General features: G+C 38.5%; 12 protein-coding genes and 1 long non-coding RNA gene across 22 annotated transcripts; 9 read left to right on the top strand and 4 right to left on the bottom strand.

The window, feature by feature from the left end:
- The first annotated feature begins 11,440 nt into the window (after positions 1-11,440).
- On the top strand, positions 11,441-73,335 carry LOC134532254 (putative fatty acyl-CoA reductase CG5065). The gene is made up of 8 exons (XM_063368675.1): positions 11,441-11,481; positions 46,475-46,696; positions 52,139-52,387; positions 55,924-56,179; positions 64,779-64,971; positions 67,765-68,004; positions 70,692-70,961; positions 73,209-73,335. The coding sequence occupies exons 2-8, from the start codon at positions 46,502-46,504 to the stop codon at positions 73,333-73,335; spliced, it is 1,530 nt and encodes a 509-aa protein (XP_063224745.1). The 5' UTR covers positions 11,441-11,481; positions 46,475-46,501.
- Positions 73,336-105,509: 32,174 nt separating this feature from the next.
- Positions 105,510-111,151, bottom strand: LOC134531776 (uncharacterized). 2 transcript variants are annotated; one of them, XM_063367676.1, is made up of 4 exons: positions 110,591-111,143; positions 109,581-110,004; positions 108,534-108,707; positions 105,510-107,525 (listed from the first exon to the last, which is right to left on the bottom strand). In XM_063367676.1, exons 1-4 carry the CDS (start codon positions 110,755-110,757, stop codon positions 105,705-105,707), a joined length of 2,586 nt encoding a protein of 861 aa, XP_063223746.1. In that variant the 5' UTR covers positions 110,758-111,143; the 3' UTR covers positions 105,510-105,704. The 2 variants fall into 2 exon arrangements, with proteins under 2 accessions (XP_063223746.1, XP_063223747.1); XM_063367677.1 differs by having other exon boundaries at positions 105,510-108,707; positions 110,591-111,151.
- Positions 111,152-123,832: 12,681 nt separating this feature from the next.
- On the top strand, positions 123,833-124,420 carry LOC134532252 (ankyrin repeat and LEM domain-containing protein 1-like). Its single transcript, XM_063368674.1, has one exon. It carries the CDS (start codon positions 123,833-123,835, stop codon positions 124,418-124,420), a length of 588 nt encoding a protein of 195 aa, XP_063224744.1.
- A 10,337-nt stretch (positions 124,421-134,757) lies between these two features.
- On the bottom strand, positions 134,758-147,867 carry LOC134531775 (probable tRNA N6-adenosine threonylcarbamoyltransferase). 2 transcript variants are annotated; one of them, XM_063367674.1, is made up of 6 exons: positions 147,628-147,867; positions 144,705-144,926; positions 141,558-141,777; positions 140,607-140,785; positions 137,420-137,651; positions 134,758-135,231 (listed from the first exon to the last, which is right to left on the bottom strand). In XM_063367674.1, the coding sequence occupies exons 1-6, from the start codon at positions 147,740-147,742 to the stop codon at positions 135,195-135,197; spliced, it is 1,005 nt and encodes a 334-aa protein (XP_063223744.1). In that variant the 5' UTR covers positions 147,743-147,867; the 3' UTR covers positions 134,758-135,194. The 2 variants fall into 2 exon arrangements, with proteins under 2 accessions (XP_063223744.1, XP_063223745.1); XM_063367675.1 differs by having other exon boundaries at positions 144,705-144,981; positions 147,628-147,761.
- A 34,576-nt stretch (positions 147,868-182,443) lies between these two features.
- LOC134532359 (odorant receptor 4-like) lies at positions 182,444-191,943 on the top strand. Of its 2 annotated transcripts, XM_063368789.1 has the most exons (5): positions 183,100-184,211; positions 184,431-184,527; positions 187,704-187,811; positions 190,109-190,264; positions 191,646-191,943. In XM_063368789.1, exons 1-5 carry the CDS (start codon positions 183,343-183,345, stop codon positions 191,712-191,714), a joined length of 1,299 nt encoding a protein of 432 aa, XP_063224859.1. In that variant the 5' UTR covers positions 183,100-183,342; the 3' UTR covers positions 191,715-191,943. The 2 variants fall into 2 exon arrangements, 1 of the variants encoding a protein (XP_063224859.1); XR_010075137.1 differs by lacking the exon at positions 184,431-184,527 and having other exon boundaries at positions 182,444-184,211.
- A 2,505-nt stretch (positions 191,944-194,448) lies between these two features.
- LOC134531774 (transcription initiation protein SPT3 homolog) lies at positions 194,449-217,314 on the bottom strand. 4 transcript variants are annotated; one of them, XM_063367670.1, is made up of 7 exons: positions 217,099-217,267; positions 216,928-216,986; positions 214,587-214,805; positions 207,675-207,906; positions 203,901-204,037; positions 200,827-200,975; positions 194,449-195,553 (listed from the first exon to the last, which is right to left on the bottom strand). In XM_063367670.1, the coding sequence occupies exons 3-7, from the start codon at positions 214,792-214,794 to the stop codon at positions 195,404-195,406; spliced, it is 876 nt and encodes a 291-aa protein (XP_063223740.1). In that variant the 5' UTR covers positions 214,795-214,805; positions 216,928-216,986; positions 217,099-217,267; the 3' UTR covers positions 194,449-195,403. The 4 variants fall into 4 exon arrangements, with proteins under 4 accessions (XP_063223740.1, XP_063223739.1, XP_063223741.1 ...); XM_063367669.1 differs by lacking the exon at positions 216,928-216,986 and having other exon boundaries at positions 217,099-217,314; XM_063367671.1 differs by lacking the exons at positions 216,928-216,986; positions 217,099-217,267 and adding an exon at positions 217,274-217,303.
- A 40,739-nt stretch (positions 217,315-258,053) lies between these two features.
- LOC134531771 (metabotropic glutamate receptor 3-like) lies at positions 258,054-358,783 on the top strand. The gene is made up of 18 exons (XM_063367663.1): positions 258,054-258,083; positions 286,396-286,576; positions 290,076-290,235; positions 293,007-293,143; positions 298,041-298,189; positions 300,052-300,242; positions 300,990-301,142; positions 302,201-302,397; positions 310,979-311,222; positions 315,061-315,183; positions 324,139-324,263; positions 326,886-327,078; positions 331,313-331,598; positions 345,587-345,786; positions 350,327-350,507; positions 354,781-354,914; positions 356,231-356,329; positions 357,905-358,783. Exons 1-18 carry the CDS (start codon positions 258,067-258,069, stop codon positions 358,012-358,014), a joined length of 2,880 nt encoding a protein of 959 aa, XP_063223733.1. The 5' UTR covers positions 258,054-258,066; the 3' UTR covers positions 358,015-358,783.
- Positions 334,370-342,127, top strand: LOC134531773 (uncharacterized). Of its 3 annotated transcripts, none has more exons than XR_010075085.1 (6): positions 334,370-335,046; positions 335,578-335,720; positions 337,745-337,999; positions 338,078-338,349; positions 339,541-339,972; positions 341,118-342,127. XR_010075085.1 is itself a non-coding variant. In XM_063367667.1 (6 exons), exons 1-6 carry the CDS (start codon positions 334,823-334,825, stop codon positions 339,754-339,756), a joined length of 1,035 nt encoding a protein of 344 aa, XP_063223737.1. In that variant the 5' UTR covers positions 334,398-334,822; the 3' UTR covers positions 339,757-339,947. The 3 variants fall into 3 exon arrangements, 2 of the variants coding, with proteins under 2 accessions (XP_063223738.1, XP_063223737.1); XM_063367667.1 differs by lacking the exon at positions 341,118-342,127 and having other exon boundaries at positions 334,398-335,046; positions 338,078-338,143; positions 338,219-338,349; positions 339,541-339,947; XM_063367668.1 differs by lacking the exon at positions 339,541-339,972 and having other exon boundaries at positions 334,373-335,046.
- Positions 358,784-410,453: 51,670 nt separating the features above from the next.
- LOC134531772 (growth factor receptor-bound protein 14-like) lies at positions 410,454-1,058,652 on the top strand. Of its 2 annotated transcripts, XM_063367665.1 has the most exons (13): positions 410,454-410,722; positions 447,234-447,440; positions 600,554-600,717; positions 643,275-643,434; positions 665,003-665,133; positions 676,538-676,627; positions 718,210-718,338; positions 752,018-752,077; positions 1,008,237-1,008,470; positions 1,022,413-1,022,508; positions 1,047,912-1,048,183; positions 1,049,537-1,049,630; positions 1,051,459-1,058,652. In XM_063367665.1, the coding sequence occupies exons 2-13, from the start codon at positions 447,272-447,274 to the stop codon at positions 1,051,657-1,051,659; spliced, it is 1,800 nt and encodes a 599-aa protein (XP_063223735.1). In that variant the 5' UTR covers positions 410,454-410,722; positions 447,234-447,271; the 3' UTR covers positions 1,051,660-1,058,652. The 2 variants fall into 2 exon arrangements, with proteins under 2 accessions (XP_063223735.1, XP_063223736.1); XM_063367666.1 differs by lacking the exons at positions 410,454-410,722; positions 447,234-447,440 and adding an exon at positions 482,221-483,121.
- On the bottom strand, positions 738,682-740,413 carry LOC134532358 (uncharacterized). Its single transcript, XR_010075136.1, has 2 exons — positions 740,322-740,413; positions 738,682-739,828 (listed from the first exon to the last, which is right to left on the bottom strand). It is a non-coding gene; the product is annotated as an uncharacterized LOC134532358 (long non-coding RNA).
- LOC134532357 (mucin-5AC-like) lies at positions 820,797-830,200 on the top strand. Its single transcript, XM_063368788.1, has 2 exons — positions 820,797-824,958; positions 826,720-830,200. Exons 1-2 carry the CDS (start codon positions 822,832-822,834, stop codon positions 826,996-826,998), a joined length of 2,406 nt encoding a protein of 801 aa, XP_063224858.1. The 5' UTR covers positions 820,797-822,831; the 3' UTR covers positions 826,999-830,200.
- A 31,093-nt stretch (positions 1,058,653-1,089,745) lies between the features above and the next one.
- LOC134532356 (uncharacterized) lies at positions 1,089,746-1,107,768 on the top strand. Its single transcript, XM_063368786.1, has 5 exons — positions 1,089,746-1,089,867; positions 1,091,619-1,091,749; positions 1,096,926-1,097,023; positions 1,104,296-1,104,379; positions 1,106,662-1,107,768. Exons 1-5 carry the CDS (start codon positions 1,089,763-1,089,765, stop codon positions 1,106,778-1,106,780), a joined length of 537 nt encoding a protein of 178 aa, XP_063224856.1. The 5' UTR covers positions 1,089,746-1,089,762; the 3' UTR covers positions 1,106,781-1,107,768.
- A 28,219-nt stretch (positions 1,107,769-1,135,987) lies between these two features.
- On the top strand, positions 1,135,988-1,148,899 carry LOC134531769 (lazarillo protein-like). Its single transcript, XM_063367662.1, has 5 exons — positions 1,135,988-1,136,109; positions 1,137,495-1,137,625; positions 1,140,089-1,140,186; positions 1,146,164-1,146,247; positions 1,148,635-1,148,899. Exons 1-5 carry the CDS (start codon positions 1,135,996-1,135,998, stop codon positions 1,148,763-1,148,765), a joined length of 558 nt encoding a protein of 185 aa, XP_063223732.1. The 5' UTR covers positions 1,135,988-1,135,995; the 3' UTR covers positions 1,148,766-1,148,899.
- The last annotated feature ends 4,534 nt before the right edge of the window (positions 1,148,900-1,153,433 follow it).

The raw sequence follows: 1,153,433 nt of genomic DNA, 5'->3' as shown, positions 1-1,153,433 counted from the left end.
GGACAGTGAAGTGTGCACCTGTCCGTGGAACACAACAGCAAAGCAGACAGGGACACGGGAAAGTCACGGACAATGCCACGGTCTTTCACCAATAGTGATGCGAGTGACAGAGAGCGCAATCTTGTAGCCAGAATTTTCGGGAGAAGTGCACGAGTGTCCACGGTCATTCCTAGCTGTGTGTCGAGACAGATTGGCGAGGGTGCCACGGGACAGTGGGGTGTCCAGAGTGAGTGGACAAATGCAGGGTCGCGCATAGACTTGTTGGACGGACACCGGAGATTACCTCATGGACTGGGAGGAATTTGTGCGGACATTTGAGAGGCGTTTCGATGGGTCACAGGCGTGGGCCAGCTCTCATCACAGATAGACGGCGAAAGCATCGAAGCCTTTATTCACAGTTAACTGTGTCTCTGTCGCCGTTTGGGCACTTGGAGGCTGCCGAGCGAGAAACTGTCACTCATCTGCGAGCATCTGTCACTGGACTTGAGACCATTCCTGCGGGGCGCAACCGAATTGGAGCTTTCCGAGTTTGTCGAGCAGGCAAGGGAGAATGAAAGCGACTTGCATGCCATATGGGAAGGGAGGACACCGTCACTCCCGAGACACAAGGCGTGTGATCAGTGGCAGGTGGCACCAGAGGATGCCTTGGCAGTGGTGCCCTACGTGCCTCAGCCTACCCCATGTCACTCAAGGCCGCAACTCGAGGCCAGACTGGACCAAGTGGAATGACGGGACGAGCGCCGCGCGGACAGAAGCTCGAGTGACAGCAGGCCACTGCAGTGTCGCTATTGCCCCTCTTGAGCAATACCACTGGCATGCGGACTGTCCGACATGGGAGCAGGTATGGAGGAATTTGGAGGTCTAAGGATGCCTGCTGGGAAACTTCTGGTGGGAGGGTAGTGATCTAGCCGACCACTGTCCCCAACACACCCGCCCGACTGACCAGCACCAACCACCACTGGTGAACTGAGGGAAAGGTTGCCGACTAGCAACTCCATCCAGACTCATAGTGGATAGGAACGACCAGCCAGCGGACGTCAGAAGCGTGCCAGCGCCGGCGGCCACCTGCGTCACATCACCGGCAGGCGTGACCGAACCCACCCAGTCGCCCGACGCCCCAACAGCCCCTGCGACGAGTAGAGGTGCACCTGCCTACCTTGGATGGCTGGGTGACGATGAGACCACGCTACTCCGAGTCCCAGTACTCCTGAATGGGCACCCCGTACATGCCCTGGTGGACATGGCAGCGAGTCACTTGTACATCTCCGCCCATCTGGTGCCGGAGGGGGACCTGGAGCCATACGAGGGGACCGTCCTACTGGCCACAGAGGGGACCAGTGCACCCACCTCTGGTCACGCCCAGGTAACCATCGACTTACCATGGTTGGTCCAGGAGGATGCCACCATCGACATCCGGCAAGGTAGGCTGCACGTGGGTCGTCAGTGCCGTCGCACAGAGTATAACATGGATCTAGCAGTTCCCGCCCTTCCCTCCAATCCGGTTCGACTGGAAGACATCGCCAATGACGTGCCCCCATAGTACGTCACCCTGTTCGAGGACGTGCTGTCGCAGCATCCCCAAATCTTCGCCACCATAGACATGCTGAGACAAACGATGATGGCAGAGCACTCTATCCCGACCCGGCCCCATCAACTCGTCTTTATGAAGACCCATAGTTTTGGACCTGTCGAGCGGAAAGCCGTACAGTAGCAGATTGCGAAGATGCTCAGGGATGGGGTGATAGAGCCTAGTGAATCCCCCTGTAATAGCCGAGTGGTTATGGCCACCAAGAAAGACAGTTCTCTCTGCTTCTGTGTGAACTTTAAGACCATAAACTCGGTTACTATTCCTGCACCCCCACCCCTCATAAACATTTCAGATGCCCTTGCAGGGCTGGGGGACAACACCATTTTCACATCATTGGACCTAAAGAGCGGCTACTGGAAGGTCCCAGTCAAACCCGAGGACCACCCCAAAACAGCCTCCACCGCCCCGGATGTCCACAGATTCCAGTTCTGCTGCATGACAATTTGGGCTGATGGACACCCCCACGAGTTTCAGACCATGATGGTTGGCATCCTGGACGGGTTTGTCGGCGAATTCGTCACGGCCTACCTGGCCTAACTGATTGTCTGATCCAAGTTGTGGGAGGACCATGCGCGATACCTCGCCATGGTCCTCGAGCGGGTGGCCAGGCATGGCCTAACATGTGCACCCTGTAAATGCCACATCGGGGTGGCGGAGCTCTGATACCTGGGACATATTGTCAATGCGGAGGGCTGCCGGCCACTGCCAGAGTACTTGGACCTGATAGAGACTAAACTGCCCCACGCACAAGGAAGGAATTGCAGCGCCTCATGGGCCTCTTGATTTGGCTGCACTCCTTCATCCCAGACTTCGCGATGGTGACTGCTCCTATCACAGACCTACTCTTGCCCAAGACGAAGTACAGGTGGACCGCCGAGGCAGACTGCGCCCTGGCTGCCGTCAAACGCCTGTTCCGGGAGAGTCACGTCCTCTCACGTATAGCACCAGGGGAGCCCCTGTACCTGCAGATGGATGCCAGCAAGGTGGGCATGGGGGCGGTGCTATACCAGGTCGGCCCCGACAGGGCGCGGAGAGTGTTGGAGTACACCAGCTCCAAATTCGGGCCGGCTGCGAGGAATTATGATGTAAACGAGCAGGAATGCTTGGCAGTAGTGTGGGCGGTCAGCCGCTACATGCACTACCTCGAAGGCAATGAGTTCACCCCGAGGATGGACAACCAATGCCTCAGATGGCTGAATACCACGCAGGGGCGTAAGTCCAACTTTACAAGGTGGTCCATCACCCTCCAGAACTACGCCTTCCTATTTGAGCATGTGCCGGGGAAGGCGAACCAGCTCGCTCATGAGCTTTCCCGGTCTATTTCCTTTCTAACCTGCCTGGGCGTGGCAAGCCTGAGAGCACCAGGTGCAGGTGGTGGGGGAGGTTGGTAGTGGGTGGGTAGCTTAGAAAGGTAAGGACCTGGTTCCCCCTCAGGGCCATTCCTCCTCCATAGAGGAGTCGTCCGGGTGTGCGGCCCTGTATATGGTGACACACCAGCCCAAGAACCCCAGTCCCAAACAAGTATACACCCTAGCCGACATCATCAGTGCAGTTCAGCAGGTGCAGCAGGGAGACACTGCCACTAAGGACGCGGTGGAGGTGTTTGACACCCAGGTGTTGCCGTACCAGAGTGGGTGGTCGATGGGGTCCTGCAGAGTAGGGCACCTGCAGACATGGAGTCGTGGCGAATCTATGCCCCGGAGGGGGGCTCGAACTGCCATCCTCATGTACTTCCACGACCACCAGCTGGCGGGGCACCCCGGCGTGGAGCAGATGGCAGAGGCGCTGCGCACCAAATTCCACTGGCCGGGGGCGAACCGGGACGTCAGGGAGTACGTGGGGAGGTGTCTTCACTGTCATCACTGCAAGGCGAGGAGGTCGGATGGCGAGGAGCAGCAGCATCCCCAACGACCCCAGTACCCCTTCCACACCATAGCACTAGACATTATGGGCTCTTATCCCCATAAAACAAGGGGAAAAGGTTCCTCGTGGTTGTCAAAGATCTGTTCACCAGGTGGTTGGAGGCCTACCCCATCTCCAATGTCTATTCAGGCATGCTGATAGCCCTGTTGGAAGGGGAGGTCTACCCCTGGTTTGGTTACCCAGCAGTTGTCTTAAACGACAACGGATGCCAGTTCACAGGAGCCAGGTGGAAGCAGGCATGTCGAAAGTGAGGGGTAGACCACCACACTACCCCCACATACCACCCGAGGGCCAACCCAACCGAGATACGGAACCAGGAGATCAAGGCGCAGCTCCGTCTCCGGTTAGGTGAGTACCACAGCAAGTGGGACATGCATATTCCGGCCCTCCTGTACGGTCATGGGGCAGAACTACTCCAAGGGCAGAACTTGGCGCTGCCGGGCGAGTGCTGCGTGGTGGCGGTTGCTACAGCAGGCGGGTGGGGCGAGTCTCTGCGGGCAGAGCTGGCAGGGAAGCGGGAGCAGGCCAGGCTGTGGCAGGAGACCTACCTCCACCAGCACACACCACAGATGGGCAGGCCACCGGGTGTACGTGCGCTAACATTCCGTCATCAGGCACCAAGAAGTTCTGCGCGGGGTTGGCACCAAAATGGGCGGGGCACCGACTGGTTCTGCATCAGGCTGGACCTACGTCCTACCTTGTACAGACGCCAAGCGATAGTTTGGCAAAGATACACAGGGACGATCTGCGAAGCATAATGGACACAGTGGTGGAGACAGGGCTGTCCAGAGGGGAGGACAAGCCACCAACTGTACCAACGACATCTTGTTCTGCAGAAACCAGGCCTCTAAAATCGCTTAGGGGGAGACGTCCACAGGCCCCTAGGCTTCCAAAATGTGCTACCTTTTTGTTGATGGTGCTTCCAAAATGTGCTGCCTTTTTGATGGGATTCTTGGTCCTCTTGTAAGCGTAAAAACATGTTATGTTGGTTTAATTGAATATAATTAGCTGACGATAAAGAAGGTCGTGAGATTCTGAAATAACTGGTCTATATGTCTGACATTGTTTATGAGCCGATTGGTCTATATTGAGGGATGGCTTTGTACATGAACGCTTTAGAGGTTATTATAGGTATCAAAAACTAGACTTTTATGTTAGGCTTATCGGCAACGTATTTAATTCGTCGAACATTGTCGTATATTGTCTTGGGTTGTTTTTCGTAGAGTGAATGATTGATAAATTCCGCGAAAGGCAATGGAAACCAAAATATAAAATTTATTTAATATTTAGTTACACTTGTCACTGGTCAAGAAGCAAACCGACGACAGGAATCCATCGATTCAATATGTAAATTAATGAGTTAATTTTTCGATGAATTTTGGAATCTTTCCCGAATTTCTAGATCAATAAATACAAATATCCAATATGGCACTCGTAATGGCTTATAGGATGATGGTAGTAGTTGATTTTAAGCCTCTTTTAGGATTTTGAACATAATTTATTGAAATTATTATTTTTTTTATATAAAATTACAATATTCTGTATCATCCAGAGATCGAACCAAGGAGAAGATTCGTCGAATCAATAAGTATTTTAATTGCAAATTTATTTCATGAATTTTTGATTTTTTCCCGAATTTCTAGCTAAATAATTACACGATTCCAAGATGGCGTCCAAATTTCCAGATTGCAGGAACCTCAGTGTTAATAAATGATTACTGCACTCTAGCAGGTTAGAATAAAACTAGCATGATGGTAATGCACTCTATAAGATGAGTACACACACAAGATGGTGTCCTCCAGCTGACGAAAACAAGTTGGTGGCAATGTCCTCTAGCAGGTGGTAGCTCCTGGTAGCATGTACTGAACATAAAATGTCAGATGAATGATGTTGTCAAGGTCAAAGTTTAAGTCAAAGGTTAAATTTCAAATTCAAGGTCAAATTTCAAGTTTAAGGTTAAATTTCAAGGTCAAATTTCTAGGTCAAGGTCAAATTTCAAATTCAATGATAAATTTCAAGGTCAAAGTTAAAGGTCAATGTCAAATTTCAAGGTCAAGGTAAAATTTAAATGGCAAGGTCAACTTTCAAGGTCAAAGTTCAATGCCAACAGTCGAGGTCAAAGGTATGGTGAACAGAAGACTATACTAATATGTCGCCAGCACACTCTAGCAGACGAATACAAGGTGTCCGACATGATGTCATACCAGCTGACGATTTATACCTTGTTAATGGTGGTGGTAGGTCAGTCTGTAGGTAGCTTCTGTGGAGGAAGGATCTGTCGTTTTTTTTTTTTTTTTTTTTGCTCTTACCAGTTTCGAACCAAGAACGGGAATCGATATAATCAATCAGTATTCTAATAAGTTAATTTTTTGGTGAATTTTGTACTTTTTTCATTAAAATCGGATAATAAATAAATATTTTCAAGATGGCGCCTTTCACGATAATTTATACAAGTGGTGTCATAATTCAGAATGTTGTGTGTGGTGTAAAACAATTTTATTACTTTTTATTTAGAATTTTTTAAATACTATATTAATAAATTACTGGTTTACTCTCGCCGGGAATCGAACCGAGGACCGAAAAAAATTAAGTAACTATACATTTGTAGTACGCAATTTTTTAAAATATTTTTGGATTTTTTTCGAAATTACTAGCATTAAAATTACGGATTTTCAAGATGGCGGACATGACATCATACTAGGTGACGATATATATACTTTGACATAAGTGGTGGGGGAGTCAGTCTGCCAGTGGCTTCCTTGGAAGAAGGTTCGGTCGACATTTAAATTTTTTGCCCTCACTCGATTCGAACCGAAGGACTCCGTGCTCCACGTCGAAAATGTATGTTTTTAAAATAGTTTTATTAAAATTTTATTAATTGAATTTTTTTATAAATTTTAAAATGGTTTTCATTAAAGTCGGATAATAAAGACTTTCAAAATGGCGGCCGTAACAGAAGTTGCAACGGTGACATCATAATCCATGATGATGTCAGAGGCTTATCGGAGGCTGTATACATGGATGCTTAAGCCTCAATATGGACATTTCTAGCCGCTGGTATTTTAAATGACTAAAATGGGAAATTTTCCCTCGAAACGGGAATTTTTCCCTCGAAAACGGGAAAAATTTCCTCAAAACAGGAATGTTTGAGTGATTTAGAGTCATTTTTGAGGAATTTCGAGGATTTTTTGAGTCCAAGATGGCCGAAGTGACGTCAGAGCAATCGGTCACTGACCCCGGCTCAAGATCCACGCGCCAGTGCCAGGGCCCGGAGCCCCTTTTACACACTACTGTTTTGACATACAAAATATAGTGCCTGTCAGTTATTTGATGTGGAAATTGTATAACCCTGACTGTTGAATTGGTCGTAATGGTCGAGATGACAGAGCTCTTTTTCTCTGGCCTCCACATTCACCTGAAATAATGCCATACGATTATTTTCCTTTGGGGCTTTATAAAATATCGCATCTACATTCCGCCGCTACCTAATGATTTTCCAGAGTTGAGACACAGAATTGAAGACACTATTGTTTCCATTACTCCGAACTTGTTAACCAAAGTGTGGGAAGAATTAGGTTTTAAGTTGTATGTGTGCCATATAACTAAAGATGCACATGTTGAACATTTGTAAGATAAACTAGGTTATTTTACCTTCAATGTTATATATGAAACAATATATTAATGAATGATTTTAATGGTTTTTTTTTTTAGTTTTTTTCCGAATTTTTAGGTTAATAATTACAGATTTTTAAATATAGTGGCCTAGATAGCCAATGAGTTGGCACTTGCTACGATGGTCTGGTGATTTACACTACTGCACTCTATCTGGTAAATTAAACTAATATGGTAGCAGCGATCTCAAGCAGACGATGTGTGCATATTGCGACACTAGCCCTCCTAGTAGCAAGTACTGACAACGAAGATGGCGGCTTGGCTTTGAACAGGTGTTGCAATTATTGCTTCACATTAAAAAAATAGAAGTCTTAATATGTGTTATTTTTATAATCATCTTATTTATTCTCAGTCTGATAAATATCTCGATGGCCGGGTGGTCAAACGCATGTGTTTTTTATACCAGAGGTCCGAGCTATAATGGTTCGGATCACCTTACTTCCAGTGTATTATGTGGTTATAAAAAACTAAATTTGACATGTCCATAAGGGTCACAACAACACTGGTGGGTAATAGAACATCAACCTTATGACATGAGACAGAACAATGTTGGTGCACTATAGGAACTAACAGCAGAATTAAATATGACAAACATTATGTCATCCAAGATGGCGACTGTGACATCACAATCCAAAATTGCGAAATCCCATATGGCGGACTTGCCATCATAATTCAAAATGGCGAAAAGTTTAGAACCCAAAATGGTGGAATGTTTCAGAAAAAAATGGTGGAAAGTTTAAAATACAATGTGATGTCATAATTAAATATACTGGAATCCAAGATGCCGGAAAAACTAGAAAACAAAATGATAGAATTCAAAATGGTGGAATCCAAAATGGCTGAACGTTTGGTAAAACTAAATGGAGGTATCCAAGATGGCCACCGAGGTAAAAGTCAAGATTTTCTACGATGGCCGCCGTAATGTCACAATCCAAGATGGCGGACTGGCTCAACAGCTCCACAACTTGCACCTTGCCGCAGTAGCCCCATTTATATGCTTAATACTGAGTGAAATTAATATATTCTATTTCTGTAATGGACACATGGAGCAAACAGCCAAAGAGAGCATATTAGGGTGTCTTTTTAGCAGGAGTTGGGAAATTTTTTATATTTATTTATAATTATAGTGGTAGGAAAAGATCGAGATGTAAATTAGCTCAGGTAATTCTCTTTGGAAAAGGGTCTTCGTAATTATGTAGAAAAGTGAAAAATAATTAACAAAGGCAAATAATTACAATTTATTTAACGTACTTCAAATGCTATTTACTGACATTTAAGTTTACCCTAACAGAACCAACTAAATTTTATGAGTTGGAAAATAGTGTTTACAGGCTGCTGGTCAGCTGAGAAAAAAAAATTGTGAGCTAGTCTTTCAGTATTTGCCAGTGATAAAATGGTACGGTAACGAATAAATTCGTGTGATCTCATATTATACATTCACATATAACTTAATACGAAAATCAGGAACACATTTGAATGTAGAATTCTTTTTAAAAAATGCCGAGCTTAATGAATATATGAAAAGTATTGATTTTAGGGAAAAAACTAAAAAATATTTTCCTTTTTTGAACTTTACTATAATTCTGTTTAACAAGATGATGCGATTGATTTCTCAGGGCTAGTCTAACAAACAGCAGTACCGAACGCGTCGCATGTAAACGCTTCAACTCTGAACCGGTGACATGTCGTCCTAGGGCGCGGTTATACGGGACCCTGAACTACTTCAGGTGAACATGTTTAAGTAAACACGTTTACAAACGCGAAAGTGTACGGTTACACGGTAGTTTCTGAAAAGTGTGTTTAACTCTAAAACCGATTGTCTACTGTCAACGAATGACTGTGTTGTTGATCTCTATTTTGTAATTGTACACAGAAAACGCGGGATTTTCTCACTTGTTTATACAGCATTATCAGCAGAAATGGAATGTGTTTTCATATTGCTCAATATTTTTTTACAAATCGGGAATTCAAACAACATGCACAGTAAAATGTTTAAACTTATTTTTTATTATTTTTTGAGCGAGAGTACCTATCTCAGTTTTAAGAAAATTAAGGTCAGGATCAATTAAAAAATATATATAATTATCTGTTGATTTTTTTTGTTGCATACGGTAAAATATTACTCGAACTTGTGCCAGAAACATTTCCATCTTGAATTTCTGCAAAAGACTGTTTATATTATAAACAGCCAATCAGAGGCTAATGTAGAAGATATGTCGATCTGAACTACTTTGCCAACCTGTTTAAGTTAAATGGGAAATGGCCTCGAACGAAACATGTTCAGATTGTGTGTAACCTAGGGTGACCAAACGTCCCGTAAAAACGGGATTGTCCCGTTTTTTAACGATCGTACACGGGGTCCCGAAAAAGTCTCCCGGGACGCCTAAATGTCCCGTATTTACGTTGGGTTGATGATACACTTTAGTCGCGCCTCTCCTCGGACCGTCTTCCCCTCTTCTCGACAGTTGAACTCACCCATTTTAGTTACCTTGTTTAATTATGTTTTTAAGTATGTCAGACATACTTATAATAAATAAGTATTCACTGCAAATTTATTGTTTTTATTTATTATACGCCTCACAATTTAAATTAAATTACATATTCATAGGTAAATTGAAATGAATTATAGGTCTCAAATTAGCAAAAAAAGAGCATGTTTCAATGATTAAGTCTCGATGGAGGCCCCTTGGACCGCCCTTTAGCTTGAATGTATCGCCCCCAAACCCTCCTTGGATGTGTCCCTTTTTTTCAAGTTTATGATTTGGTCACCCTAGTGTAACCGCACTCAACAGCTGAACATGTTCACCTGAAGTAGTTCAGACTCCCGTGTAACCGCGCCCCTAGACCTGAATTTTATCATCGCCTGCATTTTTGAGGTTATACTTTTTATTAGGCGGGATGTGAGGGGGAAATCTTAGTATGCACCAGAAAATTTAACAGATTGAAAGTCCAATGCGCATGCATGCAGAAACTGCTATAGCCACGAGCCGAGGTCGTCAAGATGGCGGACCCACGTGTGGCATCATGCACCCGTGTAACTCACGTGAACATGAGGGGATGTACGAAGCGTGTTCGTGTACCAAAGAAAACTTGATGCTAGTAAAACTATCCTGGAATACATTTTGTAAACTTGAGTAGTCATAACAAGATAAAATCGCAACTTTAAAACTCCTTATAATTTACTAGCTAGTAAAATTGCGTTGGAACAAACATGGGGTAAAAAATACGTATTTCATATTTTATTGGTTCTAAGTATAAAGCATTACGAACGCCGCGCTATCTTCAAAGTATTTTTTTTCAAATTAAAAGGGGATGTCCAATTGATACATTAAAACAAAATTAGTGCTGAAACAAACCTATAAATAAGTCCGCAAATAGTTTCTATGAACAAATCTTAACCTTATAGTGCTGATTCAATATTTAATATTTAACATTAAAAATTTAATCAATAAATTATATAATACAACATTGGGTCTAATATACGTAGGCTAACAATTTATTGTGTCTGTACAATATGACGAGCGCTGCTCTATCTCAACCTTTCAATGTTGATTAAGGATTGTCAAAAATTTTAATGCGTATTTTTTTAAGTTGTCATTAATCTTTTTATGAATATAAATTATAACATAAAGTATTAAAGTATAGTTGTACTATTATAAAGTTCAGTTTGACACACTAATACGCTTAGTACATCCTACGATGTTCCCGAAAGTTAGTATATATACGGATGAATCACGCAAAGTCACCATCTTTTCGAGATTTCTGATACTTCCACAGATGGCAGCAATGTGTTTTTTTCACGTTTCCGTTCCAAGCGACTTCCATTCCATTCACGATATTACTCCTACAAATGGCGTGAACCGAGAGCTTAAGAAGTTTACAAATTAAAAGAAACTTAAAATATGTACCTACTTGCTAAAAACTACCATCGCGTAATTTCATTGGCTAAAAAAAAACACCACGAGAATACACTTATTGTTAAACCGTTTCCATAGAGTTCGCGTGCACAGGTGTGCGAATCCAGCCTGAAACCCTTTTTCCATTTGCCACCCCCGCAGCTTGTTAGTCATTTCACCCTCGCATCTGTTGCCGACTCCCCTTCGTTTCCCTCGACGAAACCATTGTTGCCCCCTCCTCCCGTTCGTCCAGCCCCGGTCTCCCCCCCCCCCCCCCCCCCAACCCAGGCACGCGTGGCCGGTTGCCTCTGGGGGGAGGGCGGACTCTGGCTCTCTGGCTTCCAGTCTCGCTGGACGTCCCGCGTCGTTCGGACCGCGCGCGCGCGTCACGCCAGGCCTCAGGTGAGTGCTAGGGGGCTCACGTGATGGCAGCACCGTCTGGAAAACAAAACCAATCAGCGGTGTGCACGTTCACACCCGCACAGTAGGTCTCGTGGAGTTTGCAATATCGGTATGTTGTGGCGTGGTTGAAGTCACTGGGTGCCTCGCTATCACCATACATTGCAAACACCAAAAACATTGTGGAATGGTTAATTAGTATGACTAATAATTCCGTAAAATAAATTCTTTTGAAACTTTCTCCACAATGCAAACACATCCAACTATGTTTTGACTGTCCCCGCCGCAAACATGCGCAACGCATGCTTGGCACAAAGCGCTGCCCCCTTCCTCCCCCCCCCCTTTTTCACTTCCGGGCCGTGTTCACTAACTCTACTACTTTTTGGTTTTTGGGGTGAGGCCGCATACGCGAAGATGATGTTTCGGCGTGTCATGTTGCAGCCAGTGGCGTACGCAATTGCGGCAGGTGGGTGGGGATGGAAGGGATATATCCCCCCCCCCTTTACCTACTGAAAAAAAATCTAAAAAAAAAAAAAATCTATCATACCCTCAGCCTACCCCCAACAAAAGGAAAGGATTAGAAGGCAGACAACGGGACGAGTGTTTCCATCCCTCCCTGAAATTAAATTCTGCATACGCTTCTGGTTTGCAGCTATCTTCAACAGCGATAAAAAAAAAAACATCTATCACCTTCAAAGATGACTGCGACAATACATGCCGAAACGTCGACCCAGAAGTCGAGCAGTACGTCACCACTGACTTGCGTCTGAAATGTTCAAGTCGCTCGGCTGAAGGGGCGGGACTGCCTAACAGCCCACCAGGGCGCAAAGCATTTATCCCACGGCTCGCCGTTCGCGAATGTACGGGAAAAATTTTTTCTCTACACTTACAAAAGATTCCTCTGGAAACCACTTGCCCAGAAATGGATTGTAATACTACAAAAAATATATAGTAACTTTGTGCAAAACAGGGCTATGGTTATTTTTGCATATAATAAATACGTTTTTCGAGATAATACTAGGTATTTCTTTCAAAAATTGGCGCATAATTTTATATTATAATTGATAGCGTGTTTGCAGTATGGAGGTGAGAAGTTAAAACTAGTTTACAATTGAGGCATAATTCTTACTGTTAATCCTCAGATCCTCAACCGGAAACCAGCCTTAACTTCTCACCCATTTGTCGCACACGAACTTTATTGGGATTGATGTTAACTTAAATCGTTGCTTCCTGTGTTTCCCCTTTAAATACAATCGTATACAATAGTGTAATTAAGGACATAAATAATCCTTACTTTTATTATTAAGGTTCGATGGAAAACTAGTCTTTGATAACGACACCTCTACCACTTTTCCATCCGGATAGAAAACTGCTGATGTGTTGTAACATCTTTGTTTAGCAATACTCATTTCATGAGGGCATTTTTATGATTCTTCCCAGTGAATTACTTTCAAGCTAGCAAACACACTTCTCGCAAATGAGTTTATATATCACCTGTTGGTTTTGCTGTGACCAATTTCTAAATAGAGTGATTTCCACTTTAGAACAGACACCTACTCCCATTAATAAATAGCTTTATGTTTTGCAATGTAAAATTTCTCATGGTTAAAAACTAGTACATAGATTGAGAGATTATTCTGTATTGTCACTAGCTTCGTGTTTTCATTTTGTTTGTATATTATATAAATTTTACAGTTTTTAGATTTGCAAAGAGCATGATGTCCTAGCAAAACGAATACTGCTTTATTTTTTGAAATGAAAAGTGCAAATGCATATTTTACAAAGAAACAAAAATTTTACCAGCCCTGAAACTAATGACGTAGAAATGATTCCCTGACCGTAAAGTCCATAGCCGGCTAAGTAGGGATGAGGGACCCCCCGTGCATTCGTTCCAAATTTTGTCCAAAATTTGCGTCTGATTAGTTACAGACTCCATCGAAATTTAAACCTTGTAGCTGCACTAGGAACAAGGATGAAAATACCACTTGTATTTTTGGTGAAGATTTTTTTTTTCTCAGGATCTACTGGACCGAGTTTTATAAAAAATTATATATATTTTTTGTAAATTAATTCAAGGCGATTCACAGAAAAAAATCGAGAACCTAATTCCACAAACGTAACTACCCGAAAAAAATTAGTTTTCGTGATTTTTTTTTCAATCACTCGCTTACGAGATATAATTAGCAGTTTTTTTTTCTATTAGACAATATGACATCTTTCTACAACATATATATTTTCCAAGTTGATCGAAGAGGTGGATCATAGTTAAATAAAAATTAAAATACATTTTCGTTCTGGACCGTGGCTTTTGTAATGTGAAATCACACTTAGAATCGAAAGGTTTTCGAGTACTGATGCCAGCACTTAAAGGAAGGCGTTCTCAGTTATCAGTTCAAGAATCGAGTGAGTCGTGCTTCGTGACAAAAATTCGCTGGCAAGTCGAATCTGTTCATGGTATAATCAACAAAAAAGTCAACTCCTTGATAAAAAAAAATAGATAATAAAATGCTTCCAAAAGTGGGTAGTTACTTTAGAATCGCATCATTTATAAACAATAAGTTTGGAAAGCATTTAACATTCGATGCAGAATGTGCAGATTAAGTCTTAGGGGAGAATGAAAATTCAGAACAGTGTCGAAAATACGTTAGCGATTGAGGTCGAAGAGAAAGGATGGCTTCGTAAGAAAAGACCTTTATAAATGTTTCATCGGCGGATCTACTAGATTTTCCGGAAATCACTGTGAAGCTAAAAATTCTGTTCACTGGGTCATACCAGTTTTCACAAGCCATATCTCAACTTGCAGAAATGATTGATGAAGCTGGGAATGTAAATATACAATTCGTCAAAGATAAATCAAACGTTTTGAAGCTGCAAGTTCAATCTCGCCACATATCCAGGAATGTTTATCGCTGCTTCGTTGAATATACCTGCAATAATATATTACCTGGCACATGGAAGATATTTGTCCAAGATGTTACGACCAGCTGCGATTCTTAGTAAATTTTTCGCAAAGAAGAATACAACTGCCATCATCAATGATGATAGCGACGGTGATTAAGGGAGGCAGTGAAAATCTTCATCGACCAGTACCGAAAATTACAGCACCAAAAATTGATAGAAAGTATAATTATATTGTAAGAAATCTTGATAAAATTGAGATAAAATGTGCAAAAAAATTGTATTTCAATTTTTTTTAATTATGCTCCACCTCTTCGATCGACTTGGAAAAATTATATATTGTAGAAAGATGTCCGATTGTCTAATAGAAAAAAACTGGTAATTGTTACTCGTAAGCGAGTGATTGAAAAAAAATCTTAAAAACTAAAATAAATTTTTTCAGGTAGTTACGTTTGTGGAATTAGATTCTTAATTTTTTCTGTGAATCGCCTTTAATATATTTACAACATATAATTGTTTTTCATAGAAATCGGTCCAGTAGATCCTGAGAAAAAAATCTTCACCAAAAATACTATTGGTATTTATATCTTTGTTCCTAGTGCAGCTACAAGGTTGAAATTTGGGGTGAGTTTGTAACCCATCAGATACAACCTTTGGCCAAAATTTGGAATGAATGCGCGTGGGGGCCGCTCACCCCTACTTAGCCAGCTATGGCCTTTGGTTTGAAAGCAAATACCTTCAAACCTCCAAATAGATTGTCTACCTGTCATGTCATCGGAATTACCTTTCAATAACTTGAAGGCAGAGATCTGACCATGTACTATTTATAAATCCAGTATCAACGACTTATTTCCATCAAATCTAAAATAAAGTATCAGCTGATTCAGTAAAATCTGTGTTAAATTCTGAGCTAAAATATAAACTGACATTTAATGTCAACATGAAGTTCAGCTATAAACTTATAGTTTATATAAACTTAAAGTTAGAACTAACTTATATTTTTAAAAAACTAAAAAAAATGTATTTTATCGTTGAATGAACTAAAATTTTAATTTTTTTCTAACAGCCAAATAATGCATCACATCGTGAAAATAATTTATATGAATTAAATAACGCATAATGGAGATCTTCTAACGTAATCATTATATATGAAACAGTACGTATTCCATCAGTTCTCGATTAAAGTGTATGCAGTTTTTCCTACGAGACCGAACTTTGGGACATTCTGTGAAGAAGTTTTTATGGAGAACGGTGTTCTGGAACATTCTGTCAAGGATTTTGACTGGTGTTCAATTGAGGGAGGAGGGGGTTGCTGTCACGCTGACGTCAGTGTCAGTCTGGAAGGGAAGGGGTTGGCAGCTATGTTACGCATGTTATAGTCGGGCATAACTAGCTAAACTTATTGAAGAATAGTCGAAGAAACATACTAGTGAAACTTCTCTAGCTTCGGCGGTATAAGTATGATCGAGTTTGTCAAAAACTTAACATTTAACTTGTAATACGAAGACGAAAGTAAAGTTGATAATTTTAGTTTACATGTTAATGTGAATATTGTACTCATGCTAAAATGTATGCGTTTCCCTCAGTATACTTAGATACTAAAGTCTCCGTTCACATTCAAAACATTACACACGAACTCGCAAAATTTTCAGCATTTAGTAAAGTATCTTTCACTAGGTATAAAATATCAAATCAAATAATTATTTCGCGAGAGGTTTCCCGTTAAATATATAACAGAATTTTTGTTTAAAATTAAATAAGTGACATGGAGTCTTACTCCTACGCGATAGTTATTGTATTGTTCTTTTTTTTTTCAATTTATAACATAATATAACAATTATCAGGGATATAAACACTTGCACTCATTTGTCGAACTATACTTGAAAGCATGTAGTATTTTGAAACCTTGGTAGTGTACTATTTGGCTGGACAAAAAACTGTCACCAAAATTAAAAACGGAAAGAGATAATGATGTCAAAAAATTGATTTACTATTTTATTCCTAGTGAAAGATCCTTTACTAGATTCTTAGTATTTTACTTAAACATGCCCGCAATAAAGGTACTCATTAACATGTTCATTATTTTTATATCATACGTATAGGGCAAACGGGCTTATATAAAGCTTCATTCAAGTTAATTTACAATTTATGATTAATAGCAAGTTTTGATGTCAAAATATGATTTTAAAGTCGTGAAAATAATGGAGTTATATAGATCTAATTATCATAATGAATGTTACGATCCATACAGTTTACGAAATTATTACCTTCATTAAAGCAGTTCGTCGGAAACATGAAAGACAAAAACAAAGTCATGTTTATACTTTAAATTCACTACAGAGAGAACACACAGTCTCTAAACGCACCGCGTCAAGGTTACATATTGTAATAAATTAGTTGATTTTGATGCTTTGGATTATATTCAGTAATATAATACTACCACCATATTAATAATTAACTGCGTATTATTAATTTTTAAAATATACTGGAATTCACCCCAATTAACCTCAGGAAAATATTATGGCCTAAACCGGAAACTATACTGGCACTGTGACACAATTTACAGTAATTCAAATTGGCTAGTAAAAATAATAATGAACAAATTGTGTATGCATGTGTAAGAATAATTCTTTAGTAATTACATTTTCTGCAAGTTATTTAAAGTACTTTGAAAGGTACTTATTTAATAAACTCCAGGCTGTATTTGTTGAGCAGGTACTTTCAGCTGCATTTAGCTACTAAATGTTAGCATACCAATTAGAACTCTGTGCATAATATATTACCTTTACTCTTTTTCTGAGAATATTTTGGCAATTTGATCTGTGTTTTTAGTATTTTAAGTATTTTAGATTTAGATTTTATCCAGTATTGGATTGGGGGGGAGGGGTATAAGAGGCTCTAGGCTCCCCCCTCCCCAAAAAAAACGCATCTGGGTCCACCTCTGACAAATCTCAAATTAAACTTGATATTATTCATCTTTCATAGTACTACAATACCGGCAGTACAATTTTCATCACTTATAGGTACTTACTTTATCCATTTTAAGTAGGAATAGTATGTTTTAAAATTTTAAATTTCTATAAGAAGGTCCTCAGCTGGGTCAAGCCGCTCCCAGACCAAAATCCTATATCCGCCACTGATTTTATCCACAAACAACTATTAAAATAACGTGAAATCATCAGATAAAGGCAATATGAAGCATGATATAGTCTGCTCCGTGTTACTTTTCTGAAATTTAACAATTCTCAATGGTAGTACCAATGGTCTACGTATTCTTCTGCCACAATTGTTCTGTCGACAGTGATGGTAAGTAAAGTCATGTGGTTGTCAATGTTCGTAAACAAGCATTATGTTTTGCTTGTAAGTTACACTTGGAAAATAGGTGTCACTGCTACAATGTACTGTTAGAAACTGTCATATTTGAGACAAGTTACATGATACCAACTCTAATTGGTAGTGAAAAACTTAACTTTTAAACGCCTTCAAACGAGACACTTTTAAGGGTCCCCGCCTACCTGGGCACACACACGGTGTGCAGAGCTTCAGGAAAAAAATTACGCGATTTTAAAACTGCCTGTCTGTTTACGAAAAGCATTTAAGAATTCGCTATATTCATATTTAGTTTTATAAACTGTATTTTTATAAGACTGAAATAACAACGCGTGTTTTCAGAATAATTTTTGGATATCAAACTCCCGATAGAGAAACTTGAAAGCACTCAATTACTTGAATTACACCTTTATCTTCATTTCTCCGCCATTATATCCGCTCAAATATCGTAGTTTCCCTACGCATGACGAGAAGACTGCGCACCAGTCCACAGCTATGCGCTTAAAGACGACACGGCGCTAGAAACACCAGCGAGCGCCGCACCTATCATCCCGCTTCACTAACACAAACACACATACGATAAGACGGGCCCTTTAAGGTGGCTCACGAGCTCTAAAAGTGCGGGGTCTCTAAGGTCGACGCTGGCTCGCGCATCACACGCATCACACACTCTACGCGCCAGGCACAGAACTGGTGTGTAGACTTAGCGTCGGTAACGCGCCTCTATGGAACTTGTAGCCTTGACCCTGGAATTTTATGATGGAATATTAAAGATGAAGGCTCCCTGCACGTCCCTACACCACTATCAATACTGTGAGTTTAATTTTTCATGCCTAAAAATGTCAGTGAAAACACCCGTTTTAGCCTTTTTCAATGTTCAAAAAATACATGTTAAAGACGAAACCATGGAACGAAACTGTATGGAAACATGCAATGGCTTTTAAATGATATTCGTAATTCGGACAATTTTAATAAATTTTGAGCGGTTAGTAAATGGCGCGTGAAGGGGCCCGCCTCGTCAGGGGTGTATCTGTGTTAGTAAGGCGGGATGATAGTGCGACGGCTCGGCGTTGCTTCTAGCGCGGTTTCTCTGAACTGGCGCGCAGTATTCTCGTCGTGCTTAGAACAAATAAGAAATTTGAGCTGTGACCATAACATTATATGGCGGAGAAACGAAGATAAAGGTGTAATGCAAGCCGTTAGTTGCTTTCAAGAATCTTTACTGGTCGTTTTACGCCTAAAAATTACTCCGAAAACACGCTTTTTAAATAATACTGTTTAAAAACTAAATCTGAAAACCAATCTACTTATCAGCCCTTAGCGAACTCTCAAATTCTTTTCGCAAGCAGACCCCACTTGGATATCTTGAGTAGTTTTCAAATCGGGTTTCTTTTTTCAGAAGCTCTGCACGCAGTAGGTGTACCCAGGTAGGCGGGGACTGTAAGAGTTGGACAGCAGTTCCTTAGCTTCGACAACGAAGCCTTGGAGTGGCGAGACATCTGCCGGATCTTAGCAGTGGGCGTCGCCCTTGATTGGCGCGCGGGGGACGATCTCTAAACGAAGCTGATTGTCGTCCCTGCCGCGTGGCGCTGCCGTCGCCGAACGCTTCTCTTCTTGAACGCAGACAGCTCTGGAGAAATGATTCGCGTTCGTTTGCACGTCTACGTCAGTCGTGAGCATTGAGAACGAGCGCAAATTCGCCCGAAAACAAAACGCAATTCTAGTTGAACATACTCGTTTGGTGTTCGACTACAGAAATGAAATGACGGTTTCAGATTATTAATATATTTTACAATAAAAAAATTGTATATTCTTGCGCATTAAAATATTAATTTTCTTACACTTCTCAAACAAATCAATTTTTTATAAATGCGAAAGGTTGTATTTGATGGGTTACAAACTCACCCCAAATGTCAACCTTGTAGCTGCACTAGGAACAAAGATATAAATACCAATAGTATTTTTGGTGAAGATTTTTTTTCTCAGGATCTACTGGACCGATTTCTATGAAAAACAATTATATGTTGTAAATATATTAAAGGCGATTCACAGAAAAAATTAAGAATCTAATCCCACAAACGTAACTACCTGAAAAAATGTGTCCTTTCACTCAGCAACGTAGCAACGGATCGATATGATTTTTTGCATATAGATAGATTATGGGCCGGAGAGTGACATAGGCTACAACTAATTACGAAATTCTATCCCTAAGGGAATTAAAATAGGTAAATCCAGTATTATAATAGGAAATCATAGGAGGTAGGTAATAGACGCTCAGTGAATTTGTGTCATTTCTCTATGTACGCCACACGGTCATATATTAAGGTCTTGTTACTTCCTATCCTTCTCCGTGGCGAAACCCGGCTCGCGACTGCTAGCGAACTAAAGGCGCTAATAACAGTTTGGATTATATCTTCGTCAATAGATGGCGTTACCTCTAATTCGTAACCCGTTATCATTTGGGTCCGAAACGTCTTGCCCATGGGTTGCCTGCTTTCCTATTAAACTGACGATCGGCGTCTCGGTTTTGCTGATGCGTAGCCCTGATGACCAAGATTGTGCAATGAAACTCGGTAGTGATGTTCCTTATATTATGATGTGTTTAGTCAGGGCAACGCCGGGTACTTCAGCTAGTGAACAAATAAATTTTCTATCTGCTAACTTGCTAGTGCACTCAGGTCTGTCGAGAAAATCTAATAGCCCCAAAAGAGGGGGGGGGGGGGGGTGTAATTTGCCCGGGCTCCCTCCCCATTACTTAATGCTTTACTTTTCAAAAAGTTTACACACTCACACACACACACACACACAAACATACATACATATATATATATAAGACTTCAAATGTTACTGTAACCATAGTTGTAAATGTGATCTGAAACCATCACATAATTTGTAAGTTATTTGCCAATGAATTATATTAGGAATCCAACTTAAATTTTGTTTTATTCTGTCAGTGTTAATTAATTCGTTGTCCGTGGCCCCATTCTGCCTGGTCCACAGGAATTTGAAACACTCTCTCTCTCCCCCCCCCCCCCCCCCCCCGGCTACAAATAATTGCCCACCTCCTCTCTCGATGGCTTCTATACGTAAATATATACGAACGTAATATAACATAGGCTGCTTTCATTTCGTTGCATTATTGTTTCGTGTAATCCGTCCTTCACAGTGAATAAATCTCGATACTCGTATTTGCTAAACTTATTGAGAGGTTTGGTTTTGCGCTAACTCTTGTTTTGCATGAAGAAATAATTCGAAAAAATTTTTACACGGAATAAGTTAAAATGTATGCGTTACTCGCTTATCGCGAAAACAAAAATCGTAATTATATATGAAAACCTAAAGTTTATTGACGCCGAGTAAAATGCCCGAATAATCCGCATTTTTGTATGGTCAAACTTTTTTTGTTGTCAAAATACAAATTGTAGTTTAGGTGGTTACATAAATAAGAGCAATATTTTGCTCTTTTTTTCCCCCCACAATGGCTGTTTATTACGTGTCTAGGTGAACGTAATTAAAATTAAAGGTTGGTAAATTTAGATCAGCTACATTAAAATACTATTAAAACTGGGAAACGTATAATGTCTAGTAAAATGGGGCCTTTTTAAAAAAAATTCCAACCACGAAGTTGCATGAACGAGCAGTGAACTTCGGATTTTTTCGGTACAGATCGGAGTTCAATGACTTTTCCCGAGGCCGATGAACCAACAAAATATAGAGCAAGGTATATTTATCAATAGCTTGCTAACACCGTTGACCTTTATGCAGGTGAGCGTATATAAAAAAAAAGCATTCAATACCAAACTTTCCCATTTGTCAAACCGGTTGGAGGAAGCTTTTGAGCGTGTCTTAGTTTCACGTCAATCCAAGGCCTTGTTGGTTTTTTTTTTTGCCTCACAGTCCGGCTACACTAATCTGACGTTATTGTAACACAGTCATTCTGGAATCACAATATTGCGATGGATACAATGCGAAGGAAGCGACTCGACAGCAAAATATTTCGTTATCTTGAACGTGGTTTTTAACCGCATAACAAACAGATGGATACAGTTTCTTTCCACTACATTCGCACTACGTATAAAACAGCCACTAATGTTTACAAAGTTGGTTTTAGTTGACCAATTAAAAAAATATCTGTTTAGTCGAATTTGTTTTAATGTGTGACATCTTAACTCTCGGTATACGGCATTTGGTAGGAGAGTAGTATTATATTGGGGGCTCCTGGCGCTGGGTGGTCGGTGTGGAGCTAGGAGCGGGTCAATGACCGACCGCTCTGATGTCACGGCGGCCATCTTGGATGACCTTGACCTTTGACCTTGACCATGGTGGCCAGTTTCTACCCGCCATTTTAAATTCCACCATTTTTGGTACCCCGATTTTGAATTCTAAAACTTTCCACCATCACGGAATCCAACTCCTTGCTCACTAACATTGCAATTTTACGGACGCCATCTTGAAATTCCGTAATTATTACCCGATTTTAAGGGGAAAATTTTAAAATTAATAGAAAATTTAGTAAATAAAATTTTAATTAATAGGTACCGTTTGAACCCGGTGAGGTCATACAATTAAAATTGGCGATGGAACCTTCCTCCACGGAAGCCAACTGAATCTGGCCTCCCACCATTAATGCCAAGGCAGATATTACATTTTTTCACTATGATTTTACGGTGGCCATCTTGTATTCGTCTGCTGGAGGCAACTATCTTGGATCCATCATATTGTTTTAGTCTGTTAGAGAGCGCTGTCGCCATATTAGTTTAATTTTTATCCGCTAGAGTGCAGGAATCATTTATTGCTGGGGCGCACATCATCTTGTTGGCTGTCTTGGCCACCATCTTAAAATTCTGCAATTTTTAACCTAAAAAACCAGAAAAATTAAAAAAATAACAATACTACAAAAAAAAACGCTTATTAAAATAATTTATGATTCGATCACCTCGGTCAGTCTGCTGAGGAAGGATAGTCGCCATTTTTTAACCGATTGATCTCACCGGGTTCAAACTTAGGAATCTTAGCTCCATGACGTAAGTGCGTTTTTAATTAAAATTTAATGTATTAATTTTTTTTATTAATTTTTAAAAATTGATCATTCAAATCGGATAATAATTATTGATTTTCAAGATAGCGGCCGTAAAGACATTTGCAACGTTATGGAGTGTAGAGTTCAATTCCAAGATGGCAGAAAGTGTTAAAATTTAAAATGGCGGTTAAATAAATGGCACGATCCAAAATGGCGGATACAAAATGTTCGCCGGGGTCAAGGTCAAGGTCAAAGGTCAAGATCATCCAAGATGGCCACCGTGACGTCAGAGCGGACGGTCATTGACCCGCTCCTAGCTCTACACCCACCATCCAGCGTCAGGAGCCCCCAATATATTCTACTTAGGAGTAATTTCGTGAATGGGACGGAAGTCGCATGGAACGGAAATGTGTAACCACAAAGCTGCCATCTGTGGAGAATTGCGTGAACCAAAGTTTACAAAGTCAAGGAGCAACTTTAGAATATTAACTGTTTAATGATTTTGAACAACGGCAATATTTTAATAAAATTCCATATCTAAAATCAGTTTCAAAGCCGGGGTTTAGAATTTTTTCAAGTCTTTTTCGCTTTTACCGGAGCCGTTTCTTTATATATTTTAATATTCCGCTCTGCAAATCGAATATTTTATATTCAACGTAACTGCTCCGGCAATGAATTCTAGTGGCGGGTGCGGAAACTACATATGATTTTCGTCAAGAAATGTAGTTGAAAACACAATTTGGGTATATATTTTTCACGCTAAAGATTATTTTCAAGAATTCTATGTTAAATTTCATGTCTTTGTTTCGTATTAAAAGTGTATTTTAAAAATGAGTAAACATGAATTTGTTCGTTACCGAGGTTAGATGTTACACATCTCTGACGAATGCTGAAAGACTCGCTCACGTGTTTTTTATTTGGAGAAATAATTGTACGTATTGTATCACCAATGCAACATTTTAACCGTTATGCGAAAACAAAATTCTTATCCTCGTGTCAGTAACATCGCACCCGCTACGCGATGGAAATAAGAAAATCTTTCTGATCGGGAAGTCGGTCGGGTCCGCGAATCGTGTCACGCTTACGTCATTGGTGCGTCGAATGTGATTGGTTAGAAAAAAAATATTTCTTTTGCGTCGCGCCCATCGTAATGCGCACTTCGCGTTGTTGTGAGTCCAGCATTTTGGTCAACTTACTTACGAACATGTTTATCTCAATGACCATGTTTAGCTGCCAAATGACCTTTCTTCAAATTACTATAAAGTTCGCTATTGCAGTCTTCTTTTTTTTCGGACATGATTCCGATTGGCTAATTTCGTAAAGAAAAATTAAAATATTTCATATCCCAAGCTACAAAAAAAAGCTTCTTTTTAAGAACTAATGCCGTTCAACTTTCCAAAACATGACTGTGCTAATGACGTCTTCAATGACGTCATCACTTTGTTCGAAAAACTTGTTAAAAAGAGTTTATAGGTAAAGTTTGATAGACCTGATTAAGCCCCGCCCTGTTAGATTTTAAATTTTTTTCTGTAGTTTAAACTTGAGTTAACTATTAAAAAAAATGTGGCACAGCAGGGATCTAGCGGTGAATACTTCGCCCGTGCTAGAATACGCTGCCTGGCTTTTCATAGACCAGGGGAAAATGTCGCTTCGCGCTGTTAATCGCTCACCAGTCGCAAAGCAAGGGGCCAGTCCTGTATTTTGAGGACAAGAAAAGGCCCCGAATGTCGAAAACCTGGCAACTTCTCCTTTACCTTACAGATCTCCGGATCCTGCATTGTTAAGCCGAGGCTGCACAGAAAGCTACGCTATATTCGTGATGTTCGCTATCTTCGCTGCACCAGGTGGCCAGACAGGATAGTATAGTTCCCGATGTCAGAGAGACGCATGCCGTTAGATTAAAGGGATGATTTCAACTTTGATAATATTCTGCTGGCTCTCACAATATGTAAACGTAAAATTTAATTGGTTCATGTAGTTAATCTAAAAAAAAAATTAATTTTTCATCATTTTGATGAAGCACTTGCTTTTGAGGACGAAACCAGCTTTATGGATCATTTCAGAATAAATACAACTCAGTTTCACAGCATTTCCTTGTAATCAAATCCCACGCAATATCATCAATTTATTCCTTAAACATGGATATTTTCGTAATCCTTCAATAAACTTTTCTATCAACGTGACTTTTTAAAGCACAATACTGGGAGAAAGAAAACTTCATAAAAAGCAAACGCGTAAGTACAGACCGAATTCGCGTGAAAATGTTTTTTTTTTTTTTTTTATCTGCGCATGCGCGAAGTCGGCGGCGCTTAGAAAAATAGCCGAGAACCAAACACACGGCTACATCACCAGGACCGCCAACGTAGCAAATACAGCTTTCTTACAATCCACACAACTCGCTGGGCCGCACCTCAGGCGCAACTCTCGCCGCAGCACCCCTCGTGGATCTCCACCGTGGGACTCCGTCGCCGCACTCCGCCGCCGCCGCCGTCACTTCCCTTCGCCGATATCCCACTCGACGCCTCGCTCGAAACTTCGCTCGGAACTGAACTCTTCGCCCTGGAACCTTCGTCCAAGGACTTCGCCACTCTATCGCCCGGAAACTCCGCCGCGGGAAAACTCCCGACTTCACTCTGAACTCCACTCTCTCTACTGACTCCTGACCGGCGTCCTCGGGCATATATATAGGCCCCGGCGCAATTCCAGAACTCACGAGAGCGGCCGGGGCCAGTCGCGTCACTCCGAGCCGTCCAGACGGCAGAAATCTCTCGAAAACACGTGTCGGCAGCTCGCGCAACTCCCAGCTGTCCGGTGTCAGTTACGTGTCAAAGGCAGGACGCCGCGCGGGGAGTGGTGGGAAAGAGGGGGGAAAGCGACAATCCTTGTTATCTTCCAGGCGCGCGCGGTGCATCTCATGTTGCGGCAGCTGCCAGCCAGCTCTGCACCTGCACGTGTCCCGGCCTTGGTCACATTCATAACAATATGATCACCTACCGGCAGGGAAGGTATTTTTCGCGATATAAATCTCGACGCTAGCTGCAATACGCTAGCGGTTTATTCCTTGTAATTTGTGTCCATCTGCAAGAGAAGCCATCGCCTTATTCGGCTGGGCCATTCAGGATGCGTATGCTTCTGCGAAACTGTTGTGATTCGTGTGCCGGCTCAGATCAGTTGCCAATGCGGACAGCACAGTCAGCGACCAGTGCGTCGCGGAACTGACGCTGTCGTCACTGCCCGTAGCGATCCGCCCGGGCCCGCAAGCCTGTCTGTGCCTGTCTGTGGCGTCGAACCAGGGGCCGCCGGAGGCTGTCCCAGCTTCGTGCCGAAACCCGGGCCGAGGAAACACACCTTCCATCCCCCTCCCCAGACCGTGGTCCGACTTGCGCTCCTGTGGTACATGTGTGGGACACCCCTAACATTCCCTCAGGGCTCATGTCGTTGTCGCCGTTATAGCAGCGCGGCCGGCCCGGTTTCGTAGCGGGGCGCCTTCGCCTAGGCTGCTTGTGCCTGGGATGCGTCCTCGGTCGATTTGTGCTTGTGAGGCACACCTCAGCCGACCTCGCGGGTATTCAGTGTGGTACAAGGATGTTCAAGGGGGTGTCCGGCCAAACGGGTCTCCCTTTGGTCGCTATGTTTGCCTGGTCACAAAGGGGGGTGGGGGTGGTCCCTCCCGGGACCTTTCTAGCCTCTCGGATGGCGCGATTTGGGGCCTCAGGTGGATTCCGTGCTGTTTGTTGTATCGGGTCTCGTGGTTGTCTGTCTTGCGCCCCCTGCGGTTCAGTCAGGGTCCGGCTGGCGTGTTCGGCCTCCTCCGGGTCGTACCTACCCAGCTCACGAACTAGGGCGTCACTATCGGCCCCAGCGGCCCCAGCGGCAGCGAGTGTTCTGTGTGATGATGGTGTGTGAAATGAGTTGGCACTCTGGCGAGGGCGTGTAGGGTCGTGATCCTCGGGAAACTGTTGAGTCCTGTGATGAGCCGGAGCACTCGGGTTTTGGGCGACCTGCAGTGGCTTGACTATGTGGTCTGCGGCGTAGCACCACGTCTCCACCCCGTATAGCATGGAGGGCCAACTAGAGACCCTCATCGCAGCACAGGAAACCCAGGTTATAAAGCCAATTAGCAGGGAACCTTTTCCCAAGTGTGAACAGGTCTGTGGAGTCTAGCCTTGGGGTGATTGAAACCGCGAAAATTTTTTTCCAGTTTCTAGTGATAAATAGTGAAGGGTGCTGCCTTCCTTCGTCTTCGGACCGAGCGATGCAGGGTAGGGTAGAAGGGGGGGCGGGGCTTTCGAGTCGCGGACGCGCATCGATCCGCATGCATCAAGCCGCCGTGGCACGTAAATATTCATGGTGTTCCCCGCGCGGCCGAGCGGAGACGAGGCGCTGTCATCGATTGGAGGCGGCCGACCGTGGTGGTTACGTGTCGGGCCCGTGTTTGCCATCCCTGGCCGAGGTGCGCGAAAAAAATATCTCATTGGCTCTTGGACGTGCGGGGCATGGGTCTCTCACTCCCGCGCGCCGCAACCAATCATCATCATCATCATCTCATTTTGCGAGCCCAGTGTTCAACGATTTCTAAAACCGAATATACACTAACTTATATGGCTGGTGCACGCTCTCTGCATGACTGATCTGCAAACTCTGGTAGTTAGAGCTACGGGCAGGCAGTACGACAATTCGAAAACACTTTCGAAATAACTTGGGATCATATTTTTCCACAGGCATCCGCACATAAACTCTATTGTACAACAAGAGGTAGTTGGCGGCATTCCGCGGTCTGGGACTCTTCTTGGTTCGATATTCAGTTCTGGCACACGGACCACGAGGCCCGCAATAGCCGTGATGAAAGTTCAGTTTGCAACACACTTTACCGCAGTGTTGTCTGACCAAGCAAATAGTTTGGGTGATATATTCACTCTCTGCCGGCCCGGCATTTGCGTGCCTTCAAGTGTCTTTTCAAGTTCTCATTCCTAGCAAACTTATTGTAGCATGTCTCACAACTGTACTTCTTGCAAGATGGATTCTTAGGACAGTCTCTCTCCTCGTGCCGACGAGCATTACTTCTGTTCGAAAACTTCTGTCAAAGTTGCCGAAAGACGTCGGCAGGCCTCCAGCCATTGTTGAAGCTAGTGGTACTGCAGACATCAAAGTTTCTAGCGTTTTCGGTGACGTTTTTTCAGCTTCCACTTGAATATTCACGATCGTCGTTGGCTTCACTAACATCGAGACCTCCGTTGACGAGGGTATATATCCCATCAGGATCTGAGCTGTTGTTGGTGTCTTTGCCATCAGCGTATCAATTGTCGATGTTACACCTTCCTTCAAAGTCGACATTGAAACGTATAAATTCAAACTAAATAGCGGGATACATGTCGAAGAGAGATTATCAGCACTCTACCAAAGCCACAAGCGAAGTCATCTGGTCCCTACATACACACTTGTAGCGACTGGTATAGTTCGTGAGTCAGAACAATTAATTATGCACTTTCTTTTGTGTTTGTCAGTTTACTTTGTTTGAAATATAGTTTGACCAAATTCATACGAAAGTTTCTCCAACCGCCTACAATTTTAGTCAAGCTACATTGTTCCAAGGGCTGGTTTTTTAACAGATGCATACGGAAGACTATACATGTAATTTCATTGTATGTAGCCCGCAGCTCTTAGTTAATGACTACAGAAACAAAACGTGCAACGGTGACGTCTTACTTCAAGATGGCCTGTGTGACGTCATAATCCAAGATGGCCGCGACAATTATCAATCCCGAGACTTGGACCTGTTCCCGGAGCCCCAATATATACTACTGTAATGTAAATTTACAAAAAAAAAAGTCCTTGTAACCTTACTAGTTGAAGTACCCGTGCTTCGTTACTGAAGGCTAAAGGCAGAACACTGACGTGCTGCTACAGTGAACCCATGTACCTATGTTAGCTATTTTTTATATATATATATATATATATATATATATATATATATATATATATAGATAAACAGTAATCAGTGAGTGAGTGACTGACTGCCACGCTACTAAGTCCACCTGGGTCCCCTCCTAGTGGGTACGCCACTGTCACGCCCCCTATGTCCACCACTTTAGCGCCTCGAATAAAAGAAAATTAAATCAAAGTTTTAAGAAGCAAAATAAATTGCATTAATATAATACTACTAAATAAATACATACAAAAATAATGTTTTATTTAGAATGGAAGCATGTTTAAGGACAGTTTGAGGAGCGATAAAACATTCTGACGGTAAAACTTTGATGATTTACTGTGAAGTAAAATAAAACATGACAAGCATTGAATACAGTTAGGATTTTGAATAAGTTTTACTGTTGTATGACTTTAAAATGCATTACTTCAGAACGTTAGTTAAATAGGACAAATTAAATTACTAAATTTATTAGATAAATCCATTTACTTTTAAAGTTAAAATAATATATTTTCATATGGCAGGGATAAAATAAATACGCCAACTTTTATTGTCTTCTAACAAAATTCGTACGTTTGTCAAATACATTATTTTCAGAGAAATAATAGTTTAAACCAAAGTCTTTTTTCTTTGTTAGTAACACTATAATTTGAATTTCACGGTTGTTCGTCACACCGCATCACCAGATGTTACCTCTGTACCTTGCCTCTCACTCTACAATGATTGATATAAAGCTATCCAGTGCTCTCTTTTAATGTTTTTAGTGTTACACTTTTCGGCCATTGTAATTTTGTTTTCTTTATTTATTTCTTCTGGTCTTTCAAAGAATGTTATTTGAATTAGTATTAGGTTAATGGGTAGTTTTTTATTATATTTATTTATTTACACCAGAGAGATATTAAATCATTATTATAGTAGGTATATATTTTGAAAAGCCCCGCACAAGTATGTAAGAAAATGCAGAGAATTTTACTTGAAGCACTACAGTAACATTTATTTTGACTCAGTTTCCATTAAATTTTCTTGTACACGTACAAAAAAAAAACATCTTTCTCGGTTGTATCGAAATATTATCTGAAACACGTACGTTTTCATTACACTTGGTTTTGTCAGTTTCTGGCGTTTTTTCCTTAACAGAAGAACGGGATACGATCAATTGGTTATAAATATCTTATCAGGTTGTAAGTCAATCGATTAGAGAAATGGTGAGGGGAAGATATTTATGGCACTTTTAAAACTTCTTTCCGTTACCTTAGATGCAAGTGTTCGCTTGAAACATACGTGCATTGTAAGGATTATTGAGAACTACAAACAATTCCGGGCCAGTATCTTGAAGTTTATTTCATTTTCATGAAGATACAACACACGCAGTTGAAGTGAGCGTCATTAAATTCATGATTTCCACCAAAAAATCTAAAATAAAAATTTAAAATAAAAACTTTTCTCTATTTTGAGGGAATAATTCCTCCGAGGTCGTGACCTTGTCAATTAGGATTCCATGGCCGCCATCTTGAATTATGACATAACTGTTGCAATTATCGTTATGACCGCCATCTTGAAAATCCGTATTTCTATGCTAAAAAATCGGGAAAATTTTTAAAATTTATCAAAAATACAAATAATTATATTTTAATAAAATATTATTTTTAAAACGTACTTACGTCTTTTGAACCCGGCGAGGTCATTATTAATATAATGGTTGAAACGTTAAGTTCCTGTCTTTGGTTCAATACTTGACCGATACAAAAAAAATCATTTTAGTAAAAAATATTAATTTGAATAAATTTGGTGGAAAGTCCTAAAAGCAGCTTATATTCCTAGTCAAGCAGCCTCCAGTAGTTCGTTGACGAGATATGATGACCGCGATCTTGGAAATTTGAAATTATTAAGACAGAAATTAGGAAAAAAATTAAAAATTCAACAAAACATGACTCATTATTGTACTAATTTATTCTATCAACATCCTTCCTTGGTTCCATCCCTGGTCAATGTAAAAAATACAAATTGAATTAAAGATTCCATAAAAGTGACAGGTTCAAGAAACAAAACAACACAAATAGTAGTATAGGAAAGTATTTCCGGGCGCACGGCGCTGGCGCGTGGAGCCGGAGCCGGTGTCCGCCATCTTGGATTGTGACGTCACGGCGGCCATCTTGGAGGAGTGTAACGGGACACAGCGTAACGGGACAAGTTTGACCTTGACCTTTGACCCTCAAAATTCGCCAAAATTGGGCAAATTTTGCCCAAAATTCCTCAAAATTCGCCAAAATTTCCATTTCTGTGAAAAAAAATTCCGCCAAAAAATCTCAAAAAATTCCACAATTCAAAAATTCCCGCTTTCGAGAGAAAAATTCCCGTTTCGAGGGAAAATTTCCCGTTTTTAGTCCTTAAAAATCCCAGCGGCTAGAAATGTCCATATGTAGGCTTAAGCATCCATGTCTACAGCCTACGATAAGCCTCTGACGTCATCATGGATTATGACGTCACTGTTGCATTTTCCGTTACGGCCGCCATCTTTAACTTTTTTATTTATTATCCGATTTTAATGAAAAAAATTTTAAAAAATATAAAAAAATTCAAATAATAAAATTTTAATAAAAAATATTTAAAAAATAAACTTTTACGACACGGAGTTCGGAGTCCTCGGTTCGAACCCGGTGAGGGCAAAAAAATTAAAAAATGGCGACCGATCCTTCTCTCACAGTGACTGCTGGCATACTGACTCCCACCACTTTTTTCATAGCATATATCATCCGGCAGTATGACGTCATGTACGCCATCTTTAAATTTGGACGCCATCTTGAAAATCTTTATTTATTATCCGATTTTAATGAAAAAAATTCCAAAATTCATCAAAAAATTAACGTATTTGAATTCTGTTTGATTATACCGATGTACGTCCTTGGTTCGATTCCCGGCGAGAGTAAACGGTCGATCCTTCCTCCATGAAAGCTACCTAGACTGATCTACCACCACCAGTACCAAGGTATATATCATCAACTGGTATGACATCATGTCCGCCATCTTGTCTTCATCCGCTGGAGACCACCATCTTGTTTTCGTCAGCTAGAGTGTGCCGATACCATGTAGTATAATTATCTGGTCACTATACTTGTGTCCTCAACTGTTGACATTGAACATTGACCTTGAACTTTAACCTTGACCTTGAAATTTGGCCTTGACCTTGAAATTTGACTTTGTCCTGTAAATTTGACTTTGTCCTTGTCGACCATCATGGATCCGACATTTTATGTTCAGTACATGCTACCAGAGGATACCACCTGCTGGAGTACGCCATCTTGTGTGTGTACTTGTATTATAGAGTACATTTCCATCTAGATAATTTTATTCTAACCCGCTACAGTGCAGTAATCATTTATTACCGAGGTGCCCCCGCCATCATGAAATTCAACCGCCATCTTGAAATCATGTAATAATGTAGCTAGAAAAGCGGGAAAAAATCCAAAATTCATTAAATAAATCACTCATTAACTTACATATCGATTCGATCCGCTCCAGTCCTTGGCTCGATCCTCGATCGATGCAAAACATTTAATTTTATGAAAAAAAATAATAATTCCAATAAACCATGTTCAACATTCATAAAGAGACTTTAAATCCTCTACTACTATCATCCTATCAGACGTCAAGACTACCATATTGGAAATTCGTAATTGTAATGCTAGAGATTCGGGAAAAAGTTCAAAACTCATTAAATAAATTTGTAATCTATATACTGATTGATTAGATCGACTAAGGTCCTTGGTTAGATCCCTTGTCGATACAAAACAACTTTAATTTTAAAAAAGTACCAGAAAAGTGTAAGGTTCGAGGAATAAAACACCTAAAAGTCTTTTACAAACATAATATTTATTACACAATTTCTATCCTACTACAGAATCACTTGCGAAAGCCAGCAATCTTATAAAAATTTAGCCCTGCATAGACGTACAACGACTACTTCTTAGCTCCAAATGGCTCCAAATGCTCCAAACGGCCTCCAAATGGCTCCAAAAGCTCCAACAGCCTCCAAATGCTTAACACAGTTCCAAATGGCTCCAAATGCTCCAAACAGCCTCCAAATGCTTGACAGCTCCAAATGCTCCAAATTCTTGACAGCTCCAAATGCTTCAAAAGGCTCCAAATGCTCCAAATGACTCCAAAAGGCTCCAAATGCTCCAACAGCTCCAAAAAAAAAAGGCTCCAAATGCTCAAACAGCCTCCAATGCATAACACAGCTCCAAATGGCTCCAAATGTTCCAAACGGCCTCCAAATGGCTCCAACAGCCTCCAAATGCTTAACACAGCTCTAAATGGCTCCAAATGCTCCAAACGGCCTCCAAATGCTTGACAGCTCCAAATGTCTCCAGCAGCTCCAAATGCTCCAACAGCTCCAAAAAAAGGCTCCAAATGCTCCAACAGCCTCCAAATGCTTAACACAGCTCCAAATGGCTCCAAATGCTCCAAACGGTCTCCAAATGCTTGACAGCTCCAAATGTCTCCAGCAGCTCCAAATGCTCCAACAGCTCCAAAAAAAGGCTCCAAATGCTCCAACAGCCTCCAAATGCTTAACACAGCTCCAAATGGCTCCAAATTCTTGACAGCTCCAAATGCATAACACAGCTCCAAATGGCTCCAAATGCTCCAAACGGCCTCCAAATGCTTGACAGCTCTAAATGTCTCCAGCAGCTCCAAATGCTCCAACAGCTCCAAAAAAAGGCTCCAAATGCTCCAACAGCCTCCAAATGCTTAACACAGCTCCAAATGGCTCCAAATGCTTGGCAGCTCCAAATGCTTCAAAAGGCTCCAAATGCTCCAAATGGCTCCAACAGCTCCAAAAGACTCCAAATGCTTCAAAAGGCTCCAATTGCTCCAAGAGCTCCATCTTCAATTGGTTCCAACTGATTCCTATTACTTTTATCGAACTTGGCATGATTACTAACATGTCTTTATCAGTATACATTTTGACTGGCAGTGGTAACGTTTTTTACACCTTTAAGTTATAAGTTTTATTTAGAAATCAGATTTCGATAAATGATAGCTTCCATCTGGAAAGAAAATATATTAATTTATCTTCAAGTTTATACACATACATTTAATCCATTATTGTATGTAGCCAGCTTCCCTCAGTTCTTTGAGTATGAAGGATATTTCTTTAATGTTCGAATAGTTTCCTGCACAAAGCGATCCATGTAGTAGTCGTAGCCTGTTAACCAATATGTTAGGATCTTCCCATGAGGTATAATCAATCTCTTCTGCTGCCTTCATCATCCTTGCATGTTTATAATAAATATTATCTCTGGTGTCTATCGTTTTAACACCAACCACAAGGTCACTTTCGTCATCTTGCCAGTGATTATCACAAGCTTGATCAGGATAATTTATTTTATTACGTCGTTTCCATCGTTTTGGTCTCAAACCACCATCACAGTCTTCGCTCTTGCATGCTTTTGGTGCTTCAGTACAGTACTCAATCATGTCAGCTTCTGATGTGTCACCACAGTCTTCAATCATGTCAGCACCACAAACTTGATCAGGATAATTTATTTTATTACGTCGTTTCCATCGTTTTGGTCTCAGACTGCCATCACAGTCTTCGATCTTGCCTGCTTTAGGTGTTTCAGTACAGTACTCAATCATGTCAGCCTCAGATGTGTCACCACAATCTTCAATCATGCCAGCCTCAGATGATTCATCAAAGTCTTCGACCTTGTAAGCTTCAGGTGGTTCTCCATCTTTCACATTTTCATGGAGACGACTAGATATTGGAGTAAATATATTTTCATTTCTAATGTGGTTACAACTTCCTTCGTTTGTTTTAAATTTTAAATTATTATCTTGATCTAGATCAGTAATTTTAGCATTAGCTTTTTCGCCTTCGTTCCTCTTCAGCGATGTTGTAGCCCAGTCTTCGTTATCTTTATTCATCTTAATTGTACAGGTCTTGTAATGTCTATCCAAGTAATATCTTCTACCAAAGGATTTCTGACACTGACTGCAATGAAATGGTTTTTGACAAGGACCCAAATTACACTCGCTTCTCTCATGTCGTTTAGCATTCTTTCTCAAGGTAAACACCTTACTACAGTATCTACAGTGATGACGTTTTGATACAGCAACAAATCCCGTTTCAGGATTCATATTAGTTATTGAGACTAATGCCAGATGCAAACTAAGAGTTTTAAATTAGATATATTACTTAAATAGAATTTTTTAATTATTTCATCAGCGAGAATTAATTTATCTCATTCAAAGGTACTTGTTGCAAGTAGTTCTGCTTTTCAACAACAGATGTCGCCACATGTTACTTGCAGGTAAATAATATTTAGTTCTTTTATGCGGGATGCGGGATGCTCACTAACGATCGCAAAAGAAGGATGGCTTCGCTAGACTCCAAGGAGAAGGAAGTTCGTCCATCCTGTTAGTGCTTCTTAGATTTCTCAGAGATTATTTGACTGAGTAATGATATTTTTTTTTTTTTAAATTTCCACCTGATAAAAATATTACAAGTGCTGATTTATTGACAGAATTTCAATAATTAAATGCAACCTTGAATAAAAAAATGACATGACTCATTAAGTAAAAAATTCTTCATGCAGAGATCAATTCCTCATCAATAACCAGAAGCACTCGGAGAAAACCATCAGATGTCTAGTCAGGAATAATCAGAAGCACCCAGAGAAAACCATCATAATATTGTCAAGAATAAACGGGAGCACACGGAGAAATCCACCATAATATTGACAAGAATAATCAGGAGCACACGGAGAAAACCACCGCAAGTTTTCTTTGATATCATAAAATTTCAGGAAAAAAAATAATAAAAAATAAAAATAAATTAATAAAAAATTTAAAAAAAAATAAAATAAAAAATACATAAATATATTCTGCTAGCTTGTGAACTTCTCATTGTTGAACAAAGATAGAGTTCTAGTACAAGCCAGAATTTTATGTATTTTTTATTTTATTTTTTTTAAATTTTTTATTAATTTATTTTTATTTTTTATTATTTTTTTTCCTGAAATTTTATGATATCAAAGAAAACTTGCGGTGGTTTTCTCCGTGTGCTCCTGATTATTCTTGTCAATATTATGGTGGATTTCTCCGTGTGCTCCCGTTTATTCTTGACAATATTATGATGGTTTTCTCTGGGTGCTTCTGATTATTCCTGACTAGACATCTGATGGTTTTCTCCGAGTGCTTCTGGTTATTGATGAGGAATTGATCTCTGCATGAAGAATTTTTTACTTAATGAGTCATGTCATTTTTTTATTCAAGGTTGCATTTAATTATTGAAATTCTGTCAATAAATCAGCACTTGTAATATTTTTATCAGGTGGAAATTTAAAAAAAAAAAATATCATTACTCAGTCAAATAATCTCTGAGAAATCTAAGAAGCACTAACAGGATGGACGAACTTCCTTCTCCTTGGAGTCTAGCGAAGCCATCCTTCTTTTGCGATCGTTAGTGAGCATCCCGCATCCCGCATAAAAGAACTAAATATTATTTACCTGCAAGTAACATGTGGCGACATCTGTTGTTGAAAAGCAGAACTACTTGCAACAAGTACCTTTGAATGAGATAAATTAATTCTCGCTGATGAAATAATTAAAAAATTCTATTTAAGTAATATATCTAATTTAAAACTCTTAGTTTGCATCTGGCATTAGTCTCAATAACTAATATGAATCCTGAAACGGGATTTGTTGCTGTATCAAAACGTCATCACTGTAGATACTGTAGCAAGGTGTTTACCTTGAGAAAGAATGCTAAACGACATGAGAGAAGCGAGTGTAATTTGGGTCCTTGTCAAAAACCATTTCATTGCAGTCAGTGTCAGAAATCCTTTGGTAGAAGATATTACTTGGATAGACATTACAAGACCTGTACAATTAAGATGAATAAAGATAACGAAGACTGGGCTACAACATCGCTGAAGAGGAACGAAGGCGAAAAAGCTAATGCTAAAATTACTGATCTAGATCAAGATAATAATTTAAAATTTAAAACAAACGAAGGAAGTTGTAACCACATTAGAAATGAAAATATATTTACTCCAATATCTAGTCGTCTCCATGAAAATGTGAAAGATGGAGAACCACCTGAAGCTTACAAGGTCGAAGACTTTGATGAATCATCTGAGGCTGGCATGATTGAAGATTGTGGTGACACATCTGAGGCTGACATGATTGAGTACTGTACTGAAACACCTAAAGCAGGCAAGATCGAAGACTGTGATGGCAGTCTGAGACCAAAACGATGGAAACGACGTAATAAAATAAATTATCCTGATCAAGTTTGTGGTGCTGACATGATTGAAGACTGTGGTGACACATCAGAAGCTGACATGATTGAGTACTGTACTGAAGCACCAAAAGCATGCAAGAGCGAAGACTGTGATGGTGGTTTGAGACCAAAACGATGGAAACGACGTAATAAAATAAATTATCCTGATCAAGCTTGTGATAATCACTGGCAAGATGACGAAAGTGACCTTGTGGTTGGTGTTAAAACGATAGACACCAGAGATAATATTTATTATAAACATGCAAGGATGATGAAGGCAGCAGAAGAGATTGATTATACCTCATGGGAAGATCCTAACATATTGGTTAACAGGCTACGACTACTACATGGATCGCTTTGTGCAGGAAACTATTCGAACATTAAAGAAATATCCTTCATACTCAAAGAACTGAGGGAAGCTGGCTACATACAATAATGGATTAAATGTATGTGTATAAACTTGAAGATAAATTAATATATTTTCTTTCCAGATGGAAGCTATCATTTATCGAAATCTGATTTCTAAATAAAACTTATAACTTAAAGGTGTAAAAAACGTTACCACTGCCAGTCAAAATGTATACTGATAATGACATGTTAGTAATCATGCCAAGTTCGATAAAAGTAATAGGAATCAGTTGGAACCAATTGAAGATGGAGCTCTTGGAGCAATTGGAGCCTTTTGAAGCATTTGGAGTCTTTTGGAGCTGTTGGAGCCATTTGGAGCATTTGGAGCCTTTTGAAGCATTTGGAGCTGCCAAGCATTTGGAGCCATTTGGAGCTGTGTTAAGCATTTGGAGGCTGTTGGAGCATTTGGAGCCTTTTTTTGGAGCTGTTGGAGCATTTGGAGCTGCTGGAGACATTTAGAGCTGTCAAGCATTTGGAGGCCGTTTGGAGCATTTGGAGCCATTTGGAGCTGTGTTATGCATTTGGAGCTGTCAAGAATTTGGAGCCATTTGGAGCTGTGTTAAGCATTTGGAGGCTGTTGGAGCATTTGGAGCCTTTTTTTGGAGCTGTTGGAGCATTTGGAGCTGCTGGAGACATTTGGAGCTGTCAAGCATTTGGAGACCGTTTGGAGCATTTGGAGCCATTTGGAGCTGTGTTAAGCATTTGGAGGCTGTTGGAGCATTTGGAGCCTTTTTTTGGAGCTGTTGGAGCATTTGGAGCTGCTGGAGACATTTGGAGCTGTCAAGCATTTGGAGGCCGTTTGGAGCATTTGGAGCCATTTAGAGCTGTGTTAAGCATTTGGAGGCTGTTGGAGCCATTTGGAGGCCGTTTGGAACATTTGGAGCCATTTGGAGCTGTGTTATGCATTGGAGGCTGTTTGAGCATTTGGAGCCTTTTTTTTTTGGAGCTGTTGGAGCATTTGGAGCCTTTTGGAGTCATTTGGAGCATTTGGAGCCTTTTGAAGCATTTGGAGCTGTCAAGAATTTGGAGCATTTGGAGCTGTCAAGCATTTGGAGGCTGTTTGGAGCATTTGGAGCCATTTGGAACTGTGTTAAGCATTTGGAGGCTGTTGGAGCTTTTGGAGCCATTTGGAGGCCGTTTGGAGCATTTGGAGCCATTTGGAGCTAAGAAGTAGTCGTTGTACGTCTATGCAGGGCTAAATTTTTATAAGATTGCTGGCTTTCGCAAGTGATTCTGTAGTAGGATAGAAATTGTGTAATAAATATTATGTTTGTAAAAGACTTTTAGGTGTTTTATTCCTCGAACCTTACACTTTTCTGGTACTTTTTTAAAATTAAAGTTGTTTTGTATCGACAAGGGATCTAACCAAGGACCTTAGTCGATCTAATCAATCAGTATATAGATTACAAATTTATTTAATGAGTTTTGAACTTTTTCCCGAATCTCTAGCATTACAATTACGAATTTCCAATATGGTAGTCTTGACGTCTGATAGGATGATAGTAGTAGAGGATTTAAAGTCTCTTTATGAATGTTGAACATGGTTTATTGGAATTATTATTTTTTTTCATAAAATTAAATGTTTTGCATCGATCGAGGATCGAGCCAAGGACTGGAGCGGATCGAATCGATATGTAAGTTAATGAGTGATTTATTTAATGAATTTTGGATTTTTTCCCGCTTTTCTAGCTACATTATTACATGATTTCAAGATGGCGGTCGAATTTCATGATGGCGGGGGCACCTCGGTAATAAATGATTACTGCACTGTAGCGGGTTAGAATAAAATTATCTAGATGGAAATGTACTCTATAATACAAGTACACACACAAGATGGCGTACTCCAGCAGGTGGTATCCTCTGGTAGCATGTACTGAACATAAAATGTCGGATCCATGATGGTCGACAAGGACAAAGTCAAATTTACAGGACAAAGTCAAATTTCAAGGTCAAGGCCAAATTTCAAGGTCAAGGTTAAAGTTCAAGGTCAATGTTCAATGTCAACAGTTGAGGACACAAGTATAGTGACCAGATAATTATACTACATGGTATCGGCACACTCTAGCTGACGAAAACAAGATGGTGGTCTCCAGCGGATGAAGACAAGATGGCGGACATGATGTCATACCAGTTGATGATATATACCTTGGTACTGGTGGTGGTAGATCAGTCTAGGTAGCTTTCATGGAGGAAGGATCGACCGTTTACTCTCGCCGGGAATCGAACCAAGGACGTACATCGGTATAATCAAACAGAATTCAAATACGTTAATTTTTTGATGAATTTTGGAATTTTTTTCATTAAAATCGGATAATAAATAAAGATTTTCAAGATGGCGTCCAAATTTAAAGATGGCGTACATGACGTCATACTGCCGGATGATATATGCTATGAAAAAAGTGGTGGGAGTCAGTATGCCAGCAGTCACTGTGAGGGAAGGATCGGTCGCCATTTTTTAATTTTTTTGCCCTCACCGGGTTCGAACCGAGGACTCCGAACTCCGTTTCGTAAAAGTTTATTTTTTAAATATTTTTTATTAAAATTTTATTATTTGAATTTTTTTATATTTTTTAAAATTTTTTTCATTAAAATCGGATAATAAATAAAAAAGTTAAAGATGGCGGCCGTAACGGAAAATGCAACAGTGACGTCATAATCCATGATGACGTCAGAGGCTTATCGTAGGCTGTAGACATGGATGCTTAAGCCTACATATGGACATTTCTAGCCGCTGGGATTTTTAAGGACTAAAAACGGGAAATTTTCCCTCGAAACGGGAATTTTTCTCTCGAAAGCGGGAATTTTTGAATTGTGGAATTTTTTGAGATTTTTTGGCGGAATTTTTTTTCACAGAAATGGAAATTTTGGCGAATTTTGAGGAATTTTGGGCAAAATTTGCCCAATTTTGGCGAATTTTGAGGGTCAAAGGTCAAGGTCAAACTTGTCCCGTTACGCTGTGTCCCGTTACACTCCTCCAAGATGGCCGCCGTGACGTCACAATCCAAGATGGCGGACACCGGCTCCGGCTCCACGCGCCAGCGCCGTGCGCCCGGAAATACTTTCCTATACTACTACAAATCAAAACGGGAAATTTTCCCTCAAAATAGAGACATTTAAAAAAATTTGGCGGAATTTTTTTTTCCAAAAAAAACTGGAAATTTTTGCGAATTTTGGACAAATATTGGCAAATTAAGCGTCAATTTGAAAAATTTTTAAGGTCCAGGTCAAAGGTAAAGGTCATCCAAGCTGGCCACCGTGACGTCACAATCCAAGATGGCGTCAACAATCCAAAACCCACAGCCTGAAGCCTGGTCCAACTCCGACTGTTATATAGGTACTACTGTTATAGTCGATCGAACTGCCAATAATTAAACAGTTCCCTTGACCTAAAGGAGAGACTTAAGCACACTTGGAAAAAGTTTCCTGCTCTTTTATTGCTCGCTCTAGAGCTTTTTAACCTGCGTCGCCTCTGCTTCAATACTTCTTTTGATGAGGTTTTATAATTGGCCCAGTCTTTGACATAAACTGTGGCCCAATCATAGAAGCAGGTTTGAATTCTAGCCTATCGCGAAATGAATCTGCGAAGTTTCCCGATCTACAGCAATAATATTAGGCCTACGAGTTATAAAGAACTTGGATGTCGACTAAGTGATTAGATATACAAACACAAATTTATGCCATTAAAAATCATTTCTTGGTTCAGACGCGAACTAATCCACACAACTGATAGATGTAAGTCGACAAATGCTACAAAATATGAGCTACCCACACTCATGTTGTAGCTGAAAATGTATTTGGTTCATCCATGAATTACACTGTAATTATTTTTTGTAAATGGAACAGAAATATTTATATAAAATTACATTTAATTGTAAAATTGTACATTTATATGAAAGAAACTGTGTCGCTACAAAATAGTGTTCGCTGTTATACTGGGTTCGGATTCGTACCCGAGCATTTATGCTTTGTTTTATCCCTATACCTCCAACAGTTAAAGTTATTTGTAAACCGTTCCCTGAATAGCTTTCCAGTATTAAATGTGCACATTAATAAGCACAATAAAACAAAAGTAAGTCAAATTATTGACTATTCTATAGTTTTTCCATGGTTAAAAAATTATGCTGTAATGAAACACCAATTAAAATATAAAATTATGCGCCAATTATCGTAATAAATACTCAGTATTATCTCAAAAAACGTATATCATATATGCAAAAAAAAATCATAGCCATGTTTTGTATAAAATTACATTATATTTATTGTAGTATTGCAAACTATTTCTTTGGCAACTTGTTTCCAAAGGGATCTTTTGTAAAAGTACAGATTTTGTTTTGTGCACAAATGAGGAGCGCTCTGAAATCGTGGCGGATATGTGAACTATTCATAGTGCAGGAACATCCACTTTTCCAGAAATAGCCGATTTCGACTTGATCGTAGGCTAAAAATATAATACCCCGAGAAATGGTTCCTCAGCGTGGGCAATAGCCTTCACTAAACGCTCGCCGTTCGAGCTGAAACGAGACCACGTACTACGACTTCCCGCAGCGAAGGCGGGCTATCACGCCCACAAACCTGACAAAAATATCGAAGGTTCTGGAAAGTATCGATGTTCCGAGCTACAATATTCCTAGCAGCCGAGATGTTACGTAACGGTGTTCGACGGAAAAGTTGAAAGGGGGATTGTGAAATGGCATGAGTCAAGGGAAAATCGTTCGAAGGGAAGGAGGGGGACAGACTAAAGTCGTATAGTGAATAAGTAATTAAGCCGTGTTGTTGACCAGGAATAGAACAGTGGGGAGTGGGGCTGTCTTCATACATAAAAGACAGGCGACACTTACAGGATGTATCATCACTCGTCGTGGCAAATTACAACGCAAAGTTCCTTTTCCGGGTAATGATACGCTACGCGACTTGCTGGCGAGTTTAAAGTTCCAAACAACTGCAGACAACCAGCGACACAACCAAGAGAGAAATATTACATACAGTCTGTGCCAGTAGATTTACCTTCAGGCGTGGGTGTAAATAAATACGCAATAAAATTATATATCCATGGTGAAGCAAATATTGTGTGAAATCGAAAAGTGCGAAAATAACACAATATCACGGGTCGTTTTGGAAAAGGAAGAGTTTGATTAAAATGTTTCTGTAACATGATTGCACACACGCATATAATATATGTATGTTTGCATATTTGTTAGCAGATCACATAATCCTAACATATATATAAAGATACCAAAGGTAAGGCACAAAACTTTGAAAGATTTGGACCTCGAAGTTTGGTCGAACTATAGTACTTTGAAAGACATGGTCGTAGTTCGAATCCAACCCACAACCCTCGCCACATCAAAAAGAATATTTAGTTTGCTATGGCCACAGAGACAATCGAGATATCGATTGTTGAAGAAATTACGGTTGTTTGGTCATTTTGTAAACTATCAGCAAAAACTGAAATTACAACTACTGTAGGCAGAAATAAAAATTAAATCTCTGCAAGTATACCCCAAGTATACAATCGTGTGGAATAATGGAACATTCTTTGAAGATTGGCATATTAGCGCCATCATTACTGAAGCTACCAATACGTACGTGTGCATTAAGTAACATACCACACGAATTCCTAACCTTCTAGTGGTATGCAACCTGCTACACGCATACGTTGTTAGAGCTGCCTATTCCAATTCCGAAACGATAGACAATGTACCGTAACATGTTAGCGAGGGCAGTTTGACTAAACTTAACTGAACTGAAATGAAAATTATGAAACTGGGTGTATACGCCTTGCAATAAAGTCAGAAGCACAAGAACGCAACATGTATAAAACGCAAGCAAACAAAGGTAGTTTATAAGAATGCAAGTCAGAACACATCACCAAACCTAAAAATTAAAATTGTAAAATAGAAAAATTAATTTTCTCGTCGGGCTTCTTTTCATATTTTTTTACGAAAAATATGTAAAATTCTTAATAATTTAATTCAAATGTGCCCTTTTAATTCACTGTGAGGAAGTTTAGTATGTGAAAACATGATGCGTGTAATGGAAAGAAATTCGTAGCCTTCTATACACTTACACTTAACGTGGGAACAATTCATCTAAAAGTATATAAGGTGGAAACGCAAGGTGAAACGAAAGAAATTACTTTATAAATGAGTATGTACATGGAAACAAAGTTTTTTTTCTTTTTGCGTTTATTTTTGCATTTTTTTCTTGCGTAGTTTATAAACACATTCTTAAGCGCCTCCTCCTTTCAGAAGATAAAATAAATTAGAGAAAACCTCTCACCACAAAAAAAAGCTCTTTATATAACATGAGACACTCTTAGAACAGGCAAAAAGATACCAAGCAATGATATTTGATCACACGAGGCTCAGGATTGTGTTTGTTAAAAATAATTTATGTTTAAAATTACTATTGTATGAAAAATTACTTAGATATAAATCAGGAAAATTTCATTTTAGTAATTTTGTACTAAGTTTTCATTTCTGTACACTGGGATCCATTGCAAATTATCTGATTTATATGATCAATTATATCATTCTTATAGGGTTTTTGCAGTAATGACCTTCGTAATGCCTCACACAGGTTTAAATATCTCCCCCCCCCCCTTAACGAACAAAATACTTGCATGTACCACTGACGGAGCTGGTATATAGACTTAGTTTTCACTAAACTATAATAAGCTCATTCCTAAAAAAAAAAAAAAAATTAATTTCTAATGGATGTTCTACCATGTAGTACGTTATTGCATCAAATACGTGTTATCTGATAAATGGTTATTGCAATGTAAATTTTAATTTAATATATATTTTTTGCAATGCATAATACTTATTTAATGTTGCAATTTGGAGACACAGAATGTACTAATCATATCAGTGCCTCACATCTGACAACTTAAATTATGCTCTAACCTCTTAAAAATTATCACTTCTGTTATCTTCTACAGTTAAATAAATACATATCAAATATTTTGAAGACAGTAGAAAAAAAATATCAGACTCTTAAATCTTCTTTAGTTTATCTAACTCATTTCCCTTAAAGTTATTCATTTACATATATTGTAGTAACTTTATATTCCACATGATACAGCGGCGGTCGCCAATACAAGGAAGAAACTGCTGTTGCGGGTATACCGTGTTGCAGTCTAATATGAGTTCAGATTTATTCGCGAAAAAAATGCCTGCCCCCTATCTATAGAGACTGGAAAAAATTCGTGGTTTCAAATGACCACTAGGATAGACTCCACGATTATCTATGCACTCGGGCAAATATCACCTGGTCATTGGCTACCGACTCTCGGGACACCTGTTTACTGCGATTCTCATGATTCGATACTTCTTTTGTTGAGTGTTTGCCATTGGCTCCATGAGTCCTTTCAGGTAGATTGCGGTCCAATCACTGACGCAGCATTAAGCTAAACGAGTTTGGATTCCAGCCTGTCTCGACAGGAATCCGCGAATTTTTCCGGTCTCTACCTATCTTAGAATCTTTTTTGCGATAAAGAAAGCTGTCAAGGTGGGTTTACGATTGAAAATTAAGAATTAAGACTTAAGACTTAGTCGGATACTTACCATATGACTCTATGTAAACTAGTGGAATGGTTTACGATTGTCGTGTGTGAATTTTGACGGGTCGTGTGCGAACCATATGATGACTTAAGACTTAACAGAAATGGTTATATTTTATATTTTTCGTTAAGACTTAAGGGAAGCGACCAATCACAACAAACCGGAACCTTTCAACCGGAAGTTTATGTCTTATTGTTGGACCGAGCGAGGCAGCATTTTGGGTTAGAATTCGTATATTTTGTCATTTGTAATCATCATCCATTTCGAAAATATATAGATATCCCATTTATCAATGACCTATTTCAAACCTGCTTCTCCGTTTCGAACAATGGCCGACCATGTGTTTTTGTGCTGTGATTGGCTAGAATTAACGACTTCCTGTGTCAATCATAAACTGGAAAATGTAGTTTTGACTTAATCGTGTGCTCGATGTTAAGTTATAATTAGGGCCATGCAGATTTCGCGAAAAGATTTCGAGACTAGATGAAAGTTAAAACACTATAGCATCGTCTGTGTTTCGTGAATTGGGCGAGTTTCTCCCAGGTACGTATCGAGTGTAACAACACCAATCACAGTGACTCAGCGTGGAAGTAAAAGCGCGTCCTGAGTGGCTCGGTCGAAACAAGGCAACGAATTCTCTCGCAGGCGGCCGCCAATCGCAAGGAAGAAACCGCTGTTGCGGGTATACCGTGTTGCAGTCTAATAGGAGTTCTGATTTATTCGCGAAAAAAAAATGCCTATAGAGACTGGAAAAATTCGCGGTTTCAATGACCACTATAGGATAGACTCCAAGATTATCTATGTACTCGGGCAACTATCACCTGGTCATTGGTTACCGACTCGGGACACCTGTTTACTGCGATTCTCATGATTCGATACTTCTTTTGTTGAGTGTTTTGCCATTGGCTCAGAGTCCTTTCAGGTAGATTGCGGTCCAATCACTGACGCAGCATTAAGCTGAACGAGTTTGGATTCCCGCCTGTCTCGAAAAGGAACCCGCGAATTTTTTCCGGTCTCTACGTCTAGGAGTCTGTTTTGCGATAAAGAAAGCTGTCAGAGGTTCAGGGTGTAAAATGACGCTATTGTTCTAAGGTTTTTAAAAAAAATTTCCTTAAATGAAACAATTGTATCTGTAAATAATCTGAGTGTATATGTAGAGACCCGGAAATTTCGCGGGTTCAATGACCTCCAGGATAGACTCCAATATCCTCTACACACTCGGGCAAATGCCAACTGTTCATTGGCTGCTGACTTGTGAGTCGTCTCGACTGGGTGGCCTGTGATTCAACACTTCAATGAGTGAGGATCTCTAATTGGCCCTCAGTCCTCCAGATTAACAGTAAACCAATGGCAGAAGACGCACTAAGGTATAATTATTTGAATTTTAGCATAACACGAAATGAACCCGCGAATTTTCCGGGTCTCTATGTATATGTAACTGAAATGAAAAATATGTAATTTTCTGGCAAAGAGCACTGAGTGCTGGTATGTCAATGCGACCTGTATTTGTAAAGAACTTGAAAAGACAAAATAAAGAGACTTTGATATTGAATTGAATTCCGCAGGCGGGCGAGGGTAAGGGGGAAGGCGCGATGGAGGAGCACCCGGTGAGCCAGTTCTTCAGCGGCGCCTGCGTGCTGGTGACGGGAGCCACCGGCTTCGTGGGCAAGGCGCTGGTGGAGAAGCTGCTGCGCTGCTGCCCGGGGCTGGCCGCCGTCTACCTGCTGGTCCGACCCAAGAGGGGCGTCGACGTGGCGGCGAGGCACGCCCGCCTGCTGCAGCACCACGTCAGTGGCATCCCCTTCAGCGGGTCGTTACCACAACGCCGAACATACCATACCACAACGCCGGACGTACAATAACGTCGGATACCATAACGCCGAATGTCAAAACTGACCACAACGCCGACAGCTAGAAAACTTGCTGTGTACCACAACGCCGAATGTCAAAATTGACCACAACGCTGACAGCTAGAAAACTGCTGTGTACCACAACGCCGAATTACCACAACGCCGAATTACCACAACGCCGAAAAAATGATTTTTGCGGGGAAGGGGGGGGGGGCACAGGAGCAAAATGAAAAATAAATTGAATGAATTTGTGTGCTAACCTTACCTAACGTAACCTTTGTGGCAGTCCCTGCAATGACATTTTTCGGTGTTAATGTATTTCGGCGTTGTGGTACACAACAGTTTTCTAGCTGTCGGCGTTGTGGTCTCAATTTTGACATTCGGCGTTGTGGTATTTCGGCGTTGTGGTGCGTCCCCGGGTTGGTTCAGCCACCTCAGTCCTTTGCACACACTCATTCACACATTGCACTCCGCTGGGTAGCCTGCGATACGTCAATCTACTGGTTCGAGAGTTTCCGATTGGCCCGGAGAGCTCCGTAATAACTTACTGTGAAGCCAAATTCAGAAGCAGCATAAAGCCATGCATATTTCGCGAAAAAGATTCAGAGACTAGATATAAGTAGAGACGGGAAAAATTCGCGGATTCATTTCACGACAGCCTGAAATTCAAATAGTTATACCTCAGTGCTGCCTCTGCCTCTGCTATTGGCTCACAACTCACCTGGACGACTCTGGGCCATTGAGAAACACTCAACCGAAGCTGTATCGAATCACAGGCCGCTACGTTGGGACATATCCACAAGACAGCAGCCAATGTGATGGTGACATTTGACCGAGTGTACGTAGAACTATAAAGTTCATCCTGGAGGTCATTGAACCCGCGAATTTTTCCAGTCCCTAGATATAAGTTACAACACTGTAGCATCATCTGTGTTTCGTGATTGGGTGAATTTAATTTAGTTCAGGTACATGTCGATTGTTACAACACAAATCACAGTAATTCGGCGCGGAAGCAAACGCGTCCTAAGTGGCTAGGTCAAACAAGGCAACGACTTCTCTCGCAGGCGGCCGCCAATCACAAGGAAGAAACCGCTGGTGCGGGTATACCGTGTTGCAGTCTAATAGGAGTTCTGATTTATTCGTGAAAATTGCCTGCCCCTAGCTATATATGTGCTTTGTCACGAAATGTATCTAAGTTTTTTTTTCGGTCAAAAATTACCAGTTGCTGAGGACACGAATATTCCATGTAGTAATTCCGTTCCATGCTCGACTCGTTAACTAGCCCACACTCAATCAAGCATTGTTTGTAGGAACTGGAAAATGTAAATAGAATCAACAGCCCCTTACGTTCTTGTGATAAACCCGCATGTCCATTGGCTGTTAAATGTGACTGGGGGGTAGGTGATTGGTAGGGACCGGAAAAATTCTCAGTTTCAATGACAATCCACAGACCTACGCACTCTTGGGAAAAAGTCCCCTGCTCACTGGTTGCTCGCTTGAGAGATTTACTTACCCGGGTTGCCTGTGATTTAATACTTTTTTTTAATGAGGGTTTATAATTGGCCCAGAGCCTTTCACATAAACCGTTGGCCCACCATAGGAGATAATCAAAGGTAAAATTAAAGTTTCAAGAGTAACAGTAAATGCAGGTAGACAACAAAACCTGAACGACGTAAAAAATATACGAACACAATGATGAACATAAACAGATATTATGGTCACAATTATGACGACAACACCAACAAACACAGTAGGTTTCCCTTGACAAAACTGTCTCGTCTTTGTGAGCCCATTGTTGTTGGTCTGTGCTGTTATTTTTTTTTCATTATTAAATTCCTTCCACAGAATTATTGTGCTGTCTAATATTTAAGTACGAATTTGTTTATCTGTGTCATCGTCATTGTGTTGTCCGTAATACCTGTTTAGGTTCATCGTTGGGTTTATCTGTTTGACATCTGCTGATTTAGGCTTGTTTTCTGTGGGCTTACTTTTTTTCGTTTTATTTGTTATTTTGCATTTATGAACTTACACAAACAGTGCAAAACTGCAATGGCGTATGTCTGAGAAATTTAATTAAATAAAAGTTTTCCTTTGCATGAATCGTTTAAAGCCCGTATTGGCCGAAGAACTCACAAGCTAGCGGTAAAATAACAATTGGAGTTTGAATAACATGTTCCTCTGTTCCAGTTCTAGAGGTAGTGATTTTCCACGTTATTTCTGCGCAAGTAACCTCAGGTTTTGTGATAGGTGGCCGTTTCCAAGAGAAGCCATTGCCTTACTTGGCCAGGCCATTGTGAACACATTTGCTTTCACACAGAACTGTTGTAGTTCGTGTACCTACAGTAAGAATGCATCTGAAAGAAACTCAACCATTCACGGAACACAGGCGGTGCTATAGTCTTTTAACACACAGCTTGCCTCGATATATTTACGCGAAAAAATCACAAGCCCTACTGAAACTATACAATCAACTTCTTAGAAACGGATACATTTCTTGTTTTTTTTTTTTTTTTTACCAGCAATATTCTTTAAAATTCACAGCCTTTTTCTTGTACTATTACAGAAAACTTTCTTGGCAGCTAGTTTTCAAAATATGTTTGATGTGTAGCATCTTAGCTCTCGGTATGAGAGATTTAGTGGGTGTAATTTCACGAAACCGATTGAAGTAGTGGAACGGAAATGTGTAATAACCACGCGAACCAAAGTTCACAAAGACAAATGGAAACTCTATATTATTAACTGTTGAATTAATTTTAACAAGATGGGCAGTAAATTAATAACATTCCTTGTCGAAAATAATGTTTGCAACCGGAGTTTAGTATTCGTTCAAATATGTTTCGCTTTTATTCATTATATATATATATATATATATATATATATATATATATATATATATACTTTTAAAAATTTCGGTCTGCTAATCAAATAATTCTATAGTCGACGTGGCTGGCCGGCAGAGAGATTTAGCGGCGTGTGCGTTAACTACGTGTGATTCATGCCCAGTAATATAGTTGAAAACACAATTTGCGTATATTTATCACGCTCATAATGTCCAAGTTTCGTTTTATAAGGGTATTTGCAACCCAGGTTGGATGTTACACATCAACTGGCGAGTACTGAAAACCTCGCTCGCATATTTTTTTTTGTATTGAAGCTTCTTTTGCTGAGAGGGCTACAATTTTCTAGCGTTACGAAAATTCCGGTCACATGAGGGAAATAGTTAGGTACGTGGTGGGGGGAACCGGTAGGAGGAGGAGACCGTAGGGGAGAGGTAGAAATGACGCATCATACTTGCACACTTGCATACTTGCACACCTGCATACTTGGGCAATAGAATAATTTAGCACTCGCATATATATATATATGTATATATATATATATATATATATATATATATATTCTATCTGTGACCTTGGCCAAAGATAATTATGTTTCCTATACCTAATATTATAATAAGCAAGAAGTTTCAATACTGTTGCACGTGGACTCCACGCAAACGTTTTTGAAGTGAAACTTTTTTTTTTCCTAGCCTAAGTTAATTCTAAGTGTGTAGGGGAGGGTCCAGGTTAGGGGAGGACCTAAGTGTGTCTCAGGCCGAAGCCTATACACTCTACCATGCGGGTTTTAAACCATGCGGGACAAGGGCACGTGCATCGTGTGCTATTGGGGTTTACTGGCCAGCCATGGCAGCAATTGGCGCCATGGCTGACGCCCCATTGGTCGCCTAGCTTAAAAGCTAGCTAATGTGACCCAGGTAAAACCTGCATAGACACAGGGAAAACCCTGGGCCGGTTCATGCGGGGATCAAATATCATGCATTAAGAGGCCACTCCAGTGTTTCAGGGGCACTACGCAACCTGCATTAACCTCATAAGATTCAATGCTATTTTCATTTTGCTTATAACTAATAAAATAATATAGATTTCGAAATGATGCTTGCTTGATATGTAAGACAACGATGCTCTTATCAAAGCCCCTTTCTTCAAAAACGTGCTTAAATTATGTTTTATCTTCATCTTCCTTCTTCCAGTCAACAGCCAACGACCTTTCAAGCCAGGGTGGGGGTAAGTCGTTCAGGCGAATGAAGTATCTTGCGAGTCGGACCCTCTTGCCCCCCAAATTCCCGGGTCGGTTGAAGGTCGCGCCGCCCAGGCTACCACTGGCTCCAACAGGGCCCCAACTTGAAGGCGCCGCCATCTCTTCCTTCAGAATTCCGATGCTGTTCAGTTCCGTTGCGCGCGCGGCAGTCCACAGCTCCGCAAGTTCCAGCCCGCAGTTCGTCTACACTTCGCTACTAAGGCACATCGAGCTCCCCTGCGGTGCCTTCGCCGACGAAGCTGCTTTCTGCCGCGCGCCGAGCTACATTCAGGCTACCTTTCTCCCCGACAGCCGTGATAACGACTCCACAGGCCGACCATTTGTCCGCGGACTGCTATTGGTTATTCAAAGTCACCCCAGCGAGATTGCAACTCTCGAGCTGGGATGACATATCCGCCACCCGCGGGACGCGGTCGGTAGCAGTTGGCACTGCTAGGCCGCCTCCCGTACGCACACAAATCCCGCACGCACTGCCAGCCTTCGGTTACCCAATAGGGCGCAGGGAACTCCCAGCCAACAGCCCGCGAGAGAGATGCGCACGACCCGAGAGACGACCAACTTCTTTGGGTGAAAATGACGGATAAATAGGTTGCGGACGGTGCAGAGAACTCGGCAGGCCGCGGGCTCCACGTGGCGGCGTGCGGCTCAGGTTGAACCCCGCCATGCTGCAGGGATAGGCGGGTCGCGGCGGTAGGGACCCACCTGCGCCTGACGCCACTCCGACTTGCTGGCATCTAGTAAGGCCAGAGGGCAACACAACGGGGTTTGAGCTGCTTATTATGAAGTGAGTTACGAATATGTTAACTCGTGTTTATTTTGAAGAAAAAAAAAGTCTGTCTCTGCCGTTTTATCCCAAACGATACATCGTGATTCGAGGTTCGAACTGCCGAAGAAGTTTCACTTGCATCCAGTGGCGTAACCAGGATTTGTGTATGGGGGGGGGGGTGTTAAGAAGCATGCCCCCCCCCCACCCACCCCCCCCTCCGTATTAAAGCGGTGGGGGGTCCGGGGGTCCTCCCCCGGGGAAAATGTGGATTTTAAGGTGTAAAATAGTGCTATTTTTAGCAGTTTTCGGTTCTTAATATTTAAATATTGTAATGGTAAATTTTTTTATTAATTTTAATATGAAATTTGTTTGAGTGATGAATAAGAAATTTAATTAAAGATTTGGTGCTAAAGGGGGGGGGGTTGAACCCCTAACCCTCCCCCCCCCCCACCAGGCTGCGCCACTGCTTGCATCGATGTGCACCGAGTTGAAGGTGGTGCCGCGCGGTTCGACAGGTGTTCGACCGCGTGCGGCGCGAGTGCCCGCAGGCGCTGGGCAAGGTGTGCAGCGTGCGCGGCGACGTGGCGCTGCCGGGGCTGTGGCTGGACGAGCCGGACCGCCGCGAGCTGTGCGCGCGCGTCACCGTCGTCTTCCACGCCGCCGCCACCGTCAAGTTCGACGAGTCGCTGCGGGTCGCCGCCAACCTCAACACGGCCGGCACGCAGCGCGTGCTCGAGCTCTGCCGCGGCATGGACAAGCTGCAGGTACGCCCCAGAAATTCACACGCACCGTCAATGTCGAGGGAAAGCGAAAGAGATATTTTTTTTTGTGTAATGAGAATGATGGAAAATTCAGTCCATCGTGCATGTTGTTATGATTCAACTTAAGATGATCTCAATTCTTGACTATTCCAAGACAGGGTGATAGGGGGCTCAAGACTAAGAATGAAAGACAATTCAATATAGAGACTTGATTTACTGTCAAGTACCGTTACAGTGTTAGCTGTCATCTAATTCCGACAATGATCGGGAGCCTCGCTACCACACCTCGGCAGGTTCCTTACCCACGCTGTGCTGGGTCGCGCTCGCGGCAGGAATTCGACGACGGACTGCGGCGGCCGAGGACACGGCGCTCCGTGGTTCCGGCGTCACGACTTCAGCCGTCCAGTCGCCGGTGACCAGAAGAAGCCCCTTCTCGACGGTGGCTGTCGTTTTTATCCTTCTGTCCGCGTCCGTGTTGATGTTCCGTGTTGTCCCCTTTTCTCTCGCAGCGGCGGTCGGCCTTCGGCGACCCGCGTCGCTGTTTCGCTGGCGGTGTTGAAATTGCTGACACCTCGTGTTTGACTCAGGGCGAGCCTGAAAACCGCTTGCCAGAGTGCTCAGAGCGAGTCATAACAATGTACAGTTTGTCCACGTGTGACACTAAAAATTGGGAGAATGCAATGATAGACAGTGGCGCTGAAGTCACATGTATCGGCGAGGAGTTGGTGAACTACCTCGAACAACAGGGCATACGATTACCCAAGATACCAGTGCCAGCACTCAGGATCACAGGAGTGACATCAAGGGCAAGCCCTGTAGTGAACAGACAGGTACTGATCACAGTACACGGCTTAGGCCAGCCCGAGGACCTGACTGTGCACTAGTTTGTGAAAGGCCTAGCCAAACCACTTATAATAGGTACTGATTTTCTATCACAATTTGGTGTGGTGACAGACTTTCGATTGTGTGCAATTCACTCGGGCGGGCCAAACGTCGCCCCCGAAACAACCGGTACCTCACAAGCCAATGCGGACAGCAACGTCCGAGCCCCTGACACTCCCGCCGCATGGTGGACTCTTTTCTACTCCGTCCAACTCTTCTTCCAGAACCATCCTTCTGTTTCCCGTAACCAATCTGCCTGATAATTAATGCATGAAATCTTGCACCCCCGCATGCATTTGCCCTGATGGGTTTCCCCTGCGTCTATGCAGGTTTTACCTGGGCTCAACTTATCTAGTTTTAGTCTAGTATAGTCAGTGATGGGAGTTAGTCATCGCGCCAATCGCTGCCATGGCTAGCCAATCCCCTTCCTAGCACACGATGCATGCTACCCCTCCTGCATGGCTAACACCCTGCATGATTAGAGCGTATGGGCTTCGGCCTGATACGCACTTAGTCTCCCTCCCTAACCCGGAACCCTCCCCAATACACTTAGTTTTTAGTTAGGTTAGGTAAAAAAAAAAATATAAAATAATCAGCAACGCCCGCGTGGGATATCTCGGCTCTCCCCACGCGGCATTTGGTGGGGGGTAACAGTAGTATGTAAATGGGGCATCCGAGGCCAGGCTTCAGGCTTGTGGTGCCGGAGCCGGGGTCAAAGTCAAAGTTCAAGGTCCATAAACATCCAAGATGGCCACCGTGACGTCACAATCCAAGATGGCGGACCCCGGCACCGGCACCACAAGCCTGAAGCCTGTCCTCGGATGCCCCATTTACATACTATTGGTAATGTCGCGGATGTGAGGCCGAACGACTCACCGCCGCTTCCGCATATTACTGGGAGAAGCCCCTGCCGCGCCAAACTTAAGCATCGAAAGATTTTTAAAATGTCAACGAAAAAATCACACGCGATGATGAGGGAACTACTCTCAGTTAAAATAATCAAAAACAGTTGCGGGAATAAAACAAAATATATATTTCCCATAAAGCATCACAACAACGATAAGCATTATTACAAAAGGCAATGATGGCAGCTTAACTAACATAGTAACAAAAATTCCGGATGTAAGTTTGTTTATAGTTTTATTTAAAATCTTTAAAGAAAATGTCACACATGTTACAAATATAAATTTATATGATTGACATTATAAGGTATTTGTAAACTGTACATTCACAAATGCAACATAAGTCAACGAATGGAAGTGTGTAGAAAATGGAGACCGGAAAAAATTTCGCGGATTTTATCCAGATAACTGCGAGCCAGTGAGAAACCCTAAACAAAAAATGGTCGAATTACGGTCAATCCAGTTGAGACGGCTGACATGTCAGCAGCCAATAAACAGGTGACATTTGCCCGAGTATGGAAACGATTATGGAGTCTATCCTAGAGGTCGATGAACCCACGGATTTTTCCAGTAACAAGCACGGTACTGTCATCTGTGGCGGATGGTGCGAAACAAAATTCACAAAGATAAATTGGAAATTGTAATTAAATTTTAACAAGATGGACAGTATTTTAATAAAATTCCTTGTTGATAATCTGGTTCAAAGCCCGCGTTAAGTATTTTATCAAGTCTTTTTCGTTTTTATCGGAGCTGTTTCATCATATAGTTTAAATTTTCGGTTTGCTAATGAAATGATTTTATAGTAACTTGTCGTAACTGCTCCGTCAGCGAATTCTAGCGGCGGGTGCTGAAACTACGTGTGATTCGCGTCAAGAAATTTTGTTTCAAACACGTGTTACTCGATGGTATTAACCAAGTAGTTTTTTTTAACACATATGGTACCAACATTATTTCAACGAAAAATAAAATTTCTTATCTATTAGAAAAAAATCATAATTTAAAAGTTGTGCAGATTCATGGAGGGAATTGAACCTCCGGTGCTTCATGTTTCTTAACAAAGAAGTTAATCGTGTGACACCAGAAACTATAATAGCCAAGGGCGTAGGAACTGGGGGGGGGGGGGGGAAGGGGGGACATGTCACCATGAACTTTTTGGGTGGAGGGGACTGTGCCCCCCCCCCCCTCCAACTTTCTAGACCGTGATATTTTTTATTTTATAATATTATTCTGCCCAACTTTATTTGTAATTTCTTCGCTCATCAAATTTTATCTTAAGGAAACAATAATAATAATAATTTCAGCATCTATGTATCCAATGGTTAGATACAAAAAAAAAAGCTTAAAAAAGCGCTATTATGCACTTTTAAAATCAAAATTTTCCGGCGGAGGACCCCCGGACCCCCCAGTCATAGTAAGAGGGGGAATGGGTTTACATGACATCAAAAATCATTATTTGTCCCCCCCCCCAAACTTTATGAACACAGCTACGCCAATGATGATAGCTGTGTACCTCTTGCCGCTAGGCCGCCTGCAAGGTGTCTGAGAGTGCTGAGAGAGAGAGAGTGAAGGGGGGGGGAGGGGGATGTGTTCAGTGGCGGATCCAGGATTTTGGTTTGGGAGGGGGCTTGACCCAGCTGAGGCTAGGCTTTATCAAGGCAAACACTAAAACAATAGTGGACCCAGATGCTTTTGGAGGGGGGGCTTGAGCCCCTTAGCCCCCCCTCCCTCTGGATCCGCTACTGGTTGTGTGTGCAGGCCTTCGTGCACGTGTCGACGGCCTTCTCGAACGCGGACCGCGCCGAGGTGGGCGAGCGCGTGTACCCGCCGCCGGCGGACCCGCGCGGCGTCGCCAGCTGCTGCGAGGCGCTGCCCGAAGCGGCGCTGGACCAGGCGGCGGCCGCGCTGCGCGGAGCGCACCCCAACACCTACACGGCCACCAAGGCCATGGCCGAGTGGCTGGTGGCGCGCCACTCGGGTGGCGTGCCGGCCGCCATCGTGCGGCCCTCCATCGGTGAGGCCTTTCAATCTCTATATATATATATATATATCTAATATATAAAATTCTCGTGTCACAGTTTTCGTTGCCATACTCCTCCGAAACGGCTTGACCGATTTTGATGAAATTTTTTGTGCTTATCCGGTATCTATGAGAATCGGCCAACATCTATTTTTCATCCCCCTAAATGTTAGGGGTAGTCCACCCCTAAATTTTTTTTTATTTCCAGTTTTTGGTAGGAAATCACCATGGCAACGGCTGTTGCTTTGTTGATGCTTCATTCGTCTCTATGGCAACGGCTATTTCATTGTTAGTGCAGTCCTCATCACCGTTGAAATTTTGCAAGTACTTTAAATATCAAAAATTGCCCTTTTTTTTTCAAGTATATATATTTTACAGACTTGAAACTTCACAGTAATGTTCCTTATGTTACGCAGGATGACATTTTCCGAAAATTAGATCCCATAGCATAGGTGGTTAAAATCAGGCAACAGTGGGTACTTTGTCTGCATGAGAACAGTATTTTGCATTGTTCATGCCTTCTGCGTCTCCATGGCAACAGGCATCGCGCGGCAGTGGCGTACCCACAACGAGGGGCATGTATTATGAGCGGCGCAAGAGTGATCTGCCTGTAGACTGCCGTAGCGAAGTACGGGTACATCAGTTTTATGTTGCGTGCACGAGTCGGGAAACCATCGGTACATTATACAGCATTGTAATAAATTTTCACGGAATTTTTTATTATTTACCATTACAGTAAATGGTAGATGTGGCATAATTCTTTTTCCATTAGTATAGCCGTGCGAAGCGGGGTCGGGCAGCTAGTATATATATATATATATATATATATATATATATATATATATATATATATGTAAATATATATATATGTATGTGTGTGTGTATATATATATATATACTGTACAGAAGTCTCGAGTGGACAGGATTTAACCAACGACCTAGAGATTATAGACTGCTGGTGGGAGGCCGTCTTTGATTCCAATTGAATCTGACAGAATGGTGGGCAAACAGTGCTTTGTTAGCAGACGACGTACGTTGACAGCAGAAAAGTGGCAGTGTACTAAGTTAATTATGTAATTGCATTGAATCTGAAATATTAACAGTAAAGACACAACTAAAACTCGTAATGAACATATATAATAGGTTCAATAACTGATCTACATATTGGTCACAAACGTTGGGTCGAAGTAGGGTTAGCTATTTTCTAGCGCATTTAATGTCGTACCTACACATCGCATTGCGATGAAACTGTATTTAAAATCATATTTCACTCGTTCCATCTTTAAGTATTACCCGCAAAAACTGTATAATTGCGAAAAACCTACATTTTTAGGGAATTTACTAGCAACTTGCATCTTTCTCCCATAATAACCAATTCTTTTACAGCTATGTTTTGCCCACCATTCTGTCAAATCAGCTCTCTGTCTCTCTCGCTCGGATTGTAGTTCCCCAGTATGCCGTCGACAGCAGCAATTGGCGCTGAAAGCAGGGTGATATGCAGTCTATATATCTCTAGGTCGTTGGATTTAACTCTACGTTTTTCAGAAGTGTATGATGAGCAGCTTGGGAACTTCACCGCTGCAGTGCGCTGCCGTAACGACCTGTATCGTCTCAGGTTGTTATTTACACGTTAGAGCGCAGCACTGTCGCCCGCTGTCATTCCCCCGCACCCCCCTACCGATCATTCACTGCAGCTCAAGGTCGTTCAAAAGAAGGGGGGAAGGGGGTGTTTGAAGAGTTCGACACTTGTCCGCCAGGGACCACCACAAGTCGATGCCCTAGAGATGGTGGAGATTTATGGCGGTGAATTAACCAACTACCTCAAAACCTGTATTAGAAATTTTAACCTGGGCTGGCGAATTCTATACAGTATATATATTCAAAGGTGAGGCTGTCCTCCGCCTTTCCATTCAGATACGATCAAGCTGTTGGGGCCCCCGCCACCTGGGCACTTCTAGGAAAACGACGCGATTTCAAAACTACTCGAGATATCCGAGTGAGGCCTGTTTACGAAAATGATTTCAGAGTTCGCTGAGGACCGTTACAACTAGCATACATATGGCATGCTATTATCTTTGAAAGATTTGTGCAATGGGAGTGCATGACTTGATGTAAGTTTTTGGACATACGCCATTGCTAAGCACTTTTTTCTGTAGAAGAAAACTAAAAACTAAAAAATTAATAAATAAATAAAAATACCCAAAAGACAAAAAACACAAATTAAGCAAAAAAATTCCTGTTGTCAACATTCGTGGTGTTTATATCCTGTTGACAACAGCAATTTTTTGCTTAATTTGTTTTTTTTTGTCTTTTGGGTATTTTTATTTATTTTTTAGTTTTCTTCTACAGAAAAGTGCTTAGCAATGGCGTATGTCCAAAAACCTTACATCAAGTCATATAACATGCTACGATACGTACCTATCCGCCATTCGACCGCTAGCGCATGCGTTGGAGTGGCGTCGCCGCTGACGCACTCTCCTCCTCTGCCGGTTCCCCCACCACGTACCTTTTGATTTAAAATGGTTAAAACGTGTATTTTCAGAGTAATTTTTAGGCGTAAAACAACCACGATACAGATTCTTGAAAGCACTCAAAGGCCTTGCATCACACCTTTACTGCTCAAATTTCGCAGTTGCCCTATGACGACGAGAAGACTGTTCTCCTTGTGCTTAGAGGCAATACCGCGCTAGAAGCACCGCCGAACCGTCGCACTTATCATCCCGTCTCACTAAAACAGATACACCCCTGAAGAGGTTGTCCCCATTGACGCGCCATTTACTAACCGCTCAAGATTTGTTTTAATATGGTTGCACCTGTCTATACAAGTTTCTTTTCATAGGTTCTTCCATAAAGTGTACTTAATTACAGTGTTGTCAATGGAGTAGGTAAGTGCAAAGTGTCTTTATCTTAAATATTCTATAATTAAATTATAGGGTAACCGCAGCAAGTCCCCCTAGAGGCGCGTTACCGACGCGAAGTCTGCACACCAGTTGTGTGCCTGGCGCGTAGAGGTGAGGAGGCGTGTGATGCACAAGCCAGTGTCGCCCTTAGCGCCCCCGCGCCCGCCTAGTAATGGGTGTGTTTGTATTGGTGAGGCGGGATGATAATTGCAGCGCTCTCTGACATTTATAACGGGGTGTTGTCTCTAATTGCATAACTGTGGACTGGCGCGTAGTGTTTTCGTCATTCATGGGATAACTGTGTGATTTCAGCGATAGCCATGCCATTATATAACGGAGAAACGATAATAAAAGTGTAATACAAGTTCCTTGGGTGCTTTTAAGAATCTGTACCCGATATTTAGTGCCAAAAATTACTTTTAAATCATGCGTTTAAGCAATTTTCATTACTTTGAAATACATTTTAAAAACGAAATACAGAGACAGAACTACTCATCCGCCCTCAGCGTATTCTTGAATGCTTGTCGTGAGCAGACACTGCTCAGGTATCTTGAGCAGTGTTCAAATCGCACACCGTCATGTGCCCTGATAGGCGGAGCCCTTAATACTCGTATTATCCAAGTAAGGATTGTTCGCATAAATTAATTTTGGAGGAGGGGATTAAATATAGAACCTCTTTGTCTGTTGCTTTCTTTTAAATCATTTCATTTTGGTGGTGGGAATTATATGTGTGTGTGTATATATATATATATATATATATATATATATACACACATATATATATACACATATATAATGATTTATTAGGATTTATAGGAAGGAGGAGGGGGTTTAAGATTACCAATAATCTTAGTGTAATAACCTCTCCTAAATTATGCAAATTATTGATGGTATTGGGAAAACAGGACATTTTCACGAAAAACACATGGTTATATTTTTCCGATAGCTGCTTATTCCTTTACTGCTCCCCCATGGACCAACAAACCCGCTACGCCCCTTCACAAACACATGCCAATAGGATACCAGTCATCCTGAAAGGTTGTTTGTGCGTGGGTTGAGGAAGACCGTCTCTGGAGGGATCTGTATATTATTGGCAACGATATATCGATAATTCGAAAATATCGATAGTTAAAATTAATTTATCAATAATTTGGCATCATATATTTTAAAGCATTTTTTTTAATATCGGTATTTTGTCCCGATAATATCGAAGTGGAATAAAACAATATTTTTCGTGTTTTCTTTTATTTTTCCATAATTTAAAAAATTAGATTATCACTCGTTGAATCATTATGAATACTCCAGACTAGGCAAATATAATAATATTAATTGTTTCTAGGGCATATGTAAGGAACTATTTTTTGTGAAAATAACTCAAATAGCCCATTGGTTCATTTTTTTTTCATTTTTATTGTTATTATTATTATTTTTTAGTTTTTGCACGGAAAAACCATTTTGGCGCATGCTAGTACGATCTAACCATGTTTTACGTAATTTCATTATAAAATCTTAAATATATGAACTAAATGTTACATATACTTGAATATTAATTTTATAATAAGCAAATCAATGGTAAAAGTTTTGATATTTCGATAACATAATATATGATATTATCAAACCATTTATCGCATCGATATCATTCAAACGATATTTCGAAAGACCGATAAATCGATATGTGTAAACATTCTGTCCTCCCTAGATCCGAGGAGAAGAAAAGGAAAACAGGTAGGTTGCGTACTCCTCCCCCTGTCCCTTGCTTTAAGCCGTTCACGACCACAAGTTTTTCACTTGAATACGTCGTATAAATTAAAAGTCTAAACAAAGATAGTAGTTTGAATCAACTGTTTGTAATATCAAAATATATATATATATTTTTTTTCAATTACAGTGTCAGATATATCAGGCCGCGGCTTAATACTATCGGTAATGCCTGCACTCGTACCAGGCGGTTCCGTCTAACTTTCTTCCAGTCCCTACAAAATCTAGTCCGTTCGGCGCCGGTGACTGGCGCTTTTTTTGTAATTTTTACGCGTTATTCTTTCTTCTAATCTTCGTTTCTTGCAATTCTGATTGAATAAATTCATCATATGCCTCGACATTATGATTATTTCTCCCTATTCTTAGTATTTTTTCATACGTGGTTTAAATTGTTAACTATTTTCTGTGCAAAATAAATTTTATTTTTCGAAATTGGTTTGAAGCGTTTGTACAATATGCTCTTGACAAGTTTATATTTTATAATGTTTCAAAATCTGGATATTTTCGTTACACTCCACTTTTCAAATTAGCATCCCGATTTATAAGACGTATTCACGTCAAAATATTTCACTTCCTGTCGCCAAATAAGGTCCTCAATAATGTTAGAAGGTAGATGTCCAAAACGTTTTACGTAAAGTTTATCCACAGTAAAAATTGTAGCAGTTGTTAGAACGGTTATAGCCACTTGCAATCAAGAGGCATAAAATAAGATGATAGTTGGCAACCGAATGTTTGCAAAATGGCTGGTATAATTAAGGCATGTTATTGTGTATAGGCATGGCTTGACCATAACTGGATCGTGGAAAGGGGGAAAGGTCAGAAATTAGAGAGGCGAACCTTCCAGACGTTTGGCAACAAAAGTACACAGTTCCAGGCAAGGAGTTTGGAAGCACACAGAGATTTCACTCCCAGATTAAACATAATTCGTTATAATCTTTTTTTCCTCTGAAATCGGTTACTTACGATTCTGACACTACCAACAACACAACATAAAACCAAAGAAATTATGTTTTTTTTCTTTTCCTGGCGATGTCAAGATCTAGGGTATTTAACGAATTATTCGGGTTCAGGAACTAGGACCATTTGAAACATTTAATTAAATATCGTCAAATTTGTATTTTCGTGTCTTGATATCCATGAAATAAAAATTACGGATATTCATGAGATTTGATAAGTGACGGAATTTGGTGTTCTTAATGATCGAAAAGAATTCTAGGTTAACCTAGTTGTTTCGTGATTCATAAATAACCATATTTGGTCCCTCACGATTCCGCTGTGAGGCGGATAGACTAATATTGCGGCGCATTCTTTCCCACTATTCACAAATCTTGCGATAATGCTTGACGCGGGAGCCAGTGCGCCGTGCGAATAGTCCACCCGCCTCACAGCGGCGTCGTGAAGAAGAGGGAGATCCAGGCGCTGGCCCTGTATCTCTTATTCACTGGCGGCTAGCGTCTTAGAGGAAGGCATCGAGAAGCTTGTGTTACGATATGATAAATAACTCTATCGTTTTGGCGATTATGTAGAAAAATAAGTAAGACCATGTTGTACTTTTGGTAGTAAAATTATAATGTTTTTAATTTTGTATTTTATTTATATAACACATCGGAGTTTAAAAAAAACGCCCTCGTTTTAACATAAATGCGCATCTAATGCAACACACACAAATTGGTTTTATTGAAAGTGGTAGCTATAAATACCGAATACAATGCAAAAAAGAGTTGTCCCTGCCATTAACTAGTGCGTTCAAGAATGAACTGGTACATTCAAACACAAATAGTCACACAAATAAACATATATTTTGGTATTTAAACATAAACGTTTACCGAGGTCTCCCGATTCCTTCACATTTAGGAGCTGAACATTATGTTGTAGTTATGCATTTTATTTATTATTTTTATACATCGGACGGGCATATGTAAAATAGGCCATTTTTTGACGAGCACGATTTAAAAATTCAAGGACCTTAATCTAACGATGTAACAATTTTTGATTATTCGCAGCTTTATTTAAAAATTATTGAATGGTTTCCTCAAAATTAACATGTTTTACGAGTCAAAATCATATTAATATAGTAAAATTACAGTTTGCTCACAAGAAACGTTATTAAAGATTACTTGTAATTTATCTCTGGATGTGAATTTTATTCTGATGTTGGTACAGACGAATAATAGAATCGTAGTCCCTATCTAGTGACACCTCCTTTGTGTTGGGAAACAAGTTTATGTATCCACAACGTATGCACGCCATCTTTCGGTGCGGAAGATTCCGGGCCCGAGTCCAGGGGGAAGACATTGTTATGAATTGGTATTGTCTCATAATATATCAATATAAAATTAAAACAATCTAAACAAAAACAATTTATTTCACTTAAAAGTCATCAAGGCAGTGATATTTTTCTCATTGAAGATGGATTACTAAAAATAATAAAGGTCCAAATCACTTGCTTTCCAGCCAAGGTGATTGTATTTCGGTGTGTTTTTGTCCATAGTAATGTAAGTTTTGTCAGTATATTTGCTAGAATTTTACTTGTTTTATATTTTCAAATTCTTATCCCCCCCCCCCTCTTTGCCATCAACTCACAAGCACTCACAAACCCCACCGTACAAAATTCCTGTACGTTCTATGAATGGTTCTTGCAATGAGGAAGATGAAGTTTGGATTTTTTTCTTTAATACGCCATTGCTAGTTCACTGTAGGTCATAAAAACCTCTATGACAAAAAAATGTATATGAGTATGCAAACACACAGAAAACAGCAAAAATAAGCCGATGTGTTAAATATATTTTTTTCTAATTCCTTCCACGCAGTTTTTTTTTTACGCTGACCCTTTTTAAATGTGAAACATCTTAGCGCTTGGTATACGGCATTTGGTGGGAGCAATTACATGAAAGTGGCGGAAGTCAAAGAACGGAAATGATTACAACCGCGGTGCTGCCATGTGTGGCGGATGGCGCGAACCAATTTTACAAAGACAAAACTATATAGTATTACATTTTAACGAATTTTAACAAGATGAGCAATATTTCATTAAGATTCCTTGTCAAAATATCAGATCCAAATCCAGGGATTAGTACGTATATATTTCAAGTCTTTGTCGCTTATTATCGGAGCCGTTAATTATATTGTTTAAATTTTCTGTCTTCTGATCAAATGATTCGAAAGTCAACGTAGCTGTTCCGGGCAGCGAAACCTTTCTGCGGTTGCTGAAACTACGTGTTATTCGCGTCCAGAAATTTAGTTGAACATACAATTTGCGTGTATGCATCACGCTTGGCGTTATTTTAAAGAATTCTGGGTTGATTTCCGTGTCCTGATTATGTATTTTAAGTGTTCTTGCAGCATGAGAACATATGAATTTGCTCATCAGAGAGGTTACATGTGACACACAACTGACGAGTACTGAAGAAAGACTCGCTCAATTATTATTATTATTATTCTACATCGGTTGATTTTTTGCTCGTGTCCCGAGTGTTTGCACATTGGCCGAGGTTCCTTGCCTCGGGTATGAAATGTTCAGAGCCCCTGACCCCTAGGTGAGGCCTCGATCATCGAAAACATTCCTAAAGTTGCCAGAGATAAAAAAAAAATTAAAACTCCCCTTCCCCCTTGGGACACCACTAGCCCATATTATACCCAAAAACGGCTACATCGAAGGGGAGACTAAATGTCTGAGCGCAAACATTTTCACCGATTTTGGTGGAGGGGTCGAAGTGTCAAGTCACAATTATCGAAGATGCTGTACAGTATTGAGAACCGCTCGTTGGAAAAGGCTGCGATTTCGGCCACAGCTTCTCGTTCGAGGTAGGCTTCGATGGCTGCATTAAAAAAAAAAAAATGTTTTCCTGCGACAACGACCACGAATGGAGGGAAAAAATTGCTGTACCTCGAGGAACACTCTGGCGGACGAGCCTGCTACTTGTGACACATTGCAGTGACGGCGGCGTGGCGCGAGCCGGCCCCGGGCTGGCTCGACAACCCGGGCGGCATCACTGGCGTCGTGGCCGAGATGGCGCGCGGCACGGTGCGCGTGCTGCTGGGAGACGTCCGCCTCGTCGTCGACCTGGTGCCCGTCGACGTGGTCGTGAACGCCTTGCTGGCCGTCGCCTGGCGCACCGCCACCTCCAGGTCAGACTCGTCCCCTCCCTCCGCCCCCTTCCGCACCATGCACTCTTCTCTGGGTGCCTTATGCGCGCGCAACATGCAACGATATATTCACAGCATGAAAAAATCGTTGCACATAAATTAAAAATTATACAAGTGCTTTGAAATCTTACACTTTATTGATTACCTTATTATATGACGGACGTCGGAACGTTTTCCGAACCAAAATATTAAATATAACATTCCAAGAATTTGATGACGTAATATGTAATATGTATGTATGGGTTAAAATATCGTTGGTAGTGGGTGACAAAAAAACCTAACCCATGTGATCTACCCCTTAGCTTCGGTCTTGGAATTTAATGTCAATTGATATGATTTTCTAATCAATGTGATCACCAATGCAACGTTTGTAACAACTGGTTGAGAAAAATACTACTAGGACCAAACATTTATTCTGGGAAAAGGAGGGGGGCGAAATGCTACTGTCCCCCCCCCATGCATAACAGCACGGGGGTGACTCGCCCCTGCTGCCCCCCCTGTTCCGACGTCCCTGTTATATGATGAATAATTAAAATTAATAAATTAGGATGAACTTTTAGCATATTAATAGATATTCATTATTTATTAGAATTAATCTATTTTTTTACTAATTTAAATAATTAATCACACAACAATTAAATACTTACTACTTATTTAAGTTTTTTTTTAAATGTTTGAATTTAGTCTTCACTAACCGTATTTATAATATCACTCCAGTCCAGGTAGATTAATTGACCCGCCAGGCTGAGCGCACGAGCTCTAATGGTGCGGGGGCGGTAAAGGCGACAGCGTCTCGTGCATAGCACGTCTCCTCGCCCCTACGCGCCGGGAGCCGAACTGGCGTGCAGACTTCGCGTCGGTAACGCGCCTCTCACAACAGCTACTAGATTTAGAATTTTTCATACAAAAAAAGAACCGTCCGTGAAAAATACCCGTTTCAGCCTCTCTTTTTCTTTTTAATATCCAAGAAATACTCATTAAAGACGTAACCATTAAACTAAACTTGTATAGCCAAGTGCAATGGATTTTAAATGCCATTCGTAATCAGACACTTTCACTAAATCTTGAGCGGTCTGCAGGCCGTTTGGCTGCCTTACCTACCTTAATGTTAGGTCTGTTAAGTAAATGAAACTCTGACAAAAATTTGTCTTTATTTACTTTTTTTCGGAAGTGTAGTTTTTCGCACGTCTAGGTAACCGCAACTAAAATAAGAGATATGGTTGGGTATGTATTCAGAAACAGCCCAATGGCAGCCTTCTTACCAGAATTGCTCTGCATAATCTCTCATCATAAAATCCAAGATGGCGGCCGACAATTGAACTCATCAACAATCCACACCTTAGTATCCTGCATCAGACTTCCTATATATTTATTACTTATCGCACATGTCCAATAAATTTTTTACTAAGTACTTATTGTGTACTTATTTATTCACCTCATAAAAACATTAGATTTCACTTATTACTTCACTCCTACTCATACCAAAGCAGCTTTTTTGCTCCAAAACTCTCACACACACACGATACCATTCCTATTTGTTTTCACGGCGAAATTTATTTTCACACTGTTACCAATATTTCATAATATATTTTCCCTCGTTCCACCAATTAAATTTGTTTTCTTTGGCCTACTTCCATGACTTCATACATACATTTTCTTTCCCAACAATATTGATGAACGTTATCATGTATTGACTGGAGCCTCACTTTACCTCATACTTTAATACAGGTTACGCTTGCTATTATTAGACTGAACAAAATAAATAGTAAACTAATATTAAGGTCTAAAATGGTGCACATTATTGAAAAGTATTATATGTTAGAATCGCACAAATATCAACTCATTTTTACATACCCATTCTTGCCAGTAATTTCGGCTCTTCACATTTTAACAGTTCCGGCTCAGTACTTACATAAATTGTGTAAGAATACTTAGAACATAACTTTCATAACTAAGCAACGACAACTTTCCTGCGTTAAGGTGGCTGCCTGGCCTGGTACATAATACCAACTGATTTAAGCTTGTTTTATGTGGGGTTTTTTTCATTTTTTTTGTTGTTATTTTGCATTTATAAATTTTTTTTCTTTCCCCACGAAGAACAGCGCTAAACCTCAGTGGAGTAAGTCAAAGAAGATGTATCAAACGAAAAGTAGAACGGGTGTTTTCGGATACGAAGCGGTATAGGGAAGTCTAAAGAGCCATGCGCCGCCAGGGTGACCGCTGCCAGTCCCACAGAGGCCACGGCACAGAACAAGGAGGGAAATATAGAAGTGCGACTCTTACAGTGTAAACTGAAACCATGTTTCACGCGACATGTGTCGCTATCTGTTGGGTGGGCCCATAACTACCAGCAAATAAAAAATTGGAGTAGAGGTTCTCATACAAAATGTTTTTTTGTTAATTTTTTGGTTACATTAAGTTTTCTCCTTGGCGGCGCAAAAAAAAATTTAATCGATGCCAAAATACTTAATGCAGTTATGTAATAAACCGTCATGTAATAAATAAAGGAGTAGGAGGTGCAAAAACTCATTGTACGTGAATTACACACCACAAAATTAGTGGCTACCTAAATAGAGTGAATTTTCACTGGTTTGTTTGCCTGATAGCTTATACATTACTTCTCCTAATAAATGAATGTAGTTATTTCAGCAATATATTATGAAAACTACCATCTAGCGGATGGGCCCATAACTACTTATAAAAACTATGTCTCAGTCTCGGTAATTAGAGTATCTCCCCCGTGGGCCGCGGAGCCGCCGGACCCCGACTGCGCAGGCCGAGCGAGGTGCGCGTGTACAACTGCACGTCCGGGTCGCTGCGGCCGGTGACCTGGGGCGCGCTCAGCGGCCTGATCGCCGAGCACGCGCGCGCCCTGCCGTCGGCGCGCTGCTGCTGGTACCCGGGCTTCCGCTACACCACCAGCCGCGCGCTGTTCGCGCTGCTCGAGCTGCTGCTGCACTTCCTGCCCGCCTTCGTGGTGGACCTGGTGCGGCGCGCGGCGGGGTCGCGCCCCGTGTGAGTGCCGCTTGCCTACCTGCTGCGCCATCGGCGCTTCTCGTCCAACAACCGGGAACACCAGGCATCCGGGCACGATTAGCCATCAGACAAACACAAGCAGCGTTACAAGAAAATCCGTGGCATCACACCTCTCCCCTGCCGTTTCCCCTTCTGGCCGTTACAACTAGCATATGACATGCTACGCTACGTACGTGTAACCCTCACTCCCTCCCCCTCCTTTTGCCGTCTTCCCATTCGACCGCTAGCGCATGCGTTGGAGTGGCGGAGCCGCTGACGCACTCTCCTGCTCTGCCGGTTCCCCCCACCACGTACCTGGCCATCCCCCCCCCCCCCTCGTGAGATCGGAATTAATTTCGTAACGCTCGAAAAATTGTAGCCTCCTCAGCAAAGAAGTTTCACTTCAAAAAATATATTAATATGTTTGTATCTATGTAGACAATAAGAAATGTAGGTTAGCAAGTTAGCCACATAAGGTTTCAGAGAAATTAATTGGGAGTGATTGTTGTAATACTAAGTGGGCTTTAATAATGTGTTCCCTCCCCCCACCCAGCCCAATATGTCCCATACACAGAAGCTCCAGGACTTGTGTTTCCGAGTGTGCTGTTTTGCACACGTCTTATTTGTAAGCGTGTATTTCATACAAACTTGAAATGTGTGCTTCGTGTATTAAAATAAAATTAATATATGCATTTATGACTTTTTTTTAACGAAAAGAAAGTATTATAAACAAATAAATAATAACCACACTGTCAAATGTTCATTTTTTTTTCTCAGGGCAAAATCATTACTTGAAATTTTATGTATAAACGTTGAACTTCTAAAAGTCTACTGTTCCCTGAGATTTAAGTGTGGAAGTTTTCTTTTAAAACACAATTATAACGAAAACTTACTCAAAGAAAATTATATAATGGATGTACTGGACCGCATCACTCTCAAAATCCTGGCCACGGCCCTGTATTCATCAGTTGGAACTGATGTACTGACGAACTGATGGCTTCCCATCAAGCCGAACTGTTGTGTATCGGAACAACGTCTCGTCAGTCCAAACCGTCGGTCCGAATAATCATGCCATCAGCTGAGTGTCAGTGAAGACATCTTTGTTTACATTATTTGGTTGATTTCATAATTTGTTTTCCGTTTTGTAACTAAAAGTGAATCAGGCAATTGCAACATCCAAAGTTTATTCCAAGTTCTACTATGATACCACACTTCAAACAGTAGCAGCAACCACAAAGACTGATCGTGTGTACGGGACCTTACCAGCCGGGGATAGCAACGATCACTACAGCCCGTCGTCTCTGTCCTCGTAAATAAGACGATTCACAAAGACTTTTCCTACGCGCCCGAGTATTTACCTTCGTGTAACTTGGAATTTTTTTTGTCAACTTTACATGTACTGACCAATTTAGCGTTTGCCTGTGCAGTTATCAAGCTGACGCCTCCATCAGTTCCTACAGGGCTTGCACTCAGCTCGCCTCAATAACGACAGAGCCCTTAAAAACAGAACCTGTCGCTTCGTGACAGCTCTTAAGTGACGTAACAAATTTACTTACTTCAATTTTTCAAATATTTTTTCTGTTTTTAATATTTTAAAAAATATGTTTTTTTTTACCTTTTTAATATTAAATTCCCCCGTGATTTTTCAACCTAAAAGACTTTGTGAACTGTAGGCTTCACCCTCTGTTCGTCAGACAGTCACGTGACTTGCGGCCAATCACGCGGCTGCAGGTACGATCCGCATGCATCGTCTGACGCTCGCGTCAGACCTAGTACGTCTGACGCAACACGGCTGCTGACGCATAGATTGCGATTCCTATAAAGCGTCCATCTGCGTCCGGTCCTGGTACTGAAAGGAGGACTGAGCGCGGTTGGTTGCTTTGTTTAATGTTGGAAGTTTAATATAATGGAGGGAATGTTGAAACAACGCTGATTTTCCAAATAAGGGATAGAGAAGGTTGTTTTAAACACCCTATCAATAGACTCTTGTTAAAAGTTAAACACTTTCAAAAAATTTTCAACCATTGAATAATTTATTTTTGCGTACCCAAAATTTAAACTGTGTAGTAAAAAAAAAGGCTCTGGTTAAAGCGAAAAATACTTGCAAAAATACTAAACCCTGGTTTTGGACTTGATTTTCGACAAGTAATTTCAATAAAATGCTGCCCCGTCTTGTTAAAAAAAATTCCATTGTGACAGTTAATAGTATAAAGTCTTCCTTCGGATTTGCGAACTTTTGGTTAGCGCCATCCGCCACATCAGACGGCAAGCGCACATTTGTTACGCATCACCGTCCCTCGCGACTTCCGTTCCAATCGCGAAACCACCCCCGCACCCAAGGGCGTGCCTAGGAGGGGGGGGGGGACGAGCGGGACAGGACCCTCCCCCCCCCAGGGCTAAAAATATTTTAATATATAATTCATAAAATTAAAAAAAAATATATTTACTTTTATGAAGTTACGGCCAGTATTTTTAGAAAGCCTAAATCAGCAATATTGAACACGTATTTTTCAAAAAAAATTCCCGGGGGAGGACCCCTGGACCACCCGCCTATCTGGGGGGTATTCCATACCTCCCAGGCCCCCGGAAAGGCCCTTGCCTTCTGCCTGACCCCCCTCCCCCCCAGAGCAAAATCCTGGGCACGCCACCGCCCCGCACACACCTAGTGACGCGCCGGTGCCCCGCAGGATGCTGGGGCTGGCGCGCCGCTTCCACAAGTCGACGCGGAACGGCAGCTACTTCACGCTGCGCGAGTGGAAGTTCCACGGAGACAACCTGCGGGCGCTGGCGGCCGCCTTGCCCTCGCCCGACGCCGCGGAGGGCGCCTTCTTCTTCGCCACCGACGTGTCGCGCATCGACTGGGACCAGTACGTGCGCTCCTACGTGCTCGGCATCCGCCGGCACATCCTGGGCGAGCCCGACGACTCCCTTCCCGAGGCCCGCGCGAGGCTGCGCAGGTGAGGCGCTCCTGCTCTTGTGTCCCGCGCCGCGTCGCCATACCACGATAAACAACAACATAGTGATAGAATACTCGGTATTGTTGCAATTGAAATTTTTTATCGTCCGTAACCCTTTGTTTTGTAGCGGTATTTCTACGATACCGCCTCGAAAAAATGTTACTATTCGCAATGTTTCAGTGGTATTGCCGAAATACCTCGCGTGAGTAAGCCTTGTGCTGCTATCTGGCGATCCTGACAAGAACAAGCAACATTGACTGCTTTAATTTTTCCTTCCGCCGCGTCTGCTAAAAGTTACACAGTAGATACTATTTTTTTTTTTTTTTAATATATTTCTGTGTGCCTCAAAGGGTTAAAATGTCAACTAACATGGTTACCACCGCAACCAAATATTCGGCTCCTATCAGTCGCACGGAGTAGCGTAACGTAAACACAAGAGTCGGGCATTTCCGAGCGAATTCGCACATGTCCGTGTACCCATGCGTGCCATTGTACAGCACGTCCATAAAATAATGTTCCAGTTACAAATTATGATTAGAGTCCCGGAAATTTTGCGGATTCCTCTGGCCTCAGGATAGAATTCAAAGTTATATAGGTGTGCTCGACCCATGTTTACTTTCCCATTTGGTTGGTTTCTCAGCGAGAACATTTTTTATCCTTGTTATTCGGCACTACCTGATTCGCTTACTTCTCTCCTAGCTGGACATCGTTGGCTCACGGTCGTAGAGGGGCGTGTTTAGATAACTGCGGTCCGATCATGAACATAGTGCGACAGTGTGGAGGTTTGCATTCTAGCTCGCAACTAAATGAGTGAGCGAAAATTCCGTGGCTCTAATTATGATAGTATCAACTGTAAGCGTTCTAGAGTTTTGGTTCAAGGTCACAATTGAAGAGTAACTCTAACAGTTTCAGATAACTGAATGCACGAGTACTGCTTTGTTGTTATTTCATTTTCGCTTGAAAGAATGGCTCTTTCCCCAATTAGTAGAGGGTGAAACTGTAAACTATGTTTGGCAAGTGTATGGAGTCCCTCCCCATTGGAATTCTCTTTATACGAGAATGGCTGAACGTCGACGTCCCTGACCGTTGGATTGGTCGAAATGGTAGAGACGACAGAGCTCTTTTTTTTTCGCTGGCCTCCACGTTCACCTGAGGTAACGCCACTCAATCATTTCCTTTTGGGTCTTTATAGAAGATCGTGTCTACGTTCCGCCGCTACCTGATGATTTGCCAGAGTTGAGACACAGAACTGAAAAAGCTATTGCTTCCATTTCTCCATACGTGTTAACCAAAGTGTACGAAGAATTGAACTTTAGGTTGGATGTGTGCCATAAAACTAAAGGTGCAAATATTTAACATTTACAAGAAAATATAGGTTAGTTTACATTCAATTTGAGGTGTGATTTGTTGTAAATATTTTTAATTAAACTGTTATGATATACCATTGAAAATGGGACTATATTTTATGGACAGCCTGTATTAGGTCCAATGTAGCCAGGCCGCTGTGCTAGTTTTATGTTTTGTATGTGCCTATCGCTATAACTATCCATGTGTGAATACTATGTTCATTTTGTCCGAGCCTTTAGTCCTATAGGAAATACTTCCATGCAGTAACACAGGTAATTATGTGTGTGGTGCAGAAGATGTTTCACTGTTACTTTACTTTTGTTGGTGTATTGCTTAGTAATGGTGGTTGGTTTTGGGGGGGGGGGTGGAGGAGTTTGCCCTGAGAGAGTGGATTTTATCGGAGCACTTCCCCCTCCCCCCAAGTCATTCCTCGCCGTCTATAATGTTATCGAGGTATTGAGCCATTGTTGAAAAGCTCTTGGCAAGAACAACCATAGTCCGAAAATGAAATTTTTATTAATAATATTTCTCCTTTACTCCTTGGTATTTAAATGATGTGAAACGTACCTATGCTGTGACCCAAATAACACTTCCTTGCAACCCTCTGATGTTTTTATCAGCATTAATATGCAAATATATTTAACAATTAGACTCGAAACTGTCTCGGTTATAAACTAATGTTGTTTTTGCCAAATCAAATTCGTTAGAGTGTGCAAAAATAAAAAAAGAATATTCTGTATTGATTGGTGATATAAGGGAAGCAGTTGAAAACCTTAAAGTTAACAACGTTACTGTAAAAAAAAAAAAAAGGGAGATGGCAACACGTAGCATATATACATCCATGTAGTGTGTTCGGAGGAAGTTCCCCGTGACCGCAGCTGTGCTCCCGTGCTGTGGCAGGCTGCGCTGGCTGGACCGCGCCGTCAGGGCGCTGGCGGCCGCGGCGGCGCTGCGCGTCGTGCACGTCACGTGCCTGCGGCGGGACGCGCCAATCAGGCGCCTGCTCGCCCGCCTCGGGCCGGCGTGAGGCCACGCCCTCCGCCCGCCCTGTGCCTTATCTCGCCTCCGCCGTCGTCGCGCTGTCCGCCGCGCCTTCGACGTCGTCCTAGCGCTGGCGTCGTTCGTTTCCAATCCGGCGGAAATTTCGCGCATTCGTTTGGTTCGCGAGTTAGAACACGCCTGTGTTCGTGATTGGACCCGCCAGTTGTTTGGTCACGCCCCTCTACGATCGTGAACCAACAATGCCCATAGCGTAGCGTCATGCAGATTTCGCGAAAAGATCTTAACACTTTTTAGACTGCAACCAGGTATACCCGCGCCTGTGGTTTCTTCCTTGTGATTGGCGGCCGTCTGTGAGAGAAGTAGTTGCCTTATTTGACCAAGCCACTCATAGCTAGCTACCCATAGGTAGCGTCATGCATTTTTCGCGAAAGATTTAGAGACTAGTTGAAATTCAAAACACTGAAGTATCGTCTGTGTTTCGTGATTGGTTTTTTTTCTTTCAGTTACGTATCTACTGTCAGAACACCAATCACAGTAGTTCAGTGCGTAAGCAAGCGCGTCCCGAGTGGCTCGGTGAAATATAAGGCAACGACTCTTCTCTCAGACGGTCGCCAATCACAAGGAAGAAACCGCTGTTGTGGGTATACCTTGTTGCAGTCTAATGGGTATTTAGATCTTTCCGTGAAAAATACCTGTCCCTGTCCATAGGAGAGAAGTATGCGAATCGGGTAGTGCCAATAAACAAGGATAAAAATGTTCTCGCAATGGGAAAGCTAACATGGGTTGAGCACACCTATGACTATGAATTCCACCCTATAGGTCAGACGAATCCGCGAAATTTCCCGACCTCTATCCATGGATATCCCACTATTCAGACTGTTTCGAAGTTCGTGGTTAAGGACCTGCAAAAATTCGCGGATTGAATAACCTCCAGGATAGACTCCAATATCTCTTGCATATCTGGGCAAACATCACTTGTTCATCGGTTACTGGATAACTAGTGCTTCGATACTTCTTTGTTTGAGGGTTTCTACTTGGTCCAGAGTTCCCCCCGATTAAAAGTGGACTAATATCGGAAACAGCACAAATGCATAATTATTTAAATTTTAGCTTATCGCGAAATGAATCCGCTAATTTTTCAAGTGTATATTAATAGTGCATCCATACTTTGTGATAAAACACAACTATAGTACATCTCACGCTTAGATTGCAATACAGAGCAAATTGCGCCAACCGTTGTCAGACTGTTACTTACCCAGATTGTTAACGTAAAAATTCTTATTTTTTATACTATCGTTAATTATAATATGTTTTGTAGTATATATTTTTATTTAACCTAATTGTTGGATTTTTATTATTACAGTTGTATAGGTACATTATGAAAGAAAAAAATATCAATTCTAGTCACCAATTATTATTTTACAGGAGAAACTATTTAGCAGTCGGTCATTATTAACCACAAGGCATTCCATTAATTATGGTCATTAACTATGGTCAGACAGAGCCAAACGTTTTAAAAATAAAAGTTGTAATAAAAATTGACGACAAAAAATGGATGAAACCAATATGGCGTCTTTCTGTCACATTTCCTCATAAGATAGAAGTAAAATTTATTAGATGATGCTCTTGATGAAATATGACAAGAAATGTGGTTTTTAAGTTATCTTTCCAATATTTTTTCTTTTGAAAAAATATTCAAGTTAATTTTAAAAATGTTCAATGTACAAGGTTGTGTCTAAACCGTATATATCGCAACAGAAAACACTGAAACAAGGACACCGCTAACAGCAGATATCCTGCATTGCAGAGAAAATGTGCCCATTTAAATGCGCACTGCAATCTAAGGATGGGACGATCTACAGACAAGCACATGTCACCACGCAATGCATGCTCGGGAGCGCTAGAAGGCGGTGCGTAGATATGCTGTGTCATGAAATGATGAGAAACGAAAGCTGGAAAGGAAAAGGAACTCCTTGAGCGTCCGACACTCTGCATCTGGCATCTGGAACGCGTCTAGTTGGAATACGTTCTCTGTGCAATCTTTTTACTTCCCTTCCATTTGCTTCCCTCGCATTGACTCGCGCACGCATCCGTCTCGTCGGAGATCCACAGCGCAAATGACGACGTTTGCTGTGAACTGCGCGTTTGTATCGCTTTGCTGGAAAGCGTTTTCTTGCGAACTTCGTGGGTTTGCCATTTGGGTGACTTGTGCTCGCTGAGTGGCGGTCTATCACTCTCTAACGAATGGGCCACGAATATTGATACATAGTACATATAACTTTTTGTGGCCAGTTTTTTTCGCCAGACACGCTAGGTTCCGAATAGTGTCTCATTTTTGACAGATGTATCAGATATTCAGATTTTGACATAATAAACTTAACAAACAATGATTCAAGTAATACCAGACTATCTTAACACGAATCACTGTCCGAGTTCCGAATTATAAGTGTATTTGCAACATGAGAACACATGAATTTTGCTTGCTAATATTTTGTCAACGTTAACTTTATAAGAATATTCTGCTGTCAATGTCAAATTGTTCCTTGAAGTACTTGTAAAAAATGCAACATTTTATCCTGAACAAAGTTTATATTATAATTTTTTTTCTGTTGTTTAGTGATATTTCAGATAAGCATTTGCAAATAAATATTTTGCCTTAAAAATTGAGGAGACCTGCAAAATTCGTGTTATTATTTAAACAGACGCTGCAGTGCATACAAATTTACACTTAAAATACGTTCTGATTGGACCATGGGTATTTTTGAACACTCCCCAGAGGACAATAAATATTGCCCACGTCACAAAAGCCAAATAACCAAATCACAGGAAATCCGGCCGAAAGATAAAATGTGTTGGCAGCCAATAGATAATAGATAAGTCTACCAACTTATTTGTGTACAATTGAGTTCAGGTCATCCTGATGACAGAAAATAATACAAATTTTGCTTATCTCTGCTTATTCGGGTCATTGTCACCTACTAGATGTTAATTTTATTTCAACAGCTTGAATGATGCATACAGTTTTACTTTTACGGTCCCATTTTTCGAATATGTCATCATAAAGAATTGTAGCAGTCCAAAAACTAAATCTCCAATTGGCTGTCGTGGCAGCCTTAACGAAACACACAGCTGGAAGGAAGACTTAGCACGTGATGACAGCTAGGATTACGTTGGGTGTAATTACATGAAATAGACATCAACCTTATATTCTCGTCAGGTATCAAATGTTTTAAAACTTAAATCTTCATTATTTATTGTTACCATACCTAGAAATCATTTTTTAAAGATCCATTACTTCCGCCAACATTTGTAAAGAATTTGAAGGGGAAAAAAGTGTGCAGAGAGGTTCTAGTCCAACCCCCCCCCCCCCCTCCTCCTGACCAAACGTGTAACGTGAAATGAAATCTGCGTAAACTCACGTTATTCACTTTGTTTCCAAACATCCAAAGACCTAATATAAATGTTGTAAACGAAAGAAAAAATTAACAAAAATATGATAAATAACAATCCTACGATAATAGACCATTTGGAGAAAATAAAATTAATAGAGCGAGATTTCAGTACTCGCCAGCGATGTGTAACTTCTAACCTCGGTAGCAAGCAAAATTCATGTGTTATCATGTTGCAAAAACAAATATAATTCGAAACTCGAACACGGAATTTAACGTAGAACTCTTTAAAATAATGCCGAGCTTGATAATTATACGTTAATTGTGTTTTCAACTACATTTTCTGGACGCGGATCACACGTGTTTCCACACCCGCCGCTAGAATTCGCTGCCGGAGCATCTACGTCGACTATCGAACCATTCGATTTTCAGAGCGAAATTTTAAACCTTTTAGTAAAACGGCTCGGATAAAAGCTAAAAAAAAATTCTTGAAAAATACTAAACCACGGGTTTGGGCCTGATTTTCGACAAGGAATTTTAATAAAACACTGCCCAATTTGTAAAAATTCATTAAAGAATTAATAATATACTGTTTTCCTTTGGCTTTGTTAACTTTGGCACCCGCAGCCACAGATGGCAGCACCGTCGTGGTTAATACATTTCCGTTCCGTGCGACTTTCGTTACATTCACGAAATTACTTCTACCAAGTGCGTATACCGAGAGTTAAGATGTTACAGGTTAATAATGATTACTCGCAACAGGCTCACTCGCTACAGTTAAATGGTAACGTGATTTCATTATTTATTTTTTTGGTTGTGGAAATCTGGAAGGCCTGCAGGGAGTAATATCGTGCGCAACAGCCGACCCATCAGGAAAGGCATTAAGGTTTGTGGGAAAAACTTATCATCTGTAAAAACTTTTCAGTGAGTCGTCGTTTTCAGTTCTGTTCTCTCCACGTTAGATAATTCCAATGTCGGTGTAAGCAATCCAGTTAGGTGCATGGTTTGAATACGGCCAAGGTAAAGGTTCCGTGAAAGAGATTTGAGAAAAATAAATATTACGCTGTGCATAGTATAGCAACTTAAGAGAACTTGATGGTTATTTAACTATTATAAATACTGTATTGATGCAATTAATTAACGCAGGCTATTGATAAATTATTATAAAACCAGGGAACATAAATCGTACACAATCGCATATTAATAATAAAAATTTAAGGAAGAATAGACATCACCATTTTGGAATTCTCCATTATCTACAATAAATTCAATATTAAATAAATAACTTAATTTAGGGATGTGAAGTTGAAATAATTATTTATTTTTATACATTTTTGCAAGCTGATATTTGTTTACAAAAAAATTATCTCTCGCTGGGCGAAATTAAGGGATTATCAAGCACGGAAAACTCAAACTGTCGTGATAATTACAACCACCTGCGAATATTGACGTCAAACATTGGCCAAAACTATGTCTTATCTATGTCATGTTGAGCCATGAAATGTAATGTGGAAGCTATATTGCAATCTGTAGCGAAATACAAAAACAAAATAGTGAGGCCTCGTATCGCTTAAGATATGTTAATTGGTTTTGCAATGGTGAATGATTAACATAATTGTGGTTCTATATCAATTATAACTTAAGTCAGCTAATACGTATATAATATATATATAAATATTTTTCTTTAAGTTTTTTCACTTATATGTATAAATATTGTATGGGTTATTTCACTTGTAAAAATGACCACTGTAAATAATAAAATACAATTATTTAAAATAAATTATGAAACTTAAAGCCATTAGGTTTCAGTTATACTGTTTATTGACATTGACAGAACTGCACTTACATTGACAGTCTGATAGAACGATTATAAAAGAAGAAAAGTTTAAGAAAAATTAAAGTGAACTTTTATGCTATCACACATATCTCATAATTTATACGGCTTAAAATCATGTAAAAATTTTCAGTGTTTGTATATTGCTATTTTTAATTACAATTAAATAAATAAAAATATTTTATTTTGATTTATTAATTGAAAGAAAACATGTATCCTCTTTCCTCGACGGTAAGTTAAGACTATTGCGCTGACCCTCGATGTAGGTAGGCTACCTATGCAGCAGTAACGTAGCAGTCCGTGTGGTTCGGACGCCTTCCTTCCAGGATTTAAAAGAAAAAAAGTAGAGAAGACCGAATAACAAAATTACGGATACTTATCTTCGTAAGATCACAGAGAGCTTTATTTGTAAGGATAATTAAAATCCTTATAGTGGGCTACAATAAATGCATTTCCTCTCACCACTAGCCCAACGTGCCTCATGCAAAGAAGTGGCAGGAATTTTTTTTTGCAGGAAGTCTATATTTGATGCCGGTTCGCACACGTGTTAGTTTAGTTGTAAGCATGTCTTTCATGCAGACTTGACATGTGTGTTTAATGTATTAAATAACGTTTATTTATGTATTTATAACATATTTTAACGAATACATCAAAAACGATTCACTAAAGAAAAATAAATTTTAAAAAAATTAAATAAAAAACAAAGTATACAATGTTCAGTTTTATTTTCTCAAGAACAATCATTACTTAAAATTATATGTGGAAACGTTGGACTTATATAAGTCTACTGTTCCCTGAGATTTTTAGTGTTACAATTTTTTTAATCTCAATTAAAAAGACAAATTACTCATAACAAAATTTTTTTAATGTTATACTCGACCCCCTTATACTTTTAAAAATAGTGGCTACGGCCCTGAAATGTAGGGTACACTTTCAATGACTATTAGGAAGCCTAAGAATCTCAGAAATGGAGTCAAGCGGCCAAACATTTATTTTTACAATTTTAGAGTACCTATTTTGTATGTCGCTGACACCACCTAACTAACCTCTATTTTAGCAGTGATCACATAGACGTTTGAAAACCTACTTTGTGAATTTTGATACTAGGTTTTTACATATTATTTATGTAACCAACCCAATTCGATCATTCGTTTTTTTTTTCCACGATTACCTAAACACATGGGAAAAAAATGAAGAACGAATTTGTGTGATGAATTTGTTTATGTAACGCTTATAACATTACCTACCGTTTACTTTTACAACAGCAAAAAGGAAAAAGAAAAAGAAAATGCATGAACATGGATTATTCGAATGTTTGACTCCGTGCTAGTGAATCTAATGTTCCTCATTAGGAGGCCAAGGCGGTTGTGTTGAAAACAAAAGCCACCAGAGCGGCTTGAAATCAAGATTTTTCGCAAGTGCAAAACGTGATGGACGTCACCGATGTAGTTTTCTAGAGCAGCGGTTCCCAATTTTTTTTCAGCCAAGTAACCCTGTGATCGACTTTTGGCAGAACTACAACTCCTTCAAAGGAAATCATTTGACAGCGATTGTGCCTTCTTTATATGACATTTGTCCTGACTCACAGAACCCCTGTAACCCTGCCACGAAACCCCAAAGTTCCACAGCACACCTTTTGAGGTCCGCTGCTCTAGAGGTGCTCTCACGTTTCATCCACCAGTGAATTGCTTTATGATCCATCTCACTGTTTCACGCCTCACCTGTTTCTAGTGACCTCGACGTTGCTAAAACGTTAAAAACCCAGTTAATATATTTGCACAATATTTACGCTGCTTTATCATCAAACTTATGAGTACTGAATCGGAACCCAAGGGTTTCAGAACACACGCCACGTGTGACGCAAAGATATAGTTTATCTTCAATTCAAGTCTAATTTTGTATGTATGTGTATACATATATTTGTGTATATATATATATATATATACATATATATATATATATATATATATATAAGTTCGCCAACAAAAAATGGTTTTAGTATTAATTTATTATCCACTACTTTGGGATTCATTTAATACGGTCCGTTTTCTTATCGTGTCGTATGTGGCAACAATGTGATGTTTGAGGGATTTTCTATTTTATTATTATTTTGGAAAATAAAGAACTTGGTAGATCTTAGTAGATCAAGTTATTCCTTCTTTTTTTTTAATTCGGCTGGTGTTATCAAGTTTCAAACTTATTCCCTTTTGTATTTTACTGATGGACGCAACACAATATCATTTGTGAAATTTCGTGAACATATTTGCTGTCTTCCTCAAGTTTATGAGTTCACATAAAAAAAAATTCCTCTACTATGTGTTATTTATATTCAGGAGAATAAATAAACCAACAACAAAACTGATTGTTCTGAAGGCTAAATTAGAACTCCTTTCAGCAAGGCAACAGCGTGACCTATCATTTTATTGAGGCTTCTTGATCGTTCATTGGCTGTTCGTTCTTGGATGATGATTGGCGAACTGCGATCCAACGTATTGCTGGCCAGCTCGGCTGTCTTGCTGGCGGGTGTGGCTGGAGTTGGCGTTGAACAGGACGGTTCCGCTTCTGGTGCTCAGGCATTCTGAGATTGCGTTCCACGAGCGGGCTCCTGGGAACCAGGATACTCTCGGCGTAGTCAAACACAAATTTGTGACGTTAATACGTCTTTAAAATTGCTTCCATAGTGGGAGGCAATTCAAAAAACGAATGATAACAAAATCGGGGGATACATTTTTGGTGTTGCAGCTACATATCTATCCTCTCCATACAAAATTGAATAACACCCTGGATAGCTAAAGTAACAAAGAATTCGTTACGCTAAGTGAGGACTGTAACGCATCGCGCGCAGTGGAGAGGAAAGCGCCGCCATTTTGAGGTCATTTTGCTGCGTTTCGAGATTTCCATTTAGTATAACTTTTGACTCGGAGAAACTACGACGTAGGGTTTCAATCGTCAGCTCTCGTCAAAATCTATCGATTGCATATATAAAACAGTTTGAAATAGTTACAGTGATTATATATGGTGTTAAAATAAAAAAATTAAAACATGGAAACCCGAAGGACTTCTTAGTGTTCAAACATGATTATAACATGCATAAAATAGCGTATATTATATTTTGTATGGAAAATAACACCTGTTACGTACACCTATTACGTAAAGCACACGGCCGTGTCCATGACACAGCTACACCCCATTTTTTCACAACTGTGAAAGGCGGCAAAGCCTGTTTTCGGTCGCTGGGTATTCTTAGTTTATGGGGTACTTCTGTTTCCAAGCCAATGCATCAGTCTCTAGAGACTTCGTATCAGCGAGACGTTATAAATTATAAACTTAGGTATAATTCAATCAATAAAATACAGCCCCTGCTCGGGCATCGGACCGCCCGTACAAAACTGCTTGTGGCTTCGCCGCCTCACGGTGGAAAAAGCTGGCAATTATGTGTCAGTCCTCTTAGCAGACAGGCAAATGACACAAAAGTCAGGGGTCTAAGAATCATCTTTCATTTTGTTGTTTGAGGTAAGATTTATTTCATAGTATTTTTTTTTATCCAAAGCTTTAACAGTGTCTGTTCTTTAAAATCCATATCATGACACTCAATGAGTTAATCATCACACTCTTTAATTGGTCCCTAATTTAACTGTGCATTGTTGTCATACCTGGATATAAGCAAAAAAAATTGCAGCTTCACAGCTTCAAAGTAAAACTACATATTCCAAAAAAAAAAATTTCAAGCTATTCCCAATCTCCCAATCTGTCTACAATATGTTCAGCAGGATTTGAAATAATTATTTGAGAATATAGCGAAAATAATTCATTACTTGAAAATTTGCTTTTATAACTTCTATGCAAATTATTTTTATGATTCATCACATGAGTCTGACAAAATATATAATATTCTATATTTTATAACTAACATATATTGCGATATATTTTTTTGAAATTGATAAAACACTTAAAGAGTTCATGACAACCCAAAAATAAACCGTTTAATAATGGGCGAATACTATGGTTATCTTCACGAAATGGGAAGGTCATTCCTAACAAATATATTTCCATACTTAATAACCCAGTAAAAAAAAACAGTATTGGGAAACTCCTAAAAGTATCACATTAGAGATCCTAACATATCTTAACAAATTGGTTGATCATCTGAGACTGCTGCTGGCTTCACTACGTGCAGGAAACTATTCGCACATCAACGAATTAGTCTCCATGCTCGAAGAACGGGGGGAACCTGGATACATAAAATAATTACTTGTTTTACCTGCATGCATAAAAAAAGTTAAAAATAAATTATGTTCTCGTAATACAACTTCTGGCTTAAAGATGTAAAAATTGTCACCAATGACTAACAAAATGGAGAGTAATTATAAATCCATTCCAGCAATCTGGGTTATTTCTTGCAAAATGTAACTTAAATCATTTGCAGACAAATGCAGATGGCACCATTGTAGCCAAATAGATCTGAATCCTATCGTATCCTGCAATCGTATCCAACCGATCGAATCCTACTGATGGGATCGTATCATACCATATCTTACGATCGCATCTTACCGATCGTTTCCCTACTGATGGGATAGTATCATATCGTATTCTGTCGATCTTATACTACTAATGGGATCTTAACCTATAGTATCCTGTTGTACGTATCCTACTGATGGGATCGTATCCTACCGTATCCTGCGACCGATTGTATCCTTCTGATAGGATCGTACCCTACCGTATCAGACTGATGGGATCATATACTATCGAGTTGAATGTTCGTGCAGATCTACTATTTTTTTTTTTAATGTGAGTAGTCAAATCGGCGCTAATTATTTAATGGTCTTGTAGTAAGCGTAAAGCATTTTTCATCGATTCTTGGCCCTATAGTAAGTGCAAAACATGCTTATTTAATTGGTCTAATGTTTTATAGTAGATTATATACATAAAATAGGTCTGACAGTTCGGAGACTCTAGTATTGTCTGCTTGGAATATGTCATAATTGCTTCAAAGATATGACAAGTATCGGAAAATGAAAGTCACATGGTTCATATTCGCTTGCCTATACGCCTGATATTGGACATGGTCTGGCCTCGTGATTCAGAGATGCTTGGTATAAACGTCTGGCATTGGACATTACTTAGTTAATAGGAATGCCAAGTTCCGAAAAAGAAGGTCTCGTGTTTCGGAAACACTCTTTCTGTATGCTTGTCATTGTTTTTCACTTGAACATATCGCAAAATTAGTGCGGACAAAGAATACCTCGTGGTTCGGAGACGCTTAGCCTAACTGCCTGTAGTTGGCACTATATTATTATAAAAGTGCACCGAAAATGGCCTCCGTTGTAGGTAACGTGATATCGAGTAACATATTTTTTCAGCCGGTCAGGAGTCCTTGCATAAATTATATACTTTTTGCATTGATCAAGGATCGAACCAAGGAATGGAATCGATCGAATCAATCAATATATTAATTAATAAATTGTTTAATAAATTATTTTCTTTTTTTTCCGAATTCTTAGGTTATTTATTACAGTATTTCAAAAATGTCAGCCAAGATGGCCGAAAAGATGGCGGATGCCACAGTAATATTGTCGCGGGTTGAAATTTTGCAGGGTTGTTGAAATCAAATTTAGGGACTTTACTGACGGGACTCTGGGCTGGCTGCTCTGTTCACTCGTCAGCGCAAGTGGCGTGACCATGTAATTGGGGCACGGGGCCGGCGCGGAGCGCTGCGGGCTTGCAGAATTTGGTTTGTTTGTTTGGCCGCGCGCTGGCGCAGCCACGGGCCGCAGTTACTGGGGCGCGCTGTCGTAACAAGCCGCGCGGTGTGGCCTGCACATTGGGGCAGAGGGGGGGTAGTCTTCCCAGATGTTCTAGTTAGTTGTTTAGTAAATTTGACTTCAATAACGAGCTTTTGTTATGGTAGGCGCGGCAGGGCGCGCGAATTTAAGCGCAAGTGAGTGGTGACTCGGGGCTCACTCAGGCGGAGGCTATGCGTCTCACCTGTGGTCACGAGTTGTTAGTTCGTTCGTGATGTAGGAATTCAGGCTCTCGGGCGGAAGCTATGGCCGACGCCAGAGGCCACGAGTCGTTTAATTTAAGTTAGGTCATAATGTAGTCATCTTCAAGCTTTCGGGCGGAGGCAATGGCCTTTGTCACTAGTCGTTTAGTTATAATTTTTAAAATGTAATGTTCGTTCGGATTTTAAGGGCAGGAGAGGCCCCTACGTTAGTTTTAAGTAATCGATCAAGAAAGGCTTTTCGGAAAATGTGAGTATGGACTTATCTTTGTTTTAATTTTAAGTATTAATTATGATTTGAGGTATTCGGAAGGACTAGGGATGTGTTTAGTGAAGTTCTCTCATTCTCTCTCTTGTAAGGTCGTTCAATCGTTAAGGAAGTAAAGAGATTATTGTTTTAAATTGTAATCCCGCTATTTAAATGTTCTTTAAAATGATGTTGATTATTTGACTTTAAGAATAAAATCATTTTAATTTAGTATTATGTTATTTTGCAAAATCTCCTTAGTTCAGCTCTCACCAGACATCCTGTACGGGATGACGAACCTATGATCCTAGGTACAGTAAAGTATTTTATGAAGTTAAGACTAGTTGATGCCAAGCGAGTTGTTTCTATGTAAAGAGCTACGATTCTCTCCCCCCTCTGAAAGTGGATCGTGACAGAAATGGCGGTGGCACCGGCTAGGTACACGTGACAGAAATGGTAGAGTTCGCCGGATAGGTTCTATTTCTGGAGAGAGAGAGAGGTAGATTTTTATGTTTATTATTAAGTTAGTTTCAGCTTCTGATAGCAGGTTACTAAGAGTTTACTTGAGGAGAGGATTACGGAATTTTAGTCTATAGTGGAGGAAGTCTTTGAGATTTTTTTTTTGACGTAACAGATGTTTATTTGAGGATACTTGTAAGGATAAAGTTTATAGTGATAAGTTGTTTTAAGTCGTTGAATTTATTGTAGATTTATATCGGGGATTATTACGTGAGGAGAATACGTTATAAGTTAAATGCTTATTAGAGATAATGCAAGTGGTTTAATTTAATTGAAGTTCATTTTAAGATTGTAGGTTAAGAGAATTATAATTTAAAATAAAGTTTTTTGTCGTAAATAGGAATTATTTTCAAGAGAAGTTTGTTTTGTTTTCGTGCGCGTAGGAGACGAGACGTACGAATTAAATCAGTCGAGGAAAGGATAAACGTTAGAAAGGAATTAAAGAGAAAACGAGAGTTTATGTAAAAGAGAGTTATAGAATTTATAGTGATGTTTTGTTTTAATTAGAAAAATGTTGAGAGTTGTTTCAGAACGACACGTCAGTGGACGTGGCAGAGTGAACACGTGACGGGGAGGTGCTGAGACCTAGCGGAGAACGGAGGAACCGCAAGCGAGGGTTGGCGCACCTGATGGAATTCGGTGACGTCACGGGCTCATACGGAGACGTGGACAGGCCGTGACCTTGTTTTGATCAGCTGTACGGTAACTTAGCGATAAGAAAATAGACTATTGGTTAAATAAATTTAAATTTAAGTGTGTTTTAGGAGAAGAGGAACTTTCAGTATGTAAGTAATTTAATTTAAGAAGTGTATGATGTATAGGCTAGAAGTGTTTCGTTGTAAGTTGTTTATGTTTTTGTTAGTTAAATTCTACCTCGGTTTTAAAAATATTTTTTTTGGGATTTGTAAACATTATTAAGGAGGTACACTATAAAATCGATAAGCATTGAGAAAACTGGGAAGGCTAGATTTTGTGTGTAGAGGGAATTTACTCCAAAAGAACAGAGAGACAAAATTAATGTTTTCATTAGGGCGAGGGACCCTAAGGTGAGGCGTTGTGTCCCTGGGAAGAAAGGGAATTGTAGCGCAGACCATAGGAGATGGGCTGACTACGGAATTAAGGGTCAGGAGAATCCTGAGAGTTGTGAGTAGTTTGGGGCAGGAGTTCCCCATGGTAGTACCGAAGTGGCTATCCTGTATGGGATAGGGTACCATTTCAATGAAGTTTGTTGGTGGGGTTAGAGCCCCCTGTGTAGTGGGCCTATAGCAGATAGGCACTACAGTGAAATTTTTGGTTATTTTGTGAGGTAAATTCCCTGGAGGTTAAGTAAGATTGGATTCAGTTAGGAAGGAGGGAAATGAGAAACATTGCTGTAGAGAGTTAGTGTACTTGCCTAATGTGAAATTGAATTTTACTAAATTAATTTATGAGAAAGTTTTTTCTGGTCAAATAATAATGGAAGGGAATTAATTAATTTTTTTGAGTAAGGTGTTTTAAGTAATGAAATAAAATAATGTGAAGAAGTTTGAATAATTGGGGAGGAATTTCTTTAAGAGTTTAGATAATTGTTTTTGAATTTATTGAGATATTCAGCCAGTGGAGTTTGAGTATGAGAGATACAGTGAGATTTCAAGGAAATTGGTTGTTTATTAATTAGGACGAATGAGATTTTATGATTTAGAGTCAGTAAGCATAGTTAAATTTACGACATAATATTTGTTGACAGTTTACAGTTATTAAGGAGAAAACAGAGTAATCTATTTATTTTTATTTTAAGGGTTTGAAGATAAGATTATGAATTTTTTTTTGAAAGTTTCTTGGGCATGTTTGAATAATTTTTATTTGGATTTTAAGAAATTACAGAGAAAATTTAATTGATTTACATTAGTTTGGAAGTATGGAGGTTTAGTGTTCGATTAGCCCTAACTTGATGGTCGGATCCCAAAAGAATGCCGTAAAACCGATAGCCAATTGAGAGGAATGCGGTAGGCGCTTGTGTAGAGAGGGGTTGTGGGAAAGCTCCTTGGGACTGATGGCAGATCAGGGGCCCTAAATAGTGTGTGATGCTGTAAAACCAGTGCAGAGAAAGCCTGGTATGCTTAAATTTTTGGGCACAGGTTATGTAACCCTGGGGTTCCATGGGATTTAGTCATGTTAGCTGCTGTGAGACATTAAGATTTCCAGGCTCCATAGTAAATTCAATGTAAATTTTTGTTTTCTTAAAATAATAAATTTGTTTTTAATTTATTTGAGATATTTGATTTGGAACAGTGAATACAGACCCCGAGGAATAAGAGTTGTCATGCTGTGAGAGGAGAAGGTGGTAGGCCTAAAAGGGTACAGGCACCACAGAGGTTATGTGCATTGCATAATTTAAATATAAGGAAACTTGAGAATTTGAAATTTTGTTGTTGGGTTGGACACCCATAAGAAGAGTATAGGCAGAATTTTTATTGTTATGAGATGTCTAATTTAATTGAAAAGAAGAAAGTTTAAAGATGCAAGGTAACATTATTATTGTAATAATTGAAAGAGATTAAGAGGTAGAGAGAAATAGGCAGTTTTTGTTTGTAAGTACTAAAGTTTACATATAGAAATTTAGTAACTAAGAATGAATAATAAGTTAAGTCTAGTGTAAAAGTTTTTTTTAAGTTTGTTAAGTTAAGAGTCACAAGTAAATTTTTTTTTAGAGAGAATGTCTTTGATAGGAAGTATTAGAAACTTATGGGAATTTTAGGGTAACATAAATAATGTAGGTAATGAATAATAAATAGATGGTAGGTCTTAAGTTAGGATTAACATTTGAAGCAGAATTTAATTAAGAAGAAGGAAAATAAATAGGCCTAATGAAAAGAACAAAAAAGGATTTTATGGTAAAGCATTTTTTTTAAGTAATAAACAATGAATAATAATGTTGTTTCAGGGTAATGTGTACTAATAATACAATTTTTTTTTAGGACCAAAGAACAGGAATTATGTAATTTAAATTAACATGTATTTTTGAAACTGTTACAGATTCCTTAAGATGAGCTGAGCAGCAGTCCAGTTTACAAGATGACAAGAGTTCGAGAGACAAGATACAAGATCACTGAAACAAGAGCCAAGACTGAAGATTCAAGAGAAGAGAAAGCTGGCAGCCATGGACTTACAAGTGGAGATTAATAAGGTCATGTAAAGTTTTATTTTTTTTTATGGAAGACAGTAACTGGAGTTTTTTTTTGTTATAAACATTATTTACAGAACTTTTTAGGTTATAGTAATGTAATGGAACTAGTGAGTTGTGGTAGCTGTCAAAAAGAACTAATACCTTAAGTTTAATTTTTAAAGTTAATTTTCTTAATTTACAGAGGGATTAGTAGTTTTTTTTAAACCTTATTTAGGTTGGAATTTAAATACAATAGCTTATTATAAATGTGTACGAACAGTTCAAGTTCACAGTACTGATAGGTAGGTCAGATGATCTTATTGATTTTGATGATTTGTTGTTTTGAGTTGATTTTTAAGTGTTGTGAATTAGACAATGAAATAGTTCTGAAAACTTAAATTATTTCAAGCTAAGAAATAGTAAAGTTAATTGTAACTCAAAGGACACCAGAATTTAATTTTTTTTTGAATTAGTAATGTTTGAAAATTTTATACTTTACAAGAAAGGTTATAAACAAACAGATCGGATGGAACAAGAATGCAGTAAATCACAATTTCATTTAGAATTATTGATTAGCTTTTGAGGTTATGAAGTAAAAGTAATTATAGTTTAAAAGTTTGAATAAAAAAAAAATGTTTTTTTTTATTTGTTTGAAATAGAAAGTTTAAAAGTTAATTAGTCATGATCTAGGTGGGTGATGGGGTGGGAATTGGCCACTCTTTTTCCCTATAACCTCCCTAACATGGCCTTCTATTACAACTAACAGAAATAAAGAAGAAGAAAAATGAAGAATTATTAGTTAGAATGTTTCTTTCATGAAGATACCTGATGAACTTTTACTGTTTGGAAGAATAGAAGCAAGGTTAGTCAGATATTTTTACTCAGAAGAAGAAGAAGATAAAGCAGTTTTATGACTCGACAAGCCAGAGATTGGTGTTTCCCCTCTGCGCTTCTATTGACTACGTTGTTTACTCTCATGGGATAGCTGGTTCGGCACCATGGAGAGAGATTGGTGGGCATTGTGGTTGCCCCCAGAAGAAAAGAAGAGTAGAAGAGGTTATGGGTGGGTCATGTGAACTGACCTTCAACCCAGGTACTTCGTGGGGACTATTTGCTGTATAGAGAAGATCAAGACTCAAGAGTTAGGGAAAATCATTTGAGGTCATGTTTCCCTTCCTTAAGTTTTTCCTATCAAATTATTTGCCTGATTAGATTATGCTAAGGGTGGGATACTTTATGTTAGCAGTTGAATTAATTAATTTTATTTTTTTTGTGTGTTTACATCCTTGCCCATCGATTGCAGTTTAGTAGTTAGTTTTGTATTTGTCAGGCGTGATGGTAATGCCTGTTGATGATGTTTCAGAATTGTAATCTGTTCGTGATGAGGATGGCACAACTCCGAAGCAGATGTGGGGAGAAGTTGTGAGCTGCCCTGGAAGCCAGTCCAGTAGCTGTTGGAGTTGAGTGGTGTTTGCTGATGGCCAGCCCAGGGAGCTACTCTTCTCGACAACACTGACTTCGAGGAGTTGCACCAACCTTCACGAGATAAGAGTTTAATTAATTGAAACACTGTAAGGACACTTAATTTTTTTTGAAGAACGAAAGAAGTATGGTAATAAACGGAAACCGAAAAAAAAAAAATAATAATAATTATCAAGAATTTGCACATTGTTTAACGAATACTGAGAAACTAAGAACAGTAATTTAATTTGTAAAGAGAGCTTCACTAACAGAACAATTTTTTTAGAATTGAGAACTCGAGCCTCTGAAGGTTCCTGTGAGAACAAACCAGATAAAAGTTTTACATTTAATTTTATGAATACTTGTTGTTTTAAAATAAATCTTATGCAGAATCTAGATGTATGTTCAGACAGCAAGGAACTAAGAAAATTATTATTTTTGTGAAATGAGGAATTTATAGTTATGGTTTAATGGAAAAAGACAATTTGTAATTTTGAGGTAGCTCGATGGGGCTCGAGCTCTGTGAGGGGAGGGTTATGTCGCGGGTTGAAATTTTGCAGGGTTGTTGAAATCAAATTTAGGGACTTTACTGACGGGACTCTGGGCTGGCTGCTCTGTTCACTCGTCAGCGCAAGTGGCGTGACCATGTAATTGGGGCACGGGGCCGGCGCGGCGCGCTGCGGGCTTGCAGAATTTTGTTTGTTTGTTTGGCCGCACGCTGGCGCAGCCACGGGCCGCAGTTACTGGGGCGCGCTGTCGTAACAAGCCGCGCGGTGTGGCCTGCACATTGGGGTAGAGGGGGGGTAGTCTTCCCAGATGTTCTAGTTAGTTGTTTAGTAAATTTGACTTCAATAACGAGCTTTTGTTATGGTAGGCGCGGCAGGGCGCGCGAATTTAAGCGCAAGTGAGTGGTGACTCGGGGCTCACTCAGGCGGAGGCTATGCGTCTCACCTGTGGTCACGAGTTGTTAGTTCGTTCGTGATGTAGGAATTCAAGCTTTCGGGCGGAAGCTATGGTCGACGCCAGAGGCCACGAGTCGTTTAATTTAAGTTAGGTCATAATGTAGTCGTCAAGCTTTCGGGCGGAGGCTATGGCCCTCGTCAGGGGTCACGCGTCATAGTTTTTAAAATGTAATGTTCGTTCGGGATTTCAAGGGCAGGAGAGGCCCCTACGTTATTTTTTTAAAAGTAATCGATCAAGAAAGGCTTTTCGGAAAATGTGAGTATGGACTTATCTTTGTTTTAATTTTAAGTATTAATTATGATTTGAGGTATTCGGAAGGACTAGGGAAGTGTTTAGTGAAGTTCTCTCATTCTCTCTCTTGTAAGGTCGTTCAATCGTTAAGGAAGTAAAGAGATTATTGTTTTAAATTGTAATCCCGCTATTTAAATGTTCTTTAAAATGATGTTGAGTATTTGACTTTAAGAATAAAATAATTTTAATTAAGTATTATGTTATTTTGCAAAATCTCCTTAGTTCAGCTCTCACCAGACATCCTGTACGGGATGACGAACCTATGATCCTAGGTACAGTAAAGTATTTTATGAAGTTAAGACTAGTTGATGCCAAGCGAGTTGTTTCTATGTAAAGAGCTACGATTCTCGCCCCCCCCCCCTCTGAAGGTGAATCGTGACAGAAATGGTGGTGGCACCGGCTAGGTGCCACGTGACAATATGACAAGTATCGGAAAATGAGTCACATGGTTCATATTCGCTTGCCTATACGTCTGATATTGGACATGGTCTGGCCTCGTGATTCAGAGATGCTTGGTATTGGACGTCTGGCATTGGACATTACTTAGTTGATAGGAATGCCAAGTTCCGAAAAAGAAGGTCTCGTGTTTCGGAAACACTCTTTCTGTATGCTTGTCATTGTTTTTCACTTGAACATATCGCAAAATTAGTACGGACAAAGAATACCTCGTGGTTCGGAGACGCTTAGCCTAACTGCCTGTAGTTGGCACTATATTATTATAAAAGTGCACCGAAAATGGCCTCCGTTGTAGGTAACGTGATATCGAGTAACATATTTTTTCAGCCGGTCAGGAGTCCTTGCATAAATTATATACTTTTTGCATTGATCAAGGATCGAACCAAGGAATGGAATCGATCGAATCAATCAATATATTAATTAATAAATTGTTTAATAAATTATTTTCTTTTTTTTCCGAATTCTTAGGTTATTTATTACAGTATTTCAAAAATGTCAGCCAAGATGGCCGAAAAGATGGCGGATGCCACAGTAATATATACCTACTATCACACTGAAGTGAGTAAACAATAAACTTATATGAGCAGGGGCGTAGCCAGGGGGGGGTTTTAGGGGTTCAAACCCCCCCCCTTAGCACCAAATCTTTAATTAATTTCTTATTCATCACTCAAACAAATTTCATATTAAATTAATAAAAACAAATTTACCGTTACAATATTTAAATTTAAGTACCGAAAACTGCTAAAATAGCACTATTTTACACCTTAAATTCCATTTTACACCTTAAATTCCAAATTTTCCCGGGGGAGGACCCCCGGACCTCCCGCTTTAATACGGGGGGGGGGGGGGGGTGAGGCCATGCTTCTTAACACCCCCCATACACAAATCCTGGCTACGCCACTGTATATGAGGACAGTAATTTTAGCTGATGTTGTGTGCACTACATGACACTAGTGCTCCTGGTAGCGAGTATTAAAAACAAGATTGTGATAGCGCCCCCTAGCAGACTATGTGTGTACTACATGACACTAGCTCTCCAGCAGCAGGTATTAAAAATAAAGATGGCGGATCGACTTATAACAAGTGATTCTAACATTAATTCATATTAAAAAAAATTAAGTCCGAAAATGTGTTATTTTATATACCTTATTTAATTCTCCGTCTATTAAATGTATTGATGGCCGTGTGGTCAAGGTCGTATGTTTGCCAACCTAGAGGTTCAAGCCGTTGTCCTTCGAATCACCTCACTTCCGATTAATTATTTATAAAAAAATTAATTTTTAAATCTACAAGGGTTATAATAACACTGGTAGGTAATGGCATGTGACTTCGACTAAGTGTCGCTGGTGTCCTCTAGGAACAAACGTAAGGAACAAAAATGGTTGACATACTTCATCCAAGATATCGACCTCCAACAGACGAAATCAATATGATGGTTGTGATGTCATAATACAAGATGACAACCTCAATCAGATAAAACCAAATGGCGGAAGGTTCTGCCATGACGAAAAAAGCCAAATTCGGGAGGGGGCACTCGATTACAATATGGCAAAATTCAATACTATGGCGGACGTGTTTTCATCCAAAATGACGCCGTAGTAAATTCCAAAGGTCAAGGTCATCCAATATGGCCGCCGTGACGTCACAATCCAATATGGCAGACCCCAGCACCTCGCATTTCAACCTGAACCCTGGCGCCGGAGCCCCTATTATATTCTAATAATATCCACTAATATCCAAGTTTAATTTTATCTGCATAACAGCTATGAAATTTTAAGCATTTTAGAAATAAATATTTGTTCATTGCAAGGTAGCACCTTTCCCTTATTCGAGGATGGCTTCATCGCTCGCCATTCATTCAGATACACTGCTCCTGCTCTATTTGTCTGCTCCACCGCATAAATAAATTAGGATCCCTTATAGCTCCAAGAATAAGCCATCGCCCCTCTCCCTCCTGCTCTCTCTCTCTTTTAATCTCTCACGCTCTCTCATTCTCGCTCTCTCTTCCCAAATAAATTTTAGAAAGTACTTTGACTCTTACGCCATGCTTTATTTCCTGAACTACAAAGAATCGAAAGTGTTAATGCTTTCTAAATCTTCGAGATAAACAAGTTGTTATTTGCAGATTAGATTTTTATATCCAACTCGTTAATCTTATCTTCCAGTCCATAGAAATTTAGTGTTTATCTGTACTTCTAGGTGTGCAGTAAAATGCATTAGTTGATTCACAGAAAATCACAAAAGGAATTTTTTTATTTAAAGGATTAATTTTTGTAAGTAAATTTCTCAAATTATTTAGTAAAATATATAAATTTGTAAAACTTTTGTGTATGTAATTAGTGAAATTGGTATTTTATGAGATAACCTTACTGCAATATAACTTTGCTAAGTGACCTAACTTATTTCATATTAGATACATTTTATTGTATACTGGGCATATTTTTGGTTAATGTATTTTACCACACATTGTGCACTTAGTCTGATACCTGCTGAGTGTCTAATTTTGATGCAAAAATCATTCATTCCTATTTGTGTGTGTGAGTGTATATATATTCATATTCACCGTATTTGCAGTCACCAATTTATATCCTTTTCCTGGGCTTGACTTGTCAACTTGACTCCACCGTACCAGTATTTCGTACAAACCTTTCACTAAATTAAACATGCCAATTTGTCTTCTTAAAATAGTCTTCAGTTGTTAATTGTTAAGTTTCACAATCTTACAGAAGTCTCAAATGTAAGGCCCCTTGTACTTAAAAACATTGATTTGACCTCATTTTCTTGAAATCCAATATTAAACTTTCTTTTATTAAACTTGTCTTTCATCTCCACGAACTCACAACTCTGAGACAATTTACTCGGTTCTGTCACGTAACTATTTACATTTTTGTCTTTCCTTGTATCACACTCACATTTGTTCATTGAATGCAATATGATTATATGGCTTTCCTTAATTTTTCTGGATTTTTCTTATCTTTAGTACTGATATTGAAGGTATTTGATATATGAAGCTCTTTTACATTTATTTTTTTCTAACAGAATTGCATTATATATAAAAATATATATCCGGTATTTGCTTGAACCCTCTGACGAACGCATCTACATAAAACATTCCTGTTTCAACTTGCGGTGATTTTTCGCCTTGGTTCCACACAGGAAATATTTATAAATGGAACCGACAGCTTCTAATCATTCATCGGTGCTTATCCTATATTCTGCTTAGCTTTCATAATTTTCATTTATTCCTACATGGACGATCCATTTCACTATTTTTCCTATCTTCTCGTTTGATGTCTCCAGTTCATCTTCCATCAATCTTCTTCCTCTATTGTTCTTATTTATACTGCACAAAAAAATCTTTATTTATTATAATAAACAACTTAATACTTCTTATAATCAGCTTATCAATATACATACAAAAGGTGGCGTATGTAGACCTACATTAAAAAAAACATATGAGCGAGACTTTCAGTACTCGCGAGAGATGTGTAGCATTTAACCTCGGTAACGAGAAAATTCATATGTTCTGATGTTCCAAAAACACATATAATTCGAAACTCAACCACCAAATTTAACGCAGAATTCTTTTAAATAATACCAAGCGTGATAAATATACGAAAATTACGTTTCAAACTATAATTATTCTCGGCGCGAATCCCAAGTAGTTTCCGCCCGCCGCTAGAACTCAATCCGGAGCAGTTACATCGACTATCGTATCATTCGATTTGCAGACCAAAATTTGAAACTATATAATAAACTTATAGTTTAAAAAACTAAAAAAAAAACGCTTCTATCGTTGAATGAAATAAAAATTAAAAATAAAACTTAAATTTAATTTTTGTCCAACAGCCAAATAATGCACCACATCTCTGTATAACTAAAAACGTGGGGTGCTTGATAACATTTGTCTTAAATTTTCTTTCACTAACTTTAGGTTATAATCATTACGAAAATGAAAGAAAAGAGCACCTCACGCTTTTAGTTATACAGAGTTGTGGTGTATTATTTGGCTGTTGAACAAAATCTTAATTTTGAATTTTATTCCTTTTTTAATTTTTAGTTTATTCAACAATAAAGGCGTTTTTTTTTAGTTTTTTAAACTCTAAATTTATTTTATTTTTTTAAGTCTCAAATAGAATGTCGCCATATTTGAAACAGTTGTCATTAGCCATTTTGTACTTCATTGTTTACCATAGCACATTAGCACTACAGCACTACCACAGAAATACAGACATTAATTATGTAATTAATAAAACTTAAGACAACAATAATTGTTTTAATTAGCTTGCCAGTTAAAAATTGCTATGAAATTAAATAATAAACGTTTATGGCTTTGAAAAACTAATTTGAAGGGATATATGTGAATTCTAATTAAAATGAAAGCTCTTGACCGTCTTTCAAGTATGTGTCTCCAGGCTTTAAACTCGGCAGGGATATTCTTTATATTACATACACATTAACTAAGTACGAGGTTTTCCTACAATCAGCCTCCAAGGCGGGTTACGGGAGTGTTAATGATTTTAGGGCTTTAACACCTCCTCCGACACATTTTCCACCACGTCCCGACCTTTTGGATCGGAAAAATTCCAAACCAAAGAAGAATACATTTCTAAAATTTTCTAAATCTAGGCTCTTTAACCCTTACCCCCTCCGAGGGGAAGAAAATAAAACCCCGGTCACATTTCCTACCATAACCTGACCTCAGAAACTCTCTAAATCTAAAAGAATATAGGTACTTTTAAAATTTTCGAAATCTAAGAGCGTTACCCATTCCCCCGGGCATATTTTCCACCATTCCCCGACCTCTTGGATACTCAAAAAGCATGGTTATCACCCATAGTTCGAAATTAGGTTTTTTTTTTTTAACCCTCAGGCAACCCCCCCCCCCCCCCCCCACTCACCCCTTAACTCTAAGGTCTTAAGTTATTAAAATATTTTAATGTCAGAGGTTCTTTATATGTATATGCAAAATATCAACACATTTGGACGTCTTAAAGTGGTTTAAAATTTAATGTAAAGATTTTAGTACAAAGTCCATTCATTCATGAATACATTTCAAGCTAATAAAAGCGTGGTAATGAAACGAATCCTATAAAAGCTAAAATAACTTGAAAAGTAGCATAGATTTGTCAGAAACAGAAGTAAGAGGGTGGTAGTGGTGAGGGTGTCTGCTGCCTTGGAACCTACATCTTCGATGACGTCACGGCGGCCATCTAATGTCAAATTGCCAGAAATTGCCGAAGATTGACACACATTTCCTCAAAATTCCTAAAAAAATTCCACATTTAGAGAAAAATATTCCGTTTTGAGGGGAAATTTCCCGTTTTATTACTCGAAAAATCTAAAATTTGAAATTATAAATGCCTCAAGACTTTTGCCTAATAAAAACCAAAATTCCTCATAGCGGCTTAAATTACCCATGGACAAGCCGCACTAAGCCGCTGAGGCCATGACATTGACCTAACTGTAAACTTGATATTCTTTAATTTTTGACAAAAAAAGTCCAAAAAAATTCCTAAAAATATAATATAAATTTTTTACTTCAAAAGTTTAGTTACTCAATCCATTCCGGTCCTTGATTCGATTCCCGGCGCGTGTAAAAATTTAATTTATAATAAAAGTCTTTTAAAAATTCTTACTTACAATTTAAATAAGTTATAATAAGAATCTTGCCTATGTCATATGCCCCATCATGGATTCTAAAACTTCCACCATTTTGAATTGTGACATCTCGTCCCTCATCTTGAAATTCCGTAGGTATATATTATGCTAGAGATTCGGGATATTATTTTAATTTAATAAATAAATTATGCTAATACAATTTTCAAAAATTAAAAAAAACGCACTTATGGAGCTTGGAGTACTTGGCTCAAACTCGACGAGAGCAAAAAAAAAATTGCGACGGAACATTCCTCCTCGGAAGCCACCGGCAGACTGACCTCCCATCACTAATGCCAAAGTAGGTATAGGCCTACATATCGCAAGCTAGTATGACGTACATCAGCCAAATTTTTTTTTCTGCTGGAGGCAGCCGTCTTGGATCGAACACAACGTTTTCGTCTGCTAGAGGGTGTCTCCGCCATATTGATTTAATTTTTATCATTCTAGAGTGCAGTTATATGTATTGTCAGGGTGCCCGCCATCTTGACAACCGTCTCGGCCGCTATCTTGGAAATCTGTATTTATTAAGCAAAATATTAGGAAAAAATTGCAAAAATTAAAAAATTACAAATATAGTTGTAATAAAATTAACTTCTGTCATTTTGAAATAGTCCACCATCTTGGAAATTCGTAATTATTATACGATTTTAATGTGAAAAAATGTGAAAATTCATAACAATATTTTAATATTAATAGGGAAAGTCTTAAGGAATTTGGAGGAGTTTTGTGTCAATCTTTGGCAATTTGACACCAAAATAATCGCCGTGACATCATCGGAGATGTATGTTCCAAGGCAACAGACACCGCCACCACCACAATCCTACTCCTGTTTCTGGGGACATACCTAACTATACTACTTTGAATAAAATACTAAACCCCGTCTTTGGACATGATTTTTGACAATGAATTTTATTAAAATACTACTCATCTTGTTAAAATTCATTAAACAGTTAATGCTATTACCTAAATGTTTCCATTTGGCTTTGTGAACATTTGTTCCCGCCATTCACCACAGATGGCAGCATCGTTATACATTTACATTTCATGCTACTTCCTTTCTATTCGCGTAATTACTCTTACCAAATGCCGTATATCGAGAGCTATGATGTTACACATCAATTAGCTCCCTTCAAAAAGACACCTGTTTCCTAGCCATATTGGCTGCACTTAATTCATTACAGCATACTTTTTTTTTAATTTTGTTCTCAATGTTAGCAATGCGTTATAACTGTTAATTATCTGCTATAAACCTATCGATTTTTATTATTGCAACTTCCAAAAATAAATCGTGGAGAAAAGGTCAATATTGTATTAATAATTATTTAATTGACTCTTTGATGATTGTACTCAGGGCCGTTTCATGAGAATGCGAGGCCTGGGGCAACAATATTCGGAGGCCCCCCCCCCCTTTTTTATTATAGTGATAATTTTCAAATATGAAAAACTCATATTTGTATTGACATGTATGTATGTAATAACTAACATAAAAAAGGATAAGAAGTACCATAATGAAATGCAGCCTGTATACACAGAAATATGAAACATATTTATGCATGGAAAACAAAATAATGTATAACAACAAACTTTATAGTTGAAATGGAGTAATATTTCATAGCCAACACCCACCCTCAATATTTCTATGCTTCATTTACGAAAATCTCAAATCGTTCTCAAATATTTACACAATTGTATGAGTTGCAGATCCCAACCAATCAAAATTACATATTTGATAACTTACTTTGCAATAAACTTCTTCCTTGCCTTTTTAGCAGCAAACAAGTTAATGAGTCCATCAAATGAAATGCTGTTCGCAAGATCATGTTCTGTAGAAATCACCGCTAACGAGTTTAATCTCTCTTGTGACATGGTAGATCGGAATTGATTCTTCAGAACTGACAGTTTTGAAAATGATCTTTCACTTTCACAGTTTGTGATTGGTAGTGTCAAATACAAGCGCAGTGCTATTGCTATATTTGGAAATACATCAATTATATCACTGTTATATAAGTGCTGCAAAACCTTTTGTGGAGTGAATGATGCAACACTGTCTTCAACTTGTTGCTCTCTGAGAAATGATGATAAGTGTAATAATTCATTTGTAATAACAGGCTGCAGATCCTTTCTGTATTTTCTGACCAACTCGGTAGCACTAGATTTGAGTTCATCTTCACTTGCTGTAGTTAAGTTACAAAGAAACCTAAATGTTGAGGCAATATCTTTGTAGGAAGCAGCTCTCTTCTCCAGTTCCATGCGGAGCTTATCAGCAATGCATAGAAATGTGGAAATTCTGAAATTCTCGCGGGATGTTACAACAGTTGAAAGTTCGTCTTTTCCATCCAAAAACTTTTTATTTTTGGAAGATCTAGTATCTACAAAAGTTTGTAACACATGGTTGCTTAGTTGTGTTGCTTTAACTTCAATTTCATCAAAATTATTTCGCAAATCGGAAACAAAATCTTTCAAAGAATTCATCAGTTGATGACCAGTTATGACATCGAGTTCAGGCTTCTGTAGATGCTTGGTTACTGCACCGAATCTTTCCATAATGTCGTACCAAAATACGGCCATAAAAGCAAATTCTAAATATTGCATTTTCTTCATGAGGGAGTTCGCTTCCATCCTTGTGACTTGCGTTTCATTTTTTTCGTTGAACATATCATTAAATGCACAGAAAATCTCATCATAATGAATGACGAGAGTTTTCAATGCATGTTCTCTGCATGACCACCTTGTTTCCGACAAGCTCTTGACAGTGATTTTTGGCTTTCCGCTATTTTTTGTGCTTTCCGAAATAACTCCTTCAAGAACTGACCACCTGTGAGTGGAAGCAGCGAAAAATGAGTACAGTTTTTCTAAAAACAGAAACAGTTTTGTTGAATGAATACATTCACCAACACTGTTTTTTCCTACTAAGTTTACTGAATGTGCTGCACATGGAACATACAGCACAGAGCTGTTTATTGATTTAATGTGCGCTTGTAGGCCCTCGTATTTTCCTGACATGTTGGCTGCATTATCATAGCTCTGACCTCGGCAATCCTGGATATCAATAGTGTTGTCTTTTAGAGTACAGGTTACAACTTCATTTAAATTTCTTCCTGTGTGGCTGTAAATTGGAATGAAACACAAAAACCTTTCCAAACTGTTACCGTTAAGGCAGTATCTAAATACAAATGATAACTGATCTGTATGGGAAACATCAGGTGTAGAATCAACTATCAGTGAATAATATTTGGCCTGTCTAATCTCATTTAGCATGTGTTTACAAACTTCGTTTCCCATTAGCTCAATGAATTCTTCCCATATATCAGAAGAAAGATACGATACATGACCTTTTCCTTTGTTCCCATGTATCCTTAAATGTTCCTGTGAAAAAGGATCAAACTGAGCAAGGAGTTCCAAAATTCCTAGGTAATTACCATTACGAGGTGATCCAAGCATCTGATTATCATCACGAAAAGGAAGACCATGACTGCACAAAAATTAAAATTTTACAACTGCCACTACTCTAACAAGAACATTCTTCCAGTAATTTGTCTCAGTAGTCACTTGTGCATCTAAATGTGAAGAAATTGACATTTCCTTATTTTTTCTTGAAACCCATTTTAAAGAACATGCTTTGTGTTCAATACTGTTTTCATGCTCTCTCAATTTTTCTTCTGTTTTCTTCCAATTAGAAAAACCATTTACAAATTATGATAGTTTACAATTACTGAAAAGTTTGCACGCAAAGCAAAACACATTTCCCGTACATTTAGAGTAAAATAACCATTTTCTCTCCTGTCGCTCTCCATTTTCAAGAACTCTCACAAATGCAGATGTTGTTAGTTTACGAGTACATTTTGGATATTGCCTAGCAGAAGCTGTGTAGTCTCCATCAATATTACTAAAAAAGTCCGGCCCCTTATCAACACAATAACTAATCATTTCGTCTGTGATATTGCCAGGCCATGCCGCAGGATCTTGCTGGATCTCTTCTATTAACACTGCACTATCAAACTCTACACTTCTTTCAGTCCTAGCACTGTTTCTAGAAGTTATGGGAATTTCTGGAGTTGTGTTAATGAGATTACAATTATCTATTTTAGTTACTTCTGTGTTTTCTTTAACTTTATCAGAGCTTGAAAGTGGTAAAGTCAAAGGCAACTTACCATCACAATCACATGGTTCTAGTGTTTGAGGAGGTTCATGGTTCTTTGTGAAGAAGGCTGTAAGTTTTGGAAGTTTGTTTATTTCTTCTTGTTCTCTTCTTTTTGCTTTACGTTTGGAAGTACCACTATCAAATTTACGTACACTCATTTTGTGACATTATTATAAAACACAACCAATTAGCAATTATTATCAAACTAAAACTCTCGTGTAGTATCAAGGTCTGTTTACATTATTCCCGCCTGATGGACTTCTCTATTGTTGAACACAACTGCCAACATGAACATCCTAAACAAGCTCGTATGATTCATAAACCAACAAAATCATTAAAAGAAATAAAATCATAACTGCAAAAACAAAATTAATAGCTTTAAAATCTCACTAAAAACATATTTAGTTGCACAAATAGATTAAAACAGGGATATTGATTGTTGTTCGTCAATCTTACATTAAGAAGTTTTACGCGTACATTAATTACATGACATCTGTTGGAACTAAAACGAATCACACATCACATTAATCGACCACTCGAATCGAACAATAGCACCCGTAGCTCCACAATCGCTGTTGTGGTATGTAATGAATCCGCTCGCTTTGTCCGCACCACAGTAGTTATCGGCGACCGGCGTCGATGTCGGTGACTTACTCAGTAGTTATAAATAAAACCATACAAGTTACAGCACGGTGTGGTTTTATTGTGGAATCATTCTTTACAAAACTAAATAAATAGGTATCTAAATTTAAAGACAAGTTATTATTATGCCAGATATAAAATGGGAATTCACTTTAAATAATGATATATTTTTTTAAATAAAATTTGAGGCCCCCTAGAATGTGAGGCCCGGGGCAAATGCCCCTATTGCCCCCCCCCCCCCCCTAGACGCGGCCCTGATTGTACTAGATCGTCAGTTTCCTAGGACTAAACGACATGCTGTTTTCGGTCCTATAAAATTTTTTTTTTTTTAAACAAGAAAAGATTTCCTTGTGTTATAACACCTTCATTCATGGGCGCAAATCTGTAGGATTTCCAGGGGGGGCCCGTGAATTCTGTGGTTTAAGAATTTTGCGCTAGAGGTCAACCGAAACAAGTCTTCTCTGGATGATAAGCTCGTATGTTATACACTTTATTTTTACGTTTGCTTGATATTGAAAACGGCAACAGGTAGACGCTTGAAATATTCACAGAATATTTAGTTATATATTCACTTTAAAAATAAATGATTAAATTAAAATAAAACAATTATTTAAGGGGGGCTCCCATACAACAAACGTGAAAAAAGAATAAAATTTCACAAATGATGTATTTCTGTTGCCGCTATAACAAGAAATACTAAAACAGAATAAAATAAATATTTAAGTGGGGCTCCCATACAACAGACATGATTTTATTTGCCGTTTTTATATATAATGAATGGTACGGAACCCTTCGTGCGCGAGTTCGCCTCGCACTTTGTCGGGTATTTTTTATGCCACATCACATAATTACTGCGATTCAAATGCTGTTCGTGAAATTCTTTGTTCACAGTTTTTGATGCGCCCTAAAAACCGAAAGCGCCAAAGCTAATAAACGGATCAACATCAAATGAATGATCGAAACATATTAAAACCCTTAAAGCCTATTTTATTTAGTAAAGGCATCAACCAGGTAAAAAAGAAAAAAAACTTAATGACACAAATGAAAAATCTCGGAGCTAGAACTATGAAATTTATCCTACAGCTAATTGAACCACATACATTTCTCGGCTTATATTTAGTATAATCAGTATTTTGGCATTGAATTATTTAGTTAAAATATGCCGCTTGATTAGTTATTAAGGGGAAGGTTCATAGACTAAAAATCGCTACACTTCCAAATCGTGTTAATTTTGGTAAAATGTGAATAAAACCTTCGAAATCAACTACCCGACCACTCCGCCCGGTCGGTATAAGTACCTGTGTAGCTGGGAGCAACGGTCATTCGAGTCAGGCTCTTCATACGGGGAGGGTGTGCTTCTCCTCTCTCCTGGCCGGCTTTAGACACGCGAAGACGGTTGGCCGCCCCCTCCCCCTGAATGTGCGGGTTCTACCCGCGCATGCGCAGGACACGGCTGAGGGCCGCAGTGTTGCCGGTTCTACTCCACCCGACCAGGGCCACGAGCCTCCGCAGCCGATGGAGGTTTACAATTCGCCGCGCCGGCCGGTGAGCGAAGTTTGACGGCCCGTCGGGAAATTGTACCTTCGCGCGCACTTTAGACATCAACACATTTACGTGCTGTACGTAATATTTTATGTTAACTAAGATTCACTATAAAACCATAATACACATTTAAAAAATATTTTTATTATTATTTTCACTAACATTTCAAACATATATCTTTAAATGAGACGTTAAAAATATGTTATATTATCACATAATAATTTAAAATTTGCTCACGGTTAACTCAGTTTTTGAAGACTCGAAGTTATGAGAAGTAATTTATATCTCATACTGAAAGAAATAAAATCTTCACTGAGTAACTTAAATCCAATTACTGCTACAGTAAATTGTCTAATTAGAGGCGTTACTATTAAATATCACCGCAGGCATTGTACACTATTTAAGGGGATGGTTTACACCCCAAAAATCGTCCCCCCCCCCCACATACACACACACACACACAAATTTTGCGTTGACACTTGTTTTGGGATCTATGGACAAATTCAAATTCGAAGTCTTTTTATTGTACACGATAACACTTTACAACTTAAGAGTGGTTACATTGACACTCCAGAATCTTTGCTCTTTTGCCAATTGCACAATCGGTTACATTATTAGAATTAAACATCATAATACGCATTACACTAACATAAAAGGAAAGTTTAAAAAACCTTTTATGACATGAGACGAAAAGGGTACAAACATTTTCCGAAATTAGTACTGCGGTGACGGCCACAATAGGTAGTCTCTTATAAATATACCTAACAATAACACACGTAAGTACATAAAATTTGTGTCATACTATGATTAACTTTAAATAAAAACAAAACCCCAAATGTTTTTTTCGGGTTACAATACTAGCAATTAGCAGTGTAAATACTTGAATATGCAGTTTAAACACTATACTGTCGAATATATTGGTCAAACAATTTTTGCTATGTTAAATATCAATTTTAATATTACCTTTTTTTTAAATTCTGTATTAAATTTACATTGCATTAGTAACTAGACGACTTTGCTCATAAAGATACTCAATAATATTTATTTGTAACATTAATATCCAAGTTATAAACTTAAAATTAAGTGGCAGCTTATTTTAGCGTGGATAGCTACGGAGCATAATTATACTTTTCTTGTCTAAACCTGACAAAATTTTGTTTTAAAATAAAAATGCTGGTTTCGATTACAAGACAGTATTTATTCTAGTTTTAAGAAATACTAGGTGAATTAGTGCGTAAATGCGTGATGCTCATGTAATTGTCAGGTTTTCAAGCAGCGTTCCACACAGGCTTAGTAATATATGCCTATCATCGTAATCTATGTGCATTGACAGTTTCATTAAAATCTTAACTTTAACTTGGTATATTTCCTGCTTTTATCACAATTAGCTGAAAATAAATAACCATACCTCCATATATATCATGAAAGCCCAGTTTACAATCTCATCGTTACGAAGAAAAACATGCTGTCTGGACCCTCTCTTTCAACTTTTATCATTGCTACTTTACAGTTTCTACAAAATAAATAAATACATATACATACATCAGCAAATTCAATGTAAAACAGTGAAACATAGTGAGTTATAAAAATAACATTTAACAAAATTACATATATGTACTTTTTTTCAGAAATGATATTTGCAAACACTTAAAAATACTTAGCAGCAATTACAGTTTTTAGAAATAGAAAATAAATTTTATTAAAATTAAAAAAGAAAACATACTACAGTTTCATCATTATATGTTATTCTGTTTAGCGAATATCATATGTGTTTCTATTATTTCCTATTTTATTTATTACGTACTAGATAATATTTGTGTTCTAAATTACAAACGGAAACTCGGCATTTACTAAGTATATTTTCTAAACATCATAATGTTACAAAACATAAAGTTAACCCTTTTTATTTAAGTACACGATGAACAGAATAAAAGTGTATATGTTCATATGTTTTGAAGGATTCGTATTGAAGTTTTTTGTAAATAATACCAGTAACAATGGCACTGATGCTGTTTAACATACGTGGATTACTTTAAATGTAAGTGCAGGTAAAATTTATGCTTATTTGAAGGCGAAAAAACATCACAACTTTACAAAAGAAACTAAGATTTTTTGGACTTTTTTGCATTTATTTCTTCTTTTGCCTTTGATATATACTCTGGCTCTCTCACTTGTTTTCCTCTAATAACTCGTGAATCAACAATTTCGGGTAGTAAACACTTTTTATAGAATCGCGTGAGTTTGGGCAGCATTTCATTTCTCCAGAAATCTTCATTTCGTTGAACTTTTTCAACAAACAAATCTTGTTTTGTGTCAGTCATGACAATTAAATAACAAAAATCTTTTTTTGTTATATTTAAAGTTCCCTGGATCTGATAGAAGTGATGATGTGTGGTTTTAAGCTGTAACTTCTTGCTGGCAATTTCTTGGAGAAAGAATCCTTTCTTACTTCTGGCCAGCTCTTGAAGCCCAGTAGATATGCCTGATGGAACACATTTTACTTCAATTGTAGCATTTTCTGTGACCACAATTCCATCTGGACTAGCTCCTAAAAACCCATTTTCTACATCTATGTACAGTCCCCTCTTCTCTACATTCAAGCCTGTTAGTGCTTCGAACCTTTTAATAGCAACATGTTCATTGCGGCGACCGTATTCTGTAGCTTTGGTATTCACAGAGGGTTTGTACAAAAGATTTTTCACCAAGTTCGCACATGGAGTTGATTCTTTTCTTCGGCACACTGTTCCAAAATTACTAGCTGTTAAGCGTACTCGCCTAAGTTCATGCCAGATTATACAATTCGCCTGATCTTTAGTTTGAATGGCAATTTCTTCTTGCTGCTCAGAGGTCACATTCAGAGATTCAACAAAGTTCTCACACTTTTCTGCTAGCTGTGCATCTGAAATCTCGTCACACGGATCATCTTCTACTTGTTCAGAGCTTGGTCCATAGACGATGTCTGCTGGATGAGTTGTATCAGTTTTGCTTCTTTTCTTTTTAGGGAAGTCGTCATGGAACTGCAATTTACGGCGTGTTAATGTCTGCTGTCTCTTTCGGATAACCTTATAATGACTCAGTCCAGGGCTTCTTCCTGCCAGTTTCCTGAAAGGGCTTATTTCCCAAGCGTGGCCTTTCTGAAATCTTAAAGCCGCGGCGTGGCATCGTCTTTGAAAAGATCCTCTTTGAGTAAAGTTGAGACGTTTTCCAGCATTGAACTTTGCAACAAGACTCATGTAAAATTCAGCTGCATTGCTTGTTTTATTTTCCACAAGTCTTGGCGCTTTTGCTACCAGGCTTCCTAAAAGACCTTGAATATGGTCAAACAATACAGATCCGAGTAAAATATTTACCCTTTTACCATCAGATTCATTGCCTTCGCAAAAGTAAGGTCGGCACTCAGAATGGTCTCCAAATACATGATTTGGACCATTTCGCAAGTCCTTAATTAGGTCTTCAGCTTTCTCACCCACTTTCCCACAGTGCCTTATGGCACCTCGTGCTGCAGAAGTTAGCCTTGGAATGACTGATTTGAGCATCCGTCGAGCCTCTGGGTCAAAACTCTTATCACTTGCCAAGGTATGCAGGTGACTGGTATAGTTGCGTATGCAATGGTTAGCACATTCAAGTTTGTGCACAAAACGTCCATAAGGGACATTTTGAATGATTCTTGCATAAACACTAGAATCTCCATCACCCACGAAGTATTTGTACTTTAAACCATGCATTTGTATACTGTTACAAAAACCTTCTACAATAACACTTTGCTCCATCGCTGTGGATGGCTTTTGTTGGCTCCAGTTTTTGTAGCAGAAATGTTTTTTCGGTTCTTTATCTGCTCCCGAATGAAGACGACAGATGGTACAATACTTATTTTTTACGCCCAAGAACAAAAGTTTTCCTGTTCTTTGGCCTATGATCACTGCCTGGAAAGAGAAGTTAAGAATTAGTTTATTTATGTTGAAGTCAAATCTATTTAAAGTAAATTTTTTTATGTAATACTAGTAGTATATATTTTAATGCCTATGTATTAAAGAACTCAATTTATTCAGGTTGAAAAGAACTTAATGTTTTTTTCTAATGTAAGAGTTACATCTATTACGAATTTTATTACAATAGTGAAGAAATTCGTGAGTAAAAAAAAACATTCAAACATCCTAACATTTACATTCTTGCATTAGAGGAATGGGATTATTTATATTCCAGTTTTGCACAATAATTTCCGTATGTAGTAAACATTTTTAGATGGTTTAATATCATGAACATTTCTTAGTACAGACATTAATAAAATAGCATTGGACTGAACCTAAGATCCGAGAATCACCAACCAAATGGCAGACACATTGTTAATGAATCGACTAAATCAAAATACATAGGTGGCATACATAGGAGTATATCCATATACGTATGGAAACGTCATCCAAATATCTCACTTGCAGAAAATGTGGATTAACCATACAGGAAAATTAGGAGATCGAATTCATATGAGACGTATATGGTCTGACAACCTCGCATCTTGCAATTTCAAATATTTTGATACTGCTTGTAACAAATCTTCCGTGATAAATGTTTCGAGTCAACATAACATAGGACTTAGCTTTGCCCACTTGTTGAAGTCAACACTTTTGAACTGATGTGATTATCATGTTCGTTGTAATAATGAGTGAAATAATAATTATTTCCTTTCAGTGCTTACATAATAAGACCTTTTTTTAAATATATGTTATTACAAGTTATAGGTCTGGGAGATATTATTTATGCCTTGAAATTCATATATATTTCATTAAATATAATTAAAATATAGGAAAAATCCAAACTAGCGGGGCCTAACTTAGCCAAAGAAATATGTATTTCGTAACAGTACCTCAGCCCTTTACTTCTTAACAACTGCGACATTATTGAAATTGATATTGTTAGACCCGTAAGTAACTTACCACTCCTGAAAGAGAGTTGTATTTATGCCCGTAAGAACGCTTGGCCCATCCACCGTCCACAATGACTGTAGTAAATGGAATGCCATCTTCGTCTACATCTCCTTCTTGAATAGCCAGAGCTCTTTCTTCTTTCCCTGCATCTGATATGGTTCGGTCCAAGTTCTCGCTCCAAACCTTAAATACACTCAATGAAATCATATACCATCGCCAAAATACTATAATACTACATTTTACAATTTCTTAGATTTTCGTAGCAGCAATTGTAGTCCTAAAAATATTTATTATGAATAAATGTGTTTCTCCCTGAAACAAATCTAAGATGTTTAGTGATGTATTATACTGTAGACATAAGATGATTTCAAAAAATACTACTTTAGAATGGCATAGGTAGTCTTTGTTTTGATTTATTGTTTTATTGGGGTTGTGAAATGCGTTACTTTTGTGCTATTTTAATGTGTTGCACCAGTTTGTAAGCGAGTAAAAAAAAATCATTTGAACTGTTCAGTTTTTCACATAATTTGTGCAAGTGTTTCAAATAAAAGCTGAATGGGGGCTTTTGCAAGTAATCAAAATAAGGTTAGCATAATCAGATTTTAAATTTTTTCATTAAACTGAAACTTTAGTTTTATTTTATTTTGAAATTTGTTTTGACGGGCATGGATAATAATACAGAACATTTTAAACATGTTTGAGTTGCACTAGTTTGTAAGCAACAATAAAAGGATTCACGCATTTATTATGTACTTATAAGTAGGAATTAATTTTCTTTATATGTGCAATCATTAACTTTCTAGATTTTGTACTAAAACACTAATTATAAAACGTAGTTTGATGATATTTTGTTCCTAAATGAATAATTTCCTTTGCTTTTTGTCACTTGACTTATATTGTTTATCTAATCGAACATTTGTATTTTAAGATCCTTAACCGTGCCCCGTAAAATAAGGCGACTATTAACCGGTGATGGATGAGTAGTGAAAAGTAATGTACTAAGATTAACATAATATTTTATTTTATTTGAAAAAGAAATTAAAATTGTTTAATTACCTTATCTAGTTCTACTTCTTTCTTTATGTAAGTGTTCTTTGACATTGAAGGAACATTTAAAATGCTCAGAATGTTTTCTAATTGTGTGAATCCGATGCCAGATGACACAGCAGCCCATGCCCCCGTACTATTCATTACACTGCTATCACATTCTTCATTCTGTATCTCATATTGTCGATTGCAGCCATCACATTCCATGAACCACTTACAATGTAAGCCATTTCTGATTTCTTTTTTGAATTGGATTGTACCCAAAGTGCACTGCTTCTTGTGGCTGCTCTGAAGGCTAAGAATTTTGGGAATTACGTATGCAGGATTGAAGAGCCGGTTTCCTTTCAGATTATCCCAAGAAGAACCTCCTTGATCAACTTCAATTAAAAGTGGTGGCATACTATCATCCAATTCTGTCTGTTCATTTTCATTCCTATATGTAACAAAAAATATAAAAACCACATATTTCAATTAACTTTAAAATAACACAAATATTTTAAAGCTAAAAGAGGTAGAAGGTGTATGATATACTTTAATTTTTTTTAAAAACAAGGTGATTACAGTTAAAAATCAAGTCTCAAGTTTTGCATTAAATTGTATACAAATGTATGCAAAAAAAACCTACTATTTAAATTTTTTGCTATTGAATTTTTTTTTTATTATATATTCTTAGGCAAAATAACTTAGGGACACGTTTTCTGCCACGGACTATATACGGGCTTGGAACCTCGGCCACGCAAGCCGTTGCCATGAAGCTGCAGGCCGGGGGACATGTCGGTAAGATTTTTTAACAACATGAGTACGTAAAACGCATTACCGCCGTTCACATTTTTTTTTCCAGGGAGAAAATGTACCCCCGTTTCTTATAATTATTTACTCGTTGTTGAATTATTTTCATGTTGTTGCCAATCAGAATATAGCTTTTCAATAGTTTCTACTATCAAGTTTCATTAGCGAAAATAAATACATGACTTTGCTGTTATAAATTAAGTCTAATTAAAAATAACAGAAGTACTTACTGTGATGAAATTTCATGCGGTTCAGTTTCTTGTGCACTTGGGTTGCTTTCTGCTGTTGATACTGTTGCAGAATTGTTAGAAGTATTCTGTCTTCTCCAGTAGGCAGAAACCGACAAAGCTCTTTTATTTCGCTTAAGATTGCGGTAAGACCTTTTCCTCTTGCCCATTGTAAATAATAGTAAAAATTGCGCGCACTGTGTCACCACTACAGAGATTTCAAACTACTAAATATCGACGACTTGGCATCGCTGTGCCAGCGCGTGCCCTACACAGCCGGCGAGCAACGCACCGAGCGAGCATTGCACTGCGCTCTGTTAGCGGAACTGACAACTATCCGTTAACCTTGCAGTATAGGAGAAAACGTTTGTTTTTGGTTATTTTGCTCGTCTATTGCTCTGATTTTAATTGTTGTACTACCAAAGTCAACATATGACGTTACTCCTTTAAGCAAGACACTTACTTATCAAAAATAATACACTACAACGTCTTAAAAACAAATATTTTTACTAGAAAATTTTCATATCAAACATCAAAAAATTAAATTTAAAAGAAAATATCAAATTATCAGTAAGTATGTTTAGACAAGTTGATGCCCAAATGACTGACGATTTATTGGACATAAAATTCAATACTCGTTTATTTTTATTGCACGTAGAGACGTACTATTTCTGATGGTGCCGAAGCTTTAAAAAGGTCTGATTTCAAAAATTGTTATTAAATTATGTAAATACATTAATGCATTTAACAATATTCCTAAAAATAGGCTGAACATTCCTCTTTAAGATATATCATACGATATCTCTATAACTTAAATCATGCTGGCTCAGTTTTTGATCAAATGACATGCCAATTCGCAAAAATGCGCCCTAAAAACCGAAAGCGCCAAAGCTAATAAACGGATCAACATCAAATGAATGATCGAAACATATTAAAACCCTTAAAGCCTATTTTATTTAGTAAAGGCATCAACCAGGTAAAAAAGAAAAAAAACTTAATGACACAAATGAAAAATCTCGGAGCTAGAACTATGAAATTTATCCTACAGCTAATTGAACCACATACATTTCTCGGCTTATATTTAGTATAATCAGTATTTTGGCAGTGAATTATTTAGTTAAAATATGCCGCTTGATTAGTTATTAAAGAGATGCGTTTGCTTCCTTATTAACTTAAATACGGATGTATAACGTTTAAATACTTCTTTCTCAGTCTTACTTCTGTTTACTCGTGCAGTGTTGCAGTTATCAAATAACAATTTTTATAAAGTGATTATCGGCCATGAATTGTGAAAATTATCGTTTGATAATAACAGGGGAGTGATTTTAAATTCCATATTGACGAGGAAAAAAATTATTCCCTGTATATTTAAATGTAACGTACAGAGCAGCTAGCCTTACAGAATGGAGATGAGCTAAAACATTCCAAAAAATGGTAGGTATATAAGTTTCAGTTCGTAAATAAACTAAATTCTGCTATAATTACTGTTAAAGTATTAAGTTGTTTATTTACTGGAAAAAATAACGTTATATAATCACTTAAATAAAATATATTACCTAAATAATAGTCACTACTTATAAAACAATCAAGCTTACCAGGTGAGAATCAGATTCTGTTTTCCGTTTCTTCCGCGTCACGAACTTATGATGTTTGCCAAGAAAGCAGAAGACTGGCGCACACTAGAGCAAAACCACTTTAAAAACAGACTACTTGAAACCTATAATACTGTCGTTTCAGAGGACAATGTAGTGTGGGTAACAATGGGGAGGAAAGCTAACGGAACCCTACCCTAGCTTCGCCCTTTGGAATGAACGGTTTCTATGAATTAAGTGTTTCAAAGTTCTCACTGGAAAACTCCATACCATGGCTTTCGCAGAAGGGGTAGGGAAAAATAACTACGGAACTCGAAGTTAGGAATGTAAAGCATGTCAAAGTGTCTGTCGTCGTTGTAAATAATAATCTGATATATATATATATATATATATATATATATATTGTGTACACCATTAACTTTAAAATCACGAAGTGGGCCCTCCCAAGGAGGGGCCCATTAATTCCGGAGGGGGGGTGGGCGGGCCCCCCTGCCCCCCCCCCCCCCCCGGGATCTACGCCCATGCCTTCATTAATAGTTTTACGAAAGAATGTTGATTTTCCAGGTGTTTCATTTACGAGTGCGGCGTCACTTCCCATCATTATGAATTTATCCAAAGAGTCTCTTCGTAATGAACTGAAGAAACGGGGCGTTAATGTTGGTCCCGTCACAGATACAACTAGAAAAGTATACGAAGCCAAATTATTATCATTGCTAAAGGAACCTACTTTACCACTCCACACAGAAAACAGTGTCAAAGGTAATATAAATATAAATATAAATATATATATTTAACTGATATTACATGTTTAAAAACAAATTTGATATAATTAGGCCTAAATTTTAAATTTACACTAATCTGAACAGTAGTATATAAATGGGGAGTTGAACATAGGCTTCAGGCTGAGGATTAAGGATGGGGTCAATGACTGACTGCCATCTTGGAATGTGATGTCACGGTGGCTATCATGTATGACCTTGACCCCGGCCGCCATTTTGAGGGACCTTGACCCCAACCGCCATATAGGATCCCATCATCTTGAATTATGAAATGTCTGCAATTTTGTTTTCTAGAACTTTCCGTCAGTTTGGATACTAATACTTTGAAACATTTTGGATTCCGCCATCTTAATTTATGATGACATATTTGCCATGTTGAAAATCTGTATTTATTATCCAAAAATATCGGTAAAGTTTTATAATTTATAAACAATTACATTTTTAATAAAATTTTATAATTTTTCCTTACAGCATGTGCCTTGGAGACCTGGGTTCGATCCTGCCAAGAACAATTTAAATAAAATGGCGACAGTCGCTCCCTCATCGACTGTCTTCAATCAGACTGACACCCACCCCTTTGACCCAGGAGTATATTATTTCCAAATTATAACGTCATAGCAGCTATCTTGGATCCGCCATCTTGTTTATTTCTGCTAGAATCAGCACTCGCCATCTTGGTTTATTTTTTACCCACAAGAATGCAAAAATATCAATCACCAGACAATAAACTTTGTCACGTCCGCAATCTCGTCGGCCATATTGGCCACCATATTGAAAATCTGTAATCATGAACGAAAAATTTTAAAATATCATTAAAAGTTACCTATTAATATAAAGATTGATTTAAACGAAAACTGTTCTTGGTTAGATCATTGGTCCGAAGCAAACCCTCTACGTGTCTGTGTTTTTTCAGGGCAGTTCCACATGACCGTTAATCACCATATATGTCACGCAACTGAGAGTTGTTTTTTTGTTGTTGTTTTTAAAGGGCAGTAATATATTTCATGATGCCTTGATTTGTTTATATGTGCAAATGGCTCGCCACAGAAGATAAGTTTGGTACTGATAAAAAGGCAACCATACCTTTGCAGCAAAACCTAACGTGCCTTTTCCTATTTTACGTAGCCTAGTGTTGAGAACCTCGATGGCGCCATTACTATCTTTTACACCGAGCTTGATAGCATATGTACCATCATTCAATGGTGGTTCTTTAGCCCGGACTCACCTATCACCTACAACAACAGCAAAGAAAACTTTTTCAACAATGTCGGGGACCCTGACTGCAGCAACGTCGGCGGCAACGTCGATTCCGATGACAAAAGAGCAGACCTTGGAGAATTCCGTGGCTGGCGTTTCATCAGTGTTGCAGTGTCAGTGATAAAGATAAAGTAAGTGGCAACTGACGGTGTTCCATCACCCGACAGTGAATACTGTGACCACATAAAAAAACTTGAAAATTTGTGATTACGTAATACATAATTGTAATAATTACTCTGGACGCATTAAATATCAGTGCAACAAGTGTTGTGGTCAGTTTATAAACTACGGAAGATTAAAAAGACACTTTAGGAATTGTGACTGGAATTAGGACTGTGAATTAGGACTGGTTGCGCATATATCGGAATCAAACTTTATATACTCTGCGGCAAGACACTTGTATGCATCAAACATGCCAGGAATCCTTTTACTGAAACCGAGAACTCAGCACTGTGTGAAAGATGTGGTAATCAACTGTCATGTTTAACTGCCTTGATAATACATGTCAAGTCATGCATGGGACTCGCTTCGTATTCTAAGAATACTGTAGAAATGGAGAAACGCTAGTAGTAGTATAGGAATGTATTTCCTGAAACAGGCGTCAGGCGGTGTTTGTGGTGTCGGTGTCCGCCATCTTGGATTTGTGAAGTCACGGCAGCAAAAATTCCTCAAAATTCCTCAAAAATGACTCAAAATGACTCAAAAATTCCCGTTTTAAGAAAAAATTTCCCATTTTCGAGGGAAAAATTCCCGTTTCGAGGGAAAATGTCCCGTTTTATTCCGTAAAAATCCCAACGGCTAGAAATGTCCTTATGTAGGCTTAAGCATCCTTAACTCAAGCCTCAGTTAAGCCTCTATCAGGACTTGACATTGACCCCGGCGGCCATTTTGGATCCGCCATATTGGATCCGACATTTTGGATGACGTCATTGTGTTTTCTCGAACATTCCGGCGATGTGTTTTCCGCCATATTGGATGATGACATCACCGTTGCAATTTTCGTTACGCCCGCCATATTTAAATTTATTATCCCATTTTAATGAATTTTTTTTTTAAATTTATAAAAAAATTCACTTAATAAAATTTTAATGAAAAACATTAAAAAAACATACATTTACGACACGGAGTTCGGAGTCCTCGGTTCGAACCCGGTGAGGGCAAACAAATAAAAATGGCGACCGATCCAACCCTCACAGTGGACGCAGGCAGACTGACTCCCACCACTTTTTTTTTCAAAGCATATATATCGTCACCTAGTATGATGTCATGTCCGCCATCTTGAAATTTGGACGCCATCTTGAAAATCTTTATTTATTATCCGATTTTAATGAAAAAAATTCCAAAATTCATCAACAAATTAACGTATTTGAATTCTGTTTGATTATATCGATGTACGTCCTTGGTTCGATTCCCGGCGAGAGTAAACGGTCGATCCTTCCTCCATGAAAGCTACCTAGACTGATCTACCACCAACAATACCAAGGTATATATCGTCAACTGGTATGACATAATGTCCGCCATCTTGTCTTCATCCGCTGGAGATCACCATCTTGTTTTCGTCTGCTAGAGTGTGCCGATACCATGTAGTATAATTATCTGGTCACCATACTTTTGTCCTCAACTGTTGACATTGAACATTGACCTTGACCCTTGACCTTGAACTTTGACCTTGACCTTGAAATTCAACCTTGACTTTGAACTTTGACCTTGAAATTTGACCATGACCTTGAACTTTGACCTTGACCTTGAAATTTTACCTTGACCTTGAATTTTACCTTGACCTTGATATTTGACCTTGAGCTTGAACTTTGATATTGACCTTAAAATTTGACTTTAACCTTGTACTTTGACCTTGACCTTGAAATTTGACCTTGACCTTGAAATTTGACTTTGTCCTTGTCGACCATCACGGACCCGACATTTTATGTTCAGTAGATGCTACCAGGAGCTACCACCTGCTGGAGTACGCCATCTTGTGTGTGTACTCATATTATAGAGTACATTTCCATCTGTATAATTTTATTTTAACCTGCTACAGTGCAGTAATCATTTATTTCGTTGTCGGTGCTTCCAAATGTGCTGCCTTTTCGTTGGCGGTGCTGCCTTTTCGTTGTCGGTGCTTCCAAATGTGCTTCCTTTTTGTTGATGGTGCTTCTATTTTTAATGTTGTTTTGACTTTAGTATTTTAGTAAAGTCTTCTTGATTTGACTAGCGTATTATTCCAACCGGTGCATGTATATAAACGAGTCCTAGACAAGGACGCTCAGTTTGTTACTGTCGTCGACGGTGTACTGATCACCTAGTTTGTTTCTTCTGGTGCATAAGTCGTGTAATTGCTTGTTCTTGAGACTTCGATGGCATCTTTACCGACTTTAACGTCGAACTCGATGGAGGATGTACCATCGTCTACGGGAACCTTTACGTCAGCGCCGACGGAGAAGGTGCAGATCCCGTTGGCAACGCCGATGACAACACTGGAGGAGACTTCGATATGTGCTGTTCCACCATCAGTTGAAGTTACAACAGCATTGAATACTTCAATTAATGAAGAGCGTACTTCGCATCAGTGCAAATACTGTGGTGCATCATTTACTATCACCTCAAATGCTCGCAGACACGAAAGAAGCGGATGTTCTAATAATGTTCAAAGAATACAATTTCAGTGCAATAAGTTAAATAAACTAATTTCGCGTCTCGATAGCTTACTTCGTCATTATAAAAAATGCTCCGAGAAGTATAATGAACATGGTTATTGATTTGACTCATGTGTTGTACCGGCTAATGAGACTATATAAGTGATATGAACTTCAGTCCGTCTCTGGCTGCGGTGATGAACGGATCGGATAGTCATTTAAAGTCATGTAAAATACTTACTTCGTCCATTAAGAAGACTGTTTGAATCGAGAAATCCACAAAACATTAGTACTTTGTCTGTGTTTTTTTTGTACTTGTAGTGGTGTAGTATGTAATAAAAGTTTTTTTAAAAAGAACTTGCGGTGTTTTTATTTTCTCAAACCTTACACTTTTCTGGTACTTTTTTAAAATTAATTTTTTTTTGTATCGGGCAGGGATCGAACCAAGGACCTTAGTCGATCTAATCAATATGTAAGTTAATGAGTGATTTTTTTGATGAATTTTGGATTTTTCCCGCTTTTCTAGCTACATTATTACATGATTTCAAGATGGCGGGGGCACCTCGGTAATAAATGATTACTGCACTGTAGCAGGTTAAAATAAAATTATCCAGATGGAAATGTACTCTATAATATGAGTACACACACAAGATGGCGTACTCCAGCAGGTGGTAGCTCCTGGTAGCATCTACTGAACATAAAATGTCGGGTCCGTGATGGTCGACAAGGACAAAGTCAAATTTCAAGGTCAGGGTAAATTTCAAGGTCAAGGTTCAAGGTCGAATTTCAAGGTCAAGGTCAAAGTTCAAGGTCAAGGTCAATGTTTAATGTCAACAGTTGAGGACAAATGTATGGTGACCAGATAATTATACTACATGGTATCGGCACACTCTAGCAGACGAAAACAAGATGGTGGTCTCCAGCGGATGAAGACAAGATGGCGGACATGATGTCATACCAGTTGACGATATATACCTTGGTATTGTTGGTGGTAGATCAGTCTAGGTAGCTTTCATGGAGGAAGGATCGACCGTTTACTCTCGCCGGGAATCTAACCAAGGACGTACATCGATATAATCAAACAGAATTCAAATACGTTAATTTTTTGATGAATTTTGGAATTTTTTCATTAAAATCGGATAATAAAGATTTTCAAGATGGCGTCCAAATTTCAAGATGGCTGACAAGATGTTATACTAGGTGACGATATATATGCTTTGAAAAAAAAAAGTGGAGGGAGTCAGTCTGCCTGCAGCCACTGTGAGGGTTGGATCGGTCGCCATTTTTATTTGTTTGCCCTCACCGGGTTCGAACCGAGGACTCCGAACTCCGTGTCGTAAATGTATGTTTTTTTAATGTTTTTTTCATTAAAATTTTACTAAGTGAATTTTTTTTATAAATTTAAAAAAATATATTCATTAAAATCAGATAATAAATTTAAAGATGGCGGGCATAACGAAAATTGCAACGATGATGTCATCATCCAATATGGCGGAAAACACATCGCCGGAATGTTCGAGAAAACACAATGACGTCATCCAAAATGTCGGATCCAAGATGGCGGATCCAAAATGGCCGCCGGGGTCGATGTCAAGTCCTGATAGAGGCTTAACTGAGGCTTGAGTTAAGGATGCTTAAGAATACATAAGGAAATTTCTAGCCATTGGGATTTTTACGGAATAAAACGGGAAATATTCCCTCGAAACGGGAATTTTTCCCTTGAAAACGGGAAATTTTTTCTTAAAACAGGAATTTTTGAGTCATTTTGAGTCATTTTGAGGAATTTTTGCCGCCGTGACGTCACAAATCCAAGATGGCGGACACCGACACTACAACCACCGCCTGACGCCTGTTTCAGGAAATACATTCCTATACTACTGCTAGTAATTTCCTTGTTTTTTGTACTTGTAGAAATTATGTAATAAATTTTTATTTGGAATTTGGATGTTTTTTTTCTCAACCTGCCACATGTTTTTTACTAAAATAGTTTTTGTTTGCATTTACCAAGACTCTAACTAAGGTCTAGAATCGATTCAATCAATTATTTCTTTAACAAGTGATTTTTTTGAGATTTTTGGAATTTTTCCCGAATTTATAGCTAGCAAATAGTGAATTCCAAAATGGTGGAAAAATTTCAAAACAGCAGAATCATTTTTTATTAGAATTTTATTTTTTTCATTAAATTTGGATAATAATTACGAATTTTAAAGATGGCGGCCATAACGAAATATGCAACGATCGGAAATTGGAGCACTTGACTCCAAGATGGCAACTGAGGTCATGGTAAAAGTTACATGTCTAAGGTCAATATCAAGGTAATGTTCAAGGTAAAGGTCAAGTTCAAGGTCATTCCCGATGGCCATCATGGTGTCATAATCCAATATGGCCACCGTAATATAAAGTTCAATGGTAACATATTTCAAAAGGGCAGAATATACTGGAAACCAAAATGGTGGAATTCAATATGGCCACCGAGATCAAAGTCTAGGTCATCATCTAATATGGCCACCGTGAAGTCATAATAAAATATTACAACCGTAACGTAAAGTGCAACGGTGACATCATTCAATATGGCCACCGTGACGTCTCAATCCAAGATGACGTACCGACATTCGGCTCTGAACATGGACCCTGCGCTCGAACATACATTTCTATACTACTCTCGGCTGTTGCTGGTCACACGGATTTACGTGAACTGCCGATTCGAAAGGGTCCATGTCCGTAAGCGTGCCATAGCAAATACTCCGTTCCGTGAAATTCACATTCGTTTACGTGATCCGTCACAGCTTGCACGTCATTGTAGAATGGACCTTAAAAAAAGGTCAACAATTTTTTTAATTCATTTACCACTATATTTATAACAGGTTTATGTCGTAAATTTTGTAGAATTAAATTTCCAATCATATTCAACATATAATTAACAAATAGACAGTTGTAGCGATAAGCTCTTACACTCAACCCCAATCCTCTACTTATTTTGGTTTTTTTATTGCCCTTCAAATAATTGACGCTATTTCAATTGGTAGCGTGTTATGTTATGGAAAAATTTAGTAATAACAGAATAAAATCTATAAGAGCACGTTAATTGTAACATTAAATGCACAAGTAAATTTTTTTATATTTAGGAAATTTGACCGTGATGTTATTAACTTCACAGCATGATAACTTAATAAATTTAAAAAAAAGAAAATCCGAAACAAATTAGGCAACACATATTTATTTATTTAATAAATATAGTTCTCAAATGATGACACACCCTAAAGCGAACCCTACATAATACTAATATCGGGCTTGTGCAAATGCTTATCTCAATACGAATGTAACTAGTCAGTTTGAATTACATGGCGTTCAGCTGTTATGTATAATACTTTGTTGTGCTTGTGAAAAGCTTATGTTCGTTATGACCGAGCTTTAAAAGACACACAGTTTTGAGTCTTAAACCATTAAATGTTTGTTGGAAAGCAAAATAAAGTGTTCCTTGTGCTCAGTGACGGCTCTAAACTTTGCAGGACTCTGTGCTGTTTACTTTTGTTGAGGCCCTCCTCTGGAAATTTTTAAAATTTAACTCTTTCAAACAAAATTTTAAGCCAACTGGAACTTAGGTTCCGACAATTATTTTGATAACTTAACTTAATAAATTTTTTAATTATTTCCTGATAAATTATCCTTGGGTCGGTTTTGTAAATGCTTACGATCAAATTCCAGTGGAATAGCTCAATCATACGCGGCAACAAAATATTTAAAATTTTCTAATGTGAAATAATGGATTGAAATTTGTATTGACCAGCACTTTAATTTGCATTGTTAACAAAATTTTCATTTTACATTTTCCTGTTAATGCCCATATTTTTTTTTACAATACACTAGACAAACAAGTAAAACTAAACTGAGAAACACAAGCTAACTGCGGAGCCCTGGGCTGTGGTCGCCTTGCCCTACTCGTGGTACACCACCTTCGTTCATAGTTTTACTAATGGAGGTTCGAGGTAGCAAGAATATAAATGCCACATTTATGTATGCTATCTTTTATAGCCGTTGTTATTAATTAAATGTTTGTTGGCTATTGAGCCATTTGATTTTTCCAGGTGTTTCATTAACCAGTGCAGCGTCACTTCCCATCGTTATGAATTTATCTCAAGAGACTCTTCGTAATGAACTAAAGAAACGGGGCGTGAATGTAGGTCCCGTCACAGACACAACTAGAAAAGTATACGAAGCCAAATTGTTAAAATTACTGAAGGAACCTACTTTCCCGCTCCAAGCAGAAAACAGCGTCAGAGGTAAAAAAAAATTATATATATATACACAATTTTTTTTTACTGATATTAGATGTTAGAAATCAAAATTTATATAATAGGGCTTACATTGTAAATTTACACTTATCAGAACACATTTGAAATGAATCTTTAGAAAGAACCTGCTGGTAACTGCACATAATTTAACTTAAACATGACATTTCTGGAGTGCATTGTTTCCCCAGTAAAATAGGCTATATATGTTGAAAAAATAATAACGTAAACAACCTAACAAGCTGGCTAATACAGTTTTAAGACGCCAAATATTTTATTCTTCCGGATCCAGTAGGTAGTATGCCACAAGGGTAAATGAAGTACGCTAGATCGCAAGTGCACAACTGCGTACTTGAATTCGGACGCGGCCTCAGTAACTGCTCAATATCTGTTCATCTTCCTCTACATTTGTGCGAGTAAAGATTGACTTAAAAGCAGAGGACTGTAATGGTGGTCGTGACACAAATGCAGATATTTTGGTGGGCACTAAAAAGAGGAGAGGATATCCTTGCGAGTACCTATTTTTGTACAATGAATGTTCACGATTGCACTTGCATTGTACAGACAAATTAAAATTAAAATCTAAATTAAAAAATTCCAGAGAAAGTGTTTATTATGTCACGCATTACAATTTCTCAAATAAGGGTATACAGTAGAATCCCGCCGATGCGACCCCCCTCTGATGCGTCCATTCCGTTTATACGACCGTTTTTTGAGAAACCGTGAAAAATTTGAGCAGAGAAAGTCGAAAATTTGAGTAAAATCGGCTGAAAAACATGTCAGTTACACTTTGTTGGGCGCTATGTGTTCACGTTTATCTTGGCGAGCGCTGTACTGTAAGCAGGCAGGCATACAAAAGACGGCTAATAAATATAGTTTAAAAAACTAAAGAAACATGCTTTTAAAGATTATCAAACTACAAAGTAAAAAATAATTTTAAAATTTAATTTATGACAATAGTATATAAGCAATACTAGTATAAATGAGAAAAAAGCTTGAGGAGCTTTGTGCCATATTTTTTGTATATTAAGCGCCCCATGCGTATCACCTGATAGCATCTACGCGCGCGTCTATTGCCGTCCCAGTCCCGTCCCTTTGTCTTGCGACTGGTTAGTGTGATCTTGCCAGCTGCATGTCAGGTGTCACTGGCCACACAAAGCTGTGTTCACTGTGTTAACGACGTCGCCAGGTGTTTGGTTCTCGGCTATTTTACTATAACATCGCTGACTTCGCACATGCGCAGATAAACAAACAAAAAATGTGTGGAATTATGCTATACACCTCGGACTCTCATACCCCGAACAATGGGTTCCGATAAATACTCGCGCCAAGTGAATTCGCGTCACGCGAGTTCGGCTATGCTAGCCGGCTGGTGGTTATTTTCGTTCAAAACGTGGCGAAGGAACTTGTGTGGATCAGGTAGAAAACATTCGGCTATAAACGAAAGATATAAGAACAATGCTATCCTGAAATGCTGTAACATGTTTTTGGGAGTAGATAATCACAGCGACAGACGGACAGGATGCGCTTCCGCCCTTGCTGTCAGCGATGTTTATTTTGACAGCTCAAGCAATTATCTTTTCCACGTCCCTTCACAGCAAAGAAGAAGAAGAAGAAAACACGTTATAATGCAGATGGAAAAGTAACTTTGCAGTAAAATAAATATATTTATGGCCCTGCTAAATTTTTCTATTCAATAAAATTCGAGGTATTAGTGATTTTTCAGCAGAAACTGCTGTGTGACTAATAAACAAATTGTATCATAATAACTTATAACGTATTTATTAACGGCGAAGAACAGTCTTATAAGCCCATAAAAATATTTATTTTACCGAGAATGGACTATACAACCCGGCTTTTGTCGCACGCGGTGTGGGAGGGGAGGAGGATGCTGACAGTTTCTCACGCAGAAGGTTGAAATAAGGGAGGGAATGTGTTGAAATGTTAGTTGGAAAAGGAGAGGAAGGTGCTTTTACATTGTTTGTGGCTCTGGGAGGGATTAACCTTGAAGAATTAGCAGGGGATCGAGAGGTAAGCGTCACGTCACGTATGACGTCAAGCCGCCGCTACCGCCAGCCTGGCCGGACGAGTTTCTTACGCTCTCTCAGCGGCTTTTCGTGCGGGCGGGTAAGATAACATGACAGCTGAGACTGCTTTTCGTGCGATAGTGGACGCGCCGAGCTCGGCTAGACACTGCCCGAGCGACATTCACGTGTATGTATCCGACGATGCGGCGACACCCCGAATTCTCTATTGCGACCATTCCGTTTATAAGTCCGTATTTCCGGAAACCGTGAGGGGTCGCATCAGCGGGATTCTACTGTATGTAAATTTTGGGTTCATAAGACTGCTTAAACGTTTTTATATTATAATTTTAGAAGTAAATAAATGTAGGTCCGGCGCCTGATGCCGGTGCGTGGTGGTGGTGTCGGCCATCTTGGATTGTGATGTACAGCTAATCCTTTGGGTTTTTTATAAGGTACTTTTCTTCTAAAACACACCAGTATTGAGGCAAACAAAGCAAAACAAAAAATTGTTCAAATTGGTTGAGCCATTTTCGAGACTTAACACATAGCATTACACGCACGCACATTCACACAAACACATACACAAAAAAACACTTACGCGTGTGTGTATATACACACACATTTAAATTTCAGAACACTGCAGCGTTCTGGAGAGAGCTCTGGAAAACATGGAAACTGTCTGCCCGTACGCCGCGCTCGAGCAAACAGTGTCCCAGCAGTTTTCAGCTCCAGGGCCCGGTCTGTGGTGGGAAGGCAGCTCCAACACTCGTTGCAACTACCTGCTGTTGGATCCTCGACGCCTGCCTCGCGACGACGAGCCACTGGATGCAAGGCGGCGGTGGGCCGCTTTCCTCGACGCCATATTCTACATTGGCCAGGGCAGGTCCTTCCGCCAGCACGCCCATATGCTCGAGGCGGCGAGCGCTCTGAGGGAGCGGGCGCGCTCCAGGAGCGGGAAAGTCAAGATGATCCTGGACATATGGGAGGAGGGACAGGGCGTGGTGAGCTACCTCGTCTTCTGCAACATCGTCCAGGAGGAAGCTCGCACCCGGGAGGCAGCCATGATCGACGCCCTCGGCATCGACTTCCTGACGAATGAAAGGAAAGGCAGTTACCATGGAGTGGCCAGGGAGTGGTCCCAGAAGCAGAAACAACAGTTGGGCACGTACTTACTGTACAAAGCGTTTCACCAGTTTCGCTCTGAGAGGGCACATCATATACGGCCGTGTGATTTAGGAATATGGTGTGGAAAGTAGAGAGGGGAAAATATATTAAGTGGGAATAAGTTTAAAAGCAAATAATAATTAACGGCTACTATGTGGATTTAGTATGATTTTCCACTGAGCCTTGCCCTGACCCCTGCATGGTGTGTCCAACATTGTGTGTGTTGTGCGAGCATATCCATGACTGTTCAGACAACATGCCAACATGCTGAGGGTGCACTGTAAAATCAATAATTATATACCAGAGGTTCCCAAAGTGGCGCTGTGGCGGCCTGGGGCACTGTGGAGAGTAAACAGAGGCGCAGTGAGGAGCTCCTTTCCTCTTCTCCGGAAACTTAACTTACTTACATTCACAATAAACAATTCAAATCGTGTGTACTGCAAGCACCACTCACTGCATTCACCGGTACTCACGCTTGGGTTATATTCAGAAATGAGATTGCACATCACAGTTTGTAGGTTTGCACCCCTACTTACCTAACAGCCCGTGTGTTCCGCAGATGTAAACATGTAAATCAGCTGATTTAGATACATGCCTGGAGCCTCCAAAATGTGTTATAAAAACGGTGCTCTCTGATCAACTGATATACAATGTTTATATTTGCTGAACCGAATATCTTAATACGACAATATGGGAAACTCGGGCCAGAACGCGAGACACGTTGCTTGCATTGCTTTCAAGCTATTTTCCCCTCCACTCCACTAGATGCCATTACTATACTAGTCTCGCGCACTTTAAAGTAACTTAGGGACACTCCATGCCACCAGGTTCGCTGACATTACTTGTCTCGTGTTTTCTTTACCAGTTCCCCATATTGTCCTGTTACAATATTTAGCTGAACACATGGGCTGTCAGGTAGGAGTGGCAACCTACGAGAACGCGAATGTCGGTTGCTTTGTTTTCATTCTGTAGCTTTGTTTTTTTCGTAAAACGTCAGGCAATAAATGAAAGATTTTTTTTTTAATAAGGAAGTTGATAGTTTAAGTGATAGTGATCCACCATCAACAAGTGGCGGGAGAGCAAAAAAGTGGAAATATCGCAAGTACGATGATAGCTATTTGGAATTTAGGCTAAACAATTAAGAATGACCGCAGTGTGTGCTCTATTTGAAAACTCTAGCGCCCGAGAGTATGCTCCCAAGTATGCTAAAATGACATCTCGAGACCATTCTCCCTACCATGGTTGAAAAATACTATGAATTTTTTAATAGGAAGTTGCAAGATTTACAAAAACAAACAAAAAAGTGTTCGCTCAACAAGTCTGGGTACCTAGCAACGCACTGCTAGGATCTTTCAAAGTGGCATACAGGGTGGCAGAGTGCAAATAATCGCACACCTATTCTACCTGGCTGCCCTCGACATGGTTATAATTATGGTGGGAAAATCGGCAGGACAACTAATTTCAAAGGTACCTCTATATAACAACACTATTAGACAAAGAATCCATGATATAGTTGAGGATCTCAATAATAGAGACAATAAAAGGCAAAGAATTTGGTCTGAAACGCGATGAGGCTACCGACAGTAACTAAGATGCACACCTTATTTGTTACGTACGCTTTCTGGATGATAAAATTATTGCTGACGACCTTCTGTTCTGCAAAAGTATCATTAAAAGCGCAAAGGGTCAAGAATTGTTTGAAATTCTTGACTAGTTTATAACAGAAAATGATTTGGATTGGAAAAAGTGTATCGGTGTGTGTCCTGATGGTGCTTGATCAATTTCTGGCTGCTATGGAGGATTTGAAATGCTTATTCTCAGTAAAGCACCTCTTACTATTGCATCATTCATAGGGAAGCACTTGCATCGAAGTCAATGAGCTCTAAATTTAATTTAATATTAGAATGTGTCATAGACGTACTAAACTACATAAAAACTAGGCCGCTGAAAGCCAAACTGTTCAAAAAATTATGCATGGACATGAGAGTGGAACACGTGGCCCTGCTATACTACTGTAATTCACAATGGCTTTCACGTGGAAATGTATTATCCCGTGCATTCGAGTTACACCAAGAAATTCACACTATTATGCTAGAGAAAAATCATGAAAACTCCTGATACTTTGCCGAACCCGACTTTCTGCTAAAACTAGCATATTTGTGCGATGTAGTCGACAAACTCAATGCCTTGAATTTGTCTCTGCACGGCAATAACATGCACATCTTGAAACTATTGGAGAAAATTGCAGCATTTAAGAGAAAACTGCAGTTGTGGATACGAAAAATTATTGAGGATAGCAGTCAAAATTGTTTCCCGAAATTGCATAAATACGTGGCCTCTAATGAGCTTGTTGTCTCACAAGACGTGCTGTCCCTTTTCACGGAACACCTTTCAAAGATCACTGAATGGTTTGAAATATTTTGCGGATGATAATGTCATAAACTTTACCCGACTCCAAGATCCTTTCCATGCTCAACCTCCACCAGAATTCACTTGGAAAGAAGAAGAGTGTCTCGTTGGACTATCTTGTGACAACAGCCTTAAAACAAAATTTGCTTGTTCAGATTTAGTGGAGTTTTGGTTAATGGTCAAAGAATATCCAACTGCAAGTTCAAAAGCTATAAGGATTCTCATTCCCTTTGCAACATCCTATCTATGCAAAGCCAAACTTTCAGGTATAGCTATAATAAAGAGCAAACATCGCTCAAAGATCAATGAGAAGTAAGAAATGAGAGTGGCAGTGTCAAGACTTATTCCGTGGTTTGAAAAAATGATTGGAGATCACTAAGCTCACAAGTCACATTAACTTGACACTGAATTTTTTAGTTTTTTCTGTAATTAATAATCTTGCGAGTCAATTCTAATATGTATATATACACATATGTGATCCTCAGATTGTAGTTGTATTCATTTCTGTGCATAGTGTCATAAAAAAAATCCTAATATTTTTGTGTTTGTACATATATTTCGACCAGATAGGGTGCCGGGACAAAATACTAAACCTGCAAGTGCATCGCGGACTGAAAAAGTTCAGGAACCCCTGTTATATACATTGATCCAGTGGTATATGATTCATGCTGTTTTAATTTACTACATCTTATTACTCCGTATCTAAATAAAAATTAAATTTCAAGAGATCATATTACTGTAACAAATAGGTAAACGTTTTGCTTTATTGAAACCAATTGCCATTTATATTCTTATATGAACTCTTAAATAACTTTTATTTATACATACTTTTAATATATAATGTTATCCTGTTTATAATGATGTACTTATATTATTGTTATTTTTAATTGATATTGTACATGGGTTATTGCTTTTATATGCTTTTTATATCTTTATTTGTTTACTTGTCGATTCATTCACTGTCCATTGTTTAATGTTTGTGTCCTGTTCTTGTGTTTTTATGTCATGCACATCCTATAAGTTTTGTTGTTGGGGTGCATAGTACAAATGTAAATAAATATATAAATAAATATCCTGCATCCTGGACGTAACTAAATCATGTGATGTAACAATGAAATAAAATTGTAAAATGTATAAGAAAGAAAAACATTTCTACATGACCTGACATAATTAGTTTGTATTGTGATATTCTAATTTTTATGTCCAGGATCTTTCAACCTTACTAAATTAAAATAGAAAGCATTATGTACTACAGGATCATATATACAGGATTATGCCATTAGATTCAAGGGGAAAACTTGGATAGGGATATTGAATAATAAGCTAATTATTTACCATTTGAGTGTCTGCCAACAGTCAAAGTCATTAAAAGACTGTCAACTAAACAAAATTAATAAAACCAAAATTTGCAGTATCTTTGTTTAAATTTTTTTATAAAGGCTGTTTTATTACATCTAATAGTAATGAGCTTAATCATAATGAATCTGGGACAGAGCTGTTTAGATTTACCAATGAGTTATTTTATTAATTTTATTAATCAAAGATTTTTTTATGTATTTTATTTACTACTTATTTACCCTTGTTAATATGTGCAAGTCTACTGTGTAAATATGACGCATTAACATCATGTGACCAGCTTGCTAAAGCAATGTCCGAATTCACCTAAGTACTTGTCCCTGGGAGTGACATTGAGAGGGCTGTCCAAACGGGAGTATGCAAATAAACGAATCTGTGTACTTCTTGTGAACCTTGATTTATGTAAAGTCACCACTTAATTACATTTTTCATCTTTTATGTTATTTTTTTTATATATTTTAATAATCTAATCACTAGTAAAATCACTTTCACTTTATATTTGACTTATATTAATAAACTGAATAAAAAATATTCCTTAAATATATTTATAAGAGCTACAAAAAATACTAGGGCTGTACGGGATAGGTAATTTTGGTTCGGGAAAAATTCGGGCGGGAAGCTATGATTTCCCTCGGAAAACGGGACGGGAACGGGAATTATTTAAAAGTGCAATATGTATCCAAGCAAATTTACCGTATTGGCCCGAATATAAGGCGACCCCGAATATAAGGCGACCTGCAGTTTTAGGAGGCCAAACAAATGTAAAAATAATGTTTGGTAGAAATTAATGTGAAAATTCATTAGACATACATTTTGTGTTGATAAATCGTTTTTGCATGTATGTATAACAATTAATTTATATTTATCACATTACTTATTTAAAATAAGTTTGAATGGCCTACCCTAAAAGTCAAAAGAAAACAATTAGAAAATATTTACATTTTTAAGTATTACACTAGACATTTTTTCGTATGTTTACTCTAATGAAGCTGCATAATTGTCATCTTCAGAGCTGTTTATTTGTCTAGAGCTCATTCCCCGCCGTTCCACCGATGTGTGATTGTTCATTTTTCACAGTTTACTGTATCTACGAATTTAAAATTTTTACAATGGCTATTAATCACTCTTAAAATACAGCATTTAACTATCCGTTTGACTTAAGCTACGTATTACCACAGAACAAGGCGTATTACTATTTAGTAGTGTGTTAAACGTAAAAAAAGCAAACAAAGAATGCATCTTGCCGGAACAAAACAAGTGGTTAGCTGACATGATGAAGCTTACGGCCATGAATAACTTCGGTTACGTGACCGCGTATATTTGTCCATATTACTCTCTGACAGAGAGAGTCTGTTCTATGAATTTGAAAGAATAATCTATTATAATTATGAAAGGTTTTTACATAAATAAAGAGTGGATTATTAAAATAGCTTTTGAAGCAACGTACCAAATTCCTGTTAATATGGCGTCTTCGTGCGTGTTCGGCAATGTTCGTTTTACAACAAAGAAATATTGTGGAAAGACAGTTGGCAGCCGTGAATTTCCAAACATTACATCCGAAATGTTTGTAAACGTAAACAATCGTTCTGAAAATAACTGTGATATTTTAGTACAAATATTTCCATTAAAAATCTGAAGATAAATTACCGTAAATGTTAACACGCGATTGTACACAAAGTACAAATATGAATTGTGAAATAAAAGGTTGCCATTTTGAGATGCTTCAACATTCACGTTTTTACTCAAGAACAAATATTTTAATTTTCAACTTCAAACAATTGTGAATTACTGCAATATTAGGTGGATTTATCGTTTTTCCCCGTGTGAGGTAACAAAGTTTTAGTTAATATAAAAAATCGTGAACGTTTTGTTAAACAATGTTTCTACTGTAGCTTTCAGCTTGGAACTAATGTTTGCGGTTCTGACGTCTTGGGTGCGAAAATAAGGCGACTTCCAATTTTTGCATCTCTCGTTTATGTAAAAATGGTCGCCTTATATTCGGACCAATACGGTATTTATTTCAAAAATGGGCTATCAAAACCATATCATTTTAACTTTTAAAAGCCATAGTATTAAAATAAAAATTTTGAAAAATAAACAATACTATGAAATGCCTCCATTTTCGTGTATGAACACCAGATCCTCTGTATGTTCTGAGGAAAGGGACATACGCTTGGGGGATACAATGTTCCCAGCAGAAGAAAACACACGTTCACTTGCTGTTTCTGTTGCAGGGATGCCTAAATACTGCATTGCAACTTTACACACGTTAGGGAACGCATCTTTTCTTTTTTCTCTCCACCACTTTAGGGGATCATCACTTCTTTGTACAACAGGCATACTGAAATAGCAATCAGTTTCTGATGACATGATCTGGTTACTTGATTCGCTCTCAGCAAGTTCGTCAAAAACACTCCAGAGAGAAGTAGAACTCTGTGCCAACTCACTGGTACCTGCAGTTGTTACTGAAAGAAAAAGAAACACCACATTCTTACACAATGCTATAGTGGCTTTTGTATAAATAAAATAACTAGGCCTACAAATAAATTAAACAATACCTGGTTGTGCCGTTGCCTGTGTGATTTTTTTTACTTTTTTATCCAGGTGGTTACGTGCCAAAAGTTTTTCTTCCGTTGGAATTACAACAGCCTTAAACCTCGGGTCTACTAACATTGCAGTATAGTATGGCTCTTTTCGATCGTAGCATGGAAATCGTGCTTGGAGAGCCAGAAGTACCTCATTTGAAAAATCCCATCCCTGTTTTGCATTGGTGTTGATGTAGGCCTTCAGACAATTTTTTAGAGAAAAAATGACCGGAATGACCATTGATGCTGATGGTGAACGTTCACCACAAAGTTGGGTTGTAGCATCATACAATGGTTGCAATATATTAATGTAAGAGTCATTAAGGTTCCATTCACTCAACTGCAGATTGTCCATGTTCAGTGTTGGTAAGTGACGAGAAAGAGGTATCTTGTTGTCAAACAATCTCTTCAGCATTAAAAACTCTGAATTCCATCTCGTCTGACAGTCTTGAATCAAGTTTAGTACCGGCAGATCTTGTTCTTCTTTAATTCGATGCAACTGTTCAGTTGCTCGCGCATTGTGTTTGTATCATCCAACAATCGAACGTGACTTTTTCAGTACCTCTTTGATCTCACATGTTACTTTAACAGCATCTTGCAATACAAGCTGCAGTGTATGTGCAAAGCACTGCAGCTGCGTAAACTTAGGTTTGCATAGTGAAAGTCCCAACTTAAGGTTTCGTCCATTATCACTCACAATGTACATGTCCACTTTGTCCCCTGCATTTTCTAAGTCCCATTCATTGAAGCACTCTACTAGTTTCTCACTAATTGCTTCACCAGTGTGTCCACCAGGAAAGCTGTAACACCCTAAACAGTACTTCTTCATGTCGAAATCTTCAATAAAATGACATGTCAGCGACATGAATGCTTCGTTGCTAGCAGATGTCCACAAATCACAAGTGAATGATAAAGAAGCAATTTTGGATAAACTTATTGCATTGGCAATATGTTCAGACATTATTGCCTTTGTTTTGTTGTACAGTTACGGTATTACTCTTCTTGAAAAATGTTACGAGATGGCACTGAATAAAGTGGTTGAGCTATTTTAAGGACTTTTTGAAATTTATGATTTTCCACTGTACTGTATGGCAACATAGCATCAGCTATCCATTCCCCAATACAGTTCGTCAGTGAAATGGCCCTTTCATGTGTTGAAGGCCATTTGTAAGCTTCGTCTAAGCGAAGTTGCTTCTTTGTTGGTTCTAAAGTTTTTTCCCCAATATTTCCGCCTTTCCGTGTTGCTTCTATCTGTTCAAGTTCTTTTTTCAAATTTGGATGTTGCATCAGATGTCGAAGCAACCCAGATGTGCTACCAAAATTGGTTTTTAAAACCTTTTTGCATTGTTTACACTGTGCAGACACATTATCTGGCATTTTTTTGGTAAAAATACCAGATTGGAGTTTTTAATTTGGTGTGGCGACTTTCCATGATGAAATTCACGTACGTAAACACACACACCTTATGTAAACAACTTCACACTAAAATACTCGCCAACACAGATAATATCACAATGCGTTTAAAACCGGAGTAAAATACATTGAATATCTTGTTCTCTAGAGAAAGGAACCTGAATCTCTGGCGCTCGGCTTTGTGTGTGGAAAAGCATCGGTGACAAACTTATGATATGTAAATATTTAGAAATAACATTTCACCACAGTTTCTCTCAACGCCTATCTTTGCTTTAACCGTCGTTTGTCCTAAACACCAAATTTATGATCGTTCAAATACATTTCGATGTAATATACATCAGTGTCGCCAACGTCTTTCCGCAATATTTCTTATTCGTTAAAACGAACATCACCGAACATGCACGAAGACGCCATATTTACAAGACTTTGAACGTTCACATCACCAAACGTTTTACTCATGGCCGTATGGTACACCTTGGCAAGTGGCACAAAAAAAATGTTTACAATGGCAAACGAAGCTGAGAAATTGCCATGGCCACAAAAAACGCACGTAGTAAAGTAAACTAAATACAGTTTACACAATTCGCTTTACTTTTATTGTTCCGTCTAAACTTGTGTCACGGTTAGCTATAAAATGGAGCGCTAATGCAACATTAATTGCGGGAAATGCTTTGAATTAAACGGGAAAATAATGCATTAAAACTATAGGGAAAATGACAGTGCCAGTAAAAAAATACGTTAATTATGCAAATTCGTATATCTCAGGTATGTAAAAATGAGGTTCTACTGTAATCACAGAAAACTTATGTTCCATTACCAAGACACCTAAAGATAGGTTACGCAGTGATTTTATCAGAAAAATTATCAATATACATTTTCGGGAAATATTACTTTCCCGAATAATTTCGGGAAAAATTCATTCCCGAAATTTCCCGAAAAATCTGGATCCCGCTCAGCTCTAAAAAATACTAGTACGTACATACATATTGACTTTACCTAAGAAACAAGATAGGATCATAAAATAAATTGGTGCAAATTCGTATGATACTATTAAAGTGTTAAAAATTTCTCATTTCAGTAAACACTGTTTCCCAATAGCAATTATTAATTAAAAATATTATGTAACAAACCTGTTTGGCCGGCCAATACAGCTTGAAGAGGACAAACAGTGAACCCGCCCGGACTTGTTACGAACGCCACAAGCGCAAGTGAATCAAGAAAGATAGCAAGTACATAATTGCGTACTAGAATTATAACACGGCCTAAGGCTGGATTTATAAATTACGCAAGTAAAGCAACAACGCCACTTCCGTTCAGATATGGCCATCGAAAACGCAAATAGTTTTAGGCATTTTTAATTAGAGTTTTCAACCACAGGCAGCAGCTGGAGCCATTTTTGTGCCTTTAACAGAGCACTTTCTCCATACACTGTTCTGATAAATTCCACGATTTCTGGTAAAGATTTATTGAGTTTCATGCAAAATTTAATTGCATCATGCTGTTCAAGAAAACACCGAATCTTGTCTTGTGATGACCACAAAATAGAACACACACAATTACCCTGTTTTATCGCATAATCGTTGCACGCGCATAATCATCGCACCCATATTTTAGGGCGTCAAAATTTGGAAAAAAAAACTCTCACGTAAATGTCGCATAATGTTCTTGGTCCCACTACTTGATTACCAGCGCTTTACGTAGGTATCTTTCCCGTATAAAACGATGTATTTTAAAGTAGAAATCTAATATATATTCTGACATTACCACTTATTTAATTAACAGAAATACAAAGTTTTCTTATGTGTAAATTTTCTTTTAAAGACGTTTTTAAAAGTTATAACCTTTATCTGTTCGTCTGCATCACCGCGGTGTACCGCTTATAAAAATTAACCAGCGCTAGTTGGCATCATTCATGTTTGGTTATCTTGCTTCCTGTATAGAGCGCGCACAAGTAGTTGAATATTGATATCTCTCCAATTGCATGCAACGCGCGTTCTCTGTCAAGTGCCAAGTTAACTACATTTAATAGTCCACACTCTTTCGTGGTGTGTACTATGACGATAGTTACGCATTAGTTCACGTCACAGATTTAAGTGGCCCGCTTTCAGGTCACAGTTTTTGTTTTTCTATTTAAAGTTGAAGAAAGTTTTTTGTTTCATTACTTATTAATATAAATTGTATGGCGTGCTCTTGTACACTCCACTTTTTTTTTTAAATAAACATACTTTCTATGAATGGGTTTTGTATTATGAATAACTTTACCTAACAAAAAAATTTTTTTTTTGCATAAACGTTGCACCCCTACTTTTCAAACTTGATTTTAGTATAAAATGTGCGACTATTATGCAATAAAACATGGTAATTGAAACTCACTCGGCTGAAGATCACCAAGCTACTGACAGGTAGCCGGAACCTCTACCTCCATGCCACCTCGATAGAACCGACCACAGAGTTTACAGGACAGTACTAAAATCACTCTCATTACTTTAGGAACTCACCTCATATTAATACAGTAGTTGTTTTTATATTAAAGTGAAAACACTTTAGCAAACGTTTTACGAGACCCACTCTGCTACATTTGCATATAGACAACAAATGTTTGTACAATATAAGACACAAGATGATTCAATAACCAAACCAACCCTAAAAAAAATACAAATTACATCTTCATCTGTTATGGTTTTTATTCTGCAAGAAAAACTTACTTTTCCTAAAAACATAACCTGACCTGAAACACATTAAAAATTATATTTTAATTTAAAAAAAATTTGAAATAAATATTATAACTTTAAACTTCAAAACATGCTCGTCAATTACTAACAGTTGTGTAGTCAAACGAGTTATATGCTTGTCACATACTTGACCTGCTGCACAACTGCATTTTTGAACTCATAAAAATGTTTCAGAAAACAAAATGCACACGGCATATATGCTCAACAACAATTCCACAGCCATACACGTAGCCTCCTCATAACATAAGCACAGCACACAGTCTTCACAATGACACACGACCACTTTCCTAAATGATCGCGATCACAGTCACCAGATCACTGCAGCACTTGGTAAGCATTTAGGTCTGTGTCAGTGATGGAAGTGCAAGTCCTCACCTCCACGTGACCTCGACCTCATCCGTGCGAAACCTGCAACCACAGTCCTACCACTCATTGATCAAGTAAATGCACTGCGACTACCTACAATGCTGGACCAATCAAGTGATGGGTCGAGACTCGAAAAATCGAGCGAGTCGAGTCGAGCCGGCGAAACTAAACTCGACTCGAAAACCGAGTTGAATAAGTTTAAGATTGTGTCCTCGAGTCTCGTCAAAGTTAATTTTTTGGCTCGACCATAATGTTGCACAATTTCCAATCATGAAGGCACTTATCCGAAACCATGCATTTTAAAATAAAATAAAACGTATTATTTAGGCCTACCTAGTGGGAAACCTCTGATCCAACACTGAAAACCTTGAAAACGAAGTCGGAAGATTATTTATTTTCGATCGTGTATAACCGCAAACAGTGCATCCCATCCTTCAATATGAACTTAATATTTCTAATTGCAGCAAAGTACCTTTATTTAACTATAACGGAATTAAAAAATGTTCTCTAGATTCAGTCATGAACAAGACCACGAACATCGTCAATATTTGGGCAGCTTTGGAAGTAAATAATATTTACTACTAAACACTAGATAGCCGCCATTTTAACTCCGGGCCAATGGCCTACGTAAGTTATCATACAGCCAGGGAATGTTGCCACTTTGACAAATCGATATCAACAATAATTGAAATCACCAACCAGTTTTCCATAGCCGAACGGAAAATTGAGGCTGCAAAGTTTAAATTTACACTTGAAAGTAATGTTTGTGTCGCCGGCGTCGTATTAATAATAAACGGTTTAGTATTAGTGGAATGGATATGTTTGTACGGCCTGGGAAGTCACAAAGTGACGACAGAAATCAAGAGCAGATATTTGGGAATTTTTTGAAAAAATTGATCATCAGACAGCTAGATGCAAGTACTGCAAAAAAATTTACAAGACTCCGTCATCATAAACTTCAACTCTGATTCGTCACTTGGATGTGCATTTTCACTTTAAGTGTCAGTATGAAGATAAAAAAAAACATACAAAAAATCTAAATGTGTAGGACAACCTTCAATTATTATATTATATTAAGAAATATTTAACTTATATTTATTTCGCTCATCATTCTGCCACTTGAACCTCGCTAAGTTTGACTCATCTCAACAAATTTCTATGAGTTCGACTCGAAGATAAATTTCTTTGTTTAACTCGAACTCGACTCGATGCTGAAATAGGGTGACTCGACCCATCACTAGCTACAAAGGCATGGTTATAGTAAAAACACACAGCAGGGCGGAGCAGCAAGGAGTTTCTGAAGGAAAGTTGAGTATACAGATACAGTAGTGTCTTTATTAACCAAGTTAATGAGGAACGTGGCAACCCCACACACGCAAAATCACAGATAACACAGATGGAATAATAAAATTGTCTTAGTTTCCAGTTGGCCCGATGGTATCATTTTTCAGGGGATGTTGTTCCAGCTTTTCTTCAATATGGATTATTTCATGTCACTCCATGATTCACCCAAATGTAAATGTAATATTTGAGCTTAATTTTCTTTATGATTTCGACAACGGTTAGATTACTTTCTGCATCCTCAAGAAAGTGTTTTATCAGTCTTTTCTGGTAATGGGACATCAGGTCAGTTGGGATAATACAGAAACTTGGTTAATCCGAGAGTTGATACTACCTATATATTAAACAGAAGAACTTCTCAACAGAGCTAAATACCTAACTGTAGGATGTTAAACAGGTAACATGCAAAAATTATTTAAAATTACTGAGAGGAAACTTCTTAAAAGAATTTTACTGCAGTGCCAAACAGCAATGCACAGTTATCTATTGCGGGTACCTATATTCTAAATTACATCGCTGTCAAAAGTGATCCAACATAAATTCAATCTAAAAAAAAATCAGTTTTGAGAACCTACACAATTTCAATGAGATAAAACATGGTTCTGGGAATCAAGGAAAGTTTTGGGAGAATGTGACAACATTTTTCTAGAATGTAGGATTGTTTACATGTTTGATCAAGTACGTATTCATGGATGCATTGTCCCGAATATAAGACAAAAATATTTCCCTAAATTTACAAAGAAAAATGCACACCCTACTGGCAACAGAGCGCACACAAACAAGGAACAAGGTCAGCGCTAATAGCAGATACCATACATCGGAAAGAGAGCACTGCCTCGTCTGCCGCGACACCTAGTCCCGGTGAGACCCCGGAAACTAACGAGCGCACCTCTGGGTGACGGTGGTCTCCTCCCACGGGGTGACCTGGCCGCTGGAGAACATCTCGCAGCCGGCCTGTGCGATCATGGCCCCGTTGTCGATGCAGTAGCGCTCGTCCGTGGCGTGCAGCACTGCGCCACGCTCCTCGCACATGCGCCCCATCATCTGCTGTAGGCGCTCGTTGCAGCCAACCCCGCCCACCACCAGCACCTCCCGCGAGCCGCAGTGCGCCATCGCGCGCTCTGCACACACAGCCCGTATCGTCCCGTCTAGGGTTACCAGACGTCCGGCCGGATTTTCCTTAATGCTCCAAAATGTCCGGCTTTGTTATATAGTGAGATAATTCCTGCAGTTACACTCTGAGTAAAGCGCGAGGTGCGCGCTAATGCACTGTCCGCAGTCTCACCCCTCTAGTAAGTAGTTCCATGACAGCTTGACAGGTAGCAGCACATGCAGAAGCACGTGTTTTTAATATGCTGTATATGCATAGTTAGTTTGATTCTTTATACTGAAACTGTATGTATTAAATGCCAAAACATTGAAAAATATCGTACTCCGTTGTAATTAATTCATGGCTTTTTTTTTAAAAAATATATTGTCCTCCTTTTTAGTGAAATGTCCTCCTTTTGCGAGGTGAATGTCCTCCTTTTTTTTGTTATCAGTGTCTGGTAACCCTAGTCTGGTCATCGTAACCAATTCAACAACCATTTGACATACTGTCCTGTAGGTGGCAGATGGAAAGTGGGTATATATCTCCACACTCATAGTTATAAAAAAAAAATTTGAAAGATTTTTGGTGAAGGCGGTATTATGTTATTATTACAGACAAGATTATATGGTTTCATTTTTAGTCTATTTTCATTTTTTAAAACTAAGTATTTTGGTGTTAGCTTTATAAAATCTGTTTTGTAATAGGTACTTACTCCACCAAAATATAGTAAAATAATTTTTAATAAATTGATTTAAAACAGATACATTCAGAATAAAAATAAATTAGCAAGATTTTAAGGTTTATAAGTTATAACTGATTCAATAAGAGATGTGAAATAAAACAAATTGAATTAATTTTTTGATCCATACACTTGGCACAATTTTTTGTCCAGAAATGAAGACATTTCTTGAATTTTAACATTAAAACTTTTTTATTTTATTTTGATTAAGTTTTGGTTAAATGCTACTTAATGCCATGATATAATCTGCATTTTGGTGCTATGCAGTGTTTTGACATGCTTTTCGGTGTCATATCGGTTTTATCACAATTCACCATAATAATCTTGTCCCTAGTTATTATGGGTGATGCAAGGTGAGCTATTACAACACCTTCAACTACAAACTACAAAGGAAGTGGTGCATGTTGCGAATGATGATGAAAAATTAAAACCCCTTGTTGTTGACTTAAGTTTTTTAAATACAAAAATTTTAACTTTATTCAAATATAAAAAAAATATTTCATATCAGCCACTGAAAAAACTTCCTGTATTCGCCACTGTGTTCAGTATTGTGTTGCACCTGGCAGAAAAAAAGTTCGCTTACCGGGAAGGCGATTTACCATGTGTTTGGCAATTATTTTGAAATTGCTGCATTGCATAAACAATGAACTGCTTCTACAAGTTTTAATAAAATTTTTCAGCAAGTATTGCTGTAAGTGATATTCCTTTAAAGAAACTGCCATTGCCAGAGATTGTTCATAACTTCTAGCGCAGATATTTACATATCTTAATGGCCTAATGCGTGAATGTCTACCCCAAGTTTGTGATGCCATTGCTGGGTCTTTGATAATGTCAGCAGCCGCACAAAACCCAGCGTTCCCTCGCTGCAGTTGGCCTGGGTAAAAGCAGGGTTGAAAAAAGTTGAATGTTGCATGGTCAGTCACAGAATGGGTTCTTGATAGCCGTGTTGGCTAACACGTCTTGCCAAAGAGGGAAGGGTTGCTCCTTATTTCCCAACCTCCCCTTCAATTAAGGAGCACCCAAGTACCCAATGATCTTTGAGGTTCTGCCCCTTCAGCCCTTTATTTAAAAGTGTGATGTGAAACCCTATCTTTAACTTTCCATTCCATATGCCTTGGCAGGTGAACCTTCAGGGTATAGGGCACAATTACTGCAGGAAACTTCTGAAGCAATCCATCTAAACACAGATGAGCCATTAGGATGTTATGAGGTCAATCAAGTGGACAACAAAATGTGCTAGCCACCAAGTCATTTGGCTTAGACAGTAGTATTTATGTATAAAACTGTTTACTAATAACCTTTCACAAAGAAAATAATATTTATGAACTGAAAAAAAAAAAAATACTATATTTTTAGTTTTACCTAATAAACTGTTAAAGTCACATGGTCTATAATTTGGGACATTGCACATAACAACTGCAGCTTTTATGGTTTAAAAGCTTATAAATAATGCTGTTGGCCACTTCACAACTATCAAAAATTCTTCTCAATTTTATTTTATATTATTTAAGAGTATAAATTCTCAAAATGTTTGAAAATACTGACAAAACAAATTTAAATAAATTTCTCTTGAACATACATATGTAGTGCATGTAATGAAATAATTGGTAGCATTGGTTATAAACTTGGAGAAGTTAAGTTTTTATGTACAAATCTCCATTAGGTATGTCACAAAAAAAAAAAAAAAAAAAGTATTTGGCAGCTAGTTAGACAAAAATAAATATATTTAATATATTTTTTTATCTCACAATAATTCTGTCCCATTGTCTACTAGTAGACCAGTATTTTACATAACCAACTCCTGGTGATGGTCCTCTTAAGATTCAAGAGAGGCTCCTAGCCATGTAATCACTAACTAACTATACACCCGTGAACCAATGCCAGTCACACCTTGGGTTGGTATGGAACTAGCTACGCTACCCTCCCCTTACCACATGACCATGGCACTTCGTACAAATGCTCAATGACCCTTACTGAAGTTGGAGGTTGCTTATTAAACACTTTTAAGTTACTGTCAGGGCATGAGGCTTGTCACGGTTATAAGGCAACCATGTTGGGCAGAGGTTGACAGAAGCATGTATTCCATTTCACTTTTGTTACATCAAGAAGAATTCAGGAAAAGTTTTAGAAATTTATTTTTTTTTACTTTTCCAGGTAATGCCGGACCATTTTCATTTCCCTGATCATTCCAGGTTTCCTACAACTGCAGCAACCCCGGGCAGGTCGCCAGGAAGAGCGGTGCCCTACCGGTTATCTCGACGAGCATGGCGAACACCGTCTCCTGCAGGCTGAAGCACAGGTCCTCCCGGGTGCACTCCCCGCCGGCCAGCAGCAGGGGCGCCTGCTTCTCCAGGTGGGAGAGCAGACCGGAGAACGAGACGTCCATGCCCTTCACCACGTACGGGATGGGCACAAACTTCTTGCCCCTGAGCATCCGCAACACCGGCGCATGCACATAAAAACAAGATGCCGACATCCCGACGAGTCTCTACGTTTCACACGAAACGAGGTCGTTAAAGACGGTGACCACCGGTTTTGAGTTTCTAGGTAACTGAACTACTGCGCTGTAGGACTGCAGACTCTTATGAAACTTCAATTGAACCTCATTAAACTTGATCTCAATAAAACCTGGACAGACTAAAATAACAAAAAAAAATTAATAGGCAAAATGCTCAAAAGGATACGTGATCGACTGATGGTATGAATCCCAAGCCGTACTCCAGGAAGTAAGCCATACACATAAGTATCGGCATGTGTTTGTTACCTGTGATAATGTGTTTGTAACTTGTAAATATATTTCAAACGTGTTTTATTCATTACAAAAGTTAATTTTCTGTAAGTTAGTTGTCTTATGTATGTTTTTCCCAATTCTTCAACTAACTTGGATTTTCGTTATTACAAACCTAGGTGATTCAAAATTTTGTTATTTTCTGGTACCAGAACTAACTCCACACACACTACACAAATCAGTCTGTGCCTTTTGTTCATGGCCGCTGATATATTTTACCATCCATTCGGATTGCATGTGATTGGGTCAGTTGAATTATGTAAATTTTTTTATTGGTTTACTGTTCTACAGGACGTGTCAAAACTACTCATGAACCATTGACAATGCAGTTAAAATGTATGATGATATGTAAATTCTGCAGGTCTCTACAAATCGGTACCGGAACCCAACTAAAACTCCACTGGACTCACTTTTTGGCCAGCTGCTCGACGTTGTAGCCGGGACTGGGGTCGTTGGACAGCATCAGCAGGCGGGCAAACCGGTCCAGGCAGTTGCCGATCGCCATGTCGATGGTCTCCCCGAAGATGCGGTACCGTCGCCGCGAGTACACTATCACCTGCGTGTTGCCCCCACTGACGTATAGCACGGTGGGGTTGTCGCACCTCGTCACCAGGCGACCCATTTCTATGTCTGACACGGGCTCCGTCAAGGGTCGTACCGTCAGCAAGTCATTCAAACAATTAGAAAGCTCAGAGGACTTAATCAAGTGAGGTTGAAGGCGAGGGAACAATCAACATATTCACCTGATATACAGCAATACAATACAAACAAGCATATACGGAAAACCACACAATCTCAATAGCAGAGCTATAACTCAATATTACAGTACCAACTGGTTGGGAGAATGTTTTCATTTGAGGATTAGGCCCCACCATATTGAATTTTTCCATATTTTTGCTATAATCCTAGTTTTTAACTCTTATCCGAATTTTGTGCATGTCAAGGCATAATTCATATCTCATATACCATCAGAACACAGTTGCACCCACATATGTATTTACAAACAGGCTCTATATTGAAAGCACTGTGAAGATATTAACTAATTATTTCACACTGGCGATTACGCTGATTACAACTATCATAATACAGTAAACTCCCAATTATCCGCGGTGCGGATTATCCGTGCATGCTACGAAAAAATACAGCACATATGTAAATCAGTATTTTATTACAAGTGAGCAAATTTGAACTTTACTGACGAGTGTATTGTGTGCAGTATACAGTAAAACGCCACAGGCCTTCTCGGAACTCACACAGCAGGCTGGCATGCATTGCTATTTTTGTCTCTGTCGCACTTTGTTTCTAGTCGTATGGTTGAGCACTTTTATGTTTACATTACTGAAATGTATTGTATGTTAATTATTCAGTAAAATACTAAAATTTTAGCATCATTTAAAAATGTTTACTGTTAATTGTAACTTTTACTGTACAAAAATGTTTAAATTAATGTTTCCTTTTTTGTTTCCCATTTTCGGCTCTTTTGCGGATTATCCACGATTTTCACTCTTCGCGGTGGCCCTGCCACTTAATTTCGCGGATAATCGGGAGTGTACTGTAATTACACCAGTTCACAAGTGTTGGCTTAAAAAAGTAGCCACAACTAAGTACTATGCGATGTTGATCAAAAATTTTTTAACTTGAAGCGTTATTACAAGCCGGATCAAAATATTTGAAATAGCAAGATGTCAAGGCATAATCCCCTTTACAGCAATTTCCTGTTTCCTTAACAAAATTATTATGAGCAATAAGTTATAAAATAAAATTATTGTGCAATTTCTGACTGTCTAAACACATAACACAGCATTATGAATACATGCTATGTTTATTCAACGCTTCTCATCTTGCACATTTGTTGCAAGTCATTATGAATTACACATAGTTTAAAACTTTTTGTAAATTTTTTTTTAAATCTATATGGTTTTACAGACTAATTAATTATCTTCCTTCACTTCGTCAACTGAATGGAGTTCCACACATAGCTGGTTACAATAATGTTATAACTGCGATAGTGTCACTAATATACTCTGGTGTCAAAACTAGAAACTAAAGATCACTGCAAGTCTAACATTTTATACATCCATCAATGAAACTCATAAATGCCCATCACCTCAAACTTTAAAAATTCTTTCTCAGTAGAAATTAAAAAAAAAAAAAAAAATTTGCAAAATGTTACTATGTTAATGATATTTTTTTATCAAAAGTATTTAATATGTGTAGAAACAACTATGTAATTATATTATTTTTTGTAATATTGCTGTGCTGAAGGTAATTTGAGCTGGATGAAGCTTAGTTAAGTTTTTTTTAATACTTTTTTTGTATGGCTCTATATGTGTACAGTTCCAGAAGTACCTATTTAAAAAAAATTGCAATAAACCCTAAAAATTATATCAACTAATAATTTTTGTCTTCTCCCTAAATAAGGAACTGGCATGAAAACAGGCTGAATGGAATGTAAATAAGTAGTACAAAGTAGTACCAATTTCATTTTCACAACTGCATATTATAGAAACAATGGACTGAACCTAACCAAAGCAATATCCTATCAGTGCAAAAACAAATTTTAACTATTTGCAGTTGAACTATAATTTATACATGTATATTAACTAGAAAAACTATTAGTTCTTTAACTTTTACACAACACCAAAGATGAGAAAAGGTCAACACAAGGTGACTTTAAAAATATTATCGTTTGTCATTTTCCTTGGGGGGCTTCCTCTCGTCGACTGAAAGGTGGTAAGAAATAGCCACAACCAAGGGTAGGTCCAGGAATACTTCTTCGAATGGGGCAATCGCACAAGAAAGTATGGAATTGCAAAACATAAAATTAAATTAGTATGTGTGCTTGGAATATTTACCAATTTAAGGTCTCAAATACTGGTCATATAACATTTGATAAAAAAAATAGTTTAACACATGTTCGCAAGTATTCAAGTTAACACACCTACACCCTAAAAAATTAAATAAAATTTGGGCTGGGAAGGGTTATCACTGCTCTTGGGCACAACATCTAGAAATGAGGTAAAAGGAATCACTTGTGGCATAGAGTAAGGAACCATCCCAGCAATCAACTAGAGCAGAACTCCACAAATCCTGGGCGCCAGGTCGCCATGAGGCCTAACACTTCTTTGCTGACGACCAACTTCTGCCAAAAGATACCAAGATATAACAATACAGTGGTTTGGGAAAACTTCAGCAAATTTTGACGTCACAAAACCTTGTCACAAAGAAATGATTGGGTCCAAGAAATTGGGACAGAATTTAAAGGAGTGTGCACAAAACATGATCTCGCTGATAAAAAAAAAAGTAATTCATAAATATCGGTCTTCAGTATTCCCCCACCTTGGACCGACACACCCACCACGAATGCAGCACCTGTGTGCCCCAAAACGCTTGGCCGCATCGCACATTTACAACCAGACAACAGTGCAACCTATATTTGGCTCCTATATTTTGTGTTTGGCTCCTAAACTTTCATAGATTTGCAGAGGCCCGGACTGGTCATTTTTGAGAAGCCACAGAACACCGAAGACAGGACGTCCGATGGCCGGCAAGGATACGGCCAACGCAGTGGTTGACGCCCACGATGGGCTTGCCCCACAGCAGCGCGATGGTGCGGGCGACGATGGCGACCGTGAGCAGGGGCGGGGCCATGCCAGGCCCCTTCGTGTAGCAGACCACGTCCACGTCGCGAGGCTGCACCCCGGCACGGTCCAGGGCCTCGCGCAGCAGGGCCAGCACGTGGGCGCGGTGGTGCTGCGCCGTCTCGCGCGGGAGGAACCCTGCGCACCGCATGCACACCCTGAACAGTAGGGAGAGGGTGCCGGTACTGTTACACTGTAAACAAAGGAAACAGGTGGTTGTCTGAGCGCGTGTCCTGGGTAGGCGTGGCAGGAGCTGGGAGTGGCACCACGTGGCCGGGTGGGCGTTGCCGGGAGCCACGTGGAGGGAATCCACAGGTGGTTGTTGACGTCACGTGGAGGGGTGTGTGGATGTTTCTAAATTAGGAAGCTAGGTAGCGCTGGTGTCGCGCGCGCCAGAATTATTTTTTACAAGTACAAAAATGGGATGGCGGGCGGCGGGGATTCGAACCTTCATCTCTGGATTGGTAGTCCCCGACGCTAACCACAGGACCACGAGACCATCTTAGAAAAATTAATTTCAGATGTTGTATATATGCTTATAAAAATTTTGTGTTGAAAAAAAAGGGATGTAGTCCACCATGTTTATATTTTTATAGTGGTAGGCGGTAAATTAAAAATATATTGCTCTTCTAAGAGCAACTAGCTCTGTGGTGGAGAGACCGGGTGTCAGCAGTCCTGAAAGCCAGGGAACACTGAGGAATGAATGGGTCAGAGAAGTTGGACTTGGGGAATTTTCTTGGAATCCTGGAAAAGTCATGGAAATATCCCAGTGATAGTAATTTGAAGGAATAAAAGGTCCCAATCCATTAAAATCTGTGTTATATGCATTCTTACTGGTTTTAATTGTACAGTTTTTTTTTAAAATTAGTTTTGATAAATTGAAAAATTCAAAAGAGAGAACTAGGCTATCTATCGGGATGACAGATGCTGGATTTTCTTTATTTCTCTTAGAAAATTAAAAGATAAGTAGATTGTTTTTTAAAAAAAGTTAGTGAGGAAAATTTGAAATATTGGTCAGAGAAAATTATGGAAATTTTACCATATATTTGTGTGTACCACTGAAAAACTTTATGCCATCTCACATTAACTAGAAGTGAACTGAGGCCAAATTCAAAAGTATTTTTACTCCCACTCTGCTCTCTGACTTTGGCAAACTCCTGTTCACTCACCAGTTACATTCGAAACGCCAAACCTTGACATATTGGATGCTATTACATTCTTGGGGAAGATATAGATAACTTCACTTCATGTCAGACAGATAGAAGATATGAAAAATATATGTGAAGTCGTGATTATGTTCTTAGCATATAAATTTTAGAAACATCTGGTGATAAATTTGTGAGTTGAATAATTTTTACTTACAACAGAAATTTGACAGATGTCTAATCTACAAATCTGACTGCTATCTCAACCAAGATGGCAGCCAAAAAGTGATTGGTAAGTTTGCAGTGAGTGAACATCATCATTAACTCTACCATTAGCATTCATGCTTTTCAAACGAGAAGAATAAAAATCCCAAAATGCTTCCTTTTTTTTTTTTTCACTACCAGGCATCTCTTGAATCATTCTTCAAGAGGATGGTGGTGTAGGTACTTCAAGTAGTTTCAACAGTAGTTTACCATTTTAAGTAATGGTTGTAAGGTTAGTTAGGTACATTAAAAATGGTGCAAATTGGCAGAACGGTCGATTAGGTTAAGTTAGCTAGATTAAAAATATGGAAATGGTTAGTTGGGAAAGGTTAGCTACATTATGAAATCATGTGTACGGTTCATTAGGTTAGATTTACAATAAACATAGGCTGCTGTAAAAAAGTAAGAATAGATTGTTGGCAAGTTAAGAAAGCTAGATTTTAAATTAGTAATTTCAAAACCTAACCAACTATCCATACTCTTTTTAAGTATTAAAAAATGTAGCTAACCCAACCAACCATTTTCACAATATCATTGTAGTTTTAAAATGTAAACATAACCTAACCAGTTAATAAGACGGTAATCTACTGGCAAACTACTTCAAGTATAACAAAATATTAGAGCCATAACCCACTGGCGGGACTAGCCACACATGGTTCTTCAACTCGTGACTTGTATAAGCAATTATGAGCGGCGACTCCAAAAACTCAAGTAAGTAGTGACATGGAGGTTTAAGAGATTTCAGTTGCAGCTGTACTGATGCAACACATACTTTGTGGAAAAATTAAATAACTATTATACCTATAGAGCTTTCTGATGATGATCGACGCTTACCAAGAATCTATTTTTCTTCCATCTACAGAGCCTTTCCTGCAATTGTCTACACTACTTCTTTCCAAATTCTTTTCCATACATTTTTGTCCATATCCTTACAACTACTGTCCCATATTACAAGTTGGTCTTCAACTTCAAGAATTAAAGAGTTCCGTATCAATCAAACTATCGGGCATTGCCATATCGAAAACAAAACTTCTTCGGCACCCAGTGAGGTTAGGCATTCCCGCGCGACTGCAGCAGCAGTGAGTTTTGTCAATTTGATAACCTTGCCGTTCTAACCGCGCGCGGCAGCTCTGTCGCGGTGCAGCCGCATGTGAAAACTTGGCTGCGCGAGACTTGGGAGCCGCGTCACGTCAGTGAGTTATTCGCCATACAAACCAACATATAAAATACGAGGCGAGGCCAGTCGCGCGCGGTTGATCACGTCAGTGGGTCACAGACCTCAAAAATATTATTTTTAAATGTCTGGGAAGTGGGAAAAAAAAAAAATTGGGAATATTTACTCTTTTCTTTCGCAAAAGCCTCTAAACGACAGTATTGCCACAACACTGTCATTATTTCTGTTCATTGTGATCATGCTTTCATACTCCTACCTTCTCCTGGTGGGGTTATGTAAGTCCTACGACAGTTCGCCAAAATCTTTCCATCCCTAATAATACCAATTCCCAATTTATTTGCACTTCCTTCCAATCCAATAGCAGTCACCATTTTCGCATAAGTACAAAGTGGTTTTGTAATATAAATAATATCTTCACAAATTAAAAAGTGAGTCTATATGTAACCATGGCCTAAGTAATCATAGAGTAAGTAAAGGGAGAGGCGCCACTCCCATAGTAATGATCGTTTGCTTAAATTTGTAAACAAAACCCTTGCGATCATACCATTTCTTTGCAACTTGACAACGAAACAATTACAGCCAGATACAACCTGAGAAAGGTTTAGCGCGTGATAGTTGGCACCTTTGTAGTCACCATATTTTATAGTTTTTCGATAAAGGATACAGATATTGTGAAATTGCTTTATGTTAGTCCTTATAATTGAACGTTAAACTATTTCCGTAAAAGAAAAAAGATCCCTCAGTTCAAGGTGGATTTGAACACACGAACACCAGGCCAGATAGTACTCTTTTTTTTACGCCTTTATCCGCACGACCACCATTTCAGTTTATATATTGAGTTACAACAGTGTGTACTTATAGAATATAATTCTGCACTAGTAAAGTCCAAATTATATAGCCAGATTGAAACTGATGATTGTTTAGTAATGAATTTTAATTCTGTTTATTATATTTATTTTCCACTATAATATATTTTTTTTTAATTTTCAACTTAATGGAGAACGACAGGCCAACGTCCTCTAATTTTCGTTTTCGGCAATATGCCACGCAGCATCTAGTTTTAAGTGACATTTTAAAAATATAATCTTTCACTTTCAATCCCATTATTACCACGAGACAATACAAAGATGGCCGCATGTAGTTATAACAACTGGATATGTAATAAACTACAGAGATCAAAATTTGTAATATATATTTTTTTCCGATGTTGGTGAAACATGGTATGATCCAATTTTTAAAGATTCAGTTTGTCCTATCTACTGTCACTCCCCTGTAAGTAAAGCCTAGTTGACACGATGATAGTCGCTGTCACGACAGCAGCTGTCACGTCAGTGTGCGATAGTTGCTGTCACGACAGTGTCTGTTTACACTGGCATTAAGATATTATGCGATAGTTGGGAAAATGTCAGACCTGGTGTGGGTTGTGGCCCAGGTTTTAGTAGTTGCGATAGCTATTTCCGTTAAAAAAAAAGACGAAAAAACAGTGGATAAGACATTGGTTGGCACGAAGAAACGAGTTGGGCATTTCAAACATGCTTATAAAAGAATTAGCATTTGAAGACCCCAAAAGTTATGTAAATTTCCTTCGAATTGATGAAAGAATGTTTGTTTTTTATCCCACAAACAAGGGTGTTGTTGGTATTTCTCGAGGAAACTAGCAATCTCAAATCGAGACATTGTCCAAATCAAAATAACCTATAATAAATTTGACTATTGCTTGAAGTACTAGGAACACATGCACTCACACTATCACGATAGTGATTTCAATCCGTTTACACTACGAAAGTGCTGCGACAGTTGCAAGTACTGTCATGAAAGTTACTACCAACTATCTAGCTCGACTTGATATCGCGATAGTGCTATCGTGACAGCGCGAGAGTAACTATCGTGCAGTTTACACGGTGAAAGTAGTGTGATAGTACGGCGATAGTAGCTGTCGCGGTAGTAACTATCGGGCTTTACTATCATCGTGTCAACTAGGCTTAATACACACCATAGAAAAGGGAGGATACACACTACACAGGCCGGCCAGATCCGAAGACATTTTTTTCTCGTTCTCGTCATGTTGGAGATACTGCAGACGATATTGGCGGGAAGCCTAAGATGTCCATCAAGTTCTGTCCCTGCCCGAACACGCCCGAATATTCACCTTCGGCCAACCTCGGGTTTATTTATATATATTTATATTTCTCTGTTTATTTTAATGTAGCTATACTAACCTAACTAACAGCCCATTGTTTTGTTTTATCCCTTATTCTGACCTCGGCCAGTAAACCCGACCCTTTTAGGAACAGACCCCCATCTGAAAGACATTATATGACGTCGCGAAAATAATAAAAAATCGAATATAATCAATTAATAATATTTGATAATTAACAGCTTTGGTAACCAAGAAACAATTAAATCTCATCTCATTAGAGCGGCTTTATTATAATATCTCTTTTAAGATAAGAACTAGACTTGCGCATAATAGTTCGTGACCGGGAGCGCTCCTTTTAGTTCGCAGCTCCTTGGCGAACTAGGTCGCTCTTTTAGTTCGTCCGCTCCCATCTCGAATTCAAAGAAGACAAGTCACAGATAGTTCGTTCGCTTTGCTACCGCTACTGCAGGCGATCTTCTTTGTATGTTATAATAGTTATTTTTTATAATGATCAGTGTTGTGAACGCCTAGATTATTATCCTTTTTTGGGTTATTATACATCAAATGAGTAAATAAAACAATAATTTACATAATTGGGTAAAATGGCGTATATAACAGTTCTGTTATTATTCTTCACTTAACATACACTATAATCGAAACATTTTAATTTATAAAAGGATTTATTTTATAGCTAGTTTAAGAAATATTATTTATGAAATGCGTTTATTTTAGTGAATAAAATACCGTTTTATAAATATACAAATTATATTTTTTTTTAAGAAATAATCAACAAAAATGTGTTATTATGTACAGGCTACAAAATTACGTAAATTATTAAGAATAGAGACCCATTACTCTTCTAATTTGCTACCTTACAATTAGATATAGAAAAACTAATAAAAACTCTTAAGTAAGATTGTATGCTAATATTGCTTAAGAATGTGTATGTTCATTAGGACCTATATATAATTCACTAAATTTAGCAAGTTCAACAAAACTTAACATACACTATCATCGAAAAATTTTAATTTCTAAAAGAATTTATTTATTAGCTAGTTTAAGAAATATTATTTATGAAATGTGTTTATTTTAGTAAATAAAGTACCGTTTTATGCCTATAAAAATACAAATTTTAATTTTTTTTTTAAGTTTTAGAAATGATCAACAAAAAATTGTTTGTCTGTAAAGTCGGTTTACGGACGAAAGTTTAACGTAACGTCAACATAACATTGATGAAATGATAGCATACTTTTATGAATAAAATTTAATCATTGTTATTGAATTATCACTATTTTGTATTTATACAAAGAAGGAGTGAAATGAAATCTACAATTTAATTGATAAATTTACTTTTATTTGCACTCATTAATTCAAATATGTTTATTACTTTAACGAAGATATTATTTTAACTATAACTTTTATACATGTTTGCTATTTTACTTCTTCCAATCTGTGTTATTCTGGTAAGGATAGGACGATGATAGGAAAAGTAGGAAACGAATGGGAGTGTTTCAAGTTTAATGTGCCTCGAAAAAGTCCAATCGATGGTTGTTCCAATCGAGTGGAAGAGAGATAGATGCGGCGCAAGCGTACAATGAGCGTGACGGGACACAGCGTAACGTGACAATGTGCGTAACGGGACACTTTCGTGCGTGCAGCCGGCGTTCATCGATTTATTAGACGTTTTCACGTCAAAAATAAGTTTATTTAACAATGGTTTTATATAAGTCAAAATTTTAATATTAAAGTTGTCATCAGCTGTCAAAATTATTTTATGAATATTGAAATCATTTTGTAAACACTGATATAACTACCTAATGTAATTATGTCTGACTTGTTCTCAGTATACACCACGGTTTCCCCACCGCGAAGTTACCGTGCTCGGACACGAGTATAAAGCTATCATCTGAAAATGTTTCATTGCAGTAAACATTTGCAGCGATCAAGAGTCGACATTTTTGTAAAGTCAGTATCCATTAGACGTCTGAAAATTCAGCTATCTGACCCGAGCAGATAACGATAGCCAGCCAAAAAGACCAGCGACAAAGCCATAATTAATACCCGAAAGGGAGAACGAGTGACGACTTTTGATAAGAGCCAGATCATGTGCACAGAACTAAAAGAAGGAGATCGGTAAAAGAACGAGCTAATGAACTGAGGAGCGAGGGATCTGGGAACTAGTTCGCGTAGTTCGTCTGTGGGAGCGCTCTTCCGAACTAGGTCGATAGCGAACTACACAAGTCTAATAAGAACAAAAAACGTGAAAATATGCAATAATAAAAAACAAAAAAAAAATTTCTAATTTGTGAAAAATACTTTCTGACGTTGTTTCTGTTCCAATCTCAAACTTTGTCTACATACACAATACCTTTAATAAACAGTAAAATACTTGGACAACGAATTTCCAAATTATACTTTTCTTAATAAACAAACATCGTTCTTTGTAACTAATAAGCGCGCGCATGCGTAAAACATACGAAAAATGCGAGTAACGAAATGCATTCGTGTGTAACGTTAGTAGGTAAATATAGTAGGTCCTGGGGCAGGGGAGGGGGGAGGGGGATCCGGGGATCCGGCGGCAATCTTTGATTACTTCATTTCCGGCGGCCATCTTGGATTACGTTACTTCCGGCGGCCATCTTGGATTACGTCACTTCCGGCGGCCATCTTGGATGACGTCACTTCCGGCAACCATTTTGTTTTTATCCGCCATTTTGTTTTCTAGAACATTCCGCCATTTTGAGTTTCGTCCACCATCTTGAAAATCTTTATTTATTATCCGATTTTAATGGAAAAAAAATTTAAAATTTATAAAAAAATTAAATAATCAAAATTTTAAAATAAAATTAAAAAAATGTTATTTAATAAAATTTTAATTAAAAACCTACGCATCGAACACCCCACTCCTCTAAATTACAAATACATCATCTAGCACCCCCACCCCTCTGTTACAATAACATCGTCATCGAACACCCCACTCATTCCTGTTACAATTTTTCGTTACATCCACCATCTTGGAAAATCATAATTATTAACTTAGAAAATCAGGAAAAAATATATACACCATCGTTGTCTGCTGGAGGCAGCCATCTTATTTAGTGGAGACTGCCATCTTGATTTCATATGATGGGTGTCATCATCGGTTGTAGGTTTATAATGTATGTTAGTGTATGTAAGGTCGAGTTACAATTCTCTACCAACATTGTTATGAACCTTATAGACCAAAATCCACAGAATCCACAAAATCCACAAAATCCACAAAATCCACAAAATCCACAGTCATTTTGCTGTTTTAACCGACATTTTTTCTTAAAGTCTTATCACTTATAGGTTTTAACTAAAATATATGTTATCAATACTATCGTTGTGGATGCGTTAGTTAAAGTAATGATAATTTAAAAAAAAACCTTTATTACTCCATCTTAGCGGACGAGAAATTTTTCAGAGTCCTAACTCACAAGTAATAATCTCTTCTCATGTTTGCGTACACATGTTTTAAAAGCTGCACGGAAGCAGATATCTTAATGTTTGTGTATAATTACATTTCACTTTTATAAACAGGTCCGTGTTTGCGTACTCGTGTTTAAAAGCTGCATGGAAGCAGATATTTTAATGTTTGTGTATAATTACATTTCACCATTCTGTAAGACATTTATAAGTATCAGTACCTCGTCGGATATAGATTCTATATTAAAAATAATAAACAATATGTAGGTAAAATTGTATTTATTAAATTAAGAACATATTTTACACATCAAAAATTGGGCAAAAACAGAAACAACACATAAAAAAACGGAAACTTTACAACAAAAATGAAAACTATACATCAAAAACATAATCTATATAACAAAAATGAAAACTATACAGCAAAAACATAAACTGTACAACAAAATGAAAACTATAAAACGAAAAAAAACAACAGAAAAACTATAAAATTAATGGAAACAACAACCAAACTATTTACAGAAAAAAAATTATTCATCGCATCCAACATATCCGTGGGGGACCGTGCGGATACCATCTTCGCAGATCAACCGTTTGTCGTCCTCCCACGTTATGGCCAGCTTATTGCTGTACTCAGTATAGAGTATGTGCTGACGGGAGCGAATTGCTCTAACGCCTGCCCTCATTGTGCGGTGGTCTTGCAGGGCATCCAGGTAGTCATCGAATGTTATGTGGTTTTTGACCACACATCGCTGGATGCCCTTGGCCTTTTTCTCGCTCTTACCACCACACCTGTAGGCGTAGAGTTTGGCCCGTAGGCTTACAAACTCCTCCATCACTTCCCCCCCACATTCATCTTTGAATTTACCGACAACTTTCTTGTTGATGGGGGAGAAGCATGGGTGGTCGGAAGGGTAGCAGCTGGTGTCGAATTTAGCCATCAGTGTAGGGTTGGCTTTGAGGTCTGAGTAAAAGTCTGCTGTCTGGATCTCATACACAAAACTGTCTGTATCCATATACATCATGTGAATATTGTCATGGTAACGGGGTTTCATGGTATTGTAGTGGAAGTCGTACATGAGAGTCTTTGAAAGATCTAGTACGGCCAGTCCGGCATAGATCGGCTTGTCGAAAATGATGGTCTCGTGATTAAGGTGGACTAGAGACAAATTCGGTTCGTACATTGTACGGTCCTTGAAGGATGGACGACACACCAACTTCTTGAACCTCTTCTCAGAGCACACCAACTCCATTTTGAGCCTCCGCCTTTTATTTTCCATCAGTTTACCAAATGTCGAGTTCACAGCGAGCTTAAAGAACTCCTTCTCGAACTCGTTGGCTGCTGCTTTCCGCTTGTTGGTATTCAGCCGAATATAGGGCTCCAACCATGCCGACTGCTCAAACTGTAGGACTCGGTGTATCTTAGTCACTCTCAACCCATGAGATACTGCTTGCTGTAGGTTTTTGTAGTGGACAATGTAGTGCTCTTTATTTTCAAGTGTTGTCATCAGCTTTGATTGATTTGAGCCGGGCGGACACTGATTTACGGGGAGAAATGGCAGGTCTTTATGACTTTCGTGGAGCTCGGGAGGGTACTCCACATCACACTCAATAATGTAGCCTGTAGGAGAATCATCTGGAACAGACACGACATCAATTGATGTGTCTGCCCATTGGAAATGTCGAATCGGAAGCGGCAGAGACATCGCCCACCCGTACAAGTTATTTGCATCAATGTACTCCAGGAATGTGGATGGCTTGGATGCATCATATGTCTCAGGTATGTAGGAGTTATTGGCTACGCAATGACGTTTAATGCTTTGCGCTACTCCCCCCCTAATACCAGCCTCCACAAACATGTACATATCATAATCGGTAAGAAGCTCTAGCTGTACACCTGTGGTTCGAAGCATTGCATCGAAAGCGAACCCTGGACAAGAAATATAGTGAGACGGATCTAGGCTGTATGTCTCCAAACAGATGGAACGGAAATTCTCGAATACATCCGCCAAAATCAGAACATCCGTCTTTAGGTACAAGTCAGCGTACTCCCCCAAAGTAGCACACTGAAACTTGTCCCAGACTTTCACTGCATGAGCGTACTCCATCTCTGAAATCATGGAATCAGTCAGACTATTGTAGAAATCGCCGATAGGCGGAAGACTAATATCATCTAGTCGAGCAAAAGAATCCACAAAATCATACGGGAAGACACCCTTGCGGGTAACCAACTCCAACTCATCAGGCGCGAAAAACTCAGCAGTACTGACAAACTTGTCTGCCGGCAAGAACTCAGCGAGCGAAGCAAGACCCCGACTCATGAAACGGAACGTATCGACAAACTGAATGCTGAACTTATCATACAACTTCTTGGAAAAAGTTATCAGCTTCTCCTCTGAATTCGGAATTATGAAGATGTCTTTACTGTCGTACCCCAACTTCCTGATAATGAAGTTCTGGTCGTACGTCAGGTTGTGGAAGAACACAATCAACTTTTTTGGTCTGCGCCTGAGAAGGTTGCAGTCATTACATGCAGGCCCCAGATATTCACCGGTAAAGTGATTGTGATCACGAACTTTCTTGGCAGTTCCTCCGAACTTTCCTGCACAGTAGCAACACACTCTTGCTTGCAGAAAAGCAGTGTTCTGTGCATGTGTGAGCGGAGTCATAGGAACAGATGTAGAAAATATTTTTTGTACATCATGACCAATCTCCACAATGCGTGAGATGAACTTATCCTCTGCGTCACAACCGCGATACAATTCAGGCTCTGATGGAAGTGCTGAAGTGAGGTGTACAGGAATGATGGTGTTATCAGCTTTCACATAAATGCAGTAGCTGTATGCTTTATGCTTTTGATACTGCAGTGTGTATGCTTCATCAGGATTCGGGTGGCATGTATGGATTTTCTCCAGAATAGCTTCAAAGTCGCAATATACCACGATGGGCATCTTATCAGCATGGTGGAAGTTTTTGAACTGCAGAACAGGTGGCTGCCCATTTTGATCGGGGAATGGCATTTCCATTCGAACAGCAGCATGCTGTTTGCAGAGCTCACTGTGTTTTTCCAAACACTGAAGACCAGTGAGCCCACTAACCCTATCCTGATCATCATAATGCTTGAAGCATCTTTTGCAGACATGAATTCGTTGCTCGTGTGTAGTGATTTGGGACCGAACCAGGGCAGAAAAATTTTTAATGTATGTGAAATGGGACGAATCGTCATTAACCAAGAGCAGAAGATCGAAATGAAGTTCTTTTTCTTCAGGAGCGACTCGTGCAGGTACAACATTCAGATTCTCGTCGATGCTGTAAATGTTGATGGAGACTCCAGGGTTCTGCTTTTCGAACAGCGGTATTTGCCTGATTGGAGTAGGAAACTCTATGTTCGTGAAGTTGAATTTCTCTTCCAAGTCATGGTATCGCTGGTTGACACGCTCAGGATTCCACCCTTCCACGTACTTCACAAGAATAGACCACTTAAAACACATGTGGTCTTCGAGGTTTTGTGGATTTATCACCGCATGTCTTGACTCGATGGTGGTAGGCAGTGAGATGTAGGAGCTGGCACGGAGTGGATCGAGCTTGTTTATGCGAAGTTGAAGTCGCTTAACGGCCGACAAAGTCCATCCGGACCCTTTTCCCATGTAGTCTTCCTCCTCCTTGCAGATCTTAGAGATGGACCCAGTAACTGCTTCCTCCACCTCATGAACTGTGTAGAGGGGCACATTAACGGTTTTGAACGCTCTCTTGTCTTCGCTAACATCCACAGGTTTTTCGTAATCACACTCAAGCACGATGTTGAATTTGAGTGGACCGTTCTCCTCTATCTCCTCTACAAGTTGGCTCATTATTTTTGCCTCGATGGAGTTCAGGTACGAGCAGATATCCTTGGCAGTACTTGATGTGTTTTCTGCCACGTACGTCTTCAAGTTGCCCTTGAAACCCACTTCGGCGGTGATGAAACCGTGGGCATTGGCCAAACCAGCCCCGGTCACCACCTTTGTTCGGCTGGTCGAAGGCTTGGGCGCAACTGCAGGCTTAACTGCTAATATCCTCTGCTTCTTTGTCGGAGGTGGAGCAGGCCCCTTGCATACCTTCATGTGGGCTTTTAACTTATCAGCCCTGGCGAACTCCTTAGCGCAGTTCTCGCAGGAATGCACTATGCGGTTTGCGTTAAGACCGCAAGCCGACTTCTCATGTCGTCTAGCAAAATCAGCACGGGCGAAGGCCTTGTAGCAGAAGCTACACCGCATTCCAGATGTAGCGACAGCTCCAGTGCATGATGCAAGGTGCTGCTGCATCTTATCGCTGCGTGCGACCATCTTTCCACATAGGTGGCACTGCTGGTGGTCACGATGCTGGTTCTCAGCACACTGACGCTCGTGCCGGTAGCGGTTGTTGCCTGCCGTGAATGTAGCAGAGCAGAAACGGCATTTCTGAATGGTAGATGCCATCATCACGACAATCGGTAGACTGGTCAAACGTACGGAACACGCAACGGTAGCTCGACGCACGGAGAACTATAACAAAAGAATTAAGAATACAATGTAGCTAGATGTTAACACGAAAAAGTTGCAAACATAACCTCAAAACTCTAGCCCTCAAGCTTACTAACCTAAACTGATAGCAATGTAACTAAATAAAAAAGTTACAAACATAACCTCAAAACTCTAGCCCTCAATCTTACTAACCTAAACTGATAGCAATGTTACTAAATAAAAAAAGTTGCAAACATAACCTCAAAACTCTAGCCCTCAAGCTTACTAACCTAAACTACTAGCAATGTTACTAAATAAAAAAGTTGCAAACATAACCTCAAAGCTACTCCTTCATGTACAATCCTAAAAATGGTAGGATATTTAAAGTACTGATAAAAGTTTAAACTGACAAATTTCTGGTTACCTGCATATAAGTGCACAGAGAAAAAACAAGCTAGCTGATAACCTACAAAAAGCTGAGAAACACGCAATGTTAACGAAACATGTAACATACCTCAGAAAACGATGAAGTGTAGCTGTAGAACACGAAGTAGCGTTGGCGGTAGAAATCGTGGTAGCAGAGAAACTCATACACGAACTAGCTCACTCAAACTCTAAGAACACACTGAAGCTCCGACCGCCGTTTCCTCATATGCTCGGCCGGGAGCGTGTGACAGCGATACCGGGAACTATTACGTTCCCATAACTCGCTATGTGGTCGCCAATATAAATAGTGCAACCCCGTCACTTTGATCGAATCATTGGAAACGTCGGCGGGGCGCGATGTGTGTGATTTTAAGATTAAAGGTGGCTCACGGTCCAGAAGAAGTAAAATAGCTGTCGCATGTTGCTTGGCTCTATTTTTAATAGTGTAGGTGTCAGGCGGGGGGAGGTCACCCTTTCCCCTCAGTTAGTTGGCTAACTGATGCATGAGAGTGTCGTGATGTCTGTATTTAGAGGCGTGTGGAGTGTGCGCAAAAATGGCCTAATTAATTTCGTTGTGTGAGTGTAGTGTATAGCTCCAAGGCCGCACATACCCGGCTGACCAAGCAGGCATATCATCGTGTAAGTTTACCGATGTGTAGGAGAAATTACATAGATTAGTAAACACCTGGCCGCCTTAAGGACCGAACTATTGCGTTCCAGTATAGTTCGGTCAAAGTTAGGCTAAACCAGTATTGCTGTAGTTAGCCCCCAGGCTGTTGTCGTCTAAACCTGAAAAATAGAGAGTGAAATTAGTAAATGAATGTCATCCTATTCTATTATTGTTCGAGCAGAGAGATGCCCTCGTCCAGTTTTTTTTTTTTTTTTTTTGTCGCAATTCAAAAACCCATGCCTTCCGAAACGCGGCCGGCACTGGAGGTGAAGCCTGCCAGGCGGGTCTCGCCCTTCAGGCATACGGAGTCAGCCCTAACACACAGGCAGTGGACCGCTGCATGGGTCAAAACCTACACCTGCATGCTTCGGACCATTTCGAATTAGCAAGAAAATGAAAGTTACATTAATGAATTAATTAATAATGGCTGGGGAAAACAACTAGCAAGGACTAGTGGAGGAGGTGGGGGAAGGAAAGATTTGGTAATTAAAGGAATTTGGGCCTGCGGTCGAGTTGTCGCTGGTTTATAGAAGCTCCGACAGCTAATCCTGTCCTTTTATAGCCTCGGACCTGATTGTTCTTGGAAAAACCATTAGGAACAGAGTATTTCTGTTGTATCCGCCAATAGGAATGTAGTACATGGAAGTACCATTGTCTTCGGAAAAACCCGGCATGACTCATGTGCATGTCGTAGCAGGTCTGTGAGGGGTGGGGGTAGAAATGTAACCTGACAGCCAAACATGGGAAATCACTCTCGGGTAAAACCACTAATGACCTAGGTGATTAGAGATTAGGGCGCGAGGCACTGCCTGCATCGTGACTCATCACTCAGGAATGTCGTCTCGCAGTGCCGAGGGGACCCAAACAATAGACTTGACCATGCATGTTATAAAAGGTACATTAGTCCGCGACTTTGTGGCACCATGAGGCGCTCAGGAATGTCTGAGCCTGCCACAAACAGCTCGTCAAAGTGTCATCACGAAGCAATCTAGCTGCAGTCATGACGCGCGTGCTACAACAGGCCCGTTAGTCACCGACTTCGTGGCGCCAAGCTGACACTCGGGTAGACAGGTAGCTAAATGATAATACTATTAATGCAATGAAATAAAAAAAAATTGGATATGTTTAATAAATTTATTTGAAAGTAAGAACACATTACAAAACTAAAACATAAAAAATTTATTCTACATTTATTATGACCAACATTCGTTTAAAATTTTTTAGCATTTCATTGCGAACACTCTGTTGAATATCCACAGTATGACACATTTTGCGGATGTTCCAGGAACCAACCCTTTTCACAACCATTTAAGGAGACATTCCTTAAGCTCTCTTTTCATTGGTAAAATAAAACATCTCCCTCTCTCAAGCTGACTTGTGCCAGAACTCTCAAGTTGCTTAAGCAAAGAGATCTAGCAGGATTTAATTTGAACTTTTTAAATAAAAATTGATAATTCATGATGTTTTTAAACATCTTCTCCCTGATGGTTTTTTCTGAGTGCTCGTATTTTTTCACATGAAATTTCGATAGATTTCTACATGTGTTTTTTTTTTCATGTGCTTCTGCTTTTTTTTATCTGACAAGAATTTGATGATTTTCTCCGTGCATTTCAGCCTTTTTCATGTCAGGTCTGTATTGGTATTCTACATGTGTTGATGGTTATTCTTGACAATATTTTGGTGATTTTCTCCGCATGCTGCATGTTATTACTGACAAATCTTTTTTTTTTCTATTGTTCGTGTGCTGTTGGTTATTATTGGCGAGAATTTCGTTGGTTTTTTTTAAGTGTGCTCCTGGTTTTTTTTAGTTTGCTCCTGGTTATTCATGATAAAACAATCAATCTGTGCATCTTTTTCTATAAAAGATAAGCAAATGTACTCAGAGATTCGTTTAATTTGTGAATTCATGTTAGCAAATAAACTTTAATCAGACGGAGATTATACCCCCAAATGTTATTACTTGCTTGATTACTATATATCAAAATATATGAGAAACGTCAACTTTGAAGATGGTTTCCCTCTCCCCTTGAGTTACAGCGAAGCCCCTCCTTTTTTCGATCGTGAGTGAGCATTCCACATCCCACCAAGAAACTGTTTTGCATTTTTTTACATTACAACTAATAATGACTGATACTATATATATATTTTTTTTTTTTTTTTTTTTCCTGATGTACACGAGAGTTTAAAATTGATAAATAGTGATTTAAGCAAATGTTTGTGTTCTCTCATTTATTACATTGAGCAAAATATGTAATCGAAGGTATATTATTTATTTTGTTTGTAACTGTTTTATAGTCGACCCGGCTCAAATCAATCAAAGCTGATGACAACACTTGAAAATAAAGAGCACTACATTGTCCACTACAAAAACCTACAGCAAGCAGTATCTCATGGGTTGAGAGTGACTAAGATACACCGAGTCCTACAGTTTGAGCAGTCGGCATGGTTGGAGCCCTATATTCGGCTGAATACCAACAAGCGGAAAGCAGCAGCCAACGAGTTCGAGAAGGAGTTCTTTAAGCTCGCTGTGAACTCGACATTTGGTAAACTGATGGAAAATAAAAGGCGGAGGCTCAAAATGGAGTTGGTGTGCTCTGAGAAGAGGTTCAAGAAGTTGGTGTGTCGTCCATCCTTCAAGGACCGTACAATGTACGAACCGAATTTGTCTCTAGTCCACCTTAATCACGAGACCATCATTTTCGACAAGCCGATCTATGCCGGACTGGCCGTACTAGATCTTTCAAAGACTCTCATGTACGACTTCCACTACAATACCATGAAACCCCGTTACCATGACAATATTCACATGATGTATATGGATACAGACAGTTTTGTGTATGAGATCCAGACAGCAGACTTTTACTCAGACCTCAAAGCCAACCCTACACTGATGGCTAAATTCGACACCAGCTGCTACCCTTCCGACCACCCATGCTTCTCCCCCATCAACAAGAAAGTTGTCGGTAAATTCAAAGATGAATGTGGGGGGGAAGTGATGGAGGAGTTTGTAAGCCTACGGGCCAAACTCTACGCCTACAGGTGTGGTGGTAAGAGCGAGAAAAAGGCCAAGGGCATCCAGCGATGTGTGGTCAAAAACCACATAACATTCGATGACTACCTGGATGCCCTGCAAGACCACCGCACAATGAGGGCAGGCGTTAGAGCAATTCGCTCCCGTCAGCACATACTCTATACTGAGTACAGCAATAAGCTGGCCATAACGTGGGAGGACGACAAACGGTTGATCTGCGAAGATGGTATCCGCACGGTCCCCCACGGATATGTTGGATGCGATGAATAATTTTTTTTCTGTAAATAGTTTGGTTGTTGTTTCCATTAATTTTATAGTTTTTCTGTTGTTTTTTTTCGTTTTATAGTTTTCATTTTGTTGTACAGTTTATGTTTTTGCTGTATAGTTTTCATTTTTGTTATATAGATTATGTTTTTGATGTATAGTTTTCATTTTTGTTGTAAAGTTTCCGTTTTTTTATGTGTTGTTTCTGTTTTTGCCCAATTTTTGATGTGTAAAATATGTTCTTAATTTAATAAATACAATTTTACCTACATATTGTTTATTATTTTTAATATAGAATCTATATCCGACGAGGTACTGATACTTATAAATGTCTTACAGAATGGTGAAATGTAATTATACACAAACATTAAAATATCTGCTTCCATGCAGCTTTTAAACACGAGTACGCAAACACGGACCTGTTTATAAAAGTGAAATGTAATTATACACAAACATTAAGATATCTGCTTCCGTGCAGCTTTTAAAACATGTGTACGCAAACATGAGAAGAGATTATTACTTGTGAGTTAGGACTCTGAAAAATTTCTCGTCCGCTAAGATGGAGTAATAAAGGTTTTTTTTTAAATTATCATTACTTTAACTAACGCATCCACAACGATAGTATTGATAACATATATTTTAGTTAAAACCTATAAGTGATAAGACTTTAAGAAAAAATGTCGGTTAAAACAGCAAAATGACTGTGGATTTTGTGGATTTTGTGGATTTTGTGGATTTTGTGGATTCTGTGGATTTTGGTCTATAAGGTTCATAACAATGTTGGTAGAGAATTGTAACTCGACCTTACATACACTAACATACATTATAAACCTACAACCGATGATGACACCCATCATATGAAATCAAGATGGCAGTCTCCACTAAATAAGATGGCTGCCTCCAGCAGACAACGATGGTGTATATATTTTTTCCTGATTTTCTAAGTTAATAATTATGATTTTCCAAGATGGTGGATGTAACGAAAAATTGTAACAGGAATGAGTGGGGTGTTCGATGACGATGTTATTGTAACAGAGGGGTGGGGGTGCTAGATGATGTATTTGTAATTTAGAGGAGTGGGGTGTTCGATGCGTAGGTTTTTAATTAAAATTTTATTAAATAACATTTTTTTAATTTTATTTTAAAATTTTGATTATTTAATTTTTTTATAAATTTTAAATTTTTTTTCCATTAAAATCGGATAATAAATAAAGATTTTCAAGATGGTGGACGAAACTCAAAATGGCGGAATGTTCTAGAAAACAAAATGGCGGATAAAAACAAAATGGTTGCCGGAAGTGACGTCATCCAAGATGGCCGCCGGAAGTGACGTAATCCAAGATGGCCGCCGGAAGTAACGTAATCCAAGATGGCCGCCGGAAATGAAGTAATCAAAGATTGCCGCCGGATCCCCGGATCCCCCTCCCCCCTCCCCTGCCCCAGGACCTACTATATTTACCTACTAACGTTTCGTTACTCGTTACTAGATGCCGCACCCGTTACTCAGTAACGAATACATACGGTTTGCTACAGCTCTACATCCATCTGTTCCTGTAACCAACCTGCTTGTAATTAATGCATGAAATTTTGCATCCCGCATGTCAGTGCCCAGGGTTTTCCCTGTGTCTATGCAGGTTTTACCTGGGCCCATCTTATCTAGTTATAGTCTAGAATAGTCAGTGAGGGGAGTTAGTCATGGCTAAAACGTTGCCATGGCTGGCCAATCCCCTCCTAGCACATGATGCATGCTTCCTCTCCTGCATGGTTCATAACCTGCATGCTTAGAGCATATAGGCTTCGGCCTGAGACGCACTTAGAGTCTTCCCTACCCAGACCCCTCCCAAATACACTTAGTAATTAGTTAGGTTAGGAAAAAAAAAAAGCAGTCAATGGCTGGCTGGCAGCCTGGCGGGAAACGACTAAAGTCGCCCCTGAAACAACCAGCACTGCCCAAACAATGCGCACAGCAATGTGCAAGCCCGCCCCCCCCCCCCCCCCCCCCCCCCGCATTACATACTCCCCTCTACTCTGTCCAACTCCTCATCCTGAACCATCCCTCTGTTTCCTGCATTCAACCTGCTTGCCAATAATGCATAAATTTTTGCATCCCGCATGTAAGTGCCCAGGGTTTTCCCCGTGTCTATGCAGGTTTTACCTGAGCCCTACTTATCTAGTTTTTAACTTAGAATAGTCAGTGAGGGGAGTTAGTCATGGCGCCAATTGGCCAATTGCTGCCATGGCTGGCCAATCCCCCTCCTAGAACACGATGCATGCTCCCTCTCCCACATGGCTAACCCCTGCATGATTAGAGCGTATAGGCCTCGGCCTGAGACGCACTTAGTGTCTCCTCCTTACCCAGACCCCTCCCAAATACACTTAGTTTTAATATAGGTTAGGAAAAAAAAAAAAGCAGTCAAGGTCGGTGGTCGTCTCTCGGGGCGTGCGCATCTCTCTCGCGGGATGTTGGCTGGGAGCAGTGTTGCCAGACGCACGAAAATTCTCGTATTTGTACGAGACTTTAGAACATGTGTACGAGGTAACGTTAGATCTCGTACCCTTTTGTACAAGAATTTTGAAGATTACTTTTTTTGTTACCCAGGTTCTAGTGAGATATATTAGTTATATTGTATTATTTTGTCAAAACAAGTGTATAACATTTCTTTTGTAACTTAATACCATTAAGTGAAGTTCCTGCCCGACAGCGTTGACTTTTGCCAACCTCTATTTGTCTAGCACAGGAAATGATGACCCAGAGTCAGAATAATGTTAAATACACAATCCCTAACTCACAATTTAGAGTATTTTTGTATGTTAAATTAACGAAAATAAAAAAACTGGATATTTTTTTTGAAAAAAATACTGCAAAAAGAGTGAATGGCAGGAATAATTGTATTGTTGTGAAAAAATTGTTGTTAATAATATTTTACTTATGTGATCATAGGATTGTGAAAATTGTTTAGTTTAGATTTGTTAGGCTTGTAACTCAAATGTCAAGTATATAAAAATATTGTAGAAATACATTTAAACTTTTGCTTTTTCAATACCATTGTGTACGAGATTTTTTGTGTCGTACGAGAATTTTCGCTCCTTGGTACGAGACAATGACATTTACAATCTGGCAACACTGGCTGGGAGTTCCCTGCGCCCTATTGGGTAACCGAAGGCTGGCAGTTCGCGGGGGGGTTGTGGCTGCATGGGGGCGGCCTAGCAGTGCCAACTGCTACCGACCGCGTCCTGCGGGTGGCGGATACGGGAGCCCAGCTCGAGAGTTGCAATCTCGCTGGGGTGGCTGTGAATAACCAATAGCAGTCCGCGGACCAATGGCCGGCCTGTGGAGTAGTTATTACGGCTATCGGGGTGAAAGGTAGCCTGAATGTAGCTCGGCGCGTGGCAGGCAGCAGCTTCGTCGGCGAAGGCACCGCAGGGGAGCTCGATGTGCCCTGGATGCGAAGTGTAGACGAACTGCGGGCTGGAACCTGCGGAGCTGTGAACTGCTGCGCGCGCAACGAAATTGAAATGCATCGGAACTCTGAAGGAAGACATCAGGAACCTTCAGCTGGGGCTACTGTAGGTCTGGCAGTAGTAGCCTCGAGCGGCGCGACCTTCAACCGTCTCGGGGATTTTGGGTGGCGAAGTTGGTTCCCTCCCCCCACCCTGGCTTGAAAAGTACTGCTGTTAACCTGAAGAAGAAAGATGAAGATGGCGCAACGTCAGGCTGCCTTTCGCTCCGTGCGCCCACAGTTCGAGCCGGTTTACTGGCTCGTCTGCTCACTTCTGTTTTAACTGTGGCTGCCTGGGCAGCTGTGGCTGGGCTGACGAATGAAGTCGCCCGCCCCTGGTTAATAATAACCCAGGAGTCCCCAAACTTTAAATGCGGGCCGCAAGGCCCAAGCACCCAACTCCAGCATGGTTGATTTTTCAGCCCCTCCAACTCTTCTTACCTGGACCCTTCTTCCCTCTTGTCCAGTAGTTACCTCCTTGCTTAATGCATGTTACTTAATCCCCGCATGAACCGGCCCAGGGTTTTCCCTGTGTCTATGCAGGTTTTACCTGGGTCACATTAGCTAACTTTTACGCTAGGCGACCAATGGGGCGTCAGTCATGGCGCCAATCGCAGCCATGGCTGGCCAGTAAACCCCAATAAGCACACGATGCACGCGCCCTTCTCCCGCATGGTTAAAAACCCGCATGGTAGAGTGTATAGGCTTCAGCCTGAGACACACCTAGGTCCTCCCCTAACCTGGACCCTCCCCTTACACACTTAGAATAATTTCGGCTAGGAAGAAAAAAATCGACCAGACAGAGAGTTCTTGCCCTTAAGCAATCTGGGTAATAAAGAGTACAAGTGGTATCTGAACTCTACATTTCATTTTTCCTTCACTGTTCTTCCTCTCTCCCTCCTTCCCTTGTTGCTGGAGCGGCCTTTCGAGAATTTCGCTCTAGCTTCCCTCCTCTCCCTGGAGAGGCCCCTTGGGGATTGCGCTCTAGACTCCCTCCTCTCCATGGAGCAGCCCCTTGGGGATTACGCTCTAGGCTCCCTCCTCTCCCTGGAGCGGCCACTCGGGGATTACGCTCTAGACTCCCTCCTCTCCCTGGAGCGGCCCCTCGGGGATTACGCTCTAGGCTCCCTCCTCTCCCTGGAGCGGCCCCTCGGGGATTACGCTCTAGACTCCCTCCTCTCCCTGGAGAGGCCCCTCGGGGATTGCGCTCTAGACTCCCTCCTCTCCATGGAGCGGCCCCTCGGGGATTACGCTCTAGACTCCCTCCTCTCACTGGAGCGGCCCCTCGGGGATTACGCTCTAGGCTCCCTCCTCTCCCTGGAGCGGCCACTCGGGGATTACGCTCTAGGCTCCCTCCTCTCCCTGGAGCGGCCCCTCGGGGATTACGCTCTAGGCTCCCTCCTCTCCCTGGAGCGGCCCCTCTGGGATTACGCTCAAGGCTCCCTCCTCTCCCTGGAGCGGCCCCTCTGGGATTACGCTCAAGGCTCCCTCCTCTCCCTGAAGCGGCCCCTCGGGGATTACGCTCTAGGCTCCCTCCTCTCCCTGGAGCGGCCCCTCGGGGATTATGTTCTAGGCTCCCTCCTCTCCCTGGAGCGGCCCCTAGGGGATTACGCTCTAGACTCCCTCCTATCCCTGGAGCGGCCCCTCTGGGATTACGCTCTAGACTCCCTCCTCTCCCTGGAGCGGCCCCTCTGGGATTACGCTCTAGGCTCCCTCCTCTCCCTGGAGCGGCCCCTCGGGGATTATGTTCTAGGCTCCCTCCTCTCCCTGGAGCGGCCCCTAGGGGATTACGCTCTAGACTCCCTCCTATCCCTGGAGCGGCCCCTCTGGGATTACGCTCTAGACTCCCTCCTCTCCCTGGAGCGGCCCCTCTGGGATTACGCTCTAGGCTCCCTCCTCTCCCTGGAGCGGCCCCTTGGGGATTACGCTCTAGGCTCCCTCCTCTCCCTGGAGCGGCCCCTTGGGGATTACGCTCTAGGCTCCCTCCTCTCCCTGGAGCGGCCCCTTGGGGATTACGCTCTAGGCTCCCTCCTCTCCCTGGAGCGGCCCCTTGGGGATTACGCTCTAGGCTCCCTCCTCTCCCTGGAGCGGCCCCTTGGGGATTACGCTCTAGGCTCCCTCCTCTCCCTGGAGCGGCCCCTTGGGGATTACGCTCTAGGCTCCCTCCTCTCCCTGGAGCGGCCCCTTGGGGATTACGCTCTAGGCTCCCTCCTCTCCCTGGAGCGGCCCCTTGGGGATTACGCTCTAGACTCCCTCCTCTCCCTGGAGCGGCCCCTCTGGGATTACGCTCTAGGCTCCCTCCTCTCCCTGGAGCGGCCCCTTGGGGATTACGCTCTAGACTCCCTCCTCTCCCTGGAGCGGCCCCTTGGGGATTACGCTCTAGGCTCCCTCCTCTCCCTGGAGCGGCCCCTCGGGGATTACGCTCTAGGCTCCCTCCTCTCCCTGGAGCGGCCCCTCGGGGATTACGCTCTAGGCTCCCTCCTCTCCCTGGAGCGGCCCCTCGGGGATTACGCTCTAGGCTCCCTCCTCTCCCTGGAGCGGCCCCTCGGGGATTACGCTCTAGGATCCCTCCTCTCCCTGGAGCGGCCCCTCGGGGATTACGCTCTAGGCTCCCTCCTCTCCCTGGAGCGGCCCCTCGGGGATTACGCTCTAGGCTCCCTCCTCTCCCTGGAGCGGCCCCTCGGGGATTACGCTCTAGGCTCCCTCCTCTCGCTGGAGCGGCCCCTCGGGGATTACGCTCTAGGCTCACTCCTCTCCCTGGAGCGGCCCCTCGGGGATTACGCTCTAGGCTCCCTCCTCTCCCTGGAGCGGCCCCTCGGGGATTACGCTCTAGGCTCCCTCCTCTCCCTGGAGCGGCCCCTCGGGGATTACGCTCTAGGCTCCCTCCTCTCCCTGGAGCGGCCCCTCGGGGATTACGCTCTAGGCTCCCTCCTCTCCCTGGAGCGGCCCCTCGGGGATTACGCTCTAGACTCCCTCCTCTCCCTGGAGCGGCCCCTCTGGGATTACGCTCTAGGCTCCCTCCTCTCCCTGGAGCGGCCCCTCGGGGATTACGCTCTAGGCTCCCTCCTCTCCCTGGAGCGGCCCCTTGGGGATTACGCTCTAGACTCCCTCCTCTCCCTGGAGCGGCCCCTCGGGGATTACGCTCTAGACTCCCTCCTCTCCCTGGAGCGGCCCCTCGGGGATTACGCTCTAGGCTCCCTCCTCTCCCTGGAGCGGCCCCTCGGGGATTACGCTCTAGGCTCCCTCCTCTCCCTGGAGCGGCCCCTCGGGGATTACGCTCTAGGCTCCCTCCTCTCCCTGGAGCGGCCCCTCGGGGATTACGCTCTAGGCTCCCTCCTCTCCCTGGAGCGGCCCCTCGGGGATTACGCTCTAGGCTCCCTCCTCTCCCTGGAGCGGCCCCTCGGGGATTACGCTCTAGGCTCCCTCCTCTCCCTGGAGCGGCCCCTCGGGGATTACGCTCTAGGCTCCCTCCTCTCCCTGGAGCGGCCCCTCGGGGATTACGCTCTAGGCTCCCTCCTCTCCCTGGAGCGGCCCCTCGGGGATTACGCTCTAGGCTCCCTCCTCTCCCTGGAGCGGCCCCTCGGGGATTACGCTCTAGGCTCCCTCCTCTCCCTGGAGCGGCCCCTCGGGGATTACGCTCTAGGCTCCCTCCTCTCCCTGGAGCGGCCCCTCGGGGATTACGCTCTAGGCTCCCTCCTCTCCCTGGAGCGGCCCCTCGGGGATTACGCTCTAGGCTCCCTCCTCTCCCTGGAGCGGCCCCTCGGGGATTACGCTCTAGGCTCCCTCCTCTCCCTGGAGCGGCCCCTCGGGGATTACGCTCTAGGCTCCCTCCTCTCCCTGGAGCGGCCCCTCGGGGATTACGCTCTAGGCTCCCTCCTCTCCCTGGAGCGGCCCCTCGGGGATTACGCTCTAGGCTCCCTCCTCTCCCTGGAGCGGCCCCTCGGGGATTACGCTCTAGGCTCCCTCCTCTCCCTGGAGCGGCCCCTCGGGGATTACGCTCTAGAATTCCTAGTCTCCCTGGAGCGGCCCCTCGGGGATTACGCTCTAGAATTCCTAGTCTCCCTGGAGCGGCCCCTCGGGGATTACGCTCTAGACTCCCTCCTCTCCCTGGAGCGGCCCCTCGGGGATTACGCTCTAGGCTCCCTCCTCTCCCTGGAGCGGCCCCTCTGGGATTACGCTCTAGGCTCCCTCCTCTCCCTGGAGCGGCCCCTCGGGGATTACGCTCTAGGCTCCCTCCTCTCCCTGGAGCGGCCCCTCGGGGATTACGCTCTAGGCTCCCTCCTCTCCCTGGAGCGGCCCCTCGGGGATTACGCTCTAGGCTCCCTCCTCTCCCTGGAGCGGCCCCTCGGGGATTACGCTCTAGGCTCCCTCCTCTCCCTGGAGCGGCCCCTCGGGGATTACGCTCTAGGCTCCCTCCTCTCCCTGGAGCGGCCCCTCGGGGATTACGCTCTAGGCTCCCTCCTCTCCCTGGAGCGGCCCCTCGGGGATTACGCTCTAGGCTCCCTCCTCTCCCTGGAGCGGCCCCTCGGGGATTACGCTCTAGGCTCACTCCTCTCCCTGGAGCGGCCCCTCGGGGATTACGCTCTAGGCTCCCTCCTCTCCCTGGAGCGGCCCCTCGGGGATTACGCTCTAGGCTCCCTCCTCTCCCTGGAGCGGCCCCTCGGGGATTACGCTCTAGGCTCACTCCTCTCCCTGGAGCGGCCCCTCGGGGATTACGCTCTAGGCTCCCTCCTCTCCCTGGAGCGGCCCCTCGGGGATTACGCTCTAGGCTCCCTCCTCTCCCTGGAGCGGCCCCTCGGGGATTACGCTCTAGGCTCCCTCCTCTCCCTGGAGCGGCCCCTCGGGGATTACGCTCTAGGCTCCCTCCTCTCCCTGGAGCGGCCCCTCTGGGATTACGCTCTAGGCTCCCTCCTCTCCCTGGAGCGGCCCCTCTGGGATTACGCTCTAGACTCCCTCCTCTCCCTGGAGCGGCCCCTTGGGGATTACGCTCTAGACTCCCTCCTCTCCCTGGAGCGGCCCCTCGGGGATTACGCTCTAGGCTCCCTCCTCTCCCTGGAGCGGCCCCTCGGGGATTACGCTCTAGGCTCCCTCCTCTCCCTGGAGCGGCCCCTCGGGGATTACGCTCTAGGCTCCCTCCTCTCCCTGGAGCGGCCCCTCGGGGATTACGCTCTAGACTCCCTCCTCTCCCTGGAGCGGCCCCTCGGGGATTACGCTCTAGACTCCCTCCTCTCCCTGGAGCGGCCCCTCGGGGATTACGCTCTAGCTTCCCTCCTCTCCCTGGAGCGGCCCCTCGGGGATTACGCTCTAGCTTCCCTCCTCTCCCTGGAGCGGCCCCTCGGGGATTACGCTCTAGGCTCCCTCCTCTCCCTGGAGCGGCCCCTCGGGGATTACGCTCTAGACTCCCTCCTCTCCCTGGAGCGGCCCCTCGGGGATTACGCTCTAGACTCCCTCCTCTCCCTGGAGCGGCCCCTCGGGGATTACGCTCTAGGCTCCCTCCTCTCCCTGGAGCGGCCCCTCGGGGATTACGCTCTAGGCTCCCTCCTCTCCCTGGAGCGGCCCCTCGGGGATTACGCTCTAGGCTCCCTCCTCTCCCTGGAGCGGCCCCTCGGGGATTACGCTCTAGGCTCCCTCCTCTCCCTGGAGCGGCCCCTCGGGGATTACGCTCTAGGCTCCCTCCTCTCCCTGGAGCGGCCCCTCGGGGATTACGCTCTAGGCTCCCTCCTCTCCCTGGAGCGGCCCCTCGGGGATTACGCTCTAGGCTCCCTCCTCTCCCTGGAGCGGCCCCTCGGGGATTACGCTCTAGGCTCCCTCCTCTCCCTGGAGCGGCCCCTCGGGGATTACGCTCTAGGCTCCCTCCTCTCCCTGGAGCGGCCCCTCGGGGATTACGCTCTAGACTCCCTCCTCTCCCTGGAGCGGCCCCTCGGGGATTACGCTCTAGGCACGAGAAGTCCATCAGCCATGACCAACCATCTTCGACTTTGACCACAATACTCTAGGTTATTTCACTACTTGTGAAGTACACTACTACAAATGCGATGTCTTCAGTATAGCATACTATCATCGTATATAAGTCACCTTATATTAGACCTTGTGTGTAGTTTATTAAAAGTTATAAAAAAATTTAAATATTTAGTGGACGTAGGTGGATTCAAATACACAAGCTTACATTACAGGGTGCGGTAAAAAATTAAATAAAAGTTTGTGAACAGGATGAAAATAACTGTTAAGTTAGTCAAATACTTTATATTTATACATCTTAAAGTGTTAATTTTCTAGCAATTAAATAATTTTGATTGATTGAACAGGAGTAGGTGGGTATTGAAATTGCGATACATAAACTGTAGCTTGAGACAAGAAAAATTTTTAAAGAGAATTAGCAAAAAAAATTAAAAATTATTTTAAAAAGCGGAGTACACTGAAAAAATTAACAAAATTTTGACAAATAAACTGGAACACATTGAGAAAATCTCTTTCATGTTTATGCAAATAAATTAGTTAACACACTGGGAAAACCAATTATCAAAATATAAAAATTAAAATATTAAATTTCAAATTTGTTTAGTAAAAAATTCAAGAAATCTCAATTTTAATTAAATAAATTCTGTAAGATTGGGACAGGTAGCATTTTTAAAGAGAAGTAAAAATTTTTTTAAATAATTTTAAAAAGCGGAGCACACTGAGAAAATCAACAAAAGATTGACAAATAACCTGGAACACATTGAGAAAATCTCTTACATGTTCATGCATTTAAATTTTTTATCACTCTGGGAAAACTAATCACCAAAAACCCAAAATTAAAATCCAAAAATAAAATATTAAATTTAAAAATTTCATTAGTAAAAAATTCAAGAATTCTAAATTTAAATTAAATAAATTCTGGTTTGTGATAGAACTCTATCCTTGCTTCGTGGTAAAGGTCTGTGACCTTTTCAGATTTAAATTGTAATTATATAAATATTAATTATTGATTACAACATATGTTATTTCGTGCCTGTCTGAACTGCAGTACAAAAATACCTACAAGGAGAACTACCGGTGATGGTTGACGTCACCCGTAGGGATAGCATGAAGGTGCTCTCCATTTCGTCAGACGCGACCGCCAATATTTATGTTGCAATAATAAATTACTACACGATAGCATATTTTGTAAATTTTAATTACGTATTTTTAAAAGAACAAATTTTGACGAATGCCAGGGTCATTGAGCAACTAATGACATAGATTTCAAACATCATACAGGGGGTCATCGAAAGCCACAAGCTGCAGGTCGGCTAAAAAAGCAAACAAAAAAATGCTTACATGCATAATACATTCAAACAAATACAATTAGTGCAATAAGCTGCAATATTTTGTGGACATATATAAAGTTATAAATATAAATTTATTGTATAAAAAGGTCATCTTTTATATCGTCGTACAGAAAACTATAAATTTTAATCATATATCAAAAAATACCGCTTTACAACAGAAAGTCACGTAATTAGATGTTCAGTCATATATCTGTGGCAAAATGTGTAATGTAAGAAAACCCGTAGAAGCCCAAAACCTTTATTGTACAGTATATAACAAAACATATTTTTTTTTACAGGAAGGAAAACTGCATTACTGGCCAACCTCACTGATTGTAGTGGTCAGCTGTGTACCAGAGTTCTTGTGTCATCTCAAGGATTAGCCTATTTAGTATAAGCATGTAAAACTAGTCGAATATGTTATAATAAATAACTAAAAACATGATATTGCATTGACGTCCCTCTGATTTAAGTCCCTGATTCCCCGTTTACGTAATTGTCCTGTTGTGCCCGTACTGCTCTCGTCGGTGAGGTGTGGGTCCAGGCCAACGTGGCCGGGACCGGGAAATACAGGACCTGGAGGGAGAGTGAGGTGAGGAGGAAGAATGGTAGGCAGTTCCAAGGATAACTCGGTGTTGACAGTTCCACGAGCCCCTTTTATTGTCGTTTTGAGAGCCTGCCGCAGCCTGGCGGATCCGTCGCGGAACGAGCGCCCTTCCCACGACGACCCAGACTCCCGGAAGACCGTCCCGCCCGTTAACACATCCCGACACAAACTGGGAATCTTCCCACGTAACAATGGCCCCGATTAAGGTTGCTCCGCAAAGATGCGCAACACGTGCGCGGTCCGTTATGTAAAAGTCCCGTACTGACGGCGAAGGTTCGGCGGTTCGTGACTGCGCGTACGAAACACTTGAGAAAATCACAGAATATTTACACAACTTAGCGAGACATTAATCAAAAGCAAATTTAAACAAGAATTAATAAATTACGATTACATTATATACACAATTATTGAGGCTCGCGACCACTTAAAAAATACATAAAGCAGAATTATTTGTAACACTAAAGAAGCTCACTGGCATGCTAGGGCGCACGCGGGTGCGTCCCTGGCCGTCGCACTTCACCGATGGTGCACTCGTATCGCAAGGGAGGACGTTGACGAGGCATAACGGCCTGAAGGAGCCGAGGAGACACTTGGGTCGACGTCAGCGTAACTTGCAGAAGAGTCAAAATCTGAGAGTTTCGCCACAAACCCACCGCAGTGAAACGTACAATATGTTCATTGTATATGTGAAACGTTCTTTATATTTGTTTTCATAGGTATGCACAAAATTAATATTTATTTTAATTCTGCTGGGTTGCATACGGTTACTTACGGGTTTAGAACTGAAATGTATCGAAAATAGTAATATTTATTCTCTTACCCGCTGAGGGTCGAGGAAGAAGTCTGAGGAGAATTGACAGAGAAGACCGAGCGGAAATCTTACTGCTCTTCGAGGCAGGCAGTTGGCTGGCTTCCCCCATCCCCCTTTTCAGGCTCGTTGAAAAACATGACACCCCGCTGGGCGATAAGGTTTTTCTGAGAAAAGCGGATTCTTTCCTCCTACTCCTCAACCCCCCCCCCCCCTCCCTCCTACCATAGCTCAACCGTATAGCTAGTGCTTTCTATCGAGGATTTTGGAACTACATACGTGTGTTGTGTTCTTTCTGTGCGCATTCGGGAGAAACTCAGGAGCTTAGCCTTAACCTACAAATACATATATAATTTTTTTTTTTAACTATGCATGAATTGAAAGGCCCTTGCAAAGGCTAAATGAATAAACTGTTATTAACCAAGTCTAATTTATGGCCTAGCTAAAAAATTTAACAGTATTGATAGTTTATCAAAGTGCTTTAGTATCCATTTAACATCATACAGGTGGCACTTAATAACATTGAAACAGGAGTAAAAAGTTACCACCATGCATGAACAAGAAAAATTTTCCTCTTTTTTTTTTTTATACTAAAAACAAAAGTTTTTCTTAGGTCATTGTTGGTAATCAGTCAGTTTTGATCACCTTTTTTAGGGATGACACTGTAGGTTTTTGTTTACAGGAACACTATTTATACAGATTTTCAGGAAAATTGGAAAGTAATGTTTTTTCTCATACATTGAAAAGTTTTAAAAATTCATATCATGTCTTCTGCTTTGACTTGTCTTCAGAACAAAGCATTTTTTCCCCATATCCATACATAATAATTAATTGTGACAGCACTAGTTTCAGTGACATTTTACGTCAACATTTCACAGTAATGTGTCGCAGCATTGATAACTACAGTTCCACGTTAGACCCTGCAGTGATGTACCAGATTTAATACGTGATTTAAATACTGACGTAGAAGCCATTCCGTAAATTGGATTGCGTAACTTGGACAGCACGCAACCGATATTCTCAACCAGCAGGCATCTGCTAGACTAACCCTCTCTTCTTTCCAAGGTGCATTATAACATAGGATTGTTTTAATAGGAGGGGGGAGACTGTGTCTTTTTAGTGTAACATTTTAGCCAATGGCTCAATGAATTAACACTTTCAACAAATAATCATACAGTTTAAGGTTGATTTTATTCTAACGAAAGTGTGTGTATGAGTACACATATAAGTTCTTCCAAAATGCATAATTTTTCTCTTTTATTTCAACTTTCTTTCAACTTAACGAATGGCCTGAAATGCATAGTTCATTAATGGACAGTTAGTTGAGTCACTAGTATGTCATACTTAAATGGAGAGGGACGTGTGTTCGATCCCAGCACCCCAGGATTAGTTACCCATGTGGTTTGGCAGCCACTATAATCCTGAAGGTCCCTTCGCCTCAAGTCTCTGTGCAAAACTGTGTGACTTAAAACCCTTTACATAAATAAAATGACATCGTTGGATGTAATTATTGTTCCCATAACTGTCCACCAATTAAGTCAAAAAATACCTTATCAGTGGGAAGTTTCATTTCTATCATGCGAGAAAGCAAAAATGAATCCTTTTGTTTTTGTTACAGTTATATTGTAATTTTGCACAACATTGTCATCAGATAATTCATACATCATGCAGCATGCTACAACCACATCAATAAACACTGTAATGTTTTAACAACACACAAATCAATGCTTTGTTCCTAAATAGCTTTTTTTAAGAGCCTTTGATTTTGTCACTCAAGGTGTCGTAGCCATGGATATCACCCCCCGTAATTTAGCTGGTTATGTCCTATTCTCGGGTCGGGGTTCAGGCCTTGTGGCAGGGGGAAATTATCACTATCCGTGCTACAATGAAAGTTCGTCAGTTTGTGATAGAACGTTTTACTTAGTCTTTCACACAGTTCCTTTACATGGGCTGCGTGCGGCTCAACACCCGTTCTCTCCGCGGAGTGAAGCTCGGCTACACGTGTTTCGGTGGGCAGACGCCGAGTGCGGGCTGCCCCCGTGGTCTTGCGACACGTACGTATGGCGAACTTATTAAGTCCCTCCTGAATGATAGCGAAAACAAACAAAGTCAGTCTGATTGCCAGCGCCGAAGACGTGAAGTCCGTCTCGTTGCGGTACGCCCGTGTCCGCTGATACGCGCAAAGTCTGATTTCGCGGAAACAAGAAAAACTCTTATATACAATTTAACTATTTACAAAAACGATAAGCCGCGTAACCCGCGTGGTTGTGAAGTCTCAATTCCCCTTGACACGATCTCACCCGTCGGTGCTCTTGGCTCTGCGTCTCACCATGCGACCGCCTCGTCCAGCCGCCAGATGCCTACTCCCCTTCTCCTGCCGCGTCTGCCTCTCCGCCCGTCCTCCCCCCACTCCGCGACACGTGCAGCGCTCGGAGAGATTCCGGGTGTTGGCCTCGGCCTCGTCGCCCGGTGACAGCACTTAACATAAATGTCACATAATATTTAGAAAGACATATAACAATAATGAAATTACAAAAATTGCGGAAACATAATACATGACCCATTATTAAATATAAAAGTACATTCTTAATATACAAATTAAAGTGTCACACTGCACGGGCAGGGGTGGTTCAGGAGTTGGCGCAGCATAATGGACTCTATGAGCAGGGGAGACACTTGGGTCGACGTCAAAGGATTTTATCCAGATGATGTCATCAGAATGTGTTCATTTTGAACTAACTTGAACAAAAATCAGGAGTGTCAAACAATTATGTATACATGAGAATTATTTTTTTGGTGATTAAAATTAAAGAAGCATTTTTTTTATCTGAGCAGCACTCATTCAACAATCAGTCAATACTCATTATGTTTATGGAAAGTTCTCTGCCATGCAAGGAATAATTAATGTCATCAAAACAGCAACTACCGTACCATGCAAAACACCTGGTAGTTGTTCAGCATAAACTTCCCAGACAAAGAGAATAATTACTTTAACTACTCTGAACAGTAATTTACTGATACTTGATACTAACTTGACATGCTATTAGCTTCCTCATTAAAGTTACTTTCTGAAAGTCCTCCCGAGACTCCATTAATGATTTCTTGTGGCAGGAGCGTAGCCAGGAAACACATTTTGGGGGAGGATATTTTTATTAGTGCTCAGTATTTGAAGTATGACTACAAAAGCAAAGATCACGTCCATTACACGGAGTTAGCAGGAGAAGAAGGGTGTGCGTCCCGACATCTTCCCTCCTGACTACGCCTCTGGCTCGTGGTATTTTTGTGAGCATTGCACCAAAATGTTTGGTTAACCTGCACTGCTTGTAAATGAGCATATTTAAAAACTAATAATAATTTATTAATACACTATAGGTGTTTTTTTACACTGACTGAATATTTAAATGATGTCATCTAATGACATCCTATATTAATGGACTCGAGAACATAACCTGAACATAATTCCTTATGCAAATGGAAGATGGATTCCTGTCGCAAACTGCTTGGTGAAATCATCTGAATTGGTTACACAGTAACCAAAACTGGACACTGCATTTATTGAAAAGGGAATTGTATAATTTTAATAAGAACCTGGTTAACAGAATAAGATTAATTTTTTTATTGCATCTATTTTCAATAATTTAAATTTATTCATTATTCATTTAATAAAGAGTATTCATAAAAATAAAATTTTGACATTGATAGTACTTGCATTAGTACTACGTATTTACCTATGAGTAGTTCATGACTTGAATTGATATTATTAAATTAAGGTCTTGGGTGTAAAATATGGTAAGTAACATTTTACTACTTTTAAGATACAGTATTGTTTTTTACAAAAATCTTGTGAGCATTTATAAATTGTAAAGTGAGAATTGATGTATTTTTTACCTTCTTGTAATAATAGAGATACAAAATCTATCAGCAAAAAAAGTTATATATTAAAATATTTTTTGACATTTGGTTCAATAAATTTCTGCAGTTACCATAGTTTACAAGCATATTTACACTGATTTACTTAACTCTGTTTTTATATAAAATAAATAAAATCCCTTATTGCTAATATAAATTCAGACAATAATAACAAATAACTTAGTTTTTATAACTTTTTAAAACTTATATTTTCCCTGGAAAACTTAAGCATTCATTAAAGAACTACATTTGTAAAATAAAGCTTTAAACTTTGTGCATAAATTTCAAGTTTTTCTAAAATTCATGATATGCTGGCGGTACCCAGGGAAGACATTACAGTACATCTTTCAGTTTAGTTTTTTCAAGCGGTCTGATAGAAATATACTTCGTTGAAAGACATCCTCTGAAACTCTCCAGGAAGCTTGTTGGACACCCTTTCTTTCTCATTGATATGGGTTACAAACTGCCATTACACATCACAGACATTTTAATGATACTTCCATCCTCTTTTTCAGACAACTCCAGGCGAACTGCTGTTCTGATACCCAACTTTGTACTAGTAACTGTAGTTGTATTTTAATTGAATTTGTCCCTTAACAATCCAATATTGAAAAAAATAAACTTCTTTCATTTATTGAACAATGAAAGGTGGTTTCTTTTGGCAGCTTTTGAGTATTGAAACCCAATGCTGAGGTGTGTAGACATAAACTACCAATTTTGTCTCCTCTGCCAGCTGTATGTTCATCTCACACATAAAAATATCCCTGTTCCTTCCCTAACGAATGTACACTTAAATTGTAACGAAACATATTATTTTTGTAAAAATTAGGGCCTGTTGAAAGCTTTGGAGTGGGAAGAGCTTGTTGCAAATCAAATGTAATTGCGTTTATTCCTTGTTATCGTGCTTCTTTAGCTGCTGGTTTGATGACATCTTCACCGGCTTTTGCTTTACGGTGATGAAGCTCTTGTTTCTGCAATAGCTGCTGATAAGCTTCTGTGCCATTTTCATGTTTAGCTTTCTTTATAGCACATTCGCTGCATGTATGTCTTTGGGTTTTTAAACAAAACATTAAATTCTTCTGTAAATATGCGGCGGGATTTGTCCTTAGACACTGGCTGCTTTTTCTTTTTTTGGCACTATTCCTAGTATTGTAAGTTGCAAGATTCCACCGTGTAGTCCATTGGCACGGAGAGATTTCCTGGGTTGACATTACGAGAATAATGGCTCGTGTACTTAGGTAGCTTCTCAATAAAGTTTTTTACGTCAGATATAGCTGATGCTGAATATTTTCTATGGTTATTGCCGTACTTATCTCTTTCATCGGTGGGCGGGGAATCTATGCCTTTATGCGTCCCCTGTTATTATGCAGGCCATGTATATTAAAAATACCACCTTACAAACATTTAGTCTGTCACCGGTTATTCCCAATACCGAGTAATTTATTGTGCATGAATGCCGGGAAAGACTTCCAGTCTTCTTTGTTTTACGTTTTAATTGTTCCTTTTTCATACAGACAAATACATAAGCACTTTGAAGATCATAAGACCCCAAAGCCCAAAACTCTGACAAGAGTTTATTCCTGATTTCAGTTGCCAGAATTTTAAAACAACCTTTTCTTACATTTACAGTCAGTTCCTGGTTTCTTCTTGTTTACAGTAATTCCTTTTCCTCTTCTGGAAACATAAACTTTCCCATAGTTTTTCTAACTTTGTAATACTCTGGTTGTTAAAATGTCTTTTTCTTTTCCTCCCAAGTGGTTCTTCAATTTTTTTTTCATTGCCATTAGAGTATGTCACAGTAGATCCAGATACCTGGAAAATAATACTCGTATTAATAATATTTTCACATATCATAAACTTTTTTTCTACTTTTCTTGAAAACTTATATAATTTTTGCAAAATATTTTTTGCTTCATTTGTGGGTTAGTGCAACAGAAAAAAATTACGTTATTGGAACAGTTATGAAAAATACTTTTAGTAAGAAACTAAATATATAATTTATTACAAGCATCTCCATAAACAGAAAAAGTTTACAATATTACTAGAAATACAAAACCTTTTTTGTAAATAATGTTCAAAATTCTCAATAAAAGAAGAAAATTAAAACTATCCTCTACGAAAATTTATAAAAAACACAAAATCATCTAAAACATGGTATCTGCTGCACATAAGATAGTTTACATGAAGTAATTTCTTTGAATGTTTTTAATTTTTACTTACCTATGAACAACTTCCAAGAGGTTATGATTTTTTAACTGGTCGGTCTTTATTTAAGTCATAAATATTCACTACTACTGCATTCTTTACTACAAACACCAGAATAAACATTTTCTTTTCTCACTGCATTAAAAGCAAGACCTCGCTTAGCCGCCATTATTCTCACATACCATAGTTTATGTGAAACAGACAGCACTTACCTACCATATTGTTACGATTATTAAAACAATAATCGTCGTGGGAAAACTACTGGGTTCGTGAATGGATAGCCCAATTAAAGATTTTACTACACAGTTTTATTGATTGCCAATATTTACATCACTAACAAATAATGTTCTAAAAATTTCTAATAATCAATTACACTTAAAAATGTTTATTCCCCAGTCACTCGGTTTTTACACACCACACACCTCGCTGGGCTGCACCTCTGGCGCAACTCTCGCCGCAGCACTCCTCAGTCGCACTTCCCTTTGTAGAGGATCCGCTCGACGCTTCGCTCGGAACTTCGCTCGGCACTCTTGCCGCACCCGCGGCACTATCGCCCAGACACTCACTCCTGAACTGAACTCAACTCCTTCGGAGGCTGGCGTCCTGAGCTTATATAGGCCCAGGCACCACTTCTAGAATTCGTGACGCCAGATATCTCTAGAAAGGCGTCGGCAGCTCGCATGGCGGCGCACGGAACTCCCCACCTGCCAGGTGTCAGGTGTAAGGTTAACGTGTCAAAGGCAGAGCGTCGCTAGGGGAGCGGAGGGAAGGAAGGGGGAAGTGACGACCCTTGTAATCTACCAGGCGCGCGCGGCATGTCTCACGTTGCGGCGGCCACGTGACGTCAGTGGCCGTGCGGGGCCGCCAGCCAGCTCCGAACCTGCATGCGCCGCGGCCCTGCTCACGTTCGTAACAATATATTGAAATGAGCATAGTGCTCCCATCTATTGGCATTTAAGAAAACTCTTTGCACCAAAATATTCAGGGCATTACATACCATTAGTTAAGTACAAAAACTGAATTATGGTAAAAATGTTAAGTTACCATGATTTACACCAAAGCCCTTCAAATGTAGATTATTTACTTGCTCATTCTCTAAATGTTTCTTGTGAGGTGATAAGTGCTTTGTAACTACAGCAGTGTAATGTAGTAGATCTTCAAATTCTGGCTGTTTCTTAAGTTTGTCTTCTAGTGATTTTAACTAAAACACCATGGCATAAAGTGTGCAAGTGAAATTAACATTGTATAAGACAATGGAAAACCTAGCTGCAATTAACTTGCGCAAAAGCTTGTTTTAGCAACTTTTTTTCTTCATAGGAAGCTGCAATGCCTAACACTGATAAAATAAATCAAAATGGATATTTAAATTATAGGCTTTATCATGTGTGCGTTTTTTATAATTGTGAGAATTTTATACAAGTTCTCTATGTATGATATTTCAACTTGTAGAGATAAAAAGAGATAGTGGAAAGAAATGCAGTAAAATGAAAATTGCAACATTTTTTTAACCAAATATGTGTTGAACCCCTATGGACCAACATTAAACTTTTCAGATAATTTTTTTGAATCCCTGAAAAATTAAAAAATAAGTTGTAATATGTCAGAAAAAACTACAGAGACCATAATATGCACGGGATGACCATGCAGAGCTAAAAAAAAAGTTTCTTTTTATCCTAATTAACAATTGAATGTATGCAAAAGTCTATGATATGTGATCAGATATTTCTCAATACAATTCTCTTCAGTTTATACAAACAAGCATTCTGAACATTAGCTTGCATAAAGTTGAATGAAATGTAGCAATTTTATGTAGAAATGTTATGGAGAAATTATCGGTACTAAATAGTGGGCGCCACCACGTGAGTGGGCACGTGGACCCGGCTGGAGACTCTAACCCAGGGCGTTACGTGGCCCGTGTGTGGCGAGATATTTGGCCCTCTAGATATGAAACGCGCTGCTCTCGACCCTACCTAAGCCCGCTCTCAGCGTCGGGCACGCTTCTACCACGCAGTGGGCTCTCAGGGCGTCCCACACGCCGCCGACCAGGTTTGGGTTCCACGTGGTCCCCCGAACACAATTACACGTAACACAGTTAATTGGTTTATTTTACTCACGATTTATTTCTGTACACGTTCCTTCACTGGTACAACTGAGAAAACGCCTGAGGCACGAATCGGCTTAGGTGAAGAGGCGAACCACGCACGTGGCCGCCCCAAGTCGTTACGTATTACAATGATGATACCAAAAACTCCGAGGAGTTAATATTAAATATTTATACAGTCTCTCCGACCGAGAGAGGCCCCGAGGATGAAAGAAAGAGATTCGAATAAATTAAACTATGGAATTATTACTCAGTGACTCAACGGTGATGTCCTCGGGGTGTCGACAGAGACGTCCGCTCTCGGCCGGCTGTAGAAGGAGACTGGGATGAGATCATGGTTTGCAGGTGGCAACATGGCGCCCTTCGCGCCGAACACAATTACCGTTACAACATTCTGCGATTCCGTGCCCCGGCGAAAGTTAAGTAAATAATAGATTACATTAATAAATATATAAAAATTACTGGCAATTTAAAATACATTAATGTTTACGTCGTTATTGAGAATTATTATAAAACATTCCTACCCTCGTCCAAGTCCGTGCCTATTCGGGTCCGCCCGGGTAACGTCTATAGTTTTATAATTAATGTAATATTTAAATTGAAGAAACACATGATTAAACTGCAACAAGACACTGGGGCAAAATAATGAAAGAAAAAGGGTTACAATATTAATTAGCATACTTAGGGGTGCGGCGCACTGCATCTAAGCGCCCTCTTGCTGTAGTTCGTGGCGCGCAGTTTGAATCGCACACGGCTACGTACGTTACGACACAAATGCCGGGTAGGGAAGGTGTTGGGAAAGGGAACGGAGGATGATCAGGCTCGTGGGGCGAAGCCCCGGCTGACGTCAATGTATTTCTATTTCCTTTTCAAAGTTTTAAAAAATAGGATGATAACCATAAAATTAAACAATATCTCCAACACTTAGGTTTATAAAATGTTATTAATACCACCCCCTTCCAACCTGATAGCCATCTACTGAGAAGCTGAAGCCTTACCATTTTATTTAATTTTTAGTTACCATGTAATGCTGTGATAAATTCCATCTATTAGATCGGAATCATTTTGCCTTTCAGAATTTTTTTCCTCGTACACGATGGAAAACTGGTCCACACTCCCTTCGTGCCAAAGAGCTCTTAGATTCTTTGGCTTGTGGCCCACAGAGACGCTCGCGCCTCTGTACCTTTGTCGCACGGTGGCCATCCTCGGGTTGCATGCGTACTACGTCATCTATTTCGCAGTCATGCCCTTCTGGCAAGGTACGGACAAGATGTTGTACTCGTACAGCTACATCATAATTGCTTCAACGGCCCTGCACCGAGTCGTGATGATTCCAGTCAAAAAGAAACAGATAATGAGGCTGTGCTCGGACATGGAGCGGAACTACACGTCCATGGAGCCCGACAACCTGGGCTCGTCTGTCTCCAGGAAGACCCGAGACAGCATCAAAACCTTCTGCACGTGGTACATGTGGAGACAGACCGTCGTGATGGCCTTCTGGTGCATGGGATACGTCATGTCCATTCTCTACGACCTCTGCGTGAAAGGCACGCCATACTCTGAGATCAAGAAGGAGTTGCCCTACGGAGTGCACTACTCGTTTGACTGGGAGGCAAGCCCAGCGTTCGAATTGCTGTTTGTGTTCGAGATGCTGCAGATCACGACAATCATCTACACGATTAGCATTTCCGACTGCACTCTCTTCACCATCGTAGCCCACATCAGTGGGCAACTGCAGGCTCTCATCGCTAAGATACAACTAGAAGAAATGGAGGAGAGAAAGACAGATTCGGCTAGCTGTGTACAAACCACTACGGGGAGCAGTCGTGAAAATATAAAAAAAATTAGGACCAAAATTGATGTTGAATGCACCACCAACAATTCGTCTCGGAAGCAAGAAAACTGTAGGCACAAAGATGAACAATTCTTGCACCATATAATAACACACCACAACGAAATTTACAGGTAAATAAAAATTATGTTATTCTCAAGCTTAAATTATGTATAGATTTATTTTCATTATTACTTATTTTCATTCTTTAATAGTTGACATTTAATAAAAACTGCTATGAATATGAATTATTATGAACGTAAAATATTGAATGAGATATTTTTTTCTGCATTTGTGTACTACTATGATTTAAACAGTGTTTTCTATATTTTTTTTCCTCCTTTTCAATATAGATTTGCAGATAGTTTTGAACAAATGTGCAGTACTATGCTGTACATTAAATTTTTCGCTACCACATTTTTCTTGTGCTTGACAGCATACATGGTTTCGGTAAGTGCTTCATTACAGTTTTCACAAGTAGGTATTCCAGAAAGTTGTAAATTAAAGCAGTGTTAATGCTCGATACAGTGCCTTATACTGAGCGGTTTGCAGGTCAACACTCTGTGACTACTTTCACAAGCTGCACTTTCCTGGATAATTATGGGTGCATTAGATGAATTAATTTACATTCAAATATTGCACTCCCTTTTTTTTTTGCTTCATTGAAACATAACGTGTTGTCACCAGTGAGGTCATTAGAGACGATACCACTCAATGATTCTATTCAGGGAATTCTGGGATGCATTGTGCCATGGCCTGTGATAAGGAACATCCCAGCATTTGCCTAGGAATGATTTCGAGAGATCAATTAAAAAACTAAATAGGGATGGGTAGACTGGGATTTGAACCTGGATCCTCTGGAATGAAAGTACAGTGTCTCACCACTGTGCCACCCCGTTACTTTAGGCCCTTTATTGAAGTTAAGTTGAAACAAATGAGAAACTCATGCTTCTTAGGCATTTTTAGGCTATACATGCACAGGAAAATTCATGATTGATAAAAAAGTGCAATTTTAAACAGTTGGTGTTCTAACTTTATTAATCGTAGTTAAATAAAATATGTACTTTAAATTCCACCCTTTCCTAAGGTCCACCAAAGCATGGAGGCTTTAATGGGTCCAATATGATGATGGGCTTCCTCACATTATCATTATTACTGATAAAAGTGGATAAAGAAACTCAAGGACCTTGATGAAGTTGCACTAGGAAAAATAATTTTGTATCTTCGTCTTCGATGTCGCTACAACCCAGAAGCTAAGCAACTCCATTTAAATGTTTGTTTCCCAAATCAATAAATATTGTAATTTCATTTATCAAATTACATATTAAAAATATAATATCTTCGGAAACAGTAATAGAATAGGTCAAAGCATATTTGCAGTGTTGAATAAAAATTTAACAATTTACTACAAAATTGTATTTACTCCAAAAAACTTTTTTCTAATCATAATCTTCAATTCTCAAATCTTTCAAACACTAGAGACCCAATGATATTAAAGGGTTTGAGGATTCTACCGGCCCATCCCAAATAATAAGGCTTTATGTCTCTTCGGGATTAAGGTAATCAAGAATATGGATACAGGAGTGGCCCTTGACTTAGCGGGGCCCTGAAGGCCATTTACTTATGCCGGGAGCTGATATTTTGGAGGGGCTTTACCGATGGCCCTGGAGAAAGGGGGCTGGTGCGGTAAGGTATAACCCTCAAAGAAAAAAGGGCCCTCTGAAAAATTAAAAAATACATTCTTTAAACAAAGTTTTTAAGTCAAATTAGAACTTAAATTTTTTCAATAGTTTTGGTAATTTATCTTATAAATGTTGCTAGAGTGATTTCGTGGATCATTTAAATGTTGGAATCAAGCTGGCTGGATGAGATACAAACTCTGGTCCTGGCCAAATTCCGAGCAGGATAAAATCACTTGTCAGCAGAGATAAACTGTAAATTATTGTTGAGATAGCAGCCTGTGAACCTTAGGCTTATCTTTATGACTGAATTTTTTTTTATTGACAACAGTAAGCAAGTGCTGACAAATTTTTTTAAGCATATATTTGCAGCAGCACATACCATAACTGTGACAGTGATTATGGCAGAAAACTGTGTACATGTTTAAAAATGAGATAATTGGACACAGTTTTACAATCAGGAAACTACTACAAAAATACTCCCTGCTCTACAGTCATTTTCACAAAATATTTCAAATAAAATGTTATACATACACCACAGCTTAAGTGTTTCCCATCATTATTTTCCATATTGATACCTTTCCAAGATAAATGACAAGTAATAATCATACTTTTCAAACAATATCCCAGATATAAGAAATGGCATAACGAATTATGGTCCATCCCACTGCATTCTGTAATTTAGGAGTGAGACAATGGCGATTATAATTGCATGGGAAATTTTACTATATGGCATGGGCGTCGCAAGGATATATTTTTTGGGGGGGACTTCAATTGATTTTGTTGCTGAGGAATATCCATCCCCTGGAAAAAAAGCTGGGGGTACGGGGGTCCTCCCCCGGGAAAATTTGGGGTTTGAAGGTGCAAAAAGGTGGTTTTTAGGCATTTTTCTTTCCTAAATATCTATTCTAATTATAGTTGGTTGCAATATATAATTTATTTTTTATAAAAAATATTTTCAGAGAACAAATTTGTAAAAACACAGTTAACATATCTTTATTCGGTATCGGACCTGATTTTGATTTTACACGAAGATTGAATTAAAAAGTGCTCACATTACCACGATTGGACTAAATACATCATGCGCAACATATGGGTTATATCACAGAAATCATATTTTTAATATAACTACGAAACTAAATATATTATTGGAGGGGACGAAATTGAAAATCTTTATTATTGGGGAGGACGTGCCCCCCCCCCCCCCCCCCCCCCCGTCCCCTCGGTTGCGACGCCCATGCTATATTGAATACAATAAAGTTATTTTTTAAATTAACAATGATTCAGATTATATAGATTTACATTTGATTAAATCAGACATTGAAGTCTGAAGCTTCATATGTTAATTTTTTTTTAATGCAAATTCTAAATTAAGCAGTGATGATAGCTTATGATCTAAAGTTTTAATTCATTAATTATTTTTCTGTGAAATAATATATATGCATTGATTTTTTAAATATTTTATATCAGCCACTGGACAACACTGACTCTTCTGATATCAAAGTGTGAACTTTGATCATAGTACTCAGAGGTCAGCCTACTAAACACACTGCCTTGATGCTCCTGTGTTATGTGTATGTACAGATAATATGTTAAAATGAAAATATTTCTTAGCTATCACAGTGTTCACAACAGCCATGTCAGAACAACAGGTTTATGAGTTACAGCCATGACAGTAGCAGTAATTAATAAAAAAACCTCTCTGTAAAAAAAAGCTTAAGTTTTGGCCCTGAAACCAAGAAAAAATTTTTTTACCTCATTTCCATTACAGCTGTTTTCTAATGTTTGTAAAGTATTAATTTTTAACCAGTTCACTTGCATGTGAAAAAAAAAACATAATTGAAACAGCACCTGCCATTTTTTTTATTAAAATGTTTGGGAAATTTAAGAACATGTCTAGTTCAATTCCACATGTAAACTTTAAAAGTTAAATCATCCTAATTTCAGATTTCCTTGGATTCTCCCGGCAGCATCTGCCGATTCATGAGCTGGGCACTTTATGAAAGTAACATACTATACAACTACTGTCGACTGGGTGAACAACTGACTGGCTGGGTGAGTTTTACAAGTTCAATGACATACACTGTGGATCAATCCAGTTATAATATCATATCACACACCCAGTAAAACATTGTTGTAACTCAAAAAATTACCATTTTTACCAACTACTTGAAAAAATTAAGAAAAAGCTCCTTTACCAGATTTAAATACAGTTTTATGTCTGTGTGGTGTAAAAAAAAGTTACAATATGAAGACTTCAATTTGTTATTAAATAAATTTGTATCTCAAACCCATAAATGTAGTTAGTGATTCTTATTATGATAATATTTGATATTTATACCTCAGAACCAAGTGAGCCTAAGTCATAACTGGGAAACTTTCACAGGAGAGTAAAAAAAGCTGCATTTTTAATGGTACTGTTTTTTCCATCAATACCGTATCCATGCGGCTGGCTAGAATTTGGGACATTTTCCAACCACAGGTACATGGCACTGTAATTGGACTTGTGCTTGTCCAGCTCAACCAAAGCTTTGGATTTTGGCTTCGGTTCCTTGGTGTTAATATTAGTGTTCCTTGGTGTTTATTAGATTATGCTTTTAGGTATATATCATTTACTGACTGGTTGGAATAATATTTGTGTATTCTAATAATTCTATGTGCGATTAACTTCCCTGCTTCCCGCTCGCCATGCGCCAGTACGCGGGAGGCAGTCTTGGCTCATCTCTCCCCCGCGACGGATGCCTCAGAGCATTGCTCCCCGCTTCACCGCTACAGAGTCGTTAGTGGTTCATCGATTAGCACGGTCGCGCTCAGCCAGTGCCTTAACGACATTTAACGCACATGCAAACTACCCAGTGAACTTAGGGTTCTTCCGACGTCACGCAGTCTTTTCGGTACGGACTGAGATACCATGTATTCGCGGGGGTATGATAGGAAGCCGCACCATAGTCCCTTGTAATCCAAGCTAGTCAGACAGTTATAGCTTCGGGACTACTGTATATAGTTGTGGTTATCCACCTCTAACCCGGATGTTTCGCTACGTCGTGTGTACTATACCCACTTCTGTTAATTAAAGGTGCGCAGAATGCGCTGGTGCCACCCGGTACAAGTCAGCTCACTGATAGCTCCATGTAAAGGGCTTTGCGGTCTATAAAACCGAACTACAAACAATTATTACGATTTTCCTTCCAAATGGCGTCTCGAGCGTCCGACAGCTCGAGGGGTCACTGTTGTCTTGGCCCCCTGTAGTAAGCCACGTGGTGAGGACCCTTTTCAATCACTGAGTTTTCATGCTAGCCGGCTCCCACGTCACGGTCGAGAAACATTCATTACAGGGGCCACAGAGCCATGTGTCGTAATTTCTTGAGTGAGTCACTATGTTGTGGTTCAATAGTAAGCAAACTTTTAAACCATAATCTGCAACTAAACAAAAATTGCCAAATTTGGACTTAAACCTGTACTTTCTGAGGTGCAGACATCACATACATATTTGCCATTTTCCCTTGATTACAAACAGTACAAGACATTCCTTCTATTTTTTAAAGTTTCTAAAAATAGTTATATTTTTACACTGCTATAGTTATGACTATCAAAACTATTTTGCAGCAATTTTTTAATTAACAAATTTAATAACCTACTATTTTATAGATAATTTTTAGATTTATACTTCTTTCGGCATGTTATGAAAAAATGGTTATTAAATTTTTACCATGTGGGCACAGCATGCAACAAAATTGAATGAAGAAAAAAGGCTACATACAAATAAAAATATATATGTGCTTTTAAATCATATACTTAAGTCATTGATATTGAATTCTGGTCAATATAATTAAAACAGTTATTTATTGTGAAAATTAAAGATAGAAATTGTGTTCATAAACGTTTTCAAGTGTATTTATATTAAGTGAGGTTATGGTTCCTGTATGTATAACAATGCTTGTAAGCTTCCATTGTCACTGGCAGGGAATGTCTGTGTAAAATTCAGTAGTCTCCTGACCATTTTCATTGGAGTGTTTGTGAGGTTATGTTCCCATATGTATAATTTATAAATTATTACATTATTATTTAATAAATAATAAATTTCAATTAATTTACAAGTTAAATAATTAATTTTATACACATATTTATATTAATACTGAATACTTAGTAGGTATTTATTTAAAAATATTAATTTTAATTGAATTTATACTTTACAAACAGTATATTTTACTTCAGTCCTTTTATTATTTTATATCTATTAATTATGTGCATGTATGCATGCATAATTAAAGTTCGTTTTTTATTATGTTGAGTAGTATAACTTCTAACGCACATACATAAGTGTATATACCCATTTTTTTTTCTTCCTACAGAGTCTGAGAGTAAATGATGCTCTCTTTTACCTCAGCTGGCAAGATAAGTCTGTGGCGTTCAAAGAAACGTGCTGGATAATGATGGTGCGCGCGCAGAGGCCCATCATCCTGAAGGCTGGCCCATTCTACACGCTATCTTTCCCGAGTTTCCGCAAGGTAATTACTTCTACAAGTGGGTCACTAGTAGGCCTGTGCAAAGTTTAGAACTAAGCGAATCAATCAAAGTACTTTTTAAAATTTGATTTGGCTTCGCCAGGAAACTTGCTACTTCGTTTTATTTGAAGCTTCAGTTGTGATAAAACATCAGATGTGAAGCTTCAAATTTGTTGTAAAGCTCTCAAATATTTAAAACATGAAGGTTTTTTTTTTTGTGTTTTATATGTTTTGCTTCAATAAAGTTGGTTACCTGTAAAAATCGAAAGGTGGCACTCTGCTTGCTTTTATGAATACTCAGTATTAATATTATGCATGGTTATTTTATAATTTTTATTGAATGATGTTATGTATAGTGCCCAATTGGTTAAGCACATTATCATTTCAAGCATTAAAATTTTACAAACAATTTTTTTTCTTTTGCTTCAATCCTGTGTTTCATTAAATAAGTGTAACACAGCTTCACCGAGAACAATATTCGCAGTTTGATTTGGCTTCACAAATATTTAAAAATTTTTATTTAATATTTACTTTGCTACAAAAAGCTAATATTTGCACAGGCCTCGTGACTAGCGCCTACTGTTTAATCAGGCAAACTTGATTTAGGTGTTAAACAACAAAAGCCACAGGAACAGCAGTGTTAACAAGGTCTTCTTTTAACACACTATCAGTAAATTACACCTGATATAGAGTAGGGGTTCCCAAACTTTCAGACCCACAGCTCCCTTATAACAAGAATATTTCCGATGGCGCCCCCAATTCAAACCAATTTAAGGTCTGTACCAAAAATTTGTATGCATAAACTCACAAACTATAATTTCTTAATTGAATTTTTAATTGCTTTATAAAATTTTAATTTGTTACTAAAATCTTTGGCAATCTTTATTAATAAGATATTTTATAAATACAAAATCAATACTGAGCATTATTGAAGTTTCTTGTCACATACAGTGTAACCAGTAATGGCATATATCCAAAATAACATCTTGCTACACTCGTAGTGGTCGACATACCAGGTAGGAGATAGGACTCGGCTTGAGGGTAGATGTTAGTGGCTGTACATTCTGAGACTGAGTGAACAATTTGCTTTAGTGTGTATTTATTAGTTTATCTACTAGCCACGTTTAAATGTGCCAAACATTAACTGAAATACCTAGCACAAAGTACCTCTATCCTGACAATAAACAAACCATTTTATTTTGTCAGAGAAAAAAGTGCATGTTTGCAATAATCTCAATATAGTAAAGAGTATGATCCAATGTTTATGAGTCTTCGAACCATTCAAAAAGTATTTTTTAGTGAGATCGAGATAATTTAAATAAATATTAAAATACCATGTATGTACTCAAAAAAAAACACTAAAGTTGTGTTTGAAATGTTTCAGATCCTGGAGTCTTCATATAGTTATCTGATGGTGTTATTGCAGATGAATAAAAAACTTTATAGAGTGTAGTTTCTAACACAGCTTAAACTGCACTGCAATAGATGTAATTTAAGTCACATTTCACCAAAATAAAGTACCTACACTTTTAATTAATCATTCATTCATTCATATTGTAACTTGTAAACACTGTTTATAAGAGATTAATTTATGATTTTATTTATGAAGATTTTTTATAAGATTAATGTATTAACACAACTCTGCACATAAATTGATGATTGAGTAAAACCTATCAGAGTTTTATACAGTGAATTAATTCTTCCTGTACATATATTTCCTTTCACGAAAGTCCTTTCTCAAATTATACCAAGTGTACCAAACAATGAATATAATTTTAATTAAATCACTTATATAACGGTGTAATGAACGAACACCACAAACTAGAGAAGAAAAATAACATGTATAAATAAGGCTATATTTTAATTTAAATAACTATTAAATAATAATGAAATTCGTTAAAAAAAATATAAAAAATTATTTCTTTAACAATTTCTTTGTAATCATATTAATGCACTTAGTGATAATGTATGTCAGTAAATATTTAGTAATACTGTTTTCTAAATAAAACACTGAATAAATAAAGTTGCATGTTGAATTAATATAAATTATTTTTCAACAGATTTTCATTAATTAATAAATTGAAAACCCTGTCAAGGAAAATTTTTTAATGGCAAAGTGGGAAATTTTATGTTTAGTACAATTGCAACATATCACAGAAACACACTTTGTCAACAGACCTGAAAATATCTTTAAGTTTAAGTATTCACTGCATCTTGAGTTGGCGTAGCAACAAGATGACTGATATATTGCTCTTGGGCAACTTCAATGCCAAGCAAACACACGGTTAAGGTGCAGCTCTGAGCCGTAACTAAGAAACAGGTAGGCTTAAATGTATTTTGTTAGTAAGGTTATGTTACACATATAGAAAATTAAGTGTTAATTTGCATGTTGAAGGTGAGTTAAATAAAAACCAACATATAAAGGAATGGTCAATTCTTCAATAACTGAACAGTCATCAAAATTATGTAAACAAGTTGGTTTATTCTTTAACTATTTATACAATCAGAAAGTGTAAATATGCCCCGCAAAATAATAAAAAAATAAAAATATATATATAAAACAAAGTATTTAGTTTTAAATTTTCATAAATCAATTATAAACAATTTTATATATCTGATATTATTTGCTATTACATTATAATGGGCCTGCAAAACAAATTCAAACTAAGACTTAAACTACAATAAAAATATTTAGTTACAATTTTTGAACCAGGTTCATGAGGGCAAAGAGTCTGTTTTTAAAAGAAATATATAAAATTTAATTTCTTATAATTTGTCAACTAATACATCATGACTATAATTACAGCTATTTATAATTTTATTACAATCCTCGGCTCAGAAGCTATACACTCACCATTTAGTCATCAGCACACAACAGTTCACAACTTTTCAATCTGTCACTCTTCCCACGATACACCTATTTTCTTTCAGACTGCAGCAAATAAACTGCACAATGATGTTATTTTTAAATTAAAATCTCTGTCAATTCTATTGGCATTTATAATTGTCAATAATAATTTCAACTTGCTCTTCATTTACAGTTGCAAACAAGTATTTAGTGATCATGTCTGTTAAAAAACCAAAAAACTCCAGGCGCATTAAATTGCTGTTAAATATTTCTGGCACATTTTAAAGTTTTTAAATTAATTAAAAAAAAAAAAAAAATACTGGTCATGATAGCAAGAAAATTTCTAGCATTGAGTCATTATTCAATTGGTTTAAGACTCTCTAGAATCAGAACCCCCAACTCTTTAAATCATTTTAGGGAATTGTGCAACATCAATACAAATGCAAATATTTGATACGCAGACACTTAGGTCCGACCGAAGACCATTAATGGCATGTTTCCTCCCTCACCCAGGTTTCAACTCTTGCTGCGTGTGCGATGAATATGAAGTGCACCCCAAGCAACTAAGTGTTTCACTCACCCCAAAAGTAATTTAGTGCAAAATTTTTCTTATTATTTTCATCAGCCTGCCATGCCATCTCATCACTTTATTAATAATGTATTGATTTTAAAGGGTTAATTCTTGTATGTAAACGATGTTGCAAGTACAATTGCATCACTTTGATATCTTTAATGTACCAGAGGAAGAAAACTTGCTCCTTCTGCAGCCATTCTGACCTACAGGAGGAAGGTGGCCGTCTTCCGACACTCCGAGGGGTCAGACACTTTTTTTCTGGGACCCACTAAACTTTATCCATGCTGATCCAAGCCAATCCTAAAGTTTTAAGAAATCCTTTATTTGGTCCTGCGACTTGCCTTGCCAGACCTGATGTTTAACACAATAATTGCACCTTTTGACAAATGCCAACATTGTGAGCTGTAGCCCAGTTGTGTTTGTAGGCTGATTTTGCAGAAGGTTGTTCTACAAGTCCACTCCACATTTACTCACACATTTTTTTAATGTTTACTGGTTAGTTGTACGTACTTTAGAAAACTGTCAAATCAGAGACAAGTTACACGGCCCAGACTAAAGTGATATCACGCTTTCATGCTCGCAAGCTTTTCGCAGTTTTGTGGGCTTCCTCGTGTTTTAGTTTGACCCTATCTTAACTGTAAGCTCAACCTACTGTACGGTAAAACTTAATTGCCTGCCATCAGCACTTCACTGTGCTCCACTTTTCTAGTGGGACTTGGGTTATATTGTACACCATAGTGCGGCTGTATTTGAAGTGAGTAAGTCTTTGTGCCACGAGAAATGTATTTGCAGATAAAACACTATACATCAGTATCCACGCCTTTCTTTTCACACACCTACGAACTTTTCCAACACTGAAGTACTGCCAAGAGCCAGGAGAAAGATCTCTACACCCTTGCTGACTTGTGTCAAGAAGTCTCACTCCCTGCTTCCCAAACTACTGAAATGGCCCAAACCCCCAACTATGCCAACCGCCTCCTGCTCTCCCGCAAGTCCATTCACTGCCAATTTGCTGTTCTTTCATGCAGAATGGTGCTAGATGGTTTTCTCTTCTATACAGCACAAGCCAGGTGACAGCATGAATCGAGCTCACCATTCAACAATAACTCATACATAGACCACATCTTATTATTTAAACAAAACCTTCTCTAGATGTTTTCACATAGTTTATTTTAAACAATTTTTAGTGACACACAAAACCCTAAATGTCTGTCTACATGTGAAATAAATTTCATTCAAATAACGTGAATTAATGCAATACTGAACCTTAAAATAATTTGCTTCATAGCAACAGCCACATTGCACACCTATGCTACCTGAAACCAGTTTAATCCAGCATCAGCGAGAAAGTTCAGTTACAGTTTGTTTGTCCGAAATAGATTCCTTTCTCCTTGAAAATTAGTTGTCTCCCAAGGATTTTTACGTGTAATGCTATCTACTGGGAAATCCTACACCATCAAAGCTGATGCAATTTTGCACTGTGGATTAAAATTAAGTTGTCCTCATTACTGTTCACATGTGCAGCATGTGGTATGTACACTTCATAAACCAACCCTCTGAGGATGGTAGGACTGATCGAATCACAGAGGTTGCCTTCCACTCTCTCTGATAACTCCAGAAACAGCACTGTGCACAAGACTTGTTGACCAATAAAGTGCCACGATTCAGCCACCTACCAATACTTCATGCCCAATCTCCATTCTCCCCAGCTTCTTCACGTTCAACACGTTAATAAAGTTTTGGAAAAAGGCACATCAGACGATAAACTACCCGAGAAAAAAGACAAAGGGTTCACTTTGGAAGATGAGAATTTTCGCATTGCTTCCCTAATTTCCTTAGGCTGTATAGGAGGTGGTTCTTCAGCTACAACCTGAAATAGGAGAGAAGATTTGCATACAAAATGTCACTACAGTATCTGCAAACTACATGACAACATGAGTGAATAGTTGTTTAACATTCCATCATTAGTACATACACCTTAACGTAGCAAGTAAGTGAAAAGTAACAACCAATAATATTATTTAAGTCCTCTCTTAAAATCGTCCTGAAAATAATTTTTATTTTAAAGAACCAAAAAGATAGGCAAGAAAAAAATAGTTTTATTTTCAAACAACCTGTAACTAGTAAGATACTTTTAAGAGCATTACAGGATATGTTTCATCAATAAAGAGGTGACACAACTGAAGTAAGGTTCACTCACATGATCGTGTTCCAAGTAGCAATTACACTACAGTTTTGTACCTTGTGAAGTTTTTGAACAGTTGAACTTTTTACAGCACTTTTAATAATGAATGGAAGGGTATTTGTGTAAGTCAGTTGTGTTCCCCCATCTAATGTCTGTTAATTATGGTTCACTTGTAAGAACAAGGTCTATGATACACTATACATAAGTGTCAGTAATAAAACTGCATCAAGTTTCACAAATTTGGTAGCAGTGTGGTGCCAATGTCAGGTTATTGATAGGAAAATCACAAGGTGACCACTTGGGCAATTTTATGCCCAAGTTGAAGTCTTCACAGCCACTCCACCAAATCACAGGAATTCTTATTTAATTAAAACTGCCAATATAATTTGCACCCAGTGCAAAAAAAAAAAAAATAACTCTAACATACAGAGCTTGTCTCTACAAATTAAAAATTTCATGAATTCATTAAGAGATACTGATCTTATCACATATTTTGGCTGGTGTGATTCACAATGTGCCCAAGTGTTTCTCAGTTAGAAAACCTGAGACTGCATGAAAAACTAAAATGTTTAAAAGAGAAATTTTGAAATTTGAAACTGATATGAGGTAATTAGAACTGTTTGAAAAGCAAGCAATTCACATTCCCACAGAAAAGTTGAGATACACTGAGCTCCACGTGCACTTATATAAGTAAATTTATACCTAAAATACACTTAAATACAATTAATAGCGGACATACTTTCAGAAAAAATGTTTATGATATATACTGTAAACAAACACTTTGAATTTAAAATTATCACACGAGGAACTAAAATAAAAACCTTAAGTGTAGCATTAATTTGTAACGAGCTTTCCCAATTCCATACCAGATGGCAGCACCTTCATGCACCATGAAGTTTGCCTAGCTGTAACGAACTAGCGCGAAAAATAAAATACATAAAATGCAAATTAATAATTACAAACTTATTACAATTCTTAACTTGGTTAATAGATACAACATATTTATAAAGAATAATTTAGTCTGATGAAGATATGCAGCACCTGTTTAATTCCAGACAATATTTCACAGGCACTTAATTGCCTGCTTTGGCACCTTACATGTCTAGTAGAAAAAATTGTAAATTTATAAAAAAACAATTTTTACTCTGGAAACATTAGTTTATTTTTAACAAACTGCATGCCTGAATTTTTTAATTACTTCAAATATACCATGAAACAGAGTGAAAAAAGAAACAGCAGGGTGAATATAAACAGTCCATTCAGAGAATCATAAAAACCCAATTCGTCAATAAAAAAAAATCACTCTTAATAATATTGGCATATAAATATTACAAAATAAAAAAATTTTAAATAAAATATTTTATTCATAAAGATTATTTGAGCAGACTGTTTCTATTTATCCTGTTCAATAATTCTGCCATGATAATGTTTTTTTTTTTTTTTACTGACCACCTCGTAAATCCAAAGAAGTGTAGATATGTTTGAACAAGCTGATAACGAAAACCAGTCAAAAGTTGTTTTCAGCCAAGCCACATCAGCTGCTATTTTGACCTATCCATTTTGCTTTGCAAAACCTAACAAATCTGTTTTTAAAAAAACATTCTTTGTAAACTGCCATATGTTCTCCTTGCTTATCGACTGTTATAATTTTGAAAGGACTTAAAATTTCACCCATGACCTCATTGCTATAGCACAATGACAAGAGTAGTTGTAGGTCACTTATTTCCCAATGTTTATATTTTCTCTGCTATTTGGCATAGTTTCATTGATGAATCACAGACAGGTCCACTGTTTTAAGTACTTGCAAACATTTTTTGGGTTGAAAAATATTTTTCCAGGGTTCAAGACTGAGTTCCACACTGTCTTTGCTCATGACTGAAAGAAAATAAATGAAAAAAAAAAAAAATAAAATAAAAATCCCGCTCAGACATAACATAGACATTGTAGTTTGAACCACAGTGGTGGAAGCACAAATTTGACCATTTTTTGGGTGATACTATAGATTTTGAGATTATAGAGATAGAAAATTCAGAAAATAATGTTTAAAAATTATTGGACTGTACATTGCTGGGTGGCAAACTTTTCTGCAGAACATAACAGAACACTACCACCACCACCTTAATTGTCATTATTAATGTATCTTTTTTTGTACAGTGCCAGTCAGTCTAGGTTCCATAACTGTTTGGCTAGCTCTCAAATTGAATAAATAAACTCCAATTCTTTTTCCCCTCTCATTGTAGTGTACAATTAATATCCCAATGATAAATTGAGTTTATACAGACTTTGGATGCATGGCTCATGGTGTATGTTCTAGTTGTAATCAGCCTTTTCTGTCTATGATAGTAAATTTTATTATTTTTCATATTATAATAATGTTGTTATACATATTATTATAAATATATATATATTTTTTTAATTCCACAAACCAATAATTTAGTTCAAATTCAAAATTTTAAGATTTTAGGTTACAAAATAAAGTTTCAGTGAAAGGATTTAACAAAACATTTTACAACTCTGCATTATTTTGAAAAAGGTGACTTGCTGAAAATTAGGACATAACACACTGAAGTAAGAAGCAAGTCTTCCATGCATGAATAATAACTTCTAGTGTTGCATGCAAGTTTAAGATGTGTTCACATTATGCTGATACGCATCCCACATGAAGTTAAATATAATAAATATAAAATTTGAAAATATAAACATTATGATCTTTCGCCTCCCGTGCTCGTATCTGCCATGAACTATGCTCCGTTGTTTCATTGCTTACATTTTGAGAGTATCCTACAGACACTCCATGGACCAAGTTTCAAATAACTGGAAGTGGGGTCACACACCTGAAATCAGGAAGCCGCGGGAAGTATGTTCATATTAATTGTTAAAAGCATTTTTATTAAACTTTTTTTAATACATCAGTAATTACTACGTGTGTTGTGGCGTATGCACCACTACGTTAACTTTTATTTTGGATTGTTGTTTATTGCGATTGTTACGTTTGGTGCTGCTTAGGTGCCAAATCTGGACTAATCCCAGCAAGGCGCCGGTATATACCGGCGGCCGGTATATAAACGCCAGATCCTGTTTATTTGGGGAGTTCCTTGTGCCTCCACAGACTGAACCTGCGACACTCATCTGTATATTTAAGCGCCAATTTCGACTTCGTGAACTTAAAAATTTTGAAATAGTATCTGCCTTTGTTGTCGGCCTACAGACGTGCAGAATCTTATAGCCAAACATTCAATTCAGGATAGGCTGGGCTGCGTTATAGGACTGTGAGTGTGTGTGTGTGTGTGTGTGAGAGAGTGATGCAACAACAGCCGTAAGTAAGTCTCTCCGGCGGCTGTCCTATTTGTGTTTCCTATGCTGGCAGCTGTTTCCACCACGGTGCACCGAAGTTAACAATTACTCATTATGCCACTGGAGGTCATAAACAATAGAAATGCAACCATCTAATTTTCCCTCATGAAGATCTGTGTCCAACTGACATTTTGTAAACAAGCTACTGTTTGCCAACACTGCAAATATCAGTCTAGTTTGGCCCAGTGGTCCTTTGAATGGATTTTGTGCCTACCACTGGGTTACTGCTAGCCGGCAAAATTTATATCAAAAACTAGAACCCTGGGAAACTATTGTTACATAAAGACTATGGTTTTGTGATGATACTTTTTTTGTGAGTGTGTCAGACTAAACTTACAGTTTTTAATTTGCATTCGTCTGACACAGACTACTTATCCTTATATTAGTGAAGGACTAAACTATATTTTTTGTTTACAGTCTGAGCAAGCCTTGTTTACATTGATGTCAATTATTCATTGTCATTGTTTCATCAGTCATAGGTTTTGCAAGCTACCCTGACAGATTTGGTATTTGTTTACGTTGGAAAATGTATAATTCTGGAGCCATATAAAAAAATCTATTTTAAAAACATAAGTATTTTGTTCATTGTAGATAAGCATCCCTGTATCACTCTTAAGGTTTTGTCACAAGCTAAAGGCAAGTGTGTGTTGCTTTTGTAGATTATTACTGCTATTGCAGTACTTTTGTTTTACGTAGCTGAATTGGGTTGACTCCTGGATCAGAATCCAGTACACTGCCAATACCACAACACAAACAGCAGTATACACAATACTACCACAATTGTATTATGCAACACAGCACCCACACTACATATATAACATAATAACACACTGCTTCTACTACCTAAAACTCTCTCAACATCCACACAGTGCAAGACACACTGGCTGAAGTGAAGTATGCATGGGTACCTACCTCTATTTCTACTGTGAATATATAATGGGCTCATACAACAAAACCCTATTAGCCAATAGCTGCTATTGCAAAATTATACCTAAGTTACCAAATACTTCTTTTTTACTGCTTTCATGATTACAACATTTTTTAAGTTATCAAAATTGGCATTAAAATCAATTATATTGCAATGTTCACCTAAATAATAAATGACACAGGGCTGAAATATCACTTATAAGGTTCATGATTTGACTTTACCTTACTACGTTACTTCAAATTTTGGAAAGGGCGGATGATCAGAGGGTTTTTGGCAGTGTGGAATACCTTCCAGTTATGTTAGAAAGCTGAAGTTTAAAAGGCTAAACCAAATTAATATTTCCTGACCCCTTTAAAGTCACTATCAAAACTATGGTTTTCTTGTTTGTTTGTTTTTTTTAAAACTGTAGTTTAAAAAATTACATACCGTACAACAGCACTAAAAACATAAAATAATTAGATTTTTAGATTAAAAAAAAAAGATTTAATCAACTTTGAAGGTCAGGTGTGAATTGGAGTAAATTAATTTTTTTCCTCTTTGTTTTTATTTTTATTTTTGAGGCATTCTGGAGGGGTTAGGAGGTTATCGCCCCATCATAACTCCCATAGGACAGCCACTGAAGCCACGTTTCTGATCATGATATCCAAATACATACAAGGCATTGCATTGCACTCACCCGGGGGTTCCCGAAACCAGAGTGCAGAGCCCTAACAGCTGCATCGTTGGTGCATGACAACGGTATCTGCCAGTTGAACGGGTAGTTTGGTTTCCTGTTGAGTAGAACCATATCTATAACTTCGGCTACCGTCTCACGGGCCAGGTACGCTGCACAGAATAAAAAAAAATATTTTTATTTACTCAAATATCTTTTGCTTTTAAGTTACTGAAAAATACTTCAAATTACAGAACTTCACAGTTACACAAAAATCTTTACTTGTAACAAAATTCCAAGATATGGTACAATCTTATTTCCACCCACACTCTCAAATCTTTAAGAGCTGAAATTTGAATAAAAATGTTACCATTGAAGACAATGAACTAAATTAACCAGTCCATACTACCATTTTTGCTTCCCTTGCAAACAAGATATCTGCAGTAATCAAATTATAATTTTCTAAAATATAATTTATGTCATCGATTTTTCAATTTTGATAGAAATAATTACTGTATTAGTTGGCTAAAGAACTGAACTAATAGTCAGTTGCACAATGAAGACCCTCAGAAGAAGTTTCGCTGATCTAAATTTGAAAATGATCCTTAGATTAGCCGTCCGAACGTAGTGTCATAAAAAGGTGAGATTCCTTGACTAAAGATGGTATGACACATTCCTACAAAGTGGCAACAGCGTTGATGAAAATTTATGCTTATTTCTAGTGGCTGGAATAATTAAAAGATAATTTCCAGATAAAGGAAGAGAGTTTTAGAGCATACACCTACAAATTAATGTTCTTTACCCTGCGACACACCTTTGTTCTATCTGCATTTGCTACATACATGTAGCGCCTTCTAAAACCTATTTTGTTTTCACTCTGACAGCCAATATTTCTTCCTCCTTTCCCATTTCTGGCCCTTAACATTTATGCTCCTACAATTATAGTGGTTTATGCCTTCTAATGGCCAGTCCCTAAAATTATTATTTTTCCACCTATCAGTCATCTGGCCAAGTATAACTATGTGTATGCCATTATGAAACATTGTCAATGGGGAACAAACCAGACCTCCGGCTAGCTCACATTGGTCTAGACTAACATACATAAACACTTGAAGAAAATTTGATTGAAAGTTGAAATATATTTAAGTTCCATTGCTGAATTTACTGCAATTTCTCCTAAATGAAAATCCACAACTCGCAATACCTGCCATCTTCCAACTACAACACTGTTCCAGATTATCCCAATAAATCACAAAAAATGTTCACTGCTACAAGAAAACTATTTTACTTTGAAATAGTACAGTGCTGTCTGACAAAATAAAAATTTATAATTTATATTAAAATCCCATGATTACACAAGATCTCATGGTACAAGCCAAGGACTCCGTCCTTGGAATGACAACTAAAAATTAATTTCAAAACAAATTTCACATTCTCATTACAGGCTTAACATTGACAACTGCAGTCAACAAATTCCAAAATAATGTGTCTAGAAATGTTTATAAATTGGCGCTGCCCGAACAGCAGTCGTGAAATTTACACTCTACTAACATTTTAATTTATTTTCCGACCCATTGCCTGACTGCTACCTTTTGGTACCACGACCACACAATGACTACTGGAAGGGCAAGAGCCTGGGTTGCTATAAGTGCAGCAATACAGTTTCCAATTTTCTTCCGGCCAACAAAATACCGTGTAAAATTGTGAATTTAATTATTTTACTGGATTTTCCTTTATTAATATTTCATGATCTCCGCCCTTATCATAGTTACTTGCCTGAATCATCCACTTTATTCAAAATATTGTAAATTCATCTTCTAAAAGAAAAGTTTTCTCTCACTATTTCTTTATTATCATATTTGTTTTAACCCAAAATTTAATAATGTGTAGTGGGCTCTATGATAATACCTTCTACAGTACCAGTTCTACTGTTTGGGCTGTTGACCGTTCCTGGTGATCTTTCCTCATGCCTGGAATTTTCGTTGAGCTTCTAGTTACCTTCAATATGAAATTCTCATCTGAATTCTGCAGTGCACAAGCAGCAGACTTTATAGCTGGCAAGCTGTACTTGTTCAGCTAAGAAAATTATTTAAATTCTACTTTTTTTTTCTTCAGCAAATGGACTTGTCAACTTATGTTGGGGAACATAAGGCAAAATAGCAATGTATTTAGTATTTCATATAAAGAAATTAAACAAGCCAACCTGTTTCCTAAAAGCCTATTTCATTAAGTCTTAGTCAAATTCTCTTATATCAATATAACATCATACATTTATAAATATTTCTTTACATGTTTCGAAAAGCTATGATTTTCTCAAGTCATTAGTTTCACTTTAAAGTAAAATAATATCTCCAGGTATATCATAATAGCTCTTCAAAAAAATCTCGCTGTGAAAAAAGGATTGGCTGATTCAAACCACTATGGCTTAAACCATGGTTTAAAATGTGGTTTAAACCAAGTTATTTGTATAAAAAATAATTTTTAATGATGTATTTTAAATATATATTTTTTTTAATGAAAGGTCTAATTCGACTCAAATAACAACAAAAGTTTGCTCTTTAATGTTTCTTGCGATTTACAGGAATATAAAATTATAAACTAATTAAGATCTTATCATTTAAATTATCTGAAAAAGTTGTAAATTATACCCAGCTAATTACTCCTCTAAAATTAAAAATATTAAATAGTTAATTCTTATTCTGTGAGAAATCATCAGACTGTACTGTTCAACATGAGTGGCAGAAAGCAGGATGTTGTATGTCTCTCATTTGAATATGCAGAGAACCAAAATAAAGTAACAAAAAAAGCTTTAAAAATCCTGGTTCAAACAACAACAAAAAACAATCCACTGTGTAATGGAGTTAAGTTTAAATTAATTTATTTTGAGTAATTTATTATTATTTTAGTAATCCATACCTCTAATCTCCGTGGAAACCACGCAGTATATTACATTGTGCAAAATATTGAAGCCCAGCATGCTCAACCATTAAAAACATAACAAATAATAAATGAATAATTAATTAAATAACACACCAACAAACAGGAGGTTTGACATTTCAACATGGATAGTTGCTCATTACAACAGACATTCTACTTACCAAGAAACTCATTAGATTTAGCATGGATTTTCGGTGCGTCTGTGGTGTCCCAAATTTTTTTCAGCCAGTCATTAAATTTGTCACTGTTTCGTGAATAAATGAACGATGTTGCTCGTGCTGCAGAAAATTCCACATATCTGTTGAGCAGCAGAACAGCACAAAAATAGTAATCAAATGTTAACACACAATTTTTTTTTTTACTTAGTAAAAGGCATTTTGCATAAAACTCTTAATGTATGTACTTAGATACATTATTTATACCATATTCTAGAAATAAACATGTACAGTTTAGATTAGGCTAGAGCGAAGCATCAACTGCACTAATCAGTCAAAACTCTCTTTTAATATTCAATTTGACTTCGCCAGGAAATTTGCTACGTTTTTGTTTTATTTTAAGCTTCGGTTGTGATGCAAAGCTTCGTGTCTGATGTGAAGCTTTACATTTGTTGCAAAGCTTTAAAACACTGAAAGTATAAGATATGATCATGAAAATATTTAGTTTTTTGTTTGTGTTGTAACGTTTTGCTTGAATAAAGTTGGTAACTTGAAAAAATCAAAAGGTGGAACACCATTTGCTTTTATGAAAGCTGAATATTAATACTATGTATTTATTGAATGATACATGTAAAACCAAATTGTTCAATCAGTCAATCAGTTTAAACATTACAAATGTTAAATGATAATTTTCTTTTACTTCAATCCTGTACCATAAAATAGGGTGAATAGCATCAGAGGGGTGAACAGGGTCAAAAGTTTGTAATGTTATATTTCGAAACATAAAAATAGCAGACAAATTATATTTTGTATAGCTCTATATATATATGTGTGTGTGTGTGTGTATATGTATATATAGTGTTACGATTTATTAAAATGAAATAACAAATTGTCGTGGGAAAACTACCACTACAGTTTTCAGTTTTATTGATTGCCAATATTTACATCACTAACAAATAATCTTCTAAAAATGCCTAATAATCAATTATACTCAAAAATGTTTATTCCCCAGTCACTCGGTTTTTACACCCCGCACACTTCGTAGGCTGCACCTCTTGCGCAACTCTCGCCGCAGAACCCTTCGCGGGACTTTGTCGTCGCTGTCGCACTTCCCTTCGCCGAGTATCTGCTCGACGCTTCGCTCGGGACTCTCGCCGCACCCGCGGTACTCTCGCCACCCAACTATCGCCCAGAAACTCGCTCGCCGAAGAACTCCGCCGCACCCGCGGCACTATCGCCCGGATCAACTCCAATCCCAACTCAACTTTCCGAGGCCGGCATCCTAGGCTTATATAGGTCCAGGCGCCACTTCTAGAATTCACGAGCGCGGCTGGGGCCAGTCGCGTCATTCCGTGCCGACCCGACGCCAGAAATCTGGAGACATGCGTGGGCGGCTTGTGTGGTGACCCGCGGAACTCCCCAGCTGCCAGGTGTCAGGTGTAAGGTTAACCTGTCAAAGGCAGAGCGTCGCTAGAGGAGTGGAGGGAAGGAAGGGGGAAGGGACGACCCTTGTAAACTACCAGACGCGTGCGGCACTTCTCACATTGTGGCGGCCACGTGACATCAGTGGCCATGCGGGGACACCAGCCAGCTCTGAAACTGTACACACCGCGGCCCTGCTCACGTTCGTAACTCTCTTTCTCTCTCTCTCTCTCTCTTTATATATATATATATATATATATATATATATATATATATATATATATAAAGAGAGAGAGAGAGAGATATCTGATGTGGTAGTTCTGTATATAGTTCAATGGTAAATTCTTTTTTCTTATATTATGTTTCAAAATATAATGTTACAAACTTTTGATCCTATTCAGCCCTCTGATACTTGTCACCCCATTTTATAGTATTTTATAAAATAAAATTTAATACTGCTTCTGCCGGAAACACTATTCACAATTTGACTTCGGGAAAATCTAAAACATATCATTTAATATTTCCTTAGCATAAAAAAAAACAAACTAGTATTCGCACAGGCCTAGTTTAGATATAAGGTGGTATGAATCTTGCATGCAGCTACATTGCAAACTTTCCATCCTGGAATCGTAAGGGAGACAACTATAATTCTCTCTTCAATAAAAATCCCATAAAATAAAATGCAGATAAAACAAGAACACAAGACAAAAATTTATTCAACACAAGTAATATAGCAATAAGTACTAAAACTTATATTCTGGTAGCATTCGCCCATAAAAACTAAACAGAAGATTAAGCATGCTTTTTATATTGCCTATATGGTGATGTTCACTGGCTAATTAATATTTTTTTTTATAAAAAAAATTCACTTTATTTAAATTAACACAGAAGAATAATTTTAAAGCTTCATTGAATGTCCACATTGTTATCAAAACTGATATCAGACTTTGAATCGAATTAATATCCATGTTTGAATCAAACGAATACCAACATTTAATCAAGCTTTATATCATTAAATCAATACATGATTGATTCTTTGATTCTCTCTCTTATAAAAAAAATACACATGTTGTTATGTTGCAAAAAACACTTATAATACCAAACTCATGCCTTAGTCAGAAACAAAATAAATTATGTACAATATTATATTTAAAACTAAAATATTGAAACATAAGAAAGCAGACTATGCGAATAGTCTAGTAAAGTGCTCTATTGCAGCTCTTCAAATGTAATGAAATTAACATGATTAATTCAGAATTTGATTAGAAATGATTGGACTGATTTAAAATAACAATGATCCATGGTTGTTACAGAATGTCAAGATCAAATTTTCTTGACTTTTCCAGGTTTCACTAACAAAAAAAAAAACAGGATTTCATGAAATTTTCTAAACTAAATATGCTTTCCCAATGAAACGTGCACAACAAAATACAAAAATTTCAGCTGTTTCAAACCAAAATGGTTATAATATTTGTTAAAAATAATTTAATAACAATTAATCTCATTATCCAAATTTTTTATTGATGCTAAGGCAGAGGTCACACCGAAAGCTATGCTATGTTCGCTGCGCCAGGTGGTCAGACATGATAGTCTAGTTCGCGATGTTGGAGAAACACATGCCGTGGGACTCGAGTGATGATTCCGACAATGACAATATTCCACTGGCTCTTACAGTATGTAAAATTTGATTTACAAATAAAAGAATTTGAAGAATTTCGTCATTTGATGAAGCAGTTGCTAGTGAGGATGAAACCAAATTTATGGATTTTTTCAGGATAAATTTAACTCAGTTTGATAGCATGCCCTTGGAATCAAATCCCAGGCACTGTTCTGCATATCATGCTTTCTATATTCTTCCATAGATTTATTCCATAAAAATGGATATTTTCATAATCTTTCAATTATCTTTTCCATCGACTTGATTATTTAAAGCAAAATACAGAGAGAAATTAAATTACACAAAAAGCAAATGCACAAGTATAGCACAATTTCGCGCGAAAACAGATGTTCTTCGCATGCACGAAGTCAGCGAAGTTTAAGAAAAATAGCAGAGAAGCGAACAACTGGCAACGTCGCCAACATAGCAAACATAGTGAACATAGCTTAGTGTGGCCAGTGACACTTGAGATGCAGCTGGCTTTATTTTACCCGCGTAGCGAACATCGTGAACATAGCAAGCATAGCGCCCTGTGTGGCCGTAGATTATGAGTGTTGTTTTAGCAGTTAGATAATTATGTAATTATAAATGAAATTATTCAGCCAACAATGTATTTCAGGTTTAAATTTTACAGCTTCAGTGATTGTTTTCACTGACTTTTCAATTTTTTCCCTGTTGATAGTAAACAAACACGAACATACTTGGCCTCCGTCATCCTTTTCGACATCCTATCAGCACGCACGTTGCGTTCGTGCTTCACCACGTCGAATGGTCTGTGACTCTTGTCGGTAAGCTCGCCTGTGACGTCGATGGACTCCAAGTATTCCATCAACGCCTTGCGATGCTTCTTCACCGGAGTCTCTGGGAGGGCCTCTTCAATCCCAGTCGTGACCGAGGCAGTGTGGGCCAGTTTGCACTTCATGTCCTTCACATCTGAGGGGAATAAAATATACAGAACATGCTCATTTTAAATCTACAGGTGGGGTCAAGAATACCGAATCAAGGCCAATATATGACTGCAATGTCACGTAATGTTCACTGCGTATCGGTTTAGCAAACTGAGACTTTCTACTTCAAAAATATTATTACTCCACTGCAGGATATCTCATTACGACCTAACGTCTCACCATAAATCGCTTGTTGGATAAAACCACTTCTTATTTTCAATACTATTTTAATGTTTTTAATACCAAGCAATTAGCATATGTCTTGCACAATCTCTATCATATCTGTATGATTGTTTTACTTTTATGTTATGTATATTTAAATTTTTTTTGTCTTTGAAGGCTATATTTATATTTGTACTATGGTTTACATTTATCTACGTATACTTTATTTTTTTGTCTATATAGTCTATATCGGTATTACTGTTTTGCCTTTACATTTATACAATTTTTATTTGTAACAAATAACTAATGACTAATGCATTAAAATTGTATGATAACAGTTGTATGATCAAAGGGGCAGAACAAAATTGCTGCTCCCACAGAATAATATAATCAAACAGTGCTTGTTTGTTTGTCAAAAATGTCATCATGCCAACATATTAAGATAACCATACATGAAAAAATATTTTAAAGGAGACCTCATAACTGGCTTGTGACTTTTTGTACTGATGGATTTTTGCAGCCGAATATTTATAAAGTAGAGAAGGGGGGGGAAAAAAAAGCTTATATGGTTTTAAGATTTATAATCACATCTTTATTATATTGTTGTGCATTTAACAACTGTTTGCAATTATCTATAGCTGCTACATTTGAAGTGAATGCATCAGTTTCTCTGCCCATCTTCACATTTAAAACATGCACCAATCTGTAAAGCCCCTGTCACACTGTCAAATGACTTCCAATTTTCTCCATCAAATAAATTTGGACAGACAACCTCAAATATGTTTTTAATCATATCACACTATCAAAGTTTATGTTTGGTCTGGTCCATCTCAGACTTTCCAAATTTTTCATTTCAAAATCAAATAACGCATCAAAGTATTGGATGGAATTTTGAAATTTTTACTGTGCATTTTTAAGGCTGGGCCAGACAGAGCGCGTACTACCGCAGCGTACTGCGATTTCTACCAGAGAGCGAGAAATTGCGATGACCTGCGATCATTTTGGCCAGACAGACAGCGGTATGATGCTTCGCTATATTCAGTTTGATATCAGAATTTCTTCAGCACAGTTCATTTTAAAATGTCAAGGTCGGATGAAGAAGAATTTCTCCTTTTAGCAATAATTTGCAACAAAAAAAAAGGAAGCAATATTTGGTTCACAAAATAAACTGAAAAAGGGAACAGTTAGGCTAATATTGACATATGTGTACAGAACTCCAGGACCATGAAGATCAGTTCTTCAAATATTTTATAATGTCAAGAGCATGCTTTGAGGAACTTCAAGAACTGATTAAGCCAACAATCATGAAATCCACCACAAACTGTAGAAAACCTATGGCTTCAAGGGAAAGATTAGACATTTGCTTAAGGTAAGAAAATTTAGCATTTTTGAAAAACTTACATACAAAAACTTTTGTCTCCAACTATTTGTTTACAACACAGACATAATAAATACATTTTACAATTATGATAATACATCAAATACATTTTCATATGCGCTCCTCAGCTGTACTAGTATGTTGCGGCTGCTGGTTTGTTGTATGATTTGCCCGGCGAAAAAATCAGTCGACTGTGACTGGTCTTGCGGAATATGTGTCTCGGAGCCAGTGTCTGTTTCTTGTGGTGAACTCACCACGCTAGCTGGAGCATGAGTACACACGCTAAGCTCATTTCAGCCTCTGTGAATAGTGTTGCTATCTCAATTTTTAGTTTGGCTTGAGTTGCTCGTGGAAACTCTTTAAATGTTTTCGCGTAACTCATAAAAAAATTATCCACAGAAACCAAAATATTTTTAATTTTATTTTTTATGTCAAATTAGGCAATTATTTTTTGGACATCATTATCATCGGTTCATTCACTTTCCTTTTCCGGTTTACTGTGGTGGCATTAGTGAAGGGCCAGATGCTGATGGGTTGTTGCTCTCCTCTTGCAGTTCAACAGAGTTTCCCTCCTGTGACGAGGTGTGTAATATTTGAGAGACATCTAAAGAAATAATTAGAGCTGGTTTGAAGTGGTGCAATAGTATCATCTAGAAACTCCATATGAGCACTCCACTGCCATTTTTCATATATCTTGGCTGTTTGCCCCATTTTACCAGCAACACTCTTCTTGTGTTTTATGTAGAAGTCTCTCCGGTTTTTCAACTTTTTTTCTTTGAGTTCGATCGTCTGAAATTGTGAAAGAGGTCTGCCATCAACTGTGGGTGGATTTACAACCATTATATTTGCCCGCACTAACAAAGTAAATTTGGAAGTGTGCTGTTACGGCATTCAAACAAGTTTGGGACTTTCCTAATTGTTGGGTAGCAGGCTCAAATGTCCTGTAAAAAGTGGCTCAAATTTTTTCAACTACAAATATTTTTTACGTGACAACGTCTAATAAATCAATGAACGCCGGCTGCACTTACGAAAAAGTGTCCTGTAACGCACATTGTCCCACTACGATGTGTCCCGTTATGCTCATTGTACGCTTGCGCCGCATCTCTCTTCCACTGAATTGGATCAACCATCGATTTGACTTTTCAATAATGTTTACGTCGTTTGAATTATTAATATTATGTAATTTAACGATCGTCCACCGATTTTCAGCACAATCGGTACGGTTATTTAAAAGTAATGTTGAATTTTCAAATACGTTTTTGTACGAACAATGGTGTTTTACATTTACACATAATAATTCAAATTACGCCCGGGATCTTTTCCACAATGTTTTAAAAAATATTGTAACATATTATAAATAAGTTTGGTGTATTTGGGATGCGTATTTGTTATAAAATTGTATGCACCACGAGCGTCTGGGTTGGAGATTAAAGCCGAAATTCTTTCTTAAACTTACTGATACTTATTTTAATAACTGCAAGAGCTTTTTTATTTAATTCTACGTTTAATTTCACAACGAACAAACTTCGTCGTTAAATGTGTAATTATTGCGAAAAAGCGTAAAACATTCTCGACGATCTTGAAGTTAAATAGCAAACATGTATAAAAGTTATAGTAAAAAAAATCTCTTTGTTAAAGTAATAAACATATTTGAATTAATGAGTGCAAATAAAAATAAATTTATCAATTAAATTGTAGATTTCATTTCACTCCTTCTTTGTATCCATACAAAATAGTGATAATTCAATAAAAATTATTCAATTTTATTCATAAAAGTATGCAATCATTTCATCAATGTTTTGTTATGACGTTTTCACGTTAAACTATCGTCCATAAACCGACTTTATAGACAACCAATTTTTTTTTTCTATTACCCTGCTAGCTATAGTTGATCCATTACAAGTTTATCATTGTAGATATTGGTAATTACGGAAGGTATAGTGATAGTGGTATTTTTGAAAGTTCAGCTTTCTATAGGGAATTCATTCATGAAAAAACTATTCTGCCACCAAAACCACTTCCAGGAACCACCAGTCCACCTACTTTCCATGTTTTCACAGGTTATGAAGGTTTTGCTTTATAGACGTATTTAATGCGTCCTTTCCCAAGAGCTACAATTGCTGGCATGCCAAGGAAAAAAAATATTCAAGCAACGTCTTAGCAGGACACGGCACGTAGTTGAAAATGCCTTTGCAATACTAGCTCAGAAGTGGAGAGTATTGTTTAGTCCTATTGAAACAGACATAAACACTGCTGTGCACGTTGTCAAAGCCACTTGCTGCTTGCATAATAACATTCTGAGGAACAGTTCGGAACTTGCAGCTCCTGACATGAATAACTATTAGGAGCAACCTATTCGCGGAGTGTCAGACATAACACCAACTAACCGAAGATAGCAGTGCAGCCTTACAAGTGCACGAATGTTTTGCTATTTCATCAGTAATTGGGTATTACATATATTTTTTTTTTTTTCAAGTTTTGAATGTTGCAATGTAAAAGTGTACAGATTATTATTAAAATGTTATATGAAAAAACATTTGTTATTTGTTTGGAGACCCTTTATTTAAACAAAATGCACAACAACTACCCGAGTGGTAAACCATTGAAAAAAAAAAAAAAACAATCAAAACTATTGATGGTTTTTATTGATAAAACTAAGTGCTAAATTTTTCAAAAAATTCCTACGCATCAATTTTAAAAAATTTCTATGCCTAAATAGTAAAAAAAAAAAGTAAGTTAAAAAAAAGGAGTTAAAACGTTCCTCCTAGTTTGGCTCAACTCATCTGCAACCTGACTCCATGCCTCTGATTTCTTCAATACATTCTTGTAATCGCTATGACCTGTGTCATACAAAAAAAAAAGGATAGTTACACATTTTTTTCAATCCATGCTTCAACTGCTTCGAAAGACATGGTGACTGCTCACATTTTTATACAAAATTACAAATGAATCGTAGGACGCCGCGATCTTGACTGGCACGCAGTGGTAGAATGTGTGCTATTTGACATGGCTGTTGCAATCTTATGCAATACAATATCGCGTCGGTCAAAGATCGCAGGACGCTGCGGTACGACACGCTTTGTCTGGCCAGGGCTTTAAACTTTTAAAACATCCATAAATTTAACTCAATCTTGTTAAATAATGAAATAAATATTCAGTGAATTTTATAAAGTTACAGACCAATAATTACTTTTTACACATTTTTATAACCTCTTTAATACTTTCTTCGCCATCTTAAAAATGTGTTGAGTCTGAAACAAACGTCATTTCCATTTGTGCTACACGATTTTGACTGTCTGAACGCTTCCAACATCCAAAATATTTGATGAAAACTCAATTCATCCAACTTGTCACATAAATGTGGCAGTGCTAGTGAAATTTTCAGTGACATCATAACCCTCCAACTTTGTTTGACGCAACATGTTGGAAGGTGTTGAAAGCAAAAGTTTGACACCATGACAGGGCCTTATGCAAGCACATTGCTTCTAGCATGCAAGACAACATGGACCATGAGAAAGGAGTCAGTTTTTCAGTAATGAAATAAGACTTGAGTTTGCTTAGTCTTGGGCATTGAAGTATACGCTTATTCACATGCAAGCTAAAAAATATTTTGGTTGAATTTTGTGCGAGTGTGTGACAGAAGCTGTATGAAGGGCTGCTTTTGTTTTTCTGACTCTCAGATAAGTTCTAGGACTTGTAGGATATACTGAGGACTTTTTCTATCAGCCCACTGCACCCTAGCAGAAAGATTTTGAAAAACGTCTGAGCCCGAGATTTGACCCCAGCAATTTTATAAATGAAAGAGGACATACCAGTTTTGGCTGCTGCTCTTGAATCCTGCGGCATAGAAAAAATTATTACTTACTTAAAGTAAAGTGAGATTGATGCAGAACTGCATGTGGAGCAAATGCAGAAGCGCATGCCAGGAGCGTATGCAGAATTTCATTTGTCTCCTTTTGCTTTCAATTTCCTTCCTTTTTTTTTGTTGGGAATGATGGAAATGAAGGTTTTTTTTGAGGAATTTTTTTTGGGGGGAAAGGGAGGGTAGGGATATATCTCCCCTCCCCCCTTCCCCCCTTGCATTCGCCAATGATGTCCACACAAATCTGTAATAGAATTCACCTGACTCTTCCCTGATCAAAATTTCCTTATTTATGTGTTGTATTTTTTTTGTAATAATTAATATACATTGCAATTTTCTGAAAGAAATAAAAAAAATTCAGCCTGCATAATTCTGATTTCCAGACACCCTGTTGTAGGTGTAGATATAACAGTAGAAAACAGACTCAAGTTAGTGAATCTAATTAATTATAAATTTAGTGCTACCCCATCATATTTTGTGCAAAAGCAGCATAAGTACTTTCAGATGTGCAGACATAAGCACCTACATATAAGTGTACCACATATTGTGACCCATCATACATGAGGCAGCAGCTTTAGCCTCTCTGAACTTGCATAAAATTCTCATACTAAATGCAGAAAAACACTGCATGTGAAGTTCTGTCTTGACACAAAAACTAACATAAGCAAACATATCCTGGCAAAATACAGAAACACAAGGGAAAAAATTGTTTTAACCCATTTTCTTCTGTGATTTTGAAGTTTAATTCGACATGTAATTTCTGAAAAACACTATTACTTAGTTAACATGAAGGTACTCGTAACTACTGATTTTGTATTACTAAGGTAGCATGTGTTTTAGCCGGTCAGTTTGTATAAAAACTTACAAACACACTCCGCAGCTGAAACAATCGAACAGATGCACGGCAATGAAAAGGACGATGAAGAAAAAAAAAGGGGGGGGGGTGGGGAAATCCCCAGGCTCTGGCATCAGGCAGACCCCATTTTGAGTTTCCAAGATTTTTTTTTTTTTTTTGAAATGTGTGAGTTTACCCTGATATTAAAGCAAAAGTTATAAGTATGTTGCTATTACAATTGATAGGAAAATTTACAATATGTGATACAGAAAAATCACATTTACAGTGTTTAGATTTTTTTTTCAATTGCAGAGTTTTAAAAACTATTTATTAAGCATTTGAGAGAGTATGCCCACAAAACTGTTTTGCTCCCAGGCCCTTCGTTCCTTTCGACAGCCCCACACACACGCCATCGCACTAATACGTTACCCAGGTATCTAAGCAGCCTGTTCATTCTCACTCTGTCTCTCCTCAACAGGAACACAATGTCTTCTGGTGCGATGGTCTTGGCACCCCTTCTCTCGCACACCTGCGCGGCGCACGTCAAGATCTGGTGAAGCTGCTTGCTCACGATGTTCTCGATCAAGCAGGCAGACGCGTGCTCAGGCGAATGGCAGTCGCCAAAGCCGTGCATCATGAGGAGTATTTCTGGGGGGGAAACGACCCTGGTTAAGATTGCCAACAGGGTAACTACAAATACTGGTGAACCATTCTAACAAATTTTTAAGGATCTTTTAATTAAATTTTAATTAATTTTTCTTATCAAATGGTAATTTTTTTACTCGATATATATCTGTCTTCACAGGAAAGCATAGACTAATATGTTAGAAAATTAAAACCTTTTCTGGCATTATTTCCACAAGATTCAAGTTTACTATCTCCAAATCCAATACAATCAAAATGTTGCTGGAAATTAAAGTTTAGTGACTTCCACTATCATAACTGTACATTACTGAACTTTTTTTGTGACCTATAGACATCCTGGCCAAATAAACAACAGTCTGGGCTTAATCTATGCACATTATTTGCCACTTTACATGGTGTAGTGGCAAAAAATATTGCCCAGTTCATGTGCACCTGAAAATAAACAGTTCCACAAAGTGAACTTGATGAAATATAAAAGTCTTCACAGTTATAGATTATCAGGTTGTAACCAAAACAATTGGGCTTACTGATCAGACACCTCTTAAGCCAACACCAAAACGTAACAGAGACGAGAGATAATATGATGGCGCTAATTTCATTAATGCATGTGTAAACCACAACTGGGCATTGGTACACTATGGATTCTCATTCAGCAGTGAAAACACACAGTCGCAACCATCGTCAAGTGGGCCACCTGGCTGAGCGCATTAGCTTTGAAAGAATACACTGGCTCATGCATAACACGCTTCTTAATGCCACGTACTGAACTGGCATCCGTTACACACTTCCTATGGGACTTCAAGAAGTGAACTTATAGTTCTATGGCAGACTTTTAAAGATAACGGCTACCTGCACATTACTATATTAATTATTTACACTACACTATGCACACCAAAATGTTTGTACCTAAACCATCTGTGAAAACATCCTTTTTTTTTTGCTGTTCCAAAACCTACACGTTAAAACACAACCAATAAACATATAATGGCTTTCAATGCTAATCATAATCAGACACCTTTACGAAATCTTAAGCAGTTTACAAATAGTTTGTTAATGCCCAACCAACTGTTTGGTGGCTCAGCTAGATTGGCCAACTCAATAAGCTCATTTAACTTGCTGAAAGCTACAAAGCTAACCCGCATGACCACTAGTTTAAATGCTTCCGCAGGAAGTTTAGCAGGCCATTAGCTATTTACATACTAATTTGCATGATTGATTGAGCACAATTTTTTTATGAACGATTTTCTTAAGAGTTGAAATTCTGGCCACTCAAAATGTTGTAGGGCACTCCTTGAGTTAAAATGAATCAAACTGATTAATTTTCTCTAAAGTAAGCCCAAACACAAAAAGATCTGTTGTAAACAACACTATATTAATGAAAAATGAAGGAATATTTTGGTAAAAAAAAATGTGTGATGACAAAAAAGAACATTCCTGCTCAGTGCATCAGGATATTATCTCAATAGACATCAAATGCACCAAGCCATTCTCCCCAAAATTTTATCTAATTATGATTCTGTAAAAAAAAAAGGCATTGCAATATAATCAATACTTTTCTGTTCATTTAAGATTTTTACTGTTGGCTAGGTTAGGTTAACTAAATTTTAAAATTTTTTTAAAATCATTTTGGGGTTGTTAAGTTTTGTAAGTTACAATTATATAAAAATATAATTGTCCTGTATCCTTTGATCCTAATGGAATGATACTGAATAATTAATCCTGTGGTATATGATGCTAGTTGTTTTAATTTAATGCGTCAAAAGATCCTGGACCTAATGAAAATATTACAATACAATCTAAGTAATTATATCCAGTCTCGTGGATTTTATTTTTTTATTCAACTTACGATCATAATTCATTGTAATATCACAAGTTTTTCTTATGTCCAGGATCTTTCGATGTACTAAAATGAAACAGCATCATGTACACCACAACATCAATGTATACAGGAACATGCCATCGGGATTAACTTGGATATGTTATACTGGAACTTTTACCTCATTGTAAAAATATCAAATTTCTAAGACTTTGTATATTATTAATAACTTAATCAACATGTCACTTAAGTTATTTCTACGCCATATTTATCAAAAGCAGCTACTCTTTGTTATTTAAAAGTAATTACCTAACCAAAAGTCACCCCAAATTTGTCAGTTTTTAAATGTAGCTAGGAAGTGCCAGAAACTGAAACAAAAAAAAATTTTTTTTGCTTAATTATTACGGTATAGTCGCTCTAGTTCGGAATAATTTATTTAAAATTAATTGTAAAATTGTAAACCTTTGAGACAAAACTAACCATTTACAAAAAAATTATTATCTGAGGACATGGCTATTTCTCTCACAAATAACTAAAAAACCTATGAGTTGTTCACTGTGTTATAAACAAATTATTATGCTATAATTAATCGGCAATGTCCCACTATGATCCCATTAGAAAAAGTAAACAATCAAAAAAAATAAACAATACGAACATCAACAGTAGTTTAGTCATAGTAGGTAGCTTACGAATGGTACACACACGAAACTAAAAATGTAGAAAATTGAATATAAGCATAGAGTGCGCACAAATGATGCAAATCTAACTATTATTTATTAATTAATGGTCTATGACTTTCGCCAGCAATGAACTGCAATTTATTATTCTTATCACCATAACCTTTAGATCAAGTATATATTTCAAGCAATCTAAATTTCACACCAGACACACTCCCGGAACGCCACACACCATAACCTGGTCCTGGTGGCAATCTGACTACAATGGCAGATAAAAATTCAACATTCTGATGCGGGTTTAGCTGCCTCCCTGTGTTTTTATGGCATAAAGCTCAAGGGTTCTCAGGGTTCGGCGTAGCCCATGTGGTGGGAGGCAGTGGTGTACCGGCAGTAGAGCTCCTTGAACTGTTCCATCTATTCAGGATGCCTTAGTTTACACAATAAAACTCACAAATGATGTGATGCTGCATGTATTGGTAACACACAATCTTTTACATGGTGTCAAACGCATCTTATCCTGTTCTGATTTTGAGTTGTGGACTCATATTAGTGCACCGCGTCCCACTTACTTGAGTCAATTCGACCTATGGTTGGTTTATGAATGTCTCTACTTCACAAGCAGGATGGGGGTAGCAATGTTTACGAAGCCATATTAGAGGTGGGGCACAAAAATTCAGACAAAATTAATTACAAATTGAAATATGAAACATTAAGACATGCCTGATGTAAAGTTCACTAAATCACGTGGTAGATGTGGTACAAACAAATACAGAAAGTTCATTGAGAATTAACATATGAAACACTGCACGATCGGCTCTTTAGAGAAACATGCGTGGCACATGTCCCGAATGAACAAAGTATAGTTAATTAAGAAACAGTGGTATCTGGCCGAGTCGAGGGAGGCCGGCCATGGAGCAGATATAGTGACGTCGTACTGCCGGAGGCCATCCGAGCCTGATCTCAGCCCACCAGTATTGTCTCCTGCTAGTCGAACGCACCCCTAGCAAACCCAACCCAGGACAAGTGCGGAGCTGTGACACAAGTACTTCCAGTGTTACAATTTTGCCACAGAACTCCACCTAGCGCAAACAACTGTCAATTAATCGTTGAATGCACTCGTAAAATAACCCCATTTAATCAACACGTTGACGTCGTCTGGCCGACGACCACCCCAGAGCCCGACCTGCACCCGCCAGTATACGCTCCCGCTAACGGAACACACCCCTGGCCATGGCCCACCCGAGTCAGGCGACCCGAACAGCAATCAAAGACAAAGCCGCGGAAACCTGAGTAGACAAGAGAAGAACCGTACCCATTCCTCCTAAAACATTAAATTAGGATTTTAGCGACAATAAAATCTCTTCCAGACACACCCGTTTGGAGTCTAGCGTAATGAGGTCACGCCTGGCGCGAGAGAGGCCGAGCCTCCCTCGGACGCCATGCCAGTTCGGCAGTTCAGCGCAGCTCACGGACCGGGGCGGACCTACGTCCCACGGAGAGGCAACATCCTTTGTCTACATCGAAAGTAACGTCCGGTAAATATAGTCACTAATTAACCAAACCCCTTTTATTACTTAACCTCTCCGTGAGTACCCGGTCCCCTTTTTTCGGTCCAGGACCTAATCCGGCCGCATCAACTTAAGGACACCCCGCACCACACTTGGTCAACGGGGCGGCTCTTCAGCATACGGCACGGGCCGTCTCCCGCAACGTACAGAACTTTATTTAAGGTCACGCGCACGGCGCTGACCACAAACCCGCAAGGGAACTTAGACAAACTTAATTGCGGTGCGTGTTTCACCACAGTGAGCACAACCCCCACGCCGAGACATTTGCATACGGGATTGGCCGTCTCCAATCGTCCACCCCCTTAATTCAGTGTATTTTTGTATCCCGTATTTTGTATTGCTAACTTACGTTACCCGAGTAACGAGTGCCACGTAACTTGTGCGCGCCCCCTTAATTCAGTGTATTTTTGTGTCCCGTACTTTGTATTGCTAACTTACGTTACCCGAGTAACGAGTGCCACGTAATTTGTGCGCGCCCCCTTAATTCAGTGTATTTTTGTGTCCCGTACTTTGTATTGCTAACTTACGTTACCCGAGTAACGAGTGCAACGTAACTTGTGCGCACCCCCTTAATTCAGTGTATTTTGTGTCCCGCCTTTGTGTTACGAAATTACGTTACCTGTGTAACCAGTGAGACGTATGAGACGTAACAGCGTCCGAGGCCACGTAACGCGGAACACAAACCATACGGCGCCACGGAATAACGAGTAAACCCCCCCCGGGGACCTCTGTAGAGTGTTGTATTGTGTACGACTCGTTCCTATGAATAAAAGGTACGACACCACCACCTCAACTCCACGCCTCTTATTTAAAATCATCTCACGCAACACCGCCGCCGGCCCTAGTGGGCCACGCAGGGGCACATACATCCACGACCCCCAAACTCACGACTAGAACCGAGCTAGTCTGGCGCCCACCCGGACAATACGTATCAAGAACCGCCTTTTCCCACTAGGAGCCACACCGGGACTCGAGCCCGAGACCCCGGATGACGGCATTTGGCGCCCAACGTGGGGCAGAAAATAACGTGAAAATTTTTTTTTCTCCACCTCCTGGACATTTTCGAGATAAATTCACCAACAGGCGACAGCGGAGACACGAAACGGCCATTTTGGACACAGGAAGGGTCGAAGGCCAGACAGACCGGCGCGACGAGGCGAGCGGACAAAGGACACTCCAACCACCCCCACCTCCACACGTCATCACGGCGAGGCGAGCAACGGAGCGACGTCACCACCCCCACCCCGCGCGGACCGTTTTCGCCTCCTCTTTGTGCGGCTGTCCGGGCGCTCTCGGCCATCGCCTCACACGCCCATCCGCACCCCCGCCCATGCCGCGGCCATTCTCGACCTCTGTTTTGTGCGGCTGTCCGGGCACCTGCCTAGCCGGCGAGCGCGACCCCGCGCGCAGACTTGCACAGCGCGCACAGAGCCACGAGTGAAAAACACGACTCGACACAGCTGAACACGCACGATAACAAGAGATGGATGCAGACGAATGCAGTGGGTGTTACCACCTCTACCCGAGATGGTACTTAAACGGCAGGATCGCCGCGGGGTACGAGTGTGGCTATTGTCAAGAGTATCGCACATACGGGATGACGATGTGTGGAAGCCGGTCGTGTCCTGGAGGAAGTAGCATGGGCTACCACTGCGACGAGTGTACCGACCTATGGCATCGTGACTGCACCAACGAGCGTGAAGGTACTTTGAGGCGCGAGTCCTTCACGTTCACGTGCGCGCGATGTACCGCAGGACGAGCCACCCAAGTGCAGTATTCGGGAGCAGCGCTACTAATTCCTCCCCTACGATACGCCGCGACAATTCACGACATCGAGACGCCACTCACGCAGACGCAAGACGTATCACGAACTCACGCCCCGACGACATCCGCACCGTCACGTACAACCGTCCCGACGCCGACACTCACGCAGACGCAAGACGTATCACGAACTCACGCCCCGACGACATCCGCACCGTCACGTACAACCGTCCCGACGCCGACGACCTTCATCATGCCGCCAACAATCCCGCTCCCGTCGCCTCCTGTCCCGGAGCCACCAACCTCGGCATCCCTCGTAGACCTGACGCCTCCCGACCCAAGTCCGGAAACACCGTCACCAGCGAGACCACGCTACATCAACCTGACGCCACTCACGCCGACGCACTACGCCTCACCAAGGACGCCTTCCGTCCCGACGCCGACGCTCGTCAACCTCTCGCCGCCAATCCTGCTCCATCCACCCCCGGGCCCAAAGCCACCAGCCTCAACACCCCTCGCAGACCAGACGCCACTCAACATGACTGTGACGACGCTGGACCCGCCGAAGCCGACCGAACGACGCATGACGCCGACCGTCCCACCGCAGTCTGTCACGACGTCACGAACCCGCCTCGTGTCGGAGGCAACTCACGACGCCGGGATGGCCTCGCCACCGCACCTGACCACCGTCACCGTGCCGCGAAGGACCATTCCGACGCAACCCGCATCGTCTCCGACACACGCCTCATCCGGGACGCCACCAGACTCGACAACAACACGTCGCGCCACACCGTCGCCACCGCCTAGCTTCAACATTATGCAGCCGGCCTCACTGCCACATGAGTACGCGGTCTCAAAACAGCAGCTGGACAAGGCAACGCCCAGGGCCACGACGCCGAGACGCCTGTGCGAGGCCCCGCCGCCTGGATTCGCCCCGCGGTGCCCGCCTGGCTTCGAGGCTCAGGCGCCACGACGCCGCCCCTCGGCCGGCCTGCCACAGCAGCCGCCGAGGCGACGCGCACTCTGCGCTCCAGAGGCGCCACGACGCCGCCCCTCGGACAGTCTGCCACAGCAGCCGCCGAGGCGACGCGCACTCTGCGCTCCAGAGGCGCCACGACGCCACCCCTCGGACAGTCTGCCACAGCAGCCGCCGAGGCGACGCGCGCTCAAGCCGCCAGAGGCGCCACGACGCCACCCCTCGGCCGGCCTGCCACAGCAGCCGCCGAAGCGACGCGCACTCTGTGCTCCAGAGGCGCCACGACGCCACCCCTCGGACAGTCTGCCACAGCAGCCGCCGAGGCGACGCGCGCTCAAGCCGCCAGAGGCGCCACGACGCCGCCCCTCGGTCAGCCTGCCACAGCAGCCGCCGAGGCGGCGCGCACTCTGTGCTCCAGAGGCACCACGACGCCGCCCCTCGGTCAGCCTGCCACAGCAGCCGCCGAGGCGACGCGCGCTCAAGCCGCCAGAGGCGCCACGACGCCACCCCTCGGACAGTCTGCCACAGCAGCTGCCGAAGCGACGCGCACTCTGTGCTCCAGAGGCGCCACGACGCCGCCCCTCGATCAGCCTGCCACAGCAGCCACCGAGGCGACGCGCGCTCAAGCCGCCAGAGGCGCCACGACGCCACCCCTCGGCCGGCCTGCCACAGCAGCCGCCGAGGCGACGCGCACTCTGTGCTCCAGAGGTGCCACGACGCCACCCCTCGGACAGTCTGCCACAGCAGCCGCCGAGGCGACGCGCCCTCAAGCCGCCAGAGGCGCCACGACGCCGCCCCTCGGCCTGCCTGCCACAGCAGCCGCCGAGGCGACGCGCGCTCAAGTCGCCACAGGCGCCGCGCCACAACACCGTGACGTCACCGCGGCTACCGGGTCGCCTGAGCTCCCTGCATCTGCCTGACGCAATGCAGGTCGACGCCACGGCACCTGGACGCCCGACCGCCCCACCACCGCACGTGACCGTCACTCGGCCGATGACACCTGTCATCCGTCTGGCAAGACGAGCCGCGAAACGCCCGCATGTCAGCAAGGCTGAGCCGGGCCGTGCCGAGCGCCGCCCGCGCTTGCTGCCCGCCTGCCGAGAGCCACCTGACCTTGGTCGCCGCCGCCCCTGCCGGCCGGCACCCTGGCCACCACCGCACCGCCGCTCGCTGCAAGACACCGCAGCCACACTCGGAACCACTGTCACCCCCCGAGAACGAGTCCGGGGAGGTGCTTAGGGCACAACTGCACAACGACCACGCCGACACCACCCACATGATGATGGAACTGGACGACGGGGACGAGGAGGCCTCTACTCCAAACCCGCCCGGCACACCGGAACGGGAGAGGAGGCTGTACCCATCCACGCCGTACCAGACGCTGAGGGCCAACGTCAACAGGCCACCTCGACGAGTCGACCCCCGGATGTTCGGCGTGGGACGACCCGGGACAGGTGCTCGGGCCCTACCAACTGCGGCCACCGCGAGCACCACCCGGGTGGGGCTGTTGCCGGAGCTAGGAGGCGCCACGACGCCGCCCCCGGCACACCTGCCACGACGGCAACCGGGGCGGCACACACACTGGCCCAGTCGGCCACGATCACCAGGTCCAGTGCGCTGACCCTATCAGCCGCTGACCCCACACAGGCACCACGACGCCGCCCCCGGCACGCCTGCCACGACGGCAACCGGGGCGGCGTGCACGCTGGCCCAGTCGGCCACGATAACCAGGTCCAGTGCGCTGACCCTATCAGCCGCTGACCCCGCCCAGGCGCCGCGACGCCGCCCCCGGCACGCCTGCCACGACGGCAACCGGGGCGGCGCGCACGCTGGCCCAGTCGGCCACGTTCACCAGGTCCAGTGCGCTGACCCTATCAGCCGCTGACCCCACCCAGGCGCCACGACGCCGCCCCCGGCACGCCTGCCACGACGGCAACCGGGGCGGCGCGCACGTTGGCCCAGTCGGCCACAATCACCAGGTCCAGTGCGCTGACCCTATCAGCCGCTGACCCCACCCAGGCGCCACGACGCCGCCCCCGGCACGCCTGCCACGACGGCAACCGGGGCGGCGCGCACGTTGGCCCAGTCGGCCACAATCACCAGGTCCAGTGCGCTGACCCTATCAGCCGCTGACCCCGCCCAGGCGCCACGACGCCGCCCCCGGCACGCCTGCCACGACGGCAACCGGGGCGGCGCGCACGTTGGCCCAGTCGGCCACAATCACCAGGTCCAGTGCGCTGACCCTATCAGCCGCTGACCCCGCCCAGGCGCCACGACGCCGCCCCCGGCACGCCTGCCACGACGGCAACCGGGGCGGCGCGCACGCTGGCCCAGTCGGCCTTGATCACCAGGTCCAGTACGCGGAGCCAACCAGCTGCTGAGCCGCGAACCACGCCGGGATGGAGTGGCCGGAGCTAGGGGTGGCCCCATGTTAGCGGGACCATAAGCGGCGCAAGGTCGGGCTTCACAGGGGGGGGGCGTTTGACGTCGTCTGGCCGACGACCACCCCAGAGCCCGACCTGCACCCGCCAGTATACGCTCCCGCTAACGGAACACACCCCTGGCCATGGCCCACCCGAGTCAGGCGACCCGAACAGCAATCAAAGACAAAGCCGCGGAAACCTGAGTAGACAAGAGAAGAACCGTACCCATTCCTCCTAAAACATTAAATTAGGATTTTAGCGACAATAAAATCTCTTCCAGACACACCCGTTTGGAGTCTAGCGTAATGAGGTCACGCCTGGCGCGAGAGAGGCCGAGCCTCCCTCGGACGCCATGCCAGTTCGGCAGTTCAGCGCAGCTCACGGACCGGGGCGGACCTACGTCCCACGGAGAGGCAACATCCTTTGTCTACATCGAAAGTAACGTCCGGTAAATATAGTCACTAATTAACCAAACCCCTTTTATTACTTAACCTCTCCGTGAGTACCCGGTCCCCTTTTTTCGGTCCAGGACCTAATCCGGCCGCATCAACTTAAGGACACCCCGCACCACACTTGGTCAACGGGGCGGCTCTTCAGCATACGGCACGGGCCGTCTCCCGCAACGTACAGAACTTTATTTAAGGTCACGCGCACGGCGCTGACCACAAACCCGCAAGGGAACTTAGACAAACTTAATTGCGGTGCGTGTTTCACCACAGTGAGCACAACCCCCACGCCGAGACATTTGCATACGGGATTGGCCGTCTCCAATCGTCCACCCCCTTAATTCAGTGTATTTTTGTATCCCGTATTTTGTATTGCTAACTTACGTTACCCGAGTAACGAGTGCCACGTAACTTGTGCGCGCCCCCTTAATTCAGTGTATTTTTGTGTCCCGTACTTTGTATTGCTAACTTACGTTACCCGAGTAACGAGTGCCACGTAATTTGTGCGCGCCCCCTTAATTCAGTGTATTTTTGTGTCCCGTACTTTGTATTGCTAACTTACGTTACCCGAGTAACGAGTGCAACGTAACTTGTGCGCACCCCCTTAATTCAGTGTATTTTGTGTCCCGCCTTTGTGTTACGAAATTACGTTACCTGTGTAACCAGTGAGACGTATGAGACGTAACAGCGTCCGAGGCCACGTAACGCGGAACACAAACCATACGGCGCCACGGAATAACGAGTAAACCCCCCCCCGGGGACCTCTGTAGAGTGTTGTATTGTGTACGACTCGTTCCTATGAATAAAAGGTACGACACCACCACCTCAACTCCACGCCTCTTATTTAAAATCATCTCACGCAACACCGCCGCCGGCCCTAGTGGGCCACGCAGGGGCACATACATCCACGACCCCCAAACTCACGACTAGAACCGAGCTAGTCTGGCGCCCACCCGGACAATACGTATCAAGAACCGCCTTTTCCCACTAGGAGCCACACCGGGACTCGAGCCCGAGACCCCGGACGACGGCAACTTGATTCGAAAAGTGCATCGTAGCACACGAGTAAAATCCCCTCAGAGCACAGAAATTAACGAGTGCCCTTAAGTTTCATCATGGCCCAAGGGCTTAAACTAAGTGTAAGATAAAGTGCTGAAGCGACATCCAGAACAAACCACAAACATAAACAGAACCAGTGGTTTTTAACATTTAATTGCGAGTCTTTCCTTTGACTCATTTTTTCAAATAATAAAGTTTCAATGTTAGCAATTAAAACTTTAGTCAATTATCACCTGAATAATTAATCACACAAGGGCCATGCACATTTAGTAAGTAAGTTATCAAATATTAAACCGAATAACTGTAATCTCTTTATTGACCGTGGCTTGGCGGGCGACGGAACTGTTCCACCCCCCCCCCCCCCCCCTTCCCCAACAAGTCAGCCCCCTCAGGCACCACAGCACGCGGCCCGGGGCGAAAGTGTTAATTCCGTGGGGAGCCTTCCAATTGAAATTCTCTGATTCTTCACACTAGTAATTATAGTCATGTCTCAAACCTTCTTTAACGTCAACTCTCCACGCGACCCCGGGTCGGTTTTTACGGTGCAGGGATTAACCCGGCCATCGTAAATTTCTGCCTTAAGGCCACGGCCCACAGGGCCGCCTTAAAGACAGCCGTTATCCGGACCTGGCCGGCTCCAGGAGACAGAGCTTTAGTTAACGCAGCCGAGCAAACGTCTGCCGACCTCAACCACATCCACTCGGGATTAATTTAATGTGAATAATTCGCACACGCGAAAAAGGCTTACCGCCTGTTATCTTTAATATACAGACGTGGCCGACTCCAAGTGACCACTAAACCTCCCCTACGACGAACTGCCCTAGGGAGAGATATTCATAACACAATCAAGAGTATAGTGTCGTGTAATTCTCGTGTATACATTTCTGTCCAAAGAACTAATCAAGTCTAGTGCCGTGTACAATCCATGTTCGTCAATAAATATGTGTAACCCACGTTGTTACCGTTTCCGGTAACTGTTTTTGTAATTAATAATTTAATTATTTGGTTATTGTTATTTCATTATTCACAGTTATGTTTATTAGTTTTTTTTTATTTAATTGTATTAGGAGGACTCTAAGAACGTGAAACCGTTTGCTCAACGGCCATCTAGTCATGTGTGGGTGTCGTTGTTTCGAGTGTACCCGAGGACGGCCGAAGAAGCTCGATGGTGACGTAGCCGAGTGACGCGCTCAGCGGTGGCGCGCAAGTGTGCGGTACGGGACTTGCAAGCCGGACTCGACAGCAGGAGGATGGTTCGGTGCGACCGTCTGGCCCGCGGTGTGGCAGCGGCGCGGAGGCGCGTTGACCACCAGCTGGGGCCCCACTCAACATGCTCAAAGTAAGGAGTCGACGCTTATACTTGTTATGGCCAGAATAGGCGAAGGTCGGGGCTGTGAAATACTACATGCTAAAATAGACTGTGATTCGCAACATAATTTGACTTTCTACAGGACCGGCAATAATTTTTGTAGTGGATGAATGAACTTAAAGAAGTTAATGAACTTGTCACTCGGGCCCACATAGTCATAATTTGGAGGGAGTGCACGGACACAGTTCAAGTACGTTTACGTATTATCATGAGGACTGCTGTATGAGCCGCGAGCAAACGGGAAAGTGCGCGCACAGGACAAAAAAACTTTAGATTTTTTGTTTAACTATAGTTTTATATATATATTTTTGTATAGGGCATCTATGTGCTTCATGCAATGTATACGTGGAGGGGGTTGTAATCCTTGGTAGGCCTGATAGTAAATGTTGACTGCACTTAACTTTTTGTGTTTTTATAATGGTTGACGCCGACCGCCAATGCTCCTCTGTCGCATAGACCGCTATGCCTCATCAACGTCTCGCAAAAGCGTGTGCACCGAACGCGCCCGTGCGCGCAGCAAAGTGCAGTTCGTGCGACGAGGCGAACGCCATACAACGAGTGCTACACCGGCGCAAGGATCCGGCCGGGTGTGGCATATCCTTCCGCCGCACTACAACAAATTGTTATAATTATGTTTTTCCACAGGATTTTATTAAACATTATTTTTTATTAATTAATAATTAAGTCTTTGCAAAATCATGTTTCAATGTGCGATTTGTCCCGAACCTGGCCGGTTCAGTTTCCCGCGAAATTCACACGTTTCCGCGAGAGGGCTGGCGGGGGAGGGGGGTCGCGCGCGGCGACACCGCTAGTGTCCTTCGAGAGCTCAACCAGGCCGGCAGCCTGCGCGCAACGCGGAACCTTCAACCTTTGCATTCACCGACATGTAGTTTTCCATAGTGTAATTTCTTTTCAACCTTTTGTACAGTTCCGCGGTCGGCCTAAATTTACCATGAGGTACTTAACTTAATTCAATCAGTGCTCCGAGATGAGTGTTTACGTCATACGTAAGTACTGTGGGGAGAGTATGTGTTTTTACGTCGGCGCTTCACGCCCAACCTAGCCTACAGGCTACTTAGTTTTGGCCCGCACGGGGCAGCCAGCAGGCGACACGTGCCATCCAACTTAATAACGATTCAGTCCCTGGGACACACCTAGACACCACGTAGAGTCGCCGGAGACACGGGCCTACGTGTTGCTAGCCCAGTTTATCAAGTGTAATGTGTTAGCGGAATAGTTGTTCGCCTAAGTGTAATTCGTCATGTCAGGGCTTATGTATCACCGTCGTACTGCAGTGCGCCACCAAACTTAATAACGATTCAGTCCCTGGGACACACCTAGTCACCACGTAGAGTCGCCGGAGACACGGGCCTACGTGTTGCTAGCCCAGTTTATCCAGAGCTAGGTATTAGTGTAGTGTATTGTGCTTCAAAATATCGTGTGCCATGTCAGAGTGTCTTTTGTAACTTTCGCGTCACGTATACGAGTCTGCCCCTCACGCGCATAAGAATCGTGAGCCGCCACTGAGGAAGTGAGCTGCGCGTGTGACTAGTCGCGTCGGGCAAACCGTTACGGCCAGAACGGGCAGCACCATGTATTGGGCTGTGCTGTATTAAATTCACCAACTATCTGAAGAGGTTTTGTGTTATTATTCAGGCGTCCCGAGTGGCCTCAACAGCTCGGGGGGCCCTACTGCGTTGACCCCTACCTCTAGCCACAAGGCCGAACCTTCCCTGAGATCACGAACTGAACAAAATCACGTCTAAATACTCAGAGGTAGCGGGGACGGCGTCAAATTGGCGCCCGACTAGTGTGGCTTTAATTTTCTAAAAATTAATTTCCAAATTTTGTTTCAAATTTTTCAAATTTTTTCTCAAATTTTTCAAATTTTATACTTCAAATTAGTGTACCAGTAAGGGCTCGCGTAGGAAGTCGGTAATCGCGCGGAAACGGACGCGACGCGCAGACAGCCAAAGGAGCGGGCACCTGGCGATAGGCGCGCGTCAAGTTACACGCCAGACGCGCATCAAGTTACGCGTCAGGCGAGATAACGGCTGTGGGAGCGGAAGTCCGCGCGCCTCGCACACGGATCAGGTGGCGCAGCTGCGCAGCTGCTACGCGCCGAACAGGAGCACGAACATGAGCCGTGACGGAGCGGTAAAGATAGACATGGAAGGGGTATGCCACGCATGCCTTCTGCCAGGGTTGCCAATAAATCATGCCGCGGCAGGGGTTTTCGCCACCTGTACCTGCGACACAGATAGGAAGCACAAAACAGACTTTGACGACAGAAAATCAGGGCCGACGTCTACAATTCAGTGCGGCGCGAGGGGATGTCATCGGCGGCCCGATGAGGTGGCGTTCTGCCACCAGTGCGGCACCGTGAGGCACCGCTCGTGCACCGAGGCCCGGGAGTTCCTTAACTTCCGGAATGGGCTATTCATGTGCCGCGCGTGCGAGCTCGCGCTGGACAGACCGTCAGCGACGCCGGCGGCCCCTGTCGCACCGCGCCCCGGCGGCACCCTCAAGCTGCCGGAGTTCGGAGGGCAGGAGCACGAGGACCCCGCAAAGTTCCTGCGGACATGCCGAGACAGGCTGGCACGATACGCGGTGCCTACAGATGAGTGGACGGAGAAGGCGTGCGATCAGCTGAGGGGGTGTGCCCTTGACTGGTGGACCACAGCCGGAGAATACGGCATGGAGTGGGGTGACTTCGCCAACGGACTGGAGGAGCGTTTCAACGACGCCCGTGCCCGGGCCCGGTGTCAACAGTCACTGTTCTGCCGGCCTCAGGAGGCGGGGGAGAGCGCGGAGGCCTTCATCAGGTCTAAGGCGCGGCTCCACCGACGGCTGGCGGAAGGGGAGGACGACAGCAGCATGCTAGGGGTAGTCGTCCAGCTGATGCTGCCCGAACTGCGGCCATTCCTTAGGGCCGCCACCGACAAGGGACTGGAGACGTTCGTGCGGTTGGCGAACGAGGTGGAGCGCGACGTGCAAGCTGTCCGTCGCAGCCGCGAGCCGCCCACCCGACGGCCAGGTGCGTCGCCACCGATGTTGGCGGCCCCCGAGGTCTCCAGGGCTCTGGTACCGTACGTGGAGCCAGTGCCGAGGCAACAGGGGGAGCAGCCGTCCCGACGTACCGCACCCAGGGAGAACACCGGGGCACCAAACCAGGGGGCTCCGCGCTGCAAGTACTGCCGTGAGGAGCGGTACCACTGGCACGACGTCTGTCCCACGCGGGCAGCTGTCTGGCAAGCCCGTGGGGCGGGCGGCCTTACGTCGTGAAACGCCCGCTAGGGGGTAGTGCCATGGCTGGCCACTGTCCCTGGAACCCTAGCCCGGCCTCCACTGTCACCCCGGCGCGCCCCGTCAGGACGGACGGGCGCGGCGCACTCGACTCGTCAGCGGCCTGCACCGGGTCGTCGGCGAGCCGCACCGGACACCAGGTGGCCCCGGCGACACCGGCAGCACCTGTGGTGTCCGCGGACACACCGGCACGCCCCGTCAGGACGGACGGGCGCGGCGCACCCGACTCGTCAGCGGCCTGCACCGGGTCGTCGGCGAGCCGCACCGGACACCAGGTGGCCCCGGCGACACCGGCAGCACCTGCGGTGTCCGCTGACACACCGGCACGCCCCGTCAGGACGGACGGGCGCGGCGCACCCGACTCGTCAGCGGCCTGCACCAGGTCGTCGGCGAGCCGCACCAGACACCAGGTGGCCCCGGCGACACCGGCAGCACCTGCGGTGTCCGCTGACACACCGGCACGCCCCGTCAGGACGGACGGGCGCGGCGCACCCGACTCGTCAGCGGCCTGCACCGGGTCGTCGGCGAGCAGTACCGGACACCAGGTGACCCCGGCGACACCGGCAGCACCTGCGGACCGCCTGACGGCAGCGGCAGCGCCCCGGGAGCAGTGTGGTGAGTCGTTCCAATTAGGGCAGTTGGGACCTGGGGCGGGGCATTTACTCCGGATTCCCGTCAGGATGGATGGACAGCCGGTGCATGCTCTTGTCGACACGGCCGCCAGCCACACGTATGTGTCGGCTCAATGCTCGAGCGTACGGGACATTGTCTCAGATGTGGAGGAGGTACAGTTAGCGACGCAGGGGGCGACAGCGCGTATTGTTGGCCGCTCGAACATCACCCTCTCCATCAGGGACCATGTTAGTCACACAACAGCACTAGTAGTAGAGGGACTACGGGAGATGCTGATCCTAGGTCTGCCTTGGCTGGCGCAGGAGGACGCCACTGTGGAAGTCAGGGAGGGGAGGTTGCACGTTGGCCACCACGAGCGGCGCACAGTTTACAGCCTGGGCTATCGGCCACCCGCCGAGCAGGGGACACCCATCACGCTCGCGGACTTGAGGAACGGTGTGCCCGCTGCCCATGTAGAGCTCATAAACAATGTCTTGTCTCAACAGCCACAGGTGTTTGCGGCCACAGATATGCTCCGCCGTACCACAACCACGGAACACACCATCCCCACCCGACCTCACCAACCCCAGTTCGTAAAACCATACGGGTTCGGACCCACTGAAAGGCACGTCATCCAGACCCAGATCACGGAAATGTTACGCGATGGAGTCATCGAACCCAGTGAGTCGCCATACAACTGCCAGATTGTCATGGCGAACAAGAAAGATGGCTCCATGCGTTTTTGTGTGAATTTCAAACCAGTCAATTCAGTAACCATACCCGCCCCACCACCGCTCATCAACATAACAGACGCTTTGGCGGGGCTGGGCGACGCCCGCATCTTCACGTCCCTGGACCTCAAGTCCGGGTACTGGCAGGTGCCGGTACGTCCAGAGGACCGCCCGAATACCGCGTTCACTGCTCCTGACGGCCGGCGTTTCCAGTTCTGTGCCATGCCGTTCGGGCTGATGGACGCCCCCGCGACCTTCCAGGCCATGATGGTGCGTGTGTTAGACGGGTACACGGGCGAGTTCGCCGCCGCGTACCTGGATGACGTCATCATCTGGTCACGGTCGTGGGAGGACCACGCCCGGCACCTCGGCCTGGTCCTTGAGCGGCTGGCCAGACACGGCCTCACGTGTGCCCCCCAGAAATGCCACGTGGGCGCGGCTGAACTGGAGTACCTAGGGCACATGGTGGACGCGGAGGGTTGCCGCCCTCTGCCAAAGCACCTGAACCTTATTGAGTCCAAACCCGCCCCTCGAACCCGCAAGCAGCTGCAGAAGTTGATGGGCCTTCTCAACTGGCTGCGCTCGTTCATTCCGCATTTTGCCAGCGTCACCGCCCCGATGACGGACTTGCTGTCACCCAAGCTCCGGTTTCAGTGGACCAGCGAAGCGGACGCCGCCCTGGATGCGGTGAAACGGCAGTTCCGCGAGTGCCACCAGCTCGCCCGTCTGCAGCCTGACCTTCCCCTGTTCCTTCAGACAGACGCCAGTCAGGAGGGGATGGGGGCCGTCCTATACCAGGTGGGGGACAAAGGCGTGCGCCGGGTTGCGGAGTACGCCAGCGCCAAGTTCGGCCAGCCCGAACGGCGGTACCATGTGAACGAGCAGGAGTGCATGGCCGTCGTTTGGGCTATGCGCCGCTACCGCCACCACCTGGAGGGCCGCCGGTTCACGCTGCGGACGGACAGCCAGTGTCTCCGCTGGCTGGACTCCGCCCAGGGCCGCAAGTCGAAGTTCACGAGGTGGGCGTTGATGCTCCAGAACTTCGACTTCGCGGTCGAGCACGTCCCTGGACGGGACAACCAGTTCGCCGACGAGTTGTCGCGCCATCCCGACCCACACAACACGTTTCAGGATGACCAGGACTGGGAGGGGCTGTTGCCGCCAGGGGGAGTCGCGCCCGCCGGTCACTCCAGGGGAGGCGCCCGCAACTTTATTCCACATCCCAAGGGCCCCCGATTATCCCGCCGTCTTGCCTGTGGAGACCCTGAGCGGATTAGTGGAATTCGTGAAACAGGCCCAGCGGACAGACGACCCCACACAGGCCGAGGTGCGGTCATGTGGGGAGCAGGTTCACCCCTACCACAGGTGCGTGGACGGGGTGTTGGAGACCCGGGTACCAGGGGACATGGACGCCTGGCGCCTTCATGTGCCGCTCGGTGCCCGCGAGCAGGTCATGGGCTTCCACCACACGCACGAGCTGGCGGGACACCCAGGTGCGCACCAAACCCAGTTAGACATCCGTAAGACCTTCCATTGGCCGGGGGTGACGCGGGACGTACGGGACCTGGTGCGGCGCTGCCAGCAGTGCCAGCAGAGGAAGACGAGGCGGTCTGACGGGGTGGAGCAGCAGCGCCCCCGACGGCCCCGCGACCCGTTTCACACCCTGGCCCTGGACATAATGGGGCCCTACCCGCGGACCACCCGGGGAAGGAGGTTCTTGGTCGTCATCACAGACATTTTCACCCGGTGGGTCGAGGCCTTCCCGGTGTCCAACGTGCGCGCCGGAACCATAGCCGCCCTGCTGGACCACGAGATATTCCCGCGGTATGGTTTCGCGCGCGTGCTGTTGACGGACAACGGCTGTCAGTTCAGCGGGAGGCGCTGGAGAGCTGACTGTCGCCGTTGGGGTCTCGACCACCACACCACCCCCATTTACCATCCCCAGGCCAACCCCACTGAGAGGCGGAACCAGGAGGTCAAGGCGCAGCTGCGGCTGAGGTTGGGGGACGACCACTCCAAATGGGACGTCCACCTGCCGAAGCTGTTGTATTGCCTCCGGCGCCGCACCAACGCTGTCACCGGTCATTCCCCTGCCGAGCTTCTGTACGGGAAGAACTTGGCTTTGCCCAGGGAAAGCAGGGTGGCCGATGTTGCCATGGGCACGGTGGCGCGCCCCAATCATGAGGAGGGGAGGGAGCACGCCAGACAACGGCAGGCCCAATTCCTGGCGGCCCACACGCCCATGACTAGTCACCCCCCACCCCCCATCCAGCCAGGTCAGCTGGTATATGTCAGGCAGCACCACTTGTCGTCCGGGGCGCGTAACTTTTGTGCGGGGTTGGCGCCTCGATGGTCGGAGCCGCGGGAGGTCCTGTGGAGGACGGGCCCCTCATCCTATGCGGTCCGGACGCCAAGGGGACAGCCCGCTAAAGTGCACCGGGACGACCTGCGCGTAGTCGCGCACGGGGTCAGAGTTGGCCCAACGACCCCCTCTTCACCATCCCCCACACTCCAGGAAGCCACAGATACGCCGCGGGAAGGAGCAGCACCTGAACCCACCACCCGGGGGGACATGCACACGGGCGACACAGACGTGGGTAGCCCTGATCAGGCACATGAGTGCAACCAACCCGACCTCCGGGACACCCCGAGCAGGTCCCTGGTGCCGCTGGCCACAGTTCCGCACGTCCCCGAGGAGGTGGGGAATCCGTTGGTCTGGTTTCCTGACGAGGAGGGGGAGGAGATCTGTGAGGAGGAGGACGTCGAGCCACTGTGGCCGCTGGACCTCAGCCTGGCGGACGCCACGTTCCGGGTATCCGTGGACGAGCCCGAGGAGGGGGAGGAGGAGCCGGACAGTAGGGATAGGCGCCCCACCCGCAGACGTCGGGCCCCGGTCAGGACGTACTGCGCGGACGACAGCGAGCCGGTAGAGTTCGCTCCTGTCCCCGCCGTGGAGGCGAGCTGCCCGACCACCCAACCGGACACGAGGGGACCTACCACACTCTGCACAGTGGAGACCCCTACCAGCACAGTCCCCACCACACGACCACAGAGGGCCCGCCGACCCCCGGCCTACCTGGCGGATTACGAGTGGTCCAGGTCCCCGTCGAGCTACTCCACCCGGGCGCGGCCCGTAAGGGGCGATCCAGGTGTGCCAACACTCGTGGCCGGACCCCTATCATTCCCCCCGCCCACGTCATCCATTCCACCACCCTGCCACACCCCGACCACACTGACCCCCCCACCCACTTGTCACCATATTGAGCTAGAAGAGGCGCACGTCGCTGCCCAGTCCCAGGGGGGGAAAGGACACGGGTCAGGGCGTAACCCCTTATCATTCATTGAGTGGGAGAGGTATTCAGGGCAGAATGTTTACATCACAACACACCACCACTCCGCCGCGTAGTGTAGGGCTCGCAGTGCGGCGAACGTCAGTGAAGTGCTCAGCGTGTGAAGCGAGGCGTTGATGCACATAGCGGTCTCAGAGAAGGGGGGGCATTTGACGCCGACCGCCAATGCTCCTCTGTCGCATAGACCGCTATGCCTCATCAACGTCTCGCAAAAGCGTGTGCACCGAACGCGCCCGTGCGCGCAGCAAAGTGCAGTTCGTGCGACGAGGCGAACGCCATACAACGAGTGCTACACCGGCGCAAGGATCCGGCCGGGTGTGGCATATCCTTCCGCCGCACTACAACAAATTGTTATAATTATGTTTTTCCACAGGATTTTATTAAACATTATTTTTTATTAATTAATAATTAAGTCTTTGCAAAATCATGTTTCAATGTGCGATTTGTCCCGAACCTGGCCGGTTCAGTTTCCCGCGAAATTCACACGTTTCCGCGAGAGGGCTGGCGGGGGAGGGGGGTCGCGCGCGGCGACACCGCTAGTGTCCTTCGAGAGCTCAACCAGGCCGGCAGCCTGCGCGCAACGCGGAACCTTCAACCTTTGCATTCACCGACATGTAGTTTTCCATAGTGTAATTTCTTTTCAACCTTTTGTACAGTTCCGCGGTCGGCCTAAATTTACCATGAGGTACTTAACTTAATTCAATCAGTGCTCCGAGATGAGTGTTTACGTCATACGTAAGTACTGTGGGGAGAGTATGTGTTTTTACGTCGGCGCTTCACGCCCAACCTAGCCTACAGGCTACTTAGTTTTGGCCCGCACGGGGCAGCCAGCAGGCGACACGTGCCATCCAACTTAATAACGATTCAGTCCCTGGGACACACCTAGACACCACGTAGAGTCGCCGGAGACACGGGCCTACGTGTTGCTAGCCCAGTTTATCAAGTGTAATGTGTTAGCGGAATAGTGTTTTCGCCTAAGTGTAATTCGTCATGTCAGGGCTTATGTATCACCGTCGTACTGCAGTGCGCCACCAAACTTAATAACGATTCAGTCCCTGGGACACACCTAGTCACCACGTAGAGTCGCCGGAGACACGGGCCTACGTGTTGCTAGCCCAGTTTATCCAGAGCTAGGTATTAGTGTAGTGTATTGTGCTTCAAAATATCGTGTGCCATGTCAGAGTGTCTTTTGTAACTTTCGCGTCACGTATACGAGTCTGCCCCTCACGCGCATAAGAATCGTGAGCCGCCACTGAGGAAGTGAGCTGCGCGTGTGACTAGTCGCGTCGGGCAAACCGTTACGGCCAGAACGGGCAGCACCATGTATTGGGCTGTGCTGTATTAAATTCACCAACTATCTGAAGAGGTTTTGTGTTATTATTCAGGCGTCCCGAGTGGGCTCAACAGCTCGGGGGGCCCTACTGCGTTGACCCCTACCTCTAGCCACAAGGCCGAACCTTCCCTGAGATCACGAACTGAACAAAATCACGTCTAAATACTCAGAGGTAGCGGGGACGGCGTCATGGTACTCACACATTTCCCGGGGAATAAGGGAATAAGCTATTTACGTTTGGTTGGCCTTGGGGCATGAGTGTGGGGAAGAGTTGCTAATCGCGCTGTTGCGGGAGTTACGCAGCAGCGCGGTTGCAACGTTCACGAGTGCAAATGAGTGTTTCTGTTGTGTAGTTAGGCACCAGCCATCTATGCTGAATAGGGAGTGCCATCATGTTTCATTAGCAGCTAGATTACACTTGACGCCAACCGCCAGTGCTCCCTCTGGATCGTACAGGCCATTACATCCCAACAACACTTACTCGTAAGTGAAACGAACACGCCCGAGCATGATGTCTGCCGAGTGAGTGTAAGTGCGCCGCGACGAACACCAAGGCGACTACAGCCCCGGCCGGGTGTGGCAATGTGCTAATCTATAATTCAATCAGTAATTCTTCTTTTAAAACAAACAAATTAATAACAATTAAAAGATAATTAATTTATGTAAAAATTATGTGCATTTGTTAATTAATCATGTATTATTAAATATATCATTTAAGTCCAAAACTGGTCGGAGCTGTTTTTCCGCGCTACACGTGTATTGGCGCGAGGGTCGCGCGGCGCCCTCGTGCCAGTTGCCGTCTGGAGCTCACAGGGGTCGGTTGATCCGCGAACGCAGAGCCTCCAGTTTCACGCCACGTCCGGTTCATCGCAATAGTGTAAGTTTATCAAATCCTTTTGTTAACTCTTCGCCCAACCCCACTCAGCTGTACGTCCTTTCGTGCGGCTCTTAACTTAATTATTTTAATCCCAACAGGGATATTTTCACTTACTACGTAATTTTCACGTCCTCAGCATACGGACTGCGGACTTGAGTCATACGCAGTTTCCAGGCTTCGAAGCCAGCGAATCATTATTTGTCAAGGGCTCCTAACAAGCCTCGTGTGTCATGTACTAACTCTTTAATCTATGTGTTTTCAATTTAGCTTATTTAACTGTGTAATATACATCTTGCAATCTAACCAAGTAATAACTTTGTTAACCTGTAATAAGTGACTGTGACTCTCATATGTTCTCATCTAGCTGGGCATACGTACATTTCGAAGCATTCGCATCTTGTAGTAGGTTAGATTGCAAACAACTTTAAGAACATTTAATTATATATTGTTGTATTACATGTTAACGTCATTCACTGCATAAACCATTGCAGCATATCATCTCCGCGATAGTTTACCGCATCCTTCACGTCGGTAACGGCCACAGGATAAATCATTACATACAATTTTGCCATCTATCCTGTTCGCGCGCCTCGTCAACGTATAGAACCTCTCGTGAAGCCACGGTCAGACAACAGACGCGGCCAGGCATTGGACGAGCAAGTGTAACGGTCTTAATAAAGTGCAGTGTCTTTTCAATCAGTTTACTGTTTATTTTCAAGGCCTCCTGTGTGGCCTAAACAGCCCAGGTAGTTTTCAAATCACGACGTACTCCTGCCTGCAGCCACGAGGTCGAATCCCCTTTTGCCCCTGAGATCATTTTCAGATCAATAATTATTTAAAAACTTAATCAGGCAGTGGGAGTGGCGTCACACTATTAAATCCAAGCCACCGAGTCTAGGGAAGCATGCCGGGGCCGATCGACCCACACAAATGGTTAGATGCACGAGCTAGCCTGGCGCCCTCCCGGAAAATCAAACCATAATCCACAACCAGCCCCTTAGACTCGCCGCGGGAATCGAGCATGAGACCCCGGCTGACGGTAATAGAAACGAATTAAAAAAAAAAAACTAATGCTGTTATTCAGTGATGGCGGGAAGATAAAGGCTCTGTGGTGCGCGGATGCGTTCGGCCTCGGCACCGTGTGAAGGGGAACTCCTGTGTTCCCTGGGAGGCGCATGCCACCCAGGGTGGGAAGCTAACCAACCAAACTGCTCTCGCACAATAAATAAACATTACATTATTATATCGTTAGCAAATCGTTATTAAATAATTATTAAATATATTTTTTAAATGTTGGGAATTACATTCAGGCGGAAGAATACAGACATACCCTTGGCAGAGTAATACATGATTTGCAGTCGATAGTCACGCGGGCGGCTATCGACATGTCAGTAGCATGGGCCATATGACACATAATTACACTCTCTGTTTCGCACTGCATGCTCGGGCATGTTCGTCACACATGCACGGGAGAGGCATCGATGAGACATAACGACCGGTGCGGCCGGAAGGAGCATTGGCGGTCGGCATCAGTTTATAAGTTTCTTTGAGAACAGGACCTTCATAAAGTGACAGAAGTTGAAAGTGGGCGAGGCTCTACAGTAATAAAATTAACTAAATATAGGAAATGGTTTTGTATTTATTACTATATGCCTACTGATTTCCCAGCTTATTGTCCAGCTGATAATCTGCACCATGTTTGCAGGACATTCCATATATTGGTGGAATGTTAAAGGAAATTTAAAGAAGTGAATTCCTTGGAATTCAATGTGTTTTATTCATACTTAATAAAAAAATAACAGACATGGTCAAGCATGATGTTGACTCTCCTTGACACTTAATTAAAGTCTAGGTCTCAGGCTTCTCCATACTGCCAAATAAGTATGTGCCATACTAGTGGAATTCTGTCGCTGGCGATACTCCTGGAGTAAGTGGAAATGAGTGAATATGTAAATATGTAAAAAAATAACTAGCAAACGAATATGGATGGCACAGTGAGACCACAGTAGGTATTATATATATTTTTTTCAGGTCATCTCAAGACAGACTGATAGTAATATTTATTTTTAATTCAGCAATTGTGTGTGACTTCACTGCTTGCCATGCTTACAGAGGTAGTGTTTCTGGAGCAACGACTTCAGTCCAAGTCGAGCCATTGTCGAGGGTGGAGGCTGTCCTATGAATCTCCTTCATAGTCACTGATTATTAGCATTAATAATTTTTTTCTTTTAAAATAGGCACTTTTATGTAAATATCCACGAGTGCCCCAACATTTTTAAGTGCAGAACCTAATCCTCCCTCTCATATTTAAAAGCCTTGCACCATATGGTAATTGGCCAGGTGATATTGTTCGGTACCGTTACACTACGGGAGTTATCATTCCATTAAAAGATGACGCCATCCCCGCTACCTCTGACTATTTAGACGTGATTTTTGCTCGGGTTCGTGATCTCAGGGAAGGTTCGGCCTTGTGGCTAGAGGTAGGGGTTAACGCAGTAGGGCCCCTCGAGCTGTTATGGCCACTCGGGACGCCTGAATAATAACACAAAGTTTCTGGAAGATATTTGGTGAATTTAATACAGCACAGCCCAATACATGGTGCTGCCCGTTTTGGCCGTAACGGTTTGCCCGACGCGACTAGTCACACGCGCAGCTCACTTCCTCAGTGGCGGCTCACGATTTTAATGCGCGTGAGGGGCGGACTTGTACACGTGATGCGATAGTTACAAAAATACACTCTGACATGGTGCACGATATCTTGACGAACAATACACTTCACTATTACCTAACACTTAATAAACTGGGCTAGTGGCACGTAGGCCTGTGTCTCCGGCGACTCTACGTGATACCTAGATGTGTCCCAGGGACTGAATCGTTATTATGTTCGACGGCACGCGTCGCCTGCTGGCTGCCCCGTGCGGGCCAAAACTAAGTAGCCTGTAGGCTAAGTTGGGGCGTGAAGCGCCGACGTAAATTCACGTAAACTTCCCACAGTACTTACGTATGACGTAAAACACTCATCTTGGAGCACTGATTTAATTAAGTTAAATACATCATGGTAGATTGAGGCCGACCGCGGAACTGTACGTAAAAGTTTGAAAAGATATTACACTATTGAAAACTACATGTCGGTGAAAGCAAAGGTTGATGGTTCCGCGTTGCGCGCAGGCTGCCGGCCTGTTTGAGCTCTCGAAGGACACTGCCGATGTCGCCGCGCGCGACCCCCCTCCCCCGCCAGCCCTCCCGCAGAAACGTGTGAATTTCGCGGGAAACTGAACCGGCCAGGTTCGGGACAAAACGCACAGTGAGACATAATTTTGACAGGACTGAATTATTAATTAATAAAAAATAATGTTTAATAAAAACCTGTGGAAAAATATAATTAAAATAATTTGTTGTAGTGCGGCGGAGGGATATACCACACCCGGCCGGATCCTTCCGCCGGCGCAGCACTCGCATGGCGTTCGCCTCGTCGCACGCACTACACTTTGAGGCGCGCACGGGCGCGTTCGGTGCACACGCTTTTGCGAGACGTTGATGAGGCATAGCGGTCTATGCGACATAGAGGAGCATTGGCGGTCGGCGTCAAAGACCATATCTGTGCATCGACATTAATTTTCAGACTGAATTGTTGTGCTGGGTAAAATATTTACAAATGAACAGTGTTAATTGTTGGTACTTCAGTCGCAGGGATGTATTTAGACTAGTTTGCATCCAGGGCAAGAACTCATCTTGCTCCCACTCCCCTTTTTTCTAATTATTTTTTTCAAACCAAACAACCGAACCAAAACCCTTTTCCGACAACACCCCACATGGCCACCAAGTATCACCTCCTGCCTTTTAGGATGTTATTAGGAGGATGAATGCCTTGGGTTGACTCAAGAAAACTAATTAGTTGCAAAAAGTTGATACTAAAGCACATGTGTGGTGCAAACATGGATTGACTCAGAACACTAATTGGGTACACACAAGGGTTGGCACTAATGCACATGTACAGTGTAGTCATGAGTTGACCCAAGAACACTAACTAGGTGCACACAAAGGTTGACATTAAAGCACGTGTGTGGTGTAGACATGTATATGTGAACATTAAGACGTGTAACCTGAATCTGTCCATAGGGTCGCCCTAGGGTGGTAAAGTCGACCAAATGCCATGCGGGTGGTGCGAGCGAGCATCTAGAGTCCTAGGCAGTAGTATAGGATAGCCGGATCTGCGTCCGGCGTCTGGCGGTGGATTGATGATTGTCGTCCGCCATCTTGGATTTTGACGTCACGGCGGCCATATTGGACTCAAAAATTCCTCAAAATTCCTCAAAATTCCTCAAAAATGACTCAAAATGACTCAAAATTTCCCGTTTTCGAGGGAAAATTTCCCGTTTTCGAGGGAAAAATTCCCGTTTGGAGAAAAATTAGGATTTCGAAAAACCACAAATGGCTTTTGCCTTAGAAAGAACACAAATTCCTAAAACTGGCTTAAGCATCCTTAACTCAAGCCAGCGTTAAGCCATTTATAGGATTATGACGTCACCGTTGCAATTTTCGTTACGCCCGCCATCTTGAAAATCCGCAATTTTTATGTAAGAAAATCGGGAAAATTTTTAAAAATCATTAAAAAAATTATTTGATCGAATTAAATAAAAACCTTAAAAACCACTGTTGCAGTTATCGTTACGATCGCCATCTTGGATTGTGACGTCACGGTGGCCATCTTGGATGAGCGTAACAGGACACAGAGTAACGGGACACAGCGTAACGGGACACAGTGTAACGGGACACAGTGTAACGGGACAAGTAGATCATGGCAGCCATCTTGGATCCGCCATCTTGGATCCACCATCTTGGATCCGCCATTTTGGATGACGTCATTTTTTTTCTAGAAAATTCCAGCCTTGTGTTTTCTGCCATTTTGGTTGATGACGTCACCGTTGCAATTTTAGTTACGTCCGCCATCTTGAAAATCCGCAATTTTTATGTTAGAAAATCGGGAAAATGTTTAAAAATCATTAAAAAAATTATTTAATTGAATAAATAATAAAAATCTTAAAAACCACTGTTGCAGTTATCGTTACGGTCGCCATCTTGGATTATATAAATGTTGCATATTTCGTTACACCTGCCATCTTGGTTGAGTACTATACCATCGTTACACTTTATGTTACGACCACCATATTGGATCCTATTAATGTTACAATTATCGTTATGGTCGCCATCTTAAAATTTAGACGCCATCTTGAAAATCCGTTATTTTAATGCTAGGGATTCGGGAAAAAATTTAAAAATCATTAAAAAAATTAACTAATCGAATTAAATAATAAAAAATCCTTAAAACCACCGTTGCACTTTTTCGTGACAGCCGCCATCTTTAAATCACCCACTGGAGGTCACCATCTTGTTTTCGTCCGCTAGAGTGTGCTGATTCCATGTTGGTATAATTATCTGGTCACCATACCTTTGTCCTCAACTGTTGACATTGAACTTTGACCTTGACCTTGAACTTTGACCTTGACCTTAAATTTTGACCTTGACCTTGAACTTTGACCTTGACCTTGAACTTTGACCTTGACCTTGAACTTTGTCTTTGACCTTGACATTGAAATTTGACCTTGACATTGAAATTTTACTTTGTCCTTGAAATTTGACTTTGTCCTTGTCGACCATCATGGATCCGACATTTTATGTTCAGTACATGCGACCAGGAGCTGCCACCTGCCGGAGTACACCATCTTGTGTGTGTACTTGTATTATGGAGTACATTTCCATCTGGATAATTTTATTCTAACCCGCTACAGTGCAGTTATCATTTATTACCGAGTTGCCCCCGCCATCTTGAAATTCGACCGCCATCTTGAAATCATGTAATAATGTAGCTATAAAAGCGGGAAAAAATCCAAAATTCATTAAATAAATCACTCATTAACTTACATATTGATTCGATTCGCTCCAGTCCTTGGTTCGATCCCTGAATGATGCAAAACATTTAATTTTATATAAAAAATAATAATTTCAATAAACCATGTTAAAAATTCTTAAAGAGACTTTAAATCCTCTACTACAATCATCATATCAGACATCAAGACCAACATATTGGAAATTCGTAATTGTAATGCTAGAGATTCGGGAAAAAGTTCAAAATTAATTAAATAAATTTGTAATCTATATACTGATTGATGAGATCGACCAAGGTCCTTGGTTCGATCCCTGGCCGATACAAATCAACTTTAATTTTAAAAAAGTACCAGAAAAGTGTAAGGTTCGAGAAATAAAACACCTCAAAGTCTTTTACAAACATAATATTTATTACTCAATTTCTATCCTACTACAGAATCACTTGCGAAAGCCAGCAATCTTATAAACATTTAGCCCTGCATAGACGTGCAACGACTACTTCTTAGCTCCAAATGGCTCCAAATGCTCCAAACGGCCTTCAAATGCTCCAACAGCTCCAAAAAAAGGCTCCAAATGCTTGACAGCTCCAAATGGCTCCAAATGCTCCAAACGGCTCCAAATGCTCCAAATGCCTCCAAATGGCTCCAAATGCTCCAAACGCTCCAAACGCTCCAAATGTCTCCAAAAGGCTCCAAATGCTTCAAACGGCCTCCAAATGCTTGACAGTCTCCAAATGCTTGACAGCTCCAAATGGCTCCAAATGCTCCAAACGGCTCCAAATGTTCCAAATGTCTCAAAATGGCACAAATGCTCCAAACGGCTCCAAATGCTCCAAATGTCTACAAAAGGCTCCAAATGCTCCAAATGTCTCCAAAAGGCTCCAAATGCTTCAAAAGGTTCCAAATGCTCCAAACGGCTCCAAATGCTCCAAATGTCTCCAAATGGCTCCAAATGCTCCAAACGGCTCCAATTGTTCTAAGAGCTCCATCTTCAATTGGTTCCAACCGATTCCAATTACTTTTCTTATCGAACTTGGCATGATTACTAACATGTCTTTATTAGTATACATTTTGACTGGCAGTGGTAACGTATTTTGCACCTTTATTTTATAAGTATTATTTAGAAATCAGATTTCGATAAATGGTAGATACCATTTGGAAAGAAAAAATATTAATTTATCTTCAAGTTTATACACATGCATTTAATTTAAGCCATTATTGTATGTAGCCAGCTTCCCTCAGTTCTTTGAGTATGAAGGATATTTCTTTAATGTTCGAATAGTTTCCTGCACAAAGCGATCCATTTAGTAGTCGTAGCCTGTCAACCAATATGTTAGGATCTGCCCATGAGGTATAATCAATCTCTTCTGCTGCGTTCATCCTTACATGTTTATAATAAATATTATTATCTCTGGTGTCTTTCGTTTTAACACCATCCTCAAGGTCACTTTCGTCATCGTGACAGTGATTATCACAAGCTTGATCAGGATAATTTATTTTATTACGACGTTTCCATCGTTTTGGTCTCAAACCACCATCACAGTCTTCGATCTTGCATGCTTTTGGTGCTTCAGCACTATACTCAATCATGTCAACCTTAGATGTGTCAGCACAGTCTTCGTTCATACCAGCTTCTGATGTGTCACCACAGTCTTCAATCATGTCAGCACCACAAAATTGATCAGGATAATTTATTTTATTACGTCGTTTCCATCGTTTTGGTATCAGACCGCCATCACAGTCTTCGATCTTGCCTGCTTTAGGTGCTTCAGTACAGTACTCAATCATGTCAGCCTCAGATGTGTCACCACAATCTTCAATCATGCCCGCTTCAGATGATTCATCAAAGTCTTCGACCTTGTAAGCTTCAGATGGTTCTCCATCTTTCTCATTTTCATGGAGACGACTATATATTGGAGTAAATATATTTTCATTTCTAATGTGGTTACAACTTCCTTCGTTTGTTTTAAATTTTAAATTATTATCTTGATCTAGATCAGTAATTTTAGCATTAGCTTTTTCGCCTTCGTTCCTCTTCCGCGATGTTGTAGCCCAGTCTTCGTTATCTTTATTCATCTTAATTGTACAGGTCTTGTAATGTCTATCCAAGTAATATCTTCTACCAAAGGATTTCTGACACTGACTGCAATGAAATGGTTTTTGACAAGGACCCAAATTACACTCTCTTCTCTCGTGTCGTTTAGCATTCTTTCTCAAGGTAAACACCTTGCTACAGTATCTACAGTGATGACGTTTCGATACAGCAACAAATCCCGAATCAGGATTCATATTAGTTACTGAGACTAATGCCAGATGCAAACTAAGAGTTTTAAATTAGATATATTACTTAAATAGATTTTTTTAATTATTTCATCAGCGAGAATTAATTTATCTCATTCAAAGGTACTTGTTGCAAGTAGTTCTGCTTTTCAACAACAGATGTCGCTACATGTTACTTGCAGGTAAATAATATTTAGTTCTTTTATGCGAGATGCGGGATGCTCACTAACGATCGCAATAGAACGATGGCTTCGCTAGACTCCAAGGAGAAGGAAGTTCGTCCATCCTGTTAGTGCTTCTTAGATTTCTCAGAGATAATTTGACTGAGTAATGATATATATATATATTTAAATTTCCACCTGATAAAAATATTACAAGTGATGATTAAGTAGCAGAAGTTCACTAATTATATGCAACCTTGAATAAAAAATGACATGCTTCATTAAGTAAAAAAATCCTTCATGCAGAGATAAATTCCTCATCAGTAACCAGAAGCACTCGGAGAAAACCATCAGATGTCTAGTCAGGAATAATCGGAAGCACCCAGAGAAAACCATCAACATATTGTCAAAAATAATCAGGAGCACACGGAGAAATCCACCATAATACTGTCAAGAATAAACTGGAGCACACGGAGAAAACCGCCATAATATTGACAAGAATAATCGGATGCACACGGAGAAAACCACCACAAGTTTTCTTTGATATAAAATTTCAGGAAAAAATAATAATAATGGAAAAAAATATTTAATAATAATAAATAAAAAAAATTAAAATGAAAAAAATTACAAAAATACATAAAATTCTGGCTTGTACTAGAACTCTATCTTTGTTACACAATGAGAAGTTCACAAGCTAGCAGAATTTATTTATGTATTTTTGTAATTTTTTTCATTTTAAATTTTTTTTTATTTATTTTTATTAAATATGTTTTTCCATTATTATTATTTTTTCCTTAAATTTTATATCAAAGAAAACTTGTGGTGGTTTTCTCCGTGTGCTTCCGATTATTCTTGTCAATATTATGGCGGTTTTCTCCGTGTGCTCCAGTTTATTCTTGACAGTATTATGGTGGATTTCTCCGTGTGCTCCTGATTATTTTTGACAATATGTTGATGGTTTTCTCTGGGTGCTTCCGATTATTCCTGACTAGACATCTGATGGTTTTCTCCGAGTGCTTCTGGTTACTGATGAGGAATTTATCTCTGCATGAAGGATTTTTTTACTTAATGAAGCATGTCATTTTTTATTCAAGGTTGCATATAATTAGTGAACTTCTGCTACTTAATCATCACTTGTAATATTTTTATCAGGTGGAAATTTAAATATATATATATATCATTACTCAGTCAAATTATCTCTGAGAAATCTAAGAAGCACTAACAGGATGGACGAACTTCCTTCTCCTTGGAGTCTAGCGAAGCCATCGTTCTATTGCGATCGTTAGTGAGCATCCCGCATCTCGCATAAAAGAACTAAATATTATTTACCTGCAAGTAACATGTAGCGACATCTGTTGTTGAAAAGCAGAACTACTTGCAACAAGTACCTTTGAATGAGATAAATTAATTCTCGCTGATGAAATAATTAAAAAAATCTATTTAAGTAATATATCTAATTTAAAACTCTTAGTTTGCATCTGGCATTAGTCTCAGTAACTAATATGAATCCTGATTCGGGATTTGTTGCTGTATCGAAACGTCATCACTGTAGATACTGTAGCAAGGTGTTTACCTTGAGAAAGAATGCTAAACGACACGAGAGAAGAGAGTGTAATTTGGGTCCTTGTCAAAAACCATTTCATTGCAGTCAGTGTCAGAAATCCTTTGGTAGAAGATATTACTTGGATAGACATTACAAGACCTGTACAATTAAGATGAATAAAGATAACGAAGACTGGGCTACAACATCGCGGAAGAGGAACGAAGGCGAAAAAGCTAATGCTAAAATTACTGATCTAGATCAAGATAATAATTTAAAATTTAAAACAAACGAAGGAAGTTGTAACCACATTAGAAATGAAAATATATTTACTCCAATATATAGTCGTCTCCATGAAAATGAGAAAGATGGAGAACCATCTGAAGCTTACAAGGTCGAAGACTTTGATGAATCATCTGAAGCGGGCATGATTGAAGATTGTGGTGACACATCTGAGGCTGACATGATTGAGTACTGTACTGAAGCACCTAAAGCAGGCAAGATCGAAGACTGTGATGGCGGTCTGATACCAAAACGATGGAAACGACGTAATAAAATAAATTATCCTGATCAATTTTGTGGTGCTGACATGATTGAAGACTGTGGTGACACATCAGAAGCTGGTATGAACGAAGACTGTGCTGACACATCTAAGGTTGACATGATTGAGTATAGTGCTGAAGCACCAAAAGCATGCAAGATCGAAGACTGTGATGGTGGTTTGAGACCAAAACGATGGAAACGTCGTAATAAAATAAATTATCCTGATCAAGCTTGTGATAATCACTGTCACGATGACGAAAGTGACCTTGAGGATGGTGTTAAAACGAAAGACACCAGAGATAATAATATTTATTATAAACATGTAAGGATGAACGCAGCAGAAGAGATTGATTATACCTCATGGGCAGATCCTAACATATTGGTTGACAGGCTACGACTACTAAATGGATCGCTTTGTGCAGGAAACTATTCGAACATTAAAGAAATATCCTTCATACTCAAAGAACTGAGGGAAGCTGGCTACATACAATAATGGCTTAAATTAAATGCATGTGTATAAACTTGAAGATAAATTAATATTTTTTCTTTCCAAATGGTATCTACCATTTATCGAAATCTGATTTCTAAATAAAACTTATAAAATAAAGGTGCAAAATACGTTACCACTGCCAGTCAAAATGTATACTAATAAAGACATGTTAGTAATCATGCCAAGTTCGATAAGAAAAGTAATTGGAATCGGTTGGAACCAATTGAAGATGGAGCTCTTAGAACAATTGGAGCCGTTTGGAGCATTTGGAGCCATTTGGAGACATTTGGAGCATTTGGAGCCGTTTGGAGCATTTGGAGCCTTTTGAAGCATTTGGAGCCTTTTGGAGACATTTGGAGCATTTGGAGCCTTTTGTAGACATTTGGAGCATTTGGAGCCGTTTGGAGCATTTGTGCCATTTTGAGACATTTGGAACATTTGGAGCCGTTTGGAGCATTTGGAGCCATTTGGAGCTGTCAAGCATTTGGAGACTGTCAAGCATTTGGAGGCCGTTTGAAGCATTTGGAGCCTTTTGGAGACATTTGGAGCGTTTGGAGCGTTTGGAGCATTTGGAGCCATTTGGAGGCATTTGGAGCATTTGGAGCCGTTTGGAGCATTTGGAGCCATTTGGAGCTGTCAAGCATTTGGAGCCTTTTTTTGGAGCTGTTGGAGCATTTGAAGGCCGTTTGGAGCATTTGGAGCCATTTGGAGATAAGAAGTAGTCGTTGCACGTCTATGCAGGGCTAAATGTTTATAAGATTGCTGGCTTTCGCAAGTGATTCTGTAGTAGGATAGAAATTGAGTAATAAATATTATGTTTGTAAAAGACTTTGAGGTGTTTTATTTCTCGAACCTTACACTTTTCTGGTACTTTTTTAAAATTAAAGTTGATTTGTATCGGCCAGGGATCGAACCAAGGACCTTGGTCGATCTCATCAATCAGTATATAGATTACAAATTTATTTAATTAATTTTGAACTTTTTCCCGAATCTCTAGCATTACAATTACGAATTTCCAATATGTTGGTCTTGATGTCTGATATGATGATTGTAGTAGAGGATTTAAAGTCTCTTTAAGAATTTTTAACATGGTTTATTGAAATTATTATTTTTTATATAAAATTAAATGTTTTGCATCATTCAGGGATCGAACCAAGGACTGGAGCGAATCGAATCAATATGTAAGTTAATGAGTGATTTATTTAATGAATTTTGGATTTTTTCCCGCTTTTATAGCTACATTATTACATGATTTCAAGATGGCGGTCGAATTTCAAGATGGCGGGGGCAACTCGGTAATAAATGATTACTGCACTGTAGCGGGTTAGAATAAAATTATCCAGATGGAAATGTACTCCATAATACAAGTACACACACAAGATGGTGTACTCCGGCAGGTGGCAGCTCCTGGTCGCATGTACTGAACATAAAATGTCGGATCCATGATGGTCGACAAGGACAAAGTCAAATTTCAAGGACAAAGTAAAATTTCAATGTCAAGGTCAAATTTCAATGTCAAGGTCAAAGACAAAGTTCAAGGTCAAGGTCAAAGTTCAAGGTCAAGGTCAAAGTTCAAGGTCAAGGTCAAAGTTCAAGGTCAAGGTCAAATTTTAAGGTCAAGGTCAAAGTTCAAGGTCAAAGTTCAATGTCAACAGTTGAGGACAAAGGTATGGTGACCAGATAATTATACCAACATGGAATCAGCACACTCTAGCGGACGAAAACAAGATGGTGACCTCCAGTGGGTGATTTCAAGATTACGGCTGTCACGAAAAAGTGCAACGGTGGTTTTAAGGATTTTTTATTATTTAATTCGATTAGTTAATTTTTTTAATGATTTTTAAATTTTTTCCCGAATCTCTAGCATTAAAATAACGGATTTTCAAGATGGCGTCTAAATTTTAAGATGGCGACCATAACGATAATTGCAACATTAATAGGATCCAATATGGTGGTCGTAACATAAAGTGTAACGATGGTATAGTACTCAACCAAGATGGCAGGTGTAACGAAATATGCAACATTTATATAATCCAAGATGGCGACCGTAACGATAACTGCAACAGTGGTTTTTAAGATTTTTATTATTTATTCAATTAAATAATTTTTTTAATGATTTTTAAACATTTTCCCGATTTTATAACATAAAAATTGCGGATTTTCAAGATGGCGGACGTAACTAAAATTGCAACGGTGACGTCATCAACCAAAATGGCAGAAAACACAAGGCTGGAATTTTCTAGAAAACAAAATGACGTCATCCAAAATGGCGGATCCAAGATGGTGGATCCAAGATGGCTGCCGTGATCTACTTGTCCCGTTACACTGTGTCCCGTTACGCTGTGTCCCGTTACTCTGTGTCCTGTTACGCTCATCCAAGATGGCCGCCGTGACGTCACAATCCAAGATGGCGATCGTAACGATAACTGCAACAGTGGTTTTTAAGGTTTTTATTTAATTCGATCAAATAATTTTTTTAATGATTTTTAAAATTTTTCCCGATTTTCTAACATAAAAATTGCGGATTTTCAAGGTGGCGGGCGTAACGAAAATTGCAACGGTGACGTCATAATCCTATAAATGGCTTAACGCTGGCTTGAGTTAAGGATGCTCAAGCCAGTTTTAGGAATTTGTGTTCTTTCTAAGGCAAAAGCCATTTGTGGTTTTTCGAAATCCTAATTTTTCTCCAAACGGGAATTTTTCCCTCGAAAACGGGAAATTTTCCCTCGAAAACGGGATATTTTGAGTCATTTTGAGTCATTTTTGAGGAATTTTGAGGAATTTTGAGGAATTTTTGAGTCCAAGATGGCCGCCGTGACGTCACAATCCAAGATGGCGGACGACAATCATCAATCCACCGCCAGACGCCGGACGCAGAACCGGCTATCCTATACTACTCTAGGCCCTTAATAATTGAAAACATACTGTTCACGTATCGTGGCAATTCGCGGCCCTGTGCGGGCACTAAGTCAAGAGTCACTGGTGACAAAGTCCAATAAGTTTGTCAGGATCATCTCTCTTTTCCTGGCATGAAACTGTGGTCACGATTAAAAGTGCATTTCTGCACATTAAATATTAATCCTCCTCTAGCCTGAGACCAAGATGGAACTATGTTGGTAGAATCTTTTAGGATATTTTTGGGAGGGGGTATATATATAACCATTCCTTATCTCCTCCTGTGTACGCCCCTGCTAAAACAGAACTTCGCTGGCTCTTTTGGCTGCAAACGTTTTTACAATATTCTATTATAGACCTATTTGTATTTTTGTACATTGTTTATCTATTTATATAATATTCATAAAAATATTTTTATATCCTGGCAACTAAACCAGTATTTCTAGATTATTGCTGTATCAGTCTAGTAGTTCAGGGTTTTAGTAGTAAACCTGGCTCACTCAGAATGAATACTACTAAATGAATAAAAATACAAGCAGCAACAATTAATTTATCACTTCTCTAAGGATATTATTAGAAATATCCACAAACCGACAATACCATAAATAGTACAATAATTGTATAAAATAAAAATAAAATTATATTTAAAAATCTAATAAAGCATGCTTTAGTAGTTTTATGAACTAAAAAGTAAAAAAAAAACAATCTTATAATTTAATTAAATCGTTCAACTCTGTTAAACGTATTTTTTTTAATAAGCTTAAAATAAGAATAAGGTAATAAACAGAACAATTAATTTTAGTGAAAAAAAGCGTGAGGTGCTTGGTATCAGTTGTCTTAAATTTTCTATCGCTAATTTCTATTCGTTAGGATAGAGTCATTATGAAAATAAGAGAATATAAATATTTTAAATATAATATTATACTAAATATTATAAATTCCTCGAAAATCACCACAAAATCAATTTCCAAAGTCCCGAATAGTTTCGGGGCAATTGACCCCCATCCCCCTCGGGAGCATGTCAAAATCAATATACTTCAATTTTCCCGACTTAAAAAAAATCGGGGGCAAATGACCTCTCCCCTGAGGTGGGATAAGAGTTCAGGGCCCCGAATGACTCGGAAACACTAAAAATCGAAAAAGAATCAATTTTTGAAATTTTCTAAAATTTTGTGGCATTGACTCCTCCGAGGGGGGAAGTCGATTTCGGACAAATTTTCTAACATGCCTTGGTCTAATGGATACACAAAAATCATGGTTATTGCCCATATATTGAAAGAATAAGTTTTTTTTTCTCCTCTGAACCCCACCTCACTACAGCTCATACTCATGAAATTATTGTATGTCAACGGCTCTACAACAGAAGGATGAGAGCTTTGTTGAGGGTCTCTTCTATGCTCACAATACACGACATAGTAGCTACATATTAGACATAGCAACGGTCAACACAACACAGGCGCCAACACCATTCTGTGTGGTCCGGCGAACGAAAGTATGTGTTAGACTTAGAGTGACCCAGGAAACACTTTTTTTGAGAGCATGAACATTTCGCTGTAAAGGGCCAGGACCCATCCCTCCAAAGGGGAAAGGGGTTGGAAGGGCAAGTTTGACGAAAAATGTGAAGCGCTTCAAATGTTTCAGCAAATTTTCCATTATCACCGGCTTATTTCTTTGGAGACGGCAACACACGGATATAAATGTTAGTTCACTATTTTTTTTTTTTTTTTCGAGAATTTAATAAGCTTTAATTTCTGAAAGTATAACATTTTCTGTGCGACGCACTGTTTTCGAAATATGTGCCAAAAACCAAAAAAGGGGAATTTTGAGCCTCTCTCTCTCTCTCTCTCTCTCTCTCTCTCTCTCTCTCTCTCTCTCCCCCCCCCCCCCACGCGTTTTTCAGAGGACACATTCCTGAAACATTAGGACCTACATGATTTAATGCATAAAAACCAACTTTTTTGGTCTGAGTTTCCTGGGCTATGTACCAAAAGGTATTTTGTTTATTTGATGTGTAACATCTTACCTCTCGGTCTACGGCATTTCGTAAGAGTATTTTCGTGAATGGAACGGAAATCGCATGGAACGGAAATGTGTACCATGATGCTGCCATCCGTGGCGGTTGGCGCAAACCAAAGTTCACAAAGCCAAGAGGAAACTTTTTAATGCTTACGTTTTAATGAATTTTAACAAGATGGACAGTATTTTAGTAAAACTTCCTTGTCAAAAATCAGGTCAAAAGCCGGGGATTAGTTTTTTTTCCCATGCCTTTTTCGCTTTTATTGGAGCAGTTTCATCATATATTTTAAAAATCCGGGTCTGCCAATCAAATGATTTGATAGACGACGTAGTTGCTTCGGCAACGAATTCTAGCGGAGGGTCCGGAAACTACGTGTTATTCGCGTCAAAGAAATGCAGTTGAAAACACACTTTTTGCGTATATTTATATGTATCATGCTGAGCATTAATTTAAAGAATTCTATATTAAATTACGCGTAAGAGCTTTGTATTATAAGACTACTAGCTGCAGTACCCGGCGTTGCCCGGGCTGAACACAGGATGAAGGTGACCTTTTTCGAAATTAGATGTAGTTAGTAATTGTCTTATTAATTTTGCAATGCCTATAAGCATTGAGGCGGGGAGGGAGGCCATAGCATGGCAAGGATTGAGGATAGGTATTTGCTTACAGAACAATAGTTATGAAATACGTTATTTAATTAGGCAAAACAAAAAAAATTGAATACTGAAACAACAACAATTATATCCAGAATCAAATACATTGATTATACACACAAGTGAAATTGCAAGTGAATGCCATTATCAAGGCCACAAAAGATAAAGAACAGATTTCTATTTACGTTTTAAGTTTAACAAGTTACGCCGGCGAAACATTGCGCGAAACATTGCGCGGTCCCATTACGGGCCATCAAAAGGGGGCGTCACAAGGTAGACGCATTGAGAACAGCACATTTTACAACAAAGTCGATAAGTTGAAATTTAGGGAAATCCTACGACATAAGTTACATAGTTAAGTTACATTCTGAAACAAATCATTAAAATTACGTTTTACGTACGCCGACGTCTCAGGGGAGAACATTTACAAGCAAGGTGAAGTTAAATTATTCAATTAATTTCAAACGTAAATTTTCTAGGTGGCGGCCGAAAGGGAATCTAAACAAAACAAACAAGAATTTACATTACAAAAGCTTACATTAAGGCAAGGGCCACCGCCTCACTCCAAGCAAACCAGACTTACAGTATCTTTCCCCCGAGGTCGCTCACGCATATCGTACAAATTTAAGCCTAACTGACTACATGCTGGATTACTCGAGCTCTCGAAAGAGACTAAGACAAGACAAGACCAGACAAGCTAGACGAGACAAGACAAACAAGACCGAATTATTCAATTTCCACAGGTTTTATAGCATAGGTGCGGCGCAGCGCGCATGCGCCGAACGGTGGAGGGGAGACAAGGAGCAAGGAAGCGCGGGTAATTCAAACGATGCAGCGATCCCGACGCTTCAATTTGAATGTCAAGTGTGCAAAATAATAATATATCACTTTCAGACCCCGACAGATGTTTTTCTGCCAGTGTGTAGTTATTTACCTGGGTATATCTAAAAATTGGTGGTCTGCATGTAGTCTAGACTCTATAAAGCAATATAGAAAAAAGCTTAAAAATAAGAGATTACTAATATTGAAAAGATTCCATTATCTAGCTAATGCTCGGCATGCATTGCAATGCCTCATTCAGTTTTGTTTTGTAATATGTTTGAAGTAGTTACACATATACAAATCATCTATCCATCTCTCTAAATATATATTTATCTCTATCTACATCTATATATATCTATGTATCTCTCTATCTCTATTTATCTCTTTATATCTACATATATACATATATAACTCCCACTATCTCTATCTCTTCTATATGTAAATCTCTATATAGCTCTATACATCTATATAATTCTTTATCTAACCCATTTCATTCTCTATACCTCGCTCTATCTCAACTTATCTCTGTCTCTCTCTATCTCACTCTATATAAATCACTCTATCTCTGACTCTATTTTATATTTAAATAAATTATGACATGCGTGCGCACTTATACAACAAAAACAGTCGAAGTGCCGCTATATAATATGAAATAAACACATTTTTTGAAACGATTTGTGCTCCAACTATTGCAAAATAGTTATACCGTCTCAGAAACATTCACGGGCATGCGCATAACAACTCACCAAAATTTCATGGCAATCGGATGAATGGTATAGGAACGCATACGGCACAAACAAACGAAAATTAAAGACATGACAAACGCATCAAACGATGGTGCATTTAAAATTCAAGGCAACTCTATCTATTGACGAAGTTAACTAGTTAAAAACAAAACTGTTATGAGCCCCTTTATTTTGCTAGCCGCTGTGAGCTCCACTAAGCGGGCTGGTCTCACCAAGGAGAAAAATATGAATTTGCCAGACCTCACAATGTGTATGATCGTGTGGCAGACATAGAGAAATGACACTCACTCACTATTTGTATGTCTTTGTCCTATGATTTTTTCTGTTATAAAATGAAATTATCACTTTTTCACTCCCTTAGGGATGGAATTTCATATTAATATTTGGTCTATGTGTTAATTCAGGTAATGAGCTCGCTGTAGGCGGGTCAGGTTGATCAAGTGTTAATTGATCAGCTATCGACCGGGGTTGAAAAAAATAAAAATCTATTAAAAATTAGGGGTTGGTGATAGAAGGGTGAAAATTTAGGGTTGTATGTATTTTTAATGGCACATTATAAAAAATAAATAAAAACATTTTGTCCAAAAAATTTTAAAAAATTTTTAGGGGTGGACAACCCTTATCACTTAGGGGTATGAAAAATAGATAGTAGCCGATTCTCAGACGTACTGAATATGCATACAAAATTTCATAAAAATCGGTCAAGCCGTTTCGGAGGAGTATGTTAACTAACACTGTGACCAGGGGCGTAGCCAGGGGGGGGTTTTAGGGGTTCAAACCCCCCCCTTAGCACCAAATCTTTAATTAATTTCCTATTCATCACTCAAACAAAGTTCATATTAAAATTAATAAAATTTTTACCATTACAATATTTAAATTTAAGAACCGAAAACTGCTAAAATAGCACTATTTTACACCTTACAATCCAAATTTTTCCGGGGGAGGACCCCCGGACCCCCCGCTTTAATACGGCGGGTGGGGGGGGGGGCAGCTTCTTAACACCCCCCATACACAAATCCTGGCTACGCCACTGACTGTGACACGAGAATTTTATATATAAGATTTGCAACATGAGAACACATGAATTTGCTCGTTATCGAGGTTAGATGTTACACTGAACGACTCAATAACATTTCATTTTTTTTTTTTTTTTTTTTTTCGGGCGGGTACTGTCTCGGTGCGTTCAAACGCCCGGGCAGTCTCGTGTTCGCGGCGAAGAGATTGGTAGCAACAGGTACCTTCACACGGTGACGTCATAGAGATCGGGTTTTAAGGCTTGGCGGGGAGAGACCGCGAAGTGGCGATACGTCTGTGGTGGAATGAAGGAATGAGGGCGACAAGAAGTGTCGCGTCTACCCGGGAACACACGTGGTGTGCAGACCTTCAGAAGAAACCACGAGATTTGAAAACTGCTCGAGTCATCCGAGTGAGTTGTGTCTGTTTACGGAAAATACTTTTAAGAACGCACTGTAGTAGTTCTCTTTCCGTATTTCGGTTTTAAACTGTGTTTGAAACGCGCTAAAACGCGTGGAAAGACAAGAAAAGCCCGGTAAAGATTATTGAAATCACCCAAGCTACTTTTATTACACGTTTATCTTAATTTCTCCGGTATATATATTGTTATGGTTACCGCTCAAACGTGTGCACGACGAGAAGACTGCGCGTCAGTCCAGAGGCGACATCGCGATAGAAGCACCAGCGAACAGGGGGTCACAAATCTATATGCGGAATATGGCCACTAACATAACTGTGCGGTTGAGAAATACCAACATCATAACTTTTTTTTATTATGAGGAAAACACAGAAATTTCTTAAACATAAAAACATAAATTGAAAACAATATTTACGAACATTCTTAGTTCAAAATTTATAGAATGGTGTATTAACAAAGTGGCATATTGATAATAGTAGCAAAATATTATTCTCTGGAATAATTTTTGACAATGAGAAATTATTTTGGTGGCAATGAAATGAGCATGGCTGCAGAAGTGCTTTGATTTCCTTGTGCTCGTGTGTATGCAATAGGAACTGAGATTATGGTTTCAAGCACTCAAACTTTGCGGCTATGCAGAATTTTATTTAACGTTTGATACAAAAGATGAAGCATTTTAACAAAAGTGTTTTTGGTTGTTCCGCATTGAAAAATAATAAGGTGATACGTTAATATTCCCGGCAAGGAAAGACCATAAAAAAAAATCATGTTTGCCAACACTTTCTCTCGAAAAAAATAACGCCTTTCAGATAGTTGGGTTGCCTCTGAAACCCGCATATTGGCCGGATTACCCAAAGAAAATAAGAGCATTAGTTACTGAGGGGGACGCACCACAACACCGAAATACCACAACGCCGATCGTACAATAACGCCGAATACCATAACGCCGAATGTCAAAATTGACCACAACGCCGACAGCTAGAAAACTGCTGCGTACCACAACGCCGAATTACCACAACGCCGAAATACATTAACGCCGAAAAATGTCATTGCAGGACTGCCACAAAGGTTACTTTAGGTAAGGTTAGCACACAAATGCATTCAGTTGTTTTTCATTTTGCTCCTGTGGCCCCCCTTCCCCGCAAAAATAATTTTTTCGACGTTGTGGTAATTCGGCGTTGTGGTACACAGCAGTTTTCTAGCTGTCGGCGTTGCGGTCAATTTTGACATTCGGCGTTATGGTATTCGGCGTTATTGTACGTTCGGCGTTGTGGTATTTCGGCGTTGTGGTAACGACCCGTTACTGAGTTGCCGCTGTTTATCTTCCTCGCTGCGCGGCGACATCCGTGCGTCGCGGGGGAGGAAGGCGGCGGTGAGTCATGGACAGGGGGGACGGGGGGTCCGGGGCGTGACGCGGCGACCGGCGCACGCGGATGTGGTTGCGGTCCTCGCCGGCCAGGGGGAGCGCCCCAGTGCCGCCCGAGGTCCGCCCGGCGATGGACGCGGCGAGCAGGTGGGTGCGAGCGCGCGGGAGTTGCTCTGGCAACACCGCGACACAGCGTGCCGCAAACTGCAGGCTACTGTCAGGGGGGACGTGTCCCCCTGAACATTTTGGGTGGAGGGGACTGTCCCCCCCCCCCCCCCCAACTTTCTAGACCGTGATATTTTTATTTTATAATATTATTCTGCTCAACTTTATTTGTCATTTCTTCACTCATCAAATTTTATGTTAAGGAAACAATAATAATTTTAACATCGATGTATCCAATGGTTAGATACAAAAACTGCTTAAAAAGCGCTATTTTGCACTTTTGAAATCAAAATTTTCCGGTGGAGGACCCCCGGACCCCCCCGTCTTAGTAAGAGGGGAATGGGTTTACATGACATCAAAATCATTATTTGTCCCCCCCAACTCTATGAACACAGCTACGCCAATGGCTACTGTCGTCACAGCCATTGCGGGCCTTGGAGGTCCGCGCGCCAGAACCGAACATCGAACCGAGGGCCCGCGGAATGCCGCCCACTACCTCTTGTTGAAATAGAGTTTCTGTGTTGATGTCTGCGGAAAAGAATGATGATCCCGAGTTATTTCTAAAGTGTTGTTAAAATTTGTTTGTCAGGAGGGATGGTGGTAGGGACTCGAACCCACGTGCTACTGGGGGCAAGGCGATGAATAAAGAAGTTGGAGGAAATAATAGTGAGATTTGGAGGGGAAAAAAAGAACGGGTTTGATTCCCAGTGTGAGCTTTTTTCAGTCGCTTTGCCTGCCCTGTGCTCTAATTGCCATAGTTGGTAGACTGATTAAGCAGAAAGTGTGCATCAGCCTTGGGAGATAGTGTAGATTTTTAGTTTTTTTAAATTTGGTTTTCGAAGTCGTGATTTCTGGGCTTGCAAAATGTGATGATGTTTTGATGTTGACAATTGGTTGGGTTGCCGAGAGTCGGACCTGTGTCACTATCACAGCTACATTTATTGTGAGAAGTAATTCATCAGGCTATTATTATCTGGCAAACAGCACAGTGAAAAATTAGTTCACTTTATTGAAGTTTGGCTTCTTTGGGCGTGATAAGAGCAAAATTTCAAGGCCGAATTTTAAAGAACGCTTTCGCGTAACCTTGTTGTGAAACGTTACTGGCGCGAAAACGACAGAGAATATGTACTTGGCCAAAGAGATATAAAGAGAGCACTATGCTATATACGTTGGTGGGCTCGTTTTCGTTCTCCACTTTGAGAGAAATTCGTCCCCCGCCTAAAAAAAAAAAAAAAATAACCGAAACCGATAAACGATATAATAAGATAGAGAGTGTATGCATGCGCTTGTTTTAGAAAATATATATGTATGTATGTACCATATACAATTAGCTGTGAATGCATTGAAATTTTTATTTGCTACCAGCACGCTCGCGTTTTTCCTTATTCAACCGACAGCGTAGAGAGCGCTGTTGAGACAGTCCCTGCATTTCCCGCATAGATAGCGCTACCTATTATGAAGTTCATATTTCGTAGAGGTATTTGGCGTGTTAGAAATGACAGAATTGTTTGAAGAAACAGTAACATGCACAGTTTTTCTTTATGGTATAATTATTTCCACAGTGATTAATATTTGTTTATATTTGTTTAGAAAATTGTCTTCTCTCTCTCTCTCTATCTCTCTCTCTCTCTCTCCTCTCTCTCTCTGCCGTTTTGCCCGTTCCGATATTCTTACGAGTCGAGGTTTGAATTACCAAGGAAGTTTTACTTCTATCACGTGTACTGAGTTACATGCACGCTTTTATTTTTGGTAGCCACATATTTTGTGGCGTGACATTCCAAAAATACTGTATCTCCTACTCATTTGTATAGAACCTACTTAAAGTGTTTTTTTACAGTAATTATTTTCTACTAAACAATAAGATGCCAAGTAACAATAATTATTAAGATAACTCTCTGCACCTCCCCCCTAGGTTTTTTTGCTAGTATTAATGGACCCACCCAACAGATACCGTCATAGGTCGCGCGAAACATGGTTTCAGTTTTCACTAGAGGAGTCGCACTTCTATATTACGGCCTCGTGAGCCATTCTGGATATTTAATTTCCTCCTCATTACTAATAGACCGAGAAATTTCGCGGATTTATTTCGCATTAGGCTGGAATCCAAACTAATTTCATGCTGATACAGTGATTGGACCACATTTTATCTGAAGGACTCTGAGCCAGTGGAAAACCTAAACACGATAAGTTAATGTCAAATAACAAGCTTCTCAGATAACAGGTCTCGCGAGTCATTAGCCAATGAGAGAGTGGCATTTGCCAGAGCACATAGAGGTTCGTGCAGTCTATCCTAGAGGTAAATGAAACCGAAAATTTTTCCAGTCCCACCCTCATTACTAAGTATGATTCCAAGGCTTTTCCTCTAAATTCATCACTTTAGCTATCTGGCATTTTATGTTTCGGCTCACATTTTCTCAACAGAACACGAAACTCACCAATAGTTTTCTGTAAACCGAACAAAACGCAGTTGTGTGTAATATCTTACCTCTCGGTAAACGGCATTTGGCATGAGTAATTTCGTGAATGGATCGGAAGTCGCGTGGAACGGAAATGTGTAACAACGGTGCTGCCATCTGTGGCGGATGGCGCGAACTGAAGTTCTCAAACTATTTTGGTTTTTGAGGTTGGGCCACGTAGAAGTGGTAGATTGTGCCGATGTTTCGCTCTGAATTGAAGCAGGCATCAACAGGATTTATAAATCAACTGATCATTTATTTTCTCAACCATGATGATGCCTGCTGCAATGCAGAGTGAAACGTCTGTACAATTTACCACTTCCACGCGACTCATCCTCGAAATCCAAGATAGTTTATAAGACAATGACCGCGAAATTTTTGCAAAAAAAAAATTAAACATAAATTTTTATAGAAAATCTATATAAATAAAAATGTCAATGTTCGTTCATTCAAAATCTTTAATCTCCGAAAGTTCTTCACCGATAGCTTTGAAATTTTGACACAACGTTGTACTCGAAGACGCACGTGTTTTTATACACTTATGTCACACTTGCGACACGTAAAAAGATAGATAAAATATAGATAGGTAAAATAATTAATTTTTTAATCTTTTCATTGCTATAGAGTGACATATATAGAGGTATATATTTATAGATATATAGGTATATGGAGGAGAGATATAAATATAGAGGGGATATACATCTATATAGTTGGTTAGATTGATATAGATATGTAGCTATAGAGATCTATATAAAGAAATAGAGAGATAAATATATATGTAGATAAAGATATAGAGAATATATATATATATACACACACATAGAAATATAGATAGAGAAATACATAGAGCTATGCAAAGATATATAGATAGAGAGATAGAGGATTAAGGCGAGATAGAGAGATGCTTTGTATGTAGGTATTTCAAACAAATTACAAAAAAAAAAATTAATTGAGGCATTGCAACGCATGCCAGGCATTATTAAGTTTACTAATAAACAAAAATTACCTTGTTTTTGATAGAACTTATACATTAACACCTTCACATCAGAAGTTTAAAAGTATTTGGCTGGCGGGGAGTCTGGTATTAGTGGAGCCCCCCTCTTCTTACTTTGTCCGCAATCCGCCACTGAGTGCGACCAGCTCGTCCAGTGGGGCTGCGGCAGCGACCACAGTCCTGCTGATGGGACAAACAGACGGACAACTGCGCAGTCGCCAATCGGTGTTCTCAGCACTGGACACTGTCGAAAACAAGTGCCGTGGCGGCAAGTGTTCGGACTGAACAATAACTCCGACGCTCTGCGCGAACCAGTATCAATTCGCATAGGAAGCGTTTCATAGTTCGTGAATGTTACGTTTGAAATATGACCTGCGTCAAGTAGTAGTAACACGAAATGTATAAATAACAAAACAAGAGTCTCCTTAGAGCACGGTTTATATATTAAAAAAAAAAAAAACAAAGTGTGAATAATTGTTTACATCAGCTGATTTAAACAGTTCTATTGGCAAACAGTAAGCTTATTATAGGACCAAGCGCAGACGACAATACTTCCTTGATTTAAATTTATTTCATGGATATACGCTATTGCTGATTTCCACTGATTTCCACGAGAACAACCCTAATAATGGACAACAGGCATTATCGTAGAAATCTTATTGTGTCGTATGTGCTGTCGTCGTGTTATCCAGTATATCTGTTTGGTTTCTTCGCTGAGTTCGTCTCTGCGTCGCTGTGTTGTCGTATGTGTTATCCATGTCATGTATTTACCTAATGCATATTACTAAAGAATTGATATACAAAAAGTGTATGTATATTAAAAAAAAGCCTCTGTACAAAATATTCCATACAAAAAATGGTTCCTGAAAACACTCGTCGCTACCAAATAAGGACGTTAAATTTAATTTCGACTTTAGGATATTAATGTTTAATTTTTGAAAGTAGAAACTACTAACAAAAGATAATTTTAGATGTATGTTAGGGAACCTGATTTACTAAAAAATAGCAAATATTTTCAACATTATAGGTTGAGATGTAGACCTATGCAAAACTCCGGCTATTACAATTTAAACGACTTAATTCACTAAAACATAATTATTTCTTAATGTCATTTACCGTTGCCAGCCTCAATGGACAATGGTTAAGTGTATGCGACTTTTAACTTAGATGTCGTGGGTTTGAATTAAACTCTCTGAATGCGGGAGACATTTGCAACGTAATATGGATATGTTAATGTTCTCTAAAATACATTTACATTAAATATACCAAAAATAAACATAAAACACTCCCAGACTATTAAAATAAACAACAAGAAGTGCCAATAGTAAATGTTGACTATACGTGTGAATAAAACCAGTTAGTTTATAATTTTTTTCAAAGATATTTAGAAAGTTTTGGCCTAATTTGGAGGTGGATACACACAAATACACCGGGAAGTTCTATGCTATGAACACGGACGATCTTGAAACAAATGAGTGACACTGCAATATATTTTTATTAGTTAATAGTTAAATAATTTGTTTTTACTTAGCGCAAAACATTTTTAAATTCCATTAGGAAATTTCGAGTACTGGAGGTTGGTTTTTATTTGATTTATTGCTTAAGGAAAATTTAATTTTTTTATTAATTTTATGATGTTGGCATCGTAAATTTTTTAACAAATTAAATATTAATACTGAAAAAATATTATGGCATCTATTGGACCGGTGAGATAACAACATATTTGTCGCACAAAAATCGTGAAGCTGTCCTGTGTTGGCTTCTAGTGTATCTGGCTCATCGTTACTCCGCACTACCGCACACCCCTTTTGGAGAACCAATGGACTCACCCTCCCCACTCTAGCTTTGATCTCCCCACACGCCGTCTTCCGTTTGTGGCTTTTCCTCAGTGCCATCGCTGCCATTTCCTGTTATTTCCGACACTTTCCAACATCACTATTGGAATCTATTTTCGATCGATGACACCACATCCTCTTCACCGTATAATTTACCCGCTTTCTTTTACGTTTTTAGCAGCTTTCTGTCACACCAAATAGGCAAAGCATTCTCACGATCTTTCCTAGCGTTTTATAACAATATTTTGGACTCACAGGTTTGCACTGTATGCCATAGAAGAAACCTGAAGAATGGACAAAAGAAAGTTGAATAATACACGACCCATACAGAAAACAACACAAAAGCAGATGATATCAAATGTTTAATGGACAGACAGCACAGATAATTTCGTTGAGAAATAAATCATAACAAATATCACAGAGCAGACGAGCACAGTGGGCTGATAACGACAAGACAGTTGCAAAACCACCTTGGACCACGTGGCAACGAACAGAGGAACCCAACGATAATACTAAACAGATAATCTGGAAAACTCAACGACAACACAGCGGTGCACAGGCAAACCCAGCAGTGAAATCAAACCGTTAGATCAATCTTCCCCATTGCATGAATCATTCAAAGAACGTATCTTCCTGAGTTCCTGTCAAGCTGCTAAAAAAATCTTCCAGCATTATTATCCTTTACATAGCTACGTTTTGTTTTGCTAACCATTTGTTAACCAGCATGGAGTTAGGAATTGTCAGGAGACGGCGTGCTGTGACGTAGTTGAAGTCACTTTTTTTTTAAATTTCGCCATCGCCATGTTGTTTCGTCCGAAACATTGTGAAAATGGTGCTTGATAACGTCTGACGATAGTTGGTAAGTATTAATTAGAATCTCCGACGTTAAAAGGAGTCACTTTCATTTAAAAAAAAAATTACTTAAAACTGTTTCTACACTACAAACACTACACTTTAGCCAATTTTTTGGGCGTCTAACCAACATGGCGCAATAATCAGATGGGAAAAAAAGGCTTTACACACTTATCATCGCGTATCATGTAAACATGCAGCTTCCCCCCTCTCTGTTAATCAACTACGCCATAGACCTCCATGGTGTTATCAAAGACATTCTCCTATTTTCGAAAGTCGGTCACGATCGCAGCTCTTTTGTAGCACTGACGTCACGAAGAGCCATAAAAGTTTTTTTTTTTTCCTCGCGTCTCCTTGACGTTGCGCTTGTCGCAAAGGCTTTCAAGTTTCTCATCGCGGGTTTTGATTCGGGGTTCTCGGGACGTATTAATAGAATATTCCACTAGTGACCGTTTATTTTTTACTGCGAGAACCTACTGCCGAGCCATGGTGCCAAAGTGCTCCTAGCACGTCGAAACGTATTTTAAAACCCTTTTGGTAACCAATTTTTTCTTCAACTGCTTATACTCGAAACTCCAAAGTATGGAACTAGAAAAAAAAATTTTTTTGCGCCACTTGGATTTTTGAGCAAGCATGTGACCTCACATTTCTGGTATTAAAAACCCTTTCCCTGTAGAAGCAATCGTAACTGTGAAACCAGGATGATAAAGGTAAAACCTTTGTTTTAAGGAAATTTTTGAACATAATTATGTTTTCTGCTTATTGTATGCATATAGACCGCCTAGTGTGATGACTTTTGGGTCGCAGATTCCGTAAGCCCCCCCCCCCCTCCTTTCCCAATCCCTCTTTCCACCCCCCCCCCCCCCCACACACACACACAACCTACGTAAATCTTACAGAATTGCGCATGTGACAAACAGTCCACTGCGAAAAGTGAATGAAAGTGCACATTTTATGACATCGGAACACACATAAACCTAACCAAAACAAAGCCATATTGAAATCGTACATAACGTAAGTGCGTTTTCTTATCTCACAGCCAAACTGAGAGTAAGCCAGAAAAATGCGCTCGAACATTCCCAGTTCACGAGCAGGGATGTTAATTTTTTTTCTCACAACTATTTACTGTTCAGATGACCGTGAGCATCCTATTGAAAATGTATTTTTTTTTAGAGGCCAATTCATCTCTCTTATTTGTGCGTACTTATGAGTAGTAGGCTACATATTTTGCAAATGTGTATCGACACATAGATACAATTTTTTTTTTACTTGTGGTTCTATTAAATCTGACGTATGTTAGAATGCTAGACAAAAGGTTGGTTGAAAGCAACTTACAACTCTTTCAACTTTTTGCTTTATATTTCAAAAACGGTGGCTCTTAGGAAAAAAATGTATTTAAATATTTTTTATAGATAATTATCTGATCTACAAATTTGTCTGGGATAATCTTATGATAAAACTTACCGGTTTGCTGAGAATCGCGAAAAACCCGTTTTTGTGACCTTTGACCCCGAGTAAATTTTTTTCCAGGTGTCGGATCGATGAGGACTTTTTAGATTTCATTTATGATGGTGTTTTGAACAATCCTACCAATTTTCAGCTGGGTGCGAATTTTTGTACTCTTGGATGTCTAAATTGACCGGACTAATGTTTTAGTTGGTTAGGTGTACAAACTTCTCGTTGTGAAATGAGGGGGGGGGAGGGTGGGGGGTTATGCAATTTTATTTTGTTTCTCATCCATCACGCTTTCAATGCTTTCGTACTGCCATCATTAGAATGTTCGGTCTCACTTCTTACCAGTAAAGACGGGAGCTCATTATTGCTCACTTGATTGGTAGAACTGTTTCTTGGTGGAATGGCTTTAGTCGCTATACGTTCAATCTGAAGGGGTGGGAGGGATATCAAGGAATAATGAGCATTAAACATAGGTAGGGACATGTATTTTTTGCGAAAATAATTCAAGACCAGCTGAGAGTTAAAAAAATAAAACTGTAACATCGTCTGTGCTTCGTGATTGGTTGAGTTTCTTTCAGTTGCTACGTGAATACCGGCCATTATGTGTGGAAGCAAATGTGTCCTGAATGGCCTGGTCAAACGAGGCAATTGCTGCTCTTGCAGACGGCCACCGATTACAAGGAAGAAACAGTTGGCATGGGCATACCTTACTACAGTCTCATGAGCGTTCAGAATATTTCGCGAAAAATACATGACCCCAGCCATGTTTAATCATATATTATATACATATATATTAATAATAATAATATATATATATTCAAGGCCCAACTCTTCTTGCTAGATTATTAACTGAAGCCATTTCTGCATGGAATGTAGAACTTGATTGAGTAGAAAAAATATTTTGTTCGCGACGCACTCGCAGCCCCATCAAAATGCCGCCATTATAGATCCACGCAGGGACCTCAACATTTGCAGATAAAATTTTAATTTTTAAAAGCGTTGCTTGAAATAAAATAATGTATGTATGATCGGAGGATAGGGCCGGGGGAAAATAAATAAATAAATAAATACACCCTTGTTTTCCGGAACCAATCATGGCTGCCGGACAGGGGCGCAACAACTAAATTTCCAAAGGGAGGGGGGGGCAATGTACCTTTTTATAAAGAATCATGGATCCCCCCTATTGAAGCGGGGGGTCCGGGGGTCCTCCCCCGGGAAAATTGGTATTTCAAGACGGAAAATGGTGATATTTAAGAAGTTTTATTATCTAAAAATTGATTACACAGCACTTTCTTTGCCCTCATTTGCCCCCACTTCAAGGTTTCAGAGGGGGGGGGGGCAAAATACCCTTCCCCCCCCCCTGTTGTTGCGCCCCTGCTGCCGGAAGAAATGCAGACCGAGGTCGCGGCAAGGTGACGGCGCCGCGCCTAACGGCATGCTGTCCTGGAGGGCAGATTTAGAGCGCAGTTAACGGCCTTCTCTTGTCTCCCCTCGTTTCAGCTGCGTCAACAGAGCATTGGTCAGGACGTCCCACCGCTAGGGCGGATCCAGGAGAGACCTCTTCATTTATTACTAGCTCATTCCCGGAATGCGTCGCAATGCCTCACATCGATTTATTTTGTAGTTTGTTTGAAGTAGGTACACCATGTACAAAGCATCCCTATATCGCTATCTAATTCTTAGAGACCTGCAAAATTCGCGGATTCATTCGGTGATAGGCTAGAATTCAAACACACATACCTCTTAGATGATTTTGCTATTGGCTTACTGTTCATCTGGACGAAACTCAACCAGTTATAAACCCTCAACCAAAGAAGGATCGAATCACAGACAAACCAGCTGAGACGACTTACAAGTCGGCAGCCAATGAACTTGCGTTATTTGCCCGAGTGTACAGGTGTATGTGCAGTCTATCCTGAAGGCCATCGAATCCGCGAATTTCGCAGGTCTCTACAATTCTCTATTTCTGGATGTCTCTCTCTCTATCTACTTCTACCTCCCTTTGGTTATATATATATACCTATCCCTCTATATCTATCTATGTACTTCATATACCTATATTTATATATCCTTATACATCTATATGTCATTATAGCAATGAAAATATTAAAAATCTAAGTTCCCCCCCCCCATCAATATTTTTATCTATCTTTCTACCTGTCACAGATGTGACGTATTTATGTAAAAACACGCGCGTATTTAAAAACAGCGTTGTGACATAATTTCATAAGAATCCATGAAACTTTTTGTGCGATTTACATTTTTAACGCGCTTTTATTAGCCACACTTTAACTACGTTATCAAATCTTAAAATTTGATTTTAATCTACTTCTAATAGTCGTATAAATGAAACTTTGCAAGTAGGTATATGTAATCCCGATGAAAAAATAATAATGTCATGACTTTAACCCAGAGAGTGAGAAGGGGGGGGGGGGGAAAGGGACATATGGACAAAAATAACTACTTTCGTGCTATGGGCAATAACCATGCTTTTTGTATATCCATTAGGCCGAGGCATGGTGGCCACGTATTTTTTTCATTAAAATTAATTGTTTGGTTTATTACTTGATTCTTATTTTAAGCGTATTAAAATTATGTTCTACAGTGTCGCTTTTTAAGAATTTACTTAAATTTTAAGATTAGTTTTTTACCTTTTAGTTCATACAACATAGAAAAGGGTATTTTATTTTGTTTTTTTAAAATATAACTTTATTATTTAATGGACTTATCAGCCCTCCTTGTGTGTTGGGTTTTCTGTGAAAAATGTAAAATGAAGAATAAATTTTTATTAACGTGTAATTAAGAGTGCTTATTAATCAGTGTCTATCGATTTAAATCGAGTTTTCAATGTTTCGTAACAGAAAAATTTCCATCCATTTTATCGATTCATATAGTGACGCAATTTCACTCGGCTTTGATAATTAGCATTAATAAACCGAATTCTAAACCTATCAGAAAAGTTATATCAAAATTTATAAGATAAATAAGCAAAACCGTTGAAAAAATTTAAATACCAAGTTGGTTCAAAGACTTTTTTTTTTTTTAGATTTTTCCAAGGGGGCTATACCTATAATTTAGTGTTGAGGAAACCATTTTACCAATTTGTTTTTAAATAATGGTGTAAAATTAACAAATTTTACAGCATCAGGTTGGTGTCCTTGTTATCTTTTAAATCGCACTCATCAAAAGATCGTTGTATTTTTCATATGCCTCTCTGATGTATTTAAAATTATAAATATGGTGTATAGCCATTAAATAATATGTAGCGCCTCAAATGTAAAGGTATCAGGAGACCTCGGTTAAAGTTTGTATTTGAATACCAACATTTATGTTAGTTTTTGTGTGTCCATATGTGTTTGAATGCAACAGTTGATTCTTGGAAGGCAATAGTTAAACAAACATTGTTCATTCATGTTCGTGGTATTTATAGCTATCCCTTTTAAAAAGCTAAGTTGTATGCATTGCATTATGTGGCCATTTATAAAAATTAAAATCGCGATTTTCAGAGTCAAAGGTGGTTGGTATAGTGAAACGACTTGGTTAACCTGACATTATTAGTTTAAGATCATCAACGAACAAAATATTAGCCTACAGTAAAATCTTATAACAATCCCTAATATTTGTCATGAACATCAAGACGTGTAAATATAAACGAGGCGATATTTTACTAAAAAAAAGTATAAATGTTTCAATCTTGCCCTAGATCCTGAACCAGAGGAATTCTGCAGGCAATCTAGATTTTGATACCGTTCGGGACAAAACAATATTTCTGTTGATTTTATGCTGTGTTGGTGGTAATGTCGTAATCGTCTGTGGACGATTTCAGGAGGGGAAAAAAAAGGAATCGTGTTTAACCTGGGATGAAACCTCTGATTACTTGTGTGCTCCTTGGTTCTACCCATTTTCAAATGTCACGTGCAAAGCAACACATGATATTGAAAACCTCACCAAATTTTTTGGAAATCATTGTTAGCTTAATGACAGTGGCAGAATGCACTAATTTTGGAGAACCGTCAAATTTGAGATAAGTTACGTGATACATATTTAAGCTATGGACCTTATCAACTGTCGATGGCAGGTTGTGCGCCCGCCGCGGTTGAAACGGGGAGCGAGGAAACTGTGTTTGATTCCGGAAAGAGAACTTGAGAATTGGCCATAAGGTCGTTGATAAATTGATAAGGAAAGCAACAGGCGCGCGAATTACTCAACCCCCCGGGACGGGTAGGTAGTGACGAAAAATAACGATATTCGAGTTTGTATTGGGATTCTTACCACCTTCTTAATTGATCTACTTACATCGTACTCATAAGTTAATGAGGAGTAGACCAGGCGTTGAGCACGAATTAAAACAAATTGATAATTTGTGATACATAAACGTAAACGCCATCGCGATTACAACCACGGATAACTCTGAAATAATAATAATAATTGCAACTGCAGCAACGGCTGATAGTTATCACTCTTAAGGGTCGGTATCGCAATTCCAGTACAATCTATTTTCCATCTGTTGTTTGGTCGAAATGTTTTGTGGCCAAATATTTACTTATAATGACTTGCGAGCTGTAAAATGTAGTTAGTCCGATCCGATGTCAGCGGGCAGATCACGAGCACCCGCGGAGACTCGCGGTGTTCTCCTCGCTGCACCTGAACACAGACCGGCATTTGGTGATCACGAGCCGACACGTGGCGTGTGTTTCGTTATGATCCGTGAAACTTCGCCGCCTGAGTATTGGAGTGTTCTATGTCCACTTTTTAGGTTTTTTATGCTATGGACACGAAATTAATATTAGTATTCATTTGTACTATATCCACACACGTCTACGCACATAAAAATGTTTGTTCTTAATTTAAGACCAATATTATTTTGTTCTATGTCATGATATTCATAGTTGTTTGAACTTTCAAATGCTTATATCTCAGTTCCGACTTCAATGGACATAGAACACTCCAATTCTCAGGCGACGACTTGTGAGCCACGGAATAAATCAGAGACGTCAAAGGGCCAGCAACCATTGAATAATTAACGTGTGCGTTAATTAAACTAATATGTCAGTGAAATATGAAGAAAAAAATTGTATCATAATTTAAATATACTGTTTATTTTAGATTTTATTTTTTATTTCAGCCATTTAAACAACTATCGGTGATTTGTTTACTAGCTATTTAATTTAAAGATGGAGTAAAATTAATTTGTCTCGTCAATGTTAAATTCCTGTGTTTTGCCATAGTGAACATAAAACCATAGATAAAAATGCTACCGCTACAGTTCCTAACCTGAAATATGGGAAGCCTACGATGTACCTACATTCAGACCCGAACAAGCCCTTCGGCCAACGTGGGGAAAATTATTTTCTGTAGACTCAAAATATTAACACGAGGAGGATTCAAGGTTGAAGGCATAGTTTGAATTTATGGATACGTAAACGAACTGATGATTGATGTTGAAGGGGTAATTATCTCGAATAGTCCCTCTTCCTTAAAACAAAAAACAAAAAATGAAAAAAAATCGGCAATACTTTATTTCGTGCTACAAAATTTCCTCTATTGAACAAAAGAGGTTAATTAGGTTAGTATAGCTACATTAAAAAAAATTGGGAGATTGTGTGAATGGTTTGTTAGGTCACGATAGCTACATATTAAATTAGAAATTCCTAAACAACCATTAAAATGATTTGACAGTATTTTTAATGCAGCTATACTAACCTAACATAACCAACCATCCACAATTTTGTAAAGTAATAAACAAAAAAAAACTGACGAAGTTGGCCGAAGGTAGATATTCGGGCTTGTTCGGGCCTGTGCAATACAGAATGTATGCCTACATCATAGGCTTCCCCCTGAAATATTGGTTATGTTAAACTTCATTGTAAATAGGCTGGTCTCATCAACAGTACCGGCTATGATAAAAAGAAAATCGTGCCACTAAAATTTCACATTACTTATTATACATTTTACTTATTATATTTAAATTAAATCGGTAACCTTATATTCGTTTCACACCACCAACTGATGCACACGTGGTATATAACGTAGCACCGGTGCGATAAATACCGTCCTAAATACATATGTGTTAATACTCGAAGGTTAGGGTGTATGCCGTCAGAACGTCATCAACGGTCGGAGTTCAACGAAAAATGTTGTGTTCGTAATCACGCGGCTTTTTCCTGCGGGTGATCTCCTCGACACTTCGATGCTTGCCGCGTCTCGTGTCGCAGAATGTGTAGAGGAACGGGTCGTTACCACAACGCCGAAATACCACAACGCCGAACGTACAATAACGCCGAATGCCAAATTGACCGCAACGCCGACAGCTAGAAAACTGCTGTGTACCACAACGCCGAAATACAGTAACGCCGAAAAATGTTGCTGCGTGGAGGGGGGGGGGCACACAGGGGTGCAACAACTAAATTTCCAAAAGGGGGGGGGGGGGGGGCAATATACCTGTTTATAAAGAATCAAAGAATCATCGATTCCCCCCCTATTGAAGCGGGGGGTCCGGGGGTCCTCCCGGGAAAATGTGTATTTCAAGGTGGAAAATGGTGCTATTTAAACAGTTTTATTATCTAAAAAAGGATTACACAGCACTTTCTTTGCCCCCGTTTGCCCCCACTTCAAGGTTTCAGAGGGGGGGGGGGGCTGTTGTTGCGCCCCTGGGGCCACAGGAGCAAAATGAAAAACAACTGAATGAATTTGTATGCCAACCTTACCTAACCTAACCTTTGTGGCAGTCCTGCAATGACATTTTTCGGCGTTAACGTATTTCGGCTTTTTGGTAATTCGGCGTTGTGGTACACAGCAGTTTTATAGCTGTCGGCGTTGTAGTCAATTTGGCATTCGGCGTTATTGTACGTTCGGCGTTGTGGTATTTCGGAGTTGTGGTATTTCGGAGTCGTGGTGCGTCCCCTGGAGGAACCCGTGCAGAACTCGCAGAGGGCTCCGGCCGGGCAGGGCGCGCTGCGAGCTGTGACGTCACGACCTCGCGGTCCGGGGGCCGCCCAGAGCCGCCGAGTCGCAGCAGACGGAGTGGCGTCCGCTTCCTCTGACGCAAGCGCCTCCTCTTTGTGAGACGACAACCCAAGTTAACAATTACTACTGAAGCATTTGCTGGCTGGCCTGAGAACACAACACGTTTAACGATAAATGATTTTAATCTAGTTTTATATTCAACAGCTTACGATTTTTTTTATATATAAATCAGAGTGTTAGTTCTTTTGTTTGTCAATTTTTAAATGTTTTTGTTTCCTGTAGGAATTACACCTGTATTTATGTACCCACGTAGAAATTTTTTTTTAATTATTAAAAAATTTAGTTATAGTTTAGTAACATTAACCTTGCCTATTATACGTTTAGTCATTTTCGTAGTTTTACTATTAATTTTCTTCTATTTAATGTTATTTTTTATTCATACTTTTTTTGTGGTTTCTTTTAAAACAAGGTGGCTAGAGCCACATGAAAAAAATGAGAGAAATACAAAAATACGCTTGAGCGAATCTTTCACTAGGTACTCGCAGGTGATTTGTAAACATCTTACCTCGGCGAAGAGCAAATTCAATGGTCTTCGTGTTGTAAATAAACTTATAATACGAAACTAGGACACCAAATCTAACGTAGTACGTATCTATTCTTAAAAAAAAAATTAAAAAATGCCGTGCATGATAAATATACGAAACGTTTTCATTACAGGGAGAAACGGTAAAATATGTATATATATGTCCTTTTTTTCAAAACCTAACTATAATTCAGTTTGATTAGATTTCTATTGATTTCTCAACGCTCAACCTGTGACATTTTTCCCGAGACCGGAATTATAATCGCCTTGGGTATTGAGGTTAAACTTCTTTACGCACGTTGAGGGTTTAAACTTTAGTGTAAAACAAAAATGCAAAGAAAGAAGTGCGCATTACACAACGTAAATTTAATAGGATTAAAGTTCAATGCGCATGCATGCAGAAACTGCTATAGCCACATGCCGAAGTCGTCAAGATGGCGAACCCACGTGTGGCAACATGCAATTTTCGCGATCATCGGGGGATGTACTAAGAGTATTTGTGTGCCAAAGTAAACTTTATGGTTGTGAAACTATCCTGGAATGAATTTTGTAAACTTGAATAGTCATAATATGATAAAATCTAAACTTAAAAAATAACTCTAATATACTAGCCAGGAAAATTATCTTGGAATAAACATGGCGTCAAATATATTTCTCTAAAGCATTACGAACGTGGTGATATATTTTATGTATTTTTAAAACTAAAAGTTGCGGCCCAATAGATGCATTAAAACAAGATTCACAGAAAACATTTTAAAACACGTGTTATAAAACTAAATATATGTAGGTTTTTTTTTTTTTTTTTTTTTTACTTAAATGACAGAAATAAGTCTGTAAATACTTCCTACAAACAAACAACCTTATTGACCAAATTCAATATTTAAGATTAACAATAAAAATTTCATCACATAATTATTTTATTCGAAATGGCGTCTAATATGTGTAAGCTAACAATTTCTTGTCTCTTTACAGGATGATGAACGCTCTACATTTCAATTTAACTGAGAATTATTTAAATTGTAATGCGTAGTTTTTTTAATTTTTTTCTTTTATGACTATAAATTATAAAATAAAATATTAAAAGTTAGTTGTACTATTATAAAATATAGTTTGACACACCAATACACTTAGTACATACTCCGATGTTTGCGAAAGTTAATACAAACGGATAAATCACGCAGGTGCACCATCTTTTCGATATTTCTGAGACTTCCGCAGATGGCAGCACCGTGTCTGAGGACACGTTTCCGTTCCAATAGACTTCCATTCCGTTCATGAAATTACTCCTACCAAATGCCGTATGCTGAGAGCTAAGATGTTTACACGTCAAAAATTAAGGTTTGAACCCTTGCTTGCCTATTGTCAAAGACGCGTGTGCTTAAAAAAAAGTAAGGTGGGGATGTGATTACGTAATTTATTTTCGGACGTTGTGTTTGTAATCCCCGCGGAAGCAGTTCGGGCATTGCCGGCTCGGAGTAGCGAAACAGCACTTTGCGACTCCGCTGACAAACGCGTTATGTGGTCTGCCTCGTCATCTGGCCTCGCCCATTCTCAGGATTCCTCTGTGCTGGCGATGACTCAGGGGCGTGAAGAAGAAAAAAAAACAACGTGTCAGTGAAAGGGAAAGACGGTGGAAGCACGTGGAGATGAAGTAGTCCTCTTCCGATGCGAAAGTAATCGTTAAACCAATGTTTGCGTTCACTTGGTTTCTGCCCGAATATTTCCTCGTAAGGCCGGTCCTGCAATGACGCGTAAACGAAGACGGCTCTCACGGAACGGAGTATCGACAGTGGCACGCATGCGTACACGGAACCGTGCGGATCAGCTCGGCAATGCGTACGGACTGTAAAAATTTCGCGGTTTCATTTACCTCTAGGATAGACTCTACGATACTCTATGAACGCGGGACAATTACGCCAGCTCATTGGCTACTGACTCGTGTCACATGTTGACTGGGATGCTTGTGATTCGATATTTCTTACGTTGAGGGTTAGTCATTGGCTCAAGAGTCCTATGGTTAGAGACCCGGAAATTTCGCGGATTCTTCTGGCCTCAGGATAGAATTCAAAGTTATAGGTGTGCTCGACCCATGTTTACTTTCCCATTGGTTGATTTCTTAGCAAGAACATTTTTATCCTCGTTATTTGGCACTACCTGATTCGCTTACTTCTCTCCTAGCTGGGCATCGCTGGCTCACGGTCGTAGAGGGGCGTGTACAAATAACTGCGGTCCAATCATGAACACAGTGCGAGAGTGTGAAGGTTTGCATTCTAGCTTGCGACTAAATGAATCCGCGAAATTTCCAGGTCTCTACCTATGGTCCAATCACTGAAGCGGGAAAAAGTTAAACGCATTTATATTCTAACCTATCTAGAAATGGATCCGCGAATTTCCCTGGTGTCTAGCAATGCGGCTCGGACTTGTCGCTCTATCAGGCAACACCGCCGCAGGGTAGGCTGCAACTGCACTGTCGTCAAGGCCAACGCGGGACTCGTGGTTCGCATGTCAGATCCGGGCATCGAACCGCGGACCTTCGAAGAGTTTCCAGGCCGCGGATTGCCGCCCACTAACTCTAGTTATGAAAACAAACAATAAAGGTTTGATTGTAATGCGAAAAAAGGATGTTTGGTGACCCTGAGTGTGTGTGTGTGTGTTTTTTTTTTAAGTGGAACTTCTTTGCTGAGGGGGCAACAATTTTTGAACGTTACTAGAATTCCGATCGCATGAGGGGAATAGTTAGGTACGTGGTGAGGGAACCGGTAGAGCAGGAGAGTGCGTCAACGCATGCACTAGCGGTAGAATGGGAAGACGTCAAAAGTTAGAGGGGGGGGGGGGTGGGAATAGGTACGTAGCGGAGCATGCTAAACGCGAGTTGTAACGGTCGGATGGGTAGACTGCAGGGGAAAGTAGAGGTGGAAATGACGCAGCAGTGATGCTACAGAATTCTCGTAACGCTGCTTGTGTTTGTTTACTCCTCAATTTTCGTAACTGCTGACTATTGACGCTGCCACATTTCCTTTATTTAATTTAAAGAATCTACAATTTAGTTATTCGTGTGGAAAAGACTTACTGATTTGTGCAATTGAGTTTATAGTTATCACTCAATTTTATGAGGATAGTTTGATCGAAAGTGAAAATAATTTATCCTTACCAACACCTAAAAAGCAAGAAGCGCTTCACTTCTGTCGAGCGTGAATTCTACGCGCACAATTTTTTTTTTTTAAATAAGTAGGCGGGGTTACAGTCGCGACTCGAGCCCGCGCCGTGAGGAGGCCAAATCCGAAGGCATTGTGGGATACAGTGGACGAATGAGGTTCGGGTTCGCGGGTTCGATTCCCACCGGAACCAGCTGCAGCCCAGCCCAGGTTTGTAGGTTGAGTGTTGGCTTCGGTTCATAATCGTTTCATAGTTTTTCCCGGCAATGCCCTGCTCTTCCGCTCACGCTACTCCGTGCGACCAATAGAAGCCGAGTATTCGGCCACGGTGGTGGCAACGTTTTAAAAAACGTGAAAAATTATTTCTAGTGTTCTTTCATTACTTATGGTTTATTTTGTTTTATACATGTAAAACCTGACCGTGTATTGTTCTTGGATCTCAATTTTTTTTTTTTTTTAATGAAATAAAATTTCCGTGGCTGTTAAAGTTCTGTCACTTTGGTTGCGGTTTGTTACGTTTCCGTGAATCGGAGAACCGAAAAGACGGATTGGGACACGTAAATATCTCGTGGGTCCGGAACCGTTCCGTTTTTACTTTTCCGTGTGATTTAAAGACGGGTTTTCTAGTTTTCGTGTACAGGGAAGAAGAACGAAAACACTTAGTCATCGGCGCTAGCTACTGTACGAGCAATATTTACTCCGTGATGCGATTTCAGACTTTCCGAGTACGACGCGAAAGCAAACATTCTTGTTTCATGATAAGTCCGTGCTTGAAGGTTGTGCCGGTTTTCCCCGCCGACGCGGCGGTTCGCGCCAAAATGACGTCAGCGCGCGACCACACGTGCGCCCGATGCGCGAGGTCATGACGCGCGGCTCGCGGAGGGAAACGGAACGGCTTCTCGTGTCGCACTGTGCGCAGCGGTGAAGCGACCGGACGTGGTACACGCACGAATGATCCGGTCACATCTAGCAACCTAGAACATTGGAATCACAATAGGCCCGATGCGCCAGAAAAAAATATCGCGTTACTGTGAACATGCGGCGAATCGAAATATACGATTGTGAACACAATAATATTTTTTTTTCTGCTCAATTCAAACGCACCACACATACAACAGTTATAACCTTTTTTTTAAATTTGTTAATACATTTTTTTTAGAGAAACCTATTTAAGGCTTTTAAAATTTCAAATGCATTTGCCAAAAGCCACAGTGCGTGAACATAAATTATTCAAAGATTTAAAGATAGTAGCAAAGAAAACTTTTAATAAGTACACGAATAATATAGTATTACCAATTCACCAATCTAATCATTTATATCCAAAACCAAATTCTGATGCCCTTCTCAGTGACGTTGCAACCACGATGAGATGCAAACAGAGATTCTTTCAAATCGGAAAATTTGTTGCGCCTGAAAATTTTATCTCGCTGAAGTCACAGACCTACCGAATTTGATTGGTTAGAAAATTATACATTTTTTGTTTCACGTCCTTCACGCTGTGGCGATTCCCACATAAATAAAATAAGGCTCGGAATATTTATTATTTTTATCCATCCCAGATCTCTTTGAAGAAATATTTCAAAAACGGTACTGTTGAAATCAAGATACATATATGCATTGTTCAGCTGTGGAATAAACGAAAATTAATTACCAGAGAGTGACAATTATTTACTTAGTAAAAAACTGTAAGTTATGAATAATTTCCGTACTTACATTTTCAACAAAACATAATGTTCAGTGCTTGTGTGGTGAAACGTCAGTATGCACTGTCATTAATCATTAATTTTGTTTAAATAAATTTGTATTTGATTTAATAATTTACATTTTATTTATAATATAAGAATAGTTAATTGTTTATAAATGATTCTGTTAAGTTCAGTTCGTGTTATTTAGTGATTTTTATTAATTTTAATTGTAAGTTTATGTTTTAATCTTAGCAAGAACTGATAGCTTTGAATCGTGTAGTGTACAAGTTTGAAAAAAAACCGTTTACAAGTAGTGTTTGTTGTATTTTTTTTTTTGTTTTGTGATATTTTTCCGTAGCACTAAAAAATTTGGATCTCCCAAAACTCTGCAAAAATTAATGTGTCCAGAATTTAGAAGAAAAATTTTTTTTTTATAGATTTATGAATGACGTAAAAAAAAGTGAAGAGCATTCATAACTGTATATGACCCGATTTCATGCGTAATTTGAAATCATGATAGGATTTAAATATAAAATTATTTTTTGGTCCATAAAACCATAAGAAAGTACTTATTGAATGGATAAAATATATTTAAAATCTAATAACCTTAGTTTTGTTACGAATAAAATTAGAATGGCGAGCAATAACTAACTATTGAGAAAAACAAATGACGAGAGAAACAAATAACTCAACCCTTGGGGTGGACTCAGCTTTAGCTCTGCTGCATACTCTGTCATCCGAGTCTTGACATATAAAAGTTTTTTTATCTTTATTTTTATATTTACGCAACAATGCCACACTGCGGGTCTTTACAAAACTATATCGGAATCGTTATTTGTGTGGCTGTAAACATAAATCTGGTTAATTAAATATGTACACATTCCAAAATTATCGGTAGACTTATAAATAACGGGGTAAAGCCTAAAGGTTCAAACATAAACCCAAATATTTCAAGTAGTTCAAATTCTGCTACAGCAACGGTGGCCACAGTATACGTGCATCATCAAACTACGTGGAAACTTTCATCCTTCTTTTATTTGCATATTATAATTAATATTATTTATGTTTTTTAGGTTTTTAATGTAAAACTTACTTTATTTGTTAAGGTTTATAAATAAAACCACTATAATTTCGTGTTATACTAGACTACCCGGCTAGTTCTTACAGTCGTACATATAAGAGGGCGCTTGTGTTTTCCCTACGTTGTTAACATTACTTAGCAGGAGATGAGCCAATAAAAAAGAAAACATAATAAGATTTTTGGTGTTTTATTCTTGCCCAGTTAATATACTTATACATAAACACACCCACACACCTTTAAATGTGAAGCTGAAATGTGGCGAGTACACGCCTGACAGTTAGGCAACCTGTGCTGTGTGGTTGTTGACATGGCTGCATACAATCCAGTCACGAGCTTGTCTCACATTCGCGCAGTCGCGTCCGAGTGATGCTGTCGCAGCTGATGGTGCAGATGCGGGAATGGCATTTGATATATGACGTCAGATGCCAACGGCACAGTCCCGTGGGGTGGATCTGTCTGACTGGAGCTGGCGAACCTTTAACTTCCGAATCATCCGCATCTGACGTCACGAACAATATTCGCAAATAAACGGGAAAAAGGGGCGAAAATATATATTTTTTCAAACTAACGTTTTAATGGTACATTTATCTTTTTTAGTCCTAGGGCACCTTTTTGTTTAATATGTTTTCTATTTAGTTGCTTTAAACGGAAAATTAAGTACCCGTAAAAGTAAATTAAATGGTAAACGTATGTAGGCATTAAAATAAATGTTTGGTTGAAAAATATAGTAAATTTTAAGTCCAATTTAAAAAAGAAATCAAAATTCCATTAATATATTTATATTAATATCTCTTTTGTATAAAGCCAAGATAAATATCTATAGTAAGCTACCGTGTTGCCCTCTGTGTACGATCACGTGAACCAGATGAATCAGACAAGTGGATGCGTTGCTACAGAGAATCCATCAGAAAACACGGTCAGACAGATGGGAAAGACGTGACTGCGCGAATGTGGTAGGGCCTTTACAGTTACAGCAACCGTTACAATGTGACGGAAAATATCGCATATCTTCGCACATTCAAAAGGTTAGTCCCCTAATGTTGAAAAAACAAGCCACCAAGAGAACTAATGCCGGGTTTATAAACTACGCAAGACACATAAAAATGCAAGAAACGCAAAAAGTTCTATAATAATGTTTTCAAATATCCGTTTTTAAAATATGTGAGATGCAAAAATGGAACACACGCATCGTCCAACTTCTAACTTATTGCGGTTTGTCTTGCGTTCCAGACAGCCATGGTTGAAGAGAAGTGTACTGAAAATGTTTAAATATGCAGACATCATGTGTGTTGGACACGTGTTATTTTTATGATTTAATTAATGTTTACACTTGAAAAACTTTCACATAATAAAAGAAAATAACACTTTTATATCAATTTATTGACAATTTTTTTTGTGTCCATTTTAAATATAAATCATCAAAAGAAGCCCAGGGTAAAAAAATTGTAATCTACGGTTTTAAGATTTTATGTTATGAAGTTGGTGACGTATTGTTGACTTGTCTGCTTTTGTAAACAACTGAGATTTTCTTGCGTTGGTTGCGTATTTCTTAGTTGCGTTCCTTTCTTAGTTTATAAATCAGGCCTAACAATTGTGAATGTATTCAAAAAATACACTAAATATAATACTGATCATGTTACTGAGAATCAGAAAAATTTGACCGATGAAAACCTGTTAAATTATGAAATGGTTTTTTAACAGTATGAAACAAATTGCATGTCTTTAAAAAAAGTTTGTTTAGATATAAAAAAAATCTACCGTTCTATTGGTGTATAGTGATCCAGCGGAAGGTTTAATATTTTTTTTGCTTGGAGTAATTTCGGGAATCATTTGAAAATCAAAATTCAGGATGGCCGGAAAGGTATTCAAACCTCGGATATTTGGATTGCCACGCCGCCATCGGTTTTTAATTTTTTTTAATTTACATATCTGGCTCATTGTTAAATTTTATTATCAAGTCAAACTTCCCCGTTTAATGACTCATTTTAGACAAAGCAACTTCTTCACTTTGACAATTATATTAACTGTGACAGGAGTTGTGACTTACCCAGAAGTTTCAAATTCACACCAATGACTTGTTCGGGACTCGAATTCAGATCTTCTCGTACTAAAAGGCGGCGTGCGTCCGCCTGTGCTACGAAGTTGGCACCACCTTTCTCCCTCACCCCCCTCCCACCCCCTTTGGGAAGTCATGCCCTGAAGACAATACTCGGTGTCCACATTGTAAAGTTGGCAGTGCTGGTGATACTCGGTGTCCATGTTGTAAAGTTGGCAGTGCTGGTGATACTCGGTGTCCATGTTGTAAAGTTGGCAGTGTGGTGATACTCGGTGTCCACGTTCTAAAGTGGGCAGTGTGGTGATATACAGTGTCCACGTTGTAAAGTTGGCAGTGCTGGTGATACTAGGTATCCACGTTATAAAGTGGACAGTGTGATGATATACGGTGTCCACGTTGTAAAGTTGGCAGTGCTGGTGATACTCTGTGTCCACGTTGTAAAGTTGGCAGTGCTGGTGATACTCGGTGTCCACGTTGTAAAGTTGGCAGTGCTGGTGATACTCTGTGTCCACATTGTAAAGTTGGCAGTGCTGGTGATACACGGTGTCCACGTTGTAAAGTTGGCAGTGTGACGATACACGGTGTCCACGTTGTAAAGTTGGCAGTGCTGGTGATACTCGGTGTCCACGTTGTAAAGTTGGCAGTGTGACGATACACGGTGTCCACGTTGTAAAGTTGGCAGTGCTGGTGATACTCGGTGTCCACGTTGTAAAGTTGGCAGTGCTGGTGATACTCGGTGTCCACGTTGTAAAGTTGGCAGTGTGACGATACACGGTGTCCATGTTGTAAAGTTGGCAGTGCTGGTGATACTAGGTGTCCACGTTGTAAAGTTGACAGTGCTGGTGATACACGGTGTCCACGGTGTCCACGGTGTCCACGTTGTAAAGTTGGCAGTGTGGCGATATACGGTGTCCTTGTTGTAAAGTTGGCAGTGCTGGTGATACACGGTGTCCACGTTGTAAAGTTGTACAGTTGGCAAGCTGGTGATACACGGTTTCCACGTTGTAAAGTTGGCAGAGCTGGTGATACGTGGTTTCCACGTTGTAAAGTTGTACAGTTGGCAGAGCTGGTGATACTCTGTGTCCACGTTGTAAAGTTGTACAGTTGGCAGAGCTGGTGATACACGGTTTCCACGTTGTAAAGTTGGCAGAGCTGGTGATACATGGTTTCCACGTTGTAAAGTTGTACAGTTGGCAGAGCTGGTGATACTCTGTGTCCACGTTGTAAAGTTGGCAGTGCTGGTGATACTCGGTGTCCACGTTGTAAAGTTGTACAGTTGGCAGAGCTGGTGATACACGGTTTCCACGTTGTAAAGTTGGCAGAGCTGGTGATACACGGTTTCCACGTAGTAAAGTTGGCAGAGCTGGTGATACATGGTTTCCACGTTGTAAAGTTGTACAGTTGGCAGAGCTGGTGATACTCTGTGTCCACGTTGTAAAGTTGGCAGTGCTGGTGATACTCGGTGTCCACGTTGTAAAGTTGTACAGTTGGCAGTGCTGGTGATACACGGTGTCCACGTTGTAAAGTTGTACAGTTGGTAGAGCTGGTGATACACGGTTTCCACGTTGTAAAGTTGGCAGAGCTGGTGATACATGGTTTCCACGTTGTAAAGTTGTACAGTTGGCAGAGCTGGTGATACACGGTTTCCACGTTGTAAAGTTGGCAGAGCTGGTGATACATGGTTTCCACGTTGTAAAGTTGTACAGTTGGCAGTGCTGGTGATACTCGGTGTCCACGTTGTAAAGTTGTACAGTTGGCAGAGCTGGTGATACACGGTTTCCACGTTGTATTGTTGTACAGTTGGCAGAGCTGGTGATACTCTGTGTCCACGTTGTAAAGTTGAACAGTTGGCAGAGCTGGTGATACACGGTTTCCACGTTGTAAAGTTGGCAGAGCTGGTGATACATGGTTTCCACGTTGTAAAGTTGTACAGTTGGCAGAGCTGGTGATACTCTGTGTCCACGTTGTAAAGTTGGCAGTGCTGGTGATACTCGGTGTCCACGTTGTAAAGTTGTACAGTTGGCAGAGCTGGTGATACACGGTTTCCACGTTGTAAAGTTGGCAGAGCTGGTGATACGTGGTTTCCACGTTGTAAAGTTGTACAGTTGGCAGAGCTGGTGATACTCTGTGTCCACGTTGTAAAGTTGTACAGTTGGCAGAGCTGGTGATACACGGTTTCCACGTTGTAAAGTTGGCAGAGCTGGTGATACATGGTTTCCACGTTGTAAAGTTGTACAGTTGGCAGAGCTGGTGATACTCTGTGTCCACGTTGTAAAGTTGGCAGTACTGGTGATACTCGGTGTCCACGTTGTAAAGTTGTACAGTTGGCAGAGCTGGTGATATACGGTTTCCACGTTGTAAAGTTAGCAGAGCTGGTGATACACGGTTTCCACGTTGTAAAGTTGGCAGAGCTGGTGATACATGGTTTCCACGTTGTAAAGTTGTACAGTTGGCAGAGCTGGTGATACTCTGTGTCCACGTTGTAAAGTTGGCAGTGCTGGTGATACTCGGTGTCCACGTTGTAAAGTTGTACAGTTGGCAGTGCTGGTGATACACGGTGTCCACGTTGTAAAGTTGTACAGTTGGTAGAGCTGGTGATACACGGTTTCCACGTTGTAAAGTTGGCAGAGCTGGTGATACATGGTTTCCACGTTGTAAAGTTGTACAGTTGGCAGAGCTGGTGATACACGGTTTCCACGTTGTAAAGTTGGCAGAGCTGGTGATACATGGTTTCCACGTTGTAATATTTGTACAGTTGGCAGTGCTGGTGATACTCGGTGTCCACGTTGTAAAGTTGTACAGTTGGCAGAGCTGGTGATACACGGTTTCCACGTTGTAAAGTTGTACAGTTGGCAGAGCTGGTGATACTCTGTGTCCACGTTGTAAAGTTGTACAGTTGGCAGAGCTGGTGATACACGGTTTCCACGTTGTAAAGTTGGCAGAGCTGGTGATACATGGTTTCCACGTTGTAAAGTTGTACAGTTGGCAGAGCTGGTGATACTCTGTGTCCACGTTGTAAAGTTGGCAGTGCTGGTGATACTCGGTGTCCACGTTGTAAAGTTGTACAGTTGGCAGAGCTGGTGATACACGGTTTCCACGTTGTAAAGTTGGCAGAGCTGGTGATACACGGTTTCCACGTAGTAAAGTTGGCAGAGCTGGTGATACATGGTTTCCACGTTGTAAAGTTGTACAGTTGGCAGAGCTGGTGATACTCTGTGTCCACGTTGTAAAGTTGGCAGTGCTGGTGATACTCGGTGTCCACGTTGTAAAGTTGTACAGTTGGCAGTGCTGGTGATACACGGTGTCCACGTTGTAAAGTTGTACAGTTGGTAGAGCTGGTGATACACGGTTTCCACGTTGTAAAGTTGGCAGAGCTGGTGATACATGGTTTCCACGTTGTAAAGTTGTACAGTTGGCAGAGCTGGTGATACACGGTTTCCACGTTGTAAAGTTGGCAGAGCTGGTGATACATGGTTTCCACGTTGTAAAGTTGTACAGTTGGCAGTGCTGGTGATACTCGGTGTCCACGTTGTAAAGTTGTACAGTTGGCAGAGCTGGTGATACACGGTTTCCACGTTGTATTGTTGTACAGTTGGCAGAGCTGGTGATACTCTGTGTCCACGTTGTAAAGTTGTACAGTTGGCAGAGCTGGTGATACACGGTTTCCACGTTGTAAAGTTGGCAGAGCTGGTGATACATGGTTTCCACGTTGTAAAGTTGTACAGTTGGCAGAGCTGGTGATACTCTGTGTCCACGTTGTAAAGTTGGCAGTGCTGGTGATACTCGGTGTCCACGTTGTAAAGTTGTACAGTTGGCAGAGCTGGTGATACACGGTTTCCACGTTGTAAAGTTGGCAGAGCTGGTGATACGTGGTTTCCACGTTGTAAAGTTGTACAGTTGGCAGAGCTGGTGATACTCTGTGTCCACGTTGTAAAGTTGTACAGTTGGCAGAGCTGGTGATACATGGTTTCCACGTTGTAAAGTTGGCAGAGCTGGTGATACATGGTTTCCACGTTGTAAAGTTGTACAGTTGGCAGAGCTGGTGATACTCTGTGTCCACGTTGTAAAGTTGGCAGTGCTGGTGATACTCGGTGTCCACGTTGTAAAGTTGTACAGTTGGCAGAGCTGGTGATACACGGTTTCCACGTTGTAAAGTTGGCAGAGCTGGTGATACACGGTTTCCACGTTGTAAAGTTGGCAGAGCTGGTGATACATGGTTTCCACGTTGTAAAGTTGTACAGTTGGCAGAGCTGGTGATACTCTGTGTCCACGTTGTAAAGTTGGCAGTGCTGGTGATACTCGGTGTCCACGTTGTAAAGTTGTACAGTTGGCAGTGCTGGTGATACACGGTGTCCACGTTGTAAAGTTGTACAGTTGGTAGAGCTGGTGATACACGGTTTCCACGTTGTAAAGTTGGCAGAGCTGGTGATACATGGTTTCCACGTTGTAAAGTTGTACAGTTGGCAGAGCTGGTGATACACGGTTTCCACGTTGTAAAGTTGGCAGAGCTGGTGATACATGGTTTCCACGTTGTAATATTTGTACAGTTGGCAGTGCTGGTGATACTCGGTGTCCACGTTGTAAAGTTGTACAGTTGGCAGAGCTGGTGATACACGGTTTCCACGTTGTAAAGTTGTACAGTTGGCAGAGCTGGTGATACTCTGTGTCCACGTTGTAAAGTTGTACAGTTGGCAGAGCTGGTGATACACGGTTTCCACGTTGTAAAGTTGGCAGAGCTGGTGATACATGGTTTCCACGTTGTAAAGTTGTACAGTTGGCAGAGCTGGTGATACTCTGTGTCCACGTTGTAAAGTTGGCAGTGCTGGTGATACTCGGTGTCCACGTTGTAAAGTTGTACAGTTGGCAGAGCTGGTGATACACGGTTTCCACGTTGTAAAGTTGGCAGAGCTGGTGATACATGGTTTCCACGTTGTAAAGTTGTACAGTTGGCAGAGCTGGTGATACTCTGTGTCCACGTTGTACAGTTGGCAGAGCTGGTGTTACTCTGTGTCCACATTGTACAGTTGGCAGTGCTGGTGATACTCGGTGTCCACGTTGTAAAGTTGTACAGTTGGCAGAGCTGGTGTTACTCTGTGTCCACGTTGTACAGTTGGCAGAGCTGGTGTTACTCTGTGTCCACATTGTACAGTTGGCAGAGCTGGTGTTCTCGCGTCAGGTGGCGGGCCCCGACGGGGTCCGGAGCGGCGAGGTTGCTGGCGGCGGGCTGCGTGATCGCCTGCTGCGCCGCCGCCTCGCGACAGCACACGTACCTCAACTACACCGGCGACATCATCCTCGGAGCGCTGTTCCCCGTCCACGGCCGAGGTCGGGGCGGCGTCGAGTGCGGCAGGATACAGGTACGCCAACCTTCCGAGCCCACACCCTGACCAGCGCTGTAGCCACCAACCTTTTATAACACGCCATCTGGTTTCAACGATTGCTATGCAATTATATATTTTTTTTCCACTTAATATTTCATGTATTTTCATTGAGTCAGATATCGCACATTAGAGATGATCAAAATACCGCAGTATAGTGTCGATTGCTAGTATTATTACAGTCGTAGTCATTCAAGAAAAATTAATTCGTTACCGAACGACAGTGACTTCACAGGGAAATCTATCTGTGGAAGTTAGTCTCTATTAACGTCAGGCTTTCCGTTAAATTATACTATCCTTTAACGAAGCCAAATTTTGAAAATTAATAGATGGAAAACTGTTACACCTTGAAAGCTGGTGAAACCAAAGATGGCGTGTTTTGGTTTATATCTCCTAGCCTTAGTGTCTTGTCTAGTGAATGAATAATTTGAAGGAAAGTGGCAGCATCCCGAGAGGCACACGGAAACGTCCGCCACGTTGACCACTCACGCAAAAATTCCTTTTAGAATGCGTCTTTGTGTGGAGGCAAGTGATCTGATCGCTCAACTTCCATGGCCCTTTTTTAAATCTTGACGGTTTTTTTATATTTAACATTTAATTATGCAAATGGAAAAGGAAAGGGGTAAGAGAGTTGATCAGGATTCAACATACTTCATTCCTCTCGGCTACGGGCCAATCTAAAAACATCGCGTTATAGTCAAAACAGGAATCAGAGAATTAATTTAACGACAACCCTGTGTGTAACTACACTTTAGTGAAGTTTAATACGTGAGGATTTTGCAGCCACGCATATTCTTTTGATCATTAAAGACACGAACTTTGCAGATGCAAATTGTGTCGTAATCATAGAAAAAGGATTTATTTAGTTAGTAAAATGATTTTTTTTGAATAGTGCCTTATAACAATTATTGAAACATCATAATGTTAGGTTAAATAATCAAAAGATGACTAACAGTTTATTATATTAGAACTGATAAAATATTTGGCAGCATTATCTGCGTTCAAAATATCTGAACATAAAAGACTTTATGGCTCCATGTTAGGAAATGATATATTTTTACGAGTGTCACTCGTTTTCTGAATATTTATTGTATCTTGTCCTTAAAAAAAAAGAGTCGAAATAACTGTGATATGCTCATCTTAAAGTTCTGCATGTTCACTTCAAGCCTCATAGCCGAGACATTTTTCTATTGAATCAAATTCCCATTTAAGGAAACCGCCTAACTAAAAAATAAATGTGAGAAGGCAATTCTCAAACATTCTGAATTAATTAATATTGTATTTAAAAAATGTTTACCTTAGTAATTTATAGTAATAATTAAATGCTTTGTTTTATACTTTTTTCAATAAAAATAATACTTAGTATTTAGAGTGTTTTCATGTTCACTCTAAAAAAATTTATTTGATGATGTTTCTTGAATTGTAAGGAGAGCTCATTAAAACCTATGCAATTGTATAGCAAATTTATTTAGTAAATAGTCGAATGCTAAGGATATGCACAACATTTGTACGGTATATTTCCCATATTATAGTAAAGGTTAATAACATACATTACTATCATGTTTAAGAACATAACCATTCATGTATAACGGTGTAGTTACGACGGGTAGCAAGCACTGGACAAAGTCATATGACCGAAATTTCTGAGAAACGACTTTCTGTCTAGTGCCTTTCGGTCTACTGTCTTTTGGCCTAGTGCCTTTCGGTCTAGTGCCTTCCGATTTAGTGCCTTTCAATATAGTGACTTTCAGCTAAACGACTTTCGGTCTAGCGACTTTGCCGCATCCTAGCCTAGTGCCGAGTTCCCGTTACGACCATTGAAGCTAAGGGTTTAGAAATTTTAAGTTACAAAATTTAACTATAAATTTATATATATATATATATACAGTATTAAATCTGGCCGCAATATAAAAATGTCACATTTAACAAGATATTAAGATTCATAACTTAATACTGGAAATATTTCTCCTGCAAGACGTGTACACGTTTAGCAGAAAACGTTTTGTTTAATGACTAACTACTAACTGTAACAAAAAAAAGTTATTGCCGGGTCAGAACAAAGCGTACTCTTGCAACCAAATCTCTTTTAGCACTTCGATAATTTGGCCGTATATTTTGTCTTTGACCTCGTTTACGGCGTTTTTTTCCCCATGATGCAGATGATTGAAACAGTAACCATCTTTGGCGCTAGAAGTTCTGGGTTCGTATCCTGTGTAGGGCATTGATGTTTGTGGCTTTTTATGTCAGTTAATCAGTAGTACTATATTTTTTAAGCTCCTTCCTTAATAATCCTGTTAGCATGGAAGTGGCTGCAATTTGGCTTATTTCTCCTTAATAATGCCTAATAAACAATTTTTTACTTTCTATATTGAAGATAAAATTTTCCAGGTATTTACTAAATAAACTTCCATGCATAGGTTTAGCAGTAGTATCAGTAATGTGTGATTAAATATGCGTATATGTGTGAAAATGATTGGTTAGATAATAATTTGGCCGTTTCAGGATAGTTTAATTTATCAAAAAAATTACAATTTAAAAACATGTTTCATTAAATTGAACATTTAAATATTTTTTTCGTGTATAAATATTGTGATGGTTTGCAAATATTTTTTTTTTCATTTCATTAATAACATTAAGTATTGTGAATATATTATCTGTACAAAAAGTTTATTATTTACTTGCTAGTAATTTGTTTAAGTTCGTATCGTACTGAAGTGTGTGAAAGGTTTTTTCCCCCTTCATAATCTTGGAAATCGTTTGTATGTTTTGTTTTGCTATCTCTTTATACTTTCTAAACTTCTGCGTGGTTCAGTGGTAGAAAATTTCCTCACATAAATAAGTCGATAAATTAAACAAAGAATTCACCTCAAATAAACTAAGAGTTCTTCTTAATTTCAGTTCACTGGATCTTCGTAAAAACTTCGCCGTACTTCAACTTCCGAGTCCTGTTTGTGTTACGTTTTTTTAGAGGTCCTAACAATTTTTTTTTTAATGTTTTGCTGTCATAACAATATTGTTCTTGTGGGCTGTAATTCAAAGTATGTGAACGTAGCACCCGTGGTTTAAGGAAGATGCCCGCACATCTACGGATATCCCTGGATAAGTTGCAACCTTCGTTCTCAGCAGGGGTGTAACAACAGGGGGGGGGGAGCAAGGTTATTTTGCCCCCCCCCCTCTCTGAAACCTTGAAGTGGGGGCAAACGGGGGCAAAGAAAGTGCTGTGTAATCAATTTTTAGATAATAAAACTGCTTGAATAGCACCATTATCCACCTTGAACTACAAATTTTCCCGGGGGAGGACCCCCGGACCCCCCGCTTCAATAGGGGGGGATCGATGATTCTTTATAAAAAGGTATATTGCCCCCCCCCCTTCCCTTTGGAAATTTAGTTGTTGCGCCCCTGGTTCTCGGTAAGTTGAAGGAGCTAGTGTTGCGCAGTTCGGCACAAACAAGGGAATGATTGTGACGATCTCCTACAGAAGGAAGTCGGCATGCAGCCGCTGGAGGCCATGCTGTACACTCTGCAGCAGATCAACAACAGCTCCGAGCTGCTGCCGGGGATCAAGCTGGGGATGCTGGCCTTCGACACGTGCGACAGCGCCACGTACGGCCTCGAGCAGTCGCTCAGCTTCGCGAAAGGTGAGACATAAACTGCTTTCATCGTAAACACAGCGTGCCCAAGGGCGTAGGAACCGGGAGGGGGGGGGGGGGTGGACAGGGGGGACATGTCCTCCTGAACTTTTTGGGTGGAGGGGACTGTCCCCCCCAACATTCTAGACCGTGATATTTTTATTTTATAATATTATTCTGCCCAACTTTATTTGTAATTTCTTCACTCATCAAATTTTATCTTAAGGAAACATTAATAATTCTAACATCGATGTATCCAATGGTTAGATACAAAAACTGCTTGAAAAGCGCTATTTTGCACTTTAAAAATCAAAATTTTCCGGTGGAGGACCCCCGGGCACCCCCTTCCCCCCCCCCCCCTTCCCGTCTTAGTAAGAGGGGAATGGGTTTACATGACATCAAAATCATTATTTGTCCCTCCCAACTTTATGAACACAGCTACGCCAATGAGCGTGCCCATTAAAGAATGTCCCGTTTTCAATGGTATATTATGACGGTCTAATTCAGACTATTCGCAACAAATCTTAAATCAGATTGAGGATAAAATAACCTTTTTTTTTTTCTTTAAAATTTCCAATGTGTGCACCTTTAGTTACCTATATGTCACATATCCAACCTGAAGTCCAATTCTTCCCACACTTTGGTTAACACGTCCGGAGTAATTGGAGCAATAGCCTCTTCGATTCTGTGATTCTGGCAAATCATTAGATAGTAGCGGAACGTAGACAGGATATTTTATAAAGCCCCAAAGGAAGAAAATAATCGCATGGCGTCATGTCAGGTGAACGTGCGGAGGCCAGCGGAAAAAAAAATTTTCTGTCGTCTCGACCATTACGATTAATCCAACGGTCAGGGACTTCGATGTTCAACCACTCTCGTACAAAGAGGTTCCAATGGGGAGGGCTGAAATTACAGATTCACTTTTAGCAAAATGCAGAACACAAACACGCTTTACGCTCAGGAGTCGCAATTTTGCGAGAAAACAAAGCAGTACCCGCACATGCGCTTATCTAAAACAGTTTGAGTAACTCTTTAATTTAATTGAACCAACACTCTGCAACGCTTACAGTTGATGCTGTTAAAATTTATAACTAGGGACATTCTTTTATGGAAATAGTGTACTTTTAACGAAAATGTTTCCTGATATGTGTCTCAGCAAATAACATGAATCTATAATGGTCAAATTGTAATAAACAAGCTAGTGTAAATCCCATTACATCAAAAGTTGTTTTAAGCGTGTGCGACAAGGCTTTGAGATGTTTATTTCTGCATTATTTTTCTTTAATAAAATTATGAACACTTTTTTATGACGTGTAAACATCTAAGTTCTCGGTATACGGCATTTGGTAGGAGTAATTTGGTAAAATGTGTAACCATGGCGCTGTCTCTGTGGCGGACGGCGGGAACCAATGTTCACATTCCAAAAGGAAAACTATATATTATTAACTGTTTATTTAATGGATGTTGAAAAGATGAGCAGTATTTTAACGAATTTTATTGTCGAAAGTCGGGTCCAAAGCAGGGGTTTAGTGATTTTTAAAAGTCTGTTTCGCTTTGATAGGAGCAGTTTTATTTAATAGTTTAACCTTTCGCTCTATAAATCAAATGATTCGATAGTCAACTTTGCTGCTAGAGGCCCTGGTGCACACTATTGAGGTTATCTGGCTAAAGATATTTTTTATATTATAGTAAAAGCACGTAGGAAGGTACGTATGTATCAATTTTCAGGTACATTTCGTGTTATATGGAATAAAAAATAAATTTTTTGACAGAGTGTCTGAAAACCATACATTTGGGGCCAAAGTGGCCCTGTTGCACACTGTACCTACACTGAATCGCTAAATAAAAGTTTAATACTAGCAGAGAGAGTGCGGAAAAGTACGTGTCAATCATGACAAGAAACGTTATTAAAAAAAACTGCGTGCGTATATTTATCACGCTCGGCATTATTTTCGTATTATGAGCGCATTTTCAAAACGAGAACACATGAATTTGCTCATTACCGAGGTTACATGTTTACACATCTCTGGCGAGTACTGAAAGCCTCGTTCAAAATTTTTTTTTATTTCAAGCACCTCAATTGTATGCAAGTAATTTTTTTGACGTGACAACATCTAATAAATCGATGAACGCCGGCTGCACGCACGAAAAAGTGTCCCGTATGGCACATTGTCCCGTTACGCTGTGTCCCGTTACGCTCATTGTACGCCTGCGCCGCGCCGCATCTATCTCTCTTCCACTCGATTGGAACAACCATCGATTTGACTTTTTCGAGGCAATTTAAAACTTGAAACACTCCCATTCGTTTCCTACTTTTACTATCATCGTCGTATCCTTAACAGAATAACACAGATTGGAAGAAGTTAAATAGCGAACATGTATAAAATATATAGTTAAAATAATCTCTTCGTTAAAGTAATAAACATATTTGAATTAATGAGTGCAAATAAAAGTAAATTTATCAATTAAATTGTAGATTTCATTTCACTCCTTCTTTGTATCCATACAAAATAGTGATAATTCAATAAAAATTATTCAATTTTATTCATAAAATTATGAAATCATTTCATCGATGTTTTGTTATGACGTTGTCACGTTAAACTATCGTCCGTAGACCGACTTTACAGACAACCAATTTTTTTTTTAACTGACCAAAAAATCACAGTATAAAATATAAGTATAATGATCACAAGGTTGATGCTACGTGTATGTGTGAGATCGGTCGAAAGAAATAAATTGGTTGGCTGCACCGGGGTGCGTGTTGTTCTCCCCCGGCGCAGCGTTCATCGCGCACCAGAACGAGTTCCACGCGCAGGAGTTCGCCTGCTCCGACGGCAGCGCGCCCAGGTTCCGCGCCGGCGGGCTGGACAAGGTGGTGGCAGTCGTGGGCGCGCAGTCCAGCTCCGTCACCGTGCAGGTGGGCGGGAACCACACATAACTTAGAAAGTCACAACTTAGAACTGTCATAACTTAGAAAACTTGGAAAAATCCACATAACTTAGAAACACACAACTTAGAAAGATCATAAGTTAGAAACACACAACTTAGAAACACGCAACGCAGAACCACACAACTTAGAAACGTCATAACGTAGAAAGTTATAACTTAGAACTATCATAACGTAGAAACACACAACTTAGAACTGTCATAACTTAGAAACACGTAACTTAGAAACACGCAACGCAGAACCACACAACTTAGAAACGTCATAACGTAGAAAGTCATAATTTAGAACTGTAATAACTCAGAAAATTCTAAGTTACGTGTTTCAAAGTTGTGTGTTTCTAAGTTATGACAGCACCCCCAGGTGGGCCTCGCCCTCCCCCCTCCATCCTCCTCTCTCCCCCCGGCCAAGTGGGGGGAAGCCTACGATTCACTTATCCTTCTGGACATACACGAATACTCACGTTGGCAAGCCTTCTTTCAACAGACGAGAGAGCCAAACGCCCGATCGTGCATCTTCGGTTTTTTTTCTTTCGTTTATTGTAAATAAATATACAACTCATAACTAATGGTCAATTAGGTTAGATTAGCTACATTATAAATACTTTAAAACATTGTGGACGGTTGATTTGGTTAGGATAGCTACATTAAAAATACTGTGAAATCATGTAAACGGTTTCCTAGCGCTGGATAGCTACATATTAAAAAGTTATTTGCTAAGCAACCATAAAATGATTTTACAGTATTTTTAATGTAGCTATACTTAACCTAATATAACCAACCATCCACAATGTTTTAAAGTATTTATAATTACTTCTTGCTAATTTTAAGAATGACATCTTATAAGTTAGACCCGCGTATTTGGATAATAAATGCCCGCGAATTTTTTTCCCCCCAAATAAATACACCTGTTGTGGTACGGAAAAAAAAAGCGAGCATGAACTTGAACATCGTGTTTGGCTCTCTCGTCTGTGAAATGAAGGCTTGCCAACGTGAGTATTCGGGTATGTGCAGAAGGATGAGTGAATCGTAGGTTTCCCACAAGTAGGACCTCGTGTCCAAGCTCCCGAACAACGCACGGAAGAAACCTTTTTTTTCTGCCCAGCCGACCATCCTCTTTTAACCTGCACTCTTGATGCATGCCATATTTCACCCCGCACGAATGAGCCCCGTGTCTGTGCAGTTTCACCTGGGCACACCTTAACTAGTTGCAGTCCAGATTTAAGGTAGAGGAGTTAGTCATGGTGTCAATCGCTGCCACGGCTGGCCAATCCCTAATATTAAAGCACATGATGGTGACTTTTCAAATCGAAGATGGAGGTTATAGTGCATTAAGTGTGAATTCTATGCATGTATGGGGACGAGCAGATGAAAAGCACATCCAATATGGCGCTCCCTAGCTACACTAAAGTTGGTGGCACACTGACAGCCTGAGTTGGAATTAAAGAAGATGGCATTTTTTATGAACTTTTAATTTGACGCTCTCTAGCGGATGACTGCTGCACTAAAGATGATGGCGCACTCTGGTAGCCTGGCTTGGCATTCAAGATGGCGCCCTCTGGGAAACTATTTTTAACATAGCACTCCCTACCATACATCACTAGTACTATACAAACTTTGAAAACATAAATACCTTATTTCTTTCTTATTCTACTTCTGACCCGATAGCCAAATGGCTGCGGTCTCTGCCTGTCAACCTCGACATGTTTGAGTCTCTGGGTTCGGAGCTCTGCCACTTCACTCCCTGTTTTTGTAAGAAAAATAAATTTCACTAGCGCCTCCTGTCTTCAAGCTTCGGAACCAAGATGGCCGCTTCCAGCAGACGCCATTCCCTCCACTCCAAGAGTCGTTTGGGTACCCACATGTTGGTCAACACCTAGGTCACTTCCCGCCCTCCCCCTCTGAGGGGGTCTGTTTAACATGTCTGATCACTACCCCTAACCCCCCGCAGATCCCGGTGTTCCAGAACCACCCCGGGTACATTTTGGCCAATGTGCGTGCAATCAGCAGAAAACTTAAAAATATAAAGAAAGTTTTCCATAAAACGTAGTTTGATGTTTACGTGTTTATCAACCCCGTTTCAGAGTCACTATTTTGTACACGTAAGCTTCCCTTTCCCGCCACCACCACCCTCTTGACTGCGGGATATTCGCTCATGATCTGCATGGGCGTCGCAAGGATATATTTTTTTTTGGGGGACTGCAATTGATTTAGTTGTTGAGGAATATCCATCCCCTGGGAAAAAAGCGGGGGATCCGGGAGTCCTCCCCCGGGAAAATGTGGGGTTTGAAGGTGCAAAAAGGTGGTTTTTAGGCATTTTTCTTTCCTAAATATTCTTATTAAAGTTGGTTGCAATATATAATTTATTTTTCATAAAAAATATTTTCAGAGAACAAATTTGTAAAAACACAGTGCTCACATTACCACGATTGGACTAAATGCACCATGCGCAACATATGGGTTATATCACAGAAATCATATTAATAATATAACTACGAAACTAAATATATTATTGGAGGGGACGAAATGGAAAACTTTTATTATTGCGGGGGGATGTGTCCCCCCCGTCCCCCCCGGTTGCGGCGCCCATGGATCTGTACCGGACTTAATGCCCTGTCACACTGTCAAATATTTGTCTCCGAATATATTTGACAATAGAGTTGGAAGGGTATATTCCAATTTTCTCCATCAAATAAGTTTGGCCAGATTACCTCAAATATGTTACAAATCATGCCACGCTATCAAAGTTAATTTTTGGTCTGAGCTACCTCAAACTTTTCAGTTTTAATCTCATTTTTAAATTCAACTATGCATCGCATTTCTATACGAAATGTTTGATGTTGCTACATGATTTTTGTGCAGTTATTGACTTTGAAAATCTTTGTCAGTTTGACTCACATTAATACTCCTCACATAATTAAATAAAGGTTCAATGATTTTAAGAGTTATATACACATAAGTTACTTATTACGTATAACATAATTTCGCATACAACATTCATACTAACATTATTTAGTAATTTCACCTTTATAACCTCTTAAATCGCCCGTGTGTTCTTCGCTATTTTAAGAAAGGTTTGATGGAAACGGACGTTCATTTTCGTTTACGCTAGGCACGATTTTGATTGGCCAACGTTGCATTCAACATCCAACATATTTTAGAACCCGTCTATATGCAAAAAAAAAAAATTATGTAAATTCAAGTCATCCAACTTGTGTAACAAACATGGCTACGCTAGTGACGTTTACGATGACGTCATAAACCTCCAACTTAATTTGACACAACATATTGAAAGTTTTTGGAAGAGAATGTTTGACAGTGTGATAGGGCCTTTAATCAAGGCTTGATCTCACACGCCATTTTGATTTTTTTTCGTATGTTTTATTCAAGGGATTTTTATAAAACGTCAACTCCCTTGCATTTTTTGTTCTGTCAGCAATATTGTCAACAAATATTCGCTTACGCTTAGTGTTATATCACGGTTGTAAAAATGTCGCGCAAGTGATGATAAGTACGAGGACATGCGCGTCTTTTTACACCCATTATATTAAACTAAGTAAAAATCTGTTAAAAACATTTGTGGTAGAACAACAAATGCAAGGGTGATATTGAGTTAACATTGCAGTTCTTCCCCCCACTCCCCCATGATAGCAATGATGATAAAATGAAAAATTCAACCTGGTGTGGTAGACCGAGACTTAACCTGCCCAGTTTAATGCATACCACATTGGTCCATGTATGTGTTACTTGGACCCAACTTAACTAGTTATAGTCCAGAAGAGTCAATGTGGAGGATTTATTCATAGCATCTATCTCTGCCATTGCCAGGTTTGTATCCACTGGCTCAAAGTAAATGAGTTCTTTCAAAAGTGCAATGAATGTTAAATTATTAGAAGCAGTGACAACGATTTTAAAGTATACAATAACTGTCGGATTATGGTGTGCTGTGACGTGGTTGAAGTCACTTTCTAGGTTGCCGTCGCCACATTGCAACACCCAAAACATTGCAGAAATGGTACTTGATCGCGCTTGATTATTATTAATAAGCTTATGAACTATTCTAGTTTCCTTCGCTATACAAGGTAACATGCACGCAGTCGTTTAAAACTGATTCCTAAATGCTAACATAGGCTCAAACAATGCTTTGGGTGTCCCCTGAGACATGGAGTGGGGCCATCAGCTGTCCTATGCGGGGTGTATGCGGTGAATGAGGCATGCGTGGGCACCCCGCAGTCAGCCTGTTGAGGATGCGGTCATAACTTAGAAACACACAAAATAGAATTTGTTGTTATTTTTATCCTAAGTGACGTGTTTCTAAGTTATTATGTGTATAGGTTATGCGGTTTTGCGTTGTATCTTTCTAAGTTATGACAATTCAAATTCATATGTTTATGAGTTATTATAGTTCTAAGCTATTATTTTCAAAGTTATGACGATTTTGATTGTGTGTTTTGGCGTTGTTTCTTAGTTACATGGTTCTAAGTTATTATCGTTCTAACTTATGGCAGATATAAGTTATGGGGATTTTTTTCGAGGATTATAATTTTTGTATTTCTAAGTTATGACAGTTCTGATTTGCGTATTTCTAAGTTACGATGGTTCTAATTTGTGTATTTCTGAGTTATTATGTTCGATGGTGAGTGTTTCTAATTAATGTTGTAAGTAGTAAGATTCTAAGTTATGATAGTTCTAAGTTATTGTTTTCTAAGTTAATATGTTTCTTAGTTGTGTGTTTTGGCATTGTGTGTTTTGGCGTTGTGTGTTTATAGGTTATGATCGTTCTAACTTACGGCAGTTCCAAGTTACGTGATTTTTCCGAGAGTTCTAATTTGCGCGTGTCTAAGCTATGTGCGTATCCCCGTGGGCGGCAGGTGGCGACGATGCTGCAGCTGTTCAAAGTGCCGCAAGTGAGCTACATGGCCACCTCGCCGGCGCTCAGCAACAAAGAGCGCTTCCCCTACTTCTTCAGGACCGTGCCGAGCGACATCAACCGCGCGCACGCCATGTTGGAGATCCTCGGGTAAACAACATACCGCTGTGTTTGTATGCTTTCCGTGTCGTCTGTCCGTGTACACTGTCCTTGTTGTCGTTGTTAGCCCTCTGTGTTCGTCTGGGGCTGGTATTTTTTCACGATTAAATTCCTTCCACTGAATTCTTGTGCTGTGCGATTTTTAAAGTTTGACTGTGTTCGTCTGCGTTGGCGTTGTTGTGGTTGTTCATAAATACCTGTTTAGTTTCGTCGTTGGGTCCATCTGTTCGCTGTGTTGTCTAGGGATACTTATATTTTTCATTCTTGAATCTTGTCCAAGACAGTACAAAACTTCAGTGAGCGTATGTCCAAAGAATTGAATTAAATCAAAATTCCACATTGCATCGATCATTTATTTAAATTTAGATTTTACTGTGGTGGCATCTCGGTTCCGTCAGTAAATAAAACACAAGTGAAGGTTGTTCATCCTCGGTAATTTTTCAGGTCTTCGTAAGGAAACCTAGGAGGTACTTGTTGGCTTCTGGATTGAGACCGCGTCCTTGTGCCTGACGTTTCGTCTTGCCTTGTTGCAGCCATCATCAGGGCCGATTGATAATCGCCCTTGAAGATGTCTACATCAAGGCATGTCCAGACGTCGGGCAAACCATTTATTATGCAAATGTGACCTCAAATCAGAAGCCAAATGATTAATTCGTAGGGAAAGTCGTTGCTAACACTGAGATATCAGTCAGTATGCTTTTTGTAGTGATAATTATAGCTTTCAACTTGTACTTTTTGTGGCGAGGATGAATTTCATCGACAAACGATGACTTCATGTTAGTCACAAAATATTAAATGATAAAATTATTTATTGATTCCTCTCTCCAAGGACGGCTGTATGCTCTTAAATATGGATCTGAAATAGAGATATTAAAGAAAGTTCACGTGACGAATAATAGATTTCAGGTATGCGCCACTAAACGAGTATCTTCTACCATCAGAAAAATGCCTATGTCACAAAATTAATACAAAAGATGGCAATCACGTCTTGATATAGAGGATTTGTGTCAGTCACATTAATAATTCGTCCTAGTGTATCTTCTCCTTTTTCCTCATACGGCTCCTAGCCTAAAACTAGGCTGTTAATAAGCGGGTTAAGAGGAAAATTTTAACTTTAAAGGAACTGCAAACTTAATTTCATAAGATGAGTAGATATTCGCGTGTGTGGATATGTGTTTACTTTGAAAACATTCACTAAAAATGAGCTGATTTAACTAAAAGTTCTTTAATTTTTTTTTACTTGCGTCCTAAATTATCCAATGAAAAACCTGGGCAAGTAATAGTCATAATTTTATCTACATATACAAATGTTATGTTTAAGCATTCTTAGTGTTATCAAAATAAACTCAATGATCGGAGATGTAGGGCAAAAAATTACTATTATTTTGTCTCGCAGCAAGGAATCGTAACTCTTGACACAAATGTCTTATACCTATTTTAATTTTTAAATAATGTTGTGGACTTAAGTTACTTTTAAATGAAAATGTTTACAGTGAATGAAGTAAACTATAGTACACATTAATATATTTCTGACTGTTCAGTTTGTCTGTACAAATTTATTTTATAAAGGGGTCTTTTTTTTTCATTGCGTGTATTAAAATTTTCAAATTTCCTTATGAAATAACAATTGGTAAATAAGAAAAAAAGCAATAAATACTTTAAAATTTTCTTTGTAATATACTATTTGCAATCAACTTCCATTACGCTGTAAATTTAAAACTATCTTATAGATCAGTAAGATTGACACATTTCAATATTACCTCATCTGTGTTAAGTTTGGATCTGCTTTGACTGTCTAGGTATTCTAGTCAGCCTTCATTTTTTAACATTACGTTTTTATGTATTTTTTTCAGGAAGTTCAACTGGACATATGTCTCGGTTGTGTATTCGGACGACGCATACGGCACCCACGGCTTCAAAATTTTGAGCGAACTTGCTGTAAATTACAGCATTTGTTTCTCTTCGCAGCACAGAATAGAGAGCGAAGCAACTAATCAACACGAAATCGTTCTTCGAGAAATGAAAAGGAAAGCGAATCTTAAAGGTGATTTCATATGATAAACATGTCTGTCATTTCAATCACAAAAATAATCACCTGCCTACTTAATTTTTTTTAAATTTAAAGTCTAGTTCATCTATTTGTTGATCTCTCATTGTCAAACCTAGACACTGAATGGTCAGGTCACTCGCCTCTCGACAGGAAGACCCCATGTTCGATTCCCGACGGTGTCGGTACTCATATTTTTCGTGAGTGGGAAACTTTGCGGATGTTGCCTTTAGCAGGAAGGTTTTCTCCGGGTTATTCCTGTTTTGCACAGCAATATGCATTCTAATTTTACGCCATACAACTGTAAAACTATGCACAAAGAGAATTTGTCACTTAAAATAATTTACATTAATCTTTTGTTGAGCAAATAGTGTTTTAATTTACTTTCTTTAGTAAGTATATCCCTTAAATGTTTACTAAAAGAAATATTTCATATAAATATAAAATAATGCGATTTTAGCTGTCAAACAACCTTAGCAATTATTTAAACACGTTATATAATTTTTATTTTATTATAGACAGATGCTTTAAATCAGTTGTTATTTTTGCTTTCGTCTTATTTCCGTTTTATCACTATCGTTAAAAATTATAATTTTCCAAATGGTTGATATCTGGCAATGAAATAAGCCTGGTTCACAAAAAATGTTTAAAGATATGTGCGAATAAGTGTGCTAAAATGTGGTTTGGACGAAGCTTGAATGATATTCAGACTCCTTATAGTTGGCTGATTTTATCTGTTTTCAGTTGTGGTTGTTTTTGCTGATAAGAAAACAATGCAAAACCTACTGACCACAGCAAATCGTCTGGGGTTGAAGAACCGTTTCTTGTGGATAGTTTCTGATATTTGGGTTGCCAATGAGAAAGTGCGTAGTTCTACTGAGAGCAGCCCATACACAGGTAAGTTAAAAAAAATTTTCATACTCATGCAGCTCGTGTAGAAACTATATTTTTGTGCATAATTATACTGCGTAAGTTTAATAACGTTTTGTGTCCGTGGACGGAATTAAAGTTAAAATATGTTTTTGCACAAATTGAATTTTTTAATTCGTCCAGAAGGACACTAGAATTGTAAACAACTCTAACTTTAGGTCTTTATATGCTATAAAGTAAGTGTACGTACATAATTAAAGAAATTAAATTTATTTTAAAATTGTTAATTGAGTGTTCGAAAACATATATTATTAAACCTTAATTAGAACATATATAATTCATGTTCTGGATTTTTTAAACAGTTACTGAAGCATACGTAATAAGGGGTCAAAAATAAATAATTCAGCCTCTTAAATTTAAATTTCTTGACCAATATTTAAAAATATAAAAAACGTATTCTATGTGTCAAACGTCTTAGTGACGTTTGTCACAATACCCGAATAGCTTTGAGTTTTAGCTATTTTAAAGCTAAAATATTCAGTTGCTTTTTCTCTAAACACAAATACGTGATATCTACGACCTATGTAGAATTTTCCCCAGTCATTAGCACACATACTTTACTCAAATTTCTCTTTTTTCGCATCAAACTCGTTTTCATTTTTGTTATATTGCCTGCACTTCATAACTTTCACTGGAACACCGATATTTTGACAAAACTATTTAATTATTTATAAAATAAATTTTAATTGAAATCTGTTGAATGAAAATTATTTTGGCTTACCTTATTCTGTAGACACATTATTTTACAAAGTGATTGAGTTTAAATTTGAATGTGTTTATTTAGGAAACGCATAAATTATTTGGCTGAAATTCATTTGGATACATGCTGACAGTACTTACGATTTTACATTTTCTGTAATCAGTCTTTACAAAAGAAATATTCGTATGCTATGCTCCAAGTTCATTGTACACGAAACAGTTTTAAACAAATTACAATACAGAAACTTGCGCATTTTCATTTTATTTTTCACTTTTTCAACGCTGTGTTGAAATTAATCACTATACACATATTTATTTATTTTCAGAAATGCCCAACTACGAGTACGAGAGTGTCCTGGAAGGAGCACTTGCCATTCAGCCTTTGGTGGCCGAGCTGAAAGGATTCGACTCTTATTTTCGATCATTGAATTTCGACCACAGAATTGAGAATCCTTGGTTTGAAGAGTACTGGATGGAATATTTCAACTGCAGCAAAAAGTTCAAAGACGTCGAACCTGCAGAAGTAAGTAAAGAAAATAATTGTCAGAATCCTATCAACAATATCCGCCCCCCCCCTTTTTTTCCCTAAGCAACTTCAGGTGCATGTGTGCGTATGGTTGGCGAATACATTTAATGTGATAAGTTAGTTAACTTAAAATCTATAGTTAATTTATTAATAGTTTTAAGATTTTAAAGTAATAATGTGTATTTTACATTAGTTGAAGAACTTTCTATAGGGTCCCATTCAAGAAGAACTTTCTATAGGGTCCCATTCAAGAAGAACTTTCTTTAAGGTCTCATTCAAGAACAACTTTCTATAAGGTCCAATTAAAAAATAACTTTCTGTAGGGTCCCATTCAGGAAGAACTTTACTTCGATAGATCTAGCCTCTCACCAAATGGAGCTCCCACAATGTCATCTGTATATAACGCAAAGTCTAACGTACGAGGGCTATTCGTAAACTAAGCTCCGTTTGCTCATTAAAAAAAAATTAAACTCTTGAGAAAATGATTTTACTGACAGTTTTAGTTTACTTTATATCTACTTCACATTTTCACATATTCGCAATTCAGTTCCAAGCATTCTCGTAACGCTGCACCTGTTTATTTTACTCCTCTGCATAGAAGTTCACCGCCTGGGAACGGAACGGACGCCTCGGCCATAGGCATCATCGACTTCGAATACACAATGCGTGTAGCCTAAGTTCATGCGCTTAGTAAACATCTCCGGAAAACGTTTAAGTAATCGAGTCGAAAAATGATGGCTAAAATTTTTTGGGACCAAAAGAGTGCCTTTTTTGTTTACTTTAAGGAAATATGGAGCAACAATTACAGCAAAAATTACAAAATTACGATTGTCAAATGTTTTAATTTCCAGGCGGTGAAAGTCTATGCAGATGGGTTAAATAAATTGGTACAGCGCGTTCATAATAGTGCTTGGAACTGAATGGCGATTATGTGCAAATGTGAAGTAGATATGTAGTAAATAAAAATTGTAAATGAAATTTTTTTTACGAGTTTAATTTTTAATGACCGAACGTAGGTAAGTATCTTACTTCACGAATAGCCCTCGTATATGAAAACCTGGCTATTTGGTTTACTGATCGATCAGACCTCTGACTGGTTATATTACTGGTTGGGACGGGAATCTATTTGCTTGTGTGAAAATTGCATTCCCCGAGACTTATTTCATTACTTTAAGTGCCCGCATGCTATAAAAGTACAAGGGCCCAGTTCAAACAGGCTCTCATAGACGCTGCTCGTAGCTCTTACTGCTGCCTGAAAACCCAGTTTGTTTGATACCCGAATTATTTTTGCCTGATCCCATAATTATGTGCATCGGATCTCAGCAATTTTATTTCTGATACCCTAGTAATTTTAATTAGAATATTCTGGGAAATATTAAGTCACTTTTGAATGGTTTGGACGTGAGATTTAACAACCGCTATTTTATTGCGCGAAAAACAGTTGAACGAACAAAAACAAACTCCACTGGCTTGTATTATGATAAAAGTCAACTGGTGAACCATAGATGACGAATGGCAGACATTTTTCCGGGCCATCTAATTGGCTGCATGATCACCCTGCCGTTAAAAAAAAATGTGCGATGTAGCTCTCACCATAATGTTTTCACCACACTCAAGCATCGAGCATTAAGAAGGATTAGGCTTTGCCATATTACAATCTCAAATAGTTCGACACCGCTTGTAATATCGCGTCTGTGCTAATTTTTTTTTTTTGCTCAACATGGCATAGTAATTAGCTCAGGCTACTTGTTGAAGTCAACACTTGTGAACTGGTGTGATTATCAAGACAGTTGTAGTCGCCCGCGTGAAGTAATAAGTTGTTTTCTCGCGGCGCTTACAGACTAGAGCCTGTTAGTAAATATGTGGTTGCAACAAGGTATACATAGAAGGTCTGGCAGATATGATTTATAACTTGACACGCCAAAAATTTTGGTAAATAGTTAAAAATTATAATTATAGCTCAAAGTTGGAAAAATCCAAGATAGCGGGGTCATATTCCCCCCTAAGGATTAGCTAAAGGTGTAATGATCGTGCACGTGACGTATCCCACGACGCCTCGCTATGTTATCCCTGGGCTTGCAGGAAGGCCAGTCCCCGACACAAACAACCTGTTTACCCCTGCATTGATAGGTGACCTGATAAGCGAGAGAGCATGTAGGTCGCAACCGGAGGCTAGCGTGTGTTGGTGTGTGTGTCCAAGGGGCGGAGCTGCTTGCCTGAGCTGTGTACCGATTCCTTCCGTGGGGCAAATATTGTGTTAACTGGGCGTTTATTTTTTCCCCCCCAGCTGCCTTTTAGTGTCATCAGCATTCAGCCCGTCTTCGGTCAATCGACCCGAAGGCAACTACACGCTTAAAAAAAGATATCGACTAGAGTTTTTCGTGAAAACGTCTTTCTTTGGCAAGTAAAACAAAAAAATATATATAATCCTATCTTCCCTCGCTTAGGGTTCTTCTTCGTTGGGTATAGCCGACACTTATTCCTAATTTACGATTGGGTCGAATTTTTTTCTAACTGCGTTTCACTCTTTCTTCTTCCACTTTCTTTTCATGTACTGCGACATTTTATGAAACTTACTGTGCATTAGATCTTTTAAATTTTATAATATATAGCTCTAAACAGCTGCAATATGCTCGCAGTACTGTATTTTACCAAAAAAAACGGCAATTTAGTTGTCCCAAAGCACGTAATAAACAATCACACTGACTCGTCTTGTGTTTCGTCACCCGACTCGAAGCTGCTATAATTATATGATACATAATATGAAGTTCGTCCTACATGTAAATAAATACATGCAAAAAATATTGATGATGTTCGTATAACGAGCCGCCATCTTTCTTTCTTTTGCTTTAATAAAAGTGAAGACATTTACAAAACTACGTACGGTATCTGTAAAATTCTGTAAATTATAGATGAGTTGTCTTCAACTTTGAGTTAATTTGTGAAAATGAAGTTAAAATATGCCTGTAAGACTAGCTTCTTGATCGTTATCAGCAGAATTACGTCAAGGAAAACAACATGGTTGATGCAAAAACGTTTTTATCTTAAGAAGGAGAGATAGGGACTCATACACCATCTGGGTTCCCACAGTGTTTAGATTTAACAACTCTTTATCGTTTAGTTTTAAAAAATTGTGTTCGTTAAAGAATAGTATGTACTATATTGGAATACTTGAAGAAAGCAGTGATTGGCTGCTACAAATAGTTTATGTTATGAAGTCATTAGCTTTTAGAATCGAATTAATTTTTTAAGGAAATATGCTACTGCAAATATCTAGTACAAAAAATTGTAAAAATTTTTTTTTTATACGATTTCAAAAAAAAGTATGCATTGTTTATCATAAAAGTTTTATTTTAATGTAGACAGCGTTTCTATGGATTTTTCGAAAAATGGAAATTGCATTGAATTAAGTTTCGTTATATATTTATAAAATACTAACATTTAAATAAATCTATTAGAAGTATATAAGTGTTTTATAGTGAGTGGAGGAGTGTAAATGGGGAGTAAGTCTAAGCTACTTTTGTAAAATATTATGTGATGCACCCATTGCATTATTTTATAGCCCTAACCTTTGACTTGAATGTAGCGTTTATTAAGTTCTTTAATGTAAACCAGAGACTCTAGTTGCCAGTCTCTAGCCATATAGGGGAGGACGGGGCAAGTTGGCGATGTTAAGAGTTCACCATTTTTTATAATTTTAATTTTGGAAATACGATTTCCTTCTTTCCAGACACTATTAGAATAGTCTTTTGTCGTGGTGTAACTACATGAAAAAAATCTATATTTCTATATTATCTCAAAAATTCTGCCCTTTTAAAAATATAATGCAAATGTGCCATCTTGCCCCGTTACCGGGGCAAGATGACTTTGACTACGGGGTAAGATGACATTTTTGACACAAGTTTAAACATATTTATTCTTAGAATGCAAACTACTGTAAACTAACTAATTTAACATTGTTACATGCGTTTTTACATATAAGGCATGTTATTAAAGGCTTGGTTTGTTGAAAATTACAATTAATAGTTAACTTACATAACTAATTCAGAGTTGGTGTTTTATAAACAATAATCGCACACAAATTTTCCTCCTTCAAAGTTCGAGCAGTCCTCGTGCCACCATGTGTGGCATTTGCAACACTCGATCCAGTCTTCTGATGGAGGATTGACATAAATCTCATCACACACTGGACACTGCACTTAGGATATTTGAGCTGAAGTCATGCCTGTCGAAAGTTGGAGCTTCTTGGATTTTTCTCGAGAATCGAGCTTCAGTTTCTTAGTAACAGTTCCTTTTTTGGCTTCTCTAGACTCTTGTCTTTGTTGCTTCAAACGTTCTTGTTCTATCCTCTGAGCTCTCCTCTGAACCAGAATCGCTTTCATGGGTGAGCTTGTGATGACACTTGCATTTTGCTTATGAGATTATAAAGCTCAGAAAATCAAACAAAAGTTATAAAAGAGTTGTATGTGGATACCACAAAAACCGTATAAAGCACTTGGGGCAAGATGACGAGTCGTCATCTTGCCCCAGTCAACTTGCCCCGATCAGCAATGTTATTAGTATTGGATTTTTTCGCTAGGAAAAAAAATAAAAGGTTAACAATATATAGTGGTTAAGAAAAGTATATAGTCTAAGGTAATAATGTGTGGCATTGAATATCCAAATATCTTACCTGTTTGTCCATGAGATATTACTTCGAAGTTCTTGAAAATTACAATACGTCAGACCAAATGTACGAACATCATCTAACAAACAACTAAATGGTGGCAGCGGCTTCACTGTGCGATTCTTTAGTGCCCACCAGTGTGGAGCGCTAGTAGTGTCTGTTAGGTGGTGCTATCTAGTGCCATGACGTGGAAATAAGTCATTCGTCATCTTGCCCCGCTCGTCAACTTGCCCCGTCCTCCCCTATGTAAGCCATATATGTAAACGTCAGGAAGTAGTCGCTAAGAAATTGTTCCTACCTAAAATCCTTGAAATACGTATCCTCACAAAGGTCACTCGGCATACCACAAGGGACCAATTCTAACCCAGAAATATTTTTTATGTCCAAATTCGTATAATGATTAAGAAAAAATTTAGTAACTTATGCAAAGCTCTAAAAAAATTATTTTCAATTCCACATTGTTTTTGACAAAGGCTTAGCGAATGTCTGGACGAAATTGTGTTCCAATAATCTATCAATTACATCACATATCAAAATTTCGAGGACATATCTTACTTTAAAAAAAAACATTTCGCAGTGTAACAATTTTTCGTTATAGTCATGAAGGTTATAATAATTAAAAATAAAATCTGTTATCCCAGTATTTCCACGGTTACAAACTTGAGTTTTCAATACAGTATTTTTAACACGAATTATTAACTACTAATATTTGTTATATTAACAATTAGTGTTATATTTCTGAATATTACTTCATGCCTCAACATAACACATTATTGTTCCAAATATTGCATAATAAATTATTTAAGACGTGTACATATTAGTTATTTTTCATTAGATATGTTGCCGCTGTGTAGGCGTGCAACACCCGAACTTGCCCGAGCGACTTAATAAGTATAGTGCTATTCTCTGTCATAGGCTCCATCGAATCAACTCGAACTCGAGATGATGGGATGGATATATTGATTAAATTATAATAAGCGTCCTCCCCCCAGGAGTGGTATCGCAGTAGCGTGCGTGAGTGTATTCAAGGGGTGGCCACGTGGTAACCGGGTGAAGCAAATTTTTTTTATCAGCTCATGGTTTCAGCCATGTTCGTTGAACATCCAAAAAAAATGGCTGAAGCGTAGTGTTCGCATCGTGGAAACAGTTTTAGATATCTGTATTTTATGTAAATGACTGTGCGTAACGACGGAAATTCTAATTCATACTTACTATCCATCATCGGAAGTGATCAAGCAAGGTTTCCGCCATGTTTTGGGCTTTACAACATGGCGAATTTCCTATAGGTATAGTACCCTACATTAAATATGTGTTAAGTAGATAAACAAATTTAAATCCAAAAATGGGTTTAAATTAGCACGTGTGTTGTAACGTAAAAATTTAAAGAATCGCATGTCTAAATATGATTTTGACAGTTATTTTGACACATTTTAAGCTAACGAAGCACATGACTGGAAGACTAATATAAATCTACTTCATTATTGGTCTGATGTGTTATTTAATATTTTCGCTCGTTTGAAAGAGTCACAAAATATATTTACAACAACATGGCGAAGTCTTCTCCCGGCAACCCCTGACTCGAGTGTCTGTACGCGTGGCAAGAGTCGTCGGGGAAGGCTGTCGTGATGGCAAACTGTAAATTTTTTTTTGTTTAGTAAATTGAACAGAAATATTCACGTAAAATTACAGATATTTTATTAATTTGTAAATTTACGTGCAAAAAAACTACTTATATCACTTCAGTAATACCGGGTCCGTATTCTTACCCGGGCATTATAAATACGCTCGGGTTGTCCCAGTACATCCAATAGATAAAATTTTCCCTGAATAGCTCTCCAGTATTAAATGCCCACATTGATAAGCATGATAAAACAAAATAAAGTCAAGTTATTGCATGTTCGATTAAAATTATTTCCACGTAGAAGCTTGGCTTCTGGGTTGTAACGGTGTCCAAGGCGATTGTATCACCGACGTTTCGGTCGAAATTGCAGTCGCCATCATCAGTTACTTCAGACAGTGGCCGCGAAAAACCTGCGATTCTTAAATTTCCCAGTTTTCTTCAAGAAATACTCCAGTGTTGTACGGGGAAAGGTACTCGACGGTAGGGATGTGTTGTTGTTGTAGGAGAGGCAGTGGAGGAGAGTGTTCTGGGGAAAGGTACTAGTCGGTAGGGATGTGCAGGAGAGGCAGTGGAGGAGAGTGTTCTGGGGAAAGGTACTCGACGGTAGGGATGTGCAGGAGAGGCAGTGGAGGAGAGTGTTCTGGGGAAAGGTACTAGTCGGTAAGGATGTGGAGGAGAGGCAGTGGAGGCGAGTGTTCTGGGGAAAGGTACTAGTCGGTAGGGATGTGGAGTAGAGGCAGTGGAGGAGAGTGTTCTGGGGAAAGGTACTCGATGGTAGGGATGTGCAGGAGAGGCAGTGGAGGAGAGTGTTCTGGGGAAAGGTACTCGACGGTAGGGATGTGCAAGAGAGGCAGTGGAGGAGAGTGTTCTGGGGAAAAGTACTAGTCGGTAGGGAAGTGGAGGAGAGGCAGTGGAGGAGAGTGTTCTGGGGAAAGGTACTAGTCGGTAGGGAAGTGGAGGAGAGGCAGTGGAGGAGAGTGTTCTGGGGAAAGGTACTAGTCGGTAGGGATGTGCAGGAGAGGCAGTGGAGGAGAGTGTTCTGGGGAAAGGTACTCGACGGTAGGGATGTGCAGGAGAGGCAGTGGAGGAGAGTGTTCTGGGGAAAGGTACTAGTCGGTAAGGATGTGGAGGAGAGGCAGTGGAGGCGAGTGTTCTGGGGAAAGGTACTAGTCGGTAGGGATGTGGAGTAGAGGCAGTGGAGGAGAGTGTTCTGGGGAAAGGTACTCGATGGTAGGGATGTGCAGGAGAGGCAGTGGAGGAGAGTGTTCTGGGGAAAGGTACTCGACGGTAGGGATGTGCAAGAGAGGCAGTGGAGGAGAGTGTTCTGGGGAAAGGTACTCGACGGTAGGGATGTGCAGGAGAGGCAGTGGAGGAGAGTGTTCTGGGGAAAGGAACTAATCGGTAGGGATGTGGAGGAGAGGCAGTGGAGGAGAGTGTTCTGGGGAAAGGTACTAGTCGGTAGGGATGTGGAGTAGAGGCAGTGGAGGAGAGTGTTCTGGGGAAAGGTACTCGATGGTAGGGATGTGCAGGAGAGGCAATGGAGGAGAGTGTTCTGGGGAAAGGTACTAGTCGGTAGGGATGTGGAGGAGAGGCAGTGGAGGAGAGTGTTCTGGGGAAAGGTACTAGTCGGTAGGCATGTGGAGGAGAGGCAGTGGAGGAGAGTGTTCTGGGGAAAGGTACTCGATGGTAGGGATGTGCAGGAGAGGCAATGGAGGAGAGTGTTCTGGGGAAAGGTACTAGTCGGTAGGGATGTGCAGGAGAGGCAGTGGAGGAGAGTGTTCTGGGGAAAGGAACTAATCGGTAGGGATGTGGAGGAGAGGCAGTGGAGGAGAGTGTTCTGGGGAAAGGTACTAGTCGGTAGGGATGTGGAGTAGAGGCAGTGGAGGAGAGTGTTCTGGGGAAAGGTACTCGATGGTAGGGATGTGCAGGAGAGGCAATGGAGGAGAGTGTTCTGGGGAAAGGTACTAGTCGGTAGGGATGTGGAGGAGAGGCAGTGGAGGAGAGTGTTCTGGGGAAAGGTACTAGTCGGTAGGGATGTGGAGGAGAGGCAGTGGAGGAGAGTGTTCTGGGGAAAGGTACTAGTCGGTAGGGATGTGGAGTAGAGGCAGTGGAGGAGAGTGTTCTGGGGAAAGGTACTCGACGGTAGGGATGTGCAGGAGAGGCAGTGGAGGAGAGTGTTCTGGGGAAAGGTACTAGTCGGTAGGGATGTGGAGTAGAGGCAGTGGAGGAGAGTGTTCTGGGGAAAGGTACTCGACGGTAGGGATGTGTGGGAGAGGCAGTGTTGTGCGCAGGCGAACGAGACGGCGGACAAGAGCGCAGGGCGCTGCGGGGCCGCGGCGGGCTTCTCGCTGGGCGCGGGGCCCTACAGGCAGCAGCACTACCTGCACTTCGTGCGCGACGCCGTGCACGCGGTGGCTCGCGCCCTCGACGCCATGCGCCGGCGGCTGTGCGGCGCCGAGCCGGGGCTGTGCCGCGCCATGGCCCACATCGACGGCGAGCAGCTGCGCGACTACCTGCGAGACGTCTCCTTCCTGGGTGCGGCCCCTCCTCCCCTGGGCCCCTCCTGGTCGCAGCCGCCGGCACCTCCCGGGCAGGCTCCCTGGTGACGGCGACTGCGACGGCGACTGAAACGGGAACCAGGGGCGCAACAACAACTTTGAAGTGGGGGCATACGGGGTCAAATAAAGTGCTGTGTATTCAATTTATACATAGTAAAACTGCTTAAATAGCACCATTTTTCACCTTGAAATACAAATTTTCCCGGGGGAGGGCCCCCGGACCCCCCGCTTCAATAGGGGGGGATCGATGATTCTTTATAATAAGGTATATTGCCCCCCCTTTCCAAATTTAGTTGTTGCGCCCCTTACGAGAACCACACATAACTTAGAAAGTCACAACTTAGAACTGTCATAACTTAGAAAACTTGGAAAAATCCACGCAACTTAGAAACACAACGCAGAAAACACACAGCTTAGAAAACTTCATAACGTAGAAACTCATAACTGAGAACTATCACAACTTAGAACTGTCATAACTTAGAAACACGCAACGCAGAAACACACAACTTAGAAAACGTCATAACGTAGAAAGTCACAACTTAGAACCGTCATAGCTTAGAAAATTCTAAGTTATGTGTTTCTAAGTTGTGTGTTTCTAAGTTACGACAGCACCCCGACTGAAACCGTTTGACTTCGACGCGGCTGTGCAACCGAGGAAGCCAATCAACTCCAGACAATGGTCGAGGAAGCTTGCGATCTTTTACCTCCCAACAAAATTGGATGGTGATCACGTCAGCCTTGTTCGTTTGACATTTACCCTCAAATATTTTTTTTTTCATGTTGGATGCGATCGGCCAATAAAAATCGGGTCTATCGAAAAAAACGGAAATGACATCAGGTTTCCGTCTCGACGGTTCTTTAAAATGGCGACGAGCACACGGCCGTTTAAAGAAGTTAGAAAAGTTAAATAACCAAAATAATGTTAATATTGTTGTCGAAAACATTTTGTGCGTAAAAATTAAATTATAACAATAAAAAATCTCGGAAAATTTGTTTTATTGTGTAACGAATATTATTGTTATTTAAACTTATTCGTGTTAAAAAAAAATTAAAATTTAATGCACAAACATAATAACAAGTTTAAAAAAAAATTCCGTCTAGCACTGTAAAGAATTAATTTTCCAAATAGAGAAGAAAAAAGTTGCGACAGCTCTGATCAAAAATAAACATATTTGAGGTTATCTGTACAAATAAATTTAATGGAGATAATTGGAAGCCATTTTCCGTCCAATACTTTCTTTCCAATTCTATTGTCAAATATGTTGGAGACAAATATTGTACAGTGTGACAGGGTCTCGAGGCTCGTTATATAATGGCACGCAGACGGTGACGGCAATGCACAGCTCTTCTGTTTACGTTGCTGCGTGCGACCAATAGAGGCCGAGTACTTGTTTGTGTTCTAAATAAGTTCAAAATTTTTTAAAGTAGGCCTTCAAGGATATTTAGTGTTATATTATTACTTACTCGTTTATTTTTATTAAATGCGTAAATCTGCCCGTGTTGTGATCTTCGAAACATTTTTTTTTAATTAAATAAATATTTTGTAACCTTTAAATGCAATCTCATTGGTTGCCATTTGTTAAGTTTCCGTGCATTGTGGAAGCAGCAGAAGCGGTAGTGAAATGTTCCGTGAGATCCGTCTCCTATTACGTGTCATTGTAGAACTGGCCTTAGTACTACGCCTCTGAACTGGCGTTTGCATAGGAATTTTAGCGGTAAACGTTACATTATATGGCGAGGAGGTGAATAAGAAGGTGTTAATGCTAGGACCTTGAGTGGTTTAAAGAATCTTTACCACGGGTTTTAGTATTTAAAAAATAATTCTTAAAACACGTGTGTTTTTTTTTTTTTTTGCGAATCTCACTCTTCTTAAAAAAACACTTTGAAAACGAAATCCGGAAACAGAACAACCCACCCTCAGCGTTTTATTAAATGCTTTCTTAAACAGACCCCACGCGGATATCTCGAGCAGTTTTCTAATCGCATGGTTTCTTGTGAAGCTCTGCGCACCGTGTGTGTGCACGGGTAGACAGGGGCCTTAAGGGCTCCGCCTACCCGGGCACACATACGGTGTGCAGAGCTTCAGGAAAAACAACGCGATTTCAAAACTAATCAAGATTTCCGAGTGGGGTCTGCTTACGAAAAGCATTTAAGAGTTCGCTTAGGGCCGGAAAGTACTTTTGATTTCTGATTAAATTTTTTAACTGTATTTTTAGAAGAGTCGAAATGGCAAAAACGCATGTTTTCAGAGTAATTTTTAGGCGTAAAACAACTGGTACAGATTATTGAACGCACTTAAGGGACTTGCATTACACCTTTATCTTCATTTCTCGGCCATATAATGTGATTGTCACCGCTCAAATTTCACAGTTATTCTGTGACGACGAGAAGACTGCGCGCCAGTTCCGAGCCTTGCACATAGAGGCTATACCGCGCTAGAAGCACCAGCGAGCGTCGCGCTTATCATCCCGCCTCACTAACACACATACACCCCTGACGAGGCGGGCTTAAAAGGCTCTGTCTCACACGCCAATTATTTATTCTTATTTCCTCCTCATTAGTATTAGTTATGGGGTTAGTACGATAAATTATTTTGCTTCTAATATATCTTTTTTACATGCATTTAAATAATTTAATGTCATATTTAATTGTTTATAAAATGATTTTTTAGTTAATACATTTTATGACCTTAAATGAAAAGTTTTATGTTAGTCTTAGCATGAACTTGGATGTACTTTATGTTTATCTCTTAAATTTTACTTGTATCACTCATTAAATGAATAAAAATTAGGTTTTCCCTTTCTATAAAAACCTGAGTGTTACAGGATTTCGGGAAAAATTAATTTTATTGATTTATGAAATATATATTAAAAATAAAGCTTTCCACGACGAATACTACGTACAAACGGTTAATCTAAAACTGTGTATCATATGATTTCATGCTGTACATGCTATAACTGACAAAAAAAAATTCTCAGAAAAACAATAATGCTCTTACCATTGAAGGCCTATTTGACAATAAAAGGGTTAAAGCACTTCGAATAATGCATTTTTATAGTTCCACGTTTCAAAATCTGATAGCTCCTAAATATTATCCTACATTAAGTATGTGTTAAGTAGATAAACAAATTTAATTCCAAAAATGGGTTTAAAGTAGCATGTGTGTTGTAACGTAAAATTTTAAAGAATCGCATGTTTAAATATGATTTTGACAGTTATTTTGACAAATTTTAAGCTAATGAAGCACATGACCGGAAGACTAAAATAAATCTACTTCATTATTGGTCAGATCTGTTATTTAATATTTTTGCTCGTTTGAAAGAGTCACAAAATATATTTATATCGTAGTGCTTTAGTTGCATGCATTATCTATCTGTAAAATAAAATTAATATAATGTAAACATGGCGCAATAAACTAAACGTCACAATTTGATTGTGAGCATAAAGATGACTTGCACTAAACAGATTACATGTAGTACAGACATGGTGTCAACTTTTTCCAACTATTAATGCAACAGCACTATAAGTGATAAATCAAAAAGCATAGCTAATTCTAAAAAAAAATTTATAAAATGTTTAAACTAGTGGGTGGCGATGTTTCTGGGATGAGTTGCCGTAGCTTCGTAACACCTGCAAGTTGCGTTGAAATGACGTATCCACTTCCCTGAGGCGCTAGGGAGCCTTTGTTGGCGGCGATCCAGCCCTCGCCAGAGAGTAGTTGTCTGATTCCAACGCAAGTTAAACACGATATGCAGCTGTAGCTGAGCTACCTGAAGAGGTTGGGAGCTAATGAGCTGAATGCGCGTGATGTCCAGATGACGAAGGCAATCAGTTTGAGTTCCTGGAAGGAGGGGACGGCCCTCCGCGCTACTCGATACTCAACTTCCAGAAGAGCTCGGACGGCAACTTCTACTGGCGCGTCGTGGGAAACTACACGCGTGAGTAGCAGCCTAGTTGTTTGGAACGAAATGTCACCGTAGGGTGAGCAGTAAGCTAAACGCAAAGATAGGAAGATCGCTTTTAGGGTAAACAGAGTCCACTCGATGTTCAATATATTTCAGAGGGCTGTTAAATAATAATTTATATAGACTAATGTAAAAATCACGCTATTGCCTTAAGGGGCCTCCCTAGTAGCTTCAGAAGTTAGCGGAACACTATGTTTTTTAAATAATGATGGGACTTTATTGATCGACACTACGAATCTGAAATTTTTTCACCCACAAGAAGATACTACACGAATTGTCTGTATACGTTTACATTTTTGTTTTTTTCTATCAAAATATGAAATAAAAAATCACCAACTTGTCCAACTTTGGGGCCATTTTATACTGCTTAGGATAATGACAGAAAAAAAGTACAAGTTTAGCCAAAAAGATAATTTTTTTCTTAAGAAATTCATGTATTTAAAACATATAGTCATCGCTTTAAATTCCGAGATTTTTTTCCGCAATTTCTGCAAATTCTGAAAGTTTTCCACCGTCTCGTGCTGCCGCTCGGCGAAGCCAGCTCGCAGCCCACAGCTCAGGTAGCGCGATGAGGGAACCAGTGCCCGGAGGGGAGGCAGGCTACCTGTGTGTGCGTGCGTGAGAGGGAGACAACCCACAACCGCAACTGTAAGATAATCCCGTGACCGAAAGAAATTCTCAGAATTGCTTTTAGTGTGCCTCGCCACAGTACCATGTGCTCGACTTACTCTGTGTGTATATTCGTGTATCTCTAAAACATTGCTTTTTTTTAAACTACTAATATCCTAAAGCTTACAATACTAGATCATGTATTACGAAATAAAGTATTGAAACTGATCAATCAACACATTGAAAGTTGTCGTACAAACTATTTATTGGTGACTTTACAGTCTCGCTAGCTAATTCGACAAAATTTATATTTAACTTTTAACATGAAAATACACTTCAGTGTTTTCCTTCTATTTTTAATGAATATTCAAAAACAAATTATTATACTACCCAATATTTTTTTATATTATTTTGGTTTTCCAAAATGATTTTACACATCTTACAACGCTCAAGAAATATTTATACTGGTATTAACCAAATGGTTAACTATTTACAAAAGTTTTCATACTTAAAAATGTAGGTTTATATAAAATGTATCTTAAACTAAAAGAAAAATAATATTTTGAAAACTAAATGTCATTTTTCTATGCTTTTTGGTTAGATAGATATCTGATGGTCTTCTCTGTTTTAAAAATGTTCATGGAATGATAAATAAAAAATAAAAACTAGGGAAGATATATATTAAATAAGCTAGTCAGAAGTATACTTATATATGTTCCTCCTATAGCAATCTAGAAAAAAAATTAAGGTAGCCTTATTCCAAATTTGTTATGATAGACGTTAGTTAACTAAGAATATAAATTCGCTTTACAACCACTGCTTGTACACAAGTCGTAAAAAAAAACAACATGAGTTCTACTTACAGGCCGTATTGAACTTAGTAGGTTTATGACAAATACAACAGCAATAAACATATGGCTGAGTCTGCTTCCATGTACACTTTTATTTAAGTTATCACTTTTAAAGCAGGTAAAGTGTACCTATCAAGTAGCTTAGCATTACCCAAAGCAAATGTCGTGCTCCAGAAAATGTTCGAACTATGTAATATTTGTATTACTGTTGCGTTACAGACCTGCAACTTTTTTCAGTGCGCGATGTCACTCTTATGTAAAAATATGTCGTGTTTAGCGCAAACGTGTTCGAATGAATCCACATCGAGCTGCCAAAGAATACCTATCGATGTTGGCAACATACATAAGTATACAAATCATCGTTTACAAGTGTATTCATACGTAAGTATATAACTGGCGGCGGGCCATGATGCAGTTGGTTCTTCGCGTACAGTCCACTGACGGGATAAGAAGCGTCAAAGATCTTATATGGCTATTCTGTAAACTTGTATGTCATTTCACTACCTGCTTTAGACAAACAACATCCATTACTTTCAGCTTTGGCTTGAAAAGAATTACTCCGGCCGGCTTTCTTATAAGACTTATTTCAGCTACTCGTGCGACCAGTGTGTATAATTTGTCCGCGGCCTTATCTTTGGGTGAAAGTTATTTGGAAGGGAAGTTGTGTTGGTAATGTTATTGTTCATCATGTATTTCATAACAATTCGACTTAGATACGCACATGTGTTTTTAAAATATAGGCATGTTTAATAACTTGCAATACAAAGTACCTTTGTGTTGAATTTCATGTATTGAATTTTTTTTTTTACATTATGTACGAACATAATAATCACAATATTTCATGAGAAATTTTTAACACTTTTTACAAAGCAATCTCTAATTTCTTCCACACCTCATGGTTAACCTTACTATTTTATTTCATGTTTCAGTTGATTTAAACTGTTTGGAATCATAATATGACGGACAATGAAGAATATTAGTTTCAGTAAATTTTATGAGAGGATTTACTTATTACATTAAATATACCTCAATTTTTACCTCAAAGGAAAAAGTTGCATATCATTAAATGATAAATATTTGTTTCCTATTAATATAGTTTATGAACATGACTTATTGTAATAATACCTATTAGTTAAATTGTGTTTTTTCAATGCTCTCCTATTGCAGTAAAATTCTTGGGCAAATTGAATAGCATATAGTCGATCTTTAACATAAGCTTTTAGAATACATAAACATAATAAATTATGTTCTCGTGATTTTAACAATTAAATATTTCTTCGCATGAAAATATTAATTAACTAAAATATATATTTCAGTAAATTTATACTCAAGGACTAAAAATTTTTATTTTAATTTTAAAAAATATGGTATGTATGTATACTTTTCTGAAAAAAGTAGATTCAAGAAAACAAATTTTCTTCTTTTTTATTTTGATCTTGAACTTACTCGACAAGCAATATTGAATTTCAACCTTATACTTTCGGTATACCACTTTTCGATTTATTCTTCTTCAAACGGGAATTAAAAGTAATGAATAAATAGCATTTTCCTCTATAATTATTGCAGCCGTATATTGAAAAGTTTAACTTTCCTTTATTTGCATGACGCGGAACTCCTAACTAGACAAAACGTTTGTTATTTATTTTGAACGTTATATTTATGTTTCCTTTCGAACTTAAATGAAACTCTTAACATTTAATTTCATCAATAGTTATACAATATAAGTATCAAGTTAAAATATTTTTAAGTGAAGTTGTGGCTATTTTTTTGTTGAAAATGACACTCTGAAGTTTGAATGAAAGTGAGATATGATAAAATTATATTTGTAGTTAAAAACCGATAATTCATTTCAAATTCAATCTTTTGTACATGCATATTGCCAAATAAATTCGACAATATATTAAATTCTATGCATTTGAATCTATTCTTATATTCTGCAGCATTAATTCCTATAAGCAAATACTTATTACGTACAATGTACTTTTAGTCCTGTCGTATAGTTATACAAATTTTTTTATCAAAAGTATTGTTTCGTCTATGCGGTTATGGTTGAAAAAAAAAGTAATTTATATTATTTTTAAATTCGGTTGTCAGTAAGAACACGTATTTAGTGTAATATAACATACATTATTCTGTTTATTAAAACATTACTATCGATAACTCTATTTTAGATTTATCTGTCTATGTTAGGCCTATAGGTATTTCAACTTGATTCTTTTTCTTCGGCTTAAGACAGCAGCAAATTTTGTTTTATCGCATATGTAATGTTTTTATGTTTTGCATATTATAATTAATGAGTTAGTATTTGTTAGCGGGTGAGGCTTTTTCACAAATGGACGCGTTCTTGGCGGCTAGCAGGTAGGACGCGTGTATTACGCAGGCTGGATAGGGAAGTACTACTGCGGGCCAGCTCCATGATAGAAGCAACGGGAGTAGTAGCACTCGGCTATTTGTATAGGTTGGGATAGCTGTGCGAATGGTAGAACAGACCACGGGTCTATGGTGAGGAAAAAGGTCCCAAGCTCGACATCCCGACGATGAGACCGTTTACGAACTGTCGATGGATCATCAGGAAAGTCAACAACTTGTTCAGAAACTTGAGTCCCTCTTTCAAAATTCAGTTTAATACCTGGAGATGACTATATTCGATGTTCTACCAAGCGAAGCAAACTCTTAATTCATTACTAGTTGATGTTTAATATTGTGACGCAAAATAAAATTGTGAATTAGCTTACTTTCTTTGCTCATGCCAGGTTTTACAAGTTTGGTCAAAGTTAATTAAATGAATAAAAATTGTGTCCCTTTGCTGCTGGCTACCCGCAAGAAATTATCATGGTGAATAATAGATAATAATTTTAAGTCGACATGGAATATTATATGATTTTTATGGGATTGTGTTTTGGTAATGGTGTGTGTATTTTTAAGAAACTGTCTTGTGTATTTTATTACATTCACTTCACGTAACGAATTGTCTGAACGTAATGTTATTGTTTGTTTGTTTTAATATTTCGTTTTATTGAACAATAATACATAGTTTGCCGCTTCGAGCGACTACAGAAATGACAATACAATTAGTTTACAGTGTTCCAAACATTTTAGTTTCCTCTACTGTACATGGGGCGAATATGTTGTATGTTATGTTTACTGAAACCATCATTATACATGCTAAGTGAGATGTTGCGATTGAGTAGAAGCGAAAATATGTCTTAAAACCCTGGTAATGTTATGAATTCCATTCATTCGTTTACTCTGTGATCCGGAGGGTCTGTTGTTATGACTGAATACATGTGCACTTCCTCTATGTAGCGTGGCTTCATTGAGATGAAAGCATAGCTCACGTTGATGAAATACTTATTAATTAAAAAATAAAAATGTTATTTTATGCTTCAATTTCTGTTAGTGTCGTACACAGATTTAAAATGTAATGCAGAGTTCCCTAGTTTTATGTATATTGAAATTTGCTCATGTGTAGAGTAGTTATTAAAAGCATAAAAAACATATATGACGAATTGTTGAGTATTATTTCCATTAGGCGTAACCATGAAAATAGATAAGATTTTATCATTATGTGAAACCTACATTTGAAATGTTGGCGTTTAAATATTTATAAAAGCGTGTGAACTCTTAAAGCGCTCTTTATCTATTTAGGAAGTAGGTAGTTTCTTTGATTTTAGAAGGGTTTTTTTAACAAACAAATAAATTAATTCAAAAATTTGAACTACTGCAAGCAAAAAATACTTTATTCAATTTTTATTTTAAAATTAGCCTTATATTCTACCTTGCTTACACTTTATTATCGAAAAAGATTTTTTGGACAGAGATGAATACCGTAAATTAATACACAAAACATACATGTTTTTGTATAATACAATAACAGTTAGTGACAGTGACGAAACCAAAATTATTTTGATAGTTTGTATAGAAAATCCCCAACAGTAGTAGTGATATATTTAGGGATTTCGTTGTAGATGGGTACTATTTCACAATAAAAAGGAGTTATCGTCAATTATCAAAGCAGCCATATTTGGTATCTTCTTTGACAGCCTAAATACAGCACCAAATGACGTACTTGGCTAAAAATTAATTCCAGCTGCATGCGTAGATTCCGGGAGGAGGGGAGAATCTCAGGGTGGCCCGAACCTCCCTGAAATAAAAAAGCCCATCGTAGGGGGCCCGCTTGCATTTGCAAAATCTTCACGTTATCGCGCGGGCCTCATGGGAATCCTACAGATTTTCGCCCGTGATTCCAGCTATACTTTTCACTGACACCTTGAGCACAACAGTCAGTGCACACTGAGTTCTTACATACCATCCGCACTTGTCTTCGATAAAATCTGAACTCAGGTGGATTCAGCATGACTGACTAAGCCTGCAGTCTGAATCCACCTGTAGGCCGCTGTTGCAACAGCTAAGAAATTTGCACTGCTCGTAAACAGTCTGTATGTAACTCGGAACGGGATTCCAGTTAATTCGTGTATATTTATTCATCATATTATGCAACGTTAAAGTCATTAAAAAAATATTAAAAAAAATAAAATGCTTAACATGTAATAAGTGCCAGAAAATAATAATATGCTGTAATATTTAGTGTAACTAAATACGACGTGAACCCTAGAATACAAAGTTGACGATGTGTCGTTGGTGGGAACACTTGTTTGTTCCTGACATTTTTTTCTCTACAGAATTTTAAAGTGAGTTTGACATGCACTTTTTCTTCAGGAAGTAAGTTAAAAATTTGTTTGTCGTTATTGCGATTTCAAAAGTTGATTTGTGTCTAAGAGTATAAATATTTAATATTATTTTCATCATTTTATTCCCAGTTTTATTACTCAATCTATTAGTAGGACGTGATTTCTCGTCGCGGTGCGAAAGACTTTTATGAATGAAAGCATAATGTTCGTGCAAAACCATTCATCACACAAATGTCAGTTCTAAAGTATAATGTTGGAAATTTTTTTAATTTTAATAATTTTTACAATTTTTTTTCTGAAAACACAAGCTAACGCATCAATTTTTGGTGACAGAATTTTTTGTAATGTATGTAAATCTCTTAATTATGTAGAACGTAATTAAAAAATAAAAATAAATGTTTTAAACAGAATTGACGATTATTTGCATTTCATGGATATGGACTGGATCGCAACACTAATTTAATGTTTCAAGTTAATAAACACTGTCAGAAAGCAAGCAAGGCAATGCGAGAACATTATCATTTTGGTTGAATGTAGCGAAAGGGAAAAACAGTCACCTTTCTTGCCACGATCTTGTTCGCAGATAACGCAGGTATAAGTAGTAAATGGACTCCACACAATGACAACCCTCCCATTATTCCGCCCCCCTCGCTGAAACGCCCTCTCCCCCCTCCAACGCGGCGCAGGCGACAGGCTCAGGTATATCGCCCCGCCCAACCACTGGCTGTAGCACGTGGCCAGTGGCCCCACGCGCTAAACATTTTTACTAGGGAGGCCCCTTAACATCACAAATTGATCGTGGACTTTAACTAACCAGATTACACCTAGTCCTACATACATGGTTTCAACATTTCCCAACTATTATTGCAACAGCCCTATAGTAAAACTAAAAAAGCACAACTATCTCTAAAAAAATTAGTTAAAATAAATGTTTCAACATTATTGGTTAGATCAAGTCTTAAAAAGAATTGATGTCCGTTCTCTAAGCGGTAATTAGAAGCATATGCAAAATTTCACACATAATTCGTCATACATTTTTGAATCTATTATACAGTATATCCATAAAATAATGTCCCAGTTATAAATTTTAATAGTAACTCAGTGTAAGGTCACAATTAAAGAGTAACTTTAACAGTTTTAGACAAGTGCATGCGCGAGTATTACTTTGTTGTTTTCTTTTCTCGCTTGCAGCGCCACCTACGCAAAATTGCGACTCCTGAGTGTAAAGCATTTTGTGTTCTGCAATTTGCTAAGAATGAATCTGTGATTTCAGTTCAACGTGCGTTTCGTTTCAAGTTTAATTGTGATCCCCCATGTGGCAAAAACATCCGCCGATGGTATAGGCAATTCGAGACGACAGAACTATTTTTTTTTTGCTGGCCTCCAGGTTCACCTGACATAAAGCCATGCGATTTTTTTTTCCTTTCAGTTTTTATGAAATATAGTGTCTACGTTCCGTCGCTACTTAATGATTTGTCAGAGTTGAGACACAGAATTGAAGAGCCTATTGCTTCCATTACTCCGGACTTATTAACCAAAGTGTGGGAAGATTGGACCTAGGTTGGATGTGTGCCGTTTAACTAAAAGTAGACAATTTGAACATTTGATGTATGATTTGTTGTAAATAGTCTACATTAAACTATTGTAATATACCATTGAAACTGAGACATTCTTATATGGACACTCTGAATTCAATGTAAGTTAATTGAGCTAAAAGAAAATATATAAATGGTTATTATATCACTTTAGTCAATTTTGAAAGATTTCATGTAGCCCTGACAGTTCATTCAAATTGTACTTTTTCGCAGATTGTGACAATATTTATTTATAGTTGACCTTATTCTGTCCTAAACCAATTTTTTTTTCATGCAGAATAGTATCACAATATTGTGACAAAAAATTATCGTGGTGATTTTTATTTTAAACAGGCCTATGCTCGTGTTAGTTAAGATCATCAAATTAAAAACATGGGTTTTAAACGTTTTTAAATTAGTCTTGTGAAAATACGCATACAAAAAATTACGTCATTTTTAGTTTTTTGAATAAAGTTATGTAAAACCAGCAATAGTTCAAAATGCTCAATAGAAGCTAAATAATTTGTAGAATGCTGTAAAATTCTAAATATAGACACTAAAAATCTTACAGGCATTTCAGATTATTTACAAAGAGCAAGAATCCAATCAGGCGTTTCTCTAACTGTGTTGGTTTTGTCAAAATTATTCATAATTTACAATTAAATGCTAGCAATAAACGTAATTTTCGCTTTATGCATGTGATGCTTGTGTTTTTATCATCCTAAATTTAAGTTCAGAATTGTGACGTAAAGGACGGAACGATTAAGTTAAAGTGCGTTAGTAAACCTTTTAATTATACAATATCTTGCTTACGAAGACCAATAAACTATTTGTACAGTACAAGATAGCAATTATTATTGTTTTTTCTTTATTAAGGTTTTTTGTCCCTCGCAGCTGTTTTTGTTCTGCGCATGCGCTTAAGCAAAATCGTTTATAAATATAGCTAAAAAACTAACGTTTTGTTGCAGTTCGCATTCCACAGCATTAGCAACGGTGCTATCATCAAGTATTAAGAATCTTCTATAGCTAGATAGCTAATGTCCACCATAAGACAATGTCTGGATTTATATAGCAAGACACAAGATAACTTTCATAGCCAGTGCAAATTAGTTCACACTTCCACAAAAAATTTCAGTTACTAATTATGTTTTATTTTACCTTCACTATGTAACTCTAAATACTATATATTTTATTTTTTTGTAGAAACTGGTAGCAGTGATCCAGTGTTGATTATAAATGAAGAATCGGTCGTGCATCAAAATAACGGAACTCTTCCCATATTTACATGTAACCAGCCCTGTGCCGACAACCAGATAAAAGTACTGGAGGTATGTACTGTCTATGGTTACTTGTAAACCAAATCCAGAGAAAAATCATACAAAAAAATCATATATAATAAAATTAAAAATCATGATCCTGTTAGCTATAATTGTTATGCAAAATATTGTAATGCTGATTATAAAGAACCAGTTTCTTATTGAATAAATATATTTTTTAATTCTTATAAAGGTTACTACCTATTTATTTTTAGCGTACCTATCTTCGTTCCTTTATTGATCTAACTTATTTGTCATGATAATTTAATATTTAATTTTTTTATTAAAAACTTTTATTTCTTTTACAAAGATTAATTTTGTAATCTTCTTTTGATTATTTTTATGTGATATTAGTCGTATGAAATCCATTAATCCATTAAATCCTAGTCTTTTATAGTTATTGAAATGTTTAATGTTCATAATTTTATATTTTTAACTATTAATAATGATTAAAGGTTTATATTCAATGTAATATAAGACTATATATGTATGTTTATAAAGCATCAACTTTTTTTTTTCAAATTTCGGAATATCATCTAGTGTTATCATAAAAAAAATTTCTGAAATTAAATCTAAAAATAAACCAAATTTTCTGTATTGATATGAATTTTAAGACTTGTGTGTTAGTGTATATGACGACAATTTTGATTTATAATATTAAATTTATGCTATGTTTATAATAATACCACACTTTTAACATTACTAATCTCTTTAAACTCTTGTTTTCGTTTAACATAGGTGTGAATTACATTTTCATGTTTTTAATTACTTTAATTATTGTTTTTTTTTGCAGTGTTTATTTTTTCAAAAATTTATTTTTTTAGTTTAATAATGTGATTTAGATTTAAATGATTTGAAAGTCTTAACTTACATTTATTCTGCCATCTGTAAAGTATTTTTTAAATAAAATTTGTCTTTATTTTAAATTGATTTAATTTTCATATTATTTTGTGTAGAGTGTTTTACTATATTAATTTCTCGATAGTTCTCTTATAATTATTTAAAGTATTTTTTATTTATTAATATGTTTATATTTTGCTTCTTTACTATCAGATAAGCTATCAATTTGGCTTCATCAAATTTTGTACACTTCTATATTATTTACTTATCCATTCATAAAAATAAATTTATTAAAAGTGACTATATTTTCTTAATCTCTATTATTTTTAAAATATTGTAATAATGGTTTTCAGTATTATGGCTATTCGAAAAGTAAAATAAAACTATTATCAGTTTTAAAAACTAAATGATTTAGAAATTAATGAAATTTACAAATGCTTCTTATTTTCAAATTATGGATAGTATATTCTATTTCTTTTTGTCTCTTGAAAATTAAGATCTAAAAATTGATCTCATAGATAAAATTATTGAAAGATATTATTAAGATATTACGATTGAAAACCCAGTTAATTTTATTTACAAATGGCAACAAAATTAAAGTTGGAAATACAATGGATGATGTACTGTTTTCATTAGTTTTATAAAATTACTTTATAATTTAAATTATTTTTTTTTTATTTTGGTTATTATTTTTCCCAACAAATTATATATAAACATTTTTATTTTGTTCTAGATTTTATTAAGTTATTTTATATTAAGATTGTTATTAGGTGTATTGTACAATATGGGCCCAAAAACTGTTTCCGAATAGCTCCGTAGATGACCGTTTAGCCTAAAGGATCCTTATCAAGTGCGCCTTAAAGGATTTCAGTCATTTTTGTCGAACTTGCAAAAAGTTGAAACGATCCTTATAGAGTTGCCGATGAAACCTTTCGTGAAAGGACGAGTGACTGGCGTTCTTTCATTAATCTTCATGGCTTGTGAGGGCTTTGTGGCGCTAACGTTTAGTGAAAAATAAACGGTCTGTTGCTTAACGAGCCAACTGCTGTCCAATCTCGTTTATGTCTATCTATGCCTATCGAATTTTTTAACCCTTTCAAGGAAATCGTCAACTGAAGTTTATCATTCATTTATCATTTAGATATAGATTATTAATATCTTAATGATACATGAATTAATTAAACTTTTTAATTTGTGGGCATGGTGTAGCCTACATTCTAGTCAACATTATTATTTAGGACTACAACAAAAAATGTTATATTAGGTTATGTTATAGTATACCAATTATATATTTATATGTTTTATAATAATTAGAGCTTAACATTATTACTACACTAAATATCAAATAAGTTTGGTAAAAATAACAAAAAAAAATTAAATTATTTCTTAGGAAATGACGAAGTATGACTGAAAGGGTTAACTAAAAAATGTGAAAATCAAAAAAAATGCCCGAAATAAAGAAAGTGAAAATTTTTTAATTGTAAATAGTTTATTGCCGTAGGTATACACCAGGTTGTGTTAATGTCGAAAGAATTCGGGTTTTATTCCACGGCTAGATTTACCTTGTGAGCAGCCCTGAAATCGAAGTAACCTTACCATTCGGAAACAGTAATAATCAACTGAAGGAGAGAAATGGTGCAGGTTGTACGGGTAGTGTGAGAATTTCCTCAACAGGACAGATGCTGGAGGTCGCGGTTGTATTGTGAGAATGTTGTCAACTGGAGGAGAGTTGCTGCAGTGATGCAGGAATGTCGCCGACCGGAGCAACTGGAGGAGAGTGACTGCGTGTCGCAGGTGGAGGAGCGGTGCTGCTGGACGTGCCGGCGCTGCGGGGAGTTCGAGTTCCGCAGCGACGACTACACCTGCGACACGTGTCCGCTGGGCACGCGGCCCGGCGGCGACCGCTCGCACTGCGTGGACATCCCGGAGCAGTTCGTGGACGGCGGCAGTCCCTGGGCGCTCGCCGCGCTGTGCCTGGCCGGGGCGGGTGAGCACGTGTGTGGACACTGCTTTCATGAGCATTTCAAACCAACGAATCATTATAGAATAATATACAGTAATGAGTAGAGACCCGGAAAATTCGCGGGTTCATTTCGTGTTATGCTAAAATTAAAATAATTATACCTTAGTGCTGCTTCTGTCATTGGTTCACTGCTAATCTGGAGGACTTACGGCCAATTAGAGACCCTCATTCATAGAAGTGTCGAATCACAGGCCACCCAGTCGGGACGACTCACAAGTCAACAGCCAATGAACAGTTGGCATTTGCCCGAGTGTGTAGAGGATATTGGAGTCTATTCTGGAGGTCATTGAACCCGCGAATTTTCCGGGTCTCTAGTAATGAGTAGAGACCGGAAAAATTCGCGCTTTCGATGACCTCTAGGATAGACTCCACAACCCTCTACACACTCAGGCAAATACCACCTGCTCGTTGGCTATTGGCTCGTGACACCTGTTAACTGGGACGCTTGCGGTTCGATACTTTTTTGGTTGAAGGTTTTCCATTCGCTCAAAGTCCTTCAGATAAAATGTAAGCCAATCGCAGAATCAATATAAAGGTAGGTACAGTTGTTTGGATTCTAGCATATCGTGAAATTAATACGCGAATTTTTCCGGTCTCTAGTAATGAGATGTAAAGCGGAAATAAGTCATCGTAGATTTTGCAGTTTTTTTTAGTAATTTTTTTGTTAAATAATGTAATTCAAATTTATCCACGCATGAGTCATGCAGTTACAAAATTCTGAATGTGCGATTCATCTAAAAGTAGCAGTATGTATTTTCCAATAATGTTGATGGACGACAGCGTCACTCAGCTTTATGATAGTCGCTTCATATTGACTAAATAGGTAGCGCCGATCTCCTCGGATGCACACTGGCTTGCGGTGCGAGGGGTTTTGTGTCTTCTTTCTCCTGGTTGGCCAATCACAGTAGCCCGGCTCCGATTGGGAAAACCAACAGGCCAACCAGGAGAAAGGAAGACTCTGATTGGCTCACAGCTGCAGCAAATCGGGAAACATCCCCCTCTCAGGCGAGATTGTTAATAGGCAGGATAACTTTAAATAACCTCAAGTAGGTTACTGCTCTTTGATGATGGTGACTGCAACGTCCACCGAAACGTTGGTGATATCTTCACCTTCGACGCGACTACGACCCAGAAGCCAAGCAACTCCTGTTTCACATGTTTTAATGTAATTTTACCTCACATATCATAGTCGCTATTGGCTTCTTCAGTTCTATAGAGGTTTATTCTGCTTACTCACAAATGAATGTAGCCTCATAGAATATGTTCATTTAGAACCATATGTTACTACAAAATACAGATTTTTTTTATCCTTTTCCATGGTGAGTTTTTTTAGGTGCACGCAAAATTTTACACTAAAGTAATTCAGGGAATCACAGGCTTTCCATAAATAAACAATTCCAAACTGGGATATTTGATTACATGTAACGTTCCTTGTTCCCCCCTTTAAAAAAAGGGGTTAAGATTTATAACAAAACATTGAAATAAGAAACACTATATTTAGTTTTATCTCTATTTGTACGGAAAAATCCTCTACTCTCCAAAATTAACACTGCCAGGCCGTTTTTCCGAGGTCGGGTGGGGAGGGGATAATAACCCTGAATTTCGAAAAGTTTGAAAATCAATGCTTTTCGATTTTGAGTGTTTCCGATCCAATAGATCGGGTTATGGTGGAAAAAAGAAAAAAACGGGGGGGGGGGGGGGGGGGTTAAAGCCCTAAAATTTTAACGATCCCGGAACCCGCCTTGGAGGCTGATTGTAGGAAAACCCCGTACTCAGTTAATGTGTATGTAATATAAAGAACAACCCTGCCAAGTTTCAAGCCTCTAGAAATGTACTTGAAAGACGGTCAAGAGTTTCATTTTATCTAGAACTCACTAATTTAGATCAGTCTTCCTTTAAATTAGTTTTTCAAAACCATAAACGTTTGTTATTTTATTTCATTAATAATTTTTTAACTGGCAAGTTAAAACCATTGTCGCCTTACTTTTTATTAATTAAATAATGTCTGCAGTTCTGTGGTAGTGCTGTAGTGCTAATGCGATGTGGTAAACAATAAAGAAATGGGTAATGACCACTATATCAAACATGGTGAAATTTTATTTTGAGACTTAAAAGAATAAAATATACTTATAGCTTAAAACATTAAAAAAAACCGCTTTTATCGTTAAAAAACTAAAAATAAAATTCTAATTTAATTTTTTTGTACAACAGCCTAATCATGCGCCACAACTCTGAATACCTAAAAGCGTGGAGTGCTTAGTATAATTTGTCTTAAAATTTCTTTCAGTAATTACAATATGATGTGTAATATATTTTCTATCACTAATTTTAGGATATAGTCAATATGATAACTTTAGGATATAGTCATTACGAAAATTACTATATGAACTTAATAACAATAGTGAATTTAAAAATTAGTAATGGGGTGCTGGATATAATTTGTCTTAAATTTTCTATCACTAATAAAGAAAAGAGCACCCCACGCCTTTAGTTATACAGATTTAAGGTATATTATTTGGTTGTTGGACAAATAACTCAAACTTATATTTACATTTTTTTTAATTTTGCGTTTTTTTTAGTGTTTTAATTTATAAGTTTATTATGTTCTAGAAATAGTTAATTTGATGTTTAAGGAAGTATTCTGCGATGTGGAAGCAAAATTACTGGGAACTGCATTCTTCTTTAAAGATGTACCACCGCAATCAAAACTTCTGTAATATTCAACGAAGAAGTGCGTTGAACACGCACGCATGTGCTCTGATAACTAAATGTTCATGCACAGATGTTACTGAAGACTCGGTATTTCAACGTGAGTTCCTCAAAGCTAACATTTGAATGCTCAGTATCAAAATTTTCTACTTTGTGGTATAAATAGAATATCCTTATAATAAAATATATGCGCTCGTTATCTTCGTCAAAGTAAAATACGTATCATGTAATTCGGCCAGAAAAAGAGTATTATTGGAGTAGACTATATGTTTACAACAAAATTATAATTGCATTTTGTAGGGTAACTCTTGTAGCTGTAAATGTGCACAATTATGAAAATTAAGAAGTGGGCGGTATTTATTTAAAACCAGCTGAGATCATGGAACAAGCTGAAAACAATTAAATAAAGTTAATTCAATTTTTCATTTCGTTTAAATGCAATACTTATTTATTACTGGCGTGTATGTCCGGAAGTTGAGTCTAGGCCTGCAGTAAACCACTGTTTCAGTACCTACTTGTTTACCAGATAGTAAAAAAAAAAAGTAAAATAATTTTTTGTTTTAAATAAATATCTTAAATCACGCAGTGCAATATTCATGCGAGAACCAGGAAATAGGATGCCCAAAATATCACGAGAGCTTTAATGCTAAACACCAATGACTTCACAGGATAAACTAATTTGTAACAGGGAAACATTATTTACGGCAGACATCCCCTGAAATGATGTCGGTACTATGCTTCACCGAAGGCAAATATTTGAAATTCAAGCGATATAAAATTGTTATGGCTTAAATTATGTTGATTCAAGATGGCTTCTTTGTAATATACTGTGTGTTACGTCTTTGAGTAGTTGAATTGAATATGTGTTAAACAGTGTTTTAAGAAGTGTTTCAACTTTAGAATGCAAACTGCAGTGTAAATTTATTTCTTTGTAATTGGAACAGAAATATGCGAGTAACATTACAGACTACAAAAATGATGTTCGAAATTGGGTTTTTTCCGGTAGGCCTATGTACCTCTGATATAGTTAAAAGTTATTTGCGAACCGTTCCCTCAATGGCTTTCCAGCATTAACTACGCACACTGGGAAGGAAAAAAAAAGTATGCTTGAGTGAAACTTCAGCTAGAATATAAAATGATTAGAGTCCCGGAAATTACGCGGATTCCTCTGGCCTCAGGATAGCATTCAAAGTTATAGGTGTGCTCGACCCATGTTTACTTTTCCCACTGGTTGATTTCTTAGCGAGGACATTTTGATCCTTGTTATTTGGCACTACCTGATTGGCTCACTTCTCTCCTAGCTGGACATCGTTGGCTCACGGTCGTATGAGGGGCGTGTCCAGATAACTGTGATACAATCACGAGCACAGCGCGACAGTGCGGAGGTTTTGCGTTCTAGCTTGCGACTAAATGAATCCGCGAAATTTCAAGGACTCTAAAAATTGACGCGTGCGGAAATGAGCGTCAGCCGCGTGTTGCGCCCGTGCAGGCGTGGTGCTGACGGCGCTGGTGGCTGGCGTGTACCGCGCGCACGCCGAGACGCCCGTCATCAAGGCGTCGGGCCGCGAGCTCAGCTACCTGCTGCTGTGCGGCATCCTGGCCTCGTTCTGCGCCACCTTCGCCATCGCGGCGCGGCCATCGGGAGCCGCGTGCGCCCTGGCGCGCTTCCTGGTCGGCTTCAGCCCGGCGCTGTGCTACTCCGCCGCCGTCACGCGCACCAACCGCGTGGCGCGCATCTTCGCGCAGCAGCGCGCCCGCGCCGTCTACAAGCTCAGGTGCGCGGAGGCTCCGTCCTCCGGCTCTTCATCAGGGACCGACATCTGTGCTTGTTGCGTGAAGGGGGTTAAGTCACAAATGGTTAGGTAATACATGGTGATATTTAGAGACCCGGAAAGTCCTCCTCTCCTCCTCTCCTCTGGCTCTTCATCAGGACCGACATCTGTGCTTGTTGCGTGAAGGGGGTTGAGTCACAAATGGTCAACACTTAGTGATATTTAGAGACCTGGAAAGTCCTCCTCTCCTCCTCTCCTCTGGCTCTTCATCAGGACCGACATCTGTGCTTGTTGCGCGAAGGGCGTTAAGTCACAAATGGTCAACACTTAGTGGTATTAGAAGACCTGTAAAGTCCTCCTCTCCTCCTCTCCTCTGGCTCTTCATCAGGACCGACATCTCTGCTTGTTGCGCGAAGGGCGTTAAGTCACAAATGGTCAACACTTAGTGATATTAAGAGACCTGGAAAGTCCTCCTCTCCTCCTCTCCTCTGGCTCTTCATGAGGACCGACATATGTGATTGTTGCGCGAAGGGCGTTAAGTCACAAATGGTCAACACTTAGTGATATTAATAGACCTGGAAAGTCCTCCTCTCCTCCTCTCCTCTGGCTCTTCATCAGGACCGACATCTGTGCTTGTTGCGCGAAGGGCGTTAAGTCACAAATGGTCAACACTTAGTGATATTAAGAGACCTGGAAAGTCCTCCTCTCCTCCTCTCCTCTGGCTCTTCATCAGGACCGACATCTGTGCTTGTTGCGCGAAGGGCGTTAAGTCACAAATGGTCAACACTTAGTGATATTAAGAGACCTGGAAAGTCCTCCTCTCCTCCTCTCCTCTGGCTCTTCATGAGGACCGACATCTGTGCTTGTTGAGTGAAGGCGGTTAAGTCAAAAATGGTCAACACTTAGTGATATTTAGAGACCCGGAAAGTCCTCCTCTCCTCCTCTCCTCTGGCTCTTCATCAGGAACCGACATCTGTGCTTGTTGCGTGAAGGGGGTTAAGTCAAAAATGGTCAACACTTAGTGATATTAATAGACCTGGAAAGTCCTCCTCTCCTCTGGCTCTTCATCAGGACCGACATCTGTGCTTGTTGCGCGAAGGGCGTTAAGTCACAAATGGTCAACACTTAGTGATATTAAGAGACCCGGAAAGTCCTCCTCTCCTCTCTCCTCTGGCTCTTCATCAGGACCGACATCTGTGCTTGTTGCGCGAAGGGCGTTAAGTCACAAATGGTCAACACTTAGTGATATTAATAGACCTGGAAAGTCCTCCTCTCCTCCTCTCCTCTGGCTCTTCATCAGGACCGACATCTGTGCTTGTTGCGCGAAGGGGGTTGAGTCACAAATGGTCAACACTTAGTGATATTAAGAGACCCGGAAAGTCCTCCTCTCCTCTCTCCTCTGGCTCTTCATCAGGACCGACATCTGTGCTTGTTGCGCGAAGGGCGTTAAGTCACAAATGGTCAACACTTAGTGGTATTAGAAGACCTGTAAAGTCCTCCTCTCCTCCTCTCCTCTGGCTCTTCATCAGGACCGACATCTCTGCTTGTTGCGCGAAGGGCGTTAAGTCACAAATGGTCAACACTTAGTGATATTAAGAGACCTGGAAAGTCCTCCTCTCCTCCTCTCCTCTGGCTCTTCAAGAGGACCGACATCTGTGATTGTTGCGCGAAGGGCGTTAAGTCACAAATGGTCAACACTTAGTGATATTAATAGACCTGGAAAGTCCTCCTCTCCTCTGGCTCTTCATCAGGACCGACATCTGTGCTTGTTGCGCGAAGGGCGTTAAGTCACAAATGGTCAACACTTAGTGATATTAAGAGACCCGGAAAGTCCTCCTCTCCTCTCTCCTCTGGCTCTTCATCAGGACCGACATCTGTGCTTGTTGCGCGAAGGGCGTTAAGTCACAAATGGTCAACACTTAGTGATATTAAGAGACCTGGAAAGTCCTCCTCTCTCCTCTCCTCTGGCTCTTCATCAGGACCGACATCTGTGCTTGTTGCGCGAAGGGCGTTAAGTCACAAATGGTCAACACTTAGTGATATTAAGAGACCTGGAAAGTCCTCCTCTCCTCCTCTCCTCTGGCTCTTCATGAGGACCGACATATGTGCTTGTTGCGTGAAGGCGGTTAAGTCAAAAATGGTCAACACTTAGTGATATTTAGAGACCCGGAAAGTCCTCCTCTCCTCCTCTCCTCTGGCTCTTCATCAGGAACCGACATCTGTGCTTGTTGCGTGAAGGGGGTTAAGTCAAAAATGGTCAACACTTAGTGATATTTAGAGACCCGGAAAGTCCTCCTATCCTCCTCTCCTCTGGCTCTTCATCAGGACCGACATCTGTGCTTGTTGCGTGAAAGGGGTTACGTCACAAATGGTTAGGTAATACATAGTGATATTTAGAGACCCGGAAATTTCGCGGATTCTTCTGGCCTCAGGATAGAATACAAAGTTATTAGGTGGGCTCGACCCATGTTTACTTTCCCCAATTGGTTGATTTCTCAGCGAGAACAATTTTTATCCTTGTTATTTTGGCACTACCCGATTCGCTCACTTCTCTCCTAGCTGGGCATCGTTGGCTCACGGTCGTAGGGGGACGTGTGTATAGTCCATCCACGGTAACCTCCTACTTTTTTAAACGAACCTTTGAAAAAACACACCAGGATGCAGCATGTTTGGTTCGTTTGCAAAAATACTTTCCATCATATGCATATTAAACATGCATTAACACTAAATTACCGTATAATGATGTTAAATAAAATTTTACAAAAAAAGTAACTATATATGTACAATATTATTAATATTAATGATCTCGCATGTGTGTAAATGAAACAGTGAGAGAAGTGGTGTGTTGGCAATGATTAGAACGAAATAGTTCCATAGCCAAAATATATATTTTTTGACTTTCCGCGTGTATTTAAGAATTTGTTTGGGTATTTGTTAAGTTTGAACATTTTTTTAAATCTCTGGTGAAATAAAAACGTTATGTTAACGGTAAAAAAATATTACGTGCCGAAACCGTGGTCGCGCATTAATAATGTTAATAGTCACTTGTTTGTTTTCTCTTTCAGCCGCTTTCAGCAGCTCTTTAAGCAGTCTGCAGTCTGTACGCCATTTTGCAGTGTGTTTTAATATATTACTGACCGTGAAATAACGTACAGTTTGTGTTTCAGGATTTTGTGTTAATATTGTGTATTTTAACTTTGTTATATTATTTATTATCTACTATTGTAATGATGGAATTTGTTATCGTTTTGATATTTTGTGTGGTTCTTGTGATTGCTGTAATGGTAATTGGTTCCGGGATGGGGAAAGCTACTTCGTCGCAGCGTCAGATGGACATCATTAACGTCGCTCAGAACTTATATCTTTTAATTAGGAAAGGCGACTTGAAGAAATGTGACGTTACGCAGACGACCGCGTTTCTTCTCAACATCGCAAAGTCAACTGTTCTCAAGTAAGTAGGCTTTTTTCGTTTTCATGCACGTAAAAAAAATATCGACTGTGTCCTAAGTATTGTCGGCCTGTGTTTTAACTCACGAGGTTTTTTGTGTTTTATTTCCAATTTATATTTTTTGGTGTGAGACAACACCGCCATGTGGCGTCTCTGTTGAAAACTTAACCTAAAATCATATTAGGCCTACTCAGGTCCTAACAATAACAATATAGGCACTTTCAAGTATTTTTATGGGTGTGATACACGTTTGTTTATAACGATGTTTATAAACTTTATGATAGGTTTAACTATAACATAAGGGAGTGATTTTATAATTTGCATTTAATTAGTTTTTCATCTGTTTGGGAGATCACAAAATAAATAAAAAAAACACTTCATTAATTTCGTGGACAAAGTCTGTCATGTTTCCATTTAGTGACCACAAAGCAAATATTTGTGACAAAATGCCATATTTGGAACACTGCCTAACTGCGTATTGTGAACGGGTCCCCGGAAAAGTGTTATGACAAATGTTTTTTTTTTTTTGGTTAGGTACTACAAGAAAGACATTGAAGAAGTTTCAACACCAGGAAAAAAGAGGAAAAAAAGGCCACAGGAAGGAAAGTCACTTGACACAGTCGACGATTTCACAGTAAATGCAATCAGGAATGCAATTTACAGGATGTACGCTGAAGGTAAAAATTTGATACTGAAGAGTAGTTTCGATATCACTGGGGTAGGCCCTACTTAATTGTATTCATTTCATATATCCATATGCAGATTGACCGGTTCAGTTTTTTTCCCGATATCATCTGTCCTTTAAAAATACTTAACATTTTTGGGTGGTTTGTTAGGTTTCTTTATTGATATGGTATTGATATATAGAATATTGTGCAACATATTAAATACGTACACGTCCTTTTAAGGTTAGGTTAAAGATAGAAAGAAAATTGTTACATTCTAAAACTACAAGTAATGTTTATATCGTTATACACAGTATACATATTAAATAACCTCAACTTTTATGATGTATCAGAAGGTTAAATAATGACTATTTCCAGTATCAATAATATCCAGTTGTGCGCTTTAGCAGTAATTGGTTACAAATTAGTGAGTTGTGGTCTAAGCAAGCATGGTTATTAAAAAAAAATTGGGATACTTAATTGGCTAAATTGTACTGTGTGGCAGGGTCCAGTACAATATATATTCTATTGCAAAATAGTGTCATGCCCCGCCTAACCCTTTAGAAAATATAGGGGTATTGTTATTTTATAAACAATAGTCCTACTTCATTGTAATGAAGTATCATATGAAAACACAACTTAGCCAGACAAACTGTGTGTTAGTGTATGAAGTAACAGAAGGTTATAAAACAGTAAAAGTTTAGTATCGCGTATCCGATTCGATACATTGATCCTGATCGCATGATCCTGCAAATATTGATCCTGTGATTGATGATGCTTGCTTTTCTAATTTATTACGTTTAAAAATCCTGTACAAAACCAAAAATAAAAACCTGTGATGTAGTAATGAGTTATGATTTAAAGTTGAATAATAATGAAAATATATATGTTTTATTAAACTTATGATAATTATTCTTGCTATACCACAATATTTGATTATGTTCAGGATCTTTGATCTGAATAAATGAAAAAAAAACATGCACCACACGATCAATAGGATGTACAGGTTCATGCATAAAGATCTAGGGATCACATGGGATACACGATACAAAACATTTACCTACAACACAGTGTAGAGCTTGTAACTTATTGATTGCTAAATTGAATGCTGAAATACTAATGGGTAAATATTTACTTGGGCGGTATTTCCGAAAATAAATGTTAAAAATCCGAAAATACCTTTATCATATGCTCTTCAACTTCCTCTTTTCATTAAAAGCGGCGGAGATAAGAAATTCCAAATACTTTAGGAGATATCAAATTTTTTAATTTAATATTTTAAAACTAAAATGGTCGATTAAGTCAGGTCAGTTACATTATAAATACTTTCAAACTAAGGTGATATTAAAAATAATGTGAATTAATTTTAATTAATCTTTAGTTTTAAATTATTTATAATGTAACTGACCTTACCTAACAAACCCGTAACAAAGGATGTACAGTAACAACTCACGTAAATTTTTTTGTTACTTATTACTTGCGCAACAATATCAAAATAACAAATAAGACTTTAAAATTAGAAACGTTAAAAACTCACCTAAGTTGGAGGCGGTAATTAAACACCGTTTTAAACAATAATTGAACTAAATAATCACGTATTAGTTCATTTGAATTCTGGCCTATCACGAACAAAAACGTGACATCATTATCCAATAAAAAAAATAGATACTCGTACGTAAACAAGAAACAATGTTGCACGCACGCCACAGGAATGCGCTGGTTTTGTGCTGAAATTTAAAAATTCGATATCTCCTAAAGTATTTGGAATTTCTAATCTCCGCCGATTTTAATGAAAAGAGGAAGTTGAAGAGCATAAAATAAAGGTATTTTCGGATTTTTAACATTTTTTTTCGGAAATACCGCCCAAGTAAATATTTACCATTAATTTAAAAGTATTTTTGAAATGTAAGTTTATTAAAACTATTTAATAAATGTAAATTGTGCACTTAAATTATCTTCTACGGGGTTGTGGTTTCGCTTAGTTTTGTGTACCTCTGTTATTTCATGTATTGTTAATGTATGCAATAAATTTACAGGTTTGAATGTTACAGTCGACACCATTTTGAAAGAAATCAGGGAGAGACAAATAGATTATTATGGTGGAAGATCAAGTCTTCATAAATTGTTAAAGAAGATGGGATTTTCATGGAAAACTGTTGATGGACGAAAAGCTTTGATAGAGAATGAAAACATAGTATTGCAGCGAATAGATTTCTTGAGAAAGTATAAAGAAGAAAAAGAAAGAGGTGCCAATTTCATATTTGTTGATGAAACATGGATTTTCCAGAGAGGCAAGGCATTAATTTATTTGAAAATTTGTTCTGTGGTCCAATACAAAGTATTTCATTTCCATTCCATATATTTTTCAGGAACTGTATCAAAGTCATGGCAGGACAAGAGTCTACAATCTGCGAAGAGACGTACTGTTGGAGATGGTAAAAGGTTTATTGTTGTTAATGCTGGAGGGCGCACTGGCTTTGTGCCAGGAGCAGGATTACTTTTTGTTTCAGGTCAGAAGACTGCAGACTACCATGGCGAGATGAATGGGGAAACTTTCTTGATGTGGTTTGAAGACATGTTGGTGCATCTTGAGGAACCCAGTGTCATCATAATGGACAATGCTTCATATCACAGCACCCAGGTATGTGCAATGGTAAAGCAGTGTCTTTTTATTGCTCAAATTGTAATGTGAAAAATTTACATGTGTTTATTATTGTGTATAAGTACGAATATTCGAGACTAATACATTTTGCCAGCAATAATTGTTATCTTAATAGTATGCCTACACTACATTTTTATAAACTATAATGTTTGAGCTGAAATTGATTACACACACACACACACACACAGATATATATATATATATAATGTAATTGAATTACATTGTAGTGCAAACTAATTTAGTAGAGGGTTTGAAATACCAAATAAAATTTTTTTATTGCAAACAGCATTTGAAAATGACATAATTACTTGTTTGGTAAAAGGACCCACTTTATGAATGCTCTGTTGCCCTACTTAATAAATTAAAATAATATTTTCAAAAAAATTTCTAGTCACTAAACTAACATGCTTTGTTAAATTTAGAAATTCATTACGACAATATGCCAAAACACATGTTTGCTTTGCATAAGTACAGTAGAACCCTGTTATAATTTGTTTTTAAGGGGCTACAAGAAAAAAAAACATAAGCAGGAAATTCAATTTAGTACTTTTTAGTGTGGATTTATTGCCAATGGACTCAACAAGCTGCATAAAGATATATTTGATGCTCCAATTTGCTTGTAGCAAGCCAAAAACAATTTTTCTTTAACATCATGGTGCTTCCAGCTTCTATCTGCTTTGTCTTTACTTACACATTGTCTCATTGCTGTAAAATTGTCTCATTTCTGTATAATTGTCATAATTCACGACAGTGTTTACAGTGGAAATGCTTAAGTCCAGTTCTTTTGCCACTTGAACATGTGATTTAAGTGAATACATTTGAAAACACACAGAATGGCTAAAAATTTATGAATTTATTTGTTTTCCAAGGGTGTCAACAGGCAGTTAACTGCTAACATACACATATACATAGACAGTATAGACAAAGGCTTTTAATTTTTTTCGTCTTCTAAAATTTTATGAAGTGAACATTACAAGCACGAAACGCATAATTTGTGAAACATTATATCCAGGAATTAAATACATTGTCCTTATAGGGAAAATATTGGACTTGAAAAATAATACATTATAGGCAGGAAAACTTTATAAGCAGTAAAATTGTAACAGGGTTCTACTGTCATGAATTCTTATCAGCTACTTGAGTATTTAGTTAAATGTTGGCACAACGTAGGTTGAGAAAACACCTACAACGAACTGGACCAAGGCTGCACTGATCGCGTGGCTGGAGAAGAATGGGATAAAACATGAAAATAATTTGTTGAAAGTGGAGCTGCTGAGAATAGCTAAACAAAACAAGCCCCGAATACGGTATATTATTTCGTTTTTTTTACAGCATTTCTTTAAAAGTGAGATAGTTGCAAAAAATTACGTATACACCTTGTTCTAACACACTTTTCAGATATGAGGTAGACGAGTTGGCTCGTAACTATGGCCACGAAATTCTACGACTCCCACCCTATCACTGCCACTATAATGCAATCGAACTAGTTTGGGCTCAATGTAAACACCATTACAATAGTAACGTGGGGCGGGCCAAGAGATTTGACAATGATTCAGTTGCAGCCATCTGGAAAGAGGCTCTTGATGCTTCCACACCAGAGAGGTATTTTCATGTTGCATGACCAATGGGGTATTCCTTTTGAAGTAGAAATTGTTTTATTTTCCTGTAGAACATTCCTCAAGCTTCAGCAAAACCCTTACCATACATTTTTACATAATACGTAAGTATTGTTGCCTAGCAGCCTGGTCCTACCATTCCTTTTGATAACTTTGTGTGCTAGTGTGTGTATAGTGTGATTATCATTTTGTGTATATTCATATACCAGTAATACAGTTTTAAAACAATTGGTAAAAATAAGTGGTTTGAATTTGTGTAGTTGTCGTTTTGAAAATGTGTTGCATGTATGTGTTTGTGTTCGTGTTTGTGTTTGTAATTTTATTCCCATGTGATTCATACATATCTGTGTAGTTTCTAGATCTAACAGTGGTGACTTATTTGCAAGGTTTTTTTTTTTGTAATTGCAGTCCATTTGCAATTGTTTCATTTCCATAAATAGTTTTGTATTTATTAGTAATTGTGATATTACTTTCTGTTATGCTTAATCTTGTGTCAATGACTTTAAAGTTATGGTGGGTTCAGTGCTGTAGGCAGATTTCAATATTCAGATAAAATTTCAACGTAGAGAATTTTGAATATTTTCATCTAGCGAACTTGAATAGGTATTTACACATGTAGTTCTTGCACATTAGTATTTTCAAAAGTTATGTTATTATAGTGAAATACATATACAGTAAATCATCAAAACTATTCAAAAAATTAAATTTTCGCTATATCTCACTGTTTTTGTCTGGGACAAATTTTAACCAAAAACAAACACAAAACTTATGAAATAAATATTTTATCATATGCATTCTAAGCCTTTATTGATAACATATATAATATTTACAGCTTTATTATATCTTGAATAAACCACTATAATTTTTTTTTTCAGATAACATAAAACAAAACATGTTACTTCAAGTATTAAATAATAGCTTTGATAGTTGAGGAAAACACATTAAATGAGTTTTGTTGTGTTTAAAAATACTTTCTTGTGGAGTGAGTTCAAAATTGTATGTAATAAAGAGCATGCCATGCATTGTTTACTATGCCGTTTTGACAGAAACAAACATATTTTGTTATAGAGTGGTTTTTGCTATAAACAGGTCATTTATATAGAGGTTTTACTGTATACATTAATTTTTTAGATGGGCGAGGTGTGTGGATCACGTGGAGAAGCTAATTCAAGCAGACTGGGAGAGAGAAGTCCACATAGACAGCGGCACCATTCCTCCACTCATCATCCACCTCGGCGAGGATAGTTCAAGTGAAGACAGTGACAGCGAAGAATTTGAGGTTACGACACAGCAAGTAGATGGAGACAGTGAAGTACTGGCAGTTCCTCTTGATGATTTACCCGGGTGTTCTTATTGAGGTCTGTATGTAATAAACACCTGGGCAACTGTAAGTATTGGGGTTTGAAACATTTTTTTTTCTTTTATGCATTCCCATGAAGTATGTTGATTACTGGAACTTTATGTATTAACTTTATATTACACGTATTATGAAATGAATATTAAATTTCATTTCTGGATTCGTATAGGTGTATGTGAAACATTTTATTTTGTTGTGTGTCTTCATTTTTCAGTGAACTTACTTGGAAAACAAAAAGCCAGTCCCCATCCAGGGCCACAAATAAATAATGCATATAAGTGGTATAGAAATTACTGTCAATTCTTCACCACAATTTTACTGTTCATAAAATTATGATTTTGTCTAATAAGTATACTCAGGAAAATGTATATAACCATATTTTTATTTGTGGCCTTAACCGGCAAAATGGTACGGGTTTATTAAATAAAAGAAGAAAATTCATTTTTAAATGTTTTCATCTGAATTTGTTAATTTTATTAAACCTTCAATCCTTAGTCTTTTCCAGATTGCTTAGATGGACAGCCATATGTATAATTTACAATACTTTTTTTTTCAGATGCAGAAAACTGTGTTGAACTGTACTAAATGATGATATTTATTGCTTACATAAATGTTGTAAATTTATATATTCTCCTAAAAATTTACTTTAAATTATATGTTATTTCTTTAGCTAACAAACTTATTTTTTAATATTTTTACCATTGGGTATCATAAATAATGTTATGAACATATGCATGTATACTTAGATCATATTCAAATTACTTTTATATATATATATATATATATATATATACATACATACACACATTGTTTTGACAGCTGGTGATTGTAAACAAACCATTTGACATTTGTCACATGGCAATGTTTTTGTTTACATACGGCGGAAGGATACATAGTGACATTAAAGTAGATCCGGTGAAAAGCAGGGCTTCAGAAAAGTAGGAGGTTACCGTGGATGGACTATACAAACAACTGCGCGCCAATCATGAACTCAGTGCGAGAGTGTGAAGGTTTGCATTCTAGCTTGCGACTGAATGAATCCGCGAAATTTCCGGGTCTCTAGTGATATTGAATTATATACTTTCAAAACTGATGAGGTAGATTATAGACATTATTTTAAAACAATATATGAGTTTCCAAATTTCTAAAGCAGTTAATAAAGCTAAAAAAACTGACTTCAAGAAACCTGATTATTTTCATTCGCGATTTTCTCAAAACTATGATTTTGGACTTAACGCCTTTTAAGTAACAATCCCAGAAATAATACTCACTCTAACGGGATAAAGAAATTACTATAAAAAAATTATGCACACAGCGCAGATACAAGCAATTAATTATTAGAAATTAAAAAAAATTAATGTAATTATTTAATTTTTTTAATGTTAGGATGCAAATTAATTTTAAAAAAATCTTTGCACGCATTTCATCCAAATAATTTTACCTGTTCGAGTTTAGCCTGTACGCGGCTAGGTGTCGGACGCTAATATAGACAACAAGCAATTTTAGTATAAAATCATGTATGGAATATTATCAAAATATATTTATTATAGACGTATTTATTGTTAAATATAACTGCATAAAGTCTGCATCAAAATTATTATTAATTTAAGTTTATAAGTGCATTTCTTTTCCTAGTCCACAAAATTTCCTCCTCTTTGTAAGATTACAAAGTAAAAGGGCATCGTGCAACTGGACGGATGGTGCTATTTGCTGAAGACAGGGAGTGACCAAGTCTGCATGATATGCCTGGTAACCGGATGAATACTTGTTTTCTTTAGCTCATGGTCTGCGCCATGTTCCTTGGACGCCCAAAAAAATTGTTTGAAGTGTAGTGTTTGTATTGTGGAAACATTTTTAAAAGAAAGATTTTGTTGTTGTTATAGAGCGACTGGGTTTAACGACGGAAATTCTTATTCATACTCACTAACATGCACTAGACGTTGTCAAGTACCATTTCCGTATTGTTTTGGGCATAACAATATGGCGGTGGAAAGGTAAATGAGTGGATCCATGTATGAATATGCAGTAAAGCCGATGTGTGTATCTTCATTTTTTTCTTTGATGGAAAAAAGTAGGATATCCATCTTAAAGGGGAGACATAAGAATCGAAAGACGCAATTTTGGTTTCAACTCTTTTTCGTCAATAAAAATTTCTTTAACTTTTTTCAAGTTTTGAAAAAAGACACTTGAAATTACATTAAACTATAAAATTCTATGTAATCCCTGAATGTTATAGTTTCCCTGCGAAGTCATTGGCGTTTAGTATTGAATTCATTTCTGGGAATGACTACATCTGTTATAATACTGCCAATAGAACTTGTGTTGTGTTATGGTCTTTTAAAATCTCTTAAAATTATATATCTGCCTTGACGAAGGAAATATTTCAGTATCAAATTGCCGAACAATTTTAGTGCATGAAAACTGTTGAAACTAATGAGACGTCACTCAGTAGTTAAACTCTAACTTTTAAGCCTCGATCTCACACACCAAGTTGATTATTCACATTTCTTACTATTAATGACGCTTTCTGAAACTCTATTTCGATACCTCCCTTGAATTTGTTGTTCTGTCATTAGTATTTTCAACAGATATTCACTTAGCGTAATAACATGGGTGTGAAAAATCGCGCAAATTATGAGAATTACGAAGACCAAGTGAATACATGTTAAAATATTTTTAGCAAGAACAACAATGAAGGGAGGTATCGAGTTAAAATTTAAGAAATATACACTTAAAAAGAGTAATAATGAAAAGAAAAAAACAAATCAACATGAGTGTGTGAACCTAAGGAGGGAACATGGAGCTAGCAATTGTCAGGACGTGTGACGTATTAGAAGTGCTTGACGTATTTGAAGAAACTTTTTAACTGCACCGACGCCATATTGTTCCGCCGTCAGATAATGGTTAGCAAGCAGGCGGCGGCCATGTCTCCATTATTACATGGGAAGTGTGTGAAGCTTTTTTTTTTCCTCCAGCTAATTGTTGCGCCATGTTGGTTAGACGCCCAGAACATTGGCTGAAGTGTAGTGTTTTCATTGTGGAAACTGTTTAAGATTACATTGTTTTATGAAAATGACTGTTTTAAACGTTATCAAACGTTCCGCAGCGTTTTGAGTATAACAGTATGGCGACAGTGAGGTTAAAAAGTGACTTCAGCTACGTCACAGCATGCCGTCTCCTGACAGTTCCTAACTCCACATTAGTAAGTGTGAATTAAAAATATCCGTCTTTAAAAACAGTCACTTTCATGAAAATAAATCGTGTGCGTGGAATCCACGCGCAACAGAAGTGTAACTTCTTGCTTATTAGGTACAGATAGAGTTAAATTATTATTTTTAACTGAACAAGAGTATATGATCTCGAATGAAGGAAAAAAAAAACTGAGGAGTAGACAAACACAAGCAGCGTTACGAGAATTCCGTAACATCACTGCTGCGTCATTCCTACCTCTCCTCTATCATCTCCCCTTCTGGCCGTTACAACTAGCATATAGCATGATTCGCTACGTACTTATCCCCCCCCCCTCCCTAACTTTTGACGTCTTCTCATTCGACCGCTAGCGCATGCGTTGGAGTGGCGTCGCCGCTGACGCACTCTCCTACTCTGTCGGTTCCCCCACCACGTGCCTAACTATTCCCCTCATGCGATCGGAATGTTCGTAACGCTCGAAAATGGCAGCCTCTTCAGCAAAGAAGTTTCGCTTCATAAGCTGTTTCCACAATGCAGACACAGGGCGTCTGACTAGTACCTTTCAATATATATATATATATATATATATATATATATATATATATACACTGTATAGAAGTCGCGAGTGGATAGGATTTACTCTACGTCTTTCAGAAGCGTATGATGAGCAGCTTGGGAACTTCACCGCTGCAGGGCGCTGCCGTAACGCCCTGTATCGTCTTAGGTTGTTATTTACACGTTAGAGCGCAGCACTGTCGCCCGCTGTCATTCCCCGCACCCCCCCACCCATCATTCACTGCAGCTCAAGTTCGTTCAACGTGAGCGGGAAGGGGTGTTTGAAGAGTTCGACACTTGTCCGCTAGGGACCACCACAAGTCGATGCCCTAGAAATGGTGGCGATTGCGGCAGGTGAATTAACCAACTACCTCAAAACCTGTATTAGAAATGTTAACCTGGGCTGGCGACTTCTATACAGTATATATATATTCAAAGGTAGTAAGGAGGCGACAAGCGCCAGAAGGGTAAGAGAGGAAGACCGGCTGTCGCCCCGCAGGTACACCAGCCCCCGGTCGCAGCTGGTGATCACGGGCCTGCTCACGCTGGTCGAGGTGGTCATCCTCGCGTCCTGGCTCATCTTCATTCCGCCGCGGGCCGGCCACATCCACCCGGACAGAGGGGCGCGCGTGCTCATCTGCGAGGGCTTCAGGAACCACTCCTGCCTCGTGGCGCTGCTCTACCCGTTCGTGCTCATAGGTGAGGTGGTTGTCTGCTCTTCTGTTAGCAACGCGGACAGTCATGGCCGTAGAGACCTGCGAAATTCGCGGATTAATTTCGTGATATGATAAAATTCAAATAATTATACCTTAGCGTTGCTTATACCACTGGTTCACTGTTAATCTGGAGTAATGAGGGCCAATTAGAGACCCTCGCTCAAAGAAGTGTCGAATCACAGACATTCAGTCGAGACGAATCACAAGTCAGCAGCCAATGAACAGTTGGCATTTGCCCGAGTGTATAGAGCGTAGTAGAGACTATCCTGGAGGTCACTGAATCCGCGAATTTTGCAGGTCTCTAGTCATGGGGAAAAGAAGATTAATTTTTACTGTCTTGTAAACATGGTTGGCTGATTAGAACAACAATGGGTTAAAACAAATAGTTTTTTATAAAAATCATTAAATAGAATATCTTAATTTTTGAAGTGAAACTTCTTTGCTGAGAAGGCTTTAATTTTAGAGCGTGACGAAAATTCCTATCGCACGAGGGGAATAGTTAGGCACGTGCTGGGGGGAACCGTTAGAGGAGGAGAGTGCGTCAGCGGCGACGCCACTCCAACGCATGCGCTAGCGGTCGAATGGGAAGACGTCAAAAGTTTGGGGGGGGGGTGGGTGTAAATAGGTACGTAGTGTAGCATGCTATATGCTATTGTAACGGCCGGAAGGAGAGACGGCAGGGGAGAGGTAGAAATGACGCAGTAGTGATGCTACGGAATTCTCGTAACGCTGCTTGTGTTTGTCTACTCCTCAGTTTTCGTAACTGCTAACGATTGACGATACCATATTTATTTTATTTAAAGTAGCTATAATATAATTATTCACGTGGAAAATAATTCTTGATTTGTACAATAACTAAATGACTAACATTCATTTTTATGTGAATAATGTGATTGAAAATGTAAATAATTAATCTCTTCTATACTCATAACGAAAGAAGTTTTACTTTTGTCACACGTGATCTCCACTCACACATTTTTTTTTAAATGAAAGGTCTAATTCCTATCACACAAAACGTTTGGTCATTAATGTTTCTTGTGATTTACTGAAACAAAAAATAATACACTAATCAAGATCTTATCTTATTAACATTAAATATTTAATTTACTATTCCGTGTGAAATCCCCGACTGTACTTTAAAATCCTCATTCTTTGGGAAACACCCTTTTATAGAGAATCCATCTCCTGTGGGGAAATGCCATTTCTTTGGTTATGTCCCGGTCAGATGTGCAGATTTGCTAGGCTTCAGTTCTTTGATGTTATAACTTTTCTGGTTCAACATGAGTGGCAGAAAGCGGGATGTTGTATGGCTTTCATTTTAACATTCTGAGAACCAAAATAACTAATGTAATGAAAAAAACCTTGGTTTGACTTTTTTTAAACAAAAATATATATTTTTTTTTTTTTTTAACCCTGCTTGGAACTTAATGTGCTGTTTCAAATCATGTTTTCGTATTGAAAAAAAAACCTTTCATACATTTTATTGCCATGTACAATGCTGTGATTATACCGGAAATGTGATCTTAAACATTTATAAAACTGACCCTAGAACAATATATCAGAAAATAATACCAAAATATCCTAAGATAAATGAGCAAAAACATCGTCAAAATTTAAGTTCCAGGTTGGGTTTGACATGTCTGAAAGAGTCAATTTTTGAAATTTTCGGAGGTAAGACCTTCAAAAAAGCAAATAGGTTAGGGCCCCGTGGAGTCTAGAGCCGGTCCTACCACGTGGATGTGAAGCATTTCGTCCGCTTTCTGTCCAGCTAATGACCCGCACCAATAACAGTAGTGTTTGCATTGTGAAAACAGTTTTCAAGGACTGTATTGATGTGTAACATCTTAGCTTTGGGTACATGGCATTTGGTAGGAGTAATTTCGAAAATGGAACGGAAGAAGCGTTGTAACCAGTACAACTGTTTACAGTTATATTATTATTATTTTGATTATTATTGTAACATTAATTGTATATTTCATAAGCCGATCTTATGTATTTAATTATTTTATTGTAAAGAGGACAGACAACCAAAGTTAACGTATATAACACATATAATTGCCAGAGACTACACACTTTTTAACTACAGGGTCATCTAAGCATTATTCTTTGGAAACTTTATTCATTTGCCTTAGTTCAGCACTCTTACACGTTAATATCCAAGTTTTATTTCACTATGCAGTTAATTTGGTTTGCTGATTTTTCCATAGCTCCTTGGTTGCTAGGGACGGAAAATAAATAGTTAGAAGGAAGAAAGGGAGACGCCATCGCCATCTTGCAGCGGGAAGACGTTTCTCGGGCTGGGGCGAACCAAAGCCTTGGTTGCCGCCCGAGGAATTGAAGATTCGCGTCATCCACGGTCGTGTGCTATCTAGAATTCTCCACACTATTATTTGTGAGAATATTTCTGGACTGAATAAGTCTCAGATGGGGAGTATCGGCGACATCTAGTGCCAACTTCCGCGTCGGTCCCGTTCGTCCCGTAGTGGTTCCGGACGACTGATGTCAGCGCCAGCTATGATCGGCCACGACGTTTGGTGAGACCGATCCAAATTAAAACAGACTTTTTAGGACGAGAGGGAAGTCGATTCTTCAGCCAGACCCCCGGCTACATCAGATCTTCTGTAGCTCGCCAATTACAGCTTACAGCGTCCAGTGTTCCAGCGTCGCAGCAGACCACCTGGAGGTCCTAGGAAGAGAGCCTCAAGCCTCCGACAGATTATAGCTAGACCCGGCATGGTAGTCGATGTGTTCCTGTGACGTCATTTACATCTACTTACTGACACCTAGGTCTGAACAAAATGATAACATACACAGTAAATTATTTTGGTTGTTCCTCTCGCTGAATTACATGTTAACAGTAACTTCACGTCAATATCAAAGAACCCATTAAAATCGTATGTTTACCAGCTATTGCTATTTCATTTACAGTAAATGTCAGTTACGTATAAAACAGACCGGGTCATAAGTAATGCAAATTTCCACTAGTCACACAACACTACCTAATTTATTTTTAATAATTACTCTCCTGCCAGTAATACAATGCAGTGACGTGCTAGCTGGATTAGCAGTCTGGGTAATCGATACAGAAGCAGCGTTCCTGAGATCTACTGTGGAGAGAATAGGTGCCAAAACCCAGCAAGAATAATTATTTACAGTTGACCACATAACATATAATACATATTTTCAATTAGAGCGTGGAACAGAAATGTGTAACCACGGTGCTGCCATCTGTGGCGGATGGAGCGAATTCATGTCCACAAAGCCAAAAGGAAAATTTTTAGTATTAATAATAACTGTTTAGTGAATTTTAACAAGATAGACAGTATTTTATTAAAATTACTTGTCGAAAATTAGGTCCAAAAAGGGGTTTGGCGTTTTGTTTTTACAAGTGATTTTCGCTTTTATTGAAGCCGTTTAGTTACATCGTTTATAATTTCGGTTTGATAAACGAAATATTCAATAGTCGACTTAGTTGCTCCGGCAACGAATTCTAGCTGCGGGTCCGGTAACTACGTGTGATTAAACATCAAGAAATATAGTTGGAAAAAAAACATTTGCGTATATATTTATCACTGCATTATTTTAAAGAACTATACGTTAAAATTCGTATCCTATTTTCGTATTATAATTGTATTTTCAACATGAAACACATGAGTTCACTATTTACCGAGGTTAGATGTTACACATCTCTGGTGAGTACTAAAAGATTCGCTCACATTTTTTTTATGGAAGTGACTGTCCTTATCTTTAGTGTTAGGTCTTGCTAACACCTGTATTTCTTCTTTATTTTCTTAGTGTTGGCTGATTCCCTGTTTCTGTAGAGAGATAACAGTTAAAAAGAAACTGATAGCTTTGTTACGCATTACACTTCTACTGGAACATAGGATGTGAATTTATATTGTAATACCATAGCATTCTTACAAATTATATATATATAGTTACTAACACTTTCCTGACTCTTCTCGGTTAGTGAATAATAGCATTTGGTTATATTGTGCAAATTTTTAATGAGCAATAAAAAAATCTTTTCTATACTTTTTACGTTAAAACTGAAGAAACCATCGTGACAAGTGAGTAAGAGACAAAAGAAACAAATAAGTGCCTCAATTATTTTACACTGTAAATTTTAAATGATACTTGAAATTTTGAATTTGTTACGTTTTCTTTAAAATTTTTGGATTTTTCAAAAACGCATTTTAAACGGTAGATTCCATTCTATGCTTATAATCTAAATGCAGTCAAATTCAAAGTTTTTCAACAGTTTGTGTTTTTTTTAATAAGACTTACCTAACTCAAAACCATGCCCAGATACAAAACTAGTAATACATGTAAAAATTGACATATTAATGTAAACTAATGAAATTGCTCAGTCGGAAAGCCAAAGAAAATTAAAAGTTATGTTTTAGCTATTAATTGTATTTAAAACTAATAATTTTTCAGTGTATTTCACCCCACACATTCATGGGGTTCCAGCAGTCGTGTTCTCGTACATATTAGTGTTTGATATGTCTCGTGCATCGCAGCGATCTGCACCGTTTACGCCTTCAAGACTCGCAAGTGTCCAGACGGCTTCAACGAGACCAAGCACATAGCGTTCACCAACTACACCACGATCATCATCTGGCTGGCGTTCGTGCCGTTCTACCTGGCGTCCACTAGCAACGGAATCAGGATCACTTCCCTCGCCTTCTCCTCATCCGTCAGGTGAGTGCCGTTCTACATGGCATCTAGGTACTAGCAACGGCATCAGGATCACTTCCCTCGCATTCTCCTCATCCGTCAGGTGAGTGCCGTTCTACCTGGCATCTACTAGCAACGGAATCAGGATCACTTCCCTCGCCTTCTCCTCATCCGTCAGGTGAGTGCCATTCTACCTGGCATCTACTAGCAACGGCATCAGGATCACTTCCCTCGCATTCTCCTCATCCGTCAGGTGAGTGCCGTTCTACATGTCATCTAGGTGCTAGCAACGGCATCAGGATCACTTCCCTCGCCTTCTCCTCATCCGTCAGTTAAGTGCCGTTCTACCTGGCATCTACTAGCAACGGCATCAGGATCACTTCCCTCGCCTTCTCCTCATCCGTAAGGTGAGTGCCGTTCTACCTGGCGTCCACTAGCAACGGCATCAGGATCACTTCCCTCGCCTTATCCTCATCCGTCAGTTGAGTGCCGTTCTACCTGGCATCTACTAGCAACGGCATCAGGATCACTTCCCTCGCCTTCTCCTCATCCGTCAGGTGAGTGCCGTTCTACATGGCATCTACTAGCAACACCAACAGGATCACTTCCCTCGCCTTCTCCACATCCATCGGGTGAGTGCCGTTCTACCTGGCGTCCACGGACAACGGCATCAGAATCACTTCCCTCTCGTTATGTTCTATGGAAATTAGTACATACGAAACGCAAAATATCTGGTACGCCACACCACAACAAAATATGTGGCTACCAAAATAAAGTGATTTAATTTTCACTGGTTTGTTTGCCTAATAATATCTATGTTGGTAATATATTATGGATGTCACCATCTAGCGGGTGGGCCCAGAACTACTTCCAAAAATCTACGTGTCAGTCTCGGCAATTAGAGTTTCTCCCCCGTGGGTCAGTGTGCCAGCCACGGGGTCGAGCCACGTCATACAAAGACAGCCGACGCCGGGCGCCGCATTCCGCGCGATAAAACAGGCACATTCCGCCAAGCGATTCTGCTGCGTCGCGTCTCCCACGCGTCGAGCGGTTTGGCTGTCTCTGGAAATTACTGCTCGCAAAAATACCACGTTTAATCTTTTAACTAAAAACAATTCAAATAAGTACTAATAAAAGTCAGTATCAAAACTTACAGCTCAGATTACATTAAGTTGCAAAAAAAAATACATAAGACCAATTAACGCTTCTGTGTTCGTCTGAACTGTCATCGTTGTGGTGTCCAAACTATATGTTCTGTCACGTCGCTGGGTTTTCTGTGCCCCGCTGTGTTGTCACATCACCTGTTTAGTATCTCAGTTGGTGTCATCTGTTTTTCACTGTTTTTTCCCATGTAGTTTTTTGAGAAATTTCAAAGAAATAGTACTTACTGTAGCCGTTACCATGGTGTGATTTCCGGAAAAAAAAATTATATAGTTTTTCGTTTCATGGTCCATAGACCCCAAAACCATCATCAACTCTGAAGTTTATATACATCAAATTTTTATGGACACGGTAACTGTCGTAATTTTGAACAAATCACTTACAAACTCATGCATAACATACAGTAATGGAAAATCTCGGCCGAGTTCGTTAATGGGCCATATCCGACTAAAGGGGTAGAAATGGGGAAGGTTTGTTTAAAAAACCGAAAAATTGCTTTAACTCCTTTAATATGACGAATATCACATCCGTTTCAACGTATTGTGACTCTTAGGCGTAATTTCAAATACTTTTGTTTAAGTACATTTTTGATACGATGGTTGGAGTACAAAAACATTCATAACGCCCTTTGTAGGCACACCATCGAATGCGTTCAACTTGCTTGTAAATATGATAATTATTTGCTAAAACTCTTATCTGAAACTTAAATTTACTTTAAATTGACGAATAACGCGAGTTACAAATTATACAGGCAACTTCATAAATATATTATCTTCGTAAATTTACGAGTACAGAGTTCACCTACTTTGTACATGAACCCAAAAGATTAATCTTTGTATGCAAGAAAACCATTAAAAAACTGGTTAATACTCATGCAGAAACACACTTATTTCTTCCACATATGCTTTTACCCTGTCTATAATAAAAAAAAGTTTTTGGTTGTTGACAAAATTGTAGTTTCTACGAAGATCCAGTTATCTGTGATTACGAAAAAAATCATTTATTCGAGGTGAATTTTTCGTTGAAAAGTCCTTTCTTTCATTTACTGTGATTTCTAACAGTATGGATAAAAACATTTTTGAGACTACAATAAAGTTTTATTTATAGGCATGACGTTTAACAGATATTGCAGAGTAGCTGTGCATTAAACTGCTCTTACGAGTTCCGTGCAGACATGTGGTTCTTCACTCGAGAACTTACTGTTACCAGTCAGTGTGTCCAGTAAAGACAGCGAATAGCCCCGTCTGCATGACTACGTGGTGACCGGGTGTTGTAATCGATCATGTTTTCAGCTCATGGTCTACGCCATAAAGGTTAGATGCCCAAAACACTGGCTGGAGTGTAGTGTTTGCATAGTGGAAACAGTTCCAAATGACAGTATTTTATAGAAGTGACTGTGTTTATCGACAGAAATTCTAATTCGCATTTACTAACCATCATCAAAACGTGGTCAAGCAACATTCCCAGTTGTTTTCGTGCATTGCAACACGGCGATGGCGATGTCAAAAAGTGACTTCAACTTTTTTGCAACATGCCGTCTCCTAAAAATTCCTAACTCTGTGGTACCAAGCCCAAGATGTGTGCAGTGTTTCTTCCGCCATAGTTCAACAAAGCTAGCTTCAGCGAAGTTACCTTTGTTCAAATTAGATCTAATTTGCACCTAATATGCAGCATGTTTCTGATTGTGAAACCATCTGCATTTTTTTGGTCAACATACAGTAAAACCAAAGCTCTGTATTGAATACAGAATGAGTCTGAATTCGACCGGCAAACTTCGGCTGCAGTGTCATCACGAAAAAACAACGTATAAACGACTTATGGTCTAAATTCCTGGGGAAGTTCTTTAGACCACAAGTCGTTTATACATTTTCTACAAATTTCTTTCGTGATGAACCTGCAACCGAAGTTTGTCAGCCGAATTTTGACTCATCCTGTTTAGATTTTACATGCAGCTCTATTTTTTCTTACATTAATTCCTGTTAATACGGAACAGTAATATTTTAAGGCTTAGGTTGTACTATTAAATACTTGAACAACCAACATGAACTTTATCAGCGTTGTAGATAGACTTCGTCACCCGAATGTTTAAGCTTAGTTATTTTAAAATTGTTTTGACTGGTACTGAAGAACTTGTAAGTTTATTGGCTTACGCCGTATTCTTGAGCATATCGTAAATTTCATTGTTTCTAAAGAACTTTATCATGTTTTCTTCATTTTGTGAGAAAACATTTTATTTTCTAATTGGATTGCGACTTCATGGACGTGGGTTAAATTTAAGCATGAGTAATTCATCCTTACCATCAGTATTTGGTTCGTTAACAGTCATTAATGTAAATATACTGACATACATGGAAGGTTTAATATTTAAAAATTGTGAGCGTGTCTTTCAGAACTCGCCAGAGATGTGTAAAAACCTAACCTCCGTAACGAGCCAATTCATGTGCTATCATGTTGCAAACACACTTATAATACGAAAATTGGACACCAAATTGAACGTAAAAATCTTTAAAATAATGCCAAGCGTGATAAACATACGTGAATTGTGTGTTTGACGTAAATCACATGAAGTAGTTTGAATTCGTTGCTCAAGCAGCTACGTTGACTATCGAATCATTTTATTAGCAGACCGAAATTATTTAACTACATAGTGAAACGGATCCGATAAAAGCGAAAGATTTGAAGAAATAAAAAATACTACACTCCTGATTTGGGCCTGAATTTTGACAAGGAATTTTGTTAAAATACTTCCCACCTTGTTAAACAGTAAATTCTATAAATAACATTTACCTTTGACTTTGTGAACTTTGGTACGCTCCATCCGCCACAGACGGCAGCAACGTGGTCAAACATTTATGTCCCATGAGATTCCTGCCTGCTCCATTCACGAAATTACTACTACGAAATGCCGCACACGTAGAGCTAAGATGTTTCACCTCAAAACACTTTTTAATTGTTTTCCAAACACTACCAGACAATTTGGGTTTGAAAACTTCTGATGAAGAGTATTGTGATCGATTTTACCTCGGGAAACTGAACAGCGCGACTGCCCAGTCACTGCCCCCTGGACTTGTTCATTGCTGACGTGGTAAGCTGTGGCTGCTCCGAAATGAAACTTGGGTTGTGCTTGTTCCCCCAGCGGTCTCGTGCAGCTGGCCTGCCTCTTCTTCCCGAAGCTGTACATCGTGCTGCTGAAGCCGCAGAAGAACACGAGGGACGGCGTGATGGCGAACCACAGATCGGTGATCTGCCTGCCCGAGCCTCGAGTCAGCGGTGAGCGTCTAACTTAAAAAATAATTTAAAAAAATAAAGCCCTTGGAACATTCCTTACTTGCTATTTGATAAGTATTTAAGAGTGGTATACCAAGACGTCCGGTTAAGGTTGGCGAATAAGCATTGCCTTGTTGGAACACGACAACCCAACTCGCGGGCCGTATTCCAGAACGTGTCCAAGCCGAATCCCAGTAAGGAAAAAAAAAAATCGGCAACAGTTTCAATAAACGGTACCCTGCGCGAGGCTAGAAAAAACTGGTTTCAAAGCATTTTAGCAGACGTTTCGCAAACGTTGATACAATTCTTACGTCAAAAATACTAGAGATATCAGTACATCGCACAAGAATATAACTGCCTTTATAATATTGCCTTTAAAGTTTGCGATTATTTCTTGTTATGACCATTTAAGTCTACAGAATGTATTCCAGAATAGTTTCGCTATCATAAAGTTTCATTTGGCACACCAACACGCTTGGTACGTCTCCCGATGTTCACAAAAATGACTACACACGAGTAAATGGCGCCAGACGTGGGTCCGTCATCTGGACGAAATCAACGATAAAGTGAGCTCTGCGCATGCGCGTAATTTTGGGCAACAGGATGGCAACAGATAGGACACCAAAATCTGTTCCCTAAAAATAAGAACTGGCAGTGCCCTATCGTACACTAGGAATACGGTTAGGGTACATGTGTGCCACATTCTATACCAAAACACTTATTTTTCTGTCTTGGAATAACGGCCTAAGTGACGTTGGAAGTGCTTTTTTTTTCCTTCGTGGCCCTTAAATATTTCGTAATTTTATAGCTACTGCGAAAAAGTAGGAGGAGGCGGGATATTGTTGCTTTTTGCCAAAATAATAAAAATCTGTAGCATCTGTAGAGAGTATTTTACAAAACACATAAGTTCCCATAGATATTAATGCGATTAAATAGAGAAAAGTCAAAATTAATTATTTTAACTTTCTCGAAATTAACCTATTTCCATCAGAATGTCTGCGACCCGAAAAAAGTAAAATTATTATATCCCACTTAAAATAATGTGGCTAAATTAAGTTCTTTTTTTTTCAGTGGTTTTTTGATAAGTCCTTAAAATTTCTTCAGAAAAACCTTTAAATTTCTTAATTTTAATTGTTTGTTATAAATTATTATGAACCGTGTAAAATCGCTCAGATATGACTTCACTAACAACTGCGCTACCGTGTCACGCAAACTACAAGTCGGCGAGATGACAGTAGCTGACACGCTGCCGCTGACATGGCATATGACACCGTGCCGTAATTCTTTTTTTTTTTCAACAAAGTTCTCCTTGTTTTAAGGCTGTTCCTGTTCCCACCAAGGCTCCAGCAGCAAGAACTCCGATCTCAACAACAGCAGCTGTACGCAAGACAACAAAATCCAACGTGAATCAACTGTAGGTAAGAAAACTGACTGTCTTTAGTTTTTACAAAATGTTCTAACGCAGTATCGATGTACTTACTACCAGGTACACTGTTCAAAATTTTCATTTGAAATTTACGAAGGAAAACTAGTTAATCATCACATAGGGATCTTAAAATTTACGTTTTTTTTTTTTTTTTTTTTTTTTTTTTGTGAATATACTCATACCGAGATTACTTGCTTGCGAACAGCAACTCATGAGAGTCTAGGAGTATTTTCAAGCCCTTAAGGAACTTATTCAGTTTCAGTAAAAAAAATCTCCCGCGAGGCTTGTTCATGATGCTCGAAACGGCAAAAAAAAAAAAAAAAAAACGCAATGACGGAGTCCGACGTAGTTTCAACGAAGATCAGTTACCAGGAACTATCTGGAGATCCTTTCGATTATTTGAGGTGTAGTCTTCCATGAACTTATAGTAATATTGTACTCAAAACTGTTTCAGTGATGGTTGGAGCTAAACATCCGGTAAATAACCCCGAATGCGTTCCCAATATTTATCAGAATCCACTTTAACCTGAGAGACACCATTATCTTAAGTCTTAACGTATACGAAAAATTGTTTATTTTTTATATGCGGACAAATACAAATTTGTATAAAGGTACAGCAAAACATATGCTGCTTTTTGTATCATCCATTTGTTTAACATAATTTGAACAAATACAATATTTTAGAAAGCTAACCTGAATTTGAGTTCTAATAATCTTAATTTATGGGAACGTGCAGCAAACCTATAGTATTATAATATTATATAAAATCACAATTTATGTTAAATATTGAAATTATATATGCAAGTCAATTGTATCGAATGCATTTCAAACTACAGAAAATATTTCATTATGAATACAAGATAAAAATTGCTGAAAAATATTTGGTTGGCCTAGAGTAATGTTTTGGGAAACAAAATTTATATTATACGCCTAATAAAATATATGGTCTTGTTGAAAAAAAAAAACATTTTGGTTCAGTAAATCTTTCCTACATCCGTTTATTTAAAAAAAAAATCAACTCGCTGCGCTTATTTGTATACAAATATATTGTTGAGGCAAACAAACCTACTTCTGTATACACATGATTGTATTTTGTATTTTAGGTGACTTCCTAAAATACCCATTCACTACTGTAACAATGTTATGATAAATAATATTCTACACTCTAATAAAGTATACATTTATTTTAAACATTTTGCATTTTTAATTTATTTTGTGTTTACAAATGCATAACAACACCTTAAAAACACGTATTTAATAAATTAATTTTATTCGAAGATTCCAGCTTTTAGTTAAATTAACACTTCTCAGAATCAATTTTCCAGCAAAGCTAATGTAAATTGTTAAGTGAATATTTTTGCTCATGTTTATTATTTCTTTCGATGTTTTCTTTCAAATTTATTTTGTGGTGTTTTTTTTTTGTTTTGTTTTAAGAAATTCTCGCAATCATTTTGTAGTTATGTTAGGCTGTTTTACCATTTATTTTAATTTATGTTATTTGGTATGATTTACCTTTCAAATTGCTATCCTAGATGAGCTCACAGGCTGTATTTGGTTTCGTTTTCAGGAAATAAGGTGCAATGTCTGCACCAAAGCAGGACAGAACGTATAGGTTCAGAGCAACCAAAAGAAGTGAAAATCTTGGCCACAGAAGGCATTCAAGATGGTGAGGTGTGACTCAATGTCCACTGAGGGTCAGAGGCGTGACATCGCAAGCAGGAACAATTTTGGAGTGAATGGGCTTTATTTCAAAACTTGCGTCAAATTACCGTTTTTGTAGTGATTTTAATATTACGTTGCTACTTAAATCCATCCTATGGAAACCAAAAGCATTCATTTTATGTGTACATTTCTGTAGTGTAATTTTGTTTTAAGTCGTTGATATGTACAATGGCTGTGACAATAGTCCACCCCAAAAATATTCCAACAAACGAGGAAGTTAAACCATCAATATGCTTACCTTTAAGATAAAACAGATATTTAAAGTTATTTATGTTTTTTCAACACACCAGGTCTGTTCTGTTTCGGAATACTTGCAAATTATTACTTACAATTAATTCAATGGTGTTGATTTATTAAATGTAATAAAAACAAAGCCAGTTTTGAATCATGCAAGAAAGTAAAAGAACAAAACATGTATTCTAATAAAAGAGCTATGATATTGAATTATGTGCAGCCGATCTGTAAAAACACTCATTTTGTTGGTTTTATATGATTGTTTCTAAAGGACGGTCATGATTGCAAAATGCTTGCCATAATCATTCACTTATTAACACTATTTGAAATTTAAGAAAATATTCCACCTTGAAAATTTTGTTCAACATATCCTAATAATATTATATTTATGAAGTAATTTATTTGAATTGAATTCTTTATTGCTGACATCACGTTATTATGTTATGATGTACTAAATGAAATTAGATTGACTTTAATCATTAACCACGGAAGTATTATGTGGTATTTGTATTGATATCACTATATAAATATATAAACTGATTTTTTTACATTTGTGTTAAATGAAATTCTTCATTCTGAATTTAAATCAGAAAAAAAATTTGTTTCTGTAGTAGAAATGTTTCTGGAAAAAAAATTCTTTGTTTTTCATACGTTTTTACTGTTTTAAAAATTGTATATTATATATTTCTACAACTCTAATATTCCAAAAGTTTATATTTTGAAATTTTCCTTATTAAAAAAAACTGAACTGTTATCACTAAGCGTAATCAACTGAAACAATTGTTTTCAAGAAAAGTTCTAGTCATTGTTAAAAACATGAATATTATATAAGTGTACTATGTGTAAATAAAACCATTTAAATGTGCATTTTTATACTTTGGATGAGCTCACACTACCATTGCTTCTTTTTCTTTCCTCAAAGAAAACCATGCAATTCTGATCCCACGCTGAACGAAATACAACACATCTATTTTGATGTATAATACCAATTTTATGATATTTTCTATCTATACAAATATTATATTAAAAAAATAGCGCAAGTTTGATTGTTTATAAGAAATAAACTTGAAAACTGCAGGATCGATTACATAATTATTTCATTGTAATAAAGCTTCATTATTCCAGATGGAAATAGGTAAGTATTATTTTTTAATAAATTTCAGTAAGATAAAGCAGTATTTGTAACTATAACGGGGAAAAACTTCACTAGATAGGTTGCTTTCCAGGTTTACGTTTAGTAAACCGTTACAGATAAACGAAGTATGTTTTGTGTCGTTATAAAGAACGGCGACCCGGGCCGCAATAGATTTAGCAATAAGTATGAGCCTACTACCGATGTTTAAAGTTCCAGTTAAACATAACGTTTGAGATTTTTGAACAGGTACCTTCTATACATATTCAGCCGCATATCCCTTGTTATTTAAAAGTAAACCCTTCATTGAGGAGGATACGATGGCATGGATTGATACTAATATCGTAGCTAGCCTGAGCTCACATATTAAGAATGCACACAATCGATAGCAATTACTGTGAGAGGCTTGAAGCTATCAGGTTTTGTGATACTCATCGTCATTGTTTGGGGTTGTATTCCGAAGGCTTCAGTCATCTGTAGTGCCTTGAATCCTTCGACCTTTTTGCTTTAGAAAGGTATGATAAAATATTCAGACGTGGGTTAACACGTACCTACGTACTTCGTCCATTTCAGTGAAATATTAACCGTTTCAAGCGTTTATTTTCCGATTTAAAAAGTTAAATTAAAACGTCTAGCTTGTAGAACATAATAAATATCAACAGGATATAACTTAAAATGCTCATAGATCCTGGAAGTTTGAGCTTTGCAGTAAAGCCATTCTTCGTTATTTTCAAGATTTTTGGATTGGCTCCAATCCAAAAATGTTCAAGATGAAGAAAGCACAATTTATAGTACACGTATTTGTGGCATGATACAATCCCAATCCATTGCTTACATAACAATATATATTTTAATAATGTATCATTATTTTTTAACGCATTTTAGCTTTCGGAAAAATTAGTAAAAATAAAAATATCCCTATTTAGACGGAAAAATTCCCGTTTTGAGGGAAAATTTCTCTTTTATATTTCAGAAAAATTTTAAAATTTGGAATTTGGAATGCCTCAAAAGCCTTTAAAAGAACCCAAATTCGTAAAAGCAACTTGAGTCCTAAAAGCAAGCCACCCTAAGCCGCCGAGGTTGTGACATTAAAATATTTAATTTTTGACCAAAATATTCCGAAAAAATTCCAAAAAAAATTTAAAAATCTTGTTTACGTCTCACCCGCAATTTTGGATTCTAGAAACGTTGCAGTTTTTGTTAGGATCGCCGCCATATTTAAAGTCCGTAAATATTATCCGATTATTTTAAATATTAAAAAATATTAAAAAATTAATTGGTAAAATTTTAATATAAAAAACTCAGCCATTTTGAAAACTGTCCACCATATTAATAATTCCTATTTTTTATTAAAAAAGGGGAAAAAATTTTAATTTATAAAAAAAATAATTTATTAAATTTTAATTAAAACGCACATACTACATGGAGCCCTCGGTTCGAACCCTGTGAGGACAAAATAAAAATGGAGACGGATCCTTCCTCCACGGAAGCCACCTGCAGACTGACCTCCCACTACTAACGCCAAGGCCATTTTCCATTTTATTTTTCGTCTGCTGGAGGCCACTGCCGACATATTGTTTTCGCCTGATAGAGTGTGCTGCAGCCACACTAGTTTAATATTTTCCCTCCAGAGTACAAGAATCGTTTATTACTGTGGCGGACACCATCTTGTTATTTGGGCGCCATCTTGAAATTATGTAATTATTAAGCTAGATATTCGGGAAGAATTACAAAAAAGTTTAAAAAAACGTTTGATACTATTTTTAAGGTATATCGTTGCTATAGATATGAGTGTTAATCTCCAGTTAGAGTTAATATGGTTGATACTTCTTGTTTCAATCATATGTATAATAGTGAGAGACCCCTTAATGCCTTATATTAATTTTTTCTTTGGTGTGTGAACACTATCCAGAGACATACACTTATTTTAATTGCACTTGCTGCTGCCCACTTGTCTATCTCTATACACTACTGTATTGAGAGTAACCTGCTTGTGATATTTTTTTCCATATACTAATATTATAAAGCTGAATAGTTTGTTTGTTTGGTTGTTTGTTTGAACGCGCAAATCTCAGTGTTGGATAGTACATTTATCGAGGAAGGCTATAGGCTATATTATATTATCAATAACATTAGGGATCGTTACTAAAAGTACAATTTAGAATCAAATGCGTTGGAGGGGGTTAGATACAACATGCAGTACACGTACGAAGTGTGTGTTGACAATGCCGCAGGCGCTAGAAGTTTATTTCCTATTGCCTATTAACATTGTTGCCACGCACTAGATGCCTTATCATTCTTAATTTTCCCATACAAGTAAAAAAAAACCCGTGTGATATTAACAACGAAGCAATCAGTACCCTCATATAGAATACATAGAGATAGTGTGAGGTATATATGTAGATATAAAGAGATAAATACAGATAGAGAGATACATATATATAGGACTATAGATGTAGATAGAGATAAATATATATTTAGAGATATGGATAGATTATTTGTATATGTGTAACTACTTCAAACATATTACAAAACAAAACTGAATGAGGCATTGCAATGCATGCCAAGCATTAGCTAGATAATGGAATCTTTTCAATATTAGTAATCCCTTATTTTTCAGGTTTTTTTTTCTATATTGCTTTATAGAGTCTAGATTACATACAGACCAGGTAAATAACTATAAACTGGCAGAACAACGTCTGTCGGGATCTGAAAGTGATATAAATTATTTTGCACACTTGACATTCAAATTAAGAAGACAATTACTAACTACATCTGATCTTTAAACAGTTCCCCTTCACCCTGTGTTCAGCCCGGGCACCGCTGGGTACTGCAGCTAGTCATTATATATACAGCACTTCAAATTGCACCATGGGCATATTTTAAATATGATCTGAGTGTATCACGTATTTTTTAAGTTTTCCAATGAATGCTTTTAGCAACAGACATAAATTTACCATGTCAATAGTTTAAAATCATGCGTTAAAAAATATCACGAATCTCAAACTCCCCCCCCCCCCCCCCTGGTGTTTGGGCCATGGGGATGTTGTGTGCCCACCTTCCCCTTTTTTTGCCATCCTCTCTCGATTGCTCTAGATGGATCTGAAAGATGAATTGAATCTCTTGCCATCACCATGGGTATGTTGGCCATGGAGTGAGTGAGGGGAACTAGGCAAGATGATACTACGCTGAATCGCCGTTGTACATACAGTCCTGTCCCTGGAAAGAATATTTTTCCGGGCAAATAAAAAAGAACCTTCATCTCCCCAACCAGAAACACCAACCATTTATCCAACTGGTCAGACTATTCACTTGTGGGGGAAGTCGAACAATTATAATTATTTCAGTAATATGGTGATAATTTTAACATAAGCTGGACGGCTGCCATAAGTTGATTAAAAAAATTAAGGAAACTCTCCATTCTGAATTATCTTTATTTTTGTTGTTAGAAAAAAAGTCGCTAAATACAGGTTATCACTAGCATCGCACTCTAGACGTGTGTGAAATCATATGAGTAAAATATTCGCATGGGTTGCTACTGCACGAAAATGTTTAATAACAAAACACTGTAAAATAAATTAAATGTCACTATCGAACCAAGCAGCATGACAAAAAAAATTAAATTACTTTAATTCGTCATAAATAATTGTTCGGAAACTCTACAAAAATAAAGAACTTTTTTCTAATATAAATTCTCATCTACATCACATAATCTTCAAATTGACACTTTAATATGAACCTAATGAATAATGATACAAACTTAAAGAAAATAATGTTGTATTTTTCTAACGACAATTTTGTTTGTAACACATATCCAATGAAACGTAAGAATTATATGAAAGCATGTATACACATTACTACTGGGTGAATTACAGGTCCATAAGAGATAATCCAAATTATATAACCATAGTTGATTATTAACTACGATTTTCACTTTTTCCTTGATTACAACTTTAATAAGTCCACTGTTTACTCTCCCCCACTGGAGCTTGCCTCGACAGTGGCTCCCTCTACTGTTCGTTCTTGCCACGCATCTCAGTCACAACACACTGCCTCGTACTACCTCACTCGTCCAACATGTAGTGACACAGTCCCCGATGCTCGTCGCCCGCTATCGCTCGCCAAGGTGGTCACTCTACCTCTTCACTTCACTCTCGAGCTTGCAGGTTGGCCCCCATGTATACCCCTCAGCTCACCCCGTGGTAAGTCTCGTAGCCCGTCATCAAAGCACCCCTACTAAACACCGGAAGCTGTAAAAAAAAACACTGGCGCTATAGTTACGCCAATTTACAACACGGTGTTCTGGGGTCACACAGAACCCACCAGACGTGTCATAGAGGCGGTCGGACTCCTGTGGGAAGATTGTAAAGGGCTTGAGTGCCCTGGTAATGGGAGTTACGTAAAGCGGTAGGAGGAGGGACGGATGCTACCTGGGTCGCACGCGTTCAGAAAGGGGGCGGGGGTATTTCTCTTGGAATTCTTCATACATGAACGCCGGTCTGACTGGCTGGCACCCTTCTCTAGCCGCCTCGTGACAATATATTAATAGTTAAAGGGATTTTTAGTAACAAATGAATCGACACGGTTTCATTAAAAACAACGATTTTTTATGTTTTAATTTCTTACACAATTTCGTTTCATTATACTGCTATCGTCAATTACAATCTATCACAACTCATTAAGAGAAATGAATGAGGGAGGCCACGACGGCAGAGATCAATACTACTTACGTAGCTAGCCAGCATAGTAGCATATTAATATTGCACACAATCAATTGCAATTATGGTAAGAGGTTTGAAGTCATGTATTGTGACGAGCAGAGTGTTTTACGTATCCTCCTTTTCTGGACGATTCAGTCATCTATCGAACCTCAAAGTCATCGGACGGCGATAGCAGTAGTTCTGCGTGGGTGCGAAACATTTTTGGACATAGTGGTATACATATAAATTATCTTTATAAAATAAATATTAGCTCATTTATCACTAAAGATAAAGCTTAAATTTGTAGCTTAAATAATTTAATTGAAATCGTTCACGTAATTGAAGTCCACACAAATCAACACAAGTCTCGTAAGTTATAAATGCCAGAAGCTCCTCACAGTATACGCTCTGCTATTAAGCCATTCTTCGATATTCTCAAGATTCTTGGATTGGCTCCAATTCAATACGTAGAAGACCATGATAGCACAATTTATAGAACGCATGTTTGTGGTATGGTACAATCCCTTACTTACATAGCAATTTTTATTTTAGTGATCATACATTACTGTTACACAAATTTCAGCCGAGATGGGCTTGAAAAAATGTTCGATAAGATAACAGAGTCTTTCTCACTTGTATTTAGTTTTACTTCCACTTTGGTTTTTCTTGTCTCGTCTGCACGTCCCGGAGTGGGTGAGATAGTTAGAAGAATATGTTACATCGATGAAGAACTTCTTGGAAAATCATGGTTCAGTTACCGACGCATGAACAGGTTTATATGCATACAGTTGTCATGTTATATATTACTTGCAATAAACCTATATTGCATTGATATAAGTTTATACGCACTTAGCACAAATTACTCGGCATTAATTTTTGCCGATATGATAACCCGGTTTGGAACGTTGCTGTACTTAGATATGTGTCTTATACTAGGAATGATATTAGACCACATAAACAAAGAGCTCGAACATTTGATTGGGCGTGGATTCCATGTGAATGATGTTATATACGAAGCATCAACATCCACTCACTCTACGAGGAACTCGTCCGGCAGTGATGTTTTCTGTGCAACACCCATTTGCGTTGCAGTTTGTCCGGCGCATCAAATTCTATCGCGGAGAACGCAATCAGCTGCTGACGATGCAACTGCAACCATGCTGAGACGCTTGAGAGGAACTTTTTACTTTCTGAATGAAACCTTTCAAAAATTGAACGAAACCTTCGGGTTAGCAATGTTGCTGACGATAATGTACAGCATGAGTTATATTATGTATGAGGCAAATATGGTCAGTGCTTATTTTACGTATTCCATTCAAAAAGAATTTCACATCAATTCGTCGGATATTCTGTCCCTTACACTGTGGCTCAATAACGATTTTGCATTTATAATATTTGTGACATGTCTCCCCCAACACGTTCTTGCGAAAAGAGACGAGACATGTTCCTTGCTGCAGAAGCTAAGCTTCAAGAGAGATATTAGTACAGTTGCTTCGAAGGAGTTGGAATTATTTGGTCAACAAGTGTGTGGAAGACCAGTGGACTTTACTGCTTGGGGATTTTTCCCCTTAAACCGTAATACTTTATTCTCACTCTTAGGAACTCTTACATCATATGTTGTTATTTTAGTTCAGTTAAGGTAATTTGTGGAACAAGTTGTGTGCCAGACTGAATTAATTATAATCTCTCATTTGCTTGATTAATATTTTTTTTGTTCTGTACATGTTGGTTTTGTTTATTTCTTTTTGTGTCTTGTACAGTATATTGTCTACACCTTTCAGAATATTAAAACATATGTCATTACTTAAAAGTGTTATATTCATACACAACTTAGAAGTAAACGAGTAAAGCAAATTCTGAAGTGCAAGCTTTACAAGATTTTCCACGAGTTTCAGATTCGGGCTATATAGTGTGAGAGCATCAAGCGGCCGCTATGATCGCCAGGTTTAGTTACGCACAAATAGTCGTTAAAGGGTCGATGCGCTCTTTGAAGAAATGAATTCTGCTATGTTCCCATGAATTGTAAGTGGCAAGGTTAAAGTAACAAAAATTTTTACCCTACTGTATTTCAAGAAATCCAGAAGAGTAAATGTTACTTGTAACCAGTATTATTTCATGTAGTTTAAAAAGTCATTGTTAATTTTAAACCTGCGATTAGACAAGTTTTAAGTAAAAATAAATAAAACACCTTTTTTTTCTGAAGTGGTGCCATCTTTAAAACGAAAAACATTTTTGAGTATTATTCGAATTTCAGTTTTAACACAGTTTTACCAAGAGAAGAATACAACTGTCACATTATTTTAACTTACGCATATTTTTTAAGCTATAAATTTTGTGTAAAGAATGTTCATCAGAAAAATCAAAAATAATTACCAAGTTAACATCTGATCATGCAATAATTTAAAAGGCATTATTAAAAAATATCATGATTGAATGGTTGATTATAAAGAGACAAATATTTACAGTTTTATGTACGCAAACTAAATACGGTGAGTTTAATTCTACCAAGCAGTCAAATTGTTTCACAAAATGCAACATTCTCTAAACATAAGTAATTAGTCGCGGTTGTAAAAGGGGAATAAGTGAATGATGTATTTCCCTCCCCCCTCCCTTTCATGTTTACTTAGCTCAGCTTACTTTAAAAATAACCGCCAGTGATCCCCTATGAAATGAGCGTGAATTTATTTAGCGTTCCCATGAATTTTAAGAGGCAAAGTTAAAGTAACAAAAACTAAATTTAACCTCTCGTATTTCAAGATAAACAGAAGAGTAAATGGAACTTGCATCTAGTATTGATACATGTAGTGTCACCAGTCATTACTAATTTTAAACCTATAATCAAACAAAGAATTTTAAAAAATAAATAAAAAGCTTTTTTATCTGAAATGGAGAAAAAAAATCGTCAACTATCTGGAAAGGTAGTATGTTACAGTAGGTGATGCAAGATGAACTGTTACAACACATGCAATTTGAATTGTGTGAGGAGACACTTTACGTGCGGCTACTTTTGTGTCAATAGTAAAGTAGTTTTTTTTAACCCTATCAGTTCATTCGCCAACTGAAGTAGACAATTTATATCTCAATGATACATGGTATAATTAAGCTTTAAAGCTTTGGGTAATGCTGGAGACTATATTCTAGTCGACATCATTTTAGGGGTTTGAAAAAATTTATAAATTACATATCAATATGTATCATAATTAAAGCTCAAAATTATTACTACATCTAAAATCAAAAATAGTTAAAATAAAAAATAAATCGTTATGTTAGGAAATGACAAAGGGTTACTGAAAGATTTAATACACGTTTTTAATTTTTTTTTTCAATTATTCTTTAAATACCCCTTTTTTATACTTGCCCCCTCCACCGAGAAACGTATGAATCTACCACTGTTAGTAACGGACACATAATACTACCTATCGCTAGTGGACGCAGAGAAAATGGGTAAGGAATTTTCCTCGGCTTGCTGTTGGGTACCACCGCATATGTGTTACCTGGGGTGACTTCTGTGAACAACGAAGAAAACCGAAATAAGAATGTCTGTACCAGGATTCCAGCTCGTTTCCACCCGGCTGGAAGTCCAGCGGTGGAAGTTCAGACGCAACCCTCCCGAGTGAGAGTGCAGTGCGTTACCACTGCGCCAACTCTCACCCGGTGGCCGCAACACACTATGGAAGAGATCGGTATACACGTAATAAGAAACCATCTCAACATTTGCCAGGAGCTGCTTGGGGGGGGGGGGGGGGGGGGGAGAAAACCCATGGAGAACTAATATTCCAACCTGGAGTCATAAAACCGAAAAATTGCGAGAAGGTTCTATCTACCTCGTTTTCCCTGTGCGGACGATAATTATAGGTACATCATATTGGACTTCTGGTACGCTAAGCAGGAAATTATGGTGCACCCTAAAAATTAATAATATGCTAGAATTATGGCATGCCCTTCTGTCCTCAAACACCCTCCTCAACGCTTCAGGTGTCGTCTGCTGTTGGACATCATGGCCGCCATCTTGATTCCAATTGTTTTACAAATGCTTGTGTCTTACAGCTGTGGCACATAAATCCATTTGACTTTTTGGTTGTAATTCGCCTTTTTATTTTAAGCTGTGACCTGAAAGCCTTTCCAATCTTCTTAAGACCCTTTCACATAGTCAATTTTTTTTCACGTTCAATGTTTATGGAATTCAATTATCATTTTACGTCACAAACATATAATAACCAAGGCCATTTTGTTGTGAGGAAATGAATGCTTCGATTCCATTATACTCCCATTCCAGTTTCAAATGTTCTTTTCAGTCAACAATTGAAACCACTATTCCAAATATTATATGTCTTATTGAACATTGGTTACATAATGATGAAATTAGATTATACCCTATATAAAATTATATTTTTTTATCAAATTATAGTAGATCTAAAAAAACTCATGGAGGTACATTCATAGAGATCTGTTAGAATTCACAGAGAGTACCTAGGCAGGATCTGGTCTCGTTAGGTAAGGAAAAATTAATCGAATGCTCAGCTGTCGAAACCAAACTTGCATATGCCAGATGTATTATATTGTGTATATACTGGCCACCTGATGGAGACATTGATATATTTCTTAAACAATTTGATTAATTAATAAAAAAAACTTGGAACACTGGAAAAAACTCGATAAGTATCTATTTGTGGTGACCTAAACATTGATTTTTTAAAATAAACTAATACCAAAAGAAAATTAATGAATATACTTAATTCATATAACCTACTTAATATAATCAATGAACATACTAGAATTACTAAACAAACCAGTTCTGCAATTGACTATATTATTACCAAACTTGACTATAAAGACTATACAAGTAATGTCTATGATTATGGACTTTCAGATCATATGGCTCAGGTAATTAGAGTGCAATCAGCACATTTACTTGATAGAAAATTTAAATATTTAAAATACTGATGCATTAATAAACATAGTAAAACCCATTCTTAGATATTTTAGGTTAAGAAACTTGGCTAAATATTGATGAAATGACAACCATTGAACAAAAATTTAAATTACTGATTGATAAATTGATAAAAATTACTAATGCATCATTTCCAATAAGACAAGTTAGGACTGACCAAAAACCTAAACCATGGTTAACCAAGGGAATAATTACATCAAGTGTAAACTGAAAAATTTATATTACCTTAGTAAAACAGACTGTCAAAACACCAAAGAGAAAGAATATACAAAACAGGATCACTCAAAGTGATAATAAAATAAAAACCACATGGAAAATAATTAATTCTGAACTAAGCAGGGACACTAAAATCGAAAAAGAAGTAAATCATCTGGAAATAAATGGTAAAATAAATCATGATAGTGACCAGATTGCTTTAGAATTCAACAGGTTTTTTTACTGATGTTGCCGATTCATTAAACTCTACAAAAAAAAGTCAAATAACAAATGCTACTGAAAACCTGAAAATTAACTGCCCATTTAACAATAAATCAATTTACCTATACCCAACATCGTCAAAGGAAATATTAAAAGTATTAAATAAATTAAAAAGCTCAAATTCGACAGATGTCTATGGCATATCTAACAAAATAATAAAACTTGCTGGACATCACATTGCTAAGCCATTATCACTATTAATTAATGAGGTTTTCATGGAAGGTATTATACCAGATTGTTTTTAAAAAAAAAGCAAAAATACTACCTGTCTACAAAAAGGGAAATACACTAGAGGCAGAAAACCATAGGCCCATTAGCTTATTACCAATTGTTGCCCAAAAAATTTAAAAAGTGCACTATAATAGACTCTAATCCTTCTTCACGGACTGTAAAAATCTGAACAGTAATCAATACGGCTTCCAAAAACACAAATCGACAGTAAATGCTATACATAATTTTGCTAGTAAAGCTCTCGAAATCTTGGATAGTGGCAAAACAGCACTAGGCATTTTTCGTGATTTGTCTAAAGCTTTTGATCTTGTTAATCATAAAATATTGCTTGAAAAACTTAATCATTACGGTATCCGAGGCAAAGCACTTGAGCTAATGTATTCATATTTCCACAACCGTAAACAGAGAGTGGAAATAAAATCAAACAATAAAATAGTGTTCTTAGATTGAAAAGTCATGGAGTCCCTCAAGGTAGTAACCTAGGACATCTTTTATTCTTAGTGTATATTAATGACCTGCCTTTAAACATCCCAAAAGCCAGCACAGTACTATTTGCTGATGACACCTCAATACTAGTGAAAGGTAAAAATGTAGACAACATCGTATCTAAAGCAAATTTAATCCTTGGCTATCTAAATCACTGGTTGGAAGCAAATAAACTTGTTCTAAATACCTCTAAAACAAATTGTATAAATTTTAGGAACAGACATAATCCAGTAGAAGAAAAGTTTGAATTAAAGTTTAACAGTAATATCATAACTATAACATCAAATGTTAAATTCCTTGGTGTGAACTTAGATGAACAGCTAAAGTATAAAGAGCATATTAACTCTGTCGCTAGCAGGCTAAGTGTATCCTGCTATGTACTAAGAAGACTGGCAGACATAGTTAGTATTGAAACATTAAAAATTGTCTACTACGCTCACTTACACTCTATAATGACATAAATGTCAGCTCACTGTAAACAAAAATTCAAAAAACTACTTAAAATCTTAACAGTCATAAACGAGTATATACATAGAAAGTAGTATACGAATGGCGGAACTGGCACTGGGTTCTGGGTGTGGAGCTGTGTGTCCGATCCGCCATATTGGATTGTGACGTCACGGCGACCATCTTGGATGGTTGTGACCTTGACCTTTGACCTTGACCTTGACCCCGACGGTCATTTTGGATCCGCCATCTTGGATCCGCCATTTTGGATGACGTAATTGTGTGTTCTCGAAAATTCCGGTGATGTGATTTCCGCCATATTGGATGATGACGTCACCGTTGCAATTTTTGTTACGGCCGCCATCTTTAACTTTTTTATTTATTATCCGATTTTAATGAATTTTTTTTAAAAAATTATAAAAAAATTCAAATAATAAAATTTTAATAAAATACTTATAAAAAATATACTTTTACGACACGGAGTTATGAGTCCTCGGTTCGACCCCGGTGAGGACAAAAAAAATGGCGACCGATCCTTCCTCAATGGTGGTTGCAGGCAGACTGACTCCCACCACTTTTTCAAAGCATATATATCGTCACCTAATATGACATCATGTCCGCCATCTTTAAAATCCGTAATTTTAATGCTAGAGATTCGGGTAAAAATTTAAAAATCATTAAAAAAATTAATCAACCTAATTAAATAATAAAAAAATCCTTAAAACCACCGTTGCACTTTTCGTAACGGCCGCCATCTTTTAATCAAGAAACTGGTGATCACCATCTTGTTTTCGTCCGCTAGAGTGTGCTGATACCATGTTAGTAGAATTATCTGGTCACCACACCTTTGACCTTGAACTTTGACCTTGACCTTGAACTTTGACCTTGACTTTGAAATTTGACTTTGTCCTTGTCGACCATCATGGATCCGACATTTTATGTACAGTACATGCTACCAGGAGCTACCACCTGCTGGAGTACGCCATATTGTGTGTGTGTGTACTTGTATTATAGAGTACAATTCCATCTGGATAATTTTATTCTAACCCGCTACAGTGCAGTAATCATTTATTATGGAGATGCCCCCCGCCATCTTGAAATTTGACCGCCATCTTGAAATCATGTAATAATGTAGCTAGAAAAGCGGGAAAAAATCCAAAATTCATTAAATAAATCACTCATTAACTTACATATCGATTCGATCCGCTCCAGTCCTTGGTTCGATCCCTGGCCGATACAAAACAACTTTAATTTAAAAAAATACTAAATAAGTGTTTGGTTTGAGAAAATAAAAACACTGCAAGTTCTTTTAAAAAAACATTTTATTACATAAATTCAATACACTACTACAAGTACAAAAAAAAAACTGACAAATTACCAAAGCCTTTTGGATTCCTCGATTCAAACAGTCTTCTTATTATACGGACTAAGCCTTTTACATGACTTTAAATGTCTATCCGATCCGGTCATCACCGCAGCCAGAGACGGACTGAAGTTCATATCACTTATATAGTCTCATTAGCCGGTACAACTCATGAGTCAAATCAATAACCATGTTCATTGTACGTCTCAGAGCATTTTTTATAATGACGATGTAACCTATCGAGACGTGAAATTAGTTTATTGCACTTATTGCACTGAAATTGTATTCTTTGAACATTATTAGAACAACCGCTTCTTTCATGTCTGCGAGCATTTGAGGTGATAGTAAATGATGCACCACAGTATTTGCACTGATGCAAAGTACGCTCTTCATTAATGGAAGTATTCAATGCTGATGAAACTTCAGCTTATGGTGGAACAGCACATATCGAAGTCTCCTCCAGTGTTGTCAGAGGCGTTGCCAACGGGATCTGCTCCAACATCGTCGGCGCCGATGTCATGGTTCCCGTAGTCGATGGTACATCCTCCATCGAGTACGTCGTTAAAGTCGGTAAAGATGCCATCGAAGTCTCAAGAACAGGCAATTACACGACTAATGCACCAGAAGAAACAAACTAGGTGATCCGTACACCGTCGACGGCAGTAACAAACTGAGCGTCCTGCTGTCTAGGACTCGTTTATATACATTAACCGGTTTGAATAATACGCTAGTCAAATCAAGAACAATTTACTAAAATACTAGAGTCAAAACAACATTAAAAAAATAGAAGAACCATCAACAAAAAAGGAAGCACATTTGAAAGCACATTCAAAAAAGGAAAAACAATAGGAAGCACCGACTACGAAAAATCAGCACATTAGGGAGCACCGTCATCGAAAAGGCAGCATATTTGGAAGCACCGACTACGAAAAGGCAGCACATTTGAAAGCACCGACTACGAAAAGGCAGCACATTTGGCAGCACCGAAAACGAAAAGGCAGCACATTTAGAAACAACGACTACGAAAAGGCAGCACATTTGGCAGCACCGACAACGAAAAGGCAGCACATTTGGCAGCACCGACAACGAAAAGGCAGCACATTTGGAAGCACCGACTACGAAAAGGCAGCACATTTGGAAGCACCGACAACGAAAGGGCAGCACATTTGGAAGCACCGACTACGAAAAGGCAGCACATTTGGCAGCACCGACAACGAAAAGGCAGCACATTTGGAAGCACCGACTACGAAAAGGCAGCACATTTGGAAGCACCGACAACGAAAGGGCAGCACATTTGGAAGCACCGACTACGAAAAGGCAGCACATTTGGAAGCACCGACAACGAAAGGGCAGCACATTTGGAAGCACCGACAACGAAAAGGCAGCACATTGGAAAACACCGACAACGAAAAGGCAGCACATTTGGAAGCACCATCATCGAAAAGGCAGCACATTTGGCAGCACCGACAACGAAAAGGCAGCACATTTGGAAGCTCCATCAACAAAAAAAAAGGCAAAAAGGAAGCACAAGTTACGAGATCTAAGTCTTAGTTAGAAATCAGAATACAAGAAATAAATACATTAAATTCTTATAATTTAAATTATATATTTTATTGCTTTACATTATACAAATGCAAGTAAAACAAGCTATTATTGTATGTAGCCAGCATTCCTCAGTTCCTTGAGTATGAAGGATATTTCTTTGATGCACGAATAGTTTCCTGCACAAAGCGAACCATGTAGAAGTCTTAGCCGGTCAACCAATATGTTTGGATCTTTCCATGATGTGTAATCATTCTCTTCTACCACCATCTTCCTTGCACCTTTATAATAAATATTATGATCTCTGGTGTCTTCCGTTTTACCACCAACCTCAGGGTAACTATCATGTTTGAGACGGTGATCATCACAAGCTTGATCAGATTTATTTAATATATCACGTTGTTTCCACCGTTTCGGTCTCAGGACACCACCACATTCTTCGATCTTGGCAGCTTTAGGTGCTTCATCATAGTCTATGTCTTTGTCAACAGCCTCAGAGTCACTGTAACAATCACCGTAGAAGGAATCGTCTTCACCCAATTTACCGTAATAATTCGATGTTGATGATGTTGAAGTGTCTTCGTCGTCTTCATGCTTCCTTTTTAGGAGTCCATCATTTTTACAAAGTAGGAAAGATCTACTTGAATTCGGCTGGAATATATTCTCACTTTTCACGTTAAGGATTCTTCCATTGTCTTCATTCTTCCGTAAATCATCAACCTCCTTCAATTTAAGTTCTTTGTCGAGATCGGAAGAGCCAAGAAAATTATTGTCGTAATGCAGATCACTCTTCCTTAGGCTAGTAGATTCATCGTTGTCCTCTAGCTTGTACGCAGACTTGGCGCTACAAGTTCTGCCATGTCTTTTTAGGCTCTCTCTCCGCGTAAACGACTTGCTACATCGAACTTATCATATTGCGCAGTGGATTTTTAACACAGTCATTCTTCTCGTGTTGTCTTTTATTCTTTCTCAAGATAAACTCTTTACTGCATAAATTACACCTATGTTCTTTCGATACAGCGTCAGATCCCAAATCGGAATTCATATTAGTTACTGAGACTAATGCCAGATACCAATTGAGTGTTTTAAATTAGATCCAATACTTAAATAGAAATTTTTTCATATTTCATCAGCGAGAATTAATATATCTCATGCAAAAGTACTTTATGCATGTAGTTCTGCTTTTCAACAACAGATGTCGCCACATGTTGCTTGCAGGTAAATAATATTTAGTTCTTTTATGCGGGATGCGGGATGCTCACTAACGATCGCAAAAGAAGGATGGCTTCGCTAGACTCCAAGGAAAAGGAAGTTCGTCTTGCATGTTGGTGCTCCACAGATGTCTCATGGCGTAATACTAATTTGACTGAGTAATGATATTTGTTAATTCCACCTGATAAAAATATTGCAAGTTTTGATTTAGTAACAGAAATTATCGAATTAAATGTAACTCCAAATAAAATGACATGTCTCATTAGACAAAAAAAATCCACGCAGAGAGCGGTTTCTCAGAATAGTCAGAAACACTTGAAGAAACCACAGGAATGATTGCAAGAACACGGGAAAAACCATCAAAATATTGACAAGAATAATCAGGAGCACACGGAGAAAACCATCATAATATTGGCAAGAATAATCAGGAGCACACGGAGAAAACCACCACATGTTTTCCTTGATATCATAAAATTACAGGAAAAAATATTAAAAAATAAAAATAAATTAATAAAAAAATTTAAAAAAAATAAAAAAAATTCATAAATTTCTGGCTTGTACAAGAACTTTATCTTTGCTCAACAATGATAAGTTTACAAGCTAGCAGAAACTGTTTTTAATGTTGTTTTGACTCTAGTATTTTAGTAAATTGTTCTTGATTTGACTAGCGTATTATTCAAACCGGTTAATGTATATAAACGAGTCCTAGACAGCAGGACGCTCAGTTTGTTACTGCCGTCGACGGTGTACGGATCACCTAGTTTGTTTCTTCTGGTGCATTAGTCGTGTAATTGCCTGTTCTTGAGACTTCGATGGCATCTTTACCGACTTTAACGACGTACTCGATGGAGGATGTACCATCGACTACGGGAACCATGACATCGGCGCCGACGATGTTGGAGCAGATCCCGTTGGCAACGCCTCTGACAACACTGGAGGAGACTTCGATATGTGCTGTTCCACCATCAGCTGAAGTTTCATCAGCATTGAATACTTCAATTAATGAAGAGCGTACTTCGCATGAGTGCAAATACTGTGGTGCATCATTTACTATCACCTCAAATGCTCGCAGACATGAAAAAAGCGGTTGTTCTAATAATGTCAAAGAATACAATTTCAGTGCAATAAGTGCAATAAACTAATTTCACTTCTCGATAGCTTACATCGTCATTATAAAAAATGCTCCGAGACGTACAATGAACATGGTTATTGATTTGACTCATGAGTTGTACCGGCTAATGAGACTATATAAGTGATATGAACTTCAGTCCGTCTCTGGCTGCGGTGATGACCGGATCGGATAGACATTTAAAGTCATGTAAAAGGCTTAGTCCGTATAATAAGAAGACTGTTTGAATCGAAAAATCCAAAAGGCTTTGGTAATTTGTCAGTGTTTTTTTTGTACTTGTAGTAGTGTATTGAATTTATGTAATAAAATGTTTTTTTAAAAGAACTTGCGGTGTTTTTATTTTCTCAAACCAAACACTTTTTTAGTATTTTTTTTAATTAAAGTTGTTTTGTATCGGCCAGGGATCGAACCAAGGACTGGAGTGGATCGAATCGATATGTAAGTTAATGAGTGATTTATTTAATGAATTTTGGATTTTTTCCCGCTTTTCTAGCTACATTATTACATGATTTCAAGATGGCGGTCAAATTTCAAGATGGCGGGGGGCACCTCCATAATAAATGATTACTGCACTGTAGTGGGTTAGAATAAAATTATCCAGATGGAATTGTACTCTATAATACAAGTACACACACACACACAATATGGCGTACTCCAGCAGGTGGTAGCTCCTGGTAGCATGTACTGTACATAAAATGTCGGATCCATGATGGTCGACAAGGACAAAGTCAAATTTCAAAGTCAAGGTCAAAGTTCAAGGTCAAGGTCAAAGTTCAAGGTCAAAGGTGTGGTGACCAGATAATTCTACTAACATGGTATCAGCACACTCTAGCGGACGAAAACAAGATGGTGATCACCAGTTTCTTGATTAAAAGATGGCGGCCGTTACGAAAAGTGCAACGGTGGTTTTAAGGATTTTTTTATTATTTAATTAGGTTGATTAATTTTTTTAATGATTTTTAAATTTTTACCCGAATCTCTAGCATTAAAATTACGGATTTTAAAGATGGCGGACATGACGTCATACTAGGTGACGATATATATGCTTTGAAAAAGTGGTGGGAGTCAGTCTTACTGCAACCACCATTGAGGAAGGATCGGTCGCCATTTTTTTTTGTCCTCACCGGGGTCGAACCGAGGACTCATAACTCCGTGTCGTAAAAGTATATTTTTTATAAGTATTTTATTAAATTTTATTATTAGAATTTTTTTATAATTTTAAAAAAAATTCATTAAAATCGGATAATAAATAAAAAAGTTAAAGATGGCGGCCGTAACAAAAATTGCAACTGTGACGTCATCATCCAATATGGCGGAAATCACATCACCGGAATTTTCGAGAACACACAATTACGTCATCCAAAATGGCGGATCCAAGATGGCGGATCCAAAATGGCCGTCGGGGTCAAGGTCAAGGTCAAAGGTCAAGGTCACAACCATCCAAGATGGTCGCCGTGACGTCACAATCCAATATGGCGGATCGGACACACAGCTCCTCCACACCCAGAACCCAGTGCCAGTTCCGCCATTCGTATACTTCTATAGAATACTCTTATTCATACATAAGGAGAAACACTATTTTCAAAAAAATCTAGATATTTATTTATACACCACAAGAAACTCCAATAAATTGAGGATAACAGGTCATAATACCAGTCAATACGAAAAGGGCACAAATTATATAGGCATAAAAATTTACAACTTATTGCCACAAAATGTCAAAAGTATAACCTATTTATCTATATTCAAAAGAATAATCAAACAAGTTCTGTTAGAACATCCTTCCTACTCTCTTATATAATTCTTTGACCTAATAACAGATAAGAAAACTAAACTCTGGTAAATTTTATTTAAATACATCACAAAACGAGGAGAAAAATATTGAGTTTAGTAAACTAACTCTTCGCTATGAGCTTTAGACTTCAGTTTATACAATTTCTTATGTACCCATTTTTTCTTTTTTTTTTTTATCTCTCTTTCTTACTTTTGAGATGTAAAAGTACTCTGTAATATTTAGTTTTTGTGGTTGTATATTTTGTTTGTATATATGTATATATTTGTAATTATTGACTTGTTCTATATCCCGGAGTCCTTACCTCCATATGGGATCTACAGAACAAAAATTGAATAAATAAAATAAATTAAATAAAAGTCATTATTAAAATTATTGCTTTAGAACTTTCGAGGTTTTTGTGGGTGTCCGAAAAAAAGATTAAAACTGTTTTCAGAAATAGTTGAAAGTAATAAATTGTCAAATAAAAATAATTAATCCTAAGAATGTGATCTATGAAAAACATAATTTGGTTTTCATGGTCAAGAAACAGTTGTATAGCAGGTAACTGCATAGTAAAGTAAACTTTATCATACAAAACAAGTATTGAAATAAATATTATGTATTAAACCATATTACCTGAAACAATACAAGGCGTAGGTATATAAATGAAACTACGACGGCTAGGTCCGGGTAAAGGTGCTGGTGCCATCCACCATCTTGGATTATGAGGCCACTACAATGGCCCGGGAGGTAAATGCGTTGTTTATTAAAATGTTATTAAATTGTAATTAAATATTTTTTTATACTTTTAAAATTTCTTCCCAATTTTTTTACATAATATTAACGGATTCTCAATATGGTGGACAAAATGGCGGAAAGTACTTGAAAAATAAAATGGCGATCGTGATGTCACAATTTAAAATGGTGGAATGTTCTAGAATCCAAGATGACGGTAAGTTTTAGAAAACAAAATGTCACGATACGTCAAAATTTTAGATGGCGCCGGGTAAAGGGCGAGGGAAAATATCATTTCCAGAGGCTATCTGGAGGCTGGAAAATGGGGAATGTATGTCTCTTTGGTGACATTCCAAGCGTTCAGCCATTTCCTTCAAAAAAATTTATCTTTGAAAAACTACTTTTTTTTATTTTTTCAGGTTTTTTTTATATTTTATGGTGAAAAATGTTTTCTATACACTAGCCAAATGAGTTATTTAAACGTATTATTGATCAATTTTGGCGAATTTTGAGGCAATTTTAAAGGTCAAGGTCGTCCAATATGGCGGCTATGACGTCACAATTCAAGATGGTGGCCGGCACCGGCAGCACGACCCGGACCTAGCTGTCGTATATATATATGAAAGTAGGTATGCACTTAAAATATTTTCAAAGAAAATCCTTTAACTTTTATTTAATCCAATCATTAAATATATTTTGCATGTGACATTGAATTGAATTCAGTAAATAGAATTTTTTTTCAATAAATTTTTCATCGTGTGAAATGGCTTTTTGATCCTATTCCCGTCGCGGGGGCGCGTCGTTTTGCCTAAACTCGTTTTGCCTAATCGTGTTACCTCACCTTCGTTTTGCCTAATCGTGTTACCTCACCTTCGTTTTGCCTAATCGTGTTACCTCACCTTCGTTTTGCCTAAAATTCGTTTTGCATAAAGTCTATTTGCCTAAAGTATATTTGCCTAAAGTTGTTTGGCCTAAAGTCATTTTGCCTAAAGTCATTTTGCCTAAAGTCGTTTTGCCTAAAGTAAGGTTTCCTAAAGTCGTATTGCCTAAAACAATTTTGCCTAAAATCGTTTTGCCTAAAGTCGTTTTGCCTAAAAGTCATTTTGCCTAAAGTCGTTTTGCCTAAAGTCATTTTGCCTAAAGAACATTTTAGGCTAAATGACTTTAGGCAAATCGACGTGTACTCCTCGTCGCGTGTCTACGTCACAACCTCTGACGTCAGCGCAGCCCCCGCGGAACGGTGTTGAAAGCTCGTTACGTAATTTCTCCGTTGACATTTCGCAGAAGTGCATCACGTCGCCTGGCCGGGTCGCGAGCACGTTGATTGCGAGTGGGTTGGCTCGTGTGGGGGGCTGAGACCACCGTTCGGAACTAACCGGCGTGTCGGCTACGACAGCTCGGCGAGCATTGCTGCCCAGCTCATCACCTGGACACGGTGTTTCAGCCGAGGCGGAAGAAACATTTCCTGCTAAAACTTTAATCAGTCGATCACTAAGGTATTGATCGTTTGGTAAATAATATTTGTTATTTTAACTAAGAAATTTTTCAGAAACGACATGTGGCTACGTACTATGAATTTTAAAATAAATCAAATTAGGTAATGTTTCTGATAGATAAAAGAGTCAGTACTCGCCAGAGATATGTAATATCTAACCTCGGTAACGGGCAAATTCCTGTGTTCTCGTGTAGCAAATACACTTATATTACAAAGCACGGACCTTGCACTCGAAATTTAACGTAGAATTCTTTAAAAAAAAAAAAAAAAAAAATGCCGAGCGTGAAAACTATATTCTGGACGCGCATCACACGTAGTGTTCGTACTCGCCATTAGAATTCGCTGCCGGAGCAGCTACGTCGACTATCGAAGCAGTAGATTTGAAGACCGATATTTTAAACTGTATAATTAAACGGCTCTGAAAAATGTGTTTAAAAAATGAAAGAAGCTAAACTCCAGCTTTGGACCTGATTTTTGACAAGGAATTTTATTAAAATACTGCCCATCTTGATAAATGCACTAAACAGTTCATACTACAAAGTTTCTCTTTGGAGTTGTGAACTTTAGTTCGCGCCATCTGCCACAGATGGCAGCACCTTGGTTACACGTATCCATTCTATGTGACTTCCGTTCCATTCACGATATTACTCCTTCCAAATGCAATATACCGAAAGCTTAGATGTTACACATCAAATAGGCTAATTAGTATCGAATTAAATTTCTGGCTGCTACCAGTTAATGCAAGTAAAATATCCACACGGTGGCTATCTATCGCACATTGAACATTTATAATTAAGAAGTAAAATAATACAATAACTAATTTATTATTTACTCAAAACTTTTATGAAAAGGTTATTTTCTGTTACAAAAATTTAAAAATAATTTTTATTGAGTTTATAAACATGCTTAAACCTTCATGTTATCTCAATAGAAACACATAATTGATATTTAAAAGTATATTCGCCAGTTTGTAAACAACTTTAAATTTCTGAAAATATTGAGTAGTATATTGTATACAATAATGCATACAGTATTGCATACGAGACGAGAGCACGAGTCTCTGGCATGTTGGAAGCGCTCTTGCATGAACGTTTGCGCTCGCACCGCAGATATACGCAGTAGCAACCAGCATGCTGGCGAACAGCGACCTCTGCGGTGTGGGACTCCCAGATTAAGGCGGACTTATTCGGGTCTGTTGTGAAAGCGCCCTTGGTAAGGCTTCTGCTGCATTTCCTCTTGCCTCCCCATACACCGCGAGCTTGTCGGCCACGTCTGCTATTGATGTTTGTCAAATCTTTAATCACCAAGCAGTCAACACCGGTCACCGAGGGCCAAACATGCACACATGCCCCAGCCAACCATCCACTGTGATGCACACGAAACTGCTGGTTGCCACAACGTGAATGTCACGGCGCTGCTATCGCGCGTCTTCCAAGCCAACGGAGTGGCACATATTGCGCGCGAAATTATAATAATCTTTGCGATTCTGTTCACTCCTGTTACTTTGCATGGTTGCGTTTCGGAACATATGTTCCTTAAATATATTTTAATTTCCTATGACCTATTAAATTTATGCCCAGAAATTTCCGTAACGTTCTGCAGATGTTTCTGGAAATCAAATTGAGCAATATCTTCTGACTTTATCAGTACAAATGGGAAGGGAACAATATCTCAATAAACAATACTCAATACAGGTTACAACAGATAACCTCATATGTCAGTGGCGCGTGCTAACCATAAGTGTGAAACAAAACATCTGTGGGAGAAAATATTACATTATATTATATATATACACTTAAATTTGCCACAACTTCAATATAAATTAATAAATATGACAATCCGCTACAATCACAGCCCTGACTAAACAGGAACATAGTAACCATAATGTTGTTTGTAAGAATCCTTGTAGCTTTATTTTCCATCTAAATGACTAGAAATATTCAATGATCTTTGGAATTCGAACCCGGAGCTCAGTGGTACAGATTGATGAAAAAATATTAATTCTATATTTATTTAAACACAAAATTTTGTCTTATTGAGGAAATAACACAGGTGTTATGTTGAAAAAAGAGATGAACTTTATTCAAGATAAGAATTTTTTTTTACAAAAATAACATAATCAATGTGTTTACATTCTTGTAATGCAAACTGGCACTATGAATCTATCTATTACATGAGATTATACTAGATATTAAGTGACCATCACAATTCATAAAATTCATTAAATGAAATGAATGAGTGAGGTTACAACGGCAGAGATAGAGAATTATGTAGCTAGCCTGAGCTCACATGCTAATATTGTACAAGACCAATAACAACTACGGTGAGAGACTTGGGTTGTCAGGGGTTTTGTAACGAGCGGAGGTGTTCTTCGCATACTAGTATTTCCTTAATGAGACAGTCGTTTATGACACCTATAAATTCATCCGACGTCAAAATCAGTTATAAGTAGGCTGGATAATAATTTATTGTGGTATGTATTTTTACACATAACTAGCCTGTTCATTTGAAGTGTAGATTTTACCATTCATTATTAGCCATAAAATATTCCTTCGATAATAGAATGTAAATATTTTCCTTGTTTGAAGATAACAAAAGTTATTCTCAAATATTCTTGAATTGGCTCCAATCCACAAATATACAGATGAAGACAGCACAATTTACAGAACATATGTTTGAGGCACGATACAATCGCTTACTAAAGTAACAATTTTCATTAAAAATTACATAATAGTTTGTGCATAAAATATTTCAATCTATAAAAATAAAGTAATATATACCGCAAACCATCGATTATTTGATTACCAATGGCTACTGTTATAAGTAAGTTAACAATTTACATTTACACAAAATTAAACTAGCTATTCCTCCCACTTAAACCAGTAAAAAATCAGGTCTTAAATATTCCTTTATGAAAGAAGGGTATATTATATTTTAAGTCTGTCTTCTCTGCACTACATTGCTTTTAGTTTAAATTCGCCATTCAAAATTTCATAATATAAAGGTTGTTGTGGACATAAAAAACCATTGCTGGTTACTATGTAAGCCTATATCGTAAAATTTTAATACTGCTCAACATATCCGAGTAGTGACTATTTGCGAAAAGCATTTAAGAATACGTTGATATCAGGATGAGTAGTTCTATTTCCGTATTTCATTTTATAATTGTTTTTAGGAGAGTGCAAAAGGCTAAAACGCGTGTTTTCAAAATAGTTCTTAGGCATGAAACACTCGGAACAGATTCTTGAAAACACTCACGGGGCTTGCATTACACCTTTATCTTAATTTCTCCGCCATAAAATGTTATGGTTACCGCTTAAATTTCATAGTTGTCCTATTCACGACGAGAACACTGCGCGCCAGTCCACCGCCTTGCGCTTAAAGGCGATATCGCGCTAGAAGCACCAGCGAGCGTTGCACTTATCATCCCGCCGGACCAACACAGTTAGATCCCTGACTAGGCCGGCCCCTTAAGCCGTTTGTAAAGCCGTGTAAAAAATTACGTCATCAAGCTTCACCTAGGTTGATTCAGGTTCGATTCCCAGCGGATTCCAATACTAATTATTTGCAAGACGGAAACGCAATAGTCGTTGCTGTAACCAATGCATTTTCTCGGGATACTCCTATTTTCCCTCGCACAGTCATTCATTCACTATTATGTTCTCATCTCAACAGCCCTCACCCTCCCCAAAGTCCAAGAGACGTTAAGCCCTTATTCATTTGGTTCACGACGTAAAAAAATATATGAAATTAATTTCTCAAAAGAATTTTTTGTTGCTAAGACCAAAAAAACTTTGACAAGCCAATTGTAACAATTGTTCTTTAGATAGGTCACGGTGAATGTTATCTACACTCTAACTGATAATAATTATAAACGTTTTTTCTAATCTAGTACAGGATGTAAGGTGGGATATATATACCATTGTTTTGACAATCATCTTGGTTCGTAATATTCTTTCAATAAGGTTAAATCAACCAGAAAAGCATTCCGTGCTCGAGTTTGTGAGTTCAACAAAACTGCAACAAGATACGCTCTCTTACCACACATGTTTCAGAGGCAAGGCACAACTTACTAAATGGTTTCATAAATTATGCATTCATTGTGTAACAGTCACATATTATCTCATTGTGATAAATTAAAAATTCAAACAAATTCAAAATAACGGTGATTCTTTCCTTTATGCATTGCACGCATTTTTTTGTTTGATTCAAAAGAGTGAGAAATATTAAGCAACTCAAGTTACTATTTTCCATATTTTTTACCATATTTTGTATGCGACTGAAATGAAGTGAAATTAATAACAACAATTATTCTATTGAGACTAAATGCATTATAATTCGGTAGTCACGCAAAATTTATTTTAAATATTCCATTAATCTCTGTTATGGTTGGTATTCCCGGCCTACAACGTAAGTTTTTTTCCGAAGACTGGACTTTGTTTGCCCCTAGTTGGTCTTACTCTCGTCGAACATCTGCGTGTGGCGGGTAGCCTAACATCTCAGCAATACTTCTCAACATGTTTCGCGCGCCTCGGTTTAGGTAGTGAAATGGTGGGGGAAGGTCACGTTACTGGTCACGTGACTACCGCTCCTCCTTTCTTCTATACGGAAGTGCGAGCAAATCGCACCTTCTGGTTCTTTCGGGAACGAAGGGAAGCGCACCAAAGAGATATATATAGAACCGACCTGGGCACCCCTTCTAATTTAGTTTAGGCTGGCTGGCAGCCTGGCCATCCTTGTGTTTACCGTAACCAACCTGCACGCGTAATGCATGATTTTTGCACCCCGCATGTAAGAGCCCAGGGTTTTCCCTGTGTCTACGCAGGTTTTACCTGGGCCCAACTTATCTAGTTTTAGTCTAGAATAGTCTGTGAGGGGAGTTAGTCAAGGGGCATATCGCTGTCATGGCTGGTCAATCCCCTCCTAGCACATGATGCATGTTACACTTCCTGCATGGATTAAGCCCAGCATGAGTAGAGCGTATAGGTTTCGGCCTGAGACGCACTTCCCTAACCCAGATCCCTCCAAAAAAAAAATAAGTTTTTAGTTAGGTTAGGAAAAAAATCACAGCAAGCAGAGAGAGGGAGTGAAGGAGTACGAGAAGCAAACCTCCAAGAACGTCTTCCTAGCGAATTCCTACCTCTAAATTCCTACCACCCTGCCAGACCACCCGAATTACGTCACTATGGCCGACAGCTCACCGATCGTCGGAATCGGACTTACTCTGTGTGACTGGTAAGTGGAACTTTAACATTGTAATCGGACTTAGCCCAGTCGTCGACGAGGTATCCGGAGTGTTGTGCTGTGGAGAGCGACAGAGTGAAGAAGTGTCAACTTGTGCTGCGAGTTGGGGACTCGTCGGGCGAGTTTTTGGTGAAAAGTCACCCTGCAGTTTTGGGCCCTGTGGGAGGTGGCCAGTAGCACCACAGGTCGGAAAATGCTCGCCGTCGATGTGTCAAATTTTACTCGCTTGGCGAGTAGGAGCTAACGAGTAGAAAGTATGAAGGCAGTCACTAGCGCTTGTGTGCGTGATACGTGACGAGAAGCAAGCAGTGGTAGTTGGTTTGAGGCAGGCTTGTTATGGCAGTGTATATATACGACTGACAGTGACTTTTTTCCCCCTACAACTGGCTAAAGACCTTCGAGCAGATATTGTGTATCGCTGGTATTTGTGTACGAACGTGATGGGTCTGCGACAGAACACGTGTTCAAACGAAGTGGAATGAGTGTGACAGGGGCGGACATGCTGGCAGTTGATGAAGAGGGCTGTGGCCTTTCCTTCGCATCGCGGAGTCGCGGGAACTTGGTTTCCCTGTCTCGGAGCGCGCCAAGGAAAAGGCGGCCAGTGGAGCGAGTCAGGGACAGGGCGGCCTGCAGAAACTATACGGCGAGTGTTCGGCTGGCTCTGACCCGCAGCACGAGGGGTTTGCTTGGAATTGGCTGGGTGTTGATGATGTTAGCATTTGAAACCATGTTCACCCTTGAGGCGTATTATGCTCAGTACAAGGCAATTTTAGTATTGTGAATAATTTGTTGGTTTGAATATATGCTCATGAGCAAGTTATATTAATATTTGGTTTTCACCGATAAATTCGTCCTATTTCATTTCTCGCTCTGCCTTGCTCTTTTTAATGTTCAAGCGAATTCAGTATTGATGCTTATGTGTTGTAAATGTAGCAGAAATTAGTTATTTAAACATTAATAACCCTTTTAAATTCACGTCAGAAAATAATGTTTTTTGTATAGCCTTGTTTTTGGTATGTTAAGGTTGGTTTGTGACTTGCTGTTAATCTTTTAAATTTGTTTGTTGACAGCCCCATGATGTAGGCAAGCTGGAATAATTCATGAAAGAATGACCATGTTATACCATAATTATACACTATAGTTTATCCGTTATAACAGTTCCATATGATGTATGAACAGTTGTGAGGTACCAATAACCAATCAGATAACTAGCTATGTACAAAAAAAGGTTGTTGGTACCGAAATTTGGGTCTTAAACCATGTTGTTTATTTTTCTCGGTGTAGGAACAATGATAATTAGGTATTACTAATCATGGAATATCTGGTGTTATCAGAATACCTGTTTGGTTTCAGCCTTGGGTTCTTATGAGCGTCGCTCTGTTGTCGGTATGTTGTCAAGAATATCTTGTTGCCGGGAGAGGTGGCTCTCCGGTCACGTTTGTGTTTAACGCCTGATCTTGATGCTGATACCACCCGTCACACACCAGCGTCTCTACGCCTGATGCGGTGTTTTCACTTCAGTGCAGCCGGGTCTATGACCGAATAGTCTGGGCGTGCTGACCGCTCCGTCGCAGGGAGTTCCGGGCACGCGGAAGCCTCCTTAGAGTGTAACAGTCTCGAACAGGAACTCCGGGGAGGGGAATGGGTACGTAAGCCCCTCCGCCGAGCAAGCCACCAGAGAATCGCATCGACCAGCAACGAGACGCCGCATCTCCCGTCGTTGCCGCCGCCGGCGACCTCATGCCACGCACCGTCCACCTCAACAGATCTAGTAGATTCTTGGTAAGCCCGCCGCTCTTCGGACATCACTGTTCAACTTAGAATTCTTCGTCGTTGCTGACCGACGTCTTTACGTAAAGTCTTTGTGAAACTGATGAGCGAGTAGAATTTTTTTGTGGGAACGCTCGGCGAGATGTCCATTAGCTGAGCGAGTGACTGTTCGAAGGAAAGGGGTGGTAAGGGGCGGAGCGAGCGAGGTGGTGAGGGAGTGTCATTGAAAGACCGCGGCGTGGATGACATCAGTTTCCAGACATAACAAATGACCATCGCCGATTATTATTACTATAGCAACTAGACTCTGCTTACGTGACGGACATTTATTCACCCCGCCCCCTCCATCCCCTTCCTCCCCGAGATCCGAGGCAACCGTGGTTGACGTCTTGCAACGAGTGAGTAACGCACTAGTTCTCGGCCCGCCAGTGCACTTCTTCAGGCCACGAGTGTCGCCGGTTGCAGTCGTCTGCTGAGGAACCAGCATCCGGCGACCCCAGGGACGATGAGGACCTTCTTGGACCCTTACCTCGCCGGTGCCAGACGCCCGAGCCAGTGCCGCCTGCTCTCTGCCGAGGTCGCCACCGAGACGAACAGCGGAACTGAACTCAAGCGAGGCGAGTAACTCTGCGCTTCACGGCCGCGTCTTTTGGCTGTGGACCAGCGCGAAATTATTTGAGGAATCAGCTCGTTATGACCGCGTCTTTTGACAGTGGGTTTAGATAATCTTGTTTAGTTAATATTTGTATTTTAATATTGCTTCACTATTTTTTTACTAATTCTCCGATAGTATTCAAGTTTATAGATTTGTTTGAGGCCTGTTTCGATCTTAGTGGTCTTCTCTCTATTAAATCCATTGATATTTTATGGAGTCTTTTTATTGTTAGCTGTTTACAAAGGATTTTTCATATTTGTTTAATTATTGTTTTTAAGGGAGCAAAGTAATTACGAGTCAATTGTAATTCCGATGTTGGGTGTTGAAGGCTCAATAGTTTTGTGTTAGTCCTCAATATTTGTATAACGTAATTGTTAAGAAGTTGTTATGTCCAGCCCTTAATATCTATTTACATACTTTGGTGATGCAATTCTTGGCACTTTAATTTTGTAAATCTATTTTGTGTTCGTAGACTGTCCGAGTGAAAAAGAGAGAGAGAGAATAAAACTGCGTGCCAACTCGGCAATGATAATATCCAGTATTTTTTTCTATTATCATCTCTTCTTATAAAGTGTCACGTAATGTTTAAAATAAAATAACAACTAGCAAGGAGTACTTCTCGTCATTTTTAAGACCTTGTTCACTCGTCTTAATCGACAAGTGTGACAATCTTATTAATATCATCGTTGGGTTTCTCTTTGTCTGTCACTTTGTTGTTGTTGTCTATATTTCGTAGCTCCTGTCTCGTCGTTGTCAGCCATGTGTGTTCGTCTGTGCTATGATATTGTTCTGACTAATGCCTTTCACTAAATTATTTGTGCTGTCTTTGCATTCAACATTTGACATAGATTAGTTTGGCTTGTTTTCTGTGTGTTTGTCTATTTATCTTTTATTTAAAAAAAACCTTATAAATAACACTCTTAAGTATAAATTTAAATAGCACGTTTGAAAATCCCTTAACATGAACACAGAACCCCTGATCCGAAGTTCGTCCTGTGCTTTCAGTCACCACTACTACAGATAATGGGATAAAGCTATTCGATGAGGTTGAAATTAAATGACACCATCGAAATCATCACAAGCGAGCCATTTTTATTTGATAAATTTGATGGCATCATGTTCTTCCCATTAAATATTAAAATAAACTTCCTATGTAAGGATAAACGGCCCATGCTGGAAGATAAAAGTTGTAATGAAATACGCCAGAACGAAATTTTTCTTCGACATTACATTTAATCATGCAACGAATAGTTTTGATAGTTATGTGTGGATTTTGCACCTTGAACTATGATACATTATCGTGATTGACAATTTTTTTATGAAGTTGAAATTAGTTTTGCCACTGAAATTTTTACAGTGTAATAAATTAAATGTATATATTTTTTATTTTATTTATGTGTACAATTAACTTTATTTGATGGAAGTTTTACAGCTAGAACTCGCCTTTTTTCGCTTTACTGTCAAAAATAGCTTCAGGCAAAAGATTATTTGGACAAATGCATTTGTTTCCTTACAACATGCCCATAGTAATGCGATACGTTTGAGCAATCGGCAAAACAAAATTTTACTTTTCAACCAATTAATCTTGTTACAAAGTAGTGGAAGTTATTTAAAGTGGAATTTATTGAAATTAAAATAAACATATTATTATACAATTTTTTAGATAATTCTAATAAAAAATTTCTACTTACAACTAACTCATGACTGCTTAACACATCATCTTTTTTTTTAATATGGAAATGCCATCCATCTTTTACTTACTCGTATTAATTTTATTTTTTAATAGTTTTTTGACGCCATATACTATGGTTTACGCCTTATTTATCTCGGGTCGCGCGATGCCCTTTCATCAGTTCGTAAATGACCGTAGCGAAGATAAGCTCAGGCGGTCATTTCATCTTTCTTTCGGATCTTGCGTTTTCGTTTCCAGTTCAGACGGGACAGTCAAACTGCGCAGATAAAAGATCTCTCCGCCAATTAAAACCGGGTGAATGTGGAATGCGCTTATCTTAATGCCTCTGTCATCCCTATGTTTCTTTTTTTTTTTTTCCGGTTATGTACGCCTCCAGGTCTTGCGCATTAGGTTAGTTAAAGGAAAAATATATATTTTTCGGATCGCTATAGTGTTTAAAAGTTTCTCCTATAATTATAATTAAAACTGCATGAATAATTTAAAAATCTGGTTTTCATCTCCCTATCGTGCATCGCAGAGAGGTACTAAACGTTTAAGAAATTGCCAATTTTTCTATATTTTTTTTGTAATTCTTCTAAAGTAATATATTAATTGCTTTAGATAACTGAATTTGTAAATTTTTGTGTAAAAATGTATTGCATGATAGAAAAAAACTTTGTGAGATGTTAAGTGTAATGAATTTTGCAAAACTTGTTAATTTCCTTTCTTCGATTACATTGTGCTACTGGAAAACATTGAAATATTAATAATGATTTTGATTCATTAAATATAATTGTACCATTGGATAAGAAAAACAAACTTTGATGAATTGAACGTAGAATTTTAAGTGATATAGTATAAGAATAACGAAAAATGTTTTATTTGTCAATCTCTAAAAAATTTTAGCAGAATGCATGACCGGAAGATTTCAACTGATTTTATAATTCATTAAGTATATTTCCTTAATATTGTAGGAGATAATGTTTACTCACTAGAGCGCTTCAGAACAAATTTTTTTTGTCGCACACAACTATGCAACTATTACGTGCTGGAAAAAATACTATAATTGTTAGTTTTTCCGGCGGCCTTGGTAAATATTAGCTTCTTCCATCACAACCCTCCTGATTTGCATTGAAAATAGTAGTATAGCGTGGTGGCTCCGGGGACAGGCATCAGGCGGTGGAGCCGTGAGCCGGGTCAGTGACCGACCTCTCTGACGTCACAGCGGCCATCTTGGATGACCTTGACCTTGACATTTGATCTTAACCTTTGACCTTAACCTTTGACCTTAACCTTTGACCTTGACCCTTCACCTTGACCCAGGCGGCCATATTTGATCCGACATATTTAAATCGAGCGCCCCACTCACTCATGATGAAATTTTCGTCACGATAGCCATAATGATTTTTTCTGTTCCTCTGGAGGCCACCATTATGGATACCGTCGACTTTGTTTCTGCTGTTTGTTCCTAGAGAGCGCCAGCGTCGCTCTGTCTCATCATATAAGGTCGTTGTTCCATTACCTACCAGAACTATTATGGTCCTTATCGACATATTAAATATAACTTTTTATGCAAAATACATTGGAAGTGCTGTGATTCATAACCATCGCAGCTCTGACCTCTAGGTTGGAAAACATACGCCTTTAACCGCACGGCCATCGAGACATTTACCAGACTGAGAATTAAATAAGGTATATATAAAAACTAGATAATGCCCGGCATGCGTTGCAATGCCTCAATCAATTTTTTTTGTAATTTTTTAAACGTATACTAAGCATCTCTCTTTATCTCTCTAATTCTCTCTCTATGTACATCTCTATAACTCTCTCTATCTTTCTATTTATATCTCTATCTCTCTATATATCTTTCTAGCGGACCCGACAGACATTGTCCTGCCCAAATGTACTTTTTGTGAGATATGGATATGGCGGTAAGTATTTCTACGCTGGACATTTTGTATCTTCTCATTATACATACCCCTCCTCTTGGGCACGCCACTGCCGTTACCAAAAACCTTTCCCATGGTTACGCAGAAGGCAAAAACAATGCAAAAGCCCGTTGCCATGGAGGCTAATTATCAACAATGCTTAGTTTTTTTGCTTTTAAAATGTGTATTTTTAGTTTTTCTTAACTCAGAATCGAGATAAAATATCCAATTGTGAATCTAAACCATCCTCGAATCCCCGTGAACTCACACACAAAATTTCATCAAAATCACGTACAAACAGACCGACAGAAAAAGTACTGTTTTATTATAGTAAGATAGATAGATTATTCTTACATGTTCGCATCCATGCAGTATATGAAAAATCAGCATGCATAGCCCCACACCTATAACTATACGTATCTGCTGCCCACGACTTTTTCTGCATGGAATTTTGTATTATCTTGCACCATTTAGAAATTTAAACATTATAACATAACAGTTGATACAGTTGTAGTTTTCTTATGTTCACAAATGATAATTTTTCTCACCTCTATTTCAGTCTTTGCAATAAAAATATGTTACTACCTAAATTTTGAGTAAATATGTTTCTACTTTCAAATGTAATGACGGGAAGACACTTCATAAAATGTCTTTGTAAACCACATTTACTGTTTTTTCCGTCTTGAGCTAGAATGTAAAGATTGTCTGCATTACTGACCCGCGAGCAAGCTACATACATTTCAGAGAGAGAGAGAGTGAGAGAAAGACACCTATTGAATGTCTATCTAACTAATTTTTTTATGAGAGCATATTTTCATTAAATAAATCATGAAATCATTCAACGATAAAAGCTGTTTATTTAATTAAGCGGACGGGTTAGCTCCAAGGAGAAAATTGACGCGGCGAGACCTCGTGGACATAGAGAAATGACACACACTCACTATTTGTGTGGCTATGAAACATGATTTTTTTCTGCAATTTAAAGTGTAATATACAAAAAGGGTATTGAAAATTGAAACAAATATGGCGACACTATAAACTGTCAGGATCTTTATTTTTTTCTTACTCTCTACTTAGTTCCTTACAATAGCAAAACTTAATGGCTTCAAATAATGCGTTGCAATTTTTGCTTTTAAAGCGTGTTTTTTTTAGTTTTTACTAACTCAGAATCGAGATAAAATATCCAATTGTGAATCTAAACCATCCTCACTATTTTTGTGGCCATGAAACATGATTTTTTTTTATGCAATTTAAATTGTAATATACAAAAAGGGTATTGAAAATTGAAACAAATATGGCGACGCTATAAACTGTCAGGATCTTTATTTTTTCTTACTCTCTACTTAGTTCCTTACAATAGCAAAACTTAATGGCTTCTAATAATGCGTTGCAATTTTTGCTTTTAAAGCGTGTTTTTTTTAGTTTTTCTTAACTCAGAATCGAGATAAAATATCCAATTGTGAATCTAAACCATCCTCGAATCCCCGTGAACTCACACACAAAATTTCATCAAAATCGGTTCAGCCGTCTAGGAGGAGTTCAGTGACATACACACGCACACAAGAAATATATATATAAAGATAACATGCATATTCGGACTTGTAATTGTTTTTAATTTTAAGTAATAATAGCACCATCTGTTCAAGACAGAACCGCCATCTTGTAATAAGTCGTAACTGTTGCAAGTAACGTTACGGCTGCCATATTAAAAATCCGTAATTTTAATGCAATAAATTCCAAAAAAAAATCCAAAAAATATTTTAAAAATTGTCTACTTAAAATGTTTAGTTACTTAAACGATTTCGGTCCTCGGTTCGATTCCCGGCGAGAGTAAACCAGTAATTTATTAACATATTAAAAAAATTCTCAGTAAAAAGTAATAAAAATGTCTTACCCCACACCCGACATTTTGAATTATGACGTCACTGATGCAATTATCGTTATGGCCGCCATCTTGAAAATCTTCATTTAATATCCGATTTTAATGAAAAAATTTGAAAAATTATAAAAAAATAAATTATTAATGTACTGATTGATTCGATCGATTCCTGTCCTTGGTTCGATCCCTGGTCGATAAAAAAATTAATTTTATGTAAAAATAATAATTTCAATAAATAATTATCAAAATCCTAAAAGAGACTTAAAATCCTCTACTATCAGCCTCAAACAAGCCATTATGACAGCCGTATTGGGAATTTGTATTTATTGACGTAGAAATTCGGTAAAAATTCTAAAAGTCACCGAAAAAATCACTTATTAATTTACATATTGAATCGAATCCTCGGTTTGATTTTCGGTCAGTGACAAGTATAATAAATATTTTAAAAAAAATTATATACTTTTTTCCATTATCTTTCGCGGAGTTTATTAATCATTCACTCTACGAAAAACAACTCAAGACAATATAACTACCCAACGAATTAAATACGTTGTCGATAAGCCTAACAGAAAGACTAGTTTTTTGATACTTAGAATAGGTAACCTCTAAAACGTTCATGTACAAAGCCATACATACATATAGACCAAGCGTCTTCGGACCGCGAGATCGGGTCATGAACAATGTCAGACTTATAGACCAGTCTTTAACGAACCACATGACCTTCTTCGACGTCGGCTAATTATATTCATTTAAACCAAAGTAACATGTTTTACGCATACAAGAAGACCAAGAATACCTGAAAAATTGTTCTATCAGGACAAAGAGTTTTTGGACTAGTAAATATTCAGGGATACTACAGAATTGAATACACGCATTTGACGAAACCTCACACATTCAACAATAGAACTCACTGAAAATACAGTACACACAGGAAACGGAATGAACACACAATACACACAGGAAACGGAATGAACACACAGTACACACAGGAAAGAAAATGAACACACAGTACACACAGGAAACGGAATGAGCACACAGTACACACAGTAGACAATGAATGAACACACACAGTAGCGGGAACACAGGCTTAGTTATAAATCAGAATACAATAAATAAAACATAAAGTTTTTGTAATTTTGATTATTTATTTTATTTCTCAACATTATACAAATGCAGGTAAAATAAGTCATTATTGTATGTAGCCAGCCTCCTTCAGTTCTTTGAGTATAAAGGATATTTCTTTGATGCACTAATAGTTCCTGCACAAAGAGAGGCATGAAGAAGTCTTAGCCGGTCAACCAATATGTTTGGATCTTCAAATAATGTGTAATCAATCTCTTCTGCTACGTTTATCTTCCTTGCACGTTTATAATAAATATTATTATCTCTGGTGTCTTCCGTTCTAACACCAACCACAAGGTGTCTTTTATCATCGAGCCAGTGATCGTCACAAGCTTGATCAGGATATTTTATTTTATTACAACGTATCCATCGTTTTGGTCTCAGGACACCATCACAGTCTTCGATCTTGCCTACTTTAGGTGCTTCAGTACAACATATGTGATAATACGGATGAGAAACACTATCACGAAGGACGAACTTCCTTGTCCATGGTGTCTAGCGAAGCCTTCCTTTTTTTGCGATCGTTAGTGAGCATCCCGCATCCCACATAAAAGAACTAAATAAATTTTGACTCAACACAACACGCGAGGACATCTCATGTCAATGATCGGAACTACTCGCAACAAGTTCTTTTGCATGAACTAAATTAACGCTCGCTGTTGAATAGAGTTATTGTAGCCAGTTGGAGCCACGAATCTTCGAAGCCTCGTAGCCTTGTTTTGTGTCTTACAATAATTTTATCATTCGGAATTTAAAATGAAACAACCATTACTCAGTCAAATAATGTGCCCTGAAACATCTGAGAAGCACTAACATGCAAAGAGAAGGAAGTTCGCCTTGTTGTCTACCGAAGCCTTCCTTCTTTTGCGATCTTTAGTGAGCATCCCGCATCCCACATAAAATAAATAATATTTACCTTCAAGCAAAATGTGCTGCGGATACGGAAATTACGTGTGATTCGCGTTAAGAAATATAGTTGTAAACACAAATTTCGTATATATTTATTACGCTTGGCATTATTTAAAGAATTCGACGTTAAATTTCGTGTCCAAGTGTCGTATTGTAAGCGTATTTGCAACATAACACGTGAATTTGCTCGTTACAACCGTTATACTTCTTTAGGCGCGTTATGAAAAATAATGTTGAGAGTGAATTTTTATGATGTTCGCGCACCAAGCAACGAAATATTCATAAGATGAAAAAATGCTAAACAAATTCAACATACATATAAAAATTATTTATGTGATTTTACATCTTAAACTTTATTGATTTATATTGAATACTGGTCGATATAATTAAAAAAAATTATTTATTGTGAATATTAGTGATAGAAATTGAGTTTACAGCCTTTTTCAAGTGTAGGTATTTTCAAATGTATTTATATAAATGAGATTTTCTTCCTTTACGAATAATTTACTTGCATTGTAGATTATTACATTATTATTGAATAAAGAATTAAAAATAATATAAACACCAGCATATTTATTGATTTTAATTATGAATTAAAATATGTCTCCATTATTTTACTAAATTAAATAATTTATTTACATGTTCACATTAATTTGGAATACTGAGTATTTATTTTTTTTTTTTTAATAATTTGATTGAATTTATTCTTTACCAGCCGTGTTTATAAAATCATTCCATTCTTTTTATTATGTAATTTCTATTAAAAATATGTGTGAAAAATAAAGTTAGATTTTACTACGCTAAGTAAGTATAACTTCTAACGCATGTAGGTACATGAGTACATGCACCCATTGTTTTTCTTCTTTATTGACAGAAGCTTTGAATATATATACTGTATAGAAGTCGCCAGCCCAGGTTAAAATTTCTAATACGGTTTTGAGGTATTTGGTTAATTCACCGCCGCAATCGCCACCATCTCTAGGGCATCGACTTGTGGTGGTCCCTAGCGGACAAGTGTCGAACTCTTCAAAAACCCCTTCCCCCTCCCGTTGAACGACATTGAGCTGCAGTGAATGATGGGCGGGTGGTGCGGGGAATGACAGCGGGCGACAGTGCTGCGCTCTAACGTGTAAATAACAACTAAGACGATACAGGGCGTTACGGCAGTGCACTGCAGCGGTGAAGTTCCCAAGCTGCTCATCATACGCATCTGTAAAACGTAGAGTAAATCCTATCCACTCGCGACTTCTATACAGTATATATATTCAAAGACAGAAGTGAATAATTTTCCAAATGAGTTTGTTCGAAGGCTTGCTTAGATATTAAAAAAAGAGGAACATTTATTTATTTACCGATCTAAGTATATTAAAAGATGCTGTTGGTTTAGTAACCTACTGGAATGTAATTTTTTTTTAGTGTTCGAATTGACATGAACAGTTTTGTACATCAGGGAGCTCGCACTAGATTGGATCAAAAATTGTGTTACTTTCACTTGCATTTTTTCAATTTAAACTCCAGGCAAACAAATGGTAACGCAGGAAGCAAAAGAGAATTGATTTTAGGCGGAATGAATGGGTAAGGAAGCGGGAGAACTTGAATAAACCGAGAGGAAACCCACTGGCTCAGGGCAACGTTCGCCACGTTTCACATCTGGGAAAATTGGGAGGAATCCCGGTTCGACCCCGCCGCGAATCGAGCCCAGACCGCATTGGTGTGTAGGGGAGGGGAGTAAGGATGGCAACAATATATCGATATATCGGAAATATCAATATTTGAGGTGCAAATGATCGATTATATTGTATCGATATTTCATGCTGATATTTTTTGATATCGATATTTTGTTCCCGTGGTATCGAATAATAATAAAATAATATTTTGAAAGTAAAAAAAAAATATATTCATTTTATCAGTGAATAAAGGTAAAATATTGGAGTTCACAGTATGGAGTTTCATAGGTTGCTTAGTTGAATCATTGCAATGCAGTGACTATCGAAACATATATAGAAGTAATTTTTGAATCATAAAAAATAGAAGAAAAAAATTTACTGTATTCACTTTTACCAGAAAAAACTAAACTTGAATTAGGCAATTCCTTTTTGTTATTTTATGTATATAATAACTCAGTATAACACATACTTATATAATAATTTTATAATAAATAAAGCATAAATAAAATTTTATATGTAATATACTACACCGATATATTGAAAATATAAATATTTTCAGTCCAATATTTATTCTGTTTCGATATAATTCAGTGATATATCGATGTGTTGACAAGTTTTTCAATCCCTAAAGGAGGAAGGGGAGGGTATGATACAAACACTCAACCAACGTGGTCACCTAAAAATGTTATTGTTGGTGAAAAAGTAATACTTCTCTCAAGGAGGGGCAAAGAAGGGCCATGAACCCTTCTAAAGCAACTCATTAACCAGCTTAAATTTACTAATGTATGACTCAATTTATAGAAACTGACTATGCAAAATAAGAAATAACCTTCTATTTAATCACGTATGAGAACATAATCATAAGAATAGACACTGAAACAATCTAACTTTCATAAATGGCACTACTTATTCAAGAATTTCAAGTTTTGAAAAAGAACTTAAAGAGTACTCAGAGAGCGTAAAAATGTGTTTTCACTCATTACTTTTTTTTTAATTTCCCGGGGTAGAGTCCACCTGAAACCGACCCCTAGAAACATGCCGATAAAAAATGTATTATTACGGCTTCGGTACCCCTCTTCCACAAATCGTGGCTGTACTCATCATCGTCAAAACCATTTTCCTAGCGATGAGGTGGTAATATGAGATGATCAAGTGTAGCTAGTTGACGCATTTGAAGGACCCATTTCAGAGGGCCCTGGTTCGAACCTCCTTCCGACCATCTTGGTGATTTCAATTTTCCATGGTATCCCGTCATCAATCCAGGCAAATTCTGGGATAATGACACTGTAAAAAAAATTTACCTTAAATTTAAGAAGAACGCTGATTAAAAAAAATATCCAGTAATGTTCGTAAATTTACCGTTATCTTAGTAAATTTACGGGTACAAATTTATCTTACTTTGAAAATGAATCCACAAGAATAATCTTGGTATACATAAAAAAAAAATATTCAATAGCTGATCAGGACTCGTGTAAAAATACACTTATTTCTTCCACATGTGCTTTGATCTCTTTTATACCGAATAACAGAATTCGGAAGCTGGTGTACAGCGTAATTTCTACGAAGATACAGTTATCTGAAATTACGAAGAACTCTTCATTTACATGAGGTGAATTCTTCGTTGAAAAACCAGTATATTTACTTTAATTCCAAACAGTGTACTTACTATAGGCCATGGAAAAAATAACATTGTAGTATTTTCTGTGCTTCGTTGTTGGCTGAGTTTATTTCAGGTACACGTCTACTGTCTGCCCACCAATCACAGCCACCCAGTGCGGAAGCTAAAACGTCTTGGATGGCCCAGCCAAATAGGGCAATGGCTTTTCTTGCAGACGGCATCCTATTACAAGGAAATACCTTACTGCGATTGGATTATTTCGCGAAAAATAGATGACCATAGCCATGTTCGATTCCGTATCAAACATTCCTGAACTGTGTCATTTAAGTGTTATCCTCTCTAATTATACCGTCATCGACCCCAACATAAAACAAAAGTAGCTCAAACCAAAAAGTCAAAGTTTCAATCTTCGTTAAAAACTTATCTGACAGTTCTGACCCTCTTGCAAAAAAGGTTCAGATAGGCGCAAGATAAATCTGGAACAAAGCTACTCTGACGAAATTTTAAAAAAAGCACATGACGTTGCATAATGATTTAACTGACGCATGTCACATCATTGATGTGATAGTTAGAATTAATTTTCATTCGCAGCAGATAAATGTTAGAATTTTCTATCACTTATCGCTATTGCAACACTGCGTTGAGAAATATTAAGTAGGACTACGTGTTAGGTCACTGTTCCAGGGGTTACATCAAATAAAAGAGTACATCAAAATTATGACGTTATTAGCAACAAAGCGTATTGCCACATAAATGTTAAATTTACTTGCCAGTGTGTGTACCTAAGATATTATAAAAACTTAATTCTTAGCGTTAGCCAATATTTTGACATTTCTTTTTCCATTTCACATATGATGAAAATATTTAAAAAAATATATTCTAGAAGCATTTCTGTATTATTTAATCACCAGTGTAATTCCATAGAATGAACTTCATATGAGTGATTAGTAGTTAGTCAGACAAAACTTTAATTAAGAATATTTGCATGATGTTCTACACAAAACCGATCAAAGGTAGCGTATAGCTGGCAACAAAAAAGCAGTGTGTTCGGAGATATTATCCTGAATGAATAACCATGGTGCAAAAATGCAATAGCCCAACATGGTGGGTTGCCTTACTATCTCCGATAACAAGAGTTCCTCCTACTCATCTTCTATAAGTATCTTATTACTTCCGTGGTAAATGTATTTTTAATAGCGCTGTACACAATAATGATTTCTTTCACTAAAAAAAGCCGTTGATATTTTATTGTGTCTAATGATATTGCAATGAGAAAAAATTTATGGTGTGGGGAATTATAGAGTTTAACCTGTGAAGCTGTTACTACTAATGTGATGTGCTCAGACAGGTTATGAAAAATAACAATAATAAGATTATTTAGAATCTCACCTTGCTCTGAAATATTACTTTTCAATATTGCAGTGTTGAGTGTCAATACAGAGAATCTGTGTTTACCTGTGCGTGTGCATTGAATTCTAGGCTTTAATATTTCTTGACTCGAATGCATATACAGTATGCCAGGTATTGAGAATGATTATAATAAGTATTCTTTTATTATCTGTCTGACTAGGCACTTATAAACTTTTAGCTAAAATGTGTGTGATTTGAAAAAAAAAATGCATCAATACCTATAAGAACATAAAATGGCAAGATATATTGCAATGCTCTGACACAAAATGAAATAAATAAAGCTCTAAATAAAATGTTTAAAATATTTTACATGTTTGGGTTAAAATATGCAACACATAAAACCGTACAAGTTGTACTGTATTATACACACATAGCATATACACTCAATATTATTTTGCTAGCTCAAGTATGAAATAAATATTCAAGAGTTTGCAATAACATTGATGGTAATAAACAAAACCAATAAGTCTTCTGTGTCAGCTCTAACTTGTTAATGTTCAGGATGTTAGGATGGGCAATATTTTTAACACAAATGTCATTATTGTATTGAAAATATTCCAAATTCGTTTAAGTTCCACAACACTATAGGGGTTCTTTTAGTAAATTTAATACTTTGTGCCGATTAGTAAGTTCAGTGGTGAGTAAAAAACACTTCGAACTACACCAATGATATGTGAGGGACAATCTCAGCTTTATGTCAGTTTTATGACATTTTTAGGTGTAGTTAACATTTTTCACTCTTTTTTTAGAAAGCCTTAAACAGGACATTCTTCAGCCAGCATGGTCGCATATGACTTATTATCAATTGAAGCTCACAGACTTTAGAACTTCAGAAAAATCTTGATGTCAGGATTGCTTGATTTTATGCCACGACACTCCTTAAACACTCCTTTAGTTCATGAGTATGATGATGGCAAGCCAATTACAACAACGTTCGTCCGAATTCCCTTTCAATTCTGGTATGTACCTTTTGGATCAGTTCTGTACTAGATGCTGTAGTATCAAAATATATGTCGATGATATTGTCACGTAGCCCAAATCGGTCCACGTTTCAGCTAACTGCTTCAGCCATCTGCTCAGCGGTGCTTTTCAGGGCAACATGTACTTCAAGCAAATGCTGAAAATCTTTGCCAGTCACTAGAACTGCATTTCTATCTTCCAAAGTTTTGACACTCCTATGGGCAACTGATAACAAAAATTTACCATCCCAATGCAAGACCAAATGAGGAGGATTTTCAAAGAGCGACTATTCGATTTTCTTTGCCATTTTACTTCTAGTGATCTCCCAAGCTTGGTAAGCGGTAGCTTAAGATATGGAAAATTTTAAAACATCGTGCCCAAGTCTCTTTGCACATGCTATAAATGAAGTACTTACTGGTCGAATAGAGAACCTCGATCCCAAGAAGACGTGCGTGTCTGATCAAGAAGTTTAAATCTAGGACTTGAACGTAAATTTTTCATTGTTGGAGGCGAAAACTCGACATCTTCGTTACTAGGTGCTGATGATTACGGAGATGTACAACTGTCATTAATTTCAGCGATAGCTTTGTAATGTTTATTCTTATATGAATCTTTTTTATTCTTTTTTACACTTAGTTCTTATCTTCAAGGTGAAAACCTTGTCTACTCCACTCATTGACTAACTTATACAATATTATTTTGTGACCTAAGAAATTATTTTTTTTCTTGGGATACGTTACTCATGTCCATCATATTTTGCCGATAAATGACAAATAACTCGATGAGATCATCTTTCCAGATCTGCCATTTCACATTTGCTTTATTTGTGTTTCTTGATTTCTCTTTACCCAGATTTTTGTATTCTTTGTACAGCTTCTGTATACAAGCACGGATATTCTCCTCCTTCTTAACAGGTATATATATTTGCTTTCCTACAAACTTCCTGTAGTTTGGTACTGGTAGCTTTAGCAGCACCCGAAAGTGTTTCTTTCATTTTATTGTGGTGTTAAATAAAAATTAAAAGTAATTGTTCCTTTGAAGGAAGCGAACTCCTAAAAACTCACCACTAGGCACCGTTTTTAACAGACAAATTCATATTTTTGTTCCCATTTTACAGTCCAATTACCTACCGAAGATGAAATAAATACACGATAATTCCAGAGATAAAAGTGACAATGTGTGCATCCCCTAAATATTAGCCAATCTTCTGGAAAATTGACATATATATTTTAAACATCACTGAGACTTGGGGCGTAAGCAAAGTCATATGAAAATCACATCTTTAAAAATGTTAAATACCCTACACTCTAAGCCTCAAAACAATTATGGATGCTATTTCAATTAGCTCACACACTCCTATTAATTGCGTTGCTTCTATACCATGTTACGCCATTTCACTAGCTGGATGTAGCAGAAGGATTTTTCGTATGAAAGCGTTCATAAACTTTCACTTTAAATAGTTTCTTGTGATTGGTTCATTTTCTCTGGCGCCACGGCACCAAGCTCAATAATCGCTTGTACACAAGTTACATAAAACGTAAAAGTATCTGGCAAATCACAGTTTTAAGATCATGAATACTGGTGCAGTTGTTGCTTATAATTGAAGGACATTGTAATAATTAGTTTCTTATTCTATTGCCCTTAGAGAGGTCTCTACTATTACATATTAAAACGTCCAGTAGACGTCATAGAGTGTGATTTATATTTATTTTAAATTGCACTTCAATACAGTAGAAGATCATATCTTATAAATATAGTTTATAATGTAAACAAACACAGTATAAGTATAAATAAATTTTGAATTATTTGTGCTGCTGTTCTGGCACAGTGGCTTCTACAAAATATTTTGTTATACTAGAAACCTACTAGCTATTTTGTAGTGAAAAAAATAATTTTGTAGGCAAAAAGTTCATTTAAAAATTTAAAAAAACATGTGTTGCTATAACTATTAAGAAACCGTGATCACAATAAAATAATATTGTGTTCACCTTATAATATATTGTAAATTGAAAATTTGACCAAATATTTAGTGGCAGCGAACATTACTTTTTTTTCAGTTGGCTAATGAAATTAATAAATTTCCAAAAAGTAAAGACAGGAAGAATTCGCGGAATCATTTCATGATTTGCTAAATTGCAAATACGCATACGTTAGTTTTGCTTCTGCTATTGGGCCACAATTTATCAGGAGGACTGTGAGCTAAAGAGATCACCTTGAACCAATGAAAATAATAAAATCACATGCCAACCAGTTTAAAAGTCGAGCACCGGAAATTTTGCGGATTATTTTGGTTACAAGTTAGACTGCATTGCCTTGATGGTTGTATAACAAATGCTCCGCCACTCCCCTCTACGACTGTGGGCCAGTCAACCACCAGCCAGCTGTAGAGTGGCCAAATCATGTGGATCCACTCGAAAGAAGGGGAGGTTCTGCAGTAAGAAATCGCCTATAGGGAAGCATATGAGGGTAAACTATATATACGATTGTGAATTTTATCCCGACACCAAATTAATCTGCGAAATTATTGGCCTATTTTGATAAGTCTAACAAATTAAACAGCCAACTAACAGTTGACATTTTACCGAGTATGCATAAGACTGTGGAGTCTATCCTAATGGTCACTGAACATGTGGAATTATCCCATCCCAAACACATAAGGCGTTTTTTACCAATATATGTTGCAAAATGGTGTAATTTCTTCTTCTTTCTTGTGGTTGGAAAAACACGGCATAGTTACTTTTGAGTGAGTAACATTCTATCTATATTATAGCTGTGATCTCATTAGCTATTTCAGACCGAAAGACCTTGTCTGTAAGATCACAGCCGTCAAGGAAAGAAACTCACCGGACATGAGCAAAGTGTATCCAAGCCCAATAGAACGTCTTAATTTTCCCGCGGCAAATTAACATTATTATCGTTCGCTTTCCTGAACTTTTTTTTCCTATAAGAACAAAGCGTTGGCACCCCCCGATATGTCTGGTGAAAAAAAAAAAATTATGTTTCTTAATGGGGTAGTGCCTTAAATTATTTTGCTTCTAATATTACATATTATTGAGAACTATTTTAAATAAAGTCATAATTTAACCATATAACATTGTTTATAAAAGGTTTTTCTGTTAACTAAGAACTTATTTAACTGTTTTTATTATCATTAAAGCAATTTTTTATGTTTGTCCCAGCATTTACTGAAGGCATGAAATTGTATGGTTTACAATTTTGGATTAACAGTTCATATGTTAAGTCTTCGTATTAAAACTCCTTATTTTTAGTACATAATTCATTAAATCAGTAAAAATTATTTTTCTTAAAACTAAGGTTTCTATAGTTTTGGGAAAAACTAATTGTTATTGGTGTGTTAATGAAAATTTCAAAATAAAGAAATTTAAGACGAAAGTTAGGTACGAACGGTTGATTAAAAACTGTACAGTACACGATTTCGTGCTTTCAGTACATGCTCGATCTGACAAAAAATTTCTTTTTAAGTTCATAAAAACCAATAAATAAGGTCTTTATTTATTAGTTGTATATGAAATTTACTAAAAATAATTTGAAAAAATATTAAACAATTGGAAGCAAAATAAATTAAGAAACTATTTTCTTAACTCACTCGCGCTTCTAATAGTTAGCAAGTCAATAAATCTATAAGTAGAGGCACGAAAATTTCTCGTGATCAGGATGGACTTGATGGCACTGTGTTTTCATCCACATTAATCATTTGATCATTGGTTTCTGTCTTCGACCGAAGACGTTTTTAATGGCCTGAACGGGATTCGACCGTTTATCGTTTATCGGTTAAGACTTCCTTGGGGGCAGTGGCAGATCCAGGATTTTGATTTGGGAGGGGCTTGACCCAGCTGAGGCTAGGCTTTATCAAGGCAAACACTAAAACAATAGTGGACCCAGATGCTTTTGGAGGGGGCTTGAGCCCCTTAGCCCCCTCTGGATCCGCTACTGCTTGGGGGCGTGTCTTAGCAAGCGCCGCCCAATTGAAGATGTCGCAGAAAACCAGGGCCCAAACCAAAGGCCCCGGTGGCAAGTAATTTATTATCCCCCCCCCCCCCATTTTATTATGTACGTGCGCGCGCGTCATTGATTTAATTCACTTAACTATCTTGAAATTTAAAGGTACAAAAACATTTTTTACAAAATAACTTTTTTAACAAAAATTGTTTTATATATACACAAATATAAGTTGAATTACTCGATATTTTTATCATACTCAGTGTAAAGATGTTTTTGAAGTTATTTTTTTAAAGAGAATAGTTCTTACATAAAAATATGTTTTATTTCAGAAATCCAAACACTAGTGGATTGGGTATAGAAGTGCGTTTTATATAAATAAGATGTTGACAGGTAAATTTTGTGTTATTTTGAACATCAACTGTGCAAAATTTCATCAAGATAATATCATATAATCAAGATATTTCAAGGGGCAGGAATGTGGGATGAGGTTTTTTTTTATTTTTATAATTTTATGTAGTCAGGGATATTCTTTAGACTTTTTTTCCAAATTAAATGTTACAGTAAAATTTGTCAAGAGTGCAAAATTTTATCAAGTACCAAAATTCTCTTCTAATGGTGTTTAAAAATCTTACGTAGATAGTGGCTTTCCTCATTTTTCGAAATAAGTTGTAGACAATAAATATGGTCAAATATGCAGTCACGATCGGAATTCTTTAAGGTACCATTTCAATTCTATTTTAACTACACTATATTTAGGATTTCTTTCGACAAGAGCTTACCTCTGACTTGCGTCGTCTATAATTCCGAGCATATTTTCAAGTCATATGAGATGACATCTTTAATTATTTTGTAATTTTCAATTTAATACCCCCTTTAACTTATATTCCGGCGTATATTTGTTTTGTCTCACTTTGGGTCATAGAAGCTCTTCACCATGACACTCGAAATAATGTCTCCAAGCTACACCCATTTATAACTTTACACAAGCTAATTCTTAACAATCACGCACATGTACCTACACCGGTACAATGACCTCACAGACAGAACAAATACTGCGCGACAATCACGTCCAGACATGCTCTATCCGTTGGGAGTTCAAACATTGTTGGCGTATTATTAGTCTCGCAGTTCTTAGCGATTCAAAACTGACGTTATTTTGTCACCCAAGAAAGGTCAACCGACCTTTCTTGGAACGAAACGAATATAAGTTTTTACGTAAAGAATATAATTCTGACTACACGCGTTCACTGAGAACATCAGTGTCAAGTTTTATTAATGGTGCAATAATCATGTATAGAGAAGAAGCAAGGGAGTGGGTATGTGCAATCTTTGGAATTTTACTAAATAGATAGCAAAACATGTTTGTGTTATGATGTAGTTTAGCGCTAATTTCTTACTGATGTTGTATTAACAGTTTTTGTTCCCAGCAGTACTAGCTTCCTTATAGCAATTGATTTTACTATTCTACCTAACGAGTTCCTTTCAAGATGTTAAAATTTTTTTTTAGTAATTAGCTTTAGTACTATGTATTGGCCGGTCCTGCTACAGGTTTCAGTGTGTTGGTTCAAGATTGTTAGTCGCCATCTTTGATTGTAACGTCACGGTGGCCATCTTGTTTGACCTTGAACTTGACCCCGTCCGCCATCTTTGATGACCTTGACTCCGGCCATCTCGGATTATAAAATCACGTCCGCCATCTTGGAATATAGAACCTTCCCCTTATTTAATCATAATGTAACGTCCATATTTGGAATCTAGTGCCCCAATCCCGAAGGTTGCACTTTCAGTTACTGTGACATCGTGAGCTTTGACCTTGACCCTGAGCGCCATCTCGGTCGACCTTGCTCTCGCCTTGGCCTAACAATATGGAGCAATGGGATACATTTTTTGTCAGGCTACAAACGAGGTTGAAGCAAGCTAGGTGCGTCTTTTTTCGTTGAATGTGCGTCCCACTTTGTCATAAAAGCCAAAAAATATCGGTCGATAGATTAAGACTTCTACTAGCTACACAAAATGTTGAAAATTTATCTATCACAAAATAAACAAGGACTATACTTCTTGAACTAAGAGGAGCGGGCTACCATACAATGAAGGTTTTTAATAACCTGCATGCATATAAATTTAAAAAAATAAATTTTAAAAATAATTGATTTAATTCTCATAACTAACATCATGCTTAAGGCTGATTTCTCGTAATACAGATTCTAAATTAAGTATGTAAAAATCTTGGCCAATCACTTACAGAATAGAGAGTAATAATAAAGCCATTCGAGCCATTGGGGCAGTTCAAGCAAAATGCAACTGACATCAGTTGGAGCAGCTGCAGCCAGTTGGAGCAATTGTAAACAGATGCAGAAATTTGAGCTATTGTAGCCAGATTCTATCGTATCCTGTCGATCACATCATATCGTATTTTTTCAATTGTATTCTCTCGTATCCTGCCAATCTCATTATATCGTATTCTGACGATCGTATCCTATCGTATCCTGTCATCCGTATCCTATATTGACAATCGTATCCTATCGTATCCTACTGAATTCTATCGTATCCTTTCAGTCGTATCCTATGGTATACTTCCGACCGTGTACCGCATTCTATTGTATTATGTCAATCGTATCCTATCGTATCCTGCTCGTCTATCCTACCATATTCTATCGTATTCTGTCAATCGAATCCTACTGTATCCTGCCGATCGTATCCTACCGTATCCTTTCTTATCCTGTCAGTCTTATCCTATCATATCCTGTCGAGTTGAATGTGTGTCCAAGGGTGCATCATTTTAGTTACATGTGCAGTGTCTGTAGTCAGAGTTGAAGATTTAATGTTTCAGAACCTCTTGGTCTTGTAGTTAGTTTAAAATATTTTCAGGGATTCTTGGTCATATAGTAAACATGAAACCTGCTTAGTTAGTAGGTCTATATGTTTGTAATAGGTTATAATATTGCTATAGATTTGGCAGTTCGGGAAATCTTCTCTTGTCTGCTTGAAATAGATATTTGTTTGAAAGACATACCAAGTATCGAAAAAGAAGGCCTCGTGCTTCGGAAACGCTTGGCCTTTTCGCCTGATATTATACTTCAAGGTTCTAAGACACTCGTTCAACATGTTTAACATTCGTTTTTATTTGGATGTACCTACTGCATACTTAATAATGCCAAAGAAGACTTAATGGTGCAGAAATGCTAGGCCTATATGCTTATAGTTGACATTCTATTTGTCATAAGGTACCTACACTGAATACGTCCTAAATTGTAAGCATTATGCTATTGAGTTCTTTTTTTTGTCATTCGGGCAGGTATATTGCATAGAGTCTTTGTTTGCATTGAGGATGATTAATTAAATAAATATTTTAGAGCCTAAATTATCTTTTGACATCAACCAAGGATAGAAACTTGGACGGAAATCCATTAGGTCAGTCATTAATTTATAAGTGCATTTTTTAATGATTTCTAGAAATTTTCCCGAATTTCTAAATTTATAATTAGAGATTTTCAATGTGGTGAACAATATGACATCGGCGGTTTGCTGGAGGCTGGAAATAAAGTTAAGCCTCTTTTAGGACTTTTCACCATATTTAATTAAATATGTATTTTTGTGCTAAAATTTTCTTTTCACCACAGTTCAAGTATCAAAGCAACGACAGGAATATTTAATCAATCTCTATGTTAATAGGTACATTTATTAAAACAATTTTTAGAATTTTTTTCATATTTGTAAGTTAATAATTACGAATTTTGAATATGGTGTCCAAGATGATCGACAAGATGGCAGATTATACGATGGTATGGTTATTGACCCTGCTGCAATTAAAATTAAGCCAATATGTCATTAGCACATTTTAGCAAACGATGAGTACACTTTGTGACACTATCGCTCTTAGCAGCAAGTATTGAAAAACGAGATGGTGGTTGCACCCTCTAGTAGAAAATATGTGCAATATGCGACACTAGCGCTTCTAGTAGCAAGTATTTGAAACACAGATGGCGGCGTGGTCTCCAAAATATGTTGCTCTTATTCCTTCATATTAAAAAAAAATACAAGTCCGAATGTATGTTATTTATTTATATATATATTAATTAATTCTCAGTCTGGTATGTGTTTCGATGGCCTTGTGGTCAAAGGCTTATGTTTTCAATACCAGAAGTCCGAGCTGACATTGTTCGAATCACCTCGCTTTCAATGTATGTTGTAAAAAATAATTGTAATATGTATATAAGGGACATAACAAAAATGATTGGCAATGGAACATCAAACTTATATTTTTAAGAGAGAGAGGAGCTGGCGCACTCTAGAAACAAACAGCAGAAACAAATATGAAAAACATCAATTCATCCAAGATGGTGACCTCCAGCAGAAAAAAAAAACAAGATGGTGGCTATGAAGTCAGAATACTAAATGTTGATCTTCAGCAGGCAAAAACAATATGGCGGGCATAACATCATAACACAAAATTGTGGAATTCAAGATGGCAGCTGAGATCAAATTCAACCAAGATGGCGGTCAGGGTCAACATTAAAGGTTATGGTGTCACTTTAACAAAAATTGCAACATTCGGGAGAGGAACTTTCGATTCCAAGATGGCGGACGTGGCACCATGATTCAAGATGGCGGAAAGTTATAGATTCCAAAAAGGTTGGCATGATGTCATAATCCAAGATGGAGGAATCCATGATGGTGTCTGAGGTTAAGGTAATCCAATATGGCAGATGGGGTCAAAGCTAAGGTCATATAATATGGCCACCATGAAAAATATTGAATCCTCCACAACCAGGAACCAGTAGCAGGACCGGCCAATACATTCTACTAGCCTTCGCGGCTGAGTTTCACAGGCCATATAGTATTTTTATTCGTTTTTCGCTTAATCGCCAATACTATTATTTATTAGCTAATCCTTGAAGTTTAACACTAAACTTCTCTTGCATTTGTTGTTCTGTCACAAATATTTTCAACGGATATTTACTCAATTTAATGGGTGTAAAAAGTCGCGCAAGTGTTCATAATTACTAACTCTTCCGTGACGTTTTATACCCATTAAATTACACTTTGTAGTTAAACGTTTAAACTTTTTGTGACAGAACAACATATGTTATAGAGTTCGATTGCTAGCCAGAGACAATATTTATAAAAGACACCAAATCTACACCCTAATGCCTCCACGCCAGAAATGCTGTTAGTTATTGTGGAAATACGTAGATAACCTATCTCCGAGAGTTCGTCACACCCGCGGAGAGCCACTGCTTCGACTGATCGAACCCGAAAAGGGGGAGGGAGGACTGGTCGTGTCTCGGGTACGTCTCACTGCGAGCGCACATTCGCCGACTTGACGCACGCAGCGGAACACGGGCGGGTCCAATTCCTCCCACTCAGCCGTCCTCGGCAGGAACAACCTTTGGACCGTCCGGCGGCGCTGCCGCCAGAGGTCACTCCGCGGAGCTTCTGTCCGCGTCACGTCACGTCTGCCCGCCCGGGCTGACCGTCTTCATTATCTCGCGGTCCCCCCTCCTCCCTCTCGCACACTGATTAGAGGCGATTGTGACGCGGGACCCCACGCACGAGAGCTCCTGGCTGAGGGGGTAGGGGGAGGGCCGAGCAGAGGCGCGACCCGTCCGAAGGCCACGCAGGCGGGCGGAGAGGGGGATGAGCTTCGCCGACGACAGCCGTTCAAGGGGAGGGGGAGGGGGAGGAAGACAGTTTTCGAAATGCCGCCGGGACGAACGGGCAGCCGCGACATCGACTCCCGAACGCTTCCTCGGGGAAGGAACCGATAACGTACGGATTAAATAGAGCGGAGGGGGAGGGGAAAAATAGGAGTTCCTATATCTTACATATACTTTTTTTAAGATTCTTCCGGGCATAGCTTCCGCGCGCGCTGCGGGTGTTTACTTCCTTTGCGGGTTTTTGTTGTTGCAGAAAAACCCGACTTCCTCTTCACGACGTGGAATGAAAGCTGGATTGTAGGTGAGTTGACGCGGCTCACTGAGATAGTCATAACAGTCCGAACTGCTTATTAACTCACCTGGCGGGTGAACCAAGTGGTAACGGGCTGGGAATTCTTCACCTGAGGAAGTTTTCCTTCCAGGCTCCAGGACTGGTTGTTGTGATGTCCCTGCACCACCATACCGCGGAAGAGGACGGTGAACCATCGCAGGGTCATCTCTCCTGGTTCACCCTCATTCACACTAATGATATCTCTCCTTGGCGATCCCTGATCGCCTCTAAACTCAAATCGCTGAACTGGCTCACAGTCTTCTAGTCGTGCTTAGGGAAACTATGAGATTATTTATGGCCATCACATTACATGGCGGAGAAATGAAGATAAAGGTACCTGTACCGGGTGTTTCGTGCCTAAACATTATTCTGAATGCGCGCTTGTGAGACATCTTCACTCTCCGAAAAATACAGTTAAAAAAAAAAGAACTGTTCGTGTACCCTCAACGTATTTTTATTTTTTTTTTAAACAAACCTCACACTGCTATCTTGAACAGTTTTTAAAATTGCGTTATTTTTTCGGGAGATTTGTAAGCCTGTATGTGTGCCCAGGTATCCGGGGCCCCAAAGCCCGGGCCATTCGTTCGTGCATTCATTCATTCTGTAACGCATAAAATATTTTGTTCCATTTAGTTTCATAATGAAGCGTGTCTATAGTAGGCATGGTGTAAGTTGAATCAGCTCAGACGCAATTTGAAATGTTGTCCCGATAAGCACAATAGTTCAGAGCGAATGAGAAAAAGGTTCAGTTCGCATACAAATGCACATGTTGCGTGCATGCGCATGTGCGCTCCGATGCATTCAAATGCATTTTTATGTCTTCAAAACGTATTTCGCTATGCATAAATATAAATCTGTGGTCAAGTGGATTTGGATAATCACAAAAAGTTTCACTTTCAGTGCAAGAGAATATCGTGCATAAATAGTTTTTTGTTAAAATATATTTTAAGCAGAAATTTATATTGATGATGCGAAATTTTTTTATCCCTATACAAATCATTGTTATTCAATTCCATTGGAAACATACATAGAAATGTAATACAAAACTACATTAATATTTTAATAGTAGACTTCAATAAGATTGCGTCTTTTTTATTTCTATCAAGTTATATATTTTAATATCGTTCATAACTTTACGTTTGAGTTTAATATACGCAGGATATCAATAAATAACGGTGGGTGGAGGGGAGAAGGAAGAGTAATGCCATAAACATTTTTTAACAAACACTCACCGGTTGAAATAGCCTTATTTACTTTTTGTTTTAATATTAAATGGTAATATAATAATATAATTTTTTAAACGCTGTTTTTGTTAAAGTATTTAATTTGTTACCACGTTAAAATTGTTTAAGCCGAAAGAACGTAATGAAGGAAACATTTATAGTAACAATTTGTAAGTTGGTATGCATGATCTCAAGAACTAGGTACTCATAAACGGAGTAAAAGTATAATGAGTAGTGTTATCAGGATTATAAATACATTTTTTTAACATACCATTGTTCGAAAGATAAGACAAAAACTTGATGGCAAGATATGATTAGGAGCTTCTCTATAAAAACTCTAGCGCAAAGTTAAATTACTATTTTTATGATTTCCATACTTAGTAAGTTAGTTCTATTTAATGTTCTACTTCAAATTCTACTCATTTAATATATATAGCTCATGGTTCAGCAGAAAGAAAACAGTATTACATAGTTTCGTTTGTTTTGAATAACACATTGTTTTTTTAACATACCTATGTATTTATTACATGCAAATCAAATTTCAATGTTTCATTGCAAGTTACGTGTTGCAAAGATATATCTGTCTCAAATTACCGACTATCTGCGGAACTAAAGCCGAAATAAATTTAAAAAAATCATATAAAACATGTTTTTTTCAGCCAATAACGTATTTCGTAAATAACATCGCTCCAAAGTAATGCTGCGCAGTCAGTTTTAAATAAATATGGTAAGACTTTCAATAAGACTGTGTACTTTTTTTCTTCATAGTTAATAAATAATATTACTTATATAATATTTCCATTGTGAATGTTTGTACATTAAATAAAATAGTAAATATATTTATGAAACTGATTTTTAAATTATGTGGAACTCAAATATGCAGTATTCAATAGTTTTTTGTACAGAAATCGTTCCAAAATAATTACTGTATAGATCTCAATGAAACTTATTTTTAACTGTGGATTTTTTCAACTTTAACTCCAGACTTCAATGTTTAATTTATGTTTTTTTTATACAAAACTCCACCCCTATATCTCTGAAGCTAATCAGACTAAATTTAGCATAAGTACATTGAGTAAGAATTCAACATTCAAAAAATACTATCTTTTTTTTTATTACCATTTACCGAAATTTTGGCTGAAATAATTAATTAAATTGTATACCTCCGTGTCTACTTGAACAGGAGATAATAAACAACTCATGAACTAAGGTAATTAAATGGAGATGAAATTTATTCTATACAAATAATCATATATCCGTAGCTAATCAAGCAAGTGTTAAGCTAGCAGTAATGAATAATATTTATACACCATATTTTGATGTTTTTAAGACATATTATTTTTCCGAAGCTAATTTAGCGAACTTAAAAATTTTTGCATGAACTACATACACTAAAAAACTACAAACATTTTTACCACTTTCCTCAGTTTACACATACAAGGGATGAGAAAGAGATAAATTTGGTTTTATTATATCATATCTCAGGAAGTAATGAAGCAAGTGTCAAGATACGGGGTGTGAATAATAAACATACAAAAACACTTAAATTTGTTTTGGATTTTTGAAATTCCATGCCAGTGGATGAAAAGGGGATGAATGATTTTTTTAAAATAAATTTTATCATATTTTACGAAGCTGAAATTTAAGATAGTATGTTTAAATTGTAATCATACGAAAACTAACCCATACGTTTTTACATTTTACAATATTCATTTCCTAAGGGGTAAAAAAGGATAGGTTTGGTATTGTGAAGAATATTATATGGCTTGTAATTTTCTAAAGAGGGGGATAGAGAAACTACGTTTATTAATATGTATGCTGTGTAATTGATTTTTTTAAAAAACAGTAGTTAATAATTGAGGCATATGGTAGTATTACATTGAAAAAAAATCCCGTATTCGCTGTTTATCATTGTTTCCTGTTTTATTTATTTTTTGTGCTGAATCCTAACTTGGAAATACCCAACAAAATATCCATGTGCGTTTCAAGATATTCGTAAAAAAAAATTGTCCTCACTTTTTTTTTGTTTTTCGCCTGTAGTTTGAAAATTATTGTGTATTGGTGAAAACACCACTCTCATCGTTTTTTAATACTATATTTTCGGTTTCCACAATGCGACGTCTTTTCTCTTCGACAAAGAGCGATTTCTCTTCGTATCAAGCATCTGATACAATTTTGTGACCAGTGGATTGAAACATATAGTTGGAGGTTTCTTGTCAGTTATTATAAATGTCTTCGCCGGTCTTTCTGAATGAGGTGGTTTTTAATAGTTCTCCAGGTAGGGGAGTCATCACTTTGCACCTGTTGCATCAATTCATTTGATGTGAATTGAAATTATTCATTATTGTTTTCAAGGTAAGAGCGAATCTGATCAACACACACTTCGGTGAAATCTGAAGGTCGACTGCGTTTTCTGTGTTCCTGGGACGGAGCCCAGGCACTATTTTGGAGGTCCTTCATACTGTTATGAGTGGGGAAAACGGGTTCGTAAGTATAGACTAATAATTAATGTTTATACAGTCTTATTTACTACTACTCGCACGGTCGCTCCGCGTCGCACTGCTCGCAAAGGGGGGCCCAACTAGCACTTCACTCAACTCGCCTGTACGAGCTCTCGGAACTTTCACGAAGGCCGGCGTCGCCGCTTTTATACCTGTGGCAGCCTTTCTGGAACCGACTGGAGTGGTTGTGACGTGTCTCATCATCCCAGGCAGATGCGATGCTCGAAGCATCCAGAATAACGACACTTATTCACGCCACTCCACGCGGAATTCCCATGCCTCCAGGGGATAGATAATAGAACTGAGGAATGTGAGCTCCAAGCAAAAAGAAGGGGGGGGGGAATTGGCGAGGCCGGGCCACTGTAATGCCCGAAGGAATACAGGCGTGACGTCAGTGACCGTGCGGGGCCGCCAGGCATCTCAGGAAACTGGCGCGCGTCATGGCCCTGTCTCCCGCGTTCGTAACAATACATAACTAATGGTACCATCCACCGGTAGCCATAATGTCGAAACTGTGCCCAACACGGTATCACTTTACCTTGGCAGTACTCATTATTACGTCTTTCAGCTAGTTTCAAAACCTTATCTCTCTACTGATTTCACTATATTCACATGATTACAATTGTGCACAACCATTCATCTCTGGGAAACTTCACAGTCCTCAGGTATCTCAATTCCACACAGAAAAAAAAACTGACTCCTGAAGTTGAATGTGGGTGTTGATGAACGAGATAGGTGGCTGCTCTCACCCTCTGCCCTCTGCAGGTGTGCTGTTATCTTTCGTTCATTAATTATAACTCTTACGGCATTTTGCTTCAACTGAAATGTTCCTTTCAAACAAAAGAACATTACCATTCTCCCTCTTCCTACTTACTTCAGGCCAAAGAACACTCAAACCCTTTTTTTCACGACAACTGTAGGAGTCCCATCTCTCAACCCTATAACAGAAATAATACAATCACGATCCGACATTTCCACCCGTAGCAATTTAGTAACTTGTCAACTAAACCGACAGCACGAACTGCGCTATTATACTGTGGAGAAGGAGCAGGGAAGGGCAACGGAAGAGGATTCCTCGTCCCGTCGATGATCAACTGTCCTCTCCTCCCTCCCCTGCCGCGAGTTCGACCACCTGGCCTCCACACAAAATAATGAGTTGAAAGATCCTTGGGGGGTTCGACTCACACATTTTTTCCTTAGTTTGGACTTCTTAAAAGTCTATAATTATACCTTGCAATAATTGACATCTTAATAATTTTACTCATTATCATAATAAATTATGATATAATTATAAAACTATAACATAATATATCACCATCATTATATCGTAACGTAACTAGCTGGGTGCTGTGGCAGCACCATTAACGAGTCACTGCTATGTAATAAACTCATGCGGTTTTTTCCGTCTATCCTGTTCTAATTTAAATGCCGTCTTCAGCCACGTGGCCAAGAACACCCCTGAGAGCTTACCGGGCATAACATTCAAGTATCCTTATCTAGAGACAGCCCAGACGGCGACAGCTTATATCTAAGAAAATTTAGCACTTTAACGAACAACGGTTAATTATTTTTTTTTTTTTTTTCCCCCTTTTTGGAAATCTAAGTACTAATTTTGTACTTTCGAAATGTTTGTATTTTTTAATACCTACATTTGAATATATTTCATATATATTTAAACTTATTTTTTAAATAGTTTATAATTTTATGAAAATCTGTTGGTATTTTTGTATTTTATGTGTGTATGTCTATATAAATATACTTGAATGTTATGCCCGGTAAGCTCTCAGGGGTTATCTTTATATATATATTTCTTGTGTGCGTGTGTATGTCACTGAACTCCTCCTAGACGGCTGAACCGATTTCAATGAAATTTTTTGTGTGAGTTCACGGGGATTCGAGGATGGTTTATATATATATAATGCCTGTTAGTTTTTTTGGGAGATTTTTTTGTAGTTACATCCTTTTCAATTTTTATATTATATTATTTCTTTTTTGTGGTCACTTAGTTTCTTGCTGCTAAATTATCGGTTAATAGCAAAAACTAAAGTTTTTGTTATATTCATAACTTTTCAATGGTGTCTTAGGTGCCTTACTTCCAACTATGCTTATAATTACTAAAATGGCTATATCCCAGAAAGTTTATCTCTTAACTAAAAATGGCGAATTTTTTCCCCAGTTTGGAATTCTAACCTAAGTTTGCGTCACTAGAAACTTTAGATGATATTTTTAATTTTGTACTTATTCCCTTTTTTAGATTTTTGTTTTATTTTTAAATAAACTTATATATTTAATTTTAATTTTTTTACTAAAAAAAATATTGGTATTGTTTGTTTTTATGTATATAATATAAGTTTGTACGCCACAAAGTATTTTTGCATATTTGCTTTTTTGTAGTTACGCCCTTTTGATATTTATTTTATTTTATTGTTTTGTGGTCACTAAATTTCTTGCTGCTAAAATTATATTAAGATAGTTCAAATGCAAATTATGTATGTACATATTATTTCCAATATTTTTTATAATTTCATACATATCAGAAATGATTTTCATTTGCACTATATTAAACGTAATAAATTTTTTAATAAAAATTAAATTTTGGTTGTATTAAATTTAAATGTTTGTTGTATTCATCATTTTTCAACGTGTGTCTTAGGCACCTTACAACCTCATAGTTGACAATAAATAGACTACAACTGCATTTCTGACTATTTTAGGAAATGTTTTGCAACCTTAATGGGTATACAAGAGTTTAATTAGATTTTATAGGGAAAATTTCTTGTAACTGAATATTTAAATTAAATGCAAGAAACCTAACGCTTAAAAGACGTTCAAGAGTTATGTATGGTTAATTTCATGTTATTTTTCGCAATTCCGTAGCTTAGGTTTCTAAATTAGGCGTGCAATTTAAAAGGAAATTTATATCTATTTTGATAACCAAACAGAAAATAACATAAGCTTAGATAATAAATCTCCTTAAACACTTATACATTTATATTACATTTATATTCCAATTTGCACATCTAAAAGGGTTTAAATGCTGTTAATTTTGTTTTGTATGGAAAATATAAACCTATGGATATATTACACTGGGATTTGGGCAAGGATATCACACACAAAAATTTATCTACTCAGTGTTTTACCATTTTGGTTCTTTATTTCTTCATAAGATTATTGGCGAAATTTAAAAAAATATATATATTGTAAAGAAATAGGAAGCAGGGCCCGGCACCTGAGCGGGCCTTCCAGCGGTATTTTGGCCCGGGGGGGCCCGCAAGGCGCCACTGACGTAATGGGCTCATTTTGTTAGAGATTAGGGTGGACCGGTCTCGCCTCCCCCTGCCCCAACGACCTCCTTCCTCGACACTGTTATCTATCCCTGAGTGGCATGAGAATGCTGCGGGCTTACAGATGCCGCGAGAATAATGCGCCGATATTCTGGATGTTTCAGGCGTCGGATCGGCCCGGGATGACGAGACACATCATAATCACTCCAGTCGGTTACAGAAAGATAGTCAATGGGTATTAAAGCATCGACGCCGGCCCTCCCGAGAAGTTCTGAAAATGCGAGTTGAGTGAAGTGTGGGTTCGGCGAGGAGGTTGAGAGACTTCCCCCCCCCCCCCCCCAACCCTTTTTTTTACGAACGGCTCGACGCGGAGCAACGGGACGTTGCGAAATTTACAGAGTAACGCGAGAGTATGTGTGGACAGGCGCGAGGTAAGGGGCGAACCACTGTTGAGCCTAGCTCCACTGAGGAGAGTGAACTGCGGACTTGGCAGATACTTAGTGATTTGTGAACAGACATTAAGTGTGGTGATCAAACCACCCACATGTACCCATTTGTCAAGAATAACAATCAGTGGCATGCAGCAACGCAAGTATGCGCATACTGATGTGTAGAGACCTGCAAAATTCGCGGATTCATTTCATGATATGCTACAATTCAAATAATTATACCTTAGCGCTGCTTCTGCAATTGGTTCACTGTTAATCTGGAGTAATGAGGGCCAATTAGAGATCCTCGCTCAAAGAAGTGTCGAATCACAGACACTCGGTCGAGACGACTCACAAGTCAGCAGCCAATGAACAGGTGGCATTTGCCCGAGTGTGTAGAGTGTAGTAGAGTCTATCCTGGAGGTCATTGAATCCGCGAATTTTGCAGGTCTCTACTGATGTGTGACTTCGGAATCACTGCGACTGGTCACACTACAAGCATCACGACCACCGGCGAGATGCTACCACGGCCAATAACCTGTGTGTGCCACCACTGTATTTTGCCTAAAATCATGAACATACTGTCAGGCGAGGTGCAGTGGCACACCATGTGCTGATGTGCTCTAGTAACATCCAAACAGGGAACGGGTGATAATACGGGAAAAATACAATGGCACATGTTGACAGGGAAGTATGAAGCAGGGCTATTACCTCCTATGCAGCCAACCCCGATACCAGCTCAACAACCCACAAATACCGAGCTAGTCGATATGAAAACAGATCCGTGTCCAGGCTGCATGCGTAACGCAAAAGATCAGAAACGGATGTGGGAATTCACTCTGCCAGCTAATACAGACACAGGAATAATGTAAAGCCCAGGACGATTAACGCCGCCAGAGTTCAACGGATTTTCACATGAAGACCCCGGTACCTTCTTGGAACATTGCGAGGTGTGTTTAGCCAGGGCAAGTGTACCAAAAGATGAGTGGGCGGAGTGCACGAGTGAGCAGATGCGGGGCACACCCCGGCATTAGTGGGGTCTGTTGGGACAGTTTTATATATCGTGGCCTGATTCGCGGATGCTTTCGTGCATCGTTTAGACACCAGAAATTCCTTGGTACAATGTACGTCAAAATTTTACAGAGAGACACAGCGAGATAACGAGCCTGGGTTATGGCTGTTTCGGCACATCTCCCCTGACATCGAACTGATAATCTCTCTCCTGGCGGTTACCCCGATGCTCTGTGATGAGCTACAGCCGTTTATGCGCTGTTGCCGACCCGCCTCGGTGGAGGAGTTCGTGCAACAAGCCATGGCCACCGATAGCAACTTACAGAAAGTATGGCGATTAGTACCTACGAGCACGAAGAGACCTGACAGCCCTTCCTCAACTAAGAGCTAACTGGTTGTGAACCCAACCGATGGAGCGTGCAGGCTGCCCTCTCAATCTAGGCGGCAAAATGCCATTGAGATTGTGCCTAATGCACTCGTCAACCAGCAGCCGTGGGAACGATGTAATGACCCGGAACAATGGAGTTACGATCAACCACCACAGTGTCAGCAGGGGTGTCACGGTGGAACTTACTACAGGCATCATGACTGCCCACAGCAGCCACCAAAAGGCCAACAACTGCCGGCATTGCTATCTTGAAATGGAATGCAGGGGGCGCGGGGTTAGGAAACCCACCCCTGTCCTAAGGACAGCCCAACACCATCCCTGGGCCAGCTGTCCCGACCTAATTTTCAGTTGCTCCATGTTCTGGTGAAGGTGAATGGCAGACCCACTGCTGCAACCACACCAGGCTGAGCTGTGCTTGGCCACCACACCTAACAAGGCATGACACTGGGTTCCACAGATCTGGAGGTAAGCCTGCAGGACTTGACCATTTCAGTAACAGCCCTTGTAGTAGATGTTATTGGAACACGACATGGAGGTTGAAATGAAATCAGCCCATGTCCATGTCGAAACATTGAAGCACCACACTGTCTATGCCACAGGTCTTGCACCCGAGCCTCCTGGCGAGATACTGAATTTGAAGCAATTCCATCACGATGTTCCTCCTCAGTACCAGGCAGTGGTCAACTGTGTGCTGCGCGAGCAATAAATGGTGTTTGCCATGGCCAAACTACTGCAACACACCACAATGGCGGAGCACAGAATTTCGACTACCAATGAAAGACCAGTTTTGAGCCCCCTCGGAGCTATCGCTTTAAAGAGAAATGTATCATACATGTGCAGGTCTCGGAAATGCTGTTAGATGGCAACATTGAGTCTTCTAACAGCTTTTACAACTCGTGTATTGTGCTAGCACTCATTGCATCTAGGCGTGAACTTCCGGCCATTACAGTCAGCGCTCCACCCCACCTCCACAGATCAGTGTCAAGGCCACCATAGCAGGTTTATGTTGGGCAAAGAGTGTTTAGACAATCGAACTCAAGGCAGGCTATTGATAGGTGCCCATACACTGTGAGGACCGGGAGAAGACAGTGTTCAACTTGATGGATGGGTGGAGATTTCAGTTTCGAGCAATGCCTTTTGGGTTGAATGGTGCCCCAACCATATTCCAGGAGATGATGACTCGAGTACTGGAGGGCTATGTGGGACAGTTGCCATAGCCTCTCTGGATGATTTCATTATTTTCTCCGAGATGTGGGAATACCACACCACACACTGTAAATATGCCATATTCACAGCACTATGAAACTGAATAATTTTTATTTTGTCTTTGGACTCGAATGAATGCTATGAGAAAAGATTATTTTATTTTATGTGCTTTGCAAAGACTTTGCTGACTTGTAAAAAAAAAAGTTTTAAAATGAAAAATGGAAGTTTTGGATTGTTAATAGTGAGTTCTGAATAAAATGTTTTGCTGTATGAAATAATTAAAGAATGGTATGCCAAGAACTAGGTGATTTAAATTGGAATGAAATCACCAAACTGGTATAATGAATGAAGAAAGAGTGTTCAGGTGTCAATATGATTGGCATTAATGTATTGTTACATGAAGTTTCATCAGGTATGTGGTGTACAAATAGGAATAATTGCAACTAGATACTATCCCAGTGGTAGAGAAATAGAGGACTCATGACTCTAACTGAGTTATAAATTAGCCGGCAAAAACTTTTAAATTTGATATTTTAAGAACTTTTGATTCGTGTTGTGCGCCAAACTATTAAAGGCAACGCTAGGTACGACTATTTAAATATTGCTTTAAATTAACTTCTGCAGTGATCATATTTTATTTATGTCAAAATTTATCTACACAGTCGAAAGTAATATATATGTCCAATATTAAAATTTATCAAAGTAATATAATCTTACATACAAATCTATGACACTCTAGGTTACACTGGCAATATTTATATTTAAAATAAAATATCAATTATACTGTGAGGGTTAGCTTCCCCGCAACACTTATCACATGTGTTAGAGAAATTAACTAACCACCATTTCATGGCTGCATTACCAAAATGTCATCTAGGAACACTGGAGGTGAAATTCCTTGTACATGTAGTGAGCAGTGGCGGATTTACAAATTTTCCAGGTATAGGCTGCAAAGTTTTTGCCGCCCTTGCCTCTACAATTTTCATGTCCTAGATTAAGTTCGTTACAATCCCTTTTTGCGCGATTTTTTGTTGGCAAAATCATCGATTATATCGTCGTAAGTAATATTGTTCATTAATTCCGACTCTATGCACAAAAGTGCTAAAGCGTTTAATTTTTCTTGGCTCAAGGTCGATCTCAGATAATTTTTTACCCTTTTTAGACAAGAAAAACTTCTCTCACCCGAACAATTTGTCGCTGGTGTACATAAGGCCATACGAAGGGCTATGTCCAAGTTCGGATAAACATTCTGCAAACTTTGTTTTCGCAGAAACGAAGATAGACTCTGTAATGATGTAAAATCTGGTTTTACCAGAATGCTTTGCGAAGATATGTGGCTTTGAAAATGTATGCATTCTTGAACCAACTCAGTCTCTAAATCATTAGGATACATTTTTTCTAAGGACAGAGCCTTTTTCGTAAGGGTTGATAATGATAACTCGCTCATTTTGGTCAGAAATGAAAATTTTTCATTGAAATTGTCGTATGCCTTCTTCCTTTTTTCTAATTCGGATACGAGTCTATCAATGATGACGAGAAATGTATTAACCCTGAAAGTATCGCTAGTATCACTCGCTGTCATACTCATTTCTTCATCGGGTGTTTCATCAGCAAATTTTTTTCTTTTCAGTTGTCTTTTTCCCAAGTCTTTTGTGTACTGCTTCGACGCACTTAATTCCATTGCCATTTCTTCGAAATACTTGAAGTTTTCTCGTTGCTCTACGAAAAACTTGCGAAGAGATTCATAAAGATCGGCTACAGTAATCAAATCTACGGTAGAAGCCTGGATTTGAACATTTACTTTGTTTATTCTTTCCAAAAAAACATTGCACACAACAACCATTAACGCTGTTTCCAGTTTTTTTAATTTTGAAAGAATTCCCATTGCTTCATTTCTTGTGACAGGCTTTTCGGTGCAGTCATTCCTGATTGTTTCCAAAGCTTTAATGACTTCGTGCCACGAATCTCTCAAACTTCTGCATGCATCCTCTCTAGCTGACCAACGTGTGAGGTTTACTCTCTTGACTGTTTTGCCTTCTCCGACTTCAGTCATCAATATCTTCCAGCGTTGTGTTGAACTTGAAAAAAAAACGTATATTTCTTGGAGCAACATGAAGAATCGACAAGCTTCTGTGCAAGATTCAGCAGTCGCAGTTGCCACTAAATTTAAAGAATGGGCAGAGCAAGGAACGAAAAAAGCAAACGGTGCTTGACTTTGAATTTTAGCCTGTAAGCCATTGTATATGCCAGACATATTTGCGGCATTGTCATACGATTGTCCACGGCAGTCTTCAATGTTCAAACCCAAGGTTTTTAGTTCCGAAGTAATGGCAGCAAACATTTCTTCAGCTTTATGTCCCACTGAGGGCAAAAACTTGAGGAATCTTTCACAGGGTTCTCCTGTTTCTAAAACATACCGAATCACGAAGGTGAGCTGGTCCACATGTGCTATATCCGGTGTTGAATCGATGATTAAGGAAAAGTATTTCTCCCTTCTTATCTCGTCTCCAATTTGCTTCAAGACTTTATGGCACATCAAAAGTATAAATTCATCACAAACGGTCTTCGATAAGTAACTGGTACTTCCGGATCCTTGATTCCCAAATCGTTCAATATGACTGGCTAAGAAAGGATCAAACTCAGCTAACAGTTCCAGAATCATAAAATAATTTCCGTTGTGTGGATCACCGAACTTTTCACTTTTTCCTCTAAAAGCGAGACCTCTTGAACACAGCCGCTTCACTACAGCAACAACCCTTTTCAGAACATTTCTCCAATAAGTAATTTCTTCATCAATTTGCAAATGCAGTAAATTGTCGATTCGACCATCAATCGCACTTCTAGCTTTCAGACTAAGGATACTGGATTTATGACGCGCAGAGTTTTCATGCTGAGCTACTCGGTGTTCTGCATTTTTCCAGTCATTAAATCCTTCGTTCTCGAACTGAGTTTTATTCTCCAATGGACCGAATGCTAAACATGGTCCGCAATATACGGAACTCTTACTTTCAGAGTAAACCAGCCAATTTCGGTCCTTCACTTCATTGTTTTTTATTTTTCTTTGAAAGATACTCACTGGCAAGAAACGACGTTGATCAACATATAGTTTTCCACTTTTAGAGAAGTCAGAAGACTTGTTTTGATAAAAGCCGCATCTTGCAATAATTTCCCTTAAAGTATCGTTAATTTCCCATAAAGCTGGATCTTTGTTTTGATCTACAGTTGTTTGCTTTTGGTCATCATTTAACGATTCGGTCTGAGAGGCATCTTCAATTTTGGAGCACTCGTCGTCAAGAACATAATCATCAGTTTTTTCTTTAGTCGATAGTTCAACAGATGACAGTTGGGCAGCAGAATTAAAGTCCGTTTCATCCTTTCCAGATTGCATTGTTGAAGTTCCCGTTTTTTCGACCCAATTTTCATTTTTAAAAAAACTGTCAATTTTTGTGGTTTTTCGTATAATTTGCTCTTGTTCTTCTTTTTTTATTTTGGCCTTCTTTTTGTACTCCGCTCCACTAAGTCGCTTTCTCCCATCACTCATTTTCACAATTTTTTCTTCAGGAACTGAAATGGAAAGGATTAAATTAACAAGTTTATTTTTCGTACACAAGCAGCGATAGGGGAGGGCAGGGTAACGTAGCCAGAGCGAGCAAAGTGGCCATTGGCTGTTACTCAGCTGGAGAGTGATGAAGTTTGGTAGCGAGGATGTGAAACATTTGTAAGAGACGCCATTAGTGTTCTGAGAGCACCCGGTCTGTTTGCAGTGAAAGTTATTTGTTTTATTAAGGTTTTACTGGTTTTACTATTTCTGATGTAACATGTAAGGTAAGTAATAATTACTGTTGATCATTATTAAATACACAGTAATGCCATAATTATTTAATATAGCATGTTTTAAACTTTAATACCACATATTAATAACTGTGGAAGATGTCTTTTTTTTTGCTAGTTTTTTTGTAATGGCGTCTCAGAGGGCAAAGTGGCCAGCCACCACTGCATGTTCACTTTGCCCGAACTGTATATACTTAGCTCTATTTATGTATTACTAAATAATAAAACAAACTATTGAACATTTTACATTTTTTTTTTAATCTACACTGTAAATTTCTAACGTGTTTTGCAATGTGTGTGTTGTTTTCGTGTGGGGAACGACCTTACACAAAAATTTGCCAGCAGGAGAGGCTTGGCAGATAAGGTGGCAGTATCTCAAGGACGGCTCATATTTCACAAACAAGTGCAGGTGGCCGGAAATGGTATCCCGTGATTTAGTTTCCTTAAGATAAAAGAAAAATGAAAAAAAATAATGTCATATCATTTACCCGATTAGTGCGACGGGCAAACAAAAAACAAACATGTGTCGCTCCAATATTTACATTTTAATGGTGTTTTGATTGTACGAAAACTATATTATTGAAGGGTTATTTTATATTTTGATTTTAATTACAATATACAATTTATGTATCGTTTTATCTTAGGATGGCCACGTTACCCTGCTCACCCCTATCCTTCATTCAGAATTCACATAATAAATAGTTAACGTAAAAACGTATTTTTTTAATGCTATCACGAAAAAATTAAAATTTCTTTGCATGGTTTCCGATGAATTGTTTATTGTGAATTATTATTTCTATTTTTTGATGTTTGCTTCATTGAAAAAGACAAAATGACAAGATAACCATGAGCAATCTTTTAGAATACTATTTATAGTTAATATGAAAATGTTCTAAATTTAACGTGACCATGTTCCAAGCTTCAAAATGAAAAATATTATTGCAGGGCTTTTTCAATAAATTTATTCGTTATCGTTACAGATGCTTTATTATAATGTATTATGATTATAAAAAGTTTTTACTTACCGGTGCTGTGAAAATATTCATACAATGATACAATTCACGAAACACTTCGAAAAATAACAGTCCACACGACACACCTACGTAGAAATATCAATTCGTTATGCAATACACGCGTAAGACAACTGTGGTCCCGACTCCCGAGGTAACAGCTCTAATTGCCGCCCCACCCGCGACATGACGCGGTTCGACCCTTGAGGCGGACTAGGAGAAGGGAGGGGACAGTCTGGCGGAAGGGATAGCGGCGGAGGGAGGGCGGAGGGGCCCTTCTGACCTTGGGTAGTCACATTTTTCCCGGGACCATAGTTGTCTTGGGCGTGTAGTGCCAACCGAGGCCTTGTCCATTAAAATTCGCATTTACTGACTAGCGAACTAGCTGTTTTACTCTGGAATATGGAAGTTTGCTACACGGATTCACGGAACGTACAATGACAAGGGAGAGGGGAAAGTCATCGGCAAAATTTGTTGCAGACTTCTATTTGTAAAACATCAGAAAACAGAAAACCGTCATGCAGAAATATTTTTGATTTCTATGAGGTAGCAAAAAAAAAAATCGGTCCCCAAATTTGCCGCCCCAAAAATCTGCCGCCCTAGGCTCAAGCCTACTCAGCCTACTGGTAAATCCGCCACTGGTAGTGAGTGCAAAAGGCAAATGCCCCTAGCCCGGACACCTGCACAAGATCGCTGAGGCTGCAGTTCTGCAGACCTGCGAACAACTGCAGCGATTAGTAGGGATTATCAACAGGCTGCGATGTTATGTACCTGAATAATTACAAGTGGTTGTGCCCCAGATTAACTTGCTTTCCCCTCAATGTTGCTATAAGTGGGATGCCGCAGCTCAGAGAAAAGTGCCACATGCTGGCCCGAGTCGACCCAAAGATTTATATATTTTCAGACAGATGTGTGCACCCTCGGAGTGGGAGCAGTGTTGTTTCATGTGGATTCCCAGGGAATTGGCAGATCATAAATTATGGTAGCGCGAAGTTTGGCCAGGCAGAGCATTTTCATCACAATAACAAGCAAAGGTGCCTGCCAGTTGTGTGGGCGATGAAGAAGTACTGCTCACAACTGGTAGGGAAAAGCTTCACGCTATGCACCGACAAAAAGTGCCTGACATGGCTTCATGCTATGCAAGGGCGAAAGGGCAAACTAATTCGGTGGGTGTTGTTCCTACATTCCTTTGACTTTAAGGTCGAACACATCCCCAGAATAGAAATCCAGTTGCCCATTTTGTTGCCACGTGAACCTGAAAAGCACAGCGAGCTAATTGACAGCGAGGACTGGGAGGATATGCTATCCCTTGACCACCCGAACAAATGAAATGACAAAGACCCGACCTACACATGTATTACCACCAATGTACATTGGGAGTATAACTCCACAGAGTTACACCGACACATGCTCGAGGCCTAGAGGACCTCGCCAAAAGCTGACTGGTGCTGCCAGCAGGTGGCCTCTGAACCTCAAGGGACCTGGTGCATATGAGACGTTGCGGTGTTAAAACATACACCCAGGGAAAATACGGAATGGAAGACATACATTCTACCCGAGGCCTTGAAGGCAGTACTCAGGTTCTTTCATGAGCACAATTTGGCTGGCCATCCCAGCATAGACCAAACCCGATGTGCCATATGTCAGCGCTACCATTGGCCCAGTGGCACTAGTGAAACACGCGAATACATGCGCGAGTGTGAGATATTTCAATCACGAAAATTGTGTAGATGGGACGGGGAAGAAAAACAAGTCCCATCAGAGCCCACCAATTGCTTTTCAAATAATAGCCATGGACGTAAAGAGCCCGTATCCACGGATACCCCGAGGGAAATTTTCATCCTAATAATAACGGACCTGTTCACGAGGTGGACAGAGGAGTATCTGTTCGGAAACATACATACTTCCATGATCATCAATATCCTGACCTGGGAGATTCGGACATGCTGGGGCTATCCACAGTCTATCCTCTCGAACAATGCCAATCAGTTCCTGGGAAGGCAATGGAGGGAATGGTGCTATAGCCAACGAATTGAGTACCATAGTATGTCCACTTATCATCCAAGGGCGAATACAACAGAATGCTGAAACCAGGACCTGAAGGCACTATTGTGGATATGCCTCGAAGTGGACCACGCCCAATGGGATATACACATCGCTGACACATTTTTCTGTGACCACCGCCAGGTAAATGCAGCCAACCACCTGAATAACCCCCACCGAGATGGTGCAAGGCCACAATCTGCCATTGCCCGGCAAGTGGGCGACTCATGGCATTCCCCACCTGGCGGAAGAGACGGATGATGACTTTAGCCATGAACCGAGGACCACGAGAGAGTGCAATGATGGCAGAGCACATATGTGCAGAATATAATGTCTGTGACCAATTGTTTCCCAACATATGTGTGGTAGATGACCAGGTGTTCGTTCGAGTGTACCCATTGTCAACGGCACCTCGGGGCTACTGTTAAGGTCTAGCGCAAAGCTGGGGAGGTCCTTTTACAGTTCAGTGGAAGTTTGGCCGGACGACCTACCTGGTATGATTGGATGGCCGCCATGTTAGAAAACTACACAACGATGACCTGTGGCTTGCTATACTGCAGGGGGAATTATTCTCCGGGATGTCAGACACTGAGACATCGCCAGAAGGAACTGCATCCAGAAGGGAAACAGATAAAGTAACACCACAGAGGCGGAAGTAAACGAGAGTCGGAGCCCCAGACTCAAACCTGAATGAGCTGAAGCAAGTCTGGAGCGAACACCACACCAACGATGCTCCCAAACCAGACAGCCACATCAACTCGCTGTCACACAACAATACTCACTAGAGGACCGAGGATGATGTTGATGATATGCCTGGAAACACTTCCCGGCGGCCACACCGATGGCTGTGACTTCCCCGTGACTTGGAGGTATATGACCTTGGAAACAACCATAGGATTCCTGCATGTGAGAGCAACCAGACCAAATCATTGTCAGGGGTATAGGAGACACCCAGGGACGAAGCATCACCAGACACACAGGCATCCCCACCAGAACACAGTGAACCATCATCATCGGCACGAGAACCGGACGAGAGTTCGGATCCCGAAAAAACACCATGCCGACGATGCCGGGGACGATGGCGGATACAAATGCTTACTTTCATGGATGTTTCACAGGATCAACGGAATCTAAACACAAAGGAATTACAAGGGCCATCAGCTCTCCTGACCGATCTGGATGATGCTGAACCCAAACCCCCCAGATCACAGGTAAATTGTGCCTGGGGCCATTTGGAGTCACTTGACAATGCAAGCTTCAGCATCCGAGTAGACAAACCCAGGTACGAGTCCAGGAGACCGCGTCAATAATGATGAAACCCCCATCCTGCTGATAGCATGGGGGCGAGGAACTTACAAGAGCACGCTGTGGGCAAAAATCCAACCCACTAATGCCTCACCGGGGGACCCAGAGGGCTAGGCATCGATATCCATCAGCGGCAATGTTTTTCAGCATCCAGGAGAGGCCGCAGAAGTGAAGGTCATCAGAGCAATGTCTCAACACCTGGGGTACCTGGCACTGTACCCCTTGCAAGGATCCCAGGAGCCATGTCCTGCGACATCACGACTGGATGCCCAACACAGGACGACCTGTCACCTGGATGCAGGCCATATAAGTGGCGACCACCACGAGTGATGCGGGGGCCGAGATGCTGCCCATCGTGAGGGTGGAATCACACCACGGGAAACCGCTAGGCATGACCGGGCTTCTCGAAGGGGGAGGCATTTGATATCGTACCTCCTATGATAGTAAAGCCCATTCTCCACCTGCCAGTAAAATTCCCCACTGGTGGAACGCATTTCGTCCGCACGACTCAAGTTAGTGAGTGTGTCAGCAAATAAGTAAGTGCGCCATGTCATTTGTTAGGAACTGTATTAGTACCAGTGGATTTAATTCCCATAAGAGTTAAGTAAAGTCAAATAAATTCACAAAAAAAGGCATCATTAAGTATACATGTGACCCCTCAAGAGTACCTGGGTTGACGAATGTCTTAATATCTTTTGTGGCCCCATGCTAGATTTTATACATAGTTGTCACTGAGTGTATTTAATAATATATAAATAGTCGGGCTCCAGGTAACATAGTAGCCCACAACCATCGAACAGTCTCTGATTTGACTGGTGTTTCTTGAGTAAAAAATTACCATACGAATAATATGCACATATTTAGACCTTCTGTCAGTCATTTCCCAGGTGGGGAATTTAACTAAGTAAATTGTAAGATTTTTATACATTAAGTTTTATGTATAACATTTATTAGAGCTTTATGGTTGTGGTGCCCGAGGGCGCTGTCCCTCCACTCTCCAACCCCTACTCTCTTGCGGCAAATTTTGGGAGGTAACCGTCAGTTGGAAAGCTGCAACGCTTACATCGCTGAGATTTGCGTGTAGGTAACTCTTATTAATTCGTTATTTAATTCTCCACGAATACCTACACTAGTTTGCGGTGCAGGGCGCATCCCTCCCGCCGCAACTTCTCTTCCGCCACGCGACCATCCCATGGAGTTTTAAAAAGAGTTCAGGACCGACTGATTCGGATCGCAGTTTTTCTATAATGGGACTGCCACCAGAAGGCGTAGACGTTAACGTGAAGTGCAACATGTTTAAACAGAGTTTCCAGTGTAATTTGTAGCATACCGACTCAGGCTTAGTACCTGTCCATCGGCTCGTGTGAATAAAACCACGCCTGCCAAAATGTTTGTTTTATACAGTAGTTCGCCGCCCAACCTACTTAGGAATCAACTACCTATGCGGAGAAGGGAACGCTCAAGGATGTCATTAGTTAGTAGGGTCTTCACCAACAGGTGCAGCCACCGAGCTTATTGAGCCACACTGGGGCCAGCGACCCACACCCACCCTTGGGTTATACGTCCGGGCTAACCTGGCGCCCTCCTGGACCAATCTCATAATTAAATTATTTGTAAATTACTTCTGCGTCACTAATTTCAACCTATTTTTCAGTCATGGGACCACCGGGTAGTGGCAAAAGCTACTTTTTTTCCACTTCGGAAGGGAAGTTTGGTAGAGCTGCCCTTTCCCATGCCCATATTTGAGCACACCTGAAATAAAATTGTTCATGTGTGTGAATATTAAAGAAAAATAAGCTAATGAATTAATGTTTTAAAACTGTGTTTAGTAATTACTTTTGTCATCGGTGAAATGATAAAACTGTTAAACAAATAATTGTTTTAATTTATGCAAAATCACAGATATATAAACTTCAAATAACATTTCTTATTTTAATAAAAAATTTAGAATAACAATACATTGTTATTTAAATAATATTGGCAGCGGCAATCACAGTTTCGTATCCATCTATTATAGAGAAAACACAATTAGTCAATATTTTAATAAAGTTATCCTTTTGAATTTAAGTAATTTAAACTTTCAATCAAATAATAAAATAATATTCTCCGTAAACTAATAAACAATGAACAACCTCCATCACTGTTAAATATTGTGAAAGAAAATCTTAAATCAACTATCATAACTTAGATACATTATACCTAAGTAACTGTCAACACTCAAGCTTTCCGAAATATTATCATTATTCATTTTTAAGAGATTTTTGTTCTCAATAATAAGACCTCAAAAACAGAAGAGCATCTAGACTTTTATCACTCAAACGTGACATAATTTTGTTGCACAGGAAACACGCGGAGGAAAATACTGTTTCTGGTTCAACATTAGTTTGTGAAATGGTAAGCCTGAGAAATCGTATGCCTGAGACAAATAACACCCACGATCTCCACCATTTTAAAAGAGGGCCATTTCTATCCTAAACATCGTACCGAGATCGTCTTCACTGTATGCTAGTCTTAAACTTGTTTCACTAACAGCTTTTGTAAGCTCAGCATTTAACTCTTCGGCTTTTGTTAGCGCACTTCTTTATACTTCATGTAAATCTTCCTCTTCTTCTTTTTCTACCAATTAAAGCTGTGAGCTATGAGGTTCGGACTTTGATGTCGATGGTGAACAAACTTTAGTGCGTATAAGCAGGGAGACTAGTTCGCGGCACATTTCCTCGTTAGTTGGGCGAGAAAATCTTGATAAATTGTTGTCATTGGTTCGAAGAAAGTATTTTCTGCATTCTGTAAGTAATTTAACGTTTCTGGTGCAATCTTTAATCGAAGTTTTGTGTATCTTTTTTCAAACATGTTCAACATTTTTTCGCCAATATAATTATCATTCATATTAGGAAGGTAACTTTTTAATTGCAAACTTAATAGCCACATCTGCAGTTAGTAGTGTGGCATCGAGGCTACATATATAGCCTCTAATGCAGTTTTGACAATGTCAATAATTTCATATAGTTTCTTTATTATTTCCCATTCCTGAAAATTGTATGTGAGAATTTATGTCAATCAATGCTTTAACAATGCACATTTGCAGCTTCAAGAAGCATTCTACCATTGTAGTAATGCTACTTAAGTGTGCCATTGAGTCACAGGTTAGTGAATATTCCTTGTGGAAGTCTGCAAAGACATTTTTGTAGGTTATTTGCGGAACAGTTCGTCCACTTTATTAATTTTCTAAAGCAAATCGTGATATTTAAATTGGCGGTCTGAAAGTTCTGGAGATCTTGGTCCCATCTACAATTTCATCAGAATCATCATTTGTCTCGGCATCGTCCCTAACTTAATACTGCAAAGGGTACTTCACCCTCACCTTAAATCGGCAAAACAGGCAGATCTCCGGCTTATTCTTTAGTTTTCTTTTAGAAAACTTCACGATTGTAAGTTGTAGTGCGTGTGAAATGCATGTTTGATGGTAAGATGCCACCAATTATCCAAATAAATTTCAACATCATATTGCAACTGTTGGTTTTTTGGGCAATGATGTCATTTTATAATGAAACGTCGAATTAATTTAGCTTATTTCTAATTTTCTCCACGCATTTTTTTTATGTGAAGGGACCCATAAACTCTTATGACCCACAGATTTATGAAGTAGTTATCTCCTTAATACATATTTCCCTTTGTTTATTGCGAGGGGCGTTATAATTAATGAATTATAAATAAAATTTCGTGCCCGGGGCCACAATTGCATATCATTTTGAGCACTGGAAGACATAAAAATGTAAAATATTCTCGACGAATTTTAATCTGTGGTTTTGATTGCTTATTACAACAACAATTTCGGCAATAAAGTTTAATTATTCTTGCATTTTAAAAATATGATAACTAGTATAATTTCAAGTATTTATTCTTTTATTATTAAAAAAAGTAGCATCTGTCGGCGAGTGCAGTAATAATAGGTTATGTTAGATATTTGATTACAGTTTATTTATATGAAAACTTGTTCATAATTATATTTAAACTAAAAGTTAATGTGGTTTTCATTGCTTATTACAACAATTTTGGCAATAAATGTTAATTATTCTTGCATTTTAAAATTCTGATTACTAGTACAATTTCAAGTATTTATTCTTTTATTATTAAAACAAAAATGATTCAATTTTATTCATAAAAGTATGCAATCATTTCATCAATGTTTTGTTATGATGTTGTCACGTTAAACTATCGTCCGTAAACCGACTTTACAGACAACCAATTTTTTTTTTATACGGGAGAGAAAAAAATGCACGTAGGTGCTACTGATCGGTCAACTTCGGGTAGGCTCGGCATTTGCAGCCAGTTTCAGCATGCAGCATTCCTGTCGCCAGACATCCATTCCCGGTCACTGCGCATTCATTGGCTGCAAGCATGTGACATAACAAAGAGGTCGGTGAGTGGACTAGAAGTTGCACAGCAAGTGGAGCAGTATGCCGCGATAAAATAAACTCGTCATTGTGGAAAAACTAAAAACTAAAGAATCAAATGTATAAAATTTTTAGGTTCTATTCCTTAAGGTACATATAGCCTCTAATGGTTAAGTTTTAAATACCTCATTCACTATAATATGGCAGAAAAATATTAGATGCCGCACAGTGATTATAAGGTTTGGCAGGTGATTTATTTCCTAATGCTACAAGGAAGGTAATGTAAGCATAAAAATGTTGCATGAAGGATAAAAAATCAAAAAGACGTTTACTTATAATCGGATGATACAGCGATTTTCTTGTAATTGTCTTGTATGTTTTCCAATTCCGCACGAGCTGATACTTGTGCAATGGTAAATGGTTCAAAAAAACTGCCTCAACAATAGCTGATATTTTGCTTTCTGATAATTTTATGACGATACTTTCTGAAATTGGTTTCAAAAATGCTTTATGACCAGTTGAACTCAAATTTTGACTGATATGTCTATTCATCTTTTTTATTTTATTATCGTGGTTTCTCTTTCACTAAAATTAAAATCAGCAATTATGTATGTCTATAAAAATCTTTCAAATCAAACTTCTCCATTTCAAGAATCATTCAAAGCATAAAGCTGTAAGTTACTTTATATGCCCACAACAAACTGACCCCGAAATCTGTCACTTCAAGTGAAACTTGACAACTATGGTGGAATTTGACAACCCAACTCCATTTGTACCTAAAAAGTAAAACAAAAAAATACTGAAACAATTATTTAAATAAAAGTTATTTATTATGCTATTGAGTTCGGAGTCATCGGTTCAAACCTGAATGGATGAATTTAATAAAATATTTATAAAATTTTTGTAAAACTATTTAAATAAAAAAATTGCGTGGAGTCCACGCGTGACAGAAGCAAAACATCTTGCCTATTATTTTATTAGGTATATGAAACATAATTATTTTTGGCTGAGGTCGCAGATAAAAAAAATGCAAATATGCGAGCGCTAAATCGTGCTATTGCGCAAGTATGAAAGTATGCGAGTGTGCCAATGTGCAAGTATGCAAGTATGCAAGAAAGCGAGAATTCAAGTGTGGAAGAATGCAAAAATACAAGTGTGCAAGTATGCTGCATCATTTCTACATCTCTCCTGCCAACACCTCCTCTACCAGTTCCCCCACCACATACCTAACTTTTTCCATCCTCCCCCGATTCCCCCTCCACGTACCTAACTATTCCCTTTATGCGATCGGAATTTTCGGAACGCTTGAAAATTTTAGCTCCTCGGCAAAGAATTTTCAATTCAAAAACATTAGGAGGTAGGGTACCTAGTTACTGGGTTATAATATTCCGTGTGAATACACTTGTAAAAAATAATTCTTATATTTTTTCCGCAATATTTACCAGGTGACTGACCCCCACTAATATTACCTAGAACAAATGTATTAAGCCTACTATCCCTGCTATTATGACTTCACAGCAGCCATATTGAATGCTGACATGTTAGATTCGCTTTTAGTCGACCAGAATGCACTACTGCTACAGTGGTGTAGTTTTTATCTGCTAGAAGGCACTATTGTCAACAGATCTTTAGATACCATAGCATCCACCAACTTGTCATTCAACTTGACCGCTATATTGAAATTTTGAAATTTTGTAAACCAAACATACGAAACCAATTCCAAATACTTATCATTAAAAAATTTATCTATTTATATGTTCATGATTATTTCTTTTTCCGTCTTAGTTCGATCCTTGGAAGATGCAAAAATGTTATTTTTGCTTAAAAATTATTTTTAATTTTAATTTCATTACACGTTTGACAAGCAGTATCAATAATTCTCAATACTTACAAGAACTTTATACATGACAATTTACTGGCTGACTAAATTTGTCATACAATATTGTCACAAGGAAGGAAAAAGGGTAATCAAAACACTCTATTTAAAATGTACCATAAATTTTCAAATCTCAGCACTCTGTACAGGGAGGGTAAGGTCAAAGCTACCCTCCCCCCCTCCCTTCCATAATAATATTAATTATTCCGTTAATTACAGCTCAGTTTTCATAACTTTCATACACTATTTTAACCCAACCTCGAATGTATGATTATTATTAAATTTTGCTTTAATTTTAAAATATATATTAGTAAATAAAATCACGCAAATGGTTAAGTTAATCTACATCGTGATGTCTGTTACATAAAGTATTATCACACAAAATTTAATTTTACATCAACCTCGCTAATCAATATTTGTTTCTGCAAACCTCCATAATTTCAACTATCTGAAAATTCATCCTACTGTCCTGCTGCCTCTGAAATCCAAAAAAGTATTTATAAGTCATACTTTGTTTTATTCATCGGGGGCACAAATTTTCCCTTCGAGATTTCCTTTACCTTTTCCCAACTCATATTATCCTGCAAACAACATGCAATTATCTTACGGGATAATCCTGTACACTGCCCACTATACACCTTAAAAAAATTTATTATATCGTCGGGTTTACCTTTCCACAAGTTAGGCACGCAATTAAATTTTTCAAACATCAACTTACTCTCTACTTGGGCCACCAAGTCCATTTTACTACCCACACCGGGATTCAAAACACCTACTCATCACAACCCACTATCATCTTTGCCTTTAATATGAGCGAACATTTTCTTACGTAGGAAATCCATGTCGTCATAATCATTAGCCGCAACTCTGACTGTTGTCAAGTTTGTGAATAACTCCTCCTTGTGTAACTCATACAATCAACTCACAACCATATAAAAAAGCAAAAAAATAATAATAATTACTGCTAACCCACATTCACTCGTCTTAGCAACGTGGCGCACTCACTACTTGCTACCAGAGCTAGCAAACACAACTCGAACACCCCGCTGGGAACAGCACCTACATGTTTCAATATTTTCTTTAAAAATAAAAATAACTCTGAAATATCTGCATAATCTCAAATGTCCTTCCCCCACCAATGGGATATCCTCCAAACCAAAGTATTAAAAGAGGTTAAACAAAGTTGAAGAAGGGGAATAATCTGATTAGCAGAATTTAAGTTTATAATTTTAATTTTAATGCTAAAATCAAATATAGCCCAATTAACTGTAAGCTGAATACAACAAAGCAATGAACTGATTCTATCATATAAATTATTTATATATCTAAAATTTTAAAATTAAGATACCTTACTAGCATGTACACTGTCTAAAATTCTACAAATTAATACATAAAAAATAATACTATAATAATCAATAAAGGTCCAATAAAATCTATAAACTTGCAACATTAAAGCTATGTAAAATAGAAACATTTATTAAAAGAAATTAAAGATAAAAAGCCTAGGCTTTTAAGTTTTATTTCACAGTTCCATTTATATGGCATGAGCCTATTTAAATTTATTTTAACTTCCCTGATTTCTCGCGGCATAAATTACTGTTCCGCTAAAAGTATATAAAAATTAGCATAAAAGGCCTTTAAAATTATATTGAAAGAGTTCAAAATTTTCCCTTAAAGAAACTTCCAGATTAGCATTCACAGCAGGTAACAGTTTCTTAACAAAAACATTAAATAATGTTCTTATAGGACAACTGCCAGTGAAAAGGGATCCAAAGGGGACGTTGCGGAACTTAGCTCTTCAGTGGGGCTTTGAGCGATGTCACTAACTTGAAATTCCGATGGCAGTAAAGTTGTGAATTTGTGTGCTATGCACGTAGACTGCAACCAAAAGACATGGCTTTCCTGGCACACGCGAAGCACGCGGCAAATTCCAGCGAAATCTTCACAGACACGTAGACGTTTCCCAACAAAACTTCGTCCTGCACTCCCGCATATTGGTTTTTTGTCGCGGACTCCACATTCATAACCCGCACCCTGCCGATGGTCCAGAACGACTCTCTCGCACCGCAACACCCTCTCGCTCGCAGCAGACACGCTACGTCACTGCCCCTCACTTCCTCGCCTTCAGTGGCCCTGAGCAGAACTAATTAGCTGCGTAGAAATATGAAGTCTTGAAAACAAGTCTAAATCCTTCCTAACTTTTATGTGCCCGTTAACTTATTTTTATTCCTTGATAACAAATGTTTAAAACCAAAATAAAATACCTACTTGTTTATAAAACATATCTGAACACGTTTACAATGCCACAATGGTTTGTCAACTTAACGAACTATAAGACTCATAGCATACAATACAGGTTAAAATTTAACTACCTTAAGAACTATAACTGGCTTAGATTTTAAAAAAATGTTGCCATTACGTTTAAAAAATAATTAAAATAATGTTACTTTAAATGTCTGAAACCATTCAAGTCCAATAGGCGCTGTTGACCAGGGGTAACAATGGAAATTACTGGCCTTAATATATATATATATATATATATATATATAATTTAGTTTTTTTCATGGAAAACTACCTGAACTGGGACGTGAAACACAATTACAAGATCTTTTATGGCTTAGACAAAAACTAAGTTTTTAATCTATTCTCTATCAAAGCTTTTCTAACTATTCAGGATAGAAATTCTTCATATGCTTCACTTTGGTAAATTAAAAACATTTCCCTGCCACGCCAAGACTATTTCGACCTGTAAAGATTTTCAGACAACTTACATGCAACCACATAAGGCCCGAACCATAAATACTTCAATACTAATATTATAAATGCGAAAGTAACTCTGTCTGTCTGTCTGTCTGTCTGTTTATTACCTTTTCCCGGCTGAACGGCTGAACGGATCGTAATGAAATTTGGCAAGGAGATAGAATATATCCTGGGGATGGACATAGGCTATCTTTTGTCTAAAAAATAAACTTTAAACGGGTTAGAAAAATATATCTTAATTTTATGTAATGTGTGTCATAGATATACAAACTGTTAGTGTCATTCCTGTATGCCTGCCGAGCAATAGCTTTCAAGCCATTACGTTACGTTTTTCTATTGTAAGGAACTAAGTAGAGTGTAAGAAAAATATAAAGATCTTGACAGTTTGTAGTGTCGCCATATTTGTTTCAATTTTCAATTCCGTTTTTTTATATTACAATTTAAATTGCAGAAAAAAATCATTATTCATAGGTAAGTAATAGGTTTTTCTATTTGTCAATATTTTTATTAGGGTAGATAGGAGTACAGTAAATGCCTACATTCTTATATTCCTTTATACTCTTTCGATTTGGAGTGTTTCCGTGTCATTCGAGGTACCCCCCCCCCCCCCCCTCAGGTGGTTAAAGCCCCAAATTTTCGAAAGTTTAAAAATTTTTAAAAATCTTTCTCTTTCGATTTTAAGTATTTTCGAACCATTCAGGTTCCTCGAATCCCCCGCCCCCCTCTGGGAAAAAGCCCTAAATTTCGATAATTTTAGGAATTTCAAATATCATTTCTTTCGAGATGGAGTGTTCCGAAACATTCCAGGTCCTGAACCTCCACCCCCTCCCCTTCCACAAAAGTGAATGCCACAAAATTTCGAAAAATTGGAGGAAATTGTATTAAAATGAAGTCATTACGAACTAAAGTGTCTGGGGCATGGTGGAACTTTTACCCAAAGTCGATTTCTCACTCAATTTTGAGGGAGGGGGGGAGTGCAAAACCCCAAAATTACGAAAAATTTCAAAAATTTCTTAAATTTAAGTATACTTTTTTACTATTTGGAGTGTTTCCGAGCCATTCGGGGTCCTCAAACTACCCTCTCCCCACAAGGAGTCAATAACCCAATAATAAAAAAAATTCCCAAAATTTCGAAAACCTATTCTCTTTCGATTTGGAGTGTTTACGAGCCATTCGGGGTCCTCAACATAACCCTCTCCCCCCTTCTCAGGGGTCAAAGCCCCAAAATTTAGAAAATTTCAAAAATCATTCTCTTTCGATTTTTAGTGTTTCCCTGCCATTCAGGGTCCTCAAAATCACCCCTCCCCCACTGGGGACAAAGCCCCAAAATCTCAAAAATTTCAGGAATTTCAAATATCATTTCTTTCTTGATGGAGTGTTCGAAACCATTCGAGGTCCTGAACATCCACTTTCCGCAAAAGTGAAAGCCCTAAAATTTCGAAATATAAGAATATATATAATTGGATATTGGCATGTATGACGTCGATAAACTCTTACACCGTTTGACCGATCGCCATGAAAGTTGGCACATCGAATGTTTTTATGCTATCCATTTTTTTTGTAACTCGCCGCTATATGGCGCTGTAGCGCATGAAATTCTCAACCTTTCAACCGATCGCCATGGGTAAACAGAAAATCATAGGTCACAGATACACAAACAGTAATTATGTGTCATTTCTTAATGTCCAACACACTGGACATATCGCTATCCATTTAGCTGTAACTCGCGGACAATATATCACCCGGTGTTCAGCCCGGGCAAAGCCGGGTACTGCAGCTAGTAAGTATATAAATAGTTAAAATGTAATATTAACAGAGCATTATTTTTGTTGAATTCTGCTAGTTTATGATAAAGCTTATCAGGTTGACCCTTCTTACGCACAGGAGTGTATACCAAAAACTTCGAGTCCGATTTTAAAGCTCACCACAATTCTGCATTGACTGTATCGTTTCTTGACCAGGTCCTGTTGTCTCTTCGGGATTTCAGTAGCCTGGCATTAAAGGTCTCTCCACCAAGCTCGCAGTCCAAGGCTATCTTCTTCTACAGGCTGGCTCAGCTGGATTTCAGATGGCAGTACAGGTTCGCTACCATAAAATAAAACAAAAGGACTAAATTTGAAAGGTTCCTGCTTTCAAGGTCGTAGCAAGGATTTTGTAAAGGAGGTCCAGTATAACCATTACATCATTCTTTTATGAATAAGATTTTTATGATTGAATTTTAAAAGAAAATTGAATGTCACACATAAATCTCAGGTAATAGTTCAATTTTAGAACCGAAATAGAATATGTTCATAGAATTTTAAGAAATGAATTTGCTCAAGAGAAGAAAACTGAACAATTTATATTTTAGTTTTTAATTTAATGTTTTTAACACTTGTTTTTCATGTTTGAATTTATAATTATTTTATTAAAAGAAGTCGTAAATACGAATATATTAATATTAACAAATACATGTAACACACATGTAAAGTCTGTAAGGTAGTCATGGTTACAGTAATATGTGTGCAAACACGCAACAAATAAAGACTACTTGTAAAAACAGTTCCTGCTGCATCTGTGTATGAGGCATGTAGAGCTATAATGGGGAGGAAATACATCGTTGTAGCCCAGTAAGGAATACAAATATCCTTCCAAAATAAAAATAATATCTCTGTACCCTTATGTAGCTTATTCTGTCTTAAATAGTTTTATTTTATTTTAGATCCTGAAAGGGAGGTGTCCAGACCCCACTGACCCCCCCCCCCCTTCCCACCTACATCTCTGCTGCTTAATTGAATTGTAAGTGAAAGTGACTAGCGGCACATACTCATGTAGCAGGTAGCTACATACTGTGACATCATTGCCAATGTTCCATACAAACATTCACATAAGCAATTAGTATTATGTTGATAGCCAAATGCTTGGATATCCATTAGCCTCAATAATTCTTGCACCACTTTGGAATTAAAAACTTTCTGCTGTCTGTAAGTATAGATCAGGGTACTGAGTGACGAACAATTATTCTTTCCAACAAGAAATTTAATACCTCATAGCATTACTTTTTGGTGCCACTTAAGTTTCAGCCCACCTAGTACGATAGTCGATAGCGACTAAAATTAATTTGTTACCAACCGTCATTTAATAAATGGGCCTAAAATATCGATGCCAATACACATGAATGGCTCACAAACTTGGAGCAGTTCTTCTAACAACCCAGATTTATTTTGTGGATATCAGTAGTATGTAAATGTATGTCCTAGCACAGGGTTCAGGGTGTGGTGTTGTCCGCCATCTTGGATTGTGACGTCACGGTGGCCATCTTGTATGTCCTTGAACTTTGGTCTTGACATTTACCTTTAAAATTTGCCAACATTTGCCAAAATTTAGCTAAAAACCGCCAAAATTAGACAAAATTTCCATTTTTTTTTGAAAAAAATCCACCAAAAAATCTCAAAAAACTGGAAGAAATAAAAAAAATTCTCTTTTAGAGAGAAAAATTCCTGTTTCGAAGGAAAAAAATCCCGTTTTTAGTCTATATAAATACCAGTAGCTAGAAATATCCATATATAGGCTTAAGAATCCATGTCTACAGCCTCCGATAAACCTCTGACGTCATCATGAATAAATACGTCACCGTTGCAATTTCCGTTACGGCTGCCATCTTGAAAATCTGTATTTATTATCGGATTTTAATGAAAAAAATTCTAAAATTTATAAAAAAATCAATTAATAAAATTTTAATAAAAAGTATTTAAAAACAAATTTTGCAATCTCCGTTACGCCGCCATCTTAAAAATCCGTAGTTGTTATGTTAGAAAATGGTAATTATTTTTAATTTATAAAAAAATTATAAAATCAAATTTAATAGTAAAAATTTAATAAAAAATATTAAAACTTTTAATATACACTTACGCCATGAAGCTCGGAGTCCTCGATTCAAACCCGGGGAGGTAAAAAAAAAAGATGGCGACAGGACCTTCCTCCACAGAAGCCGCCAGCAGACTGACCTCCCACCACTTATGTCAAGGTATATATATATATATATATATATATATATATCGTTAGCGAATACGATGTCATGTCCACCATCTTGGAATTATTTATTTATTATCCGATTTTAATGAAATAAAATTTAAAATTTATAATAAATAAATAAATTTTTGATAATTTTTTTTAAAAAACATCGTTGCACATATAGTTACAACCACCATATTGAATTCTAGAATTTTGGCATTTTTCGTAATGCCCACCATCTTGGATGACTATGACATCATCGCTACACTTTATGTTATGTCCGCCATATTAGATTCTAGAATGTTGTACTTTTGTTATGGCCATAATATTGAAAAACAGCAATTTTTATGCTAGAAATTGGGAAAAAATTTCAAAAAATATAATAAAAATTTATAAATCAAATTTAAATAAAATAATATTAAAAATGCACTTACGCATTTCAGTCCTCGGTTCGAACCTGGTATGACAATAAATCGTCGACAGATACTTCCTCCACGGTAGCCGCAGGCAGACTAACCTCCCATCACCAATACCAAAGTATATATCGTCAGCTGGTATGACGTCATGTCCGCCATCTTGTCTACATCCACTGGAGGCCACCATCTTGTTTTCATCTGTTAGAGTGTACTGACATCAATTAATTTAATTCTTACCCACTAGAGTGCAGTAATCATTTATTAAACTGTGACACCCACCATATTGTCATTTGGGCGCCTTTTTGGAATTGTGTAATTATTTAGCTACAAATTCGGGAAAAATTCCAAAATTCCCAAAAAAATAACATTCAATTTACAAATTGATTCGATCAGTTCCTATCCTTGGTTCAATACTTGATCGATACAATAATGTTTAATTTTATGTAAAAAATAATAATTTTAATAAATGATGTCACAGGCTTATCGGAGGCTGTAGACATGGATGCTTATGCCTTTATGTGGACATTTCTAGCCACTTGTATTTATATGGACTAAAAACGGGAAATTTTTCCTCCAAACGGGAATTTTTCTCTCGAAAAAAGATTTTTTTCCCAAATTTTTTGAGATATTTTGGCGGAATTTTTTTCAAAAAATGGAAATTTGGTCTAACTTTGGCGATTTTTGGCTCAATTTTGGCAAATTTTGGCAAATTTTGAAGGTCAAATGTCAAGGTCAAGGCTAAAGTTCAAGGTCAAGGTCATCCAAGATGGCCGCCGTGATGTCACAATCCAAGATACTACTGATATCCCTTTCCCTGAATACATCGGCCACTTTGTACATAGGATTGTATTTTTTTTCAAAAACGTTTGTCCAATGATATCATCTCGTAATTTGGTCAGTGGTTCGAGCACCCCCTAAATGACCAACAAAAGTAGGTTTGTTGTGACATTCGAGCGAGATTTATGATTTAAAACTCTCAGTAACAACTAAGAGTTTATATCTGCCACTTGGATTGGAATTGTTTCGATATAACACACCATTAACCAAAGAGAAAATTTCAGCTTGATAACTTAACTTCTTATTTTGTCCTGATAGGTTATGAACTTCATTGATAAGTGGTACTGAACTGGGGTCTGCATGTTGTAACTTGGCTAAGCCAACGTCCTGCATGATACAGCTGGATAATTCCAAGGATTTTTAGAAATCTTTTACCATACCTTTACTTACTGCATTGCGACTTAAATTGTCCACGCAACCATGGGTTTTGCCACTACTGCAGCCTGTTGTGTAGTAATACTCCATTAATTTAAGTATCTATCACGTCAACCATCTGGAGCTATGTGCATTAAACTTAAAAGCGGTCAAGGTAACTAAACTGGAGATGATTAGTAACACTTTTGGAGAGTTTCAAGTAAATATAAGATCGAAACTGGTCCAATGCATACATTAAAGCTAACAATTCAAGATAAGTAATATGGTATCTCGTTTTAGCTGAGATCTAAGAACAACTGGTGTAAGCGATAGGTTGTAACTTTCCAACAATCATTTGTTACAAGAAAGCTCCTATTTCTAGAGAGCTAGCTTAATAAGTTTGGGCTCTTTAAAGTGTGCTAAAACTGGAGCTGAAGTTAAATTTTATTTCAAATATTTAAATGCCCGTTGTTGAGCTTCTCATATTTTTTTTTAACTTTTCTTTAATAAAGTGAATAAGGATTTTACAAACTGGAAAAAATTTCAGTTAATTTACAGTAAAAAGGAGCAAGACGTAAAATGTTCCTAACTCCTAATTGATCCAAAGGCTGAGGGAATTCTTTGAATGCAACGAGTTTTTCACAGTGGGGTCTAATTCCCTCACTGTTGACTAAATGGCCGAGAACGTCTTTCTGAAAGTAACCAAAATTACATTTGGATGGTTTCAAAGTCTAATTAACTTGTTGTAGTGTTTTAAAAACTTGTTCCAATATATATAGATGCAGATTAAAGGAACTTCGAACAACTAAAATATCATCCTGATAGACCAAACTTTAGCCCCACTTTAACCCAGTCAGAGTCTTATACAAGTATCTTTAAAAAAGCTGAAGGAGTAACTATATATCAACACTACAATATGTGTTGATTGAATAGGTAGTATAATTGCTATATTAATTTTTCACTATTTTAAAATATTTATTGTTTATCAAAGAATAAGGGCGATATAAAACATTGAACTAGAACATGTCCTGTGTAATTCAGTGTGACCAGCAAATAATAACCAATATTTGAAAAAAAAAAAAATATTAAAATTAATAAAAAATGCACACAAAATCAGATATCACATATAACTTTTAGCTACTCCATCTAGATTCAAAATAAAACAGTATTTAATAGGCTTTTAATAGCGTTGCCAACATGATGGGCACGTTTTTACCAAATGTCTTTATCTTCTTATAATTATAACCTAGAAAAATTAAATACTGTTAATAGCATTTAAATTTTTCTCAGGGATATCGTTTAATTTAATTTCCAACAGCTTCAGTTCTGCAGAACACTTAAAACTGCGTCAAAGGACTTCTGACCCTGAGTTGAATATACGTTCGATTCAATGTCAAATTATAAACAAATTAGATGCTATTTTCACACAAAATAAGAAGGAAGCAATGCTTTGGGGCTTAGTTCAGAGTTTTAAATACTTTTCACGCCACTCAGTAGATACCTACATGATATCTTTTAAAGAGGATGGCGTCACCAAAATGTGTGGTAACGGCCAGCAAAGATGGTCCATCTGGTAATCGCTGCGTCTCTGTACCAAACTTTGATCACACGAAGAATGTCCACAGGTAGAAATCACGCACAGCCTGTGCGTAATTCTTGTAGCTAACACTTAACTGCTTCGACACTAACATTTCTTACGTGCCTACACACACTTTTACTACAAAATTCAGCTTTCCTCGGATCCACCTGACGTGGAAGCTGGGTCTCAGCTTGGCTGGACCAACCGACTTCTGTAGTATTCTAAATCCCGTCATGCCACGCGCCGGGTGCCTCAAGACTCCCAACATTGTTAGCAGCGGCCAATCGCATGATGCTATTCAAAAATACTACAGAAGCTATAAACGGTCTTATTATTACATAACAAAGGGTTAAGTAACAAAATTGTTTGTTCTAAACATCTTTAAAAAAAAAACATTAATTATTGTATGAAACACAATACGGTTCAAAAAATATTGTTTACACATATGTAAACAAACCAATCTGTTCACTGAAGATAGCCTTAGTGACGGTAATTTAAAATGTAAACAAGCCAGTTTTAGCATACTTCGAACTACTGTAACATTACAAAGGGACTACTTTGAAGCCAAATACAGTTTTTTTAAAACAATCAGTGGTTACGAACGCTGTCTTTTCCTTGTCCTCAGTTTCTTGTAACTGGTGGTAATCTGAGTTCATCTCCAAGTGTGTAAAATACTGCGACCCTGTCAAATTACTTTGGAAATCTTCGATTATATGAAGCGGGTACTTTTGTCCTTAAGTAATATGTTAAAACGACGGTAGCATACACACATCCTAATATCATTAGTTTTCTTCCTTACGAACACTATAGAAAGAACCAACTGATGTCATGCGGTTTCACGATTCCATTCTGGATTTGTTCTTGTCTCAGTCTAGGGAAAATTATCAATTGGAAAAAAAAATAACAGAAGGACTGAAACACCCAACAAAACTCAATATCGTAATAGCTCCTCTAGGCAGACACGACTTGAATGTAACCCTCAAATAAATTATAGGCCCCAGTGGACCATAGTTGGAAGGCCCATTTGCTTTAAATGTGACAAGTCACGACATCATCAAAGGGATTGGAAATAATCACAGCAGTCTCAACATCAACAGCGAAACTAGTAACGAGTTAGATGCAGGGTGTCAACCTTTTCTCGACCAATAAAATGTCCCTTTTTAAGTGAAGTCAGGAGAAAAATATTTCGGGACTGGAATCCCCATTTTTATCGACAATGGTGCTGCTGTATCCCTTGTGAAAATTGACTGATAACTTAACATTTATGGAAACCCGGTAAACCACGGATGTTTACGGGAGTATCAGGTCAAATCCATATTTTAAAACACGTGGTAATCTTGCATTTAAAATTATGACATTTTGCCTATTCCCATTCGGTTGGTCTCGTGGAAGCCCCGATATGAGAACTTATTTAAGGACGTGATTTTTTCATCAAAGTTTGGCACTGTTTTTTCTCGTCAACGTGAATGCCAGCAGATGAAAACAAGATGGCGACCTCCAGCAGACAATCATATAGTGGACATTACATCATAATCCAATATGTTCAAAATGGTGGAATCCTTAATGGCGACATCCAAGATGGCGAAAAGTTGTAGACTCCAAGATGGCACACGTCATAATCCAATATGGCGAAATGTGACATCATAATCAAATATGGCGAATTACAATATGACGGCTGGGGTCAGGGTCATCCAAGATGGCGGCTGGCCTCAAGGTGTAGGACAAACGTCACTGTCAAAGTTAAGGTCACCAAACATGGCAGCAGCTGTCATGCGACAATTCGAGATTGTGGGCACTCGACTTCAGCTCCACGCTCCGGCACCAGGACAGGAGCATCATTTATATTCTACTTACATATGAAAAAACAAATTATAAATACCTAATAATGGAAGTACTTTATGCCAAGCAGTTAACACGCGCAATACATCTTGTTGATATATAAATAATGTACATACTTTAAATTGGAAGGTGGTATTTTGTGAAGTAATTTATTATGAGGTTTCGCTTTATAATACTTTTTTTTTTTCCGAAAATTGTTTCAGGAGATCATTTATATACGAACAGCGCAGTTGCGATCCCGATGAATCTGCAGCTCCCGGATGGAGCCCACGGATCGGTCGCCGGTAACCCAGGACCAGCGAACTCCGAGTCGACAGAGGAGGTATCCTCCGTCCACGGCAGATGGCGGCAGTGCTGCCTGCGGCTGAGGCGCAGCTGCAGCTGTGTCCTGGGCTGTCTGGGCATCGCTGGTGAGTCAGCGACCTGAAAAAAATAATGTTTCAGGCGGAGAAATAGGAACCCGTAGAGTTGGCCCTAGACTTTGGAAGGCCCTAATATTTGGGAGCATGGGTTCTCCAAACACTCCTCTCCCCTTTTTGGTGTTTATAAAAGTCCCCAGTAAAAAGAGGGATTCTTTGAAAAAATAAATCTTTCGACATTTTGAAGCCAACCAAAAATTAAATTTCTAACGAAGTTTTTGCTAATTTATTTATATGTCGTTAGTACAAAAATTAATAACATTTGAGATGATTTTTTATTTATTAAAATCCGAATATACGATGTTAACGTAATATAATGAATTCTATTCTACAACTAAATGACTAACATTTTATTGTACAGGTTTGTCGGTATAGTCTGGAGTTGCCCCTGAGGAACATAGAGGTGCCATCTGACTTACAAAAACACCATGACATTCCTACTAATATAAATGCGAAAGCGTGTTTGTATGTTTATCCTTCTTTCACGCAGCAACGGAGCAAAGGATCGACATGATTTTTTGCACATAGATAGCTTATGGGGCGGACATTGACATAGACTACATATACCCTAATTACAAAATTCCATACCTAAGGGAGTGAAAAGGGGTGGATTCAGTTTTGTAATATAAAATCATAGGATGTAGGTCATAGATGCACAAACAGTGAGTTTGATTTCTCTATGCCTGCCACTCGGTCATATAGTAAGGACTGGCAATATCCTATCCTTCTCCTTGGCGAAACCCATCCGCTTAGTGATTCTCGGGGCTGATAACTAACTAAAGGCTCTAATAACAGTTTAGTTAAGGACTTCGTGAAAAGATGGCGTTGCGTTTGATGCGGATGACACGTCTTGCCTAGGTGTTATCTGCCTTCCCACAAAATGAAGCTGAAGATGTGGAGTCCTGGATTTTCTTATGCGTAGCCTTGATGCACCGATTGTGTTATCAAGGTACTTTATAATTAAAATTTTCCGTTTTTCAAATGTATGTCCTACAGACTTAAAACTCGTAATGATTTTCCTTATATTAGAATGTGTTTGGTCCAGGCAACACATGGTACTTCAGCAAGTAGTAAATTATTTAATGTAATGACTGAAGGTAATAAGAGCTGGCTAGAACAAATACCTCATTTTGTAATCTCATTACCAATAGACACTATTTTAAATTCTTAAAAAATTATTTTGGTGTATGATTAAAGAAAAATGTTTAATCCTAAACTTTAAAAATTTTCTGTGGCATTAAATTGGTTGGAAAAAAGATTACGTCATTTGGTTCCTATATCTCCCTATGAAATTGAAATACTTTTAGAATATCTACCACCAAGAAGAAAGAGTACGCAAACTACCTTTTTCAATAATCGTACAGATTAGAAGACATTGTGACGAAACGACACAGTTGTCTTGTACAACCTTTTTTGTTTATATAAATATTAACAGTTAATTATTATTTGTATTTTTCTTGCATCAATGTAATTTTCTAGATTGTGCACGTTTCTGTGACACTACAAGCTATAGACCTACACTTCATCTGTAACAATCCAATTGTCTCGATCCCTCTAGAAGGGAATGATAAAAAATTACTATCACAAGAAAACACTCTTTGATACAGACTGTTGTATTGTCAAATAATCTTATTTTAAATTTAATAATTTTTGGGAATTTTGTAATTTAATGTTTATGTTTGAGTTCATTCTTCTACGCCTGATAAATATTTATCAGCGTATTAGCCAGCGAATTTGAGGACGGCATTTGAAACAATGTTAAGTTGGAATAGCTAAAGTTAAGAACATTTTAGAGAGTAAGTGATGCTATTAGAAAAAGGCAATGTAAAATGTTTTGTGACTTTCGGATAAATACCATTTGTCTAATATGGCTAAGTGAAATATTTAAGACAGTTCATCATGGAATTGTGAGTAGGAGTGACAGTGAAGAAAATAAAATACGCAGTAAGTTTATAAAAGTAACTATTTAAACACTTACAGTTATGAATGTAACTGATGCCAAAGCTTTAAAAAGTTATATTAACGTAACTGAATTGGCGTTTACAGATTGTTGTGAAATAAGGCTGCTTACACGTGTAATCCTGCCGCAATAATACTCAAAAATGAAATTTTTCATTCAGTTCGTAACGTACAGAAAGTCAGAACACTCGTGACGTCAGAGTTCCTAAGTAAAAGAAATCGTGTCCTCTGACTGAACTAACTACTCGGCCGTAAACGAACCCAAACAAACTTAAGAATAAGTGTAGTGATACATTGAAGACATCACTGAAAATACAGTAAATGTTGTAAACTCAGTGCAACTGAATAATTTGTGTTCAAGCCATTTTAAAAACATTTTCGAATGGTCTGTGCCCGTCTTAATTCCTGTAAATTATCACGAGACAGATTACTAAGGATTAAGGTTAATATTATATGTATTTATACAAAAGGCTAACCAAAGTTAACTAAATGTTAAATACACTTCATAACTTATTCTCTCACGATACATTTTAATGTGTAGGAATATCTAAGCTGTTGCTTTGTGTTTGTTATAAACAATATATAAATTTATTTTATTATTCAGTTCAAAGCTCTGTGGTTATTATTTACAAGCGAACCCCTCAATAACTCAGTAAACTCAGTGGAGCCTGTATCGCGCACACGCGATAAAACAAATAAGTGTTAAATTACAAACCAAAATACATATAACACATACAGAGACACTGCCACAAAGTGTATTAAATGAACACAGTACACAACAGTAGTAAACAGTTGGCTCATCTTTAATAGTACATTTTTGGAAGCTTCGATTGAGATAAACTTTCGGTATCTCTTTGCCAGATGACAAATTCAACATTGCCACGTGCCTTGTGCCTTGTAGGAACGCCCCAACCAGGTGAAACTTTAGAAGTGTCACAAATACCAAATATTGCTTTAATTTTTTATGTGTGAAATGAACCTACGTTGGCAAAGTCAAAACAATTTAATGGGCATACGCCATTGCTAGTTTAAAATATATGTCATTGAAAAACTCTAATAATGCACAACAAAAATTATTGTATAAATACATTGAGAACAACACCCAGTGTAAACCAGAAAATGCGTATACACATGAATATGTTTTGATGTGTAAACATCTTAGCTCTCGGTATGCTGCATTTGGTAGACGTAATTTTGTGAATGGAACGGAAATGTGTCACAAAGATGCCGAACCCAAGATTAGCAACATAAACTCGTATATAGTCACTTTGTAAACATTAGGGGACATATCAAAAGTATTTTTATGCTAAATTAAACTTTATTATAGTGAAACTACCCTGGAATATATTTGGTAAACTAAAGTAGTCATAGTAAAACGTATTCACAGGTTTTGAAATACAAAAAAAAAAACTGGCGTTACAATGATTATGATACATATTCTCCTTTTTAAAATCCTAAGAGGCTTACTCGCTACGCATAGAGCGTGTGCTAGGTAACCGCAAGGAGAAAAACGCTTATAAATTTTAATAAACTGTCACTCTTTTACTCTTTTTACATTCTTTGGTACGAATTCGTACGAAATACTTTAGTGAAATTGTAAAGTGAACTTGATAAATAAATTAATGGTATATACCTTTTAATCAGTAACCCTACCGCTGACCAAAGTCGATACCCCTTACATGATACCCCTTCCATGAGAGTAGCACAGGACCAGAAGACTGAGGTTGGGCCGATGGAGATGACTGGGGTGAATTTGATGAGGCCAAACTTATCAAAAACATTTCCTCGTCATCTTGAAGTTCGTCAGCTCTCCACAGCTTTTTTTTTCTTTATGTTTTCCACCTTTTCTACATAAATTTTTTTTTTATTTTTATTTTTTTTAGATACCCGGTCATAAACTTGTGTTATTAATGCTCCATATCATGCGCCTTGAAAGTTGTGTTGTGCAATCTGACGAACGATTTCAATAGGGTTGAGCTCGCAATGATATTGGGGCAAGCAAAGTACAGTTCGTCCTTTGCTTCTGGCTATTTCTTCAATTTTTTTATTTTTTGTACTTATGCCTATCTCATCCTACTATGTGAAGCGATGTCCGGTTAATCATAATGACATCGCAAGAAATTATTTTCTCCGTGAGCCACTGTCTTATATTCCCCAACGTTAGAAGAGAATAAGTTCACACATCCTGCTATGGAATGACGTATTATCTAAAACAATAACAGAGCCCTCTGGAGTGTTTGCCAAAAGTTTTTCGGCGAACCACTTTTCATGCCCATCTGCAGTCATTTCATCGTGAGCGTCAACTGTGTTATTTTTGCACAAGAAAGTAAGGACAGCGTTTTGAAAAAAAACTTGTCCTTATTACCTGCATGAACTAATGAAAAACGCGTGCCGCGTCCTGTAAGAGGTTTGAGGCCAGAACTATGGTCTTCAGTGACTGCCTGTTGAGCGCACTTCACTGTTGTATCTTTCCATGCCTTTTCATCACTCAGTCCATATTTATTCACGACTCATCTCTATTGATCACTGGCTTTCCTGTATCCCTAAACCTTTTTAATTCTCTCAAGTAGGCAGGCCGCCACAGAATTATGTCCTCACGTTCTGCAAATGCTGCCTTCTTTTCCCTTCTTAAATACTAAAACCCAATGTCGTAAAGAAACCTATGCAGGGTGGCACGAGAGAAATTTGGCAGTGATTCGGTTTTACCTTACCAGGCATACTTAGCGTACCATGCCACAGTATTTCCGTCCTAGGGGCATAAATGGTTCGTTCGGAACATCCAGTTATTTGCTTTGTAAGCTTCCTTGACTGCATTGTTTACACACATGATTTTTTTGAAAAATACTCAAATATTTTCACCACAAACTTGTGCTTCCTCCCCTGTAGTTTATCAATGTAGTTTATTTGTGGTGTTCCACCTTACATAGTTCACTTTTATGTATTCCACATCAAGGCAGAAAATAAATTTACATTAGTGGTCATGAGACACGGCACTGAATGGCAGGCTGGTACCCAGAAAATTGTGTCGAAGGAAATAGCTGAATTGAGGTAGCCTCTATTTTGAACTTGCTTGGAGGACAGAACCTCACTTAAAACACACGGGCTTGTTTCCTTTGACGAAGCAGTTATGGAGCGAGCTTCTGTTACAGCGCGCTCTTGCGCTGATAAGACACGCCTTCACAGCTTTGAACAGGACACAAAAACTTTAGGAGCAATTGAGTTGGTGTCGCTTTTAAAAACAAATTACATTCATTGTGAAAATTTCACGCTTTCGACCCCAAATCTCTTTAATAGCAAAAACTTTGCCACATATCAACTTTTTGATGTGTCAGTTTTTGAGGAAATGTATTTTAGGAAATAACTGAAGCATTGAGCAGATTTTTTCTTGATATTTATTTGGTTGCGTCCTAAAATATGGATTAATTTTTTAAGAAATCTGAATTAAATTCACCTGCTGGTTATTTTTTATATGTTATGTTATACATTTTGAAATACTTAAAATCAGTTCCCAGTGAAAAAATGATTTTTTTCCGTTTTTTTTCGGCTCTTTAAAATGCAATTAAGTATGCAATATATACATCACCTGATTGTATTTTGATGCTTAACAATATGCAAAAACACTTTGACAAAATAAAATTTGATTTGTATGGTGTATGGCAACAGTACACGGAGAGACTAGGACCTTTGAATATATATACTGTATAGAAGTCGCGAGTGGATAGGATTTACTCTACGTTTTTCAGAATCGTATGATGAGCAGCTTGGGAACTTCACCGCTGCAGTGCGCTGCCGTAACGCCCTGTATCGTCTTAGTTGTTATTTACACGTTAGAGCGCAGCGCTGTCGCCCGCTGTCATTCCCCGCACCCCTTATCCATCATTCACTGCAGCTCAACGTCGTTCTTGGGAAGGGGGAAGGGGTGTCTGAAGAGTTCGACACTTGTCCGCTAGGGACCACCACAAGTCGATGCCCCTAGAGATGGTGGCGATTGCGGCAGTGAATTAACCAACTACCTCAAAACCGTATTAGAAATTTTAACCTGGGCTGGCTACTTCTATACAGTATATATATTCAAAGCTAGGACAGCGCTTACGGCAGTCGGCGTGTGTTAGAATTATAGAGAGAGAGAACGCCCATTTACTTCCACACTGCAATTTAAGAGTGGGATGGTCTATAAGTGTTTACATACTATCACTGGCGAGTACTGAAAAATTCGGTCACATTTTGTTTTTATTTATTCATCATTGATAATTATCTGTTAGTGGTTTTTAACTTTCTGTGTGAGTTTAAGACAATTTTTTTCTGCACCAACATAGTTGTTTTTGCAGGTCGCTGTTTATTTTCGGTATACTCTATTCCATTTCTTCATTGCGGGAGGATAACTAAGTGCATACTAAAAACAAGTTATATATTTGAAGCAAGATAATATCGACGTAATTTAGAATTAAAATAACTAGGTCCTAAAATTGATTGCGAATGTATTAAATAACACAAATGTAGGAAATTCACCATTTTGTAGTGGAATAATAAATATTAACTTATGCTGTATGTATGTATGAACAGTTAATTGTTCTGAAACTTTAGTTTTTCACGAGTTTTTTTAACCGCCTCCGTTTCTCACTCTTCGAAGTGTGTACACACAATTTCTGAGAATTCTGAATAGCTAAAGAAAGGAAAAATACGTGGAATCATTTTGTGATAGGCTGAAATACAAACACTTGTACTTAGGGCAGTATTACAAAAAGTTCGTGTAAGTTAGTTAATAAGCACTGCCTTGTTGGAATACAACCGTAACCTAACTAGCAGGCCGTATTCCAGAACGTATCTTAAACCGAATCACAGTAAGGTAACAGATCAGCAACCGTTTTAATAAATCTCAAGTAGTTTTTAAGTTGCTAAAAATGTATTGAATTACAGGAAGCCCATTTAACCTGCCTCTGCAAGTAGAGAAGCCAACGTACGGACGACAATTTACCGAGTATGCAGATAGGAGCTGAACCTCTGTCATGCTCATTCAATGGAGCCGCGTGGCTGGGCGTACGAGCTCTAAAAGAGCGAGGGCGCTAAGGTTGACACTCGCTCACGCTTCACAACCCTCTTCGCCTCTACGCGCCATGCATCGAATGGGCGTCGGTAACGCGTCTCCGTGGGACTTGTAGCGGTGACCCTGTAATGTTATGTTGAAATAATATTGATAAAAACTTCCGGCACTTTCCTATAATACTTACAATAATGTAATTAGAATTTTTGTACCTAAAAACATTCATGAAACACCCGTTTTAGCCTTTATTTGGTGTCAAAAAAATACATGTTAAAGACGAAACCATGAAATGAAACTTGTAAAGACAAGTGCAATGATTCTTAAATGCTTTTCGTAATCAGACACTTTCAAGAAATAATCTCCAGCGGTTTGTAAATGACGCGTTAACACCTGGAGCTCTGCGTGTAGTTTGGCGGCTACCTTTAAGGAGGGTGTCCATAAAAGAAAGTCCGAGCTTCAATGGTATATTATAACAGTTTTATTTAGACTATCTACAACAAATCATACATCACATGTCTAATATGTGCACTTTTAGTTATACGGCACACATACAACCTAAAGTCCAATTCTTCCCACACTTTGGTTAACACGTCCGAAGTAATGGAAGCAATAGCCTCTTCAAACTGTGTCGCAACTCTGGCAAATCATTAGGTAGCGGCGGAAAGTATACGCGATCTTTCATAAAGCCCCAAAGGATAACATCGCATGGCGTTATGTCAGGTGAACGTAGAGGCCAGGGAAAAAAAAGAGCTCTGTCGTCTCTACCATTACGACCAATCCAACGGTCGGGGTCTTCGATGTTGAACCACGCTCGTATAAAGAGATTCCAGTGGGGAGGGCTTAAATTATAGATTAACTCCTAGCAAACTGCAGAACACAAAACGCTTTACGCTCGTGAGTAGCCATTTTGTGTAGGTGGCGCTGCAAGCGAGAAAACAACAAAGCAGTACCCGCTGATGCCCTAATATCTAAAACTATTTTAACTACTCTTTAATTGTGAGCTTGAACCAGAACTCTACAACGCTAACAGTAGATGCTGTTAAAATTTGTTTGTAACTGGGACATGAAACATTTTCACAGATTTCAACCCAAACGTCATATTAGTTACCTACTCCTTGTAAATACATTTATTGGTTCACGCAATCTCCAGGAGTGTGATTTTTCCCCCCTATAGTATCTAGTCACTGCCTGCCACGAATGAAATCGTAGCGTTTAACTGTCGTTAAACAAAATTTGCTCTGGAATGAAAACTGAATGATAAAGACCGACGCCAGCTGCGTTCACGCCGATACATATATTTCACTTGAGGGACATCCCGAGCAGCAGACAAAAAGCTTAAGGATTCTTTTTAAAAAAACGTGCACGTCCTAACGCAAGACTCTCGACGTGCTGATAATGACAGAGGCTTTATTGCGGGACGTTCCGACGCGGAGCAATTTTTTTCCATCCTGCGTCGTCCCCCCCTTCCCCAAGGGCTGATCCATAAAAAAAGGGGGGGGGGGCGGATTGTAACGCCGTCCCGGTGGTGGAAGTGTGTTAATGGCCACTGGACGTTGATGCATTGGCTTCGTCCCGGAGGAAAGGAATATCCCGCCCACGAGCGGCGAAAGAATTTGTTTGCATCAGGGAGAGTGGCTAATTTATCATCTGCCAGGCGCCGACAGGTTCACTAGATGAGACATCTCGCGATAAAGGAAAAGCTGAGGGAAAATGGAAAGCTGGATAAAGTCAAGAGAAAAAAAATAGCCTTGTCAGATACCTCGGCAAACTATGTCAAAATATCCATCTTGAACTAATAAAACGTTTCTGAGCTTTTACGTTTATTGGATTTTTTTTCAATATCTACTATTTGCACATGAAAAATCTTTTTAAATAAATATATTATTAAGGTGGGCTAGCAGTATGATTATAAATCAGTAGCACTTGATGACTTAGTGACATCAACTTGCCTTGTAGTGTCGATTACTGCCTTCTTTTTTTCTTCTTTCCACACGGATAACCTGCCCGAAATTTAAGGTCAAAGATCTAATGTATAAAGAACAAGAGCGTACATTTGTAAACACCCAGAGTTTCAATATTTCTAAAAGAATTATTAAAATAAAATATTAGGCTAAATATATTCAAATATATGTATATTAATTTATCGTAAAAGTTGGAAATTATTTTTGATAAGTTAGGTATACTTATTGTCAGTGGCTTTTACCCTAACTAATAACATTACGTTCCGAATTATTACTAGTAATTTTATCGTATTACGACTTTGAAATCAAATAAATGGAATCAAATAAATAAACACAGGCAGTAAACACGAAATATAACTTTAAATATTTCTAGAGCAATGTTAATGACGTGTTGCGTTTACGTATTATTTACAGAAATGCTACGATTATTATGTTTAAAACACTAAAATTCAAAACATCAGAAATGTTTTGCTTGTTGATCAGCTGATGAGTATGTTACCATGTTAAATAAATAACAATCTGCCCGAAGCGTTATTAACACCAACTACAAATAATATGTACGATGTTATATTGTCATAGTTAAAACGCCCTGTGTTAGGTACTACTCTTATAACGAGTAAAAACGTAATCGATTTTTTTCCCTCTATCTCATAAGTAGCCCGTTGTAACAATAAGGTGTCATAGCTATGACACCTTAAGTTGAATATAAGGCTAGACAGCGTACCTTAAAAACTTTTATTTTCTTCATCACAACACATAACTTCAGTATAAAGGCCTGTTCGTTCCTCCATCAAATTTATTACGTTACACACACTACGTAACGTTGGAGCTAATACAGAACATATTCGCACTTATCTGCCACGAGTTTTACCGGCAAATTTTATTATATGAAATGACAAAACGCCAAATTGTATGTTGTGCGGTTTCCCAAACAACATTTGAAGAATAAAAGTGAATTAAATAAAGCACTTCAAAACCTTCAAGTGAAAATTATATCTTAGCGGAGTCGAATTTATGCGTGCAAAATAAAAAATAAAAATTTAATAGTAGCTCAAAAGTGATCAAATTACGTTTTTATAGCACTAAATCTTAAGAAAGAAAAATTTTGTTTAATAGCCTCAAATAACTAAGTGCAATTTATTTTTAGTATAGTGATAACCTTAAAATTAAATATTTTATTTTTAACCAACTTAAGTACCGGGCGTTTCCCAGACTTTACGCAGTGTGTGAAGAGTCACTAGTTAGGTGGTTTGGTTTTTTTTTTAAAATTTGAAATCTCAGAGTAAGGAAAGGGACAGGTGTATCTTTATTTTCAAAATCAATTGTTAACAGTAGATTTTCTCTTATTTTTAAGTTCAAGTGTGCAACTTTACATCGAGTAGCATCAACATTCTGCATTAAGGAGTGGGAAAGAATGGGATAAGTTTTTTGAACTCTCATGTAGACAGTGAACTTAATCTTGTGAAGTTCTAGAGTGTTCAATTTTATTAAGTTCGAATTAAAACTAAATATATGTAAAAAAATATATCAACGCACAAACATATTCGAATATAATGTCTTTAAAAATTATAACCTCGTTGCGAATTTTTACGTAGCGCACAGATGCAAGTTCATTGTGAATTGATTTATTGCTATTGTTTTTTTACAACCAAAGAAATATGTATCATATTGTCATAAGAATTAACGCAGGTGTTTACTTTGGTCAGAAACGGGAAACTAATATTGATAGTTAATTTAAGGATAGCTATTAGTGTAATAGCCTGTTTATGAACGAAAATTTTGAAATATTTTTCACGCATCAGAATGGTTGTACTCTGTTTGAATTGTTATTTTAAATAAAAGAAAAAGGTTGTAGGTTAATGAGTACCTATACAAAAATTTCTCCATGCTCAGGAAAACGGTTTGGCAGATTTTCAATTAAAACGGCGGAGAAAAAGGTCAGAATTTAGAAATGTTTTTGTGATATGATTGAGAAACACGAATCATTGTTCATAATTTATTAACTCTCAAGGAGTACATATTTTAAATGTTCCAACCATGATTCTTGTAAGTAGGCTATATTTTCCAGCGTAATGTTTTGATATTACAGGTAATATGTTTTGTACGTACCTATAAACAATTTTAATACTCGCCGTGGAAAAATCTTGAGTCGTTGTTACAAATGTATAAAATTATTTAGTTAAACTTGTGTTGCAAATTTATTTCCATTAAAAATTACTCCAAGCTCTATTAAAAAAAAATATTTTGGCACAGCCTACAAGCTTAGGTAGATTTCAAAGTACCTACTTATCTTTTTATTATGGCAATGTTTTGGAAACATCTATAAACTTCTGGAAGATTTTAAGAACTTAATGTACATAACATCCTATATGTTCTCCAATAATAAAAAATGGATTAAACATATTCTCACATTCCATGCAGCAAAATGTTTTTGAATGTTTTTAGCACAATGCATCCAGCATCGAATAACTTAACGAATGCATTATTATGCCTACTAAGGTAGTTATGCAATTATTTTTGACATTGAAATGCTGTTTTCCATCTCTTACATTAATATGTGGTCGTATAAAAATTTTCTTTCAACCAAGGTTTAAGATAATATTAAAATGATTAAAAACGAATTCTAATGAATTTGATACTAAGGATTTTTTTTGTTTTTTTTTAATGGTTGTTTTTTCTTTATTAGTTCGTTTCATCAAAACATTTTCTGACAAAAGTTTTAGATAAAAATTATAAGATTTATAAACAATGTGAACTGATTTGATGATTTTGTCTACTAAGGGATTTATTAATTTCTATTTGTATTTTAACTCCTCTTTATCCATTCTTTGCAGCAATGGATGGATGTATAAAAAATATTTCAGATGAAAATTGTAGTTAATAATTGAAGGTTTTACAGTTAATAAAAAAAGATTACATAGTGTACAGGATACGTAAATTATGAATTTTTTTCAACTACAACCCTTTATTTTTCAACAATGGCACGTCTTATCAAAAATTGTTTCATTCAAAAGTTTTAGATATTATTTATAAGGTTTACAAACAATTTGAACGGGTGTTATAGTGTGCCTACTTAGGTAGTTATGAAATATTTTTAGTTCCATCCCTCTTTTTTTTTAACTTCTTGTAGCAATGGTTCATATAATCAATAATACTTTTAGACGAAAGTTTTAGTTAAAAGTTATAAGATTTACAAACAATTTTAAATGAATGGATGGTGTGCCTACTAACGGAGTTGTGATTTTTTTTTGTGCTTCAACCCTTGTTTTTCTACCCCTTGCAGTTATGTTTGGTCGTATCAAAAATGTAGTGAGACAATATTTTATGGCGTTACTCCTACAAATTATAATACATTCAAAAGAATCTGATATTTGTCGTTTTATGGGAGTTATAGTAATTGTTCAGTTTTTTAAAAAAAAACCTTTCCCTGTTCTCCCTCTTTGGTCGGATATTCACATTAAAGAACTCGCCCGAGATTTTTTACTACTATATTTTGTGTATCAGTTAGTTCAGAAGTGATTTGTTAAAATTGCTATAGTTATCGTGTCCATAAAAATTTTATATATATACTTTTGAGCTAACGATGGTTTTGAAGTCTATGTACAATGAAACGGAAAACTATATAAATAAAATAGGTAGTATTTCTTTGAAATCTACCAAAAACTGGAAACAATTTCATGCTCTCCTTCATTTAAACTTAGACATAAAAATGTTCTTAGAAATATAATGTTGGATTGGGTTAAATACTGGACATATTTTCTATTTTCGTGAGACAAGTTGACAAATCTACTGTCGCGTGGCGTTGTGTGTTGAACGCAATCATTGTTGTTTGTTGAAAATGATTTTAAGTACAAATATAGAAACAGTTTTTTTATAAAATGTAGTAGGTGGAGTTGGCAGAGAGTATAATAAAATTCTTTGTAACATAGTTTGTAAAATCTTAAATTTTTTTTCAATTAATAAAACTCCAAGTAATACATATTTGTAGAATTTTAAAAATTTGTTTACTAATACTGTTTAATATAAGGGGCGTAAGCAATTGTATAATTTAAAGTCATTGATGGATGTACAAATGTCGACGTGAAGATTTGGATAAGTTATTTAAAAAAAAAACACTTTGTAGGCATACATCAACGATTATGGAGTACGTGAATTACACTTAAATCGATACTCTCAAAACATTATTCGCTACCTGTTTCAGTAACCCAGAATCATCCGAATCGGGTAAACATATTTTAATTATACTTTAATATAAACGTTTAAACAATTTTGTGAATCATATTTAAGTACACCATTCCACATTTCAGTGGTACTGTATACAATGTACAATTTTTATAGTAAAAACAAATTAAATTTCTAAAATTTATCCCAAATGTTGTATGCTGAATCAATTTTAAAAATGGATGAAAAAATAGTGTGCCAAATCTAAATTTTTATCGATATCCATTAATAGAATAATTTTGTTTCTGGTCAAAGATGATGTCGAGACAAGACAATACGGCAGTATAACACTTCCAAGATCTGACAGAGGTTTTACTGCTAATACAGACTAAGAGTTGGTCTAAATCGCCATGTTGATTATCTTTTTTAAGGACTGTTTATAAATATTTAACTCGATGCCTTCCTACTTACCATCACTTGCGCGCCTTACTACACCCATGATATAGCACTAAGTGAATATCTGTTGAAAATACTTTTGACAAGAAAACAAATTCATGGGAGGTATAGAATTAAATTTTTAGAAATATCCCTTTATTACAGTAAATTTCGAAAGAAAAAATTCAACATCAACTGTAAGACCGAGCCTGTAGTCATTCTGCAAAATAAGACACATGAGTGAAACATTTTTTCTTATAAGATTCTATATATTATACTTAAACTGAAATAATTCTCAATTTTCAACGACAATAAATCACAAATGAAATAATAAAATAAAAAAATTGTATTAAAAATAACAATAAAATAAGTCTAAATAAAATGTCAATATTAACTACATAAATTACTTTACTTCAAATTATAAGTAATTATATTGTTGTTGCTCTAATACCAACGATTTATCAGTAGGTATATATAAATAGCCGATTCAACATCAGGCACAGGAGTCATGAGGCAATATGCTAATTAGCAAAGGGAGAAAATCCTCTATATAGCAACCCAAAACGACTAAACAACCACTCCGAATACAAAAAATTCTCTTCTCGAAGGAATAATTTCCTTTTCGAGGGGAAATTTCCCGTTTTATTCCACTAATAGGTAGGTAGCTTGAAAAATCCTTAGAGCAGCCAGATATTCCACACACTAGCCACCCTATAATAAAACCCTTAAAAAGGCTCAAAAACGTTACACAAAAGACCCCAAAATTATGCGTTCGAATGAGGAGTCAGACATCAGAATGAGCTTGACCTTCAGAAGTTCAAAAAAAAAATATATAATAGTTCCATAAAGGCTCATAATGTCCCATTTGGAAGGGATAAATTCCCATTTTGAGGGGCGGGGGGAAATCCTTTTTGGAGGAAAAATTTGCAATCAAAAAATTCTAAACATAAAAAAGGTATATAAAATGGCGAGACACGTGTGTTATTGATGCCAAAATGTATTTTTTTTTCTAAAATTAAAAGTTACTTTTTTGCATGTCTTGCAAATTTCTGAAAATAGTTTTTTATACCTAATGTTTATAAATTAATTAATTTTGATAGTTTTACTTAAGTATTGTAACATGCCCTACGACAAACACAGTATGTTGATATATTTTTCTCCGGCTGCTACTGAGTGAACACGAGAGTAGTTGCGATTTAGTGGAATAAAATAATTATATTATAGTAAATGGCCGCTCACGGAATTTGACTGCAATGGCTCAGGTTTAACCTACGTTTGTTTCTATCTATTTCACTTATCATTTAATAATTGACTATATACATAGTATCCTACGAAGACGTTTTAAATCTTCTGGGGTTGGCTTTTACGCTACAGGCCCCAGAACTCTTAAGAAAAGAACTACTATGCTGGGACCCTTCGAAGGTTAGACACGTCCTTCTGCCTTCAGGCTTGATTCCGACTCCCTCAATATTGTCTCTCCTGGAGGCCCTGTTCGGTGCCCCCGGGCCTCTCCTGGTCCACCAACCATAGCTCCTTCACTATCCTAGGCCCCGCCCCCGTAGCCAAATTACGTGATTTTGGGAATATTTTTATGAAGATTTTTTTTTTTTAATTTTTGCATAATCTACACACTCTAAAAAAAATTGTACTTTTACAAGGGAAATTCTTGAAAACCCTGTTGCCAAGGATATTTCTTGTTAAACTACAAGGCTGAGCCTTGCAAAATCGCACATGGTACAAAGCTCTGCCTTGTAGTTTTACAAGTAATATCCTTGGCAACAGGGTTTCCAAGGATTTTCCTTGTAAAATATACAAAAATGTCTTTCAGTGCATTGGTGCACTTTAACATTATCTTATCTGATTAGATTTTACATTTGTCAGTTACTTAAAGAAATTGTTTTAAAAGTTAACAGTGAGTTGGCCTTGGATACTGATTCCCCATTGACCAGAACCGAAGAAAAGAGTCCGGATCAATCAACCCTTCGGACCGTTAGGCGGGGTAGCCCCACCGCCCCCGAACACAGGCCGACAGGAAACCTCGTGTCAATGGAGTTCCGTTAGGCCCCGCACTGCATGGTTCCAATTGTTACATTAAACATCTTACATATAATTTAAAACATAGCACGAATCGATTTTTATCTTAAAGAATAATAATACAACATAAAATAAAATTAAGGAAACGGGCGCATTACCGTTTTATAAGCTTGTAAAATAATGCAAATAGAAAACAGCTATGGCTGATATGAAAATAGCTTTCGTATTAATGGCTTGATGCAAAGTTATCGTACTCTAAAAGCAGTGGAATGGTAACCAAAAATTATACTTCGTATTCACATATTTCTCAGTTTCTTTATGTGGGGATAAATTTTCTTCTGCTTGGAAAGTTGCGGTTTTTCTACTGCATCGTCACAAAATTTTAAAACAAAACTTTGAAAATTAAGGATTACCTGGCAGTACTTATATGTTTGAATAAATAATTATATTGTACAAATTATTGTATAAAATAAATTATTAAATATTTATATTATATTTTTAAATGGCAATGTAGCAAGTGCAGCTAGCGCTCAGTAGGTCGTTTCTTTCTGACGTCATTGATATTCGTTGACGATCATAAGAAGCATCGTGTCTGCATTAATATCTCCCCTATCAAACTGTCGAGATTTCGCTTACAAATACGCTGTCATGTTGGTTTGAAAAATCAGGAAATAACAATTTGGCCAAGTGAAAACGGAATATTCTCGTGTTTCCATCTCAATAAATCGTTAAAATGGCGAAGAGCACATTTGAGATTAAAGCGGTTGTGTAGATAAAACGACTTATGTAGTTCGTATATGAATGTTGTATTTAAAGTAATTCATATGTGATAAGAAATGATTTCTTTCTAACATTTGAACATCACCTCACATTCATTTTATCATGCAACGAGTGGTGTAATTGAAATTTGCTGATGTTTTATAAGTTTAAAAAAAAAATGTGTAAAAACACAATGAGCTCGAACTTTCCATCCAGCAAGCCCTGTGATACATGATTTTAATTTAAAAAATATTTTTATTTAAAAGTTTTATTTATTTGAGTTAAAAAAATAATTGTTGATAGGGTGGTGAGATTTCTAACCTTTTTGCTGTCCAGTTTTATTTGCTGGGGAAATTGAAAGCGATGAATGTTCATACTTTGTGAGTGTGGCAGGGCCATTAGAAACTTCTGTGCGTGAGGAGGCTGCTTTGTGCACCCCTGGCAGGGCCTCTGCGGTCCCGGGGGTCGCGCACAACGGCGGAAGAGCTGAACACAGCAGACGGCTACTGTCAGAACAAGATAAATGGAGTCTTAATTGATGTCAAGTCCAAGGGAGTGATGCTTCGCAGACCTTGTACACTAATCCAGAAAACTCCAACTTAGTCCTGTGACCACCGCTGCCGTTGTTTTTGAGAGCGAAACTTACAAAGAGAAAACTCACTATACTGTAGCCTTACAACAAATGTAAAAATTATTGCTTTGTCATTTAAGTTGAAAAAGTTTTACGCCAGCAACAATTCGGAAGGATTTTTGAAAGAATCATCATGTATTTATCACTTTATAGAAAAAAACCACGCATGTAATCATATAAATTTGGTATCTTTACATGGATATATTTATTATTGAGTTAAAAATAATTTAAATAGTTTATTACTGAATTTTTTTTATTGAATTTCTATATTATTATTGAATATTTGTCAGTTTGTTTGTTCGAGCATCGCGCAAAAACTACTAGACCGATTTTGATGAAACATTTTGTATTTAAAAGTAAATGATAAGACTTAAAAACTGGTGTATATTATAACTCACTACGATGATGGGAGTCGGAGATAAATAACACGAAAACCACAGCAGTGTGTCTGTCTGTTACGTAATAATAGATATTGTCAGTGAAAATTGCTAACAACAATCTGATATTGAAACCAATCAATGTATGGATAAAAATAATATTATTCAGTTAAAACTTGTAAGATTCCGATAATTTCCCAAACAAAGTTACTCTTACGATCATAAATGTATCCATGGTAGTATGATAACTATAAAGTGCATACGTCACGTATAAAATTCAGGTAGCAGGTAATTTGATTATGATGATATTCCTCCTCATTAGGGAGAGCTTAATTTGATAGTTTTATTTACGACACCATAGTTAAGGAAAACGAAAATGGTTGTTTAGTTAATCACTGTCATAGTACAGTTGGTTACATGCAATTATGCCAGGTCTTAGTTACCTGTTCCAGGTGGATGATATTGTAATCGTCGGCGCCAGAGATGCACTGTTTTGCGTTGTATTTTTTTTTCACCAGATGAAAAATGAAAAATTTTCAAATAATTTAAATAGCTTTGGAATTTACGGAAAACATGTGTAATTTGTAGGAGGGGGTCTGGATTAGGGGAAGGATCTAGGTGCGTCTCAGGCCTAAACCTACACACCTAGTCATGATGGGTTATTAGCCATGCTGGGAAGGATTGCATGCATCGTGTGCTTTTTCGAGGATTGGTCAGCCATGGAAGCGATTGATGCCATGACTAGGTCGGTATTCCAAGAGAAAAAAATAAGGAAGTGTTAATGTGTTGAATATGCTACACCTGTACCCAACCTCATTCCTAATGCACGACAGGACACGGTCAGTCCCTTATTTTTAGGGAACGGATTTTGTTGTGCTATCTGTTGCCGTTCTGTTGTCCAAACTCCGCGTATGCGCAGAGCTTACATTTTCGTTGATTTCTCCCAGATGGCGGACCCCCGTCTGGCGTCATTAACTCGTATATAGTCACTTTTGTGAACATGGGGGGACGTACCAAGCGTGTTGGTGTGCCAAATGAAACTTTATGATAGCGAAACTATCTTAGAATACATTTTATACTTTTTAATGGTCTTAACAAGAAATAACCTCAATGCTAAAGAATATTAGAAAGCCCGTTCTATTTTTGTGCGACGGTATTCTTATCTCTAGTATTTTTGTCCGTAACAATTGTATCGATGGTTGAGAAACGTCCGCTAGAATGCGTTGAAACCAGATTATAGCCTCGCGCAGGGCACCGTTTATCAAAACTGTTACCGATTTTGTTTCCTTACCGGGATTCGGTTTGGACACGTTCTGGAATACGGCCCGTGAGTTAGATTACGGTCGTATTCCAAAAAGGCAGTGCTTATTCGCTACCTCACCCGAATGTCTCGGAACACCACAACTCCCTTATATTAAATCTAGACTAAAGCTTGTTAAGTTGGGCCCAGGTAAAACCTGCACAGACACATGGTCCGGAAGAAGAGTTAGTTGAAGCAGAAATAGTCTTCCCTACGGAATCAAAGACATGCGAAATTCGCGTTTTTATTTAGCGACAGTGTAGATTGCAACGGATTTATACAATTCGTTCGTGAAATCTAGCTTTGGGTAAAAAAAAACCTTAATTTTGGAGGTCTCTTGTCATCACATGTTTACTGTCTCCAATAACCTCGACGTCAATCACATGTCAAAAATATTTTTTTTCAAAAATCTTTGGAAGTGAAAATTGCTTTTTTACGTCCCTTCATGCTGAAGTTAAGATTACTTATGGTGTTAATAATGGCGAATTTGAACAAGACGACCATGAACTGGCTTCAAGCCCAAGGAGTCTGTCCATTGTCTCTATCTACGCTTGTAGATAGCAGAGCAGTAGTCTCTCATTTATGTCGACCTTCACGTTCGTTTGGTTAAGTTCATACGAAAAATTAATAATAATTATTATTACCTTAAGTGGTGTTTCTGTAACATTCATTAGACCCCCTAAATAAAAATAAATCCTTTCCACACAGCCTACAGGCGAAGTTAGGTTTCGAAGTACCCATTTCTTAAGGAAATAATTTGGAAACTTCTATAAACTCCTGAACATTTTATGAACTTAATGTACAATAACATATTTATGTTCTCCAATATTACAAAATGATCTATTAAACATTTTCTCATTTTCCATGCAGCAAAAATATTATGAATGTTTTTAACTCAATGCAGCCAGCATATAATAGTTTAGGATGAATTTCATATTATGCCAACTAAAGTAGTTTTTTTTTTTGGCCTTCCTTCGGACACAAAATTTTTCATCCCTTACACCAATAAGGCGGTCGTATAAAAATTGGCTTTGCAGCAAGATTAACGATATTACTAAGATGGTTTGGCGTAAATTAGAACGAATTTGATATTAATAAAGTTAGAATTTTTAAAATTATGTAAACCCCTGTTTTACAGTAATAATTCATTTCATCAAAAAATTATTTCAGCCTAAGTTTTAGATAAAGTTTATATTTTCTACATTTAATTATGATGGATTTGATACAATTTAAAAAATGATTTTTTTTTTACTTTCAACCCTTGTTATTTCCACCCCTTGCAGTAATAGTTGGTTAAATACAAATTTAGACAATATTTAGAAAGTTAAAAGAAAATAAGATTGAATTCGACAGTGTACATGGTAGAGAACTTTGATTTATTTTCTTATTTAAACCCCAGGTTTTTTTAATCCTTGCAATAAGGGTTTGTATTATCAAAAATTGTTTCAAACAAAAGTTTTAGATAAAAATTATAATATTTACAAACCATTTGAACGGATTCGATAGTGTTCATAGGAAGAGAGATATGGATTTTTTGGTCCTCTAACCCATGCGTGGGAGGATCCGTCGCCATTTTTATTTTGCCCTCGCTCTGTTAGAACCAAGGACTCCATGTCGTAAGTATGTTTTTGAATAAAATTGTATTAAAAATTAATAAAGAATTTTTTTATGTATTTTAAAATTTTTCCTCATTTTCTAGCATAAAAATTACGGGTTTTCAAGATGGTGGGCGTAACGAAAAGTACAACGTTCCTAGGATTCAATAAGGCGTGTTTGACGTAAACAAATGTTTATTAAAATTTTATTTGAATGAGAATTAGAATTTTTAAATTTTGTTTTACTTAAATTACATGTTTACTCTCGCAGGGAATTGAACCAAGGACCGAAATTGGTTAAGTAACTTAAAATTTTGATAAATCAATTTTTTCTTATATTTTTTGGAATTTGTTCGGAATTTTTCGGTCGAAAATTAAAGATTTCAAGTTTACGGTCAAGGTCATGTCATATTATGATGAGGCCTTCTGAGGAATTTTTCCTCTCTCTGAGGAAATTGCTCCTCTCCGAGAAAATTTCGGCCCCTCCAGATTTTTGGTGAAAAAAAAACGAATATTATTCTTCAAAGCGGGAATATATTCCTCAAAGTAAGGACACATCTATGAATTTTCAAACATTTTTTCAGGAATTTTGAAGGATCAAGGTCATCCAATATGGCCGCCGTGACGTCACAATACAATATGGCGAACCGGAACCTCGCTCCTTACGCCGCCTTCAGGCGCTGGAGCACATTTTATATACTAATTAGAATGAAGAAGGAAATACCTAGGGGCAGGTATTTTTCGCGAAAAGATTTGAATACCCATTAGACTGCAACAAGGCATAGATACCCACAACAGCGGTTTCTCTGTTGTGATTGGCGACCGTCTGAGAGAAGAGCCGTTGCCTTATTTTACTGAGCCACTCGGAACGCGTATGATGACGCACTGAACCACTGTGATTGGTGTTCTGACAGTAGACAGAAAGAAACACACCCAATCACGAAACACAGACGATACTTCAGTGTTATGAATTTCAACTAGTCTCGAAATCTTTTCGCGATAAAGGCATGGCCCTAGAAATACCTATATCCAAGATATGCGAGTTAAAATTACATTCAAATATCTATGTGAAACGAGAGTTCATCAAGCCATTGTAAATAGATTTCGGCTGAAATTCTTTAGAATAAAATAAAACATATTGTGGTTTTTAAGGATAACTTCATTGTATATGGCATAAGGTTTTTTTTTATAGTTATTTACTGGCTATTTATTTATTTATACCGACACGTAAACACATTTCCACACAAGACGAAAATCAAAACTTTGTGGTCTGCTTTAACTCATATTTTGCGTGAGGGATTTGAAAACAATCAGATTTTTTCCTGACCACTGTTGTGTACTGAATGTAACACTAGAATACCGATACGAGCAGATGGGAGATGTTAGATTAAGGTATAGATAAATCACAAACATGAATGTAATTGTATAAGGGCAGTGTAATGTTAAAATCCTGTTAAAATTACACTGTAAGAAGTATTTATTAAGTTGTTATTCTTTTGGTATGGCATTCACGCACAGTGCTTACTGATGCGTAGAAGATGTTTGTACGGACAATGTGGACCAATGTTCTGACGTCAATGGGCTGATGTATCAGCGGCCGTTTACACAAACAAGTTTACTTTACTCAACGCGCTGTACAAACGAACGGATGAATCTGCGCGTGTGTCCATGGAACTTTGGATGCTTTTAGAAGTGGAAGTTCCTCGTGGGCCGAGCACGTGACACGCTGAACTTTGATTTGGGCTTGGCCTTGCTGGCTGTGTCGGGAGTAGTATGTAAATGGAGCTCCGGCGCCTGGCTTCTGGCTGAGGTGCCTGGTGCCGACCGCCATCTTGGATTGTGACGTCACGGTGGCCTTCCTGGATGACCTTGACCTTTGACCTTCAAAATTTGGCATAATTTGTCTAAAAATCGCCAAAATTCCTCAAAATTTCCAGTTTTTATGGAAAAAAATCCGCCAAAAAATCTAAAAAAAAAAATTGATAATTTAAAAATTAGGATTTCGAAAAACCTTAAAAGAACACACAATCCTAAAAGTGGCTTAAGTCCTAAGAGCTAGCCGCTCTAAGCCGCTGAGGTCATGACCTTAAAAATTAGGATGACATGGCAGCCATTTTTAGTTATGACGTCACCGTTGCAATATTCGTTACGGCCGCCATCTAGAATATATTTATTGCCTGGTTTTAATGATTAAAATTTTAAAATTTATTAAAAAAATTAATTAATCTAATTTTAATAACATATTACTTACAAAAAACTCTGTTGCACATATCTTTATGGCCGCCCTCTTGGATTCTAGAAATGTTGCATTATTCGTTAGGCCCGCCATCTTGAATGAGTATGTTGTTATCGTTACAATTTATGTTATGTCCACAATTTTGGATTCTAAAACGTTGCAATTTCCGTTACGACCACCATCTTGAAAAACCATAATTTTGATGCTTGAAAATTGGGAAAAAATTTAAAAATTATAATAAAATTTGATTAATCCAATTTTAATAAAATATTATTTAATAACGAACTTATGCCTTTAAGTCCTCGGTTCAAAACCGGGAAGAAAAAAAATGTTCGATAGATCCTTCTTCCATGGAAGGCACCTGCAGAATGACCTCCCTACACTAATGCCAAGATATATATATATATATAATATATATAATCAGCTAGTATTATGTCACGTCCGCCATCTTGTTTTCGTCTGCTAGAGCGTGATACCACCATGCTAGCTTAAGTTTTACCCGCTAGAGTGCAGTGGCACCCGACATCTTGACATTTGGGCGCCATCTTGGAAATTCGTAATTATTTAGTTAGTAGTATGTTAAATAAATTTGCAATCATTATAATAATTGATTCTATCTTTTTCTATCCTCGTTTCGATCCCTGGGCGATGAACTTCTCCGTTGTCGAGAAAGGATAAGGTTCTAGTACACGCCAGAATTCTTTGTAAGTTTTAAATTTTTTTGTTTTTGTTTTAAATTTTTTCTGTGATTTTCTGTTAATTAGTAACATGTGTGATGGTTTTCTCCGTGTGCACTTGATTATTCCTGTGGTTTCTTCAAGTGCTTCTGGCTATTTCTGAGAAACCGATCTCGGCGGCTTAGAGCGGCTAGCTCTTGGGACTTAAACAGCTTTTAGGATTTTGTGTTCTTTCTAAAGTAAACAGACTTTAAGGTTTTACGAAATCCTAATTTTTGAATTATCTTTTTTTTATAGATTTTTTGGCAGTATTTAAAAAAACAGAAATATAGGGGATGTTGCAGAATTTTGGGCAAATGTTGACAAATTTTGAAGTTCAAAGGTCAAGGTCATCCAAATTGGCCGCCATGATGTCACAATCCAAGATGGCGGTTGGCACCAGGCACCTCAGCCAGAAGCCAGGCGCCGGAGCTCCATTTACATATGTATTACTGTCGGGCAAAGCGAAACGAAGCGGAGAGCAATGGATGCCAGGACCTCGCCGGATGTAGACGTGTCGTGACTGGTGTTGCTTGTACAGAAATAAGGATTAAATTAATATTAAATGAGTAGCCTGCGAACCTACTGCTGGAGTTCCTTCTTTGACGCGCCTTCCCCTTGGATTCGGCTAACAGTATTCCGTCCAGCTGCTAGAAAGCTTGGTCACAGCAGCAACCGGTCATACCACGAAAATAAATAAGCCTGGCCTTTTTCGTTTTCTTTGCAGTGAATAACAAGTCGCTATCCACACAACGTTATAACACAAAGAAACACGAAAACATTTTACTATATATATTTTTAAGACTCTTGCTACCCAAGTCCTTGACAAAGATAAATCCTCAACCAACTTCAAATTAATAATTATTTTGCCCAAGAAAACTCTTTCAGCATAGACTGTTTTATAAGTGACTGTTTAGTGTTTACATTTGTGTCCCACAGTTGACGATGGAGCTTCCACCGACCGTTACATGAACTGCCTGTCTCCACCCCGTTTTAAATGGTCCATAGCTTTTAGTATTTAGAATACTGTACTCAAAATTTACTTAAGATAACTTAAATTTACTTTATATTTCCACTGAAATTTAAAACACGCGATTAAATTCCAAGTAATTATACAACTCGGTTTCCAGTATGACACATTGTCTCTTGATAAAACTATTTTAATTATCTTTCGATTTTTACTTCGTTGTAAAATATTTTTCAAATCGTTATCAAATGCATTGTAATAGGTTTGATTTAAAATTGTATCAATAGGGGTAACGTGGCTTTCAGGGAATGTTTATGCAGAAGTTCCTCAGTAACAAAAAGAAAGGAGAATAGCGAGTTGACCCGAAAGTATCGTACCATACATACATTGTTTAAGAAAAAAACAGTTTATTTACGGACTTTCCAACGAAAGAACTCACCTCAAATAAACGCAAAGTTCTTCGTATTCTCAGGTAACTGGATCTTCGTAGAAATCACACTGTATTCTGACTTCTGAGTTCTGTGGTTTGTTGTTAGCAGGGTAGTAAAACACGCAGGTAGACGGAAGAAGAGTGTTAGGTTGTAGATTTTTAACATAATTTTAGCCTTTGTTATTAGGTACCTTAAGATTAATTTTGTAATTTCATTTTATGATTAAGCTGAGCTTTTATACATTTACGAAGATCCTTGGATACTTTTTAACCAATGTCCTTCATATATTTAAATTGGAAATGTAACAATGTAAAAATTTAGCTCTTTCGATGGAAGTCATCGTAGTATTTTCAGCTAAAGCTGAATATATTCTATATCTGATAGTATTTCGATTTTTTTATCTCCATTCAATCCAAAATTCGGAATAGTAAAACCTGCTCCAAATCAGAGAGTTTTTATTGCAAACCTGTTTAAAATGTACCACTCAAATCTGTGCATTTATGAGGTACACGCTTGCTTATTCAGCTGTCAAATCGACATACCAATAAATTTAAAACTAGGTTGCTTTTTAAAATGGAAGCCCATTTACGTCTGGAAATATTTATTGACACGTAAAGTCTTAAAAACTACTACTCCATCTAGACAAAATTCATTTTGTCACTTCACGAATAAACTTTATTTTAAAATTTTGGATAACACATTTCACATTCTGTACCTGCTTCTAAAAATACTTTCTCGTAAGGTATTACCATTCATTCAAAAACTCTACTTAAATTTATTTTATGTAGAACCAAGTCGTATTAAAAACAGTGTGGACTACATATAAATACTAATAAACATTATACTGTAACCACTAACTATACAAATTTTCGAAATTATTGAGTTTTTAAAACAAACATTTAATAATTCAATAAAGCAAATACATACAGAATTATTTTTAAGTTGTCAATATAAAGCCAGCTAATAACCAACTATTACGACAGATTTAAGGAATCAAATTATTTTACCAGCTTAGTGATTTCCACTAAGTCAGTGTTTTCAACCTTCAGCACAGATATCCAGTTAATTCCACTGATTAGCCAGTCAACATCAGCTTGTTGCCAGAATATTCAGTTACCATAATTCCACTGTTTCAACCTCTTATTTAGATTTTAGAGTAATTTTCCAATTATGGTTCCGTAAAAGAAACCTATAAAACTGGCAAACTAGATGAATTGTCGCAGCTAATTACTTCATATAAAAATTAAAAAAATATAGCAATTTTCTATTTGACGAGTTCTAAACCATGATACTTTATAAGTCTATAAATTAATTTTATTTCCAGTACTCAATTTTCATTATTTTTTAGGAACGCACAATAACACCGCAACATAACTAAGGTACACACGGGGCCAAATAAACGTATTCTGAAGGGGTGAAGATTTAAATAAGTGATGCGTGTACATAGGAAAATTATGGTAAGCTGAGGTAAGTGAAGTGAAAATTAAAGTTATTCTTAAAAAAAAAATTATTACAAAAATTTAAACGACATTTTCAGTTTTTGGGCAAAGTCATTCATAACTTTAGAAAATTCTGACCTACTTTTCTTTATTTTTTGTTTTATCAGCACGCTTTAAATTGAGAAGGACAGATTAACAGCAGTTCGTCCAGTTGAGTATGCAACCTTAACATTTTTTTTAATTGGTTTTGATCGACGTGTTGTTCTAGTAACGCTGTGGAATTATAAACCTAAATATGTTAATATTGCTTTGCTCTCTGATGCAGTGGCTGTAAAAATCAGTTGCTGTGATTTAAATTTCAAGCATTTATTTTGAGATAAACTTTAAAGCAAAAATTAAAAGCAACTTTGTATATTGTTTGAAACAAAAGAATGATGTGATAGTATTCACCGCAATCTAAAATAAGTTCATAGTTTTAAGGAAATTTTTAATCAATATTTGGTACAATCATTAGAATAGTAACCTTAAGTACCTATATAGGCAATAATATTGATAACGGTTTTCATGCTCAAAAGTTTATTATTATAGAGTTTCACTATCGGAATTCAAAATAAAACGACAGAAACATTTCATGATAGAATTTTCTTTAGACTTTTTATAACAGAATACTGAAACAATTAAATTTCTTTAATAATGTGTGAAATTCCTTTCGATAAATACTTCAATTTTTTTTTATTGAATACAATTTTTGAAGTGTATTCACATGTCAATAAATATTATTAATTTGATTGAATTTGAAAAACGTTTACAGAGGGAAATAAATTCTTCGAATTAGTACAAATGGAAAATACTCGCATTCGCTGTGTACGTATATATTCAAGTGTCTGTACATTGCTGTCATATTCCCCTACAAACTAGAATTTATCTTTTTTATTCTTAATCTTGCACTTTACTGTATCTGCTCAAGCTATTATGTTTATTACAATAGTACCTCTGAATTCAAAGGTTATTACGATTAAAAAAAAACCTGCCATGGGAACACCAATCTTGTTTCTACCAAGTAAAAAATTATTTTTTATGTATCATTTTGCTTAACATATTTCACAATTACCGTGACGTGTTGCTTGTAATTTTATTACCCAAGTTGTCTTTCAAATGTGTGGTTAGATAAAGTATTTGCTCATCCCGCTCTTTACATTTTTTCTATACAATCAGTGAGTCATACATTTCATGAAATAATAACTGGTCACGCAACTTTCCTCGCCATATTTTTCATTTTCTCTCAAACTCTCAAACACACACTCACACACACTCTCTATCTCTCTCTTTTATCGCTCTCTTCTTATGAACTTGCGTCTATGATGTATGTATTTAGGGCCTACATTTAAATACTTTGCTGTTTGTAAAACAACTAGTAAACTTCAATGAATTCGCTTATTGCTGTTGCAAATTGCGGAAATTTTGTACATAGAATCTTGTTTCATGGTCCATAGACCACAAAACCATCGTTAACTCAAACGTTAATTTAATTATATATTTGATACATGAAATAAAGTATGAAAAAATCTCGGTCAAGTTTGTTAATCGGTAAAATTAGACGAAAAAAATAAAAATGGGGAAAATATTTTTTTTTTTGAAAAATAAAGTAATCTCTATAACTCACTTAATCCTAATCCGAATGATTTATGATATATCATTAGGATAATATCAATAACTTAAGTCAAATTACATTTTTTATGCCACCAAACACAACTGCAAGGGGTGTAAAAAACAGGTGAGAACAAAAAAAATAATTATTCCCTAGAAGGCTCATCATCAACTCCGTTCGATTTGTTTGTAATTCTTATAAATATTATCTTAACATTTTGTCTAAAACTTTTTTGATAATACGAACCATTGTTGCAAAGGGGTGAAAAAACAGGGGTTGAAATCCAAAACTTATTCACAACTTTCATACCGTGTGATGGTATCAAATACGTTCTTATTTATCGTAAAACTTCTAAAAGAAATTATTTAGAACTTTCAACTCAAAAAAATGTTTTGTACGACCATAAATTACTGAAACCGAAGGGGGGGGGGCCGGGGGGGGGGGGGCAAAACAGGTGTTAAAAGACAAAACAAATTAATTGTTTCCTTAGTAGGTACACTATAAAATCTGTTAAAATTTTTTGTAAACCTCATAACTTTTATTTAAAACTTTTGCCCCAAACTATTTCTTTATACAAGCAACAATTTATGCAAAGGGTTAAAATTAACAGGCATTACAAGGGGGGGGGGGGGGAGTATTTCTCAAATTTTTAATTAGGTACACTATCCGATCTTCTAACATTTATTGTAAATCTTCTAAATATTTTTTTAAAAATTTGTCTGAAACAATTTTTATAAGACGAAACATCACTGCAAGGGATTGAAAAAAACAGTGATTGAAATAAAAAAGTCATAACTTCTTTACCATGCTCTACACTATCGAATCTTTTCTTACTTACTTTAAACCTTCTAATTATTATTTAAAACTTTGGTCTAAAATAAATTTTTAATACAGCCAACCATTACTGACCAAATATTGACTTAAATAGCGTGACATGATTCAAAACGAATTTTAGTTCATCTGTACAAATATATTGGATGGAGAAGATTGGAAGCCGTTTTTCGTCCAATACTAGCCCTCCAAATCTGTCGTCAAATGTGATTGCAGACAAATATTTCGCAGCGTGGCAGGGCGTCCTGTTCGCCGGGAGAGATAACGGCACACCAGAAACGTCCTGGACTGACTGTCGCCCGAGGTAATGACCACCCGCCTCGCGCGACCTTGAAAACCCCCCCACCCCCAACGCTCAACCGGGTGAAACCGGCGGGTGAGGGTGGAGGGGGGAGGGGGGCACATTGTCCTAGCTTAGCAGACACCTGTCATCTGAACTTTACCCCGAACACCTGAAATAACTGTAGCTCGTCAGCTCGCATACCTTTCTGCTTGTAAGGCGAGTAGACACGATGTACCAGAACTCAACAAAAAGGGGTTTAGGCCCCGCCATCTTGAATTCTTCCCATTTTTTCCTATACATAAATTATTTAAAAAGTATTTATCCAAATTTTTGGCACGTCATGGCATAAATCATATCTTCCAGACATTCTAAACCTTGTTATTTACTAACAGGCTATAGTCTGTAAGCGACGCAAGGAAATAACTTACTATTTCACAACTTTCGCGATGATCACACGAGTTCACAAGCGTTGACTTCAACAAGTAGTCAAAGCTGAGTCCTATTCCATGTCATACAAGAAAAAAATTAGCACGGAAGCTTAGTTGCAACAGGGTATCAAAATATTTGAATTAGCAAGTCGGAAATGCAGTTGAAAAGCCAATTTTTGAAGGTTCTAAATAAATAAAAACTTTTGTAGTTTTCGTTTCATAGGCATTTGGAATTAAGTAATTTTGAAAACAAATACAAACATTATTTCTTAAATGACGCTTGATTCTCATCAGATAAATTATAAACACTAAACAAACTCCTTGCAAATAAGTAGGTACTGTAAAAAAATAACAATATTGACAAATAGAACATATTAGTAGGCCCTACCAACCTATGACTAAATTTCGAAGAAATGTATAAGTTTAAGAATTTATGTACCTACATAATATTAAACTTGAAACTATCCGCACAATAAAAACCTAAAAATGTTAGTGAAATTATTTTTTTTTTATTTGTCATAATACCTAAAAAAAGTATGTTTCTAAAATGAAACAGAAAGTATAAATAATGACCAATTTGACAAAAAAAAATTACTACTCGAATGACATTGAAAACATACAAGTGAAATTTAAAATAATTATGGGTGCCATAGGTAGGGAGAAATATATATATAGAAGAAATTAAATAAAAAAAACATGTATAAATAAATTTACCTTGCGATCAACCGAACAAAAAGTAACATTAGAAAAATACGTATTTTTAGAAAAATTCCACTGGAACCGTACATAAAAATGAGCCTATGTCACTCTCCAGCCCATAAATTATCTCTATGCCAAATTTCATGGCGTAGCAAACAAACACTCGCATTTATAATATTAGTTAGGATGTGCAAACTATAAAACGATTAATAAAAAATCTAACAGTGACATCTACTGGTGTATTGAGGTACTACGATGCAGAGCTATAATTTTTCTTACTCTCTACTCAATTCATTACAATAGCAAAACGTAACGTAATGGCTTGAAAGCTATTGCTCGGCAGACATAGAGGAATGACACTAACAGTTTGTAAATCTATGACACACATTACATAAAATTATGATATATTTTTTAAACCCGTTTAAAGTTTTTTTAGACAAAAAATAGTCTATGTTCATCCCCAGGGTATAATCTATCTCCTTGCTAAATTTCATTACGATCCGTTCAGCCGTTCAGCCGGGAAAAGGTAACAAACAAACAGACATACAGTCAGACAGACAGACATAGTTACTTTCGCATTTATAATATTAGTATTGATATAAACTTTTCAGGTGACGAAGGTTTTGGGGTCTATGGACCATGAAAATAAAACTATTTAAAAAATTTCCGAAAGTCGCACCACGTTAACAGTTACAATAGGTAGTCTTTCTTTGAAATATATCCAAAAAATACTTATAATATTTTGCCAATCCTTAGTTTACATTAAAATTTGGAGATAGCGTAGAGTTCTTAATACTATAGAGACACAAGAATTTGTTAGCTTACACATATTCCATACCATGTTTAATAAAATAATTTTGAGGTGAAAATTTTGCTGTTAAATGTTGAATAAGCTCAATAAGGTTAAGTTTTGTTTGTAGGAATTATTTGCAGACTGATTTCTGTCGTTTAAGCAAAAACAAATATCCACACATATGCTTAATGCTATCATATGTTTTTGAATTTTTTTAGGTGATTTTTGCTTTAATGTATCTACTTTACTAAAAGGATTAGTTTGAAAAATACTTAAAACATAGCGCCGCTTTTGTAATGATTAAAAGAGTCAACTAAATGTTAAATATTTTTTACGCTATGTTTGTTCCAACACAATTTTCCTAGCTTATAAATTACACAGGCCAACAAGAAGAAGTTTATTTGTTTCTCAGGATTTTGGAACTGATTTAAGCTATATTTAGGGCTTTGAATCAAAAAATGAAATTAGTTATTTTTTTATCAGCTCTACTTTTTAAGATAAGTGTGAAAAAATAAGTAAAACCACCTGCTTGACTCAAGCCACTTCGTCACAGGGATACCCCAGACTGGAAATCCCCACATCGTCACTGGGATACCCCAGGATGGGAATTCCCACTTCGTCACAGGAATACCCCAGGCTGGGAATACCCACTTCGTCACTGGGATACCCCAGGATGGGAATCCCCACTTCGTCACAGGGATACCCCAGACTGGAAATCCCCCACATCGTCACTGGGATACCCCAGGCTGGGAATTCCCACTTCGTCACAGGAATACCCCAGGCTGGGAATACCCACTTCGTCAATGGGATACCCCAGGCTGGGAATCCCCACTTCGTCACTGGGATACATCAGGCTGGGAATCCCATTCTTCATTTCAACGCTTCAACTAATTTTGAGGTCAGTTTGTGAGTTTTAGCCGCGCAGGATAGATCGAAGTTGATAAAAATAAGTTTTAGTAGAAGAAGTTGTGTAAATATTCCTGATGTGTTTTGCTACATATGCGGAGAACACAAATTAAAATATAACAGGAAGACTGTTCGTGACCTTGTAAAGAGAGCTTATCATGGATACTTTGGTGTTAAGCTCGGTGATCAGGATACATCCTGGACACCGCATCAGGTTTGTAAAACTTGTACAAATCATTTACGCCAGTGGACTAGCGGGACAAGAAAAAGTTTGGTATTAGGCACACCGATGGTTTGGAGAGCACCCAAACACCACATCGATGACTGTTATTTCTGTCTATTAAATATTACTGGAATCAATCGAAACAACCGTAGCAAGTGGACATATCCTGATTTAGTCTCTGCAAGACGCCCTGTCCCTCACTCAGAGGAAGTACAGATCCCAGCATTTCACCAGCTTCCAGAGCTTTCTGAGGACTAGTGTTTATAACCACCCTTCTGATACTAATAAAGATGACAGTGATTATGAGAGGATGTCAAAAATTCCTCAAAGTTTCAACCAGCGTTAGTTAAAAGACCTCTTCAGAGATCTTAACCTGTCAAAAGAAGCTTCTGAATTACTGGCTTCCCTTGGGTGCAACATGAGTATTACGGTGCACTATTTACACAACCACCTGGACCGTTTTTCTAAAAATTTAGGAGGTACAAGGCGAAAGATTTCATGAAGGTATCATAATTATGGAGGATCGCTATCAAGGAAGATGGGATACGCACATGATGGAAGATTATTGCTGGAGTTTAAAAAGACACTGTTCCAAAGTAAGTTCACGAAAAAAACTTCCGAAGTGTTGAATGACTAGTTGGTTCCATCGATGACTTGTTACTGTCTTTGTGGGTATAATAATATTAGTATATTCTAGTAATATTAATATAATATAATAATATTTGTGTAATTTAATAATAAGAATTTCATGTTTAATTTTTATATTTGATTCATGAATTTAATCTAAAATAACGTAAAACGTGCATTTCTAAAACTTAATATCATAGATATTTGACCTCCCAGGCAAAAAAAAAAAATATGGCCATATTTGAATTCAGGGCACCAAATTCATATGAAATCAGTTCCAAATACCCAGGCACCAAAACTATTGCTGGCCTGTGTTATAGGTAGTTGCGATTATATCTTGTTAGTTGTTATGACTATTCAATTTTACAAAATATATTCCAGGATAGTTTCAGTACCATAAAGTTTACTTTGGAACACCAATACGTTTAGTACATCCTCCGATGTTTGCGAAAGTGTGTGTGTGTGTGTTTGTGTGTGTAGACACACACACGGGTGCATGTTGCCACACGTGGATCCGCCATCTTGACGACTTTGGCTCGTGGCTATAGCAGTTTCTGGATGCACGCGCATTGGACTTGTCCACTAGTCAAATTTACGTTGTGCGATGCGAATTTATTTCATTGCATTTCTGGTGCATACTAAAAAAACAAAATACACTCAACGCGCCTAAAGAAATAAAATTTCTAACACGTAGGTATGATGATAATTCCGGTCTAGGGGGAAATGTCACAAGTTCAGCGTTGAGGCATTTACATGCGACGTGTTCGGTACTTCTGTTGTTCGACTAGCCCTGAGAAATCAACAGTACTACCTTTTTAAACTGTATCATAGTTATCTTTTAAAAAGGGAAAAATATTTTTACATTTTCCCCTAAAATGAATGAATACTTTTCGTACATTTACCACGCTTGACAATTTTTTTAAAAAATATTTTACTTTAAATTTCATGTCCGAGTTTCGTATGTATAAGATTATTTGATACATGAGAGCACATGGAATTTACTCTGAAAGATTCGCTCACATTTTTAGTATGAATAAATGGTAGTTAATTTATGTCTTGTGCGTTATGAATTTATTTTAAATTCTAATGAACAAATCAATATCTATAGCTAAAATAAATTGTAATATGCTTCCATGGACTTGTTACGTTACTAAAACATTCCCATTGGTGTTTAATGCACAGGATAGTATGTCCCTTTACCAGGGGGGTGACAGTAGATAGGACAAACTGAATCCTTAAAAATGAGATCATACCATGTTTCACCAACATCGGAAAAAAAATTACAAATTTTGATCTCTTTAGTTTATTACATATCCAGTTATTACATACGGCCATCTTTGTATTGTCTCGTGGTAATAATGGGATTTGAAAGTAAAAGTATATATTTTTTAAATGTAACTGAAAAATAGATGATGCGTGGCATATTGCCGAAAATGAAAATTAGAGCACGTTGGCCTGTCGTTCTCCATATTACCTGCTAGGGCTGCTACTGTAGTTTTTGAAGTTGAAAATTAAAAAAAAAAAAAACTAAAAATGGAATGGAAAATAAATATAATAAACAGAAATAAAATTAATTACTAAACGATCATCAGTGTCAATCTGGCTGTATAATTAATTTGGACTTTACGAGTGCAGAAATATATAACATAAGTACATACACTTGTTGAACCTATTTCAAGATTGATTGGTGGTCATGTGGGTAAAGGCGTCATAGCTCGAAACTGATAATTGAGAGTTAGAATCTACCGTAGTTCAAAACTTTTTTTTTCTATTGCGGAAATAGTTTAACGTCCCATTATAAGGACTAACATAAAGCAATTTTACAATATCAGTAGCTTTTATCGAAAAAATATAAAATATGACGACTTCAAAGGTGCCAACTATCACACGCTAAACTTTTCTCAGGTTGTATCTGGCTGTAATTTTTTCGTTGTCAAGTTGCAAAGAAATGGTATGATCGCAAAGGTTTTGTTTACAAATTTAAGCAAACGATCATTACTATGGGAGTGGCGCCTCTCCCTTTACTTACTCTATGAGTATGTCGCTGTAAAATGAGTTGAACTGTGCCACGCAGGGAAGCTCCCTGGAAGCAGGTAGAAATTCACGGTCCCCTCCCTTACTCGCGTGTCTGTTTTGCTCTCTTCATTCTGCCGCCTCCCCTCCGCCCCCCCCCCCCCCCCCCCTCCACCTTCTGCGAGTTCGGCGCAAAGCGCGCCAAGCGAGGCGCACGGCGAACACAGCCGAGCCGAGCCGAAGCCCTCCCCGCCAGCCAGGCAGGCAGGCAGGCAGGCGAAACCCGGCCGAACTGCGCGAGTGTGTGGCACGCGCGCGAAGCGTTCCCTGTTCCGTCGGCGTCACTCCAGCGACGTGTTCGCCGACAACCCGGCGGTGATTGTTGTTGTTTCTTTCGTGATTATCGCGAGCCGTTGGTACGCGTGCATCGGCGGCGGCTCTCGGGCTTCCTCCCTCCGACCGCCTTTCTCCCTCCCCTCTTTCCCCGCGTGTTGACTGGGACCGTTGTGGAGAAGAAAAAATAAAAATATATATATACATTCGTGCGTGGAATCTTCGGGAAGTGGTGCGTCAAGTGGAACATCGTTCGCGTGTCGTGGCGTGTGTCCGTTACGCTTCGCGAACAAGCGCGTGAACTTGGCGGGAGTCGTCGGGAGGAGTTCAGGGACCTTCCAGCTGCGGTCGGTTCCCCCGCAGTACGATTTTTTTTTTCGTTTACACCTGAGACACCTTAGTTTTCGCGAAACAGGTCGCCTGGTGTTTTGTTTGGCGTGAATTGCATTGTAATAACCAGCTGTGTTTGTGTGTGCGTGATGAAAGGGTCGCTGTTGTAGCTCAGGCACAGCTCGCACGTACCTACCTGTGACGTCACGGTCGGTTCGTCAACCGCGCTTCAACTTGCGTCAGAAAAAAAAAGGGAAGGGGGGGAAACGACGGTCAGCTGACGAGAATGGTTTCGCGCACGTGTTTCGCGCGACGTACGCAAAAGTTGCGTCAGTTTTCGTAAACGTGTTGAATATTCACGCTGACCGCTTGCGTGGTAAGTGCGGTACTGAATTTTTTTTTTTTTTTCCCTGCTGACTTTCTGACATGTGATGTCTTCGTTCGTGGACATCTGCGGATTGAGAATAGTATCAGTACCACATCACCACCACCTGCACAGCTGCATACATCTTGATTGTAAGTAGATTAATTTTTTGAAAATTGCTACCAATTTTTTCCCCCAAAGGCATTTTTGTACGCACAATTATTTAACATATTTTGTCAAATGGAGAGTGTGCATAATGCACAAATGAATATATTTTAACGGTATATATAAATGTTTTACGACGGTTTGTTTAGAACAGTTAACCAGAACCTAGCAAAAATTGTAAACCAAAAAATTTAAATATTAAATTACATACTGACAAATGACAGAAATGTCGTGGTAGTTACTAGTGCTTACCTATTGACATTCAAGTTTCATACTAACAGAAGCCAAAAAATTATAGTCAACAAATAAAAAAAATTAAGAATATAATCCTAATTATTATTTATACTCTTGCCAATCTTGTACTCTCTCTCTCTCTCTGTCATTCTTTCTTCTAGGTTATGTGTTAGCTAATTTAGAGCCCCAAACTGGGACGAAGCATCTGCGAGTAGAGCCCTTCAGGTGGTGAGAAATTGTCGCCTGTTCCTAGGCCCATCGAGAGAAGCCAAAGGTACGGGAGCACATAAATTTGTCAAGCCCTTTCCCCATTACTTTATGTACAAATTTTTCAAACCCATGTCTGTGAACGTGATTTGGAAAACAACTCCTTAACTATTAAGTTTTTCAATAAATATTATTACCAGTGGAATTATAAATTTCGTCCTACTATCAAGGTAAAAAAAGAAAAACAAAAAAATAAATGTAAACATCCGCCTCCGTTCGTGCTCGAGTCTCGGGCATTTCGTCCCCTCCCCTCTCTCCCACGTTCCTTCGTGCCTGTTCCAGAAGGAACACAGGTTTCCATTCACGTCTGCTGGTGTCGGCCCACGCCCAGGGGCATCCTCTGACTCACTCCACGTGCGGTGTTTCCTTCAGTGACGTCACGTCACATTCCCCTCGTTTCTTCTTCTTCTTCTTCTTGGGAAGGGTGGTTGTCGGGGCATTTCTCCTGCCGCGCGTTTCTCCCATCCTCCCTTCCACCCCCCCCCCCCCTCATACGTGTTCAATCTCTGGCAACGATCGAACACTAGGCTTCTTTATTTTGGTACATGCGTCTGGAGCGAAGCAAGAGAGTTTTTTTTTCTTGTAGCGTAGCTTAGGGCGTTTACGTTTTGAAAACGTCTCGTAGCGTGTAACCACAGAACTTCTCGGGGTAAGTTGATAAATAAAAATGCCTTCTGGCTTCCCGCACCGCCTTGTTTTTCTTCTTCTTCAATAGATCGTCCGTCGATAAAATAGTACTTTTGTTTCTGTGTGTGGCTCGTTCCTTGGTGACACGGAAACGGATCATGGGATCCGCAAGATATTTACGTGCCACTGTCCGTTGGCCGTTTCTACAATGCACGTGATAGTAACAAATTCCAACCAATGAGATTGAATTTAACAGTTACAAAAAAATAATTTTAATTGAAAAAGAAAATTGAGATACGAGAATATAACAGTCAGGATTTACGTAGTTATTAAAAATAAATAAACCTCTTGGCATTCCTGTATTTGAAAAAGAAGAAATAACGTATTTAAAACGTAAAGAAACGTGACTTCCAATTCGGCCAAATACTGGGGTTCTATTTGTCGCACGGAGTAACGTAAAAGGCCCCGCTTCCGTGTCACTGTTAAACGGGCCTTATAGTCACCGATGTCAGGATACATGCCTGAGTTTTCCCGAACGCGGCTCTATTGATTTGCCATTTTGAAGTCTCTCTCTGTTTCAGGGCTAATAATACACACGCCTTTGGGCGTAGATCCTAGCATAGGGGGAGGGGCAAGAGGTTCTGCCCCCCCCCCCCGCCTCCAGAGATTAAGAAGACCCTCACTGAGGGGTTCGCTCACGCTTGCAAAATCGTGACTGTGAAACGGCGTTGATAAACGTAAATATCAGATCGATATTTTATGGAAAAAGTTTTTGTATATTTTAAAGTTTTCTGATAATTGTATCCATTCGGCCACAATATGGGCAGTGTTAACCGCACGAGCGTCGTAGCCAGAGATGACTTTTGTCGGTTAAAACCAAAACTATCGGGCCCCCCTTGCGAGTTGATTCTACAGACAGAGAGGAGGGGGGGGGACCATATTCTAGGAGCTCGAGCACCAAAAATATATTTTTATGCGTGTGTTTACCCTAACAGTATGACAAAAATTACCGCATTCCAAATACAATTCATTGGAAACCTTACAAGTATGAAATTTATTTTATCACTTTTACAGTTATTGACACGGTATATTTAGTATGTATGTGTGTGTGTATATATATATATATAATTGTGGTATTTGAAAAGTTGTAGGGCCTACATTAAATAATGGGAAAGGACTCTGAATACACATGTCATATACAGAAATGGTGAAAATTAAGATTTTTTTAAAATCGTATTTAATAAGTAAAACAAAGTTCAGAGTAGTTAGCACTTCACTTGGTGAAAAACAATGGATTCTAATCGTGAACTGATTTGATAACGATACAGATAAAACCAGACACGTTACGCAACAGTGATGAGCCACTTAACTAGCAAGATATCTGAGCGGGTTTATATGTATTAGGAAATGTGCCATATGAGTATTTAAGCCTCGACTTCAACACATTTTTTTTCTGCTAGTTGCATATATTTATGTAGAAAATTTTCAAAATTTCAATGTAAAAAATTTCGCAATGATAAGCAAACGGTGATGGGATGTACCCAGCATTAAAATTTTGGAATGGCGAATGATTGGAGAGTTTTTAGGTGGTTGGGATCCGCGGAATAACGTTTATCATTCTCATTTCACGATTACTATTGTACAAACACAAGCGGCTCTGTGAGGGACTTTCGGATTCAGGAAGGGCCCTATGCCCCTCCCCCCTTTTTTCCGATATCATCCTATGTCTCACAGTTAAAAGGGAAGTACATAAGTACAAAAAATCTTTATTTAAAAATTGATTAAAAGCTTTTTTGACGCCTTGAAACGTAAAAAAAAAAAAATACACCGTGCATTGTACAGTAGCATTTAGAAAAACTCAGATTACAAATAAAAAAATCTAATTTACTTCAAATGTCAGGTGTGGTCTGGAGTAGATAATTTTTGTCTTCGCTCCAATTATTTTTTAAATTATGGTATTGCCACTGTGGACCACAAAAAAAAAAAGATATCACTTAACATGTATTGCATAACTGACATTATATGCTACAAAACACGAAATGCAAAGCTAATGTAGAGGAACATCGGTAGGCATTGTACTCGATAAAAAAAATGGCATGAAAAATGCAATTACCTGTGATGGCGGTAGTGATCACTGAGGTGAGGGTTGCTGTTTAAATCCCGAGAAATCGACGATTTATGAGCATCACACTATAGTCTTGAAGGTTTTCTTTCTGCTCTCCAGGTTGGGAAACCAGCATTCTGAATCTTTATAATATCGTTGATTGAAGACATTAAAGACTGGTATACTATGTATAAATTATTCGCGTGAACACACATCTACGAAGAAAAATTTCCCCCGAAGCCTAGCAGTCGTATATTTTTCCAAATAAAACATATCCACATAAATTATGAATATGAGGTACAGTGGCTCACTCTGCTTCCCACATTTCAACAAAACTAAGAAATGTAAAGACATTATGTCCTTTTTGATTTATTGAAAAAATACATATTTAAATTTGTTATTTTTTTTTAAATTTTGTTATTTTTAAATACTTCATAAAATTTTTTTTCTACCACGTACAGAATGTAATAGAGATAACATATAAATGTTTTTAATTTGATATATAAATTTATTAATAAATATATATGAAAATATATAAAATAATTTGATTGTTTGGAAGGACGTTAATGTAATAAATAATATGCAGGCCAGTTAGTTTAAAAAAAGGCAATCCATTTTAGAAATTTAGGATACATGTTATTTTTAAAATATATATTTTCCAATATGAACATTCTATATTCCCAAGAATTGAATTTTTTTTCTTCTTATTTTGTATTTACAGTTTTCTTATACGGGTACAATTAATTGTAAACATTTCATTTGGTGGAATCCATGATCGTTATCAGAATCGTGATGATTCTGCGGGAATTAAAGACTGTATATGTGTATGTGTATTTTTATATAAACATACGTGCACACACGCTGAATCATGTGCGGTTTGTGTGACGTCAAGTACAGCGACAGAGGCTGTTGTTGCGTCAGCGGGAAGCGAGCACGGTTCGCTACGGGAAGCCTAAGATTCACTGCCATTCAGTCAGACGCCCGAACAGTTCCGAACGTATCTGCTCGTGCAACTTCGTGGCCGGGATGTATATCAAAAAAATACCTTTCGGAGGAATTGTTGTTCATTTCTACGGTTTTAGAGAAATTTAAGCGTTGTTTACTTAAAAATACCTATATTTTATTTTAGTTGCGATCACATAAATTTGAGAAAACCTGCTATCCCGTGAAAAAAGAAACTAATTTTTGTGATAACTTAAATCATTTGACAGCGATTTGACGTTTTTTTTTTAAATATAATGTTATTCTCCTGACATAATTAAACTTTCACTTGTGTTTCGATAAATAATCTATATGCGAGGACCTTATTTATGTAACTGACATAACCTACCATAACTTCAAATGTTTCAACAGCAAAAGAATGAAAAGCGAAGTGGGACGTACACGGAATATTTAGGGATCTGACTCGGGGTCAGTGAACATAAAGTTTGTCGTTCCCGGTACAGCTCTCCGGACGCCGCTGTGGGCGAGTGTACGCACCGCGCCTGCGCAACGAACGAGCCGGGTTCATCCGGCGGTTGCTGGGCTTCGCCCGGTGATTCACTCGTCCTACCCGCGCGGTTCTGGCTGTCCGCGGTTTTCCCGCCAGTTCAGCCGTCCCCGCAGCCGCGGCGGTGTTGCCAGATTCACGGCGGGTTGAGTTGCCGGCGCGATCGCTGGGATCCACACACGACTCGGAAACACACAACTTGGCTCAGTCATAACTCATAATTCTCGGAAAATCTCTCATATCTTAGAACTGTCGTAAGCTAGAAAGATCATAAATTAGAAACACATAACGCCTAAACAAACAACTTAGAAACGCCTTAACTTTGAAAATCATAACTTAGAAACACACAACTTTGAACTGACATAACGTAGAAAAACACAACATTGAACTGTCACAACGTAGAAAATCACAACATTGAGCCATAACGTAAAAAAAATCATAACTTATAAACACGCAACTTAGAACAATCATAACCCGGAACTGTCGTAACTTAGATACACAACGCCGGACCACGCCTTAGAAACTTTATAACACTGAAACACAGAACAGGCATAACTTAAACAATTCTGTCTTGTGTGTTTCTAAGTTACAACAGCACCCCCAGATCCTGCTATGGCTGGCCAATACCCAAACAAAGCACACGAGACGCGGCACGACGCCATAAAATTGTTGCGATCAGACACGAGGCGACAACTTCGAATGACTGCTCCAAAATGGTCGTAAGCAGACTGATGGCTGCAATGTTCTGCGCATGCGCGAGTATAAAAAAAATTGTCATAAAATTTGCATTGACATAGCGTAGTGTGCACACCCTTATTTACTATATGGTCGCGAGTTTATAACGACTAATACTGGTTTTCATCGTTACTTTAATTTGAGTTAATATTGCATTGTAAATAATTTTAATTGATGTTTTTTCACTATGGAGCTGGATGAAGATCGATTGGTATGTTTATTACAGGAAATACATACTTTTATACAATCCATCTTTGAAGGAATATCATAACAATAATTTGATTTTGAAGAATATGGGAAAAAAAAACGGAAATACGGTGTTAAGTTGTCGCGAAGCATCGTGTGGTGTCCGTGTCACCGTGTCGCGTCACGTCGGATTCTGTGTGTGCTCAGCCTTAGCCTTCCCTAAGCCGTACCTCTCCCAATCCAATAAACTTAGTTTAAAGTAACGTTAGAGAGTAGAAATCGCTAGCGCCTAATTTACGTCCGAGCGCCCAACCGTGCAATGCATGCTAGAAACAACTTCCAGCCCAGCCTATCTCTTCTCCTGGACAACACTCTCTGTCCTGTCTAGGCTCCGTCTCAACCGCCATTTTTATTTATTTTTTTCCCCTCATTTTTATCTAAGGGTCGTTAATAAAATTTTAACTCTAAAAAGGCGCGTGGCCAATCCCCGCACAAAGAATTCGAAGCACTTCCTGCGTGTTTATGACTAAGCGTGTGAGCTTCGGTCGTAGACGCACGCACGTCCTTCCCTGACCCGGACCACTCCCAACCCAGTAAACTTAGTTCAAGCTTGGGCAAAGGAAAAAAAGAAGAAAAGAAATTAAACACTCCAGATGCAAAAAAAAAGTTTAAACAATCCGGGAGTTTCCAGAAACGCCCTGGCACATTGCCATTGAAAAATTGGAATATTTACGACCCTTAAAACTCACAGACAGGACTGGTTCACAGTGCCGTTTTACGGTAGGGTGAAATCTAATCCGCTTGCTTCTGTGACCTGCCCTCTGTTCGTGTTGAGGACCCAAGAACCAATAAATGGAGCCCCGATTATTTAGAGTGCTCGTCGGTCGACGACAAGGTCATCAATATTTAGGTGGGTCGCACCTGATTAGGTAATTACTTCTTCTCCTTGTTTATAACTGGCTCAGGGTCGTCGAGGGCGTGTCAAGAATCATTGCCATCCAATCAGCAATCTGCAGCAGATGTGTTCGTGCTCCGAGTGAATCCGACAAATAATTGTGCGTCCACCAATGAGATATGAACTGTTTTTTTTTTTTTTTTGCAAATGGAACATAAATACTCACGTAAAATGACAGATATTTGTACATTTGTACATTTACACGAAAACAACCGTATCACTACATAATACTGGGTTCGGATTCTTACCCGGGCATTTATGATTTGCGTTGTCCCAGTATTTGTTAACCGTTGCCTGAATAGCTTTCCAGCATTATCTGCGCGCATTTATAAGCATAATAAAACACAATAAAATCAAATTATTTAATATTCGATTATTATCATCATGGTTTAACAAAAATTAAGTTTAATTGAAACATCAATTAAAATATAAAATTATGTGACAAATTTTCTAAGAAATACTCAGTTATTATCTCAAAAGAGTAACCCCATAGCCACGTGCAGTGCAAAGTTACATTCTCTTCCTTGTAGTATTGCAAATTGATTCTTGGCAACTGATTTCAAAAGGAATCTTTTTAAAAGCACAGATTGTTTTTCTGTGTGGATATGAGGATTCTACACGGGTGACCAAAGTCTTGCAGCTGTCATAGCGTTATGGTGAGGGGCGTGAGTGGTAAGGAGGAGGAGGAGGAAGTAGGAAAAAGAAATTCTTATAAGCGGGGCGCGACGTTTATCTTCTAGTGCTATACCCGTTCAAAATATGTTTATCATGTAGTGTTTATCGAGCTATACGCAGGTACGCATATCAACGTCATTACTATGATAGATGTTTTCAAAACATTTGGTGTCTGTTCCGAGCAACGGGTTTCCAGCGAACTATGAAGCCCAGTTCGCAAAATGTTAGGCATGAACTATACATTTGTGTATGTACACACACACACACACACACACATATATATATATTTAAGCGAGTTACATACCCTCGAAAAACGAATATTTTAATCTCCTGCCGCAAATTAAATTTGAGTTAGGCAATTTATGAATTGTTTTTGTTTTAATGAGTTTTAAAATTTAATAAGAGTTGGTAAGCAAAATATCGCTCTCTTATACGATATTATTTGGCACATGAATATCATCGTACAGATTTATGTAACCAACAATCAATTTTAATTTTTTTTTATAGTTTGGAATTGTTGTGTGCAGTTATTTCGTAGGAAATATATGGAAGTGTACAGTTATTTTTAGGCCAGCGTTTTACTGCCAAGGAAGTTTTATATTTACATTAGCTGTAGACAAAGGTGACTTTCAACTGCAAATTACATAAACATCTTGCAATTTATTATGAACCCTTTGATTTATTTGACACTGTTAAAAATATGAAGTAAGGTAGCCTACAGATGATGGTAAGAAATTTATATAGTGCAGGCAAACACACATGATAATCCTCGGTACCTTTTATAATAATTAGGTCTTATAGGTACCGTAGGTAATATATTCTCTGAGTTGCAGCAAGAGCTTTATTTCTGATGTATCTTAAACGAGATAAAACTCATTTATAATACTTTTTTTTTCACTGGATAAACGCTATAATATATCATTTATATTTAAAGGAAACCATTTTAAAACCCTTAGTTTTTAGAAGACATTTTTTTACTAATTTCTGTATTATTTTTACGGAATCATACACAATCACTATGCGGGATTTAGTAATATTATCAGTACTTTTTTTTTTTTTGCGGGGATAACGTGGATGTTGCTATCGAGCCACAATGGAAACGTCGTGGTTAGAGACCTGCAAAATTCGCGGTTTCGATGGCCTTCAGGATAGACTGCACATACCCCTGAACACTCGGGCAAATAACGCAAGTTCATTGGCTGCCGACTTGTAAGTCGTCTCAGCTGGTTTGTCTGTGATTCGATCCTTCTTTGGTTGAGAGTTTATAACTGGTTGAGATTCGTCCAGATGAACAGTAAGCCAATAGCAAAATTATCTAAGAGGTAGGCCTATATGTGTTTGAATTCTAGCCTATCACCGAATGAATCCGCGAATTTTGCAGGTCTCTAGTCGTGGTATAAGACAAAGAAAGGGTTGGAGATTCCACGGTACGTCTGGCAACACCGGGCCGAGACGAGAGTTTTTTTTTGTGCCGTCATGTGACTGATGCCGACACGGTCCCGGTCTTTTTTTTTTTTTTTTTTTTTTTTTCCATTTCTCTCCTGCCCCTGCCAAGGTGTAGTTAATTGTCCAACCAGGACGCTCCGTTCACCTCAACGGCCTTGCAGTTCCTCGGAGCGCTTGTCAAGAGGGGGGGGGGGGGGGGGGGGTACCAGGCCGGGTCCGCTGCAAGCCGCCGCGGTTTGGTTTGTCCGCCATTCCCCGCGTTGCCGGCGGCGCAGTTCCGGGGAATGCCTTCGGAAGGGTCGAGGGCGGAAAGAGGCAACATTTTACATTGAAAACTTTTAAGTGGTCCTCCTAGTCAGGGGTGCACTTGCGTTAGTGAAGTGAGTGGGATTATAAGTAGAGCCACGGAATTTTCGCGGATTCATTTAGTCGCAAGCTAGAATGCAAACCTCCACACTGTCGCACTGTGTTCATGATTGGACCGCAGTTATCTGGACACGCCCCTCTACGACCGTGAGGCAACGATCACCAGCTAGGAGAGAAGTAAGCGAATCAGGCAGTGCCAAATAACAAGGATAAAAATATTCTCGCTAAGAAATCAACCAATGGGAAAGTAAACATGGGTCGAGCACACCTATAAATTTGAATTCTATCCTGAGGCCAGAGGAATCCGCGAAATTTCCGGGACTCTAATTATAAGTGTGACGCTCGCTGGTGCTTCTAGCGCGGTGTGTATATATATATATATAGATATATATATATATATATATATATACACATATATACATACACATATATACATACATATATATACATACATATACATACATATATACATAATTAAATAGCCTCTAAGTCCCCGTTCTATAATGACACGGAAACGGAGAATGATCTAACGGAACAGCGTTTCTACGAAGGCACGCAGATGGAGACGGACCCAAAGCGTATTATCTCGGCAGTGCTGAGCTCTTACGTTTACGTTTCTCCGGGCGATCACAGACCCCGAATATATATATTTTTAATTGTTCTTAATACGTTAATAATTGTTTCAAGTGCAAGAATATTTATATATTATGTGTTCTGATCTCGAAGTAACCATTTTTTTTTAAAAATTAAATAACATTGCGTCACCGTGAAATGCAATCTTATTGGTTGCCGTTTGTTACGTTCCCGTGCGTCGTGGAAGCAGCAGACAAGATAGTGAAATGTTCCAGGAGACCCGTCTCCGTTTCCGCGTCGTTGTACAACGTTCAGGCCCTGTCGTAGTGTCAAATATTTGTCTCCATTATATTTGACAATAGAGTTGGTGGGGAAGTATTGGACGGAAAATTGCTTCCAATTCTCTCCATTAAATATATTTGTACATATAGCCTTACATATGTTTTATATCATGTCACACAATCAAAGTTTATTTTTGGTCTAGGCTTACTCAAACTTTTAATTTTTTTTTAAAATCAATTTTGAATTTAAATAATGAAATGCATCAGTGCTGGATGAAATTTTTTAACTTGTTATTGTGTTTGTGAAATTAAAAAAAAAATTGAACATGAATATATTTAAATCTCTATAATATTCGTTATAATAAAATTAATTTTCTGAAAATTTTTAAGTTATAGAAACATATTTTTATTTTTAAACATAAAATGTTTTCGCATACAACATTCATATTAACATTAAATTTATTATTTAACTTTTTAAAACGCTTTAATGGGACGTGTGCTCTTCGCCATTTTAAGGAATCACTGATACGGAAACGGATGTCATTTCCGTTTTCGCTAGGCACAATATTGACTGGCCGATCGCATCAAACATCCAACATATTTTAAAACCTGTCCTCTATGCAAAAATATTTAATGGAAACTCTGATGACGTCATTACCCTCCAACTTTATTTGACACAACATATTGGAAGGTGTTGGAAGCGGAAATCTGACAGTGTGACGGGGCCTTAAAAGCGTAAGGCTGTGGACTGGCGCGCAGTCTTCTCGTCTTCCACAGGACAACCATGCTTTTAACAATCTGTTCAGGGTGTTTCATGCCAAAAAACGTATTTTAAGCCCTTTTAAATTTTCTAAAAACACTTTTTAAAAATTGAAATACGGAAATATAACTGCTCATGTACCCTTAGAGTATCCTTAATTGCTTTTAGTAATCAGACGCGCTCGGATAACTCGAGCAGTTATCAAATCGCTCGGCACACCGTATTTGTGCCCAGGCAGACGGGGTCCTTAATCCATCTGCCCAAAACACTTTTATCAAAACATTTTTGTCATCACAGATATATGTGTACGTGCTGTAATATCTAGAATAAAATAGCATAATACTCATTCCTTCTCCCTTCCTTTGAATAATTTGTTCAGTTTGGGACAGGTTGCTGCAATGCATTGACACGATACATCTTCGATGCTGCATTCCTAATATCTTTTGAAAACTTTGTAACGTTGGGAAAATAATCGGGCCTTATACCAATGAAGCTCACCCCACCCTCTCTCCAAGCACATTACATTGGAAACTGAGTCTAAGATGGCTTAATATTTGTTTCTGAAATGGAGCTGTTATAAATAAATATGGTTTACTGTATTCTCCACTCTCTGATTCTATTGCTGGTCTAGCGCCTCTATCCTTAGTTTGTAGCGTGAATTTTGCACGAATTCTGCCATTAGCGCTGTCCTTGTTTCGTTGTACTATGTTACCAGATTTATGGCATGGAGCTCAAAAGGTTTAGACACGACTTTATAATATATATTTAAATTTAACTGTAATTTAAATTTTGTAAAGGAAAATTTGGAATGAAAATTTTGGAAACACATATACTCGTTGTACTTCATCAAAAGCATTTACTTATACTGTTTTATTTTTACTTTTAAGGATAAATTATTGAAAGACGCCATCATGTTTTCTAAAGTTTTATTCATCACATTTTTCATATATTTTAATATTAAAGATTTAAGAACATTGCAATTAATTTAATGGAATTTCTTGTTATTAATACTGATTGTTTTACAATTGAAAAAAATAATTGGTGTTTAGCATTGTCTCATTTTTTTTCAGAGCGACTACAAGTGCAATAATAGTCACAGACACTATTGTATAGTCTTGGATAAATCCAAAAAAATAGTACATTAAAAAAACCTTATTTTCAATAACGATGATGAATAAAATTATATATTTAATGAAAAGTGCAGTAATATCGATCTGTCAATAGTGGGCGCAATTTACTTTGTACTGAAAACTAATAATGAGACAATCTATATTCAAGAATGGTTTCTGCCACCTACTAGTGATCTATAGTCCTCGCTCTGCAATTTTTCCCAGTGGGTTTTTTTTTCTCGCAGATAATAAACTTTTTTTAGTTTATTTTTATTTTTTGTGTGTTCAACCAGCCGACGTTCACGAAGCCGCGGTTGGGCGGTGTGAATTGGTGTCGAGGAGTTGGATTGGAGTCGTGACGAAGTTTTGCAGCTAATTTTTACCTCTAGAGAAAACAGGAGTTTCTCCTGGATTGTTTCAGTGAGCGGAATCGAGCTAAGATAAATATCATTCTACCCTTTTTCAATGATATGCAAGTGCTGCATTCGTCCACTATCTTGACCGAAGTAGTAACAAGGATGTCAAGTTGACTCTTCCAGACCAGTGCGTGAAGTGACGCATGCACCTTCTTGTGGATGTTGTGGGGTACATTATTAACAATTTCACAGGAACTGGCCTGGGCAGGTCTCCCGAGACATCCATGTAAGGAACGAATCATCTGGGACAACGATGGCCAACTGACTTTTCGCACGGTTCGCTTCAAAACTCTTTCAATAAAATATTCGTAGGTATACTCCCGTATACTAGACAGCTTTGTTTGCCTACACAGGAAAAAAAATTGTTCCTTTAAAAAGATTCATTTGGAAACCAGTTTCCTGGAAATAGCTTGTCCTATTAATTTTAATTGATGTTTCGTTCAAGCAAATTTTGTTAAACCATGGAAAAGACAATATAATATTAAATTATTTAACTTAATTTTGTTTTGCTATCCTTATTCACGTGCGCAGTTAATACTGGAAAGCTATTCAGGGAACGATTAAAAAAAAAAAAAAAAAACTGTAACTATTAGAGGTACCAAGATAACACAAAACATGAATTCCTGGGTAAGAATCCAAACCCAGTATTACTGAAAACACTATTTTGTAGTGATACAGTGTTCATGTGAATGTAGGCTTTTAAAATACCTGTAATTTTACATGAATATTTCTGTTCCATTTACAAAAAAATTTTAAAGTGTATATGATTAGAGTAAATTGTCAGGAGACACTGTTATGAAGTTATGGTATTCTCACAGAAATATTGAACTATATTATTTATTTTTATTTGTCTAATCTATAGGCCCTATATAGTTTCATGGTAATTTTTCGTAGTTGAAAAAAGTTATTCTTTATTCTTTTCGTAAATACGTTTTCTAAAATAAATATTTTTATTCGTTTCTTCATGACATGCCACGCATTATATTATTGTTTTGAAAATCGACTAGTCTCTAAATCTTTTCGCGAAAAATGCATGGCCTTAATGATTGATTGCACGTGTTCCAAATATTTGTGTACCCTACATATTTTCTTGACACTGTCGGAGATGTTTCATTTTTTAAAGTACATCGCGGCCACGCTTCTTCTTCTTTTTTTTTATGCGTATTTTCTTAGCTCTCGGTATACGACATTTGGTGGGAGTAACTTCGTGAATATTGCCGAAGTAACGAACGGAAAATTCGTAACAACCATGGTGTTGCCATTTGTGGCGAGTTTACAAATACAAAATAAAACTTTATAGTTTTAACTGTTACCCCATAACCGGGGTTTGGTAATTGTTTCAAGTCTTTTTGCGCTTTTATGAAACCGTTACATTATATAGTTAAAAACTTCGTTCGACAAATCGAATGATTCGATAGTCGACGTAGCTGTCCGGCAGCGAATTCTAGCGGTGGGTGCGGAAACTACTTTGTGATTCGTGTCCATATATGTAGTTGAAAACACAATTTGGGTTGTTTTTTTTCACGCTGGGTATTATATTAGACTTCTACGTTAAAATTCGTATCCAAGTTTCGTATTATAAGAGTATTTGCAACCTGAGGACACATGAATTTGTTCGTTACCGAGGTTTGATGTTACACGTCACTCGCGAGTACTGAAACACTCGCTCACATTTCGTATTTTGTTTTTTTTTTCTTTTCGCAAGTCGCCACTGATGCTTCGAATGACACGTCGCGTCGCTCGAAAATCAGGCGATGATGCAAGTTGTTCGTGATCGATAGACGACTTGCACTCTTGACGCCTTTATGAATTACACTAAATCTTTTTTTTCACAGATAGAATATCATCTAAATACTTACGCATATTTTGTACACAATGTTATTTATTAATGAGTATCTAATGTTGTAATTTTTTTTGTAGAGGAATAAAAATTGTCCTATAGTAAATTTTTGAAGTTGTCAAAAGTTACATAATAATTTACTATTTAGCTTCAAATTATTAATAATTTGTTTTTATAATTAGAACATTGGTTATGCTTTGAAGTTTTTAATATCACATGCAGAAACACAAAATTATAGAAGCTCAATAATTTGATATATTTTTATATCATTGAGTAATTTTAAATTATATTTACCATTGTTTTAAGATAAAAAGTTTATTTATATATTTCAAGACTTATAAATGCTATACGACAATTTGCAATATTAGCTTTTACAAATTGGTGGTTCGGGTTGTAATATGAATTTATATAAAACAATGAGTTAATGGAACGAAATTCGAAGCAGAATTATTCAGGAAACCACCCACTTAGCTTCTCTTTGGGAACAACCTGTTGTTCACAGCGGAGCGGAGACAGTTTTTCGCGAGGGTGGACTAGCAGGAAATGCGATTCACTGTGTCCGCTTTGGGAGGGGTAAGGGGCTGGTTTTTTTTTTTCGTCTTGTGTTCGCTGGCGCGTGACTGGCGCGTCTCTCGGGTCTTGGATTGTAGTGACAAGGGGGGAGAGAGAGAGAGAGAGAGAGAGAGAGAGAGAGAGAGAGAGTTGGAGAGAAGCCCTTTGGGAAACGATGCCGGAAGGAAAAAAGAAGAAGTGAAACATACTGCACAATCTGCGAGTAGTTCGGTGGAGCGAAGCTGCAACGAACGGAGAAGAAGAAAAAAGTGAACAGGAAAACTCGAGGACTGAAGTCTTAAAAATTTGGGAGACACACGAGAATTAACTACATGTTAGTTACAAAACATTATCAGTTTTTATTTATCTTTTCATGTAGTGTCTTGGTGGAAATGCAAAACAACCGTGTATTAATTTGCAGCACAGTCTAATATATATTAACTTTCGCCTGACACCAATCAATATTGTAATGTTTCGAAGTGCGAGTGAACATTTGTAGTTTCCCTTATACTTGATTTTGTTTTCAGGCAGGCAGTTTTGTTGATGTAGTGTTGAAGGAAATATTAACGGCAATTTTCATATCGTGCACGAATACATTATATAGTCAACTTTGCATATTATGTATGTTTGTTGAAGTGTGTTTTGATAATAGTGTTTATTGTAACATATTTGTTATCTCACCACACTTATACAAAATTGCAGTTAATTTACGGATTTTATAACGAAGAATTGAAAAAAAATAAACAAAGAGTTCTTCGGAATTTCAAATAACTGCATCTTCGTAGAAACTTCGCATTAAATCGACTTCCGAGTTGTATATTTCGTTCTTAACAAAGTTAAACGCACACACAGACAAAAGAATAGCGTTCTTGCTGTAGACTATATTTTTTAAAAATATTTTATTAATACCAAGAATATTCTTTTGGATTCGTGTCTAAAGTAAGTGAACTGTAAATAACGAAGATAGTCGTAAATTTACGAAGGTCCCTGGATAATTTGCAACCAGCTTTATTCGTAAATTGAAAGTGAAAATTTTCAACAGTGCAGATAACGGGTAAAACAAGGAAATAATGAAAGTGGGGAAAGGGGAAACTAAACGAAATTGGCTGGTGTAAGATTGTGGGCATCTTGAACAAGTTAATCTGTTATATATTGCAGTTACTTAACAGCTTTTCGAACGAAGAACATACCTATAAATAGCGAAGAGCTCTCAGTAAACCGTTACAAATTTTTCACTTTAAATTTACGAAGAACCTTGGTTACAAATTATTCAGGGATCTTTGTCAATATACAGGTACTAAGATCATTTAATTTTAACATTAATCTACATAAATAATCTTAGCATATAAAAGGAACAATAAAAAACTTGTTAATACTCTTACAAAAACACTCATATTTCACCCACGTCTGTTTTTACTCGCAAAACAAAACTCGGAATGTCGAAATACATTATGTTTATACGAAGATCCGGTTATCGAAAATTACAAAGAGCTTTCTTTTATTTGAGGTTGATTCTCCATTGAAAAATCCATGCATTTACTGTAATTTCTAACAGTGTAGCAACTTCTCCAAATTTTCGACATCTGAGTATTATGTTTCGCTGTAAGCAGGGTAAACTTGCACGTGGAAGGAATAATCGAGTGTTTACTGTGGACTCAACAAGTATTTCAGGGAGTACCGAGATAATTCTTGTAAGTTAATGTTAAAAACCAGTAAACCTCAGGACACGTACTTTTACGAAAATGCACGTAAATTTACGAAAATATATGCACCAGTTCTCTTCGAAAACTCCAGGTAAGAGTTTTGAAAGTGTAATACTTACGAACCATCAGTACACTCTAAAAAATTTAAACCTTTAATTTACGAATAACGCTGGTTACAAATTATCCGGGAATTTGCGGCTTTCTTTGTAAATTCACGGACACTAAGTTCACTTTCTGTATATACAGAATCCAAAAGAATATTGTTGGTATATAAACAATACATTAAAAAAATCTCTTGTTATGTCCATGTGTGTGTTTACCTTTGTTGTTTCTACGAAGATTAGTTATTTGAAATTGTTAAGAACTCTTCGTCTATTCGAGTTAAATTCTTATTCAAACGTCCATACAATTACTATCAGTTTACCTCCAACGGAATGATCAGTGTACATAACATTATAAATCATAAACCGTTGAATGGCAACAACTACCCACCCATATAGCTATCCCTACATAAGTATTGAGTGTGGGTTGTAGGTACCGAATTTGGTTTCCACGACTTTTTTTTTATCAGCAGACTGTGCACTGTTAAAAAATTTTACCGTAAATTTATGAAGAATAAATAGTGGTTAAAAATTATCCCGGGATCTTCGTAATTTTAAGAGTAATTAGTTTACATACTTTAAACAGGAATCAATTTGAAAAATAAAAAAATAATGTAAAACATAAAATAATAAAAAAAATTATCTTCGTAAATTAACATTCAAAAACTTGTTTAATCTACACTGAAAAACTTTAATCCTTCCATGTGCCTGTTTTGTCTCAATATAATTGTACAGGAGCCTCGAAAAGTTGGAATACAGCGTAGTTACTACGAAGATCCAGTTATTTGAAATTACTAAAGACTCTTAGTTTATTTGGGGCACTTTCTTCGTTGAAAAGTTCATAAATTTACTCTGATTTCTAACAGTGTGGAAGAATTACCAGCCGTCTTCAACGGCCCCGTTGCCTTCTCCGTTGGCGACAAAATAAAATAAAAACTTTCCACAGTTTCTTGGCAGCAGTCGAGCGGGTGGATCAACTTTTGTATATCTGCTGCGTCCTCAAGCTGATTAGCTGGCAGCCTTTCTTCGGTATTACCATAACACACCTCCTCCTCTTCTGGTTCTTCTTTCATCTGTTTCCATCCATAACTGCTGGAGTGATATTCCTGTGGACACCACTTCCAGGAAAGGAAATGTAGATTGGGTGGCAATCAGTTGATTTATAAATTAAATTCTTACCCAAACGATTTTTCGCAAAACAAACTTTGTACGTTGTCTCGTGCTGAAATAACACTTAAAAAAGGAGCTATGTTTTAATCCAGAAAAAAGTTACATAATAGTATAAGCTATACTTTCAATGTTATGTAAGTGGGACAGAAGAGTTTTATAAATTATGTCATCTTGCAATAATTTTAATTAATAAAAAGATAAAAAAATAATTGATATGTTGGATAAACGTTTTCAATGATCTTTGAAAACTAGTACTTTCGAATGCATATAGCCACCAATTCACCGTCCAACTTCGTCTAAAATTCGAAGAAATAAATATTTTTTTTTTTACAGAGATGCAGTGACGACTATATCCCTTCGGTAAAGCTAAGAGCGTTTATAAACTAACGACCAAGCAAACTAACCAGCAGTCACTCGCGTGCCAAAAACACCCCAGTTTTTCCCCAAAGTAGGCCTCAGCTTCCCGCTGATCATTCTTACGAACGGCGTTATCTACGCAGGACTGAAGGACGCCATCTTGGTTTCAAATGTTTTTGGGCTATAAAAATTTACATAGTTTAATTTTGAAATGTGTGTTTTTTTTAAGGCAGAAAGCACACACAAGTTATTTTTTGAGATTATAAAAATAAGTTATTTGACAGTTTTTTTTTTTTTTTTTTTTCATTTTCTGTCATTCTAAAAATATATATTCATTATTGGGCGCCAATTACTTCACAGGGGAAACTATTTGCATAAGTCAGTCCCTATGAATTTCAGACACTTTTTAAAAATATGTGCTATAATTTCACGAAGCCAAATTATCAATATTAAAGGATGAATAATTGTAATGGCCAAAAAACTTTTCAACCTAAGATGTTATGCAGAGCGTCAGGTAAAACCACGTAATTAATACAAATTCTTAATGGCATCTGTTCACGAAAAGCCTATTTTGAGTTCGGAATGGTAATTCTGATTCCGTATTTAGTTTTTAAACAGTTTTTTTTTGTAGAGTGAAAATAGATAAAAACTCATATTTTCAGAGTAATAGGCAGGTATGAAACTACCGTAAAAGATTCTTCAGAGCATTTGAGGGACCTACAATACACACTTTATCTTCATTTATATTCCATATAATGAAGTGTTTTCCTCTCAAATCTCAACTTGGCCCTATGCACGACTAAGGGCCGGTTGCACCAATAACTGTTCGGATCCGAGATCGTAAGATCTTTATTTCAGTGTGATATCAAGTCGAATCTGAGATCCAGTGTATATGTGTTGCACCAAAGTGAACTTACGAGTTCAGACATTCGATCTCACGATCTAGGTTTAGGTTGGTAAAGATCGATTGTAAAATGAAAGCAAGTTTTCTATTGGCTACTGAATTCTGTCTAGTCACAGAGAATTTTCTTTAGAATGTTTGAAGTTCTTGCTGTAAATGTTGGCATCGTGATATTTACATACAAGCCTATTTGTTTATTGATTACAAACTTGTGGTCGGTTGTGAGTTGACTGGGGTACACGCGGGTACACATGACGATGGAAAAGAAAATTTCAGTACCTAAAAAAGGTTTTTTCTCTGAAAAAAAAAAAAATCATCCTTGTCGATTTGGTGCAAGAAAGACTGGATATTTTAGAGTGTAAGAGAACTGATGGCGTGTTTTGTAAGCAGAAGGAAGAATTTTGGCAAGAATTGGCATCATATTTTAAATAAAATATGATGACAATTACCGTACTTCAGGCATACCTAAAAATATATCGGCCTAAATTTCCTGTAAACTATTGTAGCCCATCAAAATATCAATTGTAAACAAACCAGTATCTATGCGAACACGACTACAAAACACAACAAACCAACGAAAAATACACAAGATCTCGGATCCAACTGCTCTGAACCATCAATTTCGGTGGTTCAAACAGAGGTTCACCTCAATCCTCTTGTCAGAAGGTGAACTCGAATGGTGCAATCCGTTTGTGTGTCGATCATGGTTCATTACCTCGTAAGATCTCGGATCGACCAGCGATCTTCAATGGTGCAACCGGCCCTAAAAGACTGCGCGCTAGTTCAGAGCCTTGCGCTTTGAGGTGATACCTCACTAGAAATACCAGCGTTAAAACTTACGTTCGTTTATGTTCTTTAGTAGTGCAAATGTCTCAATAATAGTTCTTGAGCTATTACGTTAGGTTAGTTTAGTATTATAAGTTTATGAAGTATGATTTATGTGTAATTTTGTAGTACTGTGGTTAAGTGAAAGAGAAGGATTAACGCCTTAACCTCGCCATTAAGTTAAATAAACTGGGTACGTTTACTAATGTAAACGCATTAGAAGTTATACTTACTTGGCGTTATAGAAAACTAACTTTAATTTTAATGCAAATAATTAATATAAATATAAATAATAAAAGGACCGGAGTGATACTATAAATACGGTTAGTAAAGTATAAATTCTACCAAATTAGAAAATTTAAATAAATACTCAGTTTTCAATATTAACATTAACAAGTGTATAAAATTAATTATTTAATTTAATAAAATTTTATATTAAAATTTTTAATGAATAATAAATATCAATATGTATGCTGAACATTTATTCCAAAATATTAATGTTAATTATTTATTAAATAATAAAATAATAATTTATTATTTATAATGCAAAACAAAAATGAAATATGTATACGCGAACAAAACCTCACTTTTTAAATACACTTGATAAAGTGTCGATTTATATCATTAATAATCACTAATAAACAAATGTCTTTAACCATATGGACTAGATTAAAAATATCCATCACTAAAGTGTACGATTCAAAAGCACATATATAATTTGTATTTGCATAGGTATAGCCTTTTTTCATCTTGTAAAATTTTCGTTGCATGCTGAGCGCGCACTGTAAAAATTCATTCTTATAATTTTTTTCATAACGCGTGTAAGGAAATATAACTACAATTAATAAAATAATTAATAAACCAACATGGCGTCTTTCGGTCCCCATCTACTGCTAAAATTTCTTGTTTCTTCATGTGGGGTTTTGTTGAAGCAATGAAAAACGAAAATTAATATGAATACCTAATCTACTTTTACTTCCAGCAAACCCACTTTCAAATCTCTAAAGTTTTTTATTATTTATTTGCGTTGTTTTATTTGTAAAAAAGCCGGCATCTAAATAAAATTTTAAGTTCGTCTTGGCAAAACAAATCACAATTAACATGGGGTGGAGAGGGAAGATGCTGAAAAAAAGGAAGAAAATTATTTTACCGAGAGCCCGCGGACGTCGCTTTGTTTCTTGCGTCCTCGCCGTTTATCTCGGGTTTATACGTGGCCTTGGGATAGCACGAGAGATAACAGCTGTTTAAATGGTGTGATCATTTTTTCCCCACCTGTGTGACATGTATACCGGGACAAACGAGCAGACGTAGATCTATTTAAAAAAGCGATTGCCATAACACTACACTACACTTCCTCTTACTCTACGAACGAACCGCAAGTGCTCTACGCTGTTACAATTTTTATTCACCATATGTTTACGAAGAACATCGGTTAAAACTTATGCAAACATGTTAGAGCATGTTCTAACATATACGGGTACCGAGTTTACATAATTTTAACAAGAACTCACAATAAACTTATTTTAGGACTAACAGTTAAAAATTAGCAATCACAGTTAAGATTGTCATTGGAAAATATCGGCTTGTATCATCTATTTTACATAGGACAACATGTATATCTGATCAACTTTGAAATTTGGTACATTGTGTAAATCCGAGGAGACTGCAATAATATGGTAACCTTGACCTGATGTATCTACCAGGATAGTCTACAGACTACCCAACTCCTCGTCAACTCGCAGCATATTGTTACGATTTATAAGGTTGAGAAAACTAGGTTTGTAAGGGAATAGGCCAATTAAGTTGTATTACAGTTTTATTAATTACTAATATTTACATTGCCAATAAACGATTGTACTTAAAAATGTTCGATCACAAATCACTGTCACTTAAAAATATTTATTATTAAGTCACTTGATGTCAAGTTCCGCAGTTCGCACTCTTGACTGGAGCTAGGCTCGACAGTGGTTCGCCCATTACCTCGCGCCTGTCCACACACACAGTCTCGCGCCACCCAGTCGCCGCACTCTCGCGATCCAGTAGAACTGCGCGTCGCGCCGATGTCTCAATTCCCTTCGCTCGCGAACACTCCGAACTCTCGGAACTCACGCTTGACTGTCGCCGAACTCACGCGTGAGACTCTCGCGGAGGCTGGCGTCGCTGCTTAAGTACCTGAGCGCCCTTCTCGAACCGACGAGAGAGGCCGTGACAAGTCGCGTCATCCCGGGCCGACCCGACGCCCGAACAGTCCAGAAGGGCGTCGTGCGTTCACGCCACTCCGCGCGGCGGCCCGCTGAATTCCCAAGGCCGCTCAGCGATAGATAATTAGTGCCGAGAGAGGATGATGCGCGGGGAGCGGAGTGGGGAGGGGGTAGCGACGACCCTTGTAATCCGGCCAGGCGCGCGTGGCATGCCGTACACCAGTGGACCACATGTGACACGGCGCGTGACGCCAGTGGCCGTGCAGGGCCGCCAGCTAGCTCCCAACCTGGCATCGCGGTCTGGACTCTCGCGTTCGTAACAATATTTATCGTGTTAGGGCTCAAAAGAAGTCTCGATAAGAAGTTGGCAGACAAATCGTGTCCAGGGTCAGATGACGGAGCAGGAAGGCGGTCATAGGAACTTTGCTCTATAAACAAAAAATATATATAATAAAAAGACTATCGTAGTATTTAATGTTAAACGAAGCAAGGCATAATTATTGCGTTTGGCGGACGATTTTATTTTGAATCATAAAATATATTAATAATTTAGAGCAAACATCAAATAATTTGCGTACTTAAAATTTTAATTTCATTTATTATTGTGCTATATCCAGGATAAGCCAACACAAGAAAGACACCCGCCTGGGACGGCCTCCAAAATAATTTTAAAAAAATCTAAATTTTTAATTTTATCTAATTCTCGAGTGTGATTTTTCTCGCTGTTCCTTAAAGCAGGTGCCCCGAAAAGCAGGGCAAAACAATCGAATACACAAAATTTAAGGTAAGAACCAAATGCAATCACCATATTAGAAGAAATTACGCAACTATAAAATACGTTGAACTCTTTATTCAAAATTAACTCTTGAGTTTGAACATGGTTACTGTAGCATGCAATGGATCAGCCCGCATTCAATGAGCTACAACATATTAGCTAATGCTGTACCTTTTTACACATATATATGTACCGCACTTACAATTACCGAAAATGTCTTAATATAATTCAGCCTAGTTATACTTAAACAATTTAAATAGCTACACATGGAAAATACCCAAAAATCTATTTTCACAAATACTTATGAAATTGTCCTATACAATACTATTTAAATGATTCGACCCGGGTCTACTAATAGTCCGCGCTGCGGCACCACATATTTTCATTTCGGGGGCATGCTTTCTTCTTTTACTTAAAGTAGTTCTGCTTGCCATAAACTTCACTTTCGGATTTCGTTTAATTCAAGTTTTCGAACTCTCCCCTCGCGCGTTCCATTCATATGAAGTCGCAACACTCGTGCAGTCAAACTGGGACGCCTTGTAACACAGCAGCTGACTCCGCCCACGGGAGTGCAAGGGCTTTATAGGGGACGGAGCTGATGACGTACTTGTTCATTGAAGACTTCGCTGCGAAAACCCGTTCTCCTCACCCAGTGCCAGAAACGGGAGTTTTGGCGAACCACCAAGCAGCTGCTTCAAGGCTTGCCCAGCTCGTGGACTCGCCGGTGGGGCGCATACGCACTTGTTCGCCACGAATTCTGCTCACCGAATCCCCGCCCGGTTCTCTCGACTCGTGCATTTCGAATACCTAGACAATACACTTATTCATATTAGTAAAGATTAGTATAAAACTATAATTTATGCACGTTTTCGAATAAAGGGGCTCTGATAAGAGCATCGTTGTCTTGCATATCAAGCAAGCATTATTTCGAAATCTATATTAGTTAATTAGTTATAGGCAAAATGAAAATAGCATTGAATCTTATGAGGTTAACGCGGGTTGCGTAGTGCCCCTGAAACACTGGAGTGGCCTCTTAATATAAGTTTTGCCGTCACTCCCGTACGGCCCGGCCCGATCGCGGCTCCCGCCCTTGCGGCCAGCGAACACACACACACACACACACACACACACACGTATGCATCAGTCAGCTGGGTGCTCGCGAATACCTCGTCCTACTCGTCGTTACGTCACCCTTCACCCCTCTCTCCTAGCGCGCCTGGCGGTATATACGTGCAAACAGTTTTTATTGGCGCGCAAGTTCATTAACGTATTTTGTAGTTCATACTTGTCCACGTATTTTAGGTCTCACGTAAAACATACGTTACGCTAAAACTAACCAAATATCTTAAAACAATCTAAACTAAAAACGCATTAAAAACTTAACATGATAAGAACCAGGCTGCCAACGTTACCATAAAATAACTAGAGAAGTTGTTTCTATCGGCTTCGCATGCCAAACAAATTAACTAAAATTAATTTATTAAAATAAACTAAAAATTACTTAAAATTTAGAACCAAGCAATAAACATAATTAACCAAATTAACCAATTAAAACATTTTATAGGGGAGCTGCTGTTAACGTCTCTTAAGTCTTTTGGCCATAGCGAAACTGGCCACGTTATATATTACTATAGGTATCATACAATAAAATAACATCTAATAATAATTGCTGTAGGTTTGTATCGGCCAACATATAATAGTTAATAAAATAATTAAATGTATTTTTTATTGGATTAAATATATTTTCAAATAGTAAAAGTACTTACACTAAGACGACAAGAAAACCAAATTATTGCAACTAAATAATTATAAATAAACTCTTACACAAGAAAATAATTGCGAGTGATATATCATGTCTACAAAAAATACAATTTTTTACTAAAAATTACGAAGGACGTGTTTTAAACACTGAAGTACGTAACTATTTGCACTAAGGTAAAGATCGCGTGGCTATCATCCAGTGTCTGTTTAAATTATTGTTATAATTTATAATAATACATTTTAAAAACTTGAAATAGAACTTAAATTAAAAAATACCAAAACCCACACAACAAAACGTATTCTAAAAAACGTCAAAAATAATGAAATATTGTCAGTAATTTTTTAAATTATTTTTGTCCCTTAAAGGAGTCAGGGACCGCTAAGTAAACAAATTAGGGTTTTAAAACTAGCGAACTTAAAACAGAATAAGTAAGTAATGAACAAAAATACAATATCGTTGAGAAGGTGTCAATCCAAAAAGCCAAACCGAAGTCTTGTAATAAAATAGTTGGCTTACTCCCAAAAAATTGTCATACATTTCTAGGCTACCATTATAATAGAATATAATAGTTTTATGTATAACGCATTTCCCTACATACCAACAGCCGCACTCAGTTCAGCGGAAATAGTCCAGCTCAGTAGGCGCTCAGGCTACACAGCGGGGCAGATGGTGCGGGCTGCTGTTGTCGCAGTGGGCGTGGCAGAGAGAGAGAGAGAGAGAGAGAGAGAGAGAGAGAGAGAGAGCTTGGGGCGGGGGACGTGACGTCACCGAGCGAGGGAAGACGTCATTATTTGATGGTTGTGTCTATTTAGCGAAATTTTCGGAGTCGAATAAATACTTTATTGAAGACTGGGGCTTAGAATTTTGGATTGACACCTACTTAACTACCGTAAAACGGGGTAAATAGAAACAGCTGGGTGAATAGAAACATTCTGTCCCAAAAAAATTGTTATGAATGATATATTTGGTATAAATATATATTGTTATTTATCAGTATTATTTTTAGTGAATTTCAATGAAGAATTTGTAATAAAAGATTTCTTGAGCGTGCAGTTTCTATTCACCCCGCCGTTCTTACGCACCCCGTTTTACGGTATTTGGTATTGTTGTTTTGTTACTTACCTAAGCAGCTCCATATTTTGTTTACTTAGCAGTCCCCCGATGGAATCAAAGATAAAAATATATTTGAAAATTATTAACAGATTTTTATTTGTCATTATATATAATTTTTTTGTTCTGTCGGTTTTTTTTAGATTTTAATTTACGTTTTATTAATGTAGCAATAAAAATAGGTTTTCCCAAAAACCATTGAAACCTGAGTTTTTCAGGGTTCTGGAAAAAATGATTTTTTTTTGTCTTAATAATGATATCCTAAAAATGAAGTGTTTCATGGCAAAGGCTACGTATGAACGGTTAATTCAAAACTGTGAACCACACGATACTCAAGATTTCAGTACATTTTAGGACGGACATAAATTTTTCTTTAAGCATCTAAAAACTATTAACTAATCACATTTTTATTAATAAAACCCGAATATAGACAATTAAATTGGTTGCATTACGAATTTATCTAAAATCGTGTGCGAAACGACATTGACCTCCAAGATTATAACTGTTTCCAAACCTCACGGGGTAACGACGCTTGTGCTCATGACTCTGAGTCATGCCGAGGAGCCAGGGTCGAACCCACGACCGAGGTGACTTCGTTTCCTGGGCCGGGTGCACGAGCCCCGAGAGCGCGGGGGCGCTAAGGGCGACATTGGCTCGCGCATCCCGCGCCTCCTCGCCCCTACGCGCCAGGCCCCGAACTGACGTACAGTTCTCGCGTGGGACTTGCAGCGGTCATCGTACTTCTTTACGTTGGAACATTAAAGATTAATAATTATTTATAATTAAAGATAAAAATGAAAAAAATAATTGTGGGTTATACTTTATATTTTCCACATATTTTTGAGGCGTGTTACTACCCAAAATTATTTCACTGAAATAATTTTACAACATCGACAAAATTCGTTCAGTTAAACATAATCTAGACGCTCAGTGTTATATCTTAAATACTTTATGTATTATTTACAGTCAAAATTTTGTTCAGCTCTAACTTCAGATAGGTACGTATACCAGCCTTGGGAAACACTTTAGGTCTTTAGGACATAAGTCGTACAGAGGGTTTCAACTTATATTGTCGTGATGAACCTGCATACGAATTTTTTCGGCCGGATTCAGACTCACTCTGCGTAGGCCACGGCCGATTTCTCTTCCAATAACTCTTTAAGTGCGTCATTTCGTGTAATTGTCTCTAATGATCTCGCTGACACAGCCGCAGCTTTAATAATCCAAATAACTTCAAAGTAGATAAATCGAACGAGTAGGTATTTTATGACGTAGTATAATTTTTTTTCTCGCATGTCATATTATATAAGAAAGGAAAGTTCGATTCATTATAATGCTTTTATACTGCATGCTTGAAGAATCATCACGTATATAGAGGGCACTTGTAATCTCCAATAGTAGTTATTATTATTTTCGAGCAGTTTCTGAAAATATTTTAGGTTACCTACAAAAGAGTAGTTCATACAAACAGAGAACCGGCCAGAATGAATTATTCACACTAATATCTGCTAGAAAAAATGCCTCCTTCCCCATGTACCTTTTTTTAAAAATGTTTATACATGCCATATATTGTGTCACTCTTGGTCACTTGTGATCTCGCTTACGACGAGCCGGTAAGCGCAAATCACAGCCAAAGCTTTAATTATCCTAGTAAAATCAGAGTATATAAATTGAATGAGTGGGTATTTGGTGCTGAAGTTTAATAATTTTTTCTCGCACGTCATAGGATAAAAGAAAGGAACGTGCGATGCACTCTATTTGAGAACGTCTTAAGGGGCCCGCCTCGTCAGGGGTGTATGTGTGTTAGTGAGGCGGGATGATAAGTGCGACGCTCGATGGTATTTCTAGCGCGGTATCACCTCTAAGCGCAAGGCTCTAAATTGACGCGTAGTCTTCTCGTCGTCGCAGGATAACTGTGAAATTTGAGCGCTGACCGCAACATTATATGGCCGATAAATGAAGATTAAGGTGTAATGTAAGCCCCTTAAGTGCTTTTAATAATCTGTACTGGTTGTTTTACGCCTAAAAATTACTCTGAAAACATGAGTTTTAGCCATTTTAACTCTACTAGAAATACAGTTTAAAAACACGATACAAAATTAAAAGTACTTTTCGGGCCTCAGCGAACTCTTAAATGATTTTCGTAAACATGCCCCACTCGGATATCTCGATTAGTTTTGAAATCGCGTTGTTTTTCCTGAAGCTCTGCGCACCGTCTGTGTGACCAGGTCCAGTTGGTCACGCGGCAGAACAAGTAAACTCTTCCCTACAAATAAATTATTTTTCTGTACATGAATAATTTATAATACTACAAGAAAGATATTACAACCAGGTACAACACATGTCTATGGTTATTTTTGCATAGGCTATATTAAATACGTTTTTCAAGATAATACTGAGTATTTATTACGAAAATTTTGCGGTTGATGTTTCGTTCTAGCATATTTTTTTCTAAAAAACTTTGGAAACGATAAACGAATATTAAACAATTTGACTTGTTTTGTTTTACCTTGCTTATTAATATGCGCAGTTAGTACAGGAGAGTTATTCAAGGAACGGTTTACAAATATCTTTAACTATTGGAGGTACTGGGAAAACACAAAGCATAAATGATCAAGTAAAAATCCGAACCCATTATGACTGCAAACACTATTTTGTAGAGATACAGTTGTTTTAATGAAAATTTACAAATGTACAAATATCTGTAATTTTACATTAATATTTCTGTTCCAGTTAAAAGAAAATTTACAGTGTCCCAATTATTACTTTCCCCAGAAAATAGAGCTAATCGTTTCAAGGTCTGTTACTCCCTAACGAAACAATGGCGCTTATCAGCCATCTGGATCAGACAAGGAGTCGTAAAATCAAGTACTTTACAACTCCTCAGCTATCCTAAACCCTGGCTTCAGATTGCAACCCCTGGAGCTTGGCCATCATAGCGATTACACACGAAGTTAATGAGTATTAAATGTCGTCTTTGCTGTTCAAACATCATCATGATCATCACCACCGTAAGATATTGATGCAATGTCTAATATGCAGTCTGTATATACTGCCAACTGCATTTAAAAAAAAAACTAAGCAGAAAATCGGCCATTTCAACCAAACAATTGCCTAGTAAACATTTCAGTCAAATTTGGATAGAAAATAAAAAAAAAACGGAAGCAGCAACATGTCAAAGTCTCATGTACAATTTTTTTTTTTTCATTTTCGAACACTAATATTGGCTTATTTATTAATGGATAGGGGCATGTATTTATTTTTCACAAAAAAACCTGATCGCTAATTAGACTGCAATGAGGCATACCTGCGATGGCGGCCATCTGTAAGAGAATCCATTGCCCTATTCGGCCGGGCCTTTCAGGACGCGTTGGCATCCGCACTGGATGGCTGTGATTGGTATGCCAACAGTAGACACGTACCTGAAATACAACCAGCCAACCACGAAACATATAAAATATTTCAAAGTTTTGATGTACAGCTGGTCTCGGAATCTTGTCGCGAAAAATATATGGCCCAACTACTGAGTTAGCTTAATTAAATTATTAGAAACCTCCACATTTCGCGTTTTTTTATGACGGTCTAGAATCCAAATGTATATACACTGGAACAGTACCTGTCATTGTGTGACACGCCCCGATGAACTATAAACCAATGATAAGTGCCTACAAGGAAGAACATTGGCCGAAACATGTGCGGCCCTGCGAGATAATGAACTATAAATTACTAACTGAAGTAATCGGCGTTGCCCGGGCTAAACATATAATATAAGTAGGGGCAGGCATTTTTCGCGAATAAATCTGAACTCCTATTTGACTGCAACACGGTATACCCGCAACATAGATTTCTTCCTTGTGATAGGTGGCCGTCTGCGAGAGAAGTCGTCTTGTTTGATCGAGCCACTCAGGACAAGTTTACTTCCGCGCTGAATTACTGTGATTGGTGTTGTAACAATCAACGCGTACCTGAAAGAAACCCGCCTAATCACGAAACACAGACGATGCTACAGTGTTTTAACTTATAGCTAGTCTCTGAATCTTTTCGCGAAATATGCATGGCCCTAAATATAAGGAACATCACTTCCGAGTTTAATGTCTGTACGTCATACACTTGAAAAACGGGAAATTTTGATTTTAAAGTCCCATTGATTGCACAATCTCAGTGCATCAAGGCTACGCACATCAGCAAAAATGAAACGTCAATCCTCAGGTTCATTTTGTGAGAAGGCATGTAACCCCTTGACGAGATGTGACGGACGCACCAAACGATAGCGCGTTGCAAATGCTGGGTAACGCAATCTATTAACGAAGTTCTAAACTAAACTGGTATTTGCGCCTTAGGTTTGCTAGCAGCCGCGAGCTTTACTAAGCGGATGGGTTTCGCCAAGAAGAAGGGAATACGAATTTTCCAGACCTTTCTGTATGACCGTGTGGCGGACATAGAGAAATGAGAAAAGCTCATTGTATGCGTGTCTATGACCTACCTATAAAACTGAATTTACCCCTTTTCACTCCATTATGAATGGAATTTCATAATTATATGTAGTCTTATTTCACTCTCAGGCCCATAAACTATATATATGCAAAACGTAATGTTGATCTGCTCCGTTGATGCGTGAAAGGAACGACAAACACTCTTTCACATTTATAATGTTAGTAGGGATAACAGAAGCCAATACACACATGACATAGACTAGCACTCGTTTGTGGAGTCCAGTCTAGCATCAGGAAATATCACGAAATTTTCAAATCCCTATTAATTATACTTTACACACACATATGAAACATGAAATATGAAAGTCAAATATGTAACACGGCTACGAATGAGTTTCAAATGTGTTCAGCTAACCGTAAACTTTGATTTTCCCGGGACGTCAAATACTCGTTACCAATGACGATCGACCGTAACAGTTCGCGTAATATTTGAACACCAATTTGTGCTATAGATAGCTGTGCGTTTAGTCGTTTTGTATGATTGGTCCTTCGTTAATTTTACACGTCTTAGAACACTCTGGGGAAAATGCGAACATTTAGGCATCGGTAGGGCGATGCACTTTCCCGGGAAAAATCTGAACGCTTATTTGGTTGCAATAATGTATTCCCGCGCCTACGGTTTCTTCCTTGTAATTGGTGGCCGTCTGCAAGAAAATGAATGGTATTTATTATTATTATTTGTTGATGTCATGGCGAAGTTAAGGCTCTTAGCATTCTCTTACAATAACCACAGTACTAAGCAAAAATCATACTTCATAAATCTTATAATACTAAACTAACCCAAAGGATTAAGAACTAAAATACAAACATTTTGCACTACCAAAGAACATAAAGATAAGTTCATAACATTAGCAAATAAAGGACTCAAAACAGGAATACGGTAGATGGAGAGTGTTTCCGAGTCCCACAGCTCTGCAGGGATCCTGTTCCAGTCACTCGTTCCAGAAACAGGGAAGGAGTTGGAATAGTATTGTGTCTTTTGGGCGGGGATACAAAGTTCAAGGTCCGATTTAGAGCTTGTATTAAAACTATTTGTATCACTTAACGAGACCAGTAGGTTTCACAAATAATCTGGGCTATAATTAAAAAAAATAAATTATAAACAAGTGTTAAACGATTTAAAATCTGTCTTTCACGAAGTCTCAACCAACCATTCAGCACGCGTTTGCTCCCACTTTAAGATGCTTTGATTCGTGTACCAACAGTAAACATGTAACTGCAGGAAACTGAACCCAGGGCCGGCGCGTTCATATAGGCGAACTAGGCAACCGCCTAGGGCGCCAAGTAGCTGGGGGCGGCGCAGCACGACACATAACAGCTATCATATGTTTAACGATTATTGAAACTAGATGAAAATGGATTTTTGTAACAGTTTGGAATGTTTATATTGATATAAGTAATTATTTAAAAACCACGGTGACATGTTTATGATTTGTAATAAGTAAAAAAGTAAAAAAAAACACAAGCCTGCTTACATTTGATTGTTGACAAAATCTTAGGCTTACGTGATGTATTTTGAGGCAAGGAATTTTTTTTTGTGGTGTCCGGTTGGGGGGGTGGGGGGGGGGGGGGGGGTGCGCATTAAGGTTTTTCGTCTAGGGCGCCAATTTACCTTGCACCGGCCCTCACTGAACCCATCACGAAACACAGTAGATGCTACAGTGTTTTAACTTTCAGATAGTCTAGAAATATTTTCGCGAAGAATACATGTCTCTAGCCATCGGTTGTGTGAATTCCCAAGAAGGGAGATAACAGCTGACAGAAGCGGCAGCTAATGAACTTTGTAATTTCTGAAGTCTTTTTAGTCAAATATGCCTTTACATAACACGGTCTCTATTCTTCTAGATACCTGAAACATCCGGGCTAGTTTCTGGCTCCAAGTTAGGTTCCACAAACGTGAGTTGCATAATAAAGTATATGTAATGTGTTCGTTGGCTGCTGATACATTTCACCCTCTCTCAGTCGTAAATAATTTGGTCGGTTCCTTTTTTTCTTATTTAAATGTTTATAATTGGCTTCTAGTCTTTCAGTATGGGTCAAATAACTCGTGATCCAAAGACAAAGCCATTAAAGTGTTAAAACATTTTGCAGTATAGATTGTCGTTAATTAATAACGCGAACTCTAAAAGTCTCTTAATTACTTTCTGAAACACTATCACATAACTACCATTCGAATCACAATTATTCCATTTTTTTTTTGCTTCAAGTTGGACGCAGCTGTCTACATACGAAATTTAAGGCCTGCTCTTCAGGCGAAATCAAGGTCATAGATATGTTTTTTATCTGGGTTCCACTTGATTCAGTCACTCTTATTCTCATTGTTTATTACGAAGTCATGGCTGTCCAGGACGTATCAACTTACTGTTGTGTCGCTCGGCAAGGCAAGCTTCAAGTTTATTTTGAAGCCGAACGAATCAGCGAAATGTATTTATTCAAGGCCAGAGTCAGCTTTTGGCTGTTGTATTGTTGGTATGTGACCAGATAGCCTATGTGGAGTATGATGTAACACTAAAATATTAAATACTAGCTAACCACCCGTGAATTTGCCTACGCAAATTTCCGAATAGTGTTAATTTTGACTAACATTGTAAAAAAGTATGTGATGAATTCCAAAATTCCTAACAAACAAAATACACAATTAAATGTTTTTGGTGTGTACAAGAAATTACGACAAAAACAGTCAGGGTATCGAATATTGAAAGTGATAATTATTTTTTATCTATTACGTGTTCTGATTTAATATATTACGTATTTGTGGATAAGTAGTTAAGTATTTTAAAAAAAATACTATTCTTAATTTTCTGTGTAAAATAGGTATTTAAGGCCTAAGCGAAAATTCACAAATCCAAATTTTGTGACTGAAGGTGATATCCGTCAAACCCAGTAAAACCAAATTAATCACGAAACAGTTTCAGAATATTTTCACGTTAAATACATGCTCCTATTATTAGTTTTCAGTTTGACCGTACAACTTTAGGCCGCTGAGAAACCCTCTGCTAAAGAAGTTGTTCGATTACATCCTACCCGGTTGATACACGTCTCACAAACCAGTAGACAATGATCAGGCGGCTTTTGAGTGAGTATACAAGATATTTTGGGTCTGCCACAGAGATCATTGATCCCGCGAGTTTTCACAGTTAATTTGAAAAAAAAAAATAAAATTCTACCCGTAACGTGTTCTCGAAACGCAGCCATCTGTTCCCGCAGAGTTCGTCTACGAGAAGACGACTGTTGCACTGTGTTGCAAGTCGTCGTCGCAAGGTCAGGTTGCGCCAACTCGCTGCGACTCTCGCAATTGCCGCTAGTGACTCTCTGACGGTTTTTGATTGCGTTGGGCCCTCGGCGGTCGTCCAAAGTCACCCAGCAATGTAGGGTGTCCATACAAGAATGCCCCGGTTTCAGTGGTATATTATAACAGTTTAGTTTGGATTGTTTACAGTAAGTCATACATCACATGTCCAAGAAGTGCTCTTTCAGTTATAGGGCACACGTCCAACATAATGTCCAATTTTCCCCACACTTTGGTTAACACGTCCGGAGTAATGGAAGCAATAGCATCTTCAATTCTGTGTCGCAACTCTGGCAAATCATTAGGTAGCGGCGGAACGTGGACATTATATTTTATAAAGCCACAAAGGAAAAAATATCGCTTGGGAATTTTATCAGGTAAACGTGGAGGCCAGCAGAAAAGAGCTCTGTCGTCTCGAAATGCTTATACCATCGGCGGATGTTATTGTCACATGGGGAATCACAATTCAACTTTTAAACTGAACTCACGTTTGAATTGAAATTACAGGTTAATACTTAGCAAATTGCAGAACACAAAACGCTTTACGATCAGGAGTCGCCATTTTGCGTGGGTGGCGCTGCAAGCGTGAAAACAACAAAGCAGTATTCGCGCATGCGCTTATCTAAATCTGAGTAACTGTTTAATGGTGACCTTGAACCAACACTTTACAACGCTTACAGTTGATAGTATAAACATTTATAACAGGGACATTCTTTTATTAGCATACTATATTGTCTCGGGCGTGCTTCATCCGCGAATTTGGGTAACTGCTATTGGCAAAAATAATTTTCAATATTATGTAACAAGATTTTATTTTAATTATATTTATCTGTATTATAAAATTATTTAATACCTTAATTAATAATACAATAATATTTTGATGTAATTTGGACAGACACTGGAAAAATTCCCGAATTAATTTCACAATTGGCTAGAATACAAAGTCCTCCACCTTCATGCTGCTTCTGTAATTGGACCACAGTTTACCTGAAGGACTCTGAGTCGATGAAAAATCCTCAACTTAAGAAATATCGAATCACAAGCAAGTAGCCAATGAGCATTTGTAATTTTCCCAAGTACGTATAAGGATCATTTAGTCTATACGAGAGGTCATGGGAACGCGAATTTTTTCTGGCCCTATATATGGAGGATAGATCATTAGGCCTATTATGTAATTATTGTATAACTTAATAAGAAATTAATATGATATAAATAATTCATTATGTTTCATGCAATATGATATTAATTAAAGTGTATATAACTAATTTATAAAAATATATAAATATAATAACCTATAATATAAAGAGCTCTTATTAATATACCTATAAATTATTTCTTTTGTGACAAAACATGTGTAAGTGTTTTATAAGGGGGTAGTTTATCCATAATTATTTTCCTTCTAACATTTTGTGTTGTTCCGCATGATTTTAAATATATTCTTAACATAATAGTATTGAATTGTTTGTAAAAAGGTTTTTATACCAATCGAGCACTTATTATATTTATTCATTAAAAAGACAACAATTTGTAAGTCCTAGCATGTACTTAAAGCATGGACTCGTGTGGTATAAAGATTTGTATTAACTATTTGTACGTAGCATTTGTCTTTTAACACTTTATTTTCAGTATGTCATTCATAAATAAAAATTAGGTTTCCGGAAACTACAGAAACCTCAGTATTTCAGAGTCTCAACGCGGCATGTTGGTATTGACATTTGCTTGTCATTGCCATTATTTAAGAGCTATTCATATACATTCATCTCGATAGCTTTCTTTGTTTTTCGTGTTCCATTTAAAATTTCGTCACCAGATTTTTGCTAAGTATTATCTAATTGCGGTACAAAGTGAAGCAAGTGTTCATAATTATGATCACGTTCGTTACATTTACAGCTTGCAGTTAACGTTTCTTAATAACCTGTCAAAAAATTGAAACTAAACTAAACACAAGATATGTGTCGTGGTAAATTTACAGGAATATGCAATAAATAATGTCGGTGACATGCAAATATATATTCAACGTTGCGTTGGGGACCGAGTCTTAAAATGTTGAAATATCGACAGGCGTGGAATTTTTCCAGGGCGAGCCAGAAATAGAGGCTCCAATATTTCGCGAGTCTAACTACGTGTGTACTGTAGGGCCGCGACGTCTTGGCGTGTCGTTTTGCGGGGAAGCGGGGAAGAGTAAATGAGAGGGGAAGCAGCTGCGCGCGCACATCAGCCGCTATGCGGTTCATAGCAAAAACATCAGGCGCCACGCTCTCAGTCTGAAGTGAACAATGGAGCCCGACGCAGGACGTTCAAGATACAATAAAGTAATACATAGTGGGGAGAGGGAAATTAGAAGTAGTGTAATCCAGTGTTGTGATGAAGAAGCTGCCAACATATGTCTGCTAGTACCTCTAACAAATGCAACCGAAAGAGCTGCGCGATACACAGGTATAAGCCAAAGATCAGTTTCGCGCATCCGAAAACACAACAGAGAGACGCCAAATAAAAAACAAACAACAACATTATAAGTTTTTCAACGCATTCCCCGTAATTTCACCCGCGGTTTGTTTGTTTTGCATTTGGCAATTTTCCAAACTTTCTGCACCGCTTGTTAGAATATTTTTTATCTACAAGTGTAGCCGATATTGCTACACATTATATTGCATTATATTACATAATATTATATTACATTATATTCTTTATATATTGCATTATATATTTTATGATATATATGATTTTATGATATATATTAATGTATATTATATTAATACATTATTTATTTACAATTTATATGTTTATATTTACATATATATATATCACTCCTTTATTTGACCGTTAAACAGCCTCTCATGTTTAATTATTCATTTCAAGCCAAAAAAAAAAACTGGGAAACGTTTGTTGTCAGTTGATGACTTTGATAGAAGAGTGATCAGAGACACTAGCCACGAATTTTATGCAGTAAAAAAACGACAAGGAAACTACTGCCAGTTTTGAAAGAAAAAATTCGGATGGAGTTAGGGAAAGACATCGCTGCGTAAAATACTCAAAGAAATGGGTTTTGTGTGGAGAAGAAGCCAAAATAAGCGAATGCTTCTTCTCGAAAGATCTGACGTTGTTGCTTGGCGATAACGGTAGCTGACAGATGAAACAGTGCAGGGAGACTGGGAAGAATATATTTGACATGGATGAATCCTGGGTTGACACTAATTTAACCTTTCAGAAATGTTGGCAAAAGAAAGGTGACGTTGAAGGTGTAGGTAATGGCAACAGGAAATGCAGCGCACAGGCTGATAGTTTTAAGCGTTGGTTCTAGGCAGGGTTTCCTTCCTGGAGCCTCTCTTGTTTATAAAGCAAGCACAACAACAGGAGACTATAAAATACGCGAGGATGGTTTGTTATAAATATGGTTTTCGGACCCCTCGAAATTACTAAAATGGTTCTTTCAGAGTGCTGTTATGGAAAAAATACCAACCCGTGTTAAGGTTCTTGAAGTGCGTGAAAGTGTCATGTCGATCGTCTTCACATTTCAGCCAAACCAAATGGAAAAGTAAGCATCAGCGAGGGAGTTACATGCAAGTCTTAATTAATTGTGTTTCCTACAGCAACCCACAATTACAAATTTAGTTCTTAACTTTAAAGAATTGTATAGCTATGTTTAACTATGTTTAACTAAGCTGCCCAGTCGAGCAAATGGTGCACTACCTTTAAATAATAAATTACCGTAAAGCATTATCGCATCTCTGTATCATTAAGATCTGCGCTGTGTTGCACCGTACGTGAGATTGTTCTCGACCAATGTTTTCGGAACGGCATGGAGACTTCCAGGCCGTTGCTATCAGCGGAGCAGACAAGGCGGGACGTGTCGATTACAAGGTCGCTGAGCTCTAGGGAGTCGACCCGCCAAGACGTCGCGGCCTTACTATACGTTTGACCTCGCCATCCTGCAATTCCAGATATTTTGATACCGCTTGCAATAAAGATTCCGTGCTAAACCTTTTGGTCTGACATGACAAATTTTCCAATATCTTTCTGTTCCATTTACAAAAAAAAGATCAGTGCAGTGACAGGTCTTTAATCCGGCACTACGTGTACTACGGCCATGCCTGGTTAGCGAATTTTTAGGATTATCGAACGATAGTAAAGTTTAAACGGAAATACCAAAGAAAAAATATCTTGCACAGTACATTGGTGCTAAAAACAAGTTGTAATACGCAGCGTTTTAGAAAAATAAAATACAGATGAAAGTTGGTCTCCAAAAAAAAAAAAACACGAAAATGCACCTTTGAAATATGAAGTGAAGTCTTCTATAAAATAGGAAACACTGCGAAGTTTCCTATAAAATAGTAAACATTGCGCTGAAATGAAAACCGACAGTAAGGATAAAACTCCGAACGAACCAAAAACTCTGGTAGCGCAGCAGTACGACCTAGCTGCCAAAGTCAACAGCAGAATCCTCCTGGAAATATCTGAACATAAGCGGGCTCCAAAGTGCCGGATGACATAATGTACCAAACCACATAATACTGGATTAAAGACATTTTATTTTTCTCTGTGCTTGCGTATCTTTGTAAATTTTATGGCACCGAGTTTACTTACTTTAGAACACTATCCCACTATTTAATTTCAACAGTATCTTAAAATACTTGTACAAGTCAACGGCCAAGACACTCTTCTTCCTTACACATGCTTGTTTACCTTGTTTACAACGGTAAACAACTAGGAAGTCGGAATCAGTCTAAGTTTATACGGGTATTCAGTTATCGGGATCAGTACTCAGCAGAGATGTGTGACATCTAACCTCGTTAACGAGTTAACTCATGTGTTCTCACGATGCATATACACCCATAATAAGAAACTGGGACACGAAATTTAACGTAGGATTCTTTAAAATCATGCCGAGCGTGATAAATATTAGCAAATTGTGTTTTCAACTACATTTCTGGACGCGAATCACGCGTAGTTTCCGCACGCGCCGTTAGAATTCGCTGCCGGAGCAGCTACGTTTATTATTGAATCATTTGATTAGAAAACCGAAATTTTAAACTATGGAATGAAACGGCTTCGATAAAAGCGAAAATAAAAAAAAATTGAAAAGACATTTTATAAAACCCCGACTTTGGACCTAATTTTCGACAACGAATTTTATTAAAATCCGGCCCACATTCTTAAAATTCACTAAACAGTTAAAACTATTCAGTTTCCCTTTGGTTTTGTGATCTTTGGTTCGCGCCATCCACCACAGATTGCAGCACCGTAGTTACATATTTCCGTTTCATGAGCTTTCCGTTCCATTCACGAAATTACTCCTACCAAATACCGTAAACCGAGTGCTGAAATGTTATACAAAAAAACAAACTTTTATGTGAGGTGCATTCTTCGCAGAAAATTCTGTCAGTTTACTGTTATTTTGAACAGGAACCAGGGCGTCACATAATGTTTGAGATTATAACCTGTTAATTAACTAAGTTTTCTTCCATGATAAGGATGGTTCCTTGGTGAGAGAAATAATAACAAAAGGAAATTTTAAGCGACGTGATAGTGATCTTAGCGTTCTGCTTCGAGTGTATTCGTTAATCAACAATATTGCTTAAACACTTATGCGTGGGTAATTAAATATTATTATTTTGCTATTTAAGTGTAAGGGATACACGAATAGCCCTTATCTTACCAGCGCAAATAACAAACAATTAAATAACATGTTCTAGTCACTATCGCTTAGGTAGGAACTGGAAAAATCCGTGGTTTAGTTACATTTTAGGTAATCTCGACAGTCTTCTACTTACTTAGAGACACTGAAATCAAAACAAAAAAAAACCTTTTTTTTTTTAAATATAGAGCTTGCCAATATTGCTTGGTGTTTTCTGTCTAATAAAAAATTAGCCAAAGAACAGTTTTTCTATCACTACTACGTAGGAGCAGGTAATTTTCGCGAAACTATTTCGAGACTAGCTTCCTTTTACAGACGGCCGCCAATTAAAAGGAAAAACTCGCCTGTGCGACATGCCTAACCTGCTTCACGTAGATGACCGAACTGCAGTGCTCTTGACATGTTACAGACAAGGAGATGTGGTTACCGAATCACATGTGACCCGTTAAAAGGACCAGTGAGCTTTCTGATACATACAGGCAAAGTCAGTTTGCGATGTTATTGTAACAGTGTTAATATTTCACGTCCATTTCACATTAAATCCTTCATAAATTTCAAAGTTTAACTACCTTTGTACATAACTCATTCAATTCTAATTTCGAAATTTATTTACTAGATACAGGAATAGTTCGCAGATTCATTTCGCAATAGTCTAGAATGCAAACATGTTTAACGTCATGCTATACTACAGCGATTGGACCACAACTTATCTGAAGGGACTCTGAACCAGTGGAAAACATGCAACACTTTAAACATCAAATTACTAGCAGCCCAGTTAACAGGTCTTAGCCAGTCAGTAGCCAATGAGCGAGTGGCATTTGCCAGATCACGTAGAGGTTCGTGAAACTATCCTAGAGGTACAGAAACCGTGGATTTTTCTGGTCACTAGATATTACTTACTGCTCATTAAATTTAATTTTATAAATGATCTTATAAAACATTTCATAACACGTGGGTTTTGTTTCCATTTAAATGACGACATTTACATCTCACATAACCAGGCACCGTGAAAACTCGCGGGTTCATTGACCTCTACGGATAGACTCCACAGTCCTCTGCATGCTCGGGGATATTATCACCTGTTTATTGGCTGCTGACTTGCGAGACGTCCCAACTGGGTTGTCCGTAACCCGGCAAATTCTTGGTTCAGGGTTTCTCATCGGCTCGCAGTTCTCTGGATGAAATGTGGGCCGATCGCAGAAGTGGTACAAAAAATGTATGCCGTATACGAAATGAATCCGCGAATTTTCTCCCGTGTCTGCAATGTAACGTTCATGAAAGCATTTTTTTTTATTAACACGCGACTAAGATAACAATCAGTTCGTTGCGTAGCACCTTTGGTGCCCGGACAGGTGGACACAGACCTGACCCACTTCGCCGACATCGCTGTGACTGGCTTCGAGGCCGGCGCGGCGCCTGTCGAAACCGCTCAGCGCGCGCTCATGACGTCAAATGGATGCTAGCTGTTCCCGCGACTTGTTTGTCGCACGGATATCGCGACACGTTGTTGCCGTCAGCTCCCAGGATCCCAGACTTCCCAGGCCTCCACCTCGTCGTCAGCGCACGGCAGCGCCCGCTGATGATGCGTGCCTACACCGTTAAAATATAATGCAAAAGTTATTATTCTTCGTGTAGCGAACGCAACATAAAAATTATTAGAGACCCAGAAATTTCGCGGATTCATTTAGTCGCAAGCTACAATGCAAACCTTCACACTCTTGCACTGCGTTCATGATTGGCACGCAGTTGTTTGGACACGCCCGTCTACGACCGTGAGCCAATGATGCCCAGCTAAGAGAGAAGTAAGCGAATCAGGTAGTGACAAATAACAAGGATAAAAATGTTCTCGCTAAGAAATCAACCAATGGGAAAGTAAACATGGGTAAAGCATACCTATAACTTTGAATTCTATCCTGAGGCCAGAAGAATCCGCGAAATTTCAGGGTCTCTACAAATTATACATAAGTAGGGGCAGGCATTTTTTCGCGAAAAGATCTAAACGCCCATTAGACTGAAACAAGGTTTACCCGCACCTGTGGTTTCCTTCCTTGTGATTGGCGGCCGTCTGCGAGAGTAGTCGTTGCCTGGTTTGACCGAGCCATTCAGGAAGCGTTTGCTTTCACGTTGAATTACTGTGATTGGTGTTTGTTACAATCGATATGTATCTGGGAGAAACTCGCCCAATCACGAAACACAGACGATGCTACATTGTTTTAACTTTCAGCTAGTCTCGAAATCTTTTCGCGAAATCTGCGTGCCCCTATACATAAGGTTTGGTCTTCACAAGCCATTTTTCCTCTCGTCTTTACTATTATTTAAGGGCTATTTCTCCCTTGCATTTGTTATCCTGTCACTAATATTTAAAAAAAGGATATTCACTAAGTGTAATATAACAGTTGTAAATTGTTGCGCAAGTGTTAATATTAACGAAAATTTGCGCGACATTTTTACATACATTGCTATGGTTATTTTTGCATATATATAAAATACGTTTTTTGAGACAATACTGAATATGAAGCAGATGAAAGTGTATTTCAATCCTGCTTCGCTATTAAATAAATCCGTGAAATAATCTTGTGTAGTTAGTTAACTGAACCCGCGTAGTTTCTAGTATTAATTTTTGGTGTTTAATGGTTGGAAATATTCGAAAGACGTGTATGGACACACTTGGAGAATTTTTTCACCGACATCAAACTTGTAACAACGTAGCACCGGATCAAGTGCGACCCAGCCAACGAGCCAACGAGCCAACGAGCCAACGAGCGACACGACCATGCGTAAAACTGCAGAGACCATTCTCGAGTTACTGGTTCTGAATCTCTGTCCATTTGTCTTGATTGCGATTTCCAATGGTAAGGAGCCATGTAATTTTTTTTGTTGCAAAAAAGGGTTTCTCAGACCAGCAGCGTGTTAAAAACTTTGTGGCATTGTCTGTGTTTCGTGGTTGGCTCGGTTTATTTCAGGTACACGTCTGCTCTCAGCACACCAATCACAACGTCCAGTGCGGAAGCCAACACGTCCTGAGTGGTCCGGCTAAATAGGGAGAATCAGTGGCTTCTCTTGCAGACGGCCGCCAGTCACAAGGGAACAATCGCTAGCGCAGGCATACCTCATTGCAGTCTAACGAGCCATCAGATTACTTTACAAACAACACACGCCCCTAGCTATGGTTTACCGAAATCACTTCAGGCACATGCTGAGACGATTCCTTCCGTAATTTCCCCCGAAATTTTAATGCCATGTGTCCGTCTCGAATGATCTCTAATTCGACGTTAAACAAATAAATAAACAAACAAACTGAAGAGTTAAATCCATAGGTAATTGAACTTGAAAATGTTCCAGGCCACGCCAGTGGCTAGAGCCCGGAAAAATTCGCGTATTCCTTTCCCGATTAGCTTAAATCCCAAATGTTATACCTCAGAGCTGCATATGTCATTGGCTCACAACTTATATGGAGAACTCTTGGGCCAGTGAGAAACATTCTATCTGTATATAATCACGGGCTACACATTTAAAAAAAATCTGTATTTTAGTAAAGGATTCCTTTGGAAACCAGTCGCCAAGAAATTGTTTGTAATACTGCAAGAAATGTATTGTAGCTTTGTAAAAACAAGGCTATGCTTATTTTTTTTTTCATATATGACAAAAGTTTTTCGAGAAATACTGAGTATTTCTATCGAAAATTTACGCATAATTTTATATTTCATTTGCTGTTTCGTTGAAGCATAATATTTTTAAACTCAGGAAAAGATAATACAATATTAAATAACTAGACTTAATTTTGTTTTATTATGCTTACTAATATGCGTATTTAATACTGGAAAGGTATTAAGTAACTTTAACTAATGTAGATACTGGGACAACACAAAGCATATATGCTTGGGTAAGTTTTCATGTAAATGTGCAAATTTACAAAAATCTGTAATTTTATATGAATATTTCTGTTCAATTTACAAAATAAATTACAGTGTGTATTATGTCCGTGCGATAAACATGTTTGTCTATAAACCGATAAATTAGTATTTTATGGGTTATTTCTCAAGTAGATAGTACGGGCAGAATAACATGTGTGAAAAACAATTTCTGTGCATAACTTAGTGATGTGAGTATTACAAGTTGAAACCCATAGTGTTTTTTTCCACCTCTTCACTCAAGATGAAACTGCCTAAGTAGTATGTAAATGTATTTACTGGATCAGGATGCAGGATGTGGATTGTGATTGTCGGTCCGCCATCTTGGATTGTGACGTCACGGCGGCCATCTTGGATGGTTGTGACCTTGACCTTTGACCTTGACATTTGACCTTCAAAATGTGTCAAAATCCTCCAAAATTGGGCAAAATTTGCCCAAAATTCCTCAAAAATCGCCAAAATTTCCATTTCTGTGGAAAAAAGTTCCGCCAAAAATTCGCAAAAAATTCCTCAATTCGAAAATCAGGATTTCGAAAATCCTCAAAAGTCGTTTTGCCCTAGAAAGAACCCTAATTCCTAAAACTGGCTTAAAACTCCTAAGAGATAGCCGCTTATAAGCCATTTCTAGGAATAAGGATACCATGACCGCCATCTTGGATTATGTCGTCACCGTTGCAATTTTCGTTACGGTCGCCATCTTTAACTTTTTTATTTATTATCCGATTTTAATAAAATATTTTTTAAAAATTATAAAAAAAAAATTAAATAATAAAATTTTAATAAAACATTTATAAAAAACAAACATTAACGACACGGAGTTCGGAGTCCTCGGTTCGAACCCGGTAAGGGCAAAAAAAAATTAAAAATGGCGACAGGCTCCTTCCTTAATGGTGGCTGCAGGCAGACTGACTCCCACCACTTTTCTTAAAGCAGATATATCGTCACCTAGTATGACGTCATGTCCGCCATCTTGTCTTCGTTGCTGGAGACCACCATCTTGTTTTCGTCGGCGAGAGTGCGCTGACGCCATGTTAGTTTAGTTCTTATCCGCTAGAGTGCAGTAATCATTTATTACTAAGGTGCCCGCCATCTTGAAATTTGAATGCCATATTGAAAATCCGTAATTATTTAGCTAGAAATTCGGGAAAAATTTCTAAATTCGTTAAATAAATCACTCATTAATTTACATATTGATTCGATCCGCTCCTGTCCTTGGTTCGATACTTGATCGATGCAATAATGTTTAATTTTATGTAAAAAATAATAATTTCAATAAACCATGTTCAACATTCGTAAAGAGACTCTAAATCCTCTACGACCACCATCCTATCAGACATCAAGACCACCGTATTGGAAATGCGTAATTTTAATGCTAGAGATCCGGGAAAAAGTTCAGAAATCATTAAATAAATTTCCGATCAATAAACTGATTAATTAGATCGACTAAGGTCCTTGGTACGATCCCAGGCCGATACAAAACAACTTTTATATTTAAAAAAAGCACCACTAAAGTGTAAGGTTCGAGGAATTAAACACCGCAAGTTCTTTTACAAACATATTATTTATTACATAATTTCTATTCTACTACAGGATCACTTACGAAAGCCAGCAATCTTATAATCATTTAGTTCCGCAGCGGTGTGAAATGACTAATTCTTAGCTCCAATCGGTTTATACTAGACAGAGTCCAGCCAGAACCTTTACAGACATAGTCCACCTCTTCTTGACAGAGTTTCTGGATACCGTTTTTAACAGTTTGCTTCACATCGTTAGAACTGTAAATTACTGCAGCCGATGTCTTGAATGCACACTTCTTCACTTTGTCATCGAACGGATATGGCTTTCCATATATACAGTCCAACCACAAGTTATATTTCAAAGGTCCGTTTGTTGCTACATCATCAGTAAGCTGATTGATTATCTTCTGTCTGATATCGTCAAGAAAATTACAAATGTCCTTCGACTCACCGAACGTATTTAGATAATAGTAGTCTTTCAAAGTTCCACGAAATGCAGACTGCGCCAAGTAGAAGCCATTATCGTTCACTTGTAATGCTCCGAACACAGTCTTAGGTTTAGTTCCATGTTCAGACGTCATAACAATCGGTTGCTGGGCATCTGTTTTTTTGGTTGTACGCTTTCGTGTCTCCAATCTAAAGCGAGGAGCCGAAATGTCGGCAGGTAGTTCAGCAGTAGGAGCACAGACTCCACCTTTACATTTTTTCGCATGATGTCGCAAACTGTCAATTCGAGTAAACCATTTAAGGCACTCATCACATCGAAACTTCATGCGAGAAGGATTCTTCGTGCATTTGCTCCGCTCATGTCTTTGTGCATCATGGGAAAATGCGAACGACGTATCACAGTAGCTGCAAGGATACCGTGGTGATGAAGACGATCCTTTCAGACCCGATCCAGATACAAACGTTGCAACAGTAGTACCATTTCCAGGCATTCTCTTATGCACATCGATGCATCGTTGTTGCGCCGAAACCTTTACTTTCTGCCGCACAGCAGGACCTTTGCATGCCTTCATGTGCGTTTTCATATTATCTTTTCTGGCAAACTGCTTATGACATTTCTCACAAACAAACATTTTACGATATAGGTTCTTGGCACATTCGCTCCTCTCGTGTCGCCGGGCATTGCTGTTGTTTGAGAAAATCTTGTCGCAGTAACAGCACCGATGTTCGCTAGTTGTCAAATCAGCATCCATTGAAGTCTCCATCGAGGTCGTATCGTCGATCGTCGTGGTTTCCTGCACATCCAGCTCAGTAGTCATTAAGCTATCTCTGCTGGTGGTATCACATCTGTTGAAATATCCTCCAATGTCGACGTCGTCGTCGTTGCCAACGGGATCTGCTCCACCGTTGTCGTCGCTGACGTCAAGGTTCCCGTAGACGATGGTACAACGTCCATCGAGTTCGGCGTTAAAGTCGGTAAAGATGTCATCGAGTTCTCAAGAACAGGTAATTACACGACTTATGCACCAGATGAAATAATCTAGGTGATCCTTACACCGTCGACGACAGTAACAAACTGATCGACCTGCTGTCTAGGACTCGCTTATATACATGCACCGGATGGAATAATACGCAAGTCAAATCAAGAACCATTTACTATAATACTAGAGTCAAAACAACATTAAAAATAGAAGGACCATCAACGAAAAGGCAGCACATTTGGAAGCACCGATAACGAAAAGGCAGCACATTTGGAAGCACCGACTACGAAAAGGCAGCACATTTGGAAGCACCGACAACGAAAAGGCAGCACATTTGGAAGCACCGACTACGAAAAGGCAGCACATTTGGAAGCACCGACTACGAAAAGGCAGCACATTTGGAAGCACCGACTACGAAAAGGCAGCACATTTGGAAGCACCAACAACGAAAAGGCAGCACATTTGGAAGCACCGACAACGAAAAGGCAGCACATTTGGAAGCAGCGACAACGAAAAGGCAGCACATTTGGAAGCACCGACAACGAAAAGGCAGCACATTTGGAAGCACCGACAACGAAAAGGCAGCACATTTGGAAGCTCCATCAAAAAAAAAAAAAAGGCAAAAAGGAAGCACAAGTTACGAGATCTATGTCTTAGTTAGAAATCAGAATACAAGAAATAAAAACATTAAATTCTTATAATTAAAAGTTATTTATTTTATTGCTTTACACTATACAAATGCAAGTAAAACAAGCCATTATTGTATGTAGCCAGCATTCCTCAGTTCCTTGAGTATGAAGGATATTTCTTTGATGCACGAATAGTTTCCTGCACAAAGCGAACCATGTAGAAGTCTTAGCCGGTCAACCAATATGTTTGGATCTTTCCATGATGTGTAATCATTCTCTTCTACCACCATCTTCCTTGCACCTTTATAATTATTATGATCTCTGGTGTCTTCCGTTTTACCACCAACCGCAGGGTAACTTTCATGTTTGAGACGGTGATCATCACAAGCTTGATCAGATTTATTTAATATATCACGTCGTTTCCATCGTTTCGGTCTCAGGACACCGCCACATTCTTCAATCTTGGCAGCTTTAGGTGCTTCATCATAATCTATGTCTTTGTAAACAGCCTCAGAGTCACTGTAACAATCACCGTAGAAGGAATCGTCTTCACCCAATTTACCGTAATAATTCGATGTTGATGATGTTGAAGTGTCTTCATCATCTTCATGCTTCCTTTTTAGGAGTCCATCATTTTTACAAAGTAGGAAAGATCTACTTGAATTCGGCTGGAATATATTCTCACTTTTCACGTTAAGGATTCTTCCATTGTCTTCATTCTTCCGTAAATCATCAACCTCCTTCAATTTAAGTTCGTTGTCGAGATCGGAAGAGCCAAGAAAATTATTGGCGTAATGCAGATCACTCTTCCTTAGGCTAGTAGATTCATCGTTGTCCTCTAGCCTGTACGCAGGCTTGGCGCTACAAGTTCTGCCATGTCTTTTTAGGCTCTCTCTCCGCGTAAACGACTTACTACATCTAACACAACTTATCATATTGCGCAGTGGATTTTTAACACAGTCATTCTTCTCGTGTTGTCTTTTATTCTTTCTCAAGATAAACTCTTTACTGCAAAACTTACACCTATGTTCTTTCGATACAGCGTCAGATCCCAAATCGGAATTCATATTAGTTACTGAGACTAACGTCAGATACCAATTGAGTGTTTTAAATTAGATCCAATACTTAAATAGAAATATTTTCATATTTCATCAGCGAGAATTAATATATCTCATGCAAAAGTACTTTATGCATGTAGTTCTGCTTTTCAACAACAGATGTCGACACATGTTGCTTGCAGGTAAATAATATTTAGTTCTTTTATGCGGGATGCGGGATGCTCACTAACGATCGCAAAAGAAGGATGGCTTCGCTAGACTCCAAGAAAAAGGAAGTTCGTCTTGCATGTTGGTGCTCCACAGATGTCTCATGGCGTAATATTAATTTGACTGAGTAATGATATTTTTTAATTCCACCTGATAAAAATATTGCAAGTTTTGATTTAGTAGCAGAAATTATCGAATTAAATGTAACTCCAAATAAAATGACATGTCTCATTAGTCAAAAAAAAAAATCCATGCAGACAGCGGTTTCTCAGAATAGTCAGAAACACTTGAAGAAACCACAGGAATGATTGCAAGAACACGGGAAAAACCATCAAAATACTGACAAGAATAATCAGGAGCACACGGAGAAAACCATCATAATATTAACAAGAATAATCAGGAGCACACGGAGAAAACCATCATAATATTGACCAGATTAATCAGAAGTACTCTGAGAAAACAACCACATGTTTTCTTTGATATCATAAAATTACAGGAAAAAATATTTAAAAATAAAAATAAATTAATAAAAAAAATGCATAAACAGTTTCTGCTAGCTTGTAAACTTATCATTGTTGAGCAAAGATAGAGTTGTATGATAAGTTGTGTTAGATGTAGCAAGTCGTTTACGCGGAGAGAGAGCCTAAAAAGACATGGCAGAACTTGTAGCGCCAAGCCTGCGTACAGGCTAGAGGACAACGATGAATCTACTAGCCTAAGGAAGAGTGATCTGCATTACGCCAATAATTTTCTTGGCTCTTCCGATCTCGACAACGAACTTAAATTGAAGGAGGTTGATGATTTACGGAAGAATGAAGACAATGGAAGAATCCTTAACGTGAAAAGTGAGAATATATTCCAGCCGAATTCAAGTAGATCTTTCCTACTTTGTAAAAATGATGGACTCCTAAAAAGGAAGCATGAAGATGATGAAGACACTTCAACATCATCAACATCGAATTATTACGGTAAATTGGGTGAAGACGATTCCTTCTACGGTGATTGTTACAGTGACTCTGAGGCTGTTTACAAAGACATAGACTATGATGAAGCACCTAAAGCTGCCAAGATTGAAGAATGTGGTTGTGTCCTGAGACCGAAACGATGGAAACGACGTGATATATTAAATAAATCTGATCAAGCTTGTGATGATCACCGTCTCAAACATGAAAGTTACCCTGCGGTTGGTGGTAAAACGGAAGACACCAGAGATCATAATAATTATAAAGGTGCAAGGAAGATGGTGGTAGAAGAGAATGATTACACATCATGGAAAGATCCAAACATATTGGTTGACCGGCTAAGACTTCTACATGGTTCGCTTTGTGCAGGAAACTATTCGTGCATCAAAGAAATATCCTTCATACTCAAGGAACTGAGGAATGCTGGCTACATACAATAATGGCTTGTTTTACTTGCATTTGTATAGTGTAAAGCAATAAAATAAATAATTTAAATTATAAGAATTTAATGTTTTTATTTCTTGTATTCTGATTTCTAACTAAGACATAGATCTCGTAACTTGTGCTTCCTTTTTGCCTTTTTTTTTTTTTTGATGGAGCTTCCAAATGTGCTGCCTTTTCGTTGTCGGTGCTTCCAAATGTGCTGCCTTTTCGTTGTCGGTGCTTCCAAATGTGCTGCCTTTTCGTTGTCGCTGCTTCCAAATGTGCTGCCTTTTCGTTGTCGGTGCTTCCAAATGTGCTGCCTTTTCGTTGTTGGTGCTTCCAAATGTGCTGCCTTTTCGTAGTCGGTGCTTCCAAATGTGCTGCCTTTTCGTAGTCGGTGCTTCCAAATGTGCTGCCTTTTCGTAGTCGGTGCTTCCAAATGTGCTGCCTTTTCGTTGTCGGTGCTTCCAAATGTGCTGCCTTTTCGTAGTCGGTGCTTCCAAATGTGCTGCCTTTTCGTTGTCGGTGCTTCCAAATGTGCTGCCTTTTCGTTGATGGTCCTTCTATTTTTAATGTTGTTTTGACTCTAGTATTATAGTAAATGGTTCTTGATTTGACTTGCGTATTATTCCATCCGGTGCATGTATATAAGCGAGTCCTAGACAGCAGGTCGCTCAGTTTGTTACTGTCATCGACGGTGTAAGGATCACCTAGATTATTTCATCTGGTGCATAAGTCGTGTAATTACCTGTTCTTGAGAACTCGTTGACATCTTTACCGACTTTAACGCCGAACTCGATGGACGTTGTACCATCGTCTACGGGAACCTTGACGTCAGCGACGACAATGGTGGAGCAGATCCCGTTGGCAACGACGACGACGTCGACATTGGAGGAGATTTCAACAGATGTGATACCACCAGCAGAAGATAGCTTAATGACTACTGAGCTGGATGTGCAGGAATCCACGACGATCGACGATACGACCTCGATGGAGACTTCAATGGATGCTGATTTGACAACTAGCGAACATCGGTGCTGTTACTGCGACAAGATTTTCTCAAACAACAGCAATGCCCGGCGACACGAGAGGAGCGAATGTGCCAAGATTCTATATCGTAAAATGTTTGTTTGTGAGAAATGTCATAAGCAGTTTGCCAGAAAAGATAATATGAAAACGCACATGAAGGCATGCAAAGGTCCTGCTGTGCGGCAGAAAGTAAAGGTTTCGGCGCAACAACGATGCATCGATGTGCATAAGAGAATGCCTGGAAATGGTACTACTGTTGCAATGTCTGTATCTGGATCGGGTCTGAAAGGATCGTCTTCATCACCACGGTATCCTTGCAGCTACTGTGATACGTCGTTCGCATTTTCCCATGATGCACGAAGACATGAGCGGAGCAAATGCACGAAGAATCCTTCTCGCATGAAGTTTCGATGTGATGAGTGCCTTAAATGGTTTACTCGAATTGACAGTTTGCGACATCATGCGAAAAAATGTAAAGGTGGAGTCTGTGCTCCTACTGCTGAACTACCTGCCGACATTTCGGCTCCTCGCTTTAGATTGGAGACACGAAAGCGTACAACCAAAAAAACAGATGCCCAGCAACCGATTGTTATGACGTCTGAACATGGAACTAAACCTAAGACTGTGTTCGGAGCATTACAAGTGAACGATAATGGCTTCTACTTGGCGCAGTCTGCATTTCGTGGAACTTTGAAAGACTACTATTATCTAAATACGTTCGGTGAGTCGAAGGACATTTGTAATTTTCTTGACGATATCAGACAGAAGATAATCAATCAGCTTACTGATGATGTAGCAACAAACGGACCTTTGAAATATAACTTGTGGTTGGACTGTATATATGGAAAGCCATATCCGTTCGATGACAAAGTGAAGAAGTGTGCATTCAAGACATCGGCTGCAGTAATTTACAGTTCTAACGATGTGAAGCAAACTGTTAAAAACGGTATCCAGAAACTCTGTCAAGAAGAGGTGGACTATGTCTGTAAAGGTTCTGGCTGGACTCTGTCTAGTATTAACCTGATTGGAGCTAAGAATTAGTCATTTCACACCGCTGCGGAACTAAATGATTATAAGATTGCTGGCTTTCGTAAGTGATCCTGTAGTAGAATAGAAATTATATAATAAATATTATGTTTGTAAAAGAACTTGCGGTGTTTAATTCCTCGAACCTTACACTTTAGTGGTGCTTTTTTAAAATATTAAAGTTGTTTTGTATCGGCTTGGGATCGTACCAAGGACCTTAGTCGATCTAATTAATCAGTTTATTGATCGGAATTTTTTTTAATGATTTCTGAACTTTTTCCCGGATCTCTAGCATTAAAATTACGCATTTCCAATATGGTGGTCTTGATGTCTGATAGGATGGTGGTCGTAGAGGATTTAGAGTCTCTTTACGAATGTTGAACATGGTTTATTGAAATTATTATTTTTTACATAAAATTAAACATTATTGCATCGATCAAGTATCGAACCAAGGACAGGAGCGGATCGAATCAATATGTAAATTAATGAGTGATTTATTTAACGAATTTAGAAATTTTTCCCGAATTTCTAGCTAAATAATTACGGATTTTCAATATGGCGTTCAAATTTCAAGATGGCGGGCACCTTAGTAATAAATGATTACTGCACTCTAGCGGATAAGAACTAAACTAACATGGCGTCAGCGCACTCTCGCCGACGAAAACAAGATGGTGGTCTCCAGCAACGAAGACAAGATGGCGGACATGACGTCATACTAGGTGACGATATATCTGCTTTAAGAAAAGTGGTGGGAGTCAGTCTGCCTGCAGCCACCATTAAGGAAGGAGCCTGTCGCCATTTTTAATTTTTTTTGCCCTCACCGGGTTCGAACCGAGGACTCCGAACTCCGTGTCGTTAATGTTTGTTTTTTATAAATGTTTTATTAAAATTTTATTATTTAATTTTTTTTATAATTTTAAAAAAATATTTTATTAAAATCGGATAATAAATAAAAAAGTTAAAGATGGCGACCGTAACGAAAATTGCAACGGTGACGACATAATCCAAGATGGCGGTCATGGTATCCTTATTCCTAGAAATGGCTTATAAGCGGCTATCTCTTAGGAGTTTTAAGCCAGTTTTAGGAATTAGGGTTCTTTATAGGGCAAAACGACTTTTGAGGATTTTCGAAATCCTGATTTTCGAATTGAGGAATTTTTTGCGAATTTTTGGCGGAACTTTTTTCCACAGAAATGGAAATTTTGGCGATTTTTGAGGAATTTTGGGCAAATTTTGCCCAATTTTGGAGGATTTTGACACATTTTGAAGGTCAAATGTCAAGGTCAAGGTCAAAGGTCAAGGTCACAACCATCCAAGATGGCCGCCGTGACGTCACAATCCAAGATGGCGGACCGACAATCACAATCCACATCCTGCATCCTGATCCAGTAAATACATTTACATACTACTTGCCTAATGCAGTATTTAGATCTAATTTGAATGACGTCAGATAAATGATGACTATAACGTTCTAGTTTCTTCTATTGTTCCGATTGTTTCCTCGGTATGTTTTCTCCGGTTGAAATTTTTCCCGTGAACAGGACTTCCGTCTCGCGGCCGACGTCGGCGAGTGCATTGCGGACGCAGTGAACCCTGAGTCAGTGAGCGTGACAGCTTTGTTCCGGGAAGGGAAGCCTACAACTCACGTAGTTTCTGTTCCCTGCAAGAAATTCCGAAGTTTTGCGTTTTGGCATTAACGCCACTTCAGCCGCTAAATCAGAAGTTTCCAATGAAAACAAGCATGTTGTGACTGACCTAACATAACCTATCCTTACCCTTCGATTTTTTGAATTTCAATTTTTTAGAGAAATCCGAAGTTGCACGAACGTGGTAGGGAACCGAAACTACGTGAGTTGTAGTCTACCGTTCCGGGAACTCCACGCTTGCAAGCGACGGAGTGAAACTTTGTGAAACCACTTAGCTCTCGGTATGCTGCATTCCGGTGGGAGTGGTTCCGTGAGTGCGACGGAAGTCGAGGAACGGAAATGTGTAAAGCTGGAGTCGCAATGCCGCGACGGGCAGCACGACACGACGGAACCGACACGCGCTCATTAGCCAATGAATCACAAGGTCGCCGTGACGTCACTCCGACGATCCGCAAGGAATAGATTCTATATATAATTCTGTCGCGTCGTGCTGCCAGACGGAAAGGAAAACGGAAACGTAAACGGAAACCTTACATAACTAAGCTTCAAAAATATTTGCCTACTTGGTAAAACATGTATGCTGAAAAATGAAATTTCGTGTTGCGTGTGGGCACACTTTAATAATTGTAGCTTGGCTTTATCTGTTTACATAAACGGATATAATCGTGTTTATGGTCAATGTTGTTATTGAAGATTGGTGAAGATTTAATTTAAGAATGGACTAGTTCAGCGTAGAACTTATAATTTTTAATGTTCACGCTCATAGTTTTCTATATGACATTGGATTGAACGACTGTAGAAATCAGCAAAAAAAAAAAAAAAAAAAAAAAAAAAAAACATGGGCTGAGATAGCGTGTTCTTTTTCTCTTCTGGGATGTTTGTAGCGTATTCTCTACTGCATTTATGGAAGTATTTGGCTTGGAACCATTTGCCGACAGCCAAATCAGAAATCGTCGGGCTATTAAATAAGTCGTGCTGGAACGCTGTACGACGGTTTGTCGGGTCTGTCGTGTCGTGTTCGTCGTGGCATCGTGACGCCAGCTTAGCAACCACGGTGCTGCCATCCGTGGCGGATGGCTTGAACCAGGGGTGCAAATCTGTAGGAATCGCAGAAGGGTTCCGCGCGGTCCAGAGTTTAGCGCTTGTATTTCAACCGACACAAGTCATCGCTGGAAAGGGTGCTTGTATGTTGTGTACTGCCCATATTTTGGCCAATAAGTAGAATATTTAAAAACTTTCATGAAACATAGTTTTTACGTTTATCAAACCTGTTTCACGGTCATGATTTTGCAAGCGCAAGCGGGCCCCGCTGCCCCCCCCCCCCCCTTTTTTTTCCACCCCGGACCCTACGCCCATGGTGCGAATTAAAGTTCACAAACACAAAGTAAAACTTAACAAAAATTTTAAGAAGCTGGGCAGTATTTTAATAAAATTCCTTGTCGAAAATCAGGTTCAAAGCCGTGGTTTAGTGTTTTTTTCAAGCCTTATTTCGCTTTTATCAGAACCGTTTCAATATATAGTTTATAATAGCGGTCTGCTCATCAAATGATTCAATAGTCGATCTACCTCTCCGGCAGCGAATTAAGCGGTGGGTACGAAACTACGTGTTATTAGAATCCAAAAAAAAAAAAAAAATAGTTTAAAACACAATTTGCGTATATTTATCACGCTCGGCATTATTTTAAAGAATTCTACGTTAAATTACGTGTACGAGTTTCGAACGATGAGTGTATTTGTAACAAGAGAACGCATTAATTTGCTTGTTACCAAAGTTAGGTGTTTACACATCACTGGCGAGTCCTAAAGGACTTGCTCACAATTTTTTTTTCTCCATTTTCTTAGTCTGTTTCTATTACGTAAAACTAATGAAACACTCCGTAAACCATTAAAACTCGGTCTCACAAGTCATTATGGTGATTTAATTCTCTTGTCATTAGTTACTGTTATTTGAGGGCTATTCTTAGAAATACATCACGATATCTCTCTCGCTTTTTGTTTCTTCGCAAAGGCCATAGCCGACTAAGTAGGGGCGAGCGGCCCCCGCGCGCATTCGTTCCAAATTTTGGCCAAATGTTGCGTCTGATGGGTTAGAAACTCAGCCGAAATTATTTATTGCCACCTGGTTTCCCAAGGAATATTTTGTAATTTTTTTTTTTCTGTGCACTATTTAATTTCGCATCTGCATAGAATATCTGTATCAACGAGACATTGAGGGAGTAAGTAGTATCCTAAATAAATTTGCTTATAATATACCTCGTTTTTGCACATGATTTTAAACAAACCGTTTATATAACTATATTCAATTGTCTTTAAAAATGCTACTTTCTACTAAACAGATCTTTATGTAATGGTTTTTACGAACGTAATAGGCACATTTTTATGTCAGTCCTAGATGGTTCTGAAAGCATGAAAAAGTGTGTTATTGTGTCTTGCGTTACGTACGTTACCGTTGACTTCATCATGAAACAATTCATTGAATCAATAAAAGTAATTTTTTACCAGAACCAAAAAAGAAAAGGGAAAACTTTCTGGGTTTTGGTTTTTTTTATTTTTATTTTTACAGTTTTATGAATGCTACACTAAAAATAACATACAATATGTTAATCCAAAAGTGTATACCACATGATTTTTTTTTTTATAAAAAAACTACATGTAAACTTCGGTTGGACGTAGATCAAAGTGCATTAGCGATTGTTTCAAAATCACTTTAGATGAAGAAAAAAAATTCAGAATTTACTTTGGCACTTAGATCTCTTTTCCTCGAAACACTTCAAATCATGTTAGGTTACCTCTGCAATAAAGCTGGTAAGAATCTAATTACGCATACCGTGGTTATAAATACTGTGAAACATATGATTGTTTACTCTAGTTAATTAGTATTATCGACAATCATTTAGTCTGTCTGATAAGGTAAGCTTCGGCGTTAATATGTCTTAATTATATGCAGGCAAGAAACCGGCAACGTTTAACTTATCTGGTCTTCCTTTGAACTGCAGTAGCTGCGTTGGCTCATGCGATCAGGTGTTATGCATTTGTGTACAATTTTTTTTTTTACTTGTGTTGGTAGTCAGTGTTATTTATGAGAGTCGCGTGGGAAGCAGGCTGGGCAACCGTCCAAGCGAAACCCGCAGCTGTAACTCGTGGCCACCCAAGTGGCGAAGTTCCCTGAAACTTTATTCAGGCAGTGGTTCATAACTCGGTCGAACTAGCTGCGGAAACATTTTCAGACTCCTAAGTGGGGTCTCTCACGCGATGTTAATTTTTTTCTCTCGCCAATACTACTAGTTAACAGCCACTTCTGTAAATTTAACACTGTACATAGTTTGTTTTGATATTCTGTTACAGATATTTTCCAGATATATTTCCTAAGTGATATTTAATGGATGCAATAAGGTGCAAAATTGTTTGTAATTGCTATAGCAAAAAATTCAACTTCATTAATTTTCGAACCTATTCAAATTCAGTGAAGCTGATAGTGGAAAAAAAAAAAAAAAAAAAGCAATTTTGATCTACATATATTTAAACTTTCGTTTGTGTATTGTATTGACGGTTAAGTAATGGACCAAAACGTTAAGATACACGTCTTATAAAGCTGATAAAGTTCTCAGATGTGTCCAGGCCCTTAGTCGGTGATAGAAAAACGCAGCACTTTACATTCACGCCGTTCGCTAGAGTTTACGGAACTCTTTCCTTGCGCGAACTGAGCACAGATGAAAGCGGTTGGAATGATATCTATGTTTGTTTGCGCCACTCACTTGTTTTCAGAATATAATACCTGTGTACGTTTTTTTTTTTTCGATCTTCTGTTCGGTGTTTTCATTGTGGCTGTTAAAACCCACGTCCAAACAGTTCTCTCGTGACTCTTTGCTTTTCCGAGAATTTGATAATACAATACGAACGGGAAAATGGCATGAGAAGCAAAACACTTCGATTCAAATCTGTGGGTTAAGGCTGCTTTGATTTGGGAAATTGTGTTGAAGGACGGATGATGTCACTTTGTAGATTGCACGGTGCTGAAGGACGAAAGTGTGACGAACTGACGGACGGATGGACGGACGCGACGGTCTATGGTGATACAGTGACTGAACTCCCCGTCTCTCATGTTTCTTTTATTTCCTCTACGTCTCCCACGGTTAGTGACGTTAACATTTTGATTAAGTTCTTCTCCTTTAGGCTCGTAATAAAAAAAAATTGACTACAGTGAATTTTTACGTTGACGCGCAGCATGCAACAAAAGTTGACGGAATGAAAAAAAAAAAAAAAAAGGGCTGTATAAAATTAAAAATTATGTTTGTACTTTTAAATTGTATACTTAGTGATTTACATTGAATACTGGTCCATATAATTAAAACATTTTTTTATTGTGAATATTAGTGATAGAAAACGTGTTATAAACTTTTTCAAGTGTAAGTAAGTGAGGTTATGTTTCCGTATGTATAATGTCAGGTTGCTTGTAAGCTTCCATTGTCGCTGGCAGGGAGTGTTTCTTTGGAAGTTTGAGTAGTCTCCTGGCCGTTTTCATGGGAGTGTTTGTGAGCTTATGTTCCCGTACGTTTAATTTATATGCATTAAAAATTATAAATTGTTACATCATTATTTAATACGTAATTAAAATTAATAATTTAGAATAACTATTCATCAAATTTATTGATTTTTGTTATTAATGAATTTTTATCTTGATTATTTTACTAAATAAAATAATGTTATACATGTTTATATTAATATTGAATATTGAGTATTCATCTAATTTTTTTTATTTGATTGATTTCATACTCTACCAACCGTATTTATGAAATAATTCCAGTCTTTTTATTATTTTATTTTAAATAATATTTTATATACAAAATTAAAGTTAGTTTCATTATTTCGCTAAGTAAGTATAAATTCTCACTCGCGTAATAAGTACAAGCACCCATTTTTTTTAAAGTAAAGTTGCGATTGGTGCAGAGAAAAAAATCCGTTCCATACCACTGTGATATAGAGATGTCTGGTAACTTACTATCCTTTGCGTTGGCGTGTCTCGTCCGCTCAGTGAAGCTCACGGCGGCCCTGCGAACTAACGGAGCCAGTAGTAGTTCAGCCCATTACTAACATAGGTTAAATGGACATTTTGTGTTTAATATAACATTATTCCTAATTCCGTCTCAACATTTTGAGATTTTTTCCAGTTTAGTATTTTTTTTTATTTGGGTGCTTGTTAAAAGTGCCTAATCCGAACCAATGTCTTACAATTTCCCCGCATTTGTCAGTTAAGCTGAAGTGGTGAGAGAGAAAGTCTCGGTCTTGTATTGTGTCAGGTTGTAATGAAGATTACGGCTCAAAACCGTCATGTTTCAGCTAAACCCTAAATTATATATCTGATACATAGTAATGAATTGGAATCTAGTTTGGGTTCATTATTATTAATTAAACTATCTTACAATTTTTATATAACTCCATCTGTAAAGAAATCCACCACTAAGTGTTAGCTTTCCTTACATACATTACATGGGTGAAAGAAAAATATTTTGTAGCAATCATTCGTGAAAGTGAAAAATATTAACTTTATAATAAAAAAAGTTTTTAAATATTAATCAAGTAATGTATCGAAATGAATTTAAGAACAAAATTCACATTCTGAGCAAACTAAGCTCTTGTATATAAAAGCTAAAATTAAAGAGTATTATCCGTTGCTCTTTATGTTTTGACTAAACAAAATGAAAATCTCTTTAATTACAAAAAAAAATAATTAATTTATCTTAAAAATAACATTTGAAAGAATAACACTTGCTTGAAGATTAAAATGTATAGCAAACGAATATTCTTGATTTGAATACGTTCTATAACATTTAAAACATGCTGTCTTATGGGCGATCCCAGTTTTTTTTGTTTTGTATTCGTGTTCTCAAAACTCCAACTTTTAACCGACAATTGCGGTGAAGTTACAAGTTATTGCTATGCATTGAACCCTTACAAAGCTCCCGTACAAATTATAAATCCTGAACTGTAACATACGTTTATAACGAAACAGTTGTTAATAAAATATGCCCTTTTCCATACTTAACTCTCGTCAAACACTATGTTGAGACTGGGCTGAACTACTACTAGCGCCGTTATTTCGCAGGCCGCCGCGAGCTTCACAAAGTCTACTGAGAATGAAGGTAAAGGCCCGTCTACAACAGTCCGAACCTGTGGGCGGTCCGTGATCTTATCCTAATGTGAAGGACGTCACATTGTCGCACGGAAAACTGCCCTTTCTACAATTGTGATGTCCGATGTCCGTAATAATTATAAAGTAGTCACTAGAGCGCTGTAATTTTTTTTTTAGATTTTTTTGTTTGGTTTTAATGCATTTTTTTTTTCAAACGAGAACTGGAAACTCAAATATTACGAGTGTCTTGTTGTTATATGCTACCAAAGGTCACAGATTGGGACAAAAATGTTCAAGTTGACCAATGTACTCGGACCAGGGAGATCAGGACCATCGCCCAAACCACGCATGACGTCAGGGGGTCACGTGGGACAATCAGCGATCAGTTTAGGACATTGCAACTGCACGTTGACAGACTTAACCACACACGACCATGGCCCAAGCCTCCAGGTTCTCTGCGCGGTCCGCAGCAGGCCGTCGCGACACGCCGGCCGCGGTGTTTATTTTGGGAACGACCTGTTTGCTGCAGCTCCATGCGCGTGCGCGATGTCTTCCAGCATCGCGCCGGCTGCAGCCACCGAACGAAACTCTCATCTTTTACGTCTCGCAATGTCTCCCCCCCCCCCCCCCCCCCTCTTTCTCTCTTTCTGAACTACGTTTATTTTGTGATGAAGCCCCTTATTTATCTTGATTCGTGCCCGCAGAGCCGAATATTTCTTGAGAGGAATAAACAGACGTGGATTCCAGAAAAAAAAAAACGCTCGTGTTTGAAGAAGCATTAAAAAATAACATTCCTAGGAGATGCTTTTTTAACAAAAAAAACGCTAGACATGGCACCACTGTTGTGTTTTCAAAAGACACACAAGTTAAACACTAATAAAAGCATATAAAGTTTTGTTTGGCACGTTACATCCAAAATGTTTTTCGTATCCCTGACAATATTTGTAGTTTAGCTTATTGTCGCATTTATATACAGAAATAGCATAAACTTCCTTCTCTCATACCTTTGGACTCGGAATAAAAAAAACTTAGGTAGGCCTTTAAATTACGTATATCTCATAAATAATACAGTTACTGGGGTGGAAAATACGCTAAACATGTCATTGAACTTATGGGAAAATATTTAAACAGTTCACGTTATACTGTTCGTTGATTAAGTGTCGTCGATTAAGTGCATGAAACGATGACGGCGTCACTTTAAAAAAATGTAGTTAGTGATTCATCCTTATGCAGCAAAATAACTGACGTCGGCTTCGTAAATTTAATCACTTAAATTAATACATTGCACTTGCACCAATGAAAACAAATCAGCACAAAATTCTTGCAGCACATTCGGGTACAAGTCACGCACAAAATTTGTGCGAATGATAACAAATTTCACTTGGCCAATATACAAGGTCTTAATGCCACAGTGCCTTATAAATCACTTTTTATTTCATTACCCATCATTCGTCTGGCTTAGTGTTCGTCTCTTAACAATCTAAAAATAACATTATCCCATAAAATATTATTTACGTGATGCTGACACGAACGTAAATAAAATCAATGAAACAGCAGAAGTTTGTGGAACGCAAATAAAATACGCAATGTTTTAGATAATCTGTTCAGTTTGGATTACAGTATTCATACCAATCAAGCTGTGTTTGTTTTAATATGAACATATTTAAACACAACAATAAAAAATGCAATACCCTTAGTTGGAAGTTGCTGTCTGACTCCAAAACAAGACAAAAAAATCGGGAAATGTAATTCAATGCCTTGTCCTAACGTTTCATAAAACATTTTAATTTTGCATCTTAACTATAGAAATGATTTCAACAGAAAATCCTCGTGAGGTTGCGTACAGGAGATTAAAAACGACGTGACCTCTGGGATATAGTGGGCCGATTGGATCTAAATCGGTGCTTTTAAGTTTAAATCATAACGGGGTGGTGAAAAGGAAGAGGGGGAGGGGGGCGTGTTGGCACTGAACCCGTGACTATAATCACATTCGCGTCACCGAGGACCAAAGTTTAAATAGTTGACGATCGAATTCGCTCTGCGTGTCAATACTTTAGAGAGTATATTGAAACAGCTGCCGTGGTGCAATTAAAGACGCGGCAAAAACGTAGTGCTCGGAATTTACATTGTTCGTTACTGAATATGCAACACAATCGAGCCTCTACTGTTGATTAGAGCCACGATGTTGTTATGCCCCACCGCTAGATTGTGCTGCCTTATACATATTCAAGGCACTTTATTGCGCTCATTGGCCTAAGCATATGACGGAGTTTTTACAGTCTTTGATCCGAGTTAGAAAAATGAGTAGCAGAGACATGCGAAACTCGCGTTAACTGGCAACAGTCTAGGTTGCAAAGGTTTAGACATGTGAAGTCGAGAGACCGGAAAAATTCGCGTATTCAGTTCGCGACAGCCAGAAATTAAAATAGTTATACCTCAGAGCTGCTTATGTTATTGGCTAACAACTTATCTGGAGGACTCTCGGACCAATTGAGAAACACTCAACGAAAGCTCTATCCAATCACAGGCTACTACGTTGGGACTTCTTACAAGACAACAGTCTATGGGCGGGTGACATTTGCCCGAGTAGCTATACGTAGAACTGTGGAGTCTATTCTGCAGATCAATAAACCAGCAATTTTTTCTGGTCCCTAGTATCGACTAGAGATCTGAATTTACTTACTTACATACATATTATGGTGTCAAGATGGACTTCACGCATTTATACTCGAGTGTGTAGAGTGTAGTAGAGTCTATCCTGGAGGTCATTGAATCCGCGAATTTTGCAGGTCTCTAGTAATGAGTGTCCGCCTCATTTGCGCCTAACTCTCCCCCCCCCCCCCCCCCCCCCACCCCATCCTTACTCTCTCTGAGACTGTGGCTGGGGTCGCGCCGCCGCGCACGTAGACTCGTCGTCGGCTCCCGCACAGCCGCGCCAGACGCCACGTAAGAACTGCCACCCGACTCCATCGCGACCTTGTCTGCCCGGCAGGGAGTCGTGTCTGCAGCGACGACGTGAAGCCAGTGTCCGTGTAGGAGGCCAACGACCGCCTAACTGGAACATCGTAAGCTCAGCTCAACGATTTTTTTTCATAATACCCACATACTTGCCGTCTACGAATGTGCAGATTAGCGAAAGGAACGGTTCGATTGACCGAACCGATTCACTTTTGAATCAGTTCCTTGTAAAATCCCGTTCATTTATTTCTTGCAGTTTTTACCTCCGACAATGGGGATTCGGCACATCTCAGGAGTCATTCGCCCATTCAGGCCAGCCTTGTCGCCTGGCCGGTTATCGTCGTAAAACTGGTCGGCCCGGATAGCTGAAATTCCAGACGAATGCATTTCAAAGAAATCGCAAATTAATTTAGTAGGCTAAACTAAACCTAGACAATACATGGTTCAGTCGATAAACCCCCACTCACACCCATTTTCATGTCACCAATTTTCTTTCAATAGTTACTGTTTGCCCTTGCGAACAAGCCACTCGCTACGATTACTGATTACTCTGAATCTAGACGTCATGAACGAACGAATCAGACTGGCCGGTTCACTTCTCTCGTTCTCTTTGCGTTTATTATTCTTCCGAATAGTTTTCGGCTTTCGAGTAATTGACTCTCAGAGAGCTCATTCGTTACATAGTGATCGAATCATATTCTTCCGTTCGTCACTTCTGAAAATTATGTTATGTGATCGAAAGTGCGTGACGATAGAATGTGTCGAAAAAAATAGATTGTCAATGCGTTTGAAGTTAAAACGAGGCATTAGATAACTATCGTTATTACACAGTGCAATAATAATAATAATAATAAAACTCAGGACTGTTTATTGCCAAATGATGCTTGATACATTTACAATACGCTGAAAGTGTTTTTTTCCTTGTTGCAAAACAGCTCTTCTTTTAAATATGGGTTGACCTGCTGATTTCATTTTCCTTATTATAATAGAAGCGATCAGATGGTAACGCATTACCTTGAAAAAGACAACATCCAACAAACAATAATATCAAAGAATTATTCTTAAGTTTTTATTATAATTTATAATTTAATACATTTAGTTCCGTAATAAACATTTCACTTGATATTTGATCATGACTGTTAACGCTTTCAATAGATAAACAAAATAATTAGTTGACCATAGTAGCGATATATATCGTGCCGATTGGAAACATTACTTGGGTACATAACAAGCAATTTGAGTGGCCACCCTCTTCTTGTAAGGGGCTTAACATGTTGTCTCCAATTTAATACATTAAAAACTATCTTCTGATCTAATCGCGCGCGACTCGAGAATAAGGGAAATGTGGCAACAGTCGATGAACACGCGGATCGATTTGGTTATGCACATGTTTATGGTAATCTATTTTGGGCCAAGAAAATTAAGGAAATTTGGTGGGTCTCTTGACAATAAGCAGATACCAGTATTTCCTGAAAGATTTCGTGTCAAGATATTCCTCAAAACACTGCAGCTTTCCTCAAGACTGGTCTAGAATCAACACAAAGGTTTACACATGTATAATTAAAACGATAAGCATTTACACAACGCAAAATAAGCACAACAGCATGACTGCAATGGGTACTTAAAACATATTTTTTTGTTTATTTCGGTTGTTTTAGCTTATGGGAAAATAATGCTAGTGTATTTGGTTGTGTAACAATAAAAAGGCATTAAATAATATACAGTCAACACTAGCACAGGAATTTCGAAATTAAATGCGCAAATATTTTTTTTCTGAATCAGAAAATGTGTCTAGATGTTTGTCGCGTAACTGTAATTTATAGAAACTGTGAAACCTAATATACAAAAGAAAATATGCTTCACAATTTTGTCAATACACATATTTTCTTATTTATTAAATAAAGTTATCTCGTGCCGAAGTAGTACGATTTCAGAGCTTCTGATTTGTCTATTAAGTAACACAGTATGTATTAGTAGGGGCATGCAGATTTCGCGAAAAGATCTGAACACTTATTAGACTGCAACAAGGTATACCCGCAAATGGGGTTTCTTCCTTGTGATTGGCGGCCGTCTGTGAGAGAAGTCATTGCCTTATTTGACCGAGCCACTCAGGACGCGTTTACTTCCGCACTGAATCACTGTGATTGGTGTTGTTACAATCGATATGTACCTGGAAGAAACTCACCCAATCACGAAACACAGACGACGCTACAGTGTTTTGACTTTCATCTAGTCCCGAAATCTTTTCGCGAAATCAGCATGCCCCTATGTATTAGTAATAACTAGGGGCTTGCATATTTCGCGAAAAGATTCCGAGACCAGTTGAAAGTTAAAACACTCTAGCATAATTTGTGTTTCGTGATTGGGTAGTTTATTTCCGAGTTATGTCGTTCGTTTCGTAACCAATCACAGTAATTCAGTGCGGAAGCAAACGCGTCCTGAGTGGCTCGGTCAAATATGGCAACGACTCCTCTTGCAGACGGCCGCCAATCACACGTAAGAAACCGCTGGTGAGGGTACACATTTTTTCAGTCTATTAGGCGTTCAGATTTTTTCGCGAAAAATCCCTGCCCCTAGTAATAACTAGAGACATGCAAAATTCGCGGTTTCGATGGCCTTCAGGATAGACTGCACATACCCCTGTACACTCGGGCAAATAACGCAAGTTCATTGGCTGACGACTTGTAAGTCGTCTCAGCTGGTTTGTCTGTGATTCGATCCTTCTTTGGTTGAGGGTTTAAAACTGGTTGAGATTCGTCCAGATGAACAGTAAGCCAATAGCAAAATTATCTAAGAGGTATATGTGTTTGAATTCTAGCCTATCACCGAATGAATCCGCGAATTTTGCAGGTCTCTATTAATAACACAGTAATAATCAAAAGTCAGAACCAATAGCGATTTATACTTAATATTAATACCGCGGTTGTGTAAATATTTGTTGCGATGTAAGATTGTAGCTAGTTAGATTAAATTACGTTAATTTTAATGATTAAATAATGTTTAGTTTTTTATGTTGATTTTGTCCGTGTATTTAAAGGTTTTGGCGTGCATTGACGTGCAACACCATTTTGACACTAGTGCGTAAAACCCGCCTTACACCGACCACAGCCCATATCGTAACGAATTTTTAGGGCCATGCATTTTTCACGAAAATATTTTCAAACCAGCTGTGTGTTAAAACTTGGTAGCATTATCTGTTTCGTGGTTGGATGGGCTTATTTCAGGTGCATGTATACTGTCAGCACACCAATCATAGCCATCCAGTGCGGAAGCAAGCGCGTTCCGAGTTGCCCTGTCAAATAGGGCGATGGCTACTCTTGCAGACGACCGCCAATCACAAGGGAACAATCGCTAGCGCGGGGCATAACTAGGGAACGGAAAAATTCGCGGTTTCAATGACCTGTAGGATGAACTCCATAGTTCTACGTACACTCGGTCAAATGCCACCCACTCATTGGCTGCTGTCTTGTGAGACGTTCCAGCGTAGCAGCCTGTGATTCGATAAAGCTTTGGTTGGGTATTTCTCATTGGCCGAGAGTCATCCAGGAGAGTTGTGAACCAATAGCAGAGGCAGCACTGAGGTATAACGATTTCTATTTTACCCTATGATGAAATAAATTCGCGAATTTTTCCGGTCTCGAGGCATAACCTTATTGAGGTCTAATAGGTAGAGACACGGAAATTTCGCGGGTTCAATGACCTCCAGAATAGACTCCAATATCCTCCACACACTCGGGCAAATGCCAACTGTTCATTGGCTGCTGACTTGTGAGTCGTCTCGACTGGGTGGCCTGTGATTCGACACTACTATGAGTGAGAATCTCTAATTGGCCCTCAGTCCCCCCAGATTAACAGTGAACCAATGACAGAAGCAGCACTAAGGTATAATTATTTGAATTTTAACATAACACGAAATGAACCCGCGAATTTTCCGGGTCTCTACTAATAGGTAGAGACCGGAAAAATTCGCGAATTCATTTCGCGATAGGCTAAAACGCAAATAGTTATACCTCAGTGCTGCCTCTGCTATTGGCTCACAACTCACCTGGTTGACTCTGGGCCAATGAGAAACGCCCAACCAAAGCTGTATCGAATCACAGGCTGCTACGTTGGGACGTCTCACGAGACAGCAGCCAATGAGTGGGTGACATTTGACCGAGTGTACGTAGAACTATGGAGTTCATCCTTGAGGTCATTGAACCCGCGAAATTTTCCGGTCCCTACTAATAGGCGATCAGGTTTTGAGAATCGGAGCCGACACAGTGCGCAGAAGTCTAACAAACAGTCTAATATCCCCCCGCGAAATACAGGTGTGTGGTTGTTTATCGTGCTTCGCTGACGCGCTTCGAGGTTTCGGGAGAGCCTTGTCGCGGCGTCACGCGACCCGAATTGATCTTTGGTGTCAGGGACGCGCACTTCGTCGTCTCGGGACGTGCTTCGTGCGACTTCCCCGCCTTTTGGGCGACCACCGCGGTCAGTTGGGGGAAATAAAGGTGAATTTTCCTAGGAACAGTTGTTTTTTTTTGCGTCGCGCTGAACGAAATGCGTCGTTCACCCAACACAAAGGAAAGGAAACAAAGAGGTTGTTTTCCTTCGGAGCGCAGCATGTTCTACGCCAGCGACGAACGCCCGGCGTGATGCGCCTACTGATTTTGGAGCAGTTTAATGCGCCGTACGCCACGCACTTATTGCATTGGGAGAATACATTGTTACCACAACAATACTTACTCTTACGATGAGCTGCAAAGTGGAGACTGATTTTTCACAAGAAATTCTAAAATAAGCTTTAAATTTATCTCCGTATGTTATGTGCTTATTAATCGACATTTTTTTTTACCGATCCTACGTATTACCCTTTCATCGTCCACTCTCCTTTATTTTCGCCAAGTCACAAATTCCTCCTCTTCATCCTCGATATCTTAATTAAGTATTAACATCATGATTATTAGTTTCCTTTTTTATTTTTCTGAAAGTTATAGTCTAGAAGGCAATAGTTTGCAGCTCACTTCACGGCTGACAACCTAAAACACGCTAGCTACGGGGGGAAAAAACACTCACTGAGCGCACAGTGTAGCTCTCGACGCGTTAAGTTGACCGAAAGTTGGCAGCCTGGCTGCACGTACGAGGTCTAAGAGGTCTGGTGGTGTGTGAGGTCTTCGAACAAAGACACCGGACATGAAGGTACATAATAAGTTAAAGGAAACGGTGCGCGATATTTGCCATGGTTATAACTGAAATCTAAATGAGAACGAGCACCAACAGTGAGGAAATTAGTGACAAGGTCTACTATCCAAATCCTGGAATGAAGGAAAAGGGTGTTTGAGTGCCAGCTGATGTAATAAATGTATAATAGTGACTGTACAATGGTTCACAGTCTGTGGAACAGGAGACTTCTCTGGGCGAAACAGGCCTCCCACCTCCCGAAAAAACCTGCGCCTAAGATAATACCCCTTTAGCGGGGCGGCAGCGTCGGTTGGCTGTAGTTGGAGCCAAGGGCGTTACCAGGTGGTGGGGGGTGGCAAAACTAGGGAGGGGAGATAGAGAGAGGATCTGCACACCTCTGCCGAAGATTTGGGGGGGGGGGGGGGGGGGGGGAATTATAATAAAACAGAAGATATGTGTACATCACAAATCTCTGAATATCTTCTGAGAATCGAAGAAGTCGCAAGACCCCCTCCCCCACGGAGAAGGTTACATTTCGAAAATTTTCCCCTCCCCCGGTCAACTCCCCCCCCCCTCCCCCCCCCCCGTGGTTGGAGCCACGATTGTTTAGCGTAAGGGTCTCCAATATTTTCAGCCCAAGGGCTTCCATTGACTCCTCCACCAAGTCCCAAGGGTCAAGACCTAGCTCAGCGGTACCTAATTTTTTTTTTTCGGCCGGGGAACCCTATGATCGAATTTTATTCTGCCAGAACCCCAACTCCTTCAGAGAAAGTTATTTTACAATAATTGTGCCTGCTTTATACGACATTCTTCCTGACTCACGGAACACCTTGTGACCCTGCCACGGGACTCCAGGGTTCCGCGGAACTCCTTCTGGGAACCGCTGCTCTAGCTAGGTCATCATACCAACTGTACCGTAGTTCTTAAAATACGCGCAAATTTTCGTTTCGGAACCAACCGCGCAGTGAGATGTCCATGGCGCAGGGCGCGGATGTGGACTCCAGCTCTGTTCTCGATTTCGGTTGGAGCTTAGCGGATCTGTGGTGTTATGGAAGAGAGGGTTAAGGGGCCCGCCTCGTGGCCGATTTTTTCACCGCTCGGGCTCAAGAGTTGTAGTTTTTCCTCCAAGCAGGGTGGCGAGTCGAAGAAACACTGAGCAGGGAGGAGGGCAGCTGGGGAGTGGGGGGGACACAGCTCCGGCCACCTTCCTCTTCCCTTCTTCCTTGACGCGACCTTGAACGCAACGCGGGAGGAGGGGAAAAGACAGACGCAGAGAATGAGAGAATGATAGCAGGCCGTGGTGATAAGGAACGTGTAGCTGGCGACCGCTCGCTTCCCTGTCCACAGCAATGCATATTTGTGTCCTGAATAATCCACACGCTAGGCTATCCCGTACAAGACGCACAGTATAAGCCTATATTACGCCAACAGTTTCCCAAATTATAATGCTCTATCTGCTTATTATAGAAACACAAGTCTTGCAATTTTTAAGATCGATATAACATTACCTAAAAGTACAGACCTATTAAATTACTGGTAACTGAATGATAACATTTTCTAGCTCTGCTTGAACCAATAAACATGCCCAGTTTAATACATTTTCCTGTCATTAAACTTTAGCGTAGATTTAACTTATATCGGTTTAAAAAAAACCTTGTTCTAAAGGGGAGTATGTGCAAGTAAAAAAGGTAAACATAATTTCTGATGAAAAAGAATTTTTGGAATTGGTTTTTAAATGACTTTGAAGAAAGCATATTTTTTTTTTTTTTAATTTAGTTGATAACCTAATCTGGAACATATGTTTCGTACGTTGGCGTTTCAACTTCTTACACTTCAGAATTTAATCCTCCAGTTATTGTTTGTGAAGGTTAGGACCGCATATTCTTCATTTAAATTAAGCCCATTACACAGCTGCCAAATTTATGCTATACCTTCAATTATACCCATGGGGATAAAAATGAGCAAAAGTTTATCTAGCAGAAGAGAAGAAATAATTAGTTACTCCATTCACACGATACCTAGAATACTAACAGAAAACCTAACAACGCATTTGCCGACAAATCATGCTTTTTGGGCTAGGATAGACATGTTATTGTCCATTCAACCAATTACTGAAAATATATAAAAAATCTCACGGTGTATTTAAAAATAATGTAACCTGGTGGATGAACTTGGTATTTAATCTTCCTGACTTCACTTGCAAAAAATAAAACAAATTTGTGCGGTATTAAAAAAAACCGAGCAATTGTAAAATTAATGAAGTTTGCTCAAATGTAGTTTATTTATTATATATTCATAAGATAACATAAATAAGACAGCTCATTCAACTAATTCACAATATTAAATGTGCTATTTGTATTGTACTAATTCCAAATGGTCCCGATTCACATATTTTATACGTACGTACATACTGATTGGTTACTAACTTATTCTACTACTTAAAAGAAATTGTAATTAACAATTTTCGTTAACAAGTGAGACAAATAAACACGCTCAGTTTAATGTAGTAGTTCGCATAGTAAACTGAAATCTGAAGTGAAGGAAAACCATCGCATTTTCGTTTAGACTAACAGGTGTGGGGTTTCTATGATTTGCTAAGTTTATTCAGTAATAATATATGGAGAATAATTTCCTAATAAATTTAGATAATTAATTATTTGTTAAAACTACTTGTATTAAACAATCAAACCAAGTGACTAAGCTATAAATTTAATGTTATTATAACAATAGGATAAACAAATAAAATGTTTTAGTAGGTATTTGCTGTAAGCATATTTTTTGAATCAGTAATATTTTATCGAAAAAAAATTATATTCCATTACCTAAGTTGAAAAATAGCGCGCTTTATAGACGCACAACAAAGTCAATGGGAACTTTTGTAGGAGATTATGTATTATCAGTAGAGCAATGCTGTAACTATTTTAGTTTACCAAATATATTTCAGAATACTCCAATACCATAAAATTTAATTTGGGAAACTAATACGTTTCCTAATGTTTGCATAAGTTAATATATACAGGTTTATGTTCTTAAACGCGGGTCAATCATCTTGGCAACATTGGCTCGTGGGTAAAGCAGAAAAAATCGAACACGTTCTAGTACGGTTTTAGCTAATATTTTCGGTATGAAAACCTTTATTCCCAGTTACAAACCCCTTGAAAGGTTGCTGAAATGCTACCCACACGGGAGCAGGCGCGCTAACAGAAAATTTTTATGGAAACTGCTAAGGGAATGGGCATCGTAGTGGTCGCAATCATAAATGTATATATATACATTTGATATGTAAATATGTGTATGCATTTACATATATACATATAAAGTGTGTGTGCATATAAAACTAGATTTCTTATTGTTAATTTTTTTTTCACATGTATTGTACAACTGTGGAGTTGGTTAAAAACCAGTGATTTTAAACAAGGGACCTTACAGTACAATAAGTTCAAATTAAATTTAAATCTACCAAATTTAGACCAAAGTATCACTCACTTAGATTTACTACACCTCTAATTTACGTCATAAACAGTAGGAAATCAGTCATGGCATATCTCATTTTTATGATTCATGCTTTGCCCAAATTTATGTTTCATAATGTATGTGGCAGTATTGTTTTGTTGTTTACTACATATTTGACACTCTACAGGTCCCATTTCTGTATGGTTCTAACTGCTACAACGACAAATATAATATGTGGTTACGCTAGATAAATTGTAATTATTTCGTATGCTTTAGCCCGAATCAAAAGGAAAGGAACTTGTGTGTCACTGTCATATTAAAACTTACTTAAGCTTTTCCTATTCAGAATTAAAGTAGTTCAATATTGCTGTATGCAAAGTTACTTGCTTACGCAATCCTCCAACATACACTGACTGAATTTCTTCATGGTACTTACAGGCATAGTTTTTTACTGTAACAATATGTAAAGCAATTTCGGTTGCGGACAATCCATTTATACAGAGAGCCAAGATGTTAAACATCAAAAATTACAACTCGATCACAAAACATACCACTCAGTCACACACTTCTTGATAGAGGTGCCTCACGACAGAGGTGTAAGATAGCATAGTTCGAGATTCTCAGCCTGTACCTAATTATTAAGAGCACATCAAACTCGGCATATAGACAGATTTACTTGGAAACAATAAAATAATAATTCAGAATCTAAATTACAAAACATTTCACAGTATTAACTTACGTGACATAGCGTTAGCCTAATAAACACTCTCCCCGAGCGACTGGCTCGGCTCGCCGGGCGCAGAGATGCACGACACAGGGCAAAGCACTCAAGGTCAAAATATCTAACGCGCATTATCTGTTTTGTAAAATGGCTGGCAGAAGATAAAAACAAAAATAATATACAGAATGAAGCACCCAGTGAAATACATTTTTTTAAATATAAACATTAATGTTTATTTTCTTATGAATAAAGTACGATTTTTACGATTTTTAGAAGTTGAATAAATGCTCTTAAGTTAGATGAAGTCATTATATTATTTTCAGCGAGAGCATTTTGAAACATTAGGCAGCGCAAGGAGCCCCGATATATTTGTATGCAACTTCGTCATATTTTTTGAATAGCCTACTATGTCACAATAAGTGAAAAAAATAATGGAAATAAGAATGCAATTCGACGATATTATAAGGGTTATATATTTACTAGCTGCAGTACCCGGCTTTGCCCGGGCTGAACACCGGGTGATATATTGTCCGCGAGTTACAGCAAAATGGATAGCGATATGTCCAGTGTGTTGGACATTAAGAAATGATACATAATTACTGTTTGTGTATCTGTGACCTATTATTTTCTGTTTACCCATGGCGATCGGTTGAAAGGTTTAGAAGTTGATGCGCTACAGCGCCATCTAGCGGCGAGTTACAAAAAAAATGGATAGCATAAAAACCTTCTTCATGATAAAAACACTTCGATGTGCCAAATTTCATGGCGATCGGTCAAACGGTGTAAGAGTTTATCGACGTCATACATGCCAACATCCAATTATATATATTCTTATATTTCGAAATTTTAGGGCTTTCACTTTTGCGGAAAGTGGATGTTCAGGACCTCGAATGGTTTGGAACACTCCATCTCGAAAGAAATGATATTTGAAATTCCTGAAATTTTCGAAATTTTGGGGCTTTGTCCCCAGAGGGGGAGTGGTGATTTTGAGGACCCTGAATGGCTGAGAAACAATAAAAATCGAAAGAGAATGATATTTGAATTTTTTTAAATTTTGGGGTTTTGACCCCTGAGGGGGGTGGGTGTGTTGTTGAGGACCACGAATGGCTCGTAAACACTCCAAATCGAAAGAGAATAGGCTTTTGGAAATTTTCCGAAATTTTTTAATTATTGGGTCTTTGACTCCTTGTGGGGGGAGGGTAGTTTGAGGACCCCGAATGGCTTGGAAACACTCCAAATAGTAAAAAAGTATTCTTAAATTTAAGAAATATTTCGAAATTTTGGGGTTTTGCATCCCCCCCCCCCCTCCCTCAAAATTGGGTGGGAAGTCGACTTTGGGTAAAAGTTCCACCATGCCCCGGACACTTTAGTTCGTAATGACTTAATTTTAATACAATTTCCTCCAATTTTTCGAAATTTTGTGGCTTTCACTTTTGTGGAAGGGAGAGAGGGGGGGGGGGGGGGTGGAGGTTCAAGACCTCGAATGTTTCGAAGCACTCCATCTCGAAAGAATAGATATTTGAAATTCCTAAAATTATCGAAATTTTGGGGCTTTTTCCTAGAGGGGGGGGGGGGGTGTTCGAGGACCCTGAATGACTCGAAAACACTTAAAATCTAAAAAAAAAAAGATTTTTTAAAAAATTTAAACTTTCGAAATTTTGGGGCTTTAACCACCTGGGGGGGGGGGGGGGGGGGGGTGATGTTGAGGACCCCGAATGGCTCTGGAACACTCCAAAACGAAAGAGATATAAAGGAATATAAGAATGTAGGCATTTACTGTACTCCTATCTACCATAATAACAATATTGACAAATAGAAAAACTTATTACCTACCTATTAATAATTTTCTAAATAAATTAATAAATAACTCTATGTTTAAGAATTTACGTACATACATAATATTAAACTTCAAACTATACAAATATAAATATTAGTAGGCCCTACCAACCTATGAATAAATTTCGAAGAAATTTATAAGTTTACGAATTTATATACCTACTTAATATTAAACTTCAACCTATCCACACAATAAAAACCTAAGAATATTAGTGTAATTATTTTTTTTTATTTGTCATAATACCTAAAATACGTATGTTTCCAAAATAAAACAAAGTATAAATAATGACCAATTTGACAAAAAAAATTGTACAACTCGAATGACATTGAAAACATACACGTGAAATTTAAAAGAATTATGAGTGCCCTAGGTAGGGAGAAAAAATATAGAAGAAATTAAATTTAATAAATGGGTGCGTGTACTTAGGTACGCGCATGAGAAGTTATACTTCTTTGGCATCATTAAAAAATAGTTTTTAATTGCATGCAAAAATATTGCGTGGAGTCCCTCCGCGCGGAAGAAGTGAAACTTCGTAATGTGGAAATGAAAATAGGAAGGGGTAGAAATAGATTTTTAGTGAAATCATATTGTATCAAATCAAAATAAAAAAAATTAAGGAAATAAATGTGTAACGATTCATAGATTGATCTTCAGAGAGAGAGAGAGAGAGAGAGAGAGAGAGAGAGAGAGAGAGAGAGAGAGAGAGAGAGAGAGAGAGAAAGAGATACATATTGAATGACTATAAAACTTACTTTTTTATGAGAGCAGATTTTCATGAAATAAATCATGAAATCATTCAACGATAAAAGCTGTTTATTTAACTAAGCGGACGGGTTCGCCCGAAGGAGAAAATTGACGCGGCAAGACCTCGTGGACATAGAGAAATGACACACACTCACTATTTATGTGTTTATGAAACATGATTTTTTTCTGCAATTTAAATTGTAATATACAAAAACGGTATTGAAAATTGAAACAAATATGGTGACACTACAAACTGTCAAGATCTTTATTTTTTTCTTACTCTCTACTTAGTTCCTTACAATAGAAAAACGTAACGTAATGGCTTGAAAGCTATTGCACGGCAGGCATAGAGGAATGACACTAACAGTTTGTATATCTATGACACACATTACATAAAATTAAGATATATTTTTTTAACACGTTTAATTTTTTTTTTTTTTTTTTTTTTTGTTTTTTTTTTTTTTTTTAGACAAAATATAGCCTATGTCCATCCCCAGGATATAATCTATCTCCTTGCCAAATTTCATTACGATCCGTTCAGCCGTTCAGCCGGGAAAAGGTAACAAACAAACAGACAGACAGACAGACAGACAGACAGACAGAGTTACTTTCGCATTTATAATATTAGTATTGATGAGAATATTTTAAGGAAAAAATATTAACTAAATATTTTTGACAAAAATATTTTTTTTTTTGTGAAGACGCGTCGTTGTAGATGGAAAAGAAAGGTCCATTTACAGTTCAAAAATTTTCATTACAAAATTTTAAGTTTTCCGTACCATGAAACAACTAGGGTCGGCGTTACATTCTACATCAGCATACAGTGTGTGCGAAAGATTCATCCTTGGATCGTCTTTCATCAGATACACATTCCTAAAATAATTTCATTTCTAATGATGCATTATTTTTTAATTGCACGTTTCTTTTGAATAAGCACAGCAAGTTTAAAAGGAATGTTGCCTCAAATTTACATATATACGTATTACAAAAATTTAACGAACGATTGTTTCGTCAATAGGCCCTACACGTGTTATTATTACATTATAGGAAAGTTTCACAACAAATGCTGATAATCCTTCGATTGTTTAATATTAGTTATATAGAATACGTTATACATAAAACATGTAAAAACGACAGTGTTCATAAATTTCGTAAATAGAAAAAACCTGATATACGACAACGGGCCGGTTTTATTAAAGCTTTAAAATTGTTATTATCATTAATATCGATATTAAAGAAGGTAACATAAAAAAATCAATTTTAAAATTTGAGATATTTGCTAAATATTTTCATTGCAGGGTTTTAGGTGGTAAATGTTTTTTTGTATAATTCCAAAGCAAAATTTAGGATTGCAGTTAGCGTAGCATCGGTAGGCAACACGTAGTTCATAGTCAGCAGTCCGGAGTCGCCAGTCAAAATTACATATCATGACCAAGGGAGTATTTGATTAAACCACATCATCGCGAAAGATTTTCTGATAGGTGAAAATATTTTGGCAGCTGGCGGTCTGGCAAGTTGTTTCGGGCCGAAGCCCGGCCGAGCCTCACCACCTCCACCTCCTAGGACTGAACCCGTGAGGGTATTCCAGGAGCACTAACTTTTCTTCTTTCATCCTGATGTCACCTGGTCTTAATGGCATCAGGATGTTTGGCCTCGGATGTTCATATGCCATGTTTTTGAATGGTTAAACACCATTCGTTTGCCTCAACCAGAAACAACTTATCCATTCTGTTTGAGCCGCCGTGCCTGCAGCCAGAATATAGCTTTGTCAATTTTATAAAATACTTTGTCAGTTGCATCCATGCAGATTTTAAACACGACGGCTGATGTTAAAACTCTTCAGTCATTCCGCGTGGGATCTCTTGTATGCCATTGCTCCGGGACGGTCTGGCAGTCCGAAATGAAGTTAGATGATATCCCACTGCTCGACTGGCGACTGCTGGACTGCTGTCTGTGGAACAGTTTATCTCCGACTGCCGCCTGCCGGTTGCAAGTTGTCAAACTGCGGACTGCGCATTGTGAATAAGGTCCTAGATGCCGAAACGTCCGGCGTCGCCTCTTCGTAAGCAAAAGAAACTAAAAATTGAACATTTATATCCAAATGGTTTTATTCTGCGGGCTATAATGTCAGGCATGCAGTCCGACTGCCGGGCTCGGGTGCTTGATGAGAATGTGACGTGAGACGAGTGGAACGGTATGTGCACAGACGATAACTTTTTTCCGCAATGCGTAACACGCCAGCGCACAGAGAGGTTTAAGTGACACGAGATACTAGTATAAACACAGCGTCGTTTTTTTCTTATTTTAGCGGCGGCTACACATTACACGTCTCTTAGTAACCTGTGGAATTCGTCAAGGTTTTACAATTAGCAGCGGCGATAATGCAATATGATACTTTTTTTGAACCGCTCTCACGGAGTTCCGTTTGTCAACTGTGAGTCTGAGCTTAGCGAGATTGACACGTGTACGTCTCCGAACGCATACACTTCCAACTTCCAGAACCGCACGTATGTTGCTAGACTCCGACGTTTATGGTTTGAATCACCGGGAAAAAACATAGAAGTGTGTACTAATCGTACGGCCATTAATAACATGCAACAAATGCTATTTATGACTTATTATTCTTGTTTTCTGTATAAAAATTTTCAAATGTGTAGAGGTGTTCCCACTACAAACTATCACAGTCAGCCATGGACAGCCGGCAAAATACTATTTGTTTTAATTGTGACTATAATGACAAGCTTTTATGTCCAAATTAAACTTACACTGTCTGAAATACTGCAATATTTATGCATGTTTGCACACACCGAACAGTTTGTAGCTAATTGCTTTGGGCACCAAATTCTGCTTACCAAATAAGAACCCCCACCCCCCTCCAAAAAAAAAAGGCTCTTCTTATTCTTACGTTCATTCACAATTGAAGTTAAAAAAAATACTTTTTTAAATGTTACGTGAAATTCTTTATTTCAACTTGGCGTTTTTAAAATGGTTAAATGCATATTTTGGTTAAAAGTGTTGATTGCATATAAATTTATACCATTAAAAATATTAATGGCCACATATAAAATAAAATTAATAAATACGTAACTAACAAAGCCATATAAAATCGATTTGAATATATCACTTGTATAATGAAATATTACTTATGCCCTACGATTTGGCGTTTACTTCCTTTAATGGTTTTGTTCTTCTTCCGAGGTGCATTCTGTCGTAACCTTGCCTTATGACCCCGCCTGCAGTCACGCTGAATTCTAATGTCGTTCGGCCTCAACACAACTAACTGTGGAATACGCGTGTACTCAGCCCGGTCTGGTGTCCACAGGCCCGCCCTAGCCGGGGTGAGTATTCAGTCCGGGCAAGCGAAGCACAACTGAAAGAGGACAGGAAGAAAGGCAGCGCGGAGACCCCCCTTCATCCTGCCTCGTCATCCAAGGTCAAGCGGCCGTGGCGGCGCCACATACCGGGAAGAACATTCGCGCAGCACACGTCGTAGAAATCACGGTTTTTCTCAAAATTTTCCGTTGTGACCTAGTGCAAATTATATACGCAGCGAAAGAGAAAGGATTGGTGCACGATCCAAAAGTGGTTTTACGCAATAGTAATGAAAACTGTGAGCTTGGCGTGCCTCTGAAAATACGCTAATTAGGCTTATTCAGCATGCATTTACTAATCGACTATATGTCTGAGACATCTTAAACAACTTTAGGATCATGCCCGGTACCTTAATCTCTTTTATATCCGAAATCGGTAATCGCATGTCAAATAGTTTCGATAAAAACAACTGATTGTTAAACCTCTGCAGCTCACTTTGCACTGCATGTAGGCGGGCCCCTTAAGTCAAACACATCAAATTTTAAGAGAGGTGGAAGAAAGTCAAGGATTATTTGAATGATATGCCTTTTGACACTTGATATGGTTTGTAGTTTTGTGTTGCTTGTATAAGATATCAATAATTAATAATATAACGACTAATATTCGATCGTGAAATTAATATTAGACTTTCTTCCACCTCTCTTAAAATTTAATGTTTTTGACTTAACCCTCTCTTCCATAACACCACAGAAGTGTCAAGGAATTTCAATGCGGCGGGAATAGCCGACGCGCGTGCTGTGTGTTACGTATTTTTACGACTATTCACGACCACGCTGAGTGTGTAATGGCGAAATCTTGCGGAGGGTAGAGAAGTTGAGTGCAGGACGTGGTCGAGCTACCTCGTTGGGAGCGATAGATTTCGCAACTAAAACTTCGGGTGCTTTAAAAACAAATTTTGAGTCGCGTTTTTTTTTTCTTTTCAAATTTTAGATATCAAGTTTTTTCAAAAATCTTTCGACGCCTATATAGAAACGCTTACCCCAGAGCCCTGAAATGAAAATGTTTATTTGCATGGTAGTGATATTTTCAAAGAAAAATATTTAAAGTAATCATTGCTGGAATTTTATAAGAGTCTTCCACTCGCAATTTTTGATCAATTGCATAAATTTTCTCGTTGCTTTTTTCCCCCCACTTTTGGCACTGCTTATCTGTGTGTAGATAAAATTTTCAATATGAAATATAAAGAAAAAATTACAGATCCAAATGAACTAATGGGAATTTATTTGAAGTCGCGCTGATAATTTCCACCATTAAACTTGATCCACAACTGCAAACAAACGTGTGTGGCAAGTTACAGCTACATAAATCTCATTAATCATAATTATAATTTTTAATTTCATTATGTGAATAACCTATGAATGTCACTTATCTTAAGTTTTTAGGATAAATCTCATATTATTAATTACAGTTAAAATGTTACTTTCATTATGTCTGTCAGTTATTGTGTTTCTAAATTGGTCGTTTAATAAAAAGCATATGATTATATTTTGTATTATTTTCTTACATTGTAAATTTTACAATGTTATATAAAATTTAAACTAGAGCCGCCCGGATTGGTGAATCCCACGGACCGTAGCTTGGAGATATGTATGGTTTAGCAGATTACTTTCGCTCTAGGCTAAACTCAAAATGTTATGCATTCTCCAGCTAATTTAACGATTTTATATATGTTTTACTGGTATTGAAATCATTCTGTGTGTTTTTAATTGAAACGAAAAACAATTATTTAGTAAATCAACAATACCTAGAGACCTGAAAAATTCGCGGATTCATTTCGTGACATGCTACAATTGAAATAATTATACCTTAGTGCTGCTTCTGCCATTGGTTCCCGGTTAATCTGGAGTAATGAGGGCCAATTAGAGGCCCTCACTCGTAGAAGTGTCGAATCACAGGCTGCCCAGTCGAGACGGCTCGCAAGTCAACAGCCAATGAACAGTTGGCATTTTCCCGAGTGTGTAGAGGATAGTGGAGTCTATCCTGGAGGTCATTGAACCCGCGAATTTTTTCGGTCTCTAACAATACCACATTACATTAAAAAAAATTCGTAACAGTATTCTGGAACAGTGTAAACATACTGTTACGACTTATGATGTGGGGATAACTGGGTTCGTAAGGGATAGCCCAGTTATGTTTTATTACAGTTTTATTGATTACTAAGATTTACTTTAATAATAAATAATTGTACTTAAAAGTGTCCGATGATCACAAATCACTGGCACTTCAAAGTGTTTATTCTCAAGTCACTCAATGTCTGTCAAGTTCTGCAGTTCGCACTCCTCACTGGAGCTAGGCTCGACAGTGGTTCGCCCCTTAACTCGCGCCTGTCCACACACACAGTCTCGCGCCACTCAGTCGCCGCACTCTCGCGATCCAGTCGAACTCCGCGTCACGCCTCTATCGAGGGGGGGGGGGGGGGAGGTTATCACACCCTCTTCGCCGATGTCGCACTTCCCTTCGCTCGGAATCAACTCGGTACTCGGCACTCACGCGGGACTATCGCCGCACTCTCGGCACTCACCACTCACGGCACTCACTGTCGCGGAGGCGGGCGTCGCTGATCAAGTACCTGGGCGCCCTTCTCGAACCGACGAGAGTGGCCGTGACGAGTCGCGTCATCCCGGGCCAACCCGACGCTCGAACAGTCCAGAAGGGTGGCGCCAACTCGCGCTGCTCCGCGCGGTGGCCCGTGGAATTCCCAACGCCGCTCAGCGATAGATAACGGCGCCGCGGCAGGAAGATGCGCGGTGAGTGGTGGGGGGAGGAGGGTAGCGACGATCCTTGTAATCCGGCCAACCGCGCGTGGCATGCCTTACGTCAGTGGAATGCACGTGGCACGACGTGTGACGCAATTGGCCGTGCAGGGCTGCCAGCCAGTTCAGAACCTGGTATCGCGGTCTGGACTCTCGCGTTCGTAACAATATACACACCATAGGAAACTAATTTTAGCTTAACTGTTAATTTTTTTCCCCTTTAAATATATATAGTTGGGATATTTCAGTTTCATAAAACTGGGTTTGTATTCCCCTTTATTTATCTTGCAGCAAAAAAAAAATAATAATTTTCTCGCTACTGCCTGTCATCTCCGAGCGCTGCCTTTGACGACACGCTTGCAACTGGAACCTTGCTCTTTGTCGAGCTATCGCGCACGTGCTTAACGCGTGACAGTATCGATTACCGATCGATCTTCAGCCGAGCATCACGCGATCCCTGATGAAAGCTGGTCTTCGTTTCTATAGCTGTCCCTTATCGTCACGTATAGCATCCTCCTTTTGCACTTCTTTCTAAGTATTAAGTAAAAAAAAATTAAAATTATTTGTAGCCTGTAAGGAAAAATGAGTATTTGAAATGTCATTCACTTTATGTAGATATTTATGTTTGTGTATCGATAGTTCTGCTGGAATTTGGTTTATTCAGTTCTTTCAACTAGTTGGGTTCAAACACTGGATGGAGCATGCAGGAACGAGAATTGGCTCTTGTAATCGGAAAAGTAACTAATTTTGAAGTAAAACTTCTTTGCTGAGGGAGCAACAATTTTCGAGCGTTACGAAAATTCTTATCGCTTGAGGAGAAATTGCTTGGTATGTGGTGAGGGAACAGGATGAGGAGGGGAATAATTAGGTATGTGGTGGGGGAATAGACAAGAGGAGACGGCACTGCACAAACCTTTGCACTCACTTGCACACACCTTTGCACACACTTGCACACACACCAACACACACATCTGCACACATACTTGCACACACATTTCACACACTTGAGCAGACACCTTTGCACACACTTTAGCACACACTCTTACCCATTTTTGAACACACTTTCACCCATTTTTGAACACAATTGCACACACTTTTGTACACACTTGTACATACTTTTGCACACTGCATTCACTTTTGCCCACTTTTGCACACTTATACACTTCTGCACATTGCAAAATCGTACATTTGTGCTCTCGCGCACTTGCGCTCTCTCATACTTGCATGTGCGCGGTTCCTTGTTGGGGGTGGACGTCACGCTATCCCCACTCCGGGGCCGTTGGCGCGGGCAGTGATCGCTGGAGCAGCCTTGAGCGGGCTCCACGTGGTGGCGTGTGGCTCAGGTTGAACCCTGCCATGCTGCAGGGATAGGCGGGTCGCGGCGGTAGGGACCCGCCTGCGCCTGACGCCACCCAGACTTTAGGGAGTATTTGGGCAGAGGGCAACAATGGGGTTTGAGCTTATTGTTGTGCACTTGTGTATTTATGTATTGACAGTGTTATGCGAATATTTATTTTTATTATTTGAGATCATAACCGCATCCGTATTATTCTCTTTTAACTTTTGTTCAATAATATTTTCGTGGTCATCATTGATCGACTTATTTTCAGTAGAACTGTCTAAAATCGATTTCCAAGTTGGAGCAGCTAATACGTTTTCCCGAAGTTATAGAATCTCGTATAGCTTTGTGTGTTGGTGATTATATGAAGTTAATGTTTGATGCTTGATTACAAGTAAATTTAATATATTTTATGTCAAACTACGACATGCTGAAAATTCAATGATTTTGATGAAGTTTTAAAAAATAATTAGTAAAAAACCAGTATTTCACAATTGTTTTTTTTTTTACAAAATCTAATTTTGATAGTTCGGATGGAAACTCGTAAGCTGGTGTTTCTTTTAATTACAGAGACAAGAATCTGTCAAATGTAAATTAAGAAACAAAAAAATATACATAAAATCCGTGATGGTGAATTCTAAAGCTGATTATCAGGGGGCGGATAATAGAAATATTATTTCTGGAGGTAATTTGAAAAAAAATTTAAAAAATAAGAATTTTGTGATTTAAAAGAAAATTACGATATTATCAAGGAGCTTGGACTGTTATTTTATAATTCTCAAGGTGTTTCACACTGCCTTTCTGGTTTGTGACTTCACCTTGCATCACCCAAAATATCATTCTGTCTTCAAACTTCTGGGGAGGTGGATATCCCCCATATTCCCTTCCTCCCTCGTCTAGGCCTATGCGTGGAGAAAACCGCGTAGCAGACGACATCGGAGATAGCGAGAGAATGGTCGAGAAGTGGGGGTGTGTAGGTGGAGCGTGGAGGGGATGGAAGCTGGCGAGCTTCATATTGATCGCGCCTCCCTCCCCTCCATTTCCCCCCTTCCCCCTTTTTCGTACTGGTGAGTGCACAGACTTCCCAGGTCACGCCGTGACGTCGCAGCTTTTACAACTCCTGCCAAGTAGGCCACGCGCTGGTTTAGTGTGGTGCCGCCGCCCGCCGCTAGGGTTTATTCCGGCGCTGCAGTCGCCCCCGCCCCGGCGGCCGTCGAAGACACCTGCCGCGCCTGGCGGCTCTAGCCAGCTTATTAAGGCCCCAGCCTACATTGGCAAAAACACTGGAGTGTAGGGCTTCAGAACAAAAAAAAAATTAAAAAGCAGTCATGAGGACTGTCGACAGAAGTGAAAACTTAAAACTATAAACAAACAGTTGTTATTTTTAAATATACAAATTAATTATTTGATCTTAAATTAAAACTTGTAAATCAGAACTGTTTACATTTATCGGGGTTTTGACATCCATCGGCACTCTGAGCAACAATTATTTATTTATATATATATATATATATATATATATATGTTTGTACGGTTTATTTATCATCGAGATACATTGGCTGCGCAAGCCCAGTATTAAATATAAATACAACTTAATTAAAATAATAACGAATATACATTTTTGTTATCTATATACCTAATATCTGCATTCAATTCGTATTCTTATTCGCATGATATTCACTTAATTTGTTTTATCACGTTAGTAATAATAACTCCTAAAATACTATAAAATACGCATTGCATAGTAATTGTAGGTATTAAAAAAATAATCATGTTCTTAATTTTTAGGTTATATTGCTACAAAGACTCCGTTTTCATCGTTATTCTAACTATATATCCATATGAGAACATTAATATATTTTATACTCACGTTTTACTGCACAGTAATCGTATACTTAAGATTTAAAATAAAAATTGAACAAATATATATATATATGTATATACATACACACACATATATATATATGTATATGTATATATATATATATATATATACATACATTCACGTCACGTGACCATGTCGATGACGACTTAAATGAATTTACACCCTATCCAAACCTTCCTATAGAAGTTTTCACTTGAAAAAACATGCTATCTAAAAACTGCCTCAAAATATCCGAGTGGTGTTTGAAGGCAAATGAAAAGTTTTGTATAACGTATATCGTTTCCAAACTTTTTATTTTAGTAGATTGAAAATGGCTAAAAGGCGCGTTTACACGATAATGCTTAAGCATGAAACATCCGGTACAGCTCCTTGAAATCTCTCAAGGGACTTGAATTACACCTTTATCTTCATTTCTCCGCCATATAATGTCATGGTTGTTCTATGCTCGACGAAAAGACTGCTTGCGCTTATGTTAGAGGCGATACCGCGCTAAAATCACTGAGCGTCGCACTTAACATCCCGCCACTCTAATACAGATACACTTCTGACTAGGCGGGCTCCTTAAAACAATTTATAAATAAGCTGTTACATTGAAATAAAATAATACAAATGAGTTTCGGTTTTCTTCAAAATATAACCACGGAAATGTGCCCATGAATTAAGTAATGTAACCGTTAGCAAACAGGAAACACACTATTGCAATGAAAACCAACAGTTACGATAAACTCTGAGTGAATAAAAAAACTTCCACAGCACATTAATGCCACCTGGAGACTTAGGTTAACAGCCTGAGTTCACCCTGAAAAATATAGACAAGAGATGCTATATTGGTGCAGGATTATAGAATTAGTAATACCATGTGATGCCGGATTAAGTAGGTACCTTTATCGCACTAGGCGTCTCGTCTTTAAGGTGTTCTATTTTTAGAGCCACGGTTTCCCCTCGGGTTTATTTCTCTTCAGACTAGACTCAACTTGCCTATAAATAATGAAGTATTGTTGGAGTGCTCATTGGTGGATAAGATCACGTCCTTAGGTGGGTTACACGTGATTGGGTAATCACTGAGTTTTCTTGTTTATATTTTCTTTAAGTCTACTTTTCGACGATATGAATTCGCCAGGTAATCGGGTCTCTATCTTTAGTTGCATCTTGAGTGAAAAATACACAAGGGTTTGATTTTACAGGATCATTTGAATACTATTGTGGATATGAGTACAATTTATATATATATATATAATATAGACAAGAGATGCTAGACTGGAGCAGGATTATAGAATTAGTAATACCATGTGATGCCGGATTAAATACCCTTATCGCACTAGGCGTCTCGTCTTTAAGGTGTTCTATTTTTAGAGCCACGGTTTTCCCATGGGTTTATTTCTCTTCAGACTAGACTCAACTTGCCTATAAATAATGAAGTATTGTTGGAGTGCTCATTGGTGGATAAGATCACGTCCTTAGGTGGGTTACACGTGATTGGGTAATCACTGAGTTTTCTTGTTTATATTTTCTTAAAGTATACTTTTCTACGATATGAATTCGCCAGGTAATCGGGTCTCTATCTTCAGTTGCATCTTGAGTGAAAAATACACAAGGGTTTGATTTTACAGGATCATTTGAATACTATTGTGGATATGAATACAATTTTTTTTTCAAGTAGGAACCCATGTATTTGTTTTAATAATGATGAAAAAAACTCCAATTTACGTTTTTTTTCAGTTAACTGGAAAATAAGTTTCCGAATGAAAAAAACAACGGAATTTTAAACTACTTTTTTGTAAAAAAAATTATAAAAACTAGTATGGTCGTAGCATTGAATTTTGTTTGGTTATCAGAAAACTGTAGGTAACTCCCCCCACTAAGGCATTATTTCGTACGTTGTACGTTTAACGCTCTAACTGCAGTGACGCGATAGAATACTCTTAAGAAAAATCTTTCTACAACTTTCTTCCACGTGTTTTTTGTAAGCGTGGATTGATAATGTGCATTTGTTTATTTGCGGAGTTTAAATTATATATTTTTTATTTAATGCTTACCGTTATAAAAATTAAATACAGTCAGTAAGTATTTAAGGTCAATAACGTACTATTACAACCTATTTTAATATCTATTAGTTTGGTTTTTGTTACGTTTCAACATTCAGTTTTGCATATTAAACAATAGGATAAAACTAAAAACTACCCTGCAGTGAATTTTTTACAGTGGTCTTGTCATGGTTGAGTTGTCATATCACACGCCGAACACCATGACGTTCCGGGTTCGATTCCCGGCGTGGTAGGAATTGAATTGAAATGTGGCGGACGTTTCTCGGTATGCTGCCGCTTTCGTTCACCCCTTCATTCTGTAATTTCTCCAGTCTCTTCTCCTTCCAATCGACTCTAATGACCTCCATAGCAACGTTACGTTACCCATGAATACATAAATATACTACATTAAATTCTTTGTTTAAAAACCACGTGAGCGAGTATTTCAGTGCTCGCAAGTGATGTGAACAAACCTTGCTTACGAGCAAATTAATATTTTTCATGTTGCAAATACTCTTAAAATACGACACTTGGACACGAAATTAATCGTATAATATTTAAATATAATGCCGAGCGTGATAAATATACGCAAATTGTGTTTTCAAATTTCTTGACGCAAATCACACTATTTTCCGCACCCGCAGCAGCTATGTCTATTATTGAATCATTTGATTAGCAGAAAGAAATTACAAAGTATATAATGAAACGGCTCCGATAAAAGCAAAAAAAAAAATTGAAAAAATCAAAACCCCTGCTTTTGACCTGATTTTCAACAATGAATTTTATTAAAATACTGCCCATTTTGTTAAAAATGCATTAAACAGTTAATGCTATATAGTTTCCCTTTGTCATTGTGATCTTTGGTTCGGGCCATCCGCCACAGATGGCAGCACCGTGGTTATACATTTCCGTTCCTTGAATTCCGTCGTATTCACGAAATCACGTTCACCAAAAGGCGTACCTAAACCAGAGTTAAGATGTTTCACATCAAATAAAAGACTAATGCTATGCACTTTATTTAACACAATTTTTTTTTGACATACGCCATTGCAAGTTTCGCACTGTTTTGTCATGGAAAAAACCTTCAAGAATACGAAAATAAAATAAAAAACAAAAACATAAACCAGCAGATAACAAGCCTAAATCAGCTGATGTCGAACGGATATGGATCCAACAATTAATCTTAACAGGTATTACGGACAAAACAACGACGATCTCACAGACGAACACATTCAAACTTGAAATATCAGAATTCCGTGGAAGGAATGTAGTGTTGAGTTTTTTTTTCAATGACAAAACATTGTAAAACTGCGATGACGTTATGCCCAGAACATTGTATTGAATCAAAATCCCTCACTGCACGAATCATTTCAAGGACGTGCTATGCGCTTCTCCTCTGCTCGACGCATTGCCAACGCCCCTTGGGGCAGATAAACCTTCCCCCCCCCCCCCCCTGCTCCCTGCTTTCTACGCGAAGCCTCTGTGCGGCGTGCCTTGACAGGCGGCCCCTTCGTCGCGCCTCGCGCCTCCCAGTAACGGCCCACATCAGCCCATTCCATTCACACCGGCACACAGTCGAGACACGCGGAACGACTGGGAACCGCAGCCAGCTGAACAACCCACGCGCCTGGCACGCAGAGCACAGAGCATGGCAGCTTCCACTGGGATTCGAACCCACGAACCAGAATCACTTTCACCTCTGTTATCCCGACGTGTTTTTTTTTTTTTTTTTTTTTAATTGTCCTCAGCACAACTTTGGGTTTGAGTCCTGAACGCAATCGCCGCCAAATTATCCAACACACACGCGCGCACACAAACACACCTCTGGGTCACAAAACATTCGTTATTTACAACACAATTAAACCTGATAGCGATTATTCACTACGAGAGGCCGTGGGCGGCAATGCGCGGCCTTGAAATCTCCGCGGACCCGCGGTTCGATGCCCGGATTTTGCACTCGGACCTCGAGGCCTGCAGTGGCTGTGATGACAGTACAGTCGCAGCTCAACCTGCGGCGGTGTTGCCCGATTAATAGAGACCGGAAAAATTCGCGAATTCATTTCGCGATAGGCTAAAATACAAATAGTTATACCTCAGTGCTGCCTCTGCTATTGGCTCACAACTCACCTAGATGACTCTGGGCCAATGAGAAACACCCAACCAAAGCTTTATCAAATCACAAGCTGCTACGTTGGGAAGTCTCACAATACAGCAGCCAGTGAGTGAGTGACATTTGACAGAGTGTACGTAGAACTATGGAGCTCATCCTGCAGGTCATTGAACCCGCGAATTTTTCCGGTCCCTACCGATTAAGCTACATGCCTGAGCCAGGGAGACGAGTACACTCCACTTGCCCTAAAAGTCATTCGACCTAAAATGATTTTCGGCTGAATGCCTGTTAGGTCGAATGACTTTTAGGCCAAGTGACTTTTAGGCCAAGTGACTTTTAGGTCAAGTGACGTTTAGGAGATATGACTTTTAGGTCAAGTGACGTTTAGGAGATATGACTTTTAGGGCAAATGACTTTTAGGGCAAATGACTTTTAGGGCAACTGCCGTTTAGGCCAAGTGACTTTTAGGTCAAGTGACGTTTAGGAGATATGACTTTTAGGTCAAATGACGCGCACCCAGGGAGACGTGCTGTTCTCTGATCACTAGTTAGGCGCCCCACTAACTCGCATCTTCTGATGCCTGACATCTCAGCTCTCGGTGCACGGCATTTCGTGAAAGCAACGGATATGTGTAACAGGAAGTAGAGAGAAGCGCGTGCCATTCTATATATTTTTTTTGGTGTGGCCTATATATTAAGTGCTTCTGCTGCAGCGTGTCAGACAGCAAACATGCCCATGGCGTTTGAAAAGAGAGACGTAGAGAGAAAGGGAGAAAAAAGAGACAGCCATGTGGCTTTTGAAGTGAAACTTCTTTACTGAGGGGGAAACAATTTTCGAGCGTTACTGAAATTTCGATCGCATGAGGGGAATAGTTAGGTACGTGGTGGGGGAACCGGTAGAGCAGGAGAGTGCGTCAGCGGCGACGACACTCTAACATGTTCTAGCGGTCGAATGAGAAGACGGAAATAAAGGGGGAGGGGGGGAGATAGGTAGTAGTGGTGTATGCTATATGCTAATTGTAACGGCTGGAAGGGGAGATGGCAGGGGAGAGGTAGGAATGACGCAGCAGTGATGTTACGGAATTCTCGTAACGCGGCTTGTGTTTGTCTACGCCTCAGTTTTCGCAACGGCTGACGATTGAAGCTGCCATATATCTTTTATTTTATTTAAAGAATCTGCAATTTGTTTATTCGTGCGGAAAAGAGTTATTGATTTGTGCGATTAAGTTTATAAATATCATTAATTTTTCTGTGGATAGTTTGATCGAAAATGAAAATAATTTATCTCTATCTATACCTAGACATTAAGAAGTTTTACTTCTGTCGTTCGTGGACTCAGCGCATTTTTTTTAAATAATACTTTATTAATGCGTTGTGAAATAATAATGTGTTATATAAATTCAATTATTTTTATAAGAGTTGTATTAAAATACATGTTGTTTTTAAACATAGTTTGTGATACAGTAGGCTAGGTGTTACACAGCGATGGCGAGTACCGAAACACTCGCTGCCTTTTTTAAAAATTTTAACGTAGGTTAGATGTGTTACGTCAATGAAATTCTCGCTTGAGTTTTGTTGTTTTTTTTTTGGGAGGGATGGTTTCTGCGACTGCATAGATATAAAATTAAAGGTTGGCTAGGTTAGATTAGTGACATATAAAGCACTCCAAAATCGTCGAAATGTTTGAAAGGTGGCAAATAAGTATTATTATTATTATTATTATTATTATTTTGACCGGAAAAACTCATGGAATTAAAAGCGTGTCTTCTAAACCTGAAAAAAAGGAAAGAAAAAAAAGAGTTTGTTAGTATCTAATTACGAATCAGTATCAGTAATTAATTTTTCATACACACTACTTAGTATTTTGATGGGTTAAAATCAAATGTATTTTAATGGTGAACTCGTGTACCTACTCTTGATGATCATAATCTGATTATTATTTATTTATTGTTGATTAATTTATTAATTCCAAGCGCAATCAGATATGTGTATTGTTACGCATGATCAAAATGAACAGTGTGTCGATAAAAGTTTGACTAAACGGAACGGGCACCACTGGCACCACTTCCCGGAGCTGAGTCACGTGACGCAGGCTGTTACCTCGCGGCAGGACACGCCACCTGGCCGATCAAGAAGTCTCGCCCGTCTCTTCCCCGCAGTCGGCAGTTGGGGGCCATTGAAGAAGGCACGCAGCTGCGGCCCCTAACGGTTTTTGCTGCGTCGCGCCAGCTGGAGGAGAAGCGACGGAGAAAAGAGCCGTTACCTTCCTATCATTTTTTTTATTCGGGACTTTAGTGGTCGTATCTCGCGCGAAATTTTCGCCGTAGTTTATTTTTTTTTCAAATACGCGTGTTTTTTTTTTTTACATGAAAACAACTAAACTTAGTGCAATCTGTTTTTCGTGGGTGACTGTTTCGAAGTCATTTGAAGATTGTTAGTTTATTTTTTTAAAGATTTTATGTTAAGGAAAATTATTTCCACAAAATTTCATTTACTTTGGAATACACGCGGTGTGCAGAGCTTCAGAAAGAACCCACGCGATTTGAACACTGCTGATGATACCCGAGTGGGGATGGGTAGTTAGTTCTGTTTCAGGATTTCATCTTCAAACTGTAATTTTTTAAGAGAGTAAATGGCTAGAAACCAACGTTTTCAGAGTAATATTTAAGTATGAAACTTCCGGTAGAGATTCTCAAGAGACCCTCATTTACGCCTTTATCTTCATTTCTACGCCATGCAATGGTACGGTCGTCATGCAATGGTATGGTCGCCACCCAGATCCCATAGTTGCCGTGTGCCAGACGTTAGAGACTGCGCGCTGGTTCAAGAGCCTTTGCGCTTAGAGGCGACACCGCACTAGAAGCACCAGCGAGCGTCGCACTTGAACACTCCCCTCGCTAGGCGGGACCGCGTTCGCCGTCGAGTAACAGGCGATTTGCCTAACGGCGATTTGCCTAACGGCTATTTGCCTAAACATGAATTCGTTACGGCGATTTGCCTAAAGTCATTTTGCCTAAAGGCGTTTTGCCTAACTGCGATTTGCCTAACGGCATTTTGCCTAATGGCGATTTGCCTAACGGCGTTATGCCTAACGGCGTTTTGCTTAACTCCGATTTGCCTAACGGCGTTTTGCCTAACGGCGATTTGCCTAAAATTTTACTATGATGACAAAACCTCATTTTGCCTAACGGCGAATTGCCTAACGCCATTTTGCTAATGGCGATTAGCCTAACAGCGTTTTGCCTAACCTAAGCTAACCTAACCTAAGCTAACCTAACCTAAGCTAACCTAACCTAACCTTACCTAACCTAACGCCGTTTTGTCTATCAGCGGTTTGCCTAACTCCTATTTGGCCAACGGCGTTTTGCCTAACGGCGTTTTGCCTAACGGCGATTTGCCTAACGGCGATTTGCCTAACGGCGTTTTGCCTAAACTGCGTTTTGCCTAAACGGCGTTTTGCCTAAAATTAGGCAAAACGCCTTTAGGCAAAACGACACATGCCCTCGCCGTCTGCCGCAATGATGCTGCAGGGCCCTCTATCGTACATTTGAAATGTTGTGGGTGGGGAGGGAGGGGGGGATAGGCCTTGCGCGCTCCACCAGCCTGCATCGACCTGTTTCCGCGCCGCGGGGTCCCAAGGGCCTATCTTCAGCGAGCCGCGGCGCAGTAGCCCACTCCGGAGCGGGTGTGCGGCGCTGGGACTGGCTGCCGTGCACAGTGGACCGCTGGATACACACAGATACAGTCTGTGACACGCAACTTGTCGAAAAATGTCACAGATCTAAAAAAAAAAAAAGTTAGTGCCGATAGTCTACACATCCTTTTGCTACTGTACGAGGTTCGTAACAAACATCATGGGGTGCTTTGCAAGTTCAAAAAAATAGGTGTCGCTGGTTCTTTTTTCTAGAACTGTTGAGTTTGAGATGTGTTACGTGCCGTACTTAACAGATTTTGCCGAGCTGCGCTGTAAGGGGAAAAAAAGCCACCGTGGCTGTAACACTTACAGGCTTATTGAATACATGCGTATAGACGCAGATAGCGGTAAAATCGCGTATTATATCCGTATGCAAGGTACTTGCAGACAGGATAAATGTTAAAAAGAAAAAAAAAGAGAAAAAAGAGAAAACTTAGGGAATTAAAAGCGTGTCTTCAAAACCTAAAAAATGGAAATGAAATTTTTATTATTTAAGTACGTATCATTATCGGTAATTTTGCATACTATTTAGTATTTTGATGTGGTAATCCGAATGTATTTTAATCATAAATCCTTGAACCTACTCTAATAAATCATAATCCGAGTATTACTAATGCTATCGAATGTAAGGATAAAATAAACTTGATTATTTCCAAGAAAATACAAATATATTTTGCAAGATCAAAATCAACAATGTTTGATAAAACAAAATTGTTAGGTTTTTTTAGTCTGGTAAACCTGTACCGTAATGTTAATGTGTATTATAGCAGTGCAATATATGAACTGTGTAGGAAAAACAAATATTTTATAGTCAATTCTGCATTTATGTGTGATTAAAGCGTTTCGATAATACGGTATATTGCCATACATCTATAGAGCGGCGAGACAATTAAAAAATATATATTTGTATTTTATTTTTAAAAGCGCTATTTCTATTAATACTTACGCCATAAGGAACTTCATAAACGGACAAAAAAATATGAATCTGCAAACTCAAAGAAAACAAGCCAAGCAGCCGATTTCAATAGTAAAAAAAAAAGTGAGCAAAGAAAATTTTATGGAAAGTATTATTATTGTTATTATTATTATTATTATTATTTTAGCACAGGAGGACACGATTAACTTACGACTAGACAGTTTCAAAGAGAACCGTAAATAGATCTTGGACAACACAACGGCAACACAGAGACGCACTGGTAAACGTAGCTTTTGTAATTGGCTGATTTTGGCTTGTTTCCGATTGTTTGCACATTCATTTTTTTTTAGTTTAGTTATTGGGAATAATTATGACATATACATAGTGGAACCAGAAATGGCTTATGTCAAAAAAAAATCCTAATTCAATATTCACTATTGCAAGCATCATTCAAAGAACAAAGTTTAGGAACTTCAGGAAAATTGGCTAAAATAAATATGTGGGATTCTTTGGTACATCACAGTTTCAGTACAGTAATTATTTTTTATATTCCTTTACTGATTCTTACATGCATTCTGCTCAAAACGTAACCTCTCTTAGTTATTCTTAGAAAAGAGCACGTCGGGTGAAGTACCATTCGTTAACAAACGAACTCGCCTGGGTTTAAGAGCTGAGTGATCTAATAACTTAACTACCGTGGGTCTAAACCACTCACCACAGCGTAACTTGACAATGTCGTACTCGACTAGAAACACACTACTTAGAAATTATACAGTTCACAATTTAAATTTACGCAACATTGAACTGACATAATTTATTGTGCGTTTATAAGTTGCGTTTTTCCTAAGTTTCTACAGCATTGCTGATATAAATCATGGCTATAACCCGGCGTTGTAATTAAAACAAAACTGAACAAATTGCATAATTTTTAACCATCACAAAAAAGAAACACATAATTAAAAACGGGCAGAAACTCATAGGTTACAATTTTAAAAAAAAGACACCTAAAATTAACGAAGGACATGGGTTACAAATTATCATTGGATCTTTGGTACAAGCCATTTGTAATTGTTAATAAACGTTTTTTTCTACTGTACTTATATCATGTTTTTTATTAATTTAAAAGCCAATTTTTATGTCAGTTCTAGCATGTATTGGAAAAATGATATGTGGTATACAGTTTTGGATTTACCGTTAATACGTAACCTTTGTCTGAAATATTTTTTGATACATACTTCATAAAATATAAAAATGTTTTTTTTTTTTTTCAAAACCCTGAAACACTCATGTTCTTTTGTTTTGGGCAAACAACATTTTTATTGATTACGAACAGTTAATTCAAAACAGTGACCACATAATTTCATGCATTCGGTACATTCTAGGACTGGCATTTAAATTTACCATTAAATTTGTAATAAAACAGTTAAAGAAGTATATTTTTTCTAAAATAATCCTTTATAATTATTTTAATTTATTTATATTTTTAATTAAGTTAAAAGCATGTGCAAAAACGAACAATATTAGAAGCAAAATGATTTAGGATTGGTACTGCCCCCAGAAGCCTAAGTCAAGAACACTCGTCTTTCTGCCTCTTGCTTGTTCACACTGTTCACAACTAAACAAGAACTAGAAAGTCGGAATAAGGCTTAGTTTCTAAGAAGATACAGTTTATCTGAGGCGCATTTCTCGTTTAAGGGTTCTGCCTATATACCGGGCGCACATAAGGTGTGCAGAGCTTTAAGAAAAAACCACGAGATTTGAAAACTTCTCATGATATCCGAGCGGTGTTTTTTAACGAAAATTATGTTAAGTATGCGCTGAATGCGGATATGTAGTTCTGTTTTCAAATTTCGTCTGTAAACGGTATTTTTTTTTTGAAAAGTGGAAATGGCTAGAAACAAATGTTTTCAGAATTATATTTTAGTATGAAGCTTCCGGGAGTGATTCTTGAAAGCAAACAAGGGGTCTTTTAGTACTCCATAATTTGCATTTCTCCGCCATGCGATGTTACGGCTGCCACTCAAATCTCATAGTTGCCGTACGCACGACGAGAAGACTGCGCGCCAGTCCACAGCCTCGCGCTTACGAGGCGACACCGCGCTGGAAGCACCAGCGAGCGTCGCACTAATCATCTCTCGATTCGCTAACACCTTTGAATATATATACTGTATAGAAGTCGCCATCCCAGGTTAAAATTTCTAATACGGTTTGAGGTAGTTGGTTAATTCACCGCCGCAATCGCCAACATCTCTAGGGCATCGACTTGTGGTGGTCCCTAGCGGACAAGTGTAGAACTCTTCAAACACCCCTTCCCCACCCTCCCTAAAAATGCGTTGTCCTCCACCCACCCTCTACCCCACCTCTCATCCCTATGCACAAACTCCCGTTGAACGACCTTGAGCTGCAGTGAATGTTGGGTTTGGGGGTGCGGGGGAATGACAGCGGGCGACAGTGCTGCGCTCTAACGTGTTAATAACAACCTAAGACGATACAGGGCGTTACGGCAGCGCACTGCAGCGGTGAAGTTCCCAAGCTGCTCATCATACGCTCCTGAAAAACGTAGAGTAAATCCTATCCACTCGCGACTTCTATACAGTATATATATATTCAAAGCTAACACGAATACACCTCTGAATAAGCGAGCCCCTTAATAGTCGTTCAATTTACTGTAATCTTGAACAGTGTAGGAGCGCGAAACTAAGACGCACTAGACGTCGAACCACGTGACTTAGAAACAGGGGCAGAGAAAGTCGCGCGGCTGGTCTGCGCGAATATTTTTTTTTTTCTCTCTTCCGGTGCCTGGATTTCGCGGACGCGCCACGACGGGAAACAGCTGACGCCGGAGTCGCGACGGATCCTGGCGTCTCTCGCCGCGGGCCGGTGTTACAAGTGTGGGGCGTGGTCCTGTATACTTCACCAACTGTATTTCAATCGCTCCCGTCCTTATATTATTTTATTGACGTTATACTTATAATGCGACTTCCAACAAGGTTGCGTTAAACGTTAAACGCTACCATGGAGAATAACGCTACCATGGAGAATTATTTGCATGCAATAAATTATAAACTATTTTTTAACGATGCCAAAAAAGTATAACTTCTTACGCGCGTACCTAAGGACACGCACCCATTTTTTTTATATTATGTGCATGCAAAATTAAAGTTAGTTTTCTTATTATGCCAAGTAATTATAACTTCTAACCCGCGTACATACGCACACGAACCCATTTAAGTGTTTTATTTAGTTACAGATTACTTGATTATACAAATTGTGCTTTAAGCATATATATATATGCTATCGTATTGCTAAAATATTATTTTATACACATGTTCATATTAATATTGGAACAGATATGATCAAGAAAATTACTGATATTTGTAAATTTATACATTTTAATGAAAACAATTGTGTGACTACAAAATAGTGTTCGCAGTAATGCTGGGTTCGGATTCTTACCCGGGCATTTAAGCTTTGTGTTGTCCAATAGTTTAAGTTATTTGTAAACCGCTCCCTGCATAGCTTTCCAGTATCACCTGTGCACATTAATAAGGTAAATAAAAAAAATAAAGCCAAATTGTTGAATATTCGAATATATTTTCCAATGTTTAAAAAAATGTGTTTGAATGAAAAAAGAAATTAAAATATTGTAATAGCTATGCCTCAATTTTCGTAAGAAATACTCAGTATTAACTCTAGAAAAAAATTATTTCATGTATGCAAAAATAACCATAGTCAAGTGTTGTACAAAGTTACAATATCTTCCTTGTAGCATTACAAACTATTTCTTGGCAACTGTTTTCCAAAGGAATCTTTCGTAAGGGTACAGGAAAAAAAATTCTGTGTGAAGAACCGTATTTTATGTTTTATGCCGTAAATTATAATTTAGCCTTCAGGTTTGGTCAGGCATCATTTCATCAGTGTTTTGGATGTTGCAATATGACCATGGTCGGTACGTCACAGCAAGGACGCAAATCTGGAGGGATTCTGGGGGAGAAGGGGGCGGAATCTGAGGCCTAATCGTTTCTCGCCTGGGAGCTACCGACAGAAGAAGTCTCACTAGGCGGTCTAAGCCCGTACGAAATAAGCTGAAAACTTTATAACATTCAGAAAGTTTTCTTTATAATATAATTTGGCCATTATCATTAAGTTTAAGGGGCCGCGCCTCTCTAGGCACACACATTGTGCGCAGAGCTTCAGAAGAAACCACTCGATATGAAAACTGCTCAACATATCAGACTGGTTTTTGTTTACGTGAATAAGGCATTTAAGAACACGCTGAGGGCAGATGAGTAATTATGTTTCCGTATTTAGTTTTTTAAACTATATTTCCAGGTGAGCGACAATGGCTAAAACGTGTGTTTTCAGAGATATTTCTAGACGTGAAACGTCCGGTACAGATTCTTGAAAGCATCAAAGGGCCTTGCATTACACCTTTATCTTCATCTTCATCTTCGTATTTCCCCGCCGTCGAATTATATGGTTACCGCCCAAACCTCGTTAGTTTCTCAATACACGACGTACAGATAGCGTGCCAGTTCATAAGTTACTGCGCTTACCATCCCGCCTCACTTACACAGATATACCCCTGACTAGGCGGGCCCCCTTAACTATCTCCGTTTCACACTTACGATTGCTTCCACAGTGAGGGGCTTATTAATTGCGGGGAGTAGCCCAGGAAATGAAAGGAAAAAATGTATAAATGTCGGGAAAAATTAGAGACAAGCTGAACTTTTGGCAGGTGTTAGGACCCAAAAAGAGGTGTATTTTCCCAAAAGTCCCCACCCCTCCCCTCTGTGCTTCCACCCCTACCCACCCTTAAACATCCGATTTGCAAGCATTTGGATTACTCTTAATATCTCCGTTGTTATTTATCGCAGTCAAATTTTTTTCATATCGTTTTATTCCTTATATTATTATCTACAATAAAGTTATGTATAGTTTTGTTCTAAGATTAGCAGTTAACTAGATATTAGCTGAGGAATGTCAATTTTTACAATTTTATGTTAAGTTTGTTAAGAATATTTAAGTTTAAAATTTTAATTTGGGACAATTTCACGAAACACTTAAGATAAAAAGTGAAGAATGATTCTTTAGCTTTCCAACGGTATTAATTTTTCATATTTTGGATGAAGATAACATGAAGTAGAAGGCCGTAAGTCACAACCCGGACTTAAAAGCAATCTGCCGCACCCTATTCAAGCTCGCTCAGCTGGCCTTAAACGTTACTTGTAATTCTTCCTAATTATTCTAAATAAATTATATATACAATTTTAGTTCAGAATACAGAAACAAAGTTGGTTTAGTTTTTATATTATTTTTGCCAGTTTTGTTTCGGGGGGGGGGGGGGGGGGGGGCTTCAACCCTAACCCACATAGGACCGTTCAATTATCCATCACCTATGGACCCGCAGTGTTTCGGACTGGCAACAACCGGCAGCTGTGAACTAAAATACATGACTGCTTATTCACATTATGTGATAAAGAGCAATCAGTATCATCCACAGCATCACGGACCACCCACCCACCCACTTCAAGCTGTTGTGACATTTACTGAATTATTCACTTCTTTATGTGCCTTTTTCACTTCTAAACTTTGCTATTATTTATACATCATGCTATTTAATTTGTATAGAAAATTTCTACTTACAACAAAAGTACTTCAATGTATTTTACAAACAGATCTATTCATAACGTTTTCGACTCAACGCCTACATGCATGATTATACATCATCAATTGCATCTTCATCTTCATCTATGGCTGTTGCATTGTTACACGAAAGACCATTGCAGTGTTCACACATAGCTGAGCAATGTAAACCTGTCTTTCGACATCCAAAATAGTTCCCACATGCAGATTTACATGAACATGACACTATGTGCAACAGATAGTTTGGTGCAAAAGGTTTAGATGTGGTAATTGGCTTACGTACGTTTCTCTCGCCTCCAGCTTCTCTTACACACTTATCCAAATTAATAAATGGAAGAGCCATGACATATGTTGAGTCACTTTTTCCCCTTCTGCTGTTAATGAGGTTCATGAAACCATTCCATCCTGGTTGGACATTCATTCCAGAAAGCCAAATAGAGTTTAGAGGAAACATGGTTGCTACTGTGAAGTCTGAATTTTTCAGCTCAGCTTTTAATTCGTTGTAGTCTTTCACAGTAATGCTACTAAGTCAGTTGTGGGTTTTTTTCTTTGGGTAAGATCGTATCCTAATGCATTCTGGATTAAATGTTCCAGAAGATTTCCTTGCAACCTTTACTTGAGTTTCAACACTAGAATCTGGGGTAATAGTTTGGACCACGCCCATTGCATGAAACGTGTTCACGCCATCCAGTGTTCGAACATTGACATCAGCATTATCAAAATCATGCTATATGAAAGCATCTTCATTGAAATTTAGTGATCCTGAATTAATGAGAGTATTAATGTACACGGAAGCTTCGTAATTGGAAGCACAAATACCCATAGAATATAGCATGTTGATAAGATGCTTAGATCCATATAAACGATGTAGTTTCAGAGCTAAGCCAATGTGAAGTGGTAACAAAATTGATCTGGGTCTTACAGCTGATATAATAGCATGGTTTATGACTACACATTTTCTGTCTACCATTTCAAACTCTGAAACGTTTTTCTTTTTCATAACTCTTTGTGTGAAAGCTGCTAATGTATTTGGCATTAAATGTTCTCCTCCACATGTAATGTCATTGGTACCTGGATATGTTTCATGATCATATGCCTTCTTTTGAATATCTTCTTTAATGATGTCAGCTGCAGCCCATACAATCCTAAGTTTTTCCGTTTCTAGGTTCCTATCTCTTTTTTTGTACCAGGTCTCAATAGTTTTATGGACAGTATCAGACAAACACACAATGTTCTTTCCACCTGAAACATTAGATACCATAATGCGTTCTTTAAAGTGTTATAGAAGAAGATTTTTCAGGTGTTTGTCGGAATATGTATCTTTTTTCCCTGAAATGCATGCCATTATATCTTGCAACTCTTGGATTGAATATTGGCATTCATCGCTTTGTTCAATGTAACTGCACAACATTAAAAAAGATTCTTTATCCGTCATTAGTCTGCCTACAAATCCTTCACTAAGGTTTGTCTTTGAAAAAGTGTCATGACAGTTTTTATGGTATCGTGCTTCTGGGGATACAAGGTCACTTACATTTAAAATGCGTGCTTTCACTTGATCTCCCCATTCATCGCTCCGATCTTCACATCTCTGCAACAAACTATCTTAAATTTTTAATGTTGCTACCATACGAACTTTTTTCCTACTATACAAAGCAATCTTAGAATCGACAATTGCCTCTGCCCCACAAAAAAAATTGCAATATTTTTTGTAGTCAAAATTATTTCCTACACTTCGCAAAATAGGCGATAATGTTGAAGGAATACATACAGCAGGACTTAGTGATGATTTAGTTGCAGCTTTAATACGTGATGGTCTCGTATAGTTTTGCCTACACGATATGTGTACTCGAACACTTGATTTTCCTTTCAAGTTCTTGTGGAGCCCATCCTTTCGTAGAATGCTTGCTTCTGTTATTGTCTTCAACCCTTTTGTAACAAAAACAGTATCTCCTTCCGTATCTTTACCGCATAGAATACAAAGTAAACTTAAATGTTCCATTTCAATTTTGGTTAGTATGAATTCTTGTTATAACATGTTAGGTAGATTCAATCCTGAAACATACGAAGACGTAATTACTCATCACTTAGAAAGTTGTTGATTTGCAATTGTCGAATAGTAAAAAGTTACCATAGACTGACAAATGCGCATTTTAATAGTATACTTATTTACTTAAAATGTAAGTTTGGTATTCTGAAGAACCATAAAAACATTACGATAAATAGTCACGATGTTGAATTGAATCAGTTTATAATTACATTTTTAAAAAGATTTTTCTACAAATCTCACACAAATATGTAAAAATATTTAAGTTATATGATCTATTAATTTTCTGAACTTCAAAAAATAGTGTATTGACACACACATCAATAGGCCTAATGGTGTTTGATATTTGTGTTGCAATAGAAATCACATTTACGTGACACAAATTTAAAAAGTAAGAAAACTGCAATAAAGCCGACATATAGTCTTCTGTGTAAAAATATTTTATAAGATGTCCTGGTGGATCTTAAGACGTGAAGCATCTACAATCGATGCTAATATGCGAATGAAGCAGGGCCGGAGTGCTAGGGTGGAGGTTAGCACAAGGCTCCGAAGAAGGGGAAAAAAATCGACAGCCGACCATGCAGTGGTACAAATGAAAAAAAAAAAAAAAAGGAGTGGTCCTATCCGGGAATCAAACCCAAATCGTCTTGGTAGGAGAACAGCACTATAACCACTGAATAGCAACAGCCCACGGAAAGAAGTGGTTTTTTATTATTACAATAATACTTAGCTTTTGTTATTGAAAACATTCTTACCTTCTTAGATTTGCGAGAAGCTGTTGCAAAATTTCTTCAGTTGTCAAAAATTAACACCGTACTTTCTAGTACTTCACGTTATTATGTGACGTAGAGTAAGCGGAAGTTTTAGAAAATCACGCAAATACACGCTAGAACGTTACCGCACACTTCAAATCCACTCCAAGAACTAGTCTCTGGAAGACGGGTTACTCAAGGCAGTAAACATGTCTTAAGAAATTTATGGTCGGGGGTGGTTAGGGACATTTCTATGACTCAACACGCCAGCTTCCCCGCCATTGAAAGTAAGCCTGTTGTTTAGCCTCCTGAGGCCACCCACTGCAGCACGCACCAAGGGTAGAACAAAATGCAGCGCCTTCCTCGCATAATCTAGTGTTATACACATGTTATCGTCATACAAAATATGAAAAATTAATACCGTTGGAATGCTAAAGAATCATTCTTCACTTTTTATCTTAAGTGTTTCGTGAAATTGTCCCAAATTAAAATTTTAAACTTAAATATTCTTAACAAACTTAACATAAAATTGTAAAAATTGACATTCCTCAGCTAATATCTAGTTAATTGCTAATCTTAGAACAAAACTATACATAACTTTATTGTAGATAATAATGTAAGGAATAAAACTATATAAAGAAAATGTGACTGCGATAAATAACAACGGAGATATGAAGGGTAATCCAAATGCTTGCAAATCGGATGTTTAAGGGTGGGTAGGGGGGGAAGCACAGAGAGGAGGGGTGGGGACTTTTGGGAAAATATACCTCTAGTTAGGTCCTAACACTTGGGAAAATATCAGCTTGTCTCTAATTTTTCCCGACATAAAACCTTCTTTTCCTGGGCTAGAGGGTGGAAAGGGTTATTGGCCCCCTCGGTATCTACGCCCATGCGTCACAGCATGCCGGCTTCTGACAGCCCTAAACTCCACGTGTGCCGTCCATAATTCTCCTCTTCCACACCAGGCCGGCAGACAGACGGCACCAACTGCAATCATTGTCAGGCCTGTATCTGTGTTGGTGTGACGCTCGCTGGTGCTTCTAGCGCGGTGTCGCTTCTGAACTGGCGCGCAGTCTTTTCCACAAAAAGTTTCACGCCTGCAAATTATTTCGGAAACACGCGTATTAAGTTGGATTCACTCTTAAAAGAAATATGGTTTAAAAACGGAAACCGAAACAGAACTATCCATCCGCCCTCAGAATATACTTAAATGCGTTTATGAAGCAGACCGTACTTGAAGCTTCAGCACATCGCGTGTGTGTTCGAGTGGACGTTACCGTGAGCAAAATCGAACGTTGAAATATTATTGAGCTCGGTTGGGAAACGTGGTGGACGTTGTCGTGGACGTGGGGTGGTGTACATTTTAATGTCCAATGTGTGAACGTATGAAAGGCATAGGCGTAGCCAGAATTTACGTGCAAAAGGGTGGGAGGAGAGAGGACTAAAGTATATTTTGAAAAGGCCTGTTTGTGGAAGATCTAGGAGTACGGAATGCCCTCCAGGCCCACTGTTAGGAATTTCCACCTTAAATTTACGAAGAATGCTAGTTTTCAAATTATCCGTGGATATTCCTTGATTAACTGTTATCTACGGGTGTTGAGTTCACTTACTTTGAGCATGATTCAACAATAATAATCTTATTATATTGACTAAACATTAAAAAATCTGGTTGAGTCTTCAGAAAAAATCTTATTTTTTTCTTCCGCTTGTGTAGTTGGAAGTTGGAACCCGGAGTAGTTTCTAAGAAAATTCAGTTATTTGATATTACGAAGAACTCTTCGTTTATTTCAGGTTAATTATTCGGTGAAAATTCCATAAATTTACTGATATTTCTAACATTGTAAACGGGAGACAACGGGATCTTCCTATGGAACATTTCAAAATTGATGAGGCTGAAAACGTAATTTTGGGCTATCGGAGGACTTTCAAGTACCTTTTTCTTCTTTCGAAACCTAAAATATATAGATAAAATATTGTGATTTTTGAATGGTTGGGCCTTACACTGCCACTGATTGTAACTGTGTTTTATTACGTGTTTTAAAAGAAGGCTACTTCCTAATTTTGCATTCTCAGTGGTTATAAATTAAGCCACAATGAAGTCATTTTAAACTGTTTTGTGAGGAAAGTACATTATTATTGAACAGAAACTAATTGCCCGGGGTGAAAAAAAATGGGGGGGGGGGGGAGTGGGGTAAATGGGACTTGGCCACACCTTGCTTCTCTCCGACTGCACCCTTGATGGATTCAAAACCGTATTTAATACGTGAGCTTGGAGATCCTATGTTAATGATGAACACATAAATACGGCACGTGCAGCGTAACGATATTCTGCAGAAACGTGTTGCGGAAATTAAGTTGCGTTAATTGTATTTTTACGAAAATAAAACTAGTTTGGCGACGTTTTCAGAGGAAAAATCCTGTGTGAATCGTGTCGAGTTTGTCGACTGTGTTGTCGGGTGACGTCCCGGAAACGGACGAGAAGTCTTGCCGGCGGCGCACCGGGCGCTCTGGGACGTTCGCCAGACAAAACGGAACGACTCTCTCCTCTGGTGAGTTACGGCGTATTAATAGAAGTCCATTGGGGCGCTGCGCGTGGGTGGCGCGGCGGTGGACCTAAAATATTTTGCAAAAAAAAAAAAAAAAAAAAAAATTCTACCTACACTTGCATCTGACCGATAGTCGTCGTTTGCCCGATAGTCATTAGACTTTAAATAAACCCCGACGAATAAAATATCTCGCCGGGAAAATATCTTACCACTAGCAAAAAATAGTTGAACGTCAGGTACTTAACCTAAAGTCGTATCGTTGAATGTCATTTAACCAAAGTGTTATTTGACCACCAGTCATTTCACCGATCGTCTTTTTTACTTATAACCAGGAAAAAAGTTATCTCAATGGGAAAATTACTTAAAAGTCGAGCCAGACACACTATACCTAAAAGTCATATCTCCGAAAGTCATTCAAACGAAATGCCATTTGACCATTTTACCGCTCCCCCAAAGTTGTTTGTCGATATCCCGGACAAGTTACTTTCGGTATACTGACTGCTACCCGTTCCTCAAAGGCAACAGGAGACTCGGGGTAGCAACGTCACCTCGGGACCTGTGCAGTCCCGTGTCGGCTGCTCGCATTCCTCGTGCGATTAGCCGCTACCTTCGCGCACTGAAAGAACCATTTATAGGATCGGCGGGGAAATAGAGTCGAATTTTATATGGGGCATTATCACATAAGGCATGGTTTTGTATTGATTCATAAGCGATTGATTAAACATTGTTATGGGTGTTTATGTTCTTCTAAATAAATTCTGTTGATCCTCACATCCAGAATTTCTGTGGTTGTTAAACGCCGCAGAACAAATTAAACTCTCTCTTGTAAAATGGGGGAGTTTTTGACGTGCGTGATTTTTTCCCGCCGACTCTAGGATTGTTAGGGAGGGTTCGAAGATCCCGGGGCAAGTAGCAAGTTAGCGTGGATCCCATTTAGGTCAGAATGTGAAATTTGAGCTTAAATTTTAACATTTTAAGTACACAGTTTTGAGTTCCCCACAAAATAGCATACTTTTTTTTATCTTTAACAAAAGTTTTTTTTAATACAATTTTTTTTTCCAAAATAAAATTTAGGGGTTGATAACCAAAAATATATAGTGGTGGGCTCAAACAATATTTTGCAGTGTACTTGACAAAATTTTTACTACTTATCACGCTGACGTTTCAGTGTATGTATGAAGGTTAAAAAAATTTCTCCTGTCATAGGATCACGCAGCACACTTTTACAATCCATGATTTATTAAGGCAGGTTTTTCCTCCTTGTCGTGTTGCCCGACTTTCATCGACGTAGTGCAAGGAATGACGAGTGAGACTGGTCTAGAATTAAGGCACGTCGTTAGTCAAGGTAAAAAAGTATTTAATCCACTTTATTGACTCGGGGTCATTGGTGATACGTAGTGGTCAGACCACTCGCTTCCAAAGTGGGGATTCTGGTTCAGTCGTGGCCTATTCGTTCTGATCCCCCCCCCCCCCCCCCCCCCCCGTCACCACATGTGAGGAACATAACGTAACTTGCCTGACGCAGAGCTAGACGTTCGAATAATCCGGGATCTCCCATCCTCGGTTTTTATTTTGTGTAAAATCTTACGTACACAGAAAAAAAAATATTCTGTCCTTTCACAAAAGATTCCTTTGGAAACCAGTTGCCAAGAAATATTTTGTAATACTTCAATAAAGATATTGTATTTTCGAACAGCACATTAGTATGGTTATTTTAAAATTTATTAAATAAATGTTTCGAGATAATACTAAGTATTTATCACGAAAATCTGCGCATAATTTAATATTTTAATTGATGTATTAATAAAACATAATTTTTTACCAGGTACAATATAATTGAATATTCAATAATATGACTATTTTGTTTTATTATGCTGGAAAGCCATTCAGGGTTTACATAAATTTTAACTATTCAAGGTACTGGGACAAAACAAAGCATAAATGTCTGGTTAGGAATCTGAACCCAGTATTGTTACCAACATTATATGGCAACCCAGACCTCACCGACTAGCTCAAAATTGGTCTGAATTGCACATACTTAAGAGCGTGCATCAGATGGAGTTAAACTTTCTAATACAGTCATCCAGGATTCGGAAGATTACTACTATACTTTTACACGTTTAGCATTTCTGTTGACGCATTAAAAGAATTTAAATGTTGGTGAACATTTTAAATGCATAACATTTTGAAAATATCAATTGAAAGTTGCTTTAAAAGCATACTGTAATTGCCATTTTTAGCCATTTTCAAACGACGTTGTAGCCAAGAAATATAGGCACATCTACATTCTGTTTTAATAGGCAAAAACTGTATTTCTTCGCCAGAAACTTTGTCGCTTTGTCCCCCATTGTCACCGCGACAAATCTCGAGTAATCTTCCTAAACCGAAGGCACTGCACGCGTTTATAGCATACTGCTGGGCGCGCCGGACTGCCGTGTATGTGTGAGAATGGAACAAGAGATACTCGCGGTTCCTATCTTGGAATGCGAAGAAGCGTCAAAGAGGAGACGAAGATAGATTTCTACCTGACCCGGCGCGCCGCGGCATTGCTGCGTAAGCTCAGATTACCAGGAAGTATTACCACCCTCGTAAATAACCAAAAGAAAATTTTTTTTGTTGTAAATTTGTAAATGTACTATTTTCCTAATTCTGATCATTTAATGTGTTTTAAAGGATAACTATATAAGAAAATAAGCTTAATTAAGTTGTAAGTAAGTTTATTCAAAGTTAATTGCAATTTTGAATGCATTAATAAGCCACACGATGACTGGTTGTTAGACTGTAAGGTATAACTAAGTGTCTAAATTTTGGCTGTTAGGGTGTACAGAGAGTTTCAATCCTCCAATGAATACATAAAAATGTGTTTAGATGTAGCACCAAGACTTGGTGACCAAGTACTAAACAGCTATATCGTATTTGTTAGCACTTCGAAAATTCTAATTCATAGATAGTGTTGATGATTTTGGTGGTTGCTACCAGTGTAAAAAAAAATTAAGTACTTAATTATTTATATCAATTACATCATATTTCTGCACGAATTAATTATTTTGAACTGATTTTTGCTACAAGTTGACGCTTCATTTTCAACGAATATCCAAAAACTTATTCCACAAAGTATTTTTTTGTAAAACCATTTCTAGAGTTCAACAGTTTAATGGTAAACGATAGTTTTACCATTATAACTAAATTTATGTTATTTATTTTAAAGGTCCTCTGATTCATAATGGTTCGTGTCAAAATAATTATATAACTATCTAAATTAATTATAGGTTAAACCCGACATTCGTTTTTATGAATTTTATTGTCAATGTAATTAAATTGATTATAACTAAATTTGCTACTTGATTATAGATATAGAGTTGATTTATTCAACCTGTGAAGTTAACCAGCCAATACATTTTTTTTTTGATTGCTTGAATTGATACATTTTGCTTAAAACTTCACACCATTAAAGTATTTTATAGTCTGAAGTTAATTTGAAACCAACAATTGAGAAGGTCATTTGCAATAAAACCTGTGTTCAGAAATTAGTTCAATTGCAATTATGTAACTTTTAAGTTACAGAAAATATTTAAATTTTAACTGGACAAATATGTGAACAATAACTTTTACATTCAAATTCTGGAACACATTATTCCTTTTTTTTTTTTTTTTTTGTACTTTGTAGGACTGTATCAACTTTAAATGTACACTACTGTATCTTATTTATGTTCACGTCGTTTGTTATATTGTGTATATGTTGTATATGTGATTGTGTTACTGTATCTTGACCAGTGTTCTTTGCCGTGTGTTCTTGTTAGCCTACATTGATAAAAATAAAACCACTGTAACTTATGTACTGGTACTTAATCATGCAATTATGTAAATTAAAATTGTTTTCATAGGATAAAATGTCTGTGCTATACAACAGAAAACCAAGAACAATCTCTGTGTTGCTGTAGTTTATGTAATTTTTGTTTTTCATTGTCCTTCTGTTGGTGATCGTTGTGGAAGTAACTGAGAAATCGAGGTCGAGGTAACTCACAGGAATGACTATCGCTCGTTACTAACGCACTAATTACATAATGTATAAAAATTGTGTGCGTGGGTGCCACGCGTATTACAAGTGACATTTAGTTCCGTACTAAATGTCATTTTGTTTACGAAATGCGAACTGTGTTGCTATCAACACTACGTATTTTTTATTTGTACTTGTGGCTGAAATTGGGTATTACTAATTTATATATGAGAAACAAAATTGTTTGTTTGAAACGCAAAAAATTTGGTTCTTTTTTGAAAGAAGTAAATACATCAATGTTATTTTATACACTAAGACTGTATTATGTACGGTGATTATAATTTATTAAAATTGTGATCCATATATACTTAATCGTATAAAATGTGAACTAAGCTACTACGGAGATTGAAAAAAGAACTGTTGGCGACTTCAGCGTGTATCTTAGAGTGAAAACTACGAACTTATAATTGTCCTGCGAAATATCTTGCTTCGACTATTATGCTGGACCACGAACTTCAGGACGAGGGATAACTAAATCAAGAACCCCATAATTCAAATTTCATAATACCTTGAAGAACCTGGGTATACATGATGATAGTCAAACTCCGAATATAGAGTTGATGTCTAAGGATCTACTGGTTATTTCTACTGCTACCTACCAACAAACGCCGTGACAATGAAGACATTTATGGAGTGTCATGACTATATGTTATGGTTGGACGAATAACACCACGATATCCTTTGACTTATGTTTGGAACTACAGAAGGATTAAAGTGGTATGGAGTTACTGTTAATTGACAGTGTAAATATGTATGTGAAGTGCTTTGAAATATTAGTAGGTAATCCAAACGACGTGCTGATCTGTAGATTTATTCCTGATTAATTAATGTAACATCAATATTATAATATTCAATTTGCTGCACCAATTATTGTGAAGTAATTTTCCATAACTATCATCAATTTAGAAAAGTTTATCGTAAAGTGCTTTACCATAACTGACAAGCCTGTACCAGCTATATTTTGTTTTATTTAACTTTGAGTTCTCTATAATTGATTATGCTAGTCTAGAGTTGGTTTGTATTATCCCAGATAAAGCAAATTAAATGAATTTAAACTAATTTGGAATGTTAATATCTCCGACTTTGATTTTACATTGTTTCTCATAGAGGAAACTGAACCTTGTAATTTGGCGACATGTACTTCATGTTAAATTCAGTGTCACATCCAGAGATTAGAGAAATATACAGATGGAGAATGTCTGACTTTTGACGAGGGGGTTTAGATTATCGTATTTTGTCCGTAGTATTTAAAGATCATCAAAAAAAAAATTGGTTGTCTGTAAAGTCGGGTTACGTACGATAGTTTAACGTGACGTCATAACAAAACATTGATGAAATGATTGCATACTTTATGAATAAAATTGAATCATTTTTATTGAATTATCACTATTTTGCATGGATACAAAATGAAATCTACAATTTAATTGATAAATTTACTTTTATTTGCACTCATTAATTCAAATATTTTTATTACTTTAACGAACAGATTATTTTAACTATAACTTTTTGAATGAAAGTGATTGTTTAATTGGAATGTTCAATTGGCTCCATAAAATAGTATATTCCCTTGCACGTCGGTTAGGCGGTTCAACTTGATATTAAAATTTCTAAATATTTTTAAAATTCTCTTTTATGTTTCTTTTTGTTTATTGCTCTTTATTTTGGAAAAATGAAAAAAAACCAAAAAAATTAATTAATAAAAAATAGTTTAGTTAAAGTACTAAATTTAAAAGCTACTTTCGAAAAGCCCGCCTTAACCTATTTAATATAATAGTAGATTCATAGGCCAAACGAGTGGAAGATAGATACGGCACAAGCGTAGAATGAACGTAACGGGACAATGAGTCATGCTTTTTCGTGCGTGCAGCCGGCGTTCATCGATTTATTAGACGTTGTTACGTCAAAAAATTAATTAATAAAAAAATTTGGTTGTCTGTAAAGTCGGTTTTCGGACGATAGTTTAACGTGACGTCATAACAAAACATTGATGAAATGATTGCATACTTTATGAATAAAATTTAATCATTTTTATTTTAATATTAAAAGAATAAATACTTGAAATTATACTAGTAATCAGATTTTTAAAATGCAAGAATAATTAACCGTTATTGCCGAAATTGTTGTTATAAGCATTGAAAACCACATTAACTTTTTTCACTTTATGAACAGTCGACGAAACAGTTCACCTGTAGATGACTTGTAATTAATTTTAAAAACTGGCGTTTAGCTATAAAGTTTAAATATAATTATGAACAAGTTTTCATATTAATAAACTGTAATCAAATATCTACCAATTATATGAATCACTATAATTTTTTAGTCAATTGTAACATAGCCTATTATTACTGCACTGGCCGACAGCGTAACGGAACACAGTGTAACGGAACAAAGAGCATAACGGGACACAGCGTAACGGAACAATGAGCGCAACGGGACACTTTTTTTGTGCGTGCAGCCGGAGTTATTCGATGTATTAGACGTCACGTCAAAAATAGTTTAGTTAAAGTACTAAATTTAAAAGCTAATGATTAATTAATTAATAAAAAAATAGTTTAGTTAAAGTACTAAATTTAAAAGCTACTTTTGAAAAGCCCGCCTTAACCTATTTAATATAATAGTAGATTCATAGGCCAATCTAGTGGAAGAGAGATAGATGCGGCGCAAAGGTACAATGAGCGTAACGGGATAATGAGTCATCCTTTTTCGTGCGTGCAGCCGGCGTTCATAGATTTATTAGACGTTGTTACGTCAAAAATTAATATTTGCACTTATAGAAATTATTAACTAATTTGGAAAATTTTCTATCATAGTTCCTAGTTTCCCATTACAACTATTCGAAATGTATTCAAGTTAAAGTGCGGTATGTATTATAACACCATTTTTACTTTTGTGATTATAATATATTAATATGAACAAGACTAAATAGGATGAGTGAATCGCTGGAGTGTACATATATACGTATGCGTAGCACTGTGGCTGTGGCTCGCATCGGTTGTTGTGCGTCCGTGGCCTTGGGAAGGGTTTATCTTGACAAGGGGCCCGAAAGGTGGGGGGAAGAAAGGTAACACCTCCCGAATGGTGTGGAGAAGACAGTACGAGAGCGATAACCGACACTTTTTTTGTCTCCTCCTTTTGCTCTCTTCGCGGTCACACACACACACACCCAAATGCAGATGCCAGGCGCGAGCTGAGAACTTGCTGCTCTGATGAACGCTCTTAAACACTTGGCAACAAATGTATCAGAAGTCGCAGGTAGTGTAGTTTAAATTCTCAAGTAAAAGAGTTAAAACAGGGGTTGAATGCTAAAAAATTTTCATTACTCCCTTAGTAGGCACACTATCAAATCCGTTCATATTTTTTGTAAATCTTACAATTTTTTTTATCTAAAACTTTTGGCTGAATTTTTTTTTTGATAATCTAAACAATTACTGCAAGGGGTTGAATAAACCTGGGATTGTAATAAGGAATTATTAAATTTCCCTACCATTTATTCTATCGAATATTTATTTTTGTTTAAATTTTTAAATATAGTTTAAATTGAGTTGATTTATTTTTCTCACGTCGTCAAAGCTTACATGTCATTTACAAAGTCAAGTCCGAAAAAAACCATTCGCACACACTCGTCGATCACTATTCACAGTTCTGTACAATTCACGAAATGCTGTCCCTAGCGACTCCGTCGTCTAGGTACGATAATAAACGGGAAATAAATTCCGGGTGGATCAGCAGACCACCCGGGCCATACGCCGCACGTATGGGGCCTATAACTTCTAATCAAACTGTCCGGAAAAAAAAACACCCAGACAAAGTTTCGTATACTCAATAGCGGCACAGCCCCGGCACCAGACGTGAAATCAGCCTTGATTCACATTGACTCTTATTAGTAGAGACCTGAAAAATTCGCGGATTCAATTCGTGAAATGCTACAATTCAAATAATAATACCTTAGTGCTGCTTCTACCATTGGTTCACTGTTAATCTGGAGTAATGGGGCCAATTAGAGACCCTCACTCGTAGAAGTGTCGAATAACAGGCCACCCAGTCGAGACGACTCACAAGTCAACAACCAATGAACAGTTGGCATTTTCCCGAGTGTGTAGAGGATAGTGGAGTCCATCCTGGAGGTCGTTGAACCCGCGAATTTTTCCGGTCTCTATTTATTAGTGTGCTGCCGCCCCCGCGTGTCCTTTCAAGCACAGTACGTATTGGAACAACGACTTACTAACGAGGCTACGAGCTGAATCCACCCGGAAGGAAGTTGCAGGTGCGCGACCTCTCCAAACCAATCACAGCACAGAACCTCACAGAACCATAGCGGTATGCGAATGTCCTGCTTTCTGCCGCGAAAATTTTTACTCCCATCGCGCCCAAAGAAGTTTCACTTCATAAAAATGATCAGAAGCACCGGCGCGGCTTGCCTGCCCTTCCCTGCCGCGACCCCTACCCCCCTCCCCCCCCAGGGCAGACAGCGTCTTGCAGGGCGCGTGCCGCCAGCGCCAGCCGCCAGACGTCCTGCCTTCCAGGAACCGCTCGCCGAGCAAATAGCTCGCGCGTCCGCGCTGCAACCTTTGAAATATTTCTTTTGGCCGGCGCCCAGAAGCAGTTTCCCCGTCTTGCGTAACAAAATACACCCCCTCCTACTCCCATCCAACAACCCTCCCCGGGCCCAGACACGACTTTTTTTTTTTCCTCCCCCCATCAACAATACGGCTGATTTTTTTTGGAAAACAGCGAAGATGAACACCGCTAGAGAAGGCCGATGCTCGCTGCGGATGAAGTCGAAGACTAAGTAGGTTCGTCCGCAGAAAACAAAAAGGGGTTCGCGCGATGAATACGTAAACACACAAGAAAAAAAGAAGAAGAAGCCAAAATCAACCGATGCCAAATGTTAAATGAAAAGGCAGCAGAGTAGAAATTTAGTGACAGAAATTGTGTTTAAAAAGTTCTTCTATTGTATTTTCAAGTGTATTTTCATAAAGTTATTTTCCCGTATTCATAACGAAGTCAGGTTGCTGGTAAGCTTCCGTCGTCACTGGGAGGGAGTGACTGTGGAAGGTTTAGTAGTCTCCTGGCCGTTTTCATTTGAGTGTTTGTGAGGTTATGTTTCCGTATGTATAATTTATTTGCATTAAAAATTATTACATTATTATTTTCGAAATAAATAAAACTATTTAATGGAATCAACACTTATCATAAGTTAACTGTTTATTACGCCAATTAAAATTCAGGTTTTATAATTTTTTTCGTTTTTTATTACATACTACATTATTATTTATTGGTTAGTGTGCAGGGTAACACGCTATTAACTTTTTTAGAAATTTTATATTAATTATATTGTGTCTGGTCCCAGGAATAGTTTCAGAAAGGGTGCCTGGCCCTCGAAAAGCGCGAAGTTCTCCACCAATAGTTTATAGTGTACTACTAAATAAATTTCACTAAGACTGCAAAGTAGGCACGTATTTCTAAAGCTTTACACACCCCTTAGTGCCGTTAGCAGGTTGGCCATTTAAGACGAAATACGGTAAATTTAGAATACTTAATGTTGAGTTTTTGTAGAACAGCTTAAAAATAATTCTTAAACTATTTTATCTGGAACAAAGGAGGGGGAAAAAATCTATAGCTAGCTGTGAGATAATATGCCTGCTACACGTACTGAAATAGACGCGATAACGATATCTTATCAGAGTGCACCTGACGTTGAGTGGTTTTATTGTACTGGCTCAATTGGGGGCTTGTCATTGAGAGACCTTGTGCAGATTGTCGTAAGGTGACTGGACTTACGCTCAGTTATTGGCAGGCACGCTGACTTCGGGTGTATTTCGCATATCGAGGATCAGGTAAAAACATTTTTTTGTAATACCTATATTTAAGGCTTTTGCTTGTTTACAAATAAAATTACCTGTTTCAAGATTTTTAAAGTAATAAATTAGTCTGTCAAAGAGTTTCTACACCGTCCGTTCGTAGAGATGTTTTAGATTTATATCAGTATTGTGGTCAACGAAAGTTTCTTCTTAGTACCATATAGCTAAATCGTAAAAACTACGCCTAATATCGATTACCAAGTGTGGTGTTCCGTTGCGTACGAAGTGAAAAATTCATGGATGGAATACGAGCAAGTTTCTTGTGGACTTGAATAGTTTTTGAGGGTTTCGTTATATATGCCACGAGGATTCATGCGAGTTAATTTTAAAAGTGGGTAAATGACGTCAGTGAACTTATTAACATCTCTGGATAATTTGTACTGTTATTTACTACTCACAATTAATATAGACTGTTAATCTAGGGCAGTGGTTCCCAACCAGTGGGTCGCAACCTACTAGTTAGGGTTACAGGTGGGTCGAATAAATCATCAAACATAAGAAAAATCGAAACAAATCGAATTGTGTGCAAACAAATATCTATTGTTAAGTAAATAACTTTTTTTCTACGAAGTGCTTATATTTTGTCAACCATTTTCAAATCAGAACACAAATTGTTTAACAATAATCAATCTGTGTCTTTAAAAAAAGCATATATATATGCAATATTTGATGGTAAATTATATATAAATAAGTAAGGGATATGATACAAATAAGGTTTTATACTCCACCATGGAATACTGGACCGTGGAGGTATTCCGATAAGGAAAGGTGGGTCGCCAGCTGGAAAAGGTTGGGAACCACTGATCTAGGGACAGTTAACTCGTTGGTTGTTGGTACCAAACAGCTGTTCCTGCTACTCATTGAAATGTAATTAACTATTGTTTGGAATGTTCTGTATTATTATCATAATGTTGCTGGTACTGACGTTTAGTAAATGTTACGTATTCTATAATAACACTATTTTTTTGGGGTGAATTCCTTATCATGCAATGGAAGTTATTATGTTATAGAATTTCATGGAAAATTTACCATACAAATATGGTACATTTCCCATGAACTTGATGTTTTCCCCAACATTTTTAAGAGAGATCCCCATGGATTGATTGTAAATCACTAGGGACTGGAAAAATTCGCGGGTTAATGACCTCTCGGATAGAATCCACAATCCTCTGCACACTCGGGCAAACGTCGCCTGTTCATTGGCTGCTGACTTGTGAGGCGTCTCAACTGGGTGGCCTGTGATTCGATACTTCTTTGATTGAGGGTCTCTAATTGACCAAGACTCCAAATTAACAGTTAACCAATAGCAGAAGCAGCAAAAATTGTATTTATTTGAAATTTATCATACCACGAAATGAATAGGCGAATTTTTCCGCTCATTAAAGAAGAACGCAAAAACTTGTATAGCTCTATAACGTCCATTACATGTTTAGGGACGTTACCAAAACATTTGTTAGGGTGTATTGCTGACCTGTTGAGTCGTCCTTTCTGTTATAATTTTTCTTAGTAAAATTCTTTTTAGCGTACTTTTTAATGCCGAAGATTAAATTCAAGGATTTTTAGTAAAACAGATATTATGATCCTATAAAATGTCCTCCAGTTGCACATTATTGCTATGAAGACTTGCAGATTTTCTGTTAATTCCTGGTAACAGAAATTTCGTGCATTTATTTAGTCGCAAGTTAGAATGCAAACCTTCACACTCTCACGGTGTGTTTGTTCATGATTGGATCGCAGATATTTGGACACGCCCCCTCTACTACTGTGAGCCAACGATGCCCATAGGAGAGAAGTAAGCGAATCAGGTAGTGCCAGTTAACAAGGATAAAAATGTTCTCAGTAGGGAAAGCAAACATGAGTTGAACACACCTATGACTACGAATTATACTCTGATCCGTGAAATTTCTCGGTCTCTAACATAAACCAAGTGCTGCTGCTGCATCTCAACTTCTCTCAAGGCCGCACTTGATTCGTCCAGACATTTTTTGTCTTTGGTGTTTGTCAATGGCTTCTGTTATTTCAGAGCGTGTCTAATAACTAGAGACCGGAAAAATTCGCGAATTCATTTCACGATAGGCTAAAATACAAATAGTTATACCTCAGTGCTGCCTCTGCTATTGGCTCATAACTCACCTGGATGACTCTGGACCAATGAGAAACGCCCAACCATAGCTTTATTGAATCACAGGCTGCTACTCTCAAAACACAGCAGCCAATGAGTGGGTGACTTTTGTCCGAGTGTACGTAGAACTATGGAGTTCATCCTACAGGTAATTGAACCCGCGAATTTTTCCGGTCTTTACAAATAACTTGTGAAACAATTGCAATGGCTATGCTAGTGTACAAAAATTTGAATTCTAGACTGTCGCCAAATACAATAAAGCGAATTTTGCTGGTCTATAATATAAGTTAATATCCTAAAGAAATGCATGGGTAAATTACTTAACCATGAAAATGTGGATCTTTTCATACGAACTTGGCATTTTTCCTAAACAAATGTAGGTCAGACACAGTGTTTTAATGATAAATTTCTCTCTTATTTTTGTTAATAAAACTATGTATATTTGGAGCCACACCCTAACAGTTCCGAAGTTATCCGAAGTTTTTCGATGGCTCGTGAAAAAAACACCATATTAAAAGTATTTATATATTTTACGGTCATAAAATATTTTAAATATCGCTAACCTAGCCTAGCCAACCTTTAATTTTAGTTATTAACCTAACGTACCCTCCCGGAAAAAAAAATATTAATTATCACACCGATATAACGTAATCTTACACTTCGGTAAACATCGGAACGGTTCGGGTTGTGGTTATGGCTTTCATCCCAGTGAACTGCAGGCTATTCATGCAGATTGCAGGCTTGCGGCCATTGTCTAATAAACGGTCTTTCAAGGTTGAGTCGCGTCGAAGGAACGATTGTTTCGCTCTGCATCGCCAAGAGGCATCTTCATGGTTGAGGAATCATCCTGGAGAGGCCTGCTGTAACTGCAGAGTGAAACGTCGGTACACTCTACCGCATGGACGCGTGGAAACCTTGAATAACAATGGATAGTTTGTTAATAAACTTCCTTTTTGTGGAGTTACTAAAAGTTTTAAATACATTGATTAAATTTAAAATAGACGTCTGACGTCGTATATTTTTTTTCTAGACAATATAGTAGACTGTAGTAAAGAGATTAGTAGAGACCGGAAAAATTCGCGATTTCATTTCGCGATAGGCTAAAATACAAATAGTTATACCTCAGTGTTGCCTCTGCTATTGGCTCACAATTCACCTGGATGACTCTGGGCCAATGAGAAACAACCAACCAAAGCTTTATCGAATCACAGGCTGCTACGTTGGGACTTCTCACAAGACAGCAGCCAATGAGTGGGTTACATTTGACCGAGTGCACGTAGAACTATGGAGTTCATCCTACAGGTCATTGAACCCGCGAATTTTTCCGGTCCCTAGTGATTAGCATAATAAAACTTGCAAATTTTATTATTCCTTTTTTTTCCTAACACATTGCGCAACCGAAAAAAAAAATTGAAATATTAATAATAAGTGGCATGCTTATATCGCGAAAAGATTCTGTGGACTAGCTGAAAGTTGAGGATCTGCAGCATCGTCTGTGTTTCGTGATTGGGTGAGTTTTTTTTTTTTTTTTTTTTTTTTTTTTTCCCCGTGCGTGTCGATTGTAACAACGCCAATCACAGTAATTCAGCGCGGAAGCAAATGCGTCCTGGGTTGCTCGCTCAAATAAAGCGACGACTTCTCTTCTCGGAGGCGACCGCCAGTCACAAGGAAGAAACCGCTGGTGCGGGACATACCTTGTTGCAGTTAAATAGGCGAACAGAATTTTTTTTTCTCGCGAGAAATGCTTGCGCCTATCAACAGGGCCATGCAGATTTCGCAAAAAAAGATTTCGAGACGAGATGAAAGTTAAAAAACACTGTAGCATCGTCTGTGTTTCCTGATTGGTGCGAGTTTCTCCCAGGTACATATCGATTGTAACAACACCGATCACACAGTGATTCAGTGCGGAAGTAAACGCATTCTGAATGGCTAGAGACCCGGAAAATTCGCGGGTTCAATGACCTGCAGGATAGACTCCAATATCCTCTACACACTCGGGCAAATGCTAACTGTTCATTGGCTGCTGACTTGTGAGTCGTCTCGACTGGGTGGCCTGTGATTCGACACTTCTATGAGTGAGGGTCTCTAATTGGCCCTCAGTCCTCCAGATTAACAATGAACCAATGACAGAAGCAGCACTCAGGAATAATTATTTGAATTTTAGCATAACACGAAATGAACCCGCGAATTTTCCGGGTCTCTATGAATGGCTCGGTCAAATAAAAGGCAACGACTTCTCTCGCGGACGGCTGCTTAATCACAAGGAAGAAACCACAGGTGCGGGTATACCTTGTTGCAGTCTGATAAGCGTTCAGATCTTTTCACGAAAAAATGCCTGCCCCTACCCATTAATAATATTTTAAAATTTTGTTTTATTTGAAACACAAACAACTAAAGCATGTTGGTTGTTCAGCTTTAAGTACCATAGGGAAATTCTTGGGTTGAAAAGGAAAGGAATGTAATGTAAGATGGTTTGGTGTCGCGCCGGAAGGTTGGTGACGGGGCGGTCGGTTGCTCGCAGGCGCCTGCCCGAAGCGCCACGAGAGGATGAAGTGCTCGTGTCTGGACGGCGCCGCGTCCAGCTACCAGCGGCTGCCCAGCGTGCCCTCGGTGTTCGAGCTCGCCGCCCTGTGCGAGCAGGAAGCCGCCTCCGCCGAACACGACCACCACGCCTGCGACAAGGAGGTCAGTCGCGGTCCAACATGCAGGGCCGCAGCCGTACAACTATTTGTAACGTATTTTTTTAAATTGAGTATCAAAATAATAAAATGTCACACTAGAATCGCAGGGAACAGCAAACTTTTAGAAGTCCAACGTTTACGCATAGAAATTTAAGTAATGATTTTGCTTGAGAAAAGAAAGCTGAACACTTTTAAGTGGTATAGCGTATAAATGGGTCATCTTTGATCCTGAGACGTTTCAATTTTCATTACGGCCGCCATCTTGAAAATCATTATTATTTATGCTAGAAAAGTGGGAAAATTTTTATAATTTATAAAAAAATTTAATTAATAAAATTTTAATAAAATGAACCTCTGCCATTTTGAAAATCAGCCACCCTCTTGAAAATCCGTAATTATTATCCATTTTTAACAGGAAAATTTTAAAAATTAATTTTAAAACATTTCATTAAATTTTAATTAAAAAAATTACTTGCGACATGGTTTGAATCCGACGAGTTCATTTGATTAAAAATGTCGACAGATCCACCCTCCATGGAAGCCACCGGCAGCCTGACCTCCGACCATTAATTCCAAGGCAGATATTAGGCCAGCCAGTATGACGTCACGGCATCCATCTTGGGTCACACACCTTGTTGACACCTGGTGGAGGTCGCCTTCTCATTTTCGTCTGCTAGAGGGTGCTGTGGCCATATTAGTTTAATTTTTGCCCGATAGATTGCAGTAGTTTTTATTACCATGGCGTCCGCCATCTTGTCAGCTGTCTTGGCCGCTATCTTGAAATTATGCAAATTTTAAGATAGAAATTTGGGAAAAATTCAAAACAATTATTAGAAAATCACTTGTTAAAATAATGATTGATTCGATCGATATCCGTCCTTGGTTCGATCCTTACTTGATGCAATAAAAAATAATTTAATTAAATTTACAAAAAAAAGGGTTCGAGAAAAAACAACAAAGTTATAAATAAAAATTTATTACAGAAATTCTACAAGTACAAATAAACAAGCAAATTACAAACGTTTCTAGATGTCAACAGAATTCTTAGAAAGCGAAGCGAGTCCTTTATATGCCTTGGCATGTGTTTTCAGGGCAGTTCTACGTGCCTCTCGATTAACCAGGCACGTCTGATAGGTTGGACAGACACATCTAGCAGGTAGGCAAGGTACGCCCAGTCGGTGGCCAATCACATCCAGTCGGTGGCCAATCACATCCAATCGGTGGATAGGCACGCCTATTCAGTGGCCAGCACCGCACATCCAGTTGGTGGTCAGGCATGTCTATTCAGTGGCCAGGCACGAAATCGGTTACCAGTAACGTCTTGATGTCAGCTATGCATGTCAGTGGTTGGCCAGGCAAGCACGTCCAGTCGGTTGGCCAGGCTAACACGCCATGTCAGTGGCCTGTCACGTCTATGCAGTGGCCAGGAACGCATGTCAAGTAGGTGGCCAGCCACAAACAGTTGGTTAGCCAGACGCATCTAGTAGATGGTCAAACACGTCCAGTATAATAGCCAATATATAATTACCTTTGATACTCGACCAACATTTTGAACAGGTCATGTTCAATGTCAGGCGTTTGGTACATGCATTAACGAACCACGAGGTAAATCATGGCCCGACTACAGACTTACCGATGCACTTAAAAAAAAAAAGGAAGCACATTTAAATCGGAATCACAGTCAACGAAAATGAAGCACAAAAGAAAGCACAATCGAAAGACACGGAATGGACACGCAATACACATACTGGACACGCAATTAACACGCAACAAACACGCAACAAACACGAAATACATAAACAGGACACGTAATGGACACACAAAAATTTTTAACAGTGAAATATAAGTATTTGAATTTTTAGCCTTTCGCGAAAAGAATCCACGGAATTTTTCTGTGTCTGCTCTTTATCTATGGCTCGTGACGAGCGGTGGGCTGCAGGGGTCAGGCGACACAATGCCAGCGACGGCGGGCGATGAATGGACAGGAGCGGCGCCATTGTTTGCGGACTGCGGCGGCGATATCTCGCGCCACGCTACCTGCCGCGCGTGCGATGACGTCAGTGTTGCGGCAGGTCTGGGAAAACACTTGAATGTCCAGGGATTCGGAATTGCACTGTTATTCAAGGTTTGGGGTTTTGGTGGTGGTGGTGGGTTTGGGGGGGGGGGGGGGGGAAATTGATCACTCCGACGATACAAGTTGACCCAAAACATAAAAATTCGCTTTATGGAAAAACATATTCTAATTTTTGAAGTACTGTATCTCGGGAAGTATTGGACCTACAGACCTGCGGCTGAGCTCAAAATGTGGCAAATTTAGTCCACATTAAAACTGGCGTGAGTGATGTTTTCGCTACCACCCATACATTTTAATTTATAATTTAAAAAAAGAACAAAGAGCTAAAATTTCGCTTTTTTTGTTGTTGCGAGTAACTGCAAACGCACCAGTAAATTACGTTGGATAACTCCAAATTTTAATATGTCGTATTCAAACCAGTATTTAATATGTTTTAAGTTAGTATTTAATTATAATTAAATATTTTTATTGACTACATTCTTTTTTAATTGTTTATTTTAGTACTAAACTTGGATGTTAGTTTGTAATTTAATTTTTGATTTATAGATATAACTTATTATATGGTGCTTACGTTTCATGGTTCAGTGTAAGAGAAGCAATACATTCAGTGTAAGAGAAGGTGTACACACCTTAACTGCGCCAAACCAAAGTCAAAATAAATAAAGTCCACAACACTACACAACAATACACAACAATCCCATTGCACAAATCTTTCAAAGATAATAATAATACACTGTTATGAGTGGGGAAAACCGGTTCTTAAGGATACCCCAATTATTTTTGATACAGTTTTATTGACAACTAATATTTACATTACTAATTTAATAACCACACTTAATGCCTGTTCACAAATCACTAAGTATCTGTCCAGTCCATAATGCACTCTCCTCACTGGAGCTAGGCTCAACAGTGGTACGCCCCTTACCTCGCGCCTGTTCGCACACACAGTCTCGCGCCACTCGGTCGCACACGCACGGTCCCGTCGCGCCGCTCTCAAAGAGAGGGCCGAACTCGCACTTCACCCAACTTCGCACTTTCGAAACTCTCGGAACTCCCGCGGACGCCGGCGTCGCCGCTTTTATACCCTTCCTTGGTAGTATTTCTGGAACCGACTGGAGTGGTTGTGACGAGTCGCGTCATCAAGGGCCGACCGGACGCTCGAAGCATCCAGAATAACGACACTTATTCACGCCACTCCACGCGGAATTCCTAGGCCGCCAGGGGATATGTAACAGCGCTGAGGAATGTGAGCTCCGGTAAAAAAAAGGGGGGGGGGGAGTTTGTGAGGCCTGGCCGCTCTAATCCCCGAAGGAATGCACGCATGACGTCAGTGGCTGTGCGGGGCCGCCAGGCACGCGCCCTTGCCTCCTACGTGCGTAACAATATTAAATACCAATCATGTCTTCGAACTGTGCAGCTGGGAGACGGCCTGAGTGTTTCCAGCGGACTGTGTATACCAGGAGCGGTGACCAGCAAGACATGTCTTGCAGAGGAGTTTCACAATCATATTTTCTTTAAGATTTAGTATGTGATAACGAAGCTGTCATATAATTATACAATGCTATTTAAATTTTGTTCATCTTAGTTTGTTAAAACGATTTTTTTTATCATAAAATACACATAGATATACTAACAAAACACAAACATTATTGGATATGTCCATACAAATTTTTAAATTTCAGATGGAATTTAATTGAATTTTTAAAGTGAAAACTCTTTGTCATTTCCAGCATGAAAAAAAAAAAAACTTGCAGCGCTGTAGCCAAATACACTGTAGACTAATACCGGACAGCTCTATGCTAACAAAACAGGTGAGAGAGTGAAAAATTACTTAGCGGCAAGAGGTGCGACCACAGAAATCTATTATAGGTAGATTGTTAAATTATACATTATCTGGTGTCAAACATATATAACTACTTTGTAAGCAGTTCGAAGAACCGGGAGTTTTAACCCCCCCCCCCCTCTCCCCCCCCCCCCAATAAATCTGTATGATTAAAAAAAAATAGTTTCTAAGATAAAAGAAAGTTATTTGCGTTGTCGTAATTTGGTACCATATGTATGAAACAGATACTTTGGAGGTAGAAAGTAGACTAATACATCCATGATTCCTACTGGGCGTACCCTCTGCCATCTGTTTGACTGACGTGACGACACCACCACATATTGTAGCTGTCCGGTATTAGTCTGTAGTGTATTTGCGGTAGCTTCAGAAACGATTCCCCGAGAATGAGAAGTGGGGCGCTAAATAATTCCCCCTTACCCTCTTCATTATCGTACTACTTTTGTGTTTTGCACTTTTCTCTGTAATTCATGAGTCATTGCCATGGACTTAAATTAGCGGCTGTAAAGAGTTTGCACTTAAAGAAAGGGGAAAAACAAGCGAATAGGTTATGTGTGTGTGTATATATATATATATATATATATGGGGACATATCCAATAATCTTTGTGTTTTGTTAGTATATCTAAGTGTATTTTATGATTTAAAAAATAGTTTTAACAAACTAAGATGAACAAAATTTCAATAGTATTGTATAATGCTATGACAGCTTCGTTATCACATACTAAATCTTAAAGAAAATATGATTGTGAAACTCCTCTGCAAGACATGTCCTGCTGATCACCGCTCCTGGTATACACAGTCCGCTGGAAACACTCAGGCCGTCTCCTGGCTGAACATTTCGAAGACATATATATATATATAATATTAGTGAAAATGGGCGGGTCGTCTCGGAGGCTTGTTTGATTCCACCATGGAGTGCGTAGGGTGAAACAGTTGAGATGATTGTGTGATGTGTTACCATTGCCTTCCGCGCTATGGTGCTGAAGGGACAACTCATCTCACAGCCCTCTAACTGAAAACTAAACGGAAATGCTTCCACAAGTGAAAAATACCTAATCTGGGCGGTTATGGTACCTGGGTTATGTGGTTCAGCGGCAGAATCTCTTACCACTTCGCTAGTGGGTTGGAATTTTTAACATATTCCTAGAGCCATGTATATTCCTCGAAAACATTTTCGGACCAGCTGTGTGTTAATACATTGTAGCATTGTCTGTGATTTAATACAATTTATTTGACATACGCCATTGCAGTTTTGCAATGTTTGTCATGGAAAATATTCGATAACGCAAATTAAGAAATTAAAAAAAAAAAACCATTAACCTCCAGAGAACAAGCCTAAATCAGCTATGTGAAAATATAAACCCAACAATGTACCTAAACAGGTATTATGGACACAAAGACGACAGCACAGACGAACATATTCAAACTTAAATATCATACAGCACATAAATTCCGGGGAGGGAATTCAGTCATGAAAAAAATAAAAACAGTACAAAAGAACACAGTGGGCTAACATCGACGAGACAGTTTCAACAAAAAACAGTAAATGCAGGCAGACCACAAAACCTGGACAACGCAGCAAATATACGAATACAACGAAGAAGATAAACAGATATTATGGACAACACCGGCGAGCACAGTAGGTTTTTGATGACATAACAGTTGCGGCATAGCTGCTGTAGGTTTGTTCTCTGTGTGGGTTTATGTTTTTATTTTTTATTTCTGTATTTGCGTGCTCGAATTTGTTCCATGCCAAACAGTGCCAAGCTACAATGTCGTATGTCCAAGAAATTGTATGAAATCAAAATTCCCCATGGCATGTTTCATTTAAAGAACGTATCATTATCTGTGATACGTGATTGACGGGATTTATTTTAGGTACATGTCTACTGTCAGCACATTATTTTTCGGGACGACAATTGCCTAGATAATTCTGGAGTATCGACAATGTGTCTTTTTAATGAAATTCAAATTGTCTTTTCTTTGGTAAATGCTACATACGGTCGGGTTAGTATTGATCAATTATTTTAGTTGCCAAAGACATTTTTTTAAAAGTGTGGTTAGACAAAAATCTGGATATGTCAGAGAATAAAGTCACTAAATTTGTATATTTAAATTTTAAACACGATGTTAGCTTTTAATTTTATTTATATCGGGCTCATAAACTACGCAAGAAATGCAAGAACGTTAGAAAATCATGAAACAAGAAATTAAATACCGGTTTTTAAAATACTCGTTTATAAATCACGCAATATTTAACAACACAACGTAAGCACCAGCCAGCATTAAACTTCTTGAGTTTGTCTTACTTTTAAAAAGCCTTTTATCTTTGAAGTGAAGTGTTCCGAAAATTTTTAAAGATGCAGACGTTATGTGTATAGAAGCTACGATTTTATTTGTATCGCATACATCATGTGTTCACTTTTCAGACTCTCACACAATGAGCTAATGACACGCTTATATAAAATTAACTCTATGAGAACATTATATAATATTATTAAGAAATTCATACTTTTCCGTAAAGAAAATATGAACGGAGCCCGATGAAGACAATTTTTTTCTCAGTTTTTCAGTTTAAAGTTGTAGAGTTGGTGATGTCTTGCGACTTTTTTTTATAAGCTTTCAAATTTTTCTTTCGTTAGTAGCGTGTTGCGACTTTGAGCTTGAGAAGTTTATAAACCCAGGCCTTAAGCCTACGCCATTCTGTAGATCTAAGTAACAATATAACACACTGCAAGAGGGATAGGTTTCCGAATAAGGTTTTTCCTTCCTCTTTGTTTTCTTTCTGTTTTCTCCGCCTCTTCGTAGATATTAACCGAACACAACCTTTCAACGGATAAGCGAGAGGTTGGCGAAGGGCCTTTTTTAGCTTCTGCGATGATACAACTTCACTTTCTCAGAACATTTCCAACTTTTAGTCTGGCCACTTGATTTGATTTTTTTTGTTCCGTATCGAGAAAAAAAACTTCGATGCTGCTCAATTTTTCTCTTTTCTTTTCGAATAAAGCTATTCTAATTGCTTTTGAAAGTTAGTTAAACATTATTTACTCTCGATAATGTTCTTGAGATCAATAGAGCTGGAAAACAAAGAGCTGGAAAACGAAACAAGCTTGTTGAATGACACAGAATTGCATTCAAAAATGTATTTAATTGGACATTTATTAATTGGCTTAGTGAAATATTGCTAATTCGCCGCCTGAGTATTGGAGTGTTCTATGTTCACTTTTTAGGGTTTTTATGCTATGGACACGAAATTAATATTAGTATTCATTTGTACTATATCCACACACGTATACGCACATAAAAATGTTTGTTCTTAATTTAAGACCAATATTATTTTGCTCTATGTCATGCTATTCATAGTTATTTGAACTTTCAAATGCTTATATCTCAGTTCCTACTTCAATTGACATAGAACACTCCAATTCTCAGGCGACGAATTGTTAACGACAATCCCTTAGATACCACGAAAATTACATCTTCTCACCTGACTGGATGTGATAATAAGTAGGCAATGCCCCCCCCCCCTTTTTTTTTTTTTTAGCGATTAGTAATAAACTAGAAGTTAGCTAGAACGAACAAACAGAAAAAAAAAATTCTGTAGTTTTACAAAGGTTTCTTGAGAAACCAGTTGCCAAGAAATAGTTTGTAATACTACAATAAAGATATTATAACTTTATATAACGCATGGCTATGATTTTTTTGCATACATGAAATACGTTTTTCTAGATAATACTGAGTATTTCTTACGAAAATTGGCGCATAATTTTATATTTTAATTGATGTTACATTCAAGCATACATTGTTTTAAAAACCATGGAAATGAAAATAGAATATTCAATAATTGGACTTTATTCTATTGCATCGTGCTTATTATGTGCGCAGTTAATACAGGAGAGATATTCAAGGAACAGTTTACAAATAACTTTAACTATTGTAGGTACTGGTTCAACGCAAAGTATAAATACAAGGGGAAATAATGCGAACCAAGTACTACTGAAAACATATTTTGTAATGATACAATTGTTTTCATGTAAATGTACAAATTTACATATAATTTAATCTGACACAAATATTTCTGTTCCATATACAAAAATTTTTACCGTTTTTAATGTAGTTAAGTACTGACAAATAAATAACCTACTTACTTATTATCAGAACTTCGGAATGTGTTTTCGTCAGCGCGATTGAAAATTCGACACATTTCTCTAGCGACATATAGTTGTGAATTTCGTATTACAATGAGTACTAGCTGTGCCCACAGGTAGTTTTAAATGTAAATGCGTAAAAAACCATTTTTAATGATACCCTTAACGTAAAACGTGTTTTATGATATCACATAACCTGATTGTTATTTGACTCTGTAAATTTTAACCCCATATTGCGTATGTTGCACCATACTAAATACAATTTTATGACTATGTTTTGGGTTATTATGACTAAAAACGTAAAGCCTATGTTAGTTCTGAAATGTACAAAAAACGTTTTCATTGTATATCTTACTTGACTTGTTCATCACTTTCAAAAATTTCGCCACTCCTTTGACCCTAATATATCAGTAGATAATATACCAACTTGAAAATTCTTTTGGTCCTATGTGCCTACCTACCAAATATTATGAAGATCCAATTAAAGGCACGAAAGTTATCGTCGGACAATCATACATGTATACATACGTACAAACTACGATCCCATCGAATTGATTTGGCGACCTCATTTGGCTGGTTCATTTTGTTGCTTTTCAGTTAATATGCTTTGACTGCTCAAGCATTTAGCTATAATGAAAACTGTATCTCGTCATTCAGTAAAGTTGTGACAAATTGGTATGGACTGGAAACATTTACGTGTTCGTTGGCATCCACCTACTGGAGATAATTCCAGGTGCGCATTGGCTGTATCGTTTCGGTGAGGGTATATCATTGGTCCTTGGTGCTTCGTGCAAACTGTGTGCTAATCTAGCCCATGAAATAGAGGTTTTAACCTGTGAAAAATTTGTCCAAAAGCTGAATTTTTGCACAATGGTAGAGTCGATAGTGTTTCTTAAAATCACCGAAAGTTTACCGCTGTATATGGAGTGCGTATCACCGAAAACGCGCAGTTAAGTCCCAAATGAGCATTTCTTTCCTTGCTCGGCAAAAATTGGTTCCGCAAATGCGATTTATGTAGTAAACTATCAATTTACGAAACCAAAATAATGTATAATTTTTACTCGTCTCGATAATATTGAAAAAAGTTAGGAAATTTTAATATCTCATCGTTTATAGACGATGCAATCCAAAGAAGTAATATGTATTTTTAAATTTTACTAAATTAAAAATGCAAATTACATAAACATGAGGTGAAAAATGCTTAGGCAAACGTTTTATGCATATTTATTAAACTTTATCATGGTATATTTGTTAAGAGTGTACAATAATCGATTGAATCGCTAAAGTGGTCGGATCATCTCAGTGTATACCGTACTGGGGCCATGCTACAGTCGTTTGAGTTTTAATCCCAGGGAAAAAATCCTGACTAAGTAGGTCAAAAATCGTTAGTAAATTGTTTCAGTTGAGTATTTAAGTAGATGCAAAAATGTTTTTTTTATCACATTACGCTAGATTAACGATATTTGTTATAAGAAATGCAAACAATTTATTGACGCTATGAGAAATTAGTGTTTTGTTTTCTAATTAGCCACTTAGCCTAGGTAAATTACAATTGACCACTTTACTAAAGTGATGGTATGAGTCAGTAACCTTTAGATTACACATATTTGTGATTAGTACTGTAGTGTTTTTATTAAATTCTACCATTTTTTTAAACCCCTTGCAGCAATGGTTCGTTTTATTAAAAAAATGGTTTCAAGCAAATGTTTTAGATAAAAATTATACGTTTTACAAACAATTTTGACGTATTCGATGGTGTGCCTACAAAGGGTGTTAGGATTTTTTTTGTCCTTCCACCCCTGATTTTTTATTTTCTTTTTGAAATGGTTAAGGTTTATCAAAAATAATTCCAGGCAATGGATTTAGATAAAAATTACACAATTAACAAACTTTTCAAACAGGTTCTATGATGTGCCTACTAACGGAGTTATGATTTTTTTTCCATTTCCACACCTGTCTTTTCCATCCCTTTGCTGCAATGATTCGGTTGATCAAAGATTGTTTCCGACAAAAGTTTACGATAAAAATTATACAATTGAAAAACTATTTTAACGGATTCGTTGGTGTGCCTATAAAGGGAGGTTTAATATTTTTTTCCCTCCAACTTTTTTCCCCACCTCTTGCAGTTATGGGTGGTCGTATCCAAACTTTTATGTAAAAAAGTTTTTGGATATTACTCCTACAAGTTGAAATACGTTCAAAATGTGAAATATTTGTCGTAGCGATTTTTCAGTTTTTCAAAATACCTACTCAATTTCTTCTCCTTTGGTCGGATCTTGCCCATTAATGAACTCGACGAAGATTTGCCACTACTTTATTCTATGTATCAGTTTGAAAGTAATTTGTGAAAAATTACGGTAGCTATCATGTCCATAAAAACGTGATTTATTTTTGTATATACTTTTGAGTTGACGATGGTTTTGAGGTCTATGGACCACGAAACGAAAAACGTTATAATTTTTTTTCCGGAAGTCGCACAATGTTAACGGCTACGAAAGGTAGTATTTCTTTCAAATCTATTTAAATGTGTTTGGATTACAGCCAATCGTGAAAATGAACTGCGAATTTCCCTGTCCCTACAAACTTTAAATTAGAGAACAGTTCTAATTTTAGCTACTCCCCCGTAAAATAATAAAGAAAGAATTTTTACGAGGATTTTTGAATGTGGCGCACCTAACCTAACCTTAAACGGTAAAAAATATAATCAAATATATTTCGAAGACGCGCGAACACGGACTATTAGGGCGTCTGATTTGGAGCCTGTGAATGGTAGGTTTTTACGCCTCGCTCCGTGGCGTTGAGTGGGCGAGCCACGGATCTCACAACTTCGCAAAGTAGTTTAATGTGTCAATTCCTACCCCATTTACTCGGAGTCGCGTTCCGCGTCGTCGCGTGTGGGGGTCCGTGAATAGCCAGCCGCGTTTTATTTCCGGACCATTATTGCTGCCACGCGCGCCGGGGCCACGCAACAACACACTTCGCGTCGACACGAAGTTACCAACACGAGTCGCGCGTGGGCGCGAAGTGCTGCGCGACAACCTCCCTCCCGCCCGGTCGACGGGGACGTTTATTTCTGCCCTAACGTCTCCAGCGGCCGGTCAAACAGCTTCTTCTTCTCCCCGCCTTTGAGCGGGGCCGCTCGGAACGTGATTTGTCGGCTTGTCCTCCCAGATGTCCCCCCCCCCCCCCCCCCAAGCAGCGACACCATAGCTCATCGGAGGTGGGAAGCTACGCAGATTCACTGAGCCCCCGGACAGTCCCTCCCGAACACATCCGAAGTCCTCCAGTACTCGCTAAGAGATGTGCAACATCTAACCTCGCGCGGTAACGAGCAATTTCACGTGTTCTCGTGTTTTGCAAGCGCACTTATGATACGAAACTCGGACACGACATTTAAAGAAAAAATTCCTTAAAATCATGCCGAACCTGATGATAAATAAACACGCAATTTGTGTTTTAAACTACACATCTTGACGCGAATCACCCGCAGCTAGAATTCGTTTCTGGACAAGCTACGTCGACTGTCGAATCGTTCGATTTGCAGAAAACTTGAAAAAAATACTTTACCCCAGCATTGTACCTGATTTCCGACAGGGAATTTAATTTAAATACTGTATATCCTGTTAAAATTCAATACCATATACTATAAAGTTTCCTTTTCGCTTTGTAAACTTTGGTTGGCGCCTTCAGCTACAGATGTCAGCACCGTGGTTACACTTTTCCGTTCTATGCGACTTCCGTTCCATTCACGAAATTACTCCTGCCAAATTCCATATACCGAAAGCTTAAGATGTTACATATACAATTTTTTTTTATCGAGATATAATACCTGTTCTCGATTTAATAATATTTTAAATGTCATTACCCAACCTTAACAATTTTTTATTTTAGTTACGATTACCTGAACATGCGCAAATTGACTCTCCCGGATAATAAATTAAATAGCACACTTTTGTGAGAATTTTATTCTTTTCACACATCCAAAACCAACCTATCTTTTACTTTTAACAGCAGCAAACGAAGATGCACGGGCTCGGATTATTCAGGCGTTCGACTCGGGGCTAGTGAATCTTAGTTTTCCCTCCAGTTCTGTCGTAATTTCCTTTCAAATTGATTTCTTTACTTTATCTAACACGGAGCAGGATCGGTCGCCAAGAGATGTATGAACGCCCGTTCCCCTTTAAACTTTGCGATGATGTAAGCAGTGTCATGCAATTTACATCGAATCCACATCACCAATCAGCTGATGGAGATTGAGCACTCTTAACTACTCGCTCCCACACTGAAGCGACCCTGGTTCTATTCTGGGCGGGGTCGAAGTGAGAAACGTGGCTGACGTTACCGCGTATCGGCTTTTTTTTTTTTTTTTTTTTTTGGGTGCGATACAGCCGCTTCCGCCAACGTTGCATTCTCATCCCATTTTGTCTTATTGTAGTATTGTCTGAACACGAGGCCACACAGATAGATATGCTATATTCGCCGCGCCTGGTTGCGCCAGTCAGTTCAGTCTAGTTCGCGATTTCGTATAGACGCATGCCGTGGAATTCGAGTGATGATATTCTGCTGGCACCCACGCACAGTATGTAAAAGCAAAAAAGAAATGGGTTCATCTGGGAAAATTATTGAGGAATTTCATCATTTGATGAAGCTGTTGCGTGTGAGGACTAAGTCAAATTTATGGATTATTTCACTTTGATAGCATTGCCCTGAAATAAATCCCAGGCATTATCCCGCTTATCCTACCTTGTACATTCTTTAATAATTTATTCTATAAACATGGATATTTTCGTACTTTTTCCCGTCGACAGGACTCATTTAAAGCACAATACTGAAAGAAACAAAACTTGACAAAAGCAAACGCAGAAGTACAGGTGTTTTTTTTTTTTTTTTTATCTGCGCATGTGCGAAGTCGGCGACGCTTCAAAAAATAGCCGAGAAACAAACACACGGCAACGTCGTCAGGACCGCCAACGTAGCAAACAGCGAACACAGCTTGGTGTGGCCATTGACACCTGAGATGCAACTGACTGTATTTTACTCGCGTAGCGAACATCGCGGACATAGTGAGCACAGCGTCCTGTGTGGCCGAGGCTTTATTGTCATATTGGCCCTTGTGCTTGACCTTGGGCGGAGGAGGGTGATAGCTTCCGCCATTTTGTTTTTAGAACATTCCTCCATTTTGAATTATAATTTTTGTAGGTAGCACTCTAAATGGTGCAGAGGTTTCCCATTCGCGCATTATAGTATTATCTAGCTTGGTGGTTATTAAACAAATTAAAAGGTCAACTCAACTCTCAGTTTGTCGACTCAGTACCTTAAATGCTTTTAGATGTTTGTTTAGGTTGTCAAGACGTTGCCTGAGCTGGGGTGCAGACTCCCTTTCAACTTGTGGGATGTTGAATAGTGCTGGAACGTGATTGTCACTAAAACTATTTTGTTTTCAAACACTCACTCGAGAGTAACCCAAGCTACCATACAGTTCTGTGCCGAAGTCTAGCGGTTCAATCACATATGACGTAGGGACCGGAAATATTCGTGTTTACAATGAACTCTACGATAGACTCTACAGTCCTCTGCATACTCGCGCAAAATGTCATCTGTCCATTGGCTGCCGACTGGTGAGATATTTCAACTTGGTAGACTCAAAACTTCTTTATTTAAGGGGAAGCAGCTTAGAGGTATACATATTCGTATTATATCCTGTGACGAAATGAAACCGCGAATTTTTCCGGTCCCTACATATGAAGGATTCCCTTGCAAGGATGACCTCAAATAGCGAAATTTTTGTATGCCACCGAGTAGCTGGTTGTTGTGAATGATTGAGCAGAAACACGGAGTTATTTGACATATGGGTTATGCCGTACAATGAACAGCTTATTATGAATGGGTATGGTCTAGCAAAGGACTGCAGTCTGCAGCCACGTGAAGCAACACGTACTATACATCCATCAGCGTGCGGCAAAGTGACTGCAAGTTTACAAAAATTGTGCGTGAGGATTCCACGCATGACAGAAGTGAAACTTCTTGCTTTTTAAGTAGAGATAGAATAAATTATTTTCATTTTCGATCAATCTATCCACATAAAAATGAATGATAATTATAAACTCATTGCACAAATGAATAACTCTTTTCCGCACGAATAAATCAACTGTAGATTATTTAAATAAAATAAAAGAAACATGGCAGCGTCAATCGTCAGCCGTTACGAAAACTGAGGAGTAGACAAACACAATCAGCGTTACGAGAATTCCGTAGCATCACTGCTGCGTCATTTATACCTCTCCCCTGCCTCTCCCCTTCTGGCCATTACAAGTAGCATTTAGCATGGTCCGCTACGTACCTATCCCCCCCCCCTTCACATTTTCCGTCTAACAATTCTACCGCTAGTGCATGCGTTGGAATGGCGTCGCCGCTGACGCACTCTCCTGCTCTACTGGTTCCCCCCACCACGTACCTAGCTATTCCCCTCCGTGCGATCGGAATTTTCGTAATTTTGTTGCCCCCTCAGTAAAGAAGTTTCACTTCAAAACATTTCTGAACTTTTTGTAACACTTTTACATGCAATTGTGATGGGTGTTCAAATTTAAACAGATTGGTCTGATTACACATCTCCATATTTTTCTCCGAGTGGTTTATATTGTAATCCACTTTTATAATGTTTCTAATTAGTCTGGAAGGCCGGTATTCCAAAAGACAAAAATTAGGGTTTAGGTGTGAATATGCTACATCTGTACCCTAACCATACTCCTAGTGCACGATAGGACACGTAAGTCCCTTATTTTTGGGGAACTAATTTTGGTGTTCTTTCCGTTGCCGATCTGTATCCAAATTCCGCGCAATTTTTTTGTAGCGGAATTATTCTGAAATACATTTTGTACATTTAAATGGTTATAACAAAAAATAAACGTAACTCAAAAGGTTCTTGAGTATAATTATAAAGGTGAATCTATTTCTGTTCGATTAGGCTGCTATCTATACTTTTTTCTCCGTAACAGTTGTATCGATGGTTGCTAAACGTCTGCTAGAATACGTTCAAACCAGTTTCTAGCCTCGCACGTGGCACCGTTTATTAAAACGTTTGCCGATTTGTTTCCTTAGTGGGATTCAGTTTGTACACGTACTGGAATACGGCCCGTTAGTTAGATTACGGTTGCATCCCTACAAGGCAGTAGCTTATTCGCTACTTCACCGAACGTCTTGGAATACCGCGCTAAATATTGGGACTAGGACCCACATTTATACGACTTGGTTAGCACAAATGTTTAAGGAATATGCCCTGTGAGTTGCGGTTTAACTCCCCGTGAATAATTTTTTTATAGCAAAGTGTCGAAGGGCTTCGTTTACTGGACAAGAAATGTATTAAAAGACGCAATCTAACTTAGTCTGAAGATATTTTTTCTTTTCCGTTTGAGTTCATTTGGTTCTTGTTTTACGTACTAATTCTCGCCGTTAGCATAAAATTGTCTCTTCGCAGACGACGCCGTGACGCCTGCATTTGAAACTGTGAAGCGAGCGGGCTTAGCCTGACGGTTGTCTCTTGTTATCGCCAGAGGATACGACGCTCGATGAAGAGCAGGCACATGAATTATTAAAGGGCAGAGGGAGTAGGCAAGGCGGAATGCTTCCTCGTGAAGTGTGCTGTACCTACGGCCCCTTTAAAAATAGGAAAGTTTTTTCTGTCCGGCGTAGGAGTTTTAAACTTTGGATAAAGACGTATGCTAGCCATTAATTTGAGTTGCTTTGATTATTTTGGTGATGCTAGTCGGAAATTCTACCAGATAAAACATTTCCTGTCGTGTGAATAAACCGTTTACAAATAATAAACACAATCCACACGTTAACACGATATTTAACAATTCATATAAAAGTTATATCTTTAATATATGTATTTTATATTTCACACACATATAAGATTCACTCAGTTGACAAAACCGTACTCAGACACGCCAGCAGCATTGTAAACAAGCACTACGACCTCGCACGAGACATTGTTTGGGTTTCAAACGTTCTTGGGAGCTAAAAGGATTGAGCGCCTCGGGTCAAACCCTGTTATCGGCTCACGTTATTGGAATTTTTGTTAGCTTTCCCTTGTACACATCCTCGTTCTAGCTCGGGGGGAATAGCGTGCTAAGGCACCCGAACGTAATCGGGTACTGTGCATTTTATACCGCATCTGGTATAAATGCTGTTACAGAACCAATTATTGGGCGCCTCCGAAAATTGGGTTATTACGAGGGCGTATATATTTAAGTAACGCATTGCTTATTTATTACTTTTCCACATAAATTTCATGTATATTGAGGCATTCATCCCGACGATGGATCAGTTTGAAAATCCTTGTCTCGTAGAACTCCGTCGACTGCAAAAAGAGCCACATTCGCACGGCGCGTTAAGAGTTCTTCTTCAGAGTCAAGCTACTCACCGCCGGGGGAACTTCTTCATGGATGGAGCTTCTTCATGGATGGAACTTCTGCATGGGTGGAACTTCTTCAGATGATAATCGGAGGGTGCTCGTCGCTCCTGCACAGTTGACGATTCAATCACTTACGCCATTTTACCAGTGTCTGACGGACGCCCTTCGGTTTGTTGAATCACGAGATCTTGCATTGCGCCCAGTCAGTAGCGCTCTTTAGTTCCTTTTTTTTAGTAAATAATTTCTTTTTTAACTAAATATTTTCGTATTTAACATTTGACATGTGCGTTACTTATTGATACGCCCTCGTATTTTGCGACAATCTACAGTATGTCCCAGTTATAAAATTTAACAGTATAAATTGTAAGCGTTGTAGTGTGTTGATCCAAGCTTACAATTAAGGAGACACTCGAAAAGTTTTATAAAAGCGCATGCGCGAATACTGCTTTATTGTTTTCTCGCTTGCATAGTGAAAGAATGACTCATTCCCAAATTAGTAGAGGGTGAATCAGTAAACTTTATTTGGCAATAGGATGTATCCCCTCCCCATTGGAATCTCTTTGTACGAGAGTGGTTGAATGTCGAAGTCCCAGACCGTTGATTTGGTCGTAATGGTCGAGACGACATAGCTCTTTTTCTGGCCTCCACGTTCACCTGTCATAACGCCATGCGATGTTTTCCTTCGGTGGCTTTATAAAAGATCGCGTCTGCGATCCGCCACTACCTAATTTGCCAGAGTTGAGACACAGGCGGACGTGTTAACTAAGGGGGGGAAGAATTAGACTTTAGTTTGGATGTGTGCCGTATAACTAAAGGTGCACATATTGAACATTGTGTAAAGAAACTAGGTTAGTTTACCTTCAAATTGATGTATGATTTGTTTTAAATAGTCTAAATGAAACTTTTATAATATATCATTTAAACTGGGACATTTCACTATGGATATCTTATATAATTCAAATGCATACACAATAGAATAGCCGTTGTCATTGGATCACGGAGTTTTTGATACGTCCTGAAGGACTACAAGCCAATGACAAGCACCTATAAGAATGTCTGGTCGTATCATGTGCGACCAGGAGAGGTGAAATTCTGCAGCAGACAATGAACACATAACGACTTGAATATGCACATGTTTGTGGAGTCTAACCTAGACCAAAAAAATTACGTCTGCAATTTATTAGAGTCAAACTCTGTTTAAGAAACCTCCCCTTTCGATTAAAAAAAAATAACTGTATTATTTTCAACTCAAACGATGACTTTTAAGTTTTGGGTAAAATAAAATTAGTAAACATTCAAAAAAAATTTTTATCAGAAATCTTCACAACTAAAATTGTAATGTGCATAATTTTGTAAGCTACGATTCACTTATAACATTATCTAATTCTCTTCATTAGTGTTAGGCTAGCTATTGTAATAAAGATACATAATAATTCTCCAGCGCTATGATAAAGATAATTTGTGATTTTTGATGATTTTTATTGATTAAAAAACTTAAAGTATTGAGAGATTCTGTGTAATATTTGGTCATAAGTTTAATTTATATCTGCGCTCGTTAGTGCGATTTAGTATACGGTGAAACATTTATTTTCATTTTACTTATATGCCAGTTAATTAAACAAAAATAAAACATAGGCCGCGGTACGAATAAACTCGAGGAAAGTTAAAAAAAAAATTTTTTTTAGATGCTTTATTTTACTTTTAAATTCAATATATTATGTTTTCTTTTCTTTACTTGGTCTCTGTTACTCGCATTCTCCAAAAAACTGCATTTTTTTTTAGATTTTCATTTTATTTGTTGCGCGCGTGCATATAATTTTTACACACTTACAAGATATCATATTTGGCATAATATATATTTATATAATCATATTTGGCAGGCATATTAGCATATACTACTGTCAAACTTATGTCAACTATATGATCCTGGCTACCTATAAGTATTCAAAAAACTAAAAAAGGTCTTAACAATTGTTTAATATTTTTGCTCACTTAAAAAAAATTAGGAAAAAATTAAATGATTTGAAATTCAGTAGTTTTGTCAAGCTTTGAAAACATAGATGTCTATTAAGTGTGAAAAACATTTTTATGATAGATTGGATAAAATTGTAAGTTATTTTTACACACATATAGGACAGCTTGAGTCATAAATTTTGGCGGGGCACATTGGCGCATCTACTGTCATATGCATGGCAAATTTGATATTTCTAGCTGGTGTATAAGTATGTAGAAACTAAAGAATGTGTGAAACATGTACACCAAATCTAAGTTTATAACCGACTCGCAAGTTCAACCGGTGGAAATACGACAATAGATCAGAGGACCAGAATTACCTATCTTTTCAACTTCGATAGGCCTGCTGGATAATACGCTATCGTGCGTCTTATGTTTTTTTTTATGTTGAACATTTAAAAGGTAATTTGAATAATATCTGTCATAAAAAAAATTCTAAAATTCTCGTATTTTATTTTTTTTCTTTCTGGGAGGGTAAGTTTTCGCACGTTAGGCTGATCATAAATAAAATAAATTTTTGGTGAGACAAGGTAAGCGATATTTATGTTCTCTAAAATCGTACAAGTATATCAGATAATATTTTTTTTTTTTTCAAATTCCGTCCGCGAAGGTGCGTGAGCGATTTGCCAACATCCAAAAACGCACCACCAGAACAACACTTAGGTATCTCGAAAATCATTGACGTTTAATCAAATTTTTAAATGAATTAAACGTTACAGAATTTTCCCAGTAAGTTGTGTTCGTCACACTATAACATTTAGATGAAGTGTTTAGGGTTCATAAAACAGTTCAAAAAGATCAGCTAAATCAGTAATTAGATACTATTTTTTTTTTCCGGAAGTGAATCACGTTGCGATGGCGGGGTTATGTCCGGGACTGATCGCGGGTCAGTGGATCGCAGGCTCGCCGGGGATCGCGCGCGTGCCGAAGGTCGAAGGTCGAAGGTCGAAGGTGAGAAGTCGGAAGTCGACCTAGTTCCTCCCCGCCACGCGGAAACGACGGCGGAGGCCAATCGATGAGCCGCCGTCCCGCGAACCTGGGCAGCTTCCGCACACACACCTGCGCCGTTCCCGGCAGCGCGAGACACTGACACGGTAGCAGCGTTCCTGAATTATTTGTTATTCCGTAATTTCATGTTTTTTGCTCATTATTTAAAATCAAAATTACATCTTATATCATTGATGGTTCATACAGTGTTTTAAAAAATATATATGTATTTATTTACTCGTTTTTAGAAACTTAAAAGACAATTTTTATGTGAACCCTAGAATGAACTAGATAATACAGTTGTGATGTCCCTATACCGTTTTTAATTAATCGTTTGTGTGTGGCGTTTGGTACATATGTATTACGTTTTTTTAAATATTTCTTTTATATATCAATAAAAAAAAATTATTTTTCAAACCCTACACACAAGCAATTAATTTAAACTACATAGAACACAATTAAATTATTTTTTTTATACACCAATGCTGGTTTCACTGTTTGTCATAGGAAACATCTATTACGGACCAAAAAATATATGAATACAAGCCAAAATCAGCCGAAGTCAAAAAATTAAAAATGCAGACCGCACAGAAAATTATCGCAACACATGCGGACACAGCGGGCTAATAACGACGATACAGTAGCAAGAGAACAGAAAACACGATGTGAAACAGACGAACCCAGCTATGGTACTGAACATATAACGTGGACAAAATAACGACAACACTGAGACGCACAGATGAACCCAGCGATGTAACAAAACAGATAATCTAGGCACCACAAGGACGACAGCACAGGCAAATACAGTCAGTATTCCTGAGACCAGGGGCGCAACAACTAAATTTCCAAAAGGGGGGGGGGGGGGGGCAATATACCTTTTTATAAAGAATCATCGATCCCTCCTATTGAAGCGGGGGGTCCGGGTGTCCTCCCCCGGGAAAAAAAATTGTATTTCAAGGTGAAAAATGGTGCTATTTAAGCAGTTTTATTATCTGAAAATTGATTACACAGCACTTTCTTTGCCCCCGTTTGCCCCCACAGAGGGGCAAAATACCCTTGCCCCCCCCTGTTTTTGAGCCCCTGCTGAGACAACAGTTGTGACGTTTCGAAAACTGAGATGTGTTGCCGTCCCCAGGCACAGACAGAGGCCGCCGCCGCCGCCGTCGCCGCCGTCGATCCATCTCTTGCCAGCCGGGGCAATTTGTGTGAGCGAGGCCGGAAACCGAAGTTTTTCTGTAACTCTCGAAGTGCTTTAAATCCAGACGCAGCCCACAAATGTGTTCAAATAACTTGTGGATCAGCTGTGTGTGCGAGCTGGTTTGCGGTGTAATGCTAGATAAATTTACGTTTTCGTGTCGTCGGCGGGGGAGAGAAGCTGCCCACCAGCTGTGTCGGCTATAACTGGCGTGATGTGGTGTCGTGTTGGTGAGTTTTAGAGGCTTGTTGGTGTGCTGAAATTTCAAGTGTCCTATCTAACCTCGGGTGTGGCGGGCAGCGTAAAAGCTGTGCGAGCCGCTCCAGCGAAACCATTTAGACGCATGCATGGGTAGCTCGCCCATTTGCGCGTGTCACATGTGAATCAGGCCGACACTCGCGCAGGCATATTATCGTGTAAGGTGTGTTGCTGTCGAAATAAATTTAAATGGGTTAGTATCAATTGGCTGAACCAGGTTCCGAAACTACTGCGTTCCCAAGCAGTCGGTAAAATACAGGGCGGGCCAAAACGATGTAGAGATGTTTCCCTCAAGGGGAGACTAGCAGTAGACCTGAACATAAAATATTTACAATAGAATGTTTTTATTGTGTTTTATGCTGTGCCATGATATGAGTACGCCGCAGGCGACACAGGATAACGGCAGGGAATCTGATAAACAGATTAGTTTTGTTAAAGTTCGTGAATTTCGGTTATGGACGATTTAGAAAATTAATCCGACCTGTCAGGGTGTTAACTAGTTGAGAATCTTGGGTATTAGAGCTATTTGTAGTGTAGGTATGACTGGGTGTTAGTTCGGCGGGCGAGAGAGCCCTTGTCAACATTTTTTATACATGATTTAGTTCAATTTTTTTACAGGCAGAGAACACTAGAAGATAGATGATACATACGTTCGAATCCCTTTCCTGGCGCGGCCAATGAAGGCGAGAAGGCCTCTGATTGGCTGTGCACATAAGAGCTGATGTTATTGCTTGTTTTCTTGCTGTACGGATAGTTGGTTTGCTATTGTTTTTTTTTTTCTGGCAGCTAAGCTTCATTTTTAACAAAATGTGTCCATATATTATTAATTCAATACTTTGTCGACTGATATGATTGCTATTGCGGACAAAAATTATAATTATTTTATCCTCCTTTTCATTGGGTGCTGTTCCTGTATGAGTGGAGTAACATTTTCTCGGTATATTTTTTGATTATGATCCCAGGCATGTTCGACAACTTTCTAACTTTATGTTTCACCCTTCTGTATATTGTTTTTGTGTTCTTTAATGAGTGTTTAAATGGCTCGGGTCAGTTTCTCCAATCTAAGATGTGCATCCACATTCACAAGGTAGGCCTATCCGATAAACACAGTTCTGACATTGAAACATTCTGTGGTTGGCTTTACTCTGGTGACACTGCTTTTAATTGTGAGATCTGATTTGAAAAGTTTTCTTAGTCCGTATTTGTTTCCCAATAATATATTTTTTTTTCTAAAGACCACGGGTATAGAGAATATCCGATATACCACTTGGTTTTTCAGAAGATATTTGTTGAATGATGTGGATTACCATGAGTGGTTTTATGATGCCAGGGAGTAACCATTTACTAGGAGTTCATTTTTTAAGTGATTTAGTTCTTCAATACCTAATAAATTTCTTATCAGAGCAGATTACTTCATCTTGGTTAATAAGATGTAAATAATGCATGTTTTGGTACTTGTTGGATGCATTTTTTTTTTTAATTTGAAGTGCAGTTATTGGTTTGTATGTGTCAATTTTCTGTATACTTTAGTGGTGATTTTGCAGTTTTCTTTGAGGACTAGACCACCTAAGAAAGACAGTATCCCATCGGTTTCCGTATCATATGCGAACTGTATAGAAGGCCTGAGTGAATTAAGGAAATTTGAAAACTCCTATAACTTTTCAGGTCCATGTTGCACCCAAGAAAAATATCGTCAACATAGTGAAGTCAGATTTTAGTTGGGGTGTTAGTTGTGTAAAGAATGTAAATGACGCATTTCTAAGATATTTATGGTATCCAGTACCAACTGTTTACAATTGTTCGTATACTACTGCGCACGCAGCATTTTTGTTTGTAATAAGTACGGACATTTAGCAAAACGTAAATAACAATGACCATTTGTGAATTCGATCGAGTTTTCTTATGGTGTACAGCGTAACCAGCAAGGCGTATTTACAAAAAAAAAAAAAATCTTAATCAACATTGAAATGTCTCTAACGGTGGAACCTACGGACCCATCACGACGCCGATCAACGTCTTAAGGGGACATGGATGTAGGAGCGGTTTCAATGAAACTCTGAACCGCTTTATATCAACTGGTTCGAGTGTAAATGTTCAATTAGAGGGGCGTGTGTGCTTGCTACGTCACACAGGAATCTAAACAAATGATGGGCATTTAAGGTCGTCGCCCACTACGGCGCGCCGCGCAGCCCTGGAAAGAATTCCGGCTCAACAGTTTGCATGTATTTAAACCAGGATGCGCCCACTATGGCCCTGTCCGCCGCGGAATTGTTCCGGCGCCGGAACTCCCGGGAGAATTCGGAGCGGAATATTTCAGCGCGGCGCGGCGGCTTGCTACAGTGTGCGGTGGCAGACGGACGAAAATTTGGGCTGACACCACCTTCGGGTGCCTTCGGTGCCACTCGGTCATGATCGGTATCTTTTTTGAGTCTTTTTATGGTATATGCGCACGTGGTGGTACTTATCTAGCGTAAAAAGATTAGTTCAGGTAAAGTTTGAGAATTTATTACTTTATTTAATATCTTTCATGTGTCTATATTAATGGGATTATACTTTGTTTGTTTAAAACAAAACCAGTCACGCGATACACCTGTACACTAGCTCAACACTGAAGGAGCTGAGCGTTCGGAATGATAAAACGGCGTCTGTAGCGTGCGACCCCCACGAGCGGAACCTTCGGAAACTTCCGCAGGGCTGCGCGGCGCGCTGTAGTGGGCGATGAGCTTTACTCGCTTTGTTTTAAAATTACACACGAACAACGCCTACCATCGTATTGCAAGTACATATGTGCAAAGTTATTACAAAATAATTAAATAACTTAACACCTACATACAAACATCGTACCATGTCGATTTTATAGCAGTTAAAAATTTAGTTTGTAGGCTTTCGTGATCAAGAGTCAAACAAAAAACCGCGTCTAAAAATTGCAACCTGTTCATTGTTCTTTCTTTGTGAATGATTGTACTTCTGAAGTGAATTAAAATGACTTTAAAGACCATTTAGGTAGTGCAGAATTTATCAAGAGAGCACCGTTCATTGGGAGAGAAATATTTTCATTCTGTAATTAGCGTTAAGTACAAACTATCATGCATCATGCAAGATATTTGTTTTCTGATTGGTTTTTCTTTTTTTTTTCTGTCAAAGTTAAAGTTAAAAAAAAATTTCAGTCCCTTACATTGACATAGATTGTTGGTTAAATAAACACGAATTTGAAGTCCTTTTAAAAACTGTTTCATCCAATTATACGATATTTGGTTTATGTTTCTTTTAGTTTATTTTGTTTTAACTATTTTCTTTTCATTCCACGAGTTGATTTGCAAAGTTATATTAATTTTTTTTTGTTCGAGGCGCAGGAGTTTTGTACCCACGAGGAGATGCATGTATATTGAACAATACATGAGTGTTCTGTATGCAAACCTCCATATTGAAGAGCAAGTTCATCACTGTTTGCAGTATATTAAAAAGAAAATGACGGGTCCGATTGGGAATTAAGTACTAAAAACCTAACTTTGCCCAGAGAAATAATGAGAGAGAAAAAAAGGGGGGGGGGGGAGGGGGCTCAACAAAATATTTGTTTGTACATGGCGAACTTTTTTATTTTAGTCAAATATTTTGTATTACGAAAGTTTTTGTCATCTTTGATGTATACTTAGTTAGGTGTTACAGCTAGTTTTTTTTTTTAAATCACCAAAATTTGGTCACGCGAGAGCAAAATATATTTTGTACAACAATTAAATATTTGTTTAGCCACGTATAAACAAAATCTTTTTGATTCAAACAGACCTTCTTTCCATGTGTGTGTTACCGCGTGGAGTGTGCAGTTCCAAACGGGTTTCTTCGTCACAAACGTGTAGGTCGCTCTCGTGAAACCGCGACCTTCAACTTGGTCGAAGGACACGCGAATCAGCCGACTGCCTCTACAGCGGTCGGCGGTCAGGCGGGCGGTCGGGTTTTGCGTAATCCACTTCTAAGGAGTCGGGCCTCCTGAGGCGCTGGTAAGGACGGCGGAGCAAGGAAGACAAAGAGTTGCAGCTCAGTGCTGTAACCGTGGAGCTGTCAGGAGACTGCGTGATGCGACGTGGTTGAACAACACTTTTTTTTTACCTCGCCATCACCATAATATAAAGCCCAAAACACGGAGAAAATGATGCTTGACCACGTATCATGATAACACGTTAGTACGAATAAGAATCTCAGTCGTTAAACACGGTCACTTCCATAAAATGCAATTATTGAAACTGTTTCCATAATGCAAAAACTACAATTCAAACAATGTTTTAGGCGTTGAAATTAATATGATGCAGGCAAGACACAAAAAAAAAAGCTTCATCTGTTTTATTAAGTAATCATATAGACCTGGCTATAACTAACGCTCTTATTTTCTTTATAAATCTGGTGATGTGCGGACATTCAGAGGCATACTGACAACCTAAAAATAGTTAACCTTTCGATAGCAAATGTTTATTAGATTGCTGACTTTCGCAAGTGTTCCTGTAGTAAAGTATAAATTACGTTACATATTTTTATTTGTAACAGTCTTGTTTTTTTTTTCAAACCTATCACTTTTTTTTTGGTGATATTGAGTAAAATCATCCTTTTTTTTTCAATGATAAAGGATCAAACCAAGGACGGGAATCGATCGAATGTAAACATGTGACTTTTTTGATGACTTTTGGATTTTTTTTAATTTCTTGCTAAATAATTACATAATTTCAATATGGTGACAAAGATGGCCGACAAGATTGCTGGCGTCCTAGCGATAAATATTTACTGCACTTTAGCGGGTAAAAATTATAACTAATATGGTCGAATCGTCATCTAGCAGACGAAAACAATATGTCGGATCCAAGATGACCACCATGACGTCATACTAGCTGACTTCATATTCCCCTTGGCATTAGTGTTGGGAGGTAAGTCTGCTGGTGACTTCGGTGGAGGAATGATATGTCACCATTTTTAATAGAATGACCTCAGCGGGTTTTAACCTAGACCTCCAGGACATAAACGTGTATTTTTATTTAAACTTTACTAAGTACTTTTTATACAATTTAAAACTTTCCCGATTTTCAAGTTTAAAACTAACGTATTTTAAAGATGGTGACCGTAACGAAAATCTAAACGATGGCGGTTGAGGTCAATGTCATGACCTCACCGGCTTAGGGCGGCTTTTCCATGCGGAATTTAAGCCGCTCTGTCAACATTTCAAGCCTCTGAAATTTTTGGGTAGTAAAACGGGAAATTTTACCTCGAAAGGGTATTTTACCCTCAAAACTGGAATTTTACCCTCAAAATAGGGATTTTTCAATGAATTTTGAGGAAGTTTGAGGAATTTTGAGTCTAATAAGGCCACAGAGTACGTCAGAAATCCAGTATGGTGGACGTCGACTCCAGCTCCAAGCTCCAGGGCCAGTATGCGCTTTTATATACTACTTATTATTTCTATTATTGTATGTCCCACAGTTGATTAGTCGTAAAACCTAAGAAATTAAATAAACTATTAATTAGCAAATTACCTGGTTCCCGTAGACAGGGATAGTCATAAAACAGGGCAAACTCATGGAAATTAAATGTTTCTTCAAAACCTGTAAAACGAAGTGAAAATGTCATTACCAAAGTACACCACCGTATCAGTAATTTTTCATACTACGACATGTAAAAAATCACCGCGTAGTATTAATTCAGAGAGTGCCATAAAGTAAATTACGTTCATAAATTAATATTGAATATATATGTAAGATAACACTATCCAAGTGACACAGATACAAAATTGTAGTCATATTCTTAATCAGCATACACTTTCATGCATCTGACCAAAATCTCTCGCTGTAAATAGTTCGAGCGAAATCTGTTTTTTGACACGTATGTTTTTCTAATACTTAGAATACCGTCCGCACTTTTAGCGAGGCTACAAAAATAGAACGTTTCCTTGTAAAAGAGGACGTTCTAAACCCTAGCTAATAGTGTACAAGTTATACCTATTGGCAATACTTTTTGATGTGCAACATCTTTGCTCTCGGTATACGGCATTTGGTGTAATTTGGTGAATGCGACGCAAGTCAAGGAACGGGAATGTGTGACAACCAAGGTGGTGCCCCTTCTATGGCGAATGGCGCAAACCAAAGTTCACAAAACCAAGGATAACTTTTATATTATTAACTGTTCAATACAATTCTAAAAAGGTGGGCAATGTTTTATTAAAATTAACTGTCGTAAATAGGTCCAAAGCCGGGGTGTAGTATTTTTTCAAGTCTTTTTCTTTTTTTTATTGGAGCTGTTTCATTATATAGCTTAAAATATTATTTTAATGTATTAAAACGGAATGTATTTTAGTCATTAATTCATTACCTGTTAGTAATCCGTATCCGATTTTCAGTTCCAATTACTTAGTGTAAGGGATTTAAACAACTTACTGTGTAGTAATTTGAAGCAGAATTAAATTTCTATAGGTATAGTTTTTTTGTTTTATCACAATCGATAATGTATCGTTTCAAAGTTTGATAAAATAAATGTATTTGTTGTCTTTATCAGACTGGCTATGTGGTGTTGATCAAAATGATAACATTGGAAACTATACATTGTGCAGAAAAACATTTTGTTGTTAAATTTTCATAAAATTTGTGTTTGTTAAAATGTGTTTACATAGCAATTTAAATTTTAGCGTAGCTATGATTTTGCCATTCAGACCGATAATACAGGGGGTGGGGGAATGTTAAGTGGGAGAGGAAAAAAAAAAGAGAAACGAGATGAAGTAAGAGTGTGAGAACACTTTTATAATTGGCAAACAGTAATGATAGCAATGGTATACTACTTTCTGGAAACGACAGATTTTGGTCAAGTTACATGAGACAGCCTATGTACCAACTGTAGCGCTAACAAGGCAAAACACCTTTGTTAGGCATGTTTTTGTGACTTGGTCGCGTATATTCGTGGAACTGCGCGCTCGTTCCGTTTCGTAACGATGCGTGGTAACCTCGCCCCCGATGCCGACGTGGGAAGGTCGCGCCTTGCCGCGCGAGGCGGTGTTGGGAGACGCAAGCGCGATCGTCGTCGGACCTTAACACCAGGCAAGTAGCGCGCATTAAGAGGACACTTCGTAGAAACCGACTGCTAAAACAATACACACGCCATTTCTGGTTCACACTGTGTGTCATTGAGAAACTTAAATAACAGACGAAGAGATGACTACGCAAAAACACACACAGAAAACAAAGCTGAAACAGCCCATGACATTGGCTCGTTTTCTATGTGCTTGTTTATTCGTCGGGTTTTCCGTTCTTGAGGTTTTACAGTATAAAAAAATGGCGTATGTAAAAATAAAATGTTTTAAATTTTGAGAAACATTTTTTTGATAGTTTAATATGTTAAGTATTTTAAGTTAATATCATTCACATATTAACGACATGTAAAAAATCACCGCGTAGTATTAATTCAGAGAGTGCCATAAAGTAAATTACGTTCATAAATTAATATTGAATATATATGTAAGATGACACTATCCAAGTGACACAGATACAAAATTGTAGTCATATTCTTAATCAGCATACACTTTCATGCATCTGACCAAAATCTCTCGCTGTAAATAGTTCGAGCGAAATCTGTTTTTTGACACGTATGTTTTTCTAATACTTAGAATACCGTCCGCACTTTTAGCGAGGCTACAAAAATAGAACGTTTCCTTGTAAAAGAGGACGTTCTAAACCCTAGCTAATAGTGTACAAGTTATACCTATTGGCAATACTTTTTGATGTGCAACATCTTTGCTCTCGGTATACGGCATTTGGTGTAATTTGGTGAATGCGACGCAAGTCAAGGAACGGGAATGTGTGACAACCAAGATGGTGCCCCTTCTATGGCGAATGGCGCAAACCAAAGTTCACAAAACCAAGGATAACTTTTATATTATTAACTGTTCAATACAATTCTAAAAAGGTGGGCAGTGTTTTATTAAAATTAACTGTCGTAAATAGGTCCAAAGCCGGGGTGTAGTATTTTTTCAAGTCTTTTTCTTTTTTTTATTGGAGCTGTTTCATTATATAGTTTAAAATATTGCTTTGCAAATCGAATGATTAGATAGTCGACGTAGCTGCTCCGGCAGCGAATTCTAGCGGCGGGTGCGGAAACTACGTGTGATTCGCGTCTATAAATGTAGTTGAAAACACAATTTGCATATATTTATCACGCTTGACATTATTTTAAAGATTTTTACGTTGAATTTTGTGTCCAAATAAGAGTAGTATTACTGTAGACTTAACCACTATTTAATGTTTTTTTTAATACATTAAGAATATTATTTTGGATTCATGTTAAAACTAAGTTAACGCATTTCTGCAACTTTACGAAGAAAACTGCAAATTTACGAAGATTCCTGGATAATTTATAACCAGCGTTCTTCGTAAATTGAAGGTGAACATTTTTAAGTGCTTTTTTTTTTTTAGATGCAGTCTCGTTGAGAAGTCCGTACATTTGTTGTAATTTCTAATCGTGCACTTTTAGAGCCAAAATAGTTACGAAGTCTCAATGATTTTTTTCTTGAGCCATAGTATTTGTTTGCAGGGTAGGCCACTTGGCGAAACAAATACATGGTAGCTGTAATAAATTGTAGTTGGCTAAACTAGTTTAGTTCAAGATTTTTTGGTGACGTATTACGAAACTTACGTACACTAAGAGATTTACTGTATGAAATTGTAACTGATAATATTAATAAGTGAATTTCTAGAATTTTAAATCAAATTCTTTTATAGTACAGGATGAGTCTGAAATCTGCTGACAAAGACAAAGTTCGGCTGCAGGTTCATTACGGAAAAAAAAAAAACCTTAAAAAATATTTATTACAAATAATATAAAGTGCTTCCCAAGGCAAGTTGAAGCTGAACAACATTTTTATTGTAAATAATAAATAAATATTTTGAGATAGAACGATAATTGAACTAAGTTCTACAACCACCGCGAATTATGTAGTTTAAGCAAAATTATTTCATTTAACTGTTTTCAACATAATTTGTGTCTTGTTACTATCCCCAATTATTTCAGTGAAAAAATTTTTTCAACAGCGAAATAATTTGCATTGGACTTAGAACTTAATGCAATTAAACATATTTGAGACGCTCATCGTTCTATTTTAAATATTGTATCTATAATTTACAATCAAAATGTTCAGCCTCTACTACAAAGACGTTGACCATTTTTGAAAGCACATTAGACCATAAGTCGTATACATGTTTTTAACTTATTTTCTCGTGATGAAACTGCAACATAAGTTTGTCGGTCGAATTCAGATTCACTCCGTATGAAACTTCCAACCGTCGAGAGCCGTTAAGAATTTGCAACATTGTTAATATTTTGGTCATGCCTCTTCAACCTCTTCCAGCCCTGTTTTGGTGACGCAGATAAACTTGGGCAAAGAGTTGCGCAGTCTATATCTTCCGTAAACACTTTTTTTTTTATGACGAAGCACTTTTATTTTATTTTTTGTTTTGCGTTCGCGTTGTTTCCGCTCGCGCCCAGAACTGCGGCTTTGGTGCGACGCCAGCGCCGCGAGCGGCCGCCGGACGAAAACAGCTCCTCGGTCGCCTTTTACGAGCGCGGGTTACGGGGCCCGGATGCGCTCCGCGGATGATCCGTGTCGCCGAAGGACAAAGCCGGCCGCGACCGACCTGCCGGGAATGTGCGCGCTCTTGCGCAATTGTTGGCATCGCCACGTAAACACCCCTCCCCCTCCCAAACCAACACTCCTTTAACACTTTTCCTTCTGGTAGTAGTGCTGCCAAATGCCACACAAAAAAAAATTCACTGCTTCGTCACTAAATGCCCAAGCGTCCTGAATCAATCTCCGCACACCCGCGCCCGCCGTGGTTTCGCGTTATTGGCTGAGGTCCTCGGCCAATCAGAACTGATTTTTTTTTCCTCCCTAGCCTGGCTCAAACTAAGTGTATCGTGTTGGAGATGTCCGGGTCAGGGAGGGGACCTAGGTGCGTCTCAGGCCGAAGCAGGTAAGGGTCGCATGCATCGCGTGCTTTGTTCGCGGATTGGCCAGCCGTGGCAGCAGTTCTAGCCGTGGCTAACTCCCCTGTCTTAAAAATGATGTTAAGTTGGGCCCAGGTAAAACTTCATGGTGCCTGAATCCAACCCTTCCGTTTAGAACGGGTGAGGAGACACTCCCGTAAATGTAGTTTTGCGACGGTATTGGCACATTGAAAACCAGTATGCTGGTGATCTCAAACGTAGATTAGGCTATTGTCAATAGCAGTAGAGCTAATATGATTGTGGATGCGCAAATATACACCGACGAGTGGCGTGCTGTGGCTGGGCGGTTCTGTGGCGGAACGGACACGACAGCAGTTGGTTTGGTTCGTTTAATTCAATTAACAGGTGCCAGTTATCTTCATTTCATAGTATTAAGTTTAGCCTGTATGGCAGCTGGGTGAGAAACGACGACGAAAGTCCAAAAATCCAGTACGGCTCAAACATAAAAAGTACAGCAACGTCCAAGTACCAGCCGCTTAGTCGCTCCCTAGTCTCGGTTGTACTCAGTTGCCAACTATATATCACTTGTAAAACCACAAGGCAGAGCTTTGCACCAAATTGCAAATGATCTTGTAGATGTATTGATGAAAAAGTATTTTTTAAAAAAATATTAATAAAATATCAGCATTGCAGTGGGTTTGTTTTTGAACCTCAGGAAGCGACTTCATGTATTACGGTTGTAACCAGAGCCCTTAGCCACTGAGGCTAAACAATCAGTTAAGAAGAAAGGATGAAAATAAAACACAGTGTTCAAAGAATTCTACGTTAAACTTGGTGTCCGAGTTTCGTATTATTAGTTTATCTGCAATATGAGAACACATGAATTTGGTCGTTACTGAGGTTAGATTTTACTCATCACTGGCGAATACTGAAAGAGTAGCTCACGGTTTATTTTTTATTTTTTGTTTTTGCACGTGTGATTGTATTCCATCTGTGCTGTTTCTTTGGAATGCGATGTAAAACAAAAACACTTTGTGCATAGTTTCCATGAATTTTGTTACTGCCTAAACAATTTTGCCCACGACTTTGAAGAATCCGCAAGTACCTACACCTTGAGTTACTGCTGTGTTGAGAAACGATGCAACACTTTTTTTTTGCTTTTTTTTTGTATGGAAATGTTAAGTAGTTGCGTGTTTTGGTCGGCGAAAAAAAATTCGAAAGACGTGATAGAGGATGAAAATCTGTAGGATTTACAGCCGGGGGGGGGGGGGGGGGGGGGGCGGAATATTACGTTTATCATTCAAGTTTCACAGTTAAGATTTTGCAAGCGCAAGCGCCTCTCCTTCAAGTCAGGAGCTGATTAATTTTGTAATTTACCCCCTCCCCGCCAAGGTATTCAAGCTCATGCCTGGATAAGTCACGAGAAAGTCAGTGAATATTTTCTTACAGATATTTCTGGACAGCCTGGATATTAACCTTTGAGAATATAATGTCCGCTTGGAAAGCCAGGTATACAGAAAACAAATTTCTGTACTTTTACAAAAGATTCCTTTGGAAACCAGTTGCCAAGAAATAGTTTGTAATAGTGCAGGAAATACATTGTAACTTCGTACAACACATAGCTATGGTTTTTTTTTTTTTTTGAATATTTGAAATATATATTTTCCGAGATAATACTGAGTTCTCCTTACGAAAATTGGCGCATATTTTATATTTTCATTGATTTTTCATTCAAACATAATTTTTTTTAACCATGGAAAAGATAATATAATATTTAAAATTGGACTTTATTTTGTGCTGTTAATACCTACTATTAAGCTAATCAGGGAACATTTTACAAATAACTTTACCAATTGGAGGTACTGGGACAACACAAAGCATAAATGCCCTGGTAATTATCTGAACCCATTATAACTGCGAACACTATTTTGTAATGATACAGTTGTTTTCATGTAAATGTTTACTTTACATATATATGTGATTTTACATGATTATTTCTGTTCCATTATCAAAAACAAAATTGCAGCGTAAGTAATATTGTAATATACAAACAAGAAGGTTAATCAAATGGGGGAATTCTTCATTTTTACTTCAAGTCAATGTTCATTGCAGCACCTGTGGAGTAAAAAGGGTGTCTTAGAACATCCCCACAACAAGAACGGTAGCTCATTTAGCGGAACAGTTAGGTTACGTTGAAGCGACGGTGGAGTACGGTGGAGTCGCGACTGTGCAAGCCTGTCTAAATGTTCGTTGCAGCTGCCGACAGGAAATCGAGTGTCTCAGGGTTGGCAAAAACGTGGGTATTTTATTACAATAAAATCCGGGGTTTTTGACATAGTACTGGTTTCCCAACCCCCTTTAAAAATGTCTGCATTTTGGTAGGTTTTCTGAAATTGATTTTTATAAACAATATAGGTAGTTTTTAATATTAAGTCCATTAAAAACCTTTTATTAGTTATGTACACCCTTATTTTTTCTAAATGAAAAGTTATTTATCTAATTAATGCATGCATTTTTTTTAATGAAGTTAGTTATAATGAGCTGAATTGAACCTTAGTTTTGTACTTTTGTGTGAATTTGTTATTTACGCATGTACTTTGTAAATTTTAATAAAACATGTTAATTTTTATAAAAAAAATTTATTTATATTAATATTCAAACGAATTTAAGTGGGCCATAGATTTTTTTCTAAACTGGGTTGTTTCGAGAAACCCATCCCAAAACCCGCAGGTCGGGTCCATGGCTGCCAACCCTTCCATTCGCATCGTCCCGGACGGAGTGCGCGCAGCGTCTACTTGGGCGCGGTTACACGGGACTTTACAACACTTCCGGTAAACGTGTTTTAACTTCTGCGTGCGGTCACACAAACACACTCTGAAAACGTTTCGTTCGAGGCCATTTCTCATTCAACCCAAACAGGTTGGCAAAGTAGTTCAGAAAGACAACTCCTCTACATTAAATCCTCCGAATGGCTGCTCAGTGCTGAGAGTACAAACGGTCCTTAGCTGGAAAAAAAAACGCAAGATGAAGAATGTTCCTGGCACAAGGTCGCGTAATATTTTTTACCGACTGCAACGTATATATATTAACATGTAATTATTTTAGTGTTTTGTAATTGATGTTGGCTGTAATTCTGTTAACAGAGCTGCACTCGCGCAAGTAAAAATAGGATCCGCAGCACATTCTATCCGATGACGGTAGACGGTCGGTTTTGGGCGTTTTTGGAGTCGAACACACACTTTCGTACCTGCTGCAGTGTAACCCTTAAACTTGCGCGTTTGTGAACATGTCAAAGTTCACCCGAGGTTGCCGAGCGTCCCGTGGTAACCGCGGCCCTAGTCCAGAAGGAAGGTCAGTGCCGTCCTCTGCTGCTCGTGGCGGCTGGCGCGCGCTCCTCGCGGGACGACGACGACGACGACTCTCCCCGCTTGCCGCGGCCGTCCTTGAACCGCGCGCGGTCCTCGTCCCGGGCAGCTGTGGCCAGTCGTGCCCCGGGGCCCCCCCCCATCTGTCCAGGGGCTTCCAGTGCGGTGCCGCCTCTTACGTCATGCATAGGACTACTGTTGAGACTTCAGCTCTTATACTCTGAACATAAAGATGTGATGCAAAGTCCGTTTTGAGTGTGCTCGAGAATCTGTACCGGACGTTTCACGTCAAAAAAAAAAAAATTTAAAAACTAAATACGGAAACAGAACTACTGACTAACCTTCAGCGTATACCTACTCATATTCTTTAGCTAAACAGACATCACTCGGATATCTCAAGCAGTTTTCAAATCTAGTGTTTTTTCTCCCCCCCTCCCCCCCCTGAAGCTCTGCACACCCGTGTATTTTCCGAGGTAGGCGCGCCCCCTTAATGTGACACACAAATATAAGCAATTGAATAAAAAGTGTATTTGGCCATTTCGTACGCACCAGATATACTACAGATATTCCCTAGGTGTTTTTCAATTGACCCGTTTGAGAGATATACCTAGATATAGTTCAAATATAGTACTAAATTTAAAAAAAAAATTCAGCGTGAACGCACTTAATATATTTCACAGATAAAATTAATTAACAAAACCGTGGCAAAACACGCGTTGAAAGCATCGTGCCCACCGCGCTATTGTGCTTCCATTATTAGAAGACAAACTCCATATTAGAGTGACGAAGTTCATATTAGAGTGACCGAACTCATATTAGAATGACAAAATACATATTAGAGTGAAAGAGCTTATATTAGCTTGACCAAGCTCATACTAGAGTGACCAAGCTCATATAAGAGTAACCAAGCTCGTATTAAAGTGACCGATCTCAGATTGGCCAAGCTCTTATTAGAGTTACAAAGCTCACATTAGTGACCAAGCTCATATTGGAGTGACCAGGCTCATGTTGGAGTGACCAAGCTCATATTAGAGTTACCAAGATCATATTAAGGTGGGTACATCCATATGTTGTATGTTATCCGTTGCTTGTCATCGTAACGTATAACTCTGTGACACGACACGGTGAAATTATTTTGGAATTCCCCCGGTATTATTCATCCGTTACAGCGTATCCGTATCAAAAACAAATGTTACGTCCCTTAGACACACCAGAAGGGCAGTTCATCAGTAACCGTGAGCGCACATTGACTTGCAGTGACCGCCTACATTGTTATATACCTCACGAAAGAAGTGAGTGATGTCAACCCTAATATTTACAAATCGGGAGCTGTGTGAATGGATCGAGTTCGCAGGCATTGAGTGGATCGTACAAGAACTTTACGAGAATGCATCCGACAATATTCGAATTTTTTCTGTGTTCAGTTGGGCCGAAAAATGAAGAATGACACGCCACCCGTCCACACTGGCTCTTTCGATGAGCTGTGACTTCCTTTGATGTGACGGCGAAAGATCGACAAATGATGGATCAGGTTCGATTCGAGTCAAATTTTGACATGCAACGTTGCAACGAGTTCTGTCCACACATGAACATTTCGGTTACGCGACGGGGCTAGGTTACGGTCGTTTGCAACATGTGGATACCCATCTTTAAAGTATCCAACTGACGTTTCGCTGTTGCATAACATATTATCTGCTGTAACCTTGCAGTTCCCTACAATTTCCCGTGTGTTGCGCTTCGGTAACAACGCACACGCTAAGGGGTGTTTTCAGCTGAGTTTGATGGTGTTTTACAAGTGTTCTCTTACGACTCCGCAGACCATCCCACCGGGAACGGTTGAACGCATGATAACCAGGTAATCACTTTAAAATACAGTAATACACTCCCATGCATTCGACCACTTGAAGGCACAAGGTCGTCAGTCAAGACATTGCTCCCACGTAGGCAACATATGTTGTCTTGAGCGCAATTCCGGACATCATTAATCGCTAATAGTCTGCAAATAGGGGGGGGGGGGGGGTTGTAAATGCAGCTGCGTGTGGATGTCCAGCATCATGTAAAAAGGGGTAAATCTGGAATTGTCATAGAATTTTGAATTTCTAGAAAAATATCACAATTATGGTATAACAATTATGTTAATATAAAAAATAGTTATGTTAGGTCTGAGTCTGCTGAAGGAACCGAATGGCCCTTGGTTTGAAAATATGTATCTCTATTCCAATATGTTCCAACAGCCGAAGTACCAGAGCCTAACGACAATTCTACGATCGGTGGACAGTCTGGAGTATTTTCCATTTACTTATAATGCAGATGTGTTGTCTCCTAGTGAAGCAAGAGTCAGTTCAGTGATGGTTTTGGACGACAATGTGTGGGAGAAGCAATGCATAATACAAGAGTACTTTTCAATGGGCAGGCACGCCAAAGTAGACTGCATTTACCTGTGTCAGATCTACAGTCGTATACCGAAACATCTGCTACAATGCGAACATCATCGTACTTTTTCGCATGGACGAACTTAATTTATGTCATGCTTATGACGGTCACGTAAACACAGACATGACTTTCCAGGAGTTCAAAGACATGTGCTCCTTGTGCTGGAAAAACGATCATGCATTCATAGTGTTATCGTCAAGGACTTGCCTCTATATAGCTAAAGGCAGGTACAGACAAGGTTTCGATCAGTTTATCGTCAAACATGAGTCATGGCATTTCTAAATTCGGTCGTAGTAGTCGCACTACCGAACTGCATACTGTTCTCGATTCTCATGATGCCGATATCAGGAAATACATTTCTCTACTGGCTCAAAAAGTAGAAAGTGTGAAAAACGAATTAATAGAGTACCTATTAGGAATCGACCAGCGTGTGGAAGCCTCAGATTCTTTCAAAGTAATCTGAAGACATCACTAACCCATTTGGCAACGAAAACAGATCTTGCTAACCACAAGGAAGAGGTTTCTGCGGACGAATAAAAAGTATAAAAGGAAGTCTTGCAAAATGTTTTTGGCTAGCACAATCGAACTTGGCATGTGACTTTCATTGTGCTATAGAGTCTGATTGTGAAAAAATCTATTTGCTAGAAGCGCCAGACTTGCACGTGAAATGGAAAATTAAGAGATATTTAAACCAATCACTAGTCATCTCGAAAAACTTAAAAATAAGGAAGAACCACCCATGAACGTTAGAAGTTGACGACAAGTTGCTTAGTGCAAAAAAGAGGAAATGTGTAAAGAAAAAGACTTTACGAGTACAGAGTCTATACACAATAAAAAATTATGGAAACGAGGACACCAAGTTAATGCAATGGTCCGGCCATACTTGATATCTTTCACGAGATGGAATAATGACACAATGTATGAAATGTACAGAAAACATAATACGTGGTTCCTCGTTGCTAAAGAAATATACTTTTTTATCAGGAAATATCATATGTGTAGAAGAATACAAAACACATGGGACTCCAGGTCTCTACGAATTGCTGTTTCGCAGGGAACCTAAAGGCTATTCTCATGAAGATGTGCAAGAGTACAAGAAACTTCTAAAACTAGCTCATGCGCATTTCTGTAATAACGATCCAGAAAGTGGCATATATAAAAATGAATCATGAAAAAAATCGACATTCTTACCAATATTTTAGGTACACTAGCAGTACTTGGTGAAGGTTTAAAAGAGCTAGAAAGTGGTCAGAACTTTGACTATGTATATTGGGACGACCCAAAAGAATTAGTCAACAGGATAAGACTTTTATTTGCTGCGCTTAGTGCAGGAAACTATCCGCACATCAACGAAATAGTCTCCATACTCGAAGAACTGAGGGAAGCCAGCTACATACATTGAGTCGAACCGGAATCGCTCGTGAACTTCACGCTTTTGCAAGATGTGTGCCGAATCAGTGCTACTTTAGGCACGATTTTTTTTTATTTTCTTAGTTTTACAAAATTTTAAATTTTTTTATAACTTAAATTTTCCTCTTTCGCCCGCTGCTTTCGCCCCATCCAAACTTGTTCGGTCGAGTGTACCGGCAGGTTAGCTTGTTGAGCAGTATAGTGCTCTCACCGCCGTTTCCCACCAAATTTGCTGGGTCTAGCCGACTACCGGGCTATCATCAGCAACGGTATCCACTGGCCGTCGCGTTTCGTCACGAGTTTAGCGCTATGCGTGACGAAAGTAGCCGCCCTAAGCTTCCCATGGTCGCCTCCACCCCTTCTCGGAGGTGTGCTGAAGTTTGCGGTCTCTAACACGTTTTGGTGTCCTTTCTTCAAGCTCCGCCGCACGTCCCAATATCTGGCCGGCGAACTCTCCCAGGGCAGGTCATTCACCGGACATACCCCCCACCCCGTCCTGGTCCACAGCGGTCATCGGCCAGCCGCGGCAATGACCAACTTCAAGGCCAAAAATCCCCCCCTTGCAAAATGGCGGCCACCAAGTGCCGCGATGGTCTCTGCGAGACTCCGATCCGCATGCCCACACCATCTATCGGCGAAAGGACGAACCAGCTGAGAGCGAGAGCGCACTACTGACCACCCTATCCCCACCAGGAGAAACAGTCGACCTCACACTCAGTCGATAGGTCGCCGGAGCCCTTTGTTTTTTCTTTCGGAGCCCTTCGGAGCACTTCGGGTTTCCCGATCCCCTCCTCCAGAGGAACAGACGACCGGGCTTAATTTTAAGTTAGCTTCCCGGCGCCTTTTCAGGGATTTTTAGGGCAGCTCTCGTCCAGCGCGCATCTTCGCAACAGGTCGCAGTAACGACCAGCAGCTATCGTGATCCGCTTTCGGCAATAATGTAGTTGCTTTCTGAGCCAGGCCATGTCACCTATATTTTTTTTTAGTTTTTCTTCGTAGCTGCCCAAATAGTTAAGTTTAACTTTAGTTTTTTTTGGTTTTCGTCATAATTATTTCTTCTATGGCTACCGCGAGCTCCCGCGCCGCGCGTCCCTGGATCACCCCCAGGGACAGCCACTATCTACTTCACCCTGCCAGCTAAGGTAAGCTGCACTTCGTCCCACACAAACCTGTTAGGTTGCCTTTTTTTTTGGGCTTAACTTCGCCCGGCATAAACTGCCTGCTAACAAAGCTAATCCATTTGGATTATTGGTTATAGGCAGGGTTCCAGAATCCCAGAGGGTTCCAGAATCCCAGAGTACTCAAGAATTCCAGAGTGCTTCAAGGACCCCCACCAGTTCAAGATGGCGGCCCAGTTCCGGCGCCACATTTTGCACCTCAAAATGTAACTCGTGAGCCTCTATAACGGAGTCTCCCTCCATCTTTCGACACCCCTCAAAAATAAGTGAAGAACATCTTTATAACTCCGCCAGTTTTAGGACGTTTTCCTTATTATTATAAAATATTGTATTTTAAACACATGTATTTGTTTTATGAGCCTGCCAGCTCAATGTTCCTAGACAGTTGAACTTAGTGTAGCATGAAATGGTGTTCCCCCCCCCCCCCCCCGGCCACCCTTTTTTCTATTTTATTCGTTAGTGTACTCAATGTAATGTATCAAAAATAAGAATCTAACATTGTTACCTGTTTTGTTTGTAATGGCTGTAATGCCGTAAGATATTTTCAAATGTAAGAAACCGGCAATGAAAAAGATACTAAACTACTAATCAACAGTAAAAGCCTCTAATGAAACCAAACCATACGATTGTTTTCATTTGCTGCTACTTGAAACCACAATCCACGTAACCTTTCCTACTGTCAGGGAGGTTAATTTTAAATTGTGTTTTGTAAGTGGGCTGTGCCCCTCTGGCAAGTTCTTTTAGATAATTAGCCTGACGCTTCCACCGGACATTTATTATTAATAATAATGGTTTTATCCTGAGCACAGTACCACGATTACAGATGGAAATACCTTCGTCGCAAATTCGTAGTGTGTGGACTTGATTATTTATTCCAAGCGTAACTTGTTGAGATGATAACCATATTCCCGAATTAATAAAGGTTTCATGTTCATGTTAACGGTAATCAATGTGTATAGCAAGTTCGCTTAGGCCAGACCTGTGAAATCGAAGAATGCAATTGATGTAACCAAGGCAATGACCGACATTTTGCGTGATGGATGTGTACCGTCGCACCTGCAAACAGATCTTGGCAAATAATTATACAATGCCACCTTCAAGGCTTTGATAAATAAATTTGGCATTAAACACTACTCTGCATTTAGTAATGTCAAAGCCTCTGTTTTCGAAAGGTTTAACAGAACTTTGCGTACCAAGATGTAGCGACAGTTCACGACTAACAAAAATTACAAGTGGTTGGATATCGTGTTGAATCTATAGGCGAATTCATTCTAGAGTGGATTCTACCTCGAAAACTAAGCACAAGGATGATCACTTGCTTCGAACAAAGTTTTCCGACACAAAGAAGAAAGATCCACGAACGCCTAAAGCTAACGTCGGTGACTTTGTGCGTATCTCCAAGCAAAAAAGAATCTTTGAGAAAGGTTTCACAGCAAACTGAGTCCCGAACTGTTCCGTGTGACCTATGTTCGCGAATCGGAGCCTAGTACCTACTACCTCGAAGATTTAGACTACAAGCTTATTCGTGGTGGCTTCTTTGCCGCAGATATTCAGCCTACTATGTATCCCGATATGTATTGGGTGGAGAATATTATCAAACTAAGAACTGTATGATTCTATGTCAAATGGTGGGGCTTCCAACATTGGTTTTAATTGATGGGTAGCAGATGCAAAAATCGAAATACGCTAGTACTTTTTCTTGTTTTTTTGTTCTTATAGAAATTATGTAGTAAATTTTTTATTTGTTTTTTTTTGTGATGTTTTTTTTCTTGGCCCTGTGGTTTTTAGTAGGTTTAATTAAATTATATTTTTACATGATTTAAGTATCGAAATAAGGTAATCGATTCAATCATTATTTTGAAGAGTGAATAATTTTATGAATTTTGTAATATTGTTCCTAATTTATAGCTTAATATTTAAAGATTTTCAATATGGCAGGGCATCCTGGAAATAAATGAATACTGCACTCTAGCGGACGTAAAAATTGAACTTATATTGTGTATGCACCCTCGAGCAGACGTAAACAATGTGTCGGATAAAAGATGGTGGCCTCTTGGTGACGAAAAAAGATGGCCACCATCACATCATAGCTACCTATGTAATATCTGCCTTGGTATTAGTGGTGGGAGGTCAGTCTCCCAGTGGCTTCGGTGGAGGAAGGACCCATCGACATTTTTATCGAATGACCTCGCTGGGTTTAAAACCAGTAGCTTTTAATAAATTTTATTATAAAAATTAAATTAAATGATTTTTTATGAAATTAAAATTTTGTCACTGAAATCGAATAAAATTACAGATTTTCAGAATGGCAGACGAATTTAAAAATGGCGATGGTTTTTATATTTAAATTTTATTAATTATTTCTTTTAATTTTTAATATTTTTACCAATTTTTTGACAAAAATACAGATTTTCAAGATGGCGACATTAACGAAAATTGCAACACTATGAAGTGAAGTGTTAGAAGGTAGAAAATACTATAATTCAAAATAGTAGGATATTCTAGAAACCAAGTTGGTGGAAAACCAAGATGGCAGGAAAACAAAATGGCGGATCCAAAATGGCTACCAGGGTAAGGCCATCCAAGATAGCCACCGTGGTGTCATAATCCAAGATGATAGACATTGGCACCAGCACCTCGAACCGAAACCAGTTTCAGTATTCCTTATTATATACTACTTAAGTTATTGGCGCTTTTAGTTTGCTAAGAGCAGCGAGCTTCACTAAGCGAATGATGGGTTTCTCCTAGGAGAATAGGATAGGAAGTTTTCCAGATCTTATTTTATGATCCTGTGGCGGACTTACAGAAATGGCACAAACTCACTGTGTGTCTATGAACTACCTCGTATGATTTCCTATTATAAAAATAATTTACCCCTTTTTCATTCCCTTAGGGATGGAATTTCATAATTATATGTAGTCTAGTCACTCTTCTATATGCAAAAAAAATGCCGATCTTTTCTGCATGAAAGAACAAACAAATCCCTGGTAACCAATGTCAACAACAATGGCGACCCCCATGAAACAAGATGGCGGCCTCCGTGAAACAAGATGGTGGCCCCCAGGGCAATGTTTACATCATTCAATGTTTACATCGGTCACAGAAACAGCCTGCACCCCCTACTCAAACAAACACACTTTAGCATTTATAATAATATTATATTATGTTAGTGGGTCTTTAGCAATCTGAGTGTGTTATTTGTAAAATCGTAAAAAAAAAAAAAACAGAAGTAAAATTTATAATGTGTATGGTAGTAAAGGGTTGGCTTGCCGGTGTGTCGCAGGAGGAGCTGGCGTTCTACAACGACGACGGCAGCTACCAGACGGTGGTGGTGGAGGCTAACCTGTGCGCCAGCGACCTGTGCCAGCTGCTGGCGCTCAAGAACCGCGTGGCCAAGGACGTCAACTGGACCATCGTGGAGCACTGGCTGGAGCTGGGCCTGGGTGAGCCCCATAACCCCACGCTTTCGGCGTCTCACAACGTTAACATTTCCCACCTTCCATTTACGAAGAACGCTGGTTACAAATATCCAGGGATGTTTGTAAATTTACGTCCATCTCAATTTTTTTTACACGGAGAAAAAGTTTGGTTTGAATCAAACAAATATTTTTTTTATATATGGCGAAACAAATATTTACTTCCTGTAACAAAATATTTTGTTGGCCAAACCAAATTTTGTGAGTAACATAATTGATTCATCACACCTAACAAAATATACAGTTAAACTGACCAAACCATTTTTCTGGATCAACAAAATCTTTCCAACAACAACATATTTGTTTGAATCAACAAAGTAAATGTATTTCCTCATATATAAACAAATATTTTGCTATGACAAACAAACCTTTCTCTCGGTGTATGGACACTTACTTTGGACATTATGGTGGATTCTTTTTTTACTCTGTCGAACTATACATCCAGGCCATCCTCTTGTCTCCTGTGTTTTCCTACACTTAATGCATGCTAATTTGCACCCCACATGATAAAAGCACACAGTTTTTTTTCCCTGTGTCCATTCAGGTTTTATACCTGGGCCAAATTATCTAGTAGTTATAGTCTATAATCAAGAGTGAGGGGAGTTAGTCTTGGAATCGCTGCCATAGTTGGCCAATCCCCTCCTAGCACACGATGCATGCCACCCTCTCCCAGTATGGTTAATCCCCAGCATGACTAGATGCATAGGCTTCGGTCTGAGATGCGCCTAGGTCCCTCCGAAACCCTGATCTCTCTTAAATACACTTAGTTTTAGTTAGGTTAAGGAAAAAAAACATATTTGGACATGAATCCAAAGAAATAATATGGGTATATTTAGAAACATTCAAAAACTGGTTAAGTCTACAGCCAGAACTCTCATCTTTTGTCCACATTTCCCTCTGTTTAGAACGAAACATACAATTCGGAAGTTGAAACACGGCGTATAGTTTCTATGAAGATTCAGTTATTTGAAATTACGAAGACATCCGTTTATTTTAGGTAAATTCTTCGTTATAAAGTCTTCAAATTTACTTTAATGTCTAACAGTGCACAGCCTGACTTATATTTACAAAGGGGCCAACCGGGCATTTTGCCCAGAGCGCCAGTTGTTGAGGGGCGGGAGAGTTTGAAGTGCTGAAGAGAAAAAAATGTCAGCTAGTCTTTCAGTACTCGCCAGTGATATATAAACATCTAACCTCAAATTTACTGAGCTGATTCAACATTATTACTATAGTAAAATTTTATAAAGTTAAGAAAATTCCACCTATGAGATTTGAACCTCGCCTTTTTTGAGGCTACCATGCACCTGCTCTACCGCTGTTAGGAACTAATGAGAACATGTATTATAATTTTAATGTCAGTTTTTTTTTTAATTTTTACTGTGACTATTTTAATTTACCATATATTCCAGGGTAGTGTCACTATCATAACATTTCATATGGCACACTAATACGTTTGGGTTGTCCCCTAATATTTACGAAAGTGACATATACCACGGGTTTATGTTGTTACACGTGGGTTCTCCATCTTCTTTACACATCGACTTCCGTTCCATTTTCACGAAATTACTCCTTCCAAATGTCGTATCCCGAGAGCTAAGTTGTTTACACATAAATAAAAATATAGTATAAGAAAGAATAACACATTTGTCTTTTTCCATTCTGGTATTTTAGAATAAACATAAAATAGTAGATTCTGTACAGATGAGTCTGAATTCAACCGACAGACTTTGGATGCAGGTTCATCACTAAAAAACGGAAATCAGGATAGTGTACTGGGATACGAGAAATAAAACAATAAAATTTTGAAATCCAAATAATCTATTATTTTTTTCTATTTTATATACAAGCAGGTAAAACAAGTCATGTATGTAGTCAGATTCCCCTCAGTTCTTTGAATATAAAGGCTACTTCGTTGAGGTGCGAGTAGTTTCGCGCCCTAAGCGAAACCATCAATAGTCTCAGACGATCGACCAATAATTTAGAATCTTTCCATAATGTGTGATCGAGCTCTTCTGCTGCTGTCATCGTCCTGAAATGTGATTATTATCATTATTTTAAAAGTCTGTGAAGTCTTCATTTTAAAATTACGTTCGTCAATAAGTCACTGTCGCCATCCTTCCATTAACCATCATAAGCTTGATCAGAATAATTTAGTTTAATGCATCGTTTCCATCGTTTCGGCCTCAGTGCATCATTATTGCTAGCTTCACATTCTCCTAATTTGTTCGTATTTTCTTAAAGCTGTTGTTGCTGCCACAGTTTCCAGTACTATTATTAAATCCTTCAGCTTGAGCAACAGTAAATCCACCAGAGAATTCTGTAGGAAGATCAAATCCTTTGTGACTCATCTTAGGAAACTTGTCATCATTTTCTTCCTGTAGTACTGTATAATTGGCATCGTTTCTTCGTTGCTAAAATCTCATTATATTTCAATGCAGGCGATGCAGATGTCCAAGTGTGATGATTTTTGCCAATTCCACATAAATATTCAGTCCAAACACAGACTTTTTCTGAGTAGATGATAAAAGTGTACCTTCGTAGGTTTTAAGTGTTTTTTTTTTTTTTTTTAAATATCACTTCATCCAAACTGAAAGCCGCAATTGTTGCAATGTAGAATTTTCCGCAAAGGACTCTCTGCAAAATTGCTTTTCTCATGTCGTCGAGCATTGTTGGTTTTTGTGAACGAAATGCCACAGTACCGAAAAATATGCCGACGATTACATTACTGATTTTGGAACTGCGCTGACTATTCTTGTTATGTCATCAAAATAATCTTCCATATTACAAAGAGTAAATGAACCATCCAAGGTCGAAGGCTCTCACTTTTAAAAATAATTCTGTGACTAATACTAGATGCATACTGGGTTTTTGGTCCATTTTTTAATACGAAATGAGTAGTCCATCAGCGAGAGTAAATTTTCAATTTTGAAATACTTTTGGCCAAGTAGCTCTGCTTTTAACAACAGATGTCGCCACGTGATGTGTTGAGGTATATATTATTTTTCATGTGTGATGCGGGATGCTCACTCACGTGTGCAAGAGAAGGATGGCTTCGTTAGATATCAATTAGAAGGAAGTTTGTCTTGCATGACAGAGTTTTTCAACTGTCTCAGAACATAGTAATCGCCTGAGTAATGAATCTTATTTGTCTGAAACCCACCTGATAAAAATTCTGTCAGAGCTTATTTGTTAAGAGAAATTCACTAATTAAACTAAATTTTCAATAAAATTGCTTGTCTAAGTACGAAATAAATACATGCAAGGATTTTTTTCTCAGGAATAACAAAAATCACACGGAGAAAACGAACAAAATATTGACAGGAATAATCAGGAGAGGAAGGATCCATCGTCAATTTTATTTTGCCCTCGCCAGGTTCAAACCGAGTACTCCACGATGATTTTTATTTAAAATTAATGAAATTATATTTTTTATTACTTTTTAATATTTCTCCTGGTATAATATGATTATAATTGCGGATTTTCAAGATGGCGGCTGTAACGAAAAGTGAAACGATGATGTCATACACATTAAAGATAGCGGGCGTAACTAAAAGTAAAACTTTTCGAGAATCCAAGATGGCGACCGTAACGAAAAGTGCAACGGTGGCGTCTTAGTTCAATATGGCGGAAGTTTTTATTCTAATTTTATTAATTAAAATTTTTTACGAATTTTATTATTTTCCCGATTTTCTAGCATAAAAATAACGAATTTTAAATATGGCGGGCGAAACAAAAAGTTAATCATTTCTAGAATCCAAGATGGCGAGTTTGACGTAAGCAATTCTTTTATAGTTTTTGAAATTTGTTTTGAATTTTTTGCTCAAAAATGAAAGAATTCCAAGTTAACAGTAAAGGTCAAGTTCGTGTGTAGGCAGCGTAAGGCGGCTTGCTTTTAGGAGTATTAAGCCGTGTTTAGGAATTTGGGTTATTTCAAAGGCAAAAATATTTTTAGGCATTCCGAACTTCGAAATATATACATATTTTTTTTAATTTTCGAGGAATAAAACGAGAAATTTTCCCTTAAAGTGGGAATTTTTCCCTGGAAATGGGATTTTTTTTTTTTTAAGGAATTTTGAGTCATTCTGAGTCACGTTTGAGGAATTTTGAGTCCAAGATGGCCGCCGTGACTTCACAATCCAAGATGGCGGACACTGACACCACGCTCCAGCTCCATTGCCAGTTCCGCCACATACTATTGTCGTTATTTAACTTTTTGGGATTTGCATAGTTTATAAACCCGCATTTACAGTATTATCTATGGCCCTTCCTATCCCTTCAAACTTGTTTGAATGTACATATTTGTTGTATTAATAGAAGTACCTTAACTAAATGATCGTTCGTTTAGCTCAATTTGATCCATTTTTTAAGGTGAAAAAAAGTTAGGTTAAGACATAAAATCTATGCGTAAGGTCCAGAGTTTGCCCTATTTGGATTTTTCAAAATTGAGTTATAAAAATTTTAGCTTTGACTTTTTCTATCTTGTCACAGACTTATATAGTATGTCACATCACCAAATTTGGTTTTATGACAGGTAGTTTCATCGACATTTTTAGTTTGTCAACTGAATATTCTTGTGTCATTTATGAGTAACCTAGTTCTTTGGGAAACAAAGTAAAGAATTTTAATACTTTATCGATTTAAAGTTTTGTTTGTGGAGCTGTTCTAACTTAAAACAAATTTTTCTTTTACAATAGCACAAATAAGTCTGAGGATGCACAAAACGCAGTTTAGTTTATTCGCGCCTTTAGTTTAGTTTATTAGTACAGCAGAAGGTATTACGCCGCGAATTCGAAGCCTCGTCTTTCGTCTCGCACCCTTTCGACTTCTGCGCTTTGGCGACCTTCGCCTTGTCTAAATGCGAGCCAAGGAAGAGTTCTTTATTTTGTTTTTGTTTTCGAGCGCGCTAATAGCCCGTCCTTGGTGTCCAGAAGTGACGAGTGCCGGCCGTATCGAGTTACCCGCCCCAGACCTGCGCCGCTGGGTATTTTAGATACACATTATTTTTCACGCGGAACCAAAGAATCTACCTTTATCCTACCTATTTTCTCACAGCGGCAGACTAGATCGGATCCAATTTTATAATATACACTGAAAGCTTTTGCTAATAATATCTTCCCAGGCTTTACACCTTGTTTGAGCCTGATGTTCACTTAAACACAAAAAAAAAAAATTACAAAAAATAAAAACAATATGATATTGACGTTAGACAGAAAACTTCATTTTACGGGAGCAACTATAGCTGTCATATAAATATTACACCAGTATACGAATGATCAAATTTAATAATTGCCCAAAACTTTTGGTCCTACGACAAGTCTAGCCGTTTAGTGGACATTTTAGCGATAGTTGTATTTGTGTTAGTGAGGCAGGATGATAAGTGCGACGCTCGCTGGTGTTTCTAGTGTGATATCGCCTTTGTTGTGCATAGGGTGACTATGAGATTTAAGTGGTAACTATTACTTCTTATGGCGGAGAAATGACGATGAAGATATAATGTGCGTAACTAAAGTGATTTAAATAATCTGTACCGGAAGCTTCATGTCTAAAAATCAGATAAAAAAAAACAAGTTTTTTTAAATAACCAAACCACCGGTTTTTTTGTTGTTTGAACATGATTTTTTTAAAACCAGCATTTTTATTACATTAGTTATTTTGGTTCTCAGCATGTTCAAAGGAAATCCATACAACATCCTGCTTTCCGCCACTCATGCTGAACCAGAAAAGTTATAACATCAAATAACTGAAGTCCGGCAAATCTGCACATCTGAATGGGACTTAACCACTGAAAGGGTATTTCCCAAAAAGTGGAGGATTCTCCATAGAAATATTGTTTCCTACAGAATGAGGATTTACTCCCACAAAATCGGAATTTTTTAAAATAATAAATTATTTTATTTCCTCTGTTTTTCACTTTTGTTTCAATTCAATAATTAATTTAGTTTTTGAATAGTTTATATCTGGGTATAATTTACAACTTATTCAGATAATTTAAATGAATATTTTGATTAGTATTGTAATTATTTGTTCCCGTAAATCACAAGAAACATAAATGAGCTAACTTTTGTTGCTACTCGTATTAGAGTGGAAGCAGACCTTTCATGAAACAAAAGTAAGATAGTCTATTTAAAAATACATTAATTAAAAACAATTTTTTTAAAACCACTTGATTTTAATTATGGTTTAAAAAATGGTTTAAACCATTGTGATTTAAATCAGCCAACCCTGCTAACAATTATTCTGAGCACACGCGTTTTATCCATTTAACTCTCCTAAAAGTACTGTTTGAAAGTGAAATGCAGAAGTAGAGATACTGATCCTACCAATGTGTATTACGCAGTTTTTAAATTGTGTGAGTGTTTTTTTTTTTTTTGGGGGGGGGGGGGGGGGGGAGGTCTGTACGCACCAAACTTTTGTCCATAAATGCGAGCTTTTTTAAATATAATATTGAAACTGTACTACAAACCGTGGCATTATATTAGGAAAAAAAATGGCTGGTCTTAATCCGCCATAAAGTTGTGCCTTGCTGTACTGAAATGTCCTTTGTACTGCAAAATACATTCACGCTTTTCTGCGCACTTTTGAGATAAGCAGTTGAATAAAAAACACTGTATCTAAATACGGAATGAATGAACGTGTTCATTTTGTAAGGTTGGCCGTACATAAGGAAAAAAAATAGTTTAGAGACTTAAAATGTAATGAAACTCCTCTTTTTTGACGTGACGTCTAATAAATCGATGAACGCCGGCTGCGAGCACAAAAAAGTATCATGTTGCGCACATTGTCCCATTACGCTGTGTCCCGTTGCGCACATTGTCCCATTACGCTGTGTCCCGTTACGCTCATTGTACGCTTGCGCCATATCTATCTCTCTTCCACTCGATTGGAACAACCATCGATTTGACTTTTTCGAGGCACATTAAACTTGAAACACTCCCATTCGTTTCCTACTTTTCCTATCATCGTCCTATCCTTAACAGAATAACACAGATTGGAAGAAGTGAAATAGCAAACATGTATAAAAGTTATAGTTAAAATAATCTCTTCATTAAAGTAATAAACATATTTGAATTAATGAGTGCAAATGAAAGTAAATTTATCAATTAAATTGTAGATTTCATTTCACTCCTTCTTTCTATTCATACAAAATAGTGATAATTCAATAAAAATGATTCAATTTTATTCATAAAATTATGCAATCATTTCATCAATGTTTTGTTATAACGTTGTCACGTTAAACTATCGTCCGTAAACCGACTTTACAGTAAACCAATTTTTTTTAATGATAGCTAGAGACCTGGAAAACAAAATTAGAGTTATTTTTCTGGCTCCAGCTTAATACTCATCAAACATGTGCATAATCGAGTTGATGACATGTGTTCATTGGCTGCTGCCTCATTTCGTATATTGGGTTGCACATGAGTTGGTCAGCTTTTGTTATTGGCTTATAGTAATTCAGGGCCCATTTAATAATTCGTGATCCAATTGCAGGGTCATTTAATATAAAGAATGTTTTTCATGTGTGCTGTAACCGTAAAATAATAACGCCAATTTGGCTTGGATCAATTGGTAGCCAATAAAAATAAGGTAATTTTTAATTTAGGAGCACTACATCACAGGTAGATTCGGCTAGACAACAATATGATTTGTGTTTCGAACAGTCAATTGATCAATTGGTAGCCAATAAAAATAAGGTAATTTTTAATTTAGGAGTACTACATCACAGGTAGATTCGGCTAGACAACAATATGATTTGTGTTTCGAACAGCGGTTAAAAAAAAAAAAAAAAAAAAAAAAAAAAAAAAAAAAAAAAAAAAAAAAAAAAAAAAAACTCCATCAGTGCAGAGCATAGGGCCCAAGATAAAACCTTGGGGGTTGTATGACACTTTTAATTTAAAACAGTGTGAAACAGGGATGATAAAACGTAATATTAAACACCAAAACTATGTTTTAAGGAAAACGTTTGAAATATTATAACATTTTCTCATGTTGAATGCATAAGTAAGCCTAGTGAGATGACTTGTCGGTCACCTCACGCGCGGAAAAAAAAAAATTCGTTGGGTTCTCGACTCCGCGGCTCTGTTTGTGAATTCTAGAGATGTGCGTTCTTGAATCCCACAAGCGAGCGAGCAATCTTACGTCAGGATCACACACGTCTTGGTCCATTTGTCAACTTCATGGCGATGAATCTGTCACTGTCTCGCCGGTTGGCAGTCGAGGCCCAGTTCCTGGAAAGAAAGGCTGTTTGAGGTCCGGCCTGTCCCAGGGGCGAGCTCTGGCTGGGTTGTCCTCTGTGAGTAGCCACGCGCCGCGCTGCAGGGTTCGCAATAGGGGACGCACCACATCGCCGAAATACCACAACGCCGAAATGCCAAATTGACCACAACGCCGACAGCTAGAAAACTGCTGTGTACCACAACGCCGAATTACCACAACGCCGAAATACACCAACGCCGAAAAATGCCATTGCAGGACTGCCACAAAGGTTAGGTTAGACTAGGTTAGGTTAGGCTAGGATAGGCTAGGTTAAGTTAGGTTAGGTTATATTACGCTAGGTTAGATTAGGTAAGGTTAGGTTTGATTGTGGTATTTCGGCGTTAAGGTACATTTAAGAAAAACACACAAATTCATTCAGTTGTTATTTCAGCGTTGTGGTACACAGCAGTTTTCTAGCTGTCGGCGTTGTGGTCAATTTTGACATTCGGCGTTATGGTATTTCGGCGTTGTGGTGACGACCCCTCGCAACAGCGTGGTTCTCGCCCCTAACTCAGTACACGTGAAAGATGTGACACTTGGACTCGTAAGTACATCGTAAGGGCTAAAAAGTCAGAGATAGATACAGAGAGACATGGAGATAGACAGAGATAGAGAGATAGAGAGACAGGGGGAGACAGAGAGAGGGGGAGATAATTGATGAAACATATTATCATATTCCATGCAGCGAAAATGTTTCGGATGTTTTTTTTTTAACTCAAGGGATCCACCACTAAATAGCTTAGATCGATTTTTCAAATTATACCTACTAAAGTAATTAGTGAATTATTTTTTTACATCCTTGCACTAATACATGGACGTATAAAAATTGTATTTGGACCTATAGGCGTAGTATAAAATAACATGATTTAAAATAAATTCAAACAAAATTTGTTCGTAAGGAAGTTTGATTTTTTTAAAATTACAATTACAACCCGTCCCCTTCGCCAACAACCTGTTTTTACTCAAATAAATCGTTTCAACAAAAATTGTTTCAGCCAATTATAATATTTAGGATTTATTCAGGGGATTATAACGTATTTGATAGTATAACTACTAAAAGTAACTTTTTGTACTTCAGTTCTTGTTATTTCCACTAATTGCAGTAATGGTTGGTATATAAAAAATACGTAAAAAATTTTTTTGACCAAATTTAGGTAGTTATAATAAATAAGAATGTATTCAATAGTGTACATGATATGGAAGTTTTATTTACTTGTTTATTCCAACCCCTGTTTTATTCAACCCTTTGCAGTAGTATTCATTGTATCAAAAATGGTTTTGGACCAGAATTTTATGTAATTTTCAGAAGATTGACAATCTGTTGTTATAGATTCTATAATTTACCTAATAAGAGAGCTATAAATTTTTATTTGGCCCTTTAACCTCTGTATTTTCCACCCTATGGAAAAATGGTTGGGTGTATCAAAAATTGTTTCAGACAAAAGTTTGGATTACTTTTATAAGGATTACAAACCATTTGAACGGATTCGATAGTTTGCCTACTAAGGGTTATGAAATTTTTGTCATTCAACCCCAGTTTTTTCCACTCCTTGCAGTAATGGTTAGCCGTATAAAAATTTATAACAGATTAAAGTTGTAGATATTATAAGGTTTCACAATAAATAAAAAACGTATTTAATAGTGTACATGGTATAGGAATTATAAATCTGTATTCTACCCCAGTTTTTTTTCAACCTCTTGGAAGAATGGTTAGTCTTATCGAAGATGGTTTCAGACAATTTTTTTTTGGATTAAAATTATAATATATGTATACACACACACACACACACACATTTTTTGAACGGGTTTGATGCTGTGCTTTCTAAAGGAGGTTTTGATTTATTTGTTCTTTAACCCATGTTTATTCTACCCATTGCTGCAATGGTTCGTTTTATCAAAAATTGTTTTAGATAAAATTTATACGATTTACAAACAATTTGAACGTATTCGATAGTGTGCCTACGAAGGGAGTTAAGTTTTTTTTCGTCCGAAAACCCTTGTTTTTTTGTATTCCTTGCTATAACAAACCCTTGTTTTTTTTCCCATCCCTTGGTGTTATAGTTTGTCGTATCAAAAAAGTGTGCAGACAAAGTTTTTGGCATTACTCCTACGAGCTATAAATCGTTCAAATGTATGCGATATTTGTCATATTATGGGAGTTTGATCGATTTTTCTTTTTTCATACAACCTTCCCCAAATCTACTTCAATTACTATATTTTATGTGTCAGTTGGGAGTGATTTGTGCAAAATTACGGTGGTTATCGCGTCTGTAATAGTGTTATATATAGGTATATATAACCTTTTAGTTGACAATGGTTTTGGGGTTTATGGACCATGAAACGAAAATTATATAAAAATTTTCCGGGAAATTGCACCCACCTAAAATAATCTCAAAAATAAATTCTGCTGGTCTTCGGGCACAGGGGTTTTATTGATTTTTCACTTCTTTTTAAATGATTTACACAAACACATGAAGTTTTTCGGGAAATTTATCATTAACAAAAGCAAGTATTCTGCACGAGTGCTAGTACTCTCATTATGCCACGTGTGGTATATTTGTAGAGACTGGAAAAATTCGCGGATTAATTTCGTGGTACGCTAACCTTCAAATAATTATACCCTTTTCTTGCTGCTTCTTCTTCTATTGGTTCACTCTAAATCTGTATGATTCTTGACCAGTTAGATTACCCTGTCATTCAAAGAATTATTATAGAATCACAAGTTTACCCACTTGGGTCGCCTCACAAGTCAGCAGCCAGTTGAACAGGCGACGTTTGCCCGAGTTATAGAGAAGCTCGTGGAGTCCATTTCTGGAGGTCATTGAACCCGCCAATTATCCAGTAACCTATATGTTGACAATACGATCTATATAATAAAAAAACATAAATATTACAAAAATGACAAAGTAATTACAAAAATAAAATAATAAAAAAACAGAATAAGTAATAGTTTTAACATAAACTGTGATGAAAGGGAATTTTTTTTTTAAACATAGTTTGTACTTTGAAGTTAGGGCCTACCTGGTAATGTTTATGTGTGTATATAGGTATATGATTATTTTTTGGCAGCGAAAGGTCATTATTTCCACGCGCCATTGCCGCCGGCGCCGCCGCGTCAGCCAGCACGGCCTGGCGGGCACCCAGGTGATGCCATCGCGCGCCACGCGTCTCCCGCGGTCGACGGGCCGAGCAACCGCAGGTCGCGGCGTGAGCTCTGGCGACACCGGCGCGGCGGGAGTTTGCGCCACTCTGCCCGTCGCCCCGTCGCCCCGTCGCCCCGTCGCCCCGTCGCCCCGTCACCCCGTCACCCCGTCACCCCGTCACCCCGTCACCCCGTCACCCCGTCACCCCCGTCGCCCCGTCGCCCCGTCGCCCCGTCGCCCCGTCGCCCCGTCGCCCCGTCGCCCCGTCGCCCCGTCGCCCCGTCACCCCGTCACCCCGTCACCCCGGCCCGAGGATCCATTTACCCGAACCTTGCGGTGACACACACACACACACACACACACATATATATATACATATGTATATACAGATATATATACATATATACACACATATATACACACACAACTACACACACACCTACACCTACACACACATATATATATACATATATACACACATACATATACACACACCTACACACACATACACATACATATATACATATATACACACACACCTACACATATATATATATACACACACCTACACACACACACATATATATATATGTATATGTATATATATTTGTGAACATGGAACACAAATATTCTTGTGAAATTACAGATTTGTAAATTTGAACATCTACATGAAAACAACTGTATCTATCACTTCAAAATAGTGTTCGCGCGGTAATGCTGGGTTCGGATTCCTATACCCGGGCACATTATTATACTTTGTTGTATCGGTACCTCCAATAGTTAAAAAGATTATTTTTTTGTAAACCGTTCCCCTTGATAGCTTTTCAGCAATAACTGCGGGCTTTAATAACCTTAATGAAACAAAATCAGGTTCAACGACTGAATATTCGATTGTCTTTTCCGTGTTTATAAAAAATGAATTAAATCATAAATGTATGCACAAATTTTCTAAATAAATAGTCAGTGTTATCTCATAAAACGTATTTCATATAATTATGCAATAATAAGACCAAGCGGGGGCTCCGGGGGTCCTCCCCCGGAAGAATTGGGATTTTAAGTTATAAAATAGTGCTATTTTAGCATTTTTCGGTACTTAACTTTAAATATTGTAATAATAAAAATATTATTAATTTTTTAATAAAAAAATTGTTTGAGTGATGAAGTAAGAAATTAATTAAAGATATTTTAATCAATCCAAGTGCCTTGTCCACATCCACTCAAAATCATAAATCATGTTGGAAGCTCGACAATACAAAAAAAAAAAGGAATAAAAATGGTTGGGTTTCGGCAGAACTGGCCTTCCTGGATACAATTAGCTTTAGCTTGAAGAGTTACCCAGTCATAACCTGCTTATAATTACCGCACTGGTTCAATACAGTAGGTGTAAGATATTTGAAAGCTTGGGACCCATCACAGCCTTATAGCTTCTGCTCGCGACAGGGGTAGGGGAAGGGAAGGAGAATCGGTAGGGCTCGCTTACTCTTCCCCTCCAGTGCAGTGGCCGGTGATAGCAGTAAGACACCCAGGCTTTTAGCTAACCTGCTTTCAGATAAGAAAAATAATGTTGGCTAAGGGGGGGGGGGGGGGGTAGAACCCCTAACCTCCCCCCCCCCCCGGCTACGCCCCTGCTATGAACAGCTTATTGCGTGTGGGTATGGATGAAGGACATTGTCCACCAAAGGACTCCGCGGACTCCGCGAACAAGTATCATGCACGTCTCTTTAGTAATCGAAGACAGTCGTGTAAAGCCACGCAGAGCAGCAGTGCTGTACATAAGCTTGCGCCCTAGTGTACGGAAGTATGCAACATGGAAACATTTTTGAACAACTTTTGTTATCTTGTTACATGCAATTGTGATGATCAACTATAAACAGTAGGATCTCATGATGCATAACTATATTTATTTCTTAATAGAGGATTACTGTATTATTAATTTTTTTTAAATGTTTAATCTTACGCTTTAAATATTGGGAATTTGACCCACGTTATTGTTACATATTTCACTTTAAATAACGGATAATCTCTGTAAGATGCGGTTAACTACTCGTGAATTATCCTGTACATCGTAGAATGGTTTGTTTTTCATGTATTCTTCGCGAAAATATTTCGAGACTGTAGCTGAGATTTTCATAACACTGTAAGCATCGCCTGTGTTTCGTGTGGCTGGTTTGAGTTTCTTCCAGGTGTACGTCAACTGTTTGTGTACGAATCACAGCCATTCGCGCGCGGAAGAAAACGCGTCATGAATGGCCGGGGGTCGGCAGACCGCGGCTCTTTTCATAGGATTGTACGGCTCTGCAACTGTGGAGCTGCCACAGCGCCTAACAAAATCAGACGGCACAATCACAACCGCACGTCCTCGGAACTGCACGCTAGCACCTGCCGTCTTTCCGCCCCGCCGCCTCACTCGTCCGGTTAGTCTTCCGGAAAATTTTTATATAGCTTTTTGTTTCATGGCCCACAGACCCCAAAACCATCATCAACTCAAAAGTGTGTGAGTATGTGTGTGCTTGTGTATCACATTTTTTTACAGACACAATCACTGACGTAATTTTGCACAAATCACTTCCAAACTGATACATGAAATACAGTAATGGAAAACCTCGGCCGAGTTCGTTTATGGGCGAAATTCCTCTAACGATGTAGATTGGGAAAGGTTATTTGAAAAAAAAAACATAAAAATAGATAAAACTCTCATGATATGACAAATATCGCAATCGTTTTAAGGTATTATAGCTCGTAGGAGTAATACCAAAACCTTTGTCTAAACAGTTTTTTGAAACGACCAACTATAACTTCAAGGGGTGAGAAAAAACAAGGGTTTGGAGAAAAAAATGCGTAACTACCTTAGTAGGCCCACAATCTAATTCGTTCTGATTGTTTATAAATAGTATAATTTTTGTCTAAAACTTTTGCCTGAAACAATTTTATAATAACAAACCATTTATTTATTTTTATTTTTAAAAATCACACTTTCCGTACCATAAACCCTATAAATCCAATGTTATTTATTGTAAAACCTAAAAAAAAATATCTTCAACTTTCGTTCGAAGTAATTTTTTTTACGAGCGCCCATTATAGCAAGGGGTGAAAAAAAAACAAGGTTTGAAGGATAAAAAAAAATCGTAACTCACGTAGTAGATAGCTATCGAATCCGTTCAGACTGTTTGTAAATCAAATAATTTTTATCAAAAACTTTTGTCTGAAACAGTTTTTGATACGATTTAAAAACATTCAAATTTTGGCCGCATGGAATTTAAAAAAATGTTTAGACTATAATTTAGAAATTACGGAGAACATAAAGCTGTTATGTACATTAAGATCTTTAAAGGTTTATAGAAGTTTCAAACAATTTCCAGAAAAAATAGGCGCTTTGAATTATAGGTTACCTACGCCTGTAGGCTGTGCCAAAAAAGAATTGTTTTAATTTTAATAATAATTAAATTAACTTAAATAGTTTTATTTTATCAGTAAAGCTCTACTAATGACTACCTTTTTATTTTTTTACCTTTACGTGTTTTTTTCCTAAGTTGCTTTTATTATTATTTGTGAAGAAAAAAAAATCGATTTCCTAATCTATTTTTTATAGTTTTAAAAGGCCATGTAGATACTGAGGAAATAAAGGTTTTTGCTCTCCAAAAAATTGGTTTACCTAGTGTTTGGCTCATCTCTGGCTTACTCAAACAAAGTAGTTGTTTTCTCTTGCAGACGTGTACCAATTCAGTTCACTTTTTCTTTTTTAAATACACGCCCCTTGGTATATGTAATTTAGCTATCAAGTCATTTACCAGGCTGCTTGTCTGGTTCTCAGTGTCAAATTAGACGAAATGAATTTGGAAGGTTGCAATGCACAACTTCCTGCGGTTATTGATCCGGGAAGACACAGGACGAGGTCAACTGGCGGCGTGTTGGAAAGCGGGCGTCTAAAAATAACGGGCCGTGCACGAGGGTCGTAACCCGGCTTCTGACGACCGCGTCTCCTTCACCGGTCGTAAACTGGCGTCAAGGAGCGAGCACGTTATCTTCGGACAACATTTAGTGCTAGTGAGTGCATGGGTTTATCGGGAGGTAGCTGGCCTTAACTGTGTACTGCTTCAGGCAGGAAAAAATATCTGCCTGTCGTAATGTGCTGATGTCTATTCCCGACACTTGTAGGTAGATTTCAAAGTAATACTACCTATTGTAGCCGTTACCATGGTGCGACTTTCGGAAAGTTTTTATATAGTGTTTCGTTTCATGATCCATAGACCCCAAAACCATAAATAATTCTGACATATTTGCTGTATGGTCCGCTACTTCCGATTAAAGGGGCCCGTGTAAGTTAAAACGCTTTTGTGATCACGTTTCTTGTCTGTTGCTTTAGCTGCACGCTGGAGCTGTATGAAATAAGTGATTTTACACTCGTTACATTGTAAATAAAACCAAATATTTATGAGTTAAAACAAGATACAAGTATTCTGGGTGACCTAGATGTTTGTCCAGAGCTCGACGTCCCGATGTGGAGGGTCAGCTACATGAAAGATCAGCAGCTACGACGACGAGACCTTTTACGAAATGGCGATGTATTATCTGGAAAGTGAACAACTTGTTCAGAAACTTTGAGCCCCTATTCAAAATTAATTTTAAATTTGGTACGGTTAATACCTAGAGGTGATTTATCATCCATGTTATACCAAGCGAAGTAAACTCTAAATTAATTGTTTACCGAGGTATAATATTTCGACGCAAAATCCAATATCGAATTTGGGTACTTTCATCATGCTAGGTTTTACAGGATTTTGCAAAAGTTAATTAAATAATCAAAATAGTGTATTTTTGCGTTCCCGCATGCAATTAACTTGGCTAATGTTGACGATTTTTAAGTTAACATGAAATACTATAGGATTTTCATGATCTAAATGTAGTGATATGAATGCCGTTCATTCGGTTCGTCTTTCTGTGATCCGAAGGGTCTGTGGTTAAAACTGAATACATGTGCACTTCCTCTTTGCTAACTAATGTGGCTTAATTCACATTAAAGCATAGTTCAGGTTATTTGAACATATGACATATCTGTTCAGTAAAGATTAAAGATTTTATTTATTTAAATTTCAAATATTATGCAGCATTCTATAGTTTTATGTCTATTAAAATTTGTTCGTGTGTGTAGTGTAGTTATTAACACATAGAAACCAAAACTTAAATCATGAATTATAGTGTATTATTTCCAGTAGGCGTGTTTCTGTAGTTAAATTATATTTTATTACATATATTTGAAATTTTGCCGTTCAAATATTACTGAAAGGGTATGTATGATCTTATAAAGTGCTATTTAACATTTTAGATGATAGTTTGTTCAATTATAGCAGGTTTTTAAAAATATTCTTAATTAAATGAATTCATAAATCCTAAATTCTGCGAGGAACAAAATACATTATCCAGTTTTAGATGTTAAAATTAGCCACTGTATTGTACCTTGCTTATACTCTAAATAAATAAACACCTTTTCTTTTACCGATTTATGACTAACGTTTTGACACTGAGCTGAATGCCGTAAATTACACAAAACATACAGATTTTCGTATGATACTAGACCAGCTAGTGACAGAGACAAAACAAAAAAATATATATTGATAATTCGATTAGAAAATTTAGCAATAGCAGTTGTATATTTAGGGGTGTCGCTGGAGATATTAATTTTTTCAGACAAAAAAGTAGTTCACATCAAACATCAATGCAACCATCTTTTTAACCTTCTTTGACAGCCTAAATACCGCACCAAATAACGTAATTACGCTAAAAATTCATGCCAGCTGTACATTCATTTGACACCTTTAGCACAACAGTCGATTTCACTGAGTTCTTCCACACCACCCGAACTCCTTCGATCATATTTTAACTCTTGTTGACTTCAACGTGTCTGAATAAGCATGACATCTGATTCCACCTGCAGACCGATTTTGCTACAACTAAAAAAAATCAGTACCGCACATGAACAGTCTCTATAAAAGCTCGGACCGGTAACCCAGTTCGTTTATGTTCAAATATTAATCATATTGTCCATCATTAAAGTCATTCTAAAATATATATATGCTGAAAAATCGAATGGTAAACATGTAATCAGTGCCAGAATATAGTAATATGCCGTGTCCGTAAAGTATATTGTGTAACTAAACACGATCTGAGCCCTAGAACACAAAGCTGACATTGTTTCGTCGGTCCGCACATTTTCGTGCCGGCATGATTTTGTTCTTTACAGAATTGGGAAGTTAGTTTGGCTTGCTCTTTTTCTACAGGAAGTTGGTTAAAAAACTTAGTTTGTAGTTTAGTTGTTGCTATTTAATTTTTTTACGCTGACGAGTAAAAATGTTTGATTTTTTTTTCCATCTTATTATTTCCAGTTTCAGACGTGATTTTTCGTCGCGGTCCGGAAGATTTTTATAAATATGTGACTACGTGAAAAATCATTCATCACTTATATATTATTTCGAAAGTAAAAATTTAGGAGAATTTTTGTGATTTGATAAACTTTATTATGTAGCCTTCGACGTTTTGAAACCATGAGCTATTCGTTGATTTTTTGTGATATCAATTTTTTGTAATGAATGTAAATCTCTTAAATAATTTAGTATGTGAATTTAAAAAAAAATTTAAACACGAATAAAAGTTGTTTGCAATCCATGGATATAGTCCGGAGCGTAACACTAATAATATTATTCAAATTAATAAACCCTGCGAAAAGCAAGCAAGGCGATACGAGAATGTGATCTTGCGTGGGGATGTAGCTGTAGGTAGTCGCCCGTCTTGCCGTGACCTTGTTCGCAGATAACGCAGCAACTGGACTCCAGCAGACACAATGACAAAAGAGCCTTCCCCTCCAACCCTCCCATTCAGCACCCCCCTTGTTACTCCTGCTTACCCACAAGAAGCTCAGGTATTTCGCTCCGCCCATCCACTAGCTACAGCACGTGGCCAGTAGCCCAGTGCGCTAAACATTTTTACTAGGGTGGCCCACCCAGCTCAGACCTAACTACGTAGAACTTGTTATTTTAAACGCCTCGTATGCTAGAAGTGTTATAATGTAGTTATTTCTTGAACACGTAATGTTTCATTAAATCTTGATACTTGTTTCAAGAATATGACTACAGCAGAATAATAACTATTTACAACATAATTAAATGTTTGATCCGTGGGCAGGTTTAAAATATTTTACAAGCTGTTTTGCACTGCTTTCTCGCTTTATTTTTAGTTCAAATTTTTAGTAATGTGTAGCCACCTTTGGTATTTAAAATAGTTATCACTCGCAGCTTGTAGTAAAGAAAATTTTATGGTTCTAAAGATCCGTAGGGATGTCGGGTTTGTCTGTGCGTCAATGAATTGTCCGAATTTTTTTTTTATGTACTGTTCTTGTTGCAACTGTCTCGTTGTCAATCCACTCTGATCGTGTATGCTGTAATTTTTTTTCCTGGCTAAATGGCTTCCACGAAATTTTCTTTTCCAAGAATATCCCTCTTAGCTCCCTTCTCGGGAAAAAATCACGTTCGCGGCTAGCGGGTTATGTAACACGACACGATTGACTGTCGGACCATCACCTAGGTCCTAGATAGACAAGGTACCTCGAGGACATCGGATACCTCGGAAGACAAGCAGCTGCGTGTTCAGTGTTGTTGAGCGTGCCAGAATTACGGTGTGTGCCATGGCACGTTTACTATTGTCACGGTACTTGTACCGTTATCACGGTGCTCGTACCATTATTGGGGCTTGTGAACTATGTACCATGACGAAGCAGTCATGATGCGTAAATGTATCTCATTGAGTATAGTTAATTGATTGCTATTTAAGTAATATATACAATTATTGTGTTTGTAGGGGCACGTCCCATTGTAGTACATTATTTTAATTTTACGTTAAACACAGTTAATCTTGTAGATTTATTTAATGACTTAACTTTCAAAAATTTATTTATTTTTAGTTTGATGATAACTTTTGAACCGTTGATTGGATGTTCATAAAATTTGGTAGGTAGGCATATAGGCAAAATAGAATTTTCAAGTTTGTATATGAGCTAAATCGGTCTAGGGGTTATTGATATATTTTTGTCAAAATTTGATGGCGGGGGGGGGGGGGGGGGGGGGGGTTATTTTCAAAGCGTTTAATCAGGTCAAATGGAGTATCCTATTAAAGGTTTTTTGTACAATACAGAAAAACCCAACATATATAGTCAAAATTTAATTTAGTAGGGCCTATTCTGCAATGGACGCAATTGGGGTTAAAATTTACAAACTATAAAATAATTCAGGTTATAGCGAGAGGATGAAAACCCACGCCGAAGTTGCTATAATTTGAAAAACATTTGGCACAAATATCTACGTTTCGTATTATTTTATCAGTAGGTTGTCGAATGAATTGTAAATATTTGTTATTAGGTTGCCTTTTTTTACTTCAAACATTTTCCGTGTTTTTTATTATTTTATTTTTATCTATATGTCTACGCACCTACATTTATAGGTTTTCTCAGAATGGTTTTCTGATGTAATATGTACATATAAGTTAGTAGGTTGGTAGTATTTTACTTAAAATGTTCCCTTGTTTTGTTCTGTTAACAAGAAAGTAGGTACCAAATTTGGTCAATACTTAAGTACACAAAAAAGGGAACATCGTGAGATCAGTTCAGGGTGAACTACTAGTTAGTATAAATTAAATTATAGATATATTTAACTTCGCTATAAATGTACCATCACGCGTGCTTAGAACTGCTGACTTCCGAGCACCCCCCCCCTCCCCCCCCCCCCACCAGAAATCACATTAATGCACACAATTCAGCATTCACTAAACAAACAACTTGGAAGAGTGTTTACGCCACATACTGCTGGACCCTACAAAATAAAATTTTTAACGCCGCTTCCACACAGTAACGGGATAATCCCATTCGGAACCGTCGCAAGGTTGCAAACTGGCTGTGTCTGAAGCGCTCCAACTGGAAGCAAGCGACATAAGGAAACGCCAATGCAAGTCACCAGATGCCGAACAAGAATGAGAAACTGTCTTAGCTCGAGCAGTCGCTCCGCTTCGCCGCCTGTCTGTCACGGACCGCGAGTGCTCATTGCTCATCTTGCTTCAGTGGTTCTGCGCCGCTGCAGGTGTTCTCATTGTAGTCAGCGCTGACTTCTTTCTAAATAGCAAAGAGAATATAATTCAAACAATTTTTTTTACGTGAATACGTCTTTTAAAATTGCTTCCGTTGTGGGAGGCGATTCAAAAAATGAATAATAAAATCGGGGGATACAGTTTAGTGTTGCAGCTACATATCTTATCATCTCCATCCAAAATTTAATCACACCACTGGATAGCTAAAGGATCAAAGAATTCGTTACGCTAAGTGAGGACTGTGACGCATCGCGCGCGTTGGAGGGGGAAGCACCGTCATTTTGAGGTCATTTTGCTGCGTTTCGAGATTTCCATTTAGTATAACTTTTGACTCGGAGAAGCTACGACGTTCGTTTGAGTTTCAATCGTCAGCTATCGTCAAAATCTATCGATTGCATATATAGAACATTAGTGTATAGAACATTAGTGTAAAATAGTTACAGTGAATAACTTATATATGGTGTTAAAATAAAAAATAGCGTATTTTTATATTTTGTATAGAAAAAAATTACTTGTTACGTACACGTATTCACGTGCAACACTTGGCCGTGTCCATGACACAGCCACACCCCATTTTTACTTTAATAATATAATTATGCATTAAATCAAAAATCAAATTAAAACAATGAGATGATTGTAGTGAACATTTTCTGTGTAATATTTGTTTTATTTTGAAATTATTATTTATTCGATGTTACAGTAATTAAAGTTTTTCTTCATAGAAATAGTAGCTAACTTCATCATTGAAAATAGTCGTCACACGATTTCCGTGACGATAAAAATAAGTCTGCAGTGTCATGATATTTGCTGTGGCTAATGATTTTTTACACCTTTATTGTTTGTTTCAAACATACTATTTTGTAGCATATAAAGCTGTTTTATAGCGCGAGGAACCAGATTCGTCAGACCATCGTGCAACATATAGTTTTTTTTTTTTTTTTTTTTTTTTGTAAAATGTGGCGGTAGTGTATTTAGATTTTTATAGTTTTTTGTTTTGTTTTGTTTTGTTTTAGAACGAACGCTGGAGGATCACGAAGATGTCCTCCGAGTGCACCGCAACATGGAAGTTTTCGGGAAGCACACGGAGAAGCGCTTCATCTTCCGCAAAGATTTCCGCAAGTACGAGTTCTTCCACAATCCTCAGGTGAGAGAGATGTTGGACTTTCCTTTCATTCGTACGGCGTGGGTTTTCCTACTCATTCTGAGTATAGGCTGTAGCTAGAAACCGAGAAAATTCGCTGATACATTTCGCGATGGACTAGAAGACAAACCCGTTTACCTAAATTATGCTTCTGTGATTATACCACAGTTTTATCAGAAAGACTCTAGGCGAATGAAAAACCTCAGAAAAATAAGTATAAAGTCACAAGCAGTCCATATTACAAGTCTCACAAGTTGGCAGCCAACGAGCAGTTGGCATGTAGTCTTTGCACTCAGGTCCCAAGGTCGCATCTTAAAAACACTTGGTAAATTCGCCTACCACATTACATAATTCAAACGGAATTAGGGGGCGTTAAAGTATTTCGTAACGCAATTTGAAGAGAGGGTCTTGTAAAATGTTACAATGCGTTACAAGGGCGGAAGGGGGTGTTCGAACAACGCGTTATGTAACATTGTTTTTTTTATTTAAATAAAAAAAAAACAGGCAGTTAAATTTTTCCAATTTCGCAACCCTTTTCGTTTATGTTTTACGGGAAATCCCTCGATTGTATTGAACATCATTTTTATTTTGTTTTCGTTGTCAGTATTCATCAGTGTGAACGCAGAAGCACATTTCTGTAGTCAGTGTTGTTAAAGTGAGTTTATACTGTAATGTCCTTAAAAGAGGGAGATTTGTATCATCAGCTGTTCTTGGCCTATAAAAGCTCTCATGCTGACTTGCCGGCGCAACTTTGCCAACGAAATTTGGAAAACGGCTAAAGAAAAACCAAAAAATAAAGAAAATTTATATAACATATAAATGACATTATACAAGAGTTCAAGGTGAAGGTTACGAAGAAGAAAGCAACATTGCTTAGTTATTTAACCTACGGAACCACATACGACTTCGATTGTTTTGGATATCACTATAAATGTTCCAAATAAACCGGCTCAGGAAACTCTTATGAAGAAAATTGGCCTACTTCAACAGAGAATAAATGTTCTTACTGAATCAAGGGACACTGGTATAGCCAAAGATAATGTTCACGAAGAAATTAAACTACGGAAAGAATTGAAAGAAGAAAAATGTTTAAAGAAAAAAAAAAGAGAAGCGTGCAAAACATTTTTGAACCAAAGAAAAACTTAAGAAAGCTGAACGTCAGAAAAAACCTCCCTGCTGCAGTAAAACCTCGATCTGGCCGTGGGCAGCCCCCTTTGGTTGACTCGCAACCTGCTCTCCTGGAGACCATAATTAACATTGCCATGCATTGTAGCGCTGCTGATGAACGCCGCCGAGCAGAAATTATTAGGAGTTGTCTCACTCTGCCCGGCCTGTATGAGAGATTGTTAAAGGGATTCCAAATCTCTCGAAGCGGCACATATCTTCATTTATTCCCACGTGTTTCTAACACTTAAGAGGGAAGACATACGCACCGTCCCCGTAAACTTAGCAAAACCACAGTGCTGTCCTGGGATACATTTTGTAAACTTGAATAGTCATAACAAAATATAATAGCAACCTTTAAAATACATATAGTTTATTTATTAGCCATGACAATTGGGTTGAAACATACATAGCGTCAAATATATTTAACATTTTGTTGGTTCTCGAAACCATTATGAACGCGGCCCCTATTTTTTAAGTATTTTTCAAACTTAAGTTACAGTCTAATATTTGCATTAAAACAAAATTAACCTGAAATATTTTAAAACACATATTATTGCATATAGTTTATGTATGTAAATACTGTCTACAAATAAACCTTAATTTATTGAGCTTAAGATTTAATAGTATAAATTTAATGACGAAATTCTTTTATTAAAAATGGCGTTGAACATATGTTATGTGTTTTTACAATATGCTAAACATTGCGCTATCTTTACATTTCCATGTTAACTAAAGGTTGTCAAAATTGTAATGTCAGGATTGTAACGTATTTTGTTAACTTGTCATTCGTTTTATGACTGTGAATTATAACATTCTGTTAAAGGATAGTTGTATTATAATGTTTTGTTTGGTCCACCAATACGCTTAGTACTTGCCCCGATTTTCGCGAAAGTTAATATAAAGTAATGAAATACGCGGGTCCGCCATCTTTTCGATATTTCTAAGATTTCCACAGATGACAGCACCGTGTTTAGGGACACATTTATGTTCCATTCGGCTTCCGTCCCATTCACAAAATTACTCCTACCAAATGTCGTATACCACAAAAAAAAAAAAAAAAAAAAAAAACTAGACATAAGTTCTTAGCTTTATCTATTGCAAAAGTACATGCTACATGAAGAAAGTAAAATATAATTATGAGCCGTTTTAAGTTTTTCTTATAATCTTATGTCGGCTGTGCCTCGAAATGTGCGACACGACAGGTGGCTCGAACATTATACATACATTATTGCAGCGGTGTGGTCTAAATATTGGCAGATAACTAAAATCTTTCGAATTTTTAAGGGTGAATTTGGTTCCCCTAGGGAGGGAGGAGGGGGGGGGGGGGGGGGTTGTAATTTGTGTTTAATGTGATGCACGTTTTTAGAAATTTAAGTGTCTCCCAACTCCCCTGCCCCCACAGAAAACGTAATTTCTCGAGTGAATTAATGATGTTTAAGGGAAACGTATTTGGGTGAAAGGGGTAGATAAATACTTTAGTGATGTCGTCTTGCCTAGAGTATAAATCAGTTTGCACGCAGAAAAAAAAAGTTAAAGTTTAAAACTGCAAAGTATTGTTTACGTTCTTAACCGTTGTCGGCTTTAATGGCAAATTGCTAGTCTGTGATAAGACCATGCCCCGGAATTGAGGATTGGTCTTTGTTATCAATACTCATTCTGTGTTGCCCATGAATGTTGATTTTTTTTTTGTGAATGCCTATCAGATATTCATATTATATTTACTCTAGTATTCAGCTTTGAATTTAAATGTGAGCTTTATCTACCTACATTAAATTATCGCAGAAGCGTTTACAATATGCGTTTGCAGATGTTTAATGGATTATTTCCTCTATTTATAAATTTAAAAAAAAAATGTAAAATGTAACTATTTATAATCTATAACTTTCAGAATTATTTATTTTTTAATTTAATACGTTTGAAAAATTAGTCCTTTTTTTAAATTTAATCATAACCTAAATATTTATGTCGTAAGAAAATACTTTGATTCTGAGAATTTTTCAACCACTGAGCTTTTGATTTGAGGTTGACGGAGAAAATAGTTTATACGTCCACCGCTAGGTAGAGCGCATACGCAGCGTACTGCTACCTAGCGGCTCTTCACAGAACTAATACGTATTCGTTGATACGTTCAGTAGTGCGCTCTCGCTAGAAGACTTGGAACAACTATGTACTGTGTTTTATTTTTAAATTTATGATATACGTCTACTCTGACAAACATGAAATAGTTTTTTTTTTTTAAATTTTGAAAATGTACTTGAGAACTGAATACTATATTTTTTACGTTCTGTGATACTTCAGCAAATAATACCGTCGTATGTTATATTGTTTTGTATCGGAAGAAGATAAAATAATTGCTATCATATTCCATATAACCACAAATATTTGAATAATTAGTGCATTTATTATTATTTTTATTTTTAAAACGGGCTAAAAATAATTTTGAGACAAAAATTTGTGCTAGCAATTACAAAGGTCCTTTAACACATTTTTCGACTAGGAAAATTGACACAAATACATTTACTATCATTGGTGATCTTTATATATATATTTCTTGTGTGCGTGTGTATGTCACTGAACTCCTCCTAGACGGCTGGACCGATTTTGATGAAATTTTGTGTGTGAGTTCACGGGGATTCGAGGATGGTTTAGATTCACAATTGGATATTTTATCTCGATTCTGAGTTAAGAAAAACTAAAAAAAAAAAAAAAACACGCTTTAAAAGCAAAAATTGCAACGCATTATTATAAGCCATTAAGTTTTGCTATTGTAAGGAACTAAGTAGAGAGTAAGAAAAAAATAAAGATCCTGACAGTTTATTGCGTCGCCATATTTGTTTCAATTTTCAATACCCTTTTTGTATATTACAATTTAAATTGCAGAAAAAAAATCATGTTTCATAGCCACACAAATAGTGAGGATGGTTTAGATTCACAATTGGATATTTTATCTCGATTCTGAGTTAAGAAAAACTAAAAAAACACGCTTTAAAAGCAAAAATTGCAACGCATTATTAGAAGTCATTAAGTTTTGCTATTGTAAGGAACTAAGTAGAGAGTAAGAAAAAAATAAAGATCCTGACAGTTTATAGTGTCGCCATATTTGTTTCAATTTTCAATACCCTTTTTGTATATTACAATTTAAATTGCAGAAAAAAATCATGTTTCATAGCCACACAAATAGTGAGTGTGTGTCATTTCTCTATGTCCACGAGGTCTCGCCGCGTCAATTTTCTCCTTGGAGCGAACCCGTCCGCTTAATTAAATAAACAGCTTTTATCGTTGAATGATTTCATGATTTATTTAATGAAAATATGCTCTCATAAAAAAATTAGTTAGATAGACATTCAATAGGTGTCTTTCTCTCACTCTCTCTCTCTCTGAAATGTATGTAGCTTGCTCGTGGGTCAGTAATGCAGACAATCTTTACATTCTAGCTCGAGACGGAAAAAACAGTAAATGTGGTTTACAAAGACATTTTATGAAGTGTCTTCCCGTCATTACATTTGAAAGTAGAAACATATTTACTCAAAATTTAGGTACGTAGTAACATATTTTTATTGCAAAGACTGAAATAGAGGTGAGAAAAATTATCATTTGTGAACATAAGAAAACTACTACAAATGTATCAACTGTTATGTTATAATGTTTAAATTTCTAAATGGTGCAAGATAATACAAAATTCCATGCGGAAAAAGTCGTGGGCAGCAGATACGTATAGTTATAGGTGTGGGGCTATGCATGCTGATTTTTCATATACTGCATGGATGCGAACATGTAAGAATAATCTATCTATCTTACTATAATAAAACAGTACTTTTTCTGTCTCTTTGTACGCGATTTTGATGAAATTTTGTGTGTGAGTTCACGGGGATTCGAGGATGGTTTAGATTCACAATTGGATATTTTATCTCGATTCTGAGTTAAGAAAAACTAAAAATACACGCTTTAAAAGCAAAAAAACTAAGCATTGTTGATATTTAGCCTCCATGGCAACGGGCTTTTGCATTGTTGTTGCCTTCTGCGTAACCATGGGAAAGGTTTTTGGTAACGGCAGTGGCGTGCCCAAGAGGAGGGGTATGTATAATGAGAAGATACAAAATGTCCAGCGTAGAAATACTTACCGCCATATCCATATCTCACAAAAAGTACATTTGGGCAGGACAATGTCTGTCGGGTCCGCTAGAAAGATATATAGAGAGATAGAGATATAAATAGAAAGATAGAGAGAGTTATAGAGATATACATTGAGAGATAGAGAATTAGAGAGATAAAGAGAGATGCTTAGTATACGTTTAAAAAATTACAAAAAAAAAATTGATTGAGGCATTGCAACGCATGCCGGGCATTATCTAGTATACATGTATATCCCTGCACTTATAGACTACGTTCACATATTTTGTGTATGTTCTGTAGTAATTGGGCTTTCCCTTGCCCCAACTACTTAATTATAGCAAGTGTGTACAACTAGGTACCTATCAAACTTTCGAGCCTTTTGTTAGGCCACAGTTCGACCTTCCGATCGGCCTGAACAGGCCTGCGGGCTGATTATGAACATGAACATGTATTTTGCGATACAAGACACGGTGAACATCAAGGTTGAGATTACCGCAGGAAGAAGCTGCGTAATTACGAACACGAAACTTTCCGTTAAAATCCGACCATTGATGACGTTCTGACTTTACGTATCCCATACCGTAACCTTTGAGTATGAACACACATTTCGGACGGTATTTGTCGCAGCGGTGCTACGTTATATACCACGTGTGTATCAGTCGGTGGTGTGAAATGAATAATAGGTTAGCGAAGTATTTGAATTATAATAATTTTTAAATAATGTGAAATTTTAGCGGCACGATTTTCTTTTTATCATATCTGGTGCTGTTGAGGAACCAAACCTATTAACAATGAAGTTTAACTTAAACAATTTTTTATTTTAGGCATTGTAATGGTAGTATTTTTAGCTATGGTTTTATGTTTGCTATGACAATACACATGTATTACAATATTGACGATACATATTAATTTTACTCCATCTTTAAATTAAATAATTATCAAACAAATAAACGATATTTTAAATGCCCCAAAAAAAGTATATTTAATCAATGAGTGAAACTTTTTTTCTTTTTTTCATATTTCACTGACATGTTAGTTTGATTAACACACACATTAATTATTCAATGGTTGCTGGCCCTTTGACGTCTCTGATTTATTCCGTGGCGCACAAGTCTCGCGGATAATAACGAAACGCACGCCGCCTGTTGGTTCGTAATCGCCAAATGCGGCGCGTGTTTCGGTGGAGCGTGGAGTGTACAGCAATTCTCCGCGAGTGCTCGTGATCAGCCCGCTGGCCTGTCGGGCAGATCTGACGTGCGTGGTGAATGGCCGATTCCCCGGCGGGGTCTTCATTACGTTCACACACGCTCAAAGCAGAACATCCTGTTCTACAAGCTATTATATTCTACTGTGGCGTCACGGCCAAAATATGTTCTAGCGGAGTAGTTTTTAATTGCTCTTTCAAACAGGTATAATTTTTAATGATTAGCCTATAGGAGAGACGTTTTTTAAAATATGCAAATAAGTTTCTTCTTCGATGCGTAAGTAATTGTGCCAGTCTTTTAGGCACACTCGCAGATTCATCAATATATAACATTTTCCTCACGGAATCTTTCTACTTGAACACACTCAACCAGATCGCAAGGTGGACTGCTGATCGTGAACTGACAGTGAGAACTGTGAGTGTGTATGTGTGGCCAAGCGGAACTGTTCCAGTTCAGCTTATCAGTCCGAACTGAAGGCCTTTTTTTGTTACTAAAAAAAAAAGTACTTCTATTACGTTATCACTAGACGGAAATAAAAATAATTGTACAAACGAATGAGACTAATATAATAAAATTGTGATAAATTTATATTAAAATAAAGAGGTTTACAGAGTTTAATATTTCTTCAAAATTAATTTTACCCCTTACCAAACATTTGTGACAAAAAATTTATGGACTTCCACGACCGTTACAAAACAAAAATGCTGTTTTTTTATACTAAGATATGGATTTCTGAAATATCTTCCATAAAAACGCTTTTTTTTTAGTTCGAATTTATCGTGCTTTTTGAACGGACAACCATGCAGGTTTCAAGCCACGAATACATTTTATGTATATAGCTAAAGAATGCCCATGTTCGCCAGTCTAGGGCTGGTATTTTTATAAACGTGAAAATCTGGTTTCTGGATTTAGTCTTTGTGTAGGAAATACAAAATGTTTATAAATTGTGTTGCTACGGTTTTTTGAACTGGCGGTATATGCCGCGTAACTTAGTAAATACTTCGCTGACAATCGGGAGCTAAAACACGCCAGTTTTGAGTGTAGTGGTTTTGAATGTGGTCAGTTCGGAGCCGCAATATTGCAATCGTCAATGCGATAGGGCCTATTTATTTTTAATGTTTAATAGTAAATGGTATACTTTTCAATTACATGAATTTAAATTCTCGTTTCCTGGTGACTAATATGCTTATAAAAAGAACAATTCAACACAGATTGAAAGATAAATAGTTCTGCCAACCATAAAATATTTTGTGACTATTCATTCTGCGAAAAATTAAAAAAAAAATTTCTTTGTGATACAACTAAAAATTATGTTGATGTCACAGAAAAAAAAAGTTTGGGCTAATAATCACATGATGTTTTTGTCGCGGTCATAAAATTGTCGTTCTTGACTCATTTCGCATAATGTGAAACGTCCATTTAACGCAAATAATTTGTATGCACGTATATACATTCATTGAAATATTTCTTGCAGCGGAGAATATTAATTTAAATTTTTTTTTTTAATGTTAATGATGACTGGAGCAGATGTCAGTTCCGGAAACGTCGCAACTGTTTTGTCTCAGTAAGCCTATATTGTGTTCGTCTGTACTATCGTCGCTATGTACACCAGAATATTTGTCTAGTATCATAACTGTGTTGTCCAAGGTGTTTTTTTTTCTCTTCTATATTCACGGTTATTATTGCAACCGTCTCGCCGTTGTCAGCCTTCTGTGTTCGTCTGTGCTATAATATTTTTCTGACTAAAACATTTCTCGTAGTTCTCTGTGCTGTTTAGGTGTTTAAGGCTCGTTCTCATTCGGTCACTCATAAGTTATGACGATTACAAAGACTTGCCCGTCTATTTACACCCGTGGTATTACACTAAGTGAATATATGTTGGGAATAATTGTGGCAGAACGAATAATGCAGTGGTGGTATCGAGTAAAAATTATAGAAATAGAACCAAAATTAAAGTTTATGACTTGGTTCTCGGTGGCATTGTGATGGGCACCACCTCTATTTTCCCGATGCACGATATCTGTCATTAGCGCTTTTCTTGTGACGGTGTGCTCTGTTGCCGGATATACGCCATTGAGCACAAAAGTTTTGGACACAACTTTGCAATGTAATGAAGATGTTTAAAAATGTATCTGAAGCATTGTATTTTGTAAAGGAAAACTTGTAATTGAGAATTTTAGAAATAATTTTTTTTGTTGTATTTCATAAAGTGCACCAGCTGATGATATTCAATTTTTATTTCTAAGGAGACGAAACTTAAATACTCCATTTTTTTTTTTTTAACTGTCAGTGTCATCAGCATTTTATATGTTATTTAATATTAAAAATTTTGGCTCTGTTACACCATAGCACACAATTTAATGAAATGCCTTGTTATTGGTAGTGACCGATGCTACAGATAGTTTCTCCTGTGAAATAATAGTAATAATAATTGGTGTTTAGAATTTATAATTTTCTTTCTGAATGTACACAACTGTAGTAAACACAGTCAACTACGCTATTTTATTGTCTTGGAAAAATTGGAAAATTATTAAATTTATATAACATATTATAATTATTGATGGTATATAAAATTAAGATTTTAATGTAAACAAGTCGGGTATTATCAATCTGACAACAGTGGGCGCCATTTACTCTACTGCGAACTAAGCGTGGCTCGAGGAATCAATACTGGACCTCTCTAGCCGACCGGCCAGAAGCTACGAGTATAAACACTGAGACAACAGGTCTGACATAGATGCAAACATATAAATAACCCACTCGAACGATAGAATATAAATTATAAAGTACGCAGTAACGTACTAAATGCCGTAATGTCTACGAAATGCGCAGCTGTGAGACTGAAGTTCGTAACACAACTCTGTACACACTGCTGTAAATGCTGTGTAAATGTGATTGTGAGTGATACAGTCGGCAACTAATAAAGAGCGTTCTCTTTCTTCTAGGTGCTAGTACTTTGGACCGTGATTTCTCGTTGAAAATTAATTGGTTTTTTACTCATAAATATTTCTCTGGCGTCTTTCAATTTATTTGGTGTGATAGATAACCAGCGAGAATTACATCGATGGTGATGTATAAAACACAACTTAGCCTTCTTTCTTTAAAGCCTTAAATATTGGTATGTAAATATATACCGAACACTTTATTTTCGATAGTTGTGCCTCATAAATGAACTTCGCCCTGACAGTTTTAAGGCCCATCTACAGTTGCAATGTCCTAAACTGTGTCCAACGGAAACTGATCGCTGATTGGTCCACGCGACCCTCTGACGTCATGCGTGGTGTGGACGATGGTCCGAATCTCCCTGGTACGAGTACATTGGTCATCTTGAACCTGGTTTGTCCCCATATGTGTTAATTGTTAGCACACCACAACAACAGAACACTTCCGATATTTGAGTTTCCGGTTCCCGTTTGAAAAATAACGCATGAAAAAAAATTAACAAATTCAATCGAAAAACATTTACTGGACATCGGTCATAACAATGATTGTAGACTGGGCAGTTTTCCGTGCGAAAATATGACGTCCTTCACATTAGGATAAGTTCATGGACTGCGACAGGTTTGGACTGTTGTAGACGGGGCTTTAGAGGATTGTATAGTACCTCGGCCGGATCACAGGCGCTCTGGGTGTTCTGAAGGGTCCCAGAGATGTGAAAGATTCTGATAAGCACCCTCGGTGCTTGCTGGAAGGGCTTAGCCAGTTAGTCACTGTGGGCTGCTGAATGGTCTAGGTATCGTGGTGGTGGCGATGCTGGGATGGCTTGCCTCAGCCTCTCGACATAGCTCCTCCTCAACTCCTCTGAGCCGCTCTGAAGTGGCGTATCCACTTCTCTCGGCATGCAGCCGCGCCATGTTCAAGGCGCACTTGCTGGTCCCGCAAGGGAATAATGAATATGCGTGTAATACTGATGACATCACAGTTTTACAGGATACAGAGGTCAATTTAGTTCATCGCAATAAACGTAACCGAAACGCAGTGATTACCTACTTACGTATAATGAATTAAATTTATTCATTTGTAAACCGTTGTTCTGCGTTCTGTAGTTAAATTTCCTTTCTATATGTCGTTCTCAGGTAGCAACCAAAGTTTTCTTTTCTTTTCAGAATGTGGTGTGCCGTAATGTAATTTAGAATATTGTAAACATGGTTTTTTGATGTCGCGTGGCTTATTTTCAAATCTTAAAGGCGGTTTCAATTTTGAAGAAAATAAATCGTTATTCAAATGGCTAGACGTAACTTATTGGTTAAACAAAAGTGTGTGTTGTAACGCTGCTGGGAATAGGAATGCCGTTTTTGCCCAACTTTAAGGGCATATGTCCCGTTCCAGGTCATTATTTTATTTTTACGTTTAACACGGATAAGATTATATTCTTTAGGTGGCCAATATTGAAAAAATAATACATAGTGCATACTTTTTGCGAAATACGCTTGCAAAGTGTAATTTTTAACATGTTTGTACAGTATGGATGATAATAACCAAATGGAATAAATAAATGAAAATATTTGGGTTTGAAGACAATACTGGTGGCTACTGAGGGTGTTGTTAAAAATACTTTCAGAAAAAAAAATATTTTTTTATTTAGCTTTTTTAAAAATCGTAAACATTCTGGTGATTTTAAAAAGGCCTGGCAAAATTATTATTTTTTTTCTGAAAGAAATGAAACAATATCACATAGCAGCCAGTAAAATTTCATTATCATTATCCATACTGCAGAAAAACGTTAAAAATGAAGCTTTGTCAGCTAATTGTGCAAAAAGTATTATATATATTTGTGAACGTTCAGCCAATCAAATAGTCGGGTAGTTTAACCGTGTGAAACGTAAATATAACATAATGACCTGGAATGGAACTTACGCCCTTGAAGCCTTCATGATGCGACCAGCGGACATTGACAAGGGGTTTCCCTGTGTGTGTTGCAGCAATTCTTCCCCGTGGACATGGTGGACCTGGCGGGCTACGACGAGCTGGCGGGCAACGGGTCCGCGCTGGCCCAGAACACAGCGCTGCAGGTGAGCGACGCCCGAACTGCGGGGTGACCATGCTAGCGGCCCGCACACGCGACCAGTCCGAACTGGTGGCTTCACAGACCTCGAGAGCCCTCAGTCCGAACTGTCGGTGGGTGGGAACAGCGTCTCGCCACGCTGTTAAAAATTTTCACCTTCCATGAACGAAGAACCCCGGTTACAAATAATCCAGGTATCTTCCGTAAATTTGCGTCTACCTTCGTAAATTTGCGGTCACTTGAGTTAACCTTGACTTTGAACGTGAATCCAAGAGAATATTCTTGGAAAATTAGCAAAACATTCAAAAACTGGTTGCGTTTACAGCATGAGCACTCTTACTTTGTCCACCTTTCTTCAGAACGAAACATAACACTTGGAAGTTGAAAAACGGCGTATTTCCTACGAAGATTCTTTTATCTGAAATTACCAAGAAATCTTCGTTTATTTGGGTTAAATTCTCTGTTGAAAAGACTGTAAATATACTGTAATTTCTAACAGTGCAGCCCAAACTGTCAGTCCAAACAATCAAATCAGTCCATTAGCCGAGTGTCGTAGCAGACATCATTGTTTGCTTTGACAACTTTGATTGCTTTTCTATTTTATTCCTCTTATTTGTAACTATAAGTGCAACAGAAATTGTAACATCCAAAGTTTCTTCCATATTTTACGATGAAACGATACTGGACTCTGTGTGTGTGTGTGTGTGTGTGTGTGTGTGCCTTAACAACCAGCGCTAGAGACGGGCCTAGGCTCACTTTCGTCGGGAGAGGAAGTTGTAATTATCCCCCCCCCTCATTATAGTCTCTTTTCATAATAGTAATAAACGTACCAGGCATATTTTCATCTATTTTTATGAAGTGAAACTTCTTTGGGCGCGATGGGAGTGAAATTTCCAGGCCGAATTGTATTGCATAGTTTTCGTGAAAACGATGCAACCTAACTTAAACTGAGTGTATTTGTTTGGGAGGGGTCTGAGTTAGAGAAGACTCTAAGTGTGACCTAGGCCGAAAAGTCTTTACTGATTTGTTGGGTTTCAACCATGCAGAAAGGGTAGCATGCACTGTGTGCTGTGTTCGGGGATCGGTAAACCATGGCAGCAATTGATTCCATGACTAACTCCCCTATCTTAAAACTCTAGACTATAACTAGTTAAGTTGGGTCCAGGTAAAACCTACATAGGCATAGGAAAAACCCTGGGCTCATTCATGCTAGGTTAAATAGTGCAGTTTTAATACAGGAGAAGAAGGATGGTCCAGGAAGAAGAGTTTTTTGGGGCAGGAAGTTTCAACCATGCTGGGGTCCTTGGACCGCATTGGTGTTCATGCGCGTCAGGGTTGGTACCAGTGACTCATGCGCCCCTGGCGGCGGGCGACAGTACTCGTCACCCTCCAGGCTGCTAGTCAGCGCGTATGCCTAAAGATAGAGACGAAGAATATGTCGAATGAGTATAACATTTTGTTTATTAATTTAATTACTTTAGTAAATTCATAGCTAGCGCGTCAGATCTCACTCCAGAAGGGACAGCGGCAGGTTGCCTGTCGCCAGTAAAAGGCAGTCGGCAGTTTGCGAAAATATACATTCTGTCATTGCAAAATCATAGTTCCAGCATCTACGCTAGAGAAGCTACGAGTTGATTAATTAAGAATGTCTAACCGCGAGTTGGTTCATCAGGTCACACTTGGGAAGGTATAGAGCTGCAGTCTGACCTGTAGTGAGTAGGCAGACGGTCGGTTAGAGAAATTATCCAGTCCTTCATTGGGAGGCCCTAGCCTTAACTTATTATCATTTGTGATATACGATGATGAACTGCCAGCATACTTATAATAAATGCGCTGGTATATTTAAATTAAATATATTCGCGCACTGCCCAGCTCAATGTTAAATCAAAAGGGCAGAATGCTCTGTGAATGGCCGAGCGTTCAGGGCACAGCCAATCACAGAGCACTTACTCTTAATACAGGCAACTGAATACTCCTGTGCTTCGTCTGGAAGTTGTTTTCAAGCTGCATTCAAGCTGACAGCCTGAATGCCTTTGTTCCCTGCGGCTTTTCTGGGCTTTGTGAGGTAAATTACCAGCTTTATTTCTTGTGCTTGTGTTTGGCATGTCTCTGACACTGATGTCTGGTGTAATTTAATACGCAATTCCGTGTATATATGCGCAGTGAATGGCCTGTCACAAGACTCGTTCGGCTGGAATGCAGTTTCCAGTGTGTTCGCTAACTGTTGTGCCTTGTCGTGGGGCTGGAAAGCTACTACAGTATCAATTTAAAAAGGAATTTGGGGGGGGGGGGGGGAATTTTTCCTACTTGTTAAGGAGGCGTCTAGTCATGGTCCAGGCACAGTTGTCCTGGATCTTGAGTCCAGCTTTTTTTGCCTCCCACAGCGCAGGCGATTTTTTTGTGTGAATTAACTACGAATGTATGCTGGCAGTTCGACATGCTCTTACCTAATTTCCTTCTCTGGAATGCACCTGGCCATGCCGTCTTTAATTCTTCATCTCACGGATGGTAGCCTCGAGGTTGTCACTGTTTGTAATGTTATTTTCAGTCGCGTCTCGGATAGAATTTGTTAAGTAATCGGCGTTTTTGTAATGTTTAACTTTGCGGATCAGGTTTTGATTCTTTGTTCGCATCATAAAATATGATGATGAGGATGGGGAAGTGGTCTGACGACATGTCATGTACCACCTCTAACTCTTAATCCCGCGTTAACTCGTTTATTGATTGCATTATCAAGGATATCTGGCATGCTGTTTGATCTGCCGGTATCGTGTGTGGGCTCTGAGGGAGCGTGTACCTGGTAATTGTTATTTAACTGGTGGTTATAAAGCAACCTGCCATTTGCTGTCGAGTGCCTGCAGTTCCGTTCCTGATGCTGGGCACTAATGTCTCCGACTGCCAAAACGATGCATCTAGGTCAGACTCGTCGAGGGACCTGCTTGGTGGGGCGTAAATTGAGATTAATTTTACTATTTTATTGATTGCTAGGTCTATGCCAACTGCTTCTAGCTTAGGAAACTGGGGGAGCTGGCGTTCCGATTGTTTTAATACTCTTGTGCACAGCTATAGCTACTCCCCCTCCCCTGTTACTCCTGTCTTGCCTGTAAAGTACATAGTTAGGGACAGCAAGCCGATCAGTCGGTTGCTGGTGTGTCTCGTTGATTGCCGCAACATTAATTTTACATTTTTCCAGGTGATAGGTAGATTCCGGCATTTCGTTCTCAAGTCCGTGGCGCATTCCAGAACAGGATTTTATTCAGGATATTACTACCGGTCGATAGTGTTGTTTGTGGTCCCTGATTATTTGCTGCCATTCAGGCTGAACAGCAAGTAGCTGAACGAAGCCCATGGTGGCTTGGATTTTGTCTTTTGTTCGGCATTCTTTAGTTAAATTTACAGTTTTCAGTCACTTAGGGGGATATTGTTAATTTTTGTTATACCTATTTGCATTTTATTTCACACTTCTTGTAGTCCACAAATATTTATCGTTTCACACTGCGCCTCTCTAACCTGAACAGCCCCCCCCCCCCCCCTTTTTCCCGCAAAGGTCCGTCTATGAACACCATTGCTGATATTTACCTTTGGGCGACGAAAAAATTAATTTCCTACCTATGAATGCTCAATTAACCATCTAAGGGGCTTTGTTTTCGCGAAAAAATATTCCGATACTAGCTGTGTGGTAAACGCCTATGTTTCGTGAATGGTTTGACTTTATTTCAGGTACATATATATACTCTCGACGCATGAATCACTGCGAACGCGTCTTGAATGGCGCGGTCAAGTAAGGTTATTGACTTCTCTTGCAGACGGCCGGCCAATCACAAGGATGAAACCGTTGGCACGGGCATACCTCATTGCAGTTTAACGAGCGTGCAAATATATTCGCGCAAAATGCTTGCTCCTCTACCTGTGTTACATCAAAGTTTCTTCAGTTCATAAAGTCACGAATTTCGTTTACCAGTTCGATATTGATGTCTATGAAACGTGCTCTGGGAGTAAGAGACCTAACGAAGTGTTGCAGCGGTAAAACTCTGGACTGCATTAGCATGACCTGTGATCGAATCCCTTTATGACCATTCTTGACTATACGAAATAACTGTAGTAAAATTTTGGAACGTCTCTTTGACAAACGACAGTGCGTTATTTCACTGGATTGAGTTTGTGTGTATGTTCTTCTGTAATTATGGAACATCTCTATCGATGAGACTAGGCACGGTTTCGACCCCCCCCCCCTCCCCCCCACCAAATTGTGTTAATCTCATTTTCATAACATAACGTTTTGTCTGGGACAAGTTCTTCAGACTTTTCATTATATAGATATATAGATATTGCATTTTATTTTCTGTGTCGAATTTATTGCCTTATGCATGCTGATTGTTATGTCATTTGTAAAATGCCAAGCAGATATTTATAATTATTTTATTTTATGTTTAGCAAATTGTATCATTATCTTTCACTAGAAGTTCTTTTTGTGGGTTACCGTAGCTGCTCAACACGTACAAAATTGCTTAAATCTGTAGTAAGCTAAAAGCCGAACCTTAAAGCTAAAATATATTAATAAAAAAATTGATAAGAGTTAAAAAAAATTCCAGTACATTCAGGGAAAAGTAGAAATAGACATATACTATAGGCGAGAAAACACGTATTTTCTACAGAAGCAAAAATTGAAATTATGTAATTGTAGAGGCAGTGGTGTTGAAAGACTGGAAAGAGCAATTTTCGACAACGATGGTGCTATTTCTTTCGTATCTCACGTGAGTAAACATGCCCTTGTTTTCGGAGGAAGTACCGCCAGCTTTATCTGAAGATTCCTTGTGCAAAGCGTCTATAAAGTTCGACCTTCGCAAGGTTACGGTCTTTTCATACACAAAAATAGAAAATCTTTCGTAAGATTTTTCTGGCAGAACACTTAATAGGTTCGCGTTCTGGCGATGTAACTCGGAATGTTCGTAGCTAGCATTGCAGCTAAATCTAATTTAAATGTTATCATAATAATGCTACTTATAGCTGAATGAGTTAGTATTATTCACTAGCGTACCAACGACTGTCTAGTGTGACGTTACCAGCCAGATGGTAATGTCCGTCTGTACCACTGCACTCTACGGTCATTTGAGGTAGTGATCCATTTAGGTTTTGAATGACAACTTAATCGTAGGCTGACTGGTCAGTGTGAAGTTAACGCTTGACGCCAAGGGTAATCGAACGTAATAAATCCAGAAACCCCAGAACCATTTTCGGTTTTCGCCACTGCCGTAAACCATCGCAACAAAGGTCGGTAGTTTTTGACATGGGGGTAATAATTCACTGAGTTGGTGTATGCACTCATTGCCACGACAGTAACTGAAGTCATAATGAGAACACCTGCTTCCCCCCTCCCCTCTTAAAAATTTTACCACTTAAACAGCAAAACCTTTATTTTACCATAAAGTTTACTTTGGCTCACCAAAGTGCTTAGTAAATTCCCCTATGTTTGTGAAAGTTAATATTTACGGGTGCATGTTGCCATATGTGGTTCGGAATCTTGACTACTTCGGCTCGTGGCTATACCAGTTTCTGCAAGTATGCGCATTGGATTTTCAGCCTGTTAAATTTTCGCTGTGTAACGTGCGCTTACATCATTGCGTATCTGGCGCATACTAAAATTTCACACTCAACGCGCCTAAAGAAGTATATTCTCAAAAACATCAGTATTTCTAGCAGTGCGGCACTGCTCTTTCACGAGTGTAAGGGGCCTACTCCCAGACGACACAGTCATTAACGAAATGTATGTAAACATGGCTGGGGAACAATCTTATTTGGTCGCTTGAGCTGCTAAAGATAACAGTGAAAACTTTTAAAAGTGCTTCCAGCGGGGAAACTATTTCCGGGCTCATGTTTACGCGTCGTTCTCTCCTTCCCCCATTCATCTTCCTCGTGTAATGGACCCGTTCAAGTTTTGTTAACGCGCCTCAGCTGCTTACTGCAGACATAATTAGTCGGGAGTTACGCTCCCGGCAATAGACACCCGAAATTGTAAGTACCGCGGAGACAACTACGATCGGCTCCGAATTACCGGCTTACCGACTTAGTATGCCGACATTCATTGGCGCCCACATAGGTTTTTTTAATTCTTGAAGGTGTCTACTACTCGTCTAATAAGTCTTACACTTTAACATATTGTGGGCATTAAAGAAAATGTACAAATTTTGGAAGGTTAAATTTTCCAAATTAATAAGTAGCGCTACGATAATTTCGCAGATTTCTTGGATGGCAGAGTGAACTTGAAGCACACATACATCTTGCTCCACGTTGATGGTTGGACTACAGTGCCCTTGACACGCCCTTGAACACCCTCAGCCAGTTGTAAACAAGGGGAAGAAGTGGTCACCCAATCACGTGCGACCCGCCACAGGACATGGCCTTAGCCTTCGACCAACGAGCATTCTAATAAGGCTTTATTATATACTAGCAGAACCCGACAGACGTTGTCGTGCTTGTGTAAATTTATTTAATTTTTTTATATCTAAAAATTAATAGTTTGTAGTTTACCTAGACTCTATTATGCGTTATAAAAAATTGGAAAAAATGAAAGAGTATTTATAGTGATAAGATTTCATTATATTTATTGGAATAAACTACAAACGTTTTTTTTACAATAATTCACTTGTATGAAAAATATTTTTGTTCATTTGCGTGTGATACGTCATTTGCCTACAAATAAAAGAATAGTTATTCATAGCTGCAGTACACGACGTTGCCCGGGCTGAACACAGGGTGATAGCGCTTTATGACAGTGTGGTGGACATATTGCACACGCTGTTAAAAAAAATGGGTGCGTCTTCTTATGTACGCGCGTGAGAAGTTATACTTATTTGGCATTTTAAATATTTATTATTTTAAAAGAAAATAAATACAATTAATAATAAATTCAAAAATTCAATTCAAGTTTATTCATGTTTTTAATATTTATTAGTTTGTTAATTTAATATTCACTTTTAATTTTTATCAAAAAGTTTTCATTAAATTAGTAAGAACTTTCGTGTGTTAGAACGATCATAACTTAGAAACACACAAGTTAGAACCACCACAACTTAGAAGATCAATACTTAGGAATACCGTTACGTAGAAAATTGTAATCTTAGACCATACAACTTGGATCTTGGATAACCGAAAAAAAAAAAAATCCATCTTGTGTGTTTGTGCCTGACTGACGTGACTGCGGCTGGTGGACCATCGACGGCGTTGTTTCCAGGTCCCGATTGTGCGTTGGCGGATGTGGCGGCGCGAACACATCCGACCTTCCCTTCTGGGAGTCGGGGGGTCGGACCCTCCCTTCCTTTAAACCCTCCCTCCCGGCAAACCCTGCGACTGGCCGTGCAAACAGCCGGGCGGAGAAGCGGTATTGCCGCGGGAATCAATAGCAGACAGGCGCGCCGTGAATAGCTGGCACAACCACCCCTTTCCCTTATCTTCTAACCGACTGTCACTCGCACACCGCCGCCCATCACGTCCAGTTTCCGCCGAGGGATTCTCGCTTCGTTCCACGGATTTGCAGCTGGAAATTCGTCAATAATTTTATATTCTAATATGCATATGTGTGAGTGTCTTTACGTCACGGATATACCAAATCATGTGTTAGCATAATATGATTGCTAATTTAAGCTGGTTGTCATAGAATAATGTCAGTTGATATCAGGTTCCCCGTGTATTCACGTATGCTTGTTGCCCACGATACTATGTTTGATCAACATCCCCTATTGTAAGAATCAGCAAAAGAACGCCAGGGGTGGCCAGCCTTTGAACTGATAGGACCACTTCCGAAAAATTAAATGTCTGGCGGCCAAATTATTTAATGGTTATTTTCATCTTTAGCTACAGAAACTCGTGTCCCTTTTCGCACCAATTATTGCTGTATTGTTTTTTAATAACTGCAAGCAACTGAGCATCCAGAAGAATATTTAAAAAAAACGAAAAGACGCCATGATTTTTTCAACAGCTTTTATGCTGTATAGTGTAATTCTGAAAGTTGGCCTTCATTTCTCGGCAAGAAATCAGCGTAAACTTCACAGCCGCATGTTGTTCTTGAGAATCAGCCATTTTCCGTGTCACAAGCGCACCAAAGACACACACACAGAACTGCCAGAGAAACCATACTCGTCGTTTTCGGGTACGCCACTTAGCAGACTTACTCAGGAGAGGTCATACAACAGCTACAAGTACAAAATGCGCAATATTACGATTCCGGTTTTTTGGTCCACCCTCGTATGTGTATGATTCCTTCTGTTTTTTTAAATTCTAAACCGAATTTATTATATTTTCTCTTAGGGGAGTTTTCGTTATACATGTAGTCTATGTGTTAATTCAGTATATGAAGTACCTTTATTACAAATTTTACCCAAAACCTTTCAATATTAAAGATGTAATTAAGTGACCAACTCCCGAACACACACATACATATTAAACTCGCACAAACGGCAACATTTTGACTAAATAAATAACATTGGGTTTCGATATTCACAGGTTTGTTTCACCGGCCAGTAAAAACATTGACGAGCCCAGCGTTCCGAAAAAAAACTAATGAAACAGACACTGTATGTAATGTACTTCTTATCGTTCCGTTATTGCGGCCGATTGATGATGATTAGCTCATCAGTTATATCAGTGATCGTTAACAACATACGAGCCACCTCCCTGTAAAATAACGCACAGGAAGAGTTACATAGTCTAATTGTTCCATTTTTATAAATTTCACCACTATAGGCATATGAAATTGGAATAGTATGGGTATGTAGGGGAGGACGGGGCAAGTTGACGAGCGGGGCAAGATGACGAATGACTTATTTCCACGTCATGGCACTAGATAGCACCACCTAACAGACACTACTAGCGCTCCACACTGGTGGGCACTAAAGAATCGTACAGTGAAGCCGCTGCCACCATTTAGTTGTTTGTTAGATGATGTTCGTACATTTGGTCTGACGTATTGTAATTTTCAAGAACTTCGAAGTAATATCTCATGGACAAACAGGTAAGATATTTGGATATTCAATGCCACACATTATTACCTTAGACTATATACTTTTCTTAACCACTATATATTGTTAACCTTTTATTTTTTTTCCTAGCGAAAAAATCCAATACTAATAACATTGCTGATCGGGGCAAGTTGACTGGGGCAAGATGACGACTCGTCATCTTGCCCCAAGTGCTTTATACGGTTTTTGTGGTATCCACATACAACTCTTTTATAACTTTTGTTTGATTTTCTGAGCTTTATAATCTCATAAGCAAAATGCAAGTGTCATCACAAGCTCACCCATGAAAGCGATTCTGGTTCAGAGGAGAGCTCAGAGGATAGAACAAGAACGTTTGAAGCAACAAAGACAAGAGTCTAGAGAAGCCAAAAAAGGAACTGTTACTAAGAAACTGAAGCTCGATTCTCGAGAAAAATCCAAGAAGCTCCAACTTTCGACAGGCATGACTTCAGCTCAAATATCCGAAGTGCAGTGTCCAGTGTGTGATGAGATTTGTGTCAATCCTCCATCAGAAGACTGGATCGAGTGTTGCAAATGCCACACATGGTGGCACGAGGACTGCTCGAACTTTGAAGGAGGAAAATTTGTGTGCGATTATTGTTTATAAAACACCAACTCTGAATTAGTTATGTAAGTTAACTATTAATTGTAATTTTCAACAAACCAAGCCTTTAATAACATGCCTTATATGTAAAAACGCATGTAACAATGTTAAATTAGTTAGTTTACAGTAGTTTGCATTCTAAGAATAAATATGTTTAAACTTGTGTCAAAAATGTCATCTTACCCCGTAGTCAAAGTCATCTTGCCCCGGTAACGGGGCAAGATGGCACATTTGCATTATATTTTTAAAAGGGCAGAATTTTTGAGATAATATAGAAATATAGATTTTTTTCATGTAGTTACACCACGACAAAAGACTATTCTAATAGTGTCTGGAAAGAAGGAAATCGTATTTCCAAAATTAAAATTATAAAAAATGCTGAACTCTTAACATCGCCAACTTGCCCCGTCCTCCCCTACTAAAATATTATATCTCCAAAGCAAATCGAGCGGTTAGAAACTCGGAAAGAAAAAACACTCAAGTAACGCAATTGATTTTTTTTTATTCAAACGCAAGGAGATGAAAATGGAGTAAATTAATTTTTTCTAAAAAAAAAAAAATCTCGGGAATCAAGCGAGATTTAAAAAACTAAAGAGAAATACGTTACATAAATCATAATGACGTATATTATTAAAATTTTTCGAAATTATATCGCTAAGGGGTTGTATATATATATATATATATATATATATATATATATATATTTAATAATCAAAAACCTTTTTCTCAGAAAATAGATAATTTCATGTTAAGGGATTATGTTTGTTTAGTAAACATACAAAAACTGAAAACTTCTACATTTTGGTTTTATGAAAAATTTATTAAAATTCCCCGAAGCTATTCAAGTAGAAGGTTAAACTGTTGCCTATTCCGACAACTGGATGAATTCGGTGAAAATTCATAAACCTAGAGAAGGTGCGTTGAGCTACAAACACAATAATTATTTTATTCAATAATGTAACCAGCATGAAACCATTATTAACAAACATAAAGCAATGGCCTTTGCTTGACAGTAAAGGCTGGCCAACACTCGTTACGATCGCACGGGTACTGTTACACATAAAATGTTTTCATTAATACCTTAGCAATAAAAACCATTTTTATTTATACATACAATTAATAAGGCATTTACGGAATTCAAACTAAGGATTCTCAAAACAGTATTAAACTTTTCATTCAAAATAACTGGTACTTTTCAAAGATCAACAGTATCCATTTAAAACATTAAAAAAAAAAATTATTTATTTTAATAGCTAACCGCTTAGATTTTAAATAATAAAAATTAAATTTATAAAGATTGATCAAACAAGGGTTAAATTATCTAAAAACTACTATATACTACTTTAAATATTCACCGAGTACACACTCACAACCATGGCTAACTTGTTTTAGCCAATAAAGCGAAATTACCAAACGTTTATCAACAAAATGTTACTCGTAAAAAGGTTTACTTAAAGGTTGTATCTGAGAGTCTCGATGTAGCCTAACCACCACTCGGGTTCATGTGGTACATAAAAGACGCCGGCACTTGCCTGCCTCACAGTTCCTCGAGTAGCGAGTCCCTACTCGCTGTGCCTCGCAGAAGTAGTGATGTGCTGTAACTGGTTCCAACGCCTTGTCTGTCCGCGGGCGAGTTCAGCAACGAGTAGATCCGCAGTCTGGATCCCGCTGGACGAGTCTTCCCCGTGCTCGACGTGTCCCAGCGGGACGACAGAATTGTATCCCCTCGGAAAGGGTACCTTTCAGACTTATGGTGGCGGTAGTGTAGCTGGGTAGAAACTGGAAAGGTACCCTTTCCGATTTCTTAAAATGTTTCGGTTTTAATGCAAATATGCACTGGAAAGGTATCCCCTCGGAAAGGGTACCTTTCAGGATTTTCTGTACAATGACACAGCAGAAAATAAACTGGAAAGGTACCCTTTCCGATTTCATAAAATGTTTTAGTTTTAATGCAAATATGTACTGGAAAGGTATCCCCTCGGAAAGGGTACCTTTCAGGATTTTCTGTACAATGACACAGCAGAAAATAAACTGGAAAGGCACCCTTTCCGATTTCTTAAAATGCATATTATTTTCTGCTTTAAAATCCTGAATTAGCGTAAGGACGAGCTTCTACGCAAACGTAAACTTAAGCACAAGCATTTCAAACACCAGTTACGTTCGTAACGACTTCGTCACTCACACCCATGGTCACGTACAGTGAAGCATACAATTGATCCATAGAGGGTAGCTTCTGTGCACTCGTATTATTCCTGGGACGAGTGCCTCGTAAGACCATAACCAATTGTAAACGCAGTAAGTGTAACTTGGAAATTCACGTAAAGGATCTTATTTCCGTTAATGCCCTCGTCTGCTGAGTCGACTGCAACATAGCGATTTTCATCATACGAAAACGTAACACCTGTTACGCAACATTCGTAGCTTTACGTACGGCTACAGTTTACCCTGAAAAATATCACAGTCCACAATCCAGGGTGATATCCGCCCAACGCCTCCAACCACCGACAAGCTCAGCCACTATCAGAAGTACATACTTCGTCAAAGTCCATACGCAGGTATACGTAAAGTCCCAAGACGTCCTTCCTGACCACAGAAGTTAAAGTCCAAACCGTACTTGGAATAATTTCCAACACTTCCTGCAGCGATCCCGTGTGAATGTTTTCTATCACCTGCAGAACTCGGCGAAATATTCTATCACCAAACTTGACTTAGTTTGCGACGGTCCTACCAATTCTGAAGTTCCTTCGTTGACGGGTAGCGTGATGTAGTGTGGCGAGTCGGAGCGTCGGGGCGGCATCGGCGCCATCTTCTTCCGATGGCCTTCTGCAACTGCTCTTCGAACTCAGGCCCTTATAAACTCGTCTTGAGCAGCTATCGAGATGGCTTAGAACTTTCTCCTATAAACCTCTGGTTGCTCGCGACAATGGCGGACTTCTGATGACGTCATATTCGCTGTTGATATTGGAGGCTTTTTTTAAAACACTGTGACACTTTTTTCTTGGGTGCACGCCGGGTTGCCTGTACCTCAGGCTTCAGTCTTCCGGAGCAACGACGGTTGCCTACACCACAGGCTTCGGCATCGCTGAAGCTGTCACTAGCGACACAGTAGGACACACCGAAGAAAATGCAACGTCTAATGGAGTGGAAAATTTTTTGTAATAAAAAAAATAACATTTATTTTAAGCTAGTCAAGCAGTTTGTGGTTATTGCATTTAAATAATAATCGTAGTAAAAATATGAACACACTGTTAGACAATAATTCTCCCTATAATTTAAAAGTGGAATATTTAATTAAAATATAAAATAAATGAATGAGATGGTCAAACATTTAAAGTGGTAGTAATTTATTTTTGTAATGCATTCTTTTCACATGGCCAACTAATATGTTGCTTGCTCGTGAGTACTGATTTCTCATAATTTACATGTTGTCATTAAACATAACAAGGTGTATAATATAGTGAATTGAAGTCATCAGCTCCCAAAAAAACGAGGGTGAAATCTCTGTGCTGTAATCATGTAAATATTACAACTTCCAAAGACTAGGCTCAGTGTCAAATCTTGCAAGTTTCACTTAGTTTTCCATTGTTTTTTTTTTAATGAACTAAAACATTAGATTAAGTTTCCTAATATTACATACAAAGGTCATAATTTATAATAAAACCAACTACTATAAGATTCGCCTAAATAAATTGCGTGCTGTTTTCACGAACTACTTACAGATTAATGTATGTATATGAAATATATAGTCAAAAGACTGTATTGTTCAATTGATCTAGTGAAAGAGAATTTAAAATAACCATATTTATCATTTTCGCATCTCTGTCTTTTCTTTGTAACAGAATAACGAAAAACTAACCTGTTATTTTAATGAAATTCAGCATAGCATTTAGTCTGCTGTAACATCAAGTACACGTTTTATCCCAGTAATTACATTGTTCACACAGTTTGTTATGCATCGCGCTAAAAATATTTAAAGCAATTAATAAAATATATAATATATCAACATACGAAATGTTTATGCAATAAATTTATAAAAATATTAAGAGTAACTTTTGTAATGATGCATTACAAAGTTACCGAAGGCATTACACAATACATATTTCAGTATGTTAAATTACTGCTATCTATGCACACTGATAGATAAATCGATATTAATTTTTAAATTGACAAGCTACCACATGCAATTTTTGTGGTATTTTACATTTAAAACCTTTCATTATGCTAATGACTGCGTTTCTTTACGAATTTTTTAATATTATTTTTGCAATTAGGCATGATTTTATTGATTTTAAGTTTTAAACTGATACTGTTAGCAAAACTTATGAACTTAGATTGCTTATCATTTGGTTGTTAGTGCTACTGAAACAAACAGTTTTCTATGTATTAAATGTGACTACTGATTCTTTGTCATTTTGCAATTTTGCAACAGCTTGCCAAGTGTACTTCAAGACCAAAAAAACACATCCGAGATTCCAGGAAAAAGCTAGTGAATAATATTTTGCCTATTATTGTGTGAACGAATACTCTTCACATTGTTTAGTAAAAAAAAACCTATCCAGATACTTTATGTGCTAGAATAATGTAATATATAACTCTTAAAATGTTGCAAAAATCACAAAATTGTGCAAAATTAATGAGATATTTGTTTAAAAATCTTATTTTAAAGGGGTAGATACTATAACAAAGGGAAAAAAGCCTAATATCAATTATTTCAAAATCTATAGTTACTGATGGGAACATCTCACTGATCTTATAGAGTTTATCAGAGGCAATACTTTGAGAAATATGTAACAAGGCTGTTTTTTTTAATTTTAACTTGTCCTTATAAAACAAATTAATTACTTCCAGCGTAACGTAACTATCAGAATAAATTTCTTGTCTCATTTTACGCACTCCTGATTACGTTTATTTAATTTATTTCGTTTTTTTTTTTCGCTTCCCCCTCTCTTACCCCTCCCACACATACTAACTTAAGCCAGTTTTTCATTAATCTGAATAAGTTCGTGAGGGAACCATTATGTTGATGTAGTCTACTCATTATGCGTTGGCAATAATGAAAAAAAAAGACTTAGGTGTTTGCTGGGAAGAATTTCAGATGCGGTAGTACATTAAGAAGCTCTCGGCACTGTGAACTATGCCGTCGTGTTCAGATATTTGTCAATTAAAGACGCAGTTTATGGTTTTCGCGCGTGCTCTCCTTGGTTGAAAAGACATCCAGAGGACCCGACGACCTTACGTCGACCTTGCAACGTGCAATGGTAACAGCCTGCGGCAGCGTTGAGGAAGCCGCTGGTTATTTGGTTTTTGGAAGCGGTTCAAGTACGGACATAAATAATTTTCCAGGGGAGAAGGGGGAAATGATTGGTGGACTACGAGGTGGGTCATGGGATTGTTTATAACTTTTTTTTTTACAGTGGCTTTAACAACTCTGACGTGTCTAGGCGCCACAGCCTCCAAACTTTTCTTTTTCACGGCCCCTACGGCAGACGCCTGGCGGTATTTATGTTCCTGCAGGCTGCTTCACGGCTTACTGCCAAACGAGAAACCCGGGTTCTATTCCTGGCGACGAGGAAAGAGCGTGTGATGGACACGGAATACAAGATTTATCCTTCCTTTGGAGCAGAAAGCAGCGGGATATCCTTCGAGAGAAGTGAACTTTAAAAGAATTGGACAGGCAACCAACCAAATATGTCAAACTTAATATTTATATTTTTTTTTAATTCACAGATGCATGTAATAAATTACTACACTGAACAACCCAGCTTTGCCAGGGCTAAACCACCAGTGATAAGCTGATTTTCGGAAAACCTCGTAATGCAAATAAATACAACACGTTAGTTCGGTTCATTTGTTACGTAAGTATCGTAAAATTTGAAAATAAGCCAAAGAAAGCACGGGGGGACTCAAACCCGCGACCCACGCATTACGAATCTAAACTCTCGCCGCTGTTTGATATTCACACTGAAATAAAATACACATTTATTGACTGATCCACGACAAAAAAAAATTGTATTTCCAAAAAATGCTTGGCCATCTGAAGCTCCCGCTTGCTTCACCTTCATTTCCAGTCAAGTCCCATGTGCACTGTGCATCCGGACCAGTAGCCGACCTCAACCCTGTTAGAGCCCGGTCAGAAATCACGTACGTTCCTTCGCGTCCGCGCGATCCTGTCAGTTTACAGAGTAGAGTAATTGACCACCCTGTATCGCACTGTTACCAGCACGTGCTCGTGTGACACACGATGACCTGTTTGGGCCTAGGCTGCAAACAACTTGCGCCTGTTCTATTTCACCTGCCTGTATGGGGTGCAGTTTGTTTGTCCAGACACAATCGCCGATGAATTAGTTCAGTTATTGAGGCATCGGGTGTTCGCGGGTTTGAAACTGTACAGCCACTCATATAGCTTATTCCTTATTATCATTTCGAGGAAACTATTTCATACAAACGTAGGTCCTGTTACTAAAATTTACGTACTGATTCGACGAAATTAAAATGCCTTACAATGATCGGCTGATTGCGGGTGGTGATAAATTAATTTAAGCACAATTTTTTTAAATCATGTAAAGGATGACAGAAATGTCAATAATTGCACTGTGTGTGTGTATTAATGCTTACAAATGTGCGCAGTTGATACTGAAAAACTGGTCAGGGAACGGTTTACAAATAATTTTAACTATTGGTGGTATTACGACAATACAAAGCACGAATTCCCGGGTAAGAAGTATTACTGCGAACACTATTTTGTAGTGATATGGTTGTTTTCACGTAAATGTACAAGTCTAAAACAATCTGTAATTTTATATGTTTATTTATATTCAAATTACAAAAATAGAGTTTATAGCAGCAGAAAAAAAGTTTCGTACAGCTTTTGTTATCTTGTTACACGCAAATGTGGTGCTCATTTTTAAAAATGTTTCGATTTACATAATAAATGTTGGGAACTGGGCCCACATTTTTTTATGAAATATTTGCTCCAACTTAAGTAAGGAATAAGTTGTGTGAGTGGCGGTAACTATTTGTGAAATATACCCTGCAAAATAATTGAAGAGTGTGAAAACTCCATGATAAATCAAGCCCTAATGTTTTGCGAAATTCTTTGCATTTAATAATACGAGGGGGGACCAAAAAAGCACCGGATTTTAGTCACAAAAATTTATTTATTACCTTTTTTTTACAAAATTTCAATTCAAACTCTCAGTTAAAATCCGCTGACACGTGAAACAACTCACTTCTATCTCTTCTGAATTTTCATCGATCGTGCAACGACAATCCTCGTTGATTTTTTGGCGGATTTTTTCAACGTTTTCATTGTTTCTAGATGTTGAAGGGCGCCCAGAACTAGCATGGTCTTCAACTCTCATCTCACCACGTTTAAAGCGCCTAAACCACTCTAAAACTTGTGTGCGGCTCATAGCATCCTCCTTGAAAGCCTTTTGCAGCATTTGGTAAGCTTCTGTTTCCGATATTTGCAAACAGGAAACAAAGTTTCAAACACACTCTTGGTTCTTTTTAATCTTCCATAATTACTTCGAAGGCTGAACACGAGAACAGTAAGAGAAAAACAATACTATGATCAAACTTTAACCTACAAACTGACGCCGTCTGGGAAGCTGTTTAGTGAAGGTGTCTATTAACCCCATCTAGCTGGAGAACTCTCCACTATGTCTACGAATGGCAGCGCGCACCCAACCAGTTCCCCCCCCCCCCCCTTGTATGTCTCTTTAGCTTATATATATATATATATATATATATATATATATATATATATAACCGCAAGTATTCGTATGGAATGTCAAGTATTCTTTTGCATGTCATTAAATTAAGGTTTTAATTAGATCTTTTTTTTACTTAACTGTGTTATCTTAATAGCGTTGGTCAAAATACATGTCGTGCCTCGCACATGACGGCACCAGCAACGAACTGAAGTTAATTTTTCCCCTGCCAGTTGATGTTATTGAATTTCGGCAATCTCTGGCAGCAGTATTCCTCGCGAGAACAATGCCCCTTTGTGGTGCCGTCGGTGAAGATGCCCCGCCCCGCGCTGATGCCGACACGTCATTAATCCAGGCTCGTGATGAGCTGAGAGGGTACAATGCAAGCCGGATCCCCGCGGAGAGAGGGGTGGGTTGGGGGGGGGGGGGCAATCTTGATAATGACCACGCACGGATCGTTGGGTAACAGGGATAATTTGATAACCCTGCCACACAATTTCCCACCCTCCTTTTCACCCCCTAGCGACTTTCTCGCCTGTCTTCATTTTGCTATCAAAGGCTGGGGAAAGTTAAAAAAAAAAAAAGACTGCTCATCAATCTTGTTGTTTGAAGAGTTGATTAGGTTCTGTTTCTCGCCTGTCTGTCATCGTGAGAAAAGCCTTGCTGTATATCGAGGTGAATTCTCTACAGCATTACGTGGTATCGATCATTCGTGGAGTTTTGTATCCGTACCTGAGAATTTTATTGCTGTTCTGTGGGCTTTGTCGCGTTTAATTACATCAAATATTCAGGCCCGAAAATTTATTGTTAATTTCCCTCACCTTCCTTCTGTGTATTTTTTAATGTTATTTTTTTTATAACTGAATTTATTATTCGTCTACATTTTTGTTAGAATATTAATTCGTGCTGCAAATTGTTGGTAGCAGCGAAACATGATATGTCAGGCTTGGTATCATCAAGTCTCTAAATAAATTGTATTCGGCAGCACGTAATATTTTTTTTAATGAGTATGGATTAATTTACATTGCGGTGGTACAAAAATAATAAATGATTGATGATTTTTGAGTTTGTTTACGAATGAGGCATAATTTACATCAATAAATATAATATAGAAGTGGAAAAAACATTTTTAAGATGTAATTTGCATCTTTAACACGCATATTGAAACATTAAAAAATACAGCCAAATTATGTAAAATAAATTTATAATGGAGGGGACCTTTCCACTTTAAGACTCCTGTCTTTTCTGTGTTAAGGATGGGTTCCCCCTGAAAGAACGCCTCGTGTTTTTAACGGAGCGCCGGAAACGTTTATAAGAGAGAAAACCATGTGTTCTTATCCTAATGGAAGTCTCTTCTATGTTTACTTAGCCACAACACCGCGATCGTGGCGCCTTCTCCCTGTAGAATAATAAACTGACTGCGTGTGGTTTGTTGCTTCCTGTGGCCTGTGCAGGAATAGAAGTTCCGCGAACTTCAAAATTTCGATCTTCTTTTAAGTGAGCGAACTTGATTCCACTTAGGGGAGAAAAAGAGGTAACTTATTTCATTTCAAAAAGGCATTATTCTAAATTTACTTTCATATCATAAACTAAGATCGAGTTCACTAGCTATTTCTGAACACAAAAAACCTAGTCTTGTTTTTTTGCAATACCAAACAGATAAAGATTAATTTCTTTTTAAAATGGCCTCAAAATTTAATTAATATTTGAATATCATATTACGAGTAGCCTAGGAGAGCCACGGAAAAAAGTATATTAACAAAAACAAATGTTTCCAAACTCATAAACTAAATAAAGCTTTATTGCTGCTCTTCATATACCTGGATTACGCCACTCCTACGCGTAGAGGAAGTGCTAATTTAAGTCCTGATTTTAGTGAATAACATCATATACTAGTGAAAAAATTCAATAAATCACAGAAAACGTACAAACTTTTTAATGAAAAACGCACATGAAATAAACAAAGTGTTTCATACAGGATATTCATAGAAATTAACCCCAATTTTGTCTTAAGAGTTTTATGTTTCTTTTGAAAAGGGTTAACATGCATTGGAAAAGGGAAAAAATAGTTTTTTTTAAATGTGTTTTTGGGAATGTTCCAAGATAATTTTTTTTAACGGGGATAAGGCACTGCCAACCTGAATTTTCCATCTTTTTTGCTATAAGTAATTCTAATTTTTAACTATTGATCCCATTCATTGGCATGTCAAGGCACAAATCATATCTTCCTAACTTCTATACCTTGTTTAACCAGATATTTAGTAACAGGCTCTAGGCTTATTATTTCAAGCGGCGACTATAACTATTGCCTATTGCCATTCCCCAAGATTTTGTAGTATTTACATGTAACTTATAAATCAAATACAAAAAAAAATATTGAATCTAAAAAAATAGTTTCTAAACAAAAATTAATGAATATTATTTTTTAAATCGTTGAGACGGATTCGGATTTGAGGGGTATATTCGAGGTACTCTTTGGTATTCAAATTCGAGATTTAGATTTGAGAATATTGGGATTTGATCCATCACCTATTCTACACCGTAGTTTGTAACAGTTCCGTATCTTGCAGGAACAAGTTATGAGGATATCTCCTCCTTTTTGATAACCCAGCCTTCATATCCTATAAGGATTTCCAGGCTGGGGCCCCCATGGGCATGGATGCGGATACGCCGCATACGCAACCAGGAAGAGCGTTAGAGCTTTTTTTTTTTTGGGTTCAATATTTTTTGTGCTGTAATCATTTGTGGGGGTTTTTTCGTTTCTCTCTTTTTTTTAAACTATTGTGTTTGTTTCGTCTTTTCGTTTTGCTGTGTTTTTTTGTCTCGTTTCAACTGTTGTTTTGAATTTTTTTGGGTTCGGAATGTTTGTGCTGTCATCATTTGTGGGGGTTTTTTCGTTCTGTTAGTCCATTTTTCTTTGTTTTTTCCTTGTTTGTTGACCATATTCCTGTTGTGGAATATTGTGTGGCGTTAAATCCTGACAACAGCAATTTTTGCTTAATTTGTGTTTTTTGTCATTTGTGTTTTTTGTAGTTTTCTTCTGCAGACATACATGTGCTAAGCAATGGCGTATGTCCAAAAGCCTTCATCAAGTCATGCACTCCCATTGCACAAATCTTTCGAAGATAAGAGCTTTTAGCTATACACAGAGGCTGAGGCTACCCATCCCAGCATATGTACCACCTTCGGCCCCCTAATCCACTCAGCTCACCAGCAAGTTGGATGCTCCCTTAGCCCTCTGGAGTTGTCATCACTTCTGGCGCCTATCCCAGCCCCCCCCCCCCCCCCTTCTCACCGAGAGGGCCCGCTGACGCTTGCAAAAGCGTTACTGGAACAGGTTTGATGCCAAAACTTTGTATTGCGGAAAACTTCGTGTATATTTTATATTTTTCTTCTTATTGGATGCATATAGGCCAAAATATGGGTAGCATGCAATATACATTAACTGTATCTAAATATTTCGTGTCGGTTAACCCCACGTGCTCCACTTCTTGGGCCGCGTGCCCCCCGCCCCCTCCATCACTCCTCCGAAAATTTCCTTTGGCCCCTCATAGGTATCATACATATTTGCGCCCCTGACTCCAACCCAGCCATCTGTTTTACCTTTATTAAGGCGCCCGCCTACCTAGCAAGTGTACAACATTGCAGTGTGTTTGAAATACACATTTTTACAGAAAGCTATGGAAAATTTTCGAAATTGGTTTCCGTACGAAAAGAACACACACTTCAGGTATAGGCTTAATTTTTATTAGAAATTAATTATTCATATAAAAAACATATTTTAGAATCCCTCAACATGGCCAAAAACGGGGTTTTCAGGCTGCAGTATCTTACAAACTATTCACGGGATCTATGTGGCACTAATATAGAGACATGCAATGGACCTTGATACAAAATATACACCAATAAAATTATAGGGTCACCGCATTGAATTCCGAGAGGCACTTGTATTACTGCGGCATGTTTTGCACTTGTTGGCAGTCCATCACGTGGCGCGCTCTCAGCCGTAGAACAGCAATCGGCTCGTTTCCGCGGGGGGAGGTGAAAGATGAGTCAGGTTGGCGCGCCTGATGCCCCCTCCACTCTCGACACAGGGCGTGCAGTAAGCAAGCGCAGTTGCGGGGTGGAGTCGCTGGACGTGGCCGGATTGTTTTTATTTTACATCATTATGTTCAGCTGTTTCCTTTGAATATATATGTTATATTTGTTTTAAAATGAAAGCTGTCGACGACGAACGAAGAAAGGGAAAGAAATCAAGGTTGAGATTACACGCCACTCGGAAGAAACGAATCTGGAAAAAAGGAAAAGTTAGATATTTCGACGGCACAAGGTATAATTTTACATTATTACTATTGTGTTTACTAATTTATTTTTAATTTTTATATTATAACTTCATTTTTGTGTTCACAGACGGTCTCTGATAGCGTAGTCGGTTATGGCGCGGGAGCAATAGGCTCTGAGTTCGAATAGAGGCGTGCAAGTAGCAGTAAGTTAAGGTTTAGTAAATAATATAATCCTCTCGCTAGTTTAACCGGCGTAATGTAGGAAGTTAAATAAAACAAAATTCGAGTGATGTTAAATGCGTCACGTTTGATGGATGTATATGTTTCGTTAACTGTGTAAGAGAAGATGCCAGTAGTAAAAATTTTCCTTTTTAAACCTGTACTGTATATGTATTAGGTCAATACAACTCACAATGTAGATACAAGAGCGTGAAAGCTAAAAACGAGATAAAATGGTACGAAACCAAATGATCGCGTAGTTGCGACGGTAAATCTTCACCACGATACAAACAAACAACTGAAACCAATTTACAGTGCAATTTTTCGTAGCTATTACATGCTATTTACCAGTTAGAAGGTCGATGATAAAAGTTTTTATGCATCAGTAAATAAATGGAACGCATTCTTTAACTCGTACGTGTAAATTCATTATCGTTAGTAAGTTATAACCAGGAAACCTTTGCTCATAAATGGTAACGGCATGAATTGGATATTGAACATTATAGGTATTTAAAATATTTATTACATAAACATAAACAAGGCGTGAATTTTAAACTCCATTTCCTTCAATTTAAAAATAATTTTGATATTTTAAATATATATTATGTACTATTTTAATGCTTCAAGGTAAAAACTGACATGTTTTGCGAACGGACTAACTTTGGCTAAATTTTCTCATGTTCTCAGTACTGCGTGGACAGAATTTAATTTCTGCCACATAGCTTTTATGCTTGGATAATAAAATATCTTAGAATTATTTCTTAGATTAGAGACGTCCACTGTTGGTAATCGATGTAGCTATTTATTTTTTTTCCGTCAGAGCAGAATGTCTGCAGAATTTCGTAAAGAAGGATAGAGATAGAGTTTATTACATAACTTTATGTTGTATTAAGCTGGAGTCACAATACCACGACGAGGCCGACACGACAGGCCCGACAAACCTTCGTTCAGCGTTCCAGCACGACAGATTTAAAAGCGTAGGGTCACAATACCACGACAAAAATAACCCGACGATTTTCAATTTGGCCTTCGGCAAATGGTAATATGTGGATTACAAATAATTTAAAAAGTACAATTTTTTTTTTTAAATAACCAAGCCAAAAACTCGAAGCAACTGCATTCAGAACTGATAAATATTTAGTTAACTTACCGTCAACTTCTTCTCCCGAAAAACTATATGTTATCTCAGCCCAGCAAGGTTTTTTTTTTTTTTTGGCTGGTTTCTGTAGTCCTTCACACCAATATCATACAAAATAGCATAAGCTTGGACTTTACTAATTAGAAGTTCTTCGTTGAACTCGTCCATTCTTAAATCCAATCTTCACGATTCTAAAATAACGTCTTTAACCGCAAACAGACGAAGGGAAGCTACCAATTTTTAAATTCATCAACACGTAAAACGAAATTTCACTTTCCAGCAAAAATATTCACCAAGTAGGTAAATATTTTTGAAATTTAGTTCTGTACTGGTTCTTTTCCGTTGGCGTTTTCTTATCTGTCGGGCAGTACGACACGACGGAATTAGAAATATAATCTATTCCTTGCTGGCCCTCGGGGTGCGTATTTTGCCGGGGTGACGTCACGGCGAGCTTGTATTTAATTGGCTATTGAACTTTTCGGGCCTGTCGTGTCGGGGCCGTCGGGGCACTGTGATTCCAGCTTTCCATGTTAGCTGAGTTACTAAGCCAGCTGAGCTGATAAATCAAATAAACCTTTATGACATGACATCATACGTCTAGGGAGTTTTGTTTTTGTCGGCGGAAAAAATCTGTTTCAAAATATCGGGTCTAGTTTCAAGTAGGAATGAAGTTCATTATATGATTTTTTGATGTTAGTCTTGGTAATCAAAATGGCTTTCAGTACTGCGACACTTAACTGTGTTTTGTCAATTGTTCATATTTTGTTCATTAGGTATGTTGAATTATCATTTTGTTTGCGAAAGCGGGGAATTTTTGCCCTCGCTGGGGACAGCAGGACAGACAGCCTGAAAGCGTGACTGTCCCGCCCTAAGTAGGACGTATGGTCACGTTACCTATACTACATATTATAATAAATCTGTCCGAAAGTACAGGAAAACTTACAATTTGAATATTCATTTAAATTTTTGTGGTAAACTTACCTAAACTTTTATTTGGCGCAGAACAAAATTAATAAAGCCAGAAGATCTCAAGAAAATTAAGAACTGTGATGGAGCAAAAACAGCAGTTTTGGAAAATCCGTGTATCCCTTGCACTGACGATCTGCAGGGTGACTCCTGTGGCAACAGTTATGCGAAGACGCGTGATGGGTAAGTAAACAGATTTGTATTTCTTGGAGATGAGAGATCTTGACGCTGAATTTGTTACGATGTGTGAGGGTAAAAATTAGCAGGGGGGTTTTCACGAGTCAAAGTAAGGGGCAGAACAGATGAAGATTTTAAAAAGTCTATGAATTTATTAAAACAATTTGAAGGAAAACAAATGAAACATTTACTTAGAAAACAAAACTGATGATTTTTTTAAATATGATATAACATATTTCAACACAATTAAGTAGATATATAATATTTTAGGTCCACACACGAACGCTTACTTGAGTTTTAAATACTTATGTCGTATACGAACTGGAATTGTAAGATTGGTAGTGCTTAAACTACAGCTATAATTTGGAATGTACTCAGATGCTGCGGTTTCTTCTCACCTTTTTAATTAATTATTATAATGCCGTCATTTAATTTAAAATGATTATAAAATATTTTGTATGATAAGGAATGATATGTCTGCCTATCACGCAGGTCACGCAGACAACATTAACCTTTCATTATACGCACCTTACACTTTAATTAAACTTCATCTTTCCAAGCTTACTTAATTTGAATTTAATTTATTTTACATTAATTCTCTAAATAGCCCATTGCGTCGTGAAGTCCATTAAAGGAGATCTTTCTGTGCTTCGTACTCAAATAACAATGTAGATTTGACACTGCTGTACCACTGCTGTAATATGTTATCAAACATTTTGTTTCAGATCACCCATCCAACTAACCACACTGACAACATTTTCTTTGGAAAACACTCAACCAGGTTGCTCTCATTGGCCTGATGTGTCATTTGAAGTGACAACCCCTACAAAGAGCAGTAACGTGCACAGTGACCTGTCCACTACAAGTCAAGTAAATCACGCTGCCATACCTGACCATTATTGGGATGAATCAGATGTTAGTGTTCTACCGTTATCACCAGCAAGTGAAGTCAATAGCAATGGCCTGTCAGAGTATCCCGCCTCTACAGAAATAAGTGGAAAAAATGCAACTGTATTAGTTCCTGAAACATCTACCACACTAGTACGAGCAATCATTCAGGGGCGTCGTATTTTTTATAAAAATCGCCTGTTTTCAGAAGTAGCAAGAATAAGTAGACACAGTAAAAATTTTGACTGTAGCTTTGATAATATGGTGTTAAGCAACATACAGAACAAACAAAGATCTGCAGAAAAAAGGAGAAAGCGGCTCCAAGAAAAACCGAAAAAAATTAAACGTAGGCGATTAGTAATGACTGGGCCAGATTGTCACTATGGCAATGTGAATGCAGAACCTGAAATGACTAAAGAAGAATTCCAAAGACAAAAGCAAAACTTTTTGGTAAAACTTAGCCTTGATGAATGTGAAAGAAATTCTCTTCAGGCTAACACGACAGCTCAAATTAACTCTCAGCTTTGGTTGGCAGAACGTTATAAACGATTAACAGCATCTTCTTTCGGCCGTATTTGTAAATTTAAATCATCAACACCAAGATCAAAAACTCTTATATCTTTAATTTAAAGCAGATTTCAAGGATCGTTCGCTACAAAATACGGATTGGCCAAAGAACCTATAGCCCTAGAACAGCTAGAAAAAACTCTCGGCAAAACGATTACAGCATCAGGATTGTTTGTTGACCAAGAGATGCCTTGGTTAGCAGCTACCCCGGATGGTCTAATTGGCGAAGATTCAGTTGTCGAGGTGAAGTGCCCTTTTTCAGAATCACGCCTTACTCCAGAAGAGGGTATACAACAAAATAAAATAAAATTCTGTCGTCTTGAAAATGGGGAACTACGCCTGAAAGAAGACGACAGGTATATGTATCAAGTACAGGGAAAAATGCATATTGCTCAAAGACAGACGTGTTATTTCGTAGTGTGGACTCCCTTGGGCATGCTTGTCCAAAAAATTGAGCGAAGTAAATCATTTTGGGAAGGAAAAATGCTAAAAAAGTTAAACGACTTTTACATAGAATTTATGCTCCCTGAACTTGTGGATCCGCAATAGCCGAAAGGATTACCTGTGCATGACATAAAAAAAATAATGTACACAGTTTTGAAACAAAAGTTTCTTGACAAATTGTATTTTGTTGAAGTATGGAATTTTATTTTCAAGACATAGTCACATATGATTTATTTCTAACTAAACATTTGCATATATTACATTTCTGTACTTATTGTTTAATTCCGTTACATTTGTTACAACTGAGTAATGAACTTGGTGTGTTCGCTCTTTCCCCTGTGTGCATATTTGTTGTGGACATGTTTTATACATATCGTTATTTCATGTATTTGTTATAAATAATTTAATTTTTTATAAATACTAATGTCTTAACTTATACAAAAGCATTTTATATTTTGTTTGAACTAAGGTTACTTTTAAGTAAACTTCTCATAAATTACAGCATAAAAATACAAATATGTTCTAGGCAGTCTCAAATAGGTATGTTTCTTAGAAAATTAAAATTGTATAGCTGATGAATTTTTTAAAAAAAATCTACACAACATTTTATTTCCATTCGAACTTTCAATGTAAATATATAAAATTTAAAAAAAAATGGCAAATTTATTAATGCCGCCGTAATGATTGAAAACGATTCACTATTAGCTGCGAGTTTGTGATAGCCCATTTCACGCGGGTAAGCGGACTTCGTTTGATGCAGTGCGAGTCTCAGGAATATGCTACATTTTCGCTCGCAATACAAAGATAATACGTGATCAAAATTGTTTATCCATAAATTTTAAATTAAAACGATTCTTTAATAAAATACTCGATGATACACGTCGGAAAATAAGATATTGTCAGTAACTTAATTTACACCAGTCCTGAACTGAAACTGATGTTTAATAATTTGAGTGCGATCATTGTGTGTGTGTGTGTGTGTAGGTGTGTGTGGGTGTGTCATGATTTTTTGTCCACTTAAATTTTTTTGTTTGTTATAACTAGTTCTCGTAGTTAATTTTATATTGATTCGACTGTCTTTTACACTTGAAAGGCAATCATAAATAATTTTTGTTAGAGCGTAGGCCTATTGTCAATCTTAGCAAACTTGTTCAACTAGGTAATAGTAAAAAGCCGAGACACCTATATTACAGTTCATAAAAAATATATATAGATTAAACTAATATTTACTTAAATTTAAAAACTAGTTGATACAACTAGGAAAATTTAAGCTAATATCTAGATTGAATTATAAAATCTAGAGCCGCGCAAGTGCTGTTGCTGTAGTTAGATACTTTGGGCCCTTTTTTTGTCAAACGATTTTTTTTATATTTTATTAATCCATATTTAATTTAAAACTTTTGTGTTAAAAGTTATAGTTTTACCTTTATCTATGTTGTTTATATTGTCGCCTAAATTTTTATTATGATAACTTGTAATAAAATTACAATATTGAAGGGCTTTCGTTGAATTTAGTACACATAGTACCTTTTGTTTGTATTAACAAAGCAACGGTATTTGTCTTATATAGGATAAATGACACATGAATACACTTATAAATGTTTTCAATTACTCACAAGATTACACTGTGTTAAAAATAAATGAAATGTATTAAATGATTACAATATCATTTTTCAAAACATTCATGGATATGTAAAATAACTGTACTTACAACTATTAGGTTCTGAATAATGTTAATTTGTATTTTTTTCTATTGTATATTACGCAAATCGACGCAATGAATAATATTTTACTATGAAAGAGTTCATTATTATAACTAACTACTAGATATTTTGTACGAAATATATCGCTCGACGTGAACATAACCTACTATTGATGATAATAAACAAAAATAAAATGATTATTCTAATATGAGTAACTCATCTACGAAGGAAACCACAATTTATTTAACTTGCTTCCACTTACACAGAATTTGTCCTTCCTATTGCATGTTTTCACCAATTTACTACACATATCATTATTCTTTGGAAAGGAGAAATGTATATTTTATTAAATAATATTTATTATGTTTGGAGAAACTGTGACATCCGTACGCTTCATAATCTAGCATCTTGACTACATGTAGCTCATACGATTATACATCAACAATCAGAAAGGTCCTCGCGAGACGTAAATGAAATGGATAGCCTTGGAATAAGAGCTCCGTCTGCAACCAAGGAGCGGTGGCGTGGAAGCTGGAAGGGGGAGAGGGTGGAGAGAGGAGCATGCACGCGGTATCATCTGTCTTTCTTTCCGCCGTGAGAGCAGAAGTACTGGTGGTTTGGAAACACCCTACTACGGTGGTGACTCTCCTTTGGAGGGGGGAAATGGATAGCACTCCCGCTGTGCGAACACTGCTGCAGCCGCCTAGTTCCAGTACCGACCACTGTCGCCCGGCAAGGTCGCTCAGCCAGCGAGTGAAATTTCGGGATGTGCTCCCAGGTAGGCGGGCGCCTTAAGGCCAGTTCAGGACTGGTGTAAATTAAGTTACTGACAATATCTTATTTTCCGACGTGTATCATCGAGTATTTTATTAAAGAATCGTTTTAATTTAAAATTTATGGATAAACAATTTTGATCACGTATTATCTTTGTATTGCGAGCGAAAATGTAGCATATTCCTGAGACTCGCACTGCATCAAACGAAGTCCGCTTACCCGCGTGAAATGGGCTATCACAAACTCGCAGCTAATAGTGAATCGTTTTCAATCATTACGGCGGCATTAATAAATTTGCCATTTTTTTTTAAATTTTATATATTTACATTGAAAGTTCGAATGGAAATAAAATGTTGTGTAGATTTTTTTTAAAAAATTCATCAGCTATACAATGTTAATTTTCTAAGAAACATACCTATTTGAGACTGCCTAGAACATATTTGTATTTTTATGCTGTAATTTATGAGAAGTTTACTTAAAAGTAACCTTAGTTCAAACAAAATATAAAATGCTTTTGTATAAGTTAAGACATTAGTATTTATAAAAAATTAAATTATTTATAACAAATACATGAAATAACAATATGTATAAAACATGTCCACAACAAATATGCACACAGGGGAAAGAGCGAACACACCAAGTTCATTACTCAGTTGAAACAAATGTAACGGAATTAAACAATAAGTACAGAAATGTAATATATGCAAATGTTTAGTTAGAAATAAATCATATGTGACTATGTCTTGAAAATAAAATTCCATACTTCAACAAAATACAATTTGTCAAGAAACTTTTGTTTCAAAACTGTGTACATTATTTTTTTATGTCATGCACAGGTAATCCTTTCGGCTATTGCGGATCCACAAGTTCAGGGAGCATAAATTCTATGTAAAAGTCGTTTAACTTTTTTACCATTTTTCCTTCCCAAAATGATTTACTTCGCTCAATTTTTTGGACAAGCATGCCCAAGGGAGTCCACACTACGAAATAACACGTCTGTCTTTGAGCAATATGCATTTTTCCCTGTACTTGATACATATACCTGTCGTCTTCTTTCAGGCGTAGTTCTTCATTTTCAAGACGACAGAATTTTATTTTATTTTGTTGTATACCCTCTTCTGGAGTAAGGCGTGATTCTGAAAAAGGGCACTTCACCTCGACAACTGAATCTTCGCCAATTAGACCATCCGGGGTAGCTGCTAACCAAGGCATCTCTTGGTCAACAAACAATCCTGATGCTGTAATCGTTTTGCCGAGAGTTTTTTCTAGCTGTTCTAGGGCTATAGGTTCTTTGGCCAATCCGTATTTTGTAGCGAACGATCCTTGAAATCTGCTTTAAATTAAAGATATAAGAGTTTTTGATCTTGGTGTTGATGATTTCAATTTACAAATACGGCCGAAAGAAGATGCTGTTAATCGTTTATAACGTTCTGCCAACCAAAGCTGAGAGTTAATTTGAGCTGTCGTGTTAGCCTGAAGAGAATTTCTTTCACATTCATCAAGGCTAAGTTTTACCAAAAAGTTTTGCTTTTGTCTTTGGAATTCTTCTTTAGTCATTTCAGGTTCTGCATTCACATTGCCATAGTGACAATCTGGCCCAGTCATTACTAATCGCCTACGTTTAATTTTTTTCGGTTTTTCTTGGAGCCGCTTTCTCCTTTTTTCTGCAGATCTTTGTTTGTTCTGCATGTTGCTTAACACCATATTATCAAAGCTACAGTCAAAATTTTTACTGTGTCTACTTATTCTTGCTACTTCTGAAAACAGGCGATTTTTATAAAAAATACGACGCCCCTGAATGATTGCTCGTACTAGTGTGGTAGATGTTTCAGGAACTAATACAGTTGCATTTTTTCCTCTTATTTCTGTAGAGGCGGGATACTCTGACGGGCCATTGCTATTGACTTCACTTGCTGGTGATAACGGTAGAACACTAACATCTGATTCATCCCAATAATGGTCAGGTATGGCAGTGTGATTTACTTGACTTGTAGTGGACAGGTCACTGTGCACGTTAATGCTCTTTGTAGGGGTTGTCACTTCAAATGACACATCAGGCCAATGAGAGCAACCTGGTTGAGTGTTTTCCAAAGAAAATGTTGTCAGTGTGGTTAGTTGGATGGGTGATCTGAAACAAAATGTTTGATAACATATTACAGCAGTTGTACAGCAGTGTCAAATCTACATTGTTATTTGAGTACGAAGCACAGAAAGATCTCCTTTAATGGACTTCACGACGCAATGGGCTATTTAGAGAATTAATGTAAAATAAATTAAATTCAAATTAAGTAAGCTTGGAAAGATGAAGTTTAATTAAAGTGTAAGGTGCGTATAATGAAAGGTTAATGTTGTCTGCGTGACCTGCGTGATAGGCAGACATATCATTCCTTATCATACAAAATATTTTATAATCATTTTAAATTAAATGACGGCATTATAATAATTAATTAAAAAGGTGAGAAGAAACCGCAGCATCTGAGTACATTCCAAATTATAGCTGTAGTTTAAGCACTACCAATCTTACAATTCCAGCTCGTATACGACATAAGTATTTAAAACTCAAGTAAGCGTTCGTGTGTGGACCTAAAATATTATATATCTACTTAATTGTGTTAAAATATGTTATATCATATTTAAAAAAATCATCAATTTTGTTTTCTAAGTAAATGTTTCATTTGTTTTCCTTCAAATTGTTTTAATAAATTCATAGACTTTTTAAAATCTTCATCTGTTCTGCCCCTTACTTTGACTCGTGAAAACCCCCCTGCTAATTTTTACCCTCACACATCGTAACAAATTCAGCGTCAAGATCTCTCATCTCCAAGAAATACAAATCTGTTTACTTACCCATCACGCGTCTTCGCATAACTGTTGCCACAGGAGTCACCCTGCAGATCGTCAGTGCAAGGGATACACGGATTTTCCAAAACTGCTGTTTTTGCTCCATCACAGTTCTTAATTTTCTTGAGATCTTCTGGCTTTATTAATTTTGTTCTGCGCCAAATAAAAGTTTAGGTAAGTTTACCACAAAAATTTAAATGAATATTCAAATTGTAAGTTTTCCTGTACTTTCGGACAGATTTATTATAATATGTAGTATAGGTAACGTGACCATACGTCCTACTTAGGGCGGGACAGTCACGCTTTCAGGCTGTCTGTCCTGCTGTCCCCAGCGAGGGCAAAAATTCCCCGCTTTCGCAAACAAAATGATAATTCAACATACCTAATGAACAAAATATGAACAATTGACAAAACACAGTTAAGTGTCGCAGTACTGAAAGCCATTTTGATTACCAAGACTAACATCAAAAAATCATATAATGAACTTCATTCCTACTTGAAACTAGACCCGATATTTTGAAACAGATTTTTTCCGCCGACAAAAACAAAACTCCCTAGACGTATGTCATGTCATAAAGGTTTATTTGATTTATCAGCTCAGCTGGCTTAGTAACTCAGCTAACATGGAAAGCTGGAATCACAGTGCCCCGACGGCCCCGACACGACAGGCCCGAAAAGTTCAATAGTCAATGAAATACAAGCTCGCCGTGACGTCACCCCGGCAAAATACGCACCCCGAGGGCCAGCAAGGAATAGATTATATTTCTAATTCCGTCGTGTCGTACTGCCCGACAGATAAGAAAACGCCAACGGAAAAGAACCAGTACAGAACTAAATTTCAAACATATTTACCTACTTGGTGAATATTTTTGCTGGAAAGTGAAATTTCGTTTTACGTGTTGATGAATTTAAAAATTGGTAGCTTCCCTTCGTCTGTTTGCGGTTAAAGACGTTATTTTAGAATCGTGAAGATTGGATTTAAGAATGGACGAGTTCAACGAAGAACTTCTAATTAGTAAAGTCCAAGCTTATGCTATTTTGTATGATATTGGTGTGAAGGACTACAGAAACCAGCCAAAAAAAAAAAAACCTTGCTGGGCTGAGATAACATATAGTTTTTCGGGAGAAGAAGTTGACGGTAAGTTAACTAAATATTTATCAGTTCTGAATGCAGTTGCTTCGAGTTTTTGGCTTGGTTATTTAAAAAAAAAATTGTACTTTTTAAATTATTTGTAATCCACATATTACCATTTGCCGAAGGCCAAATTTAAAATCGTCGGGTTGTTTTTGTCGTGGTATTGTGACCCTACGCTTTTAAATCTGTCGTGCTGGAACGCTGAACGAAGGTTTGTCGGGCCTGTCGTGTCGGCCTCGTCGTGGTATTGTGACTCCAGCTTAATACAACATAAAGTTATGTAATAAACTCTATCTCTATCCTTCTTTACGAAATTCTGCGGACATTCTGCTCTGACGGAAAAAAAAAAAATAGCTACATCGATTACCAACAGTGGACGTCTCTAATCTAAGAAATAATTCTAAGATATTTTATTATCCAAGCATAAAAGCTATGTGGCAGAAATTAAATTCTGTCCACGCAGTACTGAGAACATGAGAAAATTTAGCCAAAGTTAGTCCGTTCGCAAAACATGTCAGTTTTTACCTTGAAGCATTAAAATAGTACATAATATATATTTAAAATATCAAAATTATTTTTAGATTGAAGGAAATGGAGTTTAAAATTCACGCCTTGTTTATGTTTATGTAATAAATATTTTAAATACCTATAATGTTCAATATCCAATTCATGCCGTTACCATTTATGAGCAAAGGTTTCCTGGTTATAACTTACTAACGATAATGAATTTACACGTACGAGTTAAAGAATGCGTTCCATTTATTTACTGATGCATAAAAACTTTTATCATCGACCTTCTAACTGGTAAATAGCATGTAATAGCTACGAAAAATTGCACTGTAAATTGGTTTCAGTTGTTTGTTTGTATCGTGGTGAATATTTACCGTCGCAACTACGCGATTATTTGGTTTCGTACCATTTTATCTCGTTTTTAGCTTTCACGCTCTTGTATCTACATTGTGAGTTGTATTGACCTAATACATATACAGTACAGGTTTAAAAAGGAAAATTTTTACTACTGGCATCTTCTCTTACACAGTTAACGAAACATATACATCCATCAAACGTGACGCATTTAACATCACTCGTAATTTTGTTTTATTTAACTTCCTACATTACGCCGGTTAAACTAGCGAGAGGATTATATTATTTACTAAACCTTAACTTACTGCTACTTGCACGCCTCTATTCGAACTCAGAGCCTATTGCTCCCGCGCCATAACCGACTACGCTATCAGAGACCGTCTGTGAACACAAAAATGAAGTTATAATATAAAAATTAAAAATAAATTAGTAAACACAATAGTAATAATGTAAAATTATACCTTGTGCCGTCGAAATATCTAACTTTTCCTTTTTTCCAGATTCGTTTCTTCCGAGTGGCGTGTAATCTCAACCTTGATTTCTTTACCTTTCTTCGTTCGTCGTCGACAGCTTTCATTTTAAAACAAATATAACATATATATTCAAAGGAAACAGCTGAACATAATGATGTAAAATAAAAACAATCCGGCCACGTCCAGCGACTCCACCCCGCAACTGCGCTTGCTTACTGCACGCCCTGTGTCGAGAGTGGAGGGGGGATCAGGCGCGCCAACCTGACTCATCTTTCACCTCCCCCCGCGGAAACGAGCCGATTGCTGTTCTACGGCTGAGAGCGCGCCACGTGATGGACTGCCAACAAGTGCAAAACATGCCGCAGTAACACACGTGCCTCTCGGAATTCAATGCGGTGACCCTATAATTTTATTGGTGTATATTTTGTATCAAGGTCCATTGCATGTCTCTATATTAGTGCCAAATAGATCCCGTGAATAGTTTGTAAGATACTGCAGCCTGAAAACCCCGTTTTTGGCCATGTTGAGGGATTCTAAAATATGTTTTTTATATGAATAATTAATTTCTAATAAAAATTAAGCCTATACCTGAAGTGTGTGTTCTTTTCGTACGGAAACCAATTTCGAAAATTTTCCATAGCTTTCTGTAAAAATGTGTATTTCAAACACTCTGCAATGTTGTACACTTGCTAGGTAGGCGGGCGCCTTAAAGCTTAGTCTCACTCGCCATGTTAGTTTAATCATTTTCGTGTCATTTATATTATTTAAAGTTTTAAATACGTCTATAGCTTTCTTGCAATTTATGTTTATTCACAAATTTGTCAACACATATTTTCTAAATTTATCTCATACATTGTAATTTTTTTAATCAAACGGAAATATTCATAAAAAATTAGAGATATTTGTAAATTTGTACATTTACATTAAAAAATTCTGCATCACTACAAAATAGTGTTTTCAGTAATACTGGGTTCGGATTCTTACCGGAAATTAATGCTTTGTGCTGTCACAGTACCTCCAATAGTTAGTTTTTTTTGTAAACAGTTCTCTATGTATCTTTCCAGTATTAACTGAGCACATTAATAAGTATGAGAAAACAAAATAAATTCCAATGATTCAATAATCGATGATTTTTCCGTGGTTAAAAATACAAATTGTTTGGATGAAACATTAACTAAAGTATAAAATTATGCGCCAATTTTCGTTAGAAATACTTTGTTCTACCTCCAAAAAACGTATTTCAGATATGCAAAAATAACCATACCCATGTGTTGTACAAAGTTGCAGTTCTTGTAGTATTACAAACTATCTCTTAGCAGTTTGTTTACAAAGGGATCTTTTGTAAGCGTGCAAGAGTACAGACAATGTTTTTCTGTGTACCAATTTGCGATACTCTGCAGGTTTGGCTCCATGCAAAGGAAACGTGTCGAATGTCGCCTGCGACCTAGTTGGTTCTTCCGTTTCTCCAATGGTGGCGCGGACCCTTCCGGCTTCAGGCCATTACGTTGGTTTCAACCATTTTCATTCTATAACATTTTATCGTTTAGTATTAAAAAATTGGTTGTCTGTAAAGTGGGTTTACGGACGATAGTTTAACGTGACAACGTCATAACAAAACATTAATGAAATTATTGCATACTTTTATGAATAAAATTGAATCATTTTTATTGAATTGTCACTATTTTGTATGGATACAAAAAAGGAATGAAATGAAATCTACAATTTAATTGATAAATTTACTTTCATTTGCACTCATTAATTCAAATATGTTTATTACTTTAACGAAGAAATTATTTTAACTATAACTTTTATACATGTTTTCTATTTAACTTCTTCCAATCTGTGTTATTCTGTTAAGTATAGGACGATGATAGGAAAAGTAGGAAACGAATGGGAGTGTTTCAAGTTTAATGTGCCTCGAAAAAGTCAAATCGATGGTTGTTCCAATCGAGTGGAAGAGAGATAGATGCGGCGCAAGCGTACAATGAGCGTAACGTGACACAGCGTAACGGGACAATTTGCGTAACGGGACAATTTTTCGTGCGTGGAGCCGGGTGTTCATCGATTTATTAGACGTTGTCACGTCAAAAATTTGTCATCGTTAACACATTAAGGGACCCGCCTAGTCAGGGGTGTATTCGTGTTAGTGAGGCGGGATTATAAGTGCGACGTTCCCTGATGCTTCTAGAGCGGTATCACCCCTAAGCGCAATGCTGTGGCCTGACGAGCAGTCTCCTCGTCGTGCATGACGGCAACTATAATATTTGAGCGGTAACCCTATAATGGTGGAAGTACCAAGAATAAGGTGTAACGCAAGCCCCTCGAGTGCTTTCCAGGAATCTGTTCCTGGTGTTTCATGCTTAAAAATGTATCCGAAAACAAGTGTTTTTTCAAACAATTTTCACTCTGCTAAAAATATAATTTAGAAATGAAATACGGAAACTGAACTACTCATCCACCCTCAGCGTTTTCGTAAATTCGTTTCGTAAACAGGCGCCACTCGGATATCTTGAGCAATATTTAAATAGTGTGGTTTCTTCGAAGCTCTGAACACCATATGTGTGCCCAGGTGGGCAAGACCATATTACACAGATTTTTCTGTGTAAAAGAATTGTGCATGAACACGTTAAAATTGTAGTTGTTTGTTGTTAAAGAAGCATAATTTTAAAAATATTTCACTTCAAAGTTGATAATTTAGGGCTTTTGTGTACCATTAATTTTATTACTTTCCCTTTATTCGATAATAAATTGTATTTGATTTGATCTGTTACCATCTGCACAACAAAATAACTTATTATGAGAGCTATAAAGCAATTGCCGAATGTGTGTTGCATTCCTTAGTTTTGCTTGAATTATGCATTAATATTTTTGAAAATAACACCACTAATCTCTAGATGGGAAATTCTCAGATTTTGTTGGTAGCTTGAAACGTAATCTGTAATTTTTTTTTTTTTTAGTAAATTGCAAAACCCATAAGTTATCCAGTTTTGCAACACTGACTTTGTTTTATTATTTCAGTTGTCTACAACACTCATCTCTTGGACTGTACAGTAGTTGAGCCTGTGTTGCACGCACCCGCTGGCACCCCCTGCGGTTAGGCGGGCAGCAGTGGGCTGGTATCTGGCCTTGGCACTTGTCAAGGTTCAAGGGACAGAGTGAGCATCAGTCCACCATAAGGATTGAACAAAGTGTTGAATTACAGATTTCAATTGGGTATTTTACTTTGTTGTTTGTGGTAGTTACGCATGTTAAAATTTACATTTAATAATTGCAAATTTATAAGCATTACTGAAGCTGGTTATCATTGTGTACTCGGTGGAATGCCAGCTTGTGGTGCAAGTGGTTGCGGGTTCGAATACCGGACAGGTTTAGTTTGTTTGTGGTCATAGGTTTAAATTAATATCTAAGCTGTTCTCATAAGTAATACAGCTATATAACGTAAAGGTCCGTTGAAATCTGATTTAACTTCTGCTTAAACATAGCTATATATTATTTAATGACGTTTTTTGGACATACGCCATTGCAGTTTTACACTGTTTGTTATGGAAAACACAGAAAAAAAGACTGAATCAGTCGATGTCGGACAAACGGAACCAACGATAAAACTAAAAAAAAAAAAAAAGTATTATGAACAACACAATGGCAGCACGGACACAAAATATTCAACCTCTAAATATCAGACTGCACAATAATTTCTTTGTAGGAACTTAGTCATGAAAAATAATATAACAGCACAGGCGAACACAGTGGGATAGCAACGACGAGACAGATTAAATGAAGGCAGACAACAATCCTGCGGACAACCCAGCAAACATATGAACACAGGGATGAAGATAAACAAGTACTGTGGTCAACACAACGCCGATAGCACTGACGGACACCAGAAGGTTTCCAATGACAACAGTTGCGACGTTTCGGGAACTGACATCTGTTTTTCCGTCATCGGGCACAAAACAGACTGAACAGTCTGTCGTCGCCCTGATCAATACACGTGTGCGATTGTTAGCCCGCACGAGAACCCCCCCCCCCTCCCACTTCTCGGCCACTCCCTCCTCTCCAACTCCCTGCCTACCGCAGCTGAAGTTATAAATCGCAGTCGACGATCATGCCGGCCCCGCCTCGCTAATTCGCGGGGCTCAGCCCGGGAGAATGGAGGAGTGTTCTTTATACTTTCTGTGTTCCGTCTCTCTGAGTGGAGCAGGCGGCCGTGAGCGACTGACAGGCGGGCGGAGATCGCGCGCGGATTGGCTTCCTGCGGCGGCGTTGCCACGTCTCGTTTGCTTCTAGTTGCCAAGTCTGGTTTTTTTCGTGCGTGTTACGTTCAGCCATTGTGCTACTAGCGGGAAATCTTTGCTGGTTCAAAATTTTCAATAAAGTAATTCAAGTGTTATCAAAAAAATAATGAATACTTTTTGGCTTTACAGATTTAATTTGTGCGTGTATTAGGAAAGTTGCTGAGAAGGAGACATCCACTTATTTAATGCATGCAAAAGAGAAAAAGTCATTTATAGCTAGACGTACCTTTTTTTTTCCTGGTAAAGCAAGAAACTGAGAATTCTCGTGGGGGGGGGGGGGGGGGGGAGAAAATTCACATTCTGCGTGAATCAAAAATACTTTATTATAATATGCGTGCAAGTTTTGGATACCTGACTGTATTATACTGAGTGAAAAATCAAAGGCATTTTCATTTAACATTCGACGAATGCGAATTATAGTTTTTTTTTTTTTTTTTTCCTTGAATGTATTTTTAGTTGTTGACTAAGCTCATGTAGCGAGCGTTGTGGTTCCGACACCTCGACATGTTCGGGGGCAGTGGCCGCATTTTCCGGAGTTCTCTGTAGTCTTGGGTGTCCCATTGTCATTATCCTCTGAGCATAACCGTGCGTTAGGACCTCCTGAACAAACCAAACTAAGGGCGTGGTTGCACGGGACTGTGAACTACTCCAGGTAAACATGTTTCAACTTTAGTGTGCGGTTACCCACTGTCTAAAAATTTTCGTTCGAAGACATTTATCATTCAACCTGTTGGCCAAGTAGTTCAGTACGACATGGCTTTTGTACATAAGAGTCTCATTAGCTGTTGAATGTTGAGAGTATATACAGTCCTTTGCAAAAAACAAAACTTAATATATAAAATGTTCATGGAACAGGTTCGCGCCGACTGCATCGTTTTCTGCTGTTGTAAATGATGTCTGACACGAATCATTTTGTTTCGAAGCCTATTTTTCGGACGTCGTCTTCTTAGCAGTTTCTTCAGATTTTTCTATCTTTTAAAGTGACTAATATATTCAAATAAAAATTATGCAGATTCATTTTAAATCTCTGCTTGCATTACCTTACAACAAATTTAAAAAAAAATAACCATCTTATTTTTATTTTTATAGACTACACAACACATTCATTTGATAACACTAGATAATCGGTTTTTTAAGTTGAACAGTCTTGGTACCAGCTGCCGTGGAACATTACAATTTCGCGTTTGTAAACACCTTTACTTACACCTGTTAACCTAAACTAGTTAGGCGTTCCGTGTAACCGCTCCCTATGACAACGTTTGCAAGATACTTCGAACTACTTCATTGCAATATGTTTGACTCAGCAACTGGTTACGTATCCTGAAAATGTTCCAATCGATATTATTTCTTATTTGAACTAAACAGTTTATTGAAACGACACACACACTATGCTATCTTGGTAAATGCTTGTTTGCCTTGTTTAACGTTAACAAACCATAGTTTAAAATTAAAAATATAGAGCGCGTGTAACTCAGTACATGTGATAGATGTGAAACATTTTTGGCAATTCAACCTCGACTCGTAAGTATATTCTAAGGGGTAAAACGGCAGTGAGAGAAAAAGAGAACGAAGACAATTTTTCTAAATAAACATGAACTTAAAAAATGTTTACCCATTTCAAAATAACTGCTAAGTATATAATTAATTATTGATAAATCAATAATGATTAATTAAAAATAAATAAATCTCACTGTTGAAATAACCACACCATTTAATTAATGTTATATAATAAGATCTTTAGGACCTTCAAACACGAAAACAATTCTAACTACAATTTATACACATTTTAAAACCTATCTCAAATTTGATAAATTTTATTCTCAACCACATGTATACTATTACTTAGTATTCCTCTGAAAAAGATAACAGAGCGCGGAAATTTTGGTTTTCATTTTTTTCCCAAGCATTTAAGAATCCTAATTTTTTGTAAATATTATTAATTTATTTCAAATATAAATAAATAAACATGAATTAACAAAATTATTACTCACTTCAAAATAACAGTTCAGGATAGCAATAATGATTGATCAATCAATATTGATTAATTAACAATAAATATTACTCACTGTTGAAATACTCAAACCATAAAATAATTTTTTTAGTGAATATCACAGCTAGGATTGATTATAATGAATTTTTTTTATTTAATTTTATATTATGTATAGATTAGATGTTATCGAGCATTTTTCTAGTCTAATTTTGTAGTTCTGCAAATATCACCTTATCATTGAGTTATAGTGCAACAGATTTTGCCAATAAGCTACATAGACATAGTGCAATGTATTCATAGGCATTGATAATATTCTGCCGTCTAATGAATGAACAGTGAGTATAATGTCCGCCACTCCGCGACGCGAAAACTAAACGGTGTGGACCTTACTCATAGTAATTCTTCATATTATAACCATATTGCCATAAAGTGAAAATAAAAACAATATTCTACGCACGGGATGTGTTGTAACTTTTTTAAACTAGCTTCATCTTAGTGGGACTTAACATATTTACACGCTCGTGGGCTCATAATTATTTCGGTGTGTGATATACTTAATAAAATAATAATAAGTGACAAATAATTACGCTGTCAAACTAAAGCGTGAAAAATACCACAAAAACTATTTAGTTGTACAGCTAAAACAGCAGTCATATAACAATGTTGAACAATATTGATTTACGCTAAAGTAATTAAAATAAAACGTACTTAAAAGAACGCTATTTTCTTGCGAAGATGGGTGGTGGCGCGGTGCACAATAACTTCAAACCCCGTTGTGTTGCCCTCTACCCAAGTCTGGGTGGCGTCAGACGCAGGCGGGTCCCTACCACCGCGACCCGCCTATCCCTGCAGCATGGCGGGGTTCAACCTGAGCCGCACGCCGCCACGTGGAGCCCGCGGCCTGCCGAGTTCTCTGTACCGCCCGCAACCGTTTAGCGTCAGAAATCGTTCCACGACGAAAACGCTGCATTAAAATTCGACCTTAAAATTTTACTCCCAAAAGAAGTTTCACTTCAAAAAATATTGGGAAAACTGCAACCGCGCAGCAGCAAAAAAAAAAAAATCAATCGATTAAATAAAATTGATTTGTTTTGTGTGATTGAATGACAATACAGGATGATTAATTGAGTAGTATGATACCTTTAAGCACGCAATAAAGGACGAATTCTAAAAAAAAAAAAAAAAACGTTGTGTCATGAGAGGGTGGGGCTGCCCACGGGATAAATTTTATCACCACTTCACTCTCACGATTTTGCAAGCGCAACCGGGCCCCCTTGGTGAGGTGTTTTTTTTTTTTGATAGGGGGTGGCTGGCTCCCCTGGGATCTACGCCTGTGCTGTAAACAATCGACTCCTGTGTGACCTGACGAGCACTTACTTCTCAATCAAGTTGATTTTTATTTTGGGAGGGGGTTGTGTTTTCGAATGCGGCTACCCGAACGTGTAGTTGAGCTGCGATGTGCGAGGTGCGCGAGCTGTCGGCAACCCTGTTGGTGCCCGCAGACGATGCTGACGACGGCCGGGGAGTGCCCGCCCATCTTCAGCCACGTGTGGGTTCGAGAGGCGAACCGCCAGCTGTGGAACAAAGCCTTCCTGCTGCTGAAGGACAAGAAGCTCTACCTCACCTACAAGGTGAGCGCGTCTCTCCTGCACCTCCTGCAGCTTTTCTTTACACCTAAGACAATTGATTGTCACTCTAAAATTTTCTGGGAGTAGTAGACTATTAGAATTCAAAAGAAGTCTAAGTAATGATTTTGCGTGAGAAAAGAAAACATTTCATTTTATATATTTTTAAAATACTTTCTCCTTAAGACAATTGTGATGATTTCGTAAAAAATCAAATCATGAATACACACACATATCGATGTTAGTGTTATCTAATACATAACTAGGATTGTCAGGTTTGTATGAATTGTATGCTTACAGTCGCATGTGTGCAAACAATTCCTGTGGCTTCTGTTTTTTTTTGTGAATGAGGCGCGTCGGAACACAATGGGGAGGAAATACATTATTGTAACCCACTGAGGATTACAATAATTCTTCTAAAAAAATCTCTCCGTAAACATATGCATTGCTATAATTTCCTGATCGTGTCTTCGCTTGTGTTTTTTTGATTTTTCTTTCAAATGCTGGAGCAGTCTGGACTATGGACCTCCTCTCTGGCTACGCCCTTGGTCAGAGGCATGTTCCGACCACTGCCATGCTAGATTAGCGATTGTGCGTGTTATCGAACGTGAATACTAGGGTACATATATGTACAGTACGGTGGTATTTAAAACAAGTTGTGTTGAGGCGCCCACGTATTAATGTGTGTATTTGTGTTAGTGCACTGTTAAAAAAAATTTCACCTCTAACTTACGAAGAACGCGGGTTACTAATTATCCAGGTATCTTCATAAATAAATTGTATCGTTATCTTCGTAAATTGACGGGTACTAAGCTCACTTACTTTGAACATAACCCGCAAGAATAATCTTGGTGTACAAGCAAACTTTCACAAACTAGAAAAAACTACTGCAAAAACTCAATTATTTCTTCTAAAAGTGTGCTCACTCTGTTTATGCCGACTCTCAGAACTCGGACAGTCGTAACACGGTGTGGTTTCTACGAAGTTACACTTATCTGACATTTCGGACAGCTCTTCGTTTGTTCGAGGTGAATTCTTCGTTTAAATGTACGTAAATGTACTCGCTGGTGCTTCTAGCGCGATGTCGCATGTAAGCGCAAGGCTGGCGTGCAGTCTACAATGAGATCTGAGCGGCAATGGACATGCAGGTGTAATGCAATGCCCTTTAGTGCTTTCAAGAACCTGTACAGGATGTTTAATCTTAAACAAACAAAAATAACATTTCAACAGAATATAACACGAATCCATCTCATGAGTTCGTACTGTACTTTGTTACAAACTTGCCAGCAGCATAAGTATAAAGTCTCACATTTATCCGCAGCCCGTTGAGAAGACTTCGCGCATGCGCGCCTCATGGTGCGTAGACGCGGACAGCAGTCAGTATATCTAAAATCATTTGACCGAAATGTCGCAGGAACGACTGTCGTTCAAAAGAATTTAGGCAGTATGACTTTCTGTGTAGCGCCTGTCAGAGTTAAGATTTTATTTTTCCCGTAAAGATAAATAGGCCTATTCAGATTTTCTGTAAAATTACTTTTCGGTTAAGAGATTGTCGGTTAAACGATTTTCGGTCTAATGTTTGTATATCAAGAGGGTAGTTTCCTAAATTATTTTTCTTCTAATATTTGGGGTTTTTACACATGATTTTGAATAAATTTCTATTTAACCATATTTAATTGTTTTTAAAAGTTTTTTTTTCGAACAAGTCTTTATATGTAGTTTTTGTGAATTCAAAGGCGTATTTTTATGCCAGTTCTAGCATGTACTGAAAGCATGAAATCATGTGATATACAATTTTGGATATCCATCGTCATTTGCCTTCGTCTTTAAACTCTTTATTTTTAGTAAATATTTTTTAAAATAATAAAAACTAGGTTTTCCCAAATACACAACATATCTAATAATTTTATTTCATATGACAAATGGCAATGGCTTGCTTTGCATACGTTTACTATATGTTAGGTTCTATAAACTTTTTTTTATTTAATGCTTCCATTTATATAATATTTAAGTAGTAACGAGTGAAAAAATGACGCTTAAATGCCTACGTATAACGTTTGCGTAAAACTTGACGCTAGAATGCTCGGTAGCTTTATAATAACAAACGAATTTCGATTATTTCTTTTTTTTTAAGAAGCACGGATACTAAATTCGAAGTGTTATACAGTATATCATTCAACTGGTTTTAAACCTGTTTTTATTAAACCATACGTTTCGTATAACCTAAACAATTGTTATGACTTTGCGTAACATTAACAAATAATAAAAATCACCAGAATATCAGTGTGTGAGCGTAGAGTTTGTGAACCTGTGAATTTAACGGCCTACGCGTGGTCATGTTCTCGACTTCAATGTTGTGAAGCAGAGGTCATATCGAGACACTAGGTCACATTAAACGTAACCATTTTGCATGATTATCCTCTGTGTTGAATAAAATTTCTATTCGAACCAAAGTAACGCTTACTATCATTAATTTTGTAAATTATTATTGTAAAAGTCTCATTTTTGCATTCCTGAAAGTTTTACTTGATTTGTCTTTCGCAATAGTTTAAATTAAGAGACTTTTTGTCTCTCTCGTATATTTGAGAAGGCAAATTCCTCGCACGTTTTTAGAAATATTGTCTTGGCTAATTGCAGAAGAATCATGGTCTTAAGCTACGGCCACACAGGGCACTATGCTCGCTATGTTCGCGATGTTCGCTACAGGAGTAAAATATAGCCAGCTGCATCTCAGGTGTCACTGGCCACACCGAGCTGTGTTCGCTGTGTTCGCTATGTTGGCGACGTCGCCAGGTGTTTGGTTCTCGGATATTATTCTAAAACGTTGCTGACTTCGCGCATATGCAGATTAACAAAAACATATGTTTGCGCTGTACTTCTGTGTTTGCTTTTTATGAAGTTTAATTTCTCTCAGTACTGTGCTTTAAGTTGTCAAGTCGACGGAAAAGTTAATTAAAAGATTACGAAAAATATCCATGTTTATGGAATAAATCGATGAAAGAATATAGAAGGCATGATATGCAGGAAAATGCCTGGGATTTGATTCCAAGGGAATACTATGAAACTGAGTTGAATTTATCATGAAATAATACATAAATTTGGTTTCGTCCTCACAAGCAACTGCTTCATCTTATGATGAAATTCTTCAAATTATTTTGTTTTTTTATATTAAATTCATGAACACATTTCTTTTTACGTTCACATACTTTGGGAGCCAGCAGAATATTATCATCGTCCGAATCGTCACTGGAATCCCACGGCATGCGTCTCTCCGACATCGCGAACTAGACTGATCTGTCTGGCTACACGGCGCAGCGAACATAGCGAACATCGCGAACATAGCGAAGCGTTCTTTGTGGCCTCGGCGGTTTTTTTCGCTGGCCAAATCAGATGCGGAAATGTCATTTACGATGAGCACTTACAAACGACTACACTGTAATTCCGTAATGTTATAATCTAAAGGGGGCGGGGCCCCTATGTGTACATATTTCTTAAAACGGCTAAAGGGAGGCGGAACTCGTGACGTGACCTTGTGATTCGAAAGGGTCCGTAAGACCTCTGTCACTCATATCGCCAAATGAAGCAGTATTTCTTACACAAACCACGTCGGTCATCGAAAGAAGAGCTGTAGATATAAAAAGAAAATACAGCGTTTTGAAATCTAACCATATACCAACCTTAAGTTTCCTTTTGCATAATTTCTTACTATGCTGATATTTTTAATGTAAGTATTCCTAAGCAGAAAGAAAACATTATCTTTCTGTTGATAGTGTTTGTTAGCATTTGTGTGTGTGTATGTATATATATGTATATATATATATTCCTTGTAGGCATGATGCACTATGTATACTTTTGGGCAAAATACACTTTTAACCATAAACTTGACAAACATTTGACGTTCTTTGTAGTGGCATACAACCCAAAGATCAACGATAGCCTATGTCAAAATATGTTTGCGTAGAAAATAGTTGAGTAACCTAAGTGAGCTAACATTTAAAATTGTTTAAACTGCTCACATGAAAATTATAGTTTATGTGGCATAGTGGCTTATGCCTCCGAGGTATACACACACGCACAGTATAACTTAAGATCGCTGATCATGGATGAGCGACTGGTGAAAGGTATGAATCACTTTTTTTTTATTATTGACGCATGGTTGCACCGTCTTCTAGAAACGTAGCATCGCGGTGAGTTCATTGGTCTGTGACGGCACCAAGAAAAAACAAAAACAAAAAAATCATAGTCTGCAGCATGACAGATCTTTCAGAAATGAGGTCACTTGAAAGTGACGGTAGACACCTGCAATGATTCGAGACCCTATACTGATGAAAAAATTATCACCTTTAATTTACGAAGAACGCTAGTTACAAATTATCCATGTATTTTCTTAATTTTACGGTGTTTTACGGACACAGAGTTCACTTGCTCTTGAAAATGAATCCAAAAGAATATTCGTGGTGTGTTAACAAGACAAAAAAACAAAACAAAAACAAAACAAAACTGGAACGTACACAGTAAGAACACTCTTATGTTGTCCTCATGTGTATTTTACCTTTGTTTATAGTGAAACGTATAACTCGGAAGTCGAAATACGGCTTAGTTTCTACTAAAATTTAAAAATTAAGAACTCTTCGTTCGTTTGAGATTAATTCTTCCCTGAAAAGTCTGTAGACTTACTGTAATTTCTAACAGTAAATGATCTCACGGTGTTTTGATCACCAGGCCTACTCAAACTCGAGGGATGGCGAACTGTTCATTGGTCGCCACTTTCTTTAGACGGCATCTTCGTCTTTCAAGAGAGACCTATGTTTGAATGGATTCGACATCTTCGACTACGTGTCATATTAGTGATTAGTTCAATCACACAGAGGTTTTGTAAGCTTACTGTAATTTTTTTTTGTAAATGGAACATATATGGAAGATATTTGTAAATTTGTTCATTTAGGTACGTGAAAACAATTGTATCACTACAAAATAGTGTTCGCAGTAATACTGGGTTCGGGTTCTTACTCGAAAATTCATGCTTTGTGTTGTTCCAGTACCTACAACAGTTAAAGTTATTTGCGAACAGTTCCCTTTAATAGCGTTCCATTATTAACTGCGCCCATAATAAGAACAATACAACAAAATAAAGTAAATATTTGAATATTATATTATATTTTCCATGGTTCAAAAAAATTATGCTTGAATGAAACTTAAATTAAAATATTAAATTTTGCGCCTATTTTCGCAATAAGTATTCAGTATTTCATATACGCAAAAATATCCATAGCCAGTATTATACAAAGTTACAGTATCTTTTTATAGTAATACAAACTATTTATTGGAAGTTTGGTTTTCAAAGGAATCTTTTGTAAAAGTACAGAATTTTTTTCTGTGCAGTTGGTAGAAACATATACCTACAGATACATTATAGATATGGTCTCTATAACCATGAGCACAAAAAAAAAACTCGCGAGGCTTATAAAATTTTGGATAATTCCGTAGGTTAACTGAACATTTTGTAAAAATATACTTTGGAAACCTTTTTGGTTCTCATCGAATACGGAGCCGTCCGTATTTCCTGTATCTTCAGTAGTCGAGGACGATTATTGCAAGCGTTCTTATTTCGGGGGAGCACGAAAATGCTCATCCCTAATGCAGTCGTGACAACCACGCCACTTGCAACTTGACCTGCATGTATAACAATGTGGCACAAACCATCGTAAATAAATGAATATGTATTCTCAGGACAACAGAAAACTGCTACTGTTCGAATTTACATTTAGGTAACGTGCCGACTTTTCACCAATCTGAATGTGAGAGTCTTAGGTTAATGATTATTGTACTAGACAATATTTGTGAGTTTATGAATCCAAACAAATTAAAAAAAAAAAAAATGTTTCCATTAATTATATTTGTATCGAGTGCACTTTCCTAATCACAAAAATAAAAATTATTTTTTAAAATCAAATTATTAAACTAACATATACTACCTATTTATAAACTATTAAGAAATGTTTTTTTTATTGTATGGCATTTTCCGGAGGATTTTAGGAGGTTTTTTTTCTCGGTTATTAGGTCCGTTAGCAATCAAAAAAATGTTTAAATAAAACAAAAAATATTAATGAAACTGTGTTTTGGCTATAGTAGTAGTCATTACTGAAAATGAAACATAAAATAATTATAAAAAAATTGTCTACCTATATACTCTGCAATTTTATGTAGGCCAGGTCAAAGTTAGATGGAGCGATACTTAAATGTAATCATACTATATGCTCATTGAAGAGGTTCCTGATGCATCCGTCCTGACATGGCAGTCGTACTTTAATAAAAGAATATATAATAAAAATTATTATATATTAAAAAATACAGCTTTGATAATTAAAATGACAGCCAAAGTAGCGCGATGTATATAAAATTCGATGGTTTATGAGTGCGAAAATTTTTTAATTTTGTATGAGCAGAAGGACACGTGTATTACTATTCGAGGACTGTCAGATTTGGGGCGAGTTGCATGGCATGGACTACATACATCAAGGTGACTGATACCTGCCACGTGTGCACGTTCCGTGTGATGTGTAAATGCTCCCCCCCTTTTTTTTCCCCCTTCTCCCACAGAAAAAAAATTGGTTGTCTGTAAAGTCGGTTTACGGACGATAGTTTAACGTGACAACGTCATAACAAAACATTGATGAAATGATAGCATACTTTTATGAATAAAATTGAATATTTTTTATTGAATTATCACTATTTTGTATGCATACAAAGAAGGAGTGAAATGAAATCTACAATTTAATTGGTAATTTACTTTTATTTGCACTCATTAATTCAAATATGTTTATTACTTTAACGAAGAGATTATTTTAACTATAACTTTTATACATGTTTGCTATTTAACTTCTTCCAATCATAGGAAAATTAGGAAACGAATGGGAGTGTTTCAAGTCAAATCTATGGTTGTTCCAATCGAGTGGAATAGAGATAGATGCGGCGCAAGCGTACAATGAGTGTAACGGGACAATATGCGTAACGGGACAATGAGTCATCCTTTTTCGTGCGTGCAGCCGGCGTTCATCGATTTATTAGACGTTGTCACGCCAAAAAAAAAAAAAAAACAACCACGGCCAGCCATGCTTCGGAAAAGCGCGCGGCCGACCGCGCCGCGCCCGTCCTTCCGGCGACTGGGAGACCGGAAGGAAGTGTGGTCCCTGTGTGCCGCGTTGTTCCGCCCGAGCAGCCCGGGTACAGTCCTTCAGTGCTCGCCGGTGATCGATGTGCCGACATATAAACCTCCGGTAACGAGCAGACTCCTGTGTGTTCTCGTGTTGCGAATGCTCTTGAGAATGCGCGCCCGCTGGCCATAGCGAGGTATAGTGATGAGAGGAGAGGCGAAGCGCCGCGGACAGGGGTGCCCACTCACTGCCAAGTGGCGAAGAGGCGCGAGGCGTGGAGTCCACGCACGACAGAAGGAAGGAGATAAAAATTATTTTCATTTTTTTTTATCAAACTATCCACATAAAAATGAATAATAATAATTAACTCAATTGCACAGATGATTAACTGTTTTCCCGCACGAATAAATAAACTGTAGATTCTTTAAATAAAATAATAAATATGGCAGCCTCAATCGTCAGCCGTTAATAAAACCGAGGAGTAGACAAACACAGGCAGCGTTACGAGAATTCCGTAGCATCACTGCTGCGTCATTTCTACCTCTCCCCTGCCGTCTTCCCTTCCGGCCGTTACAACGGAGGTTCCCCCACCAAGTAACTAACTGTTTTTCTTATACGATAGGAAGTTTCGTAACGCTCGAAAATTGTTGTCCCCTCGGTAAATAAGTTTCACTTCAAAACTTAACTTGATTTCTTGATTCAAATAGTAGCTCGTATACAAGTAAATACACAAAAAAAGGTTGTAACCATATGATCACAGAACAATGTAGGGTGCATTTGATGACGCGGACGCCAGGTGAGGAGTAGCACGTGTCAAGGCCAAGGGCCGAACAGATCCGGAAGTGGCCGAAGGGTGCCGAGGAGGCTGCGTCGCGCGACCTCTCTTGACCTCCAGACTATTCGCGAGGCGCGACCCTCTTGTCCACTCTACACTTTTCGCTTCGCCTGCAGTGGGCGTACACGCATTTGACAACATGGAACTTATTCCCTGTGGGAAAGTCGCACCTTTTCTCCTCTCCTCTTTTCGCTTCGCACAAGTGGGCGCACACCTTAAAGGTGAAAAGGACTGGGGGAAAAATACAAAACCCGGGCTTTGACAGTACTTTCGACAAGGAATTGTATTATAAAACCGCCCATCTTGTAAAATTCATTAAAAAAATAATACTATAAAGTTTTTTTTTTTTTGCATTGTGAATTTTGGTTCGCGCCATCTGCCACAGATGGCAGCTTTGTAGTTACTCGTTTCCGTTCCATGCGACTTCCTCTCCATTCAAGAAATTACTCCTACCGAATGCCGTATACCGAGAGCTAATATGTTACACATCAAAAATTTGCTTTCTGCCCCGGCCAACTCTTCGTCCAGACCATCCTTTAAATACTGTGTTCTACACTCTTAATGCATACCAATTGGACCCCACACGTCTGGTCCCAGGGTTTTCCTTGTGTCTGTGCAGGTTTCACCTGGGCCTAACGTAACGTAGTTATATAAATTTCCATAAGGGAATTAGTCATTGAATCAATTGCAGCCATGGCTGGCCAATCCCCGCACAAAGCACATGGTGCATGCGACCCTTCCCTGTATGGCTAATCCCAGCATGACTAGGCGTATAGGCTTCGGCCTGAGACGCACCTAGGTCCCTCCCTAACCCGGACCCCTCCTGCAACATATTCAAAGTTTTAATTAGGTTAGGAGAAACAGTGCGCGCATGTATTGTATTTCTGCTGACATAACCCAAGTAACCTCTTTCAATATTTAAGTTACAACCACCTTGAAGTGTGAAAACATTCTATCCAGAAAAAAGTTGAAGAATTGTTATACTTAAAAAAAATTAATATACGTTTTATTTATGAAACCTAACTAACGTAACCAAACTTTCATCGCAGTTACGATCAAGTCGAAGTACGCAAACCTAACTTCTCGCAAAAAATACAAATGTGGAATTTTTGCGAAATTACAAGCCCATTACAAACCTGACCTACCTAAAATACGCGATCATTTATTGGCGTGTAGTGGCCAGTTGCACCAATCTGCAGTGATCTTAGCCCAAAATGATCTTTGGATCATTTATCTAAATGTTGCGCCAAAACGTAGTGAAACTACACCATCGTCTCTCGCGTGAACTGAAGTTCACACATTTAAAATCTGCGACATCAGGTAGCCGCAGTGACGAAGAAATTTTACTTGCATTTTTATTGGTGGGATGGAATTATATGATTCCCTACAATCGATTGAGACACGGCAAGCCAATGACTGATGCTGTTTTCACAAGATACAACACATGAAGCCTCTGACAAGTTTAATATCGACTGAAAACACGTTCTGTTGTTTAAAAGTATATGTAAATCAAAGCCGTCTGAAATATTAATAGGTTTAGACTAAAAACGCGTATATCTAATATCGTAAGTAATTATGACGAAATTAAAATCGTTACTACTGCATTAAACCACATAGTGATAGTAGGAAGCAGTTTTGATACCTGTATTATATCTAATATTTACTTATGATCAAATTAAACTGCATAAAGTCCGGAAAAAAAAATTCCGGACATGTCTGCTCGAGCAGTGTTGGTCCGTGATCACTCACTGTCCGTGAACCGCCCCGAGTGACGGTTCATATCGTAGTTCCCAATGATATGCTTTCAGCTTTCAAAACACATAATGGCGCAACGGAAATTGTGGTCGAATTACTATCAAACCGGTTTCTGACTGTAGATCACGCTCGAACTCCAATGGTGCAACTCGCCATAAGTTTGGGTTCAGTTAATCCTAGGTTCTTCGTTGCCCGCCAGCAGTGTAGCCGAGACTGTTGACTGTTGACTCCTGGCTGTTGACGACCCGGGCCCCGCAGAGAGCAGGAAGCCAGTTTTACGAGCGCTGACGAATGGCCGGTCGTCATAAAAAAAAAAGAACGTAAAGAAGAGATGGAAGAAGCTGGAGAAGAACGAAAGCGCAGAGTCGGCTCTTTTCCGAGAACACGCGTTTGATTGTCGAGTTCCTTTACTTTTTGCGTCGATTCTTTTATCTCGTCTTTCTTCTCTTCGGAAGAAGGGGTGGAGGAGGAAGATACGGAAAGAGAGAGATAGAGACAGACCTGTGTTTGCCCCGCTCGCTAGTCCACGTGGCGTTGCGTGTTGATTCAGCAGCAGGCTTGGGCGTCGAAATGTACATACCTACATACTTCCCGACACCTCCTGAACGTCTGTTCGCGCTTGTCTAGCCAAACTATCTTTGATATTAGCTTTTTGTTAAAAGAAATTAATAATTCCTTACCCCTAACTGAAAGTGGTTTAACTTGTTAACATTACCACCAGAAATAAAATATGATGGTAAACGCAATTTGATGCACCTGTCTGGTAAACGGATAAACGTCTACACGATGCCTGTTCTTTCGCTCGAAATGCAGTAGACCGAAGATAATTTTACCGAAATGTCTGAAAAATGATTGTCAAAAGACTGTCGGTCTACCGAAAGTTGGTCAAATTACTATGGCGCAATGACTGTCATTCAAACGACTGCCGGTCAAACAACAACTGTCGGTCGAAATACTTTCGTTCAAATGACTGTCAAATTATTATCGGTAAAACTACTGTCAACCAAACGACTGTTACCAAATGATTATCGTTCAAACGACTGTCGGTTCTAAAGACAGTCGAACAAATTACTTAAAAACATATTCACCCCTTTTTCACCTCTTAGGGGTTCAATTTCGCAAAATATAAAATTTGTGGTTGGTAGTTTTAGTAAGTTTATTATGGTTACACAATATCATTTATTATGCTTAATTTAATTCGAAGATTAAAATTTTTAATCTTAAAAACGTACCTACCCTCATTTTCACCCCTCAGGGTTTGAATTTTGCTAAATATAAAAATTTTGTTTTGTATTTTTAGTATGTTTATTATTGTTACCAATATCCTTTATCATGCTTAATTAAATTAGGAGATATTATTCATCTTAAAAATATTCCTACTCCTTTTTCAACCCTTAGGGGTGGTTTTTCGGAAAATGTTTGAGTGGAGTTTTTCGTATGTTAACTATTGGTGCCGAATTTATTTTATGTAGCTTGATGAGTTTCAGAGATAAAATTAATTATATAAAACCATATTTACCACTTTTTACCCTCTTAAGTGGGAAATATTTAAGTATATACAACATAGTTTTTAAGTTAGCCAAATTAAATACCTTTTTAATAAGAAAAGTTCATCAAAATCCGTCGAGTAGTTTTCGATTGATGCTGAAACAGACAAACAGAAAAAAATTTTAAAACAATATATTTTTTTGTTTTTAATAATGCAAATAGCCATTCGCAATACATAGTCTTTTTTTCCCATAATTTCATCCTATGTACAGCCTTTTTGCCTCGAACAGTTTTATTAGTAGTTTAGATTATCAACTTAAAATGTTTGCATGCCTTGATTACCACTTAAACAAAAGAAAATTAACAAATTATAGAGAGAAAATAAAATCAACTAAGTATTCATAACTAAGCTTACTTAAATATAAGTTAACAAGAATATAAAACGCCCTGTTAACACTATAGTAATGTGCGAACCAAATTAATTAATTATTAGCAAGTGAATTATAAATAACAATATATACCTTATAATGATTTACGATACTAAACCAAACTTGATGTTTTAAAAGATAACACTGATTAAAAAAATAATTATTACAGATAAACACAAAAATTGTGGAGGAATATTTAAAATATACATTATACTATAGGCTGAACTTAAATAAATCATGCTTCATGATAGTAAACTTAATAAATATCAACGACCTTGGTTTGCATTATGTCACTTATTTGTAGTAGCTGCTTCAACTCCCGCAGCGAAGCCGCGCCCATCGTGTTCGTAACGAACTAACAGCCCCCCCCCCCCCCCCCCCACTCCCTTCTCCGCCATAAGCTAGCTCGCGGACCACCTACGGCACACGTCCAGAGGAAAACATCAGGCGCCATAAATTTCAACACTGCTGTGATTGCCTTTACCTGCTGATTTATGTCTTCATTGTAACGCGCGCCCTGTTCCATTGTGTTCGCGGATTGCTCTGCAACCTCATTGTTTTTAATGTCCTGTTATGCATTTCCTCGACGCCCGGTTGACTAGCCCACTAGCGCGTACTAACGGTGTTTTTTTTTTGTGTGTGTGAATTAGTTTATCCACAAAAGTAAGTATTCCCATTCTTTTCGCAATGCTGAACCAGAAAATAATTTTTTATTTAAAAATTTTCTTTTTTAAATTGTTTTTTAAATGTATATTAATTTTCAGCGTTTATGAACAAAATACTATCACGATATTCATCAAGCAAATATTCTAACAAGTAAATCTAAATAATAATGTAATGCAAAAATAATAAAAAAATATTTTTTTTAGAATATGAATTTAGATAATTAAAATTTAAGCTGACCTAAAAATTGACTTATTAGAATTTTTTTTTGTACTGGTAACAACAGTTATACTCGTGAAGATACTACGGTTATTTATATTGCTGGTTTTGATATTTAGTGAGCACAACTTTGTAAATCGATTCCAAAAATTGTTCTGTTGTCCTTAACTTCAACTTTTTTTTCTCAGGGAAGCGTTGCATCCGTTTAAAGATAATTTATAGTTGCCCCTGTTTCGTGTTGAAGGGAAAAGTTCCCTCTAACAGAAATTATAACACGCCATATTGGGTTTTAAAATGACTTGGTCACAGCTTGCACTATTGATGCATGATTAACTTTATGGCTCTTTAAGTCACAGGAACTAGCGTCAAACCATTTTCGAAATCAACATATATGGTATAGGCCTAAGTTAACTATGGCGACGACTTTTACTTACGTGAAAAATGTTATTTCATTCCAGCAGTTACAAGTCGGAGACTGTTTATTAATATAGAGTGACGATAACAGAGAAAAGTTTTTTATGTTTTGTGCCAATATTTCGGATATATATTTAAAAATTTGAATTATACATAGTGAATACAAAATAAAATTCTAAAATTCTTAAATACTAGTACTCAAAAGATTTTATTAATATTCGAGATAAACTATGGGAAGGAAAATATTCAAGAAAGTGAAATTCATAAATTAAAATATCATTACCTCTCGGCATTCATATATTATCTGAACCTGCAAAATCTATCAAAGCAATTTTTTTTTGTTACCAGCTACAATGCTCTCACAATATTTGTTTAGCACTTTAGAAAATAATTTGTTGCACAAAAAATATAATGTTTTAAAATTATAATCCAGTAAAAAATCATTTTGATTTAAAAATTAAAAATTTTTATTTTTCGAAAGTTTCTTTAAAACTTGAATTTCTGTGTTTTTGATCATATAATATTAGATTCGCATTGAAGCACCCTTTTAGCTAAATTTCGAAGAAATACTACATATTGTAGCCGTTACCATTGTGCAACTTCCGGAATTTTTTTTTATAGTTTTTCGTTTCATAGACCCCAAAATCAATATTAAAATAAAACACCAAATTCCAAGATTTTCGGAGTATTTACTTCAAATGTAGCCGTACCAACAACACAACTAACTATAATTCCAGCCCGAGAAAACTACTCTCCGGAGAAGAACTAAGGATTATACGAGCGTCTGACTCGAGGCTTGTGAATATCAGGTTTGTCGGTGCGGATATAGCTGCAGATGGTTGCAAGCAAGGAGAGGACAGTACTGCTGCTTCCGTCCGGCCCCCGTCGGGCGTCAAGGCTTGCACGCCGACCGAGGGAAGCCTACAACTCACGTAGTTTCGGTTCCCTGCAAGAATTTCCGAAGATTTCCGAAGTTTTTGCGTTTTGGTATTAACGCCACTTCAGCCGCTGAATCAGAAGTTTCCAATTAAAACAAGCATGTTGTGACTGACCTAACCTAACCTAATCCTTCGATATTTTTTTTTTTAATTTTTGAGAGAAATCCGAAGTTGCACGAACGTGGTAGGGAACCGAAACTACATGAGTTGTAGGCTTCCCCGCCGACCGAGGCTCTGGACTCTTTTATGTCTCGTCGGCGCGACAACTGCAGGGTCTCCACAAGGAAAAAAATATTTCGTACCAACTTAGGCGAGAAAAAAGTACTAGATTAGAAAAAAAAAGTACTAAATTATAATTTGTTATGGTTTTTAACAATTTAGGAAGTTATTATGACATTGCAATGCTCAAACTTAAATATCACACCACACACACATACATTCCGTAGTTTTTTTAAAAATAATTACGCTTAATAATAAAACTATTGGAATTATAATAATATTATTATATTAAAGAAAAATGTACTAGATCTGTACTAAACCACTAATAAAGTTATAAAAGTACTAGATCTAGTACGAAAGTACTAACTGTGGAGACCCTGGACAACTGCCGCTCGAATGTCAAGGCGCGCAGCTCGGAGCGCGCGGGCGGGTTGTGGGAACCCGTCCAGTGACGTCACGCCGCTGCTGACGAGGCGGCTCCGAGGCGCGGGTTCGTCGACCTCACCCCCTCCCTTTCTCAACCCCACCCTCGTCTGCCCGGGCACACACGCGGTGCGCAGAGCTTCCGAAGAGACCGCGCGATTTGAAAACTGCTCAACATATCAGAGTGATGCTTTTTTTAAGAAAAGAGTTTAAGAATTTGCTGAATAGTTCTGTTTCAGTTTTTATTTGTTTGTTATGAATCTGTTTTACTAGGATAGTGATAATGGCTAAAACGCGTGTTTTCAGGAACACCTGTGGAGATTCTTGAAATTACACATCTATATTTTTATTTCTCCGCCATTTAATGTAATGGTTGCCCTGTGCACGACGAGAAGACTGCGCGCCAGCCCAGTGGCGGCACCGCGCTGGAAGCACCAGCATTCGTCGCACTCATCATCCCGCCTCGCTGACACACGGGCCTCTTATCGGGTCGTTTTGAGGGTCCATTCTAAGTTTATTGAGACATCCCGAAATGGGGGGGGGGGGGGGGGGGGGCGCGTCGTTTTGCCTAAAATGGTTTTGCCTAATCGTGTTTCCCCACCTTCGTTTTGCCTTAAATTCGTTTTGCCTAAAGTCATTTTGCCTAAAGAACATATTAGGCTAAATGACTTTAGACAAAACGACGTGTACTCGACATTGGTACATCTCGATTGCGAGACGGCTGGGTGGATGTACAGATGGACGTGGAATAAATAAACCGTTACATTGGTTTCAACAGTATTTATGCAAAAACAATTTTTTTTTTCCGTTCAAGGGGCCCGTTTTGTCAGGAGTGTATGTGTGTAAGTGAGGTGGGACGATAGGCGCGAAGCTCGCTGGTGCTTCTAACGCGGTATCTCTTAACTGGCGCGCGGTCTTCTCGTCGTGCACAGGGCAACTATGAAATTTTGAGCGGTGAGAGTAACATTATATGCCGGAGAAATTAATATAAAGTTGCAATGCAAGTACCTTAAGTGTTTTCAAAAAAATTGTTTGTCTGTAAAGTGGGTTTACGGACGATAGTTTAACGTGACGTCATAACAAAACATTGACGAAATGATTGCATACTTTTATGAATAAAATTGAATCTTTTTTTATTGAATTATCACTATTTTGTATGGATACAAAGAAGGAGTGAAATCAAATGTACAATTTAATTAATTAATTTACTTTTATTTGCACTCATTAATTCAAATATGTTTATTACTTTAACGAAGAGATTATTTTAACTATAACTTTTATACATGTTTGCTATTTAACTTCTTCCAATCTGCGTTATTCTGTTAAGGATAGGACGATGATAGGAAAATTAGGAAACGAATGGCAGTGTTTCAAGTTTAATGTTCCTCGAAAAAGTCAAATCGATGGTTGTTCCAATCGAGTGGAAGAGAGATAGATGCGGCGCAAGCGTATAATGAGCGTAACGGGACACAGCGTAACGAGACAATGTGCGTTACGGGACACTTTTTCGTGCGTGCAGCTGGCGTTCATCGATTTATTAGACGTTGTCACGTCAAAAAGCCTGTCGGCCTATCGGTTGGTTTATGCCTAAATATTACTCTGAAAACACGCCTGTTAGCCATTTTCACTCTTCTAAAACCACAGTTTAAAAACTTAATACGGAAATGAAACTACTTTTAGGCCCTCAGAGAATTTCTAAATGCTTTTCCTATTATCTTTGAAAGATTTGTGCAATGGGAGTTCATGACTTGATGTAAGCTTTTGGACATACGCCATTCCTTAGCAACTGCTTAGCAATGGCTTATGTCCAAAAGCTTACATCAAGTCATGCTTTTCCTAAACATACCTCACTCGAATATCTTGAATAGTTTTCAAATAGCGTTGTTTTCCCTGAAGTTCTGCACACGAAATGTGTGTCCAATGAAGGCCGGGCACTTAATATGAGTTATTTGCCTTCGTTAAGTTTTTTGCGACGCCTATTTTGCATTGTGTCTATTGTAACTATTTTCTTTTAGTTTTAGTAATTTCCAAAATTGAATTAAAATCCAAACGGCAATAACTGTACAGGTTAAACTATTCTAAGCAGCTAGTCACTTTTTACTACAGGCATGAAATTAACGAGGCAAAAATTGTATGGTAAAATTTAGAGAGATGGATAAGTCTTCCGTATAACCTATCTAAGTTTATCCCTCTTGATCCTGACGGCATGATCCTGTGTATATTTATCCTGTGGTACACGATTCTTGCTTTTTTAATGTAGAACGTTGAAATATCCGGGCCAAACGTTCTTTGTATTCAACGTACAATCATAATTCATCGTTGTATCAAAAGTTTTTGTTATGTACAGGATCTTTCGACGTACTGAATTAAAATAGTAAGAATCATGTACCGCAGAATAAGTTTATACAGGATCATGCCATCAGGATCAAGGGATGAATTTCGATAAGTGATATGGAACTTTTAAAGAGTACTGTTACGGTCAAAAAATAAATTGTTGAAATAGTTAATAAGTGCGATACCTTCACTGGCATATGGCAAGTTCGGAAATTTTTGAATTCCTCTCCCTTTTCTAACTCGAGGACGATCTTAACTTTACAGTGAAAATGTTATGTACAAAAAATTCAATTTATATCCTAATTATGATAAATACAATTATTTGATCATTTCGTTAGCTTCATTCCGTCTCGTTCATGAAAGGATAGCTTTTAATCATTATCGACGTAGTACTTAACGGAAAACTGGCAATACGTAGCTGTCGAGAATGAACGATAACAGAAAGGTAATGACACATTTTATCGTAACGATAAGCACACAAATACTCCCTCGGTTTCAATTCGATAGGTTTTACGTCGCGGGGTTTCGCACACTGAAAAATATTTTCTGTACTTTTACAAAAGATTCCTTTGGAAACCAGTTGCCAAGAAGTAGTTAGTAATACTACAAAAATGATTTTGTAACTTTGTGCAACAAATGGCTATGGTTATTTTTACACTTGTGAAATACCTACGTTTTTATAGATATTACAGAATATTTCTTACGAGAATTGGCTCATTACTTAATATTTTAATTGATTTTTTATTCATGCTTAGTTCATTTGAAAACATGGAAAATATGATCGAATAACCAATAATTTGACCTTATTTTATTTTATTATGCTTATTAATGTGTGCAGTTAATAGATACTGGAAAGCTATTCAGGAAACTGTTTTACAAATAACTTTTAACTATTGGAGGTACTGGGACAACAAACAACACACGGCATAGATGCCCCGGGTTAATGATCCGAACCTAATATTGTTGCGAACACTATTTTGTTTTGTGATACAGGTTGATTTCATGTAAATGTACAAAAATGTACGAACATGTGTAAATTTTACATGAACATTTCTGTTGCATTCACAAAAACAAAAAAAAAAAAATTCAGTTGCGCTGAAGTCTGGGGACCTGGAAGATCGCAATGGGGCCTCGATCCGACCGAGCACCGACCCTGTGCTGATGATGTTGTGTTCATGTCGGGGTAGTGGGGGCACTGGCAGATCCAGAGGGGGGGAACCTGAACCCGGAATATATATATATATATAATATATATTATATATATATAATTTTTTTTCTTAATTCCTCACCATAGTTTCTCCAAACTTACATAAGTGTTATTTTACTGCAGTGCTATAGATAACAGGACGTTTTTGAACTGCAAATAAAAACCAACTAAATATATATATATTTTTTAAATTCTAAATGTGCCAATATTGTATTAGAAAATGTAATTTGTCCCTCCCCTGACCTTCATTCTGGATCCGCCCTTGAGTGGGGGGGGGGGGGGGGGGGTCGAACCCGCGACCGCATGCCGGCCGAGGCCGGGGCTCTTGCAGCGAGCCGGTGCGGTGGGCCTCCCAAGCCTTCCCGGATCGGTTCCTCCGTGTCCCACCGAGGTTCCGCACTCCGGAGCACTCGCGGAGACTCGCGGTATTCTCCACGCTCCACCTGGTGGTGATCACGAACAAGCATGCGGTGTGCGTGCTGTGTTTCGTTATGCAGAGGTGCCCACACCCCCCGAACACTATGACTCAACCCCCCCCCCCCTCTCCTAACCAAATGATGGCCCCCCCTCCTCTCGAATTTTTTTATGCCATTTTCTCAATGATTAACTCAATTATTTTATAATATTATACTTTATTAGTATTATATTTTATCAAATTTTGCATTAATTTAAACTGATTTTCTAATAATAATTTTGGTCATATCAGGTAATATTTCCATCCTGAACCGACAGATGCCAAACTGCTTTTTTTGAGGAAAGTGGGGGGTTGCCAATTTGATTTACAAGATCCCTTTCTATTATCAAAGCACCAGAAACGTATTTTCACATTAGAAGCTATAATTATGTAAATAATATATACATTTTTCTCGTCTTTTAACCACCCCCCCCCCCCCTGAAATTTTAATGACGCAGTCTGCGTCGTTACCCCCCCCTCCCCCTTGTGGGCACCCCTGCGTTATGACCCGCGGGACTTTTGAACCGCGGGATAAATCAGCGACGTCAAAAGGGCCAGCAACCATCGAGTAACGTAACGTATGCGTTAATTAAACTAATGTTTTTTCAGTGAAATATGAACAATTTGTTTCGTTGATACGTTAATTTTACATTTTTTTTATCTTGGGGCATTTTAGTATATTGGTGGGTATTTAATTTAAAGATGGAGTAAAATATATTTTTTGTGTCGTCAATGTTGCAATACCCGTGTATTGCCGTAGCAATCATGAAACCGTAGATAAAAAATACTAGCGCCACGGTTCCTAACATCAATTGTAATAGGTTTGGCCATAGAACATACAGGGTTTGGCTGTGATAAAAATAACATCTTGACCAATAAATTTTCACTTTATTGAATACTTACTATAGTTAATTAAATCACTAACCTCTTATTCGTCTCACACCATATGTCGTTGCACCGGTTATACTTATAGCATCCGAAATGTGTGTATCGTCAGAACGACTTACAAAGAAAAAAACGTTGTGTTCTTAGTAGTGTTTAAAAGGCGATCCGGCTACAGGAGCAAGTATTCCAACCACCATCTTGGATTGTGACGTCACGGCGGCCTTATTGAATGACCTGGACCTTGACATGTTCAAAATTTTCCAAAAATTGCCAAAAATAACTTAAAATTCGTCAAATCTGCCAAAATGTCCAATATTTTGTAGGAAAAAAACTGTCAAAACCTCTCAAACAATCAGAAAAAATTTCCCTATTTCGAGGGGAAATACCCGTTTTGAGGGAAAATTTCCGGTTTTATTCTTCAAAAATGTCGGTGGGCTGGAAGTGGTTTAAGAGTCATAAAAGGAAGCCGCCCTAAGCCGCTTAGGTCATAACCTTGATAATTAGGATGTTATTGCCCCCATTTTGAATTGTTTCGTCAATGTTGCAATTTTCATTACGGCCATCATTTCTAAAAGCCGTAATTACTACCCGATTTTAAAATTAATAATTTTAATAATACTAAAAAAACATTTTAAAAAATGTAACAAAACATTTTACAATTTTGAAATCATGTTACAGCCGCCAAATTATGAAAATCCATAATTATTATCCAAAATATTGTAAAAGAATTTAAAATTTATAAAAAATTTATTTAAATACATTTAAATTAAAATTTTTAATTAAAAACTCATTTGCATCATGGAGTTCTCGGTTCGAACCCTGTGAGAGCAATACAAAAATTAACGACAGATCCTTCCTCAGTGGAAACCACCGACAGACTGACCTCCCACAACTAATGCCAAGGTGTATATATATAGCCAGCTAGTACGAATAGGTGTTATAATTTCATTTATTTAACATAATTCCTATAAACATTTGTACACATTCAGTGTTCAGACGCCATGGAAATGTTTGCGCTCTGACACGCTGCAGCACAAACGCTAAATGTAGGCCGCACCGAAAAATTGAATGACGCGCGCTTCTGTCTGCCTGCCATTCACGTAATTACTCCTACCAAATGCCGCATACCGAGAGCTAAGATGTTACACATCAAAAACAGTTTTAAAATTAAATACGAAAATGGAAGTACTCATCCGGCCTCATCGTATTCTTAAATTTTTATTTTTTTTTCGAAAACAGACCCCACTCGGATATCTTGAGCACTTTTTAAATCACGTGTTTTTTTTCTTCCTTCTCTGAAGTGCCTCACTGCCTGTGCACAGGTATGCGGGGCCCTTAACCTTTGCAATTTCCTGGTTTTGATTGCGTTACTCAAAGTTTATCGTAATTATTGTGTTTGCAGAATGCATTTTGCGGAGAGCTGCAGTAAGCTATCATTTAGGATCAGTTATCTGTGTGCCGCAGAAGATTTACGCTAGTAAAATTTTTTGTATTTTACTAACCATGTTTGACTGCACCACTGTACCAAAATCAAGCTTGCAGACAAACGTCGAGTTAAAAAAAAAAGTTTCTCACGGTGTTGATGAATATAAGCCAGAACGGAAACTATGCACACACATGCACTAAATGATAAAAACGACCTTGCAGATTAGCAGTTAATTTATTACACCATCTGAGATAATTACCGACCTACTTCGATAGCGACTTTGCGATATTTGTGATAGTGAGCGAATGGACCAATTTAAAAAAATATATAGATTTATTTGCAAGTAAACCCAATTTTGCTGATTCTCATTAACGGAGAAGAAAATGAAAGGAACCTTCGTTCCCCTCCACCCAACCTCAACACAGTTTTACAGTGGTTAATTGTGAGACTAGAGAAATCTTCCTCATCCTACTCCTTTTCGATCCCTCCGTTGATTTTTTAAAACTATTCCTCTTCTGTCTTGCTGCCCACTGGGTTTCTTAACCTTCCTCTTTTCTTCCGAGCGAAGACCACCGAAGAGGCAGAGCAGAGCAGGGCCCTCACATGGCCGGTGCTACCGTTGCTATAGCAACGGGGCCCATGGGTCTAGGGGGCCTGCGAAGGAAAGAAAAAAAAAACAACAAAAAAGCTGACAATTTTAAATAAATCATAGAAAACAATTAAACAGTAAGGCCTAAATTTAGTTACCGATGAAATATTACACCAGAGTAATATTATTCGGAATATGCTGTGCGTACAGAAACGTGTCTGAATCTACAACTGTGAGTAACAAAACCACCACCAATTGACGTGACACCATGTTGACAGTGCAGAACACTTACACTCAATTGTTTTCCATTATTAAAAATAAATTTACGTTGGCAATCGAAACACTGACTTAAAACTAGTTTTAATGTGTTTTAAAAATAATTGTGAAAAGGTTTATATATATATATATATAAATAACTAAAACAATGTACATAAAGGAAAAAAAACATTTTTTTCATCCCTGTTAGAAAAAGAAAAAAAAAGGGGGGGGGGGGCATCATGACTTCTAGCAACGGGGTCCACACAATGATGTGGGGGCCTGGAGCAGAGAAATGTTCACCTGCGAACCCTGCGATGAACCCACGCGGTCGCCGGCTGGGAAGCGGAGCGGCGAGGATCTGCGCGAAGCCCCGAACCTTACGCGCGGGGTCTTGTCGCCTCGGGACGCTAACAGCTGCTAATTGACCTTGACAGCGTATCTGGAGGTAATCCTCGCTAAGCCTCCCCTCCACCACCCTCTCCTTCCCCCCCCCCCCCCCTGGCTGTACGAAGCAGAGCAGAGTGTGCCACGTGGCAACCGGGTAACGCCCTAGATTCTGTTTCATCAGATACAACTACAATGTAAAAAATTAGTTGTACAAATATTTTTTTAAAGCTACTTGGCATGAACAGAATATTAATTAGTATATTCCTCTTCTTTACAAAAAATTTTTTTACGGAGATCTTTAGAATTTTTTGCTTTCAGATCATAGTTATTAATCCTGTAAAAAAAAAAATTGGTTGTCTGTAAAGTCGGTTTACGAACGATAGTTTAACGTGACAACGTCATAACAAAACATTGATGAAATGATTGATCCAGAAGAAAAGGAAATATCATATTCGGCCTGAGACTGAGCCGTAATAGGTTTTTGCAACCAAACCATTTAGGCATTAAAAATATATTCTTTGAGGAAGATTTTTTTTTTAAATTTTTCTATCTTTTGTATGATAAAATCTACCTCTGCATACTTTTATGAATAAAATTGAATCATTTTTATTGAATTATCACTATTTTGTATGGATACAAAGGAGTGAAACGAAATGTACAATTTAATTAATAAATTTACTTTTATTTGCATTCATTATTCAAATATATTATTACTTTTGAAATGTTACGTGCGCCGTATTTATTTTTACAAGTACAAAAAAAAAAATTCGCAACTGCCGGGATTCGAACCGACATCCTTACAACTAATTGATTGATTGATTGAAAAAGTCTTTTTAATTTACATTTTTTGCACTTTACATTGATTTTTACATTCATTTTTGGCACCCCAGCACTCAGTGCTCTTTTACCAGCTATTTACATGACTATTTACTAAATTGTATGTTTTATTTACAAAAGAGGAAAATTGAGCGCCGCTGATCGCTCACCCACGAGGCCATATTCGATAATTAATAGTTTCAGATGTTATATATATATTTATAAAAATTTTGTTCACGGTAGGAGAATAATATTATTTCGTTTTTATAACTCGATTTTATAACAAATACGCATCCCAAATACACCAAACTTATTTATAATGTGTTACAATATTTTTTAAAACATTGTGCAAAAGATCCCGGTTGTAATTTGAATTATTATGTGTAACTGTAAAACACCATTGTTGGTTCAAAACGTATTTGAATATTCAACATTACTTTTAAATAACTGTACCGATTGTGCTGAAAATCTGTGGACAATCGTTAAAAATACATAATATTAATAATTCAAACGACGAAAATATGATTGAAAAGTCAAATCGATGGTCGTTCCAATCGAGTGGAAGAGAGATGCCACGCATGTGTACAATGAGCAAACAGGACACATCCGTAGTGGGACATCCGTAGTGGGACACTTTTTCGTGCGTGCAGCCGGCGTTCGTCGATTTATTAGACGTTGTCACGTCAAAAAGCGAAAAACAAAAGAAAACTATCAAAATTAATGACTGGATAATTTAACAAATGCAGGGATGCCTCTAATACGAAGTACAGTTTTCTTTTCTGTGGTAACTTTTGTAGATTTATTTTTTGATCTCGATTTTCACTTATTTGAATCACAGTATTGCTGGGATATTCATTTATTATTTATATTTTTCAAACGAATATAAAAATACTTAATTTATATAATTATAATATATAATGATATAATTATTATGATAATGCTACACAGAGACATAAAGTAAGATGTTAGAAAAAACACAATCTAGCGTTTGTGTTATATTTATTTCCTGTAAAACAAGTGTAACTGTGTAAATTTGGAGGGGAAAAATGAAAAAAAAAAATTGCAAAATAATTTTTGTAACGTAACGCCTACAATTTTGGTAGACTTTACATGTACATGAAATGTCTCGTTAAATTTTCCTGGTTAAGCGTAAGGATACAAATTAATGTGTATTAATTTGAAGTACAATCATAAATTGATGGTTTCTCACCTGTGTTCTAGTAAATAACACATCGTTTCAAATATAGATCTAACATATTATCATTACTGTAAGGCTGGGCCGGGGGGCCGGGGGGGGGGGGAGGATGTGGAGAGTTTTGCACGTGGGTTTTAACCGACCCAGGCCATTGCTGGATGGGTGCTTGTACGTTGTACACGGCCCATATTTTGGCCTGTATGCATGCAATATGCAGAAAACATTAAGAATATCCGGAAATTTTGCCATAACACATAGTTTTGTGTTTAAGTTTATCGAAACCCGTTTCACAGTCACGACCTGCTCAGTGGAGGGACTTCTTAGTTCCATAATTGGCATAATTTTTGCAAAAACAATTTATACTAATGGGATTTTTTTATGAATGTTTCCTGGATACCTCTTTGGTAGTAATGTGCGTGTTTAATACTATAGCTTCTGTTACCTTGTCAGATATACCGGTGGCGCGTGAACTGGGGGAGCGAAGTGTCGGGTGGAACACAGAAAGACAACTCGGGGAGGTCAGCTGTAAGCAGGCGCACGAGGACGCTGGAATGTTGTGTTCGACGACTGCTGCGACCGGCGCCAGGGAAGAAGGCCATGGAACAAATTATGTAATTAATACAAAACTAACATCAACTCCTGTGTGTGTACACTCAAACCGCCAATTCCCCCCTTTGCAAACACTTTCAAGTTGGAACTGTTAGCTTAACCTTGCCGAGAGATTTACGCAGGTAACCTTGACGACGCCAGTGTGTGTGTGTGTGTGTGTGTGTGTGAGTGCGCGTGTTTGTGTGTGTGTATGTACTGACGGCAGTGACATGACTGAAGATAATTGTCAAAAACTCTCGTCGCCAGGATGCATAGAAGTTAACATAGATGTCACTCCCAGGTTAAAGATAATTTCTTTCCTCCCCCCCCCCCCAAAAAAAAAAAACTATTTCTCAGCCACAAATGATTCTGATGCTAACAACCAAACAGAATAAAAAACCCAAAAAAATTATTATTGTCCTGAACGATATCAGAATCCAGTTTATTTTTGGATTCCTTGGTCTCAGGATCTAGGTTATAGTAATAAATGTATATGTTTTAGTAAAATGTTTTGTTATTTGTACACAGTTTCTAAATGTTTATTTTTAAAAATTAAGTATATTACTCGCAGCTTCGCTCGCGCAATTTCAGAACATTGATGATGTTTTACCATTGTAGGAAACGTATTGCGATTAATATTTTTTAAAGTGGTGATGCGTACGTGTCTAATAATCCAAGGATATATTTTACCATAGTAAAATCACCCTAACCTCCTTTACTTTTGAGGTAGCCAAGATGAAACATTGTAAAATACGAGCATGTTTCATTTTGTGATTACGCCATCTTTTACACTTATACATACTTGCATTTACTATGATTAAAGTTGTGCTGAGAATAATTAAACATTTTCATCTTAATACATATACTCACATTGTTTTAAGATTTTTTCAAACAATCTTAAAATTCTGTATAATTCTATAACATTCGGAAACATATTCTCGAACGTTCGGGAAGATTCAATAACATTCTGGGACATTCTCCCACATTCTCGAACATTCTGGAACCTTCCAGAACATTCAGGAACATTCTGGCCGATTTCGGCCACTTCGGAACTCTATTCACAGATTCCCATAAGTCCACTGGTCGATGCCCCTCTTTTGACACCCACATCTCCGAACCTAACCCCTGATGTTTTCCTGCTGAACAACGTTTGCTGCCAAACATCATCTTACAGATGCATTTGCTCCACAAATTTTGGTTCAGAGGCCGCGAGAGATAGATACCGCCTTATAATCCAGCATTATCAATAATCCGGCAGCTGCAAAGTCCCGAGCGTGCCAGGTTGTCGAAAGATAACTGTATTTACACACAAGTAGCACGGAAATTATTACATGACTACTAATAGTACCCAGTAGTAGCTCTTAATATAATCGATCCAGTCTTCTTGGTGAGGAAGGAGAAATCTGTTCCTACACCCCCCCCCCCCCCTTTTTTTTTTGCCCCTCCCACAACTTTTTTTATTTTTAATCATACCGTTATAATATTTTTTTTTAAATTTCTCGTAATAATTTATTGCATTTTTGGGGGTGTACGGCTGATTGTTACAAATACCTACGACAATTTTCATTAATGTTTTCGTAACCAAATATAAGTAATCAAAATATTTGTTTAATAGTTATAACATTTTTTCAGGACTTTGTAGAAGCGCAATAAAAAGTATCTAACTGACGGAAATGTTGTACTAAACTTTATGATGAAGATGATGATTCCTTTATACTGGTGTCCGTGCACGGCGAATCCAGCTAACGCCGCGGTGTTGTATGGCAGGGTGATTCCAGGATGGTTGCCCATTGCCTTTCGCAGTTTGGTGGTATAAGGAAGTAACACACACACTCCTGGACTCAGAAAGGAAATTTTCCACTGTGAAAAATATTCAACCCGGCCAGGAATCGAACCTGCGACCTCAGTCTCAAGTGCCAGAATCTCCACCCATCGAGTTGGAAGGTCAGACATCTACTTTATAAATTCTTACAAAAAAAAAGCTATCGAATCTTCATAATTCCAGAAATATTAGTCGTGTAGAAACGGAAGTAAATTGATCTTTGTTTGCCGTTTACTCAATGACGATTTTAGTTACAGGTACGTAAAATTCCGTAAACATGACAACACTGGCTTCGCCTCGTTGTGGATAGTCTGGAGGTGATAAAGCTGAAAAAAAAAAAAAAAAAAAAAAAGGCTTGACTTTTGGAACGCACGATACATACACTGTTTTATTTTTTTTTAGTAAACTAAACAATTTTTTTATGTAAACTTACAGATTTCTGTAAATTTGTACAGTTACACGAAAACAACTGTATCATTTAAAAAAAAAAAAATTGTGTTCGCAGTAATTCTGGGTTCGGATTCTTACCCGGGCATATATGCTTTGTGTTGTCCCAGTACCTACAACAGTTAAAAATTATTTTTATACCGTTCCCTGAACAGCTTTCCAGTATTAACTGCGTACATTAATGAGCGTAATAAAACAAAATAAAGTCAAACGGTTTAATTCTCGATTATCTTCTCCATGGTTCAATATAAATATGTGTGTGTGTGTTAGAATGAAAGATCATTTAAAATATAGAATTTTTGACCCAATTTTCGTAATAAAAAAACGTATTTCATATATGCAAAAAAAACCATAGCCACGTGTTACAATAAGGTACCATATCTTTCTTGTTGTATTACAAACTACTGGTTTCCAAAAGATTCTTTTCTTAAAAGTAGAAAAAAAAAGTTTTTTTCCGTGTGTGCAGGACGACGATACGTCATGCACGTTTCTCGCATCTTCCCTCACTGCTCTTAACTACTTGGCCATTTCCATATTTGCAGCGTCCATTAGGCCGGCTGGCACGGGTGGAGCTCGCCATAAAGCATGGGCTTGTCTCACCGCGCGCAACAAGTGGGGGGTCGTCCCTTTCTCCTGACCTCACTCTTCTCTCTCTCTCTCTCTCTCTCTCTCTCTCTCTCTCTCTCTCTGTCATTCTCGTTCTGTCATGCCGAGCTCACGTACTGTTGTTCCGCTGCGCGCGGCGCCACGTGCAAAGATCTGCGGACTCAGTATTACAGGGGGAAAAAAAAAGTTCTACGTGTCTTCGAAACACGTGAAACACACACAAATACAATACGCGAGTAGCCTACTTACAGAACGGTGCTTGAATATTTAATTCACTGCAGTGTCATGACGTCTTTAAAAAACTGGTACGACTTTCAATCTTTAAGTTCGTTTGTTGTGAATAATCCCGTATCTTGTGCTCATCAACATAATTTAACTTAAGGGATAAAAACAACAGTGTATAAATTTGAAGCGCAATAAAATATTATATATATATATTCTTTTTCAGACTGTCTTTGTCGGTTGCGTGGTGTTGATGGAAATGATAACAGTGCAAACTTTATACTGCGGAGGAAACTTTTTTTAGTCAGTTCTGCATGATATGTATATGTTTATTTAATGCATTTTTATGATAATTTTTACGGGGCATTATCTGTTATCATGTCTGGTATACTAATGAAACAAAAGAGACCGGAAAACATTGGAAAGCTCAGGGAAATTGGATTAAGTTGGAGTGTGGGAACCCCATTGTTACTACTGTAGCAGGATATGATTTACAAAAGCAAATAAGTATTGGGGGGGGGGGGTTGACAAGGTGCTATATCTTATCAACTTTGATTAATGGCATTTCGCATTCGGGCCACTTGAGCACTTGGCTTTGCCACATTTAAAATCGAAATCTAAAATAAATCAATTTGGTTCTAAAGTTTTGTTCGACATCTTGATCATTCGTGAATGATGGTAAACAAAGAAAATGAAGGGGGCGGGGGGATGGAACGTACAGAGAAAGGAATCGAACCCGAGTCCTCTTGCTGGGAGAGAAGAAATCTGACCATCCTCCATCCCAAGACATTTTATTTATTGTAAAATATTACCCATCTAAGAATTTTTTTTTTATTTGTAACATCTTAGCACTCAGTATACGGCATTTAGTGGGATTGAGTAATTTCGTGAATGTCGCATGGAACAGAAATGTGTAACCACGGTGCTGCCTTCTGTGGCGGATAGCGCGTACCAATGCTCACGAAGCCAAAGGGAAACTTTATAGTATTAAATGATGAATTTTAACAAGATGGCAGTATTTTAATTAAATTTCTTGCCAAAAATCAGTTCAAAAGCTGGGGTATTATTATTTTTTCAAGTCTTGTACACTTTTGTCGGACCGTTTCATATATGTATAGTTTAAAATTTCACTCTGTAAATCGAATGATTCGATAGTCGGCTTAGCTTCTCCGACAACGAATTCTAGCGGTGATTGCGTAAACTACTTGTGATTCGTGTCAAGAAATGTAGTTGTGAACACATTTTGCGTATATATGTATCACGCTCGGGATTATTTTAAAGAATTCAACGTTTAATATATTGTTACAGTTTCGTATTATAAGTGTATCTGCAACCTAGAACACGTAAATTTGCTTGTTACCGAGTTTGGATGTTACACATTTTTGTTGAGAACTGAAAGACTCGCTGTCATATTTTTTTTATTCCTCTTAATCCATTATTGAAATTTTTTGTGGTAACGAGCCACGCGTTAAAAAACCTGCTACAGTTTTTCATTACATTTCCACACACACATTATTTCCAATATTTTGTAGAAGCACAACAAAAAGGAAACTTATTCAATCGGAAAAGTTTTACTTTAAGTTTTTTTACAAAGCAGATATAGTTATAATTATCATTTAATATAATGTTTTTTTTTTTCAAGGACCACAGTTTTCGTGTTATTGATAGACTGAAAAGAACACTATTTCAAGAGAAGATTGCTTTTCTTTTACGTAGAAAATGCTACACAACACGTTTTCAATCCTTGCAAAAAAATTAATTTAAAATTACTTTAATTTTAGCTAGAGTAATAAATTTTTGTAGGGTAACGTTTGTATATTGGTGTAACATCGTGTTTGTGGTCATAAGAAATTAGTTTGTAACTGTGAAAAACACTATATAGGAAATGTAGCGAAGGTTATATGTTCAACATTCAAGACTGCACGTTTTTGCTAACGAACTGAGCATTTCCGCAACCTGATATTTTTAACCTTTTTTTTTCTTTTTTTGCTGTGCAGGTTACGGCACCGTGTTTTCACTTTGTGAATTTCACAATACTTATTTTACAAACAAAATTACAAGTTACATTCTTGGAGAAACGACATTTGTACAACGTGAAAGCTTTCATCGTGTTGTTTCGTCGATGTACACCGATAACGAACTGGGAGGGGGGGGGGGGGGGGGGGAAACAGAGACCATTGTTAACCTGAAACGTCGGATGCTTTGTTGCCACATATATCTAAATGTTGCTCTGTGATAATCATTGACTTAACTGTGTAGCGTGCAGTTTACAGGGATTAAAGCCACAAACACAACCTGAATAGTTCCGAAGTTTACTGAAGTAAAATGTTAAGTTGGGTTCGGTCAGTGTAATAAATAATAATTCTTTATTTTTCCGGGAGGGTAGGTTAAGTTATCATAAATAAAATGAAAGGTTGGTTTGGTTGGGTTAGCGTTTATTAAAATAATGTATGACCGTAAATTATATAAATCTTTGCAATATGGTGGTTTTTCACAAGCATTCGGCAAACTTCGGAGAATTTCGGAGCTGTTCGGTTGTGGCTCTTAACAATGTGAACTGTAATATTCCCGATTTAACTTGTTCCAGTTCAACTCTAATATCTGGGTAGAACGTCCTGCTTTAATTTATCACCAGGTCGGATAACCTAGAGTCTTTAAAATTTCAGTATGAGACCGCCCCTATACAGTTAGAAATTACCATAAATGTACGCACTTTCCAACGAAAAATGGAGCTAAAAAAATCGAAGGTTTTCATATGACTGGAACTTAATGTAATCTACGCCTTTTTTTTCTTCCAAGTTCTGTGGTTGGTTATAAACAATATCAATGAACGCGGAAGGAAGAAGAGTAGTTTTTCTGTGGACTTAAAAAAAAGTTCTTGAAGGTTTTGTTAATACTCGAACATTATGCTTATGGGTTCCGTTTAAAGGAAGTTTACTCAGTTCCTTTTAATTTTATGGAGGGGATATGCAAAAGAATGAATGAAACCATTGTTGTGTTTGCAAATGTTTGAGATATGAGAAGATGGGCTATAAATTAAGCAGAATATGGGATCCACTCTTCAAAAAACCTCCAAACCTAGCTCTGCATCTAACAAAAGACAGGTCGCCTCTAGAGGCTACTGATATTCCAGCACCTCCAGCCATTCACAGAAGCCCAGCTCTGATTGGCCAAACCCACAGCCCAACTAGACGAAAGGAAGACTGTGATTGGCCCACAGCTACAGCCAATAGGAAAAAAAATCCTCTCAGGCGAGAGTATGTATTAAAGGCAGAAGATCTTGTAATAACCTCAGTAGGTAACCCTACCTGATGATGACGACTGCAATGTCGACCGAAATGTCGGTGATATATTCGCACTGGACGCGGCTACAACCCAGAAGCCAAGCTACTTCAACATTAGAATAAGTATAGTTTTTAACACATGTATTATAAATTATCTGAAATTTTGTAAATAATTATTTAATATTAACGTCTGATTAAATTAACCTGCACAAAGCCCGTGAAAATTCCTGCCATGCCTGCTCGCACAGTGTGCAACCGAGATAAATGCTATGAACCGACCCGAGAGGTGGTTCACATCGAAGTTCCCAATGGTCTTCACTCAGCGCTCTCACTCGGTGTTGCAACAGGATGGGGTCGAACGATGTTCAAACCAGCTCATGACTCAGGATCACGCCTGAGCTCTGATGGTGCAACTGGCCATTAGCATCTAGAGCAGTATCGCCTCTAAACGCAAGGCTGTGTAGACTTGCGCGCTGTCTTATCATCGTGCATAGGCCCACTAAGAGATTTAAGCGGTGCCGTTAACATTATATGGCCGAGAAATGAAGATAAGGTGAAATGCAACTCCCTCGAGTACTTTCCAAGAATCTCTACCGGATCTTTGATGCCAAAACATTATTCAGAAGAAGAAAAAAAGTGTTTTAGCCATTTTCACTCTTCTAAAAAAACACAGTTTAAAAACGAATAACGGAAACAGAACTATTCACCCGCCTTCAGCGTATTCTTAAATGTTTTTTTTTTTTTTTAAACAGACGCCACTCCGATATTTTGAGCTGTTTTAAAATAACGTGGTTTTTAATGAGGTTCAGCACACCGTATGGGTGCCGGGGAATTAATTATACATGCTAATTATGCCAGTCGTGTTTTTTTTTTAATCTTTACGTAACTATTCCTGTCTAAGAGAGGCATCCTTGTTGACACCTCGGCTTCGTTCGCGTCGTCTGTTCCGCCCACGATTTCCGCGTCCAAACTACAACCGGATGGTGACGTGGCGGTCTCGTGACCGGAATACACAGGATAGTTCTACTGGTGGGCGTGGCCACAACCACTGCGTCTGGGCGCTGCACCTTACGTGTCTACTCGAAGAGATGGTATGTGAGGTGCGGTTTTTCTTAATGTAACATTTGACCGTGTTCGAACAAAACGAGATATTGAATTCTACCCAAAAATAAGTTATAATTTAAATATTTAGAGAGAAAAAATATTTGTTAATCAAATTTTATTGAAAAAATGCAAATAATTAGTTTTAATACAATTTTTTTAACCTACGCCATTTCAGTTTTAAACTGTCTCTATTAGAAAAATTCAAGAATTCAAAATGAGAAATAAAAAAGAAAACATAAACACACAAAAAGCAATCCTAAATCATTTGATGTCGAACAAATGGACCCATCAATGAATCTAAACCGGTATTATGGGCAACACAACGATAGAAAAAACAGTCTGGATCATTCTGACGAATGGCAGTTCGCGAAACGTCGCAACTGTTTTGTCTGTGGAATGAGGTACCAGACTCTCTTCGGCAGAGCACGTCCATCGCTGTTTTCAAAACTCGTTATCGCGCACTGTTTCAACTGAAACAGTCAGAGGAAACCCTGCCACATGAACAGAGTCAGCAGGCATCATAAGTGTTGGCTAATCAACTGAGAGCTAGAAGGGGGTTAAGGCTCAATACATAATGCCAAAGTGTCAGGAGTCTTCAAACCTCTTCCTATTGGTTCAGGTGTCAACCAATCAAAAAATTTCCTGACATTTGCTTCTGTATCAGCCTCTTCTCATTTGCGGTTAGGCCCAGTTTAGTTTCGCTCTTCTTGCGTTCTGGTGGAGGTTTTTTTTGTTTAACATCTTCGCTCTCGATATACGGCTTTTTGTAGGGGTAATTTCGTGAATGGAACGGAAGTCAAGGAACGGAACTATGTAATAACCACAGTGCTGCCATCTGTGGCGGATGGCGCGAACGAAAATTCACAAAGGCAAAGGGAGACTTTATACCTAGTGTTAACTGTTTTATACTTTTATCATAATGGGCAGTATTTCAAAAAAATTCATTGTCGAAAATCAGGTCCTAAGCCAGGGTTTAATTTTTTTCTAATCTTTTTCGCTTTTATCGGAGCCGTTTCAATATATACTTCAAAGTTTCGCTGCTGCTGCGGCAGCGAATTCTAGCGGTGGGGCGGAAACTACATGTGATTTATGTTCAGAAATGTTGTTGAGAACACAATTTGCGTATATTTTTCACGCTTGGCATTATTTTAAAGAATTCTGCATTACATTTATTTTCCTAGTTTCGTATTATAAGTGTATTTGCAATATCAAAACACATGAATTTTCTCGTTACCGATGTTAGATGTTACATATCTCTGGCGAGTACCGAAAGACTCGCTCACTTTTTTTTGTTTTTATTTTTATCTCCCATGAGTGGTGGCCATGTACTGTCCAGCTTGCAGCCATCTTCTGCGTGTTGGTGATGTTTGGGTTTATGAACATGCGAATGGTTTCTCTGACTATCCTCTTCCTGTGACCGCGAATCATCGCTAACGAGACGCGTTAGATTTTAAGCTCAAACCATTCCCATTCCTGGTGGCTGGAATCGATAAATATATCGACTGTTGACTTTTTGTTGTTGCAGGTGCAAGTCGTCGCCAAGTTCCTCCGCGGCCAGAAGAACAAGAGCTTCAACAGGAGCAGGGTGAGTCGGTGTCTTCATTCTGCAGTCGCGGCCATGTGCGGAACTGTTAGGGGGTGTCCATTAATTACGTGAGGCGATTTTGGCGATTTTTCGACCCCTTCCCCTCCCCTTTATCTCACGTGAGATTTTTCAAAGGGGTATTTTTAGTGTCAATACAATAATCTGTGCTTTATTGCTTTGGATTTATTTAAAAAAAAAAAAAAACATAATTTGCTTAAATATTTTTATTTATAACTAGTATTTAAGACAGAACGTATTCTAGAATGACAGTGAGAAAATCGAACAATAAAATACATAAAAAAATAGGAACTACTAAAATTCGTAAAAGAATATTCATTCTAATTCAGTCCACGGGGACTCATGTATGGTCTCAAGAGTGACTGTGGCATTCGCATAACCGCAATAAATATTATTGCGTAGGATTTAGCCATATTTTAGTGGAGAGACGTGTTTTACTTAATTTAATCCAGTTTTCTCGCAATTTTACACTTGTTTCTTGTGGAGAAAAAAAAATTACGCGATATTTTCCGAGTTCCCCCACCCCCTTTTTTTTTATCAACCACGCGAGACTGGGTGAGATTCTGATCAACTCCCCCCCCCCCCCCCCTTTCTAAATGCCTTACATAATTTTATTGATGTGACGGACCCTGCGCGAAAATTGCATAGTGAGAGAAAAAAAATGTAAATTGGGACAAACACTGAATGGCTTATTTTCCAATAAAACATAACTGACAAAAAATGTGACTTTGCGGATACATCTGGTGTTTCGTACGTTGCACAACTGTGCACATTTTAGAAAAAAAATAGTATGTCAAAACACACGCAAGTGGGGGTTAATGTGATGTAAATTTTCAATTTATTCCAGGGTTTTGCAGCATATTTACCATTCTTTGAACGAAGGTAGGACGATGAACGCTTTCGAAAATATCACGTTACCTGTTTGATTGTCGCAACACGTTGGTAATAAAAACAAATCTGTAGAGTCGAATTGTGCACGTGAATTTTCTCGTTACCGAGGTTAGTTGATTACACATCACTTACGTGTATTGAAAATCAACTGATTTTGTGTCGTTCTGGAAAATCGTAAGTCGATGCTGGAGCCATGCCCATTCCATGGTGGTTATGCAGACTGGTCGTTTTTCAGTCGTTTATAAACGTCTTTTGCGGCGTGGAGCTCATGTTCTGACTAATACGAACCTCTTTTGGAACAGGAAAAACTCATTCACTGCGACTTTTCTTCGCCCTTCGTAGCTCACCGAACCAATTTATAAACTCGTAAAACTTGTTGTGCAAGTTTTATGCAATATCCCCACACACGTCACATTTCTTGTTACTAATCACTAAAGCGATTGTATTATTTTTTTAAGTAAGCAAGTTGACCATGAGAATGTTTTTTATTGTGACATAATCTGGCGATTTTTTTAAAAGGTTGTCATCCGTGTATCTTTGGAACTTTAGTGGATTTTATGTTTGGTTTCACACGTTTTGTTTTTTTGTTTTTAATTTTTTTTAGTTTATTAGTTACCTACTGCTAATTAAGGGCTCTTTTTGGAATTCTAACACAATGCCTCCCTTGCATTTGTTGTTGTGTCACAAATATTTTCAACAGATATTCATGAAGTTTAATATAATGTGTGTAAAAGTCGTGCAAGTGTTCGTTGTTATTGTCACGTGCGAGAATGTTTACACATATTATATTAAAGTTAGTGAATATCTGTTGAAAATATTGGTGACAATTAATAGTAGATGCAAGGGATGTGTCATTTAGAAATTTAATAAATAGCTCTTAAATAAAAGTAATAGCGGAAAAAAAACGGGGGAAAAAATCAGCTTGGCGTGTGTTACCTGGCCTTCAGAGTTGTCAGGAAATGGTATGCAATAAAAATACCATTTCTACAACACCATCGCTATATTTTAAACACCCAAAAAATAGCAGGAAATGCTGTTATGAACACGCCTGATGATGGTTAAAAAGTAATGAATTGGGATTTACATCGTTAAACACAGTGCTCTTCATAAACCATAGTCCTTTAAAGCTGTTTCCAAATGCAAACACCACACTTGGCCTAGTGTTTCGGGTGTCTCGCAAACATGGTGCTGACCGTCACGTGCGCAAGAAGCGACGTCACGCCATGTCCATTCGAAATGCAGGCATTGCAGTGCATGCATGGCCACACCCTGGAAAAAAATCATTACATTTGTTATATATCTGTATATGATTTACTGCCAAATCCAATGCTTTTTGTAATGCGTATGGTACGAGCTACACTGCTACTACACAGAAAATATTTTTCTGTTCCTTTACAAAACTTGTGGAAACCATTTGACATGCAATAGTTTGTAGTACTACAAGAAAGGCATTCTAAATCTGCAAAAACATATGGCTATGGTTATTTTTGCATTTGTGAAATACGTTTTTCGAGATAATTTTATATTTTAATTGGTGTTTAATGAAAGCATATTTGTTTTTAAACCATGGAAAATATGTTCTTATATTCAACTATTTGACTTTATTTTGTTGTATCATGCTTATTAAATGCGCAGTTAATATTGGAAAGTTATTCAGGGAACGGTTTACAAATCCTAAACTTTAACCATTGGATGTCTGGGACAAAAGAATGAGTTAAATGCCCGGGTTAGGTTACGTTAGGTTATTTAGTTAAGGTAGCCATGAAACTAAAGTTTTAAATCATTTGGTTTTTTTTTACATTACTCAGTCAGTGTTGGATAGACCTATGTGTACAAACACCGAATTCAGATTTATTTAATTTATTATTATAACTTTACCCAACAAACTTGGATAATGCTATGTGTCCCCGGGTAAAACTAGGTACACTTCTTATTCTAGCATTATCCGTAAAAGATACACTCATGACTAGGCGGGGCACCTTAAAAGTTTTTGTCGACGCGGTCGCTTTGTGGCGCTCCCGTTGCCGAAATCGCCACCGGCAGACCGACAAAGGCCTGGCGAATGGTCTGGCTGTCAGGTAGATGTGGCAACAACGGACGTGCTTCCGGAGCGACAAGCGACAGCTGTTTTTTTTTCTTCTTTTCCTTTTCCCCTTCCGGAGATGTGGGAGGGGGAGCTGGGCACATACATGGAGTAAGAAACACGATTACGTTTCTGGCTTATTGGGTAGCAAAGAAGCCTTCAAGCACATACAGTAGCTCCCGTAACTCAACGTTTCAAACTTTTTTTTTTTTTTAGTTTTTAAATCTCCACCCTGCTCCAAATTATTAGATACTGTGACTAGAAACCTTTGCTATGCAATTATAAATTACCCTTCTATTGATAACAATTCAAAATTAAATCAAACATGCTATACTTATGGAAATGAAACTTTTTGCGCCACTTATACGGCAACAATATTTATTCGGGTAACACTTCACGATGTAAAATTTAAATATATATATACGTTTGTACCTTTGCAATCAATTTGTTTTAATTAAACATAGTAGATAGATTTGGTTCGTATGAGGACAGGGGCTGGGGGCTGGGGATTAGGGATTATGTCACTTCCTTCGACCATGCACACACGAAAAAGTGCCCCGTTACAATCATCAGCCATGTTGGATTACGTCACTTCCGCCGGCCATACACGCATGAAAAAGTGCCCCGTTACGTTCATCAGCCATGTACGCACGAAAAAATGTCCCGTTACGTAACGAACGAACGGAGGAGGACGGACAGACCAGCTCACCAGGACGTCTCGCTCTGAAAAGTATTAGGCGGTAATAAACAGCCAGGAGGTAACGAATATAAGCCTACTTCTACACGTGTTATGAACGCCGGATACATACAGCCAGGCAGCCATGTGTTTTGGCGCGCTGTACTTCCACGACGCGCAACGGCACCGGCAAGTTTTTATTACTACCTCCTCTCAAGTTCTGATCTCCTAATACTTCACAGCAGAGAAGTGCTGTTGGTCGGAGCCCGTAGGTACTTCCTTCGCACGCCATGTTTTTTTTCTATGTGAGTTAATTAAAACCCGTGTACAACAAAAACGGAATTTTGACAAGTTATTGAGAACTAAATTATAATAATAAAAAATGTTAACCAATAAATAATATTTAAATTCCTCACTACTATTTGAGTAATTTAATGTTTTGTTTAAAATCTTTGAACATTGTAATAAATGTAAAAAAACCTTGAAACCAAACACTATAGAAAAATTTGTATATTTAGCATAGGTATTCTAATATATTTTCAATTAAAATAAATTAAGTTTTATTTTTGCAAAGTTTTTTTTCCAACCTGCTGAAAACTTTTCAATTTTAACATAAAATTTGACATCTTCAGTGACATAAAACTTCTTGACCTTTGACCTTGACCTTTGACCTTGACATTTAACCTTGACCTTACCCTTGAACATTGACCTTGAACATTTACTTTGACCTTGAACATTGACTTTGAACATTGACTTTGACCCTGAACTTTGACCTTGACCTAGAAATTTGACCTTGACCTTGAAATTTTACCCTGACATTGAAATTCGACCCTGACCTTTAGCCTTGCAACCCTCGATGTTGCCAACCTGATATCGTCATCTAATCCATATGCTAACCTAACCTAACCTAACCTAACATAAATTAAACTAAACTAAACTAAACTAACCTAACCTAACCTAACCTAAACTAAGGTTAATTCTACTACAGGTTGGGAAGATCAATGTTATAAGTTTGGCACACTATTTGGTTTCTCCGCCAGGTAGCAGTAGTGTTCCATGAGGTGGTCACTTTCATCTATTTCAATGTATTTAAATGGGCCGTTTGCATTTTTCAAAGTGAAATAACAATATGTGTAAAACTTGTCAGTTTGTTTTGAATTTAAAATTAGGATAGCTTAACTTTCATCTCTAAGTAGTTTTTAATTTAGTTTTTCAATATGCCTAAGTGTTGTTTTGTGCCCGGTTGCAAAACTGGATGTTGTAGAAAGTACGACGCAAGCATTAAAAAGTATTTAAGGCTCCTGCAGACGAAAAAATAAGAGAATTATGGAACAGAAAGATCCCAATGAGTGATAGAGACTTGAGGAAAGCTGATTATGTTTGTGAAATTAATTTCGAGGTTCGTGAAAATAAATAGTATATCCTAACCAATTCCACCCCGACTTCCAGCTTGATAGTCACGTTAGGCTCTGTAGTAGAGTAGGATGAGTTCGTTGGTATCAAACCAGATATAAAAATGGTATTACAACATGCATTTGATATTTTTGTTTATGTTAAGGTTCATGTTCGTTTCTGTATCATTATTAAAAAAAACTTCAGGTTATATCTTTTGTATGCCAATAACCCCAAAATTAAAAAAAAAAAATGGCATTCATATTTTCAGTACGTTTTGGGCTGTTGATAATTGTAATAGGTACTTTAAATATCAACATTTATTCACCTATTAATTAATTAAAAAATTTTCAAATAGCCTTCTAGTTTGCTATAATACTACTTACCATAAGTAATATTTCTTTCGTTTCAATTTTCATTCAGGTTATCATTTTGCTCAAGGATTCCAATCTGTTGACTATATTTAAAACATTTTTTTAGATAACCAATTAGATCAAAATATTCCAATTGAAAAGGTTTTCACCAGAACTGCATGTGTGTTAATTTAAATTGAAATGCAATTGCACTTACTAGAGAAAGTTAACAGCACTTTGAAACTTTGTTGGCATTAATAACAATTCAGTCTAAATTGTTGCTCAATCTTCCAATAGACACACAACACAGAGAACATACACTGTGTATTAAGGAACGTAAAAAAACACATTGTGGAAGCCAGATGTCCCAAGATGATATATTTATAGACCTATACAATTTCATTTCACAACTAGGAAAATCTAAATGCACGTGACTTAGTACACAAGATCCTCAGTTTAATATAAAGTAGGAAAAATATATTTAACGAGTGAGGTCATATAAAATAGTAATTGGGTTGAGGGGCTGGGGAAATCCGGGAGATAGGCTGACCCGAGGGGTGTACAGAGGGAGGAGGGATCACCAGTGCAAGATCCAGAGGGAGTGGAGACGAACTGAACCAGGAAAGCAGGTGTTTCTGGTGAGGACAGGGCGAGAGTGGAATGGGCTTGAGGGAAGGGTACTGAATGGGAGAGGAGGGACGGACTTCAGAAATTGGTAGAGTGAGCTAGAGGGGAGCTCCTTGCCAACGGGTGAAAGCCCAACCACAAGTGTATAAAGATAATAATTTAATATCCAACTACCCTGAGTTTGCTACAACCTACTGAAAAGTATATCAATGTGTGCTGTAAGTACATTATTTAATATTTAAATTCTAATGAAGCCAATGACTATTTGAAGCTCATTCAAAATCCCTTTCTTATTACCTTAATTGCATTTTGATTTTAAATATTATTTGGGTTTAAATAAATTCATGCGAAAAATATTGATGAACAAAAAGCACAGTTGATTTACAGAAAACACACACACACACACACATATATATATATATGAATGAAGTGATTTGAATAGTTCCAAACTTACAATACAAAATGAGATAACTGTTTAATTTTTGTTAGGGTGACTGTAATGTTACTCAACATTTTTAGTTTTACTTATATTTTAACACAAATGAGGGCTTATTATTGTGGATTGTGTTGAAAACGAGAAAATCCATTAAAAACCACTTAGCTCGAACAATAATGTGCTCAAATTCAAAGATGCACAGTTTTTAAAGAGCACAAAGTGTTACAGGACATGAAGTGGCATGTGGCATACATGTTGAACACAGCTGTTATTACAGCTGCAATGTCAAGTAATTAGCAACTATGTATACACATTTCAGGAACAAATGATATTAAGATATTATGTTCACGAAGTTAAAGGTGATACCATCAAGATACCAAGAGGTAAAATAACTTTAACATAATCTGCAGTGCCAACTATTTTTCCAAACTTGCCTCCATACTTGACACAGCGCAAGACATACAGAAGAAAACTAGAGATGAGTGCAAGTTCATTTTTGAATCAAACACAATACTTGCTGCAGTTATGACCATTTAAATTTAAAATTTCAAAGTAACCAAAATCTCATTTAAAACCATTTACAGTTGATGGCATTTTTACTTTTAATGAAATTTTTTTACCACACAGTACTCAGTGGTTTTCAAGATACCTAATTACTTGATTTTATGCTATAGCATAGCTGTGAATTTTGTGTGTGTGTTTTATGATAGTTTTATTGCATTAAGTCCTACAAAATATTTTTTTCTCTTCATGGCAGGGGAAATTAACTTACCTTTTTTTTATTTCTCCACAATTTTTTGGCTCTTCAGGAACATTGGATCTGCTGTAAAACAATTATGGCAGCAAAGTGCTCTTTCATATCTTTTAAGTAAAACATAAAATTGAAAGAAATACATTTAAGTTTTATTATTAAAGGTATAGAATTGAGAATCGTAACATGAAATTCAGTTGTTCACTTAAAGACTTGACTATGATTGTCTGTTTAAAATTACCTTATTGCAGTATAATTTGGGTAAATATGTATTGTACGGATTAGCGCCAAAAAAAATCGTACAAATATGAAATAACTTTCATTATATGCTATCTTACCTCCTCTTTTCAAAACTGCCTGCGGAGATTAAAAATTCCAATTACTTTTGAAGATATTGAATTTTTTAATATTCATTTTTTGCCGAATTTTTTAAAAAAAAATTTTAAAAATACGAAAATACCGTCATTCTGTGCTCTATAACTTCCTCTTTTCATTAAACCCGGCGGAGATAAGAAATTCCAAATACTTTAGGAGATATGAATTTTTTAATTTTAATAACTATATCTGTACATCCACACGGCGTCGACCATTGTTTTATTTATTTACGAGTGTCAATTGTGTTTTATTGGATAAGGTTGTCACGTGATAGGTCGTGATAGGCCAATATTCAAATGAACCAATAGGTGATGATTAATTTCTTATTGTTCAAAACGATGTGTAATTACAACGGTCACTTCGCTATTTGTATTAGATGTTGTAGTCGATCTTGGAATTCGTCTATCATTATCGTGTTACATTCTGTCTTTGAAATGGCCTGTGTATCTGGGAATAGTCAGCTATGCGGCGGGTGTACCCTGCATGTATTCGATTTTGTGCATTTGTGTGATGATTGGAAATTTTTGTTTGAATTTTTAGTTGATCATGGAGTTTTGAGTAGTGAGGTAAAGTGCGACCAATGTGGGACGGTAATTGAGTTGGCCGAGGACAGCGAATATTTTCAATGTCACCGGACAACGGTAACTCGTGCCAGTAAAAGAATTAAAAGGGTAACTTGTTGTTTCAAAAAATCTTTCAGGACCGGCACGTGGTTTTCCAAAAGTAGACTTTCGATTGAAACGATTATGAAGATGACTTATTTTTTTTTAACGATTCATCACCCAAATACTGTTTTCATTCAGAAGAATTGTAATGTCAGTTTGAAAACCGTCGTAGATTGGTCGTCATTTTGCAGGGAAGTATTAATTAAGTGGAGTTTGGACTTAAATGTAGGGAAGTTGGGTGGGCCGGGGAAAGTTGTCGAAATTGATGAGGCAAAAATTGGTAAGCGTAAAAACAATAAGGGGCGAGTCATCCAGGGTCAGTGGGTTTTTGGCGGAATCGAGAGAAATGGTGATAACATTTTTCTCGTTCCTGTCAAAGATCGTACTAGCAGAACGCTCCTGCGCGTGATCAAGAAGTACATTTCGCCTGGAACAACAATTATAAGCGACTGTTGGCGTGCTTATAATTGTCTTTCTCAGCATGATTATCTTCACCTGAAGGTTAATCATAATATGAACTTTGTTGATCCCGACACAGGGGCGAACACCCAAAGAATAGAGAGACTTTGGCGGGAAGTGAGGCAAAATGTACCTCGATATGGTCGACGAGTTGACCACTACGTCGGGTACCTTGCGGAATTCATGTTCCGTCGGAGGTATCGCGACGTAGGTGAACGTCTACATCATTTCTTATTAAGTGCGAAGGAAATGTACCCGCCTCCAACTTAGGTGAGTTTTTAACGTTTCAAATTTTGTTGTGTTATTTTTTATTATATTGTTGCGCGTAAAAAAAAAATTACGTTCGTTCCTACTGTTAATCATTTGTTCCGGGTTTGTTAGGTTAGGTCAGCTACATTAAAAATGCTCTAAAACTAAACAACAATTGAAATAAATTTATATAATTTTCATGTCCGCTCAGTTTTCAATTATTTATAATGTAGCTGACCTGACCTAATCTACCTTTGTCCCGTTTTGCACACACGGCAAAATATAAAATGGCGCGGCTCGAATGATTACATAGGGCTTGTATTGCAAAATAAGAACGGCGATATCTCCTAAAGTAATTGGAATTTTTAATCTCCGCAGGCAGTTTTGAAAAGAGGACGTAAAAGAGAATATAATGAAAGTTATTTCATATTTGTACGATTTTTTTTGGCGCTAATCCGTACAATACATATTTACCATAATTTGCAATGTTTATTAAAACTTGGGCGCCAGCACAATTCAGAAGGAAAAAAAAAATGATGAAATTCTTTAAAGATTTTGAGTGCATTACAATAGGAATAATAATAATTTTCAAAGTATTTGCTTTTCTATAAAACAAAACCTATTTGAGTTAATTTAATCACTGTTAAGTAAAACTTTAAGGGAATTTTAATTTCAATCTGAAAAATTAATTTACACTGGGCTTAGAAAATCCTATTTTATCACACAATGGTTTACACATACATACACACATCTTTAAAGAATACGCAAATGTAAATGAAGTCAAAACAATCTTCATTGGAATCTGTAATAGATCCAGTAGTTCGTAAAAGAAGGGATCATCTTAAAAACTGTAGGTAAGTGTGATTAAAAAAAAATCATCTTGTGTTTTTATTAACTACTCAATTACCACCTCTGATTTGTTACTAATTGGAATACATTAGTTTTTGGCAATAATTTAAGTTATATCAGAAGCATAAAACAATGTATGAAACTAGGTAAACAGTGTACTATTATATTATTTTTTATTTATTTATTTGTATTCCATTGAGCCTTCTTTTTGGTAGAAACCATAAGGCTATGGAGCATGTCATTTACATATTTACAGTTATACATATACATACAGTTTTACATGTACACAGTTTTAAATACACATACATACTTAGTTTTACATACATATAACTTTGAAGTAAAACAAATAGTTATAAAAATTTTTCAGAATATTTATTGTTAGAAATATATAGCAAAATAATAATCATGTTTGAACATTCTTGTTTACAGAACATTGATAACAAAAATTCTGTCAATATTGCTCGCTTAGAGCCACAAAGTGCCAGCTCCCCAAGCACCACAAAAAACGAAAATGTGTGGCAGTGGCTAATATCAAGGTCTCTTGATAATGGTTGGGGCAGAAAAACAGAAAACGATGCTTCACTGACATATTTCTACTACCGAAAATCTGAGCAGAACAATGCAGATTTGTTAATTAAAGTTGTTTGGGAACGTGACAGTGCTCAGCCAAGTTTGTACATTTGCAATTGTAAAATAAATATGAGGAGGTTAAATTTTAACTATGTCCATACTACAGACAGCATTTTGTTACTTCTCAGAAAGTTGGAAATAATAGAGTTTTGCAAAGGGGTACATATCAAAGAAATAACCAGCATGAACTCACCTCAAGTGTCATTAAAAATATTAAGTAATGCAACAATATGCAATGGAATTTTGTTTAGTCCAAAATGTTGCTTTGTTTCAAATGAAGTTTTCCTACACTGCAAATGCTTCAAAACATGACTAATAAGTAAATCTAAAGTTCCACGAAGATGCTTTCTAACTAGAAATGTGAAGCGTTCGGTACTAAAAGAAAGATCTGCCATTACAATGATAAAACACTTACAAGGAAAAAACAAACAGCTTTCTACTACTGCTTTACAAGAGGCCATAAACAATTTGCCAGAAAAACAGCAAGAAGCTGTAAAACAGTGCTTTCATTCCTGTACGTTGCAGAAAAATTCTTTTAGTAAGAAATGGATACTGGAATGTATTCTTATGCGATGTAAGAGCCCTTCTTTGTACAAGCATATTCAAGAACAAAAAATTCTTTTTGTTCCCACAGTACGCACTATCAACACACACATCCGAGGTATAAAGGCAGAATGTGGCATTTCAGATTATATTCTGCAGTGCATTAAATGTAAACTGTAATCCTTGCTTATAAGAAAAGACACTATTGAACATCATGGTGTACTGCCGTTTGACGAAATAAGTTTAACACAACATTTGGATTTAAATTCAGTGTCTGGTACAATCACAGGGTTAGTGGATGTAGGTTCTAATACAACAGACACACAGTTCTCTCAGTATGCTGACCATGGTTTGGTCCTATTCTTTCGGCCATTTATTTGTAACTGGGGCCAGGTTGTTGGTCTGTATCTCACCAAAAATGCAGCCCCTGGCAATGTCCTTACAAATTTGGTTCTGGATGCTATTGCGAAACTAGATGCAGCTGGTCTGTTTGTAGACTGCGTAGTGTGTGATGGAGCAACAACAAACCGTTCAATGTGGAAAAAGTTTGGTATTGGCATAAAATATGAGAAGAACTTTTGTAATTCAGTTACCCACCCATGTAGTGACACAGGCGACATAAAGTTATATTTCATTTCTGATGGTCCACACTTGTATAAGAAACAGATGGCTTAAATCACGTGTATTTAAGGTTAGTTTTCAAATGTAAAAAAAAATTGCTGACATTTCAATATGATTATTTGATTGTTAAAATCTGTTACGGAATTTGTTTCATTTAAGATCGGGATGGAAGCAGCATGCATGAACCACTTGGAACTTCTATTGAAGTATGACAGTAAAGCGGCAGGCCTAAGAATGGCCCCAAATTTAACATATAAACATGTGCAGCCAAAAAATTTCCAGAAAATGAGTGTTACTCTCATGAAGCAGGTAACTAAAAATTGCTGTACAAATTATGTAATTTCCATAATGCAGTTATTCATAATAATATTTCCACACATCAAAATTTAAGCGATAATGGTACTTGTCATTGTTTTCTTTACCGACTAACTACCAGAGGCACTAATGAATTTATGAACACAATTTTCTTTTACTTCCAAGAGCATTTTTGGGAATGAAATGGGAAATATGGGCTCGGCCAATTTATTCACATCCTGTGCACACAACACATTAAAAATTATTTTGTAAATTAAATGTATATACTTGTTTTATTAAATAAGTACACAAAAATAATTTTATAGACAGCTTCTATTCATAAACTGCACTTAACAAAAATAAAGATTTTCCTGTATTGAAACATTAAAAATACTTAATGATTCTTTATTTCTTATGTAGACACTTCTTGGTTTCTTGGAGTATATTGACACGTGGGAATTATCCACCAAATATCAGCCAGAATTGTTTCTTTCACCATCAACAGCCTGTGGAATAAGAGTAATGATAACATCAATCATTGAGTTGTCACATACACTTAATTCTATTGGCTTTCGTTACCTTCTCACATCAAAGGTCAACCAAAACATATTGGAGGTATGTATTATTTAAAAAAAACATTCATTGCTGACTTTTTAAAGCAAATAATAGCTAATTAACTAATCCTTATGTGATGTCTATAGGAAAAGTTCAATATTGCAATTGGAATTTAATTTTTTTGCCTTATAAAATTTTCAATAACTATTTTTGAGACCCCAGAAAAAAATGTTATGAAATGCAGGAAAGTAATCAGTGTTGAAAATGAAAAATAGGGACAAATTTATGGACATATCAATTGTGGCATTCCTGCCTCTGAGCACCTGGCGACGACAGAGAGGGCAGGAGCAAGAGACACTACATGCCAAGGGACAAATTAATTCTAGTGCAGGCTTAGTAATACAAATACACATATTATTTCACTGATTTTTCCAGCACAATTTAATATATTTAAAAACAATCAGCTAGTAATTTTAAAACGTGATAGTTACAATTGCTTATATTACTTCTCTAAAACATGTGTTTTGACTTCAGTGAAATTCCATTGAAACATAAAAAATTCAGCTTTGGTACTTCATTATAAAAGTTCACAATTTTAAAGCATACTACATGGATATAGAATTATATGTTTCAATTAAGTGTGGTACTTTGCAATGAGATTTCAATTTAATAAACAAATAATTAAATTGAGGCCATCACTTACAGCATAATAAATAAGTAAATTAAATATAAAAAATCCAACTTAAAACCTTTACACATATCTACATGGTGTATTCTCCACTCTTATGAAGGCAACCATGTGGTTGAAAATTTGAATTATTTTGTTTGTCCCGTTTCCATTTTAATAACTAATAGTTCTGCAACATACACATAAAACTAACCTAACCAATCATTCACTCCATTTCACAGTAATTTTAATGTAGCTAACCTAACGTTTCTACATGTTAAAACAGTATACTACAATAACATAATTTTTAAAAAATATGTCAAGAATTTTGATACTGTGAAAATGGTTGGTTAGGTTTTTGGTAAGCTGCGTTTAAAATACTTAAATAGTGGGTGTGGACAGTTGGTTAGGTTGGTTACATTACAACGATTGAGATATTAAAATAGTCAGTTGAGTTAGGCTAACTACAAAAAAAAATAGTAAAATCGTTTAGTTAAGAACCGCCCCTTTAAACTACACATCCAATGGCATTGATCTAATTATTTAATTTTTTTAATTGAATATATTTTCCATCCTGCTTCACATAGTGCTTGAAGATTAAGCACAAAAGGAACAACCATTTACCTACCACATTTTATCCCTATTTCAAATTTCTAAACAAGCACAAATGCTGCAAGTAGATGGGTGCACCATACAAGCTCACTACACTCATAGTTTTGAAAACCAAATTTCACAGTGAAGCGATGAAAAGTTGAAAAAACAATTATTTTTCTCTTAAATATCTTAGTAAATCACCAACGTTTTGTGTCCGTAAATTTTAAATTCGGACTTGCTGTAACTGATAATGGAATATGGTATGTAAATTGTATTAGTGGCATGAATCAAAATTACGTTAAGCTTGGAAAGACTGTCGCATATCCCGAGAAATCAGTCGAATAATAACCAAGTGAAAGGTTGTTTATGTTATGCTTGCTATATTAACAAGTAAATCTGTAATTGAAGTACAAAGCTTACCTGCAGGTAAACTGAAGTAAGGTAAAGTGAGGTCATGACCTCAACTTCACTTTAGTTATTATTCGCCTAATTTCCATTAATCCGAGAATCAACAACGTTCACAAACTAAATAGTATAGATACTGTGATATCAAACCGATAAAAACACAAACAAGCACATCTTTTTTCATCCAGACATAACTTACCTCAAATATTTGCTTACCTTCATAATATGCAGATTGCTCGCGGCGAAACATAAACGCAGTATAGCTTTTATTTACGTACCCAAAAGGCACAAAGTTGTGAAATTTACACGTTCTTAACGGAAGACTTGTTCAATATAATTCTTGCAAACAAAAAGCACATAACTAAATACCATACCGACTATTTTATTTGACTTCAATGCGGTTTTCTCACGTTCGCCCTCATGGCAGTGTGTAAAATGTTACCCTTTCGCTACGCCAGCGCACCTAGCGGCAGAATTTTTCCCTGTGCCAAACTCGCCCATAAGAAAACCCGGTTTCTTCCTAACCTGTAGTAGAATTAACCTTACCTAAACTAAACTAACCTCACCTAACCTAATCCATATGCTAATCTATGCTAACCTAACCTAACCTAACCTAACCAAACTAAACTAAACTAACCTAACCTAACCTAAACTAACCTAACCTAACCTAAACTAAACTAAACTAACCTAACCTAACCTCTCCTAACATAACCTAACTTAACCTAATCCATATGCTAATCTAAGCTAACCTAACCTAACCTAACCTAACCTAACCTAAACTAAACTAAACCAAACTAAACTAACCTAACATAACCTAACCTAATCCATATGCTAATCTATGCTAACCTAACATAACCTAACCTAACCTAACCTAGCCTAACATAACTCAACCTAACCTAACCTAACCTAAACTAAACTAAACTAAACTAAACCTAACCTAACCTAACCTAATCTATATGCAAATCTATGCTAACCTAACCTAACCTAACCTAACCTAACCTAATCCATATGCTAATCTATGCTAACCTAACCTAACCTAACCTAAACTAAACTAAACTAAACTAACCTAACCTAAACTAAACTAAACTAAACTAAACTAAACTAAAATAACCTAACCTTACCTAACTTAACCTAAACTAAACTAAACTAAACTAAACTAACCTAACCTAATCCATATGTTAATCTATGCTAACCTAACCTAACCTAACCTAACCTAGCCTAATCCATATGCTAATCTATGCTAACCTAACCTAACCTAAACTAAACTAAACTAACCTAACCTAATCCATATGCTAATCTATGCTAACCTAACCTAACCTAACCTAATCCATATGCTAATCTATGCTAACCTAACCTAACCTAATCCATATGCTAATCTATGCTAACCTAACCTAAACTAAACTAAACTAAACTAAACTTAACTAAACTAAACTAAACTAAACTAAACCAAACTAACCTAACCTGACCTAAACTAAACTAAGCTAAACTAAACTAAACTAAACTAAACTAAACTAACCTAACCTAACCTAACTTAACCTTAACTAAACTAAACTAAACTAAACTAACCTAACCTAACCTAACCTAATCCATATGTTAATCTATGCTAACCTTACCTAACCTAGCCTAATCCATATGCTAATCTATGCTAACCTAACCTAACCTAAACTAAACTAACCTAACCTAATCCATATGCTAATCTATGCTAACCTAACCTAACCTAGCCTAAACTAAACTAAACCTAACCTAACCTAACCTAACCTAACCTAACCTAACCTAATCCATATGCTAATGTATGCTAACCTAACCTAACCTAACCTAACCTAATCCATATGCTAATCTATGCTAACCTAAACTAAACTAAACTAAACTAAACTTAACTAAACTAAACTAAACTAAACTAACCTGACCTGACCTAACCTAAACTAAACTAAGCTAAACTAAACTAAACTAAACTAAACTAACCTAACCTAACCTAACTTAACCTTAGCTAAACTAAACTAAACTAAACTAACCTAACCTAACCTAATCCATATGTTAATCTATGCTAACCTAACCTAACCTAACCTAGCCTAATCCATATGCTAATCTATGCTAACCTAACCTAACCTAAACTAAACTAAACTAACCTAACCTAATCCATATGCTAACCTAACCTAACCTAAACTAAACTAAACCTAACCTAACCTAACCAAACCTAACCTAACCTAACATAACCTAACCTAATCCATATGCTAACTATGCTAACCTAACCTAACCTAACCTAATCCATATGCTAATCTATGCTAACCTAACCTAACCTAACCTAACCTAGCCTAACCTAACCTAATCCATATGCTAATCTATGCTAACCTAACCTAACCTAACCTAAACTAAACTAAACTAACCTAACCTAATCCATATGCTAATCTATGCTAACCTAACCTAACCTAACCATTGTAATGCTAGAGATTCGGGAAAAAGTTCAAAATTCATTAAATAAATTTGTAATCTATATACTGATTGATTAGATCGTCTAAGGTCCTTGGTTCGATCCCTGGCCGATATAAATCAACTTTAATTTTAAAAAAGTACCAGAAAAGTGTAAGGTTCGAGAAATAAAACACCTCAAAGTCTTTTACAAACATAATATTTATTACTCAATTTCTATCCTACTACAGAATCACTTGCGAAAGCCAGCAATCTTATAATCATTTAGCCCTGCATAGACGTGCAACGACTAATTCTTAGCTCCAAATGGCTCCAAATGCTCCAAACGACCTTCAAATGGCTCCATCAGCTCCAACAACCTCCAAATGCTTGACAGCTCCAAATGACTCCTAATGCTTCAAAAGACTCCAAATGCTCCAACAGCTCCAAAAAAAGGCTCCAAATGCTCCAATAGCCTCCAAATGCTTAACACAGCTCCAAATGGCTCCAAAAGCTCCAAACGGCCTCCAAATGCTTGACAGCCTCCAAATGCTTGACAGCTCCAAATGGCTCCAAATGCTCCAAACGGCTCCAAATGGCTCCAAATGCTCCAAATGCTTCAAAAGGCTCCAAATGCTCCAACAGCTCCAAAAAAAGGCTCCGAATGCTTGACAGCTCCAAATGGCCCCAAATGCTCCAAACGGCTCCAAATGCTCCAAATGTCTCCAAATGCTCCAACAGCTCCAAAAAAAAGGCTCCGAATGCTTGACAGCTCCAAATGGCTCCAAATGCTCCAAACGGCTCCAAATGCTCCAAATGTCTCCAAATGGCTCCAAATGCTTCAAAAGACTCCAAATGCTACAACAGCTCCAAAAGGCTCCAAATGCTTCAAAAGACTCCAAATGCTACAACAGCTCCAAAAAAAGGCTCCAAATGCTTAACACAGCTCCAAATGGCTCCAAATGCTCCAAATGACTCCAACAGCTCCAAAAGGCTCCAAATACTTGACAGCTCCAAATGCTCCAAATGACTCCAAATGCTCCAACTGCTCCAAAAAAGGCTCCAAATGCTTAACACAGCTCCAAATGGATCCAACAGCTCCAAAAGGCTCCAAATGCTTCAAAAGGCTCCAATTGTTCCAAGAGCTCCATCTTCAATAGCTTCCAACTGATTCCAATTACTTTTCTTATCGAACTTGGCATGATTACTAACATGTCTTTATTAGTATACATTTTGACTGGCAGTGGTAACGTATTTTGCACCTTTAAGTTATAAGTTTTATTTAGAAATCAGATTTCGATAAATCGTAGATACCATTTGGAAAGAAAATATATTAATTTATCTTCAAGTTTATACACATACATTTAATTTAAGCCATTATTGTATGTAACCAGCTTCCCTCAGTTCTTTGAGTATGAAGGATATTTCTTTAATGTTCGAATAGTTTCCTGCACAAAGCGATCCATGTAGTAGTCGTAGCCTGTCAACCAATATGTTAGGATCTTCCCATGAGGTATAATCAAACTCTTCTGCTGCGTTCATCATCCTTGCATGTTTATAATAAATATTATTATCTCTGGTGTCTATCGTTTTAACACCAACCTCAAGGTCACTTTCGTCATCGTACCAGTGATTATCACAAGCTTGATCAGGATAATTTATTTTATTACAACGTTTCCATCGTTTTGGTCTCAAACCACTATCACAGTCTTCACTCTTGCATGCTTTTGGTGCTTCAGCACAGTACTCAATCATGTCAGCCTTAGATGTGTCAGCACAGTCTTCGTTCACGCCAGCTTCTGATGTGTCACCACAGTCTTCAATCATGTCAGCACCACAAACTTGATCAGGATAATTTATTTTATTACGTCGTTTCCATCGTTTTGGTCTCAGACCGCCATCATAGTCTTCGATCTTGCCTGCTTTAGGTGCTTCAGTACAGTACTCAATCATGTCAGCCTCAGATGTGTCACCACAATCTTCAATCATGCACGCTTCAGATGATTCATCAAAGTCTTCGACCTTGTAAGCTTCAGATGGTTCTCTATCTTTCTCATTTTCATGGAGACGACTAGATATTGGAGTAAATATATTTTCATTTCTAATGTGGTTACAACTACCTTCGTTTGTTTTAAATTTTAAATTATTATCTTGATCTAGATCAGTAATTTTAGCATTAGCTTTTTCGCCTTCGTTCCTCTTCCGCGATGTTGTAGCCCAGTCTTCGTTATCTTTATTCATCTTAATTGTACAGGTCTTGTAATGTCTATCCAAGTAATATCTTCTACCAAAGGATTTCTGACACTGACTGCAATGAAACGGTTTTTGACAAGGACCCAAATTACACTCGCTTCTCTCATGTCGTTTAGCATTCTTTCTCAAGGTAAACACCTTGCTACAGTATCTACAGTGATGACGTTTCGATACAGCGTCAGATCCTAAATCGGAATTCATATTAGTTACCGAGACTAATGCCAGATGCAAACTAAGAGTTTTAAATTAGATATATTACTTAAATAGAATTTTTTAATTATTTCATCAGCGAGAATTAATTTATCTCATTCAAAGGTACTTGTTGCAAGAAGTTCTGCTTTTCAACAACAGATGTCGACACATGTTACTTTCAGGTAAATAATATTTAGTTCTTTTATGCGGGATGCTCACTAACGATCGCAATAGAACGATGGCTTCGCTAGACTCCAAGGAGAAGGAAGTTCATCCATCCTGTTAGTGCTTCTTAGATTTCTCAGAGATTATTTGACTGAGTAATGATATATTTTTTTTTTATTTCCACCTGATAAAAATATTACAAGTGATGATTAAGTAGCAGATGTTCACTAATTATATGCAACCTTGAATAAAAAATGACATGCTTCATTAAGTAAATAATCCTTCATGCAGAGATAAATTCCTCATCAGTAACCAGAAGCACTCGGAGAAAACCATCAGATGTCTAGTCAGGAATAATCAGAAGTACCCAGTGAAAACCATCAAAATATTGTCAAGAATAATCAGGAGCACACGGAGAAATCCACCATAATACTGTCAAGAATAAACGGGAGCACACGGAGAAAACCGCCATAATATTGACAAGAATAATCGGAAGCACACGGAGAAAACCGCCACAAGTTTTCTTTGATATCATAAAATTTCAGGAAAAAATAATAATAAATAAAAATAAATTAATAAAAAATTTAAAAAAATAAAATAAAAAATACATAAACAGATTCTGCTAGCTTGTGAACTTCTCATTGTTGAGCAAAGATATAGTTCTAGTACAAGCCAGCAGAATCTGTTTATGTATTTTTTATTTTATTTTTTTAAATTTTTTATAAATTATTTTTATTTATTATTATTTTTTCCTGAAATTTTATGATATCAAAGAAAACTTGTGGCGGTTTTCTCCGTGTGCTTCCGATTATTCTTGTCAATATTATGGCGGTTTTCTCCGTGTGCTCCCGTTTATTCTTGACAGTATTATGGTGGATTTCTCCGTGTGCTCCTGATTATTCTTGACAATATTTTGATGGTTTTCACTGGGTACTTCTGATTATTCCTGACTAGACATCTGATGGTTTTCTCCGAGTGCTTCTGGTTACTGATGAGGAATTTATCTCTGCATGAAGGATTATTTACTTAATGAAGCATGTCATTTTTTATTCAAGGTTGCATATAATTAGTGAACTCTGCTACTTAATCATCACTTGTAATATTTTTATCAGGTGGAAATTAAAAAAAAAATATATCATTACTCAGTCAAATAATCTCTGAGAAATCTAAGAAGCACTAACAGGATGGATGAACTTCCTTCTCCTTGGAGTCTAGCGAAGCCATCGTTCTATTGCGATCGTTAGTGAGCATCCCGCATAAAAGAACTAAATATTATTTACCTGAAAGTAACATGTGTCGACATCTGTTGTTGAAAAGCAGAACTACTTGCAACAAGTACCTTTGAATGAGATAAATTAATTCTCGCTGATGAAATAATTAAAAAATTCTATTTAAGTAATATATCTAATTTAAAACTCTTAGTTTGCATCTGGCATTAGTCTCGGTAACTAATATGAATTCCGATTTAGGATCTGACGCTGTATCGAAACGTCATCACTGTAGATACTGTAGCAAGGTGTTTACCTTGAGAAAGAATGCTAAACGACATGAGAGAAGCGAGTGTAATTTGGGTCCTTGTCAAAAACCGTTTCATTGCAGTCAGTGTCAGAAATCCTTTGGTAGAAGATATTACTTGGATAGACATTACAAGACCTGTACAATTAAGATGAATAAAGATAACGAAGACTGGGCTACAACATCGCGGAAGAGGAACGAAGGCGAAAAAGCTAATGCTAAAATTACTGATCTAGATCAAGATAATAATTTAAAATTTAAAACAAACGAAGGTAGTTGTAACCACATTAGAAATGAAAATATATTTACTCCAATATCTAGTCGTCTCCATGAAAATGAGAAAGATAGAGAACCATCTGAAGCTTACAAGGTCGAAGACTTTGATGAATCATCTGAAGCGTGCATGATTGAAGATTGTGGTGACACATCTGAGGCTGACATGATTGAGTACTGTACTGAAGCACCTAAAGCAGGCAAGATCGAAGACTATGATGGCGGTCTGAGACCAAAACGATGGAAACGACGTAATAAAATAAATTATCCTGATCAAGTTTGTGGTGCTGACATGATTGAAGACTGTGGTGACACATCAGAAGCTGGCGTGAACGAAGACTGTGCTGACACATCTAAGGCTGACATGATTGAGTACTGTGCTGAAGCACCAAAAGCATGCAAGAGTGAAGACTGTGATAGTGGTTTGAGACCAAAACGATGGAAACGTTGTAATAAAATAAATTATCCTGATCAAGCTTGTGATAATCACTGGTACGATGACGAAAGTGACCTTGAGGTTGGTGTTAAAACGATAGACACCAGAGATAATAATATTTATTATAAACATGCAAGGATGATGAACGCAGCAGAAGAGTTTGATTATACCTCATGGGAAGATCCTAACATATTGGTTGACAGGCTACGACTACTACATGGATCGCTTTGTGCAGGAAACTATTCGAACATTAAAGAAATATCCTTCATACTCAAAGAACTGAGGGAAGCTGGTTACATACAATAATGGCGTAAATTAAATGTATGTGTATAAACTTGAAGATAAATTAATATATTTTCTTTCCAAATGGTATCTACGATTTATCGAAATCTGATTTCTAAATAAAACTTATAACTTAAAGGTGCAAAATACGTTACCACTGCCAGTCAAAATGTATACTAATAAAGACATGTTAGTAATCATGCCAAGTTCGATAAGAAAAGTAATTGGAATCAGTTGGAAGCTATTGAAGATGGAGCTCTTGGAACAATTGGAGCCTTTTGAAGCATTTGGAGCCTTTTGGAGCTGTTGGATCCATTTGGAGCTGTGTTAAGCATTTGGAGCCTTTTTTGGAGCAGTTGGAGCATTTGGAGTCATTTGGAGCATTTGGAGCTGTCAAGTATTTGGAGCCTTTTGGAGCTGTTGGAGTCATTTGGAGCATTTGGAGCCATTTGGAGCTGTGTTAAGCATTTGGAGCCTTTTTTTGGAGCTGTTGTAGCATTTGGAGTCTTTTGAAGCATTTGGAGCCTTTTGGAGCTGTTGTAGCATTTGGAGTCTTTTGAAGCATTTGGAGCCATTTGGAGACATTTGGAGCATTTGGAGCCGTTTGGAGCATTTGGAGCCATTTGGAGCTGTCAAGCATTCGGAGCCTTTTTTTTGGAGCTGTTGGAGCATTTGGAGCCGTTTGGAGCATTTGGGGCCATTTGGAGCTGTCAAGCATTCGGAGCCTTTTTTTGGAGCTGTTGGAGCATTTGGAGCCTTTTGAAGCATTTGGAGCATTTGGAGCCATTTGGAGCCGTTTGGAGCATTTGGTGCCATTTGGAGCTGTCAAGCATTTGGAGGCTGTCAAGCATTTGGAGGCCGTTTGGAGCTTTTGGAGCCATTTGGAGCTGTGTTAAGCATTTGGAGGCTATTGGAGCATTTGGAGCCTTTTTTTGGAGCTGTTGGAGCATTAGGAGTCATTTGGAGCTGTCAAGCATTTGGAGGTTGTTGGAGCTGATGGAGCCATTTGAAGGTCGTTTGGAGCATTTGGAGCCATTTGGAGCTAAGAATTAGTCGTTGCACGTCTATGCAGGGCTAAATGATTATAAGATTGCTGGCTTTCGCAAGTGATTCTGTAGTAGGATAGAAATTGAGTAATAAATATTATGTTTGTAAAAGACTTTGAGGTGTTTTATTTCTCGAACCTTACACTTTTCTGGTACTTTTTTAAAATTAAAGTTGATTTATATCGGCCAGGGATCGAACCAAGGACCTTAGACGATCTAATCAATCAGTATATAGATTACAAATTTATTTAATGAATTTTGAACTTTTTCCCGAATCTCTAGCATTACAATGGTTAGGTTAGGTTAGCATAGATTAGCATATGGATTAGGTTAGGTTAGTTTAGGTTAGGTTAGGTTAGGTTAGGTTAGGTTAGCATAGATTAGCATATGGATTAGGTTAGGTTAGGCTAGGTTAGGTTAGGTTAGGTTAGGTTAGCATAGATTAGCATATGGATTAGGTTAGGTTAGGTTAGGTTAGCATAGATTAGCATATGGATTAGGTTAGGTTATGTTAGGTTAGGTTAGGTTTGGTTAGGTTTAGTTTAGTTTAGGTTAGGTTAGGTTAGCATAGATTAGCATATGGATTAGGTTAGGTTAGTTTAGTTTAGTTTAGGTTAGGTTAGGTTAGGTTAGGTTAGCATAGATTAGCATATGGATTAGGCTAGGTTAGGTTAGGTTAGGTTAGCATAGATTAACATATGGATTAGGTTAGGTTAGGTTAGGTTAGTTTAGTTTAGTTTAGTTTAGCTAAGGTTAAGTTAGGTTAGGTTAGGTTACGTTAGGTTAGTTTAGTTTAGTTTAGTTTAGTTTAGTTTAGTTTAGCTTAGTTTAGTTTAGTTTAGGTTAGGTCAGGTTAGGTTAGTTTAGTTTAGTTTAGTTAAGTTTAGTTTAGTTTAGTTTAGTTTAGGTTAGGTTAGCATAGATTAGCATATGGATTAGGTTAGGTTAGGTTAGGTTAGGTTAGGTTAGCATAGATTAGCATATGGATTAGGTTAGGTTAGGTTAGGTTAGGTTAGGTTAGGTTAGGTTAGCATAGATTAGCATATGGGTTAGGTTAGGTTAGGTTAGCATAGATTAGCATATGTATTAGGTTAGGTTATGTTAGGTTAGGTTTGGTTAGGTTAGGTTTAGTTTAGTTTAGGTTAGGTTAGGTTAGGTTAGCATAGATTAGCATATGGATTAGGTTAGGTTAGTTTAGTTTAGTTTAGTTTAGGTTAGGTTAGGTTAGGTTAGCATAGATTAGCATATGGGTTAGGTTAGGTTAGGTTAGCATAGATTAGCATATGGATTAGGTTAGGTTAGGCTAGGTTAGGTTAGGTTAGGTTAGGTTAGCATAGATTAGCATATGGATTAGGTTAGGTTAGGTTAGGTTAGCATAGATTAGCATATGGATTAGGTTAGGTTATGTTAGGTTAGGTTAGGTTTGGTTAGGTTAGGTTAGGTTTAGTTTAGTTTAGGTTAGGTTAGGTTAGGTTAGCATAGATTAGCATATGGATTAGGTTAGGTTAGTTTAGTTTAGTTTAGGTTAGGTTAGGTTAGGTTAGCATAGATTAGCATATGGATTAGGCTAGGTTAGGTTAGGTTAGGTTAGCATAGATTAACATATGGATTAGGTTAGGTTAGTTTAGTTTAGTTTAGCTAAGGTTAAGTTAGGTTAGGTTAGGTTAGGTTAGGTTAGTTTAGTTTAGTTTAGTTTAGTTTAGTTTAGTTTAGCTTAGTTTAGTTTAGTTTAGGTTAGGTCAGGTTAGTTTAGTTTAGTTTAGTTAAGTTTAGTTTAGTTTAGTTTAGTTTAGGTTAGGTTAGCATAGATTAGCATATGGATTAGGTTAGGTTAGGTTAGGTTAGGTTAGCATAGATTAGCATATGGATTAGGTTAGGTTAGGTTAGGTTTGGTTAGGTTAGGTTAGGTTTAGTTTAGTTTAGGTTAGGTTAGGTTAGCATAGATTAGCATATGGATTAGGTTAGGTTAGTTTAGTTTAGGTTAGGTTAGGTTAGGTTAGCATAGATTAGCATATGGATTAGGCTAGGTTAGGTTAGGTTAGCATAGATTAACATATGGATTAGGTTAGGTTATGTTAGTTTAGTTTAGTTTAGTTAAGGTTAAGTTAGGTTAGGTTAGGTTAGGTTAGTTTAGTTTAGTTTAGTTTAGTTTAGGTTAGGTCAGGTTAGGTTAGTTTAGTTTAGTTTAGTCTAGTTTAGTTTAGTTTAGGTTAGGTTAGCATAGATTAGCATATGGATTAGGTTAGGTTAGGTTAGGTTAGGTTAGCATAGATTAGCATATGGATTAGGTTAGGTTAGGTTAGGTTAGCATAGATTAGCATATGGATTAGGTTAGGTTAGGTTAGGTTAGGTTAGCATAGATTAGCATATGGATTAGGTTAGGTTAGTTTAGTTTAGTTTAGTTTAGGTTAGGTTAGCATAGATTAGCATATGGATTAGGCTAGGTTAGGTTAGGTTAGGTTAGGTTAGGTTAGCATAGATTAACATATGGATTAGGTTAGGTTAGTTTAGTTTAGTTTAGTTTAGTTTAGGTTAAGTTAGGTAAGGTTAGGTTAGGTTATTTTAGTTTAGTTTAGTTTAGTTTAGTTTAGTTTAGGTTAGGTTAGGTTAGTTTAGTTTAGGTTAGGTTAGGTTAGGTTAGCATAGATTAGCATATGGATTAGGTTAGGTTAGGTTAGGTTAGGTTAGGTTAGCATAGATTAGCATATAGATTAGGTTAGGTTAGGTTAGGTTAGGTTTAGTTTAGTTTAGTTTAGTTTAGGTTAGGTTAGGTTGAGTTATGTTAGGCTAGGTTAGGTTAGGTTAGGTTATGTTAGGTTAGCATAGATTAGCATATGGATTAGGTTAGGTTATGTTAGGTTAGTTTAGTTTAGTTTAGTTTATTTTGGTTTAGTTTAGTTTAGGTTAGGTTAGGTTAGGTTAGGTTAGCTTAGATTAGCATATGGATTAGGTTAAGTTAGGTTATGTTAGGAGAGGTTAGGTTAGTTTAGTTTAGTTTAGGTTAGGTTAGGTTAGTTTAGGTTAGGTTAGGTTAGTTTAGTTTGGTTAGGTTAGGTTAGGTTAGGTTAGCATAGATTAGCATATGGATTAGGTTAGGTGAGGTTAGTTTAGTTTAGGTTAGGTTAGGTTAGGTTAGTTTAGTTTAGTTTAATTTATGTTAGGTTAGGTTAGGTTAGGTTAGCATATGGATTAGATGACGATATCAGGTTGGCAACATCGAGGGTTGCAAGGCTAAAGGTCAGGGTCGAATTTCAATGTCAGGGTAAAATTTCAAGGTCAAGGTCAAATTTCTAGGTCAAGGTCAAAGTTCAGGGTCAAAGTCAATGTTCAAAGTCAATGTTCAAGGTCAAAGTAAATGTTCAAGGTCAATGTTCAAGGGTAAGGTCAAGGTTAAATGTCAAGGTCAAAGGTCAAGGTCAAAGGTCAAGAAGTTTTATGTCACTGAAGATGTCAAATTTTATGTTAAAATTGAAAAGTTTTCAGCAGGTTGGAAAAAAAACTTTGCAAAAATAAAACTTAATTTATTTTAATTGAAAATATATTAGAATACCTATGCTAAATATACAAATTTTTCTATAGTGTTTGGTTTCAAGGTTTTTTTACATTTATTACAATGTTCAAAGATTTTAAACAAAACATTAAATTACTCAAATAGTAGTGAGGAATTTAAATATTATTTATTGGTTAACATTTTTTATTATTATAATTTAGTTCTCAATAACTTGTCAAAATTCCGTTTTTGTTGTACACGGGTTTTAATTAACTCACATAGAAAAAAAACATGGCGTGCGAAGGAAGTACCTACGGGCTCCGACCAACAGCACTTCTCTGCTGTGAAGTATTAGGAGATCAGAACTTGAGAGGAGGTAGTAATAAAAACTTGCCGGTGCCGTTGCGCGTCGTGGAAGTACAGCGCGCCAAAACACATGGCTGCCTGGCTGTATGTATCCGGCGTTCATAACACGTGTAGAAGTAGGCTTATATTCGTTACCTCCTGGCTGTTTATTACCGCCTAATACTTTTCAGAGCGAGACGTCCTGGCGAGCTGGTCTGTCCGTCCTCCTCCGTTCGTTCGTTACGTAACGGGACATTTTTTCGTGCGTACATGGCTGATGAACGTAACGGGGCACTTTTTCATGCGTGTATGGCCGGCGGAAGTGACGTAATCCAACATGGCTGATGATTGTAACGGGGCACTTTTTCGTGTGTGCATGGTCGAAGGAAGTGACATAATCCCTAATCCCCAGCCCCCAGCCCCTGTCCTCATACGAACCAAATCTATCTACTAAACATATTTTAAAACAACTTGCTAAGTTAGCAATTTTTTTACAGTACGACTAGTTAAAATTTGCCGTCATGTCGAAGACCTCGATGGCTGGCGTAGCAGAGGAAACGTTTTTTTTTATAGCAGTCTAGAATATGTACTGACTTCCTCAAAAACAACTCTAACGAATTCGTTTCGATCTAAAGAATATATGTTTGGGAGGGAGAGTCCATTTTTATCACCTAATTTTTAGTCAAATAATTTGTTATCTTGTATCGTTTAAATTAAATGGTTATGTTTTTCTACCGTTCCACATTAGTCCACTCAGAAAAAGAGGGAAGGGGGGGGGGGGGTTAATTATAACAAATTTCTAACCTTACAACTTAAAGACGTCATGTATTGGCCCTGCTTTGGTTCGAACTCGTCAGAATTTATTCAAGTATAAAGCAACACGTAAAAAAAGTCCCAAAATAAGACCATATGACAATACTCTACTATTTGCCGTTTTATTTTATCTCAATTTAAATTAATTAATTATTGTTCTTCATTTAACTTAGTACGCCCAAAAGCAATAGTGGAACTGCTCTTATCAAACGCAGTTTTTTTTAATTGGAAAAATAGAATAGAGATTATTTGTGTTAATTGAAAACGGACAAATTTTATATAAACAGAGTGACGTATTGGGAAATGGAGAAGTACTGATGAAAATGAAAGAACAAAAAAAAAAAAGGGTGGAAGCAAAAAAAAATAGTAAACGTTTGCATTATTAATGTCATCAGAAACGCAAATTGCTGCAGACAATGAATAAAGATTCGAAGGATAGAGGAAAATGGAGAGCAGGCCTTCGACAAAATTATTAGGAATTCTCACACCTTATGATTATTCACTCGTGTGAATAAATTTCCACTGGTCCTTTGTCGAATAAAATTTACTAAGAGAAGGCGCTTTGCCTAATATGTTGTAGAGTTTTTTGTACTGCTATAGTGCAGAAAATGTGCCTCCTATAATAATAATAATAATAATAATAATAATAATATAAAATATAGGTTAAGAATATTTGTTGACTGACGTCCTAGATCTGTTTAGTTTGCGCGACCGAAAAGTATTAAAATTTTTTAAAAAGTATATTTTGTTTCATTAAACAATCAAATAAGCTTAGCTAATGTATAAAATCAAGCTATAACTTGTTATATTTTATGTAATATTACATTTACAAAAATAAATCATGTGAAGTTCGTTAGTTTCTATTAACTTTTAGTTCGATACGCGACCGAAAATTTTTTTTAAGAATTTTTTGAAGTTATAATTCTTTAGGCGCTCTATGAAAAAATGATGAGAGTGAAATTTTAAGATGCGCGCGCACCATGTAAAGACATTTTAACAGGAAGATGGCGGACCCACGTGTATGAACATAAACCCACATTAGGGGACATACCAAACGTATTGGTGTGCCAAATGAAACTTTATGATAGTGAAATTACCATGGAATTTATTTTGGTAAACTAAAATAGTCATAGTAAAGAGTAAATTCCAAGGTTAAAAAAACTACATTAATTTGGTATTACATAAAATATAGACTAATGCACATTTTCCTCGTAACCTTCTGTCAGAGCAGTGGTTATATACTGTGCGGTCAACATGCTGAAGGGCCGTGGTTCAAAACGCGGCGGTAGGTTTTTTTTGTACTTTTTTTTAAGTTATACTTCTTCAGGCGCGTTATGAAAAAATGATGAGAGTGAAATTTTAAGATGCGCGCGCATGACTGTAACACAAAATTAACAGGTTGAAGCTGCCCGCTATATCGCTCATTAAGTCTCGAAAAAAACCTACCAACAAAATATAAATAGAACCTCTATTAGTCGAGCATGTTGGCACGCTCTTCGCCTCTGATCACTGTTTTCATATTTATAATATTTATCCACATGTTTCTAGTTTCTACATTCACAACACGTGTTTTAGTTTCATACAAGTGCGAATTATACATGTGCTAATAAATTATATTCAGTAGTGATTTAAATTGAATATTTTGATTCATATTATTTACTATTCGTAAATATTAGTAAAAAAAATTGTGCCTTTATACTTTTTCGAGTACTCCAATATAATTGAGGTTAACTATCCGTATGTTTTATTTATTCATATAAATTAAAATATTATTATTTAATATAATTAATACTAAATATTATTAAATTATTAATGTTAAATATGTATTATTGGTTATTTAATATTTACAAAATAAATAAATTTAACCAAACAATAATAAAAAAATTGTGATAAAAATTAAAATCTAACATCAATTTAAAATATTAAATTGAATAAATAATAAATATTTATAAAAATAAATGAACAAATTTAACGAAATTTTTTTGATAAAAATGAAAAGTGAATATTAAATTAAGAAAATAATAAATATATAAAAAATTAATAAACTTAAATTAAATTGTTGATTTTATTATTAAATGTATTTCTTTTCTTTTTAAATATTAAATAATCAATAATAAATATTTAAAATTAAGCATCTTAAAATATTTAGTACAAATTATGTCATATATATTTATTATTCTCTAAATATATTTTTTCAAATTTAAACTGAACTTTATTGACTGTGTTGACTATCTTTTTCCAGCCCTTTTATTATTTTATTGTAAATTAATATTTGCATGGAATTAAAAACTATTTTTAATGATGCCAAATAAGTATAACTTCTCACGCGCGTATATAAGTACATGCACCCATTTGTTTTATTTTGTTACGTCGTTTTTCTTATTTTTATGGGAGGAAAATTTTCCTCACGATAGCGGTTAAAATATAATCATAATTTCCTTCGACCCACCACAATGGCCAACCGAGTCTCGAACCCGCAACGGGAGCGCACCGAAATTGCCGTGCCGTTCGACATAAAAGACGGTAAATAACGACTTCGTGAGCAAACAAAACTCGCCAGCTTCCGGCGTGGCGAAACGAGTTTTAGTCGGCGAACACGCGTGCCTTATCGAGAACGTGCCGCTGTCTCGGCCGTGCGGATTTCAATTTGGAGCGACGTTTACAAGATGGACAACACTGGGCGCCGATTAATGAGACGTGGATCGTGAAAACTTCCAAGGTAACGAATGTTCCGAGGGTCATTAAATCAACGCATTAGTTTTACACGTCTTGAAATCATTAGTTTCGTGACCAAAAAATATGGAATTAATTAACAAAATACGTGGTTTATTAAATTTAAATTTCGCTTCCGCTTGCTGTGGTTGTGGAGGCACTAATTGCTTCAGAAGAAAATGTTTGTCGCAGAAAATAAATTGTGTCTAGCCCTTGAAGAAAACCGGTATTTTCCTGCTGTCAGTAAACATTTGAGTAACCTAATTGAGATTGTATTTTTTTTGCATGTGGTGACAAACCGGTCCGGACGTGGTGGCAGTAAATAGGTGGGCCCGTCAGCCCATGACGTCACGCTAATTAAATCGATTGCTCGTATTGGACTCGCTTGACGTCACGACTGCGGGGACGAGAGTTACACCTCCTATTTAAATATCCCCACCACGGGTTTCGGAAAGATTTAGGTAACTATATTTACGTGTTTAGCTATCGAATAGCAACAGCAGTGCCAAACACTGGAAATTAATTGTACAGTTCTAAAGCAACTAAAATGTATTTTCAATTACTTTTAAAAAAAAAAACCTTTGTTCAGGATATATCTCACATTTTTTGTTAACTTTTAGTATCTTGCCATAAAACCGCTATAATAATTTCAGAAATAAGTGTCAGGGATGGCACATCTGATCATTGATCGCTAAATATAAGATGCAAGATATTTTAAAATCCGACCGCGAAGTTGCACGAGCGAGCGCGGCGAAGTTGGGGTGTGTTCGGGTAAGACACCGACCAGGGCCCTGTGAGCCGTGGGCCCTGCACCCTCGCTGTCGCGGTCGCCTCGCCCGTACTCGCGCACCTGCACGGTGTGGTCTCATTGGTGGAGGAGGGGAAGGGGGAAAGGCTGTCGCCCGCCAGCAGGAACGGAAAAGTGCGCTGACATCACTCGCTCGGAATAGACCGGCGCGGGCGCTGGGCGGAGCTGTCCGTCATCGCCAGGCGAGCGCCGGGGTGACCGCTCCGTCTCGACTGGCGGGCGGCGCGCGTTTCACCGACCCCCGAGCAGGTCCCGAGCTTGTCATCAACCCCAATAGCACACGATTCACGCGCCCTTGTCCTGCATGGTTAAAAACCCGCATGGTAGAGTGTATAGGCTTCGGCCTGACACACACTTAGGTCCTCCCCTAACCTGGACCCTCCCCTTACACACTTAGAATAATTTAGGCTAGGAAATTTTTTAATCAAGGACGTAGCTGGAAGGGAGAGCTGAAGGGTCCAGACCCCCTCTCTTCCAGGATTAAAAAAAAAAAGGCAAACGAGAATAAGAAATTTATAGCAATTCAACTACATAACGTTACGGAGAGATTACTTCGTAAGAATTATTTTAATCACTGAACTACAATAATGTAAAATATTTCCTCCCCATTACATCACGACATGCACAGAAGCAGAAGTGGTAATCTATATTTGATCTTTATTTGTACACGTGTTACAGTAAATATGTTGTGCATACAAACTTGGCATGTGCCTTTCATTTTGTTAATAACATTATTATACATGTTTTATGACTTGTTTCAACGAAATTTTATCAGATTGATTTACAAACTAATTTTAAACTTAATTATATTATAAAAAAATTAATTGTCTCTCCACGAAGTAATCACATTTTTAATCAGTCCAGTGGTTATTCTCCTCCCTGCTGAAGCTTGGCTCGACAGTGCCTCTCTCTGATGTTTGCCTTTTACCACCTCGGTCCCCAACATACTGTTTCGCACTACTCACCTCGTGCGCGCCGCCACACAGTTCCAATGCACCAACCTTCGCACACGGAGGCCGCTCTCTCCGTCCGCTATCGCTCACCAAGGGGTCACTCACCCTCTTCACTTCACTTCACTCACCTGTCTTGCACTCCCACGCCGCAAGTAAGCCTCCCGTCTTAAATGCCTGCCAAGCCCCGACCTGGAAGTTTCTCGTAGCCTGTCATCAGAGTCCCCGACTTAACACTCGAACATGCGAGAACGATGTCGTCCTATTTGCGCCACTTCACGCGGACGGGGCTCTGTGAACGTGCCGAACACTCGAGACACACAAGAAAGAGACAAGAGGACCCGCTTCTAATCGGATTACCGTAGAGGGACGGGTGATACCCTTCCGGCCTGCCTCGCTGCCTCGCCTCTAGTATCCTCGTAACAGTATCCTATGTTCGCTGCTCGCTCGTGCGACTTCGCGGACGGAATAGTAAAAAAAATATTTTTTCCTATAAACACATACATTTTTATGATCTTGTAGTATTTTAAATGTCCCTGACCTAACCAAACCAACCTAGTAGAGGGAAAACCTGCGAGGAAAATTTTTCTTTTTTAATTATAATACTTGAACAACTATTATACATATTATTTATGTAACAGATCTAACTCAACCTACGGCAAAAAAGAAAAACTGCATGTAACTCAGTTCACATGATAGAAGTGACACTTCTTTAGCAATTTAAACTCTTTGGTGCCAGAAACTTTTCAAAACAATAAATTATTCACTAAATCGTTGTATTAAAATTCTGTCTTGCAATTGTAATTTAAATTCTACTCTTTTCGCGCCCAAAGTATCTTCTTTTCAATAATAATAATAATAATCGGAAGAGACATGGACACGGATTACTCGGGCGTCTTACTCGGGGTTAGTGAACTTTATGTTTGGCACAACTCCATCAAAACTGAATATATCTTTGGCAGGGGAAGCACGAAATTCACAGGTCTTCAATCAGCACAACCCTCCCTCCCCCCAACTAACTGTTCAAAAGTGACAGATCTTTCAGTTCTCGCCAGTGATGTGTAACATCTAACCTCGGTAACGAGCAGACTCATGTGTTCTCATGTTGTTCATGTTGCAAATAAACTTATGATACGAAACTCGGACACGAAATGTAACTCGGAATTCTTTAAACTAATGCCGAGCGTGATAACTGAAATAGTCGCTTTAAAAATACCATCATTTCTGGATGCGAAACACAATACTTTCTGCGCCCGCTGATGTAGTTCGCTGCCTGAATCTAAACATTGCTTGCCACCATCAAACGCAGATATCAATTAGCATCACGAAAATACTGGAAATTTGAAACTATTATAAACGGCTCCGTTCAAACCCCTTCTTTGGACCTGATTTTCAAGGAATTATTTTATTAAAATACTGCCCATCTTGTTAAGTCCACTAAACATTTAATACTATAAAGTTTCCGCACACTTGCGAAGTTATTTTTCTATGGTAATACTAAAATATTAACCTGAAACATTTATAAATAAAGTATTATAGTAATAAGTATGTGTTTATATGAAATCAGTCTGTAAATACTTCCTACAAACAAACCTTAACCTTATTGAGTTGACTCAACATTATTAATTTATTATCCTTTTTTAATGTTATTAAAAAGTTTGAAAAAGAATTATTTTCAGTGACGATATTTGAACCATACCACTTGAAGTAATCAGGCGCGCTCTACCTCTGTGCTAATAAGCCTATTAAGAATTTATAATGAGAATATGTATTATAATAATTGTAATGGCAGTTTTCTTAGCTATATTAAAACTTGAGATTACCTACTTTTTACTATGACTTATATTTTCCCAAATATACTCCGGCGTAGTTTTACTGACATAAAGTTTATTTTGGCACACCAATACGTTTTTTATGTCCCCTAGTATTAACGAAAGTTATTACATACGGGTTTATAGTGCTACAGGTGGGTCTGCCATTTTTGTGACACATTACCGTTCATCGAATTCTGTTAAAATTTCACGAAATTACTTCTACCAAGTGCCGTGTACCGCGAGCTACGATGTTTACACATCGAAAAATCCGCGTTCGTGCGACTACGAAATCGTAGTCTCTGGGAATCATTACTAATTCGTCCTTTTTGTTCACGTTGCAGATCCAGCCTATTAAACCCTTTAATTACTATAGTAAAACCTACTAAACCCGCGGAAAAATTTTCATTTTTCGGACGAGTAACTGAAGACGTGTGATTATTAAGCAGTCGGCTTTGGCCTGGAAAATGGGGATTCCCTTGGAGGGGGGATGGTTAAAACTGATTGCAGGTATAAACCAAATCCATAACTTCGATATTATAGTATTTATTTTTAGAAGTTTCCGATATTTTTAATTGAATCATAGCATTCATTCTTATGCATAAAATGGGTCGAAGTTATCTCAAATATTATAGTTCTGAAAAGTAGTACCAATAGTTTTCGTATCCTTCTGCACTGAAGTTCTGACAACATTCTGAAGGACTTAGTATGTCAGTGTTTTTAAATAAACATAATATATGTTGCTTTCCAAGTGACTGTTGGTAAATGGGCACTACTGGTGCTAACTTTGAGAACTGTCGAATTAGAGACAAGTTAATTGACATATAATTTACCCAGGGAAAGGTAAAAAAAAAAAAAAGTGTGGGAAGGGCAATATTCTTGGTGCCCGTTTCGGATTTTTTTTTTTGACGTGATAACGTCTTATAAATCGATGAAAGCCGGCTGCACGCTCGAAAAATTGTTACGTTCCGCCTGAGCCGAGCGAGCAAGAACCACCAACCACCGTGCGAGATAATATTCTATAAGGGGGGGGGGGGGATGTACAAAATATCTGAGGTGCCTGGCCACAGACTGAAGATGTCTATCCAACAATTACTGGTTTTGCCTGGCCACTGAATAGACATGCCTAACCACAGACTGGACGCACCTTGCCATCTGCTGGACGCACCTTGCCATCTGCTGGACGCACCTTGCCATCTGCTGGACGCACCTTGCCATATGCTGGACGTGCCTGACCATCGAATATGTGCCTGACTACCGACTGGGCGTACTTTTTCACCGACTGATGTTTCTGTCCAACCTATTTGATGTTCCTAGACAAATCAACTGGATTTGGCTGGCCACTGATTGCCGTGCCTGATTAATCGACTAGCATGTGGAAATGCCCTGAAAACACATGTAAAATCATATAAAGGACTCGCTTTGCCTCCTAAGAAGACATCGAGAAACGCTTGTAATTTCCTTGTTTGTACTTGCAGTAATTATGTAATAAATGTTTTATTTATTATTTTCCTTTTTTTTTCTCTCGAACATTTCACTTCAATGTTAAATTAAAATAAATAAATATTTTTACCTAAATTAATATATTTTTTGCATCGAGCAAGGGCCAAACTAAGGATGAGAATCGATCGAATCAAGCAGTAAATTAACTGGTGATTTTTTTGTTAATAAATTTGAGATTTTTTTCCGAATTTATATCTTAAAAATAACAGTTTTTCAAGATGGCGGTGAAGATGCATTGACAGCGTACTGGTGGCTGGTGGATGAAGAATATATGCCGTTTTTAGGATATTCTACGATTTTTAAATAAGTTATTTTAAATTAAATTATCTTTCTTTGTATCAAGAGCAAGGATCGGACCAAGGACAAGCATCAATTGAATCAATCGGAGGCTGGTAGTTGAGGAATGTATATATACATCTTGTGGATTTTTCACCTTAGTTTATTAAATAAATATTTTTTTACGTGAAATTACAATTTTTTCATCGAGCAAGGATCGTACCAAGGTCTGAAATCAATCGAATCAATAGTTATTTTTAATAAGCGAATATTGAGATGGTTTTTAATTTTTTTTCCCTATTTCTAGCTAAATAATTACAGATTAAAATTTTTTTTTAATTCCCAGGTGACGGCTGCAGCGTCATCCAAGATGGCCGCCAAGGTCCTAACCATAAGCAACGGGAGGCAAACACACCTGAACTGTTGGTTGGCAAGCCGCAACTGAGTAATCTACCAAACCACAGTCCCATAAGAAATGCATTGCGCCAGAAGTCTCTAAATCACACTACTACAAAACTTATTATCCTTCTTATCATGAGTGCTGATGGTGTACGCTTTTAGTCTTTTCCTGACGTGCCGCCTGACTCGGACATGTGAGTTTTCAACCACTTTGGTGAAGGGTAGTTGTTTGTTGGGTGGATTAATGGTATTGTGTGTGTATGCGACAGTGGCGTAACTTTCCGACTTCCTCGCGTGCCAAGGAAGCATCGCTCTTCGAGGAAGGGAACAGCTTTGGCCAACCCGCTGGGCGCTGCCTTATTACTCCCTCCTTCCTCTCTATTCCGCCTCTCCCCTCCTTTTTTATTATCAGGGACAATCTTAATACACGGCGCACCTTCCACCACCGAGGCGCTGTTGTTGTTTACACGCCATTTGTATAGTCTATGTTTTGTTTTTCTGTCAGCTGTGTTCGCAAACAACTTCACGTGGTTGTCAAAGAGTTCGTAAACAAATAAAAATGACTGCTTTTCAAATGGCAGTTGGGGGGAAAAAAATACCTAGTACCGTTTGTACTTTAAAAGAAATAGCCAAATGGAAACAAGTTGAGTGACATGGGCTGTGGAGACGATGTGGAGTGATGAGAGATCTAAAGGAATGAACTTGAGGGGAAATTGGGAGAAACCTCCGGCCCACGACAACGTCCGCCACGTTTTAAACTTGCGAAAAAAAAAATATATATATATATATATACGTGTTTGACCCCGTTGTGAATAGAACTCGGATCGCCTTATGAAAAGGCGAGTGGTATGAACGATTTCTTTTCCATGAAAGTTTATGGAATTAACCATCAAGCAAATGCACTGTAAAAGATAATTACGGAAAGTTAGATAAATGTTTCTTTACTAACTGTTCGTGATGCGAAAAAATAATTCAGTATTTTCAGACATAAAATATTCGTAAATGTATTATTTATCAGCGCAACAATCAGTTCGTAATATGCTTCTTAGCGCCTTTTAGTACTCTGTACAAATGAATTTTTTGTTGTGGTATAACATCTTAGTTCTCGGTATACGGCATTTGGTAGGAGGAATTTCGTGAATGGAACGGAAGTCGCATGGAATGGAAATGATTAACCACGGTGCTGCCATCAGTGCCGGATGGCGCTAACCAAAGTTCACAAATACAAAGGCAAACTGTAGTATTAACTGTTCAATGTATTTAAATAAGATGGGGAGTATTTTCATAAAATGTTTGGTCGAAAATCAGGTCCAAAGCCGGGGTTTATTATTTTTTACATCTTTTTTTTTGTTTGTTTTATAGGAGCCGTTTCATTATATACTAATTTAAAATTCTGGTAGTAAATGGAATAATTTTATATTTGAAGTAGCTGCTTCGGTAGCGAATGCTAGCTGTGGGTGCGGAAACTACGTGTGATTCGCGTCCAGATATTTAGTTGAAAATGCAGTTTTCATATATGTATCACGCTTTTACCTTAAATTTTGTATCCGAGTTTCGTATTATAAGATGTATTTGCAACATGACACTTGAATTTACTCGTTACCGAGGTTAGATGTTACACATCTCTAGCGAGTAATGAAGCCTCGGTTTTTTTAACGCCTTTGATCTGAAATTCTGACACAATTTCTTGGATTGCGCACTGTAAAATTTATTTTACTTGCAGTCAGTTTTACACGATCTACCCGAGTTATAGTTTTTAAACATTTTGAACACATTCACAAGATTGGCGATATTGACGTTAGGCGATTGTGTTGTTTCTATCAGTAGCTTCGCCTTCGAGATAAGTATAGAGAAATTTTCAAACAATGATTGGCTTGTAATGTCACTGTACTCAATCCTTGTGTACCAAGCAATCATCGCGTTTTATTAGATAAGAAGCTGTCTGAACGATAAACGCCAGTGCCGATAAAAATATACATTGAGATGTTAGAGGAACGTAATGTCTCGTGGTGTACTATGCCTTCTTTCGCAAGGTAATCACGCTCAAAAAAAAACTGTCATCTTCGCCACAACAAATTGTTTTTTTGAATGAGAGCCGCTCCTGAGGTGTAAGTTACAAACAAAATTGTTGTTTTTATTGAAAGTTAACAGAAAATGCGGGCTTGCATTGTCGTTAATACAGCGCAGCACCTATCTTAACAACGATGTTAGCTACTATTCCAATAAAGAAAAGATTGTGTTGCTAACAACAACAAAATAGCAATGATTTAACGTAATATTTATCTGATTTCAACCAAAAAATGTGTATAATGTTTTGATATGTTTCACTGCGGAGTAAGTATCCAGATGATCACATCAACATTCATCAAAAATTATTTTATCACGGTTTGCATTGGCATAAAGTCATAAGTGCACTAGGTACCTTTTCAGATAACGTAACATATACTTTTCAATGCATGACGTGAAATCCAGTTTTAACTAGTACGTTCTGATTGTGTTTGGTTCAAGTATATACGATTAGATTTCGCTGTGAGGCGCGTAAATTCCTTGAATGCTTCGCGGATCTTTGACATCATGGGATAAAAAAAGCAACTTTTATTGTAGGCTGTGCTTAAGGTTTCAGTTTAACACTGTAAACCTAAATTGAATTTTTTAAAATTTGGAACACATATATTCATGTAAAATTACAGATATTTGTAAATCTGCACTTTTACATGAAAATAACTGCATCACTTCAAAATAGTTTTCGCAGTAATACTGGGTTCGGATTCTTAACGGGGAATATAAGCTTTGGTTTTTCCCAGTACCTCTAATAGTTAAAATTATTTGTGTACCGTTCCCTGAATAGCTTTCCAGTTTTAACTGCGCACATTAATAAGCAAAATGAGGTCCAAATTATATTTTCCATTGTTTAAAAAAAATGACGCTTAGATGAAACATCAACTAAAATATAAAATTATGCCCCAATTGCCCCAATTTTCGTAAGAAATACTCAGTATTATCTCGAAAACAATTTTTCATAAATGCAAAAATTGCCATAGCCATGTGTTGTACAAAGTTACATTATCTTTCTTGTAGTATTAAAAATTTGGCAACTGGTTTGTAAAGGATTTTTTTTTAATATGCAGAATGTTTTTGTGTGGGAGTGTTAAATAAACCACGGAATTAAATTACACCTAAGGTATATTAAAATTATTTTATTGCTTCAACCTTTGTTTTCACATACTTCAAGCTTGCCAGATAGTTATGAAGTGTCAAATAATATTATACACCGACATCACTATGGTTTAATAATTTTTTTTTCATTGTATTTATATTTAGACTTCAGAAATGTACTTAATTTTACGCGGTTACCAAATACTTAGACTAAGTATAGGCCTATTTACCCCATAACTCATTGACGAACCGATAATATTTTGGGGTCCATTGTTGAATTTTTTTTTCCTGTCTAAAATGATAAATTCTCTCGTCTAACGTATTTTATTAGAACGTTCTTCAATAACTCAAAATAAATTTTTATGTAAAGTCATCTGTAACTGGACGCACAGACTGTGTAGCGGAGTAGTATTGTACATTGGTACAGTAAAAAGCACCGGCCTACGGCGACGTCCATCACGTTTCGAATTTGCCAAAATCCAGGAATCAAACCTCGGACTGCCTTTTTGTGAGAGGCGACCGAAATGTCTGACCACTCAGTTACGTCAACTCTGAAGATACATATTCTTTATTGCTTAAACCATTATTTAATTTTAGGATAGTGTTTAGTTCACTTTTTAAGTAACCAAAGTTCCACTGTTGCCCTTTTTAAGTAACCAAAGTTCCACTGTTGCCAGACGTTACTTTAAAAAACTGTTGGTTAATATTACACCAGGAGATGAGTTGCCAGTGTATAAAGCGTTTATTAAAAAACATATTTTACACATAAAACTCTTATTTGTGGGATGATTTCGTGTCCTCTGCCCACAGAAAGACCATCACTGAAGTATTTCTACAACTTTTCAAACTGATTTACATTAGTTATTCAGCTCACGAAATAATTACGGAATGTGACGTGTTTAGTGTCTGTTCGCATGAGACATGCATTAATGTCACGGGAGTGCAGGTGTGGAACTAAGTGATTTTTTTTTCATGCTCAGTAGTAATATATGGGTTGGAGATGGAAAACTAGTTCTCGCCCATGAAAGTTTAAAACATTCAAAAACTTAAATAATGAAATACGGGTGGAGTATATATTTATACTTATTATAATTCTTTAACTGCCCAATCTTATTAAATGAAATATAGCCGAAACCAGCGATGATATTTTTATGATTCCTTTTCCTGTTTCGTGCAGTCGTTATTCACGAAATGCGACACTTTCGTGACTTGAAACATTTGTCCCTACATTTTTCCTGGCGGCACATGCGTGACATTCCATTTAGTTTTAACTCGACTGCTAATATATCTTATATATGAAGTAAAATTGTCCCGGATAAGTGCTTCATCTGTTATTCGCCGGGCAAGTGCAAATACGGCAGTAGACAACTACGCTATTTTTTTTTTGCTTGTACTTGCACTTTAAGTTCGAATCTCTTTTTCCTCGGTAATGCATTAGGCATAATTTTTTTATTGGAAATATATAGTTGTAAATTAAATTGAAGTGGTTGCTGGATCTTGCCATTATTTTTATTCTCGTGCAGATAATACGCCATGTCTCTTTCTCGCTGAGTACACTTAAATACTTTAAGGAAGAAGTGCAATGTATTTGTTCACAAACTAGCCACTCTAACCCAGAAAAAAAATTCTTTACTTTTACAAAAGTGTCCTTTGGAAACCAGTTGCCAATAAATAGTTTGTAATACTACACTAAATATATTGTTACTTTGCACAACACATGGATATGGTAATTTTTTCATATATGAATGTAAAACTGAGTATTTTGTACGAAAATTGGTGCATAATTTAAAATTTTATTTACATTTTTCATTCAAGCATAATATTTCTAAACCATGGAAAATATTGTCAAAAATCAATAATTCGACTTTATTTTGTTTTATTATGCTTATTAATATGCGCAGTTAATATTGTTATACCTAAAATTTTAACCTGAAACATTTTAAAACATATATTGTAACACTAAGTATATGTTTGTTTATTTTGTTTTGCCTAAACGATTGAATTCAGTCTGTAAATAATTACAGCAGAAATAACTTAACCTCATTGGGTATATTTAACACTATTATATTATATTATTAAAAAAGTAAAATTAATTCCATTGGCGAGAATCGAACCACGTCTCTTGAGGTTAACCACCAACTATATTCCGGGATACGTATTTTCAATATCATAACGTTTGATTTGGCACACCAATACAGTGTGTATGTTTCCTAATGTTAACGAAAGTGATTATATACTTGTTTTTGTTGCTACACGTGGTTCTGCCATCTTTGTAAATAATTTCTTTCATCGACTTCCGTTCCTTATTCACGAAATTACTCCTACCAAAACCTGTTTACTGAGAGCTAAGATGTTCGCACATCAAAAACATATAATTTTAATGTAAAACTTAAAAAAAAATCAATCCCACCCATAACTTAACCTTCAGAGGGACGCCAGGCGCCCCGGACTCCGTGGGACGAAAAGAGGCCCGCTAATGGGAGGTCCGTGTAGTTGTAGTGGTAGGGAGAGGGACGAGCGCTACCTGTGTTGCGCCCCATCAAGGTGTGGGGGTTTTCCTACACTGTTAAAAATTTCCACCTTCAATTTGCGAAGATCACTGGTTACAAATTGTCCAGGGTGCTTCGTAAATTTACGGCTATCTTCATGAATTTACGGACACTGCATTGAGTTACTTTGAATCTGAGTCCGAAAGAATAGCTCTAATTTATTAACAAAACATTTAAAAGCTGTTTAAGTTTACAGCAAGAAAACTCTTATTATGTTTACTGTGAGTTTACCCTTAATTAGAACTAAATATACCTCGGGGAAGTCAAAATACGGTGTAGTTTCTACGAAGATTCAGTTATTTGAAAGTATAAAGAACTCCTTTTAAGTTTTATTCTTCGTTGAAAAGTCCGTAAATTTACTGTTATTTCTAACAGTGTAGGAATCCCGAGGTCTGGCTGGCCAGCCTCGTCTATATAAAGAGTCTTGTAACACTATTTACTAACGGATGTTTCTTTAAATTTGATTCCGATATCTCTCTTTCGTTTTGTTGCTGGGTCTCAAATTTTATCACCGGATATTTATTAAGGCTTGATCTACAATGGCACGGAAACGGAGATGGATCCCTTAAACATTTCACTATCGCCTCTCTGCTGCTTTCACAATGCACGGAAAATTAAAAATTGGCAACCAGTGAGTTTTTATTTCAAGGTTACGAAACATTAATTAATTAAATATATATATACATTAAGCTTCAAGACCATAATACGGGCAGAATTTTTATATATAATTAAAAGAAACAATAAATTAAAAATAGAACACAATATATACTTGTACTTGAAACAAATTTTAACGTATTTAGAACATAAACAAACATAGCTACCACTGCAGATAAATACTCGGCTCCTATTGGTCGCAAGGATCTAATCCGTACGGTTCCGTCTCCTGTAGAAACTCTGTTGCGTGAGATCAGTTTCCGTGTCGTTGTAGAACGGGCCTAAGTGTTATTTTCAAGAATTATAATATCACGCAAGTGGTCAAACTAATATAATAGGTAGTAAATACGGTTGGAATTTGAAACGGAGAAATGATATGCGGGAGAGCTATTGTGATAAATGTACAAGTAAAGCCCTCAAATAGCAGCCATGACAAGAAAATGAAGTATCCAACATGGCCTGCGACCGAGTCTTAGGCCTCGACATCTTGCAATTTCAGATATTTTGGTACCCTGTTGCAACTAAGCTTCCGTGCTATTTTTTTTTGTATGACATGGAATAGGACTTAGCTTTGGCTACTTGTTGCAGTCGACACTTGTGAACTGGTGTGATTATCATGACAGCTGTAGTTGCCCCGTGTGAAATAATAAGTTATTTCCTCGCGGTCTCTACACACTAGAGCCTGTTATAAAGCATGTGGTTGCAACAAGGTGTATAAGAGCTGGGGAGTAAGATTTATGCCTCGAAATGTAAAAAAAAAAAAAAGTTCAAAATTAGAATTATAGCAAAACAAAAATGTACAACTCCAAGATAGTGGGGCCTAATCCCACTTAACTATTGATGAAACAGCATTGAAAAAAAAACGTTTTGAATATTTTATAAAAGTCTGCGCGAATAATAGTTTCACACGTCTAATTATCTTGTTTTAACATAGTTTTTTTAATAGTGAAATTAATACAATATTTTTCAAATTGTCCCACTAGAAATGGAAAGGTTTGTAACTGTCTTTCACTGTTCAAGGTTTTGCCAGCCTTGCAAGTACGAACACAATCTTATTGTAAACCAAACGTTTACATTTTATTTAAACACTCGTTTACAGCAGAATCTCCTTTCTCTCCGCTCGTCGTCGAGAGACAAGCATTCGAGCATTCTACTTGTCACAATATATGAGAGACCTGAATTCTCCTCACCCCGAGCCATTTTTATTTTCTTCTTTCTTTAGAAAACCTGGAGTAATTTTTTTGACTCGCTCTTTTGAGAGAGGCGATGACCCTGTCAATCAACTCGCTACAGCTCGGGAGAGAAACTTGAGGATGTGTGCGTGTGAGATGGATGGTCGGTCTCGATGTCCCAGCATCTTCAACCGGATCTATCACTCCATCTCTCTTAGCTCTCTCTTTTTTTTCATTAATCGTGGGGCTGGAGACCCGGAGCTCTGACGATGGACGACCCGGTGTCAACCGGGCGTCGCGTTCGGGGAGAGATCAAGATCAAGATCACTAAAGGTCATCGTCATTTCCTGTGCGAGGATTGCGATCGCTGATATTCGCGCTCTGCCAGTCTTTTGGGAATCAGGGTACTTTTTCCCTGCAGATTTGTACTGGTGATGTTTTTTTTCTTCCTTCAGAGAATTAAGACGATCGAATTTCATTTAATTGTGACAATGGGCACGTGCAATAAATACATTCACATTGCTAGGATATTGCAAATGAATCCGTCGTGACCAGAGACATTCCCGTTATTTTCTGTCAACAGACTAGACATCTTTTGTATTCCCGTTATTTTATGTCACCAGGTTTGATTTACGTTATATTATACTTCCATTATTTTGTCTCCAGTTTAGACTCTCGTTAAAACATATTCCCGTTATTTATTTTAAGTGTTGATAATAATATTTTTATAGTCTAGGGTCTAATTTTAAATTAGTCTGAAATTTTGCTCAATTTTATATACCACTGAAAAACGGGATCAAAAACTTAATCTTAAATTGCAAACGTAAAAAGACATTCAATGTTCCATAACTTCATCAACGACCAATCGCTTGATCCGTCTACCACAGTGTGTGAACAGTTGTGTGAACAAACTTCCCGTTCATTTACAGGACCTGTTTAAGCGATGATAAAAGAATCGAATTTGTTTATTATAGGTAATATGGTAATATATGCGGTTCTGAACAATTAATTTCAACAGATATGGCTGTATGCAAAGTTATTAATAAATATCTTCAAGCATTTAATACTAAGAATTTTCACGTACCTATCCCTTAATAAATCACTTAAAAACTCTTTTTTTATTATCATGTAGGTTTCGAATAAATATTACCTATTTTAGCCGTTACCATGGTGCCACTTCCTGGAATTTTTTATATAGTTTTTTGTTTAGTGGTCCATAGACCCCAAAACCATCAACACAAGTAAGTAGTATGTATTAAAAGGTTTTGGCGCAAGGTCCAGGGAGAGATGTGAGGTGTAGTCAATGACCGACCACCTCGACGTCAAGGCGGCCATTTTTGGTATAAAATTTCATCAAAAATGACTAAACATTCTCCAAAATTACTACAAATGTCCTCTTTTTCGAAGGAAAAATTCCCTCTTTGTGGGAAAAATTTCCGTTTTTATTCCAGAAAAATTCAAAAAATTTCATAATGTCCCCAAAGAGGCTTAAATTTCCCATGGGAAAGCCTCCGATAAGCCTCTGGAGGGGATTTTAACATTGACCTTGACCGTAAACAAGAAATCTTTAATTTGTGACATAAAAATTACAAAAATATAAAACCATTGCTTACATCATTTTGGATTCTAGAAACGTTGCACTTTCGTTACGCCCGCCATCTTGAAATCCATAATTAATATTCGGTTATAATGGAAAACAATTTTTAATTTATAAAAAATAAATAATAAGGTTTTTAAAAAATTCCATCTTGATTTAAGACGTCACCGTTGCCCTTTTCGTTGTGGTAGCCATTTTGGATTCTAAAACCATTGCACTTATCGTTACGCCCGCCATCTGGGATGTGTGACATAGATGCATTTTTGTTACGGCTGCCATCTTGGATTCTAGAAACGCACTGTTCGTTACGTCCGCCATATTGTAAATCAGTATTTTTATGCTAGAAATTCGGGAAAAATGTAAAAATAAAAAAAATCATTGGATCAAATTTTAATAAAACATGTCATTCCGCCTGTTAGAGGTCTAAATATAAATAAATTTTAATCTAATCAACCATTACTGCAAGAGGTAAAAATAACAAGGTTTGAAAGTATATATTAAATCCGTTATAATTTATTGTATAAATTAGAAACTCTATCTAAAACTTTGGCTGAAACAATTTTTGATGAAGCGAATACCGTAAAAACAGGGGATGATTTTAAAAAAGTTTAAAAAATTATTTTTATCAAATCCGTTCGAATTTAATTTAAACCATAGTATTAGTAAGTATCTTAAACCTTGGTGTAAGGGATAAAAAATAGTTTTTGAAGGTCAAATTAATTTACTAATTAGCTTAGTTGCCATAATATGTATTCCTCTCTAAGCTATTTAGTGCTTGATGCATTGTGTTAAACACATTCATATAATTTTTGCTGCATGGAAAATGAGAAAATGTTTGATAGATCATTGTGTAATATTGGAGAACATAAATATGTTATGTACATTTAGTTCTTAAAATGTTGCAGGATTTTATAGAATTTTCCAAAATATTACCAGAATAAATTGATACTTCGAAATCTACCTACGCCTGTACGCCCAAAAGGTATTTTTATTTTAAAGAAAAGTTAAACAGTGTTTTTTTTATTGGTTATGTTTATAGCGTTTTTGATATAGTTTTTGTAACTTCTTTAGATAATTTTCTAGGAACGTCTGCAGTTGCAATAAATTGTAGTATTTCGTGGGTTTTTTTTAATGTTTTTTTTCTTTCTTGTTTTTTGAAGAAAAAAATTATGTGTCAACCTTTACAGATTTTTTCTTGTAATGGATATTAAATCTTTTCTTTAAAACCGTTATTATGTTGTTTCTGTCCTGAAGTTTATTTTTTTAAGTTAATTCTCAGGTTTAGTATGGTCCTCTTTTTATTTTTTGTTTGTTTGTTTAGTATGGTTACTGTTCTCGCGCGTGTCAGCAGACCTACACAGAAGACTGATAGATGGGACCGGGAAGAAAAAAAAATTCACGGTTTCAGTTATCTTTAGGATATACTCTACAGTCGTGAGGCAAATGCCCCATTCCCATTGGCTGTTTATTTGTGAAACGTCTCATCTATATATACTCTAATAAGATACTACTTTGATAAACAGATAAATTGGCCCAGAGTATACCTGATAAACCCGTGGACCAATAGCAGAACCAATGAAAAGGTATACCTAAGTATTTGAATGATGGCGAATGCACGTTAAGAATCCGAACCCAGTATTACTGCGAAAACTGATGACATTAAATTACCGGTGTATTATTCCATGGTTGCAATCAATTTCGTTTTCAACATTTAAAGTCCACAAGAAACAGTTTAACTATGAAAACAGCGCATTTATTTGAAACGATGCATATGCATTACCCTAGAATCCCGACCTTTGGCAAAATAATAAGTTGCCTCTGCATAACAATAAACAAATTCAGATTTTTTTAAAATTTGACAGCCACAAAACATTTTTTTTCGTTTGTACGAAAATGTTTGATTTGTTATCAAATTGAATGGTGGAATTAGTGAACTCTTTAAAAATTATTAACAAATGTTAAAAATCGCAATTTATTTTTCCTTTCGTTGAAGCACTGAGCGAAGTCGCAGTAGTAAGACGCCAAACTGCATTCGTGAGAACCGGGCTCAAACCCTGGCCCAGCCATCTTGATTCCGGTGTTCTTTGGTTTCTCAAAATCGTTTCGGAAAATTGTCGGAATGTTTTCTTGCCTTGAAGTTATGGCTGATTGTTCTCTCTATCCATATGGTTTTTTTTAAGTTATAATTCTTTAGGTGCGTTATGAAAAAAAAACATGGGCTTTAATTTTTATGATGCGCGCACACCGTGCAACGAAATTTTTACAGGATGAAATAAAAATGCTACATACAAAGAAAAATTATAGATGTGTTTTTAAATCTTATTTTTTAGTGGTTGATATTCAATAATGGTTCATCTCTTTAAAACATTTATTCATTGTGACTATTAGTGAAAGAAACCGCGTTTATAAACTTTTCAAGTGTATTTATACAATGAGTTTATGTTCCCGTATGTATAATTTATTTACATTATATTTTATTATGTTTTTAATAAATAATTAAAATAAATATATAACAATAAATATGCAGCATATTTATTTAGTTTTCATTATTAATTAGAATTCATATCGGTTACTAATTACATAAATAATTATACTCACGTGTTTACATTAATATTGAATACAGAGTATTTGAATTTTTTTTAAAATTTTATTGAGTTAATAATTTACTAACCGTATTTTTTATATCACTCCAGTCCTTTTAATATTTTTATTTATATTAATTATTTGCACGCAAAATTAAAGTTAGTTTATTATAACGCCAAGAAAGTATAACTTCTAACGCGCATACATAAATACACGCGACGAGATGTCGCCTACCTGGGCACACACATGGTGTGCTGAGTTTCAGAAAATAACACGCGATTTAAAAAGTGCTCAAGATGTGATAATGAAGCCTGTTTACAAAAAAAGCATTTAAGGATACGCCGAGGGCAGATGAGTAGTTGTGTTTCAGTATTTTGTTTTTAATATGTATTAATAACAGAGTGAAAATGCCTCAAACGCGTGTCTTTAGAATAATGTTAAGGCAGGAAATAAAACCTACTACACGTTATTATTGAAAGCACTCAAGGAACTGGCATCACACCTTTATCTTAATTTCTCCGCCATATATGTAATGCTATGGTCACAGCTCAGACCTTATTGTAGGCGTATGCAAGACGAGAAGACTGCGCGCCAGTTCACAGCCTTGCACTTAGAGGAGACATTGCGCTAGAAACACTTATCATCCCGCCTCACTAACACATATACACCCATTACTAAGCGGGCCTCTTTAAGGGGGTATGTTCTGTTCCAGGCCATTTTTTTTTATTTTTTCGTTTAACGTTGTTACACTTGTAGACTTTTCTAGTGGCTTTAAACTTCAATAACAAAATTATATATATACATACATACATATACATATACATATACATATACATATACATACATGTGTGTGTAGTGTAACGTTTTATATAATTAGTGGCAAAGTTGAATTTTTAAAATTATTGTACAGTATGGATAAGAAAAATTAAATGGAATAAATAATTGAAATTTTATTGGGTTTAAAGGCAATGCTGGTGGCTACCTCGTGTTTGGGTTCAAAGTTATTTAATAAAATTTATTAGATTTTATTTAGCCTTTTGAAATAATAAAAATTCTGATGATTAATTAGAAAAGGCTATCCAAACTTAAGGAATTTTTGTATAAAAAAAATTAAAACATATCACATAGTAGCCAGTAAAATTGACTTCATACCTAAATTCTTCCAGATTTATATTCAGTTTCATTCTCCTTATCCGTACTGCACAAAAGCTTTAAAAATGCAATTTTGCCAGCTGATTATGCAAAAAAAAAAGTATACGATGTTGTCAAAGTTCAGCCACTCAAAAAGTCGGCGAGTTAAACTGTGTGGAAGGTAAATATAAAAACCAAAATGACCTGGGACGGTAACACACGCCCTTATGACCGAATCAATTCAATAAAATGAACTTGTTCCATGAACGCGCGGCGTTCCCGGGAGAAGTTACCCTGGCCGCAGCTGCGGTCGTCTCTGTGTCGTGTTGTTGTCCACATTACCTGTTCATAGAGACCGGAAAAATTCGCGGGTTCATTTCATGATATGCTAAAATTCAAATAATTATACCGTTGTGCTGCTTCTGCTATCGGTTCACTGTTAATATGTAGGACTCTTGGCCAGTTAGAGACAATCAGTCAAAGAGGTATCCAACCACAAGGTACCCACTTGAGACGCCTCATAATTCAGTACCCCATGAACGGGCGCCGTTTGCCCAAGTAGGCAGAGGATCGTAGAATCTATCCTGGAGGTCATTGAACTCGCGATTTTTTCCAGTCTCTACACATTACCTGTTCAGTATCATCGGTGGGTTCGTCTGTTCGTCGCTGTTTTGTCCAAGAGTTTTTGTTTTCTTTATTAGATAATGTTCTTGTTGCAACTGCGTCGTCGTTGTCAGCCCGCACTGTGTCCGTCTGTGCTGTGATTTTTTTTTTCTGATTAATTTCTTCCACGAAATTATCTGTACTTTGTTTTATTAACTTCTGATACTGGCTGATTTTGACTTGTGTTTCCACAGAAATTTGCCACTGTACACGGTAATTTATTTAGTTTTTTAGCAAATTAAATATTCATATAAAATTACATATATTTGTAAATTTTGTTCATTTACATGAAAACAACACTGTATCACTACAAAATAATTTTCGCGGCAATACTGGGTTCCGGTTCTTACCTGGACATTTATGCGTTGTTTTTTTCTCAGTAGGCCTACGTCCAATGGTTTAAGTTATTTGTAAACCGTTCCCTGAATAGCTTTCCAGTATTAACTGCGCACATTAATAGCACAATAAAACATAAAATTATTGAATATTTTATCCATTTTTCTATGGTTTAAAAATAATATGCGCCAATTTTTGTAAGTAATCAGAATTATCTCGTAAAACGTTTTTTCATGTACGCAAAAAAAAAAACTTTAGCCAGGTGTTGTACAAAGTTACAATATCTATAATGTACAGTGGAAAATTATTTTCTTCCTCCTGTGTAGCAGTGACGTGTGGCGTGTTCGCCGGAAAGGAAATAGCGGCCCTGATCCGCCAGCGGAGGAAGACGGCGTGTCTGGGGCGAGGGAAGCGGTCTCGCGTCGAGACGGGGGACGCACCACAACGCCGAAATACCACAACGCCGAAATGCCAAATTGACCACAACGCCGACAGCTAGAAAACTGCTGTGTACCACAACGCCGAATTACCACAACGCCGAAATACACTAACGCCGAAAAATGTCATTGCAGGACTGCCACAAAAGTTAGGTTAGGTTAGGTTAGACTAGGTTAGGTTAGACTAGGTTAGGTTAGGTTAGGTAAGGTTAGGTTTGATTGTGGTATTTCGGCGTTAAGGCACATTTAAGAAACACACGCAAATTCATTCAGTTGTTATTTCGGCGTTGTGGTACACAACAGTTTTCTAGCTGTCGGCGATGTGGTCAATACTGACATTCGGCGTTATGGTATTTCGGCGTTGTGGTCAATTTTGACATTCGGCGTTATGGTATTTCGGCGTTGTGGTAACGACCCGTCGAGACGTACGCCCGTCGACGTGGTTCCGCGGAATAGTCCAGGAAACCAAGACTTAAAAAGCCACAAACCTGTGAAAAATTTGTCCAAAGCTGAATTTTTGCACAGTTGTAGATTTGACTATGCTTAATAACACACCGAAAGTTTACCGCTGTAGACCTTGTGCGTATCACCGAAAATTTGCATTTAAGTCCTAGATGACAGTGACTTACATCAGTCCATTAAAATGCTACCCATTTGTACAGTTTTTAATTTAGACTGTTCATAAAACTACCAAAATAATCTTGAGACTCTAATACAGCTATTAATGTTGTAAAAAGCATAAATTGTTAATATTAAAGATGTGATATTAAGCGATTAATTCATGACATATTATTTTTTATCTTTGCCACTCAGATAAAAATACTATTTACACCAATTTGAAGAATCCAATGCGAAAAATGTCTAAATAAATGTTTTTGGTTATACCTTTAGCTTTAAGACAGTATATTTATAAAGAGTCTAACGTAATTAGTTGGCTCATTAAAGCGGCCCGAGCGTTGCAGTGTACTGCGGCCGTACTGATCTCTCACGGCCACCGCCGTTCCAGCGCGGCATTGCGACACACTGCGTACTGCGACACTCATTCAACTGGGTCTGATTTAGGGATTACTTAAAACATAGCTAATTCATATGAGAGGGTGTATGTTACATGTAATGAGATATGCATTTTTTTTCTTATATGAATGTTTTTAGATACAATAAAATTAACAATAAACGATTTCTGCTTGGAACTTGTAAATGAAAAACTCTAGAGGACCTCTGGTTTTATATCTGCATGGATTTATTCTGTTTCAAAAATTTTATTATTAAAAATTATTTTTTTAGCAACAATTTTTTTTATTTCTGATACATCGTTTTATTTTCGATCAGAACAATGCAAAATTTTAATGTAGCCTGTATTCGACAAAAAGAAAAATTATATATTTACTTCTTTAAAATCTGTTTACTACATAAAAATTGAATAAAACGATACATCGTAAATGTACTCTAAGTTTTTTTTTTTTTTTCACTTTTACAACATAATTCCAATAATAATAGGGTTTTTTTCCCAGAAAATATATAAAACACGAGTTGTGTTGTAAAACGTATAGGTAGCATTACATATTCAGTTTTTTTTTTAATAAGTTAATGTATTTGAGTGCTGCGCCTAGCTGACGTCGTTGGATTGCTAGTGGCAAAGAGCGGTGGTGGATGTTTTTGCAAGTGTTTGACCATATTTTATGACCCTACCTGTGAGAGGGTGTTCGTACCAGAAATTCTAACGGTTAAGGAAACTATCCATTCTCTGTAGTCACGTACGGGTGTGCTACTCGCGCAATATCGTCAAATATCACAACTTTCCGGGACGTTCGGTCATTTCTCAATTAGCTCTGGTTTCGCCATAGTAAACGGAACAAAATCTTGTCTGTAGTGATTTCATATTCCTATTACCGTAGTAGTATGACGTTTGAGGACAAACCAAGTTTGCTGTATACTGGGAGCCAACTTTAAAAAAAGTATTTATAGAGTTATTAAATTATTTACGAAACACAATTTTGTGGATCGTTTGGGAAATTATCATTTAGGACTTAACTGCTCGTTATTGGTGTGATCACAAGGGATCAACGGTAAACTTTTTGTATATTACTAAGAAACGTTTATTCTACAACTGTACAAAGTTTCTGCTTTGGGATAATTTTCCATGTTTCTTAACAGCGAAATTCGTCCCGACCACAAGCCGACTTCGGCAACCTCACAGTAGTACACACTACACGGCTCGGATAGCTTCAGGGGTCAAAAAAATTGTATGAATCCCTAAACAAATATACCCATTTAAAGAAGAATAAATATGCAACAACGTTTATTGAAAGCGATTTTCACGTAGGGCTCTTTATATTTATGTAAGATGTATTAACTTTTCCGTAAAATTGAATGAAAATGAATTTATAAACTTTAATGATTTAAATTGTCTATTTTATATAAAGATGTTAAAATTGTTTACTTTTTATTACTATCCTCAGATAGGGCAATGTTTCTAGATTATTTTGGGTTCCATACTGTCAGTCTACTCCATAAACTGCATTTGCAATATCCATTATTGTGGATCGTTGCAAAAAATTGACATTTTGGGCTTAACTGCTCGTTTTTGGCGTGACGCACAAGGTTTGCATCGGTAAACTTTTGATATGTTACTAAGAAACGTTCACTCTACAACTGTGCAAAGTTTCTTCTTTGGGATAATTTTCCATGTATTAAAAACCTTTGTTTCTTTACAGCGAAATTCGTCCCGACCCGAGCCTACTTCGACAACATCGCAGTAGTATACACTACGCGGCTCGGATCGCTTCAGCGGTCAGACTAATTGTATGAGACACTTAAAAAATATACCAATTTAAAGAAGAATAAATATGCAACAACGTTTACTCTAAGCGATTTCCATTTTGGGCTCTTTAAGATTATGTAAAATGTATTTATATTTCCTAAAAATTGAATGAAAGTGAATTCGTTAACTTTAATGATTTAAATTGTATATTTTATAGAAAGATGTTTAAACTTTGTACTTTTTATCACTATCCTCAGATAGGGCAATGTTTCTAGATTATTTTGGGTTCCATACTGTTAGTCGACTCCATAAACTGCATTTGCAATATCCATTATTGTGGATCGTTGCAAAAAATTGACATTTTGGGCTTAACTGCTCGTTTTTTGCGTGACGCACAAGGTTTGCAACGGTAAACTTTTGATATGTTACTAAGAAACGTTCATTCTACAACTGTACAAAGTTTCTTCTTTGGGATAATTTTCCATGTATTAAAAACCTTTGTTTCTTAACAGCGAAATTCGTCCCGACCCGAGCCTACTTCGACAACATCGCAGTAGTATACACTACGCGGCTCGGATCGCTTTAGCGGTCAGACTAATTGTATGAGACACTTAAAAGATATACTAATTTAAAGATGAATAAATATGCAACAACGTTTACTCGAAGCGATTTCCATTTTGGGCTCTTTAAGTTTATGTAAAATGTATTTATATTTCCTAAAAATTGAATGTAAGTGAATTCGTTAACTTTAATGATTTAAATTGTCTATTTTATAGAAAGATGTTTAAACTTTGTACTTTTTATCACTATCCTCAGATAGGACAATGTTTCTAGATTATTTTGGGTTCCATACTGTCAGTCTACTCCATAAACTGCATTTGCAATATCCATTATAGTGGATCGTTGCAAAAAATTGTCATTTTGGGCTTAACTGCTCGTTTTTTGCGTGACGCACAAGGTTTGCAACGGTAAACTTTTGATATGTTACTAAGAAACGTTCATTCTACAACTGTACAAAGTTTCTTCTTTGGGATAATTTTCCATGTATTAAAAACCTTTGTTTCTTTACAGCGAAATTCGTCCCGACCCGAGCCTACTTCGACAACATCGCAGTAGTATACACTACACGGCTCGGATCGCTTTAGCGGTCAGACTAATTGTATGAGACACTTAAAAGATATACTAATTTAAAGATGAATAAATATGCAACAACGTTTACTCGAAGCGATTTCCATTTTGGGCTCTTTAAGTTTATGTAAAATGTATTTATATTTCCTAAAAATTGAATGTAAGTGAATTCGTTAACTTTAATGATTTAAATTGTCTATTTTATAGAAAGATGTTTAAACTTTGTACTTTTTATCACTATCCTCAGATAGGGCAATGTTTCTAGATTATTTTGGGTTCCATACTGTCAGTCTACTCCATAAACTGCATTTGCAATATCCATTATTGTGGATCGTTGCAAAAAATTGTCATTTTGGGCTTAGCTGCTCGTTTTTTGCGTGACGCACAAGGTTTGCAACGGTAAACATTTGATATGTTACTAAGAAACGTTCATTCTACAACTGTACAAAGTTTCTTCTTTGGGATAATTTTCCATGTATTAAAAACCTTTGTTTCTTTACAGCTAAATTCGTCCCGACCCGAGGCTACTTCGACAACATCGCAGTAGTATACACTACGCGGCTCGGATCGCTTCAGCGGTCAGACTAATTGTATGAGACACTTAAAAAATATACCAATTTAAAGATGAATAAATATGCAACAATGTTTACTCTAAGCGATTTCCATTTCGGGCTCTTTAAGTTTATGTAAAATGTATTTATATTTCCTAAAAATTGAACGAAAGTGAATTCGTTAACTTTAATGATATAATTGTCTATTTTATAGAAAGATGTTTAAAATTTGTACTTTTTATCACTATCCTCAGATAGGGCAATGTTACTAGATTATTTTGGGTTCCATACTGTCAGTCTACTCCATAAACTGCATTTGCAATATCCATTATAGTGGATCGTTGCAAAAAATTGTCATTTTGGGCTTAACTGCTCGTTTTTTGCGTGACGCACAAGGTTTGCAACGGTAACCTTTTGATATGTTACTAAGAAATGTTCATTCTACAACTGTACAAAGTTTCTTCTTTGGGATAATTTTCCATGTATTAAAAACCTTTGTTTCTTTACAGCGAAATTCGTCCCGACCCGAGCCTACTTCGACAACCTCGCAGTAGTATACACTACGTGGCTCGGATCGCTTTAGCGGTCAGACACATTGTACCAAGCTCTCAACAAATAAACTAATTTAAAGTTTTAGAACTTTGCAACAACTTTTATTAAATGTTTTCACATCGGGCTCTACGTGTTTTTGTTATACGTATTTTCATTTGTGCCCTTTTTTTCAGAACACCTCTCGTCAAACGTAGTGAAAGATTTTTAAATTTAATCATTGAGAATAATGTTTTGAGTAAGTTTTGGTTTGCTATTCTGAAAGTATACTATAGTAATTACGTTATAGTGCCATATTGTTGAGTGGTCAATAAAGTATCATTTAGGACTTAACTTCTCGTTTTCGGTGTTCCGCGCAAGGTTTGCGGAGGTAAACATTTCAAATGTTGCTAGAAAACTTGAATGTTACCACTGTTTTAAATTTCAGTTAGGAGCAAATTTTACAAAGATTAAAAATCTTCGATTTCGTGGGAGTGAGAGTGGCCACACCGCTTGCGGCTGTGACTATGTCGCAGTGCGTAGACGACATTGATAAGCTCGGGAGTCTCTAGTGATCCTATAAATTAAGCTAGACTTTTGAGAGATATGTCTCTGTAAAGCTTCAGAACTATACAACAACTTTTGTTAAAGAAATATTTGCGTAAGACCCTTTATTTTTAAGTGAATTGTCTTTTTATTGCCTTGACTGATGTAAAAAAACTTATTTCATTAATTTAACATTTTTTTTCTTACCTTTAATAATAACTTTTAGAACTTTATTCATTATAAATGTGAGTAGTAGTGCTTTAAGATTATTTTCATATAGCTATCGAGAGTCTATGGTTAAAAGTGCGAAAATGGGAAGCATTTTATTGAACTACTGCAAGTCGCTGTCATCTAGGATTTTCAGTGATACGCACAAGGTCTACAGCGGTAAACTTTCGGTATGTTATTAAGCATAGTCGACTCTACCACTGTGCAAAAATTCAGCTTTGGACAAATTTTTCACAGGTTGAAACCTTTGTTTCCTGGGCTAGAAGGCGAGCCGTTGTTTTCCCGGCGAGCGGGAGCCCGGGTCGATGGAGGTCATTTATAGCACCTGCGTCGCCCCCTGGCCGAGGGGCGAACAGGCGGGCCGGTGTTTTCCAGCCCCGGGTCGAGCGGAGAACACCAACCGATTTTTTGAAGTTATATTACTTTAGGTGCGCTGTGAAACAAATAAAAAGAGTGAATGTTTTACGCTGTACGCACACCAAGCAACGAAATTTTCACAGGATAAAAAAAAAGCTGCACGAAAAAAAAACTGCGTACAAATAAAAATTATATAAATTTATTTTTAAAATTTTACAGTCCCGTGATTGATATTGAATAAAGATTCATTTCATTAAAAACATTTATTTATTGAGAATATTGGTGATAGAAATTGTGTTCATAAACATATTCAAATTTATTTATATAAATAAGGTTATGTTCCCGAATGTATAATTTTATTTTATCATTAACTATTAAATGATTATTGAATAAATTAGAATAAACATACATCATATTTATGGATTTTCAATAATAATAAAAAAATATCTCGATTATTTTTTCGTAATTAAATTAATTTTATACATGTGTTTATTAAAACTGAATACTGAGTATTTATTAAATTTTTAATTTAACTTATTTTATATTTAACCATCTGTATTTATAATATAATTCCTGTCCTTTCTTTTTTATTTATATTAATTATTTGCATGCAAAATAAAAGTTATTTTTTATTACCCCAAGTAAGTATAACTTCTTACACGCGTACGTATGTACACACACCCCATTTTTTTTATTTTTCTTAACCGAAATAAAACTAAGTGTATTTGTTTGAGAGGGGTCTGGATTAGGGAAGACACTAAGTGCGTCCCAGGCAGAAGTCTATACGCCTAATCATTCTGGATTTCAGCGATGCAGAAAGGGTGTGCATGCATCACGTGCTTTGTTCGGGGATTGGCCAGCCATGGCAGCAATTGATGCCATGACAAACTCCCCTATCTTAGCTCTTGACTATAACTAGTTGAAGTCGGTCCCAGATGAAACATCCATAAACACAGGGAAAAATCCTGGGCTCATTCATGCGGGATTTAATATTGCCAGCATTAAGCAGGCAGGTTCAGTACAGGAACAAGAAGGATGGTCCGGTAGAAGAGTTGGTCAGAGTAGAAAGTTTCAACCATGCTGGGGTCGAGAGCTTGGACCTAGAGGCCCGCATTGGTGTTTGTGCGCGTCTGGGTTGGTACCAGTGACTCATGCGCCCCTGGCGGCGGGCGAGGTACTCGTCTCTCTACAAGCTGCCAGTCAGCGCGTGTGCTTATGACTATGGAAAGAAATACGGTGTTGATCGCATATTAATAATGAGAAGCCTAAGATGTCCATCAAGTTCTGTCCCTGCCCGAACACGGCCGAATATTCACCTTCGGCCAACCTCGGGATTTGTTTTATTTTTGCGCAGGAAAAATGAATTAAAATATTAAAAGTGGTCGGTTAGGTTAGCTACATTAAAACACTTTAAAACACTATGGGTGGTTAGTTAGGTTAGTATAGCTACATTAAAATAAACAGAGAAATATAAATATATATCAATAAACCCGAGGTTGGCCGAAGGAGAATATTCGGGCGTGTTCGGGCAGGGACAGAACTTGATGTACATCTTAGGCTTCCCATTAATAATACTTATTTTAAGTTGAATTACGTTAAAACGCGAACCGAAGCACCCGTGCACTGTTAGAAATCACAGTATATGTACGAACTTTTCACATATGAATTCAACTCAAAAAAACGAAGAGTTCTTCCTTTATTTCAGATAACTGAATCTTCGTAGAAACTATGCCGTATTTTGACATTCGAGTTGTGTGTTTCGTTTCAAATAAATGTAAACACACAAATAAGATTTTTTTAAAAAAAAATGAAATCTTAACTAGCCTTTGAATATTTTGTTAATATACCAAGAATATTCTTTTGGATACATGTTCAAAGTAAGTGAGCTCAGTGTCCGTAAATTCACGAAGATAGCCGTGAATTTACGAAGATACCTGGATAATTTGTAACCAGCGTTCTTCGTAAATTGAAAGTGGAAATTTTCAACAGTGTATTGTTCTCACCTTTTTCTACACTTGAACAATTCATTAAAGTTTAATGTTGGAGATTTGGTGACTTCAAGTCTACGTCGCATACGCCTTGTTGATCTTTTATTTTCGTCATTACTTTTAAATACGCGCTATTTGTTTTTTTTTTTTAATTTAACTCGTTACTTTTGCTGCATTTGTTGTTCTGCCACAAATATTTTGAATATATATTCACTTGTAATAATGTCATGGGTATACAAAAAGCGCGCAAGGTTTCTTAACTATAATCACTCTCACTAATTTTTACATCCAGTATATAACACTGCTGATTTTTTTTTTTTTATATTTGTGGCAGAAAAACTTATGCATGTATGGTATCGAGTTTACATAGTAAAATTTTCCCTTAAAAATGTAATGACCAAAAAAAAAAATTACGTGGCTTGTAGAACATTACACCTTAAGAAATTTTCAAAAACAAGAATATAATTTATATTGACGGTATTATTACAGTTTAGTTATTCTCAAAGTTTAATTGAATACTAAACTACAATGACTTCACAGGGAAACTATTTGTAGTAGCCAGTCACCATTAAACGCCAGGAATTCCACTAAATTGTATACAATTTTTTAGTGAAGACGAGTTTCGAAAATTAAACGAAAGGTAATTTTTATGGTAAAATCATGATGGCGTATTTCAGTTCCTTCGCCCCCCCCCTCCCCCCACTACCATTTTTAAGTCGGACAACACGAGGCTGCGGTGGGTCGTGGCATTATTGCCGAAAATCGAACTTATAATTAGAATGAAGTCCTAAGCACAAAATCTGCCCTGCAGGCTGAGGCGTGGTTATTAAGAAAACCGAATGTGATGGAGCCTGATTCTTCCCAGAGCCTTGAAAAACTTCACTTTATCTGAAACAACACATCTCCGGATCACAGCGCAATGTCGTCTTCTGCATTTTCCTCGTATGATGTTGACCTGGGAGGCGTATTGGTTTACGTACTTATGTTGTAATTGTAGGATCTCGGGTTCTGTTCCCGCTTTGGAAATAGGAATTTTTTGGACTAAGGTGGGTCTCAATTTAAGAGTACAGGAAAGTTCGCATCGTACATGAGTGACAAGAATATAAAAAAACAATAATATAATCTGACGACTTGACAAAATTCGACGGGGTTGGTATTGTTGGCTATAATGCGTAGACCTGAATGTACAGAAAATTTTAATGCAGTGTATAGTTAAAAAAAAAAAAAAAATCAAACAGTTTTTCATAAAACAAGGGTTTGAAAGGGCATGAGCCAGTGCCGTAAATATTCTCTTGAAATAACTTACAATTTATCATTTCATCAGTCTGTGAATTTGGCGTATTGTCAAACTGTGTAAAAATTTTCTCCTTGAATTTACAGAGAATGCTGGTTACAATTATTTATCCAGGGATCTTTGTAACTGTACGGGTATCTTCCTTAAATTACGGGTGCTATGTTCACTTACTTTGAATGTGAATTCACAAGAACAAACTTGGTATAACAGCAAAACATATAAAAACTTTTTTAGACTCCTACGAAAACTTTTTGTTTCTTCAACGTGTGTTTCTTACCCCTTAAACAACTCGGGATTCGAAATACGGCGTAGTTTGTACGAAGATCCAATTATCTTAAATTCAAAGAACTCTTCGCTTATTGGAGGCGAATTGTTAGTCGAAAAGTCCGTTAGTATACTGTTTTTATGAGTGTGTAGAGACCTGAAAAATACTCTTTATTTTTTTTTTGGCCTGAAGTTAAACGCTACAGACATGGCAGGTAATCAAGTCGATGTCATTTGTTCATTGGTTGCAGCCATATTTCCCCCTCTTTTTCTGGGTTGCTCATGGTTTGTTCAGTTGCTTTCGAAGGTATTTATCCTTCAGGGTGAGTCAAGTAACTTCACTGTTTAAAATTTTATCCTTCAATTTATGAAGAACACTGATTACAGATTATCCAGAGAGTTTCGTAAATTTACAGACACTGAGATTACTTTCTTTGAACATGAATACAAAAGAAATATTAGTATATTAACTAGCGTTTCAAACATTTGTTACGAACACACTTCTTTTTTCCACGTTTAGACTATATTTATACTTTGTTTATAACGTAACATGCAACTCGGAAATCAAAATACGATGTAGTTTCGTCAAAGATTCAGTTATATGAAATTATGAAGAACCCATCGTTTTTTGAGGTTGCTTCTTCGTTTGAAAAGTTCGTAAATTTACTGTAATTTTTAACAGTATTGTGATTCAATGAAAAATGTCATTTAAGTGTACAAACCTTTTCCAATAATAGTTCTAATGAGAATTTTTTGGATGGAGTCAGCTAAAATTCCACGTGTTCTGATCGGTATCTTATTAAGTGAGTCAGGTCAAGTTATTTGCCGAAAACACAGATGGCAGCAGCAGCGCTCGGTGGCGTGTTTGCATTATAGCACACTGCATACTCTCACTTGCTTGTTCAGTAGCATACTTCCGTACTCGGATACTTATTGCGCATATTCTTACACATTCGCACATCTGTACGTTTGCATATTCGTATATGTTTTTTTTTCCCTTCAAATATTTGTGTTGCCTATCAAATTTCCTAACCTCAAATTGTGAAATTTCACTTACAAAGCGCATGGCGGCCTTTTTGGTGTGTAACATGTTAGCTCTCGGTTCACGACATTTGGTAGGAGTGATTCCGTGAATGGAACGGAAAAGTGTAACCACGGTGCTGCCATCTGTGCCAAACTGATTAAAATTAATTAAACAGTGTATACTTTATAGTGTCAACTGTTTAGTAACTCTTAAACAGATGGGCAGTATTTTAATAAAATTCCGTGTCGAAAATCAGGTCCAACGCCGGAGTTTAGTATAGGCCCTATATTTTTTTTCAATTCTTTTTTTCGCTTTTATCGGAGCCGTATGATTATATAGTTTAATATTTAGGTCTGCAAAATATGATGATTCGATACATGACGCAGCTGCTCCGGCAGCGAGAAACTAGCGACATGTGTTTGAAACTACGTGTGATTCAAGAAATGTAATTAATTAATTTAAACACAGTTTGCATTTTATTCTTATAACGCTCGGCATTATTTGTAAGAATTCAGTGTAAAATTTCGAGACCGGAGTCTCGTGTTATATGTGTATTTGCAACGTGAGAACTCGTGAATTTGCTCTGGCGAGTACGGGAATAACTCGCTCACAATTTTTTTCCCCCTCCTGTCCCGTCGCGCATGGAAGCTGGATGGTCGATTAGTAGAGACCGGAAAAATTCGCGGGTTCAATGACCTGTAGGATGAACTCCATAGTTATACCTTTGAATATATATACTGTATAGAAGTCGCGAGTGGATAGGATTTACTCTACGTTTTTTAGAAGCGTATGATGAGCAGCTTGGGAACTTCACCGCTGCAGTGCGCTGCCATAACGCCCTGTATCGTCTTAGTTGTTATTTACACGTTAGAGCGCAGCGCTGTCGACCGCTGTCATTCCCCGCACCCCTCATCTATCATTCACTGCAGCTCAACGTCGTTCAACAGGAGGGGGAAGGGGTGTTTGAAGAGTTCGACACTTGTCCGCTAGGGACCACCACAAGTCGATGCCCTAGAGATGGTGGCGATTGCGGCGGTGAATTAACCAACTACCTCAAAACCGTATTAGAAATTTTAACCTGGGCTGGCGACTTCTATACAGTATATATATTCAAAGGTTTTACGTACACTCGGCCAAATGTCACCCACTCATTTGCTGCTGTGTTTTGAGACGTTCCAACGTAGCAGCCTGTGATTCGATAAAGCTATGGTTGGTTGTTTCTCATTGGCCCAGAGTAGAGACCGGAAAAATTCGCGCTTTCGATGACCTCTAGGATAGACTCCACAACCCTCTACACACTCAGGCAAATACCACCTGCTCATTGGCTATTGACTCGTGACACCTGTCAACTGGGACGCTTGCTATTCGATACTCTTTTGGTTGAAGGTTTTCCATTGGCTCAAAGTCCTTCAGATAAACTGTAAGCCAATCGCAGAATCAATATAAAGGTACATACACTTGTTTGGATTCTAGCATATCGTGAAATGAATACGCGAATTTTTCCGGTCTCAAGCCCAGAGTCATCCAGGTGAGTTGTGAGCCAATAGCAGAGGCAGCACTGAGGTATAATTATTTGTATTTTAGCCTATCGCGAAATGAATTCGCGTATTTTTCCGGTCTGTATCGATTGGACAGCTACCACGTGACATCATCGCCGAGCCCGGCGGTGGAACCCGGGCGTCCGGCCTGTCAGTCCAGTCCAGTTCCCCGCGTGACGGACGACCTGGGCGGACAGGCGCAGCCACAGTCAGCTGGCCATGCTTTTTTTTTTTAAATTTACGACCGGCGTAACCTGTTCCGCCTGTTAGCGGCGAAGCTCGAAGCGACGCCCTCCGTCAGTTGCTCAGACCAGTTGCTTAGTCAGGCGACACCTCGGCAGGGCACCGCCGCGAACTGCTGTAGTCATCATAGCGGCTCGCGGGCCTTGGTTGTCTGACCGCCAGATCCGGGGCTTCGTGGGCTGATTGTGAACAGAGAAGTTACGGCGTACATCACTGTTTATACTGGACTATCCTTTGTTCGCATTCCCTGATGATCCGCTACAGAAAAAAGAAATGTTTTGTCTTTTTCCTTTGGAAACCAGTTGCCACGAAAGTTTTTCTAGTACTACAAGAAATATATCGGAAACTTTGTACAACACATGGTTATGGATATTTTCGCATATGTAAAATATGGTTTTCGAGATAATACTGAAATATTTCTTACGAAAATTGGTGCATAATTATTTCTCAGCTATTACACATTTACAAATGTTTAAAATCGTCAAAATACCGCATGTAATTTGAAATGACTAGATGCACTCACATACAAGCTTGCTTTCGTGAGTGCTAAATTTCCTGGTTAATTAAGTGAATATTGTTAACAAAGTGTAAAAAAAAATGGGAAATAAATTATTATTATTATTTTATTTACATTTCTTTCAAGCATAATTTTTTTTTTTTAACTAAGGAAAAAATAATTGAGTGTTCAACAATTTGACTTTATTTGGTTTTACCGTGCTTATTATGTGCGTAGCTAATACTGGAAAGCTATTCAGGGAACTGTTTACAAATATCTTTAGCTATCGGGGTACTGGACTACAAAAAGCATAAATGCCCCGGGAAAGAATCTGAACTTAGTATTACTGCGAACGCACTCTTTTGTTGTGACACAGTTGTTTTAGTGTAAATGCACAAATATTTGCAATTTTACATAAATATTTCTGTTCCATTTACCAAAAAAAATGCCTTGCGTATCATAAATTACAAATCGAAGATTTAGCAAGCTTTATTTAAAAAAAAATAACTGTTGCGTGAAAATTCAAACGCATGACTGGTTTCCGTTACACCTGAGCACAAGTAGAAACCTAAAACATCCACTGAATATGTTGCAACGAAAGAAACTATTTTGTTATTTCACAGCAAATTTCGCAGGATGTTATCTACCTTTGCAACTTTGTGGTTGTGCTTTTTTTTGTTACAAAGTGTCTCGGGCTTTAGTATCGTTTGATAAAGATATGACTATCAGCTTTTCTCGGAGCTTAAAATACCTCACCTTCAGTCTGTAAAGGGATAGTTTCCTTAATTATTATTTTTTGTTCTTGCTTTTTTTAAATAAAACCATATCGTAATAATGGTTAATTGTTTATAAGGGGTTTCATAAATTAAATCCCGATATAATGTTTTTTTTTTTTACTTTAAAATAAAGTAACTTTATATTTAAATCCTAGGACCAATTTCGAGCATGAATTCGTGTGTTACACAGTTTAAAATTAACCGTTCGTATGTAGCCTTTTAATAAATGAATATTTTGGTTTTCCCATAACTCCGAACATCTTAGGTTTTAGATTTCCTGAAAACCAATTGGTTTATTAATTTATCAATTATGTCTTCAAATTAAATATGTATATAAAAAGTCAAATAACGTTTAATTCAAAGATGTGTAGGTACCACACAACTACTTTTTGTGTGATAATGCTAGGATTGAAATATAAATTGGCTTAAAAATTTTTCAAAACAATTTGATAAATCTTATTTAGTTGACTAAACAATTTACGAGAAACAGTTAACCGTGGTTGTATTGTAATTTATTTAAAATCACCGGCAAAACGCAAATTTTTAGAAGAATAACAAGTAGAATAGCTGCTACCCAACTTAACCAAAACTATTAGCATATATGCTTCGTGTTTCTGTGGCAACTGAGAGACTGTAATGTGCTAGGTGCTATGTGTAGGGTATAAATGTAAGTAGCCATATTACCGTAACTGATGGCCAAGATATAATTAGAAAATAAATTTTAAATAAGGATTTTGAAAATGTCCGCGTTATACAGTGTAGGTACCTCTCGGGATCCATATTACAGACGTTCTGGTTTGTTTTTGATCTCTAACTGAAAAAAAAAATCGTACGTTTTCGTGGACAAAGTCACTACTTGTTGGCTTCTGTGTCTGTTTTACGGCCACATCCATGAAAATGGCGTTGAAAATACCTGCAACAAAAATGCTGAAACGTCGAACCCACCATTATTTCCACGTGTGTGTGGCCTCAACTCAAAGCCAAAATGTTGTCACTGTTATTTAAAAAAAAAAAAAAAAAAAAAAAAAAAAAATTCTTCCTCCAACCTCGTCGAAACTAACTTGTTTTACGCAGCGTAATTGAGTGACTCTTACTGAGATAACTCAATTACACGTGTCATTTTAATAGCAGTAAATTAAAAAGTTTATGACAAAGACATGTCATTAAAATATTTAATTTGAGACATTCCAGTCGGTTCGTAATCACTTGGATTACGTGTTGTGTTGTTAGCATTCACTGCCGGTAAAACTGCTTGTATTCGGAAGCTTTCTGGCTTTATGACACCCTTCTATTTTGAGCCAGATATGCCCTTGATAACAATGCTTCATTGTTTCATAGAAAGTTTTGTTAGCTAAATAGTTGTTTAATTAATTGTAGAAACTTAAAGACCCATTTATAATTCAGTCTGTAATCGAGTGGTTTACAGTTTTTAGCCGTTGTCGTTAAACAATTACTTTAAAGATGTAATTTTTAAATAAATAAAAACATAGTTTTCTCGATATAGAAACCTGGTTTTTTATGGTTTTATAAAACAAAATTGTTAATAACTAGCAAATAATGGTACAGTAAATCCAAGATAAACTACCATTTTTTTCGAATTGTGACTAACGGGAAGGCATTTCAGCTGCTGTAGTGGCTTTAATTCTGGTTAATGTAGTGATCAAGGTAAGGCCTCTCTATTGGAGAATGATTCTCAGGTGTTTATTATTGTGAGGCATTTTTACCACGTTTTTATTAACTCGCTCTCTTGTCTGTTTGTTTGTTTGGTACGAATTTTGCAATCAATTTTAAACTAACCTCCCGATAAGCTAGAAACTTGCAACTTTAAACATAGCTCATAATTGGATGACAATGCAATTTTAACTTGCTTTATATAAATTTTGTAATCGATTTCTAACTAACTTCCTTATGATCTAGAGATAGCTCAGACATAGTTCAAAGCTGGATGACAAACAAATAGGGAGACAATATATAATATTTATAAATAACAGCTAATAATATATAATGTATAAATATTATTTGTTTTATATTGAAATAAAATCTTATAAAATTGATTTATCTTGCTTCCTAATTTATTAAATTATTCAGGAAAATAACAGTTAAACTGATTGATATATTATTAATAGGTAAAACAATTTTCTATTTCAGATATGAACAGATGAAGATAAACTGAAATAAACCTGATATTGGCCAAGTGTCTCAGTCATAATCTTATCAAGATGTTTAAAATCTATTGCAAAATTTCACACATGCAATACTTAAAAGTAGAAGATAATTATTTCAATAAAAAAAATATATACCACGTTAAAACTTACTAAGAAGTGTAAAATAATTATTCCTATCCCCATACAGATTTTTAACTCCATAAAGATAGTCCTGACGTTTTGTGATTGTCTATTTTTAATACTTACGAAAATACTTGTAAGATTTAAAACGAATAACGTGAGGCGCATGCAATGGATAATAGTAAGGAGTATAGTTAGTGACTTGGGTTAACTATTCATGCATCAATCATGTATTACACTTGCCCCACGTTTTTCGCTTTAAATCTTACAAGTATCTTCATAGGTATTAAAAATTCACACTATAAAATTTCCAGTACAATCTGCATGGGGTTAGGAATCTGTATGAGTCTAGGATACATTATTTCATACTTTTTAGTCCTTTTTGAAACGTAGTATGTAAGTTAAATTTTTTATTAGAATAATTTTTATACTTAATTTTGCTGTTTTTCTCCATAATTCCTATGAATGACAAAATTTGACAAATATGTTTTTTTGTTTGAATGAAAACATTGGAATGAACATTAATAAGAGAAATGCCACTCACTCTTGGAACGCGCGGCACACAGGCCTCAATAACAATTTTGATGAATTTGTTTTCTGACCGCACGTCAATCTTTTAGCCTCTAAGAAAATTCGGATCGCAGCCTAGCCCTTCAAGCCCTCGCCGGCATGTTTTCCCCAGCGGCACGAGATTAATTACTCTGTTTACCGGCTCGACGCACGTTGGAAACTCGCGAAGACCTACTTTAACCCATTTTCTTGCTGGCGCGGTGGATGTGTGCCTTCCAGTTACCTCTTGACAAACCGAGGAACGGGAGGGAGCATTGTCTGTTATAATTCGGCCATGTGCCCACCGGCTTAATTTGTTGACCACGAAAGGCTGTTTTCAAAGAGATCTCACTTCTCGCTAGGACTCTCTCCAATGTTTACCCAAGACTTCAAGCATTCAACACCGGGAAATTTATTACAGTCAGTCAGGATGCCATAATTCTTCCCTTTCCACCTTCGCCGCCGCTAAGGTTTATTCCACTTCAGCTTTGGAAGGAAATGGGTGTTCTCATGGGCGAGTATGGCTCAAGGATGATTTCTGCCGCTAGGTGCGCGGTTGTTCTGCCTGGTTGACATGTTTGCTGTGTGTAAATGGGTAGACGCATAAATCATGATAAATACCGTCTCAGGGAATAAAAGGGTTTCTTCCTATTGTTGTTTTTAATGCATGCGTAGTTTAAATAATGAATAAGTAAATTTGTTTTTCGGTCTCCGGCTCTTTTATGTGCTCGTAATGTGTCATTTTAGTTCACAGAGTTAGGGCCGTAAAAACAAAAGCCTATATCCTCAATGGCACTGTTTAGAAAAAGCCTTAAGATTAGCGTACGGATAAAAAAAATTCAGTGGGGTACAAATTAGTTTTGCACTAAAATTTCGTATATCTTATTATTTGAATATTAGGGATACTGTTTTGAGTACTATTACAACCCCGCAGGTATGAGATATTGGTATAATTAATATTCCCAAAGGTTAACACGCAGGAGAAGAATAATTTTCACAGGTCTCAATGCACATAGTAAAGCCGTCATTCACGTGACATACAGCCAATCAGATGGTCCTAAAAAATTCCATCCGTCCGTCGGTCAAAACCTTCTTTGACTTTCGACGGACGGATGTAATCATAACCTTACAAATGTTTGAAAAACATCGTCTTTTATTTTAAAAGTTTTTTTTTTTAGTTTGTTTATTTGTTAAGTTGCTTCCATGTTAAGTTTTTAACTTAAAAATGAACATGTTTTAAGTTCGATATTGTGGAACAAAAATTGTTTGAGGACACAAAAAGTAATTAATAATGCACGTTAACATACCTATTTAAATAAACATTTTAGAGTTTGTTTCGCGGTTTATAAGTGCTTAGCGCAGATGATCGTCGAGCTGGTAAACCTTTAAAAGATAAATTTCCTCAAAAATATAAGTCCTAATAGTTTTTGGCAGCTCCCAGGTAGAGAAAAAAAATATTATGACGGACGTGTGGATCACTGTGAAGGGAAGCCTACGATTCACTCGTCCTTCTGGACATACTCGAATACTCACGTTGGCAAGCCTTCTTTTCACAAACGAGAGAGCCAAACCCGAAGTTCCCCGAAGTTATTGCTCGCTTTCTATTCCGTACCACAACAGGTGTATTTATTTGGCGGAAACCGTTGATATGATTTCACAGTATCTTTAATGTAGCTATCCTAACCAAATCAACCGTCCACAATGTTATAAAGTATTTATAATGTAGCTAACATAACCTAATTGACCATTAGTTATCATGAGTTGTATATTATTTATTTTCAATAAAAAAAAAACCGAAGATGCACGATCGGGCGTTTGGCTCTCTCGTCTGTTGAAAGAAGGCTTGCCAACGTGAGTATTCGGGTATGTCCAGAAGGACGAGTGAATCGTAGGCTTCCCCACTGTGAATCGCTCGGATTGTTGACGGACGGGTAACCTCGCGAGATGGATGTTCCCAGCGTGAAGCAGGAATAACCTCGTCGCCGCCGGAGGAGTCGGTTGGTACGCCTGCCAAGTGCGCCCCGTGTCGCCGCTGCTCCCTGGCAGATGGCGGGCCCTTGCGGTGGACGTGCCAGGCGCGGGCGTCTCAGGGCGGAGACGCGTGGTTCCTGGAACCTTCCGTCATCGCCTGTCGGGTCATCGACCGCGGGAGGGAGGGGAGGCTTCGTATTTTTAAGGCTAGGTCTCACAACGCCGCGCCGGTTTGATTTCCGATGCGTCACGTATTAGCTCCCGTTACACGGGAGATGGCACTCGGCGGGAGTATTTTTCGTGAAGTCGAGGAACGTAAGAGTTTTGCAAAAACCGGTGGAGGATGGCGCTAACAAAAGTTCACAAAGCCAAAGGGAAACTTTATAGCATTAACTGTTCAGTGAATTTTGACAAGATGTAATACAAGTCTATTGCTTATATAATTCATGGTAAACCTTACGAGTAATGCAGTACTCACATATCACATTTCCGGTATGACCACAGTAATGTTTGCGCAGTCTTTAGATTTTTTTTTTATTGAATTGTGGGGTGTCAAATGTTTTACATCAAATAACAGGGAAATTGACCTCTTGTTAAATGTTTGGTTGAACAGGGAATATAGAGCAGACTCAGGTCAGGGGAGTTGCCTGGAGTGAGAATGTGAGAACCGGTTTTGAGTCGAGCAGAACCATAAATCGATGTGTCAAGCGAAAGGTTCAATCATGGTTATTTGTCTGACTTTATACATCATTTACCAATTAGCCTCTACTGGCGATAAAATTTGCAGCAGAACAAAAAATGCAATTAAAAATGGTGGAACTCCAAAGAATTGGCCATGGATAAAAAATAGTCTCGAAATGTCAGTTGTTAATTAATTCCTTCCCATTCGCCATTTTTTATATTTAATATTACTGTTTCCAATTTTATTTAAATTACAAACTCGATACTGTCTGCGTGTGCGTAAAAGTTCAAAAATTGCAAGATTGCTTGTAGCAAGTGTAAATGTAGATTTTATCGCGTAACGTTCTGAATAGAGCAAAACAGCTGTATTTGCGGCACTCAAGTTTAGTTAAAGAGATTTCAGTTGTAAATTGGTATGTATATAATGTGGGTGTGTAAACGCTGCTGTAAAATGTTAATGTCTTTTTCTTTTCATAATTTTTATACGGTATTTTATTTTTAACAAACAGGATCCACCTAAGTAGGCAACCAGAATTTTTTTTTAGTTAGTACTTCAACCATTTGTAAGCAACCATTAATGGGTCACGATTAACGTATCAATGTGGTCTCTTTTTATTCCATTTATGAATTTATTCGGGTCCATAAATGTACATTCTTCATCTCCACGTGGCTCTGAAAGACCAAGGTCATAAACCGAAACTCGAGCGACTTAAGAGGCCTCACCGCACTGCGCATAATTTGGGAAGGCGTCCATTCGATTCCTTGCGGGAATATAAAATGTAATCCGTCGATGAAACAAATAAACACAAGGCTTGTTGGTTGAGCGGACAGGAGCGGTGTAACTTGGCCCGGCAGGCACACTCCGATCATAGTTCGGAAGTTTCTTATTTTAGTTTTGAAAATACGAAGCTAAACCTGACATAACTACGAACAAAACTGTTAACGAAAAAAATATTTTTCATGTTCATATTTTGGTATCTTCTTCATTAAAATAGCCCTTTACCTGTATATAATAAAATAAACGTATGTACCTGATATATGTAAATAAAAAAAAATCTTATATGTACGTATGTAAGACGTTAAATTTTTGTATTAGTATATTACGCAAAAGAAAGATGTATATAAATAAAATCCATGTAATCAAATAATATTTAATCTTGTTGATGTTCGGCCACCCTTTAAAGATTTTGGACGTAAGTTATTATTCCCTTCTGTTTTTGTATTAATATGCAGATTAGGCAGCATCTGGGCTAGCAAGTGAGTACCTTGTGTGTGTTAAAACTAGCTTAATGGAGTGGTGCTTGCAGTGAGAGTTAGGTTTAGAATGGAGGAAGGTGGGAAAATATCTCCTCCCTACGTCACCCACGGGTAAACCTATACCTGCGTAGGTATTCGCTAAATATGTGTTTGCTAGTATTTAGCTTGTGCGTTAGTATGTATCACGCCACGTCTCCGTAGCAATGTATGAATGTAGGCGTGTGTGCGCTTGTAATATCCTCCGGCGGGCGATGCGTGACGCTTTGGCCGTGGTGCTCGCTGATAGCGCGCGGAGTCCAGGAACCTCGGCCAAAGTGCTCGCTGATAGCGCGCTGGACACAAGCACCTCGGCCAAGGTGCTCACTGACAGCGCGCAGGGTCCAGGCACCTCGGCCAAGGTGCTCGCTGATAGCGCGCTGGACACAAGCACCTCGGCCAAGGTGCTCACTGACAGCGCGCAGGGTCCAGGCACCTCGGCCAAAGTGCTCGATGATAGCGCGCCGGACACAAGCACCTCGGCCAAGGTGCTCGCTGATAGCGCGCTGGACACAAGCACCTCGGCCAAGGTGCTCACTGACAGCGCGCAGGGTCCAGGCACCTCGGCCAAAGTGCTCGATGATAGCGCGCCGGACACAAGCACCTCGGCCAAGGTGCTCGCTGACAACGCGCAGGGTCCAGGCACCTCGGCCAAAGTGCTCGCTGATAGCGCGCTGGACACAAGCACCTCGGCCAAGGTGCTCACTGACAGCGCGCAGGGTCCAGGCACCTCGGCCAAAGTGCTCGCTGATAGCGCGCTGGACACAAGCACCTCGGCCAAGGTGCTCACTGACAGCGCGCAGGGTCCAGGCACCTCGGCCAAAGTGCTCGATGATAGCGCGCCGGACACAAGCACCTCGGCCAAGGTGCTCGCTGATAGCGCGCTGGACACAAGCACCTCGGCCAAGGTGCTCACTGACAGCGCGCAGGGTCCAGGCACCTCGGCCAAAGTGCTCGCTGATAGCGCGCCGGACACAAGCACCTCGGCCAAGGTGCTCACTGACAGCGCGCAGGGTCCAGGCACCTCGGCCAAAGTGCTCGCTGATAGCGCGCTGGACACAAGCACCTCGGCCAAGGTGCTCACTGACAGCGCGCAGGGTCCAGGCACCTCGGCCAAAGTGCTCGATGATAGCGCGCCGGACACAAGCACCTCGGCCAAGGTGCTCGCTGATAGCGCGCTGGACACAAGCACCTCGGCCAAGGTGCTCACTGACAGCGCGCAGGGTCCAGGCACCTCGGCCAAAGTGCTCGCTGATAGCGCGCCGGACACAAGCACCTCGGCCAAGGTGCTCACTGACAGCGCGCAGGGTCCAGGCACCTCGGCCAAAGTGCTCGCTGATAGCGCGCTGGACACAAGCACCTCGGCCAAGGTGCTCACTGACAGCGCGCAGGGTCCAGGCACCTCGGCCAAAGTGCTCGATGATAGCGCGCCGGACACAAGCACCTCGGCCAAGGTGCTCGCTGATAGCGCGCTGGACACAAGCACCTCGGCCAAGGTGCTCACTGACAGCGCGCAGGGTCCAGGCACCTCGGCCAAAGTGCTCGCTGATAGCGCGCCGGACACAAGCACCTCGGCCAAGGTGCTCACTGACAGCGCGCAGGGTCCAGGCACCTCGGCCAAGGTGCTCGCTGATAGCGCGCAGGGTCCAGGCACCTCGGCCAAAGTGCTCGCTGATAGCGCGCCGGACACAAGCACCTCGGCCAAGGTGCTCACTGACAGCGCGCAGGGTCCAGGCACCTCAGCCGAGGTGCTAGCTGATAGCGCGCTGGACACAAGCACCTTGGCCAAGGTGCTCACTGACAGCGCGCAGGGTCCAGGCACCTCGGCCAAAGTGCTCGATGATAGCGCGCCGGACACAAGCACCTCGGCCAAGGTGCTCGCTGATAGCGCGCTGGACACAAGCACCTCGGCCAAGGTGCTCACTGACAGCGCGCAGGGTCCAGGCACCTCGGCCAAAGTGCTCGCTGATAGCGCGCCGGACACAAGCACCTCGGCCAAGGTGCTCACTGACAGCGCGCAGGGTCCAGGCACCTCAGCCAAGGTGCTCGCTGATAGCGCGCAGGGTCCAGGCACCTCGGCCAAAGTGCTCGCTGATAGCGCGCCGGACACAAGCACCTCGGCCAAGGTGCTCACTGACAGCGCGCAGGGTCCAGGCACCTCAGCCGAGGTGCTAGCTGATAGCGCGCTGGACACAAGCACCTCGGCCAAGGTGCTCACTGACAGCGCGCAGGGTCCAGGCACCTCGGCCAAAGTGCTCGATGATAGCGCGCCGGACACAAGCACCTCGGCCAAGGTGCTCGCTGATAGCGCGCTGGACACAAGCACCTCGGCCAAGGTGCTCACTGACAGCGCGCAGGGTCCAGGCACCTCGGCCAAAGTGCTCGATGATAGCGCGCCGGACACAAGCACCTCGGCCAAGGTGCTCGCTGATAGCGCGCTGGACACAAGCACCTCGGCCAAGGTGCTCACTGACAGCGCGCAGGGTCCAGGCACCTCGGCCAAAGTGCTCGCTGATAGCGCGCCGGACACAAGCACCTCGGCCAAGGTGCTCACTGACAGCGCGCAGGGTCCAGGCACCTCGGCCAAAGTGCTCGCTGATAGCGCGCTGGACACAAGCACCTCGGCCAAGGTGCTAACTGACAGCGCGCAGGGTCCAGGCACCTCGGCCAAAGTGCTCGATGATAGCGCGCCGGACACAAGCACCTCGGCCAAGGTGCTCGCTGATAGCGCGCTGGACACAAGCACCTCGGCCAAGGTGCTCACTGACAGCGCGCAGGGTCCAGGCACCTCGGCCAAAGTGCTCGCTGATAGCGCGCCGGACACAAGCACCTCGGCCAAGGTGCTCACTGACAGCGCGCAGGGTCCAGGCACCTCGGCCAAGGTGCTCGCTGATAGCGCGCAGGGTCCAGGCACCTCGGCCAAAGTGCTCGCTGATAGCGCGCCGGACACAAGCACCTCGGCCAAGGTGCTCGCTGACAGCGCGCAGGGTCCAGGCACCCCAGCCGAGGTGCTCGCTGATAGCGCGCCGGACACAAGCACCTCGGCCAAGGTGCTCGCTGACAGCGCGCAGGGTCCAGGCACCCCAGCCGAGGTGCTCGCTGATAGCGCGCTGGACACAAGCACCTCGGCAAGGTGCTCGCTGACAGCGCGCAGGGTCCAGGCACCCCAGCCGAGGTGCTCGCTGATAGCGCGCCGGACACAAGCACCTCGGCCAAGGTGCTCACTGACAGCGCGCAGGGTCCAGGCACCTCGGCCAAGGTGCTCGCTGATAGCGCGCAGGGTCCAGGCACCTCGGCCAAAGTGCTCGCTGATAGCGCGCCAGACACAAGCACCTCGGCCAAGGTGCTCGCTGACAGCGCGCAGGGTCCAGGCACCCCAGCCGAGGTGCTTGCTGATAGCGCGCCGGACACAAGCACCTCGGCCAAGGTGCTCGCTGACAGCGCGCAGGGTCCAGGCACCCCAGCCGAGGTGCTCGCTGATAGCGCGCCGGACACAAGCACCTCGGCCAAGGTGCTCGCTGACAGCGCGCAGGGTCCAGGCACCCCAGCCGAGGTGCTCGCTGATAGCGCGCTGGACACAAGCACCTCGGCAAGGTGCTCGCTGACAGCGCGCAGGGTCCAGGCACCCCAGCCGAGGTGCTCGCTGATAGCGCGCCGGACACAAGCACCTCGGCCAAGGTGCTCACTGACAGCGCGCAGGGTCCAGGCACCTCGGCCAAAGTGCTCGCTGATAGCGCGCCGGACACAAGCACCTCGGCCAAGGTGCTCACTGACAGCGCGCAGGGTCCAGGCACCTCGGCCAAGGTGCTCGCTGATAGCGCGCAGGGTCCAGGCACCTCGGCCAAAGTGCTCGCTGATAGCGCGCCGGACACAAGCACCTCGGCCAAGGTGCTCGCTGACAGCGCGCAGGGTCCAGGCACCCCAGCCGAGGTGCTCGCTGATAGCGCGCCGGACACAAGCACCTCGGCCAAGGTGCTCGCTGACAGCGCGCAGGGTCCAGGCACCCCAGCCGAGGTGCTCGCTGATAGCGCGCTGGACACAAGCACCTCGGCAAGGTGCTCGCTGACAGCGCGCAGGGTCCAGGCACCCCAGCCGAGGTGCTCGCTGATAGCGCGCCGGACACAAGCACCTCGGCCAAGGTGCTCACTGACAGCGCGCAGGGTCCAGGCACCCCAGCCGAGGTGCTCGCTGATAGCGCGCCGGACACAAGCACCTCGGCCAAGGTGCTCGCTGACAGCGCGCAGGGTCCAGGCACCCCAGCCGAGGTGCTCGCTGATAGCGCGCGGGGCCCAGGCACCTCGGCTGTTGGCCGATCCTTGCGCAAGCGACGATAAATAAAGATAGCGCGTTGTGCAAACATGGCGAGGCGTGGCGAGGCTCGGGAGTCGCAAGGCCGACACGCCCGTTAGTTTGTATTCCCTGGGAGATTTTCCGTGAGCAGGTGGGTGGGGTAAGCCTCCCCACTACCCTGGAATAATAAAGCCCCACACTGTACACCGTTGGAATTACAGTAAATTCGCGGGCATTTAATGTAGAACTGAACTAAAATAAACGAAGATTCTTCGTAATTTGAAATAACGGTATCTTCGTAGAAACTTAACCGTATTTGGACTTCCCCGTGGTTTATTTCGTTCTAAACAAAGGCAAACACACGAGTGGACAAAAGAAAAGTGTTATTGCTGTAGACGTGACCCGTTTTTAAATGTTTTATAAATATGCCAATAATATTCTTTTGGATTTGTGTTCAAAGTAAGTGAGCTCAGTGTCCGTAAAATTACCCAGATCCCTGGATAATGTGTTACCAGCGTTCTTTATGAATTGAAGGTGGAAATTTCTATCATTGTAGAAGCAGTCGTAAACTGCGAAACGAGGACCATAAGTGCAATTTTATCGCCAAAACCTATGTTTTAAGGGCACACTTTCTCAGGCGGGAATGTAGGTGCGACGCTCACTGGTGCTTATAGCGCGAAGTCGCCTCTGGACTGGTGCGCAGTCTTCTCGTCACATCTAGGATATCTTTGAGATTTTAGCGGGAATCAACATGGAGGTAAATATGTAGGCAATATTGACAGAACAAGTGGCATAAGGGTAAGTAGACCACCGGTGTCAAACCTGAAACAAGTTGCGTGGGACAGACTATATCTGGTCTCGCGAGCTGCGCTCCTTAGCGTTGTGCTTGGGTTGGAGGTCCTAACCATCTCGGATTATTTTTTTAATGTTTATTTGTGAATAATCTTTCGGATGAAATGTTAGAAAATTCCAACCGATTTTCTGGCTGTAAGAATGTTGGGTGACATTTAGTATTTCTCTTGCAAAATAAAATGTATATTTTTTTATTTATTTAGTACCTTTATCGTTTTAATTAAAAAAACAATACATGATCATTAATAATTTTATAAGAATAGTCAAAAAATTTCGTATCCGATATTGGCTAATATATAAAATAATTATAACTCAAAAATTGAGTTAAAAGTGTAGCATGGTATACAAATCTGAAGACGCTATTTTGAAATCATTTTTTTTACATTAAAATTTTTTGATACATAGGTATTTATTAACAATTAACCTTATAATCAGGGCCGGCGCGTCCATACAGGCAAACTAGGCAACCGCCTAGTGCGCGAAGTAGCTGGGGGCGGCGCAGCACGACACATAACAGCTGATATCATACGTTTAACAATTATTGAAACCAGATGAAAATGGATTTTTGTAACAGTTTGGAATGTTTATATTGATATAAGTTATTATTTAAAGTCCACGGTGACCTGTTTATGATTTGTAAAAAGTAAAAAAAAGTAAAAAAAAAAACACAAGCCTGCTTACATTTGATTGTTGACAAAATCTTAGGCTTACGTGATGTATTTTGAGGCAAGGAAATTTTTTTTGTGGTGTCCGGCGGGGGGGGGGGGGGGGGGAGCATAAGTTTTTCGCCTAGGGCGCCAATTTACCTTGCACCGGCCCTGCTTATAATAATAGCGGAGTTACAATATCGACTGCAGCCATAAATGAATTCTTAAAAATATTTCAGTATTAAACACTATTTATTTTACTGGGCTGGGTAGTTGCAGAAGGTGGGGATATTTTTACGCAAAAATAATTCAGTTAAATTATTTACTGTGCTTTCACGGACAGAAAATTTAAATAATTAGAGTTCGAAGATTGTTATGACTTCATCATTGTTGAATCCAAAAAAGTATTTTTTTTATCTCTCATCCTTAACATGCTGCAGATATGCACCAAGAATACTTGCTGGTATTTGTATCTCTTGGTTATGTTAATGGAGACCCGTAAATTTTGCAGATTCGATTGGCGCCATAAATTCAAAGTCACATGTTTTCTCTACCAATGTTTTTTTTACGTTGGATTATTTATATGCGAAAACAATTTTTTTTATTCGTGTTGATTGGCACTACCTGATTCACTCACTTCTCTCCTAGCTGGATATAATTGGCTGACGGTCGCAAAGGGACGTGTTCAAATACCTGCTGCCCAATCATGAACACAGTGCAAGAGTATGAATGTTTGCGTTCTAGCTTGTGACCAAATAAATGAACTTAATTTTCATACCTCTAATTTTATGTATAGAGACCGGTAAAAGAAATCGCGGATTCATTTCGCAACAGGCTAAAATTGAAATGCACATATCTTCGAGCTGCTTTTGCTATTGGCTCACTATTTATCTGGAGGTCCCTGGGACCAACGACAAACCCTCAACCAAAGAACAACCCAATCACAGACAATCCAGTAGCGAAGGTTCACAAGTCAGCAACCAAAGAACTGGCGTTATTTTCCCGAGTGCACAGAGGACTTTGTAGTCTACCCTGAAGGTCATTGAATCCGCGAACTTTTTCCTGTCCCTAATTATGTATTATTCGGGACCTGTCGCTGGATAATTAGTTACCAATCACAAACTAGCAAGTAGCGCGTGACCCGACCACGAGGAAGCAAAGCTGGAGGGTACAATTTGTGCGGAAGCCAATCAAAAAGCGACACTGCCCGGATAATGTACAGTTAAGTGGAATCTAAGCTGATACCAGAAAATAACGCGTGTTTCTGTCTTTGTGTCTTCTCTGTCCCTTGCGGCGAATGGGCATAAAGCGGGGAAATGTATTTTTCGCAAAAAAAAAAGTATCGTTAAGGTATACCTGCGCTAGCGATTTATCCTTTGTAATTAGCGGCCGTCTGCAAGAGGAGCCATTGCCCTATTTCACCGGGCCATTCAGGACGCGTTTTGCTTCCTCACTGGACGGTTGTGATTGGTGTGATGTCAGTAGACATGCACCTGAAATAAACCCAACCAATCACGTAACACAAGGGCAATACTACAAAGTTTTAACGCACAGCTAGTCTGGGAATTGTTGCACGAATATCGCATTTCCCTAGCGATAAGTAGGTACTGCCAAAAATTCTCCGGTTCACTGAAAACCAAGGATAGATACCACAGACGTATCTACACACGGTCAAGAGCTCCCTGCTCATTGGTTGCTGGCTTGAGAGATTCTTAACCTGGGTTGCCTGTGATTCGATACTTCTTTTGATGAGGGTTTCTAATTGGCTCAGAGAGTTTCACGTAAACGGGGGGTGGGGGGGGGGGGGCAATCAAAGACGCAGGTCGAATGTGAAACTGTTTGGATTCTAGCTTATTGTGAAATAAATCCGCAAAATTTTGCTGTCTTTAGGTATAAGGCAAAGGTAAACCTCTTTTCGAGAGTCATGCTAGCTTAGGCCCTCGAGAGTTCTCCAGGCGTGGCTCCTGACTCCTGACTCCCGCCTCCCGCCTCCCGCCTCCTGCAAACAAGCACTATTTTCGGAACGCGACCATTTGTTCCCGACGCACCGACGGGAAAACAAGCCCGTGGATTCGAAAACGGGTCGTCGTCGACCTTGATCGCCGTGCGGCGGTCGTCGCTGGTCTGATCTCGACAACCCGGCGTGACTCGATCAACGAGGTAGTACCTGTCCTCAATTATCATGCCTCTAATATTTAAGGTTTTTGCACAGTATCGTATTCCATCCTAATCCTTACTCTCCCTACTTAATATTATAAATGCAAGAGTCTGTTTTGCCCTTCTTTCACGCAGCAACGGAGCAACGCATCGACATGATTTTTTTTTTTTTTGCAAATAGATAGTTTATGGGCTGGAGAGTGACATAGACTACATATAATTATGAAATTCCATCCTTAAGGGAAAGGGAGTGAAAAAGGGGTAAATTCAGTTTTATAATAGAAAATAATAGGGGGTAGACCATAGACATACAAACAGTGAGTTGTGTCATTTTTCTGTGTGCGCCACACGGTCATCTAGTAAGGTCAGGCAACTTCCTATCCTTCTTGGCGAAACCCACCCGCTTAGTGAATCTCGCGGCTGCTAGCGAATTAAAGGCGCTAATAACAGTTTATAACTTCGTCAATAGATGGCGTTGACTTAAAATTGGTACCGCGCTGTCGTTTCGTGTGCCTAGGTGTTACCTGCCGTCCCACAAAATGAAGCTGAAGATTGGCGTCCCGGTTTTTGCTGATGTGTAGCCTTGGTGCGCCGATATTGCGTGCAATCGACGAGACTTAAAAATTAAATTTTCTCGTTTTTCAAGTGAATGCCCTACAGATTTGAAACTCGGTGATGTTCCTTATATTATGATGTGTTTAGGCCGGGAATCGCCGGTAATTCAGCTAGGAACAATGTGAAAGTGTGTTTGTTGGTTTTTCTTGCTTTCACGATATGAGTTTTGCAAATGTATAGTTTATGGGCCGATTAGGGACATAGGCTACTTTTTATCCCGAAAAATGCATGGTTACTGTGGGATAGATGTGTACAGAAAACTTGTTTCTATGTTCAGAGATCATTGGTATTAGTGTATTTCAAGATGTTAGCGATAAAATGTGCTACTGTACTACGGCCTCAGATATCCAATAGTGGAAATAAATAATCTTAAAAAGATATTAGTGTCTTTATAGTGTTTATGCTGTTTATTTTTCTCTGCGTAGTAGCCGCTGCAAGATAATCCAGCTACGGCGATAAGCATTTGATTATTTTCGACATTGACGTCCTGACTGCGATTTATGGGTCGCAAATAAAATCTATTATCTATCGTTCGTAATTACGGGTGTTGGTTGTCGTCCACGACTTTCCGGCTAAGCATTTTGTCAAAATTCGTCAATTCTGATGGCAGCTCAAGTGTAAAATCAATAGTGACGTACAAATTCGCTCCAGGGCATACTTATTTCGCAAGCGACTAGTTCTGGAGTGCCTCGAGCGCAAGACTCGACGGCTTTCACACCGGCAAATCATCGAGTGCCTCGTTCGTATTCATCCATTCAGACAGGTCGGACACAAATTTTCGGGCGTTGCCCGTTTTCGCTGCGGGCGTGGGTTTATCAATACGATTCCGTATGCAAATGTTAAAGTTCGGCGGGGAGGTGGGATTGTGTGGTGGCGCGCATTAGACAACTTCGTTTCACTCAGAGTTCAGTGGCACCGACTGCTGTTCCCGGTTTTCGTTCTCGTAGTTTCAGTTTTCTTTGCCCCGCTCAGGTAATTTTCTTGTCTCTTTATTGTTCTCATATATGTGTGTGATATATATATATATATATATTCGAAGCAACCACTGCACTATTTATATTTTTGTACCTCAGAGCGAAACGAGCCAATATCCAAATTGGTGGATATTTTTTATTGCAGATACTCTATTATATTAAATTTTCGTTTTCTGTCAAACCATAACTACTCATAAATGTTTCTGAATAGTTAGTGAGAGTTGATTGTAAAAGCTTTAGTTTAGCCAGAGAAACGTGAGTTCAGTTACAAAGTTGTGCTTGTGTGGCTATTGGGAAATGTGCCTCATTTCGAAGAACTTAATTAATCGTTAAGTTCCTTCTTGCTGCAACACGAGTGTTTAGGTTAGTGTAAAAAAAAACAGTATCATCGAAACAGCAATTTTTTTTCACCGTACTGTAAAGTTACCCAGTAGTTTCTCGTTTGTTTCTGAGGTAGGTTTAGGCTTTATGGCTGAATAGTGTGTACGCTTTTAAAAATATGTTATCAGTGCGTCATGGCATTATTTTCAAGCTGGGTAGTTTTTTTTTTCAGAACAAAAATAATATCTGAAATGAGTTGTTTTACCGTTTGCGTGTATGATTGCAAAAGTTTTTTTTTCACTGCATTTAATTAACCTGGTTACGGAACTAAAACTCTATGTTTCCCTTGTGTGTGTGTGTGTGTGTCTACACGTGTTCTCTCCACATCACTAGAGACCCGAAAAATTCGCGGGTTCATTTCGTGTTATGCTAAAATTCAAATAATTATACCTTAGTGCTGCTTCTGTCATTGGTTCACTGTTAATCTGGAGGACTGAGGGCCAATTAGAGACCCTCACTCATAGAAGTGTCGGATCACAGGCCACCCAGTCGAGACGACTCACAAGTCAGCAGCCAATGAACAGTTGGCATTTGCCCGAATGTGTAGAGGGAATTGGAGTATCTATCCTGGAGGTCATTGAACCCGCGAATTTTCCGGGTCTCTCCACATCACACATGTAAGTGAGCACGTGCGCCAGTTTGCATGTCGGCTTTTCAGCGAAGCCTGTTTCCTGCGCGAGCCGCCTTGCGCGCGCTTGAAGCTCGGTCGTACTTCCACTGATCTGTGTCCTCTCAGGCCCCTGCATCCCCAGGTCTCTCGCTGCACTGGACATTTCTCTTCTTCGTAAATGGAACAGATATATTTATGTAAAATTACAATATTCCTAAATGTATACATTTACATAAAAAAAAACTGTTTTAAATCACAATGGTTTAAATCAAGAGGTTTTTATATAAAAAAAAACAAAGTTTTTTAAATGTATTTTTAAAAAGATTATCATAATAAATGTTAATGAAATGTCTATTCCCACTATTATAACAAAAATAGTTTGCTCATTAATGTTTCTTGTGATTTACGGTAACAAAATATTTATACACTAATCATTATCGTATCATTTAAATTATCTGGATAAGTTGTAAATTATACCCAGATAAAAACTCCTCTAAAATTAAGTTGAATAGTAAGTTGTAGTCAAAAGTGTAAAAAATAATTAATAAATTTATTATTTAAAAAAATTCCTATTTTGTGGGAAATCCCTGACTGTATTGTAAATGCCCTTTCTGTGGGAAACACCCATTCTATGGAGAATCCTCCTCCTGTGGGGAAATACCCTTTCTATGGTTAAGTCCCAGTCAGATGTGCAGATTTTCTGGTCTTCAGTTCTTTGATGTTACAACTTTTCAGGTTCAACATGAGTGGCGGAAAGAGGGATGTTGTATGGCTTTCATTTGAACATGTTCTACCAAAGGAGAAGAAACGGGGAAAGTTTTTTGAAAAACAGATAAATCGCCGTAACTCCCATAATATGGAGAGTATCACATCCGTTTGAACGTATTATAACTTGTAGGAGTAATAGCAGAATATTTTGTTTGAACGAGTTTTTGATACGATCAGCCATAAATGCAAGGGTTTGAAGAAACAAGGGTTGGAGGACAAAAAAAATAATAACTCCCTTCGTAGGCACAACATCGAATTCGTTAAGACATTCAATGTTGGATGCATTAAGTTAAAAACATTCAAAATATCTTCGCTGCATGGAATAGGATAAAATGTTAAATCGATCTTTTTTTAATATTGGCGAACAGATAGGATGTTATGTATGCTACAGTAAGTTCTTAAAATGTTCCAGGAGTTTATAGAAGTTTCCAAAATATTTTCAGAAGAAATAGGTTCTTCTAAATCTACCTACCCGTGTAGGCTATGCCGAAAGAGATTTTTTTTTACTTTAAGCCTTATTAGCTGATTTAAATTATCATCGATAACGTCTGACTATATGATGCTCTTCTCTACTTCGGTTGCAAATAATTATTGTTAATTCATTTAAATTCCCCTAATTCTTGTGCCAGTGAACTTATTATCTTCTGTGCAACAGAAGGATAATATTTCACAAGTTTATTGTTATTTATTTTAGATTTTTGCTTTTTGTTGTTAGATTTACAGACGTATAGAAGTAGGTTTTGTATTCTAATGTGGATTGTTTTTGTTTGATTCTATTTAAAAGGGTTTAACTTAAACGTTTTGCTATCGCTGCGATGTACGTCCGCCTATAGACTTTATTTTGTAAACGAGATAAGACAGGTGTTGGAATGAAAATCTCGTGTACAACTTTTAAAATTGTTAACTCCGTAGGTATAAAATTACTTTTTTTTTCTGCGTATTTGAAAGAAAGTACATGAAATTGGAACTCCTTTGGTATAATATTACTTTTTTTCTTTGCATGAAGCTGTAACATTCAAGATATTATTTTTTGTGTATTCTAATGGAACATGGCGTTATTTAGCTATGAACCCAGAGTTTTCAACTGGTCTACAGCAACATGTAATATTATAAAAAAAAATTCTTTTCATATTTTCCTCATAGGTTGGTAACTGTTATAATAATTGTGGATATACATTTTGGATAACACGCATGTAAACACGCGTGCAAATAACACAAAACCTTCGGTAAGCAAGTCCCACTTGCACATACGACACTTTTTTTGTTTGTTGTTAACTTTAATAACTTAAATCGAGAAACATACTAAATAAAGTAGTACCGTATTTTAAAATAACACGCATCCTTGGTAAAGAGGTGTCTAAGTTAGATCTTCTTGATTTAAAAGTGACACCTTCAGTGAAATTGACCTCAGAATCCACAAGCTATTTTATATGTGAAATATCTTTGCTCTCTGTACACGGCATTTGGTTGGTGTGATTTCGTGAATACGACAGAAATCAAGGAACGTAAATGCGTAACAACCACAGTGCTGCCATCTGTGACGGATGGCGCGAACCAAAGTTCACAAAGCCAAAGGGAAACTTATTAGTATTCTTGAATTAATGGTATTAAATAACTTTATAGTATTAATGAATTTAAACGAGATGGGCAGTATTTAATAAAATTCCTTTGTTGAAGATCAAGTCCAAAACCAGGATTTAGTATTTTTTTCAAGTATTTTTCGATTTTATCGGAGCAGTTTTATTATAAAGTTTAACCTTTTTTCTCTGCAAATCGAATGATTCCATAGTCAACGTGGCTGCTGCGGCAGCGAATTTAAGCAGCCTAAGAAACCTGCTTAATCAGGAGTGTAATTATCTGTGTCAGTGAGGCGGGATGATAAGTGTCACGCTCGCTGGTGCTTCTAGCGAGGTGTCGCCTCTGAAACTGGCGCGCCGTCTTTACGTCATGCATAGGGCAAATGTGAGATTTGAGTAGAAACCGTAACATCATAAGGTTGAAAGAAAAAAAAATATATAGGTGTATTGCAAGTATTTTTAGTGCTTTCAGAAATCTCTACTGGCAGTTTAATGCCTAAACATTATTCTGAAAACATTTTTTTTTGCAGTTTTACACTCTCATAAAAATTCTGTTTTAAAAAAAAAATCCGGAAACATCTACCAACCAAACCTAAACGTATTCGGATATATTGAGCAGTTTTCAAATCGCGCGGGTTCTTTCTGAATCTCTGGTAGGCGGGGCATATCGTGCCTCGTCACACGCGTCGCTGTAGTTCCAGCATTCGTGGGTATGCTCGTAGTCTGCTGAAGACGCCATCTTGGGTGTTCAAAACATAAGCTCGGCACGATACAGGATCTAGCTCGGACACTTGCTGGAACCAACTTTCGGATTCTGGTCGATCACGTACTTGATGTATAGTCAGTGTGTCCTGTCACATGTCTGAATCCTACAGTTTTTAATATTGTTGCCAAACGGTCCAAGTTTCCTTCTGTCGACAGTGTTTACGAACAACTTCACGTGGTTGTTGCTGTTGTTGTTCGTAAACAAACACCACGTGATGCTTTGAAAGTGACATCGGGAAGTGGTTACCACTGGTGCTTCTGATAAATGCCGAATTGGGACTATAACGTCACACGAGACCAACAGTTACTCCTAGTAACTTCTTATAAATAAAGCCTGTTTATAATACCTGACTATAAGAACGCAAAACATTTAAAAAAAATTCCTGTATGCCTTTAATACTAATTATATGAATAAATAATGAAACCTAAATTATACCTAAATATTGATGAATAATAGTTTACCTAAGTGTTAGCTTCTTCTTTCACTTTTACTAAATACAAAAAAAAAATAGTTGTAGATCAACAGGCATATTGTTTTAGCATGTAGTAGCTAATAAAAACGTGTTTTAACCTACGATAAGGATTTGGGAGAGTGTAATCTATTTTCCATTGGACCCACCGATGCATAGGAAATTTTTAAATTCTATTTTGCATATCGCTAATCTCTTCTGCGAGTTGAATGTTTTACAGCTGCTCCAGAGGGCGTGTTAAAAAATCATTATTGTTTTCTTTTCGAATCGTTATAATGCGGAAACTTTTGCTCCGGAAAAACTAGTTAAAGACTTGTAAATCACTTGGCACCCTCCGGTAGCGCATCCTACTTAAAGTTTACTGGCAATACTGGTAAATTTTTGTAAATAATTTTTCAGTTTTTAAAACTATTATAGAAGATTAAAGTCATAATTATCTGAACATGGAATACATTTTGCCGAAAACGCTTTTTGGTAATCATCACAATGAAACTTACAAATAATTTGTAAAATTGCGCGATCGGAAACCATAATTAATAATTGTTTCAATTTTATTTTATAGAACCATAGAATAAGAGAATAACAAACTTTATCGCGTCAATCTTTTAGTTTTAAGTAACATTAAAAAATATATTAAGAAAACATTTAAGTTAGTTAATTTCTATAAACGATGTGCGACTAGTAGACGTCAACCTATTTTCAGGCCTTTTACTTCGTTTTTCTTATTGTTATAGGAAACAAATTTTTGGAGTTATAGCGGCACAAATTATTTTATTTTCTGTCGCCGTGAGAAGTCTTCGGAAAACTAATAATGCTTCGGGAACTAAAGGGGAGGGGGTTTATAGCAAACATGGAAAAAAAAATTGCGTTCGTGTCGGCGAGTGTGAGATGAGCCCCATTACAACTCGCTGGCGTGTTGTCATGTTGCTAGGGGAGGGGGGGGGGGATGTTTGAGTGAAGTAGTTACTTGTCAGTAATGACCTTCATTCCTCAGGTGAACGACCCACAGAGCCGTCCCCTCCTCCTATTCTCTTTCTCTCTCTCCTCTCCCTCCCTCTCTATCACCCTACGGCAATCTGCTTCGCCAGTTTCCTTTTCCCCCCACGCACACACCCAGCCTTCTGCAATTCCTTTCCTGACACCCCCCCCCCCCCCCCCCTCACCCAGCCCAGTCGTGCCCGTGGGCAACTGTCTTACGTCTCACTCCTGGTGCCTCCCTTTGATCACCTGATGTATTGCGAGCCGAACTGCCACGGAAAATCACGAACTTTACCGAACGCGTCGTTGCACCGAGACTCAGAAACTTATTTGCCATTAATAAATATATGTGTTAGTGACAGGTTGAGTACATTTATTTCTCCTAAATCCGAACCCAGAGATCAAGAGTCAGAAATAAACTAGTATAGTAGCTAAAAAAAACTCAGAACTTTTAAACTTTGAATAAACATTTAATCCGTAAATTATTCATTTTAAAAACTAATACTTAATTTTTATATGTTTTCTATAGTAAAAATTCAATTTTTGTGTCAAAAATATTTTCTGGAATGCCAAGCAAACATTTTGAGAGCACTGTAGGTGGTGGCAAACACGACAAATCATTGACAGCTCTTGTGGAATAAATAAGGTAGTCCCAGTCAACTGAACAAGTGCTAGTGCTTCAATTTCTGAATTTCCCTTCCCGTAATATTTTCCCGCGATTGTCAGATCATTAGAATACCAAATATTTTATAATATTTGAAGGATTTGATGGGCATATATAAGCATACATAATATATACTCTCTCACACACGTTTAAAAGACCGCGCTACTGTAAAAATACAAACAGAACATTCGTGGTCCATTTTAGTTGACTTCTATAATATATGACAGTATGTTTTAAACAGTAGGACTTCCTTCTCGGTAAATAGTATCCAGCCTGTTTATTACGCCCATAAGTTTTTAAAGTTATACTTTTTTAAGCGTGTTATGAAGAGAAAAAAAGAAATTGAAATCTTATATTTAGTGATTTATACTGAATACTGGTCCATAAGTTTCATTAAAAACATTTTTATTGTGAACATTAGTTATACAAATTGTGTTTATAAGCTTTTTCAAGTGCATTTATATAAGTGAGTTTCTATTCACGTATGTATAACGATGTCATATTGTTAGTAAGCTTTAATTGTCGTTGGCAGGGAGTGTCTGTTGAAGGTTTAGTAGTCACCTGGCCGTTTTCATGGGAGTGTTTTTGAGGTTATTTTCCCGTATTTATAATATATTTGCAGTGTAACTTATTTAATAATAAGTTAAAATAAATTAAATAGAATAAAAATCCAGAATATTTATTGATTTTCATTATTAATTAATCACGAATATTTTACTAAATTAAATAATAAAATCGATACACGTGTTTATATTAATATTGAATGCTGAGTATTTATTAATTTTAATTTTATTGAATTTGTACTTTACCAACCGTATTTATAGCAGTAATATCCGTCCAGTCCTTTTATTATATTGTTTCTATTAATTATTTGCATGCAAAATTTAAGTTAGTTTTTTTTTTATTACGCCAAGTAATTATAACTTCTAACGCGCGTACATAAATACAAGCAACCATTTTTTTTTTTAATTCATTTCCCATTCAAATGTCTTAGGGCAGTAGGTATTAATTCGTTGTAACTGATAGTCAAGACTGTCAGAATTCGCTTTATTTCCCTGTGGCGGGTTAAAATTAACAATGGAGTCAGTCAATGTAAGATATTATTGGCTGCTGACAAATTTCACTTTCTCTCCTGGTCGCACGTGACTCGGGTATTTGACTTTTGGGCGGGGCTAGTAACTTGCGATTCAGTGACAAGCGCCCTTCAATGTACCGACATTTTCATCTAGATTGTCATCAAGTAATGATGAAAACGCAAACTATGGAGGTCTTTACTTGTGTTACGACAAAAATCTTCTAAATGATTCGTGAAAAAGGGTGAGAGAGAGAGTGTGTGTATGTGTTTGTGTGAGCGTGTGACAGAGCGAGAAGAACTTTATGAAAGGTCTATCCGAAAGTGTTGAGTTGACCTTGAGGCAGAAATAGCGAAATTTATCAATCCAATCAATCACCATTTTTTCACAGGAACTGAAGCAATCGCAGTATTGCCTGCAGGTACAAGTAGTGCACCTTCACACGTGGGGGGGGGGGGGGGGGGGGGAAGAGAGAATTAATTGAACTCCGTTCAGTCCCGAACACAACCGAAGCTCGCCAGCTCGCTTGTGTATATTTGCGGTCGGAATAAACACACACACACACACACCGCTGTGTCATATTTTATACATTTTCACGGTATCAGAATATGTATTTTAAATGTTACTGACCTGGTGTACCAACCTTTAATTTTAGTTACGATCATCTAGATGTGCGAAAATCAACCTTTTTTTTGGTGGGGGGGGGGGGGGGGGGGAATTAAAAGATGAGATTTGCCCAGAATTTTAATAGTTTAAGGAGTACGTGTTGTTACGAGGGGAGGTTTGGTTAGCCAGGTGTGTTCGCTCCACAATTTTAGCTTTCTCCGATCGTGGAATATACCACCCGTTAATCCGTAACTGTCGGTAATCCGGCATCAGTAAAGTCCCGAACGTGCCGGATTATGGGAAGTTTCGTAAAATCACGAAGATATTCGTAAATTTCCGAAGATCATTGGGTGACCAGTTTTCTTCGTAAATTTTAAGTCTGATTATTTTTTTTTTTTCAAACAAGGATTGAAATCACGAAGTTCTCGTTGCTCTTAGTTACAAACTCCTGCTCTTATTGTCGCCTCGTATGTTGAAGCGCGGGTACCGGCTTATCGGCTTATCTACGTTAATTCGGGCGGGCGAGTTTTTTTTTAGAGTGCCATCGCCCTCACAACCTCCCCCCCCCCCCCTCCTTATATTTCACTACTGGTGCGGTGCCCCGTTTCCTCTGTTGGATCACGGCGATAAGATAAGGTGGCGTGATGCCCACGCGTTGGAGCGCTGCTCGCCGGATGATGATGTGGTCATAGATAACACCATACAGAAAATACCACCACTCCTCGGTCCAACACCCGGAACTTTACGCGGGGTTTAGCAACTATGGCTGCATTAAAAATATCTTCGGGTTCCCCCTTTTTTTTAAATGCGTAACATCTTAGCTCACGGTATACGGCATTTGGTGGGAGTATTTTCGTAAATGGAACGGAAATGTATAACCACGGTGCTGCCATCTGGTGGATGACGCAAACCAAAGTTCACAAAGCCAAAGGGAAATTCTTAATTTTAATAAAATGGCAGTATTTTAATATAATTTCTTTAAAATCAGGTCTAATACCGGGGATTAGTATTTTTTTTTCAATTCTTTTGGTTTTTATCGAGGCCGTTTTTTATATAGTTTAAAATTTATGTCTACAAATCGAATGATTCGATAGTCTACCTAGATGCTCCGGGTAGCGAATTTTAGCGGTGGGTGCGGAAACTATGCCGGGGGTCACTGTACCATCTCCCCTTCTGTTTCCGCCGGTGCGGACACGCGCCCTTTCATGACGTCACCGCACTGTCTCGTCGAGGGTGGGCGGGGACGGACGCGACGCGCGACCGAGGGGTGCGACGGGCAATACCTCGCGCGCTGCCCGGCCTGACATGAGCGACGCTTCGAGCCTTCATCGTGGCACTTGTCTCGGTGCCAGCTTTGAATATATATACTGTATAGAAGTCGCCAGCCCAGGTTTAAATTTCTAATACGGTTTTGAGGTAGTTGGTTAATTCACCGCCGCAATCGCCACCATCTCTAGGGCATCGACTCGTGGTGGTCCCTGGCGGACAAGTGTCGAACTCTTCAAACACCCCTTCCCCCTCCCGTTGAACGACCTTGAGCTGCAGTGAACGATGGATGAGGGGTGCGGGGAATGACAGCGGGCGACAGCGCTGCGCTCTAACGTGTAAATAACAACTAAGACGATACAGGGCGTTACGGCAGCGCACTGCAGCGGTGAAGTTCCCAAGCTGCTCATCATACGCTCCTGAAAAAACGTAGAGTAAATCCTATCCACTCGCGACTTCTATACAGTATATATATTCAAAGGTGCCAGTCAGTGATACCCGTTGCCCAACCTTCACTCGCAGAGCGACACGTGGTGTTTGTTTACTGACACTGACAACCGCGTGGACTGCTTTACAAACATTTGCTGACAGAACAAGGGTACGTAGACGACCGGTCAAAACCTTTGTCAAGTTACTATACAATGAATGCGCCATGTACTAATGACCCAGTTACTAATATTTATTTTTAGCTCGTTACCTGAGTCTCTGCTTGAAATTTAATGCATGAACGTTTTAAAATGCAGTTTTTAGAGGCCTGCATTCTAAACGAATAGGTGTTTTTTTTTTAACAACAGAATTCAAAGTTATATCCTGAGAATAAATTTTTTATCTTGTTTATACATGAGCGGAATCACAATAGGAAAATAAACTTTTAATTTTAATGTATTATAATAATGAGTAGGTAACTTAATATAACAGTAAAAAGTTTACTGAACAGTAAATGTGATGCAAAATAAGTCAAATTTTCTCCTTTCACACGTATCGAACTTAAGCCATACATGTATCCAACTTAACCCATAGCCTTACAAACACACCGAACATTTTTGGAATCATGCAAAGTGTTTTTCTTTCAGTTAAAAAAAAGGGCTTTTGAAAATAAAGTGTTTGTGCGGATACGTTGTTAGTTGGAACAGGTATGAGGCAGTCTATAATTTGTACAGTAGTTGCAGGTAATGAAAAAAACTGTGAGATGTCGATTCAAAATAATGTCCAGAATACCTGAGAGCGTGAAAGAGTGAAAAGAGTTGTACAAATGTACGTGTTTTGTTTATCAATCCTCCATGTTTAGTGATATACCATCTAACACCCAGCATTTTCACTTACCATATTTAGTTTATCGTGTAACAGCCCTAAAACATGTAAATTATTGTGAAGATATTTTAGTTATTCCCTTGAGGATGGTAAAATTTTATTGTGTGTGTGTTTGTGTGTTCTCGTTCGAAACCACAAACATTCAATTTTAATATCCTGAATTTTAACTACTAACATGTCTATCGTTTTGGTACCTCATGAACCAATTTCCTGGCTATGCTATAGAAAATATACTAGAAACCAACACAGGACAGCTTCATGATTTTTGTGTGATCCACCTTTGTTGTCGTCCGAGTGGCCGAAGATGAAATTATATTTTTGAAAATTTTCGTTGCCAACTCTGTATAGGAATGTAAATTTAATATTTTTTGCTTATCAATTTTTTTTTATTTTTCGTTTACAATTTTATTGCAGAGTTAAATCCTCAGTGCTTCAAATTGTATAACAAAGGTAAAAAAAAGTTGTCGCTAGAAAATAAAATAAATTTACTAACTAATAAATAATAAAAAATTGTGTTCATAGGCGCCACGCCAGTTAAAAGTGAAACTTCACAGATAGAGTTTAAAAAAAGAAATAAGGTACGAATATTTATGACACGTACACGGTAAAGGCGAGTTTAAAGGTATGTGAGTGTATACGAATGTGTAAAAGTATCCGATGTAGAAGTGTACTAGTGTGCATGTAGGTATGCAAGTATGTAAGTATGCAAGTTTGCTATATGCAAACATGCTACGGGCATATTGGTTCTCGGGAAGTACGGTAAGTTGATAGTTAAGAACTACAAACAAATTATCTTTGAATTTTTTTCGTTGCCATGTGAGCGATACAATTTCCGTTACGTTAACACATAGCTATAAATATTTTCGCATAATAAAATTCATTTGTCGAAATAGTAATGGCTACTTAGCAATAAGTAGAGACCTGAAAAATTCGCGGGTTCATTTCGTGTTATGCTAAAATTCAAATAATTATACCTTAGTGCTGCTTCTGTCATTTGTTCACTGTTACTCTGGAGGACTGAGGGCCAATTAGAGACCCTCACTCATAGAAGTGTCGAATCACAGGCCACCCAGTTGAGACGACTCACAAGTCAGCTAATGAACAGTTGGCATTAGCCCGAGTGGGTAGAGGATATTGGAGTCTATCCTGGAGGTCATTGAACCCGCGAATTTTTCCGGTCTCTAGCAATAAGTCGTCAAGTATTCACGTCATCATTACAAAGCTAACACTTCAATTATTTTTTTTTTTGCTAGTAGTAATGGGTACACCCAACAGATAGCGTCACATGTCGCGTGAAACATGGTCTCAGTTTCCACTGCAAGAGTCGCAGTTCTGCATCTCCCTCCTTGTTCTATGCGCGAGCCGGCGGGTCACGTGATGTGGCCGCGCGCCTCGCGGAAAGTCGGCTAGGGAAACGGCTGTTGGGAGAGGTCAGCGACCAGGCTTCGCGCGCGGCCCCGATCCAGCGAGGACACACGCGCGCGCGGGCCAGTCGCCATGGAGGAAGGAAACCCCGAAGCGCGGAGGTGCGACTGCTTGCGGCCACGACTCGAACCGTTGTTTGTAGTCAGGGGTGCCGCGTCTGCATGGTTACGTGGTAAATGTGTGAAGATGTTTTTTTTTTTTTAAGTGAATCTTCTATGCTGAGGGTGTTACCATTTTCAAGCGTTACGAAAATTACGATCGCATGAGGGGAACAGTTTGGTACGTGATGGGGGAACCTGTAGAGGAGGAGAGTGCATCAGTGGTGACGCCACTCCAACGCATGCGCTAGCGGTCGAATGGGAAGACAGCAAGGGGGATGGGAGGGGAGATAGGTAAGTAGCGTAGCATGCTATATGCTAGTTGTAACGGCCAGAAGGGGAGGGGTAGAAATGACGCAGCAGTGATGCTACGGAATTCTAACACTGCTTGTGTTTGTCTACTCGTCAGTTTTTTTTTTTTAACTTGAGATCATACACGCATCCTTACTATTCTTTAATTATCATCTCTTGTTTAATAAAAAGTACCAATAATTTATTTATATCTATATCTAATAAGCAAAATGTTTCACTCCACATACACATTTTTGTTTTCTTCTTCAGCTAATTGTTGTGCCATATTGGTTAGACGCCCAAAACATTGGCTGAACATAGTGTTTGCAATATGGATACAGTTGTAAATTATTTTTTACGAAAATAATTTTTTTAACGACTAATATTTTAATTTTTACTTAATAAACATCAGGCGTGGTTAAGTACAGTTTCCGCAATGTTTTGGGCCACCATTGGCGAGGTAAAAAATGACTTCCGTCACAGAATGCTGGCATGCCGTCTCCTAACATTTATCTAACTCCATGTTTGTAATAATGGGCAGTGTCACATTGAGGCCCGGAATAATTTATTGTGTAAATGATCTACTGATTTTTTTTAAAAGCCTAAGAAATAATTTTATTTTGGCTACGTGGTAAACCTGACACCAAAATGTTTCAATAAATTGACAATACATAAAATGCCTTCAAAAGAGCATTACTTGTATACAGGATAAGACATTTTCGACCGACAAACGTCAGATACCGCTAGAGGTTCATCACAAACAAAGAATCTGAAAAGAAGAAAAAAAAAACGTCATATTGTCTAATGTGCTGTGTGATTGAAGCTGAACAACATATGAATTGCAAATAATATAGGAAGTTTTTAAGATGGAGCGCTAAGGGTGGTATTCCAAGATGTTCGGGTAAGGTAGGGATTAAGCGCTGCCTTGTTGGGATACAACTGTAACCTAACTCGCGGGCCGTATTCCAGGACGTGTCCAAACCGAATCCCAGTAAGGTAACAGATCAGCATCCGTTTTAATAAATGCTGCCCTGCGCAAGGCTCTTTCTAGCGGACGTTTCATATCCATCAATAAAATTCTTATGGAAAATATTTTGGCAATATCAGTACCATCGCAAATAAATATAATGTATTTTCTAAAATTCTCATGTACTCTTAAAGTTGCGATTAATTTTATGACCATTAATGTGTAAAAAAATGTATTCCAGGATAGTTTATCTACCATTACGCTAAATTTGGCACACCAGTACGTTGGAACGTCCCTCGATGTTCACGAAAGACACTATATAAGCGTTAATGACACGAAATGCGATTCCGTTATCTGAACGAAATGGCCGAAAAAGTGAGCTCTACGCATTCGCGGAAGTTAGGGCAACAGATAGGTAACGGAAAGGACACCAAAACCCGTTCCCTAAAAATAAGGGACTGATTGTGTCCTATCGTGCACTAGGAATACGGTTCGGGTACAGGTGTGGCATATGCAACATCTAAACCCTTATTTTTGTATTTTGGAATATCGGCCTAAGTTTCAGGCAGACGCTGTGTAAGTCGCGTGATATTATATTCTGTACACGTCTGTCACGAAAGCTTCTTTGGTAAATGCGCACTGTTACTGCTGCAATTTTTTTTCTGCCTGTTCGTACACCACTTAACATATCGCGGTTCTTTTTGTGGTCTGTTGAATCTGTAATCGCAGCACCTTACTCGCTAATGGCCACCATTAAAGTTCAGGCATGATCTCGGGTCATGAGCTGGTTTGATCACAGTTCAACCACATGTCCTGTTGCACCGTTGTGTTGAGAGCGTTAAACGAAGATCATTGGGAACTTCGATGTGAACCGACTTCATAGAAAATGATCGCGGATCGACACTGCGCGGGCACACATGGCCGGCATTTTCACTGAATTCATGCACGTTAATTTAATCAGAAGTAGATATTGGAGTATATTACATAATTTCATATATATATATATATTGTAGGTTACAAAAATATTACTTATTCTTGTGTTACAACCTCTTCTCACGCGAAATACCCATGTTTTAATAGTTTATTTCGTTATCATTTACTTTCTACATTACGTAGAATCAGTATTTTTAGTCAAAATATATATTTATTTCCGACTTATTCGTTTTGTACAAACTTTTAAATACCTGCAATTTTATTTTCATTCGTTATTAGAATTCCAATATGAGGCAGCGACTGTATGCGCTGCTATCTTGTGATAATCGCACCAATTAGTTGCTCGCCGTGTCACAGTCGATTGTGGCGACTTCATATCTTTTCAGCCCACCAACAGAAATGCACCTAACGTTTCTTCGACACTGCTGCTGCATGCTGTCGCAAGATTGTAAATGTTTTAACTATTGTACGCGCGAGCGAAGATAGTGCAGTCCCGGTATGTTTTGGCACAACGTTTAGAGGAATGATCCTTGGCTCATTCTTGGGCTTCGAGGATTGAAGAGTAGAATTGTGCAACTGGCCACAACGGTCAACACTGCGCTAGTCGCCCTAAGCCAAACGTGTGAACGTATAGCAAAACTAAACACCCACTGTGATGCACAGCAGACCCCTGGTTGATGGTGTGTTTTGACTGCTTTTCCGCGGAGCGTTTAGACGCCAATGCACTGCGATAGAGACCGGAAAAATTCGCGAATTCATTTCACGATAGGCTAAAATACAAATATTTATACCTCAGTGCTGCCTCTGCTATTGGCTCAACACTCACCTGGTTGACTCTGGGCCAATGAGAAACACCCAACCGAAGCTTTATCGAATCACAGGCTGTTACGTTGGGACGTTTCACAAGACAGCAGCCAATGAGTGGGCGGCATTTGACCGAGTGTACGTAGAACTATGGAGTTCATCCTGGAGGTCATTGAACCCGCGAATTTTTCCGCTCCCTAGGGATAGCTCGTAGTCTCAGTCAGTGCAGCGGTCCCGTATTGCGCTTATACTGGTCGCGCCCGTAACTTTGCAGCAAACAGCAAAATAATTCTGTCCCTTATCAGCATATCTATAGCTCTCTTCCTTGTATCTAAAATAAACTTAATATCACTTCGTGCAATAGACGACTAATTGTTATATTGTTATGCGCTTCAGCTATCAACAGAAAATACAAAATTCCTATAGGCTTACACTGTTTTTGGCTCATTATATAGTGTATTTAATGGACGCATTTGATTTGGAATGATTTGCCGACAGCCGTGTTAATGTTGTCGGTCGTGTTACTATGAAAGTATGCTATTAACTCATCCAAAGACTTGTATGAGACTTTAGAGTTTGGGCCTAATTATTGGGTTATTGCAAGATGGAACACTTGCAGGGTAATTACAGACACATGTTTATTAGCAAAATTTGGACGTTTTTCGGCGTCTCCTACCACCCAATTTGCGAACATGCTGTGTACATGCCTACGTGTGGTGACTTCCTCGAAAACAGCTGTAACGATTTTGTTTAAATTAACAGAATAGCTATTTTCCAGATGCGATGGATCTAATTACACAAGGCCTTCGCGGAGACAGTAACCCCAGTGGTGAATCGCGTTTCTCTCCTTGAGGACCTGAGCTCCAAAGTTTGAAGTTGGTTGACAGTGGTCCTCGAAATAACGACAGTCAAGTGCCGGGCAAGTTCCGTAACTATGCATGGGCACTGTGTTTATGCAGTTTCTCCAGTCTCGTATGATTTCAATGTTGGCATTACTAATGCCCAAGTGGCAAAATATTACAATTTTTTAGTTAGGAAAAAAAAAGGGGGGGGGGGGGACAACTCGTTACCCTTAATCACATGAAAGTCGCTGTTAACCACCGGTTTTTTTTGTTGATAATATATACAACCCCATGTGTGACTTGCTGTTTAACGGACAGGCTTATAAAAATAATTTGAAGCCCCAAATAAAAAAAAAATTCGGCGCCCATTTAGAGTGGGTTTCTTTTAATGTCTGATTGCAATACTTCGGTTATAAACTAAAATTGAGCTAAGAAATTAAATAAACAGTAAATTTTTCACTTGTCTTTTTCTTATTATCTTTCCATGCTTTATTGGGTATATTGGGTAGATAAGATCATCAAATTTGGCATTTTATGGCAGTTGGACGAGCCAGTGTACAAGACGAATTTGATGATTCTAGCTATTTTATCAATATTGTTTATAAATTCTCTTTGAATAATATTAATATCTTGTTAATATAATACAACACAACATACAAATCAAGTTTTTAACATGTAACCACAAGTTTGTCTTCAGAATTACATTTTTTTTCTTTCAAAATTGACATTGAACATTGTGACAAACGATATCGTAACATGACTTCCATCATTATTCCTAGCGTATTAATCGATAGTAGTATTTTGAACGTTGCTTAAGCGTGTTTGCATCATGGAAATAAGTCAGGGAGTTGGTGTGGGCAAACTTTACCATTTTGATATTTGAGAACCCTTTTTTTTTCCATCTGGATAGAAAAACATATATAGACTATATATTAAGTGAAACGCGAATTTCTTGCATGAAGTAGTGTTAGCTTTTTTTTTTAAACATTTGTCATTTACTTTATCTCGGTATTTTAACGAATTTTTTTTTCTTCTGGCGAGTTCTTTTAAGCTATTGAATAAATTTGTGGCGTAAGCTTTTACAGAGATACGGTGACTTCAACTTGAGCAGACACTCAGACTTATATCTCCATGGATTGCATGTCTCCTTCTCCCTTGCTCAGACTGTTTGCTTATCAGACAACACTGCGACACAGTGTGCCGCAAACTGTATTGTCATCATAGCAGTTGCGGGCCTCGTGGTCCGTATGCCAGAACAAAGCATCGAACCAAGGGCCCGCGAAGAGTTCCAGGCCGCGGATTGCCGCCCACTACCTCTTGTTTTAAAATAGAGTTTATGTGTGGATGTCTGTGAAAATATGATGCTGAGTTACTTCTATCTCCCCTCTCCGGACTTCTTCTCCAAGGGAACCCAATCGCATGGCATTGAAGAATGCCGCTTCTTCGGCCGTTCCCTGAGAGCTGTCGCGGAAGACGATTTGTCAAAGTCACGCCGCGCCCTCTTCAAAGAGTGGCTGTGACAGCCTTCAGGCCCGACCGCGACTGGAATTGAAATGTTTTATCCTTTTTTTTCTTCTTCATTTTTCTCTCCCACGAGCTGCAAATTTATTTTTCCCTTTTTTTTTTTTCCTCCCCCCCTGAGTTCTTACTTGTACGTGGGCGCAGGATATCTGTAAAACCTTGTGACAGTTCGATTTATTCTTGAACAAGCGACAGCAATTGCTGCTCCAGGTTAGTATTTTATTTTTCGCAACAGCCAAATAAAACTTCTAGAATTTTGAAGAAAAAAAAATGTTTTTAAATTGAATAGTATCACGTTTACTGTATTCGTAGTTCTCCAAGTTTGTAGATGATGTTCTTCACTGTAATGGTCCCAACACGCGGTGTGTTTTTGGTCTTCAAAAATTATGTAAAATTGCATATTCCTCTACTTTACAAAAATTCTACACAGGTCTTAGGTCTTTTGCTTCAAAAATGTTAGCTAGTATTCCAAAAAAAAAAAAAAAACCAGAAACATCTTATATAATTCAATCTAGTTATTTCTCAGTTATCTAAATTATGAGATTTTTCTAATATATAACTAGAGTTTTTTTCTTTGGTAGTTCTTGTACATTTAATTTTCTTTTAATTGGGGTTTTTAAATATATGTATTTTGAATTAATATTTCTTTTCTTTATCTTATCTAGCAATTATTTTCAATTTTAGAAAATATTGTATTTAATTTTTTGTGTGATTCTTTTATAACACAGGCACCCTCAATTATTTCAATGTGGCCTGCAAGTGATCCATCTGGCAATAACCCAATAATTAGGCTTAAACTCTTAAGTATCATACAATTCTTTGGATGAGTTAATAGCATACTTTCATAGTAACACGACCGACAACATTAACACGGTTGTCGGCAAATCATTCCAAATCAAATGCGTCCATAAAATTCACTATATAATGAGACAAAAACAGTGTAAGACTATAGGAATCTTGTATTTCCTGTTGATAACTGAAGCGCATAACAATATAACATTTAGTCGTCTATTGCACGAAGTGAGATTAAGTTTATTTAGATACAAGGAAGAGAGCTTTAGATATGCTGATAAGGCACATAATTATTTTGCTGTTAGCTATGCTAAAAATAAAGGAAAAAAAACCTGATAAACAGCTGAAATTACACTACGAATGCGAAAGTGTATCCAAACGAAAAACGGCATTATGTTTACCAGCATAAATATTTTTTCCAAGTCGGTAAATATTTATGAAATTTAGTTCTGTGTGGTTACCGTTTCGCTTTCCGTCGTGCAGCACGACACGACGAAATTAGAAATAGAATCTATTTCTTGCGGACCGTCGCCGTCGGAGCACGTATTTCGTCGTGTTGACGTCACGGCGAGCTCGCATTTCATTGGGTGCTGAACGTGTCGTGCCTGTCGTGGCATTGCGACTCCAGCTTAAGTCACATCGTATGTTTTCACCTTAATTTTTTTTTTTTTTTTTGATGAACGTACGGCCGAAGTTCATCACTGGAATTCTGACTGACCGTGTAATGTCCCAGCAAAGAGTCTAACTTCAATGAACTAGTTTCAACCAGCCAGATCGTGAAGGTGGGGCTTTTGACCTACCTCGGAAGCACAGTCTTGTGCACACCGGCTTACGGTGCGAGGGGTTCTGGGTTCGAGTCCCGGGCGTGAATTTGTGAGTGTCGAAAGAACACACAACGTCACGTGTAACCGTCACTGAAATGGTCAAAAAAACAAATGAACTGTGTCACAAATTATAGTCTGTCTCGCGCTTGGATGGCAGCAGAACAGACAGGGCTGGTGCAATTGGCGCCCTAGGCGAAAAACCTTAATGCCCCCCCCCCCCCTCCCCTTCCCCGCCGGACACCCCAAAAAATTTTTTCCTTGTCTCAAAATACATCACGTAAGCCTAAGATTTTGTCAACAATGAAATGTAAGCAGGCTTGTGTTTTTTTTTTACTTCTTTACTTATTACAAATCATAAACGGGTCACTGTGGACTTTAAATAATTACTTATATCAATATAAACATTCCAATCTGTTACAAAAATCCATTTTCATCTAGTTTCAATAATCGTTAAACATATATATCAGTTGTTATGTGTCGTGCTGTTGCCGCCCCCAGCTACTTGGCGCCCTAGGCGGTTGCCTAGTTCGCCTGTATGGACGCGCCGGCCCTGAGAACAGAGTAAATAGCACCCTCGGTTGCCAGATTTATGCTGCTCGGCTTGCTGACATAACGAAACCGTATTTTGTATACCGTCGTTAATCATTAATATTTTTTATGTGCTTAATCTTAGCTCTCGGTTTACGGCATTTAGCGGAATTAATTTCGTGAATGCGACGGAAGTCAAGGAACGGAAATGTGTAAAAAACTCGGTACTGCCATCTGTAGCGGACGGCGCGAACCAAAGCTCAAAAGCCAAAGGGAAACTTTATAGTATTAACTGTCTGCTGAAGTTTAACAACATGGTCAGTATTTCAATTAAATTCCTTGTCGAAAATCATTCCCAAAGCTGGGGCTTAGTATTTTTCAAGTCTTTCCGCTTTTATCGAAGTCGTTTCATTATATAGTTTAGAATTTAATCCTGCTAATCAAATTATTCAATAATCGTCGTACGTGCTCCGGCAGCGAATTCTAGCGGCGGGTGCCGAAAATACGTGTGATTCATGTCAGTAAAAGTTGTTTGAAAACACAATTTGCGTATATAAATCGTGTTCGACATTATTTTAAAGAATTCTACGTTAAATTTCGTGGCTGAGGTTCGTATAGTAATTGTATTTGCAACACGAGAGCACATTAATTTGCTTGTTGCTGAGTACTGAAATATTAGTTGTTTTTTTTATTATTTTCCTATGTGTTAATTATTCTAAGACTATATTGTCTATTGATAATATTATTGCAGTTGTATTCATTATTTACAAAAAAATCCTTTTATCTGTTAAAACTATTTGTAAAAGTCAGTCACTCTTAATAAAAAGGTATTTCAAATAATTATGTAATATGCTCAAAATAGCAAAACGTTTTAGTTGTAAATGTTTAAAAAAAACTGTATACAAAAACATTTGAAAACAAACTGGTTAATTTCAACTACGAATATTTTAAAATAAAAATTGAATAATATCAGATGATGCGTTTTAATATAACAGGAAAATATATTTACCAAATTATCATTCCAATTTTTTTTTTACAAAATAAAATGTTTGAGACACATTAAAAAAAATTTCATTACATCACAAAGTGTGACAAAACCTATTGTGACCTATGGCGTATATCTGGCAACACAGCAAAGAGAAACAAGGACAGCACTTTGGCAAATATCGTGTATTTAAAAGAGAAAGTAAATGCCTATTTAAATGCACACTGTAATCTAAGGTCGGGGTGCTAATCATTTAAAATAAAATAAAAATTGCATATATTGTCTCCCACCAAATCGACCCGATTTCGATTCCCACCGGGGTTTTACTCGAGATATTTTCGCAAGTGAAAAACGTAGCAGAAGTTTCCGTGAGCGGATGTGTTTCCACGAGATCCTCCTTGTACCTCCACACATTTATTCCATTCTCCTGTAATCTATCCTGGATTCAAACCGTTATCAAAGTGTATTTTTAAGAGTGTAATGCTGACGAGGCTTTGAGGAGACCTCCTGGTCGGGAGCGCGGGGTCACTAGGGGCGACACCGGCTCGCACATCGCACGCTTATTCGCCCCTACGCGCCAGGCACAGACAGAACTGGCATGCAGCCTCCTCGTTGGTAACGCACCTCTGTGAGACTTCAAGCGGCGACTTTATACTTTTAAGATTAAATATTTAAGATAAAGGCTCCGTATACGTCCCTATAACATTTGGAATACTGTGAGTAAAATTTTTCATTCCTAAAAAATTCCAGTGAAAACACACCTTTAAGCCTTTTTCGCTATCCAAAAAATACTCGTTATTGCTCTTTAACGATATTCATATTCTGACACTTTTAATAATTATATAATTTAAATTTAAATTTTTTTTGTGGTTCAGTGATCTTGATTTAGGGAAACGTGCATTAGTTTTCTCCATGTGCTCCTGATTATGCGTGTCACTATTTTGTTGGTTTTCTCCGTGTGGTCCTGGTTATTCTTGTTGAGACTACTGCTGATATTATCCGAGTGTTTCTGATTATTGCTGAGAAAAAAATTCCCTACATGTAATTTTTTTTTGTACTGAGACAATCAATTTTATTCAGTCTCGTTTAGTTATTGAATATCTGTTACTAAATGGACACTTACAATATTTTTATCAAGTGAAATTAAAAAAACAAACATCCATTACTCAGACAAGTATTATGCCTTGAGACAGTTGAGAAGCACTATCATGCAAGACGCACTTCCTTCTCCTTGATGTCTAGCGAAACCTTCCTTCTCTTGCAACTGTGAGTGAGCGTCCCGCATAAAAAGTAAATAATATTTACCTCAACACAACACGTGATGCCAATTGTTGGCGGGAATAGGAACTGATTGCAGCAAGTTTCTTGCATGAGGTAAATTAACTATCGCTAGCGAAATATTAAAAATTATATTTCTCGTAATGGTTCCAATTTAAAGACTCAGTAAACATATGATATTAGACTCAGAAACTAATATGAATTCCTTTTCGATGTCTGCACCTGTATCGAAAGGAAACAGATGTTAGTTCTGCAGCAAGGAATTTACTTGAGAAAGAATTCTAGATAACACGAGAAGAATGACTTGTGTTAAAAATCCGCGACGAAAAATGATAAGTCGCGTTCGTTTTAGCAAGTTGTTCTCGCGAAGAGAGCGCTTAGAAAGACACGGCAGAACTTGTAATGCCAAGCCAACTTACAAGATAAAGAACAATGATGGACCTACTATTCTAAAGAAGAGTGTTCTGTATTACGTCAATAATATGCCTTGTCTTGAGCGAGATTATATTCATAGCTCTCCTCATCTCGACAAAGAACTTAAATTGAAGGACGTTTGATGATTTATCAAAGATTGAATACAATGAAAGTATCATTGCCGTGAAAAGTGAGAATACATTCAAGCCGAATTCAGGTAGATCCTTCATACTTTGTAAAAATGATGGACTCTTGAAAAGGAAGTTTGAGGACAATAAAAAGGCTTCGTCATCAACGATTTCGAATTCTTACAGTAATCCGGGTGAATACGCTGACTTCTACGATGATGGGAACAGTGAATCTTAAACTGGTAACAAAACCAAAGACTGTGATGAAGCACCTAAGCTGGCAAGATCGAAAGCTGTGATTAAGCCCTAGACCAAAAACGATGGAAACGACGTGATAAAATATGTTATTCTTACGATGAACATTGGGACGATAGTAATCTTAAAAAAAAATATTAATAACAGACATTCTAGGAAGATGACGATAGCAGAAGAGATTGATTATATGCCTTGGGAAGATCCTAATATACTGGTTTATCTCCTGAGACTGTTGGTGGCATCGGTTCGAGGAGGAAACTACATGCACATCGATGTAGTAACCTCCATACTGTAACCAGTCAGATGGTTTACAGATTTTTTTATTATTTATTATTGTTCTTAACTAATTTGCATCATTTTGTGATTTGTATGTTAGGAGGACAACCAATTCTGACCGTTATATAAGACAACACTACATCAATACCTATTTGATTTCAGGGTCTTCTGAAATTATTATTCCTTGGAATTCAATTCATTTTTGTCATAGCTTTACACACACACATTGATTTTATTCGTTATTTGTTTTCACTTTCAACTACTTCACCACTTAGGAAGGACTGGGAAATCTTTACAGCTCTTTGGTTGCTGTTAGCCACCAAATTCGACAGGGTTGTAAATTAGGAGGAGGAAGAAGAGAGACGCCGTCGGCCATTGCGGAAGGAAGACGATGCTCGAGCTGGGGTTGCCCAATTCCTTGGTTGCCCGCTCGAGGAACAGAAGATGCGCGTCGTCCGTGATCTAATTGAATAGATTCATCTTCTGGAAGTTTGTGAATATTAATTTCTGACACTGCACGTCAGAAAATGAGAAGTTTTGGCGTCTTAGTGGGGCGATTCATTGTCTTTCGTTTTTAGAACATTTTGTGCTTCACGACGGAGTTTGCAGCATCCTACAACGAACTTTGACGACGTTTGGTGAGACCGAATTTAACTACAGACTTTGCAGGACCAGAGGGATGCCGATCTTCGCTGCAGTTCCTGATAGCATCGTCATCGCTGTAGTTTGCAGTATCAGTAGAGCCCTCCCGTTTCCAGTGTTGCTCCATACCACCTAGAGGTCCAGAGAGAAGAGAAGAAGAATTGCTCCCGACTACAGCAGCTAGTTCCGGCATTATTTTATTGTGTGACCTCCCACATTACTCAGAATAACAAAGTTATGAACTGCGGTTGTCCTCTAGCATATCAAGGTCTAGAACAAATATATTCATGGTAATGATTTTTGCATTTTCCACATTAAAAACCTTCAGTCAATACTAATATTTAAATAAAATTAATATATCATTAACATTTGTTTATTCTTGAAGTATAGATGGAATCGTATTGAATTAAAACGTAACTTTTATGCAGAGATACCAGGAACACACAATAGGTATACACAATATTATATTCAATAGTAACAATCACACTTTTCCTCTCACACATTCAGTGGCGTGCTAGCTGGGATAAATGATTGGTAAGTGCACCAGCAGCATCCAGTCCTTACGCCAACGAGGGAAAAGAGAGAAATAATTAAAAATCAAAGTTTGGCGTCCAACGCATAAACTGTGAACTGAGTTGAGAGTCTTTGTACAATACTTGAAGAACTGAGGGAAGCTGGCTACATACAGTAATAATCACTTGTTTAATTTGCATGTGTATAATATTGAAAAATAAATCATTTATTTAGATTTCGAAAAAAAAAATATATTTTTTTAATTTCTTGTAATACGATTTTTTACTATGACAGTTCTCGTAATACAGCTTCCTTTTTTATTGTGCTTTTAAATGTGCTTCCTTTTCGTTGATTATGCTTCCAATTGTGCTTCCTTTTTTTATTGTGGTTCCTTCTAGTTGATTTTGCTTCCAAATATGCTTCCTTTTCGTTAATTGTGCTTTCTTTTAGTTGATTGAGCTTCCTCTTTGTCGAATATACTTGCGATTGTGCTTCCTTTTTTATTATGCTTCCTTTCCGTAAACTGTGCTTCCAATTGTGCTTCCTTTCCGTTGATTATGATTACATTTCTTTAATTGTGCTTCATTATTTATGTGCTTCCTTCTTATTGATTGTGCTTCCTTCTCATTGATTGTGCTTCCTTTTCATTGAATTTGCTTCCAATTGTTCTTACTTTTTTGTTGATTGTACTTCCGATTGTGCTTCGTTGTTTGATTGTGCTTCAAAATGCTCTTCCTTTTCATTGATTGTGGCTTGTTAAGTCTGTACTCAGGACATGATTGGTATCTTGGTTCGGAGATACCTAGTCTAAACGCCTGACATTGAACAAGACCTGGTTGGAACGTATTTAAAGTATTGAAAAAAATTATACTTTCATGGTAGGCACAGCGACAACGTATTTATTTCGTCAGACAGGTATCTTGTATAGAGTAGTTGTTCTTAGAATGAATGATTAATAAACTTTACAAAATGTAATGAGAAACAGAGCTTAAAATTTATTTTAAGCTTAAGTTATTCTTATTACTGACAGAGAATCTAACCAAGCACAGGATTTGATCGATTAGATCATGAGTATTTTTTGACGATTTTTGGAATTGTCCCCAAATTTCTAGATTAATTATTTTGAATTTCCAAGACGGCGGCCAATGTTTCATCATCAACATACTAGAGGTTGGCAGACTAGGAACCTTAGCTGCTTTTAGGATTTTTTTGTCATATTTTATTGAAAAAATAATTTTTTTGCATAAAATTCCCTTTTTGGATCGAGCAAGGATCGAACCAAGCACTGTAATCGATCGATAATTTCAACTTTTTTGATGGTGTCAAATCAATAATTAATTAATAACAATATTGCACTATCAATAATTAAAAATATTATAAAACAAATAACAAGATTATTAGAAATTATGGCAAATCATTATTATTTATATTTATGTATAGTTATGAATACTGAATAATAGTATTCGTTTCGCAGCGCTGTAAAACCTGAACCAATAAATCAATTTTAAAATGTTTATAATAAAAAATTTTCCTTAAAACACCATCTATAAAAATGGTCTGATATCATTTTTTTTTGTAAAATGATTAGAAAAAACGTTATATCGACAAATAGATTTTTTTTCTCTTAAATGTTTATGGCTTTTCGGTTATAACTTTTGTTTTTATGGTTCTACGACTAAAGGTTACTGGACAAAAGTTGAATATAATTTTATTTGCAACAAAATATGTTAAATAATGTTTTTTGTGAGACCTATATTTTGGCAGATAAACTGTAAAAACAATTTGAACATTTATTCCAAGATGGCGGCCGTGGGACAAGGGTTTCAACCCCACAAACTTGGATTTAACTTTACACTAACACACCCCCCCCCCCCCCCTTCAAATCTAAAAAATAAAATAGCGTCCTCTGACAAACGCAACACCAAATGTAACTTTTCAATGGACTATTGGGACATTTTCATATTTTGAGGAGGTTGTTAGAATTAGAATTTTCAGTAATAAACTAGCGAGCCGTGGCTTGGTTTGCCACGTTTTGGCCGCGTATATAATTAAAGTTTTTGACCTCCATTTGCAAATTGAATCTACCAACCACTGCTGTGTCAATTTTCTAACGCTAATAATAGTATTAAATTGACCGCTAATAGATGTTAACGCACATTTTAATTATAGCATGCTAATGTTGTTGCGTACTCTATTTAATTGAGCACCTTCACACAATACGCACTGCTAATATTGTTGCCATCCTGGTGTATGTTGAGTCTCGAATCCACATCAAGGAAGTTTATTGACTGACCGGAGACAATTAACATGCAATTTAGTTTTTCAAGAGGTTCTTCATAAAAGAAAAAAAATTTAAACATATAATTTAAAGTTAATTGATATAAATATACCAAATATCATTTTCATTTTCACAATATTAAAATAAATTTAATTTTTAATAAATATTTCGCGTATATTAAATTAAGCGTTTGCAGTATACATCATTTTTCAAAGGGCGCCTTAGACGCTTTACAGCTATATAATTCTGTCGATAGACACTAAGTTAAGGTCATTGTAGGTACATCTCAACCTTATTGAAGGTAAATTTTCGAAATTAATCGATAAATAATTGTTACGGTTTAAAAACTTTTGTGGAGGAAAAAAAAAATGTTATGGCGTGTTTCGATTCCTATCTGTCCTCCATATGCCCTAATTTTATTCGTTCGTTCCGTTTCGTGTTTGGAGACGCGGGTAGCGAGTCGACTTCCCCCGGGGCGTCCCATTTCGGGCGGGCAGTTATTCCGAACACGGCAGGCGCGGTGCATTCACGCTCTTCTCCCCTCCCCATCACGTGACACCCTTTCCTTACTCGGCGCGCGGGCGGGGCTCCTTCGACGACCATCTGCGGCGACGGGCAGCTTCGCACGCGCGGTCGACGTTCGGGTTCGACGTCTTACGAGCTTCACAGCTGCAGATGTACCTCGTGTTTGCTCCCTGAACAGCACATTCGCAGCTGCGGGACGATGTGTCACGGCAAGGGCGCACCCGGCCGGCGGGGGGGGGGGGGGGGGGGGGGGGGACGGTGGGAGGGGAAGGGTTGTCCTACTTGTTGTATCGTGACTAGAGACCTACAGAATTCGCGTTTTCTTTATTTGGCCGTTGTTTAAGTTGAATGTATGTTAGGTTAGATCTGTTACATGAATAGTACATAAGTTCACGGTTAAAGTATTTAAATTCTCGTAAAAAAAAATGTTATTTTTTTTTCGGCAAGGTACGTCTGGTCGTGATTAAGATTAAAGATCATGAAAATGTTCTAATTCTGCCTAAATTTAGTTCTTTTTATTTTTCATACCGACTGCATAGCTGCACGGACGAGCGGCGAACTTAGTATAGGTATATGTTCGGGAATCATCGGGGGTCAGTGAATCTTAGGTTTACCGTGAACTGTTGGAAAGTCAGGGACAAAAATCAGAGACAGGCTTAGGCTCACTGTCACCGAACTTTGCAGGCAACCTTATTTTTTTTAAAACAAAGTTACTTTTTTTTTCCTACCGGAAAATATGTCCTAATCTCTCACTTCTATTGTTTCTCGAACACAATGCGGGGTTGCTTCACGGTTATCAGAAACTTCTAGATAAGAGAACAGAACCCGCGATAGTGAATTTTTTTGTTTAATTTAAGGTGGCCGCAGAAGACAAAGGATGACAGACCGGGGGGCTTGGCCGTCGAACAAAGGCGCTCTCGGCGACTTGGTGACAGGTCGACCCACTACGGCGCGCGTCAGCCGAGCCTCGCTTGTTTGTGCTGTCGCGCTGCAGTCCTTTCAACGCTCGCCCGAATGCTTTTCAAATCAACCGCTAGAAGAAGGGGGGAGAAAAAAAAACACTGCCCGTGAAATGGCGGTGAAAGAAGGGGTTAAAGCTCTGGAAAACTCCCAGTTTAAGTTGGCAGCACATCAAGAAAATACTTCCTCGACTTAAACACACTAGCTGCATGCCCTGCCGCACTCCCCTTTGTTATTTGCGAACAGCCTGGAATGCAAATGTTCAGTGGTGGTTCCTAGAGACCTGAAAAATTCGCGGGTTCATTTCGTGTTAGGCTAAAATTCAAATAATTATACCTTAGAGCTGCTTCTGCCATTGGTTCACTGTTAATCTGGAGGACTGAGGGCCAATTAGAGACCCTCACTCATAGAAGTGTCGAATCACAGGCCACCCAGTCGAGACGACTCACAAGTCAGCAGCCAATGAACAGTTGGCATTTGCCCGAGTGTGTAGAGGATATTGGAGTCTATCCTGGAGGTCATTGAACCCGCGAATTTTTCCGGTCTCTAGTGGTTCCATGTGATGAAGTGGGGGGGGGGGGGGGGGGCAGGATAGTTTGGTAGAGACCGGAAAAATTCGCGGGTTCGATGACCTTCAGGATAAACTCCAATATCCTCTACACACTTGGGCAAATGCCACCTGTACATTGGCTGCTGACTTGTGAGTCGTCTCGACTGGGTGGCCTGTGATTCGGCACTTCTATGAGTGAGGGTCTCTAATTGGCCCCTAGTCCTCCAGATTAACAGTGAACCAATGGCAGAAGCAGCACTAAGGTATAATTATTTGAATTTTAGCATAACACGAAATTAATCCGCGAATTTTTTAGGTCTCTATAGGTTGGTTATATCCCCCACCTCCTTTTGCAGTTATGAAAAAGTTCGCAAAATATCAGTGAAGACAGTATGTTACTGTGTGAGAAGCCACCTACTACCGTAGTGTCAATAATAATGTAGGTGTTTTTGAATACACGTGTTCAAATTTAAATTTTTTGAAGTTACACTTCTTTAGGCACGCTATGGAAAAAAAAGAGAATGAATATTTATGATGCGCGCACACCATCCAACTAAAATTTCACAGGAAGATGGCGGTCTCACGTGTATGAACATAAACCCGTATAGAGTCACTTTCTTAAAAATTAGGGAACATACCAAATGCATTTGTGTGCCAGATAAAACAGTATGATAGTCAAACTACCCGGGAATATATTTGGTAAACTAAAATAGTCAAATTAAGAATAATTTCAAGTTAAAAAAAAAACCTGAGGATACTGGTATTAAGACAATCATTATACATATTCACCTATTTTTGTTAGGTTGCGCAGTGCAGTAGTCATAGTGCGTGGTTCATAAGTTATAGGAACGTGGTTCAAACTTCGGCAGTGGATTTTTTTTTTACTTTTTTTTAAATTACAGAGTATTGGATTAAACAAATGGTGCTTTAAGCAAATATATATGATATATTTTATTTGTTTATCGTATTGCTATAATATGAATACACTGGAAAGTACCGTGTCATTGGATTACTGGGTTTTGAAACCACTCTATAGGACTATTAACCAATGACAAATGTATATTAAAAAAACTGGCCGAATCATGTGCTACCCGGGGAGAAGCTCAATTGTAGCAGCAGCCAATGAACATATAGTTACAAGTGAGGGGAAAACAGTTTCGAAAAGGATAGGGCCAATTAATTAACTACAGCTAATTTACTACCTAAAAATATTAACACTGTTAGGTTATAACAATATATCTATTGACAAATTCATCGCTCTTTCATAAAGTCCATAATTTACTCTATCCACTGGAGCTCGGCTCGAAAGTGGCTCTCTCTCTCTGATGTTCGTCTCTTACCATGCACGTATTGTCCCAACACAGTTCCTTGCACTACTCTCTCGTCCGTCGCACATACGACACCCGGATGTTACGGTCCCCGATGCACCAATCTTCGCCCGTCACTCGTCGCCCGCTATCGCTCACCAAGATGTCACTCGTCGCCCCCCTCCTCACTTCACTGCCTCGAAGGCCACTCGACCCCCTTCCCCACCTTTTCTGAAATACCCCCCCCCCCCCAATCCTTTTTGAAGTGTCGCGTCATCAGGGTCGTCTTGACACGCGAAGTTACCAGAACAATGACATTCTATTATACGCCGGAAGCGCCGAACAAGGGTTGAGGCGTGGAACCAGGGTGTGTGGGGGGGGGGGGGAGAGTGGGTAGCAAGGCGCCGTTGCAAATCTAATCAGGCGTGACGCGCCAACGGACCGCGCACCACCTGCGGGCTAACGAACCAGCTTTATTGTTAGCCGGCCCACTGGCCTGCCCCGAGGCCCTGCCTCTAGTATGCTCGTAACACTTTGGCATGACTTGATCATGTACACGTTTTTGGAGTCCAGTTTAGCGCCAGAAGAAAACATGGATTTTTACGGGATGTAAAAGTCCTTTGTTTGAAACATTACTAGCTCTTAACGCTTCCTGCTCGACTGCGGTGAGAAAAAAAAAAACAGTGATTTACAAATTTCGGTAGCCTCAACACACATGAACTGTATATGCATACGGACAGTTATAAATATGCTTACAAAACCTTTTAAGATCGTAAAGGTAAAGCAAAAGGTATCTTGGTAACATTTTAGAGGTTATTTCATCGGTCCGTCCCTCGAAAGTTGAAACTTGGTAAGGTTTTGACGGGCGGACGGACGGATGGAATTTTTCAAGACATCTGATTGGCTGCAAGTCACGTGATTGTGGGACGGACGGATGACGGACGGATGAGACGGATGTTTGTGAGTTCAGCTTTATTGACGATTTACGATCCCTCGAGCGGAAGCAGGATGGTGGAGTCTTAGTAGTAAAATTTACCGGAAGCATTACATAATATCTACCGATAAGTACAGCCACTACTATTTCTTGTTTTTATTGGGTTGATGATTGGACTATTTTTATCTTAATATACCAGATAAATTCACCGATTCTGATCCCAGTAGGCTAAAAATTCATTACTCGCGGGTTCACTAGGACTTTGGGCCAATGAGACACTTAACCAAAGGAGTTTCAAATAACTAGCTACCTAGATAAGACGTTTCACAATAACATCCAATGGGAATGGTACATTTGCCTGGATACGAACATGACTGTGGAGTCTGTCCTGAAGGTAATTTAAAAACCGCGAATTTTTCTGGTCCATATTTACATGTACAAAAACATTTTTTCTGTACTTTTATGAAATATATCTTTCGAAATCTATTGTCAAGAAATAGTTTGTAACACTACAAGAAAGAATTTGTAACTTCTTAAAACACATAACTATGGTTATTTTTTAATATATGAAATACGTTTTTCGTGATGATAATACTGAGCATATCTTACAAAAATAGGCGCATATTTATTTAAATATTTTATTTTATGTTATATTCAAGCATAATTGTTTAAAACATGGAAAACATAATCGAATATTCAGTAATTGGACTATTTTGTTTTATTGTGCTTATTATTGCGCGCAGTGAGGCAAATTACCCGCCAGCAAGTCTGCTATATGTGCGGCTACAATGATCTGGGCGTGACTGTACTGTCCCTAATGCCTTGCCTCTTCCCCCCACAAATACAATCACCCCCCCCCCCTCCTTCTCCGAGGGAACTGAGGGCGCGTTTATAAGTTACATTGCTTATGGGAACGGCTTACACATTAACTAAAACTTATGACCGCAAAAATATTTTACCTGGCCGGTATTCGAACCTGCAACCTCTTGCACCATAAACTGGCGTTCTACCGAGTACACAATAGTAGCCAGCTTCAGTATACTCATAAAATTGCATTTATTAAATGTTTAACTGTACATATATATCTACAACAAACAACAATGTAAAATACCAACTGAAATTTAGAATTTAACATTTTATTAAATCCGTTTGAGGAAATAAGCTAAGTTGGAAGCAACACATTGCAGAACTCAAATTGCAAAAAATATGCGTTTAATTTAACATTTTCAAATCTAAATTGCATTCAGGAAGACATTAACTTTAACATATTTCAAATACTTACAACACAACTCGAACAAATAAAATATAAATGTATACTTAATATTATACGTAAAATTAAATGTTATTATATTTCGATTAAACTCAGCTTATTAATATAATTTGGCTTACCCCTCTGCCTCGTTGTCAATATGACTCGCATTTCTACTTTTACTCCACATCTCGTTCGTAGTTTTCGTGTATTTGATCCGTTTCCGTGGATGAGAAGCCCAAGGTTTGCCTGGAATTCGTTTATCCATTAATACTTTGATGTTAAAAAAATAAACTCGAAGAGCAAACGTAATACATAAAATTTAATTTACATTAATTTCCACAAACTTCACATTAGTTTATAGCCCAGTTTTTAACCTGTGAAAAATTTGTACAGAGCTGAATTTTTGCACATTGGTAGATGCAACTAAGGTTAATAACATACCGAATGTTTACCGCTGTAGACATTGAGCTTATCACCGAAAACGTTAAGTTAAGCACTAGATGACAGCGTCTAAGCCAGTCCATTAAAATGTTTCCCATTTATACAGTTTTTAACATACTCTCTCCATGTTTCTAGATTACTGAAATAATCTAGAAAAACTGTTATTTATATTAACATTGAAAAAAGTACCTATTGTTAATAATAAAGTTAAAAAATAAATTGATTAATTAATGAAATGTTTTTATCTCAGTCAAGGATATAAAAACACGATTCACATAAAAATAAAGGCTACAAAGTAATAATTACTTCAACAAAAGTTGTTGGATATTTTTTAAGCTTTAAATTGACATATTATTGAAGAATCTAGCCTAATCCACTGGGTCGCTAGGGTGTTCCGAGCGCAGAAGTGTCGTGTGCGCACTGCTAAGTGCTGCAGCCGCCAGCGCTGGGTCGACATTCACGCTCACAAAATGGACATTTTTTATCTGGAAAATATGCTTTGAACTGAAAATTAGTACAGTGGTAATATAAACGTTTTCTAGTATTATGTGAAAAGATTGCCTGCCCAAACATTGTGCGTCACACCGAAAACATGCAGTTAGGTCCTAAATATAATAGATTCTTGAAAGTTCCACAATGTTACATTCCTTAAACGTTTTTACTATAGTAAACCTTCTATAGACATTTCCCTACTTGGTAATAATGATAAAAGTGCACAATTTTAATATAGTATCATCTAATAGATAATTTAAATCATTAAAATTAAGAGAAAAAACATTTTATTCAATCTTATGGTAGTATTATCATAAATTACATTAATATGAAGAGCCCAGAGTGAAAATCACATTAATAAACGTAGTTCCATATTTATTAAGCTTTAAATTACTAAATTTGTTGAGAGTCCGGTACAATTGATATCTGACTGCTAGTGTTCCGAACTGCGTAGTGTGTACTTTTTCTGCGACGGTGCTGAAATCACTCGAGCTGGGATTATTTTCGTTCTTAAGAAACAAAAACGTTTAATGTATCGAAAATTGTCACAAAGCTGTAACGTTTGTACAGTGGCAGAATCAGTGGCGTAGCCAGGATTTGTGTATGGGGGGTGTTAAGAAGCATGCCCCCCCCCCCCCCTCCCGCCGTATTAAAACGGGGGGTGGGGGGGTCCTCCCCCGGGAAAATTAGTGATTTTTTAGCAGTTTTCGGTTCTTAAATAATATTGTAATGGTAAAAATATTATTAATTTTAATATGAAATTTGTTTGAGTGGTGAATAAGAAATTAATTAAAGATTTGGTGCTAAGGGGGGGGGGGGGGTGTTGAACCCCTAACCCCCCCCCCTGGCTACGCCCCTGGGCAGAATAAACTTTTCCTAGTTGCATATAAAAAGTGTATTACCACAAACCGAAATAAAAATTTGCTTAGGTAAAATGTATGTTTTACTCTTTAATCTTTAAAATATTAATAAATTAAAATCACAAATAATGCACTTATTACTGGGACCAATAGCGTTATTTCTAGGGACATCATTTATAATCTTTTCGTGTAAACGTTCATAACGAGCCTTGGACAACATTTTGACGGACAGTATTAATGAACTCGTGTTTTCGTTCGAAACGAGTGGAGTTTTTTTCGTGTAATTTACAGCAAACTTAGTGTAATTTTTTCATCACATGTCATACTGCTACGGTAATAAGAACATGAAATCATGAAAGCATTATTAACAATTAATAATATGAGAGGATTAGTTTAAACATTCCGAGATATTGTTATTTTTATTAATCTTATCACCTCTTTTTGTAATGTATACAGAAAAAATAATTTTGCATGTAACGTTAAATTTTTTTCTGGAAAATATTTGCCAAAATATTTTTTTGTGTTCATAAATTCTTGGTGAACCAAATTCATAATTTTTTTAGGACCTTTAAATAAAACTTTCTGGCACTATTTTTTTTCCCCTTCGGAAGCCGGGGGTAGCTGCCCCTCTCCTTTTCTTGTCCCCCTTTCCAAACACGCCCATGACATTAACCGATGATAATTGGTAGGGCCATGCATATTTCGCGAAAAGTTTCAGAGACTAGTTTTAAGTTAAAACACTGTAGCATCGTCTGTGTTTCGTGATTGGGCGGGTTTCTTTTAGGTACGCGTCGATTGTTACAACACCAATCACAGTAATTCAGCGCGGAAGTAAACGTGTCCTGAGTGGCTCGGTCAAACAAGGCAACGACTTCTCTCGCAGACGGCCGCCAATCACAATGAAGAAGCCTCTGTTCCGGGTATACAGTGTTGCAGTCTAATAGGAGTTAAGATTTATTCGCGAAAAATGCCTGTCCCTAATAATTTGCTCTCAGTCGTAAAAGGGTTTGCTGAAAAAAAAAACGGTGGTTCGAATCGTTCAGGCGTGGCTGGAGTATATTTTGCATTGTTTGCAGTCTACCTTGCGACGCAAAGAATACGGTCAGGGGACCCCATAGCCACAGTTGATAAAGGATTCGATTGAATATGTTGGCGTAAGCCAGGCCAGTCGTTCTCGACCTTCTGGTTGGAGTTTCTTGGAAGTTTCTTGGAACAGTTCGGATGTGTCGCCGAGCAGTCTCAGTTTGCTCGGCTTATCTGACTCGCTGAGACGGTGATAACGATAAGACACGTACACAGGAAAGGGCAACGCCCAAGTGTGTGTGTGTAGCTTTACGCGTTTTTAACTCCATATCTCGCGTGGATTTGTGGCAGCTCGTGCAGTGAATCACGCCACGAGTTTTTCCGCCCACGAACATCACATGCAAACAGTTCATATAATTAAAAACACGAATAAATAATCACATATTTACATGCCCTTACCTGAAATAAGGTACACGTTCACTACACAGAAGGAAAAAAAATATTATGTGCTTTTACAAAAGTTTTCTTCGGAAAAAAGTTGCCAAGAAATTATACTTAATACTCAAGAAAAATATTCCAACTTTGTACAACACATGGATATGGTTATTTTTGCATATATGAAATTAGTTGTTCGTGATAATACTGTGTATATCTTACGAAAATTGGCACAAATTTTTATATTTAAATTGATGTTACAATCAAGCATAATTTTTTAAACTATGGAAAAGATAATCGAATATTCAATAATTTGATTTTTTTTTTTTTGTTTTATTATGTGCAATAATGTGCGCAGTTAATACTGGATAGATACTCGGGTTTTTCTAATAACATAAATGCCCGAATAAGAATCCGAACCCATTTTTCTGCGAACTCTATTTTTGTAGTGTTACAGTTGTTTTCATGTAAATGTACAAATTAAAAAAATATATGTGTAATTTTACATGAATATTTCTGCTCCACCCCGGTACCTACTTTTAAAAAAATATTCTTGACAACTGTTTTAAAAAAAATTGTAACGTAACAAAATTATTTTTACTGTGTACAGGTATGTTTATTCGTACGAGGTCAAGGGTTCTAGTCCAAAACTGTCGCTGTGATCCGCCGAGTAACCGAACCCGTTAACAGCGCTCCTGAGACACCGTTAACTGCGACCCTGGTCGCTCCTACGACACTGTTAACCGCGCCCCAGGGCGCTCCTGCGACATCGTTAAAAGCACCCCTAGTCGCTCCTACGTAACCATTAACCGTGCTTCTGGTCGCTCCTGCGACACCGTTAACCGCGCTCCTGGTCGCTCCTGCGACACCGTTAACAGCGCCCCTGGTCGCGCCTGTGACACCATTAACCGGGGCCCTGGTCGCTCCTGCGACACCGTTAACCGCGCCTCTGGTCACTCCTGCGACACCGTTAACCGCGCCCTAGACCGTTACCTTGAGTGGAGCGGAGAGGTGTAGCCAATTACAAGAGCGCATTTTTCCCGGCGCTGCGGGGGAAATGCGTCTATTCTTCAACTGCGATCAGCGGCATGACAGGGGAACCGCCTTGCACGACACGACGGAGACATAATTTTCCTGCAATTACTGTTATTTAAGGGTAATTTCTGTAGGGTTTAAAATTCACGCAAGTGCATTTAAGCAAGTCCTGAAATTTCGAGCACCGTAGACGTACACTCGGAAATGAACCCTAAATCAATTAAAACCAAGTTCGAAGACTATTAATACAGTTTCTTTCTCAGTATTTTCATAGGCTCCACATTCAGCCGTAAAATTACCATGACTGAGTTTTATCATAAAACCGGCTATAGGATATCTTCAATAAAGACCTTTTCTAACTTGGTTACAGTCATGATTGCAAATACATGTACACTTTAATCACCCATGTTTAGAGACCGGAGAATTTCGTGGATTCACTTCGCGGTAGACTACAATTCAAACCATTTTACTTTCATCCTAATTATATGACTGGCCCACAGTTGATGTCAAAGACTCTGAGCCAAATAGAAACCCTAATCAGAAGACGTATCGAATCACAGGCAACCCAGGCTATAAATTTATCAAGCGTACCAATGGGGACTTTGCATAGGACTGTAAAGTCTATTCTTGAGGTCATCGAAACCGTTAATTGTTACAGTCCCTGGCCATGTTACTGTGTCACTAGCCGTTTGACACGGCCTTAAGGTCTTAGGCCGGTATTCCAAGACACAAAAATAAGGGTTTAGTGGTTGAATATTTACCCTAACTGTATTCCTAATGCACGATATGACACGGCCAGTCCCTTATGTTTTGGGAACGTATTTTTATGTCCTATCCGTGGCCGATCTGTTGAACAAATTCCGCGCATGCGCAGAGCTCACTTTTTCGTTGATTTCATTCAAATGGCGGACATGCGTCAAGCGTCATTAACTGATATATAGACATTATTGTGATCATCGAGGGACGTACCAAGCGTGTTGGTGTTCCAAATGAAACTTTACGATAGCGAAACTATCCTGGAATGCATTTTGTACACTTTAATAGTCATAACAAGAAATAATCGCAATTTTAAAAAATACTTGAGAATCTTATAAAGGGCAATTTTTTCCGTGCGATTACACTGCTATCACTAGTATTTTTGCCGTAACAATAATTGTATCGATGGTTGCGAAACGTCCACTATAATGCGTTGAAACCAGTTTCTAGCCTCGCGCGGGGCACCGTTTATTAAAACGGTTGCCGATTTGTTTCCTTGCTGGTTCGGTTTGGATACGTTCTGGAATATGGCCCGCGAGTTATGTTACGGTTGTATCCAAATAAGGCAGTGCTTATTCGCTATCTGAACCGAATGTCTTGGAGTCAATGACAAACAAACACCTTTAAAAACATCTGACCGAACCGTGTGCGACCAGGAGAGAAGGCGAAATTCGGCATCAGGCAATGAACACATGGCATCGACTTCACTGTAGTTTTATTTTTTTCTAAATGGAAAAGTAATATTCATGTTAAATTACAGATATTTTAATTTTGTGCAATTACGTGAAAACAACTGTATCACTACAAAATAGTATTTGCAGTCATTCTAGGTTAGGATTCTTAACCGGGCATTTTTGCTTTGTGTTATCACAGTACCTCCAATAGTTAAAGTTGTGAAAACCTTTCGCTGAATAGTTTTCTAGTAGTGATAGCGCACATAAATAAGCACAATAAAACAAAATAATCTAATTATTTAATAGTCATTACCTTTTACATGGTTTAAAAAAATAATGTTTGAGTAAAATATCAATTAAAATATTTAATTATACTCCAATTTCCGTAAGAAAAACTTGGTATTATCTCGAAAAGCGTATTTCATGTATGCAAAAATAGCCATAGTCATGTATTGTACAATGTTATAATATATTTCTTGTAGTAAACCCTATTAGAAGCTATTTATTGGCAACTGGTTTCCCAAAATATCGTTTTAAAAGTGCAGAATTTTTTTCTGGGTTGGTAATGCATAAATTTGTGAAGTCTTGCCTGGATCCAGAGAAAAACCCGAATTTTTTAGATGTGTTGTGCACAGCTATCGAACCTGTCATTCACAATATGGACATTCATTTGTAACAGAGAGTTCTAATGCACTCGGCCGCGTTGATTGACACGTTTAACTATCTAATCTTATGTTTCATTTTTTATGAAAGAAAAGTACATTTCAATGGCCCAAAATGAATTAGCAGTTAACTTTATATAAATGCTTTAAAATCCAATGACTTAAAAAGTGGTCTAAAATCAAGCCGCAATTAGTCCTTACGGAAATGTATAGCCTAATAATTAGAACTCTAATTTTGTTTTACAGATTACTGGGGGCGCGTATTTATCACGAAAATATTTATAGAGTCTAGCTGAGAATTAAAAAAAAACATTGTAGCATCTTCAGTGTTTCGTGTTTAGTTGAGTTTCTTTCAGGTACATTTTTACTGTTGGTACATGAATCACAGCTATATAAGTGTGGAATCTAATTTCAAAGAAGGCTTTAAGTTAAACGATTTTTAAAAAATAACCTTTAGTGGAAAAATCATTAACAATTATTCAGTTAGAAGTTTTAATGTTCATTAAAGAGTTATTTTAAAAAAAAAGTTAGGTAAAATATCTTCAAAATCGTGAATACTGCACACAAAAATAAATTCTAACAAATTTATATTATTGAGGGTCCAATATTTCGCTCATTGTCCTGTTTTCAGCTACAGAAAGGGCTTTTTAATTATTTGTGAAATGAAAGCACACTTGTAAAAAACTACGCTACCCAGGAACATTACGCCCGTTGTCTTAATTCACTCACTTGGAAGTAAGTGTTTGTGGTAAACATCATTACAAATGGTCAATGATTCGCCATTTCAGTCATACAACAAAGGTTTATTTCCTGCTCAGGCCAGTTGATTAGTCAGACAACACCGGGCCACAGGATGTGCAGGAAACTGAATCTTCATAACAGAGGTACCGAGCCTCATGGTCCGACTGCCGTATCCGAGCATCGAACCCAGGCGGTGCCTTTAAGTCTATCTAGTGTAAGATGCAGAAACCATTGGCTCATCGACGTGGTCATAAAAGAGTTTAATTGATTGTTTTTAAACAGGTTTTTAAATGGAAATCTGTGACCACCTAAATATATCACTATATTAATATTCCAAAAACATTTGATACAAAATATTTTAAAAGAGGTATCATAATTTTTTTAATATATTTTAACGTTACTCGAAGACGGCACGGCACAACAAAGCGAGCCGCTACAGTAAAACTACAATAGGTATCCGAATAACTGTTATGGACTAATACAATTCATTCTCCGTAGTGAAAATAAGTAGCATTTCAAAGATTCCGTGGTTATGTGGCTTTAAGGTGTTTGCAGTAAAATTCAATTGCTAAGAGAATTTCCCATTGTTTGCATTTTGGAATGCGGTTTGTAAATTTTTGACGTAGTTTAGATCTGGGCCCGGCTGCAATGCAGTGCCGCTCACCTGCAGCTGGGGATCGCAAGTAGCCTGTGGCGTCCGTTGGGAATAATTGATGGATATAACAATCACTTTAATTTGATATACACTAAATATTTATTAAAAATTATATTCCTTTTAATATTGTACCAATCAAAATGATTTCTGATATAGATATGATAAAAATAATTAGAAAAAATGTAATGTATGTATGTATGTATGTATGTATGTATGTATAATGCATTTGTGCTATTTACCGATAAATTTAGCAGTGATAAATTAATTGATAACATAAGATTAATGTTATATAAATATTCAAAAGGGTGTAACTACAAAACTATAAATCTGCCAAAATAAAATTTTGGGCATACGGACATACATTCACATAACAGACAAAAATATCAACGGTTTTTAAATACAATTTTAAACTTCAAAGATATAACATATTGAAAAAATTAGAAAATAAAGGTTTAGGAAAGGGCATGATTACAAAATTCAAAATATAATTAAAAGATTCCCAGTGACGCAGACTTAGATTTCCTCCGAAAAGGGATTAATTTTCACCATATTTCGTTCATAGCTAAACTTCCTGAGATTTAAGCCTTTTTAGTAATTATAAGCACAGTTATTAGTAAGGCACCCATTAAAAAATGATAAATATAACAAACACATAAATTAAATAACAAAGGCATTTTCCACTTATGTAGCTGTATTTCAAATGTTACTACATTGTTACGCTTCCATTTTCTATTTTAAACACATCTCTGTTGGGTAGGATATTATTTGTGCTTCATGATACACTTGTCTCCAAGGTATACATATTTCTCTGGCGTTACAGAGTCAGTGAGCCATTGATGAGCGTAACTATATATAGAATGATATTGGACAGAGGTTTTTTTTTTTACTTTTTTTTTGTAAGCTTATAGGCCTATAGTCGGTTTTTCAGATACTTACTACTTTCGAAAATCCTCAAATCCTCGAGGAATGAAATGATGGACCACACTCTATGGGCAAACAACAATATGTGCATTTCACAAATCTACTTTCAACTTGTAGGCCTAAAACCGCTATTTCGCTTCCGTGATGTATTTTCAGTGTGTTTACTTTAAACCACACTAGCTAGCCTCAAGCGTATTATGAAATAGTATGTACAGTTCGCTTTCTTTCTATTTATAACACCATTTTCCACTTCCCATGCCTACATAGACAGTACATTGTAAAAAAAACCCAATTCTTTGTAATTCTAGTCCTCCCAAAGCATTGGTATGGTTTACTTTCGATTTCTTAAAAACATCGGCTATTGAGATATTTCATAAGGGATTTATTATACTTCTTTAGGACAGTACTGTAACATTTATGTTTACGTACTCTTAATTACCTTTTTCAGTGTCCTCAGTATTTACATATTCATCAATTTATGCCTTTTTTATTTGCACACATTCATCCGTTAAATTACATTTTAAGTATGAATTGCTCGCAAAGAAAGTAAATATATTGATTGTTAACATCAGTTAACATCACTTGTATATTAATTTAGTACATTTTTTTCTCACTTGATGCTACACTGAGAAAAAAAAAGCTTAACAAACAAAATATTTTCTTCATTTCAACTAGGAATTTTTGGTTATGAATGATGTCAATACAAAACAGTTACATTATTTAATAAATAAATATGAATGGCAAACCTTATTTTGTTCTACCAACCAGATAAAGCTAAATATATTTACTTTTATTGTAGCGAAATATACAATAAATAAAATTTGTTCGTGAATAAAGTGTGTTTAATTATGATTGTCCCTATAATTTTATTAATGGTTGTTCCAAAATTCCAGTTGAAATACGGATTTTATGATTCACCCAGTGACTGCTAACGTCTGTTAATCGTATACAGATATTTTGTAAGCGGTTAAAACGTTATAGATGAAATTTAAAGTTTCTGAACCATACTCATAAGCATATGTCTTACGTTTTCTTAAAACGTTTGGTTCTCGCAATACGTAGATACGAAGTGCAGAGATCATTAAATTTATTCAGTAATGTAACTGGTAACAGGCTTTTACTCTCAGTTATAAGTAGGGGCAGGCATTTTTCGTGAAAAAAAATCTGTACTCTTATCAGAATGCTATAATGTAAGCTCGCCGTTGCGGTTTCTTCTTTGTTATTGCTTTGTTATTGGCGGACGTCTGCGATATAAGCCATTGCCTTATTTTGCCAAAATTTCTGGTATTCGTATACCTACAGTAGATGTTTGTCTAAGAACAACTCAACCAATCACGAAACACAGACGATGCTACAGCATTTTAACTACTCACATATAGTCTCGAAAACAATTCTGTCTCAAGTAATAAGTATACTAACACTTTTATAATAGCTTACAGCAGTGAGCACGAAGCTGAACATAATGCAAATAAACAGGGTGTCTAAGCGTCTCGGAAGCCAGTTAAGTAACGCAAAAGTAAAGAAATTGAAGGACTGATTCAGCTGTCTTAAGCTAACTTGAATTTTGGTTCTTGACGCCTCACTTTAGTTAATAGTCTCACATTAAATAAAAATATTTTGCTACTGTTCTCTAAAATCACGTGAAAATAGTTTCAGGAAAGGATTTGTTTAGCTTTTAGGAAATAAACGTATAGTTAAAAAAAAACTAAAAAAAAGCTAATAACTTAGAATAAACTAAAATGTAAAAAATAAAATTTAAATTGAAGTTTTTTGTTCAACAGCCAAATAATGCACTACAACTCAGTATAACTAAAACGTGGGGGCTTAAATTTTCTTGCACTAATTTTGGATATAATTATTTCCAAATGGCTGTTAAACAAAAAACTTAAAATTTTATTTTTTTATTTTTAAATCATACAATGATAGAAGCGTTTTTTTTTCGTTTTTTAAACTTTAAGATTTATTTTATTCTTTTTTTGGTCTCAAAATTAAATGAAAATATTGAATATGAGTAATTGAAACAAATTAAAAATACTAAATATGAGTGTTCAAAGTATTTATATGTTACAATGAACTTAAAATTAGTCATTAATGTTCACGTAATCTAGTCTTTTCAGCTAATGAGTCAACATTACATGGAACTTTTATTTTTATCTTAGAGCAATGAAGTTCTATTTGGAGACCATCCAGTGACTTTACAAGACTAAGAGCCTGTCCGGCAGCAAAGAGACGCGATCTCAAATAAACAACTGCATAATCTATACAGTGCAACCTTAAATTTTATACACGGTAAATGCCGAACTCAGTATGAATGGCATTATTCGCCTTACCTGTATTTTGCTGGAAACTGAATGGCTATTTGTTTAATTATAAGTACACCATATGTGGCGAAATCAACACGGACACTTGATCACGCCGGAAGAGTGGTCAGATAATTACAGATATAGTACCCACATTACCATTAACAAACCTCGGGCACATTTTTCACCTTAACCCGACCTCGGAAAAACTCTAAATCGAAAAGAATATACTTTGAAATTTTTAAAATTTATAGGAATTGTGCCTCCCCTCCCCCCTTCCCAAACCCCCCAATCACGTACTCGGGCACATTTCCCATCCTAACCCGACCTTTTTAATCGGAAACACTCCTAATCTAAAAAGCATTGAGTTTTAAAACTATCGAAATTTTGGGTCTTTAACCAACCTGCCCCCCCCCCCCCCTCCCCCAGGGTACCAGTCGACCACGAGGCAAATTCTCACCATGCCCCGACCTCATGGATGCTCAAATAGCATGGTTATTACCCATCGCTTGAAATTGGTGGATTTTCAACTCTGTCCCTTCACCCCCCCCCTTAACACTGAGATATTAGGTTATAAAAATATTGTTTTGTCAGAGGTCCTTGATTTGTATGCAAAATTTCCACACATTCCGACGTCGAAAAATGGGTAAACATTGAATGGAAATATTTTATTACATAGTCCATTCGTGCATATATACAGGTGAAGCTAATAAAAGCGTGGTAAAAATAGGCACGTTCTGCGAATGGTGCATCTATTTCATCTTATGTATTATAGAGGTATTTGAGAAGCCCTCAATAGAAATGAATTTTATGTTTATTATTTTACTTCTTACCTCTATGACTTTGTCTTAGTCCTGTTATGAATTATATTTACCAGTATTGTATCTCTATGGTCAGGTCAATTTGGTTTTACTCTTTAAGTATTTTCATGTTTTATCTAAGTAATAATTTTATGAAATGTCTTTGCAAACATTTGTTAAACGGCGACGAATAGGAAATGAGCTTACACCTTTTAATATTGTTTTTGGGTCATTACTGAGGAAAGAGTATATGTGATTGGACGCTCGACTGCGCATATATTTTATTTAAAGAATTTAGTATTTCCAGTGTGATTTCGGAGAGTGTTCAATAGAGAAAGCTTTGACTGTTTGAAACAAATTGGAACTGGAGTTTCTGTTCTACTATCATGGGAGAAGGATTAGAGAGAAAGAGCTCCGTGATTTAGTCATAAATGAATGTAAGAATATCACGTAAAACATTGGTACGACGACTGAATAGCTAGAATCTACGTGAAATTGATGATTTTATAATAAATACCGGAACTACACAATGAAGAAGAGGTAGTTACCGATGTTTCGAAGCTCTACTAAAGAATCTACGACGACGATAAGTTTTGACTAACAGCATAAATATAACTGGATCAACGACGAATTAAGAAGAAAAGAAGAAAAGGACTATCAATCTTCGAGATGGAAGGAGTTCGACAGCGGTAGACGGCATCGTAGACGGTGTACCGGAGGACATCATCCTTCTAGACGACTCCAGGTGACCGACGCCAGTCCTGCTGGAGTACCAGCAGCACGAGAGGAGGTGCATCGAGACGGAGACCCAACCAGCGACATCGGAGGAGAGTGAGATCTAACCAGCAACATCGGAGGAGAGACAGGGGTTCGGAGAGGTTTTACACAGCCTCTTGGTATTGTAACGACGCGACGAGGTTTGTTTGCCCCATCCCCGAATTAACAAGAACAGCGAGAAGTTACCTGTCCTATTTTAATGGCAAGATATCTTAAACTATGATGTTTACGATCAAGACCTAATTTGAAACTCGCTAAAACAACTTAATACTACTTAACTACGTAAAGACTTGTAGCTTGTACATACTGGACCTGGTTAACTGACATTGATCAGTAATATGTACGATATCAAAGTTAAAATCTGTTAAAGTCATTAATTGTTTTGAATGTTTAAAGAATAGTCCCAGGTCCAGAAGTCTTGAGACAGTTTGATCTACCGAAAGAGACTGAGCTAGTAAAAACAAAGAAAAGACTAATTTGCCAGTTAAAATGTGTTTCAATAATATTTAAAATATTGACTGATAACCAAACTATTATTCAGTGATACAATTACGTAAAACGTAATTAGTTCTGAAAGACATTTAAGTATAACGGATATTGAAATTTTGTTTAATGAAAAACCTATTTAAACATGAATAATTGTCTCAAAGGTATTTGTATGTTGCTTGCTAATCATTGACTCTGTCACTTTTCATGTTACAGTTGGATATGTTGCAAAAGAGTATTGTCACCCATACAACCATGATTTTGACCCTAGTAAAAAGTTAAATTTTCATTATATTTTATTTTTCCGATTGATAACCATACTTACATATCATGTGTATGTTAAACCAGATAGACAGAAATATTTAGCTTGGATTGTTTTGAAAGAATAATTAGTTTTTATTACACTGAGATCAGCAGTCATAGAGAAGTTAATGCTTTTAAACACACTACTTATATTTGTTGATTTTAAGGTCAGAATACTTACACCAAAGAGAAGGAGACATACTGCTAAGGAATTATACGACATTTTATTGTTTGGTATTCACACTGAGTCAAACTACACCAGTACATACAACTTGAGAATAATTTATTTTCACTATCAACATAACAAGACATATTTTAGTTAATATTCTGTAGAGGTTAGTAGTTGTGCTACATACACAATCACAGCACTAATACTTTATAGAGTTTTCACGGCGCCCAACTAGACCACATTTTACATTATAGATATTGGCATTTTAGGAAATATACTCTATAGAGTAATTCTGAAAATACTTATAGAAATTTTGATCACCCAACGGTGGTACACCCTTTTGAAATTTTGGTCGCTCATCCTTGGAGCTGTCTGAAAAATAACAGAAGAAAAGGGAAAATTCTGAAAACACTTCAGAGTTTTTGGCGCACAACGTGTAAGCCAACGTTAGGGACTATTTTATGATCTTTTTTTTGAACAACTCAAGACACTTTGAAAAATACAGACAGTAATTTTGTTTTGTCAAGATGACAGACACAGGTAGGAAGTCATATTTTTTGAGAGGTAGCAATGACACTTCTGACTCTAGTCCTGAACGAGAACCTAGAGAAGTAGTACCAGAACAGCACATCGAGACTACTGGTATGGAGTCACAGCAGGAAATGGAGTTGGGTCATTCGCCGCCGACACCAACTGTTACCCTAGATGCACTGTTCCAGTTCATGAATAAGGAGAAATTAGAACGGGAACGGGAGAAACAAGAACGGGAGCGTAAAGAACAGGAGGAGAAACTAGAACGGGAACGGGAGAAACAAGAACGGGAGCGTAAAGAACAGGAGGAGAAACTAGAACGGGAACGGGAGAAACAAGAACGGGAGCGTATAGAACAGGAGGAGAAGTTAGAAAGGGAACAAAAGGAGCGAGAAAACGCCGAAAGACTAGACAATTTAGTGCAAGTCTTAAATAACACTTTAGGCAGGATTGCAGATGAAACAGCAGAAATCAGGCATGACTTAACTGAAACACAGCACGAGATGCAACAGAAGTTTTCCAGTGTACACACTCGTATTGAAGGTGTAGAAATATTCAGTAAACGCACTGACGATAAAGTAGTACACTTAAGCGAGCGTCTAACAGGAAGGTTAGATATGGTAGAGGCGAAAATAGGGGAAATAGAAAGAGAATCCAGACACATCGCAACATTCTCGCCCCAACTAACGACTCACCACACTAGCGAATGTAATACCGACAAGGAAGACACGCCGGTAAACAAATCGATAACGATAGAAGCCGAGCGAAATCCCGCGAATATTAGTACTGCAATTATGTCAGCAGATCCGGTACTTACACTACACCACCCTTCTAAGAAATGGTTGGATGACGTTCCAACATATTCAGGGAAAAGTAATGAAAACCCTCGAAGATTCTTAAATCAGTTTGGAGAATATTGCCACACATTTAAGTTAACAGACGCAGAAAAATTGAAATGCGTTAGCCACTGCTTGAAAAACACGGCATATTATTGGTGGGAGTTGGCGAAAGATTCGGTACACGCATACGAATCGTTTCAGAAAGCTTTCATATCCCAATTTTGGAATACTCGTATCCAAAGCAATTTGCGAATACAGTTGCATTCTGAAAAATTCGAAAATCGTAAATTTCAAAATTTAGAGGCGCATATCAGCGATATGTACGAGAGAACTCGTTATCTTGATTGCCGTATGGAAGACGAAGAGTTTATTGCCATGATAATTTCGCAATTACCACTCAATTATCAATTACAACTTAGTGGACGGCAATACAGTAATATTGTAGATTTCAAGGAACAACTGTTAACGTATGAACGACTCGTTAAGCTCGATAAAACGGTAACGCACAAAGAAACTAACGAGCGCAAGAACACGAACCAACAGACACCGTTATACAATAACTGGCGCAATCGAAATGAAGGGCAGAACAGCGGACACAAACAACCTCAAATTCACACACTGAACGTTGAAAACTGCGGAAGTAATTGGTATCACAATAGATATCGAGGTCAGCGATATGGTAACGGATTTTATAAACCACAGTACTATCGTCGTAGAAACGAGAAGCGACAAGACAGACGCGAAAATGAATCACAGTGGGAGAATAAACGTCAGGAGGGGACAGTTAATTTCAGAGAGAATTCAGGCGAAAATCGAACAACGAAAGAACGATCGGCAAATTACAATAATCATTCCGGAGGTCAGTACAGCATAAATGCACAAACGTTTGTACCGTCTGAAAAAGGGAACAGCTTTAGCACCACCATTCACGACGCGCGACAAGGAGAAATAAATTCATATTCTATAGCGCCAAGTCACGAGCAAAGCAACACGGAATGGCCGCGCATGCAATCTAGCAGAAGCTCAGATACAAACCAAGGAGGTAATAACACATTTTTGATTTCACCGAATGCAAATAATGGATTTGCTAATTTGTCACAAGAGCAAATTAGAGGATTTAAGGACAGTGCGGTAAACTAATTAGGGATGGCGAAAACCCGCTCCGCACGTCAGTCCCTAATTGTAAGTTAGACGGGGCTAGTATAAAATTGGATCCCGACGCAAATGACAAGAATAATTGTCGAAGCATACACACCATTATGTTCAAAGAAAACGAGCGTGAATTTTTACTCAGCGAGCCCACAGCAACCGAAGTTCAAGCGAAACAAGCACTATGTCCGGAGATATCGTTAACTTTAAACGGAGTTAAAGTGCCTGTACTATTAGACAGCGGCGCAGAGATATCCTGCATCAGCGAAGACTGCGTAGCCATGATAGAGAGCACCGGAATATCATTACCGAGAATGCCAGTACCAAGTTTAAAGATTCTAGGGGTTACATCAAGGGCTAGTCCCATCATTAATCGTCAGACCTTATTGGAAGTAGAAGGTTTAGGTAGCACCAAGTACATTAATGTATTAATCGTAAAAGGATTGGCTAAACCAGTAATTTTCGGTGTAGACTTTCTAACTAGCCATAAAATAATTTTGAATTTTGCAGGTTGGATGGTAACTGCTATGGATGACACAGAAAATACGAAAACTACTGAAAATTGGGAAGTTTCGGAAAAATGCATTGCAATCATTCATAAGGAAACTTCGTGTATTAATAGTGACATAAATTTGATGGCGACCGGAGCTGATTTAATAGAAGCTGTAAAGGGAATTACCATGGTAAATGAAACCGGTAGAAATAATCTTCTTCATGTCTTAAGAAATTTTCAAAATATATTTTCCGAAAAACCTGGGTTAAACAAATTATATACAGCTAGTATTCAGGTCATACCCGGTGAACCATTCCATAAAAAGTCGTATCCCATCCCGGCGAAATATTTGAAAGAGGCTGAAGAATATCTAGACTTAATGTTGGAATGGAATGTAATAAAGCGAGCGCCTAGCCCATTCACGAATGCGATACTCTGTGTGCGAAAGAAAGACGGAACAGTACGTTTATGCCTTGACGCGAGGGAGATCAACAAAATTACTGTTCGAGATCGGGAAAGTCCGAGACCAACGAATGATATTCTGCGATTATATCAGGGTGTCAAGTTTCTAACCACACTTGATTTGTCGGCAGGGTACTGGCAAATACCCTTAGAAGAAAGATCTAGACAGTACACATCATTCCTATTCAAGAACTCGCAGTATGTGTTCCAAGTCATGCCGTTCGGCTTATGTAATGCGGTAGCTGAGTTTACTCGTTGTCTGGACGAAACGCTAGGATCTGAGTGCAAAGGATTCGCGCGAGCATATGTCGACGACATTTTGATTACATCGTCATCATTCGAAGAACACCTGGAGCATATCGGCATTGTCCTAACGAAACTACGTGACGCAGGAATGACGGTGAAACTGCGAAAATCCGTATTTTGCCGACAAGAGTTACCATTTCTAGGGCATATTCTGACACCGACCGGAATTCATACCGATCCTGAAAAATTGAACAGTATTTCCAACTTCCCTACACCAAAGAATGTTAAACAACTACGTACATTCCTGGGAGTTATCGGGTTTTACCGAAATTACAGCGACAAGATAGCCAAGATCGCAGTCCCATTGTTTGATCTACTCAAGAAGGACAAGCTGTGGAAATGGGAAGCAGAACAGCGGGAAGCTTTTGAAGAACTCAAGAAGGTCTTTCTCGAAGAACGAGTCATCTATCATCCCATGTTAGGTCGGGAATTTCTACTATACACAGACGCATCTGATTATGCCTTAGGGGCGAAGCTCGCGCAAATGGACGATGAGGGAGTAGAACGTACCGTAGCGATGGCGAGTAGAACATTGAATTCGGCAGAGCGAAATTACACGGTCACGGAGAAAGAGACACTAGCAATAATATGGGCTCTGCAGAAGTTTCGAGACCTGCTTCTGGGAGAACATATAAAGCTAATGACTGACCATCAAGCCCTGATGTGTCTAAAAGCAGGCAAAATTTTTGGTAGCAGGCTGACACGATGGTGCTTGCTGATGCAAGAGTTTGACTTGGAAATATGCCACATTAAAGGGAAAGAGAATGTAGTCGCCGATTACCTAAGTCGAATACCCGATGTATTGAATGATGAATTGACACCGAGGAAGAACTCCAAGGAATTTTTGGTAGCTAATCTTGTGACACAACAACTTAAAGATAACGCAACAATCAAGAATGTTTTTGACCAGATAGCTCAACTGCAACAGGAAGATGAATTCTGCAAGGTCATAATAGATAAATTGAAGGGTTCAGAGGTTCCAACTAGGTTAGAGGAGAGATACTGCATGTCGGAGGGAGTATTGTTCAATCATAGCAAGGGAAAAGCCAGATTTGAAGAGCCATGGAAGCCGGTAATACCGAAGCGAAACATCAACTCGATTATTTGGGAGGTTCATAGGAATTGCGGGCATATTGGTTCAAAGAAGCTGACACAGTCATTGATTAGGCAGCTATACTCTCCGAATCTGCACAAGTCAGTCGCCGCCATTACTCGATCGTGCGACTTGTGTCAGAAAGCGAAACATGCCCAACAAAATCTCGAAGGTGAGTTTAAACCTATCCTTCCGGAGAGAACACTGCAGTTGGTATCAGTGGATGTATTGGGACCATTACCTAGATCAACAGCCGGGGTGAAATATGTGTTCGTGATGGTAGATTTATTTACAAAATACACCAAGTTGTATCCCATAGTCAATGCCACCAGCAAGATAGTATTCCAGAAAGTTAAACAGTTTATCGCGGAAGTGGGTCGACCGGAGAAAATTATTTCGGATCATGCCACACAATTCATGAGTCAAGTTTGGCAAGAAGGACTCAGAAAACTGCAAATCGTACCCACCACGTCTTCGGTGAGACACCCGCAGAGTAATCCTGTGGAGAGACAAATGCGCACACTTGGTAATATGTTGCGGACATTCTGCCACGATACACAGCAGAACTGGATGAGTAAATTAACGTTCATTGAATGCATTTTGAATAATACTGTACACAGTTCTACCAGTGTTACTCCATATGAAGCGTTAACAGGAAAAAGATCATTGATAATACCGTCATCGTTACTACCGAGACATCACGATGAAGCTCTGGCCGCAGAAGATAAAGAATTAGTCGAGATACAGAAGGAAACTGAAGAGTTGGTCGCAGCCAAGTTGACATCCACGGCGGATCTTCGGAGAAAATACCAGAAAGATTCCAGCAAGATGAGTTTTAATTGTGGAGATTTAGTACTCAAGAGAACGAATCCAGTAAGCCAATTTTGGAAGTACGTTACTAAGAAGCTATTTCTACTCTTCGATGGACCATATATGATCACGAAGATTATTAGAAGTAACTGTTACGAACTGTCTGACATTAAAACGAAACAAGTAATAGGACACTATAATATAACGCAGTTGAGGAAATATTACACTCCTGTAGAATAGTATACACTGTTACACATATGTCCGTTTGAAGACATATATCGGTGACAATACTCTATGTTTGCAAGTAAGTATGTAAATAAGGTCAATAATATGAAATGTAAATTTTCTGCAAATAATTAGAATATAGATGAGATGTTTTTATGATGAGAAATGGTCCTAAGACCTATATCAGAGTATAGTTCGTTAGTCACATTTCTGAAGGGGACTATTCTATAGAGGTATTTGAGAAGCCCTCAATAGAAATGAATTTTATGTTTATTATTTTACTTCTTACCTCTATGACTTTGTCTTAGTCCTGTTATGAATTATATTTACCAGTATTGTATCTCTATGGTCAGGTCAATTTGGTTTTACTCTTTAAGTATTTTCATGTTTTATCTAAGTAATAATTTTATGAAATGTCTTTGCAAACATTTGTTAAACGGCGACGAATAGGAAATGAGCTTACACCTTTTAATATTGTTTTTGGGTCATTACTGAGGAAAGAGTATATGTGATTGGACGCTCGACTGCGCATATATTTTATTTAAAGAATTTAGTATTTCCAGTGTGATTTCGGAGAGTGTTCAATAGAGAAAGCTTTGACTGTTTGAAACAAATTGGAACTGGAGTTTCTGTTCTACTATCATGGGAGAAGGATTAGAGAGAAAGAGCTCCGTGATTTAGTCATAAATGAATGTAAGAATATCACGTAAAACATTGGTACGACGACTGAATAGCTAGAATCTACGTGAAATTGATGATTTTATAATAAATACCGGAACTACACAATGAAGAAGAGGTAGTTACCGATGTTTCGAAGCTCTACTAAAGAATCTACGACGACGATAAGTTTTGACTAACAGCATAAATATAACTGGATCAACGACGAATTAAGAAGAAAAGAAGAAAAGGACTATCAATCTTCGAGATGGAAGGAGTTCGACAGCGGTAGACGGCATCGTAGACGGTGTACCGGAGGACATCATCCTTCTAGACGACTCCAGGTGACCGACGACGCCAGTCCTGCTGGAGTACCAGCAGCACGAGAGGAGGTGCATCGAGACGGAGACCCAACCAGCGACATCGGAGGAGAGTGAGATCTAACCAGCAACATCGGAGGAGAGACAGGGGTTCGGAGAGGTTTTACACAGCCTCTTGGTATTGTAACGACGCGACGAGGTTTGTTTGCCCCATCCCCGAATTAACAAGAACAGCGAGAAGTTACCTGTCCTATTTTAATGGCAAGATATCTTAAACTATGATGTTTACGATCAAGACCTAATTTGAAACTCGCTAAAACAACTTAATACTACTTAACTACGTAAAGACTTGTAGCTTGTACATACTGGACCTGGTTAACTGACATTGATCAGTAATATGTACGATATCAAAGTTAAAATCTGTTAAAGTCATTAATTGTCTTGAATGTTTAAAGAATAGTCCCAGGTCCAGAAGTCTTGAGACAGTTTGATCTACCGAAAGAGACTGAGCTAGTAAAAACAAAGAAAAGACTAATTTGCCAGTTAAAATGTGTTTCGATAATATTTAAAATATTGACTGATAACCAAACTATTATTCAGTGATACAATTACGTAAAACGTAATTAGTTCTGAAAGACATTTAAGTATAACGGATATTGAAATTTTGTTTAATGAAAAACCTATTTAAACATGAATAATTGTCTCAAAGGTATTTGTATGTTGCTTGCTAATCATTGACTCTGTCACTTTTCATGTTACAGTTGGATATGTTGCAAAAGAGTATTGTCACCCATACAACCATGATTTTGACCCTAGTAAAAAGTTAAATTTTCATTATATTTTATTTTTCCGATTGATAACCATACTTACATATCATGTGTATGTTAAACCAGATAGACAGAAATATTTAGCTTGGATTGTTTTGAAAGAATAATTAGTTTTTATTACACTGAGATCAGCAGTCATAGAGAAGTTAATGCTTTTAAACACACTACTTATATTTGTTGATTTTAAGGTCAGAATACTTACACCAAAGAGAAGGAGACATACTGCTAAGGAATTATACGACATTTTATTGTTTGGTATTCACACTGAGTCAAACTACACCAGTACATACAACTTGAGAATAATTTATTTTCACTATCAACATAACAAGACATATTTTAGTTAATATTCTGTAGAGGTTAGTAGTTGTGCTACATACACAATCACAGCACTAATACTTTATAGAGTTTTCACGGCGCCCAACTAGACCACATTTTACATTATAGATATTGGCATTTTAGGAAATATACTCTATAGAGTAATTCTGAAAATACTTATAGAAATTTTGATCACCCAACGGTGGTACACCCTTTTGAAATTTTGGTCGCTCATCCTTGGAGCTGTCTGAAAAATAACAGAAGAAAAGGGAAAATTCTGAAAACACTTCAGTATAATTTTGCTTATATTACTAATATCATAAATGTGACAGTTTGGATGTTTTTAATTTGAATTTGAATGTTTGTTACTCAATCACTTCCGAACCGCTGAAAGGATTTGGGTGAAATTTGACACACAGATAGCTCATATCCTGGATTAATACATAGGATACATATTATATGAAATTCCTGCCCTAAGGGAGTGAAAAAGGGGTAAATTCAGTTTTATGATACATTATCATAGTAGGTAAGTCATAGACATGCAAACCGTTAGTGTGTGTACCATTTCTCTATGTCCGCCACACGGTAATACAGTAAGGTCTGGCCACTTCCTGTCCTTAATGGTGAAACCCATCCGCTTAGTGAGGCTTGCGTCTGCTGGCGTACTAAAGGCACTAATAACAGTCCAGTTTTAAACTTCGTAAATAGATAGCGTTGCCTGGAATTTGAAACTCGTTATAGTTTGTTGTATCCGTCACGTCTTGCCTAGGGGGTGCGTGCCTTCCCACAAACTGGAGTTGGCTGATGCGTAGCCTTGTTGCACCGAGGTTGTGTAACGGTACCAGGCTGCACTTCATAGAGCTGGGGAGACACATTATAAAGGCGACTGTTCTTACCGGAACATAAAGGAGAGAGCATGTTGATTCCCCTTATCCCAATGATTCCCAATAATTGGCCATTAGGTACAGTTTGAAGGGCTGTAGTTGACACCAAAGTTTAACATTTACAATGACAATCAATATGTCCAGGGGCTAAATATTGAAAGTGGCAGAAATTAATTTGGCCACTCATACTTCTCGCGTAGTTAGCATTAAAAATGGTTTTTCATGTGTATCGAGTGTCCAAAAAGTCTACCTACATACGGGCGGAAAATGATAAATCATGCAGTGTTGTCTGTAGAAATATATTGTTTTGAATTTTTAGAGTCTGAGAATCTACCGTGTCAATGAAGCGCAAAACTGCAATACAAATCAGATTCATCTATCTTTTTTAATAATTAATTTTCCCTCTTTATTCATTTTTCCTCTGGATCCAGTTCTGAAGTCCACGCAGACGAAGTCGCGGGCAAACGTGTGTTATAAAATCAGACAATCTAGAAACCATAGAGACTGATAGGAATGCAATTGCTCAAGTCAGGTCAAAACCGGTTTCAACCGAATATTCTGTAACTTTTAATTGCATTTTAATGACTGGAGTCATTATAATTCTTATTTATAACTATTATTATAACCATTATTATTTTATATTTGAAAAAATTAATTATTGCTCTAGTTTTAATATCACGTAATAATATCTAATAAATAAAATCAATTTTTTTAATAAATTAAACAAAGTAATATATATTTAAATTATTAATATTTGTAAACAAAGATAGGCCTATATTATTTTTTAACTATTAAAAAATAAGATAGGCCTATATCATTTTTTAACTATTAAAAAAGTGACAGCAAGAATCGGAACCCCAATCGTCTCGGCGGATAGCAAGTAAGTCACCTCCTAGGCCGCTGCGCCGTTGGCCAGACTGAAACTTCACTTGTATTTAAATTTTACATAAATTTCAAAGTTTTTTTTCTTGGAATTGGCTGGCCAGTGCGCTTTATTATTTCAAGGGGTGAATACCTTAAATGTATTCTACTAATACACCGAGTCTCATCTCGGAAGTGAATTTTCTAAGTCGTTCCAGCCCCTTGTAATTTATACTAAAATTAAAAAAATAAATTACGCATAGCGACCTGTGTAAATATCATTCCTAAACGGTTTTTTATTAATTAAATTGTTTGAACATCTAACAATTTATTGTGTCCATTTCTTTAGTAAAAAAAGTTTGGAATAAACACATACATTTCTTACAATGGTAAAATATCTGCAGTGCTCTGAAATTGTGCGAGCGAATCCGCGTGTTATAAGATAGTAATATATAAAAGTAACACTGTGATGCAAAGAAGTTGCAAGAAAACTTTATTCAAAGGTACTGAAAAAGTAGTTTTAATGGTTCTCCAAGTAAGCCTGTTTGTAGACAGACACCTTGATAAGTATGCTATAAAAGTGCGAGGTTATCCAGTTTTATGGTATCTGTATTTTTTTTTAAACTGAACATGTGTGGAGGATGTCGAAGCTGCAGGAAAAGGCGTGGAGTAAAAATACAACTCTCGCATCCGGGAATCAGTACCACCAATCGCTTTTAACTTGGGCGATATTCCAGTTCGAATCTCTCGTGAACCTTGGACACGGGGTAAACATGCAAAGGGGGGAGGGGGGAAGTGGTGATAAAAAGCGGTCGCCACAAAAAAAAGGTGGTGATAAAATGGTAGCCACGGAATGGCGCGTGCTTCCGGCTGGATGTGCATCCGGCCGACTTCATGTGCGAGCGCGCTCGGCAGAATACACAACACACACACACGCACACACACACACACACACACACACACACACTCTCTCTCTCTCTCTGTGTGTGTGCCCAAGGTCACGCTACGCATGCCCGTCTAAGGCGCGTGTTCACTTCGGGAAACTGATGCTCGTAGCTCTGCTTCCGCTGGGTCATGACGTAGTACTTACAGATATTCCCCTTCTACCTTTTCTTATCTCTGTACAGTTTGACTGATTTGCGCTCATCTGAATGCTTTTAGAAGAAAAAAAATCCCGGACATTTAGGGTGTTTGGCATTTATAGACTCATTTAAGAGGGTGATAAAGAGACCTGAGGACTCTGCATTGTTTTCAATAGTTTTTTTATGCCATAACTTTTTTTTGTTGATTAGGCCCGTTGTACAAAGCCACGGAAACGTAAAAGACGAAGATGGATCCGGACTCACAAGGTATTTCCATTTTTTTATCCATCTGTCTCTTATACAATGCATGTAACCATAATGAAACAGCAACCAATTACGATTTAAAAAAAATTATTTATATAAGAAAAACATTTGCCATCCGATAACAAATCCCGATAAGTATTTACATATTTAATGAAAATGAACCACAAAGTACGGAAGACATTAGATATTCATGTACCTGAAACAATTTTCCCCGTATTTTAATTGTAAATAAACATGGCTACCACCGCTATTGGCGCGGCATAACGTAAACGGAAGAGCTAATCCGTGCCGGTCCGTGTCCAAATGCGTACCATTCATTGCAGATACTCCATTCCGGGAGAACCGTCTCCGTGTACGTAAACCGTCTGCATTTGGGTGTCACTGTACTAAATATTCAACATTTGTCTTCGTTGAAGCATACATAATAATATTATAAACACGCAAGTGTGTTCGTCTGTTTGTACTCCTTTCACGCAGCAACGGAGCATCGACATGATTTTATTTTTTTGCATATAGATAGTCTATGGGCAGGAGAGTGATATAGACTATGTATAATTATGAAATTCCATCCCTAAGGGAGTTGAAATGGAGTAAATTCAGTTTTATAATAGAAAATCATAGGCAGTAGGTCACAGACACACAAACAGTGAGTTTGTGTCATTTCTATGTCCGCCACGCGGTCATATAGTAAGGTCTGGCAACTTCCTATCCTACTCCTTGGGGAAACCCAACCGCTTAGTGAAGCTCGCGGCTGATAACGAACTAAAGGCACTAATAACAGTTTATAAATTCGCGAATAGATAGCGTTGCCTTGAATTTGTAACGCACTATCGTTTGGTGCGTCCGTCACGTCTTGTCTAAGGGATGCCTGACTTCCCACAAAATGAAGCTGAAGATTGTCGTCCCAGTTTTTTCTGATGCGTAGCCTTTATGCACCGATATTGTGTGCAATCGATGGACATTTTAAATCATAATTTCCTGTTTTTCAAGTGTATGTCCTACAGACTTGAAACTCGGCAGTGATGTTCGGGTACTTCAGCTAGTAGAACATGGACTTAAGTTAGTGAAAGTGCCTGGAGTGAATAGTGACTCGTTGATGTGGAGCAATGAGAGATTGCCTTGCTACACACGTGTGAAGGCCCTTCCAGCGCCCACCAAGCGCAGCTGCGAGCTCAGTTCGCCGTGTGCCGGAGGCACGCAGGAAGCCTAGTGCACGAGGGTGCGCAGAATTACATTTCGGGAGGGGGAATATTTATTCCCACAGCCCTCAGATTACGACTCTGGTCTGGTGTTTTTTTTTCCTCACTGAACTTAAAGGCAAACGTCAGTTATAGTATGTACTGAAATCAATTACTAATGTGGTACTCAGTTTTAAATTAGCCGTCAGTATATTATTCATAAATAAATATAATTCAGGATTTTCCAAAACCTGAGTTTTCCCAGAAAATTTGTTTAAGAATGATATAATATGAATTTTAATATAAAAGCTACATTCGAACGGTTTATTCAAAACGTTACACCACACATTTTCATGCTTTCACTATATGCTAGGCCTGACAACAGAAAACCATTAAATAAGGACTTCTTTTTAGTAGAAAAAGCTTTTACAAACAATAAAATATGGTTATGAAGTTGCTTGACTTCTGGGTTGCAGCCGCGTTGAAGGCGAAATTTCACATACGTTTCGGGTGAAATTGCTGTCGCCATCTCCAAGGTAGCAGGTGACGTTGGTGATACCTTCGCCTTCGACGTGGCTTCAACCCAGAAGCCAATCAACTCCAGACAGTGGCCGCGAAAACCTGCGGTCCCTATAAATGTGGTTGTATTATGAATATATTTAAAATCATTTGCTACAAAATGTTAGAAGCAAAATGATTTAGGAAACCACCCCCTTACACAAAAAAAAATCTTTACGTTTATAAAAGATACCTTGAATGAAAACAGTCTTATCTTATTTTGAGCAGAGTTTACCAATTATCATTTCTAAACTTAAATGTCTACACATGCTCAGTCCAAACTAAATATTTTTTTTTTCGTTTATTAAAAAAACTTTAAATAAACTGAGTGATATATATATATATATATATATATATATATATAATCATATGTTTTTGCGTTCAACACGAGAAGAGTGGTAATTCTTGCGTATATATAGAATAAACATTCAAGATGTCGAGAATCAAGAATCGAATACATAGATTACATAGTTTACTTCAGTAGTCACATACTGTGAGACCTAAAGATAATAAATTTGTTATTTTTTTTTTCACCAACCCAATTGTATTTATCACACCGAAAGAAAAATAACAGTTTTAGGAAGCCACAAAATATAGTTTTATAGTTGCCACAAAGAGTTTTAGGTATAACTGATAGCAACATTTTGTTGCCACTAAGACTTACAAAATTATTTTGTTTCAGCAAAAAAAAAATTTGGTATGATCTATGTTAAGTAGCGGTCACAAGGCAGTTTCACCAGGAATTGTTTGGATTCCATGTCACAGAGCTTTGGGCAAACTACGAGTATCTAAATTTTATTTCAGAAAAGTGTAGTTTACCACTTGTCGACTACACGCTGAGACCATCGCATCAGTGTGTCTCCTGTTGCCATGCGAGTGGCCACGTCATGAGTTAACTGGCCCGGAGAGAACTGTCACAGCCAATGGCAATGGAGCCCGGCCTTGGGGAGCACTGAGCCGCGCCTGCAGTTGGCTGACTGCGTGGTCACGCGACTACTGAGTCAGCTGTCGGCTCGCTGAACTCGCCGCCTCGTCGTTCATTCCTACCGCATGAGGGGGGGTTCCGGCTGATCCGCAAGACAAGCAAGCGCGAGTTAAGCTCATATTCAGATGTTTTGAAAACAGCATTAACAAGGGGGATTTTTCGGCTCGACCATCGTCAAGGATTTTTTTTGTGTTGACGCGAAATTATTGTTCATATTGAAACTCTCGTCGACAAAGTTTTTTTTTTTTTTTTTTTTTTTTTTTTCCCCACGGAGCCTAAAAAACGCACCAAAAACATTTTGGTGTGTCGAGATACATTCTTAGTCTTCAAGACGAGTAGTTTCCTAAATTATTTTGCTTTCAACAGTTCCGTGTTTATACTGATGACCTTAAATAAAATCACGAAGTAACAATGTGGTTCATCAGTTATTAAATATGTTTTTATTTTGATGGTTTTGCAGAGCTGCCCCCCCCCCCCAAACACTATGACTCACCCCCCCCCCCCTCTAACCTAATAATGCGCCAACCCCCCCCCTCACCCACCGAAATTTTTTATGCCATTTTCTCAATGATTTATTCAATTATTTTATAATATTATACTTTTTTAGTATTATATCTTGTCACATTTTGCATTAATTAAAAATGGTTTTCTAATAATAATTTTGGTCATATCAGGTAATATTTCCATCCTGAACCGACAGATGCCAAACTGCTTTTGTTGAGGAAAGTGGGGGGTTGCCAATTTGATTTACAGGATCCCTTTCAACTATCAAAGCACCAGAAACGTATTTTAACATTAGAAGCTATATGCAAATAATATATACATTTTTCTCGTATTTTAACACCCCCCCCCCCCCTGAAATTTTAATGACGCAGTCTGCGTCGTTACCCCCCCCTTGTGGGCACCCCTGGGGTTTGAGAAACTAAATATATTTACATTCAAAAATGAATTGAGAGCTTTAATTCGTGTGGTATACAGTTTTGAATTAACGTTTATTATGTAGGTTTTTTCGTCTCTTCATTTTTTAGGATAGTTTTCATTACTAAATAAAAATTGGGGTTTGCCTAAACCCTTTAAAATTTGTTTCAGGGATTTTGGGTTATGAAGAAGACTAGGAAGGCAATATCATTTTGTAACCATAGTTGTAGTATTTTAAGCAAAGATATGTTAAAGCAGTCTGTTTATTATCCAACGCCAGGATATAAAACAGTTTCTTTAGTTTATTTCGTGGAAAAACGTCAAATATGTAACATTACAAAAATTGATAATTACTATGTATTTGTAACTCATTGTCGTAGCTGACCGTTTGGTTGTTACTGTTTCACTATATCATTTATCGCGTACTATTTTTTAACAAAAAATTGTAACTATTTGTAACTGTAAAAGGGTTTATTACTGCGTAACATGGGCCTGACAAATATTACTGTGAAATAATTCAACTGATATCATTTACTACTCAATTACCTCCCTCCAACCCTTCGGCGGTTGAGTTCCCAGCATGCATTACATGGTGTGGTGATTTGTGCAGGCTCCGAGAAGGCTCGCTTACGCTTGCAAAATCGTAACTGTGACATGGGAATGATAAATGTTATCCCGTTTCCCCCCTCCCCCGGGAATCCTAAAGATTTTCACCCATGCCTGAGCCCATAGGGCTAACTCAGGGAAGTGCCCGCTATAGCAGTGCTTTCGCGTTCGATGAGTTAACATCCTATCCCTCTGTGTACGGCATTTAGTTGGAGTACTTTCGTGAATATGAAACGGAAGTTACATGGAACGGAAATGTGTAACCACGGTTCTTCCATCTGTGGCGGATGGCACGAACCAAAGTTCACGAAGCCAAAGGAAAACTTTAACGTTTTAACTGTTAAATGAATTTTAGCAAGATGGGCAATATTTTAATTAAATTTCTTGTTGCAAATCAGGTCTAAATACCCAAGTTTATGATTTTTCCAAGTGGTTTTTCGATTTTATCGGAGCAGTTTCATTATATAGTTTAAAATTTCGGTTTGCATTCAAATGATTCAATTGTCGACGTAGCTGCTCCTGCAGCGAATTCTAGCGGAATGTGCGGAAACAATGCGTGATTTGCGTCAGTAAATCTGAAAACACAAATCGGGATAATGCTCGGCATTATTTTAAAGAACTCAGTGTTAAATTTCGTGTAACGAGTTTCGTATTATAAGTGTATTTACAACGTGAGAACCGATGAATTTTCTTAGCGTCCAGCCTGAATTTTGCAACATATATCAGGAGGCAAGAAAGTTGAACCCAGTACCGAGAAGGACATTTCGCTTCTTCGTATCGCAGCAGAGGGCGCTTGGTCGCCGAGCCAAATCTGTTCCCATCTCCACTGACGCATGCCCGGCACACACACACACACGGTGTGTTGAGCTTCAGTTAAAACCACGTGATCTGAAAACTGCTCGAAATATCTCAGCGGTGGCTGTGCACGAAAAGCATTTAAGAATACGCTGAGGGCGAATGAATAGTTCTGCCTCCGTTTTCGTTTTCAAACGATGTTTTTTGTAATAGTGAAATCGGCTGCAACGGGTGTGTGTATACACACATTCACACACACACCAACACCAACACACACACACATATATATACACGCATGTATATATATATATATTAGTTATATTTACTAATTTTTTGTATGTAGGCTATTTTTCATTCTGGTAAAATTTCGTTTAATGGTGAGCGCGTATCGTAAAAATTCAGTCTCATTTTTTTTTTCGTAACGCGCCTAAAGAAGTATAACTTCAAAAAATCATGTCGTGTGAGACAGTGTCTTATCCCCGAGGAGGACCCATCATTCACGTCGTGGAAAGTTCTCGCGCGCGGTGATAGCTCAACCGACTGGACCGGCACTGCCCTGACTCTCACTGGCAGCTTCCTGCCTGGCCTGTCTCGACTCGCTCCCTTCTCGGAGGTCACCAGGCGAGCCGGCTCGAGACGAGAACAGAACATTTGAGCACCAGCACTATAATAACAAGGGCGGAATGCCGTGGCAAAAAACTATATTTTTGTGAAGAAAACCAATAACAGCTGCGTAATTAAATGTGCTCCGATAAGAGCAACCAATCTTTTTTTTTTTTTTTAAGTGAAACTTCCATGGGCGCGATGGGAGTAAAATATCAATGCCGAATTTTAATGCAACGTTTTCGTGAAACATTGCTGTGAAACGTTTGTGACGCGAAAATTTCGGAGAAATAGGTTGCGGACGGTGCAGAGAACTTGTCGGAACACGGGCTCCACGTGGCGGCGTGCGGCTCAGGTTGAACCCTGCCATGCTGCAGGGATAGGCGGGTCGCCGCATTAGAGACCCGCCTGCATCTGACGCCACCCAGACTTGCTGGCATATAGTAAGAGAGTATTTGGACAGGGGACAATACAACCGGGTTTGAACTTATTTTGAAGAAAGTAATAATTTTGTTAATTCATGTATTTTAAAAAAATGATTTTATTTTTCTCTTTTTTCTCTCCCTACACTTTTACCCTTTACGATATCTACTTACGAGACGAGATTGAAATTGCTAAAGAAGTTTCAATTCCATCACTTGCTCTTTATCAAAAATTTTGGCATGTCATGTCATACCTATCTCCCAGAACTTTCGTACCTTGTTGCAACCACACATTCACTAACAGGCTTTAGTCTGTAAGCGCTGTGAGGAAGTAACTTATTATTTCACACGGGCGACTACAACTGTCTTGATAATCACACCAGTTCACAAGTGTTGACTTCAACAAGTAGCCAAAGCTAAGTCCTATTCCATGTCATACAAAAAACGTTAGCACGGAAGCTTTACTGCAAGTGGTATCAAAATATTTGAAATTGCAAGATGGCGAGGCCGAATCCCCTTTAACTATGGAAAATGTAACTATGTTTAACATAAGAGGAACAGCCTCTATAAATAGACTCTATGTAGGTAAGTGGAGGAGGGGGAAATAAATTTAAAAAACAGAAGTAATGTTGAGAGGTAAATTAGTAAAATAACACAGATAAGAAAAAGCTCAATGATGCAAATAGTCAACTGTGAAGATGAATACTTTATATTTTCCGAGAGGTGCCAAACATTTAGAAAGATTGGAATGAGACTTTCTGGATGGTTATTACAGACACGCCCCGCTAAACGATACTGCTAACATTCCGTTAACGTTGCTGAGATCAATGCCGCTTTATTAGCAACTACACGTAGTGTAATAAAATGCTTGGTTATAAAGTCTTAAGTTCAATCAGTGCATTTATCCCTTTGGGTAACATCATATTTCTTCCTAGTTGCACACACAGTTCAAGTTGCTTTTAAAAGTGGCCTACATCGGTACACATAAAACTATCACTTATCCAGCATCTGACAAAACAATTATTAACATTAAGCCAAGCTACTCCAGTTGGGTGTTAACATCCAGACGTAGAAATTTTTATGGAGAAGAGAACGTATACTGTTAGTTAAAAAGGAAGTAAAAAAAGGTACAAAAAAGAGACACACGATACATAATAAGTAGAATATTCCACTCACTGAGGTTCACGGAGAGAATTATTGTTTTGTAAAATTGGTACTTCGTCGTACTTATTTTCCTCATCACTTCATCAGTGTTCAAATGATCTCAGCAACAGAAAATCTCCGATTAAGATGGTTGCAGCTTATATTGTTTTCCTGGTATACTTTCACAACGCACGCCTTCAGAAAAAAAATGAAGGTTACTTTCGCAGTTTGCATTTAAAGTGGGACATTCTACTTGCAAAACAGGACACTCAGCACAGTATATCCCACATATGCTTAACGAAGTGGTGTTGTAAAAGAATATCGTGTAGAAAAAGCCGGCCTATCAAGGCAATTTTAAACGCCAAGCGAGCAAGAAGACTATACAGGAATTTGCATGCTCAACGTACGCGTCTATGAAATATCATTCATACTTTTCTTTGCTAGAAACAGGAGAAAGCACGAGACGTAGAACACAATAACTAGACAGTCGTAGCCAAACGTAACTCGTAATACTTCGATTACAGCCACATAACACCGGTAATAAATATCGCGCAACTTCGTCACGGTCATAAAATCGCGACCTCACGTGTTCACAGCCTGTTCTTCGCGACTTCGAGATAAATGACCAGCCACATATTACTGAACGCGTGTCAAGTAAATATTTGTGAGAAAATGGGGTTAATTTTTAGGCCATTAAAGTAAACATTTACTCAACAGGAAATAATCCAAACGAATATCTGTTTTCTGAAATCATTGATCATCCTTTAAATGTTCAAACTTGGCTAATGAAATTGTCCCAAAAAATTATTTCCTGAAAAAAAGCAATTTTCAGATCTTTAAAACAGGTCATCGGCCCGTTCGTTAAAAATTTCTAAAGAATTCCAGTATAGCCAACGAAAATTTTTACATCAAGTCCAGAAGTGATGACGAATATGGAAATTCATCCATTAATGTTTACAATACGCTCCTCGCTCTAAATATCATATTGTTAAAACTACTGCAAATCAGTGGCATTTAACGGAGAAACGATTTAACCTCACTTTCTTCAAAAGCAAAATATAATCGAAATAATTTTTTTCCCAATAAAATTTAAATGATAAAACAATTTATGAAAAAAAAAGTGAGCAAGTCATTTAGTACTCGCCAGTGATGTGTAACATCTTAACTACAATATCAAAAAACTATGTATTAACACAACACGTATTTTAATACAAAAAAACTATTACCTAAACTATATTATATATTATTATTATTTCACACCGTTTTTATAACGTATTATTAAAGCCACATGGCAATACGTCGCGCTTTTTAAGAAAAGCCACTGTTAGCGGAACGAAAGGTAAACATCTGTATCTTCATACTCTTTCTCCCTTTCTCTGTATATCTCTCTTTTCAAACGCCAAGGACATGATTGCGCTCTGGCTCGCAGCAGAACAAGCGCTAACTGCACGTCGCACCGAAAAATTGAATGGCGCGCGCTTTCCCTTACTCCCTGTTACACATTTCCCACGCATTCACGAAATTACTCCCACCAAATGCTGTTTAAAAAGAGCTATGAAGTTGCATATTTAAAAAAAAAACACCTAAGACTGCTACAAAACATTACAGGACGCTTTAACCAAACGAGCACAGTCGAGCTCCTTACTTGGGCGCAGGCTATAAATGACCATTATTATGACTGTTAAATCCTAAGTTAATAAATAAATGTACTAGCACACACATCTGTTCTATATAAAACCATAAATATTCTTATTACACTATTACTATACCTATATATTACTCGAACATATCCCAAACGCCATCAAATCCTTTAAGTGCTCTTATAAAGTATCCGTTGTAGGGAAATACTGAATATAAATGTCATTTTTAAAAATCTAACTATATTTCTGTTTAACAGGATGACACTGTTGGTTGTTAAAAATAAGTACATGTATCTCTTTCGGATTGGTGTGATTCATTGGTTCGTTGATATTCTTGGATGTATACTCTGATTGCTTCTAGGTACCCTTCAGAGGAGTTATTTTAAAAACTTAAAATTGCTGTAACTTAAGTATTTATTTTAGAGTAAAATGGTGAAAAAAATATCTCTTTTAAAAAAACCAAATGTTTAGCAAGATGGTACTATTGATTTCTCAAAAGAACACTGAATGGTACGCGCTTCTCTATACTTCATATTACTCATTTCCGTCGCATTCACGAGATTACTCCCACCAAATGCCGTGTACCGAGAGCTAAGATGTTACACCCTTAATAATGATATAAATAATTATATGATTATTGCAGCAAAAGATCTTTGAAACATTTGGTTCATTTTGACGATAATATTTCTCTGGAAATACAATAATTTGTCTTGGAACACAAACTATTGTTTGTAACATCGTAACTTAGAAGAATCTTGTTGCACTGGTGTAAAGCGCTCAGCCATTTATAACCTTGGCGGTTGCGTAATAACAACGGGAAATTCGCAGGTCACTAAACATTAGTCAATCACTCCGAGTCACGATTATTCTCGATGTGTGCGGGGAGACGCCCGAGCTAAGCGCAGGATAGTAAAGAAGGAAAAAAAAAAAACTTTTATTTGCAGAAGCTCTAGGCACCAGGCACCCGCCTCGTCGCGGCTTCGAACCCGCGACCCCCAGCTGGTCGAGGCAGGAGGGAAGCCAGCGGGGGAAACACCTCACACCCCCCAGGGCGGTTTAACAACCAACCCCTCCCCCCTACCCTCCTGCCCGTGGAGACCGAGTCGGCGCGCGAGTATTTTTAAACGCCGCGTTGGCACCGAAATTATTACTTCCCCGGGCACAACGTCACGTACTGACAAGAGAGACACGCACCCAAACTGGCAACCGGGATGGCCATTTTGACGGAGAGCAGAGTTCCAATTACAAACCGTTCAAGGTTCATTAAAAAGCGTCCAATTGCGAATAGGATTTAAAGGTGCCCGCCTGGTCAGGGGTGTATCTATGTGATGAAATTGTAATCGGTGGAGGCGAAACGTCCGCTAGAACGCGTTGTAACCAGAAAGCCATTTCCGTTAAAAAAAAAAGAAAAGAAAAGAGTCGTCAGCTAAGCGGTGTTGTTTGGTAAGCAACTCCGCGGAGAACACGGACAAGCGAGGCGCGGCTGACACAAGGCAGGCGCGCGCCAGAGGGAGCCTTGGGAAGGATGCCAAGGTCCGGACATCCGAAGCTGGACCAAGCACCGCCCCAGCCTCGCGGGTCACTTGCCATGTGCACAGATGGCGGTCCGGAGAGAGAGAAAAAAAACTCTCGTTTCCTGGTCGCGAGAAAATTCAATGATGGCCATACCTCTCTTTTTTTTTATGTTTTGTTTGTACGCCGAATGAAATTCTGCGTACGCTCCTCTGGACCAAGGATAACGATTCCAGCCTCGACCGGAATCATCCCGGCTTGGCGCGGTGTCTTGGCGACGTTTTTACCTTCACCCGCCCGTCCAAGTAGGCGCTTTGTCGCCCATTGGCGGGAACCTCGGCGCGCCGCGAGGCAAATGTCAGGGCCTGCGCCTGGTTTCCGGGCAAGCCTTCCACTGTGTTGTTCCCTTGCCTGCCGTCCCTCAGACGCGCGCACGCACTTGGGGGTCACCTCGCCATCAACCGTAGCGCTTCACCACTCCTCTGATTGCTAGGTATGAATAAGAAATCCCGTCTTTAAGGGGAGTAAGCACCGCCATCTTGAATTTTCTCCAATTTTTATTCTATAATTATTCCAATTTTAAACTATTTATCCTAATTTTAGGCACGTCAAGGCATGAGTAACATATATCCCAGACCTTCTATACATCTTCGCAACTAACATATTTACTTACAGGCTCCAGTATGTAAGCGCCCATCATGATAATCACACCAGTTCACAAAATTTGACTTCAACAAGTAGCCATAAAGCTAAGACCTACATCATGTCAAACAAAACCACTTTAGTGCACAAGTTTTACTGCAAGCGGTATCAAAATGTTTCGAAATCGCAAGATGGAGAGGCCTGATCTCCTTGAGAACACCTTAAAATATACCTACACTACTTTGGAACTGTTTCCACGATATTTGGTCCCAATGTCCTGTATGTGCCGCACACGTAGTTCAGACCATCAGCTGGACATACAGGCGGCCTCACGCTGTGTCCAAGCAGTAATGCAAGCATGACCTCCCCTTGCAAGCATGGGAGGACTTCTAAAGTACAAATACCTCTTTATATTTGTTATTCGAGGATTAGCTAAACTGCTACCAGGATATGGCCTATCACCATTTTAATAATGATTTACAGTCTTCATTGAAACTGTAGTGTTATTTAAATTAGATATTTAAACTAATTATTTATTAGTCAAATGTTATAGAATAAAACAAAAGAGCTGAAAACTTTTGTTTTTTTTTTATTTTTTAAAGTGTTAATTATATTTATAAAGTTCTTTTTTTTTTATAAATTACACTAGAAATACTTTTCAATTATGTGCTTACTTCAAATAATATTTCACAAACTAGAATCTCATGTGCAATCTAGGCCAAAAAAAAATTGATTAAACTTCTTAAAAGGATTTTTTCTAAACCATTCTATATCTACATTTTAAAATTATGACTTCAGGTAGTAAATAATATTTTCAATTTGTAACAATATCGGTGTTTTTGTCATTTCATTGTCTGTGACTACTCAAGCCCTGACTGTCAACGAAATTAATTTCATTTTATTTATTACCTCTGTGTACATTTTCCCCTAAACTACAGCAATTTGAATGACTGTCAACAAATTAATCCAACCTTCGTAGGTATATTATTTACTTCCTCCACTGGGGCTCGGCTCTACCGTCTCTCTCTCTCTCTCTCTCTCTCTCTCTGTCTCTTAACCACAACCTTGGACCTAACACACAGCTTCGCACTGTTCACTCGTCCACCGCACACACAACACCGTCCCCGCACACGGGGTCCGCTTGTCGCTCGCCAATGGGTCTTTCACCCTCTTCCCTTTCATTCAGCTCGCAGGTCGGTGCCTCTTTCGTACCTCTGCCCCCCCCCCTTTTTTTTCCTGTGGAAAGGTCAGAAGCGTCGCGTTCTTCAAGGGTCCCACGACTTGACACTCGAAACTGCGAGAACAATGGCGTCCTAGTTACGCCACTTCACGCGACGGTGCTCTGGGAGCCCGCATAACCCTCAAGACGAGACAGACGAGACAGAAAGGTGCACTGGACTCTTTAGGAAGGCCAAGAGTAGGCTTTCCGTGTAGCAGTAGGGGTGATGTTGCTGCCTGTTAATCCCCCCCCCCCCCCCCAACCATCACCCGCTGGGCTGGCTGAACCTTGCCTCTGGCAGTCTCGTAACAGAAGTAATTACATGTTTCGAAGGAAAAAAAAATGCATTTTAAAGTAAAGAACGGTAACTTTTGAAGTTCATATATACATACACACACAAAGTGAAACTTATTTATAGACGGCACGATGACTCATCAGAGCGGTAACATAAAATGTATCACACATGATCGTTTATGAAGAGGAGCGGGAGGGAATAACAGATAAATTAGTCAGCCAAAGGCAATTAAGTTTTTTTTAAATTGTTTTCAGAGACGTTAATATTTACTGGAATATTCTTTAAGCGAACGTGTATTACTGTTTAAAAGACACCTATGTAGAAAATTCATATTCTTTGCATTGTTTAACTTTCTATTGTTTTCACAGTAAAAGCGTCATTGGATTCACCCCTTAATTATTTCAGAAGTACATCAAATAAATTAAAATTCCAACAACAATAGAAGCATGACGCACAGCTAAAGCACAAATTAAAATTTTAAAAAACCGTAACCCGGAATGCAAAGAGTATTGGATTTTTTTCCATCGACTATATTGAGTTACTTAAAAAAAAAAAAAAAGAGTGTCATCCCAAACCTTCAGTGTAAAAGGATATTTTGATAACATATTCCTAAAAAATATCCTGGTGACGCCATACGAGTCACTGGCCCCACTCGTTTACTATTTTTTTTTATTGGCACTTAAAATTCAACACCGAAAACGAACTTTTTACGGCCGCATGAATTCGTACCGCCGACGGCGTTCCGTCTTTATTGCATTCGAGGAAGGCTTTAGCGATAAGAACAAAGTTAGGTACAGGAAGGAGGGAGAGGTAGAGAAGTAGAGAGAGAGAGAGAAAGGGAGAAGAGAGAGAGGGAGAGAGGGAGAGAGGGAGAGAGCTCCTTGCTCCGGTCCTAACCGTGACGAACCTCGTAAAACAGGGACAAAGACGATAACAGATGATTACTGAATGGATATGAGGAAGGGAGGAGACCGTAGAAGTTTGAAAAAGGGGGAAGGTATATTGAAGTCACGCCATTGGTCGGTAACTGTTTAGGTGAAACACAAAAAAATACATCGCACCCCGCAGTACTATTCCGGTGATACTGCTTTCATGCGGGGGAGGACATATTTCTGACGAAGACTGGGGTACACTAAAATCCCCCCCCCCCCCACCCCCTCCGGGTGACCCTTTTCCATAACCTGTTTACGACAAGCAAGAGGCTCGGAACTGGTCGTAACTGTCAGACATAACTTATTTCAACCCCCCAAGTCCACTGCACACCACACGGGGGGTGCACACACTAAGTTAAGGCGCGTTCTCACACATCATGTAGGTAGGTTATTACGTTTCCTCGTCATGAACATTATATAAGGAACGTTTCATGGAAAGCGTTCTTGCATTTTATGTTTCGTCTCAAATTTATAGCATGTTGTAATTTTTTTTGTAAATGTAACAGAAATATTCACACACACACATATACATACATATATGTATTTATTTGTACATTTACATAAAAACATCTGTATCTCTACAAAATAGTGTTCGTAGTTATACCGAGTTCGGTTTCTTATCTAGGCATGTATGCTTTGTGTTGTCACGTACCTCCAATAGTTACAGTTATTTACAAACAGTTCCCTGAATAGCTTTCCAGTATTAACAAAATAACGTCAAATTATTGAATATTCAATTATCTTTGCCACGATTTAAAAAAAATATTCTTGACTGAAACATCAATTAAAATATAAAATTATGCGCCAATTTTCGTAAGAATATTCTAGAAGAACGTATTTCATATATACATATATGTTGTACAAAATTACAATATCTTTCTTGTAGTATTACAAACTATTTCTTGGCAACTGGTTTCCGAAGGAAACTTTTATAAAACTTCAGAATTTCTTTTTGTGTAGTAAAGATTATCCAACAGTGGTAAATATTTACAAAAGTTTGCACTTGTGTGACCTTTCACAGCTTAAAAATAACGTTTAGAAAACAACTGCAACACACCTATCGAAATAAACTTAGAGGAAAATATCATATTTAATGGCAATGAGAAGTAAATTAAAATCATGAGCATTTTCGACATACAACAGCGTAGAGCCTCAGAATGACACTATACTGTCGGAACCAAAAACATTGCCTCTTAACCTCACCATACACTATATCCCAGCTATAAATTTTGATAGTATCAACTGTAAGCGTTTTGGTTTTGGTCCACGGTCACAATATTACGGAGTAACTCGAGCAGTTTTAGATAAGTGCAAGCTGGAGTAATGCTTTGTTGTTTTCTCGCTTACAGCGCCACCTACGCAAAATGGCGACTTATGAGCGTAAAACGTTTTGTGTTCTGCAATTTTCTAAGAATAAATCGGTATTTCAGTTCAACGTGCGTTTAGTTTAAAGTTTAATTGTAATCCTCCATGTGGCACAAACATCCACCAATGGTATAAGCAATTCGAGACAGAACTATTTTTTTTAGCTGGCCTCCAGGTTCAGCTGACATAACGCCATACGATTTTTTTTCCTTTCATTTTTTATGAAAGATCGTGTCTACAATTCCGCCGCTACCTAATGATTTGCCAGAGTTGAGATCTGAAGAGGCTATTGCTTCCATTACTCCGGACTTGTTAACCAAAGTGTGGGAAGAATTGGACTTTAGGTTGGATGTGTGCCGCATAGCTAAAGGTGCACATATTAAACATTTGTAAGAAAAACCATGTTATTTTACCTTTGATTTGATGTCTGATTTGTTGTAAACAGTCTGAATTAAATTGTTAAAATATACCACTGAAACTGGAACATTCTTTTATGGACATTGTGTATAGTGCAAATACAAAGGTAAAACGTCCAAATTAAATACTGCGGGAATCTTGGCGAATATGGCCCGTTATCAACTTGTCTCGCTGGGAACCTCCGCAAGGGACAAACACAGACATGTAGCACATGCGCGCATACGTAACCAGTAGACGTGTAAGTCGCCTTGGTTAGTGAAGAGACAGTGACAAACGCCGTTACTGTTTTCAACAATTTTTTAGGACATGGCATCAATTACTTATCGTACAACTAGTTGAAGAACCGTGCTTCGCTACGGCGCTCCGCAGGCAGAACACTCTAGCACCGCTCGTTACACGTGCCCCTCTACCTGGTCACGCCACTGCCGCGCCTCGAACGGAGGAAAAAAAATTAAACTATCCAATAACCGTTGTTACGGATACGCAGAAGCATTAACAATGCAAAATCTCATTTCCATGGAGACGAAGGAATAATCAACAACACATTGGTGAAACTTCTTTAAGAATAACTAAATTCGGCTTCAAGGGGTGGTTTTCTCGAAGTATCACGCAGACCTTCCTCGTGTTTCAAACTTCAAGTGTGCAAAGTTTTTCGAGATCAGAGAAAAACTGTATATATTTATTAGAAACAAACAAAAGGAAACACTGCTCTCTCTCTCTCACTATATATCTTAATATATATAAATCTCGTGTCACAATGTTTGTCCTTAATGGACTCCTAAACCACTTAACCGATTATAATAAAATTCGCACACCGTGTGCAGTTCGATCCAACTTGAGAGATAGGATAGTTTAAATCTCAAATTATAGTCGCAATTTTAATTTATTGCGATTTATAAAAGCGAAATACCACTCACTGACTCACTCATCACGAGATCTCTAAAACTATAAACGCAATTGACTTGAAATTTAGCATAATTATTCATTTTGTGATGTAGACGCTCACTAAGAACGGATTCTGCGGAAATCCGATCCCAATGGGAGTTTCGGAGGGGGTTGGGGGGGGGGGGGTGGTAATATATCAAAATTTCCATTTTTTGGTAGGAAATCACCATGGCAACGGCTGTTGCTTTGTTGATGCTTCATTCGTCTCTATGACAACGACTATTTCATTGTTAGTGCAGTCCTCATCACCGTTGAAATTTAGCTGGTATCTAAATATCAAAAATTACCCTTTTTTTTCAAGTATTTATATTTTACAGACTTGAAACTTCACAGTAATGTTCCTTATGTTACGCAGGATGACATTTTCCGAAAATTAGATCCCATGGGTGGTTAAAACAAGGCAACAGGATTTTGCATTGTTCATGCCTTCTGCGTCTCAATGGCAACGGGCATCGCGCGGCAGTGGCGTACCCACAAGGAGGGGCAAGTATAATGAGCGGCGCAAGAGTGATCTGCCTGTAGACTGCCGTAGCGAAGTACGGGTACATCAGTTGTACGTTGCGTGCACGAGTCGGGAAACCATCGGTGCTATTCATTTTCTCTCCGGTACATTATACAGCATTGTAATAAATTTTCACTGATTTTTTTTATTATTTACCATTACTGTAAATGGGTGATGTGGCTTAATTTTTTTCCATTAGTATAGCCGTGCGAAGCCGGGTCGGGCAGCTAGTATATATATAAAGAAGAAAAACACTATATGCAATAAAGAAAAGTTTCCTTTGTTTGATTGTAGGTTTGTTTGCTTCTTATACAAATCTACAGTTTTATTCCATACTTGATGATATTTTGCACGCTTGACTTTCGAATCAAGAGGAAGCAGAATTTTTTGATACTTCTTGATGAACGTTTTCTATTGCATTGGTGATGCTTTCTTCGTTTTATGGCAACGGATAATGCATTGTTTGATTTCCCCCCCCCCAAACTAAAAAAATTCAAGGCACAGTGGCGTACCCATGAGGAGGGGCATGTATAATGAGCTGTGCGAGAGTGTCCTGCCTGTAGACTGCCGTAGCGAAGCACTGGTACTTCAGCTAGTGTATGTGTATATATATATATATGTGTGTGTATATGTATATATATATAATTGCACATTTGCCTGCTGAAATCTCGCATTAACATATTTTCAAAGACAATATTTAAATGTCTATGGACAATATTATTACAGTTGAGTCTTTCCCAAAAATGAATAAAAAATTTAATGCATAAACACCACGAAATTACATGGGGAACTAATTACAGCAGCCAGAAACTATAAACCTACTTTTCAAAACTAAACGACTAAAATTGTAATGGCTTCATAGATGTTAACACCAAAAATGGTGTCTTTGGGTCCCTTCCTTAACAATACCAGTTAATATTTATTTGACAGGGAGTTTTGTTATCCTAAAAAGAAATCTGTAGTCACATACGAAAGTAGATAGATATTAGAGAATCACATCTAAATGGAATAAGAGAACGCACTCTCGCTGAGGTAAGATAAGAGTATTTTTGGTTGACAATCACATAGAATGTACACTTCGTAAGACAAAGATTAGAAATCAAATAAATATAAAGTTTAAGGTAAATGTATAGGGTTTTACGTGGATTGGTTATGTACAAAGGCTTAAGAATGCAAAGATGAAAGTCGTGGTCTATTAAAAAGAAAAAAGGGTACCGTCTCAATGTTCATAAACCAGCGAATAACTAGTGCTATAGATAAAAGTATATAAGAGAATTTTAAACTGACTGCAATTCGGATTTTTTTGCCACAGCTCGCAGTACTAATTGTATTACAAATAAATGGTTTTAGTATCCCAACAGTTTGGATACTATTTTATGTCAACGTTCGTACGCTATGTACCTAACTATTATTAAGCGGGAAGTAACCAACAAGCCAGTCATCCTCAGCAGAAGGTGGTTCTGGACGAGGCGATAGTTACACCGAGCGGGTTGCAACTCAAATAACCCAATGCGATCCAGGGTAGTGTTTAAAATCGGCACGACAGAGGAGTTATTGTTTTTTTTTTTTTTTTTGTAAATTAATACCTTCTGGATCAAAAATAAATTTCAATGTTTAATATGCAAATAAATGTATGTCTTAAATGATAAATGTTAATAAAGACCGTAATAATTATTTAAAAAAAAATATTATTGCTTGTAAATTTGTGATTTTTCAAGGTAATCGCTTTTTTAATAACTGAGGAAAATCAGCAGGTGTAATTTAATCCATATTTTAATAGTCAAAGCAAGAACACTTTCAGTATACTGAGACTACATCGCGCATCCTGCAAGTGATCGTACGTGGGTACAGGAAAACAACAAGTGTCCTGTCTTTCAGCTGGATGGTCGTTTGATCACAGCCGTGTCGCTGACAACTGGCGCTCCCAGATGCGCTGCGAAGAAAGGCTTGATAATTTAGCAAACTGCCGAAAGCCTTTTACTGGTGACAGGCGACCTGCCGCTCTGTCCCTTCTGGAGTGAGACCCAACGTGCCAGCTCGCGATTAATTAACGTAATTAACTTAACACAGATGTTTTATTATATGTCTCCCACACCATCTTCTTTCCATAGATTTAAGCACACGCGCTGACTGGCAGCCTGGAGGGCGACGAGTATTTTTGCTCGCCGCCAGGGGCGCATGAGTCACCGGTACCAACCCTGACGCGCTCAAACACCAATGCGGATCGCAACGTCCAAGCTCCCGACCCAAGCATGGTTGGAACTTTCTGCCCCGACCAACTATTCTTCCTGTCCAGCATTCTTGTCCTGTATTGAACCTGCACCATTTAACCTCGCATGAATGAGCCCAGGGTTTTCCCTTTGTCTATTCAGGTTTCACCTGGGCCCAACTTATATAGTTATAGTCTTAAGATAGGGGAGTTAGTCATGGCATTAATTGCTGGAAAATACCCCAAAAAAGCACAAGATGCATATGCTACCTTTCTGCATGGCTGAAACAGAGGCTTCTTCGGCCTGAGGCGCACTTAAGAGTCTTCACTGCCGAACAAATACACTTGGTTTCAGTTAGGTATGGGAGAACATTGGCAGTGGAAAAGGGAACGCCGTGGGTGGCGAGGTTGTCGCCGGCTGGCGGATAGCGTATCGGGACACAGGACGCGACAGCTGTCTTCCTGCCGTGCCTTGTCGCGCGCAGCGGGGGAGCATGCGCCGAGGCGCTACCCGGAAGCCGCCTTCAGCTGCCGGGTGTCGGCAGTTCTGACCTACACCAACACATGTCGTGATTATTTTTTCCGGACGCACAGAAGCAGGGGGCAGCAAATCTGAAGGTGAGGCCCACGGATATTCACGGAAGAAAAAAAAAGGGGGGGGGGAGGGGGCGCTAGAGATTTGCAAGTGGGTTTTAACCCACACAAGTGTCATCCCTGTATGATTTATACTGGACATCTTTTGACATATACGAATGCAACGAGCAGACAACTTTAAAAGAAGGTTTTCCATAAAACATTTGGTTTGACGTTTTACCAATCGTGTTTCACAGTCATGACTTTTAAAGCGCAAGATGAGGGGCTTCTTAATTCCGGGGGGGGGGGGGGGGGGTTGGCGGTCCCCCTGCCACGAATCTAGGCCCATGCCCAGAAGCATGTATTTCAATTTTACTACGCTGCTGTATAATTTCACATATTATTTACGATGAAAGAGCTTAAAATAAAAGTATTTGGTAAATTAGATATAATTTTCGCTGTAGCCTCCGCCAATTGCTGTGGTTGGTTTCGCTGGGGGTTATTGTTGGCGGACGAAGGTCCTCAACGCAGCCACCCCGCAGGCCACGGCGGGTCTCGACCACAGGACCGTGGCGGGGTCAGGGGTGTGTCTGGTCGGCGAGGGGGGATGACAAGTGCGACGCCCGCTGGAGCTTCCAGCGCGGCATCTCATCCCCATCGACGTGCACGATGAAATCCGAGCGACAGCCACGCCATCACATGGCGGAGAAAAGAAGGATAAAGGTGCGATGCAAGTCTTTGAACAATGTCTGTACCACGAGTTTCAGGCATATATGTGTGTGTGTGTGTGTGTGCCTTTAAATCTTTAGCGATTGATATTGAATACTGGCGCGTACAGGCGCGTAGGAAGCAAATATTTAATGGGGGGGCAAAGGAGAGTATCATTATGAGTGGTGGATTTGACAAAGGGGGTGTCCGGGGGCTCTTCCTCGGTATAAAAAAAATTGTATTCTAAGGAGCAAAATGGTGCTATTTAAGCATCATTCGTACATAAAAATAGAAAGTACTACTAGCAGAAATTTTAACTTTTTTTTATAACAAATTTACTTAAGGCTCGGCATCACAAAACAGTGTTCACTTTTCAGTTTTCACCTCGTAGAATTAATTTTAAAGGCAATTTGTTGAATTTTCCCACTGCACAGAGTACATAAATTACACGCACCTTCAAATTTAGGCCCCAGATATCATCAAGTTATCTAGAGCTGTAGAAAAGGCAAAGATGTATTTATAATATATACTTAATATTATAAAGCTGAAGAGTTTGTTTGTTTGTTTGTTTGAACGTGCTAATCTAAGGAACCACTGGTCCGATTTTAAAAATTCTTTCAGTGTTGGATAGTACATTTATCGAGGAAGGCTATAGGCTATATTATATTATCAATGACATTAGGGATCCTTACTAAAAGTCCAATTTAGAATCAAATGCGTTGGAGGGGGTTAGATACAACATGCAGTACACGTACGAAGTGTGTGTTGACAATGCCGCAGGCGCTAGAAGTTTATTAAGCGAAATACTACTCACTGACTCACTCATCACGAGATCTCTAAAAATATACACCCGATTGACTTGAAATTTAGCATAGTTACTCATTTTGTGATGTAGACGCTCACTAAGAACGGATTCTGCGGAAATCCGGTCCCAAGGGGAGTTTCGGGGGCGTAATATATCAAAATTTCCAGTTTTTGGTAGGAAATCACCATGGCAACAGCTGTTGCTTTGTTGATGCTTCATTAGTCTCTATGGCAACGACTTTTTCAATGTTAGTGCAGTCCTTATCACCGTTGAAATTTTGCGGGTACTTTAAATATCAAAAATTGTCCTTTTTTTCAAGTATATATATATTTTACAGACTTGAAACTTCAGAGTAATGTTCCTTATGTTACGCAGGATGACATTTTCCGAAAATTAGATCCCATGGGTGGTTAAAACCAGGCAACAGTGGGTACTTTGTCTGCATGAGAACAGGATTTTGCATTGTTCATGCCTTCTGCGTCTCCATGGCAACGGGAATCGCACGGCAGTGGCGTACCCACAAGGAGGGGCATGTATAATGAGCGGCGCAAGAGTGATCTGTCTGTAGACTGCCGAAGCGAAGTACGGGTACATCAGTTGTACGTTGCGTGCACGAGTCGGGAAACCATCGGTGCTATTCATTTTCTCTCCGGTACATTATACAGCATTGTAATAAATTTTCACTGAATTTTTTTTATTTACCATTACTGTAAATGGGAGATGTGGCTTAATTTTTTTCCATTAGTATAGCCGTGCGAAGCCGGGTCGGGCAGCTAGTTATAAATATGTTTCACTAATTGTATCACAATTACATGACGGTGGTTGAAGATTAATATTTGTTGTGTGAGATAATATATTTTGCCAATTATCTATAGCTATAGTTACATTTTCTTAATATGTGCTAACAAACAACTGCAATAATCAAAACAAGCTATAATAAAATATTTAAGTGAGGCTGAGCCTTGAGTAAACAATTTAACAAAGACGTCATTATCCCACTCATTGCCCACTCTTAAGTAAATTCATTTGAATATCAGGACAGGAGAACTCTTAATGTTACACACCTTTAATTAAATATTCTTAGATAATGCCAATATTCAGAATGTATTGACACATGCATATGGTGTACCTAGTCTCCACTGAATATTACTTTAAAATGTGACAGAAAATCTGCTTTACCATTAATAAATCTGAAAATCTAAATATCTTATGATACGTTATATGACAAAATAACACATTCAAATTGATAAAGTCAAATCACAATATAACAAAACTCGGAATATTGAGCCGTTCAACATAGCATTCAAAATTTAAAAAAGTCACCAAAAATTAATTTTTCGAAAAATGCAGTTCAACTTTAAAAAAATAAGAAAATTAAAGATGGAAAAAAGCTTTTCGCAATAACACTCATATCATTTTATTCATGAAAGTTGAAATATTATTTTGGTATTAAAAATTAAAAAAGTAAATATTTTATTTTTTTTACTGTCAGACTCCCCTTAAGAATAAGTTTAAAATGCGAACCCCACAGAATAGGCGAGTGAAGATGCTTAAAAATAACTGCAAATCTGCTTGATAAATTCTTATTCAATGATTTGTAGATTCAAAGAAATGTTTTTATTACTCGATAGAATAATCACGAGCGACGAGTGGAAAAAAATAATTTACCGACATACTAAACTGTAATGTTAAATAGGTATATAACACATGGTTTTCGGGATCATGTAAAAATTCGTCTCAGTCTAAACTGCTCAAAAGTAATACCTGAGTTAAAGGAATCCAACTCTTCTTTAGGATCTTTGTCTTTTCAGGCATTACAGACTAATGTGCACTGCTTTTTAGGCGTGGTTGTGATGAACTGCAGGACTGTGCAGAACGGTTGTTGAAGAAAAAGTTGATGCTTTTCTGAGTCATTGTACGCCACAAAAATTAAAATACTGTTATAAATTTTCTCCTTTAACCTTAAATGTTTTTCATCACTGCCATTCCGCACTACTCAATCACGATACTACAGATAAATAAGTTTATTTTAAACAGTTCTGTAGTACGGCTCACAAAGTTTCTTGTACTTAAAAGCAAGACGTACAGCTGTTGAATGATGACTGATGTGGAAAGCGCTCTGCACGTCAGGTCGTTACCTCTAGGTAGAAACGAGGCGGGGTGAATGCAAGGGTCTGAAGGTCAGGTAGACGAGGGTGGACAAAAACGGAGCGTAAGCTACTGCAACGAGCTGAAACATTTACTGGTCTTATATCCCACAATATTTCCGCTATCAGCACTGTGAAACGTGAATATTTAGAAGAAAACAAGAACAGTTGCCGTATTTATTGTGCCTGTACACTTAACGAAAAGACTTCATTTATTTGAAGAATAAAGTAACGCACAGACAAGAAAATCCCACAAAACCACTTAGCATTGCAATGAAGACAATGCCTCTTGTTCATCTGATGCAATGGCCGGGCAAAACCATCACTTTGCCCGGCCATGAAATGTTATGGCCGGGCAGTCGCCTGGGTCGCCCCCCCCCCCCCCCCCCCCCCCCCCGGTTCCTACGCGCCTGGGCGTATCATTAAAAACTTTTAAACATTTGTTGAGGACTTTTTCTAGTGAATTTTCATAAGTAAGGTTGTGTTCCCGTAGGAATAATTTTTTTTGCATCATAAATTAATACATTATATTTTAATAAATAATTAAAACTAATGTATTGGAATAAACATCCAGGCTATTTATAGATTTTCATTATCAATTAAGATTTATCTAGAAAATTTTATTCAATTATATGTTTAATTTTATACACGTGTTTATTTAAATATTGAATACTGAGTATTTATTTCAATATTTTAATTTGATCGAATATATTCTTTACCAACTGAATACGTAATATCACTCCAATCTTTTTATTATATTATTTCAAATAATTATTTGCATTTAAAATTTAAGTTGTTTTTTTATTACGTCAAGGTGAGGACAAATAAGAGCGAGTCTAGCAACACTCGCCAGGGATGTGTAACGTCTAACCTCGCTAACGAGCAAATTCATGTGTTCTTATGCTGCAGATACACTTTATGCTACAAAAGTCTCACACGAAATTGAAATTTAATGTAGAATTCTTTAAAATAATGCCGAGCTTGATAAATATACATCATTTGTGTTTTCAACTACATTTACCGACGCGAATCGCTCGTTGTTTCTGCACCCGCCGCTAGAATTCGCTGCTGGAGCAGCTAAGTGAAATATTGAATTATTCTACTTGCAGAGCGAAAGATTTAACTGCATAATGAAATGGCTCCGATAAAGCGAAAAAGACCTGAAAGAGTACTAAATCCCGGCTTTGGACCTGATTTTAGTCCACAGATGGCAGCACCGTGGCTACATAATTTCGTGCCATGCGACTTCCGTTCCCATCACGAAATTAGTTGCACCGAATGCCGGTGTACCGAGAGATGTTACGCTTTAACAATTAATGTTGGTTATTTTCAATGACAATATTGAATGTTCGGGTCAGTGAAATATTATTCAATATTCTAGAGGTCTTTTTGCGGGTTTTCCTGGGATCCCTGCCAAGCCTAAGTTGAATTAAAAATGGTGAAGTTTCTTGACCGACAGAGATGGATGGTTATTAGGAACTGATTCAAAGTGTCATGGTTATGTGGAATGAGCTGTAGAAGTTTCCGTCACGCATGGTTATCCAATTCTTTCTCGTAAATTTTGACTATGACAACTTGCGTATCGATGGGGGGAGCAGGATTGGTTGAGCGAATGAGCTCGTGACGTCAGCTGTGCCTAACGAGTAAATGATTATCAGGATGTACTTAACGACAGTTAGGTCGAACTAGTTAATTGTTAGTCGATGCACGCTAAATGCGAAACCAGAAGCCTTGAAAAAACCTCCAGGAATCGAGCGTTTGACGTGGGACGTCAGCGTTGTCTTGTAAGCAGGATCTGTCATTGGCCTCATCCAACTCTGTAAGTGTAACTTAGCCATAAACATGTCATGAGGATTCATTTCGGATTCGTTCAGTTCTAAAGTTTCGTATTTTCTTCTCTAGCATGTGTATCCAATTTTTGGAATTAATATTTATACACGCTTTATATTTGTGCTGTATTTCTTTAGATGCGTGGAGAGTAATTGCTACCGACGCTCCTTTAAGTCAGGATTGCCTTGATCCACTATTATTAACCTTTCACTTCTGAAAATACACAGTCGAGACTTTCGAGGGACGTTCCAACTATAATTTGGCTGCGTTTGCTGAAAATTAAAGCAGTGGGAAGTTAAGGGGAAGCATAATTCTAGTAATAAACTCTAATTATAGATGGGTACAATGTTACCTATCTCTTTAAACTATAATAAAAATGAGTTTGAGAATTTAATAGTAATTCAGGGAGATTATTGGTAAACGCAATTTAATAAATCTCGACGATTCATGTTAGTGTTTAAATTCTTGAGGACAGTTATTTTAAATATTTCATTTACTGTTTAAAGAATTATGAACATAGTATGGCACATTAAAACGTGAAAGCAGAATAATTGAGGGCGAAATGTTTTCTTTAACTTATAACGATCAAGTAAACGGGATTTACTCTCTATATAATCTACACTCTCAGAAATACATATAGTGATATCACTTTCAAAAAACACTTTTTTTTCTCTCTCTCTCTGAAGAGTAGCTAGTGAACTTGCTGAGTGTGATTGACGCCTGCGTTGCACGTGTATTTGGTTTAGAAGTTACACTGAGTGAGTCACATTGAGATACATTGAGCGAAATTGCTAGCTGCACGTGCGCTTGTGGTCGTGACGTCACAAGCTCAACTAATCTGAGTTACACAGGGTGACTAAAACGAGCTCATTCTCTAGCTAGAGATTACGCATGAGATTTTAGAAGTATATTATAGGAGTTCTCGCACCTGTCTCCGGGTTGAGAAACCGAGGAGACGGCAGTCATATTATATGACCTTGACCTTCAAAATTTACACAGAATTGGTCAAAAATAGACCCGAAATGCGCCAATAGTGATTCGAAATTTTGCTTTTTTTCGCGGGAAAAGTTACCGTTTTGCGATAAATTGCCAATTAAAAATCTTAAAAAAAAAAAAAAAAATCGAAATATCTTGGAGCGGTTTAGTTATCCTTGCCGCGTCTTTATTTTACATGGTCGCTTAATTTTCCTAAACATGAAATGCAAAGAGAGCTATGAGAATGTAATCTACAAGGAAGGCGTTCAAATAACAGAAATGACAAGAGAAATAAAATAACAACATGGCCTTAGAAAGGGTGTATTCCAGAAATCTGTAAAGTATGCCGTTGTATTGAGCCTAGCTGCTGTGATTGCTAACCCGTGTGCCGCCCTGGCGGGTGACTTCATAACCACGCAGTGTCTTCGCGCGAAGAGATGAATGCATGCCGCCCTTGTCGTAAAGCTGTTGGAGACGCCCGGGTGAAGCACTCTACAGCTTGTTTACTGCCCGTGGATTGTTCCGCCAGCAGTAAACTCCGCGGTCGCGCAGAGGTGTTTCACGGGGCCGGCGGCGGTGGATTGGTGCGGCGGAGTGAAACTTCTTTGCTGAGAGGGCTACATACAGTTTTAGATAGCATGAGAGCAATGGTTAGCTACGTGATCTTGAGAAACCATTAGTTGATGAGAGAGCAGGGGAGAAGTAAAAATGACAGTTGAATACTTGCATACTTAAACACTCGCCTACTTGTATACTTAAACACTTGCCTACTTGCATTCTTAAACACTTGCCCACTATCACACTCGCATAATTTTAATACTTGCATGATCGAATACTTGCATACATGCATAGGTACATACAAACTTGCACACATGCTTACTAGCACACTTGCATACCTGCATACTAGCACACTTGTACCTCTAACTCCATTCTTACGTACTTGCACACTAAAATTCTTCCGGACTTACATACTTGCGGACTAGCGCACTTGCACACTAGTACAATCGCATACTTGTATACTTGTTACATGCACACTTACATATTTGTTCACTTGTATACTTGCATAGTACCTCCCTTGAATACTTGCATAATAGCTCCCTTGAATACTTGAACACTTGCACAATTGCAAAATTGCTCACTTGCATATTTCAATACCTGCACATATACAAACTTGAACAATCTCATACTTCAATATTTGCACATATGCAAACTAGCACAATTGCATACTTGCATACTTCAGTACTTGCATACATGAACAAAAACATACTTCAGTACTTGCATACTTGAACAAAAACATACTTTCATAATTGCACAATTGCATACTTACACAATTGCATACTTACAGAATTGCATACTTACAGAATTAAATTCTTACACAATTGCATACTTACACATTATTGCATACTAGCACACTTGTACACTAGCCTACTTGTCTACTTGCAAAATTGAATACATGTGTATTTACATATTTGTGTACTTAAATATTTTCATTATTGCATATTTACATAACTGCACAAGTGCGCACTTGCTTACTTGTTTTAGGCATGCTTGCGAAATTGCATACTTGTTTTATTGCATTTTTTGTGAACTCGCATACCCGCACAACTGCATTTTTCACGATTGTTTATGCAGATTCATGCACAAATTTATACTGCCACAGTTGCACAAATAGAAATTTGCATTGTAAAATCTGGCTAATTTGTATACTTGTAGACTTACATACTTGCACAATTGCATACTTGTACGCTTGCATATTTACACGCTTGCATATTTACACAACTACATTCTTCCATACTTGTACAATTACATAGTCGTATAGTACTTGTATACTGGTACACTTGACACATATACTCACATATTTTTACACTTGTATGTTTGTATACTTACAGACATGCATACTTCTATTTGCACATTTGCATACTTGCATAGTTGCATACTTGAACACTTGTAGGGCCTATATTTGCACACTCGCATATTGGCACATTTTCACACCGGTATTCATTCACAATTTTCTACTTATTTACTTACATTCTTGTATACTTGTTTTATTTCATAACCTTTTTCACGCATACTTGCACCTACATGAATACACTCTTGCATACTTGAATACTTTAACTCCTGCATACATGCAAACTTGATAACATTCACACTCGCACACTTTCATACTTACATTCTTGCATACTTGCTCATTTACATACTTCGCACTTGTATATTTGTACACTAGCACATATTAAACTTGCTTACATGGTATTTTGTACACTCTTATACTAGCACATACATATTCATTCACAGCTGCATACTTGCACACCTGCATAATTGCGCATGTGGATAGAGTATGCACAGGACTGATTACAAATGAATACGCGAAATTTCCGGGTATTTATACATTAGTAGATTGCGTCCCTGAAAAGTGAGAGAGAGAGAGAGAGAGAGAGAGAGAAAGAGAGAGAGTGTGTGTGTGTGTGTGTGTACCTTGGATGCATAAGACGCTATGTCACATAAATCATAATTTTCATGAGAGCAGTTAAAATAATTTTAAATAGTACCTCACTTATTTACTTAACTATTTTCTACCAAAATATGTGCATTTTTGACTTTTCGTAGATCTTAGTGTCGTATGCGACTTGAAAGAATGTCAAGTTGACATAGTATCTTATTCCTTCGATGTATGTGTATGTGTGTGTGTATGTATGTGTATGTATATATATATATAAATTGCTTGGAAATATACAGGATATCCCCTAAAGAATGTTACAGTTTCAATGGTATATTATAACAGTTTAATAAGACTATTTACAACAACACATTCATAAAATTAAAGGTAAACTAACCTAGTTTTTTCAACAAATGTTCAATATGAGAACATTTAGTTATTCGGCACACAACCAACCTAAAGTCCAATTCTTCACAATTCCGTGTCCCAACTCTGGCAAATCATCAGGCAGCGGTGGAACGTAGACGCGATCTTTTATAAAAGCCCCGGAGGAAAGATTCGCATGGCGTTATGTCAGCTGAACGCGGAGGCCAGCGAAAACGAGGCACCGTCATCTCGACCGTTGAAGACCAATCCAACGGTCAGGGACTTGGACGTTCAACCACTCCCGTTGAAAAGAGATTCCAATTTGGGGAGAGGGGGACTCCGTCCTGTCGGCCAAGCAAAAGCCTGCAGGTTCGCCCCTCTACTGATCCAGGGGGAAAAGAGAGACCATTCTTTCAGCGCGGGTGTGGCGCTGCAAGCGAGAAAACGACAAAAGCCGTACTCGCGCATGCGACCTTGAACCAACACTCTGTACAACGCTTCTGGTTTTTGATTTCACAACTGGGACATTTCATACCCCAGAGACATAATTCGCAACAAAAATAAATAAATAAACGAATCGTAGCGGAACGTTGGTTGAGGCTGAAGTCGCGGGGGCGTGAAGGCACCCGGAGGGGGTAAGCAGTGGCCTGGAGCCTGATGTGTTCAATTGGCCGCGGAGGCAACAATAAGGCTGGCAGGAGCAGCCTCGCCGGTAGGTCTTTGTGCGGGGCCGCGCCCCCGTGACCGCCGGCCAGGCGCGACGCTCGACGCCCTCACCAGGACAGCCGCCCGTCGCCGTCGATGCACGCCGGGTTCAGATCATCACTAGAGTCCCGGAAATTTCGCGTATTCCTCTGGCCTCAGGATAGAATTCAAAGTTATAGGTGTGCCCGACCCATGTTTACTTTCCCATTGGTTGATTTATTAGCAAGAACATTTTTATCCTTGTTGTTTGGAACTACCTGATTCGCTTACTTCTCTCCTAGCTGGACATCGTTGGGCTCACGGTCGTAGAGGGGCGTGTCCAGATAACTGCGGTCCAATCATGAACACAGTGCGACAGTGTGGAGGGTTGCATTCTAGCTTGCGACTAAATGAATCCGCGGAAAATTCTCTGGCTCTAATCATCACTCAAAGGATCTCCGTAACACCAACTGGCAATTGATTTACTTTACTTCGAACATGGACTCGCAATGTGGTGTATGATTAGCTAGGGCCATGCATATTTCGCGAAAAAGATTCAGAGACTAGTTATGAGTAGAGACCGGAAAAATTCGTGAATTCATTTCGCGATATGCTTAAATACAAATAGTTATACCTCAGTGCTGCTGCCTCTGTTATTGGCTCACACCTCACCTGGATGACTCTGGTCCAATGAGAAACACCCAACCGAAGCTTTATCGAATCACAGGCTGCTACGTTGGGACGTTTCACAAGACAGCAGCCAATGAGTGGGTGGCATTTGACCGAGTGTACGTAGAACTATGGAGTTCATCCTGGAGGTCATTGAACCCGCGAATTTTTCCGGTCCCTAGCAATTGATTTACTTTACTTCGAACATTGACTTGCAATGTGATGTATGATTAGCCTAGGGCCATGCATATTTCGCGAAAAAGATTCAGAGACTATGTAGTTATGAGTTAAAACACCATAAGCATCGTCCGTGTTTCGTGTTTGGGCGGGTTTCTTTCAGGTACGCGTCGATTGTTACAACACTAATCACAGTAATTCAGCGCGGAAGTAAGCGTGTCCTGAGTGGCTCAGTCAAACAAGACGACTTCTCTCGCAGACGACCACCAATCACAAGGAACAAACCGCTTTTGCGGGTATACCGTGTTGCAGTCTAATAGGAGTTCAGATCTATTCGCGAAAAATGCCTGCCCCTAATTATTAGTTATAAAAGATCTTATTGAACTGTTATAATATACCATTGAAACTAAAACATTCTGTAGGGGATATCTGTATATTTCCTATCAATATATATATATATATATATAAAATTGATAGGATATATATATATATATATATATACCCACACATCGGAGGAATAAGATACTATGTCCACTTGACGTTCTTTCAAGTTGCATACGACACTAAGATCTACGATATGTCAAAAATGCACATATTGTGGGTAGAAAATAGTTTAGTAAATATGTATGTTAGACAAGCGTGTGTCCCGCCTTGTAATAAAAAAACGTTACCTACAATCGTGAAATAGGCCTAGTTGTTGATTGTAATAGAACAAATTAAAAACAGATTGGATGTTGATATAAATGGGAGCTCACATTGCACTGATTACACTTGGTTGTGAAAAAAAAATGGTGGTTTTATTGTTACATATCTCCGGCTCTCGTCATCGTAGCGAGATAAAATATACGATTTTTTAAGTTTAATCACGAGCTTTTAAATAAAAAAATTTAAAATCTAAATAGGTTCAGTAGTTTTTTTTCGTGATACTCTAACAAACAAACAGACAAATGTACAATAATAATATAGAAATTTAGTATATATAATTCTGTCATAATTTATTTTAATTCAAACAATTTAAACACACTAATAAAAAGTATTATATATAATGATATCAAATTTATATGGATTAATAGCTCACTTTTTGCTAAAAAGTGATAAATACATTTGAGTTATTATTGTATTATTATATATATGATTATTAATATAAACCTTCAAGACTCTTTTAAGTCTACAGAAAATACTGTGTTCCTTTCTCCTGCGCGGAACTTAGTACTAGGAAGTTAGAGGCTGGCGTATATTTTACATAGAATCAGTTATCAGAAACTATGAACAACTCTATGCGTTTACTGTTTTTTTAGCTGCATTCTTCTTTAAAAGTTTCCGGACTTTTCTACTAACACTACTCTTAAAAAAAAAAAAACTTAGGAACGTAGGTACGAAGTTTTTAGAATGCATCTAAATGCATGCGTACAATGTAACGAAGAGTTTAGAATGCATCTAAATACATCCATACATACACTGAAGTTTTTAGAATGCATCTAAATGCACGCACACAATGGAACGTATATTATAACACGATGAAGTCCAGTGCTCATGCGCGTTTCGTTTAGTTGTGTTCAAACGCAGGATGTACATTGTAGCACGTGGTTTATTTTCTTACAAATGAAAGAGAAGTTTTGGTAACAAACAAATTGAAAAACATATGATATTTTTTTTAATATTGAACTAATACTCATGACTATTACCTATATACTACTAGTTCCTGTTTTCAATGTTAAATTCAGCTAACACAGTTTCTGGAATTTGGTTTTCTTTATGATTACTTATAATTTACTAGCCGAGATAATTTTATTAGGACATAGGTAGATGGCGTCGATGATATTTACCACGTTTTTTATTCTTTCCAATAAGAATAATTAGTGTTACCTCTTGCTTTTGATGTTGACTATATGCTTTAGTTCATTTGTCAGTCTAGAGGTTTTCAATCCAAAGTTCGTAAAAATAAACTTTTAGCATGCGTGTTAGCCCTCCGTTTTTTTTAAATCATGCTTATAGTGATGCAATTTACAACCCGTGTTTTTAAGTACAAGCAACCTTTTTTTTTTGGTAAATATTTTTTTTATAAATATTTTTACAAGCGGGGAAAACAGGTTCGGAAGAATAGCTAAATTAATTTACTATATTTTTATTTGTTTACTACTATGTGCATTTATCCCTAAGTTAAAACAATCTAAATGATTGTCCACAAATTAGTCACACCTTCAAAAGTCCACTATTCACTCTCCTCGCTGGAGCTCGGCTAAACAGTGGCTCACTACTGTTCGTCTCACAAGTCGCGTTTCGTCTCACAAGTCGCGTTTACACTGGCGCAACATTGTTGGCACCAGTCGGAAACTCTGTTGCCAACAAATCGGACGAGCGTTGGCCAGAAGTGTTGACAGCACAGGGCGTTAAAAGCTTTCAAACATTTTTGTCATAACATATTTGAGTTCAAGATGAAATCTGGGGAATATATGCTTCTTTCAGTAGCATTCTTGATAATCCTGCAGTATGCGTTCAAAGAAAAAGCTATCTAAGGTTTTAGCTATAGCTGCAGAAACACATATAGTGACACCGACATAAGCAGGGTTTACTTCCCCCCCCCCCCCCCTCCCGCCTCAAGCAAATTTTTTTATCATGGTGTCGTAGCAATTTCTTACTGTCTGACCATCAAAAAAAACTGTAGGTATATAAATATTATTGTCGTCACGAATGCTGGATGTGTAGGTGAGTGAGTGTGTGTGTGTGTGCATAAAAGAGAGACGAACTGAACGGGTGAGTTTCCTCAATTATTTAATTTCTTTTGAGTTTGTTTTTGAGAATCATTTAAATAAACGAATAAAATGTTCCTTTGGATAAAACCTACGTTATGTATACATGTGAAACAAAATATCGAATTTTTTCTGGGGCAAAATGTTTCGGTGGGTAAGTTAGATCGAAATATTGCTCGAACCAAATGTGTGGAATACGAACAAATAAAATACATTGTTGCTGCCAACAAAACTATGGCACATACGAGTAATCGAAATTGGTGCTCATATTTTCCGTGCCCTCGCTAATAGTCTCTGATGACCTACCTCTTGGCCATTCCGATTGGCCAGTCCGCGCTGTGAGGGAGAAAACGAATTGAGAGTTCTGCGTGGTGTTGTTTATGGTTTCCTGTTTCCTTCCTTCCTCTTCCCCCCCCCCTTCACCCATTTCCCGTTTACCATTCATAACGGGGTTTTGTCCATCCAAATTTCCACGAACTGTGTTTTTCGTGCAGCGTGTGCGTGTGTGTGTGAAGCTTTTTTTTTTCTTTCTTTCTTTCAATATTTGATGTGTAGCTTATTAGCTCACGGCATTTGGTAGGAGTTATTACATGACTGGAACGGAAGTAGCGTGGTACGGAAATGTGTAACCACGGCGCTGCCATCTGTGGCGGATGGTGCGAACCAAAGTTCACAAAGCAAAAGGAAAACTTCATAGTACTAACTGTTTAATGAATGTCAACAAAATTGACAGTATTTCAATTAAAATTTACTGTCGAAAATCAGGTCCAAAGCTGGGTTTTTAGTATTTTTTTCAAGTACTTTTCGCTTTTATAGGAGCCGTTTCATTATAGATATAGTTCGAAACTTCGCTCAGCAAATGGAATTATTTGATAGTCGGCGTAGCTGCTCCGGCAGCTAATTCTAGAGGCGGGTGTGGAAACTACGTGTGATTTCCGCCGAGAAATTTAGTTGAAAACACAATTTGTGTCTATTTATCACGCTCGCCATTATTTTAAAGAATTCGCTCGCTGTCGAGGTAAGATGTTACACATCTCTGAAGGGGTCTGAAAAACTCGCTCACATGCCTGTCTTTTTTTTGCTTGACTTATTTTCGACAGCGAGGTAATTAGTGACGATTAACGCACAGCTATACAAACCAGAGATGTAGATGAAGCAATCGGCCATGACTTATACCTGGTAAGGGACCGCCAAGAATTTGCCTGGAGTGATTTGGGGACATCGGGAGAGTATCGAAATTAAGATGGTTAAACCCAGGGGTATATGTAGGAGGGGGGGGGGGTGGTTATATTACCCCTCCCTTTCGTTTCTCCGAAATATTAAAACATCTCAAATTCTCACCGCCAAAAGGAAAAGATTTGAAAGCAACAGCGGGTAAAATGGCTCTATTCTCTCCCCCCTGCTCCCCCTGCCAGAAATACGATACCAACCCGGGCCCTTCGGAAATTTCCAGTGTTCTATCACTGCGCCATCTTGCTTCATAAAGAGAGAGAGAGAGAGACGAGAGATAGAGAGTAGAATTTTAGTAGCGTTTGTTTAAATATGCTATTGTAAATTTAATTTTAAATATTTCCACAAAATACCAGTCGACACACACTTGTATTCAAGTCGTCTGTTATGAAAGACTTTATATTATTTTTTCCCCCAGGACATTTATCTACTTCTCTCGAATTAGTTATTGAGAGAAACAGGAAAATATTCGTGCAACAAGCAAAGTACTTCTCTTTTTTTAACCTCCGACGAAAAAGAGGAATGTTATACTCGTAAGTTTGAAGCCTTTGTCTGTCTGTTTGTGTGTATGTATGTCTATGTGTGTGTCTGTGTATATGTATGTCCGTAAGTGTACCTATCTGTTTTTGGTATCGTAGGTAGCTTTCAAACGGATAGATCGATTTCATTTCGTTTGTTTTTTAAAGGCTGGTTTAATCGGAATGGTTATTGGTTATTCTATTGAAAATCTGTTCAGCCTTTTAAAGATCAGCAGTTTTCCTATTTAGGTGCAGGGATCTCAGCCTTACAATGGATATTTAGTTTAACTTCCTCTTGTCTGATCAACCTTGCCATTTGGTACACTATGTAAATCGGACTACACTGCAATAATATGGTAACCTTGACCTGATGCAGCAAACAGCTCAGTCTGCAGACCACCCAACGCCTCGACAACTCTCAGCATAGGTATCGTGTTTGGGCTCATTGTGTTGGTCTCGACGAATAGTTGGCAGACAGATAGAAACGTCTGTGTGAACACGGGGATAGCGCGTGGATCGTCTTGTTTCTAAGTTGAAATGATAATATTTTATAACACTTAACTTTTAAAAATGCTTGAAATAATACTTCAGTTAAAAAAAAAAAAAGAAAAACTGACGAAAATAAACTATTAAAAAAAAACAAATAATATATGTTTATTAATTTTAAATGTTTTTGATCTTCGTGGGACCGCTATTTAAACAAAACAGGGATTTAAAACTAGCGAACTTTATAAACAGAATAACTTGGTAACAAAACAACAATCGTTAAGTAGGCCTATGTGTAAATCCAAAAAGCTAAGGCTCAAGTCTGCAGTTAAGTATTTTGATCTACTCCGTTTTGCTCTCGCAACTCCTGCTATACCATTCTTACTTCAGCAATCGAACGCCCGCCTCCTAACAGTTTCCAGTAAATCGAAGGCGAAGTAGATGAAAGGTCTCGAAACGAGACCTCCCAATCAAAAGAAACCATTATATATATATATATATATATATATATATATATATATATATATTCAAATAAAGGGTCCATGTTTTATATATATATATATAGAGTCAAATAAAGGGTCCATGTTTTATATATAGGTGTATATATATATATATAGTCAAATAAAGGGTCCATGTTTTATATATATATATATAGAGTCAAATAAAGGGTCCATGTTTTATATATAGGTGTATATATATATATATATATATATATATATATATATATATAAAACATGGACCCTTTATTTGACTCGTTTTAAGCATCAGTTGTACCAATACTTTAATTAGAGCATCGTGGTAAACCATTTCGCAGAGCTCTCAGTTTCTCCGTGCGCCGAACTCGAAGCCGCTCATGCGCAGAAGTGCACGCGTCGCTCTCAACGTGTGTACGTTCTTTTGTCTGGCGCGGGAACAAAGGAAGCCGGGATAATTCGCAGTCCAGGGCGTAATTGCGCGCTTTTGGGCGAGTTGGACGCGTCTTGTAATTTTGCGCAAGCTTTCTCACTCTTAATGGCTTCCCGGCTTTTTTTTTTCTTCTTTTTCCTTTAACGCCTTTGCAGAACAGACCTGAGTTACTGAGAGCGTTTCATTGTCTCAGCTTCGCCGTGAGTGTGTGACGAAACAAACTCATTCTGTTTCCAGAAATTATGCTTTCTCATTCTGATGATGTTCGTCTGAGCACATTTTTTTTTTTGCTCTTCTTGCAAATCACTATTGCTCACTTCCCCCCCCCCTTTTTTTTTGTAACTCGTTGACCGTTGGATAACTGGTTTATTGACACAATGCTATGTGAATAAATTTACTGATGCACGAACCACAGTGACATTTTTACAAGCAACGAATCAATTTGCTTCAAATTATTTTTCCTATTAGTTTTGAAATCTTTCTGCACTTGTAATGAGGAATTAAACATACCTTGTTTGAAATTACTTGCAATGGGGGAAAAAATTTGATTTGAAAATATTTTGTGGACTTACGCCATTGCAGTTTTACATTGTTAGTCGTAGAAAACCCTCAAGAATGGACAGTAAAGATGAATACATGAAAAAAGGACATTCGCCTATTCTGCGTACGTTTACGTAGTCATCTTTGTTGTGTATTATAGAGGGTTTATTTTCTATGGCAGCCAGTATAAAAAAAAACAATGGTGTATGTCCGTGAGATATCTTCATATCTGCACGTGCTTTTCCTGTTTCAACTGTCGTGAACAGCATTTCAAATAGTAACAGCACTCATCCAGGGCCTAACTGTCGCTTAACCGTGTTCGCATTTCCTCAATATTTATTTTGAAAAATCTGTAATTAGCGTAAGTAAAAATATCCAACATTCTGGATCCCATGAAGGATGAACATAATCGTCGTATATGACTTAGTAATGCTTTGTTACCATTATATGACGGAGGAGGAATGAAGATAAAGGTGTAATGTAAGGCCCTTGGGTGCTTTCAAGAATATACACTTAGTGTTTCATGCCTAACACGCGTTTGAACCATTTTCGCTATGCTAAAAATCGAAATACGTAAACAATACTAACTATCCGCCCTCTGCGATTTATTAAATGCTATTCGTGAACATATACGCCACTCAGATATGTTGAGCAGTGTTTAAATCGCTTTCTTTTTTCTGAAGCACTTCATCCCGTACGTGCGCCCGGGTGCAGGGGCCTTAATGGCGGTGGCGTGATTCCCCTTAACGTACGGTCTCACGCCATATGTTGATTTTTTTTTTGTCATTTTCCCGTCATTACTTTTTTTTTGAAAACTAAAACGGAAATTTGTGGTTCCGTAAAAAAATTTTTTTCTGCAAATATTCTCTACGTGTAACATAATAGGAGTGAATATGTTTAAAACATATATTAGAAAGCAACAAATGCATAGGAGGTATCGTGATTAAATTATCGTTTTTAGGCCATTAAATAAAATTAATGACGAGAAAATGGAAAAAATTCAAGATGGCGTGTGAGACCTAGCCTCGAGAACTTAACTATCCGGTCGTGTACGACTGTTGAAGCTGGTAAAGAAACCACCCCTCACACACCCTTTCACTTGATAGCAATGGCGTGTACATGAATTTTTTCGGAGGGGGAATCGACAAACAAATATTGAATAAAAAACTTAACATTATTATTGGAGCTAACATACAGACGTATGGGCCTTCGGTAGTAGCAGTTGGCGACGTTTCTTCTCACACAGTAACATACTGTCTTCACTGATATTTTATCTTGGGGGGAAAAGTAGGGAGGGAGGGAGGGGTGTACATATCTCTCCTTATCCGCCCTTGTGTCCTCCACTCCTTGACACCGCCACAAGGCGGAGCTGAAGGAGGAGACAAGAAGAAGCGCGCTGAGGAGGAGGAGTATGACGGAAGACGGCCGAGGGGCGGGGTAGAATGAAACGTGAAGAAAAAGAAGAGAAGCGGTCGGCACACGTTCGCCGAGTCACGGCCGCACCCGTCGGGCGGGTCTGGGAGCGGCTACAGTAGCCTACAACTCACGTAGTTTCGGTTACCTGCCACGTTCGTGCAACTTCGGATTTCTCTCAAAAATTGAAATTTAAAAAAAAATATCGAAGGGTTAGGTTAGGTTAGGTCAGTCACAACATGCTTGTTTTCATTGGAAACTTCTGATTTAGCGGCTGAAGTGGCGTACTTCTGATTTAGCGGCTGAAGTGGCGTTAATACCAAAACGCAAAACTTCGGAAATCTTCGGAAATTCTTGCAGGGAACCGAAACTACGTGAGTTGTAGGCTTCCCGGAGCCGCTAGCCGCGGGCACACACCTCCCCCCTCCTCTAGCGCCACCATAGGCCTGCGAGCTAACTGGGCAGCAAGCACCCTCGGTCATTTCGCCTCTGAGACTTTGTGTTCCTGCACCATGATGTACAAAAATAAAAATTCAAATGTTTGTTCGTTCAAAATCTTAAATCTTCCGTAAGTTCTTCGCCGATTGCTTTCACATTTTGACACAACGTTGCATTTGAACACACGCGTGTTTTTATGTACCTATGTCGCACCTGTGGCAGGTAAAAATATAGATAAACATATTTATATAGATGAAAACATAGATATTTAATATTTTCATTGCTATAGAGAGACATATATATGTATAGAGAGATGTGTAGATATAGGTGTATAGGTGTATATTTACTATAATACTAGTCAAAACATCATTTGAAAAAGAAGCACATATGATCGAAAAAATTAGATGCAGAGTGATAGGTTCTCGTCTCATTAATTCGATCTCACCAATATACGCTATGCTCCAAGAGCTCCAAAGATCCAACAGCTCCAAAGCTCCAACAGCTACAAATTATCCAAAGCTCCATAGCTCCAATACTACAATGCTCCAACAGCTCCAAATGCTTCAACAGCTCCAAAGTTCCAATGCTCCTACAGCTCCAAATGATACAAAGCTCCATAGCTCCAAAGCTTCAGCTCCAAATGCTCCAAATGCTCCAAAGCTCCAAAGCTTTACAGCTCCAACAGCTCCAAATGCTCCAAATGCTCCAAAGCTCTAACAGCTCCAAAGCTACAAAGTTCCATCAGCTACAAATGCTCCAACAGCTCCAAATGCTCTTCATCACCGCGGTATCCTTACAGCTACTGCGATATGACGTTTCCATTTGCTCATGATGTACGGAGACATGAGAGGAGTAAATGTACGAAGAATCCTTCTGTGCCGTAAATTAGAGATTTAGGCACGTTTATTTAAAATTTTGTAATCTGAAATATTTTGGAAATATTTTTTTTTTCTCTCTCATCTTATTTTCTTTACGGCCAGGCCCTCAGCCTCTGTTCTCAGAGGCGAGCTGATTTTCTTTCCCAGCCTCATGCTAGGCTAGCATTCTGGCTAATATTTCTCCCGCCTCCAGGCACGTCGGAGCCGGTAACGTTATTTCTTCGCGGGTCACCTTTTGCTAAGAGCAGCTTGTGAAGCAGTGCTGAGCCCTGCTAACTCGGTCACGAATCGGTATAAGGTTCACTAGCAGCAAGACACGACAGGAGGATCCCGTGGGCCTTGTGTCCCACAGACCATGCGTTTTTTGAAGCCACCCCCGCCTGCTCACCCACCCTCTCTTCTCAGAAGTGGCTAGGAGCGACGACCGCTCGAGTGCGTTAACCGAATTCAAGGCCATCTCAGGCTTCACAGCCGCAGTTACGATTCTGCACCTTAACGACACCTAGCGACGGCTGTGGTAACTAATGCCACGGGTGAGGCGTCGGCAGCGCCGACACTACCGCGCTCGCGCGGAGGTAACGACAACCTCTCCCCTCCTTATGTCTCTGGCCGCTAGGTGGCACCACTGGTTACTCCATTAACCCCCTAGCTTGACACTCTCGTCGGTCACTAGTCGATTTATTAGTACTTCCTCTCGCCACCAAAAGATAGCGCCTCAGTCGCGCAGTCACTCCAGTAAGATCTAATTTTTTTTGTGCCGGACACCTTCGGGTGGACTCGGTAATTTTCGGCTCAGAGCCTACCCCCCCCCCCCCCCCCTCCCATTCTCTAGAGACCCCGCGCTTATGATATCCTGGTGAGATCCCGCTCTGAACTTACTTCGGTGCGCGCCTCCTGACTGACTGGTACCGTTTGTATCTGCGATCTTCGGCGAATCATCGACATCGTATATTATGTAGTCTTCTCAGACTAAAGGGATGGAGTCCCTAGCTAAAATTATTAACCAGTCAGTAGTTTAGTTGAAAGTAGAGAAACTTATTATTTTTATATAAATTTATTTTTTTAATTAATCATGATGACTTCCGTGGCTACCGCGAATCGTGGTTCGAGTTTGCGGAGACGAGACGCCCTCTCCTGAGCGCCAGGACCAACACCCTGTTTTGGTAAGTCTTGACGTCATCCCCCCCCCCCTTTATTTCCCTCTATTGGCCTTTTGCGCCATTTAAGTATACTGTCTGGAAACAGGTCTAATTCTTTGGAATTTGGACTTTTGTTTCAGACAGGGTTCCAAGTTTGGGGCAACCAAAATCCTCTGCCAGAACCTCGGGAGTCGGTTCCTGCGCAGAATCCAACATCATTAGGCCTACTACCTTGATCACCGTCTACCTACAGCCCCGGGTGATACCCGCATAATTCTATCTTTTTATTCACGAACCCAAGATTAGTGTAACCCAGTTAAGACAGCGGACAGTAAAAGGCAGTTCGAGGAGAAGAAATTTATATTATGTTTTGGAAGGACTATATGTACAATCTTTAAAGTTACTAATGTTAAAATCATTCTTGTTTTTAAATATTTTAAATTTTGTTATACATTGAGGGCCGGCCCTATCGTAAATAACGTTGAGGAATATCATATAATAAGTGTAATTGTGAGTTATGTAAATAAGATCACTTATCAATGATAAACAGTCTTTACTAAGGAAAATTTAATCTATAAAAAAAAAGACAATGATTAATAAAATAAGGAAGTCTATAGACGTAACAGTTGTTTTTATTTATTTAATATATAATAACGATCCTTTTACTCCTAAGTATTTGTAGGGAGTCCCTAAATTTTCTTTGTTTACTCCTAGTGTCGCCTCTGTTGTTGACTCTTATAGTTATTAATTGAGGGCCTCAGTAATCAAAGCTTCCAAATCTTTTAACCTTATTATTTAATTATTCTTTAAGACACTTGGGGTATTACAAAATGGTAGCAGAGCATGGTTACGTCTATAGGCATACCTAATTTGAAAGGTCATACCTAAAATTAAAATTAAAAAAAAAAAATTGAAAAAAAAAATTTTTTTTATATTTTTTTTGTCACTTAGAATCTTTTTGTAGTAAGTAATTTGTGAACTGTCCGCTGATACACGTAGTAGCTAAATTGACCCTTGAATTTTAAAATTATCATAAGTTTTGTGTGTTTACATCGGGGCGCGAGCCGAGAGGCAGCTGGCTCCCCACCCACGCGACTCGGGCCGCGCGCGTGGCTTATCAACAGAGACGTGTCCGCTGGACAAGATACTCCCCCCCTCCCACACCCCTAGTTAAAGGCGCTGCGCGCCAAGGTCAGTCCTGCCGGCTGACGTGACGTTCCTTGTAGGTACCCTGTTGTGCAAGCTAACCTGACAGCTTGTTACACCCGAGTACACTGTTCATTTCCCGACGCGCGTAGTAATTATAATAATAAATTATGAAGGCACATACTTCCCACGCAATAAAGCAATTGTTTTAATCATAAGCTAGATTTAAGTGTATGCCTAAGTTTAAAGTTTAAGAGATAATTTTAAGAGGGTATTGTTTTGTTTTGTGTAATACTATGAATCCGGACAGGATGATTACTCCGGAGCTATTACTAGTAGATGAACTAAGTTATGAGTTGCAGTTGCGTAATTTACCAACTACTGGAAATGCGAAAGATCTGCGAAAAAGGCTTCGAGCCGCAGTACGTGATAAGTTACCTACCTCAGTACATAATCTAAATTTAGAAATATTCGAGGAATTCAACATAGCTTGCTCCAAATTTTACGACATAGCTGCTTTCGTAAGTTATTCAGATGTGGAAGAGAATTTGCCCAATGTAAAGCGACACATTATGCGATTAGAGCATGTCACCAGACGACTGGAAAATCTTGTGGTACTTTCCGCAGATGTGCTCAATGGTGTTTATCGAACAGAGCTAAATCGTTGTCTGCAACAGACAAATGCCTTCCAAATTAAATTGAAAGCTAGGGCAGCCCAATTAGAAACTCAACAGGACCTCCGGGCCAACAATGCCCAGGCAGAAAACCTAGGAATGGAAACACTAGGAAAGGTAGTGAGTGAAAATCCGGAATTTCCTCAGGAAATAAGGCAACCCGACACACAGGTATCTTTGTGTCAAACAAGGCAGGTTCCGCCCATTTCATCAACATCTCAATCATTCGCAGTTTCAACCCCTCCCATCCCAGCAGCCACCACTCAAATTCCCTCAGGCATACATGCTTCTACAGCTCCCATCACCAGTGTCACATTTTCCGGTAACTTGCCTGCAAATCCACATCCTTTAACACAGCAAAATTTGTTTTTCCCATTCGCCACAAACCAGCCATATTTTAATCCATATTCCCAGTTTCATTCTTTATTGACATCCGGGCAAGGAACTCCGATCCCTACCATCCCTACCGCGCAAATTGCACATCCTTCACCCCCACCTCCGCCATAAACGCAGAATCAACCAGAAACAACATTACCAGTTACGCCAAGGGCGGCTGAGTATAGCTGTTATGGGAAAATTGCCCATCCAGTCGAGAGATTACTTGTTGGTTTTCCCGAAACAAGTGGTCTTGACCCAGATAAATTAATCGAATTCATAAGGCACTTACTTAAAATCAGACAGAAAGGGGGCATTCCTGACAAACAGTTGTTGGAGATAGTTTTTCCCTACACCCAACCACCACTGAGTGAAAGAACGAGTCAAGCAATAGAAAATAGTTACTCTTTTGACAAATACCACGAAGAAATTTTGAATTTTTTTATACCTGCCAGACTTTTGACAAATTACCGTTTGGAATGGTACAACAGGCTACAGCGAAGTAATGAAGCATTGCCACACTATGTAGCATCAATCAGAGAAGCCGCGGCGGTTCTCAGATTGGGCGTATCAGAGAGCGAAATAGTTAGTTGCATAGTAGACGGACTAAATCAGGCAGAGCGCTCACGCGCTGTTTTCCAGGCTAGGCCACGGAGTTTTGTAGAACTAGATCAACTTTGTATACAGTCCATGAGTTACGAATATGCAGACACTCAGAGAAACAGGGCAGCGAAGTCCGTGGATAAGCATGATTCTCAGGCAGAAACTGCAAATAGTTTTCCATACACGAAACAACAAAATAGCCACCCACAACAGAAAACAAACTACTACAGAGATAATAAGTATGGTTCAAACAAGAACATACAACAACAAACACCTTTCTGTAATTATTGCAAGCAAACAGGACATTACATTGAGCAATGTAACCACAAAAATTTCAAACCAAATTTCAACAAGGCAAAAAACGCGTAAGGCGGTGGCCAGGCAAATTTCTACCTGGTCCACCTAAAACTTCATCCGAGAGGAATTTTTCAGTGCATAATGTGCATACTAACGAATCACAACAACAAAACAAAAATCAACAAAGGCATAACGCAGGAAAACAAAAACACAAGAAAAATAAACGAAAGAAATACACAGAAAAACACAGGAAACACAAGCAGAAGATTATAACACAGCAAATTAATCATAAAGGAAATTCTGAGAAATTCACAAGAATTTGCAAAACATGTGTTAGCCTGACTAACAAGGGAAAACGTAAGTGTCACAACATTTTCGGTCACGTCCGAACTGTAATACCATACACTAAAGCAATGTTTGGCAAAAATCAAATTATTGGTCTGATAGATACAGGAGCTACTCGTAGTTTTATTTCAGGCGATTTGTTTAGGGAATTACAGAAGAACAAGCAGGTTCTGAAAACAGAAGTCACGGATGTGCGCTGTTTTACTGCAGCGGACGAACCAATTAGTATATCCAAAGTGGCTATAGTGAAAATCAGGATAGAATTATTCACTTGGAATTTCCCTTTTCTTGTGGCAGAAAACTTAGCCACGCAGCTTATTCTAGGCTCCGACTTCATCGCTAAAACAGGTATTTTGATTGATCTACAAGCAGGAAGTTTTGTATTTAAATTTAATAAAAATCTTGTCATATCATTCGTGGAACCTGAAAATAAAAGGTCAGGACAAGTTACTAATGTTTCTACCAACACTGACGAGAGAAATTCTTTGTCCCTGGATCATCTCGAGCCCAGTAAACAAGTTGCTATTCGAGATTTGTGTAATGAATTTTCAGATGTGCTAACTAAGAAATTAGGACGAACTAACCTGATTGAATATCAAATTGAATTGACTGATACCACGCCAGTCAAAAGTCACCCTTATCAACTTTTAGGTCCCAAAATGGAAATTATGAGAAAACACGTACAGAAAATGTTAGATAATAAGGTAATAGAACCTTCTAATTCTCCTTTCAGTTCACCTGCATTTCTAGTACCCAAGGGCACGGAACAACGTTTCGTCACAGATTATCGAAAACTGAACAAACAGATTAAAATACCGCAAACACCCCTCCCAGATTTGAACTCGGCCTTTCATTGGTTTAGTAAGGCCAGGTATTTCAGTGTGTTCGATCTCAATTCGGCGTACCATCAGATCCCACTCACGCAAGACTCAAAACCTATTACCGCATTTTGCGTACCTTGGAATCTTTACCAGTATAATGTGGTACCTTTTGGCTTGGCCACAGGTGCTCAAGTACTCACACGACTTCTTGAACAAGTAGTAGGGGATTTTAAATTTAAATTTGTTTACAATTATTTGGATGATCTTGTAATTTATTCAGAAAGTTTTGAGGAACACATCCAGCATCTGACTCTTGTCCTTGAAAGACTGCGCAAGGCAGGCCTCACTGTAAATACAAAAAAGGTAAAATTTGCTGCTTCCGAAATATCTTTTCTTGGACATTTGGTATCACACAAAGGTGTTACAATTGATCCAGAACGAACACAGGCGATCAGGGAATTCAAACCACCTAAAGACACAAAGGGCATAGCTCGTTTTGTTGGCATGGCTAATTTTTATGCCAAATACATACCAAATTTCGCCGAGCATGCGGCACCTTTAAATGCATTACGTAAGAAAAATACACAATATATTTGGGGTCCTGAACAAGACAAGGCATTTAATTTCTTGAAAGAAGCCATAGCGAATCCACCTGTTCTGCGCATGGCAGATTTTAGTAAACCCTTTATTTTACAAACAGACGCCTCAAGTGTTGCTATAGGGGCGGTATTGTCTCAGGAAATAGATGGCGCCAGGCAACCCATTGCCTTCGCCTCACGTACATTAACTTTTCAGGAAAGGAAAGCATCTTCAGTGTATGAATTGGAATGTTTAGCAGTAGTTTTTGGTATTGATAAATTCCGACAGTTTCTGGAACATAGGGAATTTCTATTGGAAACTGATAATCAGGCGCTCGTTTGGCTGTTAGCTCACCCTAAACAATTAGGAAAACTTGGAAGGTGGATCACCAAAATTTCTTCTCTCAAATTTAATATTCAACATATTCGCGGTACTCAAAACATTGTGGCTGACACACTTTCTCGAATGTTCGAGAACCCCTCCGAAACAATATCTCAGGAGGAACCTCAGATTTCGTGTCAGGCACTCCTAACCGATTTCCCCTTAGCTTTTCAGGACATACAAACACATCAACAAGCCGACCCATATTTGGCAAAAATAATTGAACAAGTTAAAGCGGGTACAGCTCCGAAATTTTATAAGTTAGCTAAAGGTCTCCTACAAAAACGTACACAACAGTCAAGGCACTTTAAAATTGTTCTTCCACAAAATCTGCGTGATATGATTTTCACATATTACCATAGTTCACCTCTTGGTGCCCATTTAGGTATTTATAAAACCATTCAAGGTATCCGACGCCATTTTATTTGGGAAGGAATGCACCGGGACATTACACAGCGAGTTAAGTTATGTAAGCTATGTGCACTAAGTAAACCTGCACAAAATACACAGTACGGTTTTCTTGCCTCAGAAGTAGCCGAAAGACCTATGCAAAAACTTTTTATTGATTTTGTAGGGCCATTTCCCCGATCCAAATCCGGACACTCTATGCTTATTGTGGCCATAGATGCCTTTTCGAAATTTGTTTGGCTTATTCCACTCCGTAAGGCTACAGCTGACACCACTGTGCGTGCATTACAAAATCATATTTTTAAAACTTCAGGATTACCGAACATAATTGTATCCGACAACGGAACACAGTTTACATCCAGAACTTTCAAGAACATGTGTTTCTCGCATGGTATACAGCATGTGACAACATCGCCATACTACCCTAAACCCTCGCACGCGGAGAGATTTAATAGAAATCTTCGTTCGGCGCTCATAGCGTTCCACGCGAATGCGCAGGAAAAATGGGACAGTAATTTGGTGTGGTTACAGATGGCATTTAATTATGCCCGACATGAAGGACACAAATCCACCCCATTTGAGATTATGTTTACTTATAAGCCCAACACACCCCTTTCCAATCTTTGGTCTCTCGAAGACCTAATGCCGGATGATCCCAAGGACATCGCGGAGATTTGGAGAAAGGCGCGTAGGAATTTAAATTTGGCTCACCAAACAAGTCAGAGAAGGTACAATAAGTACCGCTCCCCTAACCCCTACAGGGTAGGTGACACGGTAATGTGCAAAGCACATCCGCAGAGTAAGGCCATCGATAAACGATCGGCCAAGTTATCGTATCGCTGGACTGGACCATTACAGATCCAACGGTTTCTAACCCCAGTGACTGTGAGTCTAGCCGACCCCAGTTCCGGAGAGTATGTGACACGAGCGCACATCTCCCACCTTAAGAAAGCGCATCCGAATTTAAAATAGGAGCGATTACTTTCTCTAAGCCTGGGCATGCCAGATATAAATATATGTATGTAAGACTCAATAAGGAGTTTAACTGAAGAATACAAAACCTAGGTAGTAACATTAGGTAACAATAAAAATCCATGGTACTAGTTTGTAAGAAAACTTAATATAAGGTGTTAGTTTAAGTGGCCACTTAAGTTAATAATTTTATTTAAGATAATGAATTTAATCATGTTAGTCATTAAGAATGTGCACATTAGTTCATAAGAGTGTTTAATATTTTTTTGTGTTTTAGCATGTAAGTAGTAGGATACAGGCGAACCTGGTAACTCGTCCTACTGAAGTTTTTGGGTTCTTGTTTTTGCTTTCCCCTAAGCTCCGCTTTAACGCGGGGGAGTATGTGCCGTAAATTAGAGATTTAGGCACGTTTATTTAAAATTTTGTAATCTGAAATATTTTGGAAATATTTTTTTTTTCTCTCTCATCTTATTTTCTTTACGGCCAGGCCCTCAGCCTCTGTTCTCAGAGGCGAGCTGATTTTCTTTCCCAGCCTCATGCTAGGCTAGCATTCTGGCTAATATTTCTCCCGCCTCCAGGCACGTCGGAGCCGGTAACGTTATTTCTTCGCGGGTCACCTTTTGCTAAGAGCAGCTTGTGAAGCAGTGCTGAGCCCTGCTAACTCGGTCACGAATCGGTATAAGGTTCACTAGCAGCAAGACACGACAGGAGGATCCCGTGGGCCTTGTGTCCCACAGACCATGCGTTTTTTGAAGCCACCCCCGCCTGCTCACCCACCCTCTCTTCTCAGAAGTGGCTAGGAGCGACGACCGCTCGAGTGCGTTAACCGAATTCAAGGCCATCTCAGGCTTCACAGCCGCAGTTACGATTCTGCACCTTAACGACACCTAGCGACGGCTGTGGTAACTAATGCCACGGGTGAGGCGTCGGCAGCGCCGACACTACCGCGCTCGCGCGGAGGTAACGACAACCTCTCCCCTCCTTATGTCTCAGGCCGCTAGGTGGCACCACTGGTTACTCCATTAACCCCCTAGCTTGACACTCTCGTCGGTCACTAGTCGATTTATTAGTACTTCCTCTCGCCACCAAAAGATAGCGCCTCAGTCGCGCAGTCACTCCAGTAAGATCTAATTTTTTTGTGCCGGACACCTTCGGGTGGACTCGGTAATTTTCGGCTCAGAGCCTACCCCCCCTCCCATTCTCTAGAGACCCCGCGCTTATGATATCCTGGTGAGATCCCGCTCTGAACTTACTTCGGTGCGCGCCTCCTGACTGACTGGTACCGTTTGTATCTGCGATCTTCGGCGAATCATCGACATCGTATATTATGTAGTCTTCTCAGACTAAAGGGATGGAGTCCCTAGCTAAAATTATTAACCAGTCAGTAGTTTAGTTGAAAGTAGAGAAACTTATTATTTTTATATAAATTTATTTTTTTAATTAATCATGATGACTTCCGTGGCTACCGCGAATCGTGGTTCGAGTTTGCGGAGACGAGACGCCCTCTCCTGAGCGCCAGGACCAACACCCTGTTTTGGTAAGTCTTGACGTCATCCCCCCCCCCCTTTATTTCCCTCTATTGGCCTTTTGCGCCATTTAAGTATACTGTCTGGAAACAGGTCTAATTCTTTGGAATTTGGACTTTTGTTTCAGACAGGGTTCCAAGTTTGGGGCAACCAAAATCCTCTGCCAGAACCTCGGGAGTCGGTTCCTGCGCAGAATCCAACATCATTAGGCCTACTACCTTGATCACCGTCTACCTACAGCCCCGGGTGATACCCGCATAATTCTATCTTTTTATTCACGAACCCAAGATTAGTGTAACCCAGTTAAGACAGCGGACAGTAAAAGGCAGTTCGAGGAGAAGAAATTTATATTATGTTTTGGAAGGACTATATGTACAATCTTTAAAGTTACTAATGTTAAAATCATTCTTGTTTTTAAATATTTTAAATTTTGTTATACATTGAGGGCCGGCCCTATCGTAAATAACGTTGAGGAATATCATATAATAAGTGTAATTGTGAGTTATGTAAATAAGATCACTTATCAATGATAAACAGTCTTTACTAAGGAAAATTTAATCTATAAAAAAAAAGACAATGATTAATAAAATAAGGAAGTCTATAGACGTAACAGTTGTTTTTATTTATTTAATATATAATAACGATCCTTTTACTCCTAAGTATTTGTAGGGAGTCCCTAAATTTTCTTTGTTTACTCCTAGTGTCGCCTCTGTTGTTGACTCTTATAGTTATTAATTGAGGGCCTCAGTAATCAAAGCTTCCAAATCTTTTAACCTTATTATTTAATTATTCTTTAAGACACTTGGGGTATTACACTTCTCGCATGAAGTTTCGCTGTGATGAGTGTCATGAATGGTTTACTCGAATTGATAATTTGCGACGACATGCGAAAAACTGTGAAGGTGAAGTCCGTGCGCCTACTGCTGAACTACCTGCCGACATTTCGACTCCTCGCTTTAGATTGGTGACTCGTGAGCGTACAAGCAAGAAAACAGATGCGCAGCAACCGATTGCTATGGCATCTGAACATAAGACTGTGATCGGAGCATTACAAGTGAACGATAATGGCTTCTACTTGGCGCAGTCTGCATTTTGTGACATTGAAAGACTACTATTATCTAAATACGCTTAGTGAGTCGAAAGACATTTGTAATTTTCAGACAGAACATAATCAATCAGCTTACTGATGATGTAGCAACAAACGGACCTTTGAAATATAACTTGTGGTTGTACTGTATATATGGAAAGCCATATCCGTTCGATGACAAAAGTGAAGAAGTGTGCATTCAAGACATCGGCTGCAGTAATTTACAGTTCTGACGATGTGAAACAAACTTTTAAACACGGTATCCAGAAACTCTGTCATGAAGAGGAGGACTATGTCAGTAAAGGTTCTGGTTGGTCTCTGTCTGGTATAAACCGATTGGATCTAAGAATTAGTCATTTCACGCCTATGCAGGGCTAAATGTTTATAAGATTGCTGGCTTTCGCAATTGATCCTGTAGTAGAATAGAAATTATGTAATAAATATTATGTTTGAAAAAGAACTTGTGGTGTTTTATTTCTCGAACCTGACACTTTTCTGGTATTTAAATAGAATATTTTTAGCTTCGTCCAGATCGAACCAAGTATCGATTCAATATGTAAAGTAATGTGTGATTTTTTCGGTGAATTTTGGAATTTTTCCCGAATTTATGTCAATAAATACAAATATCTATGATGGCGGTCGTAATGGTTTATAGGATGATGGTAGCATATGATTTCAAGTCTATTTTAGGACTTTGATCATGATTTATTGAAATTATTATTATTTACTTAAAATTAATTTTTTTGCATCGTCCAAGGATCGAACCAAGAACAGGAATCGATATAATCAACCATTACTCTAATGAGTGAATGTTTTCCAAAATTTCTAGCTAAATAATTACGATTTTCCAAGATGGCAGATGTAACGAAAAGTGCAACGAAGGTTTTAATAATTTTTTATTAAAGTTTAATTAATAATTTTTTACTAATTTTTAAAATTTTTCCCTATTTTCTAGCATTAAAATTAAGTATTTTCAAGATGGCGGACATGACGTCATACTAGGTGACGATATATATACTTTGACATAAATGGTGGGGGGAGTCAGTCTGCCAGCGGCTTCCTTGGAGGAAGGTTCAGTCGCCATTTTTTTTGTCCTCACCGGGTTTGAACCAAGGAATCCGAGCTCCATGTTGTAAATGTATGTTTTTTTAAACATTTTTATTTAAATTTTATTAATTGAATTTTTTTATAAATTTAATTTTTTTTTTCATTAATATCGGATAATAAATAAAGATTTTCAAGATGGCGGTCGTAACGGAGATTGCAACGGTAACGTCATATGCTATGATGACATAATCCATGATCACGTCAGAGGCTTATCGGAGGCTGTAGACATGGATGCTTAAGCCTCTATATGGACATTGTGTTCTTTCTAAGGCAAAAGTATTTTGAGGTTTTTCGAAATCCTAATTTTTGAATTTATGAAGAAGAAAACGAGAAATATTTCCTCAAAACGGAAATTTTTGAGTTATTTTTGAGGAATTTTGAGGAATTTTTTATTCCAAGATAGCCGCCCTGACGTCAGAGGTCGGTCGGTCATTGACCCCACCACCACCACCACGCGCCTGCGCCTGGCGCCGGACCGGCCAACCTACACTATTACTATGTACCTACTTCAAACAAATTAAGACAAAAAAATTGGTTGAGGCATTGAAACGCATGCCGGACATTAGCCAGTTTTAAATAAATTCATAATATTGTCTCATTTAATTGTTTGTGAACAGTATTTTCCACTAAATCAGACCTTATTTAACGGTTTTCATAAACTTTATGGACAAATTTTATGTCAGTCCTAGCATGTACAGCAAGCATAAAGTCGGGTGCCAAACAGTATTGATTCAACCGTTTGTACGTAGTATTTGTCTTAACAATTTAATTTATGAGTGTATCATTATTAAGTTAATAAAAATTGCGTTTCCCCTCAACCCTGAAATACTCAGGTTTGTATAGTTTTAGAAAACCCTGTTTTTATAGTTCATGAATTATATGCTAAAATAAATACAAGGTGGACGGTACATACGAACGGTAATTCCAAAGCTGTATAAAGCATGATTTCATTCTCTCATTACATGCCAGAACTGACATAAATATTTGCCATTAAGCTCATAAAAAACACTAAATAAATACTTGTTTGGTAGAAAAAAACCTTTTATAAATAATTAAATATGTTTAAATTAGGAATTTATTTAAACTCATGTTGCGAAATAAGAAATATTAGAAGCAAAATAATTTTAATACATCGCTTTTAAGTAGGTAGCACCCTGAAACTGCATCTCTTAACTTTGTGTTTATGATCATGATTTAAAATGAATTTTTAGCAGAACTATTGTTAATCGTTTATAAATTGTTATACCAATTTTATAGTTGTGAAAACTTTAAATGCCAATTTATATTTCAATCCTTAAGAACAAATAGTATGTAAACGTATTAGACATTTTGTTGTGATAGTTGGTAAATATCTTCTGCCTAAACGTAGGCAAATTTTAAATATTTTATGCTAAAAAGAATTGGCTTGGCATGAAAACGTTTGAAGCCAATATGATGTCTTTCAGTTCATAATATCACTCCCCATTAAGTACATATTTTATACAGTATTCTATTCTAGTGCGTTAAAAAAATTATTGTCTTTTTTTTAAATCTTCCATCATTAAAATGTGTTTTATAATGCAACATATCAGTTTAATATCAGTGGTTTGTTTCTAAGGCACGTGACTGATAAAAATACCACTGACGCACTCGTTATTAAATCCAGAGTAGAACTCACAAGATAGCCCAGTTTCTTGACGAGCAGCCAATCAAGATTCCTGAGGCCTACGAGAGGTCGATCACGTATCGCAAGCGCTAAGGCCCCTATTTCTATAACACTTAAACGGAGACGGATTTCCCGAACATTTCACTATCGCGACTCTTCACTGTGCATTTGCAAAAGATTCCTTTGGAAACCAGATGCTTATAAATAGTTTGTAATACTACAACAAATATATTCTTACTGTGTACAACACATGGCTATGGTTATTCTTGCATATATGATATACGTTTTTCGAGATAGCACTAAGTATTTCTTACGGAAATTGCAGTATAAGTTTATATTTTTATCGATGTTTCATTCAAGCATAATTTTTTGAAACCATAGAAATATAATCGAATATTCAATAGTTGGACTTAATTTTGTTTTATTGTGCTTATTAGTGTGTGCAATTAATAGTGGAAAGCTATTCATGGAACGGTTGACTAGTAACTTTAACTATCGGAGGTATTGGGACTACATAAAGCATAAATGCCCGGGGGAAGAATCCAATCCCAGTATTACTACGAACAATATTTTGTAATGATACAGCTGTTTTAATGTAAATATACAAATTTACAAATACCTATGTGTAATTTTAATTGAATATTTCTGTTACATCGACTATTGCTTCCACAGTGCACGTAAACGTAACAAACAGTAACCAATGATGTTGAATTTCGCGGTTACGAAAAATTAATTTAATTTAAATAAATGTCAACTCCTAAAACATTCCAGGATTTACAAACATAGTGAAAATAACCACAGAACTTTAGATATTCGTTTTTCAAAGTAATTAAAACATTAACAAATATGGCCACCATCGCAGCCAAACACTCGGTTTCTATTGGTCGCGCGGAGTAACGTGGAAACGTGAACGGAATAGCTGAGCATTGCCAGCTAATCCTTACGGATCCGTGTCCGCATGCGTGCCATTGTAGACGCTCCGTTTCGTGGGATCCGTCTCCGTTTACGTGATCCGCCCACGTTTCTGCGGGCCTAGTCGAAAACCCGCGAGAAAAATTAAATACCTTTGTAGTTATTCATGAATGGTGCCTAAAAATTCTTAACCAACCTGCTGTGTACCATCATTCGCAGGTTTTGCCGTCGGCGTGAATTTACTCTTATTCTTGAAACTGTCTCGTGGTTGTTATCCCACTGTGTTTGTCTGTGCTGTATTTACATATTTCATGACTGAATTCCTTCCACGGAATTATTGTTCTGTCTGATATTTAAGTTTGAATGTGTTCATCTGTGCTGTCGTCCTTGTGTTGTCCATAACACTTGTTTAGGGGTCGTCCATTAATCACGTGATGTTTTTTTAGCAAATTTTTAACCCCCCCCCCCCCTACACCTAGTGATTTGTGGTGATGTTTTAGACTACCCCCCCCCCCCCCCCCCCAATAAATCACGTGTATTTTATTGGTACAAAATATTTTTAAAATTTTCAGAATATTATCTCTTTAAACATAGGTATAATCTAATTAAATTCCGGAAAATTAAGCACAGTGATAAAAAATGTCCAGACACACATTAAGGTTGCAGGTTTATTCTTACTGGCATAAAAATAATAATAGAAAGGCTTATATGTGATTTACGCATGTATTCGGCGCCACAATCACAGTCTTACTGGCGACTGGCAAGCCGAGCCAGGTGGTTCATGTTGCGGCGGGCGGGGATATTGTTGCCTGGCTACGGCGAGTCAAGGTCACGCATCGCTTTTCAGTTTAGTAGAAATCGGGCGAAAAAAAAAATACACGTGATATCTCTCTACACTTCGTGATTTTTCCCTCCCCCCTCCCCCCCCCCCCTTTCGAGCCTCACGTGATTAATGGACGATCCCTTAGGTACAACGTTGGGTTTATCTTTCTGTCGTAGCTGATTTAGGCTTGTTCTCTGTGGGTTATGTTTGAATTTTTATTTCTTAATTTGCGTTCTTGAATATTTCCCATGACAAACAGTGCAAAAATGCAATGGCATATGTTAAAAAAAATTTGTATTAAATCAAAATACGCCATTAAATGAATTATTTAAAGAACGTACGACGCAGACTATATCTGTAATGGGAGCATGTGTTAGCGACACAAGAAAGACTTCGCTATCCTCACGAGGCCACCTGCAGTTGTTGGAGAGCAGCTGTAGCACACACCGGCTCGTAGTCACACATTCGCGCTACTCTTTACGGTGTTGCCAGTCGACGCCGCTCCAAGGAGAAATGTGCCGTCCATCTGGCAACCTCGCTCGCCTTCCAGCTGAACGAGAGCCAGCGAAGTGTTTTTAACGATCACCGTCTCTTGCCCGTCCTCTGCGAGTTACTTTCGTAGTTCATAAATTATTAAAACTAATATTCGGCTTCGCCAAACTGTGTGAATTTAATAAACAAAGAACGAAAAAAAAAATTGGTAGATGGAAATTGATAAAGGGTTTAAGTTAATTAGAAGAACTCATAAATAACGAATAACAACGTTTTCTTACCTAATTTAGTGTTATTGTTCTCTGATAAGTCTTCGGTATATGAGCTGTATATAAATTAGGCTATATGAAATTTTTTAGTGAATTATGGCCGCAGGCCGCTTCATACAAAATATTTTTATGCAATGCTTGTGTAAATTTCTTACGTTATTTTTTTAAAAAAGTAACTAAGTTTTAAAAAGGTTTACCATGAAAGCGTATGGATCATTAACCATTCTTCCGACTGAAAAACGTTAATTTGTATTCGTTCAATGTCCTTTCCCCTCATTCCAAAGTCTCTTTCATACAAAACTATAATGAACAGTCTGATTTGTTGATTACTTCGTGGTCACACAACCTTAACAGTAAAAGTAAATAAATACCAATTCAAACTACGGGTAGGTACGCTGCATTACTAAGTAAGTAATCATGTATTAGTAAATTAAATGTTGAATAAATTAAAAAAAAAAAACATTTATTTATTACCATAGGCTTTTGTGGCCAGAGTACTAATAATTTCTTGGCTGTTGGGTTGAGGTAAGGTCTATATAACAGACGTTTTGGAATGCCTCGTTATAGTCTTCAACTGAAGGCCAGAGGGCTGATTACGAACACACATTTTGGTATACAAGACACGGCAAACACCGAAGTTCGTGAAGATTACCGCAGGATGAAGCTGTGTGATTACGAACACGACATGTTCTTCGTTGAACTCCGACCATTGTAGACGTTATAACGGTATTTACCGTAACCTTTGAGTATGAACACACATTTCGGACGTTATTTATCACACCGGTGCTATTTTATATACCACGTGTGTATCAGACGGTGTTTTGAAACGAATAAGAGGTTAGAGACGTAATTAAACTATAAGAAGTATTAATTAAAATGAAATTTTAGTGACACGATTTTCTTTTTATCATAGCTGGGTGTGTCAGGGAGCCAAATCATTTACAATGAAGTTTATCGTAAACAATATTCGAGGTTATGAATTGTTACGTGGTATTTTTATCTATGTGGTTTCGTGTATGCTATGACAATGCACAAGTTTTGCAACATTGACGAAACAAATTCATTTTTCTCCATTTTCAAATTAAATAATTTTCAATTAAATCGCTGATAGTTTTATATGGCTGAAATAAAATTAAAATCTTTATATATATAATTTATCAGTGAAAAAAATGCTTCATATTTCATTGGCAAACTGGTTTATGTTACACATTGAATAGTATTCTGTGCTTGCTTACCTTTTGTTGTCACTGATTTATGCCGTGGCTCACAAGTGTCGCTGATCATAACGAATCACTCTCCGCGCGTTGGTTCGTAATCACCAAATGCGACACGTGTTTCGGTAGAGCGTGGAGAACACCGCATGTCTCCGGGAGTGCTCATGATCAGGCCCCGCTGGTGTTTCGGCACAGTGTTCACACAAGGCCGTTCACAGCCGAGCTGTGGTTAGTCGCTGTTGGGTGGCAATGATTGTACGAGAGCATGGACAATCAGGAAGAGTCACTTGTCGGGTGTCAGTAACTGTCTCTGCCGAAACTTCGGAAACATCGTCGTTTCCATGGGCGTGGCCTCAGCCTAAAAGCCCACGCAGGTAGACAATTTACTCTTGTGAGCCTGAGCAACCAACCTACCGAGTTTATGGTTCACACCAGTTCATCAGTCTGTTAGCCAGGTGCTGATGCTTTGGCTTTTAAACAATTCGGAATACAGGTACATATTCTCGAAATGAAGACCTTTTGGTTCCCCCAGCAAACTCAGTAAAACGCACGTTTTGCCGCAGTTGGACAGCCCTGCGATTATGCATAGTAAGGTAGAAGGCAGTAACGAGCCGTGTCGCGATTCTCGTGTACTGGCTTCATTGTCCTGCGTTATGCGCACGGGCAAACAACTTTTCTTGATTGGCGACTTGCATGGTTCCTAACCAAATTCTGTAAAAGCAAACTTTTTTTAAAATTATTTTTAAGCTCAGTTGTGTGTATTGTCTCGGAAGAGATAAGAACAAAAAAAAATTCACCAAGACAGGACTAGTAAACTCTCTGATAAATAACCTACCTTTCGAGTTACACATTCCCGGGTACAGATTCTGTGTGTCAGGAACGAAACTAGTCTTGTTTGTGCTTGATGATGGGAACGTCAGTTCCCGAAACGTCAGAACTGTTTGTCCCAGGAGAGCTACTGTGTTCGTCTGTGCCGTCGTCATTGTGTTGTCTAGAATGCCTGGTTTCATCGCTGGGTTCGCCTGTGCGTTGCTGTGTTGCCCGAGGCTATTTGTTACAACTGCCTCGTTTGTCTGTGCTGTCTAGGTGTTTGACATTTCGACATCGGCTGATTTTGGCTTCTTTTCTGTGTGTTTGTGCATCAATTTTTCTTGTTCGATCTTGTAGTTTCTATATGACAAGCAGTTAAAATCAGCAACGGCGTGTGTCCATGAAAATCTTTTAAATAAATCTTCCCAATTGAAAAAAAAAAAATCATTCAATGAACGTACCAGTGATGGGCCAGCTAGTAATTCTTCCCAGAGAAAAAAAAATATTTCTTGCAAATCTGATGTTTGAAATAAAAATAGGCACACTATCTAATCCATTCAATTTTTTTTTTAATTATATAATTTTTAACTAAAACTTTTGTCTGGAACAATTTTTGTAAAGGGTTGAAAAAAGAGGGATAGAATTTTAAAAAAAAATATTATACGATCAACTTATAACTGCAAGGGGTGGAAAATAGCAAGGGTTGAAAGACAAAAAATTACATTTTTGTAAGTATGTTATCAAATCCGTTAAAATTTATTGCAACAAATGTAAAAACTATCTAAAAACTTTGGCTAGAAAACTGATGAAAAAAAATTGATGAAAACGATTACCGTAAAAACAGGGATTGAAATAAAATAAAACTCTTTGTAAAAACATTCAAAATATATTCGCTGCATGTAATATGAGAAAATGTTTAATAGATCATTTTGGAATATTGTGGAACATACTAGATGCCAAGTACATTCAGTTCTTTAAATGTTCCAGATGGTTAACGACGTTTTCAAATATTTCCAGAAGAATTGTTACTTCGAAATCTACCTACATCTGTAGGATGTGCCGAAAAGTATTCCCCCCCTCCCCCTCTCCCTCATTTTATCGTCATTTCTGTTACTTAAGGACTATTTAGAAAATTTTAAATCGGTACTTACCTTGCATTAGTTGTTTACTCACTAATATTTTCAACATACATTACTAATTATGATATTACAATAGTTTACTAGGCCTGACGTAGAAACTCTTGAAGTGAATAGGCAAAAATAATGTAATCAACACAATCAGAAAAGACTGATGATCAAAACATTTTAAATTGGCAGCTACTCAACAGCCATCAACACACGAAAATTAAATTTTAAAATAAAATAAAATATTGAACAGAGTTAAAACTCCAAAAATAAATAGCATTAAGACAAGTACGATAAAAAAAAACAGTCGTAAACTTATGAGGTTAGCGGCCAAACCAACAAATGTAGTGTTAAAACAACACGAAAGATAATTTAGATAACTAGCGAAAAATCTATATACTTAAAAATAAGCACCCGCACGCCATTTGTAAGTTATTTACAGGACAACTAACGGAGAAGCTTCAACTCTCATGACTGACACATACTTAAAAAAAAAACTATTTCATAGTTAAAGTTAGAGGAGGAGCACCTAGGTGCTAAGTTACGTCTATAGTTGTACTATAAAATGTTTAGCAAGATATAATAATTAAACACTCTCTATTCCACTTAGTAAACATATGTTTGAAATGAGGGTTACAGAACAACAAATGCAATGGAAATATCGTGCCAGATTCTACAACCAAGAATTTTCACTTTTTATTCCTAATACTGTCATAACACTTATATTGCCACTACCCATGTCACTGGTAACACAGTAAACAGGATATCAATTTTTTTTTCTAGCTCTGAAATAATTACCTTTACATTAGATTGTCATTGGACAGTCAAAATCATAAACACTGGCTGTTTCCATTCTGATAAAAGACCTCTTGTCATTACAACTTTTACTTTTTTTGCAGGAGCCCCATCACTTGTTCTTTTTTCTCGTCTAAACAAACCCCGCGCTTGAGACTTGCATCTGATCAAAAGACAGCCCAGTCACACGTGTAAATATTTAGAAAAACTAGGCGCCATTTTATTCATCGACAAAGTAATGTGTTTCTGTAACCCTGGTTCGCAGTTAAGTTTAGAAACCCATCTCGAAGTTTTTACTGTTGGACGAGATAGAATCAAAACCTGGCTTGTGAGACCGGGCCTTAAGAGAGGGAGATAAGTAACCGAAAGACCTCATCTTGGTTTCGACCATTTTTTGGCAATAAAAATTTGGTATCGTTTCATTTTCATAATTATTCTTCGTCAAAACACAATAAGTTATGTAATTAAGTGGAATAACTGGATTAAATAATGGCTGGCTGCTACAAATATCTTCCCCAACTGAAATAATACTTTTAAATACAGTATATTCATAAAATGACGCCCCAGTTATAAATTTTAATAGTATCAACTATAAGCGTTGTAGTTTTGGTTCAAGGTCACAAAGAGTAACTTAACAGTTTTAGATAAGCGCATGCGCGTGTACTGCTTTGTTGTTGTCTCACTTGCAGTGCCACCTACGCAAAATGGCGATTATTAATAGTTAGACATGTTAACTTTATTTGACAACATTGGAATATATTTGTACGAGAGTAGTTGAACGTCAAAGTCCTTGACCGTTGGCTTGGTCGTAATGGTCGAGAAGACAGAGAGCTCTTTTTCGCTGACCTCCACGTTCACCTGACGTAACGCCATGTGATTTTTTTTTCCTTTGAGGCTTTATGAAAGATCGTGTCTACGTTCCTTCGCTACCTAATGATTTGCCAGAGTTGAGACACAGAATTTAAGATGCTATTGCTTCCATTACTCCGGACTTGTTAATCCAAGTGTGGAAGAATTTGACTTTAGGTTGGATGTGTGCCGAATAACTAAAGGTGCACATATTTTAACACGTGCAAGAAAAACTTGATTAGTTTAATTCAATTTGATGTATGATTTGTTGTAAATAGTCTAAATTAAACTATTATAATATACCATTGAAACTGGGACATTCTCTTATGGAAATTCTGTATAATACTTTGTGGTCTTTGAAAAATTTCTCTAATCTGCCCTAACTAAAGCAAATTGTCATATGACACATTAAAAAAAAAATGTTTTGGCTAAACAACTGTCGAAACAAATTTGGCGTAATTCTGATCCTATTTCTCACTCTTCCCCTCCCCTTCCCTTTTTTTTTCAACGTCACGCCGACATCGGGTCATTACACATTAAATTATTAGTAGTGAAGGGTGGGGTGGCATTGAAGTATTGATTAAATGTATTGGTGGGGGAAAGATCAATAACACAGTAACGTCCGCCACGTTTTGATTCCGTCGCGAATCGATCTCGGATCACCGTGGGGCAGCCAATTTTACTTGCCAATCACACAGTAAAATATCATTTATCCGGTTCTCGTTTGTTCCTGATCTCCGGATAATCGGGATCAGATTTGTAGACCTTTTATTTAATGTTCACATAAAAATGACAATTAATTGTGCAAACAAAGACGGTTAGCACACGAAAATGAACCTGGCTGTTCTTCATTCATACGCCATACATGTTTGAAACAGAAGAAAGTGGACAAATTTGTTGTTAAAAAAAAAAAAGGGGGAAGGTTATTTTTAAAATTTTTTTAATGACTTGCTAAACAATATAGGACTTGTATGCTTCGTAATTTTGTTACCAAATATATTTTTTTTATCGTAGTAAATGGCGAGTCTGCTTATTTAAGGATTTTGCTTTGCATATTGCCCATGTTACCTGAATCATCCGGATTTGCGATTGTTCTGATTAACCTTGGTCCCAGTTAGTCAGAATAAGCGAGTTTTAGCTGTAATTATTTTTTAAAAAATTATTTATCTAAGCATACTAATTTTATCACTTAAGAAACTTATTTTCTGGTCATAAAAGAGAGTTCCTGTGCCAGAACGCTCGCGTAGGTATGCATAGTTAGCAGCTTCTACGCATTGCTTCAAATTCATTTTTTTGAAGATAATGCATTTTACTTGTAAGTTACTTTTAATGAGAATATGTTTTCGAAAATATCCATACCCGAAAATGGTAAAGGTTTTTTTTAATAAATAAGCTTATGCAAAAGGTTTAAAATGTTGAATGTTTAATTTATCCGCTCTCTTGATGCACTGTTCATATTCGTTTTCTAGGCGAGGCATGATCCTAGCTAGTCATGTACTTTAAGTACCCGCAAGAACCATTATTTCATTGATGTCACGGAAGATTTCGTTGTTAATATTACATGATACTTCTGTAAAAAAAAAATAAGACCAAGATTAAAAGATAAGCAACGATGGTTTATCGTAAAGTTTTTTTTTATCAAAAGGAGGCCTACGAGATAAGAATGAATCTCACGATAAAATAAATAAAAAGCTAAAACCGTAATGCGAAAGTTTTTAGTTTATCAGTGAAAAGAAACAATAGAATGTGTGTAATCAGTTTAATTATATTTATAGCATTTATCTCAGTGACCTGTAGGATACAAAATGAGGATGTTAAATACTCCCCTCGCTGTACTAGAACTAATATAGCCTATTGTGAAAACCTTTCAGAAAAACCTAATTCCTGTCCACTTCTGCAGAACGTCATTAATTAAGGAGGGAATATAGCAACCGAATTTTTCTATCTTGGTTCAAACAACATTAGATAATATCGTTATAATATTTTTATCTTTCAAAATTTGATTTTATGTAAGCAAAGAATATAATTTAGTTATTTTTTGGAGTTAATAGTGGCTGGCTGCTAGAAATAGTTTTCTCTTTGAAGTCATTGGCATTTATATTGAATTAGTTTTTTTTTAAATTACTTCAAATGTTAATAATACTGCCAATGGCCAATATAATATAGTCATTTTTAAAAATATCTTAATGTGTTATCTATGCCTTAACTAATATAAATATTCAATATTGAATGATACAATTTTGTAATGGCATTGGATGCGATGGAACTAATGTAACTCCTTACATTTCGTATCTCTCCCCTTTTCCCCTCGCCACACAAGCGTCTTTACTCATTGTTAATTGTAGTGATTTTTGGCGAAAAGATTATTAAGAGTCACTGTTTGCGCAAATACACTAGAATCACCTGAATTTCGTGATTGGTCAAGTTTATAAAAATTTTAGTATATGAAATTTACATTCTCGAATAAAAATATACGATATGGTATGTAAGATATATTACTTTTAAGTCATCTTTTAGAAACTTGAACGGTTAGTGTGAGCTAAAACTAAAGTATTCTTGCATATTGTTACGATGAGTATAGCGACAAGGCTGGCCAGCCAGCCCGTGCGCCTGCCTGCTTTGCCATTGAGCCCGGAGATTCTCTGCGTTTCTCGAGGATTCTACACGCACCCAAGGCCCCATCTGTGTGAAGTGGCGTAACTATAACGCCATTTTTCTCGTAGCTTTGAGTGTTAAGTCGGAGATTCTGATGACGCGACGATACTTCGGAGGGCTACGAAACTTCTCCAGCTCGGGACTTGGCAGGTATTTGGTGAGTTAGTTTCTATGCATAGTAATGTTCAAAAAAAGTGTGAATGTAGTTTTTATTAAATCTTGGACTTTATATTAAGTGGCAAAAACGCGTCCTCAATTGAGAACAACATGCATAAATTCACTATTATATTTAATATTTGTGTGTGTTTTCAATTTGCATTTTCCTATTTTCGTAACAAAATAAAGAAAGTATTTTGCAAGATTAGTAAAAAATTAAACATTATTAAATTCAATTTTAAACATGTATAAACACCCTGAACTTTTAAAATGGTAATATTCACAATATTTATTCAAAAATATATTAATAATATACCTAACAATAAATTGTGAAGCTAGATTAATTATTACGTAAAGTTGTTTTTATGATGAGTCGTAGATTTTTTCTTTGCTTTGTTGTTTGCCTTGTAAACTCACAATTGACCTATTTGGTTTCTGTTGTAGATGAAACATACTCCGGGCACATTAGATAATCTGAAATCATGACCAAGTAGTCAACTTTATTACAGATTGCTACCATTAAAAGACCGGGCAATTGATCAGATTTTGGCTGGAGAGTCTGAAGATGATATAGTTGATTCATATATAGATAACTCCATTATGCCTTTAAAAAAGTGCATAAAACTATTTCATTTTTGTTAGAAGATGACGGAGATGAGAAACAAATAAACAGTGAGAAAATTCGTACAAACAGTTGTTTCACAAGTCAAGAAAGAAAGGTAATAATATGGTTCAGTGAACGTCATAATGATATGGCTAATTTTGCGCCAGTATTTAGTGGTAAACAAAATGCAATACTCCACTTGATTTCTTTTACCACTTGTTTCCTCTTGAACTACTTTCAGAAATTGCATATCAGGCAAATTTGTATGCTTGTAAACAGGGAAAGGACAACCTTTCTCTTTCCACTTCAGAACTAAAAGCATTTCATGGCATTGTCCTTGTTATGACGTACAAAAAGTATCCATGAATAAGACGGTATTGGTCTGAGCAAAGGGGACAACGAATTGACCTGATTGCTGACACAATCGCTTGGAGAAAATACGTAGATATTGGCATATTACTGATACAAGTTCCATTCTGGTAGATAATAAGGGTAAAGCTATCAGACTTCGTCCTACTTTGTCGATGAAATTATGATACAATTCGAAGGTCGCTCTTCGCTTAGGCATTATCTTGAGAAAAAAATGGTGTGTGGGGGGGGGGGGGGTTTATAAAATATAGGTGAAAGCTTGGATAGCTGGTTATGTTGTACTGCTTTGAACTGTATCAAGGAGCAAGTTTGCATAAATCCTTAGAAATCAGGATGTGGTGCAACAGGCGATGTTGTACGAAGGCTTACATCACGATTTTCATGGGTAAATCCACAATGTTTATGGTGATAAATATTTCAGCAGTGTTCTCGTTGTACTGAAATTGAAAGAACAATATTTATGGTATGTTAGCACTGTTCGAGCCAACAGGCTGTATGTAGCCGATAAGAAACTAAAAACAGTAAAATTATTGCAAAACGGAAGAATAAGTGTTTCTATTTGCACATCCAATAAAGGTATCTCAGTTACTCTGCTGTACATGTTAGTTATTCTTTTGCTGGAAAGGAACCAGAAAGATCTGCTCAGCGTACCAGCAGGAAAGAAAATAATTTCATTGTATCTCGACGTACATTTAGTATTGAGTGTTAACAAGAAGTTGAGTGGTGTCTGCCCCATGGACTTATAAATGGACTCATGGCTGTCAGAGACAAGAGCTGGTACATCTGTGTATTCTTACACATGTTGAGTGTGCATGTAGTAAGTGCATGGATTTTGTGGAAATGGGAACAAAATAAAATCATAGACCTTCTTGAATTCAAAAGTCGGATAGCACCTGGACTCAATTATGGGGTGGGGGGGGGGGAGGAGGGGTGACATCAATATAATAAAAGTCAGGAACTTAAGGAAAAAAAAAGAGTTAGTAATTCTGTACCAAAAGAACTGCGACTTGATGGCAGACAGCGCTACCAAGAAAAATCAACAATCAACTAAAACACACGCTAATCGATGTCGTGACATCCAGTGCAAGAGGAAGAGAAAATTTTGTGCGTGGTATGTACTTGCAAGGTTCCAGTTTGTCCGCGATGTATGCAAAGATTTCATACCAAATGACCCAAAAGCATTAGATGGTCTATAATAGTACAATTTAACTTAGGGTTTGATAGTTATATATTTTACATACATTATAATATTATAAATTGAATTTCAGTGTTTCAGTGACATTTCGGATACTCCGATAATAATAACGTGGAATCTTTACACGCAGTTTTCACACGATACATTACAATATTGTCCTCAATATAGGGCAGCATAAAATACGTCCGGAAACACTGTACTTTGCTGTTATACCAATTGTTTTTGTAAAAACAATGCACTTTTAAACTGAAAATTGAGTAATTTTTTTTACAAATGTTTGTATAATCGTATGCGTGAGAGTGTAAAGACGGAACCCGGCCATCGGCGAGTAGAGTGACGGTGACAGAGGTTTCTGCGGATACTTGGAGTGACCTGCGAGAGCGGTGAAGTGAAGAGGGTGAGTGATGTGTTGGCGAGCGGTAGCGGGCGACGAGAGACGGGCTTGGTGCATCCGTGTGGTTGTACGCGCGGCGGACGAGTGTGTGGTGCGATGCAGTGTGTGTGTGGTGCGCGGCGAGAGACGAGCAGCAGAGAGAGAGAGAGAGAGAGAGAGAGAGAGAGAGCCACTGTCGAGCCGAGTACCAAGGGGGGAGGGGGGGGGATGTAGACTTGCTGACTTAATGGAAGAATGATTAATTTGTGGACGGACAATCAAATCGTAATTACTTAAATATTAGCTGATCAATAACACTATATTCACTTACATGGGCTATCCTTTTCAGTAATGTTTTCCCATCCGTAAAAAAAAAAATTATGAAATCAATATTTTGAAATGTGATTCGTTTGAAAGCGAGAGCAGCCGGTCTCTGCGCTGCTCCGCCCGTCACTCAGTGTTTGTAGAGTGACCTCAGGCGGGGAGCAAACACGGACTGTGTGTGTGTGTGTGTGTGTTTGCGTGCGGGTGGGTAAAGGGTTGGGGGGGGGGGGGGGATACACTCGGAGGATGATTCGGAACGCGGGCGACCGCAGCCGAGGGCCTGGCAACAGCCAGCCCGCCCGCCTTGTAGGTACAGTAGAGTCCCGATGATCTACACCCCGCTCGTTGGGTTATTCCGAACGGAAAATAAAAATGTTTTGTTCAGTTCTTGGGTTGAAAAATTAAGTCTGCGCATACATTAGTTCTTTCAATGTTTCTTGCAATGGGGAATATTTATTTAAAAAAAAATAAAAAAATTGTTGGCATATTACATTGCTGGTTACACTGAAAATCTCAATAACGGACAAAAAGATAAACACGCATACAGAAAACAGTCCAATATAAATGTCGATGTCAAATAGTTAAAAAAAATATTCACAGTACAGAAAATTCCGTAAATACTGTAATATTTTATTTTTAATAATGCCACAAAATTTTCTGTGCTACGTTTTTAACTTTTTTACATCAGCTGATTTTGGCTTGTTTAATGTGTGTTTGCGTATTCGTTTATTTTTGTCCGTTATTTAGGTTCCCTGTGACATAGTGTGACCAAAAAAAATCTTAAAGTGCACAGTAGTACATATTAGAAATAAAATTAAGCTGTACAAAAGGTTGTATTTATTAAAAAAAAAAAAAAAACTCGAATCTTATAGTTTCACCCACCTGAAAATTGTATCGCGTGTATATTGAGCCAAACCCCGGTTAATCCGGACTGGGTCCTCCCATGTAATCCGGATAAGCGGGACTCTACCAGAGGATGAGTCTGACCAACTTCGGTGGACAAAATAAGTTGAAAACATATATAGGTACGTCTTACGGTCTAAAGTGCTTTTCTAGGCCGGTATGCGTCTCTGAAGTTGAGGCTGAAATAACATTTTTAACTTAAATGGCAGAGAAAGTATTTGAGATGGAACACTCGTTGTTATGTTAAATCGAACGAAGTTCTACAACCACCGCGAATTTTGGTCGCTATAGCAAAATTATTTCATTGAAGTAATTGGGGGGTGGTAATAAGCCACTAAAGTATGTGAAAAATAAAGGGGTTAACCACAAATATTTTAAATTAAATAATTTTACTACATTGACAATATACGCGGTTGTTGTAGAACTTAATTCTAGAAGCTCGGTGTTAAATTTTAAATACTTTCTCGAATATTATTTAAAATAAAATGTTGTGCAGAATCCAACTTGAAAGACGTACACCAGCCTCGGGGACCACTTTTCGACCACAGTTCTTACAAACGTTTTCAACTTGTTTTTGCCGTGAAGAACCTGCGCAGGCGAAGATTGTCACTCGAATCCAGGCTCGCTCTGCTGAGAGGCCCGTCGAGCTCACACCGCTCGGGCGAGTGGGTTTCAGCTTTGAATATATGTACTGTATAGAAGTCGCGAGTGGATAGGATTTACTCTACGTTTTTCAAAAGCGTATGATGAGCAGCTTGGGAACTTCACCGCTGCAGTGCGCTGACGTAACGCCCTGTATCGTCTTAGTTGTTATTTACACGTTAGAGCGCAGCTCTGTCGCCCGCTGTCATTCCCCGCACCCCCCACCTATCATTCACTGCAGCTCAAGTTCGTTCAACGGGAGGGGGAAGGGGTGTTTGAAGAGTTCGACACTTGTCCGCCAGGGACCACCACAAGTTGATGCCCTAGAGATGGTGGCGATTGCGGCAGGTGAATTAAACCAACTACCTCAAAACCGTATTAGAAATTTTAACCTGGGCTGGCGACTTCTATACAGTATATATATTCAAAGGTTTCAGTGCCAGCGTGTGTAAGCTTATTACGGCCTGAAGACACTGTCAGCTCCTTCTTTATCTGCCACCGGATGGACGGAACACGGTGAGGCTTTGTTTCTTTTTGTCGGGACAATGCTATCGGCGCTGCCAGCCTTTGACCTTGAAGAGTGTCCCAAGGAAAAAGAGAGAGGGAGAGTTTATTGTTTTTATCGGATAATTTGCATCGGACGAATGTAATCTAAGCCTCGGTCTCACACGCGATGCGGATTTTTCGACGTGTAACATCTTAGCTCTCGGTATACGGCATTTTTGTGGGAGTAATTCCCGTGAAGTGAACGCGTGTATAACCACGGTGCTGCCATCTGTGGCGGATGGTGCAAACCAAAGTTCACAAAGCCAAAGGGAAACTTTATAGTATTAACTGTGTAATGAATTAAAAAAAAATTAAAGTAATTTAATAACATTTCTTGTCGAAAATGAGGTCACAATCCGGGGTTTAGTTTTTTTTTCTTTCAAGTATTTTATGATTTTATCGGAGCCGTTTCATTATATAGTTTAAAATTTTGCTCGGCCAATGAAAATCAACCTCGCCATTATTTCTACGTTAAATTGCGTGTCTGCAAAAACGTTACCGAGGTTAAATATTACACATCTCTGGCGAGTACTGAAAGTCCTGTTCACGTTTCTTTCTTCTTAATTCTCTGTCTCATAACTATTATTTAAGGGCTCTTACTGAAATACTAACTATATACTATATACCTACCTACCTTGCATTTGTTGTGGTGGTGTAAAAAGTCGCGCAAGGGATAGTAATTACGAACACTAGCGCAACGATTTACGTCCATTAAATTACACTTAGTGAATACATGATGGGAATATTGACAACAAAACAACTAATGCAAAGGGTGTATCAGGTTAGCATTTCATAAAGAGCCCTTAAATACTATTAATAACGAGAAAGTAAAAAAATAGATGGGGTGAGACACCTAGCCTTAAGGAGTGGTTTTTCGGTGGAGAGCGGGTGTTTTTTGTGTAATTTTTCTGTAAATATATACCAGAAAATATTCACGTTAAATAACAGATATTTGTAAATTTGTACATTTACATGGAAACAACTGTATCACCAGAAAATAGTGTTCGCGTTAATGCTGGGTTCGGTTCTTACCTGGACATTTATGCTTTGTTTTGTTATTTGTAAACCGTTCTCTGAACATTTTTTTCCAGTATTAACTACGCACATTAATAAGCATAATAAAACAATGTACATTTATTTAATATTCTATTTTCTTTTCTGTGGTTTAAAAAATAATTTTTTAATGAAACATCAATTAAAATATAATATTATGTGCCAATTTTCCTATGAAATTCTCAGTATTTTCTCGAAAATCCGATTTAATATATACAAAAATAATAATAGCATAGTGTAGTACAAATTTACAATATATTTCTTGTAGTATGACAAATTTTATTTGACAACATTTCCAAAGGAATATTTTGTAAAAGTACAGGGAATTTTTTTCTGTGTAGGAACCGAGACTCCATCTTAATTTCAACTTTTTTAACAGTTTTTGTGCTATAACTGTTTTTATTTTGTAGTTTTATATATTTAAGATATTTTGCTTCAACATAGTATATAACCTTATGTAGTGCCTGATGCCTGATGTTTACATTGACTGGTTGCGAAGACATTGGAGTTTAGTATTAAATTTATTTTTGAGGATGACAATAACTGTATAATTATGTTAATAGCATCACGTATTTTAAAGCATTATAAAATCATCTCTGCCATGAAGAAGACGAAGTACCAACATTAAGCGAGAAACAATTATTATGGCTTATTTTTGTTTATATCCCTCCCCTTTGCAGTGGAGAAATTTACCTGAACTTGGCTGGTTTTGTATCTTTTCCTAAAATTTGGGACTTAGCAGGAATACACAAAAAAAATAGTTTTTCGTAATTCAGATTCTAAGTTTATACACTATAGTACATTTTTGTGGTGTCATAATAAAATTATTTAAACTGTATAAAACACATTAATGAAATAACACGGAGCATAGTAAACACACATTTCCTCCACAAATATAAACGTAAAGTTCTAAATTAAATAATTGATCCAAGTATTTTTGCATCCAAATATCAAAAACAATTCTGAGTGAGGGTATAATAAGACGGACCCTCGCCTTGGCTAATCGCTAAAATATTGCCAAAAAAGCCAAGCTTGTAATGTGGCATACGGAATTCACTTACACGTATTATGATAATGTAAAAACCATTATTTATAGTATTAGATAAGAAATAAATTTAAAAAAATAACTTTTTTATTTTTGAATATGTCAACAGATGAGATATAATTAACTGACTCTTAAGAGGATTTAATATATTTTAAAATAACGTTTATATTATCAGTGGGCAATGCGGCCTTAGATCATTTTTGAAGAAATACATAACAATTCATACACATTCATGCACATAGCTTGTTTGATAACGTATTTTTTGTAACAAATCTTTGGCAGTAAAAATTAAATAATAAAAAATTATTCAAGTTCATCGCTTGGTTAAATAATTAAAACACTTGTTTTGTCAGCTAAAAGTTTACAGAATCAAGAACAGCCTAACCAAGTCCACAATACCCAGGTATAGTAGTGATATTTAAGTCTTCAGTCCGCGTAAATTCCCAGTAATCAAAGCCTATTATAAATTTATACTTCTACAGATTTTACGATGTACTGTTCTCTCAATGACTAGATCAACCTATCATTTTGCCTTAAAATGTGTCCTAAAAGTCTCTGTCTTCTTTTGGTCGAATATCGTCACTAAATCCTACTCATATTTATGAACTAAAATTTTCTGTAATAACCACATTAAAAAACCTTAATTTATATTCAAACCACACACATTTTCTTTGCGTTTAACGTTTTGAGAAAAAAGATATACAGTTGAAAAGAAAACAAATGTAAAAAAAAACATTACGCTCCGAGTAGACGATTGTCATTGAAGGGCAACGCTCGGTGCGGAAATGTTCAACGAGACCGACCAAACGCAAACCCTTGAAATTATTCTATATATTAAAGACTTCTATAACAATTTCCAACTCGCGTGAGAATTTAACTAACTATGGTATATAAAGGCTGTTACATCCGTCAATTCCCGAACAGTTCACGTGACTGTTTAGTGTGCTACAAATCTATCCCCGAAGCTCTTTGCCTTGCGTTGTCTAAAGGATAATTCACAACTGCGTGCCAACGCAGTACCTAAATTAAATAAAGTATTTTTTAATTCAAACATTTTTTTTTCTACCCGGTAGAGTAATTCAAGGTTATGACTCGTCAACGTGTAACGAAAAATGCAATGTTCAGTAGTGGGGGGCGCTCGAAGATTAACTGTGGGAGGGGTAGGGGGAGGGGAAATAACGAATATCGTAGAGAGTCAGACAACCGCAAGACACTTTTCAGGTTTTCTTCGCCATGATTGATACAGTTATGAAAAACCTCCAGTGTGTACCTTATCATTTTGTTTAATAGTTCAAGTGGATTATTGTTGTATTATTAAGTTTAACTTTTAACTCCCGTTTTGGCACGTAACCATTTCTATTTTGTGCGTTGAGCTTAGGCCCGTTCTAGAATGACACGCAGACTGAGACGGAACAGTACGGATTAGCTCGGCAATGCTGGGCTCTCTTGTACGTTGCTACGTGCAACCAATAGAAGCCGAGTATTTGACTGCTGTGGTAGCCTTGTTAGTTTATGTTCTAAATACGTTAAAAATGCTTTAACTTCAAGAATATCAAGTGTCCTATTATTACTTTGTGTTTTATTTGCAGTGTATAGGCAATTTATATGATTTCGAAGCATATATATTTTTTACTAAATTGATACTTGTAACTTTGAAATTAAAATCTCATTGGTTGCCATTTGTAATGTTTCCGTGCATTGTGGAAGCAGCAGACTTGAATACCAACTTATAAGTCGGATGGTGTATATATGTATACCAAGGTGATTTTGTATGCATACGATGTTGTAATGTTGTCAGTATTGGATGCATGAAACATATGTTTTATTTTTATGTGATTATGTTAGCCTCTGTGCTATTAACAACAGCAATAAATAAATAAATAGTTAAATGTTCCGTTTCCGTGCCATTGTAGAACTGGTCTTAGAGAGAGTGTGTGTTTTCGCGTCCGTTCCCTTCAGTTGGTAGCAGTGTCCGCCCTCTGATGCCCTCTGACGAGGCAGTAAGTCTGTGCTCGGAGCACAGCTGCGGGGCTAGCCGCGGCTAGGCGGTTGGCAACGAACCGTCGGGAGTGGCTCAGCTGATGTCTGAAAGTGATGGTGAGGGGGGAGTGGCGTGTGAGCGGCGGGGGAGGGTGGGGAGAGGAATGACATCACGGCTCCCCTCGGGGCGGCCAACCAACATGGCGGCCCGGCAACAGCTGACTGCCGCGGGGCCGGGCCAGACGCGGCGCCGCCGCCTTCTCCCCTTCAGTTCGCGCCGGGTACCCAGCGGAGCAGGACGTGCCGCCAGCCGTGTGCCGCTAGAGAGAGACAGGAGCGTGTGCGCATGCGCAGGAGCGCCTTCAGTGCGTGCGCGCGCACCGACTCGGCGTCTGTGTTGGTGAAGGGGGTACGCCGGCTCGAGGAGGGGGAAGCGGCAGTCAGCTGTGCCGGCCGGTCTACAGCCAAGTCCGCCAGGTAACAAAAGTGAAGATGCGGCGTTCGTCTTAAAGCAGAGCACGCATTTCGTTACTTGCTTTTAAGTGTCTGATGTAGAAGTGTGCAGTCGCTCCGTTCGCGTTCTTTTTTAAAACAGGAAACTCTAGAAGTTTTAATGGCTGGAATTCGTTAACAGAAAAATTATTGCCTCTAAAATATGGCTCTGATAAATCATACGTTAGCATCACCAAATTTAATAAATATGCTGATCACTGAAAACACAGTAATTTTGAACAAATATACCTTTTCGCAAATTTTTCCGTTTTAAACATTCAAAAAGGATTTTTTTAAAAAAAAAAAAAATGGAATTTATGATGTTGAACTATCGATTATTTCAAACATTTGTGCAGTTAATTTTTCGTTAGCAAATTACCATTCCATGTTATACTAAATAACTCCGAATAGAACTTATTTTTATAGTTCGTTGATAGAAAATGTTTCAGGAACAAAATATAACTAAATAAATTTCTTTTTCTTAGCAAATCACAGTGATGATAGTGAGTAGAGCGGCATTTTAATGTTTATTTCTACAATACCTTCGAAAGAATGATTTTGATACAAAAGGCTTAACCTTTGTCCGGAGGTTAATATACAATATATATTAAAGAGATTAGTTTTAATTTAAGAACGTTGTTAGGTGTTTAGTTCGAGTATGTTACAATGTTGATTTTGCGTAGGGGTTTGAAACTATTTCTGAAATTAAATCAAATTTTTATATGTAAATCATTTCTCAGGTTTTATATATATTTTTTTTAAATTTAATTGTATGTATAATCATTTCATTGCGACAATTGATGAAATCGCAACGTGATAATTTAAAAGCCTAATTATTATTTACCTTTACTGAAAGTATCTTTTATATTAAATATTTTTAAAGTATAAAATAAGATTATAGTCAAAATATTCAATTGGGCTATAAAATGCGTGCAGTATTTTTCCCTACACAGCTAAATAAAAAAAATTAATATTTTTAATGACAGTTCTGACAGATGCTGTATTACTTTTATCATATACATCTTCAAAATCATTTTTATAGTCGTGGCTTTGGGAAACATTCATTACTTCTGCCTTGAGAAACTTTATAAATTGCTCTTTTTTTTTCGATCGAGCGTCGTTTGCCTTGATTCAGCTTGCAAATTCAGCTGTGACCTGACCATATATCGAACCCAAGGCTACGCTTTAACTTGAAAACCTCTCTCAGTTGAAAACCTTTCTCATTTTAGTGTATTACCTTAGTCGGCAGAACTTGGAGCCTTGCCACGACAATTTTATGTGTATTTACTGATCATGGTTTAAATATCTCATCTTCTGTCCCCAAATATCCAGCTGGGATGTAGTGAAGAGTTAGTCAAACGTGAAAATTTGGCCATTGGCTTTCAGGCCGTGACCAAATGAAAGTAACCTACCCAGTTATGTACTTGTGCCCCGCTTACCTGACTTGCCTTTTGCGGTGTGCTAGAGCGGGTTGTACGCAATTGTTTGGCCTCTAAAAGTGCTTTCAGCTAGATGAACAGGTTCAGCAACCTTTATTTTTTTTAATATTGAAATGGATTCTACCAACACATTTCGCAGAAAACAGTAAATATTTTGACTCCTGTACAAACACCCGAATGTTTGGCAATCTACTTAATTTTATGCATTTGTTTTGTTGATTACAATCGCTAAATGAGCATTTTTTTTTAATTCCGTGTGTATATAGTGTGTGTGTGTTAGAATATTATTTTTTTAACGTGTATATTAAGGCAAACCCCGGTTAATCCGGACTGGGTCCTCCCATGTAATCCGGATAAGCGGGACTCTACCAGAGGATGAGTCTGACCAACTTCGGTCGACAAAATAAGTTGAAAACATATATATACGTCTTACGGTCTAAAGTGCTTTTATAGGCCGGTATGCGTCTCTGAAGTTGAGGCTGAATAGCATTTTTATCTTAAATGGCAGAGAAAGTATTTGAGATGGAACACTCGTTATGTTAAATCGAACGAAGTTCTAAAACCACAGCGAATTTTGTTCGTTATAGCAAAATTATTTCATTGAAGTAATTGGGGGTAGTAATAAGGCACTAAATTATGTGAAAAATAAAGGTGTTAACCGCAATTATTTAAAATGAAATAATGTTGCTGAAGTGTTCAATCAGGCAATAACCTACGCAACACTTTTCGAAACGCTGTCGTTCATTTGCCTATGAGTACGCAAGAAGCGATCGGATTCATTTAATTACACACATGAACTCTTTCACTTCCAGTTCGGACAGCCCTCGTGGTGTTTCTTCCGGTGACAAGTACGTACAAGTATACACTTGGAGCGAATTCGGACACGACCTTAGAACTCGGTACGTTAGCGATCACAGACTGCCGGTTCGGGCACGCCTGGTTCGTGGTTCATCTTCTTTTTTTTTTTTAAACGTGTTTCGTTCTCGACCGGTCAGCGAGCAAGTTACGTCTTCCCACCCACGGCTCAGCACTCTCGTCCAGGAGTGAAGGTCTTGCCAAGAAATAGTTTGTAATAGGCCTACTTCAAGAAAGATATTGTCTGACTATGTATAACACATGATTGTGGTTATTTTCGCATACATAAAATACGTTCTTCGAAATAACACTTAAGTATTTATTACGAAAATTGGTACATAATTATTATATTATAATTTTTCATTGAAGCATAATTTTTTTTAAAACAATGCAAAATACAATCGAATATTCAACTATTTGACTTTATTTGTCTGTATCATGCTTACTATGAGCGTAGTTAATACTGGAAAGCTGCTCAGGGAAAAACTTACCCTGGAGGCACTGGGACAACACAACGTATAAATGCCTGGATAAGAATTCTAACTCACTGTTACTGAGAAAGACTATTTTGCATTGTTGCAGTTGTTTTCATGTTAATGTAAAAATTTACAAATATCTGTAAGTTCACATGACTATTTCTGTTCCATTTACAAAATCATAAATGTAGTGTGGGTTCGATTCTCCGTCCAGTCTGCGTGCCGGCATGAGGTTGTCTTAAGTCACGTCGCTCAGTGGTCGAAAGACTAGTCTTCATATTTAGTTGTTTTTTTTTAATTTTAACAATAATCGAGGGTGTTTAGGATAAGGATAAAAAAAACAGGGAATAACTTGAATTGTAAAGAAAATTTTAATTGGTGGAAAAATCACGTAACATTCAGGTAAAAATGCTAAGTCGGGGAATTTGAATCAAATGTTTGCACAAAAGTATCATTCTTTATCGTTAACCTATTAATTGTGTCATGTATATTGCATTTGGGTTTCAATCTTTGTACGTTTGTGCAGTGCGATGTAGGACAGCTTCACTTTGTGCATAGTTTCCAAGTTTTCTTTTGTGCGAAAAATATTCCCACGGCATTTAATAATCCAAAAGTGCGTATTTTGTGCAACAGCAGTGTTAGGTATGTATGTCTATTTTCTACGAAAAAATGCCAATTTTTGTCTGTTAATAATAACAATACATCTGTAAAAGTCAGCAGGGAATTTTCTGTCAACGTCTTCAACGGCTTACAATCTAACAATTAAAAAATTAAATACCCACGCTTGCGGTGGGAATCGAAACCAAATATCTCAGGGCAATAAGCCAGTCAGTTACTCGATAAGCGCCCACGTTTCATGTCCAGTACACTCATGAGCTGTTTAAGAAAAAAAAATTAAAAATATCCGAGACCGTAATAAAAACCTTGTCAGTGGAATAAACTGCACGCTCGTATTTCTTTGGCGCGCGTTACAGAATTTAACGTTAGTTCAAGAACCTATATATATATATATATATATATATATATATATATATATATATATATTTCTTGTGTGCGTGTGTATGTCACTGAACTCCTCCTAGACGGCTGGACCGATTTTGATGAAATTTTTTGTGTGAGTTCACGGGGATTCGAGGATGGTTTAGATTCACAATTGGATATTTTATCTCGATTCTGAGTTAAGAAAAAACTAAAAAAACACGCTTTAAAAGCAAAAAAACTAAGCATTGTTGATAATTATCCTCCATGGCAACGGGCTTTTGCATTGTTGTTGCCTTCTGCGTAAACATGGGAAAGGTTTTTGGTAACGGCAGTGGCGTGCCCAAGAGGAGGGGTACGTATAATGAGAAGATACAAAATGTCCAGCGTAGAAATACTTACCGCCATATGTACATTTGGGCAGGACAATGTCTGTCGGGTCCGCTAGAAAGATATATAGAGATATATATGTAGAAAGATATATAGAGATATAGATATAAATAGAAAGATAGAGAGAGATAGAGATATATATATATAGAGAATTAGAGAGATAAAGAGAGATGCCTAGTATACGTTTAAAAAATTGATTGAGGCATTGCAACGCATGCCGGGCATTATCTAATATATATATATATATATATATATATATATATATATATATATATATTCACCCGCTCAACTGTGTGAAGGTTCGTGCAGCTGATATTAAAACTATGAACCGCGCGGTTGGTTGGTTTCGACCTCGCTCGCTTTTGGCGCCGCGCCGATTCTCGCACGGCGCGCGCAAACATCGAGGTCCACGTGAAGGCGTGTTGCCTGCAGAGTCGCGGGGCCCTGTCCTCGTTCGCCGTCTCTGTCCCACCTTCGGTATTTGATACGTTCGACATCTTAGCTCTCGGCGTGCGGCATTTTGTGGCAGTTGATCTCGCGAATGCGACGGAGGTCGCGTGGAACGGAAACGTGTTGAACACGGTTGCCGCCTCCTGTGGCGGATGATACGCGAACCACAAACGTTCACAAAAGATAACGGGAAAACTTTAAAGTATTAACTTTTTAGTGAATTTCAACACTATTAGGCAGCATTTTAATTTAAAAAAAATCTTCATCGAAAATTATGTCTAAAGTTGGGGTTTAGTATTTCATCAAGCCTCTTTCGCTTTTATCGTAGCCGTTTCATTATGAAGTTTAAAACTTTCGCTCTGCAAATCAAATGATTCGATAGTCTAGGTGATTGCTCCGGCAGCGAATTCTAGCGGCGGGTGCGGAAACTACGTGTGATTCATGTCCAGAAATGCAGTTAAACACAATTTGTTGGAAGATTTCTACGTTAAGTTTTGTGTTAGAGTTTCGTATTACAAGTGTTTTTGCATCACCAGAACACGTGAATTTGCTCGTTACCGAGGGAAGATGTTACACATCACTGGCGAGTACTGGAAGATTCCCTCACATTTTTTTTTACAGTGAAAGTTTTAAAAATGTGCTTGGTGAACAGTCATCGAGCTGCACGTAGGGTTCGTTGTTTGTGATAACTGTATCTTCGTACTAACTACCACGCATCCAGTCTTCCTATTTCTGTGCTCCTTTGTGAATCGGGTAACCATGCACGTCGTAGAGACCGGAAAAAATTGCCGGATTAATTTCGCGGTAGGCTGGAATTCAAACCGTTTTACCTTAGAGCCGCTTCTGTGATTATTGGCCCACAGTTCACGCGAAAGGCTCTGGACCAGCTAGAAACAACTAGAAACCCTTATAAAAAAAGTATCGAATCACAGGCAACGCAGGTTAGAAATCTCTCAAGCGAGCAACGAATTATCAAGTGACTTTTGCCCGGGTGTGCATTGGACTGTGAAGTCTGTCCTTGAGGTAATCGAAAGCGCGAATATTTCCAGTATCTAGCACACGTGTGTAGGAAGAGGTGTGTTTCTGCTGTGGACTTAAAAAAGTTTTTTTTTTTTTTTTAAAGGTTTCGTTAATACTCCAAGATGACTTTTGTTGGCTCGTGTTCAAATTAAATAAACCAGTGCCAGTAAATTTAGTAAGATCTCTTGATAATTATTTGTAACTAGTGGTATTCCTAATATTTTAATGTGAATATTTTTTTTTATCCGGGTAAACATCACGTTTCAATTTCGGCAAGCATATAGCCAGACTTTCGTATTTTAAAAGGCAGGCGAGGCAAGAAGTTAGTGAGTTGATGAATTGCAGGAAGCTCTTTTTGTTCGGTGTTGGGGCTGTTTCTACCTTTCCGTGACTCTCGCTTTCCGTGTCTTGTTTGAAAAAGGGTGGGGGGGGGGGGGGGGGTGAGGCAATTACACGTGGCCATGACGTGTGGCTGCCGGCGGCCAACTCATTTCAGCTTTCCCCTCTCCGTGAAGATGTGCGTGCTGCCGGCTTCGAAGATCGTGGATGCGAATCTCGTCGTTCTGACACGAGCAACCTCTTCCCATGCTGATTCTTCTTCGCTCTTTGCAAATTTGGGTGGGAGGGGAGGTTTTTGTGCAAAAATTCTTACCACAGCCCCTGATCAGAAAAGTTTTCGCTAAAGGCCGCCTCTTTAGATAGGTCGTGAAGGTCAAAACGTTCCAATTAACACCAATCAGAGACGAGATGCTGCGAAAAAAAAAAAAAAACTTTTAGTGCTTGTTGTATATGTATCTCAGAATCTTCTGCTCTGCAAGACTTCTCACGGGAATGTAGACGTTCACTAAGAATTAAATCTCTAACCATAGTTAACTGATAGAATATTTTTTGAATGTAGGGAAAGCTAGTGCTGAAAGAGAATATTTAACTAATAACCAAATAAAAAACCAACTTATAAATGACGGATGACTCGAGACTATAAGCATACGAAATCGTTTTGTACATTTTTACTAACTAACCGAGACAGGATCTAAAATTGACTATAACCCAACGATGTGGTCATGATAAGTAGATAGTTTGAGTAAGCTTGGAATAAATTAATTTGTTCAACTTTTTGATCTGTGTAAAATAAATAAACTTTATATGAGGGCAGGATTTGTTTTTTTTTTAGAGAAACACACGCCATGCAAGTAGCTAACACACTGCCTAATAACTTGCGTTGGTCAACGGGTTTTGAGAACCAGTAAATTTGAGTGATTATCTTATAATGTTTTACGTGGAAGCCCTCCTCGGGTGCTACCGGTATTGGGGACAAACTAGGGCACTTGCTATGCTCGAGTTCATTCTCCTATTCATGCCTATTATCATTACGAGGTTAGTAATTTAAACAGACCACAATTAGTCTCATTACAACCTGCCACCTATGATTTTGTCCGTCTCAAGCATTTACGACGGCTAGAAACCACAATCATTTATCTCCAACCTGAAAAACAGGTTTTTTTTTTCAAGTCTTGAGAAATAATGTATTTTTCTCATCCGGACGGTAACCATTTTTTCATACATGATAATAACATATCTCCTGCATTTTCTCGTCTGCAATTCTGACATAGGTTCTACGCCAAAGTGATGTTTTTCTTGGTGTACTTCCTGCCACGTCAGTTTATGGGAAAAAAAAATAGCGACATACTTTCTCACAATTAAAAAAAAAAAAACTTTTCATTCTTACATCGTGTTGGCACAAATAAATTTCAAGCTTAGTTGGTGTATGTTTATTGTTTGTAGGTAATGGAATTCTTGTTAGGTAAACGTGTTGAAGGTCACAACACATAAAATAGAAATGCAAAGTCTAAAAAGATTGTTGTGTGTATTTAATTAATCAGCGTTTAAAAAGGAGGTGCTTCGTTTGTCCTAAACGTGTCTGTCCTAAAGTTTTTTTTTTCTGCCTGAAAATTGTATGAGAGTCGTTTATCTTAAAAAATTAGGTCAAATATTTTAGTACAAGAAAAATTAGAATGAACGTGTGCATAGGGCGAATCAATTTTGACACTTAGTTTTAAGACAGGTAATTGTAGTACAAATGGCGTTTACCCGTTTATACGGCCCTGAATGTATCTGACTGTATGTAAATCCGAGGGCTGAGGATAGCGGGTTTTGGCATAATGCCATCTGTAGCGTCCAAGTACGAGGAAAAGCCCATGTAGCAGAACTAAATTCTGTGCTATTTTGAAAGTACCGTCGGCATAGCCTCACGGCCAACAAACGTTTGCATGTTGCAGCTTGATTTTAATACCTGCCGAGGTTTTCTCTTCGGGCGTGTGTAAATCCACAGTTGCTTTTAATCACGCACCTGTTCTATTTCAGCGCTGTTCGCTGTTCTCTCGCTATGTTAGCGTCGAAAGTTTCATCACGCACCTGTTTTAGTTCACCGTTGTTCGCTGTTCTCTCGCTTTGTTAGGGTTGAGCGTTTCTACATGCCAGTAATGCGGGTTCAACGTTCGGGAAGGATATTTTCGAAGCCTGTACCTGGCGTGGCTGTGTTTCTTGTCTGAGATATGTTTAGAGATAAATTTCGCTCATTCATTTAGTCCCACAGAGTGCAAACCTTCACATTCTCGTACTGTGTTAAAATGATTTGACCGCAGTTATCTGGACACGCCACTCTACGACCTTGAGTCAACGATGCCCAGCTAGGAGAGAAGTAAGCGAATCAGGTAGTTCCAACTCAACAAGGATAAAATTCTCGCTTAAGATATCAACTAATGGGAAATCAAATATTAGTTGAGCATACCTATGATATTTAATTCCACCTCCGAGGTCAGACGAGTACGTGAAATTTCCGGGTCTCTAGCTATAATACTTTATTACATTAATTTACGGATATTTATACAAAGGTTGCATCAATAATATTAAAAAGGGTTCTACAGAGTTGCAGATAACTTTTGTATTCGTAGAAGGATCGACGGTGTTGTGAAACAGGGTAAGCACACACGCTGAAGAAAAAAAGTGTTTTGATATAAACTTAACAAGGGTTTGAAAGTTTAAAATTTCAATACCAGTAAATTTCACAAGATCACTGAATAATTTATTTAAGCGTATTTATAGAAGTGAGGTTATGTTCCTGTATAGCTGTATAACGATGTAAGGTTGCTTGTAAGCTTCCATTGTCGTTGGTAGGGAGTGTCTGTGGAAGGTTTAGCAGTCTCTAGCAGTTTCATGGGAATTTTTTTTTTTTTTACGTTTTGTTCCCGCATGTATAATTTATTCAGTGTAAACTATTCCATTATTTAATAAATAATTAAAATTTATAAATTAGAATAATCATTCATCATAGTCATTGTTTTCAGTGTTAATTAAGTATTATCTCGATTATTTTACTAACTAAATTAATAATTAATTTTCTACGCGTGTTTATAGTAATATTGCATACAGAGTATTTGTTTAATTGGATTGAATTTGTACTATAACAATTGCATTTATAATATAACTTAATTGCTTCTTATTATTTTATGTATATTAATTATTTGCACGCGAAATTAAAGTTTGTTTTTATTACGCCAAGTAAGTATAATTTCTAACGCGCGTACATAAGTACACGCCTTTTCCCCCCCATCTTTTTTACATGTATTCAAGCTTCGTCGAACACCCACCTCGAGGAGATGGCGCGCCAGGCAGTGAATTTTCTTGGGAAACCGTGACGAACGAAATTGGACTCCTTCAATAACTGCGAACCGAATGAATTGTTTTAAGAATCTTCTATAAATAAACTTAAAATTTTGTAAAATATTGGACATTGAGACTGTATTAAGTTCTATATGCCGGTAGTATATACTAACGAATTGCCACTCTGGTTAGGTTTATCATCTATTTATGAATGATTTCACTACGCTGCCCACTTGTGCTACTCCATGGCAGTTTTAATACTAGCAGCGCGTGGAGGAGAGATGTCGGTAATAGCGAAACACTTATATTTTTTGGTGCTCGTATATGCTCGCGATAAGCAGCACTGTATTATGATCCGCGGTGATTATCATTATCTAGAATGCCCGTGTTATCAGGATTTTGTTTGACGTTGATAATAAACTGGGGCATACACCTAATACCAAACCTCGACGGAAACATGTTTGTAGTTCTTCTGTATTAGTTTTTTTTCCCCCAGTCCGTATAGGTCAATTTGATAAAAAATTTAATTAGGTTTTTAAAATTCGCCCATTGTGACAACAGCATTCATTTCAACTTCCAATCCCTGCCTTAAAAAAAAAAAAAAATTATTTTTCTGGGTTTTTTACACCATTCATCCACGAAGTACACACATGGATTTTGTCATCTGTTGTATTTTGGCTCAAGAATATACGCAGCTTTTGAGGCTTAACGGAGACATTTCCCATGTTCAGGCATACGTTTTGATTATCTTAATCATGTACATCTTCACAACTCATGGAACAGGAAACCAGGATTATTCGTGATCACTAATAGGCATGGTTATCGAGAGCGCAAATTGGCTTTGAATCAAAACCCTCACATTACATAATTATTTCTTTATTTTGTAAAGCATGATGGCTAGTTACTGGTTCTTCTAAATCCTGGACTTAGTTCCGAGTGTCATAAAAGTAGCAGTGAAAGCGTTTCTGTAAAGAAATTTAATTTTTTCCAAATTTGTCGGTATTTGTACACAATTATGAATTGAGTAACTAACTGTAATTTTTTAGTTTGAGATCTTTAGAAAAAAATTATTAATACCTATCAATTTTTTTGTAACGTAATTTATTTGAAGAAAAAAAGCCAAATTATGTAGCTTTTTCTAAGTTAAAATTTTTTTTTGTGTGGTTTGTAAAAATGTCTGTAACGTCTCACGTACGGGTTTCGAACCAGGACAGGGACCACCCTGGCGGGATCCGAGTGTCATGGTCATCAAACCGCCGTTGCCATGGCGACCGCTCTATACCTTGTTACCGCTGATCGGCGAGGCGTGCCTTGGAGGTAGGCAACCTCGCACCTCTCACGAGCCGCTGCATTTGCATAAGATGCAAGGGGCAGAATTCGAAAAAGCTTTCCTGCGTGGCGTGCCATTTTTTATTTATTTTTTATTTCCCCGGTTTGTACAACACCTGCAGGTAAGTTTTCCAAGCTATTTTTTTATTAATTTAACTTTGATGTATTTCACCCTTGCCTGCAATTTTAAATGCTTAGTAAGAAAAAAATTTGGTTTCCCGTAATTTTTTTAAAACTTGAACAGTCGCATGTAATTACTGTCAGACCTTGCAAAATAAACGAGGAACTTGATGTAAGAGAGAGGTAGCTCTGTTTTTTTTTTTTTTTTTAGCTTGTGGAAAATTATAAGAAATAATAAAACTGCATACATATTTCATACACGACACGTTAGTAGCGAGGGTTCATAAACGGTTAATATTAGGCTATATTCATATGAATCTTCATATTTCTTGTGGCAAACGATTTTTTACATATTATAAGTTCAAAAACTTTAAAAACACGCTGAACGTTTGTTCATAAAAGTCCACAAATTTTTGGCTGGTTAAACTTTTGCACAGTGAAATTAAAAAAAAAAATATTGTCACTATATTTTGTTTTCGTGTTAATTATGTTTTTTTTTTACTCTTTAACAATTTTTTGTTACGGGTTAGTAACGTCTTGAGACTTGCGTGCTTTATAAACGAAAGTAATTTTTCTCCACTGGTTGCGTGTTGCGTACCTTGCGTAGTTTATAAACTTGACCTTACGGATTTATCCGCATCTTTATTTAGCATAACCAGGAGCGCATCCGGAAACCAGTTGCCAATAAAGAATTTGTAATACTACAAGAATGATGTATCTTTGTACAACACATGGCTATGGTTATTTTTGTGTATATGAAATATGTTTTTCGAAATAATATTGAGTGTTTGTTTTAAAATTTGGCGCATAATTTAGTATTTTAATTGATGTTTCATTCAAACACACATACATAATATTCAAACCATGGAAAATATTATCGGATATTCAACTGTTTGACTTTATTTTGTTTTATTATGATTATTATTAACGTGCGCAGTTAATACTGGAAAGCTATTCAGGGAACGGTTTACAAATAACTTTTAACTATTGGAGGTATTGGGGCAACACGAAGCCCGGGTAAGAACCCCAACCCAGTATTACTGTGAACAATATTTTGTGGCGGTACAGTTGTTTTCGTGTACAGGTACAAATTTACAAATATCTGTAAATTTTACGTGAATATTTCTGTTCCATTTGCAAAACAAATTAAAAGTGTGGGCGACTGAACTTTCGTCACCTTCCTCCCTCTCCCCCCCTAACCCCCCTATCCCGCTTTCCCTGTTTGCCTGTGCCTTCATTGGCGCGGGCACAATCCAGCTTCCGTCTACTCTCGTTCCCACCGTAACGAGCGTTCCGTTTCTTCCTGCTGAGCGCCGGCTCCCAGCGCCGCCCTAACGCGCATCACCCGGCGCGCAGTTCTGCCAACGGCTACTTCGCACGGCTACGCCATGGGAGTAGTTGTGGTTGTGTGCCTTCTGTGCCATGCTGCACTGCAATCTGTTTGGAAAATGGAGCAGAAAAGTTCATGTAAAACTAAAAGTATTTGCATGTTAATGAGCATAATTTAAATCAAAATAGTCAAATTATTGAACATTCGATAATCTTTCCCATGCTTCAATAAATTATGGTCGAACGAAACATCAATTAAAAAAATAAAATGATGTGCATATTTTCGTAAGTAATATTAAGTTTTAGCTTGAAAATTTTATTTAATGTATGGAAAAAAAATAACCACCATGTTTTGTACAAAGTTACAAAAATATTTCTTGTGGTATTACGTAATATTTCTTGGCAACTGGTTTTCAGAGAAATTTTTTGTTAAAGTACAGAAAATGTTTTCTGTGTAATTAATTGAAGTGAACATTTTACATCTGTATGTGTCACTCCGTGCAAAAGCTGGGGATGTTTCCTTGGAGTAGGTCGTAGTTTTACACTGCGTCATGTGAGAGCTTGCTACCTACAGAACAGAAAGCAAAATTGGGCTGAGCACACTTATGACATTGAATTCTACACTGAAGCCAGACTAATTCGTGAAATTTCCGGGGCTCTAATTATATTAAACTTAGTTAATATATGTTGAAAATATTAGTTACATAACAACTGCATGCGAGATAATGGGTTGTAATTAAAGAAAATGACCTTAATTAATAGTAATGAAAATAAAATGAAAAATTAATCGTCATGGCGTATGAGACCGAGCCTTTAAAAGTCCAAAGAACTCTGTTAGTAATTATTCAATGATCTTCAAAAAAATTTCCAAAATCTTATTTGCGTTTACTTGTACCGAGTTTACTTGCTTTGAACACGAAGTCACATTTATCATATTAGAGTGTTAACAAAACCTCCAAAAATTTTATCAGTCGTAAAATCACCCTGCTTCCTTCAAAGTATGTGTTCGCCCTGTTTAACAATTGAACACAGAACAAGGAACAGTTAACCCGTCATAGTTTTTACGAAAGTCCAGTATTCTGTAACTATTATGTATAGGCTGAAAAAAATTCACTGGTTAAATGACCTCTAGGATAGACTCAACTTTCATCTGCATACTCGGGCAAACGTCGCTCCGTTCATTGGCTGCTGACCTGTGAAGCGTCTCAACTGGGTGACTTATGGTTCGATACTTATTTGATTAAGGGTCTCTAATTAGCCAAGATTCCTACAGATTAACAGCGAACCAATAACAGAATCAGCACATTGATATCATTATTTGTATTTTAGGACATCACGAAATGATTCCGCGAATTTTTCCGGTCTCTTTCTATGAGTAATTTCTGGGGACATGTATTTTTCGCAAAATAATCTTATCGCTCGTTAGACTGCAATAAGGTATATCCGCGCTAGCGATTGTTCCCTTGTGATTGGCGGCCCTCTGCAAGAGAAGCCGTTGCCCTTATGTGGCCGGGCCATTCAGGATGCGTTTGCTTCCGCACTGAACAGCTAGGATTGGCGTGTTGATAGTAGGCATGTATGTTAAATAAACCCAGCCAGCCACGAAACACAAAGAATGTTACACAGTTCTAACACACATATGGTCTGAAAATCTTTTCCCGAAAAATAAATGGTCATAGTAATTGTTAGTTTGTTTGAAATGCATTTTTCGTGAGCAAATCCGTAGTTTCTAATAGTGCGCAAGCAAATCATCCACAGCTGTTAAGTTTGATAATTGTTTGGTTGAAGAATTGTTGTTGAGTTGAAGAATTGTTGTTGAGTTGAAGAATTGTTGTTAAGTTGAAGAATTGTTGTTGAGTTGAAGAATTTTGTTCAGTTGAAGAATTGTGGTGACTTGAAGAAATGTTATAGATTTGAAGAATTGTTACAGAGTTGAATAATTGTATAGCTGATAATTGTATAGTTGAATAAATGTATAGTTGAATAATTGTATAGTTGAATAATTGTTGTATTGTTTAATCATTGTTGTTGAGTTGAATAACTTTTTTGAGATGTTTAATTGTTGTTGAAATTAAGAACTCAAACGCCTACCCGAGCACACATGCAGGTGTGCAGAGCTTCAGAAGAAACCACGCGATTTAACAACTGCCCGACTGCCCGAGTGGTGTCTGTTTACGAAAAGCATTTAACATTTCCGTGTTTCGTTTTTAAACTATATTTTTATGAGAGTGAAAATTGGTTAAACACGTTTTTTTCAGAATAATTGTTAGCCATGAAACATCCGGTGCAGATTATTGAAATCCCTCAAGGGTCTTGCATTACAACTTTATCATCATCTCTCCGCTATATGATGTTGATTACCGCTCAAATTTCAGAGTTGCCTTATGCACGACGAGAACACACCACGTGTCATCACCACCGTGTTTAGGATGAGGGCCGGTCTGCTGGGTTTACACCGCACACGGGTATTTATAAAAGGTTTGGTATTACGTGGTGCAGCGAACACGTTTTACGGCCTGTACGCGCCTCGATGTGAAACGATAAATACGGATGTCGTAACACAAATAATTCGGAAGAAGGAAATGGTTGGAAATAAAAAACCACGTGGGACAACTTTCAGTTGAGAAGTAGTATTTCACCCTTGCTTGCCATGTTGTTATTCTCCCCCCCCCCCTTTTTTTTTCCTTTTTATCTCTAGATTTTTATGAGGTATCTACTAATTAGAAAATCTGCGACATTATAAGTTGTGTTGTGTGCATTATTCAACAGTGCAAAGAGAGAAAATAAACTTTCATTCAGGGATGATGACACAGTTAAACGAGCAGCGTATAACGTGAGTCGGTTTATCTGGAGACAATTTTACGGACAGAAAAAAAAACTGGCATAATTGCCGTACCTGTATATCGCAAAATACAACGATAAAGAAATAATTTTAGTCCCAAGGCAGGCTGAAAAATTGTACACATGTAAATTGCTTTGACAATAATCTCGCCACTCCCCTCTACCAGCCAGCAGTGGAGTGACCGAATCAATTCGATCAATTCAAAAGAAGGGGAGTTCCTGCTGTAATAAATTCGTCAATATGAAAGCATATGTGGGTAGAGTATACATCGGACTGTGAAGTTTAGTCTGACACCAAAATACTCCGCTAGATTCTAGCAATAAACCATCATGTGACGAAATAAGTTTCTTGTCCTTCGGGGGGTGTGAATTCTAGCTAAGTTACAGTTAAAACGCATTCCAAGCGTAAAGTATTATGCATTCCAGCCTCTCTGCATACAATAACGTGAGTCTGTTAGTACTCCTCGGTGATGTGTAGCATCTTACATAGGTGACGAGAAAATTCATGTGTTTTAATGTTGCAAATACCCTTATAAATACGAAACTAGAGTCTCGGACACGAAATTTAACGTAGAGTTATTCAAAAACAAAACAGAGCGTGATAAATATACAAAAAATATGCTTTAAAGTACATTTCTGGACGCGAATTACACATAATTTCAGCACCCACCGCTAGAATTCTTTGCCGGAATTGTAAAAGTGGCTTGCCACCATCACGCGCAGAGAGCAGCACGTTCGCTACGTTAACTATCCTACCATTCGATTTGCACACAGAAATTTTAAACTATTATTAACTATTAGAAACATACGATTACAGCGAAAAATACTTGAAAGTATACTAAAACCCGGCTTTGGGCCTAATTTTCTACAGTGAATTTTATTATTATACAGACCACCTTGTTAAAATTCATTAAACAGTTTAATACGATAACGTTTCCAAGACTCATTCCCAAAGAAAACTTGAACTGCGCTCACTTCTCCCTGCTTCCTGTTACACATTTCCGTCGCAATCACGTAATTACTCCCACCAAATACCGTATGACAATAGCTAAGATGTTGTACATCAATATCTTCAGTCACACGTCGTATAGTTGTAATTTAATAGCTTGGAGCTTATTTAATCCTCAATGCTGTTTTCAGTCATGGATCAGTGTTAGAATGAATGCGTGATTCAGTCGATCTGCGTGTGAAGTTTGTTTGACTTTTTTTTAAATATAAAAACAAATCTAACCGAGGTATTTATTAATGTGACGATAAATTCTTGGCGCTGGAATACTTCCAAGGAAATGATGAAGAGAGGCTCGCAAAAACTTCTTTGGCGCGCTCGAGCGAAAATTAAGAGATGCAGTTTCCCCTCTACTCCCCCCTTTTTTTTTCTTATATAAATTCTTTTTCCCCACGCCCTTTCCTTGGCAGCGTTCGCATATAAAGGAGCTGGCTGACCTTGGCCGACACAAAGACCTGCGACCGTCGTTTCTAGAGGAACAGTTGACGCGACCGTTCCATGTTTGAATAGTACCTACCAACCAAATAATCGGTTTCGATAAAGCATTTATTTTGTAATTATATTTTGTTGCACCATAAAAACCTAAACACGGTGTGTGGCGAGGAAGTGGAACTAACGTAGGAGCTGATTATTTATTGTTAAAAAAAAAGTGAGCGATTATTTCAGTACTCGCCAGAGATGTGTAACATATAACTCGGTAACAAGCAAATACATGTGTTCTCGTGTTGCAAATACAATTATAAAAATCCCTTTCGGCATAGCCTAACAGGCGTAGGTAGATTTCGAAGTACCTATTTCTTCTGGAAATGTTTTGGAAACTTTTAAAAACTCCTGGAATTGTCAGGAGATGATGGCATGCTGTGACTTTGTTGAAATCAATTTTCACTTCACCATCAGCATGCTTAGGGGCATGCATTTTTCGCGAAAATATTTCGAGTGTGGCCCTAGAGTTGAAACACTGTAGCATCGTCTGTGCTTCGTTATTTGGCTGGGTTTCTTTCGGGTTCACGTATACTGTCGGCACACGAATCAGAACCATCCAGTGCGGAAGCAAGCAAACTCCTTTGAATGGTCTGGTCGAATAAAGCAATTGATTTTCGTGCGGACTGCCAGCCATTTACGCGGGGGTTGATGAGGGGGGGGGGGGGGGGGGAGAATGGCTTCTGGGGCGGTTTTTTCTCGCGAAAAATACATGGGCTTACAAAATTATGTTTGTGAAACACGGGTTAGTAAACGTAAATTTCAAAACTATTTTTTGTTATGGAAAACTTTTTGTTTGGTTTTTAAAGTTGTCTGTTTATGGTATGCAAGTAGGCCAAAATATGGACCGTATACAACATACAAGCATCCTTTCCAGAGATGACTCGTGTCGGTTAAAACTCACACGTAAAACCTTCTCCCGCGTGAATTTCCGTGGTGCCCCTTCCCCCCCCCCCCCCTTTTCTCTTGCGAATCCAACATATTTGCGCCCCTGGCCCTAGCCATACTCCAACACCCAGAACATTCCGGAAATAGTGCTCGACCACGCCTGACGACGCAGTCGTTCCGAAACTGTTTCCACAGTGCAAACACGCGCGCTGCGGCCGATGCTTCGTGCGACCCGCGGTCTGGGAGAGCAGGTTCGCGCAGCAGTGCGTCAGTGGCCGCCCTCCGGTTCACAGGGTTCGTATGAGCGCGGGCGCGAAGGTGGCTTTTGGGAACGCCGGGTTTGACGGATCGTTAAACGGCCGAAAACCAGCGAGAGAAGCCAGCGCGTATCGACCGGACCCGAGCTGTGTTGCAACCCGTGCGCCGCGACCCATCCGCGCACACTCGACCAATCCACGTCGCGCGGAATGGCCCCGCGCGCAGAGACAACACTGTGGTGTTATGAAAGAGAGGGTTAAGTCAAAAACATCAAATTTTAAAAGAGGTGGAAGAAAGTCAAGGATTATTTTAAGGATATGCCTTTTGACACTTTATATGGTTTATAGTTTTGTGTTGCCTGTATAAAATATCAATAATTATTAATATAACGACTAATATTTGATCGTGAAAATAATATTAGACTTTCTTCCTCCTCTCTTAAAATTTGAGGTTTTTGACTTAACCCTCTTTTCCATAACACCACAGAACATTTACCGTACTCTCACTGAAGATTACCTCGGAAACTAGTTGCCAAGGAATAGTTTGTAACACTACAAGAAATACATTGCACATTCGTACAACACATGGCTATGGTTATTTTTACATATATGAAGTACGTTTTTCAAAATTACGAAAAATAGGCCCAGAATTGTATATTTTAATTTATGTTTCTTGCATTCATACATAATTTTTTTGAACCATGGGAAAGAATATCAAATTATTAGTAATTTAAATTTATTTGGTGTTATTATGCTTATTAATTTGTGCAGTTTTTTACTGGATAGCTATTAAGGCAGGTAAGTTGCACATCACGCTGGCCTGCAAACATCTGTGCATTTATACGTTTCACCATCGTCCGGGTATGTGCAGGACAGCGACGTTTCCTAGCCTGGTGGTCAAACGTAACGCGAAACGACAGGGCGTGTACAATGCTGATATCTACTGAAGACCTGCAAGATTCTCGCTGTTTCCTGGTACCGGTATGAACTCCACGCCTTTGAACACAAACAAGTCTGTGTCTATCGTCCATTGGTAGGGGCAGGCATTTTTCGCGAATAAATCTGAACGCCTATTAGATTGCAACAAGATATATCCGCAGCAACAGTTTCTTCCTTGTGATTGGCGGTCGTCTGCGAGAGAAGTCGTTGCATTTTTTTGATCGAGCCTCTCAGGACGCGTTTGCTTCCGCATTGAATTACTGTGATTGGTGTTGTAACATTCGACATGTACCTGAAAGAAACAGAACCAATCACGGAATACAGACGATGCTACTGTGTTTTAACTTTCAGCTAGCCTTGGTTTCTTTTCGCGAAATATGCATGGCCCTATCCATTGGCTGCTGCCGCATTTTACCTTCCCGCCGGGTTGCATGTGATCCGGTCGTTTGGTAACGTTTTGTAACGCGGTCACTGGAGTACTACTGTTCGGGGCGTGTCGAAGCTGCCTGTTTTCCAATGATAACGCAGCTCAAGGATGTAATGGTGTGCATTCCAGCGTCTCTCCAAACAGTAACACAAACTTTGCATGTTTCTGCTGATGACTAAGCACCGGATTAGTTCTCGGTTCAGTGGCCTCTGCCCGCCCACTGTGTCTCGTGGATGGCGTGTCTGGCTGGTGATTAGGTTACCGCCAGGGAGGAGATTTATCAAACCATCTTCCTAGGTTCGGGACTGGGCGTTTGTGATGTCCAGGGTCTGTGGTTTCGATGACATCTAGGATAGACTTCACAACCCTCTATGTACTTGGGCAGATTACACCTCATTGGTAGCAGTTTACTCAATGACCGACTCCTCTATCTTAAATCTATGTTAAGGTAAAGCCTGCATAGACACAGAGAAAAACCTGAAGACAGACATGTGGATTACAACAAGCATCCATTAATAGTTAGGGGCATGCATTTTTCGTGGAAAAAAAAAAAAAATCTGTCCCATCATTAGACTGCAATGCCCGCGCTAACGATTGTTTCTTTGTAATTGGCGGCCGTCTGCAAGATAAGCCATTGCCTTTTTTGGCTGGGTCATTCAGGGAGCGTTTGCTTTCCTGTGATTGGTTTGCTGACAATAGACATGTAGGGGAGGACGGGGCAAGTTGGCGATGTTAAGAGTTCGTCATTTTTTATAATTTTAATTTTGGAAATACGATTTCCTTCTTTCCACACACGATTAGAATAGTCTTTTGTCGTGGTGTAACTACATGGAAAAATCTATATTTCTATATTATCTCCAAAATTCTGCCCTTTTAAAAATATAATGCAAATGTGCCATCTTGCCCCGTTACCGGGGCAAGATGACTTTGACTACGGGGTAAGATGACATTTCTGCACAAGTTTAAACATATTTATTCTTAGAATGCAAACTAATGTAAATTAACTAATTTAACATTGCTACATGCTTTTTTTTACATATATGGCATATTATTAAAGGCTTGGTTTGTTGAAAATTACAATTAATAGTTAACTTACATAACTAATTCAGAGTTGGTGTTTTTATAAACAATAATCGCAAACAAATTTTCTTCCTTCAAAGTTCGAGCAGTCCTCATGCCACCATATGTGGCATTTGCAACACTCTATCCAATCTTCTGATGGAGGGTCGACATAAATCTCATCACACACAAGACACTGCACTTCGGATATTTGAGCTGAAGTCATGCCTGGCGAAAGTTGGAGCTTCTTGGATTTTTCTCGAGAATCGAACTTCAGTTTCTTAGTAACAGTTCCTTTTTTTGCATCTCGAGACTCATGTCTTTATTGCTTCAAACGTTCTTGTTCTATCCTCTGAGCTTTTCTCTGAACCAGCATCGCTTTCATGGGTGAGCTTGTGATGACACTTGCACATTGCTTATGACTTATCCTTTTTCTCACATATGATCTTTCTTTAGGCAATGGTTTGAAATCGAAAACACTTCGGCACAGTTTTGGCTCAACAGGAGTAGCATTTCTTATAGGCCCTATCTTAATGAGAGTAGCATTTCTTGAAAGTCCTGGCTCAACGGGAGTAGAATTTCTTGAAGGTCCTGGCTCAATGGAAGCTGCGGGAGAAGTATTTATTGAAGGTCCTGGCACAATCGGAGAAATATTTCTTGAAGATCCTGGTTTAATGGAAATGTCATTTCTTGTAGGTCCTGGCTCAATGGCAGTAGCATTTCTTAATGGTCCTGGCTCAATGGAAGTAGTTAATTAGAATTTTTGTTTAATGAAAGCCTGTAGGGCATGAACAATTAAAAAACAACTGTAAAAAAGCACTTGGGGCAAGATGACGAGTCGTCATCTTGCCCCAGTCAACTTGCCCCGATCAGCAATGTTATTAGTATTGGATTTTTTCGCTAGGAAAAAATATAAAAGGTTAACAATATATAGTGGTTAAGAAAAGTATATTGTCTAAGGTAATAATGTGTGGCATTGAATAACCAAATATCTTACCTGTTTCTCCATGAGATATTACTTCGAAGTTCTTGAAAATTACAATACGTCAGACCAAATGTACGAACATCATCTAACAAACAACTAAATGGTGGCAGTGGCTTCACTGTGCGATTCTTTAGTGCCCACCAGTGTGGAGCGCTAGTAGTGTCTGTTAGGTGGTGCTATCTAATGACATGACGTGGAACTAAGTCATTCGTCGTCTTGCCCCGCTCGTCAACTTGCCCCGTCCTCCCCTACCTGAGATAAACACAGCCGACAACGAAACACAGAAAATGTTATAATGTTTTACCACATAGCTGGTCAGAAGATCTTCTCGCGAAAACGTCATGGTCCTATTAATAGTGCAGGGGAATACAGGATACAGAAGATGGTCTCTCTGGATCAAATGTTTGCCAGATACGAAGAGAGTCTACTGTGCAGGGGGTTGGGCACTTGGACACAAGTTCCGCTTTTGTTCCTTTTTTTTTTTATCCAGTTCTGAAGTTTTCATTTAACCCTGGTGGTGGGTAGCTGCACTCACAACCCTCGCGCCCCAGGGACTTACCTAGACTTTCTTTCGCCCGGGGCATAGACTTTGATAAGTGCCCCCCTCAAACAGCGAACAACGTAGGTATCAGGCTGAATTTACTTCCATCTATGTACATCATATGTAAAATTTTAAGTTAAATTACATCAAATCCTTTGTTCTTAATAGTGTTCAGATGTATGTTTTATTTCACGTTACTATATTTATAAAAATAATATATTGTTCAATGAAAAAACAAAAGCTTAAAAATTTTTTTTTTGTTACATTGCTGGATTACAATATTGAAAAATTATTTGACGAAGTAATAAAACTAAACTTTATTTTACTGTTGCATTACCTAAATTCTTAACGTAATCAGGATCCAGTAATATATTTGTCAGCCCATGCAGCTCCCCTCACACCGCCACCAGATAACACCATAAAAAATATATAAGCGAGTCATTCAGTACTCGTCAGTGATGTGTAACATATAACCTCGATAATGAGCAAATTCTTGTGTTCTCACGCTGTAAATACACTTATAATTAGAGAACCGGAAAATTCGCGGGTTCATTTCGTGTTATGCTAAAATTAAAATAAGTTAATTATACCTTAGTGCTGCTTCTGTCATTGGTTCACTGTTAATCTGGAGGACTGAGGGACAATTAGAGATTCTCACTCATAGAAGTGTCGAATCACAGGCCACCCAGTCGAGACGACTCACAAGTCAGCAGCCAATGAACAGTAATGAAAAGTCTCCAATAAAAGCCAAAGGGACTTGAAAAATTGCCAAACCCTTTTTTACAAGGAATTATTCTTGTTAAAAAGCATTAAACTGTTAAAACTATAAAGTTTCCCTTTGTCTTTGTGAACTTTGGTTCTCACCATCCGCCACAGATTGCTACACCTTTGTTGCACATTTCCGTTCCACGCGACTTATGTTCCATTCACGAAATTATTCCTTCCAAATGCCGCATTTCCAGGTGCTAAGATGTTTACACGTTAAAAAAGCAAACAGACATTGCGCTGTCCGGTTTATGAAGGCTGTGGCAGTTCATTTCCATCTCGTTTCCTCCACTTCTCTGCATGCCACGACCCCTCAAATCGGTGATGGCAGGGAGGGGTAGGGGGAACGAAGGGTTGGGAGGATGGAGGGTCAGCGTTATGGATTCTCCCTACTCACATGTTCGAGTGGGCGAGAGGCGTGTGTTTGACGTGTTGGTGGGGTGGGGAGGGGTATGACGTATTGCTCGCCGCGTGACCCCCACCCCTCGGAAACTGGGACGCGAACCCGCGGCCCAGGTTTACAAGTCGTTACCGCGCGCAGCCTAGCGGAACCACCTCCCCACCCCCTTCCTCTGTCACCCATCCGTATTTCCTGCAATCCTCCATCTCTCGTCGTTCTCTCTCCCAACTCGCAGTCTCCCAACTACGATAATCTAAAATTCCCCCACCCGCCCTCAGAAAACCCTTCCTATACCAATTTCTGAAGGGAAAAAAATCATTAAGGCAATGCATTTTTCGCAGACTAACTGTAGCATCGCGCCTGTCTCGTGATTTGAGTATATACCAGACACATATCTCCTATCGGCACAAGAATCACCGACAATTTCGTGAGGTAGCAATGCGTCTTTAGGATTCTACCTACCCGGTCTCACATACGGTGTTCAAAGATTAATAAGAAACCACAAAATTTGCAAGAAAAAAAACTGCTTCAGATTTCCGAGTGTTGTGTGTTCAATTAAAGCATTCAATAAGATGTTTAAGGCAAATTAATAGTTTTATTTCCGTACTAGCTACCCGACCCAGCTTCGCAGGGCTGTACTAATGGAAAAAAATTAAGCCACATCTCCCATTTACAGTAATGGTAAATTAAAAAAAATTCAGTGAAAATTTATTACAATGCTGTATAATGTACCGGAGAGAAAATTAATAGCACCGATGGTTTCCCGACTCGTGCACGCAACGTACAACAGATGTACCCGTACTTCGCTACGGCAGTCTACAGGCAGATCACTCTTGCGCCGCTCATTATACATGCCCCTCCTTGTGGGTACGCCACTGCCGTGCGATGCCCGTTGCCATGGAGACGCAGAAGGCATGAACAATGCAAAATCCTGTTCTCATGCAGACAAAGTACCAACTGTTGCCTGGTTTTAACCACCCATGGGATCTAATTTTCGGAAAATGTCATCCTGCGTAACTTAAAGAACATTACTGTGAAGTTTCAAGTCTGCAAAATATATATACTTGAAAAAAAGTGCAATTTTTGATATTTAAAGTACCCGCAAAATTTCATCGGCGATAAGGACTGCACTAACAATGAAATAGTCGTTGCCATAGAGACGAATGAAGCATCAACAAAGCAACAGCCGTTGCCATGGTGATTTCCTACCAAAAACTGGAAATTTTGATATTACGCCCCCGAAACTCCCCTTAAGATCGGATTTCCGAAGAATCCTTTCTTAGTGAGCGTCTACATCACAAAATGAGTAACTATGCTAAATTTCAAGTCAATCGGGTGTACAGTTTTAGAGATCTCGTGATGAGTGAGTCAGTGAGTGGTATTTCGCTTTTATATAAATATATATATATATATATACACACATATATAACTTCTAATGCCTGCGGCATTGTCAACACACACTTCGTACGTGTACTGCATGTTGTATCTAACCCCCTCCAACGCATTTGATTCTAAATTGGACTTTTAGTAAGGATCCCTAATGTTATTGATAATATAATATAGCCTATAGCCTTCATCGATACATGTACTATCCAACACTGAAAGAATTTTTCAAATCGGACCAGTGGTTCCTGAGATTAGCGCGTTCAAACAAACAAACAAACAAACAAACAAACTCTTCAGCTTTATAATATTAGTATGATTTCGTTTCTAAACTGTATTATTAGAAGAGTGAGTGTAAATGACTAAAAACATGTGTTTTCAGATAAATAAATTTTTAGGCATAAAAAAAGCTTCTTGAAGGCTTTTAAAGGACTTGAATTACACCTTTATCTTCGTTTCTCCGCCGTATAACGTTACGGTCACCGATTAAGTTTGACAGTTGTCGTATGCACGACGGGAAGACATGCGCCGCCAGTTCAGAGCCTTGCGCCTATAGAGGCGACACCGCTCTGGAACGCCCACTGACAGTGGTGAGTCGGCTCGCTCGCGACAGGCTTCACTTCACACTCGCCCGTGTAGCTCTGGTCGTTGACTCACCCCGCCCTGAGTCACTGCCCCGTCGGAACGTGTCCGCCGGCACTTATCGCTTTGCGCGGCCAGGCGGGCGTGCTTAGCGCCTTCCTGCGCCGCCGATCAACTCGCCTCGCCCGAGCTCTTCAGCCTGGAAAACACTCGAACGCACCCCAAACATCGGATTGTATGAAATTTCAAAGAAAACGTATATATATAAAGAGTTTGAATTAGGCTGGCTTAACTTAGGCTGCCGGTTCATCACGAAAAAAAAATATATAGTAATATGTAGAGACCCGGAAAATTCGCGGGTTCAATGACCTCCAGGATAGACTCCAATATCCTCTACACACTCGGGCAAATGCCAATTGTTCATTGGCTGCTGACTTGTGAGTCGTCTAGACTGGGTGACCTGTGATTCGACACTTCTATGAGTGAGGGTCTCTAATTGGCCCTCAGTCATCCAGATTAACAGTGAACCAATGACAGAAGCAGCACTAAGGTATAATTATTTGAATTTTAGCGTAACACGAAACGAACCCGCGAATTTTCCGGGTCTCTAGTAATATGTACAAATATAATACATATATACATACATATACTACGTTCCGTCAAAAGTTCTTCCCAAGGCTGTTTTGGAAGTTGGAGCGTACCAACGGGTTGTAGTGTAAATAATGAAGAAAGTACTTAAGATGGAACACTCGCTGTCTGAATAAATTTAGTTAAACAAAATTCTACAACCACCGATTTTTTTTAAGTACACATCTAATTAGTAGGGACCGGAAAAATTCGCGGGTTCAGTGACCTGCAGGATGAACTCCATAGTTCTACGTACACTCGGTCAAATTCCACCCATTCATTGGTTGCTGTCTTGTGAGACGTCCCAACGTAGCAGCCTGTGATTCGATACAGCTTTGGTTGGGTGTTTCTCATTGGCTCAGAGTCATACAGGTGAGTTGTGAGCCAATAGCAGAGACAGCACTGAAGTATAACTATTTGTATTTTAGCCTATCGCGAAATGAACTCGCGAATTTTTCCGGTCTCTACTAATTAGAGATAACAACGCGTCAGCATAATTGTTTTTACTCACTATTATTTCAGTGAAATAATTTTACGACAATTTTTGCGGTGGTTGTAGAAATTTGTTCTATTAGACAGTATTCAGACTCTATGTATCTTTTTGCAATAAAAATACCGTTCACCTTCAAGTTCAAAGAAGTAGGTATATAAAGTTTGCAAGAACTTTAGACGAAAAGTCATATTGCACGTTTTCAACCTTTTTTTTTTTCTCGTTGAACCTGCAGCCGAAGTTGGTCGGTCGAAATATAAATCTGCCTGAATACTGAAACATTTATAGGAATTATATAAAAAAAATGACAACGTGTAAAAAAAACATGGCGAGGACAAGCTTTAAGGTTAGGTCTCTCAAGCCATATATTCTTTTCACTATCGTCAGTACTTTTAGTTAAGGGCTATTACAGTAAATCAAACACTATACCTCCTTTGAATTGGTTGTTCTATCACAAATAATTTCAACAGATATTTACTATCATGGGTGTAAAAAGTCGCGCAACGTTTTGCAAGTGTTGTAACTTGCGAGACTTTTTGCATCCATTATATTACACTTATCTGATATCTCTTGAAGAAAAAAAAATTATTTGTGACAGAACAATAAATACAAGGGAGGTATAAATGTTGAATTTTCACAAACATCTCTTAACTAGAGGCAAGATTATGTGTTTTTAGTCCAGTTTCGTTTTTAAAACAGAATATTTCTGTTTTTATAAAATCTGTTTTGTAATACTTACTACACGAAAATACAGGAAAAGTTTATATGCTGCTTATGCTTACGATAAAATAATTTGTAATAATTTTGGTCTAAAACGTGTATTCAGATAAAGAAAAAGAAATTAGTTAGCATTTGTGGTTTAAAAGTGATCCAATAAGAGGTGCACAATAAAAAAATTAAATTAATATTTCTAATCCATGCACTTTGGTACAATTTTATGTCCGGAAATGACATTCCTTGTATTTAAAACATTAACAGATTTACTATTTTTTTATGATTTGATTTAAGTTTTGTTTAAATGCTGCTTTATTACATTACATAATTTGCATTTGAGTGCTGTATGGTGTATTAACTCACAATCCGGCGAAATGCTTTTCGGTTTATTTAGGTTTTATCGCAACTCACCATATAATCTCGTCCCTAGCCTTAACTTATAGTAATGACCAGAGACCTGCGAAATTCGCGGATTCATTTAGTGATATGCTACAATTCAAATAATTATACCTTAGCGCTGCTTCTACCACTGGTTCACTGTTAATCTGGAGTGATGAGGGCCAATTAGAGACCCTAGCTCAAACAAGTGTCGAATCACAGAGACTCAGTCGAGACGACTCACAAGTCAGCAGCCAATGAACAGGTGGCATTTGCCCGAGTGTGTAGAGTGTAGTAGTAGAGTCTATCCTGGAGGTCACCGAATCCGCGAATTTTGCAGGTCTCTAGTAATGACGAAGAAATTAATAAAAAACCATAAGAAGGTCGGCGAGGTCGAGTGTTAAACCTGGGTAGGAGGAAGTAATCAAGTACACGTCTAGTCGTGAACCAATTAAACTACCCCGTGCCGTGTTCTCAACAAGACACGTATACCACGACGCGCGCTCTCGGAATAAGGAAGCTGGCGGTTGTGGCTTTTCACCGCAAACTGTCATGATGATGGGGTTTTTTCCCCACTCTATAGAGGAGTTTATTCGACCACAGAGCGTCCCCGAGGCTTGTAAGAAGGAAATGATCCAGCAGTGGGTTTGCCACCGCCATCTGCGTTACGGAGGTGAAAGCATCAGAGTCATAATGGGGGCAGATTCCTATATTAGTTTGCTTACATTACTAAGTGTTTTGCATAGGATTTTAAATAAATTGATAATTCGACCGTATTTAGTTTGTTATGAAATATTTTTTATACTAAACAAGTCTTTATTTAATGTTTTTTTATGAACATGGAGACACATTCTTTGTCGGTCCTGGTCTGTACTAAAAGCATGAAAATCACGTGGAATAGTTTTGGATTAACCGTTTGTATTGAGCCTTCATCTTAAAATTATTATTTTTTTAAATTTTAATAGATAATTCATTAAATCAATAAAAAAAGCGTTTCCCCATAGGCCTAACCATAGAAACCTGAGGTTTTTTCAGGTTTATAAGAAAACCTGTTTTTTTTTAAAATTATTTTAATGAATGATATAGTAAAAATAAAAATAATAAGACGAAGGCTATAAATGAACGGTTAATACAAAACTTATGTACATGCTTGGACTGACATAAGAATGTGCCTTCTAGTTCATAAAAATAAATAAGGACTTGTTTAGTATAAAAATACCATTTTATAAACAACTAACTGCAGTACAAAGGGTAAAGGGAATTTTCTTTTTCGAACTCGGATGTAGACAAATTATTTTTTTTTATTTGAACACCAAGTGTACAAAATTTCATCAAGAGTTACCCAAATTCTGATTTTGGGGTAAAAAAAATTGTAAAATAAAAGAAGGGTGAGCGGGTGCAATGTAGTGTTTCAAAATCTCACGTATTCATTTACATTTTGTCAAAATAAGACGTGCATAGTAAGAAGTGTTTTTCTAGTTTTTAATGTTAAGTGTGCAAAATTTCATAAAGAAATACCTTTATCCGGTTTTTAAGGGATGGGATAGGGGACGGAGTGGTTTCTAAATCTCCACCGAGAAAGCAGTCCATGTGTATAACGCCATGCAGTCCAGTCTGTCTTGCGATAGCAGTAGCGCGACGGGCGCGATGCGATGGACGCGAATATTTTTCTAACGAATCATACCTTCCACACGTCCGAGACGCCAGCGCGACGTAAATGGCGGACGCTAAAAGACTATTCGCCCGCAACGAGGTTATACTGAAATGAACGTTCAGAATTTTGTTTTCGAAAGCAGGTTAAACTGTTGCGTTCGTAATACTGTTATTTTTCGTATAATTTTTAATTTTTTTGTTCACTGATTTTAGATTGAAAATGTGTTCATGAATGTACATTTTTTTTTAAATTTTATATTTACATTAACTAAACATATCGTTTTAAAAAAATCCTGTAAGCTTTGATGGCTGTCGTATGTTTGTTACGTATGCAATGGCAAAAAACATTTCATAATCAATCGCTTATTGATGTGCAACATCTTAGCTCTCGGTGTACGTGCATTTTGTAGGAGTAATTTCGTGAATGCGAAGGAAATGCGTAAAAGGAAGTTGTTGATGTCGGTGGTACTATCTATGGCGGATGGCGCTAACCGAAGTTCACAATGTTAAAGGGAAACGTTATCGTAGTAACCTTACAGTAATTTAATGTCGTAATATCCTTGAAAAAAAAAATTTGTGTATACTTATCACATTTGGCATTATTTTTTAAAGAATTGTACGTTATTTTTCGTTTTCGAAGCCAGAGTTTTGTATTATAAGTGTATTTGCAACATGAGAACACATGAATTTAATCGTGGCCGAGGTTAGATGTTACACATAACTGTCGAGAACTGAAAGATTTGCTCACTCTTTTTTTTTTTTTGTTCGCCGTGCGGGTTAGAACAGCATGTAAAGCTGAACTCACAATGATCCGTCGCGACCTTCCGTCACCCGTCCATCAGCTGTCCATCAGCTGTCCTTCCGTCAGGCTGAGCGGTTCACAATCACCCGCGCGTCCGTCAAATACTTCGTTGGTTTTTTTTTTTTTTTAATTCGACCAACAGACCAAAAATCTTAAATACCGGTGAAAATTTATCTTGTATAGATATATTATATTGACGGTCATGAAAGTTAAGCACTTAATTAGTAATTTAATTAATTTATTTGATATGATGTTTATTAAAATATTTTCAGTTGTTAAAAAAAATATGTTCATACGTATGTTAAAAACATTTAATGGCAGCACCTAAACAAATAAATATAGGTACTTAGAAACCGTATAAGATAGTAAAGGTCGCTGGCAATAGGGTACTTGCTAAAATTTTGGAGGTCATTTCATCCGTCCGTCGAAAGTTAAAGCTTGGTAAGATTTTGACGGACGGACGGACGGACGAATCGGAAAATTTTCCGGGACATCTTGATTGACTGCAGGTCACGTGATTGACGGACGGACGAGACCAGACGGACGACTGCGGGTACAGCATAACGCAACGACGCGTCAGAAAGCTTTGCGCCCGTCGCACCCTTTGAGATTCCAGCATGGCGCGAGTCCCTGCGTGAGCCTTTCCCCCACCCTCCCTCCTGCGCAGGACGCTCGCGTGCGTGCTGTGTTGCGTGTTGCGTGCTGCGTGTTGCGTGTTGCGTGCCGGGCCGCGCCGCGCCGGGCCGGTCGGGCTCGTAATGAAATACCTCCACCCGGCAAGGTCCGGCGGGTTCCGTGCTTTGTCCGGCGTGACGGTGCGTCGCGCCGCTGTACGCACATTGTTTCCCACAGGCCTCTGCGGCCGGGCGCGTCCCAGAACCGGCCTCTTGCTTTGTGTGCCTTTCCCCCCTCCCCCCCCCCCCCCCACTCTCCTTCCTTCCTACCGTGGCTCCACCGCCCCGGAAACGGAATGGGAGCGGAAAACTAATTCGGCGCGCTCTCCGGTTTTACATTTCCGATTACCTTTTGAAACACTTGCACCCCTCCTACACACTTTTTTTTTTTTTTTTAACCTTCCATTCTTTCCCCACACCCCTTCCCATTACCAGGCCGTCAACCCTCACATACGCACGTGCTTTTTGTCATTGAAACGACTCTCGTTCTGTCTCTCTGTGCTGTACCCGTCTTTGTCGTGCGGGACGACCAGCCGCTGTTTGTGTTGTCCCTCACGTTCAAACACCACTAATGGTGCAATTTGTAAACCCCCATCCCCCCCCCCTTCCTCCTCACCCAGGGGACTATTGGTCTCTCCCGCCGTTCATCTGCATTCCTGTCGTGAATGCGGCGTTGTGTGACTAAATGCACCTTCTTCGTCGTTCGTACAGACGAGCTGTTTGTCTTTGTAAAGCTGCGAGCTGATTGGAGGCGCTGCTGTGTTGTCCGCACGAATTCCAGCCGGTGATTCTTCCTTTCATTAAATCTCCGACATTCAGTGAGAGCACTCGAGACAGCAACACAAATAAATTAAATTAAACTGTCTGGCTGTAATTTCTAGTTGTTTATATGTACTAATTATTTTGCCTGATAGCAAATTGGATACCTAAACCAAACTAACGTTAAAATCAATTTTCTCTGTATGTAGGAAATGATTTAACTCAAAAACTGCTGATGATTTTGACTTGAAATTGAAGCAAGTTTTTTTATTGTAACCCCAGTTTTTACTTTATTGTGGTGTCTTTAACAGTTCCGATGATATTTGTGGCAGTTATACAACCACAAATTCACTTCCATAATCCATCACAATGCGGAGTAACAAGTACACTGCAAGATTAAATGGTATTCTTAATTTTGCAGTTTTTAGTTGACAAAATATAAAGCACAAATTCAGCCTTTTTTTAAAGCAGGTATGTAACTAAATAAAAATTTTGTTTTAGCCGTGGATAGCCATACGTTTCTTATTCTTGAGATAATGATTCCACTAAATTGGTCACACTCACTCCTGGACTCATGATTAGAGACCCGGAAAATTCGCGGGTTCAAATACCTGCAGGATAGACTCCAATATCCTCTACACACTCGGGCAAATGCCAACTGTTCATTGGCTGCTGACTTGTGAGTCGTCTCGACTGGGTGGCCTGTGATTCGACACTTCTATGAGTGAGGGTCTCTAATTGGCCCTCAGTCCTCCAGATTAACAATGAACCAATGACAGAAGCAGCACTCAGGAATAATTATTTGAATTTTAGCATAACACGAAATGAACCCGCGAATTTACCGGGTCTCTACTCATGATGTAGTTCACAGGGCAGCTTTGACATAATTTGAACTTAAGTGTATATATATATATATAGACTTTAACTACTTATCCATTTTTTTGTATCTAAATAACATAAACTATTCCGTTCATGCAAATGAAGTCGCGAGCACAGCTAGTAACAACTAATTATTAGAATGTCAATGGAAAAAAAAAAACTAAATGTTTGGTTTGTCTGTAGCCTAATGGACGCCATCGCTTTATACGCTTTCCCAAGGGTATGGTATGGGGAGGGGAGTGCAAGACTTTAGCGTCCTGATGACAGCGAGGTCATGACAGTACGGTGAGGCGTGACTAGATGAGACCGAAAGATTGGCGAAGTGAAATGGAGAAAAGGAGAGTACACCTGGAAAAAAAAGTTTGGCCCCAAGGCAACGTCCGTCACGTTTCCCATTTCAGAAAATAAATCCTGTTTCTACCAGCACCGGGAATCGAACCAGAATCATCATGTTTGGAGGTGAGTGACGTGACTAATCGATCTCCTTTGTCACCCCCCCTCCCCTGGCCATCACCTCCATGGTCAAGGACGACAAACTGCACCTACTAACAAAAGGTTACCAACTAATAAAAAAGAACCTTCCGAACTCCTTCCCAAAAGTGTTTATGCAAAGATCTTTGATGTAAAAAAATTGCAAAGCAAAGAAAGGTTAAGTAAAGGACGAACGAGATTGGTATGAATAAAATCTTTAACGTAATAAATTGCATCAAACACCTGTTATGTATATTCATCCACGAAAATTACAAAAGATGGAATTAAATTGGCGTTAAAGATAAGAAGGCAACGCACCTTTTCAAAAATCACACACTTCCTTAAATATATAAAAACATATTTTCTTAAAATTATACAAAAAAAATAAACCATGACTGTTAAAGATGTACGCCGGCGTACTAGAAAATGGCTGCATAGCATAAGTAATTAGTGATCACTTCTGCAGTATGTTCACAAAACATTAAAAGACTAAATTTAAATAGATCCATTAAACTGAAATATGTATATAAGGTTAAAATATATAGTTAAAATCTGTAAATACTCTCTTAAGGTAAATATATTAATACAAAGAGATTATTTTACAACCATTCCAGCTAAAGTCACCTCACACTGTATGCTTGGAACACAACCAATCAAGCTCTAGAAGACACTCTCCAGCAAGCGATACAAACGCGCGATTCATAGCAAGCCTCGTCGTTCGTGCTGCGGATCTCCGGAGAGATGGATGCGTGCGCGTGTCAAGAGAAGGCCAACGTGCGTTGCATGTTCGGGCAGAGCAAGATTGGTTGGGGGGGGGGGGGGGGGGGGATGGGAGCACAAAGATTGTGCGGAGAACGTTTTCCCACATCTCACGCGTGAAACTTGTGTCACTGCTGCCGGCCGCAGTCTTAATCGGTTGCTGTGGGTATTTGTTCCATTGTAAGTAGTCCCCCTCAAATTTATCAGTGTCCTGTCACTCCATCTATCTCTTTCTGCCGTGTTTCTCATCATTTCACAACGCAGCACGTACCGCCCTCTAGCGCTTCACCGGTTGAGTTTTGAGCGTGCATTCTACGGTGATTTGTGCTTCCCTAGTTGTGTTCTAAGACCCACTAACGTACGTGCCACACATTTTGAAACATACAGTATAATTTTGAATCTTCCAATTAACAGCATGGGAAAAAAAGGAGTGTGTAATAAGTTACGCACGTTAAAAGTTATACGTCGATGTCATTACTAAAATATTTAAACTGAAACTTTTTAAAACGCATATTTTAACACTTAAGTGTAGGTACGTAATCAGTCTGTAAACACTTTCTAATTACAAACCTTAAACATATTGAGCTGTTTCAACATTTAATATTCAACAGTAAATATTTCATCATGAAATTCGTTCATTTTTCATGGCGTCAAATATATTAAGACTAACAATTTATTGTGTCTCTGCAGTATGATAAACGCCGCGCATCTCTACTTTTCAATGTTAACTAAGGGTTCTAATGCCAGGATTTTAACGCATTTTTAAAGTTGTTATTTCTTTTCATGAGTATAAATTATAACATTAAGTATTGATGTGTAGTTGTACTATTATAAAATTTAGTTATTTTATACTTATGAGCTGTGTTAATTCTGCGGTGTTTTGGAAACCAATATACATATACGGATGAATCACACGGGTCCACCATCTTTTCGAGAGTTCTGAGACTTCAAGAGATGACAAGTGCTTACACATTTCTGTTAAATTTACACGAAATTACTCCTGCCGAATTCGAGAGCAAACGATTTAAAACCTTAAGTTCTGAAATTTTCAGTGCTGTTAACCGAGACCGTCATGTTTTAGAATTGACTGGGACGTGTGACAGATGTTTACTTTTGACATCAAATTCCGGATGTCGCCCAGCGCCTAACGGAATGCTCCCAGTAGGTCGGCTTTGTGTTTTGTTTGGCCCCGGTTGGGTTGCTGGGGGGGGGGGGGGGGGGCAACGTGAAGCGAAGGCGGGGCAGCGGTAACCTCGATTGACCCTTGCCACTCCCTCATCGCTCACCTGGGCCGTGTAACAAAGGCCCCCCCCCCCCTCTTTTTCCTTCATTTTATTTTTCTCCACCGCCCAACCCTTTTATATAGTATACGTTTGTGACGGGGAAATGGAAAAAAGAAAGAAAAAAACTTTACCTGGGTTGCCTTTGTTAAATGGCTCGAGTGTGCATGTGTGTGTTTATGTGTGTGTGTTGTTCGTCCTCGGAATGCCGTCGAACGGATTGCATTTGCGCCTTCGACGTCAGCTTTTGTCGTCGTCCCTGGAAACTCCAGCCGCCTTTCCTCTTTTTTTTTCTTTCCCCCTCCTCCTCATCCGTCGCACACAAACGAGTTGCCAGAGCCGGAAGGCGAAGAGAAATGAGTTTTCGTGGAAAGAAGGAAGGAGGGAAGGATTATATATATATTCAGTTTCGTTATTCCACGCCATGGCACCGCCCCGCGTCTGTTATGCTTCCGTGCCAGCTGGTCGTTGCCTCGGTTTGGTAACGACTCGGGGGAACACTTTCGGAGGCCGGGCAATAAACGTTTGTGAAGGGGAGAGAGAGAGACCCTAGGTGAGAACGGTAGCAAATGCCCGGTTGAACTGTTGCCTCGCGTGAAAGCCAATTTGGGGAGGCATAAATTCACGTCGTTAGCCGTGATGATTTATAATGCAAGCTGTTTATCAACGTCACCGAAATTTAAGTGAGTTTTTTTTTTCTTCAGGATGCCCAGTGGCACGAATAATTTGAATGGCTTAACGTGTAGTTGGCATTGTCCGTCAGAGACAATTGAGGTGGTGGGGGAAGAAGTTGATAGAGCGTAGGTGGAATGAACGGGTGAAGAAGACGGGAGTGCTCCGAGAAAACACCAACGTTTTCCACTAGGTGAAACAAGTTCTTTCCAGCCACGTTCCTTCTTCAATTTTACGTAATAAAATCTTTACTAAAGATATTTACAGATATTAATTAAATATGTGTTATATACATTTATGAAGGGATATATATATATAAGCGAAATACTATACTCACTGACACACTCATCACGATTTCTCCGGAACTATAAGACCTACGGACTTTAAATTTGGTACGTGTATTTCTTTCGCTACATTGGCATCAACTAAGACAGATTTTAAGAAAATCAGCTCCCAAGGTGGACAGCGGGTTGGGGGGGGGGGGGGGGGGGCGGTTAAAAAAAATCAAAATTCTAATTTCCCTATGTTCTACGGAATTTAAAAATCAACAGGGAAGATCCGTATATTGCATAGACATCAACTGAGTCAGCATTTTCCCGTAAAGGCAGCTCCCAAGTGGGGTTGCGGTGGCGTATTTGTAAATCTTTATTTGACCGGGGCAACGCCGGGTACTTCAGCTGGTGTATCAAACTCATTATTCAAGCACGGAAGCATCGCTCGTAATTGGAACTCGTCCCAGGAAATTGCAAAGAGGGGAGGGGCCCCTCATTCGGCTGTGTCCATGGGCTAGATTGTATTAAAGCTCTGTGGAAACCCCTCTACAATTTGGGGGGGGGGGGGGGGATGGCAAAGTGAAAATTTGACTCTTTGAATATGTTTATCAGGCGTTATGGATTGTGGATAGTGCTTAGTTGTGGTGTGTGTGTGTTTTCTATGGCATAGCAGGCATAGTACACCTTTGAAGATTCCCCTGTACGTGGTGTACCACAGCCTGTCACCTGGTTCGTCTGTGTGTCGGAGGTCTTCTTCACATACGTTCCAAATCTTCATGTCGAGAATTTTGAAAATTTAATGGGAAGAAAACTATTATTTTTTTTAATATTGAAGGTAAAACTACGTCGTGTATTACTAACTCTCTGCGGTATCCGCCGTCAACGGATTATTTTTCTGTTTTCGTCTCGAAGCGTTCTGAATGTGCTCCGCCCCGTATATATGTAGCCTTATCAAAATACACTATACCGACATTAGGGCCTATTATTACCGTAAATATTTTAGATTATTATGTATTACTATACATAAGTTGACTGAAACTTTAAACCCAGGCTATTACGGCCCGTGTCTCCGAGCATTGTCTTATTAAGTATATTTTGATCGGCTGTTCCCAAAAAAAATTACTGTACGTTTTAATCCAATATACTGGCTAACAGCTAATCTAAAATTCTTCAAAACCAGTTAAATATTAAATACGTCACTGAGTAACAAACATTCAAACTTTGATTTTTATAGGTATATTACCAGCTGGAGTACGTGGCGTTTTCCGGGCTGTACACAAGAGTACAAAGTTTCGTCAAGACGTACCAGAATACTGCTACAAGGGCTGGAAAAGGGGTGATGCGATGTTCCTTCCAAATATCACGTAAGCAGTGGCTTTCCTCTAATTCGCAAAATTTCATCAAGCTCGGAGTAAAACTGTAGATATTTCAAGTTATACTTTCGAAGGCGCGTTATGAAAAAAAAAAATAGTGATGAGAGCAAATTTTTACGATGCGCGCGCATCGAAATTTTCACAGGATGAAAAAAAAGGCTACATACAAATAAAAATTATATATGTGCTTTGAAATCTTATAGTTCGGTGATTGATATTAAATACTGTTTTATATACTAAAAACATTTATTTATTGTGAATATTAGTAATAGAAATTGTGTTTATAATCTTTTCCATGTGTATTTATATAAATGAGTTATTGTTCCGTATATATAATTTATTTGCATTATAATTTATTACATTATCCATAAATATTTAAATATGAATAAATTAGAATAAAATGTCCTTATATTTATTGATTTTCATTACTTATCAAATCTATCTTGATTATTTGACTAACTGAATTAATTAATTTTTACAATTATTTGTATTAATATTGAATACTGAGTATTTATGTAAAAAAAATTGATTTGATGGAATTTATACTTTACCAACCTTAATTTATAATATCACTCCAGTACTTTTTATTATTTTCTTTCTGTTAATGATTTGCATGCCAATTTAAAGTTAGTTCTTTATCACGCCAAGTAATTGTAACTTCTAACGCGTGCTCGCACATGTTTATATAAACATATATATGATATACACACACACACGTATACCTAATTTATTGATGTGGGATTTGACTGGCAGTAGTATGTATTCGACGGTAGAAATCTGCAACCTCCTTCGTCACGAACGCTGTATATGTAAGTCGGTCAGAGGGCTGTCAGCGTTTCTCGTGGCCTGCCAAAGGAGCAGGCGAAGATGCTGGCAGCTGCCCAAGAGATCTCTCTGCCCGCCGCGGGACAATGGTAACAACCAAGTTAGAAGAAGGAAAAAAAAGAAAGAACGAAAGATCGAATGAAAGGAGAAAAAAATAAAGAAGCAGCAGCAGCTTGTAGGGGGGGGGGGGGGGGGAAATAAAGTGAGGTTTAAAAAAAAAAGGAAACGACGCTGGAGAAGATGGTCGGGGAGTACAAACCGGTTTCTCCACCGGTCGAGCCTGTTGGCGAGATGTCCAGGGCAGTAAGTCATCAGCTGGGGGAAACTTCTCGCTCATCGGCCGCACGGGGCTGCTTCCTTCCTTTCTTGTTTCCCTTCAATCCCTCAGTTCCCTCATTTGCTCCTTGCTTACTGCAGTACTATACAGCATGCCGGGCCTTAACGGCTGTAAAAAGGGGCGTCTCCACAATGTTAAAAAAATTTTCACCTTTCGAATTACGAAGAATGCCGGTTACAAATTATCCAGGGATCTTCGTGAATTTACGGACTCTTGAGTTCACTTACTTTTAACATAAATCCAAAAAAAATATGTATATATTCTTGGTATGTTAACAAAACATAAAAAAAATAATCTTGGTTGAATCTACAGTAAGAGAACGCTCTTAATTTGTCAACTTTTTTATATATTTATATATTTATTTATTTTACTTTTGTTTAGAACGAAACAAATACAACTTCGAAATACGGCGTAGATTTTTACGAAGATTCAGTTATTTGAAATTACGAAGAACTCTTCGTTTATTTGAGTTAAATTCTTCGTTGAAAAATCCATTATTGACTGTAATTTCTAAGCATGTAGGACAGGGCAAACCGGGCAATCGCCCAGAGCCTAGTGTTCTTTTTAAAATAGTATAGACATTTATGGGAGATGGAAAAATAAAATTATAGTAGCATGTAAAATAAGGTGCTGGTCAATACAAATTTCAATTCATGATCTCGTATTAGAAAAATAAAACTTTCAGATATTTTCTCGTTATGTGTAATCACGCGAATCCACCGGAATTTTATCTTAAGCATTTATAAAACTGACCCGAGGATGAAGTACCATGAAAGAATAACAAAAAGAGTTTTAATTTTTCGAAAATTTCCGGAGGAGGAGGAGGGCCTTAATGAAAGTGAAGAGTCCAGGGCCGCCGCTGGCTGTAAACGCCAGAACCTTCGGTCGCCAGGGGTATTTTAGGGAATTCGGAGGTTCGCCGAGAATGGCAGCGGTCTGGGCGGGAAGTGCAGTCCTCGACGTACAAGAGCCACTGGAAAGTTGGCAGCAGTGCGGGCTGATCCCTGGGCAGGGTGTCCACAGTTAGTACTTTCGTACTAGATCTAGTACTTTTATAACTTTTTTTTAGTGGTTTAGTACAGTTCTAGTACATTTTTTCTTTAATGTAATAATATTATTGAAACTCCAATATGTTTTATTATTAAGCGTAATTTATTTTTAAAAAAAACTATGGAATGTATGTGTGTGTGGTGTGATATTTAAGTTCGAGCATTGCAACGTCATAATAACTTCCTAAATTGTTAAAAACCATAACAAATTATAATTTAGTACTTTTTTTTCTAATCTAGTACTTTTTTCTCGCCTAAGTTGGTACGAAATATTTTTTCCTTGTGGACACCCTGTCCCTGGGTGTGAATGGATCCCCGCTGAGGTTTCCTCTGTCGGCCTGGGACACGCAACTTTGCGGCGGTGCTGCGGCCGCTCGGAGTCAATGCACGGACTTTCAAACGAAGAATCAACCCCGAATAAACGAAGAGCTCTTCGTGATGTCAAATAACTAAATCTTCTTTGAAACTACGACGTTATTTTGATTTCCGAGTTGCGTGTTTCGTTCTAAACACAGAGGAACTAACTGGACAAAATAAGAGTGTTCTTAGCAAGTTTTTGAAAGGTTTCCCAATATACTTTTGGATTCATGGTCAAAGAAAGTGATCTCAGTGTCCGTAAATTTACGAAGATAATTGTAAATTTTCGAAGGTCCCTGGATAATTTTTAACAAGTAGGTATACTTCGTAAATTGAAGGCAAACATTTTAAACAGTCCTCAGTTATGAGAAAGAGAGAGAGGGAGGGAGAGAGAGAGATTGGGATAGGCGCCAGGTCTTCGGGGTTAAGGACACAATTGTCTGGTTAGCTTGAGTGAGCTAGAGGGTTCTTGGTGCTCACTATGTTAGGATGGGTAGCCTCAGCCTCTGGGAACAGCCCACTCTCAAACGTCTCTCCCGATCGCGATGAAATGCCGTACCAGTTCCCCGCTCCCATATGGAGTCCCAAGGCGGAAAGGGTAAGTAATACCTAAGAGCGCTGGGCCAACAAACAAGAAGTGAGATAAATTCACTCTGTGGTTTCCCCTTTTAATTTTCTGCAGTACCATACATAGAGCAGTAACTCGGCTCGCCTGAGGAATATTTCAATAAATTATATATATCGCGTTTTTGTGGACATGCGGTTCAAACCGAAACAAACATTTAGGTACAAAAATGTTTCTCACTATCATATTCGCACTACATGTACTAAAGCCACATCCGTCAATGTTTACAAGCTTGTTGTAATTTGCCTGATTGAGAAAAAAAAAATTCGTATGCAAACTAAACATTTTTAAAGAAAAATAAATAAATTGTACGTAAGCGTATTTGAAACAAATTGAAATTAACGAAATCTAAAAAAAAAAAAAATATGAGAAATATGATTGTATTACCAATATGCACCAGTGTAAACTTAATTAAAAAACCGAATTCAGAGGCTCGCGATGTAAATTTTATATATATATATATATATGTATATATATATATATATATATATATATAAAATCGAGAAGTCTGTCACGTCCGTGAATTTTGTCTTTTGTTGGAGAAATATCTTATTCGCGTCATGCTCTTTTTGGTTCCCGAATCTCCCGTCTTCCGCGCCCGGCCGCTGCGTTTCTATCCCGACCTGTCGGCGCCGGCGTCCGAGTGCCTTGGAGATCCAGCGACCAGCGTCGGCCAGCTCGCTCCCGAGAAAAGATTCTCCGTCCTCTGTCGGCTCGACGAGGTATTCCGTTCTGACCGAGCTTGGACAGATCGTTAGCCCGTTCTTCGTTCTCTTTTTATCTGCCGTTTTTTAGCTCTCCGCCTGTTACACCGCCTGCCGCGAATCGCTATCATCTCCGTTTCTTGTTGGAACCTTTTTATTTTATTTTACGTGACATTCCAAATAATGTCCGTGCAGTTGGGCTGCAAGAAATTGGTAAAAAAAAAAAAAAAAAATGTTGTTTGTCGAGAGAATCAAACTGCGATTTCTTTCTTTTTTTTTTTTTTTTTTCCTGTGTTCATGACAGACATTACGTTAACTGTGGTTATTACTACGTGCATATAACATTAAAAAATGCCGCTAGGTTATTTTTCACACTCTTGCCCGTGTTGTTAGCATAGAGTTGTCCGGTATTATAGTCTGTAGTGAATTTGGCTACAGTACTGCATGATATCATGTTAAGTGTGTGAATCCGTTTTTTCCCCTTCAGTTAGTTTTTGCGCCATATCGATTAGACGCCCAAAATCATTGGTTTACGTCGGCGCTTCACGCCCAACCTAGCCTACAGGCTACTTAGTTTTGGCCCGCACGGGGCAGCCAGCAGGCGACACGTGCCATCAAACTTAATAACGATTCAGTCCCTGGGACACACCTAGACACCACGTAGAGTCGCCGGAGACACGGGCCTACGTGCTGCTAGCCCAGTTTATCAAGTGTAATATGTTAGTGGAATAGTTGTTCGCCTAAGTGTAATTCGTCATGTCAGGGCTTATGTATCACCGTCGTACGGCAGTGCGCCACCAAACTTAATAACGATTCAGTCCCTGGGACACACCTAGACACCACGTAGAGTCGCCGGAGACACGGGCCTACGTGTTGCTAGCCCAGTTTATCCAGAGCTAGGTATTAGTGTAGTGTATTGTGCTTCAAAATATCGTGTGCCATGTCAGAGTGTCTTTTGTAACTATCGCATCACGTGTACAAGTCCGCCCCTCACGCGCATAAGAATCGTGAGCCGCCACTGAGGAAGTGAGCTGCGCGTGTGACTAGTCGCGTCGGGCAAACCGTTACGGCCAGAACGGGCAGCACCATGTATTGGGCTGTGCTGTATTAAATTCACCAACTATCTGAAGAGGTTTTGTGTTATTATTCAGGCGTCCCGAGTGGCCTCAACAGCTCGGGGGGCCCTACTGCGTTGACCCCTACCTCTAGCCACAAGGCCGAACCTTCCCTGAGAACACGAACCTAACAAAATCACGTCTAAATAGTCAGAGGTAGCGGGGTTTTTTAAAGAGTTTTTTAAAGATTTTTTTAAAAATGAAAATGACTGTTTTTAACGACGGAGGATAGTCTAATTAATACTTTCTTACCATCGTCGAACGTGGTCAAGCAACATTACCTCAGTGTTTCAACCCCGAATAAACGAAGAGCTCTTCGTGATGTCAAATAACTAAATCTTCTTTGAAACTAAGCCGTTATTTTGATTTCCGAGTTGTATGTTTCGTTCTAAACACAGATAAACTAACTGGACAAAATAAGAGTGTTCTTAACAAGTTTTTGAAAGGTTTCCCAAAACGCCAAGAATATTCTTTTGGATTGATGGTCAAAGAAAGTGATCTCAGAGTCCGTAAATTTACGAAATTAATTGTAATTTACGAAGGTCCCTGTATGATTTTTAACAAGTATTCTTCGTAAATTGAAGGCAAACATTTTAAACAGTCCGCATTGAAGAGAAAGAGAGAGAGAGAGAGAGAGAGAGATTGGGATAGGCGCCAGGTCTTCAGGTGACGAGGTTAAAAAGTGATGAGGTTAAGAAGTGACTTCCAACGACGTCACAGCACGCCGTCTCCTGGCAGTTTCCCGACTCTGTGTCAGTCCCAGGAGTTAACATATTCGCTGGTAACTTTGTTCACTCCGCGGACGGGCGCACCTGCTAGCAGTGCGACGGAGGCTGGGCGAGAGAGACTAACCTCTCCCCCCCCCCCCCCTCTCTCTCTCTCTCTTTCTGATGCGATCGCAGCGCCGCGGGCGGCGTGTGGCGAAACCGACGCCGCGTACGGAGGCGTCCGGCCGCGGGTTGTGAAAGTTTCCTCCCCTCCCTCCTTTTTTCTCCCGCTGCTGTTTTTTTTTTTTGCGACACGGCTCGTTGTTCGCCGGTCCGCGACTATCTCTCTCCTTCCTTACCCCCTTCCCAGCAAACATAATCCGTACACAAGTACAATCCCCGCAACCCCCCTTCCACCCCCCCTCCTTTCCGACGTGAACGCACCTCGCCGGAGCTGGCTGAACCCCCCGACCGTGACGGTGAATTATTTTACGGACCGTTGAAAATACTACCGTGCTTCTTGGAGATCGGAACGTGGCAAATTTTTTGAATGTGGCGACTTCCATCTGTTTGATGTTACACACCCGCAAAAAAAAAATTAAATTTTTGTACTTTTTACAAAAGATTCCTTCGGAAACCACTTGACAAGAAATAGTTTGTGTTACTACAAGAAATGCATTGTAGTTCTGTACAATACATGGCTATGGTTTTTTTTTTTTTGCGTATATGAAACACGGTTTTCGAGATAATACTGAGTATTTATAACGACAATTGGCGCGTAATTTTATATTTTAATTTGATGTTTCATTCAAGCGTAAAAATTTTAAATTTTTTTAAATTTAAATTTTAAATTAAAACTTATTAATGTAACTAACCATTGGAGATACTTGGACAAAACAAATCATAAATGCCCGGGTAAGATTCCTGTCCCAGTGTTACTGCGAACACTAGTTTGTAGTGATAGATTTGTTTTCATGTAGATGTACAAATTTACAAATATCTGTAATTTTACATAAATACTTCTGTTCAATTTACAAAAAAAAATTACTGTGTATTTTCTATCGGCCGCTGTGATAATTCATTGTTCCCAAATAAAAGCCTACTTAGTTTGCTTCGGCAACATAACAAGTATTTTTTCCCCTCGAGTAGGCAGAGAACGTTATGAGGTTGACTCCCTAGATCGCCAAAAAAAAAAAAAATATATATATATATATATATATATGAAATGTCTTCTTGATTCCGTTATTTTAAGTTCATTAATGTTCTCTTAAGGTACAAGTAGGGCCATGATTTTATGGTTTTATATTTTGGTCACTTTTTGTAAATTTTGTACATATGTCATTAGTATAACGCATATGTATATGTGTGTGTGTGTGGTTACTCGAATTTGGCGTTTTTCACATTATATGTATCAGAGCAAGACCCTCTGTTATTGAGATACTAAACTTACATAGCATTTTTTGCAGGTGGCCCAATTAGGGGAAAATGGGGAGGGGGGTGTCTGTGTATATTATTTATGCTGCTGAATACATCGACTGATTTTGTTAATTTAGCTTTTAATTTAAAAAATAATAATTTATTGACGTAATATTTTTTTTATATAGTTAGCAAGAAAATAAATTTTTACATAGAATATATTTGTTTAAATTTTAGAAATAAATCTTGACTAAAGGTTACGGGCATTTAAAAAAAATTGGTAATTCGTCGTATTTATTGCATTAGGGTTTCGTTTCAATTTTATGACTTTACACCATCAAATGTAGCCTCTCTTTAGAAGTGTTATTGCAGCATTCTGGCGCCAGTTGTCCATCCACACTCGCCGAGCCGACACCGTTCACTGCCAGGGTGTTTCTCAGTCGTGGCTCGAGTGGTCTCGGCAAGCCTCGTTTCAGAACACTAACCTCTGACTGGCCTCAGACTTTAAAACAATCTTCAGTAATCCCGGGAGAACAGCACTCTGTAAAAACGCGGTTTGTTGAAAGGGTGCCAAAAAAAATTACGAGAAATTATATTTTTGCAAGTATTTGGTTGGTAACAATTTCACAGAATTTAGAAACATTTGAACACAATCCTGGTACTCTAATTATATTTCATAATTTAAGACACAAGTTTACACATTTTTAAAAATTGTGACTGATATGCCCTATTAACAAATTACGATTCGTATTAAACTTCCTCCCATTTCCGAGAGCCTTCTCCTTTGCAGTGATGACGCGCAGGCTTCAAGACGTGGCCGCAAACTTTACAATTAAAAAAAAAACACGTGTGCTAGTCTTCCAGTACTCGCCAGAGATGTATAACATCTGAACTCGGTAACGGACGAATTCATATATCTTCATGTTGCAAATACACTTGTAATACAAAACTCGGCCACGAAATTTTAAGTGGAATTCTTTAAAAACATTGCCGAGCGTGATGAATATACGCAACTTGTGTTTTCAACTACATTTGTAGACGCGAATCACACGTTGTTTCCGCACCCGCCGCTAGAATTCCCTGCCGGAGCAGCTACGTCGACTATTGAATCATTTTATTAGCAGACAGAAATTTTAAACGATGTACCGAAACGGAGCCGATAAAGGTAAAAAAAAAAAAAAACCTTGTAAAAATACTAAATTCCGGCTAGGTACCTGATTTTCGACAACGAATATTACTAAAAATTTTTGCCCATCTTGTTAAAGTTGAATAAACAGGTAACGCCATAAAGTTTCCCTTTGGCTTTGTGAACTTTAGTTTCGCGCCATCCGCCACAGATGGCAGCACCGTGGTTGCACTTCACCATTCACGAGATGACTCCCACCGAGTGCCGTATACCGAGTAGGGCTAAGACATTACACATGAAAATATATCAAAATCCAAAATGGCTTCTCGTCGGGCGTGTCACGGGGGCACAACTGTTCCCCGCAGAGTGCGATAACCCCTGGGGGTTGGGGGGAGGGGCGGGAGGAGGGCAGCAATAAGCGTGTCGCGGACTGCAGCGCCGTTATTTCAACACCAGCCCGCGGGCCCGACCGTCTGACGCAAGAAGGCCTGCCCCTCCAGATGAACCTCTCGCCTTATCGCCCGCTGTCTTCCCGCCGAGACACTGCGCGGCACTCACACTCCCTCTCTTCTCCTCTCGTTCTTAATTTCGTATCAGTCATTTGCCCCGGAGGACCCCAGAGACTGGCGAGCCCGCTGAAGCGCCTTCAGAACAGCTGAACTAAGTGCTTCGCCTACCCGGGCACACATAAGAAGCTCAGAGCTTCAGAAGAAACCACGCTATTTGAAAATATCCGAGTGGTGACTGTTTACGAAAAAGCGTTTCAAAATACGCTGATGACGTTTCCGTAATTCGTTTTCAAACTGCGTTATTAGGAGAGTTAAAATGGATTAAACACATTTTTTTCCCGAGTAATTCTTAGGTTTGAAAAGTCCGGTACAGATTATGAAAAGAACTCAAGGGGCTTGCTTTACAGCTTTTTTTTTTTTTTTTTTTTTTTTTTTCATTTTTCCGCCATATAATGTTATGGTTGTCCTGTGCACGACGAGATGACTGCGCGCCAGCTAAGAACCTTGCGTTTAGAGGCGACGCAGCGCTAGGAGCACCAGCGAGCTTTGCACTTATCATCCCGCCTCACAAACACAACTTCACCCCTGACTTATAGTGTGTCAAGGATATCACAGGTACCTTTATTCAGGCATGCATAAAATGTGGACACCCTGCATATCATTATTTCGTGTGGGATGTGTCAGGTAACTCTACCTACGATGTCTCCGTTAATTGCAAATAAGGTCTTTTTTTGTGGCAGCTAAAAATAGCGCAACCAGGAGATCAAAAACAGAAGCGGTGACTGCTTTAACAGTAACTGGTAACTTAAATGTGCCCAAGTTGTATTACTGAAGCATGTGGTTTATGTTGCTGGAGAGTCAGCTGCAGGTGTGGTCGTTACTCTAACAGTAACTACGACGTGACCACCTCCCATGACTGACGCATGTGGGATGTGTCGTGGTTGCAGGTGGGGACGCAGGATCCGGAGGGCCAGCTGCAGGTGTGGTCGTTGCTCTAACAGTAACTACGACGTGACCACCTCCAGTGACTGACGCATGTGGGATGTGTCGTGGTTGCAGGTGGGGACGCAGGATCCGGAGGGCCAGCTGCAGGTGTGGTCGTTGCTCTAACAGTAACTACGACGTGACCACCTCCCATGACTGATGCACGTGGTTGCAGGTGGGGACGCAGGATCCGGAGGGCCAGCTGCAGGTGTGGTCGTTGCTCTAACAGTATCTACGACGTGACCACCTCCCATGACTGATGCACGTGGTTGCAGGTGGGGACGCAGGATCCGGAGGGCCAGCTGCAGGTGTGGTCGTTGCTCTAACAGTAACTACGACGTGACCACCTCCCATGACTGATGCACGTGGTTGCAGGTGGGAACGCAGGATCCGGAGGGCCAGCTGCAGGTGTGGTCGTTGCTCTAACAGTAACTACGACGTGACCACCTCCCATGACTGATGCACGTGGTTGCAGGTGGGGACGCAAGATCCGGAGGGCCAGCTGCAGGTGTGGTCGTTGCTCTAACAGTAGCTACGACGTGACCACCTCCCATGACTGATGCACGTGGTTGCAGGTGGGGACGCAGGATCCGGAGGGCCAGCTGCAGGTGTGGTCGTTGCTCTAACAGTAACTACGACGTGACCACCTCCCATGACTGATGCACGTGGTTGCAGGTGGGGACGCAAGATCCGGAGGGCCAGCTGCAGGTGTGGTCGTTGCTCTAACAGTAGCTACGACGTGACCACCTCCCATGACTGATGCACGTGGTTGCAGGTGGGGACGCAGGGTCCGGAGGGCCAGCTGCAGGTGTGGTCGTTGCTCTAACAGTAGCTACGACGTGACCACCTCCCATGACTGATGCACGTGGTTGCAGGTGGGGACGCAGGGTCCGGAGGGCCAGCTGCAGGTGTGGTCGTTGCTCTAACAGTAGCTACGACGTGACCACCTCCCATGACTGATGCACGTGGTTGCAGGTGGGGACGCAGGATCTGGAGGGCCAGCTGCAGGTGTGGTCGTTGCTCTAACAGTAACTACGACGTGACCACCTCCCATGACTGATGCACGTGGTTGCAGGTGGGGACGCAGGATCCGGAGGGCCAGCTGCAGGTGTGGTCGTTGCTCTAACAGTAACTACGACGTGACCACCTCCCGTAACTGATGCGTGTGGGATGTGTCGTGGTTGCAGGTGGGACCGCAGGATCCGGAGGGCCAGCTGCAGGTGTGGTCGTTGCTCTAACATTAGCTACGACGTGACCACCTCCCGTGACTGATGCACGTGGGATGTGTCGTGGTTGCAGGTGGGGACGCAGGATCCGGAGGGCCAGCTGCAGGTGTGGGCGCTGCTCGAGCACTACGATGTGTACACGACTCTGAACGCGAGGAACCAGTTCAGAGCACCCACGGAGTTCGGGCTGTGCCTGCGACCCACGGAGGGCGCCGCCGGGGAGAGCTGCTCGCTTGGTCTCAAGTGCCTGGCGTGCGAGTCGGAGCGGGCCAGACTGTGCTGGGTCACTGCCATGAGGTTGGCCAAGGTCAGTTCCCGCTCACGTCACACTGTGTTGTCTCACTTCAGTGTGTAGTCAGGAGAATGTTCTATTGGGGTGGCATAGCGTTACTACTTTAGACACCTGGTCCGTCTCATTGAGGTAAGAATATTAGTGCGCGGGTATGTGCAATATTTGCCATGTCATAGCTGAAGTCCAAATTATGACTGCCTCCCATCACGGTTTCCCATATGAATTGCAAAACAATATTTTGCCTACGATGAAGTCAAAACTGAAATTCCTTGCTGATGTTCGATACACGATTGAATTTTTAAGATTATTTTAAGATAATTAGTTCCTTTGAATAAAAAAAAAACTTACATCACTAACCGTAGTACAGTTTGTGTTTTGTTTTCTAAACAATAACTAACGAGAGTGACATGACATTAATAACAAGACAATTACTGCATAAATTAATACCTTCGTCAATTTATCCTGATTTTCATTTTCCGTGGTTTCCCGAAGTCACTGCATGTTGTGGACATAAGATGCTGTGGACTTCCATAATTCCCTCAACTGTTCTATACACGTCAGCCTTCCTAATTGATCTCGTATCCGACGAGACGAAAAATCAATATAGATAATTTATTCTCTGTATTTAATTCAAAAGTCTGACCGAAGTAACAATTTTGACTTTAACACATTTAGTGTACCTAGGGAAAAATAAAAGTAGAATTATCCTTCGAGGTCCTTTTATTTTATAAAAAAAGTATAGAATATGTGAAGGAGGTGCTAAGTAATTTCGTATCCTGTAGAGGTATGAATATTTTGGGGTAAAATATTATTATATTATTAAGGTTTGTGTGACGGAGTATGGTTCAAACGAAGTTTTGTCTGGGATTGTTTGTCACTGGATTGTCCAAACAATTATTCAAACTTCCAGTAGTAAAGCTACATGTACATATCAGTTTTAAATGAGAATTTAGCCTTTGTGTACCTTTTTTTTTTAGATTGAAGTAGTTAATTTAGTCGGCAAGATTGTACTTTCCGTGGGTTTAAATTAATGGATTTGATATGAAATTATTTGGATAGCTTGCCCAGCTGGTGGGAATGGTTATAAAGCCAGCTTAAGACTTGATTATATGTATATAGGTATAATTCATTGCATTGTAGGTATGATTAAAACTTTTCTAGGTCAAATAGACACGCCAAAGCTTCCTTTTTTGCATGCGCCTAGGCGTTGCTCCCCGTCAGTCAGAGTACGACTAACGGAAGCGACCTGCCTGAGAACACCTTTTTTTTCGAAATGCCTCCTAACGGCCCCTAGTGCTGCCGATGTCACGTCCGCCCGGAGAGCAGAACCTTCATGTGATAGGAGTTCCCTAATAATATAATCATTCAGTTTGACAATAATTCTGTCACTATAAAAAAATATATATATATATTTTTCCTACCGATTTTCAGTGCAGCAATTTTATTCATTCACATTCAGTTTTTCAACAAATTGAAATTTGCTCTCGTATTTTCTGATTTCACAGTGAACCAAAGCTGAAACGGTTCACCGACAAAGGTATCATGTGCGGCGTCAATGTTCGCTGTACCAATCAGTGATGTATTTGCTATCAAAGTTCTTGCATTGGGTTTTGAAATCCATTAAAAAAATACAACACCGTGTATAGTCTGTGTCACGTAACTTTTCTCAATTTTATGACAATTCTCAGTTGGTACTCATTTCCTAACTGTCACTTGCAAAGAATCATCTTGACATCTCACTTAAAACCACACGAATTTGTTTACAAACACTTAACAGAACAACGGCGTTTTAAGAATACGTAGACAGCTGAGTACTTTCAAATTGGAAACAGTTAACATGCCACAGCCTAAATGTGATATTTCATGAACACAAAGATGTCACCATAGTAACTGTAACTTTACTGGGTGCATGCCATGGATGTCATTTGTTTCGATCGGAGGGCAAAACACAACATGGCGTTTCTTCTTACTTGCTATCGTTCTTTACGGTGTGAACACGCGTAGAGATATTTTAATGTGCAAGGCCACTTGGTTGGTGGTGGGGAGGGGGTTCCTTTGGAACAGTACCTAGTTAATATTTGTGCTTCTTTGTTGATGGTCGTTTCCCAAAGTTTAAATATTCAACTGAATCTTGAATTAGCCATTATATGTTTTTGACCACTGACTTTTTAAAAGATCTCTACCGGAGGATTTAACCAATCTCTTACTAGCATCGACGCGTATATATGACCAAAGTGACCTGATTCCTTGAAGAAAATTCGTGCAATTAGACAACAAATCATGAGCTTTAAATGCAAAAAACCAAGAAAATCAAGAAACTTGGTGTGATTTTTTTCCCCATTATCTTTTACAAACTTCTTATAACAACTAAGCATTCAAGTTACTGAGGAAACTGTTGCCGCTTACTGTTTACGCGATGTTAGCACTCACTAATGTGCTGTGTCAGGAGTGAGGACATCGCAAACAAAAAAAAAATGTTATTCTTAACGTTCCACTGTTTGCCAAATATCCCGAAGGAACGGTGTGGGTTGCTATTAAACTGTAATATTACAGTATGAACCTCTGTCTGAACCAACGTGCCCGTCATTACGACACGCCAGCTGAGCGAAAGGTTTAAAACACGAAAGCATTTTCGTTTCTTTGTCACAACCACTACAAAGCCTCTCGGTGCGACTACGGCATTTAAAATACAATTTCGTACATAGCTACGGATTCTCATACTAGAGGTAAACGCTTAAAAATGTGTCAGGCACTCGCCCTATTACGGAAGTGTACTTTATTTTTTATTTTTTATTTATTTTTAGTAAATACAGGTTTTTCGGTAACTCTGGCATACCTGAATTGGTCCCTAATAAGTTTATTTTCATTATATTTTGATAGTGTAGTTAGCTTGATTTGAAAATATTTAGTGTCACGGTATGTTTAAATCGGAATATTTGTAAGCGTTAAAAGTGTGCAGTTTTTTTACATATATATATTTTTTAATTTTCATGCTGAAGTCTAAAATTCTACATAATTTATTAGATGAGTAGACCGTCATAGATTAAGATAATGATATCGTATTTGTTAGTGGAGTTTGGATCACGTATGCTGACCTTAACAAGGCCCTATTTCCAATCATTAAAAAAAAATCCCTGATAATTTTTTTTAAGGATGAATGAGTCCTCCATAAATAAATTAGCCTTCCGCGATTATGTCCAAAAATGTTATTCTTCCTATCCCTGTTCCTATACGCATGTTAATGAAAGTAATTAATACATTTGTACCCTAATCTATTCCCTTCAATTCAAGTCGCCAGCCATTAATTAATTTCAAGATGTTAGATGTTACCCAAAGCTAAGATAAATAAATATATATAAATTAATATTGAAAAATTTAAATGACAATAAATGTATTTGCGTCACGTTTAAGATCTTCAAGTTGAATATCGAATGGGGGAAATTGTCTCCCGTGCCAAACTTGCTAACTTAGCTTAATGCTGTAACGACTGAAGTGCGAAGGACGCGACGCGAATAAAATAATTTCCTAGACAGTCTCGTTTGACAATCTGTAACTTCTGCGCGACAAAATTCGCGGGCGCGACAGAATTTCAGATCTCAACGTGGGGATGACGTTACTCAAATGCGAATCAAAATTTTTATGTCGAATGATGGTTAGACTGGTAAAATTATGTAAATAATGGTATCATTATTATTATTCGTAAATTTTCAATATCTTCTGGTAATTTTTCCGTGTCACGTATCCAATTCAACACTTGATCATGATGGAATGATCGTGTATATATTCATCCTGTGGTACATGATGCTTGCTGTGTTAATTTACTGCGTCAAAACATCCTGGTCAAACAAAAACTGGAATGCGTATCCAGTTTATATCACAGTTTTGTAATTAATATTTTCAAAATCAAATATATTTAGGTTATGGTGCAATTATAAATCACAAACACAACCAAAAAACAGTGTCCCTCGAAATTAAAAAAAAAATTCCAAACAAATATATTTTTGGTAATTATACAGCTTTGCATCACACATACGATTAATTTCCTTCTTTTAGTGTATTATGTTAAAATACAACTGGATACGCAATAAGGAACAAATGCCGACCGACTACCTTTACTACATGTTTTTTTTTGTAAAATCTTAAAAATGTGTTCACGTACTGTGATTTTCCGAATGAAATTTAAAAAAAAAACGCTATTGATCATATATATATATATATATATATATATATATATATATTCGCGCCGGTGGAGAGAGAGAAAAAAAAACCTTATTTTCAAAAAACAAAAAATGGCGGCGAAGCTGTTGCGGGTTCTCTTATTTCGGGCATATATGTTATGTGGGTCGTGAAATAAAATAATCGCCATCGACGGTGCGTGACGTGCCGTCGCGATGGGTCGAGAGGTCGAGAGGTCGAGAGGTCGAGGTGTAAGGTCAAGCGTCGGGGAATGGAAGCAGCGAAGGCGCCCCGGGAGGGGACGTCAGTGCTGAGCCAGAGCGCTGCCTGGGAGCACCATGGTGAAGATGCTGATGCACATCAGGGTACGTGACTGGCCGCTTCGGGACCAGGGTCTCCGCAGTTGGTACTTTCGTACTAGATCTAGTACTTTTATAACTTTTTTTTAGTGGTTTTAGTACAGATCTAGTACATTTTTTCTTTAATATAATGATATTATTGTAACTCCAATATGTTTCATTATCAAGCGTAATTATTTAAAAAAAAACTATGGAATGTATGTGTGTGTGGTGTGATATTTAAGTTCGAGCATCGCAAAGTCATAATAACTTCCTAAGTTGTTAAAAACCATAACAAATTATAATTTAGTACTTTTTTTTCTAATCTAGTTCTTTTTTCTCTGCCTAAGTTGGTACGAAATATTTTTTTTTTCCTTGTGGACACCCTGCTCGGGACACGCTCTTAAGCTGGGTTTACGATTGATTTCCTTAAGAATTATAACTTAACATCGAGCACACGGTTAAGTCAAAACTACATTTTCCAGTTTATGATTCACATAGAAGTCGTTAATTCTGACCAATCACAGCACAAAACACATGGTCGGCCATTGTTCGAAACGGAGAAGCAGGTATGAAATAGGTTATTGACAAATGGAATATCTATTTTTCAAAATGGATGATGATTACAAATGACAAATATACGAATTCTAACCCAAAATACTGCCTCGCTCGGTCCAATAATAAGATATAAACTTCCGGTTGAAAGGTTCCGGTTTGTTGTGATTGGTCGCTTCCCTTAAGTCTTAACGAAAAATATAAAATATAATCATTTCTGTTAAGTCTTAAGTCATCATATGGTTCGCACACGACCCGTCAAAATTCACACACGACAATCATAAACCATTCCACTAGTTTACATAGAGTCATATGGTAAGTACACGACTAAGTCTTAAGTCCTAATTCTTAATTTTCAATCGTAAACCCACCTTTAGCTCATCGTCGCGACCCGGGTGTGTCTAGCTTATAACTACTGTTTTCTCTCAAATAACTGCGTCTCTTGTCAGATAGTTCGATAAGCTCTGCACGTCAAGCCGACCGTATTAACTGTAATTCATAGCTGGTTTTTTATGTGTGACATCTTAGATCTTGGTACACGGTATTTGGTAGGATGAACGTAATTTCGTGAATGGAACGGAAGTCGCGTGGAACGGGAATGTGTAACAACCACGGTGCTGCCATCTGTGGCGGATGGCGCGAACCAAAGTTCTAAAAAGTCAAACAGAATCTTTAAAGTATTCCCTTTTCAATGAATTTTAACGGAACGGGCATAATAATAATAAAATTCGTTGTCGAAAATCAGGTCCAAATCCGGGGTTTAGTACAGACAGGCTCGCTCTTATTATTATTATTTTTTAGAGCTATTGTTCACTTTTAATAAACCGCTTGCGCTCTTCCATGGCTGTAGTAAAATTTTAACAATTAATAGTTATGTTTTTGAGAGCATGACGTATTTTCTCAAGTGAGTCGTAAAGTGAAATAAAGTGTTATGTAGCAATAAAGAAAGATGCACTGTTTGAATTCTGTGAGAAAGACAGCTTGTAGGTTTATGATAATATTACGAAGCAATGCTAACTTGGACTAGTGCAGTTAACAGCGTTTAAAAGTGTGCATTTTCTGTATCTTTTGGATAGTGTGTCTGTTGGATTGCGTGAAAGACTTTTAACATTTATTTAGTATAGATTTAAATATTAAAGTATAATATTATTTATTCCTTGCATTTCGTTTGGCCTGTGTACCGCTTAACAGTGAATTTTATCACACTTTAGGCAAAAAACTGAGGCAAAATTGGAAAATTTCGTGAAGCGATCTTCGTAATTAATTTTCTACCTTTCCAAAAAAAACTTAATGCACATCACTGAATCAAAGCATTTACCTCCCGTGGAACTAGGCGTAAATAAGAACACTTTATAAGTGACACTAAGAAACGTGATAAGTCCATGGCATGTTTTAGTCTGGCCTATCCAAAAAACGCATTCGCTGCAGTCTGAAATAAAAATCTTTAAATGTTTAAATCATAATTGTTTGACCAATACATTTAATACACGTTTAATTTGTAAATTTTAAATTTTGAATAAGCATAGCGTATAGGCCGAACTCATTGGATTACCGTAATCTTGAAAGTGGCAGTTCAATTGCTTGATTTTTTTTCCCCTTGCGAAATAACTGAATTTATTTGAAGTTATTAATTTCAAGAACGGCAGCTGTACGTCACTGAGAAATGGTCTCGAAATATCTTAAATTATACCACTTTTAATCAATTAATTAAGTGTAGCCTATAATCGATTTAGAGTGTTGAATAAAGGCATAAAAAACAGAACTCGTCGGTTACCGATTCATGCGTAAGATTTCTAGAAAAAAAAAGTAGGGGGGGGGGGGGGGGTTGTAAACGCCTCCCGCCAGGACTCGCGACCTTGAAGCCTCTAGCGCACACGACCGTTGCGAGAAACCAGGTTCGAGTTCTTGAATCCGGTTTCGCGGTAAATACAGTGCGAGTTCGATACCAACACGATACGTTTGTGACTGCGAAAAAAAAAATTACTTTCGCAATGTGGCAAGCACGTAATCTGTTACGTAGTCATCTTTATTTAAGTCTCACCTTCATCCAACATAATGTTTTTTTTTTTACTTTTCTTTGTTAGATGTTTTTAAGAGAAAAAAACATTGTTTATATATTATAGAAGCTAGTTTTTGTGAGTTAACCCAGCTGCGGAAACCTAAACTAGGGTGTCCAGATTCTAGAAATTCAGGGTAAAGTCTGCGAAGTTGAAATTGGTGAGAGAAAATCAGGGAATATAATTGTAATCTTGGAAAAGTCATGGAAATTCACACAGTGATAGAAATTTTTAGGGGGAAATGTGGTCAGTGCTCTTGTATGCCATCACCCAGACTGTAATAAGTTTTTTTTTCAAGAAGGTGTTATATTTCACATTTTTACACATTATAAAATTAATTATGCAAAGTTTTGTTTGGATTTTCCTTTTGTTATGTAATTTTAGGCCAGATATGGAAACTTTGGAGACTGGATTTTCTTTTTCTTTCTTTATTTTTTCCAGAAAATTTCAAAATAGGTAAATTATTTTTAAAATAATATTTAGGTAAATCTGACTGTTTGGTCAGGAAATGTTAGTGTAAAGTAAGGAATATTGTATCATGGATTTGTATAATAAATCTTATAATGCATTACCATTATACAATTTTAGTCAGGCGAAAATTTCAATTGTGAATATTCACCTTTTACTTTTCACAACTAACAGGTAAAAATTATCATGGGTAGGTAAATCTGGCAACCAAATTTACAACAAAAAACACACACACACATTGCATAGGTTCTGTAGTGAAACATATATTTAAATCTCCCTGTTACATGAATGAAAAATGCTAAAACGTTGTCAAGGCTCAGATCTAAAATTGCAGGTTTGCGAGTTGTTTGAATATACACATACTACTGATCTTTCAAACAGTCATATAAAGTTCAGCATTTTTTACTATCGTATTATTGCAAAGCATAAAGTTTTGATGAGTTCCGTTGATACTACGTTTTCCCATAAAAATAATTGCAATGTATCCGAGCTTTAATGCTTCCTCATAGTCAGGGGCATATTTGTGTTAGTGAGGGGCGTGATGATAAGTGCGATGATCAATGGTGCTTCTAGCGTGGTATCGCCTCTGTGCGCATTGCTCTGATCTCTGAATGTAATGTCGTGCAACTATGTTGTGTCCATGAGTGGTGACTATAATATTTTAAGGCATTAGCAATGAAGATTAAAAAAAAAAGGTTTAATGCTATTAAGGTTTTCTACCCGAAGTTTCGTACCTAAATATTATTCCGAAAACTCTCATGTTTAGCCGCGTTCATTCAGTTTAAAAACACAATCCAGAACCAGAACTATCTTCGCGACCTCGACATTTCTTCAATTATTCTCGTAAGCATATACGCCACTCGGCTATCTCGAGCAGTTTTCAAATCACGTGGTTTCATCTGAAGTTCTGCACATCGCGTGTGTGTTCGGGTAAGCGACGGCCTTAGGGCCGTAATTACTATTGCTTGGGGGGGGGGGGGGGGGGCTAGGCCCCGCCATCTTTGATTTTTCCATCTTTTTGCTATAATTTTAATTTAAAACTATCACAATTTTTGGCATGTTAAAGCATAAATAATATCTCCCAAGTCTTCTATAACTTGTTGCAACCACACATTCACTAACAGACTCCAGTCTGTAAGCGCCGCGAGGAAACTACTTATTACTTCACGCAGGCGACTACAACTGTCTTGATAATACACCAGTTCGCAAGCGTTGATTTCAACAAGTAGCCAAATAAGTCCTATGCTGTGTCAAAAAAAAAAAAAAAAAAGCTCTAAAGTTGTATTGGATGCGGTATGAAAATATTTTGAAATTGCAAGATGGCGAAGTCTGATCTCCCTTAAGGGCTTTTTGAAGTGAAATTTCTTTGTTGAGGGGGCTACAATTTTTGAGTGTTACGAAAATTACGATCGCATGAGGGGAACAGTTAGGTACGTGATGGGGGAACCGGTAGTGGAGGAGAGTGCGTCAGCGGCGACGCCACTCCAACGCATGCGCTAGCGGTCGAATGGTGGATACGTACGTCGCGTAGCATGCTATATGCTAGTTGTAACGGCCTGAAGGGGAGACGGCATGGGAGAGGTAGGATTGACGCAGCAGTGATGCTACGGAATTCTCGTAACGCTGCTTGTGTTTGTCTACTCCTCAGTTTTTTTCTCTCTTTCGTTTGAGATCCCACCCGTATCCTTAATATTCTCAATTATTATCTCTTGTTCATTAATATAGTTAATACTAATAATTTATCTCTATCTATAACTAATAAGCAAGAAGTTTCACTTCTGTCGCGCGTGTACTCCACGCGCTTTACTCACTTTTTTTCCCTTTGTAAATTTAACCCTTTACATCTTTTGCGTTTATTGTTCTGCGACAAATATTTTCAACAGATATTCACGAAGTTTAATAATATGGGCGTAATAATCTCGCGCAATTTTTTATTTTTTTTGTAATTTTCACTTGCGCGACATTTTACACCCATTGCACACCACCTAGTGAAAATTATGTTGATCTCATTTGTGTCAGAACAATGAATGCGAGCGAGGTATAGTGTTTATTTTCTCTCGAGAACAGCCCTGCAGTAAAAATTATGATGTGTGAGAGAGACAGAGAGAACACGGTATGAGAGACAGACGAAGGACAGTCGGTGTTTCTCGCCGGCGCGGCAGGAAGTGGAACGCGCGCAGCCGCGCAGTCTCTTCATCGCCATTGTCCGGGGAGTCCCGAGACAACACACGCACACACGCACACGCGCCGATTGCACACGCATTCGCGCTTCTGTGTGCGTGCGCGCGTGCCGTGCAGTGCCGGGGTCGTCGACCTCCTTCGTTCCTATTCAGCCCCCCCCCCTCCTCACTCCTCTTTCCACCCCGCAGACCGGGCAGCTTTCGAATGCTCACTTGGCGAAGGAACAAACGCCGCTCGCGCCGAGGCCGTCGCTAGCGAAGGCCTCGGCGACGCCCGCGGTTGCGTGGCGTCTCGACGCCGCTTTCACGACGGGCGCTGCAAGCGTCGGGCGAGCGGGAACCCCCTCCCCCCTTCCCCTCCCTTCCTCAACCCTTTCCGGTCCGTGCTCGCTCGAGCAACCTCGCAGCTTTGAATATATATACTGTATAGAAGTCGCCAGCCCAGGTTAAAATTTCTAATACGGTTTTGAGGTAGTTGGTTAATTCACCGCCGCAATCGCCACCATCTCTAGGACATCGACTTGTGGTGGTCCCTAGCGGACAAGTGTCGAACTCTTCAAACACCCCTTCCCCCTCCCGTTGAACGACCATGAGCTGCAGTGAATGATAGGTGGGGGGTGCGGGGGAATGACAGCGGGTGACATTGCTGCGCTCTAACGTGTAAATAACAACCTAAGACGATACAGGGCGTTACGGCAGCGCCCTGCAGCGGTGAATTTCCCAAGCTGCTCATCATACGCTCCTGAAAAATGTAGAGTAAATCCTATCCACTCGCGACTTATATGCAGTATATATATTCAAAGCTCGCAGTCTGGTTTTGCCGGGGTTGGCCAAGGGATTTCACGTGTGCTCAAGTTTTCAAGAGTAAATATTCACGAGGTTTTCGCGCACTTCGCGTGACCCGTAGCCGCGTGGAAGGCGGAAGCAGTGCTGGTAACTGCTACCCTGACGAAGGCGACCGCAAGGTCGACCGAATATTCGGTGATTTCGCCTTCGACACGACCACATCCCAAAAGCCAAGCACCTCCAGAATATCTACACGATAGCCCTGGTTCCTTATTAAAAATAAAAAAAGTTGGATTAGTCAAGATCAACGCCATATTACGAGGGAGGGACCCAAACATAAACGGAATAGTAAGTTGGGAATGGACATTGTAGCTTGTTTGGCGTTTTGGTTTTCCTGCCTGTTTCGTTGGCTTGATGGCTCGTAAATTCCTCCCAGTGTGTGGGGTCGCTATGTTCCTTTATTCATTGCCATTTAGTTTATTTCCGTCGGATTTACTGTTGCAGGACCTCTCCCGAGTAGACTGCCACGTGGCGTCAGCCGGAAAAAAAAAACCAGCGTAGTTTCTCCGGCCGTTTCTTGTGTGTGTCTCGTGACACGAAAAAAAAAGGGGGGGGGGGGCTGATTCTCACGAACAACGTGCGGCTGTGAATATTCCGCTGCGTTCTTTCCGAGTAAAAAGAAAAGGAGCCACTTTTTCGTGGCTTCTTGTCACGAGTGCACTGATGACACACGCACAGAACTGCCAGATAAACCACACTCGTCGTTATAGGGTGACGCCACTTGGCAGATCTACTCATGAGAGGTCCTACAACAGTTCCCTGGCGGCGAAATTTGGTGGTACAAGTGTATGGTGCGCAACATTACGGTTCCTCGTAATACGGCGCTGACCTAAACTAATCAACCTTTTATTTTTTTAATAAGGACCGCCATCTTTTGCAGCCACTGTCTAAAGTTGCTTGGCTTCATCAGGGTAGCAATTACCGGTACTGCTTCGACGCAGCTACAGCCCAGGAGCCAAGCAACTACAAAATTTTATTTTACGGTAACACGACGTGCGAATACCTACCCCCCCAGGGGGAAAAAAAATAAACGACGATATTTTGCGTGAAAATGTAACAGGGCTAGAATTTAAAAAAAAAAATCATAATTTCCGTATCATGCACACTATCAAATTCGTTCTAATTTGTTGCAAAACCATGAATTATTATCTACATCTTTCGTCTGAAATAATTTTTATACGACCTACCATTACTGCAAGGGATGAAAAAGAGACTGAATTACAAAAAAATTCGTAACGCCGTTAGTGTCTCACTATCATATCCATTAAAATGATTGCAAACTCTACAAATATTACCTAAAACATTTGTCTGAAAAAATTCCTGATACAACTAACCACTGCAAAGGGGTTAAAATACGAAAATAAATTCATAACTCCTTTAGTAATCACACCATAAAATCCGTTCAAATTGGTTGTAAATCCTATAATTTTTATATAAAACTTTTGTCAGAAACAATTTCTAATAATACAAACAATTATTGTAAGGTGTAAGAAAAACCAGAAGTTGGAATAAGAAAATAAATAAAACTTCAGTGCCTTGTACGCTATAGAATCCATTTTTATTTTGGTTTAACTTTCTAAATAGGTATGGTCTAAAAAAATTTGATGAAATAAATTGTTATCTAACCAACCATTACTGCAAGGCGTGGAAATAACAAGGTTTGAAAGTATACTGTCAAATCCGTTGTAATTTTTTTATTAATCCTAAACTTTATAAAACCTTGCTCAAAAAATGATTTATGAAACGAATTATTACCGTTAAAACAGGTGATGAAGTAAAAATAAACTATCGTATTATCAAATCCGATATAATTCATTTTAAACCATCTTATTATTATCTTAAACCTTGGTGCAAAGCAATTTTTATACGACCACGTTATTAGTTCAAGGGATTAAAGATAGTTTTTGAAGATCGAAAAATTGAATAATTACCTTATATATGCAATTCGTTGTAAGCTATTTAAGGCTGGATGCATTGAGTTAAAAACATTCATAATAGTTTCGCTGCATGTAAAAAGAGAAAATGTTACATCAATCATTTTAATATTGGGGAACGTAAATATGTTATATACATTAAGTTCTTGAAGTGTTCCAGAATTTTCTTGAAGTTTCTAAACTATTTCCAGAAGAATTAGGTACTTCGAAATCTACCTACGCCTGTAGGCTGTGCCGGAAGGGATTTTTTTCTTTCTTTTTTGCGTTCGCTGTTGGAAAATGCGTGGTGCTGTCTCAGTTCAAAACATTGAACATAGAAAATTCTTATCTAGTGTGTATCCAGGTTATGCCAGCACTCCGTATCATATCCACAGCATGCGATGCACTAGAGTATGGCGTTGTGCCTATGACCAAGGCGTATCGCGAGACTTCCGCCTGATCCTGCATCATGCATTTATTTACTCATGAAAACTTGAGGAGGACGTGAACACATATTCGCTAGGACTGTTCAAACTGGTTCCCACCTGATTAATCAGGAAACAGATATATGTTGAAAATATTAGTGAGAGAACAACAAATGCAAGGAAAGTATAGTGTTAAAATTTCAGAAATAGCCCTTAAATAATAGTAATTACGGGAAAATTTTAAAAATAAAATATAAACATGACTCGTGAGAATTAATCCATTTCTTTCTCTATTTTTTAAGTTTTTTTTTTCTTTCGATGCAACTCACAGGTCACTACGCTCATGCTTAAGCTGTGAATGATGGAAGGATACTGAAAGTAAGTTTCCAAGCAGGACTCCCTAAGATGTACGTTCAGTCGGAAACCAACCATGTATTTTGGGTAAACTTTGGTTAGGTCATGATACGTAAATCCGTGTTATTTTTTTCATTTATTTCTACCAATACCCACATACCGTACACAGCGCAGAAGCTCCATTTTCCATGGGAAACAAAACGAGGCACTTAGCATGGTGTGGTTAACAAATTGTTAGAAAAACAAATCGTAGCTATAAAATTAACAAAGTTTCTGACAACACATCAGCAACGAATTAGCGTTAAATTTCATTACAGCGAGAAAAAAAAAAGTTTCGATATCTAGGATGAAGTCATTCTCATTTTGACCTAAATATCAACATGGCAAAGATTTCACGCATGAACTCCCTGACTTCCCTAACTCGATGACGCTTGGTAACCGAGTAAACGGATATGTTGGTTCTAAAGTATCGCATTACGTCGTATGCATGATTTACTGGTGATTTTAGACTTTTAAAGTGTTTTGTGGATCTAAAGTTCCGCTGAGGACAGTAGCGCAGCCTTGGAAAACATGGGCAGTTAGATGATTTTGGAAGTGGCACTGGAAGCATGCGTGTCACGTGTGTTCTGTGTGCCCTTGTTGCAGTACGGCAAGCAGCTGCGGGAGAACTACCGCGCCTTCAAGAACAAGCAGGTGGAGTCGATGAGTCCCAAGGAGTACGGCAGCTACACCGTGCCGAACGTGAGTGCTTCACCCCCCCCCCCCCCCCAGGCACCACCCTCCTCTTCCACTCATGCGGGACCCGTTCTACAACGGCGCTGACAAGCAGACGGGTCTCTATCGCGTCTGCTGCTTCCACAAAGCACGGAGACGTAGTAACGAACGGCAGCCAGCGAGATTGCATTTCACGGTGACTGAAATATTCATTTAATTATAGCTAGAGACCCGGAAAATTCGCGGGTTCGTTTCGTGTTACGCTAAAATTCAAATAATTATACCTTAGTGCTGCTTCTGTCATTGGTTCACTGTTAATCTGGAGGACTGAGGGCCAATTAGAGACCCTCACTCATAGAAGTGTCGAATCACAGGCCACCCAGTCGAGACGACTCACAAGTCAGCAGCCAATGAACAGTTGGCATTTGCCCGAGTGTGTAGAGGATATTGGAGTCTGTCCTGGAGGTCATTGAACCCGCGAATTTTCCGGGTCTCTAATTATAGCACAGCCGGGGTTTGCATATATAATAAAAATAAAACTATAAAGTAATAATACAAACCAGATATTCCTAAACTTGAAACAATTTTGTTTAACGTATGTAGAACATGAATAAGCATGGCTACCACAGCAGCCAAACACTCGGCTACTTATCGGTCGCGCGGAGTAACGTAAACGGAAGAGCTCAGCACCGCCGAGCTGATACGTACGGGTCCGTCTCCGTCTGCGTGCCATCGTAGAAACTCTTTTTCCTTGATATCCGTCTCCGTATACGTTTCCGTGTAATCGTAGAACGGACCTTTTAGGCCGTATCGTAAACATGCGGAAAGTACATACTCGCATGCACTCGCACTCGATAGTAAAGGTCAGAGAGTGCGGTTACAAATGTTCAGCGGGTGTGAGTATACATAGCGAGAGTGTTTTTCGATGCATGTTCCATCCATGCTCGCTGATATTTTTGTGTTTCTTTTAAAACGTCACCTGAGTGTGATTTACTTTTCACGAAACTGAAATGGCTAAAGAGAAATGATTTGGTTACGTTTGCAAATTGTATATATTTTGTAAGTAAAACATTCTACTAACCGCCTTTTGATTTGCAATCGATTTCGTGCAGATAAAAAAGATTTCTTCAGATAAAAATACGTCGCAACTGTCTTCTCTCCTCATTCAACACTGTCGTTCCTATCATACATAATGCCAAGCGATCTCTCCAGTTCCTAATGCGTGTCAAAATTAAACTTTACATTATTCAATTTTCCTTGCTGCTGCTACACTCTTCCCAGCATCCAAAGTAAATATTGCTGTTTACAATCGAGTACGACTGTACAACTGTTTATATAAGTGTAAATTTTTTGCCCAAATGTGTAATTTTCCGTGCACTGAAACGTTTGACAGAGGCTGATTACACATAGTCCGGAAGGTTTCAGCAACTGCACTCCACCACAAACTGCAATCGCTATGCCGTCTTCTTAAAACAAATGACAAAAATTGTTTTTTGTTTTTAAAAAAACCTCTTTAAGTTATGAATGCTTTTTTTTTAACGTGTAGAGTATATTTGGCAACGAAAAAACATACTATACTTACTAACATAATATTGTGGATCATGTGTGGAAAGTGCCCTAAATCCAAAATAACAGCTTAAAAAATGCCGGTACTCAGCATGGCAGGTGTAAGTGCTGGCGTATGGAAAGTATGGATTTCTAGAGGCGAGAAAAGCGGGTGACCCCATTTATCGGACACGCTACACCTATTTGAAATATTTTTCCCCGGCGGCCTTGTACGCTAACGCAGCAACTCGCAGGGGTAATGTATGGCGAGGAAGGCAGGGGTGAAGGTTCCATCCAACCTTAGACGTTAATTCTAAGATCATTATACTTCACAGCGTAGCGAGGTTTATGTGTTTGTGTAGGTTGCCACAAGATAGTAGCTCATGTAGTATTGGCCTCGTTTGTGTGTGTGTGTTTTTTGTTAAAACGGGCTGAAAACACCTTGCGGTATTTAATAAAAAAAGCTGTTACAAAACAAAGGCTAAAATATTTATGTATTAAAAAAACATTTTTAGTAAGTTATTCTGATGAATGAAAAATCTTATCAAAGCATTAAACTGTAATAAGAATTTTAAACCCTTAAAATATGGGAATTTATGGTGGAAAGTGGTTGTAATGCTTGGATAAACAGCATACACGTATTATTTCGAACGCCTAACTAAAACAACGTTTGCTACCACAAGTCATAACATCTTATTTTGATATAATGTCCTATGAAAATATTGATTTGCAGTTTAATGAAAAAAACTTGAAACCTTGTCTGTGTGTTTTGTATCACGTAAAAATGGTCAGTAGGGTTTATTACTTTTTATTTAGAGATGCGATTTCATCTTTGTGGTAGTTAATTTTATAACAATACAAATGCAAAACTTCCAAAATTCGAAATAGAGCTGCATTTCTTAACATTAATAACCGCGTAAAATTGCGACATTTATTTACATATGGCTTTTGCAAAACATCTTGAACAAAACAAACTGCCACTTCACAGTACATTTACATGAAAACAACTGTATCACTACAAAATAATGTTCGCAGTAATACTGTGTTCGGATTCTTACCCCGAATTTATGTTTTGTTTTGTGTCAATACGTACAATAGTTAAAATTATTTGTAAACCGTTCCCTGAATAGCTTTACAGTATTAACTGCGCATATTAATAAGCAAAATAAAACCTAATAAAGTACAATGATAGAATATTCGATTATCTGTCCCATGGTTTTTAAAAAAAATATATGCTTGAATTAAACATGAATAAAATTCTAAAATTATGCGCTAATTTTCCTAGGAAATACAGTATTATCACAAAAAAACGTATTTCATATAACAAACTGAACGAACTGAACGAACGCTTGACGTGTTCAGGAAAACTCTTGTTTCAAAAAGTTATGATTTTCACTTCAGTACCAATGTAGTTATTCTTTTGAAACACAATCATTTTTTTACCTAGTTTTATCAATAAAGAATAGCTTCTTGTTTTGTAAAATAAATTAAAATATTTAGGCCTATCTTAAAGCCCGAAGCATGAATTTGCTATTTCCTTTGGTAACACCTGACCTGTGTTAAAAGGCGTTATGAAAGGCGCCGTCAAAACTGCCTGCCTTGTACGCCCGTTGTTGGATTTCAGGCCGAATGTTCAGTTGTTTTTATTCTGTAGTTAACGTTTGGTGATTTTTCAAATACCAATCTCTGCGCGAAATTTTATGTCACTGGTGCGCTGCCCTTAAACATGAACTTAAACAAATAAATGTATATTAGTTTTTATTTAATGATTCATTATTGAAAATTAGACGCTTTTAACTTATTTCACTTCTATGGATAACCTGGCTGCGGCGTACTTCTTTGACGGGTTTTAATTTTCATTTCATCCCAATACATTATTATGTAATCAGTGCCGTACCTATGCATGTAACATCGCTATGAAAATAACTGATATCCTCAGTATCACCATGTTGTGGAAGGCAAAAATAAAATGCTTTAGATTTTTACAGTTATTAAATTTAAACCAAGTAATAAAGCCGAGAAATGTTTATTGACGCTTTGAACCTTGGCAGCTTGTGTGTATGTATATATATGTGTATATATATATATATATATATATATATACACAGAATCTATGCATCTATGTCTTTGGTTAGCTGTTAGTTAATAGGACAAAGTATGCGTGTCTTTACGTTTTTTTTAAAGCGATTTTGACACATTGTGCTGGGCGTCTATAAGCACGTTTGTATCACGCCACGTCTTTTTTTTCTTCAACTGTCGAGCGACCACGTGTCTTTTATTATCGCGTCTTGACTTTTACGCTCGGAGCGCGCCTATCTATTTCGAGCGATAGGTTATTAAGATTTCGTATCGCCAAGTTATTTCGACGGCGCTGGTGTAATTAATTCCAAAGGGCAAACTCCAAAAAAAAAAAAAAAAATCTACTGGTGGCGTATTACCAGTTGGGACTTTTATAGATACTTCATGAGATGGCGTGTAGTCTGTCTTGCGCTTAAATTGCATTGCGAAGTAAATGCCAGATTTTTACTACCCGGCTTGCTAACATTGAAATTATTATTGTGTGTAACATCGTTAATAATAATGTAATTTTATGAATTGTTAACTTTTCTAAAACCATAAATTATGGTCTGCGGAATGTACTATTCCATTTTTAGTCATTCTGACAAAAAATAATTCAATGCTAAACACAAATTATTATTTCACAGGAGAAACCATTTGTAATATTCTTTCACTATTAATGACAAGGTATTCCATAAAATTATTATGTACTATGCCCAAAAGAGCCAAAACGTTTAATATTAAATGATATTGAAATATTTTTAACAAAAAAAGTTGAAACCAGTTTAAATTACGTCTCCTTAGAAATAAAATATGAATATTATCAGATGATGCTGTTGATGAAAAACAACAGGAATATGTATCTCCAAATTTGTCGTTGCAAATGTCACTTTACAAAATACAATGTTTTAGGTACATCTTGAAAATCCTCATTACATTTAAAGTTGTGCCTAAAACTTTTGTGCTGTCTGGCTTGCATGTGTGAAACAGAGCATACCGAAACAAGGCTAGCCCTAATGGCAGTAATGCATTGGAAAGAGAGAGTAAATAGCAATTTAAATGCTCATTGCAAATTAAGAATGAGCCACTCAATAGATTTATACATTTTTGGTGGTATGTATCTTGAATTGGCATTAGCTCCTATCGTTTGGTTTACTTTAAAGAGACAGTGAAGTGTAGCACTTGTGGGATTTTCCGATTAATTGAAGATAAATAGTTTGCCACGTCCGACAGCAGCGAGTTTGCTCGTAGGTAAAACAATTAGCGTTTGATGTTTGCCAACTATTTAATTACTCTTGTTTTTTTTTTCAAAGTGTTTGAACTGAATCCAATATAGGAGAAACACATGTACCGATCAAAGTAAGTTAATTTTACATCTGAGCAGAATGTTGTAGTGCACATCTGCATAAATAAAATAACTCTAGTTCGTGAAAATACTATGCCATGTTCAAAACATAATTATTAGTGTGGGGTTAAAGAGTACTACGTTTTTGAAAGCCATTCCTAACTGCTAAAATTTTGTTTAAAAAATTGAAACGTTTATACTCATTTGTTTTGGAACCCCAGTTTTGATTTTAAGTTATGACATAATAAATTTTTACTCTAAAAAAAACAGGCCTTTGTAACCTAAAATCAACGCATGCAAAAATTAGTAGGCGAATGCGTGTGTTGGTGTGTGTATTAAAAACGGTATTCCCAAAAAAAAATTTTTTATACTTTTATAGATACAAAAAATGTCTATGTAGTTTTCCCAGTAAATTTAAGAACCAATACACGCATGTATGCATTTGTTACACTCTGAAGTGCGTATGAAACAAACCGAAATGTTTCTAAAGCGCAAACGCAAAATTTCATTTCGTCTAGAAGGGAGGGGGGTGGTTGTGTAGATGACAACTTTTCCCGCTGTTTCCATTTGTTGGAGGGATTGGTAGAGTTCGTAGGATTTGGAGGGGGGAGATATATCCTCCCCATGTAATCCCATGCGTACACCCCAATCTCTAAGTACAAGATATTGTGGAGTTACGGCTTACCGTAAGTTTCAAAAGAAAGTACTGCGGGTCCTAGACAGCACGAGCTCCAGAAGCGCGGGGGCGCTAAGGGCGACACTGGCTTAACCATCACACGCCTCTTAGCCTCTACGCGCCAGGCACAGAACTGGCTTGCAGACTCCGGGTCGTTTACGAGCCTCTGTGAGACTTGTAGCGGTGACCCTGGCATTTTATGGCGTAATTTTAAAGATAAAGGCTCCCCTGCACGTACCTACACCACTTACAGTGCTATGTATTGAATTTTTCATACTTAAAAATTTCCTTTAAAACACCCGATTATGTCTTTTTCACTGTCAAAAAAAAACTTTGTAGACTAAAACATGGAACGAAACTTGTTTAGAAACACGCAGTGACTATCAAATGCTTTTCTCTTGATCAGACACCTGTAATAGATCTCTGGCAGTTTTGTAAATGGCGCCAAAACACCCGGGGTTCCGCCAGTGGCGTAGCCAGGATTTGTGTATGGGGGGTGTTAAGAAGCATGCCCCCCCCCCCCCCCCCGTATTAAAGCGGTGGGTCCGGGGGTCCTCCCCCAGGAAAATTAGGATTTTAAGGTGTAAAATAGTGCTATTTTAGCAGTTTTCGGTACTTAAATTTAAATATTGTAATGGTAAAATTTTTATTAATTTTAATATGAAATTTGTTTGAGTGATGAATAAGAAATTAATTAAAGATTTGGTGCTAGGGGGGGGGGGGTTGAACCCCTAACCCCCCCCCCCTGGCTACGCCCCTGGGTTCCGCACAACGAGCTTATTACCGCCAGCCTTGCAAGCTGTCGTGGTCATTTCGCAAGGCTCTCGAGATAAGCAGCATTGATCTCCGTGGGGTCGCGGCTCACCAGCCAGATAAAAAAGACTCGGTCGCCGAGCTATCTGCTCTAGCGCGTCCCAAGGTCGCTCAGCTCTGGGTCGAAACCAGCGGGAGTAGTAGTTGCTGCTCAGTCAGTCCGGTTCAGTGCGCGGTGGTCGCGTGCCTAGCCATACACGGAAACACACACAAAAAAAATCTGTACTTAATAAAAACGATTCCTTTGGAAACCAGTTGCCAAGGAATAATCTTTTAGCACTACAAGAAAGATATTTGAACTTTGTACATTACATAGCTTTAATTATTTTTGCACACTTTTCGAGGTAATACTGAGTATTTCTTACGAAATATGGCGCATAATTTTATATTTTAATTGATGTTTCGTTCAAGCATATATTTTTAAAACATTGAAAATATAATCAAATATTCAACAATTTTGACTTTTTGTTTTTGTTTTAACCTTGCTTATTTATATGCTCATTTAAAAACTGGAAAGCGATTCAGCGATCGCTTTACAAATAACTATAACTTTTGGAGGTACTGGGATAACACAAAGCAAAAATGCCGGTGTAAGAATCAGAGCCCAGAACTACTGCAACACAGTTTCGTAGTGATAAAGTTTGTTTTCATGTAAGTGTACAAATTTACAAATATCTGTAATTTTACATTAATATTTCTGTTCAATTTACAAAAAAAAATAAGTGTAGTTTATGCTTGATCTCATATTGTACAGCGCAATTACAATAAACGCAAGTATGCACGGCTTGGGCCTCGTTATTTAAGAGTTTTCATTTTTTAGTTTTAGTTTTTTTCATACTAATTTATGACATCACAGACAGGGAATAAAAAAATAATTTTATAGGCTTTTTTGTCTTCTTTCATCCTGATGGTTATAACAAGTTTTAGCCTGTAGCTGCAGGGAGAAAATAACTGAATATTCCGAAAGGGCAACAGACATCTGTGAGTGCCCTAAACTATGTCCTATGTTATGTCCAGCTGTACAGTGATAATACGGAAGCGTTCCTGCACGCTGTGGCCTAATACTCACTCGAACAGCCAAGATGGCGGGAACTTTAGGGGCAAGACGATAAGGGCAACGCTCGCTGGTGCTTCTAGCGCGGTATCGCCTCTAAGCGCAAGGCTGTGGACTGGCGCGGAAGTCTTCTCGTCGTGCACAGGGAAACTATGAGATCTGAGCGGTAACCATGTCCTAACATTGTATGGCAGATACATGGAAATAAAGGCGTAATGCAAGTCCCTTGGGTGCTTTCAAGAATCTGTACACACGTTTACTACTAGAGATATCTTGAGCAGTTTTGACATCGCGTGGTGTTTTCCGAAGTTAGGGCGGGGGGGGGGGGGGGGGGTTATAAAGACCCCTTATAAAGCGTGGTGTCGCATGGGTAAAACAATGGACTGGCATTCCAGAAAATACGGGTTTCGAATCCCGGTCCATGCATGCTGATTTCGATTTTGCCTTAGTTGTAATTTTTTTAAATAAGAATTTCACGTGCTGGCGCTTGTGAAACACATTAATTTTTACAAAAAATTTATGACAATAGGGTCGGAAAAAAACTTGGTGGCCTTGAATTTTATCTTCAGAGACCCGGAAGAATTGGCACTGAACAGTGTTAATGCCTCGGCAGAAAGCTGCGCTAAAGGAGAAGACCTGAAAAAAAATGTCCAGAGGAATCACAATAGATCCGTGTTCAAGGAAAAATTATTTCCACGGTTCGCTCTAAATCAAACCTACGCTTTTTTTTTTATTTCCTCCAATTCATGATTTATTCTCAAAGATATACTATCCTCACTTTGTTTTACCACTTTTATTTTTCTCCTGGTTTTAATTTCCGGAACATCGTGTTTTTATGCACAATATCTACACTGTAAGAAGTTACAGTAAATTTACGTACTTTTAAACGAAGAATTAAACACAAATAAACGACGAGTTCTTCGTAATCTCTGATAACTGTATCTTCATAGAAACTACCTTGGGTTCCAACTTCCGAGTTCTGTGTTGTAAACAAGGTTAAACACTTGCGGAAGAAAAACGTTTTTTTTTTCTCTGTAGACTCAAAAGTTGATCAATGTTTTTTTTTTAATATAATAGGATTATTTGTTATTAATGTTCAAAATGATTGAACTCAACACCCGTAAACTTACGAAGATAACCGTAAATATACGAAGATCCCAGGATAATTTATAACCAGTGTTCTTCGTAAAATTTAGATGAAATATTCTAACATTGTAATTGAAGTGTCAGAATATTTCTCTTTAATGGCATCTGCTAATGGGTATTCCAACTTCAGGGCTCTTCTAATTTCTGGTCATTATAAGTAGAGACAAGAATTCTGATCCAGAAGTAAATAAAACAAATTTAATATCTGGTGATATGGCACGTGTGTTACGGAAATATGGTGCACATGAACATTGTGCGCCATTTTTCCCCATCATGTAGAGTTCCCTAATAATACGTGTATTTAATGCTTCTTTTAAAATATATTTAATTCTTTAATATAAAATGAATAGTAAAAAGATGCATTTTATAACTTCTGTTTGGAAGATATGAAATTATGTTTCAAATTTATGATACATTTTACCAAACAACAACTAAACATTTCATGAAAGCTTCACAAAAGTACAGTCTGCTACAAACACTTGGCGCGACTAGATTAGGTACACTAGTGAATATCTATTGAAAATTATTAGTGACAGAACTTAAAAGTCAAGAGCACTTTCGTGTTAAAATTTATATGAATAGTCGTTAGAGCGTATAAATTAAATAAATAAATTATCAATTTTCAGTATGCAACCGACACTTAAGGTTTATTCTATGTTAGTTGATAGCATTATATCATTTAGGCCGACCGTTGAGATAGATAAACCTAATTATGGCAACAAGGGACGTAATTACTACGTCCACACATTACAAGTAACCGATTTCATCAAAATGTTAAAATGTCTACAGAAAGTATAAAATACAAAAAAAAAAAAAGAAGTAAGCTATATCTACCGAAAGTAACATCGTAATGAATGTAAAAAAAATGAACCAGAATTTTCTAGGTCCAAGGTCATCGTTTATACTCTGAGAAGAGAAACGAGTTTAAAAAAAGATAATTATCGTTAATCAGCGTTAAGTACACATGCACTCATTTTCCCAGTATAATTACTTAACTTTCAACGCTTTTAGTTTTCAAACCACCGTTTGTTAAACAAATTAGTGTACCTAATGTGGCAGATAAGCAGTCTTCGTGGCCAGATTCATGTTTAGAAAAAACATTTTTGATTCATTTACGACTTGTACACAATGTGTGGTATTATTCAGGGTGAAGGGGCAGTAATAAAAAAAAGGGAGTCCCCTTCTCCACTCTCCACGAATTAAATATAAAAAATGTACAAAATATATGTAAACAATATATTTCTGTCAAATGTACTAACAGTTTGTTGGTTGCTATTTCAATGCTTTGAAATAAATAAATTAGGTACTAAATCTGTGACACAAGATCATCTGTGAGAAGACATAAGAACTACAGCCTTTGGTTTTCTCCACCCCCCTTCCATTTAGAGCTGAATACGCCATCGCAACCTGAAATATAAATATCGACGATCCCCCAACTTCCTGTCTTATATCATTTTTTCAGCTAATAATTTTTTGGATACATATTATAGAAGCTGTTTTTGATTAGCAGGTATGTGCCCTTTACCGATACAGCATTATCGTTTCGAGGTTGCATTCAGCTAGAAACTTGCCGTTAAAAATACGGATATGCGAATTCTTTCGACGCGTCAGTATACGTAATACATTTTTTTTCGGCAGTCGTTGGTTTGCATTCAAAAAGGTTTTCACTCTCTATTTTCTGGCAGTTTTCAATTCTCACTCATTGTTCATCACTTGACAGATAAATGTATAAACAAAAAAGGGTGAACAGCAGTTGGCTGTCCATGTGACAGACTATGGTCACAATGTTTACCAAAAGATGGCGCACAAAAACCTCTCAAAGGCCACACGAATGCGTAGGAGAACGCTAGGGACTCATTATTTCACGAAAGGCTGAATACCTACCAAGTTCTCGAACAATAACCTTGATTGAACTGTAAGTAATTACCCTTATATCAAGTTTTCAGGTCTGCTGGTAAAAAATGATGTTTAGTTTGCGTTACAAGAAAATATAGATTACATATTATTATAAGTATTATTGTAAGTTGCACGAATAAACGGCTTACTTTGCCTCCTGTTGACTGGCCTATTTAGGATGTTCGGAAACAACTGTAGTCGATATTGGAGGTATTCTCGTGGCTGAAGTGGCCGTCAAGTAGTTTCTCTCTCTCTCTCTGTCCCTAGGAACACTCACCATGATTCGGCCACTTTCCGCGGCCCGAACATTTGATTGGCCATCAAGGACACGGCGAGCGAATATAGGCTCCTTGCTCCCAAACTTATCATAAATGTTCCTCATTCAGAGGCAAGGTTGTGGCGTAGTTTTCGTTCGCGGGGCTGAACTGGCGCAGTCTTCCTCACCAAAGTAGCCTACGTGCGTGCGGTTATTTTTACGGCAAAGACTCTTCAGTCAGGCGCGATCGGAACTAGCAATTTTGCCGGATCAGCTAACTAAATACAGAATGTTCCGTAACACACCGTCAATCCTAGAAAGAACAGATGATTGGCCAATTAATCAAAGTTAGTTCTGAATCAGAAAAACCAAAATTGAAAAAAAAAATGGTTGTAATTTTTGAGTTATTTGCTTCTTTTTTTAAAAAAAAAAAACTTTTTAAATCCCCAGCCTGTACCAAATTATTTGATACTGTGACTAAACATTTTTGTTACAGAATAAAACAAGAACTCCACTATTCATAACAATTCAAAATAGTTACACATGCTATACTTTCAAAGGAAACAATAAGTATTTGCTTGAATTATGCGCCAACAATTTTTAATCAGAAAACTTTGACTGTCAAGCTGTAAGAAAAATTATTTGCTAACTTGGATAGTTATTTGATTTAATTAGCCATATTTACCAAAAAATTGCTAATTTTACAATGTTATTATTATTTTGTACAATATGACTGTAAAACGTCTGCTCTTAGCGTCAAATTAAGACTCTTTCTGAATATTGGTTGCTGATCCTGTATCGATTTAACAGAAATATCAAAGTGAAAACGTCAGCTATTAAAAAAATACAAAGCTTTTCAAAACAAGGTGTATTAATTTTATTTAAAACATTTTCATGGACATAAGCTATTTATGCATTACAATGGATATCAATCGCTATGTTGCTTTGTCTAACGTATTAATACATTTCCTCGACAATGCTTACAGATTCTACTTACATCACTTTTGTTTGATTTTTTCCAGAAAGATTTTTTTTAAAATTATATTTGCTCTGATTAAACCAAAGATAGTCGTCGAGCCCGATCGTCAAGCCTTCGTGGCGAACCTTGTTCGATTCCCGGCAGGGTCGATCCCGGGTTTCCCGCATGTGGGGAAACGTGGCGGACGTTCACATGAGCTTGTGAGTTGTATCGGAGTGCTCCCGTATTCCGTCCCAGTGCTCCGCTTTCATCTCATCGCCTCTCGTCGTTTCTAATGACCTCGATGTCTTTATATAACCAGTTATATAACTAGTGATATCTTTAAATAGTTTAAAACTTAAAATATCAACGTTAGTACAGTGGAAATCTTTCCCCTAACCAAACATTTTTTTTTTCCTTTGAAACTTAACTATGGTAAAATAAAATTCATTAATTCAAATTCTTTAATAGTGGCGATCACTTCTCCTAGGTACGGCACTGTCGCGCCTCGAATTAAATTTGTACTATTTCTGAAAGTATTAAAAATATACTGCCGGTGTGAAAATGTGCTTTGGATGACACCCTCTCTAAAGACTTGATTTACGTTCGCGAGGCATTAAAGCGCTTAAAAAACACAGTCACGAAACAAAACAAAGTGAAATTTGAGAATAAATATTAACTAATCGACCATTCCAACCCGAAAAATGCAACCGATGCAATGGTCGTTACCATGGAGACGCGGACGGTATCAGCCCGTTAAAAAGGATAAAAATAAATCTTCCATAAATGCAGTAGCAAACTCCGTTCAGCAATTTTAGCACGCTCCAGATCTATACCACAGAAACCGTGCCTTTTTTACGGTATAAAAAGTAGTCTATGTTACTCTCCGACCCATAAACTATCTCTGTGCAATAAAAAAAAATCATTTCGATCTATTGCTCAGTGAAAAGGTTAAACCAACACACACACTTTCGCATTTATAATATTATCAATAATCCTTGTCATTCATCTCGTCTCTAGGTTATTCGTCTCATTCTCGGTACGATAGCGTAAAGCTGTCCAGGACAGTTGTTTTCTAGCGTATTTGCCCTAGGAACATAGGCCAGATGGCCCGGCTGTTGAAAGAGGGGAGGGCGCAGGGGAGTTTACGATGGGACAAGGGGAGGGAGGAGTGTAGTGTCACTCCAAGGTCACCCTGACTAACCTTGTGAGTCAGCCCACGTCGCGGCGCGCCCAACCCCGCCAATCAGCTGGGCTCTCCCCCCTCCCTATTTCAGTACGTAGATAAACCCCCCGCAGCTGCACGCTTTCTTCTTCCTCTTCCTTCCACCATCCTCTTCCGCTGCTTCTCCGCCGCGCCCTCTCTCCGCACCGCCAGAGTCGGCGTCCTTTTCTTCTCTCCCGCCCCGGTTGTCGCTCACCCTTCGATACCTGGCCCTCTGTGGTCAGTGCGCCGACACGCGTGTCGAGTGCACGGACTCTGGTCTGTCCAGGGTCGCGTGCAACGTGACCATTTTCCATTATCCATCTACCGTTATCAGCCCACAAACCCACGGAGTATGTGTCCTGGAAGTTGAAGCCAACTGGTTAGCAAACAAATCATAGCCACTATGCTGGAATATGAATAGCTTGAAAGGAACTCTCTAAGAAGAAGCTTCTTTGCAGGTTATTGCACACCTTTGCGTAGTGCAGACTTGCTTGTGATGCCAGCCCACGTGCAGGACTATGTAATCTCTTTTGTATTTGTACTTTTGTAATTTTTGTCTTTTGTATTTAGGATTTTCGTGCCAAATTATAAAATTGTCATAACTATCGGTATAGGCATGTCACAAAACTTAATAAATAAATTAATAAATAAGGTGCCCGCCTAGTCAGGCGTGAGGCGGAATGATGAGTGCATATAGCGCGGTATCGCCTTCTAAGGATGTTCGCACATATAACGCGGGTTTCCTGCGCCAGCGCGTTGCCACCGCGGATCTGCTTCGACCGACGTCGACAAGCTTTATAGGAGTGTTCCCGTGTTTTCAAATGGAAGCACGCACGCACAAAGGAAGATGGTGAGGCAAATAGCTGGCGCTGGTCGCGCGGGTGTCTCTTCCACCTGCTTTTGCCGGAATGCACTGACCATTATTTACGCGCTGGTAGACTTGATTTGAAGTACTCTCGATCAGTAATACTTATTGTTGCGATTTGGCGTTGAGTATGGAAAGTGAAGTGAACAGTGAAGTTCTCATTTCGGAGGTATACAAAAAATAAATATAGTTTAAAAAACTAAAGAAACATGCTTTTAAAGATTATCAAACTAAAAAGTAAAAAATAATTTTAAAATTAAATTTATGACAATAGTATATAAGCAATACTAGTATAAATGAGAAAAAAGCTTGAGGCGCTTTGTGCCATATTTTTTGAATATTAAGCGCCCCATGCTTTTTTCTCATTTATACTAGTATTGCTTATATACTATTGTCATAAATTTAATTTTAAAATTATTTTTTACTTTTTAGTTTGATAATCTTTAAAAGCATGTTTCTTTAGTTTTTTAAACTATATTTATTTTTAACTTTTTAGTTTGATATTCTTTAAAAGCATGTTTTTTTGTTTTTTAAACTATATTTATTTTTAACTTTTTAGTTTGATATTCTTTAAAAGCATGTTTTTTTAGTTTTTTTAAACTATATTTATGTATAATTATCATAGGGAAATGAGTTACCGACACTACCTATTACCATCTGAGATAACTATTTGGAGTTGCAACGTCACAAAGAAATGGTAAAGTCTCTACGAATCATTTGCAGTTTGATGTATGGATATAATATTAGAATTTACCGGGAAAAAAAAAAAAACATTTTTTTTCGGCGTGGCCGGGAGTAGAACCCACGATCGTTGAATCTGAAAGCTGACGTCTCAGAAGTCGCGCGCCTTAGACGGCTCGGCTAACGAACGTAATGAAATGGGTGGGACATTTTACAGTGATGAGTCACTCACTCTTAGTCGAAAGAGTTACAGACGGACAGACAGAGTTACAGACGGACAGACAAACATACAGGTGAAGCTAATATAAAGCATGTAAAAAAGAGCAATACGGGACCAAAGAAACCAAGTCCATGAAAACAGGAAGGTCATCGCAAATTTGTGAGCAGAGATGAAGCCCCTACACGATGCCAAAATTCTGCTGTACATTCTGTTATACCCATGGGTATTAAAGTAGGCATAGCAGTTTGTTTAGCATAAGAGACAACCAGCCAGCGTAGTTGAAAACCAAAGCAAGCATATCTGTGCAGGGTAAACATGCTGCTGACCATTTAACCAAATACTGAAAATATACATGAACATTGTAGCTGTTCATTTTTAATATTATGTAACGTATGAATGATTTTGTGATCCTCTACACTTTACTTGCAAAAAAAAATACAATTTAGTTTTTTTATTTAAAAATTTTGTTGCCAAGTGAGACAAAGAAACACGCATAGTTTAAGATAGTTGTACTTCCTATGGCAAACTTAAATCTAACTTGAAGGAAAACCATCTCGCACTTTCATTTAGGCTAACAGGTGTGGCGTTTCTATGAAGTGCAAGTTTATTCATTAATAATATATTTACATTAATTTCCTAATAAACATAAAATGTTTTAATTTGAGGATTTTTTTTGTTTAAATTACTTGTATGTATGTTCCAGGATAGTCAATAGGAAAATATAATATTAATCAAAAATAGTAGTATCAACAGATATTTTCTCAATGTAATATCACGGGTGTAAAAAAAAAGGCGCGCATGTCTTCGTACCTATCATAACTTGCGCGACGTTTTACAGTTATGATATGAAGCTAAATGAATATATGCTTAAAATATTTAGAGCAGAACAAAAAATGCAAGCGAGGTATCGAGTTGCAATTGTATAAATAGCTCTTAAATAAAAGTAATGATGAAAAGGGCGGGCGATACCGAGCATCAAGCGTGTCGCTGGATGGCTGAAGGTCACGAGACATCTCCGCCCCAGCCGGCGCCCCGGTGCTTCACCTCGATTCAGTGGCGAGTCGTGGACGTGCGTCGTCTGGCTGTTCGCACGCACAGCGCGCTGTAGTGACGGCCTGCCCAACTATATTGTTACGAACGCGGACAGGACCGCGACGCGCGCCGGGTTCGGAGCTGGCTGGCGGCCCTGCACGGCTACTGGCGTCATGTGCCGTCCACTGGCGTAAGGCATGCCGCGCGTTCCTGGCCGGATTACAAGGGTCCTCGCTAACCCCCTCTCCCCCTTCCGCACCCCTCGCAAAGCCTCGCCCCAGGCCATTGTCAATGACTCTTTTAGCGGCCTGGGGAATTCTGCAGGTTTCCCGAGGCCGCCGCGCGGAGTGGCGCGAATAAACACCGCCTTTCTGGACTTTTCGAGAAGAAAACTGTTAAATGGAGCCTCTGACGACATAGTGGTGTTTTTTGGAAATTTACTAGAACCATGTGAACTTTTGTGGAATGTTCGTCACAGTGATTATAAGCGTTAAATTACAATTGCTTAGTTTCGGGAGGGTCTGATTGCTGATAAAGATTGTAGTAGCTGACCTCATTGTCTAGCAGCTCACCGGTCCACTAGCTGCCAGTGACATTCCTTCAGTACTTGCCTCGTGTATAGCGTTTTGAGTGACCACCTGGCCAGTACTTGTCTACGTCTCTAACCGACCTCCTACTTGCCCCGTCTACAAGCAACGCCATCAAGTCCGCGCTGGAATTTTCGGACCTCCAGACGTGTGCGTGATTTGACCGTATGGTTCCCTGCAACCTTTGAATATATATACTGTATAGAAGTCGCCAGCCCCGGTTAAAATTTCTAATACGGTTTTGAGGTAGTTGGTTAATTCACCGCCGCAATCGCCACCATCTCTAGGGCATCGACTTGTGGTGGTCCCTAGCGGACAAGTGTCGAACTCTTCAAACACCCCTTCCCCCTCCCGTTGAACGACCTTGAGCTGCAGTGAATGATAGGTGAGGGTTGCGGGGAATGACAGCGGGCGACAGTGCTGCGCTCTAACGTGTAAATAACAACTAAGACGATACAGGGCGTTACGGCAGCGCACTGCAGCGGTGAAGTTCCCAAGCTGCTCATCATACGCTTCTGAAAAAACGTAGAGTAAATCCTATCCACTCGCGACTTCTATACAGTATATATATTCAAAATTGCAACGCAGCAGGCTTCAGCGGGGATCGTAGGATCCAGCTGATCTTTCCTCGTCAGACTCGGGGGACGGAAAGGAACGCCCTTCAGCGGGAAAGGGAACGCGGCACTCGGCGACCGTGAGTGCTGGGAACGCGTACCCGGGTCGCCGGCTGCGCCCACGGCTAGGGGCGGTGTGATCGGGAAGGCAGTTCCTTCAAGTACGACCTCCGCACCTGGGGCGGGCCTGCTGCCAGCATTACTCGCGCGGGAAGGGGCCAAACTCCCCCGCCAGGAATGGGTGGGAGGTGCCCACGCTTTTCGAGGAAGGCTTGTGTAACGGCGTTTTATTTCGAGCACGACAGGCAGTCTGGCCCGCTGCTCGACTCACCCGGCTGTTGGAAGCCTACCTTGCCTCTCCTCCCTCCCCCCCCCCCCATCATAGCTTGGCGCAGCGCTAGCTTCTGTCCCGGATCCCGTGGCGTGTGGTTTCGCCACAGCTAGAGGCACTTACATTTCCCTTGGAGAAAGGTCGGGTCACCTAATATTCATTGACCCCCGATCAGTCCTGAACATATCTGAAGTTCTCAGCCTTGATCGTGCAACTACGGCAGTTCAACTTGATATACAATTATATATATATATATATATATATATATATATATATATATATACACGTTTACGTTTTTCCGCAAGTTCCATCAACAGACCTTTCAGCGTTTTTTCATAACATTCTACACCTCTGCGTTTTAGCCATGAAATAATTTCGTATTTTTACTGTATTTCGAAGGAGGCTTATCGTCTTTTTTTTGAGTGGTATGGCGCATCACGACATCAGAGGATGGCAACACGTTGGGTATGAGACGTTCGGATAGCCACTTTTCAAAATTAGATGCTTTCAGTTCCCCGTTATAATATTCGACTGCCGTACCTAACTTGTGCATCAATAATCCCCCTTGGAGAAATCCACATCTTGAACCAATATGAACCAATATTAGCCTCTTGGTTGCATTTCCTTTAGTTACTCCCGTCCCGTCATTTTTGCCATGCCAGCATTTCTCGAGTGTGAAATTTGTATCTACGTACCCACGAATCATCAAGGTGAAAATTTAATAAAAAAAAAACCCTTCCTTAGTCTAATTTGTGTGAGGTACTTGAAGCGCCATGCCACCGTGACTGAAATTAAAACATTTGTTGGGTCATTTAAGATACTATAAATCATGAAGATGCAATATATATATATATATATATATGATATATATATATATTATATATATATATATATATATATATATATATATATATATACTAGCTAAACCCGGCCACGCTTTGCTGTGGCACAGTTTAATATTAATTCATTGTTTAATTTAATATTTTACTGTGCATGGCTGTGGAATGTAATAGAAGAAATAAAAATGTGTTTAGGTTAAATATTTTTATTGTAAAGCTAATGGAAGGACTACATTCCTTGTTTTCCCATTTTTTGCATAAACATATAGATCAGATGGTTTACCGACTCTGGAGCACCCGACATATAACTGTCCATGAGAGAAGCATTCATTTTCTAAATTCAAACCGCACACTTGCAAAGATTGTCCTTGTGCTTTATTGATGGTCATAGCGAACGCAAGGCGTATTGGAAATTGAAGTCGTTTGAACTCGAACGCCATATCTGTCGGAATAAGTGGCATTCGTGGAAGTAATACGTCTTCACCTTTATGAAGTCCAATCAAAATTGTTGCTTCAATAAGATTATCCATTAATTTTTTAACTACTAATCGTGTACCATTACATAATTTAGGCTGACAGATATTTCGAAGCAATATAATTGGCACACCAATTTTCAAATTCAAAATATGTGGTGGTAATCCTGGAACATCGAGTGAATTGAGAAATTCCGTTGGAAAGTTCACTGCTTCATTTTGGTGCACTACTGAATCAATAGATTTGTATGTCATTGTTTCACCTTCGATTCTGTTTATAATACTATTGTTCATATCGTGTACGTCAACATTTTTAGCCGCTAGAATGGCTCTTTCGCTCAACCATGCATGATTTTTGAATTTTGTTTCGATGTTTTGGAATACCTTGTCTACTCAGGGCCGGAACTAAGGGGGGGCATGGGGGGCATGTGCCCCGGGCGGCAAATATCAGGGGGCGGCAAAATATGAAAAGTGGTTCACTAAAACAAAATGAAACTAGTCATTAAAAAAAGTTTTGAAAGTGTACATATCGCAACCAATAAGTTAGCCAAGAAATTAAGATTATGCATAATTCGTACTTCAAATGCGTTACTTCACTCTAAAAAACAAGTATTACCATAATTCGTGGTCTGGAGTGAGTAATACCACTGCGATGAGAGCTGACATCTCAAGGACCCGTTGCGCGGGTGATCACTTGGCTGAGCAAGATGTAGCCCTTTCTCTGATAAATAACCTCATTTTTCCAGCCCCTACTCTGTCGCACCTGTGTTTTCGTACCATGTGCGTCTCTGCCTGAGGACGGGAGCAGATAGCAGTTCCCGAAACGTCGCTTGTTTCTGTTTTGGAAAAACTATTGTGTTTGTTTCGTCTTTTCGTTTTTTCGTGTTATTGTCTTGTTTCAACCATTGTGCTGAATTTTTATGGGTTCAATATTTTTGTGTCGTCATCATTTGTGGGGTTTTATCGTTCTCTTAGTACATTTTTCTTTGTTTTTCTTTGTTTGTTGAACATATTCCTGTTACGGAATATTTTGTGGAGTTTATATTCTGTTGACAACAGCAATTTTTCGCTTAATTTGTGCTTTTTGTCTTTTGGTTATTTTTACTTATTTATTTATTTATTTTATTTTTTAGTTTTCTTCTACAGAAAAAGTGCTTAGCAATGGCGTATGTCCAAAAAACTTACATCAAGTAATGTTGGAAGTCATTGACAGATTAATTATGGAACTGAGTAACAGGTTTAAGGCTTTGGAGAACATTAACAATAAGTTTGGATTTTTAAATGGTGTTCAAATTCATAAAATGGAAGTAGAAGATTTAAAAGTCAAAGCAGCAGAATTAGGAAACACAGTGCCGATCTTATCAAAGAAGAATTCGTATTTGAAATTGAAAGTTTTAAGCACCATGCATTAAAAGTAGACTATGAATTAAAAGATGCTACAGCATCAACAATGTTGAGCCTTATCTGCAAAAATAAACTGGAGGAGGCATATCCTAACATTACTACTGCTCTGAGAATGTTTCTAACCCTTCCAGTTACAATTGCGTCAGGTGAAAGAAGTTTTAGTAAACTTAAACTTATTAAAAGCTATTGAGAAGCACGATGGACCAGCAGAGATTAACAAATCTAAGTATTATATCTATTGAACAGAAACTAGCTGCTTTGATCAATTTTGATGATATTATTAATACTTTAGCAGCTAATCATGCTCGAAAAATTAAATTTTGAATTGAATTTCTTTGTATGGTTATCAATACAATATTATACTTAATTCAGAATCACATGTTCCTTATGTAATTTTAGTATACTTAATAAACTTATTGGTAAGACATTAATTTTCACTGTTGTGCAAACAATAAACTATAGTTTGATAACAGTCTATTTCATTATAATAAATATGTAATTGTATTAGTTTTCCAATTAGTGTACTTGATAAATAAAAGTTCTCAATTATGTATAAGTGAATGGTATCATTTCAACCACCGCTTCTAACGTAAAAGGGTATTTTATAATGTTGGTAAGGAGGAGGCGGCAAATTAAGCTTTGCCCCCCCTAACGAATCTCCTAGTTCCGGCCCTGTGTCTACTAATTCCTCTTTTGAATCTACGATGTTGCATAAATCAGATGATAAGATGATTTTTCCTGTTTCTGGATTTGTAGGTACAGTGCCGTTACCAACTTCAATTAATTGTCTTGAAAATATGACTGCTGTTGGATCGTTCTGAAGTTTAACTCGCATATTCGTGGTTAAATGCATTTTTTTTACTGTGCTCCAAAAATTTGAATATTTTTTAATTTAAACGTATTTTTATCAATAGAGTCGAAATAATATACTTTCAAATTAAATAAAGTTTTTTTATTCTTTCTTTATATATATATATATATATATATATATATATATATATATATATATATACATATTTGTGTAAATTATAGTCGTCAAGGCACAATGGTCGAGTAGCCTGATGTGCTTGAACTTCGACAATATGGTTCAGCATCGTCGAGCGTGGTCACATCTAAGTTGGGTGACCATGATATTTAGTTATAGAAACTTTTTTTTCCGACTTTTCCGGTGGATTTTCCCAAACTTTTATTTCATATAAACACTCTTCTGTTAAGATGCAATGTTCTGTAAAAATTTCAATCCAAACCATCGTATACTTTCCGAGTTTTGCGGCCAAATACATACGGAAGCTAAATTTTTATATATATAGATATATTGCATCTTCATGATATATATATATCATATATATATCATATATATATATATATATATATATATTGCATCTTCATGATTTATAGTATCTTAAATGACCCAACAAATGTTTTAATTTCAGTCACGGTGGCATGGCGCTTCAAGTACCTCACACAAATTGGACTAAGGAAGGGGTTTTTTTTTATTAAATTTTCACCTTGATGATTCGTGGGTACGTAGATAAAAATTTCACACTCGAGAAATGCTGGCAAGGCAAAAATGACGGGACGGGAGTAACTAAAGGAAATGCAACCAAGAGGCTAATATTGGTTCATATTGGTTCAAGATGTGGATTTCTCCAAGGGGGATTATTGATGCACAAGTTAGGTACGGCAGTCGAATATTATAACGGGGAACTGAAAGCATCTAATTTTGAAAAGTGGCTATCCGAACGTCTCATACCCAACGTGTTGCCATCCTCTGATGTCGTGATGCGCCATACCACTCAAAAAAAGACGATAAGCCTCCTTCGAAATACAGTAAAAATACGAAATTATTTCATGGCTAAAACGCAGAGGTGTAGAATGTTATGAAAAAACGCTGAAAGGTCTGTTGATGGAACTTGCGGAAAAACGTAAACCAAAGGAAAAAATTAGTCGGGTTGTTCGGCTGTTAGGAAAAAAAACAGGACATCATGTCATTCAACTCCCACTATACATGTGTGAGTTTAACGCTTTTGAATTAACGTGAGCAGAAATAAAGAGGTGATTTCGGGAATATAATGCCGCGTGAGAATTTTCCGCGCAAGCACTGGATGCTGTTAACTCCCCAACAAAGGAACTGCAATAATGTTGAAAAATTATAAGATGAAACTGGAAGAGGGACAGCATAATGTACGTGGCAATTGACCAGTTCTTAATAAATTTACATGACGATAATGTCATTGACGTATTCCTTTCATCAGCAAGTAACAGTGTAACGGACACCAGTGATGAATATTAGTGCGTGTCATTAACTGTTGGTAAGTTTTTATTTTATTAGCATCTTGGATACCCAAAATGTTTTTTATAAAGCAACCTATAGGCGATTGAATAAACTTTAAATGATATGTCAGACTATTGGTAAATTTTGATTTTATTGGCATAGTGATAGTGACAGTGCTACATCGTGTTTGGCTCAGCCTTTGTAAAAGCTGGTATTAATTCTTTTGACTTATCGAGATCTGGTACTATTTTATTGTTTCCGTATCATCAGGTTTCTTATGACTGCGAGATGGTATTTTGCCACTCTTGAGTTTCCAAACTTTAGTAAAATTTTCGTTACGATCACTTCATGTTTGTAATTCTTAATATCTATTTACATCGTGTTCCATGTTACAGCATGCCATCATTCCTATTATCACATTTTCACATATTCACAATAAATTATATGCTGCACTTTCATTACTCCGCTAAATGTTTTTAGAACGCCTAATATTAAGCCGGGCCGTGCCAAGTTCAATGCGCGCTTTCCCGCCGCCGCTTCGTTCTGCTGGTCCGTGCCGAGCAATGTTTACTGTCGGAACTATGGGATGCAGCTCGCCAGACTTGCCTGATTTCGGGTTCGCGTACCCAAATTACTGTGTCTGTTCTCGATACCCGAGAAGATCCTCTCGGGTATGCAAATGTACCCGAAATTGGGGAAAAAAAATTAAAAAATCAGGCTTTGCCCTGACCGTAACCTAATGACATTTAACATTTCTGCCTTTTCGAAAACAGCCTCAGCTACACTATATTCCTAAGGATCTCTGGAGTTAGTATCAAGTAAACAGTATGACTACGACGACACGATCAGAGATATCTCGCACTGGAACAGTCTCGGCTACAATATTAAAGCACAACACAAATTTACGTCTCCGTATTTATATTATAGGTATTATTTACAATAATTTTACACCAATCTTTAACCTGAATATACCAATTTTTTTCACAAGTGACCGGAATATTAGTATTCAACGCTATCCCCCTTTTTTTTCACCCAATCATTCAACGATGCATTTAAACTATAAAATGTTATGTTATCGCAAAATTCGCAGGTTCCTTGACCTCCAGGATAGACTCTACTACACTCGGACAAATGCCACCTGTTCATTGGCTGCTGACTTGTGAGTCGTCTCGACCTTTGAATATATTTACACCCCTTCCCCCTCTTGATGAACGACATTGAGCTGCAGTGAATGATGGATGAGGGGTGCGGGGAATGACAGCGGGCGACAATGCTGCTCTCTAACGTGTAAATAACAACTAAGACGATACAGGGCGTTACGGCAGCGCACTGCAGCGGTGAAGTTCCCAAGCTGCTCATCATAAGCTTCTGAAAAACGTAGAGTAAATCCTATCCACTCGCGACTTCTATACAGTATATATATTCAAAGTCTCGACTGAGTGTCTGTGATTCGACACCTCTTTGAGCGAGGGTCTCTAATTGGCCCTCATTAATCCAGATTAACAGTGAACCAGTGGTAGAAGCAGCGCTAAGGTATAATTATTTGAATTGTAGCATATCATGAAATGAATCCGCGAATTTTGCAGGTCTCTAGTTATCATGCTATTATGAGATTTAACATAACAGTGTATATGCAATTGTGTATCAAAGAAGACAGCAATACTTTGTTTTCATTCAATTTTTTTTTTGTGTATGTATCAGAATGACACCCGAACTGAGAACTTCTTGTAATCGAAGTACCTGAATATAGACGTGAATGTACTCGAATTGTTTGGATTATGGCTGGCAACACTGCGTTTCGCTTTTGTCGTGGTCCCTGCGCGTCGAGGTGCGGATATTCTGGTCGCCTGCTGGCCCCGCTAGCTAGCGTTCACCGCGTCAACGAGTGGCATATCTCTGACATCGATTTTGAAAGTACAATGAGAGGTCTTTAATTAGGAACCATGGCCGTGCCAGGTTAGCGATTATGCAGGTTTATCGATCATGAGCATAAGTTTTTTTTAACGGGGATAACAAAGAAAAAATAACAGAGCACAGCAGTACACAGAAGGAAAACAATCTGTTATTTTACAAAAGATTCCTTTGGAATCCCGCTCTCTTGAGATCGATTGCAGTTCTTGTTTCAGTCTACCTTTAAGCGTTCAGTTTCACGTCGTGTATCTAGCTCTTCGGGCGTTGCAACATCTCTGTAAGTAGAGGCTTTGTTCCGTTCAGTTTTCAGGCGTGCCTCTTGCTCTTCAAATGTTTCAGATCTACTGGGTGACAGTTGCCCCGCGTTTCTGATTGATCTTCCGATGTTTGACTTGTTACGTGGCATTTCAATTAATTGCTAGTATTTAATGCTTTTTTGACAGATAAGTTGTCCAAAGATAGTTTAAAAGCGTGTGATACAAATGTAATTTTCCTTAAACTTTAGCATTTTTTGTCAATTTTTAAATGTAGATTTAGCATAAAATATTTTTTCAAGTTGGCAGCAGTGCTCATAACCCAGGAAATTTTATCATAATCGTGTTTTAATGGAAATACCAAGCGAAATATTGCACTTTAGGGGAAAATATTGTCAACTTGTAAACTTTTTTCTTTAGGATTTGTGTATTTTTATTTCCCCCTTGTTTTTGAATTACACCCCCTTACCACCAAACATTTTTATATAGTGTGTTTATCATATTTTTTTCTTTTTTTCCCTCAATTGTTTGAATTCCCCCACTCAGGGCCGAATTTAGGGGAGGGCTACCGGGGCGAAAGCCCCGGGGCCTCCACAAACGGAAGGTTCCGTTCATTAACACTAAAATTTAATTTCATACAATTCTTGTCTCCGATTATATTTATGTAAGTTTTTTTTTTTTTTTTTAAATACTAAGACAATCTACTTGATTTCACAATAAATTATTTATTGGAAAACTCGACTGGAAAAAAAAATTGTTCATTTTATTTGGAAAATAATTTGGGGCCAGGGAGCCTCCGCTCCTCTGTTGCCTGGAGGCCTCCAGACCTCTCTAAATCCGGCCCTGCGCCCCAACCCTCACCACCCAAAAATACCTTTTTAGATTTTGTGTTCCATCATTTATTTTTATTATTTCCCTCCCAAGTGTTGGAATCTCTCTCCCCCCTCCTTCTCGACACGGTTGTTCCGGACGTGTGTGACGTTGCCGCAGGAGAGCGTGCGGTCGCGCGTCGCCATGGACTTCACGGGCAGCGTGGGCCGCATCGTGGACGACCCCAAGGAGGCCAAGGCCATCGCCGTGGCCGAGGGCTACTCGTGGAAGAGGCGCTGGCGGCCCGCGGCGCAGCGCCACCACTCGGCCGCCTCCCCGGGGGCGGCGCGCGGGCTGGAGGCGGGCGTGCACGTGGCCCAGCCGTGGTTCCACGGCGGCATGTCGCGCGACCACGCCGCGCAGCTCGTCGGCAGGCACGGCACCGTGGACGGGTCAGTGCCTCTCGCCAGTGGCGTGGCCAGGATTTGTGTGTAGGGGGTGTTAAGAAGCATCCCCCCTCTCCGTATTAAAGCTGGGGGTCCGGGGGCCCTCCCCCGGCGGGAAAATTTGGATTTTAAGGTGTAAAATAGTGCTATTTTATCAGTTTCCAGTACTTCAATTTAAATATTGTAAAGGTAAAAATTTTATTAATTTTAATATGAAATTTGTTTTGAGTGATGAATAAGAAATTAATTAAAGATTTGGGGCTAAGTGGGGGGGGGGGGGGGGGGGTTGAACCCCTAAACCCCCCCCCCCCCCCCCCCCCCGGCTACGCCCCTGAGTGCCGTATACTGTTGGCACTCTGTGCACGAGCAAACGTGTGTTGAAACGGCCCGGCCAAACAACGTAAAATGCTTATCTTGCAGACGGTCTGACGGTCTTTTAACTTCCCAGGCTTACAATGTTGCAGTCCCATGAGCATTTCAGATTTTTGTCGCAAATAATCCCTGCTGGCATGTCTGGCATATTTTTAACATACCTACTAACAGTTTCATAACTTTTTGAGGTAAGCACAACACAAATTTATATATAATATAGAAAAATAATAAATCTCTAATTGACAGGACTAACAATAATTAACAAGACTATATACATTCGGTGGGCACCGTGAATAGGTTAGGTAAGCACTAAATACAGGTAAGAACTTAATACCTGCAGGCAGGCACCACCTACTAAGCAAGATGCGTTACAAGACACAGTCACAACTAAGCCAAACATAAAATATAACACATAAACCAGTTAAAACACATTATTACAAAACAGATTAAGGAACATTTTCAATTAAAAGCAATAGTAATGTAGTTAATATATAATGATGTTAATGTAACAATAATTATAAATGATTTACATTAAAAAAAATTAGAAGCTATTAAAATTTGGAATAGGAATAAACTAAGGAAAAATCGAAAACAATGTAATTATCTATATATAGCATTTAGTAGTACAGAGTTGAGAGTCGATAAAATGCATACTATGCGTATTATGTTCATTTTGTTTGTTAAAGTTGGTAATAAATCTATAATAATATAGTTTTTGACCTCCAGAGTACATAATATTATCATGACAAAGATTGCATACACCCACCACTCCAATTCTTCTTACCACCATGGTGTGTGTGGTGCTGGCTTCAGGAGTGGTTAATTCAGAAACTGGATCTCTCGAATAACTTGTGTTTCATTTTCTTTTTCCTTCCTGTTCTGTGAATGTTGGAATCTTGTGACAGTCAGACAACTTACAAACTGGGCCTTATAGAGTTTACTGTAAGTTAAACCTACTGATCTCACTGGTTTTGTTTGCCCCCACAGGGTGTTCCTGGTGCGGGAAAGCAGGAGCAACCCGGGAGCGTTTGTGCTGACGTTCAAGTGCGGAGGGAAAGTCCTGCACTCCCAGATACAACCAGTAAGGGCTACAGTATTATTTTTTATTTTATAAAATTGTCACAATGGTAACAAACATAGTGCCCACAATTTTTAATCATACTTACCAGCATAGGTTGGCCATCAGCAATAATGAGAATTGGTGAATTTGGTTTAAAGAACCATCCATAATTTTCAAATCAAAATTGCAGAAAATCTCAAGTTCACGTTTTATTTCATTTAGAAAACATTATTTTGTACAAAAATCCATGACCATGCACAAAATGTTAACAATTGTTCAATGTTGTCAGATGTTCTAGAATGAAGACATCAATTTCCTAGATTAAAATTTTACAGTGCATAGACGAGTTGTGAATAAAAGGGTAGGGAAAATATATTAGGATTTTGTTTTTGAATCGCTGAAGTGCATAAAAGTTGCCTGCTGTTATTATACAGAAAAAAAAAAACCACCAAAACAATTAAAATTCTTTTTACATCTTTTAGTTGTGCATCATACTAAAAGTTTATAGGATGACTTGAACTTTTTTGTTTGGAAAAATTTTTGATATTATTTTAGATTCAGTGATAAATATGGTGTAATGGTTATAACACTAGAAAAAGCAACATTTTTAATACATGTATTACATGCAATCTGAAATTATGTGAATCATTCTTTAATATACATATTAATAAACTGCATAAAGTTGGTACAAACAATTCCAGACATGTCTGCTCACACTGTGGCCATCCAAGGCAATTGTAATGAACCAATAGGTCACTCTGTACATCTCGACGTTCCCAATGATATTCAGTCAGAACTCAAAACACAATGATGCAACTGAATATTTTGTCGAACTATGATCAAAAAAGTTAATGAAATGAGTTCACCCTTGAACTCTAATGGTGCAGCTGACACTAAAAATGTTTTTTTTTTTTTTTTAATTTGAGCATACTGTGTTGTCAGAAATGGGGTCACTAGAAACAAAACACACACAACTACACAGAACAGGGATAGTAGGGAAGCAGTCAGCCATGCCTTTTAGTAAGTAACCATCCCAGTACTTTCCTGGAGTGATCTTGGGAGTCATGCTAAAATTGAAATCATGATGGCCAATCTGGGGTTTGAATCAAATCCACTGTGCTACAGTGTTGCATTCATTAGCCCCTAAACATCAGTTTTGTACTAATATTTTATTTCAAATCTTGTTTTGAAGTGAAAATTCTTTACATTTGGATAGAGTGAGTCGAGGCGATGATGCCGTCAAGAGCGTAACTAAAATGTGATGCTCTGATGACATTGAAAAATGCTACAATTAAGAGTGGGGAATTTGATGTGGTAGAGGGGACATTCTATGGCATGTTTGTATTATAGTGTATTATAGAACACTTGCATACGTGCACACATGGTCACTTGCACACTTGCTGACTCACAAACTTCCACACATTATTACAAATTCTTATACAGTAGTGTCTAGCTAGATTAAGGGTACTTTCATTTTATCCGAGCTGACCTAAGGTGGATTCCCGTCAAAAAAGACAGTTGAAAAAAAATTTGTTTAGGACCTTGAGTATGATCTAACCATTGTTGAAAGCTGTAATAAAATTAACTTCAGTAATGCAGTTTACTGGCTAAGGGCATGGAGTGACATTAAAGAATTTACACTGAATAAAAGCTGGAAAAAATATAACCTTAAAAATCCACCGGGTCTGCTAAAATCAGAGACCAGTTTTAGTTACATCAGTGCTATCCCTGATTTTGTTCTTCTGAGGTTGCAGTGGTCCACACTACTGCACCTCTGTCTGACAGGCGCGGCCAGACAAACCCAGGCCTGTGGTGCTGTGGTGCTGATGGCACGGCGTGTGTGCTCCAGGTGGTGGACCAGGTGCGCGACGCCGTGTGCTACTCGCTCGACAGCGGCGTCACCAAGTTCTACGACCTCCTGCAGCTGGTGGAGTTCTACCAGCTGAATGCCGGCTGCCTGCCGACCAGACTGACCCACTACGTGGTGCAGAGCCCCACCGGGCCCCTCTTCAGCGAGAAGCCCATGGGCGTGTTCGCGTCCGGCTTTTGACGCGCCTCCGCGAGCCTGGCGGCACTGCTCTCGCTCTGCTTCGACGCGGCCGCCTCGTGTTTCACACGGCATGTAACAAACATGCATTTAAAGTAAAAAAATTGTTTCCTGAAAGATAAACTTAAAGTAAAAAGAAATAAAAAGATCACCAACGTGAAATGGAAACAAGAACCAGTGCGAAAATACAGTCGCGAGGAACATAAAGAAGTGGACACAAGTTAGATTGGTTGTGATATATTTTTCTTGAAGATGGATGTATAGATATGTGCTGTTGTATAGAGAGTACACAATTTTACTGCTAAGTAGTAACACAAGGTACAGCAATATAATATATATATATTTTTTTTCGTCGTGTGTCGTACTGTAATGTTCCTGTGCCGTGCTTTAAACGAGTAGTCATTTGGTGCCCGCCAGTTCGTGCTGGGAGTCGACAGACTGGCGATCGTGTGGCTGGAAGTGTTGCGCTCACGTCTTAGCGCCGTTGAGTGTTGGGCTGGTTGCTCGTGATCTCTCTCTCTCTCTTGCGTTGCGTACCGTCGTCCCGCCGCCTGCGGCTTCACCTCGTGATGTTCTCTCTACAAGTGCTGTGCGAGTAATGCCTTGGACGGTTGAGACTGGAGGCATGTGTCGCGAGTCCCGGGCGTGGGATTCTCGCCGCACGTCAGTGGAAGCAAAAAAAAATATTATTATATTATATTTTAAGGAAAATGATGGTTGAACACCAGAACACAGTATTTTATTTAGTCATAAATTACACTTGCAGATGAATTTGATTCCCTCTGTCCTCTCATAACCATCCGTTTAAAAAAAAATAGTTATATCATATAGTTTTGAACAAATTAATTAAGACTTACCAAAAATATTCATTTTTTACATTAGTATTCACTTTATGCTACTCATTCAATGTCTGCTGTTAACTTACTGTGAATGATAGCTAATTATATTTTTATAATGTAGTTTGGCCACAAAAAAGTTACTTTTTTCATGTGTCACACTAAAATTGAAATTGTGTGTTTGACCTTGATTATTTAAATATTTTTAAGCAATTCAGTAGTATTTACATGTTTGTCATTAAATATATGCATTGATGATTTATGCATACGAAACAATAAACATCTTAGAGCTTACCAGGTAATAAATGCCTTAATAAATAAAAACTTAATTTTTTGGCCAGTTTCAAGTTTTCAGAAGGTGTGTGTCCACAACACATGCCGATTTATGCTATAGCAAAAAAAAAAAAATATCAAAAGTGTAATTAATGTATATTTGTTAAATTCGGAAAACTTGTAACCAATTGTTGGCTGTACAAGACAAGTTTCACACATAAAATTCACTTAATTCATACAAAGTTTTTGACTTCATACACAAATTCTCCTGATAGACGTACATATAAAATTATTTTATTTTTGTCTTTAAAAACTAGTATACAAATATTAAAGGGCATGTTGTGGTAGATGTTGGTTTACGAGAAAGAAAGGCTGATGTTTACGTTTACATTTTGGTTTATGCTGCAACATGATTCATGCTGCAGTTATATAAGATATATTTTTACTCCTTTGTAACCATGGTTCATACCTACCTGTGTATTTTTTTTTTACTTTTTAATGATTTAAACACAATTTAAGAAACTAAAAAAACCTTTTATTTTTTCTATATTTTCATATAAAATTTTGAATATCCAGCATAAACTTTGTGTATGGCATGCTGGAATATGTAAACATAAAGTACTGAAATTAGTAAATGGTTCTTAAAACTATGCATTATTTTAGCATAGATTTGAATGCACTTAAATGTTGGAATGGGTGAGCCACTTAATCAGTCATACTTAGGATCTGATTTGAATTTTTTTAAGTGTACAGAAGCTATTAAAGGATGTGTAAATCTAAAATTTATGCCTTAAAAAGATTTTTAATACTCTTGGAATGTGTTTCAGTATGCCGTCACAACACGTTTGGCCGTATTGGTATTATTTTCACAAGCAGTATTATTGTAGGAGGTAAACAGGGTCATAATATTTAATAATATAATTCTATATGCATAGAATTTTTTTTATATAATTCTATATTCCTTTAAAAATTTTTGGTAAGGCTGTGATCTATTCACTTCCTTATTCTGCACTTATATAAACACTCTTGTAGATAGTTTGTTTTTACAAAGTAAGTAATAAAAACTGACATGTAAAATGTCATATTATTTTAAAAAAAATTCCCACCTATTACCTATTATTATTGTTGCATGCACAGTTATATTGTGTGAACTATGCAGAGAGAGCACAGTTATAATTATGTCTTTTCAGTTGTGTAAAATGTTATATTTCTTCCCTGCTTTAAAGATTGTATGTTTTATTTGTTACAGTACATAGTTTAGTACAATTAATAAAGATCTGTCAGTTATGAATTTTCACTTAATATAAAACAAGCAAGTCTGTTATTCATGTAATCCTGCTTTACTTAAATTATCATAATATTTGAAGTTATGTTAATTACGAGTTGTATTAAGTTTTGTACCAAATAAAATAATTTAATTTTAAATATTGTGATTATGTTTACTTAGCCGCAATACTTTACCTTGAAGTTAAATCCGAGCAATGTGCGCATTAGCCAGAGCAACAGAAATATTTAGATACTCATCTGAATACTGGGTTCATTCACGCCAAAGGTGTGCTGAAATATTTGTATTTCTATTCAGTGAAAGGCGTGATTGGGGTTATAATATAATTGTTGCCTTTTTGTGGTCAAAATGTCATACATATGTGATGGTTGTTATATTTTACGGTAACATGGAAACAGCAGAAACTTATGACTAATTATGTCATTCAGCCAAATAATCTTTGACAGTAGTCCACGTTGATTCCTTCGTAATTTTTTTCCAAGGAAAGTGTTATGTGCAGAAAAGTATTAAAAGCAGGAATTAAATTTTCTGGGCAATTTCATAATTGTAAACAGTATTATGTAAGTTTTCTTAAGCCATTTTTAAACCATTAAGTGTCCTTTATTCAATTTCCGATTGACATTATGTAAGAAAACGCATCGTGAAGTAAGAGCTGCCCAAAGAAGTTTGCTTCTATTGGAGTATAATATCTCTAACTGGTCTCATCCTTAGATTGGCAGTTAAATGGAAGTATACTGTCTCTTTCCAATGCACAGTTTCTGCCTTAGCACAGTTCTCGTTTGTGTGCGCCCTGTTGTCAGATCCACACAAATGAGCTAAAATGTTTTAGATACAACTTTGCAATGTAATGAACATTCTTTGAAATATCTGAAATATCTGAAATATATATCACAAATATTTGAAATATCTGAAAAATACTATATCTTGAAGAAAATTTGGAATGAGAATTTTGTTAATACATTTGCCTGTTGTATTTCATCAATCTGATAATATTAATTATTTACTTCTAAGGAGTTGTTATAGAAATATGCCATCTTGTTTTCAACTGTTTTTGTAAGTTTTTTTATATATAGGTAATATAAAAAAGTTTGACTGTTTGCATACAACTCATAATTGTATGAAATGCCTTTTTGTTTGAGGTCTGGGCTAGAGGGCTTGATTTACTTTGATACGAGAACTACTGTAAGGGCGCCACCGTTTGGAAGGGTACATGGTCCCGGGCGGAGACTCCTCTCGGGGCGTGACGTCGCACATGTGGAAGCAAGATTCGGACCCTCTAAATTTTGCACACCAATTGCCAAGACCTGGCCCGCTCTCAGCGTCGGACACGCTTTAAGGATTAACGCAGTGGGCTCTCAGGGCGTCCCACACGTCGCCATGCAGTAGATGATGTACACGTGGGCACAAGATGAAAGGAACACCATTTAAATCACACATTTAGATTTATTAAGAAGTTACACGCTCCCATATACATTGTCCTTTAAACAATTAAAAAGCTAGAGGCACGAATCAGTTTATGTTGCGGTGTGGTCCACACACGTGGCCACACAAGAATTACGTAAGGGTGATTAAATACTCGCGGAGAGTAATAAGAATAATTATTTTAACAGCCCGCCGGCCGAGAGTAGTCCCGAGAAGAGATGTAAACAGATTTAAAGACTTAAGAACATGAACGGAAAACTACTTATCAGTGGATACAAGTGGTGAGGTTCCCGGGGTGCTGGTGCTTCTGCACTTGGCTGGTGATGATGGACTGGGGTGAGCAAATGCTCTGCACGGGCCACATGGTGTCTCTCGCGCCGAACCAAACTAGTGTTACGTTTTTATGATTCCGTGCAAAGGGTTATTAAAAACTAGACACACAAAACACTAATACAATTCTTATGGCTAGAATGATTAAAACATATAAATTTAAAATATTCAAACAAAGTCTAACTTCGGCCGGACTCTGATCTGCCTCTGAATTTCCGGTGCCGTCTTTTATTTTATGCAAAATGGAATATAAGATTTATTAAACAAAATTCTCCCAGCCGATCTGCCATGCCACAAAACGCTTAGGATAAAAATTAATTTAATTTATAATTAGGTGAGTGAACGGAGCACTGAAGCTACAGCACCCTCTCGTCGGCAGTGCAAATGCCAGGAAGGAATGGTTAGGGATGCCATGGGACCGCAAAGGAAGCGGAGTCTGACCAGTCAGGGGCAAAGCCCCGGTCGACAGCATGTTAATGGTGAAGGACTGCTATTAATAGTTTCTCCTGTGAATAATAATTGGTGTTTACCATTTAATTATATTTGTTTGTCAGAATGATTACAAATATGATAATACTATCAATAGACATTAATTTATAGCCTTAAAAATACCATAAACAATAAAATTTAAAAAAATATATATATTAAAACATAATATAATTAAAGATGGTAAACAAGATAACAATTTTAACTTTAATAAGCTGCTTAGTATCAACAACTGTGGTTGCCAATTACTCGGTACTGTAATCTAAGGGTGAGACAGACTGAAGGATTTTCAATTTAAAATTAAAGTATGTTCTTAAAAATGCCTCCAATTTATTTGCCATTTCAATAGAAATCAGTAAGGTGTCTACATAGTTTCTACACAATTATTATGCAAAAAATGTGTAATTTTACCATTTAAAGACTATTTCACAATATCATAAAAAGGAAGAACTAAACAATGAATTGTCATCCCAAAGAACTGTGACTGTAATATAATTGTGTTATAAGCAGGACAGTGTTATTAACAGAAACAATGTTCTACTGTACTCTGACAGGATTCGTGCTCCTTAATATCCTTAAAAAGTTCTTAATTTGTCTTTAATTGAATAAGAACCCTTAAAAGTCCTTAAATTTCACTAATAATCCATAAAAACTCATAAATAGGATTGATAGTGTGCAAGTAATGGATAAATGTAGATATATTTAATATTATTTTGTTTTGGACATGGCAACAAACAATGCTTTGCGCAAAGCGCAGTACAATTGGCAAATTTCAGGCCAAAAAACTTTCATATTTTGTATCTCATTTTGTAACCAAAAAGGGGGTGATTTACTGTCTTACTTTGAAGTTATAAAGTACATGTAATTAGTGATCAAATTAATTGGTTGGCTTCCAAACTCAAGATGAACCATAGGCGTTAGATTAGATTATTATGTTCCAGAGATTATTCTAGACAATAAGGGCTTACATGTAAGAATTGAACAAACCAACAAAATAAATTATTTTTTTGATGGATTTTGTGATATTACAAATAGCTGATGGTGAAGGCGATGATGTAAAGGAGTCCCTGAAAATTCCTTAATTTTTCACTGCACATGTCTGAAACACATTTCATACTAAACTTTATTCATCACAAAATTAAATTTATCCAATATTATTTGAATTCACACAGAGGATGAGACTTTTTGAGTATGGTAAAATAAATTTAAAAAAAGTAAAAGATAATAATAGAAAAACTGAGCAGTGTGACTGCAGTGAAAGGTCAGTCAGACATTCTATAGTTCGGCACATTCTGTGATCCAGCACCACAGAGATGATCACGCTCTGATTTTATTTGAGTGAATCACGACTGTTGTCCTGGTTGCCAGCTCGCACTATTGCATTGCCAGTGGTTTTAGTTCTCTCAGAATTTATATTGTCAGTTTTCATTTCAGTACTATGTTTCTTGTTCTCCAGTGGGTTACATTTCACATTTGGTATTTCCACACCAAAATGGATTCGTAATTTTAAAATACTAGTGTGTTACTTTAATGTCTGAAACCAGTGTCTATTTTAATCACATATTATCATTAACTAAACATAAGAAAAACATATCACTCTATTGCGCATTGATATCATGATTTGAAGCACTATGTTGCAGTTCAATAATCAGGCAACATAGCTAATCCAGCATGGTTGTAGACTAATGGATTAAAGCCCTATCACTGTACTTAATGGAAGAATAATTTCATTGTTTATTGCATCAAATATAAAAGAGGTGCGCTGGTTGAGTGGTCAGAACACTCTCCTCCCACCAAGACAACCAGGGTTTGATTCCCGGCTAGGTCAAACCTTTATTTTCACAATTGGGAATCGTGGTGGACGTTGCAGTGACCTGTGGGTTTTCTCAGGGTACTCCTGTTTCTCCCACCAATTCCTTCCGTTCCTGCTCCGTATCTCATCTCATCTCACCTCTCGCACTCTCCAGGCTGGCCGGAACGACAGGTCTGTCTCCCGGGTGGGCAGCCAGCTCCTAGGAGTATCAGCCCCATCCCATCCATGTAGGCCTTGCCTCAGGCTGAAAACTAAAGGTCGATTTTCATTATTTATTGCATTATATAACCTTCTTTATATGAAAACGCGAATACCAAATGAATTCATACTTTTTTTTTTTGCACAAAAACAAAATAAGTATGCAAATATTGCAGATATGTTACTTTTAATCTGTGACAGATATGCTTTATAATCAAGGAATTTAATAAAGAAAACTTATCGGGGTAGCAGTTTCCGACACAGCAACACACAAGATAAAGTTCTTGCAGTACGAACCTGATAATGAATTATGTATACAGAAATAGGTATAGTTAAACTTGTTAAGAACAAAATTTTTCAATTGCTAAATAAAACTTAAAATTCTTTATTACAGGGTTTGTTGCATATCATAAAATTTGTTATTTGTTTAAGAGTGTTAATCACATGAAAACCATGTTTCTGAATAAGCTCAACTAAATTTTTTGTAAGTAGGGACTAAGATTTGACATAACACCACAACACAATTTTATTCTTAAAATAAGGAGAATTTTACCGAAAAAAATTCATTCAAATAAATGAAATTTTTTTCTTTAACATCATAAGTGTAATTCTGTCATTGTATTATGTAGTTCCATACGATTTTTAACAAAATTTATGAAACAAATTGTAAATGTTAACTAGAAATACTGGCTGATCATGCAACTCTATCACCAAATTTCTCAGTTACAGAATTTTATTTTTACTAAAACAAAATGAATGCTTGCTTTATTAATTTTTATTCTGAAGTAATCTACTTCAAACATTAAGTACAATTGTGTATTCTTCTATTCAATCAATTTAATTAAAGCATCAAAAACATAAGGATTTTTTTTTGTGTAAAAGTAATTATTCAGAAAAAAAATTGTTTTATTATATGTTGAATATTGCATGATCTTCATAAACATTAGTAAATGTTAAACTTATAACCTCAAAATCTATTTTAAAAATGATATTCAACTAATTATAAAATAATGTCGCCTAATCCTTTTTTAACTGTATATAAGGATTTTTTTGTGTAAAAGTAATTATTCAGAAAACAAATTGTTTTATTATATGTTGAATATTGCATGATCTTCATAAACATTAGTAAATCTTAAACTTATAACCTCAAAATCTATTTTAAAAATGATATTCAACTAAATATAAAATCATGCAGCCTAATCCTTTTTTAACTGTATATAAGTAAACCATTTAGTGAATGGGTAATTTATAAGGTTATTTAAACTTATGGAGTCGCATAGACACATTACTGACGAGAATACAGCAAAAAAAGAGAATACCTACTCGACTTCTTTTCTTCTTCATGAGTTGACAGTGGTGCTCTCATGCAGCGTAGTGTAAATGAATGCTATCTTTGCAGCAAATGATATATGTTCAGCAATCAATGTTCGTGGATGAAAATTAAGTATGATAATATTTTTAAAAATTGTATACTTTTATACAATTTTATAACTTTGTTTATTTGAAAGAAGATTTGGATGAGTTGAAAAATAATTCATTTAGGTCTACATCAATGATTAATGCATATACATGAATGATATCTAAATCAGTTATACTAAAACCAGTATTACACAAGTCAAGTCAAGTTCAAACAAATTGTATTTACACTATATATACCATAATCTGTCATTTACATGTACGAGGAAAACTAAATCTATCAAGATAAAAGCTATCCTAAGTTCAATACCATATCACAAGCAATAAATATGCCAATTAAACAGTGAAAGTGAAGATGGGCAGACATTCTGATTTATAATATTAGTGGAGATACTCACACATATATTGTATACATACACATATACATTTGGTGTGTCCAATGATTATGTGTGACATATGATGCAGTCGGTGTTGCAATATGATAGTGAGAGTAGTATCATTACTGTTCTGAATGCAATTACGTGATGCAGTTAACGCATAACCAGTAATTAAATACACTGGAATAATTTTAAATTATTTAGGTGACAGTAGCACAACCACTTTCACAACATTGTTTTCTCTAAATGTGGTCCTCCAATGCAGTAGTTCATAATTGTGTATAAGAGTATGTCAGACACATTAAAAATACCATGGTGTGTCTCGCTATTCATTGCAGGCAGTTAATTGCAAGGCCACCATGGTTAGTGAAGAAATGTGAACATGAGTTCCACTTTACAACATTGATATCAACAGGGTATTTAGCTGATACAGTAGAATCTCGTTATAAAGTACATCAATAAAGCCTCAACTTTCATTCTTAGTAATGAAAGTACTTTATTCTGAAAGTCGATATATTTACATTTAAAACGTAGTATTTATGAATTTTTAAAAATAAAGTAGTAGGGGATCAAATGTTACATTAGCTTGGAAGCAAATATTTGTAAAACAATAATTTAAAAAAAAAAATTATTGAACTTAATACAGTAGCCTAAATTCTAGGCCTACATGTACAAAATTTATATCTGTCAAACACAAAATGACAAATGGGTTAAACTATTTTGCAGATATATACATTTATGGAGGTAGAATTCCCTTGTTATCTCCTAGGCTGTCTCTTACGACCAGCAGATAAAGATGACTGTTCGTACAGTATAATAATTTTTTCGCGATGTTTTATTATTTTGACAGTGTAGTGGGCACCAAACCAAACGACAGTGCCACATCTGCATTTTTCCTGCCTTTTTCAACTTCTTTCAAAATTACGTTTTCCTTCAAAGCGAACTGCTTTAGTTTATTTTTATCTTTTTGGCCATCCATCCTGATTCAGGGTGTCCACAAGGAAAAAATATTTTGTACCAACTTAGGTGAGAAAAAAGTACTAGATTTGAAAACAAAAAGTACTAAATTATAATTTGGGTAAATATGTATTGTACGGATTAGCGCCAAAAAAAATCGTACAAATATGAAATAACTTTCATTATATGCTATCTTACCTCCTCTTTTCAAAACTGCCTGCGGAGATTAAAAATTCCAATTACTTTTGAAGATATTGAATTTTTTAATATTCATTTTTTGCCGAATTTTTTAAAAAAAAATTTTAAAAATACGAAAATACCGTCATTCTGTGCTCTATAACTTCCTCTTTTCATTAAACCCGGCGGAGATAAGAAATTCCAAATACTTTAGGAGATATGAATTTTTTAATTTTAATAACTATATCTGTACATCCACACGGCGTCGACCATTGTTTTATTTATTTACGAGTGTCAATTGTGTTTTATTGGATAAGGTTGTCACGTGATAGGTCGTGATAGGCCAATATTCAAATGAACCAATAGGTGATGATTAATTTCTTATTGTTCAAAACGATGTGTAATTACAACGGTCACTTCGCTATTTGTATTAGATGTTGTAGTCGTTCTTGGAATTCGTCTATCATTATCGTGTTACATTCTGTCTTTGAAATGGCCTGTGTATCTGGGAATAGTCAGCTATGCGGCGGGTGTACCCTGCATGTATTCGATTTTGTGCATTTGTGTGATGATTGGAAATTTTTGTTTGAATTTTTAGTTGATCATGGAGTTTTGAGTAGTGAGGTAAAGTGCGACCAATGTGGGACGGTAATTGAGTTGGCCGAGGACAGCGAATATTTTCAATGTCACCGGACAACGGTAACTCGTGCCAGTAAAAGAATTAAAAGGGTAACTTGTTGTTTCAAAAAATCTTTCAGGACCGGCACGTGGTTTTCCAAAAGTAGACTTTCGATTGAAACGATTATGAAGATGACTTATTTTTTTTTAACGATTCATCACCCAAATACTGTTTTCATTCAGAAGAATTGTAATGTCAGTTTGAAAACCGTCGTAGATTGGTCGTCATTTTGCAGGGAAGTATTAATTAAGTGGAGTTTGGACTTAAATGTAGGGAAGTTGGGTGGGCCGGGGAAAGTTGTCGAAATTGATGAGGCAAAAATTGGTAAGCGTAAAAACAATAAGGGGCGAGTCATCCAGGGTCAGTGGGTTTTTGGCGGAATCGAGAGAAATGGTGATAACATTTTTCTCGTTCCTGTCAAAGATCGTACTAGCAGAACGCTCCTGCGCGTGATCAAGAAGTACATTTCGCCTGGAACAACAATTATAAGCGACTGTTGGCGTGCTTATAATTGTCTTTCTCAGCATGATTATCTTCACCTGAAGGTTAATCATAATATGAACTTTGTTGATCCCGACACAGGGGCGAACACCCAAAGAATAGAGAGACTTTGGCGGGAAGTGAGGCAAAATGTACCTCGATATGGTCGACGAGTTGACCACTACGTCGGGTACCTTGCGGAATTCATGTTCCGTCGGAGGTATCGCGACGTAGGTGAACGTCTACATCATTTCTTATTAAGTGCGAAGGAAATGTACCCGCCTCCAACTTAGGTGAGTTTTTAACGTTTCAAATTTTGTTGTGTTATTTTTTATTATATTGTTGCGCGTAAAAAAAAAATTACGTTCGTTCCTACTGTTAATCATTTGTTCCGGGTTTGTTAGGTTAGGTCAGCTACATTAAAAATGCTCTAAAACTAAACAACAATTGAAATAAATTTATATAATTTTCATGTCCGCTCAGTTTTCAATTATTTATAATGTAGCTGACCTGACCTAATCTACCTTTGTCCCGGCGCGGCTCGAATGATTACATAGGGCTTGTATTGCAAAATAAGAACGGCGATATCTCCTAAAGTAATTGGAATTTTTAATCTCCGCAGGCAGTTTTGAAAAGAGGACGTAAAAGAGAATATAATGAAAGTTATTTCATATTTGTACGATTTTTTTTGGCGCTAATCCGTACAATACATATTTACCATAATTTGTTATCGTTTTACTAATTTAGGGAGTTATTATGATATTGCAACACTCTAACAATTAATGAATTGAAAATAAACAGTAACTAAAATAACACATGCAAAAATAAAAAAATAAAATAAATTTTTAAACTCACCATTTTATCACCAACATGCATTTGGAGTTGCTGTTACATAGAAACTATGATGCCCCATGTATTAATTCTGCACTTAACATACTACGTAACATGTGATTAGATTTAATGTTTAGAATTTGCAAAAAAAAGTTTTGTTTTTGAAATAATTATGCATTAAACTTGCATTTACTAAATATTATATTTACACATTTTCCAAGTTCCCACTCACAAAATAAACCACAGGAAATATTCATTCATTTTTTTTTTAGCAGAACAGTAAACTCTGCTGCTGATGTGTTCTTCAATCTTTCTTTTACCAAAAGAAGTACATTTACCAGTGGTATTTGTTTTGTTTCTAACTTTATTTTTGTTCAATGTTACTGCTGAAAATATTCTTTCAGTTGCTGCGGATGAATGAGGCAGGCATAGCATGGCTTTAATGAACACTGTTAAAGAAGGGAACATTTGGTCCCCTACCGCATTTTTCATTCCAAAAACTGTATTCCAAAAATCCATAAATTCGTTGTCTTTCTTCAGTGCTTCTAGTCTTCAATAAACGCCATTCCCTATCCAGGTTTTCGTAATTTTTTTCTTCAATAACATTAGGAAAATGTTTGGCTAGTGGCATTATACTTTCAATTGTGTTGCATCACTTGGTGGAACTATGTTCTTGTTTAATCCCATCAAAAGGGCTTCCACTTTCGCTCCTAGATAAACTTTGCTTGTCTAAAAACTGGCAGTTGTCAGCTGGATTTTTTTTTAAATTGGATTATTTAAAATATATTGAGGTTTCGTGTAATATTTCATCATTTTCATTTTTTCTCTCCCACTGATGAAATCAGAACATGAAGACGATATTGAGTACCTTGATAATCTAAATCTAAATTAATTACTGTCGGCAGATTAAAAGCCAGGAACAAAAAATATGCCTGAATTAATGGGTTTTGTAGTGCTGTCAAAATGGATTTCGCTATTTCAAAACCTTCTTGGGCATTTTTACTGAAACAAATTGACGTTACTGTAATATTATTATATTAAAGGAAAAAGTACTAGATCTGAGAGTAAATATACTTGACCACTAAATAACTTATAAATGTACTAGATTTAGTACGAAAGTACTAACTGTGGACACCCTGTCCTGAGTTCAATAAACAATCAACAATGTTGTTTGCCTCGCGCCACGTCTAATGTAAACAAACCTCGCATCCATAGATAACCAAAGCACCGCACTAGTAGCGCGCGTTTCGAGCATGGCTGTGCCAGTCAACATTCCGACCTTCATGGCAACACAAAGCGTGTCGGCCATGTTGTGACACCATACAGTTCAAAACTTAACCTGCATAAATGAACATTATTGGATTTTATATTTCGTATACAATTTAAAATATAATTTTTATTTAACGTTGTATCTGCGCTAATTCAAACTTTTAAAAAGTGCTCTACAAATAACCAAAATATGGCGCAGCTAAAAACAATTGTCTTGAAGAGAGCCGAGACAGCAATCGATTGCTTAGATCGTCTCTTGCCCTAAAGTGTGTGATCCATGGAGGAGGAAAAATGGCGCGTTATACTGTACTTTGATTCTATGAATCGTTGAGACAGTATTTGTTTACGTTTTATACTTATTAACGATTCTTGAAAGTGATAAAAATTAATCATAATGTACATTATATTAAAGAACCCCTGTGCTGACGACGTCCGACCGAAGGCCACCCTAAAGCCCGACCTGCAACCGCCAGTATTCACCCCGCTAACGGAACGTGCCCCCTAGCAATGGCCCACCCGAGTCAGGCGAGCCACCAGCAACCAAGGTAGAACCCGGCCCCATAATAAACAGACCGACATTACAGCCGACCATGTCGCTAAAAAACACACACAGAATATAAACAATATTACGTATAAATTAAAAGTTGCTTAAAGAAAGTGCGACGTAGGAGTGCCCGGACACTCACGTGTGTAAATGCGTCGATACGTGTGTGAGTGTTCCCCTGGCGGCCTTCTGCCTAGATTAGTTAAGTAATTCTTGTGACATAATTATTAACCCCTTGTGTTCCGTTATTACCTCCCACCGGAGCAGTATGGCAAGAGACGAACAGTCTCTGGTGTGACGTATAATTTAAAGGACATAATTCGTAAACATACTAACTCTAAATTGTAGAAGGGACGAGTAATGTTAATTTAGCCTTAATAATTAATGTAGGAATTTAGCGCCCTTAAATTCTCTTATAAACGTGTTACATTAGAAAATAACTTAATGAAGTCAACCCTGGCGCGAGGGGCACCGAGCCTCGGCCGGACGCCATGACATCATGCCAGTACAGCGCGACTCGTGGACCGGGGCGGACGCAGGTCCCACGGAGAGACACCATCCATTGTCTGCATTGAACTCACTTCTGGTAATTATAGTCACTTCCTCGAAACCTCTTTTTACTAATCTCTCCAAGCGTACCCGGTCCAATTTTCGGTCCAGGACTTAATCCGGCCGCATAACTATTAAAACCCCCTGCACCACACTTTGTCTGCAGGGTAGTTTCAGTATACGGCACGGGCCGCCTCCCGAACCACAGAACTTGAACTAAAACTGTCATGTCCACCATTTTGGCCTCGGCTGGTATGATAGCACAAGCCCCAAGTGCGCCACCCCTCCTACACAATCTATGGGCAGGAAATTTAGTTCGCCACCCGCCCCTAGATGGCAGACAAAGGGGAATGTGAATTAAGGTAACTTTGTCTATCTGCCCAGCCTAATTCAGGACAAATAGGTAAATATATAGTGTTGTGACAAGAAACCTGTTAATGATACAAGTGAATGTAAAGAGTATTGTAATTCGAATATGTATGCACAGGAAGGGTACAGATGTGCCCTCCCTACCGAATATGTACATACATTGTATATTTACCCTGGCTGAGCTAAGCCAGGCAGAAAAGCTCTCCCCAGTAATTCTGGGTAAATAAAAGTGGCAAAAATACTTGAGCAGTATTATATAGGCAGCGACCTCTCTGGAGGACCGCTCCTCCTTCCTACCTCTCCCTGCTCTTGGGCAGCGACCCTACTCGGGGACCGCTCCCGCTTTCTCCCCTTCCCCTGCTCCTGGGCAGCGACCCCTGTTCGGGGACCGCTCCCGCTCTCTCCCTGCTCTTGGGCAGCGACCCCATCTCGGGGACCGCTCCCGCTCTCTCCCTGCTCCTGGGCAGCGACCCCTACTCGGGGACCGCTCCCGCTCTCTCTCCCCCCCCCCCTGCTCCTGGGCAGCGACCCCATCTCGGGGACCGCTCCCGCTCTCTCCCTGCTCTTGGGCAGCGACCCCTGCTTGGGGACCGCTCCCGCTCCTCTCCTCCCCACCAGGGATACCAATTTGGCGCCCAACGTGGGGCCAGTCAGCTTGGATAACCTGAGGACCACACCCTACCTCTACGAGAGCTATCAGCAGCCGGAGCCACATCCACTTCCAGGAGTGCAGAAAACACCTGGTGGCGCCCAACCCAACTGAAGGATGTCTTCTGGATCCTGTGCCGCACCTCGCTGCAGTACACCGGATGGACCCAGCATTCCCTGTGTATGCTGCAATGCCCAGTTTCACCTACAATGCCTTGGTATCGTGGAACAAGTCAGTGAACAGGCATATATCCACATATGCCAGCCCTGCAGAAAACTTCTGGTAGAGAAGAAGCCAACAGTTCCAGCTCCCCGGCGCTGCTTCGCGCCGAACTGCCCGGAGACAGCCCTAGTCATCGTCACCTGCCAGGCCTGCCATCGCGACTACCATCTCGCCTGTCTAGGCTGGGAAGATACACCACTGGACCTTGCTGGGATGTCGTTTACCTGCGCCCAGTGTAGAGTGAATCCCAGTTTACCTTCAAGTACAGGATCTGCAAGTGTACCTCGGCCCTTTAGAGGGCAGGATCATGAGGACCCTGTGCAATCTGTCCACCAATGGGAGCAAGCCCTACGAGCACATGCAATCCACCCCACCGAATGGGTGGACCAGATAGGCCCATTACTACTTGGGGAAGCCTCTAGATGGTGGAATAACCATGAAGGGCTGTATGACACCTGGGAAGAGTTCACAGGGGGCTTCCTGAACCATTTTGGAAGCAAATCAAGACTGGCAAAGCTTACTGCCCAATTATATGGTACCAAACAAAAGGAAGGAGAGGATGTCGAAAGTTTCTTACTACAGAAAAAGAAACTTTATAAGAGGCTACACCCAGGGAGAGACCCAAATGAATTTCTTCCTACCTTGTTGGAGCTGGTGCGGCCCAACCTACGGCCATTTCTACGGCATCCGCCTCCCGAGAATTTATCCGAACTTATGGTTCTAGCCACTGCCGTGCAGCGAGACTGTCTCGAAACTAGGGGCACTGTAACAAGTAAACCTTGTTCACCACCAACCCTGGTACAAGAATATTCTACCCCCAACAAAAATTTGCCGAAGTGTTGGCACTGCCCTGAACAACACTTTCACAAAGACTGCCCACTGCTCCGCTGCCAACAGTCTGAAAGGAACAGCCTCAACACAGTAGACCCCTGGAGGGAAAGAGTGGTGCCAACGAGCCCTACCCCTACACCGAAGGTAGAAGACCTCAACTCCCAAGCTCGGCTCGAAGGTAGACCGACCCCGAGCCTTATGTGCGTACAGCACCACCCACAACAAGAACTGCCAAGAGTCAAGGTGCAACTGGACTCACAGCCCATTCAGGCTCTTATCGACTCAGCCGCCACCACTAATTATGTGCGCGAGAGTGTGGTGCAGATAATAGGGACCCCTATTAATTCCCAACCCCAAATGGCACAGCTTGCCACCCAGGGATCCACCATGACCTTACTGGGCAATGCTGTGGTACAATGCTGCATAGCCGATATGGAGATGGAGATCCCATGTTTAGTCGCAAAGGACCTTCGAGAAGAACTTGTGCTGGGCCAAGATTGGCTCACGCAGCAGCAGGCGATATTGGACTTTGAAGATCAAACTATACACTTCGGAAAAACGTCCCGCCGGACTCTTGACTGGGGCACCAAAGGAATGGGTGACCTGAATGCCCCTAATCAAAGTGGTGGTAACCCTAATCCTGGAATCTGCACTGAACAACACAGAGACCAACCTATGGTTATGTTGACGCAAGGGGACCAGAGACCTCAAGAAACTCCTTCCCTTCGCTCTGCCACAACCAAGCTAAGCCAAAATAACTCGGGCAGTGGTTTTCAGTGGTGCCAGAAAGGAGGAACCCCAAAGGGGAAATCGACCATGCAGTCATGGAGACAGCCGCTGAGCGACGCCCTCTCAAAGGCAAGATGCCACTGGAAGAAAGAGCCTTTTCCAGACCAAGGAATATGGTTTCCCCAGAACAGGATTCACCTGCAGCCATGGAGACGGAAAACAGATCTGTCCAAAAACCCCGAACCCCAGGAACCTACTAGCCCCTCTGCACCAGGAGAACTACCTCCAGTACCCTACGACCATGGGAAGGGCTGGGCAGACCAGCCCGCTACCGTCTATCCTCCACATAGTGTAGTGGCCAGTGTAGAGGAGCCAGCCCTGGGACTGAAGCCCAGCGTGCTGACTCCTGGCATGTGCAACGATCCCAGTCAAGGCCACAGAGGGAGGGGGGCGAATTGTCATGTCCACCATTTTGGCCTCGGCTGGTATGATAGCACAAGCCCCAAGTGCGCCACCCCTCCTACACAATCTATGGGCAGGAAATTTAGTTCGCCACCCGCCCCTAGATGGCAGACAAAGGGGAATGTGAATTAAGGTAACTTTGTCTATCTGCCCAGCCTAATTCAGGACAAATAGGTAAATATATAGTGTTGTGACAAGAAACCTGTTAATGATACAAGTGAATGTAAAGAGTATTGTAATTCGAATATGTATGCACAGGAAGGGTACAGATGTGCCCTCCCTACCGAATATGTACATACATTGTATATTTACCCTGGCTGAGCTAAGCCAGGCAGAAAAGCTCTCCCCAGTAATTCTGGGTAAATAAAAGTGGCAAAAATACTTGAGCAGTATTATATAGGCAGCGACCTCTCTGGAGGACCGCTCCTCCTTCCTACCTCTCCCTGCTCTTGGGCAGCGACCCTACTCGGGGACCGCTCCCGCTTTCTCCCCTTCCCCTGCTCCTGGGCAGCGACCCCTGCTCGGGGACCGCTCCCGCTCTCTCCCTGCTCTTGGGCAGCGACCCCATCTCGGGGACCGCTCCCGCTCTCTCCCTGCTCCTGGGCAGCGACCCCTACTCGGGGACCGCTCCCGCTCTCTCCCCCCCCCCCCTGCTCCTGGGCAGCGACCCCATCTCGGGGACCGCTCCCGCTCTCTCCCTGCTCTTGGGCAGCGACCCCTGCTTGGGGACCGCTCCCGCTCCTCTCCTCTCTGCCTGGGACAAGTCAAAACCAGTCGCTCTGGCACTGACACCACCCCGTAAGGGACTACAGTAGACACGAACACCGCCTCGAGACATTGATATACGGGATTGGCCGCCTCCAATCGCCCTCACCCCTATTTTGGGTAACCAGGCACAGAACCGCCTGGTGCCTTGCTAATAATTAACATTTAGTAATTTTGTGCGATGCCTTGAACCTGGAACGTTTTTTAGTAAACTTGTGCGACGCGCCACCACGTAACATTCAGTAAACTTGTGCAACGTGACGCCGTCCCCATTGCCTAAACTGAATTTACGTAAATTTAAGCTGGTAGGTTAATTTTGAATCTCAAGGGGGGGGTTCCTGGCCTCGTGGCGGTAGGCAGGGATGCGGCGACAAAGGACTCCCCGGGCTGTTATGGCCTCCCAGGACGCCTTATTAATGAAACACACGAGTTCTTTTGGTGATTTATTACGTAGCACACTCTACAGGTCACACGTTCACGTGACTGGCCGCTTCACCGTCGACCTAAGCTCCGCGCACCTGAACCTGCTAGGGTCTCTGCGAGAGTACACGGACGTGGCGTGACGTGTGTGGACAATCGGTCCCGCAAATTAATTAAGGAAACACATGACACTAGATTACTGTGGTTAGTCCGCACAGGAGAATGATTTACTTATTAAAACACGTTACACTGAATTACTGCGATTAGTCCCGCACAAGAGAATATTTACTTATTAAAACACGTTACACTGAATTACTGCGATTAGTCCCGCACAGGAGGATATGCATGCGCGGATAGTCCGCGGGGTGGCTGGGCCACGTTAAGCTGGGCACGGACACGGTGGAATCTGGAGCGATATCACACACGTGGCCGTGGCACGTCCCAGGTGAATACTCGTCCGAAAGTTCTGGTCGCGTTCGGCGCAGTGCCGCCCTGCGTGGGCAAAGAACTATGTCCCGTGGTGGGACGTTAAAGCGTGAGGCGCAGGGGCCACGACAGGTCACCTAATTGCTTACGTAAACTATACAAATCCCTGATGGGATACACATATTATTAAAAGACCGCGCGTGGATGCTAACGGCCGATTTGGGCCGACCGGGGAGCTGATATAAAACGTTTGGACTATATTTACCTATTGCAGTTATATGGTGTTGGCGCGAAAATTGAAGGCTCCCCGTGCGTGGGCTGCCGGCCCGGGCGAGTGCTGGATGGCGACTGACTAACCTCCCTGGCCGCCGGGGCCAGGGAGGGGGGAAATTCCGCGGGAAAACTGCGGAGCGCGGGAAGGTGACTTCGGCCAGTTTTGTGAATTATACCCTTTTAACATATGATCATTTAATTAACATTAATTATTGAATGGTTTAGATTTCTTAGTTTTTGTTTATATTATAAAATGCATGAGAAACAATACCCTTGCGCAGTGCCACACCCGGCCGGGCGCTTTGCACACGTAGGAGGCCGTGACTGACGTCACGCCGTTCGGGGCACTGCACTACGTTGCGCGCGCGGGCGCGTTCGGGGCGCGGCACTTATCAGGTGTTGAGGACACATAACGGCCTGTGCTCTCAGAGGGAGCACTGACGGCGGCGTCAAACGCACCATCACGTAACATTTTTGTAAACTTGTGCCACGTCTTATTACGTAACTCTTCAGACTAACTATGTGTAATTGTGTAACTTCTGTACACCCTCTGTGCGACGTGGTGTGTAATCAACGGTATTACACCAAACCCACAGTTGCATAAATAAACGACGCATGTCATTTGTTGCACTACTTCAGCGCCTAATCAATTAACCATACGACTCCCAACCACCGCCAAGTAGGGAATTACTCATATCCCACGCAACACCACCGACGGTCCTAGAAACAGAGCTAGTCTGGCGCCCACCCGGAAACACTACATCGACAACAGCCATTCCTGCTAGGAGCCGCACCGGGACTCGAGCCCGAGACCCCGGACGACGGCAGCGCAAACACAGTAACAATTATGTATGTAAAATTTTCCTGATAACTGGAAAAGAATGGTCGTTGTATTGAAAGGTATGATACATTTTTAATGTTAAAGTGAAATATTTTTACATTGTTTACATTAGTGTTTTGAGCGTGAATTGAAAATCATACGTTGAACTGAAAGATACATTATTTTGAAGTACGTTGTAACAGAATTTCACTGTAATTAGTACACTTGAGGAGATGCGAGACTTCCTTCAATACAACTTACACGACAAAAATTAACATTCAAAATGTATATTGCCATCACCTGGCCTCTGTAGAAGGCCCGGGAAGTACCTGATGGGCGCTACAGGCGTCGCAGTGCTGCTGTTGTCCGGGGAAGCACTATGCTAGTGAGACACTAGGCCATTGGTGATGGGTCGTGGGTACTCTGCCCCCACGTGCCCCGCCAGGTATGCGGCTTGAAATCCATCCTGAACTTCCCTGCTTGGTTGTGAGGCCGCTCGGCCGTGTGGAGGATGGATTGGAGCGAAATAATCGTAAGCGACACCATTTTAGTTAATTTCCATTTAATTTACGGATTTCTCTGGTGGTATGCATGGGTACGCGGTACTCCCTATGCACACACTACGCGGTGCCAGAATCGCTACAAACACTATGCGAATGCGATATGCTGCATCTGTGACGTTGTCCAGTTACATTAACACATGCTGATTACAGAGCAAAACACGACACTAACATAACTTTATGAATTTGCCGTGGCAGTCTCGCGGGGCGCGGTTACTAGTGCTCTGTAGACGGCCAGAACCGAAAGTTAACTGTCTTAGGGTGGTTCAGTGAGCGTGACCTTAAATTACACCTTATACTTGACGCCGTCCCCGCTGCCTGTTCTGAAATTTGGTTAATTAAATTTATATAAGCGAATTTAGTCTCAAGGGCGGGGTTCCTGGCCTCGTGGCTGCAGGCAGGGACGCGTAGACAAAGGGCCCCCCGGGCTGTTAAGGCCTCCCAGGACGCGGTATTAGTGAAATGCACACGTAAATTTAAGTGTTTTATTCCGGTAGCACACGTTACAGAACGTTACACGAGGCACTGGCACATGACTGGCCGTATCGTCGTCAACCTTCACTCTGCCTACACGGCCCTCGAATGGCGGCACTGATTATGTCTCACGGTGTTCCGGGGACTACTCCACCGAGGGGTGTAGGCTATCCTGAGCTACGGTGATAACTGTTCGTGGCGCGGTAATTCTGGTGCATAACACGTGGTAGTTCTTAATGCACTTACTCACTGGAACAGTTACTGTCTAGGCGAATTAACAAGTAATACTAATTTCTACATGGACATGATGATGACGATATACACTAATCTGAAACACGGTAATTAACACTGAATAGATACTAGTACGTCCCGGACTCGAAGTGGGGACGATCTCCAGACTTCTAAGGCTCACGTGGTGCGAGACTGGTTCTCGTAGTGGCGTGGGCCATGTTTAAACTGGGAACGGGCGTGACGGGACCCGATGTGGTCTCTCGTTCACGTCCGTGGCACGTCCCAGGGATTGAAGCGTTCGTACATTGGTGGGGCGCGTTTGGCGCAATGCCGCCCTGCGCGGGCAAAGTTCAAACTCCTCGTGGGGAGGTCTTACAGCGTGAGGCGCAGGCGCCTCGGCGGGCTGCCTTGAAATATGAATTACGTATTACGTTAAAGACCCATAGTCGGGTCACAAACTTTAATTATGGACCGCACGACATTTCGTACGTCCGGTTAGGGCCGACCGGGAAGCTGACGAAAGATGATTTGGAGATATTTACCTATTGATGCTAAACGTGGTTATTGGCGCAAAAGTTGGATGCTCCCCGTGCGCGGCGCTGCTGGCCCTGGTGAGTGCTGGATGGCTACTGACGACTCTTCCTGGCAACCGGGCCAGGGAGGGGAGGAAGATGCGTGGGAAAACGACGGAGCGCGGGAAGGCGATGCCGGCCAATTTTGTGAACGGAATCAATTTACAATATCATTAATTAATTAAAGACAATTTTTATGCTTGTTAGAATTGTTAGTTTCTGTTTGTTAAATCATTTGCATGTGCACTGAATACCTGTTGCGCATCGCCACACCCGGCCGGGCGCTTCGAGCATTTAGGTGGCGGTGACTGACGTCACGCCGTTCGGGGCGCTGCACTCAGACACACACGCGGGTGTGTTCGTCGCACTAGCACTGGCTCAGGTGTTGAGGACACATAGCGGCCTGTGCTCTCAGAGGGAGCACCGACGGCGGCGTCACACTTACTTGTGGTTGCAGCTGGCAGGCGTATGCACGGCGGTCTAGCGAAAGCGTTTTAACTGGTGTCGGCCAGTGCCGTAAGTGGCGTGGTCCGCGACGCGGTGTGGAATCACTAACGAAGGCGGCCGGGATAAGCCTGGGCCCGCAAAATACACGCCGAGTCGACGTGAGCAGCTATGAAGTACAAGAAAAGGTTTAAATATTAAAGTGACTACAGAATGAACGATCGGTGGAACAAAGTTGAGGGTTGCTCACGGACACAAGTCTTGACCCGGCGCAGAGTGGTTGGAGACTGCCGAACATGGTCGCTTCGCAAGGGAGGGAAATTTTCACCTCCTTTGTTAGTCGGCGCCAAAAACTTACATTAAATTTATTTGCTCAATTATAAGCTAAAAACACGTTCCGGGTGCCCAATTAAAAGGTAGCACCTGGTAATTAGGTGCTTAAGGCTTAACAATTGTTTTAGAGTATTTAATTATTTCAATTGTGGCAATTTCAATAGTTTCAATAGTTGGCAACTGTAAATTTATTAACACATTGTCTCCCTGTGAACTGTATTAGTGGGATTTCTCCTAATCCAACTTGATCATTGTCACGGGCACTTTAATTAAGGCCAGTGGCCGCTGTGAATGTTAATGAGGTTCGTTGTCTTCCTCGTGCGTGCCGTGCTCGCACGGAGTGGCTACGACACACTTGTTTAATGCCTGTGAAATAATAGTTGTGTCCTAGTGTCTTGTCCCTTAATTGTTTTATGGGATCGAGCCCCTGGGGTTCTGTGCCCTTAAGTTTCTATGAGTCTATTGGGGTCACGCCCGAGGCGCTCGCCTGACTCATTCCCACTGGGCTGGGGGTGCGCTCCGAAACTGGGGTCTGGTACTAGCGGTGTGGAGCACGGGCTTAGAGTCCATGGTCGGGACGACGTCAATATTTAAATAGGAAAATTTATTTCATAAATACTTTTGTAATACAATTTTACTTTACGTGAACTGTCAATACTTCTTTTATTCAAACATTGTTTTCTTTACATCAGGTGTTTAATAACCAAAGCATAATCACATAGTTGAAACAAGCAAGGGATGGAAAAGAATTCTGGTCTTTGCATAAAGATTTCACAATGGAAAATATTTCACACCAGAATTCTGTTATTGGTTGTAAAAGAAAATATCCATAAAAAGAAAAAAACTCAAATGGCAAGCACAATTACTTTTACATTATTACAAACGCAGCAGAACCGCAACATGCGCCATATTCGGAGCTGGCTGGCAGCCCTGCATGGCCACTGATGTCACGCACCATCCATTGACATAAGGCATGCCACGCGTGCCTGGCCGGATTACAAGGATCATCACTACTCCCCTCCCCACTCTGCTCCCCGCACATTGTCCTGTCTCGGTGCCATTACCTATCGCTGAGCGGTTGTGGAGAATTCCGCGACTCACCACAGCCGCTCTCGTCGGTTCAAGAAGGGAGCCCCTCGAATACTTTAGCAGCGACGCCAGCCTCCGCAACAGTTTTTGGCGACAGAGTCGCGAGTTTAGGGGCGAACCACTGTCGAGCCTAGCTCCAGTGAGGAGTGTGAACTATGGACCTCGACAGACATTGAGTGACTTGAGAATAAAAATTTTAAATGCCAGTTATTGTGATCGGACATTTTAAAGTACAATTAATTTTTTATTAATGTAAATATTAGTAATCAATAAAACTTTAATCCTACTAATATTATAAATGTGAAAGTTTGTAAGTATGGATGGATGGATGGATGTTTGTTACTCTTTCACGTAAAATATACAGAATGGATTAGAATGAAATTTGGCCTACAGCTAGCTTATAACCTGGATTAACATATAGACCCCATATTAATATGAAATTTCTCCGTAAGGGAGTGAAAAAGTGATAATTTAATTTTAAAACAGAAAAAATCATAGGTCATAGACATACAAATAGTGAGTGAGTGTCATTTCTCTATGTCTGGTCTGACACACGATCATACACATAGTAAGGTCTGGCAAATTAATATTTTTCTCCTTGGTGAGACCAGTCCGCTTAGTGGAGCTCGCAGCGGCTAGGAAAATAAAGGCGCTAATAACAGTTTTGTTCTTAACTTCGTCAATAGATAGAGTTTCCTTGAATTTTAAATGCACCATCGTTTGATGCGTTTGTCATGTCTTTAATTTTCGTTTGTTTGTGCCATGTGCGTTCCTATACCATTCATCCGATTGCGATGAAATTTTGGTGATTTGTTGTGTGCATGCCCATAAAGGTTACTGAGACGGTGTAACTATTTTTCAATAGTTGGAGCACGAATCGTGTCAAAAAATGTGTTTATTTCATTTTATATAGCGGCACTTCGTCTGTTTTTGTTGAATAAGTGCGCACGCATGACACAATTTATTTAAATATAAAAGAGAGACAGAGATAGAGTGATATATATAGAGTGAGATAGAGATGGAGAGATAAGTTGAGATAGAGCGAAGTATAGCGAATGAAATGGGTTAGATAAAGAGATATACCTATATGATGTATAGAGCTATATAGAGACTTATATATAGATTATATATAGAAGATATAGAGATAGTGGGAATTATATATGAAGATATAAAGAGATAAATAGAGATAGAGAGATACATAGATGTATATATATGTAGATAGAGAGATACATAGATATATATGTAGATAAAGATAAATATATTTTCAATGATGTTTTGGCCCAGCAGCCACAGATGTTAGCAGCCATGGACATGCTGCGTCGCACCACAATAACTTAACACACCATCTCTACCCGACCACAGAAAGCCCAGATTTGTGAAGCCATTAGTTTTTGGACCTAGGGGATGAGATGCCATCCAGACCCAGGCTGTGGGTTGGAGTAGTGGAGCCGAGAGTCCCCATACAACTGCCTGGTCGTAATGGCCAAAAAGGATGGATCGCTCCGATTTTGTGTAAATTTTAAGCCTCTCTACTTAGTCACCATCCCCTCACTACCACCACCACCACCACCGCTCATCAACATCAACGACGCTCTGGCAGGGCTGGGCGATGCCCACATATTTTCATCCCTGTACCTGAAATCAGGCTACTGGCAGATATCCATCCACCCAGAAGACAGACCAAAGACAGCTTTCACTGCCCTCCAATGGCATCAGATTCCAGTTCTGTGCCATGTCGTTTGGGCAGATGGACACCCGCAAGACCTTCCAGGCCATGATGGTTCTCATCCTAGATTGGTTTATGAGAAAGTTTTTCACAGCCTACCTGGACGATGTGATTATCTGTTCATGTATGTGGGAGGATCATGCGAAACACTTCACCATGGTCCTCGAGCAGCTGGCCAGACACAGGTTGATGTGCGCCCCCACAAATGTCACATCATGATGGTGGATGAGGAGTTCCTGGGTCACGTGGTCAGTGTGGATGGCTGCCGACCTCTTCCTGCCTAGCTGTATCTGATTGAATCCAAACCCGCTCCTCACACAAGCAAGCAGCTGCTGGGGTTACTAAATTAGCTCCGAAACTTTATCCCGAACTTCTACATTGTGACCGCGCCGATGACTGGACCTGTTATCCCCTAAATCTAAGTTAAAAAGGACAAGCGAGGCAGACCACAATCTCAGTGATGTGAAACCCCTGTTCCGAGAGTGCCACACGCTGGCTCGCTTGAAACCCGAGGATCCCATCTACCTCCAGACCAATGCCAGCCAGTAGAGCATGGGAGCGAACCTGTACCAGCTGGGGAAAGGGGACGAGTGACATGTCGTCGAGTACACCAGTCCAAAGTTCTGTTGAACACAGGTACCACGTGAATAAGTGTTTAGCAGGAGTGTTTGGCGGTCATATGGGTGGTGCTGAGGTACTGGCACTACCTCGAAGGTAGGGCCTTCACTTTGAGGACGGATAACCAGTGCCTGAAGTGGTTGGACTCTGTGCAATAGCGCAAGTCGAAGTTCATAAGGTGGGCCCTCATGCTCCAGAACTTCGACTTCCATTTGGAAAATGTACCTAGGTGAGAAAACTATTTGGGAGATGAGTTGTCACATCATACTGACCTCGACGTCTCCTACCAAGATGATAGTAACTGGAAATATCTGCTGCCACCGCTGAAAAATTCCCCGACCCTACTGGGAGAGAACAATACAGCCACCCTATACACCACCACCTCGCCAGACATAATACCCAACCCAGACGGTCCCGACACTATACCATACATCAGCATCTTCTCGGCACAGATTTATCCTTTTTATTTATTAAATTGTTTGACAATTATTAAGTGGCTCAGAGTTAAAAAAAAATTATTGTTTTTTTTTATGTGGGTCCTCCCAATTTAAACTTAACCCAGTCAGTAGTACACTGCTAGAGTCAGCCACAACCGTGGCTGCTTAACTTGACCACACATTGCACTTCTCGTCAAGCCCTGTCGCACGTGCGTGCCTGCACGAGCTCGACCAGCATAGCATTTGGATGCACCCACCGTGCCTGAATGCAACCAGCATAGCGCAGCACCAGCACAGTTCCGAGCTACTCTGGAATTCCCCTTCCCTTGGGGATGTCCAAAATTCCTGCCCATGCTCTTCACGCTGCCTCTGCCCGACATCTGGTGGCCGAGGGTGAATTATACTCGCCCACTCTATGTCTACTCTTGAGCCCTGAATGTCATCTGCCGGCAGCCATGTAACTAATACTTAGGGACTTTAGTTCCAAGACTCCTCACATGGAGCACCAACTCCTGGCCCCCGTGGTTGGTCCTCCCTCCACCCCCACCTGGTTCTCTTTGATGCGGATTTATGTTAGGAAATCGCTGTCTACTCGTTGGCAGTTTTTAAGGTGCGAGTAGCCATATTGCTACCAAGAACCCAGACTAGCAGATTTTTTAAGTGCTTCAAGACTTTTATCTGAAAGGTGTAGTTTCGACCGAAGGGATTCATTCCCCAATTTTTTTTAATATTCGACTTCTGAGCATCATGTAGTGAGTAGCCTTTTATTATGTTTCTTTGTTGGTGTTGTGCTCTATTTTCGGCAAGATGCGTTGATTTTTCTTCTCTACCCATCACTGTGATAAGTGAGATCCAGCTGTCCTCTCTTATCAATTTTCCATGTTTTACGATGCAATTTTTTCCCCCGTTTCTCTCTTTCTCCATTTTTATCTCCATGCTCTCTTGTCTCTGTGTGTATTAGGTTCCGGTTCGTGCCCCAAAAATAAACTTCTGTCTCCAGTCCTGTTCACCCCGCCAAATGGGCTAGTCATGACTTCACCCGTTTCCTCGGTCCTGCTGATGGAAGATGTCAGCAGCTGATCCCCACAATCAACTGGTAGGAAGTAGCTAAGTCGCACCGAAATTTAAAATGCAGTAGTCCGGTCAACTATTTACAACGCATCCGAAATTTCTGGAGATAATTGAATACTTGAATCTAGATAGTACAGTCAAGTTCTTTGATTGGACTATGACGATCTGGTTTTAACAGAATTACATCCAAACATTGCACGAGCTCTTCCAGCCATAATAAAAAATTACAACTGCATAAAACTAGAAAATAAGTACATTAAAAATTGTCAAAATACCCTTATCGCAAATTCGCTAACCCGGTAGGATCAGGTTTTGCCGCTAGAATGCGCTGCGTAATGTGTTTCCCGTAACCTATGTTTGCTGAAAATAATTATATGATTGACTGTAGTACTTATAAAAATTAATAAAAACATGATTTTACAAGCAATTTTATGAAATTTATTTTCAATTCAGTCTATTTTAACATTATAATACACACTTGAAGGTTGTTTTAGTTTCATTTGTTTATCATTTTGTATTTTATGTCTTATTTAACCTCATTTTCATACAATTCATCATTCCGCCATTTTATTTCGTAGATTTATTTTTTGCTTCTGACACTTGTTCCAGTGTCCAGTATAAACAGGTTAACAAAGACCTGCTAAAATGTAAGTCTCAAGACACTTATCGCAGATATAATTATCCTCTGAGTGTGTAGGTATCAGGTATAAACACTGTCCGATACTTTTCTCAGACGTCATAACAAAAGTGTCCAGTATAAACGGACCTTTACAAAATCACGGTTGGTTCCCGCCCGAGCGTACACAAAGTTTGTTCGCAATGTTGCCCCCAAGGGGTAAGGAGGTGGCGCCCTAACGGTGGATACGTGAAGCATGTGACATGTCCCCAAGTTGACAATGTCGCTTATTCGTGTAATAAAGAATGTATTGTAAATGCAGGTATCTTATTGTTATTCAAATACGTAAATCATCCAAGTTAATTGGTTTGATTTAGATTTTACACCAGCAATTGACCGCACATTCTAAGTATTCGTGATTTTGTTAATATGTATTTTACTTCAGTTAAATATTTTTACGGGTTTCTTTCATATGAATATTTTTAATAAGCAATGGATATGAGTGGTTCGGAGGGAAAACTTGAAAAGCTTCAGCTAGCATATTGTGTTCTGATCATTTTTAACCTGATGTCATTGAGAGATGTATGAAGCAAGTCAAATTAAAAGAACGCAGTTCCTACAGTTTTCCTGCATTAACAGGGCACTTGCAACCGGTAGATTTTTTTTGCAGAAAAATATTGCTTAACTCTAGTGTGGCTCATATTTAAGTTGGCAAGCACATTGTTCAAAACGAGTCACTTGAGAGATAGGTGATAGGCGATGTAGTATTGTATGTTTTCACTCCTTTAGTAGAAATTTTGCATTGTGATTTTTCTTAAAAAACAAGCAATTCATTGCAGTGTATCAAATCTTTATTGTAACTCTCTACTTTGGTAATTATGGAATAAAGGAGAACTATGAAAATAAAAAAATTTAATAAAAATTTGAAGAAAAAAAATTACTTTCCTACATTATTTCTGATCATTCTGCAAAACGGCATTATGATAGCTACGGTAGTTTGCATATTGTTATCTTTTTGACGAGCCCATAGTTTAGGTTAGTTTCAGCTAGTGATAAATCGGGTGAAAGGTTAGTTGGGTTAGGTTGGCTGCATTATAAATACTTTTAAATCGTGTGGACTTTTTTTTTACTTTTTACTTTATTTGTGGGGCCTCTCTCATTAATATTTACCTCCACTTTTCCATACAGTACCTACCCATCGCAGCTAAATAATTTTTAAATTATTAATACAACATAATATATTTTTACTCTATAATTGAAGAAACTTATATTGTTTCTTGATTTTCACTAAGTATATTTTAATACGTAAGTCAATCCGTTAGTTTAGTTATTTTACACTAGGTATGTAGGCTATATGAACTAATTTTTTCATAGATATAATAAAAATAAATATTACAAACACAATCAAAGTGATTGATTGGGATACATAAGAGTTTACGTTTGTAGGTTTTTAAGATTGTATTTTTTTAATATAAAAATCCACAGTTTTACTCCGTGATTGATGCAATTTTGCACACTTGACCTTCGAAACAAGAGGATGAAATTTTAAAAAAAAAAACACCCCATCCCCATTTCCCACCCATTAAAACACAACTAATACTACACACTGCAATTGCCGTATTCAACGGATTTATATACAAAAAACAAAACAAAGAGCAAAGTCACTGTCTTCATGAAATTTTCAAATTTTATCACCATCCCCTTTTCCCACATATGAAAGCAGAATTTTGGTTCTTCTTGATGAAAAATTGCACACATTAAATTCAAAATAGGAAGAAAATTACTGCCCCCATACGTGATTTAGTAAAAAGCATAAGGTCACTGTCTACTTGAGATAGTAAAAAAGCACACCATCTCCCGTTCCCATCCTCTAAAGCAGAACTTTGCTACGTCTTCATTACAGTTTGCACACTTGACGTTCAAAATTTAAAATAATTAATGTTTGCATATAATTTTTAAATAAAAACTATCCCTTTTCCCTAAATGAAATATGGGTTTTCTCTGCATGAAGCCCATGTAACATATAAATATAATCAACTCTATATACATTGTTCTGTAAAAAAATCAGTTGCTAAATTTATGTAATATGTTTTAAATATTTTTTAAATAATTAAATTTAAAATATTTTATTATATTAAATAAAAATAAAAAATTGGTTGTCTGTAAAGTCGGTTTACGGACGATAGTTTAAAGTGACAAGGTCATAACAAAACATTGATGAAATGATTGCATACTTTTATGAATAAAATTGAATAATTTTTATTTTAATAATAAAATAATAAATACTTGAAATTATACTAGTAACAAGATTTTTAAAATGCAAGAATAATTAACCTTTATTGACGAAATTGTTATTGTAATAAGCAATGAAAACCACATTAACTTTTCACTTCACTTTATAAACAGTCGACGAAACAGTTCACGTGTAGATGACTTGTAATTAATTTTAAAAACTGGCATTTAGCTATAAAGTTTAAATATAATTATGAACAAGTTTTCATATAAATAAATTGTAATAAAATATCTAACATAACCTATTATTACTGCACTCGCCGACAGGTGCTACTTTTTTTAATAATAAAAGAATAAATACTTGAAATTATACTAGTAATCAGATTTTGAAAATGCAAGAATAATTTACCTTTATTGCCGAAATTGTTGTTGTAATAAGCAATGAAAACCAGAGATTAAAATCCGTCGAGAATATATATATTTTTTTTATGTCTTCCAGTACTCAAAATGATATGCAATTGTGGCCCCGGCCACGAAATTTTATTTATAATTCATTAATAATAACGCCACTCGCGATAAACAAAGGAAAATATGTATTAAGGAGTGCCTGGTTCCCGCGATATCGGATATATATCGCGATTCATTCGGTTCGCGTCCGTCACCGTAGATGGCAGCATGGTAGGGGAATAATATTATTTAGTTTTTATAACACGATTTTATAACAAATACGTATCCCAAATACACCAAAATTATTTATAATGTGTTACAATATTTTTTAAAACATTGTGCAAAAGATTCCAAGTGTAATTTGAATTATTATGTGTAACTGTAAAACACCATTGTTCGTTAAAAACGTATTTGAATATTCAACATTACTTTTAAATAACCGTACCGATTGTGCTGAAAATCGGTGGACGATCGTTAAATAACATAATATTAATAATTCAAACGACGAAAATATGATTGGAAAGTCAAATCGATGGTTGTTCCAATCGAGTGGAAGAGATGCCACGCATGCGTACAATGAGCATAACAGGATACATCCGTAGTGGGACATTCGTAGTGGGACAATGTGCGTTACGGGACACTTTTTCGTGCGTGCAGCCGGCGTTCGTCGATTTATTATACGTTGTCACGTCTAAAAGTGTAATTACTAACGCGCGTACATAAGTATACGCCCAATTTTTATATTTTTTGTTATCACACACTGTAGAAATTATAATAAATTTACGGACTTTTTAACGAAGACGTTACTTAAAAAACACGAATTTCAAATAACTGAATCTTCGTAGAAACAACGCTGTAATTCGACTTCAGAGTTGCATGTTTCTTCCTAAACAACGAGAACATACACCCAGGCAAAAGAAAGTGTTCTAGAACGTGAAAGAAAGTTTTCTTTCTGAAATTTGTTTGGGATTCATGTTGTAAGTAAGTGAAATCAGTGACCGTAAATTTAAGAATATGTACGTAAATTTTCTAAGATCGCTGGATAATTAATTTGTAACCAGCTTTCTTCGTAAATTTAGGAATTAAAATTTTTAACAGTCAGCTAAAGAGTCTAGTCACACATTCGAAGTATCTTTTTTTCATAAATATCAGCGAAACGTAAAAAAGAAAAGAATAAAAATTAAAAATAAAACATGGAGGTCGAAGCAGAACCTTAACGCTGTTTGACTAAGGTACCATACACATTTTTGACACAGGCTGTCCACGTAATAACTAACAATTTCAGGCATTCTTTCGAGGTACGGAAGTACGTCATTGCGAAGCCTTCAACGAAGAAGAATTGGTCCTAACAAATGTTTCCTGTCGAGCCTTTGTGAGGTTGCAGAAGTTTTTGATGATTTCCAAATGAAATACTCTTGTAAATTGTCTGCGCGTTCAGATTCTGAGAAATCCCAAAACTAAGCAGTTTTAAAACAATTTTTAAAATCATCTTCATATTATATATGCTATTCAAAGCAACCAACTAGCGTGAACGTTTTGTACGAAAGGTTTCAAGAGGTTTGTTTGTTTTTTGGGTTTTAACGTCCCACTTTTATAGGTGCACGCATATTCTTGAGCAGCAGTCATTCCACAATCCTAAACTTTCATGGGTAACATTTGGTTCAACTTGGAAGTTCAGGATTTTAGATGCTACTTCAACATGGATTACATATATACTAAAGATTGATAACAATCTAAGTTTGTGAAGATAAGTTACAAATTTTCTAACTAAACCTTATTGCTATTTGTTTTTCCTCTTCGGATGGCAGGGGTGGAGGAAACTGCCCCCCGTGACCCCCCCCCCCCCCCCTCAATTGCACACACCCTTTGGTTCTTGAATATCATGTTCCTATTTAAACAGAAATGAGACTAGTGCACTTTTATTGTAACTTATTCAATTAAAACAAAATATCACTTTTCAACATGTTAATTCTGTAACCGTGTTAGAGGTAGGGTTGTGACGATATCGGTCTGGTTCCTATATTTCTTATCAATATCAATATCTAACTTTAGTATCAATATTAAAATAATATCTTATCCAAATATCGATAACCTTAATATTGAATAATATCGTTATTTTATGAAAAGGGGGCGAGCAAATATATAATTTACAATATATTGTTAATAAGGAAAAAAAACTTAATAACAGATTACATTATCGATTACACATTAAAATAATTGTAGATAAAAAATGTAAAAACTTATAAAATCTATTTAATGTAAATGTAAAACAAGTATCGTCTGAAACATTGCACAAAAAATTTAAAAAAACACTATTTTTGCAGGTAATTTCCAGATAAACGATTTCTGTCTTGAGTTATGGTAACACCAGCTTTTGAAAACAACCTTTCATTAGGTACAGACGTAGCCGTGGTGGATAGATATTTTATGATCTTTTTTCCTAAAATCTTTTCAAATCTTACTTACTGCTGGAGCCAGTGCTTTGTTTCTCGTTGATTAATGGAGCGTTTTCCTGCACTAAAAGTAAATATTCGACAAAACGAACTACATAATAATATTAAAATTAACTAAAAGTATTTGTAGAGCACTAAACAACTGAACCAAACACATTACACATAACCTTCTTTGCTGAGCTAGTTTGGTATTGTTTGTTCTAAGGAGTTAGGAGGTTCAATAGTATATCACTATTCAACCTCATTGGTTTGTTGTACCGTTCCGTTATTGACTACCGTACAGCAGAGCGGCGATCTTTTACTTTACAAGTAATAAACAGAAGATTATAATAAATGTCTCTTTAATGAAGTGTGATATCGAAACAAGATTTTTTTCTGTGTTTCTACCGATATCACGATAATATCGTATCCCGGGTATCGATATAAAATAGCAATAATCGAAACGAAAATATCGATAACATCGCAACATCCGTAGCGTTGACGAACGCTTTATTTCTTCCAGCGCTCGATCAGAAACGACCTGACTGCAATATCCTCTGCGCGATCGTCTGACGAACGTATTCGCGCAGTTGGCAGGCACGTGACTCGCCTGTGCGAGAAGAACGCAGATGATTGATGCACGAGCAGATGATTGACGGACGGAGGAGATGCGAGGTCACGACGAACATCTGCTTGCAGCGCGGCCGTCATTACGACCGCTTGATGGCCGTCATTGCAGACGGCTGGCCTCCCAACGAGTTGTAACTAGTCCACAACTCCAATTATTGCAAGTGGCACGCAGGGATGGGCACCTATTAGCATGTCATGCCTTCTCAACCAGCTCTCTAGACCTCACCTGAACCCGTGACCGAATTGCAAATACGCAGTGAAGTACATGCGAACCTGGATGCTTCACTTGTCCAACCGTTCGGACATGCATGATTGTTAACCTCTACAAATGGCATTAGCCAACAGAACAGGTTGTTACAATTTTGACGTGACAACGTATAATAAATCGACGAACGCCGGCTGCACGCACGGAAAAGTGTCCCGTAACGCACATTGTCCCACTACGGATGTCCCACTACGGATGTGTCCTGTTATGCTCATTGTACGCATGCGTGGCATCTCTTCCACTCGATTGGAACAACCATCGATTTGACTTTTCAATCATATTTTCGTCGTTTGAATTATTAATATTAGGTATGTAATTTAACGATCGTCCACCGATTTTCAGCACAATCGGTACGGTTATTTAAAAGTAATGTTGAATATTCAAATACGTTTTGAACCAACAATGGTGTTTTACAGTTACACATAATAATTCAAATTACACCCGGGATCTTTTGCAACAAATATTGCATAAAACACTGTAAAGGGTACTTTATGTAAATAAAAACTCTTGAATACTTCAATTTAAATGTTGTCGGTTCGAATCCCGGCAGCAGCGAAAATTTTTTTTTGTACTTGTAAAAATAAATACGGCGCACGCAACATTTCAAAAGTAATAAATATATTAGAATTAATGAATGCAAATAAAAGTAAATTTATTAATTAAATTGTACATTTCATTTCACTCCTTCTTTGTATCCATACAAAATAGTGATAATTCAATAATAATGATTCAATTGTATTCATAAAAGTATGCAGAGGTAGATTTTATCATACAAAAGATAGAATAATTAAACAAAAATTTCTTCCTCAAAGAATATAATATTTTTAATGCCTAAATGATTTGGTTGCAAAAACCTATTACGGCTCAATCTCAGGCCGAATATGATATTTCCTTTTCTTCTGGATCATTCATTTCATCAATGTTTTGTTATGACGTTGTCACGTTAAACTATCATCCGTAAACCCACTTTACAGACAATAATTTTAATTAACCGTCAGTATGTAGCCTTTGTCTATATATATATATATATATATATATATTAAATTTTACATCAATTGAATCCTAGCATGAATTTCTAGCTGAAAATAATAAATTTTACACTCATTTACAAAAAAAATACATCAATTAATTTTAGAGGGATTAGGCCTCGCCATATTGCAATTTAAACTATTTTGATACAGCTTGAAATTAAGCTTCCGTGCTAACGTTTTTGGTATGACATGACATAGGACTTAGCTTTTACTACTTGTTGAAGTCAACACTTGAGAACTGATGTGATTATCAAGACAGTTGTAGTCACCCGCGTGAAATAATAAGTTATTTCCTTGCGGTGCTCACAGACTAGAGCCTGTTAGTAAATAAGTAGGTAGTTACATCAATGTATAAAATGTCTGGGAGATATGACATGGCAAAAATTGGTATGAATAGTTCAAAATTAGAATTATAGCAAAAAGATAAGAAAAATCCAAGATGGCAGGGCCCAATCCACTCAAGTTTCTACCTCAGTTGTTTTATAAATAACGATATATATATATATATATATATATATATATATATATATCATCTATTAGGTTAATCCTGGTAAATAATAAAGGGCAAATAACTTACGAGACATTCAGTTCCCAAAGTGTTCTGAAGTAGGGCTCGGCCATAGGGCTTTTTGGATCAAAATAAAAAGAAAAATGTCACCTCTTTTATTCAAAGTTAAGACGCCATTTCCCGTATGAAAGCTTGTGCGTATGGAAGCACTAGAAGATGTAACTAAATATTTGTAACGTATCTCATGTGACATTAATTCAAAATTTGTGAGGTAAGTATTTTCTGTGAATTAATGGTGGTGATGTAGTTTTCGATGTTCGTTCTTCAAGATATGACGGACAAAACGCATTTCTTCAAAATGGCAACGATTCTTTACCTGGAAGTACGCGAGAAGTACACCGATTCATTTTCTTGCGTACCTGCATGTTTCACTTCCGGTTGGGACATCCCTCTTGAGGTCGAGTTTACATTTCCGGCACATCCGGTCACGGCCTAAGCTGGAATGGCACGTTCCGAACGCATCGCTATGCCAACAAATGTTGAAACGCACTGAACAAAAAATAGCATGGGTAAAATAAATGCAATAAAAAAAAAAGAATTTATTTGAGTTAGAGCAGAGAAATACATAAAAAAAAAAAAAAACAGGTATTCGCAGTCTAAGTAAAATTTATTGTTAAATTTATTTAGATAGCTAATATCCATATCCGACTGTTATGTAAATAATCTTAGTGGGAGACGGTTTTGTACTAATATATTCACTAAAATGAACCTAACTAGTAAGGAAGCAGATCGTGAAAATTCATTTTTTTCCGTAGGAAAGTGAACTAATATCCATTTGATAACAAATGAGATAAGCTAAGTACTTTGAACGAAACAAGCAGTGTCTAGAGCTTTGTTCTAAAATTTTAATAGCCTCTCTGATAAATATAACAATATAAAATGTTTGTACTTCTTTCTTTATTTCATAAATATTTTTTCTCCTGCGGGATTTTCTTCACTTGTTGTTGATGGCACTATTTTCTTGTTAATTCACATTATGTCATGATAAAACGTCATTATAAATCTATAAAGTAGTAGTACTACTACTGTCGTTATTCACTTTTTAAGTTAACACGGGCATCTAATTTTTTATGAAAGGCTGAAGTTAAGTGTGCAGGCAAAAAAAGAACCTTGAAACATATTCTAGTCACTGTTTTAAATGTTGTGAAAAAAATTACCATTAAAATTTTAGATACTCTGACATCATAGGCTACTTTCCCTCATATGTATGACTAACACATAAATACACGTTTATGAACAATTCAAACAATTGACAATGTAATTTGAAACAAGCAAACGTGTGTGTATCATCTTGTACAGACAGGCAGATATTAATTTAGGTCTTGTTATGGGAATTTTATTTCCTGTCTGGGAAAATATGTAATAGATATAAAATCACTAATAGATACACCTAAATTTTATTTATGTATTTGTATTGCTACAATCAGTAGCGGATCCAGAGGGGGGCTAAGGGGCTCAAGCCCCCTCCAAAAGCATCTGGGTCCACTATTGTTTTAGTGTTTGCCTTGATAAAGCCTAGCCTCAGCTGGGTCAAGCCCCTCCCAAACCAAAATCCTGGATCCGCCACTGGCTACAACCAAATGTTATATAGTTTCCTGATAAATGTGGCCACTTGGAAGATGTGGCCCAGAGAAAGCACCTCTAATAATCAGCGGCCAACCCTCCAAAAGTCAATGTTCTGATGTTTCCAGTTGAGGCCCACGATCAACTTTTCTCATCGGAATAAGTTACCTGAAACTGTTCAATTTTAATCTTATAATAAAAATTCAAATGAAACGTCACAGTTATAGATTAAATATTTGAACCTTTTTTTTGTTGCTTTTCTTAACTTTGAAATCATATATTTATAAATGATATTATTTAACTTTGATTTACAAAATGAATATTCTGCGAACTTTAAAACTTAACGCAACATAATTTGCTTCTTTCACTGATAAATTACTTTACATACGAAATCAAATTTAACATTGTTATAGTTATTTTACCTTTCATAAATTATTTAATAATCCATGTGTAACTCGCCATTTTAAAGATTCGTCGAGAAGTATACACAAGCTTTTCTGTTGGCACGATTCTGATTAGCTGGTTTCGCCAGACATAAAAACAAAATAGAACCATTCCAAAAATATTTAGGAAAACTTAAGTCATCCGACTGTTCAAAATGGTTTTTTTAAATGGCTGTGCTACGATTTTGGTGTTGGCACAACACGCCAACGTTATTTAACGATCTTTCATTGCAATGCGTTCGTTGGAAGCAAAGTTTGACAGTTCTTAGCAAGTGATCAAGAGAGCTGTGCTTCAGGAAGCAGCGACCACCCAAGAGTTTGCCAACCCCTGACGCGACTCCGCGAGTTCTCCTCCAAGGACAAGGCTGAAGCCATCAGGAGAGTATATAAGGGGGTGGCGTCGCCGTGGAAGCAGGCAGACTGTCGTCCGTCCGCCATGGCTGTGCGTCTCGTGGCTCTGGCGTGTCTTCTGGCGGCTTCTTCCGCCCTCGCTTCCTCTTGCGTGGACAGAGGAGCGAAGGCCAACTTCGACATCCCTGCGGTACGGAAAATACTACTACTTTTAAGGCCCAGTCTCACGCGCCGAGATGGTTATTTCATTTCATTTTTTTTTTCACTACCCTTAAAAACAGACGTTTTCTTTTAAATTTATTCCAACAGCTCTCTTGCAGTTGTTGCTGGGTCACAAACTCAGGGGTAGGTCACACTGTAAGAAATTACAAAAAATTTACAGACTTTTAAGCGAATAATTTAACTCGAATAAACGCAAAGTTATTCGTAATTTCAGATAACTGCATCTCAGTAGAAACTACGTCGCATTTCGATTTCGGGATTGTACGTTTCGTTCTAAACAAACGTGAACACACAGTCGGACGAAATAAGTGTGTTCCTAACGTAGACTTAACCAGTTTTTGAATGTTTTTTTAGTATACCGAGAATATTCTTTTTGATTTATATTTAAAGTAATTGAACTCAGCAACCGAACATTTGTGAACAAAGCAATACATTTACGAATATCCCTGGGTAATTTGTAACCAGCGTTCTTCGTAAATTGAAGGCGAATATTGTTAACAGTGTACGTCTGCACGCACACTATCATCTGTCTTTAATGATCTCGATGTAGATGGAAAGTTAAACCTAAGTTCAACACAATTATGTTATTTTAATGATTCTTGCAATGAAAAATACTGACTTCAAATTTTTTTCAGACGTATGCCTTTGCCGGGTACACACTATATGTCACAGATAAACCTCAACAACGGACAAAAAATATGAATACGCAATACACTGGAAAAAAAAAGCCAAAAATCGATCTATGTCAAAAGTTGGATGCGTAGGGTGAACAGAGAATAGCTAACCGGGTCAAGCCGTTTTAACTAAAATGTTATTTTCGAGCCGTAAAGGTCACGATTAATGAATACTTGCGTGACGTTTAAACGCTCTTATAGAATCATAAAAAGGTCCCGATTTTAGGCAGCCAGTGCTCTGGGCAAATCATCTTTATCAACCCTTATAGCTTACGTATTTGGTGTGAATATTTTAAAGTCTAAATGGCAAAATATGGCATATTTACAAACCAAAAGGGATAGATTTCATAATGTAATGAGTAATCAAATTAACATCATAATGAGTTAATTATGTAAAGCAATACTTTTTTTACTAGAACAATAGCAATCCTGTCCACACCTTTTGCATTAGATTTTGTTTTTTATAATAACAAACACTTTAATAACACATTTAAAATTTATTTCTGTGATAGCTCGAGAACTAAAGCTCACATTTGAGCCACCTAAATATTTGTTTGAACTGAATATAAAAAGCTAAGCAACTTAATTTTATTATTAAAGGCCGATCTTTCTCCCACACAAAAGAGCCAATTTTGATTCAATCAAGTTTTACACAATTGCAAACAAGTATATTTGGCTATAAATTTACCTAATATATTTTTTATTATAAACGTTTACCTGCAAAACAAGCAATTAACACCCAAAATCAACGTAGCTCTACATTAAATGTAATTGTTTTGGTATGTTTAATGAGTAGAAAATATTATAATTTATGTGTTTTACCAACACCACACAGTAAACGTATAGTATACATACAGAGACTTCAATACATAGTGTATATAGTTTTTAATAATAATGTGATAATGTAAAAGTATAAAAACTTTACATGCTTTGTTTTGTCATTTTTAAACATATATTTTGCTTGATTTAATCTTAAATCAATGTTTTCCTGCCCCACTTCTTTCCTTACAGTGAAGTGTCCTCATTGTCTCTCTCTATGTTCCAGTTCATTGACACGTGGTATATACAGAAAGTAGCGGAGTTTCCAGGGTTTTCTGGCACAAAATGTGACCAGCTGACCTTCTCTGAGTTAGAAAATGACCAACTCAAAATGATCGCCTCATTCTACAACATTACGTGAGTAGTTTAATAGTCTCAGTACCTGTAAGTATTATCATTTCAAGATTGAATGTACATTCGTACATATTATAGAAATTTTTTCTTTGTTTCAAGTTTTTACAAAAAAAATAAATACTTCATTATGTTTGACATTTTAAATCATGGTTCTCTAAAGAAACAAAATAGTTTTGTGGCAAACCTTACAAACAAATCTAAAATGTTTTATTCTCATGTTTATGAATTACAAATGTTTTGAGATAGCGTATTGAATCCCACCCAAGGAACATACCTATAAGCTATTCGCAATGAATGTCCTTCTAGCTTTTACATATTTCATAGTGATTTATAATTTTTAATTCTCCACTTGACTGAACGTCTTTGAGACACTAATATATATATAGTCCACAAGAAAAAAAATGGAATTTTAATGACAGTTTTACAGCAATATATGCTACAAATTTGCAGGAAAAATTAGGCGGAAAACATTATACGACATAGCCAAACGTGATTGGAATAGAGGTGAGGAGCATATACTTTTATTTTAATGCATAATAATATGTATATAATTATCGTTAGTGCAATAGAGTTTCAACCTTACTGTTCTACATATAATGTAGAATTTTTGGAAAGTTATTATTTGGTAATCACAAAGTGACAAAAAATGTTGCCTTTTATTATACAAGTTTTAAAGAACAAACGACATTTATAGCTTAAAACGTGAACAAATTTGAAAACTACACGATATTTTAAGACTAAAATGAAAGTTTTAATGACGTTTTATTTTATTTCTGCTAAAAAAAAGAAACGAATTTCCCGTTATTTCACAAAACATTATGCCACTTAATCCATTAATGACAAGACCACAGTGTTGTATCTTACTAGGCTTATTTGTGAACACAGAAAAGTGGTTTTCATAATTTCCATTTCATTGGCTGTGATAACTCAATCGCCTACTAAACGCGTAGATAATTTTTAAGATCGACATATAAGTCTAGTGAACATTTAGAAATCCACGTCAATTTTTTAGTCACTGTATCTTTCACGTTTAATTGTATGGATGTAGAGATATTGTATGACTAAAAGTTAATTAGACATTCAATACGAAATTAAAATCTCTGCTCAGCTATAAAGAATTCATCAATTTTGTCTACCTTAAGCACTCCAAAATAATGAATTTTTTATTTTACTTCTACAAAATTATACAATTTGTATCTGTTTAACAAAAACATTTCTTATAAATACTTCAAATAAATTAAACTTTTAGTGTGTGTCACGGAAACACACAGTTTTTAACTTAGAATCAGCTTCCAATAATACATATAATTCTTTGGCCGTGTAAAAAAAAAGTGAAATCACATCAAGGTGGATTTTGCTTTGTCGTCAAGGCTGAAAATTTACCTCCCACTGGTATATAATTAAGTATATTCATCAGCAGTAATTACATACCTATACTTAATCTGAATCAGTTATTATTTGAATCAGTGAAATGCAGATAACTGAAAATTCTTCTAGTAAGTGGTTACTGGCTGTTAAATTAATGAATTACTATTATAAAACTATGGAATTCAGTCACAGAAACAAACAAAAAGTCTCCAGAGATTTAAGACGAGCGATTACAACTTATTATCAACCAGATGTTATTGATTTGAAGCTAATTCAAATTAAGTGCGAGCATATATTGTGTTCGGACCGCTTAGAGGGTAGTATCTTAAATTATTATTCTTCCATAAATTCATCATGTAATTTTGTAGAATTTTTTTTATAAATGGTTTCATCTGTTCAATGAGTGTTTATTTGATGGTTTTAAAAAAAATAAGGCCATTTTTTAAAATATTTTAATCATAACATGAGCGGAAACCAATAACTGTGTAGTTACAGTTGTTAATTAAACGTTTGCGCCTGTCATTTGTCATTTATCCCCTTATTTTTGTGACAGGAAACGTAAATCAATAAAAAATTTGATTTACCAAAAATCCTAGAAACTGGAGATTTTCAGGGTTTTGAGAAAACATATTTTTTTTTCCGTTTCATATCCTAAATGTGATTAGTTTTATGACAAACCTTACATACAAACGGTTGTTTCAAAAACTTATCTCATTTAATGCTAGGGCTGAAATTTAAATGGCTCTATAAGGTTATTAAAACCATTGAATGATATCTCTACCATTTATAAACTACCAACAACTATTGTTATATTATTGATTAATTGTATATCACCGCATACATAACAAAATTATAGATGGAAAATAATTTAGAAAATTACCCCTTGAAAAAGAACAGTAACTATACTTTCCTCAGTTTGTAGCTTTCCAGGTACCTCATGTCATTTTCATAACGCGATACAAATCCTACGCTTGGGATGAATATAAACGTAAAACACGTGGACTCATGTTTTTTTAACAGTTCCACAGCTCTACGTGACTGATGCTTAGATTCAAGCCAGTTATTATCTTTGAAAGATTTGTGCAATGGGAGTGCATGACTTGATGTAAGCTTTTGGACATACGCCATTGCTTAGCACATGTATGTCTGTAGAGGAAAACTACAAAAAAAACACAAATGACAAAAAACACAAATTAAGCAAAAAATTGCTGTTGTCAGGATTTAACACCACACAATAATCCACAACATGAATATGGTCGACAAACATGTTTTATTTTCTTTGTTTGTCAGGATTTTAACACCACACAATACTCCACAACAGGAATATGGTCGACAAACAAAGAAAAACAAACATGTTTGTCGACCATATTCCTGTTGTGTGGTGTTAAATCCTGACAACAGCAATTTTTTGCTTGATTTGTGTTTTTTGTCATTTGTGTTTTTTTGTAGTTTTCTTCTACAGGCATACATGTGCTAAGCAATGGCGTATGTCCAAAAGCTTACATCAAGTCAAGCCAGTTAACATTAATTTCGATATGTCGCCGAGAAATCCACGGTAATGCCCGAGACGTAAAAAAAAAAAAATGCTGTCAAATATCGTCACTCAAATGCTATTACTATCCGCTGTTATTTGGTGAAAGAATCCTTGGCGGTTTGCAGTCCAAGACTACCAATCCCGCCCTGGGCATACCAGGTCCAGCATGTTCTCTGAAACTACCGCCAGCCGCACATCTGGACAGTTCTGGCCTCTGACCACCGAGGCCGTGGCCAGGATTTTATGAAGGAGTGGTCCAGTACAACCATTATGTATATTTATAACTGAATTTTAAAAGAAAACTTACTGTAACGCTTAAATAAAATCTCAGAGAATAGCGAAATTTTAGAACTTTAAGTAACGATTTTGTTTGAAGAAACTGAACATTTATATTTTGGATTTTAATTAATTAATTTTAATAATTTAATTCTTAATTTAATAATTTTATGATTTCTTTAAAAAAATTCTAATTTTATGAAATGTATGAAACACGCACGTCGATGTATGAAATATATGCTTACAGTAACAGGAAAAGACAATACCTTTTGCTTCTATGTAAGAGGCCAATAGTTGGGAGGAAATATATTACTGTAGTCCAATAAGTATTACAAATAATACTTATAAAAAGTTGTTTAGCCATTTCTTTTTCTGTAACTTCTTAGTTCTCGGTATGCGGAATTTTGTAGGAGTAATTTCGTGAATGTAAAGGAAGTCGCATGGAACGGAAATGTGTAACCACGGTGCTGCCATCTGTGGCGGATGGCACGAACCAAAGTTCACAAAGCTAAAGGGAAATTTTGTAGTATTAACTGTTTGGTGAATTTTAACAAGATGGACAGTATTTTAGTAAACTTGTCTAAAATAATTTCCTGAGCTGGGGTTTTGTACTTTTTCAAGTCTTTTCCACTTTTATTGAAGCCGTTTCATTCTATATTTTAAACTTTCGGCCTGAAAATGGAATGTTTCGACACGATAAAATTGCTCCAGCAGCGAATTCTAGCGGCGCGTCCATAAATGTAGCTGAATACACTAGATTTGTCTCGTTTGATATTATTTTAAAGAGTTCTTCGTCAAATTACGTGTCTGATTTCATATTATAAGTGTATTTGCAATATGAGAACACACGAATTTGTCTGTTACCAAGGCTAAATGTTACACATCTTTGGCATTTTTTTTTGTCTAGCGATACCTGAGTGTGAATTTTGGGGAAGACTACGATTACGCAGTGACAAGAACACTATTCTGCTAGTAATAGGAGCATCACTGCTGCGCAAGTTGGTAGTGGCGAAAGATTGTTCAGATACAGTGGTGCAAATACGAGTTCCCTAACAGCGAGCGAGTTATCGTCGAGTCAAGCTCCAATGACACGTGTAAATAGCAGCATAACTGTGTTATATTCATATTTGTACAGACCTTGGTCAGATTTTTTTTTTTAAATTCGAGACCATGCATGTATGCAAGAAAGATGAGAAAATACTTGCTTGAATATAAGTGAATAAATAGACGCAGATTGAAACCAAACGGGTATTCGTTCGAATCCGATATTCCCCTCACGTAACATTACCAACAATGAAACATTGTCACCTTACCTCAACGAATGTCTAAAGTTCACCAGGCTTAAGAATGTAGTGGAAGGATGCTAAAGCTTGAATTTATACAGATCTCCCAAAAAAATTTCAGTATGACTTAAAGGTGTTAATGTTTGTATCTTCATCTCAAATATTTAGATGTGCTGAGCTATTAAAAACAAGCTTCCAATGTGACTGGCTAGGATCACTTGCAGAATATTGAGTTATGTATACATTATTTCTGATAAAAACTTTAGAGTTGTTAAATATGTAACGTGTTATTTAATTAATTTTAAAAAAACTTTGAAAAGTTTGTTATTGACAATTTTTTTAAAATAATATATACATGGCTACGTACTAATCTTAATTATTTTCACAACGCAGTGTTTCTTTAGTTATAAAAATAAACTTACATCACTTTGTCGTCTATATTTATGGCAAACAATTTAAATTAATTTAGTAAGGGTTTTATAGTTTTAGGCCTCGTTGACACTGAGGTTATCTATACAAGTGAATTAAAAAAATACTCTAATCATCTTTCATATATAGAGTAGGCTTATAGCACATCTTATCTGCTTGGTAGAAAATAACGTTCACGTGAACTATTGGTATCAAATTATTAATATTATTTTTGCTGGGAGTGCATTACGTATATTTCTGAAGACGCACCCTCCAGCGATATTTAAACGTTATCTTCCTCTGTGACCAGGTCTGGTGAAGATGGGAGCATATCGGTCATGGTGCGTAAACTCAACCCAGAATCCAAGGAGGCAAGATTCACCTGCCAACACGAAGGACTTTTTACTTGTAAGTAACATATTAAAATGGCGCTCTGGCTCTGAAACGTATTCTTTAATTAAATATTTTTCATGAGTAACGAAAAAAAGAAGAAATGCGGTAGAGATCTAGAGCTCAACTCATTTTAAATCACTTCGCCACCATTTAAGTACTCTAATTCTATTGCTTGAGTGTAAAACTTCAATACATAATATTGTATTGCCTATATCACTTAAAAAGAAATACTTTCTTCTTTACTTTCAATTGTGATGTTATTCCTTGGAGTGCTGTTTGTATCGTATTTGACATCTGTCTTTCATCTCAAACTAGCAGCCAGTTACATTTATTTACGACCCATAACAAAGAATTTACACAGAATTATATGTAAGGCTTATAACTGCAAGCACATGCAAATCTAAAAAGTTTATTAATTAAATAATTTTTAATGATAGTTCATACATGTATACATCTTTGAGAGTGTATAATTTTAGACACGTGGATTCATTAATTGTGTTTGAAAAATAGTTTTAATAGTTTTCCAAGATTCAGTTGATTTTTATATTCGTCCTATTGTTACGTCTGTGTCTCTACACAAGATATCCTATTGATGGTCTAAAAAAATATTTTTATTTTGATGAATATTTTTGTAATGACATAACTTAAAAAAACTTTCATTAATAACGGAAATACCAAAGCTTTGTGTTATTATTTTTAACAGTAAGACATAACACACACACACCTACACACACACACCTACACACACACACACACACACATATATATATAGTAACGACAGAGCTATTGCTATTTCCGTAATTAATGGAAGTTATTTTTTTAAGTTCGGTCGTTATAAAAATGTTCATATATATATATATATATATATATATATATATATAGTCTCCTCAGTGTTCCGATTCACATTTTGTTTCCAAATATTTTCAATAGGTTGTCACTGTCCCCTAACGACAGTGACAAACTCCACGACTTTCTAGGAGCAGTCAGATTTAAACGAGGCACCAAAAACATTACAAAATAAAATACATGAACGAACTAATCTAAGCCCGACGTCAGTCCATAAAAAATTAATAGCAAAGAAACGTTTCAACAATTTTCAGGAGGACCCAGTATTGAGTGTTATCTGGTATAAATAAAGAATCATTAACTTGTGGGCATCTTTTAATGAAAACTAAACTCCAACTCAAAACAAATGCGTATGGCCTTTCGTGGCGGCATGGTTCGTAGTTACCATCAGCCTCAAATATGTTACAACTTGAATATATTAAACTATACACTAAAATTAAATGCCCAAAAAAATATTATGTTTAACACAATCGACATTAAATACCAAATCACCTTGCATGGCGCTTCTAGAAATAGGAGAGCTTACTATATATTGTTACGATTTTCCGCGGGGGTTCGTAAAGGATAGCCCAATTAATAGATTTTATTTCACACACACAGTTTTATTGATGGCCACTACTTATGTCTTACAAATAATCTTCTAAATTGGCAAATAATTAATTACACTTAAATAAATGTAAATTCCCCAGTTACTCGTTCCGCACACCTCTCTGGGCCACACCTTTGGCGCAACTCTCGCCGCAGCACCCCTCGTGGGTCTCCGCCGCGGGACTCCGTCGCCACACTCTGCCGCTGCCGACGCACTTCCTCTTCGCCGAGGATCCGCTCGACTCCGCCGCGCCCGCGACTCTATCGCCCGGAAACTCCACCGCGGGAAAGCTCCCGACTCCACTGAACTCTCTCACTCCCTGCCCTGGAACCTTCGTCCAAGGACTTCGCCACTCTGCCGCACCCGCGGCACTATCGCCCGGAAACTCCGCTGCGGGAGAACTCCCCACTGAACTCCTCTCGAAGGTCGGCCCAACCTCCTTATATAGCCCTTGGGTTCCCGTCCAGAACAATCGGGCATGTCTCCGAGATATCGCGCGACCTTCGCCGTCGAAATGCCCAGAAACGCGCCGTGAGTCCTCGAAGGACGCAGCGGCTGCTCAAAGAACGCCGATAAACGCAACAAGCATCGGGTTCCCACAAAACGCGCCGATAATCATGTCTAAGTCCTTTTATTCCGCAGTGCGGCCTCTTTTAAGTAACTCGATCTGAGGCAGGTGCGCGCTGCGACGGTCAGGATGTTGCGAGACAGTATGACACGAGATACCAGGGAGAGGATGCGGGTGGAAGGGGGGCGCAGACAGGCCGAACGAGCACGGCGATGCCAAGCACTGCAGCCAAGCGCGATCGTAACATTGCCCCCTCCTTAAACCTGTTCGTCCCGAACAGGTAATGCATCTCCTCCTGGAGGTCCCCATGCTACTCGAAGTTTAGGCCTCCTGCCTTTTCTCCATCGCGGGCTGTACAGTCTCACCAGGTCACCCTCTCTCGCAGTAGATGTTGCTTCTCTCGTCACCCAGTGACACTTCTGCGTTGCTGATGCCCAATGTCGTTCAGTCAGCTGCCCGAGACGGGCCGACCGTGTCCTTGGACGGACCCGATACTCTTGAAAGCATTGCTCGTTGCCTCCCAATGGTTCGCTTGTTTCTTCCCTTTTTCTCTCTGTTTGTTCTCTCATAACTACTCGTTCACAAAGCATTTCTTCCCAGCTCTTCTTCGTCTCTTCTTGGTTCCTCATTCCCTCTTTGTTCTTATGAATATTGTCTGGACTGCACTCAGTTACTCCTTGCACCATCTTCTTCACTCTTTGTGTTCTCATTTTCTCTTCTCGGTCTTTCTTCCACTGTTCTTGGTCCTTCTTCACATCTTCTTGGTCTTCCTGTGTCTCTTCTTGGTCTTCCTTCGTTTCTTCTTTGCACTTCTCTATCTCTTCTTGACTCATGTACATCTCTTCTCGGCTTTTCTTCAGCTCTTCTGTGCATTTTGCCCTCTCTCTTTGGTTTATCTTCATTTCTTCTCGTTCAATATTCCTTACTTTGTAACCCATCTTCACTACTTCTAAGCTTTTCTTCAGCTCTTCTTTCATCTTCATGTCCTGGCTGTTCTCCTCTCCTTGGCTAATGTCCTCTTCGCAGTGTTCTTCGCTGTCCTCTTCGCAGTGTTCTTCGCTGTTCTCTTCGCTGTTCTCTTCACTATTCTCTTGACTGGTCACCTCTCGGCAGGTCTCCTCTTCGCTGGTCTTCTCTTCGCTAGTCTTCTCTTTGTTGTTCTTCTCTTCACTGTTATTCTCTTCGCTGTTCTCTTCTTGGCAGGTCTCCTCTTGGCTGGTCTTCATTTCTCTGTTCTTCTCTTCGCTGTTCTTCTCCTGACCGGTCTTCTGTTCGCCGTTCTTCTCTTCGCTGTTTTTCTCTTGGCTGTTCTTCTCTTCTATGCTTATCTTCACTTCGGTCTTCATTTCATTCCTCATTTCTTCTTGGCCATGCTTCAGTTCATCCTGACCCTTCATCATTTCCTCTAGGCTTATATTTGACCCGCTCTTCTTTTCTTCATGGTGGTTCTTACTCTCATTCCTTCCACTCTTCATTTCTTCCGTATAGTTCTCGATTTTGGTTACCATTTCTTTGTTATAGTTCTCCCAAGTGGCTCTTATTTCTTCTAGGGCAACCCTTATCTCCTTGTATTGCTCGTCAGTAAGCCCTTCAGTAGCCATCTCTCTTTAAAGAATTTACTAATAATTAAACAACCTAAATAATAATAATTTTTTAAATACTGTTCTTAATTTTAAATGACCTAGACGAACCTTCTAATTAAAATACCAATAACTCTATTACATTCAAAACTATCACTGACTACAGTAAACTCAAACTAGCTCTAGAAAATTACAAATTCACTAAACTTCTAAATTCTAACTTTACTCTCGAAAAACTAAATCCTATTTCTTAACTGAATCCTAAATCTATTAATTAGGGCTATCCCACTTCTGACACCAAAATGTTACGATTTTCCGCAGGGGTTCGTAAAGGATAGCCCAATTAATAGATTTTATTTCACACACACAGTTTTATTGATGGCCACTACTTATGTCTTACAAATAATCTTCTAAATTGGCAAATAATTAATTACACTTAAATAAATGTAAATTCCCCAGTTACTCGTTCCGCACGCCTCTCTGGGCCACACCTTTGGCGCAACTCTCGCCGCAGCACCCCTCGTGGGTCTCCGCCGCGGGACTCCGTCGCCACACTCTGCCGCTGCCGACGCACTTCCTCTTCGCCGAGGATCCGCTCGACTCCGCCGCGCCCGCGACTCTATCGCCCGGAAACTCCACCGCGGGAAAGCTCCCGACTCCACTGAACTCTCTCACTCCCTGCCCTGGAACCTTCGTCCAAGGACTTCGCCACTCTGCCGCACCCGCGGCACTATCGCCCGGAAACTCCGCCGCGGGAGAACTCCCCACTGAACTCCTCTCGAAGGTCGGCCCAACCTCCTTATATAGCCCTTGGGTTCCCGTCCAGAACAATCGGGCATGTCTCCGAGATATCGCGCGACCTTCGCCGTCGAAATTCCCAGAAACGCGCCGTGAGTCCTCGAAGGACGCGGCGGCTGCTCAAAGAACGCCGATAAACGCAACAAGCATCGGGTTCCCACAAAACGCGCCGATAATCATGTCTAAGTCCTTTTATTCCGCAGTGCGGCCTCTTTTAAGTAACTCGATCTGAGGCAGGTGCGCGCTGCGACGGTCAGGATGTTGCGAGATAGTATGACAAAAGATACCAGGGAGAGGATACGGGTGGAAGGGGGGCGCAGACAGGCCGAACGAGCGCGGCGACGCCAAGCACTGCAGCCAAGCGCGATCGTAACAATATGTTTATAAGAAAACCTGTTAAACTAAACACTAAAATAATTTCATAAAATGGCCAAAATGATCTAATATCAAAAAAGTTTTACAGTTAGTATGACGTGACTTTTTATATTTTAAAAATGTTCATACTGAACATATGTTGGCGTGAGCTGCTTTTTAAATCCATAGCTATCTTGGCCTATATAAAAAGCAAATAAATCAAATGTGGTTTTTCGAACTTGGCAGTATACGGGGTATGTCGTCACAGTTAACTTGAAAACACGATTACCGGGGGACTTTTATTCGTCGTTAAAAATTTTACACATTAACTTCAGGACGTATTTCCATGTTGTAAATATACTGATTAAAATCTTAACAGGGACTGGGCCAACTCTTAAGCTACGGCCACACAAGGCGCTATGCTGGCTATGTTCGTAATTGTTATACGAGTTAAATATAGCCAGCTGTATCTCAGGGGTCACTGGCCACACATGTTCGCTACGCCTGATAAGTTGGCGACGTCACAAGGTGTTTGGTTCTTGGCTATTTTTCTAAAACGTCGCTGACTGCGCCAATGCGCACATAAACAAAACCACCTTTTTTCGCGCGGAATTGTGCTGTACTTCTGTACTTGCTTTTTATGAAGTTTAATTTATGTCAAGTCGGCGGAAAAGTTAGTTAAAAGATGACGAAAATATCCATGTTTATGGAATAAATTGATGGAAGAATATTGAAGTCAGGATATGCCGGTCAATGCCTGGGATTTGATTCTAAGGGAATGCTATCAAACCGCGTTGAATTTATCCTGAAATAATCCATAAATTTGGTTTCGTCCACATAAGAAATTGGTTATTTTATTTTAATCAGGAGTTTTAAATGGGCAGTGTGCAAATGAGTAGCTTATGTCACTGTGGCGATAGAGGAAATAATTAGGTACATTTGAAGAACATTGTGATGACACGTCTGCTCAGAAACCTTTAGTGAAAATGGGCTAAAAAATAACTCTTTTAAGTCTGATGCACCCAATATTGTAGGACAAACCAAAACAATTATTTCAATTCAAATTAGAATACAAACAAACGTACAAAGACGTACATTGTCTCTTCTTCATCCAAATCCATGCAAAATGTATGATAATGTATATTGTTTATAAATCTTTCTAGACATGCGTCATTGTTGGTCAAACTGTATGTCATAAAGATGAATATCCGAGAGTAGTATTTAATAGGGCATACTGGCACAGGCTTCTAGGCTGTGCATTGTGGATGGGGGTCAATTACCGATTGCTCTGACGTCAGGAAGCCATCTCGGATGACCTTGACCTTCAAAATATTCCCAAATTTGCCTTAAATTTGCCAACATTTGCCCAAAATTAACAAAATTCCGTCAAAATTTCCAGTTTTTTGAAGAAAAAAAATTCCGCCAAAAATCTTAAAAAAATATGAAAATTAAAAATTTTTCCATTTCGCGGGAAAAATTTCCGTTTCGAGGAAAAATATCCCGTTTTAGTCTTCAAAAATTCCTAAAAGCAGCTTAAAATTCCTAAGAGCTAGCCGCTCTAAGCCACCGAAGACATGACCTTGAAAATTAGGATAACATGGCAACCAACAGGCTAGCTCTTAGGAATTTTAAGCTGCTTTTAGGAATTTTCTAGCCATTGGTATTATTAAGGAAATTTTTAAAAACTGGAAATTTTAACGGTTTTTGGCAAATTGTAGGCAAATTTTGAAGGTTATCCAAGGCCGCCGAGACGCCAGAGCAATCGGTCAATGACCCCATTCAAATACACAGGCTAGAAGCCTGTGCCAGTATGCCCTATTGTATACTACTTCCGAGCACACATTACACAGCTGTTCTTGTTGCAACTGTCTCGTCGTCAGCCCACTGTGTTAGTCTTTGGCCAGGGGCGCAAATTTGTAGGAGTTTTGTACGCGGGGTTAACCGACATGTCATCTCTGTATTCGGGGCTCGTATGTTGTATACTGCCATTATATTGGTCTACGTGCATGCAATAGGCAGAAAACTTTAAAATATACAGGAAGTTTTCCATAAGACATAGTTTTGACATCAAATTCTTTTCACAGTCACGCTTGTGCAAACACCAGCGGGCCCCTTCGGTGAGGGGATTCTTGATTCCGTAAGGGTAGGGGGGGGGGGGTGGCTTCCCCCTCGATATATACGCCTATGGTTTGAGCGGTAATATTTTTTTCTGGCGAATTCCTTCCACGGAATTATATGTGCTGGATATTTGTTATTAACTTTTGACATCGGCGTATTGTGGTTTGGTTTCTGTGTGTTCGCATACTCGCTTTTTTTGTCCGCTATTGAGGTTAATTTTTGCATACAGTATAACAAGCAATGGCGTATGTTAAAAAAATTATCTTAAATAAAGCATCCCTATTGCAAGAATTATTAAAATTACAAATGTATTTTGTGCATTCACATCATAATTTGGTCTGTTTGATCATCGGTAAAAATTAGGCCACGTTTATTAAAAAAATATTTTTTAATAACTACACTGGTTAATTTTGTTCGGTTTCATGTATTTTCAGATGAAAACACTCACTTGAATGTATTGGATACTGACTACAGCAGTTTGGCAGTGATGACTTTCTGCGAAGAAAACACTGAGAAATGTAAGTAGTAATCAACTTTACACAGGATGTCCATAAAAAATGTCCTAGTTTCAATTGTATATTACAACAGTTTAATTTAGACTCTTCACAACATATCATACATCAAATTGAAGGTAAACTAAACTAGTTTTTCTTACAAATATTCAATATGTGCACCTTTAGTTATTTGGCACACATCCAACCTAAAGTCCAATTCTTCCCACACTTTAGTTAACAAGTCCGGAGTAATGGAAGCAATAGCCTCTTCAATTCTGTGTCTCAACTCTGGCAAATCATTAGGTAGTGGTGTAACGTAGACTCGATCTTTCATAAAGTCTCAAAGAAAAAAAATCGCATGGCGTTACGTCAGCGTGGAGGTCAGCGGAAAAGAACTCTGTTGTCACGACTATTACGACCAATCCAGCGATCATGGACTTCGACGTTCAATCACTCTTGAGCAAAGAGATTCCAACGTGGAGTGGCTCTATCCTGTTGCCAAAACAAGTTTACAGGTTTACCCTCTACTAATTGGGGAAATAGCCATTCTTTCGCGCTGCAAGCGAGAACAAAACAACGCAGTACAGTACTCGTACATGCGTTTTTATAAAACTATTTAAATTATTCATTAATGGTGACTTTGAACCAACATACTACAATATAGAATACTACAACGCTACTACAATACTATTAGTATTTATACTGGGACATTCTTTCATGGACATACGGTATTTCTCATAGTCATATTTATTAAACTAGCTTTCCGGTTCAGCTTAACGCTATAAAGTTAAATTTTACTAGCAAACTATTCTAGTGAACTAAGCCACAGTGAAATTGGACTGAAAACAATTTCAAATATGCTCCATTTGTTTATATGCTTGGAATAGTTTTGAAAGTTTCTTGGTGATATCCTCCTGTAATTTTAACTCTTTTTGAACAGTTTCCCATATAAATTACACTAATTTGAACCACTATGTAAAACAACTGTGCAATTTTACACCAAATGTATGTGGCATCAGAATTCTCACCGATGTTAGTGTAATTTTTTTCATACTCTTGCTGATAAAATGTTTACTCTTTCTTATGCTCAAGTAAAAATAACACGACATGTGTAAAAGTACAATTGCAATTTTTTCATGAATATGCCATTTATGTTAATGCATATTTACCCAAAACTGTCATTTCACTTCACCATTAAGAAAATTTACACAAACAGTAACACGTACATTTGTACTATACTCTCAAAAAATTGTTGTAACACAAAGCTGTTATCAAACAAAGTATTTCTTACTTCAGCGCGATTTTAAACGTGGAAAATAAAGCTGTTACCTTTGCGACAGCGACAAAATACTTAGTGGTTGTTGAAATTAAACCCAGACGATCAGTGTCAGCTTTCAAATACTTTCTCTTTTACTTACAATAAAAATGCTGTTCAGCACCAGCTTCAAAGACGTGCACCAGTCTTGGGAAGCAGGTCGTACACATGTTTTCAACTCGCTCAGTAGCGATGATCCTGCACGTGAAGTACCCTCAGCAGCGCCGCCTCGAGGTGGAATGGGGCGAATGGCCGAAGAGTTTAGAGTGATGTGAAACACGCCCTACTTAGATGGGGGGGGGGGGGGGTCATAAAAGCCTTAATAAGGCTATCTTAACGTCTTTCCGACGTCTTGAATAGTCAACATCAAAACCTTTTTTTGTCCGATTTTTAAGAGTACTGAAGTTTTAAAAGAATTAACCGACTTGAAAGATCAGGTGCGGACATTGGTAGATTGGTTCTAACAATCCATTAGCACTACAGTTTTTTTTAAAAAGTTCTATAAGGGGTTATGGGGGTATTAGGAGGGAGGCATCATCCCTCCCACAGGACCGCCACTGTGTGATGTTAATGTGTTAAGTCTGCAATGACCTCTCATTATCATGGACAAGACGTTAAAACTCGAGTTGGTATGTATACTAATATTATAAAGCTGAAGAGTTTGTTTGTTTGTTTGTTTGAACGCGCTAATCTCAGGAACCACTGGTCCGATTTGAAAAATTCTTTCAGTGTTGGATAGTACATTTATCGAGGAAGGCTATAGGCTGTATTATATTATCAATAACATTAGGGATCCTTACTAAAAGTCCAATTCAGAATCAAATGCGTTGGAGGGGGTTAGATACAACATGCAGTACACGTACGAAGTGTGTGTTGACAATGCCGCAGGCGCTAGAAGTTTATTTCCTATTGCCTATTGAGATTTTTGCCACGCACTAGATGCCTTATCATTCTTAATGTGTTATGCATGTGATGTGGTCCTTGTCGACAGACACGGCGCTGCTGATCACGCGCGAGCGCTCGCCGCCCGTCGCCGTCCTGGCCGCCGGCGAGGCGCTCCTGCCCCCGGGACTGGACTACACGGTCCACGACCAGACCGGCTGCGCCTAGGCGCGCCTCTGGCGCCCGGCTCGGCGCGGCACTCCGCTCGCGCCATCCATCCACCCGTCCTTCGCCTCCACTTTGAATATATATACTGTATAGAAGTCGCCAGCCCAGGTTAAAATTTCTAATACGGTTTTGAGGTAGTTGGTTAATTCACCTGCCGCAATCGCCACCATCTCTAGGGCATCGAATTGTGGTGGTCCCTAGCGGAGAAGTGTCGAACTCTTCAAACACCCCTTCCCCCTCCCGCTGAACGACCTTGAGCTGCAGTGAATTATGGATGGGGTGGTGCGGGGAATGACAGCGGGCGACAGTGCTGCGCTCTAACGTGTAAATAACAACTAAGACGATACAGGGCGTTACGGCAGCGCACTGCAGCGGTGAAGTTCCCAAGCTGCTCATCATACGCTCCTGAAAAACGTAGAGTAAATCCTATCCACTCGCGACTTCTATACAGTATATATATTCAAAGGCCTCCTGAAGGCCGCAGGAAAATCATTTCCACTGGTCCCCTTCCACATTTCTGAAAGCACAATATTGTTTTCGAACCTCACGGTCAAAAACAAAATACCTAAATACTTCGTATAGCCATAGCTGTAAACGTGTTCTTAAAAATAAATATATTATTATACCTTGTAAGCTTCACAATTACTCTTATTATCAGGGTAGACATGAGCATTTAAAAAAAATGTATATTCTGGAACACAACCTAAGGTTTTGCCTGCCTTTCCTCCTTGACGGCCCTTCTGCAACATGTCGCTCTTTCGACGGCGTCTGTGAACAACTTCACGCACCAACATCACGCGATGCTGTGTGAGGGACAGTTCGGGTGCCGCTGTTACCGCTTTTAAAAACTGTGACAAGTCCACATGACATAAACTATAACTGTCCGTCTTGTTGTGTCTCTCTATCTCTATTTGTCGGTGCCTCTTAAGCGCAACTGCAACTGTACCCCTGTCATCGTCCTCGCAATAAAACTTTTTTTTTTCCGCCAGAATGTGTTTCATTTCACCATCAGGAATGATGATGCACCGCCATATTGGATTTTTAAAAAAAAGTGCGTGCGTGCAGTCCACGCACGCGACTGAAGTGAAACTTCTTGCTTATTAGGTATATACAGGGATAAATTATTTACATTTTCAATCACACTATTCGCATAAAAAGAAATGATACTTTTGAAATTAATTGCAATAACCTTTTTCCACAAGAAAAAATGAATAGTAGAATAAATAAAATAAACTGTTACCTCCAGTCCGGAAGGGCGGGAGTACAAGGGTTGGAATCTCAGAGATTTGGTTCAAAAGTTCGAAAGTTCGTGAAGTAAAAGCTTTTTTACTGACAAAACTTGGAACAACTTCACACCCTTCAATACACGAATGAACAGACTTGACAAACTTCTGAGGTATTACTTGGATGACTAGCACCATGCGATGTGCCCAAGGTCTCTGTGAACAGATTAACAATATTGTATCACTTATACAAAGTACACAAATCAAATTAGTGCCTTTTCTAAAGCAAACAATTTTATATTTATCCAATAACAACATCAATTGAAATAATTCAGCTCCTTACAATCCAAGTTTGTGGCACATTCAAATCTTACGTTAATTCTCTTTACTAGCCATGAATTTAACATGGTCAAACAATATAAATTTACCGTTATAAAAAACACGCTAAAGAATGTAATCAAGAACAACAGAAAGGAAATTGCGTTTAGCACAGTTTAAATATTGTCCTGAAACTCGGTTACCAGGTTATCAAAATATCGATTAAATTCAATTAGATTACATTCAAATTACATACGCTCTCTCATATACTCTCACTAAACTTTAAAGTTTTTCAAACAGTTTTTCCAGGTGTTGGTGTGCATGGTCTCGGTCTTAATTATTAAACGTGTCGTGGTACCCCGCCAATATTGCGGCGAGTATTATTTTATTTACTCGCCTTGGTCGGTAGCTGCCTCGAGGAGAACGCAGCACACAACCCCACTGGTAGCGTGCCCGGTACATCAGTCGAGTGGGCAGGATGGCTCTGGATCGGCGCCTGCCACGGAGTTGGCGACGTCTATGTGGACTCGCCCCGTCACCAGTACTACGCCTCCACGGAGCAGCTGTGTACTGGTGGTTGAAAAGATGTTCGTTACACTGCACTGTTCAGGAAGTTAGTGTAATGTTCAGTCGAATCCGGGTTACGTAAATATTACGTTGGTTACGGACGTGTCAGTTTGTTACGTCACGTAATCATCAACGTACTTGCTGGTTGTTATAATTTACGTTATTGCGAATGACCCCGACCTCTCCTCCGTCACTTGCCACACTGCCCTACTGCCACATTACCATCAGCTCCAGTTTAACACTTCCTTGCCTCGTGACCTTCACGAGACAATTCCTTTTATTCCACAGACGAGGCAAAACTCCAGTTTCCTCACTCTGCGAAAATATTCTAAGTCCAAACTACTTCTGCTTGAAATTATTCTAAGACCCTCGCGGACTCGGTTGAAAATAATTTCAGTGTCCCTTACGGACTTAGTTTCTGACGGACTTAGTTTCTCACGGCGTCTCTTACCGTAGTTTCCTGCTGAAGTGGTCGGCACGTCCACGGGCAGCGTGACGGAGGAGGTCGTTGGTGCGGGTCGTGGTCACCGCTTGTTCACGCAGCCGGGTGAGTCAGAGACTGACTGCAGAAGTGTTGGCTGGGCCCGTATTTATAGTCCGCCGGGGCCCGACCGAGGAATAGTCTGGATACCAGCGGCGGAAGTACGCCATGTTGATTTTTTTTCCTAACCTAACTGAAACTAAATGTATTTTGGAGGGGTCCGGGTTAGGGAGGGACCTAGGTGCGTCTCAGGCCGAAGCTTATACGCCTAGTCATGCTGGGATTAGCCATTCAGGGAGAGGGTCGCATGCATCATGTGCTAGGAGGGGATTGGCCAGCCATGGCAGCGATTGGCGCCATGACTAACTCCCCTCACTCTTAAATCTAGACTATAACTAGAGATAAGTTGGGCCCAGGTAAAACTTGCATAGACACAGGGAAAACCCTGGGCACATTCATGCGGGATGCAATTTGGCATGCATTACGTGTAGGAATTTACAGGAGTCAGAGGATGGTCTGGATGAAGTGTTGGACAGAGTAGAAAAGAGTCTACCATGCGGGGGTTGGGCACTTGGACTCGTGGTCCGCTTTTCTTTTTATCCAGGACTGGATTTAGTGACCAGGGACGCAAGCGCCCCTGGTGGTGAGTGGTAACACTGACCACTCACTCCGCCGCCAGTCAGCACCTAAAAAACTAAGAAACTAAGACAGAAAAAAGATAAATGACTTACAAACTAGGCATTTCGTTACGAAATTTGCAAACACCCAACTCAGGGATGGACGTGCAGTGCTTAAGATAAAACTAAAATAATAACTATGAATATTATTTTTTGATTTTGTTTTTTTTAATTTTTTTATTATTATTTTAGAAATATATATTTTTGATGTACGTCATGTTGATTTTTTTTTTTTTTGGTGGTACGTCATGTTGGTAGAAGCCCGCGAAGCCGAGCGGAGTCGAAGCGGCCCGAGCGGCCCCGATGCACTGCGCGCCGGCCCGCAGGAATCAAAGTTGCGCGCCCCTGTGCTGCGGTTGGTATCCATCAGAATGGCAGGGGCGCTGTCTGGTAGTCTTAGCAGTTACGCAGTGCGAAACTGCGTAAAAAAACTAAATATGGTGGCGTCAATCGTTAGCTGTTACGAAAACTGGAGAGTAGACAAACACAAGCAGCGTTACGAGAATTCCGTAGCATCACTGCGGCATACCTCTCCCCTGCTGACACCCTTCTGGCCATTACAACTAGCATATAGCATGCTACGTTACGTACCTATCCCCCCCCCCCCCCCCCAGTTTACAATTTTTTACCGTTAGTGCATGCGTTGGAGTGACTTCGCCGCTGACGCAATCTCCTCCTCTGCCAGTTCCCCCACCACGTACCTAACTATCCTCCTTCCTCACCCGGTTCTCGAGCATTATTCCCTTAATACGATCGGAAATTTCGTAACACTCGAAAGAAGTTTCACTTCAAAAATGTCAGCGAGTCTTTCAGTACTCGTCAGAGATATGTAACAGCAAACCTTTCTAACGAACAAATTCGTGTGTACTCATTTGCAAATACACTTACAATACAAAACTTTAAAAAATTTAACGTAGAATTCTTTGAAATAATGCCGAGCGTGATACATAAACGCAAATTGTGTTTTAAACTACATTTCTGGACGCGAACCACACGTAGTTTTCGCACTTGCTGCTAGAATTCGCTGCCGGAGCTGCTACATTGACTATTGAATCATTCCATTTGCAGACCGAAATTTTAAACTATATAATGAAACGGCTCCGATAAAAGCGAAAACGACTTGAAAAAAAAATACTAAACCCAGATTTAGGAACTGATTTTCAACAAAGAATTTTATTAAAATACTGCCCTGTATTGTTAAAATTCATTAAATAGTTAATACTATAAAGTTTACCTCCGGCTTTGTGAATTTTGTTTCGCGCAGTCCGCCACAGTTGACAGCACATTTCCGTCCCATGCGACTACCGTTCCCTTCAAGAAATTTCTCCTATCAATAGTCTGCAACCGAGAGCTGAGGTGTTGCACATCAAAAAGTGGCCTTATCTTGCAGTGCAGATGTATTGTTTACGTGCACGGCTCGGCGAACCACACGGCCTTTACTTTGAACAAGGAAATCATGATCGGCTGTTGGTGAGAACAATATTCCCTATTGTTATATGTTTTGAAATATGACGATATTGGGGTGAAAACAAAATTGACTTCCAACTACGTCACAGTATACCATCTCCTGACGAATATCAACTGCATTGGCGCAAAATTGAAACTTTGAACTCGCAGTTGGGGGGCCACGAGTTCGAAACCCAGCCCAACCATCCTGATAACTGTTTTCAGCGATTTTTAAGAACCAAGCCAGGCTCATAATTTCACTGAGCTGTACACGACGAAACGCGAAGTACAAATAATAAGAAACATTTCTCTTTGCAAATATTTCAATGGTTTCGGGTCAAACAGCTGAATTAGAAGACAGCGAATGTTCGCTATTTTTTAGCAAAAAAATAAAAAATAAAACCAGAGGCGAAATTGCTTTTCGGAACTATTGATGCAGGCGTTACTCGTTAGCCAGTCTATGGGGAAAAATACCTCGCATCAGAATGGCCACTCCGCGCTGGAGGTCTCTCGCCGACTGGATTTGCTACCCTGCACCATTGAGAAGTAAGAATAATATGTATTATAACCTTGTAATAACAAGTTTTCTTCTGTATTTTAAAAATCTAGATTACGTTTTACTATGAATATTTTGGTTTACAAAATAAATATATTCCAGGTTAATTTCACTATTCTCCGTTCACTCTTACCTGAGTTTTGGAATAAACAAAGCCTCTTGTAAACAAACATTTTCATTGGCTGCCGGCCGCCGCGCACATTATTCGTGCGCAAGAAATAGTCCCTTGGTTACGTACCATTTGTAAGTATTTTTACACTGTCTTTTTTATAACAATTGTTTATATATAGCATTATAGCGATTCATCATTAATTTCCAATACAGTTTAATGTGTCAGCAAGTATGAACTTACAATTATGTTAGCAGACGCCGTGTGTACGGTGGCATAGACAAAATGTACTGTACAGTGTACAGTGAATGCCCGGCGCAACAGTTGCATTTCGGATTCGCGCGCGCACGGTTTGTTATGGCTGACGTCGGACCGAGTTTTGTAAAACACAGAACGGGAAAGCCTTTGAAAAGTGCACAGAAAACTATTGTGTTGAATGTTTTTAAAAAATTTTCAGACAAATATCCAGATTGTCGTGTGAACGATATCGCGAGTTTAACTGCGGAATTTAGGCGTGTTTCGTAGAGCAGTGTGCTTCGTGCAAGGAAAGAATTACAGGACACCGGGACATTAACATCTTCCGGGAAGAAAAGGAAACTTGAGTATCCTGTTATAAAAACTTGTGATGATTTTGTGAAGACGGTTATTAGGCGTAAAGTGCATAGTTGTTTCTTCGCAAATGAACCACCTACGCTGAACAAAGTGCTACGGTGCTTCCTGTTATATTACGTCTCCGTTATTTTATTAGCACCGACTGTACTGAAGTGTGTGTGTTGCAACTAGTGCTTGGCGCGCCAGATGAATTCAGCCTATCACTTGCTGACGCGGCGCAGTGATACGGCGGTGTTTGTTTATTTCAGAACTCAGCTAAGAGTGAACGGAGAATATCATAAAGTTTCATTTAGCCTTCAAATATCTACGTTTGGTATGTACTCTAATATTTACTAAAGTTACTATATACGGGTTTAAGTTGCTATATGTGGGTCCGCCATATTGGTGTCACATGTCTGTTCACGACTTCCGTTCTTTTTTAAAAAAATTACCTCTACCAAACGCAGTATACCGAGAGCCTTTTTTTTTACTGTGTTTATATGGATATATAATGGCCACTCATATACATATTTATCCCTTTAAATTTTTATTTCTCACCGAAACCTTTTTAACTCGGTAAAAACCCGTGTATTACTTCGTACTATAAAAGATCCTTGAACCTCTCCCATAGCCAGAGAGGCTGGACGCGACAGTCCTGCAAGTAGTTTGCAAGTAGAACACTACGCAGCGCCACCAGTACTTGACCGCGTGCACCAACGATTTTTTTTTATGTCGACTTGAGACTGGATCACGATAAAATTGGCATATTTTTGTAAATAAAATGGTCGCATGACTCAATTTTTCCAGCAAATTCTGTGAAGTACATATTTTCATAATTTTAATTTTACGTTTTTTAAATGACTTCGGTACAGTGTTGCCAGACGTACACAAATTCGGGTACAGGTACCCAAATTACTATTACTTTACCCAGTACCCGAGAAGATCCACTCGGATAACCAAAATGCACCCGAATTTAGGAAAACGAAAAATTAATAGTTAAAAAATACTAAACAATACTAGCAGAGCCTGGCAAATGTTCTGCCAATGTTTATTTATTTACCTTTATAAATCTAAAATTTATGGTTTGTATGTAATCTATACTTCATCCATAAAGCTGTTGAAATGATAGGGCCTATTTCATTTAAAACTCTCTCACAAGATACTTATTACAGTCACCATCACTATTTGTTGTTATTGAGGATTAAAGACAGTAAAAATCACGTATTGTCAATTTTCATGACGATCTGTTGAACGGAATAGAAGTTGATGCACTGCAGCGCTAAGTTACAGCAGAATGGGTGGTGTGGAAATATTCTCCGTGTTCAAATACCTATACATAGGAATTTTCATGGCGATCGGTGGAAGGGAGTAGAAGTTGATGCGCAGCTGCGCCATCTAGTGACGAATTATATCAAAATGGATATCGTGATAATATTCTTCGTGTTTAGATATAGCAAAAGGTGCAGTACCCTGCATTGCCCGGATTGAATACGGGGTGAAATCAATTATTGTAGTAGAACAATATAGGAAAGTCGTCAGAAAAATGGGAGCCACGTAATGCAGCGCATTTTAGTGGCATGGCCTGATCCTAGGCCGTTAACGTTTATGTGATAAGGGTATTTTGGCCATTTAGAATGTACTTTTTTCTAAGTTTTCTGCAGTTGTTGTTACTTATTAAGGAAGGCGATGAAGAATTGTGAGAGGGGAGGGGCGTACCTTAATTTGAGGTATGGTGTACCTTAGTTTCTTACTCGGCATGTGATAATTTAGTCTTAGAATTACCATAATTCTGTCACTATATACCATACATTTTTGGCGTAACGGAAAACTGAGTTTGGAATCGCTCGCTCAGCCAACTTTTAATATATCCACAGTAAATATTATTTTTATTTAAATAACTTTAACTAACAAACACAAGTTAATTATCAGGTACAATGATCACACAGCAAACATATTTTCAAATACCTTTCAGAGAAAGTCAGGCACGTGGTGAGAGCAAACATTATCTGGTACAAAACTGGATAGCAAGAAACGTCTGTTGAGAGCGAAGTATTTCCTGAAAAAAATATGGCCGCAAAATATTAACACAAAATCTGATGCAGAAGGTACACAAAAATGATTTGTATCAAAATACACATTACTAATAAACAATATCGGGCTTGCTTATACACTAACATACTGTACATAATGCATGAAAATGAAAGAAACAAGTATCAAAATACCATTTGAATGCATTATAGCAAAATAACAACAAAAATAATATTGTTCATTACAATAAAAAAACAAGTAAATACTGAGATCACAAAAACTGCATGTTTCGAGGTGTTTCTTCCTCTCAGTTGCATTATCCAAGCTCGCTCTTTACTTGCTGCTATCTTCCCACACAAAGCTAAACTCCCAGTATACATACATCGACAAACCTCCTCTTATTGTCCCTCACTATATCCCACGAATCATCAACGTCCGAAATGCAACCAGAGGCTTCTAGAATGTTCTTCGCTAGTCTGTATTGATCTAGTTGTACAGCAACAGTCGATATCAGGTGAAGACTTCCGGTTGCACTTACTTATTTTCCCAACAGTGTTCCCAATTCTTCACCTATCAAGTTGGTACCCATAAGTTTGTTTACATGACTTAACCCTTTTTCTCCAAGACTCGTTCAAGTAAGAGTTGATTTCTTTTCTGCATATTAATTTGACGTAACTAACCTGTAATTTGCCATGATACAAAACAAAAGTTCATACGGTATTATTATCATGATCTTACAAACGGTCACAAAGTAATGATCGAAATGCTCACAATTCGAAGTTAGCCAAACAAAAGAGCAAATTACAGTGAGTGCCAACCCAATTGTAACAAGGCCTAAATAGCCGTGGTGATGGGTGATGCTGGACGTGGTCACCAGGTGTTACGCAACTTTCTGTACGCACACGTGCTTGAGACTGCGGTCCACCCGCCGTTCCTGCGAGGATGAAAAACTGTAAAACACAACTTAAATTTAAAAATCATACAAATCTCTTATAATACACCCTAACAATTACACAGGTCTGCGAAAATTTTTGAAAATATTTTTGTTAAATGGTTAGTATTTGTTTTAATTGTCTTAAAAGTAATATAAAACGGTATTCATATGATATATACCACGTCACATTTATCAGATTTAGATTATATAGAATTTGAATACGAAAAAGAAGAAAACAAAAATTCAATAAAATGAATGAGAATCATTTTAGAATATTTTATAAAGTTTTATCGAGTCTATAGCTATTAAAATACAACATTAATGTATACATGAAGAAAACAATTAATAATAACGTTTTTTTGAAAAAAGCTGCGTTTTGTTGGTTTTCGTTTATGATTTTTTATTTCATCTCTGTGTATCATCCAGCAATAGTCCGCTATCATATTAACATCCCAGCGGCCTTTATATCTTCTTCCCATCTCTTGTATGTCCTGATGAAACGGTTCACCTTGTTCTTCACTGTAGTCGCCTAGACTTTTTTGGAAACAATCAGTGTGAGACTTCAAAAAATGAATTTTCACACTCATATTACAGCCTAAATTTTTATAGGCGTTTAACATTTCCTGGACAATATTTTTATACACAGGATCTTTTGTGTTGCCTAGAAACTTAGATACGACATTTTTAAAGCCATGCCAGGCATTTCGTTCCAAGGTTGTCATCACTTTTTCGAATTCTGTATCCCTAATCAGTTTCCTGATATCAGGTCCCGTAAATATTCCCTCTTTCAACTTCGCATCAGATAAGCTAGGGAAACATGAAAAAAGATACTTGAAAGTATTTCCATCTTGCGGTAATGCCTTTACGAACTGTTTGATCAAACCAAGTTTGATGTGAAGTGGTGGAAGCAATATTTTTTCGGAATCCATCAAGCTCGGATTGATGACATTTTTTACTCCAACTTTCAATTACATTCTAATTTTCCAATCATTTTTTTTTTATGTAAATTTATTGCTCTACTGTTCCATTCACAAATATAACAGGGGAATTTTGTGTAGCCTTGCTGTTGACCAAGAAGCATCTATATGATTTTTAAATCACCGCAAACTAACCAATTGTGTTCGGTGTATTTTATTTTCTCCAAAATATTTTTCAAGTTTTCATAAGTTTCTTTAAGATAAACTGAATGAGCTACAGGTATCGATGCAAATTTATTGCCGATATGCAAAAGGACAGCCTTTAAGCTTCTTTTTGAAGAATCTATAAAGAGTCGCCATTCTTCTGTATTATATTTGATATTGAATTTTTGTATTAAACCGCCAAAAGCAAAATACTAAATTATCTTCTTTCTTAAAATACTCCACAAATTCTCTTTCTCTGCTTCGATATCAGTAAAATGTAGTTTCAGCATTTAATAAATGGTTTTCTTTTAGTCGATAACCGAGAAGTTCTGCAGCGTCCTTAGGTAATCCAAGATCCCATACCAAATCATTCAGTTCTTGCTGTTTTAAAGGTCGAGGGTCATTTCTAGGGTGAAAAATGTTACCACTGCTTTGCAGATGATCACTTTGTTCTGAGTTTTGTGATAAAGGCGTTTCGAAGCTGTTACTTTTAGTAGGAACTGGTATGGGTAACTTGGGTCAATGTGGAACTGGCTCTGTTGCAGACGAAACATCAGGATACACATTTTTGGCGCGGTTTTTAGAATTATATCCTGTTACATTGGTCAAACAAAAATAACAATCATCTTTATGATTTTTTTGTTCCCACCACAACATAGGAATAGGTACCGAATGACAATGATTTTGATTTACCGTAAGTCCACTGTCTTAACACAACACACAGCCGACATACTGTATGCGAAACCCACTGTTTCTCTTGGTAACATAACCTCATTCCGAAGTAAGCATAATAAGCATTTTTTTACAAAGTCTGTTATTTTTATTCTTTGCTTAACTATTGTATATTGTCCGCAAATATAGCAAAATACATTTGGATTGTTTTTGCAACTCCGAGGAGCCATAGTTACAGATTTAATAAAACAATCTTTTATTACACTTTTTTTTGCAGTTTAAACCACTATGATTAGTCATAGACTACATTAAAATATAGAACATGGAATCATTTTTGTAAAAAAAAAACTAACTTGCCGATCTAACGAACTATACTATATTTATCTACATGCAAAAAGAATGTGACGTAATACATTAAAACAAAGTTTATATTTGCTATATACAGACCAACATCTACATTTTTGTGATAAATTTATTTTAAAAACTTTTCATGCAGGCCTGTGTTATGTATTCCTTACCAGCCTTTTACTCTCATTTAAAATGTGTATGGATGTAGTACATTCAAGCTGATCGGAAGACTTTAATCAACCTCTGAATTATAACCCTGCCTACAGCCTCACAAACATAACTTAAAGTTGTTACGGAAAACACACATTACTGTTGAAAACATATAAAGACAAATAGTTTCACATATCCAAGTCTTATTGATAGAAAGAAAACAAAACAAGAAGCAAAAAGTACTCAATTGACTATTATTAGTGCAGAGTGGACAGTATGATTTCCTTGGTAATTGAAGCGAAAATTCTTTGGGAAGCCTAAGTTGCACATAAAGTTCTGCCATTCCCAATTACACCCGAATAATTCACCTTCGGCCAACCTCGGGTTTATTTATAAATATTTATATTTCTCTGTTTATTTTAATGTAGTTATACTAACCTAACTAACCGTCCATAGTGTTTTAAAGTGTTTTAATGTAGCTGACCTAACCGACCACAAATAAAGCAAATCCCGAAGTTGGCCAAAGGTGAATTGTTCGGGTGTAATCGGGAATGGCAGAACTTTATGTGCATCTTAGGTCTCCCAACTTCTTTACAGCCGATAAGAGAATTCGAGTCGATGACGTATCAGAGTGTTACTAACAGTGCAACGATCAGGCTGAGAGGGGCGTTCGATAGGGAAAATAGGGGGAACTGGAGGGGGAATAACGAATGAAGTAGCGAGTCAGACAAATGTAAGAATCTTTGCAGTTTTTTCATCGCCATTACAATATTGTGAACTCCTACTACAATTGTGAATCTCCACTACAATTGTGAACAACCACTACAATTGTGAACCTCTACTACAATTGTGGACCTACACTATAATAATGAACAACCACTACAATTGTGAACCTCCACTTCAATTGTGAACAACCACTACAATTGCTAACCACCATCGTGTACTTTATTTATATGATTTATTGTGTAAGTCAATACATATTGTAGTGTGAAGATTCATTTAAAACGCACGTTATGGCCAGCATCCATTTTTTTTAAGTGCATGTACTCATGTGCGTGCGTTAGATGTTATTCTTATTTTAATTTAAGTCACAAAACTATTGAATTATTAATAGTTACAAAAATAATAAAAAAAATTGTTACATAAATTTTGTAACAGAAAAATATTTTACAACACAGGTGTGCTGCTGGCCCCACTTGGTGCTCCAGTCTCTCTGTGCTGCTCTTTTATGCTACCTTTATAATATTGCAGTTACTACACTTTGTAGTAAACAGAAAATGTTTTATTGATTGAAGTCAGACAGATTCAAAAGTACTTGTGATTGTTGTAGGTATGGCACAGATGTGCATGTAGTGTGACCAAGAAACAAAAAAAAAAAAAATACACAGAAAGAACACTTGACAAAGAAATAAGCTATAGATAAAATATATAAAAATCTATACGTGTGAATGAAATTGCCAAACCACAACAATCTACTCTCTTTGTGTAGGTAGGAACACACACATATATATGGCGCACAATTTTTACTGTTTTTATCGCTCTCAGTTCTAAATATTATATTCAAATATAGATACCAAGTAATTTAAGAATTCAGTTATGTTTATTAAAACACGGATTTTTATGGCTTTGTTACAACTTTTCTTGGTAAGTATGGAGGGCACATACAATGTAACGAAAGTTTATAACTCTGTCTGTGTTCCGATTGGTAATTGAAACTATCGCCACACTTTGATCTTTGATAATCAATTTCACAAATTCAGGGTTATAGGCGGATAACCTGATTAGTGGCGAGCAAATGACACAGCTAAAAACAAGACCCCTAGGTGTGAGAGTCGGTTAAAAATCTGTATTCAGTATTTTACCGTTAAACCGTTCACATATAATGAAGATGTCACTACGTAATCGACTAAGTATGTGTTACTTTAAAGACGTAATTAATCAGTATGATTGTTTATATGGGTTACACAATATAAATTTGTTTTGTATTATAGCGGTCCAAAGATGCTGTAATAATGTATGTTGTTGGAGGAGTGCAGTGTCGAACTGTATTTACGAATTTCACTCCTGATCTCGATATGTTGTAAGTATTGCCCCAACACCGGGCTTTAACACATATAATTAAAACTACCACCTGAAGATGGAGAAGATGATGCTATGACCAGATAGCACAATCGGATTATTACCTGAGCTTCACATACACGTCAATAAGTCATGGACCCCCACTGCAGAGAAGAATCTTTGATTGCTAGCTCAAATATTATTTTAAGTTTAAACGTCAGCTGCTGTTTGGCTGGCCAGCCGCATGGATCAACGTCTGTATTTGTAACAAACACACAACTAATCGTCAGCAATACAGTAAGTCACCGTTCTTATCATAAAATCACCCTGTAAACATAACAGTTCTTATAAATATCATATTTAATAAGTTCGTTGACAGAATCGATTGGTCCATAAGGGGGGCAGTGGACTGTATCTGTACTGAACCAGGATGATGCATAGAGTTCAGGCATCCTAGACACGACTTAAGTTCATTGACACACTACTGCTTAGCAGGGCAAATATTATCAATGCAACACATATTAAAATAAAAGTTAATAAATTCAACAGTGGTACACATTTTAGCGCATGGATATAAAGTTAATTATAGGTACCTATATGTAATATGAGGTTAAGTATCCTGTAATACCCGGATTTGCGTCGTGAAAAGTCTTTTTTTAGAGAGATTCGAAAAAAAAAAGAAGAATTTTTGCTTCAGATATTTAAACTACTGGCGGCTGGCTGGATGGGGTGGTCATTTCTTTTTGATATCAAACGTAGACAGTAATATTCGTATTATTTTGACTGTCAAGTGTGAAAAATTCCATCAAGTACCAGTGATGTGTAATAAGCCGAGTCAGGCCCAGGCTTCAGAATGAGGATTGAGGATGGGGTCAATAACAGGCCGCCATCTTGGATGACCCTGAACCCCGGCCGCCAAATTGTATTCCATTTTGTTTTTTTCTTAGACCTTCCGCCATCTTGGATTTCCTCACTTATTTTTCTAGAAACTTTCGCCATTTTCTTGTCCACCATCTTGGATTATGAAGTCACTTCCCCCAGGGCCGGATTTAGGGGAGGGCAACCGGGGCGAAAGCCCCCACAACAGAGTCTTCGGAAAAAAATCTTTCAAATTCCGACAAGTAAACACTAGTAAACATATTTTCCTTTGATATTCTTTTTTCGCTGTTTTACCTTTACCTACAGTACTTTGTACATACATGATTATATTATTGTTAAATATTAACATAAATAATTTATCTATATTTGTTCACTCCAAAAAGGCAATCAGTAAAATATCGAAATGCCTATTCAGCCTATTCCCCGTAAAATAATTTGTGGCCAGGGGGCCTCCGCTCCTCTGTTGCCCCGAGATCTCCAGACCTCTAAATCCGGCCCTGACTTCCCCCATATTGAAAATCCACAATTATTAACCAAAAAAATATGAAATTATATTTACAATTTATAAGTAATTATTTAATAAAATGTTAATAAAAATCGCACTTCTGTCGTGGACCTTGGAGGTACTGGGTTTTATTATCGTCAAATATACATGTAAAAATAAGCAGCAAATTTCCCAAAAACAAATTCCACTAAACAAACTTACTACAACCAAAGAATATATTAAATAAAACCGTTTGACTTCATGGTGGCAATCTTGGATACACCATTTTGTTTTCGTCTGCCAGAGGGCGCTGCTAGAGTGCAGCACTATCAATCACCAGTAAGCTATTGTCACATCCGCCACATTGTTGGCTATCTTGGCCGCCAACGTGAAAATTCGTAATTCTTAAAATTAAAATTTCGGGAAAAAAAATAATGGAAAAATTTGATACTAACGCGCATGCCAGATACCAACGAACTAAACTTCCAAGGTGTGGTGCGTAAGCAGTTCGTTGCTTTTCGGTTGCTTACCAAAATTTCATCTTCAACGACTCTAAAAAGTATAACATTAATAATATGGGTTTGTTTGCGTTTTATAGCTCTTATCACTTCTCCCCCCCCCCCTCGATATCAGTTCGTTGCCCCTGCTACCGAGGTTCGCAAAAAAAAAAAAGTGGCATTCATGGAACGGGTTCCAGCACGTTGACCTGTGCACTGAATACCCGCCAATCACAGTATCATTACAGCGTGCGCCGAGCAACCGGTGTTTACTGTAATTTCCTGTGCTCCATTCCGCTTTTTATTCCCCTTCTACTTAATAATTTAGCAATGCGTCTTCGCCTTTCATTACCTTCTGCTTCTGTAGTTCAGTTTCTAATGACTGAAGACAACTAGAAAACGAACATTCGACTTGTAAACTTCAAATGAAGTAGTTGCTATTTCCTTACTCCCTAATGCTTGTTTCATACGGTATTTTGGTTATTTCATTTTTCTATCATTACTATATTATTTAACGGCTATTTCTGCAAATTTATCGTGACAAATCTTTTGTAACATTTTTTTTTTTTAATTTCTGCTTCAATACTTACTCAAAATTATTTGTGACCTTTAAAGTGTGCCTCAAGATATAATAATTATATAAAACTTGCATGAATTTTCACCACTATTTTATAATACTTAATTAAGTGATAAATTATGGAACGAAACATAAAATAATAGAAAGCTATAACTATAAATTTACAGGAGATTCTCCTAAATAATATTAAAAAGAAAACATAAAATAACTATCATTGTTTGTGAAACCCAGCCTTAAATGGTTTGGGCGAGATGTGGTACGGTTATGTCACTGTTACAGTATTACGTCATACGGATATGCGAGAAAAGAATTGCCGATAAGATATAAAACCACTTTGGCCCATAACTATTTCTGGGGAAATAAAATATATCATGCCAGAATTTAGGGGTCTGTTAAGAATTCCGAGCTTCATACAAACAAAAACTACATTCTTTGTTTTTATTTGTCCTCTCCTTTACATATTTGAATAAGCTTCAGATAATTTAACAAATTTCAGCCTAGGGTTAGTTAAGGGAACTTTCTACTAGAATATGAATATGGGCGTTGAAATCGACAGTTATCAACAAATAAATTGACAAGGAAAACGAATTTTTTTATATTATTGCTAACAAAAATTTATATAGCGCCTGTATTGTTTGCGCTTGATGTAATTATGATAATTCGAAGAAAAATTATTGATTAAATATCTAAAGTAAGAACATTATAAATTTTTTAATAGGTTGTTTAAGAAGAACGGTAGCTTTCAGGTGCTAGTGTATAGTAAACCTATTTCCTAAAGTAATTAATTACTTTTGACGAAAATAAATTTCAACTGTAACAAGTTACATTTAAACAGCCCTGGTAGAATATATGTTGCATGCACCTTGAATGGAACAACAGAAAGGGTATTTTTGATTAACGAACGACAGTTTCAAAGCAGAAATAATATTATTTTCAAAGTCAAAGTCAGACAAAACAAACAGACTTGTAACCCGGACATTGCACATGGTTTCATGTTACTCGCTTCCCTTCTTGACTGGCGAGTAGTTCGCTCGCGTAAGCAGGCAACTGTTAAAAATAATAGAAAACATAAAATCGACATTCATACATATTAGTCCTGGCTTGATTACAATAATAATTTTAGTTGCTAAACACAAAGAATCGTTGCCTGTTATGATGTCACAAATTGCATTGCTTTTGCACAAAATTATTACACGATGTACTTTTTATATTTCTGCTACAGGCAGTTTAAATATACTAATTAAAATCACAACAAATATTCCAGGAGTGAAGTGTTTCAATAAAATACAAAAATATTTAACTTCACGAATAATTATTACAAACATTCAAACCAATAGTTTCGAAAATATTTAAATGTCTTAAGCAACTTTATTACTTTTAATTATTTACAACTTGGAAATGCTGATTGGCAAACTAGGCATTTTGCACAATATGTCTTTAGAGTGACGACCGAAAAGAATTTCTGTTCAGTACTTGGGTGATTACTAGGGGTAATGCAGTTTTCGCGAAAAGATTTCGAGAACGGATGAAAGTTAAAACACTGTAGCATCGTCTGTGTTTCGTGATTGGATGAGTTTCTCCCAGGTACATATCGATTGTAACAACACCAATCACACAGTGATTCAGTGTGGAAGTAAACGCGTCCTGAGTGGCTCGGTTAAATAAGGCAACGACTTCTCTCGCAGACGGCCGCCAATCACAAGGAATAAACCACAGGTTCGGGTATGGCTTATTGCAGTCTAATAAGATGTTCAGATCTTTTCACGAAATATGCCTGCCCCTAGTGATTACTGTTGCCACAATCGCCTGTTATCATGCACCGACGTCTCTCTCGGTGAAGTGCACCAAGACGTCGTCACTCAAGAACTCGGCGGCCGGCGTCCGCCCTCCTTCCCTTCTCGACGGAGGTCTGGACTTGGATGACGAGAACTCCCGACGAGATGACTCGGGACACACCACGAAGCCCTGGGTGATGATGACCTCCACTCGAGACTGGCGCAAAGTCGATCCAACACCTTTCCTCCGAACACTGCCAAAGTTAATGTCAGTCGCAGAACTTTACTTCCGGGCTCGCCTCCTTCCCCCCCTCCAACTACCCGGCGATGACTTCGACACGACCTGTCGTGTCGCAAAAGTCTAGTTCCTTGTTTATTAGCATTGTAGACAACACTTGTCTAGGCTGTCCGAGTTCATTAATTCCTGACCCACGGGTACTTGGGTCAACCGTTGCTCGCCGCGCCGTGAACTCGCTCGCCCTCTACTAGCTCGACACTTACACGCTCAGCGAGTGAAATACGTGACCTTCCCCCACCTAGTGAGTACTTTGATAGATGTTAAGCTGTTCTGTAGTACTAAACCCTTCAGATTCCACTGAGCGGGATTCCAGGTTTTACTCGACCAGCGAGTCGACTGTGAAAACGAGTGCGGACTTCTTCTTCCTTTGCGAGTTGCATTTTGTCTTGACGACTGTTCCTGGCTGCTTCTCCTCGTCGGGTGCTAAGTCCTGCTGAACTTGGTATGTTAGTCGCGCTTACCGCTGTAGAGGCTAGGTCCTGGCATCGGTTGGAGTTGCACTCGGGCAGCACGACCACCTCCTTGCGGTCGGCGTAGCCACTGCGACCGGTCTTTTCCGGTGGTAGACTGCTGGGCTGTTGGTAGACTGCTGGGCTGGGGGTAGACTGCTGGGCTGTTGGTAGACGATCGGGCATCCCCCTCCCCCAGATTCCTCGCCCAAGCCAAACGAACTTCGGTTTCCAGAACAGCTGAGAATCATCTTCCGAAGCTTCGTTCTGAAGTGCTCGGGTGCCACGTGGTCGGCTCTTTCCAGGCCACGCGGTTTTGACGTGAAGCAGCGTAGCAGTGAAGTCTAAACACTCAGGAGAGAGAGAAAAAAAAAAGCACAAACAGAAGATGACGTGTTCGGCGGGGAGTCTGTTTACAGGCGGCAAACACGTACAAATCCGGGCGGCAAGGAAGATTGTTACAGGCTACAAAACCACCTGTAACAGACATAATGGTTTTATTAAAATTCTTGGTTGCACTGATAATGTTGATATATGAAAACAGCTAAAGTAAGCATCAAAACAACTATTATAAGGTTTTAGTGTATTTTGTTGTGTACTATATTTTAATATTTGACTATGTTATATACTGATTTCTATCCCTGGACTCAGGCGAAAAAAGTATGTAAAATATTAAATTTTAATTTTATTAATTTCCCATATTAAATATTTTTAATCTAAAAGAAATCTAAGTATATGCACATCGAATTATAAATAGGTTGTAACAAATTAATTTAATAATTTAAATTCCATGTCTGTTAAAACCGATTCCTGGAAATATATTTTAATTTTAAATGTGCGAGTGAGGCACATTCTCTTTCGAATAAGCTTGTCCACGATTATATGGTATAATGTGTACAATACTGTGTTTCGTTCATGAGAACAATTCCCTACACAGCCACTTATACAGAGAATGAACCAATTGGCGGAGCTATCAAGGCTCTTTAGAGAGTTCATTGGTCGATAACCAGGTCGCATCCCTTGGCGGGTTACAAGTGATTGGGTAACCTCTACTTCTTGTTTTTAAGTGGCTGAGGGTCGTCAAGGGCGTGTCAAAGGCACTGTGGTCCAATCATCAACAATAAGCAGATGCAGTCGTGCTCCAAGTCTACTTACCTACCCAATTAATCCGCATAAATAATCGTGGCTCTACCATGCAATCACGTAATATGCTTCCGAATCCGAGTGAGGTGGTGGATTGAGTAAAATATTGTAGTACCCACCCGGGATGACTCCTGTTGGACTCAAAGTCCATCCGTTATGGTTTTCTGGTTTTTATCTTATTTTTTTAAAACCAAAATCACTCCAAGCAAAATTCTGGGAATATTCTCAGGTTACGTCTCAATGCCATCACCTTCCAGAAACTTCCTGTGGTTTGTTGGCTTCGTGTGCCCGTTACTGATGACCTTGGTGGTGCCTACTAGACGTGAATCCACAATTAAATAAAAAAGTTATTGTTACGAGGATTTTTTTTCCTCCCGCCTCGGTTAAGTACCAGGTATACGCGATGCGAGTTAAGATGAATGTGGGAAGTCACCTTCATAGCCGCCAGGGCGCGGCGTGACGAAGTGCTATGCTAATGGGTTCGGGAAAAGGAAACGGCCCGCTGACGGAGGAGGACGGCTCGCTGGTGGTCGCGAGCTCATCAACTCGGAGCGATGGGGTCGAAGACACGCTCCGGCGATGAGGTAATGGCCCGGCCTCGTCCGAGGCGGGTTGTGATTGCAGGAGAACTCTCTCGGCCAATTCACGGACCTCAATTCTCCGCGATGCATGTGCTCATTGAGCGCCTCGGGCAAATGGGATGACATTGGCCGTGCAGCCGGCGGTCGTCAGGGGTGGCCTTAGCTTCAAAAGGGGGACCGTCTGGAGCGTTCTGCCAGTTGCAACACTTGGCCCATTCTACAGGCTGTCCATAAAAGTATGTCCCAGTTCCAACGGTATGTTAAAACAGTTCACATACACAGCAAATGTTCAACATGTGCACCTTTAGTTACACGGCACACATCCAACCTAAAGTCCAATTCTTCCCGCACTTTGGTTAACAAGTCCGGAGTAATGGAAGCAATAGCCTCTTCAACTCTGTGTCTCAACTCTGGCAAATAATTAGGTAGCAGAGGAACGCAGACAAGATATTTTATAAAGTCTCCAAAGGAAAACATCGCATGGTGTTAACGCCAGCTCTGTCGTCTCTACCAACGGTCAAGGACTTCGACGTTCAACCACTCTCATACGAAAGTGATTTCATTGGTGAGGGGCTCCATCCTGTTGGCAAATAAACTTTACAGGTTCACCCTCTACTAATTGAAGAAATTGCCTTCAAGAGTCGCCATTTTGCGTGGGTGGCGTTACAAGCGAGAAAACAACAAGAAGTATTCGCGCATGCGCTTATATAAAACTGTTTGAGTTACTCTTTAATTGCGACGTTGAACCAACACACTACATCGCTTACAGGTGATACTATTAAAATTTTAAACTGGGACATCCTTTTTTGAATATACTCTTCAATGACACGGAAACGGAGACGGATCACGCACACGAAGACAGATATCACGGAACTGAGTTCCTACAATGGCACGCAGAGACGGATCCGTACAGATTAGCTCGGCAATGTTGAGCTCTTACGTTTACGTTGCTCCGTGCGACCAAAGAAGCCGAGTACTAGGCTGCGGTGGTAGCCATGTTTGTTTATGTTCTAAGTACGTTAAGAAATGTTTCAAGTTCAAGAATATTTATTGTTCTGTTATTACTTTGTCGTTTATTTATAATATAGTTGTAAATTATGCTCTTGCTATGAGCTCGAAGCCAGGTTTCCCTGGTGTATGTCATACATTTCTGGAATACACCGATAAAAAAAGGGGGGTTGTGTGGTTATTAAGGAAAAAGCTGAGTACATGGTTTTGTTCGTGTGGACAGAATAATTCACACATGTTATTTAGTTATAAAAATGGAAAATAATGTGCACTTATAATAAATTTACATTTAATAGTCCCTGTAAACAACATTTTTGGTCTTACATTCAAGAGCAAACACGAACTATTTACGCATTGCAATACCTTATGAAAATCAATTTTTGGTATATAATTATTATGTTTTCGGTATTATTATAAATTAAAGACTTACTTAATCCTAAGATTGTCTTAAATTGGTATGAATATAAAGTTCACAGCTTCAGTAATTTAGAGGTTAAATAATGCTGTAAAGAGATATACAAATTTGTTTTGACGTTAGATGTTGTTCAGGTACCTTATTTGGTAAAGTAAATAGTATTTAATATATAACAATTCAAAAATCACAGACATTTACTTTGATTTTATTTATTTATTTTTATTTATTATGATCATATTTCTGCGTGCAATGATCTGATAAGAGCCCTTTCTGTTCACTAATTTTAAGCTATAAATAATGAAGTTTGTAATAACACAAAGAAATGCTGTAGAAACTCTAAGCCAAAATATTTTTTTCCCACATGTGAGAACATAACATGTAAATGTACTATAAGTTTATGTAGGTTATCTAAAATTAATGGTTTACAATTACAGCTTACATTATGTATGTCCCATCCAATGTGTTAGAAAATTTGCAATTTCTTACACGTAGGATTAGCCCACAATAAAACATTTACAACTATTTTCGAAAAAATGGTTTTGTAAAACGTACAACAGTCTTTTCTATCACACAGCCACGACTTCGGTTGAGACTTTTTAGTATCCAATAAAAAATATTTTAAGCCACTGTTTTCTCTTCATCAGTAATGGGGAGAAATATGAACTGAAAGTTATTAAATTGGTTTTAATGGTTTTGATGCAATAAGAATGTTTTTTTTTATCTTTTGAACTTTTGAACGTATTGAAAATTTGCCTTCATTAAGGAAGACCTCACAACTTCAGAGATTTACAAAGCCCATAACGTAGACCTGTTGAGAGAATAATCACAGCTGTAAACACTTACAAGAACTAATTAAACAATATATGCCAATAACTACGTAGAGAAGACTAATACTTGCAGCAGGTCACTATTTTTATGGTTTAAAAACTGTCGAAACCAAGATACACAGAAATAATAAATCTGAACTTTTACAAAAAAAGTCCTTTGGATCCCAGTTGCCAAGAAATAATTTGTAATATTACAAAAAAAATATTGTTACTTTGTAGAACACATGGCTATGGTATTTTGTGCATAAATGAAATACGTGTTTCGAGATAATACTGAGTACTTAGTTCTTACAAACATTGGCCCATAATTTTCTTTTCAGTTGATAATTCAATAAGCATAATTTAAAAACCATGACAAGATAATCGAATATTCAATTAATTGATTTTTTCCCAATTAATGTACTCGGTTAATCCTGTAAAGCTATTCAGGGAACGGTTTAAAAATAAATTTAACTATTTAAGGTACAGCGACAACACAAAGCATAAATGCCTGTGTAATAATCAGAAACCAGTATTTATGCGAACACGTTTTAGTAGTGCTACAGTTGTTTTCATGTAAATGTACGAATTTACAAATATATGTAATCTTACATTATAATTTATGTTCAATTGATAAAAAAAAACTGCACAGTGTAGCGTCTCTTGGCTGCTATCTCTTTAGACCTTAATATAATCTCTGGTTAGGCTCACATTATACTGGACTGCTATGCGATACCGTAAGCAAAACATTGTCAAGTGTTTTCCATTTACAGCTTAAGAAGTCCTCTAGTTATCGCTCCGCCGAGAGGACGATAGCGCGTGTGTACCAAGGTCCAGCTACGTGCCCGGATGGTGATAATGAGACCGGACACTTCAGGCAGTGCTGTTTGTTAAGGGCGACACTAGCTCGCGCATCGCACGCCTCTTCGCATCTACGCGCCAGACTTCCAGACTGATATATGTATCTCGGTCGAGTTAGTTAGTGGGAAAATCGGACCAAGAGGTATAAAAAAAATTATTTTTAAAAACAAAAAAAAACTTATATAATTTCCTTAAGATAAGTAAAATTCCACCCATTTTGAAGTTGTGATACCTTATAAGAGTATTACATATAAAAAATGTTTGAAAAAAATATTTTATAACACCGCCCATAAGTTTAAGGGGTAGAAACAATTGGGGTTGAAGGACAAAGAAAAATCTTTTTTTCCCTAGTAGACACAATATCGAGCCCGTTCCGGAATTGTTTTAAGAATTCTAAATATTTCCAAATCTTTTATCTGTAAGTTCTTTGATAACTGGTACTCTCAGTAACAGGAGCAATTTTAATTTTAATTAATAAACAGCATATTCATACAACAGTTACGTACTGAGGTTATTGAAAGTTCTCCTGCCTTTTAATCACTGAATGTGTATATATATATATATATATATATATATATTCAATGCATTTAATACTCTCGCCTGAGAGGGAAATGTTTCTCGTTTGGTTGCAGCTCTGATTGGCTCACAGCTGCAGCCAATCGAGAAACACTTTCCTCTCAGTAGAGTATACTGGAAGTTAGAAGAACTTATCCTGGCTGATGATGGCGACTGAAACATCGACCGAAACGTCAGTGATATCTCCTCCTTCGACGGCGGCTACATCCCAGGAGCCAATCAACTCCAGTCATAAAAAAATTAATTAATTAGGCCTGCTTGTCTTACTTTTCCTCTGACTTCCTAAACTCACAAAACTTCATTTTAGCGGTGTTGCCTAGGTCAAGTCAGCGCTGGGATGAACTTGATGGCCGCGATCGCTAATGCTCGTGGGGAGTGGGTAGCTGGTTCGATCCCAGGACATCGCCATCCCTTACATTAACGAGCGCTAAGTTGGTGTCAAGTAAGTTCATGTTCACTGGAAACTTAGAGCCTTCTTCGCCCTAATCCTCTACGCAATTAACACCACGTGATGTAGAATCAAGGAGGTAAGAAGTTAGAGAGTGTATGTGTGCAAACTTTGGCACCTTGATAATCGAAGTGAAATTGAGAACAACTTTCTAACCCCCTTTCACATTTGGATAGCAAAAGTTTTGATTTGTAAACATCTTAGTTCTTGGCATACGGTATTCCGTAGGAGTAATTTCGTGAAAATGGAACGGAAGTCGATGAACGGTTATGTGTCACAAAGATGGCGGACCCAAGTGTAGCAACATAAACCCCTATATAGACACTTTATTAAACATTGGGGTACATATAAAATGCACTGGTTTGCAAAGTGAAACTTTATGGTAGTGAAACTACCCTGGAATACATTTGGTAAACTAAAATTGTCATCGTAAGAAGTAATCACAACTTTTAAAATACCTAAGAAAACTGGAATTATAAACGTTTTTATACATATTCTATTTCTAAATTCCCAAGAGTCTTACCAGAACAGCGGTAGAGCGCGGGCTTTGTAGGCTCAAGTTCGATGTTCAAGTCTCATCGGTGGAATTTTTTTTTACTTGTTTTAATAACATGATAATATAGTATAAATAATTTTGAATAAGTTCAATAAGCTTAAGGTTTGTTTTGTATTTATTATTTATAGAGTGATTAAAGTCGTTAAAGCAAAAACAAATATACAAACATATACCTACTTAATGTTACTATAGGTGTTTTAAAATTTTTCCAGGTTAATATTTTTGTAATGATATTTTTCTAACGTTTGAGGAAACTTTATAGTATTAACCGTTCAGTGAATTTTAACATGGTCAGCATGCATTTTAATAACATTCCTTGTCGAAAATCAGGTACAAAGCTGAAGTTTGCAACGGAGCCGTTTCTATTAGTTGGAAATTTCCTGTTTTTTTTTTGTGCTGTTAATTGATGGTGGAAAGCAACATTTACGATTCAGCAGCGAATTCTAGTGGCATGCGCAGAAAGTATGTGTGTGGTTCGCATCCAGAAATTTAGGTAGGTATTTGAAAAGTGACTATTTTTATTTATCAAGCTTGGAATTATTTTAAAGAATTCTACGTTAAATTTATAATCAGAGTCTCATATTATAAGTTTATTTGCAAACATGAGTTTGCTCGTTACAGTGGTTAGATGTTTACACATAACGGGCGAGTATTGAAAACTCGCTCACAATTTTGTTGTTATAATTAAGTTTATCGCTGATTCCTTTCTGTTGTGTTGTTAACATGTTTGTTTAACAATAGTCACTTCATGATGACCTTTTTACGATTTCTTCTAGCGAGTACCTTTGAATATATTAGCCAGACTTATAGGAATAGCCCTCTATGCATCTAAAGTTTGTTGTGCCAACCAGAGCGACTTCAACTTTAGAAGAGTCACCCACTTTATAGACTAATACCTACCTCCATGCGTAAAACTCTACCTACACTTACAACTTTATTGTATGGTTAAATCTTCAGGCAGTTATGCTGCTTCTTTGGCTAATTGGCAGACACGCCATTTTTGGTGGCATTTAAGGTGGTCTGATCATCAAATCAGCGCAGAAGCAAATTAAATTTTTGGATCCTACACATACATATGTGATATTTATGTAAAAGGGAGAGAGAGAGAGACAAGAGTGTTAGTGTGGTATAATTTATGATAAATGTCCATAAAAATTCTATTTCTTCATAAAAAATAACACACATATAGCAAAGATATTGACTCGTGTAACTCCAAAAATTCTAGAAAATTTCGGTGAGTTAATAAAATACACCAGGAACTTCTAGAAAGGTCTAAATTACTTTGGCATAAAACTCTACAATAACTCATTACTACAAAATTAATAGAAACATAAACAATTATTCAAAAACACTTTAAAGCGAGTTATATTAGAAAATACTTCATAATCTCAAAAGGTATTTTTGGACCTAATAAATGATAGAGAAATGCAATTCTTGGTGGGGAAAAAAATATTATTTTTTACCCATAGTAATCATTACAATTATATTTTAATATACCAAAATGTTTACTATGAAAACGTGATCACTGCTTAATTCATACAATTATTGTACCTATACTCATATTATTTTCTAATCTTGAATTATAATTTAATTTAAATAGTAATACATATTTATGTGCGTATATATAGGTTTTTTTTACATGTTCTATAACCCAAAGCGTTTATGATAGTGACGTGTTTTTAAGAAGTATTTTTACCAACATGTTTCATTGCAATGTTTTGAATACTTACTTTCGAATTTTTGTGAAATATCCCGTTGTACATTACGTAACTCCAGGTATTGAAACATTACTTAACCTAAACGTATGTGTCAGGAATATACTAAACTACATAATTTTATAAACAGAGAGTTGAAAATGTTATAATTTTAATTAATAATATTTTCTTATTATTGTGTATTGTGGTGCCATGGTGTCTTTGTATGTACTATCATACCACGTTTGTTGTTACGTTAATGTGCTGATTTCTTGGGTGGCAAAGAGTCACAGTTCACGTAGATCATACTATTAAATTCAGTAGACTCAATCTCCCAGATGCCCGGTTTTTATTTTATTTTAACTACTTTATAATTGTTAATTGTTAAATTCGCTTAAATTAAAATATGTTTCCTATTATTAAACAGTCACTATCAGCATTGTGTGTGTTTTGCTTGCCAGTGTATTGTTGTAGTCAGTTACAGTGTGCCTGCAGTGTGTTTACACCTTACACACGTACAGCTTAGTATACATAACAGTTGCACATATATTTGTCATCCTAACGATTAAAGGGCTTTGCACTACACAATACGAATGATAATGAATACTATGGATGATGATGGATATAGGTGGTGATGGATATGGAGGATGATGGATATGGATGACGACTTATATGGATGACGATTGATATGGATGATGATAGATAAGGATACTGATGGATATGGAGGATGATGGATATGTAGGACCATGCAAATTTCGCGAAAAGATTCCGAGGCAAGCTGAAAGTTAAACCACTGTAGCATCGTCTGTGTTTCGTGATTGGACGAGTTTCTTTCAGGTACATGACGATTGTTAAAATACCAATCACAGTAGTTCGTTGCGGAAGCAAATGCGTCCTGAGTGGCTCGGTCAGACAAGGCAGCCACTTCTCTCCCAGACGGCCGCCAATCACGAGGAAGAAACCGCTGGTACGCGTATACCTTGTTTCAGTCTAACAGGCGTTCAGCTTTATTCGCGAAAAATGCCTGCCCCTATGGATATGGATATTGATGGATATGGATGATGATATATGATGATGGATATGGATGAAAATACATATGGATGATAATCGATATGGATGATGATTACTCACAATTTATCGTCTCGTTGACATCGAGGTCATCAAAGATGATGAGGTGAGACGATATGGGGATTGAGCATAGAAGGAATGCGTTGTTGGAAAGGGAAAGGGGAGCTCACGGTGAAACCCTACTGGCTCGTGGCGACGTCCGCCACGTTCCCTACGTGCGAGAGAGAAGTACTCGGTTTGACCCCCACCGGGAATTGAGATCACGATCATCTCGCTGGGAGGCGAAAGCCAACCCGTGGAACGCGGAGTATCGTCAGGTGCATTTGCGCTCGAAGGCAGCAGCTGGAACCGGACTGAGCGGATGTGAGACCGGTGCAACCTCCTCTGCCGCGAAGGTGGAAGGGTCACCCGGCACGCCTAATGGAAAATTCTTCTCTCGGGAGAAATCTCCAGCTCGGCCGCTGTAGCTTGTGTTTACTTTCCCTTCATTTTTGCTACGCTTGCAGAGTTGAGATGGTTATCTGTGAACAAGTGAGTGATACGTTTTGCTTGATTGTGCGTGGTAAAGAAGAATGTTAGTAAGTCCAGGAATGAAAAAAAAAATGTATTTAAGGTCCATTCCACAATGACGCGGAAACGTAAAAACCGTTAACAGACAACGGAACAAAAATGCATTTACGTCTCGCTAATCGCATGCCGCTTTCACAGTGCTAAGGGAATTTACATACATAATTGAATTAAACCACAAAGCAATGATAGAACACTAGATATTCTTGCACTTGAAACTATTTTTATATATATTTCAAACATAAACGTAGTAACGTAAACGGAAGAGGTGGGCATTGAGTCCGTGTCCGCGTGCATACCATTGTAGATAATTCGTTCCGTGAGATTCGTTTCTGTTTATGTGATCCGTCTCCTTTTCCGTGTCATTACATAATGGGCTTAATAAGTGTATACTTCGTCAATTTCTAATGCAGTGTCCAGAAATGTGAATGAAGGCAACGTGCAGGAAAAAGCGTGAAACTATTTACAGTATATCTGAACTTCAATTAACGAGTCAGTTAAGCTATCATCATCACTAAATTCAATTCGGAACTTTATTCATTTTCTTGTTTTCGTTTTGTGTGAATCCGATCCGAACTATAAAAATTATAAGTTATATCTCCCTATCCATCTTTCCCCAAATATGCTCCGAGATTTTGTCGGCACTTAAACAAATTTTTTTCCGTCGAACTCACAGAAATTTTATCAAAGTTAAACCGTTACTAATCATACCTATCATTTCAGTTCGTATCTTGAAATACATTTTTCATTGTAAATAAAACATGGAACATAATATTTTTCCGAATATGTAAATACTATTTTTCTCTGAACTATTGAATAATTCCTTTATTACAATAGACTAATGCCAATTTTTTTAAAGACAAAAATAATGACTTTAACCACATTTTTTTGTATAACTGAAAAATAATTATATTAAAATAAAATAATAATTCATTAAGCAATAAAAATTATAAAAATGAATGTGTTTAGTTTACAGAAAACTACTGAAGATTTTCTACCAGCTGAGGCGTGATGCTGTACGTTCCGCACTCAAATCACCTCGACATTGAACCCCTATGAAACATTCTTTAAAAGTTTTCTTTCGAATTCACTTGCTGCGCAGTCATGGGAGGCCAGAGGCTTTGCCCACCCCTGCGCGCCGCTGCGCTCGGCCGGACGCGAACCGCCGAGGGCGAGATGACCCTCAGTGGAGGGGGGCGGGTGGCGGGAGGGTTTATAAGGAGCGCGCGCCTCGTCGCCCGGGCAGAAACAAACATGGCGTCCACACTCGCTCCTCTGGCGGCGCTGCTGCTGCTGCTGGCGACTGCCGCCGCCGCCGCCGGCTCCTGCCCCGACAGAGAGGCCAAGGCGGACTTCGACCAGACCGCGGTAAGGCTGGGCGCGTGGCACTCGGTGGGCGTGAGAAACCTCGGTGCTGCTACCTGAGGCAGTCGCAGAAATACCGACCCGTATGTATTGCTTTCGTGAACATCGCAGAATTTACATCACGCGTGGGCTTTGAAAAATAAAACTTCACAATCGTAAACTGTATTTTAACACTTTATATAAGAAATAATGACAACTTAAAAAAAAATACGTTCAAATGCTGACATAACAGTTTTGACAACTCTTAGTTAACATTGAAACGTAGAGAGAGCGCAGCGTTCATCATACTGCACAGAAACAACAAATTGTTAGCCTACATATATTCGACGCCGTTAAAAATAGAAAGAATTTCGTGTAGAAATTTTTACCGTTAAATCTTCAATGTTGAATCAGCTCAATAAGGTTAAGGTTTGTTGTATGACGTATTTACATAGTGATTTCAGTAGTTTAAGCAAAAACAAATATACGAACACATAATAAGTCTTATAATATGTGTTTTGAAATGGTTCAGGGTAATATTTTAGTAATGTTATTGAAGTATAACTTCTGTGTTCCTATGAGCACACCCTCGTTTTTTAGAAAATAAATCTTCTTTAAATTTCGTGTCCGAGTTTCGTATGAATTTCTCAGTTCGCTTGGCTTTCTGTCAACCAATGTTTCTTGGATTTACGAATGTTATAAGTAAATATTTTTAACAACAAAGGCATTAGACAAATGTTTAATTCAAAATATTGTTGTATACTATACAATCATCAGTGTACTCATTAATTATTTTCGGTGTTTGTGTGTGCGTGGGGGGGGGGGGGGGAATTGGGAGGGTATTATAAATAAATTCTAAACTAGCTAGTGCCCGGCATGCGTTGCAATGTCTTAATTTTTTTTTTTGTAATTTGTTTTAAGTAGTTACACATATATAAAGCATCTCTCAATCTCTAATTCTCTATCTCTCTATTTATATCTCTATATCTATATCTACATACATATCTACCTATATATATAATGTTATTTCCCTCTATATCTCTATATCTTCGCTTTATATAACTTTATTTTTAATCACTCTATATCTATATATGTTACTCTATAGCAATGAAAATATTAAAAATATATGTTTTTACCTAACTATATATATATATCTACCTGGTGCGCGTATTCGAATACAATGTTTTTAAAAATTTCAAATCAAACGGTGAACTTTCGGAGATTTTAAGATTTTGGACGAACAAACATTTAATTTTTATTTATAAAGATCATTAACAAAAACACGAACTTATAAAAGCATATTAATTCAAAACACTACCACATTAATATTAATGGTCATTCATAACCAGTTTGAATGTTGTGAATTATTTTTTTCGTAACAAATGTCGACTGAGCGGTGCTGGTTGCAGTTCATGGGCACGTGGTACATGCAGAAAGTCGTCCAGACGCCGGGGTACGCCAACACGAAATGCAACCACCTGAAGGCATCTTTGGGCGAAAACGACGAAATAACGCTGAACATCATGTACTACAACACCACGTGAGTGTGTACTGCCTAACTTATCAGCCTGTACAGGATGTCACAGTTATAAGTGACCGAATTCAGGGAATCGATTGTAAAGCTAAAAATAAAACAAAAAAGACCTGTGACCATTTTTAAAAGTTCTTCGTTCAGGATTTATTTCACACTTTGTATTCTACCAACTTTTCGCTACTTTAGCGTGTAGGTACCGTGCACTGGTATACTGAGGCTACAGAAAATCTGATTGCACAATTCGAAACAGAATTATAACTTATTTCGTAAATTAATATTTTTAATATTCACAATCATCCAAACAACTGGTGAATTATAGTTCAAATTTGAGAAATTTTTCAAAATTTAAATCTGTGAAAGTATTTGTACATTTTCTTCATTTTTATTACATACAACTCCTCACAGGCATGTTCATAAGATATTCAAATAATGGGGACTTCAGTATAACTAGATATGAAAATAACACGGTAGTTGGTTTTGAAATAATGATTGAATAATATAAAACGTGTTTCAAATTGAAATTTTTAGAAGGAAGGGAAGGTATTTGTGGGCTTTGACAATATAGTTTTTTTTTTAAATCCAGTTGATGTACAACAATATTCATGATACCAATTGTTTTAATTTGTAAAGTTTTTAAACTGCTAATATTGGTACATAGTTGGTCATTAAGAACCGAAACATCTGTATACAACCTGATATAAAAAGATTTACAGGCACACGTGTATGTTAATGTTGGGGTTATGAACACCACACTGCTCTTAGTCATAAAAAATTAAGTAAAAATTTTACCATGATAAGCAATTATGCATATTGATAAGTGCATACTGACTTTATGTTTCATGTAGTGAGTAAATATTCAGTCTTTTTATTTTCTCAACAACGCCAGTAAAATAAACATTTCTAATAGAGTGAATGCAGAAGAGAGGCTGTGTTGTACCGAATTTTCTTGGACAACTTCTACCGTACCTACAAACACGTGAAACAGCCATTGACCAGTCAGTAAAACGGTGGGAAATTTTTATTGTTTATTAAACCTGATAATAGCATCAGACCTAAACCTGAACGTCAAAAATGGAATTAAAAACACTGTTTTGTTCTACATTCGCTTTTAACTTCAAGGAAAAGTTGATAGAAACCTATCACATCAATAAAACCAGTTTTACAGACAAAAAATTAATCTCTCATACTTTGGCTGTATATTTCCCACTACGTGCATCGGGAAAATGATATGTTTTGTAGGGACGATACTGTAGATCTTGTCATGGTGCACAGAGTGTAAACTAGCACTGCATCTGTAGTCACTATACGACCTTCCGATCGTAACTTTTTGAAATCACTCTTTGAAGCTCTTGTCGTTAGATTTTATAGATATTTTGTTAAAATACGTAAAAAAAAAAGTTTGACGGTTTGCTGGCCAATCCTGTTTGATACAAAAACACATTGCTATATAGGAATTTAACCCTCTTTTTGATGTGAAACATCTTAGCTCTCGGTATACGGCATTTGGTATGAGTAATTTCGTGAATTGAACGGAAGTCGCAAGGAACGGAAATTTGTAACCAAGGAGCTGCTATCTGTGATGGGTGGCGTGAACCAAAGTTAACAAAGCAAAGGGAAAATTTATGGTATTAACTGTGTAATGTATTTAACAAAATGCGGTAGTGTTTTAATAAAATTCCTTGCCAAAAATCAGGTCCAAAGCATATTTTTCCAAGTCTTTTTCTCTTTTGTCAGAAATAATTCATTATATATTTTATAATTTCGTCGTGCAAGTGGAATTAATCGATAGTTGACGTGGCTGCTGCGGCAGGAATTCTAGCAGCGGGTGCGGTAACTACGAGTGATTCGCGCCCGCAAATTTAGTTGAAAACACAATTTACGTATATTTATCAAGCTCGGCATTATTTTGAACAATTCTACGTTAAATTTCGTGTCTGAGTTTAGTATTATAAGTGTATTTGCAACACGAGAACTCGTGAATTTGCTTGTTACCGAGGTTAGATGTTACACATCTCTAGCGAGTACTGAAAGAACTCGCTCACGTGTTTTTTCCCTTTAATTCATAAGTAAGAATATCAGTGTTCATTGTGAAAATTTCAGCTAAACTATTATCATTTATCTTCGTTAGCAAACATTCTTACAATCATAAACTTATTTTATCTTTTCGTACTCTTACCTACCGGAATGAATAAATTTCATTAAAATTTTTTTAACCAATCGGTGTGCGCTATAAATTCATAAATTTATCTTTACCTTTAAACAAATAGTAATTAATACATAGCGATTTAATACAATTATGTAGGAACTTAAATTATTTCTTAAGGTATGTAAAGTCATTACAAAAAATAAATGATGTAGCCTTGTGGTGTAGAGCGTAGCCTCAAATTCACAAAAAGATAAAAAATAAATATTTCCAGAACATTATACTTGCTTCTACATCTGTTATAAGTTATCTGCTTGTTCGAACAGGAGCTCCAAAGACACCCACGTGGTGGCAACACTGCGCAAGGCTGACGCCGCAGCAGCTGATGCCAAGTACACTTACTACCGTGAAGGAGTTTTCAGCCGTAAGTAACTTGATCTATTAATGCATGATGGTTTTCAATGTCATAAACTTCACACTCAGTTGAAAAAAAAATGGCCAGTATCGGCACAAAGATCTGAGGTTCAAGTTGCCAAGAAATAGTTGGTAATATTATAAGAAAGGTATTGTAAATTTGCACAATATTTCACTATGGTTATTTTTGCATATATAAAATACATTTTTCAAGTTAAAACTAAGTATTTATTACGAAAATTGTTGCATAATTTTATATTTTAATGTATGTTACATTCAAGCCTAGCTTTTCAAAACAATGGAAAATATAATCGAATATTCAATAATTGGACTTTATTATTTATTGTACTTATTAGTGTGACCGATTAATTCTTCAAAGCTATTAAAGGAACGGTGTACAAATACCTTTAACTATAGGAGGTACTATAACAACACAACAAAAAAATGCCTGGGAAAGAATCCGAACCCATTATTACTGCCAACACAATTTGGTCGTGATCAGTTGTTTTCATGTAAAAGTACAAAGTAAAAATATCTATAATTTTACTTGAATACTAGCTGCAGTACCCGGCTTTTCCCGGGCTGAACACCGGGTGATATATTGTCCGCGAGTTACAGCAAAATGGATAGCGATATGTCCAGTGTGGTGGACATTAAGAAATGACACATAATTACTGTTTGTGTATCTGTGACATGGTTTTCTGTTTACCCATGGCGATCGGTTGAAAGGTTTAGAAGTTGATGCGCTACAGCGCCATCTAGCGGCGAGTTACAAAAAAAATTGTTAGCATAAAAACCTTCTCCATGATAAAAACACTTCGATGTGCCAACTTTAATGGCGATCGGTCAAACGGTGTAAGAGTTTATCGACGACATACATGCCAACATCCAATTTATATATATTCTTATATTTCGAAATTTTGGGGCTTTCACTTTTGCGGAAAGTGGATGTTCAGGACCTCGAATGGTTTGGAACACTCCATCTCGAAAGAATAGATATTTTAAATTCCTGAAATTGTCGAAATATTGGGGCTTTGTTCCCAGAGGGGGGCGGGGGGTTCGAGGACCCTGAATGGCTCGAAAACACTTAAAATCGAAAGAGATAGATTTTTCAAATTTTTTAAACTTTCGAAATTTTGGGGCTTTAACCACCTTGGGGGAGGGGGGGGGGGGGAAGTTGACGTTGAGGACCTCGAATGGCTTGGAAACACTCCAAATCGAAAGAGATATAAAGGAATATAAGAATGTAGGCATTTACTGTACTCCTATCTACCATAATAACAATATTGACAAATAGAAAGCTTATTACCTACCTATTAATAATTATCTAAATAAATTAATAAATAACTCTATGTTTAAGAATTTACGTACATACATAATATTAAACTTCAAACTATACACACCAAAAAAAAACAACTAAGGATGTTTGTGAAACTATATTTATTTGTCATAATGTTTAAAACATTTGTAGGATTTGTTGATATGTAAAACTGTGGTGGCAATATTCCGCTTATCCAAAGGAGTATAGCAATTAATAGAGACATCACTCCCTGTACACACCACAAATCTTTGAATTAAGTATAAAAAAAACAGTCCAAAATGAAACAAAAAGTATAAATAACAACTAATTTGACAAAAAAATTATACAACTGGAATGACAATATTAACATCCGCCTGAAATTTAATAGAAGTAGGTAGGTAAGAATATATATAAGAAATTAAATGAAATTAAAACATACATAAATAAAATTATCTCACACTCAACCAAACATAATGTTTAATATGAAATAAAGGAAGATGGCAATTACACGTAACTATTCTAATTAATAAAAAAAATCAACTTTCCTGAAATAGTTAAATTCAAATTTTTCAACAATATATTACATAATTGATAAATATTTCTGGTCTTCGGTCTCAGCAGCCCTAAGACTCTTGACGCTCAGCAGATAAATTTTAAACACTAAACCAAACTCCTTGCAAATAAGTAGGTAATGTAAAAAAAATAACAATATTGACAAATAGAAAATATTAGTAGGCCCTACCTACCTATGAATAAATTTCGAAGAAATTTATAAGTTTAAGAATTTATGTACCTACATAATATTAAACTTGAAACTATCCACACAATAAAAACCTAAGAATGTTAGTGAAACTAATTTTTTTTATTTGTCATAATACCTAAAATACGTATGTTTCCAAAATGAAACAAAGTATAAATAATGACCAATTTGACAAAAAAAAAATTGTACAACTCGAATGACATTGAAAACATACACGTGAAATTTAAAAGAATTATGAGTGCCCTAGGTAGGGAGGAAAAATATATAATTATAGAAGATATTAAATAAAAAAATGGGTGCGTGTACTTAGGTACGCGCATGTGAAGTTATACTTCTTTTGCATCATTAAAAAATAGTTTTTAATTGCATGCAAAAATATTGCGTGGAGTCCCTCCGCGTGGAAGAAGTGAAACTTCGTAATGTGGAAATGAAAATAGGAAGGGGTAGAAATTGATTTTTAATGAAATCATATTGTATCAAATCAAACTAAAAAAAATAAAGGAAATAAATTTGTAACGATTCATAGATTGATCTTCAGAGAGATAGAGAGAGAGAGAGAGAGAGAGAGAGAGAGGACACCTATTCAATGTCTATAAAACTAACTTTTTTATGAGAACAGATTTTCATGAAATATATCATGAAATCATTCAACGATAAAACCTGTTTATTTAACTAAGCGGACGGGTTCGCCCCAAGGAGAAAATAACGCGGCGAGACCTCGTGGACATAGAGAAATGACACACTCACTATTTATGTGTCTATGAAACATGATTTTTTTCTGCAATTTAAATTGTAATATACAAAAACGGTATTGAAAATTGAAACAAATATGGCGACACTACAAACTGTCAAGAGCTTTTTTTTTTTCTTACTCTCTACTTACTTCCTTACAATAGCAAAACGTAACGTAATGGCTTGAAAGCTATTGCTCGGCAGACATAGAGGAATGACACTAACAGTTTGTATATCTATGACACACATTACATTTTTTAGTTTTTTCTTAACTCAGAATCGAGATAAAATATCCAATTGTGAATCTAAACCATCCTCGAATCCCCGTGAACTCACACAACAAATTTCTTCAAAATCGGTCCAGCCGTCTAGAAGGAGTTCAGTGACATACACACGCACACAAGATATATATATATATATAAAGACTAGCTGCCCGACCCGGCTTCGCACGGCTATACTAATGGAAAAAGAATTATGCCACATCTCCCATTTACAGTAATGGTAAATAATAAAAAATTCCGTGAAAATTTATTACAATGCTGTATAATGTACCGATGGTTTCCCGACTCGTGCACGCAACATAAAACTGATGTACCCGTACTTCGCTACGGCAGTCTACAGGCAGATCACTCTTGCGCCGCTCATAATACATGCCCCTCGTTGTGGGTACGCCACTGCCGCGCGATGCCTGTTGCCATGGAGACGCAGAAGGCATGAACAATGCAAAATACTGTTCTCATGCAGACAAAGTACCCACTGTTGCCTGGTTTTAACCACCTATGCTATGGGATCTAATTTTCGGAAAATGTCATCCTGCGTAACATAAGGAACATTACTGTGAAGTTTCAAGTCTGTAAAATATATATACTTGAAAAAAAAAGGGCAATTTTTGATATTTAAAGTACTTGCAAAATTTCAACGGTGATGAGGACTGCACTAACAATGAAATAGCCGTTGCCATAGAGACGAATGAAGCATCAACAAAGCAACAGCCGTTGCCATGGTGATTTCCTACCAAAAACTGGAAATAAAAAAAAATTTAGGGGTGGACTACCCCTAACATTTAGGGGGATGAAAAATAGATGTTGGCCGATTCTCATAGATACCGGATAAGCACAAAAAATGTCATCAAAATCGGTCAAGCCGTTTCGGAGGAGTATGGCAACGAAAACTGTGACACGAGAATTTTATATATAAGATTACAGTTCCATTTACAAAAAAAAAATACTCGTGGCCCTTTGTGTTCGGGGGGAGGGGGGGGAATGGAAGAACTTGATAATTCATGATCCGTTATTATTATTCATTCTTGATAGAATGACCCTGAAATGATGTCTATGAAAAGGGAGGATAACATATTGATAGAAACCTGCAAAATTCACGTTCCTTTATTAGAGAGAGGCTATACTGTTAAAACAGAAATCCAGGTGGTGGATTGCTTTTTTTTATTATTGTATTAAACAAACTTCTATCTTTAGTCCTGATGGAGCTACGATTTGTTTTTGCCAACCAGTTGCTAACTACTAGACTGACTACAACTCTATGACACAACCTCCGCACACAAATACCTCTATGGTCAGAATTTGTTGGTGGTGTAAACATTGCATTGTTTAAAGGTCACTGTTCAACTGGTACACAACACACACACGACCGTCTGGTGCCAGAGTGCAAGTAGCCCTTGGTTATCGTGGGTTCAAAGTGCTCTCCCGTGTTTGACGGGTACACAAGACCTTCTGGAACTGCGTGAACTGTTTTTAACTTGGTCCTCAATTCTATCTTTGAATATATATACTGTATAGAAGTCGCCAGCCCAGGATAAAATTTATAATACGGTTTTTAGGTAGTTGGTTAATTCACCGCCGCAATCGCCACCATCTCTAGGGCATCGACTCGTGGTGGTCCCTGGCGGACAAGTGTCGAACTCTTCAAACACCCCTTCCCCCACCCGTTGAACGAACTTGAGCTGCAGTGAATGATGGGTGAGGGGTGCGGGGAATGACAACGGGCGACAGAGCTGCGCTCTAACGTGTAAATAACAACTAAGACGATACAGGGCGTTACGGCAGCGCACTGCAGCGGTGAAGTTCCCAAGCTGCTCATCATAAGCTTTTGAAAAACGTAGAGTAAATCCTATCCACTCGCGACTTCTATACAGTATATATATTCAAAGATTCTACTAAGCAGCAATAAGAGAGTTGCAGCAAAGTGTAGCCAATAATATCAACCCTTAGGTGCGCGACAAATCAGGGGAGCCCTCGCTAGGAGAGGAGGTCGAACATACATGGAAACCCCTCCTTTCCACCTGTTTTCCAGTGTTCGATATCAGTCTGTTTGTGCCTGATGACTGGAATATATTGTAAACACATGTTGTGACACCGAAACACTTTCTTTAGTATTCAAATCTAACCAAAACAAAGTCAGAAACCTGAAAATCGTACATATTATGCTCTTAAGATATGACTAGATATTTTCTAGGATAAGCATTTTTGAGGAAATTTTGGTGTAAATTTACTTGGAATGTTTTGCAAAACTGGAAAATTTCACATAGCGAATGTAACAGAATCCTTAAAATATGTTTTATCTACACATGTTTTTTTTTTCTTTTTGCCATCTAATGGCTCACTTATTTAGCTAACAATTTCTTAAATTTCTCATTACTATACGTATGGGCTCTTAAAATATCGTCAAATATCAGTGGCTTGTTTAGGCATGTGGATCTTGGACACTAGACAATTCCGATTCTCACTACAACTCAAAATGAAACGTATATCAACCCACTTATCTTAAATTATGTAAATCTATGGATAAAAGAAAATTTTCCGCAAATATGTTATATTTTTTTCCAGAAAATTATCCAAATATAAAATTTTCTCAGTAATATATCTAAATATAAATAAGTGGTGTTATACCTTTTTGAGTAGTATGGTTTGGAACTAGCTGGAAAAAAATACGTAAAAATTGCTATAATATCGTTATTATAAACATGAAAAAAATTGCACACGCCTTCTTACACTCTTGATTCCAACCTTTCCTCTCGCCTCCTCAACGAAATTCTAAAAAAAATATTTCTAAAAATCATTATTCCTACTAACAAAGGGAAAAAAAATTAAAAGCAAACAGCAATCAAAAGATTTTCTATCTCCCCCCGAAAGTATATTCTGCGTATCCTTCTGATTCAAACACCTTCTTTTGTTCCAGATGATAAAACAAGCTTCAAGATCGTGAACACCGACTACACTGGCTACGCTGTTGTGTCTTTCTGTGACCTCCAAAGAGATTTGAGTGAGTACATTTGTGTTTGTTGTTACCTATTAATTAACGTCCAGTGTGTTTCCCGACTTGAATGAAGGTCAGCTGAATGGGACGTGACAAGCACTCAACGGAACCAGGTTATGCCGTGGTTGAGGTGGGGTCTCGCACGGCATTATGAGGTCGGCCCGAGTGTTCCTCATAATGAATATTCGTTCGCCCGCCATTACACATGAGGCACCATTTCCGAACTGAAAGCTTTATTCGTCTTATTGCCATAAACAGGGGCGGACCCAGGATTGACTTCTGGGTGGGGCACCTGTAGTCAGGACCTAGTATAATACCTGTTTATCACTTGAGAAGTCGTATTAACCAGTGCGTATTTCACTCTTCTGGGGGAGGGGGGAGGTTGTTCTTGACCCCGTGCGCCCCTTCTGAATCCGTCATTGATAGAGACCGGAAAAATTCGCGAATTAATTTCGCGATAGGCTAAAATACAAATAGTTATACCTCAGTGCTGCCTCTGTTATTGGCTCACAACTCACCTGGATGACTCTGGGCCAATGAGAAACACCCAACCGAAGCTTTATCGAATCACAGGCTGCTACGTTGGGACGTTTCACAAGACAGCAGCCAATGAGTGGGTGGCATTTGACCGAGTGTACGTAGAACTATGGAGTTCATCCTGGAGGTCATTGAACCCACGAATTTTTCCGGTCCCTAGTCATTGATCATAAACCTCGGTTATCTGTTTGTAAATTTTGATAGGGCGGACTTTTTTTTTTAACGTTTAAAAAGCGTTTTACGCTACGAATCTCACACTTGGCGTGATATTTAATTCTTTTCTCCATAATTTTCAAAGTCCCACTGTAAACAAACAGTAAACGACGTTTGCGGCTCGCTGTTAGCGGCTGACTGGCGCGAAGGAATGGAAATGTCCATGACGCTGTATTTGATTTTGGAAAAAGGGGGGGGGGGGGGGGGGGGAGAGAGAAAAAGAGAGAACTGCGCGGCTCATCAGAGCAAAACTTTCTTTACTTTTGGATTGACTCACGAATGTTATGTGGCGTGTTTTGCTCCAAACGATGTGGAGAATAACCCCCTGCGACAGGCGATAACTCCTCGTGATTCACACGGCTCCAGGCCCCTCGATGGAGTTTTTTATTTGTATTGATGTGTAAAACAATTTTGTACGGCATTTGGTAGGAGTAATTTCGTGAATGGAACGTAAATGTGTCAAAACGGTGCGCCTACATATAAGTATCATAAACATAGAAAAATATGGTGGACCCGCATAATTCATCCGTGTATGTATATGTGTGTGTGTGTATGGGATCACGAAACTCTGGATAAGCAAAGCTATCTGAAATATTAATGGGTTTCGACTAGAAAAAAAGCATAAATTTAATATGGAAAGTAATTATGACGAAGCAGAAACTCATAATAAAACTTGGAAAAAAATTCAAGGCATTTCAAATACTTAAAAATAGAGGTATTTCACGTGAGGAATAGTTTTAACATCAGAATAAGTAACAGATTCGACACATGCATTATAAATGATCTAACATTTTGCAAACAACGCTCGTATATTAACCTGCGTGAAGTCCCTGATAATTTCGGAAATGTCTGCTCGCGCAGTGTCGTCGATCCGCGACCATTGCTGCTGACCGCCCAGACACGTCGGTTCAGCTCGAAGTTCCCAATTATCTGGGTTCGGCGCTCACAACCACAACCACAATGGTGCGACGGGACAATGATGTGGTCGTACCACGATCAAAACCAGTTTATGAGCTTGTGCTGTAACGGTGCAATTTGGTCGTGAGAAATGTTAGGGTCTTCCCCCCTCACCCCCCCCCCCTTGCACAATCCAGGAACGCCGCTGCCGCGCGGAACGGGGTGCTGTCACAACTTAGAAACACACAAGATAAAATCTTCTAAGTTATGCCTGTTCTGAGTTGTGTGTTACTAAGTTATTTGGTTCGGCGTTGTGTTTTCTTAAGTTATGACAGTTCTAAGTCGTGATAGTTCTAAGTTATGACTTTCTACGTTACGACGTTTCTAAGTCATGTGGTTCTGCGTTGCGTGTTTCTAAGTTAAGCGTTTCTAAGTTATGACAGTTCTAAGTTGCGAGTTTCTAAGTTGTGACTCTCTAAGTTGCGAGTTTCTAAGTTGTGAGTTTCTAATTTGTGATAGTTCTAAGTTATCACTTTCTAAGTTAAGACGTTTCTAATTTGTGTGATTCTGCATTGTGTTTCTAAGTTACGTGTTTCTAAGTTACGATCGTTCTAACGTATGACAGTTCTAAGATACGTGGATTTTTTTTCCCTAGGTTTCTAAGTTATGACTGTTCTGAGTTGCGTGTTCCTAAGTTAAGTGTGGTTCCCGCGCGGATCGACGTGAGAGACGCCCTTGTTGTCCAGACACGGTGTTCCTGCTGACGCGCAAGCGCAGCCCCGCCGAGGACGAGATGAAGGCGGCGGAGGCCGCCTTGCCCGCGGACCTGACCTACGTCACCCAGGACCAGGCCGACTGCCCCGAGCACGACCACTGACCACCGACTCCCCCGCGGGGTCGCGGCGTGTGCGCTCGGATGGCGACCCGACGTTCCCTGCGACGTGATGCTGTCACGACTGCACATTTGTTATAGATGATGTTCCTCAATAAAATACTTTTACAAAATAAAATTCACGACCTTTTTTTTTTTATATTTGTAAACATCTTAGCTCTCGGTGTACGGCACTTGGTTGGAGTAATTTCGTGAAAATGGAAACGTGGGATAGTTACGGTGGACCCACGTGTAGGAACATAAACCCGTATATAGTCACTTTCGTAAAAAATTAGGGTGCATACCAAACGTATTGGTATGACAAATTAAACTTTATTATGGTGAAACTAACGTGGAATATATTTGGTAAAGTAAAATAGTCATATTAAAAGGTGATACAAAGTTTTAAAATACATTAGCGAAATGGCATTAAACTGTTTAAAATATATAATCTCCTCCCTTAACTCAAATTGTCTCGATAGCTTAGTGATAGAACGCGCACTTGCCAACCTGAAAGTACCACGTTCAAAATTCGCCACTTTTTTTTTTTACTTATAAGATTGTATCATATAATAATAATAATTTTGAATCAACTCAATAAGGCTAAGGTTTATTTGTAGGAAGTATTTACAGACTGATTTCAGTCGTTTAAGATATATATATATACACAAACATATACTTAGTTTTATAATATGTGTTTTAAAAACCTTTCAAGTTAATATTTTAGTAATGTTATAGAAATATACATTCTAACATGTACAGAAACTTTATAGTATTAACTGTTTAGTGAATTTTAACAACATAGGCAGTATTTAAATAAAATTCCTTGTCGAAAAACAAATCCAAAGCCGGAATCTATTAGACTACAATTTTTAGTTTGAAAAATATCTGTAAGAGAGCACAAAGTTCGCAATGCTTTAGAGAACCAACAAAATGTTTAAGTTTTTTGACGCAATGTTCGTCCCAACACAATTTTCCTGGCAAATAAATTATAGGTGTTTTTTTTTTTTAGTTTCTATTATATTTTCTTATGACTATTCAAGTTTACAAACTGTATTCTAGGATAGTTTCACTACCATGCGTTTACTTTGACACACCAATATGCTTAATGCATCCCCCGATATTCGCGAAACATGCAAGGGTGCATGTTGCCACACGCGGGTCCGCCATCTTGACGACTTAGGCTCATGGCGAATTCTGTATGCATGCATGTGCATTAGACTTTCAACCTGTCAACTTTACGTTGAGTAATTCACGTTTACTTCTTTAAAATTCTGGTGCATACTAAAATTTCACCCTCAAAACGCCTAAAGAAATATCACATCAAAAACTCAGGCAATGATAATTCCTGCCTAGGGGGAAATGTCACATGTTCAGAATTGAAACATTTACATGCGACGCGTTCGGTACACCTGTTGTTCGGCTAGCCCTGCGATATTTATAGTACCATCTTGTTAAAAAGATTTATAGATAGCCTAGATTTAGAAAAGGGTAAAAATTGTTACCGATGTTCCTTAAAATGAATACTTTTCGTATATTTTTCACACTCGACGTTAGTTTTAAGAATTCTACGTTAAATTTGGTGTCTGAGTTTCGTATTATAAGTTTAGTTGCACCATGAGAACACAAGAATTTGCTCGTTAGCAAGGTGCGATGTATGCACATCACTGGCGGAAACTGAAAGACTCGCTCACATTTTTTTTTCTTTTACGTTCTCTGGATGATTCTTGGAATTACGAAGATCGATTTAACCTTTTCATTCACTCTTTGTCAGTTCGTGAGATAAAATTAGAATTTTTATTTTGAACTGAATTTTTTTGGGGATATTTTTGTAATAATAATCTTAACCTATAATTAAAAAATAAATGTATACTAATTTTAAAATTATAATAAAATGTATGTATTCCATAGCCTAGAAGTCGACTAGAATGTACACCAACACCCACTCATTCAAGGTTTGATAAAATCCATGTAGGTATCATTGAAATATAAAGTGTTCACAACAGTGAACGAATTAACTGAATGGGTTTACATAATATATTGGACATACACTATTGCTGCTTTATGCTGGAAGTCACAGAAAAATGAATTAAGGTAAGCTCTGTTGGAACTATTATGCTCTTATGATTCTTTACTTACTATATACATGCACTTTCAAGGCGAGTATTGTGTAGCTTAGATGGTCTGGACTTTGATTGATACAATTTAAGTGAATTACAGTAAGAGAGTTCTGATGAAACCCCAGACTCCAGCCCTTGCTGCACGGCTGGCCAGTCAGACACACTGCCATATTTACAAGAAGTTGCTAGGTGACCAGTCAGTTTTGGACCACGATCCTCTGAGTGGTGACATTCGTGGGTACGCACACACAAAGTGTAATCTGGCATTTCGACTTCAGAAAAATCGAATGATAGCCACTTCCATAATATTCAGAACTATGACGCTCACTTCCCAATAAGGCATAATGTTACTCGGCTTGACGCTTCTACGTATGTCGAGAACCCTGGTGAGGTTAAGGTTCTGGGTGTTATACTTGAGAGCTACAAGTGTATCACAAAGTGTATACCGATCCGTGGCGGATCCCACTCTAGGATTTCAGAGAAGCCAGAGAAAAAATGTCTTAAATTTACTAAATTTGTATTTAATCTACTCACACTACAGATAACATCCAACCACCTGATTTTATGATTCTACAAGAAAGTCATTAATTATATTAAAATATTTTATTGGTTTCAGAAACAATCATTTTTGTCGGCAATATTAATGTAGCTGACAACTGGTTTTTCGGGGGGGGGGGGGGGGGGCACTTTCCCCTGGTGCTCCCCCTTGGATCCGCCACTGATACCGATTGCCAGTAATGATGCTAGAGGGGGAATTTGCACTGCGTGTCTGGTTCATCGATTAATTTTTTTTTTTTAGTTTATTTATTGGAGTCTCTGGCCAGCAATCTCTCGCTGGCTCAGTAGAGCCTAACCATTGAATTTATATAAATTCAATGGCCTAACTCAAGTGCATTTTGCAGATGCTCCGCAGTTTTTTCTAGCTCATAGGAAATGGGTCTCTCCTTATGGGTTTGTGAAATCCATGGAAGAACTGCAGAGTTCCTCGCTACCCCTAGGGAGGCATTTCACAATGCCCTCACAGGGACTGAAGTGAGTGAGGACTACACTCATGCCCTGTTCGCCTGGAACATTTTCCAGTGCAGTACTCTAGAAGACTATGCGATGTAGTATCTCAAGATAGAAACATGTTTGATGGTAGAGATCTTTGAGAACTTTCGCTCTGTTTGCATGGATTCCTATAATCTTGAGCCAGATCACTACATTACAGCGCTCTCTCTTGAATGGGACGGTCTTTTGAGCAAGTCTGGCATGTGTATGGAGTTAATTACAGATCCCGACATACACCTCTTCTTGGAGAGTGCCGTGCGTGGTGGCATCATCAGCGTTAGTCACTGCTACACAAAAGCCAATACTCATTACATGGCCGAGTTCTATAACGTTTACATTTACATTTGCTATTTCGATGTGAATTCCCTCAACGGTTACACAATGTTGGGCTAGCTTCCAATCGGCAGGAGAATTAATATGCTAATTGGGAGTTTGCCACCATGGACACATTTGGTGACTGATTGTATTTCGTGGAAGTAGATATGTCGTTCCCCCCTGATTGTCACGATTGCCTTTCTGATATACCTCTTGCACCCGTTAATGGAGTACTGCCAAACAGCATGATGAATAAACTTTTGCTAACTCTCGCACTGCAGAAAAATATATAGTGCATGCCAAAACACTGCAGCACTACCTTCGGTGTGTGGCCATCATGGACAATGTTCACTGCATTCTACACTTTGCGCAGAAGGCCTGGATGGCCAGTTTTACAAACTTGAATATCGAAAGTAGAGCTCAGACTGCGAACCCTTTCGAGAAATTTTTATAAGCTGTCGAACAGTACTTTCGCTTTGGAATCCATGGAAGGAACATAAGATTTACATCGTTTCACTGTACTGTGGTATTTATGGCATGGCAGAACTAATTGGTATGGGCAGACACTTTTCACGAAAATATTTGAATGCCCATTAGACTGGCGACCATCTAGCGAGAGAGCCGTTGCCCTATTTGACCGAGCCACTCAGGATGCGTTTGCTTCCGCACTGAATTACTGTGATTGGTGTTCTAGCAGTAGACATGTACCTGAGAGAAACTAACCCGATCACGAAACACAGACGATGCTATAGTGTTTTAACTTTCAGCTAATCTCAGAATCTTTTCGCGAAATTTGCATGGCCCTACTGATTGGTGATCCGAATTTCAAGACAAGGCAGATAATCGATAAAAATCTCATCCTGATCGAGTTGGGAAAAATTTACATTACTTTCAAAAAGCCCCCCTACACTGGTGAGGCCATCCTCATCTTGTCAATAATATATCTCTTTGTTTTTCACTAAAATTGCATGCAGGTGAAATTGCCTTCTCCATCACTGCTTAGACACACACTTGCTTATTTACCACATCGAGTGTCATGATGTTTTCAAATCTATTACCCCAGATTTGGCTGACCGGTTTGACACATCGAACTACGCTCTCGTTAATTTTCAGGGTTTCCTGCCCATTAACAAGGTGGTAAACGGAATGATGAAGGATTGGGTTGGAGGGGGAATCATTACGTCAAAGC

This window comes from Bacillus rossius, chromosome 5 (assembly GCF_032445375.1).
Source record: "Bacillus rossius redtenbacheri isolate Brsri chromosome 5, Brsri_v3, whole genome shotgun sequence".
NCBI classification, from domain to species: Eukaryota; Metazoa; Arthropoda; class Insecta; order Phasmatodea; family Bacillidae; genus Bacillus; species Bacillus rossius.
This window is presented reverse-complemented; position numbering and strand designations above follow the sequence as displayed.

Bases quoted from the DNA above. Each gene is read 5' to 3' on its own strand.
- LOC134532254 (XM_063368675.1), top strand. From the start codon at position 46,502: ATGGAGGAGCACCCGGTGAGCCAGTTCTTCAGCGGCGCCTGCGTGCTG. The intron at 46,697-52,138 runs GTCAGTGGCATC...GCGGTTCGACAG, and splicing joins CCCGCCTGCTGCAGCACCAC to GTGTTCGACCGCGTGCGGCG. The intron at 52,388-55,923 runs GTACGCCCCAGA...TTGTGTGTGCAG, and splicing joins GCGGCATGGACAAGCTGCAG to GCCTTCGTGCACGTGTCGAC.
- LOC134531776 (XM_063367676.1), bottom strand. From the start codon at position 110,757: ATGGGCAAGAGGAAAAGGTCTTACCGCAATCTTAAGCGAAATAAAAGA. The intron at 110,005-110,590 runs GTAAGTACTTCT...TGTTACATATAG, and splicing joins CCGCATGAAATTTCATCACA to GAATGAAAATGAACAGACAG. The intron at 108,708-109,580 runs GTAATTAAACAA...AGTGTATTTAAG, and splicing joins AAGAAGTAGAACTAGATAAG to GTTTGGAGCGAGAACTTGGA.
- LOC134532252 (XM_063368674.1), top strand. From the start codon at position 123,833: ATGGAAACTGTCTGCCCGTACGCCGCGCTCGAGCAAACAGTGTCCCAG.
- LOC134531775 (XM_063367674.1), bottom strand. From the start codon at position 147,742: ATGGTGACTGCTATTGGATTGGAAGGAAGTGCAAATAAATTGGGAATT. The intron at 137,652-140,606 runs GTAGGGCACCGC...CTGTGTGTGCAG, and splicing joins CATGCTCGTCGAGATAACCG to AGCGCGCGATGGCGCACTGC. The intron at 135,232-137,419 runs GTGCGCTCGTTA...CTGTGGTTGCAG, and splicing joins GAGACCACCGTCACCCAGAG to GTTTCGCACGGATGAGGTCG.
- LOC134532359 (XM_063368789.1), top strand. From the start codon at position 183,343: ATGGAAAACTGGTCCACACTCCCTTCGTGCCAAAGAGCTCTTAGATTC. The intron at 184,528-187,703 runs GTAAGTGCTTCA...TCCTAATTTCAG, and splicing joins TGACAGCATACATGGTTTCG to ATTTCCTTGGATTCTCCCGG. The intron at 187,812-190,108 runs GTGAGTTTTACA...TTCTTCCTACAG, and splicing joins GTGAACAACTGACTGGCTGG to AGTCTGAGAGTAAATGATGC.
- LOC134531774 (XM_063367669.1), bottom strand. From the start codon at position 217,129: ATGTCCTCAGATAATAATTTTTTTGTAAATG. The intron at 200,976-203,900 runs GTAAGTAGAATG...TATTCTGTGCAG, and splicing joins TAAATCTAATGAGTTTCTTG to CGTACCTGGCCCGTGAGACG. The intron at 195,554-200,826 runs GTGAGTGCAATG...CTCCTATTTCAG, and splicing joins CTGGTTTCGGGAACCCCCGG to GTTGTAGCTGAAGAACCACC.
- LOC134531771 (XM_063367663.1), top strand. The intron at 286,577-290,075 runs GTACGCCAACCT...GATCTCCTACAG, and splicing joins TCGAGTGCGGCAGGATACAG to AAGGAAGTCGGCATGCAGCC. The intron at 298,190-300,051 runs GTAAACAACATA...TATTTTTTTCAG, and splicing joins GCCATGTTGGAGATCCTCGG to GAAGTTCAACTGGACATATG.
- LOC134531773 (XM_063367667.1), top strand. From the start codon at position 334,823: ATGATGGAATTTGTTATCGTTTTGATATTTTGTGTGGTTCTTGTGATT. The intron at 338,000-338,077 runs GCAAGGCATTAA...TATATTTTTCAG, and splicing joins AACATGGATTTTCCAGAGAG to GAACTGTATCAAAGTCATGG. The intron at 338,144-338,218 runs GTAAAAGGTTTA...TTTTTGTTTCAG, and splicing joins GAGACGTACTGTTGGAGATG to GTCAGAAGACTGCAGACTAC.
- LOC134531772 (XM_063367665.1), top strand. From the start codon at position 447,272: ATGAATCTGCAGCTCCCGGATGGAGCCCACGGATCGGTCGCCGGTAAC. The intron at 447,441-600,553 runs GTGAGTCAGCGA...GGTTGCTCGCAG, and splicing joins GGGCTGTCTGGGCATCGCTG to GCGCCTGCCCGAAGCGCCAC. The intron at 718,339-752,017 runs GTGAGCGCGTCT...TTGTTGTTGCAG, and splicing joins AGCTCTACCTCACCTACAAG to GTGCAAGTCGTCGCCAAGTT.
- LOC134532357 (XM_063368788.1), top strand. From the start codon at position 822,832: ATGTATGAATGTAGGCGTGTGTGCGCTTGTAATATCCTCCGGCGGGCG. The intron at 824,959-826,719 runs GTGCTCGCTGAT...CACCTCGGCAAG, and splicing joins ACACAAGCACCTCGGCCAAG to GTGCTCGCTGACAGCGCGCA.
- LOC134532356 (XM_063368786.1), top strand. From the start codon at position 1,089,763: ATGGCTGTGCGTCTCGTGGCTCTGGCGTGTCTTCTGGCGGCTTCTTCC. The intron at 1,091,750-1,096,925 runs GTGAGTAGTTTA...CTCTGTGACCAG, and splicing joins GCCTCATTCTACAACATTAC to GTCTGGTGAAGATGGGAGCA. The intron at 1,104,380-1,106,661 runs GTAAGTAGTAAT...CCTTGTCGACAG, and splicing joins CGAAGAAAACACTGAGAAAT to ACACGGCGCTGCTGATCACG.
- LOC134531769 (XM_063367662.1), top strand. From the start codon at position 1,135,996: ATGGCGTCCACACTCGCTCCTCTGGCGGCGCTGCTGCTGCTGCTGGCG. The intron at 1,137,626-1,140,088 runs GTGAGTGTGTAC...TTGTTCGAACAG, and splicing joins ATCATGTACTACAACACCAC to GAGCTCCAAAGACACCCACG. The intron at 1,140,187-1,146,163 runs GTAAGTAACTTG...CTTTTGTTCCAG, and splicing joins CCGTGAAGGAGTTTTCAGCC to ATGATAAAACAAGCTTCAAG.